This window comes from Penicillium odoratum, assembly GCF_028828045.1.
Source record: "Penicillium odoratum strain IBT 22623 chromosome Unknown utg000003l_segment0_segment0, whole genome shotgun sequence".
NCBI classification, from domain to species: Eukaryota; Fungi; Ascomycota; class Eurotiomycetes; order Eurotiales; family Aspergillaceae; genus Penicillium; species Penicillium odoratum.
The window spans coordinates 1-1026200 of NW_026643145.1; the positions used below are offsets into that span (position 1 = coordinate 1).

General features: G+C 46.7%; 361 protein-coding genes across 361 annotated transcripts; 177 read left to right on the plus strand and 184 right to left on the minus strand.

Moving 5' to 3' along the window:
* Positions 1 to 193: 193 nt before the first annotated feature.
* N7520_003259 (uncharacterized protein) lies at positions 194 to 400 on the plus strand (the record flags this gene model as incomplete). The annotated part of the gene is made up of 1 exon (XM_057137194.1): positions 194 to 400. The coding sequence occupies one exon, from the start codon at positions 194 to 196 to the stop codon at positions 398 to 400; it is 207 nt and encodes a 68-aa protein (XP_056997659.1).
* Positions 401 to 1696: 1296 nt separating this feature from the next.
* On the plus strand, positions 1697 to 2236 carry N7520_003260 (uncharacterized protein; the record flags this gene model as incomplete). The annotated part of the gene is made up of 1 exon (XM_057137195.1): positions 1697 to 2236. One exon carries the CDS (start codon positions 1697 to 1699, stop codon positions 2234 to 2236), a length of 540 nt encoding a protein of 179 aa, XP_056997660.1.
* Positions 2237 to 2867: 631 nt separating this feature from the next.
* Positions 2868 to 3671, plus strand: N7520_003261 (uncharacterized protein; the record flags this gene model as incomplete). The annotated part of the gene is made up of 1 exon (XM_057137196.1): positions 2868 to 3671. One exon carries the CDS (start codon positions 2868 to 2870, stop codon positions 3669 to 3671), a length of 804 nt encoding a protein of 267 aa, XP_056997661.1.
* Positions 3672 to 4182: 511 nt separating this feature from the next.
* N7520_003262 (uncharacterized protein) lies at positions 4183 to 9107 on the minus strand (the record flags this gene model as incomplete). The annotated part of the gene is made up of 2 exons (XM_057137197.1): positions 4183 to 4986; positions 5136 to 9107. The coding sequence occupies 2 exons, from the start codon at positions 9105 to 9107 to the stop codon at positions 4183 to 4185; spliced, it is 4776 nt and encodes a 1591-aa protein (XP_056997662.1).
* A 910-nt stretch (positions 9108 to 10017) lies between these two features.
* Positions 10018 to 10872, minus strand: N7520_003263 (uncharacterized protein; the record flags this gene model as incomplete). The annotated part of the gene is made up of 1 exon (XM_057137198.1): positions 10018 to 10872. One exon carries the CDS (start codon positions 10870 to 10872, stop codon positions 10018 to 10020), a length of 855 nt encoding a protein of 284 aa, XP_056997663.1.
* Positions 10873 to 13980: 3108 nt separating this feature from the next.
* On the minus strand, positions 13981 to 14889 carry N7520_003264 (secondary metabolism biosynthetic enzyme; the record flags this gene model as incomplete). The annotated part of the gene is made up of 1 exon (XM_057137199.1): positions 13981 to 14889. The coding sequence occupies one exon, from the start codon at positions 14887 to 14889 to the stop codon at positions 13981 to 13983; it is 909 nt and encodes a 302-aa protein (XP_056997664.1).
* A 900-nt stretch (positions 14890 to 15789) lies between these two features.
* Positions 15790 to 16862, plus strand: N7520_003265 (uncharacterized protein; the record flags this gene model as incomplete). Its single annotated transcript, XM_057137200.1, has 4 exons — positions 15790 to 15845; positions 15900 to 16315; positions 16374 to 16518; positions 16580 to 16862. The coding sequence occupies 4 exons, from the start codon at positions 15790 to 15792 to the stop codon at positions 16860 to 16862; spliced, it is 900 nt and encodes a 299-aa protein (XP_056997665.1).
* A 518-nt stretch (positions 16863 to 17380) lies between these two features.
* On the plus strand, positions 17381 to 18920 carry N7520_003266 (Kynureninase (L-kynurenine hydrolase); the record flags this gene model as incomplete). Its single annotated transcript, XM_057137201.1, has 3 exons — positions 17381 to 17899; positions 17965 to 18436; positions 18499 to 18920. The coding sequence occupies 3 exons, from the start codon at positions 17381 to 17383 to the stop codon at positions 18918 to 18920; spliced, it is 1413 nt and encodes a 470-aa protein (XP_056997666.1).
* Positions 18921 to 19591: 671 nt separating this feature from the next.
* Positions 19592 to 25542, plus strand: N7520_003267 (ketoacyl-synt-domain-containing protein; the record flags this gene model as incomplete). The annotated part of the gene is made up of 4 exons (XM_057137202.1): positions 19592 to 19798; positions 19932 to 20870; positions 20951 to 23299; positions 23350 to 25542. 4 exons carry the CDS (start codon positions 19592 to 19594, stop codon positions 25540 to 25542), a joined length of 5688 nt encoding a protein of 1895 aa, XP_056997667.1.
* A 215-nt stretch (positions 25543 to 25757) lies between these two features.
* On the minus strand, positions 25758 to 26647 carry N7520_003268 (glutathione S-transferase family protein; the record flags this gene model as incomplete). Its single annotated transcript, XM_057137203.1, has 3 exons — positions 25758 to 26131; positions 26243 to 26451; positions 26511 to 26647. 3 exons carry the CDS (start codon positions 26645 to 26647, stop codon positions 25758 to 25760), a joined length of 720 nt encoding a protein of 239 aa, XP_056997668.1.
* An 8679-nt stretch (positions 26648 to 35326) lies between these two features.
* N7520_003269 (uncharacterized protein) lies at positions 35327 to 35930 on the minus strand (the record flags this gene model as incomplete). The annotated part of the gene is given in 2 exon segments (XM_057137204.1): positions 35327 to 35353; positions 35370 to 35930. The coding sequence occupies 2 exon segments, from the start codon at positions 35928 to 35930 to the stop codon at positions 35327 to 35329; spliced, it is 588 nt and encodes a 195-aa protein (XP_056997669.1).
* A 164-nt stretch (positions 35931 to 36094) lies between these two features.
* N7520_003270 (uncharacterized protein) lies at positions 36095 to 36751 on the minus strand (the record flags this gene model as incomplete). The annotated part of the gene is made up of 1 exon (XM_057137205.1): positions 36095 to 36751. The coding sequence occupies one exon, from the start codon at positions 36749 to 36751 to the stop codon at positions 36095 to 36097; it is 657 nt and encodes a 218-aa protein (XP_056997670.1).
* A 927-nt stretch (positions 36752 to 37678) lies between these two features.
* On the plus strand, positions 37679 to 38960 carry N7520_003271 (uncharacterized protein; the record flags this gene model as incomplete). Its single annotated transcript, XM_057137206.1, has 2 exons — positions 37679 to 38197; positions 38331 to 38960. The coding sequence occupies 2 exons, from the start codon at positions 37679 to 37681 to the stop codon at positions 38958 to 38960; spliced, it is 1149 nt and encodes a 382-aa protein (XP_056997671.1).
* A 683-nt stretch (positions 38961 to 39643) lies between these two features.
* Positions 39644 to 41588, plus strand: N7520_003272 (uncharacterized protein; the record flags this gene model as incomplete). Its single annotated transcript, XM_057137207.1, has 2 exons — positions 39644 to 39688; positions 39747 to 41588. 2 exons carry the CDS (start codon positions 39644 to 39646, stop codon positions 41586 to 41588), a joined length of 1887 nt encoding a protein of 628 aa, XP_056997672.1.
* An 8490-nt stretch (positions 41589 to 50078) lies between these two features.
* On the minus strand, positions 50079 to 57682 carry N7520_003273 (reducing polyketide synthase sphB; the record flags this gene model as incomplete). Its single annotated transcript, XM_057137208.1, has 5 exons — positions 50079 to 51450; positions 51504 to 51916; positions 51983 to 52267; positions 52323 to 57087; positions 57207 to 57682. 5 exons carry the CDS (start codon positions 57680 to 57682, stop codon positions 50079 to 50081), a joined length of 7311 nt encoding a protein of 2436 aa, XP_056997673.1.
* Positions 57683 to 60052: 2370 nt separating this feature from the next.
* On the plus strand, positions 60053 to 60757 carry N7520_003274 (methyltransferase family protein; the record flags this gene model as incomplete). Its single annotated transcript, XM_057137209.1, has 1 exon — positions 60053 to 60757. One exon carries the CDS (start codon positions 60053 to 60055, stop codon positions 60755 to 60757), a length of 705 nt encoding a protein of 234 aa, XP_056997674.1.
* A 1488-nt stretch (positions 60758 to 62245) lies between these two features.
* N7520_003275 (FAD-binding oxidoreductase) lies at positions 62246 to 63667 on the plus strand (the record flags this gene model as incomplete). The annotated part of the gene is made up of 2 exons (XM_057137210.1): positions 62246 to 63057; positions 63118 to 63667. 2 exons carry the CDS (start codon positions 62246 to 62248, stop codon positions 63665 to 63667), a joined length of 1362 nt encoding a protein of 453 aa, XP_056997675.1.
* Positions 63668 to 65492: 1825 nt separating this feature from the next.
* On the minus strand, positions 65493 to 67040 carry N7520_003276 (MFS transporter; the record flags this gene model as incomplete). The annotated part of the gene is made up of 1 exon (XM_057137211.1): positions 65493 to 67040. The coding sequence occupies one exon, from the start codon at positions 67038 to 67040 to the stop codon at positions 65493 to 65495; it is 1548 nt and encodes a 515-aa protein (XP_056997676.1).
* Positions 67041 to 72359: 5319 nt separating this feature from the next.
* Positions 72360 to 74291, minus strand: N7520_003277 (CocE/NonD family hydrolase; the record flags this gene model as incomplete). Its single annotated transcript, XM_057137212.1, has 1 exon — positions 72360 to 74291. One exon carries the CDS (start codon positions 74289 to 74291, stop codon positions 72360 to 72362), a length of 1932 nt encoding a protein of 643 aa, XP_056997677.1.
* Positions 74292 to 77908: 3617 nt separating this feature from the next.
* Positions 77909 to 80092, minus strand: N7520_003278 (uncharacterized protein; the record flags this gene model as incomplete). The annotated part of the gene is made up of 3 exons (XM_057137213.1): positions 77909 to 79211; positions 79269 to 79642; positions 79727 to 80092. The coding sequence occupies 3 exons, from the start codon at positions 80090 to 80092 to the stop codon at positions 77909 to 77911; spliced, it is 2043 nt and encodes a 680-aa protein (XP_056997678.1).
* Positions 80093 to 80950: 858 nt separating this feature from the next.
* N7520_003279 (uncharacterized protein) lies at positions 80951 to 83694 on the minus strand (the record flags this gene model as incomplete). The annotated part of the gene is made up of 3 exons (XM_057137214.1): positions 80951 to 82324; positions 82377 to 83096; positions 83305 to 83694. The coding sequence occupies 3 exons, from the start codon at positions 83692 to 83694 to the stop codon at positions 80951 to 80953; spliced, it is 2484 nt and encodes an 827-aa protein (XP_056997679.1).
* A 2420-nt stretch (positions 83695 to 86114) lies between these two features.
* On the plus strand, positions 86115 to 88185 carry N7520_003280 (uncharacterized protein; the record flags this gene model as incomplete). The annotated part of the gene is made up of 6 exons (XM_057137215.1): positions 86115 to 86498; positions 86554 to 86658; positions 86717 to 86790; positions 86848 to 87020; positions 87075 to 87589; positions 87652 to 88185. 6 exons carry the CDS (start codon positions 86115 to 86117, stop codon positions 88183 to 88185), a joined length of 1785 nt encoding a protein of 594 aa, XP_056997680.1.
* A 1727-nt stretch (positions 88186 to 89912) lies between these two features.
* On the minus strand, positions 89913 to 90590 carry N7520_003281 (uncharacterized protein; the record flags this gene model as incomplete). The annotated part of the gene is made up of 4 exons (XM_057137216.1): positions 89913 to 90149; positions 90190 to 90303; positions 90341 to 90508; positions 90558 to 90590. 4 exons carry the CDS (start codon positions 90588 to 90590, stop codon positions 89913 to 89915), a joined length of 552 nt encoding a protein of 183 aa, XP_056997681.1.
* Positions 90591 to 91287: 697 nt separating this feature from the next.
* Positions 91288 to 91699, minus strand: N7520_003282 (Dabb family protein; the record flags this gene model as incomplete). Its single annotated transcript, XM_057137217.1, has 2 exons — positions 91288 to 91466; positions 91528 to 91699. The coding sequence occupies 2 exons, from the start codon at positions 91697 to 91699 to the stop codon at positions 91288 to 91290; spliced, it is 351 nt and encodes a 116-aa protein (XP_056997682.1).
* A 2112-nt stretch (positions 91700 to 93811) lies between these two features.
* Positions 93812 to 94664, minus strand: N7520_003283 (uncharacterized protein; the record flags this gene model as incomplete). The annotated part of the gene is made up of 2 exons (XM_057137218.1): positions 93812 to 94142; positions 94216 to 94664. The coding sequence occupies 2 exons, from the start codon at positions 94662 to 94664 to the stop codon at positions 93812 to 93814; spliced, it is 780 nt and encodes a 259-aa protein (XP_056997683.1).
* A 1774-nt stretch (positions 94665 to 96438) lies between these two features.
* N7520_003284 (Zn(II)2Cys6 transcription factor) lies at positions 96439 to 98031 on the plus strand (the record flags this gene model as incomplete). The annotated part of the gene is made up of 1 exon (XM_057137219.1): positions 96439 to 98031. One exon carries the CDS (start codon positions 96439 to 96441, stop codon positions 98029 to 98031), a length of 1593 nt encoding a protein of 530 aa, XP_056997684.1.
* A 954-nt stretch (positions 98032 to 98985) lies between these two features.
* Positions 98986 to 99627, minus strand: N7520_003285 (uncharacterized protein; the record flags this gene model as incomplete). The annotated part of the gene is made up of 2 exons (XM_057137220.1): positions 98986 to 99461; positions 99531 to 99627. 2 exons carry the CDS (start codon positions 99625 to 99627, stop codon positions 98986 to 98988), a joined length of 573 nt encoding a protein of 190 aa, XP_056997685.1.
* A 3163-nt stretch (positions 99628 to 102790) lies between these two features.
* On the plus strand, positions 102791 to 103356 carry N7520_003286 (MARVEL domain-containing protein; the record flags this gene model as incomplete). The annotated part of the gene is made up of 2 exons (XM_057137221.1): positions 102791 to 102887; positions 102950 to 103356. 2 exons carry the CDS (start codon positions 102791 to 102793, stop codon positions 103354 to 103356), a joined length of 504 nt encoding a protein of 167 aa, XP_056997686.1.
* A 978-nt stretch (positions 103357 to 104334) lies between these two features.
* N7520_003287 (uncharacterized protein) lies at positions 104335 to 105618 on the plus strand (the record flags this gene model as incomplete). Its single annotated transcript, XM_057137222.1, has 1 exon — positions 104335 to 105618. The coding sequence occupies one exon, from the start codon at positions 104335 to 104337 to the stop codon at positions 105616 to 105618; it is 1284 nt and encodes a 427-aa protein (XP_056997687.1).
* A 7600-nt stretch (positions 105619 to 113218) lies between these two features.
* On the plus strand, positions 113219 to 113610 carry N7520_003288 (RTA1 domain protein; the record flags this gene model as incomplete). Its single annotated transcript, XM_057137223.1, is given in 2 exon segments — positions 113219 to 113255; positions 113273 to 113610. The coding sequence occupies 2 exon segments, from the start codon at positions 113219 to 113221 to the stop codon at positions 113608 to 113610; spliced, it is 375 nt and encodes a 124-aa protein (XP_056997688.1).
* A 360-nt stretch (positions 113611 to 113970) lies between these two features.
* Positions 113971 to 115761, minus strand: N7520_003289 (fungal specific transcription factor domain-containing protein; the record flags this gene model as incomplete). Its single annotated transcript, XM_057137224.1, has 1 exon — positions 113971 to 115761. One exon carries the CDS (start codon positions 115759 to 115761, stop codon positions 113971 to 113973), a length of 1791 nt encoding a protein of 596 aa, XP_056997689.1.
* A 1650-nt stretch (positions 115762 to 117411) lies between these two features.
* N7520_003290 (NAD(P)/FAD-dependent oxidoreductase) lies at positions 117412 to 118704 on the plus strand (the record flags this gene model as incomplete). Its single annotated transcript, XM_057137225.1, has 3 exons — positions 117412 to 118452; positions 118501 to 118574; positions 118623 to 118704. The coding sequence occupies 3 exons, from the start codon at positions 117412 to 117414 to the stop codon at positions 118702 to 118704; spliced, it is 1197 nt and encodes a 398-aa protein (XP_056997690.1).
* A 479-nt stretch (positions 118705 to 119183) lies between these two features.
* N7520_003291 (uncharacterized protein) lies at positions 119184 to 120710 on the plus strand (the record flags this gene model as incomplete). The annotated part of the gene is made up of 1 exon (XM_057137226.1): positions 119184 to 120710. One exon carries the CDS (start codon positions 119184 to 119186, stop codon positions 120708 to 120710), a length of 1527 nt encoding a protein of 508 aa, XP_056997691.1.
* A 217-nt stretch (positions 120711 to 120927) lies between these two features.
* On the minus strand, positions 120928 to 122546 carry N7520_003292 (arylsulfotransferase family protein; the record flags this gene model as incomplete). Its single annotated transcript, XM_057137227.1, has 3 exons — positions 120928 to 121805; positions 121874 to 121939; positions 122003 to 122546. The coding sequence occupies 3 exons, from the start codon at positions 122544 to 122546 to the stop codon at positions 120928 to 120930; spliced, it is 1488 nt and encodes a 495-aa protein (XP_056997692.1).
* Positions 122547 to 123688: 1142 nt separating this feature from the next.
* N7520_003293 (alpha/beta hydrolase) lies at positions 123689 to 124705 on the plus strand (the record flags this gene model as incomplete). The annotated part of the gene is made up of 1 exon (XM_057137228.1): positions 123689 to 124705. One exon carries the CDS (start codon positions 123689 to 123691, stop codon positions 124703 to 124705), a length of 1017 nt encoding a protein of 338 aa, XP_056997693.1.
* Positions 124706 to 125204: 499 nt separating this feature from the next.
* On the plus strand, positions 125205 to 126727 carry N7520_003294 (uncharacterized protein; the record flags this gene model as incomplete). Its single annotated transcript, XM_057137229.1, has 3 exons — positions 125205 to 125321; positions 125372 to 125743; positions 125792 to 126727. 3 exons carry the CDS (start codon positions 125205 to 125207, stop codon positions 126725 to 126727), a joined length of 1425 nt encoding a protein of 474 aa, XP_056997694.1.
* Positions 126728 to 127763: 1036 nt separating this feature from the next.
* Positions 127764 to 133136, plus strand: N7520_003295 (Pectinesterase catalytic; the record flags this gene model as incomplete). The annotated part of the gene is made up of 1 exon (XM_057137230.1): positions 127764 to 133136. The coding sequence occupies one exon, from the start codon at positions 127764 to 127766 to the stop codon at positions 133134 to 133136; it is 5373 nt and encodes a 1790-aa protein (XP_056997695.1).
* Positions 133137 to 134313: 1177 nt separating this feature from the next.
* Positions 134314 to 134990, plus strand: N7520_003296 (GPI anchored serine-threonine rich protein; the record flags this gene model as incomplete). The annotated part of the gene is made up of 3 exons (XM_057137231.1): positions 134314 to 134468; positions 134524 to 134622; positions 134678 to 134990. The coding sequence occupies 3 exons, from the start codon at positions 134314 to 134316 to the stop codon at positions 134988 to 134990; spliced, it is 567 nt and encodes a 188-aa protein (XP_056997696.1).
* A 277-nt stretch (positions 134991 to 135267) lies between these two features.
* N7520_003297 (FAD/FMN-containing dehydrogenase) lies at positions 135268 to 136030 on the minus strand (the record flags this gene model as incomplete). Its single annotated transcript, XM_057137232.1, has 3 exons — positions 135268 to 135544; positions 135601 to 135748; positions 135934 to 136030. The coding sequence occupies 3 exons, from the start codon at positions 136028 to 136030 to the stop codon at positions 135268 to 135270; spliced, it is 522 nt and encodes a 173-aa protein (XP_056997697.1).
* A 248-nt stretch (positions 136031 to 136278) lies between these two features.
* N7520_003298 (FAD-binding oxidoreductase) lies at positions 136279 to 137082 on the minus strand (the record flags this gene model as incomplete). Its single annotated transcript, XM_057137233.1, has 1 exon — positions 136279 to 137082. One exon carries the CDS (start codon positions 137080 to 137082, stop codon positions 136279 to 136281), a length of 804 nt encoding a protein of 267 aa, XP_056997698.1.
* Positions 137083 to 137298: 216 nt separating this feature from the next.
* N7520_003299 (Aldo/keto reductase) lies at positions 137299 to 138315 on the minus strand (the record flags this gene model as incomplete). The annotated part of the gene is made up of 2 exons (XM_057137234.1): positions 137299 to 137979; positions 138028 to 138315. 2 exons carry the CDS (start codon positions 138313 to 138315, stop codon positions 137299 to 137301), a joined length of 969 nt encoding a protein of 322 aa, XP_056997699.1.
* Positions 138316 to 138614: 299 nt separating this feature from the next.
* N7520_003300 (alpha/beta hydrolase) lies at positions 138615 to 139498 on the minus strand (the record flags this gene model as incomplete). Its single annotated transcript, XM_057137235.1, has 2 exons — positions 138615 to 138962; positions 139010 to 139498. The coding sequence occupies 2 exons, from the start codon at positions 139496 to 139498 to the stop codon at positions 138615 to 138617; spliced, it is 837 nt and encodes a 278-aa protein (XP_056997700.1).
* Positions 139499 to 140647: 1149 nt separating this feature from the next.
* N7520_003301 (uncharacterized protein) lies at positions 140648 to 141085 on the plus strand (the record flags this gene model as incomplete). The annotated part of the gene is made up of 1 exon (XM_057137236.1): positions 140648 to 141085. The coding sequence occupies one exon, from the start codon at positions 140648 to 140650 to the stop codon at positions 141083 to 141085; it is 438 nt and encodes a 145-aa protein (XP_056997701.1).
* A 447-nt stretch (positions 141086 to 141532) lies between these two features.
* N7520_003302 (class I SAM-dependent methyltransferase) lies at positions 141533 to 142330 on the plus strand (the record flags this gene model as incomplete). Its single annotated transcript, XM_057137237.1, has 1 exon — positions 141533 to 142330. The coding sequence occupies one exon, from the start codon at positions 141533 to 141535 to the stop codon at positions 142328 to 142330; it is 798 nt and encodes a 265-aa protein (XP_056997702.1).
* A 1043-nt stretch (positions 142331 to 143373) lies between these two features.
* Positions 143374 to 144342, minus strand: N7520_003303 (UbiA family prenyltransferase; the record flags this gene model as incomplete). The annotated part of the gene is made up of 1 exon (XM_057137238.1): positions 143374 to 144342. One exon carries the CDS (start codon positions 144340 to 144342, stop codon positions 143374 to 143376), a length of 969 nt encoding a protein of 322 aa, XP_056997703.1.
* Positions 144343 to 144720: 378 nt separating this feature from the next.
* Positions 144721 to 146693, plus strand: N7520_003304 (cytochrome P450; the record flags this gene model as incomplete). Its single annotated transcript, XM_057137239.1, has 6 exons — positions 144721 to 145351; positions 145400 to 145743; positions 145792 to 145910; positions 145961 to 146247; positions 146314 to 146415; positions 146497 to 146693. The coding sequence occupies 6 exons, from the start codon at positions 144721 to 144723 to the stop codon at positions 146691 to 146693; spliced, it is 1680 nt and encodes a 559-aa protein (XP_056997704.1).
* Positions 146694 to 148419: 1726 nt separating this feature from the next.
* Positions 148420 to 150610, plus strand: N7520_003305 (Zn(II)2Cys6 transcription factor; the record flags this gene model as incomplete). The annotated part of the gene is made up of 6 exons (XM_057137240.1): positions 148420 to 148577; positions 148625 to 149357; positions 149492 to 149675; positions 149733 to 149913; positions 149957 to 150112; positions 150163 to 150610. The coding sequence occupies 6 exons, from the start codon at positions 148420 to 148422 to the stop codon at positions 150608 to 150610; spliced, it is 1860 nt and encodes a 619-aa protein (XP_056997705.1).
* A 710-nt stretch (positions 150611 to 151320) lies between these two features.
* N7520_003306 (DUF2406 domain-containing protein) lies at positions 151321 to 151727 on the plus strand (the record flags this gene model as incomplete). The annotated part of the gene is made up of 3 exons (XM_057137241.1): positions 151321 to 151438; positions 151485 to 151562; positions 151618 to 151727. The coding sequence occupies 3 exons, from the start codon at positions 151321 to 151323 to the stop codon at positions 151725 to 151727; spliced, it is 306 nt and encodes a 101-aa protein (XP_056997706.1).
* Positions 151728 to 152932: 1205 nt separating this feature from the next.
* On the plus strand, positions 152933 to 154699 carry N7520_003307 (glycoside hydrolase family 72 protein; the record flags this gene model as incomplete). The annotated part of the gene is made up of 5 exons (XM_057137242.1): positions 152933 to 153007; positions 153059 to 153096; positions 153147 to 153172; positions 153219 to 153947; positions 153993 to 154699. The coding sequence occupies 5 exons, from the start codon at positions 152933 to 152935 to the stop codon at positions 154697 to 154699; spliced, it is 1575 nt and encodes a 524-aa protein (XP_056997707.1).
* A 182-nt stretch (positions 154700 to 154881) lies between these two features.
* On the minus strand, positions 154882 to 156116 carry N7520_003308 (FAD-dependent oxidoreductase; the record flags this gene model as incomplete). Its single annotated transcript, XM_057137243.1, has 2 exons — positions 154882 to 155117; positions 155162 to 156116. The coding sequence occupies 2 exons, from the start codon at positions 156114 to 156116 to the stop codon at positions 154882 to 154884; spliced, it is 1191 nt and encodes a 396-aa protein (XP_056997708.1).
* A 260-nt stretch (positions 156117 to 156376) lies between these two features.
* Positions 156377 to 157493, plus strand: N7520_003309 (alpha/beta hydrolase; the record flags this gene model as incomplete). The annotated part of the gene is made up of 3 exons (XM_057137244.1): positions 156377 to 156433; positions 156481 to 156715; positions 156763 to 157493. The coding sequence occupies 3 exons, from the start codon at positions 156377 to 156379 to the stop codon at positions 157491 to 157493; spliced, it is 1023 nt and encodes a 340-aa protein (XP_056997709.1).
* A 1214-nt stretch (positions 157494 to 158707) lies between these two features.
* Positions 158708 to 159842, plus strand: N7520_003310 (uncharacterized protein; the record flags this gene model as incomplete). Its single annotated transcript, XM_057137245.1, has 3 exons — positions 158708 to 159220; positions 159267 to 159492; positions 159541 to 159842. 3 exons carry the CDS (start codon positions 158708 to 158710, stop codon positions 159840 to 159842), a joined length of 1041 nt encoding a protein of 346 aa, XP_056997710.1.
* An 895-nt stretch (positions 159843 to 160737) lies between these two features.
* On the minus strand, positions 160738 to 161826 carry N7520_003311 (uncharacterized protein; the record flags this gene model as incomplete). Its single annotated transcript, XM_057137246.1, has 3 exons — positions 160738 to 161310; positions 161423 to 161671; positions 161707 to 161826. 3 exons carry the CDS (start codon positions 161824 to 161826, stop codon positions 160738 to 160740), a joined length of 942 nt encoding a protein of 313 aa, XP_056997711.1.
* A 72-nt stretch (positions 161827 to 161898) lies between these two features.
* Positions 161899 to 162448, minus strand: N7520_003312 (uncharacterized protein; the record flags this gene model as incomplete). The annotated part of the gene is made up of 2 exons (XM_057137247.1): positions 161899 to 162053; positions 162121 to 162448. 2 exons carry the CDS (start codon positions 162446 to 162448, stop codon positions 161899 to 161901), a joined length of 483 nt encoding a protein of 160 aa, XP_056997712.1.
* A 628-nt stretch (positions 162449 to 163076) lies between these two features.
* Positions 163077 to 164472, plus strand: N7520_003313 (Synaptobrevin; the record flags this gene model as incomplete). The annotated part of the gene is made up of 3 exons (XM_057137248.1): positions 163077 to 163237; positions 163262 to 164198; positions 164245 to 164472. 3 exons carry the CDS (start codon positions 163077 to 163079, stop codon positions 164470 to 164472), a joined length of 1326 nt encoding a protein of 441 aa, XP_056997713.1.
* A 136-nt stretch (positions 164473 to 164608) lies between these two features.
* Positions 164609 to 166320, minus strand: N7520_003314 (uncharacterized protein; the record flags this gene model as incomplete). The annotated part of the gene is made up of 7 exons (XM_057137249.1): positions 164609 to 164792; positions 164839 to 164924; positions 164970 to 164984; positions 165042 to 165092; positions 165138 to 165811; positions 165857 to 166115; positions 166159 to 166320. 7 exons carry the CDS (start codon positions 166318 to 166320, stop codon positions 164609 to 164611), a joined length of 1431 nt encoding a protein of 476 aa, XP_056997714.1.
* A 324-nt stretch (positions 166321 to 166644) lies between these two features.
* Positions 166645 to 168129, plus strand: N7520_003315 (uncharacterized protein; the record flags this gene model as incomplete). Its single annotated transcript, XM_057137250.1, has 6 exons — positions 166645 to 166860; positions 166906 to 166998; positions 167044 to 167241; positions 167289 to 167643; positions 167694 to 167756; positions 167804 to 168129. 6 exons carry the CDS (start codon positions 166645 to 166647, stop codon positions 168127 to 168129), a joined length of 1251 nt encoding a protein of 416 aa, XP_056997715.1.
* A 124-nt stretch (positions 168130 to 168253) lies between these two features.
* On the minus strand, positions 168254 to 170089 carry N7520_003316 (Zn(II)2Cys6 transcription factor; the record flags this gene model as incomplete). The annotated part of the gene is given in 5 exon segments (XM_057137251.1): positions 168254 to 169164; positions 169209 to 169734; positions 169808 to 169894; positions 169963 to 170030; positions 170047 to 170089. 5 exon segments carry the CDS (start codon positions 170087 to 170089, stop codon positions 168254 to 168256), a joined length of 1635 nt encoding a protein of 544 aa, XP_056997716.1.
* A 476-nt stretch (positions 170090 to 170565) lies between these two features.
* Positions 170566 to 170991, minus strand: N7520_003317 (uncharacterized protein; the record flags this gene model as incomplete). The annotated part of the gene is made up of 3 exons (XM_057137252.1): positions 170566 to 170764; positions 170815 to 170885; positions 170932 to 170991. 3 exons carry the CDS (start codon positions 170989 to 170991, stop codon positions 170566 to 170568), a joined length of 330 nt encoding a protein of 109 aa, XP_056997717.1.
* A 216-nt stretch (positions 170992 to 171207) lies between these two features.
* On the minus strand, positions 171208 to 172356 carry N7520_003318 (NAD(P)-dependent alcohol dehydrogenase; the record flags this gene model as incomplete). Its single annotated transcript, XM_057137253.1, has 2 exons — positions 171208 to 172110; positions 172180 to 172356. 2 exons carry the CDS (start codon positions 172354 to 172356, stop codon positions 171208 to 171210), a joined length of 1080 nt encoding a protein of 359 aa, XP_056997718.1.
* Positions 172357 to 175712: 3356 nt separating this feature from the next.
* N7520_003319 (uncharacterized protein) lies at positions 175713 to 176296 on the plus strand (the record flags this gene model as incomplete). The annotated part of the gene is made up of 2 exons (XM_057137254.1): positions 175713 to 175751; positions 176030 to 176296. 2 exons carry the CDS (start codon positions 175713 to 175715, stop codon positions 176294 to 176296), a joined length of 306 nt encoding a protein of 101 aa, XP_056997719.1.
* Positions 176297 to 181674: 5378 nt separating this feature from the next.
* N7520_003320 (WD40 repeat domain-containing protein) lies at positions 181675 to 185015 on the plus strand (the record flags this gene model as incomplete). Its single annotated transcript, XM_057137255.1, has 2 exons — positions 181675 to 182853; positions 182910 to 185015. 2 exons carry the CDS (start codon positions 181675 to 181677, stop codon positions 185013 to 185015), a joined length of 3285 nt encoding a protein of 1094 aa, XP_056997720.1.
* Positions 185016 to 186163: 1148 nt separating this feature from the next.
* On the minus strand, positions 186164 to 187558 carry pgxB (uncharacterized protein; the record flags this gene model as incomplete). Its single annotated transcript, XM_057137256.1, has 3 exons — positions 186164 to 186544; positions 186594 to 187013; positions 187061 to 187558. The coding sequence occupies 3 exons, from the start codon at positions 187556 to 187558 to the stop codon at positions 186164 to 186166; spliced, it is 1299 nt and encodes a 432-aa protein (XP_056997721.1).
* Positions 187559 to 188031: 473 nt separating this feature from the next.
* On the minus strand, positions 188032 to 188596 carry N7520_003322 (MAPEG family protein; the record flags this gene model as incomplete). Its single annotated transcript, XM_057137257.1, has 3 exons — positions 188032 to 188234; positions 188279 to 188547; positions 188592 to 188596. 3 exons carry the CDS (start codon positions 188594 to 188596, stop codon positions 188032 to 188034), a joined length of 477 nt encoding a protein of 158 aa, XP_056997722.1.
* A 282-nt stretch (positions 188597 to 188878) lies between these two features.
* On the minus strand, positions 188879 to 190865 carry N7520_003323 (putative plasma membrane antiporter; the record flags this gene model as incomplete). The annotated part of the gene is made up of 8 exons (XM_057137258.1): positions 188879 to 189219; positions 189274 to 189375; positions 189419 to 189834; positions 189889 to 190277; positions 190321 to 190494; positions 190539 to 190642; positions 190686 to 190754; positions 190811 to 190865. The coding sequence occupies 8 exons, from the start codon at positions 190863 to 190865 to the stop codon at positions 188879 to 188881; spliced, it is 1650 nt and encodes a 549-aa protein (XP_056997723.1).
* A 1417-nt stretch (positions 190866 to 192282) lies between these two features.
* N7520_003324 (uncharacterized protein) lies at positions 192283 to 192763 on the plus strand (the record flags this gene model as incomplete). Its single annotated transcript, XM_057137259.1, has 2 exons — positions 192283 to 192644; positions 192733 to 192763. The coding sequence occupies 2 exons, from the start codon at positions 192283 to 192285 to the stop codon at positions 192761 to 192763; spliced, it is 393 nt and encodes a 130-aa protein (XP_056997724.1).
* Positions 192764 to 193848: 1085 nt separating this feature from the next.
* N7520_003325 (uncharacterized protein) lies at positions 193849 to 195331 on the plus strand (the record flags this gene model as incomplete). The annotated part of the gene is made up of 3 exons (XM_057137260.1): positions 193849 to 194067; positions 194113 to 194607; positions 194654 to 195331. The coding sequence occupies 3 exons, from the start codon at positions 193849 to 193851 to the stop codon at positions 195329 to 195331; spliced, it is 1392 nt and encodes a 463-aa protein (XP_056997725.1).
* Positions 195332 to 195811: 480 nt separating this feature from the next.
* N7520_003326 (uncharacterized protein) lies at positions 195812 to 196186 on the minus strand (the record flags this gene model as incomplete). Its single annotated transcript, XM_057137261.1, has 1 exon — positions 195812 to 196186. One exon carries the CDS (start codon positions 196184 to 196186, stop codon positions 195812 to 195814), a length of 375 nt encoding a protein of 124 aa, XP_056997726.1.
* Positions 196187 to 197467: 1281 nt separating this feature from the next.
* On the plus strand, positions 197468 to 198553 carry N7520_003327 (uncharacterized protein; the record flags this gene model as incomplete). The annotated part of the gene is made up of 1 exon (XM_057137262.1): positions 197468 to 198553. One exon carries the CDS (start codon positions 197468 to 197470, stop codon positions 198551 to 198553), a length of 1086 nt encoding a protein of 361 aa, XP_056997727.1.
* A 228-nt stretch (positions 198554 to 198781) lies between these two features.
* N7520_003328 (putative peptide transporter ptr2) lies at positions 198782 to 199180 on the minus strand (the record flags this gene model as incomplete). The annotated part of the gene is made up of 2 exons (XM_057137263.1): positions 198782 to 199092; positions 199150 to 199180. 2 exons carry the CDS (start codon positions 199178 to 199180, stop codon positions 198782 to 198784), a joined length of 342 nt encoding a protein of 113 aa, XP_056997728.1.
* A 51-nt stretch (positions 199181 to 199231) lies between these two features.
* On the minus strand, positions 199232 to 199940 carry N7520_003329 (uncharacterized protein; the record flags this gene model as incomplete). Its single annotated transcript, XM_057137264.1, has 3 exons — positions 199232 to 199312; positions 199438 to 199898; positions 199937 to 199940. 3 exons carry the CDS (start codon positions 199938 to 199940, stop codon positions 199232 to 199234), a joined length of 546 nt encoding a protein of 181 aa, XP_056997729.1.
* Positions 199941 to 201189: 1249 nt separating this feature from the next.
* Positions 201190 to 202743, plus strand: N7520_003330 (UbiD family decarboxylase; the record flags this gene model as incomplete). Its single annotated transcript, XM_057137265.1, has 2 exons — positions 201190 to 202155; positions 202204 to 202743. 2 exons carry the CDS (start codon positions 201190 to 201192, stop codon positions 202741 to 202743), a joined length of 1506 nt encoding a protein of 501 aa, XP_056997730.1.
* Positions 202744 to 204170: 1427 nt separating this feature from the next.
* On the plus strand, positions 204171 to 207538 carry N7520_003331 (uncharacterized protein; the record flags this gene model as incomplete). Its single annotated transcript, XM_057137266.1, has 4 exons — positions 204171 to 204470; positions 204528 to 204766; positions 204818 to 204980; positions 205046 to 207538. The coding sequence occupies 4 exons, from the start codon at positions 204171 to 204173 to the stop codon at positions 207536 to 207538; spliced, it is 3195 nt and encodes a 1064-aa protein (XP_056997731.1).
* Positions 207539 to 207969: 431 nt separating this feature from the next.
* Positions 207970 to 210176, plus strand: N7520_003332 (uncharacterized protein; the record flags this gene model as incomplete). Its single annotated transcript, XM_057137267.1, has 3 exons — positions 207970 to 208457; positions 208487 to 208975; positions 209021 to 210176. The coding sequence occupies 3 exons, from the start codon at positions 207970 to 207972 to the stop codon at positions 210174 to 210176; spliced, it is 2133 nt and encodes a 710-aa protein (XP_056997732.1).
* Positions 210177 to 210338: 162 nt separating this feature from the next.
* Positions 210339 to 210965, plus strand: N7520_003333 (UbiX family flavin prenyltransferase; the record flags this gene model as incomplete). The annotated part of the gene is made up of 1 exon (XM_057137268.1): positions 210339 to 210965. The coding sequence occupies one exon, from the start codon at positions 210339 to 210341 to the stop codon at positions 210963 to 210965; it is 627 nt and encodes a 208-aa protein (XP_056997733.1).
* Positions 210966 to 212077: 1112 nt separating this feature from the next.
* Positions 212078 to 213757, plus strand: N7520_003334 (putative extracellular lipase; the record flags this gene model as incomplete). Its single annotated transcript, XM_057137269.1, has 1 exon — positions 212078 to 213757. The coding sequence occupies one exon, from the start codon at positions 212078 to 212080 to the stop codon at positions 213755 to 213757; it is 1680 nt and encodes a 559-aa protein (XP_056997734.1).
* A 78-nt stretch (positions 213758 to 213835) lies between these two features.
* Positions 213836 to 216170, minus strand: N7520_003335 (putative alpha-amylase; the record flags this gene model as incomplete). The annotated part of the gene is made up of 9 exons (XM_057137270.1): positions 213836 to 214573; positions 214619 to 214859; positions 214903 to 215049; positions 215092 to 215254; positions 215299 to 215527; positions 215573 to 215681; positions 215725 to 215840; positions 215885 to 215923; positions 215973 to 216170. Coding segments are annotated over 9 exons (1980 nt in total), but the record flags the coding sequence as incomplete, so codon positions are not given.
* Positions 216171 to 217020: 850 nt separating this feature from the next.
* On the plus strand, positions 217021 to 219104 carry N7520_003336 (putative glucan 1,4-alpha-glucosidase; the record flags this gene model as incomplete). The annotated part of the gene is made up of 3 exons (XM_057137271.1): positions 217021 to 217252; positions 217299 to 217585; positions 217632 to 219104. The coding sequence occupies 3 exons, from the start codon at positions 217021 to 217023 to the stop codon at positions 219102 to 219104; spliced, it is 1992 nt and encodes a 663-aa protein (XP_056997736.1).
* Positions 219105 to 219250: 146 nt separating this feature from the next.
* On the minus strand, positions 219251 to 221119 carry N7520_003337 (Major facilitator superfamily domain general substrate transporter; the record flags this gene model as incomplete). The annotated part of the gene is made up of 7 exons (XM_057137272.1): positions 219251 to 219318; positions 219365 to 220302; positions 220349 to 220469; positions 220517 to 220614; positions 220662 to 220744; positions 220791 to 220927; positions 220975 to 221119. 7 exons carry the CDS (start codon positions 221117 to 221119, stop codon positions 219251 to 219253), a joined length of 1590 nt encoding a protein of 529 aa, XP_056997737.1.
* Positions 221120 to 223641: 2522 nt separating this feature from the next.
* Positions 223642 to 223860, plus strand: N7520_003338 (uncharacterized protein; the record flags this gene model as incomplete). Its single annotated transcript, XM_057137273.1, has 1 exon — positions 223642 to 223860. One exon carries the CDS (start codon positions 223642 to 223644, stop codon positions 223858 to 223860), a length of 219 nt encoding a protein of 72 aa, XP_056997738.1.
* A 103-nt stretch (positions 223861 to 223963) lies between these two features.
* N7520_003339 (putative MFS transporter) lies at positions 223964 to 225509 on the minus strand (the record flags this gene model as incomplete). Its single annotated transcript, XM_057137274.1, has 3 exons — positions 223964 to 224587; positions 224632 to 225176; positions 225233 to 225509. The coding sequence occupies 3 exons, from the start codon at positions 225507 to 225509 to the stop codon at positions 223964 to 223966; spliced, it is 1446 nt and encodes a 481-aa protein (XP_056997739.1).
* Positions 225510 to 225716: 207 nt separating this feature from the next.
* N7520_003340 (uncharacterized protein) lies at positions 225717 to 226942 on the plus strand (the record flags this gene model as incomplete). Its single annotated transcript, XM_057137275.1, has 4 exons — positions 225717 to 225927; positions 225974 to 226479; positions 226526 to 226579; positions 226628 to 226942. The coding sequence occupies 4 exons, from the start codon at positions 225717 to 225719 to the stop codon at positions 226940 to 226942; spliced, it is 1086 nt and encodes a 361-aa protein (XP_056997740.1).
* Positions 226943 to 227391: 449 nt separating this feature from the next.
* On the plus strand, positions 227392 to 227634 carry N7520_003341 (uncharacterized protein; the record flags this gene model as incomplete). Its single annotated transcript, XM_057137276.1, has 1 exon — positions 227392 to 227634. One exon carries the CDS (start codon positions 227392 to 227394, stop codon positions 227632 to 227634), a length of 243 nt encoding a protein of 80 aa, XP_056997741.1.
* Positions 227635 to 227734: 100 nt separating this feature from the next.
* On the minus strand, positions 227735 to 228995 carry N7520_003342 (Glucose N-acetyltransferase 1; the record flags this gene model as incomplete). The annotated part of the gene is made up of 3 exons (XM_057137277.1): positions 227735 to 227776; positions 227824 to 228464; positions 228512 to 228995. 3 exons carry the CDS (start codon positions 228993 to 228995, stop codon positions 227735 to 227737), a joined length of 1167 nt encoding a protein of 388 aa, XP_056997742.1.
* Positions 228996 to 229560: 565 nt separating this feature from the next.
* On the minus strand, positions 229561 to 232813 carry N7520_003343 (uncharacterized protein; the record flags this gene model as incomplete). The annotated part of the gene is made up of 11 exons (XM_057137278.1): positions 229561 to 229942; positions 229988 to 230055; positions 230101 to 230695; positions 230742 to 230914; positions 230963 to 230988; positions 231038 to 231154; positions 231537 to 231694; positions 231739 to 232308; positions 232352 to 232478; positions 232530 to 232680; positions 232724 to 232813. 11 exons carry the CDS (start codon positions 232811 to 232813, stop codon positions 229561 to 229563), a joined length of 2457 nt encoding a protein of 818 aa, XP_056997743.1.
* Positions 232814 to 233211: 398 nt separating this feature from the next.
* N7520_003344 (uncharacterized protein) lies at positions 233212 to 235005 on the plus strand (the record flags this gene model as incomplete). Its single annotated transcript, XM_057137279.1, has 6 exons — positions 233212 to 233760; positions 233807 to 233849; positions 233982 to 234251; positions 234295 to 234435; positions 234489 to 234702; positions 234747 to 235005. 6 exons carry the CDS (start codon positions 233212 to 233214, stop codon positions 235003 to 235005), a joined length of 1476 nt encoding a protein of 491 aa, XP_056997744.1.
* A 290-nt stretch (positions 235006 to 235295) lies between these two features.
* N7520_003345 (uncharacterized protein) lies at positions 235296 to 236663 on the minus strand (the record flags this gene model as incomplete). Its single annotated transcript, XM_057137280.1, has 1 exon — positions 235296 to 236663. The coding sequence occupies one exon, from the start codon at positions 236661 to 236663 to the stop codon at positions 235296 to 235298; it is 1368 nt and encodes a 455-aa protein (XP_056997745.1).
* Positions 236664 to 238095: 1432 nt separating this feature from the next.
* On the minus strand, positions 238096 to 240607 carry N7520_003346 (putative C6 transcription factor; the record flags this gene model as incomplete). Its single annotated transcript, XM_057137281.1, has 3 exons — positions 238096 to 239990; positions 240014 to 240467; positions 240533 to 240607. The coding sequence occupies 3 exons, from the start codon at positions 240605 to 240607 to the stop codon at positions 238096 to 238098; spliced, it is 2424 nt and encodes an 807-aa protein (XP_056997746.1).
* A 1759-nt stretch (positions 240608 to 242366) lies between these two features.
* On the plus strand, positions 242367 to 243160 carry N7520_003347 (uncharacterized protein; the record flags this gene model as incomplete). The annotated part of the gene is made up of 2 exons (XM_057137282.1): positions 242367 to 242458; positions 242515 to 243160. The coding sequence occupies 2 exons, from the start codon at positions 242367 to 242369 to the stop codon at positions 243158 to 243160; spliced, it is 738 nt and encodes a 245-aa protein (XP_056997747.1).
* Positions 243161 to 243569: 409 nt separating this feature from the next.
* N7520_003348 (ditrans,polycis-polyprenyl diphosphate synthase) lies at positions 243570 to 244682 on the minus strand (the record flags this gene model as incomplete). Its single annotated transcript, XM_057137283.1, has 2 exons — positions 243570 to 244126; positions 244181 to 244682. The coding sequence occupies 2 exons, from the start codon at positions 244680 to 244682 to the stop codon at positions 243570 to 243572; spliced, it is 1059 nt and encodes a 352-aa protein (XP_056997748.1).
* A 531-nt stretch (positions 244683 to 245213) lies between these two features.
* On the plus strand, positions 245214 to 247900 carry N7520_003349 (exocyst subunit SEC10; the record flags this gene model as incomplete). The annotated part of the gene is made up of 2 exons (XM_057137284.1): positions 245214 to 247379; positions 247430 to 247900. The coding sequence occupies 2 exons, from the start codon at positions 245214 to 245216 to the stop codon at positions 247898 to 247900; spliced, it is 2637 nt and encodes an 878-aa protein (XP_056997749.1).
* Positions 247901 to 248950: 1050 nt separating this feature from the next.
* Positions 248951 to 250742, plus strand: N7520_003350 (uncharacterized protein; the record flags this gene model as incomplete). The annotated part of the gene is made up of 2 exons (XM_057137285.1): positions 248951 to 249007; positions 249360 to 250742. The coding sequence occupies 2 exons, from the start codon at positions 248951 to 248953 to the stop codon at positions 250740 to 250742; spliced, it is 1440 nt and encodes a 479-aa protein (XP_056997750.1).
* Positions 250743 to 251425: 683 nt separating this feature from the next.
* On the plus strand, positions 251426 to 255955 carry N7520_003351 (vacuolar protein sorting/targeting protein 10; the record flags this gene model as incomplete). Its single annotated transcript, XM_057137286.1, has 2 exons — positions 251426 to 255279; positions 255328 to 255955. The coding sequence occupies 2 exons, from the start codon at positions 251426 to 251428 to the stop codon at positions 255953 to 255955; spliced, it is 4482 nt and encodes a 1493-aa protein (XP_056997751.1).
* A 259-nt stretch (positions 255956 to 256214) lies between these two features.
* N7520_003352 (cytidine deaminase) lies at positions 256215 to 256765 on the minus strand (the record flags this gene model as incomplete). Its single annotated transcript, XM_057137287.1, has 4 exons — positions 256215 to 256247; positions 256300 to 256381; positions 256430 to 256515; positions 256562 to 256765. Coding segments are annotated over 4 exons (405 nt in total), but the record flags the coding sequence as incomplete, so codon positions are not given.
* Positions 256766 to 258194: 1429 nt separating this feature from the next.
* N7520_003353 (uncharacterized protein) lies at positions 258195 to 258404 on the minus strand (the record flags this gene model as incomplete). The annotated part of the gene is made up of 1 exon (XM_057137288.1): positions 258195 to 258404. One exon carries the CDS (start codon positions 258402 to 258404, stop codon positions 258195 to 258197), a length of 210 nt encoding a protein of 69 aa, XP_056997753.1.
* Positions 258405 to 258767: 363 nt separating this feature from the next.
* On the plus strand, positions 258768 to 259555 carry N7520_003354 (Ubiquitin carboxyl-terminal hydrolase; the record flags this gene model as incomplete). The annotated part of the gene is made up of 2 exons (XM_057137289.1): positions 258768 to 258816; positions 258861 to 259555. The coding sequence occupies 2 exons, from the start codon at positions 258768 to 258770 to the stop codon at positions 259553 to 259555; spliced, it is 744 nt and encodes a 247-aa protein (XP_056997754.1).
* Positions 259556 to 259691: 136 nt separating this feature from the next.
* amcA (putative mitochondrial ornithine carrier protein AmcA/Ort1) lies at positions 259692 to 260712 on the minus strand (the record flags this gene model as incomplete). Its single annotated transcript, XM_057137290.1, has 2 exons — positions 259692 to 260546; positions 260608 to 260712. The coding sequence occupies 2 exons, from the start codon at positions 260710 to 260712 to the stop codon at positions 259692 to 259694; spliced, it is 960 nt and encodes a 319-aa protein (XP_056997755.1).
* A 644-nt stretch (positions 260713 to 261356) lies between these two features.
* Positions 261357 to 261927, plus strand: N7520_003356 (CGR1 family protein; the record flags this gene model as incomplete). The annotated part of the gene is made up of 3 exons (XM_057137291.1): positions 261357 to 261423; positions 261515 to 261660; positions 261787 to 261927. 3 exons carry the CDS (start codon positions 261357 to 261359, stop codon positions 261925 to 261927), a joined length of 354 nt encoding a protein of 117 aa, XP_056997756.1.
* A 480-nt stretch (positions 261928 to 262407) lies between these two features.
* N7520_003357 (uncharacterized protein) lies at positions 262408 to 263669 on the plus strand (the record flags this gene model as incomplete). The annotated part of the gene is made up of 2 exons (XM_057137292.1): positions 262408 to 262922; positions 262979 to 263669. The coding sequence occupies 2 exons, from the start codon at positions 262408 to 262410 to the stop codon at positions 263667 to 263669; spliced, it is 1206 nt and encodes a 401-aa protein (XP_056997757.1).
* Positions 263670 to 263864: 195 nt separating this feature from the next.
* tma22 (putative RNA binding protein Tma22) lies at positions 263865 to 264820 on the minus strand (the record flags this gene model as incomplete). Its single annotated transcript, XM_057137293.1, has 5 exons — positions 263865 to 264286; positions 264372 to 264459; positions 264543 to 264562; positions 264622 to 264757; positions 264815 to 264820. The coding sequence occupies 5 exons, from the start codon at positions 264818 to 264820 to the stop codon at positions 263865 to 263867; spliced, it is 672 nt and encodes a 223-aa protein (XP_056997758.1).
* A 1944-nt stretch (positions 264821 to 266764) lies between these two features.
* Positions 266765 to 268339, plus strand: N7520_003359 (protein phosphatase regulator REG1; the record flags this gene model as incomplete). Its single annotated transcript, XM_057137294.1, has 1 exon — positions 266765 to 268339. The coding sequence occupies one exon, from the start codon at positions 266765 to 266767 to the stop codon at positions 268337 to 268339; it is 1575 nt and encodes a 524-aa protein (XP_056997759.1).
* Positions 268340 to 268672: 333 nt separating this feature from the next.
* On the plus strand, positions 268673 to 270941 carry N7520_003360 (ELMO/CED-12 family protein; the record flags this gene model as incomplete). Its single annotated transcript, XM_057137295.1, has 3 exons — positions 268673 to 269002; positions 269070 to 270435; positions 270484 to 270941. The coding sequence occupies 3 exons, from the start codon at positions 268673 to 268675 to the stop codon at positions 270939 to 270941; spliced, it is 2154 nt and encodes a 717-aa protein (XP_056997760.1).
* Positions 270942 to 271164: 223 nt separating this feature from the next.
* On the plus strand, positions 271165 to 273597 carry N7520_003361 (uncharacterized protein; the record flags this gene model as incomplete). The annotated part of the gene is made up of 2 exons (XM_057137296.1): positions 271165 to 271837; positions 271907 to 273597. The coding sequence occupies 2 exons, from the start codon at positions 271165 to 271167 to the stop codon at positions 273595 to 273597; spliced, it is 2364 nt and encodes a 787-aa protein (XP_056997761.1).
* Positions 273598 to 273847: 250 nt separating this feature from the next.
* Positions 273848 to 275270, plus strand: N7520_003362 (uncharacterized protein; the record flags this gene model as incomplete). Its single annotated transcript, XM_057137297.1, has 4 exons — positions 273848 to 274084; positions 274150 to 274175; positions 274239 to 274255; positions 274306 to 275270. The coding sequence occupies 4 exons, from the start codon at positions 273848 to 273850 to the stop codon at positions 275268 to 275270; spliced, it is 1245 nt and encodes a 414-aa protein (XP_056997762.1).
* A 296-nt stretch (positions 275271 to 275566) lies between these two features.
* On the minus strand, positions 275567 to 278109 carry N7520_003363 (dynamin-related GTPase DNM1; the record flags this gene model as incomplete). Its single annotated transcript, XM_057137298.1, has 3 exons — positions 275567 to 275881; positions 275975 to 277948; positions 278011 to 278109. 3 exons carry the CDS (start codon positions 278107 to 278109, stop codon positions 275567 to 275569), a joined length of 2388 nt encoding a protein of 795 aa, XP_056997763.1.
* A 468-nt stretch (positions 278110 to 278577) lies between these two features.
* On the minus strand, positions 278578 to 281122 carry N7520_003364 (putative actin binding protein; the record flags this gene model as incomplete). The annotated part of the gene is made up of 4 exons (XM_057137299.1): positions 278578 to 278664; positions 278721 to 280613; positions 280679 to 280866; positions 280924 to 281122. 4 exons carry the CDS (start codon positions 281120 to 281122, stop codon positions 278578 to 278580), a joined length of 2367 nt encoding a protein of 788 aa, XP_056997764.1.
* A 1100-nt stretch (positions 281123 to 282222) lies between these two features.
* N7520_003365 (uncharacterized protein) lies at positions 282223 to 284775 on the plus strand (the record flags this gene model as incomplete). Its single annotated transcript, XM_057137300.1, has 2 exons — positions 282223 to 283590; positions 283651 to 284775. The coding sequence occupies 2 exons, from the start codon at positions 282223 to 282225 to the stop codon at positions 284773 to 284775; spliced, it is 2493 nt and encodes an 830-aa protein (XP_056997765.1).
* Positions 284776 to 285531: 756 nt separating this feature from the next.
* Positions 285532 to 287343, minus strand: N7520_003366 (uncharacterized protein; the record flags this gene model as incomplete). The annotated part of the gene is made up of 1 exon (XM_057137301.1): positions 285532 to 287343. The coding sequence occupies one exon, from the start codon at positions 287341 to 287343 to the stop codon at positions 285532 to 285534; it is 1812 nt and encodes a 603-aa protein (XP_056997766.1).
* Positions 287344 to 287771: 428 nt separating this feature from the next.
* Positions 287772 to 288584, plus strand: N7520_003367 (GPALPP motifs-containing protein 1; the record flags this gene model as incomplete). The annotated part of the gene is made up of 2 exons (XM_057137302.1): positions 287772 to 288311; positions 288387 to 288584. 2 exons carry the CDS (start codon positions 287772 to 287774, stop codon positions 288582 to 288584), a joined length of 738 nt encoding a protein of 245 aa, XP_056997767.1.
* A 10331-nt stretch (positions 288585 to 298915) lies between these two features.
* On the plus strand, positions 298916 to 300899 carry N7520_003368 (uncharacterized protein; the record flags this gene model as incomplete). Its single annotated transcript, XM_057137303.1, has 2 exons — positions 298916 to 300359; positions 300406 to 300899. The coding sequence occupies 2 exons, from the start codon at positions 298916 to 298918 to the stop codon at positions 300897 to 300899; spliced, it is 1938 nt and encodes a 645-aa protein (XP_056997768.1).
* Positions 300900 to 338979: 38080 nt separating this feature from the next.
* Positions 338980 to 340159, plus strand: N7520_003369 (porphobilinogen synthase HEM2; the record flags this gene model as incomplete). The annotated part of the gene is made up of 2 exons (XM_057137304.1): positions 338980 to 339198; positions 339257 to 340159. The coding sequence occupies 2 exons, from the start codon at positions 338980 to 338982 to the stop codon at positions 340157 to 340159; spliced, it is 1122 nt and encodes a 373-aa protein (XP_056997769.1).
* Positions 340160 to 340975: 816 nt separating this feature from the next.
* Positions 340976 to 343119, minus strand: N7520_003370 (uncharacterized protein; the record flags this gene model as incomplete). Its single annotated transcript, XM_057137305.1, has 2 exons — positions 340976 to 342195; positions 342327 to 343119. 2 exons carry the CDS (start codon positions 343117 to 343119, stop codon positions 340976 to 340978), a joined length of 2013 nt encoding a protein of 670 aa, XP_056997770.1.
* Positions 343120 to 345334: 2215 nt separating this feature from the next.
* Positions 345335 to 349174, plus strand: N7520_003371 (exportin CRM1; the record flags this gene model as incomplete). The annotated part of the gene is made up of 10 exons (XM_057137306.1): positions 345335 to 345400; positions 345466 to 345495; positions 345553 to 345625; positions 345685 to 345756; positions 345849 to 346561; positions 346634 to 347876; positions 347929 to 348158; positions 348212 to 348617; positions 348690 to 348861; positions 348934 to 349174. The coding sequence occupies 10 exons, from the start codon at positions 345335 to 345337 to the stop codon at positions 349172 to 349174; spliced, it is 3246 nt and encodes a 1081-aa protein (XP_056997771.1).
* Positions 349175 to 349715: 541 nt separating this feature from the next.
* On the plus strand, positions 349716 to 350284 carry N7520_003372 (PPP1R11/YPI1 family protein; the record flags this gene model as incomplete). Its single annotated transcript, XM_057137307.1, has 2 exons — positions 349716 to 349920; positions 349974 to 350284. 2 exons carry the CDS (start codon positions 349716 to 349718, stop codon positions 350282 to 350284), a joined length of 516 nt encoding a protein of 171 aa, XP_056997772.1.
* Positions 350285 to 350733: 449 nt separating this feature from the next.
* On the minus strand, positions 350734 to 352767 carry N7520_003373 (shugoshin family protein; the record flags this gene model as incomplete). The annotated part of the gene is made up of 4 exons (XM_057137308.1): positions 350734 to 351602; positions 351673 to 352190; positions 352244 to 352661; positions 352719 to 352767. 4 exons carry the CDS (start codon positions 352765 to 352767, stop codon positions 350734 to 350736), a joined length of 1854 nt encoding a protein of 617 aa, XP_056997773.1.
* Positions 352768 to 353005: 238 nt separating this feature from the next.
* On the plus strand, positions 353006 to 353468 carry N7520_003374 (DASH complex subunit DAD2; the record flags this gene model as incomplete). Its single annotated transcript, XM_057137309.1, has 3 exons — positions 353006 to 353207; positions 353259 to 353318; positions 353374 to 353468. The coding sequence occupies 3 exons, from the start codon at positions 353006 to 353008 to the stop codon at positions 353466 to 353468; spliced, it is 357 nt and encodes a 118-aa protein (XP_056997774.1).
* Positions 353469 to 354358: 890 nt separating this feature from the next.
* Positions 354359 to 354703, plus strand: N7520_003375 (uncharacterized protein; the record flags this gene model as incomplete). The annotated part of the gene is made up of 1 exon (XM_057137310.1): positions 354359 to 354703. The coding sequence occupies one exon, from the start codon at positions 354359 to 354361 to the stop codon at positions 354701 to 354703; it is 345 nt and encodes a 114-aa protein (XP_056997775.1).
* A 515-nt stretch (positions 354704 to 355218) lies between these two features.
* On the minus strand, positions 355219 to 356964 carry N7520_003376 (cytochrome P450; the record flags this gene model as incomplete). Its single annotated transcript, XM_057137311.1, has 4 exons — positions 355219 to 355526; positions 355588 to 355706; positions 355776 to 356533; positions 356596 to 356964. The coding sequence occupies 4 exons, from the start codon at positions 356962 to 356964 to the stop codon at positions 355219 to 355221; spliced, it is 1554 nt and encodes a 517-aa protein (XP_056997776.1).
* A 1542-nt stretch (positions 356965 to 358506) lies between these two features.
* Positions 358507 to 362710, plus strand: N7520_003377 (glycerol-3-phosphate dehydrogenase GUT2; the record flags this gene model as incomplete). Its single annotated transcript, XM_057137312.1, has 8 exons — positions 358507 to 358937; positions 359025 to 359284; positions 359349 to 360677; positions 360741 to 360816; positions 361365 to 361959; positions 362013 to 362207; positions 362326 to 362455; positions 362685 to 362710. The coding sequence occupies 8 exons, from the start codon at positions 358507 to 358509 to the stop codon at positions 362708 to 362710; spliced, it is 3042 nt and encodes a 1013-aa protein (XP_056997777.1).
* A 626-nt stretch (positions 362711 to 363336) lies between these two features.
* Positions 363337 to 363621, minus strand: N7520_003378 (uncharacterized protein; the record flags this gene model as incomplete). Its single annotated transcript, XM_057137313.1, has 1 exon — positions 363337 to 363621. One exon carries the CDS (start codon positions 363619 to 363621, stop codon positions 363337 to 363339), a length of 285 nt encoding a protein of 94 aa, XP_056997778.1.
* A 1194-nt stretch (positions 363622 to 364815) lies between these two features.
* On the plus strand, positions 364816 to 366700 carry N7520_003379 (putative Golgi matrix protein; the record flags this gene model as incomplete). The annotated part of the gene is made up of 6 exons (XM_057137314.1): positions 364816 to 364834; positions 364888 to 364991; positions 365043 to 365459; positions 365522 to 366237; positions 366295 to 366401; positions 366459 to 366700. The coding sequence occupies 6 exons, from the start codon at positions 364816 to 364818 to the stop codon at positions 366698 to 366700; spliced, it is 1605 nt and encodes a 534-aa protein (XP_056997779.1).
* Positions 366701 to 367299: 599 nt separating this feature from the next.
* Positions 367300 to 368666, minus strand: aspD (septin aspD; the record flags this gene model as incomplete). Its single annotated transcript, XM_057137315.1, has 6 exons — positions 367300 to 367638; positions 367699 to 367912; positions 367992 to 368129; positions 368185 to 368266; positions 368333 to 368461; positions 368525 to 368666. The coding sequence occupies 6 exons, from the start codon at positions 368664 to 368666 to the stop codon at positions 367300 to 367302; spliced, it is 1044 nt and encodes a 347-aa protein (XP_056997780.1).
* A 287-nt stretch (positions 368667 to 368953) lies between these two features.
* Positions 368954 to 369331, plus strand: N7520_003381 (mitochondrial 54S ribosomal protein bL32m; the record flags this gene model as incomplete). Its single annotated transcript, XM_057137316.1, has 2 exons — positions 368954 to 369239; positions 369312 to 369331. 2 exons carry the CDS (start codon positions 368954 to 368956, stop codon positions 369329 to 369331), a joined length of 306 nt encoding a protein of 101 aa, XP_056997781.1.
* Positions 369332 to 369865: 534 nt separating this feature from the next.
* Positions 369866 to 371067, plus strand: N7520_003382 (SKI complex subunit WD repeat protein SKI8; the record flags this gene model as incomplete). Its single annotated transcript, XM_057137317.1, has 6 exons — positions 369866 to 369908; positions 369969 to 370229; positions 370279 to 370445; positions 370493 to 370586; positions 370638 to 370824; positions 370884 to 371067. Coding segments are annotated over 6 exons (936 nt in total), but the record flags the coding sequence as incomplete, so codon positions are not given.
* Positions 371068 to 371198: 131 nt separating this feature from the next.
* N7520_003383 (kinetochore Spc25 family protein) lies at positions 371199 to 372035 on the minus strand (the record flags this gene model as incomplete). Its single annotated transcript, XM_057137318.1, has 2 exons — positions 371199 to 371743; positions 371804 to 372035. 2 exons carry the CDS (start codon positions 372033 to 372035, stop codon positions 371199 to 371201), a joined length of 777 nt encoding a protein of 258 aa, XP_056997783.1.
* Positions 372036 to 372286: 251 nt separating this feature from the next.
* On the plus strand, positions 372287 to 375288 carry N7520_003384 (uncharacterized protein; the record flags this gene model as incomplete). Its single annotated transcript, XM_057137319.1, has 3 exons — positions 372287 to 373595; positions 373643 to 374309; positions 374367 to 375288. 3 exons carry the CDS (start codon positions 372287 to 372289, stop codon positions 375286 to 375288), a joined length of 2898 nt encoding a protein of 965 aa, XP_056997784.1.
* Positions 375289 to 375598: 310 nt separating this feature from the next.
* Positions 375599 to 375891, plus strand: N7520_003385 (copper metallochaperone ATX1; the record flags this gene model as incomplete). The annotated part of the gene is made up of 2 exons (XM_057137320.1): positions 375599 to 375686; positions 375740 to 375891. 2 exons carry the CDS (start codon positions 375599 to 375601, stop codon positions 375889 to 375891), a joined length of 240 nt encoding a protein of 79 aa, XP_056997785.1.
* A 326-nt stretch (positions 375892 to 376217) lies between these two features.
* N7520_003386 (DUF2293 domain-containing protein) lies at positions 376218 to 379320 on the minus strand (the record flags this gene model as incomplete). The annotated part of the gene is made up of 5 exons (XM_057137321.1): positions 376218 to 376344; positions 376436 to 378579; positions 378653 to 378943; positions 379007 to 379126; positions 379186 to 379320. 5 exons carry the CDS (start codon positions 379318 to 379320, stop codon positions 376218 to 376220), a joined length of 2817 nt encoding a protein of 938 aa, XP_056997786.1.
* Positions 379321 to 380101: 781 nt separating this feature from the next.
* Positions 380102 to 380446, plus strand: N7520_003387 (uncharacterized protein; the record flags this gene model as incomplete). The annotated part of the gene is made up of 2 exons (XM_057137322.1): positions 380102 to 380271; positions 380332 to 380446. The coding sequence occupies 2 exons, from the start codon at positions 380102 to 380104 to the stop codon at positions 380444 to 380446; spliced, it is 285 nt and encodes a 94-aa protein (XP_056997787.1).
* A 696-nt stretch (positions 380447 to 381142) lies between these two features.
* N7520_003388 (RING finger and CHY zinc finger domain-containing protein) lies at positions 381143 to 383393 on the plus strand (the record flags this gene model as incomplete). Its single annotated transcript, XM_057137323.1, has 3 exons — positions 381143 to 382348; positions 382403 to 382767; positions 382820 to 383393. The coding sequence occupies 3 exons, from the start codon at positions 381143 to 381145 to the stop codon at positions 383391 to 383393; spliced, it is 2145 nt and encodes a 714-aa protein (XP_056997788.1).
* Positions 383394 to 384179: 786 nt separating this feature from the next.
* On the minus strand, positions 384180 to 386120 carry N7520_003389 (uncharacterized protein; the record flags this gene model as incomplete). Its single annotated transcript, XM_057137324.1, has 8 exons — positions 384180 to 384401; positions 384451 to 384579; positions 384632 to 385003; positions 385055 to 385541; positions 385595 to 385651; positions 385704 to 385797; positions 385856 to 386019; positions 386077 to 386120. 8 exons carry the CDS (start codon positions 386118 to 386120, stop codon positions 384180 to 384182), a joined length of 1569 nt encoding a protein of 522 aa, XP_056997789.1.
* Positions 386121 to 386583: 463 nt separating this feature from the next.
* N7520_003390 (glycoside hydrolase family 127 protein) lies at positions 386584 to 388435 on the plus strand (the record flags this gene model as incomplete). The annotated part of the gene is made up of 3 exons (XM_057137325.1): positions 386584 to 386990; positions 387052 to 387736; positions 387788 to 388435. 3 exons carry the CDS (start codon positions 386584 to 386586, stop codon positions 388433 to 388435), a joined length of 1740 nt encoding a protein of 579 aa, XP_056997790.1.
* Positions 388436 to 389281: 846 nt separating this feature from the next.
* N7520_003391 (RXT2 domain-containing protein) lies at positions 389282 to 391049 on the plus strand (the record flags this gene model as incomplete). The annotated part of the gene is made up of 4 exons (XM_057137326.1): positions 389282 to 389363; positions 389426 to 389547; positions 389643 to 389796; positions 389863 to 391049. Coding segments are annotated over 4 exons (1545 nt in total), but the record flags the coding sequence as incomplete, so codon positions are not given.
* A 736-nt stretch (positions 391050 to 391785) lies between these two features.
* On the minus strand, positions 391786 to 392623 carry N7520_003392 (bifunctional phosphatidyl-N-methylethanolamine N-methyltransferase/phosphatidyl-N-dimethylethanolamine N-methyltransferase; the record flags this gene model as incomplete). Its single annotated transcript, XM_057137327.1, has 5 exons — positions 391786 to 391858; positions 391916 to 392342; positions 392392 to 392408; positions 392468 to 392507; positions 392575 to 392623. 5 exons carry the CDS (start codon positions 392621 to 392623, stop codon positions 391786 to 391788), a joined length of 606 nt encoding a protein of 201 aa, XP_056997792.1.
* A 375-nt stretch (positions 392624 to 392998) lies between these two features.
* On the plus strand, positions 392999 to 396738 carry rgsC (putative intermediate filament protein (Mdm1); the record flags this gene model as incomplete). The annotated part of the gene is made up of 2 exons (XM_057137328.1): positions 392999 to 395654; positions 395711 to 396738. The coding sequence occupies 2 exons, from the start codon at positions 392999 to 393001 to the stop codon at positions 396736 to 396738; spliced, it is 3684 nt and encodes a 1227-aa protein (XP_056997793.1).
* A 745-nt stretch (positions 396739 to 397483) lies between these two features.
* On the minus strand, positions 397484 to 398195 carry N7520_003394 (uncharacterized protein; the record flags this gene model as incomplete). The annotated part of the gene is made up of 4 exons (XM_057137329.1): positions 397484 to 397642; positions 397698 to 397881; positions 397938 to 397989; positions 398042 to 398195. The coding sequence occupies 4 exons, from the start codon at positions 398193 to 398195 to the stop codon at positions 397484 to 397486; spliced, it is 549 nt and encodes a 182-aa protein (XP_056997794.1).
* Positions 398196 to 399858: 1663 nt separating this feature from the next.
* On the plus strand, positions 399859 to 401031 carry sonA (putative nuclear pore complex protein (SonA); the record flags this gene model as incomplete). The annotated part of the gene is made up of 2 exons (XM_057137330.1): positions 399859 to 400122; positions 400207 to 401031. The coding sequence occupies 2 exons, from the start codon at positions 399859 to 399861 to the stop codon at positions 401029 to 401031; spliced, it is 1089 nt and encodes a 362-aa protein (XP_056997795.1).
* Positions 401032 to 401528: 497 nt separating this feature from the next.
* N7520_003396 (methionine--tRNA ligase MES1) lies at positions 401529 to 403516 on the minus strand (the record flags this gene model as incomplete). Its single annotated transcript, XM_057137331.1, has 2 exons — positions 401529 to 403317; positions 403380 to 403516. 2 exons carry the CDS (start codon positions 403514 to 403516, stop codon positions 401529 to 401531), a joined length of 1926 nt encoding a protein of 641 aa, XP_056997796.1.
* Positions 403517 to 403717: 201 nt separating this feature from the next.
* N7520_003397 (Yae1 family protein) lies at positions 403718 to 404281 on the plus strand (the record flags this gene model as incomplete). Its single annotated transcript, XM_057137332.1, has 1 exon — positions 403718 to 404281. One exon carries the CDS (start codon positions 403718 to 403720, stop codon positions 404279 to 404281), a length of 564 nt encoding a protein of 187 aa, XP_056997797.1.
* Positions 404282 to 404956: 675 nt separating this feature from the next.
* On the minus strand, positions 404957 to 406120 carry N7520_003398 (MYG1 family protein; the record flags this gene model as incomplete). Its single annotated transcript, XM_057137333.1, has 2 exons — positions 404957 to 405986; positions 406065 to 406120. 2 exons carry the CDS (start codon positions 406118 to 406120, stop codon positions 404957 to 404959), a joined length of 1086 nt encoding a protein of 361 aa, XP_056997798.1.
* An 816-nt stretch (positions 406121 to 406936) lies between these two features.
* N7520_003399 (ICE2 family protein) lies at positions 406937 to 408319 on the plus strand (the record flags this gene model as incomplete). The annotated part of the gene is made up of 2 exons (XM_057137334.1): positions 406937 to 407458; positions 407516 to 408319. 2 exons carry the CDS (start codon positions 406937 to 406939, stop codon positions 408317 to 408319), a joined length of 1326 nt encoding a protein of 441 aa, XP_056997799.1.
* A 1574-nt stretch (positions 408320 to 409893) lies between these two features.
* On the minus strand, positions 409894 to 410593 carry N7520_003400 (endosulfine family protein; the record flags this gene model as incomplete). Its single annotated transcript, XM_057137335.1, has 3 exons — positions 409894 to 410268; positions 410418 to 410501; positions 410558 to 410593. 3 exons carry the CDS (start codon positions 410591 to 410593, stop codon positions 409894 to 409896), a joined length of 495 nt encoding a protein of 164 aa, XP_056997800.1.
* Positions 410594 to 411161: 568 nt separating this feature from the next.
* N7520_003401 (SAM-dependent methyltransferase) lies at positions 411162 to 412041 on the plus strand (the record flags this gene model as incomplete). The annotated part of the gene is made up of 5 exons (XM_057137336.1): positions 411162 to 411483; positions 411593 to 411610; positions 411658 to 411768; positions 411819 to 411937; positions 411988 to 412041. 5 exons carry the CDS (start codon positions 411162 to 411164, stop codon positions 412039 to 412041), a joined length of 624 nt encoding a protein of 207 aa, XP_056997801.1.
* A 568-nt stretch (positions 412042 to 412609) lies between these two features.
* Positions 412610 to 414591, plus strand: kexA (serine-type carboxypeptidase kexA; the record flags this gene model as incomplete). Its single annotated transcript, XM_057137337.1, has 3 exons — positions 412610 to 412776; positions 412831 to 413191; positions 413245 to 414591. 3 exons carry the CDS (start codon positions 412610 to 412612, stop codon positions 414589 to 414591), a joined length of 1875 nt encoding a protein of 624 aa, XP_056997802.1.
* A 310-nt stretch (positions 414592 to 414901) lies between these two features.
* Positions 414902 to 416188, minus strand: cia1 (iron-sulfur cluster assembly protein CIA1; the record flags this gene model as incomplete). Its single annotated transcript, XM_057137338.1, has 1 exon — positions 414902 to 416188. The coding sequence occupies one exon, from the start codon at positions 416186 to 416188 to the stop codon at positions 414902 to 414904; it is 1287 nt and encodes a 428-aa protein (XP_056997803.1).
* A 640-nt stretch (positions 416189 to 416828) lies between these two features.
* On the minus strand, positions 416829 to 418699 carry N7520_003404 (uncharacterized protein; the record flags this gene model as incomplete). Its single annotated transcript, XM_057137339.1, has 4 exons — positions 416829 to 417597; positions 417644 to 418095; positions 418145 to 418551; positions 418672 to 418699. The coding sequence occupies 4 exons, from the start codon at positions 418697 to 418699 to the stop codon at positions 416829 to 416831; spliced, it is 1656 nt and encodes a 551-aa protein (XP_056997804.1).
* A 1-nt stretch (position 418700) lies between these two features.
* On the plus strand, positions 418701 to 422447 carry N7520_003405 (tetratricopeptide repeat protein; the record flags this gene model as incomplete). The annotated part of the gene is made up of 4 exons (XM_057137340.1): positions 418701 to 418950; positions 419000 to 419732; positions 419862 to 420614; positions 420674 to 422447. The coding sequence occupies 4 exons, from the start codon at positions 418701 to 418703 to the stop codon at positions 422445 to 422447; spliced, it is 3510 nt and encodes a 1169-aa protein (XP_056997805.1).
* Positions 422448 to 422729: 282 nt separating this feature from the next.
* N7520_003406 (IQ calmodulin-binding motif domain protein) lies at positions 422730 to 425618 on the minus strand (the record flags this gene model as incomplete). The annotated part of the gene is made up of 1 exon (XM_057137341.1): positions 422730 to 425618. One exon carries the CDS (start codon positions 425616 to 425618, stop codon positions 422730 to 422732), a length of 2889 nt encoding a protein of 962 aa, XP_056997806.1.
* Positions 425619 to 426570: 952 nt separating this feature from the next.
* On the minus strand, positions 426571 to 429212 carry N7520_003407 (putative R3H domain protein; the record flags this gene model as incomplete). Its single annotated transcript, XM_057137342.1, has 4 exons — positions 426571 to 428038; positions 428093 to 428233; positions 428297 to 429090; positions 429144 to 429212. The coding sequence occupies 4 exons, from the start codon at positions 429210 to 429212 to the stop codon at positions 426571 to 426573; spliced, it is 2472 nt and encodes an 823-aa protein (XP_056997807.1).
* Positions 429213 to 430508: 1296 nt separating this feature from the next.
* On the plus strand, positions 430509 to 431261 carry N7520_003408 (uncharacterized protein; the record flags this gene model as incomplete). Its single annotated transcript, XM_057137343.1, has 3 exons — positions 430509 to 430552; positions 430621 to 430878; positions 430931 to 431261. 3 exons carry the CDS (start codon positions 430509 to 430511, stop codon positions 431259 to 431261), a joined length of 633 nt encoding a protein of 210 aa, XP_056997808.1.
* Positions 431262 to 431669: 408 nt separating this feature from the next.
* Positions 431670 to 432257, minus strand: N7520_003409 (CCDC12/cwf18 family protein; the record flags this gene model as incomplete). Its single annotated transcript, XM_057137344.1, has 1 exon — positions 431670 to 432257. One exon carries the CDS (start codon positions 432255 to 432257, stop codon positions 431670 to 431672), a length of 588 nt encoding a protein of 195 aa, XP_056997809.1.
* Positions 432258 to 432715: 458 nt separating this feature from the next.
* Positions 432716 to 435001, plus strand: N7520_003410 (pentatricopeptide repeat protein; the record flags this gene model as incomplete). The annotated part of the gene is made up of 1 exon (XM_057137345.1): positions 432716 to 435001. One exon carries the CDS (start codon positions 432716 to 432718, stop codon positions 434999 to 435001), a length of 2286 nt encoding a protein of 761 aa, XP_056997810.1.
* Positions 435002 to 435280: 279 nt separating this feature from the next.
* N7520_003411 (S-adenosylmethionine-dependent methyltransferase) lies at positions 435281 to 435787 on the minus strand (the record flags this gene model as incomplete). Its single annotated transcript, XM_057137346.1, has 4 exons — positions 435281 to 435303; positions 435364 to 435445; positions 435514 to 435623; positions 435757 to 435787. Coding segments are annotated over 4 exons (246 nt in total), but the record flags the coding sequence as incomplete, so codon positions are not given.
* A 94-nt stretch (positions 435788 to 435881) lies between these two features.
* N7520_003412 (putative transcription initiation factor TFIID subunit 13) lies at positions 435882 to 436812 on the plus strand (the record flags this gene model as incomplete). The annotated part of the gene is made up of 2 exons (XM_057137347.1): positions 435882 to 436266; positions 436340 to 436812. The coding sequence occupies 2 exons, from the start codon at positions 435882 to 435884 to the stop codon at positions 436810 to 436812; spliced, it is 858 nt and encodes a 285-aa protein (XP_056997812.1).
* A 964-nt stretch (positions 436813 to 437776) lies between these two features.
* N7520_003413 (glycoside hydrolase family 76 protein) lies at positions 437777 to 439359 on the plus strand (the record flags this gene model as incomplete). The annotated part of the gene is made up of 4 exons (XM_057137348.1): positions 437777 to 437876; positions 437951 to 438198; positions 438258 to 438710; positions 438772 to 439359. 4 exons carry the CDS (start codon positions 437777 to 437779, stop codon positions 439357 to 439359), a joined length of 1389 nt encoding a protein of 462 aa, XP_056997813.1.
* Positions 439360 to 440038: 679 nt separating this feature from the next.
* On the minus strand, positions 440039 to 441189 carry N7520_003414 (eukaryotic translation initiation factor 3 subunit F; the record flags this gene model as incomplete). The annotated part of the gene is made up of 3 exons (XM_057137349.1): positions 440039 to 440249; positions 440303 to 441015; positions 441088 to 441189. The coding sequence occupies 3 exons, from the start codon at positions 441187 to 441189 to the stop codon at positions 440039 to 440041; spliced, it is 1026 nt and encodes a 341-aa protein (XP_056997814.1).
* A 236-nt stretch (positions 441190 to 441425) lies between these two features.
* On the plus strand, positions 441426 to 443729 carry N7520_003415 (UTP25 family protein; the record flags this gene model as incomplete). The annotated part of the gene is made up of 4 exons (XM_057137350.1): positions 441426 to 441553; positions 441605 to 442148; positions 442195 to 442769; positions 442817 to 443729. The coding sequence occupies 4 exons, from the start codon at positions 441426 to 441428 to the stop codon at positions 443727 to 443729; spliced, it is 2160 nt and encodes a 719-aa protein (XP_056997815.1).
* A 345-nt stretch (positions 443730 to 444074) lies between these two features.
* N7520_003416 (DMT family transporter) lies at positions 444075 to 445327 on the plus strand (the record flags this gene model as incomplete). Its single annotated transcript, XM_057137351.1, has 2 exons — positions 444075 to 444377; positions 444434 to 445327. 2 exons carry the CDS (start codon positions 444075 to 444077, stop codon positions 445325 to 445327), a joined length of 1197 nt encoding a protein of 398 aa, XP_056997816.1.
* Positions 445328 to 445674: 347 nt separating this feature from the next.
* N7520_003417 (uncharacterized protein) lies at positions 445675 to 446775 on the plus strand (the record flags this gene model as incomplete). The annotated part of the gene is made up of 1 exon (XM_057137352.1): positions 445675 to 446775. One exon carries the CDS (start codon positions 445675 to 445677, stop codon positions 446773 to 446775), a length of 1101 nt encoding a protein of 366 aa, XP_056997817.1.
* A 412-nt stretch (positions 446776 to 447187) lies between these two features.
* Positions 447188 to 448741, minus strand: N7520_003418 (choline-phosphate cytidylyltransferase; the record flags this gene model as incomplete). Its single annotated transcript, XM_057137353.1, has 4 exons — positions 447188 to 447328; positions 447377 to 447785; positions 447847 to 448197; positions 448278 to 448741. The coding sequence occupies 4 exons, from the start codon at positions 448739 to 448741 to the stop codon at positions 447188 to 447190; spliced, it is 1365 nt and encodes a 454-aa protein (XP_056997818.1).
* A 970-nt stretch (positions 448742 to 449711) lies between these two features.
* N7520_003419 (PP2C family serine/threonine-protein phosphatase) lies at positions 449712 to 451705 on the minus strand (the record flags this gene model as incomplete). The annotated part of the gene is made up of 7 exons (XM_057137354.1): positions 449712 to 450046; positions 450098 to 450358; positions 450409 to 450615; positions 450667 to 450751; positions 450815 to 450888; positions 450987 to 451305; positions 451670 to 451705. The coding sequence occupies 7 exons, from the start codon at positions 451703 to 451705 to the stop codon at positions 449712 to 449714; spliced, it is 1317 nt and encodes a 438-aa protein (XP_056997819.1).
* A 1169-nt stretch (positions 451706 to 452874) lies between these two features.
* On the plus strand, positions 452875 to 454699 carry N7520_003420 (transcription factor TFIIIB subunit BDP1; the record flags this gene model as incomplete). Its single annotated transcript, XM_057137355.1, has 2 exons — positions 452875 to 452902; positions 452967 to 454699. The coding sequence occupies 2 exons, from the start codon at positions 452875 to 452877 to the stop codon at positions 454697 to 454699; spliced, it is 1761 nt and encodes a 586-aa protein (XP_056997820.1).
* A 269-nt stretch (positions 454700 to 454968) lies between these two features.
* N7520_003421 (DUF1183 domain protein) lies at positions 454969 to 455880 on the minus strand (the record flags this gene model as incomplete). The annotated part of the gene is made up of 1 exon (XM_057137356.1): positions 454969 to 455880. One exon carries the CDS (start codon positions 455878 to 455880, stop codon positions 454969 to 454971), a length of 912 nt encoding a protein of 303 aa, XP_056997821.1.
* A 474-nt stretch (positions 455881 to 456354) lies between these two features.
* mmm1 (ERMES complex subunit MMM1) lies at positions 456355 to 457904 on the plus strand (the record flags this gene model as incomplete). Its single annotated transcript, XM_057137357.1, has 3 exons — positions 456355 to 456370; positions 456420 to 456447; positions 456503 to 457904. The coding sequence occupies 3 exons, from the start codon at positions 456355 to 456357 to the stop codon at positions 457902 to 457904; spliced, it is 1446 nt and encodes a 481-aa protein (XP_056997822.1).
* Positions 457905 to 458146: 242 nt separating this feature from the next.
* Positions 458147 to 458854, minus strand: N7520_003423 (acireductone dioxygenase (Ni2+-requiring); the record flags this gene model as incomplete). The annotated part of the gene is made up of 3 exons (XM_057137358.1): positions 458147 to 458281; positions 458346 to 458717; positions 458825 to 458854. The coding sequence occupies 3 exons, from the start codon at positions 458852 to 458854 to the stop codon at positions 458147 to 458149; spliced, it is 537 nt and encodes a 178-aa protein (XP_056997823.1).
* A 222-nt stretch (positions 458855 to 459076) lies between these two features.
* N7520_003424 (tRNA modification protein MTO1) lies at positions 459077 to 461195 on the plus strand (the record flags this gene model as incomplete). The annotated part of the gene is made up of 2 exons (XM_057137359.1): positions 459077 to 459180; positions 459236 to 461195. The coding sequence occupies 2 exons, from the start codon at positions 459077 to 459079 to the stop codon at positions 461193 to 461195; spliced, it is 2064 nt and encodes a 687-aa protein (XP_056997824.1).
* A 4922-nt stretch (positions 461196 to 466117) lies between these two features.
* On the plus strand, positions 466118 to 467527 carry N7520_003425 (camp independent regulatory protein; the record flags this gene model as incomplete). The annotated part of the gene is made up of 1 exon (XM_057137360.1): positions 466118 to 467527. One exon carries the CDS (start codon positions 466118 to 466120, stop codon positions 467525 to 467527), a length of 1410 nt encoding a protein of 469 aa, XP_056997825.1.
* A 1359-nt stretch (positions 467528 to 468886) lies between these two features.
* N7520_003426 (alpha/beta hydrolase) lies at positions 468887 to 469858 on the plus strand (the record flags this gene model as incomplete). The annotated part of the gene is made up of 1 exon (XM_057137361.1): positions 468887 to 469858. One exon carries the CDS (start codon positions 468887 to 468889, stop codon positions 469856 to 469858), a length of 972 nt encoding a protein of 323 aa, XP_056997826.1.
* Positions 469859 to 470265: 407 nt separating this feature from the next.
* Positions 470266 to 473759, minus strand: N7520_003427 (C2H2-type zinc finger protein; the record flags this gene model as incomplete). The annotated part of the gene is made up of 7 exons (XM_057137362.1): positions 470266 to 471550; positions 471860 to 471971; positions 472021 to 472605; positions 472655 to 473038; positions 473161 to 473353; positions 473402 to 473425; positions 473475 to 473759. Coding segments are annotated over 7 exons (2868 nt in total), but the record flags the coding sequence as incomplete, so codon positions are not given.
* Positions 473760 to 474395: 636 nt separating this feature from the next.
* N7520_003428 (DEAD/DEAH box helicase) lies at positions 474396 to 477574 on the plus strand (the record flags this gene model as incomplete). Its single annotated transcript, XM_057137363.1, has 11 exons — positions 474396 to 474551; positions 474638 to 475242; positions 475291 to 475392; positions 475446 to 475666; positions 475725 to 475758; positions 475817 to 475998; positions 476050 to 476875; positions 476936 to 477118; positions 477177 to 477327; positions 477375 to 477473; positions 477524 to 477574. The coding sequence occupies 11 exons, from the start codon at positions 474396 to 474398 to the stop codon at positions 477572 to 477574; spliced, it is 2610 nt and encodes an 869-aa protein (XP_056997828.1).
* Positions 477575 to 478266: 692 nt separating this feature from the next.
* Positions 478267 to 480599, plus strand: N7520_003429 (putative extracellular endoglucanase; the record flags this gene model as incomplete). The annotated part of the gene is made up of 8 exons (XM_057137364.1): positions 478267 to 478303; positions 478361 to 478429; positions 478483 to 478878; positions 478929 to 479060; positions 479110 to 479460; positions 479511 to 479532; positions 479581 to 480385; positions 480438 to 480599. Coding segments are annotated over 8 exons (1974 nt in total), but the record flags the coding sequence as incomplete, so codon positions are not given.
* Positions 480600 to 483535: 2936 nt separating this feature from the next.
* On the plus strand, positions 483536 to 484601 carry N7520_003430 (ankyrin repeat domain-containing protein; the record flags this gene model as incomplete). Its single annotated transcript, XM_057137365.1, has 2 exons — positions 483536 to 483612; positions 483668 to 484601. 2 exons carry the CDS (start codon positions 483536 to 483538, stop codon positions 484599 to 484601), a joined length of 1011 nt encoding a protein of 336 aa, XP_056997830.1.
* A 3101-nt stretch (positions 484602 to 487702) lies between these two features.
* On the minus strand, positions 487703 to 489464 carry N7520_003431 (uncharacterized protein; the record flags this gene model as incomplete). Its single annotated transcript, XM_057137366.1, has 2 exons — positions 487703 to 488422; positions 488493 to 489464. 2 exons carry the CDS (start codon positions 489462 to 489464, stop codon positions 487703 to 487705), a joined length of 1692 nt encoding a protein of 563 aa, XP_056997831.1.
* Positions 489465 to 490596: 1132 nt separating this feature from the next.
* Positions 490597 to 491801, plus strand: N7520_003432 (cardiolipin synthase; the record flags this gene model as incomplete). The annotated part of the gene is made up of 3 exons (XM_057137367.1): positions 490597 to 491029; positions 491083 to 491347; positions 491672 to 491801. The coding sequence occupies 3 exons, from the start codon at positions 490597 to 490599 to the stop codon at positions 491799 to 491801; spliced, it is 828 nt and encodes a 275-aa protein (XP_056997832.1).
* Positions 491802 to 493106: 1305 nt separating this feature from the next.
* Positions 493107 to 497795, plus strand: atrF (ABC drug exporter AtrF; the record flags this gene model as incomplete). The annotated part of the gene is made up of 1 exon (XM_057137368.1): positions 493107 to 497795. The coding sequence occupies one exon, from the start codon at positions 493107 to 493109 to the stop codon at positions 497793 to 497795; it is 4689 nt and encodes a 1562-aa protein (XP_056997833.1).
* A 218-nt stretch (positions 497796 to 498013) lies between these two features.
* Positions 498014 to 500274, minus strand: N7520_003434 (WD40 repeat domain-containing protein; the record flags this gene model as incomplete). Its single annotated transcript, XM_057137369.1, has 3 exons — positions 498014 to 498988; positions 499096 to 500106; positions 500161 to 500274. The coding sequence occupies 3 exons, from the start codon at positions 500272 to 500274 to the stop codon at positions 498014 to 498016; spliced, it is 2100 nt and encodes a 699-aa protein (XP_056997834.1).
* A 33-nt stretch (positions 500275 to 500307) lies between these two features.
* Positions 500308 to 501504, minus strand: N7520_003435 (uncharacterized protein; the record flags this gene model as incomplete). Its single annotated transcript, XM_057137370.1, has 1 exon — positions 500308 to 501504. The coding sequence occupies one exon, from the start codon at positions 501502 to 501504 to the stop codon at positions 500308 to 500310; it is 1197 nt and encodes a 398-aa protein (XP_056997835.1).
* Positions 501505 to 503782: 2278 nt separating this feature from the next.
* N7520_003436 (uncharacterized protein) lies at positions 503783 to 506229 on the minus strand (the record flags this gene model as incomplete). The annotated part of the gene is made up of 8 exons (XM_057137371.1): positions 503783 to 504035; positions 504093 to 504193; positions 504251 to 504528; positions 504583 to 504643; positions 504692 to 504812; positions 504876 to 505054; positions 505102 to 505290; positions 505354 to 506229. The coding sequence occupies 8 exons, from the start codon at positions 506227 to 506229 to the stop codon at positions 503783 to 503785; spliced, it is 2058 nt and encodes a 685-aa protein (XP_056997836.1).
* Positions 506230 to 507966: 1737 nt separating this feature from the next.
* Positions 507967 to 509517, plus strand: N7520_003437 (succinate--CoA ligase subunit beta; the record flags this gene model as incomplete). Its single annotated transcript, XM_057137372.1, has 7 exons — positions 507967 to 508002; positions 508050 to 508124; positions 508176 to 508248; positions 508296 to 508392; positions 508439 to 509193; positions 509247 to 509368; positions 509425 to 509517. 7 exons carry the CDS (start codon positions 507967 to 507969, stop codon positions 509515 to 509517), a joined length of 1251 nt encoding a protein of 416 aa, XP_056997837.1.
* Positions 509518 to 509981: 464 nt separating this feature from the next.
* N7520_003438 (uncharacterized protein) lies at positions 509982 to 511518 on the minus strand (the record flags this gene model as incomplete). Its single annotated transcript, XM_057137373.1, has 2 exons — positions 509982 to 511372; positions 511443 to 511518. 2 exons carry the CDS (start codon positions 511516 to 511518, stop codon positions 509982 to 509984), a joined length of 1467 nt encoding a protein of 488 aa, XP_056997838.1.
* A 4462-nt stretch (positions 511519 to 515980) lies between these two features.
* Positions 515981 to 517532, minus strand: N7520_003439 (uncharacterized protein; the record flags this gene model as incomplete). The annotated part of the gene is made up of 5 exons (XM_057137374.1): positions 515981 to 515989; positions 516092 to 516258; positions 516315 to 516545; positions 516609 to 517355; positions 517391 to 517532. The coding sequence occupies 5 exons, from the start codon at positions 517530 to 517532 to the stop codon at positions 515981 to 515983; spliced, it is 1296 nt and encodes a 431-aa protein (XP_056997839.1).
* Positions 517533 to 520619: 3087 nt separating this feature from the next.
* N7520_003440 (GMC family oxidoreductase) lies at positions 520620 to 522275 on the plus strand (the record flags this gene model as incomplete). Its single annotated transcript, XM_057137375.1, has 1 exon — positions 520620 to 522275. One exon carries the CDS (start codon positions 520620 to 520622, stop codon positions 522273 to 522275), a length of 1656 nt encoding a protein of 551 aa, XP_056997840.1.
* Positions 522276 to 522493: 218 nt separating this feature from the next.
* Positions 522494 to 525403, minus strand: N7520_003441 (uncharacterized protein; the record flags this gene model as incomplete). The annotated part of the gene is made up of 2 exons (XM_057137376.1): positions 522494 to 524836; positions 524894 to 525403. Coding segments are annotated over 2 exons (2853 nt in total), but the record flags the coding sequence as incomplete, so codon positions are not given.
* A 1129-nt stretch (positions 525404 to 526532) lies between these two features.
* On the minus strand, positions 526533 to 527615 carry N7520_003442 (uncharacterized protein; the record flags this gene model as incomplete). Its single annotated transcript, XM_057137377.1, has 2 exons — positions 526533 to 527429; positions 527604 to 527615. 2 exons carry the CDS (start codon positions 527613 to 527615, stop codon positions 526533 to 526535), a joined length of 909 nt encoding a protein of 302 aa, XP_056997842.1.
* A 262-nt stretch (positions 527616 to 527877) lies between these two features.
* On the minus strand, positions 527878 to 529115 carry N7520_003443 (short-chain dehydrogenase; the record flags this gene model as incomplete). Its single annotated transcript, XM_057137378.1, has 6 exons — positions 527878 to 527981; positions 528029 to 528122; positions 528175 to 528243; positions 528324 to 528650; positions 528720 to 528986; positions 529041 to 529115. 6 exons carry the CDS (start codon positions 529113 to 529115, stop codon positions 527878 to 527880), a joined length of 936 nt encoding a protein of 311 aa, XP_056997843.1.
* Positions 529116 to 530094: 979 nt separating this feature from the next.
* N7520_003444 (DUF3405 domain-containing protein) lies at positions 530095 to 532238 on the minus strand (the record flags this gene model as incomplete). The annotated part of the gene is made up of 5 exons (XM_057137379.1): positions 530095 to 530163; positions 530216 to 531044; positions 531094 to 531661; positions 531712 to 531962; positions 532057 to 532238. The coding sequence occupies 5 exons, from the start codon at positions 532236 to 532238 to the stop codon at positions 530095 to 530097; spliced, it is 1899 nt and encodes a 632-aa protein (XP_056997844.1).
* Positions 532239 to 534315: 2077 nt separating this feature from the next.
* Positions 534316 to 536042, minus strand: N7520_003445 (flavin monoamine oxidase family protein; the record flags this gene model as incomplete). The annotated part of the gene is made up of 2 exons (XM_057137380.1): positions 534316 to 535610; positions 535712 to 536042. The coding sequence occupies 2 exons, from the start codon at positions 536040 to 536042 to the stop codon at positions 534316 to 534318; spliced, it is 1626 nt and encodes a 541-aa protein (XP_056997845.1).
* Positions 536043 to 536626: 584 nt separating this feature from the next.
* On the plus strand, positions 536627 to 538231 carry N7520_003446 (uncharacterized protein; the record flags this gene model as incomplete). The annotated part of the gene is made up of 1 exon (XM_057137381.1): positions 536627 to 538231. The coding sequence occupies one exon, from the start codon at positions 536627 to 536629 to the stop codon at positions 538229 to 538231; it is 1605 nt and encodes a 534-aa protein (XP_056997846.1).
* A 978-nt stretch (positions 538232 to 539209) lies between these two features.
* Positions 539210 to 540832, minus strand: N7520_003447 (uncharacterized protein; the record flags this gene model as incomplete). Its single annotated transcript, XM_057137382.1, has 1 exon — positions 539210 to 540832. The coding sequence occupies one exon, from the start codon at positions 540830 to 540832 to the stop codon at positions 539210 to 539212; it is 1623 nt and encodes a 540-aa protein (XP_056997847.1).
* Positions 540833 to 541214: 382 nt separating this feature from the next.
* On the minus strand, positions 541215 to 542420 carry N7520_003448 (4-diphosphocytidyl-2C-methyl-D-erythritol synthase; the record flags this gene model as incomplete). The annotated part of the gene is made up of 1 exon (XM_057137383.1): positions 541215 to 542420. One exon carries the CDS (start codon positions 542418 to 542420, stop codon positions 541215 to 541217), a length of 1206 nt encoding a protein of 401 aa, XP_056997848.1.
* Positions 542421 to 542576: 156 nt separating this feature from the next.
* N7520_003449 (Ribosomal protein S5 domain 2-type fold subgroup) lies at positions 542577 to 543503 on the plus strand (the record flags this gene model as incomplete). Its single annotated transcript, XM_057137384.1, has 1 exon — positions 542577 to 543503. The coding sequence occupies one exon, from the start codon at positions 542577 to 542579 to the stop codon at positions 543501 to 543503; it is 927 nt and encodes a 308-aa protein (XP_056997849.1).
* Positions 543504 to 543671: 168 nt separating this feature from the next.
* Positions 543672 to 544146, minus strand: N7520_003450 (uncharacterized protein; the record flags this gene model as incomplete). Its single annotated transcript, XM_057137385.1, has 2 exons — positions 543672 to 543831; positions 543923 to 544146. 2 exons carry the CDS (start codon positions 544144 to 544146, stop codon positions 543672 to 543674), a joined length of 384 nt encoding a protein of 127 aa, XP_056997850.1.
* A 1199-nt stretch (positions 544147 to 545345) lies between these two features.
* On the minus strand, positions 545346 to 546665 carry N7520_003451 (phosphatase PAP2 family protein; the record flags this gene model as incomplete). Its single annotated transcript, XM_057137386.1, has 3 exons — positions 545346 to 545907; positions 545970 to 546490; positions 546549 to 546665. 3 exons carry the CDS (start codon positions 546663 to 546665, stop codon positions 545346 to 545348), a joined length of 1200 nt encoding a protein of 399 aa, XP_056997851.1.
* A 2161-nt stretch (positions 546666 to 548826) lies between these two features.
* On the plus strand, positions 548827 to 549842 carry N7520_003452 (uncharacterized protein; the record flags this gene model as incomplete). The annotated part of the gene is made up of 2 exons (XM_057137387.1): positions 548827 to 549064; positions 549133 to 549842. 2 exons carry the CDS (start codon positions 548827 to 548829, stop codon positions 549840 to 549842), a joined length of 948 nt encoding a protein of 315 aa, XP_056997852.1.
* Positions 549843 to 551766: 1924 nt separating this feature from the next.
* N7520_003453 (uncharacterized protein) lies at positions 551767 to 553397 on the minus strand (the record flags this gene model as incomplete). Its single annotated transcript, XM_057137388.1, has 3 exons — positions 551767 to 552246; positions 552294 to 552419; positions 552468 to 553397. 3 exons carry the CDS (start codon positions 553395 to 553397, stop codon positions 551767 to 551769), a joined length of 1536 nt encoding a protein of 511 aa, XP_056997853.1.
* A 2512-nt stretch (positions 553398 to 555909) lies between these two features.
* N7520_003454 (uncharacterized protein) lies at positions 555910 to 556200 on the plus strand (the record flags this gene model as incomplete). Its single annotated transcript, XM_057137389.1, has 1 exon — positions 555910 to 556200. One exon carries the CDS (start codon positions 555910 to 555912, stop codon positions 556198 to 556200), a length of 291 nt encoding a protein of 96 aa, XP_056997854.1.
* Positions 556201 to 557038: 838 nt separating this feature from the next.
* N7520_003455 (uncharacterized protein) lies at positions 557039 to 558846 on the minus strand (the record flags this gene model as incomplete). The annotated part of the gene is made up of 3 exons (XM_057137390.1): positions 557039 to 557910; positions 557968 to 558380; positions 558437 to 558846. The coding sequence occupies 3 exons, from the start codon at positions 558844 to 558846 to the stop codon at positions 557039 to 557041; spliced, it is 1695 nt and encodes a 564-aa protein (XP_056997855.1).
* Positions 558847 to 563633: 4787 nt separating this feature from the next.
* N7520_003456 (uncharacterized protein) lies at positions 563634 to 564433 on the minus strand (the record flags this gene model as incomplete). The annotated part of the gene is made up of 3 exons (XM_057137391.1): positions 563634 to 563836; positions 563894 to 564008; positions 564098 to 564433. The coding sequence occupies 3 exons, from the start codon at positions 564431 to 564433 to the stop codon at positions 563634 to 563636; spliced, it is 654 nt and encodes a 217-aa protein (XP_056997856.1).
* Positions 564434 to 568934: 4501 nt separating this feature from the next.
* N7520_003457 (uncharacterized protein) lies at positions 568935 to 570281 on the minus strand (the record flags this gene model as incomplete). Its single annotated transcript, XM_057137392.1, has 2 exons — positions 568935 to 569582; positions 569646 to 570281. The coding sequence occupies 2 exons, from the start codon at positions 570279 to 570281 to the stop codon at positions 568935 to 568937; spliced, it is 1284 nt and encodes a 427-aa protein (XP_056997857.1).
* A 2283-nt stretch (positions 570282 to 572564) lies between these two features.
* Positions 572565 to 575344, minus strand: N7520_003458 (aldehyde dehydrogenase family protein; the record flags this gene model as incomplete). The annotated part of the gene is made up of 3 exons (XM_057137393.1): positions 572565 to 573287; positions 573363 to 574940; positions 575021 to 575344. The coding sequence occupies 3 exons, from the start codon at positions 575342 to 575344 to the stop codon at positions 572565 to 572567; spliced, it is 2625 nt and encodes an 874-aa protein (XP_056997858.1).
* A 1430-nt stretch (positions 575345 to 576774) lies between these two features.
* On the plus strand, positions 576775 to 578015 carry N7520_003459 (major facilitator superfamily domain-containing protein; the record flags this gene model as incomplete). The annotated part of the gene is made up of 6 exons (XM_057137394.1): positions 576775 to 576836; positions 576883 to 577131; positions 577186 to 577272; positions 577323 to 577613; positions 577671 to 577924; positions 577999 to 578015. The coding sequence occupies 6 exons, from the start codon at positions 576775 to 576777 to the stop codon at positions 578013 to 578015; spliced, it is 960 nt and encodes a 319-aa protein (XP_056997859.1).
* A 931-nt stretch (positions 578016 to 578946) lies between these two features.
* N7520_003460 (ankyrin repeat domain-containing protein) lies at positions 578947 to 579672 on the minus strand (the record flags this gene model as incomplete). The annotated part of the gene is made up of 1 exon (XM_057137395.1): positions 578947 to 579672. One exon carries the CDS (start codon positions 579670 to 579672, stop codon positions 578947 to 578949), a length of 726 nt encoding a protein of 241 aa, XP_056997860.1.
* A 70-nt stretch (positions 579673 to 579742) lies between these two features.
* Positions 579743 to 580816, minus strand: N7520_003461 (serine/threonine-protein kinase; the record flags this gene model as incomplete). The annotated part of the gene is made up of 1 exon (XM_057137396.1): positions 579743 to 580816. One exon carries the CDS (start codon positions 580814 to 580816, stop codon positions 579743 to 579745), a length of 1074 nt encoding a protein of 357 aa, XP_056997861.1.
* A 188-nt stretch (positions 580817 to 581004) lies between these two features.
* N7520_003462 (uncharacterized protein) lies at positions 581005 to 582693 on the plus strand (the record flags this gene model as incomplete). Its single annotated transcript, XM_057137397.1, is given in 3 exon segments — positions 581005 to 581069; positions 581089 to 582589; positions 582682 to 582693. The coding sequence occupies 3 exon segments, from the start codon at positions 581005 to 581007 to the stop codon at positions 582691 to 582693; spliced, it is 1578 nt and encodes a 525-aa protein (XP_056997862.1).
* Positions 582694 to 588224: 5531 nt separating this feature from the next.
* Positions 588225 to 589305, plus strand: N7520_003463 (NADP-dependent oxidoreductase domain-containing protein; the record flags this gene model as incomplete). The annotated part of the gene is made up of 3 exons (XM_057137398.1): positions 588225 to 588363; positions 588435 to 589225; positions 589276 to 589305. The coding sequence occupies 3 exons, from the start codon at positions 588225 to 588227 to the stop codon at positions 589303 to 589305; spliced, it is 960 nt and encodes a 319-aa protein (XP_056997863.1).
* A 3445-nt stretch (positions 589306 to 592750) lies between these two features.
* N7520_003464 (uncharacterized protein) lies at positions 592751 to 594648 on the minus strand (the record flags this gene model as incomplete). The annotated part of the gene is made up of 5 exons (XM_057137399.1): positions 592751 to 592778; positions 592829 to 592923; positions 592979 to 594353; positions 594413 to 594436; positions 594503 to 594648. The coding sequence occupies 5 exons, from the start codon at positions 594646 to 594648 to the stop codon at positions 592751 to 592753; spliced, it is 1668 nt and encodes a 555-aa protein (XP_056997864.1).
* A 479-nt stretch (positions 594649 to 595127) lies between these two features.
* Positions 595128 to 595364, plus strand: N7520_003465 (uncharacterized protein; the record flags this gene model as incomplete). The annotated part of the gene is made up of 1 exon (XM_057137400.1): positions 595128 to 595364. One exon carries the CDS (start codon positions 595128 to 595130, stop codon positions 595362 to 595364), a length of 237 nt encoding a protein of 78 aa, XP_056997865.1.
* A 745-nt stretch (positions 595365 to 596109) lies between these two features.
* Positions 596110 to 597431, plus strand: N7520_003466 (FAD-dependent oxidoreductase; the record flags this gene model as incomplete). The annotated part of the gene is made up of 2 exons (XM_057137401.1): positions 596110 to 597054; positions 597102 to 597431. The coding sequence occupies 2 exons, from the start codon at positions 596110 to 596112 to the stop codon at positions 597429 to 597431; spliced, it is 1275 nt and encodes a 424-aa protein (XP_056997866.1).
* A 234-nt stretch (positions 597432 to 597665) lies between these two features.
* N7520_003467 (cytochrome P450) lies at positions 597666 to 599484 on the minus strand (the record flags this gene model as incomplete). Its single annotated transcript, XM_057137402.1, has 6 exons — positions 597666 to 597857; positions 597925 to 598330; positions 598401 to 598759; positions 598815 to 599152; positions 599209 to 599268; positions 599337 to 599484. 6 exons carry the CDS (start codon positions 599482 to 599484, stop codon positions 597666 to 597668), a joined length of 1503 nt encoding a protein of 500 aa, XP_056997867.1.
* Positions 599485 to 602239: 2755 nt separating this feature from the next.
* N7520_003468 (uncharacterized protein) lies at positions 602240 to 603124 on the plus strand (the record flags this gene model as incomplete). Its single annotated transcript, XM_057137403.1, has 1 exon — positions 602240 to 603124. The coding sequence occupies one exon, from the start codon at positions 602240 to 602242 to the stop codon at positions 603122 to 603124; it is 885 nt and encodes a 294-aa protein (XP_056997868.1).
* A 2168-nt stretch (positions 603125 to 605292) lies between these two features.
* On the minus strand, positions 605293 to 605757 carry N7520_003469 (uncharacterized protein; the record flags this gene model as incomplete). Its single annotated transcript, XM_057137404.1, has 1 exon — positions 605293 to 605757. The coding sequence occupies one exon, from the start codon at positions 605755 to 605757 to the stop codon at positions 605293 to 605295; it is 465 nt and encodes a 154-aa protein (XP_056997869.1).
* A 646-nt stretch (positions 605758 to 606403) lies between these two features.
* On the minus strand, positions 606404 to 610748 carry N7520_003470 (WD40 repeat domain-containing protein; the record flags this gene model as incomplete). The annotated part of the gene is made up of 5 exons (XM_057137405.1): positions 606404 to 609614; positions 609671 to 610190; positions 610243 to 610377; positions 610428 to 610563; positions 610620 to 610748. 5 exons carry the CDS (start codon positions 610746 to 610748, stop codon positions 606404 to 606406), a joined length of 4131 nt encoding a protein of 1376 aa, XP_056997870.1.
* Positions 610749 to 610962: 214 nt separating this feature from the next.
* N7520_003471 (uncharacterized protein) lies at positions 610963 to 611157 on the minus strand (the record flags this gene model as incomplete). Its single annotated transcript, XM_057137406.1, has 1 exon — positions 610963 to 611157. One exon carries the CDS (start codon positions 611155 to 611157, stop codon positions 610963 to 610965), a length of 195 nt encoding a protein of 64 aa, XP_056997871.1.
* Positions 611158 to 613827: 2670 nt separating this feature from the next.
* N7520_003472 (phosphotransferase family protein) lies at positions 613828 to 615070 on the plus strand (the record flags this gene model as incomplete). Its single annotated transcript, XM_057137407.1, is given in 5 exon segments — positions 613828 to 613926; positions 613988 to 614283; positions 614361 to 614681; positions 614733 to 615054; positions 615065 to 615070. The coding sequence occupies 5 exon segments, from the start codon at positions 613828 to 613830 to the stop codon at positions 615068 to 615070; spliced, it is 1044 nt and encodes a 347-aa protein (XP_056997872.1).
* Positions 615071 to 616534: 1464 nt separating this feature from the next.
* On the minus strand, positions 616535 to 617512 carry N7520_003473 (uncharacterized protein; the record flags this gene model as incomplete). The annotated part of the gene is made up of 1 exon (XM_057137408.1): positions 616535 to 617512. The coding sequence occupies one exon, from the start codon at positions 617510 to 617512 to the stop codon at positions 616535 to 616537; it is 978 nt and encodes a 325-aa protein (XP_056997873.1).
* Positions 617513 to 618474: 962 nt separating this feature from the next.
* Positions 618475 to 619502, plus strand: N7520_003474 (NmrA/HSCARG family protein; the record flags this gene model as incomplete). The annotated part of the gene is made up of 3 exons (XM_057137409.1): positions 618475 to 618648; positions 618710 to 619121; positions 619168 to 619502. The coding sequence occupies 3 exons, from the start codon at positions 618475 to 618477 to the stop codon at positions 619500 to 619502; spliced, it is 921 nt and encodes a 306-aa protein (XP_056997874.1).
* A 390-nt stretch (positions 619503 to 619892) lies between these two features.
* On the plus strand, positions 619893 to 620225 carry N7520_003475 (uncharacterized protein; the record flags this gene model as incomplete). Its single annotated transcript, XM_057137410.1, has 1 exon — positions 619893 to 620225. One exon carries the CDS (start codon positions 619893 to 619895, stop codon positions 620223 to 620225), a length of 333 nt encoding a protein of 110 aa, XP_056997875.1.
* A 1654-nt stretch (positions 620226 to 621879) lies between these two features.
* Positions 621880 to 622390, minus strand: N7520_003476 (uncharacterized protein; the record flags this gene model as incomplete). Its single annotated transcript, XM_057137411.1, has 2 exons — positions 621880 to 622173; positions 622223 to 622390. 2 exons carry the CDS (start codon positions 622388 to 622390, stop codon positions 621880 to 621882), a joined length of 462 nt encoding a protein of 153 aa, XP_056997876.1.
* A 206-nt stretch (positions 622391 to 622596) lies between these two features.
* On the plus strand, positions 622597 to 626225 carry N7520_003477 (ATP-dependent RNA helicase ECM16; the record flags this gene model as incomplete). Its single annotated transcript, XM_057137412.1, has 2 exons — positions 622597 to 622800; positions 622851 to 626225. The coding sequence occupies 2 exons, from the start codon at positions 622597 to 622599 to the stop codon at positions 626223 to 626225; spliced, it is 3579 nt and encodes a 1192-aa protein (XP_056997877.1).
* Positions 626226 to 626392: 167 nt separating this feature from the next.
* cwc21 (U2-type spliceosomal complex subunit CWC21) lies at positions 626393 to 627067 on the minus strand (the record flags this gene model as incomplete). Its single annotated transcript, XM_057137413.1, has 1 exon — positions 626393 to 627067. One exon carries the CDS (start codon positions 627065 to 627067, stop codon positions 626393 to 626395), a length of 675 nt encoding a protein of 224 aa, XP_056997878.1.
* A 1113-nt stretch (positions 627068 to 628180) lies between these two features.
* On the minus strand, positions 628181 to 631104 carry N7520_003479 (mRNA-binding protein PUF3; the record flags this gene model as incomplete). Its single annotated transcript, XM_057137414.1, has 4 exons — positions 628181 to 628599; positions 628654 to 630783; positions 630849 to 631011; positions 631063 to 631104. 4 exons carry the CDS (start codon positions 631102 to 631104, stop codon positions 628181 to 628183), a joined length of 2754 nt encoding a protein of 917 aa, XP_056997879.1.
* Positions 631105 to 635949: 4845 nt separating this feature from the next.
* N7520_003480 (uncharacterized protein) lies at positions 635950 to 636486 on the plus strand (the record flags this gene model as incomplete). The annotated part of the gene is made up of 1 exon (XM_057137415.1): positions 635950 to 636486. One exon carries the CDS (start codon positions 635950 to 635952, stop codon positions 636484 to 636486), a length of 537 nt encoding a protein of 178 aa, XP_056997880.1.
* A 1103-nt stretch (positions 636487 to 637589) lies between these two features.
* N7520_003481 (mannose-ethanolamine phosphotransferase GPI13) lies at positions 637590 to 640809 on the plus strand (the record flags this gene model as incomplete). The annotated part of the gene is made up of 2 exons (XM_057137416.1): positions 637590 to 637744; positions 637815 to 640809. The coding sequence occupies 2 exons, from the start codon at positions 637590 to 637592 to the stop codon at positions 640807 to 640809; spliced, it is 3150 nt and encodes a 1049-aa protein (XP_056997881.1).
* A 1103-nt stretch (positions 640810 to 641912) lies between these two features.
* On the minus strand, positions 641913 to 646619 carry N7520_003482 (putative GTPase activating protein (Tsc2); the record flags this gene model as incomplete). Its single annotated transcript, XM_057137417.1, has 1 exon — positions 641913 to 646619. The coding sequence occupies one exon, from the start codon at positions 646617 to 646619 to the stop codon at positions 641913 to 641915; it is 4707 nt and encodes a 1568-aa protein (XP_056997882.1).
* A 1087-nt stretch (positions 646620 to 647706) lies between these two features.
* Positions 647707 to 653924, minus strand: N7520_003483 (NACHT domain protein; the record flags this gene model as incomplete). Its single annotated transcript, XM_057137418.1, has 2 exons — positions 647707 to 653397; positions 653454 to 653924. The coding sequence occupies 2 exons, from the start codon at positions 653922 to 653924 to the stop codon at positions 647707 to 647709; spliced, it is 6162 nt and encodes a 2053-aa protein (XP_056997883.1).
* Positions 653925 to 659310: 5386 nt separating this feature from the next.
* N7520_003484 (uncharacterized protein) lies at positions 659311 to 662477 on the plus strand (the record flags this gene model as incomplete). The annotated part of the gene is made up of 6 exons (XM_057137419.1): positions 659311 to 659371; positions 659437 to 659747; positions 659809 to 661387; positions 661437 to 661740; positions 661794 to 661973; positions 662033 to 662477. The coding sequence occupies 6 exons, from the start codon at positions 659311 to 659313 to the stop codon at positions 662475 to 662477; spliced, it is 2880 nt and encodes a 959-aa protein (XP_056997884.1).
* A 321-nt stretch (positions 662478 to 662798) lies between these two features.
* On the minus strand, positions 662799 to 664355 carry N7520_003485 (uncharacterized protein; the record flags this gene model as incomplete). Its single annotated transcript, XM_057137420.1, has 1 exon — positions 662799 to 664355. One exon carries the CDS (start codon positions 664353 to 664355, stop codon positions 662799 to 662801), a length of 1557 nt encoding a protein of 518 aa, XP_056997885.1.
* A 582-nt stretch (positions 664356 to 664937) lies between these two features.
* On the minus strand, positions 664938 to 665530 carry N7520_003486 (peptide chain release factor family protein; the record flags this gene model as incomplete). The annotated part of the gene is made up of 2 exons (XM_057137421.1): positions 664938 to 665288; positions 665339 to 665530. 2 exons carry the CDS (start codon positions 665528 to 665530, stop codon positions 664938 to 664940), a joined length of 543 nt encoding a protein of 180 aa, XP_056997886.1.
* Positions 665531 to 666752: 1222 nt separating this feature from the next.
* N7520_003487 (serine palmitoyltransferase small subunit family protein) lies at positions 666753 to 667193 on the plus strand (the record flags this gene model as incomplete). Its single annotated transcript, XM_057137422.1, has 2 exons — positions 666753 to 666870; positions 666952 to 667193. 2 exons carry the CDS (start codon positions 666753 to 666755, stop codon positions 667191 to 667193), a joined length of 360 nt encoding a protein of 119 aa, XP_056997887.1.
* An 846-nt stretch (positions 667194 to 668039) lies between these two features.
* N7520_003488 (uncharacterized protein) lies at positions 668040 to 668483 on the minus strand (the record flags this gene model as incomplete). Its single annotated transcript, XM_057137423.1, has 2 exons — positions 668040 to 668297; positions 668430 to 668483. The coding sequence occupies 2 exons, from the start codon at positions 668481 to 668483 to the stop codon at positions 668040 to 668042; spliced, it is 312 nt and encodes a 103-aa protein (XP_056997888.1).
* Positions 668484 to 668864: 381 nt separating this feature from the next.
* On the plus strand, positions 668865 to 669772 carry N7520_003489 (dodecenoyl-CoA isomerase; the record flags this gene model as incomplete). The annotated part of the gene is made up of 2 exons (XM_057137424.1): positions 668865 to 669055; positions 669118 to 669772. The coding sequence occupies 2 exons, from the start codon at positions 668865 to 668867 to the stop codon at positions 669770 to 669772; spliced, it is 846 nt and encodes a 281-aa protein (XP_056997889.1).
* A 250-nt stretch (positions 669773 to 670022) lies between these two features.
* Positions 670023 to 671380, minus strand: cdc123 (cell proliferation protein CDC123; the record flags this gene model as incomplete). Its single annotated transcript, XM_057137425.1, has 2 exons — positions 670023 to 671190; positions 671250 to 671380. 2 exons carry the CDS (start codon positions 671378 to 671380, stop codon positions 670023 to 670025), a joined length of 1299 nt encoding a protein of 432 aa, XP_056997890.1.
* A 202-nt stretch (positions 671381 to 671582) lies between these two features.
* On the plus strand, positions 671583 to 674071 carry N7520_003491 (COG1/VPS51 family protein; the record flags this gene model as incomplete). The annotated part of the gene is made up of 3 exons (XM_057137426.1): positions 671583 to 671725; positions 671790 to 671959; positions 672021 to 674071. The coding sequence occupies 3 exons, from the start codon at positions 671583 to 671585 to the stop codon at positions 674069 to 674071; spliced, it is 2364 nt and encodes a 787-aa protein (XP_056997891.1).
* Positions 674072 to 675205: 1134 nt separating this feature from the next.
* N7520_003492 (CCDC90 family protein) lies at positions 675206 to 676627 on the plus strand (the record flags this gene model as incomplete). The annotated part of the gene is made up of 2 exons (XM_057137427.1): positions 675206 to 676385; positions 676437 to 676627. The coding sequence occupies 2 exons, from the start codon at positions 675206 to 675208 to the stop codon at positions 676625 to 676627; spliced, it is 1371 nt and encodes a 456-aa protein (XP_056997892.1).
* Positions 676628 to 676932: 305 nt separating this feature from the next.
* N7520_003493 (uncharacterized protein) lies at positions 676933 to 678141 on the minus strand (the record flags this gene model as incomplete). The annotated part of the gene is made up of 1 exon (XM_057137428.1): positions 676933 to 678141. One exon carries the CDS (start codon positions 678139 to 678141, stop codon positions 676933 to 676935), a length of 1209 nt encoding a protein of 402 aa, XP_056997893.1.
* Positions 678142 to 678698: 557 nt separating this feature from the next.
* Positions 678699 to 680388, plus strand: N7520_003494 (purine-cytosine permease family protein; the record flags this gene model as incomplete). The annotated part of the gene is made up of 4 exons (XM_057137429.1): positions 678699 to 678856; positions 678926 to 679099; positions 679213 to 679852; positions 679906 to 680388. The coding sequence occupies 4 exons, from the start codon at positions 678699 to 678701 to the stop codon at positions 680386 to 680388; spliced, it is 1455 nt and encodes a 484-aa protein (XP_056997894.1).
* A 74-nt stretch (positions 680389 to 680462) lies between these two features.
* Positions 680463 to 682329, minus strand: N7520_003495 (Zn(II)2Cys6 transcription factor; the record flags this gene model as incomplete). The annotated part of the gene is made up of 4 exons (XM_057137430.1): positions 680463 to 681019; positions 681072 to 681739; positions 681797 to 682063; positions 682133 to 682329. The coding sequence occupies 4 exons, from the start codon at positions 682327 to 682329 to the stop codon at positions 680463 to 680465; spliced, it is 1689 nt and encodes a 562-aa protein (XP_056997895.1).
* Positions 682330 to 682715: 386 nt separating this feature from the next.
* On the minus strand, positions 682716 to 689055 carry N7520_003496 (AP-1 complex accessory protein LAA1; the record flags this gene model as incomplete). The annotated part of the gene is made up of 4 exons (XM_057137431.1): positions 682716 to 684284; positions 684347 to 684648; positions 684698 to 684929; positions 684979 to 689055. 4 exons carry the CDS (start codon positions 689053 to 689055, stop codon positions 682716 to 682718), a joined length of 6180 nt encoding a protein of 2059 aa, XP_056997896.1.
* A 195-nt stretch (positions 689056 to 689250) lies between these two features.
* Positions 689251 to 690147, plus strand: N7520_003497 (post-initiation translation factor DPC29; the record flags this gene model as incomplete). Its single annotated transcript, XM_057137432.1, has 2 exons — positions 689251 to 689461; positions 689522 to 690147. The coding sequence occupies 2 exons, from the start codon at positions 689251 to 689253 to the stop codon at positions 690145 to 690147; spliced, it is 837 nt and encodes a 278-aa protein (XP_056997897.1).
* Positions 690148 to 690397: 250 nt separating this feature from the next.
* Positions 690398 to 692736, minus strand: N7520_003498 (Mis6 domain protein; the record flags this gene model as incomplete). The annotated part of the gene is made up of 3 exons (XM_057137433.1): positions 690398 to 691438; positions 691532 to 692667; positions 692721 to 692736. The coding sequence occupies 3 exons, from the start codon at positions 692734 to 692736 to the stop codon at positions 690398 to 690400; spliced, it is 2193 nt and encodes a 730-aa protein (XP_056997898.1).
* A 556-nt stretch (positions 692737 to 693292) lies between these two features.
* Positions 693293 to 695399, minus strand: N7520_003499 (CLPTM1 family protein; the record flags this gene model as incomplete). The annotated part of the gene is made up of 4 exons (XM_057137434.1): positions 693293 to 693619; positions 693675 to 694160; positions 694228 to 695295; positions 695355 to 695399. The coding sequence occupies 4 exons, from the start codon at positions 695397 to 695399 to the stop codon at positions 693293 to 693295; spliced, it is 1926 nt and encodes a 641-aa protein (XP_056997899.1).
* Positions 695400 to 695688: 289 nt separating this feature from the next.
* N7520_003500 (short chain dehydrogenase/reductase family protein) lies at positions 695689 to 697058 on the plus strand (the record flags this gene model as incomplete). The annotated part of the gene is made up of 5 exons (XM_057137435.1): positions 695689 to 695966; positions 696042 to 696127; positions 696185 to 696349; positions 696398 to 696468; positions 696525 to 697058. 5 exons carry the CDS (start codon positions 695689 to 695691, stop codon positions 697056 to 697058), a joined length of 1134 nt encoding a protein of 377 aa, XP_056997900.1.
* A 238-nt stretch (positions 697059 to 697296) lies between these two features.
* On the minus strand, positions 697297 to 699278 carry N7520_003501 (uncharacterized protein; the record flags this gene model as incomplete). Its single annotated transcript, XM_057137436.1, has 3 exons — positions 697297 to 698529; positions 698587 to 699066; positions 699144 to 699278. The coding sequence occupies 3 exons, from the start codon at positions 699276 to 699278 to the stop codon at positions 697297 to 697299; spliced, it is 1848 nt and encodes a 615-aa protein (XP_056997901.1).
* Positions 699279 to 699525: 247 nt separating this feature from the next.
* On the plus strand, positions 699526 to 700291 carry N7520_003502 (SNAP receptor SEC22; the record flags this gene model as incomplete). The annotated part of the gene is made up of 4 exons (XM_057137437.1): positions 699526 to 699559; positions 699620 to 699654; positions 699711 to 699820; positions 699877 to 700291. 4 exons carry the CDS (start codon positions 699526 to 699528, stop codon positions 700289 to 700291), a joined length of 594 nt encoding a protein of 197 aa, XP_056997902.1.
* Positions 700292 to 700561: 270 nt separating this feature from the next.
* N7520_003503 (Elongator subunit IKI1) lies at positions 700562 to 701750 on the minus strand (the record flags this gene model as incomplete). Its single annotated transcript, XM_057137438.1, has 3 exons — positions 700562 to 701289; positions 701348 to 701504; positions 701592 to 701750. The coding sequence occupies 3 exons, from the start codon at positions 701748 to 701750 to the stop codon at positions 700562 to 700564; spliced, it is 1044 nt and encodes a 347-aa protein (XP_056997903.1).
* A 971-nt stretch (positions 701751 to 702721) lies between these two features.
* On the plus strand, positions 702722 to 704745 carry N7520_003504 (putative dynamin GTPase; the record flags this gene model as incomplete). Its single annotated transcript, XM_057137439.1, has 3 exons — positions 702722 to 703942; positions 704003 to 704518; positions 704572 to 704745. 3 exons carry the CDS (start codon positions 702722 to 702724, stop codon positions 704743 to 704745), a joined length of 1911 nt encoding a protein of 636 aa, XP_056997904.1.
* Positions 704746 to 705371: 626 nt separating this feature from the next.
* Positions 705372 to 707091, minus strand: N7520_003505 (putative MFS sugar transporter; the record flags this gene model as incomplete). The annotated part of the gene is made up of 2 exons (XM_057137440.1): positions 705372 to 706468; positions 706530 to 707091. The coding sequence occupies 2 exons, from the start codon at positions 707089 to 707091 to the stop codon at positions 705372 to 705374; spliced, it is 1659 nt and encodes a 552-aa protein (XP_056997905.1).
* A 1561-nt stretch (positions 707092 to 708652) lies between these two features.
* On the minus strand, positions 708653 to 709336 carry N7520_003506 (uncharacterized protein; the record flags this gene model as incomplete). Its single annotated transcript, XM_057137441.1, has 1 exon — positions 708653 to 709336. The coding sequence occupies one exon, from the start codon at positions 709334 to 709336 to the stop codon at positions 708653 to 708655; it is 684 nt and encodes a 227-aa protein (XP_056997906.1).
* Positions 709337 to 709999: 663 nt separating this feature from the next.
* On the minus strand, positions 710000 to 711541 carry N7520_003507 (uncharacterized protein; the record flags this gene model as incomplete). The annotated part of the gene is made up of 3 exons (XM_057137442.1): positions 710000 to 710863; positions 710886 to 711437; positions 711506 to 711541. The coding sequence occupies 3 exons, from the start codon at positions 711539 to 711541 to the stop codon at positions 710000 to 710002; spliced, it is 1452 nt and encodes a 483-aa protein (XP_056997907.1).
* Positions 711542 to 713536: 1995 nt separating this feature from the next.
* Positions 713537 to 714505, plus strand: N7520_003508 (uncharacterized protein; the record flags this gene model as incomplete). Its single annotated transcript, XM_057137443.1, has 1 exon — positions 713537 to 714505. The coding sequence occupies one exon, from the start codon at positions 713537 to 713539 to the stop codon at positions 714503 to 714505; it is 969 nt and encodes a 322-aa protein (XP_056997908.1).
* Positions 714506 to 714964: 459 nt separating this feature from the next.
* Positions 714965 to 716047, minus strand: N7520_003509 (ribosome biosynthesis protein MAK16; the record flags this gene model as incomplete). The annotated part of the gene is made up of 2 exons (XM_057137444.1): positions 714965 to 715859; positions 715989 to 716047. 2 exons carry the CDS (start codon positions 716045 to 716047, stop codon positions 714965 to 714967), a joined length of 954 nt encoding a protein of 317 aa, XP_056997909.1.
* Positions 716048 to 716330: 283 nt separating this feature from the next.
* Positions 716331 to 717050, minus strand: N7520_003510 (uncharacterized protein; the record flags this gene model as incomplete). Its single annotated transcript, XM_057137445.1, has 3 exons — positions 716331 to 716414; positions 716551 to 716954; positions 717014 to 717050. 3 exons carry the CDS (start codon positions 717048 to 717050, stop codon positions 716331 to 716333), a joined length of 525 nt encoding a protein of 174 aa, XP_056997910.1.
* A 925-nt stretch (positions 717051 to 717975) lies between these two features.
* N7520_003511 (RBR-type E3 ubiquitin transferase) lies at positions 717976 to 719952 on the minus strand (the record flags this gene model as incomplete). Its single annotated transcript, XM_057137446.1, has 1 exon — positions 717976 to 719952. One exon carries the CDS (start codon positions 719950 to 719952, stop codon positions 717976 to 717978), a length of 1977 nt encoding a protein of 658 aa, XP_056997911.1.
* A 907-nt stretch (positions 719953 to 720859) lies between these two features.
* On the plus strand, positions 720860 to 721659 carry N7520_003512 (phosphatase PAP2 family protein; the record flags this gene model as incomplete). Its single annotated transcript, XM_057137447.1, has 3 exons — positions 720860 to 720907; positions 720956 to 721145; positions 721208 to 721659. The coding sequence occupies 3 exons, from the start codon at positions 720860 to 720862 to the stop codon at positions 721657 to 721659; spliced, it is 690 nt and encodes a 229-aa protein (XP_056997912.1).
* Positions 721660 to 722047: 388 nt separating this feature from the next.
* Positions 722048 to 725427, plus strand: N7520_003513 (FAR11/STRIP family protein; the record flags this gene model as incomplete). Its single annotated transcript, XM_057137448.1, has 5 exons — positions 722048 to 724018; positions 724073 to 724185; positions 724240 to 724382; positions 724433 to 724562; positions 724614 to 725427. 5 exons carry the CDS (start codon positions 722048 to 722050, stop codon positions 725425 to 725427), a joined length of 3171 nt encoding a protein of 1056 aa, XP_056997913.1.
* A 346-nt stretch (positions 725428 to 725773) lies between these two features.
* Positions 725774 to 728562, minus strand: N7520_003514 (uncharacterized protein; the record flags this gene model as incomplete). Its single annotated transcript, XM_057137449.1, has 5 exons — positions 725774 to 726750; positions 726803 to 728249; positions 728304 to 728346; positions 728409 to 728416; positions 728467 to 728562. 5 exons carry the CDS (start codon positions 728560 to 728562, stop codon positions 725774 to 725776), a joined length of 2571 nt encoding a protein of 856 aa, XP_056997914.1.
* A 390-nt stretch (positions 728563 to 728952) lies between these two features.
* N7520_003515 (MMtag domain-containing protein) lies at positions 728953 to 729840 on the plus strand (the record flags this gene model as incomplete). Its single annotated transcript, XM_057137450.1, has 2 exons — positions 728953 to 728990; positions 729042 to 729840. 2 exons carry the CDS (start codon positions 728953 to 728955, stop codon positions 729838 to 729840), a joined length of 837 nt encoding a protein of 278 aa, XP_056997915.1.
* A 674-nt stretch (positions 729841 to 730514) lies between these two features.
* On the minus strand, positions 730515 to 733303 carry cwh41 (mannosyl-oligosaccharide glucosidase; the record flags this gene model as incomplete). Its single annotated transcript, XM_057137451.1, has 7 exons — positions 730515 to 730760; positions 730817 to 731726; positions 731773 to 732151; positions 732206 to 732251; positions 732298 to 732455; positions 732506 to 732988; positions 733066 to 733303. The coding sequence occupies 7 exons, from the start codon at positions 733301 to 733303 to the stop codon at positions 730515 to 730517; spliced, it is 2460 nt and encodes an 819-aa protein (XP_056997916.1).
* Positions 733304 to 733698: 395 nt separating this feature from the next.
* On the minus strand, positions 733699 to 734992 carry N7520_003517 (FAD-dependent oxidoreductase; the record flags this gene model as incomplete). Its single annotated transcript, XM_057137452.1, has 2 exons — positions 733699 to 734885; positions 734953 to 734992. 2 exons carry the CDS (start codon positions 734990 to 734992, stop codon positions 733699 to 733701), a joined length of 1227 nt encoding a protein of 408 aa, XP_056997917.1.
* Positions 734993 to 735417: 425 nt separating this feature from the next.
* N7520_003518 (SNUT3/LISCH7 family protein) lies at positions 735418 to 736194 on the minus strand (the record flags this gene model as incomplete). Its single annotated transcript, XM_057137453.1, has 2 exons — positions 735418 to 735812; positions 735885 to 736194. The coding sequence occupies 2 exons, from the start codon at positions 736192 to 736194 to the stop codon at positions 735418 to 735420; spliced, it is 705 nt and encodes a 234-aa protein (XP_056997918.1).
* Positions 736195 to 738019: 1825 nt separating this feature from the next.
* N7520_003519 (uncharacterized protein) lies at positions 738020 to 739061 on the plus strand (the record flags this gene model as incomplete). Its single annotated transcript, XM_057137454.1, has 3 exons — positions 738020 to 738085; positions 738135 to 738824; positions 738990 to 739061. 3 exons carry the CDS (start codon positions 738020 to 738022, stop codon positions 739059 to 739061), a joined length of 828 nt encoding a protein of 275 aa, XP_056997919.1.
* Positions 739062 to 740364: 1303 nt separating this feature from the next.
* On the minus strand, positions 740365 to 741303 carry N7520_003520 (SDR family oxidoreductase; the record flags this gene model as incomplete). The annotated part of the gene is made up of 1 exon (XM_057137455.1): positions 740365 to 741303. One exon carries the CDS (start codon positions 741301 to 741303, stop codon positions 740365 to 740367), a length of 939 nt encoding a protein of 312 aa, XP_056997920.1.
* Positions 741304 to 742665: 1362 nt separating this feature from the next.
* N7520_003521 (tautomerase family protein) lies at positions 742666 to 743115 on the plus strand (the record flags this gene model as incomplete). The annotated part of the gene is made up of 1 exon (XM_057137456.1): positions 742666 to 743115. The coding sequence occupies one exon, from the start codon at positions 742666 to 742668 to the stop codon at positions 743113 to 743115; it is 450 nt and encodes a 149-aa protein (XP_056997921.1).
* A 1587-nt stretch (positions 743116 to 744702) lies between these two features.
* N7520_003522 (DUF3716 domain-containing protein) lies at positions 744703 to 745724 on the plus strand (the record flags this gene model as incomplete). The annotated part of the gene is made up of 3 exons (XM_057137457.1): positions 744703 to 744710; positions 744760 to 744837; positions 744893 to 745724. The coding sequence occupies 3 exons, from the start codon at positions 744703 to 744705 to the stop codon at positions 745722 to 745724; spliced, it is 918 nt and encodes a 305-aa protein (XP_056997922.1).
* A 1286-nt stretch (positions 745725 to 747010) lies between these two features.
* N7520_003523 (flavin monoamine oxidase family protein) lies at positions 747011 to 749296 on the minus strand (the record flags this gene model as incomplete). The annotated part of the gene is made up of 5 exons (XM_057137458.1): positions 747011 to 748214; positions 748296 to 748439; positions 748486 to 748668; positions 748736 to 748752; positions 748808 to 749296. 5 exons carry the CDS (start codon positions 749294 to 749296, stop codon positions 747011 to 747013), a joined length of 2037 nt encoding a protein of 678 aa, XP_056997923.1.
* A 594-nt stretch (positions 749297 to 749890) lies between these two features.
* Positions 749891 to 753713, minus strand: N7520_003524 (aminophospholipid-translocating P4-type ATPase NEO1; the record flags this gene model as incomplete). Its single annotated transcript, XM_057137459.1, has 2 exons — positions 749891 to 751863; positions 751922 to 753713. 2 exons carry the CDS (start codon positions 753711 to 753713, stop codon positions 749891 to 749893), a joined length of 3765 nt encoding a protein of 1254 aa, XP_056997924.1.
* Positions 753714 to 754735: 1022 nt separating this feature from the next.
* sec16 (COPII coat assembly protein SEC16) lies at positions 754736 to 760944 on the plus strand (the record flags this gene model as incomplete). Its single annotated transcript, XM_057137460.1, has 2 exons — positions 754736 to 760343; positions 760394 to 760944. The coding sequence occupies 2 exons, from the start codon at positions 754736 to 754738 to the stop codon at positions 760942 to 760944; spliced, it is 6159 nt and encodes a 2052-aa protein (XP_056997925.1).
* A 550-nt stretch (positions 760945 to 761494) lies between these two features.
* N7520_003526 (checkpoint protein HUS1 family protein) lies at positions 761495 to 762758 on the minus strand (the record flags this gene model as incomplete). The annotated part of the gene is made up of 5 exons (XM_057137461.1): positions 761495 to 761521; positions 761576 to 761646; positions 761704 to 762484; positions 762551 to 762669; positions 762716 to 762758. The coding sequence occupies 5 exons, from the start codon at positions 762756 to 762758 to the stop codon at positions 761495 to 761497; spliced, it is 1041 nt and encodes a 346-aa protein (XP_056997926.1).
* Positions 762759 to 764287: 1529 nt separating this feature from the next.
* On the plus strand, positions 764288 to 768130 carry N7520_003527 (GAS2 domain protein; the record flags this gene model as incomplete). Its single annotated transcript, XM_057137462.1, has 1 exon — positions 764288 to 768130. The coding sequence occupies one exon, from the start codon at positions 764288 to 764290 to the stop codon at positions 768128 to 768130; it is 3843 nt and encodes a 1280-aa protein (XP_056997927.1).
* A 1151-nt stretch (positions 768131 to 769281) lies between these two features.
* N7520_003528 (uncharacterized protein) lies at positions 769282 to 771771 on the plus strand (the record flags this gene model as incomplete). Its single annotated transcript, XM_057137463.1, has 5 exons — positions 769282 to 769587; positions 769637 to 770223; positions 770356 to 770507; positions 770586 to 770918; positions 771014 to 771771. The coding sequence occupies 5 exons, from the start codon at positions 769282 to 769284 to the stop codon at positions 771769 to 771771; spliced, it is 2136 nt and encodes a 711-aa protein (XP_056997928.1).
* Positions 771772 to 772107: 336 nt separating this feature from the next.
* On the minus strand, positions 772108 to 774717 carry N7520_003529 (GTPase-activating protein GYP7; the record flags this gene model as incomplete). Its single annotated transcript, XM_057137464.1, has 5 exons — positions 772108 to 772436; positions 772482 to 772800; positions 772849 to 773111; positions 773160 to 774516; positions 774565 to 774717. The coding sequence occupies 5 exons, from the start codon at positions 774715 to 774717 to the stop codon at positions 772108 to 772110; spliced, it is 2421 nt and encodes an 806-aa protein (XP_056997929.1).
* Positions 774718 to 775486: 769 nt separating this feature from the next.
* N7520_003530 (aromatic ring-hydroxylating oxygenase subunit alpha) lies at positions 775487 to 776643 on the plus strand (the record flags this gene model as incomplete). Its single annotated transcript, XM_057137465.1, has 5 exons — positions 775487 to 775573; positions 775619 to 775771; positions 775819 to 776000; positions 776056 to 776471; positions 776528 to 776643. The coding sequence occupies 5 exons, from the start codon at positions 775487 to 775489 to the stop codon at positions 776641 to 776643; spliced, it is 954 nt and encodes a 317-aa protein (XP_056997930.1).
* Positions 776644 to 777077: 434 nt separating this feature from the next.
* N7520_003531 (putative iron-sulfur cluster-binding protein) lies at positions 777078 to 778503 on the plus strand (the record flags this gene model as incomplete). The annotated part of the gene is made up of 4 exons (XM_057137466.1): positions 777078 to 777308; positions 777366 to 777837; positions 777894 to 778385; positions 778433 to 778503. The coding sequence occupies 4 exons, from the start codon at positions 777078 to 777080 to the stop codon at positions 778501 to 778503; spliced, it is 1266 nt and encodes a 421-aa protein (XP_056997931.1).
* Positions 778504 to 779000: 497 nt separating this feature from the next.
* Positions 779001 to 780128, minus strand: N7520_003532 (uncharacterized protein; the record flags this gene model as incomplete). Its single annotated transcript, XM_057137467.1, has 1 exon — positions 779001 to 780128. The coding sequence occupies one exon, from the start codon at positions 780126 to 780128 to the stop codon at positions 779001 to 779003; it is 1128 nt and encodes a 375-aa protein (XP_056997932.1).
* Positions 780129 to 780996: 868 nt separating this feature from the next.
* Positions 780997 to 781837, minus strand: N7520_003533 (uncharacterized protein; the record flags this gene model as incomplete). The annotated part of the gene is made up of 2 exons (XM_057137468.1): positions 780997 to 781495; positions 781551 to 781837. The coding sequence occupies 2 exons, from the start codon at positions 781835 to 781837 to the stop codon at positions 780997 to 780999; spliced, it is 786 nt and encodes a 261-aa protein (XP_056997933.1).
* A 3237-nt stretch (positions 781838 to 785074) lies between these two features.
* Positions 785075 to 786565, plus strand: N7520_003534 (cytochrome P450; the record flags this gene model as incomplete). The annotated part of the gene is made up of 3 exons (XM_057137469.1): positions 785075 to 786109; positions 786162 to 786328; positions 786391 to 786565. 3 exons carry the CDS (start codon positions 785075 to 785077, stop codon positions 786563 to 786565), a joined length of 1377 nt encoding a protein of 458 aa, XP_056997934.1.
* Positions 786566 to 787279: 714 nt separating this feature from the next.
* On the minus strand, positions 787280 to 788974 carry N7520_003535 (Major facilitator superfamily domain general substrate transporter; the record flags this gene model as incomplete). The annotated part of the gene is made up of 1 exon (XM_057137470.1): positions 787280 to 788974. The coding sequence occupies one exon, from the start codon at positions 788972 to 788974 to the stop codon at positions 787280 to 787282; it is 1695 nt and encodes a 564-aa protein (XP_056997935.1).
* A 1000-nt stretch (positions 788975 to 789974) lies between these two features.
* N7520_003536 (uncharacterized protein) lies at positions 789975 to 790355 on the plus strand (the record flags this gene model as incomplete). The annotated part of the gene is made up of 2 exons (XM_057137471.1): positions 789975 to 790050; positions 790144 to 790355. The coding sequence occupies 2 exons, from the start codon at positions 789975 to 789977 to the stop codon at positions 790353 to 790355; spliced, it is 288 nt and encodes a 95-aa protein (XP_056997936.1).
* A 3582-nt stretch (positions 790356 to 793937) lies between these two features.
* On the minus strand, positions 793938 to 795995 carry N7520_003537 (signal recognition particle receptor subunit alpha; the record flags this gene model as incomplete). The annotated part of the gene is made up of 3 exons (XM_057137472.1): positions 793938 to 795376; positions 795430 to 795712; positions 795771 to 795995. 3 exons carry the CDS (start codon positions 795993 to 795995, stop codon positions 793938 to 793940), a joined length of 1947 nt encoding a protein of 648 aa, XP_056997937.1.
* A 278-nt stretch (positions 795996 to 796273) lies between these two features.
* On the plus strand, positions 796274 to 797452 carry N7520_003538 (protein transporter YIF1; the record flags this gene model as incomplete). The annotated part of the gene is made up of 3 exons (XM_057137473.1): positions 796274 to 796570; positions 796632 to 797192; positions 797255 to 797452. The coding sequence occupies 3 exons, from the start codon at positions 796274 to 796276 to the stop codon at positions 797450 to 797452; spliced, it is 1056 nt and encodes a 351-aa protein (XP_056997938.1).
* An 874-nt stretch (positions 797453 to 798326) lies between these two features.
* N7520_003539 (60S ribosomal protein eL14) lies at positions 798327 to 799339 on the plus strand (the record flags this gene model as incomplete). Its single annotated transcript, XM_057137474.1, has 5 exons — positions 798327 to 798344; positions 798465 to 798557; positions 798617 to 798754; positions 798918 to 799181; positions 799286 to 799339. The coding sequence occupies 5 exons, from the start codon at positions 798327 to 798329 to the stop codon at positions 799337 to 799339; spliced, it is 567 nt and encodes a 188-aa protein (XP_056997939.1).
* A 737-nt stretch (positions 799340 to 800076) lies between these two features.
* Positions 800077 to 800869, plus strand: N7520_003540 (nascent polypeptide-associated complex subunit alpha; the record flags this gene model as incomplete). Its single annotated transcript, XM_057137475.1, has 3 exons — positions 800077 to 800295; positions 800421 to 800479; positions 800530 to 800869. The coding sequence occupies 3 exons, from the start codon at positions 800077 to 800079 to the stop codon at positions 800867 to 800869; spliced, it is 618 nt and encodes a 205-aa protein (XP_056997940.1).
* Positions 800870 to 801262: 393 nt separating this feature from the next.
* Positions 801263 to 801997, plus strand: N7520_003541 (F1F0 ATP synthase subunit d; the record flags this gene model as incomplete). The annotated part of the gene is made up of 4 exons (XM_057137476.1): positions 801263 to 801271; positions 801362 to 801757; positions 801817 to 801903; positions 801968 to 801997. 4 exons carry the CDS (start codon positions 801263 to 801265, stop codon positions 801995 to 801997), a joined length of 522 nt encoding a protein of 173 aa, XP_056997941.1.
* A 1056-nt stretch (positions 801998 to 803053) lies between these two features.
* N7520_003542 (uncharacterized protein) lies at positions 803054 to 804139 on the plus strand (the record flags this gene model as incomplete). Its single annotated transcript, XM_057137477.1, has 1 exon — positions 803054 to 804139. One exon carries the CDS (start codon positions 803054 to 803056, stop codon positions 804137 to 804139), a length of 1086 nt encoding a protein of 361 aa, XP_056997942.1.
* A 335-nt stretch (positions 804140 to 804474) lies between these two features.
* N7520_003543 (uncharacterized protein) lies at positions 804475 to 804749 on the minus strand (the record flags this gene model as incomplete). The annotated part of the gene is made up of 2 exons (XM_057137478.1): positions 804475 to 804651; positions 804729 to 804749. 2 exons carry the CDS (start codon positions 804747 to 804749, stop codon positions 804475 to 804477), a joined length of 198 nt encoding a protein of 65 aa, XP_056997943.1.
* A 3255-nt stretch (positions 804750 to 808004) lies between these two features.
* N7520_003544 (uncharacterized protein) lies at positions 808005 to 809309 on the plus strand (the record flags this gene model as incomplete). Its single annotated transcript, XM_057137479.1, has 4 exons — positions 808005 to 808123; positions 808194 to 808290; positions 808377 to 808954; positions 809045 to 809309. The coding sequence occupies 4 exons, from the start codon at positions 808005 to 808007 to the stop codon at positions 809307 to 809309; spliced, it is 1059 nt and encodes a 352-aa protein (XP_056997944.1).
* Positions 809310 to 809801: 492 nt separating this feature from the next.
* On the minus strand, positions 809802 to 817386 carry N7520_003545 (lovastatin nonaketide synthase; the record flags this gene model as incomplete). Its single annotated transcript, XM_057137480.1, has 7 exons — positions 809802 to 810286; positions 810346 to 811040; positions 811105 to 811436; positions 811532 to 813348; positions 813411 to 815993; positions 816051 to 816698; positions 816750 to 817386. The coding sequence occupies 7 exons, from the start codon at positions 817384 to 817386 to the stop codon at positions 809802 to 809804; spliced, it is 7197 nt and encodes a 2398-aa protein (XP_056997945.1).
* Positions 817387 to 819232: 1846 nt separating this feature from the next.
* On the minus strand, positions 819233 to 819892 carry N7520_003546 (GNAT family N-acetyltransferase; the record flags this gene model as incomplete). The annotated part of the gene is made up of 1 exon (XM_057137481.1): positions 819233 to 819892. One exon carries the CDS (start codon positions 819890 to 819892, stop codon positions 819233 to 819235), a length of 660 nt encoding a protein of 219 aa, XP_056997946.1.
* A 789-nt stretch (positions 819893 to 820681) lies between these two features.
* Positions 820682 to 821932, plus strand: N7520_003547 (uncharacterized protein; the record flags this gene model as incomplete). Its single annotated transcript, XM_057137482.1, has 1 exon — positions 820682 to 821932. The coding sequence occupies one exon, from the start codon at positions 820682 to 820684 to the stop codon at positions 821930 to 821932; it is 1251 nt and encodes a 416-aa protein (XP_056997947.1).
* Positions 821933 to 823934: 2002 nt separating this feature from the next.
* Positions 823935 to 824582, minus strand: N7520_003548 (WD40 repeat domain-containing protein; the record flags this gene model as incomplete). Its single annotated transcript, XM_057137483.1, is given in 3 exon segments — positions 823935 to 824300; positions 824313 to 824483; positions 824565 to 824582. The coding sequence occupies 3 exon segments, from the start codon at positions 824580 to 824582 to the stop codon at positions 823935 to 823937; spliced, it is 555 nt and encodes a 184-aa protein (XP_056997948.1).
* Positions 824583 to 824797: 215 nt separating this feature from the next.
* On the minus strand, positions 824798 to 825214 carry N7520_003549 (uncharacterized protein; the record flags this gene model as incomplete). The annotated part of the gene is made up of 3 exons (XM_057137484.1): positions 824798 to 824929; positions 824978 to 825039; positions 825109 to 825214. The coding sequence occupies 3 exons, from the start codon at positions 825212 to 825214 to the stop codon at positions 824798 to 824800; spliced, it is 300 nt and encodes a 99-aa protein (XP_056997949.1).
* Positions 825215 to 825942: 728 nt separating this feature from the next.
* On the minus strand, positions 825943 to 826610 carry N7520_003550 (uncharacterized protein; the record flags this gene model as incomplete). The annotated part of the gene is given in 4 exon segments (XM_057137485.1): positions 825943 to 826138; positions 826254 to 826305; positions 826338 to 826533; positions 826545 to 826610. The coding sequence occupies 4 exon segments, from the start codon at positions 826608 to 826610 to the stop codon at positions 825943 to 825945; spliced, it is 510 nt and encodes a 169-aa protein (XP_056997950.1).
* Positions 826611 to 828638: 2028 nt separating this feature from the next.
* On the minus strand, positions 828639 to 830827 carry N7520_003551 (uncharacterized protein; the record flags this gene model as incomplete). The annotated part of the gene is given in 9 exon segments (XM_057137486.1): positions 828639 to 828869; positions 828938 to 829453; positions 829526 to 829575; positions 829589 to 829631; positions 829711 to 829810; positions 829926 to 830063; positions 830300 to 830404; positions 830424 to 830586; positions 830809 to 830827. The coding sequence occupies 9 exon segments, from the start codon at positions 830825 to 830827 to the stop codon at positions 828639 to 828641; spliced, it is 1365 nt and encodes a 454-aa protein (XP_056997951.1).
* Positions 830828 to 830866: 39 nt separating this feature from the next.
* N7520_003552 (uncharacterized protein) lies at positions 830867 to 831155 on the minus strand (the record flags this gene model as incomplete). Its single annotated transcript, XM_057137487.1, has 2 exons — positions 830867 to 830982; positions 831086 to 831155. 2 exons carry the CDS (start codon positions 831153 to 831155, stop codon positions 830867 to 830869), a joined length of 186 nt encoding a protein of 61 aa, XP_056997952.1.
* A 5923-nt stretch (positions 831156 to 837078) lies between these two features.
* Positions 837079 to 838421, plus strand: N7520_003553 (uncharacterized protein; the record flags this gene model as incomplete). Its single annotated transcript, XM_057137488.1, has 2 exons — positions 837079 to 838270; positions 838339 to 838421. The coding sequence occupies 2 exons, from the start codon at positions 837079 to 837081 to the stop codon at positions 838419 to 838421; spliced, it is 1275 nt and encodes a 424-aa protein (XP_056997953.1).
* Positions 838422 to 850890: 12469 nt separating this feature from the next.
* N7520_003554 (peroxidase family protein) lies at positions 850891 to 852160 on the plus strand (the record flags this gene model as incomplete). Its single annotated transcript, XM_057137489.1, has 7 exons — positions 850891 to 850914; positions 851080 to 851210; positions 851268 to 851290; positions 851352 to 851518; positions 851589 to 851811; positions 851870 to 852003; positions 852062 to 852160. The coding sequence occupies 7 exons, from the start codon at positions 850891 to 850893 to the stop codon at positions 852158 to 852160; spliced, it is 801 nt and encodes a 266-aa protein (XP_056997954.1).
* Positions 852161 to 853337: 1177 nt separating this feature from the next.
* N7520_003555 (uncharacterized protein) lies at positions 853338 to 854841 on the minus strand (the record flags this gene model as incomplete). The annotated part of the gene is made up of 2 exons (XM_057137490.1): positions 853338 to 853877; positions 853927 to 854841. The coding sequence occupies 2 exons, from the start codon at positions 854839 to 854841 to the stop codon at positions 853338 to 853340; spliced, it is 1455 nt and encodes a 484-aa protein (XP_056997955.1).
* A 7830-nt stretch (positions 854842 to 862671) lies between these two features.
* Positions 862672 to 863100, minus strand: N7520_003556 (uncharacterized protein; the record flags this gene model as incomplete). The annotated part of the gene is made up of 1 exon (XM_057137491.1): positions 862672 to 863100. One exon carries the CDS (start codon positions 863098 to 863100, stop codon positions 862672 to 862674), a length of 429 nt encoding a protein of 142 aa, XP_056997956.1.
* Positions 863101 to 863825: 725 nt separating this feature from the next.
* On the plus strand, positions 863826 to 864565 carry N7520_003557 (uncharacterized protein; the record flags this gene model as incomplete). The annotated part of the gene is made up of 2 exons (XM_057137492.1): positions 863826 to 864041; positions 864137 to 864565. 2 exons carry the CDS (start codon positions 863826 to 863828, stop codon positions 864563 to 864565), a joined length of 645 nt encoding a protein of 214 aa, XP_056997957.1.
* Positions 864566 to 865823: 1258 nt separating this feature from the next.
* N7520_003558 (uncharacterized protein) lies at positions 865824 to 872116 on the plus strand (the record flags this gene model as incomplete). The annotated part of the gene is made up of 4 exons (XM_057137493.1): positions 865824 to 866264; positions 866340 to 866673; positions 866725 to 867000; positions 867057 to 872116. The coding sequence occupies 4 exons, from the start codon at positions 865824 to 865826 to the stop codon at positions 872114 to 872116; spliced, it is 6111 nt and encodes a 2036-aa protein (XP_056997958.1).
* A 1168-nt stretch (positions 872117 to 873284) lies between these two features.
* N7520_003559 (uncharacterized protein) lies at positions 873285 to 874518 on the minus strand (the record flags this gene model as incomplete). The annotated part of the gene is made up of 2 exons (XM_057137494.1): positions 873285 to 874056; positions 874106 to 874518. The coding sequence occupies 2 exons, from the start codon at positions 874516 to 874518 to the stop codon at positions 873285 to 873287; spliced, it is 1185 nt and encodes a 394-aa protein (XP_056997959.1).
* Positions 874519 to 877193: 2675 nt separating this feature from the next.
* N7520_003560 (uncharacterized protein) lies at positions 877194 to 879004 on the minus strand (the record flags this gene model as incomplete). The annotated part of the gene is made up of 2 exons (XM_057137495.1): positions 877194 to 878412; positions 878460 to 879004. 2 exons carry the CDS (start codon positions 879002 to 879004, stop codon positions 877194 to 877196), a joined length of 1764 nt encoding a protein of 587 aa, XP_056997960.1.
* Positions 879005 to 879606: 602 nt separating this feature from the next.
* On the plus strand, positions 879607 to 880728 carry N7520_003561 (zinc-binding alcohol dehydrogenase family protein; the record flags this gene model as incomplete). Its single annotated transcript, XM_057137496.1, has 1 exon — positions 879607 to 880728. The coding sequence occupies one exon, from the start codon at positions 879607 to 879609 to the stop codon at positions 880726 to 880728; it is 1122 nt and encodes a 373-aa protein (XP_056997961.1).
* Positions 880729 to 881821: 1093 nt separating this feature from the next.
* N7520_003562 (uncharacterized protein) lies at positions 881822 to 882475 on the minus strand (the record flags this gene model as incomplete). The annotated part of the gene is made up of 1 exon (XM_057137497.1): positions 881822 to 882475. One exon carries the CDS (start codon positions 882473 to 882475, stop codon positions 881822 to 881824), a length of 654 nt encoding a protein of 217 aa, XP_056997962.1.
* A 3519-nt stretch (positions 882476 to 885994) lies between these two features.
* Positions 885995 to 887515, minus strand: N7520_003563 (MFS transporter; the record flags this gene model as incomplete). Its single annotated transcript, XM_057137498.1, has 2 exons — positions 885995 to 887395; positions 887477 to 887515. The coding sequence occupies 2 exons, from the start codon at positions 887513 to 887515 to the stop codon at positions 885995 to 885997; spliced, it is 1440 nt and encodes a 479-aa protein (XP_056997963.1).
* Positions 887516 to 888296: 781 nt separating this feature from the next.
* On the minus strand, positions 888297 to 891961 carry N7520_003564 (Nonribosomal peptide synthetases (NRPS); the record flags this gene model as incomplete). The annotated part of the gene is made up of 2 exons (XM_057137499.1): positions 888297 to 890456; positions 890504 to 891961. The coding sequence occupies 2 exons, from the start codon at positions 891959 to 891961 to the stop codon at positions 888297 to 888299; spliced, it is 3618 nt and encodes a 1205-aa protein (XP_056997964.1).
* Positions 891962 to 892649: 688 nt separating this feature from the next.
* On the minus strand, positions 892650 to 894578 carry N7520_003565 (AMP-binding enzyme family protein; the record flags this gene model as incomplete). The annotated part of the gene is made up of 1 exon (XM_057137500.1): positions 892650 to 894578. One exon carries the CDS (start codon positions 894576 to 894578, stop codon positions 892650 to 892652), a length of 1929 nt encoding a protein of 642 aa, XP_056997965.1.
* A 174-nt stretch (positions 894579 to 894752) lies between these two features.
* On the minus strand, positions 894753 to 896234 carry N7520_003566 (class I adenylate-forming enzyme family protein; the record flags this gene model as incomplete). Its single annotated transcript, XM_057137501.1, has 1 exon — positions 894753 to 896234. One exon carries the CDS (start codon positions 896232 to 896234, stop codon positions 894753 to 894755), a length of 1482 nt encoding a protein of 493 aa, XP_056997966.1.
* A 1559-nt stretch (positions 896235 to 897793) lies between these two features.
* On the minus strand, positions 897794 to 898801 carry N7520_003567 (uncharacterized protein; the record flags this gene model as incomplete). The annotated part of the gene is made up of 1 exon (XM_057137502.1): positions 897794 to 898801. One exon carries the CDS (start codon positions 898799 to 898801, stop codon positions 897794 to 897796), a length of 1008 nt encoding a protein of 335 aa, XP_056997967.1.
* Positions 898802 to 899668: 867 nt separating this feature from the next.
* On the minus strand, positions 899669 to 900556 carry N7520_003568 (ankyrin repeat domain-containing protein; the record flags this gene model as incomplete). Its single annotated transcript, XM_057137503.1, has 1 exon — positions 899669 to 900556. One exon carries the CDS (start codon positions 900554 to 900556, stop codon positions 899669 to 899671), a length of 888 nt encoding a protein of 295 aa, XP_056997968.1.
* A 947-nt stretch (positions 900557 to 901503) lies between these two features.
* On the plus strand, positions 901504 to 903537 carry N7520_003569 (fungal specific transcription factor domain-containing protein; the record flags this gene model as incomplete). Its single annotated transcript, XM_057137504.1, has 2 exons — positions 901504 to 901551; positions 901624 to 903537. The coding sequence occupies 2 exons, from the start codon at positions 901504 to 901506 to the stop codon at positions 903535 to 903537; spliced, it is 1962 nt and encodes a 653-aa protein (XP_056997969.1).
* A 287-nt stretch (positions 903538 to 903824) lies between these two features.
* On the minus strand, positions 903825 to 904640 carry N7520_003570 (alpha/beta hydrolase; the record flags this gene model as incomplete). The annotated part of the gene is made up of 1 exon (XM_057137505.1): positions 903825 to 904640. The coding sequence occupies one exon, from the start codon at positions 904638 to 904640 to the stop codon at positions 903825 to 903827; it is 816 nt and encodes a 271-aa protein (XP_056997970.1).
* Positions 904641 to 905011: 371 nt separating this feature from the next.
* Positions 905012 to 906360, plus strand: N7520_003571 (FAD-dependent oxidoreductase; the record flags this gene model as incomplete). Its single annotated transcript, XM_057137506.1, has 2 exons — positions 905012 to 905383; positions 905446 to 906360. The coding sequence occupies 2 exons, from the start codon at positions 905012 to 905014 to the stop codon at positions 906358 to 906360; spliced, it is 1287 nt and encodes a 428-aa protein (XP_056997971.1).
* Positions 906361 to 906782: 422 nt separating this feature from the next.
* Positions 906783 to 908326, minus strand: N7520_003572 (uncharacterized protein; the record flags this gene model as incomplete). The annotated part of the gene is made up of 2 exons (XM_057137507.1): positions 906783 to 907746; positions 907812 to 908326. 2 exons carry the CDS (start codon positions 908324 to 908326, stop codon positions 906783 to 906785), a joined length of 1479 nt encoding a protein of 492 aa, XP_056997972.1.
* Positions 908327 to 911181: 2855 nt separating this feature from the next.
* N7520_003573 (DUF1993 domain-containing protein) lies at positions 911182 to 911703 on the minus strand (the record flags this gene model as incomplete). Its single annotated transcript, XM_057137508.1, has 1 exon — positions 911182 to 911703. One exon carries the CDS (start codon positions 911701 to 911703, stop codon positions 911182 to 911184), a length of 522 nt encoding a protein of 173 aa, XP_056997973.1.
* Positions 911704 to 913202: 1499 nt separating this feature from the next.
* N7520_003574 (uncharacterized protein) lies at positions 913203 to 913638 on the minus strand (the record flags this gene model as incomplete). Its single annotated transcript, XM_057137509.1, has 2 exons — positions 913203 to 913519; positions 913542 to 913638. 2 exons carry the CDS (start codon positions 913636 to 913638, stop codon positions 913203 to 913205), a joined length of 414 nt encoding a protein of 137 aa, XP_056997974.1.
* A 6-nt stretch (positions 913639 to 913644) lies between these two features.
* N7520_003575 (uncharacterized protein) lies at positions 913645 to 913898 on the minus strand (the record flags this gene model as incomplete). Its single annotated transcript, XM_057137510.1, is given in 2 exon segments — positions 913645 to 913874; positions 913886 to 913898. 2 exon segments carry the CDS (start codon positions 913896 to 913898, stop codon positions 913645 to 913647), a joined length of 243 nt encoding a protein of 80 aa, XP_056997975.1.
* Positions 913899 to 914051: 153 nt separating this feature from the next.
* On the minus strand, positions 914052 to 915381 carry N7520_003576 (Zn(II)2Cys6 transcription factor domain-containing protein; the record flags this gene model as incomplete). The annotated part of the gene is made up of 3 exons (XM_057137511.1): positions 914052 to 914849; positions 914937 to 915230; positions 915292 to 915381. The coding sequence occupies 3 exons, from the start codon at positions 915379 to 915381 to the stop codon at positions 914052 to 914054; spliced, it is 1182 nt and encodes a 393-aa protein (XP_056997976.1).
* A 387-nt stretch (positions 915382 to 915768) lies between these two features.
* N7520_003577 (zinc-binding alcohol dehydrogenase family protein) lies at positions 915769 to 916899 on the plus strand (the record flags this gene model as incomplete). The annotated part of the gene is made up of 1 exon (XM_057137512.1): positions 915769 to 916899. The coding sequence occupies one exon, from the start codon at positions 915769 to 915771 to the stop codon at positions 916897 to 916899; it is 1131 nt and encodes a 376-aa protein (XP_056997977.1).
* A 596-nt stretch (positions 916900 to 917495) lies between these two features.
* On the plus strand, positions 917496 to 921685 carry N7520_003578 (uncharacterized protein; the record flags this gene model as incomplete). Its single annotated transcript, XM_057137513.1, has 5 exons — positions 917496 to 918027; positions 918081 to 918155; positions 918207 to 918227; positions 918282 to 921365; positions 921594 to 921685. 5 exons carry the CDS (start codon positions 917496 to 917498, stop codon positions 921683 to 921685), a joined length of 3804 nt encoding a protein of 1267 aa, XP_056997978.1.
* Positions 921686 to 922198: 513 nt separating this feature from the next.
* N7520_003579 (uncharacterized protein) lies at positions 922199 to 922454 on the minus strand (the record flags this gene model as incomplete). The annotated part of the gene is given in 2 exon segments (XM_057137514.1): positions 922199 to 922263; positions 922283 to 922454. The coding sequence occupies 2 exon segments, from the start codon at positions 922452 to 922454 to the stop codon at positions 922199 to 922201; spliced, it is 237 nt and encodes a 78-aa protein (XP_056997979.1).
* Positions 922455 to 922603: 149 nt separating this feature from the next.
* N7520_003580 (uncharacterized protein) lies at positions 922604 to 923046 on the plus strand (the record flags this gene model as incomplete). Its single annotated transcript, XM_057137515.1, has 2 exons — positions 922604 to 922748; positions 922853 to 923046. The coding sequence occupies 2 exons, from the start codon at positions 922604 to 922606 to the stop codon at positions 923044 to 923046; spliced, it is 339 nt and encodes a 112-aa protein (XP_056997980.1).
* A 266-nt stretch (positions 923047 to 923312) lies between these two features.
* On the plus strand, positions 923313 to 925084 carry N7520_003581 (extracellular lipase; the record flags this gene model as incomplete). Its single annotated transcript, XM_057137516.1, has 2 exons — positions 923313 to 924870; positions 924930 to 925084. The coding sequence occupies 2 exons, from the start codon at positions 923313 to 923315 to the stop codon at positions 925082 to 925084; spliced, it is 1713 nt and encodes a 570-aa protein (XP_056997981.1).
* A 438-nt stretch (positions 925085 to 925522) lies between these two features.
* On the minus strand, positions 925523 to 927578 carry N7520_003582 (uncharacterized protein; the record flags this gene model as incomplete). Its single annotated transcript, XM_057137517.1, has 2 exons — positions 925523 to 926419; positions 926481 to 927578. 2 exons carry the CDS (start codon positions 927576 to 927578, stop codon positions 925523 to 925525), a joined length of 1995 nt encoding a protein of 664 aa, XP_056997982.1.
* Positions 927579 to 930620: 3042 nt separating this feature from the next.
* On the plus strand, positions 930621 to 931919 carry N7520_003583 (NAD(P)-dependent alcohol dehydrogenase; the record flags this gene model as incomplete). The annotated part of the gene is made up of 3 exons (XM_057137518.1): positions 930621 to 930764; positions 930848 to 931705; positions 931767 to 931919. 3 exons carry the CDS (start codon positions 930621 to 930623, stop codon positions 931917 to 931919), a joined length of 1155 nt encoding a protein of 384 aa, XP_056997983.1.
* Positions 931920 to 932500: 581 nt separating this feature from the next.
* N7520_003584 (endonuclease III domain-containing protein) lies at positions 932501 to 934456 on the minus strand (the record flags this gene model as incomplete). Its single annotated transcript, XM_057137519.1, has 1 exon — positions 932501 to 934456. One exon carries the CDS (start codon positions 934454 to 934456, stop codon positions 932501 to 932503), a length of 1956 nt encoding a protein of 651 aa, XP_056997984.1.
* A 1479-nt stretch (positions 934457 to 935935) lies between these two features.
* On the minus strand, positions 935936 to 937781 carry N7520_003585 (amidophosphoribosyltransferase; the record flags this gene model as incomplete). The annotated part of the gene is made up of 3 exons (XM_057137520.1): positions 935936 to 937122; positions 937179 to 937631; positions 937697 to 937781. The coding sequence occupies 3 exons, from the start codon at positions 937779 to 937781 to the stop codon at positions 935936 to 935938; spliced, it is 1725 nt and encodes a 574-aa protein (XP_056997985.1).
* Positions 937782 to 938793: 1012 nt separating this feature from the next.
* On the plus strand, positions 938794 to 940898 carry N7520_003586 (DNA cytosine methyltransferase; the record flags this gene model as incomplete). The annotated part of the gene is made up of 2 exons (XM_057137521.1): positions 938794 to 940394; positions 940451 to 940898. The coding sequence occupies 2 exons, from the start codon at positions 938794 to 938796 to the stop codon at positions 940896 to 940898; spliced, it is 2049 nt and encodes a 682-aa protein (XP_056997986.1).
* A 574-nt stretch (positions 940899 to 941472) lies between these two features.
* N7520_003587 (putative 2-methylcitrate dehydratase) lies at positions 941473 to 943280 on the plus strand (the record flags this gene model as incomplete). Its single annotated transcript, XM_057137522.1, has 4 exons — positions 941473 to 941721; positions 941787 to 942564; positions 942615 to 942799; positions 942849 to 943280. 4 exons carry the CDS (start codon positions 941473 to 941475, stop codon positions 943278 to 943280), a joined length of 1644 nt encoding a protein of 547 aa, XP_056997987.1.
* Positions 943281 to 943366: 86 nt separating this feature from the next.
* N7520_003588 (putative extracellular exo-polygalacturonase) lies at positions 943367 to 944696 on the minus strand (the record flags this gene model as incomplete). The annotated part of the gene is made up of 2 exons (XM_057137523.1): positions 943367 to 944171; positions 944284 to 944696. 2 exons carry the CDS (start codon positions 944694 to 944696, stop codon positions 943367 to 943369), a joined length of 1218 nt encoding a protein of 405 aa, XP_056997988.1.
* Positions 944697 to 945403: 707 nt separating this feature from the next.
* Positions 945404 to 946683, plus strand: pmeA (putative pectin methylesterase; the record flags this gene model as incomplete). The annotated part of the gene is made up of 6 exons (XM_057137524.1): positions 945404 to 945582; positions 945616 to 945844; positions 945954 to 946023; positions 946100 to 946519; positions 946540 to 946565; positions 946594 to 946683. The coding sequence occupies 6 exons, from the start codon at positions 945404 to 945406 to the stop codon at positions 946681 to 946683; spliced, it is 1014 nt and encodes a 337-aa protein (XP_056997989.1).
* A 3554-nt stretch (positions 946684 to 950237) lies between these two features.
* N7520_003590 (RING finger protein) lies at positions 950238 to 951127 on the minus strand (the record flags this gene model as incomplete). Its single annotated transcript, XM_057137525.1, has 4 exons — positions 950238 to 950499; positions 950679 to 950753; positions 950789 to 950941; positions 951039 to 951127. 4 exons carry the CDS (start codon positions 951125 to 951127, stop codon positions 950238 to 950240), a joined length of 579 nt encoding a protein of 192 aa, XP_056997990.1.
* An 891-nt stretch (positions 951128 to 952018) lies between these two features.
* Positions 952019 to 955402, plus strand: N7520_003591 (uncharacterized protein; the record flags this gene model as incomplete). Its single annotated transcript, XM_057137526.1, has 4 exons — positions 952019 to 952258; positions 952308 to 952573; positions 952621 to 954682; positions 954740 to 955402. 4 exons carry the CDS (start codon positions 952019 to 952021, stop codon positions 955400 to 955402), a joined length of 3231 nt encoding a protein of 1076 aa, XP_056997991.1.
* Positions 955403 to 957352: 1950 nt separating this feature from the next.
* N7520_003592 (aminotransferase class I/II-fold pyridoxal phosphate-dependent enzyme) lies at positions 957353 to 958738 on the minus strand (the record flags this gene model as incomplete). The annotated part of the gene is made up of 3 exons (XM_057137527.1): positions 957353 to 957682; positions 957735 to 957877; positions 957949 to 958738. The coding sequence occupies 3 exons, from the start codon at positions 958736 to 958738 to the stop codon at positions 957353 to 957355; spliced, it is 1263 nt and encodes a 420-aa protein (XP_056997992.1).
* Positions 958739 to 959049: 311 nt separating this feature from the next.
* bioDA (adenosylmethionine-8-amino-7-oxononanoate aminotransferase) lies at positions 959050 to 961596 on the plus strand (the record flags this gene model as incomplete). Its single annotated transcript, XM_057137528.1, has 5 exons — positions 959050 to 959231; positions 959282 to 959375; positions 959423 to 960753; positions 960806 to 961374; positions 961424 to 961596. The coding sequence occupies 5 exons, from the start codon at positions 959050 to 959052 to the stop codon at positions 961594 to 961596; spliced, it is 2349 nt and encodes a 782-aa protein (XP_056997993.1).
* Positions 961597 to 963046: 1450 nt separating this feature from the next.
* On the plus strand, positions 963047 to 964559 carry N7520_003594 (uncharacterized protein; the record flags this gene model as incomplete). Its single annotated transcript, XM_057137529.1, has 4 exons — positions 963047 to 963186; positions 963243 to 963256; positions 963306 to 964069; positions 964128 to 964559. 4 exons carry the CDS (start codon positions 963047 to 963049, stop codon positions 964557 to 964559), a joined length of 1350 nt encoding a protein of 449 aa, XP_056997994.1.
* A 207-nt stretch (positions 964560 to 964766) lies between these two features.
* Positions 964767 to 965246, minus strand: N7520_003595 (tautomerase family protein; the record flags this gene model as incomplete). The annotated part of the gene is made up of 1 exon (XM_057137530.1): positions 964767 to 965246. The coding sequence occupies one exon, from the start codon at positions 965244 to 965246 to the stop codon at positions 964767 to 964769; it is 480 nt and encodes a 159-aa protein (XP_056997995.1).
* A 609-nt stretch (positions 965247 to 965855) lies between these two features.
* Positions 965856 to 966911, plus strand: N7520_003596 (NAD(P)-binding protein; the record flags this gene model as incomplete). The annotated part of the gene is made up of 2 exons (XM_057137531.1): positions 965856 to 966285; positions 966340 to 966911. 2 exons carry the CDS (start codon positions 965856 to 965858, stop codon positions 966909 to 966911), a joined length of 1002 nt encoding a protein of 333 aa, XP_056997996.1.
* Positions 966912 to 967067: 156 nt separating this feature from the next.
* On the minus strand, positions 967068 to 968114 carry N7520_003597 (sterol desaturase family protein; the record flags this gene model as incomplete). Its single annotated transcript, XM_057137532.1, has 1 exon — positions 967068 to 968114. The coding sequence occupies one exon, from the start codon at positions 968112 to 968114 to the stop codon at positions 967068 to 967070; it is 1047 nt and encodes a 348-aa protein (XP_056997997.1).
* An 865-nt stretch (positions 968115 to 968979) lies between these two features.
* On the minus strand, positions 968980 to 970011 carry N7520_003598 (uncharacterized protein; the record flags this gene model as incomplete). Its single annotated transcript, XM_057137533.1, has 1 exon — positions 968980 to 970011. The coding sequence occupies one exon, from the start codon at positions 970009 to 970011 to the stop codon at positions 968980 to 968982; it is 1032 nt and encodes a 343-aa protein (XP_056997998.1).
* Positions 970012 to 971653: 1642 nt separating this feature from the next.
* Positions 971654 to 972391, minus strand: N7520_003599 (acetoacetate decarboxylase family protein; the record flags this gene model as incomplete). Its single annotated transcript, XM_057137534.1, has 1 exon — positions 971654 to 972391. The coding sequence occupies one exon, from the start codon at positions 972389 to 972391 to the stop codon at positions 971654 to 971656; it is 738 nt and encodes a 245-aa protein (XP_056997999.1).
* Positions 972392 to 976075: 3684 nt separating this feature from the next.
* N7520_003600 (uncharacterized protein) lies at positions 976076 to 976801 on the minus strand (the record flags this gene model as incomplete). The annotated part of the gene is made up of 2 exons (XM_057137535.1): positions 976076 to 976641; positions 976690 to 976801. The coding sequence occupies 2 exons, from the start codon at positions 976799 to 976801 to the stop codon at positions 976076 to 976078; spliced, it is 678 nt and encodes a 225-aa protein (XP_056998000.1).
* Positions 976802 to 978398: 1597 nt separating this feature from the next.
* N7520_003601 (uncharacterized protein) lies at positions 978399 to 978635 on the plus strand (the record flags this gene model as incomplete). Its single annotated transcript, XM_057137536.1, has 1 exon — positions 978399 to 978635. The coding sequence occupies one exon, from the start codon at positions 978399 to 978401 to the stop codon at positions 978633 to 978635; it is 237 nt and encodes a 78-aa protein (XP_056998001.1).
* Positions 978636 to 979955: 1320 nt separating this feature from the next.
* N7520_003602 (uncharacterized protein) lies at positions 979956 to 980903 on the minus strand (the record flags this gene model as incomplete). The annotated part of the gene is made up of 2 exons (XM_057137537.1): positions 979956 to 980467; positions 980729 to 980903. 2 exons carry the CDS (start codon positions 980901 to 980903, stop codon positions 979956 to 979958), a joined length of 687 nt encoding a protein of 228 aa, XP_056998002.1.
* A 1735-nt stretch (positions 980904 to 982638) lies between these two features.
* N7520_003603 (flavin-containing monooxygenase) lies at positions 982639 to 984629 on the plus strand (the record flags this gene model as incomplete). The annotated part of the gene is made up of 5 exons (XM_057137538.1): positions 982639 to 982670; positions 982724 to 982804; positions 982860 to 983332; positions 983385 to 983964; positions 984020 to 984629. 5 exons carry the CDS (start codon positions 982639 to 982641, stop codon positions 984627 to 984629), a joined length of 1776 nt encoding a protein of 591 aa, XP_056998003.1.
* Positions 984630 to 984917: 288 nt separating this feature from the next.
* Positions 984918 to 985994, plus strand: N7520_003604 (uncharacterized protein; the record flags this gene model as incomplete). Its single annotated transcript, XM_057137539.1, has 2 exons — positions 984918 to 985362; positions 985411 to 985994. 2 exons carry the CDS (start codon positions 984918 to 984920, stop codon positions 985992 to 985994), a joined length of 1029 nt encoding a protein of 342 aa, XP_056998004.1.
* Positions 985995 to 988281: 2287 nt separating this feature from the next.
* N7520_003605 (RelA/SpoT) lies at positions 988282 to 989620 on the plus strand (the record flags this gene model as incomplete). Its single annotated transcript, XM_057137540.1, has 2 exons — positions 988282 to 988312; positions 988386 to 989620. 2 exons carry the CDS (start codon positions 988282 to 988284, stop codon positions 989618 to 989620), a joined length of 1266 nt encoding a protein of 421 aa, XP_056998005.1.
* A 1378-nt stretch (positions 989621 to 990998) lies between these two features.
* Positions 990999 to 991356, plus strand: N7520_003606 (uncharacterized protein; the record flags this gene model as incomplete). Its single annotated transcript, XM_057137541.1, has 2 exons — positions 990999 to 991272; positions 991328 to 991356. The coding sequence occupies 2 exons, from the start codon at positions 990999 to 991001 to the stop codon at positions 991354 to 991356; spliced, it is 303 nt and encodes a 100-aa protein (XP_056998006.1).
* Positions 991357 to 992908: 1552 nt separating this feature from the next.
* Positions 992909 to 993351, minus strand: N7520_003607 (xylanase/chitin deacetylase; the record flags this gene model as incomplete). Its single annotated transcript, XM_057137542.1, has 3 exons — positions 992909 to 993013; positions 993043 to 993185; positions 993255 to 993351. The coding sequence occupies 3 exons, from the start codon at positions 993349 to 993351 to the stop codon at positions 992909 to 992911; spliced, it is 345 nt and encodes a 114-aa protein (XP_056998007.1).
* Positions 993352 to 993368: 17 nt separating this feature from the next.
* On the minus strand, positions 993369 to 994285 carry N7520_003608 (xylanase/chitin deacetylase; the record flags this gene model as incomplete). Its single annotated transcript, XM_057137543.1, has 4 exons — positions 993369 to 993625; positions 993681 to 993883; positions 994045 to 994198; positions 994252 to 994285. The coding sequence occupies 4 exons, from the start codon at positions 994283 to 994285 to the stop codon at positions 993369 to 993371; spliced, it is 648 nt and encodes a 215-aa protein (XP_056998008.1).
* A 2239-nt stretch (positions 994286 to 996524) lies between these two features.
* On the minus strand, positions 996525 to 997618 carry N7520_003609 (uncharacterized protein; the record flags this gene model as incomplete). Its single annotated transcript, XM_057137544.1, has 2 exons — positions 996525 to 997439; positions 997496 to 997618. 2 exons carry the CDS (start codon positions 997616 to 997618, stop codon positions 996525 to 996527), a joined length of 1038 nt encoding a protein of 345 aa, XP_056998009.1.
* Positions 997619 to 998268: 650 nt separating this feature from the next.
* Positions 998269 to 999354, minus strand: N7520_003610 (aromatic alcohol reductase; the record flags this gene model as incomplete). Its single annotated transcript, XM_057137545.1, has 2 exons — positions 998269 to 999225; positions 999286 to 999354. 2 exons carry the CDS (start codon positions 999352 to 999354, stop codon positions 998269 to 998271), a joined length of 1026 nt encoding a protein of 341 aa, XP_056998010.1.
* Positions 999355 to 999904: 550 nt separating this feature from the next.
* Positions 999905 to 1001644, minus strand: N7520_003611 (uncharacterized protein; the record flags this gene model as incomplete). The annotated part of the gene is made up of 1 exon (XM_057137546.1): positions 999905 to 1001644. One exon carries the CDS (start codon positions 1001642 to 1001644, stop codon positions 999905 to 999907), a length of 1740 nt encoding a protein of 579 aa, XP_056998011.1.
* Positions 1001645 to 1003419: 1775 nt separating this feature from the next.
* N7520_003612 (uncharacterized protein) lies at positions 1003420 to 1004553 on the plus strand (the record flags this gene model as incomplete). The annotated part of the gene is made up of 5 exons (XM_057137547.1): positions 1003420 to 1003597; positions 1003661 to 1003731; positions 1003783 to 1003994; positions 1004057 to 1004187; positions 1004246 to 1004553. The coding sequence occupies 5 exons, from the start codon at positions 1003420 to 1003422 to the stop codon at positions 1004551 to 1004553; spliced, it is 900 nt and encodes a 299-aa protein (XP_056998012.1).
* A 3209-nt stretch (positions 1004554 to 1007762) lies between these two features.
* N7520_003613 (sulfotransferase family protein) lies at positions 1007763 to 1008673 on the minus strand (the record flags this gene model as incomplete). The annotated part of the gene is made up of 2 exons (XM_057137548.1): positions 1007763 to 1008487; positions 1008547 to 1008673. The coding sequence occupies 2 exons, from the start codon at positions 1008671 to 1008673 to the stop codon at positions 1007763 to 1007765; spliced, it is 852 nt and encodes a 283-aa protein (XP_056998013.1).
* An 856-nt stretch (positions 1008674 to 1009529) lies between these two features.
* N7520_003614 (uncharacterized protein) lies at positions 1009530 to 1010973 on the plus strand (the record flags this gene model as incomplete). Its single annotated transcript, XM_057137549.1, has 5 exons — positions 1009530 to 1009775; positions 1009832 to 1009868; positions 1009922 to 1009998; positions 1010102 to 1010484; positions 1010544 to 1010973. The coding sequence occupies 5 exons, from the start codon at positions 1009530 to 1009532 to the stop codon at positions 1010971 to 1010973; spliced, it is 1173 nt and encodes a 390-aa protein (XP_056998014.1).
* Positions 1010974 to 1012445: 1472 nt separating this feature from the next.
* Positions 1012446 to 1014189, plus strand: N7520_003615 (cytochrome P450; the record flags this gene model as incomplete). The annotated part of the gene is made up of 7 exons (XM_057137550.1): positions 1012446 to 1012529; positions 1012591 to 1012710; positions 1012764 to 1013043; positions 1013106 to 1013202; positions 1013259 to 1013671; positions 1013725 to 1013962; positions 1014018 to 1014189. 7 exons carry the CDS (start codon positions 1012446 to 1012448, stop codon positions 1014187 to 1014189), a joined length of 1404 nt encoding a protein of 467 aa, XP_056998015.1.
* Positions 1014190 to 1015226: 1037 nt separating this feature from the next.
* On the plus strand, positions 1015227 to 1016970 carry N7520_003616 (cytochrome P450; the record flags this gene model as incomplete). The annotated part of the gene is made up of 3 exons (XM_057137551.1): positions 1015227 to 1015439; positions 1015502 to 1015934; positions 1016051 to 1016970. The coding sequence occupies 3 exons, from the start codon at positions 1015227 to 1015229 to the stop codon at positions 1016968 to 1016970; spliced, it is 1566 nt and encodes a 521-aa protein (XP_056998016.1).
* A 967-nt stretch (positions 1016971 to 1017937) lies between these two features.
* N7520_003617 (pectate lyase family protein) lies at positions 1017938 to 1019119 on the plus strand (the record flags this gene model as incomplete). The annotated part of the gene is made up of 4 exons (XM_057137552.1): positions 1017938 to 1018290; positions 1018348 to 1018433; positions 1018486 to 1018571; positions 1018655 to 1019119. 4 exons carry the CDS (start codon positions 1017938 to 1017940, stop codon positions 1019117 to 1019119), a joined length of 990 nt encoding a protein of 329 aa, XP_056998017.1.
* Positions 1019120 to 1020779: 1660 nt separating this feature from the next.
* N7520_003618 (uncharacterized protein) lies at positions 1020780 to 1021461 on the minus strand (the record flags this gene model as incomplete). Its single annotated transcript, XM_057137553.1, has 2 exons — positions 1020780 to 1021341; positions 1021439 to 1021461. The coding sequence occupies 2 exons, from the start codon at positions 1021459 to 1021461 to the stop codon at positions 1020780 to 1020782; spliced, it is 585 nt and encodes a 194-aa protein (XP_056998018.1).
* Positions 1021462 to 1023812: 2351 nt separating this feature from the next.
* Positions 1023813 to 1025006, minus strand: N7520_003619 (uncharacterized protein; the record flags this gene model as incomplete). The annotated part of the gene is made up of 4 exons (XM_057137554.1): positions 1023813 to 1023975; positions 1024046 to 1024131; positions 1024187 to 1024657; positions 1024722 to 1025006. The coding sequence occupies 4 exons, from the start codon at positions 1025004 to 1025006 to the stop codon at positions 1023813 to 1023815; spliced, it is 1005 nt and encodes a 334-aa protein (XP_056998019.1).
* Between the last annotated feature and the right edge of the window lie 1194 nt (positions 1025007 to 1026200).

Consider the following 1026200-nt stretch of genomic DNA (forward strand, 5'->3'; position numbering starts at 1 on the left):
CCACCCTAACCACCCTAACCACCCTAACCGGGTGCCTTAAATCCACCCTGACCCGGGTCCTTAATCCGCGATAACCGTTCATCAAATACGCTACTCGCTTCGCTCGCGCGTATATCCATATCTCTGCTCCTTCTCCCTTACCACCTACGCTAATTCTTACCTTATCCACCCTATCACCCGTACCATATACACTATGATCCCCCTATCTACGTCTACTATCCTCACCCTCACTACACACCCTATTTTCCCCCTCACCACGTCCGCTATTCTTACCCTATCCACGTACGCCATTATCACCCTCACCACATACACTATCACCACCCTCTATTCTCACCCTCACCACCTACCCTATTCTCACCCTCACCACCTACGCTACTCTCACCCTATCCACTTTTACTAACCACCCTTACCACATACACAATTCTCACCCTATCAACTTTTACTAACCACCCTTACCACATACACAATTATCACCCTCACTATATACCCCGTTCTTACCCTTACTATACTTTCCTTCCTTCTCCCTTATATCCCCATCCTTCCCACTATGTCTATCTTCTACCACCTTATATTATTCTTAATCAATACCCTCCTCTTTTCTATCTTCATCCTCTCTTAACCTATCTATTATACCATCTATCGAAATATTTATTATATCGCCCCTTCCTCAATCCTATTCGATCCCGATATCTTCCTATATAACCTCAACCTTCCTATATCGTATCTCTATAACCCTGGAAACCCCGTCCGAACTCCCCCTCTACTATCATCCAACCCCATACGCCGCTACTTCTATACTTCACATTACTTATATCTGCCAAACTAACCAATAACCCTCAATCTATACCGATTTATATCCTAACTATCTATCTTTCTACCAAAATCGCGACTTCTATCAAATCCCTTTTGATTCATATCTATATTGTCTATATTTTCTAATTTCCTATTTAATTTTTTTTCTCTCTCTTCTCCTCTCTCTCTTCTCCTCTCTCTCTTCTCCTCTCTCTCTTCTCCTCTCTCTCTTCTCCTCTCTCTCTCTCTCCTATCTTACCCTATACGCCATTACCCTATCTATACCGGTACTTACCTTGATATCTACGTCTATATCTATATCCTATACCCTGATACGGACGCCTCTCCCTACCCCTACGCCGATACTCTCCATGTTACTCTATACCCTAATATATACTTACCCTTACTCCTTCCATATCGTTTGGGACTCATATATCTATGCCTCTACCCGATTGATATATATCTTCTGTATACTAACCCGATTCCGACTAATCTCTTCCTCTTACTACCGTATACGCTCTTACCCTGACTACTATATACCCTGTGACCCTGACTATACTGATATGATTGATATCCATATACTCGATGCCCCTTCGCTTTTATTATCGGTATACCTATACTCCCTCGACCCGAATATTGCATTCTCCCTACTCTATATATTCCGACGAAAATCTTGATGTCTATTCTCGCTCTTCAATATAAATCGATATATTACCGATCTTCCTTATATTTCTGTAAAATCATTCTCTCTCTACTAATGATATCTCTTTCTACCGAAACCCTGACCTCTCTTCTACTCTGACGATATATATTACCCGGGTCCCGGATATACTCGCTACCCTACGCTGGTATCCACCGGACCTGTATGTCTATTTTCTCTATACCTACGCCTATACCCATCCCTATGCCCTCCGCACCTATATACCTATACTCTCTGCACCTACGCCCTCTGTCCCTACGCCTACGCTCTCTATACCTACCATCTCTGCACCTACGCCCTCTGTCCCTACGCCTATCCTCTCTATACCGATATGCCTGGTATACTACTACCCCTACTACCCATATACTATTACCCGGACCGTACTATTACCCCTACCGCTATTACCCTTACCACGATTACCCTTACCACGATTACCCTTACCACGATTACCCTTACTACCCCTACTGTATCACCCTTACCACGATCACCCTTACCACGATCACCCTTACCACGATCACCCTTACCACGACCACCCTTACCACGACCACCCTTACCACGATCATCCTTACCCCGACCACCCTACCCACTTACGCTATTATCCCCCCAACCATACTATCACCCTTACCACGATCACCCTTACTACCCCTACGCTCTATCCTACCCCTACCCTCCATCTCCCTACACTCGGAATCTCGATCCCTTCGCCCTATGAATACCTATGCGCCTATGCTCTCTCCGTCTTGATGCTTGATACCCGAATATATGACCCTACCTCGGATAATATATTTTGGGTCCTATATCGCCATCCTCTACCCGATTGATCTATATATTCGCAATCCTAACTGGATGCCGGCCGAATGCATCCTCTCTCTCTCTTCCCCTGACCACCCGATACGCTATCACCCGGACCACACTTATACTCGGAATATCGATATACTCTATACCCCTACGCTGTCGATTTCTATCTACCTGTACTCCCTCGATTGGGATATCGGATTCTCCCGACTATATTTATTTCTACTGAAATCTCCATTTCCACCATCTCTCTGGTTTATGAATATATATATTATCAATATCACTGATGTATGGGCGAACATCATTCTCTCGATCAATGATATATCTTTCTTTCGAAATCCGGATCGTTCGTGATGCACCCTTCTATCCTCGCTACCCTGGGCTCTACGCTCTCTACCTCGATATATAATTATCCTCACGATATTCCTTCGACCGATATCTCTATCCTCTACCCGATTGATCTATATATTGTATTGATACTTTAATTATTCCGGCCGAAATCACGCTTTCTCTACTTGAATCATATCTCTTACTACCAAAACCCTGACCTCTCTCCATTACCCTGACCATACTGATAACGATGATCCCCTATATACTCGCCACCCCGGGCTCTGCGCTCTGCGCCTCTATGCCCTTTACCCTGTACGCCTACGCCCGGTGCACCTACGCCTACACTCACCCCTGCGTCCACGCCTACACATATGCCTATGCCCCGTACGCCTACGCTCACGCCTATACCTTCGCCCTCTGCTCCTACGCCTACGCCTGCTCTTTATACTCTCTATACCACGGGCCTCTACCTATACGCATACGCTCTCTATATCTATATATATACGATCTCCGTACCTATACGCCTATGCCTACGCCTGTGCCCTCGCCACCCTCACTACTATTACCCTCACCACCCGTACGCTATCACCCTGACCACGCTATCACCCTGACCACGCTTGGGCTCTCTATACTACCGGGCTCTATACTCCGTACGCCTACGCTCTCTGTACCTACGCCCTCTGCACCCACGCCTACATCCACGCCTACATCCACGCCTACATCCACGCCTACATCCACGCCTATCTATATACCTATGCCCCGTACGCCTACGCCTACGCTATCTACACTCACGCCTGTGCTAACGCCTGTACCTACGCCGGTGCTCTCGCCATATGTACGCCTATACTCTCTAACCCGATATGCCTGGTACGCTACCACCCTTACCACTCCCTATACTATTACCCTTACTACGCTACACACTATCACCCTAACCACGCTTGGGCCCTCTATACTACTGGGCCCTATACCCCTAAACACCCTACACTCTCGATACCTATATGGGATGATCTTGATATTCTGTTACGTCTTTGTGCACAAAAACCTATCTTTCTAATATCTGATATTCTGTTGCGTTTTTATGCATAAAAACCTATCTCTCGAATGCCTATCTTCTGTTGCGTTTTTGTGCACAAAAACCTGTCTCTCATATCTGATCTTCTATTGCGTCTTTGTGCACAAAAACCTGTCTCTCATATCTGATATTCTGTTGCGTTTTTATGCATAAAAACCTATCTCTCGAATGCCTATCTTCTGTTGCGTTTTTGTGCACAAAAACCTGTCTCTCATATCTGATCTTCTATTGCGTCTTTGTGCACAAAAACCTGTCTCTCTCATATCTGATATTCTGTTGCGTTTTTGCGCACAAAAATCTATCTCTCGTACGTCTTTACATTCTGTTGGCTTTTTGTGCACGAAACCCTATCTCTCCAATGCCTATCTTCTGTTGCGTTTTTGTGCACAAAACCCTATCTCTTGAATGCCCACCTTGATTATATATATCTACTGAACGACCCTACGGGAAATCCGCCGATCCCGTGAATGATAATATATTCCGATTCCGCCATCTACTCGACTTCATGCCCCTGATAAATCCTTCGACACCAAATGAACTCCTGTACTAACCGGGACTGCTGGCATGCAATCTCTTCTGCCATACCCCCAAAATACCGCTTTAACTGCTCCTCATCCGTACTATCCACCCCGACATACTGTAACCGTCGATCCCACGCCGTACGGATCTCCGCATGCGTTTTCTGGCTGAACAACATCATCGCCACCATCGGTAACAATGTGTGCCGGTATTGCTCACATCTCTGCTGCGCCTCCGTCGTACGGGATATCGCTTTGCTGGGATCCCCCTGCGGGCATATCGACTGCGGCATCCCACACCGGAAATGCGCGCTGTAATCCTGGTAACGGATCCCATCAAACGCACGCATCCGCTTCCACCACGCCTTGGCCTCGATATTATACCCCCACGGACACCGAAACAACTCATGTCCGTCATCCCTCCCCTCCTGCGCACACGACCAACACCGCATCAACCACCGTCCGATCTCACTCTGGAAATACATATCTCTCTGGATCTGGTCCTGCCTGGCCTCGGGTCGTTGGCTGGACAACTGGGCCCGCTGGATGTCCTGCCGCCGGAACTCATGTCGGACGGCCATGGGGATGGACGGGCCCTCTCCCCGGGACCCCTGCCCTGCGTTCTCTCCTGTGGACCCTGGGCTGGGGCTCTCTCCCCGGACCTCTCGCTGGACCTCTCGCTGGACCTCTCGCGGGACCTCTCGCGGGACCTCTCGCGGGACCTCTCGCGGGACCTCTCGCTGGGGCTCTCTTCCCCGGACGTCTGCACTCTGGGTACCCTGGTATGCCCGTCCGGCGTGCTGCTCTCCATCTCGTCACCGATATCCGTCTCACGTGGATACCACCCCCGATCACACCCATCACATGCCGATTCGTCGTCCGTACACCCCGGCCGGACATGCCCATCTAAATATTCATCTAATATCACCCGCCGGCATCCACCCCCCGCGTCCAACGGCAACATATACTGCTGTACCCGCTGCTGCTCCTCCGCGGACTCGGGCATCCATGCCGGACGCTGCTGATATCCCACCCGCTGCCCCTCCGGCTGAATGATGATCGCCTCACTCGGCAACCCGTCACGCCCCGCACGCCCGCTCTCCTGCGCGTAATCCAATATCGTACGGGGCTGCCCCAAATGGATCACGCTGCGGATGTCCGGAATGTCGATCCCCATGCCTAACGCGTTGGTGGCCACGATCACCGCCCCCGCCGTCGTACGGAACCGGGCTAACACCCCATCTTGATCGTGCTGCTGGCTGAAATATGCGTCACACCCTAACTGGTCCGCCATCATCCGGACGTGCGCCACGATACTCCCATATACGATCACCCGTCCGGGGTGGGCCCGCTGGACCCGCTCCTGGATAAACTGGATCACCCCGTCCATCTGGATCCACTGGGATGGGTGGTCGTACCCCGCCTCCATCTCCGGGCACCATACCCGGTATGCCACGTTGGGCCGGTGCGTGCGGGCCCGGTATATGGCCACCTGCTCCCGGGGCCACCCCATCCGGTATAATAACGTGGGCTCGGCCGCCGGGGGTAACGTGGCCGTCAACATGACCATCTGCGTCTTGGCGGCCCGCAACTCCCCCATCATCTGCAACTGGGGCCGGAAATCATCTTGATTGTTCAACACGACGTGGCACTCATCGATCACGATCCGCTCCAACCGCTGTAACATCCGCTGCCGGTTCAAAAACGTCCGGAACCCCTGGCTGCGGGTGCTCTCGGGGGTGACCAACACGATCGACGCTTCGTCCGGGGGCCGCTGGCTGTCGTACGGCACGCATGATATCCCCAACTGCTCGCACCGCTGGACCATATCCTGGCGTAACGCGATCAACGGGACGACCACCACCGTCAATCCACCCCCGACCCACGCGGGTAACATGAATAATATGCTCTTGCCCCCCCCGGTGGGCATCACCGCCACGACCGGGCTGACCCCCTGCTGGATCGCCCGCAACGCGGGCTCCTGCACCCCACGGAATACCATCTCGGGCCGTCCGACCATCTGCTGGAACGACTGCAACATATGGGCCTGCTGTAACTGATACCGCCGCTGCGTCCGGCTCTCCTCGGCATCATCCTCCCACGGATTCGGACGCTTACCGCATACCCCGGCGCGGACGGCGGATGCAAACCCTAAATATTGATGCCAATCCTGGCTGGACTGCCGGAACCGCTGCCGCCGGTGCGTGGTGCTGTTGGTGGGCTCCATGATCGTACGACCGTACATCATCCCGGCCACGTGGGACGAATGGGTGGCTTGCAAATCCGCAATATGCCCCATAAACTCCTCCTCGTCCATCCCACCCTCATCGTCGGGGTCGTACGGGGGGGCCGCCTCGCCCGTGCCCTCCTGCACGTTACTCTCAAACTGGCTCTTGCCCCGTAAATACCGCCGGCTGATCGCGATGGCGATGTCGCGGTATGCCGACACGTGGACCGCCTGCCCGTGCAACCCCGCGGCCGTGGCCGATTCCAACGCCTTCCGGAATCGTACGCCCGTCCACGCCTGCTCGCTGCCGGCGTCGGGGCCCCATAAATACTCTTGTCGGCGGGGGGTGGGGGTGCCTCGCTGCTGCCACTGATATGCTTGCAATATCTCCACAAACGGCAACACCAACCATATATATCGGACGACCAACTCCCCAACCTCCTGCGGCAAATACCGCTGAATCACCTTGGTATCGTTGGTGATATGGAACCCTTTGTGATATCGGCTGACAAATACCACCATCCCATCTTCGATAAACACGTTGCGGATCTCTCGCTCGCTGTTCCGGTACCGGATACTCAACAACTCGGGCGTACGGCTGGGCTGGCCGGCCGTGATATGGATCGCCACGCTTAACCGCTCGCGGAACCGGGCCACCTCGGCAAAATACCGGTCAATTGCACGCATCCGGAACCCCTGGCCGTCCGGCTCGCTGAATCGCCGCCGTAACGTGGGCTCCTGGGCCACCCGCTGGATCAACCACTCGGCCCCGTGGACGGGCCACTGCGTACGGGAATCCTTGATAAAACTCCAATCCGCCGTCCGCTGCGTGGGATCGTCGTATATATCCTGTAAATCAATACTGGGGATCTGTGCACCCTCGGCGAATATCAACTGCTGGTGAAACTGGTTCCGCATGCTCTCGACCAACCCGTGGACCATCCCACGGAAATCACCCATGGTAAAATGCAACTGCTTATACAACAACTCATCCTCGCCTTTCCATCCGATATGCCCCTCGGACGGGGTGTTGAAAAACACCTTCTTTCCGTACGTGCGTAAATCCAATAACCACTGGACCGGCCCGTGGGTCCCACGCACCATAAACGCATCCACCATCAATCGTAACCACTCGGGAAACGTACGAATCACCCGACGACCCTGGATCTGGGTGGGGGGTCCCAAAATGGACGTGGTGGGGGATCCGGGCATGGGACGGGGGGTGGGCGTCTCTCGTACGGGGCTGCTGGCATAACCCTCGTCCCCGTCAAATATATATCCGTCCGCGACGGGGATATCGTCACCACGGAAATGGGGCTCCTGGCTGCCCTGCGCGAACCCACGCCGGATGGCCAACGAATCGGGGTCTAACCGCAACGCCTTATGCAATACCAAAAAACGGGCGATCTTGATCAAACTGGATATCTTGGGGGGGTAATCCTCCACCCCATCCCATCCGGACAACTTCCGGCCCAACACGGCCGATGCGCATATAAACGCACACCCATACTCGTGGTGCCGGATCCGCTGGCGTAACAAATTGATGCAAAAATCCATAATCGCGCACTCCAACGGCGATAACTCGTACGGCTCGGGGTCCATGGGGTCCGGGCTGGACCGGCCCGCGGCCTGCGCACGCCGCCATACGATCTCCCACGACCGCTGCTGTGCGGGGGTGAACTCGTACGGGGGACTCTCCCAATCGTGCGGCTGCTGGGTGCGGGTGAAAAACATCAATATCCGCTGCCACGGCTCAATATGGTCCTTGATCTCCGCTTCTTTCATATACGCCAACAACGGCTCGTACGGGGAATCGGCCTTCTGCGTGCGGGCGGCCTCAATCCGCACCAAAAACCCACTCGCCCGGGTGATCTGCTGGCTGACCATGGCCAATCGCTCCATGGCCTGCCAAATGGCCCATGCCGCACCCTCGGGGCCCTCGGCATCCTCGTCCGGCCGCTCCATGGACTGCACTAACGGGGCGGACGAAATGCCCTGTAAATACCGGACCCACCCCGTACGGTTTAACCACGGCGTGGCTTCGTCGATCTCCCCGGCCTGGATCACGGTCTGCTGGCTGCGGGCCTGCTGGGCCTGGAATGCTCGGACGCGCTGGACCAACTGGTGGATGGCATCCACGGGTGGCACCGGTTCGGCCCGCTGTGGAACGGGCTGGCGGATCTGGATAAAATGCGACCCTAATTGCCGCTTGAAAATCCGCTGGCATCTCACGGCCTGGCTATTGGCGTGGATCTCGGCCTGGATCTGCGCGATCTCGGACGGTTTCGGTCGACCACGGTGGCTACTGGGGGACCACTGGTGCTGTTCGGACCAATGGTTTTTCATGGACTTTAAATCGCGGCAAATATATACTGTACAACGTGAACATAATAAACCATCTTCAAATATGGTTAATCCGGGAATCGGGCTATCAACCTGGGTGGGCCAATGGCTGATATCGGGCTGGTCCTCAATATGGTCCCACTGCTGGACACATTGCTCGATATACCGTGCGGTTGTACGGGGTACCCGATGATTGGTGCCGGTTAAATGGGTGGTAATATTATCCCGTCGTACGGCATGCTCACACTGGTGGCAAATCACCACGTTGAACTCAGAATTGGTGAAAAAAAACTCGCTGGCCTGGGGACTGTGGGGGGTGGTTTCGGACATACTGGAAATGGAAATATCACACTTGGGGCGATGATGCAAATCCGTATGCGCAACTTCAACACCGTACGGGCAAAATTCGTTAATTGGCCTTGAAGAACGAACTGAATATAAAGCTGAATCAAATCAATCGACCCCCTGAATTTTCAGCTTTCTAACCCATGTGATCCCCTATACCCTATTGGGTATCTAGTGGCGGTGGTCGTACGGTGATGTATCACCCTAGCCCGCGGTCGGCACCTCTATTGGGTTTTTGTGCACAAAAACCAATCTCTTTCGCATCTTAATATTCTAATGGGTTTTTGTGCACAAAACCCCATCTCTCAAAATCCATATCCCTGAATTTTCAGCTTTCTAACCCATATAATCCTTGTACGGTGATGTATCGCCCTAACCCGCGGTCGGCACCCCATCAAAAAAACTCCCTGATTTCCAACCCCTGTTTTAACCATTTCCACTGCTTCGAATGATCTGAATTTCGGTTTGACCATGAAATAGAGGCTGGCGAAAAACATATCAAAATCTGAGCCCCGTCCGAGTCCAGAATGTAAATCCATCCTTATCTTGAAATAATATTCCATCGTACCCCGACCCACTTTTTTTCCCCCATACTAAAGAAATCCACCCTAATTCCATCGTAGTAGAATGGAATTACCCCCATGGGTTAGGGCGGGCGACTCGGTAGTGAATTACGTTATGGTGGCTGACTACAAACGAATCCTACATTTTTCTAGTTTTTTTCTTTTTTTTTTTTTTGTTTCGCTTGGTTGTTGTGATTTCTCCAAACGGATCTCCAGCTCCTCACTACGTTGAAGTCTATCCGGGACTGTCGATGAGTGATGTCGTGATTTATCACGTATTCAAAATTCCCGGTCTATACTTGCCCCTAATACTGATTGATAAGGGCCCTGCTTTAGCTGATAGTACTTCTAGTCTCTTGCCAGACGTGTAGCTGCCCCAAAACGGATTTGGTATCAACAGAGCGGCAGTCCCAATTATATAGAAGTGCCTGGGCGATTGGGTTCATCAATTGAAGCAGACGCATCGCACACGGAAGAGTCAAGATACAATTAGTCGCAATCTGCTCGAGAGTAGTTATAGTTATCGTGGTGTCTTTCCTAATCATAAAGTCAGTGGGAATCCTGAGTCTTGGTGTTTTTCTTTCCAGAGAAGCGACAACATACACAGTCCTGACAAGCTGCGAGCTACAGAGAAACAGTATACTGGGGCCCAGACCTGCCACCAAAACTGCCCATCGCTTGCCGTGTCGCTTTTCGTTGTGGAATTTGGCTCGAAGTTTAGACCGTCGTCGAGCGTCATACGAATTCCAGTCCGGGTGCATGCGGCCGAGCATGTTGTCAATCATACCGCTTGAATCCCCTCGCCCGACTCCGACGGAATCTTTAGACCATTGAGGCTCTTTCTGTGAATCCCAATCTGCAAGTGCCTCCTTGTACTTGGCGTCGAGAAGGACCAAGGCGGCCCGCTTTCGGATTTGATCATGATCGATACGCAGGTCCAGCTCACACATGCAGGAATAGATATTCTTTAGGCTCTCGTATCCCGAACCACCACAGTTGGGATTGGACAGCGCTGACGTATCAAATAATCCATTTATCTTCCAGTATGGGAGATTCTCCTGGATGAAAAAGACGAAATCATCTCGGATATAGTTGCCAAATCCATCCGGTGGGACCACCGGCGGCTTTGCGGTCTGCTGCTTAGAGACTTCTTTGCGGGCTATCCTCGATGCGTCTGAGCAGTCCATTTTCCGAAGGTCGGTATGATCCTTTTCCTCACTGGAAGACAGTCGGGAGGGATGGCATTGAGAAGATACGCCGTTTCTGTGTGATTCCTGGATATATTGATTTGCTGTGTGATTTGTCCTTGGTGACGAAGGCGTTGCGCACTCGGCTGGTAGTCGTAGAAGATGTTGAGGCGAAGGTAGGCCCGCCGGCACTGTTACAGTATGTTAGTTCTTAAGATCGCTAGCACAACTAGGGAATGTAAGAAAAGAAGTCTTAGACCCATACAGGCAGAGGCACGTGCCCCCAATGTCGACCCGCCGTCCCACAACCTAACATCTTGGACTTCGTATCCGGCCTGTTCGTCCCATAATCGTCAGCACTTTAATTCAAGTCGATATCGGCAACTAACCCGAGCGGCAGGGTAATACGACATTTGATGCATCGATGATGAGCTCGTCAGTTAAGAAGGTTTCAGGTCCTAATTGTCCAACGCTTATCTCTTCTAAGTGATAGGGACCGGCAAATTCTGAGATGGCAAGCATTTGCTCGAAAACGCCGCGGTCAGGATTATCCACCGAGGCAAGACCATTATGGCTACTCGATGATGTCGCTGGCATATAACGATCCTCTTGATTAAAAGCTCCTGTGTCACGACTGCGGCACGGTTGATCAGTCACTCATCCGGTATGGATACGGCTCAGGTCACGAGTGCCTCACTGGTCTGTCCGTTCATTGTCCAGCATTAAAATTGGACTTGAAATATCACTGCCCCCAACAGTAACTTCGCGCGCCATAATTTGGTAGGGTTGCAGCCGTCGGCGGAATTCTCCCATTGCAATGGCGTCGGCCTCATTAAGAAATGCTCTGATTGCCTCAGCAAATTGGTTTTTGAGTGAATTTGGTGGCCCCGACATTCTGACCTGACCCTGGACCTGTGATCTCTGGATTTTTGGGGAGACCTTGGGCTCACTGCCCAGGTGCATATATACTACGATCGGCCACAGAAGCAGGGAACAGGGCACAATCCTAATTTTCCGCTAGTACTATAGAACAGTCGAATACCTCCCGCCCCCACTCTCTCTCCTTAATTATATACATTGTGCAAAAGTACGCTATCTTGGGGCCAAAAACGGTCATTCGGGAAGATGAAGCTCCAACTTATAACCACTATATGCAATAACTCGTCTCAACGCAGCGAACGTATATGGACCACTCAAGTGTGCAGATTTACCTAATTTTGATGCAATCAAGGCTGTCTGACTTTAGATAAAGCAAGGAAGACTTAGAAGGAAGCACCGAAGATCGACAGAACGTATATATTGCCTAGAAGACTACCTAGCAAGGATTGCATTAGGAGAAGGTTCAGCAGTGGATAAAGCGTTTTTCTACAGAATTGATACTCAAAAGAGTTATAAGGTGGTACTAAATATAAAGAAGGTACAATAACTAAGGGGGTACAGTATAATAGATTAGATCTCAAAAATGATAAATTAGTTACTAGGTAGGGCACTGCTCCCAACTTTTGTAATCGACCTCCATATGTATGCATGTGGTTCGAAATTGAGTGGGCCGAGCTGACGTTGACCACTTGAGAATTAGATAAGGATTAGTTAGTTATATGTTCCTGCCATCACATAATAGCAAAGGGCACAAAAACTTGGCGCATGAACTAAAGGAATCCATGACAAATCGGAGAATGAATCGCTGGATGTTATTCGTTGGCAGATTTAGGTCACATTGGACATATCTGCCCGGAGAAGAGAACTCCGCGGACTTACTAAGCAGACGCCCCGACTAACGTAACTATTCGGTAAGCGAGTCGGCTATGTAAGCCAGCCGGCCACCCCCAAAAACATAGTAAATGCGATAATTTGTAACTTGATATCTCAGCAACCACGAGCTTATTGCATCTTACTATTAGTGAATAGCGATCGATAAGCATTCTAAGTGGGATACTTGAATTTGAAATAAATCTTTGTCTTAGATTGCTACATTACTTAAAATTACCTTTTATAAAATATGAATATCTGTATTAGTGAACAAACCAGCCAAAAGGATTTCCTCAATTTTCTTGAAGACGTCAGACGCTCTAAGCAAAATGTTATAGTAGAGGGTTTACTTGTAATAACCGATTGTTGTTAAGATATGAAGTTGTAATTTATCGCATTTACTATGTGTTTTGGGGTGGCCGGCTGGCTTACATGGCCGACTCGCTTACCGAATACGTTACAAGTCTATAAAAGGGAGGGGGCGCACCCAGTAGTTAGGACCCTTCGAGGTTAACTGAATGCAGTTCTATACCTAGCTCTTTTGACCTCCGGTTTGTTGCTGCTGGTTAATTGCTATATCCGTGATCTTACATATCATCTCATCCCTGTGCCTAATTGGTATCTTCGGTATTTGCTGTCTGGACGTTACAACAAATGAGAACTTCTGAAGGTGGCTTGGTTATATAAAAATTAGCTGTTACCACAATACTAGACATCCTTGGTCTTTGACATCAAGAATGTCTCCTTTCACATGAACCAAGGCCTATCTATCATCATCTGAACAATCGAACGGAAACCTACAGCCTGGTACTTTTTAGGCGGTTGCGTTCTTAAAGTACTGCGGGGTAAACCTTGACGGTGTATGTCCGTAAGAGTCTAGAACACTCCCATGCTCTACAGTATGCTGAAACTCCCGCCAAGTCTAATGGTGTGCATACGGTTTCCTACTGTACGTATGTATAGAAGCATGTACACTTATTTTTACGTTAATAGCTTTTCCTTTTTACATCCCTCTTCTACATGTGCATCGTGAATCAACTCCACCTGTACGCTTCGTACACCCGTTTAGGATGGATAAAATACTGACTTTGCAACCTTAGGATTTTAAATCATCAGTTCGGGGCTATGCCCACGTTAGTATGGCTGCTGGGACACTGAAAGCCGTCAGATTATAGACAGATTCGACAATCTCCAACCTGCTCCTATCTTCATCTAGAATTGGGGAAGCCAAGTGTCTTACTATGCAAAAAACAAAAAAAAAAAAAAAAAGACCATACATTTATTAACATCAATGACAAGCTACTAATCAACGCTGATGGACAGCTCATAACCGGGGAAGCGCTGCCGACGAGCGTGATCTCACGAAGTTAGGGGAGATCCGACGTCTTTCAAGACGGTGGCAAGTTCCCCCACATAGCTTGACTCGGCCTTCATGTACTTCTTATCTCCTACCCCAAAGGACCAGGCGACATTTTTCGTTTGCTGCTTATCGTATGACGGCGCCGCCGCAAAAAACGTGGACACCCGGTCATTCACAGTAGGTAACTGATTCTTTGGAAGGTTCAAGGCATAGAAAGCTACCCGTTTAATAGCTCCCGTTTTGTACTCCATCGTGACTGCGAAAGCAAAGCCTTGAGGGTTCAAGAATGAGCGCATATCTTGAAACTCTTCTTTAGTAGGAGGTTTGCATTGAGCTAATGCAGTGTACTGTGTAGCCTGGGTCTCGGAAACCGGCCCTGGCGCAGTGAAGTATAGGTTCATAGTAGACCCTTCGTAATCAACAGCGAGGAACCTAAGTAGCTCTAGGCCAAGGCTATGGAACTTTGGCCCATGGGCCCGGACGGAGTCTGGAACTTCTGGCGCATTTAGGATATCGTCGACTGGTCGCCGACCTTTTAGATTCACCCAGGTCTTGGCTAGGCCTGTTTCGGGGTGAAAGTCACACCACTGTTCGGTATCTCCATTATATAGTGCACTCCAGGACGTGATAAGTCGTGCCATTTGGTTGTCTGGCTCAAGGTGGCCGGCTTTTGTGGCGATTTCAATTGTGTCTAATCGCCGCCGAAGGTAGAACCGGTAATTGACCGGATCGTCATCTCGGTTCGTGGTACGCCAGATGACCGCACCATCTCGAAAGCACTCTTCGAAGGTCTCTAGAGCTTCCAGGATGGAGGACTCCGAATATGACGAACCAATGGCATCGGCGGTCCTCTTGAAATCAGTCAAGAAACGCACCGGCTCAAACTTGCTGACGCCTTCAACAGTCATGGCGATGATAGTAAAAATAGACTCCAGGGTTATCTGAGAAGATGAGGTGGTATATTTGTAGTATGCAGCTGAATTTTTTGGTAGGGGTCAGTGGGCCTTCTTATATCTGACTCGAAGCACTCCAGTAAAGGAGGCATGTTTTGAAGCAGAGTGGGAGACGGCCTCAGAGATGGACCGCTCCTCCCTCGAAACAAACCGTAGTAGAGGAATCCTTCCTCGATTCCCTCAGTGTCGCAGTATTCACGATTTCATTTTGGTACTGGCCAATAAGACTATGTGCTAATTGTAGTCCTTCCCAGATGACGGGAGCCGGTGCGGTGAATATTTTACCTTCATGGATTTAATCCTTCTAAGATTGGCAAAACAACGCCACAAATTTTGGATATCGGTTGTGCATAATCTTACAGATAGCTCCAAGGTGGTTTGGCCCCTCGTACACTAAAATCCTTTACACTAGCCGCAGATAAATTATTCCTTTGACAACACAGAGATGAACTATTTGTATCTGTTAGATTGCTATTCCACTGATCTGAGCACATTGGATCAACCGCCGCCCTTCCTCCCCCTCCCCAAACACTCAAGAACACATGTATCAATTTCAACTAAGGCTAATACTGCGAGTAGACATTCTCACAGGGCTCGGTTGTCCGTTTCATAGGCTGGATATCCAGGCAGAAGGTGATTCAACGACGGCAACCAGCTTATAAAACTCTTTTTTTAGAAACCATGTACGGCGCACTATTTGCCGGGCTGAGCCACTGTGTAAATTCTCTTGATTTTCTCATTTGCAGATAAATATCTGCTGAGCTCTCTAAAATAGCTACTTTTGATCTTTTCAAGCCTTCTACCCAGTGTGTCATCCCCAGACAGTGGTTTTGCATCAGAGGACGTCGTAGCGCAATGCAGGATGACAAAGATAAGTACTGGTTGGCTACTAACAGCCATGCGAGCGCACGGTATTGACCTCCCGCCGACCAAGAAAAAACAGGCACTAAAGATCTGAGATTTAGTTTAAACCTCCAGCACTTCTGGAACCAACTTTCCTGCGGATATTTGATTCACCCTGATATTGCGGTCAATGACAGTGCCAGAATCGCGGACATTGGAACTGGTACAGGGCAAGTTCTTTATCGTGTTCTACAAGAGCAATCATCATTGCTAACATGGCGGCGAAGAATATGGCCCCTTTCTCTATCCGCAAAATTACCCTCCACTGTACAATTGGACGGGTTCGACATTACTGATGCGCAGTTTTCACCCAAAGTGTGGCTTCCAACCAACGTCAGATTAGTAAAATGGAACATTCTCGAGTCTGTGCCGGAGCATCTACTGGGACAATACGACATTGTCAACATCAGATATTTTGCGCTCGTGGTTCGAAAGGGAAATCTTGACAATTTGCTGAACAACCTGATTTCTTTACTCAGTGAGTTTGGTTTATCGCCGTGTCAGTTATTTTGAAGGCCCTTCACTAATCAATTCAGAGCCCGGAGGGTATCTTCAATGGATCGAGATCAACATCGCGGAGCAGCAGATTGTTTCCGCCCAGCCCGACGCATCTATGGCAGCGACATCTGCTTTCAATGAGGATGGGAAGAAGGCAATTGCGACCATGGGAGTCAGCTTTGAGTGAGTGCCTTTCAAGCCCATTTTTTGCCACCAATTTTCTTCATTCTGATGTGTTGTGCAGCTGGCTGAATAACCTCGCGAGCATCTTCCGAGAATTCGGACTGGTGGACGCAAGTCAATTCAAGCCCGATCCAATTCCCGCACTGCGACCGATATCATCCTATGTTGCTATTGGGGGGTGGGAGGAGTTCAGTCACAATGTCTTAGATAAGAAGGGGGCGCATCCTCTACTTGGTAGCGGACAAGACCTGCGCCGACGGTTGAATGAGGTGCGCAATGAAACTCAGACTGGGGCCGCAATCGAGCAATTGCACTATGTCACAATTGGCAAGCGCCCGGTCTGAGCTTTGGCAGAAAAGAGTGGTCAGCGTGAGCGTGAGCAGATCCCCTGGCCTTTCTCCCACTTCTGAGAGCCAATGGCGGTTCCCTCTCTACACCACATCTCCATAGGAATAAATCTGTTATATGTTCCGAGTCCTTTTCACCTACGTAATGCGTAGTCTTTTAAGTGTTCTCTATCTGACAGAAACGCGCCCGAAGGACGGGCCGGGCAATCCTTCGATCTGTAGCAACCAATCAACGAGGAACAAGTGGAGCCGATCAAGCAACCTGATATTTCGTTGACCCGGGGTCATTGAAAAGCAAGGTTGGCATTCCAGCCTAAGATATGTCTTCGAAATACTTCGGCCTGTTCTAGACTGAACCTCGGGCCTTATCATGGCTATTCACATATGACGTGTCCGGGTCCCCGAGACGGGATGACATTGTGGTACATAGTATATTGAGAGCATTGGGACATCTTTCGAGCTCCAAAGCCAGCTCAGATAACCAATTCACCCACGTTCCCATAAACGCAAACAACATGGATCTGATCGAGTACACTCGTGACGAGGCCCTCGATATCTCTGCTTTTCCCTTCTCGGAAGAACGAGAGTTCGCCCAATTGATGGACCAGAATGATCCCCTGAATCACTTTCGCGAAGGATTTTTCATTCCTAGCAAAACGAATCTGGAAAGTAGCCACGGCCAAGCGACAAGTTTATCGCAGGAGACAGATCCCGGGATTTATCTTTGTGGGAATCAAATTGGTCTACAACCACGCCAAGCACCCCTGCTGATTGAACATCACTTGAGAACATGGGCCACGCAGGGGATGTACGGCTTGACCAAAAAGATAGGCGAGTCTCCATTGCCGACCTGGGGTGAGATGGACCAAGCTGCAGCTCGGCTGATGGCACCGATTGTCGGAGCAAACCCACATGAAGTGTCAGTGATGGGGGGCCTCACGGCCAACTTGCATATTCTCTTGGCCAGCTTCTACCGGCCAGTTGGTGAGCGGTCCAAGGTGATACTAGAGCGTGATACATTTTCTAGCGATTATGTACGTTAGTGCACTTATCCTCTTTTCTATCAACGCACCAAGCTAATGCAGACTATCATAAACAGTACGCCGTCCAATCGCAGATCCAGTGGCACGGGCTTGAAGTGGACAACATGGTACTTATCGATCCCGTCTCTGGTGATACATTGGCTCTATCAACCGCTGGGATTCTTGCAGTGATTGATGATCATGCATCCACGGCCGCCCTAATTATCCTATCTGGCGTACAATACCTTACTGGCCAGGTCCTGGACATCAAAAGAATCACAGCTCATGCCCATTCTAGAGACATCATGATTGGGTGGGATTTAGCTCATGCGGTGGGTAATGTCGAGCTCTATTTACACAGTTGGATGGTCGATTTCGCCGTCTGGTGCAATTACAAGTACATGAACGCCGGCCCGGGAGCCATTGCCAGCATCTTCGTGCATGAGAAGCACGGCGAAGTAGATCAAACTAAGGGGATGGAGGGATATCGCCCCCGGCTGGCAGGCTGGTGGGGCAATGAAATGAGTAGCCGGTTTGCCATGCTGAACAGTACGTGTTAGACTGTTCCTTTTACATCGGGGGCACACACCAGAGCTAACGCAGCGGTCTAGACTTTGCCCCATGCACTGGAGCTGCGGGATACCAATTATCTAATGCGTCGGTGCTAGATACTGTTGCCCTTATCGCATCCTTGGAAGTCTTTAATCAGACAGATATGGTCGCTATCAGAAAGAAGTCCGTTCTACTGACAGGATATCTGGATTTTCTGCTGGGTAACGTCGATCCTCGCCCGTTCAAGGTCATTACCAGTTCCATCCCGGTGGAACGTGGCTGCCAATTGACTTTACGCTTTGACGATCAACACTTTCTGGATCGAGTTGTGATGCGCTTAAAAGCCAAGGGCTTCGTGGTGGCCCAAAAGCAACAAATGATGCGAGTGGCTCCCGTCCCCTTGTACAATACCTTTACCGAGGTCTGGGCCTTTGTAGACGAGTTGCGCCGTGCTCTAGAATCCTGCAGGAGTGCCTTTTAACTATCCATTCAATCTTGACAAGACACTCTAACTTAGCGTTATCTCGAGCTGCCCGCAATGTTTGGGTCCAGTTGCCATAATTGGTTTACCTCAACTGGGGGTGGCCCTAAGGCGTATTCAAGGATGGGAAGAGTGATTCCTTCCCCCAAGCAGCAAATATATTACAAAAGCGCTGTCTGACCTTCGTCTAGGATAAACCTATCATTATACTGCGATATGGCGATATTTAATCGCAATCTTCAGAAAGACCAACACACCTCTACCGGGGAAAGCGCAGAGATGAAAATTCTCATCCTTGGAGACCAGTCGACTGAGAATTTTGAAGCACTTTTCAGCCCACAGGCCTTGCGAAACCTTACCGTACAAGAATTCCTTACTCAATGCAACCTTGCACTTCGTCGAGAAGTTTCGTTGCTTCCCCCGATCGACAGGACACAATTCTGCGATCTATCATTGCATGTGGGTACATTGCAGAGCTGGCTACAGTGGGGAAAGACGCATCCTGTTCTGAGACCTGTGTTGACAGCGGCCTCACAATGCGTGCAATTACTTCAGTAAGTGATTGTAACTTCAGCTGATGATCTGGTTTATGGAAATTCAATGCTCATTACACATCCAGATATGGTGATACCGAAGACATCGATCGTTGCTTTCTAGGATCGTGCACCGGCATGCTAGTAGCCGCTGCTGCAACAGTTGGCCCATATCGATCGGGTAAATGGATTCAATTGGCCGTACATATTGTTTGTATTGCGTTCCGCATCGGAGTTCATACAGCACGTGTTGGCGAGCGTCTGACAAACATCGACGAAAGTTGGTGCCGTACCGTTCACGGAAATATTGACCCTGAATTGCTCTCCAAGTTTCATGAAGTTGAGGTATTTGCTTGTCGCCGCTGCTCTAAAGACTTTCTGAGTAAACACTGATAGACACTAGGGTACCCCTTTACCTCATTGTGCATATGTTAGTGCTACTACCCCCAACTCAACAACGATTTCCGGCCCTCCACAGATACTGAAAAAGCTATTTGCTTCCGCGGTATTCGAATCAGCGGGGCTGAAGTCCAGCTCGATTCCGATCTTTGCCCCGTATCATGCCGCTCATCTCCACCAAGAGGCTGATATAAATTGGATCATTGGCATCGATGATCTGCCAACGTCTCGAGTGCTTGGTGAATACATCACAAAATCTCCTTTACTCTCAACCAGAAATGGAAAGCCCTTCGTGGCCACAAACATGGCTGATCTTCTCGGCCAAGTCATCCATGAAATCCTGGAGGAGGTGCTTCGATGGGACTTACTTGTCGACGAGATCGTTTCTCTCATTCCGGCCCAGTCTAAAGTTAGCATCAATGCAATTGACGCTCCAGGCCTGGCAAAGAGTCTTGTCTTTGCACTGACAGCGAACGGGACGTGTGACGTATCATTAGGCACTACTTTTCACGAACCAAACAATGGTGTCCCTTTGAGCCAAGAACAGCCAACAGCTCACTGCTCAAAAATTGCCGTCGTGGGCATGTCTGGCAGGTTTCCAGAAGCGAAAAATGTCGACGAACTTTGGAAGGTTCTACTGCAAGGACTTGATGCCCACAAAGTGATCCCCAAAGACCGTTTCGATATTGACACACATTTCGATCCCAGCGGCAAGAAGAAGAACACCACCGTTACCCCCTACGGTTGCTTCATCGAAGAGCCTGGACTCTTCGATCCGAATTTCTTCCAGATGTCACCAAGAGAAGCTACCATCACAGATCCAATGCAACGACTGGCGCTGGTGACTGCGTACGAAGCTTTAGAGATGTCCGGTCATGTACCCGACCGAACACCATCTTCGATGTTGGATCGAGCGGGTACTTTCTATGGCCAGACCATTGATGACTATCGCGAGGTGAATGCAGCACAGAATATCGATCCATTCTATGTCACGGGTGGCCTTCGCCCGTTTGGACCGGTGCGTTATATAATTGCCTTTCCCGATAGAATGCAAATACTTATCAGTTGTTTTAGGGACGGATCAATTACTACTATAAGTTTACGGGGCCCAGCTATTCGGTTGATACGGCCTGCTCCTCTGGTCTCGCATCGATCCATATTGCTTGCAACTCTTTGCGTAGTGGAGAATGTGACATGGCCATTGCAGGTGGAACGAACATTATCAGTGGGTCGGACATGTACGCTGGTCTAAGTCGCGGACAATTTTTGTCCAAGTCTGGCTCATGTAAGACCTTTGACGACGCGGCTGATGGCTATTGCCGCGCGGATGCCGTGGGAACTGTCGTTTTGAAGCGCCTAGAGGATGCAGAGGCAGATAATGATCCCATTCTTGGGGTAATCTTAGCTTCGGCTACGAATCATTCATCTCACGCCGTATCCATCACACAGCCCCACGGTCCGACGCAAGAACTCTTGTACCGCAAGGTTCTCAGCCAGGCCCGAGTTCATCCATCAGATGTCGACTACATTGAGATGCATGGCACCGGTACCCAGATCGGTGACAGCACCGAAATGAGCTCTGTCAGCACCGTCTTCGCTGGTCGCGCCCAAGAAGAGCCTCTCTATGTGGGCTCGGTCAAGGCAAATATTGGACATAGTGAGGCTGCCGCAGGCGTGACAGCGGTTATCAAGGGGCTTCTTATGTTTCAACAAAGTGTCATTCCAAGACATGTAGGCCTGAAAGGGCAGTTGAATCGAAAGTTTCCCTCACTGATAGACAGAAATATTCACATTCCCTATCAAAGCGTACCATTTCACGAGAAGAAGAACAGGAGACGACGAATACTCGTGAACAACTTCGGCGCAGCAGGAGGCAATACAGCACTGCTCATGGAAGAACCATCAGCAAAACAGCAGGCTAAACCCTCCCAAGACCGATCATCCTATGTTGTCGCCGTCTCAGGCAAAAGCCTTACTTCATTGAGGAGGAACAAGAATCGATTATCTGCATTCTTGTATCAGAACGAACAAGTGTCGCTAGCAGACCTGTCCTATACAACGACTAGTCGCCGCATGCACTATCGTCACCGTTTCATAGCTGTAATTTCTTCTATCCAAGAAATTCAGCCTGCATTATTGGAGTCGAATGAAATTTCTACGCCGGTTGCTCCATCTCTTATTTTTGCATTCACAGGCCAGGGGAGTATATATTGTGGCGCAGCCAAGGAACTTTTTCACACCTCTCGCCAATTTCACTCTGATATTGTGGAGTTCGACAATCTAGCTCGGAGCCACGGGCTATCTTCCTTTCTTGCACTGTTGGATCCGACAGTCGAACTGGCTTCATTGTCGGCCGTTCAAACCCAGATCGGGCAAGTGTGCATTCAAATGGCCCTCTATCGGTTATATAGATCCTGGGGTATTGCGCCACGGGCCGTAATAGGACATAGTTTGGGCGAATATGCTGCTCTATATGCCAGCGGAGTTTTCACAGCCAGTGACACGATATTGGTTGTCGGCCGCCGCGCAGAGCTCATGGAGCAGCATTGTACTCCAGGTACTCATGTCATGCTAGCTGTGCGAGCTTCATTTAGGACTGTGCAGGATTTAATCCATGACACATTGGCAGAAGTGGCCTGCATCAACGGGCCGAGTGATGTTGTGGTCGGGGGTCCTGTGGATGAAATTGAGCGCTTGGCGAGTGAACTCTCGAAAGTTGGTGTCAAATCAATTTCGTTGCCCGTGCCATTTGCTTGCCATTCGGCACAGTTGGACCCTATTCTCGACCCTTTTGAGGCTGCTGCTCAAGGGTTGGTGTACTCTGAGCCTAATATTACGCTTCTGTCGCCACTGATAGGCAGAGATATCGACAAAGCGAGTCTCATTGATGCGCACTACCTGTCCCGCCATCTTAGGGAACGGGTGAATTTTGTCGCAGCTTTGAAAAATTCATCCCTGCTCTCAAGAGAGCTGAACATGCAATTCGTGGAGTTGGGCCCTCATCCGCTTTGCGCAGACATGGTCCGGAATACACTAGGCCTGACGGTGGTAAATTCCCTACGCAGAGGAGATGATTCATGGAAGACGATTGCAAACTCTCTCGCTGCCCTCTACATGCGAGGGGTTGATATCGAATGGGGTCAATATAACAGGGATTTTCATTCTTCGTCGTCACCCATTTGTTTGTCCACACTTCCTTCATACGCCTTTGATGAGAAGAACTACTGGATCGAGTATCAAAATGATTGGGCTCTCACCAAGGGGGATAAGTTCACTCAGTCAGCAGAATTACCAACAGGGCCGGGTACAATCTCGGTACAGCATCTTCTCCGGGAGAATCTCGATGAAAGCTCTGCCATGGCAGAGTTCGAGTCTGATCTTATGCACCCCGCCCTGCATGATGTGATTGTAGGCCATGTCATCAACAATGTGGGATTGTGTCCTTCGGTATGCTCTTTTAACCTTGTCTCTATGAAAAATTAAGCTGACCGACGCAGGGTGTATTCGCAGACATGGCTTTCACGGCAGCCAAGTATCTTTACGACAAGACCACCATCGAGTTTGATCACCTTTCCATGGACATCGTGGACATGGAGATCTTATCCCCCGTCATTCTAGAATTATCTGGGGAGAGGTCTCCACGACTCATGAGGATTTCTGCTACAATTACACAAGACAAGGTGTGCATTGAGTTCTCTGACAGTATGACTGCAGACGCTCCATCCACCTTGTATGCCAAATGCACCGTGATCCGGCATGACACCACCAAAGTCAATCGAAAATGGAAGCGAAGTAAACACTTCGTGTCTTCACGGATTGCCTATCTTCAATCTACAAAGGATGTACATCGCTTACATTGCCGTATGGCATACAAGATATTCGGGGCCGTTGTTGACTATTCGGAGCGGTTTCATGGAATGGAAGAGATTCTTATGAACAGCGAGCATTACGAAGCCGTCGCTAAAGTGTCGTTCAAGGCGGACACATCTGTTGGAAACTTTTTCCGGAATCCATACTGGATTGATAATGTTACCCAGCTTTCCGGCTTTGTGATGAATGCGAATGAGACAGTGGATTCATCAAAGGCAGTGTACATCTCGAGCGGGTGGGAGTCGATGCACTTTGCGGCTCAATTGTCATCCCAGCAGGTCTATACGGTCTATGTGAAAATGGAGCCAAATGAGGGCTCGGCTGTTAGTGGCGATATGTACATTTTGGATAATCAGCACGAAATGATCGGCGTTGTCAAAGGGGTCCGGTTTCAAGCAGTTCCTCGTCCTTTGCTGAAACTTCTCCTAGCACCGCCCAAGGGTGCAATATCTTCTGCTACCAGCCCTCATCAGCCATGGAAGGACGAGACATTGGACTACAGCCCATCAACCTCCAGTACAAACGGGACGACTACTTCAACGACGCGGAGCAAGAATTCTACAGTGAACTCGCCCGTGGCAGCAGGCCTTACAAAAGTACCTCCACCGTCGGAGATCGTTCTCCGCGTCTTGTGTGAGGAGATGGATGTGCATATAGAAGACTTGGATGACAATATCACTTTCTCTGAAATGGGTGTGGACTCTTTGATGTCGTTGGCGGTCATCGGCCATCTAAGGGAGTCATTCTCCCTTGATATCCCATCCACGTTCTTCCAACATAATCACACCATCAAGCATCTCGTCAAATCTTTGGATGAGCTCAACAAGGAAATCATCTTTGAAGGTAACCAGAAGTCGCTTGCTACACCAGAAAAGGTCCTTGACAGACCATCGCACAATGGCACCATTCACCCTCCAAGTGCGACATCCACGGCCCAGCATCACGCTACGTCTATTATTCTCCAGGGCAACCTTAAAACAGCCACTAATAAACTCTTTCTTTTCCCCGGAGGTTTTGGGACCTCTGCCACGTTTACCAATATGCCATCTATTCATCCCGAGCTGGCCATCTTCGGGTTAAACAGCCCCTTTGTGAACGCCCCCGAAAATTTCACCGTCAGTATTGCCGAGATGGCAGCTCTGTATGTCACCGAGATTCAACGCCGACAGCCTCAGGGTCCATATTCTTTCCTCGGGTACTCGGTCGGAGGTATCATCGCATATGAAGCATCTCGGCAGTTACTTGTGGCAGGCGAGACCGTGGAGAGACTCTACCTCGTCGACTCGCCATGTCCGCTCGTCATCCCACCCATGCCCCCGAACCTGATCAAATTCCTCGACTCGATTGATCGGTTCAGTGGGAAAGCTAAATCCTCTGAGCATGCGCCCGCCGAGCCAGTCAAACCGATGGGATCGCTCCATGTCACCCAGACGCTTATCAGTCTCGAGGCGTATATGCCGGAGGCTCTTCCCCCCGGGATATGCCCCCCTCGAACGACGTACTACGTCGCCAAGAACGGCGTGAATAATCAGTCAGATGTGCAGCTTCCAGATATTTCGGATAGAGATAGGAGGGTCATGACTTGGTTGTTGGAAGATAGGACCGGCATGGGTGGATTGGGTGATGGATGGGAGATGTTGGTAGGTGGAGAGCTGTTGAAGGTATATCCGGTTGAAGGGAATCATTTTAGTATCATGAAGGAGCCTGATGTAAGTCCTCTATCTATCACCATCTATACTGTGGCCTTGGTGGCGCTGACTGACGCATTGTTGCAGATTCTTGGGTGGGTAGACGAATTGAGAACGGCGTATTGGATGTGAGGATATTCGGCAGGGACTGCTGGAAACGACCAGTTAATCCAAATTTTAAAAGTTTTTCTTCTTTTCCTAAGGTTTGCGACACTGCAATATATGAAATACGAAGACTATGTCGATTCAACTCCTTCTTATCGTTGACCTGAAATCTCCACCATCCTCACCATACCAGAAACAAGTACTTCAGAGAGCAAGCAACTAAGCTCAGAGATGACATCCAACTAATTCAAATCCGCGTTACTTCTCTCCAGCATCTCCTTCCTCTTCCCTGCTACAATCACCGCAAACTGATCCTCCGTCATCGTTGGCACTGGCACTTTCAGGGCCTTCTTCACGGTCTCCCTCGCCAAGATCGAATCATACCATTCCCGAATCGCCGGCCAATCATCAAGATCGAAACCTAGCATATTCGGCGACGCCCGCACCCAGCAGAAACTGGCGATATCCGCGATGGTGAACTTTTCGCCCGCGACATAGGGCGATTCTGTGAGACGGGTGTTCAGGGTCGCGTAGAGCCGCTTGGTTTCGTCGATATAGCGCTGGATGCCCCAGTCGGAACGAACGGGGGCGAACCCGGTGAAGTGGTGAGCTTGGCCTATTGTTGAGGGTTGTTATTTACTTTTTCATTCTTTCTTTCCTCGCAAGGGTTGTCGGGGACCTGCGCAAAAGCAGAACATGCAATAGTATTTATTATGATAAGGCATACCTTGCATGGGACCTAGACCTCCCATCTGCCACATCAACCAACTTAGCTGGTCTGAATACCCTGGGGTATCTCCAGGTGCGTAGCTGATCTTGCGCTCGGTATCATACTTCTCGACTATGTAGAGCATGATTGCGCCGCTTTCGAAAACTCGCGTTTCTCCATCGGTGATTGCGGGGAGACGTCCGTTGGGGTTGATTTTCAAGAACCATCTTGGATAGATAAGGTTAGTATATCTCCTGCCGTTGCCGATATTTGATTCATATCATACTCTTCTTTCTGCTCCTGGGATGGGAGATCCACGGGTCGTGCTTTATATGATAGACCTAGTTCTTCGAGGGTGATGGAGATTTTAAAGCCATTGGGAGTGGCAGATGTGTAGAGTGTGATTGGTTCGGGTTGGGCCATAATGTTTGCTTAGAATCCTTTTGTTTTCATCTACTGAAGGGAAGAATGTGTTGGTTGAATAGATGGAATAAGAGAGGATACTATGGTATGATGATGCAAGAGGGGGTATTCTTGTTTATATAGGACAAAGAACCCTACGGGGTTTCTATATTATAATTGTCACACGCTTTGACCCCTCGGGGGTGTACTGACCAAGCCTACGTCCACTAAATTGTCAATCTTTACACTTTTTAAGCTTTTCCAGCGTCACCCCTTCTATATCAACTATATAAAGTGGGTTTCCATCATCTCCCATGACTAGTCTGTGCCATAACCCGCAAATGGGTAGGTAAAGTCAACCCGCAACCCGAACCCGCAAAACCCATGGGTTGGTCAGGTCAACCCGCAACCCGCCCCATGCGGGTTGCGGGTTCGGGTGCGGGTTACCCACGCTAGCCCATCTTTGCATAAATTTCTAACGCTATACCTAAATAGGATGGATAAATTTGATTATTCATGAAATTAATTACTGTTATTTACACATGTTTCTGTCACGCTTTTGAATTTCTCGTTATTCAATCATTAGTATCATGAATTTAAAAGGATTTAGGTTGTATATCAAAACTTTAAGTCTGGTAATAAGATTGCCTTTAGGATTTAATGTATTTAAGGTAGGTTGTGGTTATTTAAAAGAGTTTAGGTAGGAAATGGTTATTTGGGGTGGAAATATATATATTTCATGTAGAGCTCTTCAAGTGTATCTTCTAGGAGATTTGTGGACCTTCTCTCCCCTACCTAAATCCGCTTAATTTCAACTTTTTTAATATCAAATCTATGACTGATTTCTATAGAAATCAGCAGTACTTTTATATACTCTCTCTATCTTAGACTCTGTCGTTCAGTGGCAGACTTTATCAGCCATTTCTACAGCAATTAGTAATACTTTCATAGCCTGAAAAATCAGGAGATCAACGATTTCTATAGAAATCATTAACCCCTAAGGCCTTCAGTAACCCATAAATTCAATGGGTTTTTATGGGTTTTTATGGGTTTCTTATGGGTTTCTGCGGGTTATTGCGGGTTACTTGCGGGTTTCTTGCGGGTCTCTTGCGGGTTACCTGATAACCCATAAATTCTATCCAATAGGAACCATGCTTTATAAGTCAAGTTGTGATAGATCAACATACTCAGTTTTTCACTATACAGCATGGTCAACCCCCCTCTTATTATTAAATTCCCTTATTTACAGCATTGAAAATTCCACGTAAGTGCCTACTGCTCTCATATTCTTCTAAACCATCTACTACCCCTCTTTACTTTCTATATGTCTCAACTCCAATACTCTGATGCTGATGGCTTCTCATCATCTATCTACGATGGTGATATAGATAATCTTCCTTATTTTCCACCAGAGGACTCACATCTTTTATATACACCCGAACTCTCAGTCAGCCAGCAGACAACCAATTCCTTTGATCAAGAGTTTATTCGACCATCCGCCCCTCTCACGATCCCTTCCTCTCTAAAACGCGTTGGCCCAGATCGTCGAAAGGGCTACATTCTCTATGAAAGCATGACACATAGTGATTGGGTAGAATGGTGGCTTCAGACCGACTTTGGGAAACAAAGTAGGGTACGATGGGACTCAAACCACTTTTCTGAAGTTTGGACCCAGTTCGATCAGGTAGCAAATGCCGCTGATGGTGCACCAAAGGTAATGTGCAGACGTTGCGGGCAAATCCTTGAGCACCCTCAATCTCCATGCGCTGGAACGAGTATGCGCCATGGAACTTCGACAATGAACAAGCATTTAAAGGGTATTAATTGTCGCAATTATACTAAGAATAAGACGCAAGCATCTGGTATTACCCAGTTTATACAAACAGCTGTAAGTATAAATATTCATCTATTCTTCTATTTTTCCAACTTTCTCTTCGATCATTAAGAGACGTGTTTTTGTGCACAAAAACATATCTTTAATTAATATTCACGCTCAACGCTTAACTTTCAACGCTATAGAGCAGAAACCCTTTAACCAATCACAAATTTACACAAGATGCATGGGAACAGAAGCTTCTTACTTTCCTTACGGTCGCACGGCTTCCATTCCGACTAGTCGAGCACCCTGAATTTCATAGCCTTATCAGAATGGCCCAAACTGCCCCAACATGCCCTGAGATCCCGTCACAAAAACGTATTAGAAACCGGCTACACACTACAGTGAAAGAGAGACAAGAAGATTTACTCCGAAGGCTACCTGCTGGGTCTAAGATATCAATTGCGCTTGATTGCTGGACATCTCCATTCTCACAGGCGTTCATGGCTATCAGTGGCTATTTTATTGATGAGGACTGGCAGTATCGTGAGATCCTTCTTGGATTCGAACCACTTTATGGAACACACTCTGGTGCAAATCTGAGTGTAGTACTCCTGGAGATCCTTCAGCGACATAAAATTGAGGATCGAGTTCTTGCAGTTGTCACTGATAATGCATCAAACAATAAGACCTTAGTCGACACCCTTCAGCAATCTATGTCAGATGATATTACCCTGATTCGGGTCCCCTGTATCGCGCATGTTATTCAACTCAGTCTAAATGAGCTTCTTGGTTCTATGAAGGCGGACCCTATGAATGAGACAACCGAAGCACGGTGGACTGAGCAGCGGTCCCAGTCAGCTCGCATGAATGCAAAGCACCATAGACGAGAAATTGTGAGAACGTTAAATAAGGTAAGTGATATCAAATCTATGAAATATTACTATTACTTATAAAATTCTCCAGATTCGCAGTCTTGCTATCTATATTAACGCTAGTCCTCAACGCCGGGAAGCATTCTATAAACTTCAACCTGAATCTGTCAAACTTACGCCTATTCAAGATGTCAAAACACGTTGGAACTCTACATTCCTCATGCTTCGCCGTGCAAAGCGCCTCCAATCTATCTTTGACCCTTTTTGTGAGGAATACGATCGGACAGACTTGATGTTGGATGATGAGGAGTGGCGGCAGATTGAATATCTCCTTTGGATCACACAGCCATTCTTTGAGTTCACTAATGAACTTTCGAAGACAAAAGACGTTACAGCCCATCATATCTTCAAGATTTATAACAAACTGTTTGAACATCTCGAGCTATCGATTTCCCAACTCCAAAGAAAGAAGGCTACTTGGAAAAAGAAGATGCTTGAAGCGCTTCAGGCTGGCCTACAGAAGCTTCGAGTCTATTACTCTGAAACAGATAATATCCGAGGTGACCTTTATGCAATTGGCACTATCTTAGCGCCAGAGAATAAGCTCCAGTTTTTCATGACTGACGACTGGTCTGATGAATGGCGCCAAAGATATCGACAAAGCTTTAAGGATTACTTTATCCCCTACCAAAGCCGTCTTACTAGTCAACATGATTCTATTCCCTCCCAGTCATCTACTAGAGTAGGATCACGTCTAGATATGATGCTTAAAGGGAAAAGGCAACAGGCAATACCACGTGATGAAGTTACGCAATATCTTGATAGTGGTAAGTTTTATCTGTCTTATACTTAAATATTATTAATCTCTTTAGATATTATTGAAGTTACCCCTCTTACGTTTTGGAGAGAGAATCAGTACCGATTTCCAGCACTTGCAAATCTCGCTCGGGATGTCCTTTCAGTTCCAGCATCTGGTGCTGGTGTTGAACGACTGTTCAATACTGCTCGTGATATTTGCCACTACCGCAGAGGGAGACTAAATGCCACAACTATCCAAGAATTAATGATGTTCCTCTGCACTTCAAGGTTTGATATGCAAGAAGAGCAGTTCAAGTTCTTAAAGGAGTTCTTCTCTCATGATGAGATTGAAGCAGTAAATGAAGAAAGAGATGATTCAACTGATCAATTTGATATTGATCCAATCAGTGATGATGAGGAAGAGGATACACAAGGGCAAGAGGAGACTCAAAGGTCTAAGTCACCTGAAGACCACAGTGAGCATGATTCGCCTAATTTACCTATGATAGAAGGGGTAGATACTCAAAAACGCACATCAGGGAGAGTGCGTAAGCGTGTTAGACGTGAAGATAGTGATTTCCTATATGATTAGCTGTTTATTTAATATATTCACTTTATATTCTATCTACTTGAGTGATTCATAAATCAAGATTTCATGAATTAAGATTATATTGCGAAAACTACAAAGCTGTACTAGGCTGTACTAGGAATACTCAAAAATTCCCAAAAATACTACATAATTTATGCAGAGAGAGCTATTTCTATGTTTGTCCTGTTTGACGACCCATTGGGTAACCCATAAACCCGCGCGGGTTTCCCAACGGAACCCGCAACCCGCATGCGGGTTAGACCGACCGACCCAAAACCCGACCCATAGGGAGGATGGGGCGGGTTCGGGTGCGGGTTTCTGCGGGTTACGGCACAGCCTATTTGAGGCCACGTAGCCCACTAGGTAGCCGATCTCTGCCCTCGACCTCATCTTATCTAGGCGTGGAATACTATCTAGCCGGCAGTATACTAGCGACCCGTATATCCTGACGTTCGCCAGCGAGGTTCTTGGCTTTTCGGAATCATCTATGAACTTCCGTGCCTTATCCTTAGACTTTAGCATGGGCCGGCCCATCGGGCCGGACCTGTTGTTTTTATTGAGTGATGCTTCAATTTTTCATGTTATTGAGGGGAGTTGTGTTCTTTGTTTTGCATTAGATACAAGCAGTGTGAGAGATATACAATTATGCACGTGATTCCAGCCTCATTATCATCTCGGCAACCAGGATATTTCAACACTCCCACTCGCTGAAATCGTTCGTCAGAAAGATATCAGCGATCTTTTGTCATGGTTGCCAGGTCCCATTAAAACCTCCCAAAACCATTGGTAAAAAGAAAGGAAAGGGTACCTGCATGCTCGGTTTTCTTTTTCCTTGTCTGATATGATGGCTCTTGTCCGACCGGGCTATTATTCAATGCCGAGGCCTTTCCGAAACCATTCAAATCTGTCTCGCGCAAGAGGTTTCGTAAAGCCATCTGCTATCTGCTCTGACGTTGGGATATATTTGAGTTCCACTGTGCCGGCGTCTTGGATCTCTCCTTGCCACTTTCGCTGGATTTCCATATGTTTTGTACGCGAATGATATTGAGGATTCGAAGCCAGCGCGATGGCTCCCTGGTTGTCGCCACAAATGATCGTTGCACGTTTTCCCTGGCCGATGTTCAGCTCGTGGAGAAGCCTTCTCAGCCAGATGGCTTCCTTGGTTGCTTGCGTCTGGCCCATGAATTCGGCCTCGCAGGTTGACAGGGCAACAATGTTCTGGCGCTTTGATTGCCAACTGATTGCTCCGCTTCCAATGTTGAACAGATATCCTGCCGTCGACCGTCTTGTCTGGTGACACCCAGCCCAATCTGCATCCGTGAAGCCACGGAGCATCTGAAGTTGACCTTTGTACGCAAGACCGAGGGATTTGGTGCCTTTGAGATATCGAAGGATTCGGCGGGCGAGCTTCATGTGTTGTGGACCAGGATTAACCAAGTGTCTGCTTGCCGCCGATACAGCGTATGCGATATCGCCTCTGGTCCCAAGCATGATATACATCAATGATCCGATCACACGTTGGTACTCTTTCTTTAAATTCGACGGGCAGATATATTCAGGACCGCTTTCTGGTAGGGGTGAGGTGTCTATAGGCGTGCTGGCATGTGCACTGTCCAACATTCCGAATTGTTGCAGGACCTTGTGCACGTAAGCCTCTTGGCTGAGATGGAGGATTCTGTTCTGTCGATCTCGCCGGATGGTTATGCCGAGGTAATAGCTGCACGGACCCAGGTCTGTCATATGAAAACGGTTTCTGAGGCTTCTCTTGATCTTCTTTATCTCTGAAATGCTTGGTCCGATGATCAAGAGGTCATCGACGTATACTGCGATGTACACGCCGCTCCGAACAAAGATACTGAGATCGGCGTTGATAGGCTCGAAGCCAAGATTCCGAAGGAAATTGGTCAGCGTCTGATACCAAATACGAGGTGCTTGCTTCAGGCCGTAGAGCGCCTTGCGAAGCTTGCAAACCCTCGATGTACCGTCTGTGATGTGATGAGGCTGTTCAACGTAGATCTCATGGTCGATCTCGCCGTATAAAAACGCTGTTTTGACGTCCATTTGTTCGATCTCGAGATCCAGAGCTGCGGCAATTGCAAATAGGGCTTTGTAGCTCATCGGCTTGACCACAGAAGCAAATGTCTGATCATAATCGACACCTTCTTCCTGGGTGAAACCTCGGACTACCCATCTGCACTTGTAGCGAATAATTTCTCCGCTTGATCCTCGTTTGAGTTTGAAGATCCACTTTCCGCTCAGGATTCGACGATCTCTGGGAGGTTTTACCAGTTCCCAAGTCTTGTTTTGTTGAAGTGATTGTATCTCTTCGATCATTCCCTTTTCCCATTCGAGCCAGCGTGTATCATTCTTAGCCTGTCGAAGGGACTTTGGTTCGAAGGGTTCTATGTCTTCCGCTGCGACAGTCAAAAAGGTCGGAATGACATTTTTGTCAGGAATATTCATCAAGGCGAGTTCTTCTTGGTCATAACCGGATGTGTCTGGAGAGTTTTGTGTATCACGAAGCTTGAGTTCAGGGTGGCGTTCCAGTGAGTCTTTCTGCACTATGTGTTTTGCACCACCCTCTTAAAGCTCGGAATTATCTAGCCAATCTGGGATTCGCCCTTGCTATGCATCGCCTTGTCGCTGGTCGCTACCCGGGGGTGAGTCAATCCTAGGGACGGAATCCTGCGAAGCAGGTGATAGAGGACCAAAGGTATCTTCACTCCGTGGAGGCGAAAAGGTTATAGCTCCTCGGCCAGCAACGGCGGGCTGCGAGTTATCATTACTACTCGACTGAGGCAGATGCACTTGCACTATATCGTCCCATGATCCAGGCTATGTCTGTTCTTGTGGTGCCAGGGATATTTGACGTCCCGAGGCTGGCACGGATGTATGTCGCATACTGGCCGACGGGTGATTTATTTGCCCCACCGTCTCACTCCCCCCTGCGGCAGCAGCCGTTGCCACAGGAAAGCTCTACTGTTTGGCTCCCACGTCTTATATGGTCTGCGTGGAGGGAGGTTCAAGGACTTCATAAAATTCTGCGTTTGGTGTGCCAATGATTCTGCCGTCTTCTAGTAGGACGCGATAGTTCGTATTGCCTTCGTATCCCAATAGTAGACATGGCCTTATTCTTAGCTCCGTCAGCTTCTTTCTTTGTTTAGGCGGAATCAGATACTCTCCCTTAGATCCTATAACTCTCAGCCGTGATAGGTCAGGTTTGTCACCATACCAGGCTTAGTACGGAGTCATATTGCGTTTAGATGATGGTGATCGATTGGAAAGGTATGCCGCCGTTCGCGCAATTTCTGGCCAGAATTTTAGCGGCAACTTTGCATGCGCGAGCGTTGGTCCAACTCGATCGTAAATTTTCTTATGGGTTCTTTCTGCTACCCCATTCTGCTGGTGCTGGTCGACACCCGTGACCTCGGCTTGAATCGCCCTTAAGAAAAGCGTGAATTTCATGTCTTCTCCCACTTGCTCCGGAATCCGGTCAAGGCGAATTCGCCTGCATTTGCGCTCGGGGCGCTCATTATGGTCGAGGAAGTACCGTAAGGATTCAACGACGTACTCTTGCCGCCGTGGTATGGGGACGATTTCAACCCATGCAGTAAAGTCATAGACAATGGTCAGCCAATAACGGCTACCATCGAGGCCCTCCTCGAACGGTCCTGCAACATCGATATGCAGGAACTCCATGGCGTATTTGGCTCTTTTGCACACTTCTGAACGGCGATGTGGGACTTCGATCATTCTTCCCTGGAGACAAGGGTTGCAAGGTCCGCGTGGCGCATCATCTTTAATGCCGTGGGCTTGCTTTTTCAATCGTCGTATGTTCGCACCGCTTAGGTGGGCGAGCCTATGGTGCTAGAGTGCCGACTGCGGGCTGATATGGTAGGCAGGAAAAACAAGTTTTGCCCATAGGTCAAGCGTATAGACTCTATGGTATTGGCTCGCAGTGAACAAATTCTTTCCATCTGATTTGTTCCGAATGATGGCGCCATTGCTCGAGAAATCAATCTTTGCCCCCCGATTGAGAAGCTGCAATACTGATATGAGATTTGCATGTGCGGTCGGGACGAATAACACTTCATCTAGGACGAGCCATTTCTTCCTCCCTCGGACATTGTATAGGACATTTGCTATTCCTATGCCAGAAGGAGCCGTCGAGGTATCGACACTGCGTAACGGTGGACTATCATATTTGTTCATCTTGACGAATCTCGTGGCATTGTTACAAACGTGCTGAGCACATCCGCTGTCGACAATCTAGGCGTCGTTGATCGAAACAGACTTTGTGACCATTATACTGGGGAAGAAATCAAACGTGGTAACATTTCCTTCAACTTCGGTGCTGAAAGCTGTATTGATATCTTGTTCTGAGGCTTTTGTTGCCACAAATGTCGGCCTTCTGGGGTCTCTCGGTCCTTCTGAATCGTCGTCTTCATGATCCGTACTAGCTCGTCGCTTTGATAGATTGCGAACACCCGTGTGCGCCTCTTTGGGTCTTGGCCTGCGCGTCATTCTCTCCTTTTCTTGATCCTTCAGGTTAGGATCCTTTTTGAAGTAGTGTGACTCTCTATAATAGGGTTTCCGGCAGAAGGCATAGAAAGGAACATTGTTCATCTCGATTCGGCATGTTTTCCCATCTGGAGACGGTATGACTTTCCTGTCTCGAGGCTTCTGGCTAAGTGTGAAGGTAGGAAGCGCATTCGTATTAGTGGGCTGGTTGCCCAGCTGACCCTTCCTATGCTCCTCCTCAATGGCCTTATTTTCGATGTAGTTAAATGTAGGAGCTGCTTTGGTGATATTTCCGTCCTCGTCTCTGTCATTGACTATGTCCATTTGTCTGAAGATATGGTCGCGAAAGCTCTCATATTCCGGGCCTAATGCATGGAGGAAAAAGAATGTTCGTTCGATCTTAGAGGTGACATATGCGGGGTCGAGTAAAAGCTTCTCGGCATGAATTTTTCTGATCTCAGCTCCGAGGGCTTGTGCACTCCCAAATTTTGCTCGGGTGAGTGATATGTACCGTCTCTGAAGATTCATATATGTCCCTGAACCTTCTGGCTTGAAGTGTTCCTTTACCGCTTTGATCAGTGATTGGACCCGGGTGATTTCGAAGGCGTTTATCCGCTGAGCCGCATTGTGGGTCAACTTGGCCGCGATCATTGCCGAGTAAAATGTCTGGCGGTGGGTCCACTGCTCCGCCTTACCCTCTTCCATTGGTGGTGTTGTTCCATCTTTGGCGATAGGGGAGATTCGAAGAAACTCCTTGACCTTTTGATTCTACTGCGACCAGTCATTGGCATTATCGAGAGTTGGTATGGCGTGGTAGAATGAGCTCAAGCCTAGTTGTTCAAACTTGTTCGAATCCATCGTGATGGTGTTCAGGGCTCTTCGGTGCTGAAGAATTCAGCGCTTGATGAATTACTTGAGCAAATTGAGAGAACAGAAAGCGTATGATCTGATGGCTTGGGGGACCGTGCCTCGAGGCCGAACAGTTCTAAGCTCGATATCTCGCTAGGTAGACTAGAGATGATAGAAGGAGAGTGCTCCGACGAGCTTGGAGTAGGTGTATGTGACGGAATGTATTCGCTGTCTGGTAGCTGGTTCGGCTTGGTGGAATCGCGATAGGACTCAAAGAAATGAGGAAAGCGGTCGCGATCCACCATATAACGTGGCTTTCGTTCTGCAAAGGTTGAGGGTCTGTTTGGCCGGAGGTTGTAGCGATTTTGGTTGTCACCATTGCCCAATGGTGTATCACTAATCTCGATGTTTGCTGAGTTGTGATGACTTGAAACGTTGCGTTCTGTGATATGGCGGGGCCTTGTGTGGGCAGGTACGGCAGCGAGTGCTCGGCGTGTGCGCTCTTCTGGAGGTAGTCTCCTATAGGCCCGGCCGACTGCGTGTTGGGAAAGTGATGGAAACTTCGCCTTTTGAATTTGTGTGAAGCGCCAATGACGGATGCATCGAAGATAGCACACCGAATCGAGCTCTTCGTCAGACCAGTTATGCCCCTTGTACGACCCTTGCCTTCTTGCCATAAATCCGAAGAAAAACCGGATTGTCCTTGTTCGAGAGCATCAGGGTATTGATGAATAATGGTATCCAATCACGCTACAGAAGCTTCATCGTTATTTCTGGCTGGGTAATGTGATACGTCGGTAGCGGTGTGGCACGTCTGCAGCGGTGATACGTCCGTTATCTGTTGTGAAGCAGAACCATAGACTATGATTGGCCTGAGGGATATTCGTAGCGGTGTGACGATTTTGATCCGAATGTTGAGATGATTTCGCACAATCAATTTTCTCCTGGTCGTGAGAAAATGCCTTCTTTGTTGATGTCCTAAATGAGTAGTTCCAGTTTGGTCAATAGATGAAGCTATCACTTGACGGGGAAAACTTAGGAGCAGAGATAGTGTCTCCAATTTGAGGTAAGCGGTGCCGGGCTCATAACCTGTTGTTTTTATTGAGTGATGCTTCAATTTTTCATGTTATTGAGGGGAGTTGTGTTCGTTGTTTTGCATTAGATACAAGCAGTGTGAGAGATATACAATTATGCACGTGATTCCAGCCTCATTATCATCTCGGCAACCAGGATATTTCAACAATTTCAACACGGCCCTCCGCCCGCCCGCGGGCGGGTGCGTAGGCCGCCCTCTGAGGGCCGCCCGCGGGCGGGTATGAGGTCTATGGATAAAGGAACACAGTAGAATGGAACACCACCTTCAAAGCCCACTAGAAGGAACTAAGGGAAGTACTCCGAAGTTAGAAGTAAAATCCAACAAATGTCTGCCTCGGAAGGTTGAATCCCTATCCTTCAATTTGCTACATCTACCCTAGGTACTACCTTTTAGGCTTATGGTACCTCATTCATTTTGATTTTCAGTTTTCCTTTTCATTTTTCATCCACACTCCTCGATTTTCTTATTTGTTTGTCGCTCTTTATTGAGCTTAACCAACGGACACATGATGTACCCCAACCATGGTTTCACTCTTGTCACTCTTTTTTTCTTCCTCGTCGGGCTCTTTGTGAATGATTCATGGGCTCGAGATGCTCCGTTGAATACGGAGCCAACCCTCAACGCAAACAATTTCCGATTCGATCTGAGCGGGAGTATCCGAAAGCAGGATCATGCCCTAGCCAGCCGCGCTGTCGACCTTGGCCCCCGTGACTTGTATTCAGATTATGCTACATATTCGGCCAAGGGGAACAGACTTATTTGCCTGACCAAAATGGATGATGCAGCTGCGGCAGCCAAGCTCGATAGAGATCCAGCAGCAGAATATACGACCGTAGCGGAGATGGAGGCAGCTGGTTGGGTATCCTCTACAGACAAGTTGAGCGCCGCAGAGATCGCAGATGCCAACACGAAGATGGAGGGCTACTTGAGCGGAACTTTAATGAGCAGTATTGGCGTGGATTTGAGCAATAATGAGCTTGTCGACTGGAGGTGGACGGTTGGTGAAGATGGGGTGCTCACAGCGGAAGTATGTATGCAGCATTCAGTGCGCTATCTTTTACAGATACCCCCTTATCACCCGCTCTCCTCTAGATATTGTAAAAAAAAAGAACAGCCCGAGAAGAACTTGCAAGCTAATGGAATATACTTTTTTCATACAGGACTTAGAAGAAAACACCGGAGAGACAGCCGCAGCTCAATATCAAAATTGGTATAATGTCCAAGGTGGCCTCATTATCGTGAACCTCGCATGGAGTCCGGGTTATGTCGTGGGTCAAAACTCAGATCAGGAATGGTGGCCTGAAGATGTAACCGACGATACTGTTACAGCGCTCAATGTTAAACAGCTATCGGATGTGATGTATATTGAATGGGCGAGCCAAGCGACGGACGTCACAAGTCTCGAATATGTCATTCCCTTGAATGTTGTAAATCCGGGAACAAGAAGTGCGATGACCCTCGCCATGGCATCTGTCGCTTCAACTTGGTCGACGCCTGAGGTCTTCTATCCCGGATCAGAAGCATTTGATGCACTGGTTGGGTCTCCAAATGGAAACGCACAAGCGTGGATCCTCATCAATCACAAAGCGCAGCTGGGTGTGAAGACCATCTCCAGTATTAGGGTATGGACAAGCAGCACTATCAAGGCTGGTCAGCCAAATGTGTTTCCTGACACGGAGGAGTGGGCAGCTGAAGCCGATAAAAGAAACATGTGTTATATCTACTATGATGACCCGGAGGAGGATGGAATTTTCGAGTATGACGGGGACGCTTACTGGGGGGCTATGTGAGCATATGCTTTTCACTTTCGAGGATGTGTCAACCAGTGACGAGGACGCTATGGACCTTTCTTAATCTCCTCTAATGCTACCACATGGACGGAAAGATAAAAGAAAGAAAGATAATAACCTTGGGAGCACTTAGGTAGATATTGGCCATGACTTTAGCTACTATTGTATATATATATCCATGACATAGTAGATAGTAGTAAACTGGGAAGCGGTCACTGACCGCTAGGACCTTTTGAGGACAGGCTTGTTCATCCTGTACCTAATTTCCACAAGTATTATATTTATCTTGAATTAGGATACAGCGTAGCAAAACATTAGAACGCGGATAATAGTCCATAGTAATCGCTTAATCAAGACTATAATCAATTATCCGATTATATTAGACATGTTTAGTCTTAGCCAATACATCGATTTTCATCTTTCTAGATAGAGCTCGCCTAAACAGCCTAGAGGAGTAGGTGTACTGTAACAGGTTGAAATACTTTACCGGGAAATAACTCCCCCGGGTAATTCCATGTCAAAAATAAATTAGTCAGCACGTACGAGTCTCCAAGGTTGTCAACCTAGAATAGACCCCGGGGCTTCCAGGGCTCTCTCTTTGCTTCCTCTAGTAATTAGACAACCATCCTTTCCTACCGTCGATCCTTTGTGACCACTGGCACTGAAACTAGAAACCCATAATAATGGATCAGTTACCAAAAGAGATCAGGCACATAATCGCCGATTGGGTGAGCCTCTCTGTCTAAGCTCTAAAGCGATAACTTGCACCTCTAATTCAAGCTACAGACAGGACAGATATCCAAGGAAAGCCTCCAAGCGCTGGGCTTAGTCAGCCGTGAGTGGAACGAGATTGCCAAAGAATTCTTGAATCAGCATATCATCATTCGCTTAAGGGAAGGAAGAAACCCCATCATACCGGACGACCAACGTATCCTCATACACGCGAGACAACTGAGCCTTGTGGCAGAATGGCGCCCGTATTTCCCTCAGAAAACATCTCTCTCCAATCACCGAAAGCCTCTGGCCAGGGACAAGCCTGACAATCACAAGTCCCACATTTCTAGTCTTCTAGAAGGAGCATTCTCTGGGGATCACTCCGTCCCCGGAGCTGGTTTCTACGTTAGAGGAGATTGGAGTCCTGTTATTGATCTGATCCGACTAATTCCTCGTTTACACGAAGTGAATCTCCTTGTCTTCCATGGTGGTCCAGTCGAACTCTTTGAGGCTCTTTCACAATATCACCCTACTTGTCGAGTCTCCATATTCAGCACTTTGATTAAAAAAAACCCAATTCGGTGGGACTCATTTCCTTCTATAGATCCGGTGTGGATTTCCTCGCCAATGCTATATGCTGTCCATTTGACTTGTGAGGAGTACTACCCTGTGCTCTCTGAGGATCCCGATAGGATACTACAGAATATTGTGTTACATGCGCCGAATCTCAAAAAGATCGCATTGCGGATTAGAGGTCGGGATAATGGTCAGGCCTTAAGAGAAAGGCTACACGAAGCCAGTGTGGACATGGCCAACAAAAATGACAAACCACCTGGATCTGCTAGAATTGAAACCATGTCATGGCCTCTCCATACCGATATGACAGCTACTCAGTTCCAAGATTGGCACACAGTCACCGATTTGAGTGTTTTGAAATCATGGACTGTTGGCTGTATTAAAGATTCGACACTGCTCCAGTCTATTATGGATATTCGCCCTTTCAAACAGCTAAAGCAACTCACCCTTGCCGTATTTGCACCTAAGGGTGATGGGCCAAGGTTTTGGCGCGCTGCAGAGTCGATGTTCAGCTCGCTGCCACCATTAACATATCTTTGTTTATTGGGAGTATATCATCCTGGGTTTCTGAACAATGTGCTTAGCTATGGGCATGGGCAAACTCTCCTTGAGTTGAAATTGCATGAGCAAATATCACCTTATCCGCTCGCAAGAGGCGTGTCTCTACCCCGACTGTGCAAAAAGGGGCAAGCCGGGCCCATATTTTCAACTGAGCAAGTTCGAGAGTTGGGACGCTATTGTCAACTTGTTCGGAAGCTACAAATCTGTGTACAGCGATATCCAGGTCCTCAAACAGATATGTCGAGCGCTCTGGGACGTTTTCCCTCCCTCAAGGAGCTCGACCTTGTGTTGAATTGCTTACCCCAAATGGATGCGAACGGAATGCCTGTCCCACCGCGAGAATTGACCGAATTTGAAAAGGGTCTGGTAGCGGAGTTTGGGCGGGGCAGTGATGTCTGCCCTAGCTGGTTCATTCGGGACTGCATGGTCAACTGTGCTATGAGCGAGAATTTTGTGAAAGCGTTCTTCACACACATACGCAAATCCCAAGAACATCTTATCCAACTAATCATTCACCCTCTCTTTGGTCAATTGGATCAGTATTCCGGATCGGAGCAATATCCTCGTTTCCCTCAAGGAGTAAGCAAATTCATCCACCAGCGTTTTTTCACTAACTTGACCTCTGTCTGGACGGTAAGAAAAGACAATGAGGTCAAGCTACGTGCGATGTGTGAGAAACCTTTTAATCCCGCCCACCTCAAGAAGTACCCTGATGAGATTTTATCGATTTTCCGTTCCACTATCATGTGGGAGATGAGGCCAGAGATTATTACCTAATGGCTTGATTAGGTAGATCATGAAGGCTAAAGCATTATCTTATACGTAATTAGGATCAGTCATACTGTCAGTAAGGACCGGATCGATATTTTAGTAACTCCTGAATAGACCTATACTTTAGTGGTTAATTGCACTCGACTCCATTGCCTTTTTCTATATCCTGATTAGTCCGTTTTGCGTGTACCCGTTAGACTTTAGTAAGCCTATTGGACAGCCCATTGGGCTTCGGTGGGCCGGCCTAAGCCCATTGGGCTTTGGTAAGCCTATTACGGCCTATTAGAGTGGAGATACTATTTTTACATAATTTATGAAAGATATGCTGTATTTTTAGTATTCTAGCTGTAAATACCATAAATAAAATACATACTTTTACTACTAAGAGATGGGGTTTTGTGCACAAAACCCCTTCTACCTGAAATTTCAGGAGTCATTCATTTGCGCTGAAATCAGTAACCCTTATTGATCTGATAAAATTTGATTGATAAATAATAATAAATAATGACTAAAAACACCTAATTAATTACATGAAATCCAATTGGCTGATCAGGGCGCTTCCGTATGCGACCAGAGGTGCGAGATGCGGGCAAATTCCCATCATCCGCACTTTCATCCGAACTTTCTTCGGATAAATCCCCTCTTTTTCTCTTCAACCTCACACTCTCTCTCATATATACTCTTATACTCTCTCTTATACTCTCTCTCATACTCTTACTCTCATCCTTACTCTCTTTAATATCACTAATTTCACTAATATCACCCTTTTCTACCTGAACTTCATCCTTTTCCCCCTCATCAAAGATATCCAAAGATCGAATGAAAGCAAGCTCTGTCTCTTCTATCTCAAATTAGGTAACACGACTATAGAGCATAAGGTCTTTAATCGTATCCACCTTAAGACGACCACGTCGATAGTGGTAAATATCACGTGCTGAGTTAAAAAGCCTTTCTACCCCAGCACCTGTCGCTGGGATAGAGAAGATATCACACGCAATTTGCGCAAGAATTGGGTATTTAGTCTCATTTTCTCTCCAAAATTGTCGAGTATTTAGCAGGGTTTTGCCTAAAGATAGGGTTAGTAAGCTTTATTAGCTAAAAGAGAGTATAAAAGGGTATAAAAAGGTAGTAAAAAGTGCCAAAAAGTGTAAATTACCTGATTAAAGATAGTGAGATAACTCATCTTGGACAAAAGAGCTCTCCACTTCTGGGGTAAGTAAGCTTTTAAGCTCACTCTGCTCACTCTGCTGAAGGGTAATCGAGGGTAGATCTGATAGACCAGTATATTTACTTTGATATTCTTTTATCCGATCTTTTAAGCTTATCTCATATTAAGTAGCATAATCTTGATCTGACTAATCAGCAGTTTAGAAAAAGCGGAGCTTATGCTAAGGGGCAAGAATTATCCCATGTACATACAGATTACCAAGGTTAGGGCTATTAGTTTAAGCATAATACTCAGATAGCTTAACCTTAGCTGCTTCTAGGGCCTGAAGCATATGCTGCTTCTATGGAATCTAAAGAGAAGATATCAGCTTTTTGACAAAAAAAGATCGGATGAATGAAAAAAAGATCAGATAAAACTTACCTTTTTCCGCCGCAGCTTCCGGATTAAAGCTTCCAGATAGACAAATAGCTTATTATAGATCAGGAAGACAGTATGGATAGTAATATCCTTTATTTTGCATAGAACTGTGGTAAACTAGTAAAAAGGCTCTATAATATATAGTAGATAGTCGATTTGCTACTATTCGTCTGCAGAAAGCTTCATTTCTGTAAGCTTAGACATTAAGCAATACTTTGTAAGCTGATCTCGAAGACGCTTAGCCCGCTGTAGCATCAAAAAGGTTAAATTCCACCGAGTCCGGACGTCTTAAAGTGGTAATAAGCGTACTTTTATCTGATCTTGAAGCCCTAAGAAGGTATCTCGTCGTTATGGGCTTACGTTGATATAGATAGCTAAATTCCGAGCTTTTTAGAGGGATTTAGCTATACCCTCTATACCCCTTTTGCTATAGGAGAGATCGTTAGACCAAATAAGGTCAATTATATCATTCTTAGGGCCTGCTTTTATCTGTCCAAGCAGCTGCTTTAGGCTTAGCTAAATTACGTGGGCCATACAAGGATTTCTGATAAATAAGCATATAGGGTATACAGCTTGGAGAGAATCCACCAAAGTATGGTTATATGACGCATTATCAGCTATAATAGCCATAATTCAGTCTGATAAATCATATGCTTCGATAGTAGTTTGCACTATTTTTATAAGATTTTCACCAGAATGGGGCCCTGATAGGGGCTCAAACCCTAAGAGCACTTCTCTATACTCCCATGATTCGTTAAGAAAATAGCCTATTATAGCCATAAATGCTTGCTGAAAAGGGGAGGTCCAACAATCAAGGCTAAGCGAGAGCTTAGAAGTAAGGGGTAGGGTATCGAGAATAGCCCTTTATCGAGTTTTGGTCTCTTTTATCAACCTGCGTTGAATTGTTGAACCACAGGGGAAAGATAGTATAGAAGGTACTGATTATGCAAGCTATAGAAGGTTCTGGAAGTGTGGGCTTTCGACTAGGTAAAAAGGGAGCCGTAGACTAGTAATAGTAGTCAAAAGCTATTTTTCCCATAAATCGTTAGAGAAGGGTAGGGTAGGATTAGTAGGATTGGTAGTTATGGTCTATTATGAAAGAGCTTATTAGCTTTTATGGCGAAAAATGATGGGATGAAAAGAGCTAAATTACCACTTTCTATATAAGTTATTAGATATTAGGGTATTTTACCCTATTCTGACAACTTTAAAGGTGTTAACGAATTACATTAGTGCTATTTACTACTGATTTACCATACCAATTCGGATAAACAAAGATATTTCTACAGTATAAGCACCGAACCTAAGGTTTTCCGGTCCGAAGGCTAGCTAATTACTATAAACTTTACCAAATTAGAGAAATATGCTTTCCATCCCATCTCATTTCAGACCTCGATAGGATTAATCCATACTAGGTTTCTGACCACCATTTTTTAAAGTCTTCACTTATAGGTTTAGCCCAAAGTGCATACTCTTCACCATTAACCCTAACTCGCTCAATTGATTCTAGTAGGGTTGTGAAGGGCTGAAGCAGAATTTATGTTCAATTGAGCTAGGCCACGAACTGTGTACAAAAAGCTTAAAGAGAGAATTATTAAGTAGGTGTTCTGTGTGTTAGGTTGTTATGGTCACGTGGTGCACGTGACCTTATACCGGGCACTGGCCCGTGACAGGGTAGGGGATAGGGTAGGGGGTAAAAAGGATAATATAGAATCAGATAGATCAATACTATCAATACTATCACTATAAAGTGATAATTAAGACATATCAATATAAGGGGTAAGTAAGAGAAGAATCAGAGAGGAATCAGAGAAGAAAAAGTAAAGAAAAAGTAAAGATAAAAGGGGTAAATTATAGTAAGTAGGGCTAGTATTTACTGGAGAAAATTGTCTAAGTCCAACAATTCGAACCTTTCATCCGAACTTTTATACTATTTCTACCTATTTTTTATCAATTGAATAAAGAATATAGATATTAGAGGGTCTAATCCATTAGATTCTACTTCAAACTAGTTCAAAAACGCACTTTTAGGGTAAATTTAGTACTAAAGATGGTATAACCAGAAATATAGTGAGGGTAATGCATATAGGCTTTAGCATGGGCCGGCCCATTGGGCTTTACCCTTGTCCAAGCCCAGCCCATGGGCCGACCCCTTTGTCCAAGGCCCATCATGGGCCGGCCCATGGGCCTAAAAAAGCCCATGGGTGCCTGATTCTGCCTGATTTTTGGACATAAACTGCTGAGTCACCTGAAATTAATTCTGTTATTTACCCCTGTTTTCGTTAAAACACATACCACCTACCCTTATATCTATCTTCTCTATTGTATTTTTATGAAATATTCTTGTATATAGATAGATAACTACTATCTTTATACATCGATTAGCTCTTTTTAAGGATAATAGTAGCATATAGGTTATATCAGAGAATGGTGGTTGATAAACTTACCAAGGTATGAAGATATATATTTCGCACATGCATACCCTCACTATTTTTCTGGTTATCCCATCTTTACTACCAAATTTACCCAAAAAGTACGGTTTTGAACTATTTTAAAGTTGAATCTAATGAACTAGACTCTCTTTTTTAAAATGGTATTAAAGTTCGGATGAAAGGTTAGAAATGTTGGACTTACGCGGGGTTTTCGGCAGAAAACCCCACAATAATTAGGGATAGGGTTATAAGCCAGTTAAAGGGTTATTTTCTTAGTATTTTGGCATATTAGTATAGTTAGTATATACTATTCTAGTTATTCATAACTAGGGTTCGATTCCAGTGCAGACTGGTTTATATTTCTTTAATTTGTGAATTTTTTAATATATTTATTATGTGTGCGTATTATATAGCTGTATTTAACAGCTAGTATACCAAAAATACTGCACATTTTTCATAAATTATGTAAAAAAAGTGTCTCCACTCTAATGGGCCGCCATGGGCTTTTCATGGGCCCATGGGCTTTGCTAAAGTCTACCCGCACCCGAACCCGCCCCATCCTCCCTATGGGTCGGGTTTTGGGTCGGGTCTGTCTAACCCGCATGCGGGTTACGGGTTCTGATGGGAAACCCGCGCGGTTTTATGGGTTACCCAATAGGGATGTTGTAATTACGAAATTGGCCAACTCATTACGAAATCTTGAAATTTCATTTCATTTTCTCGTTTCAATTACATTTCAAGGGGCTGGCGCCTGCTGAGTCATCAGAAGCGGTAACCTATTATAGCCAATAATGGCCTATACTTCATTTTTCTGCCAGTCTTCATCAAGTATGCTGTAGCTCGTGGCAACAGGTGGAAGAATATATATCTTTGGCTTGTTTAGAATACTCTCAAGGTCTCACCCCTTCCTAGCACCCTCACCTTCGAAATGGCTCCTAATCATCCTTGCGGAAAGGTTTCCTACTCAGAGCTCGAGCTTCAGAGATGCTTCAAAATCATACAGGGTGATAAAAAGGTAAGAACTAATTCATAAACTTATCCTCTACTCCCCTAATTGCAGCTTCTTCAGGTGCCTCAAGCACAATGTCTTGGATGCTTGAAGACTCGCGCCAAAAATACTACACGCCAGAGTGAGCATGTTAATAAATGCACAAAAGCACAGGCTCTGATGGATCCCAAGACCGCCGCAGAGAAGAAACAGAAATTGCTAAGTTTCTCTACATCTCAGCCAGCCAGAAGCATTGATCAGCTAATCGCTCAGGTCTGTTTCACCGGGGCTAGACCATTCAACCTTTTCGAACAGCAAGAAATGCGAGAACTTATCCATGCGTTAAGCCCGACGTATCAAATTCCTTCCCGCCAACGAGTCGCCGATGACCTGCTGGATGAAGCATATAATGAACTACTAGAGAAGGTTATTAAAGAGTTACGGAGAACTGAGTTCTTAAATGTCACAGTGGATGAGACCACTAACATTAGATCTCAACGGGTGATAGTGATGACTATAACAACGCCGATAAAGTCATGGTTTGTCTACTTGAATGATATGGAAGACAAGACTCTTGATGCTCCTGCTATTAGTGGTTGGATCTTGAATAGTCTCAAATGTCTCCTACTACAACTGGATACAACGATTGACTGGAAAAGAATTAATTCTATCTCGACAGACACATGTTCTGTCATGAAATCGGTCTGGGAGAAGCTAGAGAACACACCAGAGCTCAAACACTGCTTTATGATTCCCTGTGACTCTCACGGCCTACAGTTAATCATGAAGGATATTGTTGATGCTAAGGGTTCGAAGGTTCCACGGGCTGCGGAGGTATTTAAGTCGGCCCTTGAAATAGTCGTCTTCTTCCACCACTCACCACTCGAGTACGCAAGGATGCAAGGAAAGCAGATTGAGAAGTGGGGATATAGGAAGGCTCTTATTGCGTCAGTCATTACAAGATGGGGAACGCAATATAATATGCTCTCCTCGCTCCACGACTGCCAAGAAGCTATCTGTGAGTGGACACTTATCACTCCTGCTACCTCGACTGCTAGGGGGAGGGAGATTATTCGGATAGCGAACTCGCATTCGTTCTGGTGGCAACTAAAGGAGTTGATTAAAATCCTTAAGCCTCTACATGTTGCCCAAAAAGAGTCCGAAGCTCGGAACTCGTCGATTATGGAGGTAACGCAGCGATGGCTAGATCTCCATGAAGATCTACGAACATTGGCTTCCCAAACATCTCTTAAGGACGATTTCTTGTCCTATTTGGATGGCATAGGCTGGCAAAGTCGAATACTACGTCAGCTTGAGCCTATCCACTGGGTAGCCTATCATCTTGATCCCGCTAGAGTCCCTGGGAAAGTTGACCAGAGCTCTCGTAATTATATCGGTGTGCTACGGCCTCTACAGAACAACGACAAAAGCTCTTCCGCTTGGCATGAATTTCTGTCATTCAGGCAGAGAACGGGCGCTTTTTATAATGCCTCCTGCTGGAAGGCCCAGAGCCCGTCTCTCTTTTGGCTTGAGGCAGTACGTTATACTATCAACGATTAAAACGAAGGACTTACTTACGATATGCTTATACAGGAGGACTTTGCTCCGCTTCTTGCACCCTTTGCTCGTCGACTCTGCAATACTGTGGCAAATTCAGCGGCAGCGGAGAGAGCCTTTTCACAGATGAACCTTCAGCATACAAAAGTCCGAAATAGGCTCGAGCCCCACCGCGTTGAAAAACTGCTCTTCGTGCAGATCAATAAACGACAATTCCGGACAGAACGGCCTCCCGAAGTTGCGCAAGAATCACTCCTTCAAGAAGAGGATAACGAGATAGAGAGGGTTTTGCAGCGAAACCAAGTGCTAGACGATCTATCAGGGGGCTCATATCAACTACTAGAGCAACCACCGGAGCAACCACTAGAGCAACCGCCAGAGCAACCGCCAGAGCAACCGCCAGAGCAACCGCCAGAGCAACCGCCAGAGCAACCGCCAGAGCAACCGCCAGAGCAACCGCCAGAGCAACCGCCAGAGCAACCGCCAGAGCAACCGCCAGAGCAACCACCAGAGCAACCACCAGAGCAACCAACAGAGCAATCACCAACGTCTGCCCTGGTTTTAGCATTGAATTCAGCTTTGACTTCAGCTTCAGAATCAACAAATCCTGCCCTCATTTCTGCGTTGAAGTCGAGGCTTAACTCCTTGTTGAAGCCAACTTCGGAGCCTCCCCTTAGTCCTTCAACGAAACCCACAACAAATTCAGATTCAGCTCATCTTATGCGGACGAGGTCGAAGCGTGTATCTGAATGGCCTCAAGGAGTTCCAGATGATTCCAAGCGGCCAACTCGGCGACGGCGGGGGATAGATGACACATGATGTCTATGTCACGTGCTTTACGTTCGACTGTTTTGATTGGAAGAATGGAAGATAATCATTACCACTTTGGGACTAGCTAGATTTCAAGATTTCAAGCCCCATTTCAAATTACATTTCAAGCAGCCAAATTTCAGGAATTTCGAAATTTTGAAATTTCATTTTGACATCCCTATTACCCAATGGGTCGTCAAACAGGACAAACATAGAAATTTATGTATAAAACTGTACATAAAAGTGGTTTATTACATAAAAAATTATGCAAAGATGGGCTAGCGTGGGTAACCCGCACCCGAACCCGCAACCCGCCCCATGCGGGTTGCGGGTTGACTTTACCTACCCATTTGCGGGTTATGGCACAGACTATGCATGGGCCGGAAAATTATGTCCAAGGCCCAACCCATGCTAAAGCCTAAGTAATATATACATATATTACATATATTACCTAGTTAATACTAATGTTTTTGATAGACTACATGGTAATTACATAGAGATTTAAATTTACCGGCCCATGGGCCAGAAAATTATGTCCAAGGCCCAGCCCATGCAGAAGTCTAATAACAGGATAAAAGGGCCCTTGATATAGTTGTTTTTGCGCTTAAAGTCATATAGAAACCAATCTACACACAATTGGTTGGTCGGACGAGGGTGAATTTTAGACTAATAAACCCTTAGCGCTTACTTCTGCAGATCCAATCTACCTAGTCGACCGCTTTTCAAACGCTTCTTAGTGGTCGATCGTACCGTGGTAGGGGGGAGGGGAGGTCGGTAGGTAGGGCGAAATTCTCGAGGTCAGGTATTATGATTAGTCGAAAGAGCTTAGTAAGTAGGGGTTGAGAAGAAGAGTTTTACACAGAGGTGAAATATGCAGATTAACAGATTTACTATAGAGAAAGGGATAAAAGTGGGTTCATCCAAGCGAAGGGCGTGATAGATCCGAGGGTGTGGTAATTCCGCGGGAGCTATAAGCGAGGTTTGACTGTATTTATTCTTTGAACAATACCGGATGGAATACATGGGCTCGGAAAAAGATGCAATCAATTAAAAAGTACTATATTTATTCAGCTTAAACAACCAAACAGCTTACTACCCAGAATATTGAGCCTCAACAAATTTGTCTAATTGGCCTGTTCATCGCCACCATTGAACAATATCAGCAAACCCTTGGCAGCATGCTCCCCGAGGGCATCCAAAGTGCCCATTCCCATCATCTCCAGCACACTGATATCGAACTTGAACGTCATTTTCCACCACTGCCTCATTTCGATTGCCACAAGAGAATCCATACCAAGATCAGACAATGAGCACCATGTATGCAGATCATCTTCTGACTTCAACAAGAAGCTGAAAACTTTCTTTCCAATCTCGAGAGCTAGAAAATGAGCGGAATCTGGTCGAACTAACAAAGTGGGATGGCCCTTCGCCGAGGCGATGAATGATTTGAGATTGTCACTGGAGGCAGTACTTGATGTGTTGCTGGTGGCTTTGTTGTGGAAGACCGCCGTCCGGATGTCTTGCTTCCAGAGAGCACGGTTACCAGGATCATTCAGGGGCACCCTACATTGAAGTCCAATGCAGAAGTTGTTTGAAGGCTTGTCGGTTGTCGATTTGATGGCCAACTCTATTCCCTCGAAAAGCTGGCATATAGAAATTGTATCACCCAATATACCGGTGGCCTTGAACCTTTGCATGACTGATTCGCGGACGGCGAGGCAGCCCACTTCCTCGACCGCTCCTATACCAATCGCACAGGCCGGCAATCCCAAGCCAAGGCGGTATTGAGAGAATGCATCCAGGAAGGTATTCGCGCCGGCATAGTTACTTTGACCAGGCTGCCCAAACATACCAGACAGAGAGCTGAAAAGGACAAAAAAGTCAAGTTCTGCGCCAGCGGAGAGAGCTGTATTATGGAGGTTCCAGGTTCCATTGACTTTAGGATTCACGGCTTCGTTCCAGTCATCCAGGGTCATACGTGTCAAGTTTTGGTCCCGGTTTACCATGGACATCTGAAAGATACCCTTCAATTGGCCCTCAGCTTGAGCTCGCGTGACGGCCTTGGTCACATCGTCAAGATTGGAAACACTACCCTGGACAAAGCCGACGTGGCACCCCATACTGATTAGCTCTCGAGCAAAGTCTCGGTGCTCCTGGCTTGTACCCGCGCTGCGGGAAAGAAAAATGAAGTGACGTGCGCCACGTTCTGCCATCCAGACAGAAAGACAACGGCCTATGCCTCCGAGGCCGCCGACCAAGAGATATGCGCCAGAACTGGTGAACTGCGTGGGCTCTCTGCGCTTTTGTACCTGCCCCTCTAAATCTAGATTCACCTGACTGGCAGAATCGCGAATCGACACCACGATCTTGCCTAAGTGGATACCCTGTTGCATGTATCGGAATGCGTCCAGTATTGCATCTGCTTTGAAGATTTTGATTGGTCGGATCGGATGGATATATCGCTCTCTAAGCAGCTGAACGACTCTCTTAAGTAGCCTTATGCTATGTCAGTATCATTCATCATAACTTCAAGTCCTGTCAATACATACTGCTTCAAAATGGTCGGTCTCCTTAAGCAGATCTGATCCAAGTCAACGCAGCAATAATTGCGATTTTGGATGAAGGGGCTCATATCAAGCTTTCCAGATCCTAACAGATCTCGTTTGCCAATCTCGATCATTTTTCCAAAGACTGCAATGCACTTCCACGTAGCATGTAGCAACTCGCCAGACAGTGAGTTAAGTGCTAGGTCGACACCGCCGTTGGTCTCCCGTAGAACGTCCTCGACAAACGAGATGTTGCGAGAATTGAAGATTCGCTTTCGAGGTAGACCAAAATTTTCCATGAGATATTTCACTTTCTCCTCATTCCCGACAGTGACATAAATCTCAGCACCGACCATCTGAGCGAGCTGAATGGAAGCGATGCCAACCCCTCCACAGGCACTATGTATAAGAATGGACTAGAAGGATCGTCAAATCCAATTCAGAAGCAAGTCAAAGAAGCAAGAAGACATCCGAAAACGTACCTGTCCTTTCTGTAGATTGCCAATGTTGAAAATGCAGTATATCGATGTAGCGAACACACAAGGCATTGTAGCCGCATCCTCAAAAGTCAAACCACCTGGGATTCTCTCACAGAGATTTTCGGAAACAACTACCTGGGTGCTGAATGCACCAGATCCAATCAAAAACACACGGTCGCCAGCTTTTAGATCTTTGACGTGAGGACCGGTACGCCGAACAGTACCAGCAGCCTCAAGGCCAAATCCAATTCCAGAAGCTTCGACAATATTCATTGCACATAAAACATCCTAGAAAATATTGTTAGTTCTTGTATTTCCCATCTTTCGTGATCTTGCGACATACCCTGAAGTTCAAGCCAGTGGAATGTATGTCAATCTCCACATCATCACCCTCCAGTAGTTGTTTTGTCTCCTGGCAAGCCCAGTGCAAAGTGCTTAGACTACCAGGCTTCCTCGAGCGTAGAGTAATAACATCGTCTACAGAAGAGGTCGAGATCTCGTCATGCACCAGGAAGGGATAAACGCGTGCAACCTGGACCGTATTTCTGACAACAGCGTATTCGAATTCAGGCTTCAGAGAGTGGCCCTCTTGGCGTAGCTGAAATCTCTCGAACACATCGATAATTTTATCGCGGGAAGAATCAGAGTCCACGTTGTCGACCTCACATGTGGCAAGGCTAACCAGTTTCTCGGATCGGATGGATCTCGCGATGCCGTTGATCTGGCCATATCGTGGATCCCGACACTCCATTTGTAAAAGTTTGGTCACCCAGAGAATACCGATACCGCATTCTTCCATATTCTCAACTAAGGCTTTGAATGCTTCGAATCGCTGTTGATCTATGTTTTCGAAGAATGGTGCTTCATCATCAAGGAAAGCAATCACGTCTTGGCTAGCAGGCAAATGGGCGCCCTGTAGTCCCCAGCGGTCAACGACATATCCCCTGTTTTCCAAAGCCTGAACCATAGAGCGTATACGACTAGACGCAGAAAGACTCAGGAGTGTCACACATTTCTTAGGAAAGTTTTCCTTCTCAGGCGCCTGTCTGGCCACAATAACAGCACCCAGCTGATATGGTTCTGGTGCATCAAGAACGACAGCATCGGGGGTACGGAATCCAGCAGCCTTCAGCTCTCTCACCCAGCGATGGACATCCACATATGGCTCATCTACTCGGTCATCAGCTTCGCCATTCCACCAGCCCGCGAGAGTTCCCCAGATGTAATTCACCCATTTAGAAGTTGGTGATGGTGCTAGCTCATGAAGCAAAAGCCGGCCACTGGGTGCGAGTAGTTTGTGCACATTCTTCAAACTTTCATTAAGATATGGGGTGGCGTGAATCACATTGGTTGCTAGGATGAGATCGTATACACCATGAAAGCCCTGCTCCAGGGGGTCTTTGCTAATATCGAGAGTTGCAAATTCCATGTTGGGATATGAACCGAAGCGATTTTTCGCAGCAACGAAGAATCCAGGAGAAATATCAGTAAAGGTATAACTTGAGTATAGCGTTCTACCACCGGGCGTTAAGTACCTCAAGGCACTGGCAGTAGACCCACCTAGCCCGGCACCGATCTCGAGGACACGTAGATTGGGCTTGCTGTGTGCCAAATGTTGAAAAAACTGTGACTCATCACACTGATCAATGGAGGCATATAGGCTGTTCATTGTGCCGTCCGAAATAAGTAAATCCAGTGCCTCTACTTCACCGGTGAAGATCCTTTCGACACTGTTGAATATCTTCTGAATGGCCTTAGAAGGAGCGGCAGCTACAGTTTGCGACAAATTATTGACAACGCACTTGACTTGCTGCTCAATGGTATAATTGTCAAGCATGGAGTGATCAAAATCACAAAGCTGCAGTTGTGCCCTAACCCAAGACCGATACTTTCGCATATGACTGATTGTAGTGTCAAGGCCTGCAATGACTCGATTTGTGTGAACCATGCAAATATGGCATAGCTCTGTTAGGGCTTCTGTGTGGGCACTACGATCGACCGATGGCAGAATAAGAGTATTCACATCCAAAAAGTCAATGTGAGGCCCCCATTCTGCGCGGGCAGTAGTTTCATCGGCTTTGGACTCCTGGTCATCTATAACAGAGAGCCTGATGCCCGAACCACGTAAGACAAGCTTACCATTAGAGACACACTGTCCGCCACCAATGATAGAGCCGTTTGGAGTGTATGATGCAGATGCTCGGACTTGGACATTTTCATGACTTGTGTAAATACACAATTCCTCGATGTTCGTCGGCACCATCATTTTAGTGGTAGGATTGGCGTAACCCTTTGATGCAGCGATACTGAGTAGCTGTAGCAAAGCATCAATTATGGTCGGATGGAGGTGGTAGCCCTCGCCATCGGTTGTCTTGCTGATTACCTCTGATGTTGCCTCTGTTGTCAGAGTATCTGACCGAATGTCATCTAGACGTTGGAATGCAGGCCCGAAATTGAGACCAGATCTAGCCATAGACCGGTAACAGCGACGAGTATCGATTTTGCGCAATAGAGGGGTACTGCTTTCCTGGTAGACATTTCCGCTATATGATCTAGCCTCACCAAAGCAATGCTTTATTGAGACTGTGCCGCTGTGAGAAGCGATTGTGAACTCCCACCAGTCACTGTCGAGGAAATCTGTTAAGCGGTGACGGCGCATTATAGTCATTATTTCGACTGGCTGGCTGTTTTCTCTCAAGACCAATGCAGTATTGGCGACCACATTTCGCATTATAAATGCTTCATTGACTCCAGTGATCTGCCGCACAGCCTCGCCAACCATTCCAACATAAGCAGCGAGAGGAAAGACGATATCTTCGCCGATTTTGTGGTCACGAATCCATGCCGCGTTGTCCAGATGGAAGACATTGCGGAAAAGAACCTCAAATTCGAGACTTTCTGCTAGTCGAACGCCCAAAAGACTGTGATGCTTATGTCCTCCCAGTCGGTGTCGCCAATGCTTGGTTAATCGAGACTCGTGCCAAAATTTCTTTGAATGGTCCCAGGGGTATCTCGGAAGATCTGGTAGGGCCAAACCCTCCGTAATGACCCGGTTAAGGTCAAGGCTAGCATTAAGAGTATAAAGCTTCCCGATGGCTGTTAAAAATGATTCCACGTCGTTCTGGTTGCGAACGAGTGAACAGGCATAAGGAGAAGTGTTAGATAGGTGGCTCTGGACTTGACGTAGGGGACCAGCGAGAGCGGAATGTGGGCCGACCTCGAGGAATACCATATTGTTCGCAATTTTGTGCCGGATGATGGAGGAAATAGCAGAGTGGAAGAGGACAGGACACTCTAAATTTCTCTGCCAATATCGGGAATCCAGGTTCGACTCCGGGGTGAGTAGCTTGCCCTCAAGGCTACTGAAAAACAGCATTTTGAAGGTCGATTTTGAGCCTTTGCTGGATATGTGATTTTCTATAAGGGCATGATATATATCACCTATCTCAGCCATATGGTGAGAATGGTATGCCTTGTCTACCTGTAGCTTTTTGGCCAGGATGTCAGGATGGGTTTCTTTGATTCTGGTCATTGAAAACTCAACTGCCTCGCAGTCACCAGCGATAGTAACACTTTTGTTCGAGTTTTCGCAAGCAACAGTTACTCCGGGCTGCAGATATTCTTGTACGCTGTCTGAGCCAAGGCCTATCGCGGCCATAGCCCCTATTTTGGTTTGCATTTTGGTGACCTTACCACGATAAAACGCAGTTATAATGGCCTCCTTGGCAGTGAGTGCACCGGCAGCATATGCGGCAGCTATCTCGCCACTAGAGTGACCAATAACAGCATCAGACTGAACACCAACGGAGGCAAAGATGTCGACTAGGGCTATTTGAATTGCAGTGCAAAGAGGCTGAGAATATTCAGCTGAGCCGAGTCTGCTAGTCTGGATTGGCTTCTGTAGCTCTTCCTCAATTGTCCAGTCTGGAGCATCATCCTCAAGGGTTTGGATATACGCATCAAGAGATCTGATACTCTTTTTGAAGACAGGATAGGCCAGTATCATGCACCGACCCATTTCTGGCCATTGGGCACCCTGGCCAGTGAAGACCATGACAATATTGGGAGTTTCGCTAGAAGACCGAAAAGGTAGTGAAGCCGTAATACCCCCAAATAGGTTTGCCACGGCGAATGCTCGATAGGACAAATGCTCTCTTCGTTTGGCTAGAGTGAAGGCCAGGTTATTCACCATACCGGGGTGTTTTTGTGCGTAATCACTGTAATTGACTATTATCTTCTTCAGTGAATCGGCATTGTTGGCGGAATAGACAAGTAGTTGTGGAGTTGTCATAGTCTGATTCGTGATAGGAGAGACACCGAAGCTTTGAGCGGAATCGAGGATGACATGAGCGTTTGTGCCTCCAATTCCAAAAGAGTTGACACTGATACGCTCTTTTCGAGAGTTGGGCCATGGCATTGCCTCTGTGGGCACAGAAAGACCACTTTCCCATGGTATATTAGGGTTAGGCTCATTGAACTTGATGTTCGGGGGAATAACACGATGCTCTAGTGCCAAAACTGACTTGATTAGCGAGGTTAGGCCTGAGGCACCTTCAGAGTGGCCAAGATTAGGCTTGACAGAGCCAATTTGAACACCCCCGGATGGACCAAAGACACGACCAATTGCCCTGGTCTCTATTGGGTCTCCGATTGAGGTTCCTGTGCCATGGCACTCAACGAAGGCTGTTTGGGAGTAATCGTACTCCGGGATACCAGCAACTTCGTAAGCTCGCCTGATCATTGCTTCTTGTGCAACATCATTTGGCATTGATATGCCGGCACCGGTACCCTTTCCATCGCTATTTGAAGCTGTTGCGCGGATAACAGCTCGCACCGGGTTGCCATCGCGTATAGCCTCTGCTAGTGGCTTGATAAAGATAGCAGAGACTGCCTCTCCACGAGCATAGCCATTAGCATCAGCAGAAAAAGTTTTGCACGACCCATCTGGGGCAAGAACGCCTTGCTCTGACATTGCGGCGGTCATTCCTGGGGCCATTATTAAATTGGCTCCGCCGACAATGGCTCCTTCGCAGTCGCCTCTGGAAACCGCTACACATGCCTCGTGCAATGCAACAAGAGCTGCAGAGCAGCCCGTGCGGATTACCATGCTGCAGGTTATAAGTCAGGATATGATATAGTATAAATTGGAGGGCAACGTAAGAATGACAGGAAGGTAGCAAGGTGGAAGAGGAGTGAGTGATGTGCAAAATATCAGACATTGACTCACCTTGGTCCCGTCAGATCCATTTCATATGAAATGCGGTTGGAAAGCATGAAATCTCCATATCCAGTCACACGGTATAAGCCATATTGCTGGTTCTCCTTCGCAGACATCTCGACCCAATCCTCACCAAAGCTTCCCATATAGCAGCCGATCGGTCGACCTTTCCAGTTCACACCTGCATCTTCAAGGCACTCGCGAGCAACCTCGAGCATTTGTCGTTGGTGTGGGTCCATTCTCTCAACATCGAGCTTTGCCATGGAGAAGAATGACGTATCAATGTAAGCCAAGTCAATGCTCTCATCAAGAAAATATCCATATTCGGTCTTGGTACTACCGGGATTCGGCATCTCGGAGTCAGAGTAGTATGCAGAGGCGTCATATCTTGACTTAGGTACTGGGCCGCGAGCATCACCTTTAGCAATCAAAAAGTCCCAGAGCTGTTGTGGCGAGTGTATGCCTCCAGGGAGACGAACAGACATGCCGCAAATGGCGATTGGTTCTTGAGGGTGAACTTCCTTGCATTAGAATCTTCTGAACGGTAAATGCTGCCAATAATCTCACATGTTGTACTTGACGATGCGCCAATTGTACTCAGATGGTCATTCAGGTGTTTCTTTGTGTCGCTTTCAAAGTTAATGTCACCCGTATTTGGAACATAGCCATTCGAGTCATCGGTATCGATAATTAGCGGTGCCATTATATTGATTTCACGGCAAGACTATGAGAATAATCAGGGGCGTTCGAGTCCAAATTATATGATTTTCCCCTCAGCCTTTTTTTCACTAGTCTCGTTCAATAAGATATGATAAAACCCCCATGACGCGATAGTAGACCCCAGAATCGCTGATTGGGCATTTTTTTACCCTTGCATACTGGTGGGACAAGGATGCATCATCCAGCCTTGCATACCTGCCATATACATCGTAGCCTTTCTTTTATAAGCCAATCATATTGTGGGGTTCTTTGCTTGCATATCTTAACTTGAATATGTCGTTCCTCAAAGAATACTCTCCTGCTTTCCCTTCAAAATCTGCTCAGCACTGTCATAAATCGAAATCAAATCGGTATTCCGAGGACGAGATATCTGGCTTTTGATGGATTGTGACAGTGATATTGCTTCAGTCAGGTTACTGGGCATCTAAGAGACACAAGGCTCAGGAGTGTTTTGGCCCCTTTTGTGTGACTAGGCCACCCACAGGATGGGGTGGGGCAGGGCATTTATTGACTATTCGAGCCACGTATCGCACCGCACAGACCCTCTTCTAGATATTTATTACCCTGCGGAATAGATTTCCCTGCTCTAAAGTTCGGTGCAGTGGTTTCCAGGGTAATCATCCATCACATGTTCATAGAGCGATTTAGCTCAACCTCAATCCTGTTTCATGATTCAAGTTTGATTTTGTTGCTTTTGGCTGAAGTGGCTGCCACGTGGCAGCCATACAAACGGTCATCGTGCTCTGTATGATACTGCATCTGCATTCCCACAAAGTAGAAGACTGACAAGAAGGATTTCCTTCTTGAATTATAGGATCTTATGTTCAATACATTTAATATAGTCTAACTTAACAGGTACTACTTAAATATAAAGTCTATCTGTGCATAATATTGAGTTTTCTGATCGAGTTTGCGTGAAACGGGAATGATTTTAGGCGTTCAGCCATAATCCGACAGATGGCACGTATCGCCCCGCACTGACCCACGGATCGGTGCGAACTACGGGTCAGTGCGGGGCGAACCGTGTATCGATTGCATAATTACGCCAATCATATCCTTTTTGGGAATGGGCCGCTGAGTCAGCTTTGTCGTATCATGATTTTCGAGTCTTTCCATGCCCATCACAACGTAGCTGACCTTCTCGAGTTTCATGAATTGTAATTCTGAATGGGCAATTTCACAAAGCTTGTGTCCCTGGCTATGAGTTCCAAAGTCCCGAGGTTGTGGTTGATGCCAAATGTTGGTAATCTCATGGAGTCGAAAGTAAATATTTCAACCAAAGTATACCGGTGGACCACTGGCATATACAGAAAAGCAAAGCATCCGGGGATATAATACAGAGAACTAACGTACCAGTAAGCTTAGTGTACCAAGATGACCGCCTGTACAATGACTTTTGTTCCAAGCCTGAAGCTACATTTTCAGTCTACGTTTATGGAAAGAGAAGTGGATTAAATTTCATGAAAATGTAGATGAGCTAATTGCGATTAAAAATTCTCTGAATATTTGCGGCCGGTATATCAGTGCAAGTGTGGTCCTTGGAGGCTTGCATGAAAAGCTATTGTGGTTTTTGGGCCCTTGAGGCCATCGACTTCAACAATTTGTGATGATCGATAGCTCAAGTAGATTCTCGAATCAAGGGGCATTCTGCCACTGCATGGCTGGAATAGATTTTGTAGCTTAGGAGAATTTCAGGATTTCAATTAGATGATTTTGATAGATCATAGCACTCCAAAGAAACCCGATCTCGGAATTCCCTTTGATAAAGGAACTTTTGTCAGTAGTGGTTCTTGCTATGTCCTGTAAGGGGCAAAGGCATGTCTAGACCAAAAGCAATCATTTTTGATAGTGTGGGGAGTGGGGTGTGGGGCTTACCAAGAGAGTGGCTGAATTATTATGCTTGGTGAGATCTGTACTTTCGATCCCTGTCGGACGTCCTCGGGCATCATAATAGGGACTCTAATTGGATATGAATGTTGACAGGAACGGCCAGAATTTCAATTTCTACTTTTGCGCGTCACACCGCTGCGAGAAAACGCAAGGGATGACGAAAGGCCTCTCTATAAAGAATTTGCTCTCTCGGCCGTGTTGTGAGACTACTCATCTGTCTACGAGTCAAACCACTGGAGCTCAATATGTCTGGACAAGCCTCAGCAGTACTCGCCATTGCTATGATGACTGCGGGGTATTTTGTCGTACTTTGTGCCACTCCCCCAAATCCAACTCCAGAGAAGGAACATCGACACACTATAGATCGCATCAGCTTTGTTTCAGGAAATTTCTCGACATTCGCGCACGGAGTTTGCATATCTATTGTCATTTATCATGGGCTTCTGGTAGCATTTGCCCAATTCACCCCTGTTCGTATGTCGCAAAGTTGTCCATTAGCCCTGAATATCAACCCCGAGCTCTTCGCCTGGAATCATATATCGGTCACGGCGCTCCTTTTGATTTACATCGGCACATATGTGCGCCTCTCAGCTTACGGCTGTCTCGGAAAATGCTTTACATTCCATCTTGCCCCGCCACCTCATTTGGTGACTACGGGAATCTATAGCTGGATTCAGCATCCTAGCTATACAGGACTAGCAATGCTTTGCCTGGGCGGTGCAATTTTATTCCTTCGATGGGATGCAACCCCGGCCTGTTGGATTCCAGAGATGGTGTTATCTCAACTGGAAGGATTGGGGCTTGGCATTAGCGTGGCTTTGATGGGAGGTGTTTTCTGGATTTTGGCTCTGAGAGTACGAGATGAGGAGAACATGCTGAGGCAAAAATTTGGGAACACATGGGAGGACTGGCATCGCACAACGAAGAGATTCATTCCCGGCTTTTTTTGATGCTCTTGACTTAGACCACTGTCAAGTTTCACTTGGGGATGCAGGTAGTCGTGATTGAAATTACAATGTAGTGTGTCTGTCTATTCTGTATGCAAAATTGAGAGCTCCATTCTTCCAATACGTTTATTCGGATTAATCTTTTATAATACTTTTAGTATAGGAGTAGGATTATAGTCATATTATTAGTCAAAGGTAGTATATTCTATAAGTATCTAAATCACTTTACCTAACTTAGGCCTAAATAGCCAATAATCGTATTTAAAAGCCCCCTATAGCGCTTTCTTTAGATGATAGTAAAGCTTAAGTCCTCGTTAACATCTACGCTTCCTAAGAGTCTAGGGAAATAAAGTAGATCTTCATCTATTCCTCTTAGGAGTTATAAGTTAATACTATTTGGTGATAGGAATTTACTATCTAAAGTTCTAAGAATTAAAATCCAGTATTTATTAGGTAGTTAGAAAAGGAGAATAATACAGTATAGACTTTTACGAGCTACGTATGTATAAAAGTTTTCGAAGTACTTCCTTAGATACTGAGCTAAAGCTTTCTAACGTTAGGTCTAGTAGCTAAGATAATAATGTATCGTGTTGTAGAAGAGAGAAGAAATACGGACCGCCGAGTTGCTCCAACATGCACGCCGAAAATAGACCCGAAGAACCACCACTGATAATTAGAATCGAAATATCTTCGTCAGAGGCAATCTGAATGAATAAATGAAGGTGATACAGTGCGGTTTCAGTCTCTTGTCGTGTAATTCCTATTGTGGAATGAATTTTCATGCCTTGAATCAGCGTCACATAATTGACCTGAAAGTATCTAAAATAGAGAATAATCTATGCATCTTTAAATTCGGAGTAGAAAAAGGCACGCTTCCATTCCATGTTCCCCACCTCTGTTGTGGCGGGATAAGTTGATTCATGTGGGGAAGGGAAGTGGAGAGCCATGTCCCACCTGTGGCAACAGAAACCATAAAACAAGTTTGTTCGTGGACAAAAAAGTTAGTGTTGATAGAACAACCATAACCTGTTTTCTTCGCTCTTATCAGTTGGGCTGACTAGTCGGGTTCGATTTCAATCTCGATGAAGGGCACGGGACTAAGTTCGTGACGTGATAAATCCACTCGGCTACCCGACCGGCTACCCGAGACGGTAAAAAACAAACATGGAGAAGGACAAAAGGGCCGAGGCATCGCAGTGTATATTTTTCATGTATTCAATGCCAGTAATAGTATTATTTAGTGCATTATATCATACTCCTCACTTAAATATGGTTTTCGGCTTTCACCGGGTATGAGGAAGAACCTTAATTCCTTGGAGTTTTAGATCAGATATAAAAACGGCAAGAAGTCAATTCAAAATTCTTGACCTTGTCTATATCTACTCATATCAAATTCAATTGAATAGCCTCCCAACAACATTTCAATCCCAAGATTTTTCGGTGCCCCCATCAATTTACCGATTACTCACTGCTTGGAACCACGAATCCGCAATGGAAATAATACATCTCGGAGATGCGCGCTACGAGGAACACAGCAACGGCTGGAACACTCTGTATGGGCACAAACCAACCTCGATTCTGCTTCCTAGGACGGCAGAAGAGGCAGCGTCTTGTCTTAGCGATGTAATTCGCCGAAAAGAGAAATTTCGGATTCGCTCTGGCGGCCATGATGTCAACGGCTACTCTGCAGCAGATGGTGTCGTCGTTATTGATCTGCGTCATCTTGATACCGTTGAGATCAGTGACGACAATACTCACGTCAAGGTTGGCCCTGCAGTAAAGTTCAAAAAGCTTTACCCGGCCCTCGCCGATCGCAAGCTGGTTGTTCCAGCGGGGATTTGCAATGATGTAGCGGTCGGTGGCCACGCACTGGGTGGCGGGAACGGCTACCTGCATCGTTTCCTCGGGGCAAGCTGCGACACGGTCATTGGTCTGAAACTCATAGACTGCCATGGTAGACTAATCCATGCAAGCTCCGAAGAAAATCCCGACCTGTTTTGGGCCTTGCGTGGGGCTGGGAATGCAAACTTCGGCATGGTCATCGAATACACCTATCGAACAACAAAGGTTGAGAAATTCTCTACTTTTGCGATCACATGGAAGTGGGACGAGTTCAACGAAATCTTCAGTTCCTGGCAGAATTGGGCACCATATACCGATACGCGTTTGACATCGACATTCACGCTTTATAAAGATGAAATTACAGCGATGGGTATGTTTGCTGGACCCAAGGAAGACCTTCAGTCGATCTTGCCAAATTTCATCTTGAAGCCCGGCAGTGCTGAAGTCCTTTCAATTGACGAGTAAGATCGTTATGATACGGCGTTGGATGAACTCATGTCACACTACGTGCAAGGGGATAGTTCAGTCGCACATGAACACGCGACCTTCGCGGCTGCAGCCGTCATGTGTGATTTGCTGGATGATGCTGCGCTAGTGGATTTTGAAGACATTATTCGTCACTCACCGGGCACTTCATCAATTGTGTTTTTTGCTCGCGGTGGGCGCATTTGTGGCGTGCCATCCGACTTCAACGCATACCGCTACCGCTCCCAGAGCCTTGAGCCAATGTTTCGGACAACGTGGAAGGATGATTATGATCGTGAAGCTTGCCTGAATTGGATTACGAGCGCATATCGCCGATTGAAGTCTCACTTCCAAGGAGTTTACAAAAACTGGACTTATTCGAAGGTAGAGTGCGGAATGTATGACTGGTACGGGGACGACATCCCACGGCTGGTCAGCGTTAAGCGAAAGTTCGATCCCGAGAACATATTCTCGAATCCTCAGTCTCTTCCCGTCTATGTAACCGAGCAGCAAATCAATGATTGGAACCTTCCAAAGAGTGTTGTCGACATTTTGGATCAACAGGGCAGTCTGGCTGAGACTTCCCAATGCCACGCTATCAATTGAGTTCAGGCAAGCATAATGTGAATGATTTTCAATTTTCAAATAAAGCAACTCATCAGTTAAAGAACAAAAGGAGACAATATCTTTGCCGCAAAAACGCTACATCAAGCGCGACGAGACACCGTAGTTGTGGTGATTTCGCGATCAAATCTTAAAGTCTATGTACCTCTTGATAAAGATGTGAGCTGAGGGCTCGAAGGCGGAGGGGTGCCTGTACCCTGGATTGTTATCCGAATCAATTTTATCTAAAACCCATGATTCTTCCATGCATGTATATATTTTCTCTTTTCTTCTATCTGATTTTCCCAAACGGCTTTTGCATTCTTGTCAGGGGCTTTTCTTGTCCTGCCTCTTGTGCTTTCTTTTGACTTGATTCTATTAGTGTAAGGGTTAGGGTGTTCGGGACTATAGGTAGTGGTAGTTTCTAGGCCTCGGACATTAGAGCCTTAGCCTAGTTCGGTCTGGGCATAATAGCTAATGAGTTGGTTTTCTCCACCTTATCTAGGAATAGAGCTCTTTATTCGAGAGTATATTAATCGCGGAGGATTTTCTATACGATTGAATATGCCATTGGTTAGTTTCATGAAGTGAATCCTATAGATCAGGACTTAACAAACATACCGAAAACATAGCGTCATATACTCTGTACAGAGTTGGCTCTATGATCAACTTGATGGCCATGCGATAACACTCTCTGTTCAAGTTCAATTATTCCAACAGCTCCCGCAAATGCTTTGCTTTGAAAGGTACCTTTTGGATCTATTCCGAACGTCTCGTGAATTGGTCTTGGGATTTATCGAATACTTTCTCCGATGCTAGAATTGAGACCACACGGCCTTGGGCTTATATTTTATCATTTGTATGTAGGAACTCAGTGAGGGAGTCCACTGCTATATTTGATCAAGTGCCCCCCTGCTGCAGAGTGTCGCTGCCTTGGGGTGACGACGGCTTCAACGCCCTGACCCAAGCGGATTGGGGGGAAACTATTGCCTGCAGAAAGTAGTTATCTTGTTATATGGTGAGGAGATCAGAGAAATGGTATATGTAATAAGTTATTGACAATCTGGAGATATATACATGTGTCTGGCATATTTGGGGAAGCAGAGCTTCTGTGGGTGACTTAGCAGAGGGTGCCAGCAGGGAGACCAAGCTGGGCTAAGGAAGTTTGCAATTAGAAGTCAGACCTCGGCTCGCTCTCGTGTTACATTTCGGTCGGGTACGATCTCAATCTCCATAGAGGGCTTAGCAGTAAGTGCGGGCCTTGATTCGGGCATCCACTCGGCTAATTAGGACGCTAAACGAAGACGGAACGATTGAAAATGCCGAGGCATTGCGGCTTGTGTGCAATCTGGTAAATACTCAAGTCATTTTCTTCGGTGATATCTAACCTCCATCTTACTTTCTTCTCACATTTACACTGGAATATTTTGGGACTCAAGGACGCTCGATTTTTCTGAAAGAGCCACGGCAAGGCATAGTTAGTAGGCTTCTTTTTATGCTGTGGCTAGCTATCTGGTCTTCTGTCCTTTCTGAATCACGACTATCGTAGCGTATCCCATCGTCTGAGAAATTAACGGGCCTTCTAGAGACCATTGACCAACTATGGAGACTAAGTACATTGGTTTTTTCTGGAAACTTGCAGGGCTTAACACTTCAAAGTCAGGTGAGAACTATATTCATTATGTTATCGAAGTGACATTCGTGTAGAGAGGGGGGTAAGACATCGTAGTGGTGGTTATCGCCCTCCGTTTTTACTAAGGTGTCAAGGTACATTGGATAAAACCACAATCTGCAAAATTAGGCCAACCCAGAGCCCCATACTGTATTTTTAAGTCTTTTCGGTATTGATGGCGTTTTCTCTCAAGCGCCGTGTAGCTTGAATGATATATAGCAGACTTGTTGCAATACCAAGCCCACCTAATCCGATCCCCATATAATAGGCTGCACGGTAGCCCAACAACTTGTCATGTAGATTTTTGCCCCCATGGTTCACATGTACTTCCACCGTACCTGCGAACCCGAGTCCCAGGGATATACTGTAGTTCACCACTGTGGTGACCAAGGAAGCAGCAACTCCTTGATGGCGGCGACCGACCGCATTGGACAGGACCACTGTGGCGGCGGGAAATGACATGTCCATACCCCAAGGAATGACTAAAAGGGTAACAAATGTCAGTGCCCAGTATGACTGGTCAACAGGAGCGATAGCGGAGAAAATGTTTCCGATTGTGAAGGCGGTTAGAGCCAGCATCATGATCCAGCCCGGTTGAATTTTGCTCATTAGAATCCCCGTAGAAAGAGAGGCGACGATACCCATTAATGCAGCAGGAACAAACTCGGCAGCCACGAGTAATGGAGTTTGGTGTCTGATGTCCTCAAGGAATCTGAAGAAATAATAAATCCAGATGCCAAAACTGGCCCAGCCACATGCGACGCATGCAAGAATAAATGAAACATCAAGATTCAGGATTTCGAGAGGGAGGAGCGGCTTAGGGGCGAATCGAATCTCGTAGACGAAGAAAAAAACCAGAATGATAGCACCAACGATCAGCAACACGTAGACATATACTTCCTGCCAGCCTACCACCGGGGCTTGATTCCAGGCAACATTAACAAGGACCAAGCCTGCCACCCCGAAGACGGCGCCGATAATGTCGAGCTCGAGACAAAGCTCAGTGAAACTTAGACTTCTGCAAGAAGACGGGTAGGAGGGAATAACGATAACCCCAAGAATGGCCAAGATCAGGCAATATATGGCCATTGACCAGAACGTCCACGGCCACCAAGCTAGCTGGGAGAAAATCGCAGCGAAGACACTTCCTAGCACTGCTCCATTTGGTGCCATTGCACCAAAAAGTGCAAATATCATATATTTCTTTTTGCCTGGTCGGTAAGTGGCCCCTAATAGCGCCAGGCCATTCGGAAGAAGCATAGCTGGGCCAAGACCCTGAAGTGTGCGTGCAAATATAAACAGGACCGAGTTTGAATAGACACTGACGCCAGCAATCATGGACCAGATTGAAAACCATAGAAAACCAATAATGAACATAATACGATAGCCAAAGACATCTCCACAACGCCCGAAGAACAAGATGAATGTCCCAACTGTTAGAGAGTAGCCCGCGATCAGCCAGCTGAGGGTTCCGGCGTTCGTGATGTTGAAGCTGTGACCAATGATATCCAATGGTGACAAACAGGCTCCCAGAGCTGCCTGTGTCATGAATTGTGACATACAGACCACAACCACGAAAAGAACTTCACGTATAGGCGTAAAGGCCTGCACCGAAGAGCGAATTGATTCAGACCGAGATAATTGGGGGACTGAGGCTCCAATCTCAACCTCATTGAGTGAGTCAAGCGATGTTTGACGTGACATCTCGTAGGTTACTTTCCGACTTACAATGGCGTTCAAGGCTGCAAAAGGAGTGACGCCAGAGACGTGAGGGGTAACGAATATATTGGACTATTGAAAACTTCATGGGAACGAAATTTCTTCTTTGCGCCAAGACGGGCCGAATGGTTGCAGATTGTGAAAAAGTTTGATGGACCTCGGGAAATATCCGCAGTTACGAATACACATTTCCGGAAGGCTGAGGTAACCATAGATCAGTAGATAAGGGGAAGTGGGGAAGTGGGAAGCCCCACTTTTGCTTCTCCACTTGGAAGGTGGGAAGAGTGAACTGGTCAGAATGATCTCAGAGTATTTCGAGGGTTGGAAGGAGGTGCGGGCCAAATGGGTCCTGCATAAGCCGAATCATAAGCAGAAGATTATAATCCTATGGAATCAGGGGAATAATGTGATTGATCCAATGGGATGTTTTTGTACAAATCATTCAGATCCTCTGGTGTCATACTGCCCTTCAGATCGCAGAAATTTGGCTCGAATTTGAATTTGCAGATGATGTACTGCATGCGGTGAAACGTGAAACGCCTTCAAGAAAGACAGTATACCGGCCCATGAAACATGAGTCCAAACGCAAAGAGTCAAAAGAGAAAGCACGGAATACGAAATGAAAAGGTCTGATCAATACACCTCTTCACGCAATGAAGACCACAGATGGCCCTTGATTCCTGACAAGTCCTATCTCAGAAGGGTGTCACGTCAGTCATCCCGTTTCATTTGCAAGCTGTGAAATTGCCTTTCTAATCCCTTGATAAGATCTTTGGAGTGGTCATTTGAGGCAACCAAAGTGGCCCCCTCGTGTTGCCACCTCTTGAGCCGGTTGACTTCGGTACTTCGCACCGAAACTTGAACTCTATGTTTTCGCAGAGGCGTTACTGGCTGGAATCGTTCTTGGTCATGTTGACGAGTTCTATTCCGCAATTTGCCGGTGCGGTGTAGGCTTCATCAGGACCCAAGTTGGACCCAACCCAACCCAACCCTTAGGGCCCCAATTGGGTAGCAAACATAGCAAACATGCTAAGCTTTTCAATAAGTACAGCATGTTGTAGTATGTTGTAGGACTCTATGTATATGAAACTTTACTATTTTACTAGCTATCAGCTCTTAATATACCATTGGACATATATTATCTATAATATATTCAATTATTATTGATTTATAAAATGAATAACTTACAAAGGATCCCACAGAAATGATAAACCACCGCTGATTTTGAATATATATGTGAACTTCGAAAATTTTGAAAAAGATAAAATTCAGTTTCTCCACTTTTACCAGTCGGATTTGATTCAAATTGAGACATTAGATTGACTCATTCTTTGTCTATCTATGTCTATAACTTTATTCGAATACACCCCATATCATCAGCAAAATACAGAGGAGACGGGTGCATAAAGTTTTGAAAATTCAGGGGTCAATTATGCAAAATTGGGCAGCATTGGGTTTCCAATGGGGCCCCCAAAAAATCCAATGGGCTGGGTTAGTTTCTAGAAGTTGGATCCAGATTAGATCTTGATGAAACCTAGTGCGGTGCTCGTAATTACACCAATAGGCGAACAGGGTCCAGCTCCAGACCCCACCGGGGGATTGTTTCTAGTTGTAGAAGCACATTTCTAGTGGATGCGTTAGTGCCATTCAATCCTTAGGTCTGATGACAATTTTTTACTCTCAGGACCCGAGTCCTTAGTTTGGGGTAGATAAAGGCGCGTGATTTCCTAGATAATTTAAAATTTTACTCAGTAAGGTTAATGGCCTAATCTAAGACCTCTTTTTAAAGGGGTTTGGAAAAGAGTGGTAAAAAGAGAAATAATTCTTTCTGTGTAAGATATCGTGGATCTGAATTATTGACTAAGAATACTATTTGAATCTCAAGAGGATGAATTCATACCTAAAGTCTTTCAAGGAATCTGAATGCCATCATCTATTCTTTATTTGCTTGTTGATACCTTGATCTCAGTAGCCTTATGTTTAAAGCTTTAATTCATTATATTCTATAGATAAAAAGCGTGAAAATGATGATTGATTTCGCTATGGGAACTCGCTGTGGGACTTGGAAATCAGATATATGCATATTTTACTAATACATGTATTGAATAACTATTGCTACCAGACCTAAATTTTGAGGAATATTAGTCATTGACGGAGTGGCGGCTATAGGACATGGTGTGTGGGGAAACAAACGAATTGACGATTGGAGTTGCCAGTAGTGGGTCAAAAGAATGTCAACCCCTTTTCATGGTTGGAATACCAAATAGCAGCGCCAAGCATGAACTCCTCTCGCGCAGCCAGCATCTTGTACAGTCAGGCCGTAAAAGTCTGGACATGTCACCCTAGAGAATGGTGGACTATGTCCAAACTTTGGCGTTCCCACTTTACAGTTCTGAAAAAATTCTTGGCGCTTTCCCTTTCCGTTTAGTGCTCACCCCTTGCCGCTTTGCTTACGAGTAAAACTCTGAACACCCCTGAGTATGACATAATCGTGGGCTTCACCGTCACAAACTTCCTTATCCAATTTATCCAATTCCATTTTTTTCACGTTGTTCGTTGGAATTTCAAGGTGGCATATCAACACCATGGAAGAACATGTGGTCCCTCATTTCTTCTCTTCCCGCTTTCGCAAAGCATGTGAGGAATGTCGACGGCGAAAGCTGAAATGCGACGGACGTGAACCATGCCGCAACTGTGCTTCACGGTTTAACCCTTGTGTCTTCGGTAAGGTTCGACGCCGAACCACGAGGCCGCCACACCCCGATGAACCTATTTCAAGCCATATTCACTTTAATGTGGGGACATTCCTTAAGCCCTTCCATGTCACTCACCGATCATCTCCAGGCGAAGAAATCATTTACGATGCATTTTTTGGGCCATCCTCTAATATTTCAATACTCCTCAATCTATATCATCTACTTCCTTCTCCTTTGATTGATGGCAACCAGAGTCAAAAGGATGAGTATGCTTTGGCGAACAATTGTTTAGACCTTTTTGGATATCGTCACCTGGTCTTTCCCAAATCACAACACCATTTTAATTCCGTGTCCCAGGATACGCCGCTCAATCTCGGTTTACTCCCTTTCAGCTTGGCTGAGCAGTTCTTGCAAAATTACACGTCAACACTGTTGCAAATGCTTCCTTTCCAATCCGCAGAATGCTTAGAGTGTTGGCTGAATGAAATTTACTGCCCAGGCGCTGCAAATAAGTCTTCCTCCGCGCAGCACGCAGTTCTTTTTGCTGCTTTGTCGATTGGGACGACCTTCACTGAACATAATCAGTGGGGAGAAAGGCTCTTTCAACAAGCAAAGTTACTGGTCTCTGAAATATCCGGGTCACTATCCAGCATTCCCGCAATTCAAGCCACTGTCTTGATGATACGTCAATCCCCTAAACAACTTTGGTGCGGGCACCAGACTGATTTTTCTTAGTATACGCCCAGTATGAGTGGCAGATTGGTCGACTGAATTCCGCCTATATTTTACTTGGCGATGCGACTAGGCAGTCTTTCGCAGCAGGCCTGCAGCGCGCAAGCTGCACAAACGGACGGAATATCTTGCGTGATGGCAATATGGCGAGAACCACTTACTTGTCGCTTTACTGTTATGAAAGGTTTGCCCTTACGTGAAATATCCGCTGCTGAAAGGTCAAATTTGTTGATATTGAGTTAGCTATGTCTGTACCTCGCTTGGACGTCCTTCCTCTTTCAGTGAGCAGCATTTAAAGAATGCTACTGCCTACGATGAGGATCCTGTCTTGGCGTCTCTTCTAAGATTTGCCCAGGTCATGAATGAGCTTGAGCGTGTTCAAAACAGTGATGAATTTACTGTGCATGCATTGTTGCAATCTTCAGAAAAAGCCCGGCAAACACTCACGACGCTTTCCGACGCATTGCATGATACCAGCCCCGGAGGAACACCGGAAGATGGAACAAAGCAGGAAACCTATTACTTACTGCTGATCTGTAAGTATTAGCATTTTTCGCTCCTTGATTGAATTGATACGTGGTAGTTAGACCTAATGCGAGTTTAGTGTATCACTTCGCTATCCTCATAGCGCACCGTCCATTCCTAGCGTTATTGGATAAGAAGAAAGCCCAGTTGAACAGCACCAAATTTCAAAACGGCATGGTTGATGTTGGGGCTGTTCTGAACAGTACATGGCTTTCAGCCGGTGTTGAAAGGGCTGTATCATCCGCCAAAATGATCATATCGTTCCTCGGAGATACTTGCAAGTCCGGAATTAGAGTTAAGGTATTTATACGGCTCAACAAGCGACCATAAAGAACGCACGTTGATTATTATAGGACTCCTCCAATAATTTTTCATTTGTTGAAAGCGCTTGCCTGGCTCTAGCCTACCACTGCCTACTGGATAAGGATGCCTCGTCGAACAATGCGTCCTTCATCCATGCCGGCATGAACACCATGCGAAACATAGCTTGTAAGAATGTTGTTTCTGACAGGCTATTAGCTATGGAGACTGTGCTTACAATGATTGGTTTTCATGGCACAATATCTTGAATCGTACTATTCTTAATATGTCAAAAGAGAATTACGATCACTGTCCGGATCTATACATTGCCCTTGATTATTGAATGGAACCTGTACATTTGCACGTATACCACATATTTACCACATTACTGTAAAAACATTCCAGCTTTGCTACGAAAGATGGGGACTCGGAAGGCTTGATCGCTCTTACATAGTTCTGTATAACATTGATTTTACATGTACATAAAGTTGTGTAGTCAAAAACTGCGCTGTCAATTTGTCAGTGTATATTACGTATTGACTAAAGAGACTAAATGCTACGACAACATCATACCGAACCGACGGGCTACATGCTATGTGATCAAACATAAGCATCAGACCGGCCTACTTGCTCAGTTCCAAGACATCGAGCTTGAGATATATGAACAAACAGACCTTGCAACCATAGAATAAAATCTGAACGAGGCCCGGTACTCGCTACATAATGTCCCGTCCAAGGAAAGAGAGGGCCTCGGCCAATTGCCCGAATAGAGAATTTCTCAATGACCGTTATTTCAAGATGATCAAATTGAGGATGGAGCGAGTCTCGAGAATGTTGTCTGATGTTGCTGCGGTAGGAATTGTGAGAAGTTAATGAAGAAGTAGATAAAAATTTAGTATTTGAAAGATAACAAAAGATATGGTACGTAGAGGACTAATGCCCGCGTACACATGTAAACATGACTTGAAAAATTACATAGATAAGCAAATAACATAGAATCAGAGAGGAAAAAAGATATGAAAAGAAGAGAAAGAGGCACCGCACCGTCATCTTAGGAGGAAGTGACGTTCAGAGGAAGAAGGAGGTAGCTGTCGTATTTACCACCGAGATGGAACAAGTGGGTACCATTGTTACGGCTGGTTGGCGTCGGAACGCGCATAGCGGCAACATTATCTGGTAGGTGGTCCGATCCTCCCAGAACCCTCAAAGTGGTGTTCAATGCTGCGGAGAATGTACCCCCCGCAGCAGGTACAGGTACGGCGGCAACACCAAACCCAGAATCCGTGTCAGAAGAAGTGATCGTGTTTGCCGCGACTGTCAAGCGCAGATGCTCGCCTGGGTGGAATCGGAGAGCCATTGGCCAAAGGCTAATTTCAACGGGGACAATCTCTTTAGCCATCAGCAGCTGCTCTCGATCAAAGGTGAGGTAAGGCTCTTGGGGTGTCGACCGCGCCTTATCTAGGTGGCGAGCAGAGACACGCAGATACCCGGTGGTCGAAACAATGTCCGAGGTTTCGCTGCCACCTGTGACGATGTAGGAATCACCGTTGTGATCAGTCTTCTCCAAGGTAATGGCCAGTTCCATATCGTCTGACCCATCAGCTTCCACCCACAAACGGAGCTTCGTATATCCAATCAATTCTGTCAACTCTTCGATAGGCCAACTCCATGTCAGATTGCTCGAGCTGCTATGAACTTTGTAACCAACCGTGGCAGCTGATATGGGAAGCTGAGTACCAAGAGAGCCGTTCGATTGCAGGTAGAGGGATTTGTGTTCGAGACCGGGAGTAGGCCACTCTGACTCGGGGCGGTTGAGCTCGTCCTGATGACCAGGGTCAAGGATAGCAAGGCGAACTGGAGGTGTCTGGTCCCAGCCGTTTTGCTTCTTCTCTTTGAGGTAATGGTCAAAGAAGCGATGGAGGTCATGCACGTGGGCGGTCTCATAGTAGTCCGGCCACTCCGAAGTGTTGTGGACGCGAAGCCATTTATCCTGGCTTTGGATGCGACGGAAGGCCTCAAATGAACCATGAGTATGCACAACGTTGGTGTAACTGGCGACGATATAAGCTGGGACCTTGATTTTCTCCAGTCGTGCAATCTTGTCTTGCCAGTAGGGGTTGATCAGCTGCTGGTTAACAGTCATACGCGGGACATCCTCGATGAAATTGGGCCCCGAGAATGTTGTGATGATCTCTTCATTGAAGGCCGAGACTGCAATGCCACCTCGGTTGCTCGAGTCTCGGAACATATCAGTGAGGCCTTCCCAGGGTGCAATCGCAGCCAGATGAGGCGGTTGCTCCGCAGCAATGAACCATTGCGAAACTGCCAGCCACGAGTTTCCTGACATAGCAACCTTGCCAGTACACCAGGACTGCTCTGCAGTCCATTCGACGAAATCATATCCATCTTCCGCAAGTTGGCGTCCCCAGAACGTAATGTTGCCTTCGGAAGAACCTGCACCTCTCGCATCAGGGTTCAACACAGCATAGCCCTGTGCCACCCAATATGCGGGATCAGGACCCTCAAACTTCTGGAGCTCAGATACCTCCGAAAGTTTAACACCGTCTCGGTCAGTCACATCATCAAGCCATTGACCGCCGACTTCTTTGCCGTAGGGGCTCCAGGCAACGATGGCTGGAACTGGATCATTTCCAACAGGGCGAAAGACATCGGTATAGATAATGGTTCCATCCCGCAACTTCATAGGCACGTCTCGTTCGAACAGTATGTCACAGTCGAGGGTCTTGGCTCCATAGCGACGGATAGTCCCTTTTTTGAGCACCTCTGTCGACTGATTGAATCCGGTATATCTGGCTCGAGAGGCTGAAACGTTCATGGCTCGTCGATAAATGATTGACGCAGCATCATCGCCGTAGATTGGCATCGTGCCGGTGGCAATTTCAGCTGCTTCAATTGAATCTCGAGCAGTGGCCAGGGGAATGGCCCCCGCGGCAAGTAGCCCAAGGACGAAAGGTAACTTCATGGAGAAGATAAAAGCACCAAGGGTACTGACAAAAGCAGGGAATAGGAATATCGATTCTTTTGAGACTTGGATCGAAGACGCTGATTGAGGGCAGCGGAAACCCATATTTATAGCTTTGAAAACATTTGAAGGTACCGAGCAACAAATCAACCTAAGTCTATCCGGAAGTACCGGACAGATCCAATATTAATTTCTTCCTGCCTTTTCCAGAGATGAAGTCAGGTTTCTTGGACAGTGGGTCCTTGTTGATAAAGATTGGACCGTTATCGAATGGCGTGTGACGCGGCAAATGGGTGGGGTGGCGATGACCCAAGATTGCAACCCCTGAGTGACGAGCCAGGAACCTATGGGAGATGACGAATCTGAAAATGAGTAATGTTTCGGTAGCCATGGAAGGGTGATAGAAAGCCAAGCCTTGAAGCCGATCTCTAAGTATGCATAACTTTTTCGACAGGGATGATGTCGATCCGGGCTTATGTGGGTCTGGACCCGGAGGTATGTGGGTAATGAAGATTTAGATGACAACCAATCATCATCGTAGACTAATCAATATATTGATGCAGCTTCATCAAACCCATTTAACATAGACGATAATTTTCAAGGGTGCTTGAAGATGGCATAATAGATTTCAGGAAGATTGGGAGAGCAAAAGGGAGGCTTTTCTCATGTTCCAAGCGATGCCTAGCCAATCCGGCAAGAGTACAACAAGTCTATCTTTTCACCTTCGTTCGAATTCCTTGTTATCAACATGAACCAATTCTGGGCACTTTAACTCACCCGCGTCCTAAGCGTGATTACGGTCTTGCGGAAGGACCACACACCAACCTCGGCATTGCTCTAGTCGGGCACCCGAGTCCTAAGCGTGATTACGGTCTCGCGGAAGGACCACACACCAACCTCGGCATTGCTCTACTCGGGCACCCTCAATCTGGGAGAAAGCTTTATCATTGGTCGTATCTATCATCAATTCCGAGAAAATCACCGTCAGCCGGAAGGCTAGCGACTGTGCCGTCTTCGTGTGCTATACAACCGAGTGCGAGCTCTTCAGTAGAGCTTACGTTGACTGCACGTGGTCTCATGCTAGGGTGAGGATCTTCTTTGGTATCTCAGATCGCTGAAAATAGCAATGTTTCGTGATTAACGGGGACTAATATGCCTTTGAGAAGAACATCAAGGCTGGGGACGATTCTAGCGACAGCCTGTCCTATACCACTCTGGAATTCGGCAGCGTGCCGCTCGAGTGACCAACATATCAACCTTGAACTCCCGCTACCGGACCAGCAATCTAGGTCTCAGTGGCTTCCAAGATGGGTGGGAAGAGGTAATTTAGATCTTAACTAAAGCCCAGAATAGGATTAAACACGGAAGCTGAGGTAGCCCGACTTTAAATCACCTGCCTCTCCGAGGCAGCGCAGCCAAGGCATGTCCTACGCAGATTTGACAAGGTCAATATCTCTCCTGTTAATCTTGCAAATATCATTGTGAGCTTCCGTAGAGCAAATATAAATACTGGGATACTGTGGCTCGGGAGTGAGGCGATAACCAAAATCGAGACCTATTCTCTGTGAGATCCAGCTCGAATAAATCCAGGGTCCTGCAGCTTCAAGGATCTAGCACATAGTATCTGGTATTTTTGTTGGATAATGTAGTCAAGTGACCCCCTATCTTTGATCCAGCGCTTGCTGATCTATATTTCATCCTTTTTCATATCTCCTGGGCTACTTCCTTCAACCCTCACGAAGTAAAGATCTGTGCATATCCTTCGGCTTCCAGGTCACCCTTCCTTTCCCTAGCCCAGATAGCTCACCCACAGTAGGGGGAAGACGCTCCCTTGGACTTTAGCGCCACGTTTCATGCGCGTATCCGGACATTGCCGCCGAGGAGCTCACCAATCAGGGTCTCGATTATGCCCCCAAGGAATTGCAAACCGATCTCTAGTGAGTTGAAGCCGGCCATCGGACCTAGTAGCGCTGACATCTCCACAGTGTTCATGATGGAACAGAGGCCGAACGCCATGGCGTACTAACCATAGGTATCGTCATCATGAGCTATCGTGCCCGCAAGAGTGGCTGGTAGAAGTCAAACAAGGTAATGGGTCTTGGATCGATGCGGCGATATTTCAAGTATTCAACCTGAGCCTGGGAGAAGACTCAGGTACTCGGACTCATATGAAGGGTTTCGGGACCGAAGAATAGATCTTGCACCTCTTTCCTAAAAATTTCACTACAGAATTATCAACAAGAACTAATGCTTTTGAAAGAATGAACCGTCACATCTCGCCAATCAAATGGTATCATCCATGTATTGAGGCCAATGCCAAGCTATTAGGTGAGAGATTCGGTGTGTGGGCAAGTGGGCAAATACTAACTCAGTGTGGGAAAGGTTTTTGTGAATCCATGACCCTCGCAGTATAGTCCAAATCCCGGAATGATCCGTGGCTAAATTCCATTAGCATAGTTGAAAGCACGTGGAACCTGAAACGAGAAACTTCTTCGGGGGTTTATCCACGAAAATGTGGACCAATTAAGTAAAGAGTGGAGATAGCCTGGGCGGGTTTCTTAGCCTAAGTATTGTTGTCCACGCCACAATACCTAGTTGAGTATCTTTAAACTTCATCTGCATCCGCTGAGTAGTAAAGATCATAACGGAGTTATGTGGAGATACTCTGAGGTAATCATACTGTATGGATCTTACAAGAGAAATGACTAATGGTGTTGCAGAAACTGTACTGTACATTTTATGGGCAGGATGGGGCATATTTGTTAGAAATGGAAAGCGGTGAGGGAAACAAAACCGTGGATTATTTCCACAGATGTAATTGGCAACCTTTCTTCCTTTCTTATCCCCCACTTAATATTACATTTCTGACCCGTCTCTGGTTTTATGTGTTGTAACCGTATTTCGTGTCTGGAGCGTTGTCCGTGTATCAGTGATTACTAGTTTGTTTCAATATTTGTCCTGTATAGCCACCTTCGGGGCGCAGAGCGAATCATATTAGTACCCACTTGACCCACACGGCATGATTCAATTCTACCACTTTACCATATCATGTAAGATAATGTTAAATTTCGGTTTCATACACATATTAATATTGACTATCAGTATCTATAATACACAGCGAAAATATGGCAATACTAGATTGGGCTTCCTAAAAAGGCGGAGGGTGATTAATGCGTGGATACAGATATAATGCCTGTAGGCTCAATGGCTTTATAACGGTGACATGGCCGTCTAACGAAAAGGACATTCAGGATATCATGAGAGTTGACGTTGATCGTGTAGCCCCCTATTCAAATTTGTTGCGTAGGAATCTCTATGGGGAAACGCCAAGAGGTGACTTGGCGGCCATCATTCATCCTGCCTTCCTTTTCGGCTATAATGAAAATGAAATAGTGGAAAACCTAGTATATAATTCGGGGCTCAATTAGATCAGGTTCAGTCATATGTCATGATGTATCAAAATTGTCACGAAAATTACCATACTCGCTCCTTGTCTAACTCTCGACCATTAAAATGCAAAATCAACGCGTCAAGTTTTTGATGAAGAAGAATTGTTATTTACATGGGAATCAACTCAAAGACCATCTTGTGGAAACAGTTTGCAGTTTCCAAGGCTCTCATAGCTTACTAAGAGGTCCATCTTTCGTCGCCCGAAAATTGGTAGGGTAGGGATCGAAAGTAAGCTCATTCACAGGATTCTCCTGGCTAGCCCGGCGGAACAGATCCTCATACACCTTTCCATCATAACGGCCCAGGCTGCTGTTTAACTGCCAATCGGGTAGTTTCCACGCGTCCACCAAAGACACTGCGTGAGGACGGATATCCTCCAACAATTGCAGAACGGTTTTGGTGCGTGTCAAGTTGGCCTGGCGAACTGTAACAGCGCCCGCCGCGACGAAATCGCCAGCATTCCGCTCCAATGTGTGCAAAGCATGCAGCCGGAACAAACTGCGTAGGATAGAGATAGTGGGCGAATTGAGTGTCGATCGCATTCGGCCAGAGGACAGGGCTTCATAGAAGGTTTTCACGACCAGGTATTGTGAATGAGCAGTGGCTAAGCGCCAAAAGTTCACTTGCAAACTATTCCAGGTCTTTTTCTCTTGATCGCGGTATTCGAGCGTCTCAAAGGTCATGTGAGCAGTCCTCCAGGCGAAAGCCGCCACAATATCAGCGTCATTCTCAAGAATATCAAACGAAGCCCCCTTCTCTTTTCGGGATACATAAGTGTGTAGAATAGCTCCGGTGTCGTTTCCTGAGACTTTACCCTGTAAGACTTCACGGGCCGACTTGAGTAAGTACCTTGCCACCTGTTGGGTGAGCATGTAGTTATCTCCTTCCCATGTCAGTGTTGGAAGGTAGTCAGCATATAACGGCCCAATGCCACTAAAGCTGCTGTAACCATGCCCGCCGCAGGCCCGTCGACAAGTCTCGAGACCCTCCCCCGCCGTTGTGCTAGCCAATGCCTTCAAGCCACAAGAGAAGGCGTGCAGCTCTGCCAGCAGGTCTCCTCCTGTCTGCTTTCCTGCAGACATCCGACCCTGGTTCTCTTCGTAGAGCTGCATCATACCGCGACCGGTGAAGTGCAGAGCATACATTGCTGCAAGCAATGGCAGCAGGCGTATCTGCACCATTTGATAGTTAAGGACCTGATTCTCATCGGATCCAGACTTTGCATCACGGTCCTGAAACTGTCTTCGAATTGCACAATACCGGGTAGCAATGGTAACTCCATGAGCCAATATATTACCGGCATCTAGAACGATGTTAGACCGCACCCAAGTCATAGTGCCATACAAAAGAGTAGGCGAAGCTGCCTGAACGTATTTGTTGGTCTCTTTGTCGACATAAGCAAAACGGGCCAACATATTGACATGAGGTATCTGGTAATGATTGAACAGCATGAAACCGTTGTCCATGGTGCTAAGGCAAGTAAGTAAGCATACATACTAAACTCCGTTTAGGAAAATGACATCGTACTTATAACCGAATTTTGGGCCGATATCCCCAACATATACTCCATCGAAAGGTTGATGCGTATCCATATCTCTGATGGGCACCACAAAAGGATGCGGGCCAATGTTCTTCCCGTCGATGTGAAGCTGAGCCATGACCACCGCATGATTCGCTGTTCGGCCCAATGTTCCAGCCCACCATTTTGAGGCAGTGAGATAAGGGGAGTTGATGGTAAACGTCTTGCTGTTGGAATTCCAAGTGGCGGTAGTCTCCAGGCCTCGGACATTGGAGCCGTGACCTAGTTCGGTCTGTGCATAACAGCCAATGATTTCGTACTTTTCAGCCTTATCCAGAAATAGCGTTCTCTGTTCAGGAGTACACTGTTCGCGGAGCGTTTTCTATATGCGTGATTAAGCCATCTGTTAGTTCTCAAGTCTTATACACATTTTCTTAAACCAGTCTTTTAGGACCAACAAACATACCAAGAACATAGTATCATGTAGTCCATATGGAGTTGGCTCTCCGATCATCTCAATAGCCATAAGGTACTCTTTTTCGCTCCATTTTAGCTGTTTGCGCAGCTGCAGCAGCCTTTTTCCCTTTAAAAGCGCCCTCTGAATCCTTTCCGGACGTCCCATGGACTGACTTTGGGATTTGTCGAATATGTTCTCCGATGCTAGAATGGAGACTATGCGGTCCTGGGCCTCCAGCTTTTCCTTTGAGTGCAGGAATTCGGCAAGAGCATCCACAGTAAGTCCGGACTGAGCGCGCTCATCCCGCAGAATGTCGCTACCTTGGGGTGATGATGGCTTTAACGCCTGGACCCAAGCGGGTGGAGGAGGAACCATTGTCTGCGGAAACTTATTATTGCCTGAGGTTGGTGGGCAGAGAATGACGGTATATCAATCTATAAAGAATTATTTACAGATATATGGGTCTTTCTATAAAAAGTAGGGATGAAAAAGTCCTGGGGTATGTGGAGTCCGAGATGGAGCCGAGGATGCCGAGGCAGTTTACCGTCCAATAGATTCCTCGGCGCCGAACCAATGTAAAGTCGGCATCGAGTTGTAATTGACTTCCGGTATTAAATTTTAGCAACGTATTGCTTACTATTACAGTACGGTCCTGTATGTTCCTTACTATATATGGAGGTGGCTGGGGTCGCAGATCTCACAATTGCCGGGTTTATTAGCCTCTCAATACTAGGCTTCGGCAGGACCCAAGTTTACCCGGACCCAACCCAACCCTCCCAATTTGGTCACGAACATAGCAAACATGCCAAGCGTTTTAATACAGCATGTTTGTAGCATGTTTTAGGGCCCTATATATATGAAATTTCATGATTTTACTTATTATATCCTTTTTTTCTACTACAAGGTATGTATAGTATCTAGACTGCGGCAACATCCTCAATATCCACGGACATCCGCATATCCTCTCCGCAAATTGCGGATATGGTATGTCACGTAATATCCGCAATCCTCAATTTTGCGGATATGGTATACCACCTAATATCCTCTGGATATTTGAGGATATCCAATGGATATCAAACCAGCCAAACACGCCTAGCCTCGTGACTTTTTTGAGCGTGTATAAATTATGCGGTTTCTTGTGTATTTTTGAAGTAATCTTCGTGTAATCATCATTTTAAAGATTTCAATCTGGTAAACATGATTCTGTCATTTCTAATCAATACTTAATACTAACTACCTTAAATCAATCTGAAATCCATCAGGTAACCTAGGTTGCTTCCGAATTCGCCCCGACCGTCCCTGCATGCCCTCATCTATTGGCATTTCTGGAAGGTCATCGTCATCGTCATCAAAACATTCGGATGATCGTTTCTTTGATCGTTTGCGCTGCAGTTGCTTACTTTGATCATTATTCTTCCCACTACCCAAATCATCATCGCAGCTCTCTATCTGTTGTGTATCCTCTATGCTAGGCTCTTGATCCTCCTCTTCGTTATCACTAATTGGCTCAAGTGTTTCAAGCTGGGGCATTGGTTTCCAAGCTTGATCTAACAACGCAGCTTCTCCAATGGATAGATACTCCTTGATAACCTCTATCTCCTTCTGCTCAACGTCAAAGTTAGTGGCGAATTGATGAAGCATCAGTCCTCGGATGGTACTTGGTTTCAATTGCCCGCGACGATAGTGGCACATATCGCGAGCGCAATTAAATAATCGCTCAACGCCTGCGCCACTAGCTGGGATTGAGAGATTATCCCGTGCTATCCTCGCAAGAATAGGAAACTCATGCTCATGGTCTTTCCAGAATGCTCTAGGCTTCTGACCCTCGATCCCGCGGGCAAGATACCTCGCAATCTCATCATCTTCGGGCTTTGAGAGCCTATGCTGTGGCTGGCTCTGAGAAGCACAAGCAGCATCAAGATCACCATAATCATCATCCAGGGCCTCTTTAGTGGTATCTTGTAAGACTGTATTGTTTGAATCATGGTGAAGTGTCTCTTTATATCGATCAAACTCTCGCTTAAGAACTCCATGATAGTGATCAACATAGTTAATTTCACCTTGCCAGTCTGATGATGCAAAATATCGAAGTTTTTTTGATGGGCAAAGGATTGTCGCGAGTGCATAGACATCACCATATGATTCATAATCGGTCGCAGTGTAGTACTTTGAGAGCTTCCGTTTAGCAGTCTGAAGAGCTTCGAGCATGTGCTTCTTCCAGACAACACCTTTATTCTTCAACTTACTCTCAGCTTCATCAAGATGAGAGAAAAGCTTGTTGTAAATACTATAGATGTTATGTGTAGTAACATCCTTAGTCTTAGACAACATATTTGTGAAGTCGAAGAAAGGCTTTGTGAGAAGAAGAAGGTATTCAATCTGTCGCCACTCTTCTTGATCAAGTTTGAAGTGAAGATACTGATGGTCTATACAATACTGATCATAGAATGGTTGTAGCCTTTTGGCCCGATTCAGCATGATAAAGGTCGAGTTCCATCGGGTTTGGACATCTTGAACAGGAACTAAACGAGGCTCCTTAGTTTGTAGAGCCATAAATGCCTCCCGGCGTTGTGGGCTTGCATTGATGAAGACCGCAAGACCTCGGATCTAAAACTCTTTTATCAGAATAAACTACAAGCCTTAGGGAGATAGAACTTGCCTTCTTTAAGGTATCTGCAATTTGCCGAGTTGAGCTAGATCTTTTGGTCTGAAATGAATGGGTCCGCTCATCAGACCACTCTAGTTCAATCTCTTTGTTAGGTGGTGTCACCTTTAGCTTCCCAAGAAGCTCATTCAAGCTTAATTGAATCACATGCGCAATACATGGAACTCGGAAAATCAAGGTATCTGATTGGCTTTGCGACTGGATAGTCTCTTGGATGTTCATCATTAAGGTATTGTTATTCGTTGCATTATCTGTTGTCACAGATAACACACGATCAGTGATTCCATGATCAGTTAGAAGCTGGATTACGGTCTTGCTCAGATTTTCACCAGTATGAGATCCATGAAGATGCTCAAACCCAAGAAGAACTTCACAGTAATTCCAGTCCTGATCAAGGAAGTAACCTGTGATGGCCATGAAAGCTTGCTGAAATGGCGATGTCCAGCAATCAAGCGCTAGTGAGAGGCGACTCCCATCTGGAAGCCTTTTCAGAACCCCCTTCTGGTCACTTCTGACTGCAGAATCAAGATAACGTCGTATGCTTCGCGCGGATGGTATATCGATCTTGCTGTGGGCTTGTTGAATAATCTCTACTAGATCTTTGAATTGGGTGTGTTCAACGATTCGGAAGGGTAGGTGAGCTGTAGAAATGAAGTCTAGTATCGCTTTCACCAGACGCTCCTGGGAGAAGGGTTGGTGTCTAGGGATAGTTGGCTTTGGGATAGTTATTAAGATTAGCAAGAGAGATATTAGGGGTCTTGATGAAAGAGAAATATAGCATATGTTTGAGTAGCTGATCGATCCTCTGGGTAACTGGCTTCCGAGTACAAGTGCCTGCCTTAATATGTGCATTCATTGGCGATGACCCAGCACGGCGATAGCTTGGATGAACAAGGGTACAGAGACATGATGTACACATAACCTTTGGCTTGCCAGTCTTCTCATGTGCAACCTGATTGAAATTATCCCAGACACTTGATGTCTTTTTCCCATCCCAACGGATCGAGTCTTGTATTTCGGGCGCTGATCCAGACTCTGTATTTAGCCACCACGTTATAAAGCGCTTACGAGATCCATCCATCTCGCTACCAGGCTCGGAGGAATAGAGGACCCAGTACTGTTGAAGAGGGAGGCCAACAAGCGTAAGCGAGAGGGGCGCAATCGGAAATGAAATTCGGGACGTGGATGTCAATGAAGCCTGACTGCCAATGAGCTCAGAGATATCATCTGAATAAAGGAGGTCGGTATTCAGACCTAGATCTGAATCGGCGCAGAAGGAAAATTGGGACTGAGATGCCTGTGAGTAAGACATATTGTACTTGATCACTATACAAGAGAAAGAAAGGGAGAAACGTACATATAGGACGAGCTGAAAATATCAGGGTTATGGCAATAAGCTGCAACTCGTAAGTTGCGGGGTGCGTTTTCGACATATCTCTTACTTTTAATGACGATGATTGGCTATTACTAATCACCAGTGAGGATAATTGAGGATAATTGAGGATATATCGCGGATATCCTCGACCTTACTATCATACTCACTAAGTCCGCTGTCCACAACATTAGAGCTTCCGACCGGTATTTCTTAGAAGGATATATTTAAAAACTTAATATACTTAAAAGATAGGCTTAGGAAACTAATTTAAAGCTAGGCTAGTTAAATTTGACCAAGAAATGGTGAGTTTAGTCATATGTACATCGTTTAGCTAAAAGATCCTACACTACTGGCTTGAGTAAATATATATTTCCATGGTAAAGTAAAGTGGAATTACAAAAAATCATGTATATCCCCCAATCTACTTCAAAAATCAAATTGCTGCTATAAGTAATAATAAAATGAATATAAATTGCTTAATACAAATATATTTCTTAATATTTCATGAGGAATTAGGATAAATAAGGCTAGTAGTATGGTCAGGACCAAACCTGTGTATCTTTTGTTCTGAAAAATAAATTAATCAGCTGGATAAGAGGCACATGACTACCCCTAAGTAGATAATCAGGCGAGAGTTATGCTAATGCGGATATCCGCAAAATATCCTCATATCCTCGCGGATATCCATGGATATCCTCATTGAGGATATGGTATGGAAGTAATATCCATTATCCTCAATTTGCGGATATGGTATTGAACCTGATATCCAGCGGAGAGGATATGCCGCAGTCTAATAGTATCTATATTATTTAATTATTATCAGTTTAAAGAATAAAATAAATTACAACGTATTTTCAGAAAATGGTGGAACTACCGCGTATTTAGAACATATATTTTGAAGTTCAAAATTTTTGAATGCATAAAAATCAGTTTTATCGAAGTTCCTTCACTTCTACCAGTCGGATTCAGTTAAAATTGAGAACATAGGTTAATACAAGCCTTTCTATATAAAGATATAATTTTATCTAATTCCGCCGAATAGAAGTAGCAAAATACAGAGGATACAGAAACATAAAGTAATGAAAATTCAGGGGTAAGTTATGCAAAATAGAACCCAATTGGGGCCCCAGTGGATACCCAAGAAAACCGAATGGGTTGGGTTGGGTAATCGAAGTTGGACCCAACTTGAGTCCTGCCGCAGCCTACTCAATACATGAAGACAGAAAATAAGGGACTTTGGAAAGTCAAACAATAAATGAATTGATAGATCAGAACATTTTGAAAACTGGCATAAATTCCAGCTCAACAGGTATACTCTAGCAGAAGCCGTAAGAATTTCCATAGGAAATATTCCTGCCCAGAGGTGAGGATCGTAGTAGTCTTGATAGTATCCACAAATTTCTTTTCTTCTTCCAACTTTCAACCAAATCCACTCCCCACCTTCCCCACCTACAAGATTCTTTTTTCTTCCCCACTTCCCCATAATCTCGCGTCCCACTTACACTTCTTTCTCTGAATGATAGCTAGTATATAGTGTGATCATGATCATGGTATCCCCTTCAGTGGCGTATAGAGCCAACTATGAAGGCTCATTCAGGGCATCGACATCTCATGTTAGTATGAATAGGAATGGTCCCTCTATTTTGGAGGAACTCAAAACAGAGGAAACGCCAGCGGCGGCAACTTCTAGTTTACAAATATTATCTTACTCTTACTCTGATGATTCAAAGTCAGTATCACGCGCAGTTGCCATATATTTGATTAGACCTTTCCCAAGTCGCCAGTCGACTGTTGAGACTCAAAACCGCCAAGAGATTTGATTTTGAAGTTTCAAAATTTGCTTTATGCGATCTTGGCCATTCAGGACACAGCCCCACATATCTCCGGTCCCACATAACTCCGAATCGGCAAGCCAATTTCCCACTTTTGATGGGGTAAAGTACGGGGTCGGCAGTGACTGCAGAGCCAATAATCAATAAGCGTAGCGGAAAGGAGTGCGAGAACACTTTAAAGCAAACCTCCTTTCATGATATCAGCCACAGCAAAAGTAGGCTTGTTCATCACACGGAGGGCCAAAGAGATGTTAGGAAACCTTTCACGCACCTCTCATATTCCTGCCATAGAAGGTTCGGCATAGTGGGGCCTATGAACTTTGGCATTTGACTTTTCACTAACTAGTCAACTAACTATTAAGTTACCATTGAGTACGTAAGCGGAAGATGGTGAGCTCGGCGGTTCCGGAATCGCCGGTAAATGTTGATTGTGGCCTACATAAAACGGAGGAGCTCTCTGTCTAGAAACTGCATTCTTCTTCATTGAAAATCATTTTCGTGGCCCACTTTTTCGATATCGTGAATATGTTTGTGCGCGAAAAGCTCAACAGCCAGTTTCCAGATACGGCTTTTAGCCCTCTTTGTCACCCAGATAAGCACCCGGCATTTCATTACAAAGGGTTTCATCCTGGGAAGGTTCAGCAACTTCCTCGTGGCCATGTCAAGCAGCGTGGGTTTCAAGCCTTTCCTGTCGATGTGACCTGGGAACAAGACCAAGTTATCCACATGCGAGATGGTATAAAGCTCTATTGCGACATATTTCGACCAAGCAACGAGTCGAAGGTTCCTGCGATCATTCCATGGAGTCCGTATGGAAAGGCGTCGACTGGCTCGCAGACCTATGACGTCATGGGACCTTGGCGCATGGGTATCCCATACCAACGTCTGAGTGGGTATGAGACGTTTGAAGTGGGACCCATTTAGATCTCTGAATATTATGACATTTCACTGATTTAATGGGCAGGGACCTAATCCGGCAGAGTGGTGTGCTAGGGGATACGCCGTTGTGGATATCGACGCCCGAGGCTGCGGTCACTCGGAAGGTGACATCATGTTTTGGGGTGAACAGGTCGGTTCCACTGATAGAGTTGCCGCTTACTACTCCAAGACGCTGATACAAACTTTAGGAAGCCACCGATATCTACGACTCTATTTCCTGGGCCGCTAAACAACCTTGGTGCAATGGATCCGTGGTGATGATGTAAGCGAATGAGTTTTGATTGGTTGTTTTCAGCACGAAGCTCACGACGAATTCTAGGGGAAACTCTTGGCTGGCTGTATCTCAAATTAATTTTGCTTCCCGATTTACACACCCAAACCTGACAGCCATTGCCCCGTGGGAATGCCTTACGGATGTCTACGCTCAGCAAATTTGCCGGGGTGGTATTCCAAAGGAGGGTTTTGGTGATATGATCATTCGAGGCTTCGCCGGTATGCCCTAGGTTTTCGAAATCTTGACTTTTAGCGTGGACTGATACGTTTCAGGGTTTGGCAACGCAGAAAATTTGGGGGCAATGCTGGAGCGACGTCCATTATTCGATGATTACTGGGAAGGGAAAAAGATTATGCCCGAGAACATCTGCAATATTCCGATGTATGTCACCGCTTCATACTCCACTGGCATACACTGTGAAGGCTCTTTCAAAACCTTCGAGGTTGCGCAAACCTCTCGCAAATGGCTTCGCGTTCATGCATCTCAAGAGTGGCATGATCTCTACAGGGTGGAGGCGATGGATGACCTCCAGAAATTTTTTGATTTCTATGCTAAAGGAATTGCCAATGGATGGGAGACAGACACTTCCCGTGTTCGGCTCACCTTGCTGGGTTATGATGGCAGCTACGCTCGAACTGTCGAAGAGCGGCCTGAGCAGAGCTGGCCACCGCAGAGCCAACAAGTCTCACGACGTTACTTGGACACATCTAGTCGTTCACTGCGACTGGAAAATCCAGCAAGGCCTAATTCTATAGCGCATGAAGCGCATTCACTCTCGGACTCGTCCGTATGTATCACCCTCCTTTTTCTCGTCTCTCATAGGGTTGCTAATAGTTCGCTACCATTCAGGATTTCGTGATGCACTTTGACAGATATACAGAGCTTTGTGGCCGGCCGTATGTAAAGCTATATGTTTCCTGTGATGAATCAGATGATATGGACATCTATGTGCAACTTCGAAAGGTTTCATCGAAAGGAGAGCTCCTGGAGTCTTTGAATTGGCAGCCAATGCCGAAGCCTCAACTGGAAGTTCCCAACACCAATGTGGCCAAACATCTCGGTCAACAAGGTATGCTTCGTGCATCACATCATGTCAGCCTAAGACCTGGAAGCAGTGACGATGAGTTCCCAGTGTATGATCATGCACGCCGCCAACCAGTACCTGCTGGAACGATTATTCCACTGCTAATCCCTATCTGGCCTGTGGGAATTGTTTTTGAAGCTGGGGAGGGGTTTATGCTTCGTGTTTCTGGCCATGATATGGCGCTCCCCGAGGTCGAATTCCTGACACCCACAGAACCAGTGGGTCGAAACCGTGGGAAACACACAATTCATACTGGGGGAGACTTTGACAGCTATGTATCTCTACCATTCATCAACTAGCAGAGAAACTTTTTCATCGATAGCAGACACTCAGCTAGAATCTGTGAGGCATAATTTCATATCCTTAATCTCGGCGTCGACCTCTACCCCTTTTCCCATTAGAGCCACCAGCCTCTACTTCCAAGAAGAGAGACGAAGAGCTTCTTACCCTAATTACAATGGCCTATGCAAAACTTCGAGAAATAGAAGACGGGAAAAACACATACAATGCGTGGAAATCGGGACATGGATCAGAACAGCTAGAAGAGAATTGAGGTAAGAAAATAAGACACTAAACACTAATAAGATTCATTATATTTGGGCCGGTGTTTTCTATATAGCAATGTTTCAGAGATGGTTGGTTATATTAGGGTTTCTTTACAGCTAACATACGCCCACGCAACAAAAGAGACGATGATATCGATCTCGACCTTCACACAATTTGGCGAGAGTCTTCTGGTATACCGATACCACCTTCCTGTTCTGCCACTGACCACCGAGAATGTGGCTGACTTTTCGTGCTAAGTCTATTGGATATGACGCTCCTCTTGGTTGAATGATTATTCCACCACATCCACGGGGGCTAATGCGGCTTCCAATCGGCAGATCCCGATCCTTACTCCCTCTCCACTCGGCCTAAGGACATTTTCTTCAATAATTTATCATTTTTGTTTCATAGGAGGTACACTACGTGGATTTTTGACTAGAACGATTTGATCGGATCACCCGGGGGAGGAATAGTTATACCCATTCAAAATATCTCACTAAGTTCGAGAGTTTTAATTAACTCCCTTGCCCTATCTACTAGGGATCTAGATATTAATTGGAATATCTTGAAATCTTCAGCGAAATTAGATAAGTAGACCATGTAATTAGTTAAGTACTAAAATCTTCGTCCGCTACGATGTACCTTTTATCCAATATAAAAATGCCAAGAATTTGTAGTCTAGGAGACTATAATGAGCACTTAAGATAGAATTTTTGGAGGAGTTCTATATTTCTAGGAGGCTTAGCTATCCAACTACATAGATTCTGGCTTATTAACGTTCAATTTGGAATATCCGATGAATTCTTAAATTACTTTTTAGATTAAATATAGCGATAGAGCTTGAAGCTTTTGATCATTTTTCTAGTTCTGATTGTTTGAGTACGAGGAGGAGCTGATCAGGATATAGTATAGAAGGAAAAGTCGACTTTTGGTTTTGATACCCAGAGCTCCTTACCTGATCATGTTGTTTGATCTGACGAAAATTCCTCTTGACCTCTCTCTTCCTCATTAAATATATTGTCAGATTTTATACGCTGGTAGTGGGAACTAGCATAGACGCATTCTTCACCCTTTGCCAGCAGCTCAGACTCAATGTCCATCAGCCGATTGTATTTGACCACCCTCTCACCACGGCAGGGTGCACCGGACTTGATATAACCAGTTTCAAACCAACCCCAAATCTGCGATAAAGTCATCAGTGGTCTCAGCCGATCTGTGAGAGACAAAAACGCCCCAGTCAAAGCCATAATACATGTTTGCTCTATACGCAGTCAGCAAGCCGTTCTAAGTAAAGATAAGATAAGCCCGAGACTGACACTTCGATTGCTTCCAAAATAGTCCCAATCTAGTCATTCTTCAGGAGTATGCCATCGTATGCCTCTTTCTCGTTCGCCAATTGCACATACTCCGGATTTGTTACCAACAGATTATCGCTAACCAATTCAATAGGACAATTCTTATTGAATTCTGTCCAACTATCCTAATATTTCTTAGAGAATAGATCTTTGAGGAAAATCATAGGATAATTTTGAAGTAAAGATTGATATAGTTGTATCATCTGAGTGGGGCTGTAAGGGTTGGAGGCGCCTTTAAACCCGATATCGTATTTGCTTTCCTGATAAAATTCACTGGATGTAGGGTCGATTGCTAATTTGATCTTTCCGATATATCTAGCATTAGACACTACTGCGATAAGGAGGTCAAGTGCCTCGTGCGGCTCTAAAGTTTAGGGAGGGGGGGGGGGGGGGGGGCAAAACCGCCCTCATCACTACTCCTAATAGCTTAAAATTAAAATTCAGTACTAGGATTCTTCCTAAAGAGATTTGGGGGAACTCGCATACCAGAGGGGTCGAACTTTCTAATTCCGACCTCTTTTATTTGCTAGTAGGTTTCACTGCCAATACTGACCGCTTCTGCAATTAAAGACGCTCCGAAAGGAGCAATCAAAGTCTCCTGAAATACTATCTTGTTGCCCGAATAAACGCCTCCATTAAGCACATTGAAGAATGGAACGGGCATGACAAAAAGCTTTTCAGCCCCAGCTTCAAGTCGCAGGAACTCGTACTGCGGGATACCCTAGAGCAATAAGCAAGACTGTGATGTTCGCACTTGAGGCTTAACATACTGCTTTGGCGGCACCTGCCTTAGCACATGCCATGCTCCCGCTAAGGAGAGCGTTTGCTCCGAGGGTGTCTTTGTTTTTAGCGCCATGTAAGCTTTTCAGACGTTAGTCAATCTAGACTTTGACATGGGCCAGCCCAATGGGCTTTTTGGCCTATTGCTGCCTGATATTGCTGCCTGATTCTTCCTGAGTTTTTGAAATTAACTGCTGAGTTACCTGGAATTAATTCTGTTATTTACAGGCCGTGAAGTAACCCGCGGGCGGCCCTTAGAGGGTTACCTGCGGACCGGCCTATATGCGGGAATTTTTTTATTAACCCTCATAAGGGCCGCCTGTGGGCTTTTCTAGGGCTGATAAATAGGATATAAGTATAAATACTTTCAAAAACCCATCTCTTTATGAATTATACGTTTTTTAGCTATATTTTTAGGTATTTACTTTATAATTTTCTTATTAATATATACTAGAGTAGTAGTATTTTAGTATGAATTAATAAATAAGGATAAACAAGATCTACAAATAGGGATATTTCATAAAAATAGAGAAGATGGATAACAGGGTAGTTAGTATGTGTGTTGACGAAAACAGGGGTAAATACAGAATTAATTTCGGATAAGTTATCAGCTTATGCAATCTTACGAAATAAACAGAAATATATTTGCTGGTCGGACAAAGAGCGAATATACTGAAAGTCTGGGAATCACATGGCATAGAAAGCCAGTCCACCATTCCATCAACATTCGGCGATTGGCACCTTATCTATACCATCATCGATGAAATCTAAAACCAAGATTCCGGAAGCAAGTTTGTCCTTAGTAAGCTGGATCAGTTCCTTATGTGCTGGATCTTCTTGAACAAAATATCTCCGATCCTCCTCGCACCTGAATTGCACGATTGAGGCAAGATTGAAGCCTACATCAGAATTTGGTACTCAGCAAGATTCAATGATTTAAGATGTAGGAATTGAAGTTACCATGACTTCTGACCGGCAGGCATGGTCTGGTTGTACCACATTTGATGGACAGAATGTAAGGCTCGCCATTGTGAAGAGCTTTCGCTGCAACGGACTTGATGGCTTGCGCAGCGAGCACCAAGTCGGATGCATCCTTAAAAGGCCAGAGAACGATATGCTCGACTTCAGGCATGATAGAATTATTCTCGGCACCTGATTGGGTTCAGGATTGAGGGTTGTCTAATTTGAGAGCGGGTTAGTGGTGCTTCTAAGTACTTATGTGTTTTCCTATCAGATGAGATCATCGCTTCCTTGCTCCACGACTAGAAATATCTACCAAGACAAGAATTGACTGTCCCCCAAGATAAGCCACATTCGCATTACCAAACGTTACACTTTAACCTGGCTCGGGCCTACAATGTTTAGTGCGGGACCTTTATTGCGGGACCTTTAGTGCGGGACCTTTCTATTGAAAACCATTGAAAGGTCCATCCCCACGCCCCACCTGTCCAGGATGCCCCCAAATCCGATTTCTAAATTTGAAACTAGTTGAAATACCGATTTCTTTTTCTGTCAGAAGAATACTCTTTTGAGCTTGCATACCCTCTAGAATGCCATCCTGAACGCATCTTGTTCGATTCGACGCTGCCTTCAACAGCGAGGTTCATATTAGCCAACTGATCGATACCGCCCGCGACATTGGACGTGACAGCCCCGTTGGAGTGAACCCGATGAAGTGGAGATCGTCATGAAGGTAATTCAGGATGCCTTCTTCAATGGCCATGTGACAAAGGATATCTTACGTGCAAAGAGTGAGATGTTAGCATCCTCTTGTGATAATTTCAACCAATTACTTGGTCGCAAAAATCACTACGACAGACACGATTTCACCCGTAAGCAGAAGGGGGCCGAAAACGTACGCGGGGAAGATGGTACAAAAATTCACAACGGAAACCTAACCAGTGAGAGTCAGTAAGGGCCGGTGATTTCATATATGGAGACAAATTGGAGAAAACTACGCCCCCGCAATCACTTGACGAGGCTGTAGGCGAGGGCCTGTGCGGCATCCCCAACGAATCTTCTCATCATAACGATCCGGACAATATTTTATATCCCATCATTCCCGCCGCACCAGATTCTCCATACCGATGATATGCCAAGGTGACTTTTTTACAGGAATGTACGGAGACAATATACAGTATCCAGGGGATTGGGGCGAGCTCCTCATATATACCGAGAGGTTAGAAGAGGATTGTTTACGCCTTCAATTCGAAAACTGGAGGTTACATAGAACCTTTAGGTGTGTTGATTGCAATTCGCATATTGGAAACTTGTCTTTGGCCGAAAATTACAACCTCGACTCCATCTCAGCATCTCCTGATCCAGCTAAAAGCCACCGTTGTTTTCCATCGGACACAAAAAGTCTCCCAGCCAGTGAAAATCCTTTATGCCAAGAGTAGATGCTGGAAAATGCATCTATGTTCGAAGGAGGTGTTGCCCTGTCAGACTTTCTGGACATAGTGCAGACACACAACCCCATTGGCTTGTCGCAGCTACCAGGTGAATCAGCGAATCCGGAGAATAGTACTGGTATACAAGGTTCAAACGATGAGAATTGTCTCGTATTTATTTATCAAGATCGGCGGAATCCTTCAATGCCAATAATTCTGCTCGGTGTGACTTTGATGGTCTTTTTTGGCCGTTTCAAATGAAGGGCTATAACGAGGAATCTGGTTCTCAGGCCATAACAAATGCTCGGTATCCACTAGTGCATTTGGCGGTACAGCAGACCCATCAGAATATAGAAGGATGTTCATCTATTAATACCAATGCCCCTTTCAATCCTATGTTATCTATGGATTTCATTCCATTATCTGCCGACATCAGAATGGGATTCAATACATGGGTCTCGAATCATGGGTTAGACAGGTACATTTGCGCACTGAGGCTTCTTATCAAGCGTGCTCTAAGCATTACTCGTATCCCGTGAGTCCTTGTGCTGGGTCACTGTCTCATACAGACGATGAAGCCTGTCTTGCTCACCTAAAATAGTTCAGATAATCTGGAATCACTTATGGCGGATTGTGTCCTGTGGGTAGTACAAGAGGCTTGGCCAAAAGCAGAATGCTACTGGAAGTTCACGGTATTTGCAACAACGCAAACTGTTCATACATTTCTAAGAAATGATTTAGGCTTCATTCACAGGCTTTCTGCAATCGGAGATGTGGAGGAATTTTCCATGCAGCGCGTCGTACAACAAACTACATACTGCCTATCGACCGACTTCCCTCCAGCTTGGTGTTCCTCACTTTCCAATAATATTGACTTTGAAAAACCTGGCCAACAAGTCAGTGCGCTTCACCGATCTAGCTTGCATCTCCTTCTGCCGCTTGTTGGTCCAATATCTCCCAGCTTCCCTGATTTCATCAAATCCTTGGTTTGAATTCCGGATAGTCGGGAACAGCATACCAATACTGGAATGAAAATACCGAAGATATGCAGGAAGTACGCATGACTGTGCAATTACTGGCAACAATGTATCCAGGTTCTCGATATATCCGCCATAGTCATGCTCGTCTTGCATGAAGCCAAATTGAAACCCGAAAAAGAGTTCACCAACTACATCGAACGTAAACCTAGCTTTGCGTCAGCTTTATCTATACGGTGTATTCTGTCTGGAAAGTCAACAGATGTAACGGATTTACTTACCACTGAATCCATTCACCAAAGTCAACTTTGCGTGCTTGACTGCTGAGTTTGGACATTTTCTTCAGAAAGACATCGATAAAATCCTTGATATAGTCTTCACTCTCCAGGATTGTTGACATGGAATAGATTGAATTCACGTATTTCCTCCTTTCCGCATGCTTTGTCTCATCCATCTGCGAGAAATGGTCGCCGTGTCGAGTAATATTTGGGGCAAAAGGGGGATAGAAGTCTGTCTTGGTGAATCCAGACTTGATGTTATAGATGGTCTCGACAGCAGAGGGGTCCGCAATTGCCACCTCATTGGGCGCAATTCTGACTAGCGGTCCGTGTTTCTTGTGGAGTTCTCGTTGAACCTTTTCTGCATCCCCTGTAGCAACGGACCAAGCGATCCATAGTCGTGAGAAGGACGCAATAAAAGGACCAGGGACGTCAGAGAACTGATGGAACATGATGGAACAGCCTGCAATAGATTATCCAGCCCCCTTCATATGCTAGAAGAATAGCTAAGAGGTGGTACATGAGGGTGAGGGTTATCGTAGGAAGACTGGCCGAGACAGCCGAGACAACGGCAGAAATCAAAGAGATCAATGCCATTTTTCTTTGGGAGGACGGTTCGAACTATTCAGTTACAAAAATGCAGTCAAGTAGCCTTCTTCCCTATATACCCTTTCAAGCCTGCGTAGTACTATCGAATCCAGCACCAGGGGGGGTCGTGGTCTTGTCGCTCTCCACACCCTTGGTGTTATGTTATTGGTCGGAAATCATGAGGGTGGCGTGGTCAATCATGCGCTATATTTGTGACCCTTGGTAATGCGAAACTTCTCCACTCAAGGAGACTCTGAAACCGGCTCAGGTTCGGAAATGACGGTGACTAACCTATTGCGCCGTCTTTCTTATAGATAGACCTCAAAGCCTCCCGCGAGCGGCCCTCAGAGGGCTACCTGCGGACCCTTCCGCGGCTTAGGTCAATTTTTTGTTAAACTTATGAGGGCTGCCCGCGGGTTTTTTTGGGGCCGATAAATAGGATATACAGTATAAATACTCTTAAAGACCTATATCTAAATAGATAATACGTTTCTTAGCCATATTTATCGGCATTTACTTTATACTTTTCTTATTAGGTTAAATTAGGGTAGTAAGTAGTACTACGGACCCACTTTGAACACCCCTCACGAAAGAAGATAAGGACCAATCAAGTTCCCAGAAACAAGTAACAGAAATAAGATCACGTGGGTAGCCACGATGCTCACTGATCAAGCACTAAGCAAGTAACCGGCAGAACGGATTGAGACCAAAATCCACTACCCAGGTTAATAGAGGTAACATATACCAATCCTTACCGCCCGAGCCATTTGTGGCCTCCGACTGACCGTCATGATATATACTTATTATCACTAGGCGATAGTGCCTAGCAGGCTAGAAACAGCCGCCGGATCATAGAAGTCAATTCTACGCTAAGAGAGCACAGGATACTTAGCACCAACACATAACATACCTAGTACAGATAGACAACTTCAAAATTAAGTACTACCTTAGTAAATAGAGCCTAGAACCAGCGATACTCACTATGACTAGTGAGTGTCGTGTAATAAGGTTATATTTTAGACCTTGAGTTTAAATATATATTTCTCTAACTTTTTCAACCGCTGCTCCTCAGCGGCAACCATCTCCTTCCAAAGATCACCCTCGTCCTTGGAATTATGGTGCGCTGGAACTTAATCCGCGGCCTCATCCCGCTGAGCCACCCGATCACCCTTCTTCGAGTCAAGCATACCGCGACCTCGACGCTGATCAGATATCTCGAATGCAGCAGACGCACACAGAACACCTAACATCAAGCCTTAAGCATACTTTATGCTATCCTCGCCTCCTTACCTCGGATAGTAAAAGTGAACAGATGCTACTAAGCCTAAATAGGATGAGAGCGGCAGCGCTGTTGTCGAACTCAGATATCACGTGATCTTGCCATACCAAAAGGGTCCCACTTAGTAAGGCATATTTCAGTGTATTTTTCCCGGTGACAGCTGCCTAAGGTCAGGTGATGACCCTGAAGCCCAGTGCCCACTCTCCAACATAATCTTGTCTTACATTTTCAAGCTTCTATCATTCAGCCTTTTTCTGTCATCCTCTGCTTGAAATGTTCTTGCCGTCAGATGTCTTTCAATATTTGTTCTAGCAGCTCTTTGACCAACAAGCCTGCCTTTTGTCTAAGCATCATTCATCATGACCCCTAGGCTGGGGCTTGCGCCGAGGAGAACCAGAGAAAGTACATCCAAAGTTCGAACCGGATGCAGTACTTGCAAAGCTCGTCGAGTAAAATGCGATGAATTGAAACCTATCTGTCAACGTTGTGTCATCGGAGGTCGAAAATGCGAGTACAACACCGCGCATGCAGCACCACCTCGAAACGTGGTCACGGTATATCTGCCTCCTACGCAAATTCAACCAGTTTCTTTCGTAAATGACCGCGGTCTCGACTATTTCCACCGGAATCTTGTTTCGAAGCTAGATGGACACTCCGATTCTAAGTTCTGGAGCAAGCTTGTAATGCAACTATCACACTCCGAACCATCAATTCGACATATCGTATCAGCTATCAGCGTCATTTATCAAGACGTTGAATCGTCTCTACGTCATCCAGCGGGCTACGTTAATGCCAATCCCGAGGCTCAAAAGGAGTGGAACTCAGCCGTGAGGAGCCTGTCAGCTCGAATTCAAGCGCACCCCAATTCGATCCTGGTACCTTTGGTTTGCTGCCTTCTGTTCACATGTATCGAGTTTCTCAGGGGCAATGATGAGAACTCTTTACTTCATGTTCAAAGTGGATTGAATATTCTAGCCGCGCTCCGTCACAGCAACGATACAGCCCCGGGTCTAAGGTCTAGTGTTTCTTCCAACGATCTTAAAGCCATCGAAGATCACATCGTTCCTATCTTCTCACGTCTAAATGTACTCTGTTCTCTCGCTGGCAGGATAACTCCGCCAGTATACGCTCCTACAGCTATAGAAGGCTCTCCCCATGAAGATCTTTGCGATTCTAGACAACAGCTTTTTGAAGCCTCGGATATATGTATCCGATTCATTCACGACACCATTCCTAAGGCAGCGATGTTCCAAATCGATGTCGACGATCTTGCTGAACAGTTAAAACTTCAGACAAGGCTAGACGCATGGCGCGACCAGCTAGCCGAACTTCTTGAACGAATGCAAGCAGCTGGCAACCCGGCGAAGCAGCACGCGCTTAATATGCTGTTGGTACACTACAAAGTCATTTACATTTGGATCCGAGTCTGCACCACCGCTGGGGAAACGGCCACAGATTCTTACTACACCGACTTCGAAGAGCTTGTGCATTACGCGGAACAAATCGCCAAGCCAGGCGTGGGAATGGCAACGCCGCAACCGCTATCTTTTGACATGCAGATCTTGGGGCCTCTGTACTTTACCGCACTGAAATGCCGTTATCCCGCTTTACGAAGACACGCGTTACAAATCCTGCAATTCGCGCCTCGACGGGAAGGGCTTTGGAACGCACATTACGCCTACGTAACTGCCAAACGAATTATCGAGTTGGAGGAAAGGGATCTCAACGGAGAAAAATTGCCAGACGAGACTTCGAGAGTGCATGGTCTCCCCCTACCCAATGATGGGTCGCGGATCTACAGCATGAGCAAGACACCTTTTAGCTTTCGGAATTATGACCACAATTTTGTGACTAGCCCAGCTTATCCAGGCATGCTTAAAGCTGTGTTCCAGAAAAAGCCGTGGGGGCTGTTGGGACAGTGTCAGATAATCACAGAGTATCTTAAGCTTTGAACTGAATATCTATACTTATTATTCTGTTCCAGACTAGACCTCGTAATAGTATATGGAGCGAATGCGGAGCTTCATACAGCATCCTATAATAGGCACCTCGAGATCGTATTTCATTATCACAATATTCTTATTATTATTGACTATGTGCATCTAAGAGTATCTCTGCTGGGCGAAGTATCAAGCGAGATCAAGATAATCAGAGCCCTGGTTGCGGGTCTATCACACAAAGGATGTCACACTCTTATCGATGTAGCTGTTGATATACGCCCCGGATACAACGAAAAGTACTTAAAAATGCCATATAGATATCAGAGCCGTGAACAATTCACTCCCATTTTCTTACGTGATGTCGGTGGTGGGAGTATTTGAGATGATCACATGGACAAAATTTAAAGTTGCCTTTTATGCTTAATTTAAGCCAAGGCTTGGTAGTGTATTATGTTAATGTTATAATATAAAATTACGATATTAATGATATACATAAGCACGATAAAGATAGCAAATCTGAGATTCCGTATCACAGGCTGATGGGCCTATATTTGTTTATTAATTTCTTTTAATATAAAAGAATAGATTTTCATTTTTTGAAACAATTGGCCAAATAGGACATCCTTTTAATTATTCCGACTGAAAGGCTGATGATAAAGTTCTCAAAGGTGATACACTCTGAATACAGGGAAGAAGGCACAAAAGGTAAGAAAGAGTGGTATCAAAAGACAAAAGGGCATTTAAGAGAGAGAAGCATTGTGGAATATACCTCCTTCTAGCGCGAAAACGTCACCGGAGCACACACCCACTGTGATGAAAGTTCGATTATATCACATGTACAAATAATAAGACATATCAATCATTCAATGTTTGTATTCGACGATATCATAATTATGCCTCGCTCCCTAAATTTTTGTTATAACTAGGTATATTATCGGCAATATCATCCACAACGACTTGAATCACCTAAGAATTAGAGGCTAACTCAGGCAAATAGCATCCACTATGTATCTCGGATACCATCCCTTTATTATCTAACTCGCGCGGCGTAGACCGATTAAGGGATCCTGCACCAGTCAGTCCCATATTGGAGGTTTGCGTCCGACGCTTTTGGGCAATGAAAAACGCGACTATCGCAGCAATTATAATCACACCAACGCCAACACCAACTCCGATTCCAGCGGCAGCCCCTGGGCCAATATTTGAGGATGATGACGAAGATGAAGAATTTGCGTTTGAGGTAGATGTTCTGGTCGCAGAGCTATTATATGTAATGGAACCAGTCTTGGGGAGGTATTGGACAGTTTGAAGACTGGATGGAGCAGGCGCGGGAAAAAGCTGATCGGTAGGATCAGAACAATTGGCTTTTCCACCATTGTAAGAGCAGCAGGCCCAGAGGCCACTTGTTGAGTTATAAGTAATCTGTGAGCCGGCGAGACCTCCTATACGGCGAGAACAAAGTTAGCATACAATACAAGCGAACATTGAACGAATAGTCAGAAAAGAGGTACCAACCACAGCGATTTTGACATATAGGATCTTGCAGTGTTGGATCTGTACAATCTGCACTGTAATGCCCATCGCCATTGCCGTTCTGGCAGATGCCATTACTCATGCATGTAGAGCCTCGTACACAACATGTCACATTATGACCGACTTGGCTCACGTCTTCACATGGTGCATCGTCAGAATTGATGCTGATTGTGCCCAAGTGGATATCATAGCAGGTCGCCATATTTTTGACCGAAATGTGCTTAAAGGGAAAGGGGAGCTGAAGGGATTCGACGCAGAGAACGTAAGTTATTGAAGTCATCTGCGCCTAACGAATTTGGTAAAGTGTCTCTATTGTGGATCCATTTGCAGGCGTAGACCAATGATATACATTAGGCCCCCAAATCTAAGCGCTCTCGCAAATTGTGATAGGCAATTTACGGAGACTAGTCCATATACGGGGTGAACTATGCTTGTAGTCCTAATCTTGGCGGCGCCCGCATGATATAAGTATTTGCTGGAAAACCTCTGCTCATTTGGTTGTATGCTTTGTCGGGAGGAAGAGAGAGTATCATAAGGCTTAGCTTTCCCATCTTACTTGACTATTCACATGAAATCATAATGGGGAAGGTTTATTCTGACAAATAGACGATACGCAGGGTTCGGGGTTCGGTGCTCTGGGTGGGGTCAATGCGACCGGCATGATGCGCGATACTTGGGAGCGAAAAATGCCTCCACAACCAAATTGGGAGATGGATACAGGTCTCCAAAAGAGTACAAAAGACCAATTTTCATTAGAGTAAATTCCATAATTTACTTTCATCCACAGAATACTTATAGGAGTAGATATACCTAGGTATTAGTCAACAAAATACACATTACTCTGTACTTGATCAGAGATCCAATGCCTATGTCCACGGGTGAGAGCTCATGTAGATACAGTAAGGGTCTCGCACAGCAACGCTAGAGATTGTTACATTTAACCCATTGAACGAAAAGGGGGCATATTTATCGTTTCAGATTCTCGAGACTTTGCTCTTCCACAAGATTCTTTGATGGCATGGCGGTAGAAATGCAAGACGTTGGACGGGGGCGAAGGAGGGAAAAGTGAGCCAAAAACTGCACTCCGGACGGAGTACATTTCTCAAGATGGTCTAAGCGTTAATTATCGTGTGGGCTTCGGACAACAAGTGTCTGTTCAGCCAATATTTAGCCAACTAGGTGCCACAGTTTTATTAAAAAAAATCCCGATGCCAAAGTACATAATTACCAGGGCCTTTCGTATTGGCTGGCCCATAGATGGAGCTGGCCACCGGAATCAGCATCTGCCCGGCCGATTGGCCCGCGTTGGCCCCACCGTAAATCGCAATTTACCGAATGATCCCATGGAAATTCAAGGTCTTAACAGCTATGAAATTCGAGTTCGATAAAGCTCAAACAACGCGCACCCGAAACCACACTGATCCATGAAACTGTTTGGGTGACAGGCGAGAATTTCTTAAAGCGGTTCCTGATAGCCTTCCAAATGGGGGCCTCGGCTCCACTATTCTGACTTAGCACTGATCGTCGTTCCATTGTCGTATTTGGATCCGTGGCCCGACGAATGCTATGAAACAAATCAATCAAAATTCAAATCGAGTAGTTGGTCTGTGCCGGAAGGATCCATGTACACATGTGACTTAGTACGGACTTTTGTAGCCTCCTTTTTTGCTTTATTATGATGAGCAAGAAGATAGCCGATATTTAAATAAACCGTTTTCTTCTGTCACTGTAGAAAAGATCAGGCCCGAGGGTGGAAAATATGGAAAGTATGACTTGTTAGAAAGGGCCAGCACAAAACTTCATTTGTTCTTTTCAAACGTCAATATATTCCATGTGTGAAATCCGTTCATCTGAGGACCACTCTAGGGTCAAGTTCATTGTCAGCGTAATACTCATAGCCCGCATTCTACGGGTTTATAATTGAATCGAGGGCATGTCACTTCAATGTGAACAAATGAATAGCTCGTAAGATGGACGGCAAGTCTAGCTGCTTTGCATTTACTGAGAAATAGTTACAGCTCCAAACGAAAAATTGCTCGGATAGCTGTACATAACGTAGGAATATATAATGAACGGTCTTTTGGGCGTTGGTCCTTGTTGCTTGAAGTGTTCAAAATGTTGGCAAAGTGGATCCCAGATACTTTTGAGCGTGCGCGGGCGCCGAACGGCCCCAATTCGCTCGAAACTCTATCGAGCAGGAGAGTAGGATCTTGCTAGCTATCCATTTGAACTATCAAAGACGACGACATTTCAGTGGGAAATTTGTTGTAAACGTTGAATGTGTTCGTTTAATATAGGCATTGTGGAGGGGGGGAGCCTATCACCAATTATTACTGCAGATAGCGTTTTTCTCCAGACATCTCTTTCCTTCCAGATGTCTGTATGCTAGGCTCTCCGTCCTCACCTCCGCTCGGATACACCGCACAGAATGTTATTTCAAATCTCTTTCATTGAACCATTGCGTTGTAATATCGAAACATAATCTTTATCTAAACCTCCAGTCTCATAACTTGCTGTTTGCCATGGCTAGATATACATGCCCTCTGATTGGTCTTCAGTCCAACACATGTGGTGGATTACAAAAAGGAAAATTACCAAATTAACATAGTGATATTGTAGATCAAAGAGGATGTTTATCCCCAAAACAAGAAAATCCTTCCAAGTCCAGCCTTCATTGAAGATTAATTTCTAGTTTATCAACATTTATGTAATAGATCGCTCACTTCAGCGCTCTCTTTCTCATCTCTTCTTCGAAAGTTTTCGCCGACAGGACCTGAATGCATGCCTTTTTCTTTTGTTCTAGTTTGATGTACCACGATGAAAAATTACCCGCACTCGCAGCTTTAATATTGACTTTCGGGATCTGCATGCCTTTGCAATTCACGATCTCAGTCCAAAAAGAGTTAGATACTCATTAGACAGCCATATAGCCAGTGTGTCCAGCCTCAAACTTGAGACCAGCATGACATGATTCGCCCAACTCAACAGGGACTTGAAGCGCTACCTAGTGACGAGTAGTCAAGCCTACATAAGCAACGACTCTTGATTGGCTCGGGAGCATTTCGTAGCCGTCTAACCACATTGATCTCGTAACCATCTAACCCGAATAGGAAGTAAGCGGTCAGCTTCCGATCCTAGATTCCTTGAAGTATTTATTTATCTTTACCGTGCTCCTCAATTCTTCAGTTTTTGTTCTCTTCGCTCAACAACCACGTTGATTAAGGGATCTTTGCACACCATGGCCATAAAGATTGCGGCGAATAAAATGTTCCATTTTGCCCTGCGAGCGCTGCAACTCACCTTCGCCATCATCGTCATGGGAACGGCCGGCTACGGTACGAATAACTAATATATCACAATCTTTTGACACACCATTTGTTCTGATATCATCACCTAGCTATCCACATATTTCGCGGCCACACCGAATACGTACACTTCGATTTCGGCAACTTCTACAATTACGTCGGTGTCCCTGATGCGTGGGGCTTCTTAATGTTCTGTGCTGGGTGGACATTTTTGGACGTCATCTTCGTCCTCGTTGCTGGAATCAGGTTCGCGGATCATACATTGATTGGCTACGTTCGTGTCGGCGCCGAGGCTGTAGCTCTCTTATCATGGCTTGCTGGCTTCATCGCTGTGGCTATTAATATAGGAAGTAATGGATGCCCGGCAGAAGAAAATCGCTGTGGGTTGCTGAAAGTGGCGACAATCTTTGGGGCGTTGGAATGGCTGCTATTTGCGATTACCACAACCCTGACCTTCAAGATCGTATTCAAAAGCGCTCGCCAGTCAGGGTCTTTGTGATAAGTTCCGCGATACCAATTTAATCAGCGGCATAGGATCCCTGCATATCAGAACTACCTAGCTCGCTATAGGCCATCGGAAGTCTCGCCATCATGTTTTAAGCAAAGATTCTTTGTTTGCAATGTATCGTGCTTGAGTAGTACGTTCTGAAACTACTGTAGGACTGGCAAAGGAGCAAAATCTTGATATCTTTGTTTTGAAAAATGAAAGATACCCATTTAGAAATAATTCGCCATCAAAAGCAGAATGCTGAATGACTTCTCTGAAGTCATAGCTGTAGTATACATCGTGTATTTGAAGGGATTGAATCTAAAATATAAGCCGAAATGCTTATGAGTAGAGATTTGAGTCATTTATGGAGGTTGAAGACGGCATGGACGCTACATGAGACTCTAGATAATAAAACCTTTGGTCTAGTCTTCGGGCTGGAAATTGACTCTAAGATACTGTAAGATGAGGAGTACATGGAGAAGTAATATGATATTATGGGTGGAGACAAAAGGAAGAAGAGAGCACTCGAGAAAGAGCTGTCTCTTCAGATGTGCTCATATGGACGAATACTACTAGCCTAAATGGGATGAGCGAAAGCGCTGCCTGGAATCGTATGACGAGTCTCGAGCCTGAAGTCCACTCTTCAATAAAGCAGTAAAGAGAGAAATAGTGATGGCGTAGGAAGAGAAAGGGCAGAATGATATGGGAGACAGGGAGACAACGATGTATGGTATTCTAAGCCTCATACAGAAACCAATAGACTATCGAAATTGAACTCCGATGACTTTGCAAATCCCCGATTGGCTGCGTATTTATTACAATACATTTATTCCGATACCCTGCGTATCAACTCCGGTAATTTTCGTAATAATGATTGGCTTGAATTCTATATATTTATGCACACTGTTTGACTATGTTCGAAGGTTAGAATATAGAAATATCCGTGCAGGATTGGCGCACTGTATATTCCTTTTTCAAAATAACAATATGGCGAAAATTGAGGCCTGCAACAACTCTGATCTTGCAATCCATCTGGATTCGATCAACTCATTCATCCCTGGCCAAACCATTACCGGTTATGTCTCTCAAATCTCCCGTTGGGTTGATACTGAAACGAGTATCAGCATCATTCTCCACGGTAGATGCAACACAGCACTATTCTGCAATGATTCTTCATATTGTAGCAGTCTAGAGCTATTCGGCAAAGGGGGAGTTCAAAAGGAGCTTTTCAATGGGGCCTTGCATATTCGAACATTATGCTCAGAGGAAGGTAAATGGTTCTTTACTATCGATATCCCCAGCCACCTCGATCCTAGCTCTCTGAAATCCCTTCCCTTTGGGAAAGCATCATACCTATCTTTGTTGCGTACAGACCAGCTGGTTCTTCCGCCTTCCTTTACTTTGGGTGCCAGTGCTACCGTTTCGCGTCGCGGGTCTGCAGTTGTTGAGTACTATCTGGAGGCCACCATGGTGACTCCTAGCCCCGCCAAGTCCGCAATAGCGCGCCTGCCAGTCCAAATCCAGTGTGAATCATCCCCTTTCCCGATAACGGATTTTGACATTGTATTACATTCTCGACAATGCTACAATGTTACCTCTCCTTATCTGGTCTCCGGTATGGAAAATACGAAAATTCCCATGCGACAAAAGATTGCCTGTGTATTGGGGTTTCCCACGGCTCCTCGTCTCACATTCCGGCTCGAAATTTGCATAGCTTCGGTTGTGCAGAAGGGCAGTCCATACCACATTCCCATCAAGTTGCGAGCTATACCGCAATGGATAGATACCAGCCAATGTGTCGCGAATGCTCCCCAAATCATTGACATAACTGAATTCACTCTTGCTGTCCGCTCAACCTCAAGCTTCATAGCCTACACTACAGACGCTGTAGCGGCAGTGACGATTGTGCATGAGGACCACTCGATAAACAGAATCGTGTTGGCAGATCATAAAAAATTCAAAACGACAAACCAGATAAACTATCAAGTACTCCCATCTGAGTCCTGTCTTATCAGAGACCATCCATCGTATCACAGCCCTCTAGCTTTACCGATTGGTGACAACGTGACTCCCTTGGATATAGGTCAAATTCTGGATTTGAAACTGCGGCATGAACAATTCCCACTTGACGAAATCCCAACTTTTATCACCCACAATATCAAACGAACATACGAATTTGAATGGAAAATGAGTCTGGAGGTTGGCGGGAAAATGGTGAGGGTCAACGGCAGGCATCCCGTCTTGATCATGGAGAAGTCGGCACAGAACTAGCTAAGTGGTGTTCACAAGTATTTAACCTTGGGAATTCTAAAATCCATTCTTATTATTGCCGGCAGAAACTGCAGAAATTTATTACAATCTAGTAACTGGAATAATTTGGCCGAATAAGAGAGTAAAAATCCTGTAGATTATTCTAAGCACTCTTTTATCTCACAAATAGTGATGATGATGATGATGATGATATTCTATTAACCTGATGCTGCCTAGCTAGAATCGCAGTGGCAATGCAGGCGCTTCGTCCGTCCGAAGCAAGAATATGCCCAACGCCGTAACCCACGCAGTAAAGAGTGACTATGCACAAAGGAAATAGGTATCGCGCTACCACACAGGTGTAAATGAAGCCGAAATGAAGCCGAAATGAAGCCGAAATGCCAAATAAAGTAAAAACCCGCTGAAAGAACGTCGCAATCGCTATGCAATATGCTTTGATATCCCCGATATCCTCCTGTACATCCCCCTCTGCATTTGTCAACTCCCTCCTGCCCTGCTGGCAACAGCACACCCCGCTTCGATCGATTGTGTTGTGTTGTATTTTCGCTGTCGTCGTGGTCGACATCTCAGTTGTCGCTCACTTCGTTGTTGGATACACAGCGTCTTCACCCCTTGCCCATTCCGGTCATTCCCGGTGTGTTGGTTCAGTGTCTTCCTCGGGTTCAACGTCGCATTGGCGAAATTGTCCGAGAAGGCCAGTTGATAACATGAATTCGGCGACGTAGCGAATCGCCTGCGGGTGAGACATGATGGCCTCATAATCCGTCCATTTCCCACTGTCCAGGTCCGTCCTCTTAACCTTTTCTATGAATGTCTTCCGTAGATCCACGTACAACGGACACTGCAGGAGGACATGCCTTGGCGTCTGAGAGCCCTCCTCGCAGCTGCATCTGTCCGATTCCGCCTCGTTGATCTTATACAGGAAGTGACGCAGGCCGATCCTCATCGACCGCATCTGCACCAGAATCGAAGTGTACGGCTTCGATAAGCCCTCGAATAGCTTTAGAACCTTCTTGTGCGGCACCTCGACCAGTCTATGGTTCGGTCTGCCCGTTTTCTCCTTCGCCCACTGTTTTGCCCACTCTGCACGGATCCGGGCTCGCACCTGCCGTTTGGCGGTGGTTGCAAGTCGCAGCTTAGGGCTTATTCCAGACCCGGAAGAACCTATTTCCGACCCCGCACTCACACCCGCACCCCCTTTCGCTGCCTCCTTCGCCGCAGCATCCGCCAGCTCGTTGCCACTCACGCCCACATGTGCGGGGATCCATCGAATCGTAACCGAAAGACCGGGCGTGAGGGCACGGATGTGGGTATAAATTGCATGGAGGACATATTGGCCGGATGGGCGTTTGGGGTTCTGCACGGCTTGAATCGCGGCCTGCGAGTCTGCGAAGATCACCAGTTCGCGAGGGGGCTGTGGGTGTGGGTATGACTTACGAAAGTGACAGACAGCCATCTCTATTCCGGAGAGCTCGGCAATATACACTGTCGACTGGTCAGAGCTGCCTAGGTGCTGGCGTTCTGCTACCAGCGGCTCCGCCTGTGGGGCTACCGCGGACGCCCCAATCATGCCTTCGTATCCACTCCCGTCTGTGAAGAATATAGTAGGAGGAGGATTTAGAACAGGGTCTACGCTAGGCTCCGCTTCCGCGATAACAGCGTCGACTGTCGCATAGAGAGCGTTGGTCAAGATCTCGTTGTGTGATTTTATCGCAGCTTCTGCACCTTCAATGATGCATCGCACTCTTGGCTCCCACGGCGCGAGGACAAAGGCCGTCCTTGATTTCCACATAGTCTTTGTACGTTCGAGAACCTGACCTTTCTTCTGGAGGGCTTCCAGAGGTGAGAGGCCTCCCAGTTTCACTTCTTGGGACTTACGTGGCTGGCGCGCTGTGAGGCACTCCGGCTGGGCCCATTTGGCCCCTGTTTGGATTCTGATGGCTGTTTCCTCGATGATTTGTCGCATTTGTAGCTGGATTGGCAGTAGATAAAGTTCCACATTCAATGCAGCAGCAGACATGCTTTTGAAGGCACCCGCGATGAGAATGGCCGCACGGCGTTGAATTTGTGCAAAGATACTGGTGATTCGATTCGTTTCCGTTTTAGGGACAGTAGCTGGGGAGTGCCACGCAGCCACGCCGTAGAGCATCTGTGGTACCACCACTGCCTGGTATACCATGCGCATGGCCATGAGTGGGGCTCCCCATGTGGAGCCTGTCATGCCTCGGAGGGCCTCTAGACTGCCGTTTGCTTTTGCAGAGAGCTTCGCACGGTGGGTATTGAATTGTAGTCGTTTATCAAGCCAGATACCAAGATATTTGGCAGATTCTGTGGGTTGGATTGTTTGGTTTGCGATTTTCACTGGTAGCTGGTCGTTGCCGGGGTCTTCCACAAGGATATCGTAAATGTCCGGGGCGTGCTGGCGGTCCGGTAGTGGTGTAGCTGTCGTTTCTGGTATCTGTCGGGGGTTGGTGAAATGAATAAGTTCGAACTTGTCTGGTGCGAATTTCGCAGCATGTCGTCGTGCCCAGGTGTCTGCTTTGGTGAGGGCTTGTTGAAGAAGCTCCACGTTCCTTGCGTATGTCCTAGACTCCACAATCATGGCCACGTCGTCGACCCATCCGTATCCACGGCACTCAGCTCCATCCGGCCCTCGAATATAGCATCCACGGACGAGGGGGGTGTTGAATAGTAAGAAGAGGATTGGTGAGATCGGGGAACCCTGGGGAATGCCCGTTTCCGTGGCGAAGAGGTCGCTGGTGAAGCCCGGGAGCTTGATCCGAGTTGATCTGCCTGTGAGGAATGATTGGACCCATGGCACGAAGTGCCCAAGTCCTAGCATTCGCATATTGTGTAAAAGTCGCTGATGGGAGACGTTGTCGTATGCTCCAGAGACGTCCAGCAGTAGCATACTTACCTTTTTGCCGTCACCCCAGGCCCGGTGGACACGGTCAAGGATCAACTGGATTGCGTGGTCGACAGAGATACCCTTCCGGCCCCCGAGATGTGTATCTGGCAATAGGTGGTGCTCTTCGACCGCCCACGAGATTCGGCTGGCTATCACGGCTTCTAGCAGCTTTCCGAGGGTATTCATAAGGGCGATTGGTCGGTAGGATTTGGGCTTGCGGAAGTCCCGGGGACCCCCTTTGCGAAGGGCTACTGTGATTGATTGTTGGAAATGGCGTGGATTGTAGCCGGTACGTACACATGCGTCGAAGATTAAGGTGAGGATTCGGGTGAAATCCTTGCATGCGAGTAGTAGCTTCCATACCCTGTTTGGCAGTTCGTCTGGCCCGGGGGCCTTATCAGGAGGTGCTCGGCGGATCACGTCTATTATCTCTTGTTCAGAAATCGGTGGGAATCGTAATTGTTGCCTTGCTTTGGCCCTGGCTATGTCGTCGAGATCGGCATCTGGGGGCTGTGGGAAGAAAACCTCCCGTAACACCTGTGCTTTATCCTCGTTCGACTCCGCCAGCTGGCCATCCATTTTCTTCAGTGCTGGTATAACGCCGCCAGAGCTTTCTCCGCGATTCCTAGCCCATTTTGATACCCGCCAGAGGCCGCGCGGGCCGTCCTTGATGGTGTCTTTGATCCAGGTGCGAAAACCCTGTCGGAGCGCCTTACCGATCGCTTTCCCCTTCTTATTGCGTGCGGTTCGGTATTCCTGGTGATCTTGGTCGTTTTTGGAGTCTCTCCAGCGTCGGAATAACCTTCGGGTGGTGCTGATTGCCTCTGTGCACTCGGGGGTCCAGCCGGGGTGTGCCCAGGCTGACGGACGGGCCCAAGGCGTTGAAACCTGCACACCTTGCTGTATGACGCTGAGTAGAGACTCAGTAGCTTCATCGATCTGTCGTGGTGTCGTGACACCTTCTGGTATCCCCCTTTTGCCCAGCAGATTTGCTGACACAAATTCCAGGAATTTCTCTATGTCCATAGCCTTCCAGCAGTGCCGGCGAGCTTCCCCCACACTTTGCGTACCCAGATCAACCAGTGTGGCAATTGGAAGATGGTCTGAGTCCGCATGTGTGTCCTCGCTTACCTCGCACGCTATCAGACGTTCATGAAGCTTTTGTGACGCTAGTACCAAGTCGATTGTGGTCTGGCTCACTGCGTTCATCCTCGTTGGAACCCCTGGTTCCGTCCATAGTTCAAGGTTTGCTGTGTCCATTAGTTCTAACACTTCCTCCGCCTTAGCATCCTCCTCTGCGTCGTCACCTCCCCACACCGGGTGGTGTAGGTTGAAATCCCCCACAATCAGGTACGATGCCCCCCTCTGCTCCTTTGTTGGCTTCACTAAACATCTGAGGAGGTTTAAACCGTCCCCTGTGATCTGGTCGTTATATACATTGAAGACTCGCACCTCACTGATATTGGTGCGGATCCTCACTTCTTGCAGATCTCCTGAGTGCGCGTAGTGCGTCCACCCCGCTAATTTCTTCGATATATACATGCATACCCTGGCCCGCTGGCCTGTCTCTGCCTCCGCCGGCCATAGCAGCTCGTGAATGCCCTTCGCGGGGTGGTGGGTGCTGTCCTGGAAGGGATTCTTCCATGGTTCCTGGATGGCGATGATGTCCGCGGCTAACACTTTAGGATCACGCAGAAACTGCGCCATGACCCCGTCTTTCGATCGATTCACATTGTACTGGAATATAGTGAACTCTTTCATTAGGAACTGTGAGATTTGGAGGGCTTTGCGCTTCTGTTGTTCCGTCGGAGGCGTGGTTCGAATCGGATGTCCATCACCTCTGTCTGCGTGTGTCGACGCTTCCTCGGGTTATATGTATTGAAGATCTTGTCACTGATCTCGGTGAGTGCTGAGCTGCCGACTGTTGATGGTTTGTAGCTGGCGTCACATGCTGGCTCTGAGGTAGGGACTTCAGGCATGCTGACTGTGGCTTCAGCAGCCTTTTCGGTGAGCTCTATCAGTCTCCGCGACTTTCGGGAGCTTGTGCTCTCTATGCTGACTGATTTATTCTTTGATTTTGGTCTCTTTGTTGTTTTAGTGGCTGCTTTGGCAGCCTTTGTGGTGGCTGGCTCAAAGTTGATGCCGTCTCCGTGGAGGGTGCTGGCTCTGTCCGGTTGGCTTGCCTGTGTGGCGTCCTCTGCCGGGCAGAATGAGTCTTCTGCAGTATCCATAGACACTGTGAGCTCGTTAGCGGCTGGCTGCTGCCGCTGGAGGCCACTCTTGGACACTGTGGCCCCTGACTGAGTGCTGGTCCCCCTCTTCTCCTTTGCTTTCGCCCACTGACTAGATTGCAGGCTAGTCGAATTTCCAGTTAAACTTCCCGCTTGTGCAGAACTTTCGGCAGGGGTCGAGTCGCTACTCTCGGTGCCGCTGCCCTCGCTTGATGATGACTGCCCTGCCGGTGTGCCCCACGAACTGGCTGGTGACGGCTGCAACACCACAGATGAAGCTTTGGCGGAAAAGTGAGCCGGAACTGGATGATATCGTGGCCGATATCGCGCCATCTCCTTCATCTTATCGACTTCACGCACTCGGTTTGGGCAGTCGTTTGCCCACGCGGCGTGTGTGCCCCCGCAATTGGCACATTTGTTTTCCTTCAGCGTGCCGTCAGCCTTGGCGCTGCACTTCTGAGATAAGTGCCCGCCGGCGCAGTGGACGCAGGTTGGGGATTGATTCGGGCAAGTGGCTCCTATGTGACCATACTTTTGACAGTTGTGACACTGACGTACACGGATAGCCCGGTCGTACATCACAGCAGTCAAGCAGCTCCCGTCCCAGAAGACCCCCCGGTCAATCGCCGCGTTGGCTGGCAATGGAGATGTGAACTCGACCACCAGTGACCCCGTCTTTCCCGCAGGCGTGCGGAGCCACGATAGTCGAGTGATTTCCGCCCCTTCTCCCCAGTCCGGCCCATTATTGGCGAGCAGCTGGCCGATCACCTTATCCTGCACGCCCCGCAGATCCTCCGTACGTGGCGTGTTCACCCCTAGCGAGCGAACGTTGATATCGTGGATCACGATACCCCAGGTCGGTAGCAGCACCTCTGCTTTCCTCCCCAGAGAGTGCACCCAGCCTTCACGGTGCACTCGCAGGATTTCCGCTTCCTTGGCAGTGCGCGCGGTGAACCGGAGATCACCCGATCTCAGCTGGCGGGCTGCCAGGAAGCGGACAGAGGCCAGTGGTGCGGATCCTATGGCTTTAGCTGCACGCTCACGTAGCCTGTTGGCTTTCGCGGTCATCTCTACAGGCGTTTCTCGTCGATAACGATTCACCGCCTCTGCATCGTTGAGCCGTACGGTGATCGCGCGGTCTGCGGCAATATCGCTCACCGCCGCCGCCACCGACGACGCGGAGCCATGAGAGGACAGGTGGTGTGCTGGGCCTAGGGCCCCTCGCACCACGTCTGCCCAGCTGCTGGTACTCATACGGGTAGGCAGATGCCTCTCTGCCGCGGCCCGTACTGCGGTAAGGTCCTTCCGCATCTCCAGCGTCTCCTGACGCAGCTGTGAAAACTCTGCACGCCAATCGGCGCCCAGGGGGTTCTTCAGGAGGTCCCCAGTGAGCTCCTCGAGCAATTTGAGGTGTTGCAGCACTTGGGCGGGCACACGGTGCCCATTTTGCTTGTCAATATACGATAATAACTGCTTGGTGTCGTGATTGGCGTTCAGGAGTCTGGCAGTGGCGTCGGCGGGTGCCGTGCGGCCCGTCCCTGAAACCAGGGTTGGCCACGCGGACGCCGGCACTGGCATGCTGACACGCTCGAAGATGGTATCAGAATGTAGCGCCGGAAGTAATTAAAAACTTCCCGTTTACAGTTAATCGCCAACTGGCGTGGTTGTGGAGTTATTTCAAGAATTCGTTGTGCCAAGAGATATGTGTTTTTCATCTCACAAATAGTGCTGTCTTCGAATGTTCCACCAAATCGGCGAGGATTATTTCAATGTTGAAACTTTTATGGATGAGGCCTATATATCATTTACTAGCAAGAGACCTGTGGCCCAAACTGATTCTCATTCAAGCAAGTTACAACCAAGAGCAGGGTTCTAAGAAGCTTGTGGTTGGTAGAGCCCTTGAGATATGCCACTCTGCTTGGATAGGCTATTTTGTATCATATGAGGCCACTTTGAGCATGGGAGATGTGGATGCCGTGATGGTAATAGAAATTACGGCAGTGATGATGGGCAGCATCTCGAGCCGAAATACTGTCTGCCAAGACAAGAATCTAAGAGGAGATGTCACAATGCAGTCTTATGTAGGCAAAGAGCAGATGCGACCTAGTGGAACGATATCTTTTAACTTGAATATTTGATGAGACCGGCTCTGGCTTCCTGGTGGGTCTTTGTGCCACCCAAAAGGTGAATACCCGTTAGGCCAAATCAGGGCTATCTGGGGCTTCTCAACCCACTCACCCCGATTGGTAATGTCTCCCGTATTCGTGTGATATGGCTATGCATTCAGTATCTCCTCCAGCTCATGCGTATCCTGGGGCCGCACAACTCGTTGCAGCAACTATTTATACCACACTCGGCCGCTTTGTGCGATCACTTAGTGGGGAGCAACATACAATCATGAGGTCAACTCATCTTGAAAATATGTGTCTTGATTGATATTGGAAGCTTTGTGTTTTAGATGATGGGCGCTATTGTGCAAAGTAGTGGTGATACGGAGGGTACCAAGACTGACCAGCAGGTGGTCATTGGGGGGCTGATTGTCCAGCTCGTCGCACTTACTTAGTCGCTTCTAGAGTGTATAATTCTTCACTGCCAGCTCCAAACAACGCCCACGTTTGTTTCGAGAAACGCCATGGTTTATTGGTAGAGATACTTTGGATATTACAGTCAGTGACTGTGCTTGTTTTCGTTCGGGGCATTTATCGGCTGAAACAGTTTCTTGGGAGCTCCGACGCCGATTTGGCCACTCATGAAACCTTTTTTTGTGTTCGACGCGTCTTTGCCTTCTATGATTATCCTTCTGTTGGCCATCATTCACCCCGGCCGGCTTCCGAATGTTGTTCGCGAACGTAACATAGAGGACGCACAAGAGGGCGTCGTTATGCTGGATTGATATCTGATTGATCTGTGCCAAGAGCTACCTACCCTTTTCCGGGTGTGTGTGTGCTCTTCACTGTATTCCTAATTTTCATGCTTCTTCACGTATCATGCTGCAAATTCATTCGAGTCCTAGGTATAAACACCACTACTCGATAGATCTGGTTTTAATTTGTCGAACTGAATCGTGCTGCACGATTGGCATGGTCTACGCGAGTTGGCTGACACTAATACATTTAGACCAAGATATCACCAGCCCGTACGCCATGATACGGCTCACAGAACCCATGCTTCAATATAAAAAATGTCTGCAGATGGATGAAGGCTGGGTTTGCTTCATTTGAAAGGCCAATCCTGGCTATCGATGCTCTCCAGCCACAGCCTGAATTCATGATCTGCACCCAAAATCGGCACATTCATATCATAACCAATGTCATTCCCCACTACCAAGCTCTCTGGCACATGGATGTTGTGACTCGTATTGTCAGTGATTGTGATCGTGTCAAGTTGCTGTGTTTGCATCAAACAGGTATGGCAAGGTTGGCCCGTGGTCTTCGGAGGACTCAGGATTTTATCAAGGATCCGCGATATGACTTTTTGCCCCTTCTCGCAAAGATCTTTATCTCCAAAGATTGGATCCAAGTCGCTAAGCTTAGCTGAAAAGATAGATAAATCCTGTATTGTTCTGCTTCTAGGCAGTAGTGGCTCTTTAGGGTACACTGGGAGCTGTTCCTGTTTCAAGAGCTCCATTGCCAGTATAACCGCGCTGCGGAGTCCATGTACTGTGAGAAAATAGATAAATGATGTTGTTTCCGATATTTCGACACGCTTATAGAGTCGCATGACGTCACCCAGGATTATCTGTGCCGTATGTATTAGTTCCGCAGGACCACTGCCAGCCTTGCGCATGAGTACGCGGTGCAGTAGTAGTGAATTCGCCTGCGGACCTTGGCGAAAGATATTTCGAAAGTGAAGGTCAATGGGTTCCCATGTTTCAAGCCCCGAGGTACTTTGTCTTAAGCTGGACAAAAAGTGCGGGAGATTTGCCCAGTGTTCCTCCGTTCTTTGTTGAATAAAGCTTGCATTTTGCCGGACCTCATCAGGACTATAGGTTCCCAATGAAAGCTCTAAGATATCCTCCCGCCTTTTGGTGAAGTTCAAAGAAGATCTTATCCAAGTGAGGTGATGAATCTCTCCATCTTGATTGTATCCCTGGTCATCCAGTTTCAAAATGGCGATATCCAGCTCCTGTGGATATTCGGAAAACAGCTGCGTGTCAGTCAGATCTAGCGGTGGATCTAAGTTAATATACCGATGCGCAAGTCGTGGTGGGCGGCCCAGGAATGTGGCTGTGCTAATTTCTGCTGTGTAAACCAGTGCTCGAAGTCGTTTGCGCAACTCAGCGAGAAAAATTGGAAGTCGGGTATCAGCTTTGATCTCCTGGTGAAGACCCATTGCAACAAATGCACTATTTAGTTCAGCACCCAGACAGTATGCTGTATAGCTCATTCCTCCTTTGGTATATTGGGTAATGTTGTAGTGCTCGAATAGGGCCGAGATGAATATATCATCTAAAGCTCCGAACTCTCGACAAAACTCAACACATACCTCTGAGACCTTGGCCATATGGTGCAGCAATGATTTGCGCTCCACTTTAAACTCTTTGAAGAATGGATCAGATGATTTTGTCACCATTGTATATGACCCGACGTAGTTGGCGATCATCGCAACTACACCCCAGCGTATATGATTGCCAGTGGCAGAGGAAATCCATTGCCTTGCCGTGGTATTACCATCAAATACCAGCGGCTTCGCTGTATTCTCACACAGTAGGTGACATAACTGTCGTATCTGATTAGGATCCTGACTGGACAAAGTCTCACCATGAGCAGACCACAATTGAGAGATCCACTGCCTCATGATGAGCTCGCCGCAGTGAATGTGAATACATTCAATACACTCAAAGAACCTGTCGATGCCACAATCTATCATCGCCCTATTCTGCAAGAAGGCGAGAATCTGACAACCGCTGACGATTAGGTCATTCGGGATCTGCTGCTTATGGACTGCAGTGGCTTGCTCTAAGTCGATGGAAACCACGCCGAGTTGCATCAAGTCCTCTGTCATGATTGATGTATGTGAGGTAAAGCCAAGGAAGCCATGCATTCCCTGTGAAATTTCAGAGCGGCCGACTAATGGCGGAGCTGAACATGCAGGTTGGGGTAGTACCAAGTTGGCGCCATGATGGTAGCCTTGCGAAGTTGTAGCAAGCTTGGGATCACCGCCTGTGCGAGATTGATCGATCGAATAGCTAGAAACAGCACAGCTCAGCCCTGGTGGTGACAGGAGTTCTTGTGATGCCGACGTGATGTGTTCTCGTCGGGGCTAGTGAAAAAAAAAACATTAGTATACCTTCACACCCCAAAGCAAGGATGAAATGTCGCTTACACGTGTAAGAGGGCTGGGGTGGTAGTAGCAGTTGTGGACACATCCTTTCCTTACGCATCTACCGCAAGGGATACTGTGATCACAACCGACTTTAGCCCTCCGGCATGGCTCACATGACTGCATCTTGCGATTACGGCGGTATTTGTCAATAAAGACTTGATTGGCTTGTGGCGCCCGTGTCGCCCGCTTGCTGCTCTTCATCTTGGCGGCCGCAGAATATGAGTATATTTGCAGGATAACCTCTGCTCATTCGATTATATGCTTTGTCTGGGGGAAGCGAGAAGTTCATGAGGTTCAGCTTCCCCACCTCACTTGACTATTCGCATGAATTAACACGGGGGAGGACCTATTCCGACAAATAGATGATATGCGGGGTTCGGTGTTCGGTGCTCGGTATCCGGTGTTCGGGTGGGGGTGGGGTCGACGCGACCGGAAAGATGTGCAATACTTGGGAGTCACGAAGGGTGCTTCTACAACCATATTGCGAGATGGATACAAGTCTTGTTCTTTAAAGGTACAAAAGACATGAAATTGTCAATAGAGTAACTCATATATTATACCTGCATACACAAAGTACCTATGAGAATAGATATACTTAGGCATTAGTCGATAAAATACATATTTTGGCGTATTTGACCCGAGATAAGTATCTATGTCTGCGGGTGAGAGCTTTTTGAAGATAAAGTAGTGTTTCGCACATATAGTTTATTTCCTCGCGTTCAATCTAATTTCAGACATTATTACTTTAATCACTTCGATAGGAAAGGGGTGTAGTGATTATTCCAGATTCTCAACACTTTGCCCTTCCACAAGAATCTTAATACACGTTGATCTTCGTCTCCGTAGCCTTCTACTGCCAATCCCGGCTTTTCGGTAGCTGAAGGGTTGCCACGAAGTCCAGAATAGGGGATGTGATGACGGAAAAGTGGGGGAAGATCCCGGCTTTACGGACAAAGATCTCCGGGTCGGCTTTGCGGATGAAAAATACCTCACGGCGTTGACCTCATATCTGGTGGGGGCGAGATAATGATAGATAATTTGGAGGAAACCAAAGAATCAAAGCAAACGAAAGTATGCATGTCTGTTTAATATGTTATGTGTGATGTGTTTGTGTTGTGTTGGTGGCGCCATCGGCTGTTGTACTTTGAACCGGAAAGGATATTATCCGAGACCTCGGGGTTTGTCCCAAAGAGGTAATTTCCATCTCGGATTTAATCTGATAAGAAATCTGATGAACCTTAAGACTCCGTGCATCTTTGCCGAGTTTACGTTGCATTTATATTTAAAGAACTGGCCCACCTCATTCCTTCTGCATTATACACATTCAAAATGGCTAGCACTCTTCGCAATATCATCGTCGTGGGAGGCTCTTTCGTCGGGCGGACAACCGCTCAAGAGCTCGCCAAAGTGGTTCCACCGACACATCGAGTTCTCCTCACCGAGCCCCATAGTCACTTTCATCATCTTTTCACCTTTCCTCGGTTTGCGATCGTTCCTGGACAGGAACACAAGGCATTCATTCCATATAGTGGACTGTTTTCGGTCGTGACCGACTCGAAGTCACACGAGTTTGTTCAGGCGCGCGTCACATCGGTTCACCCCCAACATGTGCAGCTTGATCGAGAATGGCATGGATCCACGCAGATCCCATTCGATTACATTGTGGTCGCCACCGGCACGCGCCTCTCGAAGCCTGCGGCCATGGAAAAGGACGACAAACTGTCCTCGGTGGAGTACCTACAAAAGCACCAAGCCGATGTCAAACGGTCGCAGTCTATCTTGATCGTTGGAGGTGGTGCCGTGGGCGTGCAAATGGCAACCGACCTGAAAGAATATTACCCAGAGAAGGAGATCACAGTTGTTCAGTCCCGACCTCAGCTCATGCCCAGTTTCCATGTTGGTCTGCATGAGCTCATCAAGGAACGCTTCGATGAGCTGGGGATCAAGCTTATCACCGGGGCCCGAGTCAATATCCCAACAGGTGGATTCCCCACCGATGGAAAGCCTTTTGATGTCCAGCTCACCAATGGAAACTCCGTGTCGACCCAGTTTGTGATTTTGGCGACCGGCCAGACACCCAACAACCAGCTGGTTAATGACTTGGAGCCCTCCACCCCTGACAGCCCATCTGTGGTGAACCCGGACAACGGGTTCATTCGAATCCGACCGACAATGCAGTTCCTGGATGAGAAATACTCTAATATGTTTGCCGTCGGAGATATCGCGGATACCGGTGCGCAGAAGGCGGCACGCCCTGGGTCAGTGCAAGCAGGAGTGGTTGCAAAGAATATCTTGGCTATGATTGAGGGTCGACAGCCCGAAGAGAAGTTTGTGAAAGGTCCTGGGGCGATCCACATTACTCTCGGAATGGTCAGTTTGAACTTGTAGCGGTCACACGACGTCACTAACATTATTCAGAAATACAACGTGATATTCCGAAACCCTAATGTGGCAGAGGGACAGACAGAGCCTTGGACCAATCCAAAGCATGAGTAAGATTCACACCCTCCAGCATCAAGACATGGCTAACCAGAATTTAGTGGGCAAGAAGATATGAATGTGGAGGGTATGTGGCAAAGAATGGGCATTGAAGTCGATCACCCCCGTCAATATCATCTCTGAATAGAAGTTCAAGCCAAATAACGGCCGTGCGGATGCTGCGTGTTTTCATTTTCATATAATATGCCACTACGTCATATTGCAAACGGCATGAGCATCGAAGGAAACCAAAATTATGTGATATTACTACACAAATACGATGTCTACAAACGAGAAGAAATGAGATACAAGATCATTTGAGATACCAGAATAGCAATCATAGTATCCTTCCAGTTATTGCAAGTCGATAAGATGTAATGGATCTTGGCGGCAGAGTATAACCCCGGATCTGAACCCCGCAAGATCTACATACGCGGAGAGAAAGCCGACACGCTACTATCATAAAAGATCTAAAACTGTAACCATGTCAGGCTAATCGCTGATCCGCCCGATTGTTATGAAGGAAGCGATTCCTGGAGAAAACCTGGGGTAACTCATTCTCCACTGTTTCCCCATCATCTTACACCTCTCCCCACCTTTGACCGGACATTCTATGCTTCATCATGCCACTTCATGGTAAGAGTCTCACTTGGGGGATCACAGTTTCTTGTGGGGCAGGCTTCTTCCTCTTTGGATATGACCAAGGAGTGTTTGGAGGTATTCTCACGAATCAAAATTTCCTGGATACCTTCAATAATCCAGGTTCCACGATACAAGCTCAAATCACATCGACTTACTATCTTGGGGCGATATTCGGAGCGATCTTCTCGAGGTTTATTGGCGACCACATTGGACGACGACGGGCCATTATACTGGGATGTATTTTGCTCACTATCGGAGGCGCACTTCAAGCGTCCGCAAGTGTTCTCCCTCATATGATTGTCGGTCGCATTGTCGGAGGCATTGGGACTGGCATGAATACAACCGCCATTCCAATGTGGCAAGTGGAAACATGCAAGCAGCATCATCGTGGACGACTAGTGATCATGGAGCTGGTGCTCAATATCTTCGGGATTGCAATAACCAACTGGATGAACTACGGCTTCACTTACCTACCAAGCAATTCAGTTTCTTGGCGCTTCCCCCTTGCATTCCAGTCTTTCTGGTCGATTGTGACCTTGGTCCTGACGATAATTATGCCGGAATCACCCCGCTGGCTGGTCCTTCGAGGTCGTCAGGAGGAGGCACATGATATCCTCGCTCGTCTGATGGATAAAGATTCGGATGATCCACAGGTGGAGAACACATTGCGGATCTTGGTGAACACAGTCAACCATGAGACAGAGGCCGAAACAGCCGCATTCACCGACTTTCTGAAGCATGATCGCACACAAACTCTCCGCCGTATTCTCCTGGGTGCTGGGATCGCCTTGATGCAGCAAGCCTGCGGCGTGAATATTATTGCTAATTATCTACCCGTCGTGTTGACGCGATCTATTGGTCTGAGTGACCGACTGGCACTAATTCTCTCCGCGGTCTATTCGCACCTTCTCACCATCTGGGCAATGGCCTCTATGCTTGCTATTGACTCCCTCGGTCGAAGGACTTTACTCCTTCTTGGTGCCGTGGGTCAAGGGGTTGCTTTTATTCTCATCGCCGTGGGAATCTATCTCGACACATATCCAATGTCTATATTTAGCGTGGTTTTCATCTTCGTGTACAACTTTTTTTTTGGCATCTCATTCCTATCCATCCCTTGGCTTTATCCCGCAGAAATCAACTCGCAGGCCATGCGCAACGTCGGGACCTCCATTTCGACCGCAACCAATTGGATATTCGTCTATGTAATCGTTCTGGTAACCCCGTCAGGTATCGATAATCTCGGGTGGGCCTTTTATCTCATGTTTGGTATTTTCAACATTCTCTTTTTGCCTTTCATCTGGCTGTTTTATGTGGAAACGGCACGATTGTCTCTCGAACAAATCGATCGGGTGTTTGAGATTCAATTTGAGGGGGCACCAGAGATGACTTTCAAGGCAGCACGACAGCAGGTTCTCCTGGAGGCGCAGATTGCTGGTGAAGGGGGCCAAGAACTGATTGTGAATGTAATGGATCAAAAAAGCTCGGTAGATCACTTCGAGACCATATGACTTCCGAGGGCTTTAGCCATGTAATAGACCAAATTCATGCATAACTCAGTTGCATCTCAAGTTACAAGGATCTCCAGGGACACATTCCAAGTTTATGACGTATGTACATGTTGCCTGTTTGTATATTCCACTTCCAGGGTTGCAGGCACCTGGGTGAATATACGACACATAACATTTTGCATTCAATATTCATTTCCAATTTCCCTGCCCTATCCCATCAAGCAGAATCAAGCGCGACCCACTTGGATGCCGTGATAGGGCCAGCCTTTCCTAGAACATCGCCATCATATCCAATCGCTTCAACATAAAAGGTAGCCGAATGGTCAATCTTGTTCCACACAAACGAAGTCTCAAAAGAGACCCGGCTCACGTCAGCGACAAGTGAGCTAGCGTCTCCATCCGCAGCAAAAAACCTCCAGCTCTGGGTTTCGGTGTCGCCATTCCATGAAACAAACAAATGGGTAGCATTGGCAGTCTCATCCGTGAAAGCACTGATGGCGGGTGTTTCAGTCGAGATACCAGTCCAATTGGCAGCAAAGGCACGATAGCTGATACCGTCTTCGATGAAAGCATGGTATATCACCTCGTTCTCGGTGTTAAACTCCGAGTAAGCGCCGGCAGAACCCCACCCAACAAATAAATTCCCATTAGCGAGCAGCTGGGCATTACCCTGAGAAGCCGCTTGCAGGCTATATGGAGCAGTAGCCTTCCGTAGTATGGTGGCAGTGTCGTCTGTTTTGTTTAGTTGTACAACCAGAGCTCGAGAGACATTATTGAAGGTAATGGTTCCGTCACCAGAGTTGTCAAAAAATGAAATCACTTCGACCTCGTTATCTGTAGACTGAGACACCCAGCGGGCATAGTGCTGGAAACCGAAGGTAAAGCCGTGTGAGAAAGTGGATGAATTACCCCCCAGACGCCATATAATGGACCCATCGGTGCCATTGATCTTGAAGATGGTGCTTAGGTGACGAGAGGAGACAAGGTAATCACCTTCTTCATTCTTATCGACGCTGTTGATATGAATGAAATCCCAGGATTCCGCAGAAGACAGGCCGCTGTAGACTGTCGAAGAATCCAGTGTCACTAAACTGTCTGCTTAGGAGAAGTAGGTCAGAATCTTGATCAAGCTCATTTATTATGGCGCAATTGCGAGAACTAACATGCAGGATCAATGTGGTCCAACGCATTCCACTCGAATATTAACTCGCCAGTACTAATATCAAACTCTGCCAGCTGATGTTAGTAGTTTGGCTCTTTAAACTCAACATCTGAAATGTCAAGAGACCAACCTTGGAAAAGCCCATTTCCAATCCACTGCTGAGAAGAGTTCCCTCCATAGGCCGACAGATTGGCGAGGGTGGGAATATAAATCTCAATAAGGGCCGTTTTGCCATTAATCACATTGAACTCATGAATAGAGGGAATGCGATGATTTGCTGCCTTGGCTGTGACCACATGTTTGTAATTTTTGTTTAACAGAACGAATTGACCCCAGCCTTCACCGTGAGTTTCATCGATGGTACCTTGGTAAGCCTGGAGGACGGTCTCTCCATGGTACGTGGTAGGATGGAGGTTGGCGACGAATCCAGCATAGTAGCCAATGCTAGACCAAATCAGATCCCCATTTTTGCGATAAATGTATGCTGCCGGTTGCTGGAGGGTACCCGCATAAGGGGTAACAAAGACGTATTCAGTACCATTGGCGTCCGAGGCAGGAATGGTGATGTTCAATTTTGGTGGCGCGAGGTCACTACGTGACCGATATTGGCCATCAGCAGCAGCAAAGGATGTGAGAACTGCCAATGCCGACAACAACTTTTGCAAGTAACCCATTTTCACCCTCAAATGTGGCTTTCTTCCAGCTCTTAGAACGATTAGAATGTAAACAAAAAACGCTCTATGTTCTCTCTTAAACTGTCGCAATTGAGTCTCTTATATATCTCTTTCAAAAAATACAAAAAGATGCCATATTCTTCTCCGATGGTGTTTAGCTGCCATATGCAAGTTCCTTCCCATATTCTTGATGGATAACGCCATCATCTATGAAAATAGCCGAGCATGGGTAATCTCGCTTACAAGTGGCACAAGTTGGTGGCTAGGATTTGATCTTCCTGAGTGATGGAGACAATTTGGATTGTACCGTGTGGCGAGCTTTAGTTCCTAAATGGCATCATCCAACCCAAGTATGACTCTGAGCAATTAATTTAAGGGCTCGGAAACTGCCGACGCAAGTGCTGTAAAGTTACCCCAGGACCGAAGAAATATGAAAATTGTGAGCAACGTGCCGTCCATTTCATCAGATGTATAGAGTATCCCTTTCAATTTTAGGCCCAAAAAAATAATGCACTGTGTGTATGGCCATATGAATATTGCGTTCCCACCTGCGGTGCAGTTTAAAAAATATATATGTGCATACCATACATCTTTCCAGAAATGCCAGGGATATGTTCCACCGTCATTTCAATCAATTTTCAGTTGCGAAATAAGCGAAATAGAAAATCTCATGCTATTTCCTAGAACCATACGATAAAGAGAGAGAAATCAATCAATCAGTCAATTTGGTTCCCAAGTTTGATTCTGATTAGTGAGGGTCATGTGACTGATGAGTCAGGATCACTAAAGTGACGCCAAGAACATCAAGAGTCGTTCGAACTTCCACATTTCATGATTATCAAATGCATCGCAAATCTTACGGATCCTCGATGCTGGCAAGATTTATTTCCCGGTATGTCCCGTGCAGCTCACTAAAGATATCACGCCAAAGTGCCCGATCACATTCGACTGTCCTCTGTCAACACACCCACTGCCTCTCAAAGCGAGCATCTCTCAATGCCAACCAGAATGTGATAAAGCATGTGGCATTTGGCCCCCGAACGCTATTCACCAGTTCTATTCCACCTGTTCTAATTCCACCCGCAATCTTTGTTGGGCTCCTTCTGACGCTCTGGACATGGAAATGTTTTTGGATCATTGTCATGCAAAACAAATTATTATATCTTTCATGGCTACCACCATTTTCCAGATCCGAGAAAATATCAGATTATGAGCGGGAATGCAAGCCTGTGCTGTGGCAAGAGAAGCGGATTCAGAGTCTCGACGGCACGAAATTGTCGATTTGCGAGGGCCACATTCCAGCCGATACGCCACCGAAATCAGCGCAAGTGAACAGTCGGAAAAAGCTCGTGGTCATTTGTTATTTCCAGGGAAACGGTGGATCGATGCCGCTTCGCCTGCCGCTTCTGTCGCAGTTCCTCAATTCTATCGTGACGAGGTCTAAGACTAGCAAGGCCGAACTTGATGAAACAAACTACATAGTCGTTGGATTGTCATACCGTGGCTATTGGACATCTTCAGGGACTGCAACACAGTCAGGTATTGAGCGAGATGCCCTGGCATTTTTAACCTGGGTATCGGACACCTATTCCGCACCAAATACAGATTGTCAGATGGTACTGTGGGGCCATAGTCTTGGCGCAGCCGTTGCGTCGTCTACCATTTCCAGATATCTTGCACGCCTGGAGCTTCGACCCCCACGGAATTGTCCTCTCGCTCCCATATCCGGCCTGGTAATGGAGGCACCGATTTCTAACATCAAGGATATGCTCATTGCCTTGTATCCTCAGAAATGGCTCCCATATCGATATCTTTGGCCCTTTTCATGGAATACATGGTGTAGCTCGAAGGCACTGGAGCAGTTAGCAGAGTTTCGCAACCGAGGCGCCAATTCACTTCCAGCGAAGTCATCAAATTCCACATATGGAGGTCCAGTCCGATCTGTGCCTCCAATATTGATTTTGGCGGCCGAAAAGGATGAAGTGATACCCGACCACGTGGCAGGGCAACTCGAGCAGAGAGGCCAAGAGATCGGATTGGATGTTAGCAGACAAGTTGTCTTGGGAGCAATGCACACAGAGTGTCCCATCCGAAGTGAAGGAAGAGATGCGTTGGTTAAATTTATTCTCCAACACACGGGCCCACGTGCAGGGATGTGAATATCTGAGCGGCTTCCTCCGAAGCATGCAATCTTCGACGTAGCTCTAGACCACTTTCTCGGGTCCATCTGGTCTTTTTTTTCAGTCACTTGAGATGTTTACTGCATTAGCTCTCTGTATGGCGGAGACAAACCAAGGAAAATGTGGATCTTGACCCACTTAGATAAGACGGGATGCTCCGAGCTCGGCCGCACAGGACAATTGAGAATCTCAACACACAGGGCCTACACATCAGTGTAAGTGCCAGTTCAGTAGATGTGGTTTCTACTTAAGAGGGTTTGTCAGTTAAGTCTGGTGAGGAAATATCATACTTCATTAATGCCCTTGAAGCCTATATTTTGATGCTTATCTCCGCGGAGTCGGTCGGTGGATACTGAGATCGACAGTGGGGCAGTGAATTCCGAAAATTTCAACCAGTTGCAATGATGATGGAAAAGGTATAAGTACGTGTTTTGCTTGTTCCCACAGCAATTCATACCACGGTGTCACAACCGGCATCATGAATCACGAACCTAATGACTCAAATCCAAAAGAGCATGTTGTAAACACTGCTGAGGATAGATCGGATCAAGACCGTCCGACCAAAGCGCAAAGCAATGTCACCATCGTCAGCTGTGTAAGGGGATCCCATGGTTCAAGTGAGCGCTTTCTGACACTACTTTGCAGTATATCGCGAATTTTAGTGATGGTTTCCAAAACACTCTGGCCAACCCGACTAATGTGATCTTCAAAGATCTCCTGGGCGCCAGTGCCTTCTCATCAGTGATGAAAACGCGCATTAGCAATTCACTTATCGTCGGCGCAATCCTGGGTGTGGTCGTCTTGGGATATACCTCTGACATGTTCTCCCGACGGGGCGGACTGATGTTTACTTCCTCACTCGTGGCTATTGGCACTCTGATGTCGACACTCGCGTTGCAGGTACACCCATCCCAGAATATGTTATGGTATTTTGTGGTGGCTCGTGGAATCGCAGGATTTGGTGTGGGGGGTGAATACCCTCCCAGTGCAGCAGCTGGAATCGAAGAGTCCGATGATGTGAAAGAACACCCGATACGATTTGAGAACTTGAGCTGACCAGTGCAGTTAATGAGCAAATATCGCGGCCCAATCTTTGTATCATTCACCACGTTGATGGCCACGCTCGCCGGTCCGATCTTGCAGATTATTTACCTCATCTGTCTCATTGCCAGCAACAATAATCTGACAATTACCTTTCATGCGATCTATTCCATTGCCACCATACTTCCTGTCGCTATTATCATCCTGCGCTTTTTCATGGTGGATTCATCATTATTCCGCCGCTCCAACTTGACGAACCAACGTCGTTCCCCCAAAATTTATCTGCTGCTCGCTCGCCGCTATTGGTGGAGGATATTCACCACTTCATTCGCCTTTTTCCTCTATGACTTTATCAACTTTCCCAACAGCATCATGTCGAGTAGCATCCTTTCTACGCTTGTCAAGGATAATGACATCCGGCAGACTGCAATCTGGCAGGTTATTCTCGCCGTTCTGCCCGTCCCTGGTGTCGTGATCGGCGCTTGGCTAACCAATGTCATCGGACGGAGAAATACGGGCATACTTGGGTTTGCTGGGTACGTGGTGCTAGGCTTTATTATCGGAGGAACCTATGCCAAATTGTCCAAGAATATTGCCGCCTTCGTTGTCCTATACGGATTATTGCAGGCATTTGGACACATGGGTCCCGGTGCGACCATTGGCTTGATCTCTACAGAGTGTTTCCCCACGGCGGTCCGCGGGATGGGATATGGAATCGCCACGGCTTTTGGGAGAACAGGGGCTGCGGTCGGAACCCAGTGTTTCACTCCATTGGAAGATGCCTATGGAATCAGTTCGACCTTTTATCTTCTAGGTGCAGTTGCCGTTCTCGGTATTCTGGTGTACTGTCTTTTGCCCGAGAGCAGCAAGCTAGATCTCGCCCACGAAGACAGAATGCTGGAGGAGTACCTGGCCGAACATGGATACCATATCGAGAAGGGCGATCGGGTGGAATCTTAATGGACACCAATGTCCTAATCTGAGAACATTCCATGTGTTTTAACATGGATTGGGTTCTATCAACCTGGGATTGGGTATGGGCGCCAAAGCTCGAACCTGAATGGGTATTTCAACCCTATAAAATAATGTTCGGTGATGTAGATAAATCAATAGAGTCGTTTAGTGAAATGTGCTACCTCTGCTACGGCTGATACCAATTACACTACGATACAATGATGTCCCAGAATAGTGCATTCTCGTTGGAGCCTAGTGGGCCAATGATCAACACCTAATCATCCTATTTGAACCGAAGATTTTGATACGAATTGAATAATTTAACCCTTGCGGGTACATGTGGTGTAGAATGTGAGGTCATGCTAAGACTAGAAGAAGTGGATCTGATACAAGGGATAGTGTATAGCTAATCTCCAGCACAGAATATCCCAGACCCACACCCCTAGATTAAATTGGGCAGTGGCATTGTCAGAACTATCTGATCGTAGGATGAGATTCAGATCGATCGATCGATTCTGTGACAGAAACTACGTATACTTCTAGCTAAAGTATCGGTTCCCAAAGGTTACGATTCTATCATGTTCCTTGGTTTGTAATTACAAGTGAATGCCTACGAAACTTGACATGTCCCCATATTTGGGATAGAAAACCTTCCTCTCGGTAAATTAACTCTATTTTATGGAGTGTTGAACCGTTCAAACCCGAATACCTGGGTCAGGAACGAGGTTGGAATGTTTTGTGTAGCAACTGGGGGCAAATTGTTAAGCTTCCCCCGGCTATTGTTAGGCTATTGTTAGATCGACATTGCCAGACCGGAACTTTCCGAATTGTTTATATAATTACACTTTCCCATGTCTCAGTTTCCCTCTACGCGTGGTCTCATGCAGGATGCGTGCGTTGCTGATTCTGGGCCTGCTCGGCTTAACCAAAGCCCAATTATCAGACTGCACTTGCTCCTATACTGTCACTGTGACGGAGACTGCCAACCCGTCAGCCACTTCCCCAGCAATCGCTTCTGGTGAGTCTAAAAAAGGGAATGATTATGCATGCGCTAACGGTCAAAGGAGCTGCGGTGACGGTTGCAACGGATAAATCTGGACAGTTTACGGAAATCGGTGATGCAATATCCTACGCTCAACATAACGAAGTCCCCACCGTCACTGTACTAGCAGGTACCTACCCAGCTGTGACAGTATCCGCCACTCCGTCTGTTGCGGTGATCGGTCAGAGCAAAAGTGACGATGACAACAAGGATAACAAGGTTGTTGTGTCGACGGAAGGAACCGCTCTTGAGCTGTCAGTCAATGTCGATGGAATCACGTTTCAGAACATCAACTTCATTACCACCGGTGAAGATGACCCATCCGTGAACATCAAGGGAAGTGAACTGGCATTTTACGCCTGTCAGTTTGTTTCTGCAGGGCCTGTAGGAATTGAAACAGGTCTTGGTGTTGGCATCATCGCGAACAGTTATATCGAAGCCCAGGAAACAATCATCGACGGCAAGGCAACATTGTATATTTTCAATACCGACATTGTACCGGTTGCAGATTCGGCTCTTCTGGTCTACACAACCGGCACAGACTCGGATGGCACGTTGTACAACTCAACAGTTGTGTTTGATCAGGCGACAGTATCCCCCAAACCAGATGACAAGAGTGAGAGGGTCTACCTGGCAAAGGCAAAAGGCCTGGGATCCGTGGCCGTCTATCGGGGCAGTACGCTCGATGGATTTATCGCCGGTAGTGGAGTCTACGTTGACGATATCACCCAGGATGACAGTAATTTTTATGCTGAATATGGAGACACAGGAGCAGGAGCATACCCCAGCAACAAGGATGCCAGATCACCATATGTGACCCTGTTAGACGATTCAGCCGTGTCTCAGTTTAGCATTGGCACAGTTTTCGCAAGCGCATACCCTGGCCTTGCCACATCGGATACCAATTGGATCGACCATGCTGTCCTGGCTGCTATTAAAAATGCAGATGAATCAAGCTCTTCAGATGGATCCAGCCCCTCGGCAACCAGTGGAGCTGGAACCGACCCATCCTCAACAAGCGCGACGTCCCCAGAATCCTCTTCATCTCCATTCGTGGTCTCAACCACGCCATCAAAAGGACAATACAAAAGCGTACAAGGGGCTATCGACGCACTTCCTGATGATGGAAGCCCCTACGTCATCGAGATCAAGAGTGGGACATACAAGGAGCAGATATCCATCAAGCGAGACGGAAAAGTTACGCTTCGCGGTGACACCACATTCAAAAATGACTTCACCAAAAACACTGTCACGATCGAGTATGAGGATGGCGTGGCCACAACAACCAACAGTGATGACCAAACTCCCGTGATCAACGTGAAGGTCTCTGGAAAGACCGTGGTAGCATTGTATAACATCAATTTTCAGAACACCTATCCACAGAGCGCAGACACTGTGGCACTTGCTGCCGATTTTGACGGGTTGGTGGCCGCATATGGCTGTTCATTCATCGGCTATCATCATACCCTTTTCGCAAACCAGGGGACACAAGTATTCTCCAACAGTCATATTGAAGGATCAATTGATTTCATTTGGGGTTCGTCTACCGCATACTTTCATCAGTCATACATCGCCACGAATACCGCGGGTCACTCAATAGCAGCCCAGGGCAGATCTTCAGAAACGGCCAGTGGAGGGTTTGTGTTTGATACAAGCGTGATCACTTACACAACGTCATACGGTACCTCGTTCGGGAAGACCTTTCTTGGAAGACCCGTGGCAGAGTACAGCGTTGTGATTTATATGAACTCCTTTTTGGATAAACAAATCAGCCCAGTTGGGTGGAGCTCGGTAGGCGAAGACACAGAGAATGTTATATTTGGCGAGTACAAGAATTCTGGACCTGGGAGTTCGCTTGATGACCGCGCATCATTTGCGAAAGTCCTGACTGAAAGCGAGGCGCAACCCTACACACTAAAGAATTGGATTGGGGACACATCCTGGCTTGACATGACGGCGTATGATTATGTTCCCTCTTATGATCTTTCCTCTGGGACCGGAGGTGCCTCTCCCGCAAACCCGAATTCAACTGGAACAGATGACGACTCTACCGACTCACCCGACCCTACCACGGGAACATCGCCAGCTAGTCCAAGTGGATTAGGTACAGCAGGACACCCGGAAAGTGGGACAAAGCCCCCGACAGGAGCAATTCTTGTCTCTGTGTCCGCGAAGATTGACAAATCATATTCCTCCTTAACAGAAGCTCTCAAGTCATTGCCGTCTGATGGCTCTTTGCAGGTGATTTTCATATATGAAGGGACCTATCATGAGCAAGTTCCAACGATTGACCGAGATGGTCCAATCAAGATCATCGGGTACACGGAGGGTAGTCCAGGTCAGTCCTACGCCGACAATGAGGTGACAATTATATTCTCCAGTGGGAAATCCGCGCCCTCGGATACATCAATTTCCAGTGGCGCAGATACGGCAACTGTTTCGACAACCTCCGCCAACATTGCCTTCTACAATATCAATATCATCAACAGTGAAAATCTAGATGGAGCAGAGACAGGGTATATTGCGGTCGCAGCCTCAGTATCTGGCTCGCACAACGCATTTTACGCCTGCAGCTTCATAGACTGGCAGGATACTCTTCTTACTAGTGGTGCAGCTGCATTCCAATACTACGAGTCATCTTACGTCGAAGGTGCGGTGGATTTGATCTCAGGATCTTCAACAGCGTACTTCAAGGGCTGCACTCTTGGCGCTAAGTTGAAGGGCGGAGCATTCACAGCACAGAGCCGACCATCTACAACGGCAGGGGGCTATATTTTTGACCAATGTCTCTTTGGAGCGGCGACAAATGCCACAGGTGATCTGACCAATTCGGTATATCTTGGTCGCCCACGTTCGGAATACGCACTTGTTGTGGTCAAGTTCTCACAGCTGACTGGGGCTATAAATCCATCTGGGTGGACAGTCTGGTCATCTACAGACCCCCGAACGGACGAGATCATGTTTGCTGAGTATAAGAATACTGGGCCAGGCAATTGGGAAAACAACGAGGCCGCCCGGGAAGCATTCGGCCACGCAAAACTTCTCAGTTCAGATACATACACCTTGTCTGATGTGATGGACTCCACCGACTGGATCGACCTGACATACTCGAACTCAATCACAACACCAAAGGATGAACCTGGATCTGGATCATCACCCGACACTCCAAAAGCTACCTCGGATAGCACGACACCCCCAGACGGAGCGTTCATTGTGTCTAAGACGAGTATTGCGAACAAGCAAACCTATGACACGATACAAAGCGCCCTTGATGCCTTGCCGACCTCCGCGACCGCGTCATCCACCGTGTTCATTTATCCTGGCACATATGACGAGCATATCGAAATCAACAACCCTGGTACTGTGATTCTTATTGGCTACTCGGACTCTCCCAAAGACAATGAAAAGAACAAAGTCACAATTCAAAACAGCAAAGGAGGAGATGCCAGCTCAGATAATTCTTTGAGCAGCAGCGCTACAGTCTATGCAAACGGCAAAAGTCTGCAAGCAATCAACATCAACTTTTCCAATACTTACGATGGAGCCAGTGACTCATCCGTGGCATTCGCTGTCGCGTCGTCCAAATATGCTAGCCTGTACAGCTGTCGAGTCACTGGAAAAATGAATGCACTTGTCGTGAATGGCTTCTTTTTTGCGGCAAACAGCTACGTGGAAGGCAGTGCAGATATGATCTCGGGAGGTGGTGCAGGCTATTTCCTCGTTTCCACAATATCGCCAAGTGAGGATGATATTAGCATCACTGCAGACAAACGCGCATCGGATTCTACACCAGGCGGACTCGTATTTGACCAGTGCAAAGTGACTCCCGTGGGTGGAGCAGGATTGATGTCAGAAATCTCACTTGGAAGACCTCAAAACTCACATGCCAGAGTGGCTTATATTGAAACGCATCTTGGTTCTTGCGTCGAACCCAAAGGATGGGAAATATGGTCATACGCCAGTCCTAGGACGGATGGAGTATTATTTGGTGAATATAAGAATGATGGACCTGGTTCTGATACCTCCCGCCGCGTCTCTTTTGCAACTCAATTAATAGATCAGTCTGTTGTCCAATTCGAAATCGCCAACTTCTTCGATAGCCTCTCGTGGATCGACTTTTCACGCGTCTCTGGCAAACCTTTCTCTGTCACTCCCTCGAAGGATTCTGATGGTTCATCAGATCCGACAGGGGCCTCTTCAACAGTCTCATCGGGTTCAGCGGGCGTTTCACCAACTAGTTCGCCGGGAAGCGCGGATGCTGCGTCAACTAGCTCACCAGGAAGCGCGAATGCTGCGTCAACTAGCTCGGGATCTTCGACCTCAGACCCCGCAGAATCGACAGGCTCAGGAGGTTCCTCTGTCTCAGACGGAATTACTACAAGTACTGTTCTAGTAACCGTCACATCTTCCACAACTACTACAAAAGCCAAGACAACGTCGACAAAGACCGAAACCAACGCTGACGACTCCGACTCCACTACCACACCAGCTACGGTCATCCAAACATACACCAGTGCAGAATCTACCAAGACTGTGCAAAAGACATCCACAGTCACACAGATGGTGACTGATCCTTCACTAAAGGCAACATACACTCGAACCGTCACGACAACCACTGTCATAACATCAACGCCGCCCCCATCCATAACAACCTCCACATTGACCATCACGTCCGCCGCTGGAACAATCACAAAAACTGGCAAAACTACAGTTTCCACGTCCAGTGTGACCTCAACCTCGACCAAGACTGAGAGCACAACCACTACACTCAGTTGTATCCCAGCTAAAAAGGTCAAACGAAGTCTCCTCCCACCTCGATTCATCCCAGCTACAACTACCGCTTTCCCAAATACCACAAACTCTGCCATGACCGCCAAGTCTGTATCTCATTCTCCTAAACTCAGTACTGATACTATGACCACGGATATCCACCACGCGGAGGACACGATCTCGTTTGTGACATCCACGGTGATCAAGACGGGCACAGCCACGGTTGCCGCCGAGATTGCCGTTGTTACAGTGACAAAGGATGCTGGTGATTCAGGAACTATAGACTCAATCACATCTACAGAGACTGTGACTGCCGCTGTTAAGACCGAAACAAGCGTTGACACAACCACTGTTTCGTCAACAGTTGGACAGGCTCCCGCTGCATCGACTGTGATTCTCGTTGTCCAGACAGAGACATCTACATCCATACTCTCTCTGCCGGTAGCTACATCCACGAAGACCGAGACCACTACCTACAGTGATCTTTCGACGGTCACCATCACTTCTCGTCCCACGTCAACAAAGACCAAAACAGTCAACACTACCTCTACCACGACCAGTACAGTCACAACAACTCTCACAGATGCTACGACCTGCGCATAGATATGTTTATTTGGAGCCGCCTTTTGATATTCAAGTCTAGGGATTGTAATAATTACCATTCGACGGAGTTAATTTCAATTTATTTTCAAACCCTTCAATCTCTGTATACGTAGTTTCAAAAGCGCGTGTATAGCACTCTGTTACTGGGTACTGTAAACTCGGATATCAAGGTATGGTCAGCAAAAGGGAGATGAAGAACATTTGAATAATCATTTGCACTGTTCGGAAACTTTTGTCTTGTACAAAGACGTTTCTCGTAAATAAATCCCTTTGCTATCTGAAGTGAGTGTCTATACTATGAGTGCGAGTTGCACCAATCACCATTGCGACGCCAAGTATCTTTGCTGCACTGCCAGCTGCCATCGGGAATGCACAAAAAGTCCTCATCAGTGACACCCCTTAGAAAGAGATTTTTGGTTGTGTCCTCGGCTAATGACACCACGTACAGAGAAGAAGCAACGGGGTTCTCTCCTGTCCCACGAGCTTCAGACTGATACGAGTGGCAGCCAAGTCCTATATTATAGGTGAATCCCCGAATTTTATCGATCTAACTCGTTGTCCAAAAAGTTCAAATCGATGATTATCCTTATCGATGTCACATTCTTGAAGCGGCCCAAGTGGAGTTTCCCCTGAATCCGACCGCAACCGGCATTTGCCTCCCAAGAATGCAACTCCCGACTCCGGAATGTGGACTTCGGACTGGATCCACATTGAACCACCTGGGAGATCGTCATATTCAATCTATAGCAATTCAATTGGCATTCCAATTCGAATGGACCTATTCTGGCTGGATGATGAGCGAAGATGTATCTCCAATTCCTACGATATACCTTCGATCGTGCAATGCCACTCCATGGGGCCAATGGAGTTTGTCCAGGGTCTAACTGGGTATAACCCAAAAGGTATAATGTGGGTATGCTCAATCTATGGTTCATGTTCATCCATGGTACGAAACTCCATTGTGCCTGGTTTGGTGACTTTGACTCCCTTTGATCTCTGTCTCAACCCCGGGGGGAACATCCGAATGGGTCGAATCACTGAACCAGGATTCTGATCAATGTAACTGTTGGTCTGGGACTGGCGAGGATGAACTATCATCTTGATTCTTTAAAAATGGACAATCCTTTGTTCACTTCTTCAATCAATTCAACATATATTTTATCTTCTTGCAAGCCCAATGCACTACATCACCAACCCAATTTTCCTGCTGCTAGTTTCATCAGCTACTACAGGTGTAAGCGCTCAGGATGTGGCAGTGGTGGCCGGTCAGACCCTGGCAACCAGTAATGGCCTAGCGACTAGTAATAATGGTGGGGGATGCGCATCACAGCAGTACGTTTCCCTTTGTCGTGCCTTTCACAAACAACCTCATTCTGACCGTCTCCAGGGTCGTTGATCAATGTGTCGTTACAATGCAAGGGACCCTTGCGAAGTGTACTGATGATGATTGGGATTGCAAGTGCTCGGGCAGTGCAAATATTGCCAAGTAAGTACTCACAATGAACATGCTATTCCATACTAACACCTGCTGACCTCTAAAGCTGCTATGAGGACTGCCCTGATGACCCAGCACGCTTTTCGGCCGAGTTGATGAGCGAGCAAGATTGCGCCACCGCTAATGCCTACGATAAAGGTATCTCGGATGTTCCGACTACGTGGACAACTCCAGGGCCCAACACAGTGACGGCCACTCCGACGGATGTCGAAATTAGTACCACAACCAGTACTGCTGGGCCAACAAAGTCATTGAATGGAGAGGAAGCCAGCCCGTCAGCTTCAGAGGGCGCCGCTGTCATGAAGTCGGCTGGGAGTTGGTTTGCGTTGCTAGGATTGGGTGTTGGAGTCATGATATGAGCGACTGCGATTAGAATGTTACGTCTTTTCTACTGCTTCAAAGTCTACAAATTAGAGTTAATACATGGTAACAATCTTAACGATATCATCAGTTCTGAGAATTATTACAACATACACTTGTACTGTGATTGTAGGTACGAAAAATAAATTGAGGTTCAAAATGTCCATTCTCGCGAATTCGTCCTTACCCTGTTTGAGTGACTGGAGTCTATGTTTGTTGATTTGATGTCAAAATCTATTAACATGGTAATGTTCCCATCAGGCCCAAACTTCGGCATCAAGCCCGGCATAACCTTCCATCTGCCTCCACCCAGTAATCACTCCCAACTGCGGTGGTGCCATAGAAGATATGCTTTGGATCGTATTTGTTCTTCACACTCAACAATCGATCATAATTCTCGTTGTAGAAAGCGTACTTCCAATCTGGTTGATGAGGATCTGCCTCGTTCAGATACGCCCCTCCGCCTGGGGTGAGATCCTCCAACTCCGGGAGCAAGACATCCGCAATGAGTTTCTGGGCTTCAATATTATAGTTTTGATTTGTGTCACTGAGACTGCTGTTGTTTGGTCAGTATATTGACTCATAGAAGAAGAGAAAGGGGTCACCTACGTTCCGACCACAATATCGATAGCCGCGTCGTGCCAGGCAGGATTCACGGAGTTGGTTGGTGCAGACTTGCCATCGCGGGATAGTGATGCGTTGACAGAGACTCCGGAGACGACCGCACCATAGTTAATAATGGTGCGGAATCGTTCAACTAGTGAACCGGAGTCGTAGTCGATCAGAGAGCGTGGGAATAAATCGCCCTCCGAGGTTGGCTTGGGTGATGTTGACGTCGGGACTCATGGTCTGGAAACTAGAGTACCATGTAGGAAATTCATCAATATAGTAAGTTGTGACAAGTAGTAAGAGTCTGCACTAATCAAAATCAAAGGAACGTACAGTAGGACATGTTGGCCCGGTTCAACCCCGCAAGTAGCGGAGCCATGATTCCTTGCAGCTTCTCCTTTGATCCACCTGGAAGGGTGATCGGCATCATCTCGAAGGCGTCGCTCAACAAATACCAAATGGCAACCCCCCAGCATCCAACAATGGACCCAGAGTAGAATTCAAAAACATGTTCACAGCATCGTCAAACGCCGCTTGGGTGGTGCCCACCGTCGCGAATGTCAAGTTCGCCGTTGCAGTCCGCATCTCCCGGTGCGTCTTGCTCGTCATCGAGACCACCACACCGTAGGTTCCACCACCACCTCCAGAAAGTGCCCACCACAAGTCCCTGTACTCGTTTTATGGTGTAATGCTCACCAACTTCCCAGTACCATTGAAAACCTCCCATTCCAAAACCCGGTCCGCCGCCAGGCCGTATTGTGAGACAAGCTGACCATGGCCTCCGCCTTGGCTGTACCCCCCGGCTAATCCGACGGACCTACAGTTACCCCCGACAACTGTCAGGCCGTGTTTGTAGGCAGCCGCATTTGATTCAAACATCTGCACACCGGCGCCCACTTTGATTGCCTTGCCGGTGTAGAAAGAGGACTGGTAATCGAGGAATTCAATGTCCTTGAGATGATGCGTCCAGATGGCGACAGCGCCCGCGCCCGTCGACTTTCCCAGGTAGCCATGTCCAGTATTTCGGATAACGACGTGAATACCGTGAGCTGTTGTAAAGGCCATCGTCTTTTGAACATCCAAAGCGGACTCGGCCCGAACGGAATATTGCACATAAGTTCCAATGATGCAGCGGGTTGCGGGATCGACGAATGCGTCGCAGCTCTGGTTGGCGTAAAAGTCAGACAAGATCGATGAGGAGCTCTCATAGTGGGTTTGGGGGAAATTCCAATTGGCTCGGAGAGTATGGCATGCTGATGCGCTGTACGCTTCAAATCCATCACTTGTATGACAGGCACTTGCGATGGGGGTGGTTGCGATGAGTCGACCCCCGACTGTTTGATTGAAGGCTGTCCATTGAGCTGGACTGGGCCAACAGGAATCACCCGGGAAACAAAGACAGTCGGAAGTGGCTATGGCGGGGGATTGGATGAGGGAGATGAGGGAGATGAGGAAGGGGAAACGGACGGAAAAAGTAAACATAATTGCATTCAGGAATCAATTGTTACTAAGATGATGTCTACAGCCGGCTTTTATAAAACCTCAATGAGACAGAAGTTAGGCTTACATGGAGGGCCCTAATTATGGATATTTATTTTCGCAAAATGCATACAATTTTCTCATCTTCGCCCCCAAGCCAAGCTGAAAAGAAAGCAATTAAGGATTGGACGCCTGAGGAAAATGCACAATTTGACTCCATCACCTAGACCACCATCCCATCTCCACCAAGGGTGCAGCATCTTCACGCATTGGTTCATACAACTGGTCAATCATGGATGCCAGATCCTCCGACAAAGGACCAGCTCGGCGGGCGGCCAAGTAATCCTCCAGCTGAATGAGCTTAGTCGGCCCGATGGCCACCTTGTCTGTAGTCTTCAAACCGGAATGAAATAAAAGCCATCGCATGGAAACCTGTGCTAAACTGAGCCCATCCACAGCGGCTACGAGTTGTCGTACAGCATCATTGAAGACTGGCTTGTCGTACCACATGCGGTACAGGTAGCCCATCATGTTGTCGTCGGATTGCTCAAACCGTGTCCCCTTCAGCTGGTCTGCGTCCTTGGCCAGGGTGAGTTTACCTGTCGCAAAACCACCTGCCAGGGGAGAGTTGGCAATAAACTGGATTCCATGTTTCTGGAGCAGGGGGAAGAGCTCTTTCTCATACTGGCGACAGAAGAGGTTATACTGACCCTGATAGACGGTGGGCAGGACGTAGCCTTTTTCGGTCGCGATCGTGATCCACTCGCTCAGCTCGGCAGGGGAATAATTGCACAGCCCCAGCTTCTCAAAGAAACCTGCACGATACAGTTGATCGAAGTTGGCGGCCTGGTCCGCAAGTGGGGTGAGCTTGTCCGGGGCATGAGCGTAGAGGATATTGACCTAGAGAGGTGAGCCTAAGATGATTCATGATGGGCCAATAGTACGTACCTTGGTAACTCCGAGGTTCTCCAGGCTCTTGTGAATTGACTCGTCCATGTGCTCCTTGGACAAGGCCTCGGGTCGGTAGAAAATTTTAGTGTCGATCACCCAGTCCGGTCGCTTAATGCTTCCCAGGAGGCGTTCAGAAGCTCCAGAGTCACTGATTGGGTATAGTTGGGCTGTGTCGTAGTTCTTGATCCCGGCCGCGTCAAGCTGAGCAACTAGCTCGGACACATTGTTGTTTGTCCAGGCAATGGCAAAGCCTTGCGTGCCCATAATGTACTCGGGCCCAGGCATGATGAAAAGGTTGAAGATATGAAAAGGTTCAAAGTGTTTAAGTTGAGGGTGGAGATGAAATGGAAAGGAAATGAAATAGAAAGAGAAAGAGGGAATTTATATTATTGACCCCTCACCCCACACCTGGTCATACCTAAAACACAACATTCCTATTTCCACTAACAAAATGGCTACTTCAGTACTTTGCAGAAGATTTTGCAGAAGATTATAAGGAAATTAAAATGCGATCGTAAACGGTTTCTCAGAATGAAGTAGATTCTGTAGATCTGTATGATACACATCAGGTCTTGTACCTAAGTCTAAACATTGATCTGATCCAAAAATTCCGTAATCTTTCCAACCAGTGTCTCAGTGCAGGTGAGATGCGCAGAATGTCCAGACGCTGCGTGGTAGACCGTGAAGTCATTTCCATTCGCACCCTGCAGGCCAATCATTGCCTCTTGGCCGGCTCTTGGCACGATGAGATCGTCATCCAGCACGAGATACGCACATGGCAAAGCGGAGTAGGCATCATTGGTCAAGACGCCAGTGTGAATGGGTGATGCCGTCAATGTTGCTGCCCACTTGGATGCTGATTCGGCATCTAGATCGCTGAACATGTACTTCTCAGGTTCAATCAATGTCCCAACCCCGGCCGCGCCATGTTTCTACCCCGGGTCAGTTCTCAACTCTTGAGAGGGGGAGAGGTACTAACGTAGAATCGCAACCAAGGTGGAATGGTAAAACTCCCATCTTTGGGTTGGAAGAAACTGTTAATGGACTCGTTGATGGGGACCACAAAAGCCGAATAGTAGAAAATGCCAATCAGACCTCCATCCTGTCCGTTTAACTGGCGCGTTTTCCGTTGAAGTTCTGGAACCGCCGCTTGCGTTGCGACCCAGCCACCGGAGGAATGGGCAACAAGGAGAACTCGCTTGCCCTGCTGGATGATTCTTTCCAGGACTTCATGAATCACGGCAACATCCTCGTAATCGCTAGGAATACCCTCGGGTCCTGGTCCACGGTCAAAGTCGGGATTGTTGACATCACCCACGTTGTGTCGGCTGAGATCCGCCGTAGGTCGCTGAGGACAATAAGTTTCATATCCTCGTGATTCCAACGCCTCAATGAATGGTTGATATGGTGCAGGGCTGTGGTAGGAGCCATGACAGATGACGATGGTTGAGTTATCCTGGTTGGCCATGATGAATCTTGGGTTGTGGTGGATGAGAATGGACAAAGTTGATAAAAGAGTTGGGGATTTGTCTCTTTGTCTCTTTGGGGGCCAAATGTTAACTTACCCCAAAGTCATCATGCAAACTTGTTGATTTCATGACGATACACTTATCAGGTAATTCCTCGATGTGACCTTGAGATATTTCCATACATATATCTTCCAATGAATCAGGATCCTCGATTCTCCTTTTGCTCCGTCATAGTAAGCTTATAACAAACAATAATTACATTCTGACCTTTGATGCTATTTCCTCACTTTCATCTACTTTTCCTCACAGTCTCTGTTTCTTTTCTATAATGACGACCGTTAAAGAGCGACAGAATAAATTGATTATTCTTTCAGTGATATTCTGGGCATTGGGTACAATCGCCTTTGCCTTGAGGATTGTCAGTATTCGACTTCGACAACGATCGTTCAAGATACATGATTATTTCGTTTCTTTGTCTTTGGTACATCTACTCCCTGAATATCCTCTCCTCCCACTGACAACACTTCAGGTCTGCCTCACGGCTTATGTGATTGATATTATTATCGGTATGGCCATTCAATCCTTCATTATCTTCCAGGTATTGATTTTATCTAGGTGCCACTGTAGGGGCATATGGTGCCGATGTCACCACTGTACCAATCCCTACGCTAATCACCACACTCAAGGTCAGTCCAGTCTTCACGCGATTACGATCACCTCACTGATTTATTTGATCAGGCATTCTTCGCATCGGAATGGTTCTTCGTCACTAGTGCAGCTGCCTTCCGCTTGGCCATCATTCTGCTATATATTGAGTTGTTCAGAGGTGTTTGGTTCTATTGGGCCTCAGTCGTCACCGCCGCCCTTGTGGTTCTCTACTGGATCGCATCCATCTTGACAATTACTCTACTCTGCCGCCCGATCAATTCCAATTGGAATATCACTATCAAAGGAACGTGCGGGGATGTGGCCAAAACAGAGTACGCCTCTGCCGGGTTTAACTTGATCATTGACTTTTGGGTCGTCGCACTCCCTATGCCAATCGTCTGGACTTTGCAAATGCCCAAAGAGAGGAAGGTCAGTGTCACTGTGGCCTTCCTCCTCGGCCTGATGTAGGTATCTCCATGGCAAAGGCCCATGCATTTCTAATGTCGCCTAGCACCGTCGCCATCAACATTGGCCGTCTAATGCAAACCAAGCTGTGTCACCAGAGCAATACGACGTACTGTATACTGGATGCGTCGATCCTAATCGCCGCCGAGCTGACATCAGGCATCATTGTTTCTTGTGCACCCATGATGGGCCCGATATTCTTCCGCAATCGCGTGGGCACGTACGACCAAAATCCTCGGGCGATTCGCACCATCGGCTCGACCGCGCGCACATGGCAACGACGTCGAATGAAATCGACCTCGTTGCTGGTCTCGCAAGATGATGACTTGGGAATTGTGGACAAGCAACTGTCTTATCGGACCCACATTGTGTCCCCCGAACGGTTTCACCATCCAAGTCCGGGAAGTCAAGGGATCATGGTACAGAATGAGATGTCAGTTATGAAGAGTAGCGCTCCCGAGCGGAAAATATAGCTGTATGTAAAATACAAAAAGGTGGTATTGAATGCAATCTGCGATGTATCGTTTCAACCTAACCTCGGAAACAGTTAAGATCTGCAATGAATGCAGTCTAATCGGGAGTAAAGTTCGGTAATTAAATGTCGCTGTAATAAATTGTCTGTACGGAGTAACGGAATCACGTATACTCACAATATAAGAGGTGGACCCGCCAGTGTCATCTGGCAGTAAGCGATCACAAACTTTATAACGCCATTCAAGGGAGTCATCCCAGAAATCCCTCTCCAAAATGACAGACGTCTACGCTGCCAACCTGCGTCGCAATGAAGACGAGTCACACAGGTACAACAGGTCCTGTCACCCATCTGCGCTGCCACATTGGGTAACCTGAATTTAGACTAGATGAGCAATTTGACCTGCTGACAGAGTGAGCCTTCATCTCCCAACCCAAGGCATTGGCTGATGATCGGCAGAAATATCGGGTATCTGATTCATCCGGATATCCTGCGGTCTCTCCCGTCGAACAAACCCAAGATTGCCGATCTTGCTACCGGAACGGGTCGATTTCTGCTCCGGTTAGTGGAAACCAAGCTGGTCGATGATACTGCTATCCTGCATGGAAGCGACATCTCGGCCACGCTATTCCCGGCCCCAGCCACCCTACCGCCGAATCTGCAGTTGACCGTGCTGGACATTCGCGTCCCTATTCCCAAACACCTGGAAGGGACGTATGATTTCGTGCATGTCCGCCAAGTGGCCGCAGGGCTCACGTCGGAGGACTGGGTGGATACGGTGACGAATCTGGCCAAGCTCCTGAAGCCAGGCGGGGCGATGCAGTGGGAAGAGTGCAACTTCACTAGCGTGGTGCACCTGCGGGGCGCGGGAGTGGGGGCGAGTACGGAGACGGCCGCCCGTAAGCTAGGGAAGATGTTTAAATCCGGCCTGTGGCAGTATTTTCGACACGGATGGAATCGATTGGAGGAAGGGATGATGGCGGCTGGGCTAGAGGGGGTGGCGTCGGAGGTGGTTAGCTCGGATCGTGCTCCGGAGACGAGGGGCGCCTTGACACGGAATGGGATGCGAGCCATTTTAGCCTGGGCGAATGCCAAGGCACAAAACGGAGGCTTGCAGGATGAGAACAAACGGGCAGTATCCCTTGCCGAGGTAAAAAGTCTCGGGGAGCAAGCTTACAAGGATATAGATTCGGGATGTTATGTTCGGTTTGACATCCATGTGGCATGGGGAGTTCGACCGGAATGACTTGACGCTTCGATGAATTTCTTTTCCATGTTCCATCCATGCACATGGACACATGCAAGCTGTATGGTATTGTAACTGGCCCTTACTTATAAACATAATACATGGATGATCCTAGTCCATCCACGTATAGCCACATGTGGAACTGTACTCCAGTACGTATTATACTGCAATTGTTACTTGTGCAAGTTCATCACATCACTCAAGCTCCAGAGCAATTCAAGGTTGATTTCCGAAGCTTTCAATTTTGGTTTGCTACAGAGTATACTATGTACTCCGTATTTTGATTTCTGAACACGTTTCGGAAGTCACGGATGGCATTGACTGTTTCTAACTCCCCCTTGCTTCTAAAAAAAGTTAATATGGGCGCTAACAAACAACTTGGTAAACCCTGAAAATTTCCAGAACTTGGAATCTTGAAATCTTGCATCATGAATAAATTGGAACCTGATTTACACCAGGTACGGCCTGCTACCATGTGGGCCACGCGGGATGTAGATCCGCACGAAGCTCTGTGCTCAGCAGTCCAGGTCCAGGACTTTGCATCTACTGTATAGTATTGACTTGGACCCAATTAAATGGAACACTAAGCGCCGAGGATTACGCGTCTATCACTTTCCCCTTTCGGGGATTAGGTTCTGACCTGGTAAATCACGCAGAGTCCCGAAGGATTCATATGAAAATCCAAATGTCACACTGGGCGGACAAATGTTCCTTTTTGGCGCGCTCGTGGCTTCCTCTATTTCATTGCAAATGATCCATTTACCTTGAAATGCGACTTCGGAGATATTATGAAACACGTGGAGACTGTCGATGCTCCACGTGTGTGATATCATCCTGTACATTGTACAATTTACAATACCCTCTGGGACAGATAATGAATAGAATACATTTGTTTCCTTAATCTATATTGATGGTAAACTGCACACGATAAGCATGTATAATCAAAATGCCACCGGAGAAACAAAAACAATAATTCAACATGAGAAGATGAAAATAACCACACCAGGAATGATACAGTAGAAGAAACACAATAAAGAACATCATCATAAGTTGGAGAACAATGGCATAACATAAATCGTAGCGATCCAACAGTTCCAGACGCGAAATGTTGTTCGGTCGCCCTCCTCGCTCCGCACTGTAAGAACTCTGCCGGCAATAAAGTAGGCAAGGACAAGACTGAGGAGGAAAAGCACAGTGTTTACCTTCCAGAAAAGAGGACAGACTGCACCCCACAACATCATTGGGATAGCGATGGTCCAGCGGGCAGGTCCATCCCCAATCACCAAGGGCACGGTGCGACGATCACGCACCGCGTCGCCTTTCTGGTCATAGAGATCCTGGAGATGCACCGTACTGGAAATGATCCCCGCAATAATCAACAACCACTGGATCAGTCGATAGGCCGGCCCTGTCGGGTCGAAGGGATTCTGCAAGGAGAATGGAAGTCGCTCTCCCAATGCCACCTCGAGAGCTCCGGAGAGGAAGCAAAGGTATCCGAGGGCATTGATGATATTACGAATCACCGGGTTGCGATCCGCCCCTCCGAAGTTGTTGTACCAGATGTCTAGAGCGAGAAGGAACGTTGACTGCCGGTGACCGATGCCATTGCCCACTAGCCCGTGGATTTGGACGAGAAGAGCGAAGAACCACATGGCAACCTGCGCTTGTCTGGGCGTGATACGTTTTTGTGGCATTGGTCGCCATGGTTTGTTGATTGTGTCTTCTTCGATGGCTGATGGAGTGCGCTGGTTGTTGATAGAAAAGGGGATGAAGACCAAGCTGACCCAAAGAAGTGTTCGGGGCAATCGAGTGAGTAGTACAGCGAGAGTGAGAGATGTGTTATCCCCGAAGCCGTAAGCCCCCGCGAGGGAATTAAATACCCCGAAGATGGTACTGGGAACTACAATGGTCTTGAAGTCACTGCAGGTGAAGAGGTAAAGAGTATATGCATGATAAGCCATCGATCTGGACCCCGGCTGGACCTCAACCTGAGGCCCAGATGCATTGTTCATGATGCGACACTTCTAATCATCATTAGCTTCCTACTTCATGGTAGAATTCAATCCACAAACCTTGAGCGGAGGGTAAGAGATGACCTTGGTAGAGTACTCCATGATGTATGACGTGAGGATCAAACCTTTGCCCCCCACCCCCCTCCCTTCTCTCTGCTGATGTACTTCTTTATATTCCCTTGCTTCCCTGCTGCTTTACAATACGTGACGGAACTTAACTGGAACTTACCACTTAATCAAGTGGGGCGATTGAAGGTATTGGTTTTACCGTCCAGTTTGGTTTCTAACTGTCGCTTATGCCAGATTAGCGGGAAATTCTTATATGCGTTTGTCCCCAGCTTGTTTCTCTTTCTTGTCCAATGACGGGGTTAGTCAATTATGTTCACTGCAACGACCTTGGCCATCTTATCGGGTGTCCTGGCCCATTGGACTGTGTTCATCCATAGCGAATGGCATCTCAAGATCATGAAACTGGGGCTGACACATCTGGCAATCTATGCAGCACTTTATGTTATCAGGGTAGTTCGGGAGGAATACAATCTCCACAACGAGAATACCCCAAGCCCCACGATTCTGATGCTGCTCTACTTCTCATCTCTCTTCACCAGCATCGGCATCTATCGTTACTTTTTCCATCAACTGCGCACTTTTCCCGGTCCTCGTTTGGCTGCAATTTCCAAATTATGGCACGTGTGGAAATGTCGGACTTCGCGGGGACACCTAGTGCTTCACGATTGGCAGAAGTACGGCACTTTCGTTCGCACCGGTACGACCAAGGATGCGCGTTCCCTGTTCCAGTATTTCAAAACTGATATGAGATCCTTAGGTCCCGCGGAAATCACCGTTTACCATCCCGCGGCGTATGAGGCGATGGATGGGCCGGGCAATCAGAACACTCGATCGGATTGGTACGATCTGCTATATCCCCGAATCTCGTCAATCTTCACTCGCGATCGTGACCTACATAATGTCCGGCGGAAGATGTGGACGAATTCGTTGAGCAGCTCCGGTAGGCCTGCGTGTGGAGTCCATGAAATCACCTTCTAACACGACGCAGCAATCCGGCAGTACCACAATCGCATCATCGACAAGGTCAACACATTAGTTCATCTGATCGATGAACAGAAGTCTCGGTCAGTCTATATCAACGACATGATGTACTGGTTTGCATTCGACTCGATGGGTGACTTCGCCTTTAGTGAGGATTTTGGGATGATGAAGAGCAAGAAGTGGCATCAGATCATCTGGATGTTCCGATATGCCCTGGCTCTGTTGGGCCCGTTCAGCCCGGCGATTTGGATCCCTCGTCTAGCATTCGAAGTGATTCCCGGCCTTTGGTGGGCCAAATGGTGGTTTCAAATGTTGAAATTCTGCGACAAGTGCATGGAGCGACGGATGAAGGTAAGGTGAGACGTATACTTTTGCGATTCATGGCTGACAATTTTCAAGCGCACTTTGCCGGACAAGGATATTGCCTCTTTCTTCATCGAAGAGCATAAAAGTAGTGTCGATCAGCGCAAAGATCATTGGCTGAGTGGCGATACCGCGACTCTTGTGGTGGCGGGGAGGTGTGTTGGGCTGTGTCCCGTTCCTCTGGCCCCTAACTGACAGTGACCAGTGATACCAACGCCCCCACTCTCACAGTTCTCTTCTACTTCCTCGCTCGCCACCCAGAACATGCGGACAAAATTCATGCTGAGCTTCAAACCCTGACCTCCCTCGAAGACGCGGTCGGGCTATCCAAGCTCCCCCACCTGAACGGAGTCCTGAACGAAACCATGCGTCTTCTTCCCGCCGTCCTCACATTCGGAACCCGTGTCACACCTCCCGAAGGTTTAACGATTGAGGGCACATTTATTCCTGGAGGTACGAAGATCTGTGCACCCAGGTACAGCATTGGAAGATGTGAGTTTCAAGATTACCCCTTGATGTGTTGATTTGTAGTGGCGTCTGACTAATCTATTTTCCCAGTGGAGTCAGCCTATGAACGATCTGACGATTTCATCCCTGAGAGATGGTACAGTCAGCCCGATCTGATTCGGGACCGTCGAGCCTTTGCCCCATTCGGAGTCGGTATGTTTTCTTGCACAATTTCCCGCCCCAATGTCATTCCATCCGCGCAGGAACGCACTGACCAAGGATGATGACCTCCAGGCAATACAAGCTGTGTAGGTAAAAACCTGGCTCTGACACAGATCCGCATGGTCGCCGCAGCCCTTGTGAGCCGGTATCACCTGGATTTTGCACTGGAGAGCAAGAATGGCGAGCTGGTGGAAAAGGAAATGAAAGATCAATTAACTGCGCAGCCGGGGCCATGTTACCTAGTATTTACTCCTCGGATTGAGAAATAAAGGATTCAAACCATTATCGATCATCCTCTCTCTTATGTTTCTCATCTGTCTCTAGATACCTTTACTAATATGACCCCTATTACCTTCGTATGTACTTTCTAGTTAGTTTTCCTAAATCTCATCTTCTTACCTTCTCTATCTATCTTCTGACTACTCTCTTTGCCCTACCAGCTATCCCGTTCCCCCAGCACCATATTGAACCTCGACTATACACACAAGGGAATCGGTACTGGTAGCTGTGGGCCAGGTCCACGTCCAGGCTACAGGCTCTTACACGGAGATCTCTTTTTAACTACAACACGCCTGAGCGACAACAAAGAATGACCGAGTTGAAAAGACACAGGAGATACATTCAAATTATGGATATTTGAACACGCTCTCTTCTATTCATAGGGCAAGGCCTTTGCACCTTTGGTCCAGCGGTGCAATGAAAGTAATTCTCTACGTTTGTCCTGATTGTTCTGACCAATTTGCGTCTCCTGCCATGCAAAATTCATACCGAGTAGAGCGTAGAACCTTTCGGAATAATTTCTATAATAAATTCAATATTAGCTTCAATAATGCTAATCTAGTACAAGGAGCCGGTTGAGAAGGCCTACCGGGATCCGTGCTTGTGGTTACTACGCACGCCTCGTGAGCCCTTATAATTGTATCACAAAGCTTTTCCACCTTCGCATTGACCCCAAGCTGAGGCATACGGTCAACAAATAGGAGGAGAATGAAGCTTCCATGGAGCATTTAGATGCCGAATAGATAGGGCATAAATGTTAACTCAGAATCAACTTGAAGTATGCTCGACACCGCTTGGCAGGCTTGTATAGCATGAGAGCTACGTTTGATAAATTTCGGTGATGTGATCCAACCTTCGTCATCTTCAAGCATGGAAATCGGATCCCACTTCCCATGAAGGAGCACATATAGCACGTGAGGCATTTGGTCACTATAAGCAATGACCAGGCGAAGACAGCCATGTTCCTTCAACGTGTGAAATAGATCGCAGCTACCAAGCAAACTCTGTCATGCATTTAATTAAAGGATTTTTGAGTTATTCGGTTTTCAGAATATTGTCTTGATCTAAGATAATCGCCTGGAATACAGCACAACGATCCTGGAACTACCTGTCGGTTACAATATAAGGACGCCGCGAAACCGACCCACATGGACATGGGTGAAACTCCTCGTAATCCATCTTCCGATAGGTTTCAAATGCAGTTGTAGCAACCCATAACTCCTGAGCTTGCGCTCGGACATAGGAATTCTCTGCCAGGGCCTTGAGTTGACGGAGACTTGCTACTAGTGAGTAGCAGGCAAGCCTTCTTGCAATAATGGTCTGCAAAAGCTTCCCGCGACTTCAAAAAGGGGGCATTGCATGTGAGGCGGGTTGTATTTCAATCCAGCAATTCCAGAAACATACAAATGTCGCTTCGTCCACAAGTTCTGTGGGAAGTTTTGTGATAGACATTGGATGTTCATGTGACCGCATGGCGTCTAAAACTTGAGCCTCCTAATTGTTTGCACCAGATCTCTCGATACTGAAAATAATTCGTGCCGATCTTCCGCCGTGATCAGTCCAGTTTCGAACTTGGTCGAGTGGAACCGCGGTACAATTTTGAAACTTTCCCCGCCTGAGACCATATAGCCGAAGAAGCCGAGCGACCCACTACAAACATGTAACCCGCCTACTGTTCTATCTTGATTCCGGGTTATACAGCCTATTTCAGCAATCATGGTGATTGAATCTGATCGGCCGCGCACACGCGCTAAGAAAGCATGCATGGCTTGTAATTCTCGACGAGTGCGATGTGACGTGGTTACATCTCAACCCTGCCGGAACTGCGTGGCATGGAACCTCTCATGCGAAGTTGGAATCTCGAGACGGGGGAAGTAAGTATCTAGTGCTCATGTATCATTTACTTTACTGAAATTGTTAGATATCCGCGGAAGAAGAAAGGCGTATCTCCTGGCTATGAGCCGGGAATTCAGACTGTGCCTGCTATACCCGAACGGCAATTGCACTATTTACCCTCTGCTCGTCCTGCAATCGCAGATGAAGCCATTCAGGAAACTGTCTTTCTCGGCGAGTCAAGTCCCCTAACATGCGTGGTAGACGAGAATCGACGGTCGCCTGAAAAAGGGCGCTTACACTATGCAATTCCAGAAGTTCGCGCGAGCGAGCTGAGCGATGACCAGCACAGAAAACTTCTTCAGGACCGTCTGATCCGTGAAAGCGCGTTGGTTTTCCCATCGGCGGACATCTGCGAAACTCTTTTGCGGGCGTTCTTTGATTGGTTTCACCCATGTTTCCCTATTCTCGACCGACAGGCGGTGTATCAAGCATACACTGAACATACTATCTCTCCCCTACTCCTACAAGCTATGCTTTTTGTCGGTGTCAGCTTATGTTCAGATACAGCATTGCGCACCACTGGATTCACCAATCGGTATCAGGCCAAGGGCCAATTCTACCATCGAGCAAAGGAAATATATGACGTCGGGTGGGAGACTGACATGATCATCAGACTGCAATCATTGTTCCTCATGAGCTTCTGGCGGGCAGGACCTACAGAGGAGCGAGATGTTCGATTTTGGTTGGGCGCTAGCATTGGACTCGCCCAGAAGAAAGGGATGCATGTGATGTGTGTATTCCTCGATCAGGTCACAACAGTACTAATGAAGTAGGTCCAAATTGCCTTTCCTCAGCGCGAGGGATAAGAGAGTCTGGAAAAGGATCTGGTGGGCCCTATATGTAAATCAGCTATATATATCATGCGAGCTCAACATTGAACTGATGATCCTAGGTTCGCGACCAGCAAACATCAGCCGCGCTGGGGCTTCCCTCTCGGATCCGCGATGAGGATTGTGAAGTGGCAGAGCTCGAGGAGGCAGATTTTGTCGACAATGATATCCCTTCTGAGATTTTCCGCAAGCCACCCACGGCGCATGTGCCATATGTGATTGGGATGGCTCAACTAGCCAAACTATGTCAGTTTGCTCTGGTCCATGTGCGTTGAAACAATTCATGTATCTAACTATTTGCAGTACGCGAGGTAGTCTCTAGTCAATATTCACCCTGTCGTGCCAAGCTGGACAAACTATCCCGACCCAAGTTGCACCAGCGGTTGCTAGACTGGGAGTCCAATTTACCCAAGGAGATGCATTTCCACACATCAACTAGTCGCGAAGTGACATTCCTCGTTGGCATGCTCCACATGGCTTACAAGTACGTACCTTTATCGACTGAAGAACACGCTGACTCTGAGCAGTAATCTCTATGTGTTACTATATCGACCCATCTTCTTACAGCCCCCCAGTGAGTCAACTATGGAATGGAGTATGGCACTAGAGGCCGCGACCAGGAGTACACGTATCCTAGAAGACATGCTCTCTGAAAACCTGGTGCAGCATGGATCGGTCCACCTGTAAGTAGACGCGTGGATGTCTCTAGCGTGAGCCTAACTAACTAGTGTAGAATCACACACACATTCTCTGCACTATGCATCCACACCATTCACTTCGGACGCGTCACTGGAACGGCACGGACTCTTGCAGAACATAGAGCCAAGCTTTGTCTGTTGGGATTGAAGGAACTTCAGAAATCATGGGATCTGGAGAATTGGGTGCTGGATCTGTTTTTCCGCTGCCTTGACGATCGCACGGCAAGAGATCTGCGCCTCGGTGACAGTGACAAGGGACTAGCCCCTGCATCCCCGGCTGATCCTCCAGTTTCGCCCCATGCGAATGAACTACTGCTTCCTCCCGCCCATGATCCTCTGCATATGGATGATCCACCGGTTAATATGGACTGGTATGAATTGTTCAATGTGGAAGGGGATGACGTGTTGGGATTGGCGGGCTCATTGACGAATCCGGACTATCTTAACCCACAGAATCTCGAACATTTGTATCGATTCTTGTAGCCGCAATTGGCATTGGCTTGGCAGGACGTGATTCGCGTCCCCACGGATCACGGATGTAACGGGTGTTCCTGTCCCGTTCCACAATTGATTGTTCCAATGTTCGTTTTCCGGAATGTGGGGAAGGCGTGGCGGTGCTGAATACCACCATGACCGGATGCAGCAAAATGTGAATAGGTCATTATGATCTTTAGATGCATCATGTACAGAGTAACTTTGTAAGTTATTCATAAGTTGTGCCTGAGAATGAAGTTGCCTAATTCCCTCGGTCCGTGCGCGACCGGGTGTGCCGTGCACTAGTACAGTATACGAGAGTCGCAAAGAGAAAACACATGAGTCGAATTACAAAAAAAAGTCAAAAGGATAACTAAAAATAAGATGCCAGTGAGGGGGCAGTCTGTAGCTGTTTCAGATTTCGGGTACCTGAATTTGAGACATCACCAGCCACTGGATTGCGTGTCCAGAAGTCGATCATTGGCCAATTCGTGCTAAGCATTCGCCTATCATTTAGTAGAAGCTTGGCTGCACGGGATGATGTTGCGTCATACGGAATTGACCTGTCGATCCAAGCCAATCAAACTTTGCATCAATGTCGCCACTTGCGTGCTATTGTGCAATGACAATGGTATAAAGGAAGGACTCGAGCACTGATCTTGGACTCTTATCACATCTTGCTCTATACAATATACATCTATATACTCAATTTATCCACCATGGGTTCATCTCGGACATCAAGTGAGCGGACTAGCTCTATTCACTCGGCAGAATCACCCAAGAAAATATTACAAACCAAAGCTGATCCCAACTTGGCCCTCCATGAAGCGCAACCCAGTATGTTCATACACCGATGGAATTGAACTCTTACTAATCATCCCAGTGTCCGTGATGGACGGAAACTATAACACAAACTCCCTGGGAAGCATACAACACAAAGACCGTCACGGAAACATTATCTGTACGTCTCATCATACGTACTCCTGCTAGAATCCAGCTGACATAGTCATTTCCAGCGGATCCCGACCGTTGCAACCCCACCCGGAATCGAATGGAGCGCCCACTCGACACGATTCGATCCTTTGAAGCCGCGATTGATGCACACCGCAAACAGATGCACATGTGATAAGGGATCCGGGATCCGGGATATGAGATGATATGATACCTGGCAATGCGATTGTACGATTATGATTAGCGATGGAAATAACAAGACAAAGGTCACCTGATCAGGACCCCCCGGATAGAGTCATGTGATTCACGTGAATTGCTGAGTAATATCATGTGACCCAACGACACGTGATTGTAAGACTAGTTTTTCGCAGGGAAATTCCCCAGATCGACTGTCTTGGCATTTCAATACTTAAAATATCTTGGATTTAAGTTTCAATGAACATGAAGGTTTGGGTCAAGCAATAATTCCCTTATGGACTGTCTATCGGGATTATCATTGTATTTCCAAGGTTCTACTCGGCCGAGCCCGAGACGTGCACGGAGTTAAAGTTCGCGAGTGAACAAGTCAACATGGGTAAGAAATGACCCCCACGATCAACAGATCAACACTACATGTACTCCATACTTGGTAGATATAGTTAAACAGGCAACTGAATAAGTCTTCTACCTTGGCCGATATAAATATAGATTTAAATATAGATGAGAAACAAGAAAGAAAAAAAAAACAAAAACAAAAATCCCCAAAACCAGGTTGTCCACGCCATCCCAAGCCCTTCAGCCCCACTGCCGCGTGTCTCTTTTCAATTTTTCATTTTTCCCCTTTTCAACTCTTCTCGTCCACGATTAAGACTTTATCCAACCGAATCTATATTGTAGCAATAATCTTCACTCATTTCATTCTCTTTGGCCATGTCTCACTTCTCCATAATTCCACTGCTCAATCTTTTTCCGAATCTCCCCTCCACGGTTGTTCTGGATCGTGGCGCACTAATGAGTCTTAGGCTGCAGAAACTAGTATCCTTTGGGTGAGTGGATCATATTTGATTGGATAGAATTCTTTATTCGGACTCTGTAAACCGATTCAGACCGATTTTAGTCTAGAAACCAGCCCTAAACGTTGGTTGACGCGGTCCCATCTCATCGTCTTGTTCATTTGGCCAGTGGATGCTAGTTGTACGCGTCCCCCCTTTAGGTCAGGGGCGAATCATGTTGATCCAAAGATGTGAAGGTATTAAGAGCCGACGGGGCAAGCCACTCTTTCTCTTTCTCTTTCGCTTCAACCTGGATATCACTCGTTCTTATCCTCGTCCTTGTCGTCTTTAGTGTTACTTTTTCCGTTTATAGGAGGTTTTCTTCCGATCCATTCGCTATATCTTCACTATGAAGCTGTCCTTGTTGTCGCTGGCGACCCTGGCTGGGGCCGCCATGGCCAGCATTGACCCTATTGTCATCAAGGTACAGCTGGTCAATTCAGATCTCCAACTTCCCCATATTGATCTGGAATAGGGTACCAAATTCTACTACTCCAGCAATCAGACCCAATTGTGAGTAACTGTGATCCCCCTTTTTAGTCTACCATCCTAACTCGTTCCAGTTTCATGCGTGGTGTCGCCTACCAGTGTAGGTATTCATCCCATATCGGATGCGCCGGAGCTGACAGATCTAGACTCTCAAACTGAGGATCCCTTGGCTGATGCTACTGCTTGTGCGCGTGATGTTCCTATCATGCAGGAGCTGCGCACCAACGTTATCCGTACTTACTACATCAACGCCACTGCCGACCACTCGGAGTGCATGAAACTGCTGGAGGATGCGGGCATCTACGTCGTCTCGGACTTGTCCAGCACTACTGAAGCCATCGACCGTAGCGACCCCGAATGGAACGTCGCTCTCTACGATCGCTACACTGCCGTCATTGACGAGCTCGCTCAGTACAACAACACCATTGGTTTCTTCGCCGGTAATGAGATCGCCAACTCTGTCGCCACCACCCAGGGCATGGCTTTCGTCAAGGCCGCTGTCCGTGACATGAAGAAGTACATCAAGGAGAAGGACTACCGCAGCATGGGTGTTGGATACGCCACTGCTGATGTTGAGTCTATTCGTGTCGACCTTGCCAACTACATGGACTGTGAGTCCGATGACGAGACCGTCGACTTCTATGGATACAACATCTACTCCTGGTGTGGTGATTCCAGCTACGCTGCGTCCGGCTACAAGGACCGCACTGAGGAGTTCGCCAACTACACCGTCCCCGTCTTCTTCGCCGAGTATGGTTGCAACACTGATGGCACTCGCACCTTCACTGAGGTTGAGGCTCTTTACGGTGACGAGATGACCCCCGTCTGGTCCGGTGGTATCGTCTACATGTACTTCCAGGAATCCAACGACTACGGTATGCATCCATTATCTCTCTGTATGGCCTAGCTAATCCCTCCAGGTCTCGTGTCCGTCGTTGACAGCACCAGCGTCAGCAAGATGGCCGACTTCAAGTACTACTCCAGCCAAATCGCCAGTGCCGATCCCTCCAGCACCAGCAAGGACTCTTACACTCCCACCAACACCGTTCTGATGTCCTGCCCTACTGAGAACAGCGACGCCTGGGAGGCCAAGGCCTCGCCCCTTCCCCCCACCGCTGATGAGTCCCTGTGCACCTGTATCTACGACGCTTCCGCCTGTGTCCCCGACAGCAGCCTCTCCAGCGCCAAGCTCGGAAAGCTACTCGGTATCGTCTGCGGTTACACTGACTGCAGTGGCCTCGATGCCAACGGTACCACCGGCGAGTACGGCGCTTACAGCATGTGTGGCGTCACTGATCAACTTGCCTTCGCCCTGAACAAGTACTATAGCGAGCAGAGCGAGGCCGCCACTGCCTGCAGCTTCGACGGTTCCGCCAGCACCAAGGCCACCACTGCCGCCACCGGTACTTGCTCTTCCCAGATTAAGCAGGCCGGTACCGCTGGTACTGGTACCGTTACCACCGAGGCTACCGCCACTGCCGACTCCAGCTCTGGCTCCAGCTCTTCCTCTTCTTCCAGCGGTGGCTCCCCCGCTAGCATTCACCAGAGCGTTGCTTTCGGTTCCCTCCAGATTGGCGCCTACGTTGCCACCGCCCTGTTCACCGGTATGGGTATGCTCCTCCTGTAAATTGCGTCGCCTTGGACGGCATCTTCTTTTCGTGTATTTATACCATGTCTGAGGTATAATTTGGATATTCGGAGTTGTCTACGTCTCTCACGATAGCTCTAGTTATACTTGGTCAATGGTTTGGTTCGCTTTAATATCATTGGATTTGGCGATTCTTTCAATGCTTTTTTTTAGTGTATAGATTATTCAATGGCTCGTTTGGTCAAAATCGCAGACGTTTCATCGAGTCGACTCCAATCATGTGCATCAATACAGGCTTGTCGACTGAGACGCACAGCTCGCCTAGTCCGTATCCGCATCTCCCGCTCGAAATCGTCAATTGCGGACTGAGTCGTCGCAGTGCAGGTGTAGACCTTCTCAATCGCTTGCATCAACTGGTAGGCATCGAGTAGACCGTGATTCGCCGCCTCTCCACGATCTGTTCACGTTAGCAGGGTTCAGGTAAGGTATTTCCAGACCTACACATAGTCATTGCATGCGCTGCATCTCCCGCCAAGGTTACTCGACCACCATGATTATTCCAGTCCAGACATTCCCAGTCCGCCAGCTTAATCTCTGTTACCATAGTCCCAGTTGGGATGCGATCCACGGCTCCTTTCAAAAATGGTGCGAAACCCTGTGCCCTTCGCTTCATGTTTTCCAGTCGCGCCTCGTCGGTAGCCGCGACTTCGTCGTCTGGGGATTTGACCGGCCACGACATACAGATCTGACAACGAAAGCGCTCCGACTCCAAACCGGCCGTTCCATTCCTCTGTGGCGTCTCTAGCATGGAGAACCAAAAAAACACGCCTGATGAAGGGTCACAGCCTTGGAACAACAATGGATCCATCTCTCGAAGGGCTTTGATCTCCGCGGGTGTGAGATCAACAGCGACGCCGGTGAAACGGATCGGAAGAGGTGTATTTTCGAAAGCATCAGGTCGCAGGATCTGCCTGACAACCGATCGACTTCCTTCCGCTCCCACAATCATCTTTCCCTTGACAGTTGTATCATCAGCAAACACCAACTGCACGTCATCAACCTGAAGTCCCACAACCCGTCGACCCCAATGAACATGCTCCTCGATTCCCTGCAACAATGCCTTCCGCATCTTCTCCCGATTGACTCTCCACCGTCGCGAAGGGGGAATCTTATACTTTGGCTCCCCGGTGGCCAGGTTGATAAAGAGAAAGTTCCCATTGTCTTTGCGCGCAACTTCGGGGTCAACCTGGACATCCTCAATCCTGGCTAGGGTCTCTGCAGGAAGCATCTTAAACATATGTTCCAGCGCCCAATGCAGAGTAATGGCCCACCCTTGCCCGCGCGCGTCGGGAGTCTCATCGCGTTCGTAGATCTCAAAGGGAATGTTCTTTTGCTTCAGGGCTTGGCCGAGCGTGAGGCCGACGATGCCAGCTCCGACAATGAGTACCGGTTCCATTGTGAGGTTGTATTGATATTGATTATTTAGAAACCGAGTTTTGTTCAATGTGAAGCATTTAATAAAAAAATTATCAAATGGGCCGTCGCATAGATAGGTCGCATAGATAAGAAGCGATTTGCATTAGCCGACGCGGAACCAAAATCCCCGCACTTCTTAAGGCTTACCATCGGATATTCTTAGTTCAATGTTATATATAATAGAAATCTCGTATTCATGACTTGATGTTCATCTCAATTATCTAACATTTCACTGCAACCATGTCGCACGAGGCCCTCAACCCTATCCATCGTTCTGTTCTTCCCCACCTTGACCCTGTAAGTAAAGAGGCTGTATCCGCGGGAAAATCTACTAAAGAAAATAGACATTCGTCAAGCTCTACAATGAACACGTCGCAAACACACCTTCCGGTCCAATTGATCTCGCCTTGCTACGAAGCAAATACTCTGTCCTCTACTCTTACGGCACCGGACCAGCACCCGATTGTCGGATTTATGACACCCAAGTCGCAGGTCACAATGGCGATTTGATCGCCGTGCGCGTGTATGAGCCGGATTCCCCCGGTCCTTGGCCAGTTCATATCGATTTCCACGGCGGAGGTAAGAGCAACTATCACCAGAACCCAAGCAGAAGTTGATTGAGGCAGGATGGGGCCTTGGCGACCTCGACACAGAGTCCCACATCTGCAAACACATCTGCGCCAAGGCAAACGTCTGCGTAATCGACGTGGCGTACAGACTGATACCCGAACACGCATTCCCGATTGGAATCCAAGACTCTTTCGACGCCCTGCAGTACATCCATGGCAACAGCGCGGAATTCAACATCGACCCAACCCGTATCTCACTAGGAGGCGTCTCAGCCGGAGGGAACATCGCTTTGATCTGCGCACATCTCGCCCGGGATTCCAAAATCCCCCTCCGACTAGTCGCAGTTGGCACACCGACTATTGACGATATCTCCAAGTACACTTCTGCCGCCGACGCACCGTGGCCATCAATGCAGGAGATGGAACACGCGCCTACGCTGAACTGGGCAAGACTGAAGTGGTTTGATAATTTGAAGTGGCAGAGTTTGGCATCCGAGGGACCTGTGAGGGAAGCTCAGATCACAGCTATGAAGTGGTATGCCAATGCGCTCCAAGCACCGGACTTTACTGGATTGCCGAAAACTGTTATATACACGGCTGGGTGTGATCCCTTGCGTGATGAAGGTGAGGCTTATGCGAGACGATTGATCGAGGGTGGGAATGAGGTGGTTCAGAAGCGATTTGCTGGTGTTCCGCACCCTTTTATGCATATGGATGAGTATCTGTGGCAGGCAAAGGAATTTATTGATTTGACTGCGGAGCATATTCGGGCGACTTTGCATCGGTGAAACATCTTAGGCATGGGTTAGTTAGAAGGCAGAGCACAGAATTGCAAGCATACATATAGTCAAATTCAATCAAAATTTGGAATACAATCCTCGCGTGCAGAATTCTACTCCCTTTTTTTTGGGTACACTGCGGACTTTTTGGACATACGTTCGAAACCTCCACCAGACTTTTCCTCTTTTCCCCTTATTCTTCCACTTTATTTTTCTTCTCTTCTCTTTCTCTCTCCGTCTGTTCTATTCCGCTAATTATGAGTTTGGGGAGACCTTTGACCATTGGATCAATACGGTACGAAAGAAGGTAGAATACTGGATAATATACCGAGCAGGAGACTACGTATAAGACTAAATAGAAGACTGAGTAGAAGACTGAGTAGGAGATATAGTAGGAGGTGAGGTCTAACACCTAAGTAGGCGCCGCGCAAAAAGCGCGGCGGAAAGCTTCCAGTATATATGTATAAAGTGGTCCTTGAAACATATATATGCAGGCGTGCTGAGGTATGCAATGAACACAAGTGACGAACTCCAATGTCCTGGTTCAACCCATTCCACACCAGACTTGCTGGAATTTTTCGATCGGAACTGGACTGTTCAAATGATAACATACTTCCTGAAGCCAAGATTGATCATTGACAATAAAGAAATTACCAAAATGGTCTAGACTCGGCAGCGATAAGTGGCGGGGTAAGTGGCTTCGGCCGAGGTGGCCTTTGTCGCTATCCTTAAACCCCGTACCTTTTTGAGATTTCTCTGTCAGCGATGGTCAGATAACATAATTTTCGCAGGAAAGCGCAGCAAATCCGATCAATTGAAGAATGACTACACTATAGCTCAATCAAAGGGACCTTGGACACTGCTCAGGTGGAACTGGCCTTGAGCTCCTGATATACCGCCTTTCCCACCGCCTATTCATGCCTTCTCAAAGTTTGCTGACATAATAGTTGGTGTTTGGTTTGCTTTGTTGCGTCCAGTTCCTGAACGACATAATATTACATGCATTTGAATCTCCCACTATCGACTGATTACTCTGACAACTACATGATACCATTGTTGAGTTTGAAAGTCCGATGATAAAGAAATCTGACTAGTGGGGATCGGGTTGATATCCGACGGCGTCGGAAAGATCCAAATTCCAGCCTACTTGAAATCCACAGATAGGTAGATAAGTAGAAAGCTACGTAAATTTCTCATCTTAGATCATTCCTCAATCTTTATCCATGGCTCCTATCGAGTCCGGATCCCTGGTGCTTGTCACAGGCGCAAATGGCTTCATTGCAGCACATTCCATCGCTTTTCTTCTACAATCGAATTATCACGTCAGAGCGACGGTGCGTTCAACAGAGAAGGCAGAGGCTACCCGGAATGCTCTCAGCACAGCAGGAGTGCAGAATCTTACCCGCCTCCAACTAGTCGTTGTCTCTGATCCGACAAACCTCGACGCCTTAGTTGACGTGTTAGGAGATTGTCAGGCCATTCTGCATCTTGCATCGGCATTCAACTACGATGCTGCCCCAGGAGAGTTTGAGGAAAAACTGATGATTCCCGCTCTCAGGGGTACACAAGCGGTTTGTGAAGCTGCTCAGCGGTGTCCTACTGTTCGAAGGGTGGTCATCATGTCCAGTTTCGCTAGTGTGTATGACGCGAGTCTAGGACTGCAGCCTGGAAGAGTCTATACGGAGGAAGATTGGTGTCCACTAACCTATGAAGATGGGGTTAATGCATCGGCTGTTGTGAGTCTATCTCTCATCGTTTGTAAATCCCAACTAACTCGCACAGCCTATCGCATACCGTGCTTCGAAAGTGGTTGCTGAGCGTGCAGCTTGGGACTTCGTTAAGAGTAACGCAGTCAACTATCAGCTGATTACTCTCTGCCCAGGCATGGTATTTGGCAAAATGATACATCCCATCTCCTCTCTTTCTCAGCTAAATGCGAGCAATCAGATTGTTTGGCAGGTGTTGAATGCAGGCAGAGATGGTCAGATACCACCTACAAAGGCGCCTGGTAAGACTAGTCCTATCGTGTATCATAAACAAGTACTGACTGGTATAGTCTGGATTGACGTCGAGGATTTAGCTGAGACTAGCCACAGGGCATTGACCTTCCCCGGCACAGGTCATGAGCGTTTTCTGGTCACGAAGTCATCGTATGACACACAGGAAATTGCAGATATCATCCGTGCAGAACTGCCAGATAGACACACAGTCCCGACTGGAGACCCTGGGAGGCGAAGTGCGGACACCCATTATTCCTGTGATTCGTCTAAAGCGGAAACAATACTTGGCGTTAAGTTTCGAGGGCTTCAAGATTCTATTGTCCCTTTGGCACGCCAATTGTATGATATGGTTAGTTGATAGCTTGATATTTGGCCTTTCAAATTTGCTTAATACCCCGGTTCTTGGCTTCTTGTTCTAAAAGCCCTTTCCCATAACGTACCTACACACATCCTATCTACATATTTTAAGTGTGTTAAGACCAGACATTCCGGCCCTCAAGTTGAGACGAATAATATTCGAGCTAAATTGTCTCATTCATTTGCAAATTCAAACTTCATCTATGTGCTTTCTCCCATTGCATCAAAAGATGTGTATTACGAACAATGTCAGGATCATCAGGATCTAAGATTCGTCGTCCCCTCTCGATGCAATCCTTCAGCATATCGATAGCTTCAGCATATCGACCAATCCTCCACCAAATCGATGCCAAGGTGGTCTTACTTGCTAGCGTATCACAATGGTCCCCGAGGATGTTTTTATAACTCTCCACCACATGCTCCTGAAGGGTTGCTGCCTCAAAAACATTCCCCTGCGTCAGAAACATGATTCCTAGTAGGTCCTGACTCGCTAGGGTGTCGAGATGCTCTGAGCCAAGAACTTTATCTCTAGTCTCCGTCACCCGAATCTGCAGGTGCTCCGCCTCGTCAAGGTGGCCCAGTCTCCAAAGTGTCAATGCTAAGTTGGCCATATCTGATAGCGTTTCAGGATGTTTAAGTCCAAGGATAGTCTTCCTGGTTTCAAAGACGTGCCTCAACAGGCCTTCAGCCTCATCATAGCGTTTCTGCTCTTGAAGAATTGATCCTAGAGTGCTCATGCTTGTGATTTCCTTGCGAATTTCAATGACCTGCCTAGTAAGGTCACCGGCCTCGGCTGACTGGTTCTGCTCCGATGATGCTCCTGTTGGTTCCATCATTGCTACCAGGTTGCACCCACTGGCCACGAGTTCGTCAGGCCGTTGCTGCTGCCAAGAACTTTATACTTCACGATGATGATCTAAGTCCGGGCTCTCACTCAAAGCCTGACCTTTTTCAACAGGGAGCGACTTCTCACTTGCTGCGGACTTGGACGATCCTGGTTGCTCTTGTTCAGATATCAATGCCCGTTGGGGGTCATCTAAACCTCCTTCAAGGGACGCATGTTTGGTCTCTTCCGACTTCAAGCGAGGAAGGACAAACGAGGGATAGTTGTCGAAGATGCCTGGCCAGGTGCTCCTGGAATCTCTCCGGATTTGGTACAGATTCCTTACAGAGGGGACATTGCTGCGGAGAAGATATCGGCCGTTCAGACATTTCCAGCACCAATTTCCTTGTGTCTTCTGGTAGCGCATCGCCATGCGCATCTCACAAATGTTCCAAAAAGGAAACTTTGGAATGATAGATGCATGAGCATAACTTGCAAAACCACTCTCGTCGATAGAGTCGGAGTTCATGTTCACTCCACTCAGTGTAAATGTGGTAAAGCTGATTGCGATGAATACAGTCTCCAAATGTACAGATATAGGGCCGCAAGTCGTGAAATACATGGTACCTCCAGTCTTGTTCCATGACTTTGAGCTGTATCATTTGATGACAGTATGGACATAAGAATGTTTTGTCCTAGACTGTATTTACCGGATGTTGTGGCGGGGGAGGAATGAAAAAAGCGCGCTAGTCACCAACGGTTGAGGTTGTTGCAGAGAAATTTGTCCGTCCTGAATCGGATGCAGCATTGGTGTGGGCATCCTGAGTCCACTTAGTTGGGATGCGCTTTGTTCCAATGGGCAAACTTTCTGGTGGGTATTGTGGTGTCGTTATTTCCCTGGCTTTTACAGGGATATCAAGATGTTTAGCAATTTCTTCGACATGCTCCTTGTGATATGCTAAAAGTTGACGACGCTTTGTGTTTGCTTTCCAAGTCGTTGAACAAGCCTGGTATCTGGTGGAAGATTGAATTTTTCTGATACATGCTGGATATCATGGAAGTCAAAATGACTCAGATCGATACGTGATGCCTGCGATGAAAAGTCAGCTGGGTTCTGGAGGGCCAGGGAGAATTTGTAACTGGCCACGACTGTAAGCACCATTCCTGCTGAGTGGTACGAAGAGACTCACAGGCTGGTGATTGTAAAATCAATATCCTCTAGATATTCTTCTAGTTAAGAATAGTTCTGATTATCCTCCTTTACTTGCTCCCAAAACTCCAAGTCTGATTCTGAATCATCTGAATCTGACCCGGCATCATATTCCGGACCAGAAGAGGGCTTGCTCGTGGGAAGTTTTGTTCGACTTCCCCAATTCAGAGATAGAGGTCCTGAATATGATCAGCAACAATGGAAGCTGAACTCACGCTGGTCAAATAACTTTGGAAATAGCGTCACCTGCTGCTAAAATTCCTTCAGAAATATCGGTGATGTGATTCTGAACTTCGCAACGCAATTCTGGAGCCTCTCGAAGTCGGTGATCCAATGACAGTCTATCCATTGGATTTCTATGTCCGCCAAAGTTCCCCACCCAAACACGAAATCTGCCAAGATCATCTTGCACAGTCAAGCGCATTTCCTCCGGGATGTCCTCCAGTAGTTCCAGAAAATTTTGAAAACACAGCTTCAGGAATATATCGACGATCCACTGATTGGTCCTATTTTGAGAGCTTCCGTAGATGAGCGTCCCGAGAGCTTGGGTATCCCGGTAGAGCGGCCAGACCATCAGATCGTTTAGGCTCTTCGTCTGCCATGTGCGTATAGATCGGGTTCGTTTCATAAATGATTGTAAGATTGGTTTCCGAGTAAGGTGGGGTTGAGGGAGAGAAACGAAAGGATACAGGAGTCTGTAATTGATCCACTGCAAATATGAGGTAGTGGGACAACTAGCAGTCTTCTTTACTGCAGAATAAACTGCAAAGTTTTCGAATTGAAAAGCTGCTCCAACTCATCTTGGAAATGACTCGGGAGTTTCACCGTATCTCAGCTGAAGCGGGGTTGCTGTGATGTACTGCATACGCGCTAAAGCAGATCACATATTCCACTCAAAGGTTTCCGGGAGATTGAAATTCTTTCCAACTCATCAGAGATTGCTCACTTGTGCCCACAATGAGTGGCTTCGAGGTAGTCGGGCTCGTTCTGGCTGTCTACCCGATCCTCACCGAGGCTCTCAATTTCTTTCATGAAGACAGAGGCCTGTTGAAAGACTTCTTTCATACCAGCGTGTCTTGAAACGGATCGGTCGGAGTCTAGCCCGAGAGCAGAGCAGCTTTGGTAACTCTTGCAGGCGGTTCATGGAGGATATTGCCAACCAATGCGATGCCAGTGCAGAAGCAAGATCCCACTGATCTTCGATGGCGGGAAGGAGACCTCATTCAAGAGCACATATTTCAACAAAGTCTGTGCAGCAATATCTGGACACGGTGGAGGATATGAATGAGGAGCTAGGGAAGATTAAGGAACTGATCACCAAGTACGGAGACAACGAAGAACCCAATGAAAAGCTTAATACAAAGTCTCGTCGGCGGCCATAGAAGAGAATTATCCTGGTACTTAACAAGGATGGAATCACCCAGCACCTTGAAGAAGCTGGGCGTCTGAACAACTTCCTGTTAAGGCTTACGGAACATAACAAGCCCATCATCACTCGCCGCGTGTCTCGCAAAGGTACGAATCACTATGGAAAGATACGCTCCCATGCAATCGATTTGTATGAAGCCCTCCAACGCAACTTTCAAACTTCCCCTGCCTGCAATTGTATGTTGCGTCCCGACGTGAACATGAAGCTCGAGTTTCGCAACGCCAAAATCACGGCAGAAGGTCTTCATTTCCACGCGGTATTCACATCGGATGCGCAGTTCTGCTCACCATGGAACTGGCGGGAAATTGAAATGCAGCCCTGGGAGAGCAAAGCCACCATTTGTCACGAGAGTCATACTCGGGTCCAGCTTGCTATCGAACCACCAGTTGCCAAGTATGGATACATTTCCGACCTTTGTGCAGCGATCATAGGGCCTATATCATCATGGGAGTGGCTGGGGGCTATCAAAAGCCACAAAGGCACACAACACCGCATCAGGGCGATATATCATCGGCAAAGGCTACCGAGCTTCAAGGACATCGAGACTGTGTCGCTTGCTGAAGTTCTAAGTGATGAAGCTTTCCGTCTGGAGCAAAGGTCTCGCTTAGCTCTTAAGCTAGCTTCCTCGGTGATGCAATTAAATACCACTGAGTGGCTAAGCGATTACTGGAGTAAATCCGACATTTCATTTCTCCGTTCCTTGGAGAAAGTTGACTTTAACAACCCACTAATTCGACGAAGCTTCGGACCGCGACTTGGGCTGGCTTCTTTGTCGAACAGTCTTCCAAACCTTTACTGGAATATTCCATGTCCCTTCTCACCAGGAGTTGTGATCTTAGAACTATGGTATAGGCAGGCGCTCGAAAAGCTGAAGAATGAGACGGAGAGAAAGATGGTAGACATTCCCCCTACATTCCATGACTGCCACTAACTATTTCCAGCCACCGGAGTACTCCGATGTTCTGACAGCAAGACGCTTGGCCAGTGAGATGGACTGTAGTCCAAATTATAAAAATAGTGTGCAGCGATGCGTGTCCGGGCTTGACGCTGCTTACACAAGCTTGATGGAAGATAAATTTCGAGCGGAAGTAGAAGAGAAGATCATTTATCCATTGGAAGAGGATCTGAGATTCTACTGCAACAAAGATTCTATTGAAGATTGCATATAGCAAATTAATCTAATCTTACTTGCAGGTGTGATCTCACCGATTACTCAGTATCTTTTTTTATCTTCCACCTTATTAGTTGAACGATTCATCGACATGCACTTGGTAGGATTTCATGAGCCATGCTATTGCACTGCTATCAGTACACATAGCGCCAGGTATTATCGCCGACATCAATGCTTTGCCCTTCCATTGAACTGCGTGCCGCAGTTCCCAAACGATCGGCACGAGAATTTCGACGACCATACATTATCCGCAAGATCGTCGATATCAAAATCGCTGCTGCATTGACCGCGACTAATGTAATCTTCGCCGGTATGTAGCTGTTATGGTTAGTTGGAGTAAGAAGCAGAAAGATGAGATACTCACTGAGGCGCGTCTTGGGACTGAAAGGTCTGGGGACCGATGATGTTCGCAATGCTGAATCCAGCTGAGACGATTCCCGCGCCGGCGACCTATAAACATTAGAATCTAGCAGGTTATCCAGAGTTGAAAAATACCTTCATCGTGTATCCCTATGAGCAGAAGTTAGTATGACTTGGAATGGTGGAACAGACTGGGTGATCTCATACCTTATAATTGGCTCCAGTCCACGCATAGATCAGGGCAAGCGGAGCAACAGTCTAGGTAAGTCAGTAAATGCTGGAATTTTATTCCTAGTAACATACCGTATTCACCAAATATATCCCTGCTAAACAACCCCCTTTGTTGGAGGATGGAAGAAATGACATGAGGCAAGAACCAACAAGTGTCGGAATCAGTAAAAGATCAATGGCCATCCACCGAGAAAAGCCTTTGGCAATCGCATATGTGGACAACATCGTAGAGACGATGCTCACTACACCAGATGGCATATTCAGTAACGCACTCTGCTTGCTGCCGTATCCAAATCCCTTGATCAGAATGGAAGAGAAGGTAGTAATCACTCCACTGGGGATGGTGATCAGGATGGTGAGAAGAACCAAAAGCCACGTCTGGAGATCAGCAAATGCCTCAAGCACAGCGCGCCAGCGAAAGGTCTTGGCACCAACACCGGCCTGATCCTTCTGGAGGCGCTGGGAAACACGCAGTCTCTCTGATTCACTAAGGAATTTGGCGTTCGCCGGGGTCTCTGGCAAGACGAAAAGAACAAGCAGCGAAACCAAGACATTGACAGCACCGATGACCACAAACATGATGCGCCAGCCACTGAACGACAAGCTAGCAGGGGCATGCTGGGCTGCAAAAGATATCAATCCTCCGATTATCTGCCCCGCTCCCAATCCACAGTACCAGAATCCGTATCGCGGAGTAGACTCTGCTCGGGTGTACCACATACTCGTATAGATCGTGAGAGCCGGTGCTATGATTGTCAGATTTAGATCCATAGGAATACAAGAAGACTCACCAATGACCGCTTCCATGAGACCAAGAAGAGTGCGCAATGCGATCATTCCAGCAAAGTTCTTGGTCGCGGAGGAGCAACAAAGAATGATGCCCCAGCAGAAAACGTTTGTGCCGAGCACCTTTGACACGGGAAATCGTTGAAGCAGAGCTCCTTGAGGGATTTCGGCAACAGCGTAAGCAATGAAAAAGGCCATTGCCAGCCATGAGAAATCATCCCCAGTCATCCCCAGGTCGTCCTGAAAACCCATCACATTCGCGTACTGCACTCGTTAGTTTTGTCAAGGATACCATGATGCCACATACATTGATGGAAATCTTGTCAATCATCTGAAGGAAGTAAGTCAGAAACATGATAGGCAAGATGTGCGAGTCGATCTTGCGTATAAGTTTCTTGTCATCTGATGCAGTGCCCAAGTCATAGTCAAACTCTTCATCCTTCATCATAGGGGTGTCTTTCTTCTCCATGATGGGCAGGGTGGATGGAGTTTTCCGTGGAGTTGTTCCCCATTATGTTGCCTTTTAAGAACAACGCACTGATACGAGAGGCAAGATAACATCAAGATAGGTCATAAAGCTTCCAAAGTTCCCGGGAAGTGATTCAGGGGAGGCTAACACCATTGGGGGAAGGATTGGCGCTAGGCGATGCAACCGTCGGGTAGATTAAGAGGCGATAAGAACTCGAGATAGTCTAGACTGGTGGAGTCATGTCACTAGAATGGCTTCATTACACCTATATAATTAGAAGAAAATCCAGTGTTTCGATTCTCAGTCATTATTGATTTGTTCAAGATGCCTTCCCGTACAGACTCGCCTCTTCAAGTAGCCATCATCGGTGCCGGCTTAGGCGGCCTAGGAGCTGCCGTTTCTCTTCGAAGACAAGGTCATCAAGTCACCGTCTATGAGCGATACGATTTTGCTGGCGAGGTAGGCGCATCTTTGAGTGCTGCGTCGAATGGAAGTCGCTTTCTTAAAGAATGGGGGGTCGATATTCAATCCGCGAAGCCAGTGCGTCACACCTAAGATCGAATGGACGCATCTAATTCATCATAGGTCATTCTTCGACAATTGATCATGCATAATTGGTCGGATGGAGAGGTTCAAAGCACATACCCGCTTGGCGATTATAAGTCGAAATTCGGGACAGTAAGTTGTCGAAACAGACTGATGAATATCGCCTGACATCAACAGGACTATAACAACTTCCATCGGATCGACATTCACCGGGAACTCCTCAAGTCCGCGTTTGAAGAACCTGGTGAAGGGCCTCAATGTGTGCTGAAGGTCAATCACAAGGCCATCAATGTCAACCCGGAAGAAGGCACCATTCAATTCGAGGATGGCTCGCAGACATCCGCCGATATCATCGTGGCTGCTGACGGAATCCGAGTAAGTTCAAGTACCAGCAGAAAACCTTCAATATTGACTCGCTTTAGTCACTCACAAGAGAGTTCATGGGAATCACTCCCAACTTCACCATGTCCACATCATGCTGCTATCGCTGTATTATCGGTGCGGATAAACTCCGCTCCCTCGGCCTGGAGGACTATATCTCCAACGAGGCTATTGAGTATTGGGGCGGATTCGGTATCAACAAAATTGTTATGTCCCCTTGTAGCAATGGAGAGGTCGTCAGTTGCTATTGCTTTTATCCAGCCTCTGTCAACAATCTTCGCGAAGATGGCTGGAGTATCGGAGCCTCACCTGAGCAACTGGTGGACACCTTCCCCGATCTGGATCCAAGAATGAGAAAATTGATGCTGAATGCCGAGGATATCAAGATGTGGCGATGTAAGTTGTCTTGTTGGCGCGGACGAACAAAGACTGATGCGCTTGAATAGTGTACAGACACGATTCGTATCCATACTGGGTGAAAGGAAAAGTCTGCTTGCTTGGCGACGCTGGTGAGTCTTCTTTGCTAAGTATGAGAGTTCTGGGCTGACAGATCTAGCCCATCCAATGATGCCTGATCAATCACAGGGATCCTGTATTGCTTTTGAAGATGCTGGCGCACTTGGCTTGATTTTCCACAAGAACTTCCGTAAGGACTATGGAGTCACTGAAGGCTTGTCGCTGTATGAGCAGTTGCGCAAACCCCGGGCGACTCGGATTCAGGAGGCGAGTTTCAGAGCACGCGAAGATCTCAGCGAAAGGATAGGGTGGAGTAGCTCGTCAGATCGCCCGGGGAAGCTGACGATTGAGGAAGTTTGTGCTTATAACATGCGTGATGACTTGGCTCAACTGATGGAAGGAAGAACTGTTCAAATTGGAGAATAGATCACACTGGTAATCAAATGGGATTTCAATCAATTGTTCACATGTATTTCAAGACCAAATTGGGTATTGCAAGGTCACTTTCTGGCAGGCTAAACATGCTTCATAACTCATTATATACAGTATTCTATACAAATACAACGCCCGGAAACTTACTATATCGGACTGATGCCCAATTTAGGTCGGATGCGGAACTCTCCCAAACAGTCTCTAGTAGCTGTCGAGCATATTGAATATGAGTGAACCCCAAGGTGTTTTCCATCACCATTAGACGCTCCTTCACTATCATCCTTCGTTCAATCGTTACACTCGAAGACCCGGCAATGACCAGTGGAAACAGAAGACAGCCCTCCACTCGACTAGCGTAAGGAATCTCTTGCACGGCATCTAAGATTGTGATGATCGCTTTTTCAACGAAACTATGCAAAGGATCATACCCCTCTACTACTTGATGTAGACGCAGTCTAATAGCCCATTCCATTGCAATGGTTGCGAATTTCGTGTCAGGCCTCTGGTCAGGAATCTCATCGTGATTCATCCGCCATTCGTCGATTTTGGTCTCCACGTTTGCCGCCGCTGCGCGGAAGCCAATTTCAGAGAGTTCGTCAACCCGTTTACTTCGGTGATCAGCCAGGACATTGACCATGCCCAAAAAGTCAAACAGAATTGGAGATATTCCATAAATAGCCGTGGTGGATTCCCCACGTTCCAGTTGTGGTACACTGCTTCGCCGAAAGTTGGTGGTGAGCTCTGTCATGCTTGTTTCGGGGTGCAAAAGGGGAGCCTTGCATCGAGAGAGTGTCGACATCGAATCCAGATAGTGAAACAAGCTAATACAGAATGTCCACTCGTCGGTCGAAATGAGAGACTGAAAGGCCGGCGACTTTAAAATGGCACTGGCGGCTTTGAGATGCCATTTCCATACCCGCGACGTGCCATCGAATAGTTCGGTCAAGCAGAGTAATAGAATGGTAACACATGCTTCAAAAGTACATCGGCTATCTGACTTGCCGAGAAGGTTATTCACTTGGGCCAACGCTACAATCGTTAGCTTACACCCAAACCCGGGGCAGGGGAATTACCTTGGCCTTGTCTTCTTAGTGCGCAGCCCCATATGCTTGGGTAGACCCGCTTCCAATGACATCCACTCAAACTCAAGATTACACTAGTGACAGTATCTGATGTGGCAGCTAGGGGCAACAGCGTCACCAGGAATGGGTTCCGGTCGGAATCATGGGAACGGGAAAGGGCACGCGAAACGACATGAATATAGTGATTGAACAGCGAACGATCTTCTTCGCTCCGTAAATGCGGGTTTGTGGAGACCGGCGACCCCAGGGAAGGTGTTTGAGTGGGCAACAATGGATGTGGGAAAAGTGAGGCGATAAAGTCATCATCGTTATCAGGTGTGCTCCAGTCAAGGGTCAGCGGATCTCCGTCGGCACTATCAATCGGATCCACATCCGATTGAAAGTGGTGCATTGGTTCCGTCGTATAAGAATCGGATTCCGGGGAATGTGGACTAGCCACCGGTGTGCTGGAAGGCCATTGGCAGGGCAAGTTCAAGCGCCGACAATCAACGCATTTTGGGCGGGTCTCATCACATTTCTTTTTCCTGAATGCATATCAGTCTCACCATCTCGATCCACCGATAAAGATCTACTACCTAGCCTTGCATGACAAACAACCCCGACGTGAGCGCGATGCGCGTGGTCGGCGTGAGATGATCACTTTCGAGGGACCCACGCTCTCCGCTGGTTCTCTCGGCCTGCATACATGGCCCAAGCCTAGTCAAGACATCAACCTGTGTCCATTGGTACTTTGAGAGAGACTTACGTTTACACCGAGAACAAGGCAGACCACCATCACAACGTTGTTTCTGTCCTTGTTAGTGTCTGTCGCTACTGATGCAATGCAAACTCACAATTTGGGCGCAACGAGCACAGACTCGGTTGGGTATCATCGTGTAAGGCGTTTCAAAGTTGAACTCGAGAGGAGAGATTAATTGACGCGACGGGGGTCTCTTTCCCCCTCTTATCGTTGACTTCCGATCCGACGGTGATAAGCTACATCTGGTATAGTCGACAATTTGTCTCCACTGAAAGTGCGGGGATGACGAGCTCCATCCAATCGTAGGAGGGATCTCGATTTTCAACAAAGACATACAATAAGTTTATGTATTTCAGATCTAGCTATGTCATAAGAATGAATAAGGGCATTCTCAAGTATCTGTTTCAGGTTCCACCTTGCCATCGAGAAGTAAAAAATACATTCTTCAACGGATGATTCTCCGGTTGATAAGTCTGTGTATGAAGGCATCATTGGTTTTTTGTCTAGTCGTACGAGCTGTCATAGCTGTCATAGTCATCGTAGCCGTCAGAGTCACCATGATCGTCATAGTGGTCGTGGCTGTCATGCATACCGTGCCTTATCGTAAGTTTAATGGATTTCATGGTTGTCATGGTTGTCGCGGATGTCGTGAATTTTGTGGCTGTCATGGCTATCCTTGGTTCCATATCTGCCGGAGTCACCACGATTACCCGGGTTCGATGAAGATGGCGGGGTGTAAGTAGCCTCGCCCTGAGCATTCCTGTGGTAGGTGCTACCATCTGGGTTCGAATAATGGTACGATCCATCTCTATAGTGAGAGATTAGTAGTGTCCCATCTCTCATTCCAATTACTCATACTTGTTGGAGTAGTGGTAGCTGTTCTGGTTCACGGCGTCTGGGCCATAGTCACGCGAGCAGTAATGATTGCCCTAGATTATCAATCAGGACATTCCCTTCATATCAAGACCCACTTACCTGTTTGTTCGTGCCAGAGCCCTTGTAGGAATACTTGTTTCCGTGGTTGTCTGTACCCATCTTGAATGATGATTTGTGGATCAGTGGTTGATAAAAAATTGTGAAGAATATAAATGGAAGGTGTGGAAGGGGAGGTGGGAGTGAGAAGATGGGACAGACAGAGCAGAACTCATGATCAATGTTTCGCATCATTTATTTCATTCTATCGCTTCAAAAAATATTTAAACGCTCCTTCCTTTTATCTCTATATTCAAACAGTACCAGCATTGCCAGCATTTACTGCTCGTTCACCAAAACGTAACGGAATCGAGCCTTGCCAGCATCCATATCAAGAATGGCCTGGTTGGCCTCCTTCATCGGTCGCTCCTCCACCCAAGATTTCAGGTTTTTAGCAGCGGCCAGCTCCAGCATCTCCCGGATCATATCGGGGCTACCAATCAAGGAGCCACCGAGCTTGATACCCTTCATAATCAGGGCAAAGGCAGGGATCTCAAGTCCGCCATCCTCGGGGGCACCGAGCTGAATGAAGGTTCCGCGAGTACGCAGCAGCTGGGTGTAGCCCATGATGGGCATCTTGGAGGAAGACACGGTGCAGATGATGAGATCCAGGGAGTTGGCGTTCTTGTTGGCCCAGTCCTCATCCTCGGCAGTCGCAATGTAGGCGTCCGCACCAAGCTTCATCGCATCATCCCTCTTATCGCCCTTGCGTGAAATGGCAACTACACGATCGGCGCCCAGTGCTTTAGCAAACATGATTCCGAAGTGTCCAAGACCACCAACACCGACAATTCCGACGGACTTGCCCGGGCCGCAACCGTTCTGTCGCAGGGGCGAGTAGGTGGTGATACCTCCGCAGAGCATAGGGGCGGCGTGGGCCGAGGAGAGGGCGTCAGGGATCTTAACGACAAAGTGCGAAGGGCATCGGTTGTAGGTCGCATATCCACCGTACGACTTGCCGCCATTGGCAAAGGTACCTCCATAAGTTCCAACCATCTTGGAGCAGTGTTGTTCAAGACCCGAAGCACAAGCCTCACAGTTGCCATCCTTGTTCAAGCAGGAGCCGCTCTGCGCGCCGACACCAACACGATCTCCGACTTTGATGTCCTTGACCTTTGAGCCTACGCGGACTGCAACTCCAACCAGCTCATGACCAACGCAGCATGGGTAATTAGTCGGTCCCTAATCGACAAGTTGATTAGATCCTGCATTTATCCTTTAGACGCTTTCCTGTGTATGAGAATCACATACCCATCCACTTCGTAGAGTGTGCATATCACTACCGCAGATACCACAGTGCGTAATACGCATATCAACATCAGTCTCCTCCCACGGCTTGGGCTCGAATTCCTGCCAGACCATCTTGCCCTTGGCAGACTCCTTGTCTAGGCCCATCCAGCCCTCAAACTTGTAATCGGTAGAACCCATGATGATTATGGTGTGTGTATGTATTCAAACTGATTGAAACTGACCGGCATCAGTAGGGAAACCCATTGTCCCTTTATACAGAACAAATTTCCCCCATTCAACGTCATATTCCTGGGCCGGTTCCATTAAATTCCCAATATTTGCCCGATCCGTGCTCGATCCGTTCTACTGTGTGGGTCCATGTCTGAATAAAATATATGGATCCTGTCATCAACCACGGTTTTATGTCTTAAGTCCTACTTATGTCCGTTGGGAGATATTTATTTGATGACATGACGCGGTAATTGAGTTTGGATGGTCGAATCCTGGAATAAAATTTAGAGTTGACCAATTAATAAGCAGCTCATGCAGTGTCATCGTTTCCCTGGCACGTTTCCAGAAAGTTCTTAATATTCTCACCCGATTCGTTCTATTGTGTGGATCCATATCTCTATGGCTTAAAAAAAGGATCCACTCGGTTGAAGATTTTTTTTTTAGCCACAGATATGCTATCCCAACACCAGACCCGAATCATGATACAAACACAAACCTAGAAAGAACCAAAGGTGGTGGCTAAAGTTGAAAAATGTAGAAAAAGATGGAAGATAAAAGGCAACTACTACTGGCCCTTACTTCGCCACTATTCAAGGTTTTCGACCAATGGAAATATGAAAGAGAGGAGATCCACCAATTCGAGCAAGCTGACCAATACCTGCTAGCAATACTCTTATAAATACAAAACCGCAGGGCCCGCCAAAGGGACCACAATGTTGGAGCAGAAATGGCAACGCGGGCATAACAGAGCATAACTTGCATAAAAGCTATCGAGCGGAAAGTCGTGAGGATGGCCGGACCGTGGGCATACAGTAACCAACGGTTTCAATTGGCAATTTTGCTTCGCTTCTCCACCCACTACAGAATACATATCACATCGTTGATCCACTTGTTTCTAATTTACAAGAAGACTCAAACTTAAAAGGCAGAATACTAGTAGGAGACTAGCCAGGGATATTAAGCAGGAGAGTCTTATCTATTAAATTTTATTAGATCAATAAGGGTCATTAATTTCTACAGAAATAATTAACTTATGGAATCTCAGGCAGTAGAGTTATTATATATAAAAACCTATCTCTTAGTAGTAAAAGTATGGATTTTATTTATAGTAATTAACAGCTAGGATACTAAAAATTGTCATATTTTGCATAAATTATGCCAAAAATTAAGATCCACTTTCACGGGCCTTACAGGCTTTTCACGGGCCTTACAGTCTTTTCACGGGCTTCATGTCTATAGACAAATCACTTTCTGTCCACCTGGACAGGCCCACGGGCCGTCCACACAGGTATGCCCTTGGGCCTACCGCAGTCTACTCCATCCAGAGGTAGAACGGTGTATTTATTAGCATCAAGATCGAGAGAAGATGTAAAAAGATTATTCCTCAAACATTTTGGTCCAGTTGTTCAGAACCTTCTCTTTCAGTTTCTCGGGGTATGAGTTCTTGAAATCTGCAGCCACCCAGTCTTGACCAGTCGTGTATTCGGTTGGCATAAGAGCGTCCGATACCACCTTACCACCCATAATGGGAGACCCATTGCCATGGGACATGTACGGGATAAGTGGGAATCCACGCACCTCTTCAAAGAAGGTCTCGTCGAGGTTAGGTCGGCAGCGAGTGAAATCTCGAGGGCAACCTGACGAGCCATTGCGTTATTGGCACTTTTAGCAGTTAGAATATGGATCAATTGATCCAAGTGCCATTAAACATGTAATGAGAATTAAATTGGATGTGTTTTTATCGGGTTTATAAAGCACGCCATCTAGATCCACTATATAGATGAATCCAAGGATAATACGGAGTATATATGACTATATCAGGCACCCCAAGTAAATGACAATTCGAATACCATGTGTGTGTAACTCAAATCGTACACACCTTTTGCCCCTGAAAATCTTGAAATCTAGAAACATTGAAATCTTGAAATGATTTTGATGCCCGCAGACGAAATATCCGTATGAGCAATCCGGTGGGTCGATGGCATCATACCATCAGCTCCACCTACTTTTTTTTATTAAATCTAGATCGAAGAGCCGACCACATTTCTTTCCTGGTACATTGGCTATAGATGTCGATGATCATCGGGAGTCAAGTGACATAGAATACGTAACGTTAACCTCTAAAGTCGGTGGTGAAGCTATCATACTCGAAGAAGGTGTGTATATAGGAATGGACTATTTGTTAAATATCTCCTACCCAGTCTTCTACTTAGTCTTCTACTTAGTCTTCTACTTAGTCTTATACTTAGTATCATACTTAGTATCCTATCAAGAATTCTACCTTCTTTCATATTGTATTAATCTAATAGTCAAAGTTCTCCTAAATTGATAAATAGCGATATAGAAAAAGAAAGAGAAAAAAGAAAAGAGAAGAGAAATAAAGTGGAAGGAGAAGAGGAAACAGCAAAAGTCTGGTGAAGGTTTCGAACATATATCAAAAAAGTCTGCGGTATACCCAAGTAATAGAGAGGTAGATAAAGAGTGGTGGTGATACCCTCCCTTATATTAAGCCCCATGTTCTAGATTAAACTAGGGTTAGGTAGGTAGACTAGAAAATCTAAGGATGGAAGGCGCCTGCGAAGGTGGTGTGGACTTGATGTATTGTTAAAGTGAAAGTCATTTTACTGATTTTTTATGGGAGTGACGGTAGCAGAAAAGGGAGTGACGGTAGAAAGTCTCATCATCAAAGAAATTTACCACTGAGGATCAAACGGATCAAAGGAAAGGAAAAGGCCAACAGGTGATCTAGAGGTTACTGGGATGATGGGTCGATCCTTGGTGGTATAGCGTATTAAGCAGTTGTTGTGAAAGCTAAGTTCGTTTACTGTGGGAGAAAACTGACCCCTAGGGCATCAGGCAGGTCTATACAGTATAAAAAAAAGGCAGATTTGAATCACACGCTAGAAGTCCTGAGTTCTCAGGTTAGGCAGGTGATCCTGTGAAGAAGCGTGATTGGTCGATCATAGAGAAGGTAGTGAATGATCTTAGGAATGGACGTGTTCCTGGTGTGGTGATCCTGGGACTCATTCACTTCACGTAGTGATCCCACCTAGGAGTATAAATACCTCTTCCGTCACCTCTCTTGTCCCTCTTTTTTTTCTTCCTTCTCTAACTCTCATTGAACTACGCTCTCAGTCCCTGTTTACAGTCCTTTTTTCAGTATTCTAAAATCAGACCCCTGATTACAGTCCTTTTTTGAACTACGATCTTAGTTCCCTGTCCACAATTCTATTTTTAGTGAACTACACTCTCAGTCCCCTGTTCACGGTCCTTTTTTCATTGAACTACGCTCTCAGTCCCCTGTTCACAGGTCGTTTTTCATCATGACCAAAAAATCTAAGCGCTTTATCCCGGACGAAGAGGTAAGTCCCATTTACGAGCGATGATTTCAGATCTATGGCTGATGTTATTCAAAAAATAGCGTTGTCCCCTGCATCCCGGTTCACAGCATAGCCGTTCCCAATGTCGGGTGTTCATAGCCGCGGGTGATGCCACTTCGCGGGCCTTGCACAGTGTCTATCAGGCACTGGAAGTTAGTGAATGAAAAACCTCCCCCCCCCCTCCAAGTCAATGCTTGAGGTTCCTTATACCATTTTGTACTCATGATAAGTATCAGTTAACAATACAATGCACTCATTAGGAACGAAATCGCCGTGCCCGCCAGCGCAACCTTGGAAGGGCCAAGGCCAACAAGGTCACGAAGCCCGGCAAGGCCGCGAAGGGCAAGGGGGTGGCCCGCCAGCTTGGACAGGCCATCCTCGACCCTCAGGCCGAAGCTGAGGCTGTGGGGGAGGCGGAGGCTGTGGGGGAGGGGGATAGGGGTGGGGAGGAGGCGGCGCTGGAGGAGGAGGAGGGGGGGGTGGGAGGGTGGAGAGGATCCGCCACAGGATGGCGCTCCTGGGGCTGAAGGCCCTCCCCGGGATCAGGATCCCGATTGCCCCATGGCTTGCTCCTGATCCTTGGGGGGGCTGAGGTAGCTGGTTGTATTTTTATCTTGTTGTTCTTTTATCTTGTATCTTTAGTATATTCTTATTATATTTCATCATTACCACCATGCTACTACTACGCTGGTGTGTATTCTTTCCAAAATTCACCCTTTTTCTTGTGCTCTGTAAACGAGTAAAGGGTACACCTGCAGGATGTACTGGTATTGGTAAATGGACACGGACCCATCGATGTGATAGTCGAACTGTATTCCGAGGGACGAACGCGGGGTGCCTAGTCGGAACTGTTTTTGTAATACGTGTTGCACTTATTCGAGTTCGTGCGCGTTTGCCGAAGCAACAAGGAAGTCATCGATATAGACACAAACGACGTAATTCGATTTGGAGAACACAGAGCTGTCAGATTAGGGCATGGCAAAGCCATCAGAAGCCAGAACGCGGTGGACATATTGGTACCAAATTTGCGGAGCCTGCATCAGTCCGTACAGTGAACTGCACAGCCGACACTTATACCCTGGCTCTTCAAAGCCTTCTGGCAACTCTATATAGATAGACGAATGAGCTTATCCCTAGATAAATACGGTAACCGTATCGAATTAGTGGAGTTTTCATCTGCGTAAAACGACACCGGCTATAATGCAACAGACGGAGTTCATTCGGGACACAGCAAGGAACGTTTTTTGATGGTCGATCTCGTGTTTCTGTAGGTAGCCCTTTGATGACCAGTTGCGCTTTGCGCGTTCCGTTGACTTTGGTCTTGAAGACCTATTTATAGCCAATCATATGGTCTATATCATCCTACCGAATCCTTTCCTAGGTCCTGTGTTTAAGAACCGACGTATATTCTTTCTAGATGGCGGCTTACTAGTCTAGCTAGTCTAGGCCAGATATAGCTTCGCGAAAGGTCGCTAGGTCGACTTGTCCAGCTGGTGCGGTTATCAATACCTACTGTGTATACCTTACCAAGTAATTCCAGGAGACGCCGTAGTGGTCATCTTCTACTACTAAAGATCGAATACCCAAGATCTAGTCGCAGTTCAGTTTCCTATTAGCTTAGATTAACTACTAGAGGTATCTACTCATCACGCTCAGATAGCGTTTTCTCTCGCTTATTTAGCGGAGGCACTAGTGATGAAGGTAGTATTAGCAGCCGATCCCTAGCTAAGTTTGGCATTAGTGGGAAGATAGGTAGTGGAGGAGCGTTGTCTAGGAGGTCGTTTCCTGTTTCCCTCTCGATGAGTAGCGCCACAGGGGTCCTCTTATTAAAGTCGACATTATAGCAAAAGACTGTCTTTTCAGAATAGATTTCATAGAGCCTATGATATTTTGGTTCACAGTACCCCCGCAGTTGGCACTCGAGTAATCTTAGTTTAAGTTTGGCTCAATGCTCTTTTAGGATCGAGATCCTTACATAGGAGCTGATCCGTCGTAGATACAAGAGCGAGGGTGGCTTCCCGTAAATGACTTCATACAGGTTCTTCTTCTGCGGAATTGACGCTAGGGCGAGCAGCTTGAAATAGACCAATATGTCCAAGAGCTGGACCTACCAGGAAGGAGAAAGGTCCTCATCAGATAGGAGCGTGTTAATCTGCCCCGGATAGTACGATTAGTACGTTTGGCCAGCCCATTCTGGTCTTTATAGTATGATATCGAACGTAACTGCCTAGGATTCGATATATATTCTAACTCGTAGATATTCTCTCCCATTACCGGTAATAAATCTTCTAATATAGGCGCCGTATTATTATTATACCTAGGCCTCGAAATATAGGAACTTATGGAGCGCTTCATACTTCCTTCTGACGGTATAGGCCCACGAGCCACGAGAATAGTTATCAGTAAAAGTAGTCACGTATCCTAGAGCCATATTTAGTAATCACCATCTCCATCGTATCCAAATGGATCAATTCGAAAGTTCTCGTTGAATGCAGACATGGCCGTCTTGCGCGAGCGTTCCTCTCATCATGCTGCTTACCCGACATGCACGCCGTGCACTGCGGCGTTGCCAGCAGCTGTGCCTGCGTCAGTAGTCGGTACGGAGTGCTGGTCGCTGGCAGACCACCCTGAATTTGCCCTGGTTTAGTTGTCCCATCGAGAGTGCCACAATGCTTCAGAGGCCTGGTCCACTCCTGTGTAAACATCTCCTTCCAGTATCATTGCTTCACTGCCGAGTATAGCTATGTCTGCTCTTTTATTGAACATGTAGGCGGGTAGACAGGCGGGAAGGGGAGACCATAAGGCAGACCATGAGGCAGACCGTGAGTACCATGCTTCTCCAGATGTGAAATTGAGGCTCGGCGGTCCGGTGCTCGGACGGACATTAGAGTCAATAAAGCCCTCCACACACGACACTCGCATATTCCGCTCGGTAGTGCGCGCCATGACAGACTGGAGCATTAAATGGAGCTGCAGCATGTTACCAACCAATCAAAATTTCCCAGTGTAGCCGCGATCATTACTTCTTGTCTCAAAGGTGTAAATAAGTGGAGAAAGAGCAACTCTTAAATCATGATAGCATAGGACTCCCTGCAACCAGCCCCTAGATTATTCATTTTTAGTGGCCGCAGGGAATTCTTGCCAGACAAGGACAAACGAATAGGAGGTAAGTGTGGTCGTGACACGTCACTCTCGATCATGACCTGCAGGCAATGAGTCCAGCTGACCAATATTGTATCTCCTCACCGGGAGTGGGGTAACAAACCCGTAAATTCGCTCAAAAAGGGTCATGCACTGCCAGGCTGTTTGCGCCTTCGGCACCTTCAGTCACTGCGTGCATTCGCAAGTTGTGTTGCCTCGGCAAGCACCTCCGAATAGAAGGCCACTGCGGTCAGTAGTATATCACATCACCGAGGCAGTGATACACTTCTTCAGCAGAAAATAAAAACAGCGGACCAATGAAATATCCACTCACTGAGAGCTGGCTCGCGATCGTTCAAGATATGTGAGCAGCCAACGAACAGGTTTGAAGGTACGGAGTACAGCATCCATGATCAATACGCCGACTCTTTTTACGGCCTCATGCTGACCATCGAATGCATATGGAGTCCCGTGATTAGACCAGAGATAATGTAGCAGGGATTGACTGTTCTTTCCGATGAAATACAAAAGACAATATATATACAGCGTGACGTCCAAATTTGTTCGAAATCAATTCGGTTCTTTATAAAGACAACACAGGAATTGTTCCGAGGTTGCGGCTTTTATTTCCGATATGCACTTGCATTGTATCACAAAAATATAGTGTTGAGGACATCAGAATAGGCCATAACAACCGGTACCCTCAATAATCTCATTTTTGCCGGGCGCATCAAATCAGGTCACGGTGTTATGCCAACTTTTTTTTGCCAATCCTTATACCGTCTACAGCAAAATTGGAAAACGTTCAGACTGGACTAATGCGGAAGAAACTGCTCCGTCAGCTCCATTCCACAGAACAATACCGCACGTGAAGATAATGAGGATTTTAGTCAGGAGCACTTGGTGGCAGGGATCGGCGATGACAATAAGGACTTAGGTAAATCGACAGAGTTCAGGTGCATGCGCGGTATTTTCGCTATTGGCTCGTATTGCCACACTGTGTTTTCAAAGGTATTCGACTGGATGCAGAGGGATCGAAATCGAAGATGAGGACGGATGGGGGCTATAGGCATCTGCGAACCAGCAGCCGAACACAGATTTACGTCACCAGGGGCTATGCAATTTGACCTCATATAGAGCATGCGAAGAGGAGTACCTTGCTTTTGGAAACATGGCCAACATTGCAGCCGAAAAGATCGCCAGGAAAAAAGAAACAGGTACGCTATCTGGGGACTCACCGGCTGAGGTCTCTTAGCTGTGTCTTTCAATCCTCTTTCTTCTATTTGATCTTTGAAAATTCCATAATAGCAAAAATACAGCATGTCGGATGACTACGAGGCTCTCAAATCCCAGAATTACGCAGAATACAAAAGTGTTTGCAACGAACAAGCGCAATACGAACAAATTATTGGCAAACTTTACAAAACTTTCGAGATGCCCCTCTTGATCCAAGCGATCCTCCTCGGCAAAAGGGGTTGCATCTTGCAGTCCTCTGGTTTGAGGCGGCAAAGAGGTAGCTCTCCGATTTTTAGTTCCGGTTTCTTATTCGGGGCTGACATACTGAAGACACTCGGAACTTCGCCTTGCATTCAACCAGACCTATAAAGAAGACCCTACATTTACAAAGGTCTTTGGAACGCACCAACTTGAAGCTAATGAAGCTAACGAGTCGTCAAATAATGCTTGGGAGAGGTGTCAATACCATGAAAATGCCATGTTCGTGAAATATCTTCTTTAATATCTATTCTTGGCTTCTTGTTTTCGATCTTCATGCTTTTTCTATTAGCTGACTTATAATCTCATGATCAGGGCATTACTCCCTGTGGGATCATCAGAGTGACTTTAGATGAACCAATTTTGGAGATTCAAACAGTCGCTTTGCGGCTCCGGGGATCAAGTAGGTTCTATTTATTAACATTAACCCCCGAGGCATGAATGAAGTGGTTTGATTCTGCCATGAAGAAAGTCGATAGACATACAAGAATTCAATTTTCTATTTGAAATAATTTTTTTTTTTGTTTTAAGCCTAGATGGCCCCCACCCACGTGTGGAATTGGTATGTGGTAGTGTGATAGGCGTGACATTGGCTCATGCATGCTTATCAGGAAAATCGATCACTTTCCAAAAGTAGAAGAGGCAGCTGAGGAGTCAGCGGACTGCTGTCTGATAGGCTGTCTCTCAAATGAGTATTCAAGTATATCACGCCTGAGAATTTTGTTCATCTTTCCAAATTATTTTTCCACCCTTCTTACACCCATGGCCTCCGTGGTTACCTTCCCAAGTGTGAACTCCGGCTCTCAGATAGGAGTCAATAACGGCACAATAAACCTGTTCCACTCTTATTCTGGTCAGATGATGAGCCTGTAGCGATCATGTGACGCACCTGAATTCTAATAAAGTGAAGACCCTCTAGATAAACTACCGATCGCACACGGTGCAGAGTTTGACTCGTATGATGATCGAAATGAAGATGAATGTCTCGAAGGCACCAGGGCCGCACTTCTCAACGAAATTGCAGAATGGACTATATCGCCGGAGGGAAAATGCCTTTTTTGGCTCAGTGGTATGGCTGGCACTGGAAAATCGACAATCTGTCGTTCAGTCGCTCGAGATTTACACCTGAAGAATTTACTAGGAGCAAATTTCTTCTTCAAAAGGGGTGAGGCCGATAGAGGGAATGCTAAGAAGTTTTTCACCACAGTGACAAGACGAATGGCAAAGAATATTCCTCAGCTAAGGCCTATCATTCAGAAAACATGTTATGATGACCCTGAAATTTCAAACGAAGACACTTAAGCAACAATTCGATACTTTGCTTCTTCAGCCCTTTCGAGACATGAGAAAATACAACTGCAACAACTCACTGTTGGTGATTGTGATAGACGCCCTCGACGAATGCGATCAAGATGATGATATTCAAGTCTTGTTGCAGCTGCTTCCCAAGCTACAACAGGCAGTGAGTCTCCGGGTGTTCTTGACGAGTAGGCCTGAACTCCCCATTCGCCTTGGATTTTCGGAGATGTCAGAGCAAGCGCATCAGGACTTTGCCCTCCATCAGATTCCCAAAGAAATGATCACACACGACATATCCCTTTTCTTGAATCATCGGCTTGTCAAGATCAGGAAGATTCAAGGACTATCCAAAGACTGGCCTGGATCCCACAATATCCATGCTCTTGTTGCGCTGTCTGTCCCACTATTTATTTTCATCGCTACTGTATGCCGCATTTTTGAGGACCCTCGTTGGGATCCAGACGAGAGCTTTGCCGATATTCTTGAGCATCGAAGTGAAGGATCCCAAATTGGAGGAGCTTATCTCCCAGTTTTGAATATGCTTTTCAGAGAGCTGAACGAGAGGCAGACACAACGTCTAAAAGAAGAATATCAGAAAATCCTTGGTGCGATTGTGATCCTTGAGAGCCCATTATCAATTTGCTCTCTTTCAAAACTTATTGGCCTCTCTGAAAGGCTGATTGGTCTTCGTCTGAAGCTATTGCACTCTGTTTTGAACGTCCCGCAGGATAACAATTTACCAGTGCGGATGTTTCACATCTCATTTCGGGATTTCCTCCTCAACCCGGACTCTCAGGAGGAAATCCCAATCCGAATAAATGAAAAAGAACTGCATAGCCGACTGGCCACGCGATGTCTTCTGTTGTGCCGAAATCTGAAGAGAAATGTGTGTGGGCTAATGAGCGATGGAACACTGCGAGAGGAGATTGACCTCCAGACTATTGAGCATTGTGTCCCTTCAGAAATGCAATACTCCTGCCGCTATTGGGCACATCACCTGATACAAAGCCAAGATCCTCTGTCTCACCTGGAAGATGCTTTTATCTTTCTTCAAAATCATTTTCTACACTGGGTGGAAGCAATGAGCATCATAGGTCTAGCGTCTGAAGTTGTGAGGACCATTGATTTATTACAATCAATCAAGCAAATAGTAAGCTATAGACCCAAAACTACTGTACTGATACTTTAGTTAAACATAATTACTAGGACGATGAGAATCACGAATTGTTTGCTTTTCTTTATGATGCAAAACGATTCGTTCTGAAATTCAGACTCGTTGCTGATCTGGCTCCCTTGCAAATCTATTGTTCGGGACTGTTGTTCGCCTCTAGGACCTCCGTCATACGAAGTCATTTTAAACAGGAGCTTCCTGGGTGGATACTGAGAGTACCAGATGCTGAAGAAGACTGGGGGAAAACTTTACAAACATTTGAAGGTCATTCAGATGGAATTACATCTTTAGCATTCCGCTTTGACAGCCAGCTTCTGGCTTCTGCCTCGGTCGATCACACTATAAAGCTATGGGATATCACCACAGGGGCCTTACTCCATACTCTGAGGGGCCATTCAGCCGGAGTCTCATCTGTTGCATTCTGTGCTCACGACTCCCATATTCTGGCGTCTGGCTCGTACGACATGACGGTTCGGCTCTGGGACACTGTGACCGGTGATGTACAGCAGGTTTATTCAGACCATACAGATGGGGTTACGACTTTAGCTGTGTCTCCAAACGGCAAAGTTCTTGCGTCTGGTTCATTTGATAGAACTGTCAGGCTAAGAGATAGAACCACTGGTGCGATCATCCAGCCGGTACTCAAAGGACATACTCGCTCTATATTCTCAGTGGCATTCTCTGCAACTGGACAACTTATAGCGTCTGGCTCCAGGGATAGAACAATTCGTCTCTGGAATGCTGCCACGGGTGCTCTGAGCTATATTCTATCAGGTCATTCAGGGCTTATTTATTCTGTAAAGTTTTCACCAAAAGACCCACTTCTTGCGTCCAGTTCCGAAGACGGGACAGTCCGACTCTGGAATACCGATACAGGCGCTCTACTGCAGACTTTGCAAGGAGATTCGGATCTTCATCCAGTCTTGGCTGTGGATTTTTGTCCTGATGGGCGGCTTTTAGCGTCCGGCTCGGAGAACAAGACCGTCGAGGTGAGAGGTACTGTGACAAAATCCTTGAATCACATTTTCAGGGATCATTCGGGCATAGTCCGATCTGTGGAATTCTCTCCCGATGGCAAAATCCTAGCATCTGGGTCCTGGGATCATACAGTCCGGCTCTGGGATTTTTCTACACATGCCTCGTCAGTGACTGTCGATGCTCACTCAGACTGGGTTTGGTCTGTGGTACTATCTCCTGATAACCAGCTCCTAGCTTCGGCCTCGTGGGATCGCACTATAAAGCTGTGGGGTTCCTCTTTATGTCATCTACAAAGAACGCTCAAAGGCCACAAGGATGCGGTTCTGGGGATAGCATTTTCCCCCGATGGCCGACTTCTTGCATCCGCATCCCGTGATGAAAGCATTAGGGTTTGGGATCTTATTACAGGGAAGGAAAACTTGATATTGATGGGTCATTCTGATCCAGTCTACTGTGTAGGTTTTTCTCCTGATAGTCAGACGTTGGCCTCTGGCTCGAGTGATGACACGGTCCGATTATGGGATGCCACCACCGGCTCCCTACGGCAGACTTTGTGCGGACATTCAAGATCAATTCACTCTGTCGTATTCTCTCCCAATGGCGTGATGCTAGCATCCAGCTCAAGTGATCACACTATCCACCTATGGGACACTGCCACGGGTATCCTGCGTCAAAAGCTTGAGCGTTGTTCCTATACAGTTCTATCCATGATATTCTCTCCGGATGTTCAATTCTTAGCGGCTGTTTCTAGCAACCAGACCATCAATCTGTGGGATATCCCGACAGCGGCCTTACGGCGTACTTGGAGCATGGACAGGGAGGTGACTGTGTTGCACTTTTCGGACGATTGTTTAAAGCTCAACACCGACCTCGGATCCCTCAGTCTGCAGTCCCTCGGTGATACCCATACGTGCACCTCATATCAGGTCACTGAGGGTGTATCGGTCTTGGAAAATACATGGATCACCCTCAACGGGGAAAGAATTCTGTGGCTTCCTCCCGAGTATCGGCCTGTATGCTCGGTTGTTCACCGTGATAATATTATCCTGGGGCATGCTTCGGGTCGGATTTCATTTCTTGGGTTCTCGGCCATTTCTGAAAGTTCGATAACAACCGACACTAGGCCTCTACAAGGTGACAAACCTTGGAAAAGTTTCGTATAGGACGAGACCTTAAAAACAACTCTTTCTTGGCAAAAACGAGATAACTCGCCAGCCAGCGGGCCTGTGGCCTCGAGGATTATTTTATCGTAGCCGTAACTTCAAGCGCTACCATCAGATACCTATTACATAGGTAAGTTGGCAGTAATGATTGCGACTGGTGCGAATATACAGAAATTGACCCTCCCCCGAAAGGAGAGGAACACCAAATCCATGGTACCCATTAAAGGCGCGCTTCAATGGCGCGCTGTCTCACAGCCCCAAACAGTTGCGGCTCTACTAAGGGGTTAATATCCACCGAAATGGGTTTGGCGTACTTGAATAAGCAGTCAGGACACTAGAGGACGCCCGACAAGACATCCCAGACCTGCCTCGCTTTGAGGTAGGAGATCATGAGACGTTTGGTCGCGAAGTTGTCGCTTCCTGTCAAAGTCTCAATGGCCCTGACGGCTCGGTCGGGCGAGTCGCATATTGTTCGAAGATTGCTTTACTCATTATTCCCACCCTTATGCATAGACCAGACACCTATAACTGATTTTTATCCTAAATTCTTGTGTCTCGGCAATTTGCTCAGCTCGTCAAGTCATTCAATCCGGCTTAGCCCTGCTCTTTTAGAGATCTCTAGATAATCAATAGTGAAAAGCCGTGGACACATGTAATCTTAGCTTCTTAAGGTTGTCGCATTGAGATAGAAGAAGAAAGTTTTATAATCTATGTTCTAAGAGGAAAGACAAGGGATAAGAGAGAGAGGGGGGGGGGGAGAGTAGAGAGGGGGAGAGAGAGAGAGAGTAGAGAGGGAGGAGAGAGGGAGAGGGAGCTAAGAGATATAAGCGCTAGAGTAAATAGGGTCCACCTGACTCCATACTTAAGTAAAGATATTAAGGGGATGGATATAGAAGAGAAGTGAGTCAAGACTGATTCGGAGACGAAGCAGGAGACCAAGTATACACATTAGCTATTCTCAGCCGCTAGTAATATAGAACAGCATTAACCAACAATTTCGGAAGTCTCTCTCATGGGGTGTGAGCTTATGTATATGAAAGCAAACTCATTTTGTCAATTTTCCTTTCGGGACTGTTTGTATTCATGATGGAGAAGAATTGTGTTCATTGCCCATAAAAGACGAAAGGCTGTACTTTAATACATACTTCCTAACTGGCACTCGTACAGTTTATCCCAACATCGCCTTCAATCCCATCGCAAATATACTCGGGAGGAGAACCCGCGGGAGATGTGAGATCAATTCTTGACAGCGTAATATTCGTACACACCGCATTCGGGGAGCAAGTCAGATCCACAACGACCTTGCCTTCAGCTCCTGACGAGGTGCCCCAGATATTGTCGAAGATGATATTGGTTATATTCACCCTTGAGGGATAAGCTAGACACTCCGTTGAATTCACATTGAAATAACACTGATCTAGCACTATTGGCTTGTCCGTGTTTTGAACCTGAATATTGCGGTAGGTGATGTTGTTGATCCTACCATAACCCACATCGTCACCTGCCCAAGCTTTCAATCGAGCACCGGTCTAGCACATGTGATCAGTATGAGTCTCACGGGTTGAAGGCAGAACTTACCTGGCCGTTCAAGAGGGTGATGTTTTCCAGATACGCATTCTCAATGAAATCCATTTCTCCGGAGTACTGACCGATGCTTCCCATGCTTACGCCATGGGTATTATTGCACCACATGTTCTGCACAAAGATGTTGCTCGTGTTGGGCTTTGGGCTGAAGCAATCATCGCCAACATCAATAATGGCATTGGTGACGCTCAAGCCATCCACATTGTACGAGTCAAACCCGTCCGTATTTGCTGCCTTGACGGAAGCATTGTTCGAAGAGGCATGGATGTACACGTCATCAAACGAGATGTCGTTAGTGCGGACGAAGAAGTTCGTCCAGCAAGGTGAGTTTAGCTGGGTGATTCCCTCTACAGTGACTCTCGTGGCGTTGTCCGTAAGAAAGAGGATTGGTCGGTAGAAAGTGTTGTCTGGATCCTGGAAGAGGGTCAACACTCATCTTCTATCAGGTGGTGGTGACTGACCAGAATTTGGTTACCAGAGAACTCGTTATACCATCGCTGTCCATTTCCATTGAGAGTTCCCTTTCCGAAGATCTTGATATCCTGACCACCCCAGACCCAGAATGTGATCGACTTCTGGAATGAGTAATAGAAATTGTTGGCCTGCCAGTAGGTGACGTTATCGGTGAATTTAATCTCCCCTTCCAGTTGAACTTCGATATCATTCAAGAAACTCAGGTCCAGCTTCTTTCCGATGACATAAGTCTTTCCTTTCTCCAGCAATAGTCGACCTCCGTGATTGGCTTGCTTGATACCCCAAAGAAAGTCGCTGGACACGTCGTCATCATCCCTCTGGGACGAGCGAATGGTAACAGTACGACGGTCCGGGTGTTTCGCATGAAAAGCACCGATGCCTCTCAGTTTCGCCTTCTCTTGAACAGGAATGATCTGTGCCCCTGGAATCAGATGCGTAAGGGCATTCACGCACACAAAAAGCGCACCCAGAGCTAGAAGCTTCATATTGATCGGTGTAATGATTGAAAAATTGCTATGCAATGCTTGGACATATTTATAGCTCTGATCTCAGTCAATGCCAATGTTTTGCCAATGTTTTGCCAACGGTCAATCTGGGGTCGCGGGGAATTTCTCCGCCTGTAGACATCCCCTGGACGCATTTTAGCATTGATCAACAGAGAAATCGCCAAGCTGCCAATGTTATGTACGAACGTTCTCTGGATGGGTGTTTCTCCGCATGTCGCCAAGTCCGGACCCTGGGGAAGTGGAGAAGTGGGGAATATGTACCTTAGGTATTTACTGTAGTAATGCTGCTTTTAGCCGGAGTTATTATGCCGTCTCCCAAGGTTTATGAGCATAAATTCCACCAATCAACGTAAATGAACAAGGGTTCGACATTTCTATGGAGGTATGAATAATGTACTGAAAAGTCCCAGTTGTCTTATGCATCATAAAATACAGCATATCGAGTGATCACTTCACTTGAGCTTCTTACCCGCCAGCACCAGGCCAGTTATACAGCTGATGTTAGCAGACCACCATGCCAGCGAACGAAGAAGACTCAACGACTGAGTCTCAATGTGTGAATAGCACAGACTGAAGGCGACCCGAGACAATGTGTACCACAAGCCGATCTTGTTAATAGTCTTATGAGGGAGCCCAGCATAAGCCGCTGTCAAAACTGCAACGGTCAGAGCTGGATTCAAGATGGAGCGATTCACCTACTTGCAGCGACAAACACGGTATATCCCTCAACGGCATTGGCATGTGCGGCCTCCTGGCGCTTTAACTTGTTGAGAGTCCGCTGACTGATCTTGCCCGACTTGACAGCATCTTCACCCCTTGTCGCCAGGCCCTCACGCGGTGCGACATTGTTGTCTATTCCAAGATATATTTTGGTGTATCTGGTGCTCATAAAAACATATGCGAGTGCCCAGTTGGCCAAAAGTAGAGTCGCAACGTGATTATCGCGCAGGCTGAGCTTTGTCATGATACTGGGAACATTAGCTACACCTCATGCAAGATAAATTGCACGTACGACATGATGATATATGTTGGTAGCTCAGAAGCTTACATCACAGAATTTGGGTCTGTGAGGATTAATAGGCCGAGCGCAGCACGTGGGTTTGCCTTCGTCAAGGCCGAGGAATTTTGCGATCGGCACAAACAGGCATTTGGAGCGAGAGCGAACCAACCAAAAAGGAGGTGATGTGGTTAGCGCACGGCCTACCACCTCGATCGAGTGCATTGTGGCTTGAAGGAAATGAGGTCAAAACGTGCCGAAGGAAGTCAATTTATGGTGCATGATGTCGACCCAGAAATTGCCTAAACCATTTGCCACGCCTGTTCGACCTCATGCGAGGTGACTTTTGACGAACGGTCCGATCGTGCATAACGGTCGTGTAACATGATGTTATCCGGCTCCTCTGGTTGGTCGGAGTGGCCGCAATCGAGCGCCATTCGAGAAAATCTGTTGTTCAATATTACAGAGTGCCTTTGAGGACACACCACGCTATTGTTGGGCACTGGCTCATTGTCCGAGAGTAGGAGAACCTTGACTGGATGATCCTTGATAACGGGAACCTGCATTATCTTATAGATGCCGTTTAATACGGGGATGGACAATCCGTGAATGAGGATTGAGAAAAAGACTAGCCAATAAACAACTTGAGATGCGTTAGCGCGACGTGGTCTCTTCTAGTGGGGACTAGCTCGCTCACCTGGAATCATGGCAGATGTCAAATGATTAATTTCGCCATCACTATTACCGGGGTCTGGTAATAACCGTCGAGCATACTCTACATAGGAGATAGCTCCGACACCTATCAAGTTAGACACGCAGTAAAGAGGAGTCGGTCAACGTACCAATTGGGGCAAAGTATCCCATGAAAAGCGCCTCTCTCCACGAGTTGCAGACTTTGGGCATGAAGCGATAACCCAGTAGGATGGCGGGGATCCGTCGGAACAGAAGCAACAAAATTCCGAGTGTGATGAGACGCCAAATCGTGATTCCAGTTACCTGTGGCATGTGCATTTGATTCCATGGCATGCTGGTGCCGATGAAAACAAATGTGCCAAAATTCAAAATCATCTCAATCGCAGAGTTGAACGAATCGTGTCGTGCTTCTACTTCTTTTAGGTATAGCCCATCCCAATTCAACGCACAGCCCGCAATGAAGCACGCAAGGGTTTCGTCGGACCCGAAGCATCCACAGGTACCCACAACGAAGAGCCCGATTGCGACCGGGAAGATGAAGAAACTCTCTTTATCAATCCATCGCCTATGCCTGTTAGCCGTTGTCTCCCTGACTCTCCCAATGAACGGAAATGCTTACCTTGCGGAAGCCAAGTTCAAGCCTTTGCGTGCCAGGAATCCCACCAATAATCCGTACCCCGAGCCCATGATGATCATGTATAATACCCCCTCGACAGCCCAGTGTGCCAATGCCCGACTGGCATCACCTCCCAGTCGACCCGTGTCCGGCGTCCCGATCCAGTCACGCTTTCCGATGGCATCACCCTTCGGTGGATCGGCATATCGGAGAATTGAGACCGAAAGGAGGAGAAACGGAAATCCAAATCCGTCATTACCCCCAGCCTCGGCGGAGATGAATTCGCGAAGATGGCGTCGAACGTATTTGTCCGCAAAAGGCCCCTTCGCGATGGCCTGCGAGAGAATCGGATCGATGCAGATGATACAGGATCCAATGATCAAAGACGTGAGCTATCACCGTTAGCCATGTTTATCTAAATCTCGGGCCACATACAAAAGATAAATGTGGAATCATCAACAAGATACATGCCGACGTTGCCAGCCACTGCAGCCCCATCAGTGGAAGCAGGCAAATGGTGAGCTCGACCAATCGCTGCCTCAAGTATTGCTTCGGAAGCTCATATCCGACTTTTACCATCTGGATGCCAATGACCAGTCGAGTCAGGGCCTGATCAGTTAGTTGAGTTTCTAGTCGGCATCATGAACACTTACATAGGCAATCTGGCCATCCTCATTGGTACCATTAGCCCACCGTTTCGCATCCACTAGGCTTGACACTGATGGTCCTAGAATGACTCCCGTGACGAATGCCGGTACTGGGATGGTCAGCTTATTCAAGTCGAGAATCGAGCAACTTACATGCTTCACCGAGGTACCATCTCTGTTTCAATTTGAGGGAAATGACGGCGAAGGCCAGTAGATAGATTCCTGAGTCGGATGTTAGACGATCCCATATCAGTGATCTGGAGGGTACCTGAGGCTACCTGAGAAGGTCAGAGTAACGTTGAAGTTGGAGATATCGAGAATCGGATGAAGCATCCTGCGCAGAATGGTGTAGCGAAAAGAATCATCCAGGGGCAGTGAGCCTGGGACTCAGGGATCAATAGATAGGAAAGCATTGCGAATACCTAGACGGTCGGAATGCGCCCTTCATTATCCCTGACACGTACATAGTACATGTGGTAGCCTGCCCCCCCCCCCCTGGCAAACGTGACGTATCATAAGAATCTCCACACATTTACACGGTTTACACGGTTTGGTACGCGTAAATATGGAGACTGATAAGAATATTTACAAGCTGGAATAAACCAATCGGAATCTCTTACAATCAACCTACACCTGCAGTGATCGACCGAGCCGAAGGTGTTGAAGCTTAGCTAATTTAACCATTTCTCAGAAATTCCCTTGCAGGAAGATCGACAATCGACGATCGAGGGAAGGGATGAACTAATTTGATCGATCTTAATGGACTTGGCGCATCATGAATATTTTCTAGAAGGCTTGGCTGTGGACAAGCTGAAATGTATAAGGATGTATAAGGATATCTAGCATTTCAAGGTATCTGCAGTAATTACTTATACCAAAGGAAGTAGAACCATGCCAAGGTCATCAACTACCCTGGATTGCCAAGCTTGGCGTCACGCTAATCGATCCCGAGCCAAACAAACATTGAGACATTCTCACCGGAGTCTTCAGGGTCTCACCACCAGGGTAGAAAGATCCTTTGTTGCCCCGCAGACTGGGGATGGATCTGTACGTACTATGTTATCTCTTATTCTATCCCTCTATTACTTGGGTACACCGCAGACTTTTTGGACATGCGTTCGAAACCTCCACCAGACTGTTCATTTTTCCCCTTTTCCCTCCACTTCACTTTTCTTCTCTTCTATTTTTTTTCCTTTTCCTTTTCTATTCCGCTACTGATGGACCTTTGACCACTTGATTAATATGGTACGAAAGAAGGTAGCATTCTGAATAGGATACCGAGTAGGAGACTAAGTAAGAAATTAAGTAAGAGACTGAGTAAGAGACTGAGTAAGAGACTGAGTAGGAGACTGAGTAGGAGACTGAGTAGGAGATCGAGTAGGAGGTGTGCTCGAACACCTAAGTAGGCGCCGCGCTTTTTGCGCGGCGGAAAGCCTCTAGTATTATTACTATTGAGATACTTCGCGGTCTTTCAATATCCAAATACTTCTTCCTCGCCCACTCGCGGTCCAACTGATAGTGACCGAATTTTTTCTACCATCACCCATTCTGGTCGGAGCGATGGTCACACCCTGAGTTCGTAGGCCACTACTCGAACAATTGGCTCAAAGCTCCCTGGTTTAGACAGACTAAGCGTCGCACAACAAGGCTTCTGTACCCCTCGGTGGACTCCAAGTTCCCCTGGGGCTACATCACATACGGAACAGTCTACACTGCCGAGTCCGATGCGCTATGGCCCATTGCCAAAGTCATGAATCACCCCATCGAATCTGAGCTTCAAGCCCAAATTCGATATAAGAAACCCGGGGATCCAGAGCCAGACGCAGAGCGATTGGTGAAGGAAACGCACAAGGACACCATTTTCTCAGACAAACAGTTCTGGGATGGAGCAAGTGTCAAGCAAGTTCGCCAACATTTTTTCAAGCACCTTTGTGCAAGCAAAGGCCAAGGGACCGGTCGATTCAAAGGCTGCCTTCTCATTGATAAGCGGTCAGTGAAGTCAATAATTGCCAGTCCCGACCCCCAGCCCTGGCTCGGGAGGAGAAGGTCCAAGAAGCCTAGTTATCCGTGGGGATTTGTTGGTATGATCGATGGGCGGTATCCTGAGAATGGGTATGAGTCGCGGTATACCGGCTACATGCGGGTTGAAATTCTTTCCTTATGGTCTCTGTATAACGCGTTGACAACTAAACACATACAGGAGCTCTGCCCCTCGGTTTCTGATGGATTGATTCCGGTTTATGACGGTGGATCTGGAAAGCGCAAGACGAGGAGGGAAAGGTCTTCCCAACAGCAGCCGATCGGAAGACTCGACTGTTCTAATGACTTATCGCCAGCTGACAGAAAGAATATATGTTAGCTTGCAGTGCTTCAGCGTCGTGGCTCTATGCGAACTAATATCATGTATTTTATAGTCGTTTTCTGTGGACTTCGTGGACCATTATTGACAGAAGGGCTTCAAGAACAAAGGGGTTCTAAAAATGGAATAGCGGCTCCCCTGGATTTCCGTCAGCCACCCTCTCTGAATGTGTGAAATTCAAAATCGACGTGGCTGACCAAAACGCGCACACTCGCATTTTGGTCAGCATACCACTGGACTATTACTTAGTTATCGCCAAGGCGACACGGGACAACCTTACGTATGCCATCTCAAGCTATCTGATATTCCAGCTGATCTCTCCCCTCTCATGCTCGAGATGATTGATCATCAAAGTCACGTTATTATTCGAGATTAGTTGATCCCCACAATCAGTGACCAAAGGGATCTAGGCTACGGAGATAGAGCATGTCAATATGTGGATAGACACGAATCACAAGAGATCAGCTAAAGAGCAGAGGGCACGGACCTTTTAAAGAAACGAATGATGTCGACTGGAGAAGTAAATTGCGAGGAGTCAAACCGGGCTAAGGGACCGGATTTAGTAATAGGAGTAAGCAAAGTCAATATTCCAGCCACATTTAACATTTAATCAAATGTCAAGCAACCAACATCTCCACAGTGGATAGTCATGATGCTAGGATTCCGGGGAAAAGGAATAAAATTGGGTCCTTTTCAACAATAATCTGGGGCAAAAGATCTAAACCCCAGATTTCTCGCTTTTCTTTCTCATTAGGTTTGATTTTATCTCCACAATCATCCCCACCGGGTAATGTCATCTCCGTCTGGCGAATCATATCATTATACGAGTCCGGGGTAATAATCGGACTCGGACGGAGGTACTCCTTCGCTGTAGGAGTATATGCTAGACGTGCAGAGTCTATAAGTAATCGCTCAGATCGTCTCCTGGGTTCCCAGACTGGGACTACCACTGACAACATGGAAGTGATGGCAAAGACAGATAGCAATTCTCAACATGTCGAGGGTGTCAGCCCAAGTGCCATGGAGTCTGGCAAGGAGGCATTCTATGTCGAAGATCGTGTTGCCCACCTCTCAGAGGAACATCGCCAGTACCTACTGGCACGTCATGGCACACTTGATCTCGACCCGATCCCTGATATGAACGATGCGGATCCGTATAATTGGCCTCGCTGGCGGGTACGTGCCAACTCTAGAAGCACAAAACCGTGCTGACCATGATAGAAAAACCTCAACCTCGGTCTCGTCGTCTTCCATGCCATGATCGGTCTGTTTACCGCATCGTCGATTCAGTCCGCCTTTACCAATATCGCCGCCGATTTGGATGTCAGTTTGCAGCGTACCAGTTACCTTGTTTCACTGTTTATTGCCGTCCTCGGTGGAGCACCCCTCTTCTGGCGACCCCTGTCCAATAGATTCGGTCGCCGTCCAATCTTCTTGATCTCGTTGTTCTGTGCTATGATTGGAAATATTGGCTGCGCGAATAGTCCTTCATACGCTACTATGGGATTATGCAGAGCTATCACAGCGTTCTTCATCAGTCCGGCTGCTGCGATCGGCAGTGCTGTCGTTGCAGAGACCTTCTTCAAGCGGGATCGCGCTCGTTGCATGGGTGTCTGGACCTTGTCTGTGACTCTGGGGGTGCCTTTATCTCCCTTCCTGTTCGGATTCTTGGCCTTGCGCGTGAATTATCGCTGGATCTATTATGTGTTGACTATTGTAAGTCCACACACACTCTACTGCTGTCCTTTACTAATACAGTCAGGTCAACGGTGTGCAGTTCATCCTTTATTTCCTACTCGGGTCCGAATCGCTCTACCTGAGGGAAGAGGGAGCCCCGAAGCAGATGACGAGCGAAAAGACCGGTCTACTCACTTTCCGCCGCATCGATCCTACTCCCCTTCGCTTCTGGGACTTTATCCAGCCCTTGAGCTACTTCTCCAAGGCGCGCGTTCTTATCCCTGCCGCGTCTTATGCCATGATCTTCCTCTGGGGTAGCATCATGCTCACCATTGAGATCCCACAGATCATGCCTGAGAAGTTCGGCTTCAACACGCAGCAAGTTGGTTTGCAGTTCCTGGGAATCATTGTCGGGTCTGTGATTGGCGAGCAGATTGGTGGTCTTATCTCGGATCGCTGGATGCTGCTGCGTCAGAAGAAAATTGGTGAACGACCCCCGAATGAGTACAGATTATGGTTGAGCTATATTGGTCACGCCTTGACTATCTGTGGTGTTGTGGTATTTGCTGTGCAGATCGGCAAAATTGATAAATGGAACATTACGCCTATCATTGGTGCCGCTATTGCGGCAGGTGGTAATCAGATTGTCACCACCATCAACATAACCTATGCTGTTGACTGCTATCGATCTGATGCGGCCAGTGTTGGAGTATTTATTACTTTTGTTCGACAGATGTGGGGTTTCATTGGTCCTTTCTGGTAAGATCTTTGAACAAATCAAGTTGGTTTATCAATTGCTAACAGTTTAGGTTCCCTGACATGTTTACCAACCTTGGCTGGAACGCAGGTGCTGGGGTGGCTGTAGCACTGATGGTCGGGGTCAGTGTTATCCCTACCATCATGTTGCAATGGCGCGGTAAGTCTTGGCGTTAGTGACCTATTATTCTAGGTCGTATCGAGATATCGATGTACTGGATTTTCAAGTTTGAACCAAGCGTTCTATATGACATGTGTATAGTATCCTTGAAGATAAAGTTTAAGCCTCGATTCATGCTTGGTGACTACTCAACATGGAACATTGAAGCCATGAATATCGAAACATTTTGAACAAACATCCAAGCAACATGTGAAGTAAATATACTATTTGATTACTTTGTCTAATACAATCCCATGCAAATATTACATCCGATCAATACCAAATACCCGGTCTTCAATGAAAATCCCCAGATATCCATAAGGCCATCTACATGCCCTCGCATTCACAAACAACCCAGGCAGAACAGAGATCAACGACAGGCTTGCCCAGGGAGACCCAAGTCCTCTCAGCGTCAAGGGTGGTAATTGGGTGTTTCTCCTCAATAAATTTGCAGACGGTTGTCTGTTCAGTGGCAGTGAGCTGGGCGCTGGAGGCAAAGACAAGGCCATGTTCCGCAACAGCGGTGTGGCCCCAGAGTTCTTGCACGGGACGCTTCACGCCATCAACGGGGATGATGATGTCGGCATTGGCGCCAGAATGATCATTGGCGAGTTGAATGGTGGCGGTGTGCGGGCCCTTTGTAGGAGCGGCCAGGGCAGAGGCGAGGAGGGAGAAGATGAAAGTGGTGGAGATGAACTGCATGATGACAGATCAAGAGTTTAATTCAACTTGTGGTTGGTTACTTTGCAGTAGATGTTGATTGAATTGGTCTGCATATAGTGGATGTCGGGATAAATGACTCTATATAGCTTTCATTAGAACTGTTCACGGTTGAGATACTGAACTCGGTTGTTTGGTTATACTCCGTTTCCGTCGATTGTATAAAATACCCCACGTACCCCACTTGACCCATTTAGATGAGAACATCCAGTGAGAATAGAATTAATTTTATGTAATATTATCGTGCCTAAGTGGTATCTGAGAAAGACCTTAGAAAATGAAGTCCTGGAGACATCTCACTTGAAACAATGACCATATTCGAAGGAACGACTTTAATTGAGAATTGGCTGTCATCTCAGTGGATGTCCGCTTCTGACTGCTGGCTCGTGCACGGGCTTTGACGTGTGTACAGACATATGACATTCTACGGCTGGGAAGAATGTCGAGAGATATTCAGGCACCAAGGCAGAACCGGAGTTTGTTTCCGTTGGTTTGAACACGGATGAACCAATCAGAGTGACTTGTAGTGTTTTCAACTGGAATGCGGAAGGCAAATCCTTCCATTCCTGTATAAGGTATTTGTTATCATGGTTTCAAGTGGCGGACCTTTTGTTCTCAGCCACTGATGTACGACAGTTGAATGACAGAACCACTTGGACCAGCTTCCTTGTTGGCATAACACCGAATTAGACCTAGGTAAAATTCCTTCCAAGGGGCTAGTTGCTTTCAAAATGTCTTATACTGGTCTATTATGAGTGAACTTAGATAGTAATACATGAAAGACCCCTTGATGTTCCCAGTTGGTTTGCTGAGATTGACTTATTCAATGTCGTACCCAATCGAAGCCGACATGTAGGTCACTAGAATTAGAGCTTCAAGTCACCTTTGAAAATCGGGTTGGAACCATGGAAACAGATAGCTGACTCTTGTCCTAAATATGATCATGCATTAATGGTGAAAACAAAGAAAGGTACCTACTCATGGCCAAAATTACTATCTCGTATATTCAACTTCTTTGTTGTTCGACTCATTTTGACTCGAACAAAGCATCTCAAGTATAATGGAACAATGGAATCGCTCCCTCGATCATGTTTACATCTAAATTTGGGATTCGAATACTCACTCATTGTTCTATTGATATCTGAAATGACTCTCATCTGAGAGACTTAAATACTGCCAAGTATCCGTCTGTTGGCCATCATACTACTGTTTAATCACTCAATAAAACTAGAACAGAGGCTTTAATATTCATCATTGATCCCAATGTCCATTCAAACTTTCCAAGATCTCGGTGCTCAGTACCAGTGCTGGATCGAGAATCCACCCAACCCCGATGACGGATGTCGAATCAAGCCATTCACCTTCAAGCTGGAAGATCTCGATGAATCATTCGCCGATACCGCATTTGACGGTTATAACACCGAGGAGCTGAGATCGGTAGTGGAAGAAGTCATGGGTATCAAAGCCCCTCCTCATGAGAAGTGGAGAACGATAGAGAGGAAAAAGGTCGACCCCGATGCCGAGCCAAGTCCCGATGCAAGCTTGTGTCATCTTCACAGCTGGGAAGGACATATTGGACCAGGTATTATCTATATTGAAAATATGTTTCGGAAGCCTGGGGCCGGATCGGAGGCTGGACCTCATTCTTCTCAGATGGCGCAGGCGGCGTACGAATCGGTCTACCCTATCCACACTCTGGAGCACATAGTGGTTTCTGACGTTGTGAACAAGGAGACTAAGCGGTTTGTCAAACGTCAGCTCTATACTGATCATGTCTTTGAGGACACCGAGCTCGAGTGGCCCACTGATCAGCTGGTTAGATGGGGATATGATACCTGGGAATATAAGAGCCTTCTTGGCACACAGATTGGTGCGGTGGTGTCGCGGATCTTGCTGGGCGCATTCAAGCGAGGCACTCGTCGGATTTCCAGAATCTATACCGTTGCACACTATGGTAACTGTCTCTTCATGCGTTTTGATATCGAGACCATCGAGCCTGGAAGGCCTACGATCAAGCTTGTAGAGACTGACAAGAGGAAGCATGATGAGTGCGATAGCACGTCTGATGTTGAGAGCAAGAGGAAGAGGAAGCGCGACGAGTCTGACGACGTTTCTGAGGTTGAGAGTAAGAGGAAGAGGAAGCGTGATGAGTTTGAAGACGTTTCTGAGGCTGAGAGTAAGAGGAAGAGGAAGCGTGATGAGTGTGACGACGTTTCTGAGGTTGAGAGCAGGACTAGTAAGAGGAAGCGTGATGAGTTTGGAGACGTTTCTGAGGGTGAAAGCAAGAAGAAGAGGAAGAGTGATGACGAGGGTAGCGATCGTACAAAGTGTCGGAGGCTTGATAACTGATTTCAATGCATCTAATTTGAGACAGAGAGAAATTTTTTATGGTATGCTCGCGCGTAATTATGTAACGTAGACTGGTCAGCCTATGATCATAACAATAGCATCTGGTTATGATCATCTTCCCTCCTATGGCAACATGTTCAGCTTGTCCTCCTCTTTATCAAGTTGTCAGTTGACCAACCAGAAGCCTACACATCCAGAAAAGGCAAGAATCGCGGTGATGCCGTAGTTTCACACCAGTAAGGGGTCATCGGATAGTGCCACCAGTGCCTGACCCAAGGCTGCTGAGAAAGCATGCATAAAGAGCGATACCGCCTGAATGAGCGATCTCATATTACGAGCTTTAGTGTATGCATATTCAAGAGATGCGACGGATGCAAAGATCTCCGATAGGCCACCCAAAACGTAGGGCTCAGTCTGTACCCCAACTGAGATGTTGGTGTGTATTCCATCCTTCTCTAAACAGTAATTGGCATATTTCCCACATGGCCCGTCCTTGTAGATGTAGTATTGAGTCAATTTCGCAGTAATCATCGAGCAGCCTGCGATTCAGAAGCCAGCCGTGATACGTTTCAATAAAGTGAAATTGATCCCCATACTACGAAGGGCGGGATAGTCAAGTCGGTCCATGATGGGAACAAAAAATAATCAAGGTTATCGGGTTCAGGTTGGTGGATAATGTCATTTGGTACCCCACCCAATGCCAGTGTGGCGGCTTAGGATGTAAGATTGTTCATCATTTGATTGTAAGCCAACCCTATGCTAAATGAGATGAATAAAGCAATGGATCAGAGGTTGCAGTCACTCACAGTACAGTGGATACCACAGAAACACGGTACAGAATCTTGGACCGTCAGCGGAGCTCACTCATCATCAGATTGACTTACAGGTGCATCGGGTTGAGCGACCATCGGCCTTTCATGGCTAGGCACCAAAGACGGAATGCGCGAGAGTACACCGAACCAGTGGGAGGGAGGAGATAATAGCGCTTTCAGCAAAGGAACAGAAATGTGGGACAGAGGCAAAACATCGCCGTTGGGAGCAGGTAGGCTAACCAGAAGCCAATATAGCGCTCGGGATAGACCATGCATATCTGGCCAACCAACGAGCCGATGCGGATCATCATGTAGAAGTAGAGAGAGATTCGTGTGACTGTGGCAGCTGGAGCAACAATGATTCGCTCTCCAGTGGGAAGGACTCGGATGTAGGATTTGTCGTCGCGGTACTACTCTGCAATGAGTGGACAAATGTTGGACTTGAACCCGCCGGTTCCCACCCCCATCACCAACAGACCCACCGAGAAACAAGCAATAGTACCCCTGGAGTAGCAATGTATGGCACCACTTACCTGTACGATACTTTCTTACAACCACACAACCCATGAACGCATTTTTATCGCCAGTATGACCAATCCGGTCACTCCAGTGTTCAACGCGTCGGTTTAGACTTGAGAATTTTTAAGCCCCAGTCAAAAATCCGTCTTTGATATGTACTTCGACCACCTTGTCAATGACGGTATCGAGAGTCCCAAAGGGAGAATTCTGAACTGATATTCGTATTCAAACTTTACCGGTGATTCCTGGACCATGGGGGCATCCATCAAGATAGCTTGTCTTTGGTAACTTTGGCTCGCTGAACCTCATCTTCATATGAGACCTGCTCTGCTAAGATGGTAACTGCCGATCTTAGATCGTGTGTCGCTAGGGTCCATACAATGATACAATGTTTCCGGTCTTTTCGAAGTTGATGACCACATGTTGTACTTGCGGATACTCTGTGCCATCTAGCTGGCAGCAAACATCATCATGAAAGGGGGGACCAGATGTCAGATTTTTAAAATGACAATATGGTGCCAGGTCCGAATGCTCTTCTTTATTCTTGCCACCTCATTCTTGATGGAAATCCACTCGATTGGGCGTAGACCACGGCCTGCCAGGTGTATAGATCATTAGCATAAAATTGCAATGCTTTTGCCTTCACTCACCCTGAACGGATCGTGAGGACTTCGTCTTGGTGAAGATGGTGTTCTTACAGTGGTGTTTAACAAGTATTTGACCTTGGGTACTTCAGGACTCACTTCTCTTATTGCCAGTAGAAACTGCAGAAATTCATTACAATCCATATCTGGCCTAATTTGGCCGAGGAATTAAAGTCAAAATCCCGTAATTTCTTCTAAGCACCCTTTTAGCTATTGAATAGTGCCGTATATATAAAATGTCAGGGCGCGGGTAGTTGCCTTTACTAGATTGGTGAGCGGTCTATAAAGCGGTCGGGTCTGAAAATACCCAAGGTTATCTTCCGCCCCACCCGTGATGATTACCGTATCTGGCAGCCACTCTTGCAGATCATTGCCGCTGATCTCCTTGGAAAATCATCCGAGCATGGCGATCCCGAGGCTCCGAGGCTCCGAACCCGGTCTATCACTCGGAACTCGGCCATGAGAGACTGGAAGCTCCGGCATACCGACACTGCCTTGCAGTGAAACGGCCTGGTTGCCTATCGATCAGCTGAGTACTTGATCCGGGCTTCCGACAGGATCTTTGTATATATAGGTTGTTTGTTGTGTCCTCAGTCGATCCTTTCCAAATCACACCTAGTTCACTCTCTACATCTCACTTAGAGTTCTACTATCTACTACAATGGTTGCTACCGAACCCCACCTCAACTTCCGGTCCTTTGTCGAGGCCCTCAAGGCTGACAACGATCTCGTCGAAATCAATGACCCCATTGATCCTTATCTCGAAGCCGCTGCTATTACTCGCCTTGTCTGCGAAACCGATGACAAGGCTCCTCTGTTCAACAATGTGATTGGTGCCCAGAATGGTCTCTTCCGTATTCTAGGAGCCCCAGGATCTCTCCGCAAGTCTCCCAAAGACCGATATGGCCGTCTCGCCCGTCACCTGGGCCTACCACCCACCGCATCGATGAAGGATATCCTCGACAAGATGCTGTCCGCTAGCGAGCTGACTCCAATTGAACCCACGATTCTTCCCACTGGTCCCTGCAAGGAAAACTTCCTCGAGGAGAGCCAGATCGATTTGACCAAGCTTCCCGCTCCGCAAATCCACGCGGCCGATGGTGGCAAATACATCCAAACCTACGGCATGCACATCGTTCAGTCTCCTGATGGATCGTGGACCAATTGGTCTATTGCCCGCGCGATGGTTTCAGACGATAAGCACTTGGCAGGTCTGGTCATCGAGCCGCAGCACATCTGGCAGATCCACCAGATGTGGAAGAAGGAGGGCCGGGACGTGCCTTGGGCTCTGGCCTTTGGTGTACCCCCTGCAGCTATTATGGCATCCAGCATGCCCATCCCTGACGGAGTCACTGAGTCTTCCTATGTTGGTGCGATGACTGGATCTTCCCTGGAGCTGGTCAAGTGTGACACCAACAACCTTTATGTGCCTGCTACTTCCGAGATTGTCTTCGAGGGTACCTTGTCCATCACCGATCGGGCACCCGAGGGACCATTCGGAGAAATGCACGGCTACGTCTTCCCCGGCGACACCCACCTGTGGCCTAAGTACAAGGTCAACCGGATCACCTACCGCAATGACCCGATTCTCCCTATGTCATCCTGTGGTCGTCTGACTGATGAGACTGTAAGTTTACTACCTACCCTGTTGCCACTCTTGTACTCACCAATCTAGCACACCATGATTGGCGCCTTGGCTGCCGCAGAGATCCGCAAGATTTGCCAGAACGCTGGTCTCCCTATTACCGATTCTTTCGCGCCGTTTGAATCGCAGGTCACTTGGGTTGCTCTCAAGGTGGATACTGCTCGTCTGCGGGAGATGAAGACCACCTCCAAGGAGTTCTCCAAGAAGGTTGGAGATCTGGTGTTCAACCACAAGGCTGGATATACCATCCATCGCCTGGTTCTTGTCGGGGATGATATCGACGTTTACAACGGGAAAGATGTGATGTGGGCATTCAGCACTCGCTGCCGACCTAACCTCGACGAGACCTTCTTCGAGGACGTGCGTGGATTCCCACTTGTCCCGTACATGTCCCATGGCAATGGATCCCCCACTATGGGAGGTAAGGTGGTCTCGGACGCCCTTATGCCCACCGAATATACGACTGGTCAAGATTGGTTGGCTGCCGATTTCAAGAATTCCTATCCCGAGGAATTGAAAAAGAACGTTCTGAACAACTGGGAAAAATGGGGTTTCCGCCGCGAGGAGTAACCGGCGCAACAGATGATAGGGCTTGCCACTTTCAGGTGTTGAAATGTATTATCTCGATCAAATAGATTATAGAATGTATTTTAAAGTTTGCAAATTTTGTTATTTACATCTTCTCTCGATCTTGATGTCAATAAACACACCGTTCTGCCTCTGGAGGGACAGAAAGTAAAGCGCTAAGCAAGCAAATGGGAAATGCCGAAAATCTGCATCAGTTGTAAGCAATCAAGCATCTATCCTCTCCATAAACCCCAAGGTATACAAATCTGGGGCCCAGGCCGTCTGGACCATTTGTCTCTTTCTCTTTGACTTTTTAATCCACATACATCTCGATGACATCCCTCTCAACACGTTCAAGAAAATTAAGTCTTTTCTTCCATGTATCGCAAATATCTCCCAGATACATCCTGAAGAATTGCTGATCGAAATATTATAAATACATCTTGTCAAAGGCGAAGTTGTTCCTTACAGCATAAACGATTCAAAATCGCCGCTTTCCCAACTGTCTCGCATCCGAGTCGATAGACGCTGTCTTTCTTCTAGAAGCCTACCTCGAGTGGGCTTGAAAAGCTTGATGATGAAGAGGATGCAGTAAGACTGGTGACTCTTGAGCAACGTTGTAAGGATATTGCTCCTGGGACGATCATGGTCGACCATAAATTCTCGGTCCATAAGACATTAGGTGACTTCCAATGCCGATGTCATCTGTAAATTACTCCCATTGCCAGTACTTTGTACATTTATTGATTAGTTTCATTTTCCGCCATCACTTTGAAGAACTCTTTCTTCACTTAGGGGTGCTCAGGCTTCGTGAGGCGCCCCATGGCCAAGGCTGTAGACACCGCCACTCTCATTGCCCGTACATATCTGTATATTTGAGTCCGTTCATAGACCCTTTCTACCCACTTTAGGAATTCTTGGGTTTGAAATAATTTTGAGAAAGTCTCTTCAGCGATGAGATCAATAGTACATATCGCCCATCTATTATACGAACAATGGAAAGATTAAAGCCGACCTAAAATGAAATTAAAGGAACAGCATACAGTATACGCAAATTTGGAACCCGGGATTCCAATCCTGTTCAGCTCACTGACCAATCGGTGTCTGATAATTCCAAGGCTTATTTTGGGGGCCGAAATGATATGATAGCCGTTGACAAGTGGCCTATTTGCTTCTGTCTCCTCTGACCTCCTTCGACCAGCGCATCGTGCTGACACTTGTAAATACTATCCACCCTAACCAAATCTTGCCCGCATTGGGCGCCTTACAAAATTTCCCCACTTCTTTCGATCTCTTTCTCTTTTTTTCTTGGGTATAGTCAAAACTACGCGGTCGCAGAGATATCTTATGAGCCACATACCACATTTTTGCGCACTCGAGACTCCCTCCTCTCCATCCAACATAACAGTCTGCATTGCAAATATTCCAGCATGGCTGCTCCACTTTCCAACAGCTTCAATCCCTGCACACAACTCATTCCAAATGTCATTGACCACTATGCCCGGGTCAAGCCAGATGCTATATATGCCGAGTATCCGCTCTCCTCGATGAGCTACGAATATGGGTACCGCGTGGTGACCTACAAGGCTCTAGCAAATGCTATTAACGGCATTGCAAAGTGGTTGATAGAAAGTCTGGGTCCTGGAAATGGTGAAACTTTGACCTACGTGGGACCCAACGATGTACGGTACCCGGCCTTGGTTCTAGGTTCCATTAAAGCTGGCTACTGCGTAAGTACTACCAAGGAAAACCTCGGCTGGTTGGAATGAGATACTGACGGTGAAAAGATGTTCCTTACATCACCACGCAATAGCGCAGCTGCTCAACGGAGTTTGCTCCAAAAGGTCGGCTGCATCGCCTTGATATGCCCTACACCCCGACCAGCTCCTGCCAACGTTATTTTGGAGGCATGCCCACTCCATGTACTTGAAGCTCCAAGCGTGGATAAGCTGCTGAGTACGCAATATCCGGACTTTTCTTTTTCAAAGACCTGGCCAGAGGCGGCAGCAGAGACATTAGTTGTTCTGTAAGTCAACCAATATAGATCCCATGTTAGATTGACTCCTTACCCCTATAGCCATACATCGGGGTCAACTGGAATTCCAAAGCCGATCTTCTGGACTCATGATACGGCATCTAAGCACATGGAGATGCTGGTTCTTACCCCTCCGGAAGGTTACGAGAGCCAGGACCACTGGAATTTTGGCAAGAGAATGTACCTTGTTCCACCTCCCTTCCATGTATGCTCTCTTCAATGCCTTCATCAAATAGCCACGAGGAAAGACTCAAACTAATATCACAGTAGGCCGCTGGAGTGGCTTACTTGCATTATATCGGATTATCGGTTGGCATTTCACTAATTGCTCCGACATCTGGGGGCCTTCCTACGGCGGCTGCTCTGGTTGAAGCGAGAAAAAAGACCTCATTCGAGACCGCTCTCGTTGTTCCTTCAATTGTCCAGGAACTCGCACAAAGCCCTGAATTACTGGACTACGTCAGTCAAAACCTGACGCATCTTGTATACTGTGGAGGAGACCTTCCACAGCAGGTTGGCGACGCGGTGGCTGCAAAAATCAAGCTCGTCAATCAGTACGGCGCCTCCGAGGTTGGGATGATTCCTTCGGTCCATTCCAAAGCAAATCGGGATCCTCTAAAGGACTGGCGTTATATTGAATTCCACCCTAGAATGGGGGTAGAGCTTCAGCACGTATCAGATGGTGAGCACGAGCTGGTTGTGGTCCGCAGCCCGGAATGTGAACCACATCAGTTCTCATTCACCATCTTCCGCGATAGACAGCAGTACCATACCTCCGATTTATTTGTCCGGCACCCCGATCCAGCTAAAAGAGACCTGTGGCGCTGGTGCGCCCGAGCGGATGATATCATAGTCTTGCTCAATGGCGAGAAGACAAACCCTGTGTCAATGGAACAGCATATTCTTGCATCCACTCAAAATGTAACAGCCGTGTTGGTCGCCGGCACGAGGCGATTCCAGACCTCTCTTCTTGTTGAGCTCAATAACAAAAAGCATCTGAGTGTGAATGAGCGCGCTGCCATGATTGAGGAACTCTGGCCTAGCATTCAGGAGGCCAATGCTGTTTGTCCGGCCCATGCACGCATTGCAAAAACTCATATCGTCTTTACTACTGTCGACAAGCCAATGCTCCGGGCTGGAAAGGGTACCATTCAGCGAGCCGGAACACTGGCACAGTACCACCCAGAGCTTGACAAAATGTACGCGGATGCGGACAAGTTGTCGGATGATGCTGCCAGTGACAAGTGTCCCGGTCGTAGTGATGATCCCGCTGTCATTGCTCAGTATATTCGACAGTCGATCTTGGAAATAACAGAATGGAATGAAAATCTTTCAGATGCAGACAACTGGTTTTCCCTCGGGCTGGACTCCCTGCAAACAATCACCACCACTCGTGTTCTAAGGCGGGGTCTCGGAATCCTGACTCTTAGTCCAAACGTGGTCTACTTGCATCCCACCGTCGAAGACTTGACCAAAGCGATTATTCTCTTGCAATCTCAAAGAGAGCGCTCGGCTGAAGACTACAGAAAAGGTCAGTTAGAAGAGCGCGAGAATTTACTGCAAGAACTCGTGGGGAAAATCAACGTTCTTTCGAACGCCCCTGCTCTCACAACCACCACAGAGCAAATTGTGATCCTCACTGGCTCTACAGGTAGCCTAGGCGTCTATTTGCTGGATTCACTCTTGAAAAATACGTCCGTGAAGCATATTCATTGCCTAAATCGTCGAGATAACGCCAAGGAGGTGCAGACCCAGAAGAGCAAAGCCTGCAGCCTGCAGCTGGATCACTCCCGTGTGAGCTTCTGGACTGCAGACCTTGCGGAACCTCAATTCGGCCTTCATTCCATGGCCTTCCAGCAGCTACAACAGACAGTCACGCTGGTGATTCATAATGCCTGGGCGGTCAATTTCAACCTTTCCCTCAGCTCTTTCAAGCCGAATCTGGATGGCGTCGTAAACCTAGTCAACTTCTGCCTTCAAGCCTCACATACCCCTCATCTATATTTCATATCCTCCATTAGCTCAACAATGGGGTACAGCACGGAGAATGGCCTCACTCCCGAGAAAGTGGTCACTAGCGCGCTGCCTGGACCTAACGGTTACGCCAATAGCAAATACTGTGCCGAGCACATTCTCGCTGAGGTACCTGAGAAGAGTGCTGGGGCCCTCCATCCCGGCTTTTCACGCGTTGGCCAGATCGCAGGTCCCGTGCGGTCAAGTGGTTTATGGAACAAAGCGGAGTGGTTCCCTAGTCTAGTCCTGAGCTCCCTGCACATTGGAGCCCTCCCAGATACACTCGGACCTGCTATGGACCGTATCGATTGGATGCCAATCGATCTACTTGCCGAAGTTCTGGTGGAGCTAGCAATCACTAGCAGTGTCAAATCAGACGAACCTATGAGCGTGCACCACCCAGTGAACCTCAATCCACTGAGTTGGAACAATATCAGACCAGCTGTGGTAGAAGCTCTGAAGCACTATTCCGGTGAAACGGTCGAAACTGTTCCTTTCCGTGAATGGCTGCAGCGTGTCCGACGGAATGTCGAAGTTGGCGGAACCACTGGCGATAAACAACTTGAGGGGCTTCTCGCGAAGAATCCAGCTGCCAAGCTCTTAGAGTTCTTTGAGCAGATCATGTCTCAATCCAAAGTTGAGAACGCACTAGACACGCAGCTAACGGCTCAACGCTGTGCGAAACTTCATGCTGTGAGTGCAGTCAAGTCGGAGTGGATCCAAAAATGGGTTCGTGAGTGGTTGCAGTAGAACGATATATTTATCGGGGATCGTGATGGCAATTGGAAGATATAGGGGGAAGCGACATGACAAGTCACATAACATGATCACATGATATACGAACACAGTCCTGAGCCTCTACTAGTACTATTAGTATAATGCCTGGCTGGCCTAGACTGACTCCTGGTATATATTGATTTAGCTTGGGTTTGTTCTAGAGAGGTAAGAGGCAATTAAGTGAAGAATATTGGGGACCGGATCACATGACGAATCACGTTATGCGCATGGTTCGGATGAAACGAGTCTATACCGCTTTTTATAATCAAGATTCCGTCGAATACGAATTTCTAACCCACTAGCTTGACAAGAAACGACACTGATCAGTGTTTGGGAATATTCTCGTCTCAATCGGGATTCACTCACCTCACTTCGGCATCCTCGGCAAGAATCCAGAATCCAAGATGAGCCAACGCGAGGCTGACCGGATCCTTTTCTTAAAAAGCCGAGAGAGAGAATCCCGCGCGTGTTATCCTTGTCGGAAGCGTAAAGTCAAATGTGATGGAAAGCAGCCCTGCCAGACATGCCAGAAGCGAAAACACCCGCAAATCTGCGATTTCGACATTCCGCACTCCAGACGCAGGTCGGTATCCCGTCAGCCAGCTCGTTCGGCATCACCTGTACGCCAACCGGTGATCGAGGATGAACCTCCAGCTCAAAATGATAGTTCTAAAAACTATGTATACTCTGGAGATAATTCCGTGGTGTCGATTTTGCGCCTGCGAGCGTCGGATGCTAATTCGATGGCGCACGACGTCGGCTCCGTTTTGGGTCTCCAGAACACTTTCGACAGCTATCCATTCATGGACTCCAAGACTCCTACTGAGAAATGGAAATCCTTACTGGGGATATTGCCGCAGCGATCAGAGATTCTAAAGTATGATGTCTACAAGTATGTTGAATTCTGCTAAGCATCAATAGATTCTTTCATTACTACCAAGTGACGGCATACCCGTATAATCCAATTCTGGCAGATATGGATCGGTTTGAAGCTGATCTATGCACCTATTTGAACGCACATGCTCTGGGGGAATTCAAAGACCCAGGGAAGATCTCGGATCGATGGGCAACTGAAAAATCTATTGGTCATATTAGTCTTTTACTGGCTACTTTAGCCTCAGGAGCTCATTATTCCGACCTTGAATACTCACAAAGGTCGGAGCTCGCCATGGACTTTACCCGCCGCTCATTCCATGCTCTCCGTCTCGCAAACTTCCTTTTCCGGCCGTCTTTGGATGTAATTCAAGCGCTTCTCATAATCGGAAATACATTGCAGAATATGGCCCAGTCGGACGCTGCATGGGCATTGCTTGGCTCGACAGTGCGACTGGCTCAAACTATGGGACTGCACACTGAAAAAAGTACTAGCTACTGGCCCGAGTATCTACGAGCAAAGGCGAAAAAACTTTGGTATGTAGAATCAATACTCTCATATGACGTTGCTGATAACTTTAGGTCGACTATCGTATGGCAAGACAGCCTCCTCTGTCTCTGTTATGACCGCCCACCCATTGTTTCTGTCGTTGGGTGGCCACTCGATCAGACAATGTTGGAGCGAACCGACTTGACCTACCCAGAGACGATGCATTTTCTTTGTCGCCTGGGTCTGGACATGATGCGACCGGGGGGCCAAACGGAAGTGGACAGAGCGATTGACAGCCTTCAGAAATTGGACAGTGTTGGCCAACGAAGCCAAAAGTATTTGCGAAATCGGGAAAGCTGTATGACTTTCCAACAGAACCTTGAGCATCTAGCACTCAGGATGCATACAAACTTTTGTATATCTGTGGCTTGCCGACCAGCGATGAAGCAACAGCCCCAGCCTCTCTACCCACAGGCTGACTTTCTCCGGATGCGCGCCAAGGGAGGCTTGATCGATGCATCCAAGGCATTCCTTGACTTCCAGGCCCTCAGTGTCGTGCCTTTGCGAAGCTGGTCTATGGTTCATACGGTTCTTAGCTCCACACTTCTTCTCTGCATATGGGAAGAGACACGCAATGACCCCGAATGCCGCAGGCTCCAGCAAAGGGTGATTGACGTATTTTCGTCGTCAAATGCAAAAACAGCAGAAGGAACTCCCTGCGACGGCGACGAGTGGTTATCTGCTCGTCATATCCGAGCCCTGGTTACCCTCCGAAGTACTTTGGATCGAGAGGGCGATAGGAGTTCAATCCAACCTGATCAAGGTATAGGTTTTGAGACTGGTATCCCGCCGAGCAATCCAGATGGCTATGGCTATATGCCAGATATGGACCCGTTTGGAATTTCACCGGTAACATATTTAGACTCCATTATGAACGGCATGTCTTCTATCCTTACCTCAAGTGTCGATGCTAATTTCAATAGTCCCTTTGTTCGATTTTACACAAGAAAATGGGTTCCTATGAGTGGAGGTCAGGACTCAATTATTGCCACTCGGATGCCGGCGGGTACAACCAATATTGGGTTCACCGTCTCCACAAGAGCAAAGTATGATTGCTCGGGACTCGGATCTCGGGATCTCGGTTTTGGCAACAACCTTAAGCTGCCCGAGTCGGTCGGGACGAACGGCTTCTACGATTCACCTCCGAATCGAAAATGCTGCTATTTAATGAACGGTTGGACCTTATAATCTAAGCCTTCATCCAACATCATTCACACATTCACACATTCACATCTCTAAGTCTTCATCCAACATCATTCACATCCACATTCAATGTTTTCTCGGCTAGCCGGTACCAATACTCCTCAATCTTCTCGTGCGTCTCCCAGTGGAAGCCCCCCAGACTCCACCATGATTTTCGACAAAGCAGACCAACATGCCCCGGCACCTCAACCTACACCGCGCCGTCGCCGGATCGTGGTAGCCATGACCGGGGCCACTGGATCCATCCTGGGAATCAAGTGTCTCATCGCCCTCCGCCGACTAAACATTGAGACCCACCTGGTTATGAGTAAATGGGCCGAAGCCACAATCAAATACGAGACCGACTATCACCCGGCGAACGTCAAAGCCCTCGCCGACCACGTCCACAACATCAATGATATGGCAGCGCCAATTTCCAGCGGCTCCTTCAAAGCCGATGGCATGATCGTCGTCCCATGCAGTATGAAAACCCTTGCCGCGATTCACAGCGGCTATGGAGAAGATTTGATTTCGCGCACGGCAGATGTCATGCTCAAAGAGCGACGCCGTCTGGTACTTGTCGCTCGGGAGACCCCACTGAGTGATATTCATCTGCGCAATATGTTGGAAATCACCCGCAGCGGGGCGATTATCTTCCCTCCCGTGCCGGCCTACTATATCCGAGCTGCCACGGTCGATGATCTAGTGGACCAGAGCGTGGGGCGCATGCTGGACTTGTTCGATTTGGACACGGGGGATTTTGCGCGATGGGAGGGATGGTCGACGGAGAAATAAATGAAAATGGAATCCTCAAGGCGTTTTGGGTCAAGGGATCTCGGTCACATGTGACATGTAAATTAAACCATAGACATCACGCGGCGTTATCGGCTTTAGGCGTTAGTTATTCAAATTTCACTACTTTACTCCAGTCTTCAGGCTTTGAGAGATACCACGTAGCCTATTCAAGATACAGCTTAGTACTACAGTCAAGCTAGGTACATTTTGGATGGGGTGTTTATATGACCAAAACCCAAAGATATCCTGGAATCAGTTAGAGGCAGCTCGCTAGCGGACAGCATCTTGTTCAAAATATCTTTCATTGCCGTGGGTGGTAGGCCCAGGTGCTGGGCAAGTCGGCCATATCGGTCTCTGGGATTAATAGAGCTGCTACACTGACTAGAAAGACAAAAGCGAAAGAAAAGAAGCAAAATCCTCGAAATATGCGCGGTATTGTAAAAGGAGGGCCTTGAAGAGAACTTATCATAGAGGTCTGTTTCACTTCGGGAGAACGCGGACAAGCTCCAGCCAACGATAATTGAGTTTCACCTCCATCAAGAGCATCAGACTTGCTTCCCGAGTCAATGTTATGCCTTGAAAAACGAATTGCCACTGCCCAGTACTCATGGCTAAGAGCTAGATTCACTGCGCTGCTCGATCTGAGGCTTGCAGTATGCCACTGAAACAGGCGAGGAGTTGCTGGTTAAATGACAAGCTCTTTTCCTTCTATAAAGCATGTTGTTCCAGGACGCGTGTCAGTTCATCCTGTAGCCTTTATATCCTCGGTCTTGGCCTTCCGGAGACTTTCTAGAACTGTGATTCCCCACTTCCCCAGAAATTCCCTGCGCCAGGCCCACTCGCTTAAATCGAGGCCCGAGACCCTGCATAAACTTTTTTTTACAACCGCATGACCATCCGGTGAATATTCCGAATCCAGTCTACACCAAGCCATTTTCCCCGCGTCAGGAACGGCGGGGAACTTTATGATTCTTGCGGACCGAGGAACCGGAGCAGCACATGTTGATTCCTGAAGTATGAGGAATTATAAAATCTACGATTCTGTCGAGGGAGATGGACTACCAAAACATACCAAGCGAGTAAGCTAGTCAGCGGTGGCAATGAACATTATCATGCTCATTCATCTGTTCCTTGTTGTGCCGATCCTGGCTGCTCCCTTTGATAGAAGGGCCAGTGCACCCACAGTTACCATTTCCACGCCCGAAGCTACCATCATCGGATCAACTTCAAGCAATATCGACACCTTCAATGGAATCCCATTCAGTCTCGCACCCACTGGGGCCCGTCGACTCAAGCCTCCACAGGCAATCGCAACGTCACTGGGAAAAGTTGAAGCAACAGGAACAGCCATGGGCTGTCCGCAGTTCTACTTTACGACAAGTACCAGCGACTTCCCCGTCTCTATTCTTGGTGACATTGCCGATATTCCGTTGTTTCAAACAGTCACCAATGCCGGTGAAGACTGTCTCAATCTCAATGTCCAGCGTCCCTCGGGGACCACAGCCGGCGCAGGTCTCCCGGTCTTGGTGTGGATATTTGGCGGTGGTTTTGAACTTGGGTCCACATCAATGTATGATGGATCGTCTATCGTCGCTTCCTCGGTGACACTAGATATGCCTGTTATCTTCGTGGCAATGAATTATCGCGTGGGTGGGTTTGGGTTCATGCCCGGATCGGAGATTCTCAAGGATGGTTCTGCGAATCTGGGTCTTCTGGATCAGCGTCTGGCTCTAGAGTGGGTGGCCGACAATATTGAAGTGTTTGGAGGCGACCCGTCAAAGGTGACGATCTGGGGAGAATCTGCTGGAGCAATCTCCGTCTTTGATCAGATGGCTTTATATGACGGTGACATCACTTATAACGGATCGCCGCTGTTCCGAGGCGCTATCATGGACTCTGGGAGTGTTGTGCCAGCGGACCCAGTGGACGGGGTGAAGGGGCAGGCGGTTTATGACGCCGTTGTCAAAGATGCAGGGTGCAGTGGAGCGACCGACACACTCGAGTGTCTCAGAGATCTGGACTATACGACATTTCTCAATGCTGTGAACTCCGTTCCGGGAATCCTATCATACAACTCTATCGCCCTTTCATATCTCCCACGACCTGACGGCACAGTCCTAACCGAATCTCCAGAAATTCTGGTGGAAAGTGGCAAATATGCCTCTGTGCCATTTATTATTGGAGACCAAGAAGACGAGGGAACGATATTCGCCTTGTTCCAATCCAACATCACGACTGAGACGGAAATCGTCGACTATTTGCAGGACCTCTTCTTTGCCGACGCATCACGCACTCAACTCGAGGATCTAGTAGCCACTTATCAAACCATTACAACTGACGGTTCGCCATTCCGCACCGGAGTTCTCAATAATTGGTACGGACAGTATAAGCGCCTGGCAGCAATTCTAGGAGATCTCACATTCACGCTAACCCGTCGGTTATTCCTCACGGTTGCTAATCAAGTGAAGCCCGATGTACCTTCCTGGTCTTATCTATCTTCGTACGATTACGGTACTCTGTTGCTCGGGACATTCCATGCTTCAGATTTATTGCAAGTGTTTTACGGGATTTTGCCAAATTATGCATCCAAGTCCACGCATTCGTATTATCTTTCCTTTGTTTATGATCTGGATCCCAATTCCAAGGCTACGGGATATACTGAGTGGCCGCAGTGGAGCGCTAGTCAAACTTTGATGAACATCTTTAGTGACTATGGAGCTATACTCGCTGATGACTTTAGAAGTGACAGCTTTGACTTTATTCAGGCAAATGTCGGTTCGTTTCATATATAGTCAAGTGAAGACTCAAAGCTATAATGCATATATTTACCCTCACTATCTTACTTTCCATTCAATATAAACTTCTTTCGTCTACCTCCACGTCGCTACGGCCGTTGCAGTGGTGCCTGAGCAGACGGTTGGCACTGTATAAGTCCGGTTGGGGTCACTTTCCCATTTGATCGATGTCGATCCATCCGTCTTCTCGATATATTTATACTCAAAGACCGTCCCAGCAGGCAGCGTTATGACGACATACCACAATGGATCGGAGGATGTGTAATCAGCGGCAGACAAGGCAATAGCATCATCTGTATCCCAACTTCCAAGCGCACTGATGGAACCAGAGATGTAGATATTCTCGCCGTATGTGGTGGTTACGACTTCCTCGAAGAGCACTGGCACGGCAGTGACTGCAGAGCAAGTGCTAGTGGTTGTCGTGGATGTAGTCGTAGTGGTTGACGTGGACGCCTTGGTGGTAGTCGTACTCGTTGATGTGGTCGACGTGGTCGTCTTAGTCGTGGATGTGGAGGTAGACGTGGAAGCAGTAGTTCCACACAGTCCACTGCCAGTGACAGAAGAAGACAGCATGAACACACGAGGTAGGCCAGATGCCATTGGGACTGCGATATCTCCACTAGAGTCCACTGTCACGGAGGTACAAGTGTACATCTCCATGAGCACGGTACCCGAGGAATAGCCACTGCCGCTGAGTGTCAGAGTGTACGAGCTGGCACTCGAACCTTTGTTTGAAAGAACAGTAATGACCGGTGAGGTACTCGATCCCTTCTTCATAGCGAGAGTATTGCTATCCTGGTAGAATGCATCGTTCTAAAAGATGTTAGTCTTTTCCGTGTAAGAACCACCAGTACATACTAGTGTAGTAATGTAAGTAGAATCCGCAGATATCGCTAGATTGCGAATCTCGTTTGTTGAAGCAATAAACTCATATAGTGTTGCGGTGGTGGAATACCCAGATAGCCAAGTGGCCTCGCGATTGTCAGGATCACTGCCACCACTATAGTGCTGTTCCTGACCTGCGTAGATGATTGGAATACCATCTGACAAGAACACGAAAGAGATCACATTCTTTGCTTGGGAATAGTCGGATGTATAGCTTCACCGGTTAGCTTAGTCTGTAATAAAAAAGGTGCACGTACTAAGCAAATCGAGGGTTGTCATGGTTTTCAATAAAGTTTCCAAGGAGCGTAGGATCGGCACAGTCCGAAGCAACTGAATTGATCATATCGTATAAATCGCTGATGCTGCCACTCGAATCCTCAAAGGCATAGAGCAATTGATAGTAGCTATGAGGTTAGTATGTCTTGCTAAACAGGTAGGCCACTTACATTGGATAGTTCAGCACTCCATCCAGGTAGTCCTGGTAGGGACAGGTATAGGCTGGATCCCCATCGTAGACCTCGCCCACGCAGTAGATACCGGCAGCGTCATTGTAATCAGGCCAAAATGATTGTTGGACATGTTTGACAGTATCGATGCGCAGCCCGTCGACTATTGAGGTTAGCGTGATACGATGCGCGGGTCGATCTGCATACTTGAATAGTTTGACACCAAGGCTGCGACCCAATCGTACCAGATGGTCTGTACTGATGTCAGGGTAGTATCAAGATCTGGCAATGAAACAGTAGTATCTCCAAGCCAGCAATCCTCCACATTGGTCTGATTGTCGTAGTTGCTGATCAGACAGTAGGAATGGAAGTAGGAGGACGAGTCAAAAGGATTGAAGACACTATAGTCTACACTTGTGCCTGCACCATCATAGCCCTGGACGAATGAGATAACGAATTTATGATTCCTCAGGAGTCTTACCATGTGATTTGCCACCACGTCTACCATAAGATACATTCCTCTAGCATGTAGAGCCTCCGACAATGCCAGCAGATCAGCGGCGGTTCCATAGTTCGTGTTCACATTGTATCTAAAAGATCAGTCTTGTTCATCATGAGGGTTTGAGTTATTACATTTCCTGCTGCCAATAGCCGTGGTATGCCTCACCCTCCCCTGTGTCTTGCTGCAGCTGTTCCGTCACTGGTGTGATCCATATGGCCGTAAATCCCATGCCTTGGATATAATCCAGCTGTAGTAGTTAGTATGAAGATATGAAGTCTGGGAAAGACTAACATGATTGATGATGCCTTGCCAGCTACCTCCGCAGTAAATCTAGACAGTTAGCCATTGTGACATTGACATCTAGGGGATATTTCCTTACCCGGTCAGAAACATCACATGCCGCCGTAGTTGAATTGTCCGTCCGACCAAATCGATCAGTCAACAAGAAGTAGATAGATTGAGTACGCCATTCAGCTGGCGTTAGGCCTATGACCACACTCGCAAAGAGCACAGTGATCCAAGCAAGTTGCTTCATAAAAGCGGTAGCCAAGTCAATATTTGGAATAGATTTGAGATTCCTTCAAGGCGACTCGGCACCTGGAAGTCGGTTTATACCGTTTCTCTCCACAGAAATATGCAATCTCCGGTGGCCATCACACTCATCCAGCCCACGGAGGCCTGTCGGACAAAAGCACCAATCGCTTCTCAAGATGCTCCTCGTGCAACCGGTCGTCAGAAATTTCATGGTAGCGACGGCATGGCTTGAAGTTTGAAACTTCTGGAATTCCGTTGCCCAAGCCGACTTGAGGTTAGATTCCCATCAATGAAGAAAAGATCGCCGTCGGCAATTAACTTCTGTGACAGAAAACTAGTGCCGAAATGACTAGTGCCCGACGCCAGTCTTCAACGGGATCCCCCGAGCGCCAGCGGGGTTTCTTCACGGCTCTCCGCATTTCCAATAGCCAATATTGTCGGCCGCTGGACTTCATTTCCGGTGCACATGCCGATCTCATTATTTGCCAAAACGCCTCCTTCGTAGGCGAAGACAACGCCTTCAGGGACGGCGCAGTATGCAGGCGCTGATTGGTGGTTATAACGCCCAGGTGCTGCGGGGTTCCCCGACTTTTGTCGACAGGGGACGGAGAATCCCCGGGCGTCACAGAACCAAGTTCTGAATCCCCTGCATGACAGACTAAGCTGAATGAACAGTCGGACCGGTATTGCAATCAGAATCGAGATGTTTTGAGGAAAGATCGGGTAATTGAGATCTCCACTTTGCTGCACGTCACGCCCGGGCAGTCCGAGCTCATGCGCCGTGATTCCCGTGATTCACATCTAACCGAACCCCTTCGACGATGGAGAATATAAAAGGCGAGCAACCCATATGGGTAGAGAGACAAGAAAGGCAGAAATCGAGATTTCGAATCATGGCTTCTCGTATCTTTACCGCGCTTTGTGCGCTGACCCTGGGCAAAACTGTCCTGGCCATCCCTGGATACTTGGCTCCACGGGCGTCTACAAGCGTTGCCAGCTGGTTGGCCACGGAGACTCCCATCGCAAGGCAAAGCATTCTCGATAATATCGGATCTGCCGGTATATATGCTGAGACTGCGGATTCGGGTATCGTGATTGCCAGTCCAAGCTTGGATAGTCCTGACTGTAAGAACAACCCATCGATGACAAAGCAAGAGACTAATAGACCTAGATTACTATACCTGGACTCGTGACTCGGCTTTGACGCTGAAGGTCTTGATTGATTTGTTCAGGAATGGAGATACTGCTTTACTCTCCATCATTGAGGAGTACATTGACGCCCAGGCTTATATCCAGACGGTCTCCAACCCATCTGGTTCTCTTTCTGATGGAACTGGACTGGGTGAGCCCAAGTTCAACATTGATGAGACTGCCTATACTGGATCCTGGGGACGTCCTCAGCGTGATGGTCCTGCTCTTCGGGCCACTGCGCTGATCAGCTTTGGTCAGTGGTTGGTGGTAAGTGATGCCCTCCATCTAGCAATCGGCAGTGCTAATGACGCAGGAAAACGGCTATACCACTACGGCAACCAACATTGTGTGGCCAATTGTGCGAAACGATCTGTCTTATGTGGCGGAGTACTGGAACCAGACCGGTTATGGTGAGAACTTCATTCCTGACCAATGTCAAGACGTCACTGACCATCTAGATCTGTGGGAGGAGGTTTCCGGCTCCTCTTTCTTTACCATCGCTGTCCAGCATCGTGCACTGGTGGAGGGCAGTAAATTCGCGGCTTTGGTGGGCTCGTCTTGCTCATACTGCGACTCTCAAGCCCCTCAGGTTCTTTGCTTCCTCAACCAGTTTTGGACCGGATCGTACGTCTTGGCCAACTTCGACAGCAGTCGCACGGGCAAGGACGCCAATACGCTCCTAGGTAGCATTCACACCTTTGACCCTGAGGCGGCCTGCGATGACAGCACTTTCCAACCCTGTTCTTCTCGCGCACTGGCAAATCACAAGGTGGTGACAGACTCTTTCCGCTCGGTTTATACCCTGAACTCGGGCATCGCTGAAGGAGTGGCCGTGGCCGTCGGTCGGTACCCAGAAGATTCCTACTACAATGGAAATCCCTGGTTCCTGTGCACCCTAGCTGCCGCTGAGCTTCTGTACGACGCATTGTACCAGTGGAACAACATCGGTTCCTTGACCATCGACAGTGTGTCATTGGACTTCTTCACTGATCTTTACAGCTCCGCCGCGACAGGGACCTATTCTTCATCCAGTGCGACGTACTCGTCGATCGTGAGTGCCGTGAAGACATACGCGGATGGATACGTCAGCCTGGTCGAGACATACGCGGCCAGCAACGGATCTCTGTCCGAACAATACAGCAAGACAACTGGGGCTCAACTGTCGGCCAGAGATTTGACCTGGTCCTACGCGGCCTTGTTGACAGCAAACATGCGCCGTAACTCTGTTGTCCCTGCAGCCTGGGGTGAGACCTCTGCTAGCAGTGTCCCGGCCACCTGTAGCTCCACCTCGGCGACTGGCACCTTTAGCTCTGCGACTAACACGGCCTGGCCCGCTACTTTGACCAGTGTATCTGGAACGACGACAGCCACCACTGCCACTACCACTACCACCGGTACCGGCACCACCGCAACCACCACATCCACATCAACAACGAAGACCTCCACGACAACGACTGCCTGCACTACCCCGACCGCCGTGGCCGTGACCTTTGATCTGATTGCAACCACCGTCTACGGCGAGAACATCAAGATTGCCGGCTCCATCTCCCAGCTCGGTGACTGGGATACCGATGATGCTGTCGCTCTTAGTGCCATTGACTATACCAGCAGCGATCATCTCTGGTTCGTGACCACCACTCTCCCTGCGGGAACTGTCTTTGAGTACAAGTATATCCGGGTTGAGAGTGATGGAACGATTGAGTGGGAGAGTGACCCGAACCGCTCCTACACTGTCCCAGCTGCCTGTGCTACCACGGCCGTGACGGAGAGTGATACCTGGCGATGAGTGCTCCAGATGATTGATGGAAGCTGGATTAGACCAGTCGTATGGAAGTGAAGTGTTGTGATGTCAGTATGGAAGAATATGAAGAATGAATGAATTGGTATAAATTCTATGAAACATGGACAAGTAAATGTAAAGTAAAGCTGATCTTACAGCTGCTGATGACGGATAAAAAGTCCTAAGAACGCAGCTCCGAGAGAGCATACAAGCGAAAACACTAGCGAGGATTAGAAGTATTCTTTTGCAGGACAAAGGGAACTCACCATATGTATGCTTGAGACCAGCAATATAACAGGCCACAACAATCTCTCGAAGGCGACCACTCAGATGCGCGATATAGTCAGTATCATCCATGGCCCTTTGGATAACCCGCTCCGAACCAGGACCATGTAGATGAAGTTCAAGCTGGCGCTTAAATTCCATTCCCAGAACGGAATTGGAAGTGGTAACTCCAGCGGTCATGGCGAAGCTGATCAACAACATGTACATGGCCGTCGCCATAGCCACCTCATTTGGAGGCAAAGCCGCAGTCAGTGCAACAAACGCAGCTGCGGAGGCCATTCCAGTACCCATGCCACCAGGGAGGATATACAGCGACTCCCAAGGGCCGGTATTTCCATTCCAGCGCAACCCTAGAAGGATATAGGAGACTGATGCTACCAGGCCAGCAAGCACCAAGAGAACGCGATAGGATCCCGTCTTTCGAATAAAGATTCCTGCAAATAGTCCTCCCACGGTGTTGCCAACCACTGCGGGGACAAGATGAACACCCGCTGCGGTGGTGGATGCATTCTGGGTAACCTGGAAGTACAGTGGGACGGAGAACAGCATTCCCAGCTGGGCGGTGATCTGCAGTGTGCTGAGGACGTAGCTCACGGCCACGTTAGGTCTGCGCAAAATGCGAAGATTGAAGATGGGCTCTTTGGCTACATATGCCTCGACCAGGACGAAAGAGACTAATAGCAAGAGACCACAGCCACCGAGCACAAATGTCAACCACGAAGTCCATGGGAAGGCCTTTCCACCTTGATCTAGGAGACCAATCAGGGCGACAATGCCTGCTCCCAAAAGTCCTGTTCCTAGGAAGTCGACTTGTCCGAGTTTCGATTTTCCGCTCTCGGACACTGTTTCAGTCAGTTGGAGTTTGATTATCACTAGGAAGGCTGCAAGGGCGAAAACAGGGGCTTGTAGAAGGAATAGCCTATCAAATGTTAGAGATGACTTTCTCTCGCGGGAAGAAGTCATACCATCGCCATCCCACGGTGTCACTCAACCATCCTCCCACTGGGCCCCCAAGACTGCGGCCCAGGGTCATGGCAATATTCACATAAGCTCTCCATGTCGCAATCTCACGTCTCGGGACGATATCTGTAAATCTTAGCGATAGTCCGTTCACCCGAATAATCCTTGCGCACCAGTAATAATCACTGAGCTGATCGTCATCGTCCCGGCACCTCCGATGCCACTAATCGCGCGACCCAAAATGACCACCCCCATATGTGAAGCAACACCACTACCTTCATCAGCATATTTCGATTTTGTGCGATCACAGTAAAATACCTGATAATACATCCCAAGGCGAATAAAAAGTAAGAGAGCAAAAGGAGTGGTTTGCGACCGTAGATATCGCTGAGTTTCCCATACTACACGTGATCAGCGCTGCCCGTCTTTCTGTTGCAATCTACTTACCATGGGCTGTGCCGCGCAAAGACCTAACGAATAACCGGTTGATAGCCAGCTTGCATCGCGTAATCGATCAAATTCCGATGAGATGTGCCCGGAGGCCGCAATGACAAGGGTCGAATCAGCGTTCGAGATAAATTCCCCTGCAAATTTGTTAGATAGATCGCGTAAGGATTTTCTTTCATCGTACCGAGTAATAACACGGCGATGATGGTCCCGACTCCGACTAGAGGAGTGACTTTTGAATCGAGTGTGGGAGGAGCAAGCAATGGGCTTTCTTCATCGCAGCTTCCGTTGCCAGCTTCCGTTGCCGGCCTTGCCGACGAGTCGGTCATTTTTTTGATGATAGTTGGGCCCTGTCCGAAGAGATCAAACTTAATTAATTCTGAACGGAAAGAGAGGAAATGATTATCTATATGCAATGAGTTTCGAGGGCCATTGCGTTATTGGCACTTTTAGCCGTTAGGACATGAATCGATTCAAGTGCCATTAAACCAATGAAAATCTGTGTGGATGTGTTCTCATCAGGTTCATAAAGCACGTCATCTATGGAGTAGATCCACTATATAGATGGATAGTATACGGAGTGCATATGACTATATCAAGTACCTCAGGTAAGCGAAAATTCGAATGCCAGACATGTGTAACTCTAAGTCTTAAACGCCTTTTACGCCTGAAAATCTCGATATCTAGAAATACCGAATTCTTGAAATGAGTTTTGAATCCCGTAGGCGAAATCTCCGTATGAGCGCCATCCAGTGGGTCGATGATGCCATATTCAGAGACCCGCCTCCGGATTTATGAAATCTAGATCGAAGAGCCGACCACATTTCTTTCCTGTTATATAATTTAGACATTGAATAACCATCCCTTTGTTCATTGGCAATACGTGAGCCTGAGACACATTCAAATCTGAACATATATCTACCCTCAGTATAGCGGTGCGTTTAAGATATATAGTGATGCCGCGTGTCACTTAGTGGTACGGGTACCTTGGATCCACTACTCCAGATGAGCGCACGACCTTCATAGGAAACTGGCGATTGAAACATTAGGTTCTACTTTTACCGTAGTTGGTATATCTACATATGTATGTATATAGTTGGAATAGCCAATTTTTGTGCTGAAGTGCTTGGTCTCCTATTTCGTCTCGACTCAGTTTTCTTCTATATCTATCCCTCTTAAACATTTACTTAAGTATAGGGTCAGGTAGACCCAGTTTACTCCAGCGCTTACATCTCTTAGCTCTCTCTTTCTCTCTCATCCCTTCTCTTTCCTCTCGAAATGCAGATCATATACCTTTCTTCTTCTTCTTCTTCTTCTTCTTCTTCTTCTTCTTCTTCTTCTTCTTCTTCTTCTTCTGGCCTTTAGTTTCCCTAGACGACAGATCAGCTATCGACACCATTAAATCATCAATAATCAATCTCGATCTTCACCATAGCTAAGAAGAGCTTAAATCGGGGTTTCCCGAAAGCGAAGTCAGTTATACTCATAAAGATCTGATTATACCAACTATTACTAATTTCTATAAAGTGATATCCTTTATACCCGAGATCGTCTTAGAGACAGAATACCTCGAAATCCGGGGCACTTCAACAGCATCCTCCAAATCCTCCATTTCATCACCAACTTTATCTTTCTTAGGAACTTCTAATCCCTCTGCCTTTTCTCTAATATCCTCCTTCCTTTTTTCTATTTTTTTCTAAAATATCTTCCTTAAAAAAAAGCATCTTAGGGCTGCAAAACAAACCCCAAAAAGAGAAACTGCTAAAGACAGTAGTACTTCATTAATCTTAGGGTACTTACCACCCTAGTCGCGGTTACCTCTGACCAAGAACCCAGAATGTACGGCAGCGTATAAAAGTTCCGGAAGAAGACGAATGTTCGCTTCATTTCCCCAGAGACGCCCCTGAATTTTCTCAGAGCCTCGAAACTTGAAGCTCACGTCTCAAAGTTCAAACTTCAAAATTGAATCTCAATGTTGTCTTTCTGAACCATCTGCTCAGAGTCTGATCATCAGCCTGTTGTCTTTCTCAACGAGCTGCCCAGTCTTGAACTATTTGTTCGTCTTCAATCCTCGGTATACAGTCTGTGTTCTATACGGTCGTGTTCGACCTTCTGAATTCTCGGTCTGTGCTCTACAGTCCGTGTTCTACAGTCTACTGTCCTTAATTTTCCACTATTTGGAAGAAGTTGAAGCGATTCATTCCGGAAGGCGATGTCAGTTCTATTTATGAGCGATGATTTCAGATCTGTGCTGATGTTATACAAAATAAAAGCGATGTCCGTTCCACCCAGGTGCACAGCATAGCCGTTCCCAGTGTCATATTACATTGGCAACAGCTCAAGCCACTGCCGTGGCTATCAATAACCTGTACCAGTTCTCAATCATCTCTCCAGTCTTGAACCATTTTGTTCGTCTTCAATCCTCAGTCTACAGTCCTGGGATTCCCGGTCTTCTGTTATCTCTGATCAGTCTTTTCCCTTTGATCAACAGTCTGCTTTCATCTCTGATCAGTCTTTTCTCTTTGATTGACTCTCCTGAACTATGGCTGATGTTATTCAAAAAACAGCGATGCCCGCTCCACCCAGGCGCCGCACAATCAAGCCATGAGTGTAAGGTCATACGGGCCGGGTGATTCAGCTGAACTCTAAAGCGGGTGCGGGTGGCCTCCGCCGGTCACGCCACTGCCATGACCCTATACAGCGTCTACCAGGCGCAGGGGGTTAGTGAATCAAAAACCACCCCCACCAAGTCACTGCTTGAACTTCATACTAAGAGATGTAGAATCGAAACCGCCGTGTTCGACAGCGAAATCGCGGAAAGGGGAGGCAGGACCCTAACAGGGTGGGCAAGATGGCCGTGAAGGGCAAGGGGGTGGCCCGCCAGCTTGAACGGGCCATCCCCGACCCTCAGGCCGAGGCTGAGGGTGAGATCGTGGTAGGGGTGGTGGAAGAGGCTGAGGCTGAGGCTGAGGGCGAGGGAGATATAATGGAGCCTGTTCTTGACACCATACAAGGCAACTACTGCAACCCAGAAGCAATACTGGAATCTATATTGTTTACGATCTACTAAACATTGCAAGGATGAAGTGATTGCATAGATTTAAGCCCACATATGTATGTCAATACAGCGCTAGCTCACTGAAATTGCTCAAGTCGTCAGTCATCAACCGTCCTCAAATAACGTATCTAAATTGCGGATTATCCTTGTCCGTCAAGCCAGACCACTTGACTTCATCGACAATAGCCTCAGTTACAGCGCCGCGTCGATCCCGACGGCGATTCTCCCAGCAATAGTACAGAAACAGTACAATAGTCAACACAGCTGCTGATGCCTGTGTTGCAAGAACGATAATCTTAGCAGGTCGATACCCTGGTGCATCACGGGCCTGAAAGGTCTGCGGTCCGATGATATTTCCCACGGAAAAAGACCCAGCAATTAAGGCACTGGCGAACGCACGTTTGGTATGTCCGGCGCAGTTGGCCATGGTCCACTGGTACAGAATGGGTAGGGTGGCCACGATGGCGTTGACGAGATAGACTCCTATCAGAATTCCCGCCTTGTTCTTCTTCGGAAGGAACGAGAACAACGCCGACCCAATTATCCCCGGGATGCAACAGAGGACATTCCAGGCCCAGCGGTTAGAGGTTCGGCGGATGCCAAAACCGACTAGTAGGGTGAAGAAGATGCTGACTATACCGGAGGGCGTGTTGAGGAGGGCTGAGATGGGACCTGAAAATCCGAATCCTGCAATCAGGGTTGCGGAGTATGTGGTCACCACGCCGCTTGAGATGGATATCTGATAGGTTAGCTTGGAACCAGATGAATAGAATTGCAACTTACTAGGATTGTAATGATGGTTAACAGACAAAGCTGAGGATCGTACACACTTTGCCAGATCTGTCGCAGGTGGTACTTGGAACTCCACATTCCAGTTTGGTTCTTGCTGATATGCTGGATAAGAACGAGTTTTTCATCACTAGACAGCCACGAGGCTTTGATTGGAGTATCCGGGATGAAGAAAAAAGTCAAGGCGCCTACCAAGCTGGTGATGAGACCCAGTACCAGAAACATGATTCGCCATCCCTCCATCGATGCATGATGAACATGTTGGAATGCAAATGAAATAATGCCACCCAGAATCTGAGCAACACCCAGTCCCATGTACCAGAATGTGAATCTCGGAGCTTGTTCACTGCGGGTATAGTATTGACTGCTAATAAGCATCAATGAGGGACCGACAGTCGCCTCGAAGACGCCAAGGAATACTCGTGGAATCAGCAGGGTTCGATAGTCATGCGCTGCAGCTCCACAAGCAGCAGCTAGACCCCAGAGAAAAACATTTGCGCCGAGCCATTTCGCGGCTGGGAATTTCTGAAGACAGAAAACTGCATCAGTCAGAGCTGGGTCACCAAGCAAGGGGTGGAGGGGGGTTGATACTTACCGTTCGGTACCTCGGCGATGAGATAGGCAACGAAGAAATATGTAGCGATGTCGCTGAACTCATTGCCCACAAGTTTTAGGTCTTTTCGTAGACCCATGACCGAGGCGTAATTGAGCATCACCTTGTCTAGGAACTGCAGGACATAACAACAGAACATGTAAGGGAGCAAGTGTCGGTCAATCTTGCGTCGAAGTGCGACTACATCAACCTCGACAGTTCTGGTGTGAGCTTCGAGATAATCAACTGCATCATCTTGGTCCTTGATAGAAGAATCCATGTCAATAAAGGTGGGACGGGGATGGGTACGGGACAGAAATGGCGATGGGGGGTGGAGATGGGGAAGAGGGGATGTAAGGTCAGAGTTGTACAAGCATTTTGAGAAACCAAGACTGCTCTATCACTTTGTCAGATTTGTACTCGACTCAGCTCCTGGTATTTCTTCCAACAATCTCACGCTTTCCAGCCAATGCCTTCCCCATTCAATATGTGGGTGTTTAACGCCACGGATGAGGTCGAAGCAGTGTCTCAGTACAAGTTGATTCTCGCTGTATGTCTGACTTTTACCTCTTTGATGGTTATCGTGGTTTCTTTACGTCTGTTTCTACGCGCAAAGGCGAATCGACTTCTTGCGGCGGATTATGTGATTTTCGTTTCTATGATTTTCAGTATCATCTACAGTGCTTTGTGTATCGCTCGTGAGTAATATTGCTCCTCCTTCCATAATCAAACTAATTCAAACAGAAAGCAGGTATGGCCTTGGACTTCCACTTGCGCTGCGCCCAAAGGCCGATTTGGCAACATATACCAAAGTCAACTATGCCGGACGTCCATTTTACCAGTTAGGCATCGCCGGATTCAAGGCCAGTCTGTGCTTATCCTACTTGAGCTTGCTCGTTGGCACATCGAAGCACATCTATCGCTCATTGATCTGGGTTGTTATTTTCCTCTCGACTGGAGGTCATATTGCGGGAACTCTGGTCTTGTTGCTCAGCTGCACGCCTGTTAAACGAGCCTGGGATATCACAGCTCATGGAACCTGCTTTCCCATTGGACCTACCTTCTACGGGCTTGCAATCTACACCATATTCTGCGATCTGATGATCATCTTCCTGCCGATTCCACTGCTGATCAAGTTGAACATCAAACGCGCACAAAAGATTGGAGTCCTTTGCCTGTTCCTATTAGGTCTTTTTACAACAATCTGCTCTATTCTCCGTCTAACCCAGATACATCGAGTTGCATTTGGTGTAAGTCTCTTCCTGTGTGGTTTTGTCCATACTAATGATTTCAAAGGATGGCAATTCGACTGCTCTGATCCTTTGGGGGACAGTTGAATTCAATATTGGGGTGCGTAAAAGCACCGTGCATAGAGACTCTCATGCTGATCACATCTAGAACATAATGGCCTCGGTACCATACCTCACCCCATTGCTCAAGGGCGTCGTGCGAGATTTCCGCAGTCGGAGGGAGTATGATAGCCAGGGAAATCCGATGGAGAGCTGGGTACAATCGGTTTCATCACCTACAAAGCGAGGCTTCCCCCAGTCACCGACGAAGCGAGGCATTCCCCAGTCACCTACAAAGCGAGGCTTCCCTCAGTCTCCGACGAACCGAGCTTTTCCCCCGTCACCTGCAAAGCAAGGATTCGTCGATCTAGAGTCGGAGGAAGTGATTGAAAGGGTGATCAGTTTCCAGGTTAGTCGGGATTAACTTTATGACTGGGTAGTTAAACTTAGCTAGACTTAGCTAAATTTGCGCCGGTAAATAGCGGCCTTGAATGATATTTGGACTTGCCCAATGAACAGTATAGAATTGGGTTTTACCCACTGTAAAGGTATGTAAGACCATTCTATGATTGCTGCTCATACTCTTGTTAAAATTGGCGTATTTGGTCTGTTTGATTTGTCCATGGTGAATCCGATGGAATGAAGTTATATGGCCATACACGTGACCATCAGACTTGGAAGTTGAATATAAACCCGAACTGCTTACCTAACTGCTTCACTCTCCTACATTGACTTCCTGCCATGCCATTTGTTCATGCTGCCTTCATCCGGACCCATCATATTACGTCTCGAAAAAAAGTCGCTGTCTTAAAACGTGCCGCCAATACACATCAATGTTTTGTCCTTTTACGCACAGGGGGTTGCCCAGGAATGATGTATGCAGAAAGCCAGGAACAAACAAATGTTGAGTCGTGGGTTACTGTCGTGCGTAAGCTGCGCTATAAGGATTATCAGCTGGTCGCTAAGCCAGGGATCGTGACACTGGATGGTGAAGCTCCTTCTGTTACTGGGTTGTGGGAGGTCTCTAGTGTCAAAGAGTTTGGGGAATTTATGTCCAAGAGGGGGACGAACGTGTTCGAGTCCTGGAGAAAAGCAATGGGATATGCGGCTGCCTGACCCGACTATATACTGATGTTGTTCCATGCTGTACATTATTTCTAAGGATATAACGCCATCTCGATAATATACATGGTCTCGCTCGCTACTGGAGACCAATTCAAATAACAGGAGCCGGGAAGCTGAGGATCTTGCAAATATCCTGCCTGGAATCAGTAATGAACTTCTTAAAAGATATTGGATTCGTACCCTTCTCTGACGTCGGTTGTCATCGTAGAGTTGTTTCCACACCTCACGATCTCTGCAACCACTCTCTTGCGGTGTCCCAGGAAAATAATCGCACGCAGGCTGCAGCTCAGCCAGCAATTTGCCTGGCCACATCACCCAGGGCTTGGGCATAGGCCAATCAGAGAAATGGACGAACTTGGCCTCGGCCAGCACTTTATCCGGATTCCATTCCTCCTCTGAAGAGCCCAAGTACCGACTGTGGTCTTTATTGCGGAACTCTCCCGACAAAAGTCCATACTGTCGGTGTGGCAGCACCAGGGCACTATCTCCGTATCGATCATTCAACACCTCCATGTCATATCGGTGGTCAGTCTGGTTCATGTCGCGCTGGCCGGCGAGGGCGGGCTGGATGAATTCTCGAAGGGTGGTATATTCACGGAACGACGGTTCGATCACGGCCATGAGGGAGGAGAGGGTGTGGACTTCGGGGAGGAGCCAATACGCGCGAGGCATGGCAATCTGGGCCTTGGGGAGGAAAAACAGCTCATCCATGTGCTGCAAGAGGGTCATGTCGGAATCAAGATGGATCACGCGGTCATACTGGAGGAGGCCGAATGCGTTTAATTTGATAGTACTTGTGTCCCATCCTGCCTCAGCATATCCTATCATACAGTCAGCACAGCCCTCTTCAGCCTGTGGTAGGATTTACCATGTTGCGCCACTTTCGCGTCCACTCTGATGTTCTCAACCACGACCGGTCTCAGGTCCACATTGTAGGCGTCCCTGGCCAGTAACAATAGCTGACTGATACGGTCTACATCATTCTCAACAACCAAGTCCCATTCTTGGGGGTAGAACAAGACCCGTTCTGCGCGGGATCCGAAGCGGTGCAGGGCCTCAAACACCATGACGCAGTTGCAGAGGTAGGTTTCCGAGGTCGCATAAGATGTGTAGGCATAACGCGACCAGTCCACCCGGTTCTGGTCAAGGGGAGGCCAGGAGGCGTCGGACGATGGAGAGCGCCGGAATCGCCATTGGAGTAAGAACAGGACCAGCAGGGTGATCCAGGTACGAGGTCGGCGCAATTGGCGCTTGGCAATTGTTTTTATAGATTCATCAGGAATATCGAAAAAGTCTCTCTCAGAAGAGTTCGAGCCGCGGCGATAGGGGAAAGCAGAACTTTTTATCGCCATGATGTGGAGAGAGAATTAGATGTGCGGAGATGTCGTTCTCCCGCGTTATCGTCACGTGCGGGGCCTTCGATATTAACCTCAAGTTGCTTTTGGGGCATTTAGGTAGATGAGCAAGTTCTTTGGGGATTCGTGGGGATTCGTGGCAAGGGGAGTTTGCTGCTCTGGTGGGGTTCAACTGAGTGTACATGTGGAGTCATTGACGCGTATCTGCAAATCTCCCGAATATAATCTACCTTTTATAGTGGCAATGTGGAGTTCTTTAAATAGAACCAATGAACTCGAGGAAAAAGAAGTTGATCAAAACCATACTCTTCATGATCTTCTTATCTTAAGCACAAAAAGTAGATAGGAGGCTCAAAGCAGGGTAGAGAAGGCTTAAGAATGACAGATGAAGTAAATTACAGAATCCACAGTTTATGTGAAGTTATTAGCATACCATGACATTGCTATCATTGCTATCATTGCTATCATTGCTGTCAAGGTGTCTGTGACCTGATCCATTACTCCCATTAATGCACATATGGTGCCACTTGCTCCCTTTCAACTCCATGTATATACATATTCATCAAATATACTCTCCACCAGGAAGTAATCGTACATCACCTGATGATGTTGATCGTGGCCGACTTTTGCCCACCTGTACGACAACTTCCGTCTTGACTGAGACACATCCAGGATCAACGTGATCTGGCAGTGCCCGAGATATACGACTCTCTGACCGCGGCCAATCCGGTGAACTTTCTTCATCCTGCCACCCGGTCACAGTCGTCGAGTCCATCCATTGGTCTTTCGGGCGACGTTTCATTTCAGTGTCATTGCTGTTTTCTTTGGACTTGGACCGAGACCAGTATCCTGGTCGGCCGCCACTGCGAGAGTCGACGAATGCTCGGAGAAAGAGACGCGCGACGGGCGCGCATGATGCGAGGAGAATGCTGTAGTTTTCAATCCTGACTATGTTAGCAGGTGCGACACCGTGTGAGCTTTGTGCTTACTTCACCCAGAGTATGAATGAGACGATGTTGTAAGTGAAATCCTGTCGATCTCCTAACGATTTAAGTTTCTGAACTAGTTAGTTTATATTCCATTGGCTCTCACGTTGACGTACATAGGTCTTGATAATTGATGCAGCTCCGGAGAGGATCAAAGGACCACTCAAGGTGAGTGTCTGCCATATGCGCCGCGACCGAGTTGTCCTGTTGATCTTGCGGAACTGAGCCCAGAAGGATATATTAGGGTCCCGATGCAATGTTCGCAGGAAGAACTGCCACAGCTCCATCGCAGCCAGAGCGGCCAAGAAGAAATCGATAATGGTGTTAAAGCCGCCTTGGACAAATCCGACTGTGGTTTGCACCATCGGGGATTGACATTGCACGGAGCCATCTGCTGGGAGCTCTGTCCACATATAGTGAAAATACTGAGTACGATCAACTGAGCGATAAGGACTCGGACCGCATTGCAAGATGATTTGCAGCACAGTGATCAAATTGACAACGATCTGGACAACGGCACAGACTATGATCGATGTCCGGATCCTACGATCACTCGCCGCAAAGCAGGTCAGCAGGAAGCACATCATGCCGGTCCGAGAAACCATGGCCGATGACACAGCAATGGGTTGGGAGGTAAAATCCCATTTCATGGCGTGGAACTTTTCCTCCGCAGACAGGTAGAAAAAGTGTCTTCCGAGACCCCAATGGGCACTGGCGAGATCAGCGATTGAACAGTGTAGTAGACATGGAATAATACCTCATTTGAATCATGGTCATGTGTGTGATGTCAAACCCATATGCAACCAGAAATAATAGATCTTCAATTCCCCAGATCCGCTCCGGTCTGGAAACCTGGGGTAGGGTCAAACCGATCCATGCTTTAACCACGAAACGAAAGCCCAACGCCACACCAACTATGGCAGTGAGAACCTACACAGATTAGCGGTGCGCTATCTCATGGAGCCGGGGTCTGCCTACCCAGCATGCGTCGAACGTGGCCGTGCCTGTAGGGGGTCAGTACAGTATTGATCGATACACGCGACATGAACATACCGATATTGACATCCCCTTCCCGGGGCCGTGGAATACTCATAATTAGGATGAACTGCAGGGTCAGACATAGGAATGTAGCGAGCGGGGACTCGATACAAATAGTTCTGAACGTCACAGCTGTAGAGTTTAAACTTATTACAGGTCAGACGGGCAAGGGATGATGATGATAAACCATGAAGAACTGTAAACCCAAAACTACACTTTTCAATCGTGGAGTAACCGACTAATACTGCGTAAACGAGAATTGGAAATATGAGGCGAGTTCATGACTTCGGCGCAAGCGGATCAGCTTATGCAAGGGGTGGATTACAAGGGAGAAAGTAACAGATCAATAGTTCAAGACAAAAGTACATCGACAAGATCTGAATTAGATTTTCAAACGAACCGGATCGGCAAGGAAGGTGATGGATGTATCACATTGATCTATCTGATCTACAACTACTTTATTAGATGATCCGATTGGATCAATGAATCAACTGCATCTCCACCAACGATTCACCCCCTGCAACATAAGCCTCGAACGTAACTTTCAGCCCTGCGACTTGGGCCAGCTGCCGCCACTCAGAAGAACTTCGCTCACGCCCGCCAAAGAGACAAATCATGGTCGCGTGTAGGTTTGTATAGGTCATGTTCTTCGCATATTCAATAATCAGCAGCCTAAAGCTATCAGCAATGTTCAACAGAGGGAATGACCGAACAACCTTGACGTAGGCGCCATAGCGCGTGAAAGCTTCTGCAGTAACGCCACGGCGGCCAAATCCGGCAAGTTATGCAGAATGTGCTGAAGGGAGTAGATCCTCGCACCAGTGACCGGCTGTGCAGGACTAGTCTGATAATTCCACTCCATCAAGCGAATCCCCGGGATGTGGTCGATCTCCGCGTTGAACTCTTGCACCACAAGATTCTCGGCGCTTAGATGCGGGAATGCCGCTTGGACTTCTAGGAGTAGTTCGCCGCGTCCCCCTCCGATGTCGACCATCGCTACTGAGCCTGGGGCGCTGAGGGCTGCTCGTAGGTCATATCCAAGGGATTGGACGCGTTCGGGGAATGTGCCGAATTTGAGGAATTTGCCGACCATGAATTCGTTGAAGCTTTCCATTCGTCCTTGGGCTTCCATGATGCTGTAAGTGTGTGATTTGGAGAGTGACGAATCGCCCATGAGTTCGTATGCATATTGCATTGGACCAGCTTTTTCTTCAAATGGGTAGGCAAAGTTCGTGTCTTGAAGCTTCTTCATCAAGAATGCGCCTCCCATCAGCCCCTCGGTGGTGCTAATTGGTCAGCTTATTTCAGAGTTAGGGTATGCGTACGAACAAATGTAATGCGCCATGTTGAGCGCTGGGCATATCAACCATGTGTTGGGTAACCATATTGGCATTGTATCGGTCCTCGTCCACGCGGTCCACCAGTCCCAATCCAGACATGATGTAGAGTGTATCAGCTGTGATGGTCAGTACAGATCAGGCAGTCAGGCAGCGACACGAGTACGTACATGCGAGTTGAATACATAATTCTGGCTTGTTTGGCGACCGGGCTGCGTTGGCAGCTTTGGCTACGTCTTCCGCGCTGGCGGCGCCTCCTCGCACCAAAATGCCAAAAAGGTCAAAATGAATTGCGACTGGGACAAATCCTAACGAGGCAGCCTACTTGCATTAACTCTGTTCGTGGTCATATCACAGTACTTACCTTGGTGACGGTCGCTGCCAGGATAGCTCCAGGGTGCGGAGCTGGCTTGGAAAGGCCGAACAGACTACCCAGACGATTGAAGAACGACATGGTTATGGTTGAAGCTTTCATGAGTGAAGAGCATCAGTATGATTCTTAAAAGGGTTGGAATTTGTGATACAGTACCTTTTGCTCTTAGTCCTTGTTAACCGATTCGCTCGTTTTGACCAATCACCATGCAAGGGAACTTGCATGAACAAATCACTAGTCTATGTTCCTTTTCCCGGAACAAATCATTAGTCTATTTTCCCTTTTCCGGAACTCCAGACTCCGTAATTGAGTTTTGATTTACTTTGTGATTGATATCGAAGTCAATGTGATGTCTCCAGTACCTGATACATCTGATGCGGAACATCCTACCATGTGTTCTTAAATCCTCCGATTCCCACAGAGGAAAAGATAATCCCTTACATACTTCACCTTTATTGATCGTTCTGTTTCATTTCATCATGTCCAAATTGGCGCCAGTACATGAGATGACCGAGTCCAATGGCTTGAGTCCATCTCCATCTCCAGAGAACAAACAACCCATGAACTCTCCACGAGATTGGTCCTTTGCCCGAAAGACCTTGATATTCATGGCGCTGATGTCGAGTTCCATTCTGGCCGATGGGTACCTATCCTCCAGCCCAATTGTGATCGGGACTGACGGAACTAGGGCGATGGTCTGGGGTTCAACGCTGATTACCCAACAAGCGATTGATTGGGATATTACTGTGAATCACTCTGCAACCAGCATGAACTATGGAATTCTTCTTCAGGGATTCGGTGGAATAATCGCAGTCCCGTTGGTTGAAGCATATGGACGGTACGTGCCATGTGGTGCCATGTGGTCCACGTGGATTGTTTGGAATTGGACTGATCATGTTAGATTCCCAATCTGGATCTGGCCTCAGGTTATCACAATGTTGATGGTCCTGGGCGCGACACTGTCCACAGATTATGCCACGTTTACCACTTTTCGCTCGCTGCAGGGGTTATTCGGAACTATCCCTCAGGTCAGTACTCATACATGACTTAGATCATAATTTAATTTCGATTTAGGTGATAGGACTGCCGCTTATCCATGACATATATCATCCTCACGGTAAGTAAGAGATAAGAGATGGAAGGGACTCTGCTGACCTGATTAGAATGGCCTCGCATGATTAATATCTGGTAAGACCACAGGCATGTATGTGGTCCATTGCTAACGCATCCAGGGGCACCACCTTTTTAGTTGGTCCGTTCTTGGGTCCGGCTATAGCGGGCTATATCGGTGCTGGTACGAACTGGAGGGTTTCCTTTGGGGTCTTGACGGCACTCTATGGCTTGTCTACTGCAATGGTACTTGCATTCGGTCGAGAAACCTATGCTTCAGGGAAACCTGGCTCGAGAGTCGGTTCATACTTTGGGATTGGGAATACGGGTCTTCCGAAGCTGGCCACCATTGCAGATCAGTGCCGGATGTTGTTTGTCTATGTCTTCAAATTCCCACTTTTCATGACAGGTAGGTACCATTCCCGCCTCTTTGACAAGGCTAACTTGTTAAGGTCTGACGGTCCTGGTTACATTTACCTGGCCGATCGGAATCACTACCACCATCGACACCTTTCTACACAGTCCTCCATACCTCTTCAATACAATCGAGGCCTCGTCTATGCGTTTTGCCGGTGTTATTGGGGCTCTTTGTGGTTCGTTTTTTCCCCTCTATTCCCCTTCTACATGACACTTCTGACTCCTCTAGGGTACTTGGTTGGGAACATCTTCAACGAGTGGATCTACCGCCGCCACTCTCACAACTGGCGCACCGAGTATCGGCTTCACGGAGTCTGGCTACCCGCAGGAAGCATGGTGGCTGGCCTGTTGACATATGGGTTAACAATGCAATTTAGCAAGCACTGGATTGGTATTGCATTCGGTTGGATCATGGTGAATACCGGTCTAGTAGCAAGCATTGTGTGAGTAATCTCCGGCATTCAATTGGTCGAGCTAACACGTACAGGGCGATCACTGCATACGCGTTGGAGAAGTATCCAAATCAAGCTACCTGTGTGTCGGCCATTTTGAATATGTGGCGCACCTGTGGTGGATTCTCCGTGGGTTATTTCCAGCCGGCTTGGATTGCGCGGAACGGACTGGGTGTGGTGTTTGGGATCCAAGCAGCGATTGTAATTGTAGCGATCATCTTAACTATTACCCCTGTATTCATACTGGGTAATAAGGGGCGATTGGATGAGACTGAGCCGGAGGCGGTCGAATGAGGCACGAGATCATAGATGATGTGATGACTTGTAAATGGAAGTTTTGTAACCAACTTTGGCGATGGATATGAATTTGACAATGTGAATATGTATTGAGCAATGATACCTATTGGTCTGTTCTCGAACGGATCACTTGCATATCATAGACTGTAAATGCAGGCAGTGTCCTGTGTGTCCATGTCGGTTCCAACGCCGAACGCCTTGCAAATGATCTCGTTGAAAGAATCTGGATGTAGCGAAGTAGGAAATATGTGCAATGAAGGTTATATATACAATGAGAGGGTCATGACCTAGTCAACAATGTACTCGACCTGAGGACAGGATGACTGGAAGGTATTCAACAGCTTTTGAACACGACGAGGGATCCAGCCCGAGGATGTTCCATTGCTGCGGACGCCATGCAACGTAGTGGCAGCATGTTTGCACGAACTCTCCTCGTGGTGGTACGAATATTGAAGACATTCGGTATTCTGCATGCAAGCATCTGCACATGAGTCGACGGAAGGAAGAGTGGGTTCATCGAAGATGATATCGGCCCCGGACAGGTTATCCCAATCATCAAGCTGAGAGAGGGTTTCATTGTGGACGTACTCGCGGTACACGTCGGCATGGAGCAGCAAGGCATTCTTGCCACTCTGGAACCAACCCCGGTCAAACTGCCACATCTCCTCGATATCATCGGGGTTCATATGATGGTATGAGATCACTGGGTAGCACCAGGGCTGTCGGCCATAGGCCTCGGAGAAGTGGTCAACCTCCCATGGCCGAGAAGTCATCATCATGGGCCAGGCCCAAGTCAAGAAGATGTGCGTGCTTTGGAGAGCCTTGGCCAGGACACAGTCTCCGGCCCATTCGGAGGCGGTCATTTGCTCCAATTCATCCATAGCTTCGGTCTGATAATTGTGTAGACGGTTCATGGCTTTGTTCGATAGAATGACACCAGCTCCACCATACCCAAAGAGGATGTCGCCGATCTGCATCGGGCTGCCGAGGTAGTAACTGCGCGTGTAATCCAGATGCGCGAGCCAGTTGACCAGATTCTGCCAAACGATGTAGGTGTCGGCCTCGATGAAGATGTACCATTTGGCGTCGGGCATGATTTGCCGCGCTTCCTCTGTCATGGGAAGAAACTTCCACTTGTCCAGCTTCCAGCCCGGATTGTTCACCTTGCCGAAGGGGCCGTTGGTGTCATCGCCCCAATCTTCCTCGGTCAAGCCGTCACGGCCAACCTCTTGCAGACGTTTGTAAAATTCAAACTCCGGCTCCTTGTCCATGGTAGTCTGAGATACATTTTGCAGGACATCGTAGGTGCGCACACCGTTGATGACTTCTTCATAATCTGAAAACACTGCAAAGTGTGGGACACACCGGAGACCAGTGCGTAGCTGCACTGGAACTTTTTCTTGGGCTTCTGTTGCGCCCGTTTTCAGAATCACCATCACCTCGTCCATGTCGCGACGTATGCGTCCACATTGTTCTTCTTCGGCAGAGATTTTAGGCGAAGGCTGCGGGGTTGGTTGGGTCGGCTCCAGGTCGGCGGACTGATTCACTTCCGTGGTCACCCGGATTTGATTGTATGTAGACAAAAGGTAGTAGAGGAGGGCGAAAACAAGGAGCGGAGAGGAGATGAAGAACCATCGTCGTGGAGAACTCAACATGGTCAGAGAAGTCTAAAGGAATGGATTAGGAAAGGAAAGTATGAGCCATAAGAGAAGGCCCTCTCTGTTGGAAGAAAAGTGAGTGAAGGGATGGAGCAAAGACGGCGGCTACTAAAACGTGCAGAAAGGGACAAGGGATCATGTAATAAATGGGGCAAATAGGTGTTTGACAATCGTTCTCTCCTTTCGCATTTTCCCCATAGCTGGTTGACCGCGGCGATCTATGGGGCGACCGCACAGGGACGACCCTATGATTTGGGCAACCGATGACGAAGCGTAAGAGTGATAGGTTAACCGCCCGTAGCATTTGGGATGGATCATCAACCACGCGGGCCATGAACCAACGAGGCTGTGGGCGGGAAGTTCAAGCCTACCGCTGGCCCCACGTAGCGTCATCGGTTGCGGGACTCGAAACGCAACAGAAGGAAATGATCGACCGGTGGGAGCCAGTGAGAGTGGGGAACCAGACACCGGGTTGGTCCAATATTAGCCGATCCAGCTGATCAGGGGGGTTTCAAAAAAGTATTGAAAGGAGAAACACTAATCAAGGAGGGGAAATATAGATTGAATATCGAAGATTAAGGTTCAATATTGAATATTTGGGTGACGGAAGTGGCTTTGAGCCGAGGCAGAAGCTTAATGGAATCCAAAACAACTGAGTAATTAAAGTCTGAAACAAGGGACCCAATGGGGAAAGGAGATATGGAGAAGAGAAAGGAGAGGAGAAAGGAGAAACTGTCAAAGGAGTAAGATCTCTGGATCAAGTCAAGGTCAACCATGGTTACGGAGTACTTTTGGGGGTGATAGATGGTTGCCTGAGTGCCTGAGTGCCTGAGTGCCTGAGTGCCTGTACGCCTGATATATCTGATCATCACGTGTGTTTCAGAGACAGCTACAACAGGCTTGGTGGCATTCCAAATGACTTACACACTAGTACCTACTACTGACTATCAATAAATCTCAAATGTTTTATGATCTGGCAAATTCCAGGGTCCAACCCCTGATCGTAGCCTGCATGCTCTATACAGTAAAGATCTACGTAGGTATGTTCTGGTACTACGCAACAAATATTCCGTGATCATCCTTTTTATTGGGTCTAATCTACAATCCAATGTCTGGTTAGACTGGAGGTAGCTGTCACTTTCACTCAATATATTTACAAGATGAGATCTAGTAGATTTCATTTGAACCCTTAAGGGAAAGATTCTGGGCAAATGCATGCCAGGGAATTCGTGCCCATGAACTAACTCCCTTGGTGTCACCAATGGGTACATGTCGATCCCGCCAGTGATGTTTCGGCGGGGCGTTAAGCCGTAATGCGGTGACAGTCCACTGGCCATTGTTTTCCAGAGACCTGCTTGAACCCGGTCAAGTGGGAGATAAATGACTCGAGCGGTCGAACCAACTCGATCCAGCCACGGAGTAAGTCGCTTCACCTTTTCTCCGGAACCTCTTGGAACATTTCTGGGAAGAATCCTGGCGGCGGCCAGATATCAGCAATGGATGGTGGATGGACAAGAGGTTGTGGTCCAACCAGTCGATCGGGGTCGTGGCAAAAGGCCTGGAAGGTGCTGTCGTCCAAGAACCCAAAATCCTTGAGGCCAGCCTCGCGGTTGGTGGACCATTCGGTGGTGTCCAGGTACGCCAGATCTTTGAAAATCGCGTCGAGGTTTCCGTTTCCGTTGAATCCCATATCGCTCGTCGGCGGTCGATCAGAAGAATTCATCATCGGGTTAGAGGTGCCTGATTCTGGAGTATGTGGCGGGTGACCATTGGACGGATACATGACATCCGGTGCACTGCGCGGCGTCACTTTATCTGAAAGTGTAGGTGCATCCATAGGCAGCGCTTGCATGGGCACGTCCATCGTGGACAAATCGGTGTTCTCCATGACGGTGTCTTTGGGTGTCAGCGATTGCCCATCCACGGGAATGCTGATACCGAGGATAGACGAAGCATAGGCTTGATCACGTAGATGCATGTGTGATGCAGACATTGCAGGAATTGCAGGAACGGCCGAAAATCCTGGCTGTTGCCAGCGCTCCATAAAGGAAATTAGAGAGCCATACACGGGCCACGTCGGAATAAGCGCAGTCGTCTTTTGCTGGAACTCCTCTGCCCACTGGGCAAAAGGGAAGCTGTCTGACGAATCTACGGTTTGTCGGAGTGAAAAGGCCTGCTCGGAGATTGTACGCATGGCAAACTCGAAAATAGGTGGGAGTCCACACATGGGGAAGTTTTCCAGGTGCTGCGTGATCATCGACAGTCCTCGGTACAACAGCTTCTTGGCCCCCTCTGTTGCGGGTCGCTGGGTTCGGTGTAGCCCCTGTTCTCCCGGAATGAGGCGTACATAGAGCCACAGAAGCGTCGCGACGTAGGTCAGGCCTAGGTAAGTCTGGTGCGGCAGCAAAGTGGAGTGTCGTTCCGGATACATACTCTCAGGCCCGATCAATCGACACCCAAGAGGTAACCCATCATCCCACAGCTTGAGATCCGCCACCATCTGCTGCGCAAACGACGCAGGCTTGTATCCCATTGCTAAATTTCGGGAGACTTTGTTGAGTACACTGGCCAGTTCGACTAGTCGATTGAAGCAGCTCAGTGCCAGCAACGGGCCTCTGCGAGGGGGGTTCTTGTGGGCAACACCGGTTGGTGGGAGGACGTCAACCCATGAATTCCACTCCTCCAGTCCATCCTCTTCTAAAAGACCCACAGCAGCCATGTCATTCGAGGACATTGCCGGGGATCGAGAGAGTCGGAACGAAAGTAATGAGTCGATCACAAAGCACCCCAAAAAGACCGCTTTGCCCTGTTTCAGTTCATCCGAGCGGCGGGTATCCGTCATGGCTCCCAAGCCCATGGCGATGGCCATCCGCACGGCCTGGCCACTTAACAGCCACGACGCTGTCCAGTCTTCCAGGCCCATATTCACCAATGCTAGCAAGAGTAACGCCTGTATATGACCGAGTTCGTATCGTTCTTTCTCCGAGGGAATGAGATTTCGAGCCACCGCATAGTACTCTTTCGCAAGAGACAGCGCGCCAACCGGGCGAGCTCGGGGATCGGTTCGGGATTGAGTGATGGTGTAGCTGAGAATAGCCCATAACGTAGCATGGTCTCCGGATCCCGGAGACGTTGTCGCCAATGAAAATGGTGCATTGGCGTAGAGGTAGGACGCGCGAAGGACGTTGTGTTTCGCGACGATGGGCAGCCAGGAGTTCGTGGTCGCGAAATAGATATCTAGAAGTTGTGAGGTTTGCGGCGGTAGCTGGAGGGTATTGGGACTGCTCTGAGCGCCACGATTGTCCGGGGCCTGCGCCAGGCGGGCTCGTTTTGCGAGGGGGAAAGACCGGACGGACCGACGACCCGTGGTGCGTCAGAGCCCAGGGGAGTCATTTCTCGACCAACTCGAAACCCCCATTGACTACCATCTCCATGATCCTCGAGGTTCCGTGATCGCTTCCCGGTGGTAGAGGCTGGTTCGGAGTTGGACAGCATCTTCTCAAGAGCGCCGTACAAGCGACTCGTCTTCCAGGTCTCATGCAGACTCTCCGAATTATTATCGTCCGTCCAGACCGACATCAGCTTTTCGCGACGACCGGCCGATTCCACTGTCGTTCCCAGCATGGCTAACATGGTGTCTTCGAACCCGTCGATATTGCATATTGACAATGCCCAAAGTTTCTCTAGGCCGCGCACATAACCTTCAGGTAGACCTCGTTTCTTCGCGTGGGGATCGTATGAGCAGCTTTGGCCGGAAGCCTGGCAGGCGGAACAAGTAGGACGAATTCCATCGCATTTGTCCTAGGTTCGAAGGAGACGGTTAGTCCGGACGTCGAAGACATTTCGAAGAGGATTTGCCAACTCACCTTTTTACTGCGACAGCGGTCGCATGCTCTAGAGACCCTCTTCCGCCGAGGGGCTTTATCAGAGCCCTCGTCCATGAGGGTTATTTTAAGTCAATATGCATCCCATGTATTTTGAATCAGATGAGATCGCGACTCCCAAGAGTCAAGGGAAAGATCGAGTATTATGAGAATCCCGTACAAGGGAAGATCTAGGTAAAATAATCCATGGGAGGTGGAAGATGGAGTTAAAGCCGAATGCGGGATTACGCAACAACCAAGTTCCAATGGAGGTCACATTCAATGCTGAGTCAACCATAGAGAATCCTAAGTTAACTAATTCCTAACTATATATATAATTAACTGGATCAAATACTACTAGTACCTTGAAACAGGTATATGAACATCCAGGTACGATCTGCGGCTATTCTTGCTGTTCAAAGTTCCCCACATCCCCACGCGTGGGAATTGTGGGAAATTGAAGTTGTCTTCAGTTTAGACTGGAACAGATAACATTGAGGTCGATGTATACATTTATGTATAGATTTATACATACCTAAAAGGATTGTCGCTATTACTTTACAATGAAGTGTTTTCTCCCGCTACATAGCATTCTTATAGTCTGAACTTGCTCAACTATATAGACTTTCTCCTTTCTTCAACCAGATATTCCTGCCCCACGAAAACCCACTTGTTTTCGGTTAGAATTAAGATCAGGCTATTGAAAACATATTTCATATCTAGTTAACTATTCCATCATCTAAAAACAGAAAACAGGGAGCACTGCCCGATTGACCGGCTTCCCGATACCCACGGGTGACCCGCCGGCTCCCTAATTACTCCGTCGGGATGCATCCGTCAAATTTACTCCAATTGATGGCTTCCTAGACAATAGATGACTTTATCTTTATGACTTTGATATTTTTAGAGTGTTCTTTTTTTATTTATAGACCACCTTATTGCCATTGATTATTCAAGTACGCAGTGCATGTACTTGCAAGTGACACTGTAATTTAATCTTGATTGTCCGGGATAAGACTTCTGCCGCGGCGACAGCAAATTAGAGATCTATTGCGTACATGATCGTTCACGCGGGTTTTTATATCCACCTGATCTGTTTGAGTCCAGGGATATCGTATTACTGTCCAGGATGCTCTTCACTGACATCAATACAAAGTACCCTTCCCATAATTGCTGCCAACCCTTCCAAGGTTGATAGTACATATACCAGGGCTCAAGTAAAGAGAGATAAATAGGAATTAAGTCCATTAGAAAGTAATCTATCGAAATGATAGGCTTTAATCTTGGAAAGATGTTAGCTTCGAATTCCTGGTCTTTATATCAAACTCAATGTATCTTCCTTGGTATTGCCGAAACACTCATTCCAGTCCCTAATCACATTCTTATTACTGAAAGCCCGCAACGTTACCTAGATATAACCGCTCACATCAAAGCATTTGAACAAAGCTCAAAGGAAAAGTCTAGAATATTCGGACTATCCGAACAGAGAAATCAAGTAAGACCGTGGAAAAACCGTGGAAGAAGTCACTTCCATTCAATTGATCGAATTGATTAAGTTAGAAATATCGAGCATATTACTCAAGTGCTACGCCCTAACAATTACCTCTATACTGACACCATCTCAGTCATCTCCGACTTCAGTTAAAAGTTCAACCTGCCAGATCTCTAAATGGTTGGATAAAGAGCACAGACCAGCGATAACAACTTAACCCCGTAGGCGGTGTGTGGCCCCCCCAGCTTTATTTTCTTTGACCTCGACCGGGCCGTCAACATTCAGATTCAACCTTGGAACTACCCCAGGGGCATATGAATTTTGGCGAGACTATCACAATCCCTCATGCCTGGTTTTTTAGATCCTGCAGACCTACTGGCTGCTGGTTGGAGGAAACGCAAACGAGATCATGAAGACTCTACAACCTTGGTTCGGCCGTAAGTCTTTATCTGATAGGATTGGATGTTCGACTTTGATCACTAATGATTACTAGATCAACATTTGGACCGTGTCGAGTAGATCGTTCCGACCGGGATAACAATTGTTCACCCCTATCCCGACATCAGGAGACTGGCGACCTCTCCTTCCGGCCGCGCTGTTTACCTCGCAAGCGCCGACACATTCAGACCCCCTATATCACATTTCCTACCCATCAACAATCCTCCCTCCTCTCACCCAATGTATACGCCCCCGCCCAAGATTCCTACTCTCCACCCGTGTCCCCCAGGACCATCGTCCCTATTACCTATCCTACTTCGCCCTCCGCGCTTCGTCCCTGTCACATCTGCCACCGTCGTCCCACAACACGACAAGTCCTAGATGCATATGCAGACTGTGATCTTTGTGGTGAACGCGCATGCTTCATCTGTCTCCGACAATGTGACGCGCTCGCCTGTCGTGGCACCAAGATAAACCCAAGCCCGGGTCAATCAGATATCTACACCCACGAGAGGATGTTCGAAGGCACGGATTCTCGAAGAAAGATCTGTTCAAGCTGCGCGGTGGAGGGAATCACTGAGACCGGTACAGAAATTGTCCAGTGTCTGGATTGTGTCCGCGGTCATTCGACTTGGCCGACTGGCGCTATGGCACCTGGATGGACATTGGATGCCATGAACCATGACCATATGGTTGGATAAACATATTTCTCCTGCTATGCCCATTCATGATCACCGGCCATCCTCGGTCTTGCAACACTTTATATCATGAACCTGACATGAAACGACCTACGACATTACTCCTATTATTTGACTTGAGGATTTGACTGCTTTCCCCGGCGTTGCACATATGCATAAGGCTTGCATCTGGTTCCTTTTTCTCTTTTCTTTTTCTCTTTCTATTGGACTTGGCTTCTTTAACTTTATGCATTTTTGGTTCTTCGTTCGTTTCATGGCATGGCATAGTGATACCAATACATTACATCAGTTACATCAATTAATAAAATTCATGGTATTCTCCAAATTAATGACAGATGCATATATAAATGTAGGCCTCATGTCGATGCTGATCGGGTATAACATAATAAAGACAGACTCTACTCTGCTCGACTTAACGTCCAAACCGCATCTGAGCTCCAGCGTAGTGCCACAATCCCCGCATGAAACCCTGATACTCCACTGCCTCACCATACCCAGCTACTCCATGACTGCGGTCCCCAGTGCAGTACATCTCGGTCAGGCGGATCTGCCATGGCGGGTATCCATCCAATTTCAAATATGGTGCAAAGATCAGCAATAGATCAGGCTCGGGGCTGATGATATTGGCTGTACGGTCCGATCTCCCCTCGGGCTGGAGTGGCTGAGAAGTGATTTCGCTGAGCTCTGCGTCCACCAGCTCTGGGGTGATATCCTCCGGAGACAGCTTTCCATTCTGGGACATCTCGGCTAGGGTCTTGGTCAGATCCACCATGGTCTCTCGGCCGTCGGTGGCGGAGAGTAGCAGTAGGGTCAAGGGAGGCACCTCAGATTTGGAGCTGGTGGTACCGTAGATGGGGTGGTGAGGGGCAAAGAGCTGCAGAGACGGCTGCTGCGAGGGTGAACCGTAGTAGGATGCGAGCTTGGTGGTAATGATTTGATGCAGAGCAGGGATACAGGATTTCAAGACACCTAGATTTGAACTTGGTCAGTCTTCCACCTTTCCTAGGTAAGTTAGAAGCATACCTGTCTTCTCATATATACTGAGCTGTGAAATCCCCGCACAAGAACTCCAAGCTGTCAGCTCGGCTACCTCATCCATCAAGACTGCTAACGCATCATCCTCGGTCCGCAATGTCAGGATAATACTCAGATGCTGGGGCAATCGTTTCAATCCCCGAACATCCTTTCGGATCAACTCAGGCGTCCGGTGGTGGTGGTAAACGACCGCGAAGATCCGGTCGACAACAGCATGGTAGGCTTGAAGCAAGCGCACGATGATTCCATAGATAATGTGAGTGAGAGCGTAGGTAAGGTGATGAATCTGCGACTTGACAAAAGTGCGAATTGGGGTCTTGCGAGTCTTTTGCCGCCGGGAGTTGGTCGAGGCTCTGGGACGTGTCTGTGGTAGGTCGGCGGGATCAGGAAGGTATGGTTTAATCAAATTCTCGCGATCGGCGACTGATAGGTTATTACCACGAGAGCGTAGCTCTGCACGCAAAATATCGCGCTCTTCTTGGGTGACCATTTTGATGTTGGGGAGTTTTTGAGGATTCCAAGATCGAAAGCGGAAAAGGTCGCAGATAAAACGGTTATGCAACGTATACTTTAACTCTACATACTGTGTCCCGCTTCTATCAACTTGTTAGGATTTTATGTGATCTTATTTGATTTATAGCATATAAATTCGGATTTCTCGTTACTCGAATTGATCTTCAATTAGACTGTCGAGGTACAAAAATCAAGCTGTTAGAATTTATAGTACAACATAGCAGGAACAGCATAGTAAGGATTAGAAGTAAAACCCGTTGATCTGAATCTATTCAATTAAATCCATACCGGGGTAGATTCATCTCTCATCAGATACGTTCAGAGTAGATTACTCAGGTACTCAGTGTTGGTTTCTGTGGCAATAACAAGAATTTAGTGGCATTTAAGCCCGCGACTCCGTTGCGCGCATCAGCTTTCCAGCTTCCCCAGATTCTCCAATTCAACTCTTGTGAAGAATTGTCAACTATTACTGTCTGGACCAGAGGGCCCATGACGCCCTGCAATCGCCATGATGCCCGATAATGCATCCATAATGTCCTCCAACCCCGCCCGCACCGTATTCCCCCAAGGACCCAGCTTCTCACTTGAGGACTTCTCCGGTCGAGACTTTATCGTCAAGGAGTTTATCGAAGCTCTCTCCGATACTGCCATCTCTACACGTCGCTCAACAGTGGGAACGGCCACGGCCAATCAACCATTCGATCCGAAACCCCTCATCCGGACGTTTGAAGGTGCCCAACGACGTCTAGGTGAACTGTCGGGGGACCTAGAGATTCGAGAAAATGAGCTCTCCGCTGCGGTCCGTCGAGCAGAGGCCCAGCATTCGCAGAACCTCACCTCCCTCGGTCGGAAGCTTCGACAGGCAATTGATTCATTCCAGCAACTCGACACCTCGCTGAACGGCCCCGGACTCGAGAGCACCGGGGGCACCGGAAACATGGCAGTTGAAACGGGACGACGGTTGGAGGAACTGGACCGACAACGCCGGCGAGCTTTGGATGCCCATTTCTTGCTCGAATGCTGGGATGGGGTCTGTAATCGCGGGGAGATTTCCCTTCTAGAGAACCTACGACGATCGGGCACGGCGGAGGCCAAGGTCCGATCTGCACATATCGCGAGACAACTGCTGCGGATCAGTCAACGGTTGGATCCTCAGAGCTGGCAGCAGAACCAGCAAACATCGTCCAATGGTCACTATGGCGGAAATTCCTCCTCAGATGACCTTCACAGTGGGAACAGTACCCCGCGTCGGAATACAAGGGAAATTATTGAAAAATTCTCAGAAACCCTGGAGAAAGACCTCTTGACACAATTTGATGACTTTTATCGCAAGGCCAACTTTGATGGTATGAAGGACTGTGCAACTGTGTTGCAAGACTTCAACGCTGGGTCTAGTGTGATTGCCCTGTTCGTCAACCAGCATCAATTCTTCATTGACCGTAGTCAATTGGTGACAGAGGAGGTCGGTGGGGACGCAGAATCATGGGAGAGAATGGCCGATCCCGATGCTGAGCTTCCCGGGGTAGAACCCAGTCTGCAGTCGTTGCTAGATGAGGTCAAGGTGGTAGTGCAGGAAGAATCCGCGATTATTAAACGGGCCTTCCCATACTATGAGCAGGTACTTGGAAAGTTCCTCCAGCGCGTGTTCCAACAATCCATCCAGCAAAGATTGGAACTGGTCCTCGAAAAGGCCAGCGGTGTGTCCTCTCTCGCCTTTCTACGGTGCCTGCAGAGCTCCCGGGGCTACATCAGTACCTTGATCGATGATTTGAAGGCCCATGGGTTGACAGAGCACCCTGATCCGATCTCCTCCCAAACTGCGCTTCTACTGGATCAACAGCTGGAAGAACTGTTTGTACCCTACTTTGTTGGGTCATCCTACATCGAGCGCGAGAAACGCACGCTAGAGGATCTCTTTAATGCCCTACTTTTCAAATTCACTAGCTACCAGGCCCGTCGTAAGAAGGCCGCTACTACCTTCATGGCTTCATTATCTCGCCCGGGCACCGAATTACTGTCCACCACTCGGGACGCATTCATCGCTCGGCTGGACTCGCCAGATGTCTCTCCATTTCAGCGGAGAACGCTACTTCAGGTTGCCAATCTCGGTGATCTCCCAGACACGGTGCGGCTGACAGAGATTAAACTTACCGACGAGGATGGCCTGCCTAATCTAAGTGATGCGAAACGCATGCTGAAGTGGCTGGCGGAAGCAGTGGGTCGGGGGCTGGAGCTGAGCGTCAACGCCGACACACACAAAGATGTGTCGGCTCTTTTGACCTTGTTACTGCTCACCATGGGTGAAGGATACGTGGATGTTTGCCTCGACGCTGCCCTGGAGGCAGCCACGGCCCAAGAATCGGGCAAGAATGAGCCTGATTTTGGATACTTGCCCTCCGTTCGCACCACGATCAGCATCACCACGTTGATGGTGATGTGCATAAATGCCGTTCTCCTGCCGTTGGCGGCGGGGAGTATTACCACTCGTCGGGACATGGAGAAACGGACCAGCCAGGCGACTTCTCGATTCGAGGATAAGATCAACACGATTGAGCAAAAGACTATTGACGGCACCCTCGCGTGGGTTGGGCGGTTGCTCTCCGGCCAACGTAAGAATGATTTCCGGCCTCGGGAGGGCGATAATGCCACATGGCTCGAGATGCTGCAAACACCGGTACGTGTGATACATAAGAAAGGGAAATAAATCAAACTGACTCGTCATAGACATGCTCCTCGATCTGTACATTCCTCACGCGGCTGCACAACATAGCTCGTACTTCGTTACCCTCCAGTGGGTCCAACGTGCGACTAGTGTTGACGGAGATTGCGCTAGGAACACGCGGACTCCTGCTGGAACATTTTAAGCGGTTCGCCGTCAGCGGACCGGGTGGATTAATGGTAACCAAGGATATGACGCAATACGCAGACCTTCTCAAGTCGTGGGACATCGACGAGGAGATCAAGGCCCCTGGTGGCGCGCTGGACGTGCTCTTGGAAGTCGGTAACTTGTTTGTCATTGGTGTGGAGGCGCTCCGAGAACGTATTCGCGGTGGCGCCGCCAATAGTACTGGGCCAGGGTCGAGTCGAGGCTCTGGACCTGAGGCCAAACTTAGTGTGATGGAGGTGCGAGCCTATGTTTCCCGTCGTGAGGATTCGAATACCTTGGCTCTACAGCAAGTACTTAATTCCCTGTAATGCTAGTCCTTCAGACACATCATATACCCGGAGAATTACAGTTCAGTAATGTGGTTTTTTGTCTTTTTCTTTATTGTATCAATTTGTTTGACTTTTGGGTTTCCATGAGGCGCTAAAGATGATCTAACAGATCACCCGGGCATGACTTGCATGACACTAGCATAAGGAACAGATATTTCTTTGTTCACAAAGTCGCAGGATTCCACTAGTGGATCCTTGGCTGGGCTGACACGGTACTGTAGGAATAACAATAGTATTCTCAGTCCTTACCTGGTCTTGTCTAGAATGAAGGTCTTAACATTTAGTTGTAAACCCAACGAGACCCTGAGATATCTCCGATCCTAAGATTGTTTCAGTTCGCGCCAGGGCTGGTAAGATCGTAAAGGAACCAGTCAGATAGAAGATTCCAGTCCAAACTGATACGTGTACATGCAGATGTACATACGAAATACGATCCACATCAATCTTATTGGCCTCCCCCATTCCTTGCCGCCCCTACATCCCTTACTACATGTAGTCACACAAGGCTGTAGACTTTAATTGTCTGTCCGACACAGAATTGTCCACCGCAGAATTGTAGGTTTCACTGCACTCTGCAAGTTTCCAAGATTTCCAAAGCTCGCCCTTCGCTCGAGCCTCGAGATCTATTAATGCGAGATTGGATCGAAGAGTTCATGACTGGTCACATCAACAAAGTGACAGGTTTCTGGTGTAGATTGTCCCTGTCACATCACACGGCCCGTGCGACTGGGGTCTTAACTTCCCCAATCAAACATCATCACTTGGCGGGGTTTTAAGTGTGATCCTAGATCGTTTCTTTGATATATATTGATCGCCCAACGGTCCGTTTTTCGAGTTTCGAGTTTCGAGTTTCTTTGAGCTGAAGCTTGTGCAATTTCCATGGTTTCCAGCACTTGAGGTATATAGTCGGACTTGACTCCACTGTTGAACTGGTCGTTCACACCGCTACCAACTGCACGGGCTTCAACTTCTTTCCTTGTCTTCGGGATTTGGATATTCTGATCAAGTTCTTCCTCTCAACACAAAGACATGCAATTGCCCAGTGAGGAGGGGTTTGACTCTTTACCCCCCGCAGTGAGACGAAAGGTAAGGAAACAACTTGCTTTGTCATCTAACCCTTTCCCCTTACTTTGAACTCGATAGTTCGGCGTTAGTTTCCTTGAACACTCACACTCAACCTGCTTACGAGCTTTAACCTGCATATCCCTTCCCTAAATATCTTGATTCTCTTGTGCTCCACTTGGGGAAAAAAAAGTTCATTGCTTTTCTCGTGTTTTCCTTCCCGTTTTCGCCCCCTGAACTTTTTGAACTTTTGAACTGAGTGGGGCCAAACACCCGCTATCACCCATGGCGCTCTCCGTTCCTTGTCCACATTGGCGCACGGGAGACTCGTCTCCACTTCTCCACTCCACTTGTTCATGAACTGACCCGAAAACAGTTCTTCTCGAATGTCGAGCGCTTGCGCATGAGGTTAGCTCAGGATGCCCCTGGGGCTTCCAATGATTATCATGTTCGCTCCTATCGCACCAATCACCTTCACGGACCACCCCTCCACCCGCGTGTTCGAACGGCTAAGAGACGGGGTTTGGAGAAACGTTCGGCTTCTCCTAAGAAATTGCGCAAACCTGGTTCCCTTCAATTGGCATACCTGGTTGCTCAGGCTGACTCGCAATGCTTTCACTCTCTCCCCGCTAAGGTCCAACAAAAGCTTTTCTCCCCTGAAGAACGCCGACGTCTCCGCTTTACCTATCGCGACAGCGTGATTCTCGACGCCGCCGACGAGGCCTTTTATCGTCGCGACCAGGCTCGCCGTCAATTATCCACAGACAGCCTTCCCTCGGACGCGTCTGGAGACGACCCAGCCTCTATCTTCTGGGAATCAGACTCCGAATCTCTTGACGAGAAAGACCCTTCCAGAATGGACAACACCATCTATGACAGCTTCCGATGGCTAGACGGAGATGGGGATCTGGACTTGTCGCTAGACGAATACCATGCTCATATTGCCGATGCTGCCACCAGTCAAGGGAAAGCCTGGCGTCGCCCCTCTTTTCGTCGCTCTCTATCCTTCTCCGCTCATGCATCTTTGAAACCCCGACAACCCTCATCCATCCCGCGAAGCATTCCCCCAAGCCAATCACTCCCACCTTTTGCACCTTTGGCCAACCGCAACTCATCCTCCCGCCCGGCATCCCGTCATCAATCCAGCCAACACGCACCACACTCCTCCACCTCTAGCATTGACCCCTCCGCGCAATACTATCAAGATCCCGATGCTCGCTTAAAACTGCGGGTGTATCTGGCATCTCCACAGAAGTTTGACGAGGCAATTGAATTTGGCTTCCCATCTTTGGACCACAAAAAAGAAAACATGTCGCCGGAGCCTCCATCTCCTAATTCAGTCCCAGTCACCCCAGAATGGGCCGGGACCTTTTTTGAAGAGGATGATGGCACCATGGTGGGCAGCCCCTCGGGATCGGTCATGGAATCAAATCCACCATCAATAGTGTCAAACTCGCGGGAGACACCGCGACCATCCGTTGATACGCCATCCTTGTTACAGAGACGTCAGTCTTTCTTGCCAGGGTCCAAATTAGGTCCTCAGCGACTCTCGGGGAATCGGGAAATGACCTTGAAAATGACATTGACACGGCCCGACCTTCGGACCGAGTCCCCTTCCCCATCTCAATCTTCTCAGGAGGATCCCCTGCAATTGGCCGCCCTACCCCCGGCCGATCGTAACCAACATCTCTGGGAGGATATGGATGATAATGAAGGCATGGTCAAGAAGATGTGGCGCAGATTGCGCCGCAGAGCTTAAACCTGCTATCACTCGTCCCTCCTGTTCCTGCATTTGCTTTATGATTACTTTCTTATTCGTTCATTCAGCGCTTGGACCTCGTTGATTCCCCTATTCATTCTTTATCTTTATTAATGGCGTCTTGTCGAGGCCGGTTTGCATCTTCAGCATTTGGATCTAGCGTTGGTTTGACTTGAAAAGATTCTGGAGGGTTTGACCTCTTGTTCTTGTATCTATTATCTAAGTTCATAGCACCTTGTACATATTCTTCTTGGCTGCTGAACAGCACAATTTCACTGCATTGGGAGTCAAGATCTGTCCCAACTTACTTTGCGCTATTGGAATAAAACAAAGAAAAGAGATTGCTAGATGACTAGCTCAACATTATCAAATCCAATTAATCTAAGAAAATGTATTAAAGTGGGCTAACCAAGGTACAGACCACATAGGTACCCGCTGATAACCCGATAAGTCTTTCACGTGATAGGATAGCTCTCCAGGCTGAGGCCACGACAGCGGGCTCTTCCATACTTCCATCATTCGCATTCAACATTGTGCTTTGTCGAATCCCCCTTCGACTCTCGGTACATTATACCAAGTTATCCGTATCCACCCATTCGCTTGATCTCATCCGGATCGGCCCGCCGGCAGCTAGGCTGCTGAACCCAAACCAACGTCCCCATTCAGATGCCTAATCAGCGGTCATGATATCTCGGTGGCTGCTGCTCGTGGTCGGTCTGCTGCTGGCTTTGACCGCACAGCCGACCGCGGCCAAAGGGGACAAACCTACGGCCACGGCGACTGAACTGACCCACTCACCTAGAGGCTTGTTCTACTTCGAAGGGTCCAACACAATTGTCTTTCACGATGAAAGCGCACGCAATGTCCACATCTCTTTTGATGGCGGTGATGAGTGGAAGGTAGTTGAGGGCGACGATGGAAGCATACAAGGAAACGCGATCGTCGTCATGCCGCACCCGTACGACAACAACCGCGCCTACATCATCGGCCGAGGCACACACTGGATCACCACCGATCAGGGCAAAACATGGAGACCCTTTGTGATCAAGGCAGCCCCAATGGTCCTGCGCAGTGTCATTCCGTTCAATTTCAATGGTTGGGACCCTAGTAAGGTGATCTTCATGACCGAAGAGTGTTTCATCATAGGGTGTATGACACAGTCCTTCTATACAACTGATGACTTCAAGACCATCACTCCACTACGCGAAGCTATCCTGGAGTGCTCCTGGGCCGCGAATACCCCCCAATTCGGCCAAGACCTCGAGAAAAAGGACTCCCTTGGAGACCGCATTCTCTGTGTGGTGCCTGGATTGCGTTCTGCCGATCGCTCTGAGCGCCTGGTGTATTCCGATAACTTCTTCCGCGATGATGTGGAGGGTACCGAGGTCAAGCTGAATCGCGGACTGCCTGTCAGTGCCGTGCAGATCAAAGTTCGCTCGGTCAAGAAGTATATCGTCGCAGGTGTTCAATCACGAGGCACCACTGAACAGGCCCTCTATGTGAGTGACGACTCGCACGAATGGCACCGCGCCGAATTCGGTGGTCATAAGGTCGAGAAGGATGCATACACGCTGCTGGAAAGTACAAACTATAGTATCCAGTTGGACGTGCAGACTACATGGCACGAGAACCGCATTGGTGTCCTCTTTTCATCGAATTCGAACGGAACATATTTCTCTCCCAACATCGAACATACCAATCGTGATCTGAACGGACTCGTTGACTTTGAGAAGGTCGCTGACATCCAAGGCATTGTCATTGTGAACACGGTCGACAACTGGAAGAAAGTCGAAGAGTCTGACACTGAAAACAAGAAACTCGTCACCAGCATCAGTTTCGACGATGGTAGAACGTTCCAACCTCTCAAGGTGGAAGGCGACCGACTGCATCTACACTCCATGACTACCTATGACTCCCTGCGCAAGTTGAGCTCTTTGGGCCGCATGTTCTCAAGCCCCGCACCGGGCTTAGTGATGGGCGTGGGCAATACTGGCGAGCACCTAAAGAAGTACTCCGAGGGTGATCTTTATGTCTCCGACGATGCAGGTCTTCATTGGCGGAAAGCATTGAAGGGCCCTCATCGATTCGAGTTTGGTGACCAAGGTGGCATCATTGTGGCTGTCAGCGATGATGGTGACACTAAAAAGGTCAAGTACTCCATTGACCATGGCAAGGAATGGGAGGATATCGAGTTGGAGCACAAAATCAAAACTTCCTTCCTGACCACAACTCCCGACTCGACGAGCCTGAAATTCTTGCTCGTAGGTCAGAAAAGCGAAGGTCATGGTGATATCATCTACTCCCTTAACTTTGAAGGCCTCCATGAGCGAAAGTGCACCAAGGACGATGTCGAGACATGGACTGCTCGTGTGGATGAGAATGGCAAGGCAGACTGTCTGATGGGCCACAAGCAATTCTTCCAGCGCCGGAAAGCCAGCGCCAACTGCTTCATGGAGAAAGAGTTCCAGATGGACCCACCTATCTTTGAGAAGTGCAAGTGCTCAGCAGAAGACTTTGAATGTGATTACAACTTCCAGCGCTCTGAAGATGGCAAGGAGTGTCTGCCGGCAGTGTCTTTGACTGCCCCTGCGGGCAAGTGCAAGGATACCAATGACAAGTACATGGGTCCCTCAGGTTGGCGGCTCATCCCCGGCAACGCGTGTATTCGCGATGGCGGTGAGAATCTTGACAAGGAAATAGAGCGATCGTGTGGAAATACCACCGTCGGTTCTCCAGTCACCGACGGCAAGGTCCATGCAGGAAAGCCACAGGAGTTTGATGCCACTGACGCGGACTTCTTCTATCTCGAACGTCAAGCTAGTAACTCCGGGGACGATGAGACTATCTTCATGCTCACCAACCAGCTGCAAGTTTCTGTCTCCCACGATCATGGCAAGAACTGGGAACAGCCTGCAGCTCTCAAGGATGAAAAAATTAAAGAAATGATTCAGCACCCGGACTACACCGACGGTGCTTACTTCTTGACCACTTCGGGCTACGTTTACTCGACTATCGACCGCGGATATTCATTCCGAAAATTCAAGCAGCCCACCACTTACGTTCCAGAGAGAACGTCACCCTTGGTTTTCCATGAAAAATACATGGACTGGATGATCTGGATCGGCAGCGAGACCTGCGAAGGCAAAGATTGTGTTATGGATGCCTACTTTAGCAGGAACCGCGGCCACGAGTGGCAACTGATGCTCCGTGGAGTCGGCTCATGTGTATTTGCATACAGTGACAAGCGCGAGGACAGCGAACAGCTTGTCATCTGTGAACAATATGCACAGGAGAACAGCAAGAACAACCGGCAGCTGGTGTCCAGTAACTCATTAGACAACTGGGCGGATAAGAAGGTGATTGACGACAACATCGCGCACTTTGTGACGATGAACGATTTCATTGTGGTCGCAACATATCCCACGGAAAAGCACAAGTTTTTGAATGTCACCACCAGCCTGGATGCCCGTGTGTTTGCACAGGCCAATTTCCCCTTCAACATCGATGTTCCTCAATACACGGTTCTTCCGGGCTCATCGTATGCCTTGTTCCTGATTGTGCAGCTCAGCACCAAAGAGGGTTGCGCATATGGCTCCCTGGTCAAGAGTAACAGCAACGGTACTTATTTCGTTCAAAGCCTGGAAGCTTTGAACATGGACGACCGAGGCTATGTCGATTTTGAGAAGATGGCGGGAATTGAGGGTGTCGCGCTTGCCAATGTCGTCCGCAACAAGGAGGCCGTGGATAGCAAGGGAGACGTCAAGAAGCTTGTCTCTGTCATTACCCACAATGATGGTGGCCAGTGGATGCTATTGCCGCCCCCAACTCGCGATGTTGATGGTAATAAGTTCGATTGTTCTGTTATAGAGGGTCAGGGCACACTTGATTGCGCACTGCACCTACATAGCTACACGCAGCGGCGCGATTGGCGGGATACTTTCTACTCTGGATCTGCTATCGGGTTGATGATTGGGGTTGGTAACGTGGGCGACTCCCTGTCGAACACTCCTGCCGATGCCAATACTTTCCTCAGCCGAGATGGAGGAATCAGCTGGAAGGAAATCAAAAAAGGTCGCTTCATGTTTGAGTATGGTGACGCCGGGTCGGTGATTGTGCTTGTCCGCGAGCATCAGCCGACCAAGGTGGTCTACTACAGCGTCGACGAGGGCGAGAATTGGACGGAGTTCCAATTTTCAGAAACCGAGATGGTCATCGATGACATCTCGACCGTTCCATCGGATACGTCGAAGAACTTCCTCTTGTGGTCCAAGTCTTCCAACAAGGTCACTACCATCAATCTTGACTTCAGTGGTATCTGGGATCGCCAGTGCGAGCTTGATGAAGTGAACGGTCAGAGTGAGGACTACTACTTGTGGACTCCCACGCACCCCGCTCAGGGAGATAACTGTTTGTTTGGACATATTGAGCAGTACCAGCGCAAGAAGCCCGGTGCGGAATGCTGGGTTAATTGGCGCGATCCGCATATCCACCGAATTGACGCAGGAAACTGCACCTGCACCCGTGCCGACTTTGAATGGTAAGCATGTTTAATGATGAAGAATGTTCGGTTACTAACAGTGTCCAGTGACTACAACTACGAAATTCAAAGCGATGGTAGCTGTGCACTTGTGCCAGGTCTCCCCCAACCTGACCACAGTTTGCAGTGCAAGGATGATCCCAAACTGGTCGAGTACTGGGAGCCGACTGGCTACCGAAAGCTTCCGCAGACAACATGTCAGAGCGGAGAGCAGGATCTCGACCGTCAAGTTCCCCGCCCCTGTCCTAACAAGGAGAAGGAGTTTGAGAAGAAACACGGCATCAGCGGCGTGGGTCTGTTCTTCGCCATTGTGATCCCCATCGCGGCGGCGACTGCATTCGGATACTTTGTCTACACCCGGTGGGATGGCAAGTTTGGACAGATCCGCTTAGGCGAGGGCTCCTCCGGGTCTGGCGGTTGGTTCAATGGGGACTCTCCCTTGGTTGTCGTGCCTGTTGCCATCATCGCTGGATTGGTGGCTGTGGCCCAGGCGTTGCCGTTGATGGGGTCCAGCCTGTGGAGGACAATTACTGGATTCATGCGTCGTGGCCGCTCCCAGCGGCCTTATGCGACGCGTGGTTCTTTTGCAGCTCGTCGGGGTGATTACTCGCATGTGGTGGATGACGAAGATGAGTTGCTAGGTGTCGATGAATTTGAGGAGGATGAGGAGGCCTAGTCCTCTCCCCTTGCAATGCAGTAACGTTTGGAAGATTTGGACATGGGATCTGTGGTATTGTGACATTATGAGCGCACTGGATTTTCCTTTCTATTTATTTTGGGTTTCTTTCTGTCTGGTTTATACTGCATAACTCGCTAGGGGCTTTTCTCTTTTGACTTGTGAAAGATATAGAGAGTTGCTTTCCTTGAATTTAGACTTGTAGGAATTCGTTGGCTTCAATCAATCTTTTCTCCCTACTAGGTTCTACCTAAATACCTAGATCCCCAGGGCCAAACGAGTCCGGCAGCAACTGCACCAATGTTATCAAAGGATATCAATAATAGGAAAAAAGAACAACATACCTCTTCCATGGTCATGACCTTATACGATCCGTCCCCATCATACATATACACAGGGAACGAAGGACCAGTGAACTCGCGGATGCTAGTACAATGTAAGCTGATAGAACAGTATAGGAGGGAGGAAACATACCATTGCCGACACATCCCACACGGCGAAGCAGCTGGCTTGATGTCCGTCGCCACAGCAAGCGCCTTAAACTCCTTGTGCCCGGCAACCTATTCAAGTCAGACTTGCATCTTATGAAGATTTGACTCAACATACAATTGCAGTACCAAAAGCAACTCGCTCCGCACAAGTTCCAACAGGGTATGAGGCGTTCTCAACGTTGGCGCCAACGATGAACTCACCCGACGCAGTTAGAATGCATGCGCCAACGCGGAACTTGGAGTACGGGCAGTATGCCGACGCCTTGGCAGCGATTGCCTTGGTGGAGAGGATCTCCAGTTCTTGAGCTGTTATGGACATTGTTGTAGAAAGGGGAATTGAAGTTGCAATCTATCTTTGTACGGAGTACAGGAGGGGCTCATTCTTATCCTTATCCTTATCCTTTTATCATATCTTATCGTATCTTGTGCCTTATCTTATCGGCTTATCGCGACTTCCGGAATCTTCTTATCATTCCGCTACACCTCGTACCTATAGGCGTAGCAGCTTTGAAGATATTAAATAGATGTTCAGAAGAAATCGAAACCAAATGGTGATCAAAGCTTGCCAGCTGGAAGAAAATCTGATGAATTGCCAGATGATGACCAAACTTTGGTTGGAAGCAATGGCATGAAGCTCTGTCAAGGCCAAAAGCAATGCATCGTAGCTTCCCTTGTGTCTTCGGTAAGTCTAGGCTATATTGTCACTATATCTCCTGAACTATACTTGACAAATTGATTCATTCCTTTTAGATACATTTCTTTCTTCTTTCAATAATGTGGTGGTTTTAAAGTCCGATGGCGTTGATCATCAACTACCATTTGGTCAACACGACACAGGCGTGGACGAAAGTACCTAGAAATGCCATTGAAGTCAGAACCTACACGTAGGATACATAGACTGATGGTATATTATATGAAAAAGTAGAGAAGAAGGTTACTCTACCTACATAGATACTCTAGTAGGTCCTCGAATACAGAGGCGTGATATGAAGTCGAATCGACATGGATATATACCGAAATGGGCATAATACATACGTGTATCAATATATGTACAGTATCTATTTGCATGTACAGTACCTATTATAATCACATATTAACAACCCTAACTTCCTACAAGCATATATCATCCTCCATGTTCTTCTAGGCCCACTTTCCAATCAATGCCATAATTCCAGCCCCCAGTAAAGTGCAAGCCACCATGAACAACAGCCGAGACCGGCGCTTAGTCCGACACGGATCAAATAGGAAATCTCTAACGAGCAGCTCCACCAGGCCAGTGTAGATCAAGATACCCCGCCGACACGGCATTCAACACTCCCTGGAGAATCAACGAGTCCTTGGATCCGGGGTTGTAGCTAGTACGTACCCCCAGGCCAATAGCAATGGAGATCGGGGTAGTCAGGCTGTATGCCGCACACAGCATCCAGGGCAACCAGGTATGATTCCCAAAGGGGATGGCAGACATTCGAGCGCCAATACCCAATCCTTCAGATGATTGATGGAAGACCAAAACCGGGTAGAGAGTGGTGAACTCGGGACCTGTCACGCCTAGGTTCTTCCGCCGCCAGGTCCATCAAGAAGATAATCACCACGGAGGCGAGGACAATTGCCGCACACCAGGAATATTCGGCCCAGTATCCAGACTGGCCAACGCAGGTCATGGGGCCGATTTGCGTATATGCCGGGTCTAATAGGTGGATTAAAGCTGTGGCCACAATAACACCTGTTCCGAAGTACCGCGCGAATATTTACACGCCCAAAGGGATCTTCCATCCTGGCATCTGCTTTGATGCCATGGGAAAGACGGTAAATGCCGAGGAGACGAAGAGAATGACGAAGACGGACGAGATACGGGCACCGAGGTGACCATTATAGTCATTCCCAGAGATGGCTAGATAACACAGCACATCTTCTTCGCTGGCTGTCTTCAAGTTCACATTCGTTAGATCGAAAGACATGTTGAATTGCAACAGAATGATGATAAAAGTACATTTCGACCACCTCTGATCCCCATCTTATAGATCATATGGTGAGGACCTTGGGCTCTCATGAGGGATTTCCAGATGACTTTCGATGAAGTTCGAGGCTGAGAGAAATTGAGGAGTTGATGGATAATTTCCTTGAGGACCTGGGGGGTTAGTGTAGAAGTAAAGCTTTTCGAGGAAAATAAAAGAAAAGAAAGAGAAAAAGAAGAAGAAACAATGTCAGCCTGACAAGGTACAAAACTATCATTTTTCATGTTTACAAAGCTTCATAATCATGTTATCAAAGTTCCGCTGTTATGACTGCCCCGCTTCTTCCTTTTCATCAACTACTCCGTAATGTCTAAAGCGCAGGTTGTTAATGGCATCAAGACATTTATTCCTTTGGGTAAGTCCTGAAATCTTCCTAGAATGAAGTTAACATTTGAAAAGAGAATAATCCAGAGGTCTTATCACATCTCTGCCGAAACTTGGGGTTGGCCCCAGGACTCACATTCCACGATGTCCTTTCTACATCACCCGACCTTCTATCCTGGATCCCTCGCCCTATTCACGCATTGATTCTGCTCGTGGATAAACCCATCTATAATGCAGCCCGATCTGCAGTGATACCTAAGATCCCGGAATATCAGGATTCAGGTCCGGACGAGCCGGTCTTCTGGATCAAACAGACGATCGGACATGCCTGTGGTTTGATGGCGCTGCTTCATTGCGTCTTCAATCTGGACGGGGGAAGATACCTCATGCCAGAGTCAACGTTGGGGAACCTTTTGAAGTGTGCGATTGAGCTTGAGCCGACTGAACGAGCACAGTTACTGTACGACTCTGAGTTTCTCGAGGAAGCACATATGGATGCTGCATCCAAAGGCTCCTCTACTCCTCCTTCGCCTCACGATGAGAACCATCACCACTTCATTGGGTTTGTTCAGAAAGATGGCCAAGTGTGGGAACTTAACGGAGGTATGAATGGACCTTTATGTCGGGGGATGTTGGATGGGGAAGATCTGCTGAGCGAGCGAGGGTTGGCGTTGACCGTGCAAGACTTTCTGGATGCAGCAGTGAAAGGAGGATATGGTGAAATAAGTATCGTGGCAATAGCTGGAATTGGAGTATCAGGTAGCTTGTAACATAGGCTCTTATGTTTACCAATCTTTCAAATAGATATGATCAATGTCTGAGATTTGATTCTATGCAAACGGGTATAAGTAAAAGTAAAGTAACCGAAATAAATGACAACCGAAATCTATGTGCAACGTCTAATACTCAAAAATTTTGTCGTAATCCTTCGTAGACAGCGAAAATAAAGGCAGAGCTGGGTGCCGAACGCGCACAGGTGATCCCGCACCCGCGGTACATGCCCTTGAGGCCTTGCTGGCGCCACAAGGCACGCCCAACGCTCCAAAAGCTTTGTCGAGTGCCGTTGGCAGGGAGCCGGGAGATATCCTCAGTCTGCATCCGCGACTTGATGGTGTCGGCCGGGAAGAACAGGAAGTTGTAGCTAATTCCCGCAGTAGCACCTGCAATCAGTTGCTGATGCATGGGAAGGCTGTCGGACGATTGTGAATTCGAGTATTTCCGGAAGAGACTGGACACCGCCTCGTAGCCACCGAACCATGCCGCACTGCCTCCGGTTTCTCGAATCAAAGTGCCCATCTGGCCGCGCCAGAATCCCATGATACCCTCATGGCGAAAAATCGTCGCTATGAGAACGAGAGGTGTGGGGGGTTTGTGCCCCACTGCGGACTCGACGGGCACTTGCATCTTACATTTGATGAGTTCAATCGGCGTCAGGGCCAGCGAAGTGACGGAGCCCGACGCAGCCCCACTAGCCACTAGCACCCACAGAGGCAACTGCTCGACATCGGGGAAAACATTCGCTTTCAAGGCGTCCTGGATCAGGCGATAACTGAAGAACAAGCAGCTGGTTTCCACTGCGGCCCCGGTCATGGGGGCACTGATGCCTCGGTAGAGGCCTCGCAGGCCCTCCACCTGAAAAGCCTGGCGGAAGCAGTCCAAGGGCCCAGTGTATCGGAGGGGAAGGTGTTCGGGTTGTGATTGTAGTCGGACCTTGACTGTGTCGAAGGGGTACTCGATCAATTTACCTGCCATTCCAGCTATCTATGGCGGGGTCAGCGGATCGGTCAAAAAAAAAACCCTCAGTGGCAAACCAGGGCCTTACCGATCCAAAGCCAATATCCTTCATAGCCTCCAACCCCTGATTAGGGGGAAGAGACGGGAGCTCCATCACTTGCTCGACCTGAATTGCATGCTCGGCTGTCGCCATCAAGACATCCAATGTCTTCAGAAGACCCAAGACCCAAGACGAAGAAAGAATAATTATGTTATCGGGGGAGCATTTTTCAAAAGAAAAGAAGATTAAAATAGGTGGGGAGGGGGAGAGGAGGACTTTATGAGCGATTTGATTTCCGGATTCTCAGTAGATGCATCAAGTGGGGAAACTCAAGACGAGAACAGGAAAGGGAAGAGAAATTGTGAGGGAATGGAGAGAATGGAGGGGCGGTGTATAATGCCAAGACCTAACCAAATGCATTACAGTACCAAAAGTCAACTTTACCCTGTATTATAACTAGAGATATATCCCTTCATCCATAATCAGATCCGTTTGATCAGATAATTATGAGTAATAAAGATTGAATTTAGACAAATCATAAGATACTAGACTCCATAGTGGAGTAGTGTCTTTTCCATTTTTCCTCTTTTCACCCGGTTTTGTTGGTTTTTAGCGTCCGCCAAGCCCGGTTATCGATCAGATAATCTCCGTCTTTTACGTTTGACCAAAAACTGAAATTTTCATCCCGTGATAACTTCCTGTTATCAAAGAACTTCCAACTTTCCACCTACCAACTCCCCAATCACATTTACCCCACCAGATCATACCTGGTGAAAAAGGTGATACAGAGGTTCAATATGTCATCTACAGAGGCACCAGTTGCCCCAGCGCCTGTCGCAAAGTCAACGGGTATGCGCAAGAATGGTCAGTCCACGAATCTCCGAAACCCGCGCAGTCTCCACTCTTATTTCTCTCGGTTCTTCTGGCCCCGACTAACCCGATCGTCACTTTCTAGGCAAGAATTGGCATGACTCTAAGCGGGCTTTCCGTCCGACCGCCGGTTTGACTTCTTATGCCAAACGTCAAGAGCTCCGCAAGCACCAAGATGCCGTCAAGGAACGGGAACGGGAGATGAAGGCGGAAAAAGAGGCTGAACGCCAGGTAAGTTCTTTCGTAGTCATCTTTGAATCTCTATCCTTTATCCTTTTCGCATTTTTCTTTCGCCATCTTCCCTTCTCAGCCTCTCCCCACTTCTTTGCAAACATGCACTAATATTGGACCCATCAGGCCCACATCCAACGCATCAAGGACCGTCGTGCTGCTAAGGAGGAGAAGGCTCGTTACGAGAAGATGGCCGAAAAGATGCACCACAAGCGGGTCGAGCGACTCAAGCGCCGCGAGAAGCGCAACAAGCTTCTCAACTCATGAGTTCGGTGACTATGTTCTCTTTCCAGCATATACCACCCACTTCCTTGCTCGTCGATGGCTTCTATGCTGGCCAGGCATATCAATATGTCTGCCATACGCTATCAATGTATAAGAAGAGGGTTGGGTCATCGGCGTTCTTCCTGGGTATTGATATGTAATTTTGTTGTTCATATATTGTTCTAAGAGTTGATTCCATTGGGAGTCACTGAGAGATAAAATTCCGATTATGTTGCATGAATGAATTGACTTGTACACCCTTAAAATATGGTGTGCATATACAGTGTCAACCCTTTTCTAGTGCTTAGTACTGAGGTAGATACTGTATAGATGATATCGGCCATTCATTGATATGATTTCTATGTGATCGGCACTGCAGAATCATGTCATCTGGCTTGGCGTCACTTCCCCAAATTCTCCACTTCAAACTCCGACATCCCTTGTCAAACTGAAAGCATTTGAAAGTGTTGGATATGTTCGGACATGGATCATTTCAGATCTCCATCACTCTCCGCCAAACCCACTTCTGCGACTTTCCCTCTGACCCATGGATCCACACGACCCAATGAGACCATCGAACCGCAACCAAGCGAGTCCTCCCGTCATGAAACCGAGGGACGACCAAGACTATCTGACTGGCATCTCGATGGGGCCAAGTCACATCACCGACACAAGTCCAGCAAATCACGCGAACTCCGTTTTCCACGCCCCATGAGCCATCTTGCGTCCTCCGCGAGTGCCCGAGGGCTGCTGCCCACCTGGTCTGGAAGAGGAGAAAAGGATCGAGAGGAAGATGGAATGTTACGACCGGTCACACGGGAGACTACACGATCGCGTTGGGGATCAGATTCCACGGGACTAGGCAGTGACAGCCGAAGTCGTAAGGGCAGTATCCTAGATCCCCCCGAACAACAACAACTGGGTCCGATCCGGAGGCAAGAGATTCAATCGATGGAGGACTTGGAGCAAGTGACAAAGCGACGAAAACAGGGTGAACAGTAAGATATACTGTGATCTTTTCTGTTCCAAGAGACATGCTCACTAGGAAACACAGATACCTGCGCTCCGCACTCTCCTCCATTGGAATCTTGGCGACCGACGTCACCCGACGACTCGACTATACTTATTATAATCTGCTTGAGAAAATCACGGCTCTCAACTCGATCATTGGGTCTTTCCAGGACCTCTCGGACTCCGCGTCAACCCTCCTTAATGACTTCGATCGCGAAACCGCCAGGCTCGACCAGGAGACCCGCAAGCAAATCAATGATCTTCAGGGATTCCAACCCCAGATCCAAAAGGCCGACGCGCTGGAGAAGCGAATGAAGGCGGGACAAAAGCGAGTTCAGGATCTTGGCAAACGACTCGAGGGTGTTCGAGGCGAGATTGACCGCTGGGACCAACGTGAGTCGGAATGGCAGTCCAGAGTCAGCCGTCGATTGCGAATCTTTTGGGCCATGATCACCGGTGGTTTACTCGTGCTCGTTCTGGCCCTTGTTCTCCAGAATTGGCCGGCCTTCAAACCCCCACAGTTACTTGATATGAGGGAGAAATTGAATCAGTCCTCGATCGGTACCACGCCGTCTGACACCTGGGACGTTCTTGGCTCCGATGCTTCCTGGTATCCAACCACTCTGGCGGATCGTCGACAGAGCTTGGAACAGGCGAACAGCGTGACTGCTGCGAGTTCCAGCTCCGAGGCTGAACCGACCGATGACCCTCTACGCGTATTCGATGAATTGTAACCGACCTACTCTTATGACCGGTGTTACTCCGGCGTTACTCTGGGAATGGGTTGTCCGTGCTATACAGCGTTTCATTTTCTGTACTGGAATAGTTTCTCGTTTTGGTTTGTTTCCTTTGGTCATGTCATGATACCCTCTCCGCGAAATTCCATTTCTTCATCATCGTTAAAAAAAAAGGATATAGAAAGGGCCACCTCAAACCGGGGCGGTGTCCTTCTTCTTCTTCTTGTCCTCGACCAGCTCAATATTGGCTCCGGGCACTTTGCTACCATAGACCTCCAGTAGCCAATCCTCCACTTCCTCACTGACATCACCCTGGACGGTAATCTCTTCAGTACCCGAGGGTGATCGGGTCATTGAGGAACCAGTGGCAAACTTCTTGCCCAGTTCCTTGGCCAGCTTCTTGTTCTCCAGACCAAAGACCTCCAGGCCTGAAATGACGGTGACGTACTTGCGCTTGTTACGTTCAACTCGCTTGATAATAACTTTGGATGCAGCCTTGCGTTCAACATCTCGTGCTTCGTTCTGGGCGGCTTTGGCCTCTTTCTTAGCGGCGTCTTTGGCGGCACGCTCTTGTGCGGAGACGGAGAGGGCGGACAGATTGGCATTAAGGGCATCTATTGTCATCAAGCAGGGATTGTTAGTGGCTGCCACATCTCAAGCTCCTTCGGTTTCAGAAGGGCAAGGCGGTTGTTTGCCTACCTTCAGAATGTAACTGATTCCAGAGCTCAGGCTCTTCGTCTTTCAGCCACTCTTCGCATTTCTTAGATGTTCCTCCGAATCCACAGTACTAAAGAAGTTGAAACCAGAAAGAGTCAATTGTGCCGAGGTGGGGGGGACTAGAATCCAGAAATCGGATCGGAACTCTCATACCTCTGGGGGTAGAGTACACACTGCGCGGGGTTTACGGTCAGCCAAGGTCCTCCGCACGGGATATTCCGGGGGTACTCACCTCCACAGTATACGATATGCCGGGCCTGCGGCTCGACCGGGCCTGAATCTGCCACCTCAGCCATGATTGTGAGATGAGAAGAGTGATAGGGGTCTCGGCCATTATGGTCCCAAGCTCTTTTTCCAGGAGGGGCAATCTGGGGGTTATGTCAGCAGCGCTAATATCAATCACGTGATATATGTCTATTACGTACTCTCATACTTTTGCTTGCTTGTATCGAGAGGGGTAAGCTTTCTACATTCATTGCTTCCCTTCTCGGTGTCTACCGTGTCTACCGTGTCGGAACATTTTCAATCTACCCGAGGACCCGGCCAATAGATTGACAGGACAGACGTTTCATCCTGGGCCTGTCGAAGAAATTACCTGCACGCAAACGGGTCAACACATCGCATGGGGCAAAGGCGCAAAGGCGCAACACGACCAAATCATTGCTGCATGCGATCCACTGAGTGGCGTCAATGCCAAAGTAATTGCAGGGGTTTGTTATCGTCTCCTCTTTGCGTGTTTATTTTTTACCCTAATAGCGGCGGCGTACGTAACTGTTTGACTATTTGACATTGGGGGCCATGCAGGCTAAAACGGGACCGTTGAAGCTGCATCAGGCCCCAGTCCTCGCAGGGGGGGGGGATTGGGAGCTGGTCATTGGAGCCTGATTGACAACCGATCCGCACGGCCGTTAGAGAAGCCAGGGTCCCCGATAAGATAGGACTTGACGATCCCCCGTCGCCATTCACTTGCCCCCCGGGGGGTAAACTGGAGGGGGATCCGGAGTGCATCATCCCGTGCCGGGTTTCAATGTGCGACATTGATTTCCTTTATCCAATGAAGAAGCCGAAGGTGTCCATCCCGAGGATTAAGAACATTGAGAGCCGGGGTCATCGGGATTCATAATATCGTTGAACTTGGTATAAATATCGAGAGCAAACAATGTGGAATCTGGGGTCCGAGTGTCCAGATATTGATGCTGTATTTTTGTACATTGCATGGTGTCAGAGGCCTAAACTCGAGGATTCGGTAACATGCAGCGATGGGATGATACAACTGGTCCAGAGTATTTCACTCTCTCTGTTTAGCAAAAGGTTTTAGGGTTTAAGACCAATCAAGTCGCGCATGTACGCACAGACATATGTCCAAGGGTGTACGCAGTGCGACTGTGGCCCTCCTGTTAATTCTATTCTGTTTCTGTTCATTCCTTAATTTCATAAAATAATAACACATTTTGATAGCAAATCAAAGTCCAATGGTCAATCTAGAAAGTCATAGATAGAAGAAGCTTTGATCATAACCATAGGACACTTGACTATGGATCCGGATTTTACTATGTAACCCCCCCATATCTAAGATAATGGATCTTGATTTGACTTTTTCTTACTTGTTCTTGTTCTCCCAAATCTCGATCCGCTTATCTTGAAGTCAATGGGCTCTGGCCCACGGTCTGTGCTATTACTTGGCAAGGGCGTGGCACGGTCCTATGGACGACTAATTAACTCAGTTCCTTAGTTACTTAAGTACGGAAGTAGTTAACCAGTGAAATAACTATTTATATAATGCTTTATAGAGCGCGATCATGATTACGATCCTTTCTAGGCATCTCCGTAATCAATGGTTGGTTAAAAGTATATAACATGATACTTGTTACCTACCTTTGCACCTTCCAGGTATTCCCAGTCTTTGGTTCTGCATTGACGTGCATATTAGGTGCATTTTTAGTGGAGATGGTTATTGGTTCATGTTCATTCGTGTCCCACACCAAGGGCTTTTTTGTCTTTTTCGTAGTGGTCGGACCTTTGGTGGATCAAACTCCGCGATACTCCGACTGTCTGGAACTTGACAACGTTAAGACTCCACCTTGAAGGATCGACTTTCGGAGCCTTCGGTGGGGAATCCATGCATTAAATTATCGTCCGGTCTAGGTCGTCAAGTTTTCTGTATAAAAGTTGATAAACTCTCAGTGGCGACTATGTGTTACCCAAATTCCCCCCCCTAGATATCGACGGCTTTTTCCACTTTTTAACTCTTTTTTACCACGTTACAAAGGGGAATTTGATGGAGAACTTATAACTAATCTTTCTCTTCCCCTCCCCAGGATTTTCTTCTAATTTTCCTTTCTCCTTTTTTCCTCTCATAATCTACGTGTATCGGGATGACGGCCGTTCTGGTTCCCCGCGAACATTCGCAATTTTCCCCGGATCCGTTAAAAGCCCCCACCGCACAGCGATATTTCCTAGACCTTCCGGTCAAATCCCCAATGCAAAATGATTATCCCGTTTCTCCACTCCTTTCCCCAAACTTCTCCCCCATCGATTCACCAACCACCACCCTGTCGCTCGACGAGGATTTGATTCTCCCTGCCTATGGAGATGGGGCCCGCAAGAACTCCATTGCGAGCGACGCGTCTGAAACTCCTTGGGCCTGTGGTACTCCAGCTGCAGACGATAGCTCTGTCGAAGATGAACCTTCCCGCCATGTAGATTACCTCTCACATGACTGGCGAGAAGAGGATATCTGGTCCTCCTGGCGATATGTTGCCGCCCGGAAGAATGACTACAGCAATGGCGCACGCTTGGAAAATGCCTCATGGAGGACTTGGGCGAAGGCCAAGAATAATCTGGGGACCATTTCCCCAGAGACATTGCACTGGTACGTGAGCATCTCCTCCCTCCCCCCCCCCCCCTTCCCCGGAAAAGGATTCCTTTTGGCTAAAAGTATCCACAGGCTCAAAGACTGTGATGTGACCTGGCTCTATGGGCCTTTAAAAACCTCTGCCTCGACCGACGCCATGGCGTCGGACGTGTCGCCGCCACCCAGCCGCCTTGAAACACCTAACTCCTATCTGGAGCCGAAGCCTATCTTGAAGAAGAAGACCGCCTCCGAGACCATGCTCCAGCGATCTTTATCGCAGCACACCCTCCTACAACATGCCGGGGCCATCCTCAAGGCACAAGAGGCGGAACAAAGCTGGACCCGCCCGCCATTACCTCGGTCCAACACCGACCTGCATCACCTTCATCATCGCACGGGCAGTTCAACGTATTCGCTCGGTGGCACCCTGACCTCTTCCTCTTCGGGGATGACCTCTCCTAGTGAGCGCCGTCATATTCACTTTAATAATGAGGTGGTGCAATGCATCGCTGTTGAAGCCAAGAGCGACGAAATTTGGCCCATGACCTTTGACGAGTCCTCCTCCGATGATGGAGTGGTGATGATGCGTCAGGCATCTAGCGACGCATTCATCAGCAACCGCAGTACTCCTCGAAACAGCTTTAGCGGTGAGAGTAAAACAATCGCCCCTCTTCCATCTACTACTCTCAAATACCGCGGTGACACTCCCGAGCCTCGAGAACCCTCAATACTGGACCGCTGGGCCGCTCTCTCTTCCTCCCCAACTTCCGCCTCGCCCTCCTCCTTATCCCCCACCCCATCTGTGGAGACCCTCCGACCACCTTCTGCCAACTTTCTTCTGGATGACGACGAAGATCCAAGTCTTGACTTTACTGGACAGTACCGAGATCGTCAAGCTTGGTTCGTCCCCGAGGAGGAAGATGAGTTGGCCGATCGTCCACTGCATTTATCCCCCTCCGGCATGTTCATGCCTTATGAGGCAGGGGGCGAACCAGAAGGGCCTGTCAACCATACCATTTTGGGACGTGTGGTGGATACAGTTAACACTGCTCGAGACATTGCCCATGTCATTTGGAACGTCGGCTGGCGACGATGATCCTCACGTCTCTTTCTATCCAAGAAAAAACAAGGAAAAAGGGAAAAGACTTTGTTCATACATAATAAGTCAGCATTGTCTGGCTCTCGACACTTTGCATCTGCACGGAGTTTGGTTTATCTTGAATGTTTATGGAGAGTATAGACAACCAAACCAGGAAATACAACCAACCTGGATTATCTTATGAAATGAGTTTAGAAATGAATAATTACATCCACCAATTAATTTTGTATAGAAAAGCATCGAGTCGTCTGTAACTACGTCAAATACAAGTTAATATAACTGGTTAAGAATATAGTTCGGATGTCAATTGCCCCCACACTGAACCCCCTAATGTACCTCCCGCTTCACCCTTTCACTTCCTCTCCCCACGCCCACAACACTGTTAGGGGCACCATGGAGAATGTCAATGTTCCCGAATTGGTGGAGCGCCTTGGGAGCGATGAGGATGCCGTGCGCAAAATGGCTGTCTTTAAGCTCCAGGGCAATATCGGGGACCCTTCCTTCGCCGACCTCTTTATCATTGAGGGTGGGTTGACTCGACTTCGCTACCTGACTCTACATGCCAGTGGTAATACATTGGCATATAGTCTTACCAGCTTTGCAAGGCTACTGGAGGTTGATAAAGGGTGGGAGTGTGTTGATCAGGAATTGGTTGAACGGGTAAGGAAAAGCTTCTCCCTGTCACTCCCTCGCTTTTGATTCATTTGTTGATCTATGTCTCAATTAGATTGTCGAATTGATTGTCACTCATCCCCTGGTCAATATTCTCCGAGGCGCCATGTCAATCCTCGTATCTATCGTCTCCCATCCACACGCCGGAGGCAACCCAGCACAGGCGGATGTTTTTGGCTTCCGCGCCCTAAAACCGGCGATCGCAATCTATCCCCAGTTCCTGGAGATGCTGGTCAGTCGGCTGTCTTCGGCGGATCATGCTTTATGCGCCAATGCACTTCAATTGATCAACTCTCTCATGCGCGACTCTATTACCTACGACTCGGAGGCAGAATGGCCGAAATTCATCCAGAAACTGCAGGACCTCGGCGTTATTCGAGCTGTCTATGTGCTCATGCAAGACTCGGCCCTTCAGGATCTTGCACCCCCGCTCGTCGAGTTCCAATCCCTCACAAAGGTACTTCTCCGGAAATGGAGAGACATTCCCCTGCAACAGGAGAAGCCCGAGCACCGTCGCGCATTGAAGGGAATCTACCTCGCCAGCAACCCTACAAAGGGATCGGAAGAAACGACGGAAAATGGTGACGTTAGCCGCTCGAAAAGACACCATCCAGAAAAATGGCGACTGCTAGGATTCGAGTCCGAAAGCCCTGCAACGGAGTTCTACGAGGTGGGCTTCCTGGGCATGATGGACCTGGCGGATTATGTTCGCAGCCACCAGGGTGAGTTTCAGAAAATGCTCCTTGAGCAGTCCACAAAACCGTCGCGTCAACGATGTCCGATCGCGCGGGCGTCTCTCGCGGTAACATCCATTCTGTACGAACATTTTGAGGTAGACAAATCGGAGATGGACGATTCCAAGAACTATATGCTCATGGAATCACGGTCCAGCTTGGATAAGCTATTTAAGCCCCTACTTCTTCATTGGACTCGATTACATGTCGCAGGGCTACAGGCCTTTTTCCGAATGTGGAAGGCAACAGCAGCGGAGACAGAGGATCTCGATAAGTTGGTGGAGCTGGTTCGCATTCTCATGGAATCTGTGGTTGGCGGGGCTGGCCGCACCAAAGATGTCCAAGATGTCGAAGAGGAGCTGGCTAATTTCGAATATCATCGGTTGCGGGAACTGCAGATGGAGCTCCTGGAACTCACCTACGAAGATGCATGGGGTCAGCACTTGCGACAGGTGCGCGAAGAACTTCACCACGAAGCTCTCCAATTTGTCAAAGAACAGCGCATCCGTTGTTTGTTGCAAGGGGCCTGGTTTTCACTCGATTTTAATTCCAAGCTCGAGTCAACGAGCCGGTCTACAGCCTCACATCAATATGTTCAACTATCGCATAACCGTCGGTATCTACATTTCGGAGAGTTCAATTCGATTGGGGATCGAACTCCCGAGTTAGATGCTCTACCTGAAAAGAGTGAGTGCATAAATCTCCTTGCTCCTGTCCCTGCTAACTCTTTTCTAGTCGATCTCTCTATTGTCTCATCGGTCGTCTCGAACATCTCCACTGACCTGGATCAATCTTCATCATCCACCGTCAAGACAAGTCCACGTCAGGCCTCAACTAAGATTACCATCCATGGTTATGCACAGCCTTCAACGGCAACGAGCCAATCAAAAAGTTATGGACATGCTCGAACTGGCAGTCGGTCTACACAGAAGGAGACGGTGCTTCTTACGCTCCGACCTGCGTCCCATAGTGTGGCTTCGGAATGGTTGGATGGACTGCTTATGCTTCTCAGCCAGCAACCGATTACAGCGGAAACGAACAAACTAATTGATTTGGTCAGTAACTATGGGCTTAAGATCCGTTTGCTCAATGTTCGATTTGACGACGCTACCTTTGCTGGCGAGGCCCCTCCAGTGCCAGCGCGGGATGGCTTGGATGAAGATTACTATTATGATGTGTTTGGAGGCGCCTGAATCAGGGAGAACTGGAATTATGTAGATCATGTTTTTGTTGTTTATACCCCCGGGAAATATGTAAGATAATATACCAATTGGAGTCGGAATCTTTGAATATAGTATTGATCTTATATGTTATATGTTTTTGTATTGTTGGGAGTTCTTCTTGTATGAAACCGTCGTCATCAATCATCCTTATCGGACGCGCTTCTTCCCCTTCACAACTCCCCACTTCCACATCATGGACAATCGTCCTTTGAAAAGACAACGTCGATCAGTCCGTCAAGAATCCAAAGATTCATCTAATTCTAAACCAGTTACCCTCTCATCGCGCCCCAAATCTACCCGAGCGCGTCCCAGTTCAGCTCCCACTCGACACACCTCATCTCCTTCGCTTTCTCCCTCCAACCCTTCATCATCTCCGAAGCCCAGGAACTCAAAGTCCCTTCGGGGCTTTTTCCACACGGCCACAGAAGGGCAACGATGGTCTTCGCAAAAGTTCGAGACGAAACGGGCACTGGCACCAGTCTCAGAAACATTAGACGCAGACGAAATAGATGATGACTATGATTCATACGATGAGATCTTCACCAAGCACATTGCTAGTGGAACCTCCAGCTTCAATCCTAAATCCTCATTCTCCTCAACTGGCCAAACACAAGGGGCATCCAAACCCAAGGCCACGCGCCCGACAAATCAATCCACCAAACGATTTATCATGCCGACGGACTCCAAGGATCAGACTCAGACCTCTCGCCCGTTACATCCTCAACTGAATCAAAAAATCGATCATCGTCCATGGGCCCAGCGGTTTGCTCCATTGGATTTGGACGAGTTGGCCGTTCATAAGAGGAAGGTCGCTGATGTACGGAAATGGTTAGAAGATGCATTTGCAGGGCGATGTAGAGAGGCGAGTAGTTATACTTGGATCCAGGGGCTGCTCTTATTTGCTGACTGTAAATAGAGATTATTGATTCTACGAGGCCCTGCTGGCTCTGGGAAGACGACTACCCTATCCCTCCTATCTGAATCAGTGAATTTTGATATTGTAGAGTGGAAGAATCCGGCGGTTTCCGACTTCACAGCCCATGATTACATCTCTGTGGCTGCGCAGTTTGAAGAATTTCTGGAGCGGGGCGATCGTTTTGGAGGGCTTGATCTCGAGAATAGTGTCGAAGGTAATGTCCACAATTTGCGTTCTGGGGACCAGCGTATACTGTTGGTGGAAGAGTTTCCAACAGTTTTAAGTCAAAACTCTGGCCTGGCTGCCTTTCGAACATCCCTGCAGCACTATCTCGCGGCGACAGATCATGCATCGAGGGAGATACACCCACCTGTTGTGATGGTTGTGTCGGAGACCTTGCTGGGTTCGGCGTCGTCGATATCAGATAACTTCACGGTACATCGATTACTCGGACCAACACTGTTTAACCATCCCAGCACGAAAATCATAGACTTTAATAGTATCGCCCCGACTTTCATGCAAAAGGCCTTGCGCTTGGTTCTGGAGAAAGAGGCTTGCAGCTCAAAGCGTGCCAGGATCCCCGGTCCAACTGTCCTCGACACGATCTCCGAGATTGGAGACATCCGCAGCGCTGTTTCCTCTTTAGAGTTCCTGTGCCTAAAAGGCGATGATACCGGCAAATGGGGCGGGACTCTCACGAAAACAAAGGGCAAAAAGTCCCGGGACGCAGCTCTAACCCCGATGGAAGAAGAGTCTCTTAAAATGATCTCTCAGAGAGAGGCAAGCCTGGGGCTATTTCATGCCGTGGGCAAAATTGTATACAATAAACGCCTTGACCCAAGCCTTGTTCCCGCAGGAACGGCGATTCTCCCTTCACCACCGGACTATTCATCGCAGCATCGCCGAGTCAAGGTCTCGCAGGTAGCAGTGGATGCGCTGATTGATGAGACTGGGACAGACATCACTACATTTGTCTGTGGTCTTCACGAAAATTATCCGCCCTCCTGTGAGGGAGCGTCATTTACTGACAGCCTCAATGCGTGTATTGAGGCATTGTCCGATAGCGATATCCTCAGCACACAAGGCGCGCGAAGTGGTATGGGAAGCGGAATGGCAGTTCTAAATACCGGAATTGATAAGCTGCGACAGGATGAGATTAGTTTTCAGGTCGCCGCACGCGGGTTGTTGTTTGGTCTCCCTTATCCTGTCAACCGACGACTGACCACCGGCGGCGGTCGAGGCGCGGGTGATGCACATAAGATGCTTTATCCATCTTCTTTGCGATTATGGAGAAAGACCGAGGAGGTTGAAGGTCTCGTGGATTCATGGATGAAGCAGATGTTGGATCCCTTTGGCAATCCACTTCATCTGTCTCTGCCACGCGGCACAGCATCTACTGAATCAGGTGTCAAATCATGGCGAAGTCTCCGGATCGGTCATCATCTATCTTCTAGTGCCGACTATTCCACTACGGTGACGATGATATCGCGAGCTGATGCACTACTCTATCAATTACCATACATGGCTCAAATTCGGCGCAATGAGCCCGAATTCGGGCAATTGAAACAGATCACTGGGATCCGAAGTAGTCGATTTGATATTGATCAAGATGAGCTGGTCTCGTCCACACAGCCACAACATGCAAATTTGCCTCGGAAAGAAGAAAAATTATATCTTAGTGAAGATGATATTGAAGATGATTGGGAGTAAACATTGGTTATCAGGGAGATAAACAAACTGATAAGAGTTATCACGGGATCCCACTTCTCCAACTTTCCCTTCTACCACGTCACCCTTATTACCCTTGCTATACTCAAACAGAAAGCAAAAGGACGAATCAATTGCAGAATAATAAAATTGGAGATATCGAATCATTCACGTAATATCACTACACGCCCGGTGGCAACGCTCCCTCACCAATTCCCCCGGCAGACTTGTCCCGCATCAACAACCACAAAGGATGATTCATGACGGTGAGGGCTTGAAACGGAGACCTGATACTTACAAGGTCAATTCGTTAAAGAATGCATCCACCGAGGACAATGAGAAAGTCTCATCTCTTGATAAGAGACCGCAATCTGTGGAATCCCACAAGTTGGATGCGGGATTGATTGCGGCGGCAGCTCATGCGGCGGTACCTAATTGGACCAACATGGTTCTGATGGTCTCACTAATCTTCGGGGGCTGTTGTGCGAATGTGAGTGAATCATCTATGCTGATTTCCATATCATGATTGAAGATTGGATCTAACACTGGTCATAGGTGTTCACACTCGAGGCCATTATCAAGTAAGTTTTTGCGCCTTACACTTGGAAACATATCATCTTGAAAGGTGAACTAACTGGATGCAGAGAACAATCTACAGCTGGTAAGCTCTTCATATTATCCTACATATTTGACTCTTTCTAACAATTCTAGGCCCTTTAATCACGTTCGCGCAATTTGTTCTATGCGCCATCTTCACTCTTCCACATTTCCTTTCCTTTTCTGCGGGGCCTCAAAACCTGTTTATAAGCCCACGAGCAATCCCACTCCGATCATGGATTATCTATACCGCATTTTTTGTCTCGGTGAACATGTTGAATAATTGGGCGTTTGCATACAAGATCTCCGTGCCTCTTCATATCATTATTCGGTCTGGTGGCCCTGTCGCCTCTATGGTCGTGGGATATATCTTTAATGGTAAAAGATATTCCCGAGGCCAAATTTTGGCAGTGGTCATGCTTACGGCAGGAGTGGTGGCCGCTGCGTTGGCTGATGCGCAGGCCAAAGGGCAGAAGGTGGAGATGATATCCGAGTTGGACACAGCCGTCATGACGACCACGATTGGCTTCACCATTCTCGCCTTAGCCATGATCCTGTCGGCCTTGCAGGGAATCTATGCTGATCGACTGTATGCGACCTATGGTCGTGATCACTGGAAGGAGGCTCTATTCTACTCGCACACCCTTTCATTGCCACTGTTCTTGACTAGCTTCTCACAGCTATCATCACAATGGCAAGTGGTGTCGTCTTCGCCATCATTGCTCTCCAAGATCTCGGACGGAACCACACTCTCGGTTCTATCGGCCGTTCAAAAGTCTCCCTCAATCCAATCGCTCCTAGACCAACTTCCGATCCAAGTGGCCTACTTGATTATGAATGCATTGACCCAGTATTTGTGCATTCGAGGCGTACATTTGCTATCTGCCAAGTCCTCCTCGTTGACAGTGACTGTCGTGCTCAATGTTCGTAAGCTTGTGTCACTTCTTCTGTCGATCTACCTGTTTGGAAATCATCTGGGATCAGGGGTTTTGGTCGGTGCGATCTTAGTCTTTCTAGGTGGTGGATTATATGGATTTGAAGGAGCAAGGCTGAGAAAGCTGGTCAAGAAATCACAGTGATGTAGCATCAGGCGTATATATACATTTATATCACAAGATTGCCGGTTTAGCTATTGATCTTACTTGCCAAATCAAAAACATTCAGGTCTTTTCCCCTTTCAGCATATATATCAGGATTACAACGTACGATGTTAACAACTCGGAAGAGAGTAGACATATCACAAGCATGTGCATCCAGTTTCCATCGTAAAGAAAAAAAGAAAAGAAAAGTAATTGTACATCTTCAAAGAACACAAAATATCCCATACTCGAAACAAGCTCACGGGGTGATTAAGCCAAAATGCCCTCGAGTACATCTATAACACTTCACCCACAATCTTCGCGGCCTCCTTGTAAGTATCCAGCAGCCGCTCGCACTTCTCGCGCTCAGCCTTGATGCCGTCATCCTCGTATAACAACTCCCCGAACAAATCTTCTTTGTACAGTTCACTGACCAGTCGATTCTGAACCACATCTTTGCTGTGATTGACAAGCAAGTGCATGATAGTCTTGGGAACCTGATCGGCAATGGTTTCGCGCACAATATGGAAGTATGAGGAGATCAGACGACGGATGAGCTCAGTCTCCAGCATTTCCCGGTCCGTGAGAGTGGGCTCAGCATTCTCATTGGGCTAATTGAGGAGAAGGTTAGCGGACTGGAGAATAATACTCAGGTGCCTGGGAAATAGGTGGAAGAAAGGGAGAAAACTTGATGTATGACTTACAAAAACAGACATGTCACCTCCGTACTCCGAAGGGGCATTGTACTCCTCCGGCATCACTGGTGACCGTACTTCTGCACGGCGAATACTCTGGCTGATACTGGGCTCGCTCATATGGGCAGCTCTGTTCAGCTGCTGGGGTGGCGAAGCTGGGTTTTGAACACCCTCCTTACCAAAGAAGTAGTTCAAGAAGGAGTCACGCGTAGTGTGCGAAGCACCGAAACCAGCCGATTGGCTCGCATAAGTACCATTCAGAGTGGCAGCGATGCCATTCTCCGCGTTGCGGCCCACACTAGGTGACATGCTCCGCGCACCCTTGGTAGAATGGTTTCGAAGGGGCAGGTTGTGTGGTTTGGTTTCTGATTGAGCTTCCTCGTCCTCTGGCATGCCAGCAGTGCCATTGGCCGCGCCGAGCTCCTTCTGGCGTCGTTTTTCCCGTTTTCTCTTCTCCTCGGCGATAATGGCCTTCCGCTCCTCTTCTTGCCGATTCTGGATGATGGACTGCATGGCAGCTGCGGCGCCAGGGAAGTTGGGATGGTTGGTGTTAATGTAGGCTCTTTGAATGGAAATCAAAGATTCGACATAGTTAGAGCATGGTCCCAAGCGTTCGCGAAGGAGATCCGAGACCACTTCAATCAGCTTACCCTGCAGACGGGGAAAGCGCAAGAGCTCCTGGGAACCACAGGTATGGCAAATCTTGATAAGCTCTTCATATACAAGTTCCACGCACCGTTGGGAGGGCGCCTCCAGCAGCTTGATTTGTGGCTTCACCAGGAGATCAAAGGCGAGCTCTGGTACAAAGAGACTGGGCCGGGGACCTGTTGAGTTGCGGATGGCCGTTCTAATATCGGAGACCGTCAAGTTGTGTGTGGGGTCAATTGTCTCCAGGGAATTACCAAAAACCTCGTTGAAAATGTAGTAGATCCTCGCACCACCACACAGCTCCTTGGTGGAGATTTCGGAAGAGGTTCCGTCGATGGATGAGATGAAGGAAGAGGCAAACCGAGTCATCAGCTGCAGGATCAAGGATCCTCGATGTTCCTTGCCACTAAATTGCTTGTTGCCATAGCTAGCCAACTCTTGTTGGGTTTGGCCCATCAACGTGTTCAGACGAGCTTTAATATCGGGCAGTCGGTCTCGAATATGCGTCATGAGGGTCGAATTCAAGGTTTTGGCCAAGAACTGAGTACCACACCTGTTGGCCATATTGCGATATGCCGGGTGGTGGCGGAAGAAGTCTGCTTCGGCGCGCAAAGCATCGGCAAGCGACTTGCCCGATTGGATATCCTGTTGTGATCGGTTGACCACGCCGATGAAACCCAGTTTCAAGGGGTATACTCGACCAGATAGGATATCCATAGCATTTGTACCGTGATCCATGAGATCCAGTTTGGATAAAACCCCAATTGTCCTGCGACCCATGGGGTCCACCTGGCGCGCCAGCTTCAATGCTTCCGAGTTCACAAGATCCACGTTGGCCGGGGATACCGCAAGGATTATACTGTTCGGCTTGGCGATGTATTCTAAAATAAGAGTCCGGGTTTGTTTCTCAATGTCGGAAGGTTGATCGCCAATCGGCACCTTGGTTAAACCGGGCAAGTCGACCAGGGTCAAGTTGAGGACATGAGGGGAAAAGATCTTGAGGTTGATTGGCTGCCGGTTGATGCCCTTGTTGCTTCCTGCGATCCGCGCCGTCTCAGCTTCAATTTCCTGCTTGACCGACGCAAAGTCATCGAACTTGCGGCCGGGCTGGTGGTGGAATTCAGCCCATTCGTGCTGGCCGGCCACACTGGCTGCTGTGTGCGGAACATGGACCTCATCGTGATCGGGTAGGTCGTCTCGCTCGCTGGGGATATTAATAAGTTGCAGGATCAAGGGACGGCGGGTGACGATGCCGCTGCCGCGTGGTAAGAAGTCCCGTCCGACGATGTTCTCCAGTACTGACGACTTGCCAGACGATTGGGAGCCGACAACGACCTAGATCAAGATAATTAGTCCCCAAGATCAATTTATACGTACTTCACATCAAATTCACTCACAATCTGAGGCAAATCAAGGGAGTCATTTCCAATGGTGTTAAACACCAGGTCCTGGAGCTTGTTCACAGTGACGAGCAGATCCTCACCTAGCGACGCCATTTTGTTATATGTTTGAGTAAGAGGGTGTGTTAAAGAAGGATTCAAGGCCAACACCCTGATCTCAGCAGCGTAGACCAAAGGACGAGGTATCGGCAATGTCGAGCTGCCAAGGAGGGTTGTAAAGAAGATCCCTCGCGAGTGGACGGGCAGACCTCGGAGAGTCTCACACTTGTTTATGCCGCTTTTGAGTCACGTGATGCTGACTGATGGCAGGTTATGTAATACTCATGACGTCTTCCAATTTGGCCATTTGGATGTGACTTGTCGAAGGCTATATGCTATGTATATACATATACACGTATATGCTTTATCAATTGCTTTAACATATATGAGCCTTTGTCTTCCCTATCGAGATGACTTTGAAATACAATTGAAGCATATCATGGTCGAGAAGCCAAACAAAAAAAGACAATGAAGCTGATAATGAGCAATAAAGCTATTTACACATCGTTCGAAGTCTTCCCTTTTCTACTCATTCAACTGTACATAGTTGGCCGGGAACAAGCCCCGAGCCCCCTTATACTCACCAAGCCACCAGTCATCGTCGGGGAATTCCTAGAATTATAGTCAGTGACTGACAAGTCGATAGAGGAAGGGAGGATAGTACATACCACATTCATAATGGTAGCACCCTCTGGGAAGCTAAGTTCATTGTCCTCTGCAGCCTCGTAGTCATAGAGGGCTGATGCAGTCGGGCCATGGGTTTCAGCAGTAGAAGGGTGTTCCGAAACGGCGACAGGGGCAGGAACGGGCTCGGAAACAGGCTCGGGCTCAGGCTCAGGCTCCGCGACTTGGTCATGGGCAGTAGAAGCAAGATGATCACCCTCCAAAATCTCAACATAGTTTCCAGGGAATAGACCACGTTCGCCCTGAGCATTCACTCCTAGCCACCAATCGTCATCGACCATCTCAATGTCAGTTACATATTCTCCTTCACGGAGTTCAATTTCGTTGTCTTCAGCCTTTTCATAATCATACTGCACAACAGCGCGAAGTCCACTATGGTGTTGTTCTTGATGTTTTGGTGGTTCAGGAACAGTAGCTTCAACGGTAGCTTCAGCGGCAGCCCGGCCCAAATCATGAGTGTCGTCCTCCAGATCCTTTTCGTCCGGCACGACCTCCTGAAGGCTTTGCACGGGTAAGACGGGGGGCGGGGAGTGCTGCTCTTCGTGTAAATCGGTCACACCACGGCCCACGGGCATCGCCACACGAATTGGGGAGCTATCACGTACAGGGGGAGTCGGAGGGGTGGGAGAGCGTGGCTGGGGCGGTGGGGTGGGTAGCTCTAGCTGAACGTCATGTTCCACTACGGGCTCAGTGGGAGCAGCGGGCAAACCAGGAACAGGAATAGGGCGACTGGCCTGGGGAACAGAGGGAGGGGCTTCAGCAGCGACTGGCTGGGTGGGTGGCTGAGCGAATTGGTCGCGTACGTCCTGAACATGGGTAGAGGGCTCAGCTGTCTCAGCATCCTGAGCGTCAGAAGCCTTCACGTCTGCCGTCTCGGGGACGGACTTCTCCTGAACCGTCTGAACTGGAGCCCAAGATTTGCCCGTGTAGCCGCTCTTCCACTCGCTGTGGCCACTTTGCTGGCTCTGAATCGGACGACTCGGCAGAGCATCACCTGCCGGCCCAGAATCACGCTCCTTGGCCTTCCTTTCTGCCCACAGTTGAGCGGGAGTTTTGCCTCCCTGGTCTGCAAAGGTTCGACTGGCGCTCCCGATCTGGACATTCGGGGTGGTCGATGACGCCCCAAGGCTGGTGGGAAGGGGTGGTTTGGTGCCGGGGAATGACTGACCGGAACCGAACTTGTTAGCAACCTTGGGCTTTGGGAGGTTGGTTAGACGTTCCGCCTCCTGGTTGACCGCTGGTCTTTCGGGAAGCGTTGTGGGCTCGTTCCGAGGAACGCGCGAAGCACCATCACTCACTCCCTCGGGGTTTTGTGAACGGGCACGGATCGCAGCAATGTCCACTTTCCCAACCGGTTCGTAGGATCCTTTGACGGGAGCCGGACGATCATCTTTCAACTGGCCGGAATCTGCGGCCTGGCGCCGGATGGCGGCAATATCGACCTTACCGATCGGCTGGTAAGCACCACGAACCACATTGCCCCTGTCTTCTTCTTGAGTCGAAGCAGGTGCTCGAGATGCGGGGGACTGGTTCTCCGATTTGAGTTGCTGCAGGTTCACCTTTGTGGGTTTGTATGCAGGCTGGACCTTCTCCAGTTGGGTGCGGGTGACCGGGGGCGCATCAGCACCCCAGCCATCATCATCTACGGCCGTCGATGGCTTCGGGCGTAGTGCCGGGGCGGGGCTTGAAGCGATGCCCCCTGAGCGAGTTGGAGTGAAAACAGGCTTACTGGCGACCGGAGGGCGAGGTGCCGGTGTAGGAGCTGGTCCCTGCGATTCCGGTGAATACTTTGAGCCAGACGAATCTGCCACTCGTTGAACAATGCCTTCCGGGGAAAGATGGCCCTCTGCTCGTGCTGTGATCTGAACGTGGTACCCCTAGCGTGCATTAAGCGTCAGCTCAGCCGTGTGGGGTAAAGTAGGGGGAACGTCAAGGGTCTCACATGTAGGAATTTCGATACACTGGCCAAGTGACTGGTGAAATAGCCCTTTGTTCTCTCTGGGACACCTTCACCACACCAAGCGATAAGAACATTCTTCGGCAAGCCGGTGTTAGGGTCGGTCACCTTGACGAAGGCGAATTGTACGCGACCTTCGGAGAATTCATCGATGAGATCGAGCAATTCACCCTCTGAAAATAAATTTGTGAGCAGTACCGCCGATTTTAGTGGGAGAGAGGGCTACTAACCACCAGTGTTCTGGACTTTCAACACACTTTCCTTATTGCCGGTGTCCTGTTGGAAGGCATTGACCAGTGGGGTTGAGACGGAGAAGACGGCCCATTGGGCATATGTCGGTGAGCCATTCTTGGGAGGAGTCGAGTTCACGACGGATTGATAGCTCTTCGATATCGAGGGCCCGTTGGCCGACAAATTGAGAGAGGCCATTGGTGGAGGAGGTTGAGAGTGGGAAGTTGTAGGTGAAGCAAGTTGTTGTAGGAAGATTGGTGGGGCGGAGGGAAGAAAGGGGGCGGAGAGAGGCGAAGCTATTGATCGATCGGCAATCAGATTTGATGAGATCACAGTGGCAACGGGGAATTTTGGGGTAATTACTATAGAATGTACTTTTTTGTACAGATCAATGTAAGTTGGAAAGAAGCGGAAATGTTGAGAAGAGAGAAGAGGGGGGAAGTTGCGGAAGGGAAAGAAGTGTTAATAGGCAACGAAGTATCAAAGATGAACCTTGGGATATGTTAGATAACCAAGTCTTCATACTCGAATTCCAGGTGAAAAACAACTAGTATCATCTGAATTATATATAAGAATAATTGATTCTATGAAAAATCCTACACGATTATTCGCAAGTACACATTGGTTCTATGTATCACCCACTATGACACCATAACATTAACAGGAATATTCCAAGCTTCAAAGCCAAAACTGGAGAGATGACTAATTAGTTATGAACGGACTAACTTGACTGAGATAGTTTATGGATATAAATAGATCAATTCATAGTATAAGCTATACTTTATAAAGATGGACCTACTAGTTAACTCACCACTAGAATGAATCGCTCATTCAGAGATCCACTATAGCTTTGATACTACTGTAAATAAAACGTCATTAACCAGTTATGCTATAAACACTCTATATATGCATGTTCTATAGATTTTGATCATCTATAGTATCAAATATTTCACATATTTCCTGTATTTGATATTTATGTCTATTGGACAATACAATAATATGTAATACTGCAATTCGTACTCCGTACTTATATCTGACTCACCGAGAAGTGGAACCGAGATAAAGCTGTGGCTTACATACTTTCTTTTTTTTTCTGTTTCCCTCTTCCCCCCCACCTTACTTCCTTCCAACATTGGGTTATAGTTTGGGAATTTGAAGATCTTTCTATTTCCTTTATGACCTAGACTTTTCAATTAATTTTGTCTCTCTGACAATACTCTTCTAAGCTTTCTTATCGCCTTCGTTTCCCCTCTACTTCTTTTTTATCTTACCTGTGGTGTATCACAAACTTTGAAGTCATGGGATCTTCCGAGCCCGACAAGGTCGGTCACATTCCCAATCAAAACGCCAGCGTGTTTCTTGAGAGGGAACCGCTACCCTCACCTGGCTTCGATCACTCATCTGCAAGCTCCCCTGGTCTTGAAGATCTGGGTGAAAAAGCATTGGTCGACATCCTGCCCCGGGATCAACAGGAGAAGACTGCCACATATGACTATGCCTACGAGAAATCACTGAGCCACGCGGAGGCAAAACTGTTCTACCAGCACCACCAGCTCGCGTCCAAAAGTGGTGACAACACAGGGCCAGTGAGCCCAGTGCCCACGTGGCGTTCCACGAGCGATCCCCACGACGACGGTCTAGCAATGGCCACAGAAACCAGCCCTCGACACAAGAGTCACCCCGCGCGCAAGGGCTCTATGGTGGTGGAGTCAGAATGGAGTCTGGATTCCATGGTGGATCATGACACCGATGGGACGATCCATGATTCCCCGCTGGTCGATCACTCGCTCCCGCGCCACGCAGGATCCTCGGGGATAACGCATGGACAAGGGCTTTACCCGCCGGGTGGAGAGAATGTCCATGGTTCTGGGCTGGGAATTGTCTCCCAGGGTCCAGGTGGAGACGCCATCACCTCTGAATTGCATGCCATCTACCGCAAGATCAAGGGTCTGTTGGATCGTCGCGCCAAATACCTGGCGCTGTCACTACAGAGACCGGGCGACGATCCAAGGGACAAAGAAAGTTGGGAAATCTACCCTCCACCGCCTGAGCCTTCCTGGGATGAAGGGAAGGAATATCAGCCTGGAAATGTTGGGGGACCTGCCGATCTGAACTCGAAGAAGAGGAAGATGGGTCAAGATATCGGCGAGGACTTTGACATGGATGAACTGACCCTTCCTGAACAGTCCTCCTGGACGTATCGATTGGATAGCAACAGTGTCTACCAGGTGTTCGATTCGGAAGCAGCAGCGGATCGGCATGAACCGATGGTCAAGATCCCATCCCTGCGTGATTTCTACATGGACCTCGATGCTGTTGTAGATGTTTCCTCTGAGGGTCCAGCCAAAAGCTTTGCTTTCAAGCGCCTTTCGTACCTTGAAGGTAAATTCCAACTCTACACGCTCCTGAACGAGTATCAGGAAATCGCAGATAGCAAGAAAGTACCACATCGCGACTTTTACAACGTGCGTAAGGTGGACACTCACGTTCACCACTCGGCATGCATGAACCAAAAACATCTTCTGCGTTTCATCAAAAGCAAGATGCGAAAATCGCCCGATGAAGTGGTCCTCTTTCGAGATGGCAAGCATCTCACTCTCCGGGAGGTATTTGAGAGCATCAACCTCACGGCCTACGACCTCAGCATTGATACGCTTGATATGCATGTAAGTCTTCGGTTTCCCCCTCCCCACCTATGTTAGTGTTCTGTGGTTAATAGTCTGTAGGCACACACCGATTCCTTCCATCGGTTTGACAAGTTTAACCTCAAATATAACCCCGTTGGCGAGTCCCGTCTCCGTGAGATCTTCCTGAAGACCGACAACTATATCAAAGGCCGTTACCTGGCGGAAATCACCAAGGAAGTCATGTCCGACTTGGAGTCCAGTAAGTATCAAATGGTCGAATGGCGTATTTCCATATACGGAAGATCTGCCGACGAGTGGGATAAGCTTGCTGCCTGGGTAGTGGACAATAAATTGTTTTCCCCCAATGTCCGCTGGCTGATCCAGGTTCCACGGCTGTATGATGTGTACAAGTCGAGTGGGATGATGGAGAACTTTGAGCAGGTTATCACAAATGTTTTCCAGCCACTGTTCGAAGTGACCAAAGACCCATCCAGCCACCCGAAGCTTCATGTTTTCCTTCAGCGTGTGGTGGGATTCGACAGTGTCGACGATGAGAGTAAGGCTGAGCGTCGATTGTACCGAAAATACCCCATCCCACGAGATTGGAACACCAAGCAGAACCCCCCATACAGCTACTGGGTCTACTTCATGTTTGCCAACGTCGCCTCACTCAACCATTGGCGGCAACGGCGAGGATTTAATACATTTGTCCTTCGTCCCCATTGTGGAGAAGCAGGCGATCCAGATCACCTAGCTGTTGGGTTCCTCTGCTGCCATAGCATCAGCCATGGAATTTTGCTACGCAAGGTACCCCTGCTGCAGTATTTGTACTATCTGGACCAAATCGGCATTGCCATGTCACCCCTCAGCAACAACGCCTTGTTCCTCACCTACGACAAGAATCCATGCGCCAGCTTTTTCAAGCGCGGTCTGAACGTTTCGTTATCAACCGACGACCCGCTGCAGTTTGCATTTACCAAGGAGCCTCTAATTGAGGAGTATTCAGTGGCTGCTCAGATTTATAAGTTTAGCGCTGTTGACATGTGCGAATTGGCCAAGAATTCTGTTGTCCAAAGCGGATTTGAGCTCTCGTTGAAGAAGCGCTGGCTTGGATCAAACTGTGATCTTCCCGGATTTACAGGCAACAATGTCGCCAAAAGCAATGTCCCTGATATCCGTGAAGCGTTTCGGCATGAGACGCTGCAGGCCGAATTGTCACTGTAAGTCATTACATCCTTCCATTGAGGAGAGAAAGAGGAAGGGATACGGTCACTGAGATGAGGGGGACTCGTCGCTGATATTTGCATACTAGGATTGCACGATACTCCGAAGGATCAGGTGTGGAGGAACCCAATGTCTTAGCCCCAGGTCTCCTGCATACCGCCAAGCAGGCATCTGCTAAACCGGGGATTCACGGTATGTCCATGTTTATCCCAAGGATCCCCTCCTCCTGCCATTTCCAGTCAACTGATTTCCGAATGATTAAAGCAGCTTCGCCCGAATCGACTCCTGGCCATCCCAAGTCAGAGACTTATCCCAATGGCCTGTCATAGATAGCAATGCCAATGGCTCCCTTGGCGGCGCAAAATTTCACGGCAAACTACGGATCCAGTAGCCTTGAAGTATTCCTAAGAATCTTTCATGCTGGCCTGTCTTTGGAGCACTGGTTTGCATTGATGGACCAACGAGGGCCGTAACTTTTCTCACAATTTCGTGTCTATGGATGATTAAATGCAATACATAGTTAATGAAGCGCCCTAATTTATATGCGACAAAAGGGTCTAGGACCAGCAAAGACAGGGATTCTTTCGAACCATGGCCCACATATGAGGGATATAGAAAAATGACTTCGTTCGCCACGCTAGGGTATGAATGCGGATGAATGATGAATCATAGATACAAGCGGGAAAGGAGAATCAGAAGAGATAGGAAATATCGAAACAATATACTCAAGGTCGCAGGGACACAGCGAGAAAGATATCAAATGGCCCAACTACCCCTTCGTTCCGGTACTCCCCAAGCTTCAAGGGTATTTTCATCCTCTGCCATTTTGGGCTGTTGCCGGGCCCATTCCCTGATGTAGAGACGGAGAGCCTTCCATCGCACACAAGGCACTGCACCATTGTTCTCTGGGGCAACAACATAGCCTCTTGCGTCGGTTTGGAGATCATCTCGTCGGAGATTTTCCACTGGGATCCCGGAAATTCGACCGAGTTCAAAGTCATAATAGCGCGCCACACAGGGATAACCCAAGGACAGATAATTGTAGATTTGTGTGACAAAGCCATCATTGAATTCATCATCCAGGCTCTGAGAAAGGTTGGTACTAGCACCAAATTGTGACCTCAACGTGCCTCTGTCGTCATTTTGACTCATGGAAGCGTTGGGTCGAGGGCTGGGGTTCGACTCAGTCTCGTAGTCTTGAATCATTGGAGTCATGATACCGGAAATGAGATGTGAGTCGCGTTCGGGGCCATCGGCTTTACGACAGGTACCCATCCATAGTCCCGCCCCTCGACCACCGTCCCCTTGATTCTCTGCACACCAGAGACCCCCACAGTCAGTGCACCGATCTTCTGCTGTCTGAGCAGCATCCCTATCGCTTGTGTTCTCACAGAGAGTCCCGTCTGGAGAAAGGCTCCAGGGCAGAATAATATCACCTCCAAGCATAGGAGGACTTGGGCCCAGATTCTTTGGCTCTGGCTTTGTTTCAGTTGGCGCTGGTTTAGGCTTACCCGAGGTACCCATCGCTCTCAGACGCTGTTCAGCCTCCTCCTTGTGCTGTCGCATATACTCTAGCTCCCAGGAGAGGTCTTCAGAGGATTGACGTCGGGATTTTAGGTGATTCTTTGAAGGATACATGGAATATTGATCTTCGGAGTCACACTCATCATCGTCGACTCCAAAATGATCCACAGGCTCATATACTTGTTCGTTGGGGAAAGCCGCCAGTGCCTGCTCCTTGAGCTGCCTATGCGCTGAACGAGCGGCCACAGAAAGCAGGTATTCTGAAAATTCCACATTATGGCTTTCTCGAAGTAGTGTGTCAAGCTTGCCATCTGTGCCTCTCTGGGGTCGGTGGGTTGGAGAGGATGAGGTAGGCGAGCCGGCGGACCCTTCGGAGTCTTCACTGTCATTTGACGGAATAGACGGAAGATTCGGGATACGGAATGAATGCCTCCGTGGTTCTTGGCGACGAAGGATGCTCAAATATGAAAATCTTGACTCGGTTGGATGAGGGGTAGTATTCCGTCGAGGGCTTGGCCGAAAGAGTGAGCCCGAGTTTTCTACAGTAAGCTCTCGAGCATTGACGCGAGAAGATTCTCCAAGTTTTCCTTTGACAGAACGATGGTCCGTTTCAATTAAGTCCGGTTTGAATCTTCTTGGGCCAGAAGCAATAGGGGATCGATTTTCCTGCGGTCGCGATGGTCCCCGGCTGGCCACGGTTGTTTCAATCGGTTGGGGTAAAATCCGACGACGAGGCTGGCTCTCAGCTGTTGAAGGTTCAATTTTATAGGGACTATTTGTCTTCCTCGAACTATCTCTGCTTTCGGGGGTTGCGGTGATGGGTGTGGCATTATAGCTTCGTGATGAGGTTTCAATTGGCTGAGGTAGGAATTTCTTTGAGCGGCGAGTTGATAGATTATCTTCCTGGCCTGGTGAGGCCTTCTGTTTTTGATCATTCTGTAAAGAGGAATCAAGATTCGGATGCCTGGTGATCTCCAGCTCGGTCCTTCCTGAGGGGTCCTCCCATAATGATCGATATTCGTGAGGGAGAGGCTGGTGGCCCATTTTCAATTCCACACAAACTTATGCGCAACATGAACACCATGCTCTAATTTAGCGAAAACTTGATGGTGATTTAGTAGGAGAATGACATCGTTTCTGGAAGGTGAATGCGTGGGTGTGTGTGTGTGTGTGTGTGTGTGTGTTTGTGGGTGTGTGGCCTGAGGTCTGCAGTTTCAGTAGCCTCTTTGTTAGGGCTATCGATTGAAGTAAAAAAGATATATAAAAAAACAAAAGAAGAAGAAAACAAAAATGTGTAAGTTAGCCTCTTCTATCGGGGTCGTTTTGCAACAAAAGAGGAAATGAGGGGGGGAAACATGGAAGGTATGGGGGAAACAAAGATAAGGTGACATCAGCGTCGATAGCGATAAGGAAAGATTAAACTTCAACCTTCTCTTCTCCTTCTCCCTCTCCCTCTTCCTGTTATAGACACAATGAACCCTGATAAGCGGAAATTTGTTCCTGATGAGGAAGATCAACTTGCTCCGAAGAAAAGGGTGATTGGTCCCGCATTACCACCATCAACACAGTCCCCCGAGTCCAAGGCCTCATCTGATGAGAGCGAAACTGAGAGCGATGATGATTTCGGACCCAGTATGCCCCCTCCAAATGGTGTCTCTGTGGTAAATGGTGAACCTACGTTGCTTGATTCAAGCTCAGTTGCATCCAGCCATGAAAAGAAGGCGAGTCAGCGGGACCAATGGATGCTACGTCCACCAGAGCAAAGCGATTGGGCCAGCAAGATCGATCCCACACAGTTACGGAGTCGCAAGTTTCAGACAGGAAAGTCCGCGCGCGCACCAGGCTCTAAGCAGGTTGATGCTTCGTGGGTTGAAACTCCTGAAGAGAGGATACGACGGCTGGGGGACGAGATGATGGGCGTTGGGGGCCCATCTAGAAGTTCAAGCAACCCATCCTCGAAATCTGACGCCCGCCGCACTCAATCCATGGAGGAAAGGATCAAGAAATTCAATGTAAGCCAATCGTAGCGGTTGCAAATGTATTGCACCGGGTTGGGCGGAGCTAACGTTGCTTCTCTTGTTCCCTAGGATCAGACTAGGAAGGCCGCTCTCCCCGAGAAGCCGGATCATGAAAAAAAAGAGGTAGAGGATGATCCATCGGCGCGTGCTTTCGATCGTGAGAAGGATATGGGGATTTCATCTAAGATTTCTAGTGCACAGCGCCGGGAAATGGTAAATCGAGCTAGTGATTATGGCTCCCGCTTTAGTAAGGGAAGCTTTCTCTGAATTTATATGAGATTGTGGGAAGAGCCCTACTTTCCTGGGGGCTGGGAATTTCATGGTATTCAAAAGCATCACGTAAAACTCGAGTTCATAGGTTTCACTCCTTGTTGTACTCTAGGATCAAATCATTAACACAACGGGAATATGCACCAAGTTTATGCTGGAATAACAACTATTTATGTAAAGTCCATCCTTTACTACTTGGATACCTACTGGAGCACACACTGATGATATCTGCCCTGAGACTGTGTACTCTAGTGAATTGCAGTTGTACATATTGGATAATGTGATCTTATAGTGAAATATTTAGAGGAGCGAATGATATAAATTTATGCATTCAGGTACAGAACCTCATACTGAGGAATGGACAGATTGATATACTATAAGATAGAATACTATCAATTGAGGTTCATAAGGAGTTTAAAGCCTGCCCCTTTTGGTTCGATGTTTTTCTTCCCCTAACCCGCATAATCGGCTATAATTAAACTTGGCTGGGCCGGGCCGTGTGGATCTTACCCGTCCCCACACTTTACACGAAGTTACGGGTTACATGGACCGATCTAAAATAGTCAGTCGACCCTGAACCAATTGTTGTATACTAGAGGCTCATGTATGACTCGGTTTTACTAATCCAGAGCCTAGGATAAGAAGTATATATTAGTAATGTCCTAATGGCAATGTGAGCTAGTACAGAGTGTGCGATAGTTTGTGAGCACAAAAGGCTATATATATACTTACTAGATGAACCTTGGATTATATGCTTAATATTTTTTAGTGTTTGGCATATCTTAGATGTTAATTATGAATCAACAAGAGGCCCTTGAAAGTCAATAATACAGCCACTATATCTATGGCTACTCATGGGCCTACGAATACCATCTATTTGGCTGTCCAACAATTCTAGATATTTTCCTCTATATAGTTCATCTATAGTCTAAACTCAGTTGTTGAGCAATAAGAAATCTTTCTTCATTTTTACGTTCGTTATTTCGGTTAGAAGAAAAACTAAGTGGTGTTGAGTCTGGAGATTATCGAATGATCTAAAGGACATAATACTCTACCTGGGACGAAGGCACCACTGGACCTTCCAAATCCTCACTTTTCTATCAATAGAAGCCAGGAGTATGAGAGTTCTATCTAGATAAAGCCATTTCAGTGGCTTCTTATGCTCTAGTTATTGTTGAATTGTAAATATCCCTACATCCGAATAAATTGTCAATTTATATGATCAGATGTCACGGTCTATTCCAGTGACAATATTTATATGGCCCTGTAGTGACTCTATAAGTAATCATATATGGCTTATTTCCATAACCTGATTGTCATTTTCTTCATAACAAAAAGTAGTATCCGACTATTTAGCAAGAAAGAGGGGGGAAAGACCTTATACTCATTTATATCTTATAACTAGTCTAAAAGTTTAGGTAGTATTACTATAATATTATTATAAACCTACTTCTCTATGGATATATAGTTACAAAAAAAGTCCCTTATAAATAGAGTCATATATTTTTCTATACTTTCATCCTTAGTTACACTATAAAGCTATTTTCTCCTTCTATTGCTCTTTCTTGGTATATGGTATCTGCCTTAATTCATCCAATAATATATCAACTTATTCATTTAGCAAAAGTTTTTCGTAGCTTCAAAATTCCTAGCCTGATATAGTCCCTAAACTAGGGCGTTATAATTTATGACTATGATATTAACAAAAGGAATAATCTATTCAACGATGTATTTGATTATAGCTTCGGGGCTAAGTTGAGTTAAAAAATAGATTATAAAATATTCTTAAAAAGAAGTTAAATTAGACTTAGATTAAGTAAAATTATTTATGGAAAGTATCTAGAGCTTTTAGATAAAAAAAAATCATTTACTCTTTATTCTAATCCATAGTAATAATGAGAATAGTTTAAGAACTATAAATTAAAAGCCCATATTACTCTATTTTAATTTAAGATTTAAGAATACTAAGATTTTCGTTATTACACTAATACAGATAAAGATTAAATACTCTTTATTACTTTTTTAATAAATTATCTATAAAGTTCCCTTATTTAAATTAGCTAATCTTATTATTAAGCCTATCTCTCTCTTAATACGTCTAATTCTTGTGGCCTTGTATAGTTACTCCCTAAATGCTTAATTAGGAAAAATTAAAAATGTCAAAAGTTCTATATATCGGTAGAATATTTTTCTGCCACTTTTATTATTATCTATAACTACTTTACTTATAACCCTTATTATTATTGCCCCTATAATAACTTCTAAGTCTGTTATACTAATAATTTAAATCTATATAGACCCTTCTAAATCCCCTATATATATAGACTGCTAAGTCCGCTATTAATATGTATTATTTGTTTAAGTCTTCTATATAGTCTTTAATATATTATCTATATAGACTACTAAATCTACTATTTTTTTTAAAACTATATAATATCTATTATACTATCTAGTATATCTAGTATCTTATCTTGATTAGTTTTTTCAATAGCTAATTAGGTTTTTTTTTTCTTAGCTTTCTTAAAGTCTTTCTCTATTCTTAATCTATTCTTAAGATTAAGTAAGATCTATAGATCTTAAAATAATACTACTAAAATAGTCTTTATTTATATCCTTAGAGTCTACTAATAATATACTCTTTAAATAAAGAGCTAACAGGACTATAGTTATAATTAGGATTAGTAATAAATGTAACTATTAAATTAACTGTAGTATCTTTTAGAGATTGCTATAGAAAGAGTAGTCTCTATTTATCTTATGTCAGATATTTATAGTTATCTAGATTAATTTTTACTAATAATCCTTTAATAAGAAGAGATAGTTATATTTAAGATATATAATATCTGTTTTAGATCAAAGGATAGATATAGAATAAATATAAGTCTTAATAAAGTTATTAATTAAGTTGATTATAGACTGATAAGTATTAAATATCTAATCTATAAGAGAGAGAGAGAGAGAATAGATTTTCAGTAGCTTTATATCCTAGAGTTAGGATTTTAGGTTTGTTTTTAAGATTCTTAGGTTTTAGAGTAGTAATTTAAGGATTAGCTTTAAGGATTCCAGGATTTAAAATAGACTTATTGAGGAAATTAGGGTTACTTTTATGGATTATAAGATTACTTTCTTAGTTAACGTTAGAATTATAGTTATATAGTAGAATCTATCCTTGAAAGATATAGTTTTATCTTCATTAGCATCCATAGAAATTATCTTGAATAGTTTTGAATTATATAGAGGATTTACGAGTCTATATAGATAGACTATAGTAGATATATGGAAAGGATTAGGTATATAGGTAGATAAGAAAATCCGAAAGTAGATGGTAGTATAAAGATAGTTTATATAATGATATATAAGAAAAACTAAAGTTATTTATCATTATTTTTTAGGGAGGAACTATAAAAGCCCCTAATTCTGTGATATATCTATATATCTTCTCTTTATTCTATCTATATAATCTAATAACAAAAATTCTTCTTTAATATAATAGAGAAGAAACGATATTATATTCTACATATAGTAATACTTAGTCTTTAATAGATCTAGTAAAGTTAGTACTAATTTTGAATATAATATCAACTAACTCTATTATTAAACTATCTTAGGATAATAACAATTCAGATCTTAAACTACTTATTATTATAAAAGCTCTAAATAATCTCTAAATTAAGAAATTCAGAAAGAAAGAGTTAAAAATACTTAATTATTTATTTTCTTAAATAAATAAAAGAGCTAGAATAAAAAATTAAAAAATCAATATTAGAATATTCTTAAGAAATAATTTAGATTCAAACTAATATATATCTATAAGAAAGATCTATCAGATTTAAAAAGATACTTTATATCATTTTATATTATTTTAAGGTTGAAGATATTAAGAACTTTGTTAATTAAAGATAAATTGAGATATTTTTGATTTAATCCTATCATATCTTATATACTAAAATAGAAAGATCTTGAGAGATAAGCTTTGTAGAGAATTTTAATCTTTGTTATAGTTAAAAAGACTAAGGTAAAATCTATATAGGTTTCATTATAGATTTTCTTATTTATTATAAAAATAAGTATTAATGATTTATTCAATTATTATAAATGAATTTATAAAAAATTATATTTTATTATCTATGATAATTATAATTGTTATTGAAGAACTTAATAAATTTAGCTATAAATATATCAATTTAAAGTATAGAGCTTTAGATAATATCATCATTGATTAAAAGAAATCTCTTTATTAATAAGTTTTGATTAAGAATATACTACTATTCTTTTATAATTCTCTATTACTCTTAATCTAAGGGTCCAAGTAAATATATAGATTATATTTTTGACACTATTTTTATTATTTCATAGACTATTTATGATTTATATTGCTAGATTTATTGTAAACTATATAATTTATATATAATAATACTATCCATATAATAACCAGAATATTACTATTTTTAGTGTTTATAAGATAAAATCCTAAAATATAGATTTATTCTAATGTTAATATCAAAGATAAAGATATATCTTTAATTTATAACTAAGTTTAAAAACTTAGGAATCTCTATAAATTAATAGAGGAAAGTTCATAAATGATAAACAAATTAATAATAAATTATTACAACTAAAAATATAACTCTACAAAATTTAAGATTAGTAATATAATTGAATTAGCTACTAAAGAATCTTAGATTGAATCCTCTTTTTAAGAAGCTTAACCTATATTTTTAAGCTTTATAAGATATTTGTGAAGGTTAATATATAGATATATTATCTGTATTATCTAGTCTATATAATAGTAATAAATCAGCAATTAAAAAGCTATAAAAAGAGGAAACTATGAATTATAAAGTATATTTTTTAATAAATAGAAGGGTCAGTCTAGAATATAATTGATAGATTACTAAAGAAGATAATTTCAATTGAAAATATTATACTATTAAAAATATAATTTAATATCCTACTTAATCATAACTATATAATGATTAAATGCTCTAATATATTTTTGATATAAACTTAATAGTATCTAAGCTCTAAATTTAATAGAATAATTAAGATAAGGAAGATATAGAACTCTGTTGGAGAAAAATAATATATAAAATTTTATCTACAATAATTTTTATAATGAAACCCTTTTTAAAATAATAATAGTGGAGATGATCTTCTTGATCATAACTCTTTATAATGATATTCTAAGCTTTGCATCTATTTTTATTAGATCTAAGCTAATGAAAGATATTAGAGATAGTTCTAGCATAAATAATATAGTCTTAGTAAATCTACATTCTATAATAGCTAATCTATGAATTAACATTATTAAGATTCTTTTCCCTACTTTTTCTTAGATTTATGACCATTCTCTATATGATTGATAATTTTCATTTAAGATGTCAAGAAGATATATTAATATTATATAGCTTTATTGAAGGCTTCCACTCTCTAATTTCTTTTGAAAATAAAGCGCACTACATTAATTCGAGTAATAACATTAAGGTTTAATATTATATTATTAAGAATAGAATTATTAATCTATTTAAAAATCTTAATAAGAAACTAAGATTAACATAATATACTAGTAAAGATCTAGAAATTAAAATAGCTTTAAATTGATTCTAAATTAACATAGAAATAGGAAACTTATCGTACAATAAATATTATCTATATTGATATAACTATTATAATTCCAAAACATTAGTATATTTTTATTTATATTTTTATCTATATTTAATCTATATTTAGGATCTATATTTAGGATCTATATTTAGGATCTATATTTAGGATCTATTACTTTGAATCTAGGCTTTATGAGCTTAGCTTAAATAGATAATATAAATAATATATCGTGTCTAAATACACAGAAATTAAGATATTCTATTATTTTCAAGAAATAATACTTTCAAGAGAGAAACAAATCAATATTTTTGCTATAGAATGATAAGAGATATAACAAAAAGAAACAAAGATTATTTCTTATCTTTTTATCTCTATCCTATAGGATATTTCTAATAGAACAAGAGATAGTCTAGCTTTATTATCAACAAATATTGATCTATCCTCTTTATTCAATAGATATTAGAATAGTTACTCTATATTGTATTTTTATAAATTTTTCTATTATAAAGCTAATAAGTAATAACTCTCTATATATACTCGTTTTAGTTTTTTCTTTTATCTAACTTTCAAAGTATCTTTTATAGTTATAAAATTCTTTTCTTTTCTTACTAACTTCTATAGTATTCTATATATCTTTTTTCTAATCACAAGATTTGGTCTAATCCTTATAATTTAATTTCATATCTCTCTATATAGTAATAGGATTTAATAATATTAGTTATACTGATTATAGATAATTATAATAGTAATTATATAATATAATAATAAGTTTCTTACCTGTAAGAACTTATATCTAAGAATAAATTTATAATTAAGAAGATCTAGGATTTGGATCTTTATCTAACTAATATAATCTTATATCTATATGGATCATGATGTATTTCTAAATATTGAGGATCTTCATCATATCTAATAGTATAATATGTAATATTCTTCAATAGATCTTGATATCTCGTTTTCTATCTATTCTTTTTAAATTTTAGAGATGTAAAAATATATATAAGATCTTACTATCACTAAGACTTATATAAACTCTTATTTCTATCTTTTCTATCTTAATCTTAGTATTAAAATATATAAACAGGCTATTTACAAAAGTTAGGGACTCTTGTCTATAAATAGTTTAGTAATTATAGATGAATTTAGTCTTACGATTATTAATAATATTAATTCATTCTTATTATAGTTTTCAGGATTAAGAGAGTTCTTCTTTATCTATAAAAGGATTTAAGAAGTCTTCTTTAAATAATTGATAAGATCTTACATTAACTATTGTAATCTTTTATTACATACTATTATAGAACATTTTAAGAAGATTTTGGAGGGTTATCATAATAACTATTTTTAAAGGATAGATTATTAACATATGAGCTATCTATATATTATAAAGTTTTTAAGAGTAGTCTTTAATGAGTGCTTGAGTTCTAATTGATAGAGGAAGAGAATACTAGAAAATATAGATTATAGTATAATAGATTATATCATAATTACTATATTTAGGATAATCATAACATCATCATTTAATTTTATACATTTTGAAACTATAATATATATATATGTCTATTTTTTTATTATTCATTCTTTATCTTACTGTTTTTCTTATTCTTACTTTTATTAATAATATCTAACATAGCTTAATTCTTATATATCTACTCTTTATTTATTTATAATAATTATATGATAGCTAATAACCCTTTTTACTCTTTAATATCTACAGAAGCTAATAGTCTTTCAATACTACCTTAGGCTCGATTTTTTTATAGTCTTTTTATCTCTAATTCCTTTTTTATTTTAGTATTATATTAATTTATAAAAGTTCTATCATCTTAAAGAAAAATCAAGAGACTTATAGCTGATAAGTAGCCCTCTATTTTATTATTAGTATAAATTAGGGGGGTTAAAATACTCTATCTATATTATATGTATATATAGCTAGCTATACTCTTTCTATAAATTAGCTTTAGCTACTCTATATAGTATATAGAGAGATTATATTAGGTAAAGATAGTTAAACGTAAGATTAAATAAGAATTTAAATCTATATAGTGGTAGGCTCTTTACTGTATTACTAGTATCTTCTATATAATATCCTAAGTAGTACTATAGTATTATATAATACTAACTAGTTATAGTAAGTATCGTTTATTATAGGCTAGGCGTATTAAGATAATACTTGATCTAAGAGACTTAATTTATAACTATACTATTACTACTTAATATTAGGCTTTATATAGACTTAGATCTATAGGATAGACTTAGTAGGATATATTAGGTAGTCTCACTTAGTTAAGCTATACTTAGGATCTAGGGTAAATACTAGGCTGTGCCGTAACCCGCAGAAACCCGCACCCGAACCCGCCCCATCCTCCCTATGGGTCGGGTTTTGGGTCGGTCTGTCTAACCCGCATGCGGGTTGCGGGTTCTGATGGGAAACCCGCGCGGGTTTATGGGTTACCCAATGGGTCGTCAAACAGGACAAACATAGAAATTTATGTATAAAACTGTACATTAAAGTGGTTTATTACATAAAAAATTGGATTTATCCATCCTTTTTAGGTATAGTGTCAAAAATTATGCAAAGATGGGCTAGCGTGGGTAACCCGCACCCGAACCCGCAACCCGCATGGGGCGGGTTGCGGGTTGACTTGACCAACCCATGGGTTTTGCGGGTTCGGGTTGCGGGTTGACTTTACCTACCCATTTACGGGTTATGGCACAGACTAGTAAATACTCTAGATCTAAATTTCTCTCTTCTGATTAAAGTATAATTTATATAAAATAGATAGGTAGATAAACTCGTAGATTCTAAATATTCATATAAGATTAAATATAAAGAACTAAATATATATAGTAATAACTACCTTTATATATTATAGTCCTTCCTATGATCCATCCTAAGTAGGCCTAGGTCCTATCTTTAATAGGATCTAGTCCTATACCCTATAGGATAGATACTAATATAACTATCCGCTTAGATTATATAAATATATTAACATCTACATATAGTTGTTTCTATAGCTAAATTAAGTTAATTAGCTCTTATTTCCCTACGATCCCTATTTAGCGTATAGCTAACGTCTAGGTCTATAAAAGCTACTAGCTTAATCTCTATATCTTGCATTATGATAGAGCCTGTAAGAGTAGACTTCCGCAAAGCCCAACTTGGGCCTAAGAACTCGGCCCAAAGCCCAACCCAGGCTGGGTCCGGGCCGAACTTCTCCAACCCGGACCCAACCCGGACCCAACGCTGGGCCCCCAGTAAAACCCAACCAGGCCCAACTTAGCCCAACTTTTGCATAATTCTTGTCATAACTCTGCTCAGTCATCAAGATAATATACCGTTCTTTACACATGTCTGGTCTATACAACGTAGCACTATGCCTTCTTTTCATAAATCATTTGAAATTTTAAGAAATAGACTTGTATTCATAAGGAGTTGATTTAGCATATACTAAATTACCATAGAGCTATATGAAAGTTCTATTATTCTAGGCGCGGTCTGTTAATCATGAGATTTCTGCCTTGAATTAATAATGAAGTGATAAAGATATATATTTATAACAGAAGGTACCTAATGCATCTTTTGAGAGTAAAGAAAATTTTTATCGAATTGCACTAATTTAACAGAATATAGAGAACAATATATATAAAAGTGATTTATTTTATTCATCTAATTAGATTAGTTTACTCAGAAATCAGCTAGAAGAAGACTATAGAGTAGGAAGGCCACTGGAAGATTGAAGTTTTTCTTCTTGGCGCGATGGGTTGAAATTTTTTGACGATCTTAAACATAAGTTGGGCTGGGAATTGGGTTATTATTGGGTTTTTTGGGCTTTTACTGGGTTTTGGCTGGGCTTTCTGGGTTATTACTGGGCTTTCTGGGTTATTGTTGGGCTTTCTGGGTTATCTCTACATCATATGTAACTCTCTAGCCAATCAAACCTAATTCTTCTTATTACCCCCTTATCATGATTGATGTATCATGTTTATTTAACTTATTCCCTACTACCTAAAGATACTATTACTTAGTAGGTGTCTCTTTAATCAATCCTCCCTTACATTCAATATTGATCATAGAGCTAATTCATCATGTCATAAAGTCAGTACTCTAACTTCGCATCCTCAATTTATGACGGCGAGATAGATAATCTTAGCTATCTTACAACACCAAACCCCCCAGCCACTCCATCTAGTAGTCAATACACGCTTGATGCCTCCGAACAAGACTTTCTCCGACCTCTCCGACCGGTAGTTCCTTCCTCTTTTACGCGCGTTGGACCCGACCGAAGGAAAGCCTTTGTTCTCTATGAAAGAATGGCCCATAGTGAATGGGTGGACTGGTGGTTACAGACTGATTATAGGAGAAAAAGTAAGATCAACTGGGACTTAACCCGACATGCGGAGATTTGGAGCCAGTTCCACCAAGTTACCCATAATATAGATGGTGCGCCAAAGGTAATGTGTCAACGCTGTGATGCTATCCTTGAGCATCTATACACAGTTAATCCAAAGGCAAAGGGTAAGGCGCAATACCATAGCACATCGACAATACAAAGACATCTTAAGACAGCAGGGTGTTTAAAGGCCGGGTAAGGGAAGGGGAATGAGATCACTAAATTTCTAAAGAATAGGGTATGTTCGATCATTTCTTTGATCCTATCTTCGGCCAAAGTCAGTGTCTAATATCTTAACTAATATATTTTGGGGAATACTAGAGACTACCGATGGATGATAATACGCCCTTTTCACAAGAATCATGGGAAGAAGACCTCCTCCAATTTTTAACACTTAATCGACTCCCACTTCACCTTATTGAGCATCCCTCGCTCCGGCGTCTGATTTCTCGGGCTCGCTGCGCCCCAAGCCTACCAATAATCCCCTCTGCCGATACAATCCGCCGCCGATTAACAAGCATTGTTAAAGACCGGCAAGAAGGCATACTTCGGAGATTACCAGTTGGCTCAAAGATATCAATTGCGCTTGATTGTTGGACGTCTCCCTATTCGCAGTCGTTTATGGCAATCACAGGCTATTTTATTGATGCTGATTGGAGGTACCATGAGGTACTTCTTGGCTTTAAGCCAGTTTATGGTTCGCATACAGGTGCGAATCTAAGTGGTGTGCTCCTTCAAACTCTTATGGAGCATAATATTAAAGGCCGAGTGTTTGGAATCACCACGGATAACGCATCGAATAATAAGACTTTGGTTACTTCTCTCCAGCAGGCTCTCGCAGATGATGTGATTCTTCCTCGAATTCCATGCCTTGCTCACGTTATCCAGCTCAGTCTCCAGCAGCTTCTTGGCCGTATCAAGGCAAATCCATTAAATGAGTCAGCCGAGACAAAGTGGACAGAGAAGCAGTCAAGACTGGCAAAGCTTAACGCGCAGCACCAAGTACGTGAGATTTCCTATACCTTGAATAAGGTCCGCTTTCTCGCTATCTACGTCAATGCGAGTCCTCAGCGCCGGGAAATATTCTATAATCTCCAGACAACAGACGTGAAGCTAGTGCCTATCCAAGATGTGAAAACTCGATGGAATTCAACCTTCTTGATGCTTCGCCGGGCAAAGCGTCTACGTGATATCTTTGCCCCATTCTATACGGAGTACGACTGCGAGGAGATGCTACTAAATGACGAAGAGTGGCGCCAAGTTGACTATCTTCTTTGCATTACTGAGCCTTTCTTTGATTATACAACTCAACTGTCAAAGACTCGTGATGTCACAGCGCATTATATCTTCAAGATTTATAATAAGCTCTTTGAACACCTTGAACAGTCAATGAAACAGCTACGACGAAAGCGCGTTCCATGGAAGCAAGAGATGCTCCACGCGCTAGAAGCTGGTCGGGTTAAGCTTGATGAATATTACTCTCAAACTGGTGGTATTCAAGGACATCTCTACGCTATCAGCACAATGCTTGCGCCTGTGAACAAGTTTAAATTCTTCCTAACAAACGATTGGGATCAGGAATGGCGCGATACGTATCGCAACTCCTTCCAACAGGCACTTATTCCATACCAAGAGCAACTCTCAACGCTTAGCCAGTCCTTAGATAGAACCCGCCCGGTTGTTCAATTAAGCTCAAAGCTTAATAAAATGTTAGATGAAAGTATAGCACAACCAGAGACAGCGACTAATGAAATCACCCAGTATCTTGATAGTGGTACGTTTTTCGAATCCTTTACGATATCATACTAACTGGTTAATAGATACTATTCATCTTAGGCCTCTTGCCTTCTGGAGAGAGCACCAAACTCGCTTTCCAGCAATTGCTGCCCTTGCACGGGATACACTTTCCTTCCCGGCAACAGGTGCAGGTGTTGAACGACTCTTTAATACTGCTCGGGATATCTGTCATTATCGTCGAGGGAGACAAAAGAAGCAGACAATTGAAGAGCTAATGATGTTTCTTTGTACTTCAAGGTTTGATATTGAAGAGAAGGAGGCGAAGTATCTAGAGAAATTCTTCTCTCATATCGAGATAGAAACAGCGAAGGAAGAGAAAGATGATAAGCTTGAGGAGGTGGAATTTGACTTGATTAGTGATACTGAGGAGGCAGACGAGGAGACAAGTGATCATGTACAGCTAGATGAGGTAGATGAGCCCCAGCTTCCGGCACCTGAGAATAGTACCCAGGTACGGGCATCAGGACGGAAACGTAAGGCTCGAGAGGATGAGGTCTTTGAGTATTACTCAAAATGATTGTACATAATTTTCTCATCGGGGGGCAGCCCCCCGATGAATTTCCAATAGAATACACTATTTCTATCCTGGCATACTTTTCTTGTTGTAAAGGGAATACGCACTATTACAGGCAAAAACCGCATGATTAATGCAAAGAAAAAAAGTCACGGGTCTTGGCATGTCTGTTATGTTTGTGGCCCAAGTTGGGGGCCCGGACCCAGGCTGGGCTGGAGCTCTGGGCCCAGAGCCCAGCGCTGGGTTGGAGTCCTGGGCCCAGAACCCAACCCAGCCTGGGTTGGGCCCGGGTTGAGTTGGGCTTTGCGGAAGTCTATGTAAGAGTAGGTAATTACTAGACCTCATACCCGCCCGCGGGCGGCCCTCAGAGGGCGGCCTACGGACCCGCCCGCGGGCGGGCGGAGGGCCGGTCCAGCCTGCCCGCGGGTCGGGCTGGTCTTTTACTAGCCCTCATGAGGGCCGCCCGCGGGCTTTTCGAGGGCCGACAAACAGGACAAACAGTACACATACTTTTGAAGACCCATACTCGCATAAATTATGCAGTTTTTCAGCTGTATCTTTAGGTATTTACTTTACACTACTCTTACTGATTTTGACTAGGGTAGTAGTATTTTCTTATGGATTGATAAAAAAGATGAGATAAGTGAGATAAGTGATTTATGAATGGTATTTGCAGCTACTAGATATATGTCTAGTTCGAAGTTTTCCGGCGCTTCCAACCCTCAGTTTCATATCCATTAAGAAGTGTTGAGCGCTGCCGAACCCTCCCTGAATAACGCTGTGTACTAGGTAAGCTAGGCTCACTACTTGTTTTATCCTCTATTAGAGTCCGCTGGCTCTGTTCAACTTCAACAAGGGGCTGGGCTAGGCTAAAAACTTGGGTTCTTGGCGAAGATGCATCACTATCACCATCACTATCATGACCACAATCATCATCTTCCTCATTATCACTGATGGGCTCACACAGTTTCAAGCACGCGAAGTTGACTAGTCGCGTTATGATTATTCTAAGAGAAGTAATCATAGTGATCATGGTAATCATATTATGATCTATCATATTATGACCCACTTTTTCTACTACTACCTTCCTCTATTGGTCAGAATTTGAACGCTAGTTAAGGGCCGCCCTCGAAAAGCCCTCGAAATATGCGGGCGGCCCTCAGTTCAATAATCCGCCCTCAAAAAATGGGTAGTCGTGATGCCCCCCCCCCAAAAATCTTCCACAAACTCTTCTACCAAATCATAATTTCTAACACTTTACTATTATACCATATATAATTTAATAGTAATTACTAGCAATATATCAAGTAGTTATCGTAATTTCACCTTTTGATTCAATTTTTAATCATAAATACTAGCATTCGAGATTTAAAGAGAGTATTACTAAGTTCCTATGGAGGATACACTATATACCCTAAGTGCAAATATATATTTCTACAACTTCAACTTGTAGACTTCGCAACATTCAAAATTACCAACCCTATCTTCATAATAGTAGGCTAAAAGTGAATAATATCTATATTACCTATCATTATATACTATAATACTACTTGATTTCTTAAAATTTCTCAATAATAATAAGGTAATAAAGTAGAAATGAAAGATGGAAACCAGAACAGTGTTAAAAAACAGTAATCTATTAGGATGACTGAGCAATATTATGCGTCTAAATTAGGAAAGGTCAACTTTTTTTATGTAAATGCGGGCGGATGAGGGCCGCTCGAGGGCGGCCCTCTGAGGGCTGAGGGTCCGCCGAGGGCCGGTAGTACCGGCCCTCCAACTGGTGCGGGTCGGGCTGAGGGCCGGGGGTACCGGCCCTCAAAACGTTTTTAATGAGGTCTAGTAATTACTGCAGATGGAGGCTTTCTCCTACTAGGCTTTTGGGGGTTAAGGCGCCTACCCCCTACTTCTGGCAGTAAATCAGGCTATATTTTAATAGAGAGAACTTGGATATGTACCGTTTCGCCTATATCTCAGTAATAGCGTATAGTTCGGAGAGAAGTTGATAATTATAAGTAGGGACAGCGCCCTATATAAGGATATAGATATTGTCGATATATCCTATCACTAGTACCTGGTCTAGCACAGCCACGTGGATATCGTCGATGAGGTCTAAGTTGTAGAAAAGATACAGAATTGGCGATAGCGGAGAACCTTATGGGATCCCGGTAGCAACCAGTTCGTTTGCGTAGCGCCCTTCTTATAAAAGGAGTATAGTGCTTCGATTTATGAGAAAGCTGGGCAGCTAATTTATAATAACCTCCAGGATGCATCGCTTTCGCAGGTAGTGGATCAGTCGTACGTGCGAGACGTTATCAAAGGCCCCGCTGCCGTCTAATGTGAGAAGCGTAGCGACCCTAATCCTAATCAATTCTTCTAGATAATTTTTAGGCTTCTACAAAACCCAATAGACCCCAAACCCAACCCCACCCAACCGCACTTTGGGTTGGGTTTTGGGTCCAACCTTCGACCCCAGCCTGGGTTTTGGGTCTAGCCCTCGGACCCAACCCAATATATGGGGCCCCAATGGGGCCCCAAAAGGTCAAAACATTATAAACATGCCAAGTCTGGGCATGTACATAATTTATGCGTTTTAAAGCTGTAAAATTGCGTATTTCCCTTACAACTTTCGACAGTAACCATACTAATCACGGTAAAAAGATCATATTCATTCGCTTGAAAACTTAATAAAACTAGTAGTGCTCAAATCCATCATCCCTATCCCTATCCCTATCCCTATCCCTATCCCTATCCCTATCCCTATCCCTATCCCTATCCCTATCCCTATCCCTATCCCTATCCCTATCCCTATCCTCCCTCTCTTCCTCTTCCTCTTCCTCTTCAGAGTCTTCAGAGTCTTCACCCTCTACTGCTTGCTCCTCAGTATCACTAATAGGATCTATCTCAACTTCATCTAGTCTCTCATCATTTTCTTCCCTTGCAGCTTCAATTTCATCTAATGAGAAGTATTTCTCTACTTCCTTCCTTTGTTGCTCTTCAAGGTCAAACCTTGAAGTGCAAAGAAACATCATCAGCTCTTCAATCGTTTCTGACTTCATACGACCACGGCGATAGTGGCAGATATCCCGGGCAGTATTAAAAAGTCGCTCTACACCGGCACCAGTTGCCGGAATAGATAGAACATCCTGTGCAAGTGCAGCGATTTTTGGGAAACGCCCTTGATTCTTTCTCCAGAATGGAAGAGGCTCAGCATCAATAGGATCTAAGATGATTAGTAAATAGAAGAGAATAGAATAGATTAGGATATTTCAACGAACCGCCATCAAGGTATTGTGTTACTTCGTCTCTAACTGGCTTTATCTGCGATTTATTACCACTCAGCATCTTATTAAGCCTTGAACTCGGCTTTGGTGTAGAATAAGAGCTAGCTATGCCTGAAACAGTAGAGAGCTGGCGTTGGTAAGGAACAAGAGCTGCTTGGAATGCATTTCTGTATTTTTCCTGCCACTCCTTATCCCAATCATCTGATTTGAAAAATTGGAACCGGTTATCAGGGGCTAGCATGGTACCAATTGCATAGATAGATCCCCGAATATTATCCGTCTGTGAGTAGTACTCATCAAGCTTTAATCGGCCAGCTTGGAGAGACTTAAGCATATGCTTTTTCCATGGAACACGCTTCCGCTGAAGCTGCCGTATTGAATTTTCAAGATGGTCGAATAGCGCGTTATAGACTTTGAAAACCAGGTGTGTTGTGATATCTCGGGTCTTTGAAAGTTCAGTAGTATACTCAAAGAATGGCTGAGTAATAGTGATAAGGTAGTCAATTTGACGCCACTCCTCATCATCTAGTAGCATTTCTTCACAGCTATACTCAGCACAGAAGGGTGGAAAGATAGCACGAAGTCGCTTTGCCCGACGAAGCATCAAAAATGTTGAATTCCATCGAGTCTTGACATCTTGTATTGGGATGACCTTTGGCTCTTTAGTCTGAAGGCTGTTGAATGTATCACGGCGTTGAGGGCTTGCATGGATATATATCGCAAGGTAGCGGACCTTATTTAAGGTCGACGCAATACCACGCTTCTCACGCTTCGCATTAGCCTGGGCTAATTTTGATTGCTTATCTGTCCACTTTGTCTGAGGAGTATCATTCAAAGGGACTGCCCTTAAACGATCGAGAAGCTGGTTAAGACTGAGCTGGATCACATGAGCAAGGCAGGGTGTTCGGATAATGTTGATATTCTCTGGTAAAGCTTGCTGAAGAGCATTAACCATGGTCTTATTATTTGATGCGTTATCGGTTGTTAATCCGAATATCCGGTCTGTGATACCATATTCCAGTAATGTTTCAAGAAGAACAGTACTGAGATTTATACCAGAGTGTGAACCAGAAAGTGGTTTGAAACCAAGAAGCACCTCTCGAAAGATCCATTCTGCATCAATGAAATAGCCAGTTATAGCCATAAATGCCTGTCCAAACGGAGAAGTCCAACAATCAAGTGCAATTGAAATCTTTGTATTTGGTGGTAGGAGTCGAAGGATTGTCTTTTGGCGATCTGTAACCCTATCCTTTAGTCGCCGGCGGACTATATTGGCGGATGGGATTCGTGGAGGTACGGGTGCAGAGCGAGCCTTATGGATAAGGCTAGCGAAGGTTGGGTGCTCGACAAGACTGAAAGGGAGACGGTTAAGGGTGAGAAATTGTAGGATCTCATCATACCAGTCTGATTCTAAGAATGGGATGGTCGTTGGTATTTGTTGCTAGTTAATTAAAGTGTTAGTTTGATCTTTTGTGCACAAAAACTTATCTCTTAAGAACTTACTCCTTTCTTGAGAAACCCTGTGATCTCAGTATCCCGTCTTCCTGCTGCGGCCCTTTGACAATCTGTAGTTTTTAAGTGTTTCGCCATAGTCGATGTGCCCTGGTAGCCCTTATCGCTGCCTGGTCGAACAGAATAAGGGTGTTTTAAGACCCTCCCACAGCGCTTGCACATAACACTTGGTGCCCCATCTGTAATTTGAGCAACTTGGTGGAAGCTGCTCCAAATTTCAGAGTGGCGGCCAGAATCCCAATGAATCTTACTTTTGCTCCCATAATCAGTTTGTAACCACCAATCAACCCACTCAGTATGATTCGACATATCATAAAGGAAGTAGTTTTTTCTCCGATCTGGCCCGACGCAGGTAAAAGAGGGAGGATTTTGAGGAAGAGGAAGATCTGGTGGAAGGAATTCGTGGTGAAATTCAGATATAGCTTGGCTACCAGAAGGTATTGCTGCTTGAATAGATGGTGTAAGGTATGAGAGATTATAATAGATGGTGTAAGGTATGAGAGATTATCTAGATCTCCATTATAGATAGACGATTGAAAGTCAGAATGCTGGCTTTGAGACATGATGGGTTATTAAGGATGACCATAGGTAGTAAAAGGTAAGGGGGAGAAAGACTTACAATATTAGACACTGTATAAGGTAGATAGAAAAGGGAGTTAGAACAAAAGAAATATAGTCTAATAGCTATTGATTGGCTAAGTAATGAGCATTAATATGGGTCTAACCCAACAGAACCCAGAAAACCCCAAGAAAACCCCAAGGAAACCCCAAGGAAACCCCAAGGAAACCCAATAAACCCCAGCAAAATCCAATAAACCCCAGGAAAACCCCAAGAAAACCCAATAAACCCCAGGTAAACCCCAGCAAAACCCAATAAACCCTAAGAAAACCCAGGAAAACCCAACTCCCACCCCAATTTCCCCTAAGATCCCTAAAAATATTTCAACTCCATGAAAGAAGAAATCTTTCTGTTCAATTTTCTACCGCAAGAAATAATGTTTATCTATTCAAAAAGAAACAAATTGTAACAGAGAAATTTAGCTTTCATTCTATATAGAGATCATCTTAATTAGAGTGAATATGTAAAACTTTTGTTTCATTTTCACTAATGTTCTAAATAATATACCGACTACTTCATATTCAAATATATATTTCTATATGTTCTTCATAACCCTTTCCCTATTTTGTGGAACTACCACCATAATATACTAAAATCCAACGTTTTTCTTTTGTAATTAATAGAAAACCAGTCTTTCTATCTTCTACTCTGCCTTTATTACCTAAAATTTCCTTTAATTGAACCTATAACTAGAAAGAATCTTAGAGGGAAACCAGAACACCTGTAAAAAACAGTATTTTAATTTGATTAGTGAGTAGGGTTATGCATGCCAAGACCTCTTTTTTATGCAAAATTGGGTTTTCTTGGGGCCCCAACCCAAACCCAATATGGGTTTGGGGTTGGGTTGGGTTTTTGAAGTCGGACCCAAACCCAATATGGGTTGGGTTTTGGGTCAAGACCTTGAACCCAAATTGGGTTTTGTAGAAGTCTAATAATTTTAGTAAACTTCTTTAACATCTTTCTTAGATTATTTAATCTAATGCTTTTAATCCTTAATAGATCCTAATACTAGTTATTATATTCTATTAGATATATTATAGATACTAATTTATATATAATTATATAAAGATAGGGTGTCAGGGTGCAGGCTGGCAGGGGCCGCAGGGTTATAATAGGAGAAGACCGGCGGGATCGGGTCGGGTTCAGAGGGTTTCTAATTGATCCGGCAGCAGGTCGGCGGACGGTCTAGCGTAAGCTATTATACAAGACGTAGCTCGAAGAGCTACAACAGGATCCAGATCGGAGGTGCAGATAAACAAGATATAGATCACGTGCCCGTGATCTCCCTTATCGGTCTTAGCGGGTCCCTACGGACCCTATCAGGACACACCGTGACATAGGGTACTTAATATATTATATCATACTAACTAAATGTAGTGAATATTATTTATCATAGGCTATATATACTAAGATAATACTTGATATAAGAGTCTTAATCTATAACTATATTGTTGCTAGCTACTATTAGGCTTGATATAGACTTAGATCTATAGGATATACTTTAAGAGAATATATTAGATAGATTTATTTAATTAAGCTATACTTAGGATCTAGGGTAAACTCTTCAGATCTAAATATGTCTCTACTAATTAGAGTATATCTTATCTAAGATAGATATATAAATAAACTACCAGGTTCTAAGTAATTATATAGGATTAAATATAGAGAACTAAATATATATAGTAATAATTATTCTTATATATCTAGCCCTTTGTATCTATAAGTAGAATTAGTTCCTATTCTCTAATAGGATCTAGTCCTATCTTTTGGTAGGCTTATAGTAATAGACTAAGTATGCTAATTATCTATCCTATCCCTTAATAGGATCTAGTCCTATACTCTATAGGTAGATATAGATATAACTATTACTGTAGGTCACGTAAATATATGAATATCTTTTACTATTATTTATATAGCTAAGTTAAGGTAATCAGCTCTCCTTTCCCTATAATCCGTATCTAGTATTAGAAAAAGAAACTATAGTTATACGAGATATATTATAGAATTACTATTAAAAATGAGGTATAGGTATCTTAGGCGCTGTTGAAAAGGGTCAAAAAAGGCAGCATTTGTCTTAGCTCATACATAGGCATTAAGATAGTGACTCTAGGAAGGCGTGCTAAGAAGATCGAGTCTCTAGAGGTATAGAGTAGCTAAGGGGTTTATTTAAGAAGATCCTCGGCCCCTATAACGTGATAGATACCCTTCTAGAAAGTAAGGCTAATAAAATAACCGATTAGTTCTTTTTAGAAGCTTATATTATAGGTTTAAGACTGATTATAAAGAAAAGGGGGTAAAGGTCGTATAGTAGGGGGATTATAAAGTGGTCTTCGTAGGAGATCCCCTTTTCTATTCCTCTCTCCTAAGTCACGTCTAGTCTATCCCCCTTACTTACCAAGGCCTTAGTATCCTGAAGTTATAGGGCCTAATAGTAGGTAAGGAATATTGATCATTTTATCGTTTATAAGCTATTTTTAAGGGGGAGCGGCGGTCTCCTAAGCGAAGTAGATAGTAAAAAGAGGTCGAGGGCGGTGGATAGCAAAGTGAGTAGTAAAAGGAGATCAAGGGTGGTAGATAGTAAAGTGAGTTAAATTATTCGTATGTTTAATAGGATATATAGTCTAGAGATATATTTATATATACCCTATAAAAAAGTCTATAGATTTTTTTGATTTCAGCCCTCCCCCCTTCGAATATATATATCTATATTATAGAATACTATACTGCTACTCTTTAGTAAATATATATATTTTTATATATACTTATTAACAGACTATTCTTTTATATAAAATTATTTTAATAATTTATAGAATACCTCTATATCTCTCTTAATGCTTATAAATATCTTAGAATATATAAAATAAGGCTGTTAATAATAGCTTAGTCTAATTACTTCTATACTTCTACTAGATATACCCTAAAGTACAACTAATTAGCCTTATATCTTCCTAGAAAGATAAGATATAGATATAGCTAATATAGTTCAATCTTAAGTATCCTCTATACTAGTTTAATTAGGTTTAAATTAGATAAGAAGAAGAGCTAATCTTTAATCTAAATTCTATACACTTTAAACTACTCTCGTATGTCTAAAGAGATATAACTTTATATACTATCTTACTAGAATATTATCCCTAGTTAATAGTAAGGAAAAAATCCTTCTTTAAATATCTTAAGACAGGAATGAATAATATAATCTCTTCTTAAAGGTAAATTAGGGTCCCTTTCTACTCTATTTAGCCATTGAGCTAGATTCTTAGTTAAAGTATTTATAAAATATCCTTTATATAGGTCTTTATATTAATAAAGTCTCTCTAATAAGTTTTAGATTTCAAGTAGAAGATCTAATAGATACTAGAATTTAAAATCTACTATACTAAATACTTATCTCAAAAGACCTATCTTTCCCATTCTAATATTTTATTCTCTTGCTATTCCTAAATAAACTTTTTATATTTTAAAGTAGGAAAGATATATTAGGGACCTTCTTTTTCTTCTTATATTTCTAGATTCTATAACTTAATAAAATATACTAAAGAGTATTATAGTATAGAGATCTAGTTATAGAAGCTATAAGCTATCTATAGCTATTATCTAGATTCTAATAGGCTAATAATAATAAATTAGTAAGCTTAATTACTAAACTTCTTAAGACTAGCTGTTTCTTTTATATAATTCTGTTATTCCTAGTTCTTTAAAATACTTAATACTATTAGTAATAATTATTAGTATATACAAAAATCAGATACTATCTTTAAAAGCTTAGTTTTTAGTACTAGCCTTATATAAAGAATCTCTATATAAGCTAAATTCGATAATTTAGCCTCTGAGCTACGTTCTCTACTAATTTTAGTGCCTATTGGATATATGTTCAAAGAATAAGGGAAAAAAGAAAATAGTAGTTATTAGGGGTAATCTAAAAGTAACTTAGAAAACTCTATAGACTTTTACTAGGGATGATATATGGAAGTATAATATCCTTGGCTTTTTCTTTAATCTACATATCTTATTTCCTACTTTAAAAGATAGATATTTATATTTAAGAATCTGTTTCTTTATCTTGTTTCTTTTATCTATCTATCTATAATATTATTAGTTTCTATAAAAATTATCTAATAGTCTACGAAATTAAAAGTTAACTATTTCTATAGAAATTATTCAATAGCTTAGAAAACTAGAAATTGACTAATTTCATAGGAATCAATAATATTGTTATATACTATTTCTATCTCTCTATTTGTTTACTTATATATATAACCTCTCTATTATTGATTGATTATGAAATCCTTTCATCTATATTAACACTAATCTATAATAATAAGAGTCTTTCTATAATCTTTAAAACTCAAAAGCTAAGATTGAGTTTAATTTAAGATATATAGATTTATTAAAACTTAGTTTTTCTTATACTTTAATATACTAAATAGCTTTAATTAGTCTTTAATATAATCAGGGTTATTCTATATTAAATATAAAAGAGGCAAAATAGATTGACTATCTTTTTTATATCATCTAGTCTTTTTTCTAAATTTACTATTCTTCTATCTAAGATTAAGAATTCAAATATTCATCTAGTTTGAATATCTATAATAAGCTTGTCAATTATCTTAAAAAGATAAAGTATTTTATAGAAGATGAAAATAATATAGAAATAGCTTATGTTTCTCCTTTTAAAGATAATAGAGAATCTTAAAGATAATAGTGAAAAAACTCTTATATTATTACAATATAGCTAATAAGAATATTGATAATCTTCATGCTATTAATATTACTCTTATACTATACAACAAGCATAATGCCTTTAATAATAAGAATTAGGATAATCGAGATATTAATGACTATATAACTATTATAAAAGTCTTAAAGACTACCTTTTATCCTAGAAATAATATTATTTAAAACATCTAACTATTTATATTTATTAGTATTTGACAGCTCAAGATAAAGTATAGAATAAAAGACTCCTTTTAGATAAAAGTAGTAATTATTATAGTCATAGTAATAGTACTAGTAATATCCTTACTAAGAATCTAAATTCTTAGTCTAGTCTAGTCTATTATTAAAGTTAAATAAAGCTAGTAGACTCTCATAGAGAATAAAACTAGTAGTAAGCCTAGCTTATCTAGTATATACTATTATTCATAGAGAGTTTAGTAATATTATTACTTCTTTATAGATATAAAAAAACTAAGGGTTAGAAATATCAAATATCTTTAAGCTAGTTATATTTCTAGTAGCTATAGATATTACTTGGAAATTATTTTTCTTATTTATCTCTTTTTATTAATCGATAAAAAATCACTACTACTCTAGTTCAAATTAGTAAAAGTATTTAAAAGTAAATATCTAAAGATATAGCTAAATATATAATCTTTATATATATATATATATATATTTAAAGGTATCTGAACTATTTATCTTAGTTATTAGCCCTTAATAAGCCTATAGATAGTTATTATAAAAACTAATCTTCTACTAGCCTAACCTATAGATAGGCTAGACTAGCTCTCCGCCTACCTATAGGCTATTATAAGGTCTAAAATATATTTAAGAATATCATATAAAGATGTTTCTACTCTAAAATAGTCGTCTTAATTAATATATACTCTAATAAGATATCTTTTTATAACTATAGTAAGCCTAATAAGGATAAGATTCTATTATATAATATCCTCCTTAACGTGATCCACGGTCGCCTGAGCGACACGGCCGCGCGAGCGACCCCACCAACTTTTCAAAAATCACCAAATTTCAATAACCATTAAAACCACAAAAACGACATAAATTTTGTTATCTAAAGCGAGTAGGGCAATAAGTATATATATGCCCTTTTATCCCGCACCCAGAACATATCACTTATCGCCGAATTATAGGTATAGAAGATAAGATAGGCTTAATAACCGCATTTATAGATACCTCTAGCAAATATATATCTTTACTTATATCTTTATCCTTCTAGACCATATCATCTTCACTACCCTCTAGACCCCTAGAACTGCCTTTCTAGGTAGTCAACTTAGGTATTATCTCTCTTTTTTTAGTATATTTCTTATTAGTAGCCTCTAGCTAGGCGTAGCGATTCTAGAGAAAAATATAGTGGTAGACCACTTTGATAGTCATATTATAGGTCTTCTTAATCTCCCTTTTTATTAGTGAAGAAAGGATTAAAGAAGAAGATTCTAGACCTTTTTCAATCCGAGATTACGATTTTATGAATTTTAAGAGAGTCTAAAGAGTATTTGGATCACTATCACTACTAGAAGAGAGTGGTCTTTAAGAGATGATCTCGAAAGGAGGAAGAGAATCTAGGCGCATATTTAGCCTTTCTAAGACTTTATTAGTATTAAATAGTGCTAATCTAGTAGCTAAAAAGCTATTTTACATAGTAGAGGTCTTAAAAGCACTAATTCTCTTATCTATGATTATTTTAAGGAAATCCTCCTTATTAATAGAGTTTACTCCATTCCGCATTAAGATTAAAACCACTCCTCTATAAAGCCTCTTCAAAATAGAAAAACAGCCTATATCTAAAGATTATAAAAGGTAAGAGGTATAAGAAGATATATAGATTACGATAATTTAGTTTTCTCTATAAAGTTAGTTAAATTCGGGGGTTAAATGACTCCTATGACTATTAAGGACTAATAGGTAATATTTTCCTACTCTTATCCTAATATTTAGAATAAAAAGGTATTTTAATTACTATATACTAATTATATTAGTAGTCTAGCTATTTTCACTTATAGTAAGACGTACTCCTTTTTAATTCAAAAGGAGAAAGGGGCGTAGATACTCTAGAAATATTTTTCCTTTAAAAATAAAGAGTAGAGGTATAATACTTCTAGAAGCTCGAATATACTTAATTATAGTTACCTACTCACGAATTCTAGCCTATAAAAGAGCTCTTTTCCCGTAGTATTCTATAGAAGTAATAATCTTTTATATCACGCTAATACCTATAGTAAAACTACTCTTATCAAAGTTAAAGATATCGTCTGAAATAATACCCTACTTTTTAATAGTCTTTTGAACTAAATTGAACTATAGCTTAATAATCTAGAGGTCTTCTAAGAGTGCTCTCTAATAGTTGTATTTACGAGAGAGTTAAGTAAAGAGATTCGGGTATCGTTTAATAAATTAAGAAGACTAATTAATACTAGTAGTAGATAGTATATTTTTCTTTATACTAAGTAAAAGATTAGCCATATCTCGTAATATAGGTAAAGTAAGAGCTATACCTCTTAAATCCATATTAAGTAGCCAATTCTCCATCGATTGCTCCTCGATTTAGGTATATATATGAACAGATACCCTCTTTTTAGTAGTAGATTCGCGCCTATTAATCCGGGCCTTTAAAGTTAAGATAGGTATCTTAAAGGATTATGTAGCAGCTATAGCAGAGGGATATTTACTATCTTTTATAGCTTTTATAGCTAATAAAAGGCGATCTTCTTCCTCTATTAACTTTTTTTTTTCTTAGAGCGTTAGGGTGACATTTTTGTTATGGTTAAAAAGTATGTATTATTATTAAAGTGGATTTTCGATGGGGTCGCTCGGGCGACCGTGGATCACGTTATCCTCCTTAAAAAACAAGATTACCCCTACTAATATATATTAGATATTTCAAATTAGATTATAGATAAGTTAGGATTATTAACTTTTTAAATACTTTAAAAAATTTATAATAAGCTACTTTATATTTATATCTTCTTTAATATGTTATTAATTATATTCTAAAGACTAATCTTTCTACTTTACTAAGAAATATATCTTAAAATTGATAATCTTCTTTTTTTAAAGTTTCTTATTCCCTACTTATTAATTCATTTTATAAGCGGATAGGCTATATAAGCAGGTAGGTAGGCTATATCGAAATACTATAGTAAATATAATATTCTATACCTAAATATCTTAATAACTATATTCTTACTTTATTCTATTACTTATTAATAGATTCTAATAAGAATTATCAGAGGTATTTATCAATTTCGAATATATTAGACTCTTCTAATATTATAGTAGCAAAATTTATATATTAAAGTCAATAAAATATATATATTAAAGTCACTAAGCTATGAAAACTCTTAAAACTCTTTTTAAAGACTAGATATCATATAGAAAGAACGAGAATATAAGGGGAAACCCCTAAAGACCATTACCATGAAGATAATAAAATATAATTTAGATTAAACTTAAGAGTAGGATTATTCATAATCTCTTACTATAGTACTCAAATATAGCCTACCTACTTATATAGCCTATCTGCTTATAAAATATATTATTATCTCCCAAATTTAAAAGATAATTTAATACTATCTTAGATATATTGTGTATTAAGTAGAATACTCTAGAACAATGTTATATACATAATGATAATTAATAGATAATCTTAGATAATATACTTATTTACCAATCTTAATAAGAATCTTAAAGAGCTTAATAAATTTTAAACTAAGCTTTCTAAAAAAAGATTTTGTTTAAGACTTATAGTGGTTAATTTAACTAAATTACTGACCTTAAATTCTATAAAGTGTTATTTTGTAACTATAGAATATTACTATTCATTTATTTATGTCTTATCAGCTTTTTCTTCATTAATTTATAGAGATCTATAAGTTTTTAGATCTAGTCTTAAGCTAAAGATATATATTTATATTTAATGTTGAGATTAGAATAAAGATATATTTTAGAATAATATTCTATAGATTCTATGAATAATACTCTAATAATTATATTAATAGTATAATAGTATATAAATTTGTAGTTTAGAGTAATTTAAGCTATAAAAGTTTTAAATAATCTATTATTAATACTTTTTTTTATGTGATTTAGACTCTTAATCTAACCCCACTATTTCTAAGTTACTATATCTATACTTTAAATTAAAAAACCCTAATAAGATAGGGATATAGTATATCTAGTACTATATCCCTATCTTATTATACTCTACCCCTATCCCTATTTTATTTAACTCCTTAGTAGAGAATAACAAGTTCTTATTAAGAAGGAAAAATATTAGTACTAGCTTTATACTAGACTATAATAGAGAATATATTTAGGACTTAGTAAATTCTAGGCTATAATAACCTAGATACTCTATAATCTATAGGGTTATACTCTGAAAGAGTATAGACTAACTTTAGGTTATCTAGATTCTAGTAGTAATAGATATAAAATTTTTAAGTCCATTTATTATACTTCAAGGCTTTAAAAAGGCTATAAAGATAATTTAAAGACATTTAGAGATCTAAAATAAAGTCTACTAGACTGAAAGTAAGTCTAGATTCTAATAACACCCTAATATTTAGCCCTAAGCTAATAAGAAATATTATTCTTATAGATAGTAAGATAAAATACTCAAGAGTACTTAGAGTATCTAAGTTAGGTTCGAGTATATAAAGAAATTCCTAAAAATCAAAATAATTATTTTATGATAATGAGAAAAAAGAAATGTATAATAAAATCTATATAGATTTTAGTCTATAGTCTATTTAGTTATAATAAGAGTTATAATAAGACTCTTTAATTCTTATAAATTAATCTTTAGATTATTATCCTAAGTTCTATAATAAAGATTTCTAATCTAAATTTAGCGTAAAGGGTAGAGAATATTTTTTTAAGTAATATATATTAGATTATAGGATAAATAGAGCTTGATAATTCTCAAATAGACTAACCTATTACTTCTTAAATATCTCATCTATTAAATAAGCTTTTTGTATCCATATTTAATAAGATCTTAAGAGTAAGCCTTTGAAAGACCTAAAATACTGATAATTTTATCTATAATTATGGAAGAAAACTCCTGATTAAATAAGGATTTCAAAAATTTAGTTATTTAGATAAGGTATCTATTATATTAGATTTATTCAAATACTATGAAATTTTGAGATTAAAAAAGAGTAAATATTATATATTATTAAAACCTAAGTAGAAGTATATACTTTATTTATCATAATAGTAGTTCTCTTAAATATAGAAGAGCTAGAAGTATTTAGTTAGGTCTAGACTCTAGTAGGCCCTAAATATATATAGACCTATACTTAGTTATTATCCTATTATCCTATTATTCAATCCTAATTACTCTGTAAAATCTTATAGATTATTCTAATTTTACATATCTTAATAGTCTATTGGCTATTCTTTACATAAGACTAATAGTTTTTGGAAGGCTAAATATAATAAAAAGCTTTTAATCTAGAGTAAAATAACTCAAATCTACTCTAATAGACTTTTATAGTTGAAAGACTTAAAAATATGAAATATTATAATCATCTGATTAGTAAAGGATTCTAGATATACTAAGATTTAAGATACCTATCTCAAATAAAAGATTTTCAAAAAGACTAAAAGATTAAAAAGGTAATATTGTTAAATTAGTATGTATATGTATATAAAATATATATAATCTAGATCTCTTAAGCTATATAGATTTAGTTTTTTTCTATGTTTAGTCTTTTGAATCTTTTTAACAAAATACTCATAAAAGTTATAAACTTTGAGAATTATTTAAATATTATAATAGATTTTAAAGAACTTCTATGATTAAATAATAGATATTTATTAAAAGTCTATAGATATATCTATTTATCTCATAATAAATCTAAAAATGAATTTCTAGTTAATAAAAGATTTATCTTAATATACTTATATATATAAAGAGCTATCTTCCTACTTATTATCTTTCTTAATTGAAATCTGATCATATATTCCTTATCTTTCCTAGATTTAAAATAGATTAGAGTACTAATAAAACCTTTTCAGAATTAGATTTAACTATTTTAGAGATTCTTATCTAGATAGTAATATAATTCTTTCAGTTCTATCTATAAAAATAAAGTAAATTAATCTATATAATAATAATAATATTATTTTAAATATTAATCTTATTAAATAATCTAAATACTTTAAATAAGAATACTATTCTTAATTTTATATTCTTAAAAATATTCTAAAACTCTTACAATTATGATAATAAACTTTATAGATATACTTCAAATACTTCTTATTGTTAGACTTATTTATATTTCATTTTTACATTTTTTAGTAAATCTGTAAGATATTTTAACAATATTCCTCGAATTAGAAATTATAAGAGATATATATACTCTATATTCTACATAAAGATATCTCTTTTAAAATTATACAGATTAAAGATAAATAGCTTTTTTATTTAATCTCTAATTTTTTCGTATCTTAACTATTTATATTTTTACAATCTTCATGGGATTTCATTTATATTTTATACTATTTATATAATAGTCTAATATTAATTTATTCAAATAACTATGTTCTTCAAGATTTTAAACGATTTAGCTATCTAGAAAAAATAGTTATATCTTTAAGATTTAATTAAGATCTTCAATAATACATTTAAAAAAATTATTATCCAGAGTATTTCTTTTTTTTAAAAAAAGTATTCTCTACATACTAATAGGATTTATAAGATATACAGTTTAGATATTACTAGTTTTGAAAAATTAATCTTAACAATTAAAATTCCTAAGAAATATATAGAATAAGCTTATCTCTCTATTCCTTTGGGAATATTTAGATATATCAATAATATAATATATTTTTTTCTCCTTAAATTCCTCATATAAGTAAATCGCAATTATAGATTATATTCATCTGTATCGAAAGAAATAATAGTAATTTTAATATCTTTGATCTTAATTGATTTAAAATAATATAGAAGATTTATTTATATCCCTTCAACTATCCTTCGTACTATTATAGATTAAGATAGAAAATAAACTAATCTTTTAAATTTAATCGCTTTGGAATTTTTTATAGATATATCTATTTAAATCTAAATCTAAATTAGCTTCTTCTTAAGAATATTATAAAGTTTATTTCTCAGTTTATTATTCCAATTTTTTTATCTAATAGAGAAAATAGATAATTGTAAATATATTTTACTCTTTTTCGCTAAATTCTCTCCTTAAAGAATTATCTAAAGATTCATCTATAGAAATGAATAGTTCAAGATCTTAATTTTTATAATTTAAGATAGTTCTTATAGTAGACTTAATCATTATTAGATCTATAGTAAGTATTAGCTTGTTTAGATTTTTTATAGATTATAGATTATTATAAATAGAATATACTATCTCTTCTTCTCTATAATTCATATTAAAGAAGGATTAGAATTATTAGATTTCATAATAAATAATAAATAGCTAGATATAATATAGTAGATATTAGATTATCATTAAAACTAATACTTAAAGAATTAAGTATATTAATCAACAAAGAGGTAGGCTTTATATCCAAGACTCTTTTGATAAGGTTAGCCATGATTATATAAGAGAACTTTAAAAACTTATCACTTTTTAGTCTAACTTTTATAAGGTATATATAGTTTTTGATAGGTCTTTATTATTAATCACATATTTAGACTATTGATAACGACTTCTAAAAATGATAGGTATATATGTAGATAGCTATCTATTTTATCTTTACTGTAATAGGATAGCTCTTATTATCTATTCCAATATCTATGAAATTTTATTACTATTTACTAATCTTCTTTAAAGTACATTGAAGAGTAAGATATTAAAAGATCTATTAATTCTTCAAATATTATTCTATATAAACTAGGTTTCCTTTCCTATTTTTCTTGATAAAGATTATAAGAGATTAGTAAGTTAGGATGTAAGTAATTAATAAAAGTTAATTATACTAAAAGACCTTTATAGATCTTAGACTAATCTTAGTATTTTCTATTCTATAATTATTATAATCTTCTTTAGATCAATATAGATAATCCTTTCCATTTATCTAATTAAATCTAAATATTTTATAGATTTTTATTCAACTATAATTCTTTAATATTTTTTATAGTCCTATATCCTAGATTTCCTATAATTGTTTTTATTAATAATCTTTTAGTAATTCATTACTATAATGAACCATATTATCTATATAATAAGATATAAGATTATTAGGATAGTTTAATAAAGTCCTATTAACATATCTTTGAAATATTACTAATCTCCTAAAGGGGTTACATAAGATCTTTTAGAAAGATAGGTTTTATCTATTTAGCTAGATAATTAGACATCTTCAAACAAGTAAGAGATAAGTTATCAAGATCTTAATATTAAATATTAAAAAAATATGAGAAATAATTATAAATAATTTAATAATTAGTAAAGACCAGTAAACTATTTGAGAACTATTAGAGAAAAATAATATTATTAACATTTCATTAATAATCTTTTTATTAAATCTATTATCAGAGAAATTTATAAATAAACCGTTTTTAAAATGAAGAACTAGGTATTTATTTTATATCTTATAAATAAATCTTATTATATATTTATATAACGAATTCACCTATCTAAGATATTTTGATCTAGATAAAATATTATAATAAATATCTAATAATCTAAGATAAAGAACTTAGATAGAGAAAAGGTCTATTAGTATTACTTCTACCCTATATTATCTTGAAAAAAGAAACTTAAACCCTAGATAGATACATAATCTTCTATTAAATTAGACACTTAATATTAGTATAATAGATATACAATAGATAACATTAGCCTATTTTAGCTTTGAAAGATTATAATTCTAATATATCTATAAGACATATTTTAAATTCTGATCCTTAATAGATATAGTAGCTATTTAATATCTATATTCGATAAATAATATATTATAAATAATATTATAATAGTCTTTATATCTCTATACTCTTTATATCTTTTATAGCCTTTATATATAGGCTATTTTATTATTTCAAAGTAAGTATATAGTGAAAAGCGTATAGAGAGATTATCTAATTCTATAGAATACATATTTCATCAGATAGTAATAAGCTATAATACATACATTAATTATACTATTCTCACTATATATAAGAATAAGTAATTATATAGAAGTAACGAAAAAGAAGTAAATGGGGTTAAAGAGTAAATAGGTCGAAAATATAGGTAGAAATAGTGCTAGAGAGGCCTTATGGGCCCTACATATACGCCTAGAGGTTATTGAAGCGGAAATACTACCCCTAGAGGAAGAGCCTATAGTAAGTACCTTTATAGTAGCGAGTGAGGGCAAAACCTACGTGTTCTGATTGTCGTATTGAAAGGTATATGTGCATTTCATACCTAAATAGACGTAAATAGGTTATTCTTCAATATATTGGCATTTCGGTGTGGGTGCGCGACCTACTTATATGCGCAACCCGCTAGTAAAATACGTTATGTATATTAGAAGGCTCTAGCGTGATCTCTTTATCCTTATTTATATCATCTATCTTATCCTTTTTTGCTACTTAGATTGAAGAGCCATCTTAAGATTATAGATATTATCCTCAAAGTCCTAGATCTTAAGACTTTAGTCATGTCTTTTTTAAAAGAATTAAGAGTCCCTATCCCTACCTTTAATTTTGAGTCTTTTTCTTTTTACACTCATCTTTTATCTTATATTTTCAGGATATTAATATTAAACAGACTCTGTCTTTTAGATTTAAGGATCTTTTCAGTATATTTCTTCAATAATAGATCCTTATAGTCTTTCTTGGATATTATAGACTTATATACTAAGAAAAGATAATAATTAGTTATATTAGGATATATAGATAGATATCCACGATATACTTATAAGATACAATTATAGTTGATAAAAATATAAGATAACAGAAAATATATAATTAGTATATAAAATTTATTAGAAAAGATAGTATATAATAAAAGATATGGATATATATATTTATTTACCAAAATTAAGAGACTTATAAAGATTAAGAGGTACAAATATTTTTACTTTTTATATAGTACAATACTTTATATTTTATTCTAATTGAACTAATTAGAATTATTATTATTATGATTAATAATAAAGAGATTATAGGAAACCCAACTATATAATCTAAAAATAACTAAAGAAGCTCTTTCAATCTTACTATTACTATCTAAAATAGGTTAAGGATCTTACTTATTCAAGTTCTTTCATTATATACTACCTTTAGATACTCTTATTATCCATGGTACTTAATTCATTATATAAGAGATCTATCAATATCACATTAATGAGAAAGAATATTTTTATCCTTAGAAGTTAGAATTAAGATTAACCATAGCTCTCTTCTCTTAGACTACCTTATATTAATTTAAAAATGTCTAAATAGAGATAGAAAGCTCTAGCTAGATAGATATAGTTTAGACTTACCTATAGAAGTAATATATCTTAAGTATTCTTATATTATTATCCTCTCAGCTTATATTTCTTGTTATAAGGGCTTTTTAATAGCTAGTAGGAAGGAATATCATAATAGGATAATAATTAAATATAGTATTGAATATATCTCCAGCCTATAGGGCTTAGCTCGGCTAAGTCCTATGACTCAATCTCTATACCTAAGGAAAACTCCTAGAATAATAAACAAAGTAACAAAGTATTTACCCTTACTTAGGTTATATACTTACTTTAATAATATAACATATATCCAATGATTTCATCGTAGATCTAGGAATTACTATATTAGACTTAGTATTCTCTATTAAGGACTTAGGGTTTTCTACTGAGGATTGAATAAGAGTAGAGTCTCATGAAATAAGAATATAATAGACCCTATAACATAGATATAGATATAGTAACAGATATACTATATATTATTATTAGGATCCTTAAGTTTTGAATTATAGATATAGATATAGATATAGGGACTTAGAGATAACAAGTCAGATCGATAAGTTAGAATTATGCTAATATGTATTAACAATACATAATTTATATAAGAACTAACTTGGGTATAGTCACTGGATTGATTGCGATAAAAGTACCACTATAGAGATAGAGTTAATATTATATATATGATAGAAAGAATGATTAGTATTTAAAAGGGTACTTAGATATAACAGTTAAAACTAGTTAGAGAGAGTATATAAGAACTTCAGGGAGCATATAGAGAAATTCTTATAATACTAACTTCAGATAATAATTGGATTAAAGATAATTAGTTATCTTATTCAATCTCTTTTTCTCTCTCTTATTTTAGCTAAGAATATTTTTACAACATTTTTAAGCTATTTTTTATATTTTTTATATTTTAAATTGTTCATAAAATAGGTAAGATTTGAATATTTTCTATACTATTTCTATTATATCTTAAGAATTAGTTTCTATATATAACTAATGAAGTATATCAATTTAGAGTTTTCAATCAATTTAATAGTACTTCTTAAAGAATTGCTTTCAAACTTTAATAATACCGTGTTCAAAAATCAATTTAACGTCTTTACATACTATATTGAAGATAGAATTAGTATTCTAGGTCTAATAAAGATGGTCTTTAGATAGATCCTCTTACGATTTTATTTTATTTTAAATAATAGTCTAATATCAATCTATCTTACAATTATATTCTCAAGAGTTTAAGATAATTAGCATATTATTTCCTTAGAAGACTTCTTAGAGAATAACTCTAAACTTAATAGATCTTAATAGAATACAATAGATATCTTATTTAGATATTATTTTAATTCTGTATATTGATCTTAATATTCAGTAATCTAGATAAATATGTCAATAATGAGCTTATCCATCTATAAGTTCAAAATTATCTATATTAATAATATATCAAACTCTTTTTCCTTGAGCTTTCTAATATAAGTAAACTGTTATTATATTAGGGCTTCTAGATAGAATATAGAGAGGATATATATAATATAGTACTAATTATATTCTTATTCAAACTTATTCTTCAAGAATTAGAGATACTAAGAAAGAGATAGGCTTTATAATATATATTCTATTAGTAAGATTAGTTAGTATATCTGTTAAAATTATACAATAGAGTTCTAAATACTTTTTATTAGTTGTCTATTAATTATCCTTTCTTTGAGAGATAACTATCTTAGTTAACTAGATCGTTTGAATAAGTACTAAATATGGAAATAAAGATAGAATTAAGGATTTATTCCAAAGGATTACTTCTTGAATTAAAATCCTTTACTATAAGAAGTTCTATATCTAAAAGATATTAAAAAGATATAAAAAGATATTTAAGAAGAGTTTATTCAAGGATTTATCCTTTAGAGTATAAAACTATTATTAGAATAGTAGGATCTATTAATACTAAGTCTTATCTAATATATTATAGAGGAAAAGCTAAATAATCAGCTAAATAAGATTAAAAAGCTCATTGATATTAGCCTAATCCAACTATTAAATAGCCTATAGAGTCTCTTTATTATCTTTATCTAAGAACCTAGTGATAGAAAATAATCATATATTAACTACAATATATTATAATAATAAGCTAATAGTTAAGAATAGATATTCTTTCTTTTGACTAATATTAATATAATAGATATAAATAAATCTGATTTTAATCCAAATTAATCTCATATTCAGCTATTAAGAGATTTAGATAGATAATACTTGAATTTAAAAAATAGTATTTAATAATATTTAACAAAAATATAGCTAGCTAATAATATCTTTTAGACTATATGATATATTAATGATCTTTTAGATAATAATAAGTAAGATACTATAGGAGATATTTGAAGAATATATTTTCATAAATCAAAATAATATTCTACTCTACTTAAAATCTAATCGAAATGAGTAGAAATATTTTGATAAGATACTAATATTGTTCAAAGTATAATAATCAATTATTTAATTATATACTTAAATAATTATAATAATAGAACTTAAGTTTGATAAATATATTATTAAAAAGAGATCTCTTAAGTAATTCTAACAAAGATTAAGATGATCTATATATAGTTAATACTAATAAATATTTATATAAGATCTAACAGGTCTTAAGATTAGTAATATATTAGTAGAGATTTATTTAGGATTTTATAAATATTATAATATTATTAAATAATCTTTTAGAGAAATTTGATAAAGTCTTGTAAAAAAATAAGTTTGACTTAATTAGCTAGATAATTCTATATTAGAATGTTTTTAAAAATTAAAAAAGAATTAATTAATATCTTAATACTAAGATAATCTAATTAATAAATCTTTTTGTTATTAAGATAAATTTATCTGAATAGCCTCTTAAGGTAGTCTTATCATAGAGGAATAAAAAGCGGAATCTCTATATGACAGTCCTTAATAGGTAGAAGCTGTATAATATAGAACTAAATTATTCAATATAGAAGAAAGTTATTAGCTATTAAATATTTTTTTCATAATACGGGCTATTAGTTTGAGTATAACTAAGATAGCTTAATCTTAGCTATTTCTAGGGCCTCAAGTATATACTATTTCTATAGAATCTAAAGAGAAGATATTAGCTATTTAATGAAAAAAGGTTGGATAAATAAAAAAAAGATCGGATAAAACTTATCTTTTTCTACTATAGCTTCTAGATTATAGCTTTTAGATAGATAAATAGTTCATTATAGATTAGGAAGATAGTATAAATAGTAATATCCTTTATTTTATATAGAACTATAGTAAACTAGTAAAAAGGCTCTATTATATATAGTAGATAGTTAATTTATTACTATTTATCTAAAGAAAGCTTTATTTCTATAAGCTTAGATATTAAGTAATACTTTATAAGCGGATGTTAAAAGATACTTAGTCTACTATAGTATTAAAAAGATTAAATTCTACTAAGTCTAGATATTTTAAAATAGTAATAAATATACTTTATCTAGTCTTAAAGCTCTAAGAAGATATCTTATTATTATAGGCTTATATTAATATAGCTAGCTAAATTCCAAGCTTTTTAGAGAGTTTTAGCTATATTCTCTATGTCTTTCTACTACAGGAGGGGATAGGGTAAAAGATAAAAAGGATAATATAGAATTAGATAGATTAATACTATTAATATTATTACTATAAAGTGATAATTAAGATATATTAATATAAGGGGTAAGTAAAAGAAGAGTTAGAGAAGAATTAGAAAAGGAAAAGTAAAGAAAAAGTAAAGATAAAAAGGGTAAATTATACTTAATAAAACTAGTATTTACTAAGAAAGATTACCTAAGTCTAATAATTTAAATCTTTTATCTAAACTTTTATACTATTTCTAGCTATTTTTTATTGATTAAATAAAGAATATAGATACTTGAGGGTCTAATTTATTAGATTTTTTAAAAATATTTTGAGAATATACTTTTAGGGTAAATTCAGTACTAAAGATAATATAACTAAAAATATAGTAAGAGTCTATATATACGACATATATCTTTATACCTTACAAGGGTTATCAACTACTACTTTATGATATACTCTTTACCCTACCCTTATCTGTTAAATATAGCTATTATACTTATAAAGATATATATTATCTATCTATAAATAAGGATATATTATAAAAATATAATAGAGAAGATAGATAAGAGAGTAGATAGTATATATTTTAACAGAAATAGGGGGTAAATAATAGAATTAATTTCAGATAACTTAGCAGTTTATATTAAGAAATCAGCCAGAATCAGGCAGCAATAGGCTATAGGTAGAGGGTCCGCCTATTAGGCTAGGCTTAGATAGGGGGTCGGCCTATGCTAGAGTCTATATAAGACTCTAAAGATATATAAAGGAGTAGAGTATTTCAAGCCCTAGTTAGATACTTGGTATAGTAGAGAAAGTAAATAAAGCTATAAAATAGATAATAGATATAATATTAGTAGTATCTATAGATACTATCCCTATAAATATATCTATATTTACCCTACTTTATAAATATTAGATATACTAGATATATTGTATATAGTAACTAAGCTATAATAAAGAGTATTATAAAGCTCTTTAGTAGCTATAGTATTAGCTTAGCTAAGAAAGTAAGAAGATAGATTATTAGATCTTTAGCGATAGGGTTAAAGAAATAATAATATTAATTAATAGCTTCTAATTTTTATTAAATAGATAAGAACTAGAGAGATATCTTAATCCTCTTATATATCTATACTCTATAAAAATATACATTTACTACAATAGATAAGATAGTATATTTCTATATGGTACGTTTCCTATTAGCCCTTACTATAGATCTCTTAATATTGATAGATATATATTTTTAGATATTATCCCTATACTATCTATTATCTCTCTGTCTCAAGTTAAATATATAATCTATAGAGCTATCCTATATAATACCCTAGGCCTATTAGATATATCAAATAGAGTAGACCCTTAATAGCTAGGATATATTAGATATTATTAATAAGAATAAAAATAAGAAAAAGGATAAAAAAAGGATTTAGTAATAATGAATATAGATATATATAAACTATAGTTTTAAATATATAACGTTATTTAGTTATATTATAATTATTCTCAAAAAAGTAATTGTAGTAATTATAGTAATTATAATATAATCTACTTTTTTAACTATCTTCTTTCTCTTTTTATTAGAATTCTAAGTACTACTTAAGAGCTACTCTTAAAAAGCCCTTAAAAAGCCTTTAAAATATATAGATAATCTTTACTTTAATAATATATCTTTAAAAAATAGAAAATTGTAATATCCTCTTAAAAAACTTCTATTAAATCTTCTATAATATTATAATTTCTAATATTTTACTATTATACTATTTATAATTTAATAGTAATACTAGTAAAATATTAAATATTTATTATAATTCTATTTTTTATTTTAATTTTTATTTATAAATACTACAACTGCTTTTATATAAAATGCGCCCTATAGCTATAGTAGCCTAGATATCGATTAGTAGATAGTACATTAAGTATCTTATTTCTATAGTTTGATTAAACCTAATTTCGACTTATATATATTATTAATTATCTACTATATACTAAAAAGTATAGTTTTATAGCCTGTAATAGCGAAGAATTTAAAAAAGGGGCCGACTATCTAGCTAATACCTTATAATATAGCTATAAATTAGCCTAAAACGCTAAAAGTCGGTAGTAACTGTAATTTACGCACCATAGTAGTAAAAATACTATAGATAGCTATACTATAGAAGTCTACTATAAATAAAATATAATATCCCCCTACCGCTAGCTAAGCTATATACTTTCTTCCATACTATAATCTCTCTAGTAAACAGAATAATAGATAATAAGCTACTAGTAGAGTTATAGCGCCTATATACTATCTTCGATAAGCATACTAGTAAATAGACTAATAGGTATTATAAGAGGACCTATAGCTAATTATCTATAGTATAAAACGCTCTCTAGTAGACCTGCTACGCTAATATATAGAAGAAGTAGTCTATTAGGCTAATTAGATAAGTAAAGATATCTATAATAAAGCTAAGATCGCCCTAATTATAGTATCTACTAGCTTTCTATTACCTAGTAGTAATATTTTTTCTACTAGAATAGTATATATAATATCTACTAGTTAACTAATCTCTATAGCCTATAAGATAATAGCTAGTATACTATTTTTAGTCTAAAAGTATATCTTAAGTAAGAGACCTTCTCTATAGTTATATATAATATATTAATTAGCTTTAACCCTATAGCCCTAGATATAGTAATCTACCTATATATATAGAATATCCGCTATATCCCCTTAACTACTAATATTATATATATTAGCTAGCTAATACTAGCTAGAAAAATATAAGATCTCTAGTAAAGTTAAATATACTATCTATAGGGCTACCCTATATAATATCTTAGGCCTATCTAATATACTAAATATTATATAGAAGTATAAGATTAATACATAAGGGTTTACTTTCTTTATTATAGTGATCTTTAATATCTACTTAGCTCTTAGCTACTTACTATCTATAGGCTTTTAGAGATAGTATAATAATTATAATTTATAAACTAGATAAATTAGATTATACTAATCTAAATATATAGCGGCTAATCTCACTATTAGAAACCCTTAGAAAGATACTTAAATTAATTATTACTATATAGTTATTATATCTTATAAAGAAATATAGCCTACTACTAGAAGTATATATTAGGGGGTATAGCGGCCGCTCCTATAACTATACTATCTATATACTACTTAAAGTAGTCTATAATATATAGAGAAGGGACTAATAGATTACTATACTTCTTATATTAGATAGAAATAGGGCTTTTGATAATATCTTATATATATACCTAATCTACTATCTATAGAAAATGTATATCCTAGAGATTATTATAGACTAGCTAATTAGCTTCTTATTAAATAAAAATATAATCCTCATTTATAACAAGGACGCTATATAAATAAGCTAGTTACTACTAGAACTTTATAAGGATCTCTATTATTACTAATCCTATATCTTTTCTATAATTTAGATCTTATTAATAATATCTATATTCTTATATAGGGCATATCTCTATCTTATAATTTTTAGCTACTTACTTAGCTATATACTATTATAGAGATATAGGCGAAATACTATATATCTAAGTTCTCTCTATCTAAGTATAGCCTAATTTACTTCTAGAAGTAGAGAGTAGATATCCTACCCCCTATTAATCTAGTAGGGGATAGCCTATATATATAGTAATTATCTATACTTATAGGCCCTATTATAATTTAAGATATAAAGATTAAGCTAGTAGCCTCTCTATGCTATCTTAGAGTTATCCTTAATAAAACCTTAGTATATAATTATCTACTCTACTACTATCAATAAGCTATAGTATTAATAGTAGCCCTCTACTCTATTACTAGTATATTATAGACCTAGATATTAGCTATATACTAGATAAGGATTATAAGAAAAGGGGAACTAAATAACTTAACTTAGCCACTAAAATAGTATTAAAAGATAATTATATATTTATATAATCTAAGGATCACTATATTAGTACCTATCTAAGATAGATCCTACTAGGGGATAGGACAGATTATAGATATAATTAGTCTATAGCTATAATCCTATTAAGATATAGGACCGGGTCTTATTAGAGGATAGGAACTAATCCTACCTATAGATAGGAAGAGCTAGATATATAAGGACAGTTATTACGATATATATTTAGTTCTTTACATTAAATTATATATTACTACTTAGAACCTAATAGTTTATTTACCTATCAGTTTCGTATAAGATATACTCTAATCAGAAGACGTATACTTAGATCGCGAGTATTCGCCCTCGACCCTAAGTATAGCTTAACCAAGCGAACCCTACTTATTACCCTCTACTAAGTCTATCCTATAGACCCGCTCGGAGCCTATATAAGGCCTAACGTTAACTAGTAACGGTATAGTTATAGATTAAGACTTATAGATCAAGTATCACTTTAGCATATATAATCTATAATAGATAATACTTACTATAACTAGTTAGCGTTATATAATAAATAGATCTTCTAATATTACCTAAGATTTTATAAATAGTATAAATATATTAGCTTTCTATATCTTTTTTAATTTTAGTAATATTATAAGCTTCTTTTTCTTAAATAGTTTAAATCTATTATAGATAGTTATTTTAATTTTAGGAAGCCCTAGCTTAATAATCTAGTTTTCTATATTCAGAATATAGTTCTTGGTCTTTTTAATATTTCTATTCTTTAATAGGATATCTTACTATATTAAGCTCTATCAATCATATTCTATAGAGATTACTATCTTAAGTCTTTTATTAGTAATATTATTAGTTCTTAAACTAATTATTTTCTTATATTAGGTTTTATTTCTACTATTTAACTTCTTTAATTTTATTTTATTTTTTAAAGTATTAATTATTAATTTTAATGATATAGTTAATTAATTCTTAATATATAATTTAAGCCTATCTATATAATATAGAATAAATATATAGTCCTCCTAATCTAGTATAGCTACTATTTATATAAAATAGATAAATATATATTTATTAAGTAGATCTATCTTAAGAATACTAGTATTTTTTCTATATTATAAGTTAGTATAATTATTGGAGATTTCTATTATAGTAATACTCTATTAGTCTCTAGGTTTATAATAATATATATATATATATATATATATAGATTTTAAACTAATCCTATATTTATTCTTTAAGATAAATAGATATAAAGATGACCCTAGATTCTTTATTAGTAAGCTTAGCCTAATTAATACTAAGATATATTTTTATTTATATAAGGAATTCTTAAACTTTAGATCTAATACTCCTAAAAAGCTCTATAATAATTAAGATACTAGTTACTAGAGCTAAAATAATCTATTTTATAAAATAGATTATGTATATTAATTAGTAGATCATATACCCTACTAGAGAATATATCTTCTCTACTACCCTATTATCTTTAACTATCTACTATACTACTAAATATACCTAGAAAGCTCGAAATTCAACTAAATAGGAGGGTAGGATCCTACTAGCTATTAAGGCTATTAAAAATGATTAATTTATATCTATCCGCTAAGCTACACGCGTTTTTACTATACCCAAAAATATACTCTAAGACTACCTATACCTTTTATATAGATATATATTTACACTCTTATAAATTAACTAAAACAAAGAGATATATCACTTTATGAATAGATAAAGTCTATAGACAATTATAGATCTACCCTATAACCCTCTATAGTAGTAGATATAGCTAATTTACTATTAAAAGAGTATAGAGAGACCCCTATTACTATAGTTAGCTAAAATTAGGCTATAAACTTTATTAAATAATACCCTACCCTTAAAGTATAATTTTTGAGAAGATATAATTATAAATCTACGATGATAGAAATATACTTCTACTATATATTATCTTTAAGAATAAAACCTTAAATCTTAGATAGAAATATAGCCTTCTATCTAATTAGATCCTTAATATTAGCGATAATAGATAGATAATAGATTAAATTAGCCTATATTAGCTTATAAAGATTATATTTCTAGTATATATATATATAGGGTAGATATTAACTTCTTATCCTTAATAGATATAGTAGCTATTTAATCCCTGAATTTGATAATTTATATATTATACAAATTTATATATCTCTATACTCTTTATACCTGTTATAGCCCTTAGATATAGGCTATTTTGCTATTTTAAAGTATATATATAGTTAATTAGTAGAATCTAAGATACATCTTAGAATTAACTATATTATTAAGTTCGACTTTCTTATAGTATATCTAGAGGTATATATAGATATATCTAAATCTATTATTATCTGAAATAGCTTTTAAGCTACTAGGGTATATCTATATAATTTTATAGATTTACTTTTAAAGCTTAATATCTATTTAAAAACCTCTACCCCTCCTAGAAGCGCTAGTAGTATATTTTTAGCTAAAACGCCCTTAAATGAAATATAGCCATAGAAATAGATTTTAACTATTAAAATATATCATAAAAATTATATAGAAAGATTATCTATATCTATAGAATATATTTTTTATTAGCTAGTAAAAAGCTATAAATATTAGAAAGTAGATAGATCGTACTATCTTTACTAAGTATAAGAGTAAATAATTACGTATAGAAGCTGAGAAAATAAAGAAAAAAAGAGGTTAGAAGAGTAAATAAGTCTAAAATCCAGATATAATTACTAATAGAGAGGCTATATAGGCCCTAAATATACCCCTAGAGATCGTTAAAATAGATATACTATCTCTAGAGGAAGCGCTTATAGTACCTTTAGTATAGTAAACTAGGGTGTTACCAAAGTATTCTAAGTATAGAATTATAGGGCATAAATATATATATTATCTAAATAGATATAAATAGGTTATTTTTTAATATTAGCGTTTTAGTAGTAGTATATACCTTTTAAAATAATAGGTATAGTTAGGTACGCGACCTACTTATATATACGACCCGCTTATAAATTACTTTAATAACTTAAGTATCTAATAATATAATATAGTCTAAGAGTATAATTACTAGTTTCTTAAGTTTAGTAACTCTTTCTTTTTATTTATTCTTTTAGTTATCCTAAGCTCTAGCTAGCTTCTCTATTATAGATACTTTTCTTAATATTAGTGGTATATTAGATACTATTCATATATATATTCTATAAAGATAGGATAGATTATATTTTATATAATACTAATTAGTTATAGTAAATATTATTTATTATAGATCTATTTACTAAGATAATACTTAATCTTAGAGTCTTAATCTTATAATTTTATTATTATTAGTTATTATTAAATCTTTATATAAGCTTAGATCTATAGGATAGACTTAATAGGATATATTAGATAGATTTATTTAATTAAGCCCTCTATGTACTATATAGTATTATTAGATAGATTATATTATCTTAGTAGATAATTAGCATTCATACTTAGTAGCTACTTCTAGCTTATTAAGTACTATTATAGTATAATAATAAGTATATATTATAATAGTAAGTTAGAGACTGTAAATAGTATAGATAATAAATATTACTATTCTTTATCTAGAGTAACCTAGATAGTAGATTTTCTATCTAGACCTATTCTACTAGTCTCTTACTTAGTATTCAATTAGTAAGCTTTATAGCTGTCTATATAACTATACTATGTTACTTATTCCTAGGAGCTTAGTTAGTCCTTATCTTCTTTTATGAGGGGTACTTAAAGTAGGTCTATAGTATATAGGCTTTTTATAGATCTATAGGCTTAGATAGGCCTACTAAAGCCTATAATAGGCTGGCTAGCCTATATGCTTTACTAAAGTCTAATAGGGCTAAATAGCTAGAGGAATATTAATTATTATTTATCATTTTTAAGCTATTTTTAGGGGGGCGCAGTAGTCTCCTAAGTAAAGTAAATAATAAAAAGGAGATTAAGGGTAATAGATAGTAAAATAAGTAGTAAAATCTCTATTAAGGGTAATAAATAGTAAAGTAAGTAGTTTTTTAGAAGATCGAGTATTAAACTATAATTATAGATCAGATTTTATTTGTCCTAATATTAACTAATAAAAGTAAAATTTATTTAAATAGCTTTTCTTTTTCTCTTAATTTCTAGTTATAACTTAGATTAAGAATTATTCTATTATTAAATCCTTATAAATTAAATTATAAATAGAAATTTATATATTTAACACATAATTGTATCTATATCTAGCTTTTTTAATTTATATCTAATAAATAATATTTTTTAAGCAAGAAATATTTATTATTCTATTACTTTTCTATCTCCTTATAATTAATCTATTATATCTATCTATTTATTTTAAGACTTGATTAATAATATTTTAATAAAATTTAGCTTAACTATAATAAATAGAGTCTGATCTATTAAATCTAGTATAAATCTATAAGTTATTAATAATTTAAGTAGATATATGTATATTAAGTTTATAAATTTAAATAAGTATATCTAAGAATATAATAAGGATATTATAATTTATTAATAATTTAGTATATTTCTATTTTAAAACCTCTTTATTTTATTATATTATTTATTTATTTAGAGTTTATTCTCTATTATTATATACTAATTTAGCTAAGTAGCTATTTTTCCTCTAAATAGGATTAGGTCTAATGATTATATCTTTTAATAATAGTTATATTCTTTTTATAGAATTTAAAGACTAATCTAATTATACTTTATATTAAATTTATTATTATTTATTATTATTTATTATTATTTATTATTATTTATTATTATTTATTATTATTTATTATTATTTATTATTATTTATTATTATTTATTATTGGGGTTTAATAAGCCTATTATAGCCTATTAGAGTAAAGATACTATTCTTATATGATTTACAAAAGATATACTAAAGAGAGAGAGGGAGAGAGAGAGAAATATATTATACTCTAATATCAGCTACTATATAGGGCTCTTCTAGAGTTAATAATTACTATAATAGTATATTAAACCTTACTAAAGTAGCTTAAATCACTAATTATATTAGTTATATATATTAATATAGTATTATAGATTATCTCTCATAATCTCTATAGTAAGATATAATATAGAGATATAAAAATAAGATAGGAAAGTAATTAAGTAGCGGAATTATATACTATTAATTCCCCTATATAGCGCTATTCCTATATAGTTTATTCTTCTATAGTCTATCTATCTCTATATAGTAGATTATATTAGAAGAAGAAACTATAGTTACACTAGATATATTATAGAATTTAGTATTAAAAATAAGATATAGATATCTTAGGCGCTATAGAAAGGAATTAAAAAAAAGATAGAATTTATCTTAGCTTATATATAGATATTAAGATAGTAACTCTAGGAAGGTATATTAATAAGATTAAGTCTCCAGCGGTATAGAGTAGCTAAGAGTTTTATTTAAGAGGATCCTAAGTCCCTATAATATAATAGGTACCCTATTAGAAAGTAGAGCTAATGAAGTAACTAATTAGTTCTTTTTAGAAGCTAATATAATAGAGGATTTCTCCACGTACTCCCTCAAGTTCTCACGTACCCCCTCTAACCCGATTCGGCCATTGTGTCCAAGTACCCCTAAGTATTTTATCTCACCTCTTTATATAAATTGACTCCCAAAGTTAGGGAGCCAAATCCCGAGTTACTTAATGCTTTCTGAGACTATGACCCTGTAGACTATATGATCTCTAAGCTGTAATGGCTAGGAATTGACCGAGTTCTGTATGCTTTTTAATAGAATGCAATATTCACGGTAGACACAGGAACCGCCATAGCACACTCAGCGTTCTCTGCTAGGACTCAGCAGGGGCAGAGTCCGATAAAGCGAGGACATGGTAGATTCTGTAATACAGATATAGGTCTAGTACCAGATATACCGCACTATATGATAGGAGTCCTCGCGTTTTGAATGTTGGATGTGGGGACTCAGAGGCAGCGAGGTTAGATTAATGAGTTTTAATTGTATCAAAAATCGTTGATAATATATGATTTATGTGCTGAATATTATAACCGAATTCATTGAGATCAAAGCACGTATATAGAGAGAGAAATCATATTATAAGTGTGGCAGAAAAAGTATCGGTACTTAGGGGGTACTTAGATCAATGGCCGAATCGGGTTAGAGGGGGTACGTGAGATCTTTAGGGAGTATGTGGAGAAATTCTCATATAATAGGTTTAAGACTAATTATATAAAAAAGGGGTAAAATTATACTAGGGGGATTATAAAGTAGTCTTCGTAGGAGATCCCTTTTTCTATTTCTTATTCCTTAATTATATCTAGTCTATCCCTTTTACTTATTAAGGCCTTAGTGTCCTAAAGTTATAGGGTCTAATAGTAGTTAAGGAATATTAATTATTTTTATTTTTTACAAACTATTCTTAAGAGGGCGCGATAGTCTTCTTCTAAGCGAAGTAAGTAGTAAAGAGAGATTAAGGGCGGTATATAGTAAAGTAAGTTATATATACTAGAGGCTTTCCCCTATATACTTTATATAATACCTAGAATAGAATATTCCTATTATACCTCCTATATTAACGCTAGAATATATATTTATAAGTAATTAATATACTTAAAAGATATACTATATTTTTAGTATTCTAGCTATTAGATACTATATAAAATGTATAGTTTTATTACTACGAGATAGGGTTTTATATATACAATTTCTATTATCTAAAATTTTAGGAGTTATTTATTTATATAGAAATTAGTAACCCTTATTAATCTAATAAAATTTAATAATAAATAATAAATAATAACTAAAAATACCTAATTAATTAAATAAAATCTAATTAGCTAATTAGAGCGCTTCTATATATAAGTAGAGATATAAGATATAGATAAATTTCTCTTTAATCTTATACTCTCTTTTATACTCTTATTCTTATTCTTACTCTTCCTTATACTCTCTTTTATACTCTTATTCTTATTCTTACTCTTCTTAATATTACTAATTTTACTAATATTACTCTTTTTTATCTAAATTTTATTCTTTTCTTCTTTATTAAAGATATCTAAAGATTAGATAAAAGTAAGCTCTGTCTCTTCTATCTTAAATTAGATAATATAACTATAGAGTATAAGATCTTTAATTATATTTATCTTTAGATAACTATATTAATAGTAGTAAATATTATATACTAAATTAAAAAGTCTTTTTATTTTAGTATCTATAGCTAGGATAGAGAAGATATTATATATAATTTATATAAAAATTAGATATTTAGTCTTATTTTCTCTCTAAAATTATTAAATATCTAATAAAGTTTTATCTAGAGATAGAGTTATTAAGCTTTCTTAGCTTTAAAACTTATCTTATATTACATAATATAATCTTAATCTAACTAATTAATAGTTTAAAAAAGTAGAGCTTATATTAAGAGATAAAAATTATCCTATATATATAGATTATTAAGATTAGGGCTATTAGTTTAAATATAATACTTAGATAGCTTAATCTTAGCTATTTCTAAAATCTAAAGTATATACTATTTCTATAGAATCTAAAGAGAAGATATTATCTTTTCAATAAAAAAAGATTAGATAAAACTTATCGTTTTTTACTCTAGTTTCTAGATTAAAGCTTCTAGATAAATGAATAGCTTATTATAGATTAAGAAAATAGTATAGATAGTAATATTCTTTATTTTATATAGGACTATAATAAACTAATAAAAAGACTCTATAATAGATAAATACAGATTTTTTATAGTATAAGTATCTAATCTTAGATTTTCTAGTCTAAAGTATATATTCTTTACTATTAACCCTAATTTACTTGATTAATTTAGATAGGATAAGAGATACAATTAAAGATAGTGTGAAAGATAAAAATAATAATATAGAATTAGAAAGATTAATACTATTAATACTATTACTATAAAATAAGATTTAAGATACATCAATATAAGAGATAAATAAGAGAAGAATTAGAGAAGAATTAGAGAAGAAAAAGTAAAGAAATGTAAAGATAAAAAGGATCAATAGATCTAACTAGGGCTAGTATTTAGTAAGGTTTATTTAAGTCTAGTATTTCTAATCTTTTATCTGAACTTTCATACTGTTTTAAGCTATTTATAATAAATTGAATAAAGAATATCGATAAAGAGGGTCTATTTCATTAGATTCTACTTTAGAATAGTTTTAAAACGCACTTTTTAGGTAAATTTAGTACTAAAGACAGGATAACTAGAAAAATAGTAAGAGTATATATATATAAGATATATATCTTTATATCTGAGTAGGGCTATTAACTATTACTCATAATATACTATATACCCTACCCTTATCTATTAAAAATAGCTATTATACTAATAAAGATATATACTATCTATCTATAAATAGGGATATTTTATAAAAACATATATAAGAAGGTAGAAAGTAAGGTAAGTAGTATGTATTTTTACAAAAACGTAGGTAAATAATAGAGATAAGTTAGTAGTTTATATTAAAAAATCAGGCAGAATCAGGTAGCAATAGGCCGAAAAAAGCCTATTAGGTTAGGCTTAGGCTTACACTTTTGTTTATAAAGGTAATATTAGGTACTGGCCTATAATAGATATCATATAATTGGAATCTTAACTAGTTTAAACATTAATTAATAGCTAATTTAATCCAAGATCTCAATGAATATTCGATGTATGTTAGGTTTTTTTAAAAGATTCTTCAATTGATTAAAACCAACTTTTTATTTAAATTAATTTAATTAGCTTTACTCTCATAATAATATTTTGCAGACTGAATTTCTTTATTGAAACTATCAAAACTATAATGTTAAATCTTTTTCAATATATCAAGTCTATTTACAGTATTAATATGAAGAAGAATAATATTAATGATGATCTGAAAAAGCCAGCATATCTATTACTGATGCTAAGCAACTTCTCTCGCATTACAAGTAACGCCTTACTGAGACGTTCGTTCTCCTATAGGAGCCCTATATAAGCATTAAATAGCAATATTAGATCCCTGTGTGTCCATTACGCTTTTCTTGAGTAAGTCGCGGAACTTCACTAGATAAAGCTGCTGGGCGGCCTTCTTCCCACGTGCGCATCGCTGGGAGATCCGGTTTTAAACGTGCTTTCGCTCTATTCGTTCGTTAATATATAGCTCGATGGAGGCTTTGAGACCTCTCTATGCTTATGATATTGGCATGATGTCGTAAGGCTGAATTATGCTCATAGGCACTCAAGGAACTAGGAGAAGAATTCTTTAGAATACCTAGGTAATGGCCGGGGAACGTACCTGGCTTATCAGTTTTTAGCGGACAGCAATTACTATCAATTACTAGTGCACGCACGGCCAGGCTGGTCATATGGTCAGTCCGGTCACTCCCAAACACCGTAGTCAATATGATATTTACTACCCTAATATCTTAATAAACCTATTATTACTCTATCTTATGTATTATAAAGAGATATCGATAAGGGGTTTTAGAAGTATACATCGACTTCGGATAAATCAGCCCTACTTATCCAATAAAGATCGCAAAAAGCTAATGGATCCAACCAAGGTATATGATCTAATGTCCGCGGTTTCACTAGCATAATTTAGAAAGCAGGTCAGATGTCAAGCCCATTCATAGTCCTTCAACTGTTCATGGACTTGTCTTTAAAAGTGGCTAGCATCCTTGGGATCAAGGTCCTGGGGTCTCTGGTTGATCTGTCTGAAGGGCAAATTTGGATGATTGACTACTCTTAAAGATGCCTGGGTATTGCTACACTGAAAAAAGAAGAAGAAAAAGGTTACTATCTCCAAGGTGATCACTATTATTAATGTTCTTTCTTCCCCGCCAATCACATTGATTGTCATTCGCCTTACCCGCGCCTCGGCTGACAGATTCGCTTTTTACTCCGTACCCGCCCAGTTCAACTCCCGCCACCCGCGTTTCCTTTCCTTCGTTATTCCTGTTATACCCTGGGATTTTACAGTCGACTCACGATCCTGATACTAAAACCATGTCATTCTCTAATCTGGTCTCTGATCTCGCTTTCCGGGATTCCAATGCCGACGAGCGGGGCTCGCAGATTTCGCGTGCTCAATCCCGTACCGCTCGTTCCTACACGAGTACAACAGCCACGAGTGTCAGCATATCTGGGGATATTTCTAGCCAACTCCATGCTGGATACAGCCACCCATTAAGTCGATCGTGGCAGGCAGAGAGGCAGTTGACCAAAGTAAGTACTTAAACTCCCAATATCACGGTTGCATCCAATCTCATCTAGACTTTTCCAGGAAATGCTTATATACCCGCTATTCATCACCGACAATCCGGACGAAGAGAGCCCGATTCCGTCTCTGCCTAACCAGTACCGCCGAGGTGTCAATCGCCTTATTCCTTTCCTGGCCCCTCTAGTCCGAAAAGGACTTCGTTCGGTCATGCTCTTTGGTGTCCCCTTGCACCCCTCGGCCAAGGATGCTCTTGGAACGGCTGCCGATGACCCGGAAGGTCCTGTTATACAGGCGATCCGGCTGCTGCGCTCTCGGCTTCCCCAACTTTACATCACGACGGATGTTTGCCTTTGCGAGTACACATCTCATGGTCATTGTGGAATCCTTCGGGAGGACGGGACACTAGACAATGCACAATCTGTCGACCGCATCGCTGATGTGGCATTAGCATACGCCGTCGCGGGTGCCCACTGTGTTGCGCCGTCCGACATGAATGATGGAAGAGTGCGTGGGATTAAGCTCAAACTGATTGAGGCGGGTCTGGCCCACCGGGTGCTCTTGATGTCGTACAGTGCAAAGTTTAGCGGCTGTCTATATGGCCCCTTCCGTGATGCGGCCGGGTCATGTCCTTCATTTGGAGATCGCCGTTGCTATCAACTCCCCCCGGGTGGTCGAGGACTTGCCCGACGGGCGATTCAGCGTGACATGAATGAGGGTGCGGACATTATCATGGTCAAGCCGGCCAGCAGCTACCTGGACATTATTCGTGACGCAAAAGACCTTGCTCAGGATCTCCCAGTGGCGGCATATCAAGTTAGTGGTGAATTCGCTATGATTCACGCGGCTGCGAAGGCAGGCGTTTTCGACCTAAAAGCCATGGCCTTTGAAAGCACTGAAGGGATTCTAAGGGCGGGAGCAGGGATTGTGGTTAGCTACTTTGTCCCAGAATTCCTGGATTGGCTTTAAGTAACTTGTCCTCTTCCGCAATTCCGACATGGCTCCAATCGTCGCCAGTCCACGCCCTAGGGAGGCTGAGGACTGTACATCCAACTGCATCGCGTTACCGGAAATCCCTCGCTCCTAAAATCAAGATAGATACCCCTTGTGACTTGTTTCTCTTATTGTCGCAATGTTTTAAAAGAGAACTAAGGAAGTCCAACTTACCATATCATGAATCTCATCTCAATACCTTTTTTCTCTGATGAGAGTACTTTGTACCAAAAATAAAAGTCAATACATACCCAAGAAATTGTTATTCGTAGTCCCTAATTTGCTGACGTGTTTCTCTCTAAACGGGTTGGAATAAGTTGCAAATGTCTCACATGCAGGCTTCAAATTGAGTACCCTCATTGTATTTCCTTTTTTGATGTAAAGTTCTATTTATTATATACCTTGGTATTATAATTATATGTATATATGAGGCTACTAGTGCCAAATACATCTAGGTTTCTGATTCGGCTATAGAGGATTGCATAAGTAATATGGGTAGTAAGAATAGCCTTTCATATATTCAATGCGTATTCTAAGCTGAGAAGTCCCCCTCAAAAGAGAAGGGGAAGACCATTGGAATAAACCGAGGGGATTATATATGTACTGTGCAACAATTCGCTTGGCTCCGCTGCCCCCTAGAGTTCCCCAGAGCGCCCCAGAATCATGTACATTAAGAAAGACAAAAAGAGGAATATAAAGGAAGGAAAAGGTAAGATCCACAAGAAAGAGAAGAGGCAAAGAAATCCGGGAATCATTAAACATAAGAACCGTGGCTTGTAACATTCCAACATCTCACATATAGTTTGGCTTGAACCCTTGAAAGCCATAAGGGACCACATCACTTCGAACGACCTCTCCGGGAGCAATGTAGGCCCCTCGGCCAAGTGTCACTCCGGGATAGATAGTACATCCTGCTCCAATATAGCAGTCTTCCATGATACGGACGCGGCGGCCTTGATATCGGCTTTGTGTGCCTTTTCGCTCCTGCATGCTAGAATGTGCCATGGTGGTGAGAATGGTGACATTAGACCCCACCCAGGTATGAGCGCCCACGAAAATAAAGCAATCATCAACAAATACACAGTCATGGGAGATCATCACGTCTTCTCCAATGCTAAGGTACCCATAGTGGCAGGTGAATGGTGACTCCACAATCGCTCCCGGTCCGAGACTAGGGGTCGGACGTCGCATCGTCGGGCTGGACATACCCGGAGACCCTGGAGGCTTCAGGGTGCAAGGGGGTTGGGCTGCCAGAATCTCCTTGAGGAGACGATTTTGTTCTTTTGAGCTGAGCCCGCTGAGAGGATTGCAGGCGTTGTTGAATCGGGCGAGTGCGCGTCGGCATCGGTCTCTTTCCTCTACGAGGTACACATCAAATGGCCGGTAGAGGTCGCCTTTGATCATTTTGTCCATCTCGGTGTCTTCAATGCTCGCCATGCGACTAGATAACTGGTTTTCAATGCTTAGGGCCATTCGAGCCTGCACTTGGGGGCTATTAGTGTCTAACGACGTGGCAGGCGTTGACGGTGCCACCGCTCCCTGAAACAGTAGAGGCCCATTAGTTTTCGGGGACGGTCCATGAGAGATTTCTCGAATCAGAGGCACCCCAGGGAAATCCGGTTTGGAGGGTACATCCCGAGGGAGTTCATGGATGGACGAGACCTCTCTATAATCTCCCTTGGCCACGTGCCCCGGGGGATATGCTGGCCCCGAATGACCCGGATTAGACCAAAGTCGTTTGGGCCATAACATGTGATTTTTGGAGACAGGGTCGGTGGCGCTGGTGTTATATTGTGGAGCAGATCGCTCGTCTTCCACGATTGGTCGCGTTTTCCGTTCCATTTGCTCTGACAAATGCCGGTCCTGATTCTCTGGGATATTTTGATCACTGGATTCGGGACATTCTTCTTTTGACTGTAAGGGTATTGGTGGCTTCGAATTCGAAGGCTTCTGCCACATGTTCCGCGATGTGTACCCTTCACACAAAAAGCCCCCACGAAGGCAGTTGTTACCTGGTATCAATTGTTAACATGACGCCCTTTAAGCAAAGCCACCATGACCTGCTGCTTTCCATAATGAATGGAATTTGGGCGTACGATGAAGAAGGAGAAAAGGAAGAAGAAAGGCTGCAGTAAATACTTACAGGCTGGGTGCTGTTCATCACATTTCTTTTTCCTACGACGACACGTCATACAGCCGGTCTTGGTTCGGTTGCTAAAAACTCGTTTGCGTTTGGGCGCCATCTGCGCCGTTGTTGGTCGCTCCGAGGAATATGGAGGTGACGAGGATGATTGCACCGTGGGGGCCGGGGTTGACCGAGATGCGTTCATGTTTCGGTGATTGGGGTCCAGGGAATGTGCTTCTCTTTGGAGTGCATCGGCCAGTTGGGCATCAGAGGCATCGATCTGCTGGACCCTCTGGGCTTGACTCGCCAACTGAGTATCGTATTCAGGCCATGGTCCATTAGAAGATATCCGGGAGGACTCATGGGGGTCTGATCGGGATGGGCCATGGGGAGCCGGTTCCAAATCCGAGACTGATCCTGAACCCGCCCCGTTGGAGTTGGGGGGCGCACTCAACTCGGTGGGATTACCTTTGGAGCCCCTGACCGTGCCGTGGAGCTCGGATGGATGTCTCGACTCATGTTCCCGAGAGGAAGAGTTGGATCTCTTGCGCTTATGGGTGTGAACAGATGCCTCCAGCGATGATCGTTGCGACCCGTGGTCTTCCGGGCTGTGCTCTTGCTCCGGACTTTCTGATTCGGGCATAGCCTTGAAATCTGGCGAGGTGTCTCTATCCTTTGGAAAAGAATTGACCTTGGAGACGGACGAGTCCTTGCCATTAACCGCGGTGAAGCGGGATGGACTGTGCTCAGTTCCTGCCTCTGCACCAGAATCATGGCTGCTCATGGCTGGAACAGTGACTATAGCTGTCATTTGCCCACCCCTTTCTCCAACAGAGGTTGGCGTTGTGTTTTCTGTTACGCCGCGCCTTTTACTTTGCCCTGTCAAAAGCGATGCGCTGTGCCACGGGTCTTACCCGCAGACGCGCGCCGGGAAATTGCCGAGAATAGAAACACGAGGGGGTTGTTATGATCCCCGCGCTTGTCAGTTCTTTGTTTTTTCTTTTTTTTGGGTTTTGTTCTCTCTCTACCTTCCGGAGAGCGTACGGATTCAGAATCCCGTTCTCCTACTCCCCAGATAGATCGCGTGAACCTTGTCTGGAGTGGGGCGTGGGAGATGTGGGCGGGTTTCCGTGGCGCCCAGGACCAAACACACCTTTACCAGAGAGAGAAGAATTCCCAGATCAGAGAATAGAGAACAGAGACCAGTTCCTTTTCTTGGTTCAATAAAAGATAATAAGTAGAAGATGAAATTGGGCCCTATAGGTGGTAGAGTAAACGGGAACTAGATAAAAGAAATATGGTGGGAAAGGTAGGGGGAGAGAAGGGGGAAAAGAGAAAGAGAGAGTATAAGGGAGAGAAAGAAGAAGGGAAAGAAAAAGGAAAAGGAAAGAGGAAAGAAGAAAGGAACGAGGAAAGAGGGGCTAAAAATATAGAAAGAAAAGAACTTACATTAACTACTCCGTACTAATAGTTACAATGTATAGGAGTAAGAGAGAGAGGGAAATGAATGATGCCCTTTGCCCCTCAACTTTTTAACCTTCATTTTTTAACCCTTTTCTCTCTTTCCCTTCTCTTACTATTTTCTCTATGATTTTTTTCTCTCTCTCAATGGCCCCTAATCGAAATTAAATATTTGAAAGAAGAAGCCGGGGGGCAAAAGAAAAGGGAAGTTGGCGCGGGATCGGCAAGGACGTCACATATAAGCTACCAATCGGAAGACGTAGGCGCCATATGAGTGAGTGACTGAGACAACAATTTCCCAAACGAACGGGAGCGACAATGGCGCGCGTTCCCAGGCGCCCCGTGTCCCTCTTAGTGGGGCTAATCGGGCGGCTTTGGGCGGTCTGGAAGCGGGCGCGATACCACTTTAGCCATTTGGCGTGTGGGCGCATTGGGCGGTTATGCATCGCTTATCAGCTGGTCACCCGCCATCACATACTTTCCCCCCTCTTTTACAAATAGTATACACAAGGTCCGTACAGGACACATATATATAGACTTGTAATGTACTGTATGTCATTTTCTTTATTAACTATTTTCCCCAGAGCCTAATACTTATAAAGTGTACGCCATACTTCTCTTACATCTCTCTACACCCCAAGTCTATTAAATTATATTTTTATATAAGATAAATCAGGTTTACTATGTATCATACATAATTGTTATTGATTTACTTTAATTTGATCAGGAATATACATGGGTCTGAGTCACTTGGCCTAGTATCTGCCATCTGGTATATCCATAATCTAGTATATCTTCTTAGATCCTTAGATATAAAAGATTATTTTGAAAAAAGTGAGAAATCATACTAACAAATTATCATCAATCGGTCTAAGGAGAGTGCTGATGTATATAGTATGTATATACTAATCGACTGTATCAGGCAACTTGTGAAAGGCCTAGTCCCTTATCCTTCCCTACAGCCGAGCTAAATTTTTCTACTAATGTATAGTAAGTATCATTGTACATCACTATACCTTTTCTCATTCTCTTCTATTCTCTTCTTCATTTTCACCCAACCCCCTCCTCTCTCTCCTTCGATTGTAGAACCATGGGAAGCGACCGGGAGAGCTTGGCTGACTAAGATCCCGAGTTCCCCGTCCTAAGTCGAAACGACGCGCTTCACCGCCAGTGTTGATGACTTCGTCTTTTCTATCCCACAACTGACTTTGACTCAGCTCCTGGGAGTTCCCGTCGATCATTACTGCGAAAGCTTGGGTGCTCCATTTTGTGTAAAGAAGCATAATCTGCTGACTCTCCAAGCCCCTCCAAGAGTCCATATTTGCTACCCCACCAGTCCTCTCTCCCCTTCCCTCTCACTCTTTCTACCTAACATCTCCCCCTCCCCCTCTTCAACCAATTCTTCCGCTCTCCATCTCCAACGGTGACGCGCACTCATACGTCCCTGCCAATTCCTTGCTGGGACCTCTGTTGACACTCTGTTTCTTTTTCCATTTTTATCTTTCCATTGGGGATTGCCGTGACGACTTCGTGATCCCGGCGACTGCGCCAATCTTTGCGGCGTGATGTCTGTTTCCGTGCAAGAGCTGGACAGCACGGTCCGCGCTTTCTTCGAAGGCAAGGGCGACGTGGTAAGTTCAAGTGGACTTGAGGATAATATACGAACCAGGAAATATTGGAAACTGACGATGCGCAGCAAAAACAAGCCCAGCAGACCCTCACCGAAGTAAGCGTGCCTTATCCACAACGCGATTTAGTGCTCAAGTCTTACATGTCGATCTAGTTCAAGCAAAATCCTGATGCCTGGGTAACTGTTGGCAACATCCTACAGGAAGCATCATACCCCCAGACCAAATGTGCGTGATTTTTCCCCTTACCGTAGCTCCGATCGCAATATATGCTTACCCGTTGCCAGACATCGCTCTTCAGGTTCTTGACGATGTGATCATGACCCGGTGGAAGGTCCTTCCGAGAGACCAGTGTCAAGGTAGCGTTCAACATGTCCCCTCCCATCTCCCGTTTGACCTTCTTTTGTTTTTTTGAGTGACTTTTGCTGATGCATTTACTCGTTAATCTCAGGAATTCGAAATTTCATCGTCAATTTCATCATCGAAAACTCTGGCTCCGAGGAGAAGCTCCGGTCTGAACGTGCTTTCGTGAACAAACTCAACCTTGTCCTGGTCTCGATCTTGAAGCAGGAATGGCCGCACAACTGGCCGACCTTCATCAACGAGATAATCTCCTCTTGCCACTCCAGTCTCTCCATCTGTGAAAACAACATGGCTATTCTGCGCCTGTTATCCGAGGAGGTCTTTGATTTTTCACAAGACCAGATGACGTCGGTTAAGGCCAGAAACTTGAAAACATCCATGACCCAGGAGTTCGCTTCTATCTTCCAACTTTGCTCCGAGGTTCTCAACACCGCGAACCAACCGAGCCTGGTCAAGGCAACACTGGAAACCCTTTTGCGCTTCCTGAACTGGATTCCCCTGGGCTACATATTTGAAACCCCAATTATTAATACTCTCTTGACGCGATTCTTGGGCACCCCCGAATTCCGAAATGTCACCCTCAAGTGTCTCACCGAAATCGGCGGCCTGCAAATTGGTGCTCCGTATAACTATGATGAGAGACTGGTTCATATGTTCACCGAGACTCTGACTACCGTCTCCACCGTAATCCCTCTTTCCATGGACCTGAAAGAGACCTACGCGCAGAGCAATGGCAGAGACCAGGAGTTTGTATCGAATCTGGCACTTTTCCTGTCGAGCTTTTTCAGCGCCCACCTAGACGTATGTTCCAACCAATTCCCCGCATCCCTGCGAACCGGGCTCAGTACTAACGCTATTGTTGCAATTTTATAGCTGATCGAGAAGCTCCCCAACCAAGACTATCTTACGCACGCCCACTTTTACCTCATTCGTGTTAGCCAGATTGATGACCGAGAGGTGTTTAAGATTTGCTTGGATTACTGGACTCGGTTGGTGCAAGAACTTTATGAGGAGATGCAGCAACTCCCCATCACGGATATCAACCCGCTCGTGACTATGGGTGTCAGTGGGTTGGCGAACGGGGGTGCGCCTCACCCCAGCACCCTCGCCAACTACCCTCTCCGCAAACACAAGTACGAGACTGTTCTTTCGAACCTCCGCACGGTCATGATCGAGAAGATGGTCCGACCCGAGGAGGTATTGATCGTCGAGAATGATGAAGGTGAGATCGTACGTGAATTCGTCAAGGAGAGTGACACAATCCAGCTCTACAAGACCATCCGAGAGTGCTTGGTCTACCTCACGCATTTAGATGTGGTCGATACCGAGACCATCATGATTGATAAGCTGGCGAAGCAAGTTGACGGATCCGAATGGTCCTGGGTGAACTGCAATACCCTGTGTTGGGCAATTGGATCTATCTCCGGAGCCATGAACGAGGAAACAGAGAAACGGTTCCTAGTCACTGTCATCAAAGACCTTTTAGGCCTGACCGAGCAAAAGCGCGGAAAGGACAACAAAGCTGTGGTGGCGAGTAATATCATGTACATTGTGGGCCAATATCCGCGATTCTTGAAGGCCCACTGGAAGTTCTTGAAGACTGTGGTGAATAAGCTATTTGAGTTCATGCACGAAACACACGAAGGTGTCCAAGACATGGCTTGTGATACATTCATCAAGATCGCCAACAAGTGCCGCCGACACTTTGTTGCATTGCAACCCGGGGAGAATGAGCCGTTTATTGAGGAAATCGTGCGGAACATGAGGAAGATCACCATGGATCTTTCTCCTCAGCAGATCCACACATTCTACGAAGCATGTGGCTACATGATCTCTGCACAAGGTCAAAAGGGCCTTCAAGATCGCCTAACTGAAAATTTGATGGCCTTGCCAAATTCGGCCTGGGACCAGATCATCGCGGAAGCCAACCAGAATGCTGCGATTCTCCAGGATGCTAACACTATCAAGATTATTGGCAACATTATGAAGACTAACGTTGCGGCTTGCTCATCTATTGGAACCTACTTCTATTCTCAGATTGGCCGCATCTTCCATGACATGTTGAACATGTACCGCGCTTCCAGTCAATTGATCAACGACGCTGTAGCCAGCGATGGTATTTCCCCCAAAACCCGAATTACTCATACGGCATGCTAATATCTCCATAGGACAAATCGCCCCCAAGACACCTAAAGTTCGCGGTCTTCGCACCATCAAGAAGGAGATCTTGAAGCTCATTGATACATACGTTGAGAAGTCGGATGATCTCGAAATGGTTAATGAAAGCATGGTGCCGCCCCTTCTTGAGGCAGTCCTCATTGATTATCACCGCAACGTACCGGATGCACGCGAAGCGGAAGTCTTGAATGTCATGACAACCATCATTCATAAGCTCCACGTACGTGATATTCCATATTTTATTCCTTCCCCTCAAAAGACGGGCAATCACAGCTAACCTTTTTCTCCCTTGGGCCACAGAATCTAATGGAAGATAAGATCCCTGCCATCATGGACAGCGTCTTTACCTGTACACTGGAAATGATCAACAAAGACTTCCATGAGTACCCTGAACATCGTGTTCAGTTCTTCAAGTTGCTGCAGGCCATCAATCTATACTGCTTCCAGGCATTACTGAAACTTGATGGCCCCCAGTTCAAATTTGTTATTGATTCTTGCATGTGGGCATCGAAGCATGACAACAGAGAGGTTGAGAACACGGGTCTCACCATGTGTTTGGAATTGATGAACAACATGGCCGAGACTGACTTACAGACCGCAAGCATCTTCTTCCGTCAATTTTACATCCCCATTCTCCAAGATGTCTTCTTCGTTCTTACCGACAGCGACCACAAGGCTGGTATGTATTTGCACTCCTCCAATGAAACCTCCATACCTCTGTTGCACAAAACTGATTTTTGGTCCACCCTAGGCTTCAAATCCCAGGCTATGCTTTTGTCCCGCATGTTCTACTTTGTCGAATCGCAAAAGATCTCCGAGCCTATCTACACTCCAGATCAGGCCCCTGTTGGCACTTCGAACAAGGATTTCCTCCAGCAGTATGTCGCCAACTTGCTGCAGAACGCTTTCAAGAATTTACAAGAGTATGTCCCTCATCGAACGCCTCTGTCCAGCACGGGGCAGTGGTTAAGCCTAGTTGATACTAATTGTAGCAGAGTGCAAATCCAGCAATTTGTCATTGGCCTTTTCGCCTATACCGATGATCTGAACAAGTTCAAGACCCATCTGCGTGACTTCCTCATCTCGTTGAAGGAATTCTCCGACGACAACGCTGAGCTATATGCCGAAGAAAGGGAGCAGGCTGTCCGGGATGCTCAAACCGCCGAGAGGAGCCGCGCAATGAAGGTTGGAGGCTTACTGAAGCCATCGGAGATGGATCAAGAAGATGAACTGTGACTCGACCAAGAATTACGGTCGGAGATCCCCCATTTCATGTCAACTAGCTCCTCTGAAAGGACGGGGAACCCGACGTCGTTATCAAGGAATGACGGCCTCGATGGCTGGTCCCTCTATGAGCTCTAAATCATGGGAAAAAACCATGATGCATTGTGCTGGAGTCGAGAAGGGCCATACATGATAGACCTGACCTTGCTTTCCTGTGTTAGTTTTTGCGGTGAGCTCGATCACGGGATACGCCCCGTTGGTCCTCTTGTACTTTGCACTGTTAGGATGATCTTGTTTGATATCTCTTAAAGAAGATGGCTTTTCAAATGAATCACCCCATGATGTGGGAAAAATGTAAACATCCAATGAATCAAATTCATATCATGGACATGCGTCATACTCCTGTAGTTGGTAATGCGGGCGGTGAGAGTCTTATCTTACTGGATTACTTATCGGGCGTTGGATTGGCCTTTTGACACAGAAAAAAAAGACAGTATCTTCCTTCACAACCCAATCATCTCTCTTTGCTAGGAGCACACTTATATCCTGCATCATGTCTCAAAATCGTCAACCAAGAAATCAACAACAGCAGACTACCACCGAAACATCTCAAGATTTGCCCCTCCGATTATCGGGAACCCTTCGATTGCGGGGCGAAGATGCTCCCAGCGTCACGCCAGAGCCATCCTCCTCTCGACGCATTAGATGGAGCGAAGATGTCGTAGATAACGAGGGCATGGGAAAGAAAAGTTCCAAAGGTAAAATTCACTCCCTTCCTCCCACTCGTCAGTCACACTGACCCCGTTTCTAGTTTGCTGCATCTACCACAAAGCTCGACCCGTGGGCGAGAGCAGCTCCGAATCGGAGTCTTCCTCCAGTTCGTCCGATTCAGACAGTGACAGTGAGATAGACCGCCGCAGGGCCAGGCCCAATAATCATTCTTCTCATCCACGAGGACGGGGATTGGCAGGGGAGGAGGGTGCATCCGATCAGTCGCAAGACCAAGCTTCAGCTGTCTGCCCTCAACATCGCCATCGCCATTCCAAGCCCAAGAGGAAACCAAGCCCGAATGCATATGAGAAGATGCCCAGATCATCGAAGAATTCATCTCGCGGTACATGATCTGATAAACCCCGGCGAAGCAATCCGATTTTGGGATCGTCAGAGACAAAATGTGTGCAACAATCCAGGAATTCATCGAGGCAGGGAAGAAAGCGCGGTTAACAGGGCCACGCGACTAAGTTCCCCCACATGAGACCTCAGAAAATGTGAACGTGGGCTCTGATGTCATATAATATTGTGCGGGTGCTGTTCAATGGCATGTGAATCACCTGCTAGGTGCAATGAAGGCAGGCCTACAATGGTCACTGGCTACTGACCTAGATATCTGTGAGTAGTTCTTATGTTCAGGACTTGAGGGATGATCAGCTTGGAGCGAAAGGCAACATATCCTGTCAATTCACAATATCTAAACGCCAATGGGTATCTGAATCACGACTGCATCAGGCACAATTAAAGATTAAATACACAAGTACGAAAATGAATGTTCAAGCCGCGCACCCGGTGTCTGTTTACACCATCATACTCTTCCTTCTAGCCGCCACACGAGTCTCTCGGCGATAACTGGCATCCACTCTGGAACCTTGACCAGCGAAGTCATCATTGTCCAAAGAGCTATCTGGCTGTATGTCAGCTAGACTTGTGTTGGGGGAGGATTTCTTCCACACTGGAGACTGTGGTTCTCCATTCCCAGAGGTATGCCTTGGGGGCGATTTATCGCGAGTGCCGCTGTTTGGATTAGACGAGTGGCGCCGTGATTGCCTCCGTCGTGACATTGCTTCCAACAATTGATTTGATGCGTCGTCTTTGGAAGACATATCAATTGCTTCATGAGTGGAATCTGAGTTGGCTTTGATTTGGTTCGGCTGCGGACAAGGGCTGGTCGGCTTTTCTCCTTGAGATAGATCACCCGCCTCACCCGAGTTTTCTGCACCAAGTAGGAAGCTTGAGGATCTGCGGGCTCCATTTCTTCCCACCGCATCAATCAGTTCTTTGGTTGGGCGACGCATTTTGTCACGCAGGTTAGGCTCCGCATAGCTGACCACTGCTCCCCGGCGTCGCGAAGATCGGGATGTCGCTGCAGCATCTGCAACACTGACCACAATGTCGGACTGGACGATTGGAGAATCTTTGAGTAGTGTAGGAGTCGGTTGTTCTGACTGCATCGAGGGCTGAAAGCTTCTTTCTCTCTGAGCATCGGACGCTGGACGAGGTCGACGCGCCGCCTGATTCAAGCCACGGCCTCTGTGTTTTTCCAAGTCCTTCGGTTTCTGGGGCGACACGGTATTTTCGTTGCCAACAATCGGCAGTGGGAGCTTATTATCAGAATGCAACGATGCCCGAGCTTTCTTGGGTGAGCTGAAGTTGACATTTGCACTCTCTAATTGTTGGTTGTCAGTATAAATGCACCATATAAAAAAAACAAGGAAGGCGGAAAATGGATTCCATACTCGGTTCAAGAACTTTCCGTTTCATAGTTCCAGTGGCTGGTCCACGTTTGATGCTCACCGGGGTCTTCGTGGGTGAAGGATCCTGATGCATCAACTGCAACAAGTCAACATGCCTTTGTGGACTCTGACTAGGTCGGCTGAATTGGAACTCGTCACTTTCTGAAAGTCCATCCTCATCCGATAGAGCTCCGTCTTTGTCTGGGCTAAATTTGCGTTTGGACCCTGACTTCACCGGCCGTATAATGTCTCCTACAGGGGGTTTCTGTTCCTCCGCTGTGAAATCTTTCTTTGCGGGGGTCACGGAGTCTGTTCTCTTTTTCTTCTTGCGTGTCTCGAGTGTGGGTGGGAGAAAGTGGTCAGAAATCGGGGGATTGCCTAGCTGGCTCTCTGGCAGGACTTCATGGATTGCTGGACTAGGTGAGGGGCTTTCCGTGACAGGATGCTGTGTTAGATCGACCTCAAATACAGGTGGAGCGGGACTGGAGTCCATCTGCACGACATTCTGGATCTCTAGTGGTCTATATAAATTAGCGGACATAACTCGTAAAGGACTTGGGGAAGGGAGACCTACTCTAGAGTACGCCGGGGGTAGCATTTATCTTCCAAAATGGCAGGCAGCTTCCCATCTTCCACGCCAGGATAATCCGGGTCTATTGGTTGCGGTCGCGACCCCGCCATTTTGGGGCGCTCCATATCGGACTTTTCTAGCGTGCCAACCTTGCGAGGAAGCATACCAAGATCTAATGCAAGGTCATTAAGCTCTGCAATCTTGGCGTCAAGTCGGGATTTTATCGCGTAGACCCCGGCATGGAGCATTTTCGCGGCCTCCAATCTCTCGGCCTCCTGAGTGACATTGATCACTTGTTGTCGTAAGGAGACATTCTCCGCGAGCAGGTGGGCGACTTCAGACTCTAGACTTCGGATCCGAAGGGACTGCATGGAATTGACCCGCGCGATCTCTTTATTCTGTCGCACAAATCTTCGCTTGACTAGAGCAAGGTGTTAATGAGAATTATCATTCGCTTTCTTTTTTTTTTTCCACTTACGGGCCTCGATTGACTCTGGAGGAGCTGTATAGTCATTTAGCCGAGCCATGATGGTCTATGGCCACCAGGTGGGGAGGGGAGGGGAGTGCAACAATGATGAAGAGAGTGAAACTTCATATGTGAGTTCCCAAGTAAACACGATTGTTGACGTTTGTCCGAATCAAGACTAGTGCATATTTTCTTCATAAGTGGATCCCGTGATCTCATGTTTGTCTCGTTTGTATTCAACCGTTCAGCTTCTACGTATCGCCAAAACATTCATCACTGAAACGCGCCACATTCCAATCATGGCGTACTCGTCGCGACCACCTTCCATGCTTCCTGGGGGATTCCGTCAGCCCCAACCATCCTCAGCTCTGACCACGCGCATTGCCGCCAAAAAAGCAGAGTTGGAGAATCTCCGCCAGCTCCGTGATCTGAGCGGGACCCTTGCCATGCAAATGCAAGCGCTGGAGAGCAAGATTGCTACGTTGAAAGATGGCACTGAAGGTGAATTCCATTCTTCGGCCAAGTGTTCTCCTGACTGATGTTGATTCTCAGCCGTTGCATGCGTTCTTGCCAATTGGGACAATGTGCTCCGCGCCATCAGTCTAGCCTCCAGTAAGCTTGCGCGATAGGGCTTATCAGCGATTGTACGCCACTAACTCGAATGCAGAGAAAGCTGGTGGGCTTGACCCGGATCAAGCCGAGGACCCGGGTGACTCTGGTTTGCCAGCCACCTTGGTTCGCATCCCAGACCAGGGTGAATGAACCACGATCGTAATTCAATTCGCCATGGTACGCATGGCAATTACGAAATAACCACATCCCCCCTCTTCTCCCCTCCCCTCTCCACCCTAAACCCAAATAGGCGGGGACCGCTGAAGAGGAAAGGCAAGATAAGCGGATTTACAGTGCCTGATCATTGAAGATGAGGGAAACGAAATCCCTTATGAAGGATCTTCTAGGATTATCTCATTGGGGGGAGGGTCACTCTACTCTCGCACGATCCTCTTGGTTTGGGTTTTCTATAGGGGTTTTTTTTCCTTTTTTTTCTTTTTTTTTGCGTGCTTTCCCTTTCGAATTACCTATCTTCTTCTTTCCCCGCATTTCTAGCGGAGAGACTTATTGCGTGACCCCTGTGGAACGAGCACGGATATGCAACTAAGTTAATCTGGGACCAAGAGGGGGAAGTGCATTAAAGCATTAGAGGGATAAGGATGCAGTGATCAGGCACAGACGCTCAGGCCAGTCAGCAGATTAAGAGGGTTAATTTGGACAAATTTGAACCAATAAAATGTTTCAACAAGTGGAGAAACTCCGATGGTTGCCCCTTCCAGGTTCCTGCAGCTCGCATAATTCCCTCTTCTCTGCCTTTTCGTCTTAAGCGCCCGAACCACGACATAATGGACCCCGCAAGCCATATGATAGGACGCTTATGGCATGGTGTTAGGGAGCTAAAAAAGCGCAATGAGGTGATTTTCCTCAAGGCCTATTTACATTCATAAACCCCTCATATCTTCCTTCCAACTTGACACAATTATACACATACTCTCTCTCTCTCTCTCTCTCTCTCTCTCTCTCTCTCTCTCTCTCTCTCTCTCTCTCTCTCTCTCTCTCTCACACACACACACACACACACTCTCACATACACTCTCATCATGTCCACAGAATGGTCTCTAGATTTCTGTTTGGCGTGTGACCGTCAGACTCTAGGTGGTCCTTATTGCTCTCAATCATGTCGTCTCGCCGAGTTGGATCGTCCAACCCCAGAGGACGAGTCATCCCCAAAAGCTTCACACTCACGTTCTTCTACCCTCGACTCTCACCCTGAGTCCAGATCCTCTCGCAGTCTATCTGCTTCTTCTTCTCAAACATCTCTATCCTCACTTCGGAGTCACACTTCCAATACTACCTTCTCCGATCACCTACAAGTTGAGCTACGAGACTATGCTAGCTCCTTCGATCCTGTACGAGACCTCAAGCGACGCATAACAACCTCCTAATACGAACTCGAATCCAAAAAAAAAAAAAATCTCCCTTCGACCTCAACGAATCATTTGCATATCTCGGAAACAGAATGAATCCTCAAAAAACCCCCCAAACCAGGCGTCATTGCTTGCAAAAACAGGACTGTTTTTCACCCCACTCCTCACGAACCTTATGTATATACCCTTTTGTCTCAATTTTTCTTTATCTTTTTTTCCTGAAACTTCATCTGTGATGTCTGTGATATCTGTGATATATTGGCGTTGGATTTAATAGGGCGCATCATACACCGGATCAGAATGTTCCGAGGGGAAGGGAATCTGGACACTGGGAAACTGTCAAAACTGGCATTTTTTTTAATCTTTTTAAATGGCAGATACAGAATGTAGAATAATAATTCAAGTGAAATCAAATGATAATTCCCATGATCATAGAGAAAAGTATACAAGTGGGGATCGGACCTGATCGACCCGTGGTTTATCCAAATTTCCTAAAAGTCGCCACCGTCATCTCCACTTGGTATCTTGTGGCTTTATTGCGCCACCACTTTTTCCAATGCGGTTACGTCTTTGGGTACGAATCTCACCTTATACCTTTGTGGGATGGCTACTAGACTGGTGGGGTCCGAGTTCCCACGGACGGGGTGCCAGTCAGTGTGATCGTGGGGTTCAATCCGAAAGCTGTTCAGAGTCCGCATGAAGACCAGATAAAGCTCTCGGTTGGCCAGTAATGATCCGGCACACATACGATAGCCCATGCCGTAGGTAAATAGTGGCGCGTCGGGTTGCTCCAACCATCGCTCCGGTCGGAATTCTTTAGGGTCAGTCCACACATCCGGATCTAGTGTCAAACGTTGGCATTTTGGCAAAGACAATTCCAGGGGGGGGGGGGGGTTAAATACCCATATTACATGCCCATGCATTCAAGAAGAACACGGTGCCCTTGGGGATCACCGTCCCCTGGTAGGTGATCTCCCGGATTGATGTTCGAGGTAGAGCCAGTCGGAGGACCGTGAAGTATCTACAAAATTTTAGAGATGGTGTCAGATCGAAGGGAGTATTTTTCATCTTCCAAAGGACAAGAACCTACCGGAGACACTCCCGGACTAGTGCTGCAATGTAGGCACACTTCTGATCGTCATCGGCCGAGCACATGGGCTCATCCTGACCATACATCTCCTGAATGGCTTTGGCGGCCTTGTCTTGTACATCGGGGCGCGTGGAGAGCAGACCAATACTCCATGCGACAAGAGTGGTGACGGTATCCAGACCTCCAGAGAGCATGGTCAGACTGATTGATGTGAGTTCTTCGGTGTTTAACTTGGCTTCCTTGTCCAGGATCACATTGGCCTGGATGCATGGCGTGTGGATTCCCTTTGCCATTCGATCATCCAGGTCTCGATTGAGGGAACCCAGGTACCTATCTCGACGAATGCGCATCTCCGCTGCCTTTTTCGAGTTCCTACTGAATGGATCCAAGCGAAGGAGCGGAATATAGTCCTGCAGATTTCCCGTGGTGCTTCGGAACCTGCTGATCTCCTCTTCCACGTGGGTGATCTCATCAAACAGTTCAGATTCCTGTGATGCAACCCGTACCCCCCAGTTGAGCGTTAAGGCTAGACTCAAGCTTAGGCGCTGGATCATAGGCATCGGATCGACAGGCATCGCCCCACCCTTGCCGTACCGGAATAGCTCCTCCACAAAGGTCTTGGACTCGACATCCAGATGGGAGACATACGAGTCGACCGAGGGTCGATTCAGAGCGGAGGCGGCACCCTTGCGACGGCGCTTTAGAGAGTCACTGTAAGGTGAAGTTCCAATTGTGGTGCCTGCGGTGTTTGAAACAATCTATAGAACAACGCCCAGTGGTCAGATCATACTGTGGGGAATATCCGGGCATTATCACTTACCTTGTGGAATGTATAGAACTCAGGTCGTGAGCTCAAGGCTTGGGCATTCTGGCCAAAGATCACCTTGGCGGAAGCTGCCGAGTTCACGACGACGACCGGAATATTCCCCAGCTGAATCTGATATACAGCACCAAATTGCTTGGACCAGATTCGATACTGCTCCGCCGCATTAACTCGGATTTGGGCCAAATTTCCTATCAAGGGCAGGCCTCGGGGGCCTTTCATGCCCTTGACGCGGGCTGAGGCCCGAATAAACTCGTTCAGGATGACATAGAGGAATGGTAGCAAGGCAGCAGCGATCCCCAGAAACTGCCATGGGTCGTTGATCACTTGCCTCTGTAAGGCCAACAGGCTCGATACGATAGCCATGATCAAGGGTTTGTGCTGAAGCAAGAGACAGTCATAACAGCCATCTATATAGCCGTATTCAGCTGGGTTTTCAATGGAACATTTCCGTACTCGTCATACAAGCATCCAGATTGTACCCCACACTTCCCCAGGTGCAACCGTTAGCCACAGCCGAGTTCCGCACGGAATTACTCCGCTCGACCGGAAATCGAGCGCAGTCCAGCCACGTTTGGTCTATGTATATCTATGAGGAGATAAATCCCCATGTCTATAACAAGGTAGAGTACCATCATTCCTTTTCTTCACCTCATGTCTCCTAGGTGCATTGAGGTAGCATTAGGGAATCACAGTCGCAAAGCACACACCAAGTGTGGTTTAAGATGCCTTCGATCGGTGCCAACATTTGAATTCTATCCATGTAGTTCTACAACTGATAACTACGGAGCACATGTTTCTATATTCCACTTCTCATATACGTACTCTCGGGTTAGTAGTTCAATATTCAGGATTTGGTGTATAAAGGGGGTCGAAATTCAGCTCCTGGCGTGGTGGGTCCAATGATCTCCCCAAGTCCACACAATCCCTGATCCAGGCCTAATTAGAACGCCTCTGGGCTCTTCCTTTCTTTTTCTCCGATTTGCTACGTTCTGTATAAGGGGAAGTCCAAAAAAAGAAAGCATTGTACGAATCCAGTCTAGTGGATCATCAATTGATCCACTCGCAGAGCTTTCCTGGGGCCCGTGGGCAATACAAATTTATGGCCCACTTGATCCGCATTAACATTCCAGGGGGTACCTTGTTGCGCAAGTGTGATGATATTAATTTTCGATGCATAGCCTCTACCTTACGAGCCCGGTACTTGGGAAGTATCTGGAAGGAGCTTAAAACAGGTTAGCAATTGGTAAAAGTGGGTTACTTACCTTTACTCTCTAGGATTGTGAAAGGGAAAAATGGGGCCGCGATCGAAGTGGATCGGAGCCGCAAGTCAGCTGCCCATGCAGAGATTTGCTCCAGACCAGTAAGACATATAATATAGTATAATACCATCATCATATATACTCCATACCTATAAGTATTATACTCTACATAGTATACTATATACTTTCCATACTATATGTATACTATATATAACTAGTACTAGATATACAGCTATTTGGTGAAAACCTGTTGGTCACGCGGAGTGGAATTCCGAATGTTCACTTCTGATTACTTGATTGGTGGGAATTCCAAGGGTCAACGCCGATCCACCAATATGACGCAGGTTCTCTTGAGTCCTTGTTGAACCGGTTTATGGAAGGTAAACCGAACTTGTCAATCTACGTGTTCATGCAAATCTTCCTTGTATCCCGTCATTTATCTAAGTCCCCCCCCCCCATCCTTTTTCCTCCTTCCATATATCTCGACCTTTTCTCTATTCCCACCCCTTTCCACTATTCTTGTCAAACCTCCTTCTTTTTATATCTTGAAATAAGGAGTCATTGCATTATAGTCCAATTGGGACAGACTGAGCTCACTGAGCTCAACATTGGTTAATACTTATCGTTCATCACATACTCGCGGATAATGGCCGCTCGTCACTCACGCAGATTTCTGCGACCGTTGCTGTATACCTCCGCCGCCGCCGCCGCCGGAGCCGGTGTTCTCTACATTTCTTATCGTCCACGTAACATCCCCGGTCTCGAGGCCCCTGCCGTTCCCCCTCCCGGTTACCATGAGGGAAAACTTGTTCCTCCAAATTTCCCCACAATCAAGTCGCGTATCGATCAGATTAAGGACTTGAAGCAGAGTCAGGATGGGGAGTCCTATGATCTGCTGGTCATCGGTGCCGGTGCCACCGGTGCCGGTATTGCGCTAGATGCCGCCACCCGCGGATTAAAGGTGGCTGTGGTGGAGCGTGATGATTTCAGTGCCGGTACCAGCAGTAAGAGCACTAAGCTCGTGCACGGTGGTGTCCGCTACTTGGAGAAGGCGTTTTGGGAATTGGATTACAACCAGTCAGTTGGCTCTTGACAAAAGAAGCAAAAAAAATAAAAACCAAACAGAAGAGTTGGCATTGCTAACAAGCGATATTGCATCCACAGGTACAAGCTGGTAAAGGAGGCGCTTCGTGAGCGCAAATATTTCCTGAACACTGCTCCCCATCTCTCACAATGGCTGCCCATCATGGTGCCGCTCCAAAAATGGTGGCAGGCTCCTTATTTCTGGGCCGGTTGCAAGGCTTATGATCTCTTGGCTGGTTCCGAGGGAATTGAGAGCTCATACTTTTTGACAAAGAGTAAGGCGATCGATTCCTTCCCTATGCTCAAGCGGGATAACGTCATTGGTGCAATGGTCTACTATGGTAAGATGAAATCCGATTCTTTGCCAACTAAGGCGATTGTGAGGGACTGACTGATGTTTTTTAGATGGTGCGCACAACGACTCTCGAATGAATGTTTCCCTCGCCATGACCGCCGCCCTCTACGGCAGCACTGTCGTCAACCACATGGAAGTCACCGGATTGACTAAGGATGCCGACGGTAAGCTCAATGGAGCCCGCCTGAAGGACGTGATTCCGGGCAAGGATGGTGAAGAGGCACAGGAATTCACCATTCGTGCCAAGGGTATTATTAATGCCACCGGTCCCTTCACAGACTCGATCCGCAAGATGGACGAGCCTGATGTCAAGGAGATTGTGGCCCCCAGCTCCGGTGTTCACATCATTCTTCCTGGATACTACAGTCCGTCAAACATGGGTCTCATCGACCCGGCCACGTCTGACGGCCGTGTCATCTTCTTCCTCCCCTGGCAGGGTAACACCATTGCCGGTACTACCGATGCCCCTGCGGAGATCTCCCGTCACCCTGAACCCTCTGAGAAGGACATCAGCTGGATTCTGTCTGAGATCCGTGGTTACCTGGCTCCCGACATCAACGTTGACCGAAGTGATGTCCTGGCTGCGTGGTCTGGTATCCGCCCCTTGGTGCGCGACCCGGCCAAGTCTAGCTCTCAGGCGCTGGTTCGCAACCATCTGATCTCTGTTTCTCCCTCGGGATTGTTGACCTGCGCTGGTGGTAAGTGGACCACCTACCGCCAAATGGCCGAGGAGGCCGTGGATGAAGCTATCGATGTGTTCAAGCTGCAACCCCGTGAGCCGCTCGCGGTCCCGGATATCAGTGGTGTTGGTGGAAGTGGCCTGGTCGCGGACGGTGCCACCCTGGACGGCAGCTGCCAGACCCACCAGGTCCGCCTCATCGGTGCCCACGGTTTCTCCAAGACCCTCTTCATCAACCTTATCCAGCACTTTGGCCTGGAGACCGATGTTGCCAAGCACCTGACTGAGTCGTACGGTGACCGTGCTTGGCAGGTGGCTGCTCTTTCCTCGCCCACCAATGCTCGCTTCCCTGTGCGCGGCCAGCGCATTTCGGCCCTGTACCCCTTCGTGGATGGTGAGGTCCGCTACGCCATTCGCCACGAGTACGCCCAAACTGCCGTTGATGTGATTGCCCGTCGTACCCGGTTGGCTTTCTTGAACGCCGAGGCCGCTCTGGAAGCGTTGCCAAAGGTGATTGACTTGATGGCCGAGGAGTTGAACTGGAGCAACCAGCGTAAGGAGGTGGAGTGGAAGGATTCCATGTCATACCTCCGATCGATGGGTCTCCCCAAGAACTTCCAGGGCCTGTCTCGTCAGGAGGTTCAGGATGGCCGCGTCCAGGACCTCGATGAGGTCGCGTTCAAGACTTTGATTCGAACTGGTAAGTTCCATTCTAAATTTCCCTACGTTTCTTCATTTATGCAATTCGTTGACAATTCCGTAGAACCCCCTGCCGATATTCTCAAGAGTGACGCTGTCACCTCCCCAATCATCTACAGCACCGAGCCCACGGCATCTGCGTCAGCCCAATAGATGAAATAATAGAACCGGCTTTGTACAAATAGAAATGTTACTTTATTCCTCCAGCGGGTTGTTCCTAGCTGTTTCTTATGCCATGGGTTTTACCAGTAGGATTCATATAATACAGGAAAGTGCGGCTCATGGTCTACTTGACATCTGCTGCTTTCATCTCATGCTGATAATATCAATTTTTTCACATCCGTCCCTTTTCCGGCTGTCAGGTAATGGAGTGTTCCGATGACTGGCATGGGTGAGATTCTTCTACCTCGTTGCGCGATGCTCCGGACGCAATCGCTGGTGGTCAGCCTGGCTCTAGGTCCGGAGTTGGCGTCGTTAGGACGGATTGCCTCCAGGCAAGACGACTCAAGTTGGTTCCCTGCACTATTCCTGGTGTACTCAATCTTCTGGCTGAGACTGAACGGCTATTATCTCAGGATCCTTACTCTCTCTACCGTGCTCACTTGCTTAATCATCTCCTGTATGCTGACATGCCTCGCTCTCTCTCTAGCTCTAGGGAAATCCTGGTGCTAACATGTTTTGTTATTAGAAGTATCACTGGCATGGACACTGTTGCCCGGCTGGAACAAGATTTTATCAAAATCCAACAGGTGGAAGATGCTGGAGATATCCTGATCGGGAGCCATGTTCTCATCTGTTCTATCATGACGAATGTCCTCACCGAGCATCCCAATTGTATCATTCCGTATGTATCTATTGGGGCACTTATGGACTTTCTCCCAACTCTCCCAATCGGACCGCCATTCTATCTGTCAACGGTCAGCTTCACAAGCATTCTCATCGCAGTTCTCATGAGTATGGTCGCGATTTCCCTTGGTTGGACTTCTCCTCACCTCCAGGCATTCCCTCCAGTTCCGACAATACAATATGCCTGTCTTGCTATTGCCGACATCGTCTTTACATATGCTGGTTATGTTGTCTTCTTTCTTTTCTCCGAACTCGAAGACATCGATGCTCTTCCCAATGCCCTTGTATCTCTACACTCCCGGGTAGCGATCCTGTACAAGCCTTCAGCAATCGCCATCCATGCCTTTGTTGGCAACGAGGCCATACCTCTTGCCCTCAGCGCTGTCGGGAAACTCCATCGTCAGATCTCCATCTCCTATGGGATTGCAACGCCAGCGGTTAGTGCCCAAGAAATAACATTCCTATCAATTCACTTACCGGGACATTCTAGCTTGTCGTCGGGGTAGTGGTGACTGCCCATGTTGTGGTCAAGCTCATCTACCTCCGTATGGTCTGTGATATCAACTCCATGCACAACCGATCTTATGCAGGCCGAGGCACATGGGCTGTGAGCTATGCAAGCCTTTATATCGTATCCTGGGTCATTACCGAAGGAATCCCTATCTCCAAGGACAGGCTTAATGTGGTACGTTCTTCCCTGCTTCGATCTGTAACTCGAGCTAATGAAACGAGGGCTCACTGCCTATCATATGTGTTCCTTCCAATCTTCCACTTATGTTCCGGCTTTATGTCAAGCGAAATAGCTCGTTCTTGACCCAAAAACAAATGATGACATTATTCGTCAACCTTTCCATATTGACCTTGATGCTACTCATTGTAAATCCAAAAGAGCCCACTTTGAAGTTGAAACTGACGGGAATGAGTGGATTATCGGTATGTATTGCTCTATTTGGTCCATCTACCAGCATATTTTGTTCAGTTAGCGGTTTCAGCACAAGTTATTCCCAGGACTCTAGATCTTCATAGATTCACGTGGACACATGTATTCAGATTGCCTTGACAAGCTCATTTGAAGTAGACTACTCAAGTAAGATTCTCATAACAGTTGGAAGGATGAAAACGTAAAATCTATAGGGACAAAAAGTACATTAATATACATTAGAATCGACCAATCTCTACCAGGATTAGGCCACCTTTTCCAAGAGCAAAAGTACGGAAGTACATTTTCCCCGGAAGAATTGCTAATGGGACCATATGTGGAGTCGCGTCAGCGTCACACCACCAAATCCTCAAATTAAATGACCGTCTTTTGGTTATTTTTTTTTCTGTTTCTGTTTTTCTTGTATCCGTACAAAATCCAATGGAAAAACATGAATACCGCCCCGCGGCTTCAAATTACATTCCATGCGGAGATGCCTTGTTTTGATGCATGAGGTCCCAACTGAGACCAGGATTTAGTCATGCATATATACCCCATTCCCGCTGGAAGCGCAATGACCTGCATCCTGCTTTCACCCCAACCCCTCCTTTGTAGGCGACCTAGGACTGAGGCGATCCAACCGGGAGAAACATGTTCTTGCTCCACCTTCCCATCCCTCCATTTATGACCAATGGAGAGGGGAACAAGGCCCTTGCTCCGGTTGGGAGGTAAAAGTGTCGGTGTAGTAGACGATGACATGTGGAATCACCATGATCGTGTTGGGTGTTCTGACAGAACAAGCAATCAACAATGTCATTGTAGTTCTGACTCCTGGGATGCGCAGGTGTACCCATGTTGGGCCGATCACAGATTTGGCCCATTCGGTAGATCCAGGTTATTTCTTGGCACCATTATTGGAGGCATGAAAACTGTTCCAATAGCGATTCACGACCCCTTGGGTGATTGAGGGTTGAGTGGCCCGAAAACGCTCAAGAAAATAATTGAACAGGGCGAATTCATCTGGGCTCAAAATAATAGTGTCTGGTTCCGCTTGAATTCGAGCCCATAGATCGGTGATGGCGACCTCTAGAATTCTGGAGGTTGGATCGTCCACAGGTAGCTCACTAGTACGAGCGCGGTCCAAGGCTTGTCGAATGTTTGCCTGATTGGTTTCAGACATATTGAAATGATTCCTCCGAGGCCGTGTTAAAGGAAGAGCCACGGGTTCAGACACCCACCGAAAGTAAAGACAGAGATGAAATGGAACATGCGACTGAAGGGAAAACCCGAGGCTTTTCAATCATGAGATGGAGTCAAAAGTGGAGCAGTTAGCAGGGGGGTGTGGAAATAAAAAAAAGAGAAAGGGGGAAAAAAGAGGTATATCTCCGGGTTATAGAGAAGACAAAGCCGAGATTATCATGTAAGTTCGGAATAGAGCTATACCTTCTCGGTTGCACAAAAGCACGAATCGGCCATCATCCCGGGAAGAGAGAAAAAAAAGACGCAAAACATCCATTATGGGGCGAGAACGAAGCTAAAGTGGGGTTGCGGTTCATAGAAAAGAGTTCACTGGCGTAACGGTTTTAATAAAATGACATGCTTCGGCTAGGATCGAACTAGACCGGGGATCGAGAGGATGAAACCGTTTGATTCGTTGCTATGAACGGTTAACTCAGAATGGGTTTAGTTCAAATTAAGAGAGAGAGAGAGAGAGTACAAGCTTCACTTGTAGAAATCCCGGCAAGTCCGTTTCACCTTTTCATTCCCGAATCTCCCAAGTTGGCCCACTAGGTCCATCTTGATCTCGAGCTTCCTAGTTTGTTTCAGAATGTCTCTGTGATACGCGATCTCGGAGCCCCATCGTTAAGGCTGGTTTTTTGACGGAATGTGCCGGGTAATTGGAATTGAAAGGCCCTTGCAGTGGGGAGAGACTTGAACCGAGAGGAAGCTAAAGCCCAGACAGGTTATTGCGCCGGAATTGAAGTTAAAAGATTTCGGCTTTTCCTGTTCAGAAACATATGGAAGGTGAACAGAAGAAAAACTTGGCTCAAATGTGTATCCAGGTACGCCTTCCAAGGTTGGTAGACACGTATGTAACTACATATACAAATACGTCATATGTATAATATATATACCTGGGTATTGCAATAAAGATGTCGATTTAAATAGTTAATAAAATATCGATACATATATAGATAGATATATAGTTGGATATATAGATAGATATGGATAAAAACATGCATACATATACGCATACTTACTATAAATTTCTGTTGGTGCCGGATAGATTAATCATCGTGATCTGGAGCGGAAAGGACCTTTGATGTTGACAGCTTCCCCAGTCTCCCCTTCAACCATCCCCCAACCACCCAGCATGCCTGAGAACCCCCAAGGTGCGCGCATAAATAATTCCTCCCTTAATAATCCCATACTCATGCCTCACTAGGCGCGAAATCTAAGAAGAGCAAGAAGAAGGCCAAGGCCAAGGTGGATGCCGAACTGGCCGACTCCCCAGGCGTTGAACATGAACAGCCCGAGGATGCCACTCAGGTGCGCCATGGGTTTCTCTGTAATTGTGACCCCGTGCTGAGAATTTCACAGAATGATGTCGAGGAACTGGACGATGCGGTAGAAACCCCCTCCACCGATGCCCCTCCCGACCCTGGCAGCGCGCTATATCAGTCCGCCAATGATACCAAATACGGCAATGTAACACGAGAGACGCAAGACACTCAACCGGCGCCTGCAACCGCAACCGCAACCGCGACCGTGACCGAGCCCAAAGATCGCTTCGATGCGCTGGTTCGAGAGCGAGACTCCCTACGGGCCGAGGTCACCGACATGCGGAAATCACTGGAGGAGATCCAGTCCAAACATCGAGTGGAAATGGAAGTGTTGCAGCAGAAATTGGATGATGCAGAGTCCAAGAAGGAACAGGCTGAAACCCAATTCCAGAAGCTGCTGGAGCGTGTGAATATTATCAAATCTCAATTGGGAGAGCGCCTCAAGGAGGACGAGGTGTGTTGAATTGGCTCAATTGATGCTCACTTGATTCTGTCTTGCTCATACAGTCCGTATAGGAGGAATTGGCCCAGGCGCGATCTCAGATCGAGGAGCTCGAAGACGAGAACGCAAACTTAAAGTCACAGCTTGATGCCAAGTCAGCCGAGCTTGCTGACCTCTCCGATGGATCAGCACTGCAGTCCAAAGAGATCGCCACACTTCGAGATCGCGCAACCCTGTCACAGCAGAATTGGTTGAAAGAAAAGCAGGAATTGATCGACCAAGAGTCCTATCTCCAATCCGAGTTCGAACAAGCCAAGGAGGCCATGCACAACTGGGAGGTACTTGCGATGGAGGAACGCTCTATCCGGGAGAACCTGGGCGAGAAAGTCGTTGATCTTGAGGAGCAGCTTGGGAACCTTCGCGATGCCTACGAGAAGGCCACAAGTGACCGGGATACCCAGCAATCGACCATCGACGGTCTCCAGCGTGCATTGCAGGAAATCCAATCAGCACGGAAGCAGGAACTCCGCGAGCTGGTAGAAAGTTCAGATGCTCAGCTGGAGGAGCTGAGAAGATCGCTACGAGAGGCACAACAACAAGCTGGCGATGCAGACAAGAATATGAAGAATGCGCAAGAAGAACTAGATCGGGTGCGCCCGTTTGAGAAGGAGGTGAAAGAGAAAAATCTGCTCATCGGAAAGCTGCGTCATGAAGCAGTCACATTAAATGATCACCTTACCAAGGCCTTGCGATTCCTCAAGAAGGGGAAGCCGGAGGATAACGTGGACCGGTAAGTTCTTACCTTGACAGATTCCGTAAGGGGTTCCACCTTGACTGATATCTCTAGGCATATTGTCACAAACCACCTGCTGCATTTCCTGGCGCTAGATCGATCGGATCCTAAGAAGTTCCAAATCCTACAACTCATAGCAGCCCTTTTGGGCTGGGATGACGGTAAGTTCTCCACCCTATGTAACTTCACCCTACATGTTCACTCATGAATACATCTAGAACAACGAGAACAAGCTGGGCTCGCTCGACCAGGCACCTCAACTATGTCTGGTAAGCTTCGGGTTCCCGGGACTCCTTTACGGACTCCCAGTACGCCCAACCTGGCCGAATTCATGGACAATGGAGCGTCCAGCAAGGAAACACTGGCGGAGTTATGGTCCAATTTCCTGGAGCAGGAAGCAGAGGCGGGCAACCTGAACGCGATGCGACGAGGTAGCCACTCAGGACCTACTAAATCATAATGCTCTAGTGTTATGGTTCATGTATAGAAACGAGATCTCATAGTGGGCATCTCCAACCACCGCATATTTCTACTCGTTCTCGAGTTTTCTTTCGATAAGGACCTGGTATCTATTTAAGGGCGCCTGATTCTCTGCCCAGTCCTATTTGTAAGGCGCCTAGTTGCTGACGTAATGTGTGGAACCAGGAAGTCTGGCCACAAGGATAATCAGGACCTGGAAAGCTTACCAAAAACAACCTGGGTCATCAGCTACTGCATAGAAGTCCTTTATAGTGAAAGGGACGAGGATGAGTGAGCCAATATGAGTTTCTCAGGGATGATTAAGGAAACTAAGTACATGGAGAAAACCAGATAGCAGAAGCGCTCGATACCAAAAGACTTTCCCCCGCAATACAAATGGTAATAAAGAAGCCCGGAATCTGTGCCCGCGAAACGGGGAGAACAGGGAGAGGACGAAAACAGGAGACGTAAAGGAGAAATGGGATATCTGCAAAGGCCGTCGAAAGGGACAGGAAATTTTTCAGAATGATGTTGTCCAGTGGTGACCATTTCACATCACTCAAATTCACCAAAGATGGACACATACGCCACCTGAGGGATTTAGTATCCGTTCATGGCCGCACGTTGCGAGTTGCGGCTGAGTTCGCGATCCGCCGAGGGGCTGATGGGTCGGCTGCCACCGGTGTGGCCACCAGCAGCGCTGCTCTCCTTCAGAGCCAACAGCTGCTTGGCACGGAAGGTCTCGTAGTGGATTTGGCTGGTGGTTTCCACCAGGTCCTGGAGGTGGGTACGGGTGAGGAAGTTACGCAGATAGACAAACTCGCAGTGGGTCTCGTCCTCAACGTTGATTACTCCCCAGCGGTTCTGGCGGCCGCGAACCTGCTTGCCGTTGACCACGATGGTCTTCTCACTGCCGACAACCGAGAAGGGAATGATGTCCTACAAGCCCAGGTTAATATGTATCTCAAAACCAGGATCATGTGGATACTCTCTCCTTACCTTAATCTGAGCATTGATAGCCCGCTCCTCATCATCAAGCTCGCCGTTGTCGTAGGGGTACATCTTTAGATTGTGGAAGGCAAACTCCTCCTTGATGCGCTCCTTGAAGGCTAGGCGCTCCTCGAGGGTCAGGGAATCAGACTTGGCAATAACGGGGACAACATTGACAACATCGGAGAGCTTCTTCAGAACAACAATATCGATGGGCTTAAGGCTGTATAATCATCATCGGTTAGTGGGAGACTGGCACTGAAAGACCGGAGCTTCGTTTGATTTTGGCAGGAGAAACGCACGCATGACCGGAGGGCTGGATGAAGAACAAGCAGCAGTGGATGCGTGTATCTTGGATATAACGCTCACGCTGAGCTGTGAGCTCCTTGCGAAGGTATGCAGAGTGCTGGTCCTTGATGTACTTGACAATGGGGTCCCAGCTAGAGGAATGTTAGCGCGAGAGGGTATATTGAAGTGGGATAATCAGGTCCGTACCAACGGTCGTTGTTGACCTGGTCTCCGTAACCAGGGGTGTCGACGATGTTCAGGCGGAGACGCACGCCGTTTTCCTCGATGACTAGTGGAACCCGTGAGCCATTGCGATTCTCCTTGGGCGAAAAAAGCTTCTAATTTGAGAACATACTATGCGAAACTGTCTGAATTTCGGTGGTGGAGCGCACGGGTTCATTGGGGGTAAGGCGACCCTTGGAGTCGATCAGGTGGGACGCGAAGATGGTGTTGACAAGCGTGGACTTGCCCAGACCGGTTTGTCCTGTATAGGGCGTCAGAAATAATCAAAGTGAGGAACTGTAGGGGGAATCGAGGTGGCGCATACCAACACACATGACATTGAACTGGAAACCACGCTTCAACAGCTTCCGCTCAATCTGGGAGGTGATGCTATCGAAACCGACATGGCTGTGGGGGAAAACGGTAGGCTGTTGACCAGTAGCAGAGGTGGTAGCGGCGGCGGCCATTGTTGGAGGAAGAATTTGAGGATAAATAGAAAAGAAGTTTCAAGAATTACCCCAAAGTCAAGCAAAAACCTCAACAAGAATAGTTGTACTTTGAAGCCCCTTAAGTTGTTCTTTCTCTATCGACAACTCAGGGGTGTAACGCTATACCTAATTTGGACTAGTGTTGTACGGCGCAAACCGAAACTTTGGTTTCTTTGGTTTCTTTGGTTTTGGTTTTGGTTTTGGTTTTCACGAACTTCAACTTCCAACTTGTCCGAAGCTCGACCTTACACATAAACCCCGACATAATGGCAATGTCAATCTCTCCGCTCGCCAGAGCTCTGCCTCAGCTTCCCCGGTTCTCTTTACTCTCCGCTATCGCCTTGCCCTCAATCTCCATCTCCGTTCCACCGCTACTCTCCGATCTCTGGGACTCGGTCCTCCGCGCTGTCCCGAAGAAGAAGACCTCGCACATGAAGAAGCGCCATCGTCAAATGGCTGGAAAAGCCCTGAAGGATGTCCACAGTCTCAACAAGTGCCCGGGTTGTGGTCAGGTGAAGCGGGCGCATCTGCTGTGTTCCAACTGTGTCAAAGGTATGTGGGGAATTTTCTCGAGAAAGGCATGCCGCCTGCAATGGCGATTTGCATTTGACCTACTCATTCAAGGGAGACAAGGCAAGAGCTAACACCGGAAGTAGATATCCAGCAATCATGGAAGTCGGCTCAGACCACTCAAACCGCTTGAAGTGGCAATGATACAGGATTCTGATCGCGCGGTCAAGTGCATTCGACTTGTTCAAGTGGAAATATAAAGACGAATTGTGTATTTCTAGAGTTTATTTTTTTCATTTCTTTTTCTATGGGATCTGCAGATAATATCTATCTGCTGCATGGCACCTGGCGTCTGGTTACGTGGGGGACAAGAAAACTTGTATTATTCCAAAAGGTCCTGATGGCCTCCAATCAATTGTCAACTCCAATTGACGATAATTTCCAAACTTCCAATTGTAAGCGTACGTGGTTAGTTTAGAAAGACGTAGAGAAGTTGTCCTGATTTGCATGTCAACTGGGGTAGAAAAGGCGGAAATGCGGGCAAAAGTTAACCAACGTCATTTCCGCAACCGCGACAATTTTGGACCACCCAACCTTGACTTGCATATTGTACCAAAAAAGCATGGTATGATAATCATTCAAGTTGCTAGGATTTATAAGCTAATAGTCCGCAGTCGAGACAATACCTCGCGTGGGGATCCGCAGACAATGGTGAGTGATCATGGATCGCGTGTTTGTTACGCAAAAACGACGAGCTAACCCCACCCTCAGCGCACCCCGTGGATATCTTCTCGCTAGCAGTAACAAATGATCAGATTCTATCTGCATCAGGCGCACCGTCTATTAAAGTGCACTCAGCCACCGAAGCAGACTTTCCGCTAGTTCAATCGATTGACGGAGCTCACACTTTAGGTTGTCATCATGTGGTCACCGATGCAAAGGGCTCTCGAGCTGTTAGTGCAGGCTTCGCAGGTGACATCAAAGTCTGGTCTTGCCAGGAGGGCCATTGGTCTCTCGACAAGACTTCTTCAGGTACGGTTCACGTTAGACGAGAGGCTTTGACATACTGACCAAATGCTAGCCAATCTAGATGATGTGAAGGTTTGGGCAGTCGCATTGGCGGAGGATGGTCAGTACCTGGCAGGTGTTTCTCAAGATGGTCGAATCGGAGTATGGGACCTAGCCGCAGATGGGGCCCAAATTCGAGACCACGAGACCAAGGGCAGCTTTGGTACTTGTATCGACCTGGTAGGTTCATGAGGAGCTGCCAACAAATCATCTTCTGACATTCCTAGTCGCCCGATGGCCGATTCATTGCTAGCGGACATGAAAATGGTGCCGTCTACATCTTTACCACTGAAATTGGCCGAATGCCGTTCTCTCTTTCCGGTACGTGGTACAAGCCCCGGTGACTCTACATGATCTAACATGATATACCAGGCTTGGTGAAGCCAGTTCGTTCGGTTGCTTTCTCTCCTGGAGGGAAAATTCTGGCGGCGGCTGGAGACTCCAAGGTGATTGTGTTGTATGATACGTCATCCGGCGAACAGATTGCAAATCTCTCAGGCCATTCTGCTTGGGTACTGTCTCTTTCTTGGAGCTTCACTGGGGAGTATCTTCTCAGCAGGTAAACCATACAACCCTCACTTTTACCAAATGGGACCCATTGCTTACCAATGTCCGCAGTTCTTTCGATGGGAAAGTCAAGGTCTGGTCTATGGAAACCAAGATGTGTGTTGCCACCCAATCTGAGACCGAAAAGGCTGTCTGGAGCGTTAAGTGGCTGCCCAAGAACGGCAGATCAGAAGCCTTTGCAGCAGCCGGTGCGAATAGAAGCCTCGCATTTTACCGAGAGGCTACCGGGGGCTAAAGAAAAACGTTGCCTTTGCCCGTGACCTACGTAGACTTGATGATTTCGGCGACGACAAAGATAATTCGGCATAAAGCTCATAAATTTCATATCACAGATATCCATACACCCTGGGAAATTACATCTTCAGTTCAATTCATAGTTTCCACAAATAACTTTCTCATTCGCTTGAGAAATGCGCCAAAGTCCCGGTCCTCGTTGACAAGATCGACCTCACGCTCCAAAGCTTCACGGTTCACCTTTGGCCGCGTGTGGAACACTTCATAATCTCGACTAGCAGTTCCCAATTCGAACCATGCCTCTGATTCCCAATCCTTCTCTACTATATGACTGTAAACGAATTTCAATCGATCCTCTCGGCCAGCCCCCTCGATCCGTAAACAAAGATAATCCTGCCAGAACTCCAGTTCCGGGTTGTTGAGACGAGATTGCGCATCCAATTGTTTTGCGTGGTTTTTCTGTGCCTCCAGTCTTTGGTCGATTGCCTTTCGGGTCTCCGTGATCTGTTGTTTGAGACGGTCCCGCTTGGTGAGTCGAGAGTCGCGCTCCATAGTGATCGAGGAAATCGCAGTGTGCATTTCAGCAGCCTCAGCCGCCTCTTTTTGAAGAGTTTGTTCATGGGTCTGGGTTTTGAGGTTCAGGATCTCAATATCACGCTGTCGCATCCGCTCGTCCTCTATGTTTTCCAGTCAGTTCAACAGGTGGGGGGATTAGAGGGTAGGAGATCACAGTGTACCTTGTAATTCAGCAAGATTGATATGAAACTGGTTCCTCTCCTCCAGAACTTGTTTGCGCCCTCGCTCAATGAATGCATCGAATTTAACCGTAAACTGTGCCATGCGATTGCGCAGGTCATCAAAACCAAAGTTGATGCTGGGAAGAGAGTCCGCCATGGATGGCGCATCTGCCGAGATCAACGGAGGACGCATACCACTCGTTGAGAGTGATGGATCAAATGAAGATGTCATGTTTTAGTGTGGTTTGAGTTGATTTGACGCGAATGTAAACTGATTGAAACAAACCGCGTGGAAGATGAAGTGTTTGGGGGTTGCGGCGCAACCGCGGAACTTATCTTATCGATAAGAAAAAACTCTCATCGAGAGAGAATCTTTGATAGCTTCACTTCCTCTTTGGATAACTTTTGAAACTCGGGTTTTCCCTGCCCTCGACATGATCTGGCCGGGTCTTGCGCACCTCGCAAGAAGTACAGCAAAATCCAATGGGTGATAATACCGACACGGCTCTACACTATGGGCATATGGGAAAACCGTTCTACTTCATCAAGACCGGATCCTGGAGCTTCTCAAAAGCGCTAAACCCAGGCCCATCAATCTACTATACAGGTGTGACGAAGACGGTGATTCCTTCACCTTCAGAGACTCCCTCGCGCAAGCTATTCGGTCCATATGGCCGACCACCCAATCCGAACTCAATCCAACATGCATACCCGGATCTGGGCGTACACTGGCCCTCCATTTCCGACCATCCGTCCTCCAAGTTGCTTTCGGCAACCAGCGATCCTTATGACCCTTATGACCCTCATGTGTCAACGCTCCTGGACTTTGGGTATGCTTCAGTACTTGGACCAGAGGTGTCCAATCACATCTCGGTCGCGGCCACTGTGACCGGAGAGTGTAGAAATGTCATTTCATTCCATGCGATAGTTGAGGATGCCGTGGAGCTGCCGCTTGATGAATATGCAGCAATTGTGCCAACCATAGGTGACGAAGAAACGACTGAATGGTCAACACAAGGAGCTCAGGTGCAGCAAATTTGCTTTTCACGGCCGCCCAAGGACGACGAGGATCAATCCAATTGGATGGCTGCTCGTCTTTTAGATTCGACTACGGTATTTCGGCCTCTATATCAGCCCAATCCAGCACCGGTGCACATCCGTCATGATGATCCTGCGACAATCCCATTTTCGCTACGAAACTCTCGCCTTGCTGCAAATCCCGTCGTCGAGATCCTGAACGCATATACCGGAGGGTTCCCACATGCTGATGTAGCATTCAATCCTTGGTTGCAGAGGCAGCTGGCCATCGTTGATACCAGAGGCAACTGGAGTATTTGGGAAATTCAAACCCCGCGAAAACAACGCAACGGCGATGAAATTGCCGTTCCTGGCCCGAAAGGCTCATTGTCAACCTCCGATCAGATAGATTCTGATGGACTTGGGCATGATGGCTGGGGGTCAATTCAATGGGTCTCTGATTCCTCAAAGATCCTGGTTGCTAATCGTCGATCTGCCATGCTTTTTCAGATGGAGGGAGGCGAAGTTCGATCCCGCAGCATCGAATTGAGAATGGGGAGACGACCCGAATGGGTCCTCGAGGTCAAGAGGAACACCCAGAACACGTCACAGTTCTTCATTCTCACTTCCAGGAGGTTACTAATATATGATGTGAGAACTGCTGCGCAGGATGAAGAGGGCCTGAGTCTGCCTCTAGAAGCATCCCTTGTCAGACATCATTTTCGAGACAGCCATGATACTACTTTAAGGCTCAGCAATCTATTAATCAGAGACAGTATGTACGTAACTTGTGCTTGTTGAATGTACTGCTGACTTTAACAGGTCTATATCTCGTCCTGTACTCCCGAGTCACGGAGCTTATTCAGGTATTCCCGTGTCCATTCGTTGGTAATCTACAAACAGACGCATTTGTTAGTCCGGATCCCTTCTTGTTGCATCTAAGATCAGCATTAAAGATGGATTCTGATAAACCACTGCGGTACTCGACATTTGTGTTTAGAGAAGTCGATCATTCTCCCGTTCCTGGAACCACACACAGCTTCGACATGAGCCTCATTAAGCTTTTTTGGGTGGATTCGTCACTCGCAGTGCATGAGACGCTTTTCAAGGGCCCACGACGGAGCTTGCAAGACCAGGTCAGGAGTCACAAAATTGAAGACAACGAGGATCGTAACATCCTTCGTGCGAGTGTACCTCCCTCTAAGACATCCAGGGACCGCATTGACGATGGTTTTGTGGTTAATGACTGGGATGAGTCTGCAATGGTTCCCCAAACGACTGCTCCGAACACCAACCTCATCTCTACCTATGAAGATCTGGACTGGACTTTGAACTTGACTCCCATATATAACCTTGCCTTGGCAGATATCGCAGGCTGTGCTGCCCAGGCAGAACTTGAACGGTCCCGACCAACCTTTGACAAAATGATTGAAGATCTGGAAAAGGAAACACTTGAAGGTGTAGAGTCCTGGCAGAGCAGCCAATCAATGTAAGTTCAATTAGGAGAAAGTTCGCCTTAGATCCCCCATTGACTGATTTGTTCCAGGCTCGAGATTAGCGGTGGTCGACCGGCGTCAAATGATATTGATCAAAATGCGTACGACTTGCAACGTCTCCTGTCTGCCGCTCTTCCTGAGACTCCTGACCAGCAACTCCAGTATCGGTTCATGATTCTGCCGCTCCGATTTTCCAATCAGTTTCCAGGGATGCCCGTAGCTTCTCTGGAGAAGCAGTCGAGCCTAGATTTCTTGGAGACTTATGATCGACTCGTTGACGAGTGGCTAGCCAACCTTCCACATGATATACCCGACCTGACACGCCGGATGAAGGAGAGAATCATTCGTGGAATCGCCCTCGATATTCTATTAGCAAGACTTATTCGAATTTCCAATGAGCCCAGAAAGGCTAATATACCACAACCTGATGCATCCACCAAGGACATGCCAGTTAGGGCAGAACTAGCATCCTCACAGCTTTCTTCAAGTCAAACTACGCTGTTTGAGAATAGAAGCTCCCAGCCACTACCAGAAGATGAGAAGGCTCCTGCAGCCTACACTAGTCTCTCTGCATTTACTATCTTCAAGAAGCCCCGCCCACTTCCCCGAAATGTCGTCAATATGCTTTCCCACTGGCAGGTGGGGTCTGATCCCTCCACCTACAAATGGCGAAAGGTCTCACAGGGACAGGAGGAAGAGGTACCTAATCGTCGAGTGCGTAAGAAGCGGTCACGGCTATCGCAGCAACCACAGTCATCGCAGCAGACGTCCACGCTCGACACGCCATCTCTGGCCACACCTAGCGCTCCTCAGATTCGGACCTGGGGTAGTCAGCCTGATAACCGATTCCCACTGCTAAGCAGCCAGCCCTCGATAAGCGACATTCCCATGACTCAGACCGAGCGAGGACAGTTTGGGGCACGGGAAGTGAAGAAGAGTAAGATCAAGAAGAAGCGTGCAGGAGGATTTTAAGGAGATGTAGATAGATATTCATATTGTTTATCCCTTCTACTAGTAAATAGCAGGAAGGCTAGATAATGCATGAATTATTGCAGGTCAAATCCAAATTTGTAATGGGAAAAAACCCAATGGCAGAAATCGCTCAATGAAAGGGATGAAGCACAAAATGATTATAAATCCACAAACACTTAAAATACTTCATTTCGTGTATCCGAGTCTCTGTTCTGATAAATACCAACTTTTGATTTCTTATCCGATTCCAACTCTCCGTTATTTTTACCCCCCGCATCTCCCCGCTCCTAACCTTCACCTCATCCCAATCATGTCCGACCACCAGTACAAGTTCAATGTGTCCATGAGTTGTGGTGGTTGCTCTGGCGCTGTTGAGCGGATCCTCAAGAAATTAGAAGGTACCCTCCACGACTTCTACCTGTTCTGGCTCAAAATTAATGATCATAACCAGGTGTCAAGTCCTTCGATGTCAACCTCGAATCCCAGACCGCAAGCATCTCCACCGAGCCTACTGTTTCCTACGATACCGTGCTAGCCGCGATTAAGAAGACTGGAAAGACTGTGAACAGTGGAGAGGCAGATGGCCAAACCATGAGCGTTTGAACGGCTAGAAATATTTCGGAATCAACAACCGTACAGACCTTAGAGCAAGGCGCCTCTTTCCCGCCTAACTGGGCATGTTGGGTAACAAAGGTTTCATGTCATAAGCGCAATATATCACTTACTTTCCTCTGGGACATTTTTTTACAATTTTTACATTGTATTTCTTTTTAATCCAAGACCATAGATGTTGGGAAATATTGTGTTACAACTCCCATGAACATAAGCGTTCTAAGAATACAGATGGGTATCATGAATTTGAACAAAAAAAACATGTGGAAACCAACATTCCAGGCATCAAAGAAATCCTCCTCTTTCCTTCCGTTGACTCAATCCACAATGATCACAGGTCTTCCGTCTGACATGGGATACTGAGGTGGCTGTGATTCAACTCGTTGCACGTAGATAGGGCGGTTCTGCTCCGCCATCTGAAAAGTTCGGGGATCATGCATGCGTCTGTAGAGCCAGTCAGTTACATCGGAGGGAAAGACTAGAAAGTGCGCGCCAATGTTTTGGTTTTGGTTTTGGTTCCAAATAGATGGCTTACCGCGTGGTGCTAAGCCCGCTGCCAGGCCGTCTTTCCCGGGAACTGGGGATACGCCCTTGGGGTTGGCGACTCCCAGGAGCAGTCTCTAGATGGTTGGATATCTGGTGAGAGCTATGCGTCGCTCGTGGACTTGGCAGGCGTTGCTCTGAAAAGGCTCGAGACTGGAGAAGATCCTGGGCAAGTGCTTGGTCGGGAATCCTGGCCCTGCTCGGCGGGATGAGGTTTTCTCCTCCACGAGTAAATTGAGGTCGTGGGCGTGCCACGAGATAATCAACCGGACGCACATCGCGAACATCAACGGAACGAACAAATCCATTGGCGTATTGTTTTCCAAGGGGGGCGGTATAGGCCATGGGACGGTCTCCATCAATACGGGGGTTCCAGTTTGATGGGCGCAATTCCTCAAGGGTTGAATGACGGACATGGTTCATGTGGGGGCTACGATCACCATAGTACGAGCGAACTTCGGGCCGAGAGACGTCCGGGACCGGTCTGAATGCTGTCATCATATCACTGGGTCCAAGAAAGGGTTGGAAGGAGTGCATGGAGTTTTGCCCTGGTGGTTCCGGGAGATGTGGGCGATCCAATTCCCGTCTAGTATCCAGGCCGATGATCTGTGGAACAAAGGGACCAGGTTGTCTTTCACGCTGGTGTCCTGTAAGCAAAGGCTGTTCCCCTGAAGGGACTTGGTCTCGACGGAGATATTGCACATCCTGAGAACGATACTCGGGTCCGGGTTCATCACGGCGATATTGCACTCTTGGCCCCTGTCCTTCAGAAACTGGCACTCCAGTGGGTCTTGCAATCCGAGCATCGGAGCGAGAGTCGGACTGAGGACCAGCGTAGTAAGCCAATCTTCTCCTCTTGCAGTTTGGATCGTCCGGGCTACCTGGGCCGGCGCCACTGCCATGATTCTCTTCTTGTGAATGGACTGGGGTTACAGAACGAAGCGACATTCTTTTAGTCAAGTGCTCTAAACGGGATTCAACCCGCCGTTTTTCCAAGGGCCAGGGAGCTTCAATGGATGGGAGAACACGATCCTGAGTAAATGCTCCTGGTCTGGCCTGAGATGGTAGCAGAGGTTCAGTCATAGCACCAAATTGGCCCTCATGGTTCGGTTGCAATTCTTTTGGCCCGCTCACAAACACAGGTGCATTAACTCGGTCATGTGATGGCATAGAAATCCGTTCAGGCCGTGTTGAATCAACAACCGGCTGAGATTTACCTTGAGGGTTGAAGGTATGAACGTTCCAGCGAGGGTTTGTGTCGATAGGGCGTATCGTATGTGAGTTCTGTGTTATTAGTACTGGAGGCCTTCCCATTGTCCCAGGCTGAGAGAATACAGGCTGAGAGAATAGGCCTTCGCTTTCTAATGGGACACGCCTTTCCATAGTGCCTACGTGACTCCTGCCAGCAGGTGGTCGCTGAACTGGTGTTTCTCCATAGAGGGGACCTGAAATGACTCTAGAGGTGGGTTCCACGGAATGATTAGGAATTTCTCGGCGCCTTGGGGGCTCTAGATTCTCTTGTGTGGCTGCGGGTCTTTTTGCATATCGAGGACTTTGCTGCTCCGGTGAGACGTCACCAAGCCGGGGTTGCTCGGTGTGTTGAGCCTTAACTCCATATTTATGCAATGCACGATTCCAGGCTTGGTATCTGTATCTGGTAAATCCTCGCCGGTCGACGTTCTTCTGCGTGGAGATCCTGGGGATGACCCGGAAGCCAGGTGGCGCCTCCTCGGAGGGCTCCCGGGTGTGATTTTGGCCGAGTACAAACTCAGCGCTTATAGGTTGGGTCTGGATCTCATGGGCCTTGGCTGTATTCGAAAGAATTTCCACGCTGTAGTCTCGGGCGTCTCTGGTAGTGGTGGATTCTTCTTCGGTTTCACTTTCTTCATCGTCTGATATTACGATGACCTCCCGGAAAACATCTTCCAGGACAGTCTGACCATTCTCATCGTCGCCACGCCATGCAACAACCTTTGCCAGAGTGGGCTGCTCGACCTCAGACCTGGCCTCCTGGAATGACCCCTGTTTAAGAAGCCGGTCATAATCAGTGTAGAGATGGCGGACATGGGCCACTACTGCCAACTGTGCTCGGCGAGCTAAAGGTAGTTCCGGTGCTGTACCAACTTTGCGTTGACCCTGACATCTACGATGTCAGGCATCCCCAATCTGACAACTTGCAATTGGGAATTGGGAATTTCAAGGAACATACCTTTTGGAATGAAGTTTTAATGATCTGAAACAGATCTTTGTCTGGAATATTGGGAAACAGATCCTTAATCGCGTCCCTTGCCTCTGTATTGATCACCTCTTGGGAGACCTCGGAGTCCGGTGGGCGGGGAGCCTCTTGAGTGCCAAGCGTGTGGAAGGAGACCGCCTTTCCTGCACTGGTGAGGTACAATCCGAGCTCTGAGCATACTGCTGCGACCACTGTGCTTGGGAAATGATACCCTATGCGGTGGACATGTTGGGAGAGGTTGTGAGTGTGCATATGAGGGGTTGTCTAGATTCGATGAGCAGCGTCCCATAGGGCTGGATCCAAGCTAGCAGAGACGGTGCTTCTTACCGAGACGGCATGTATCTGAGAACCTTCTTTCCTACATCTCTCTTTGCAAGCTGTAGTCAAAATGGGGTTTCCTGCGGGGATGAAAGTATAACCCATGGGTGCTTTCGCCTCAAAACAGAGCTAGTTAAATTGTTAGGCCACCTTTTCATTTTGACACATATATTCACAGAGGCACGCACAACACTTCGCAGTTTTTTCTTCTCCTGAGTCACAGACTCCATAATAACCTTGTGCTTTCGAGCTCTCCTCTGGATGGCCCGGCTGGGGGCGCGCCAGGCCGCAACCGACGCAGCTCTCCTCGCAACTCGGGCCATTCTATTTGTCTGTTCCAACGGTTGGTACTTTATACCACACCATCTGGGAAGTTTCAACACATGACTTTGGGTCGAAAAGGTCGACTGGGAGGGGAGATCGGAGGAAGGAGTGGATGGTCGCAAGAGTCGGGCGGTCAGATCGTATAAAAACCACCACTTTTTGGTGGAGATGAAGTACACAGTAGAATTAGGTTGAAAACTGAATGCAAAACGATTGGAGCCAGCTCATACAAGATGAACCGGAGATGACGGAGATCCTGGGGTTTCAACAGTTTCTCTCTCTTTTTTTTTCTCGGCAAAGGAGAGTGGAAGTGGAAGTGGTTGAGGGAGAGAGAGAACATCAGCATGAAGTGTTGCGGCCCAAAGTCACCTGTTTCTTATGGGGAAGGTGGGGCCTGAGGCTGCATGTAGTCTGTATTATGTGTTGTGTATGTACTAATACTCCGTATTTTCTCCTATTTCAGGAGTTATATATACTTATAACTCTCTTTCTTCATAAATTATTTAACTTAAGCTATTCAAATAAATCAAGAACTTATTATACAATCTTTATGATCCGAGAAAGATCAGTGTTGATTCTAGGTATAACACCCACGTGACATGGGCATGGGGAAACCTTACAAACTGCACACGGATTATTTATCCTTCTCACTTGGCTCTTCTACCCATCACACCTACGATGGTTACTTCCCAGATAGTTCAAGCATATCGCTGTGTCTATCGGCAAGCCCTCAAAGCAATTCGATATTCTACTCCTGCTCGCTATGTCTTAAGATCCACCATGCGGAGTGCCTTTCGCTCGCCTCTTACCGAGTTAGATCCCACGAGGATCGCCAACACCATACGCTTTTTGGAACGAGCCACCGACATTCGCGGTCTAGAACATAAAATTTTGAAGAACCTAATGTTGGCAAGATACTGGGAAAACCCCCCTACTCGAGAGACACGAGTGTAGGTGGCCCCATCACTACAGTGGAGAACGAGATGTGCTTGATTCTGACTTGGTCGCAGATTAAAGTCTCTAGGTCTATTCAGCGAAGAGGAACGACTACGCAAAATGGCTTATGAGCATTACAATTTGACACTCGGACGCCTGAACGAGAGTCTGGGGACATGCCTGAAGTGATCCACTGTCTTTCCGATTCGCTGCACCACAGATCCTCCATCAGGCGCTCGTACATCGCCTTGGGCATGAATATCAAATGGGGCGCCAAAGCAACTCTCCCAATATGGGAATATGAATAATCTCCTTATAGATCCGCTTTTCTGGACTTTGGGAGCACTTTCCACTCGACTTCACGAATGAACTTCGTTGGACGTGATAAAACACACTTCGAAGGTCAGTATCCCGGATACACCCCCCGAGGGAAGGCAGAGTCGATGACCTTTTTCTATCGGTATTTCCGTTTATGGCCTTTAGAATGCATGGCCACCCCCAGTTCACTCAAGAAAGATGGGGAAATGCATCATTGCTGCATGTCTGGCGGCCCGAGATGACCAAAAAAATCAAGTATTTGACACAAAGTACAAATTGTCACCACCTTCACGACATTGGATATAATTAACCTTGATTAAATGAATTTATTAGGCTTGATTTAGATTCATAGATTCATAAAATCCATTTCAAGCTTGTGTATAACTCCTATTCGTGATGATTCAGCACGATCACATGCCAGACAACCAAACCACATGACTTTTCGATGTTTTCAAGGAATCTTCTTGTTGGCTCTGTAGTTTGTAGCTTATGTTGTAGTTTGATGTTTCATCTTTTTTATGCTTAGAAATCTGGTATTTATATTGCTAGATGTGATCACAGCCCTTCATGAGCAGCTTCATCTCATCGCTGCTGACTGACCTCGGACTTCTTACCCGCACACCTCCCGGTCATCCTCAGCTACCGGAGTCGGAATCGGAATCCCTTCGAAACGAACAAACAAAGTCGTCCTCGGTCAGTGGACTCACTCAACCTACCGCTTCCCACCAAAACTCCGATCGTGGAGAGCTAGAGTCTATTGGCGGAGATGCGGGGTCCTTGCCCAGCCCTCCTTTCTTTCCAATCCCACCGAAAGACATGGATGGTCGCACTGCAGACCTACCGGCCTCTCGACCTTTGATCGAAGATCAGAATGGCACTGAGAGAAGATACGATACAAATAACAATACAACGAGTCCCCATGAATCTTCGACTCAAAATGACGAGTCGACTGAACCCCCGAACGGGCCACCGGACAACGACTCGGAATCGAGACATGAAACAAGGGACGGCAATCAACAAAGTCCAGGTCAAACCTTTGATAGTGATGAGCTAGGGGAAATCTCATTACCCGCGGACGATGGCATGGGGTGGCTCAGGAACAAAATTCATGCCATACGGGCCTTGGATCTCGATAATCATGAAAAGGCACGGAGGGTTCACGGTCTCATGACGGAAAGCTATAACTCTTCTCGTCCACTACCGCCGAACTCTTCAACACTACTTCCTCCTCTCCCGGATACGCCTGCTAGTCAATCGCTCTCCCAAGTGAAACCATTGAAGTCGAGTTCAACGAGCCCGACATTGACCACGTCCAATCCCAAATTCGAGAACCTGTTCAACCTTACCGCTGAAGATTTACAGCCTACATATGTGCCGAGGATTGAACCTGAATCACCTGTGGTGGAGACAGGCGACGAAGATCCAGACACTGAAGAATTGTACGGGGCGCTACTAGGCTGCCAGCACTATATGCGAAATGTCAAGCTCCAGTGCTTCACCTGCAAAAAATGGTATACTTGCCGTTTCTGCCATGATGCATCTGAAGATCATCATTTGATTCGGCGCGATACGGAAAATATGTTATGTATGCTGTGTGGTCATCCCCAGCCTGCGGATCAACACTGTAGGCAGTGTGGTGAACAGAGTGCGCAATATTACTGTGATGTTTGTAAACTTTGGGATAACGATTGCGAAAAAAGCATCTATCACTGTAATGATTGTGGTATATGTCGGATTGGCCAGGGCCTTGGAAAGGATTTCTTCCACTGCCAGGTAGGCTAGCAGCTCATCTCAATATGCCATACAGAAATGCTTACTTTTCCCTAGACTTGCTGCGTCTGTCTGCCTATTTCAATTGAGGATACACATCGGTGCATTGAAAGATCCACACAGTGTGACTGTCCAATCTGTGGGGACTATATGTTCACCTCTCCAGAAACGGTGGTTGTGATGCGCTGTGGCCACAGCATGCATCATAAGTGTCTAGGGGAGTATTCGAAGACCTCTTTCCGTTGTCCTATTTGCAGCAAGACTATCACCAACATGGAGTCGACATTTCGAAATCTGGATCGCACAATTGGGAGCCAGCCTATGCCTTCTGAGTTCAAGGACACCAAAGGTCTCATCTACTGTAATGACTGCGGCGCAAAATCCGTCGTCAAGTATCATTGGCTTGGCTTAAAATGTGATTTGTGAGTCTTGACCATCAAATACTGTAGGTCGGGTGGAAGCTAATGAACATAGGTGCGAGTCATATAATACAGCCCAAATTCGACTCCTGCAAGGAGATATATCTGCTGTGCTTGCGGAGGAGGGCGTTGGTGACCCCCCACCGCGGACCCGATCATCATCCTTGAATGCAAGCGAGGAGCCGACGACGTCATTGAGATCCCTCCACCTCAACACGAATCCGACACCCGACTCACATCTTAGTGTCCCAACCCTTGCTGGGCCAGACCAGCGTACTGTGTCATATAATATGACCCGCGGTCGAGCGATTTCCCCGGTCGTTAGTAACTATTTTGGCCTGCCTTCGGAGCGAGAATCCGAGAAACCATCGTCTTTGCCCTTCTTTGGCGGCCCATCGCGAGCAGATAATGAGACTGATTATGGGGCTTTGAACTTTTTAAGTCAAAAGCTTCGAGATCGCTATGGATTTCTCACCAGTGAATCGATAGCTGAGGGTCCATCAGAAGTCGAAGAAGAAGATGAGGCGGAGTCCGAAGGCGGCTCGGCATCGGACGAAGGGGATGAGGACGAGGATGAAGATGACGAGGATGAGGATGATGAGTATATGGACATATTTGGTCACCGATGATCTCAATTGAAATTAGTGTCTTCGATTCCAAGCGGACAGGCGTTACTACACACATCAACGCTTGGGCTGCTTGGTGGTTACGTTTGCCAATATCTGGCCCATTGGCAATTTGAATACCAGCCAACTTGACAAGGTTGTTCCAGCCTCCTTTTTTATTGGAGAAGAAGAGACAAATACGCTCACATTCTCGGTACTCATCGAGAGGTCGGCTCATTGGGCGATGTATTTCTAATTGGAAATTTGCAGAGGTCCACTGAACGCTGGGCTTGGGCCGACCAGGGGGCAGCCAAGTTGAGAATCTCACAAGCTCCGTGGATTGTTATCGCGGTTCGAACCCCTTTTTGCATTTGATGGCATGGCATATTCAAATTTTCCATTTAGCATTCGCATTACGGAGGCCGTTTAGCTCCACGAAAGATAATGACATCTTCCTTGCATATTCCAGTGTATATCAGTCTGCTCCATAGGTATGGTAGCATTCTTAAATACAATCTCTATAAATAGTACTTCGAATACATCGAAAATGACAAGCTTTAAAGTGATGGTGGCATTTACATACACACATCACCTGGACTATGAAAAATGGAACGTGATGAACTCTGTACACTGTATTCGCCACGAATGTATATCTCAAATATATCATTGGTTCATTTAAACATCATGACTCTTCGACTTATGTTAATTGTCATCCAGGCCAGATGGTTGACCAATTTCCTAAAACTGACATACAATTCCCCACCCCTTCCGTTACATAGAACACATGTAGTAGGGCTGTAAAGGTTCACTTTAGGCCATGGATCTTTCCGGTCCCTGAACACCGAAAGTACTCTCTACATGACTGGTAGGAGTCTTCTCGTCAACATCATCGGTCACCAGCGCTCGAGCTTCACGCTTCTCGGAGCCTCCCTCACGCTCGCCCTCCTCAACATAATCCACCCCTCCGAAGATCTTTTCCATCCTCTCCAGAGAGATGCCTTTGGTTTCGGGAAGAATGAAGAAGACAGAAAGCTAAAATACAGTTAGTGTTGTCACCAAAACCAAGAAAAGATCAATTTACTCCTGCAATCACATTGAGGCCAAACAGCAACCAATAGCTCTTCCCCCCAACTTGAGCATTGAAAGAAGGCCAGGACTCCGTCAGCAAAATGAGCCAACATGTTTGGCCAAGCATCGACAAGCCAAAACCCTGTTATGATACATTAGCGTCTATCTCCTGATTCGACTGGATTTTAACTTACCTTGTCTCGAACATGCTGCGGGAAGATTTCTGAAACAATTGCGGGTGCAATAGGTCCATTAGACCAGCAATATGTCAGGCCGACAATGAAAAGCATGGCAACCTCCACGATAGCGGCGGCTCTGTTTCCATTGGAAGGAAATGCGGTGCAAAGACAGGCCATGATCAATAGTGCGACGGACTGGATGGCAAAACCAGCCATCAGAAGACTTCTTCGGCCAAACCGATCCACGGTAAAAGTGTTCACGAACACGATGAGCAACTGAAGACAGGATTGGATTCCATTTATAGCTAGTGCTTGCGAGCCGGCGTCCCATCCGAGACTCTCGTAGATGAGCGTGGCATACATAGTGAGCGCGGCAATACCACCCATCTAAATCTATCAATGTTTTCATTATGTACTCTCTGTGTGGAGCCAACGTACCTGCTGAAGGCCTGCTGCATAGAACCCATATGCGAGACGCTTTCGCATACTTTTGTCTTTGATCAAACCAATATATCCCGGGTCGTATCGACGACGGAACTCGTGAGAGGCGACCAGCTCATGAAATTCAGCACGAATACGGTCATCTGTAGGAGCACCTGATCTTAACCGGCTCAGTGCCTGCATCGCTCGCTCAGGCGTCTCGGGGTATCTTTCTAGCATGAATCGGGGGCTCTCGGGGTAAAAGAACGAGACAAGGATAAAAGCGATCCCGATAGGAATCTGAACAATATTTGACACACGCCATGCAATATTGTATGGATGCTTATGGAATGACATGCCATAGCCGGCCCAGAAGGCGATGAGTGTGCCTAATTGGTAGCCAAACTGGGAAACGGTGCCGACAAAACTGCCTCTGAGCTTGGTAGGTGCACATTCCGCAACGTATAGATTGGTTGCGATATAGACACAGCCGAATCCAAGACCTCTAGTACATGATTAGCATTGGAATTAATTTCTTTGCAGAAGTAAGAAGCTCACGTTAGGAGTCGACCCAGGATCAAGACACCAAAGCTATTTGGAACAACCTCGACAATTCTATATGGTCAGTCTCAATTGTTATCATTTGATCCTTGCAAGGGTTGCATACACTCCAATAATCATGATGCAGATAGAAATCCGCAGGGCCCAAAGACGTCCTAGCCATCCAGCTAGAGTACCTCCTAGATATACTTGAGCCACAGCTATACACCGAGTTCCACGATTAGTGATGTCGATCCGAGTGCGTGATAATTGACCCACCAGTCATTGCCCAGGGAATGACAGCCACCAAGCCAGATTTAGCGGCATTTATTTTGTAGTAGCTGATAAACTGATCATCGGCCAAGATGACGGTCATAATTCCAGCATCATAACCATTGAAGCAGGTCGAAAAGACCATACCATATAGTAACAATGCTGCGAAACTAGACAATTTCATCAGTTCAAGTACCATGAAGAATTGTCGTAACTAAGGCTCTTACCGGTCATCCTTAGGTAAAAACTTTTCTAGTAAATGTATGCCCATTTTGCCGGGGGAAGGAGGGGGGGAAATCTCAATGAGAATGAAGCCTCTACATGGGGCGGATGATCTTTCCCCGCTGATATATATACAAGATCAAACCCGGAGCTTCGGGACTCCACATCATTTTGGTCTGGAGTGCATGAGTCCCCAGATACCTCAGAGTTTAAGGGAATTAAACATTGAAATGTGGGGGTGAATGAGTTCTACCCCGGCTTTGTACTTCGGGTCTTCTCTCCACCGGAACTCCACCGGAGTCTTACCCTACGGACATCCCGCATCAAAACTTCGAAGTATACGGAGTACCGCAGATATCGGGCTCGCTCAATCTCCGATCTTTCACTCCGAAGGCATTCCCGATCCGAGGTATAAGGAAACCCGTTGGAAGTCTGATGTTTCGGATTTTCTTTTCATCTTCATTTTTATCTCTTTTACTGAACTTCCAGGTATCTGATCGGGTTTTTGAATCATGGATTACCCCCAAGAGAGTTTTATTGCGACTAGATTTGCACCTGAATCCTTTTGGGCTCGTCGCCGTGAAGTGGTTCGAGTTCAAACATTACGGCATCAGCTTCAAATGCTCAAAGAGACTGGCCGATATGAGGCGTTCAAACTAAAGTGGCATCCGAGCTACTCGGTCCCTCCTACGGTCTATCCAATCCCCAATCACCAATTTTGGGACTCCGATGTGGCGAAGTGGATTGAAGGCGCTTGCTATTTGCTCATGAATCAATTCGACGCCGAGATTGATGTGGCTGTGAAAGAATTGGTAGAAATGATTCGAGGAGCGCAGAAACAAGATGGCTATCTTAATATCCATTACTCTGTGGTCGAACCGGGGAAGCGTTTCACCAATTTGCGAGATATGCATGAACTGTAATCGTTTCCGGAGTCCCATTCTTACAGGTTTCAAGACTGACAGAAGATGTGTATGAAGTTACAATGCAGGTCATCTGATAGAAGCAGCCCTCGCCCATCATCTTCTTTATAGCAATGATGAACTGCTGTCACCCATTCTCAAGTACGTGGATCTTCTAGCTGCTACTTTTGGTGCCCACGAGGACCAAATTCCTGGCTATCCTGGCCACCCAGAGATTGAACTGGCTCTCTTGCGCCTTTACAATGTTTCAGGAAATCCAGATCATCTACGGCTGGCTCAATTCTTCATCGAAGAGAGAGGAAATCCCACGGGTGGGAAAGAAGGGCGCCATTACTATGACGTGGAAGCAAAGGCTCGTGGTGAAAGTGAGCATGACTTGCCCATGTACTTCCCTGCTGCAAGAAGCTATTGGTACCAGCAAGCCCATGCTCCTATTGTCAATCAAAAAACAATCGAAGGTCATTCTGTGCGTGCCATGTACCTCCTCACAGCCGTGGCGGATTTAGTTCGGATTTGCCAGCCCAGCAGCGAAATTGGGGCAAAGTTCTTACCAGCCGTCCATCTACTATGGTCCAATATGGTGGAAAAGAAGTCCTACGTAACGGGAGGCATTGGGGCCATAAAGAAGTGGGAAGGATTTGGAATTGATTACTTCCTCCCTCAAGGTACCGATGAGGGAGGATGCTATGCTGAAACCTGCGCTGCGATAGGAGTTATGATGCTTGCTGAGAGACTATTACAGGTAAACTTTTGCCTAAATTCTTTCAAATACCTTGGTCACTGATGATATTAGATCGAACTTGACAGCCACTATGCGGATATCATGGAACTCTGTCTTTACAATGCAGTCCTGACGGGCATGAGCCTGGATGGAAAAGCCTTCACTTATGTGAACCAACTGGCATCTTCAGATCAGGATCTTTCACAGCGCCACGAGTGGTTCGAGTGCGCTTGCTGTCCGCCAAATGTCACCCGAACGCTAGGCTTCCTCGGTGGATATCTCTGGAGTCACACGGGAAAGGGTCAATGTGCCGTTGTCAATGTACATATGTACTCTTCGGCGACGATTAATCTTAAAGTCTCCTCGTCCACTGTGGCAATCACGCAGAAAACAGAATGGCCATGGCATGGTGATGTTGACTTTGATATCCACACTGATGGGCCGCCTATTGATCTGAATTTACGACTGCGAATTCCTGGGTGGGCGACATCTTGGGAGGTAAAACCTTCCGTGATCTCAAATTATCAAAAGAAGTATTTATGGGCTAATCCGCATAAATCAGGTCACTCCCTCTCCGAAGAAGTCAGATGTCCAGAATGGATATTTGTTCCTAAGCGCCAACTGGCTGCAAGAAAATTCGCGCTTTCGCCTTTCATGTCCTATGAAACCAGAGATAGTCCGACCAAATCCTCTAACATTACAGCCCATCGCATATGTTAGACGCGGACCGATTATTTATTGTGTTGAGGATGTTGATCACCCGTGGGAATCGAACCATTTCAAGGTAACAAAGCCAGGCCACATGCTTGCGGAGCAAAGTACTAATGTAAGGAATGCAGAAATCTCTCTTTGATCCTAGTGTGCCCTTACTAGAGGAGCTACGATCTCAGCCAGACTCCTACATTTCCATTATCGCTGTGGACGGCTTTGTGGGGGAGCTAGACATCTCGAATTGGAGCAGGCAAATTGCGGTGGAACCTCAAACAACAAGGATCAAGGAACGAAAGGACCTATGTTTTATTCCTTATTATCTAAGGGCAAATCGAGGTGGGAAGGGGCAAATGAGGGTCGGATTAAGGGTTGTATAATTACAAGGTTAAACTATATGTGACTCGTGAAGACCTGACACATACATCTATAGGTATAGTGCATGATGAATAGTGATTTCAGTATGATACAACCATACCTAGGCACCTGGGTGATTTGATTTATCATTTCAATAAGTCTCCTAGCGTTTGTCCTAGAAAGTAATGTTTATAGATCCGAAGGAAGTTGGCCTTGGTGCCTGATGATAGTAGATAAGTCACGTGCATAGGCCCTCTATCACCGTTCCTTCCCAAAGCGGTTAGCGTTTATCGGGCGTCGCAGCTTCTCCGCCGAGCTTCGTCACATCCAGTTGTGCCGCTCTGCTGCGGATGGGTAATCCTTGTGAAATCTTTGAATTCGTCCATTTCCAATTGCATTCTTTGAAGCCTTGTTGGCATTTTAAAGCATACTTTTCTCCTCACCCAAATCCCGTTCTTACACCCCATCTTCACGTGTCTGATCCCACGGCCTCGTCGCAGACTCGTAGCCATGGCGACTCAGGCAGCGTTGATTGCCGACACGATTATCGGAATGAAGAGAGCATTGCGCAGAGAACGCGATGGTATGTCAATGTCGACTCTAAATCTGCCCCAAATCGTGTTACTGACATCTTGTCCCTCGCAGACTCTGGACCCGATGATGCTATCATGCAGCCCACGAATCGTGGGAATAAAATGAAAGCAAACGCGAAATACGTTCGTGAGGGGGCGATGGGATACATCCATGCAGAGAAATTTTACAGAGAGGTACATCATTCATCAGAAACGGCCCCTCCGCGGGCGCAAATGTGGCGACTTGAAAGACTCGAAGATTGACGCTCAATTTTTGTCCGTTTAAATAGAAAGTCGAACATGCTGGCTATACACGCCATATTATACAGCGCAACCCTATCCGTTATGATTCAGAGGGGGATGAACTCGACGACGAGGATGAAGATTCTGAGGCCGATGCCGCGGCGGCCGAAGAGAACCCGTTTTCGGGGATTGCACTAGAAAGTCGGTGATGCCATTTGCACCTTGAATTTATTTCTATTCATATCCTGACTGATGTGATCTATGCAGCACTCTTGTGTCCCTTGAAGCACCCTTCCGAACTCCCCTCCCACCCTTCGCTTTCCCAAGCGTACACCTCGAAGGCTCTGGACCAGATGGCAGTCGCCGTCGAAGAGAAATTGCGACAGGAAAAGGCTCTCCTATGGCGCGCACGGAATCTTCACCGTCACTTTCTAGGTGACGCCGGCTGGATGCCCTGCGGCACCGTGGAAGCGCTCGAGGACCGTTACATCTTTGAGCCTAGGACTCAAGGCGAGCACACCCGTGGATCCGCGGAGCAACAAAATCTAGGTAGACCTGGAACATCATCTGCAAATGGCGATATTAATGGGGTTCCTGAGATATCGTCTACAGCATCCAGGGAAGCGCATTACGCCCAGAATGGGACCGAGAGCGAGCTCCAGACCACACATGACGTGGAGATGGCTCAATACCCAGCTGGCTCTGGGGATCCAACGGCGTACATCGATACCGGGGAACCTAACAAGGCCCTCAAATCAGAAGAAGCCGATTCTACGGTGAACGACCTCCCACCTCACCCTAAGGGTGCAGACGAACTCGCCCAAGAGAATGGGAACAACTTCAGCCAGGTGGGGGACAAAAAAGACAAAATGGACACCTCTAGAGACGGACAGAAGAACGAGTCCAGGGTTCCAAACGCCGATTCGAATGAACAACACGATGAAACCGACCACGATGCTGAGATGCACGACGGCTCATCGCCCGAGCCACCCCGACGTATGACGACCCGTGCCCAGGCAAATGCAGCCAATCCTCATGACGAAAACCAGTTTCTATCCTCGGATACTGTCAGCACCTTTCTCACTCCGCATCCACTCTTTCTTATTCCAGATAACGTCCGCCCTGATGCAAACTTTGGTCTTCCTGCCACCGAGGCTGAAGAAACACGTCGTCTTCTTTGGTCCTACATCCAGAAACAGGAGGAGACGGTAAGAGGGTTCGAGACCATGCTCAACTCCTTGTTCCGGGCGTGCCACATGAAGGCCGATGTACTCGAATGGTGCAAGGCCGAGGGCCACGTGGGTGAGATGAGCGATGGTGAAGATTGGTATGATCGTGAGAAATGGGGTCTGGCGGAAGGTGAGGATCTCAAAAAGGGAACGGACGAAGACGAAGTGGAGACGGTGGATGATAGTCGGACGACGGCCAAACGAGGTCGCGGGCGAAGGGCATAATCATGCAATCCCCGCTCTGGTCTTTGCTGACGTCTAAGTTGTTCATTGTTTAACTTCCTTTTTACTCTCATAGCGTGGTGTTGGTGGTATTCGGTAAATGCACAAAGACTCCCGTTGTGCATTAGACCATGGTCGGTGTCAATATACCCCTTGGACAATGGTTAACAAAATCATGTCTCCTATTCTTTATTTCATTTCTGCTCTTTTCTTCTAGTTGGTTGTTCGTTATTGCTGCAGATATAGAGTTGCGTTGATACACTTCAATTATAGAAGTCGCGTATAGGGATGACTTGAAATATCAATTGCCATGGAACTCGAGTGAATAGATGGTAAAATAATGTACGGTAATGGTATTGGCTCCCTAATTAAAGATATCTACTATCTACTGCTAATGAAAGCGGGAGATCGTTCGAGGTTTGGCGCAATGGGTGTTTTTTGTTTCTTTGGAGTCGCGTGAGGGAAATCGCTGAAGGGCAGATCCTGCAGATCCTGCGCTCAGTCGCCGGGATGCTTAGCCATGGGGGCGAAAGCAAATGTCTAATCGTCTACTTTTTTTTCCAGCATCGTTGAAGATTCGGGATGTACCCGTGTGCTGGATAAGTGCCACCCCCCTCCCGAGAAAGACCTTTCCGGTGATGGGGTTCGGGCTATTATGTCTCGTTCTGCCCGAGAAAATGTCATGCGCGGATTGTGGATGTTGAAAGTCCCAGTCAACCCTATTATACATGCACGGCGTTTACTGCTTCTTGCCTCCCTGCTTCTTGGCACGCTCACGCTCACGCTTGGCATAAATCTCAGCAGTAAAGGGGCTGGTCAACAGGTTAGTATATTCGCGTTTCAAGGCTGGGGGTGTAATCAAGACTTACTCCTCCCACTTGAGAGCGAAAAAGTACAGGACAAAGACCTGAGCAGTCAACAAGAGACCGGCCACCCGACCCTTGTACAGAGCGACTCCCAGGAAGTTCATAGTACTTCCCCAGTACATCGGCGAACCAGTCACGTTGAACGGGAAGCCAGTGACGGGGGCATCCATCAGAATGCCAAAGTAGTCACCAAGATAAGTTCCAGTCACCCCAAGAGCCCACATGCTAGACAGGACTAACACGGAGCCCACCGCAAACAGAATTCCACCGATGATGGGCTGGTGTACGGGGGCGTAAAACGGCTGCTCCTCCAGAGCGACCTGGTACACATGATCACGCAGAATACCGAGCGAAAAGATGGCAAAAGCGAGAGCATAACATCCTCTGTAAGCTCCTCCAAAGATACGAGTCAGGATATGATTGTTGTATTCTGACGGTGTTAGCTGTGCACCAATAGACGAGTCGAGTCACCAACTAACCTGCGCGGGCAACGATGCTGTAAGAAATGTTAGTGCCATTTTTCACAGATTCAAACAGTCTTGGGTCAGTACTTACTTCCAGAAAATAGGGTTGAAGGCAATGGTGGCCGCCGACACTGCAAGGGTCAGTTTCCCGCATTCACATGCAAAATGCGGAGAAAACGATGAACAAATTCCACATACATAATAGTGAGGTCGACGACAGATCGATAATATCACTCAGAGTAACCATGTTTTTAAAAATCTCAAGAAAAGGACAGGTTTCTGTTGGGAGAGGTTCAAGGAAGAGAAAGGAAAGAGGGGGAAATTCGAATTCGGGTTAAAGAGAAGAAACGGAAGCTCGCGAGCTTAAGTAAACAAAGTGACGTTTGTCTCCGCATGTCACGGGATTGCCATTTGGGCGATCATTCCATCTTTTGCCCTTCGAGCATTTCTGCGTAGTACTCTACACTTTTTTTTTTTTAATTCGACATCGGGATTGATACTGTTTTCTAGTCCAACCCTTTTACATTGCCCTATTCATTCAATGTCCAGTCAAGCTCCTCCATCTTGATTTGCGGCGACTGGCCGTCATGAGACGTGAAGCTCTCATGCGTGTCTGGGGAGAATGGCCCTTCAACGTCGAGATTTGCTTTTAGCCAGTGTTGGTGTATTTATTTCCTGGGGTCTGATAGTGCGCTGGCTACCGATCCTCCGATATCTGGGATATGCACTAGCTCTTGGGGTTGCACTGTCTTCTTTCGGCTTTCTGAGCCTGGTGCTCTTGACGACGCGAAACCCAACCGATAACCCTCGCGCTCCCAAAAATGCCTCGGTCGCATTCATCAAATCCGATAACTGGCGGAAAGAGCTTTTCAATGTGCGCAAGGCCACTCGGTACCGACCGCGGCCCCTCTACCCAGAGTCCTTTGTCGTGTCAGAGGGAATTGACGAACTGCTCTCTCTTGTGACTCGGGATTTTGTCTCATCCTGGTACCAGAATATTAGCCCAAGCCCTATTTTTGCAAATGAAGTCGATAAAGTCATCCGTGTTGCCCTGGAGAATTTCCGAGATAGACTACTGGCAGAGGACTTTATTTCTTTGATCGTGTCCCGCATATTTCCAATCTTAACATCTCACCTCAAGGAATTCGATATTGCCGAGCGTTCTGTCCGTGGACGTAACCTGAGTCGAAATGTGACCGAATCCGAGGAGCTGGACCTGGCCATTGCCAACAAATTTCGCGAGGGTCGCCTTCATCCGGCGGTCGGTCTCTCCTCGGTGGACCAGAAAACCCTCCAGCAGGAATATTTAAGAAAGATTACCGTGGCATTGCTTCCTCAATTGTTCCCAGAGAGCGTACTAAAGAGCAAGGCCGTTTCTGTTCTGATCCGTGAGATTATCTCATGTGCGGTTCTTCTTCCAGCCGTGACAGCGTTGTCGGATCCCGACACGTGGAATCAGCTAATGGAAGCTTATGGACGCTCGGCTTTGCAGGATCGGAAGACCGTGCGCAAATTACGGGCTGCACTCGATGAGCACGCATCTCCTGCCCCCAAGTCCAAACGGGGGCAACCGTTCCCAAAACTCTCTGCAAATGATTCCGAAAGAGCATTTGAGCGCTTTGTCCGAGCCATAAGACGCTGCAATAATCTATCTGATGCCCGCCGGTTTCGTGCGTTGGTTTCTAGCCAATTGAAGAGAGAAAGTATGGTGGAAGGACAGGATCAGGTCTACCTCAGGCGCCTAGAAACGGGTAAAAGAGTTCTAGATCAAAAGGTCGCCAAGCTTTCCACCCCAGGAGAGTCTTCTCAGATGCCTCCTGTGACAGCTAGACATACTCGCCATGGAAGCTCTTCTACGACCCACGAGTCCTCCCTGGTAGATGTGCTGCGTAATGCAGCGGGTTTATCCTATTTCATGGAGTTCATGGACCGTCAACGATTAATGCCTCTAGTGCAATTCTGGATAGTGGTCGATGGATTTCGAAATCCTCTGGAAGATGACTTTGGAGACGAGACTGCCTCGGCATCGGTGACATGGACGACAGCAGATAGGAATGACTTGGCGCTTTTGAGCGAAACATACCTTACCAAACCAGAACTCAAGGTTTCCGATGAGTCGCGTCGGGCAGTGAAGACGTTCTTGAGTGCAGGAAAGCGAGCAACCCCCGAGCAGTACCGCAAGGCTAGGACTGTGGTTTTGACCACCCAGTCCGATGTGCTGGAACACATGAAGAATGTTTACTATCCAAAGTTTAAGGAATCGGATCTTTACTGGAAATACCTTGCGTCAGATGAGGCCTCTGGCTCTCATGCGCCGATTCCCCCTCCATCTCCGCCAGTGGTCACCCCTGATCCCCGAGAGAGGCGACCCCTTCCCCCTATTATTGCACGGACGGCCTCACAGCCGGCCAACAAGCCGGCCATGGACCTTCGTAGAGCCGCTGTTTCATCAAGTGATGTACGGGGCATGGGCAAGCTGTTTGACGATGACGATTCACCACGACGATCTATAGATTCTGAGCGATCTGTGCCTCTTTTTGACGACGACTATGATACCGATCAGCTTGCCATGTCTACCAACAGTCTGGGGAAGGACTCCCAGAATGGTGATAACGATGCAAGTCAAAACCACGTCCTTGAAACCATGGAAGCTGCTCTCAATGACATTATCATCAACGAGCCCAAGAATACACGAGTAGAGGAGCTCAGGGGCAGTGATCTCTCTTCCTCCTCTCTCTTTGGAGGGCAATCGGAGAGCTCCACTCGTGGCTTGTCTGAAATCCCGCGAGTCGACGGCCGCATCAATGAGAAGGCGAAGAAAAGCATTGCATCACTAGGTCTGGTCGACCATGCCTCACGACGAGGTGTCTTTGATGACGATCTTTTCCCGGACCAGCAGAAATTCATCGAGGATGAATATGAAGAACCGATGGGCGGCGAAGACAAGGATCCAGCAGACGAAGTCCACGAAGCTGCCCCTGGCGATTTGGGACTTACTGAAGCGATTGAGGTGCTGACTACCGAAATCGACAAGCTGACTGCGCAAGATTCCGTGGTTGATGCGTTGACCCGGAAAGCCGAACTGACGAATAACACGGCTGAGTTGAGAATTTTGCGCAAGTCCAAAGCCAGCATCGAACGGGAGGTTCACCGCAAAGAGATGCAGCGGCAGCAGTACATTATCCAAGAAAGCGACAACAGCCTCTATGGCCGGTCTACAGTCCGTATCAAATCTATCATGGTCGGCAAGGAGGACGATGGCCGGGAATTCGCAATGTGTAAGATGTGTTCTTGGTCTCTTCCTTGGCTTTATTTTGCTAACATTCAAACCCAGATGTCATTGAAGTTCAACGAAATGGTGGTGAACAGATGCCTGCCGCATCTTGGGCGGTTCCTCGCCGCTATAGTGAGTTCCATGAGCTTCATCAGAAGCTACGCATGAACTATCCATCGGTACGACATCTGGAATTTCCTCGGCGTCGCGTGGTCATGAAGCTCCAGAAGGAATTTCTTCAAAAGAGACGCCAGGCTCTAGAGGGATACCTTGAAAAATTGCTTCATCTTCCCGAGGTCTGCCGCAGTCGAGACTTGCGAGCTTTCCTCTCTCAAAGGGCAATCTTGCCTAGGGTAGATTCACGCAGTAGCGAGGGTGATACGAAGGACCTTGTCACGCGCATTTATAATTCCGTCGCTGATGGCATGGATGACTTTCTCGGGAACTTTGGTGTCCTCGATCAATTATCTACAGCCGGTCAGAATCTCATCTCGGCCGCGACGAACCAGGTGAACATGAACACCAGTACCACCCATGACCCCGCGCTGGCCACTGAAGATGCCGTCACCACCGCGGAGGCCGAAGCAGAGCTCAGTGCATTTGAAGACCGTGAACTGGAGCCCTTCATTAAACCTGTATGCGACCTCTTCCTGGAAGCCTTTGAGCTGAACCGCGGAAACAACTGGCTGCGCGGTCGCGCAGTTGTTGTCGTCCTGCACCAGCTTCTTGGTGGTACTATTGAGCGAAAGGTCCGGGACAGTGCCCGTTCCTTGTTCCAGGGCGACTCGATGTTGCGATACCTTGCTATCGCTCGCGACTCCCTCTGGCCTGGTGGTGTCTTGCGCAAGGCTCTACCACGATCAATGGCAGACCGACACAAAAGCCGTACCGAGGCTACCGTCGTCCTCGCTACACTTATCCCGGATCTAGCTGCTAATGTTGTCGGTCGCGCCAACGCCCAAGCCGCCGCCCGCCGGCTCTTTGCTACCTTGAATAATAAACCGCTCAACACTCACCTGGTCTTTACTCTCATTGATGAGATTGTCCTGGTACTCTTTGGCAGTCGGGAGCCCGGTCGCTCCCGTTAATGTCTGCTGCATTCAAGATTTATTCCTGAAATGTTAGTATCGCGAACCTGTCCGTCCATATTAGCCCTGCCAACTTCTTTTCAACTTTTTTTTTGTCTCTAGCGATGTACATACCTAGAATATCGCACCTGGTGTCTGATACACAATGAATAACCCCATATGTTGATAAATGGCTATTTTACTGCATGAAGCCGCGATAAGAGATCGATTAGAAGGTGCTAAGACGCGGGTTGTGGGCCCCCAGTGGATCTCCGGCTATCCGTGCTTAGCGCAACGCTCATTCCTGACGTCGCATATGACATGTGGAGTATACAGAGTACATTTCAAGTGGTAGTATCAAAAGACAAATGAGTAATTAGTTGAATTATCTGAGTGGAATAAAAATGAAGGAACAGATGGAGCAGACTACTCCCATCGGGTCTCACTCAGGTCAACTAAACATTCAGAATGATCAGGTAAAGCAAGCAAAATACATAAAGAAAATGACAGACAAAGGATAATAACCAAGCTGAATTTCACTCACGCCCTATTAATTCTTTCTATCTCCCAGAAACCCGGGAGAAACGAGATCCCGTGGGATCAGGTTAGAAAAGGCTAATCAGATTTAGAAAACGGGCGAGACAAACATCAGTTGAAGAGGGAGTTGACCCTTGTCGTTTCAGGTATGAGAAAAGGAAAGGCATCAAATAGCAAGAATCCGAGACAACGAAAGTGCCATTGGCACAGGGGAACGGATTGGACCGATCTACTCTTCGTCCTTCTTCTTCTTCTTAGATTTCTTGCTGTTATCACTTGGGTGTGACGCGGTGTTCTTGTCGGTTTGGTGTACAATGAACCGTGTCCAGCACTCCTCTTTGTCCCACTCGAAGCCAGCGAGGTATGGTTTCTCTAGCTCGTCATCCGACTACACAGCTTCAGTCAATAAGGGTGTAGTGAAAGTGAATGGTGAAAGGACGAACCTTCTTCTTGTACTGTTTGTAGATGGCGTCTAAGGCATCCTTGATTGTGACACCCTTGAGATTCCGGGCGGTGACCTCAAGGCCTAAGGGGAAGTGCAGGTCAATCTTCTTGACTGGGGGATTTGTGAGCTTGAGTTGGAGGATTTCTTTATCCTCGACGGTGTTTGGTGAAGTGTTAAGTCTCCTTGGAGGAGTGTTAGTAAAAGGAACCAATGCAGTTGGATAGGAGAGTCCACTGACCATCCAGTCTTTTGAGTCTCGATGGGCAGAGTGATTTCGATCTTTTGCTCCTCTATCAAATACATCAGTGAGGATGTCACAGGATGATTTAGTGTAGACCTTACCCAGATCCTTAATATTCCAGACATCTTCAGCTTGAGATGAGAGTCGCCTGGACTTCTTCTCCTTCTTGACTTCTGTTTCTGTTGGAGCTGGGGGCTTCTCGTCTATAGACAAGCCAGCGATAGCAGAATCGACCTTGGTGAGTGGAACAGACATGATTGATATGGGGAGTATCAGTGGGAAGGAAAGGCGATGAGAAGGATTGCAGGAGAAGAAGAGGGGGAAAGAGCAGGTGACTTAAAAAGAGCGGGGGTTTGGTAAGTCAAGGATGTCATTCCGTTTATATGTACTTCTCTCAGTTTCACTCTTTCAACTCTTCCAACTGGTTTTCTTTTAACATCTATCATCAAATTTGATTTGGATACAATTATCTCTATCTCATCAATCATAGAATATCTGAAGTTGAACATTGGAACATTTTATTCCCCCAAGGAACGGATTTCGTATTTCTCTTGGAGTACAAACGGCATCCCCGGATCACACGAGCAACTGACATCAGTGGGCCAATCTGGCTGCACCCCGCATTCTTGCTCCACTCCCCCAGCTTTATCTTTATTTTTATGATCTTCTATGAATGGAATCAAGCTGGTATTCTCATCAGATTCAATTCCTCTTCATTATATTCTAGACCAGTGAGAGAAATAGATCCAGAATTAGAATCAGAATCAGAATCAGAAACATACGTCCCCCAAGGTCGGACGATCGCCTGACATCATCACTGATCAGCCCAGAAGATCACAACATGCCATTTCATTCTTGTTTCCCAATTTTCCCTTTGATTTGTCTGGAATATTTAGCCTATGAACCCACTCTTTCCTGAGCACCCGAAGCTCTCATTCCGAGAGATGCTGATCCTTCTAACTCGGGTGGATCCTATGTTCCCCACATCGGGCCAAGCCACATACTACTGCACATGTACTCCGTAGCTATTTGTTCTGCACATCAACTGCTGAGTTCTCTCACTTTATTCATGCAAATTTCGTATCTACTTGACTCTAAGAATAAATCATGAATGAAATGAGAATTTACAAGAAGAATTGCAATATAGAAATAACACATCATGAAATGCAACCTTCCGGACCAGTTGACCACTTCCAATAACCCTCGAAATGATATGTCAGATCTCTATGGAATTCGATCATTTTCGGTGCTTTGATCTTCCCTCTTCTACTGTATAAGTACTCGAGTACCCTATGGATACCTGCCCATATAATTATAGACTGTAAAGAGATAGAAATTTAGTAGTATGCCATATCGCTGTTGAGGAGTCAATCTATATAGTGTCCAGGTATAAAGGATTATTTATGTACGAATGTATTCGAAATGTATACAGATGTCAATTTTGTGGCTCTGGTAAATGAGATTCACCTTCAGGCGCATATATATCGTTGGATCTTAGGTTGCCATGCGATGAAACAGCCACTTGTCGCCCAAATCCATGGACAATTGACATGCTTATAATCATCCGTAAATTCAAATCATGAACTTAACCTCCATTGGACCACCCAATTCCATTTCAATCTCCTTCCACATCAACTAATGTGTCCCGAGGTCATTTCATTCAAGACGCCTATAGTTGAATAAAGGCGGTCAGTGTTTTTCTGCCGCTGCATCAACGCATCCCAATCAACTTCCCGATCCGCGCAGTCACTTTTTCCAGCTCTCTCCACGCGGCTCCTAACACCCTTTCCCCCTCTCCCTACACTACCCTCTTCCACCTGAAGCCTGGTAGCTCTAGGTGTGATCAGATTATATCCCTTTCTTTCTTTTCACCTTCGAAACTCAAACACAGGAGCTAGCTCTATTTCGCGTGCCCTCAATGTCCCTCTTTGGTGCTCCCGCTGCGGCGGCGACAACAGCTGGGCAGACCAACACTACTGGCGACATTTCCAAGGATGTCACCCTCAACCAGCCCCCAGAGGATAGTATCTCGGATATGCGATTCTCGCCTACCAGTGAACATCTGGCTGTCGCGTCCTGGGACAACAAGGTCCGAATTTATGAAATCAGTTCTACCGGTCAGAGTGAAGGAAAGGCGATATTGAACGCAGATGCGCCAGTTTTGAACTGCTGTTGGTCTCCAGTAGGTCTTTTCCCTTTTTTCTCTCTCTCTCTCTCTCTCTTCTTCAATTCTGGCATGCATTAAGCTAACATCCCCATTCTCCAGGATGGAACCAAAGTGGTTGGTGCAGGTGCAGACAACATGGCCAAGCTCCTCGATCTCGGTTCCGGTACCACAACTCCCGTTGCGAAACACGATGGTCCAATCCGCAGCTGTCATATGTTTCCCAACCCAACAGTAGGCGGATCACCACTCCTTGTGACGGGTTCGTGGGACAAGACAGTCAAATACTGGGACTTGCGGCAACAAACCCCCATCGCCAATATCGATTGTCAGGAGCGCGTGTACACTATGGATGTTAAGAACAAGCTGCTAGTCATTGGTACCGCTGACCGCTATATCAACATTGTCAACCTCGACCAGCCCACCAAATTCTACAAGACCATGCAATCCCCCCTCAAGTGGCAGACGCGGGTAGTCAGCTGCTTTGCTGATGCTTCTGGCTTCGCTGTCGGCAGTATCGAGGGCCGTTGTGCCATCCAGTACGTCGAAGAGAAGGATTCTGCCTCCAACTTCTCCTTCAAATGCCACCGTGAGACCCCACCCAACAACCGCGACATCTGCAACATCTACTCCGTCAACTCCATCTGCTTTCACCCCGTCCATGGTACCTTCAGCACTGCCGGTAGTGACGGTACCTTCCACTTCTGGGACAAGGACGCCAAGCACCGCCTCAAGGGTTACCCAGCCGTTGGCGGTCCCATCTCAAGCACCGCCTTTAGCCGCGACGGAAATATCTTTGCCTATGCTGTCAGCTATGACTGGAGCAAGGGTTACTCGGCCAACACCCAGCAGACCCCGAACAAGGTCATGCTGCACCCTGTCGGGCCAGAGGAAACCAAGCCTCGACCAAACCCTCGGAAGCGGTAATCGAGGTTGCGAAGGAAGATGGGCTAGATTTGCTTCCCGCGTCGTGGAGCGACTGGCGCTATGAGCATTTAATGAAACTCTTATCATATCGGCGTGTGTATTTTTTTAAACAATTGCGAATGGGAATCTTTGAAACTGGATTTACTATCCTATGTTAGTCAATAAAACAAACATTAGAGTCATCAGCAACGCCGCTTACGTCTCTGAATAGATTCAAGTCTTTGAAGTTGACCAAATTCTACGATTCAATTTGATTAAACACCAGCCAAACAATGACTGCTCTTTCCAGAAAAAAAAAATCATAATCAATTCTCGTAGATTCATGTATATGACTCTGGCATGTCATAGTGAAGTATATCAAGACTAAACCCACTTCAGTCCAACCGTGACCATGACCAAAGCCCAATGTCGTGCGCCACAGTTCAAAACTCACTCGGTATCACTCGCTATCTCCGCCACGCCAGCCCCACAGAAAACAAATTTATAATGCAAATCTTTTAAGATGAGGGAAGGGTAACCTGTGCGACGCCGTCGGTGACACTCTGCACAGCCTCTTCTTGGGAAACGGGAACTCCACCCTTGGCAGTAGCCTCCACACTTCCAGCGGCCTTGGCCTGCTCCTTCTTGGCCAGCTTCTTGGCCTTCGCGGCGGCCTTCTTAGCAGCGGCCTTAGCAGCCTCCTCGGCCTTCTTGGCCCGATCAGCCTGAGAGCCACCGAAAGCCTCGCGCCACTCCTCTGCCTTCTTGGGATCAATGCGCGAGAACAGGTACTGGGCCTTGCCAATCTTGTGGCCAGCCTTGATGCTGGTAGGCTTCCATCCATCCTTGAGTTCCTCGAGGCTAGGGATCAACAGAACCGGGGAGTTCAATTGCTCCAGAATCGACTTGGCGGTAGCGGGCATGAATGGAGAGAACACAGAGGATAGCAGGTGGATCAGGTTCAGAACAGCTCCGACAACGGCGGCAGCACGTTCGGGCTCATTGGCAATCAGCGCGTTATCAAGACGGTTGGCCTGGATCAGACCGTTACCAGCCTCGGCGATACGCATAGCAGTTGCGACACCTGCACGGATGTGAACACTCTCCATATCCTCAATGTACTGGCGCAGGTGAGTAGTGACCTCCTCCTGGAAAGGAGCGAAGCTCTCCGGGATGGTGAACTCAGGAACAACGGATCCGTAAGACGCAGCAACAAGCTTGATGACTCGGTTAACGAGGTTACCAAGCTTGGCCAGCAGCTCACTGTTGTTAGAGTCAACGAATGATCGCCACTCGAAGAAAGTGTCGCCGGTTTCGGGACGGTTCTTGAGCAAGTAGTAACGCCACACATCCGCGGGCACACCGGTCTCCTTGGCGTTGGTACCGAAAACACCAACTCCGCGGGACTTGCTGAATTTGCCGCCCTCGTATTGTAGGTATTCTGTGGCACTCAGGTGGTGGTTCATAGTCCAGGGGTCGCGAGTACCGATCTGGGTGGCGGGGAAGATGACACTGTGGAAAGGCACGTTGTCCTTACCCAGGAACTGGTACAGCTGCACATCCTCCGGATTGCGCCACCAAAGTTCCCAGTCCTTGGTGTAGTTGGCGGTGATCGAGGGGTATCCGATACAAGCCTCAAACCACACATACAGCACCTTGTTCTCGAATCCATCCAGCGGGACGGGGACACCCCACTTCAGGTCGCGAGTGATACCACGGTCCTTCAGTCCCTCCTTCAACCATGACTCGGTGATAATCCGTGAGTTCTTAGGCCACTGACCCTTGGCAATTGACTCGTTAGCCCACTTCTCAACCTCCGGCTGAAGCTTGTCGAGCAGCAGGTGGATGTGTTTTGTCTCGCGGCGCACAGGGGTTGCTCCGTCGAGCTTGCACCGAGGCTTGATAAGGTCAAAGGGATCCAGGAGGTGACCGCACTTGTCACACTGATCTCCACGCGCATCGTCGTAGTGGCACCGGGGACATTCACCCTCGACATATCGATCCGCCAGGAACGAGCCGTGTTGTTCACAGAAAGGCTGCTCGGCAGTGCGCTCAGCCAGGAAGCCGTTCTCCTGGAGCCGCTTGAATATCGCCTGGGAGATCTCGGTGTGTTGCTGAGTCGGAGTGCGACCAAAGTGGTCGAATCCAATGTTAAACCATTCGTACACCTCCTGATGGATCTTGTTGTACTTGGCGCAGAGCTCCTCCGGAGTCACCTTCTCCTCCAATGCCTTTGTCTCGGTGGCTGTACCATACTCGTCCGTTCCGCAGATGTAAAGTGTTTGCCGTCCACAAGCCTTGTGGTATCTTATGATCACTAAATGTCAGATTTCTTTGAAGACTTCATGGTGGGATGTGTTGAGTCATACCTCGAAAAGGCATCAGCACTCAGGACAGAGCCGACAACATTGCCCAGGTGAGGCACATTGTTCACATATGGCAGTGCGCTAGTGATGAGAATATTGCGCTCGCCCTTCTTGGGCAAAATTGGGTTTGTTGCCGCCATTGTGGTTTGTAGATGAGAAAGATGGAGGGGAAAGTCGGAAAATCGAGAAAAGTGGGCTTTATCAGCTCGTGACATCCGCCCCGCATACTGACTGTATCAGCCAAAGAAAAAAACTAAAAAACTTCCTCCTTGGAAATCCTACTTACTTTCATATAAACCCCCCTTGTCTCTTGTGACATCTGCAAAGTCTCTCTCATAATCATGGAATCGGATCTCCTGGATGGCCTCCTTGATTTGGAGGAGCAATTCTACAACGAAGGCTACCAGTTGGGTGTCGCCGATGGCGCCGAAGCCGGCTACACAGAAGGTAGCGTTTTCGCCGTCGAGAAAGGCTTTGAGAAGTTCGTGGAAATGGGCCGATTGTATGGAAAGGCACTCGTCTGGGCCCAGCGATTGGCTGATGCCAAACCGAACGAATCATGCGAACAACCAGTCGATCAGTCAGATGTCTTATCTCTAGACCCTTCGTCGATCTGCAAAGCAATGCCCAAGATCCCAGCACATAGTGCCCGTCTGGCAAGAAACTTAGCTACTCTATTGGAGCTAGTTGATCCTGCTTCCTTGGATATGAGCAATACGGAAGAAGCCGTGAACGATGTCGATGAGCGCTTGAAAGGTGCTGCGGTCAAAGCCAAGCTCATCCAGCGAGCCATGGGTGAAAGTGAAGAGCCACTAGGTGTCCAATCCTACGCCAAAGATGTTTCAAAGCCTGGAGACGGAACTGGCAGTATTGAAGACATCAGCTCGTTGAACATTCGTCATTGATCCTACCCAAAGATTCATAGCCTTTCCAGCGCCAGTTTTCCTGTGCCCCTTGTCATTGGCAGAAAATTCCGCCTCACCATCGAGAATATTACTCTCAGCAGAACGTTGGACAGCAACTAGTCCTCGGATAGCCTTGCTTCCCTATCCTGGCTCAATTCTGAGCCCGGGTTGAATTATACGTCCTTCTCCAGCATGGGCTTGGTGTTCGATGAGCTTAATTGGCTAGCCCTTTTCTGGCGTCTAGCGCCCCAGAGCTCTCTCATACAACATTGTATGAGGAGCAGAGTATAGCCCGTGGCTAAATATTCAAGCTGTGTCCCTGTCGACCGCAATCTTGGTTCCAACAGCAGCCATTTACCTCATCAAAAGAACAGTGTCCAACGAACACTATGGCCGTGGAAAAGACCCATAATGTTATGACGTTGAGGAAGAGATTCGCATGAGAAGCCGCGGAGGTCAAGATTCCTTGTTTGCTCGTCCACGTTACATGTTGATTGTATTAAATTGCCATACTAGACCTTGTCTATTATGTTTCTGAGGCTACTGTATTTGACCGTATAATTCAGTGTGAACATTTAGATATTCTCTATATTTCAAAGATTATGCTTGATATCATCATATAATAACCATGAACTTTTTTGATATTGGTATTCCTTTCCGAACCGTATCTCATTATTACTCCAAGCTGCGGATAGCCATGGCCATAGCACCTTCCTTGGTCTTGTGGCCACCAATGAAACCGCTGGCATGCACAAAGATAGCACCGGCGGGGAGCTTCTCCTGGCCGGCCTGCTCAGCCTGGGAGGCCATCAGTCCATCCAGATCTTGGTCACGAACGCCGCGCCAGGCTTCGGGGAGAGGCTTCCGGGACACGAAGCTACCTTCGGACTCGGAAACGCACTGCACACGCCACTTGGAGTCCGCGGCGCTGCTCTCAGGGTACAGAACATAGTAGACCTGCGCGTCAGGGTCGATACCCTCACCGCTGGAGGCGTCCTTCTCGAAGTTGTAGAGGTGCTCCTTCCAGGGAACACCGCCCTCGGGGAACACAACGATGCGACCAGAGGAGTGAACCTCGTGGCGTGATTGGTAGGCATTACCGACGGTGGTGCGGGCAGGAAGCCACGAGTGGCAAGCGTGATGCAGCTTGCGGGCGAAAACGTTACCGATGAGCTTGCTGGCCCGGCCGAACAGGCTATCCTCATCCTGGGCCTCGCCAGGTGGGCTGGTTGGGTCCGGGTTGTTCATGTCACCGACAATGGAGGCAAGAGTGACACCACCGTTCTTGAAACGCTTCTCCAAGTTGGCAGCAGCGATGGCAGCAGGATCGTAGACAGAGATACCGTTGTCGTTGGCATCGATCGCCTCAATAAAGTCTGTGTAGAGCTTCTCGTACAGCAGGTCCACATCCTGGTGGTCCTGGGGCAGGGATAGCTTCTGGGCAATAATGGCACGGCCAAAGTGCATGTAAACCAGTCCAGCGGAGGAGAGCTTGGTGTTGTGCTGGGGGAAAGTGGTATCAAAGGTGCGCTGGTGGTGGTCGTAACGGTTGATCTCAGGATCATACACTCCACCCACATCGACAACAGTGTGGCAGGTCTCCAGCTGAGCCGGGTCGCGGGTGCGAATCAGCGGGGATGAAGCATAAGTAGGCAAAAGCTGGAGCAGGTAAACCGCTAGGGCTTCATCAGCATGGAAGTGACCACTGATTGGAAGCTATTAGTTACAGACTTTTTTTTTTCAAGGTGAAAGAATACCAAGTCTCCATTGAAGGATAACATACTTGTGGGTTCCAATGACTGGAGCAGTCTTAAGCTTCTTTGAAACAGTTTCAGCCATTTTCGAAAAAGTACGAAAGCGTAGCATGTAAAGAGAAAAGGCGATTATGATTAGCTTTGATCTGGCTGGTTCAATCTTATCAGCGGCGGGGGAGAGCTATATCAGGAAATCAGGGCTTAGCAATAGGGTTGAATAGACTCAGGTGATTGATTTTGTTTGCCAGATTTCTAAGGTTTTAATAATAATTCAGAAGAAGGAAGGGATATACATGTATGTAGACAGTCGCACCTTCCTGATGTAGCAAAACTCTCATATTTTGACTGTTTCGAGGGAAAGAGGTAAACCAAAAGTATGAAGTACAAAACTATGGTAGCATTCCACTAGTTTTTAGTATGTGACAAACCATCAAGATCGTAGAACCTTTTGTAAAACCTGAAATTAGTTGATATATAGATATAGAGCCTTTGATATATCATACTATATACATATTCTTAGGCATATATGTAACCATATGTAGTTCTCTGCTTCTCTACTGTATAAGCTGGGCGCTCTGACCGCCAGTCTAGCCTTTTGCTGCCCTAGCACGACACCAGCACATGTGCAGAGTTAGAATGCACTTTAATCTATTTGAACTTGAATTTTTCAAATTCTTCATCTACATGTCTATCTATAGATATAATTCCTCTTGTTTGATTTTCAAAACTTAACACAATTCCTGAGACCAACCGTGAAACCAGCGATAAGCTCGAGAGAGAAGGGACGAAAAATAAGGGAAAAAAAACCCCGATCGTGTGCCTTTCCCCCCCTCTTCCCCATTCTCCTCATCAACACCAAAACGCGACTTGCTCTACGCGCCCTTGCGCGTCTCCTCCCTGAATGTGGCTCTTTCGAGTCTTCTCGTCGGCCGTCTTCCTCGCCGTCACGGTCTCTTCTATCCCCTTGGCCTTTGACGTGGGCGGGAAGACATGTGGTCTGGCCTTCTCCCTATCTCTCGCAACATTTTACTTCCTCTTCTCACTATTGCGCCTCGCTACCCCTAAGCGCTCCTGGTTCCGATCATCGCTTGTTGCCATCGTCCGCTCGACACAATGGATTATAATTCCGATATTGTTGATCTGGTCCCTTAATCGGTTCTCGGTTGACCCGGAGAATAGTAGCGGGTGGGTGGAGCGCACCTTCAGCGGGAACCGAGCGCAGGATAGCTCCATTCAGGAATGGCTGTTCGGTCGGGATGGTTTGGTCGAAACTGCGACCCTGGGCAACTGGGACCGGCTTCTGCGCTGGTCTACCCCTGTCTTCCAGCTAGCAGAGGGTTTCTGTAGCCTCTTGGTGATTCAGGCCGCTGGCCAAATCACCCGGTGGCTTGTGAACCGAGGCGGACGCAGCGATAGCTGGATGGTATGTTCTCACCTTTGTCCCCCCTTTGCGCCTTGACAGGAACCTAACCTGCTACAGATCGGTCTCCTCGTCCTATCAGCTACCGTCATCTCTAGCTCCGTCTACTTCCTTTGGCGCGTTCTTCAGTTCCCGGAAATTTCCAATGTGGATGCGGCCCTGATCGGCGTTTCGATTACTTGCGCAGTCATCCTATGTGCCTGGGGCATTGGTAGTGGGCGTGGAAACCCAGTGGAGAGCTCGCTGCTGTTCGCCTACATCGTTCTCTGCATTTACCAGATCTTTACCGACTACCAGCCGTCGTACCCAGTCGAGCAGATTCCGTCTCCCTCACAAGCAGGCGAATTTCCCCCGCTCCCGCCCATCTTTATGGCTTCATACACCACTCTCATGCACGCCTTGTCTCTCCTACCCTCAATCATCCACGCGGGCTTCAACGTCATCACGGCTGTCTTCAGTGCGGTCACGCCATCAGTTCTGATCTCGCTCGCCTACCGACTCCTTGTCCTGTATGCATCAACGCGAATTATCCCAGCAGTGCGTGAATCCGGAGCCCGCGCTCTCTCACAGGAGGCTTCTCTTGAAGATTCTGATGCCGCTGGTCAAGTCCTGGCTTTCCTGAGCTACTTCTCGCCGTCGATACTCATTGCTGTCTACACCAGTCTCCTAATGCAGCACTTCTCGTCCACCTCACAAGCAATGGGAGGCGTCGGCGAGTGGTGGAGCACTCAAGGTGCTGGCGGAAGCAATCTCTGGCGATGGATCAACCTAGCGTGCACTACCGCATTGTACGCAGTTGAGCTTTGGCTTGGGGAGCACAACGACCTTGACAATGGACTGACTGGCCATTGGAAAACCGACTGAAAATCTTCTTGGTTTGGAGCGTCATTGGAGCGTGCAATTCGCTTTGTATTCTGGGATCGTGTCCAGAATCGAAATACCCGGTTTCCTCCAATACCGCCCGCATTCTTAAGTCGCTACGCCCAACTTCGACCCAAACGACCATGTGAAAAAATATGGCTGTCACTCAACGCCATGCCCGTCGATATGCACTTCAACCAAGACCGTTGAGAAAGAACCAGCCGCCTTTTCTGGGAACTCTCCGGGGAAGTTCAATGCCATGTGTCATCTGCCTCGTTTCAAATGGAGGTCACTTGCCTACCCAGTCACTCTTGCAATTCGCGATGACCTATCTAAATCCCTCCTAACCCCTTCCCCGCTGCTATAAACGGGCATCATATTGGAACCCCCTTTTGCTTCTACCAAGCCCTTGGCTGTATGGCAGCTCCCAACCTCCATGTTTAAGAGGTGGCATTTACCTTTGAGAGAGCACCACCTTTTCTATTGGGCGTGGCCTTTAGCCCTTCAATCTCCCCGGGTGTTTTCCTCTCATTCTTCTACCTGGTCATTATCTAGGTTTTGTTGGTTCGTTCTTGTCATGACCCCCTGATACCAGTATCAATTTTCTCGCCATCGCATTGCCCTATCTTAGCCTGACTCACATCTGCTACCTATACCCTTTGCCATCCATCTGGTCCGGTTTATCTGACATGCTTTCTCATGCTCTGGCTAAAGGACTTGGGTTCACCCTCAGTAATGTTTGACTGTTGCTTGTCATCTATGTACATAAAATATCTGAATACATCCCGCCCTATGTGGCATCTAAACTAGATACAACGATATCATTGAACGATATGCTAAACTGCACCGTATACTAACCCGATTGGGAAAGTCTTCCATAGCAATCATCCACAGGTGCCTAGGAGACATGGACGTTATTGGGATACCTTAGGCTACACAAGCATAATTAAATTCAGGGTCGTACCGACCTCGAAGCCACCTGGCCATGTCTACATCGTCAGATTACGACAGGTAAGTGTTATCGAGACTGTCTGAGGGCCAGATAATTTCACATTGACAAATTGGTCCAAATGAAATGGATCAAAATATAAGACAAGGAAGAAAGCTTTCGAAATATATGAAAGAGACGAGTAAGAAAACGTGTACGGAATACAGGAAATGCATAAAAACTTGAAATAAGCGTGGAACGCAGATGACGAAGATTGCAACTAAAACGAGAGCTGAAGAACAAGATGCCATGCGCTGATGTTCTAATGTGGGGAATATTTATCACGACTCAGGAAAATGGTCGAGACCCCATGCCTCTGCGGTGTTTTCCCTCCACGTTTTTTTTCTTGTTTTTTCAAGCATTTGTATATCACCCTCTCTGTTTTCTCTGGGGCCTGTCCTGCAGTGCACATCCCCAGAGATATACCGCCATAGCGCCAGGCTTTTGAACATAAGAGCAGAAGAGATAAGGTGGAATGAGTAAAAAAGGGAAAGAAAAAAAAGGCAGAAATCCGTAGCAAATCCCTCCCAAAAAATGAATAACAAAACCAAAAACCCAGATATCCATGCAATGCAAGAGAACCATCCAATCAACGGCGAATGGGCACACCTTCCCGAGCAGGTGGTGGGCTCACACTCAGCTCCTTATCCTGGGTATCCGGGCCCGCAGAACCCTCACTGAGGCTAGAACCACGGTGCAGGAAGCTACCCTCTTTAATGGGGCTACGGCTCTGGAACCCGATCGAGCTGGGGTGACCACTAAAGCTGCCCGGGATTTGTTGACCACCTTGAGCACTGATACTGCCATTTCCCATTGTGGGGTTGTTGGCACCTGGGGAGGTGGCTGTCAGGTGTGGGATGTTCTCAGGGACTGGGTGGCGGGAGCCGATGTTGGTGACGCCGACATCCGAAGCTTTGCCGGCCTTGCTCAGCGCGTAGTCGCCAGAATCAAAGTATTTGCGCTCCTATGTAGAGGAAAATAAAAGAATCAGAGTCAGATTTAGAGATCCAGGGTTATATTTGGGAAAAGGATATGGTCAAATCCTCATAAAATCACCGGAGGGTGATGGTGAGGGGTGGAGGCGATCGTAGAGAGGGGTCGACTTGAACTCACCTTGAGCTTGTTTTGCAGCACATCCTTCTTGTTGGGTCTCTTACCGTACAAGGCATAAAGACGCTGCTCATCCGGGCTCAATTTCTACCAAGTAGAGATTAGGTTATGGAACTTGGGGGAGGGGGGTCGCAACGACTCACGCTAGTATCGACATCACTTTGCTTGAGGGGATTCATGGTGAATGCTAGTTAAAGGTTGAGAAAGGAAGTTTCGATTGGAATATTTGAGAAGCCCCAGAGTAATGAAGTTGGGAAAGTGGAAAAGTTGAAAGGTTGAAAACGTTCTTGGGGGGGAGGGGAATTGATTACTCTATCGATAACTTATCCGCGCCCAATCTCGTGGAGACAAACTTTGGACTTTGGGACTTCGGATTTCGGATACTTTCATCTCAGTTTTAAGCTCAAAATGATTTTTGATCATCTGATCTGGTATTATTTCTGTCTCTCAGAATATTCTAGCTAATTTACTCTATATAGGAAGCTTTGTGTGCGGCAACACAAATATACGTCATCATCTCATGACGAGCTATTCTGTATAAAAGGGAAAATGAACAGAGGAATAGAAGAAACATCAGAACATCAACTCAAATTATCAAATCAATAGAGGGAATTAATGCCCAACTCCCGAGGTCGTATCCTCAAACCTCTTAAAACTACTCCCAGGGCCAAGTTAGCCGCATCGTCTGAAGTTCTCCGAGTGGGACCAAACTCTTTTCCTTTTCCTCTTTCACCTTCCACCCCCGCCATGACTGATCAGAAGACCCGAGCCTTTGTGGTTGAACACCTGGATCCTGAACTGGGTCCATGGTCCGCACTGGAATATGCTGCTATCGCTCGCGAATCGCACGATCGCGGAGCTCGATTCCTGCTAAGCTCCGTGCCCGCCGAGCTGCAGATGCCCGCCGACCTAGCCGCCACCCGGGGCCTTGAGGTGGAGCAACGCAGTGTCGAGGATATCTTTGCTGATTGCAAGGATAGAGTCTGTCTGTTGGATCCCTCAGCGAAGGTGGAATTGAGTCCGGAAGATGGAGAGACATTTGATGTATTCTTGTTCGGCGGCATTCTCGGTACGGATTCTTCTTTTTCAAACCCCCGCGATTAAAAAAAAAAAAGAGAAGAAAGGGAAAATCCCGCTTTATTCTAGCAAAAGGCTAACTTAAATTGCAACTTTGTTAGGTGATGATCCACCACGAGGTATGTCTTTACTATGAAAGCAATTGACTCTGTACTGACTTAATTAGACCGTACTTCCGAACTGCGTAAAAAGGGCTACGTTGGTCGACGTCTAGGTCCCAAGCAGATGACTACTGATACTGCAGTGCGAGTGACTCGCATGGTAGTTCATGAGAAAGGTACTATCACTTGAGCTCTACTTTTATGGTTATTGGTTAACCCTCAATAGTCCCGCTAGAGCAGATTCCCTATGTCGACTACCCTGAAATTTTGATCAACGAGCACGAACGAACTGAAATGCCGTTCCGCTACGTGAAAGATGCCAATGGCGAGCCGATCATGCCCGATGTAAGCAAACTATTATTCTTTAAATAGAGAATCTTGGCTAACCAACTCAGGGGATGGTGGATCTGATTAAAAACGATGCTGATAAAAGCGTGGATTTCTTCTAAGCTTTGAATGTCAACTAGAAATAAAGTCGAATATATGATAATGATGGTCCAGTTCCAATTTCAGTTCCAGTTCCAGTTCAAATCAATAAAGATATCATGATACAAAGAAATCTACATAATTCAACCTAAAGAGTCCCTAATCGGGCAATTAGGTGGCTAAGTGGTCTCATACATGTATGGTATACCTTAAAACCAGTATCATCCATCTGTATTGCTAGTAAATTACATGTATTACATATACCATATAGAATACCTGACCGGGTCCAGGCCACGCAAACCCCCGATCGTCCCATTACTCCCTTCTAGTCCCTTTCCACTTCCTATTCATCTTCAGACTGGGCATACATATTCAGGGGATTCGTGGAGGGATCAAGCTTCTCCTTATCTCTGTTACCTTTACCCGTGCATTTCCGCCCCCTTTTATCCGCCAAGATTCCGATGACCACTTGATCCCGTCATTGCCAGTCCGTCGCGGGCCTTCAACACTGCGCACTTCCTTTACTGGAAGAGCACACGCGAAGACAACCTTGGAAAATATTTAAAAGATAGGGTGCAGGATCAAGAGATCATGTTCTCGATGCCCTTGCGCCGCTCCAAGGGTGGGGCTCTAGCCATGCTGTCATGGACCTTGTCCTTACTAGGTCCAACACTTGCAGCCGCGGCTTCACAAGCCGATTATTATGTCCACGATTTACCAGGGGCTCCGGAAGGGCCGCTTTTGAAGATGCACGCCGGGTAGGTTTCTGCAGAATTCTGCGCAAAGGGTGAACTTGCGGCTAACTATGACAGACACATCGAAGTCGACCCGGAGACTAACGGCAACCTCTTCTTCTGGCATTACCAGAATCGACATATCGCAAACCGACAGCGCACGGTGATCTGGCTTAATGGTGGACCGGGATGTAGCTCCATGGATGGTGCTCTGATGGAGGTTGGCCCATACCGGCTCAAGGACGATCACACATTGGAGTACAACAAGGGCTCGTGGGATGAGTTCGCTAATTTGCTCTTTGTTGACCAACCTGTTGGTACCGGCTTCAGTTACGCCAACACCAACAGCTACCTCCATGAGTTAGATCAAATGGCGGCCCATTTTATGATCTTCTTGGAGTCCTTCTTTGAATTGTTCCCAGAGTATGAACGAGACGACGTATGTGCTTCCTGCCTTTTTTTCCCTGGGCTCATGCTGACTGAACTCCGTAGATTTATATTGCCGGTGAATCGTACGCAGGCCAGCATATCCCCTACATCGCCAGAGCTATCAAAGATCGCAACAAGGCGGCTGAGGAAAATGGACAAAGAAAGTGGCCACTCAAGGGCCTGCTCATCGGAAACGGTTGGATCTCACCTGAACAGTATCCGTCTTACTTTGAATTCGCCGAGCGTGAAGGTTTGATTGAGAAGGGGTCGTCTGAATACAAAAGAATCGAAGCCGTGAACTCGGTTTGTTTATCCAAGCTGGAAACCCCGGGGATCATGGATCACGTCAATGTTCCCGAGTGCGAACAGGTCTTGCAAAGCATGCTGTCCATTGGCCAGTACGATGGCGAGTGCATGAACGTATACGACATTCGTTTGAAAGACTCATGGCCTGCGTGTGGCATGAACTGGCCCCCAGACTTGACGTTCATTTCACCGTACCTGCAGCGCCAGGACGTGGTTAAAGCCTTGAACATCAATCCTGCGAAGATGACCGGCTGGCAGGAATGCTCCGGTGGTGTAAGCAAGGCCTTCCACGCCTCAAATTCCCAGGCGGCAGGCAAGTTGATTCCTGGCCTGATTGAGGATGGAATCAACGTGCTTCTGTTCAGTGGTGATAAGGATATGATCTGCAATCACATTGGAACGGAGACCTACATACACGGCTTGAAGTGGAAGGGTGCCACGGGCTTTGAGACCGCGCCGGGCGAGTGGGCTCCGCGCCATGACTGGACTTTCGAGGGTGAACCGGCCGGCATCTACCAACATGCCCGTAATCTGACCTATGTCTTGTTCTACAATGCCAGCCACATGGTCCCCTTCGACTCACCTCGCCAGACTCGCGATATGCTTGACCGTTTCATGAATGTGGACATCGCCAGTATCGGTGGGCGGCCCGCTGACTCGCGTATCGACGGCGAGAAATTGCCCCAGACCTCGGTAGGTGGTCAAACCAATAGCACTGTCGCCGAGCAGGAAGAGAAGAAAAAGATCAAGGATACCGAGATGCACGCCTACACCAAATCTGGAGAGGCCATCCTGGTGGTGGTCATAATTGGTGTCACTGTCTGGGGTTTCTTCATCTGGCGCAGTCGCCGAACCCAACGCGGTTACCGTGGGGTCAATCCTCAAGATATGGATATGCGGGCTGGATCTGTCTTGGATCGATTCCAAAACAAGCATAATAACGATCTTGAGGCCGGTGACTTTGATGAATCGGAGCTGGATGAATTGCATCTGACTGGCCTTGATCGGAATCATTACGCAGTTGGGGATGTTAGCGATGATGAGGACCACGACGTGAATGATCCTCACATCGGCTCTCATCCCGTTGATAACAATCACCATTAACCATAATGATGAGAAGAAGCATGCATGTTGGTGTTGTAGTGGTGTATTGGATTTTCATTTTGTTCGGATTGCTGTTATTTGGGATTCGATTTTCAATCCCTGTGGTTTGGCTGCATCTGTACAAAGGCGTATACTTCTGGATCTTCCAATAGACTACAATATAAATGATGATATTGACATGATTTTGTTTCGAGTCTGCCATATGCACTCTGTAGCATTGTGAGTTACTAGATCACAGGTCTCTTCTATGTCCGAAGTCACTCGTTTCCGCTCGAGTGACATGAAGTATTTAAACACATGACTATGTAGATCACCGCTGCAGTGTCCATACCTTGACACTGCCATCGTCCGCGGTTGTGACCAGAACTTCCTCATCTTCCACGGCCCCACGGTCTGCCCGTTTGGCCCAAGCAGCGTGGTTGATCTCGTAGATACCATGCGCACCATTCACCACGGCGAGTATTGACCACTCCGTCTGCAGGAGGGCCTTGCCCTCCGACTCGGTGTCCATAGCATCCGCGTCAGGATGTACAATCCGCTCCTCGTATAGAATGATCCGTCCGTCAGCACCAACCGACGCAATAAGACCCGTCCGTCGACTCCAAGCAACCGCATAGACCGCTAGTTCATGGGCATGTGGCAACAAAGCATCCTCTTCCCATGTCTCATCGGTACCAGTGGGCCGAATAATACTCGGGATCCCAGTAGCAGCCGATGACAAGGCGCCCATCTGCACACTCTCCTTAGGCAGCCGACGCCAAACCCGAACAGTACGATCATCCGAGCAAGAAACCAGTCTTGGGCCAGAAAGCACACGTTGTTCTCGCCATTGACTTTGTAATGCCACCGCATCGGATCCCTCCACCCTCGGCACCGTGTCGGTCCCCTCCCAATCCACAAACCACACAGTCCCCTCATGCTTCTTGATACAAGCGACCTGACCCCAATCATCCAGATCCTCTCTCCATAGTCGAATCGTATCGTCGTATCCGCCACTCGCGAGACATTCCTCAACAGGGTGCCACGCCACACACTTAACATCACCACTATGCTCCTGCATAACAGCAACCGTCTCAAAGTTGTTATCCCCATCATCCAGATCCTCCCAGATCCAAATCGACTTATCACGCGCACAAGTTGCCAACAACATTCCAGACGGTGACCACGAAACAGACTTGACCTCACTATCATGTCCATCCAGCAGTACAGCAAAGCGCCACTCCTCCTCATCCTCCGCATCGACATCCTCCCCATCCATATCAGCATTGGCATTGGAAATGTCATTCCCGGAAGCCTCCTCGGAGCGCCCGTAGCTATCCCATCGTCGCCAAACACCAACAGTAGCGTCAAAGCTACCGGTAGCTAGGACACTTTCGCCTTGTACGTGTGGCTTCCAAGCAGCCGTGCGGACACTGCGCTTATGTCCGCCTGTAATAGTTGATAGGAGTTTGAAGTTTGTGAGTGAGTATATCCGAACAGTCTTGTCGGAGCTGCAGGTCGCAACGATGGGGAGAGTGGGGTGTGGTGCGGTGAGCCATGTGCGTTCTAGGGACGGGGGTGTCAGGTCCGACAGGAGGGTGAGTTTGGGCTCCGTCATATTGGGTGTGATAGAGGGAGTTCAATTGGGACTGAAGGTGTACATGTGGTGGAGGGGGAAATTTATTTAAAGCGATTAACTTCGATAGGTGGGGGGATTCTAACTTCAGATTAGATAGCTATCCAAGTTCGAATGTTGGAATACTTTTTAGTATATTTGATTTGTAGGTTATATACCATGATCAAAAGTCCTCAAATAAGCAAAAAGGCTCCTATGGGGTAGTGGTCATCCCGGCTGATTTTGACTGGAATTTCTTGTCTTCAGCAAACCCCTGTTCGAACCAGGGTAGGAGCTTTCCAATGCATTCTTTTTTTTTTTCTTTCCAACATCAGATTTGGATATAATTGGTACTGGGTACACTTATTAGTGATGTTTTTTTTTAAAAAAAAAAAAAATCCAATTCCACTCAGTCAATACCATAGAGAAATCACCAAGTCCTCCAAATATCGTTAATTTGAGCTTTTTACTAGTTGAGAGCAAATCTATGTAGAGATATATATTATGACCATCGTGATCTTTACCATCCGAAGAACCTTGGAAGCCCTTTGAAATAATAATGAATGGAATCTCATATGTACATTCATATTCTAGCACCAATTAGACCCTTGAGTTTTTTTGCCTTAGTGTCATGCATTCGTCCCTATTTAATAGGTTTCGGGCAGTTCTCCCACAGAGGCTTCACTACATAGTCGAAAACTGATTCTCGGAATACTGTATCATTCCAGTCCAGACTTGCAGTACTAGTGGCAAAGGTACACTCGATGCATCTGGTCGCCACATCCAAGTAGAATGGGAGAATGTGGTCTCTACTGATGTCCAACCATTTGCACGCCATGTCGTATCGAAATCCGAAAGTCTCATCAAGCGGCTTTCCAACCCCCGCTGCGTATGTGGTAAATGTTTGTGCATGCCATAGCTCAAGCAGAATGATACCGAGCTCAAGCATGACTCGCCGAACATTGCAGGCGCATGTTACGTCGGAGGGAGAGGAATAAAACTTGTGGCTGATATATGGCTGAATCCCCGGCCCTGGCTCGGAATTTCCGGGTAGAAGACGGATCATATTGCTTGTTAAAGGGCACTGAAACCATTGTGTGAAATTCAACTGCATCACTGAAGATGCGATATTGAAGGACAAAGCAATTCGTGAGTTGAGGGGTGGCTTCATGGCAGATGTGGGTTGGAGGACTTGATCGAGTGAGTAGACCGTACCGGGCGCTGCAGGTTGTCGAATTATTGTCTCGGGACCTGGACGGTAATAAAGCTGACAGTCCTCGGATAGTTGCAAGTTTGTATCCATTATGTTGGAAAGATGCAGACATAAATCTTGTATGACGCTGAGCGTAGGTTGCTGAATCGAATCAGAAACTGCGTAAGATACACGAGTCGTACGAGTGCTGCCAAAGCTCCTCTGATTAGATCCCAATTTTGTATGATGGTATGGTTCATACTTACTTGGAAGGAGAGGTTAAGTCTTCCACGACTTTCACTTCTGTGATGATGGCATGGTCAACAGGACCAAATGATATTGTGAAAACCATGGCTCTATTCCGGGAACTTGATCTGCCCAGCAAGTCGGCCCTACTTTGAAGGAATAGATGAGCTCCATGCTCTGGATGACAGCTTCCCCCATATGCAGTGGAAATTGCCGAGTATAAACGACTGGCATGCTTTCTAATCGTATCAAAATAAGACGTGCTTCTCTTGGTCGTTGAAGATCTAGATTGAATGGCGATTCCAGTCCGTGAGAGACTACAGTCGCGAATCCGACGTAGCATCATGGTGGCATCGTTCAAATCTTGGATTCTTTTCTCTAAATCATCTCTTGCTAGAGCGAACTTGATCTTTTTGGTCAACTCATAGGTCCCGTTCCTCCGTGGATAGGTTTGAATGAGTGTCGAAAGGTTCTATACTGGCAGTTAGAAACCATACCGATGGATTCTCTCAAGGTCATACCTGTTTTTCTGATGCTAAACCCTTGATATGCCCAACTATATCGGTCAATATTTGCTCGCATCGCGACAGTGCGCCAATATAGTGCTCATATCCGTCACCAAGATATTCTTGAACCCCCTTAGCAACTTCGGGATTTTCGAAGATGATGGAGGTTGTCTGGAAGGAATAACGATCACCAAAGGTTTCTTTCAAGGTCATGAACAGGTCAGATTCCAGAAAGAAATTCTGCTCCTTCAGGGACTGGAGGAGCCGATCGATATAGGGTTCTTTGTGCCGAAACGCCTGAAATAACTTCTTGCTGACTCGATATTGATCAATAGCCGTGATAATCAATGGAAGTGCACCTAGAACAATTCCGACAACTTCAAAGCCGCTCATTTTGTATGAAATTAGGAAGCGGAGTTGAGCTGTTTACGAGATTACGAGGGGCTAGAATTGACCAAAAATACCGCTAAACCTGAAAAGGAGAGATGTTGTGACTGTTCATAGTACACTGCTTACTCCGTGATTTTTATCATTTCACTTACCCCGCTTTGGGGACTCCAACCATTGCATGATGGCAAATCCAGCAGATACTCTGTGCAAAGTTGGACGGAACATTCGGGATCAGTTTGTCTCTGTCGAGCGTCTGGTTAGGGATGATCTAGCCCTTTCGAATGAGCTGCAAAGGTTCGAACTATGGGCAATCAATCTCGGAGTTTATCACGGTGGGCATAGTTCCCTCGATTACCGTCTACGGGATGCATCTCTTGTTTTTAATTATACTCTTGACTTACTTCACGACTTGGAACGGGCGCTGCATCAGTGTAAGTAGTCCCAGTCCCATCGCAGGTGTGTATAACTGAGATATCTCAGTCCAAACATCTCTCATAAAAGATGATACCGATCTACATATCGATATCGAGGAAGATTCCGATGAAGAGGATCTTTCGTCATACCAAACTGAACCCCCAACCGAAGCTTTCTTCATTAATATCGTCTCGACAATCGATAGACTTTATCGACTCGCATTCAAGATTCGAAATCCTGCCATGAGATTTGGACTTTCCAAAGCATCGACCTACACCGAGACTGACCCAGAGACTGGCCGAGACCTCATCAAAGAGTTTGCGATAGTTGATGTTCTCCATGTACAAGAGCTATTTCGTTCTTTCGGTCATACTGACCTTAGTCAATGTCAGTACTTGATCGAACGTCTAGCAAAGGCGAATACCCGGCGGAGGCAACAATTTCGATATTGGCAGAAGCGCAGAGCAAAGTATGAATCGCTCGATCGCCAGCATGAGACAAAAAAGACTCTTGACGAAGAGAATTCTTCTAGAGCAGAAAATCCAAAGCTGCCGCGAGCGCAATCAGCTCCCTCGATGCCCTCGACAGCGACTTGGCTTAATCCAGAAAAGGTAAATCTGGATGATAATGTCTCTGCAATATCATCGACAAGTACCTTTCTATCAACACCCAATGAGCGAAATGGTGATCAGGCAGTGATCCCATCCCCACCAGTAGTAGATGTGTCCGCCAAAGAATTTGAATGCCACCTTTGCTGCACTATGTGCCCACGGAAAACACTAGAGAAAAAAGCATGGGAGTGAGTGCTCTTTCCTGAAATTAAAATAATGCTTACTGACTTACAATCTTGAACACATGTCTTTCGGGATCTACGGCCTTATATTTGTACCTACGAACACTGCCGGGACCCTGATCAACAGTATGATAGTCTTCACGACTGGGTCGCACATGAAAGTACTTGGCATTTGCCAACGAGTGCCGCAAGAGACAGTTCCCCTAAAAGTCAAACAAGGGAATGCCTGATTTGCCACGCCCAGGATATATCAGTCTCTCATATTGCCTACCATCTTCAGCGCATAGCAAGTTTTGCTCTTCCGAGGCTGTCTGGCAGCGGAAACAATCGCGACCCTTCTAGCGAAGTATCCTACAGAGCTCAAGTTGATTCTGATAGCTCAGGAGGCCCTTTGAGTAGCGGTGTAAGTCTTGACCAATCGAGTCTGGATATCGAGGGTGTTGAGATCCCTGGTATAATTCATGAAGAGGATGCGGCTGCGGTGAAAAAGACTCTGCGTATGTCTGCTGAAGATGCCGAGGATGCGGCAGCCGGCTTCATTACCTTTCATACCCCTCTTCCAGAATATGCAGCTGAGGTGACCGGTATGATGTCTGATCTACATACAATCAGCTCCTCGTTGACCAGCCTGGAGGTATTTTCGCATGATGCCCGGTACTTTCGCATCCGGTCCGACGTGAACTTGGTGCTGAGTAGTATGCAACTAACTTTGAAGGATATTTTCGATCATTTTCACCGTCTTGATGGTGACAACAACACCATTGCAGACTACAAGATGGTGTGGCTGGAGATGAGTAGGTTTTTCTGGGATGAGTCGCAGTACAGCCTTTCAACCCGCCTGGCAAGATACAAGATTTTCCTCAGGGAGCTAGGAGACGCGGTGAAGGAGTATGTAAGCCCACTGTCGATTTCAATTTTTTACTAACAGCCGACTGCCTTATCATTAGTCCACCCGATAATCCAACACTCCTTGCGAGTGTTCGTGAGGGCTTGACGTCTCTCCTTAAATTGCAGAACCGTCGTTTCAGTCCTGATCTCGGAACTTCACCAAATGCTGGGCTCCAGCCGTCTCCGGTTCTTCTTCCAGTCTCTCATCCCCTCTCCAGCGGCAATATAGTGGAGCCTCAGAGCCCGGTCATGTCAATCAGTGATGATCGTCTGAGTGGGGCCATGGTTGAAGAGCAGCCTGAGCTCACCACCCTAGACAGAGCCATCGATGAAGAAGACATCTCTGTACTAAGGTCCCTCGCCAACGGATACAGGAATAACGGTCATAATGCCGCAGCGGTCAAGCTGCTTGAGCACGTGGTCGCAGTACAAGGGAAAACGCTAGATGAAGACCACTCTGACCGACTGGCATCTCAGCGTGAGCTGGCTAGCGCATACCAGGCCGACGGCCAGCTTGTTAAAGCGGTTAAGCTACTTGAGCATGTTGTTGGAGTACAAGGGAGAACTTTAGATGAGAAGGACCCTGATCGACTGGGATCCCAATATCAGCTTGCTAGCGCATATCAAGCTAATGGCCAGATCCCCAAAGCCATGGCGCTTGAGTTTGTGGTTGCGATGCAAAAGAAAACCCGAGATGAAGGCCAGCCTGACCGAATGATATCCCAGCGTGAGCTAGCCACCGCATACCAAGCTAACGGCCAGATTGCTAAGGCGGTCGAGCTGCTTGAGCATGTGGTTGCGGTACAAGAGGGAACACTAGATGAGAAGGACCCTGATCGACTGGTATCCCAATATCAGCTTGCTAGCGCATACCAAGCCGACGGCCAGATTGTAAAAGCAGTTGAGCTGCTTGAGCATGTGGTCACGATACAAGGGAAAACGCTAGACGAAGGCCACTCTGACCGACTGGCCTCTGAGCGTGAGCTAGCCAGCGCATACCAAGCTAATGGTCAGATTGCCAAAGCCGTGGAGCTGCTTGAGTATGTGGTTGCGATACAAGAGAAAACAGCAGATGAAGGCCAGCCTGACCGACTGATATCCCAGCGTGAGCTAGCCACCGCATACCAAGCCAACGGCCAGATTGCCAAGGCGGTCGAGCTGCTTGAGTCTGTGGTTGCAATACAAGGGAAAACACTAGCTAAAGAGCACCCCTCTCTACTGGTCTCCCAGTACAAGCTTGCTAGCGCATATCAGGCTAACAACCGGATTGTCGAAGCAGTCGAACTACTTGAACATGTGGTTTCTGTGCAGGAGAGAACCCTGGCTGAAGAGCATCCCTCTCGGTTGATATCCCAGCGTAAATTGGCGAGCGCATATCAAGCTAATGGCCAGATTGTCGAAGCCGTTAAGCTATTCGAGCATGTTGTTGCGATACAAGAGAGAACTCTAGCCGAAGAGCACCCATCTCGATTATCATCCCAACATAAGCTTGCTAGTGCCTATCAAGCTAACGGTCAGCTCACCCAAGCCGTTGAGCTCTTTGAGCATGTGGTTACGATACGAGAGAGGACTCTGGCCGAAGAGCATCCTTCTCTACTGGACTCCCAAGATAAGCTTGCTAGTGCATACCAGGCTAACGGCCGGATTGTCGAAGCAATGGAACTGCTGAAGCATGTGGTTTCTGTGCAGGAGAGAACCCTGGCTGAAGAACATCCCTCCCGGTTGATGTCCCGGCGTAATCTCGCCAGCGCATATAAAGCTAATGGCCAGATTGTCGCAGCACATATGGTTTCTGTGCAACAGAAAACTATGGTTAAACAGCAACCCTCTTGACTAGCTTTCTAGACTGAGCTTACTAGGGCATACGAGCAAGCGTGCACAGAGAAGACGATCCAAGGTCTCATTTCTAGGAAAATAGATATATAAACCTGTGCAATATCGATTAGACCAATACGGTTATTGTAGATTCAAATCTGCCTATTCAATTACTACTTATATAGTCCCTGCCAATCTGCCAATCTGTATCCAGAAGTCTCAACAACCTTCAAAGGAAACTCAAAGCAACCAAAACACCAGACATGTGATTTAATAGAAATGTGCCTGCCAATAACGCCATTACTGCGAGGCACTCTCTTCAAATAGACGGTTATAGACTGATTCGTGGCAAAGCCAATCAACCTCGCGCACTTTCTCAAGCTCCTCCACCAGCTGCCCAACTTCACTCACAAACTCGGGCATTCCAGCTCCAGCTAAGCTTTGACTAGCCGTTGTCGTGGCACGAATTCGCTCAGAAGCACTAGTAGCGCTCAACCGGGAGAGAACATGACTTCGGAGGCGGGAAAGGATCAACCGAGCTACCGGGTCTGAGAAGCTGGGGGCAGGAGATCCACAGCTAGACTCTGCAGCTGAGCCAGTAGACTTGTCGTGGTGAACGTGAACAGCAGCTTGGGGTGCAGCCGCAGTACTTGCGGTTGCGACGGGCGCCAGCACTCGTCTAATTGTGGCGGCAAGCTGAGCACTTGCAGCGGGTGGCATGGGATGCGTGGATTCAAGGATAGACTGCACACGGTCGGCGCTGATTTCATTGAAGTCCAAAGAGAGAATGCGGTCGGCCTCCGCCTTCCATTGAGAGCGGGCATCACGCTTCAATAGATTCTTGGCAGTCAATAGAATAGATGCCGTGGCCACGATCTGGAAGGCCTTGGCGTGCAGACGTTCTAGTCGTTGATGATCCAGCGCCAAAGTCTCGGGAATTAAATCTTCCGACACAGTAGCATTGCTAAACACCAGGTCTGTGAGGCCGTGTGCATATACTCGAGTGGCGGGTGGATGGGGCTCTCCATGGATGTTCTCGGGATCTCGCTTCTTCATTTCATCGACAATAATCTTTCGATGCGTGCGCCAGAAACGCCGGACCTTGCCGAGGGTAATCGAGCCTTCTGTGAGCCCTCTTTCAAACGTGCGCTGCTCATATCCGGGGGCATCTTGGATCAACTGGGGCGCGGCCACCTGTATCATGAAATTCGTGTGATCTAGAGAGAGCAGATCAATGATGCTCATCAGCCTTGCAAGTCGGTCAATGGCATCCCCTGAAGTGTCCTCTGCAAATGCCTTGACCACAGGATCACGATAAGGAGCACAAAGGCGAGGTAGGATGTTATTCATAAAATCAAAGAAATTCTCATAAGAGAAAGATCCAGCCTTACACTGGCTCTCAACAAGCTTTGGATCCAGTACTTCACTGATTAGCACGTACAGAGAATTGCCAGGTCGAAGCGAGCGTAGGAGACGGTCTTGAATCACAGTGGCCATGGAGACTGTCCAGGCTGTTCCTTGTCCAGCCTCGACATCTTGTCTCATCTGCGCACACATGTGCTCCATAATCTGCCTTCGGGGATCAGCATACGAAGATTCTTCAATCTTGAATTCCTTGTTGAGGAGGAGCTCATGCACCAGGACCCGGTTCTCCGGAAGCGCTGTAAGGATCTTGGTGAATTGTTCATGGGGAGAGGACCGCTGCTTTTCCAGCTCCTGGAGGACTGCGGCTTCAACATTATTGAATGACTCGCTGATGGGAGATGTGACACTCTCTGTCAAGACATCTCCCGGAGACGATGCCACCTCAGCAGATCGAGGAATGGCCTGCTTAGAGGCAGATCTTTTTCTCTCACGCTTCGCCTTCTTAAGCGAGTCCCGAACCATCTGCATAGCGCGCTCTGAGCCTGCAAGACGCTTCAGACGGGCCAGAAGAAGGATCTGATTCTGACGAATGCCTTCTCGGTAATCCTCGGCAACGCCGCCAGCTGTATTACCCTTGACCGTTTGCCAAATCATTTCCAGTTCGACAAACTGGGCAAGCATGATCTCAATCAGCACCGTGGAGTCATGAGATTTCCATGCGTGGAAGGCCGAGAAGAATACATTATGAGATTCACATAGAATCTGAAGGTCCGCAGTAATCACGGTAGGCGAGCAGCAGCCCGAAGACAGCAATGCGGCAACCTGATCAAATGCCACGAGTAGTTCGCGAGCCTTGGAGATCAGATCTTGCTCCTGCTCGCCGTCCCCACTTAGGACCTCAGCCGTATGAGTGACGATGAGATAGCTGCTAAGGAAGGTGCGCACCGCACCTCGTTCCCCCATCGCGCCACCTTCTATATCACCCAAGCCGCAGAGTTTGAGTACTTTGGTCATAGTATCAAGTACCTCACGATTTGAGACGAAACGCCCAACATCCTCAAACGCCATTTCACGAACCCGATCAACAGACAAGTTTAATGCCCGGAATTCCTGCATGATCTGCTTTGCATGGTGAGTTCTCCACACTCGTTGAATCTTCCGAGCAGCCGTATCCCGAGTGAGAGACTTGGTGACAACTCGTGCCATTTTCTTTTCCTCCGAAGCTGGTAGGCTACTAGTACGCTGGCGCCGATGCGTTTGCTGGTAAAGTGCTCGCCGCTTTTCGGCTTCCACAAACTTCTCTGCCATCTCTAGTTTCTGGCGTGCGTATTCAGCAGCTTTCTTTTCCCGTTGGTCCTCGGCCTTCTTCTTGGCCCGCTTAACCTGATCCTCGCACTTGGCCGTAATATCCGCCAACAGACGCTCTCGAGCTTGCTGAGCAGCCAAAGCTCGCTCTTCAATCTGTAGATTTCTCGTCGCAGCCTTCGCAAGGGCAGCACGCAGCCTGACCTTGTCGGCGTGTAGCGCCCGGTCAGCCAGTCGCGCTTTACGAGTTTCAAGAATAGAGGTGCGCCGGAGGTGTTGGGCAATGTGATCCGCGCTTGGTACACCAGTGGAGGACGCGTTCGAATGGTGAGAATGTAGAGATGATATGGAGCTTCGTCGCGATGAGGTGGCAGAGGAGCGCTTGACTTTACTACTTCGGCGGTAGAATCGCGCAGCGATGTGTGCCGGGAGGGTCAACGGAGGTATCGGCTCCTCGGACAGCATTTCCACGTCGGGCTCGGTCACAGAGTCAGGGGAGAGGGGGGGTTGGACCTGCATCGGGGAGCTGAATCTCGATATCGGAGTTACGGCGCATCATAGTCGAGTTGAAGGACGCGATGTACACGGTGCAGGGGTTTGGAAAGGCGGCGGGGCAGGTTACTGATAAGCGATTAAACGGTTCTGCGGTTGCTGTTCTCGGAGTTGTGTCATACGAACACAGTCTCAGTCGGGATCTCGAGACGATTTGGCCCTTGATAAAGAATATAAAAGATGTTGTGGTCTTAAAGAGTGATCCCGTGGAGCATGCTCGTGCCTGGGCAGTCGGGGTTGGTTTGCGGAGAGATCCGTGCTTTGTTTCAGAGTTTAGGAAATAAGGATTAATTCATTCTGATAATGAGAAAGGAGTGAAGAGCATAGAAAAAAAACGCAAACAGTCCTCGTACTCGTCCTCGTGATGCCGAAACCAGCGACTGTGATTGCTGATGGTAAATAGAATCTCATGGCCGCAAGCAGAAAGACGTCAACGTAGCTTAGCTAAGCGTCCTGATGAACGCGCTCGGATTCTTTCAATCGAATTCTTTAAATGTGGATTCATATATGTACTGTTTCCGGTTATATATTCCAGAATTCAGTTCCATTCACTGAAGTCCAGTGATAAAGATCGTGTTTTATATGCTTTTATAGGTCAACTATACGTAACTACCATTTTTGGCTTAGTCAGGCTCTCGTCACTGCCCTACACCAGTTCGACTTGATGCACGGGAAAATTTATGCGGAAGATAAAAAGTACTAGTAGGAATGAGAAATCAATTCATGCCTAGCTGACAGGTCATTTGCACTCCAGGCACCCGACCGTTATGCAGTTTTAACTGTACAATACTGGCGGCCATATCATCATGAGCTTCTTTCCCTGACAACTATCGCTAGCCATCATCAATCTTTACGGCAAGGACCACAGACTGACACAATGCACGCGGAATAGGAGTAGGGAGAGAGCTATTGGCTAAGCCTAGTGCGTTTTTGAGGTAGAGTTGCCTCCAGAGACCACAAGCGGGCCGTTCTTAGCACCGACTATTCCGCTAGGGTAGGATGGAGGCGTAGACATTGTCGGCCCGGCTCGATGCTTCATATCAAAATCAGAGGGTACCTCGGAAGGCGGAGGCTTGGGGGGAAGGTGGGAAGGTGTGCCCCATTTGGCGATCGAATCGCGGGAGTTTGTGTTTGATGGGCGGGCTTGGTTGCCGTGGTCCACATTTCGATTGAAGGCGGGTTCAGGGTATCCGTTCCATTGACCCTGAGCTCCGGGCGTCATATTAGGATACGATGGCAGTGGATGACGCGGTGCTGAGGCCCCGCCTGGGACGAACGAACGTGTCTGGGGGTTGAAATGGGATCGTGCCATGTTTCCCTGCATCGGAGAACCGTTGGGGTTCTGGAGAGAAGGATTCAAATGTTGCCCAGGGTACTGAGCATAAGGGTAGGATGCCATATTGGGGGTCATCGACTGAGCAGAAGGGTAGTAAGGCCATTGACCAGGGCCTTTGTTACGCTGATGCGGAGCCTGCTGGTGTGGAGCCTGCTGGTGCAGAGCTTGCTGATGTGGAGCTTGATGCGGAGCTGGCTGGTACGGGCCTTGCGGGTAGTTCCCTTGATAAGACTGGCCATTCCAGGAAGGGAATTGCTGGTATGGGCCAGACTGAGGGATAGCAAAGTTGCTCATGGCTGGAGAGGACTTGGTGGATGATTGTTGGCTCATCCCAGACTGATTCATCGATGCATATCCTGAGTATGGCGATTGCTGGGGGTTTCCTCCTTGCCACTGGCCGTTAGAGGCCATTTGAGATGGCAGCCCCATTGGATACTGCGGCACATTGTTCACCCCCATGTTCGTACCCATGCTCGTACCCATGTTTCCACCCATGTTTCCAAGGTATGGCATACCATTTCCCCCGGAAGGCACAAAGCCACCAGTTGGAGGTGGCACACCCGGCCCAACAAGGAAAGGCACCGGGTTGCTATAAGATGCATCGTTGTTGCAGGGTGAATTGTAGTAGGTATTGAATAAGGAACGGGCTACAAACCCGTCATCATGAGGCGTACGCTGTTTGCCGTTCTTCTTGCGTCCAGTTGTTGAGCTGGAGCGAGACATGTTGGGGTTTGAATCACCACTAGCCGGGTCCGATTTGGCACTGTCAGGGAAGTCGCGGAAGATTCGCTCGCGAGCCTGGTTATATTTGGCTTCGCGTTCCTCCCTTGTCAATGCTAGGCGGTCCTTTGTTGGGGACCCGCCCGAGGATCCCGAATCCTGACCATCACCAGCCTCGGATGGGGCCTTTGACGGGACTGATGAGCTTGCTCCTACACTACCCTCGACAGAAGGTCGTTCTCCGTCTGTCCGGCGCATGATTTTCATGGCTGGGAGAGTTGGTGGCGGTGCAGTATTGGTAGCAGCATGTATGTCGGAAAGAGGCGTGGGGCTAATAACAGTCAGCTGGAAGGTCAAACTCCGTAAACAAAAAGAACGTGCTTACAGGCGGCAAAAGGGCGTCCGATGAAGCCGGACCGATGTTACATTGTTATCCACAAAATGTGTAAGGTGATAATAATCCCCTAATTTATGTGCAAGTAGTCGTCCAAATGCATTGGATGGTGGCAGCTCGAGTGATTGTTCACTGCTGATGAAATTAGCCTCCATTATCGGTCAGATCCAGTGACATATGGGATCTTTCACATACCTGTCGTCTTGGATGAAGCACCGTATATTTTCCTCCAATTGAAGTATCATGAGTCGGTCCTTGGGAGATTTCATCGCTTCTAACAGCTTCTCATCCGGCTCCAGAGGAAATCCATTCAGGGGTTGATTGTCTTGCAAACAATCAGGGTTCGCAGCAATCACGAAATTGTTGGATACAGAGTCTGGCGGGATAGTACCGGCAGTCCGTTGAAGTCCACCATTGTAGAGAGGACCTGCCAAAGGAAGAATGCCACGGGGTCTTTGACCATTGCCATCTCGGAATTGGTCTCGGTATCCTCGGCCACCAGCCTCAGAGCCTGTGACTGAGTTTGGTGCACCGGTTGCAAGCCCAGACAGAGATTCCTCTTCGTCAATTGCCTGGACGCTCGCACTGTCGTCGGGTCGTACGGAATCCTTTTCATCCATTGCAAACGTTGTCACCGAGGCAAGACTCTTTGAATCAAAATTGGTAAGTTTGGTAGAGGAGGTGGAGAGATGGGTGCGATCATCGTCGAAAAAGTTGTCTCGTTTAGGAAGACCACTCTCACTGTCATCTACCGAAGAAGAATCATGGTCTTTTTGCAGGTTAATGTCCTGCACTGCCCTTTCTAGGCCATGCACAACAGGACCACCGGTGGAGCTCTCTGAGGTAAATGTGGTCAAATGATGTGATGTCGGTAACGAGGAGATAGCGTCAAATTGTTCCGCAGAATTCGATGTGTGCTCCGGCTGAGCACTGTTGATGTCGGATATCGAGCATGGTTGGTTGGTAGTGGGTGCGGGCATAGCAGCGATCTGATGGCGAACTGTTAGTTTGGAGCCGAGAACAGCTTCATGGGATAGCGAACCTTTGCAAAGGAGAAATGGCCGTCCTCCTGCGATGTACTCGTTGATGCCATATTCAAAATGTAGGCCATGGGATGGGAATCTGGACTGGGTGTTTTTTTTTTGGAAAGATTCCCAAGGAGCAGAAATCAAGATGATGCAAATATCTAATCAGCAGGTCTTGGTGATCTTGCCCATAGAAATTGCGGATTGAATCGAAATGAGGCGACTGGATAATCCCGTTTCACACAAGCCCAAAAAGAAAGACATATCTCAGGTACAGGGCCTTCGCCATATGGAAAAGCTGCGGAAATAGAAAATGTTAAAATCTATTCAAGTCTATACTGGCGCTAGGATTGTGACCAACAGGAAGTTGATATGATAAGCGGGCCTTACACGATGTCAGATCTGGTTCATAGTCAAGACGATAAAGACCTTGAATTGAGATGGGAAGAGCGTTCTCGCCAGAAAAGGTGAGGAAAACTAAAAACACCCGAATTCAAAAACCACACTGCCGTAAGTGCGATCTTCAAAAAAAAAAAGCTCCGAGTGAGGGAGAACGAGGAGAAGAAGGAGCGCTGGGAGATTGAAATTCCGAATCTTCGACGCCCGAAGAGTTTCAGTGGGCGATTTAATTGCCGCGTTCGACCGCCTCTACTGCGCGCTACGGTGGTCCGCATGGAGCCACAAGTCAGATTATGTAAGCAAATTTGAATGAAGTACAACCTCCAGACCGTCCTAGACACCGCTCTTTTCAATGTGCAGTATGGGGTCTTAAGCTTATTTCTCCACCAATACGGAATACACTTCTATGATCAACGTACTTGAAAGGACTTGCAGGATATTCAAGTTCAGTCAAGTGAATTTTGGCCAGTTGGATTGTTGATTATTAATAAACTTGTCTAGCTTTCATCGTACAAAGTCTTGTACATTGTTATCATTGTATTTAAACTTTCTGCCAGCTTTGAGTTTAGGTGTGCTTATGTAACCGAAATGTGGCCCCTCTGGACCACCGTAGCGCGCCTACAATTTCCTCAGCCGCGGAGACTGTGGATGCGCCGTAGACCAAACACGGTTGGGCTTGAAATTCCTCTTTGATATTGCCTGCATTATTCACCCTTTCTACCCAATACCAGTCTTTTCTTGCGCGACCGCCAATGAATCGTTATCGGAACGCTCCTAGCCTGCGAGGCCCCAGTAAAGCGTCGGCCAATACCTTATGCCAAAAATGCCTAAAACGAGATATGTTCCGCGTGATGCCCACCTTCGCATGATCCTTTACTGACTCTGTCCCACGACATTATAGCTATGAATGCAAGGCAACGGCTCAAGAGCGCCCATACACGGCACGACCATCGCGGACCCAACAATTGCTAAATCCACGACTAATGCCCAAACTTTCTACGGAGAACCCGAATGCGCTGCTTCAAACGTAAGTTTCTCTTTGCCTAAAGTTCTCAGGGCCCTTTCTGGGACCTTGTGACTCATATTTGCAACAAGATCGACAGACTTACAGAAGATTAGCAATGGTTTGGCAGATGGAATACTGGCCAAACGAGAAGAAGAGCGTGGCCGCAAAAGAGACCTTGACAATGAGGACGCAGACCGCGATACCCACTCGTCAAAGCGAGCACGGTCGCTTTCATCTCACTCTACGAACTCCGTTGCCACGATATCCACAACCCGTTCCGCTTCAGCGTCGCCTGACCGCCGGAGCAACCCCAGGGAGCATGCGAGGGACCGCGCAACCAGCTCAGTGTCACCACCCGCTGACAAGTCACGCAAGAGAAGACTGAGCGACTCTGGCGAGAGCTACTCAGGGTCGTCCTACTCAGGAGCGAGACATAGATCCAGATCTCGAGAATGGGCTGAAGATAGGAACATCCGGCGACGACGTCGAGAAAGCAGCCCCGAAGAACGTGGAAGGCATAGAGACTCTCGAAACCGAGATCACCGCCGCAGCTCATGTGTGGACCAGGGTCAAATTGCAAAGGAAAGGCGATCTACTCCTCCCAGAGCTGGCCGCAACCGGTCTGGACAGCGGTCGTACCGGGATCGAAGTCCTCCAGTACATGCTCACCCAGCAAGATCCAGACAGGAACCCCGGGCTAGAGCAGGGCCACCCCGAGAACGAAGTATGAGTCCATATAGCAAGCGCCTTGCCTTGACCAAGGCCATGAATTAAAGCAACTACTGAGGAAGCGTGTTATTCTTATTTCCTTTTTTTTTTTGGCTGGACAAAATCTGGGCTTTTTTCATTGGTGCAGCTTGCGGTTCTTGATGAACACACATTGCCAACTTTCACGTTCCAAGTGGAACAATTTGTATTAATAGCATATTCGTCGATCCCAATGTGCAAACCCCTTTCCAACGCCTCCATTTTGAGTCTGTCGAGTGCTCTTTTTCCTCGTCGGACTCCCCACAAGTGACAATCAATCAAGTCCAATCAGAAAGACATGGGATAAAAAAGGAGAAGAAACAAGTACAAAAAGAGCAGATTAAAACCGAGTCCATGCGTGTAGTTCTGCAATATAGGGTATCACTTCAAATCAGTCCTCATCTTCTTCTTCCTCCTGTTCACGAACATGGATCCCCTCCACCAGCATCTGGCCTTCGATGCCCACTTCCTCCCCTTGGTCATCTCCATTCGAAACAGCCCCTCGCTGCTTTGCCTCACGTTGGGCATTCTCTATCCGCTGTCGAACAAGGCGGGCAATAGCATTCTCCGTCCTCACGTTGAGAGTCTTGAGCTTCTCATCTAAATCTCGCCGCAAGTCCCAGTTGGGTTTCTTCGGTTGTAGTTTGAATAGATCAACTGGTTGGTCGACATCTTCCTCCTTCTGAGACTGTTCCTTCACAGCCTCCGCGATCTGGGCTGCCTGCATTTCAACAGTCACTTGGCCCTCTTGCGGACCTTGCTCAAAGCCTAGTTTCGGCCCGCGGGCCTCGACGTCATAGTTCCGCCCGGAAAGGAATTTTGTTGTCACTTCTGAGATCGGCTCACTTGATTCACCATTGACTGTGCTCGGTTCCTGAGTATCGGGCTCGGGTTGTTTGCGCTTCAGGGCCGCGAGCTTGGCGAGGCGGGCTTTGCGGTCGCTGGATGCCGCATCAAGAGAGGCGTGACTCGACGACATTGTGTGAAAGCGCGTTGAATGATGGTAGTATGGAGGGTACTCGAATTCTCGTAATAAAGGAGTAAATGGCAAAGTGATGCTGAATAAAGCCCTAGAGTCCTGCGCACCTTGAAAAAAGCTGGAAATAATTGATGATGCGGGCGATAACGATTAACGGGCCGCCACACACTAGCCACAGCAAAATCGGGCGGTCATTCTAGTCTTCCGGATCGCGTTTCTTCACGAACTTGGTCCGTAACTCCCACCACATTTACGACCTCTTTTTCTTTTATTCGATACCCCATACCCTAATGTCGACGATCGCGAATCCCTGAATGTCATTGCGTCCGCACCTACTCGCTCCTGCTCGGCTCAACGGGCTGTTGTCGGCACGATGTAGAATCCCCGGCCTATATCGGAGGTCAAGGACGCCGATCAAAACATATCGAGCTCGCCATGTGTCAACAGACACCCCATTCATGAGCGAGGCGACTCCAGGGGGACTCGATGCTTCAGTCTCAGATGCCTCGCAGCCCATAGCCAGCCGCGATGCGCCCGAAACTTCACACTCAAAAACCAGTCAAGCTTCGGGGAGGCTAGGGCAGACATGGCCCCATACACCATCAGATGGCTCCTCGGAGAATACAAAACGCTCTGAAGCCGAAGAAACCAAGCCCCTCAATCGCCAAAAACTCGTCACATACCCACTGTCCAAGTCCAAAGTTTCCTCTGTGCTTGAGGCTCATAATCTGAGTACTAGCCTTACTGATCGTGTATCCGGCTGGCTGAACGCCAAACTTGCACACACAGGACAAGACAGATATATTGATCAAAAGACGCTGCATCTGGCGGTAGTACTCCGTGCCAGCTCTCTCTACTCCCAAGGACTGGGTCCTCAGCAATGGAAAGACGGATACACGGAGATCTACAAAGCCAAGCACTACAAGCGAGTAGTACGAAAAAAAGGTGTTATACCAGCATTGAAGGAAGAAGGGTTGGTATTGCTGGCCAAAATTCAGACGGATTGCCTGGGGAGTTTTCGACGAGAATGGCAAGCCATGGACCAGAATGCCAAAGCTGATGCTTGGCAGCCCCTCGCGTTTTGGCTTTTGCAAAATGAACCAAAACTGCTCTTGAATTTTCTTATTGTGACGACAGAGGGTCAGGTGAAGCCAGACTTTAGCATGGTTGCTGATTGTCTGCTTTACTTGGATGCGTTCTATTATCAGGACTGGCTGAAAGATTGGCGGAGTGGTACCTGCACATATCGGTCTGTGATTGAATCATGCCTCAATCCAAATCAATGGCCTGTACTTTCATTGCCGCAGAAGGGTGTCCGGCTCTATATTCGACGAGCAGGGCACGAAGCTGTTTCTCTGGCCCTGAACATTGCCAAAGAAAGATCTCTTTATATTGGACCCGAAACCGCATTGTGCTTCATGTGGCGATTCACCGAATTCGAGGACGCGGATCGAGCACTGGAGGCTCTCGCTATTCTTCCGAGCCTCAAGAAAGATAACTTCTCTATGAACTCGCAGAGTGTTCACCGGCATTGCTGTAAACTCTTAACTTTGGACACCGTGGAAGAGGAGACGGGCGAACGCAATTTCAAGATTCTTCCGCGACTTTTGGAGATGGGCATTACACCAGACCGAGATATGCTCAACGTTGTGCTTGCCAATGCCTTCAAGACCAATGGGGAGCTAGGATCTGATATCCTTCAGTTTATGCAAAGCCACGGCTATGAGCTTGACTCTTACAGCTATCTGACTTTGCTCAAAGACGCCGTCGCTCGCGGAGATCGCGGTCATGTTGATTCTCTCATCCGCGAGGTCGAGACGCAGGAAGAGCTGCGCAAGAATCCATGGATTGCCAGCAAAATCTTCCATTCTTACTATATCTTCACCGTCAAGCATATTGATGCGGATGCTGATCCTTCCGACATCTTCTACTCGATGCTTGACATGTACAACAACATTTACGACATCACACCCCTTAAAGAACTTTCCGTCATTCCTCCTCGCTACATCCCTCGAAGTGACGGCGCTAATGCTCCTCCTTCTCCAATTCCCCTATACATCATGCTTGCGACCTATTTCCGCTGCCAGAACCGCCTCGCGAACGTGCAACGAATCTACGGCCGTTTCCGGGAGCTCGTTGCTCAGGGACATCCTTCTATCGCTCCTATGGTAGAGACCGATCATACCTACAATGAATTTCTCATCGCTTTCCGCAACAGTCCGCGTGGCCTGCGATCGTGTGTACAACTCGTTGAGGACATGCTCCATCCAGCGAGCCCGCAACTTGATCAGACAGACAAGGCAATCGTTCCTACGAAGCCCACTGTGCGTACCTGGACCCTCCTCCTCGGCTCCTTTATTTTCCACAGGCAGATCAAAGCCTCAGAGAGAATTCGGGAGATGATGGACAATCACAATGTGCAGTATAGCGACGTGACATGGAACATCATCGTTAATGGCTATGCCAACGCACAGAATATCCCCGAGACGGCTGCTGCGATCAAGGCGATGGAGCAAGAAGGGTTCTCCATTGACTCCTACACCATGAAGAGCTTGCGATATCTCCGTGACCCGGAGAGGCTTTGGATTGCCATTGATGAGCTGGACCGCAAAGCTACGGAGACGAGCCTGGCGCTTGGCACGGAGACTGAGTCTACAGGTAACAAGCAACAGGATCATGATCAGCTGGTTGACAGTGGATTAGAAAAGTTAGGCTCCAAGATGAAGCCCCAGCCGCAAGAATGATCACTATCTCTCAAATTCTTTGTATCATATACCTTTATGTATCATATGCATCACATATGCCTTGGTCCAGTCTTGCAAGGCAAGCGTTGGTTTTGCGAATTTAATCTCAATTCGGCTCATGTACTATACATAGAATCATTATGACAATTTGCCATGCGCTTGAAGCAATTCATAAACAGGCTGGTCGATCCAGTAAACGCCTTTCTCTTTGTTTCATCTCCTCTTTCTACTTTCTTTGATCCAGTACCCGACCCGAGGAAAAACTACCGGGGACATATTCAACCACCGACAAAGATCGAGACCTACAAGTGAATCAGAGTGAGTATTGGATTCTACTTAGAAAGGGGGTCTGAGCATCTTACAGCCATCGCAAAACAGCATATGCTGACATAGGGACTGAGTCGTTCTCCAATACGCGCGCATTTCCAGAAGATACCAAACACCCTGCAACAATCCATAATCAGTTCTGGTCACTTTTATTTCTCTCCAGCTCGAGTCTCGAGGGCCCTTACCCGCTCTGGTTGCGATCCATGATTCCCGGCATGATCGAGTGGGCATATGTGCTTGTACAGATCAACAAGAGAATCACCAAAACTAGTGATTGGAGGTTGAAAAGGGCCGTCTAGGTAGAGTCTCGTGGTCAGCGATGATGTCGTCGGGGGCTATACAAAGTGTACACAGTATGCTGATATGCGCAGGCTGGACAGCTCCGAACTCAACAACTTGAATAGAATCGAAACCTCAATCCGACTTACCATCTTGAAATAGCAGTCTTGCCCTTTGTCCCTTCAGGAACAAGAACAAAAAGTATCAAATCCGTAAGACTGGCGAAGAGAAGGAAGAGGTTCAATCGTTTGACCCTCACGACATTCTGCCCACCATGTCCGCTGAGCGCACGGACCATCGGGGACATTTGAAGCTCCGACTGAAGATGCCGCCACCTCCCATCCCCAGCCAAGTTGACACTACGCCCATCTCAAGTTCAACTCCCACAGTCCGACGCCCGCTGCTCCTGAAGTTCCCCACATCGCTCAAGTCTGTACCGGGGCATCCACCTGGGGCATTCGAGCAATCCGGACGATATAACTCCCAGGACAACAATTATATTGACGGCTACGAAGCCGCCTGCAAGACGAGCAATCCTTCTTCCAGACTTACTGTTACCACATCAGCCTCCAAAAGACGACTCACTCATCTATCCGGGATGGCGGAGCCCCGAGCCCGTGCCGCTCGGCACAAGGGCCAGATGAACTTCTCATCTGAGTGTAAGTTTTTTCAACGTTCTATATTTTATATCTATACCAAATCTCAAATCCGGAAACTAACATGATTTTCTAGTACGGCTACTCCTCCTCGCTTACGGCGACCCAAGCCCCCACCCCTCATTCTCATCCGAACCCCTTCCCGAAACCGTGCGCGTCCTCGATGAGATTGTCACGGACTTCATTCTCGAACTCTGCCACGGTGCCGCGCAGGTCGCGCACCATGCCCGCCGACAAAAGATCAAGGTTGATGATTTCCGATTCGCGCTACGCCGGGACCCGAACAAGCTGGGCCGTGTGCAAGAGCTATTGCGCATGGAGCGTGAACTCAAAGAGGCGCGGAAGGCATTTGATCAGAATGATGACCAGGTTGCCAAGGACGCGGGGAAAAAGGGAACTGCTCCTGGCAATAATGCAGATGCTGAAACTGAAGCATTGCCTGCTCCGACAGGCAAGAAGGCGAAAGGTAAAGGGAAGAGAGCTGCAACTCGACGAGGGTCAGATGCTACTGAGGAGTCAGTCTCTAAGAAGAGGAAAACTCTCGGATGATTTCATTTCGGATCTTATTTTCAGACCCTATCATTAATCGGCGTTTGGGCTGCTTTTCTCATGGAGGGAGTACGGAACAGGAACAATATGTCAGACCAAAATACCCATGGATATAGTCAGATTGAATTTAACCTTCTCTTAACGGTTGTACAACCTGATCAGCCAGTCATATGGCACTGAATGGCATTTAACGCCACTTTTTGTCATACGGAGATAAGCATGGAGAGCTGGGCTTGGCGATACATATTCGACTGTATCCATATCAGAAGAGACCTCTCCACAGTTATGCATTACTTGGATGATCTCCCCAAATCTATGGGTACACATAATTAACCTTGAAACGCACTGCCACGGGTGATCCAAACCTGAATGATGTCAGAAACCTTGAATCGCCATGTCCGGAGATCGGCTAAACCAAAAATAGAATAACGGGACTTGGGAATTCAATTGGTCAAGAAACCAAGGATTAGGATCAACCACACTTCCTTGATTGGTGAGATGAGTGGCTGTTCAATATGAGACAATCAAGGAGTTGTTATCATCAACACATTTCCATAGATTACCATACAGTATATGATACATCTCCTGACGATCTATTCTGACGTGATGACACTGTGTGAAAAGCTGAAAGTCCATTATTCTCATTCTCCACTTACCAAAGTGGGTCAAAATCAGACCCTTCATGTATTTGGCCAATTGGAACATGGACGATAGGGTAAAACTCCACTTTACCAGGGTCTATCCTAATTTCCAGGGCCCAAGCCTTTCAAGCCGACGAAGGCTCGCGGGGCAAATTGGGGAACTTTTGGTCTTTTTCCTTCTCCAACTTTAACACCTTCAATGCTTCAAGGCTATCCCATATATAACATACTTCCGTTTCATTTATCGTCCACATCCTGTCGCTACGGTCCTTTCCGCTCCGCTATCGCTCCCTCAGTCTCGGTCTCTCACCTTCCTTTCAGTCATGCGGATTAACGGCACAAGGTCAATATGTGCAGGTATTCTATATGTGCTGGCGCTTGCCCAACAAGCCTTGGCGATTGAACTCGTTGCTACCAGTGAAGGTATGGAAAGATGTTGTCTGATCGGGTCGCTCGGGTCTCGAGTCGCGACAAAACCCTTGCTGACACGTTCACAGACTCCATTAAAAGTGCCGCCAGTACCGCCACCTATGGGATGATGACCTACTATTCTGGTAACGATACTGGTGGGATTCCCGGTGCATTCCCCAGTAAATGGTGGGAAGGTTCAGCACTGCTGTTGGCGCTGCTCAACTACTGGCACTTCACGGGGGATGACACCTACAACGACGAGCTGAGTGTTGCCTTGCAATGGCAGGGTGGTACGAACGGAGATTATATGCCGTCCAACTATAGTAGCTTCCTGGTAAGGATGACGAAACAGTCTTGAAGGAAGATGATTCGCTAATCAAACCGGTAATCCAGGGTAACGATGATCAAATGTTCTGGGGCCTTTCAGCCATGACGGCGGTTGAATACAAGCTCCCCGATCGCTCAACCGGATTCTCCTGGCTTTCGCTTGCCCAGGGTGTCTTCAACACGCAGAAGAGTCGATGGGACACGACCATGTGCGGTGGAGGATTAAGGTGGCAAATCTACGTCTACGAAGGAACCGGATACTATATGAAGAACGCGGTTTCCAATGGTGGTTTCTTCCAGCTGGCCGCTCGCCTCTACCGATACACCGGAAACGAGGAATATTACACATGGGCGAAGAAGACATGGGAGTGGTCCTGTTCAGTACCACTCGTCAACAACAAAACGTGGACGATTGACGACTCTACGAACGGACAGGAACAATGTGCCAATGGAGACCAGATCCAGTGGACATACAATTATGGTGTTTACTTTGGCGGTTGCGCCTACCTATATGCCAAGGTAACATTTCCTTCGAACCCGAACCAAGATGTAAAATATCCTAACCAGCCAACTCTGCTAGACAAACGACGAGTACTGGCTCAACTGTACAACGGGCCTACTAAACACGCTCTTCACCACATTCTTTACCGAGAAGAACAACTACATCATCTCAGACTGGGAGTGCGAAACTCAGGGGAACTGCAACAACAATGAAGTCCTCTTCAAAGGCCTCGTCACCAGCTGGCTCGCCCAAACCGCCATGCTAATCCCTTCCCTGTACGACGAGATCCTCGCCAAACTCCAAGCCACCGGCCAAGGCGCTGCAAACTCCTGCACAGGCGACAATAACAGCACATGCGGTATCCGATGGACAACCGGTACCTGGGATGGAACGTCAGGAATGGAGCAGGAGATCAGCGCCAGCAATACCTTTAGTGTACAGATGCTACCATGGATCAAAGACACCGAATACGGACCGCCAGTTACCTCGACCACGGGTGGAAATAGTACCAGTGATGTGAACGCTGGTGAGAATGAAAGCGCCGGCAGTAGCGCGTCAACGTCATCACCGATTACCACTGGTGATCGAGCTGGTGCTGGAATTCTGACGGTCGTTTTTGTTGGAGGCTTGTTGGGTATGGCCAGCTTCATGTTTGTTGGTGCATGATTTCGGCGTTAAATCTTTTTGGAAGTTGTTTCATAGTTTTATAGTTTTATAGTTTTTCTGATATCCTGACATGCTTGCACATATTGTACCATATTGGAATTCCAAGGTTGTCTTTTCGATTGAACGGTCCCTCAGCATGATCTTTCTGTATCTGTGAAATATGACAGAGTCGAAGGAATCTAAACGTGTTTATCAAAGCTATGCTTATAGTGCTACAATTACTAAGACACACGAGATCTAATTTTTATGTCCATTTCATCATAACTAAACGCCGCGTCCAAGTAAGATGCGACTTCGTGAAACCGGGATAAACAAAACCCGGATTGTCCTCAACATGGTCTGCAACAGACTCTCTTCCAAGTCTCTCTCCCCGCTTACTTGCAGTACCTTCACTTCATATGCCCCAGCTCTATCTGAACCAAGCCAGATCGACTCCGATGCGCCACGTTGCTTTTTTTTTTGGTCTGCTCGGGTCTGGGCGAGAACGACCAAAGGAGACAGCTGTGTCTCCGAGAAATGCCTGTCTCATAAGGAAAATGGATGGTCGAAGAGAGGAATAAAAAAAACGTAGATAGGAACAAACAAAAGACACGAATCCATTGATGGTTGGAACAAGGAATCGAGACATAAAAATCAAAAGGGATGAAATCAAATGCATCGTTTCTCCGTCATAACCCTCTTATGCGCGGGCTTCCTCGGCGGGACGGTCCTGGCGTTGGTTGCGGCCACCCTTGCCACCGCGCTGGTTGTTGCGCTGACCCTCAGCGTTGCCACCCTCACCACTACCCAGGGTAAGCTGGGCGGTTGCTAGCCGGTTGGACAGCTCCATCTGTGTGCGGATGGTGTTGGCGAGGTAGGAAACCACCAGGACGTCCTGGATGTGGTTGTTGCTGTTGTGCTGTTAGTAAAGACATCTACAAACGAAAGTAGGGGAGGAACATACAAGTCGCGCTCAATGTCCGCCGGCTCAACCTTGGGGGCAAGAGCAAGGGCATTCAGCAAGAACTGTCCCATAGCAGTCGAAGCAGGGGCCTCCTCGTCAATCACCGACTCGACATATCGTGAAACACGGTCAATCATGGAAATAACCTCCTCAATGGCACGCTCCAGAGCCTCAACGTCGGTAGTAATGGAAGCAGAGCGGTCCTCGGAATCCTTGGCGTTGGCAATGGCCTCGAGGCCACTCTTGTCGGCCTCGCCGTATCGGAGCTCGTAGGGAACGGGAATGAAAGCGGCGCTGTCGGCGGCCCGCTCAGCGGTGACACCAACGGGGGCGGAGATGTAGGCACGGGTCTCGAGGTCCTTGCCGGGCTCGGTCGAAACAGTCAGGTGAACGGCAGGGTGAGGCCATGTGCCATCACCCTGACCGCTGTAGAAGTTCTGGATCAAAGCGGAGAAAGTGTTGAGCTCAGAGGCGGTGGCATACCAGCCGACCAGGACCTCGCGCGGGTTGGCCTTCAAGTGCAGGGCGAGCATCTGCTTGTGGTACTCCATGTCGACCTCGACCTGGTCCTCAGCCTCAGAGTGGCCCACGGCAAACGCGGAGCGCACTTCGACCTCACCACCATCCTCCGATCGTGTTCCAAGCAGTGTTCCGATGACACGTTCCTGGTCGGCATTACGGCGAAGCGAGTGATCGAGGATAGAGAAGATGGCCTATATAAGCGATAGGATTAGGTACCTGGACCTTGGATATGAGTTTTGATGTGGAGGTTTTGGGATTATTACCTGCGGCTGGATCACCACATTCAGAGGGGCAGTGGTGGGAGCGGTCCCCACAGAGACAGGGCCCAGAGGGCGGGCGAGGTGCAGGAAGGAGTCTTCGGCCATGGTGGGATTGAGATGGGATGTGGGGAGGAGGTTTTTCGACACTCTCTCAACGACCTTTGGAGACTTCGGAGGGACAATTTTTCCTTTGGGAGCCAAGTGGAGTGCGCCGTGACTTTGGTTGTTCCGATTCTTTGTGTGTGGGAATTTTCGCGCTAAGATAAGATAAGCAAAAAGAACCAACCTTCTCAGAGAAGGAAAAGAAAACCTCAACAAGAACTACTTTAAATCATTTCATTATGCCTGCACCAAGAGGTGGAAGAGGTGGAAGAGGTGGTAGATCTTTCAGAGGTCGTGGCTCTGGTTCTCGTGGTCGTGGTCGTGGTGGTCGCAGAGGATTCACCAATTCGAGATTGAACGAGGTTGAGTAAGTACGGGAATCGCAAGCTCGAACAACCAGAGAACTAACGTGGAATAGATCGGAGGAATCTTCCGGTGATGATGCTGGCATTCAGTCAGAGGAGGAGATTGTCGATGAGACCATGATGGACGAGGGATCATCTAGTAGCGACGAAGAAGAAGAGACCACAGGACGCCCATATAACGAATTACTTGAACTACTCCACGCCAATTCGGATTCTAAAGCACCAGCTGCGAAGCGCAGAAAGCTCGATTCAAAAAGAGAGGATGCTTCTACATTGGTTGAGGAGGATGAGGAAGAGTCCGGAGGCAACGATGATTTGGAAGCTCAAGCACCTTCAGACGACGAGGAAGAGGATCAAGACGAAGACGAAGCTGAAGATGATGACGAAGACGAAGTCGATGCGCTTGGGCCGTTCGAGAAACACTTTGATATTGGAGAGGAATTCGAACTTACGAAGAAGATTGCGCAAATCGAAGCCAACAAATGGACCTCGACTAAGAAGGAAGTGGATGGGCTACGACTGGTGCGCACGGTACCTGGCCATGGTGATGGTACTCCATCCCTGCTTCCGGCATTGAAAACCACGACCAATCTCAAGGTACGGCAGATCAATAGTAGAGATGGGCACCGACTAACTATCTCAGGTCAAGCAAAAGCTGAAGCCTCGCGTCGCAGAGTCCCTACCCGCAGTCCAGGGCGATGTACAGCAAATTGCTCCTTACGTATTCGACTATCAGGATGTCCTCTACGGAGCTCGAACTACGGATAAAGCAGACGCCATGCGTGATGTTATGGCCCTCCATGCTGTCAACCACCTGCTGAAGACTCGAGACCAGGTGTTGAAGAACAATGCTCGTCTGGCCAAGGACCCTGATACCGATGTGGAGTGTCGGGACCAGGGATTTACCCGACCTAAGATCCTTTACCTGTTGCCCACTCGGCAAGCTTGCGTCCGGACCATCAATTCCATCACCAAGTTCTACCAGGTTGACCAGCAGGAGAACAAAAAGCGGTTCCTCGATACCTTCTCCTCATCCGATGAGGGATGGGATCACAAGACCGAGGATGCCCGGGAATTGTTCGGCGGTAACAATGACGATATGTTCCGAATGGGACTGAAGTTCACCCGCAAGACGGTGAAGTACTTTTCTCAATTCTACAGTTCAGACATCATTCTGGCCAGTCCACTGGGCATGCGGACAATCATGGATCAAGCAGAGTGAGTACCTTTTACACCTTAGTAGAAGTTTATACTAATCCTTGCAGTGCCAAGAAGCGAGACCATGACTTCCTCTCCTCCATCGAAGTCGTAATTGTGGACCACGCCGATGCCTTGCTCATGCAGAACTGGGACCATGTGTTGTATATCTTCCAGCACCTCAACCTCCAACCCAAGGAAGCCCACGGCTGTGACTTCAGCCGTGTCCGCAACTGGTATCTTGACGACCAGGCCCGCTACGTGCGACAGACCATTATGCTTGCATCCTTCATCACACCCGAGATAAACTCACTCTTCTCCACCAAAATGCAAAACGCATCTGGTCGCCTCAAGGCCACCCCCACATACGCCGGCGCGATCACCGAGCTCCCCCTCCCAGTCTCGGTCAAACAGACATTCTCCCGGATCGACAGTCTCTCCCCGGCCAAGGACCCCGACGCACGGTTCAAGCACTTCACATCAACTGTTCTCTCGACGCTAGTCAAAAACATCACGGGAAGCACTAAGGGTAGCTCGGGTACGCTGATCTTCGTCCCATCGTACCTGGATTTCGTGCGCGTGCGTAATCACTTTGCCACCTCGGCGCAAACGACGCACGTCTCCTTCGGCGCGATCTCCGAGTACAGTGAGACCAGTGATATGTCGCGGGCCCGTAGTCATTTCATGAGTGGTCGTCATTCGGTGCTATTGTACACGGAACGTGCGCACCATTTCCGTCGCTACCAAATCCGTGGGGTCAAGCGTATCATCATGTATGGGCTACCGGAGAACCCTGTGTTCTACCAGGAGATTGTTGGATTCCTTGGACTTGATCCGGCTATGCTGGTTGAGGCCACCGAGGGCGGCGTGCGGGTGCTGTTTTCCAAGTGGGATGCACTGAAGTTGGAACGTGTGGTTGGAACTCAGCGTATTGGAAATATGATGCGTGAGAAGGGAGGTGATACTTTTACCTTTGTATAGATAAAATGTAATGAAGATTCCAAGGTTAAGGAATCTGTATCAATACCCCATCGTTGGCACTATATCATTGGTATCAGTGAAGAAAAGCAAGTAATTTCTATAAAATGTGGTCAACTGGAGATGTGGATCCACTTGGTCAGGCGCTATTCATCTTTTTATCTTTTTCATTTCTTTCTTCTCTCAACTGAAAGTCTCACTTTTTTCATTTATCTGATCATTACATTCCTCCATGAAATATTTATAGTCTACATCAAGCTCTCTATATCAAGATAGAGCAACGACTGAAACGACGCAACGATTAAACGAAGCAACGACTATACGACGCAACGACTGAAAGACTCAAGCATGGTCCAGCCCAGTGCCTCAAACGCATCTGATCAAGACCACCCTGACGCACCTCTACCGATCGGGTCATATCATGATGAAACCCAGTCTCTGATAGAATATGAACCAATTCCGATCGAAGACGATGAATCCGAACTTGCTGCGGCCGCCTCCCGGCCCCGCCACGCATCACACGCAAAGCTACGCATATTCTGGTTAAGGAATAAGGGCATGTTCCTAGTGCTATTAGCGCAGATGTTCGGCGCCTCGATGAATGTCATGACACAATTATTGGAGATTAATAGCTCTTTGCATCCATTCCAGGTAAATTCGCTTACAGTTCCTACCCAAGCTATGATGAAATCTAATAACACAGTTAGATCCTATTCGCCCGGATGTCAATCACAGCAGTAGCAAGCTACCTCTACATGTGGTATGCTAAAGTCCCTGCACCATTTGGCACAAAACCAATCCTAGGCCTCCTCATCACCCGCGCAACATTCGGCTTCCTAGGCGTCTACGGAATTTACTACTCAGTCCAATACCTCCCCCTAGCAGAAGCGACAGTAATCACCTTCCTCGCCCCAATACTGACCTGCTACGCCTGCTCGCTACTCATCCCGGGCGAAACATTTTCCACCCGCCAACAACTCGCAGCTCTCGTCTCTCTCGGAGGTGTGGTCCTGATCGCGCAGCCATTCCGCAAGCGCGAAGGCGGCAACGGAGAAAGTCCCGGTGCAGCGGACTCGTACCACCATGTTTTAGCGACAATAGTTGCCTTTGCAGGTGTTATCGGAGCTGCGGGCGCATACACGTGTATTCGTATGATCGGACGACGTGCGCATGCGCTCGTCTCAGTGACGTACTTTTCTAGTGTCACGACCATTATCTCGCTTGTCGCGATGGCAGCTGTGCCCGGGGTTCCGTTCCGGTTACCGAGTACCACGCTGGAGTGGTCATTTATGGCTGGTCTGGGGGTTTGTGGGTTCCTATTGCAGTTCCTTTTGACGGCGGGGCTGTCATATGTACCGCCGGCGGAGGTATCTGTTGGTAAAGGACAGGGATCACGGGCGACAAGTATGGTGTATACACAAGTTGTGTTTGCACTTTTCTATGACAAGATGGTTTGGGGGACAACTTTGTCCCTTGTTAGTGCAGCGGGGTCGGTGCTTATCCTTGCGTGTGCGATTTATGTGGCTGTTGTGCAAGAAGGACGATCCGAGCCGAAACCTGTTGAACAGCCGCAGTTCAAGGACATTGACGAGGAGGCTTGATTACCTCAGAGGTGATACGGATTGATTGAGTTTAGGAGTTTAAATGGCGCATCTCCATCTATTACGACATGCATATCTCGGAGTACTCTGCTCCATCCGCATCTGTCGATTATCTCTCCACTCGACGTCATAAGGTTACAACCAAAACGAAAATCCGAATTTGCCCGAGATGATTGATTGGTTCTATGTAGTTTGGTTGAAACCGATATGACTTCCTACGGAGATAAAGAGTCCACTTTTTGCCCCAGTTTTAGGTGGATTCAATTCCCCCGGATTTACATCTTGCACTTTATCTACACTTTATCTACACTCTTTATGTATGTTCTATACTCTATATTCTTATCATAATGCGACACTTTGATACTTGGGTCGTTCGAGACCCTTATTCAATCTGGCACTATTATCCATCCGATAAACGATGCATTTGGCAAGAAACTATTCAAACCCTGATCCAAGAACGAAAAATCTGTTCTCCAAACCAAAATACCTCCAACATCAACATCAACCGAAAACAACCGGTGAACCCCCAGTCATTGAGTCCACTCATTACAAACCTCCCTCCAGAGATCCGTCAAATGATCTGGACCTACGTCTTCGGCTCCAACACAATTCACCTCGTAACAATCAAAAACAAAGTCCGCCATGTCATCTGCCCCCAAGACAATCCATTCTTAACCCAACACCGACACTGTTGCCCATTAACCCCAGCACGATGGCGAATCTACGACGGCCGTATCCCCGGTCACTCGGATAGACTTTTATATCCACATACACATGATCTCCTCCCTCAAAATCTAAGTACCAGCCATCCCGAACTGCTACGTAGCTGTCAAGCTATCTACGCCGAGTCTGCAGAGCTACTCTACCGCAATGCGACATTCGATGTAGATGATCTTCATACATTCATTGCATTTGCGCAAGGGATCGGAAAAAGACATCTCGCTTCCATTAGACGACTTACTGTTCAGTGGATGCCGGTTTGGCAACCTCTTTCCGGGAGGGATCACAAGGGTTCACTTTATGCTTATACACATAGTGATGCTCTTTGGATCCAGTTCTGGGGTATAGTAGCTACCCAACTTCCATACCTGGCAGAACTCAAGTTGAGTCTTGATCTGGGTCGTTTTGTTTCTGGGGGCGGAGTTGTGGTGGCTGCTGGGGGACAGGAGGGGATTCCATTGGGAATTACTGCGTCGTGGTTGTCGCCATTGTGGAAGATTCGGGGGTTGAAGGACTTTGAATTGGCGGTTACGGCTCGGTGTGATATTGCGGCGAAGGGGGCGATTGAAGAGGATTTGGTAAAGGAGGCCGGAATGTTAAGGGATCACTTGAGGTTGATCATGTGTTCGCCGGTCGGTGTGTCATTGGAGGAGATTGGATTAGGGTTGAAGGACCTTGAGATTTTGGAGATGAAGCCAACTAGAAGGCAGTTGGCTATTACTGCTTGATACCCCTTTGTTTGTTCAAGTTGCATAAGAGTTTCTGATAGATACAGCTAGAATCGCATGTTCTACAATTCTAACATTTCAAGATTTCTCCTGATCAAATCCATGTAATAATTCATATATAACCGAGATAAGGGCTGTCTATACAAGAACCTTTTCATCCACCAGCCAAACCAAAGCTTTTGACCATATACCGTGGCGCGAATAACTCAAACAAGCAGAATGAAGATGCATAAGGAAAATGGGCCAAACCACCTGGCATACCGAGATGGGTTCAATTTCGGAGTATTAAAGGACAAAGCAAGACGCCAAACACCCGACAAAGGAGATCGCCAGCAATTTAGGGATTAAGCAAAGTATGACAAACGGACCGAATGCAATTGTGGCGGATGCAAGATATATCGATTCCAATTCCCTACTGAGCAGAGACACCTTTGCCTTCTCGCCCACGATGTTCATCTTCATACCCGTTAGTCTGCTCAGACCCGGGTTCCTCATCTGTGGGCGAATGCATTTGGCTGGGCGTTTCCTGGAGGGAGAGGCGGCTACGCATCATCTGGATCAAGTTAGTAATGACTCATGTGGAAATGAGAATATCACTTACCCATGCTCGTACACCTCCAATCAGTCCCAGGCTGTAACCAGTTGCAAAGTCCTCATTCCGGGCACCAGCCATGGGGCTGTCGGGACGGTTCAGCGCCTCCACACGAGACAGATGTGATTTGCCACCCCCAGTTGGGCTGGCCAGGGGACCACGCGCAGTACCGAAATCCATACTGTTGCGGGTACTGGGTGCTGGGCTGCTGGGCCGGCTGTTTTGCCAGATCTGGCGCAGTTCCCGGCCCAGCTCTTGGCCGGTCATGGTCCAGTTGTTCTTGATGTTGTCCCGAAGTTCCACCACGTGTCGCTTAATCTCAAGCTCGTTCTTCTTCAACCACGAGACATTGAGTTCTTGACGGGAGGCACCGCGCTTGAATTGACGGGAGATATATTGGTCGTAGTCTCGGACAATCCTAACAGAGATCGCTTGTCAGTATAGGGAAAAGGAAATGAATCTGGGATAAGTGTCCCTACCGAGTAATGAGACCGGTGGTGCTGACTCCTTCCGTTCTCTGAGTGACCAGGAACTTGCCCTGGGCCTTGATGGGTTCGTAGATATCATCTCCTTCCGCAGCCTCGTATGGTAGGTCATCGTGAGCGACATAGTCAATCTGATGTTCAGCCAAAAACTCTGGGGTCACCACCCATGGGCAATTGGGGATCACTTCATCCACCCACTTGCAATGTCGAACGGTCTCTGCTCGCTCAGCACCACTGAGCACTGTGAGGCCTTTCCGAAGGTGCGTCTCCTCATCACCGGTGACACCGACAATGAGGTAAGTGTCGGGGCAAGCGTGCTTAGCCTGCTCAAGCTGTCTCATATGACTGCACGTAATTAGCATCTGTCAATGTGTCTCTGTGTCCAATAAAAATGGGAGGTGCAATCAAATTGAGATCAAACATACCCAAGGTGGAACAAATCAAAAACTCCATCTGCGTAGACTCGAACTGGCCGTCCAACCGGCGGCGGATTAGTCTTGTAACCCACCGGGTCTTGCAATACACCACGCTGTGGCGGAGGCATAGCCTCCTGATCCGTCGGCAAGTCAATGTGCAAGCCAGGCCGGTTCCTCGGCGGATCCTCAATATCGGAGGATGCCACGGTGGTTTCTGAGGGCTCCCCAGGATCCTCCTTGTGTGTGGCACCGTTAGTTACAGACGCGCCTGAGCTCTTGCGGGCCCGTTTGTGAGAGGGAGTGGTGGAGTCGGCCTGTGTCTTGGTTTTGGGTGGCGCATTGGTAGGACCGGTCGAGTCCTCGCCTTCGCCGGACGCGTCGCGCGAAGAGGGTTGAAGCTCTGTGGGTTGAGGTACGGGGAGGTGTGAGGCGCTGCGCTTGCGTTTACCGGCGGGGGGACTTGCTGACGACATGGCTGGAGATAGAGATGACCTTCTTAGGGAAGGAAAGAGAGAGAGTTGTCTGAAGCCAAAGCCAAGCGGGATGATCCGGTTTTAGGGGTAATTTTCTTTTTTGGGGCAAGAGTGGGGGCTGCCGCTCCCGCGTGCTTTCTTGGTTGGTGACGACACTATCAACGAGGAAAGTAGAAACTACTCGTATTACTCGTGATGACTGGCAGACCCTGTGAAACCTTCATCTGTATATATTCCTGGGAATCTAGTATTATTCCCTTAGAATCATCTATAGAAGCCCTGGAAGCTCGGGACATTTGTAACGATATTGGACCGCACACCCCTTGACTCCATTGCTAATAAACAGTCAAATTCTCTACCATCTCCAAGCATATTCTAGATATCTAGACATACAATGGATACTGTATAAACTCCCTTTTTTTGATTCACTTCCAGAAAATTTGGAATGTCAAACCCCCCCCCCGATCCAGCTAGCTATGATCCAGTCTAGGGACCACGCAGGTCTTGAAAGCATAAAGTATAGTAAAACGGCGCGGATAAAGTGTAATGGTTCGTCAATAGCGAGGCATTTTCTGCGGTATCTCGTGGTGTGAAGGCATAAAAAAAGGACAAGACGTGTTCATGAAGGCCCATGGCTCCCGGCGAAGGGCCTCCCTCATACCTATGATCGATCAACCCCATCTCTACACCCGCACCCCGGTCTCTCTTTCCATCTCACTTTGACAAGAATCCTCAAGGCAAACACACCTAACGGACTCGGAACACCCAAATAAGATGGCTAATAAATGAAGAGAAATGGGGTAAGGGAACAAAAGCAGGGGCATGGTTCGGTTCGTAAGGGGGCAGAGAATCGGTCATAAGACAAACAATAACGGGAGGGAAGACGATAAAAAAAGGAAAGTCAAACAAGGACAGAATGTTTAGTAGATGAGGAAGATAGATCAGCCACAGGTTCTCACAGAACCAGAACCTAGGCGGCCGACTTATCGTCGGTAGAGGCGGGGGATTCGGATATTTGAGAGGAATCATGTTTTCCTTGCGGACCAGGGGTACCCTCACGGTCATTCCGGGTGGAATCAGTCGGGTGCACCTGGTTGACCAGATCATTCTCTTCTGTCTGATCAAACAGCTCCTCCTCATTCTGATCCGGGATGACCTCGGTGCCATCGCCAAGCAGAATGATCCGGCCTCCGGCCGAGCGAACACTAAAGGCCCGCGAACGCTCCATCTCCAAGTCATAGTCATCGGGCTGATCCTCGAACTGATTGCGGATTCCAGGGCCTCGGAATTCGGCTGTGCGCAATTCTGACCGTCAGCACGAAGAGGGGCTTCCTTCGGATTCCTCGTGAGACTTGCCGTACTCGGGCGGGGCGCAAGGACCGTCTCCGTTCGCAACCCGCTCTGCAATCCGGTTGTACCATTCCTCCTTGGTTTTGCCGTGGAGCAATCCGATGACAATCATGGTCATGTTGTCGCATCCGACTCCACCGGTCTCGCTGTTGGAAGCCAGGCAGTTGTCCATCATGTTCTCACAGATCCGGTAAAGGTCCTGCTTGGCGGCAATACCTCTCCGAACAAATTCAACCACGGCTTGAGAGGACTGGCAATCCCAGATACCTGAAATTATATCAATATTGGTGTCCCAAGGGGGGCGGGGGAAGACATACCATCACAAGCAATGACGAGGAACTCGTCATCCTCAGTGAGATCGTGCACGGTCACATCGGGGTATGCGGTGACAATCTGCTGCTCGGGGGACAACTCGGGGCTCTTCTTGAATTCAAAATCACCAATGGCACGGGACAGGGCTAGGTTTCCATTGACACGGCCAAAGTCGACAAATCCACCCGCAGCACTAATGCGAGCTTTCTCGCCTATATGGGTGTGAGCAGAGGGGCATGAATCTGAATGGAATTACCACTGACCTTCATTCTGGGGCTTGTGATCAAATGATAGGGGCTTTGCGCGGCCCTTGACACCAAGGACTGAACGAGAGTCACCAGCGTTGGCCTGTTTCCGATGTTAGCCATTTCCCGATCTTTTTCGTAGTCCTTAGCTTCTCCTGTCACGTACCACCCAGATCTTATTCTTCGAGATAATGCTGGTTGAAGCAGTACATCCGGAAACTTCCTCTTCGTATTTGGGGTCTGTGAGAAAAGAATGATTAGAAACACATTTCCAGGGTAGAGCAGCGGAGAATAGACAAAGTTAAATCCAATCTGCGGGAGTCAAGGGTCCCACGAACCTTCCAGAATTGCGCGATCGGTAGCCAGGAAGCCATCCTTCAAAGCCTGCTCAATATCTCCCTTGGCAAAAGCATCCTGCTTGGCCACAATCTTGTGGAGGTTCTCCCCGGTGAATAGCGCCACTTTGTCTCCACCGTGACCATCATATACACCGAAGAAGGCTAGACGCTGGTCCGGAGGGGTCGGTTTCTCATCTTCGTTGATGTACTTTGCTTGAAGATCGAGGATCGCAGCGTGGGCGTCCTCCATACTGATTCGCCAGCCTTGCATGGCAGACACGCCGTAGATGCAGCAGTCATCTCCGCCCTCGGCCGATGTCTAAAAAGAAAACGAACAGTGATAGGTTAGCTATGCTGTTAAGCTTGTCTGCGGTAGCAAAAGTGTTTCGTGAGAAGCCAATATAAAAGTAGGATGGCCTATGATGGATCGAGACGATCTCAGCCCCTCCGAGTCAGCAGAACCCCGCATGGCCGATCCTCAAAAAGTGGAATTCTGGCCTTGGGGACTTCGACACTGAAGATCCCGGCGGACTGTCATTTGAGTCACCGAATAAAATATTCGGCCGTACATCAGGACGTTGCGGGCATGGGGGCGGTGATGGACTTCGAGCGAAGAAAACCGGAAGATCCATTTGGTGTGGGGAGGGGCAGGGGCAGGCAATGGAAAATTGCGACCAACTTACCTTTTCGACCACGGGTTCCGACAAGGTCTGACCCATAATGGCACGGATTGAAATATGTAAGTGGGGAGAGGTGGACAGGAATTGGAGGGAAGCTCCAGATGAATGGGGGTGGAGGAGAAAGGAAGTCAGGTGAAAGAGGAAGCAAGGCCTTTCAGCGCGTTTCTGGGTCCCGCGATAAGTCGCCTGCCGAGTGGGGAACAATGACGATCTAGGGCTTTTGGAGGGATTTGATAGAATAAAGAGAACCTAAAAAACAATGGAAAATTAGGAGAGAGACCAGAGAAATCCAACAAATAATCAGATTTTATTAAGAGTGAGGTTCAAATGTTGAGTTTTGTTGGATTTGAGGGGAAAATGGAAGTTTCTGTTTCTGTAGACAGAGATTTCCCCGTAAAATTACATGACAAGGAATGAGTCTCATGTGGCTTTGATAATCAGGTGACTTAACTTTATATCTTTGCTATTTACCTGTTTTAATAAACATCTCGGAGGATATTATTTTACAGAAGAATTTTGATCTTTCCCCGATCTTTTCCTATTAATTGATTATGTTCAATCCACATCACGCCATGGATATACCCGCGGGAAGCTGTATGGTTCATACCTGAGGAAAAAACTACCGGTCATTCCGGGCTCCTTTTCCTGCCTACTCTTTTAACTATTATACTTATATACTGGTATGTTTAATCTATTCTATCTGTTTATGTAAAGAATATTGAAATTAACGCACGTGCCGATATTCCTAGTAGATCAATGACTCGGTAGTTATTACTACAGAATAGCTTACCCAGCTGATCTATATGTGTAATTTGCAGTTAATATGAGATCTTCAACTGTGGAGCTAATAATTACCTTTCTTATACAAACATACTGTGTGGTCCTTCCATTTGATTTGTATATTACATCTCTATACTAGTTACTGAAATGTAGTTTGGTCTATGGTCATTTGCTATGAGTTCATAAAACATGGTATAACCTTGTTTTTGTTATTTCAAATAACCTAAATTTGCTGGTTTAACTTATCTTCACATCTGATCACCTGCTTTCACTTCCGTATTCATTCAAGTTGTATCCAAGTTTGAAAATACAAGGGTTTGAATTACGTAAGTCTCACCCCCTCACGTGATATTACCCGCATATATGATATGGGTCTTGAACTTTTTCTATCTCTGAACCCCACCCGATAACCTTAGTTATGGGATAAAATGAAGTCGTTCTCGAGCTCTGCGATCAGTACGTGTCCCTATTATGCTCTTCAAGTCTACTAGGTCATCTTACTAACAGCCTTTTGTTTCAGATAAGTCGGGCAAGAAATTTGCGCCGAAGGCGCCTGTTCGTCGCGCACCTGCCGCGCCTGCGCGACGGCCCAGTGCAATTCAACAGGCACAGGCACAGGCTGCCCAGGCTTCCCAGGCAGCTGCACAAGACAAGGAAAAATCAAATGCGACCTCCGCGGTAACACCGGTTCCCCCACCTTCCGTCTCCCCGGCCGCACCAGAGCAAGCAACCGTCGAAACACCCTTTACCGCGTCCCAGCCTGCAGAGACAGTGCAAAGCGTACCGAAACCAGCCACATCTATCTCAATCCCACGTCCAAAGAACAAAGCCCCCCAGGTCGCAACCCCCATTACAACTCCTGTACAAACTCCTGATTTAACACCTGCATTCGCTGCACCAACCCCGCCCTCTACAGCAGACGGATCGACATCTCCCCGCACTCTCACTTCCGAACACATTATTGTGCAGTCAATTGAGAATGATGTTGAGCATGCTGTTGCCAGCCGAGTCGCATTGGAAGCCGCACGCTCTACTGATTCCGAGACCGTGGGACCCTCTACCCAAGACTCGGGGGCTGAACCCCAAGAACAACGTCGCATCTCATTGAAAGGAGCAAGGAAAACCTCGGAAATCACCAAGTCTAGGGCCCAGCCACGCCCTAGGGGACCTATCGTAACTCCCCCAACTACTCAGCGTACCAGTGAAACACCCGTGACTTCCGTGGCGCCCTCCTTGGCACTTTCAACTCCAGATCCGAGTCAAGCGTCCGCGAAAGGAAAACGGAAAGCATCCAAAGCAGGAACTTCGGATGTTGATGGATCCGAGAAACCGAAGAAGATTCGTCGACGAAAACGTGAAGTTACACCCGAAGGTGCAGACACGGTAGAAATCCTACCGAATGTTATCAAGATGTCAGAACTCTGCAAGGATTTGAAGACTGGCAAAAAGTCGAATCGTGAGATTGCACTGCGTCGAATTGAACTAGAGGAGCATGAGCGGAAGTTGAAGGCAAAGGATGGGACGCCTGGAACGCCTGGAACGCCCGGGGCCTCTAAAGCAGGCGAGGCTAGCAAAGAAAAAGCCGATCCACCCGGGGCCAGTGAAAGAGCAAATGGTCCCGTGATGCGAATCGTCAATGGTGAGATTGTGCTTGATGCGGCCTCGCTTCAGGTGGATCGCCATGCGGATGCAGCTCGAGACGCCGGTGACATGGACGTCGTGGAGGAAAACCAACTCACCAGGAAGATCAACCAGGCCACATATGGCAAACGGTCCAAAACGGAAACCTGGGATGAGGAGATGACCGATTTGTTCTACCGTGGTCTACGCATGTTCGGAACAGACTTTATGGTCATCAGCAAGCTGTTCCCTGGGCGAAGCCGTCGGCAAATTAAGCTCAAGTTCAATAACGAAGAGCGCAAGGATCCTCAACGGATCAAAGACACATTGCTTGGCCCCAGTGAGGCCATTGATATCCAAGAATACTCACTGATGACCAACAAAACATACGATGATCCCAAGCTCATCCAGAAAGAACTGGACGAAGAGAAGGCAAAGATTGAGGAACAGCATGAAAAGGAAAAAAAGCTTCAGGAAGACATGATTCGAAATCCTACCGCTGGTGCCGATGGGGACGCTGCTGATGCGAAAGCCAACTCTGCGCCCACTAAGGGTAAAGGACGCAACAACAAAAAGCAGATCAAGAACGCCGGTGGTGGAACAGAGGAGGTGCTGGGATCTATCGATGGATAGGATTGCTTTTTTCCAACAGGAGTTTTACGGATTCGATTGATTGAATACCACTGGAAATTACTTTATCGGCGTTTTTGCGTTCAGCGAATGATACACAGGTGGGTATGGTCGGAGTTTCACAGCCATGGACAGCTGCATCATAGAGAAGAATGCTATGATTTTTTGAGTTGCTACATCGAGGTAGATCACCTGCCTCCCCTGAATAAGCTATTGTAGATACACAATTCGTATTTGTCTGGTTGTACCAGACATATATCTGGAGGCGACTCCTATCTCCGTTTCGTCGATCCAAACCCAGTACTACTAGATGTGCTGGAGAATCGTGGTGGTGAGCGACCTCCCGAACTGCCTTCGCCTGAATTATACCGCGTATGCCCTCGCTGAGACTGGGACGATCTACGACGTCCCATCGCATACCCAGCAGCGCCGCCTCCTAGGGCACCAGTCCAGAACCCAGGAGTCCAACCTTGAGAAGAGCATCCAGGCGCAGAAGTATCCCAGCTACCGTAGGCAGGAGGTTGTCCCGAGTAAGGATCATAGCCACCGCCTCCCCCACCACCAGGACCTCCACCTCCACCTCCACCTCCACCCCAGAACCCCCGTCTTGCCCTCCGAGCATCTCTCCGAGGTGAAGCGGCCCCCCAACACAATTGCCAAATGATCACCGCAAAAGTACCAAACATGAACATGAAAAACAAGAGACTCGCCCACCACGCCCATGGCTCAGAATCATCCATATTCTTGTTCGCAGATCTTCCAAACCGGTCCTCGCCATGCTCTGTCAATAGCATTCGATATTCAACACCACAACTCCCCTTAAGAACCCACTTGTCATCTGCGCTTCGATACCCCTCACACACAACATCTGTAGCACCAAGCTTGAATTCAGACGGAAGAGAAGCTTCACATGTCCACTCTATATCCTCTTCGTTGTAGCCATAACCTTGATTGGTACAGCGCATGACTTCTGGCTGGTAGAGGCCACATATCTTTTTGGATGGACCGACACAGGTAAGCTGCTGGATGGGCGAAACTCGACGAGATTTTGTCAAGCTGTTTGCACGTAGTGTCAGAGTGTTGACATTCGAGAGTAAAATGGCATCTTTGCCTGGTGGGTTGGATCTCGCGCATAGTGCTGGGGAGGTGAGCAGCAGCGCGGTGATGACCGTTAGCCCACGCATGTTTTATTTCAGCCAGTGTGGTGGCGTGCGAGGGCTTGATTATTGTAGGTTGTTGAAGATTGTTGATTTGTGTAGCAGAGTGAAGCGAAACTTATATCAATGTGACTGTAGGCTGAATGATATCAGAAGTTCTGCCAGGTTGGCAAGTTCCTTGTTTAGCCGCCGCCTTCGCCGAATTCTTTACTTGAATTTCTCCACCATAACCAAGACCATTCTCATTCAAATTTTTTGACTATCTACAGGCTTGGCTTCATCACAAATGTATAAAATATGAGCTTTCTACGACCATTCTCTACCAAGATCCAAAGCTGTAATACCAATAGCTGTTCTGTACCTCGGTGGGGGGGTCCCAAAGGCGATAAGGGATAAGCGATAAGCGGTTCGGGCCAAGAAAAAGATCCACTCGAGACTTGCGAACCTCCAACTCACAGTGGGGATGGGTGCACAACAAACAGGCATTGTCCACCGCTGATGATGGTGCTCCAACAAGGTTCGTATGAATAAACTCCATGGAATGCTTAATGCTGACAATCTTATAGACCCTGCGCTAGTGGCGCCACAATCATCGTATGTCCACTTCGTCATGAAATGAGATCTAGATCGCTAACCCCTCGATCCAAAGCTTGTCCTTCACGCAGGGCTTCCTCCTAGGACAGCTTTCTGTTGTATTACTTATTGGCGCGTTTATCAAGTTCTTCATCTTTGGTGAAGCTCCGCCACCTCCTTCGCGTGGCTTATCCAACCGCACATCCCACCGCCGGTACAGCTCGGTCTACAACCCGCCACAAGATCAGAAGACGCTTCGAGAAAAACCCTCAAATTCGAATGTACTTCGCCCAGTACCTGCTTCCTCCACCAATACCCGCTCTATTCTTCGAAAGACCTACTACAGCGCCATTCCTACCAACCCATCCAAACATGGCCGGCATCGAATGCACCACTCGTCCCACCAACCGGAGTCGCTGGATTGGTTCAATGTCTTGATTGCACAAACCATTGCGCAGTACAGGCAAACTGCCTATGTGCTGAAGGACTCGCCCACATCCTCAATCCTGAGCTCCCTGAACGCCTCTATGAACAACCCCGAGAAGAAGCCATCCTTCATTGACAAAATTACAGTCACGGATATCTCATTAGGGGAGGAATTCCCCATCTTCAGCAATTGTCGTATCATCGCCGTGGACGATCCTAATTCCGACGGTGGCAGGCTACAAGCTTTGTTGGATGTTGACCTCAGCGACGACAACCTCTCAATTGCCGTAGAAACCTCCATGGTACTCAATTATCCCAAGCCTCGCTCCGCCATTCTACCGGTTGCGCTATCGGTCTCAGTTGTACGTTTTTCAGGGACGCTATGCATTTCCTTGATTCCGGCATCGACAGAGGATCCACTCGATACGCCTGCCAAAACACCCGAACCACCCACGACCGATCCCAATGCCCCTGGATCTCCCCAGGGGGCCTCTTCCAAGGATCAGAATCCACCTAAAAGCAGTCCTAAGAGCAATGTCGCGTTCTCATTCCTTCCAGATTACCGTCTCGATCTTTCGGTGCGCTCCTTAATCGGTTCGCGGAGCCGTCTCCAGGATGTGCCGAAAATTGCTCAATTGGTCGAAGCCCGAGTTCATGCTTGGTTTGAAGAACGTGTTGTTGAGCCCCGTGTGCAAGTCGTTGGACTCCCAGATCTATGGCCCCGTATGGGCAGGACTGGTGTAAGAACTGGTGAAGACTCCGATGCCGGGTCTACCGCCCCCCCGCGGAGTGCTGGCTCTACCGAGGTTGGATCGGGACCATATCCGTTCGCCGATGGCAGAGAGCCAGAAGGACTGCGGTTCCGTGGGCCTTTGCCTTTGGATCCTCGTTTAGGACTCGGGGCAGGTTCGCGCAGCAGCAGTTTCAATGTGGATATGGGGAGTTTACGGAGCCCGAGTATGACCCGGCAGGATAGTACTGGCGGTGCAAGTGATCAGTTCTCTATGCCTGGTGGTATGCCGACTGGGGTATCCACGCCCAGAGACTCATAGTTCGTTCCTTGTTTCCATTGCTATACTGTGTTTTACTACTCTGCGGCTGGGTCCAATTCTGTATAGTAGCGAGGCAGTCCTCTAGAATGAAAGAAAAAGAGCCAAAGTTGCATCCAAGAAAGTCCAAGATAAGTGTAAAAACACCCGAAACCAAGGTGGATATATGTATTGAATGAACTATATATCCATGCTTTTCCATTATGTCAATTCAGTCATTAAGCATCAAGCACCGGTCGACCATATTAGTTTGCGGCGGCAGTCGGCTGCAGGAAAGTGCCTGTGTATGTCTTGCGGTAAGGGTTCACATCAACCTCAGCGCCACGGTTAAGCGGTGTCCATTTAGGTTCTTCCTGGAACAGACGCATAGCCTTGACATACTATAGAACAAGTTAGAAAAGATGTACAAAGACTGAATGCCCGGAAAAAAACCGAATGACGTACGTTCTGTTCGTTGGTCGTGAAACGATGATAGATACCAGCAGGTAGAATAATCATATCGTCCTTGACCAAGTCGATCCGGATCCACTCATCTTCCTGACCGCGGACATCAAAGTATCCCTCGCCGTCAAGAATGTAGCGAATCTCTTCATCCTCGTGCAGATGCTCCGAGAAGAAAGACTTGACCTTCTCCTCGTAAACATCGCCCATAGTCTGCGGCGAGACGCAAATCTGGTCACGGTTCTTGTAGCCACGATCGGCCGCAATGGCATCAACGTGCTCAATCGTGGGGCAGTGTCTGTAAATGACTCCCAGTTTGGCAAGGATATCCTCAGAGACAGCACGGCCGGAATCGTGGGGCTCGCGCTGGTCACCCTATGTTTCGCGTAAGATGTTATTTAGTAAAGCTCGGTGAACCATTTGCGTGATATATTTGAAGGGTTCGGGTTATTTTGACGCTAGATTGGAACTGGTCAACTTACCGGCTTGTTATCGTACCAGTATGCCTTCATATTGATGTATTTATTGAATGAGTATGAGAAGAACTGAGATCAAACGAAGTAGAAGAGTGAGATTGGGGTCGCTGAATATCTACAGCCCCGCAATTGGCCGATGGCGCAAGGCGATTACGTGAGCTGCTTATCGTTTCACGTGATATCGTCAACTTTTTTGTCTTATCGCGATAACAAACGAACCAAACCTTCAAGTTTGCCTGTTTGCATTACAATCTCGACATGGCGTTTCGAGCTCGGCCTGGGACTCTGTTACGCCCGCGCATCGGGATTCGCTTGCCTGTTTGCAGAATCCGTGGGCTGGCAACTGTGGCCGAAGGCTCCCGGTACGATCTCTCTCCTGACTGTGTTGACGCATCGCTAATACATCCTATGAAGTAGACCCTACGATGTCGTCGTAATCGGTGGTGGCCATGCTGGCTCGGAGGCATGTGCTGCTGCTGCTCGTTCTGGAGCGCGCACAGCGCTTGTGACCCCCTCGTTATCGAACATTGGTGTGTGTTCGTGCAACCCCAGCTTCGGTGGAATAGGAAAGGGCACAATGATCCGAGAGGTAGATGCGATGGATGGTGTCGCAGGCCGAATCATCGATAAGGCGGGTATCATGTTTCGGATGCTGAATCGCTCCAAGGGTCCCGCGGTGTGGGGGCCGCGTGCGCAGATCGACCGTGATCTGTATAGGAAGCATATGACGGAGGAATTGGTCAACACCCAGAACTTGAGCATTGTGGAGGGCAAGGTGGCGGACATTGTGATATCCAAAGAAGGAGTGGAAAATACTCCGGGTGCACAGGGCAAGATTGTGGGTGTTCGACTGGAATCTGGCGAGGTCATTCCTACTGGCCGTGTGGTCATTACCACTGGAACTTTCTTGGGTGGTGAGATCCACATTGGATTGGAGTCTTTCCCATCCGGCCGGATGGGGGAGGCCCCGACTTATGGGCTGAGCAAGTCTCTCCGTGATGCGGGTTTCTCTTTGGGACGACTGAAGACTGGCACGCCGCCCCGGTTAGACATGAAGAGCATTGATTTCTCAGCGCTCGAGGTTCAGCGTGGAGACTCGCCTCCGGTGCCATTCTCATACCTGAACAAAACGGTTGAGGTCGGTGACGAAGGACAACTCACCTGTTGGATGACCCATACCAATGAAAATTCTCATGAGATTGTCCGCGCGAACCTGGACAAATCTATTCATATTAGAGAGACTGTTCGAGGACCCCGTTACTGTCCATCGTTAGAATCAAAGATCATGCGTTTCAAGGACAAGACACGGCATCAAATTTGGCTTGAGCCCGAAGGATTCGCCCCCAACGACGTGATTTATCCGAACGGGATTTCCATGACCATTCCAGCGGATGCGCAGTATGCTATGCTGCGTACCGTACAGGGTCTTGAGAATGTGACCATGCTGCAGCCCGGCTATGGTGTAGAATACGACTACATCGATCCTCGCAATCTCCGACCCACGTTGGAAACCAAACTGATTAGCGGTCTCTACCTGGCGGGTCAAATCAACGGCACAACCGGATATGAAGAGGCAACAGGACAGGGTATCATTGCAGGCATGAACGCCGGTTTGGAATCCCAGGATCGAAAGCCTCTTACTCTGACTCGGTCAGACGGATTCATCGGTATCATGATCGACGATCTCATCACTAAGGGTGTGTCTGAGCCATACCGCATGTTTACCACTCGAAGCGAATACCGCATCTCTACTCGCGCTGACAATGCCGATCTTCGCCTGACCCGCATGGCTCGCGAGGCTGGCGTCGTTTCGGACAAGCGCTGGCAGCACTTCACAGAGACGGAAACACAGATCGCAGAGCTCCAGGCCTTACTTTCCAAGACCAAGCTCTCATCAACCGCTTGGTCTCGAAAAGGCTTCAAGGTCCGCGCCGACACCTCGATCCGCTCGGCCCTTGAGATCCTGTGTCTCGATGATATCGACATCAACACCTTGATCCCACACATTGAGGCTGCACCTGGAGTCGCCTATGCCCCCGAGTCATTCGATCCGGTCATCCGGGCCCGCGTCGCCATTGAAGGCCGATATGCCCCGTACCTCAAGCGACAAGAGAAGATGGCCCAGCGATTCCAGCAAGATGAGAATCTTCTATTGCCAGCGGACCTCGATTACAGCATCATCCACGGGATCAGCAACGAGGAGAAACAGGCACTTGAACGTGTGCGGCCTGTCAGTGTTGGCATGGCAAGGCGTATCGAAGGTGTCACCCCTGCCGGTGCACTGCGTCTGCTGATGCACGTCCGGAAGGGCACTGGTTTTACCAAGGAGGCTGAAGAGGATCCTGCTGTGGCCGAAGTGCTGCAGTCGTCGCCCTGAACAGCCTACGGGCCATCTGGGCATTTCTTACATGTTTTGATATATAGCATCTGCTGGCATTAGCGAAGCAACACGGCGCCTGGGAATCCATGTACAATAGGGATCGGTCTGGACATTTCTTCCAATTATGTAATCTATTTGCTCTTCTAACTAGCATTGCGGTGCATAGAGGGTAAATTACACTGTATAACAAGAATATATGACATCTTCCAAAGTCTCATTCGAATCAACACTCACTTTTCTAGACCTTCCAAGGTTGCCGGAATGTACATAACTAGGGCTACCTATGCTATGTACAAAATACTGCTACATCGATTGGTTGTTGCCTAAATCTACGTGTGTAGTAATGTACGTACTAATGTACCGGCTGTTTCTTTCGTCTGTACAGTCTGACACCAAATTTTGGAGCCTTAGCCTTAATATTTGAAGGGGAAAAGTACTGGCAGTTCTATACCCACAATACCAAACTAAGTAACGATGCATAGAACATTTGAGATGCATATAACATTTGGAATGTATGGATTGAGAATAGGCTCAAAAACACGTACTTATAGGAATTACCAAAGTCCAATCGACAGACCCAAAGCTTAACCCGACATTTCAGAAAATCCCCCTTGGAAAAACAAATATTAAGCGGGGGACCGTTTGGAAAGGCAAAACGCAAGCCCCATGCACCTCACATTCCACGCTTCCCCAGAACCAAAGCACGCGAAACGAGCCCAACCGTGCGAACCAATACCGGCGGAGTGGAAACGAACGCAAGGGGGACCAGGAGGGATAGAAGTTAGCACGGACATGATTAGTAGATCACACTTCCATTCTCTTCTGGGAGGTTTATGCTTTGTGGCTTGATCACTTGCAGTTCCCACCTCTACTCACATATGACACTGTATTTGACGGGCCTGTATTGGGTCATCATAGCGGTCGTCTGCGGGGGTGAGATGTCAAGCAAAAATGACAGATCATGTATTTGGATGTGGCATCAATTTCCCTGCAACAACAGGAAACCAAGTGGAGTAGCCAAAAACAAGGATTACAGGGATCGCTATCCTCCGTTCCAAAGACCCCGGATCCGCATACTCGACCCGACAATCCAAACGAAGCAAGTGACCAGTCCACAGCGGCGGTTCAGCAGGTGATCCGACCGGCGTGACGGCTCAATCACAAGCCGCCACTTCGCCCGCAGACGCAAGATAGCCGCCCATGCGGAGCCAAGGGTTGAGTTCCAATGTTCGGAGGAAAAGACATTAGGATATACAAGACTGAAGGATGCGAGATGCAGGGCTTGGTGTGATATACCTATTACAATGCACCACCGGTACTTTAGTGTGCATGTAGGCCCGAGGATTGGGAGAGGTACCAGTTGGCTGAACATTCGGACACAATATCCTCTACTCTTGTATATTTAGATATAATACTGATAACGAACTGTACTTCAGAACGGATGTAGGCTAGGAGGGAAGTCCGAAGGAACACGCCATGTCTCGGAGGGAACATCCTTGCGTATGCAACACCGTGCGCAGGATGGGACGTCGCTTCGCACACGGTTAAACGGCCACATGGTCGTGGGCTCGGCTTGAGGAAAAATGAAGTTTCCAGGTTCTTGAGTTGTTTAGGTATGTTTTGCTTGAGAACGTGAAGCTATATTGAAGAACATCTACAAAGTCAAATTGATAGTTCAGGTTTAAGTTCTACTAAATCTTTGTACGTAAAGAAGATCCAAAGTCATTTATCGATCGTCAATCGTTAACCTTCCCCAGTTCTGGTCGGGATCCACCAAGTCAGTGACATAGCGACTCCATAATTCCCAACTGGGTCCGCCGAGAATGGAATAAATAGACGATCGTGTTGATCCGTGTCCTCAGACCCCGATCTCACTGACCTATAGAAATGTCATCCGAGGAGAGTAGGAGAGGAGAAGTAAAGAGAGAAGAGAGCATGAGGGGAAACAATGTCATGGTCACCTCAAGTGTTTACCAGTATCTTCACATGTCTTACGATATTTCAATTTCAATTCAACTACGTAAATACTTTATACCGGTTCAGAAACCGGATCATCCACCGAAAATCAAAGGATGATCATCCTAGACCCTGTGGCCTTGCGCGATTTCTTAGGCGCTAGACTTAAACTGGGAAGCGCCACCAAGTAAAATCTACGGATTACAGAACGGATTTCAGGACATTTTTTTTTTGATTTATTTTGTGAGCTCGGAGGGACGTGCATCTGAAGTTTTGGTTGGGTTGCGTGTTGTTCCGGTCTGTTCTCAATAACCTCGGGTGATGGCTTTGACCTTGGCTTTGGGTCTAGTGGCGTAAATACGAAGATCGACCGAAAATACTGTAGATAAGCCAACCCACATCCAAGCCATCTTTTCTGGTTCAGTCCAAGGAAGTAGGTTAACCAGGAATTAAGGATGGAATACTAAAATGTTTAAAATGATTTAAAAGGATTAAAATGGCTAAAATGATTAAAAATGATTTGATGTGTACTTTGTACTCCGTGTATGTACTAGTGGGGATAATTGTCTCATGTGGCACGGATGCCTGGCCCGAGTATCTGGTACGGGTACGCCGTCCGTGGCTGTGGATTTTTTAGCGGAAAAGAGAAGCAAGTGGATAATTCCATCCATACTCTTGAGATAATTCGATAATTCCCATTCCACTTCCAATAATTTGAGCATAGTGGGGACGTGAGATAGGTGTAACCGGAGATTTGTCGTGTACTCCGTCCTCTTAGAGTGTGTATAGTAATCTCTAGTTATTTTAACTACGGAGTAGAATAAGTCATTTGATCGCCGGACCCATGAAATCAAATCTGGGTCGGGTCAATCTACCTAATTACTCGGAGCTAAGTGTGGTACAGGGGGAAAATTACCATACGATGATTAGTATTTCGGAGGACGGAGGACCGAGGACCAGTCTATACAGAATAACTTCGCGCCTCTTTCTCGAAGAATGATATGACAGATGTCATGGGCGCCAATTGAGTTTCACAAGCGTGCGCCAAATTAGATCGCTGTTCACCCAAACCTCTGGGATCTTTACCGATAAAGCTGAAACGACCATGTGCGGAAGAAGCAAAGAATAGAATCGCAAAATGAAACCCAAAAAGAAGGTTCCAGTGGGGATGTCGATCGCTGTACTGTGAGAATTCCTGTACGGAGTACTGTGAGTAGGGAGTACTGAGTATCAGACCTCAGTACGGAGTACTCCGTACAATCACACTGGTCTAGTAGGGACTGGATCTGCTGAGGATCTCCCGCGAGAGTTTCCAACATCCAATGAGCCCCAGTCAGGTACGGGACCCTCTTGCCCCTCAGAAAGGTGCTAAGGTTTCTAAAGTTACCGAAAAACAATTTGTTCAAACCTTGCGACGCGTGGTGGTTCTGCACATCCGGTAGCGCTGATTGGAAAACGCCTGGGGGGCGAACGGAGATGAGCCGGGGACTTGGAGGCTAGACCATTGACGCTCAGTCCTCTTGAAAGTGGGAATCACTTAACCCTTTTCAGGATTCGCTGACGACATACTATTTTTTGGGTGTCTTTTTACGGAGTAGTCGTGTTCCTTTTAGGACGTGATAGTTTCCGTATTTGCACAGTGAGCACAGTAAGTACTGTGAGCAGGGGATAGGAGGTGAACCAATTTAGGTCATTCCCCGATCTTACGGACGTGCCGTTGGGTGATCACATCCCCCATGGAAGTTCCATTTCAATAGTTCAGCACTGGCCAGTTTTCCACTCGGGCGCTCCCCACTTTAGGATTTCCCTCTGGTTTTTTTGGTTTTTGGTCTTTTTTCTTTTTCGTGTTCTTTTTTATTATTATTTATATTTTTATTTTTCAAATTCGTGTTTGATGGAAGATGATTGGATGGTTCAATTGTTGAAAAGAGTCTCGATCGGACCCCTGCTGACACCGAAATTCCTTGGGAGAAGACTCGAACCATGGAAGTTGGCTGACCAATCCTAAAGAGTTGCAAATTATCGGTACAAGAAGTTTATCATATCACTTTAAACATTCTCTTTAACGTTAATGTTAATTGTTATTTATATAGAAGCTAATATCTTACTCTGATATAAGGTATGCTATATCTACATCTACTCTACTATAAGCCAGTCTTGAATAAGAAGGTGGTTGGCTGAGTCAGATGAGGTCTCCACAAAGGATCGTCCATGGCTACTCGATGATGATTGCATTTTTGATCACCGAAAAGACTTGAGTAAAATGACGGAATTAAAGAATAAACTCGGTACCTGCTTGGTCTAATTTTCTAATCTTTCTACTATCTTTTCCTTCCGTGATGAAATCATTCCGTTGCTCCGTATTTCTCCGCCCTTTCCCTTAACCATTAACCATATATGCAAAGTTCTGTCAGATATGAAGCTGGGCACTTTGCCCCGCAAATTGAACCCTCCGATACCTTGTAACTAATTACCATACCGTCGATCCTTTCTGCAGTCCTTGGCCCCCTGATTTCCCCCTTTGCTATAATGTAGTTTTTTTGGCCCTTTTTTTCTTTGTTTTTTTCTTTTTTCTTCTCTTTTTTATTCGATTTCCTTGACTTTCGGTTCTTTCCATTCCTACATCACTGGTTCTTTCCTATCAGTGTTAAGGGATCATAGAAACCTGGGAATTACCGCAGGATCCGTGGAACCGTGTAAAGCAGATCCCCATATCCAGATCGGTGCAACACTCTTACGACTCTTGGGTCCGTGCATTTTCCTTTGGTCGATCCCGAGAGAGTCAGAGAGGAGGGGTTAACTAACCTTCCAACTCAAAACCACTCCGCTCTCCCACTTCTCCATACCCTGGTCGATCTCCTTTAGCTTAATTTTTTTTCTTATTTTGTTCCTCCTTAACATCACTTAACCCCCCCTATTTATCCCACCACCCCCTCTCAACCCACATCACCGCCTTCCCCATCATGGTGAACGGGACTGCGGCGGTGTTAGAGCCCACATTTACAGGGTATGTGGCGACCACACAAGATGCGCTGATTCTCTTCGAAGCATGCTTGACAGGTGTCTTGCATCATGTTCCTCGTCGACCACATGATCGAGAGCGGAGTCATCTGGTTCGCAGTGGGAGTGTCTTCATTTACGAGGAGAACTCATCAGGGATCAAACGATGGACTGACGGAGTCACCTGGAGTCCCAGTCGAATCTTGGGTAATTTCTTGGTCTATCGCGAGCTCGATAAACCATTCCCGCCCGGTGAGAAGAAGCGCGCCATGAAGAAGGCCAATCGACGGCCGGTGCCGCCCACCCGACCTGGAGAGCCTTATCCACGACACGACAGCAACGGTCAAAGTTATTCCCCGACATCCCCCCCTGCGGCATTTGGAGATCGTCCACATCAGTCGGAGGTGGAGCGCGCGTTGGTGGGATCGCTGGTCGATTCATATGGCTTCAAGGACTCGGGCTTGGTCAAGAAGACCATGAGTGTGACCGTCATGGGCATTACCCACCACCTGGTGTCCTACTACAGCGTCGATGATGTGATGCGCGGGGCCTTGAATCCACCATCCATGGTCGAGTCTCTGCGCTACATTCGTCCGCGCATCGACCTTACCCAGAAACAGAGCTTCCGTGCCCCCATCGACGACCTGGAGTCGAACGCGATGGAGAGTGCAGCCCATGACCCTTCACACGCCGCCCTCTACGGATACCGCCCACAGATGATGGCTCCGCCGACCTATGGAATGCCGAATCCTTCGGCCGATTTCTACATGCACCCCAACCATTATGCCGCTACCCACGCCCCGCAGCCGGGCCCCATAGCTGGATACTCCATGGGCGGCTCCATGCCCGGCCAACCAGCCCCAAACCCATATCTCCCTTCACCCGCCGTGGCAGCCGCAATGGCCCCGAAGCAAGACGACTACCATGCATTCCGTGCCGGTCCATACGGGGGAAGCATGGATTCCATGAGCCACAGCCTGTCCTCGTCCATCCCTGGAGGAATGAATGCTAGCATGTCTAGCTCTCTCAGCGAGCGCAATCGATCAACATCCGATCATAGCCCTTCGGCCTACCGCAACTCCTCAATCTCCTCTCGAAGCGTCGCAACCGACGCCACCTCCCCCATGGACCCCTCGACGCCAGCCACGTATTCACGAGGCAGCTTTGGCCTCCCCAACCACATGGATAACTCTCATCTTGATTCTCGCGGCATCGGCCCTCTCGATCCAAATGTACCACGTCGCGAATCTAATCCCGTTCATCCCTACTACACCCCCGATCGTTCGCAATACTACGTCGGTGCGGGAGCTCCTGTTAACCACACCCACTATGCGGCCTGGACAACCACCGCTCCAGCCCAACCCCAAATCTAATGTACTCCGATATCCTGACGGATTGTTTTGGGCCTTTTTTTATGACCTTGTTTCCAGAGGAATTTTCTTCTTTTCTGTCGTTTCTTCTTTCCCATTATTCATTTGTATTGCTCCGGTCATATCCAACGTTTCAAGGATATCTGGAGCCGGGAGTCTTCTAGGGCGGTTTTGTGCTTTCGATTACCCCTTGTTTTGGTCTAGCTTTTAGGGATGGGTTCGTGGATTTTGCTTTTGCTCGGCGAATAGACTTATTCTGGCTTTTGAGAGGATGGAGACCCTTCGCTTGGGCTCCCTGAGCCTGCCCCGCTTTGCTCATGTCTGTCTATATAGCCCTTGTTTGTTGGCCTTTGGGTGGGATTCTGATATTGATATTTCTGTCCGCGCTTCTTTTCCTGCTCTGATTCCATGTTTCGATGGGGGAACAACCCAATATGGGCGGCGTTTTGTGTGATTCCCTGACGATGTGATGCAACCGACAAAACTGACCGTTTTCTTTTATCCTTTCTTATTCCATTCTCCCACTTCTTTCTTCCCTCCTGCTCGAGCTTGGCTCGGCATTTGCTGCCCTTAGTTCTGGGTCGATGGGTCCTGAATGTCTGCAAGGTTTGATGGTTTCTCCACTATAACTTTAATGATATGCCGGGTTGTCCATGACTAACTAGGTTTGGGTGGATGTCTGTACCGTACCGTGGATTTGTTGGGCTGTAGTTGATTCCGCTGTTCATCTATGGGGAGGATGAGGATATTTAATTCAGCTGAGCTTGGAAATGAAAATGATGTCTAGCTGAACCTACCTACTAGGTATTAGGAATGCCTACCCTGTGTTTATCAGGTAATCATATGGCAAGTCCTCCAAGGTGACTTGGGATATAATCTATATTTGAATGTTATCCGAGTTGATCCTTTCATCGGGGCATCCCGGATGTTGTTTCACCCGGAGTTAGGCATCGACATCGGCTATCTCTATATTGCCGACTTCATTCGCGTTGCTTCTTGTACCCAGTACTGACTAGAGATCAGCTAATTCAAAGAAATTTGAAAGGCACGTAAAATTCGGCTCAAACGAAGCCAATCAGTATGTCGCAAAATCCTGCAAATAGTGTACTTGGTTTCATTCCTGAGTAGAATAGTATAATAACACAATGCACGCTATCATTTGCGTTATATTTTCTATTTTCTAGCACCGATTGCGGAGTGATCTATGGTTTGTGTCTGTGGTCTGTGGTCTGTGTCAATGTGGAACCAAATTAGTCTAAACCCAAAGAAAGAAGTCCAGGGTCCACTAAATTTACCCTATGTTATCCCCCGCACGGGAAAACGAAACTTCAAGGCTCAACCTACCTACCTAGGTGCTGAAAGATGGAACCAACCCTCATCTTCGTACCAGGAGCCTGGCACAAACCATCATGCTACAACAAGATAATCAATCTCTTAAAATACAAATGCGTCCCCATCACCCTCCCCTCCACGACAGGAGACCCCAACGCGTCTTTCAAAGATGACCTCGACACCACCCGCACAGCTATATCCAATGAAACAACACAGGGTCGCAATGTTGTCGTCATCGCACACTCCTACGGCGGGATGGTAGCCAATAGCGCAATCAAAGACTTCACTTCCACCAAGACCCAAACCCAAAACCAAGCCCAAACCCAGACAGGCACAGGGACAGGGACGGAAGGATCCGTAATCGGCCTCATCCTAATAGCCTCAGGCTTCACACTCACCGGCCTCTCATTCATGGATCCCTTCTTCGGCCGCCCACCCCCCACCTGGCGCGTAAATAGCTCAACCGGGTTCGCAGAGCTAGTAACTCCACCCCAGGAAATGTTCTACCATGACCTCCCGCAAGAGGAGGCAGATTACTGGTCCTCCCAACTTACACCGCATAGCCTGAAGTCGCTATTTGAGGGTGGAGAATACAGTTATGCGGGTTGGCGGGATGTGCCTGTTTGGTATATTGGGACTGTTGAGGATAGAGGGTTACCTGTACTTGTGCAGAGAATGGGGGTTGGTATTGCGAGGGGGATGGGGTGTTCTGTTGAGCATCGGGAGCTGAGGACTAGTCATTCGCCGTTTTTGAGCATGCCTGAGGCTACAGTGGGGATTATTTTGGAGGCTGTTGGGGCGTTTTTGGGAAGCGTAAAAGTAGAGGGAGAGGGGGAGGTTGTTAGCAAGGGGAGTGGGCTGGTTATGTTTCCTCAGGCAAGGCTGTGGAAGCCTTTTACGTGGTTGAAATTTGGGATTCCGTTGATGTTTGGACATTTGATTGGAAGGGGGGTTTTGATGTTTGGGTGGGCGAGGAGGTTATGGAGGTCTGCTTTTCATTAACACTTCCAAGCTTTTTTTGTATACTAGTACTTAATCTTCTTCTCCACTGACTTAATATGATGACTCTACTCTTTTACAAATCAACTTGCAATATTACATACAGCTTAGTTACTCTTTATTAATTCTTTTCCCGTGCCCCCTATCGCTACCTGTACTCGGACATGAAAATAGTTATCACGTCAACGGCTCAGCTGAGAATGCTCTACGTGAGCGACCCTGTATTGGAAACCAAATATCAGGGGGCCATCTCTTCAAATCGCGTCGATTGGCTAATTCAGGACTGAGATTCTATTGTACTATTGCGGCTGTTGACCAATCATCTGTAAACAAGCCTGACCTCTCTGTGACTGAAAATGCGCATTCAACACATCTGGTCGAGAAAAAGCTTGCTGACAACCACCACAAACCCAGTCCCTAGTCCCCAAATGAATCTTCCTGTGTCTATTACAATCATTTTTCCGGGCAAACGACTTCTGACAAAATTCACACGAGAAAGGCCGATTCGTCTCATGGACCCGAAGATGCGAGCGGAGGTTATATAGCTTTGTGTATACGCGCGAGCAGGTCGGACACGTCAGGTCTTCCACTGTGCGCTCAGGTCGTGGAAGGGGTCGAATCTCTGGTTCGGAATCAGACGAAGAGTCTACTGTCTGTGGGTTTGATGACACCCCAGCTGGTACCCCAGCGGGCGAATTTTGATTTTGATTCGGCTGGGGGTTATTGGACGAAGAAGGGACAGGCCGAGCTTTAGCCTGATCTTTTAGTATGATTTGTTTGCTTTGGTGGATCTCCTGGTCTGTAGGAAACTGGTCGACCTGTGTAGACGGCGATGGGTGCAAGTCCCTCATGTGCCTTTTGTACTGGGCCTGGTTGACATATCCAATCTCAAAGCCGGTGATACAGTCCTTATAATTGCATCTGAGTGGACGCTCGTGCTTTCGAATGTGTTTATCTCTCTCCTCAGCTGTTGGAAAGCCGGATGTAAAATACCGACAGCTCAGCCGTGGACATTTGAAGAGATTGTCTCCGTATTTTTCAATGATTGAGCTTTTTGAAGGTGGATCCGCACTTGTAAAAGCCTTTTCAATCTCTCCTCGCACCTCGTGAACAATATCGGAGATATCTGTTGACATTTCGTCCTTCTTTATCGTGCTGAATGAGTGGAGTTGTTTTCTTGTGAAGACGAAGATCTGCTCCAATTGTTCGTGAAAGTCCTTTCCCTGGAATACCTGCAATTTCCTTTTGTTGCGCGAAGAAACCTCAAGTGATATCTTCGGTTTTATCCAATGCTTATCAAGAAAGACACTCAAAGATTCGGCAAACGGAAACATGACCTGCGCATAATCTTCTTCTCGTAATGTAGGGTAGACAAAAGACCGGTCTTGGTCTTCCGAATTGGCTTGCACGCGATGGCCCTCCTGCAGCCTAGTCTTCATTCTTCGACCGGCTTCCGCAAGCACACCTTCAAGATGTTTGATCCAGTAAATAACTGCGTAATCCATTAAACCATAATTACCTTGGCAAGTGGCTCGCGTGGAGATTGAATCCGTGAAAATGGGGAGATTCAGATAGTCAAGACATAGACATCCCATCTCTATATCATGAGTCAATGGGTTGACAATATCCTCATCTACTAGGAAGCTACACAAAATGTTAGCAAAGCTTCTGAGCGCAAACTTGAAGAGACTCATACTGCTTGGCCGTTAGATGAATCAACTCAACGGTATCATCATTTCGCACGTCTACCAGAGAACCACATAAATCCTTAGCACTCGCTACCCGGAACATTTGCCGTTGAAAATCCACAGACTGGGCATGGAGGTTGATTGACCTCAAGACCTGAATTTCGCGCCATTTGAGTGGTCTTCTCGCTAGTACCAGCCACCGCAGTAGCGGCAGAACATCTGTGGAGTATCCAACGAGAGTCTTCATTTTATCATGAATCCGGCGATATCTGGTACCTGGTTAGATATCGTCTTTTAGCAGTTTCGTTGTACATACGCGTCATCAAGATCCGCTGGAAGCCGACTGGGCTCCAACTGCTGTTCCAAGCTCTGGATAGACATTGCTTCCAACAGCGAATCCCATATCAATCTTGCAAGAAGAAACAGTGCTGTCGCCGGATTAATGAACTTGATCAGATAACGCAATTCAAAACATACCTCCAGCTCGCTGAGACACAATTAGAGAAATTTCTTGTGCCCTATCTGGTGATAGCCAAAGTTTATCTTTCAATCTCTCAGCCTGAAATTGGCAGTATCGTTGTAAATCCCCCTGCGTATCCTGCTGTCGAATCGTCAAAATGTCAATGTTTTCAAAGTCCTTGCGGCCAGGGCCATCATCTCGACTTGTGAAGAGGCATCGCAATCTAGATGATTCACTGACCGGAAGGCTTTCAACAAGTTTGATAAACCACTGTACAATGTCTTTGCGATCATCCCTTTTGCACTCATCTAGCCCATCCAGAATGATATATGCATTCTTGCAGTTTTGAAATGCAAAGGTGAGGAGTCTACGGACCTGATCAGGAACAGCCAGAACAGCTTCTTTGCTATTGCAGCGCTCTTGATAAAAATACAGCAGTAGATCTTTGTCCTGGTGCAAAATTTGAGCTAGGATTCCTCGTGCAAGGGCTAGAAAATTGTCATGCTCAGGATCGTCATGTTTGCAATAGAAGAAGAGGACTGTAGGTTTTGTAGCAAGCTTCCGAGCCTCTTCCACTACAAAAGAGGCCAGAATTGTTTTCCCTGACGTTTCCAATCAGCATGCTTCATATCGAAAAGGACAGCAACATACCTGAGCCCGGAATTCCATTGACCCAAAGAAGAGGGGGGATCTTTGGATAGCTGGGGTCAAACCACTCTTTGAAAGATTGATTGTCAAGAAGCCACTTCCCAGAGTCTGGGTAATCTGCCCGGACTTTTGTGAAGTTATACTGATCGGTATCCATTTGTGGAGACTTGAGCCAATTGAAAACGACGCGTGACCGTTCCAGGTCCTCATTTTGCATAAGTACCTCGAATCTATCCTCTTCAATAAGTCGTGCTGCTTGTTCATCTTCGATCTGTGCAATAGTGGCTTGTCGGTCGATTAACGTCTGGTGCTTACGCAAATTGTCGATAATGGCAGAAAAGCGAGACGTGTGACTGGGCCAAGTTGCATCGAACAGTTGTTTCCATACTAGGAAATGTAAGTTAGTCATATGTCTGCCTCAAGAAGACAAGCATCCCCATCCTTTTTCGTAGAACAGTTCCGCATGCTTCCTCTGACTACTTGAATTGAGATGAAAGGAGAATATGTACCACGCCTTTGAAAATAACGCATGGCAAGTCGATGAAACTTGAGAATGTCTTCGTAGATAAGCAATAACACCTTGACCATGTGAGGCTTGGTGCGAAACAGCTCCTGATACTGGAGAAGCAATGGAAGGTTCTTCCCAATATCTTCATAGATGCTGACAAGCTCCTGGAATGCCTTCTGGTACGAACTCGCAATCTGGTATTAATTAGTCCAGCACTTATTAAAAAACGGATGATATCATACCTGCAATAAAAACTTGACAGGTCCCTAGGAACAATCAATATCAGGGACTAGAAATTCCATGATGTTTTCTTACCAAAACAAATGCAACAATCTCATTGCTGTTGCAAAACGGGTCCACCACCTTGGTGTATTGCTCAATAGCTTCAAGAAAGACTCCCAAACGACTCAGATCTTGAAGTCGGCGAGCTGAATGATGCTTTTTCTGGAGATCATCAATGCTTTTTTGAAGGTCTTGAAAAGTCGTAATCTTGAAACTGTCTCTGTCCCGCTTAGTCAAGTCTTTCTTGAAGGAGTCAAGTGCGCGGTCAAAGGCCGCCTGGGGTAGGTTCTGCGGTGCATTCTGAGGCACTTGAGCCATTTTGGGCCATATAAATGAAAATAAAAAGATCACAGTGGATCAGCTCTGCAGTAATATTGGGGGAAAGGACGAGGAAAGAAGAGCCTCGATCTACTCTCCATACTGCCTCAGGCACCAAAGTCTGACACGAATCTGCCTTGCATTACCGCTGAGGCTGACATAGCCACAATCGTATATGCACGTTTGTCTGCCCAATCGCCTCATAGCCACGAATCACGACGACCAATGTAATTAATTTAGCATAAGTCCCTGTGGTACCCACTATCCAGTCAATTATTCTAGCCTTATCATCAATCAGCTGCTCAGTCTCACTGGGTTGAGAAATGGACGGCGATCCCAGACTACGGCGTGCGGCGTAACTAGTACCTCACAACAAATCGAGATTCTCAACTTGCCTAACCACCTTGGATCGTAAAACGTCTTCACTTATGGTATAATAAATTCCGACTGAAGTACACATATAATCTCAATCGTGCAGGTTTTCTACCAATCAAACCGTATATACTCGTGAGTTCTTTTCTCTATGCCCGCTATCAGCCTCCGCACTCATCTCATCTGGGCGGCCACCCCGTCCACTGTTTGCTGATCGCTGGTAGCCAACACCTAAGCCACATACCGCCAGGTAGTGACTTTGCAATGGACGACTTTCACCTGTCGCAAGATTTTGAATGGATGCTCAACCAGTCAGAAACTTTGAAACGCAAATGGCCCTTTGAAGCAGATGATTCCTCAGATTCTCCATCAACCTCCACTCCAAAGGAAGTCTTAGAAGAAGAAGTTTGTTTTGGAACGGTACGTACTGGCTTGACATCAATCTACGCATTATATGCTCTTTCAGTTCATTCAATCCATCCTAGTCGATTGCTAATCACCAGCAGCTTGTCAGAATCAAAGCTCAACTATACGGCTCTGGTCTCGATCAATTGTCGCTTGGATCCACTGTGTCGCAATCGCTCACAGTACTTCGGGAAGGGAAGTTCTTCTCACTTCAACACAACGGGGAGAGTTTCGCACGCCTGAACAAATTGATCAGTGGCAATTTGAATGAACTCCTTCAATCATGTCCCTCCGTGCGACTTCAGGCCTACTTGTCACGGAAAGATCTGGAGATTGGTTCTCAATCTTGGCGTCCGGGAAACGCAGTAACCGTTGAAGTCAACGTGTACGGACCGGAGGCCGAGTCTGGAAAAGCAGGCAAAAAATTGAGCATATCAGGGAACTATCTACAACACCCTCGATTTGGAGCTGGGGGGATGAGATATATCAACCCTCATATTCTTCGGATGCCAGGATATGCAACTGAGTATGATAGTTTGGCTCTTGACTCTGACAGCGGAGAAGATCAGGCTTCAGAACTGCCTGACGAGGAACCTGATACTCAAGACGATCCGATGAATTTGGAACATTTTCTTGATTCTCAATTGCAGCATGTCTTGACAACCAACATATCCATCGATCGTCGGATCAAGAGCAAACTTTTAGAGTAAGAGTTCACAAACGACGATGAGAAATCTAATTAACCATAATCCAGCCACCAGAAAGAAGCGATTGATTTCATATCCCAGCGCGAGAAAGGCGGAACTGAATTAGAAGGACTTTGGACATACAATAACACAGATGAGGATGAACCATTGTATTTACTCTCAGATGAGTCTTGAAGAACCTGGCTGATTGATGTGCCAACAGTTATCAGCATGTTCTGAATGGAGAAAGACGACGAGAACCGGAACATGCCAAAGGTGGAATTGTGGCCGACGAGATGGGCCTTGGGAAGTCTTTGGTAATCCTATCGGTAATCGCTGGATCTCTAGACGAGGCCCGACGGTTTGGCGCTCAGAGATTTCAATTGACCCAATCGCAAACCCGGACTCCGTCGCAAGCAACGCTTATAATTGTACCGTCAACTAGTAAGTCGACCAAAGAAAGGACATGAATACACCGAAAAGGCTTGGCTAATTCGCACAGTTTTGATCGGTAACTGGATCAATGAAATTCAAAAGTAATGAGGGCATCGTATTTGATTATTACTTGATTGTCATTTTCTAAAAACCCGCTAGACACATTTTCTCCGCAACTCTGTCATCTCATCAACATATCGGGTCGGAGCGGTATATCGAAAGAGACTTACTTCAAAAAAGGGACATCATCTTCTCGACGTATGCTACCCTAGCAGCCGAGACCTGTCGTGGAGAGGGCATTCTTTCGAAGATCGAATGGTTCCGAATCGTTCTAGATGAGGGTATGCTACAACATGATCCGTTCGCTATTATCTTTTAACATCTGAGACCAGCACACTATGTAAGAAACCGATCCACAAAGCAATTTCAAGCAGTCATGAGTCTGTCCGCCCAGTATTACTGGTGCCTTACTGGTACTCCAATCCAGAACAATATCGAAGATCTCGGCGCTTTAGTAGCCTTTGCAAGGGTGCCGATCCTCAAACGCCCATCTGCATTTCGGAAATTGATCTCCTCGCCAATATCCTTGAACGTCAAAAATCGATTTAATAATCTCCAAATTCTTCTTCGCTCAATATGCATCCGGAGAACACGCGAGCTTTTGAATATTCCCGAGCCTATTGAGATCCGAAGAACACTTACCATGTCACCAGCGGAGCTTGAGGAATACCGTGAGCTTTTTCAACAGTGCAAAACTCGAATTGAGATGGTTGTCGCTGGGCGCCGAAAGGGAAGATTTAACTCGACCATTTTGGAGCTATTCCTCGCTCTTCGCTTGTATTGCAACAATGGAAAAGCAGTCGAAGGAGCACCCACCGATATGGATGAAGCTCTTTCTTTACTTCAGCTCCTCGATGAAGATCATTGTGTATACTGTGGATGTACGGTCCTTCAATTGAGCGAAGCTCCAGAGTCAGATGGAGGAATCATGGTTCCTACTTGTCAACATATTGTGTGCCACGGCTGCATACCCCAGCATCTCATGGATCATAAGAAATGCCCCTCCTGTACTCCCAGTGCCATGGAATCCCAACCAACAAACGCAACCACAAATCAATTGATAGCACATACAGCGCCTATTCATCGTGGCTTCACCCAATACACGACAAAATTACGTGCTCTTTTGTCCGATATAATGCAAAATCCATCTCAAAAATGGTAAAATCCCCATTCAATGTTTATCTACTGCTCGACTCTGTATACTTATCTTGAATATAGCATTGTTTTTTCAAGCTGGAAGAAAAGCCTCACCCTCATTGCCGAAATGCTCGCAAGCCGGGGAATCGCATACAGCATGATTGATGGGTCATTGCCATTGTCTCGGCGAATAGCAGAGTTGAAGAATTACGAGAAACCACATATCAATGTTCTTCTTATGACCCTGGGGACGGGCGCTGTTGGGTAAGTGGTTCTATGATTTCCGCAAGTTTCATTTCTAACTCCCGATCTATTACAAAAGCCTGAATATAACATCGTCATCCTGCATTTATCTCCTCGAGCCACAGTGGAACCCGTCCATTGAAGACCAAGCAATAGGAAGAGCGCTTCGACTAGGCCAGCTTTCTCGGGTGACAATCGTTCGATATATACTGACAAACACAGTGGAAGAGGTCGGTTATATCTGCTTCTAATAGAAGTTATTGACTGACTTGAATAGACCCATGTCGTTCCACGTCAACGCAAAAAGCTGCAAACAGCAGGTGGCGGATTCCAAAAGGAGAATAATCGAGACGCTGACAGACTTCAGTCCTTGCAGGTAAATATTACTGTCGAACAATATACATATGCAGTTGCTGACCCAAGCAGGATCTGTTTGGTGTTGATCCGACGACGCAGGAGCAGACTATCCTCAACTAAGAATGATGACATGAGTGCGGGGGGGTTGAGGATTTCCCGTTTGAATATGAGAAGCGATGTACTTGGCTTGGATCCACGCGATGTAGAATCTTGAGACCCATGATAGTAGCCCATCTATTTTGAAACCCTCTTTAGCCACGGCGCGGCAATATCTAGATCTAGCACGGGCTTGCTCCGTCCAATTTGGCACGGAATTAAGTGAAAGTCTGTAGAAGCGGGGAATGCACATCTTCGGTAGTCTCCTGCATATCTGTGTGCTCGGGTGACTTGTTTCACAATAACTTGGGGTAAAGTAGAATCAAAGCGAGCGATCGGATTGGAGGAAATATAGTGTTTTACCCCTGTGTGCAGTGCCAAGCCACAAAGCATATAGGCATTGAAGAACATGGACCTAGTTTCCGTCGGATAAATCGTGAAGAAATTAAATAAACTCAAAATCCCGAGTCCATAAGACCGCAGTGTATGAAGCTAAGAAATAGCCATCTGGAAAGGGTCCGTGTCTTTCTGGGCCCCATGGACATGTACATTCCAATTTTCATAGTTAAAATGAGTTATAAATTATGATATTCTTTCGAACATTGAATCAAGTAAAACAATATCTTCAAAGCAACATAATTCTGGACGGATTGATTGCTGCGTAATATCTCACGATGCAAGCTTTTAAAGCTGTTGTTGCTATCTTGGCTTTAGCACAAGCTGCATACGCCCAAGTTGCTGCATACGGACAATGTTAGTTGCCAAACAGTCAGGGAACAATTACTTGGCTACGCTAATGAATATGGATAGGTGGAGGCAGTGCATACTCAGGAAGTTCAACCTGCACATCAGGGTACTACTGTACCTCCCAAAATCCATGTTCGTCATTTAAACTCTGAACCTTCGCACTTGTTTATCTGATATATGTCAAGGGTACTACCAGTGTGTCCCGGGGACTGCAACAGCTAGCACGACATCGAAATCGACAACAGCCACAATTGCTACAACTACGACTACAACATCAACGACGTCCACGAGCAAGACTACCACAACAGCCACGTCAACGTCAACAAAGTCAACCACCACTGCAACTGCAACGACATCTACTAAAACCACTACTTCTACAGCCACTTCAGCGGCCGCCAGCTGCACGGGATCGTTTAGTTCAATTTCCGCATCCGACTTTGTTGCCAGCCTTCATCCTGGATGGAATTTAGGTAACACACTTGATGCCACACCGGATGAAGGATCCTGGAACAATGCTCCTGTCGTCGCATCCACATTTGAAGATGTTCAAGCAGCGGGCTTCAAGAGCGTTCGACTCCCAGGTGAGTTTCACAAGTTTCATGAATCTTATCAAGTCGCTGACGTTGCGTAGTAACTTACGCATATCATTTCACGGGAAGTTCACCTGACTGGACAATTGATCCAGACTGGTTGCAGCGTGTTTCTGATGTAGTTGACATGATCACGTCTCTTGGACTGTATACTATTGTCAATGCACACCATGGTAAGCCACGGAATGAAATGACTTTAGAATCCACGCTAACAACGACTAGATTCATGGATCTGGGCCGATGTCACTCAGTCAGATGCTAACATTACAATGATCGAAGAGAAATTCTACAGACTCTGGTATCAAGTCGGCACAACATTAGCTTGCAAGTCGAGTCTTGTCGCCTTTGAGCCCATCAACGAGCCCCCATGTGACGATGCTGATGATGCGACGGAAATCAACAAACTCAACAAAATATTCCTCCAGGCAATCAATGATGCAGGTGGTTTTAATTCCCAACGAGTCGTCACTCTTGTCGGAGGTGGTGAGGACAGTGTCAAGACATCTGAGTGGTTTGTGGCACCATCTGGATTTCCCAACCCGTATGCCATTCAATTCCACTATTACAGCCCTTGTAAGTGATGAGCTTTTCCCCTGGAGAACGTCAACTCTAACGCTTGACAGATGATTTCATCTTCAGTGCATGGTAGGTAGCATGACGCAAATTGAAAAATATATTTCTGATGTTCTATAGGGGCAAGACGATTTGGGGATCTGATTCCGACAAAGCCACAGTTCTATCCGACCTCCAATTACTTCGAGACAACTTCACGGACGTACCCATTGTCCTTGGTGAATATGATGCATCTCCTACTAACACGGAGCCCGCCGCCCGATGGAAGTATATCGACTATTTAATTCGAAACGCTCTTGAGCTGGACATCTCCTTCATTCTATGGGATAATGGCTTGGATCATCTAGATCGAGACACTAATACGTGGCGCGATCCGAACTCCATTTCAATGATCACTAAGTCAACCGAGTCAACAGAAAATAGCCTACCCGACAGCACCGAAGATTCTACTGCGACTACCCAGTGGTCCTCCGCCTATATATTCCATGAGTATGGAACTTCAGTTGTCGCGCAAAGTCTTCCATTTATTTTCAATGGAAACACGCTTTCATCAATCAGTGATTCCACCGGCTCGACTTTAGTATCCGGAACGGACTACTCAGTCTCGGGATCCAACATCACCTTCACTGCCTCTTACCTTTCGAAACACCTCTCAGCAACGACTTCTCCAGGCATTATTGCGAATCTGACTTTGAAGTTCTCCGGAGGTGATTCCTCGCCCATAGTCCAGATCGTTCAATGGAAAACGCCCACTGTATCATCAACATCGGCGGTGGCATCATCAGTTTCCGGCGCAGATTTATATATTCCCATAACCTGGGGTGGTCTTCCAACAGTGGCTGCAGTTAAAGCAATGACTACGAGTGGTGTATACCTGGTCGATACTTGGACCGTATACCTTGGTCCGATTCAGCAGGCCAGAACTGTGAGTGTTTACCTTAATTTTGTGCTGAAGAGAGACTAATGTACATTTGCAGACTTATAGTAGCCAGTACAACTGGGATTCCTCGGACGTGATTTTGACCTCATCAGCTATTAGCTCTGTTATCTCGGCAGGGGTTACGACTGTGTTCACTTTTGAATTTTTTCCTCGCGATAATGGGGCTGTGAATGCAGTGAACTTTACCTTGACTGTTTAATATCAGCAATTGCTGCTCCTTTTCTTGTGTTGATGTGATTACCAATACCATTGATGTTGATATTGAAATTAAGTTCTCAACATTTAGATGGTCAATTGAAATGTCCCAAACTAGCTCAATTGGGTGTTACCTTCCCATTAATCAGTGTCTGTTCCATTCCAGAACCAAGACGAGCACACTATGCGGAAGTATATCAGCCACCTTTTCATATCAAGCGTATCAAACAGACCTGAATCTCATACAATCTTGTCATTTCTTAATTGAATAACCCCCTTCATACACCATCTTTACCCCCAAGTGCTTTCCCATTTCCTGACATTCTTTTCACCCGATCTTCAAATGCAATAAAGCCAAGAACTACAGAAATAGCAAATGGAACCTGATTTAATCTGTATGGCTAGAGAGGTCAGTTGAAAGATTGAATTTTCAGACTCTTAAACCCTCATATGATCCAAGACGAGAAAGAAACCAAGCTCCGATCTTACCGACTGAAAATTACTTTCCCGTCATCCCGGGCAAGGATAAGTAACCAACTGAGCATATGATGAGATTACCTTTCACGTTCCCGTTCTATCCTTGTAACGAACTCACGGCTCAGCGTCAAGGCCTGGTTATATACTGTGTAGAAATCAGAAAATCCAATTAGACTGATATTGGATTTCTGTGATTTAAATGAAACTGATTAATGGGCAGGAACTACTTAATACTACTGCGATTGGTCAGTGCCTATCTACTAGCTACAGACTCTGGGATGCTAGCGCCCTGTATCATCGTTGTTATTGGTTGGCATCCAGTACGCGTCTTGGCTCAGCTGAATAACTCCTGCAAAGATGTTGTTACGTTTGGGGATTATTTAATACCACCACGATCGGTCGGTGCCTACATGCACGTGTTTATGGCTCAGCAGCTTGACATGTTTTGCCAAAATCTACTTTGGGTGAGTTTTTAAAAGTGAAAAATGGACGAGAAGTATCTCGTCAATACCCAACAGGCTCTGTGGCTTAGCGGGGAAAGAGGGGGCGGAATGGTCGGTGTCCAGCAGGCTCGGAGTTAAATAGCAAAGCCTCGTAGGAAACGGTCGGTGCGCAAGCCCTATGGCTCAGCTACATATTCAACCCAGGGTGGCAGTGTATGGATGAAACAAATATAGGGGTGAAGAGCATATTTTATCATTATGATTGGTCGGTACACAGTAAGCTCGGTGGCATAGCCTCAGAGGATAAGGGGGCAAATGATCGTGCCCACTAAGCCCCATGGCTCAGCTGCATATGCTCACGGGAAAGATGATGTTTTTCTGGAACTAAAATATGTGTGGGGAACACTCAATATCATTACGATTGGTCGGCACTCAGTAAGCTACATGGCTCAGCTCCATAATCCATTGGCAGGTTCCGATGCGATAATTAAAATCATAATATGGGCGGGAACAGGTCAATATCGCAGTGATTGGTCGGTGCACAGTAAGTTCTGGTTATCATTATGTTCATGGAATGTCGAGTGAAATTCAAAAGCCATCATGTTCAAATGTAAAATTTCGACTTATCTAGAAAGAACTGTCTCGTTAGATCGAAATGTCAAATGCGAGATCAGTGGAATGTAACCAACTTTCCAACCGCCTCACATTTGACTCCTGTCTTATTTTCTACAACGATCGATGACCATCAATTCTGTGCTGAAATGGACTAGGACTGCTCTAAGGCCACACCCGCCTATACTTTGCTTCTCATAAAGCGGATTCGCAGTAATTAAGGCGTTTCAACTTCTCGAAGAGGAGCGGTTTGAAGAGGTCAAAAAACAACGCTACTGAAGATTTTTAGAGACTTTTTATATCACAATCCGAATCAACAGTCTAGCAAGGGCCTCCATAAAGCTGGACTCCTGCAAATTTTCCTGGCGCTGGATCATCTCACACTGAATGCAAACTCGTCCATACCGATTAGAATATCTACCTTGTGTTAAAGCCGGTCACTGACAGAATTGTCAGACATCAACAGTGATAACATTATTCGGGAAATAGAAGACATATAGATGCTCGACAAGTTTGCTCACACTGAGATGAACCATCCTTTTCGTTGCCAGAGACAGCCAGTGGCTCACTGTCGATCGCTCACTCTGATGCCCGTCATAGTACTCCAGAATCCATGCCAAAGATGATTAGCCAGCCAAAGGAATTTATCAACACGGCTGTCACATCATTAGCGGTGAAATTTGATGATCCTTATGATCAGGTGCCAAGAGCCAGGATTTGTGATAAATTTTGCCCGTGCAACTGTCACAGAAAACATCGAATACAGGTATCTATTTCCACGAGGCCTATAATTGGTACTTTTTTTGTTCGTTATGAAGGATCCTCTCTTTTCAAATCGACTTGCAACGCAAAAACTTGCAGCAATGATAATCCCAGATCTCTCGAGGCTATCTATTGTTTCCCCAATTGGCTACTTGATGTGACATTGATCTTCTCTGGGAGTCCGTCTTATGGGCTAAGTTTTCCACGGAGATTAGGATGGGGCAATGCTGACACCATTTTGAAGAATGCGTACGAAGGTAATGTCGAGGGTCTCAAAATGCCACTCAGTGGGGCTGCATATGCCCTGCACTATATAGATCAGAAACATGGAAGGACAGCACTGCATGTGAGTTATAAGACTCATTAGTAGACTTCTACAAAACCCAATTTGGGTCCAAGGTCTGGACCCAAACCCCAATAATTTTGAATCTTAGACCCAACTTTTGACATAAAAATGCATAAAAATGCCAAGGATTTCCTAATTTGGATTGTTCATACATACTTATACAAAAAGTTGGGTCCTAATGGGGTTTTTGGGTCCTTGGCATTGCTAAGATTGGGTCCAAAATTGGGTTTTGTAGAAGTCTACTCATTAGTAGGGATTCAAATGCCAACATACTAATCTGATAAAAAGCACTATGCAGTGATGTGGAATCATCTTGTAGTTTGCGAATTTCTTCGTAATGCTTCCGCCAATGTCCATGCTATGGATTATACTGGAATGTAAGTGTTCCTGGTACCATATATGTCCTATTTTACACTAATTCCTATTCTTCAGGACCCCAACAATCAAGGCCTGGGAACATATCTTGACGCGCCGAGGTAGTCCGACACAGATTGAAAAACTCAGAACGCTATTTCCTGATATTGATTTTGTTGATGACATGGGATTTTCACACATTCACATGCTGGTGCTTGGTCTTTTACAGGGTGATCTTGTAGAGACATTAAAGATCAGAAGTTATCGAACACAAATCGACCGGCCCGATTTGACCGGAAAATCGCCTTTGCATTGGGCAGCAACTCGCGGTGATTTTGAAGGTATTGAGATCCTTCTCAAATATGGGGCCAATGTGGCTGTGACGGATGAATCAGGTGGAACACCATTGATGTTCGCCGCATCCTCTGGTTGCCTGAAATGTTTGAAACTACTCCTAGATGCTGACAGTAGTGTTCACTTAAAGAACCACTATGGCTCGGACGCACTCTACTTTGCTTGCAGACACCAGAGAGGATTACCTCCGGTCATTCTTCTGCTGAAGTGGGGTGCGCGTTTGAATACTCAAAATAAGAATGGACATACTGCCTTGATTGGTGCGGCAATCCGGAATAACTTCAAAATCGGCAGATATCTTCTGCGTCAAGGTGCGGACATTGATGTGCAGGGTGCAAATGGTGAAACCGCTCTATTTGAAGCGATTTTCCATAGTAGCCATGAATTCCTCAAACTACTTTTAGAATGGTCCTCTGATTACACCATTGCAAATCATGATGGATCAACTATCCTTCATTCGGCGGCACTGGAAGGGGACTGTGAAACACTCAATATTTTGCTTTGTTCGGAGCTAAAGGGCTTAAATCCATCGGATCGAAACAAGAAACGTCTGACGGCGATGGATATGATTTCAAAGCGATCAACCTTTCCTGAAGGGTTTCTAAACTTATTTGATCGCCTATTATCATCAATCACAACTGACGGCTCAGAAACGTAAATTAGTGAATGAAAAGATGATACTTAAAGGCTAATGCTCGAAATTATTGTGACATATACCCTCTAAAGGGTTAGGAGTGCCTAAGATATGCTTTAAATCTCACATCAGACCCCGCCGATAATTTTGCCCAATCTCATTCAGCTGCCCCTGGACTTTTTAAAGAAGACTAAGGTTTTGGGTTAGGTCAAAATTGGAGGCACGATATATCTGCCCGGCTAGAACCATTATATTATCATCTACTCAAACCTAGAGACAACAACAATAATTCTTGCGGCTACTATTGCTGCGTAATTCTGCCACTGAGTATCTTATAGGAGTCCACGTAGTCATGAGCCTAGAATAGTAACTATATAACACAGTGATAGATAAAGACTAAATAAATCTAGTCCAAATATTGGTTGGACATGGTCCCCGTCACTGCCTACAGCCCTGGAACCCAGGCAGATTCTGACTGTAGATTACGACTCAGAATACACTCTTTGCCTCCTACAATCGAAACCAAATATGACGGGCAGAATCCATTAATGATCTCTGATTGGCCATGACCCCTCGTGAGTAGCTGCCCAAGTCGGGCTGACATTTTTGTAAATTATCATTGCAGATCACGGCTCAGCTACCGGAAAGGGCCGTCTTACACCCTCAGGATGAAATCAAATATGGGCGGGGGTAGGGTCTAATAATCTCTGATTGGATAGGAAGACGACAGCCTTGGAGGATGTACACTATTGATCACCGCTCAGTAAAAGTCTCTGCATTAGTTTTTGCCTATATAAAGCTCGAGCGAAAGCAGATTAGTGCTATGATGATATTTGATGAGGTAAAACCTGCCACAACCCACCCGCCTGGACAACCCACCCGCCTGGAAGAGGGGAGAGATACCTGCAGATCACGGCTCAGCGGTTCATCACGTGTGCTTGAGGCAGAGCAATTCGAAACCAGATATGGCATGGGGGAGCTACTGATGGCCTCTGATTGGTTATAATCCCCGCAATTGCTTCAACCCCACTAGAAAACGGCTCAGCTGGGCTGTGCAAACCACAAAAAATGAAACCAAATATGGCGTGGGGAAGTTTCTACTGAACTATGATTGGATATGTCCCTCACAATCCCGCTAAATTACGGCTAGCTGGGGCAGTGCAGCCACAAGAAAATCAGATCAAATCAGGGGGCATGGAGAATATTCTATTGGTCACTGAGTGGGTATGGCCTTTTGACTCCATTAAATAATGGCTTAGTCGAGCCGCAGGAAACAAAACAAATAAGACATGCGGAATCCTGGAAAGTTTTCTGATTGGGTATAGCCCCTTGGATATCCCTTAACCCCACTAATTGACGGCTCAGCTGGGACTTTATGCTGGACACGTCGGAACTAAGTATGGAAGCAAATATGGCGGGGGGAAGTCTAGTTTTATGTCTGATTAGACGGGCCTTAGTTTGAGCCCTCTCACGCTATGTTTGCTTTGTATGAGCCACGGCACTTGGGCAGATCTGGATAATGGCTCAGCAGCATTCTGCGAAAAACGGCGGTGAAGGTAGGAAAACATAAGGCCACTTCTAGGCATCGCTTCCTTCAAATTTGGAACCTGAAGATGAGCGCGGCCTCTCTAAATGATCCGTTATTGGTCAGGAGATCAGTGGTTCTCAAGCCGTGACATGTCTGCTTTCTTAGACGAGGCCCGATGGCCAAAGGCAACAATTTGAGATTCGATTGGGTAGCTAGGACATGGGTTTATTTGAGGCTCGAAATTGATGGCTTTTACTGATATATGGGTATATACTAGAGCGTTGGAAAGAATATGTATATGTGAAACTGCGAGGAAAGGGGTAAAACAGCAAGTAAAGAGAGATGTATAGTTTACATGGTGGGCATGTACGCGGAGGTCAGTAGCGGCCATGAGGACAGAACCTCTTAGCGTAACGCCTAGCTCTTAAATATTATATTATATCTCCTACTATATCTCCTACTCAGTCTCTTACTTCGTATCCTACTTAGTCTCCTACTTAGTCTCCTTCTTAGTATCCTATCTAGTATTCTTCCTTCTTTCGTACCAGATTAGTTAAATGGTCAAAGGGCTCTCCAAGTTGAAAAAGTCTGAAGATTTTAAACGTACGTTCAAAAAGTCTGCGGTATATTAAATTGATAAAGGGGTAGATTCGCTTTATAGTATATGTGATTTTCTGCTATTTATTATGTGAGTTTAAAGGTTCTAATGGCCGCTACTCGCCTTTGTAAAATGGTAGAAGATCTAAAGACCTAAAGGGCAGAAAACAGTTATTTATAAGGGAGTAAACGACTGTGCATATGTTATATAGTACCTAACCCTTACATATATCGGTTCCCGCCTAGTCTAGGTTAACTCGTAAGTAGATCTTTAAACTTCCAAAGTCCTAAGAATTAAGTTAGTATAATCCCATTGAGAGTATTATAGATATCTTTAAGAGTATATATGCTCGCTTGGGAAGGGACTCGATTCCCCTTAGTGGGAGATTGATCTGTGGCCTAGGTAGTCAAGTTTCAAATGAGCCTAGTACTGGATAATACTGGAATTATGGATATTCTGGTATAATACAGTACAAAATTAGCAAAAGCGGTGAATAATATTCCTGTGATAAAAGGATCTGACCACATGGTCGCTACTGACCGTACGGAGGCCTAAATAAGGAACCGAGCTCTTTTCATCTACATTGTTGTGCATCCTGATATCAAATACCTACTAGGTCATGGAAGAATAAATCTTTATTCGAGAACAATTACAAGCGCAAAAGAACGTGGGTCTAAACAGAAGGGTAAAAGAAGTAACAGATATCATATGGAGTAGGAATCTGGCAGCAAACAATAGAGTAAGGATATCTGCTCAATAACCTTGGAAAGGATCAAGAAGGGAGCAAAAAGCGTGTACAAGGCAAGATAAATCATTCATGAAAAGAAATGGAGGTTAGATGTGAGGTATGATTGATAATAATCTGCTGATAATATTGACTAGGTAATGATGTAATATATTTGATATCTTGTTTATGACTCAAGTGAGTCAGAACACTTCACTTCATGTGAAGAAACAGAAAGCAAACTGAGATCGACCGATCATTCACGAAGACCCGAATCACGTCAAACTACCGGCGCTCTCCGTCAGTGCAATAACCAAGTGCTCAGTGAGCGGCACATTGGCCAGCGTCATGATACTCCCCGAGGTCCCGGAGGTCTCTGACGCTGACGCAGAACGGAGCCGACGAGATACCCGGCGATTCTTTTCCTCCTCGTAGACCTTACCTCTGACAACGCGAGCCCGGATCTCATCGTTGGCCTGCTGGTGTTTTATCCAAACTGCAGTCTGGTCGATGGACTCTCCCTGGGTCGCAGCGGCAGTTGCGTCGCTGCGGATGTCGACGCTTGCCCTGTTCTCAGGGTGGACTTCTGCGTGAAGGTCTCTTACGCGAGAGGGGAGAGAGGACGGAGCTCGGACTTCCATGTAGCTTTCCAGGACGGGAAACCCACTGCTGTTGGCGCCCGAGGAGTTTTGACCCGAAGGCCCACTGATGTTCATAGTGGGCGCTTGCATCTGCCACTGGCGAAGCTGGGTTTGGATAAAGCCCGGGGTGAAATTCTCGCGGAACAGAACTCCACCTTTTGCACGTGCCACAGGATTCAGACCGTTGTATTGAACGCTTGGGTACTGGCCATTGCCGTAACGACCGACGTATTGACCATTCCCGTACTGTGGGTAGCTCTGCCCGATGTTGTTTCCAGGGAGCCCGTTGTTCTGGGACCCGTTGTTCTGGGACTCGTTGTTCTGGGACGCAGAGTTATCAGCGGGAATTTGGACCTAATACTGAGATTAGCATCTATCATCGCTCATTTCTCTGATTGATATCTCTTTCAAAAAGGGGACGTACCGAGCGCGTGAATTTTCTGCCGGGCATCGCGATGTAGTGGTCGAACGAACTTTCCAGAGCTGCAAAGTTGAAGCCCCGCTGTGCATCCGCAGGCTCGAATTTCTGGCCAACCTCTCGACGAAAGTTGACAGTCCGACGCGCTTGAGGCTGGTAGGTGGACAGCGAAAGCAGCGCTTTAGGGTAAATGCCATACCATGTCTTGAGAACCGGCTCGATATCGAGAGTCAGATTGATTTTGGAATCCGCGGTCGGCTTCTGGATGAGCATGACAAACGTAAACTCGCGAGGCAGGCCGGAACGTTGGAGATTGTTCTCTTCAAGCGACCAGACGATTTCACCGGCCTCGACATCGAACTGAGGGCCGAGGGCGCTCTTCAAAGTACGGGCAGAGCCCTGGATGCGCATCATCTCATAGCGGCGGAATTGTTTGCTGACGTTTCCGGATGGGATCAAGCTTGCGCTAACCGGAGTGTCAGAGATACCAAGGGACCCTGCCAGGCTGAAGGTCCATTGCATGGTCTCAGGCGATACTGTGCCGAAGATGAGGTGCGGTGCGTGCATCAGAAAGCGGGGGTTGCCTGGTGGATAGCCAAGTGGATAAGTGGCAGAGGTGGCCCTCTCCTCGCTTCCACGGATGGCTACCCGGATAGTTGCAGATTTGAAGCGGTGGGATAGAGTGTGAGGAGAATGAAAAACGAAGCCAATCGCAAGGAAGTCAACATGCTCAGCATCTGCATCCGAGACTGAAGGACTGGAATAGAAGCCATGTTGGAGACGCTGAACGTGTGCAGTTATGTATGCATCGCCTGGAAGCCGACGCTCATAGACACAGGGGCGGTTAACAAACAGCCGAGGATCAGACATGTTTGGATCTCGAGCCTTCTTATGGGCGTTGTCAGTTCCAGGGTTGATTGGATCCGAGACGGTGGGTTGAGAGATAGGCCCCGCTGTGGTTGAAAGTGAAGTAGCCATGATGAGTCGGCGCCGCTCGTGAGACGACCCACGATATCCCCTGTTAAAATCCGCGTTTTGCTCTCCATCTGGAATATTTTGACGCTGTGAAGTGCTTGAACTTCACAGATGCGTCACCTTGTCGGTATATTTGTAAATAAAGAGTTATTTGTTGTCAAAAAAAGATGGATCAATTCCATGGCCCCAGGATGATGCCGGACATCAGGCGGCTCGTCATGTGTAGATCAGCAATCAGGTGAGTGAGGCAATGTGGTCAGCCATAATGACTTGGGTTTTTCTTGGCAGACTTCATCATGAATAATAGCATTGAGTCTGCCTGGCTACTGCATAAGTCATTCCAAATAATATAGATTAAATGGGAAGATATAGAGGTTACAAAGAAGAACAAGTGTTTTGAGGTTGATCCGGAGAACTGGGGTCGGGGCCCGGAGGAATAGATAATCCGGGTACCCACATGAAATTCACGTCACTTTTCTTTAACTAACATCCGGGGGTACCTCGGGCTCTATCGCATACAGTCAAAATTCTGAGCTTCTCGGGTTTATTGGTTCACCTTGGCTTACTACTCAGCCATTGTTGGATAAGTTACTCCCTTAACCGTTCGGCCTGTATTATAACTCACCTGGATCAATTTGCTCGTGGTCGTGTGATCACCATTGACAGTTCCAGCTCACTCGCTTTCTTCAAGGCACCAGTATCAGAATATTGGCATTTGTGTTGAAATTTTGATGAAAAGCCATTTCCAGGGCATGTTTTATATCCTGGCTTGATTTTCGCCGACTTCATTCGTTTCCATCACTTTTCATCAAGCATTTCTAGGTCATCAGGTGTTTCATTGCGGCTTGTGTTTCTTTTGTCAATATGTTCTCTATTTCTGCATCGAAAATGCTGCAGCCTCTTCCGGCATCTCGCCTTACCTGGCCACTCTCTAACCCTACTCGACTTTACGTCCAGGCTCGGTGTGGGTTGCGTCCTCAATGCATGTCCACATTGATAAATATTCCCACACCAGCCCAGTTATCAATCAGGTATGATGCTTTATGTGTTCCGGAAGCTTCGGATCTAATTTTCTGAAGACACTTGCAACCACGGAGTCGCCTACTTTTTGTCCCAGGGGCATCGTTGATAAGCTATGGCAGGAGATGGACATCATCAAAGCCCGGCGACCCCAAAGAGTCTCAACCAGAAGAGTATGGTTGAAGAATCCCAATCGCATGTTGGGGCAATGACTGACCAATTTAGCTCCAAAACCACAGCTGCTGCCAAACGCCTGCTGTCTAAGCTTCCCATGGCGAAGAGTCATGAGAACATTTACACAGTACCTAACATTCTTACCTTCACTCGGTTGATTGCAGCACCCGTGGTAGGATATTTGCTCGTCCATGACTACCATGCGGCCGCTTTGTCCTTGTTCGCATATGCAGGTATTACCGATCTGGTGGATGGCTGGATTGCCCGCAAATATAACCTGCAGACAGTCGTGGGAACGATCATTGATCCCATGGCCGATAAGCTGCTGATGACGATCGGAGTGGCGTGTCTGGCGGTCAATGGCTCTCTTCCCAGTATGTTCTTTGTCCCCCCGTTGTCTTGCATCTTACCTGACACTGGCTTGCAGTATGGCTGGCCGTTATTATTCTTGGCCGTGACATTGGGTTGGCCATCTCGGCAATCTATTACCGATGGATTTCTCTTCCACCTCCGAAGACTATGGCTCGATACTGGGACTTTTCGCTTCCATCCGCCGAAGTCAAGCCGACCGAAATTTCGAAGATCAATACTGCCCTGCAGCTCGTGTTGGTAGGCACCGCAATTGGACTGCCCGTGCTCCCCGAGGCTTTCATCAGTGCTTGGCATTTGTCAGAGGCCATGACTGGATTCCAGTAAGTGATAACCCTACCTTGTTTTGTTTTTCATGCATATCTGCGTGGCTCCAGTGGGTGTGGGCACGGGCCGCCTTAAGGCAGTTCGATGAAATACCTAGCACATACGACCATAGGGTGTGGAGAACAGGGCTTCCCGTCCGCTCAGCCGTACTTAAGCCACACGCCGGTTAGTTAGTAGTATGGTGGGTGACCACATGCGAATCCTGACTGTTGTATGTTTTTGTTTATTCTTTTGAAAAAAAGAAAAGCATTACTTCGTTCATGCGGGCAATTTACTGGGATTAGCATGATTTTGATTGGTCGCTGACTAAGACTGTGCAGGTACCTTGTGGCGGGAACAACGATTTGGTCTGGATTGAGTTACGTTTTGTCCAACAATGCGGTGAAGATTCTCAGCAGCGAGGAAATCCAGAAACGGATTGCTGCAGCGGCTGCAAAGCGAAAGCCCTGATCCGAATCGATCATTGTACAGTATCATCAGCCCATTTCGTGTATCAGCACCTGCATCTTTTCAATTTTGGACCGCATCATAATTCAACCTTTTCGAGTAGGCGTTGGGAGCTTCATCTATACCTACACATAGTACATAAATAGATAAACATGAAACATTTGCGCGATTCGTCAAATTTATTCCAAGATTTGCGGTATGTGTGCATTAACAAACGGGTAATCAGTGCTAGTCTCCAGTGGGTTCAAGTTAAAACCTGATCTGCAAACTGACGCTCGGCTATCAAGTTTGATGTGGTAACCAATACGAGTCTTACGGGCAAATGTTACGGCGGAAAAACCCCCTGGATGTATTGTACTGTTCAGGAAATAGCATCCGAGAAAGAAAAGCACTGGATCAGTCATATTTGGAGACTGCATTAGGTGACATGCCCGTTACAACTGCACTACGCGTCTGCCTGAACATCCAAGAGGATCCTAGACCCCTGTAGTCGGGATAACCACAGAGACTCGGCAGATAGAATTTTTAGGATCGGGCCTCGCTAACCTAAGTGGGTAAATAGTGAAATTCATATGTGGAGACAGATTCAGGAACCTTCTGAGCGAATTGAATTGATAAGCGAAAAGATCTCAAACGATGCCGACACCCGAACTCCAAAGCCCGGACCTGTCAGCGCCAATGCAAATGAGCAGTTTGGACACATGCATACAAAGTCTCCGGGAGGTTCGAACTGATTCAAGTTTGCCATAGTGGGGGCCAAAGTTAGCCACACGCATTACTCAGTTGAAATGGGTTTTCAACCGGAATATAATTTCCAAGTGATGAGATCCACTTGCTGACGCGCTAAACCTAAAATGGAACCCGATTGAGGAATTCGATATTCCGCTGAATCTTATTGACCAATAGGAATGTCTGAATCCTGCTGACTACCGGTTATCGGCTAAACGCCGCTCAGTATCTCCGACCACTCACGAAGAAAAAGAAAGAAAAAAAAAAACCTTTCCTCGTTGTTGCGGTTAGGGCCGCCTAGACCATGAATCATATTTACTCATAGGATCCACATATACCTAATTCTTCGCCCTCAATTCAAATTCTTTAATTATGGGACTCCTTTCCTTACAAATCCAAAATTGACGGAGTTAAGACGTGCCTTTTAAGATTATATATCAATCAACAGTCTCCTCATCCATCCCATCCCACTCCCTTGGTTTTCTTTACTTTGTACATATACCCTCTCCCTAATACACTTAATACTTGCTTTTGCATTGAGGCTTTTTATTAGACCCAACTTCTTCAAACTCCGGCAAGATGGATTCTGGCCATCAACCGGAGGCACAACGTCATTACTCGGAGCAGTCGACTTACCAAACCACCACAGTCGCCTCCAACATGTCTGAATCCAACTACAACAATGTCGTGGAATTCAATGAATCCAACAATGAATCCCGCCATGAAGAATCCACCCAGCATGAAGTTGCCGAGCCCGCTGCCTCGAGCGCATCATCTACCCTATCTTCACATGGAAGCGACAGTGGTCGCTGGGGTGAGCAGGCCGGCGAACCAGTCTCCCGCAGCGGCGCAATGGAAGATCTGGAAGAGATGCGTCGCGAATTGACCCGTCTCAGTCTGCACCGTACCCGCTCAGCTACCTCCAAGAGTGTGCATCGCCTCAAATCCAAGGCAAGCCAGCGCTACGATGAAGAGAAAGGTCTCGACGAAGAAGACGAAGAACAAGGTTTCGATCTTGGTGATTTCCTGGTCAGTGGACACCTGGAGCGCCGCACTACTGCTGGCGAACCCGCCAAGAAAGTTGGTGTGGTGTTCAAAAACCTTACCGTGATGGGTGTGCAGACGGGCGCATCGTTTGTGCGCACCCTACCCCATGCTGTGGTGGGTACCTTCGGTCCCGATCTCTACAATGTGATCTGTCGCTTCGTGCCCCAGCTGCAATTCGGCAAGAAGCCTCCTGTTCGGGAGTTGATCCGCGATTTTAGCGGTTCGGTTCGTGAGGGTGAGATGATGCTCGTCCTGGGTCGTCCTGGTGCAGGATGTACCACTTTTCTGAAAGCTATTGCCAATGATCGCCAGGCCTTTGCTGGGGTTAAAGGCGAGGTTAGCTACGGTGGTCTCTCTGCTGAGGACCAAAATCGTTATTTCCGTGGCGAGGTCAACTATAATCCCGAGGATGACCAGCACTTCCCGTCCCTGACGGTCTGGCAGACCTTGAAATTTTCGCTGATGAACAAGACTCGCAAGCATGATCGCGAGAGCATTCCTATTATCATTGACGCACTGCTAAAGATGTTCGGTATCAGCCACACCAAGAACACTCTCGTTGGTAACGAGTATGTGCGTGGTGTGTCTGGTGGTGAGAGGAAGCGAGTCAGTATCGCCGAGACCCTTGCTACCAAGTCCACTGTGGTCTGTTGGGATAACTCGACACGTGGTCTGGATGCCAGCACTGCTCTGGACTACGCCAAGTCTCTTCGCATCATGACCGATGTTAGCAAGCGCACAACCCTGGTCACCCTATACCAAGCAGGAGAGAGCATCTACGAGCTCATGGATAAGGTTTTGGTTATCGATGAGGGCCGCATGCTCTACCAAGGCCCTGCCAACCAGGCGCGCCAGTACTTCTTCGACCTTGGATTTTACTGCTCTGATCAGATGACCACTGCCGATTTTCTCACCTCCGTCTGTGATGTCAATGCCCGCGAATTCCAGCCTGGCCGCGAGGCATCCACCCCCAAGACCGCTGAGGAACTCGAACGTGTCTTCAAGAGCAGCGAGGCTTACAAGCAAATTTTGAACAACGTTAGCACCTATGAGAAGCAGCTCGAGGAGACCCAGCGAGAGGACACCCGTCGCTTTGAGAGCAGTGTTGCTCAGTCCAAGAGTAAGACTGTCTCTAAGAAGTCTCCTTACACTGTTTCTCTGGTTCGCCAGGTCGCTGCCTGTGTGAAGCGCGAGTTCTGGCTCCTGTTCGGTGACAAGACCTCTCTCTACACCAAGTACTTCATCATCATCTCCAACGGTCTTATTGTTTCTTCTTTGTTCTACGGTGAAGCCATGGATACCAGCGGTGCCTTCTCGCGCGGCGGTGCCCTCTTCTTCTCGATTCTGTTCCTTGGTTGGTTGCAATTGACTGAACTCATGCCCGCTGTCTCGGGCCGAGGAATCGTCGCTCGCCACAAGGATTACGCCTTCTATCGCCCCTCTGCTGTCTCGATCGCCCGTGTCGTCGTGGATTTCCCTGCCATTTTCTGCATGGTCGTTCCGTTTTGTATCATCGTCTATTTCATGGCAGGCCTGGATGTGACTGCTTCCCAGTTCTTCATCTACTTCCTGTTCGTGTATACCACTACCTTCTGCATCACCTCGATGTACCGCATGTTTGCAGCCCTTTCGCCGAGCATCGATGACGCTGTTCGCTTTGCTGGTATCGCGCTTAACCTGCTGATTCTCTACGTCGGCTACGTGATTCCCAAGCAAACGCTGATTAACAACTCGATCTGGTTTGGATGGCTGTTCTACGTGAACCCCATTTCCTACAGTTATGAGGCAGTCTTGACTAATGAGTTTTCTGGTCGAACGATGGAGTGTGCTGCCTCGCAGCTTGTTCCATCTGGACCGGGAGCCGTTACAGGACACCAAGGTTGTGCTCTGACTGGATCCTCCGTCGATCAGACTTCTGTTCCGGGAACCCAGTACTTGACAGCGAACTTTGAGTTTACCCGTTCCCATCTCTGGCGCAACTTTGGTGTTGTCATTGCCTTTACCGTTCTCTACATCCTGGTCACAATCTGGGCTGCCGAGTTCCTCTCCTTTGTTGGCGGTGGTGGCGGTGCCCTGATCTTCAAGAAGTCTAAGCGCTCTAAGCAGATCGCTGCGAAGACCGACTCGGGCAATGACGAAGAGAAGGTGGGCAAGCCCAGTGATGATGCTGCCCTGGCCCGTGGCGAAGCTTCATCAGCTCCATCTGGTGATGGTTTCAAAAAGCTGTCCTCCAGCGAGCGCTGTTTCACCTGGTCAGATGTCGAATACACAGTACCATATGGAAATGGGACCCGCAAGCTTCTCAACAAGGTCAACGGATACGCCAAGCCTGGTGTCATGATCGCCCTGATGGGTGCCTCTGGTGCTGGAAAGACTACTCTGCTGAACACCCTCGCCCAACGCCAGAAGACAGGTGTTATCAGGGGTGATATGCTTGTTGACGGTCACCCACTTGGCGCTGACTTCCAACGTGGTACTGGATTCTGTGAGCAGATGGATCTGCATGATAACACCTCCACCATTCGCGAAGCATTTGAGTTCTCCGCCATTCTCCGCCAGGAGCGCACTATCCCGCGCGAGGAGAAGATCGACTATGTTAACCGTATTATTGACCTTTTGGAATTGGAAGACATTCAAGATGCGATCATCGGTTCCCTGAATGTTGAACAGAAGAAGCGTGTCACCATCGGTGTGGAACTTGCTGCGAAGCCCAGTCTTCTTCTGTTCCTGGATGAACCCACTTCGGGTCTTGACAGCCAGGCTGCCTTCTCCATTGTCCGTTTCTTGAAGAAGCTGTCCCAGGCCGGTCAGGCTATCGTCTGCACCATCCACCAACCTTCTTCCATGCTGGTTCAGCAATTCGACATGATTCTCGCCCTCAACCCCGGTGGTAATACTTTCTACTTCGGACCCGTTGGCAAAGAGGGCGCTGCAGTGATCAAGTACTTCGCCGCCCGTGGATTCGTTTGTCCTCCCACAAAGAACGTCGCCGAGTTCATCCTCGAAACCGCCGCCAAGGCAACCGAGAAAAATGGCAAAAAAATCGACTGGAACGAGGAATGGCGCAACTCCGATGAAAACCGCGCGGTTCTCGACGAGATCCACCGCATCAGAACCGAGCGCAGTAAGCTCCCCGTCGACGACTCTGGCAGCACACACTACGAATTCGCCGCCCCGACCATGGTCCAGACCGAGCTTCTCACCAAGCGTCTCTTCCTAAACTACTGGCGTGACCCATCATACTACTACGGCAAACTCTTCGTCAGCGTCATCATCGGTATCTTCAATGGTTTCACCTTCTACATGCTCCCCAATACTGTCGCAAGCATGCAAGATCGCATGTTCTCCTGCTTCCTTATCATCCTAATCCCTCCAATTGTCATGAACTCCGTCGTTCCCAAATTTTACATCAACCGCGCCCTCTGGGAAGCCCGCGAATACCCTTCCCGCATCTACGGCTGGGTAGCTTTCTGCACCGCCAACGTCGTCGGTGAGATCCCCGCCGCAATCGTCACCGGACTCGTCTACTGGCTCCTCTGGTACTACCCCGTCGGTCTCCCCACCGACTCCTCAAGCGCAGGCTACGTCTTCCTGATGTCAATGCTCTTCTTCCTCTTCCAAGCCTCATGGGGCCAGTGGATCTGCGCCTTCGCTCCATCCTTCACTGTCATCTCGAACGTCCTCCCCTTCTTCTTCGTCATGGTCAACCTCTTCAACGGTATCGTCCGCCCCTACGCTGATTACCCCGTTTTCTGGAAATACTGGATGTACTACGTCAACCCTGTAACATGGTGGCTTCGCGGTGTTCTCTCTGCCATCTTGCCCCCTGTGAAAATTACCTGCGCAGAAGGCGAGACGACAAAGTTCACCCCTCCATCCGGTATGACATGTGGCGAGTATGCAGGCGACTATGTTAAGAATATCGCCGGAAGTGGATACCTACTTGACACTTCCTCCACTTCTGAATGCCAGTACTGTGCCTACAGCAATGGGTCCGAGTACATGCAACAGCTGAACGTGCACGATGGAGATAAGTGGCGCTGCTTCGGCATCTTCTTGGCCTTTGTCATTATCAACTGGTTCCTGGTTTACTTCTTCATTTACACTGTTCGTGTACGTGGCTGGACCTTTGGATTTGGCTATGTGTTTGGTTTGGGTGGAATGTTGGTTGAGGGCGTGAAGCGCCTCTTCCAGCCGAAAAAGAAGGAGATTCAGCAGTGATCTGTTTCTTTCCTTTATTCTGTTCTGTTATACTTTGTCCTAGACTTGGTCTATGGTTCAATGTCTTTGGGATATTGATCTAATACATATGCATTTAGATGGCGCATGGCATGTCAGGAGACATGACGCCAGAGGCGTGCAATCTCTTGCTTTCTTTCTTTGTCACATATATATATATATTTTTCCTTCAAAATAGTAAAATTACCATTCTTCTTTCGTCATTGGCTAAGCATCAAAGTAGACAACAGACCACAATCACACTCGAATATCAAGAGCTCGCCGTTTGTGAAATTTACTGCCATACGATTTCCCCACACATCAAATGAAGAGTTCACGTACCCAGATGGAAACTTCAATATTCTGAGAGATCGGTAGCATATCCAGCCATCTCTTACGAATAGATGCACTGGCAGACCCGAATTGATATTCGACTGAATTGCAGGAGATGCTCCCAGTTCAACGCAGCCTAGATCCGTCCAAAGCTGCATGTTATCCGGTGAAAATCTCAAAGTCCGTACGCGTTCCGGAAGATCGAACATGCATTTTCCATTTAAGTGCAAAAGTCCAACGAAAACCTTTCTGACGAGCGGTATGGAATCCAAGACAGAGTCAATTTCCCAGAGCCTCAGCGTTAAATCAGCACCCGCTGAGGCGATCATCTTGCCATCCGATGAAAATGCTATAGTAGTCACTGAACCTGAATGCCCACTGAATTCCTTTATAGGCCTTCCGTTTGCTACATCCCATAATTCGATTGTGCCGTTGCTGGAGCCAGATGCGAGTTGCTTGCCATCCCGAGAAAATACTAGCGCAGTGAAGGACTGTAGAGAACCTTCGGCCCTTATTTGCCGAACACCTGTTGTCACATCCCAAAATTGAATGAACGCAAGGATCGAAACTTTGCTTATTCCTGTAGAGGGCAAATCATGGTATTCACGTAGTTCGTAGTTAGATGCAGCTGCGATCTTCTTGCCGTCTGCTGAGAATGAGACAGTTCTATATGAAATAAAGATATCTAGCCGATCTAGATTCCTCTGCAGAGTCCCGGTAGCAGCATCCCAGAGATACACTCCGAAACTAGTGGCTGATGCAATCAACGTGCCATCCGCGGGAAAATGCCACACAGTCCGCCGGCCCTGGACGTCCTGCGAAAGGTAGCTCTTGACTGCCTGTCGGTATATTCCAACGCATGACTATATGATTATCGGATCCGGATATAATTTGTGTGCCGTCTGGAGAGAACACCAAAGCCGTAATTTTACCTGGATGATGATTTAATATTTTTTGCAGCATTTGATACGACTTCGCGTCCCATATCCTGATGTATCCTGTTCCGCAGGCCGATGCGAGATATTTGCCATCCGCTGAGAATGCTAGAGCTGATAGATTGAATGGGAGAAATATTTATTTGGAAAAGCCCATATTCATCTGTCAAGGTCACTGTGAGCTCCCGAAGCTCAGTATTCCATATGGTAATGCGACCTAGAGGCTCCTCGTATGCAAGAAACAGACCATCCGGTGAGAATTTCATGATCGCAATCTGATGAGGGAATCCATGAAAAAGGGAATCGACTACTTCATAGTCTGGCCAGTCCGGTGAGTCTGGATCACTTTTCATGTCCCATCGCCACAATTCCATAGCATTGCACACTGATGCAACCTGACTGCCATCTGCGCACAAGGTCACAGCATTCACTGGTTCTAGATGGATAGAAGGTGAAATTTCACAAGTGTCCGTTATTAAATCCCATAGCCAGACTGTGCGATCGTGGAAACCTAAAATGACCTTTTTGCCGTCTGGGAAGAACGATAAGGCTGTTACCGAACTTGCGTAACACTCAAAGGTATTCAGAGTACTCCCTGTTGAGACGTCCCAGAGCCGCACCGTTCGATCTTTCGATGCTGTGATAATCTGTTGAGAATCTGGAGAGAATGATAGAGCGGTAAGTGAGCCTGTGTGGCCTGTTAGAGCTCTATGTTCACTGCCAATTTCTGTATTCCATAATATTGCTGTATGATCTTCAGATGCAGATGCAATTTTCTTGCCATCTGGGGAGGATGCCACAGCAGTAATCGATCCTGAATGCCCTTGAAGTGTTTGAACCAGTGGATCCCAAGCAGTTGGACCACGCGGAAGTCTTCTCAACCACACAGGAACTTTTTCCAGGTTATTCTTGGCTCTAGCAACACTCGTCTCAGGGCTAAAGACAATACCAGAGCTATATATTTGCAAAGGCCAAGTTGAAATGGTCGGATAGTGGTGCAACAAAAACCGATTGGCGTCGTAGACAATCCTCTTCAGGATTGGGTTCTAAGGTTAATCTTTAGATAACAAGACTTTATAATAATAATAGGTATTTCTCACATTGTCCCCGGCCAAAACTGCCAGGATTTTCAATGACTTTGCCGCAAAGGGTAACATGTCAAGCAAACTTAGGCACTCTAGCCACTCCAGCAGCTTCAGGCGAATGAATTCCATCACCTCACCTCGGTCGCCAAGCGCCTGTTGTGTCTAACTTGTGTATCTAGACGCTTCAAGATGCTCAGCCCAAAGCGTTGCAGCATAGTTCATGCCACGGAGAACTGAAGTATCTGTCGCATTACTCTCCGAGTCCTGCGGTTCCGTTCGTATTTGCGAATCAGGGAGCGGCAAATCAAGAACATTACATTTAAGAAACCCTGTCAGATATGACAGACAATTCAGCATTATCGTCTCATGTCCGCCAAGCTCAAGAGATCTGAGCATAGGTAAGTCGGTCAAAAAATCTCGGGATGATTGGTGTGCGAATTCGATGGCACTTCCTCGCATTTTAATGAAAGATGCACAACGATCGACTATTCTTTTAATGACAACATCCAAGTCTAACGGTCCTGTCACACTGAGTATTTCAGCCTCATTCAAGGGCCTATAGACCAGCATCATGACCTTGAGGAGTCGCAGACAGGCGGTCACCATATTTGCCTCACCATCGGTGACCTGCTGAAACACCCGTTCATAGAGGGGACGCAGTCCAGATGGCAGAACTTGAATAGTAGACAATACGTTGCGCAATGAAACACGTTTGCCGCTACCATCATTCTCGAGTTTCTTAAACACCAGGCTGACCCATAAGAATGTCCCTTCCGCCCGCTGAAGAAGCTCAGATTCGATGATCTCAAGCTCCTGGGGTTGATGATAATGGCGGGGATAGAGTTCAACCACTTTGAAACTGATGTATGTTTTGATAGCGGACTCCAGATGACCAGAGCTCAACTCCAAGCTAATTCCTACTTGATCGGGTGAATTGAGCAGTTCCTGATCAGCAATATCCAGAGGTCGACTTGTGAAAAGCCATTTGACATGTGTGAGATCCAGCCCAGTTCGAACGATGACTTTCAAGAAATCGCCCATACTATCAGTTCGGCACTCATCAAGAGCATCCACTATCACGTATACTCTGTGGTTCGCACAATGAATCAACATTTCGAAAAATGTTTTCCAAAGTTCCTCCCAGGAAGAAAGGTTATCTCTGAAACATGCGCGAGTTGTGTTACAACGAAGGCGAAGAATATCCACAAGCTCCTTTTGTTGTCTGATTAATTGCCGAATGAGACCCTTGATGATTGCTTCAACAGAATTAAGAGTGTAATCGGTATTCTGGCAGAAGAAGTATGTGGTCATAGAAGAAGCTTCCCTGGAAATTTGTTCAACAATGCCAATTGACGCCATTTTTTTGCCTTTACCAGCGCCTCCTCTGATCCAAAGGAGATTGACATTGTGATTTTTCAGCCACAGACAATACTGTGGATCTTTGAAAACCCACTCAACAACTTTGAGTAGTAACTTGTCTTTGTTTTCTTTGAGCCGATTTTTGACAAACAGAGGATCAGGACATTGCAAAGCGTGTAGACATATTTAAATTTGTATCGTCAACTGTATTCGCCGGAATTTAGCATTGGCTATTCCATAGATATTCATGGGATGAAGATATCATGCTTGCCAGAAGGAAGATAAAACTCTATTGAGCCAGTGTTACGTCCAACCTGGATTCCATGGTTGTCCCCAGAGAACGAGATTGATTCCATTGTTATGCGTTGTATGTGAAGGGAAGTTTGGCAACTGTCAGCTGAAAGAGGGGTGGGTATATCAGGTGCCCCTGTGGCGCTGAGACGGTTGATTATCATAGAAACTTGGATCTTTCAGGCGATAAGTCCAGAGAACAGAGATATTACAATAGTTAAAGTCAAGGTTTCCAGAAATAATAAGGAAATTTTTGGAAACAAAGTAAGTATATGATAGTTCTGATAGAAAGACAAGACCGTCTAGATTCACGACTTTTGGATTGACAAGTCGATAAAGTACAAATTGTTAAGCCTCAAGTTCAAGATCCGATCCTCCGACATCAACCAAGTATGACAGTATTCACAAACACAAAGAAGAACATAAAATAGGATGTAGCATCAACAAGGCTATTTGCTTTAATCACCAAGAAATTTTGTTTGAATTGATGTTGATGTGGTTGTTAATTTTATGTTTAGACATCGTAGCCACGTCAATCCACGGGTATCTCAATGTTGGCCTGTGGTTCCTACACGATCACAACATTCCCTCAAAAGAAAGAGGGGAAAATGAAAAGGTGGCCGATGCTTCTTCACCGCATGCCATTGTTGAACCGTGGCTGAGGCTGTATCCTCCTTGCCACCGATGCTTCTTCACCGCAAAATGATGCCCAGTGGGTTGTCCCTCCACACCACATAAAACAAAACAGAAAAGCTTGAAGTCCACGACAACTTCGAAGCCCAAAGTGTTGTCCTGACTCAGTCCGCAATGAATTTGTCCTGACACAAAAGTGACGCCTGTTCAGAGAGGAGCAGAAGCTAAACATCTTTGTTGCCGGCGATGAGTTCAGTGACTGTTCCCAGATGCGCAGGAATCTGTTGGGAGCTTCAACAGAAGCTGCTTTTTAGCAGACTCGATTGGTGTGGGAGCGGATTGTGGGGGCATCTGGAAGAGAAGATACTTGGGCAGTCTGAACTGTTAGTGTGGGGATGTGGGGAATGATAATTGCATTGATACCTTGAAGCTCATCGAGGCATGTTGAGAGGAGTTTTAATGCTAGAAGAGGGTGTGTTTATCAGAATGATAAAGGTGGGAATGTTGGTGAACATTCAGGCATGGTGGATGCCATTGTTGATCGGATTGATGAATTGTTTGATGGAAGTTCGAGGTTGGAACTTCAGAGAGATGGAAGATGGAAGTTCATAGTGACGGATGGATATCCAAAAACATAAGATGGAAGATGAAAGGATTAAAGATGAACCCTTGAGGAGTGGAAGCTCGTAGATATGAAGATAGAAGCTTGAAGCTTGAAGCTTGAGCAGAGAAGGTAGAAGTTTAAACTTGAAGGAGTGATGAAGAAAAAAGAACGAAAGAGGGAGAAGGGAAGTGAGGTAAGAGGTATTTATAGTAGTGGGTGGGGTCACTGGGTGAAGTGAATGATCCCAGGATCACGTCCTTCAAGATCACCACTCCAGGATCGGCCTATCAAGTGGGGTTCGGATTCAGACTCAGACTTATCTGCTCGTTTGATCCGTTTGATCCTGCATGGGTAGTTCTGAGATCACCATATGATTTGACATTTTCCACTTTACTGTATGATGGCAATACGTCAGGCCATCCCAGGGCTCCTAGTAGACAATGTCGACCATGAGTCTCTATTAGATATCTCCCAAGAGCAACCATTCCAACAGCAAAATTGGTGCCCAGGACCAAGACTAGGTGCTTCATATTGAGAAATTTCATTTTCATAGACTTTGTTGTCATTGTTATCATAATTTCTAGTAAAATGTACTACACACTATTCAACCTAACCGCCCCAGATCCGCTGCAAATGAATCAAAGAACAAGCTAAGCAAAAGCTCAAAATGTAGCTCAAAATCAATGGTCAACGGTGCCACCGGCAGTCTAGCGTTTCACTCGAAACCGTCTGACATCTGAAGATGCTGATCTAATCCTCTCCCATGAAAAACCAGGGCTTAAGCTGGTCATCCAGTGAAGGCGCAGGAATAATCATCGGAACGGGGATTGTGTTCTCGAAAATCTCAGCAGGGAGGTCTCGGGGTTGAGGTCTCGAGTCGCGCAGTTCGGCATCCTGGAGACTTTGAGGAGCCTTTGTCGTAACGGGAACCAACACTCCACATTCCCAATTCCGGCAGTTCAGTTTCGGTCGGTTGGTCTGGCGGTCTTTGACAAGGCGACCCCTTTAATTGCAGTGTTAGCCGAGCTGTGGCATTTGGCAGGTACAAATAACAACTCACCAGGCACTTTCAGAGATGTTGGCACTACCGATGTAAGCCCATCCCTTGCATTCGCGGTTATTTGGGAGCAGGATCGGCTTGGCAGGCCAGACGTAGATAAGCTTGAGATATGTCAGAATATGAAATATCGTTCTGGGACTGAAAATCTTCTTTCATACCTTATTGTGCATCAAAACAGGCTTTTTGCTAATGCAGTCTCTCATTATCTCCCTTGGGAACTTGCCGCCCTGCCACCATCTAGATTGGAAGCAGACGGTGCCTGCGGTATTTTCAGGGATGTCATGGGCGCAGTGGACAGTATCATCTGAAGGAAAGTAGACATGGAAGCGGCCTTGCCATTCTTTACTAGTTTGTATCATAGTCTGTTGTTCGGGGTCGGTATGTCCAATTCCAGACTTCGCGTAGCGCATCGTATAGTCAGCGAGCCCATCATCTCCTATATATTATAGTTAGATTGTGACCAGGTAGTGGGTATAGGAATAGTAGAAACCTTTGCAAGCGAGATAGATAGTACGGATAAACTCGTTGTTGAGTGATCCGATGGAGGAGGCCTATGACTGATTAGCATTGAGCTGTAGAGTTTTTCCAGCGTAACCTACCACATAGTCAACATTAATGGGTGAGAGAGATCCCAAGCCCAGGTGCTTCACAGCCCGGCCCAAGCCACAGTATCCGGTTCGTCTCCACAAGTCGTCAGGGCCGGGTCCGCTGCTGCCGCCACTGGGAGTTTGTTAAATCAAAATTTCTCGCAGAACACCTGGATGGAGTGGGTATAAGACTAACATTGTGTGCACAAAGGCGTAACGTGCCGTCTCAGTGAAATCATAGTCATCCAACTTCGCAATCACACTCTCGTGCACTGTACTAGCTTTCAAGAAGTAGAGCAACTCTTCATTAAAAAACGTCTTTGGGTATTCAATGCCATTGCTTTCCTTCTTCGGTAGGTCGATAAGAAAGACGGTCTTCATAAAATTAGCAAAGGGAGGCATTTCCGGGATAATGAACTTACATTCTCCATCAAGCGATCCTCTCCCCAGTCGGTCCTTGTAAGATTAGCTGTTGGGATAGCAATGCGCATGTAATTCGTATGAAACAACAGCATCAGCTTCGAATGCATAGTGGTGATCTGACCATTCATGGGTGGAAAACACAGTCGGATGTTTTTCATATCTTTGGTATCAGCTATCATCGTATCACGCTGCGTAATTCACTTGTCAGTTCCTAATTCTTGTTATCCTCGGCAGCTATTCCATTTTCTCACTAATTCTTGTTCTTTGGCATGCATGATGAGGAGGAATCTCGTTCGCCACGTGTCACACTTCGTAAAGAACCATTCCATGTCCCAAAGAAAAGAGCTGAAGACGCCAAGTTGCAGGTCACTTCGTTGAACAACCTCCTCGATGGTAATCTCATCTGGACCACGATCTGTATTGGCAACGTGCGTCTTTCTGACGGCCCCAAGTGGCCACTGAATAGCTGGTCGCGCAGTGGGCCTAACAGTGGATGGCGAGCTATGCAATGAAAATTCGTGAGAAGTGGTACTGGAATCATGGGCAGAGAGAGTCTTAGTTGATTCAGACCCAGCCTTGTGGAGTTTGGTTCGGGGCTGTCCTGGAGGAGAAACAGAATCTTCGGGCTTGCGTTTCTTCATTCGGGCAAGACGCTCTTGCTCCATTTGCTTTCGATCCAGACCAAGGAGACCTCGAGGGGGAGAATGGGACTTGCTCAGAGTGGGCCCAGCTGACTCGCCTCCGGTTGATGGAAAGTCGGCATCTTGGGAGTCTTGCAGTGACATGGCGATTGCTCGCCGTAGGTCTTCCTCATCGTCTTGCATGCCTTGATCTTCGTCATCAACGTGCATGTCTTGCTCAGCTTCGTCATCAGTGTCGGGCCCCACCATAGAATTAGACTTTTGAAAGACTTCCTGCACGGCCGACTGATCATCAGAATCGTAGGTCAAGTCAACCACATCCTTTGATGGCGGTTCAGGCGAAGATAGGCCAACGTTACCATGATCCTCACTGAGGGGAGCAACGTTACCATGATCTTCACTGAGGGGAGCTGTGTTGCTATCATCTCTGAGGGAAGCCTCGATCGCTGCTTTCAACATGGGGTCATCTTCTTCGTCAGAATACATGGCTAGAGATAATGGATTAAGAAGGCTTGAAAGTGGAAGGGGAGCAGAATGGGAAGTTGGTGGATGGTAAGGGATGAATCAGCAGAGGCACGCGGCGTCAAGTGGGCCCAAGGGTGGGTTTTCAATCAGGATAGCAATTATTGGGACTCCAAAGTTTGAAGTAAAGTGAAAATGTGTTCTTTTTAATGCCCCCGTTTCCCTAAATCGATGTTGATTTGATAACGCGTCACAATCAATCAGGCGGGTTGTCACGTGATGATGTTCTATGAATGTGTAAATTGACGAATATTTCAAAGTCAAAGACGACTGTGGCGTCCAAATTGCGACTTGAATTTATTACTGAAGATTTATAGGTTGATCTTGATAGCTATCACTTGCATCCAGATGTCACTGTACTAGCAAAAAGTGATCGATTCGCATGAAAGATTTCAACTCCCAGTAGCCGCACCAATGCTACAAAATATATGTTTCTCCCATGCTGTCCAATACTTTCTAGATATCTACCATTTTAGCTGCGCACTATCTTCTATTTTCATGCATGTAGCAGATTCTGGATCTTGGAGCCCTGTCGACCGAGTTCCAGATTGATGAAAGGATGACAGTTGGAGTATTGGGTCAGGTGACCAACTCCGTTTGCTCCAGCGTTTACTTCAATTGTTGTATCGATATTTGTCTCCCTCTCTCTTCTTCATCATCATTTTTTCTCCATTCCTCTTGAAATACAGTTTGTATGAAATTTTACTGGCTCCAGCCTTTGTATGCCGATGCAGTCTCTTCCCCTAGCTAACAAGTCACAGCAGCATGGATCGACAGTGGCTCATGTTTACATATCTTCAACGTCGCCGAAGGTCCCAGGAGCATCAAGAGCCTGACTCTAATGCACTTGAATAGAGACATCTAATCGGGCCAGTTTGGGGACAACAGTCTGGAAGGTGTAACGGTTTGCCGAGCCCTTACCATTCGGTATGCTAAGAGTACATCCCTACGCACCAGATCTTCTCATGATATACTAAGCTACTTAAAGTTTCCCTCAAACCATTGCATGCTCCGGGATATCGTGCCTGAAATAACCCGATTGGATATCCCGGTTTAGGTGCATTTCAGTTAGCCTCTTAAGAGTCTTCGGATTATGGGCTGCTCCGCAGCTCACATTTGTCACTTTCATGAGCCAATATGCGGCGATTTTGATCCACCTGTCTGTCGTTTGTGACGATAAGAGTTACTGAGGGCGCAGAGTCCATTCCAGCGACAGAAATTCATGACCTCAAGAATTGAAACGCCGTGTGCTGGGGAGATAACAAATCCGGTCTTTAACTTTTGGCTGCATGGGCCACTTACTCAGGTGTTTAACTTCCATGATTTTCCTTTTTGAAAGTATATGCTACTGTTCAAACAAAGTCTAAATTCATATTATTGACATTAATTTCAAAAGCAGAACTTCGATTACCGTTCGATACCTTTCCCCGGTGATGTCATTTCAAGCTAACTTTAACAATAAGGAATGCATGAATAACCTTGTGAAGGCGAGGATAGTTATTAGTATATCCGGGGTTTAACCAATAACTGATATCAATTAAGCTTCCATCAAACTCAATTCGTTCGCGTGACCACATCGTGACATACAGTGTTGATGTCATCAAGGCAAACCCCACATTCGAACGGGAATATATCTACGGTGAGATCTTCGATTCGATCTGATCCAATAAATCACTTCATGAACCCGGTTAGGAACATATAATGATCACCTGGCGTCCAACTTCGCGACTTTTTCATGTGAGTCGCGCCTCGCGATGGCGGGAAGCTTGTGCTGAACGTCACAGGCCCGAATCCCATGGAAGTCTCAAAGAAGAGGTCTGGGACTACTGGAATTTAATTCTCATAAGCTCCTGAGACATGTAGGATACCTGAATATTGTTCAACTGGGCTCCAGCTAAATTCCGACCAAGTTCGACATTCCAGTCCCAAATGGCCATGTGGTGACAAACCCAGAAGAAGCTCAGACCGTGGTGTCCACTATTCGTATGTCTCTACCTTTGACACAACTTTCCCATACTAAGAGCATGCAGATGCGCCATCAATCATCAAAGCCCAGGTCCTAGCGGGCGGTCGAGGAAAAGGGAAATACAGCAGCGATGGCAAAGGAGGAGTACGCATGGTCAACACGTAAGCATCAGCACGGCGATTCTGAATTGATTTTCACAGTGCATAGACCAAGCGAGGCATTCGAAAATGCCAGTAAAATGCTCGGTTATAACTTGACAACAAAACAAACTCCCCCAGGAGGCCTGCTAGTCAATAAGCTCTACATCTACAAAGCCGTTGACGTAGCACAGGAGCTCTATGTTGCAATCACATTCGATCGCGATCGCGGCATGCCCGTCCTACTCATATCGGACGATGGCGGTGTGGATATTGAATCTAACGTGAGCAAGCTTCAGAAATTCTGGTTCCACATGCCCCACGGTATAGGCCCGGAGATAATCGCCTACATCCAAGCCCAGCTGGGGTTCTCGGATCCAGAAATGGCGACACTTTCGCATATCATCCATCAGATGGTTGAACTTTTTGAGGAAAAGGATGCCACGCTTCTCGAGTTAAACCCTCTAGTTCGGACACCAGAGGGTGACTTTGTTTGTCTTGATGCAAAATTTAGTTTCGATAATTCAGCGAGATTCCGACAAAAGGGTCTTTTCAGTCTTGAGGAACGGTCCCCGGAGGAGGAATTGGAGTTTGAGGCTTCTGAATTAGGACTTTCCTATGTACGACTTGACGGCGATATTGGAAATATAGTCAATGGTGCTGGCCTTGCTATGGCGACTAATGACTTGATTGGCTTGTATGGTGGCAAGTGTGCTAACTTCCTTGATGTGGGTGGGGGAGCAACCAAGGAGACTCTGTCAAAGGCGTTCGAGATTTTGAACAATGATGCGCGGATAAAAGGAATTCTGGTCAACATATACGGAGGTAAGTATAGAGTTCTATGACATGGAATACTGGTTCTAATCGAGTAATCCTAGGTATCGTCCGATGCGACATGATTGCTGAGTCTATAATTGATGCTGCGGCTGAAAGGGGCGGTTTCAAGGTTCCCGTTGTGGTTCGCTTGCAAGGTACTAATTCCGATAAGGGCTTAAAGCTGGTAAGTTCTCATTTTTGGGGTATCATGTGAAGACTTGGAATACTGAAATGTAGTAGATTGAAAACTCGAATATGGAAAATCTCATGGTAGAACCCGACTTTGAGGCCGCTGCTCAAACCATTGTTCGTCTTATTAAAGGGTCTGGCTAAGAATCAGAGCAGAATGAAATATTATTGACCTGCAGCAAGTAATAAAAGGAGTGGAAGTGCTTCATGGTTCAAAGAGACAAGTAGCGCTGGGAGTGTAAGTGCTGTGGCAGGCGCGGAACTGCATGATGATTCTAAAGAATGAGCCAAGGGACTCTAGACCTGCTTCTGGATCTAGTGTGCCAAGTAGATTTTGCATACGAATCGGCCAACACGAATGCGTACAGGAGTTCCTTGAATTAGAGGTATCAGAACTTTTATTTGAAATGTTTCAATCAATCAACAGATTGTTAAACTTTCAACCTAGCGATTTCTTCTCCATCGAGATAGCAATATCTGTGATACATGCACTCCAGAAGAAATACCGTTGGATATTGAAGCACCGGTTCTACCTTCAAATCCAGAAAGATAAAACAGACCCGGGACAAGTTCGACATCTTGATCGTCATCCTGATTTTCAATATCCATCACCGCAACCCCATTAGGCCAATGCTGACGATGCACCCACGAACAGTTGGATTAATTTTAGTCACCACGGGGTCCAACCTGGACAAAATGATGTTCGCATCGGATCTGGACTGATGAGCTGAAGATCGATGAGCTGAAGATTGATGAGCTGAAGATAGGTCGAAATCCCGGATTGGAATAAACTCTTGAACGATGTGAAGTCTATAATCACTGGGGAGCGTGATGGCCAAATCAGAAAGAACCGGATACGGCACTTGGTCTGGAAATGTGACATGTTTCCTGGCGATTCCGTTGTGTTCCAATAAGGACGTGATATTCTGGTCAGAAAATGGCTTTGTAGAGACAACGCGATATACATTCTCTGAATATATTTCACATCCCTCCAGATAGTCCCTATCCGATCTCTGGATTGTTAAAAAGGGCGGAACTTTGTTCTTGAATCGGGGTGTATTGGAGTTGATTTCCAAATTCCAAATAAGATCAGGGACTTCTGCTTTGCCTCTCAGATTGAATGTGACAGGGTCTAATTGGAGGTTGGAGATGAAATGGGTGACATGAAGAGGAGTATAGGTGATCTTCTCCGGCAAAACGGGGAGTGGTGGATCGAAATCGATATCCGTCTGGCCGAATGCATGAGCTAATACGACTGCATCGAAATTCTCCAGATGAGACTTTTGTTGATCCATGGCTTTGTCTGTAGATTGTTGCAGCCACGAAACTTGAAACGTATTGTTTTCCAATCTTTTGATTTTCGTGACGGTGGACTGCAGGGAAACAATTGCTCCAGCCTTCCTCACCACCAGTTCCAGAAACGAATGTTTACGACGTCGAATGTCCGGCGATTGCTGAGGTGCACGGCTTATACCCCATTTCCGAGCAAATTGAGTTAGTGCATCCTTATCAAAACCATCTCTTCCAAGTGTGGCCTCTTCTCCAATTGTAACCCAGTGCTCATACCCACCTTCCCAGATCTCCCGCAAATCAACGGCTAACTGGGCCCAGAAGCGATGAGATCGGAAAACCCGCCACATGACTCTCTCGTATATATCAGTGATAGTAAGTCTTTCCAGCTCCTGAGGAATCAGTCGCTCTCCATCCCATACATTGACCTGAGATAAGGGTGCCCCCAGAACGTGAGGATGTTGAATCTCGAACTTGATACCCACGTCTCGCCCTAAGCCTGCCAAGAATATGTCTTCCACATCAAATGATTGAGCGCCCGTATTTGCCCAGTCAAGTTGAAACTTTCCTGCTTCGTCATACATAAAGACCTGCTTCATTCGACCGCCGATATATGACTCCCGCTCGAATATGGTTATTTGAAGTGGGATGTCGGGGTCCTGCTTCTTTGCCAATTCATGTACGAGACAAACACCGGCGATTCCACCTCCTGGAAAGGTCGATAGTCAGTCGACGGAATCTTAGGAGTGATCTAAAAAGGGCAAGAAAAAAGGCAATACCAATGACGCAAATCTTCCTTGGCGACGGCGACGGCGACATCAAGGGACTATCCACGGGCGACAACTGTTGCGCCATATGCAAGGCCTGCGGAGAGAAACAAAAGCCAGCAAAGCAGTTTGTGTGTGATTATTGGACTCGAGAAAAATTCTATTTGAGGGGTGTTCTAGACCTTTAGTTGTGTGTGTCGCAAGCTATAACGCTATGAAGGGTCCTAATAAGTGGCTGCCTATTTGGAGGATCGCATCGGTCTTAGTGCAGGGTAGAATCATGAAAGAACACTGCAGTAGTGCTAATTTGATGCTAGACTAGTCTGGGCTAGTCTTGTCTAGTCGCGATATTAAAGCACTGTAAATTCATTGCCATTCGTACACGACTCTAGTGGGTGCTTTGCCTAGATAGTGCTAACATACAAATACAGGCGAAAGAACAAAAGCAAATGTGGCGTAAATTTCTCTCGCTCTCCCCAAGCGGAATTATTTCGCGTTCAACTTGGCGACACCTCTGCAACCTAAGCAAGGCTGCACGGCTAGTGTAGTATCTTGTAGTTCCTTCCGTGCCTCTCGCTCGCGCTTATCATAGACAGTATCTCCGACCCCATATTTTTCTTTCGTTAGAGCTCACTTCCGCTATCTCCGTAGCCTTGATCCATGATCACTTGTCTGAAATATCGCGGCTGAATCATTCATCGGGGCTCATTTGATAAACAATCTGACGTGTTTCAAGGTTGCCCTTATCTATCAAATATTGAAAGCCAAGTTTGTCCCCAGAGAAGTGCTAACTGCGCCACAGTGGCGGGAGCGGTAAAATCCGGCTAGTGTGGTACCGCTCTGCGTATATATAGTCCCAAAGGGGATGCCTGGTTTTTCAACCTGAAAAGTCTGGCAACTTCCGCTTCTCCAAATTAAATCTACCCATGAAGACGGCTTATTTATAACTCCCCCTCCCCTTATCCTGTAACTCTCACTTGTAATCTGCAGTTCAACAAGATAGTATTTCTTCCAGATTTTCATTGTTTTAAAAGAGCCCATACAGACATCTCCAGGTCTGAGATGGATTACACTTCATACAACTCCTTACCAGACCACCAGAGCCATGTTGCTGAACCACGATGGCTCGAGAACACTACTGGCCATTTGAACGTGACTGAACTTCAGTCCTCGATTTCCCGGCCTATATATCCAGCCATATCGTCTACTTATTTATCTGAAGACCTCTTGTCACGCAATCCTTCCTTACGACCCTTCCATACCGTTTCTGGTTACGATACTTCTGATATCCGCTGTACCGAGAATACCCCTACAAATATTTTCCCACCTGTTCAGAGCTACTCTCAGTTTTTGAGGGTTGGCCATTTTACCCAAGTCAATCCGATTGCACCGTGGTCTGTTTTTCCCTCCTCGAGATACGACATCAGTCAATCATTGGTTGCCCCAAGCGCTCCCGCCAATGAGCTGCCAACCGCCTGCACTAATGGCCGTTCCAAGAACATCCGGTAAGTAATTTAGGACTTCTCCGTACACAAGCGCATTTATGTGATACTAAAAGTACTAGTGAGGCCACTGCTTCTTTCGTATGCGAATGGAAGAACTGCCGACGGGACTCATTCAACTCAAAGGGGAGCCTGATGCGGCATATCGACACGCAACATGTAGCTCCGCGCTCATATAGATGCTCAGAGAGACAGTGCACAAAATCCTTTAATCGTAAGGATAATATGGAAGAACACATTCACCGCGTTCATGGGAAATGTGTTCATAGGCGCTGAATTGATGTGAATGAGGGAGCTATTTAGTCGCTTTTGTTTGTTATCATTGATCTTTTCTCAGTAATACCCGAGTTTTTTCTTGAATCTTTTATTTTATTCTATCACAGGCTTAGTAAACTTAACAGATAGATAGTACAGGCGATCTATAGCCCCTACTTCACCCCACTTATCCTTTACCTTAATGCATAGTACTCCGTAAATGTGCCAAGCCTTAAGAACATCTTACTTAATACCGTGCTAGGTTAGACTAGCGCTTGTGCTTTTTACTAAAGATGACGAGATCAGGAAAGCCGTTATAATCAATTACATAGGGAAATGGTTAGTTGAGTGTACGGGTTAAAGAACATGATGGGACGCTCTGAACATTGATGTTTTACTGTACAGCTCACTTTTGTCGCAGTAATGATCCGCATTGGCTGGCCAGTGTGGAATTTGATCATTTGGGGTCTCTGGAGGCCCGCAAAGCGCCATGTGCGATCATTTGGTTGTGCGATCCTTCGGTTGGTTCTGACTTGTCCGACACATGAATGACGTGGTTAGATTGCCTGAGATTGTCATATTGAGGAGGAGGGGCCAATGATAACCGCATCTCGGTTTCCGGCGGCAGAAATAGGTCCCTTCTAGTCGCTGCCCTCAGCGAAACAGAATCATTTTTGCTGAATTGGGAAATGACGGCACAAAACGATCCAAACAGGTTAGATGTGGAGCAGTCGAGCTATGATTGGAGATTTTGATGGGAACCTAAGGACCACTCATAATAAATGTGTGTTGTAGTGGTTTTTAAGTTTCTTCTTGGTATGTTCAGGTTCCTTGCGCGTCCCTATCATAGCCCCTCGTCAGGCGAAAAGCCCGGCCAGACCAGATCCCTTCGGTGACCTGGTGGCAACTCGCGCAACTTACGCAACTTCCACATTTCCACTTGCATATAATCACAGATATAAATCTCACTTCTTTCCTCAAAATTTGTGGGGGCTTTTTTGCTTTGGTAAACGTACATAGCTCCAAAGATTCATTTGAGCGTTACTTAAGATGGACTGCTATTTATACAATATCTTGCCAGACCACTGGAGTCAGGATGCTGGACCAAGTGCTGGCCCTCGAAAAATTTCCAAAATTCAGCCGCCGATCACCCGACCTATATACCTAACCACCGGGTCTACCGTAACACCGGAACAGCCTTTGTCAAACCGTGCCTTGTCACAACCTTATAAGTTTGCTAGTTATGATCCACTCGATGTCCACCACACACATGATGATACGATTGAAATTTTCTCGCCTTTGGACAAATACCACAATCATTTGATGTTCGAAGATGCTGGCCAAGACAATTTGATGTCACATTGGTTTAATTTCCCGCACCCGACACACGACACTACTCAATCATTGTTCACCGTCACCACTAGCGCTCCCGCGAATGAGCCAACAACCGTAAATTGTAATCCCAGGATGATCGGGTATGTGATACAGGACTTACTCCCATTTATGTACATTCTTCTGATTCTAGGAACTCCAGCGAGGCAATCGGTTCTTTCATATGCCAATGGAACAACTGCAAAAGGGGCCCATTCAACTCAAAGGGAACTCTGATGCGACACATCGACACTCAACATGTAGCTCCACGCTCGTACAAATGCTCGGAGAAGCCATGCACGAAGTTCTTTAACCGTAAGGATAATTTGGAGGAGCACATTCACCGCGTTCATGGAAAGTGTGTTCATAGGCACTGATTGAATTTCGAAGGAGGCTTTTTTCCGGGTGATTCCTTTGTTATACTTACTCCGCAATAGTCGAGATTTTCTACCGAATTAATTATCTCGCTATATTGTGGGCTTATGATCAACAACCTTATCAAATGGACCAACCTTGATGTATTCTTGGCCCCCACAGTGTCCCTTGAGCCCCAATTTTTCTTCGAGTTGAAGGCGGTCGCGTTCAACAAGGTGAATACTAGATTCTAGTAGTGTATCAAGGGGAAATAGGATTTGATTTCATATTATTCATATAACTCTACAGCATCACTTCTGAGCTGGGTCAATCAGAGTGGCGAGAAATGGAGTCTCACTTGAAAAATCCGGCATTCAATGGACTGGGGATATCCCTGCATGCCTCAGGTCGGTGGAAATATAATTCAGTGAATGTACCCCTTCTTGTTGGAGTACTTAATGTATATTCGTACATAACTTCCAACATTAATCATTACTTATTCTATAGATCTGATCCAAACTTCGAAACTTGTTGTTACATAATCTTTCATTATTCGACATTTTGTAAGCTCTCTGGCTACGGACAGTAACCCGCATCACCAATCTGCCCCTGCCACTCAAAATGAACCACATCAACAATTTTTCGCAGAGTCACCGGATCCGACAGACTCCGCGTTCTATCAGCTAGCCAGGCGATATGTGACCTTGTCCTTGATCTCTCCTTCCTATGTACACCGTCGGCTACCTTCCGGGTCCTTGAAAGTGTGCCACATCAATCCAACCTATTCCCGCACAAGATTCCAGTAGCGGTATGCAAAGCACTATTGCTCTCGTTGAACAAATAAAAGTCTCATGATCTATTGCCGCTGTGGCTTCCACCCCCAGAAAACAAAAAAGAAATATGATAAGACCCGATGTACCCAATTAAGACAAGAAACCTATGGATGTTGATGCCATCATTTCGACATCGACAAGACCCCACGTATGTATACATACCTCATGTCCATCCCTGTTCTCCCCATCCTATAGCCAGTAAATATGGCAGCGTCGTCGATATCATAAAGGTAAGCTAGGGAGGCTGTATTTTCGTGGTAAAATGTTTCTGAGAACCAAGTCTGACAACCATGCTCGGTTCAGCTGGAGCTTCAATTGATTAATCTCTTAGTGAAGAATAGCTTACCGCAGGCCACGAATACCAGAACCACGCGAGATGCCAGTTCCGAACAGTTGACAGCCGGCGGGCACACCCACTCAGGGCAGAGATGATGAGGCCCAGTAACATGCACAGTAGTGGTCCGTCTTCTCGCCGTATGACGGCCGATACAACGAATCGAAGGCCGTAGATGCCTGGAATAAGAGTTGAGTGGTTGTCAAGTATGCCTTTCAGAAGCAGTCAAACTTACAGTAAAAGTATAAGAAGGTAAGACCAAGCTGCTTATTAAACGGAATTATAGGAGCCGCTGAAATCAAGTAGAATGCGGTGAAATGCAAAGACGCCACAACCATTCGGAAACAGACCGCCAGGTTTTTCCCCAGAAAATAAGCGCTGCGAGAATGGCCTGACTGAGACTCTCGATAAAATATCGACTTCTCCTCTCCGAATGTTGTAAATCCCGGAGGTCCTGCCGCGCAAGCTGGATCATAACTCTTTGTTAGCCAACTTATGTGGGTGTCGCAGAAGAACGGGGAAGTTTTACATATGGCGAGACAACATAAAAGGCCTTGCTCGACTACGAGACGATAATAAACTGCACTGGAAAGAAGGTGAAACGGATGATGGTGGATTTCTTGGAAGAAGTGGCCCCTTGACTCAAAAGCAGCCAATCCGATCATGAGACCGATTACTGCACCGAATACAATCTCCAGAGCAAGGCCTGTTATCTGTTGACTTTGTTGGGCAATATTCCGAGAAAAGGCGAGCCAGAGTTGACGAAGCCAGGACGCTCTCCTTTGCTTGACGACCTGAAAGAGCGCAGTCATGGCTTCCGACATTTCGATTCCGGAGGATTTTTGCTCCGTAAAGGCACACAGGGATATCTTTTTCTCGTTCTGTGTAGCGCAATGATTTATCAAAACATCAAGAATCATATCCGCTGGGGTTGACGCAACAGAAAACTCGTGGCCTAGTGCCTCCGCCGCTTTGCCAAGATAGACCTGCTCCCCAGAATTCAGAACAAGAAGATCATCCAGCAGATGAGATTTCTCGACGCGCGGCTGGTGGATAAGACAAATAACCATGATATTCTGACGGGAACTTGAATGAAGAAGTTTCATCAGGGAATGCGCAGCCGTGGCATCCAGACTGGACGTTGGCTCATCCAGAATCAAAGCCTTTGGTGCGGCAGTCAATGCGAGGGCAATACTCACACGCTTATACTCACCCCCAGATGTACCTCTACCACCACCTCCCAGGAGTCCGCCGACTAATTGATCACAGACACTCTCTAGGCCAATAGAGGAAATCAAAAAATCTACATACTCCCGAATTCTGTGGTCTTGCAGCTGCCCACCAAGTAGCACACGACTAGAGTACAGGATATTCTTCGTATGGTAAAATCGGGAAGAATCGTGTCATGCTGGGGAATGAAGCCGATCAAATCTCGTAGCCTATTGTAATACATAAGAGAATGGCACGATTGGCATAGAAGCTTTCATTTGTGAGATGGAATATGAATTCACTGCGTAGGTTGACTTGTCAGGCCATTCATAGAGATCCATCCATGGGTAGGACGCATTCTGCCCGATAAGATATTAACCAAGCTTGCTGTGGTGCATAAAAGGTTAAATAATGTTTCTAAATCGCACATTTAGTGGCCCTCACATTTTCCTGACCAAGAAGCTCCAATAATTCCGAGAACCGAGCCAGAATTGATAGTCACATGTAGATCAGACAAGATCTTGCGTCGTGAACGTCGAGGCGTGAAACAAATATCGGTGAAACTCAAAGTGAGGTCAAAGTCGGCAAGATTCTCACCGGATAAAAAATCCTGAAATTGCTGCAAACAAGCAGGGCGCGCGTTTGAACCGTTCTTGTTGACTTGAGTACGAGAACGAGGTCTGTTTAAGCGATACCGCATCCATTTTTTAATGGCGATGAAGATCGCAAAACAATACACATCCCTATCATCAACAGGTCTAGTAGAAGGCAAAGGCAAAGTCCCAATAGCGGAATTTGATAAGAACTTCTTGGTGGGCATATTGACATGACCGTACATTTGAACGGAGTTGCCGTCCCTAGAGGGCAAAAATATCCACTAGGACACTCAATCTGTTGTTCCTTTCCAGGTGGACAAAATCCATACTGTCGGCTCCGAGTCTCCTTGGGGGGCAGCGGTTGTTATTGCTTTTAAGTCGTGTCAGGAGGCAGTTGGGGGAGGGGGGCAATACACCAATTGGCTTTGTTTGTTGTTTGATGGACCTGTAAATTGTTATTAAAATACACAGTAAATCATAATGGAAGATTCATACAATAGAGTCCATCCTGGCACGAGTCAGTGGAGGATAACTCAACCGATTGTCCACCTGAAAGACAGGTACTGTTCGATGAAATACCCATCTGGACTTTCAGTCCTTTTGGCTAATTCTGTAACGTTTAAGGGTGTAGTAAATCGGACGCGTACCTTATTTCCTGAAGATCTAATAATTATGTATGCTGCAAGGGGCGTGTTATGTAAAGGGTTGATGAAATTGACATAATGAATGGTATTCGAGACTCAGAGACACGATATAAGCTACACAATCTGCGGAATGTGGAATGTGGGTAGTCACTCGCCACATGCACATCGAAATTGTCACCATGTCGTGCATCTGGATGTTGGTGGCTATTATGCTCTTTGAGTACCAGATTTCGTCAACTGCTTTGGCCTTCACTAGCCATGGATCAACTTCCTGTCGCTTTGTTATTTTATGTTTTCCCTCCTCATTCTGGCAATTCCTGAAATCCAACTCCTACACTTTTTACCAGAGCCAGAACTGCTACGAGGAGTAATCGCATTCTGCTGCATTGTCAAACTTCTCCATTTTATTAACCTTTTCCTTGGTCCTTCAGGTTGAAATCCAGCATTTACTTCCCACAGGCTCGAACTCCTCCTTTAAGCGCTTTAGTGCTGCCCTGAACTGTGTGACAAGTACTCGCGAAATTGGGACGCCATGGGAGGTGAAAACTCAGCATCAAAATACAGAAACTCCAAAGGGCCAATATATCCCAAAGGGCCAATATATCGCTGAAACTATACTTGCTCTGGGCTGGCAATATTTAACACTTGACCTCCTAAATTTCGGGGCATTGAGATATTTCCACCGCAATTGGCCCGATACTTTGGCAGCAGGGGCGGAGTTTCTTGGCCCTAGGTCAATCAAGGAGCAGTTGATAGCACGATTTCCGCTGTCTTGTATTCTAGTGGCCAACCTCCGCTTACTTGTCGCGATAGTATAGGGGTTCTCGCCTTGGTATCTGTTCTTTTGCAGTTGACACCTCCTATGGACTGGCCGCCGCTATTCGGGGTATGGGACAATTCCAGAATTTCAGCATCCGAGAATTCTGGTCGTGAGTTGTGTCCGAAAATTTGTGCTTTTCCGTACTTTTAGTATGCTTACTTATTGTTTGTTATTCCGCAGCAGATATTGGCATCAATTATTACATTGGCCCTTGGTGAAGCTTAGCGAGTATATCCGACGACATCTCGTATTCTGCATTCCATCATCTCTCCAGGGACAGAAATTTACGAATCTCTTCCTGGTCTTCTCTTTACCCGGCTTTCTGCACGTTATGAGTGCAGTGTATGCGGGTGTCTCGGACAGCTCGGGGGCAGTGCTTCTGTTCTTTATCACAGTCCCCTTCATAATTACGATGGAGGATGCATGCAGAACTCGGGTAAACAGAGCATCTTACCTGGGGCCCACGAGTTTCATAGGGTTATTGTGGGGACTCACCTGGCTCTACATGTGCGTGCCCTGGTTTGCGTACGTGATGCCGTTCAGCTTCGTGCAGGAATTTGTAGTTCAGGCCGCGATGGGTGTAGTCGCCTCAGGTGGCGTTCTCTAGACTCTCTTGTGTGGACAAGATGCATCTATTTTCTCCCTATCGAAGGCATCTTGGTAGTCGTATGTAAAGCGTTATTTTGATGCCTCAGTCCCTGACGTCCGTTCAATTCTCTAATCCTGATTTTTTGGAAGCTAATTAGTCTAGTCATTGGATTTTGGGCCTTTGTATGTCCGCTTCTATCGAAGATGTCTGTCCTAGGTCCGCTTTAATACCTGATTTATGAAAAAGTTGTTGGGGCGGGAAGCGCTGCGCTGCCTGAGGCCGGCAAGGTAGCTTTAGTCAGCTGTATGCTCACTCTACTGTGAAAGTCTAGCGGGAAAGAAGTAGGATTTGACTTCGCATTGATCATATTGGTCTGGAACATAATCCAATATCGACCAATCAGAGCACCAGGACACGGAATAAATGATCACCGCATTGGAGGCCTATTCTTGGTTGGTGACTCAGCATCCCAAGATGTAATCGTAGCGGGCGCTCGTAACATCGTAATTATCCATAGTTTTGGCCCCCAGAGACTAAACGTTGTTGCGTCATTTTCTGCGAATGAATCTACTTATTGTCGGAAAAACGCGGATTATCGGCCGTCCATATATTTAGCTAGTGTCAATTCCAATTTCCGCAGATACTTGCACTTGCATTTCCTCACATCCAAATATACTACACAATGCCCGCCAGCGAATCTTACGACTATATCATCATCGGTGGCGGCCTTGCGGGGTCAGCTCTCGCTGGTCGATTGGCCGAATACCACCCCGCACGATCAATTCTGATTGTCGAAGCCGGCTCCAATGTTGTTGGACATCCATTGACAAGCTCCCCTCTCGCCTGCTTCGGGGCTCATTTATCTCCACTCGACTGGGCATATACCACCGTACCACAGGTTCATCTCAATGGTCGGCAATGCTACGCCGCCGCTGGCAAAGCGCTTGGCGGTGGTACGGCCACGAACTACGGTACCTGGACTCGAGGGAATGCTGCCGACTATGATCTCTGGGCTGAGATTGTGGGTGATGATGGATGGAGCTATAAGTCACTTCTGCCGTATTTCAAGCGCACTGAGACACACTGGGATAAGAATGCCGATTTGTCAGTTCATGGCCGATCGGGTCCCATACACAATGCGACAGTTGCTTCCAGCAGTCCTGATCGGATATATCCACTTCGCGATACTATGCGAGAGGCCTGGGCTAGACTAGGGGTTAACACCACTTCTGATGGGAATGATGGATCCCCCTTGGGTCTGGCTGAACTCACAGAGAACTGGCGCGATGGGCAACGTCAGCTCGCGAGTGAAGCATATGGAATCACCAAGAAGTCTAATATCACGATCAAAACCGAGACACTGGTGAAACGTGTGTTTTTGTCCGAGGGAAATGGTACCAAGGTTGCAACTGGGATCGAGCTTCTAGATGGAACGATCTTGAAAGCATCTCGCGAAGTGGTGGTCTCCGCTGGTGCCTACCGCACACCTCAAGTACTAATGCTATCCGGCATCGGCCCCAGCGACGAGCTGGCCAGACACGGTATCCCCGTGCAAGTAAATGCACCAGAAGTAGGCCGCAACTTCCACGACCACTTCTCTTTTAACCAGTGGTGGAAGCTCCGTCACCCTGAAAAGGGTTTGTCGATCGGAACCCCACTCTGGAACAGTCCAGCATATGGCCTCGGGCTTCCAGGTAGCTGGGTTGCCACTGTACAGACACCACGCAACGAACTGGAACGCGCATTGCAAGTAGACGGCGTCCCTAACCACCCGTATCTCGCTCCAGAGTTTGCCCACGTCGAGACTCTGGTTGTGTATGCCCCTGCCGGTGCAGCTGTAGCGGGTGTGGACGTTCCCATGGATGGAACATATATCGCATCCGCCGTGCTCGGAATAGTCCCCACCTCCCGAGGAAGTATCACGCTTTCTTCAGCAGATCCCAGTGCCGCGCCGTTGGTTGATCCAAATTACTATGCGACGGAGGTTGATCGGGCGGCATTGCGGGCGGGTGTTCGACAGGTCACCCATTTACTCAGGGATACGCCCGAGGGTCGGGAGATTGTTGTTGAAGAGACTCCTCGTCCTGGACTGGGACCTTTAAGTGCATCATCGACAGATGCAGAGCTTGATGAGGCGATTAAGCTTGGGGGTGCGACGTTCTACCATCCGGCTGGGTCAGCGGCCATGGGGAAGGTGGTTGACACCCAGCTGCGAGTTCATGGAGTTGAGGCTCTGCGTGTGGTGGATGCAAGTGTGTTGCCGTTGTCCTTGGCGGGTCATTACCAGGCTGTAGTGTATGCAATTGCTGAGAAGGCAGCTGATATCATATCAACGTAAACATTTGTGCAGCTGTAACATATGATAGCTGGGACTTGTATTAAATGGATTAATTAATTTGTGGACTTCGAGTGCCCTTATACGGTTTCCACAATCGCTTGATCAGCTAGGAAAGGAATGAGCATGCTTAAAGAATGTTTTGATAGAACTTAGAATCAGGTAAGCCAATTTAGACTACTCTGCATCCATCTCATCGACGCTCGAAAGGAGACCGACCACAATATCATGTCCACTTCAGCAGCCAATGAAAGCGCAGTCTGGCCAATGGAGTCCTTAGACTCTATATCGGCCTTAGCATCAAGAAGCAGACTAACCACAGTTCCATGTCCCCTAAAAGCAGCCAATGAAAGCGCAGTCTGGCCATAAGAGTCCTTAGACTCTATATCGGCCTTAGCATCAAGAAGCAGACTGACCACAGTATCATGTCCACTTTCAGCAGCCAATGAAAGCGCGGTCTGGCCATTAGAGTCCTTAGACTCTATGTCGGCCTTAGCATCGAGAAGCAGACTAACCACAGTTCCATGTCCCCTAAAAGCAGCCCATGAAAGTGGAGTGCGGCCAAACTTGGCATCCGTGCTATTCACTTCCACGCCGGTATGCTCTAGAAATCTTTGCACGACGGACGAAAGCCCATAACTCGCTGCAAGAATAAGTCCTGTTCGTTCTTCCGGAAGAACCCACTTTGGAGAAACCTCTGCCCATGTATTGTATAATTTCGATCCTGGAACACAAAGACAACATCCCAAATTTGTCATCTCGTCCTGGTGACGAAAACGGGCTTCACGGAAGTGATCTAACCAATAGTCTGCCGAGTATCTCAGAAGTACATTCAGACCGGTCTCCATCGAAGCAGCACATATATTCCACACGCATATTTTTGCAAGAGTCTTGTGTGACTCCTCTGCTGAAAGTGCATGCTTCCAGTGGATAGATGATACTGGATCAGCTGACGTTGAAGAATCCCGAACCAAGAATTCCTTTACAGTTTGATGCAGAAGGTAGATCTTATCGTTAACGACGACAAGCATCAATCCACAGATGCTTCGTAATGTGATTCTGAACCTATCAGAAGACTCCATTGACTCCAGTATGTCATCAAGAGGCTGGTCTTTCCTTTTCAGTGCCATGGCTAAAGATAGTTCTTCCACAGATAGTGGTCTTGCCGCGGCCAGGACAATATGAAGTAAACGCTTGGCTTTGAGTTTATCTTTGCTTCTGTTCAATATCTTCTCGTAAGCATCATCGACCGTTTCAGGAAGCACTGTTTCGCGGACGTTTCCTTTGGTGAAGCCGTCGAGATCGCGAATATAATCCATAGTAAGAGCAACCCAAAGATATGTTTGGTTCGGCATCGCTGTCAACTTCCTTTCCAGGAATTCTTCGTCGTCATTATCCAGACCTTTGCGAATGCGGATGTCGTGAACTCTTTTCTTGATCACCAGGTTGATCTCGCCTGAAATTGCTGCCGATTCAGTCTCACCATCTCCACTCAAGTGGATTGTCGGCATTTGAGCCTCTAGCTCACGAAAATCCTCAACGATTGCCCCATAAGGTCTTCTTGTTAGAAGGAACTTCAACTTTCGGTTATTTTTATCTGTCCGATAGAAGTCCTCTATGGCTTTAACAAACTGCCTTCTTTCATCTTCTTGGCACTCATCCAAGGCATCTATCACACAGATTATAGTTTCAGTTTCGAGGCCGGTCATGCTATCTATGAAAATCTTCCACAGGGTGTGGAATGATTCAAGAAGCCTTTCGCCTTCGGCGTCATATTGGCCTAGCACAGCATCTGACACAAGATATGGATGAGCCAGGAAGAGCTGATGTAACATACTGGCAAGCGCAATTGTGTGTGTTTTCTGATCAGGATAGTCGTCACGAAAGAAGAAGTAACAAATCGTCCTTCTTTCAGCAGGGAGAACCTCATCAACTAGATATCTTGACAAGACTGACTTTCCACATCCTGGACCTGCTGAGACGAATAGAAGTTTCAAATCTTGGTTTTCTTTCCATTTATGGAACTCGATGTGTTTGGTAAACCACTGGCACGTGCCGTGTACACGCTTGTCAACTCGGTCTTTTCGCTCTTTGTATGGACAGACGCGATAGAGCAGCTTAAGGAAGTGGAACACTTTTTTATTTCGATCCAAAATGCTTTGCTGGAGCTGATGCCTTTCTTCAGCTTTTTGCATTGAACGTGAGAGCTTTTCCATGTCCTGCTTCCTCCCTTGGGCTTCAATAAGCTGAGTGAAGTTTCGGGCTTCATTTTCTTGGCTCGCAATGTTGACTTTCAGCGCATTCCAGTCTTCATGAAACATATTGCGGAACATTCTCTCCAAGGTATGCCTTTGCAAGAAACATAGCGCTCGAGCCTGGAACTCGAGAACTCTCCCGTACAAAGACACCAGCTCTTCTTTGAATTGTTTGGTAAAATCACTGGGGAGACTAATATTAGATTTGAGATAGAGATCTTCCATCATGCGGAGACGAGGAATCAATCCAGATGTTTTCTCTAACCCTTCGAGAAGGTCTTTTTCTTGATCATCGGCACGGATAAACATCTAGGGAGAGTCAGTCAGCAAGATGTTTCCAAACAACACATAGGGTCAGAGACTCACCAGGAGAGCGACAGTCATGCAGGCACAGACTATCGCCACTGGAGGGCTGGTAGATGCAGCTGTGCTGACCAGATCCTTCAACACTAGGACATTCCAGATGGCCTGCATTATTTTCTCTTTGACATGGATATAGTGGTCATCAATCTGGATCACCATCTCCTTCCGCTTCAGTTCTTCGACCTTGGCGGTAAGAGAGCTGTGGAGTTGTTCGGAATTGGATGTGCCCTGTGTTACACCCTCAAGGCCATGTTGTTCAACGATTTTCGTTGCTTCTTCCAACATCAGGCACATCCTTTTATCCTGGGCCAGTATTTTCCTGGCCATTGCCCACAAGTCTTCAGCCTCGGCAGTCGTGGTCGAATTCTCTATCGCTTCAGGAGTCGCATTGGGCTTAGGAGTCGCATTGCGAATGGTCAGTTGATGAGTACCATTTCCATTCCCTGATTTGTCTTCCTGTCTGTTTCGAAGCCATTTGAAGGGTCTATGTTTTCGAAGACGCGAATCGGGCATTTCGTGATGGTGGGCAGATTTTCCGTGTTTTCCGATCGGGGATAATAGAATAAGAGATATGAATAATCTGACTAAGGGATGTCAGCAGAGAAAAGGCAAGCTGAAATCTGGACTGACGTGGTCATCGGCGCCTAAATATGCATGCATAGTGGGCTGGGTGGGTAGTAGCGTGATGATACATACGCTGGGCATCAATATGTACCATGCCAGATAATGTTTCCTGCGACCTTACCAGAGGTATTTGAAAAGTTCGATGAAAACAAATCGAATCGCAGGATTTTGGTTGTTGTAAGTTTTACCTATTCTCACAGAGTACTTAGAAGGTGCATTGTGAATAGCTTCATTTGCATCACCCTTAAGTTCACCCATAATTTACCCCACGTCGTACCCCGCCCCACAATCGATTTAGGGTAAGACGATAAGTCAAGGAGTAGATACTCGCCAGAATTATTAACTAACAAACAAAACATCTTACTCAGAAGGACTCCTCCTGTGCCTTTATTAGTCACATTGGAGGGGTCTGCTCCGAGTTGGTGTTCCCCGATACTAATTGACAACACCATTCAAGTCCCATGGACTAAATTGTTTGGTCACATATAGTGCCAGCTGGTGGGAGTGTTTACCACTCGACCACACGGATGTCAATTGACAATTGTATTCCCCTGAATGTCGTATAATTCATCTTACTAACGTTCATTTCCCGCCACGGTAAAAATTTTTGAAAATGTTGCTCTAGATCTACTATTGTTCCAATAATACTATTATCTTCTTAAATTTCAGCCTTATGATGATCTTTCAACCGATATTCGATTTGTCTGCACATATGCTGAATTCTACGATTGGTCGGGATTGCCCTCATAATGTCTGAATGTTTAGTGAAGACCATTCCTGTCTGGGCACGAACATTAATAGTCAACTTCTAAAGTAGACCAAACCTTTCAGGACGCGTCTTTCCTAGATCTATGGTAAGTTTGATACACAAATATGAGAAAATAGCCTGGTAAGAAGGTTCATTGGCACTCAGTTCAGACTATTTTAACATTAAGCCTGGCCGAGGCACAAGAATAAAAAGCCTCAAGGAGACAACTTTGCAACAGTTTGCGTGTTGTCGGAACCATGGAGACATGTCTCAGCGGAGAGTACCAGGGAGAGTCATGTCTGTCTGGTTCAACTGGTAAAGGACCTTACCAACTTCCCCATCGGCCTTGTAATTGTCCCCAACCTCACTCTCCTCCCACATCCACGGAGTCAAAAGACCACGACTCCAATCAAGAACAATGGCGTTGAGGGACTTTTCGTTCAAGACAAAGCGAGTAGACCGAATGGGCTGCTGAAAGTGGTCCACGTACATCAACAAGGGACAGCCAGTGTCGAACGCATCCTTATCCACAACGATCAAGACCATGGCGCAGACACCAAACTGGACCCCGGCAGCACACATCTCGATCATTTGTTTGGGATCTGCAAGCCACTCATAAGGCTTGCACTTCTTCTCAAAGGCAAGCTGGGCCTTGAAGAGACCGCGTTTGTACCGGTACCAGGGCGGAAGATCCCTCCAGCGAACAGTGTCGTCGCCATCGGTGAGAATGGCCTCCGGGCCCGCAGCCTCGGGGAGTTTGAAACTGACTCTGCGCCAGTCGACTGACGGGGCTCGGGTATTGTCACTTTCGGGGATTCCAAAGAAGTCGGGGTCATTGATCACAGCCCAGGGGGCGAGCTGACTGATGTACTGGCCAACATTGATCCAGTTGTTCATCATGGCGTTGTGAACAGGCATGTCAGGGTTGTAGTGTGTCCGCAGGAGAACTGGGAAAGAGTGTCTTTCCCGCCAGATAGCCCAAGCCACTTTGCGCACATTGTCGGATCGGTAAGGGCGGAGGATCAAGTTGATTTCGTTCGCAGTGGGCTCGCGGATCCGGTCCTCCAGATACCAAACGCGAGGGATTCTTGGCAGATTCAGAAATTTGCGGACGAGCCTGAAGCGCTGCGTGTCAGGGCTATCATTGGAGAAAGGGTTCCAGTGTCGCTGTTAGTTTGTTAGTGAGGTTTTCGTGTGAAGCGATGGAAGACACACGATCAAGAATTGTTCGACTGGAAGCTAACCCCAGCTGGGCAGTTTAAGCTTGGCGTAGTACTTCTCCATCTGTTGTTGCTCGAATATTAGATCCAGATAATGCTCAGGGGCTTGTTGATAACGAACATCGATTTCCATAGGGCTTGTTGTTTAGAAGAGACTTCCCATACATGGGAAGAGGAAAGAAAAGAAGATGGAAGAAAGGAGATGAGATTCATAACAAAACATTGCCAACAATAAGGTGGGGCTGCCCAAACGCTCAAACGCTCATTCACTAGGACAAGTCACAGCAGTGAATGAACTTCCATCACCCAGCCAATTAAGTGTCATTGTTATATATCACAACAAAGCATCACTAGAATTACATCATTCCATACTGATATACACTTCAAGGCCAATTTCAGTAGCCTTGGACTTGCTCCTCAGACCATTCCCAGTATTTCTTGGTGAGCTCCGGATCATACAGATCTTGTCTGATGGGAATGACTCTACCCCAAGGAGCGACTAAAGACAATTAGACGAGTCTGAACGGAAGTGGCAATGGGTCTTACCAAAGGATGCATTCTGTTCCTCAGTAATATCCGCACTCAAACCTGCGTAGAGCTCTGTATAAGCCCCATTAATAGCAGGGTAGAGGATCAAATTCTGCAACTTGCAATCAGCAAACAGAAACGCTTGATGATCGAGAAATACGTACCGTCAGGAAACCCTGTACTCTTGACATGTGTCTCTGAAGTCCGCTCTTCAAATTACCAGGATTCAAGCACTATTCACACATCTCACAGTTAGTAAGTTATACCCCCTGACTCCAATCAACCATATCTCACACTGAATGAAGTCACTTACCAAGCTCAACACTCCGTCCCCAGCAGTCCTCTTGGCATACTCAGCACAATGAATTACATTACCAGCCTTGCTGCGGGCGTATTTCTTCATAGCGCTCTCCTCTTGATGATAATCCATGTTATCGAAGTCGATCGCTGGCTTTGGCGCCATCAAGATAGCCGAAGATGAAACCCAGATCACACGAACACTAGCCTTAGGCGCTGTGAGTGCAGTCTTCTTCAAGATATCATGCAGATACTTGACGAACAAAAAGTGTCCGAGATTGTTGGTACCAAGTTGTAGCTCGTATCCTTGTTTCGTCTTGCTACCCTGAGGGGGCATCATCACCTACAACAGACAATTAGATAATGAGGGGAAAAATTGCAAAAATTTCAAAGATCATGTTTGGTCACTCACTCCTGCATTCAGCCACAGAACGTCGAGACGAGACTCCGCTGCCAGAAATTCATCGGCGGACCTCTGAATTGTCGTCAGGTCGGAAAGATCCAATTGAAGGAAAACGAGTCTTCCAGTAGAGTCGGGGTGTGCAGTTTTGATCTCTTCAATGGCATCCATGGCCTTTTCTTTAGATCTGGCGCCGATGTATACGGTGGCATTTTGACCGTATAAAATTTTGGCGAGCTCAGCACCGACGCCGGAGTTCGCACCCGTTACGATAAAAACCTAAAATCATCCAGCTTGTTAGATTGAGTCTTTCGAGGGGATTAGGAGATTTACCTTGCCGGATTGATCAGGAACATTTTTCTCTGTGAAGGTGGGTGCCGGAGGGCACACTGTCCGGAAGTATTCCATTCTGAAGGATGGAAGGTTAATCAGAGTGAATGAATGAAGACGAAGATTCCAGGGGCATGGTAGAGCTTAAATAGTAAGTTGAAATAGAGTTCTTCCAAGTTCGATCGAGTCCGTGGTTTAATAATTCTAGTAGCTTAGTCTACAGCATTCACCGTCATTGGATTCAATCATGATCAATCATGATGCAATCGGCATAGTAAACTTCCTAATGTGGTTAGCTTTTGTCATCAATCAACCCGATACGGTTAGATCAAGTCATCATTCTCCAATGTGGGTCTGCCGCTTCAGATTCTTGAACACCGAGCCGAGAACCCCTTGATCATTTTCTGGTAAAGTAGATCACGGCCAATAACATGGGAGGTATGAAAGAAAATGGGGTCCGTGTCGAGGTGGCTTAGTCACTTTATACCTACTGTGGTGCAGGCATAGCCTTGTACGGTTGTATCACATCGATCGTTTCCACGTGGGAATTAGTGCCTTTGATAGCGCAAATCAAAAGACCTTGACCTTAGAGCTGCCTCCAAGTGAATTTTGACCTCGAAGTGGGTCAAGACATGTCGAATTTCTTCAGTTGTTATGGTAATGAATGGATACCTAATACATGTACCTGTGAGAGAAATTTGGAACAATTGAATACGCCAGTCTATTTTAAAGCAAGCAAATTAAGTATTCTACATCGCTATTATACACATCGTTGGCTTTCAATGATTCATAATGTATCATGATCCATGAGAAGCTCTAATTAATTTAATAAATCGAGGTCGCTGGATATGAGCAAGAAGCCTGTCCCAACCTGACAGAGCACGCGGTACGAACGAAGGAAGGGAAGACGATGAAAATTTGGACCTAACCATCAAAGCCGGCAAATGATGGGCGAATCGTAGGGAGAGAAGAGAGATGAGAAAGGAGGCATGAGAAGATAGATCATTTGCGATGTGAAGGCCTTTACGAGGGCAAGTGATTATCCAACGGGTGACCGTCACTCGGTCCTTTTAATAGGATGTAAGAGCATAGGAGGCAGACAAAGGCGCTGGTGATTATTCTCCCACTATAAATAGTTAGCAAACCATGAATTGCCGAAAACTGGTAATACCACCTACCTCAGCAGTATCGTCAAGTCCTAACCAAGCTCGATAAAGCTTCTCGGGAAAGTCAGACGAAAACATGTAAGATAACTTCAACATAATATCATCATGCATCTGCCAACTCCAAATACTATCCTTGCCGGCATTGATACTACCGGGTTTCCCAGGATTCGCGCGACGATTCAGCTCCACGGGATCCCACCTCTTTTCATGATAGATAGGCTGCGGAACCTGCACTGATTTCAAGCCATAAAAAAGAGCCCAGGAAACCGGCGACATCTCCGATGCCAAACCCAGTCCAGATCTGGTTTTATCATTATGCATCAGTCTGAGAAGTCGCGCCGAGACACGAGACATAGCAACAGGGGACGCGCGAACAGGCGTGCGTCCGCCCTGCCAGAAATTGAAAATCCGGTCGCGAAAGGGCCAGCCTGTGTTCTTTGGATTAAACTGGGGCATCCAGGTTATAACGTCGGCTTCTTCGCCGATTCCCCATTGCCAAAGGTTATCTTGATCGTCGGAGGTTGGTACAGGTGGGGACTCGTCTTCGACGTGGATGCCGATGGCGGGTTGTGGGCCCCAGACATCTTCGTGGTTGCTCATTCCTCGATCCACGGTGTCCATGAATTGTTCCCAATCACCGTGAACAGCTGGGATGTAGAAATAGGAGTTGCGCTCCCAGAGATTCTTGCGAGGTTGTTTCTTGGCAAAGATGGCTGCTTGTTCGAGAAAATGGTATAAATGTCCAGTGTACCGCGCATCCAACTCGAATTGCCAGATATAGTCGTACTGGGGATTGAGCCGGGAGAATATCTGGATCGGCTGGAAATATTGTAGGATCGCCCTGGGATGTGGTTAGTATCATGAGAAGAATCGCACTTGGGGAAACCTACTCGTGAACATCAATCTTCGGGTACCAGTCAGCGAGGATTTTCTCATCGAAGAAGACTGCAATGCCTTGGAGCTCCTGGGGGAGGTATTTCTTCTTGAACTCGTCCATGCCAGTATTGTCTGACGGGTCGGGTATTTCAATATCTTTTGAATCGACTAAGAGGATTACTTCATATTCTGCTCCGGAGAATAGCGAGAGTTCCATGATCATGGACCGAATGAAATGGAGGTCATTTTCCGTGTAATGCTTGTTTATCCATGAGCGTAGGATGACTGCCGTGCGAGTATGATAACTGCCAGGACTGTCTTGGGTGGGTGCAGATGTTTCTTCATTCTCACGCCTATCATGTCCCTTGTGGAGTGTTGGCAGCTTCTCGATATTGTGGGGTTGGTACCGCTCAATGTTGCGCCGCAGGCAATCTTCTTGTAGATATCCCAAGTTCACATTGGCCCATATTTCACCGGTCTCATTTCCATATCCATAGGCACCATATTGCGAAAAACGATCAGTACAGAGACTACTGTCAAGATCCCACGCCTCGTATGAACCAAAGACTGGGCTTGGGAAACCTGTGGCTGTCAGTAAAAACGCAATACCAAATATAGGACTGGATCCGTACTTGACACATTCCAGTTGTATCCTTTCATCAAGAATTGTTTATCGTTCCTGCTTAGAAGTGTTCCAGCTGGACCAATACATTGCTTAAACTCTCCTTTCCATTCTAATTTCCAGGCTGCACTGTTATAGTCCGAATATGGATCATATGCCACCGATTCGGATTCCTGTGACGTTTCTATAATATGCACTGGTGCATCATCCCCATCTGCAGTGGCATCGCTGGCTAAGTAGAAGCTCGTCTCAGGAACGGGGCTAGGCGGGTGTCAGTGGGTCCGAAACTGGATTTTCTGCGAGTAAAGTCCCCAAATTTTCAATGCAAATTTTCAATGACCTCGGGGGTACCTACGCTGCTTTTTCAACCTCCAGTACGTCCTGTGCTGGACTAACAGGTATAATATGCTCCTTCACTCCAGGAAAAAGCAAAACTATGGCAAACGCCGCGCAAAGACCGACAATAGCTAAGGCACGCTTGAGTTGGTTGGCATTGTATTGCCGGCAGACCCTCACAACATAATCTGTCACAGACATCGTAAGCCGATGGTTTCAGATCTGCAGGGCATCACTATACGAGATACGATGTGGAGAGAGAAAGCGAGTGCATGGATATGGCTGGATGGATATGTGTAAAGGGAAATCCCTCTGGAGTGACAGACGTGGTGGAGATATGCCCCACCACTAACAATCACGTCTGTCGCAGAAGCTCCTGAGAAAGGATACTTTTCGAATCATGACGGGCGAAAATGCACTAATGAAAAGTCCAAGCCGTTATTACGCGTCCTCTTGGGTGTTACGTTCTCTAGAACGCTAGGTGCCCCACTTTGAGAATTCTATACTAGTCTTTGCAGGGCTGACTTCCTATTGGATAATATTTGTGGGCTTCGGATAGTGGAGGCTGTGATCGATCAATCGGCTGTTAGTATGTGGGTCATGTCGTCGTGGCTAAAGGCTAAGCGGGTGCTTATCGGGCCGGTGCAATTGCAAGGTTTAGAACACCTATCACAACCTTCAAATGTTGGAATATGAATGAGATCCTCGATAGAAAGCATTCTACTGTTTCAATACATGCCTCTTTATTCTGGCGTCGGTACTAGCCACGGAACAACATATAAGTGGACTACATGCAGGTATACAGTACTGGTTCAAGTCAGAGGGTTCAAATGTTGCACTCATTTGAAGCCCGATATTGGGCAACTGCAAAACCTGATTCATCATAAGATACTTATCTTAAAATTGGAACAACAAAGTTGATCAGCCACATGCGCATGGCATAGAGACTGCAAAACGTACAACGTGGATTGACTCACGCAACGCCGGCTTGTCTACTGCGTTCAATTGTTCAACACTGGTGATCAACATATTTTTAATCGAAGTATAGATAATCCAGACGATGTAGAATCCTCGGATGCAACATTCGAACATCTATACATGCATATTTGAGGGCTCCAAGGGAGCATTATAAGTCACTACCATTTGAATGGATTTGATACCTGTAGAAAACTCGGCTCGGGCTGTTCCCGAATGGTCCAAGTGATTACACTGTGCACACGGTGTGCCCTAAGTAGGGATCAACTTGTTCAGTCTACCAAACAATCAATTGAGACCGAGATACTTTTCCTGTTCAGCCCTACGACATCGAAACCTACTCTCCATACCAATGACGAAACAATCTCAATTGAAAGTAAAATTCTGATAATGGAATAGAAGGTTCCGTGGAACGATAACGCCAACTTCTTGGTCTGCCCCACAAGTGGATCCACCACCATAGAAATGACTGATGAGTCAGCATGGAAATAGTCACATGCCCAAGGCAGACGGTACCGGCCACGCCGGCGGGACGGCTTCTTCCGTGGGAAAGTTTGTACCCCCCGGGCTAAATTTAATCTATTCTAACCCAGATGCCGGGGTGACCAGATCGCCATGAGGCGTTCCGAGAATGAAATAGGGGTATTTGATTGTTGATTTCAATGTACACCTCCGGGCTTTTCAGTTTGCAGCACAATTATCATTGGAAGTACTGTAGCTGTAGCCGTAGTCTGTATCGCCATATTTGAGTACCTTCATGAATTTCATATCGACGGAGAGACTTCATAATGGCTGAGACAACCCCATAAAGCCATCCTTGTCATATGGGTTACACCCCGTGAGTTCCTTGAGCTTCCTATACAGGTTAACAGTAAGGCCATTTATTGTGTTTAGTGGGTATGGTTCGTTCTTGAAACTTTAATTCCATGCAGGTACCACGTTTGGACTATTTACCTGCAGATTGGGGCTAAATCGAACTATATAATACTTTGATCTGGCGTTACGACCTATGGGGGAACCATACATTCCCAAACGATACGGGACCTGTGAACATTTGAACCAAACTTGTCTTGGCAGTATACATCCACATGCTTCAATTAGTTCAATGCTACTAGTAGATGGCTGCTAGATGCTATATAGTGAAATATGCTTAAAATATGCTTAAGGAAAATGCAAAACAAAACCTCCAGGGTTTCACTGAGTGCACTGGGGCGCGCTCTGGCTATACTCCAGTGATAATGTTGAATATCAGGACCAGCCAAGTGACTCGGAAATCACCTCCAAAGGCTTAACCCTGACATACTTATTTGAGAACAGCGTCACTGACGGCATCATGTCCGTCATAAGGAATACCAAATCTGTGCAGTAGGTTGGACGCAGCGGTTTCACCCGTCTTATACGCACCGTGTACACAGCCATTCGCCACCATAGTACAATGCTCACCTGCAAATTGCATGGCACTGTCTTTGTGGTTTTCAAAGGCTTCGATTAGAAGTTCCGGTTCGTCCCCGACCTTGTCGGCAGAGTAGGTCCCGTACCCGGCCAGCGGGTCCTGGGTCCAGTGTGTAGTTTCAACACTGACCAGACGTGGGAGTGCTTTGTATGGCTCCGCGCGGAGCAGTTTGAAGAGAGGTTCGAAGAAGCGATAGATCTCCTTCTTGTCGGTCATGGCCTCAATGCGCTGAGTAAGAGGCTCGGCGATTTGAACACATAGTTCCTTGCCGCCGGTCATGATCCACAAGTTGATGGTGACAGTGGCGTAATTGAGGATGTTGTCCTTTTCCTGGATGGAGCCCATGCTGTTGGACGAATTGACCGAGGATCCGGAGACAGTATCCAGGTCCTCTTCCGAAGGGGAAGGGTAGAAGATAAACTGGTCGTTGTCTTTGGGCCAGAATACATCGGTGAATTCAAAAAAAACCTTGCCCAATGCGCCGTAGCTGAATTTGGACATGCCCTCTTGGATGTCACTCGGCAAGGGGGGGTTGAAATTAATCAGGTTGTGGTGATAGACGCCCAGCGGGCAGCTCATCACCACGGCATCTCCTTCCACGATCCCAGTAGCTCCGGTCGCATCTCGGTATCGGACGCGGGTGGGCGCAGTGCCCTCCTCATTCCACTCGACGTCCTCGACGTGGTGGTTTAGACGGATGATGCTGGGATCCTCACGGAGAGGCTCGGCGGTCCAGTTCACAATGCGATCATATCCGCCTTTCATGTACAGGTTCCGCTCGGTTATAAAGTAAGACAAATGTTTCGAAGAGGCGAGGGTCGTACTGGTTCCGAGCCACAATTCCACTTCGCGGACGGCCTGAGGCGCCCAGATACGCTCATCATCGCTAATAAGCTGGTGCTCGAGGACAAACTCCCGGACGAATTCGTCGACGGGACGATCCTCGGCGTCGGGGTGGGTTTCGTAATACCACTCGCAGTAATCGGCGAATTCATCGGCGACCTTTTTCGCCTTGAATTGCGAACCGGCGCGACCCTCGCGGGTAAAATAGAGCGGGGCGCCGTCATCATAATAGTAAGGGATGTTTAGCCTTGGGATGAGCTTCACCAGACCATTCTGGGAAGTTTCGTGCATCCAAGCCGCACCTGAGGATTGTCAGCGACTTTTTTATTATTACCGCCACAGCTAAACGAAACCTGGAAGGTCAGGGTCACCACCGGTTTTCATCGCAACCTCGGAACCCTACCAATATCTCGAACATGCTCTCCGTTCCGGCTGGTCAGAATTCGTCCACCGATGCGATCGCGAGCTTCAAGCACGACAACCTCACAACCGTGACGCTGCAAAACAGCAGCAGCACGAAGACCTGAAATTCCAGCCCCCACCACAATCACCTTCTTGGGCTCCGACCTTGCTGTGCGTGGTGCCTCATCGGGCGCAGACTCCACCAGAGTCGCGGCGTTGAGGCGCGCAGCCAGGTCGGAGCCACAATTACTTGGTTTTAAGGGGGGACTATTGCCCGGAAGAGAAGAAGAGACGTGAAATGCTTGAGCCATTCTGAGTTGACAAGTTGACATTCGGTTGCAAAAGTGCAAGTTGAAGAAGTGATAAGAAACAAAATTTGAGGGTGGCGGAGGGGCTAAAGTAGCTCCTCAGGGAGTTAAATCCATGGATACCTAGTCTTGTATGGATACTGTATCCACGTTTTGATCTGGTTTTTACGGTGATTTTCTCCACTTCTGGGTATCGTTATTTTACAATGAAAATACACACTATGCCTAAAAGGCCCGTAATTAATATCAAGCAATATTAAGCAAAACTAAGAAAAACTAACAAAATACGTCAGAATACAATCAAAAACCCGAAAATACCAAGCTAAACGGCGCCTATCTACCGCCCCTCTTTTACCATTTTTGCCTTGTTTTCTCTGTTCAGAGTTTTTTATTTATCTTTCCTCCCAACCTCTCACACCCGCATGAGCACGTCCCGTGCTAGTCATATTTAAGCAAGTCCTTGCGGTTTGACAGAAGCGTAAAGCTTCTGTCCTTATCTCTAATCTCCCTCGGCCTACGGGAACCGCGTCAGGAATCCGATGAACGTTGACTTAAATGCACCAACATGGGCAGCGACGGAGCCTGCTCCAGTCGACCTTCAACCAGAAATGGAGGAAGAAGCCCCTTTGAATGGTACGGAACGCTTGGCAGATGCAAATGGGGATATCACTTTGATTCCTACCCCGACCAATTCCCCCGATGATCCACTGAACTGGAGCACGTGGCGCCGTTATTGGCACGCGTTCTTGATCTTGTTCATTGTCGCATTCACCGCCGCAACCTCCAACGATGCTGGCACCGCTGGAAACGGTATGAATGCGGAGCTGGGGATCAGTTGGAATGATATCAACATTGCAGCCGGTGTTTTGTTTGTCGGCATTGGGTACTGTACCTTGCTGTTGAGCCCGTCCCCCTTTCTCTACGGGCGCCGCATCTCCTACCTTCTCTGTTTGGTGTTTTCCATCATTGGCTCCATCTGGTTTGCGCGGGTGGAAACCGTGCAGGACAACATTTGGAATCAATTGTTCGTTGGCGCGTCGGAGTCATGCGCCGAAGCCATGGCCCAGCTATCCTTGTCGGATATCTTTTACCAGCACAATCGTGGTATGGTCCTGGGTCTCTACATTCTTGCGACTAGTATCGGGACGTTCATGGGACCGTTGGTCGCCGGGTTCATCACCGATAGCCCGGTGATGGGGTGGAGGTGGGCAGGATGGCTCGCGGTTATCATTTCAGGATTTCTGATAATCGTGTTCTACTTCGGACTGGAGGAGACGTCATTCGATCGCAAGAGCGTCCTCCAGGGACTGGACGTGCGTCAAGAGGGCCACAACATAAGCCGAGCACCCTCAGATGAAAAGGCCGACCGTCCCCCGCAGGTCGAGCCCATTCTCGTCAACAGTGCGACTGACGAAGAAAGTGGCCAGAAGAAAGGGAAAACCTATTGGCAACGCATTGCCTTGATCACTCCCGCTCCGACTCTTATCGGTACCGGTTTCAAACAGTACTACCTCCGCATCTGGCACACCCTGCGTATCTTCACCTTCCCCGCGGTGATCTACTCGGGACTACAATGGGGTGCCCAGGATGCGTGGCTGACCTTTTATCTCACAGTCGAAGAAGATAATTGGTACGATGCCCCCTGGTACTACACCGATGCTGCGGTGGGTATTATGAACGTGCCCACTCTGATCGGTGCCTGCATTGGCTGTATCTACGGTGGATGGTTCTCTGATTTCTTCGTCACCTGGATGGCTCGACGAAATGGCGGTATCTTCGAAGCAGAGCAGCGTCTGTGGCTCCTCTTTCCCGTTGCTTTCATCGCACCTGCAGGTCTCATGTTGTTCGGTATTGGCTCCGACAAAGGTTGGAGTTGGCCTTGGCCATACGTGGGATTGGGCTTCATCGGATTTGGCTGGGGCTGCGCTGGCGATCTCAGCATGGCCTACCTCCAAGATGCATATCCGGATATGGTCCTCGAGGGCATGGTGGGTGTGTCCGTCATAAATAATACGATTGGATGCATTTTCACCTTCGCTGCCGGATACTGGATCGACGCACAGTCTTTGTCTCAGGTCTTCATTGCTATTGGGGTTCTGAGCTGGGCGTTCCTCATGACCACTGCACCTATGATCTATTGGGGAAAGAAGTGTCGTCGGATGACTCAGAAGCGATACGAGAACTTCCTCCGTATTCGCGATGGCCACCTTTAGAGATAAGTATACCGTTTGCACTCGTGCAACTATTAGCGAATCCTTCGCATCGTTTTCCTGCATATTTATCCCTAATACCTGTGTCTACGTTTTGCGTGTTTATACTCTGCAACTGTTCTTTTCTGGCCTTAAGCCATGGCATTCCGCATTGATTAGACCGAACTGTGGTGAAATTCACCCGAATACCCATTTACTTTGGCATCCAAATCTATTCTCTTAATCTGCTGACATCTAATGAAACTCAAATCCACTGATAAGCCAAAGACTCGGTCATCAGATCCATTTTAGGCTCTTGGCCCGGTGGAGAAAGGCCTGGATAAGCCGACGCTAAGCCTCTTCCCGAAGGCTTGTGCCTTATCTCCCAATCCCCGCATGAGCTCGGTTATAGATAAGAGCCGAGTGCAGTCATCCCTAACCCCTGTCTTTTGTGGCCCTACCATTATCAAGACGGAAATAAAGATTAAATCGCATGCAGATAAAACCTGTATGGAATCAGTAATAGATCAGATAAAATAAAGCCTCACATTAGGTCTACGGTAGCGCCGTACTAATACATCACCGCAGATCAATCCGTATACGCGACTTTAGCTCACACGACCGCACCCTCCGACTGGACCCCCGTTTTATCTCCCGTGTGGAGACGGATCTACCGTACTTGGATTCATACAGTGTGACAGAGTTCGAAATAGGCATTTCGACGCTGAAAACTCAATACAAGCCGTTACTGAGATGGAGATAATTACGATAGGTAAAACTAGTACTGGATGGACCTACCATGCTAGGAAAGAAACATGCGGCTGAGATATCTCCGCGAGGAGATTGGAGATTTGATGGAGATTAGCTAAGTGGCGAAACTCAGGGGCCTTATCTCGGGGTAATAAGTGTGACTTCTGTATAGGGATTCTGCAGGCTAGCTCTGGATTGGACAGAGGAAACACTTGAGCGGACCAATGATATGCATTTGATTCTATACCTATTCTATACATTCTGGCGCTGGAAGTGGAACAAAGGGTGAGCTTCACGGCAATGGGTCTTTGTCACTGACTGCAAAGTCCAACCACGCTGGATCTGGAACGTGCTGATGTTCTCATAATGATCTGTGGAGTATTTTCTGATTCCATCTGATGAAATAGATTCAGAGCTTGCCTCGGGATTTTCGATAACGATTGTTATAGATTGTCTGGCAAGTTGGAAGCAGCGTGCAAGGACGAAATCAAGGGCTTCCATGGAAAGGAATTCCAAAGCTGAGGCACAGAAGATATGGTCCACCATTTCTGTTGTTGTGGCGAGGAATGACTCCATGCAATTGTGAATTAATTCAGTGTACCTGCCCTGCTCGCGACAAGTATCCAAGCTCTTATTCGAAATATCGATGCCAATGAGATCTGTGATTTTGTTCTTCGGATCAGACCTCAAAGCATGGCCCACGGCTCCGGTTCCGCACCCAAGGTCGATTGCAGTGCCTGTGAAAGCTGACAATGTGCCAATTTTTGCAACTCCATCTCCACACTCCGCAGGCATCTTATCGAAATGCGCGGTGATCTCAGCGAACCGAGCCTCCTGTGACGCGGGGTTCTTGAGAAAGTAATTGGTGATATAAGTGTTGATAACAGCCCTATACCCTCCAGGAAACCCGTTCTTCACATCCGTATCCTCAAGCTGCGATCCAGTGGGATAAAAGAACACAGGAAGCGGATCAACTTCGATAACATAAGCTCTACCATCCCGACCGATTCTCATATCAACATCACAACCCATGTGATTCGTATACATCTTCTTAACCGTAAACGCTTCCACGGCCGTCTCTTGGAGATGTTTCCACAAAGCAGGATCTTCATCCTCGGATAAGAGCTCATATCCAGATTCCTCGTCGAACTTCAATTCCAGCGTCAAAATTCGCGCGCCATCGCCTACTTGCTTGTATTTTGCCCGTTGCGGGATCAGTGGGACAGGAGTTTCCCCCATCGCGATGACAACCACCGAATACTCTTCTCCGGCAATGAACTCTTGAACGACGATATCCGTACTGTCACGCCCATCCGCTTCACGGAAATCAGCATATCGCTCTGGATCTGATTCTCCCAGAGCGAGCGCCCGTTGAACCCGCACAGAGCGCATCAGCGTGTTCAATCGCGCGATACAACTATCCAACTCTGCTTCATCGTTGCAGAGGGAATGTTCATCGATGAACATACTTCCATAGCTGGACGCAGGCTTCACGAATAGAGGAAATTTTTCAGTCCCAGGCACGAGAGGAGTTCCTGCTCTTTTCGCTTCGGCGAAAAAGTCCCACTTCGATTGCGATCTCTCTGAGCTTTGGACGCCTGCATGGGGGAGGTTGAGCGACTCGAAGTATTGGATGGCTTCTATACCGGCTAGGGAGTCATCGTGTGTTCCCCACATGAAATTTAAATAGAAATCATGGCCTTCTTTGACGGCTTCGTCGATTTGTTGCTTGGCTGTTTTTTTGTGGATTGTCTTGTGCGATACTGTGTGTTGCGTAGTGAACACGCCTGGGTTCATGCATAATTTCTTTGACTCGGAGTCGCCGACTGAAGCTTGGAGCTCCTCGAAGGAGGATTGGAAGACGCAGATTCTCATTTGGAATCTAAGCTGTTGACAAATGTTTGGTCAAGGTTGGACATGCGACATGGAGCTGTCGCGTGTCCAAGCTTCCCCCCACGAACCCCTCCAAACCCTCGATCTTCACGATTCTGCAGATTCAACCAATGATAACGCTTTTCCTAAAATCGCTAGTAGGATGGGTCAGATCTAGCCGAGATGTACACCGCTTCTGGCCAAAAGGGGTAAAAGATCGGATCTTAGTGGAGACATTCAGCTGAACATCTTCCAAAGAGTGTTGACTCGCTTGCATCATGCATGACAACATTTACGTAGTGAGGTTGAGTAAAGCAAGTAAATAAACGTATCATTAATGATCTATACGATAAGTATACATACAAAAACCTTGGAACATGAGAAATCAAGTCCCCATAAACACCGCCGTAGCTGTAGCCAACGCCACAATTCCCTCTTCACGTCCCACAAATCCATTTCTCTCATTTGTCCCCGCTTTAACAGAGACACGACTCCGATCCAACCCGACAATACTCGCCACAAAGTCTCGCATCGCATCTCGATGAATACTAATCCTCGGCTGCTCGCATACAAAGCTAACATCACAATGCGTGATCGTCCCGCCCGCCTCAGCAACAAGCTTAGCAGCATGCTGCAAAAACTTATCCGACGAAGCACCCCTCCATCTCGGATCCTTATCGGAGAAATGACTCCCAATATCATTCGCGGCGATAGTTCCCAGGAAAGCATTCGTCAGAGCATGTAGACCAACATCAGCATCCGAGTGGCCAAGGAGGGATGCCGTATGTGGAATTTTGACGCCACACAGGATGATCTCTTCTCCCGGTACGAGTCGGTGTGTGTCATAACCGTGGCCGACTCGAACATCCGGCACTGGGATGTTTGTAGGATGTTTCGCGCGTAAGAAGCGCTCCGCTTCTTCAAAGTCGGTGCTGTAGGTTAATTTGATATTTTCGGATTCACCGGGCACAATGCGAACAGGGTATCCTGATTCTTCGAATAAAGCTGCATCGTCCGTGTAATCCTTTCCAGCATTCGCGGCTTGTTCGTGCGCGATCAGAATCATCAGTAGCTCAAATGCTTGCGGTGTCTGTACACGGAAGAGACCATCTCGAGGGACAGTAGCTGTAATGTGGCCGTTAGAATCGGCTTTTTTGAGCGTGTCCGCGACAGCAAGACCTGGGATCACGCCAACAGATGGGTCTTTCTGGATGGACTCTAGTACCCTATCCAGTAGCTGAGGCGATGCGAACGGTCGGGCGGCATCATGGATGAAGACGTGTGATGGAGGCTGTTTAAGTGCAGAAAGGAGGCGAAGACCCTGTAGAACGGAGGCTCCTCGCTCTGCACCACCAGCCGTTGTATGGATATTGTTGTCGCGGTCAATGGAGGCCTCTAGCAAGGCAGTATCATCTGCGTGATGAACAATCACGATGGGACAATTCGCATTCCAGAATCGGAATAGCTTAACAGTGCGGTTGATCACTGTGTCGCCCAAGATTCGACGATAAGCTTTTTGACAGCCTTGACCTGCTCGTGTGCCTCTCCCAGCAGCTGGAATGACGATACCGATTGTTAGGTTTTCTTGCATTGTCAATTCAATGTTGATGAGGTAAACAACGGCGAAACGTGGGAAACGGGAACTCGTGCCCCTCCGATCTGCGTCGCATCCGAATTAATTTACGTGTCGCGTGATCTGTTTCCTTTCCAATACTTTCTTGGTTCTCTGGTATCTGCAACCCCCATAATGACCGTCTCTCAAACAATTACACTACAAGTCCCTGCAAAAATCAATCCCCAAATTCGCGTGGGACCCCTCCGAAAAGATGGATACCACGATATCACATTAGCCTACCAAGCTATATCGCTCTATGATGTCCTGACGATTTCTCCAAATCCTGAGGGCCCGACAATCAACGTCACCGGCATAGACAGCGATCGCGTTCCGGCCGATAGTCGAAACCTAGTCGTGAAAGCAGCAGCTCTTCTCGGTAGCCATCTTGGCGTGCAGCCAAAGTTGCATTTCGAACTTGCCAAATCCATTCCATCAGAAGCTGGTCTTGGGGGTGGAAGTGGTGATGCCGCTGCGGGGCTGGTGGGGTGTAATATCCTATGGGGATCCAAGCTCAACAACGACGATCTCATGACACTGGGAGCTCAGATCGGGGAAGATGTGCCATTCTTTCTCGTGGGTATGATGGCGCTGGGACTGGGTCATAAACAGCCACTCATCAGCCTGGACGTAGCGGATCACACGTGGATCTGGGTGTTGGGGGTCCCCTTCCGTGGTCTGTCAACAAAGACAGTCTTTCAGGAATTCGATAATGGGTTGACTGGTTCTTTACCGGAAGAAGAGGAGGAATATGCATGGAGAAGGCAAGAATGTATTGATCTCGCTTGGGGAACCACCTCGCCGATGGACTTGTTGCCTGCTCTTGTCAATGATCTTGAGCCACCCTCTATACGACTATTGCCTGATATAGGTCTTGCACTTCAGGCGGGAAGATCGCATGGTGCAGTAACAAGTCTAATGAGTGGTTCAGGATCGACGTGCGCATTTTTGGCAAAGGATGAAGCTCATGCAATATACCTGCAAACGGAATTACAGAAGGAGAAGTTCTTCAGGAAAGTGCTGATCGCCTCAGGTCCTGTTGATGGAGTTCGGATCCTCTAGAGTTGATATTCCTATACATGATGTACTTGAAATGCGATGGAAATGCTCCCATGATAAAAGAAATGCAGGCACAGAAAAGGTTGATAAACATGAAAAGCATGTCATGGACGTCGTGATTCGGAATATGGATATTTTCACAATTGCTGATGCTCACTCAATCCGAGTCAATCAAGCGAGAAAAGCACCGAGCTTAGCCTTGTCTAAGATCTCGCCTTCAATCAATTTTCCTGTCGCCGAGACCTTCCCATCCACACGCTCAAAGCGTACCAGCGCGGGAACATTTTGGACATTCCAGTTTGCGCGGTAGACATTTTTCGGGTCCCTCCATCTAAATAATGTCAGTCTCATTTCATGTAAAGATGCTCCATCGTCATTCAGCTGATCCGGATGAGTTCAAGGTACTATTCCTGACAACGTACTCTGGCTTCTGCCCAACTGGGACAATCGCTACAGTCGGCGCGTCGCCTGCCGCAAAGGCGGTATCGATATGAGGCATTGCAGCCCGAACATCCGGGCACCAAGGCTGAGAGGTGATGGGATCGTCCGATGATACGAAAGCAATGAACAGTTTCGGATTGGGGCCCTCGGGCAGTTCCAGCAACTGGGCGTTGGCTGGCGGGGTAAAATCTCTGATGATAGGCATGATGCTATAGGTTGATCACTTGGATTCTGGGTAAATATGGAGGGCGATGTGGCAAGTGAACCAATGTGTGTGTGTCTTTTGGTCTTTGGCAAATCGGGACAAACTGAACAATTTTGATGTCCTCAGCCTCGGCCCCACTTTGGAACGTTGTCGAATCAGCGCTTATCCACGGATATTATATGGATTGCGCGTACCTTTTAGCGTTCAGTTTCAATGCGTTTGAAAATAAAACTTAGGCTTATAAACTCCCGAGCTCACTAGCCATATTTCTATTTCCATATGGAAGGCTCGGAGAACAGCGAACCTATGACCACGCCCAACCATTCGGACAACCGATCGACTGTTTCAAAAATGACTATTAATTAATCTATCCGAAAATACTACTACCCTATTTAAATCAGTAAGAAAGGTATAAAGTAAATACCTAAAAATATAACTGAAAAACGCATAATTTATATAAATACAAGTCTCTTAAAGTATTTATAGTGTTTATGTTTATAGGTCCTGGGTCAAAAAACCTACCCGACCCGCGGGTAGGCTAGACCAACGCTCACCCCGCCCTAATGCGGGTCCGCAGGTAATACTCTTAAGGGCCGCCCGCGGGTCACTTTCAAGGTCTACTTCGCTCTATTCTATACCTCTAGAAAGTATGGTACTTAGAACTCCTTTCTATTTCAATCAGCAGCACTAATATCTTAATTCTAGCTTACAGCAAGCTCCACACGATATTAGCAAAGATCCTCCGACACGAGAATAAATAAAAGTACTCCTCTTACCTATTATCTTGGATAGCCTAAAAGTCAATCTCGGATATGGCTAAGGTTTCTAAAGTTTTAAGCTGGATTTTAGGTTCGTGGGACAGTACAGGGATATAGCATAGTTTCATAAGCAGAACCAAAACACAGGTCATTAGTAATATTGAACCCCGGGTCGATAAAGATATATTCGATTAATGATCGATTACAAAATTCCGGATTTCAGTGCTGTATACATTGCCACGTCATGCATGTGTGGCTCTAACGCCTTTCATGGTTTGAAACAGATTTAATTAGGTATCGCAATTTGCCTATGAGGTATTAAATTAGGACGGGCGAAATTGAATCCCGGCAGTGAGATCCCAGGTTTGTCCTCTTTAGGTAATAATTATATTAATAGACACCAGCACCGACGAAAATGGAACTCTGCTGTAGGTTTATCGTTTATCTGCTTTGGCAACCGGTGGTATGGACGGGCTTTGTGAGTCGTAAAGCCCAGCAGATTGCATATTCGACGGGAAGAAAGAGTAAAAGAACCCGGTTGAAGCGGAAGCACAGGGTAACCGAGAAAATGGCCACAACGGCATCTAACCAGTAGTGGTTGGCGGTAGCAACGATCACACTCAGGACAAGAATCGGGTATAGTATAGCGAGCACCAAGAAAGAAATCCGAGTCAAACATGACTTTTTTGTTGGCTTGCCAAAGAGTATTTGCAACACTCCAGAATGATAGAGAAAAGTGCAGCCAATCACAAAGGCATATGTGAAGTGGAGGCTGGGCATAGCAGCGAATTGATTCACAGATTCACCACCAACCCATATACTTTCGGCATTCCCTTGTCGGACGGTGTCGTAGAATCCAAAGGACTTGGGAAGTAACCGAGGGGGCATACACGGGTAGACGCAGAACACTAAGAAGGCCACAAAATTTCCAAGCGTCATAGTTCGTCGAGCCACAGCAAAGGTAGCATGGTCTTTCGCGGCGTAGTAATACCAAGAGAGGAATCTATCGGATTAATCAGTTTTTTGATGGAAGGACAGGAAGAATGAGAAGTCAACCACACTCACAACACAGTCCCCGGAATATGCACCAAGGAATAAATTCGATTAAATACAGTCAAAATTGCCGGATGATTCTGGATAAAAAATGATTGGAATTCCACTTCCTTGATGGGGAATATCCAAGGGGCGGTTTGTTGTTCAAAGTCGAGGATGCTGATGGCGTGGTCTCGCGCAACCTGGACAACTCCTATCTGGGCCGGTGACAACCACTGGGCCGTGCGCTTGGTGATAGAATAAAACAAATAATTCATAATCCAGTAGAACATTTCAACCAAGAAGGGAAATTTTTGCAAGATCCTGCTGTGGATGTGGTGCGACCAGCGGGATGAGTCTCGGTTTTTGATAGTAATGCCGTACACATTTTCGGTCTTCGAATGGAGTTCGTTGATTATACGAGTATCGCCGTCCTCTAGTATAGCGTAGCTACCTCGACTTCGGTTCGCATTCAAAAAGTTTGGCGATTCTAGCGAGTTTCTGTTCCTTCTGCGGTTCACAATTAAAGATCCAATCATGATACTGACAACCACCTATGGGTCTGGAGATTAACCACAGGTCTAACCACACATGTGCATAGATTGAACTTACAATAGGCTCAAGCCATGCGTGAGATGCCAATTGTGGCTTCCCTAGGTCGGGCGTGGCGCGGCCATTTAAATATGTGATAGTCGCCATGTTTGAACTGGCGGCCGCTATCGTTGCCATTTCTGACTAGGGTACCTCAAAGGCAGGGTGAGGCCAATTGTCTCTTGAGCGAAGCTCCGATAAATATACCAGATCTGGAGTACAGCGTAAAGCAATCTTATGTGCCGAGAAACAAGAAAGAAAGGAAAAATAAGAGACTTCTAGAAAGGGCGATTCACATACAGTAGTGTATCACGTGTCTATTAGAACCAACCCCTGATCGAATGGTCTATCTCCCAAAGGTTTCAGATTATTGTGCATAAATATCAACGGATCTCGGCGACCGGAAAGTTGGTCTCCCCGAAATCCTTTATCCACCCATGGGCGTCCACGGCCTGTGGTACCGACGGCAATGGTAATAGCGTCGAGTAGGCCGAAATACCGAGCTAATTAATGAGTTTTTGAAGCATAAGAATTTCGATAATTGTGTGCGAGGTAATTATAAGGAAATTGCATAGATTTTTGTCCACGCGACAGGCGTGTTCCAATCATGCCAGCTCTTTAATGCAAGACACGTATGTACGGTCTCTCGTCAGACCCACAATTGCCAAGATAGGTACATAGCGAACGAGGTAAACAGGGTTTCTAAATTGGCATTGAAAATGTTTTGAGACCAAAATCTACCGACCATTCTACCACCTACTATTCTATTCCCCTCTACCACGTTTCATCGCATATTACATCTAATGTGTTCTTATACAAAAATTGGCCTAATTTCTACCCTATATCCAGGCTTACGTATTCGTAGATAAATTATAACCTGGAATTCACCATGAATACGTCATGGGAATCGATTGTGGAAATGATTCAGGGGGAGAAACCCTACATGTAGGGCAGAACAATGGACCCACTTCTAGAAATTTGAAAACTTAAACTTGTTATTGGATTCGGAATGTACAGTGGCGTTCCATGAATTTGAAAACCCCCCTATTCACCGCAAGTAGAGCAGGAGATATAGTCTGAGCTTGCATCTGACATGCTAGTAAACTAAACTATTACTATACCTAACCGGGTCAAACAGGATATTGTTATTGATGGCTCATATACGAAGTAAAGTAGTTACTGAATATAAGGTTATCTGGCAGAAAATGCTGCAGAATCCTGTAATAAGTGGGTCGAAAGGGGGTTTCAAACTCAGGGAACGCCACTACACATAGACATCGTATTCGTACATCTAGACCCCTAGCATGCCAAGCATGATCCCTCCATTCTATCTATGGATAGCAGGACCCACCGAGTCCACCAAAAAGTTGGATATGTAAGGAAATGGCTTTCCCGCTCGGGCAAATATACTACCGATGACCCGATTCCCATACGACGAGATTAATATTCAACAAAATTCAAGGAAAGCGTTGGTCAAGTGGTCGGAACGACTCCCGGCCGCTTAGTCATTTAGGCCTACTGGACGTAACCAAGTTAAGTTAGTCGACTACTTAGTAACCAAGTTAAGTTAGTCGACTACTTAACCAGTAATTAAAGTAACTATTAAATGCTAAGGATATGTTACCCGTGGTAGATCAAATCCGCTTTGGGTGGAGGCCGGAGAACGGATGCCACAAACGCCGTGTCCGAGAAAGTATCCAGCTGCTAGCAGACGAATTGCTAAAGAGCAAACCTCGGCCTGTTATGAGGCCGAGGGACTCCGGTAATCGAAAAGAAATTATTCTTATCGTAATCGTATCGTAGCAATTGAATATTGCCAAGTGTTCCTGCCACTATCCGAAGCATCCGAAATCAGCGCCAGCGACCCTTGTTTCTCTTCCTTGAATTTCCATTTCGCCATTGTCTCACAATCTGCGTCTCAGTTCTTGGCGCATTTTTTTCTGGGGTTCTATTGATTTTCCAAACACAGCCCCGTCGACTACACAGCTACTTTATACTACTGGCATTACCTCCACGGACACGCGTGTAGGTTCACTATGTGGCGGCAGTGATCATTGGTTCCTATCTCGTCCAGTTGCTCAATTTACTCTAAGAGAGACCGGGACGCTGGCGGCGGCTTACATATCCCACGTTTGGCAGTCTCAGTCACGTCACAATCTATAGGAGTATCGATCGTCCGCTGTGGGAGCTCTGCAGCACCTTCCTTTTTGTTCCTTTTTCGTACTCCCTCTGAAAAGCGCACATACCGTCGTGGTAATTGCATCTTGCATCGAGAAGATTTTGATTTAGTCTGGGCTCGATGCGATTGATAGCGACTGGAGCTGCTTTGCAGATATTTTTTCTGTTCTCTTTCGCGACGGCCATTCCCCTTGATGACTATGAGGACATAGACGCTGGCGCTGCAGCGACAAGGATCCCCATGCCGCATATTAACAGCAATGGACACATGAGCTACTTCGCCTATGACAAGCACTCGGATACGATTATGGCACATATTACGTTGATGATGCTGGGCTGGTGCTTTGTTCTACCTGCAGGTAAGAAAAATTCAACAGTGATTGGTCTGATAGAGAAAATGAGAGCAGCAATTGACTTATGGCAATAGCGGTCATTTTGAGCATTAAACGCTCGCGACTTGCGCTCCTGTCGCAATTTATCTTCCTGCTTCTCAATACCTTTGGTCTCCTCCTGGGCATTGTCTATAATAGCCAAACACCGGATCTATATAAGAACAACGCCCACCACAAGATAGGATGGATTGGAACATGGCTGATCGGCGCCCATATCATTCTGGCACTGATTCTCACCTACTCTGGGCGCACCGAGTCTCAGTCAATGTACAAGTCGGTATTTTATCATACGACTGGCGCATTGCACGATTACTGCTCGTCCAAAGATAATGGCCAGAGTAATGAGTCGAACTTGCCGAGCCATGGCCTTGGATCATCATCCTACAGGTCCACCGCCGAGTATGACGGACTCGAAAAGAACAAGGATGGGCTTCTGGAACAGGCTGCTCTGCGTGGCTCATTTCGCAAAATCGTTGTTGATCGGTTTCTCTCGACCCGCGGCCCGGGTATGGTCTCTAATTTCATCCTTCGCATATTCAACGTGGTACATAATGTGATTGACCGCATCATCCTGCCATTCGGGTTCATCGCGATAACTACTGGTGCTGTGACCTATAGCGGTATCATGCGCGACTGTAACGCCTTGGATGAACTGGCGCAAGTCATTAATTCGTTTTGGTGTGGTATGCCCAAGCCGGGACGCTTCCTATTGTCCTGGGCAGATCTGGGTAAGTGCATGAAATAAGAAGCCCTCAGTGTCCGTCGTGAGCGCTCAAAGTCCACTATTTCCCTCGAGCAAGTTTACAGGCGCGCTTGAAATGAGCCTCACCTTTCCACTCTCCTTTCTTCTTTCCTAAGCTCTTATATAAAACACGCTAGTCTATCTTTGATTTAGGTTGTTACAGAATCTCGAGATATATGGTAACAGTAGAATACAGCGTCGGTGGGGCTGTGATCTGAGTATGGAATGCATACTTTTATTTATTATTCTAGTAGTTCTTTTAAGTACAAGAGATCTATTTATGTTCGGTTAGGGCCTACCGGACCTAATCGCATAGTTAACTTAACTATAGCCCCATACTTAGTCATTATCCCGTTATCACATCCTCCCCTACCAGCTATTACTAGACCCTCATAAAATGAGAGATAGGCTAGCGAGAAAATAATATAAGAGTGCTCAAGTCGTTCTACTTCTTTGTATAAAGTCGGACTAAATCCATCCGGCCGGGTTTAATCGTCTCTGTCTGTGTGCTCTTAGGTTGATCTAGGGTAGTTGCACCTGAGAGAGGGGATAATTATCGCAACATCGACAAGGACTGTTTTCATGATCTCTCATAACTATGCCCCGGGCTGACCTTACTAAGAGAGTGCGGGGAAAAAAGCCATCGTTCTCTCAGGACCCCTGATTCCTTTTTAAGAATCAGTATTGATACAATCCGATATCTGCTATTTTACACCCATTTATTCTCCCTCTATTTGACCTATAAACCCTACCAACATCAGTAAGAAAAGTATAAAGTAAATAAATTCCTAAAAATACAGCAAAAATATATATATAATTTGTACAAATGTAGGTCTTCAAAAGTAATTATACAATTTGTTATATTTATCGGCCCTCAAAAACTCGCTGGCGGGCTAGACTGGCCCTCAACCCGCATACAGGCGGGTCCGCAGGTAACCTTTTGAAGGCAGCCCGCGGGCTACTTTGATGTCTAGGTTCAGATAACAGAGGGGTATAGTAGGTACTTTAAGGCGATACATCAGGAGAAAACTCTGGGAATAATGCATAACAGGTAGTGTTCATAAAAGGAGTATGGTTGCTGTGGGTGGGCACCTCAAGGACAATACCATTCATCATGAGGCGATAATGTGGAAGTCGACTGCCATTCAAGAAGTGGCTGAGCTACCAGAATAGTTTATGGATGTTGAAAACCGGGACACAGCGTTGGGGACTTGGAGGACAATTATCACAAGAATAAATACACTTTAGCAGGTACGTAGAAGCACCTTTGAGAATGACTAAATTTCTACGCTGAGAATCATCCCCCGGCCTTTGAAGTATGCTCCGACTCATGAAACTGGAGATTACATCGCCACCACCTTCAATACCAAGGTGATGAAGCGGAATAAGACCACCCGTTCACCACAGAGGTATTCCGCAAGCACTCCGTGGCTGACATCACTCGCAAAAGAGCCATTATATCCATCTGGAAGAACTTGAAATCATCACCTTCGTCAGGTACGTCATTTACCTGGTCATACCTTCGACAGAAAACAGGTAGTCCAATGGTCTCTTTGCTGCCTCGTGACAAATTCACGGACGATGCCTCGCTCTGGTTCTACTGGATGGAAACAAACTGAAATTATTCAATTTTGGGTCAGGGATGGTGACCTCGGGAAAGGTTTGGGTTTGCCGCGGATATGGATCCACTCCCAACAAATTCGGCGGGTTTTGCGTGGGGGAGGATACGACGTCGGCTGATAATTTTATTCGGTTTAGGGGTACGATATATTGAGTTTTGGCAACATTTGAATGAAATGAAGGGTTGACGAGTACGGGATTTGACCATTCTTTTATGATTCATGCAACATAATTCATTCCAGGCTATGTAATGCATATCGCTCCCTTAAACAAGGTACAGTAACGAAAAAATAGCATAAAAATATTCTTAAACAAGATACCTGAAACCCTTACGCATGCGCAAAGACTCATCGGGACTCTCAATAAACGCCACATCACCAGCCTGAGCATCAGGATGCTGGGCATCCCACTCCGCCTCACTCTGCTCGAGCTTCTTATTCAGATTAACGAGAATCATGCGGAAGACCCAGAATCCGACAATCGTAATACCGTACATAGCAGTTACGATTCCGTAACTCTTGCGGTACCCGTTATCGGAAAGATCCCAGACGTACGATCCGGCGACGTTACCCAGCTGACTGAAGGCGTTGATGAGAGCGAGGGCTACGGCTCGTTTGGCCGGTGGGCGGGGGAAGGAGGAGCTGATCCATGAGTAGAAGACGATAAAGCCTGCGTAGGAGCCTGCTTGCAGGAAGAGGGCAATGTAGCGGGCTGCGACGTTCAGGGTTGACATGCTGATGATGAAGCCGACGAGACCCATGAAGATTGGGCCGTAGATGTGCCAGATCTAGGTTTGTTAGCTTGGATTTAATATCAGGTGGGAAGGCTGCTGACCTTTTCTTGGGTTCTGTCTGCGTGCCAGGCGTTGACGACGGAGAAAATACAGGAGAAGACCCATGGGGGAGCGCTCATGAGGAGGGTAGGCACGTATGAGAAGCCGAGGGTACCGGTGAGGGTGGGCTGCAGAGGGTTAGTAAATGGATAAATCGGTGGAGGGGAGTAACTTACGAAGAAAGCGTTGAAAGACAGACCCACGACGTAGGCTGTGAAAGCCAACATCATAATGTAGATTTTGATATCCTTCAGTGTCATGATGAGGCCGGTGAAAGGGCTCTGCTCGGTGTCATCGGTATCAGCTTCGCCCACATCCTCGAGAAGACGGAGCTGAGCAACAAGACGCTCCTCTTCGGTGAATCCACGAGCATTGGTGGGCAAGTCAGGAAGGATGAAACCAGCGGAGATGGCAATGGTCATGGTAATGGCACCCTCGATCCAGAAGAGCCATCGCCAGGCAGCGTGGCCCAGGACACCCTCCATGTTGGACAGGACACCTGCGGCGACGAGCGAGGAGAAAGCATTGGAAATGAGGTTACCACAGAACAGAATGGCGTTCCGGGTGGTCAACTCCTTGCGTGTGTACCACTTGGATAGAATGAGTAGGGCACCAGGCAGGAAAGCAGCCTCGACGAAACCCAAGAGGAACCGAATAGCGACCATATGGCTGAAGTTCTGAGCGAGTCCGGAGCAGGTAGAGATCAGACCCCACAGAGTCATGGCAATGGAAATGTAAATTGAAGGGCGCGAGATACGATTGATAAACATGTTGGAGGGGACCTGCATCAAAATGTATCCAACATACAAGATGCTCAGACAGGTCGAGTACTGTGTATCGGTGAGACCAAGATCAGTCTGCAAACCCTTCAACCTCGCCGCAGAGATATTGTTGCGATCAAGATAATTCATGATGTAAATCAAAACGAATAAACTGCAGCGAGCATCGAGTTTGCGTTTCAAGCTCTTCTCCACGACGATTCTCCGAGCAGGATCAATATGTGGGAGGACATTCTGTAGCTCAGCGACATGCTCCAGATTCTCAGCCTTCTCCTTCTCGACTTCCAACTCGATGCGATCGTTGTTTCGTGAGATATCGTCCGCCATGATGTGTGATGTGATGAGAATGCAGAAGAAATTGTTCAACTGGGGATCGAGTCTTCTCTTATGACGAAAAGTCACACAAACCTTTTCCCCCCACGCTAATCTGGAAGAGTACAGACCCCGGTGACCCCCACGCTGCAATTATCGTAATTTGCGGGGGCAAAAGGTGGAGATTTAACCTTGGCGTCGGGATGGACGCACAAACGGCAGGTTTTTTCGGGTTATTCGGGATTTTGTTAGTGGAAGGTCTCCGAGAACCGGAAAATAGGATTGCCTGGTTCCTGGTCCTTTGTCTTTGATTGGTTAATCGGGCCGGTCAATGCGTGGAAAATCGGGGTCAATGAGGAAGTTGAGAATTTTGGACCTGGAGAATTTCACTTTGAGTTTTCCCCAGTCTTGGACTTCACGAAAGCTTCATGCGGAGGTACACCGGTGTCTGTAAACGTATCACCCCGCCATCCGGGGATGCCAAAATCAATCATTTCCGTACGTCACTTTCTGGGGTTACAGATAATCTAGCTAGTTATAACCACCCACGTCATTTTAAACTGACTCTGTCGCTTTTTTTTTCCCCCAGTAATTTTATTCAAAAGGAGAAGAATGCCAAGCCACGGCAGGTTTAACCGAAGGGAGGGACCGGGAATGGACTAGAAGTCGGCAATTGTTCGGTCGTATGACCTACCACTGGCAGGAATGTCATCTTCCGATATCAGGACATCGGCATGAACTCAATGCTATTCGGAACTTATGATTAGATTTGCCTATCCGCATATCCATATATATATAAATCAATGCATTTTCTTCTTCCCAATAGCCATATGGTCTATAGTACTATTCTCGCATCTTCAACAAGATCGCATTCTTTCCATGTCTCATCCCGTGGGTGAGATCCACAATCCTGTGATAAGATCCGTCCCTGCATTCCATGGCACGTTTGCGGAGAGTTGTAACATGAGCCAACTGAGATAAATGCATACCAGTTCTGATAGAAGAATCAGGGATCTGCAATGTCTCAAGGAGGGAGCAATCCCAGAGACTCTTCCCTCTTGCCATTTTAATCACTCCACGATATTGCCAAATTTCACCGCTAATACTGTCGATCTACACCGTCCATGTGACATGCTATGTCATCTCTATGAGACTGTATCGCGACACATTTGGCAGGATCAGTTTATAAATCGAAATGCGAAGCTTCTCGACTGCTCTCAGAAACAAATGTGAACGATATATTCCACGCAATACATATTCGAAAAGTTTCGGCGACATCTGGGCAAGCCTCGCTTTGAAAATCATTTTTGAGAACGCTCAGGAACGCTGAAATGAGTCCCTGGGGATATGGTTCCGCTCTGCACCAGGGCACCGCTTTTTGCCATAGCTGTGACTTTTGTTTCACTATATAGAATTGAAATTGTATGGGAATTTGGAATACTAAAAAACCTGGCCATATCTATATAACACTCATTTTATGGTGATTTTTAATATGATGATTTTCAAGATTGCGCGGTCTTGAGAAAGAAGCTTTTTATTTCAGATGGATATTATGGATCCTACAGATACTTCTGATCATTTTCTGTGTAACACTTATTTTTTAATGATTTCTGCTGGCCACAGTTCTCATGCCCCTAATCAGGTCTAGCACAATTTATGAGGTCGGGCTACTTAAGCGAGACATCTCATTTAAAATGAAGACCGGACAAAAACTTGACATTTGTGGAAACAATTGGAAGGTAAGATCAGCAAGATCATTTCTAACGAGTCCGCGCTGAACTTCAATAGTGGAAAGAGTTCTCTACCGATGTCTTTTCCCTTCTCGCGAAAATTAAATCTGGTAAGATCTACATCGACGCAGGATCCTTCACTTGCTGTAACACCGAGAGGTTTGATAAACCACCAGTAAAGTAGTGAGTAGAGACAAGGTGATTAGGAATGACAGCGAATTTCGGGCTTCGGTCTTCCTATACCATCCACTCGCTACATATAAAAATTACTATACCTTCGAACGTTTATCCGCAAAACAATACCCGACGGAAAAAGCTTTTGTGATTTCTATATATCCTGGATAGCTTTGTGTCTTTGGAAGGGGCCTACTGATCTCAAATATTCATTTCACATGCTCCACAGCACTATATAAAATATATCAATCATCTTAAAAATTCCACGAGCCATAGACCACTTTCTCGCCGACCAACGCATTATTTTTGTTAGTAGAAGTTTCGCGGCACTATCCTTCAACATTGCTCTAGACAAACTATGGAACCCCTTACTCAAATTTACCCAAATCACCCTATACGAGCGCGACGAGCACAACAAGTCAATCGAAAAAGACCCCTATACGCTCAACATCAACGGAGCCAGCCATGAAGGTGGCCTAGTCGCCCTCCAACAGCTCGGACTAATAGACCGGATCCAGCCACACGCGACCCTCAACAGCGGAGATATCCGAGTCTGGTCCGATAATTGGAAATGGCTTTCATCCATCAATCCCAAACGACACGGGAGTCTCCCCGCAGCCACAATGCGCATAACACGCAAAGATCTCAACCAAATCCTCCTTACAGAGGTCGAGAGCACTAGAGCAACCCTAAGCTGGGAATCAGCTTGCGAATCAGCTGAAAGACTGCCTAACGGACAGATTCGAGTTACCCTTTCAGATGGCAGAACACAAGACTGCGACCTCCTCTCGCAGCAGACGGCGCAGACAGTTCCATCCAAGCATACTTCCGACCGAATGACAAGACCCAGTACGCTGGCGCAACCCAGATCGATGGCATTGCTCATCTACCCGCCGAACTCCCCAAAGCTATAAACGAGAACTACGAACCCCAAATGTCCTCCGGCCGAGGCGTATGCTGTATCTATAACCCCTTTGATAATGAACACTCAGCCTGGGCTGTTAGCACAGTCGGACCTGAACGAGCCCCAAAATTCGAATTCAGTGCCGAAGAATTTGAAGAATTTGAAGCCTTGAAACGCGAAGCCCTCACAACAGCGCCCATGTTCCAAGAACCATTCAAAATGGTCGTTGAGGCTACACTGCCAGGTACGACGTTTATTTCGACCTGCCATGGAGATATTCGCTTTTCGACACGATGCCACATTGAAGGGTGTCATGTTCATTGGGGATGCGAACCATATTCTCCAGCCCGTTTGAGTTTTTAGGTGCCAATTTGGCGTTGAAGAATGGGTGGGATTTGACAGAGCAGATTTGCTCTAGTATTTCCATGGATATTGCGGCTGCTTCTTATGATCGGAATAGTATTGCGAGATTTGAGCCTGTTTTTGATTTTTCGCATGAGAGGATTGGATTTGGGCATTCTACTGGTAAAAAGTGGGTATTTAAAAATCTGGGATGGCTGCTCAGATCGCTTTTAAGCAGGTTCATTATTTCTTGATTTGGATTCTTTTAGAATCAATTCCACGTTGTGATAATGATGGTCTTACTTTATGAATGGGAATAATATTGCAGTGAACTGAGCACAGTCTCTAATTGAAGGTGGCACATCAACAATATATTCATTTGAATAAATGTGACGAGATAAAAGTACTTCTAGAATTAAAATCTAGTTGATACAAATTATACACTAAGTGAACGTAATGTGATCATCATGCCAAGATGACTCATGAAGTAGGGGAAACCCACTCCTCTAGCAGTAAGTAGCGTTGGCCACAACGTTGGTGATAACACCAGCGTCGATAAGTCTCTCGTAAGACCAGTAATCACGCTGGGTACCCTGTCCATCAACAGCAGCACTGCTGTTGTGCTTAATGCTCCAGAACGAACCACCCTGGACATACAAGCTCCAAGCATAGCGCTGAGTGTTGAAGAGCTCCTTACGGTTGGCGTAGGTGTTGCTGTACAGAGTCTGCAGAGCCCACTCACCAACAAACACAGGGAACTTGCCATCACCAGCGAGGACAGAAGCCTGTCCACAGATGGCGCCCTGGGCCCACTGAGAGTAGACACCGGAAGCAGCGAAGTAGTAGACGTGCATATCGATGACCAGGTTGGTACCAGCAGGGAAGTAAGGAGACCAGGATTCCTCGCCGATGAAGCAGTCCTGGAGCATGACAGGGATGCGCTTGTCGATCTTGGCGATGCGCTTCAGGACGCCCTGCATGTACTTGACGATCCAGGCCTTACCGCTCGCGCTCAGGGTGGTGCTTGAGGCGAAGCCACTGGGGTTATCGGAGGCTTCGTTGATAGGAGCAATGGTGAAGGCCCAAGGGTATCCGGTGTTGACGAAGAAGGCGAGGACCTTGTCGACAGCTTGGTAGGAGTAGTCCAGGTTGGTGGTGTTGAAGAACCAGGCATCGTGGCCGGAAGCTTCACCGATATCCAGGCTGTTAACACCGCCGGGGAGGGAGTGCAGGCCGACGATAACGCGCATGTTGTACTTCTCGATGGCGTAGACGGTGATCTTTCTCAACCATTCCTGCTGGTTGCCGTGGTACAGTTCGGATCCGGGGAACTTGATCCAGGCAGCGTAGGTGGTGGGGATTCGGAGAGTGTTGACACCTGCAATATTTGATTAGTAGCTGTGGATAAAGGGAGAAAGTGTAAGAGATGACTTACCAACAGAGGCCATCTTGTCGATATCAGCGGTGGTGACGTAAGTAGCATAGTGTTCCTCAAGGACAGGACCACACTGGACGCCGAGGGTCTTGCAGAAAGTCCACTCATCATCGGCATTGGGGGCATACTGGTCCCACCAGTACTGGTTGAAGACCTTCTCCATCTCGAGCCAGCCACCGAGGTTGACACCGTTGGCCTTGTAGGTAGTCCAGTTGGTGTACTGTCCAGCGGCAATGGTAGCAGTGGTGGAGGCAACAACGGTGGTGTAAGTCTTGGTGGTGGTAGATCCGTGGTAGGTAGCAGTTCTGGTAATAGTGCGAACAGCAGTCTGGGAAACGGGCTTGGTGTTCCAGGCAGTGTTGAAACCGGAACCGACAGCAGAGCCACCGGCAACCGGGGCAATGGTTGAGTCACTAGATAAAATTGGTTAGATGTGACAGTGTGCAAGATATGGCAAGTATCAACGTACGGCTTGGTGTCCTTGGTCTTGGTGGCAATCTTGGTGACAACGGTACGGCCGTCATCGTTGGAAGCAGCGGCGGTCTGAGCAGCCTGGGTAGCGACACCCTCAGCAGAAATAGTAGCGGTAGAAATAGTCTTAGTGACAGTGGAAGTCTCGATGGCCCAAACGGTAGTGTGAAGGTGGGTGGGGGCATTGGTGCAGTCAATAAGAATAGTGTTGTCGATGGTAATGACAGCGTCCTCCTCGAGTTCAACATCAACGATAACAGGGTACTCAATGATGTTGACGGAAAGGTGCAAGACTTCACCGGTATTCACAACATTAGCGCAGGTGTCATCGTTTGACTTGGGGAGAATCAGTCCAGCAGTAGCAACGCCAAGAGAGGCGGCTCCTGCAACAAGGCCAAGGAAACGCATGGCAGGCGAGATTAACGAATGATTTGAATTAATAAAGAGATTAAAGAACGACTGGGTATGGTAGGGCCAAAAAACGAGTGTGGGCAAACCGACGCAGATTTCCGGGGTTTGAGGGCCATCTTATACTTCTTCTCCTTAAGGCAATCGCTACACCTCGGCATATTTTGCTACATAATCATTCCAGGAAGACCTTCTCCACCAATATTGGAAATGATTCGCAGAAAAGAACGAAAAAGGTCGCAATCCACCCAGCAGCTTGATTTTTATACGCTAACTACAAGAGACCCATTCGGCCCGATTATCTGCCTGCTTTTTGAAAGCCGATGGGCATTTTAGGCCGGGATCGAGCACCAATATGGTTTAATTTCCACAGCCTAGAAGAGTGGAACGATTGTTCTGGGCCTTAGCGCAATCGTATTCGGAGCCATCGTCCCACTTTTCAGGCACATGGCAAATATGGCCAATGGAAGGTCCTATTAGAAAAAGGAGGCGTTGGATCCGACCATTGCCGGGCTCTCGGTACGGCGTATCTTCGATAAATTAAGTAGATCTTACATAAACTGTACCTAGTAATTACAGTCGTCAAAACTCATGTCAACAAATGGAATCAAAATGGCAGCCTAACAAACCCTGGGACCCCGAAACCCTGGAACAGGGTTTAACAGGGTTCAACAGGGTCTGTACCTGAGACCCGCCGGGATTTCGGTCTTAAGGAGCCCGACTTGTAGCTGAAGCTCGGGATATCCGAGTCGGAACTTCTACCCGCATCAGGCAAAGCTTAAACTATCTCTTTCTAAGGTTAAATTTAGTATGAGCTATTCCTATTTCTTCATTTGCTTTGAATTTTCCTGTTTTGATTTGGCATTTTAAGCGACGCGCAGAATTATCATCTGGCGCTTCTGCGCTTGTGGATTGGTCGGTATCACAACCATTTTTTATCAACCTTTTAACCCTCAAACAGCTTAACCGATCCGATTTTCAAATATAAAAGAAGAGCATGAGAGTAGTATAGAAATAGCAAACGACATGCAGACCAAAAAAAGCTATCTACAGTGGGTTAGACATGACTGGAGAGCACAGACCACCACATGGTTGAACACGAACCCATGGAACTATTAAAATCCCATCATAATTCAGCCAATAAGAAATGTGTAAATGGGACCAGGAGATTCAGCTGGTCTCTTTTGCGCGCCTATTGAAATACTGACGGAGGAACAAGGGAGGATTCGGACCCAAAATGGTTTAGCGTGGATACCAACCGAGCTTCTCCACATATTATGAAGACTTTTCTATTTCCGATTTTTCCCTTTATATTACGTACTGGTCTCTAAGTGTTCCCAATTCCAGCTCGTAAACATGATATTTGAAATTGTCTGTCCATTCAATCCGTGGAAGCCAGGCTGTTGCATATTAAAGACTGTATAGGAAAAATTTGTCTCAGGACCTTGTGACAATTTGGCCATGAATCGAGATCAGTGCGGGTCAATTGGATTTTTGTCATAAGATATAGGCTAGACCTAGAATCCACATGTTCATGGATATCTTATTTTTGACAACACTAGGCATCGACTGGCACATTGATCCACATAGGTACTAGGAGGTATTCCTAGGGCTATACATTTGACGTTGTTCCAAGCTTCAAACGTTGTTTTCCCCGAAGATCTACCGATCTACCGCTTAACAGCATCTAGAGCCTTGAATACATGATGACCGATACATAAATTAAATTGATATCCCGGACTCCGATGCCGGGTCCTAATAGTGTTCCCACTTGACGAACCATGGAACATACCAACTTTTTACAACAATCGGAAAATCGCGGAAAGAGCTAAAGATTCGGTCTGACGTGTTTGGAAACGCGGGCATACAATAAAGAGTTAAGCTTAACGAGCTACAGTGGGTCTCTTTCGAATGAACTAAAAAGTCCGCGATTGCTTCGGAGTCAGAAGACTATCATCTTAAGAATTGGCCAAAGCACCGTTTCTTCAATGGTATAGGTCCACCACATTCTAAAGGGGGGAGTTTCCGGGCGGGACAGGTCGCGCCGCAAGAACAGACACTGCATGGCATCCATAGCTAATGATTTTTGTCTTTGTATATGGGACTCCAACAGAGGGTTTGTCTACACGTCAATGGTCGGGCTCAGCAGCAAGACGGATATCAACCACCGGGCGAGAAGGATAGGGCGGCGTTTTCCCAGCTGCATTATCATAAACCATCGCGGCCCTAGCATCCACTAACACCTGGATTGTCTTCTCTCGTGCTCTTTTAGGACGATTCTCTGCTGCTGTTTCCCACCTACGCGCGCTATATTTTTCATTTGTAACCCTGTGAAGAGGTTTATTAGCTTGGTTGTTGACGAATCGTGGTATATGACTGGTGCACCATCTCGCTGGTCCCACCTATATATATATATCCAACACTGGCCGCTGAAAACGATGATTCCGCTAAATTCGCAGGGGCCGAGGAGAACTTGGAATTCTTTGCATGGGGCGATTTAGAAAGACACGGTCCGTATCAAGACATGCCCAGGATGCGAAATATTGTGTGATAGAACATTTGGGTGTGGCCATATGATCTGCTCCGTGGAAGATAGTGGCACGAACTGGTAGTTCTTCTGCGGAGAGCCATATAGCGACCACGGGAAGATAAGTCTGTGTCGGTGGATGTTCATCGGGGTCTATATTGTGAGGAATAGGAAGAGGATGGTGATACTTTTGGAAAGGAGTTGGATGGACGGGATGAAGAAGGACATGAATCGTATTAAAGTTATTCGATTGGGCTGTAAGAATTAACTGATGCTACCCCCATCCAAACTCAATATACATTTGCTTTCCAGTAGAATTTCATAGGGATGAGGGGAATATCGTAACATGGATGAACGATGAACGCAATATTGTTATTTTGGCAAAGTTAGACCCAGAAGTTCACCGTGATAAAGACGATGATACACTGGGGCTCCAAAATATAGAATACATATATATATGTCTTTAACCTGGTCATGGCAGGCGGGCTGTTCCTGACCGTGCAGCGATACAGTGTGAAATATGGTCTCCGAAGACTGCTACATGCCCATCATTATGATTGATGAGGAGTCTTATGGCACTCCGCATTAGATACACACCTAAACACGAGGGTTGAATAACAGGCTTAGACATTAAGTCAATACAGAAACAGACATAGTATTCACGCAGACTCACAAGCTCCCCTGGGATTTTTCAGGTGTCCCACCGCTATCCCTTCTCATTCGGATCCTTTCTGTCTTATCATAGTTCTCGATCAAGGAGGGGATTCTTTGTCGCTCAGGACGTCCATTATTCGACGGCAACCTAGACCAGCTACTTTGCATCCATAACTGGTATTTCCCAACGAATGAATCAACATCCAGAGCACCTATCAGTGTTATATTTGTCCTCAATATACCCCTAAGCCCGTCATCATACAATCTCGGACCTGGATTTCCGTCACGCTGATTGGAGGCCGCCCAGATGAGTTTTAGAAAAAAATTATCGAAGAGAGAAGAGACATGAGATTGGAACCCCACTACCTAGCTCTGGAAGCCCCTATAATAGTAAGGACATGCTCCAGTGGCGTATGATAGGTAGGAGAAGTTTAAGGTGACTATATGAAAGAGAGATGGGAATCAACCGAATTTCAAATTTGCAGGAAAGAATTGATAAGAAGAATAATGCCATCTTTATACCCCGGGATATATGCAAAGAGAGTACGAGGAGCTGACTCCCGTGATTCAATAAAAGCATTATACATTGGCGAATAAGTGGGATAGTACGCAAAGCACTAAGTAGGTGAGTGATTGAGTAATTGAGTAACTGACTTATAGACTAAATAGAGGGTTGACTGGGTGCGTAATAGATTGAAAGGGTAACTAGCTTACCCAGAAGAGCTAAAGACACGAACCAGCAGAAAGGAAGCTACCTCAGACTTGCTAACCCGCTTATTTATGCCTAGTTTGAATTTTCTTTCACTTCACCATTCACTTCCCATTCATTTTATATAACCTCACTTTATATTGTCCAAAGACCATTCATCCTCCACAACCATTCAAAACAATTCTCGCCAATGATCCTCACTATTCATCCTCCACAACCCCCATCTGCAAAGAAAAAGTCACTATGGATCCTCATCATTCAGCCACCGTTTCCAAAGCGCGCGTTTCTAAACCAATCTCTAGCGAACAAACAAATCAGTGGTGGACTACGAGGTACCGCTTCGAAGTCACTATGAAGCAATACGTCCTTAAGAAAGAAAACCCAGGCGACGAGACATGACCCTCCAATCTCCGGCGGGACTTTGAAAACCACCATCGTGTTTCGGCAGCATTTGATCAAGACCATGGCGCAGCTCAGGCTCTGACCCATATTCCTAGCTCCGATAAGTCCATATTCAAAGAACCGGATAAAAAATTCTAGGGAGAAGTTCTCCCCAAATTCTTCGACACTTACCGTACCCGTGGTGACACCGCTTCTATTGAGAGAGCTCTGGTCTTACTGTCATTTATGAAGTCGTCACGAGCGTGAGATTCATCAAAGCGAGAGAGACAATCCTAACTAAGAGGAACGGTCCACGTGCAGCCGCCCTGCTCCGCAAGACGCGATCTATGTCTGATGGTTATCTAATGGAGATTGCTTACGGAAGAATTGATAAAAGATATGTTTCTTGTTCGTGGTTCTTTGAAACCGTTATATGTATGATTTGTAGACCCAAAGTTCGATGATCTAAGCACCGTATCTAATAAGTCTCTCTATATTGTCTTTATAAATATATGTCTATTTGCCGAAGACCTTCAGGCGGGTCTCAAGAGGCTGGAAAGCCTTCTCACCGGCCTCAGAAGTGGGAGTACCGAAGACCAGCTGGGCATCCAACTTCCAAGAGGCGGGGAGATCCCAGGTCTTGGTAATCTCGGCATCAATCAGAGGGCTGTAGTGCTGCAGGTTGGCACCGAAGCCTTCGGACTCAAGAGCGAGCCAGACTATTCAATGTTAGAATTGATGTCGCGTACATGGGTTGCAGAAATTCAAAGACTTACCAAGGTACTGAGACATGGCGTTGGACTCCAGGGCGAAGGGGTCGAACTTGTCGGCGTAGATGGCGAACTTCTCCTTGATAGGGGCAAGGGACTCGTAATCAACGAAGAAAAGAACCTATTCCATCATTAGAAATTTGCAAAATGGTACTTTGTACACCGAATGCTGCGCAATCGGTTGAGGTTCCAGCCTCGGGGTAAACATACGGTTCCGTAAGCGGCACGGAAAGACTCGAGCTTAGGCTTGGTGGCAGTCTCGAAGGACTCCTTGGTAATGTGACCAGCGGCAACGAGACCCTCCATGGCACGGATAGCGATATCCCACACCTTCTTGTGCTCCTCCTTCAGGAGAAGGACAACACGGGAGGTCTGTGTGTTAAAAGAGCTGGGGACGTGGAGAACGGAGTCCTCAACAATGCGCTCAATGGCATCATCAGAGATGGGGCTCTCGCCCTTGAGGCCATAGTATGTGCGGCGAGACTTGACCAACTCAAGAAGAGTGGTGGTGGCGGGGTTCTTGAATTCAACAGCGGTGGAGCCCATTTTGAAGGTGTTTGGAGTTATTAGCGGGGGAAATGATTGAGACAGAAAAACAGACAGGACGGTGGATCGAGGGCTTTTATCTCTCTCTAGTATGGGGACCTGAACCAAATCCAATTCGACTTTCGGATCCCATAATAGCATCGCTAGTTTCCAATTTTCATTCCATTGGTTTCTAATCCAAGAACGTGTTAAAAAATCAGGGCCAATGAAGATTGGGGATTCCGCGTGATAGCCCCACCTGATTATAACATGCGGAAATACGGGTCCAATGATATCGCTAAATGCAATGCCCGTAATTGTAAGCGGGTCGGGCATAAACCCGACCAACCCGACCGAATATGTAAGCCTGACAAAGCCTGATAAGCCCCAGTGCGGAAAATGGCTACGGTGCGGAATAATTTGCTCGCCATAGCAAATTTGTCAAATCCTCTCGATTTTCAACACTCAATATAAGATTGTGAATTCAATCGGCCGCGTATGTTCGTCTTCTCCAATGGCGATTCAATTTTATGGGCGTTTCAGAGCGCTCCATGTGCAGCGGTGCGGCATTCAGAAGTTGAAGATGGGGGGATGGGACCCACTACGATAAAGACGTTCGGACTGGACCGCTTATAGTCGTGAGTGTTCAACATCGTGAGGATCTGTGGTGTTGCTATGGAGTGTGGAGGTAGTTGGAAGATCTGGCTTAGTTCACATTAGCTACTCGTCAAACGCCGGATCTACATCGAACGGGCGCGTTGCACATCAAATATCAATGGCGATCCATCGTCGGAGAATAGTTTGCCAATCGATGAAGTCTATTTGATGGTGCAATCACGAGTAATGCAGGCTTTCACCTTATTCTAAATGCTGTAAAACCTGTCAAGAATATCAACTATGTACAACACATGCGCGCAGCCTCGATTTCGGGATTTTGGTATGCCCCGGCTCGGGAAATGTAACAGACGAACTCTTGTCGTTCTTGGGCATGATGGTCATCTAGTTGCAAGCGACGCGACAGGGAAGCGATAATTTCCATCGCAACATCACCTTACCAATGGAATTCTCCGGTAACCAAAAAACAGCCGGAGCGCACAGGGCGTTGGAATTGAAGTTGATTTGTGGGGTCTCGAAGCTTGAATCAATAGACAAATATATCAGTCCTAGCTTTATGTTATTTTTCCTTTTTTTCTTTCTTAGATTCTCAACGTTGTAGTCCAGGCATTTGAAGCTAATCGATCATTTGGCCGCGTATAACTCGTCAATTACCAGTCCGGCATGCCGAAAGTGACCTACTGCACTTTACTCCGAGGTCAAATAGTACTTGTGAGACATCACTGTAGACCACCAGACAGACCTTAATTACTGTTCTGGGAATCAGTCCTAGCCACGCTGCTATCGTTCTTCAGCCAAGGTGACCATCACTTACAGGCTATCAATCGCCGTATGTCAGTTCTGGTCACGCAGTTATTATTATTTGACGAATTATTATTATTTGACGAAAAGACTATCACTTACAGGCTATCAATCACTGTCTGTCAGTTCTGGTCACGCATTTATCATTCTTCAGCGAGGGCAATCATCACTTACTCCTATTGATCGCCGTCCGTCAGTCCTGGGGGATCTTACCTGATGCTCAGTCAACAATCCCGATGAGCGCTCATTAATCGGTACCGCCATTATTGAAGCGAGAAATAAGGAGTAGATAAAGTATATAACTCGCTCGCATCGTCGCTGCAAACTTTGGGGGTTCGGATTTTGTCGTAGATCTAGCAGATTGAGACAACTGTAGAGACGCCGTCTTCTTTAAACATACCACAATCAGAAGTTGTCTGAGGTGCGAGCTGAGCCCGTTTATTTGACAAGGCCACCGGAAAGCGTAGAATCATGGTCGATCCTCGTTTCCTGTCATGTAAGGGCATCAATTATTGGACCATCATGCAAAGATATACACCGCTTATCGATCGAGCTGTGAGAAGTCGAATCACAGGACTGATCGCCACCACTTAAAGGCACTATCGATTTCAAAGTGAAATTATCATAATGTTTGATTTTTCGGGCAGGCGAAAAGGAGGACATAGGCGGTAAGTATTATTGACTATTCCTGCTTCTAAATCCACAATCATATATGGCAGGCGACCTTGAAACCAGATTGCGCTCAGAGGTCGTGCGATCCGGGAGGAAGTTGGACCTTAATGGTTAAATAGTTCGCGAAGATCCCGATCATGTACCGATTGTGGTTCGATCTTGGGCCGATCTGGGGGGCTGACTTCAGGTCGCGCTGCCAAGTCACTAGCCTTGGGCGAGCATCTCTACCAATAATGAGGTACAATCTCCTAGCCACATTGCAGTTTCCACTTCGTATTGTTCTAGAGAACAATACTTCTCAACAGATAAAGTCATCAAGGATGCAGGTCATCAGAGGATGGATGAAAGAACAAAAAAATGGATGCAGACAAATTCATGTTGTGGTGGATGCAAGAGGTCATCAAATATAAACTTGGAGGAGACCGATTGTGAAGGCAAGTTGATAGTCGTGAAAAGACGGAAGAAAGTTGAGTTTGGGGGGAAAACTTCCTGATATTCATATCCCAGGCAAGCCCCGCTTCTGCAAGCGAGATGAATATCAGCCAAGGGAGAGTGAGATATAATGTTTGCTACTATGAGCCATGCAGAGATTCTCTGCAGAATCATTCTTAGCAAAATACAACATCAACGTCCTGGAGGAACCTCCTGAGCGGCCTCAGGTTACTTGGGCACCGACCCACATAGTAGTATGTCACAGCCAATGATAAGCCAGGGAGTTTGTTTTACTCTTGGCTGGACCCACCCACGGCCTAAGGTTCTGCCACTTTTGCGCCACATTGATAAGCATATTCTTGTTTACTTCCATTTCTCTATGACCCCGTCGCCTGATTTTCTTGGATGTAGAGGTCTTGGATACTCGCGTCGCCAGATGTCTGGCTAATGTGAGGGCCAATATCATGTAAATTATGGGAAAGGCGTTTATAGACATCGAAATGCAGTGCAATTACAGTAGCCAGGGCCATAGGCCCTTCAAGTAGACCCGGCAAACGATATTGGAAAGAAGATACTTGCAAGCCCAAGATGTCGCCAGAAGAGATAGGGAACAACGCTCGCACGAGCATCAATTCAATGGTCGAAGAGAGAGATTCTATAAGGCCGTGGAATCGTCCGTCCACTTCCTGACTTCAACTTTTAATTCTAAGGCTACCAGAAAGCGACCTCGGGACCTTACGGGCAAGGGACTTTCAGGAATTAGGAGGATTCGACTTTGGAATTTCGTTGTATCCTCCGAAGCACTGACACCATAGAAGAGGATGTTGGAATCTTTCTCTCCTTCTTTTGTGGCAGCATTCAATTGTGATTCGTATCTGTATGTAGTGATGCGACGGATCCGGTTATCCAGAGTGTCAAATAAACAGCCGGTCATGGGGAGACGAATCTGCACAACGACCCGCGCAACAGTCCAACCTACAGCGAGTCGAGCGGCCCATCGAACAAATTATTGAACATACACTAGAGGACACCCGGGACTTCACAGTCGTGGTGAAGCGCCGAGGCCATCTATAGGGGTCAAAAAACAAGCCAAAAGGTGCCGCCATAGACAGTTTTCTACTGCTAGAGCACTTGAGAACTATCAACAACGCCAATAAGCCGTACTCGTCGGCCCCTCAGTGACTTTCTCGCCGCATTTACAAGAAACGACAGGCTGCAGGCCCAGGCGATCAAATGGAGGATAGCGACATCACTGTGTGGTGACGTGGATTCCCTTTCCGCAGCCACGTCGGTGCGTATGTGAAAATCCCGGCGGCCACATTCAAATCTTGCTGGGAAAAGGAATGACCGCTAAGGAAATCTACTGGATCGGTGAGGGGATTGTCCGGTCTGGCAGCAAGGTGAGACCGATAAGAAGCTTTAGGTAAAAACTTACAAATTTTCATGAAAGAGGCATTGTCCAGTTCAAAAAACAAAAAGAAGTCCCTACGTTTCATGCCACAAATTTATTTAAGGAGGCGGGTTGAATTGGTTGACAGACCTGATGACATCTCAATTTTTTTTGGCGAAGAATAACATCGATGGAAAGGCATGGCAGAGGCCGTATCCCCACAGGTCTAGCCTTTTGCCGCAGAAGCCAACTCTCGACTCCTGACTACGACTCAAGCCTAGTGTCTCACTTTAGACTTCAGCGTAGGTGGGTCATATGGTCTCCACTTGCTCAAGGAATAAATTTTATTTCCGATCGCTGCGTGTTGTGATCAAAGGGAAAATTTGCTGCGATGGAATAATCCCCGCCTGTCTGAGTTAAGGCGGATCATGCTCATGAAAATGAAACACCGGCTCAGTATTCATAGACACTCAGTAATAGAGACAGTATATGCGAAACAAAAAGGGTATCATGAAGATGAAATATGTACAATATGAAAAATTAAAAGAACGTATGGTGAGATGGAGCGAGGAATAGTCCGTAAAAAGTGCTGGTCGGGGCATTGAACATATACTAATACCCATGCTCATGTGCTTCGTTAAAAGAAGGCCCATCAGGGCCATTATAAGCAGGCTCATGGGTGACCGTGATCGTCGTATGCTGGAATACTTGGTCAACAGTTGTCAACTCAACGTCTTCTTGCTTGACGATGGCTTCGGTCGAGCTGCCGGCCTGGGCAGCACAAACGGTAGTGAATGGACCTTTGTCATCAGTACCCCTGGAGTAGATGTTGCCGTAGCCTTGCTTCGACTTGTCGCGCGAAGGCTCCTTCGATCGGGTCTCCGACTCCAGCACAATGCTCTTGCGGGTCAATGTGTACTGGGCGACATCGCAGGCTCCAGAGAGAGTCATTAGGGCACCTGCGACACAAAAGTATGTCACACTTGGCGAACTGCCGCTGACAGATGCCATGCGACCGGCCGACAAGGGAAGTGTGAGGCAAATATACACAATGGGATAGAGCACCATGTACGAGACAACTCGGTTCATGCGCTTGAGAGTTTCGGTGTAACTGGATCCTAAGATCTTTGACTGGGCCATCCTGCGTCGGAGCTGGAAGAACATGATGGCATATAGAACAAGATTTAGGAACTGGGCGGCGAAGATCCAGAAGTAGTGGGTGAAGAGTCGAAGCACGGGATGTTGGGTGGTCATCCAACACTGTTCAAAGAGAGATCGTCAGTCATCAAAGGACTCATAATAAAAGTGACAGAAAAGACTTACCCAGGCGACAGACGGCATCCAAACGTGGGAACCATAGATACCAATAGGTATGACTACCAGGACGATACCAAAAATCCAGAGACCGACAACGATGGACACAAAGACGCGATGACTGATCTGGCGACCAAGGCTAACGTGCATAAATGTGTGCAATGCAATCGCCAGCACAAACATCCCACTCATCGGGTCACCAATCTGAAGCCAGATACCTTGTAGAAAGCAGCCCGGGTCTTCGGCGTGAATGGAGTTCTGGTCAATCCATCGTAGACTAACAATAAACCCAAGACCTTGAATGAAATCTGCTAAGGCCAAGTTGTACATCAACACCACGTACTGGTTGTAACCAATGTAGCGCTTGTAGTATTTCTTCCAAAAGATGAACCGGTAGGTGAAGAAACTCAGCAGACAGAAGGTGGAAACGAGAGAGACCAGCGCCAATGCCCCGATGGCAGTCAAACCACGGCGTTGAAGCGGAGGAAGCGGATCAATAATCCACGATCCAGCTGCCGAATTCGCTGAATTGGCTGCCACAGATTCCTTCGAATCATATTTGCGGGGTTTGAGAGCGTAACTGTCATGAGGGGTCTGTTCAGACAGCGCCCACTGCGCTATCAAACTCGACATCAAGCTCGTCATGGCGTATGTGTATGGTTTGAGCGACCGACACGGTTGGATTGCAAAATCGGCAGCTGGACATCTTTAAGAAACTTTAGTGGACTGGGTCTGAACCAAAAACCCCTGAAGACTAGTTTTCAACCCGCCGCCCCACCTTTATTCAGGACAAGGAACATTGCAAGTGATTGACGCGGGAGGATTGACGGGATTTCCTGCCCTAAAAATTATCAAACAATTCAAACTACGGAGTAGCAACTACTTTCCACATGTTTTGCTCCACATTTGCCCCCTGTGGGATCTTCAGCCACTAGTCTCAGCCACTAGCGTGATGAGAAGCTTAACAATTCAATGTTCTGCAGGGAAACGAGACCGAAGAAATTTCGGTGAGTGCAGATCTCCATTCGGAGTCCCACACAGTACAAGCAGATCATGTCCATGCTGGATATGCTTAGACAGTGATCAGGGTTAACAATGTTCAAAAGTTAAGAACCTTGGAAATCAACTCTGCTCGATGTCATGCCTCGTGGTTGAACTGAATTTTGAGCCACGTGTTTGTGGAAGTTTTCCGTATGCAATTTTAATACCCCTGCCTGAAGCTTGCCCTCGAGCTGCGTATTTCACGGGATATTATAGGCGGCCAATTCCAATTTGCCCCTTTCCCTTTGGGTACTGGTTTTGTGGGTCCCGGTATGTCCCCCGACTCAGCTTGTCGGAGTTGACTGTGATAGGGAGGTGAAATGAGCCAAAAGTAGATAAACATATTCAATTACTGGTTGATCTGAAAATCACTGATGCCGTGGAAATGTGTACGCTATTGGAGTCTCAGGTTGCTAGAAATTGAGTAGCGGATTGAGTTTAAAAATATCCGATGATTCAGCGTTTCCGTTATTGAAAGTTTTCATAATCACCATTCCAAGTGGTGTACAGCCATGAAGGTGGCAAACTGGGATCAGACACTGTACTCCGGACTCCGCATGAATAAGGAGTTCTGTAGCGGGTTTAGGAGATAACGGCCATAACTGCCTTGTGGGACAAATGGCGTCACGTTTTCCTATGGTCACCTGACATTAATAGGTCAAGATGATTACAAATCTTGTCTTCGAGTCTAAGACGAGAATGTTATCGATGTGCATATGGTGATCTGCAATTTCGTTCCACGGTTGAGCATCCGGGTAATCGATTCAACAGTGTTAATTTACAGTCTATGCGCCAACAGACCCATTATCCAGTTCATCAGAGACATCGAAATCAATTTCCATGGTTTTCAGTCGGGCTAATTGCCTGCTGGAACCACTTCGGTACCCACTCCTGGCCCGTTCACCTGAATTGCCTTCCTCATCCCTGAGCTTCCCACATTACTGAGTGGCGAGCCATGGTTCTCCTCGATTTCGCACATGCAATATCATCTCCCCAGCGATTTCCAGAATCTTGGCGGCGGGCCAGCTTCTCCTCGATCGCATGGTGCCTGGTTCCTGGTACCTGGTGACCCCACACATTCCGCTGGACGCGTTCCATGGCCGCACTTCCCGAATTGGGAGTGCTCCTGAGCCTTATATCCATGTTCGACCACAGCATGAGGTTGATGTTTGTTCTACGCTAGCGAAAAATACTGCTTAGTGTGAAAATCATTAGCTCCATCCAACCATTTCCCTGGGAGTGCTAATTCGCCGAAACCTCCCAGGCTCTTCAGCTCTCGATCAATTTCGATCGATTTAACTCGGGAGAAACCTCGGGGATGATCGGAAGAGCCCCACGGGTGAATACAATCAGGACTAGACTGACAAAGACACCGACCTGATCCAAAAACCAGCCAGCAGTAGCGACTTCACCGACCCGTGTAGATGTGCGGTAAATAATTTTCTGCTGGCGTGACGGGAAAGCAAATTGCCATCGGCACATCTGTTCCAACCTACAGCCGCGGTGGCGTCGCATTACAGGGGAGACTGGCTACTCTCTGATCCATTTCTCAGCAGATAATCCAACTTAAATTGTGAAGATGGGAATTGAGCTTCGAAACGTAGATCACCTGCATGGTGACAGGCGAAGCTGCCAAAAGACGTCTACCGTTCCATTCATGTCGAATCATCGGAATACCAATTTTGAGGGGCTTGGTCTGGACCCTATTCATTTGATCAAGACTGCGGATTTATGGGAGCGTAAGTTATTGGACTAGCGTTTAACTAAATGGGCGAATTGTAAACAAATCTGAAACGTGGAAAGAAGAGGCTCAGGACAAGTGAGATTATATTGTGATGCACATGTGCTAAATGTGAATAAAAGATGTGTTTCACACAAACATTTTGCCTAATATGTGAGGTTACTCATTATAGTCTTGGGTTCGGTGAAGTGTTCAAGTGCACTTCGACCACACTCGCGACCGAGACCACTCTGCTTACGTCCACCAAAGGGTGCGTTCAAGAAGTTTACGCTGACACAATTGATCCCGACCATCCCCGATTCAAATTCACTTGCAACTCGCATGGCTTTGTTGATATCCTGTGTGAAAACGCCTGCCATGAGACCATACTCAGTCGCATTGGCCTTACGAAGAACTTCCTCTTCCGTCTTGAAGGAGTTGAGAATCGAGACGGGACCAAAGATCTCTTGATGATAGATCTCTGCGTCGGACTCAACTCCAGTAAAGACGGTTGGCTGCACAAAGAAGCCTTTATCCCCAACACGTTTTCCACCAGTCAACAGAGTTCCTTGTTGAGCGCCACGCTCAATGAACCCGGTGACGCGCTGGAACTGGGCCTCATCCACCAGCGGACCAATTTGTGTTTCATCGCTGTCAGGGCCACCGATAGTCTTAGCGCGTTCCTCTAGAGCGGCCTTGTATTTCTGCGTGAATTGATCGATGATCCCCTCCTGAACATACACCCTGGATGCAGCAAAGCACACCTGACCGGTATTTCTCGCGATTGCATTGACGCACCATTCCACAGCATTATCCAGATTGCAGTCATCAAACACAACAGCCGGTGATTTTCCACCCAATTCCAAGGTCACACGCTTGAGATTGGTCGCCTTGGTGTGGCAATCCCCGTAATCATATCTTGAGAATTAAATATATTTCCTCCCCTTTATCAGATTAAGATCCACATCCTGCACAGAGGTCGCTAGGGCAATACAACCAACCTCAGCCCCAGGCTCAATATCTCCAAGATAAAGTTTCGTGTCTCTTAATTTCCTCGCCCACTCATCAGAGGACCACGTAGAGGACCCAGCTATTCCCCTAATTTTGTTATGCAAAAGGGCAACCGATATTGACCCCAGAACATCGGGGCTAAACCTTGTAATGCGCAGAAATGCGCCGATTAGTGCGCAAACAAAAATAGTCAAAGACGCAACAACGAGCACACCAAGCCAAGCCAGGTTACACTGGACGACTTCTTGCTGAAGGGTGGTGGTCGCTGCAATTTTGAGGACGCTGCCTCCCGGGAGAATACCCGAAGAATTGAAAGAGCCTGTGAATGCAGATGGGCTGATCCCCATGTAGAGCACTGAGTTGAGAAGCTGAGCCAGACGGGTCTCGAACACCTTGCGACCAACATTGTAAATTGGCTCGGGTGTATCAAAGTCTCCCACAGCATGATATGGATTGGTAAAATAAACCAGAACCGGTTGTTGGCCGCCAGATAATTGGGCGTCAGGAAACAAGCCGGTTAAAATTTTCAGGACAGAACCAGCATCGACGGAACCAGTGCCAATGTCAAGAACGGTCCAGTTGATTTTAAACTGAGGCGTGAGCGAGCGGCGAGCAGAAAATATGTTGCAGGTGCTCGTGGATGAACTTCCGGACACACTCTCGGTGCATGTCACGTTGATGTCGACATATAACGTGGTGAGGCTGCATTTGGCATAACTTCCTGAAGATTCCCATACGAGTAATCGGGCATTACGATCTCCCTGATCCATCGATACATTATATCCAGAACATGGTTTTGAAATAGCGATCTGGTACTGAGAGCCACCAGTGGAGCTCGACCAGGTGCAGTCGTTCCAGTTATCAGGAGCAGGGGTGCCTGGGCTTGAATAATTGGTAAATCCGGTCTGGCTTGATATACCCAAAATCGGACAAGATATTGATAGATAAGAGCCTGGAAGGGTAAAGGCCGTTTGGCCTGAACTAGGCAAAACACTGACTGGTGTGCCGATAAGCGAGGCGTATGTCAAATTGTTGTTCTGGGGCACATCCGTCCAGCCATCGCTTGTATTATTGAGATTCTGAATCATGGGAAAACGGATGTTACCCCATAGATCTTGATTTCGGGTTCCAAGAAGTGAGGCCGCCGATATGGCAGCGATGACAGGGTTTGCCACCGTTGTTAGGGCCTCCGAAACCCCTTCAGCATAGCCGTATTGGTACTCAGTGAAAGTGTTCATAGTAGCCAGGTGCTTGGGGCTACTTGAGTCGCTAGTCACGATGGAAACTACCCTAAGAGCTGCCTGGCTGCCCAATGGAGATAAGATCCATAGAAAAATTGTGGCGACGGTGAAAAGACTGAAGGCTCGTAGCCTTATCGGTGTTAGGAATGCCCCTGAGAGAGTCTGACTGCCTAGACAATGTTCCACCAGCCCTATACTCGCCCCTCGACTTGTTTGGATGCGCCAAGCGGCAATACTGCTCATAAAACTGCCCGCGATAGCAGCAAATAGGACCGGGAAGATGGTGGGTGCCTTTAAGAGAATTTGTTGTGAGTTATGACTGAGCGAATATATGAAGAGAGTGGTCCAAGTATAAAATAGGATCCGCTTACATATTGAGAGACCTTAAAAAGTTTTGAGCCGGTGGACCCTGGACCAGCTGGGCTTCCATCAATTTGATAAACCCAGATACCGAATATAGCGAAGAGCAAGGCCACAGATCCCACAGTCAAATCGAATGCGAGACGTAGACCCTTAACCAGCCACGAGGCCTCAAGAGGCTGTGGTGGAGGTTTTGTCGGCCTCTCGAGGCTCGTCACAGGCTGTTTAACTGTTCTATGATAGAGATGCAAAGGAAAGTCTCCAGCTGGACTCGAATCCGACTGCTGTTCCTCGACTGGCACAAGCCCGTAGGCCGACTGTTTCCATTTCCTCATCTTGTGGGCTTTTTAAGAACCCACGACGCAAAAACTCTAGAACAGACAAGGAACAGGCTCATTCATATTAGTATAGTGCCAAGAGCTGACAAGATTTCAAATTTTAATTCATGCAAAAGAAGTAGATGCCCATATATTAATGCCGACGCTAGTGAATTATGGTGGAACACACACGTGGAAGCACTAGATTATTTTTAGTTCGATCCCTAAGAAACTTTTTAGGGTCTTATGCAGATACGAGGCTTCTCATGCACTGATCGTGTCGTCACCAATCACCTTTTCGCTTACACACAGCTGATTGGTGTTCAACCATACCCTAATCCAGAAAAGGCAACCGCGCATTCCATACCTTAGATGATCTTTCAGGACCGCCGCAGAACCGCATTATCTGCAATGTGCCATGACTGGGCGAAGTAGTCACAAGGAGTAGTAGCCCCGGGCTCAGCCCAGTGGGGGTGAACTTGCTTTTGGGGCTAATGCAACTTTCTCAATTGGTCCAACTGTGTGGTCGGATGAACGCCTGTATCTCGCAAGGTTAGTAGGAAATAAGGACCAAATTTAGTGAATGCCCACAAATGACGCCACAATATCCCAGTTATCTGTAGTACTTCATTAAATTCGGGTGAGGTCTTCAAAAGAACTAGTAGTCCCGATCCACATGTGCATGGATTTGAATGGGTTCTTGGGGCCCGTAATAGTCGCTGAATAAACCTTGGCAACTGACGCCCAATATCGATCATTTCCCCATTTTGGATTAAAGAAGCCATATTCTGGTAAGTCATTTTCATTAAAATGGAAAAGTACTTGCGCCACCAAAAATTTCGAGGCCTTTTATCTCCTTAGCTAAGCGAAAGTTGAAATGAGTCAGAAACACATCTGTGGCACAATCTTCCACCCTACTAGCACGTTCAACTTCTCATATATCGAAGCAGTTGGAGAGTGCCCTTCGTCTGATGAACAGTTGTTTATCTGATTCTTCCTAAATCCCCCCGAATACAGAGATTCACAATACAGCAATCACATAAGATCCAGAACCGAATAGCGGGTTCGTTGAGGAGCCGCTAGATCTAACGTATCTCGTCATTCTCTCATTCTTAGAACACATCAACATCGTAGATCTCCCAGAGCCATGGGAATCTAGCTCTTGAAATATGCGCCCAAAATCACGCGAAAAGACCAACACGGCAATAGAGAGTGATGCTAAAAATGAGGCTCCGGTGCGGGGTAAGACGAGGCTGTATACAGGCCGCGTGACTTCACGTGAGACCATGCAGGCTCTGCAGTTCCATCACATGTCGGTCTGATCTACGCTTAGACGGTGAATACCCCGTTTCAAAACACTCTAGGCATCTTTTCACTGCAGTCACCGCGGTCAAAACCAAAAAGCCTAATGACTTCCATCCCATTGGTGGAGGGCAAGATCGTGCATCATGGCAGAGCTCGGGGAGACCTATCTCGCTCTAGGCAATCTTCAGCGACACGAATCTTGCAGGTACGAATCTCCCGCTTGTCGGCTGAAACACTGATAACCGGCCTAGTCATGATACTCATCGGGATGTGCGCCGGATCCTAAGTGAAGTTGATACCTTTGTCACGCAGCATAATCTGGATCATCTACGAGATGTACTACGAAAGGGTGCTCTCTTAGCAGATGATCCCTCAGACTTGGAGCGTGTGGATGGACTTACTCTCGAAGAGAAAGCAAACCTGCAGGAGGCACCAGTACCCAGAAAATCACGGAAGTTGGGCACATCAATAATTTTTGCTGCTGTTCATGGTATCCTCTTGTAAGAACACCTGAACCCCCATTCGACCTGTACATGCTAATGGTGTCGTGTCAGCGGATGGAAATTCTTTTCGCTCTCTTTCCCCTTCACCATCCGGACAGACGGGGAAAGCTTGGATTTCAAGTTCGAGTCTTTTGTAGAGTGAGTAAAACACCATTCTCTATGTATCAAACTCTGACTTTGTTTCACAGTGTCCTCTACATCTGCGGCGCTCTCATTGGAACCTGCTGGGCGCCTGTTGTGAACCACGTTCGGGGCCGTCGCGGTGCAATGCTTTCAGCATCAACCGCAAAAGTCATGGCTGTGATGCTGGCTGCCGTTCTCTTTGCACTTCCTGCATTTCCGGGACAATTTTGGACTATTCGTCTTCTAGACTTTATTGCCGGTGTGGGCGATGGAGTCGTGACTTGCACGACCCCAATCTACTTAGCAGAGATTTGCTCATCGTATAGGCGCAGCTCGCTACACCTTTGCTGGTCCGCGTACGCTCTCCACTGGGAGGAGTGTTATATTGTTACATATTGCTAATAATTACCTAGGGCAATAATTGTAGGATACATGTTTGGCGTGGCGGACAACATGAACATTGAGGGATTTCTGTTCGTGCAGCTCGTGCGGCCCGTGCGGCCCTTTCGTGAACCCGTCAGAATCATGGCCACTCTTCTTGTCCCGATCTTTCTCCTGTTTGCGAACGAATCACCCCGCTGGAATGTGGCTCATGGCTACATGAAGCAGGCTTATCAGGACCTCCGCCAATTAGAGAATTCAGATATCCGGGCTGCACGGGAACTGTGTCAGATCTGTTCACGAGTAGGACAACGAAGGTCGTCCCCCAGTCTCAATGACACTATATTGCGATTTGCTCAGCTATTTACAACACCTAGACTCAGACGGATAACTCTCGCCTCAGTTACGGTCATGGTGTCAGGGGCTCTGGGCACCAGCGCGATGGTTTGCTTATACTTCCTCTTGACATTGATCCTTCGTCCGTGGATAGTCTTTGCTGTCCTAATCACCTTTCCTGAGTTCGCATTCATCCCATTGGTAGTGTTTCATGTTGAAAGACGTCATCAATATCTTCGCAATATGGTATTGCTATCTTTGCTTCTTCTTCTGATTGGGGTATCATTACTATCATTACCAGCCTCTATACCTCTGCTGGGAAAATCACTCCTGGTGTTCCTGTGCTATTTCGCTGCAGGGGTTTCTGCTAGTGGGCCGAGCTCCTATCCGTTTCCCTACGTTGTCGAGATATTTCCTGCGCAATACCGAGGTAAGTGATTCCAAATCCTCGTGGACACAATGCTAAAGCTCTGTAGATGTTGGGATGGCGCTGTCCATCTGCGTCTATCTAGGGAGTCAAATTATTATAGTACGGATGGGTCTACTATACATACATAAATCGTTCCATGTCGATGTTTTTCTCCTCTTTTCGTGAGTATGCCTCCTATCAACTTCAAGTGCTCTTTCTCATCACCTCCACCTATTCAGCATCAGTACAGCTGTTTGCCTCCTATTGGTGTTCCTGTTCATCAGAGAGTCGGAACACACCTTCCTAGAGGATGTCCCATTGGTATTCGGTCCGCCGATAAGAATGTTCCACCCGTTCCCCAAGATCATCCAGTTTCTCAATGGTTTCAGGCGGTATTTCAGACGCAGCCACGTGCGAGTGCCATCCGTCGAGGATCAGGTTGATACAAGACCGATTGAGTCATATACTGACGATGACGCAACACCGATAACCTCTTGATATGTCATGGACCTCCTGTTCTCACTGGTGTTCAATCTCTTTATTTCTATAGATTATCTATAGATTCACGGAAGAAACAATCCAAGCATGCTTTTCCCAGACAGTGCGACTTCAATGTGTTTCTCAAGCTCCGGATACAGACTCCGATAATTTGGAGTCTGCTCCATCAGGAAGCGGATAACTTCTTGTCGTCTATGGTGGACGGCTTCGTGCAACGACGTCCGTCCATCATTATCCTCGATTCTAATATCCGCACCAACCGCCACGAGATGTCGAATAAAATCCAAACTTATTCTGTCCGAAGCAACGGCAGAGTGTAAAGGAGTTCTTCCGTCCAGATCGCGCGCGTTTGGATTCGCTCCGTACTCTAGTAAAATCCTGGCCTTGTCTTCTTGATACAAGTAAACAGCATGATGTAATGCTGTCCGGCCCGTATGATTTTCTGCAGTCACTGATGCATTGTTGCCTAGTAGCATTGTGATTATATCCACACCACATCCCGAAGTCAGAGCTTGATGCAATATTGGTTCACTACCAGGGTCATGGGCGTTTACATCTGCGCCGCGGTTGATCAGCAGCTGCACTTTCCGGGGGTTCCGGCTATACGTTGCCATGTGCAAGGGCGTGTCTGCATGGGCTCGACTCTTGAGGTTCACGTCTGCGTCATAATCCAGAAGAATTTCCATCTGCTCGATAGAGCCGAGTTTGGCACTAAGATGGAAGGCAGTGTAGGTCTTGTGCTCCTTGTTTGGGCTGGCGCCCTGTTCAAGAAGGGCAAGTAGTTTCCCCATGCCGATGTCCTCTTTGATTCCATTCCAAAGCTCGAGGGTGTAATAGTCCTAGTTAAATGAGCGCAAGGAGCTACAGTTTGAGGATGATAGAGATGGTTTTTACCATTTGCTCCTCTTGATCCGATGGGTCATTCTGAATCGATAGGTCATTTTGATTCGGCTCCTGGTCGCATTCGAGTAGGACATTCTGGATGTGAGACGGCCCTGGTTTAGAAGATGACAGCATCTGGGGCGCGCCTGCAATCTTCCACTGGGTCATAATATCCAAGGAAGTTACCTTGGGTCGAGCTCCAGGATCGACGCCCAGAAGCCTCTTGATAAAATTCCGTCCAGAAATTCCGACACCTTGTGTGAACAGTTTCTCCTCCGGGAACACTGAATCTTCATCACAGCAGTAATACTGGAGAGTAGTAAGTTTGGGAAATGGGGGCTCCTTGGTGAGTATATAGTGAAGTAAGCATCCCAGAGACCAGACGTCAACTGCGCTCGTGTATCTCGAGCTCTCTTCGTCAACCTCTATGATCCCGAACACTTCAGGGGCAATATAACCTTCTGTGCCCACTCGAGAACGGAGGTCGGTTTCTCCGTCGAGGACCCGTTTACTGATTCCGAAATCAGCAATCTTCACCCAGATCGGGTCTTTCTGCTGCACTAGAATGTTCTGCGGCTTGATGTCTCGATGTATGATTTTTATCTCGTGCAACCGGCTCAATCCTTCGATCACTTGGCGGCCGATGGCCCTCGTCGCTGCTTCAGACAGCGGATTCGGAAAACAATGAGCAACATCCCCCAGGGGGCAGTATTCCATGGCGAAATAGAAATGACTGGATGATTCAAACCAGCCGATAAACTGAACAAAGAGCGTATTTTCCTTCGACAATCTGCCCATCGCACGCAGCTCGGTTAAACACCGGTCGAGTGATGTATCCTCCCGAAGTATTTGTTTGACGACTCGAACATCTCCCGGACCTGTTCGCTCGAGATACACATTGTGTGCCAAAAATTTCCCTTTGTTCCAGATGGTCACGGTTCTTTTCTTGCGGATTCCCCTTCGAGGATCTGACGTGTAGGAGACCTGGCGGCTGCGGTTTTCCTTTAAGCTGACGTCTAGCTTGAAATGACCGGCGAAGAAGTCGTCATCCATGTTGATGGCGAAAGGAGTGTGATGGTGACTACCTATTGTCTTTGTGATGAGCCTCATTTTACCCCGCTCGCACAATAATTTCCCCGTCAGCTTGCAAGGATCATCTATTTTCTGATGAAAGCGGGGTCGATTCCCGATATCGTTCCTTTCCTCTTATTTTTTTGATTCAAACCACACTTTCAAAAACAATGGATCCTGTGAGTCTCGCTGGATTGGGATTCGCAGTCTTTGGAACCATAGATCTGTGCTTAAAGTAATTTGGACCCTTCCAGATCTTGTGATGATCCTAACAAGAGTGCAAGATATGGCAAATATGCCGTTGCTATATGCAAAGATCAAGCCCGTATGGACGAAGAGCTTGATGAGTTGTTTGACACATACGTCGGTTTGTGGACAAAAACTGAAGTTCAGTTGCAGTCATTAAAGGAGCTGTGGAATACTCTGCCTGGCCCACTGCAGGAGCATTATTTCAATGCCCTGAACCGGCTTCAAAGCAAAGAGTTTGCGGCTTGGAAGAGTCTGGAATCAATCAGAACGAATTCTGAGGCTGAGAAACCGCAAAGTTCATTGCGCAAGCTCAGAGGTCAGGCTAAATGGATCTCCATGCGCAAGGAAGTCAAACAGGCTGTGTCTGATTTGGAGGAGTGGCAGTTCAAATTTGATCCCTCGTGGTATCTCATCACACGGATTGTGAGCGCCACAGTGGATGAAAAGCTTCAAACTGTGCCCGAAAACCCTGCGTCCAGGAGGTTGGCGCAGATGCGACAAGCAGTCAAGAAACTCTCCATGTCGGAAAGTATTCAAAGCACGGAAACGATCTTTCGTGACTCGACCATCGTTCAAGCCAACTTGCGGCAGATTCCCCGCACGAACACTTTTATGTCGGCTTATGTTGATACCGATCGATCGGTTCTCTTGGACTGTACTCACTATCCCCCGGACACCCCGGCAGAACGAGTGAAGCCCTACGTTCGAAATCTCGCACGGCTTTTGCGTCATGTCGACCCAGCAACCTTCGGCTTGCTGAAGTGTAATGGCGTTATTGAATTACAGGATATGACAGGGTCAAGGACCTCCCAGTTTCAATTCATTCTCGACATTCCCCAAGGGCTCTCATCGACACCAACGACCCTCCGCCATCTCCTCATCGAACAATCACAATACCCACTCAACCAACGTATCCAACTCGCCAGACAGCTCGCCCGATCAGTGATGTTTGTCCATACAGCGGGGTTTGTGCACAAGAACATCCGGCCGGAGACCATCCTTGTCTTTTCAGAAGCAGGCAAGATTACAATCCAATCCTTCCTCACTGGGTTCGAGCGCATTCGACCAGCCGAGGCCCCAACCGAACTTTACGGGGACTTGTCGTGGGCAGCGAATCTGTACCGCCACCCACAGCGGCAGGGAGCCTGGCCGGAAGATATGTTCAAGATGCAACACGATGTATATAGTCTGGGGGTTTGTCTACTCGAAATAGGGCTGTGGTGCTCTTTTGTTCGTGACGATGGAGATCGCTTGGTGCCCTGGGCTGAGCTAGATATCCTGGCTGCCCTCTCTGACAAAGATCCAAAAAGAGGTGCATCTGCTATCAAAAGAAAGATGTTGTCACTGGCTAGAGATCGGCTGCCGGTTCTTGTGGGGGAGCGGTATACCAATCTCACTACGGCTTGCTTGACGTGTCTCGATAAAGGTGACCAGAATACTTTTGGTACGGAGAAAGAGCTACAGGATCAAGATGGGATTCTTGTTGGTGTGCGATATATTGAAAAGGTGAGAACGGATATTTGCGGAAAGGCATGGTAGGAATCTACTAATCAATCAAACTGCAGATACTTCTTCAGATTGAAGATATCTCTTTATAGACAATGACGTGAATATCTGATTTCTCTATATTTAGCTGAGTTTGTATTTGCCTGGCTATGTCTCTGAACCTCATCAATTGATGAGTCAAGGCCACGAATTGGGAAACTCATCGTCGAACATGGTTGGTTGGTAAGGCTTGGAAGTTTATAAATCCCTCCGACACTGTAATGGAACACAAAGCAGAAACAAATTGTGACCTTGGAAATGCTGTTTGGTCTGCAGATTCGGGGTACTGTCAAAGAGTCTGTAGCTCTACACCTCTCAGTGGTAGTTTCACAATTCCTACTTACCTCAATATGCCATGGTCGAAAATTGACTTGTTCTGTAGCCATCTCTCGACATCCTGCGCAGGCTATAACGTATACATGATAGGTGGCACCCCTACGTTAGTTTCAACCACGTCAACCATTGCGTCAGTCATACAAATATTCAATTCCAATCCCTGTATAGCAACAATTACTTCAGACTCTACCGATCTTGTGACGGATGGTCCAACCGTGGACTACACCGTCCCATATACTTCGACTATCGTCCTTTCGACGCCGACGCCGACCCCGACTTCTACTCCTACTCCATTCGCCATCGTCTCTTCGTGGAGGTCTGCTGCATCTTCACCGTCTTTTCTAATCTCATCGGTCATTTTATCATGGTGAGCTCTGTCTCATCGCCAGTCTCATCATCTTTCATTTCAACCGGTGCCTTTGTCTCATCACCAGCTTTAGATTTTTCAATCCGCATCGTGGCTCCCAATTTATCGCCGTACGCATCTTCAAATGCCAAGTCCACATCCTCCTTCCCGGCGGCATCATTTATCACAAGGATCTCGCCAATTATATTCTCGAGTCATCTCGGTACCTTAACAGGTACTAACTTGTCTGGGTCTTCCTCAGGTCTTCCAATATCCCAGTGTTCTGTCATTCAAGCAAGCTCGCAATCTCTCGGTGCCACTTTTAGAAGCAGCTCCAGTGATATGCAGACTACATCTGTTCTGGAAATGCCCTGAGTGGTGCTGCCCCCAAATGACATTTTATACTACTGAAGTTTCAACGATTTCTGTCCCTCTATGGCGACGGATTGTCCCCCTCTCCGAGAAGAATTCCTCGACAATCACTAGAACAATACACACCGAGACTATGCCTTACTTCGTCTCTACCTTCACAAGCGGTTTAAGTGATATGCGGACTACGGCTGTCCCAGGAAATGCCCCAAGTGACTTTACACCAGACGATTTTTATATCACCAGAATTCTCTACACAAACAAAGAGTCTACAAATGTCCATATATAGTGACAGACTGTCTCTCTCTGAGAAGACTTCCTCGATGACCACTCAAACAATCGCCACCGAAACTATCTTATATTATATGGGCACATCCATCATCTACACAGCCTTGGCTCGCACTATTACTGCTTGTCCGTAAATTGACTGTCCCTCTTCAGAGAAGACCACATATGTGACCTCTGAATTTGAGAAGTACATTGCAGATATTTCTTTCCCGACTACTACTGCTATCAATGTGGAAGCAAAAGCTAGTGGAGAGATCACCCCTCAATTCTTTACTGGCTGTGGTATCAGCAGATTAGAAACAATGTGGTTTATTACCATTTTCCGCGATATTGATGGCTGTTTGCAGACTTTCATCCGGAAATAGCTTCTGTTTATCCCCTAAGAAGACTATTAACCAGAAATTCGTGTACTATAGCCGGCCAGAGTAGGAACTACCTTCACTATGCCTCTTGATTGACTCGGTCCGTATTCCAGAAGTAAGATTTGAACTATTAGCATGAAAGAGAAGATCGACGATTATGAAATTGGGGGTGACGGGTGCGTTATTAGAGTCTAAAAGATCCACGCGAACTCTAGTGAGAGTTAAGGTTAAGTTAATTCCCTCTATTAATAGTGGGTAGGCTTTAAGTGCATAGAAGAGCTTAATTTCATTACTATTGATAGGCATCGTTGCTAGGTCATTCCTTTAAGGCATATATTACTGCATCGACATCGATTATAGGAAGTTACGAGTATCGTTAGTGAAAAGTAGCGAACTATTAATTACCGCCTACTTTAGGGACTATAATGTAGTTAGAAATAAATATTCGTTTAAAAAAAGATAGAGTTTTCTTACTCAATATAAATATACGTCCTTTTCGTAGCCCACTAAAGATAAATAGGGAAGATAGATATTATAAGTAATAGCGACAGAGGTCGATGATACGATTATATTTCTAAGACAGACTATTATCTATAAGTTAAGACGTATAGTAAAGAAAGTATTAAGTAAGAGATATAGGCTTATTAGTCAAATTATAAGACCTAAAGACTAGAGACCGTGGTAGATAGTAATATTATAAGAGTCGGCGGGAAAGTGCTAGATACCGATCTGATTTCTAGGCAATAATCACTGGTATACAGAAATTATAAGAGAATTAGTGAATAAAGAGAGGGGAATAATATCGCTCGGATATATTTAAGTAGACCCGCATATTTAACTTGCAAAAAAAAGGTTAGACGTTGAATCCTTTTCTAAACTATACGCGAAATTGGATTAGTATATTAGCCTTAGCCCTATATAAGAATAGCCCCCTATCATTAGCTACGCCACGTAATCTCGCCGAAAATCCAGATAAGTAGGGATATATATCGGGCAGGTACAGAAGCTTTTCCTATAGATCACATTGTTATTTATATAATATATCAGGCCCCTCTAAAGTCCCTTTTTAGTCTGATTTTAGTCTCGTTTTATTTTCTGTTTCCCTCTAAATGTTTCTTCGCTATAGAGTCTCTCTTTAGTCCTACAATATAAATAGCTAAGTCTAAGCTCTAGGACATAAGCCGAGGCATTTAATGTGCTTAGAGGCCAAGTAATGCTAATGTTAATCTCCCGTACTCCGATCGTATATGTAATAGTAGATCTAGAAATTACCGAAATATCAACTCATATCCCCTACAACTCGATGTTATTAATGTCTACTTTTTGTTCACCTGGCAAATCCATAAGACCTATTCATTCGTGCTTGTGTTGCAATGACTTAAAAGCCACTAGAAAGTGGACCTTCGAGTCATTCCGCGTAATTGGTGGAAATGGAGAATTCAGCGAGGCTCACAGGCTCAAGAATGGCTGCGGGAAGCGCTCCGAAGGAGCCATTCATTATACATATTTTGGAAAGGACATGGCGAATGGTATACCCGCCATAGTGCCTGACTACTGCATGCTTCGACCAAACTTCAATGCTTATCCTATGAATGAGAATCAAATTAAAGGGATGGTCTACTGAAGATGTCTTCTGCCGTCTATTTTGCAAAGATCATGTCGTCCTAGGGCTTTCGGATTCTTCGACAGCCAGTTCCGGGTATGCAGACGGGCTCAGGCTAGCCTTGTCCTTTTTTAGGGCGGAAGGCTCCCCTTTGATGGGAATTGGTATCGTGCGCGATTTATCCCCCGCGCGGTAGGTTGTTGGATCTTAGTTGCGTCGTAATAACCAAAAGAGATTCTCTCTTCTTTCATTATCAGGGCCAGGAACAGCCTGACAGTGGGCCATTATCCTCGAGGTCAATTCCATCATGTGCAAGCTTCAAATCAGATCATAATAAACAATGCCCACAATAGGCTACAGATTTGATTTACCTGGCCAATATACTGCTACTTAAAAATTTGTACAGCCCACGGTCTGTAGTGGAAGCCCGATGGTTGAACCTATTTCCGTCCACGAAAAAGAGCACTAAAGCGCAAGCACGGCCACTATGGGGAATTTCATGGGGCTGAATTTGTTGATACTAGTTGCTACATACTTCGTCGAGTTCAATCGACCAAGTGGACCACCGTGGTCCGTAACTACCCCTAGAGGAAGCCACCCTGTGAGATCCGCCGTTCGTGGGCGTTTTCCACGGGGCCTTTACATTACGGACGGGATATCTTCATAGATCCACTTTCCAGGCGAACTGCAAACTAAACAAGTAAATATACAGAACACCTACCGAGTAATCCGTTTGTACAATATCTGGCTGAATACCCAGGGATATGGTATAAATGAATGCATTGTTCTCTTGCACGGCTAGTCAGCCCCTTTGTAAAATAACTTCAAGTTGCTAGAATTCAAACCAAGGTATGATAGGAACCCTGAATCCTACGACCGAATTCTTAGTCTATAATCCCTGCTGGTTGCTATATGCTAAAAGGTATGTGATTGTTAGCTGGTGATGGGTGATGCTAGTGACGGCGCGGCCGACCGTAAACCCTCAAAATAATTCGCCAACTTCGAACCCCTGTAACTACCTCCAAGCACTGTTAGACGGACGTCAAAACCTAACGAATCTCATCCGAAGTACTATCCTGCTTACTTCTGAAGAATAACACCATACTCTGCAGACATTTGAATTGGAATTAGATACAGTTTCAGAGTGGGGAGGGGGGGAAGCTTCATCACATACATATTTCTGCACGCTTGCTCACATCACCTCCGCTCAGTACAGAACAAGATCGATCAGGTGAAACTTTTTTGAAGATTCTCATCGGAAGGATCAAAAAATACTTTCATAGGGATAATTCTGTCTGAATTACCCAATTTTTCAATCAGGTCAGTATATAAAACTTTCATCTTATAACTTATTTTATTTAGAGACTCGATCAAAGACTATGTCGGAGGTCGACTAATCAGCGTACTTTTGGAAAAGCTATTCTTAATCTTTAGTCTGGTACATAACATACCTATGAATCAAACAACCAATAGAACTGTTGGCAGCTGGTCTGCCGTCCAGGGGAAGGACTACATGGTGGTAGCGTGTAAACAGAAGAAAGGGACAAGATTTGTATTCCGAGAGGGATGGAGGGGAGAGAGAGAGAGAGAGAGAGATCTAGCTAAAGACATGCACGCGTTGACAAACGGAGAGGGTCAGCTGACCCTATTCTCCAATAATAGATAAGTATTATCATCTTTATTAGTCTAATAGCTATCTAGAAGGGTAGGGGTAGGGTACGGGTATATTAAAGATTAGTATTTAATAATAGTATTAAGATATAAGGATATATATTTGAAGAATTTTATTCAAAGTGTAAAATTAGGTAAATTGGATCTTGTACTATCTATATCCGTTAATTAATTCAAATTAAATAGCTTAAATGGTACTCCGCGGTATACCGAATACGCGTGCAGCTTCACAAATAGTGTGGATATCGTCGTTTTTGATAGCTTGGATAGATATTAGGACCCTACTCTCCTTCTCAATATATTTTTGAGCTTTTGGGTGCGTTTTGGTGGCATAGTCAGTAGTTGGAGGTGGTGGGGTAGCACGGAAGATACGTTTTTTGGGTGGGTGGCCCCCCGCCCGACCGTGAAATACGTCAACTGTGGTTTTATTCTGTCATCGAAAACCTAAATTGCGGAGTGACCTGCCCATGTTGATAATCGGTGGGGCCTTATGTCTTTATAAGTATCTGGCTGGCATCTCGCAAGATCTGAAATGGTCAAAAGAGGAAAATTATCATATCAACTGTCTATTTCTACTGAAATTCGCAAAAACAGTGGAATTTGGCAAATTTCCATATTACCATGAATACTCTCAAATTGGCGAGTGGCACCCAGATGCCATTAGTTGGCTTTGGGCTCTGGAAAATCCCAAGAGAAAGTTGCGCGGATATTGTTTATGATGCTATTAAAGCCGGTTATCGCCTGTTTGATGGTGCCAGTGGTATGAGATCCCTTTGGGTGCAGGTCTTCCTTGTCACGATCGGTTTCACTGACATCCACCAATTTATTCAGATTACGGTAATGAACGAGAGGCAGGACAGGGAGTGACACGAGCGATTCAGGATGGATTAGTCAGGAGAGAGGAGCTATTCATTGTGTCCAAGCTGTGGAACACCTTTCACGAAGCGAGTCAAGTGGAGCAGGTAGCTCGCAAGCAATTAGCCGACTGGAACGTGGACTATTTTGATCTGTACTACATGCACTTTCCCATTGCATTGGAGTATGTGGCCCCCGAAGTTCGCTATCCTCCTGGATGGTTCTTCGATGGTACCAGCGACCTACGGCCTGGCACCACAAGCATCCAAGAAACGTGGCAGGCAATGGAGAAACTGATTGATCACGGCCTGGCGAAGGAGCTCGGAATTGCAAATTTTTCAGGATCTCTGGTTTTGGATCTTTTGCGATACGCACGGATTCGACCCGCTGTTTTGCAAATCGAGCACCATCCGTACCTCACTCAGACGCAATTGATCCAATTTGCACAGGCCGAGCAGATCACGGTCACTGCTTTCTCATCATTTGGGTCCCAATCCTATTTGCCGCTGGACAACCTCAAGGCCAAGACTATTACGTCTCTTCTCGATCATCCGACTATCGTGGCAATTGCAGAGAAAAATGGCCAGGTACCATCAAAGGTGTTGCTTCGATGGGCGACACAGCGGGGAGTTGCCGTCATTCCCAAAAGTACGAACCCCAACAGAATGGCGCTCAATTTGCAATCAATTGATTTCGACCTGGAGGAAGAAGATATCCAAACGATCAGTGCGCTGGATATAGGGCTGAGATTCAACGACCCCATGGATGTACGTATCGGACTCTTTTGTAAGACTATCATTCTAACGTTCAGACATAGTTTGTTGGTACCTTCCCGATATTTGCCTAAGCAAATACCGCGTGCCGATTGGTGTCATAGATTATCTATTTCCCTCAATGTTCTGGCTCCCGGTCCATCTCACATTCTTGCTCAAATCATCATGGTGATAGGGTCTGGCATTATCGTGCCCTATGTTCTGTAGATCGGCTGTTGACCCGCTGGATCGCTTTCATAACAGTGGCTGTATGGAAAATCAAAATCACTTGATAATTGTTGCGGACTTGTTTTTGAGTAGGGCTTGTGCAGGACCAAAATTTAGTAATCCAACGCGCAAATTGAGTTTGCACTAGTTTCATGTAAACCAATCATAACATGTTATTAGACCCACATCCTCAATCTATCAACATGAGTCAGCGGTTGGCCAGTCAAGCTCCACGGGACCCTTGTACAGAGATTTTTGAGACCAAGAATACCAATAATTGTTCATTTCATGTTCTTTTACTCATACTTGTGATATTTCGGGCTCTTCATCACGTCCGCCCCCCGAGACTGTATGATGACCGCATCATAGACGTACTAGATATGACGTTCGACCTGGAGGAAACAGCTAGATGGGGACGGCGGGGTACGCCCAACCGGGGATCCTGTCTGACTTGCAGGAAAAGAAGAATCAAATGTCCACGTAAGTTACCAAGTCAAGGCTTTGCGTCAAGTAACTTCGTCTAATACGGCCTTGCACCAGGGAACAAGCCTGTGTGTGAAAGATGCTGGAATGATAACAAGGAATGCTTCTATGCTGATTGTTTGCGCTGGGAGGAGGACAGCAACCTCCAGGGTGTAACACATGGACGGAGTCGTCAGACTGCTCTAAATGTCCAGGAACAGACATGGAAAATATTGGCGGTGAAACGAAAGATTTATCATTTTCTCAACTTCGGGGTTGGCGACATGACTAGCACGAGATCTTTTCTTTCTTCAGTGCGGTCTATCCGTTTCTCGCCAGTCCCATTCTCTAGCCACTGGCCAGAATACTCTAACGATATTTATGGATACTGTTAGTATTGGTCTCCTCGGTTTATCTCTAATGTTAATCCACTAAATTAACTGGCTTCGCTAATGCTGGATTGGTGGACAGACTGCGAGCAGGTATGCCAAAGCATGACTTTAGTGGATGATTCATCAAACTCCTTTCGCCGAGTTGTTCTTCCTTTGGCTATTCAAAACCCTATTGTTTTGAATATGGTGTTCGCGCTCGGTGCGTTGTCTCTGGCTCACACCGGCCGCCATGAATTCTATCCCGTCGCCTTGCATTACAAAGTCCGATCCATTCGATTGCTCCGCCACAATATCTCGCACCCAATATTGGCGCTGAACGATATCAATCTGGTTGTGATTGTAATGTTATGTGTTTTTGAAGTATGTTCTGCCTTCTACCTCAAGCCCGTTTTAACATAAGGTTTTCTAGTCGTCGGACAGTGAGGACATTACTTGGTCTATCCATCTTTGTGCAGCAGTTGACATGCTGCAAGCAAATTTCCGAAAAGAAAAATTCGCTTTTTCACCCAGAGTCTTGAAATTCGTGGCCCAATTCTTCATTACCAAAGAGGCACTTGGGGGAACTGCATGTGGGAAGAGAGGCAAGGTGAAGACCTTTACAATACCTCGGTCCGCAGAGGTCAGCCCTACTCCTACCGAAGTTTCGTTGTCTAGAAGGGAATTTTAACGTGCTCCTAGATTGACCCATATCTGGGATGTTCTCTAGAGTTGGTCGACCTGATCTCTCAGATCACAGATCTGTCCATGACGACGGTAGGTTCCTGGTGATGCCAACCACTCAGAACATGAGTCACAGGAGCTAAGATTCATCATGGATTATTCCAGGAATTTGTACCAGCCTGTGAGACATGGCGTGAGAAAACAGACCTCGTGTGGCATCGTTTGGAGAGCCTTAGTCAGTATTCCACACCAGACACACCATTGAAACCATCCTATCAGCCCAGTGGGGAGGACCAGTATAAGCAGGGGGAGAATTCCGCCCAGAATTGGCCTGTGACAATGCTTTACCAAACTTCTCTGCTTATGCATGTGGCTGCTAAGCTTTACTTCCTGGCATGTCTTCGTCCGATGAACCCAGACCAACCACAGGTGCAAAAGCTAGTCCAAGAGGCGATCACATTACTCAAGTCTCTCTCCCCATGTCTGATGCACCCCGCTCACCTGTGGCCGCTCTTTGTTTGTGCAGTTTATGCAGAGGTTGACGCAGATCGAGTTTTCTGCCTCGACCAATTTGATCTTCTACACGACCATCCCCACATTCATTTGATGATGAAGTCTCTAAAGAAATCTAGAGAGATCGTGGAGTTAATCTGGAAGCGACGTGATATTCATCAGCATTCAAGCTTTAAGCTCGAGTGGGTGGAAAATGTGCAGCCAATAATTCGTGGTTTATGCTTCAGATAATTCATGGACGAAGGAAATGACAGGGAGAGCAAGATGAATTTTTGTGTTTGTCTTGCGTTGCAGCTGGACGTTCTTTCCCAGCGAACGACTACCGGGTCATCGCCATTAGCAACTCCATTAAGCTGCCATCTAAATGGAATATCGACTACCTATAATCCACGATGTGACCAAGTATCTATACCAGTTCGGTGTGTCCGTCATGATCCTCGTACCGAGCCTGTGAAGCTGAATCATAGAAATACAAGGGCTGGTCATCGAGCCTTGTATGACGTATGATAATTCCTCGGTCATGCAGACGATAACACGAATACCCAACGAATCCATTTTCTCGAGATAAATACAACGTTTATAGACGGTATTCTGCACATGATTAAACACCCTCTAACACCCCCAAACACACCCGACGACGTACTCACAAACGCTCAATAATGGGTCTCATTTCTATCTACCCAGTTCCAACCATATTTTGAACAAATGGTTGACGAGCTGAGCTGAGTGTCCTCGGGGTTCTTCCATACAGAATGCTGTTGGAGCTGGTACTGGTATGCTGGGGCTTATGCAGGATAGAGTATGGAGGGCTTATGACGTTCATACTTCGTTGCAGAAGTCGAAGGATCCACTCGAGCTGTTGAGGAAGAGGAAAACGTTTATTACGACGGTTTCTATGCCTGATGGGTAGATTAGGGGCCCGAGTGCCTTCTAGTAGTTTTTCTTAGAGAAAGGGCTAGAAAGGTTTCTGCGACGAATACTCGCTTACTACCGTTGGGTAACCGCTGATGATACTACTATTTTGGTATTAGTTAGCTAGCTTTTGCGCTATGAGGGTTTATTAGGAGTGGTCCAGGTTATCTGACTTAGTTTCCGCTCTCATCTCGTTTAAGGCTAGCGTAGTTACAGACTCTAGGGTCCTTAGGACTTGCCTTTCTCTCTCCTTTCTCCCAAGACACATTTTACATACTGTTCTGTGCGCTTAATCTTAAGATTTTATAGTCTTCTTCCTTATTATCGTCTAATAATGCTAAGAGTATGCAATCGGATAATAAGGACTTCTCCATTACTCCTCCACCAAGTTATTCCGATCGCTGATACATGGTCAGTGACTGGCATCACCACAAATGACAGAGTTACTGACGGAAGCTTGTGATTTGGCATGAACCAGACTAAGATAATCGCAGGCGCAGATGATGCAAGTGCAGTGTAAGTCATGTATCTCAATACATCAGAGAACTGGCCTCTATTGTTAGTTGTTATAAGACTTCAAATAGAATCGACAGAAACTTACAGCCAGGTTCACGGCGATACGTTCTGGGGAGCCCCATGCTGGGGCGACACCAACGATTGAGTTAGATAGACTGCTAATCAGTGCTACTGTTGCTCCATTGCCAAGATGGTTATTTAAGGCCTCTCCAATGGTGTTGGTGTATATACCGCCAGCGATGCAAGCACCCACACTAGAACCCAAGAAAGAAAAACATACTACCAATGCGGTCATCTGCGGCATCTGTGCATGAGGTACGGATATTTGCGCCGGTACCAGTAAGTTTGTCTGCATAATGCCTGATCCGATGCCCTGGATTATTTGCACGAAGAACAGCTCAAATATGGAGTTCGTTGCGCCTCGAAGGCGGATCATGATGCCATACCCAATTAAACGGATTATCGCACCGACCACCACCAACCACTTATACCGCCGCGTCCACATCATTAATATCCCAGCTATTATGCCTGACAGGCACTGCATGAAACCATTGATCGAGTTGTAAAAGGTAGCATTGCGGGCTGAAAAGTTGTGTGCCACTGTCGCCCACATGTAAAGGTAGGTATGAGTGCATGAGAAGCCAATAGAGTCAGTTGCTATGAGGAAGAAGCAAACAGCGATCGTGGGGTTCTTGAAGTAAGATGGCGGCATGAATGGGTAGCGAGATACAAGAGTCTCGTAAATTGGAAAGACCATCAGCATGGCTGCTCCAAGGGCGATCAGTGTGTCAAGGTAGGGTGTCTTCCATTTGCTGGTCGTCGTCGCGGCCAGGCTCAATGGGAGCAAGATCAAAGCAAATCCGCCACTGAAGAGTATGAGGCCACCAAGATCAATCTGTGAGCAAAAGTCATAGACTCTCATCTTCTCTCGTAAGACGAGACCCATTTTTCTAGCTCGCATCTGGTAGTACAAAAGTGTCGTGATGATAAAGCTCGCACAAAAAGGCATGAGAATCGCGAACATGCCAATACCCCAGCGCCAGCCGATCCCATGCACCACGCTATTGGCGATGAACCCGGCTACCCAAGGGGTGATAAGGAAAGGGGTGAACGAAACGGCAATTGCAAAGCCACGCCAGCGTGCGTTGCTGATGTCCGAGATGACGATGTCGTTCATGATGTTAGTGCCTGACTGACCCATAACGTACAGGACATACCCTGCAGCATAAGTGTTTAGAGTTTTAGCCGAAGCCATAAAAATGTAAGATAGTACGTATAGACTGATCGTCATCACGTAAGCTTCGGCACGACCCATGACAATGGAGAGCTTGGAAATTGGCGGCTTGATGACTGCAAAAAGCACCGCGCCGGCTGTGCTTAAAGTTGCAAGCTTTGACAGGGCATCAAATGATGATGTGGAGTAAATGTTGTAGACATAGACCGTGGAATTGTCGAGCTCGCTAGAAAGTGCTGTCAATAACATCCCAGTATAAACAATGACTTGGCCACAGGAGCTTACTAAATAATCGTGATCATGGCCAGGCTTTAGAGATTTGTTAGTGAAACTTCATACAAAATGCAACAAGAAATGCAACGAGATGAGACCTACCCAATGATGACAAGTCCTCTTCCTTTATTGCCCCAAACAGCAGTGGTCGCTTCAATACCAGACAAAGCAGCCTCTGTCCCAATTTCTTCTCCGACGGCACCCTTTTCCAGCTCAGCCGGGGGAGACTGGCTTTCAATTACCTCCATTGGCGCACTCCGAATATCTCTTTTGCCGAAATTCGTAACTCTCTCCATCATGATGTATCCAAGCACACGCGGATTGGCTTTGAGAAGGTGTCAGGAAGTCTTTGTGGTGAAGACGTCGATTTCAAAGGTCAGGAACCTCTCGACCGGTCAGGGACCCGTTAGCGATCATTCAAGCTAAGCATCTTCTTGAACGAATCAGAAAATCGCGCGTTGTGAATTACTTATCAATAAACTCGAGGACCTTGCTCTGTCCTCTGGCGTGACCTATCAGATCAACTTGAATGCTGTGTTATCTGAAATCTGCATGCAAAGGATAACGAGGCGAGGAAAGTGTCCGGAGCTAGAAGGGGTGACAGGGACTCTATTGCGATTCTTGCTCTCTCCGTGGCATTTGATGGAGGTCGGAAGGAGCACGACGGAATGTTATTGTTTATCATGGTATTTTCGCCAGCCAATCATGATCGCATGGTAGTATGTAAATGGGTGATCCCGCTTTGTCAGCAGGTGATTTTGTGAAGACTGAAGATGAGAACTTTGATCTTCATGATATTTGTGAGCATTTCACCAAGTACAACACCGAGTCCAACTCACGCGTCTTCTACCCAAACTATTTTGGAGGACTTCTCAATGAAAGGTATCTGGTCAGGCACAAACTCGGTTTTGGCGGTGGTTTTACTGTCGGGATGGCTCATGACCGCCATGATAATGTGCCATGATAATGTGGATGCGGTCCTCAAAGTTATGGCATCAGGAAACTGAGAGAAAAAAGAAGTTCGTATCCAGACAGAAATCGCTCAGAACGTCAAGGATATATTTCACATTTTGACATACTCGGACACCTTTTTTCCCCGGATGGTTGATCGTATCTACGTCACCGGGTCCTTGTGTACCCAATGTTGGGGCCGTATTTCGAATCCGGGAATATGGCAAATATTCCTCAATTCTTTGAGTCCAACCAACCACTGAGGTTGCAAATAGTGACCAAGCCAAAAACTCCATGTATTATCATTCAATCGAGTCCCTCCGCTTCATTACGGACCATTTGGACTGCTTCGTGTGTTATATACCATTAAATAGAACTACAATGGGTGCGCTCACGTGCAGACCTTGAAGGTGGCTGAACATTTCCTCCGGCTTTCGTGCAGTTGAGATGAATTCGTGCTCCTAAATTGGAAAGCCGGTGTGATAAGAAACGAGATCACATCATGCAAGGAGGAACATGTGATACGGACAGGTGCGTCGCCAACCAATGGTCTGACAAATGAAGCAGTTATTCCGGCGCCATCACTCTCTGAGTTCCCCTTAGGTGCGCCCACTTCATGGTCATCGGCTTCAAGAAGCAAGGAACACAGGAATCTGAGGCTCTGGAAGCGAGGCTAGTTGAGTAAGTTCGCAATTTTCCATTTCTCGGCGCGCTTCCATCAAAGTTCAACCGTAGTCTCTGATCCACGCCACTCCATCATGACGAAAGACCAAGTTCCCGTACTGGTTATTGGGGCTGGCCCCGTCGGATGCTTTATCGCATATCGCCTTGCAAAAGCAGGAATTCCAGTACGGATTTTCGAGAAAGAGTCCGCCATTCCCAACACCCCACGAGCTGTCGGCTATTACGGTGCAACTCAAGTGGTATTCCAGGAATGCGGACTCTACGACCATATCCGTGCCAAAGGATTTATGACCTCTGGTCTATGTTGGCGTACCCTTCCCATCGACGATGGCCAGGGAGGTAAGCGATTAGGTAAAATAATCGCTGCGCAGCCTCTTTGTGACCCCAATGATCCGATCAAAGCTTGCCCGTCTGGCCTCCTTAATCTTCGCCAGTCAGAGCTGACGAGTTTAATTCTGCACGAGGCGCTGGAGACAGGCAATGCGATGATTCAATTCAATAGTGAGCTTGCGGGTATCCTGGAGGAAGAGGACGGGGTCACAATCAAGTTCAAGAATACAGATTTGTCACCTGTAACAGGTTGTTATGTTGTTGGTGCCGATGGTGGCAGATCGAAAACACGCAAACTTATCGGAACACCTTGCCTTGGACACACCTGGCCTGAGAGACTGATCTCCACGGATGTCATTCTTGAGAACCACGTCGACCCAGTATTTCATACTTGCTTTATCATCGGTACCCAAAATTACACCATCATGACCCCGCTCACGGTCCCTGTTATCGGAGAGAAGAGTCTATGGAGGTGCACGATTGCTATCCCCCCAGAGGATAAACGATCCGATGATGAACTGCTTAAAGATTATGTTATCCACGGACTCTACGAACAAGTCATCTCAGGTCCACGGCCACTTCAAGCTAAAGTCTCAGCAAAGGCAATATATCGCATTCACCAACGTTTGGTTCCAACAATGCGGAAAGGTCGTTGTGTTTTGGCAGGAGATGCAGCACACATGAATAATGTTAGCCTTTCATCTCGTTGGATATTGTTCAATCTAATCTCTCGCAGCCATATGGGGCCATGGGGCTGAACACCGGCATTCTCGACGGAGATGCTCTAGCAGAAGCACTTATTATGATCCTCAATGAAGGTCGATCGGATGATATCCTTACAAGTTACTCGGATGCTCGAAGGAAGGTCTTCCAATATTTCGTTGATCCTACTACGACGGCTAACAAGCTCCGGCTTCATCTACCGAGCGAAACTGCGGCGGAGGACGACGACTACTTGAGATCTCTCCAGAGCCTGACTCCAGAGGCTCTGGAGAAAGGAGCAAAGCCATACTTCGAAACATGGAGGACAGATATTAGAGCCGTGGCAAAGGAGGCTGGGCTATGACTAAATACAGATTCCAAGGACACGAGCAGTCTGGAGATGCTGAATTATTTTTCTTACGTCTTTCCTCATTGAAGTTTTCTGTGCAATGCTCTGGAAAAGCATATGGGAAATTATAAATTGCTCCACGCACCCATTAAAGATCATTGAAGCATCTTATCTAGCTCGCCAAAAATACAATTCCTTTGGAGTCAGGTGTCCTCAATGTTGCATGCCATTCGAAAAGACTCTACTGCCTCATTGCGTCTCTCGCAACTTCATGGTTACATGAAGACCTTTCTGCTGATAAAACATACCAGTAAAGCATTCCAAAGGCTTTTCTGGATTCACCAACTTCATCTCATATCGACGGAACATTTGCGGTAAAGCCTTGTTCAACTCGAAAAGAGCTAAATATCTTCCAATGCAGATATGAGATCCTCCCCCAAACTACATTCAATTAGACTGATTCTTAAAGGCGGAATAGGAAAAGTCAAAGCCTGCAAAGAATTCATACCTGAAACATGCATCTTTCCATCCTCTTCACCCGGTCAACATCAGCATCGAGCCATCTTTCGGGGTTGAAGGAGTTGCTGTCAGATCCGAACACTGTCTTATCACGGTGCATCACCCAGGCACTAACCGCAACTCTGGTGCCTCCAGACAGGAATGTCCCGTTCACCGTGGCACCCCCATCTGGCACGACACGTGGCATATTATGAGAAAGTGCAGGCTGCAACCGCATTGTTTCTTGAAGACAAGCCTGGAAATAGGGAAGCACTATCGCCTCCTCGTACTGGATAACGGTAGATAGTGGTGCATCGAGTAGTTCTGCTACCAGTTTCCTGTGGATCTGGGGGTTTGCAAGGATGTGCCAGCAGAAACTATGCATTGTTGATGCGGTAGTATCCGAACCAGCCGCGCTATAGTGCTATCAGTCGTTTTATTCAAAGTCTGACAAGCGTTCACGAATGTCATGTGGAAGTTCCGTACATAGCGCCCATGGAAATCGCCATCACATCCTCCATCCCGAAGGTTCCTGGATTGTTGAAATGCGCATCTAAGAGAGACTTCAGCAGACAGACGGCTGTTTTGGACTTTTCATTCTCTGGATCTAGGAACTCCTTGAGGACTATCTCCGCAGTTTCGGGCATCATTCTGAGTTTGTTTTTTGGCAAGAAGGGGACATATTTCCAGATCGGATTGGATCGCGTGAGTCGTTCCAGTGTTGGTATTTGAGCCAGATAAGAACTCTCGTATGTAGACTGGCTGATGGATAAGATGAAATTATCGATGTCTTTCCCTTGCTTCAGGAATCCAAACGGTCGGTCAAAGGCAAATTGTGCAAGTACCTGAAAAGCATATCAGTAACAATGTGGCGAACAAAGGCTCAGTGTTCAAACGTACATCGAATGCCATGAAGTGCAGCCAACTGCCGAGATCAAAAGTCTCTGTTTGACTTTTAGTTGCAACAGAATCCATGATTGAAATCAGATCTAACATAAGCCTTTCAATCTGCTTGGTTTGTAGCTTCACCGATGCGAGACTATAAGGTGGGCTAGCATGTCTTTTCTTCTTGGCATGCACCTTCTCTCTGATTTCCGTGAAAATATCCTTAATCCCATCCGGAAGGAAGACGGGATAGAAATCGGTTTTGTTGAATCCTCGTCCGGGTCGAAAAATATCAAGACCAGCATCGGGGGATGCGAAAGAAAGTTCGTTGGGGCCGATTCTTACGACTGGTCCTGTTCCGAGGTTAGCATAAGCGGAATAATTCTACTGCATTTTTTGACCTAAATACCATATTTACGATGCACTTCCAAGTAATATTGTTCCACATGGCCGGTCCACGCAATATAGACTGAAATATTGTTATTTATATGCATCAACACCAAGGAAAGGTTTTGTGGGTAATCCAGGCAACCCTACCTAACCAGAACCTGGTACAAGACGCGATAAAAGGACCTGGGTATTTGTAGAGTGGCCTTGCAAAGTGATTATACAGCATGCGAAATAATATTGCACTAAGCGTAAGCGAAAGCAAATTGAGACTGGAGAAAAGCCAGCCCGCCTGCATGTTCAGGGTATTCGAGCTCGGGAGCATAATGCATTCAGAGTGGTGGGTTGGCACGCAATAGAATACAGTATGAAGAAGAAACTTTAGCAAACGGCATAGGAGATAGCCTTGCTTCTTATAATCAATAGTTCTCTGCACTATGCACCAAATCACAAGGCGCCAATCCTTCATCCTTGCGGGGTCAACGCCCGGCCCCGCGTCTTACTGGAACAGATCATGTGTGGACGCGCATAATCATTCAATGGTGATTGGCCTAAATACACGTGCATAATCAACATTCCAGGCCGAAATAATATCCAGTGAAGCGGGGGAAGACTGCAATTCACGCCGTCCACTTTTTTGAGTTTCTAGCCATGATGAAAAAGGCATTAAAAGGAGTTCAGATCGGATCCACACGTTTAGGGGGCCCACTATTCTATTAGCGCAGCAGAATAGTCTCGAAAAAGACATCAGGATTCCATTTTTGGGTATTGTGGCTTCTAAGATGCATTTCATGCTTTATGAGACAGGGAAATTCCCTGTTTGGGTATCTACACCTCATCATCATATTCCACATGGGGAGCAAGAATCGCACAGCGCCCTAGATACTCATAAAGGAGGTGTTTATAAAGCAAGCTAAGAGATATAAGTCAGAAATCATGAAGCCGTCTTGGGCATATAAGTAGCAATGATAGGCTTCTGTAAAGGATCTCTTGAAGTTGATGGGCGCGTGCACATATCTGAATCTACTGGAAGAGGGAGAACAGCAATGACGGACATATATCGTTTGACTTCTAAAAAAAGGCAAGTTTCTCACTTCACGAGAACCTCCTAAGATGCTGGAGCTCGAGAGGTCTGCTCGCTTGGAGCCTTTGTTGCTCGAGCTCATAGCATCCACTGCAGATGTGATCTTTTGCAGTAAAGTTGTAACAGAAGGCAAAAAAATCACTCCACGGTATGGGCCGCCCCAGAATTTCGTTGGGTACCCTCCATCCTATAGTCTCCTCACTTGTCTTGCATCTTGGATGCTTACGAAATATTGGCCCGTCAGGCAGAATCGAAAATTCATCAAAATTTCCCTCTTCAATTTCTTGCTCCTTCCGAGAACATTGAACGCAGATTTCGTCATCTGCATTGAGTTTTTGCCAAATTCAGGCTTCCGTTCGCGCAGATCTTTGAATGCGATTTCGTTAGAGTTCGCGCATGCTGGATTTCCACAGTATATTGGGATTGATATAAGGATTGATATAGAGATTGGTGGCTAATTGATGATAGCCACGCTGCCAGCAGGTTCTCGAGAACAACCATTGAAGAAATCAATGGCCATCTGCTTTGTCTCCGGCTTTAGTGTGCCGCTGGTAAGATTCGAGGCAGTTGTGCCTGAGTGACCATGGGTCAAGTGGCAGCGCAGAGACGTAGACTTGATTGGTGCCTTATAAACTATCGGAGTTGTCATTGGACTTCGGCAGCCCATTGGGCCGGTCCATTAGAGTGAAGACATCTTTTTGTATTATATCTGAAATTTGTAATTTATTTTATTTTATAAATCAATGACAATTCAATAATGATTCAAAAAATGTTGGCAGTTGATCTGCCGTGCAGGGGAAGAAAGGGCTGCATGGTAGTAGCGTTGAAACAGAAGAAAGAGACAAGATCTGTATTCCTGGAGAGATGGAGGAGAGAAAGAGAAAGAGAGAGAGAGAGAGAGAGAGAGAGATGTAGCTAAAGACATGCACGTGCTGACAAACGGAGAATGTCGGCTGACTCTACACTCCAATGATATATTATAGGTAATATATGTATCTAATAGTATTAGGAGATAATAACTAGTAGTAGAATAATAAAATTACATGTATATACTAGGGTCCTAAAACATACTACAAAAATGCTGTATTGAAAAAGCTTGGCATGTTTGTTATGTGTGCGACCCAACTGGGGCTCCAAGGGTTGGGTTGGGTCCACCTTGGGTCCTGATGAAGCCCACACCAGCCTACCAAAGTAATAAAAATTTTATGTCTTCCACCATAAACTATACCAGCCTTTAATAACAAATCGAACAGCAGCAACAATTATTTCAGGCTAAATTGCTACTACGGTAATATAGCACTGATTATCTGGCTGTGGTCAGAATATATTTCTGATGTAATGATGTGTCATACGTATAATGTATATGCGTTCAAACTCGTATGGTGATTTATCCACTTTCCGTTTGCAGATCCTTCAATCTATGGCATCCAATATAATGACACTCATCTTGTGTATACTTTTAATTGCAATCATGGTAACAGTGGCAACTAGAGATTTAGAACACAACTAAAGTTCTAGCTGAGCCAAGAACTATTCTGCTTATAGTGATTCTAACTCTTCCTCTAGTTCTATTCTAGATACAGTAATACTACAGACCATATCCCTAATTAATTTTTGCAGCCACAAAATTATCCCATAAATCTTACACTTAATTTACCTACTATAACTAGCCTACTAAAGGGACAAAAGTAGTTTATCTGTCACCATAAACCTACCAGCCTTTAATGGTAAATCGCACAGTAGCAACAAGTGCTAATGGCTAAACTGCTACTATGGGAATATATTACTGATTGTCTGGCTCTAGACAGGATATATCCCTGATGTAATGATGTGTCATATCTCGTATAGGCGTCCAACTTAGTATGGTGGGTTGGATATATGTCGATCGCCCTAGGCCCGCTTACATCCATAGTCACCTACATAATGTAGCACAGCTTCACTTCAGCATTATTCTATAGTATATCTCAAAATGTTCCTTCCGAAAATCTTACTTGTTGCTGGCATTCTACTTGACCCAACCTTCATTGAGAAGAGTTCTGGTCAAGCTATGATCTGCACCAGCTCCCAAATTTTGCAACAAGGGGGTCCGACTGGCTGTACATGTCGATCCTTCTATGGCACTGGTCAATGCGCCACCCGATGTGACGCTGATCCTGCTGGTTGTGGACAGAAATCACCTGCGGGGTTCTACCTCGACGACTGCACGACTGATTGCACGGCCGATGCTAACAAGGATTGCGAAGCCTGTGGGATATGGCTCAATTCAGTCTGTGAATGCTTGCAAAACCACAACTGTCCGCAAAGCAGTTCGAGTGGAAGTTTCTGGGTGCGGATCGGAAGTTACCTTATGACGACAAATGTGGCCATAGACAACATTGTGAGCCTACAGAAATCCCACGCGAGTCTTGCCCCCTTTGGCTGGGATTTTGGTCAAATGCAATATGACGCGGGTACACAAGGGCTGGCTATCAATCCTATCCACACTATAAGTCAGGATCAAATCCACATGCACATTTGTCATAAGAATCCCGCGATGAGCAAATTTTTGGCTACCACCGGGAGTACCGCTGTCGGTGGTTATTCATACTACAGTTCACTCGTTCCCATCTCCTTGCCTGGGACTTTTCAGAGAGACAACCAACCGACAACAATATTTTGCCAGGCGTCTCAAACCCCGAACACGCCTATCAGTGGAGGCGAGGTGTCTGCAGCTATCAATATGGTACTGGGAATGTCTGTATGCAATTATAATGTGGCTGCAGCAGTGATAAGCGATGACAATGACTATACATGGGCATGTGTCACAGCTGATCGTGATGATGCAGAGCATAGGTTCTTGGTAGGCTGCCCGTGACCATATGCTTATATTAGTGGAGTTCATGCAAGTGGTAGGGGAAGTTGTGCTGGTGGATTGTTTGCTTGAATGTGAGTTTCCTCTAAAATGCCTTAGCATGGGTTTTCCCTACTTGTATTAGGTTTTCCCATACTGTTATGCGAATGCAAAGGCTATGTATTGGACTGAGTGGAAAGAAGACTTCTTTGCGCTTCCTCAATAGCACAGATCAACCCCTGGAATGCGCTTTAGACGGCCACCACCAACCTTAAAAACTACGTGAGGGTGAGGAAGCCTTCTTTTGAAAACCCAACCAGGGCCTACGCGATCGGTTGCCGAAGAGGCTGATGTTCACAAGCAATCGACAGAAACGTAGTCGAGATACTGTGTTGCGAACTTAATTCGTTGATGATCCGTAAGCCGAAGAGACACCTTCCCATGATGATGCTCGGCGCAGGGAATCAATCCATGCTGTACGGGTTAAGATAAAAATCTGAGCTCACCTAGCAAAACGTCAACCAGTTGTCAGGCGACCATTCCGCATGATCTGCGAAACCCCACGATATATTTCCACGGAATTCCATTCAAATCTCGTATTGCGTAATTTACATACTAGAATACACCTTTCTCAATGTCCGTCAATTTGATGCGGCCCGCTCAATGATTGATCTGCGCCAAGGTCTTGGCGGCGGGGCCAGAATACAGTAAAGTGACGAAGAGTGTGTCTGTCAAGCCGATTTCGAGAACGACTGTATTCATGGTCGTCCTATGTCCTACTTTTTCAACTTTGAAATAATAGGACGAGGTCACAATCGAAGGATCATCACCGATTACCGCATGGAAAGCAGCTTGTATCTTGTTGTGTATTTAAAGGGCGGGCTTATACATCCGCCTGAAATCTGAATCGTGGCAATCCCACCCAACGAACCCATGTATGAAGTGTTGACAGAGCTCGCGACATCCGAATACTCATTTGACATCTTAGTCTAGCCTGTGGGAAGCTAATACCTGTACAGATACCCCGATACAAGCATGCCGTTGATCTGGTAAAAGGGCACCGGCGTATACTTGAGACATCGACATCCTCCGTGGAATGGTTTTTCTTTGAAATCGAGTGGGATGATCTTCATCAACACATACGGCCTGGCTTTACCCTCCCCTACATCAACGCTTCGGGATAACCGCACAAGATCAAACTTTCAGAGCATGATATGGCGATGGAATTGAAGTCGGATACCCATATCTCGGTTGTTTGATTACTGCTCACAACTAGTTTAAGAAATATCGTTCGTGGTATTGACCAGGTTGATTCTTCTCCAATCAGGACCCCATTTTGTCAGTATCATGGCGAGCGGAGCTGCAAACAGCATGATAAAAGCGAAGAAGCTGAAACACCACCCTAGCCCAATAGCGTTAGCCAGAGTTTGCTGAGATGCGACTGCTGCGGTCGTTGCTAGACACCGCACGAGATTATAGGAAGCCTGTACAGTAGCGGACGCGTTGGGATTCAGATCTGTCAGACGGGTTCCACAGAGCTGGGTTCAAGTCAGAAAAAACAGTATCTCTCCAGTGTGTTGATTTGTTGATGGGGGCCCTCACTGTAAAAATGCTAGAAGTTGTAGCTCCACTTATAAACTGCATGACGAGAGGAACTGCGATGTGCCAGCAAGTTGGTCAGCTATCGAATTTCATAGCGGCGTTGGCCTGTTGAGGTGTGCTGTTACAGTTCGCTTCATGAGACTGATTCCGAATCCCGCGGTCCCTAGCGCACTAAGCATAACCAGCGTGTATATCCCAACAAACCGCGCCTCTTCAATTGGGAAATTGGATATATCGTCACCTCGCCGGTATTCACCATTCACTCCATGTCGAGAGGCGAACAATCTGATATTTCTGTCCAAAAACTTGCCTCATTCAGAATGATCCCAATCAATAAACATTTGAAGGAGACATGTGAAATCTTTTTTAATCAGGAGTGGGTTTTTTGTGCATACCTGTTGTGTAGGACGCTATGGCACCACCAACTCCAGATGGCAGATAGATTAAACCGGCCTGGAGATAGTCGAGGTCATATATATCAGTACATTGAGCTGCCAGTGTTGTTTGAAGCGTCATTTTGACCAGGTATGTGATAGACCCAATCATAATCACAGTCAGATTTCCTTTCAAGCGAAGCATCAAAATTGACTTCAGAGGATTCGGAATATGGAGCTTCCGTTTCCCACCTTCATTTGCAATGCCAATCCGATGTTAGATCCGAATACCAAGGCAAACATCATAATCCTGCGTCCTCCTTGGTCGGGAATATCGCCCATGAAAGCAGGCGCGATCCCGGCGACAATCATATAGGACGTGACGGTAAGGTTGATGAGTGTGAGAGAAACGTGTAGCTTGGTGGCTATTGGGACTAACGCCGGGAAGTAAATGTAGCTGCTGAGCGTCGACAACATGGCGCCAAATGAAGCCACAGACCTAATCCATTTCTTTTCGGGTGTGCTATATATTGAGAATGGTGGCTCTACCACCACCTCTGGACTCCCATTATCAACCTCTGGCTTGGTTGTGTCCACTTGTTCACGTTTGCTAGACTGATCAACTTCTCTGACGCCAACATCAGTGGATGGATACGCTGATTTCACGGGTGCTAGAACCATCAGAGACAGATCGAGGTAATCATGAAAGACTTCAAGTTATAATTTTGTATTCTGCGTTCGGTACTTTAAAGGTTAGCAAGTTTGATAAATGACAGTTTCGGGCCCCCCACCCAGGATGCGTGTCTTCATCCTTAAGAGGGAAAACACCAGCAGATGATACATTTCCTTAATGGCCAAACAAGTCAAAGCGAAATATCATCATTGTAATAATATCCCGAGGTCACGGGTTCGCGGTTATTTAGGTGTATGAAAGGAAGAATTACAAGACTTCCCGGGCTAGAACTCATTGAAATGCGCTTATGATCTACTATCTACCCCTTCGTTATTTGCGTACCCTGCAGTAAATTGGGCATCGATAGTCGCCGCTCCAGCCCTCAAGGTTTCTTTGCCTCCCTTTCCATCCACTTCTATCTTCTTTTCGTTCTTGTTTGTTACTTGCCATGTTGAAGAGTCCCTTTAAAGAGCCCTTTGACAATTAATTAGTCGGATATATGGTAGGAGGCAGGGTAAGTGGATGATTTAAAGGGATATTGTCGAAAGTTCGTTGTTCTACACCGCAAGTTTTACGCGGCAGAAAGCCTGTAGTCAAGAAAATATAACTGCATGTGTAAATTCGAGGTTCTAGTAGGACTGAGTTTGAATGATCTCAAAACAACACCATTTCCTCCAACTCCAAAAATCCATGAAATATTATCAACCACTCCCCTCGCCCGAAAGCGACAGTTGACTTCGAGATGATCTTGATGACATCAACCCCAGTCCGCCATGTTGGTGGGATGAAGAAGTGTCGCGTATAGTGAATAGCCGTATCCAAGTTCTTCAGTCCAATTGAGCAAACCCATCCACCCGTATCAAGAAAAAAAAGATTTGACCTTAAGCAGCCCAACAGGGACTCGACGTTCAATGATTCATATTTATGCATGTGAAGCACGATTTCCTTCGTTTCAGTCGTAATTTTAGACGCCTCAATCACGGAGAATTGACCTGCTCGGGCTTGAGACCGGATATCAGCCTGGACTAGATACCCCGAGCCAGCACCTCCAACCCAGGGAAGAACTTTCACCGAATTTTTTGGATCAGGATTGCGGAGGGGGACCCCATTGGTCTGGAAGAGACTTTTCAGAGAGCCCCATTCCATTAGGTGTACCCTGTCGTCGCGAATGGCGATCAGATGATCGTTGTTCGACTGGTGTCTTGTCCGCCAGCTCCCGGGAAGACTCTTTAACTCCGCCCGGGTGGTTCCATCGGGTCCTATGAGTTTGACCACCGACTCTTTGCAAATGAGAATTGATTTGGCTTTAGGATTCATCAATGCCTGTCGGACCGAGCCCTGTTCTTGGTTGTCTAACAAGCATCTGCTCACCAATTTGGCACCCTTTCCAATAGAAGAGAACTGGGTGAGAATGCATCGGCCAGTAATATCCACACTTAGCATACAGCTTCTCTCGTCATTCCACTCTATCAGCTCTATTGGAGCAAATGTGTCATGAAGCTGAAGTTTACTGATCAAGTCGCCCGAGCTCAACTCGCATATCTCCATCATGCCGTCCTGTCGCCCCACAAACAGAAGACCGGCATGGGTTGATGACTCAATGGCAGTTATAGTTCTTCCCCAATCAAAGGCAAACATCTGAGGGGAATCAGGCTCTGAAACCGTGATCGCTTTGCTATGAGGCTCAGAGGAACTGTCATCCAACCCATCCTTCGGAACGAGCACGAATGGTTCCCATACATTGCAACACTGTCCTCGGATATCCAGTAATCGAAGGTTGTCAGCCGAGAACGAAATCTCGTGTATTATAAATTGGTCGTCTGGTTTGCCAATCCGATATAATGGCTGCAGCGTCTCAAACATGAAGAGGTAAATTTCACCATTATCCGCCGCCCCAGCCAGGACTCGACCATCTGTAGTGGCAGCCATAGCATCTATCAGCACTTGCAGGTGATGATGATTTTTTTGCTCCAATGTCCAAGGATTACATATCACTATATCGCCATTTTTGTACGTGATGGCTAGGAGCTCGAGTTCGGCAACTGGGTTAAAAATCATATCAAGGGCTGGTGGAGTTGAATATAAATCTTCAAAGCCTTCCTTTTCAAATTTGCCGATTTTCTCAACAGAGTTTAGGTCCCAGACCACAATGGACGCATTTCGATACGCCAGTGCGGCAAGACTGTGGCTGGGATCAAACCTAATCTTTTCAGAGGGGGTCCAAGAAGAGACCTGCCGATCACTATCACCTGAGTCTGAACCGGATGATGCATGAAGCAACATCGATTGTATTTTCTGACCGTCTTGTAGTTTAAATGATATTATTGAGCTGTTATCATGGTTCGCGAGAACGAGGGACCTCCCGTCAGGATGAAAGGCCATGCAGGAGGGTGTGAAATCGATATCCAGAGACCATAGACGCGAGATTGGCGGCCCATGAGATGCTTCAACGTCCCACAGAACCAGCTTCCTAACGCTACAAGAGGCTAGAAGCGAGGATGATTGATTAAACGCCAGGTGTCGCAGTCTTTTTCCGTGCGCTAAATTTCCAGCGGGGTCAAAGGTCCCAGATCCAGTGATGTGGTAGATTCTAATATCGCCGTTAGCGAGATCGGCTGCCATGAGGCGCGTGGAGCTTGCGACTGCAGTTGCCACTTCTGTAAATAGATAACACGCTAATCTATCGTTCCAGCTTTCCTCTAATTGCGCCGTGACTCTCAAGAGTTTGCTTGGCCTGCCAAAGAGCTGAGCGATAATCGACTTTGGGGGACACAGATAGGGGATGATAAAGTATATCGAAGACGGTGAAGTGAGCAAGTTGGAATGGAAGGCCGCGGCTATATAGTACAGATCGGTAGCCCACGCGGCAATGGTCTGCATTTCTGTGCTGACGGGTGGCTCATTTTTTGCACGTCGACTGAGGTACGCCTTCAGCCTTTGCGCAGTGAGCTGAAGATTCCAAATATTGCCCGTCCTCGCTATTTTCTCAATCCAAACCAGAACATTTGATCGGAGAAACTTGTGCAGCAATTTGAGAGGATTTATTGCAGCCGAAGAGCCGTGCACCAAGTGATAGGAAAAGTTGTGAAGAGCATAGTCTGAAAGTGGCGAGAGAACGGTTCCTCCGCTTTTCATGCCTGCTCGACGCGCTCTGGGTGGACTAAACTCCACGGATGATAAAATGGTGAGGCAAATTTCAGCAATTTGAGAGTGAGTCATTGGGCGATCGATCCAGAATAGAGCCCTTTCCTTGGTAAGAAAGGCTGATGCCGTCTGGTGTGTAACATGAATTCGGCAATTATTATCCACGAATATGAGATGTCCTGTCAATGTTTCAAGCTGTCTTGCTGATGCTGTTATGGTATGGCCGATATCTAACCTGACAGCCTCAGCGAGCTCTTCAATATGAAGCGGCTTTGGTGAACAGATAGTCCACTTCAAAATGCATTTGGCAAGCTCGAAGCTAGGTGAATCGGCAATTGAAGCGATAATTCGGGTGTAGAAAAGATCCATCTCGACTGGGATTTGACGAAGAACATCTTGTTTATCCTCGACACTGTATACATCCTCCAACTTAGCCACTGTCAGGGAAGCCCAGAGAAAAATCCCATTTGACTTTGCAATGACATCGCTAACCAGGTCTTGGTAGGGTCCAACATCGCCTCCTCTGGGGCATCTGGCCTTTGCTAAAAGCTCAATATCATTGAGAGATCCCTCCTGGCCCGTGGCGATCTCAGAGAGCTCTATCCGCTCCAAGTTAAAAAGTCGCTCTAACTGTCCACCAGGGAGACTTGTAACGAGTATTCGGGCAGGATTCTTCCAATCTGAGCTCGATAGCATCGAAATCAAAGCAGGCACCCCGCGTCTCGAACACTCATCAACTGCATCTATTACCCAGTACTGAGGCTTGGTAAGCTCTACCTCGAAGATTCGGTCGACAAAAAGACTTCTCCAAAGCATGTGGTGGTCGTCATGGGTAATTTGATGTCTTCATCAGCCATTGATGCTATAACGCGGCGAACTTTGAAGCTCGATTCGGCCATTTGGTATGCTACCGATCTCAGAAATGCAGCAACTGTTGCATCAGCTTTGTTCCCGTTCTGGAAAAAATAGAAGCTGCAGTCAAGGTTGCAGAATTGTAAGTAGCGGATAACATGTCCGGCCGCCACTGTTTTGCCGGTTCCAGGTCGGCCCTTGAGCCATAATACTCTCGGTGCTTGATCCCCCGCATGAACTTGAAATGAATTTATGTCTTCTGCGTAGTCCATGGGATCATCTACCCACTCTTGAAATGCTTGGCATTCAGTAAGCCATTGGCAGGTTCCCGAGTGTTGTTTCTCGTTCGTAGATAGCAGGATTGCGTCCGGTCTCTGCCCAATTCGCAAGAGTAAACCAACTTTCTTCATCTGCGACCTGTACTCGTGCTGCCCCTGAAAGGAAACTAAGAATATTAGCGTAATTATTTGACTATCTTGGAAATCTCATGTACACACCGTCAGCTCCGATTTCTTCTATGGTTGTTTGGAAAGCCCTTTGTAAGATGACATAATTTGCATTCATTGGAGAGTCAAATTTGCAGATCTGGCGATAGTCGGCGTCGATATACTGGACGTGCTCCTTGGGCAGCCCTATGAAGACAATCTCACTCGTTGGATAGTGATCAACGTTATGAACACACCGGATGACCAACCTAGAACTGCCGACTCCTTTTCTACAACCAACGAGGAGGTCAGACCCATTCGTATCGGTGAACCCTCAGTGAAGGACCAAAGGTGGATATCCCCGCCAACATGTCGAAATTCGTCATTGATTTGCTGATTGTATTAGAGGCATTTCCTAATGTCAATCTAGCGGCGGATAATCTGCTTACATCAAGAGTTCCGTGGCCCGGTATGAGGTCATCAAGGTAAGCCTTTGGCCCATAACCCGCGAACCGACGCACAAGCTTAGCAAGTTGGGCTGAATCGGCCCCACGATGTGGCGTAGCTAGAAAGTACATGGTGTGAATTCGCCTTGCAATATTCCGGTAGGTTGGATCTCGGGTGGACAGAAGGTATGCCTAAAGATTATCAGGGTCTGGTGCAAATGAAATGTCTGTTATGGAAATGCTCGACCTGCCTTCTTGGCAACCAAACCACCCATGCTATGGGCGACGAGCACGATCGGATTCTGGCTTCAAGTCAGCATTCACCTCGGAGCATAAAAGTGAGGTGCTATCGGTTGCCCACATCTCCATTCCTGCGGAGGTATGGGGAGTTGTGAAGGTCGGCAAGCAAGGCCTGTCCGAAATCGTGGACCGTCAAGGGGCTTTCCTTCTTCGTCGTCCAGTCTGAGTTATACCCATAACTATGAATGCGCACGTGTTTGAATCCAACCTCGTTAGGCAACCACTCCTTGGGCCAAAACATTTCGGGTTCAGGCGAAAAACTCCATGTCTTCCTCGAGCCTCCACCTAAGCCGTGTATCTGTGTTAACATTTTCCTGCTCAGTATACAGCCCTGTCAATGATATCTGGGCCAGACATATGAACCCACGAAGATAAAATCGATACGAGGCTCAGAAGGCTCATGGAGAAGATTCAGACCCAGAGGTCCTTTAGTATCAAGATCGGATTTGACGACTCTACTGATTCGGGACGTAGATCGAGATGACGTGCTGCTCAACCTGCGGAGTCTGTTCTGTATGAAGCTTAGGTATGGTGCACGCACCCACGACGGATCGTTCTCGATCGACGTCTTATTCCCAGTGATGGGGCCTCCCTGCTGACAACGATACAGACACCAGATTAGCGAATTTCTTGAGAAGTGAGACAAGGTACGCGTTGTCCACTAACTGACAGGTTTTCAGCCATCCTCAGTATGGTCAGAAATTTTTGATGAGTTAAGGCTCACTCGTTGCGTTTTCTCGGAGGCTGAGGGGGGTTGACCCCAGCCGCCATGTGGACATGATCCCTAAAGTACATGTTGAAAGGCAGAAAATCAAAAATACTACAATTTAAAAAACCATACTCCATACTCTTTACTACCGCCAGGTACTCCGGCATTTCTGTTGCCATTACTAGTTACTTCAGTATGCACACACATTTTGAACTGGCCAGTCTGGGGACACAAAACAGCAGAGCTACATATCCAAATGATTAGATGCTTCCATTGGAGTACAATACAATACCGAATCAACTAGGGCGGTCAACCTGAATTATTTAGTGCTTACTAGTACTTCTTATTATCTCCGAATCTATTTGCTATTTGCTCGGCCTGGGGGTCGGGCCGTGAGTCGTGCACGGGCCTTTATTTCCCCCTCCCGGTAGAGGTCCAAGCGTTGATAGCAGCAGTCACTGTCAGATATCAAAACGGCCAGCTCAGCTCTCGAGAAGCTGAAAAATATATACATCCCTCTCCATACTTTTAGACTTTTATCTCAATAAATTTCCCATCATGCTGAAAAGCTAAGCTGAGCAGGTCGACCTAATAGGCAAAACGTGCAGCTGGACAAGGCTCTGTTGGCCAATATGCTTCCTTCACTGACTCAAATCTAAAATTGATAATGATAAGCACCAATTTTTAAATATGGCTACGAATCTTACCCGGGCTTTCACGAGATTGCTGGGTTCTTTCGGTGACGCCTGCCGGAAAAAGTCAATAGGTGGCTACGGTCAAGATTGCAATCCAATTACAGGACGGCCGGATCGATGACATACCATAACTGCTCTCTTAATCTACACATCTCTAAGTTCCAATAGGGAGCAACGGGGGAGGCTGGAGAAGGCGTGGTGAAGGGTACATCTGAAGCAGAGCATGCTCTCTACACCTTCCTTCCAAGTCGCGTGCCAAAGCCCATCGCATACGGAAAGTATGCCGGTCGTCCAAACACTCATTTTGACCTCTGCGAATTTGTGGAGATGAGTGATGAGATCCCTAGCCCGCAAGACTGGGCAACAGCCGTGTCAAAGCTCCATCTTAATAGTATGGGAAAATCGCCAACCAAGCAATTTGGTTTGCATGTGCCCACACATCTGGCTAATATACCTATCAACAACACTTGAAACTCCAGTTGGAGTGTTTTTCTGGGCGCAGCAGATGAGGAGCATGTTTGTAATGGAAAAGCGGGTTTACCCACCAGACGAGGAGTTGGAAGCGCTCAAATCAGCATTTCTCGACAAGGCAATTCCGAGATACCTCGGACCACTGGAGAGCGAAGGGCGATCAATCGAGCACTGTTTGATCCATTCGGATTTGTGGCCGGGGGGAACATTAAGCCCAGAGCCTCGTCAGGTGAGCTCTGCATGTTCGATGCCTGCGCCTACTGGGGTCACAATGAGGGTAAGGACCAACGTTCAATTCTTTCTTCCATTTATTTACTAACTATGCGTCTCCAACCCCTTCCAGCTGACTTGGGCATATGTCGAAATCCGAGATATAAGCTAGGAAAACCATGCATGCGCGAGTACCGCAAGCGAGTTCCTGTCTCCGAGCCTACGATGGATTTTTACAGTCGAAATGCCATATACGCCATGAAATTTTACGCGCTCCTTTCAATTCTCTATGCTGAATATGGAAGTGATTTTAAAGAAACTTTGAAAAAGAGTTGAAAGTCTTGTTGGAGGATTCATTCATCTCCTGGAACCCGCGCCAGGTCCTTTAACTCTTCAGCGGATGGGACAACACTTCTATGGAGCTTCTCTGTTGAATTCGTTCATATGGATCAAATATTTTTTTTTTTGCAATTTTAAGCCTAGTATTCAATGCTAAGACACTGATATCTCGATTTGTGGATCTGCAAATGTTCTTCTTAATATGTACATTCGGTCTGTCATACATCGTGTGCAGCCTACTAGGAATGAATGTTGCAAGAACTGTTGGAAGTAAAGTTTCGAATTCATTCTCTCACTTCAAATCTCTAATATGAAATTCGCTAGTCACGTACGAGTGGCGATACCGCTCTGATTGGCGGGAAAATCCGGGGTAAAGGCGGGGTAGCTGAATCATGCAACTGCTACATTTATCTCCTGGTCGATCTTCTCGCCATCTCCTTTTCTCTTCATTAGTCTAGCCGATTGAAATCTTTAAAATCTATCCTCCATGCCAGGCCAGGTCTTTCAGCCTATCGACGTTGTGTCGTTGGAGAGTTACATTTGTAAAAATCTACCTCGTATCGAACGACCTATTTGGGTCACTCAGGTATAATACTGATACTATGTTCCTTTGATATCCCCACTAATTATGTGATATTTGAAATTAGTTGGGATACGACCAGTCCAGTCCGACATACTTCATAAAGGATGGTGTTGGAAAGAAATTAGTCATGCGCAAACGCCTACCAGCTCCTGCTGAGTTAAAAAACGCCGACACAATCGAGCGAGAGTATCGTGTTCTCTGTGCCTTGAAATGTTCAAAGATTCCCGTACCAAAGCCCTACTGCTTTTGTGAAGATCCTAGTATCATTGGAGCGCCATTCTTTATTATGGAATCTTTGCAAGGCCGAACCTTTGAAGATCAGAGTCTGCCAGGTGTCTCACCGAGAGAAAGGCATCAGATGTGAGTCTATAACGACATCAAACATCTCTGTTTTTCATTCAATTGCAGAGAAGGCTAAAATCCGATACTCGTTACAGGTGGCGCGAAATCATAACCACGCTAGCCCAGCTCCACATTCTTGACATCAATACAGTGGGTTTGAACGGATTTGGTCGCCGAGGTGGCTTCTTCAGACAGCAAGTTTGGAATTTGAAGCATTGTGAGGAAATTCAACGTGCTTTCATCGATTTTCAAGGTAAGAAACCGATCGGAAAGGTTCCTGGAGTGGAGGAAATAGTTCGATTTCTTTCGGATGAAGATCACCAACCAAGGGACCGCTCTTGTCTGATTCACGGCGACTTCAAAATCAATAACATTATCTTCCACAAGACAGAGCCCAGGATTATTGGTATACTAAGGTATGGAATAACGTTCTCTATTTTCGTATTCATATACTGATCTTCGTCCAGCTGGGAAATGTCCACAATCGGCCATCCACTCGTGGATCTTGCGAATCTTTTCCAAGCCCGGAAAATCCTTGAGATGTCTTCAAGCGCAGCCGATACGCTGTCACTTCCATCGCAGTCCGCAGCTACTATTATGGGTCTACCGTCGGTTTCTGAGTGTCTCGCTTGGTATAGTGAGGTGGCAGGGTGGAATCCCCAAGCTGAGATGATGTGGGCGGATGCATTTGCATTGTTTCAAATGAGTGTTTTGCGGCAAGGGATGATAAGATCTCACGTTGCTCGGCAAAGCGGTAATTCTGTTGTTGACACTGACAGAGGCATATCTGTATGTACAGCATTGACCTTGCGATTGATAAGCAAGATGAGAGATCTACAAGTACGTAGTCGTCCAAGGTTGTAAACATTCATCAATTGCATTAATTAACATTATCATATACTTTGTCTGAAACAATCTCCCCTGATAGTGCTGCATTTTGGTAAATGTGAACAATAATCAAGTAGTAAAGTATGTCAATCCACCAGAGCTCATAGATTCTGGCACCCCAACGATAAAATTTCACGAATTTTGCCAATGACAAAAAAGAACAATATCAATATCAGATTTGGGGATTTTCCTTACAATCAGAAAAGAAGCAGCCACCCCTTTAAAGTGAATCCTCGACAAGTCCTTCTTGTCCTTATTTTCATTTTATCCTCTTTCTTTCTTTTTTCCGTCGTTTCATTTTTGGTGTTTCGTTTTCTTTTGCTTTTGTTGCATCAGCGCGGCTTATGAATTTGATGATAGCGGAAGGCGCGGCCGATATCTGGTCATGGTCAGTTTGGACCACCTTCAGGACTTCGTCGATTACCTTCATTCCACAAACAACACACCACCAGCCTTGATCAATTATGTGTCCACTTCAGACGGCAATTCCCACGTCACTTTAGCCAAGCGAGCAAGAGAAGATTCTGTTGAAATGACATCTTTCTCATGAGTAAGCTAGGCGGGGTTTCGAAGCGCGAAGTCATGGAACTGCATTGTGAATGCCCCACTTGCTTTGACCGAGCCTTTCTTTCCCTTGCTCTTCCCTTCGGTGTTGATAATTGCCTCTTCTTCGCGACTCACTCACACGAATGAGTGATTTTCTGGCCCAAGAATCGGTGCCTCCCTTTGAAGAGGTTAGTCATTTTGAACTCATACTTTGAATTATGTGCAACGTACACTATCAGAACTTCGTTCTTCTCTCTTCTGAAGGCGCCGTTTTGGATAAATTGGCGTAGATTGCCGATCATGCCTAGGTAGGTCTTCAGTTGCTTGCAGGTCCGAGAGAGAGAGATGGGGACTGTAGAAAGACCTCACTTTGACCCCACATTCAGGGTAGAGAAGTCTATCACGTGGGGAAGTGATTGCAGGTGAGTTTGTGAGTGAGAGATCAGAGAGATCAAATAGTGAATTGACTTTTATCAGGAGGCTGGGGAGGTGTTTTGTATGAGAAAAGGTCGAAAAGTTTGTGAAGATCGAGTTCGAAATGGTTGTAGGAGGAGAAAATCAATTATATCAAAAAGGATTTTCGAACCAATCCAATGAGACCAGAGTCAGTCAAGCTCTTTAATGATGGGGCACATCGCGGATTTTTCTTTTTCTTCTTTTCCAGCCCATTTATCTTTTTGGAAAGCCTTCTGATCATTTAACTACTACGGTGAGATAGAAGGTAGGATATGGTAACAGACTGGATAGTTAAATTGTATAGGAGATAAAGTAGAAACATTAGTTGTTACTAATCCCGCGCATTTTGCGCCGCCAAAGGTGTCTAATATACCAATACTTAGTTCAGCCATATATCTTGACTCCGACCATATCCGAAAGGGATCCACGACTCGTTGAAATATCGCTGAAGCACAGTCTGCTGATAGCTCCTATCATCAACACAGTAACCACCTCCAGTAGGCCCGATATGCATACAATGAACATCAGGCCGATACTGCACCATATGGTCATGAACCTCACGACAAAGCAGCGTATTGCGACCAAGTTCATAACTCTTCCCGAATCGAATCTTCTCAGTCAGAAAATCATAGCAGGACGTGCCATTCACCGGGTACTGCTGATTATCACCCGTGCAATAAGTATCATGGGTCTTGCAAATATCAGCAGCCAAAACCTTGGTAACGATTGAAACGGCGCCATCGTAAGTCGTGTTGTACTTGGTCGCTGTTGCATCGAGCAAGTAATCCACTAGGTAATCGAACCAACGGAAGACGGCATCGTATTGCACGATCTTGCCGTCTTTGTTGAACTTGATCCAGGTATCAATTGTTACAGGGATCACGACGCCGAATGTGGTGGCGTTGAATGTTACGACTGTTGTCGCGGAGACGATGTTGTCGTTTGCGGCGAATTGGGTGATGTTGTAGGAGACTGGGATGCCAACGAGGCTGATGGCTGATGCGTTTGCGAAGAGGCCAAAGATGTATTCGCGGTTCAGCTCGTCGCCATCGAAGGTGCGGGTGATGTCGACGCGGCCTTGGACCTGTTCGAGAATGGGGTCAGATTTGTGCAAGTTGAAAAATGAAGATTCGTGTGGTCTGGAGCTCACATCAGACGCGAAGATGGTGGATTCATTTCCCTGGATCTGGAGTTGGTTTGCTGGATAGAGGAACGCATCCCAGAAGTTCTTCTCAAGATTCCAGAGCTGGTTGTAGGTGAATGTTGACTTGGGAGACTTTGTTGCAGGATTCTGGGCAGATTCAGCATTGCCGATGAAAAGGGCATAGACGACGAGAAGAAAAGATGGCAACAACATTGTGAAATTATGAGTCCAATTCACTCCTTCGAGAAGCCCTGAAACTCGAGATTTCGGATCTCAGGCTGAATTTATATTTCAGATCCCATTACTTCCAGCCAGCCACGCAGTGTCCACTGGTAAATATATCTCAAATTCCCAGCAATGGTGGCTTAGATGGCGGCTTATGCCAGCGTGAACCTCAGCTGATCAGGTCCACAGGTGACGATGGTAAACATTCCAGGGTTACCATGGCAGAAAGCTAAACCCTGTATGCAATCAATGAAGCCATGCACAGAAACGCCCCCCGGGCCCTGATCGATGGCTGAAATTCATACATCCGAGATCAGCTTTGGAGATAATTGAATCATGTTTATGGATAACCTGGTGTTTAGCATTTCCTGCCTTATTGGAAACCTTGCAAATTTCAATATTCAATGTTGGCCTGAATACGCATCCACTGCGCATTCTTGGAAAGTATGTTGTGGCTTATGTAATCTCGGGCTCGCCGCACCTGAACCAAGGTAAAGCGTCTATATCGCTTAGTTGATTCTGGTGGCTTGCTACTTTTCTTTCGGTATTTTAGACAAGTCTTTAGGGTGCGAACAGGAGGCTTGAGTCGGTGAGTCACTTGAAGCTTCTTTTGGGTTGGCGAAGCCCAATCAGATCCACGAACAACGCGGCCGTTCGGCAATTTAGTCCCCCGAGTCGGGCGGCGCAATCTAGACCGCCTCCTTCTAGAAGATGAAGACGATTGGATGAGGATTGATTTGGATATACGGATTTGCACTTGATCCATAGGCATAGACCGGAAGCACATACAATCACCATAGCCTGATATACACTCGGCGGTTGAAGTCATTGGCCGAAAGACCGGAGGGATATGAAGCACTTGAGAGATAAAAACACACGAAGATGTTATACATAATTCGCCATTGGAATTTTATTACTTTTACTCCTAATCATTCACCTGCAATTCAATCATGTCCAATTTGATTACGGTTTTCGGTGCGACTGGCAACCAAGGTGGCTCAGTCATCCGCACGATTTTGGAGGACCCAGACTTGTCCAAAAGATTTCGCGTCAGAGGTGTCACCCGCGATATTAATAAGAAGTCATCTAAGGCACTGGCAGCTCAGGGAGTCGAGATTGTCCAGGTGAGACTTATTTCATTCCAATTTTACTATGGCCCGAGGAACCTGACTCGAACTGATTCAGGGCAACATGTCATCTCCCGAAGACATGAAGAGAGCTTTGCAGGGCTCCGATACTGTTTTCCTCGTCACCAATTTCTGGGAACACATGTCTTCCAAGCCGGAGATTGCTCAGGGCAAGACTGTTGCAGATGCATGCAAAGCGGAAGGAATCAAGCACTTGATCTTCTCGTCTTTGATCGATGCAACCAAGGAATCAAATGGTCGCCTTGTCCACATCACGCATTTTGATGGGAAAGCAGAGATTGAACGTTATATCCGACAGACCGGCTTGCCGGCTTCCTTTGTCATGCCCGGTATCTTTACCACTGAATTGTTCAATTTGATTCACAAGCAGGAGAATGGGTCTTACATTCTGGCCACACCAACAACAACTCAATCACTTGCACCATTTATTGACATTGCTGCTGATATGGGTAAGACTTCTTTAAACATTGACATTTTTTGTACTGATCTTTTTAGGTAATTTTGTTCGTGCGGCCATATTGAACAAACCCGAGTCGAGTGCAAACACAGTTTATGCCTCGAGTAACTACTACAAATTTGACGATATCCCTTCGCATTTTGAGGCTGCCACTGGAAAGAAATTGAAGGTAGTCACCGTCCCCGGTGAGGTATTCAGGTCGTTCTTATCTGGTTTCTCACCGGAGATGGCCGAGGAGATTTACGAAAACCTGATGCTGCTCGAGGATCCTGGGTACTATGCCGGTGCTGTATTGACTTCAAGTTTGAATCTGCTGTCAGAGAAGCCTGTTGGGTTGACAGAATTCTTCACGCGTAACAAGGACAAATGGTGAAATGGAAAGAGTAAAGTTTCGCTTGAATTTCAAGTGTTACCTATGTGACAGATGTATAAAGATTACTTTGGTCTCGTCGGATTGATTTAGGTAACTCAATCGCTCGCCTGTCTGCATACTTTTCGGGGTTAATTTCTGTGGTGATGCTATCATATTATACCGTGTTTTCAGGACTACTTTCGTTCATAATCCAGACAAGTACTCATTGCATCATTTCTTCGTTATTCAAATTACATACATCTGCAGAAACCCATATATAGAGGCCGGAAGGATCTTGATAGCAATCCGACACAGGTGTGTTCCATACCCATACTATAAAAAGAAAACAAGCTAGCCTGAAAATATTTATCTCTTATAGTGTCCACTAGATGAACGTGGACTCTTGCTCCGATGGGAATTGTGCGCTCGCTCAATCTCATTGGCTGCCACAGCCCCAAGTGCACCAGCACCCACCGTGCGAAGGATATGCCCAAACCCACTACTTACATCCTCTCCCTCTTGCTTCCTGTGATGGTGTATGGCCTCAGCAACTCCAACAGCTGCCACTGCCCCTTCGATGAGGTGGCGATTATGGTGAGGGTCGCGATTGTCTGTGCTCTTCTTGTACTGTGTTTTGTGCTTGCTGTGCCCGTGTCGGTGTCCATGGCTATGGCTGTGGCTATGGCTGGAGCCGGGGCCGGAGGCAGAGATATGATTGTGTTCCCTATGATGGCTGTTGCGTGAAAGCGAATCTCTAGAGTCGCGGTGGGAATCTCTCTCGTTGGGATAGTAATAATCTCTTGCAGAGCCTGAATTCATGGTTGGTGGTTGGATGCTTGGGATAAATTGCAGGTGGGAGAATCTGGGGATTGTGGATTGACTTTCTTCTGTGCATGGAGATAAGCGAGTGTTTAAATAGACTGACATAAATAAGTTTTCCAGGTGGATGGGGCTGAATGTCTTTGTTTCGATGATATCATTCTCCACTAACTAGTGAACTAGTGGAACTTTGCCCAGGTGCCCGGGTGAACGAGGCTATGTGAACGGGAACCTCAGCCTCAAGAATGACTTCATAGCGTCAAAATGCCAAAAAGATCCCGTCTATTCCGAATGGGAAAAGTTTGGGGATTATGTCGGACAGGTTTATGCCTTGAACTTACTGTTTATGGTCTAGCTGATGGCAAATTATCATTTGAGGAAATGATCGACTGAGTGCACAATTCCATGAGCCTCAGGGACTAAAAGCAGAATGATAATCTCACCTTATGAATAAATACACCATCTGATCGGACACCGGGTTCAATGCTAAATTCTAATTATACATTCTGTGGTGCTCCTATGTGTTATCCCCTATAAGACAAGAAAATCCAAATAAAGATCACACAATTTCGGACATGACACCTCTAGAGTCTCGAAAGGCTTGCAAGTTAACCTGGTGCATGATAGTTGAGCAATTCCATATTCAACGCATCGCCAGAGTAACCCAAGTCCTCTGCCACTGACATGGCATATTTTTCACCAATTAGAAGAGCAGTCTGTTGCCAATGTCAGATACGAATATAAACAGAAAAAGAGCGACGCTTGCATTGAGTGTATTGCAGCCTACGTTGTCTGAATAGATAGACAAGTCAGAGACCCTGAGTCCTTTGTCTCCGTGGACATTCAGGTATTCGTCAACAACACCTTCTTGCGGGGCGATCGAGCTACCCCCGCGTGGACTCATACTACCGGCTTCAAGGGAACGCCAGATTGTCTCGACATAGTGTTCAACTGTAAATGCGAGCAGAACTCTATCGAAAATCAAAATGCCAAGTCACTGGGATACTCCAACCAGTGAAAGTCTTGCGTTATCATCTTATAAATACGGACCTCATTCATTTGTACAGGTGAGGTTTTCAGGGTATACATATGTAGATTGTTTGGATATTCCTGTGAACCTAATGCACACACAGACTCTACATGGAATTTCCCCACGGCTATGTTCGGCCGAACTTCCAATGGCTATATCTACCTCAAGTCTTTGATAGCCCTGGAGGATCCATTTTCATCCCAGTCGGATGATAGTCACCTAATTGACGGGTCCTTTCTGCCAATTTCGATGGATTCTAGGCTGGGCCCATGAGGTCGTCACTCCACTTCCCGGCTTCGCCCCGCAGCTCCTACAAGGAGATTCTGTCAAAATGAAACAAAAAACCCCCCTCCAAGTTGTCTGGTCTGACAGGTCATGGGAAGGGTCACGTCTTTCCAATTGTGCATGGGGATCATCTTGAATCTGTGGAGGATTTGTGGTAAAGGAGCAAGCACAGCGTATCTCAGAGAGCTTGTATGTATGGAAGAATTACAAGTTGTGTTTTGGCTCTTGACGGTCATTAAATATGCATAGCAGACTCGGAAATTCTCAGATACATTGCAGGACAAGGTCGATGATTGCGAAGAAGGAATCACGATCAGATCCCGTCTTGCCCAGTCCTAGCCCAACGACGAGCAATCGCTGCTCGGATGGTGATTTGGTTGCAATGGCAGTGCCAATTTGGCGAGCTAAAAGTTGGCCGATAGTATCTTGGCCTGGCGCATGACCTCCGAGTAAAGATGTTGCTGTCAATGCACTGAGGGGTAACAGACTGTCGTCTGCCTCAGAAAATGTATGCATGCCATCAGTCCCGGGATTTGGGTTCCCGAGTGGTACGTGCAGCTTTAATATTGTCAGTATGTTCGAACAACGCCGGTACGTATAGACTAACCCAATGGGCGAGTCGACCCTCTTGCGAGATGGTAACCATGATCTTATCGCTGAAGTTCATGACCATTACATCAGTTTTGACTCCATCAACCAATCCCGCCACCTGTTTTGTGGGGGCTGGGAATGGGAGGTTCAATGAATCTTGTAGCAAGTTCTCTATCGACGCCATGGTGAAATAGCTTTGGTATTCAATGCACAAGTCGTTGCGTGTTGATGCTTTGCTCCTCCGAGGCGGTCTGCCACGCCCCACACCAAAGTCGGGCATTATCACACCGCCCTTTGACCGTCCTCAATTTTTTTTCATGAGAACGAGCAACAGCTCGAACATACACATCGCTTGATTATTGTCTCTCGGTTAGAGACAGGTCGGCGAAGATGCCGCCTAAGTTTGTTCCACGTCTGCGAAAACAGAAGCACCGGCAGCAAGAGCCTGATCAATCGGTGGACACCAATGTCGCGGAGCTAGCACCCGTCTCCAAAGATGAGAAGGAGGCAAAGAGGCAGAAATTACGTGCAGAATTACGGGATCAAAATCCCAATGTCTCTTCAAAGAAGCAAAAGCGCTTGGACAAGTACATTGTACGTGAAATTCCTCGAATCTGTCGATCGCATCGCTGACAATACAACAGGAAACCAAATTGAAGAAAGAAGAGAACCTTGAACTCATCAAGAAACTCGCCAAGGCGAACGCGACAGCAGATAATTCTGGCCTTCAGAGTTCAAGGGAATTGGGACAGCGGAAGCGACTGCAAAGAGACAATGCCCCGGTATTCGCCATTGGCAAAAGACCAGCACAAGATTTCTCCGGATATGATACCGACGATTCCGATGCCGATCTCAAAGCCTCCGATCCTGCGACAGACCCCGTGGTTGCGCCAAAGCCTCAACCACTAGCCGCCGTCGGAAGTGGATTGAAGCGCCCTCTCGAACTTGGACCTGATGGGTTCCCGATCATCAAAAAGCGCAAGCGCACCGCTAAACCAGCCCCAGCTCCACCCGTGAAGGAGGTTGCGTGGGAAGGTTTTGGCTCCGGAGATGAGGACTCTGAGGTTGATGAGGACGATAAATCGGACGATTCTCAAGGCGATTCCAAGGACAACTCCGAAGACGATGAGGATGACTCTGACGATATGGACGAGGGTGAGGATGAGGATGAAGACGAAGATGAAGAAGATGAGACAAGCGAGAGAAAAATCAGACCCAGGGAATCCGCTTTCAAGTCATGGGCTGTACAACAAATTAATGAGGCCGTCGGGTTCAAGCCTAATGCTCCAGTGACAGAAGATCAATCGCAGCAAGCATTTGCTCCCCCCACGAAAGAGCCACGGAACACCGTTGATATAGAGGACCCTCTTCCTGCGGAGCTTCAACCGAACTATTCAAATGTCAACCGAAAGACTTTCAGCGTCGCCGTGGAACGGTCAGAGGAGATTCAAAATGCGCGTCTTGGTTTGCCAGTGGTCGGTGAAGAGCAGAAGATCATGGAGGCAATCCACAACAACTCGACTATTGTTATCTGGGGTGCTACTGGTTCCGGAAAGACAACCCAGCTTCCCCAATTCCTCTTTGAATCCGGCTTTGGTAACCCAGACAGCGAAAACCCAGGCCTGATCGGTGTTACTCAGCCTCGCCGTGTCGCCGCTGTCAGTATGGCGAACCGTGTTGCCCAAGAACTTGGACAGTACTCGGATAAGGTTTCGTATCAGATTCGATTTGAAACTACCGTTTCTAAGAACACAGCCATCAAGTTCATGACTGATGGTATTCTTCTCCGTGAGATTGCGGATGATTTTGCTCTGCGAAAATATTCCGTGATCATCATTGATGAGGCCCATGAGCGGAGTGTGAACACTGACATTCTGATTGGAATGGTCAGCCGTATTGTGGACCTGCGCAAGTCATTGTGCGAGGAAGATCCGTCTGTCAAGCCGTTGAAAGTCGTCATCATGTCTGCCACTCTTCGAATTTCGGACTTTACTGAAAATCCAAGCCTCTTTCGCCAAGGACCACCACCTCTGGTTCAGGCAGAAGGTCGGCAATACCCTGTGACTGTCCACTTCGCTCGTCGAACACACCGTGATTATGTCGAGGAGGCTTTCCGCAAGGTCTCGCGAGGTCATCGCAAACTTCCACCCGGTGGAATGCTCGTCTTCTTAACTGGACAGAACGAAATCCGACAGCTCTCCAAGCGACTGAAGCAGGCCTTCAAGCCTACCGAGCGATCGGATGCCACGCAAGCCAAGGTGCAGTTCACGGCGAACGATGCGCCCCTGGAAGCAGAGGATCTGGAGCTTGGTGGTACCGAAATGCACGATAATGGTTATGACGACGACAGCGATCTTGAGATCACCGGACTGGACGATCCAGAGGACGACGAGGGCTTTGACCTTGGAGAGGATGCCATGGACTCATCCACAAAGGTCCACGTATTGCCTCTATACTCGCAGCTTCCGACAAAAGAACAGATGAAGGTCTTTGAGGCACCACCAGAAAACTCCCGTCTTATCATTCTCGCCACGAACGTTGCTGAGACATCTCTTACAATCCCCGGTATCAAGTATGTCTTTGACTGCGGTCGAGCCAAGGACAAGCAATTCGATCTTTTCACCGGAGTTCAGAGTTTCCAGATCGGTTGGATCAGCAAAGCCAGCGCAAGCCAAAGAGCCGGTCGTGCCGGTCGAACAGGCCCTGGTCATTGCTACCGTCTGTACTCTTCGGCAGTCTATGAAGCCGACTTCGCCGAATACACTGCCCCCGAAATTCTGCGCACTCCTATCGAAGGCGTCGTCCTGCAGATGAAGAGCATGGGGCTACACAATGTGATTAACTTCCCATTCCCCACACCCCCAAGCCGTCAAGGTCTCGTCAAGGCAGAGAAGCTTCTCAAGAACCTAGGTGCCCTCTCCACAGATGGCCAAGTCACACAGATTGGTCGCCGTCTCGCAACATACCCCCTCTCCCCCCGATTCGGCAAAATGCTCTACATCGGCCATCAGCATGGCTGCATGCCATATGTCATCGCTCTAGTCTCAGCCCTCGCAGTCGGAGACCTCTTCATCTCCCAAAACGAAGTCGACCCCACAGCATTCGCGCCGAAGCCCAAGCCCAAGGACGATAGTGACAGCGACAGTGACGACGACAAAAGAGTCTACACAAACCTAGACCGGATAGAAGACACAGAGCGTGAAGCCCGCGTCAAGAACTACAACCGCGTCCAACGCCTCCTTAGCAAACACGACGACACATCCGACGCTCTGAAATTCCTCTCCGCCATCTGCGCCTACGCCTACGCTTCCGACGGTGAAGCCTTCAGCGAACAAATGTTCCTCCGCGCCAAGGCATTCAAAGAAGCAACCCAGCTTCGTCGCCAATTAACAGATATCGTTCGCTCCAATAACCCCGGCCTCATAAAAGCTTACGAAGCGCGCCTCCCCGAGCCATCCACCAAGCAAATCAAGGCCCTGAAACAAATCGTCACAGCAGGTTTCATTGATCACGTCGCTATCCGCGCTGATCTCGCTCCCGTACCACCTGAGAACCCTCGTGCGCCCCGTCGCGCAATCGACGTCCCCTACCTAACCCTCTTCCGGTCAAGAGAGGGTCCCAACGACGATATCTCTCAGCGTGCAGTCTTCGTGCACCCCTCTTCCATCATGGCGAAGCTTTCCCCGAAGGAGATGCCTCAGTATATCATCTACTCGCATCTGCAGCAGTCTACTGCAAGCGTGGTCTCGGATCAGACGCCTAAGATCAGAATGTTCCCGCTTGTTGCGCCGAGTGGATTGCAGCTCGCAGCGCTGGCGCATGATACTCCGCTTGTGAATTATGGAAAGCCGATTGGAAAGACTGAGACCTTGGAGGGGATTCCGCAACGTAGAGCTTGTTGGGTTATTCCTTCCTTAGTTGGTGATGCAGGCGGTACCGGGTGGCCTTTACCTGCGAAGAAGGTTGTCCAGAGGAAAGATCCCAAAGAGGGATGGGTTATTGAGAAGTTTGTTGGTTGACCATGAGAATATTGTTCTTCTGTATAGACGAGATTATGATATCCAGTGCATTGTGCATCTTGTTCTTCATTGCGATTTTCAGTAGAGTAATCAAATCCTAGAATAACGCCAATCCCAAATTCAATCCCTTGGAATACATGCTAATCAACCCAGAGTCAAAACCAGAATCAATCCCGAGAATCCCTCGGCCTTCTTTCCCGAGTACTACTAATAGCCCCAGTCTCTCTATCCTCTCGAATCCCCAACGCTCTCCGCAACCGTTCACTCTCCTCAATCTTAGCCTCAGCCAGCTCATGAACCTGATAAGACTTAATCCTCCGATCCTTCCCAGACCCAGACCCAGACCCAGAATCCCACTTCCTCCGCACAGGCCCTGGTCTATCCCCAGCTCCAGCTGCATCCTCCATCTCCTTGAGCAACCTCTTCCTAAGAACCTCACACCGCTCATCAATCTCCTCTTCAGAAAGCACCCTCCGCACGCCCCGATCCCCATCCTCCTCCCCCTCCTCCTTCTCTTCGGCCTCAACATCCTTCTTTTTGCCGCTACCCTTCTTCTTATTGGCACTAATCTCCTCCTCAATCTTCTCGTTCTCCTCTTCCAGTCTCTCCCGCTCCTCCATAACCTTCACCTCAATCGCACGGCGCCGATCATGTTCCAGGATCTGCTTATCGGGTACACGCTGCTTGAAGCCGTAGTCTGGGCCGCTGCCGTTTGCGCCTGTGAGGGGTGGGTAGGGGGCACCTGAGCCTGTGCTGCGGGGTTTGATGAAGGCGTTGTTGCGTTGGACGTAGCCTGATGTACCGCTGCCGCGGGGAGTGGATAAACCAACGTTGGAGGACATTGTGGGGTTGGGAGGGTTTGAGTTGAGGTTGATTTAGTAGTGTTCAATTGGGCTGGATTGTAGATTGATTTGGCGGATTGGAGGTGTTGGTGGTTCAGTGATTTGGGTTGGTCGGGTTGATGCGACTGGCACTTGGTATGTGGATGGGGTTTTGTGTGTAATGGGATTGGTTGTACTTGCTCCAGCCAACCTGAGGACTTGGAGAAAAGATGGAGATGGGTTGAGATAAGTGAAGCTTGAAAGAGCTTATCAGTCACGTGATGTTGTCGCCATTCAGTTTAGTACGCAGGGACATTCAAGGATGTTTGTGCTATACTAGGATGTTTGTACTATACTATAATCACTACAAGGCTAAGAGGATTCGAAGATTTGAAGATTGATGGCTGTCATAATTGTTTATATTGAATACATCAGCCAGAAGCAAGTACAATATCAGTGCAGGCATAAGCGACACTATTCATTGGAAGTGCAAACTGTACACCCCACGAACATGAACATAGATAGCAAATCCCACAACGGATATGTTGCGCACCTTTGATAAAGATGACAGGGAGACAAAATAATAGACCTTGAAAGTAGAAATGAACAGAAAAAAAACAAAACAAGAAAGGACCGTGCCATGCAAAGAGAATGTTTCTCTCCCGTATTTCCATTTCCGAACCGATTCGAGTTTCCCATGTCATATGCTGAAGATCGTTGAAGAGCGAATATCCGATGCCCCCATAAAAACACACAGACGCCGAAGTCCCCGGGGGTCGATCCTCGGACCCACAACTCCCATTGATGAACAATGGGAAAGGTGGGAAAGGGGGGCAACGCCATCAAGAAAAAATAAAATAAACAGAAGAAAACAGGTAAGGAAAAACAAGAAAAGAAAGAGATGAAAGAAAGACAGAACAGGTCCGAGATCGACATGAAAGATAACAATAACAAAGGCTCTGTTGCGCCGTCAAGCCATGGGAAGGGACAAAACCTTGAAAGAAGTTGGGTAACTCATATATCCCGCCAGGTCCCCTGTATGTATACGCCCATATTAGATAAAGCAGAAATGACTCGGTTCACAGATCAGCATTAGAACAATTATGTGGGCAGCAAAGTAAATTATGCAACGAATTAGTGAGCACTGGTGACATCGACCGAGACGGGAACACCGGTGTTACCCGTCTCGGGACTGGACACCGAGGTCACAGTGCTCTTAGCAAGCCCCTTGGGATCAAGGGAGTCATTGACGGTGGTCTGATTGTCCGTCGGGGGAGGAGTAGGCGGGGCCGTGCCGACAAAGGCACGGGGAGACCCCATACTGGAGATGGAGCGCTGGGCAGGCTGAGGTGAGGACTTGTGGGAGTGGGGAGGAGTGGTCGACGTGGTGTGAGACAACGGACCGGTGGCGGGGGAGTTAGGGTCGAAGATGAGCTTCTCAATCGCCACGATCTGTTTGCCATAGCTGAATTTCTTGAGCTGGCTGAGGAGGGGCTTGATCTGATCGATGAGAGCCTCACGTTCGGCGCCCTTAAGCTGGCCCAGAACCTTCTCTGTAGGAAGTTAGTATCAGGTTAAGAAAAGATAACACAGGGGAAGGTACATACGGATGACATAGTTGCCATACTGGTCTCGCATCAAGCCAAGCAGAGGGCTCTCCCCACGATCATTGGGGGAGATAAGGGTGGAAATGATGTGCTGAGCCTGGCTGGGGTCACCAAACTCGATGCTCTTCTCAACAACATTGCTGGCAAACTTGTGCTTGGAGTAAGCCAATAGTTGCGACATGACAATGACGATCATGCGGTTGCGGTCCGATTCGTCACCATTCTCAATGACGTGCTGGATCACGTAGTTACCGAACTGGTCGGGAATCAGGTTGGAAGTACAGGCGTGCAGTTCGCTAAGGATAGATTGGCGGTCAACCTCTTCACAGTGCTCGAGCATCCTCTGGATGACCCGGCATCCGTAAGGGTGAGCAGCAAGTCGGTTCACCTGGCCGCGGAAGGCATTGATGATGAACTGAACGTATTCCGATGGGACACGTTCAATAGCCTTCTGGATGACGTGGTTGCCATTCTGGTCACGAACGCATTTGAGAACATGGCTCTCGAGCTCCTTCACCATGGCAGCTTGCTGGTCAGTGAGGATGTGCTCAAGGGCCTTTTGCACGACACGGCACCCATACATCTGGGTGGAAAGAGCTAGAACATGACCCCGCATTTGATTGGCGAGGATCTTCTTCTGAGTCTGGTTACCATGTTCGAACAATTTCTGCACAACGTAGTTACCAAACACGTCAGTCATCAACTGCAAGCAGTTGGGCTGAATCTCACGGAATACTTGCTCCTTCTCATCACTGTTAGCGGTCTCCAGCTTCTGCTGGATGAACCGCGACCCATGCTGGTCACCACTGAACTCAACAACGTGGTTGTAGATATCCTTTAGCTCGTAGCGCTTGTTACCCTTGCTGTTCGCCCGGAATTCCTCGAGCAGAGCACTGCGAACCACTTGAGTTGGATCTTGCTCACGCTGCGCGCGAGACGCAACGGCTGCGGCTCCACCAATACCGCCGAGTTGTGCCATCGGGTAATATCCTTGGAGGGCATTGATGCGGGCAGCAGTCTGGTAGTTCGCGTAATCGTAGCCGGGCATCTGCATGCGCGGGACAGAGCCTCCTTGAGCTTGCGCAAGTTCCTGTTCTTGAAGCCGGAGACGACGTTCGAACGCGGCCGCCTGGCTGTCGGACATACGACCACCGGAATTACGATACTGGGTTGCCACGTCCAGACCGGTGTAGATGGGGCTATCCATGCGAGCATATTCAGAAGGAGAGATAGAACCATTGTCGGCGCCACGGGCCCGTGCGTGGTATTGGAGATGCATCTCTGCATTGTCCCCACCATAACCAGCCAGGGATTGGTAGCCATCATCGGTTTGGTACTTTCCCCGTGTAAGGGAGCTGTCGAACGAGGCGTGAGGCATGAATTGTGGGCGCTGGGCGCTTCCCTGGGTGCTGTAGCCATTGTCGTTCAATTGAAGTTTGTTGAATCCCGCCGAGAGATCCATCGAGCCGCCGGCATACCGACCATCAATGTTCTGGTTATCAGAGTAGAAAGAGGGGTTTGCGGAGTGCACAGGTCGTTGGGTGTAGGAGGCTGAATTGTGAGACATGTGAGAAAGGCCACTACGACTCGGAGGCGGGGACATCCCATCAGGAATTCCTTGAGCGATGGACGACATACCCATGGAGTTGGAAATATCATCAGAGCGCTGTCCCTCCATCGTACCATTGAATCCAGACTTAACAGGGAATGAAGCTCCCACTGGACTGCCACCTAGACCGGCGGTGCTCATCTGTCGTCGCCCATCTCCATTTCGCAAAGCTGGAAATCCACCAAATGCCATTCCGTCACCAGAGGGGGACACACCCTCAGATCCTGAGTTCAGATACGGCCGGTGGCTGACTGTTGTGGCAGAGTTGGCCATGCCCGAAGTTCGTGGCAGGTTAAAGTAGGACGCGTCTGGTGCGTCATTCAATGGTGGGGCACTCCGGTCATTGGAGCGAGTCTGAATTGGGGAGGTTGACATGCCGCGAGTCTGATTCATAGCCAGCTGCGAGTTGACAGTGCTCCATGGAAGGTTAGGCCGGCCCGACCAGCCGTCTGACTCTGATGTCGATAACAGGGAACCCGAGCCGGACTTGGCTTCAAATCCAGCATCACTGGTTTGTTGATCTGCAGAAATTATCAGCCCCAGTTCACCAAGCAGATCCAGGCCTCTTGAGCACCGTCACACGTACCATCTGCAAAAGCACCTCCGAGGTTGGAGTCTCCCCAGATGTTGCTATTCCAGCTCGATTTGTTGCCACTGAATCCTTTCCCAACCCCGTTGCTGTGAGATCCACGCGAACGATCATTGTTCATGCCTGACGAACCCATGTTGGAACCCCGATTCGACCGTACCTGCACAGCTGTCAATTTGCCGCCAGTCCCATTTAAATTCTCGCCACTCACGTTGTGTACGCTGGATGCATTCGCTGCCATTGTAGAAGCCATTCCAGGGAAACGATCGACCGAACGGGCGGGGCGATTATTTGTGAGATCGAGTGATTTGATAAATCACGAAGGCCGAGAGGTTGTCGGCCGGTATTTGCAGATGGGGCACCAGGCACCAGAAACGGCGTACACGAAGGAATATAAGACTGCTGAGATCGCGTGGCCTTGTTAGCAAAGAACGCAGTGTGAGATAGGGTCCAGGTACAGGTCGGCCCCAGCTAAGGCATATAGGGTTGCGAGGAGCACTCACCTAAGGAGGGCAACGGTAGGGATCGATGAGCGGAGTAAAAAGATCGGTTGCTTTCGATTTTCCCTTCTTCAGAATCCACAAGCCCTTGACATGTACAGGTAACAGAGGAGTGTGGAGAGAGAAAAAAGAGAGAGAAGGGGAGGACAAGGGGAGGTTTCAATGTCAAGTAAGAAGAACGGGAACGGCCGAACAAGATGCAAGGCGACAAAGAATTGGAAGGATGGGAAATCTTAGGTATTCCTGTTCTCCCTTCGTTTGTCGCTGCAGCTTAGCCGTCAGAATTGAGGTCGGGACGCGACGTTACTCTGCTCCGTGCATGCTCCAGGAATCTCCCAGCTTGCCGATCGTCCTCATGTGCCTTGTGGAGAGGCAGATCTCCGAGAATGGAAGAGTGTTGGTAGGACCCTGGATGGGGATTTGCGCAAGGGGTGGGGGATGGATTGGCGGGAGAGGGAGGTTTGCGATTTTGCGAGAGGGGGGGGGGAAGTGAATGAACGATGCGATTCGACTCGGGGGGGTTTGGAAAAAGAAATAATTCAAATGGATTGGAATGCGCTCGGTTGCGCAAAGGATGGAAAATCCGGGATTTAGTGGGTCGATGGATGGGAATGTGGAAGAGAGACAAAGCACTGCATTTAATGTAGTTCCAGCTGTCACACAAGCGCCATGACAGAGGGAGCTTCAGGTTTTTTTTTGTCTTTTTACCCTTGCGGTGTGAGTTTCTGTTTGGCAGTTAGGAAGGAGGATGAAAGAAGATAAAAGAAGAAGAAGAAAAGAAGAACAAGAGTGAAACACGAAAAAGAAATGTTTTCTTTCCTTTTTTCAGGGAAACTTGATAGATAAGAATTAACAACTTTTTATGCTTTTTAATTAAGAGTGAGATTTGGGCTGATCAGCCGCGTGTATTATCATGGTATTACCAGACCCAGTGATGACGCCTTGAAATGGAGCTAAGTTGATTAGATACTTCTTATATCACTACTGTATATATGTCAAACAGAAGTACCCTTTTGGCCCCTCTTAGTCATTTAGGCATCGATTGTATTGTGTATGGTATTGTAACAGGCAGATCAATCAATCTTTATTCCTCCACCTCGAACTTATATATATATACTCATGATAGCATATCAATAGAAGATTATTCTCTTAATCACTATTAGTACTATTCTCTTGATACTTTTCCTATTCCCTTTTCTTCTCTCACAAAAAGAGCCTAAATGAGTTGGTGCTGCACCTAATCCACCCTGACCGCTATCTTCATGGCCTAGATTCTACATGGCCACGGAAAGCAAACTTACGAGTTACTAAACTCTTTACCAACTACAAAAGAACACCTTTATAACTCTACGTGAAAGCCTGATGTCATTCAACCGGTCAACACTTCCTAGCCACCTAGTCTGAGCTAGTACCCCTTGAACCATGGTCAACAGCTCTCAGGGTCAGAGTATATTGCTTTAGTCAACCGACGAAGCCGAAACATTGTGTATGAGTAGTTAGTCCGACATTATAAACCTGCATGGGGGCCTTAGATAATAATAGCACAGTTCAAGTTATTTCCCCGTAAGACTGAGATACTCCGATCGGATCCACTTAGAATAAGGCCCTGGATCTGAGTAAGGTCGACCATTCAATTCATGCAATTGATTCAGTCCATTGGAGTCGGATGGCTTCCCATCTACGGATTACCGGTCAAAGACAGAATAGATGAACATTCTTAAAAACAAATCCAAGGACCGCCACCTTTAGAATTGTGGATTCCTTACCATTCCAGGCCCGGAGTCTTTCTGATCTCCGCCTAGTCAGAAACTCAATGCCTTCGACATGGATCGACTCGGATCCAAACCAATATATATCCTCCTGTCAAGTTCCAAGGAAATAAAAATAATTGAAATTATGAAAAGATCAAGAGGAATAGAAGAAATAGAGATTCACCTCTAAGATACAATAAAGTGCTCGGTCATCAATACTGCGCTTGGGACCCCATGAATGTAGGCGCGATTCTACCCAACCCCTTGCTTCTACCTGCCCTGGATAACAGAACATCCCGAACATTATTGATATGTCAATGATATTCACTTTTGGAACATTTGAAACATTGAACAAAGGTACCATATTCCACCTAACAAATCCAAAGAACCAGCTAGATTGAACCGTTACCAGCCATCCAGCTCAAACCTCCGCCTCGGCGGGTTTTCAACGAGCCCGAGACACGACCAGCGCCAGAGTAATACAATCCTCGTCGAGCAAGGAAAAACACATCCTAATCCTTGCGCAGGGGTCACACCAGCCGTCAGACTATCACTTGCAGAAATTCTTCGATCTACCCCGGAACCGTTGACTCGAGGGGGCTTTTCCTTGCAGGTTTGTTCGGTGTGGAGAACCCCTCTCTTCTTCTCCGAGGCGACCGTGTGTTTGGAGGCTATTGCGGTAGGGAATTGGGTTTGTTACTAGAGAGATGCGAAGTGCATGTGGGGAACTTCGGAGCTTGAATTATTCCCTGCAGATGATTTGCAGGTTCCAGGTTTCTGGGTATATGATGTATCAATTTTTGAAGCGATGAGATGTATAAAAGCTGCTTTCTCCCGGTGCTGAGACGTGGAGAACGGTGAATGGAAGGGTCCAAGGTTTGGGCTTAGCTGTGTTGACGATGGACATCAGGTTCCCTGATTCTGTTACCAGTTGACTTGAATTGTTGGAAAGACGTGATCGGGCAAGCTTCACATGTTTATTTGTCGGCAGTGGCGCCATTTACATATATACTAGCATGATCTTATGTACACTGACATCTGTTACTAATACATCCATATGTCTACATGTCGGAGGATGTACTCGTGGATACAATGGCAATGTAAAATGGAGAGAATTGGCCTTAGTTATTGCATTCAAAATGTGTTCATATATAGTTCAGACTTCGGCATCTTTTTCATATTCCCGAGGTCGCAGTTCTTCATTTCATAGATATCGAAGCTGGTCGGTAAGAAGACTCCTGATATCATTATGTAGACATTCAAAATTGGCACTTACACCATTATTAAGATAATCAGGTATTTTCTTGTCCTTCGGTAAACCTGTATTCAAATGTCGATAGAATGGGCACCTGTGCGAGTACCCGAGAATCTCTCGACCTTAAGAGAAGCCAATTGACTTGGCTGATACGTGTCGGATTCTTCAATTGATCAAATGCTCTTATTGAGTCTAGTAAATCATCAATGCCTTATAACATATTCCAAGGTCATGTGTTCAGTTGGGATTCGTCATATAGATTCGTGGAGGATTCGAATCAATGTTCGAACTTGGTGTTGAAAGGTGCCCAGTGCTGGTTATATATATACATCCATTGACCATCAATGTTGCAGGTTTGTCTAAGAACAATCAAATGTCAGTTCTACGTCCCAAAACCCGACCGTTATTGAGATATACAATTACATACTTATTTAGTATAAAAATACATCAACACAACCAAGCCGTCAGTGAGGAGCCTTATTTAGAAGCTTATTATTTTTGACTGAAGTCTCGAATATCATTCCTCGCTGTTCCAAGGTTCCTTGGGATAGTCTAGAAGGCGTTGATATGGATGCGGATAAAACCGTTAGATTGGATAATCTTGAATCTAATCTTTGTAAAGTTAAATGGACAATTCAAAGGACCTGAGACAAGTAATCTCCCTTTTCATTGAAGTTGTTTCAAGTGTTGTTTACTTATGGAGTATGAGACCCTGAATGTTTATTTTGATTCACTCTTTGACCCACAAGGGATTGAACTTCTAGAACAGGGAACTTAATTAAGTATGCGAGAATCTTGTTTTCCTTAAGCCTGATTGCATCATTAGCTTACTGTACGTGTTCAGGCTCCACTATGGAGTGGGTAGAGATTTCAACTACTATGTAGTAACTCAAGCTAGAAACCTGAAACAAAGATATATGCTGTAGGAATTATATTCATCAGGTTATGTGCATACCATCAGACCTACCCGATTATACTTGGTGCCTCGTGATGGTGTTCAGGGGAGGGAACCTAAACAAAAGGGATTGGTTTGGTGGATCCAATCACCTCCCATTGACGAGTCAGGAAGCGCCGTTGGCTGCAGCCCCCCAGGCACCATTGACCTGTTATTGGAGGATCAAGGTCATACCGGGGATAACTAGACCCTGATGAGTCTAGGGCGAACTGAAAAGGTTCATCCAAAAATAACAGAGAAATTAGAGAGGGAAAAGGTCTAGGCTTGTGCGCACTAGTGCAACCTAACTCCCTTTTCCTTTTCCCCTTTCCTCCTCCATTCTCTACATCCCCTCCATTCTTTTGAGCACTCAGCTTCACTCTTTCAGCTGTGCTGCCATCCATTCTTTCTCGGTCAATTCAGACTCCCCTTTTTCCTGACCATTCTTCCCCCCGACCAGCCTCGACTCCGACTGTCCGCGACTAGCGTTCTCGAGTGCTCATTCCTACAATCGCTTTCAACCCCGGATGATATCCGCCCACTCTCTTTGGAATCTAACTTGGTCGATCACCTGTTCGACGCGTCTCGTCTTTGACCGACAATCAACAATTAACAATCAACATCCGACATCCGATATCCGACAAACCCGATCGACAAAATGATCAATATCATCTCCAGTATCGTGGCCCGGGATAACAACAACAATAACAACGATGGTCTCTCTACTCCCATGGTCGATCTCCTCATCGCCCTCCTGGTGCTGATCTTGATCGCACTCGCTCTGGTTGGTGGACTGCTCCTCATCCGCCGCAAACGCCAGGTTCAGAAACAATCCCTCCTCCCCGTTCACCATGGTCAAGTCCCATCGCACCACCGTGGCTTAACTATCACCACCAACAAGAAGGACTCTGTACTTGTGTATGACGAAAAACGAAGCCTGATGGCGAACTCCGACAGTCCCCCAACCAGCCCGGTTCCCGAGATTCGCATTACTTTCCCTGAAGAAGAAGACGCGTCTGGCAAGCGGCAGTCTGGCCGGATGGTTGTCGTCCGCATCAGTGACGCTGGCAGCATCGGTCTTGAACCGTGTCATGAGGATCTGCCTCCGTACCAATCTACCGATAGCGGTCGCTTCCAGTCCCTCGATCTCGAGCGTATGGGTGGATTGAAGGAGAAGGGGGATCATTACTCGTAGTGATTCGCAACCAATTGTCCCGTCCTTCGCCATGACAATCTCCGCCTGTCACTATTTTCTTCGACGACCCAAAAGCATGACGAGCATCTTGGCGAACCTTTTATTCTTCCCTTTCCAAATACCTATTTCTTCTCGACCCTGCCCATGTGGCATGCACATACCTTGACCTGTTTCGTTGCTTGTTTAAATCCAGACAAGCAATTGCTCTCCTTGACCTTGAATCTTAGCAGATTCTTGTTCCCTTGAGAGTCGCTGAGAACTGAGTTTTGTATAGCGAGGGCCTGCCGCTTATTCTACGTTTTTTCTTCTATGGCGTTCCATTCCTGCTGTCTATGTTACCTTCTACCCTGTTACGTTCCTAGGGTGTTTGAAAGACGTAGGACTATCCTTTTCATCATTTTTTTCGTCTCCTCCTTGGATTTCATTTCTCTTCATCTACACCTCTTTAACGGCGGCGTCTATTTTTCTTCCACTTTGGACCCGCTCATGTCTCTCCCCTTACTTTCTTGTGCCTTATTGGTACCATCGGCAGCTGGATAATGTATGTATTTAGTCCTCCTAACTTTTCCTACGCCTAGGCAAGTCTTATGCAAATGTTATGCAAATCTTTGAAATTATAGTTCAATTCAATATGATATTATGAGTTTGTAGTCCACTCGGCCAATCAGAAATGCCGATCCGGAGCTCTCCCCCAAACCCGCCGCTTCCGCGACACCAGAAATGCGAATTTCTCTTCGCTTTAATCCCCTAAAGACGTTCCTTACTTTCTGTTCGTACAATTTTGGTTTGTACGAGAAATGTGCAGCTTTTAGTATCTTCTGGGAAGCCGCTCGCCAACAGAGCACAGACAGGGGTAACCTTTGCAAAATCGCCTTACAACCCACTAGGCTCATCCCCTCACGCCTCCTTTAAGTGAGCTCGCCTGTTCCGAAGGCAAGTCAATTGTGTGAACCCGCGCTTGTTCTCGGCTTCCCTGTTACCGATTCAACTTGCGCCCGTGCTCACCCCTCGGCCGCCTCCTGCACATCGTGCCGCAACCCAATCACCCCGGTAGCGTCTCGTCTCGAGCTGTGGACTGTCGCTAGTCCCAATTTTTGTCCCAAATGGTGCCAAAACCTGCAGGTCCTGCAGGTGGTAATGCACCGAAGACCTCCGCAAAGGGAAAACAAAGTGGTGGTCCGGACTTTAAGGCCCTGCAGCTTGAGTCAGAGTTTAAGAGCAAGCATTTCGGTGTGCTAGGTGTATTAACGTGGATTCTGTGAGTAACTGGGATGAAGAGCTTTGAGCTTTGAGGAACACTGTGGCTGACGTATCGCTTTCATTTTTAGATTGTTACACCTCGCCGGTATCTACTTCTTCACCAAGGGCTTCCTTCTTACGCGCATGGTGCTGGAGAGCAAATCGTCTTGTGAAGTACTCCCCTTTGACAACTCGAACCACCAAGTCACCGGAAATACACATGGAAATGGATGCTGGCATCAGAAATCCTTCGACAAGGCGGTTGTGATCATTATCGACGCTCTCCGGTACGATTTCACTGTGCCCTTTGCCTCTCAAGATGAGAGTGAAGAGGCCCACCTGTTCCACGATAACATTCCGATCCTGTATGAAACTGCTGTCAAGAACCCCGCCAACGCGTTCCTGTTGCCTTTCATCGCGGATCCGCCGACAACGACCCTCCAGCGCTTGAAGGGCCTAACCACTGGTACCCTGCCTACTTTCATCGATGCGGGCTCTAACTTCGCTGGAACTGCGATTGACGAGGATAACTTGGTCGCACAATTGCACAGCGCTGGCAAGACACTCGTCCAGCTTGGTGATGATACTTGGCAGTCTTTGTTCCCAGGGTACTTTAACGAGAACCTCACTCACCCGTACGACTCGTTCAACGTGTGGGACCTACACACTGTTGACAACGGCGTGAATGAACATCTCTTTCCGCTTCTTCGTACCGAGAACAAGAGCAAGTGGGATGTAATTTTTGGTCACTATCTCGGTGTTGATCATGCGGGTCACCGCTATGGACCCAACCACGCTGCTATGGCTAGCAAGCTCCAGGAGATGGACCGAGTGATTCGCGATATCATCGTCGCTTTGGATGATGATACCCTTTTGGTGGTAATGGGCGACCACGGCATGGATATCAAGGGTGACCATGGCGGCGAGTCAGACGACGAGGTCCAAGCAGCTTTGTGGATGTACTCAAAGAGAGGAATCTTCGGCCGTACGAGCAAGGAGAGCCTGCTTCCACCAAAACACGCTCGTGAACGTTCCGTCCCTCAGATTGACCTCGTTCCGACCCTGTCTCTGCTCCTTGGCATGCCGATCCCGTTCAACAATTTGGGTTCTCCCATTGAGGAAGCCTTTGCTGGATCAAGTGGCAATGACTGGGCCAATCTACTGGCTGTCAACCGTCTGACAGCTGCACAAATCAAGAGATACCAGCACGAATATGCTATTGCTCGTGGTGCAGGTGAAGATGAGGAATCGTTTGGTCTTTGGTCTGCGGCGGAAACGGAATGGAAGTCTGCCTCCAAGGGCTTCACTTCCAAGTCAATCAAAATCCGAGCTAGCTATGACCTTTACCGCAAGTACCAGCGACACACTCTGGATATCTGTCGTGGACTCTGGGCCCGTTTCGATGTTGTCAGCATGATCCAAGGTGTCGTGCTCCTCTTCGGTGGCATTTCTTTGCTGGTTCTGTACGCTCGTGGCATGAAAGCAGACCGGACTGAGCTCTCTTCGCGTTTCCTGTCTTTTGTCAGCATTGGATCCGGTGTGGGTGTTGTGGCCGGCTCTGTCTTGGCTTTCTCTGGACTCACTGACATGACCATGATCGACCTGGCTGTTTTGGTGGCCGCTGGTGGAAGCATGGTGGGCGCATCTCTCGCTCTTATTAGGAAGTCGGCACAGTTGACCGTGCCTCTTCCCACCGGCATGTGGGGATGGCTTGCCTTCTTCTTCACTGTGTCTCAGTCTCTTGGATTTGCATCCAACTCTTATACCATCTGGGAGGATGAGATTCTGCTCTTCTTCCTCACAACATTTGGTGTATGCGCTGGTATCTCGTCCATGCGCCAGAAATCCACACCCGACCGGGTTCTGGGTGTGTATCATTCGCTTCTTTTCGTTATATTGGGCCGTGTTGCATCTTTCTCTCGCCTCTGCCGTGAAGAGCAGATGCCCTTCTGCCGATCAACCTACTACGCCTCTTCGACTTCGTCCATATCTGCTCCTTGGCAACTGATCATTCCATTTGTGGTCATGATATTCCTCCCGAGCGTGGTGCGGTCCTTCTACAGTGGCTCCAAGTCATATGAGGATAATGCTACGTTGTGGATTGGCTTCGCTTTCCGCTTTGGTCTTCTAGTTACCTCGGTGTTCTGGGTGCTAGAAGGCGCTGACGATGGTGAATGGCTTCCGCTGAGCAAAGAAACCCTCAAGTCCCTCCGGGTGTTCCTTGCCCAGCTGGTCCTTGCTCTGGCGTTCGCCGCGGGCACAGCTGCTTTCCTTTACGCCAAGCCTTGTGTGAGCGTCAGCGTGAGTCAAGCCCAAGAAGATCCGAACGCGCCCCCGGTGCCCTTCATCGTTGGCCAAGATCAGAAACCCCGAACCACTGTGACCGTACTCGGCTTTGGCAACATGTACGGCACTCGCTTCTTCTTCATGGTGATTAACTTTGCTCTTGCCATCATCCTCATGTCAAAGCCCATGGGCCAGGGTGCAATTGCTCTGCTGCTCTGGCAGATTTTATCCCTCCTTGAGATCCTCGACACTAACGCCCTTACTCTCGCCAACTCCTCGATCGGCCCCATCATCCTGGGCATATTGGGATCTTTCTACTTCTTTAAAACCGGCCACCAAGCCACCCTCAGCAGCATCCAATGGGAAACCGCCTTTATCCCCCTCTCTACAATCCAATACCCCTGGTCCCCACTGCTGGTCATCCTCAACACATTCGGCGCCCAGATCCTCGCTGCCCTCGCCGTCCCACTCACTGTCCTCTGGAAGCGACCCCTTCAAACACACGACCGTGTCTCCTCTTCTTCTTCTCCCAATAAACCCGCCAACCCCTCTACAGAGCTCCTCTCCGACGTCATCCAAGCCGTCTCTACTCACATCCTTTACTTGGCTACTATCAACCTCGCCACCACCATGTGGGCCGGCCACCTCCGTCGCCACCTAATGCTATACCGCATTTTCAGCCCCCGTTTTATGATGGGTGCTGTTGTCTTGGGCGTTATCGACGTTGTCCTTTTGGTCTTTGCTGTTCCTGGCGTGCGCTTTAGCACGGTCAGTGTCGGTGAGATCTTTGGCTGGTGATCGGGTTCTTCCATGGACTCTTAATCATATCACTCACCTTGATTGGCATTGGGATTAGAATCCTATATATCCTTTGAAGAGACCTTGGGACTTCTCTTGACATCTCTGACTACTATGTCTAGTCATTCACAGTTCGAATTGTTCCCTCCTTCTATTTTTTTCTATTTTTGTCCAAAATTTAACTGTAATTTATATAAAGAATCAATATATCCTGACATTTTATATTTCAATATTTCCATGTATATAGTCTGTATATCAATGGTCTCTGGTGCTACCTAGTAGGTATTCATGATCATGCCGCTGTTTCATACTAGGTGCAGGATGTGATTTACTTATGGTTGCCTGTGAAGGCGGCCGGTGGGGGGGTGTATAATATGAATCTCTACTCTTAGATCTTATTGTTTCACTAACAGAATTATTCTAATCTTTTGATCTTAACTATTGTTTTCAGATTTTCATCCGAACTACAACTGCAAGTGTGGCCGAGTGGTCAAGGCAATGTGTCTAGGTATGACTACTGATCCGCATTGAGCGACCGCGCGAGGAATTCTTTGTCATCTTAACCGATTCTGCACGTGAATCCCCTTCGCCTCACTGATTCTATCAAGAATCAGCCATTAATGCCTTGCCTACGGGTTATGTCTATGTCTCTGCTTTTTTTTTTTTTTTTTTGTTAAGTAAAAACAATCCATCGTCATATATGGATTTGTGATCGCTATCTGATTCTCAGCCTTGGCCATCCTGGAAGTGTAAATGTATTTTTTCTTTTGAAAGGAAAGAATAAAACAAGATCAGGCCCAGGTGCGGTTTCATAAGAAAAAGGCAAGATCAAAAGTATACAACAGATAAACCAGACAAAACTTTTGGGGGCAATAGGGGTATTCACAAATGCTGCCGTGCATTACAAGAAGCAAATTGATGTACATGAAATCGTGACGTGAGGGTTCGTTGGAAGAGTCTGTCGTTTCCTTTCTTTTTGCGAGAAATTGAGCTGGGATGGGTTGAGTATAACATAGATAGATATCTGGAAGAGAGGGAAGGGAGTGTGAAAAGTTCTGTTATTGTCTTTGGAAAGGAAAGTGGGAGGGGGAGGTGGAAGCTGATTAACGGCCCCAGCGAGAGAAGTCCAGGTTCTGGAGGATGTTGCCCTCTGAAGCGGATTCCCATTCGGTCGCGAAGTCTGTCCTGATAGGAGCAGTGCGCGTGGGAAGTTCCTCGGAGAAAATGTTGGGTTTCGTGTTGCGGCGCTGGCCGGGATAGGCACCCTCTGCAGCTTCGGAGCCTTGGGCTTGTGCGTTCAATGCACGTTCGCGGACTTTCTTGATCTCACGGAGACGAGTGCGCCAGGACGAGGCGTGTTCGCCGCCCTTGTTGTTCCAGACGAGCGAGAAGGCGGAGGCGCTGAGAGCCAGGATGCGGACAAAAGATGCCAGATTTTTGCCAGAGATAACCTTAGGAGTTGCCGCGGCGGAGACGTCGGGAAAACCGGGCTTGCTCATCACTCTTACGCTGTAATAGAGTTTCTCCGGATCCGTTTCTCCTTTAGCGGCACCAGACTCATCGTAAGCAATGCGGCTGGAAGGGGTGATCACAATATTGATGGAGTTGAACTCGGATGGGATTGTGTCGAAGTTGAAAGGGAGGTTCGATCGGTTGAACACAATGGTGACAAAGTTATTGCCGATGTTTCGCTTTTTGTTGACACAAGCAGGATCGTTCTCCAGGTTTGTAGGCATCATCGTCGCGACATGGTACACGATTTCGGTCACCCGGTCTCGCCAAGCATAAGTAGCTTCACCGTCGGTGTCGGCATAAAGGCCCTGGGTATTGAATTGAGCATTTCGAAGCGATACCTTGGTACCTAGACCAGACAAGAAGTGTTCATAGTCCGGAGAGCCAGCGGTGTTGGCAAGGATTTCGGCTTCCTTGCTTTGACCGTTGTCAAGATAGACTACTCCAATACGATGCCCATCCACAATATCGGTTCGATCAAAGCTAGCGATCGCGCGCCGGGTAATGTCGTCCTCAGGGACAGGAATAGGCTGCATCACAATGGGTGTAGGGAAAGCCGATGTGGTCATCTGGAGCATAATATGACTGGGCAGGACTGCCGTTCGCATATCGTCAGAGTGCAGGTGTGCATCTGGTGTCGGGGGAACCTGGTGCGGTAGAACAGGTGCAGTTCGCTGCTGATAAACAATATACGTTGTTCCTGATGCTTGGCGCTTCGAGATCTGGGTCAGTCCAGACACGCCTGCCGTCTCCACGGTCACAATGCTCAGGCCCACAACCCAGGACTTCTTGGACACCGGGCCATCTTCAGGAGTGGGAGGGAAAATTTTAAAAGGAACAGTCTCTCCCAAATCAGAGAAAGCAACGCGTTGCATCAAGTCAATGAAGACTTGGCTTTGTTCCTCGACCACCTCTTTACCTTGATCGTCACGGAAAACAAGTCGGCTGGTTATCCAATTGACATGTTTGGCACGGTCCTGCAGCTTTAGAGAAAGATACCAGAATATCATAACATGGTATGTGAGGCTCATGATATAACTAGACATGGCATCAGCTGAAGAATTCTCCGCTGCTTCCGCCGCCCCTGTAGCAATTTCTCGTGCACCAGCACTGAGTCTCGATGGGACTTGCTGAGGGGCGCGGGTAGTGGGAGATTCGGCAGCCTTGTATCGTTGTTCTCGTGAGGTCTGTAGAAAGCGAATACAAATACCAAACACGGTACGGATCTCCTCTTCGCGCAGATTGATGTAGACATCAGGCAGACGAGCAAGGAGGGATAGAAACTCCAAAATGTGAACAGCTAGATTTGACATAGTGATCACCTTGGACATCCTGTCGAGAATGCTCATCAAGGACTTGGTCACCGACGCTGGAATTTCGTGACAGCAAAGGGAAAGGGCCTGGATGCAGCCGCGAGATGTGGCACCCCAAGACCCGATAATGCCGGACATGAAAGCTCGCACGAGATCATCTTCTTCACTCTTGGCAAAGTGCTCGTGATAGCTGATAAGCATGCATAGCGCATCAAAGATACAAGCAGCGACATCACTCTTCTTCAGACCAGTGACGCCAGGGGGCTCGTGGAAAGTCTCATTCTTGACCTGATCGCAGAGAATGCTGCGAAGCAGCTTGATTTGAGGGCTGGAACTTTTGAAGAATTCCTTGTTACCAAGCTGAGGCCCAAGATGCGTGAGAACGTAGCTGTAAATATCCCAGTCGGTTTCCCGTTGGAGCAGTAAGATCACGACTTCGAGCCACATGTTGACTTTGAGAACACCGACTTGTGCCGCAGCAATTTCACTAACAGGGCTCTGAGCATCTGTCTGGGTATGGGCATAAACCAGTGGACTGGATTCTCCAGGCGGTTGCTCGGGAAGAACTTGTGGCAAAGCGTAGGTCCAGACGGGAGGTGTTAGCCTCGATGAACGAGAAGAAATTGAGGCTCGGCCTGAGGCGGATTTGGCCAGGACAGAAGCAGGAAGATCCTTGCCAATGAGTTTGCCGCTGGGAAGGGGCGGCACGTTCTCGTGTTGAGCTTCTCTTAATGGGCTATCACCCGGGCCTCGATTGTTAGACCCGACATCAATGCTGCGACCCAGAACATTCAGCAAGAAATCACCTTCCGAGGTCGATACCACAGAAACAGAGCCAGCCGAATCACACCGCAGCCGGAACAGCAGCTTCAAGACGGTGAGGCGAGAGTCCGTAGGACGGTCTGCGGACTGCGCGATTTGCAGAAGGGATTCGTAGATAATGACGGACTTCGTGGCGGAAGAGTTCAAAGCACGAAGCATCATTTTCACAAGACCCACCGCACATACATTGGCCAGGGTTAGCTCCAGCACACTTGTTGTAGACGTGCGGCGCGAGGAAGCCGTGTAGCTTGAAGTTTGCCGTGGATCATCCTTGATCAAGTCATGTTTCATCGGCGAGCTAATAGTGTCCACCAAGCGCTTGAATATGGCATCGTCGTCGATGTGGATCGCAGACTCGGTCAGGAAAGAGACAAGGGATTCTAGGAAAAGTAGATCATGTTCTGCCGAAAAGTCCTGCAAAAGAAGGTCGAACATGCCATGCTCCTCGGAGAAAACAAGATGCTCGTTTCCGGCAAGTGATTCTTTCAAGGTGTCCAGAGCCAGAATCCGGATATCAGAAGACTGCTTTCGAGGCTGTATGAAACGCTCAATCAGGCTCTGACAACGTTTTAACCAAACGGTCCCTTCAACTGGATTACAAGATTGGTCTTCTCTTATCATATTGATAATGAGTTCGGACTGAGAAGGTTCAATATGCTGGTGACTCCTTGCTAAGAACCGGACAGCCTGCTGTCTTTGTTCTTTGTTGAGCTGTTCCCAAATCGATTCAAGTACAGAAGCGATCCGGACTATGTCTGCCAGAATGCTCGACTTTGTATCATCGTGGGTAGGCTTAGAGGATGCCTGGATCGGGCTTGTCGGTGACACAAGGTCTTCAGTTTCTTGGAAGACTCGCCGGGAGCATAGAACCAGAAGGCTGATGAAGCTTGTCCAGTCGCACTTCAAAGCGATGTCTGTGTAGTCTCCCTCCAAAATGTTCAGACACAGGTCCAGGATGTCAGCATCAACGCGGCCATCGTCCTTCTGAGCAACGACCATAAGTGAGTCGACCAATTTCTCAAAGGGAATATGAGGCATGCCAGCCTGACCGTACGCGTGAACAAGGTCCGAAAAAACGTAAATTGTACCGCGAATGACATTCAGGTTCAGGGACGAGTCACTGTCACAACTCTCTTTCATAAAGCTATGCAGAGTACTGAGCATCTCCTCCTGTCTTCGAGACTTTGCCAAGCTGCGTACCGACCGAGAAGTAGGCCCTGAAAGAGATTTGACAGAAGCGTGAATGCTGCAAAGAACTTCCAGGAGAGGGCTAAAGCTGTTGTCAGGCACATCCGCATACACGATCACGGCATCAAAGACGGAAAGAGCATTCTTGATGTCATTTGCGACACTGGTCTTTTTGCAAACGGCGAAGGTCTCTGTGAGAAGCACTTCGATTTCCTCCTGAGTCGGAGGTTTGCGCTGAAGTGTAACCAGGTCTACTGCAAATTGCAAAAGATCTCCGAGAACAACCTCTTCGTGCCCGAGTCCATTCGGGTGGGTCGTCTTTCCTTTTTTCGCCTTGGAGCGCGCCGTAGCAATAACACCATAAAGAGGCACGATCCAAGAAGAGATAATAGGAAGAATGGACGTGGAGGTAAAATCCAATTTCCGGCCATGATCCGACAACGATATCAGCGATTGAACCCGCGAGGCAATAGCATCTGCTTCAGTTGGACAGGCAATTGCTTCAAATATCAGACGCCTGCCTGATGGGCTGAGATCCTGACGAGCCGCAACAGCTTCTAGCAACTTCGCCCCACTTTTCTGGGCATCGATGGAGGTTTCATGATGCAATAGATACTCCGCCGCCTCCCATAGCCCCACTGATTGTTCCGGGGTGAACCATGAAATGGACTTGGATACTAATTCAGCTTCCTCGACAGCCTGGCCCAGATTTTGTCTCTGCGACAAGTTCCGGAGGGAACTTTCAATCTCCGGGCCACTCGGCGTGTCCGAGGAGCTGGACACCACACTGCCTCGATGCATGAAGTCTAGCCCAATAATTTGTCGGTTATATGAAATGGAGTCGCTGTTGCTTTCTGATATCGAGATAGGGGACTGCGATTTCGGACGACCGGCGGCTAGCGTCTTGAACACACCTGCAAAGCTAGTTGAAGAAGGTTTGTGTTGCGGTACTGATGGAGCATCGTCGGAAGACATCCGCCTTAGGACGGTAAATAGAGGCTACGTTTGTGGGCGAGGACGAGGTATGTCTGTTCATTTGTGTCACACAATCAGCATCCAAGGTCGCATGACATAGGTGGGCGATCAGGAGAGCTGATACGGAATGAGTCACTTGAGTGGGCCCTGCAGGATTTCTTACCTTTCCAGACAGCTTGGACAGAGCTATATACCACAAGGGTAGCTCTCAGAGGAATGCGCTGTACATTCAGGAACAGGGATGACGCAAAATGTGTCGTGACAAAGGTACGATTTGGGAGTTGATACCAAAGCGGGACCCGGGTGGAGCAAGCCACAAGGAATTGAGCGGCTGCGCAAGGATCACAGGTGCAAGATGGGCAAGAAAGCAATGCTCCAGGAGGTATGATTTGCGAGAATGTGCGAAAATGGGCACAAGGTCGGATGGTGTAAAGGATTGCCTTGAGGATCACGGGGAATGAGGTTATTCCAGCCCAAGTCACCTGATAGGTCATCAATATAAGCTCACCGCCCGATAACCATGGCAAAAAAACTCCAACCCGGACCAGCTCAGGTGGGGGGCGGTGTGTGGGTACTTCATGGACCTGAAGCTATTTCGAATTTTGTCAGAATACAGGCCATGATGTAAGTACAAACAGGTCCATGAACGAAGACAAAATTCGCTAGTGGATACTGGTATTAGTCCACAAATATCTCAGTTTGGCCATTTATCAGCTGGATCAAGGCGTCGATTGAGAGATTTCTTTCAGACGACTTCACAGCTTCTGGTCATAGTAGCGACTAAAAACCGAACATATTTCTTTGGCAGTGTGATTGCACGTGTGAATTTTCCCGGAAGATGTTGAGATACAAACATTCATTGGGGAAGATGATGCAAATACTTGCAATGAATGGCACCTCTACAGCTTTATGACCTAGGTATACCTTAAGTCTACACATGTGTAAGAGAGAGAATATTGTGAACAGAACAGGGCAGTATACAGATTAGGGATCCAGCTAACTATATAACCCTCGACAATTTGTACATAATTATGTAACGACAACAGGATTTTAAACAACGCTCAAAATACAGTAATTCAGAACCAATCTAGTACTCCGACTCGGTAGAAGTGGCGGAGAGGTCGATCTCCCAAGAGATAGTCTCAAGGGCAAGAGTGTCCTCGTTGGCAGAAGCCTTGCCAGAGCCGAAGCCCTTCAGGTTCCACTTCTCAACACCCTCGAAGCCCTCAAGGTCAGACTTGAACTCAGCAAAGAGCTCAGCGTTCAGACGCTCGTACTCGGAGTAATCCTTGGGCCAGTCACCAAGACGCTGGACAGCGAGCTTAAGCAGGTGGAAGTGCTGGCGGACGTGCTCACCCTCAGAGAGGGCAGAGCCGTTGGTAGGCTCCTCGATGTTCAGCTCATAAGCGGAACCATCCATGCTGAAGCTGCAGTCGAGGCCACCCTCCATCTCGGCGAGAGCAGGGTCGACGAAGATGCGGAGGAGGTTCTCGTGGACACCGGCGGCCTTCTTGTAGTACTTGTAGCTCATGCTCTGGCCACCCTTGGTGCTCTGATAGCGCTGGCCGATACCGGTGTACAGCTGGGTCAGCAGGGTTGACATCTCCAAGGTGCTGGAGTGGCGGGGACCATTGACGCGGCGGCAGTTGTATACAATGTCCTCGGCAAGACGGACAGCCTTGAGAGAGTCGCCAACCAGGTAACGAGCGAGGATGTAGCGGCGGGCAAGACTGAGAATGACCTGGGCGGGCCAGGCGGCCTGCTTGTTGCGGCTGGTCCAGAGACCGCTGAGAAGCCAGACAAGGGTCTTGTAGTCCTGCTGCTCCCCGAGGAGGCCGATCAGGATGTTCAGGTAGTCCAAGCTAATCTGGGATAGGTTGATGTTCAGGTCGCTGATGACACGGAGCACCTCCTGGATGATAACAGCAGAGACACCGTGCAGCTTCTTCTGGACAGCAGCGTCGGGCTGGGGAGCGACAGTGCGGCCAGTGATGAAGACACCAAGAGTGAAAACGAACTTGACAATCTCAGCAGTGCGGAAGACATCATGAGCGGAGATGTACTGGAAGGCAGCGAGAGCCAGGTTAGAGGCATCATCGTACTTCTTGGCCTCAAGCAATTTGATGACTTGCAGGTTGCTGGCAATACCAACAGAGCGGATGAAGTTCGAGGACTGGTGAGTGTTGAAGTGAGCTAAGATGACAGTAACGAAAATCTTGACCTGGGCCTTGTCAGACAGCTTGGTACGCTTGCCCTCAGTAGCCTGGAAGTAGGCAACAAACTCGTCGAAGACGCGGACGGCAGCGGCTTGACGGTTGGCACGGAGCAGGAAGTGGTAGAGGCGGGTAGCCGACAAGGTGACGCTATGGAAGGAAGCGGTCTTGCTGGAGGTGATGCTGCGGAACTCCTCGAAGTAGACGTACTCGGTGGTCAGAGACGCGAGAATCTCAGTAATGCTAGTGGTCTGCTTGTGGAGGCTGTGCTCGAGCTCAGCCAAGAAGACCAGGCTAGAGCGACCCTTGGAGGTCAGGTCAAACTGAGAGGTCTTGACGTTGGAAGTGTCCTTCATGACGATCTGGCGGTAAAGCTCCTCAGACATCTCGGTGGCCTTGTGGACCGAATTGGTCTCAATGTAGCTGCTGGCAATGGCAACTGCGGCGGAGACCAAGAGGGCGGATGAGGTGGCCTCCTTCAGGATGTTGATGGTCGACTCCTTCAGCTCCTGGTGCACAGACTCGGAAGAGCTGTGCTTGTAGTTGAAGGCAACGATCTCCTTCATCTTGGAAATGGACTCCTCGTGGGCCCAGCCCTGGGTCTCACGGATGGTAGTAACACGCTTGCGCAGGATCTTGGAGGCAGTCTCAATCTGCTGTTTGGAGGCAGAAGAGGAGTGGGTGGCAATAGCAGTCTGCTCCTCGTAAATACCATCCAGAGTGGCAGAGACCTCGTCGAGATCAATCTCCTTGGAGCCAATCTTGAGCAGCTCCTCATAGAGGGTGATGGCATCAGACTCATAGCGCTTAGACTCCTGGCAAACCTTGGCAAGGGTGAGGGTAGCCTGAATGGTGATGGAAGCAGTGGCAGTGAAAACAGTCTTGACCTTGGCCTGGTAGTCAACGGTGACCTTATGGATCACAGCATAATCAGTGCGGACGGAGCGCAGGCAGTGAGTGTACCGGGTGAAGATCTCCTGAACGAAGGAGGGGTTCTCGAAGCGGGGCTGCTTGGGCTGGCTCAAGAAAGTGGTGAACAACAGGGTGAAGTAGGGCACGGCATCCGAGTACCGGCTCTGAGTCCAAAGCTCAGTGGCAACGAGAACGAGGGGCTCGAGAGCCTCAGGCTTGCAAGTGGGCGCATCCTTATTCAGGGTCCGGATAATACGCTGGTAGTACTCGATAAAGATAGGACGGGGGCGAGTCAATTCAGCCAAGGTCCACAGAGTCTTGATGACAACTGGATGGTCACGGCCGTAGTGCTTGATGAAGTCGTCCAGGTTCTCCTGGCGGGTAGTGATAACGTTATCAGGCTGAGAGTTACGCTCGAAGAAGCGAATCAAAGCCTCAGTCACACGCTCGCGCACCTTGTCATCCACGGGACGTCCGGCACGGACTGCGCGGTAGACACGAATGCGGATGTTCTCCTCGCGAGGGAAGCGACGACGGTAGTGGTAGCACTGGGCAAGGCGCTCAGCAAGCTCGATAGCCTTGTCGGCGTTCTGACTGGGGAGAACGACATCCTCGATGGAGGGAGCAAATAGAGTAGGCCACAGTCCCTGAAGAACCTTCTTGATCACACGAGTAGCATCTTTCCAGCGGTGCTGGGAGGTGAACTGCTCGACCAAAGTGTAGGTAGCAGTGAAGGAGCTCTCGTCGTGCTTGTGAGAGGAGAAAGACTCGTAGATGATCTCTTCCATGGTGGACTCCGAAACGCTAGAGTGAGAAGACTTGCTAGACTTCATGACACTCTCAGAGGTGCTAGAGATGCTCTTCTGGATCTCCTCATAGTGGGAAGACTTGGAGGTGCTTTGGTAGTAGTGGGCAACCTGCTTGTAGATGGACAGAGCAGCGGCTGAGAGGCCGACGGTAGCCATAACAGTGGCGATCTCCTGGAAGTGGTGGGAAGACTTCTCGGACAAAGCCAGGCTGGTATGACGGTGCTCTTCCCAGACACTGGACAAGATAGAAGAGGCCTCGGATTCGCGCTTCTCCTGCTTGAGGAACTTGGAATAGGCAACAACAGCTTTCAGCTTGATCTCCTCCCAGAAAGAAGTGGTCTGGACACGGCATTCCCGGTTGGCACGCTGCCAGATCTCAACGTAGATACGCTCAGCCTCGGCAACCTTGCCTTCGGCACGGTACTTCTCGGCCTGCTTAATGAGGGCCTCGTAATCGAAGCTCTCGTCAATCGACTCATCCTCCTCGGCATCTAGGATGAAGCGAATGCCACCCTCGCTCTCCTGACGCTTGTGGCCCTTCAGGTGAACGTGGAGATCACCACGGGAGCCATCGCCAGCCTCGTAACCAGTGGTGATGGTGTTAATAATGGTGGTAATCTCCTGAATCTTCTTCTCTTCCTTGGTCAAGCGGTAGTGCTCGATCAAAGCCTTAAGAGTGGTCACAACCTGCTCAGAAGAGTTGCCGTAGTGGATCTTGTAGCACTCAACAACAAGCAGAAGGATCTCCTCGCGCTTTATCATGATGTCAGTGCGGGACGTGGTGGTCTGAGTCGAAGTCAACTCGAGGAAGATGTTGGCAATCTTCATAGTAACGATGTGCTTAGTTTGGAGTAGATCGCGGCTCAGGAGGGTAATCTCGTAGAAGAGAGGAATCGAATCAGTCACCAGGTTGATGTCACGGCGCAAGAACGCGAGAGTGATGATGGACTGCAAAGTAACCAAATGCTTGGGGGACAAAATGTTGCGGCAAAGGTTGGTGACGGTAGTCTGGTAAGAGACCAGGGTCGGGGTGATGATAGTGTGCCACAGCGTGTTCTGGAGGAGAAGCAGAGTGATGGTTGCGGGGAAGATCTTGCCGAACTCCTTAGCAGTAGGAACATCACCACCGGTAGTGTATACAGTAGTCTGCTTCAAGTGGCGAGGCCAGTAGCGCACGGCGAAGTCGAGAAGAGGGTTGCGCTGCACAAACGAAGTGGTGTCGTGGCCGTCAAGGGCAGTCAGAGAAGGCTCGTGCTGCTCGGGAAGGACACTCTTGATGTAGATGAAGAGACGAGTAACAAAGTCGGCGTGGCGGTCCTTGACGGTAGGCACAAGTTTGCCCTTGGACTGGATTTCCAGAAGAGAGGTACGGATGAGGCCATGACGCAGGTACACTTGACCATCCTGCACGAACACCAGGCTGTTCACAGGACGCAGGAAGTCCAAGGGCTTCACAGTGCGGTCACTGATAGTCTGCTTGGTGACGTCAATAGACAGCAAGACGGTAAGCTCCTTCAACGTGAAGGGACGGTCCGCAGTGGCAAGCCACAGCAGGATCTGACGGCCCTCATCCTTCACATCAGGGGACTGGATAGCATTGAGGACAAAGTCAGTGATAGTGAGCTTGCTGCTGACGATACTCTCGACAGCCTTGTGCAGAGCCTCGGGGGTCTTCTCCTGGCGAACACGCTTGGAGCAGAGCTTGGCCCAGAGGAAAGAGCCCTGAGAAGCCTCAGTAATCTGGTCAATGATGATCTCCTGCTCCATTTCGGGCAGAGTCTGGAAGACTTCTTCGCTACCCTCGAAGCTGGCACGAACCACGGTGGACACATCATCGGCAATGCGATCCTCAGTGATTGGCACATGCATCAAACCAGCGGCATCCTTGGGCTTCTCAGCACCTAGAGTGATAAGCTTAACATTGGTGCCGTTGGTAGTGGCAGTGATCAGCTTCTGGACCAAAGAAGCCTCGCCACTAGCGGCCTCATCAACACCATCAACGACAATGACAAGTTCCTTAGCGTTCTGTAAAGCAGCACCGAGAGCACGCTCCAAGGCACTCCAGAGAATGGTATCATATTGTGCCTCATCGGTGGTCTTCTTGGTGCGCTCATAGGCATCACCCAGAATCTGCAAGAGTGCGGTGTTACCAATGCGCTTCTCGAAGAGCTGGTAAAGGATCGTCTTGGCGATAGCAATTGTAGTAGTCTCAGCCGGAACTCGCGCATTGATGGGAATATAGAGAGTCTTGTAGGAGACACCAGCGATAGGGTCCTGAAGACGATCAATAATCACGGAAGCAGTGACGGTCTTTCCGGAGCCAGGCTTGCCAGTGATGGCAAGGGTGCGGTTCTGGCTCTTCAGGAAGTGAGTCAGGTAGTGAGAAACCCACAAGCAGGTCATCTCCTCACGCTCATGAGCGAGCTGAGAGGTGTTCTCAGCCAGGTGGGCAAGGACACGGTCCTCAGGGGCCAGCCAGGCGCGAACGTCCCGGACGATTGAGACGCGTTCAGCACCAATGTTCTCCCGGATAAGCTGGTGGCGCCACATGGCCTCGGAGATCTTGCTGCAGCGGTCCTTGAAGGCAAGGATTTGACCGGGGAAGGTGTCATAAATGTGAACGGAGACGGAAGCCTTGGTCAATCCACTGATGGCCTGGTGGAAGTGGGTAGAGACACTGGAAACCAGGGACACCAGATCAGCCAGAGCCAGGATGAGCTGCTCCTTGATCTCCTGCGAGACATCGAACAATTCAGTGCGCTCAAGAAGGTTGACCAAGGTAGAGGAGGTGCTGTAGAAGAAGCCGAATGAGGTCATCAGAGCCTCAGCATTGTCCTTGCCGAGCTATAGGAAGTGTGATTAGCATTGGTTCATACAATTCGCTTTAGATGTCAGCCTACCTCAAGCAGCATCCCGCAGTATCCGTAGGACAGCTGAGTGGCGAGGTAACTGTCACCGGCAAACTTGTTAATGTTCGAGTCGAAGTGGTGCAGACGCTCAATGAAGAGCAGGGCCCAGGAAAGGACCTTGTCATAGCTGCTTCCCTCAGGAGGGAGGTGGCTCATACGCTGAATGCGGATCCACTCCTTGAGGGATTCATAGCTGCTATTCATCAGCTTGGATGAAGCATGAGCACCAAGCTCATTACCACTACGCTGGTACAGAGTCTGCACCAAGCTGGTCAGGTTGGAGCCTCCAGCACCGCTCATGTTGCGGATAAGACCCGATTCCCGACGAGTGGAACGGCCATTTTGAGAGAATGTGTCACTGTCGAGTTGGGCCGAGAACGAAGAGACCTGACGGGAGCCAGGACGTTCATAGAAGGAAGAGGACAGGTTGCCTGGGACGGGGGAGACAAGACCAGGAGCCATGGTGTTGGATTGGTAATCACGGGAGGTAGAGGTAGGCTTCGGAGGCTTGGGTATATGTGACGGGATGGACACTTTTGGTTCGTTTTGGGTATTGATATAGGTGGACGTCGTTTCTCGTGGCGTATGATTATGAACTGATAAAGCTTTTTCTTTTGAGCAACAGCCCTTAAAGCAACAAAAGAGGCGAGACAAACCGGCAAGGAGTCTCAGTATAAAATCGAGATGTTAGATGTACAAGTGCATTCAAGCACAGTAGAGGGTAAGAATAATAGAAAGCTGGATCTGACCTCTTGCAAGGAGGGGGGCTACTCGCCTTTTGTAGCAGCTCCAATCTGGGTGGCCACTATAGATGATCCCTAGGGTTTTCCTTTCGGGTAAGGGCTCGGTGGTGGCACAATGCTAGCTTTCCCAATCTGTATTACGAATTTTCTTTGATGGTATCATCGGGTGGGGATGAGCTTCAGCTTTGCTGGGTCGATTTTCTCCACTCTCACACTAACTTTCTAGACTGTAAAGACATAGCTTCGTTTCCTATCTGCGAAGGTATGGGATCAAAGGCAATTGAATTCCAAGGACCGCATTACCCATTGTCAATCCCCATCAATGTTAAAGTCAAAACGTCTGTTATTCGGTAGCTGCATGATGGTGCATGATGGTGCATGGTGGTGGCTCTGGGGCATCCAGAATCCAATGATAGGGGATCACAGCACCGGATACGAATTATCACCGTATAGTAATGGTATTGTATTGTTTCGAGGACGTCACATATGTTCCGGGAGGCTGGCCAGCTATGTGGAGCATCTCAATGGCACATGGGTGATAGAAAAAGGTGGCTACTAAGTTCCCTCCACCTAGGGCATCATTTTGCCCCATAGTTCTATGAGAGACGGCACATTCGAATCCACCTGGAATCGGCCTCAAGGTTGGCAATCTAAACAGTTCGAAGAAAAGCTCCGGAATCACCGGTTCGAGGGGGCGGCACTAGCTAACCTCAAAATGGCGATTTGTCGCAAGCTAGTTCCTTTGGTGTATCATTTTTGGTGTTCAGCGCCCGCCCGCATGTGCCGTAAAGCTGGAGTACCAGGCTGTGCTCGGTGCACGGTGCACACATGGCTGGCTGGCCATGGGGATTTGTGATTTTTCTCCCTTCCCACTGTGCGGGGGGTGATTCCACCGTGACAGTCGTCAGTGTCAAGTTGGCACGAGAAAAAGTAGTTCTTCCCTGTATTAGTCGGTCGAACAGCCGATCGATTGGCATCCAGGTTTGCCTTTTTTGAAACGATTTGCATCCAGGTCTGCCTTTTTTGGAAGCGGGGTGTTCGATTACTGGATCCCGCCAGCCTCTGCCATCGCCGATCGGAAATGGATCCCTTATGAACGCATGCAGGATCACTGACGAAATTGGATCCACTTTGATTCCGTGTGCCCCATATCCGTGCTCCCGATCTCCCGAAAGATTAACCACTCGGACCACCTGTCGCTTGGTTGCCTGGCAAACCAGTGGAAGCATGTGGGAGACTGGCCAAGTCACAGCGGCGCTTATCCTGAGAATTTAGGTAGATTAATGCATTCTGGCCCAGGGGTGGGAACATGTCGTGTTTCGACCAACACATCAGCTCTGACCCCTGTCGTACGTATCGTTCCGGTGAACTCCGCGAATAAGGAGTCAAACAGGAGGTTTGGGTTCTCGTCTAGTCGAGGTGCATTAGTATGATGGGTCTTGTGGAGAGATCAAGGTGTAAACAATAAGAACTGATGTCCCATGGAACCTTAGCGGCTCCACCCGTTCTGCAGGCTGAGATTCATAAAGTTCTATGGGTAAGAAAAGGCGACACCGAAGTGGCAGAAGAGTGGAGGAGCTGAATCTGGGCCCACCGTTTCTCCACTTTCTACTTGCTTACCGAACTTTCCCCTCTTTGATACTATTTGTAATTACCGGAATAAAACTCGGTAAATAAACAAGTTTCACCAAGCTGTCACCAATAATCATCGTTTATATTGGATCTGATCTGTCTATACTTTGTATCGAACTAAATTTTCTCCAGGTGGTCTTCGATGTATAATTAATTACTTTCATCCTATCACAAAAAGGAAAAGCCGCATAGTATGAGCAGAGGTGACTGCGGAATAGTGTTGTGCAAGATCTACGGAGTACTTCGTGCCATTTCTTGGTAAATTTCCCGGCTTTGATGGATCCTCGTGGTATACGATGTACTGTACACTAAAATGTGCGCCACCCGAATTTTACCACGATAGTATATGATCAGCATCACGAACCTGTAGGTGGAGATGTGTGCCGAGTGATCGAGTGTAACTCAATTCTTCTGGGATTACTTTGAGCGCACAAATAATTCTAGTTCTCATATTCGTCATTCATACGTAGATACGGTGAGGTGGAAAGAACTCAAAAAGTTGATAAACAAGATGCTATGCAGATTCGGAATTTAATTTTGAGGCACAGATCCAACGTGCTCCTGGGTACCCTCGGGATTACTATGTTTTGCTAGTTTCATGTTGATCTTCCAATTCCAAATCATGGAGATATGGTCTTACGCATGGTACTTTGTGTTAGCTCGGCAACAATCTCCTTCTCAGCCCCGGGACCCATTGTGGGCTCAGCCTTTGCGTACAGAAAGTGACCCCTAATCAGTCTGGATGTCCATGGTTCTCCAGTAATTTACCTGCGTACAAGGTGGAAACAAACATGTGAAATATGCTATTTCGTATGTTTCTAATCGCCACGGCGGGAAAATGCAGATCTCCAATGCCTGGACCTACGTTCACCTTTTTACCAGTCAATTGACGTAACATCACTCCTCTAGAGTTTTCCAGATGGCGATTCAGAAGAGGGTTGCTTATGTGTACCCAGGGATGTTCAAAAACTCAGAAATCATTCAGTCTTCTTGTCGTTATATAATATCGAAGTGGATCTTAGGTCCTGGAGTTCCATCAGCTTAGAGAGAATTGTCCCCATTTTTAATGAAATAGATTTGACAATTCCAATTTAGTTTTAAGAGGTGTCCAGATTGATTCAAGACGCTGCGCTTCGTAATTAGATGCCCAAAGATAGTCCCTGAAGCCCTTGTCACGCATTTTAGTATCCAAAACAAACTGCTTAGGATATCCAATCTTGATATCTGCCAACTGAGAATTAATGGACTTCATGAATTCCAGAGACTTCATGCCAGCATTATGTGATACATTTCTGATTTCAATCCCCTCGGCTAGATTATCTGTAGAGACTAGGTCAGGCGGGTCTTCGACGGATCTTATGACAAACAAGCTTAATTGAGAAATACCTTTGCATTTCACGGTTCTCGGGTCTCGCAAAAGCCCACAATCTTCGGGCCGGAGAGATCAAACTTTCAGGGGCAATTGAATCCTGTGGACCTTCCGTCCAACATCGGAGTGCTAAAATCAACAATGCTTTTAGGGCTCTAAGATTACACGATGCACTCCCAGCTTGGAATCAGACGGCATGACCCTTTAATTCACGTAATTATCAAAGTCCACTTAAGGGATACTTCTATTCTTTCAAGATCTCCAGGTGTGCATGAATACATTCATATATATGCAGCCTTTCAACCCGGATGTTTTATCAGATTGACTAGGACGCCCCCAAAAGCCACCCACCATGTGGACCTTCAAGCCACGTGTGGGAAGTATGAAATTATGATACGCAATTGTCATTACAAAACATACACCGGTATAAGGAGGCTACAGCTGTGTAAGCAGTCTCCGCCTGGTCCACTTGTGGATAAGCAAAGTGAGCTTGGCTTGTCACCAACTATAAATTAGTCTTCTTACTTACATTGTGGTGGACCTCCAGGAGATTTCGGAATCACATACTAGTGTAACATAGTTTGTGGGTCATTCAAAAGGAGTTGGCCATGCAATTCGGGCATGGGAAAACAAGTGAGGTCCCTAAGAATGCCTGGTACTTATGTAGCTCCCTTGGCGAAAAAGCAACTTCAGCTGAAAAATTGTTTACCGAATAACATATATCCACGTGAGCTATCGGTACTGAGGTGATACATATCAAATTTTAATTATTTCGTATTGACAAATAGGAGAATTTAGGTGCCTATGTACTATAAGGCACCCGGCAGCAGGAAGCTGCACGGCTATTTACACTTCACACGAGGCCAAAGCGGTGTGTCCACCACATCAAAAACTATATATTCAATGTGAAAGAACAGATATAATTTGATTGAGAAACATAGTCACTGAATTAGACTGGTAGTTTATGAGGTTCCACTAGAGCCTTTCCACCGCGCTTTTCGCGCGGCGCCTACTTCGGTCTTGTGGATACTATGTCCATCTTCTACTATATCTCCTACTCAGTCTCCCAATCAGTATACTGCCCAGTATTGTATTTTTTCCTACCGGATTCATTTGATGGTCAAAGTGCTCTCCAAATTCATATGTAGCAGGATAGAAAGAAAAAAAAAAGAAAAAAAAAATTGATAAACGAGAAGCGGAAGGAGAAAAGGAAAACGAGAAAACTCGGGGGCTTGAGGTTTCAAAGGGATGTTCTAAAAGTCCGCAGTTTACCCAAATAGAGGGGTTGATATGGGTTTCAGTCGACGTCCATGGACACAGAACATCTTGGAAAACAATGAACATTCACAATGTCGAAACATACGAGGAATCTGTGAGATTTTTCAGGTTTCATTAATTTCTTACAGGCGGAGATAGGCAGGAATATGGCTGTTTCCAAGTTGCAAAGTTTAGAATTCTTCATTGGCAACTTGCAACGAATTCTTGGTGACTCTTCATAGACATATGTATCTCGATATATTTCCATGAAGCGAGGTCTTACTGTACTATGTATGTACAAATAAACGTCAAATCAAGGATTGTAAATCTTAAAAATTTCCCGCTTGTATTTGGGCAGTTGTCTATAACAAATCTTCAAATGTTCAATGCATGAGAAATCCTATGCACCATGCTATGCTTATTCAACTTGGAGTGCTAACCCTAGAATCTGGATTGAGGTCACGAGATCTTAGTCATCGCTCAGGTTTGTTGAGGCAGAAATTGAGCATCAAGGCAGCAAGGCAGCAAGGCACAACACAAATCTTTTATGCCTCAGGCAATATACCTAATACGGAATAGTATTAGCATGTGATGTTTCTAACCACACTGGGACTAGTGTGTTGACGCAGTGGGCTGCCCGTACAATTATCAGCGCCCTCATTATTTATTATGATCTTTGTCCTGTGAGCTTTGCTGTGTCCTGACTTTCTCCCCGTGACAATCCATCCTCTCCTCTTGGTGGACTGCGTATCTCAACTCTAGAAAACGCTCCCAGATCCATCTCTCTCATTTATTAATCTCTCTCTCTTTCCCCTCCCTTCTGTTGATACCCCACGTACCGGTGAAAATGGCGGAAGCTCTTGGAGCTTTGTTGGAGGCAAGCTTGGATCCGAGACGGAACAAGGAAGGTAAGGCATCCACGCCTCATTGATTAAACTGGAATCGTTGCTCACAGTGTTCTTGTATTTTCCAGCCGAGATCGCCCTTCGTCAAGAAGAACAGAAGCCCGGTTTTTCTCTACAGCTCCTCCAAATCACGGCATCCGATTCCCAAACAAACAACCTTCGTCTTGCGAGTGCCCTTTGCTTCAAGAACTTCATTAAGCGCAACTGGACCAACGAGGATGGAGAATACAAGCTGCCGCTGGATGAGGTTTCGACCATCAAGCGCGAGCTGATCACTTTGATGATCTCCGTGCCTCCTACGATCCGGACTCAGCTCGGCGAGGCTGTCAGTGTGATCGCCGACAGTGATTTCTGGGAGCGCTGGGATACCCTTGTGGATGTAAGTGGTGGTGCGGCCATGGTTTGTGGTTTCTAGCTAACCCTTGCTCTTCTCCGTCTAGGACCTTGTTTCCAAATTCTCGCCATCAAACCCTGCCGTCAACATTGGTGTTCTACAAGTTGCGCACTCCATCTTCAAGCGCTGGCGACCACTTTTCCAATCCAACGAGCTTTACATTGAAATCAACCATGTTCTCAACAAGTTCGGTACCCCATTCCTGGCCCTGTTCGAGAGTCTGGACAACTACCTCGAGCAAAATAAGAACAACAAAGAAAACCTGACTCAGGGTTTCACCCAGCTTAACCTGATGGTTAAGCTTTTCTACGACCTCTCCTGCCACGACCTTCCTCCCATGTTCGAAGAAAACATCTCCGCAATTGCGTCCATTTTGCACAAATACCTGACATATGACAATCAATTGCTCCACACTGATGACGATACTGAGGCAGGTCTGCTGGAGTATGTTCGTGCTGGAATTTTCGAAGGCTTGACTCTGTATGTCCAGAAGTTCCTGGACGCCTTCGGGCCTCAGGTTGGACAGTTCATTCAGAGCTCGTGGGGCCTTCTGACCACAATTGGGCAGGAAACAAAGTATGACATCCTCGTGAGTCGTGCTCTGCATTTCTTGACCTCGGTTGCTAGCATGCCAGAGCATGCCGCGGCTTTCCAGGCGGAGGAGACCCTTGCCCAGATCATCGAGAAGGTTATCCTGCCAAATGTGAGCCTGCGCGAGTCAGACGAGGAACTGTTCGAGGATGAGCCCATTGAGTTCATTCGACGAGACCTTGAGGGCTCTGATAGTGAGACTCGTCGTCGTGCTGCCACGGACTTCCTCCGTCGTCTGGCTGAGAAGTTTGAGGAATCAGTGACGAAGGTTGTGCTTAAGTACACCGAGCACTATCTTGCTGAATACTCTAAGGACCCGGCCTCCAACTGGAAGTCCAAGGATACCGCAACCTACCTCTACTCTGCTGTGGCGGCCAAGGGTGTGGCAACCTCTAGTCACGGTGTCACAGCTACCAACAGCCTAGTCAGCATCACGGACTTCTTCCAGCAGCATCTTGCTGCAGACCTGGTCTCGGATGATGGCATTCATCCCATCCTCAAGGTTGATGCTATCAAGTACCTGTATACATTCCGCAGCATCATCACCAAGGAACAGTGGCAACAGGTTCTCCCTGTTCTAGTGAAGCACCTGGCTTCCTCCAACTACGTCGTATACACATACGCTGCTATTGCCGTTGAGCGAGCTCTCTTCCTCAATGACGGCCAGGGCCAACCGGTGATTCCCCCGACCGAAATCACCCCGCTTGCTAAGGACCTTCTGGAGCACATCTTCCAGCTAATCCAGAGGGATCCGGCGCCGCAGAAGGTGCAGGAGAATGAGTTTTTGATGCGCTGTGTGATGCGTGTCTTGATTGTCATTCGTGACGGCGTGGTCCCTTTCACCGATGTTGTGCTCCAACGCTTCATCACTATCACTCAGATCATTAGCTCTAACCCCAGTAACCCAAGATTCTACTACTTCTTCTTCGAGGCCATGGGTGCTTTCGTTCGATATGCCGCCCCCGCCAACCCTGACAAGCTCGAGCAGGCTCTTTATACGCCCTTCGCTGGTATCCTTCAGGGAGACGTGCAAGGTAAGCTCATTCCCATGTCTTGTGCCGTGCTCGGCTAACTTCTTTCAAGAATTCATGCCATACGTCTTCCAGCTCTTTGCTGCTCTACTGGAGGCCAATTCGGCCGCTAATTTACCCACCTACTACCAGGAGTTGATCGGACCTATCCTGATGCCAGTCATGTGGGATTCTCGAGGAAACATCCCTGCCCTGGCTCGTTTGCTCACTTCGATCATCCCCCGCGGAGCCCAGTACATTGTTGAGCACAATCAGGTCGAGCCTATTCTAGGTATTTTCCAAAAGCTCGTTTCTACCAAGGCCAACGAGGGTTATGCCTTCGATCTGCTTGAGACTGTTGTTGCGACCTTCCCACCGTATGTCCTACACCCGTTGTTACTCGCGCAAACAAACTAATTTGATTGTCTAGGGCTACTCTGGAACCATACTTTGTCAAGATCATGGAGATTATCTTGCAGCGTCTGCAAAACTCCAAGACGGAGAACCTGTCGATTCGCTTCGTTCGATTCTTCCACTTCATCACTGCGCACGATGACAAGGGATACAACCCCGACTTTGTCATGCAGGTGACAGAGAAAGTGCAACAAAAGTAAGTTGCGACTAACCAGATATCCTCGGTGGGATCATATATTAACCTTTAAACTGCAGTCTGTTCACTCCTGTCTACCTTAACGTCATCCTCCAGGACACCCAGAAACTTGCCCGGCCCTTGGACCGCAAGACTGCCGTTATTTCCCTCACCAAGACACTGGCAAACTCGGACGCCTTTGCCACCCGGTATGCTAAGGGATGGGGTTTCACGTGCAACACACTTCTCAAGCTCCTCGAGCTTCCTCCTGATGTGACCCACAAGGATGATCTCCTGGCCGAGGTGGACGTTGAGGAGATGTCCTTTGGCGTTGGTTTCACTCCCCTGAACACCATCAAGCCACAGCAGAAGGATCCCTGGCCCGAGACTGGCGCGGATCTGAAGAAATGGGTCGGCGCATACCTGAAGGAAGCTGACAAGAAGCACGGCGGCCGGATCTCCCAGTTCGCGCAAGAGCGTTTGGACGACCAGGCGAAGACGGTGCTGGGTAGCTACATTTCTTGAGCTGGAGGTTTACAAACCCTCGTTTTACGAATCAAAAAGTTAGCTGAGAGTGGCGGTTGCCTTTTCCTGTGGATTTGAGCTTCGAGGCCGGGCAGTTGCAATTACGAATATACTAGATCAATGTGCCATTTCTTACCTTTCTTACTCTGTAGCACCTGATCATGATACCAAAATGTTGAAATGCATCGAGAGCGATCGGAATTAAACCTTATACTCTGCCAGTCATACTGACACACGTGGCTAATGGTAAATCCATATGAATTTGACGAACTAGTTAACCCCATTGACACTTGTTCTTGCTCCTTTTCATGAGTGAATGGTTTAGATTGGCTCACTATACCCTAGCCAACGAACTAAAGCAGCCTCGAGTCCTTCGATATCACCAACACCACCAGTAGCAACCCAAGCTACAATGCCATCAGGACGTATTAGCAGGCTATCGATCCCAGCAATACCTGACCGTCCTTGAATCAACTTTAGACGCCCAGCCCATCTCTCTGCCAGGCCTACAAGCTTTTCATTCTCTGCTAGAACAAGCAGCAAACTGCGACCATCATGAGCATGATCAGCGAGCAGCGTGCCATCATCCAACTGTATAACAGGCATAGTCATTCCAACGAGTGGAGATCTACCACCCAATTCATACTGCGGCCACAAACCCGATATCTGCTTCACATAATGCGTCGCACCATCCCTCGTTCCCAGAAAATCAGTCATAACACCCCTCAATGCAGAAGAATCGGGATCGCCACGCATTACAGCAACTTGCGCCCTCGTCCAATCCAAGACCCGAACACCAATAGGATGACGCTCACTCATGTATGTATCAAGCAGATCATCAGTGCCCCACCCCTGCATCACAGCACTCAGCTTCCAGCCCAGATTGACAGCATCTCCAAGACCCAGATTCAGTCCCTGTCCACTGAATGGCGAGTGCACATGCGCCGCATCTCCACAGAGAAACACTCTTCCACGCCGATAGGTACTAGCCTGGCGCGCATTATTTGTGAATCGCATTCCACCACTGACACTCGAGATGCGAATCCCTTCAACACCACTAACCCGCCGCAGACTGCTCTCCATCTCGTGTGCTGTAACAGGCGCATCCTTGTCCGCAGGTGGGCCATCAAATTCAACCGTGCGTACTCGTCCCGGCATTGGGCCGCACACATACACACCCTGGATCGTGTACTGCCATCCCTGTCCCAGATCCTCTGCCCCCTCTATCTCAACAGTAGCTGCACGGCCCGTGATTTGGGGATCTGTACCTGGGAAGTCAAAGCCTGCCAGCCGGCGCACAGTACTGTGTCCCCCATCACAGCCAACAAGCCAGTGTCCACGCACTTCCTTTTCCTGTTCCCCTTCGTCTCTATCAATCTTCACAGTCACGCCTGCCCCATCGGCCTTCAGCCCCGTAACTTCCACCCCTCTCCGAATACAAACCCCCAACTCCAAGGCCCTGTCATTAAGAATTCTCTCCAAATCAAGCTGTGCCAGCATCATATACCACCCATTCCTCCCGCGCCCTTTCAACAACACATCCTCCATATCAACAGGAGCCGCAGGAACATGAATCCCGCCGAAATGACCAACAGACCCTGCATAGCCTGTTTTCTTTCCACCAACTCCCCTATCCGGGCCGAGGTATGCCGCGCTCACGGACTGAATAGCGGGAAGAAGTCCACGGCGCTCAAGCATTTCAACGGAAGCAGTGTTGATACCGCCTGCTTTTATGGCTGTATCGGGTGTTGTTCTGCGCTCGAGGACTAGAATTCGAGCTTCCGGGGATTGGAGCTTGAGTTCGGTAGCGAGTAGAAGGCCTACCGGGCCTGCGCCTGATATGAGGACATCGTAGATTGGAGTTGGGTTTGTCGACATCTTGTGACGGTTGTGATGATGGTTATGGTTCCTATAGATTGATGTGTATTCGTAGTGTAGTGTAGTGTCGAGAAGAGGTGTGAGATTTTGATTGGGATCAATTCTTGTGAAGTACTCAGAGTCTTCGACAGGCGTGGTATAGGACATTTATTGAATCAACAATATTGAGCGCATGTGGTTTATGGAAGGTTGATTTATATGAATGATCCCGGAGGAACGGAATGGAGGATCATTTGGACGTACAGTAATTTCAAGATCCCATGTGTTTTTAGTGTTGAAAACATTTAAGTTATCTATGTAAATGTCTTAAGTTGGATCCACCCTCCGGATCGTCGGAGCGGAGGGTCGGAGGATCATTTCAAGTCAAGCCCCTAAGATACATCTAGTAGAGACAGATCGAATAAACATTTTGAAATTTCCAAGATTGGAATAGTATATATGTATGTACATGTACATTGAAGATTGTTCAAAGAGATCTTGAGATTCAAACTTAAAAATACTGTACAGACCCCACCAGGAGGTGCATAGACTAACACTGATATATATACATAAAGGGCCAAAATGATGGACTCAAGTTCTCTATCAAGTTGAACTCTTCTCCGAAGTCCTCTCCGAGTCCGCTCGGCCCTCAATAACTTCCAAGGTCTCACCATCTTTATCCTCACCCTTCCCCAGCTCATCCTCATGCTTCTCCCCATTCTCCAAGTCACGATACTTCCTTCTAGTCTTTTTCATCTTACTAGCCTTCTTCTTCCTCTTAGCCTCAATTTTCAACGCAACCCGACTCCCATCCCCCTTCTCCCTTTGTTCAATCTTATCAGCAAGCAACAAGCGCGCGGTCTTCGCATTCTGAGACCGGGACCGCGTAGCCTGGCACTTGACGACAATGCCAGAGGGATGATGAATGATTTGGACGGCGGAATTGGTTTTATTCTGATCAGATATTAAAATCTATCGTGACGTATTCGCTGGAAGTAACGTACAATCTTTTGTCCACCAGGTCCGGTGCCCTTGAGGTAGGAGATCGTTAGGTCGGCATCGTTGATCTTGAGGCGGGGCGGGAGGGCTTTTTCGGCAAGAGCGGGGGTTGTGCTAAAGGGGTGATGTGGTATTGAGATGGAGGGAGAGATTTTGAGGGCTTGAAGGGCCTGTGGCCATGATTTGAGGCGTAGCATTGCGCATTTGTGGTGAAGTTGGTGGGTTCGATGGTGCTTTTGGGGATAAGATAGTGATAAGATAAGCGATAGGGGATAAGGTCTGGAGTTCAATGCAATGTTAAAGCAGTAATACTTGAGAGAAGTTGAATTTCTAAATTTGTCTTCTACTTTGGCCTTAATTGACAGGCAGATATGCATTTCTAGATATTCTAGATAAACGGTAAATATGTATATAAGATCGACAGTCCTAACTCCACTACTCTGAAATTTAATTCAGCAACCTCCGCAGATCCATAGAGTTTCGTAACCATGTAGCCTCTAACACCAAGGTGATAAAGCTTACATAACTTTGCTATATGCACAGTTTGACTATCTACTGTAGGCTTTCCGTCGCGCATTTCGCGCGCCTAGGGTGATCAATTTCTCTACTATACATCTTCTGTATGCCATTGCCTACCCTGTCCGACTACGAGTATAGGTCCAAGGTTATTCGGCACAATATCAATGTCACGGAACAAATCAATCAACTTGTCTCTGAATTTCTCGAATAATTCCCAATTATAATGGTACAACTGTGGGCTAGGTCACTGCGATGTTTGTTAGGCTAGTAGCTAAAATTGGTTACAGCGTTAGAGTCGGATAGAAAAAAGAGGTTCGTAGGGGCAGGAATAGAAGATATATGGCAACGAGTACAAGATAGAGCAAAAGGAAGGAAGGACAGTGGTAGTTTACATGTTCGTTCTTGTCATCAAGAGTACGGAGTAAACGGCAATGAAACCGCCTCCCCCAACCAAAAAGTGAAAAAGTTCCTTCTCCGCTTTATCTCCACTCCCAGCGATCTTGATCCTAAGAACTCTACACTCTTTGCACCTGGGACCTGACACTCTTTCCGATTATCTATCTTTCAATCGCCTAATCGCCTAATCGCCTAATCGCAGATAGCATCGGGCGACCCGTTCCCATCCCCACACCCCTCAAAGTAACGGTCCCGCAGCGCCACCAGAAGATCACCCCCTGAGTCTCTCGATCCTCGGAACGAAGGGAGGAAGCGTGCCAAAACATTGTGACAGCTTGCGCCCAGATTTGCTCGGTAGAATACGGTGACACTGTATCTGCTCTGTTCAAGGGGCCAGAGACTACACGCGCCGGAGATTTGACAGTCATTCAGGGACGAACCCTTCCCTGCGCCTAAACAGACGTCGACTATACAACACACCCACTTTCATCACCTGTCGCAATCATGGGCTCTATTCTCTGGATCATCAGCAGCGTTGTGCGCTGGGTGCGTATGAAGATTTACCAGTACGAGGTCACTTTCGCCATCTACATGCTTACCCCCACGGAAAAATTCATCTTCAGTACGTACCCTTGGTCCCATCTTCTGGATCTATGCCCCTGCATTGCAATGAAACGAAGCTCATATCCTCTTTCCTGTATAGACTCTCTCCTGCTCACATTGATCACCATGATCGCCGCCGGCATCTACGTCTACCTCCCCAACCACCTCCGTACGATCTACAGCCACATGTACTACTATGCTGTTGGCGAGCGACCATTCATCTCTTCCCGAATGACCAACATGAGCTCGGTGCTCGGAGAAGCGACCCAGACCCTTGATGTGATGTACGAAACAGCTAAGAACGCGGCTGCGGCGACGACACAGCACATGGGCGAGTTGTAATGTGATCCGGACTCAACGCACCATTCGGCTCATCCAGGCGGATGATTAGGTCGACGTGGAGTTGAAATAAGTGAGATATTGGGGTTGTTAGGGCATCTTTCATCTACCTAGACGCAAAGAAGTCACATCAGGCCCTTGTCACTTATCATGTCCCAGCTCCGCTTCAAAGTCCTACAGCCGGCGCATCCTAGGCGTTTCTTCTTGTTTTTCTTCCTTGTTGATCCCATTTGGTTGTCATTGACCGCTAAGTCAATGAAAGCCCGGTTCTCTGCTGTTTAGGTGGAGCGTGCACATTTCGGGTACCCGCACTATTCTTCCAGCGCTGCATTGCTTGTTCGGGTTGGAGTATATCATTACCTGTGCCTCAATCAGTGCAAAGGGCTTGCGATCTCCCTCTTAAGGTTGAGCGCAGCGCAGAACTCATTCTTCAATCGAGACCCTCTGTTCGATCCGGGCGTTTGGATATTGCACATAATTTTGACGAAATTTTTTAATATGGTACAGAGTTCACCACATAGTAATAATTAAGAAATGAATACAGACGAGAAAAAGATATATGAAAAATCCAAAAATCCAGTCTTGGATGCTGTACAATTGAAATAGTTGAGATCGATATCCCCGAACGCCATAAATGCCCAGAGCAGATGTTGTACAAATCATCAAAAAGATGCAACTCGTGTAGCTCGAGATTCCGACCCTTTGCATGACAAGAAATAATGAGTCAATCGCCACGGGCGTCATCCCAATGCACCATTTATCAAAGCATAGCCCAATCCATCCTGCCCCACTATGATAACCAATGCTTGCCAATAACCCAACACTTTCTTTTTCTTCCAATCAAAACATTTATTGTTCTCCGGTTGACTCCGTCTGGGCCTGAGCCTGCTGAGCCTGCAACAAAGCAGCCTCCCGCTCCCTCCGCTCCCGGCGCACAGATTCCACCACGCGCATACGCGCCAACTCCTTGTCAATCTCCTCCTTGTCAAACGGAATCTTGTGCGACTGTTCCTGAGTAGGCCAGAAGTTCTTGACGTTGAAGCGGTCGTCGAGGTTGGTTCCGAAGTAGTACATCCAACCGATGGGGAAGAGGACGTACATGCCGAACTAGAAGGCAGAGCGGTTAGCATATTGGAAGGACTGGTTTGGACATAAGGAGATCATTGAGTATAGGTAGAGAGTGAGATAGGCTCAATGTAGAAGCATATAGTTATACATTGATTTGAGATCGTTTCTTACCTTGAAGACTTCCAGGTTACCGCCCTGGAGTCGGCGGAGGACGTTAGAAATCATTTGTGATGTGTGTGTAGGTGTTTTTCTGGAATGAGAATATGGAGTAGAACCGGCACTTTGTTCTGGTCTTGTTGTTAGGGTCTTCGCGATCAAACGAATGTAGTCTGGAAATATGGGCTGATAATTATTTGCTTAGTTTGCATTGAGGTGGTTACTCAGCGCTCGACGCCTTAGAAACCTGGCTACAGTAATCAAGCATAACTTATACATCACATGACCTGCCGCGGGCCTCGGCTTTCAGTTCCCCGCAATGTATGGAATGCGATCGTTACTATTCTGGGGCCATGGCTATTTTCCCTGCCCCTGATTGATTTCTAATCAATCTTTCAATGAGATAAAAAGTACACTGAATATCAATTCCCATTGAAAGATATTACCAAAATGTCTAACGAAGAGCTCATCACCCTGACCTATCAGGATCGCATCGCGATTGTCACTCTCAACCGTCCCGACAAGTTGAATGCCTTAAATGTCGGACTATACTACACTCTCGCCCAGCGTCTTCGTGAAATCGAGAAGCGAGATGACATCTACATTACCGTTGTAACAGGCACAGGTCGATTCTTCTCCGCGTAAGGATCCAACCAGCCACTCTTCCAACCCAACCCAAACAAGCTAACGAACCTCTCGACAGCGGCGCAGATGTAACCAGCGCCCGCCCTGACCCTGGCAACGGTGACAGTGGCGGCATCGGCTCAACAGCGCGCCAGGAACTAGTCCGCGGCTTCGTCGCCAACAACATTGACACAACCCGCGCTTTTTACACGCACTCCAAGATCCTCGTCGTAGCAATGAACGGTCCCGCCGTCGGTCTCTCCGCAGCTCTGGTGGCTCACGCGGACTTCATCTACGCCGCTCCACATTCTTTTATCCTGACACCGTTCTCTTCGCTCGGCCTCGTCGCCGAAGGCGGAGCTAGTCGTGCCTTTGTGGAGCGGCTTGGTATTGCGAAGGCGAATGAGGCGCTTATCATGAGTAAGCGGATTACTTGTGAGGAGCTTGTGAGCGCTGGGTTCGTGAATAAGGTCATCAAGGCGGACTCGGGGGAGAGGGATGATTCGGCGGGTTTCTTGAAGAATGTTCTTCTGGAGGTTGAGGAAAGACTGGGGACGCATTTGAATCAATCCAGCTTGTTGAAGATTAAGGAGCTTGTCAGAAGGCCGGAGAGAGAGATTCTGGATCGTCAGAATGGACTTGAGGCGTTTATGGGATTGGAGCGGTTCCTGAGTGGGACGCCGCAGGAGGAGTTTCGGAAATTGGCTTCTGGGGAGAAGAAGCATAAGCTGTAGATCTTAGATCTTAGATATTCTATTTATCTGTGGACCAGAATGCACATCTGCACATTACCAGTTTCAATGTTAGGGCTACCAAGATGTGGGTCAATTACATGTACATATTCTAAGGCGTTCTCATGCTGTGATATAGATCATTGGAGTACTGTCTGCATTTCAGCTGCGGTATGTGGATGCATGAGAAACATTGAAAGTCAAGGGTCATATGATCCAACACCAACCCAACACCTTTTATATCCTGTACAGTCTATTCTGAGTCACTGCTCTCATCTTGCTGTTGTTGCATACACTGCCTAGCTAGAATCTCCTGCCACTTCCCCATAAACTCACTCATGCCACCCGGTCCCGCCAGAGAGGCATCGACCAGATCCTTTGGCACCTTGTGAGCTGAGTACTGCGGCGTAGAGAACTGATATGCCTCAGGATCATTCTTCTTCACGAGACGAACCTCGGGCAAGAAGGGAGCAAGATCATCATCACCTTCTTCCGCCTTCTGTTCATCTTCGGAATCATCCTCCACTTCCTCAACGACACCACTGGTCACCTCATCCGAAGTCATAATGCTCCCATCACGAAGTGAGATCCTCACGAATCCACCATTAAGATCATCATATTCTTCCTCCTCAAAGCCAATAGGATCCTTCATCCGCAGAATCTCCAACCAGCTAAACAGCAACGGATCCGTCCGCTGCGCCCAAGGATTGATGTCTACCAGCCAGACACGCTGATGCGGCGCAGGGACATAGACATCGAATACGAAGTTTGGATCCGGGAAGGTATCGCGCAACTTCTCGTCGAAGAACGCTTGTATGCGCGAACGGAACATATCGCGCATTTCAAATAGGAAGTCAAAGTGATTAAGATCCCGCTGACACATACACAGCAACTTGCGGTTGCGAACGAAGCACCTGAACTCGAGAGACGGGTTGAAGTTGGCATATTTGCGAAGGACTAAGTGGTAGGGAACGTCCGGGACTAGGGAGTCCACAGCCGGGGTCTCGGAAGCCTCTCCATTCGTAGTTTCAGTATTATCAGGAACACAGTCGTCAAAGGGATGTTCAAGATCGTGGGTGATGAAGTCGCTGCTTTTCAGGAGGAGGTAGACGTCATTGGGAGTGGCGCATTTCGTGTCGTTTGTGGCGGCCATGAACGTAGCATCTTTGGGGGCACTCCAGTTTAGTTTCGGGGTGACTTTGCCGAACTCGCTGATTGTGTCTTTGATTTGCTTGTGGATATCAGCCCACTCTATCGAGGGGTCTTCAGCTTCCTCGCCTGAGTCGGAGAAAGTGTCTAGATCGTCATCATCTCTTGGGCGTATTGGCTCCGGAGGTAGCACGATGCCGTCGGCGCGGAGGTAGGTAATGAATTCGGTGGTGAGAGGAATTACCCGGGACTTGGGTGCGAGGGTGCGGTAGCTATGCGACAAAGGATGTTAAAGTCGTACCTTGAAGATGGGTGTTTGGAATAGATATACCGTGGGTGCCAGTCATGGTACGAGCAGTGGAGGATGTGAGAATAGGTGATTGGTGGAAAGGGTAGACGGTCTGGTAGATCATTGGATGACGCGTCTACTTGCGCATCAACTGGGACTGGATTTGACTCCATTAGAGATATCTTGAGCTAATTCAACCACAAGAAATGAAATAGAAAGCCATGAATCATTGGCGGGGCTTTTCTTTTTTGAGTCACGGGCCGATAAGCTGATAAGGATGGATGACATAATCATATGAACCTGAGGCAGCATTCCGGTCCGATTGGACCAAATGGCCTTCTCACTCTTGAACATCACCTCACAGCACCGTTCAGAATGGCGCCAGAGGCTCCAGACCCGCAGAGCCTCAAGTCATGGGCTGACGCCTTTCAGTATCCAATTCCCACGGTTCGCCGGGTGGAACAGGAACTGCGACGGGATATCGCCAGCAATAAGGAGAAGCTCCGAGCTCTCGTGGGGTAAGCTGCCGATGACCTGAATATTGGTGGTATGTCCTGCTAATAGCGATTGCGTGGGACTTAGTACACGATACCGAGAGCTTGTCGGAACTGCTGAGACTATTGTGACGATGAACAAGGAGGTCCAAGAGGTCGAGTCGATTTTGGCCGATGTTGGACGCCGATGCAACCCGCGATTGATCGAGAAGAAACATGTATATGCGCGTCAAATGAAGAGTGATGCAGCAGAAAAGGGTATGTAACTTCTACCATGTAAGTATGTGCGAATTGGAGGCCAATGGCTAAAACTGCGCAGACACCGACAAGCATTCATTTGGAGCACAACTTGCTATTCTTCACCGCTGTATAACATCTTTTTCGCGACTTCTCCGAAGACGAGCTTCATTACTGCTTGTCGCTAAGATTTTTGTCATTTCCCGAAGGATTCATAATACTCTATCGCAGCACGAATCGACCCCGCCATTTCTCGACGATCTTCGAAACCAACTTGCGTCTCTGCACCGCACTCTCATTAAACGGATTGATAAACGTCTAGCCTCCACAAATGCCACAGAGGACAGTATCATCGAAGCGCTGGCTGCTTACTGTCTCGCCCAGAGCCCTTCTTCTGATGATGCCATTCACCATTTTCACCAGGTGCGCCTAGACGTGATTACCGGCCAGCTGGCTTTGTCGCGCGAAAACATTTCGAAGGCCCTGCGGCTATTCATTCGTACACTACAAACATCCAAGACCCTGCGATCGCGTCAATTCCCTGATATACTTTCAAAGCTCAAAGCTAGACCAATTCTGTCAGATCCAGAGATACGCAGCTTGGAAGGGTTGGAAATTGAAGTCCTGGGCCGATGGGCCGCTCCAGAGGTCATCAACTTCACACCTTGGATCAAAATGAGCGAACTGAGCCGAACTGAAGGTTTAGAATCGATCAAGGGATGGTCTATCCTCGCCTTTGAACGATTCTCCCAGGGCTGTGACAAAAGCCTTGCGCATAGCGACGACTTCTCCGAGCTTCTGTTTTTACGTGCAGAAACAATTGAACTTTGGCTATCATCCTGGGGCTCAACAATGACCCATCGCTCTGTTAATGTCCTGGAACGTCTGCGTAAAATCTTTAACGACCACCTCAAACGAGTTCTGACAGCGCAGGTCCAAAGTATCGATGAGATCAGAACCCAAATTTCATCAACTATCTCCGGCTGGGATAAGGCAGAGCATATCCCCATTGGATCTCTCTGGGAAGCTGATATGATTGCTGCGGACTACTCGAACGGCGCATCGACGTTCAAACACGTCATAGCAGACCGGCTTCTCGGCCGCGATGATGATGTCTCCGCGGTCCTCAAGAATTACCAAAGCTGGCTCACAGCGATTGAAGAAAGAAACGAATCCATATCCTCTCTTCGTCAACTCAGATGGACCGATATCCTCGTCGGGGGTGAAGTAGAGGACGAAGATATTGACATAACGCCCCTTCTCAACGACGACGACCCGGAAGCTTTATCTGATGCTCTCCACTCAGCTGTCACGCAAGCATTTGATACGCTTCAGGAATCATTCACCGACGCCTTCAATGCCTTTGGAAGCACTCACCAAAGCGCAAAAGCCACCTTCCTCCTCCGACTCATTCGACTTGTGCGCCGAGAGATCCCTGCTGGCTTTGTTGCACAGGACTTCCTGTTCTCTCGTGCCGTAGTTCCAGACCTACAGAAGCTTCTTGCGGCTGAGATTGTCGCCCAAAATGGGTCGTTATCTCTTGTACCTTCGTCAAGAACTCTCCCCGATTCCAAGAAGTTGAGATCTGTCGCTGGTCGTTCCCTATGGGAAGGGGAACCCGCCGTACCCGTACAGCCATCTGCGAGCACTTTCAAGTTCTTGCGTCACCTGACTGCGACTATGGACGAGAAAGGATATGATCTCTGGGACCCATCGATCGTCAAGGTCTTGAAGGGCGAGCTGCAGAAGCACTTGGAGACTGCCATCGGGTCTACGCTTGATGACATGGGAACATGGCTTACCTCGACTAATATTACACCAAACCCCGAAAAGAGTGAAGCCGAAACCGAGGACGACGGCGAGGAAGGAAAGGAGAAAGAAGAGACTACGGATCCTACGCCCGAGGACGATGCATCTCAGATCAATACACTACGAGACTGGAAGATACAACTACTTTTCGATACATTCTACTTAGCAAATATGCTAGGTGATCCGACCCGGCTGGCTGGCGTCATGGAACGTGTCGAGAAGAGCGCGAAGCTAAGTACCGAAGCTATCAGGAGCATCCAGAAGGGCTCAGCTGAGTATTGGAAGCGGACGGAGCTGCTCTTTGGTCTGCTGGCTGACCGGTAATACCTCCTTTGCATGGATGGGATGGCAATGAAGCTTTATTTAAATCAATTGATAGCGTGTTATATAGCGCCATGGTTTATTCATTCAAAAATCATAACCCCTTTTCCAATATTCCGGTCATTCAAGTTCAATCTCAAAACATCGGAAGTCTATCAAGTTCTCTGCATCAAGGGTATTGATTATACCAGCGGGCTTCCAACAAGGCTCATTTGTTGATGTCGGGTCATTCTCACAGACTCAATATGTTCAGCCTTAGCTCTAGAAGGAGGATCGCTTGGGTTACCCCATTCTTGCAAAGTATTTAGCCTGGAAATCCAGGCATCTACTGCATTTACAAGCATGCAAGCCGAGGCCTCTGCTGCGTAGTATATGATAAATGCACATCGATAATAGGTCGATGTATCAATAGATCGTGGTCATATTGATAGTGTGTACTCCTTTTTTACGGTTTGTTTTGCTGTCGCCAAATACTATACTCCGTAAGTACATTGGACCGGGAGGGTTGCGACCTGGCGGAGTGGCCCCCCACCGTAGTGGGGACACAAAGTGGAGACACTCGTTCAAACGATTCGATTTCGAGATCGGATGATGGATCCAGCTGTAAAGTCGTTGTAGACGATCGTAGAATCAGGGAGAACGAAGCTGGCGGATTGGGAAGATGAAACAAGGGTAGGATGAAGGGGGAAGGGGAAAGAAGAAATGAAGAAACATTGAAAGATAAAAAGCTCCATAATAAGGTAGTATACTCCCAGGTGTCTAATTTCCAAGACTGTCTGATTTGAACATCAACACTCAAGTGATTGTTTATTGTTGACTTGTTATACTAGCTTTTATATAAAGTGTAGATTTATTTTTGCATGAAGCACCTCCTTATATGGCCTGAATCCTTCGCTACATATTTCAATATGCAAGTAAGTCTTCAACATTACTGGTAATCACCATGGAAGGTATCAGTTAAAAGACGATACATATATTTTGGAATTTCATCCACGATATAAATTTAAGTTATATACATAAAATCGACCAATCATAAAGTGGATCGACTTTAATGCTGATATAAGCTTCCCTTCCCGCGGAATGAAGTCACTCAACTTCGCCGACGGGAAAGCTTCATTCCTCTTCAACCCCCTCACAATGACCACACCCCGGTTATCTTTCTTTTATCCTAATCTTATGCGAGCGGTCCGATCATGTGAGCCAAAGACGTACCGCCATATCAAGCTCAGTGCCCGGAGACCTTTTCACACCAGCCGTCGCCATGCACAGCAAGTCTACCAGCGCCGATATGGGCCAGCGGTCGAACCAAACATGCCTCCACACTTACACTCAGAGAATTCCCAATCGCAACCAACGGATGTTCCTGGGGCATCAAGTGGAGAGGTAGACCGCACAGAGGGGGCTAGCTCGTCGGAACAGTCATTGTCGCAACCCGAGCCACAAGAACAAACTGAGTCATATCCTTCGGAACCTGAAACCGATACCACAAATGATACAACTAGCGATGCGGTCGATGCTGCATCCTCATTTCTATCAGAAAAGGCAGCAGCTGACTCTACGAAAAGTAATGACTCAGCTGCCCCGGAGCAAGCCCCGGAGCAAGCATCGGAGGATGATACCACGGCAAGCGCTTCGGCATCATCTCCGTTTGAGGAGATGAAGGAAGAACTGGCCCACATGTCTCCATATTCGAGTACCAACAGCTCATTTGAAGAAGTCTACCACATGCCCTCTCCATCGACATATCTTACTCCAACGGACCCATCGAACGCCGAGCATAAACCGCCACATATGTCCCCTGCACCGTATGTGCACCATTTTGATACATATTCACTCGTCCAAGACCTATCAAAGGGTGGATACACCAAGCAGCAATCTACGACAATCATGAAAGCAGTACGGACCATTTTACAAAATAATCTCAACTTTGCTCAGCAGAGCTTGACCTCCAAATCAGATATAGAGAACGAGTCATATCTATTCAAGGCAGCTTGCTCGGAACTCCAGCAGTCGCTTCAGACAGCCCGCCACTCAGAAATCCAAAGGCAAAGAGCTGCCCGGGGCCAGCTAGAACATGAGCTCGATATACTCTCTCAACGCCTGAACCAAGAGCTTGCGGGCATGAAGGATGAGATCAAGGGCATGTTCAATGACCACAAGATGAGCACTCGAGAGCAGCAACGCGTCATCGACACATCGGACCAGGAGTTGAACTACAAGATTACTGTTTCGCTCAACAGTGACGGGAAGAGCGAAATCGAAAGCCTACGATGGATTTTGACAAGACGCGCTGCTATGGCTGTTGCTACCTGTGCCTGTAAGTGGCAAAATTTTCAAGTCTTTATCTTCAATGCTAACGTGTCCCTAGTCATGATGATCCTATTCCTCAAGTACGCCTCCACTCGGAAGCCGCAGGAGCCAGCCAAGGCAGCCGAAATTGAGAAGCCTGTCAAGGAAGTGTCAAAAGAAACCCGGGTCATCCATGAGGCACCTCGCCAACCCAAGACTCCTTCTATTGCCGCTATTGCCGAAGTGAACCTTGGAGAGTCTCTAGGCTGAACGCCATGACCTGGCGCTCTTCCTTTCCCTTTTCCATTATACAAACATACACGCCAGTCTTTTGTACATCATACTTTCCTTCAAAGCGTTATCTCTAGAGTTGACACCGCCTGTATAACACCAATAGATCCAGATACCCACATACACTACGACTTTGCAAATACTCTTGAAACCATGTGCTACGTTCTTTCAAACTATATTATCCCGAATGGCGGCAACCGGGGACAGACAGTAGGATACTGTGGGTAAAAAGGTAGGAGACAGTGTAAGTAAATGGTACACATTCATTCAACCGAGCCGTCTATCTACGCATCGCTCAATAAGGCTCCCAGCCACGGAATCTCCTCCGGAAGATACTTATAAGCTCTAAAAACCGCATTGCTCTGATTCGAAAATCCAATGCGCTCCATCTCCTCAAGCTCTTCATCCCTCATAACGCCCTTATAATCCTTCAACTGCGGCACAACAAACTCCCAAACCATATCCCCACCCACTGTGACTTCAAAAATACGCCCAGTGGCCGCCTCACAAATCAGAAAATTTCCATTCCGCAACTGCTGAGCAGACCCCATAAAAGGCGTGAAAAAGCCCAATCCACCAGTCGAGAAATCCTTATATTCCCACTTCACCTTTTTCTCCGAGGAGATAATCACAGCTCTGGAGAACGGCACAGAGACACCAGGTCTGAACACCCCGTTATCGAGAACAAGTATATCCCCCGCATCATTGATCTGATGTGCACAGTGCTGCTGGCATACCTGCGGCGCAGAAACGGTCCATACAACCTCACCCGACGCACGCTCAATAACAAAAACAGAAGATGCATTGCGGGTCGAGGCAATGATATTCCCATACGAGTTGAATGCAACACTATTTATCAGCGGCCAGTGCTCACGTGGATAATGCGAATGAGCAGCAAAGTCACTCGTATCAAGATGGTCAATCGCACGCCAGGACCAGAGTAACTTAGCACCTCCCTTCCCGCCGGAACCGTCAAAGTCCGAAGACGACGATACATTCGAGACAGACCAGGGATCCACAAGCTTAATACAGTCCGCGTAAATAGTTCCAGAAGGTGCTTCGCTGCCTTCAATCCCACCCTTGACGCGGGCCGCTTCTTCAGCCGTGAGGGGCTCAAGCGTAGTGTAGAGGATCGTTCCATCGTCCAGATGATTTTGATCATGGTGTGCGTAGGGATCAGAGTATTGGCGCAGGATGTTTCCGGCAGGGTCTAGCTGCATCATCATCCCGCCGCGGTATTTCGCCCACATGGGGAAGAGAGGGGGGGACTCTGGATGCACGCCATTGTAGGCGAGTGTGCCGTTTGGTAGGATGCGGGAGTGGCGACCCGCGCGGTGGGGGAGGGTCCAGCGATGAACTTCTTCGCCGGTTGTTGAGACGAGGTGAGCCGTGTTTGATGTTAGGGGGGAGTAGAGGACATAGCCCGGTGAGACTTGTTGTTTGTCGACGCCGCGGAGACCGAGGCCGCGGCGGCGAAAGGTTTGCTGTTCCATTGTGGGCGTGGATGGATCTCGGGATAAAAGAATTGGAGAGAAATACCTAGCCAAGAGCTGCAGGGATCTTTACATTTATCTTGCAGATGTGGGTATTGGGTAGTTCAGCATAGTTGCAATTAGGGTATGGTGGACCGGCATACCGCGGTATGCCGCGGTAGATAAGTGGAGGCCAAGATGATGCATTCACAGACCCACTGGGGGAGATACTAAGTCAGGGAGATTTAGATTGGATATAATACGAGAGTAAAACGTGTTATATATCCCGATTACGCACTGATATTCATTACCGCTGTAGTCCTAATACAATTATACAATCCGCTAGAGAAGGTACCCGGTGGGTCCCCCAAGTATCACAACAAGCAGTATCATTCGCAGCTTCAAAGTGTATTCAGATTGCGTCAGATACGCCTCTTATATGCTTATCATCGAGCCTTGAAGGTATGGCTGTATTGTACATAGGGGATGGAGGAGATATAGAAAGGCTCATCCTCCAAAGAAAATGGCAGACAGAAAACTTCTAACTTTTCTCTATTGTGATTACGAATCGCCGCATAATGTCTACAGAGAAAGCGGAGCATGAGACGGAGTCTCCTTCAAAGACTCAACCATGGTTTCCAAAGAGACTCTCCATCGAGGAGGGAGGAATTGAACGTGTCACCGACGAGGAGAGAAAGGAGAAGACAACAAAGTTCTGGCATGCTGCTACGTTTTGGTACGTAAATCCACCAGTGCTGGGTGTTTGTATTCATTGAGTGATCTTGCTGAGTATCATAAACAACAGGTTCAGCGCCAATATGGCAATTGCTACTCTCAACATTGGATCTCTGGGAGGCTCCATGGGCCTGGGGTTCTGGGATTGCTTCATCGTGATTGTAGTGGTCAATCTCTTCACTGATCTACTTCCAGCATGGACGGCTACAGCAGGATTGACAGGTCTACGAATGACAACCTTCTCGTAAGTGACTTCCTTGTATCTTGTCCTTGGTAGATGCTTGGGTAGCTATTTGCGAACATCCGACTCTCCCATTTATCCTTTTGAGTACCAGCTGATGATACTTTTACTTGTAGTCGATATTCCTTCGGATACTGGGGTAACATGCTCGTAGTAGTATTCTCCATGGTTGCAACAACGGGCTGGAATGCCATCAACTCCATCTCCGGAGCCTCCGTCCTCAACGCACTCTCGAACGGAAAATGTCCCACTTGGGCCGGTGTCATAATCATATGTACATTGGTGTGGATTATATGTGCACTGGGTATTACCTGGATTCACCGTCTCGACACATTCATCTGGATCTTCCCATTGATCGTGTGGTGTGTTGCTGCAGGGACGGGCGCATCATCATTCACAGCCGCCAGTCCAAAGCATCTTGAGGGTGCGGATAAGGCGGCTGCCGTTCTCTCTTACGTGGCGAGTATCTTCTCCTTTTCGCTTTCGTGGGTTAATTGTGCAGCGGATTATAATGTACGGATGCCGCATGATACTCCGCGCTGGAAGATTTTCAGTGCAACGTATGTGGGTATTTTCGTGCCTAGTGTTTTGGTTCAAGCGCTTGGTGCGGCGCTATATACTGGTACTGTGACAAGTGTCGAATGGAAACATGCTTATTCGGCTTCCTCTATTGGAGGATTGCTCGAGATGGCGCTAAAGCCAGCTGGTGGATTTGGAAAGTTTCTCATGGTTCTTGCAGCGCTGAGTTCGATTCCGGTGAGTTGATTCCAACATCGATACCATTTTTCCTTGGAGCTAATGATTTCAAGAATAATATTCCAAACAATTACTCTTTCGCTTTGCACGCCCAAAATCTTGGTTCATGGGCCATCAGAATCCCTCGAGTTGTGCTGGTGACATTTGGGTCCGTTGTAGCAGTGGTCGTTGGTTGCTGCGCAGCGAGGTATTTCAGTGACACTCTGCAGACTTTCCTTAGTGTCATTGGTTATTGGACAGTTATCCATACTACTGTTGTGATGGAGGAGCATTTCATCTTTCGCCGGCGATGGACAGCATACGACTTGGACGCATGGAATAATCCAGCTGCCTTGCCATTTGGGTGGGCATCAGCAGGAGCTTTCTGCTTTGGATTTGCTGGGGCCGCTCTTGGAATGCATGTAAAATGGTACTCTGGACCGATTGCATCCTTGATTGGCAGTGGTGCAAATATAGGTCACGAGTTGACATTTGCATTCTCTGCCATCGTTTTCCCATTATTTCGCTGGGTGGAGAAAAGATATGGCGGGTATTAGAACAACCAAAGTTGGTTCAGATAGATTTTTCTTTGGGGTTTGAAGTGTCCCTGTACCCATATTTATTTTGCCATTCATGTATTTGAAGGGCTTGGTTGGAATAAAGCCAAATCTGACATGAGATCCCAATTTCCATCAGCAGATGGACCAAGACCCAAAAATTCAGGGAAATAGTAGTTGGTGAAGCTCTCTTCCGAGAAACCTTCTATTGGATCTGGAATAGTTTCGACGCGAGGGCGTAGTTTCTGGTGTACTTTCGCGATAATATTACCCAGAGTATGTGCAGCGTGGCAGGGCAGGCCTATGCAATGAAGCCAGTCGACAAGACTCTGGACTAGAGCATCCAATTCTCTAGTATCATATGCCGCGTTTAATTGGCTTTCATAACTGTTGAGTAATCGACAGATGATAATTGCTGCAAAGGTAATCATATGGTAAATGTGATCAGTCAAGTGGCGAGTCCGCTCATCCACTGTATCCATAGCTAGGTGGACGATGGCTGTTGAATGGCGGACCATTTCCGACACCACTGACTCTTGAGCGCGAGCGGTTCTTGATTTTAGGGCATGCTCGTATAAGAGTAGATTGGAGAAATGGAAGCCCATCAGTAAGAATTGAGATCTTGGCTGCTCTAAATTCGAACTGTTAGCGTTTTGCCCTGTAAGAAGCAGAACAATGCATACCAATTACAAATTCCCACTGTCTTCTCCATGTCTGTAAATCTGCCACCGACTTGAGTAAATCAACTGGTTCTTCAATTAAATGCTCATAGACAGTCCAGTAGAGATGTATCTCAGCCACCATGCGAACTTCAAAGTTTGTCGCATGATCGGAATCAATAATAGCCCGACAGCGCTCAATCTGCCAGGCCTGCAGCATAGATCTGCGACTCGTCCCAACACAATAATGCAAGTGTGCGAGACAAAGATGGTTCCAAAGACAGCATAGATCCAAAGTCTTCTCATCCATTCTATATGGTGATTGAGATTGAGAGGTCACCGCAGCGAATAACGGGCTGGATTGACTATGCTGCAGAGCAAACCCACTCAAAAGCCAGCTATCAATACTCAAGGGCACCTGTCCTACCGTCGTAGACCACATGCATAGAATCAGAGTTGCCTGGAAGAACTCAATGGATTGCGGTGCGACCAAAAGAGTACCCGAGACAAAGGACCGAGCGCACTCATAAAGCTTGGGAGCCAGAGTCGCCGCTATTTTTTCGGAAGTATGTCGCACGGCAATCAAACAACACGCACAGAAAAGCAAGGGTGATCTCTTCACGCGGGGTAACAGAGCTGCTGGATCCCCTTCGGTATCATATAGAGTCCAACGGCCATAGTACTCGAGAAAACTAGATGTTCATGTCAGTATAATAGCCGAAGCTGATGATCAATCTCGGAGAGCATACATGGTGATTAGAGTCAGAGCTAAATCAGGCGCAATAAGATCATCCAAGACCGCCTCAAGAGACCTTGTATCGGGCGCAGACTTGATGCCGGTGTCAGCCAGATCCCGGATGACCATGATCGGGGCGGAGGTTTCCGTGTCCTTGTATGTGACTTCCCCGGCTTCCGATGTCGTCAGTGCGCTTGCTGTACTGGACTGATCATCGGCTGCAGGACCTTCTCCCAGACGATCGAGCAGAGCTGCCAATGTTTTCTCGAGACGCTCCAAGCTATATCAAAATGTTATCAATTTTCTAGTTCGTCATGTCACATGTGGGGCAAGATTATTATATTCATACCGTGCATCCGTTCCTGATCGAGAAGTAGACGGTTCTTTCTCCTGTTGCTGCTCGATAGTTTGCACTAGTGAGCATCTTTGATGAAGTCTTTCACAACGCAAACATGCTTTCCCTGGGAGGCTGGGCTCATAGCACCGGGTTTTCTGTTTTCTGCACGAAACGCACGCTTTCGAGGCGCGGCCTCGATCTGGAGGCATTGTGGAGCAATTTCGCCCCGCAGTACATTTACTTAGGAGTCAGGACTGTCTGCTGGGACACAAAAACGAAATAATTCAATACTGGGACATTAAAAAGCGCGAATCGCCGAGTTCTGTGAGGAATATGGCGTCACCTGATGCGGATAACATAAGCCAGGAGCACACCGTCGGTCAAAGCGGTTCTCGGTGTTACCCGGTCAATTGAGGTTAAAAGAAAATCGACACTGCCTAATAGAATGTTTAAACTTCAAATTCAGGGGTTGAGGTCTCATTTTAGGAAGTGGGAAAAATAAACTTGAAGATATTATGTCGTGGTCTATACATTTATGCACTATTGCATTCAAATCATTATCACATCAACACGCCCGCTAGCGACAACCTGGAGCTTAGAAGTCCATGCGCAGTGCGATACTCGGCGCAGCTTGCGGTATATTATCATTTGCCTCGTCAGCCGTTGAATTGCTGGCTCCAATACCCGCACTGCGAAGGACCTCCTCCAGAAGCGACTTTTGGTCTGCATTCATATTCGCGACCAAAGTCCGGAAACTGACTTGGTCTGCTTTGGCCACTTCAAGCAGATGGCCAGCGGATTCTTTGTACACTGACTGTCCCTCACGCGTAGCACGGGCCAACAACGCAGACATCACGAGTGAAACAGCGGCCGGAATCTCAGTAGGAGAGAATGTCGAATTGGACAAGCAGGACACGAGCGTGCGGGCGATAACAGCCCGTGAGTTCTCTGGGTCGGTGGGAATTTCGCCCGAGTCCGATGGACAACCAACAAGGAACGCGATTAACCGCGGAAGAAGGTACCGGGAGATGACATCGTCAGTCATATAGCGGGGGCCGGGCTTAAGGACGATCGAACGAAGGCAGCTGGCAGCTACAGTGGCGAGCCCGACGTCTTGAAGACAATCAAGGAGTTCGTCCAGAACGCGGTTTATGAGTGGATCCTGCGGTGGGAGCACATGCCCACCCGCCGTTATCAGGAATGTAATGGCCAGGAGCGTGTTTTTGGCGCAGGGCATGGAACTTTCCGATTCGCGACGCTGGGCGATGGTGAGAATGGTCAAGAAGCGAGTAAGACACCCTCGCATCTGGAAAGTTATCACGTCCATGTCCTCCGGAACATCCGAGAAGTGGGTGATTCCATGGATGAACTGTCGGAAAATCGGAAGAGCCTGGGGTACAACTTCGGCTTGGCAGATTCCAGTTGCAAGTATGGTGGTGAAGATGTGAAGGATACAAGCGTGAAGGTCATTACGAATGATGGACGGGAAGACTGACGCTACATCGACGAGAGAGCGCAAGGCCAAGCGAATGAGGGCCAAGGACTCGTCTGATGACACGTTGAATCGTGCAAGAGGTGTCGATTCACGTAGGTTGGGGAGCATGCCAGCAAGAACCAGAATGATGTTTCTAGTCAGTTCAAACAGCTGCTCGATATCATCCGATAGGTGATCGCTTCGCTCCTGGTCACTCTGCGCCGCCGGATGGTCAAGAGAGAGATTTTGCGCGATACCCACGATGACTGTCTGAATGGGTGTGCTTTCAGTCAGAACAAGTCGGTCAAAAGTATCCATGGTCTCCGAAAAGATGGCATCCTGGTAAATGGCATTGCCCGAGATGATGGGTCTCAAAATTCTCTTGAGAGCCTGGAGGATCGCGAGGCGCTGTGACGGCGAAGTTCCTTGGTCGACAAGAGACTCAAAGGCAAGGCCGAATAGGACGAAGAAGAACGCAACAGGCTCTTCGCGATAGTTAATGTCATGGCCCTTGTCTTCAGAATCCCTCCTGGCAAGTTCTTGACCTTCCTTCTTCTCATCCTCGTCAGGGGTACTGGACTCCTCTGGCAGCTGCAACTTGCCGTCCAAAGCATCAAAAACGAAGTCAATATCCTTTTCAACCAAGCCAGCAATCGCATCAACGAGATTGAGCCAGGTATCTTGGTAAAACTATGCAGTGTGTTAGCAAGTTGCCAAAAGGAAATACGGTGCTGAATAAGGTCTATGCCTACCTTGAGCAAAGTCTCGCGATTCCATGCAGCGTAAACCTCGTCTAGGTCATTGCTCTGAGTGCTCGTACCCAAAGCGCCAGAAATATCCGGCTCAAATCGCAACCGAGCATACTCCTGGAGAGAGGACAGCCACAGTGGAGTTAGTTTGGCAACATAAGGCTGTACCACCCGATTAAGGTATTCTTGCTCGATACTGGCAATCTGCAGCCTAGCCCACGCAGAGAACAGCGCTAGCTTGACCATCACTCGAGCATTAGAGTTCAAGCCCTTGAGATCACCGATATCAGTGGTTTCTGGATTTTCTAGGAATCAAATTAGATTTTGCACGCATCATAGGAACGGGGAACATACTCGCAAATCTTTCAAGACCCAGTACCAGAAGCTTGAGAATTCTTCCCATACGATCCACATTTGTCACAATTCCAGTTGCAATAAATGTGGCTGAGACATTGATTGCCTCTGAAGCCAGCTCCGGGGACGAGTCGGCCGCAAATGCAGGAGTGAGCGCGGAACCAATTTGAGCTTGGTACTGCTCGAGCAATGACGCTTCGGCGAAATCCGGGTCTGGAGTTTTGCCAAACATCTAGAAGAGGGTGAGTAAATATTATCAAGCTGGAATGAAAAGATCTTACGGTCAAAACTTGGTCGATGATCTTTAAACCCCACACGCGCAGCTCAATCACATTAGCAGTCGATGCTGAAAATGCCATTCTCACAATGTCACCGACTTTAGACTGAAGTGCCAGCTCCGCCGGAATGGTTTGATCAGGAAGAATTGCTTCTTGTACCGTCGCTAGAAGCTCAGAGAGGCAAGACATGGCGAAATTGCGCGTCTGCCACTTGAGGAATTCCTGGCCTGCGATAGCTTCGTTTGTGGAGTCGCCTTGACCATCTCCAGCTCCTGCTGCGGCAAAACCTGCAACTTCATCGTCCGGAATATCCGCTGCAGCGGTTTGGATTGCTGTAGTCGGCGCGACTTCCGCCTTGTTGCGCGTCTTGGTCATGATGTTCTGGCAGCGTTGAATCCACAGTTCGGTTTCTGTAAAGGCAGTTTGCTGCAACCATTCCTGGATCATTGTCTTTATAGGAATATTATCCGGCGCATCATCGAATGCAAGCCAGATATCATCCTCGAGAGTCTCGCTTGCAGTCTGCACCACAGATGTAGCATCACGCTTCATCAGATTGCTCAGACCACGGACAGCAACTTCTCGCATGAACGAGTCTTTCGCACGGAGCTCTTTCTGCAAGCGCTTAACGTACCCAGGGAAATCCACATAGCTGGAGGCATAGAGAGAAAAGTGGTCCAAGCACTTGGAGCTTTCGGTGACCAGAGCAGGATTTTCTTCCAGCTGGAATTGGCGGAGAAGAGTCAGAATGAGATTACGAGTCTTTGCAATGTCTTGCAAATCTGGGCCAAGGACATTGATGAGCGAATCAACGCATCGGCCGATAATGACAGGTGTCAAAAAGGACATTTCAATATTAGATGTCGCCAAAACTGCGCATTCTTCGTTATGTGTGTCGGTATTATAGAGCTGAGCCAGCATACCCAATGAGCTGGAAGCGAATGGGGAGAAAGTCAGACCAGCAGAGTTGGCCACTCTTTCTAGTCCGCCAAGGGCCCAGAAATGAACCACAGGGTGGGGGTCGTTGCAAAGAGACATCAGAACTCCAACAATCGTCTTGAGATGCAGACCAGCTGCCATGCCACCGACTTGGGAATGAATGCATCCAAGAGCAGCAGCACAGCCAGCTCGGGCATTTGGCTCTCTGTTTGCTACAATGGTGTCCACGAGCCAATTAACTTGTGTATTAGTGCAGGAATTTCCAGCGCTATCGCACAGACGACCCAGTGCTTCCACGCCAATTGTTCGAATAATAGGGTCGGGATCGATCGTGAATTTCTGGATGAGCTCCTGTAGGATCTTGTCTGTCGAGGTGCTCAATTTTCCAGCCACAAAGTCAGTCTCCTTGACCGCTACTTTAAGAGCATGCAAAAGAGCAATTGCGATATTGACCCCTAAAGCAGCTTTCCGACCCGGGTTTCTTTGAAGAGCTGGAGATGTCAGGAATGTGGCAATCTGCTCCACGCTACTCTCTTGAATCTTGGGTGAGTGCAGAGCAATCGCAACCGAGAACAGGTCAATTGCAGAGTTAACAACCCCAGTGGTGGGTGGATCCACAGCGAGGGAATCGCCGTCTCGCAAGCTGTACAGCAGCACCGAGTCATGCTCGCTTGCTTGGCATACAGGGAATGTGAGGACGTCATCAACAAACTCATCCGCCGAGTCAACTGCGGACCAAGCAGGGCTATTTTCACCTCCATGGGTGCCAGACAACGCTGCCCAGATATATTCACGGGCAAGACCAGTCACACCAAAGCCATAGTTATCGCAAAGATCCCACAGTCCATCGAATTGGCCAGTCGAGGCGGCAATTGAGCTCTCCAGCGGCCTGTACTGAGCATCTGGATCCGCAAAGGAAGAGATAGCAAGACTGAGCAGACTAGATTGTGAAATGATGTCGCCATGACTGGGATGGTGAACATGTACCAATTTCGAGAAACATTGCAAAACTCGGCGACGAACCATTGTAGTGAAGTCATGCAGTTGTAGAGAAGGGTGAAGACGTTGCGAAATATCCTCCATGGACTTGGGACGAGGCAGATCATCCAAAAATTCGACAGTATTTTGCAGCATCGCAGCAATTCTCTTCGCGCCATCTGCTGTGATAAGCTTGCTGTTGAACTCCATGAATACTAGCAGGGCGCTCAAAGCGCATTCTCTGACATGAGCGAGGAAACTCGTCTCTAAAGTGCTGGGCTGGGCAGAGTTTTCCTTGCTCAAATGCTTCGGCAGGGCGTTCTTCCAAAGTAACATGAGTTGGGAGAGATGAATTTTGACGAAGCTCGGTCCCAATGGCATCAATCCTCCAATCAAGATCCACGCGACCTGGATTTGCGTGCTTGCAGCTCGAAGCTCGGACGTTGTGCTGGTCTTGAGCAGATCTGTTGCCTGGGTGAAGATGCGTGCAAATACATCGACAGCACCATATAGCGGTTGCAAGCGCGAAGTACTTAGCATCGCGGAAAGGCCGTTTGCATATCCGACGCATCGACGAGATGACTGTCGTGGTGTAGCAAGGTGCCCGATCTCCCTATTCAAGCTATTCATGCAAATAGTCACACAAGAAAGAAGTTGATGGGGACAAGCAAGCACGAAGCTACGCAGGCAATGGGCTGTATGGATCTGGACTGTATAGCTGGGATGGGGTAAAACTTGCAGCAAGGAATCGCGACAACTATCGGCATAAACGACGAAGGCCGATCCGAGTGATGAGATCAAGGACGATAAAGCACTAACAGCACTGGTCAGGGTATACTTGCTGGGCTCGCGACGTTCTTGGACCACTTGCGGGTAGTCCTTCAGGATATTGTTGATAATCCACTTCGCGGCATTGAGCTGGCTAGTTTCCTGAAGCATCTCACGGCCGATGGTGTCTTCGAGTATGCTCTTAACAAACTTTCGGGTCATGAGCAGGCGGAACCGGTTGTATGTCACCGTCGGGTGGTTAAGCAATTCAACCAATAGGTTTGTAGCAATCTCGCCATACCGCTCCTCGACAACCTTGTCTCCCAGGTTGCGCAGTATATATTTGTAGCACATGCAAATGCCCGCACGAGTGCGATTAGAAGTTGTACTCTTCAAATACTGTGAAGAAAGTTGTCGCAAGAGATCTGGAAGAAGGAAGAACAGCCGAGACTCGGGCTTCTTGGGCGCAACAGACGACTCGGACATTTCGGCCTCTTCTTCATCTCCGGGTCTCGGACCCGGCTTCTTAGACATCCTCTTCATCTTCTTCGATTTGGGCCTGGGGGCTGCCATAACATGTGTTTCCATGGCATGGAGCTTGATCAAGGCACGGCCAAGACAAGCTGCCGCAGCATGTCGAACCGGCGTAGTGGGGCTATCGATGACCTTCCACATCATGGTCTTCAACACCTCAAAGTCGTTAACATTATCAAAAAATGGAGTCGTATTGATCAACTGCTCCAAGCACCGACATGCATGCACTTGAACAAACGTTGATTTGTCACCGGTCGCCGCATTGCGCGCTTGTTTCCAGATATCGCGACCAGTCGCTTCGTCGATCGGGACACCGATGCCAACCACGATTTTGCGCAGCACGGAGAAGATGACACCCCTCAGACCAGTATGATTACTAGCGGACTTGAGCAGCTTCAGCATGCCCGACGTTGCAACGTTGGACTGCATGAATGCGCTCTCACCAGCCGTAGCAAACACCTCACCCAGGCAATGCGCCGCAGCAAATTTGACCTTTATATCTGCCTCGCTCTTGCTTGCATTTATGACCCCAAGCAGATCGGCGATGGTTTCGAACAGGATGCCGCGATCCCCTTTCGCGAGGATAGTACCGAAACATCGTCCCAGGTTGTTGCGGAGGACTCTTGTAATGGTGGGAGAGGTAAGGGTCAAGATTTTGAACAGCTCCTTTTTCAGGGATTTCTGCTGTGCTGAAAGCTGTGCCGAATCGAGTCCACATATAAACTGCACGAGATCAGAGGTGAAGGTAAGCAGGTAGAGGTCCTGCTGTTCGGAGGGGAGTGCATGTAGCTTGGTGACATCCAGCTCCGGGGCCGCATTTTCAGGGGTTGTGGATGCGGGGGCAGGTTCAGAGGAAGACATTGAATGTATTAAATGGAGGATTCAACAATCCCCATGAAAGGAATGGAAAGGCAATAAACAAGATCAATGAGGTATGATGTATGTGTGCCTCCTTATGCCGCGGAGCGGAGGACGGATAAACAGTCGGCCCGGTTTGGAATGTATGGATTGTCGCATCAGTCTAGATTGAGATTAGGTTGACGGCAAAAGCAAGAGATGGAGATGACACTACAATTGAGCAGAGTGCTACGGCACCATCCCCGCGCACCCTCTGTCTGCAACGCCTGTCGTAGCTTCAGCTCAGCCCCGGTCTGGTTCTCTGGACACAGCAAGTGGGCAACGATCAAACATGACAAGGCCAAGAACGACAAGTCGAAGAGCAAAGAGCGCCAGATGGTGAGCAAGGAAATCAGTAATGCAACTCAATGTACGTCTATCCCAGTCAATATAAACATATACGGGTCGCTAATCTATATTTATACGGTAGTATGGGGTCCCGATCCGAAATACAACCCTCGCCTGACCCTGGCGCTGTCAAAAGCAAAGCGCGCCTCCATTCCCAAGATCGTCATCGAAGCAGCAATCGCGCACGGCCAGGGACTCAGTGTAACGGGACAAGCACTAGAGTCATTGACGATTGAAGCAATTCTGCCCGGATCCGTGGCTGCAGTGATCGAGTGCCAGACGGATCAAAAGGCGCGTGTGCTACAAGACATTCGACACTCAATCAAGACATATGGAGGTACCGTGACGCCGACTACATTTTTGTTTGAGAAAAAAGGCCGAGTCACCTTGGAGAAGAAGGACGGCTTGAATCCGGACGACTACTTGGATCACGCTATCGAGGCTGGAGCAACGGATATTATCGCGGATGAGGAGGGCCGCTTGGTCGTATTCACCGATCCATCTGAAACGAAGAAAGTCGGGGAGAGGTTCTCCGAACTATCGGGTCTTACGATTGAGGGGCTGGAGTTCTTCTGGGATCCGAATCCAGATACCTTGGTTGAGGTGCGGGATGAAGAGCAGGCTGAGATTACTCGGAATCTTCTTAGCTCCCTGCGCGATGAACCGAGCGTACAAGACATCTACCTGAACACGATGGACAAGCTGTGAAATCTGATGATTGAGAATCAGGCTTGGGTCGAGAGTGACATCACAAAAGCATATGTATATCATGTATAATAGCCCTGGAGGCACAACTTAGAAATATAGATAAAATTGACTCTACCCTCAAGTATGTAGATATATGTGCCGATTCAGTCATCCATAAATTCGAGGATTTGGTTGGCAGTTTCGAAAATCCGAAGTTTTCAAAGGCTTTGAAAACAGAGCTTGGAATCCATGATAGGAATGATCTATCCAACTATTCCTTCCGCAAAGCTTTCATCGTACTCCTCATCAAATCGCCTGTGCCTCTACTACCAATTGCATCTAGCCAATCGAGCATATGCACCCGATACTCCTGCCAAGTAATCTTTGCTCCTCCCTCCTTCTCAAGAGCCTGCAATGCCTTCGGAGTGACTGGCTTTCGTAGCCTAGGCTGATGTTCCGCGATTTGCTGATCTTCTTCCAAATCCGCAAAACAAGCCGCAGAAAGATTGCAGAACGCAGCATGGTGACTGAGAGAAAAGATGGATGGCAAAGTGCAGTGAAAAGCGCTCTTAGAGTCATAGCGCTTGGCATTCTCGTTAACTTCGCGGACATAAATTGTGAAGACCGAGATGCTAGATGCAGGTATGAGACAGGCGCGGGCATTGGGGTCCTCTGAATTCAATGCACGATTTCGCCAGACCAGGTTGCATGTATCCATGACATAACCGTTGAACTGGCCCACAATTTTGGGGTCGTATAAGGGCTCTGAGGGATTGGGTGGTTGTATGGCTTTGGAAGTGAGGGAGGATTCGAATGATGATTTGTAGGTTGCGAGAATGGAGCTGAGGATTGAGATAATGGAGACACTGGGTGTGAAGGTTATTGCGTAGATTAAAGGAGAAGGAGGGACTGTCAATCGGATGTGAGCATTCTCGGATGCATGAGAGAATAGTTCTGCAAGGCACTGGTAGAACTGAAGGATGGATAGGAGGGCTGGTCTGGACGTCTGTCTGTCATCGGAAACTGGTGCAAACTCTTGAATTGACGATGCCAAAAGCTCCGCATGTCGGATTAATTCAGTTAAAGGCGCTGACTCTTCAGACATGGGCAGCTGAGTTCGTACCCTGACACCCCATTCGCTGATCAATGCCGAGTAGAAATCGAGCAATTCAGTCCTGGAGGCTAGAGAGCCATCCAGCATAGCCGACTCCAATGGCGACAAAAATTTGCTCAAGAGCGAGTCGTAGGCTTCGATCGGGATATATCGAACCAGCCGCAATACTTGTTCACGATTATCACGGCCATTCCAAGACTGTATGTACAACTCCAAAAACGATCGAACAGAAGGCAGAAGTTGCTAGACTTTCATTAGCCATATGAATATTTGAATAACAAATCATCTTACCTTGGTGTATGTAGCATATCCCTCAACAAAGTCTAGAACATAAGACAACGTATCTGGTTCATCATCACCGTTTTCTTCTTGAATATGCAATAACTTATCTTGCAGGAAGTTTTTCAACCACTCATCAAGCCGATGATCCGCAACTTCAGACTGAACCAGATGTAGATACTTCTGAGCCATCGCATCCCCAAGTGTCGAGATAATCTGGTTAGGTAATTCGATCATATCAATTTTGTCGACAAAATGGTCGATGTCACGAAGTTCCTCCAGGGATGTGTGTTTGTCTGACACACGTGAGGTTTGCAAAGCCGGAATGACCACTTCGATCCTGCTTCTTTTCACTGCACCCCGGTGAACAACCTGAAAGGTTGATCCTTGTGTAGCTTCCACCTTCTCTAAGTTCGCAGTCTGCAGTACTTTCGCATGACTCGCCCATTCAAGATCGGGATGCTTGAAGAACAGAGACTTTCTAGACCCACCCACACCTCCAATAATAATTTCAGGGTAGTAGTTCTTGAAGATCTTGAGTAGGGTCACTAACTCCTTGTCTTCCCCGCCCGCATTTTGAATAAGCTCCATCAACGCCTGGATGCGGAACGGCTTCACGTGTTTTCTTCTCGTAATCAGCGAGAGAAGATGGCACAGCGGCTTCCTCAGACTAATCATGTCAAGTTGATTGAATAGTACCGCGTAAAGCTTTCCAAGATGAGTTTTGTCGGCGAGAAGGTCGTATGTGAGAATCAACCAGCGGACAAGCAGGGACTGCGTCGCCGGGCTGGGTTTGGATTTGCTTGGACCCAAAGAGCAGACGACCTGTGTGACATGATTGGATTTTACCCTCTCTTGTGGGTAAAGATTCTTGATCAAGGTTGTAGTGGTGCCTTGGTCAAGGTTGTTCTTTTTTGCTAGGATCTTCAACAGCCGGCCCAGCGCATCAGGAGGAATACCGCTCTCATATGCGGTCGACGCAATCGTTTGAGCCAACTCTCCAGCATCAGTGTATCTTTGCTTTACCGGCACGAATGCAACTGGAAACTTATTAGCTCTGTTTTGGGTGATAGGTAACTCCGTTCTGGATACCCTACCGGCTTCTAAATGCTCGACAGCGTCGAGCAAACTGCCCCGCTCACTACTTTCTGCAATTCATCAGTGAATATTCGTTTCATGGCGTCTTTAAACATCAAAGTACCTGAATTAACATCCATTGGGATGTCACTGTTCTTGTCGTCTCGTCGCAAGACGTGTTACTGTGGGCGATGCGCGCATGCGCTTGACCCCGGCTTTTCGGCGCGTACACGTCAAACGACGCGCTTCCACACTGCCTTACAGCGATTGGATGGGTGGTGAAAATAAGAGACCACAAAATATTAAGGGAAAATATACAAAAATAGACTTCGCTGCGGATAATAGCCAAGAGCTGTGGCATAGAAAAGAAGAACGTGGGTGAAGAGTAGAAGCCGCGCTTAAACCCGATCGGGAAATCCATAACAATAAGCCTAAAGTCCGACCAACTTTGAAGTCGACAAGTCACTTACTTCCTACAAATTGGAGTTTCTCAGATTAAGAATGAAATAATGAAATATCTTTCTAGAATATTGTTGGATTCAAGAAATTGAGGAGTAAGTAGCATATTCCAACATCAATGATCAAAACAAAGTTGAGACATGGCATACGTAAGAACCGGTCCAATAACAGTTGAGCTCTTTACAGAGTTCGCTGCGACTCCGATTTGGCAATCATACAATACCCAACAATTACCGCTCATTTACGCTTGCGGGCAGGCTTGGACGACTTGGAGTCGACCTTGGAGGAGGTCTGAATAGCAACCTCCTCATTCTTCTCGGACTCGATAGCCGGGACAGGCTCATCCTCTTCATCGCTATCACCGCCCTGCCCAAATTCATTGACACGCTTGAAGTCAACCTTGTACTTCCAGCCCTGGTAAAGCCAGATAAAGAAGATGACATCGTCACGAAGGGTGGCCAAGCGGTGCAACCAAGGCATCTTGACGGTAAAAGCGAAAAGATCGTCGATGAAGGTGTTGAGGAACTTGTAAGCCATGGCCTTGCCGGGCATGTGGGCAACGGACTAGATTTCAAATGTCAGTATACAAGAGTGCATTGCTTTGTAGCGAATATCTTACCTTGAGTCGGTAGTTGATGTACAAGCTCGGGACCATCATCAGGAATCCGTAGGCGTAGACACTGCCAACAAGAGTCTGAATGATGTACGAGTACCAGGACTTGTGGGTGTTGTAGACAAGACTGTAGCCGGCATATGCGAGGAGCAGCGGCACTGCAACGATGTACAGGTAACGGAAAGCAATCTCGTCATACTCCTTGGTCTTCTGCTCAGTCTCGGAGAGCTTGTGCTTATCCTCGAAGACAATCACGTAAGGCAGGAAGGAGAAGAATGAACCGGCTGGAGGGGGACGCAGACGGACGTCGACTGTCTTGGTGACCTTCCAGGCTTCCAAAAGAATTCCGAAGCCCTGGCTAGCCAGAATCATCCAGGAGGTATTATCACTGTTGTCCATAAGGTAAAGGAAGATGACAGCCTGCATGAAGACATTGGCCAGGATGGTGCGAACAGATGTGCCGACAACGTCCTTCTTCTTGCGCCAGTGAGACTAACATTATGTGGTCAGCAACGGATCCCAGTCAAATATGTTGTTCATCGTTGTAAAAGGTGCTTACAATATCGTTCTTAAACGCCAGGGTCTCAAAGAGCATGTGCAGAATAGTAACCACGCCAGTGGTGCACAGGAGGTAGATATTGGTATCGAGCACAATTTCCTTGATCATCTCCCACTCAGTACCATCACCGCCACCAGGCACAGGGCCACCATGAGCAGCCTGGCGAGCACTCTGCTTGGAGCCCTCGTCAACGCTAGTAATGATGGCGAACTTCCAGTTGGCCATGTTGTTAAGAGTAATACGCAGGGGAACACTCTCCACGGTCGAGTTCAACTCCGTCATGTGGGTACGCAGCTGCCAGAATGTATTCAAGAACACAATAGGATAGTACCAGCCATTCTTGCCGCTAATATCACGAGCACTGGTGCGTTCAAGCTGGACATACTGGCGGACGGCAGGATGCATCTGGCCGAATTTCGTTGTGCCAGAATCGGGAATCAGGGAGACGGTGAAGTTAGGGTGGTAGTAAGAGGAAATGGAGACTTTAGGGGTATTTTCTTCTTCTTCTTCTTCAATCTCGCCCCCATCAGCCAAGAGGTTCTTGAGCTTCTTGACCTTCTTCTTGGCCAAGTACTGGTTTAGGGGTCGCTGGAAGTGGACAGCGTTGTCACTGCTGTACCCCTTAGCCGCGGGATCAAGTTCATGTCCAGTGCGGGCCACCAAGAAATGGGCCCAGAGAGTACCGTTCTGCTGGACCTGCTTTGGCACCTTGATGGTGGTATCGATCTCACGGGTATCGGAGTAGTTTCCGAGGGTGAAGTTCTTCTCCTCCAGCACGAGCACATTGTCGGGGGACTTGAGGGAGGGCAGAGCAAGAGAAGGTGTCACATAGATACTTATATCGAGGGCAGTATCGGCCGGCCAAATAGGAGCGATGATATCCGGTAGAATGCTTGGGTTGGCGACTTCACTGTGGTCCGGGCGATTCTCAAAGGAAGGCATCTGGCCCGGGGCAGAGCTAACGGTAACGTCGGATGCTGCATTTTCCTTGTTGTTGAAGAACCGACTAATTGCGAATTGTACAAGAAGGAAGATTCCCAGGCCTTGCAGGGCGCCCTTGAAGCCAGACTAGATAAACAATTGTCAATTGACCGAGAGGCGAATCTCCATGAATCAAGGTTACGTACGCTTGATGACTCTGGCTCCTGTCTTCGTTGCCTTTGTTCAGGCATGATGGGATGATAGGAAGGATGAGAAGAGAAAAGGCCAAATCGGCCGGAAAGGAATAGCGGGCACGTCTTATCCGTTTGTCTGGGCCTAAGAGCTAGGACCCAAGGGAAAGTTGACGCGGGGGCTTGGCATTGGCATTATTAGCATTGGCGGTGGCTCGGGTTATCTGTTCCCCTCCAACTCCAACTCCAACTCCACAGTTCATCCCTACCTCGGCCACGCCCCTACACCTGTCGCGAACACTTTTTGATCGCGCAATGGGTATCGCACTCCAGTGCTGGCGCTGACCCTATGGACAACTACCCTTCCCCCGATTTTCGCGCGCAGCATTTCCCGTCGCATAGCGAGCCAAGAGTATGGCTAATCACCGCCGGAGATTCGCCTATTGGCATCTCTGTCGCGCGGCAGGTCCTTGCGCATGGTGATTATGTACTGCTGGGGCTTGCGCATTCAGTTTTACAACGAGACCAGCGCCGTCGGGATGGATTCGAAGCTTTCTTGGCTGAGATCGAGGAACACCGCGACGAAGGATGGAAGGAGCGGATGAAGGCGGTTCCTCTGGACATAAGGTGCGCACATGAACCCTGGGACTATCAGAAGTTTTTGGAGTATGAATACAAGGCTAATTGATTTTCTTTCTGTAGAATGATGGGTGAGTGCCAGGCGGTTGTCGCAGAAGCAGCGGCGACATTTGGCCGGGTAGATATGCTTCTATGCTGCACAAGTCAAGGTAAGAACAACAAAGAAAACATGGATGGTGTGATCAAGTGTCATTGATAAATTTCAGCTTTGATTGGCACTGTCGAAGAGCTATCGGCTTCAGCTCAAACCTTGAACCTTGTGCGCGACCAATTCGAGATCAACTACTTCGGTCCACTGAACATAATCAAAGCCGCCTTGCCACACATGAGAAGAGAATGTAGTGGCCATGTCATGATCCTATCAGGAATCAGTAAGGTCCACACCCATACAATCGGGAACTGAAACTGACACACTATAGCGGCGCACATCGGGACACCCGGCCTGGGAATGTATTGCGCAGCCGGCTGGGCCCTTGAAGGTTTCTGCGATGTAGGCTTCTTCTGCTCTATTCTCAGCGATATTCTAGTAGCTAAATGTTATACCAGAGCCTCGCGTTCGAAGTCGCGCCCTTCAACATCAAAGTCACCATCTTTCAATGCAGCATCGAAATCGGCATCCTCACGAACCTCGTCACCAGCGTCCCACCCATATTCCCCGCTTATTCACCATCAAACAACAGCGCACCCCTCTTCCGTGGGATTCTTAACCATCTCGTCCCTCGACTCCCAGACGCCCAATCAGAGGGCGTACAAAATCAGTATAGCTCTCCCGGGGATGACGATCCAGAGAACACGAGAGTCAGTTCAATCGAGAGTGGCCCATTTTCTGTCCCAGAGGTCGTCTCCATGCACCCGCCACTAAGTTCCGCACACTTGGAGGTTCTGGTGTCTGAAACTGTCTATGCCATCACATCTATTGGCGGGCATGAAAATCCGCCGTCCCGTCATATTGTAGGGCAGGAAGGTGTTGCTAGTGTCAAAGAAAAATTAAAGACCGTGAGCGAAGAGTTGGAGGATTTTATTCAAGCTAGTTATGCGGTGGATGTTGCGGCGGACTCGGATATACCGCCAATTGGATGAACTAAATACCCTATACGAACTATAATTTTCTGAATATTTCATGAAGGAATTGTGTCCTCATATTTCCCCTATTCTAGGACTCGAGAACGAGAAGAAATAAAATATAGTTCTGACCGAAAACGTGGGTATCAATAGACTGCAGATGAGGCTTTGCCACCCATGAGAATGTACACCATGCACTGAAAAGACCATTTCCACGCAAATGCCCAAAGAAATGTCGGAAGTCTGGGGATCCCGCTTATGAAGAAGTGGGATTCTTCTTGTAGTACCATGTCTGGCGTATATCCCAGGGCGAACCCATATCCTGGTTATTGCGATAACAGCGAAACTCTTTCCAAGCATTCGCAGTGCGCTTGCCTACCGCTCGTCCATCTGTAGCCAATATCTCTTGGACTAGTGCCCGCGGCGATGTGACATCGCGAACAAAGACTTCTTCCGCTTTGTTGGTAGATACTACTTCGGAGGAATCTTGTGTCAGGGGTTGCGTGAGTGGTGCTGTCGTATGTATTGCAGCCTGGAGTTTAGGCTGGGATGCAGATATAGAATTTGACTGCGTGCTGGCGGAAGTGTGCGTAGTTGGGGTCAGGTCCTTGGTAGTATTTTCGGGATTTTGAGATACATCGTCGGGAGGAGATATTGATTCCACTTTCAAGTCATCTGTGCTGGGTGTCATGGTGCTGTGAACAATATTGTCAATGTTATGCATATCTGGTTTAGGTTCAGGCTTAGGCTCGAGGTTTGGTGACTCAACCAAAACTTGCACATTTGGGCGGTGTAAAGTTTGATGTATCGACTCTGTCACTGGATCTTCTTTAAGTGCAGATACAGACTCAGACTTCGGCTCAGACTTGGGCTGAGGTCCAAAGGTTTTGGGTTTAGGTGGTCGACCCCGTTTGCGTTTGACTGGAGACTCTTCTGCAGGCTGAGAAATGGAACGTTTCAGATTCTCACACGGTGCCTTCATAGGGCTCATAATCACGACCTGGACCTTTGATTGGGCCTCCTGAGGTGTAGATTGTGGCTCGGTTTGTGAGCTCGTTGGTTCCAGACTCGGTGGTGGAGTGGAAAGCGGGGAGGATACCAGAAGATTGATGCGCTCCTCTCTGTCGCGACAAACATCGTCCCATTGTTGAATCGCTCGTTCTTTGGAATCTATTTTGAATTCCCCCTGGACAATTCGTGCATCGGGAATGATGTCTTCCTCACTCTCGTTGACCATCTGAACCTCATCTTTTTTCTGTGAATTTGGATCCATTAATGGAACCTCGGGCACTTCTTTCGACTCGGGCACTTCTTTCGTCTCGGGCTCCTCTGTCATAATAGTGTCGAGTTCCACTCTCTGCATCTCTTGCGCTCCATCCTCCTGGCCTGACAATGCAGTAGTTGGGGCTTCAGTGATAACACTCTTGAGAAAGACACGCTGTCCAGCTGGCATGACAAACGTCAATTTGGAACCATTGATCTCATGAACCTGCAGAATTGTCAGTGAAGTGTTCCATGATTATCAATCCATCCGATGAAACGATACCCTAGTCTCCTTGTCAATGACTATCCGCTCAGCTCCTTTACCATAAACATAATTGAATCTCCAAACGTCTCCGATCTGAATCGCGCCCTCCTCCACCAGAGTGCCAAGCTTCACTTTCCCCGACTCTCCAGCGGCGAGACGCTTATCCAATTTCTGTTTCTGGCCCCAGAACTCTTCGTATTCCCGTTCCTTAAAAGATTCAAATTCGCCATTCTCCCGCTCTTGTCGTGCCTCTTCAGCCTGTCGTAGCCATTCGGGGTCATAGCGACCATGCTGTAGATCAAGCTGGAACTGGCGAATGCCATCCCGCCAGTTGTTTGAATACCGAACAAAGGAATCAGGGAGTGGTGGGATCTTTGCATGAGGGTCATCCGCTGGGGGATCTGGATTGGGGTGGGTATCAGCGGGGAGAAAATCTAGGATTTGGCGCTTCTCATCTTCATCTAAGCAGTTCCATGCTTTGGAGCTAGCTAGGAGTTTCTAACATTGTAGAAATATCAATCTGATTAGCTCAAACTCCCAGCATATTTTGTTTTTCGGTAAGTTGGGAGATATACCACCAAGTCTGCATCGATCAAAACTGACTTATCGCTGGTCAACAGCTGCTCCTCGCTCCACTTTCCCCGAGCTGCGGCTTTGCGGGGGGTTCTTTTTGTAGGGGACCTCACGATTGGTGATTCCTGGGTAGGCATTTTCTTGGATGAACCTCCTGCTACACCAGCAGAGCTTGGCGCAATTTGTCTATAGCATGATCGGAGTTAGAAGTAGACGCTCGCTACCGTACACAAAGCCCAAAGCGGAGAGGTTGAAGCTTACCCCGAGCCTTTAGTTCTGCCCCTTTTCACCGCTTTCTGGCGGGCCATTCTGGCCGATTGCGCAGTGAATCTTGACAAAACAAAGAGTGATTCCAGCGTTTTTCCACAATTAAAAGCCGGCAATATGGTGAAGTCAACTCAGATTGCAAGGATTGACAGTATGTGACACTGTTGAAGAGAGGAAGAAGGTGCTGTTGCTGACGATAAGGTGTTTTTAGGCTTGATGCTGGCCGCGTCGGTGGATGATGAGCAGGTGAGATAAAGGGAAAGGATGTTTGATGATGGACGTGCACTGACCACTCTCTATAGGCTGAGAGTGATCTGGCTGAGATCAAGGGTCAGACCAAGATGATATTCCGCCGTCTAAATCGCAATGCCGCACCTCAGGCAAGCATTGAGTCGGGCCAGTACACCCTCCAGTAAGTGATTGTGAGCTCTTTCAATGCAGGAGACTAAGATTCTTATAATATGACAGCTATTTGATCAAAGACGAAATTTGCTTCCTTTGCATTTGTGACCGTTCCTATCCCCGCAAGCTTGCGTTCACCTATCTCGCTGATCTGGCCTCCGAATTCACCACCACCTACTCCCCCTCACAATACCAATCTCCTAACCTCCGTCCCTATGCATTCGTCGAGTTCGATACCTTTATTCAGAGGACAAAGAAGCTATACCAAGACAGCCGTGCCTCGGGGAATCTCGATAAACTCAATGATGAGCTGCGCGATGTCACACAGGTCATGACCAAGAATATCGAGGATCTCCTGTACCGCGGAGATAGTCTGGAGCGGATGGGCGAGTTATCTGGCCGTTTGCGCGAGGACAGCAAGAAGTATCGGAAAGCAGCAGTCCGCATCAACTGGGAATTATTGGTAAAGCAGGTAAGATGATCAACCCTGTAATCCCTGGTCTATCCCGTTCTCTGACCATATGACAGTATGGACCTTTTGTCGGCCTCGGATTGGTGATCTTCATCTTCCTGTTTTGGCGATTCCTTTGATCGCCCTTTTTCTCTGGAGGCCTCCCCTCGCCGGCGCTCCTTTGTATGATTGTATGCATAGTTAATAAATCCCCGGTGGTTGCAGGACACAATCCACCTCAAATTCACGCAATACACTGCAAACTGCAAATCAGATACAAGAAGCTTGTAGAGTCAATATCTAGATCTCATCTTCCTCCTCGTCAAAGTCATCCTCTTCGCCCATATCGTAGAGAATCCGCCCACCTTCTCCAGGTCCATCCCCATGCTGTGCATCAAAGTAGGGCAAGACGACACCTTCTCTGTCGCGTCTCTGTCGATCAGTAAGCCCCAACTCGAAGGTGGACTGGGGCTCCTCTTCGGCATCATAGTTGGATTCCATGGGAGGATTATACAGGGTATTGTCATCGAGAAGAGTGACGATCTCCTTCACCTGGTTGGAGGAGTACCGTGATGCAGGAGGGAGGAGATACCATTCCAAAACACCTCGTCCACTCTTGCGGCGATGCTCCAGCTCGAGGACGATTCCTTCAGAAGCGCCAGTGCCAACAAGCTTGTCCAGTCTGCCCAGCAGAACACCGTCCTGCTCTTCTTCAAGGCCAAATACCGGCGCAGCCAGGCTGCGATCACGCGCAGCCTTCTGCGCCAAGATATGAGAGAATGAATGAAGCGTGATAATACTCGTAGCGAGATAGGTGAGAACAGAGAATGTGGATGGCAAGTAGGGATTCTGCAAGGGAAGACCCGGAATATCTTGATGATAAATCACCACCAATGCGGCGTCAGACTTGGGGGCTGCCGGGTTTGTCGGGGCAATGAAAGCACCCAAGAATGAGGGCAAATGAAAGTTTGGGTCCAGGGTTCGTGAGCTCAAAAGAGGGTTTATGGCATCAATGATAATGAGACGTCCTATGGTACTGGTCAGCTTTCCTGAATCAGAATCGGATGAGCATTGGATCCTCCCTACTCTTTGACGGGCCGGTCGATGCGACAGGCTGATATGCTGCAGCCACTTCTTTAATAATGTCGGCCGGGCATTTGCGACGGGTGGATACAAATGCATCACATCCATCAGGTCGCTTTAAAGTCTCAAAGGCTACGAGGGTGACATGGACTTTAGACAGCTGCATCATAAATTAGCATGAGAAGTCAAAAGGCCTGATATGAATAACATTTCAACGGTTTCTTTTTGGGTGGGACCTTATACTTGCCTTAGCGCGTCTGATATACTCCTGGATGAGGGGTGTGGCGGGTTGCTCTAATGAGTCCAAGAGCAACGTCAGTGGCGACGCCGTGTCTCGGAGACTCAGGAGCTTAGATATAAGTAGCAGATTATGGGTCCTTCGATGGGACAGATTGACAGGCGCCATTGTGATCTGTAATTTAAAGTTGAGATGGCTGTAGGTAGAGGTGAGGAGATTGAAGTGGGGTATTTCCTCACCGCAAAAATTTCGCGTGATTTTACAGTTGAGGCTCCCCGGGCCGAGCCGCGAGCTACATATTTTTCCAGCTCTGCATAAGAAGATCATACACATGAATCCTTAGAATTAGGGCATTTTAAGATCCTCTCCTATGAACATCCACCTAATGTTTCCCAGAATAGGGGTGAACATACAATGAGTCAAACTCATATCTGCTGCCCAAATCCAAATCTAATTTAAGGCCGCTATATACCGGCGCATCATAGCACTACGGAAACTCCCGCCCTGAGCACTATTCCTAGGGACTGGAATGAGGGCATGTTTGAGGTGGTCGAGGAAAATTTTCGCGTATAAGTGTTCGCAGACAATGACAATGTACTGTTGAAAACGCGATCTGGCTTTCTAGAAAACAGGGCTTGCGTTCATTGCTTCCTTGGGCTTTGACCTTGATAAGCCAGGCTTGGTACGCGTTTCAAGACAGGATCCACACGGCTTAAGGAAGGCAAACAAATTGCCAGGATCCTCATATTTACCCACGGCGGTTTTTCTAACATTTATATGAAAAATGCTCGCACTGCAATGCTCTCAATGACGGTGCCTCTTCGGATCTTACCTGCAGTGATTGTGGTAGTGGAAGAAACTTAGGAGGTCATTATGGGCCAGGTGGACATTTTGGTAGTGATGGCAATGTATAACCATTATAGGCTATCTCAGATTCTTCAAGTTGCAGTTTGTTTTCGGTAAATATACGCATATAGCAAAGGAAATACGTAAGGAAACAGCAAACAAGACTTTATTTGGCAGGCGTTCTGTCTATATAATGACGGTGTTTCTGTGACTTCCGTTTCCTTCTTCTTCAGTATCCCACCAAGTGCACCACCAATACCATTGAGATCCCCATTTCTCTGTCGGTGCTCAGTATGATTTCGATGAATACCACGCAGCTGGGCGAAAGTGTTGGACTGCATTCTTCCAAAACATCTGGACGCTTAAACGGAATCGATAAATTCCGGGCAAATGGGGTCAGTGAACATATCTCACTCCCTCAAATAGTGGTTTGTGGCGATCAGTCCGCTGGGAAGAGTTCGGTTCTGGAGGGTATCAGTGGTATCCCTTTCCCTCGCCAAGATGGTCTTTGCACCCATTTTGCAACTGAACTTATTCTTCGCCACGATCCCTCTCAGTCACAATTCACAGCAACGATAACCCCACATCCTTCGCGAGATGAGGATACCAAAGCCAAGCTAAAAGACTACCGCCACGAGTTCCAAGACTTCGCAGAACTGCCTAGCATTACAAAAGAAGCGGCAAAGCTCATAGGACTTTCTACCAGCGATACGGAAGTCGACAAACCCTGCTTTGCAGAGGATATTCTTCGGCTGGAACTGGTTGGCAATACCGGAGTTCACCTCACTATTGTCGATCTCCCTGGTCTTAGAACTCAGTCCCGAGTTGCAAGGCTGGCTAACAACCGTGATCAAACAAAACTCAAACTAGGGTTCTTCATTCTCAAAAACCCTACCCCCAACGAGCTCAAAGCTGGAATGACTGGTGAAATACGCCGGAAGATGGAATCGACTTATTTTAGCACGCCACCTTGGAGTTCGCTGGGCTTAGATCCGGATCGAGTTGGCATAGACAAGCTGCGCATTTTCCTGCAGGACCTTTTGGATAGTCATATTGAACAGCAATTACCGACTGTCCGTGCAGATGTGCGTCGATTGCTGGAACGTACGAACCAAGAGCTCAATGCGATTGGAAATGAGCGAAAATCTCCCAGTCAGATCCGCACATTCTTGACCAGAATAAGTGCTGATTGCCACAGGCTTGTTCAAGCAGCTGTGGAGGGATCATATGGCGGACCTGATTCAATTTTCTTTCTGCATGATGATGATAAGCCATTTATTCGTCTTCGTGCTGCAGTTCATATTGGGAACGAGACTTTCTCTAGCTACATGAGCGAAAATGGAGCGAAAAGAAAGACAGTTCTCGTCACTGAGAATCCCGAATCGCCAGAAAGAAAGAGATGGAGAAAGAGATCGTGGAAAGTCGACAGTAGCTCCGAAAGCTTAAGCAAAAGCGAAGTTGAGGATGGTCAACTAGCTGTTACACAGGAGGAACTGATGAACTGGGTTCGACAGGTAAGAAATATTGCTTGCAGTGCATAAAAATTATTCTCATTCAATATTGACCTGATATAGGCATATAAAGAGACAAGAGGTCAAGAGCTCCCTGGAAGCTACAACCACTGTCTCGTTACCAGGCTCTTCCATGAGCAGTCCTCACGATGGGCTGAAATTTCTCGAGACCACGTCAGTGCCACTTCAAGACTCGTTTCCCTGTCTATGGAGACTGCCCTTGAACATACCATCAAGGACATCCCAGTCCGTCACAAAATTCATCACCTCGTCCGTAAAACTTTGGAATCAAATACCAAAGTTGGCAATCACGAGCTCGCAAAATTGATTGACGATGAAACTCGACAGCCAATGACATACAACCACTACTACACTGACAATGTCCAAAAGTCTCGAGATGATCGTTCGAGATCTCAAGTGGCAGAATTATTGTCACATGCAATTGATTCGGCGGGACACATGTCCGCAGACTCAATGCTAACCTATCTGAAGAAGAACTCAATCGAACCAGACAAAATCGTCGACACGAAAGAACAGGCATGCTCAGACGCTCTCATGGCCTTGGGTTCTTACTACAAGGTTATTCCTTCTTCATTCAGATCTGTGGTTTACCTCTAACTAACTCCGCCAAGGTAGCATGCAAGACATTCGTTGACAACGTCTGTCGCCAGGTTATTGAAAGGCATATTCTCGCGAAACTGAACAATGCATTCAACCCAATGACTGTTAGTTGTTACTCTGATGAGGAACTTGTTTCCTTAGCTGCCGAACCCCCCCCCTCCCCCGATTTGCCAGCAACGTTCTGACGCAATTCACCTTCGGGATGCATTGGAACATAGCCTGCGGGATTTGGAAATCTAGGCACTAATTTGAATACCTATGATATGGGCTTTTACGCTGCTACCGGTTAGTTGCAGTCAATCTGTGGGGAGCTTCTTCAATTTTACCCTACTGGTCCATTAGTCATTCAATATTTGCAATCCCTAAGCGTGAACATACCTTGATAAGGTATTTCCTCAAGTACTCGGGTACTACACGGCGCCTACCTAGGTCTTATGGATACTTTATCTATCTCCCACTATATCCTGCCTAGGGATCTATCTTCTTTCCTACCGGATTACTTAAACAGTCAAAGGGCTCTCTAAACATGTAGCGGAATAAAAAGAAAAGAGCTTCAGGGTTTAGAACGAATGTGCAAAAACTCCGCAGTGCACCCAAGTAATAGAGGGCTAAATAGAGGGGTAGATAGAGGGGTAGATCCTACGCTACTGAGGAAGTGAGGACTAATTTGTGATCGAAATTCATTATATATTTGATTGGGGTATATTGCAGTGCATCATAGCACATGCTCATGGCGAGTCATGAAAGCATAAAAGGAACAGAAGCCAAAACTAAGTAACCGATGAAGCATCAGTTGCCCACCATTAAAAGCCTAGTAAGGCTCAGGGGAGAAAACCTTCCGCAGACGGAAGTGAGACAGATCACGAATAACCTGAGCAGTCTGCTTCATATTCTGCTTCACAATAACAGAAGTAGGCTGCGAGAAGAGCTCATCGATCTCCTCAAGAGTCTTGTTCTTAGTCTCGGGCATGAAGATAATCTGGTAGAACCAGCCTAGAACGGCGATACCACCGTAGAAACCGAGAGTGAGACCGATACGGGTCATTGAGTTCATCATTCGGGTGAAGTTGAATGTGACGATGAAGGAGCAGAGGAAGAGGTTAGCGTCGGCGGTGGTCATGCCATAGTGACGCAGGTAGGTGGGGAAGACCTCCGAGGGAATGACCCAGGTCAGACACGCGTAGGAGCCAAAGAAGCCCATGTATAGGATGATACCAGTAAGGTAGATACCCTGAGCCGCGGCGGGGTACTTGTTGTAATCGATGGTGTAACCAACGCCGACGAGGACAAGACCGATGAAGAAACCGGGGAGCATGGCATTAGCCCAGTAGCGGCGGCCGAAACGCTCCATGTACATGACAGCAGGAATGGTGCCGAACAACAGGGAAGCACCGCCAACGAGGGACATGAAGACGGAGGTCTTCGCGTCGAAACCGATGGCCTCCATGAGAGTGGACATGTAGTACATGACGGCGTTGACACCGGTGAACTGGCCGAGGAAAATCATAATGTTGGCGTAGACAATGGCGCGGCGAGCACGCGGGTTGGTGAAGAAGTCCATCCAGGCATATTTCTTGGTCTGGGACTGCTCCTCGCACTCGGCCTGGACGGCCTGGCGCATACCAAGGAACTCGTCCTTGGCGGCAAAATCGTTGAATCCACGGATGCGCTTCCAGACTCCGTATGCTTCGATTTCGTGTCCCTTGAGCATCAAGTAACGGGGGCTCTCCGGGAGGAAAAGCATTCCAACGAAGAGGATGGTCGAGAAAACGAGGGATGAGCCAAGAATGTAGCGCCAGGAACCTTCGACGCTGATGAACATGGCAGCGACAGCATAACCAAGCACTTCACCGAGAGCAATGTTGAGTTGGTAGAGGGAGACGAGGTTACCACGGATCTTGCTAGGAACTATGAACCCAATTCCTGTTAGTATAGTGACCTCAACAAACATCAAATACAGAAGACTTACCAGACTCCGCAACATAAACAGGCACAGTACCACCCTCCAGACCAACACCGGCACCCAAAACCATACGGCCAGCAAATATCATACCAAAGTTGATGGCACCAGCCTCCAGACCGGCGCCAATGGTGTACAGAACGCAAGAGACAATGATAGACATGCGACGTCCAAGGTACTCATTGCATGGAGAAAGCAATAGGGCACCAGCAACAGCACCAAGCGGCATACCACCATTCACCAGACTGGCTTGATTAGAATTAAGGTGCAGAGCAGTGGGAAGAGACAAGTTGGCACCACTGATCAGAGATTGATCGAGACCAGAAAGAAGACCTCCCATGGAAGCGAATGCAACCAGCATGTAGGTATAGATAGCCGGATTGGAGAATGTGACCTCAAACCGAGACTTGGGCAGAGTCTGCAACTGCTCCTCAAGCTGTGCCAGCTCAGCGTCCATCGCAGCCTCGTTGATCTCATTATCGACCTTCTCAGACACATGGTCCATCTCGAAAGCGATAGGAGCCTCCTTATGGGTGTCGGTGGGCATCTCAATATCCTTGAGGTCCGACATGGTGAATAGAGAACCCTTAGGGTAGATGTATAACTAAATGTAGAAAAAAAGGAACTAAACCAGGCGTCTCAGCCGGGGCCCACACAGTGGTGTATTAGAATAGAAGGGAGAAGAAAGCACGTCCAAATAAAAAAAAATCGAACTGGAAAGGGGGGCAGACAAGAAGTATTTGAAGCAAATCTCAGACCATCAACCCCAGATGCCGGAAATACACTTTGGCGTCGTGACGCACGAGAGAAAAACAACAGTGGGGAAGAAGCTACTCGGAGAAACTAAAAGTCTAAAAATCCGGCTGGGGATCCGTTCCCGTGTTCCTGATTCGGTATCTGGAGTAACTAGTCATGTACTCCAAGTTTTCAACTGTGGAGAAACGGGATCCGGGGACCACGAAAAACGGGCAGGCAAACAAGAGGGGGAAAGCATAATGCGGGCTCACCGAGATCCCAAACATGGTCAAGACTGCCCGAACAAGTATCCATTTGCATGCTTCACAGGGATAGGAGAATGTGGAGAGGGAAAGGCAGGCCGGGGAATTTGATTATCAGGCGTCTGGACGAATCGCAACCCACAGAAGCTTATTTAGTTCAATCCAAGGTTGCAGTCCAACCACACACTGTGGCAACTTTTGCCCTGATGCTTGAATATGATCAAATATCAGCATAACATCCACTCGGCATCCTAGTTCTGGAAAATTCCCGGCTTCCCGTTGTCTTGCAGAAAATCGGGCCTAGAAGTGGAGTTCGTCGTTGCGGGTGAAGACAAAGCCGACCATCTTCCCTAGTCAAGCCGGCAACATCAGGTATCTGATGATGAAAATCAGGAACGTCACATGGGAAGTTCTCGGAGAGTGTCCGATTTCAAAGTATTACGCAGTATCCTGTATGGCAGGTTGGGGTTCCCCATGGAGACTCCAGTTTCGGTGACATCTCGGTGAAACTGTCCTCCACTTAAAGCATGTGCCGGCCCGGGGGGACAAATCTCGGGGTCAAAAGTGGAGACATAGGAACCGGATCCCGAGATGCTTCCGAGTTGTTTTCTTAAAAGGTCGGGTTCGAGCTTCAGGGTTCTGTTCTGTGGCTTTGTTTTCGTCCTCTTAATGGGTGGAACTTGCGGGATTTTCCCACTTTCAAGCCGAGGGCGTCATTCGCTGAGCGGGCGTGGGTTGGTGGCTTGGCGAAGCGGATCTAAGACTTGAGATTAGCCTATATGAGTGGAAATATCAGAAGACGATAGAACCAATCATAATTGTTATGTCACTCGCGTACCTTGGAAGACCTTCCAAGCCAAAATAGTAAGATCGTCAGTCTGATGAAGACACTTCTAGGGAAAGATTGCGCGAGGCTGAAGAGAATCTAGAACCGGAAACACCTGACACTTGCATCGGGAAGTTGGGATAAGGAAACATCAATCTACGGGATACATTCCCTTATCTCAGATGAAAGCGGGTCAAAGTCGAAAGTCTAGTCTGGTCAATTGGATTGTATGTACAACGGTCAGATAAAAGAATGAAACTCCCGACGCCATGCTTATGACTATGCAATCGATCCAATGCAAATTCCCCTTACCATCGTCTTTCCCCAACTGGTTTTCGAACACTCGGATCAAGATTGCCCGGACTAGGAGACCGACCTCCCTGCAACCGCGCCCGCAGTCGTTCCTGCGCAGAGCCACCTGACCCTCCAGAGTTCATCCGTGTTTGAGAAGACTGATATGATCCAGTCCGCTGGCTAGGCAAAGGCCGAGCTCCGGCCGGTTGGAGAGAGGCCGGGATGGAGGGGTTCGACTGGGCATGTGCGAGCGGCGCTCCTGCAGACGGAGGCACAGGACCTGCGGGGGAGCTGACACTAGAATTGAGTGGAGGGGCACCTGCCGCGTTTCGACCTCGGCGGAGACTGGATGTCTGTGTAGGTGGTGGTTGAGCGGAACCCGAGTCTCCCCATAGATCACCCAGACCGCCACCACGACCATTGGCGGCGGAACCTTGGCCCTGGCCCTGGCTGGTTGCGATGACGCGGGAAGATGTGGAAGAGGGCGCTTTCGGGTCTGGGGGAAGCCATGAAGGGAATGGGCGGCCTTTCTCGATGTAGTAGGCGCGGAGGGCGTTGGAAATGTGCGAGCAGTCTTCGTTGTCCGGGTCGTCCGCTTCGTCACCTACGGTGATAGCACGACGGAGGCTGTTGAGTCGTGACCCGATGACATTGGATATGGAGGAGGAAGACTTCAAGGAGGAAAAGTACGAGCTCATTTTGCGTTGGCAGTGTGGGGTTGTCGGTTGTCAAGCTATACGCTGTAAAGGACAGTTTGAATGTGGGGTCAGATACGGAGCTGCTTCCTGCAGAATGGAATCCAGTAAATTCTGTAGGATCGGGGCAAGGCCCGAGAAGTTGCAAATCTCTAAGCAAGCCGCTGAAGGAGGAGGTAAATTAAGTATTGCGCAAAGAGCCGGCTCCTGCAAGTTGAGTGGCGGAGAAGGACGAAACCCGAAGTGAAACAGGAGAGGCGGCTCCGGTGGCACGTGATCCTATACAATGTCATCTTCCATTTCGCTCGGACTCAAATGCCTTACATTGCCCTGATATGCGAGATACTTTTTTTGATGAAATTGGTTAGATGTACGCCAGATACAATAAAGATTCCTTCTTTACATGCAGTTATGTTTCATCTGAGAGGCCCAAGCTCAATATATACCTCCCGAGATCCGTGGATCTGTTTGAGACTAACGAGTCTTCTTAATGACATCAATATATGTGAACATGATAGAATTAGGATTGTATACATAACCTTGCACAGCGGCCTCGTCAACATTTGAAATTCATCCATACCTACCGCCGTTGATGGGCAAGCATTCAGTAAACATTTGAAGTCCGGCCTATCCAAGCCCCAGTCTCGGCATATTTAAATAATCGCCTCAAGCCGTATTCGAACACGCTCCAACAGAAGCAACAAAGTTATCCTTCAAACTACCCTCCTCCGACCCGACATGGATAACCGTATCAACCCCCGCAACACCAATAACATTAAATGTCATATTAGTTCCATAGCCCGCCTTCATAATACTAGCCGAGGACTCCATATTAGAGATCTTCCACTTTGCATCGGAGCCAGTCCAGCCGAATTGAGCGGGATCGAATACACCATGGTTAGATATTTCGAAAGATTTTCGCAGCGCCGTTGAATACCCATCAATAGCCTGAGCAATGAAATCTTCATCGTCTGCCTGGACAAGTTCCATGCTCTTCCAAGCCTTTCGCCATATCTTCGTATGATTCAGGTCCTCCATAAGAAGACTTTTATGCTCTCGTGCCAAGTCCCATACAATACTCGCGTTGACGATAGATATCTTGTCGGAACTGTCCCTCTCCCCCTTCCCGGCTTTTCTGAACTTGGCAAGCCAGTCGAATTTCGTGAAGATCGAAACGGCTGTTTTCATGGTCACCCGGGGTGCAGGAAGAAGATAAGATCGAATATCAACGGCTAGGTGCGAGTGGCTGAATTTCGCTTTGGGGTAAAAGTCCGTTGCGAGAATTACTTTGATGAGCGTATGCAGGAGGCGGGTGAATGAGGTCTGGTGCTTGCGGCAGGTTTTGACACATCTTTCAACCGTCTCAGCGTCGAGACGGAGAGTATCAACTTTTGTTTTGGTTAGACGAGTCTCACGGTGCGGGTTGATGACATCCAATTTGTCCTTCGGTTGGCATTTAGCGTCGTGGAAGAAGGAATCGGTCAAGCGGCATGAAATTTGGATCAAGCGGTTGATGAAATAGCCAGAGAGCTGCGAGTATAGATGCTTTCACGCCGGCACGGATCAGTGGATCTTCCTCTGGAAATCCGGGCAATTCAGGAGCTACTTTGACAATGGGTGAATCGTCAACTATAGTCTTACTCGGCTGGTTCAATGCTTTCAAAAGGCCACCCAGGATATAGGCTGCACCGCGGCCATCGGTGAAATAGTGATCGAACACGAATAGAACGTGTTTGCCGTTTACCACGATAAGTTGCCATGGTGGCTTTTCTGAGACATCTTCGAACCAGATGTTATGATATCTTTGTATCGTCGCGCTTAGACCTGTTTTTTCCTCTTTTTCAGAAATGTGAACGAATTTGACATGATTGTCCAAGTCTATTTGTCGTAGAAAGCCTGACCAGCGTCGATTTCGATTTTTCATCGTCGTTGACGGGCGAGAGAAAGTGACTGTGGATAGTTCCGGATATAATTGCACTACATGTCGAATGGCTGGGTAGAGAATGTCTCTGGATAGCACCTCAGTCCCCTGGGCACTGGTATATGATGCTGCCACAATCACATTTGATTGCAGACCCAAGTGCGAGAAGAGGTAGGTTTGAATCTGAAACCGATCTAGAGGAGTGTCAGACGGTAGACCAAAGACTTGGGATGGTAATGTGGCAGACTTACCGGCAGGTTGCTCGAGAGTAAACCTCGATTGGTCATGATCCAGCTGATTGCTGGCATTCTCCAGTAATTTATCCATCTGCCAAATCCTATGAGGACAAAGATGGAATTCAGGGGTATGAATGTAGTTGGGCTAACAGATCCGTGACGTTGCCTTGGGGCAAGTACTTTATTTGCATCGTGGGGGCTAAATGGAGTCACGGCGCAAAATTAGTAATCTTTCATCCTTCATGATAATCTCATTGGCTCAATATTAAAGAAATCGCTACTGAGTACGCCAGCTCCACTAACCTTGGAAAGTCTGATTTGGCCTCCAGCTACCGGACAACATTATCCGGCTTTGGCATGAAGTCGAGATTTTCCGATTGAGCCCATCAGAAATTTTCAGCCCAGGGACAAGCAAAGCCTTCTTTTGAAATATATTAATTCAATTCTTCAAACCCTCCTGAAAAGTGCTTTGGCATGTGGATGGCATATCCTCCGAAAACCCCTACCCCAATGGCCTACCAAAATAAGCCCTCGTCAGGCCATCTACAAATCAATACGGAGATGATTCTTCCGAACCTCAAGGAGTCTGATCAAAGCATTAATATTTGAATAACGATAACCGTGGCCCTGGATTGCCCAGAACCCGCTTGTGACGGATATCGACTCGGGCCGTGAACCTTGTGAATGGTTTCTGGCTTCTACAAATGAATGGCGGTGAGCGTTGTTGAACCTATACAAGTTTGCCGTCGGACTATGTAACAACCTCTTCTACATCACAGTCATTCTTCAGTGGCACATTTCAGTTTACTGCGACTTTGACGACCACTTCGGCCCCAATATCGACTTTAACCACAGCCTTAGACTCAGTCGCATATGAGACCATCGTATCACCTTAGCTGACTTCTACAGAACACAGCCGTCAACGATAATTGAACTTCTCTCTGGCTCAATGATTATATCTACGTTGAGGGCAGTAAGTGGTGATGAGTCTATGACTAACTCACTGTTAGCGACTTAGCACTATGCCTATTGTTAGGCGGATAAATATTAATCCACTAGTCTATTCTATTAATTCCTCTTAGTTACTTTGACCTTCTTTCCCTATCTTTCAAATTTTCAAATGTTCAAATGTTTCAACATTGATAGAATTTGACGATGGATCAATTACCACTAGAAATCAAACATATCATCGCCGAATGGGTAAGTCTTCCAAATATGATATAATCAGCAGGTCTAACTGAAGTAACAGGCACCTCGTGAGCTGTCCCTAGTAAATCGAGAATGGAATAGAATTGTCAGCCCAACTCTGTACAGACATCTCGTCATCCGCTTTAGGAATGGAGAAACTGTCTCTTCATCCCCCGAAAGATTACTCCCCCTGCCCGGTGCCGGTGTTCTCACTCAAGTGAGACGACTGAGTATTTTCGCGGAATGGTATCCGAGACCAATGCCAAATCCACAGGGTGACTATCTCCTTGACGACCCTCCTAAATGGACTCCAGAACTTCTTGGCCGAGTTGAGAAAACTCTCCGTCAATTCAAACGTCTTCCCCGTGCTCTGGAAGGAGGACCTTTAGGGGACATGGCTATTCCCCGAATTTGTGGGCTAAGGGCTAGTAAATTGACTCCTATCCTCAATCTGTGGGAGATCTCTCTCGTTTGCAAGATGTGGATATTTTTGTTGACAACGGTGGCCCGCCTGAGCTTTTTGAAGCTCTTTCGCAATATCACCCTGCTTGTAGAGTGACCATCTTCACCACGGGGCCAACGATTCACAAGGCTTGGCTTACTTCACCAATGCTGCATGCTGTGCATGTTACCTGCTGGGAAAATCCGAACATTAGAAAAATCATCGAACATCCTGATAGGCTCCTCCAGAACAGTGTGTTACTTGCACCGAATATCAAAGAGATTGCATTGCAGATCAACCGGCGTGATATGCCTTATTGTAAATGGGGCTTCAACGAATACATTCCGGTACAGGGAAGCAAGCATGATTTACCACCCGGCAAACTTGAAACAATATCCTGGCCTCTCAGAACCAATATGACAGCAGGACAGTTCCAAGACTGGCAGACTATTACAGATTTTGGTCTTCTGAAATCATGGACTGTCGGCTGTATCCGGGATTCGACATTGCTTCATAGTATCTTGGATATTCATCCTTTCCAACAGCTAACACGACTCACCCTCGTCTTACGCCCGAGAGACGACGAAGACCTGGAATTTTGGCGTGCTGCGGGGTCAATGTTTAAATCCTTGCCTCCATTGACATATCTTCGTCTGTTTGGCACATATACGCCTGCCTTTCTTAACGGCCAGGTCCTTTCTCAGCATGGATCAACCCTACTTACTTTGGAATTGGATTCTACTAAGTTTGACCGCAAGACTATGTACATGCATAGACCCATAGGACAAATCGGACCCATATTTTCGAACGAGGATGTTGTGGAGCTGGCAGGTCAATGCCTATCTCTACAAAAACTATCAATCTGTTTTCAACGATACCAAGGCCTTGAGACGGGTACTTGGACTGCATTTGGCCGGTTCCCATGCCTTAGGGAGCTCGACGTTATTCTGAGTTGCATACCCGAGATGAATGCCGATATGATGCCTGTCCCACCTCGTGAACTATCCGAGTTTGAAAAAAGCTTGATTGTACATCCAAGCAGGAATATCAGTTGTCCGAAATGGTTTATTCGTGATTGCATTATCAACTTTGTTATCAACGAGAGTCTGGCCAAGGAATACTTCACACATATAGGCGCTTGCCAGGATGCTGAATGTCTTACCCAGCTGGTGATCTATCCTTCAATTGACCAATATCATTCTCAAACTTCGGGAGGAAGATACTTCATTGGCGATCATTTCTTCAGTGAGATGGCTCTTATCTGGACCGTTGAACGAAAATTCCCAACAGGGCTCCTCGCGACAAGCAGAAAGCGTTCCATCAATACCCGGATTAGGAATGAATTCGCAGAGGAAGCATCATCATCAATATTGCTTTCTATGTGACAGGCAAGAATGGATATCATGACTTGGCTACCTCCATCTACACCCTACAGCTAGTTCTTTTTTAACAGCTATAGAGATTTTCGGCGACTTTGAAAGTGGAAATAAAACATTGAATGCAAGGAAGCATTGGAATAGAAGAAATACCACATATCCAAGCCCTGGGTTTTTACTGCCGGCACTGTGCACACTTCGCACCTACACTCTACCTTGTATATTGCCGATACAGGCTCTCAATTGAATACTTGAAGCGAAAGGCGGATGAAGTTGGAAATAATAATTTTGAATAAAAACAGGGCCCATAAAGTGTCTAAACCCGTATTGACAAGATTCATCGAGCAGATGCGATAGCTGGGTATGATGCCCGACCACAATAGAACACAGCACAAGACAAAATTGAAGAAAATAACCCGACAACGCCATGCAATCTCAAACTTTTCCCAATTCCCGAGAATCACAAGCTTAAGCCATAATAGTATCACGCTCAGCACCCTCGGTCTCATACTCGATCTCGATGCGGGGTCCCTTCTTCCTCGGCTTCTGCTGAGGAGCAGCGGCCTTCCGCTTAGCACTGGGCTTGGGCTTCTGCTCGTCCTCACTGGGCTCGTCATCATCGCTCGAATCATCACTGTCGTCATCCAGGTCACTCGAGTCATCAGCCGAGTTCTCACCCAACCAATCCTCAATATCCTCGAGATCCTCCTCCTCATCCAAATCACTAACGTACTCCACCTCACCAACACCCTCCTCCTCCTCTTCCTCCTCCTCCAGCTCTCCATCATCAAGATCCTCATCCCGCTCACCCTCTCCCGCGCGCTCGAGTCCACGCAGAACCTTCTTCCAAATACCCTCCTCAACATTAAGCGGACGATCACCGTAGGCACCGGACCGCAAACGTTCAATCAGCTCTCGCTCAATCGCGCGTTCAACCTTAGCAGCCGAAAGCGCTTTGCGCTCACGGGTCTCCTCTCGTCTGCGCACCTTAGGCGCAAGCTTCGGCACGACCCTCTCACCGAGGCGATCCTCTTCCTTGGCGATGTTCTTCATGCGGATGTTCACTTGTGTCAGGCGTGTGAGACGCTGCTTGCACTTGTGGGTCAGGAATTTGGGCCAGTAGATCAATCGCTCGTCTAGCTGTTCGAGGGCCTTGGCGTAGTTGGATGAGAGGCGGACACGTTCCCACCATTTGTTGGGCATGTGGGAACGCTCAATGGTTTTCATGTACAGGTACATCACGCCTGTCTCGGGGTCGGAGCGGACGGTTGCGTACCGCGAGTTGGCGAGGGGGCATGCTTGCCGATTGCAGAGACCGGTGACGTTGTATTCATTGCGACAGAAGTTTTGGTCTTTTGTGGTTCTGAGGTAGAGTGGTTAGTTAAGTTTTTTTCATTGGACTAGAAAATTTGAGATGCTTGCGGTCGAGACAGGGAATGTTATAGATTGCAGAAGGTGGGAAAAATTGGGTTAAGTTTGGGAAAAGACTCACTTGAGCTTGTAAGAACAAAACTGTTGGTTAATAACCTGCCAGACAATTTCGTCGGACATGATGGGCTTAGGTGGTGAGTTGCACACTGGAGAGCCGTTGCCCAGGTGTTGATCCAGATGAAAAAAAAAGTTGCCGGTCACGTGCGGAGCTTATCGATAGGCGTGCGGTGAGTGGTGGATCTAACACAATGATGGCGGTGAGAGATGGCAGTATGGCACACCTTATCTATTTCTCCGCGACTTCATGTACTTGTTACCCTATTAATTGAAGCGAAATCCAACTATCGCGCATAACAACCTTTTTGTGAGCTCATTACTTGCCAGGTATGCCGAGATCCAAAGATCAATTCTGTCTCGCATATACGAGTCGAACCATTTTGTAGTGTCCCTTACAATCATCCACCACAATCCGACGAGTATGATAACACTTATTAAGGATCATTTCAAAGCCTCAGATCTGTAAATTTTGGCATTTAGTCAAAAGCAGCGCTTCGATTAAATCAGGTTGTATTTACTTGTTCAGCCGTCCAATCGGACCTTTAATTGCGCGCAAAAGTGTGCACCCAACTCCCAGTTCTTTTTATCTCAGCGCTTTTCATGTCGATCATGAATCCATCGCTTCTTGTCCCATCATGCATAGTCACTCCTTTCAAGAATTCAACAACTCTTTCATCATTGACTCTCTTTTGAACCACAAATTCGGGTCGCATATTCCCCTCTTCATCTCGGGCTCCGCCAACAAGTTGACTCCAACAACTGAGCTCACCGAATATGTAGTCGGTATGGATTTGCATTTTCCAATCTAGCCTACGTCTTTCTGTTGTTCCAGCCAGGCCTCCTGTCGCGGTTTGAAGAACGTCGATGTTCATGGATGATGCTGATGTCTCGGAGCATTCGGTGTCGTAAATTGAAATATCAAGATAGACTGTGGCTAGTCCGATGGTCTTGCGTATTATCCAAGAGATTCCTTGCTTCAAACGAACGGATCTGGTTAGTAAGAACAAGGATGGAAGAGGTTGGTATTACCAGCTTCAGTAGTGGGTCTGTCTGGCAAGTCAATCATTTGTCCTATAGCCAGCAGAAGATCAATATCAAGTCAGTGAACAGGGTCTGGACTATGTTATGCGAAGGGTTCTATACCATTGTCCATTATACACCAAGGCTTTGGATGTTTACATTTTCAGAGCAAGCCATACTGATAGCAGATTATGTGAAATCTAAGTCTTCAAGAAGAGATTATGTGTTGTAAAGTTTCCAACAGATGCAAAATTCCTTTTCGTGGACGGATGTTACATTACCAGCCAAGCCTGTCGCCAAGATTGATAGTCTCCGAAGCCTCGCATTGCTATTCTGGCATATAAAGCGGCACATCTTGCTGGAGGGTTTCAGACAGCTCGACTCCATGGAGTTAGACGGGTGTGATCCTAATTCAGTATTGAGCCTGTATAAATATCATTTTTACCATTACCAGTAATCTTCGAACAAGATTTCGACATATATGATGCTGTGGATGTTTAGGCAGCTAAATCTATGGAATGGGCCCATAAGAGATACGTGCATACGCTCATAAGTCTTCAATCAAAACCAAAATCTCAGTAGGTCAAGGCATGAAAAGCAAAAGAATCATAATGAGACATGAAGGAAATCCTTGAACGAACATTGAATCAGTCGCTCAGAAATAGGTAGAACGGATCGAAGAAGGGGATCGAAGAAGGAAAGAATTTACGCCCAAGCGCTTCGAAATAAAAGAAGATCAGTAGGTCAAAAGCAAACTCAAAAAGGGGAAGAAAGTGGAAAAGATATAATGTAATACATGCAAGCAAGAAATTCGTGGTACCAGTTCAGTCATTGGGTTCATTTCTCATGCAAACATCAAGGCCCGGAAAAAGCCTGTACCCGCTCAAGTGGAAAGGCAAGTGGAAAGAAAAGTAAATATGCAAACAGGAGATCGGGTATCAATTAGAGCGAAAGCAGCAACAGAAAGGTCCTCATAGTTCGTCATCCAACTCGTCGCTATCCCATTCGTCTTCGCGGTCATCCTGTACAAGTTCCAGGAAATGCTGTAGGCCAGCTTGCCATTCCACGAACCGTTCGTCGGCACGAGGACGGACAGGAAAACGGGCAGGATGACCGGGAAGAGCACCAGGGCGACCTGGGAAGGGGGGACGGCCGGCAAAAGCAAGACGGGGACGGCGTCGAGGTCGTTCGCCTGCTTGACGATTGCGGATTTCGGCGATGGCCCGGGCTTGGGCTTGTCGCTCTAATGCGGCGGCACGGGCAGCTCGACCTTGGTCGTCTGCGCCAGGGCCTTGTGCTGCGCGAGGCGGACGGGGTGGAACGGGTGCGGGAGGCGGAGGGTGACGCCGGAGATCAAGTTCGTCGTCGCTGAAGTCGAGGTCCCATACCGGAAGTTCATCATCATCGTCTTCATCATCATCGTTATCATCGGTTAGACTATTGTCATCGTCTTCTATCTCGTCAAAATGGAGTAGATGTTCTGGAATACGGTGCAGTTCTTCGGCGCCCACTGGGTTAAGTCCGTCACCACCCTCCATATCCCAGAGACGGTTGTAGCAACCGTTTATTCCATTGTTGAAGTGTTCGTATGGGTTGTCGGCTGAGAGCCAGCTTGAGCAGAGATAGCAGAAATGGGTGTCGCATTGGCGACAGCGCATGTGGTTGCAACCCATAAGCTTCTGACAAGGGACGTTACAGGTTGGACAAGGTGACGTGTAGAGTCTGAGGTACTCGTCGGTGGCCTTTTCTTCTTCGGTTTGCTCTGCGGCGCGGCGGGGGTAACACCGAACTAGCACACCGTGCCAGTTGCCTCTGCAGACAGAGCAAAAAGCATAATTGCAGTCCTCGCATATGGCCACACGCTCAGCGGGGGGAGGGAGTTGTTCCTCAGGCCCTCGAGGGTCAAATGCGAAATCTTCCTCTTCGTCCGACGATTCAAGGTCATCTGCCATCGGGTCCAGTGGTTTGGGATGGCGTTTTGATCGTGCTGCGCCTTGACACCATTGTCGTGGACAATATATGGTGGTTTTGTCAGCTTCAATCTTCTTTTTGCGCTTGAGCAAGACATATCGTTGCACAGTTTCCGGCGTGAGTGGGACTTGGAGAAGCTCGTTTGGCCCAAGCGTTGGGTCGTGCTTCTTGCGTCGTGGAGCCTGGCCTCCACTGCCAGGAGCAGGGCTGGGGTTCTTGTTTCTATCACAGTCCGGTGCCATGCATTTGACGTTGTCGACATCACCTTCAGAGATAGATGTGTTGTAAAAGTCCTGAAGACAAGGGACACAGAAGACATGCGAGCAGCGCAAGAGCCGGTGACAATTCACACCTTTCTTCGGCTCGAGACAAACGCCACATTCGAAGGTTTGCTGTTCAAAATTTTCACGCTCCGTCTTGTTGTTAAAGTCCAGTAATGCGACCTTCAAGTCCCGCGATAACGAAAGCTCGCCGTCCGATGCATCTTGAATTCCGAAGGCCGTCTCTGCCAACTGATGAAGGTGGTCGATGTATGTGTACACAACCATATCCTGACCGCATTCGATCCATAGTCGTTGACAGTCGTCCACCAATTTTTTGAGGGTCGCAGGTGAAAGCCATCGCGGGTGGGTGGTAAGCTTTACCCGCGGGGGATTTTCGGAGGGGTATCCATTTGGTAATTCGATCTCGAGGGTAAGTGGCGGTAGATGCGAAAGCATATGAACATCTCTGACAGCGGCTTGTTCGAGGTCAGCCTTTGAGACATCGACGGAAGTTGGTGGCGTCAGCGCTGCGGGGAGGCCGCCATCGAGCGGTTGGTGAAAGCTGACGCGGGTGGGCGACGGTAATGCGACTGGCAGGTCCAACACAGCCTTGAAGGGAAACTCCGGGTCAATCCTTGTCTCTGGGAAGATTGCGACGATCGATGATAATTCGACAGAACGGTCGTCTTCGGCGGGGTCTTCGGCTTCGGTCATCTTGAAGAGTCTCCGGGAAGTTTGAGGATTGCCGGGTTGATAAAGATCTGAGAATAGTTTGAGTCGCGGTCGCAAAGTCGATAGCAACGACCTTGACCAGATAGGCTAGTCCTGAATGGTCATACCTTGCGACGTGGCCGGGGGGAGGCTTGTCGATGGAGATTTTTTGGGTTGCGAACGTGGGATATAGAGTGGGTGGTTTCGTGGTCACCACAAAAAAAAAAGTGGCGACTCTCGGAATCGGGCAGAAATGGGATTCTCCTGCAGGACAATTTCATCAGCGAAACAGAACGGAATAAATTACTCTAGAGTTCAAACACACCAGTCGTTCAAGGAACTCTAGAGCCAAGCAAGCGGTTGTCCGGAGAGTTGAATACTGAGGGGTCTATCAAATGATGTAACAAGAAAGCGGGAATATAGAGAGCCAGGGACTGCGTCATGGTTCGGTAGCAGAACGGATTCACGGAAAAAAGGGTTTAAGGGATTTCTGTCAAAGTAACAGTGAGCTCAAAGCAAAATAAGAAAGAGAAAGAGAAGAGAAAGAGAAAGTAAATAATCAAAAAGAAGCAAAAAAAAGAACCAGGCCACAATAGCAGCCCAGTCCTTGGTGCCTAATGAAGTTTTGATTTGGACTTGAAATGTGTGGTGTTTTTTGTCTTGTTATGGGTATTTTGATTTTGTCTGTATTCAGGGCTTGAAAAGTACTTTATTCTACTATTACTTCGTATACTAGTACTAACCTATTAGTAGGGTACTATGTAAGTGTAAGTAAAATACTTCTATAAATACAATGTTTGTTGAGTTTGTCTCTCTTATCTTATCGTTAAGCCCCGTGCTCAAATGTGGCTCGTGCTTTCCTTTTGTTGTTCTGGCAAGTTCCTTTCGTCACTTCCTCATACACTTCACCATGTCGGATACACCTCTAGCCTCATTGTCTCTTACACATGTCCATTATGTGAGTATAATACCTGATAATAACAAGACTGAGAACTAACTGGTATAGAACCCCGAGGATCCCCTGTCCTTTGCATCCGCATGGCTCGCTCTCCTACCCCAGGCGCTCTGCGTCTCTTATACCACTCTGATCTGGGCAACGCGAGAAGTTGAGGTCATATTGATGTTCGCAGGACAGCTAGGCTGCGAAGCAATCAATTTTGTGCTAAAGCGCTTTATAAAAGAAGAACGACCGAAGGGTATGTTAGAACAGCTCATCATGGTCTCATGGTGAATATATACTTACTCTGTATCTCTGCAGAAATGCTTGGCAAAGGCTATGGAATGCCATCGTCACATGCCCAGTTCATGACCTTTTTCTCCGTCTACCTTACCTTTTTCCTCCTATTCCGACACACTCCCGCCTATGCGACCTCCTATCCTAAACTGGGAACTTTGCTGAGAGCCTCTGTGACTCTGATCCTTCTGGCTGTTGCTGGTGCAGTTGCTACAAGCCGCATCTACCTGAATTATCACACTCCTCGCCAAGTGCTGGCGGGCTGTGGAGCTGGTGTGGTGTGTGCATTTGGCTGGTTTGTTATTACCGGTCTGCTCCGTCGATGGGGCTGGATTGACTGGGCCGTGGAATTGACTGTCGCCCGCCTACTACGAGTGCGTGACCTGGTGGTTAGTGAAGACTTGGCTGAGGCCGGTTGGCAACGATGGGAATTATTGAGATTGAAGCGTCGCCGTGATGCCCGCAAATCGCAGTAATTTCAATTTACTTTCGAGGGGTGATATGTTTCGTTGTATATTAGAGCTTATAAGAACATATGAAAGATTATATGGCGTTTGCAATCATGAACGTACAAATGAACAAATTATCAAGTTCGTTGATTCCATACTTTTTTGGGGGCGTCGGTCACGTGGGATATGGCCTATCACCGCAACTCCGCATCGAATTGTCTATACGAATAGCTCTGGCTGCATCATGATCGCTGGCAGCCTTTCGAGGCTTTCTTGATCTAAAGAATTCCGGCCAATATTTTAATCTCCTAATGCTACTGGCTCCGTAACCGACCAGCTAGCCTCCCCTTTCTGGCAATACAAGTGTGTTGACGCAAAGAAAACCCCCGCGTCAACACCAAATCACCTTATCACAATGGAAATCTTGCCTTCTGGCAACGCAGAAATGCCGGAAGAGCACCATATCGTCAAGGCCGATGAAGTCGATCAGACTGGGACCGATATTTCACCAGTCTCCGATGACCAGTTGATGGAGGAGGTTGCGGAGGAAATGCGACAAGAGCAAGCCCAAGAACAAGCTACTGAAGCAATTCAGACGGTCGAATCGAATGATATTCAGCCCGAAAAGAACACCAAACGACCTGAACTGCGCCGAGACAACCCAATAGCTCCTCCACCTCCGCTTCAGCCCCCTCCACCGGCCCCGGTACAGGAGAATGCGGAACAACCCACGGATTCCCTTAGCCTGGCCCAGTTGCGAAAACTTGTCCAGGACATGCCAAAGGTGGAACAGCCGGCATATGCATTTGAATATGCAGACTCGCAAGCATTTCCGGAAGAGTTGAACGAGTGGTTCCAGTACAATGATTTCGACCGTGTTATGTTGAAGGGTATGAAGATAACCTTCGATCGCCATTGGGCTACATTTTGCCGAAACCAGAACTCAGGGACCCCGAAATTGTCCTGGCTGGATGCATCTGACAATATGCGTCGGACTTTCATATCGCAGTCTCTCGACAAGCTCGAATACCCTGAGACCTCAGTACGGCTAGACGCTTTGGAGAATATCTGTTACGCGGTTACCGGTGTCTGGGGCATTACTGGTGGAAGACCGACGCCAGAATATCCCGCAGCACCGGACTCCAAGACTCTTAAAGAATCACCACGGTTACAATCGCTACAGATCAAATGGATTGAAAAGAACGTTTCACTGATTCAGCAGTGTGGAGGAATTCCGTTGCTGGTGAAGAGGCTGTCCCAATTGTTCGATCGTAGCCGTCACTCACGGGGGCCTGATGCAGACGGATTGGAGTTTGATCGACTTCACCCGGGCGAAATCCCCGCATCAGAACGTGAAGCCAACCTGGTGCTCACATTGCTGTATTTCTCAATTGAGGTCGGTCGCAGAGAAGAGGCTCAAAACCCTCAAACTACCTCGATCCGTGATGCATTAACCGAGTCCGACCTCTCCTTGCTGGTTACGATTGTTGAAATCATCGCGCGGCTGCGATGGGACGAAACCGCTAATATTCCTCTTACCCGCATTATTCTTCTGTTATGGAAATCTTTGCTTCTGGTATTTGGTGGCAGTGCTCAATTGAAGAAAGCCAAGGAGGTGTTGGAGCCATCTTTGTCCTATGATGATGATTCCACGAACCGCCGAGGACCATTCTTACATGCATCTCCCCTTGACTACCACGTTTTTCGTCAGGAGATCACCTCAAAATACCCCGCATACAATCCCCCACAACCCCTTGTTCCTCTAGAGCTGGACAACAATTCTATTCTGCCTCCTTTCCCACAGCATCCTGCCAGAGCCAGCACCTCCAGTGGCTTGTTCTCTGGAGTCGGGCCGCCCATCGCCGGCGGAAATGGTTCTATTCTTCAACAGGCTGTTCATATTGCAACTCCGGCACCATCCCCACCTCCATCACCAGGTGGGCCTGGAGGCAAAGGCGGCAAGAAGCAAAATTACCAGACCAACCAAAACTTCCCGCTGATGTACCCTCCTTTAGATGACACCAGCAACAAAATTGGTGGCAAAGGTACTACTGAACGGCAGGATGTTCTGGTTGGAAAACGGTGGGACGGCAGCGATGTTCCTGCATCAATCATCGAGGCCGGCCGATTGTTTTCTACTCATGTCAAAATGGCACGGTCAATGAGACAGATGTGGGAGGAGCGTGAGAATTTTATGAAATATGACCGAGGTTGGAACTTTGACACTGGCCACCGAAAATTCGGCTGTGTATCGCCCGAAGACCTACAGGATGATTTGGATCGATTAAACCTGTCCAACTCTGAAGCATCTCAGGCCAAGAACTCCACGAACGAAACGGATGATCCGGATATTCAACGACGACTGGATGCTGTAGAGAGCTTCTATGTAAGCACTTATCTCGATCCGCAGGGATTGGTCATTTACTGATATCTTTTCTAGGCTCAAACACTATCCAACCTCCAGTCGATTACAATTGTCTTCTTGAAGATTATTCTGACCAATGTCAGTGCTGTGGTTAACCAGGCGAATTCCCAACCTTCGCAGAGCATGAGGTATGTATCTGTACTCGAACAAAAACAAGTAGATGATATCTAACATTCCTTAAGCAATGGGCACAGTCTTGATGGGTCAGCGGAGTTTTTCCCTGATACTTCTGTCGACGAGCTTGATAACATTCGGCTGCGGGAGATCACCTCCAAGGCTGTTTCGGGCACTTTGCTTCTTCTGGTGAAGTGGTTCAAACGATCCCGTGGGTTCCCTTTCTCATCAACTATATAAACCAGTACTAACCTATACCAGATGTCATGAAGTTTGAGTATATGACACAGCTCTTGCTGGATTCAAACTATTTGCCCTTGATTCTGAAGATGTTTGCTCATCAAGATGTGGACCAAACGGTGGCACAGAAGAATGACCGTGATGACCTATCGTATGTTTTTTTCGCCACATTATCTGATCAAGCTTGTTAACATATCGCCAGTTTCTTCCATTTCTGCCGTGAGAATGCCGATCACCCATCAGATCTCGAGCCTGATTGTGGAGACACCGAAAGCGAGGACGAAGCGGCGCCTCCACCAATCTCCCGACGTCGCCCTAATCTGTTCCGAGCAGACACCTCAGTGCGAAACCTTTCAACCGAGGAAAATATTACCGGATTAGATGGCCCTCCTCGACCGGAAGTCGACGAACTAGGCTACCCAACAGCGCCTCTCCCCAAGGAGCCTATTACTGTGTTCTCATTCCGCAACTTCTTCTCCGCCATCAACTACCTCCACATCATGCAAAAGATCACACGCGACAAAGCACATCGCTGCCTACTTCTCGTGCAGTACAAATCCAGCACAATCTTACGAAAGGGTCTCAAAATCCCTGACCCCTATCTCCGATTTTACACTCTCAAACTCTTCAAATCACAAGTCCCGTACTGTGGCCGGAAATGGCGCCAGAGTAACATGCGCGTTATCACCGCTATCTACCTGTATTGCAAGCCCGAGCTCCGGGATGATTGGCTTGCGGGCTCGGATGTCGAAGGTGATGTCGAAGTGGCGTTGCCATTGGAACAGGCTCTTCGGGGACTAACACACTGGTGGCATTTACGCAAGTACAAAGATGTTATGGGTGGTCCTGAAGGTACCGCCATCATGGAAGAGGAGAGAGATTTCTTCGTTCGGGAATTGGAGTCGATGGGATGGGGGTTTGCTGATGATGTGGTTGGTGAGGATTCAGATGTGAGTAACCCTATGGTGAATGGGACGGAGTGGGATGGTGGACTGCAAACCGAGGGCTGGCCATGATGTGCAGTGAAACATAAATTAGACCCATGCATATACCCACTTACGTTGCTTGTGCCTTCCGTTATAGTAATTATCAGGGTGCGCAGGTGTTTTTTTTTCCTTACGTGTATCCATGTGCATGTAGTGTTAGAGACCTCCAGGCTAGGTGGTCATCAGGGCTTATTCCTCGAGATCTACCGAGGTACACCCGCTAGTCAGGCGTATAGTACTCTAATGGCCCGGTATACCAAGACTATGTACTATGTAACAATCGTCTACAATGATAATAAGAAGAAATTGATATGTTATTGATTATTTCGGAGTTGGCTATGTTTACTAGTACAAAATGATAACGATGACTCGTATCTCACGGTCTCTGGCTCGACACAGCAGATGAAGAGTCTGGGAATCTCTTCCACCCTTGCCAAAACTCGTAGCTCATTACGGTGTGATCAGAGAACAACAAGAGAATGCGATAGTGACGGGATGGATGCGTGCCATGCCAGGGCTCTGGGGGGTGATGGGCTGCTGAAGCTTGAGCGTGCAGCTCCGCCAGGGAGTAACCGTGATTTGGAAGGTTGGGAACAGGGTCTAGGATGAGGTCCCAATAGCTTTTTGGTTGATTTTCATCAGTTCCAGTTTCACGCTGCTGGCGAGATGCATGGGTACGTTCTAATTCAGATAGCCGAAGCAATGTGTTGTCGAACAGATCGAACAAATTTTCTATTTCCGATTGATTAGAACCACTCGGGATCATTGGCGGGATCATTGGGACATCCTGGTCCATCGACTCAGTGGGTTGTTCAGGTTGGGGTTGCGGATTTGAGGTGTTGGATGAATATTTTGAAGAGCTGGTGTCATCCGAATGCATGGCACGGTAGTTGAAAGAAATCCAATCATCTGGATCGATTCCCTGGGGAATATGGAGGATGTCGGGTGGGTTTTCAAAACCTGGCATTGGACTAACAGCCATGCCGAGCAGTGGGACCAGAGGGCGTTCTCTGTCGTTTTCTTGAGATTTGAATGGTAGAATCCAGTCAGTCCGGAACGCAAAGCCTACGTCCTCTTGCCAGGTCAGAGATAGAATGGCAACACGACCTTTTTGGGAGGCAGCAACCACAATTCCGGCTTCGGGGAGGTACTTGATCATGTTGAGCCGGTCACAGTTTGCGAGAATGGCAAATGCACGGTGTGTATTGGCGGCCTCATAGGGAGCTGCTTGTTGCGCGAGGGCATTTGCGCACAGTAGCTGATAATTGGAATCCATGGGGTACGGGGCCATGCTGATGTGATGCTCAGAAAAGTGAAGAATGGGGAAGCAAGAAGGTGAGCTTGCTAGAAACTCTATCTGTTAGTAAATTATCCTGTGGTGTCTCAGGTACAAGGGAATTCTTACGATGGACAGATTTGGTTTTTAAAAGACGGAGACCAGAGCCAGGCTGCTGACGGTAGGATTTCTTGGGATAGCGGGCGAACTGGCGATGAAGATTGTTGTCCATGTATCGGCTCTCAGGGAAGTCGGCATTATCATCTTCAAACAGGCTCTGCAGCCGAGGCCGATCCCGGGTGCCTTGAGGTAACTTCGATGATGAGGACTCGGAAAATGAGACCAAGTCCTCATTTTCTATGTCATCATCTCCAGAGTCCTCATTTTCTGATTCCTCATTTTCCATGTCCGCATCATCATCTTCCATATCCTCATCTTCCGCGTCATCTTCTTCCAGTTCTATGTCTGTGCCTGCCTCAGGTGAGTCGAAGGAAGCCCGAAGCACAGCGTAGTTTACATTTTCGCTCAGGTCAATATTTTGAGCAGGTTCAACGACCTCTGTAGATTCTGAAAGAAGATCATCGGGAAGAGTATAATACTCTGGAGCTTCTGAATTAATGTTGCCGGTCTTGAAGTACCGGGCCGTGTCGCCGATCTGCGGTACCGCCTCCGACACATCCAGGATTGTTCGGCCTGAGATGACTTTTGATTCCGGATCACCACCACAAGCCTGTTCGGCGAATTTGTAGGACTTGAATGTTCTTGGATCCAGCGGTAGGACGGCCCAGCCTCTTTCGGGAGGATTGTTCTGAGGGTGGCCGGGATAATAGACCCGTATCGGAAACAAGTCTTCCCAGATCCGCCAGATGACGACTCGATTGGCTATGTCTGTGCTGACCAGCCACTCGGCATTGGCGTCCAGATCGAAGTTCGCAAATGATACGCACGGAATGTTGTCATAGTGTCCCTTGTAACTGAGTCGTAAATTCCGGGACCGATGATTATTCGGCATCATCGTCTGCAGCCTCTGAAGGTTGTGATTGTTATCAATATTGATCCAGGGCTGATCCGGGTCATCGAGATTTGGGTCTGTAGAAGGTGTAACTCCACCCTTAGGTGTCTCAAGTGCGAATGCGAATACCGTGACCACTTGAGTATTGGCGCTGACGGCAATAAGGCGAGCATATTTATGCGTTGCAAGGCCCCACACACTCATGTAAACATCCTCACAGAAGAAAGGCTTCACCTCTGAAGTATCATAAGGACGCTTGGCCCCCTTATCGGCGTGCCGGGTGATGCTGGAGTAAATCGCCTCCACGTAGTAGGCACAGACATTGCCGGAGTCAGTAGCCAACAGCAATATCTCATCCTGACCAAGCTCATCCACCAAAAGATGGTTGATAGCATGGGGATTTTCTGTGTCAAGCAAGCCTTCTGCATACGGGTCTTTCATCACAGGAGAAATAATCATCTCAGGCTGATGACGTAGAAGCTGCAAATGCCCGGCTGGTATGAAGACATAGATCTCGGATACATACGCAACAAAAAGTAGGTTCCGTCTCTGTGAGCATGCTGCCTTTTTGATACAGTCAATGTCACGTGCAGAGTTAGAGATGCGCGGGAACCTTACCAGATTGGATCTCCATGCAGAAGACTCAGGGGGATACTCGTCTCTTTTACTTAGGGTTACTTAGCGGGGCGTCCGAACTCGAACACGTAAATATGGCAAATGTACCTTGAGAACTGGTTCAATCAGTATCCTGAGCACACGTGAAATGAGATCTTGAACTTACCCTTTCTTTTGGAGTCTCGACGTTCAGCCTGCGAACTTGAGGTCTGCTATTCTTGTCATTGGTGAGGTCGTCGTCGGTTTGGTCGGTGCTAGACATATCGACTCCTCAAGCTAGACCCGTTGGGCCGTGGCTGAGGTGATCGGTGGGGTAGTCGACAAACTGTGCGTACGTGTAAGAAAGGTAGGTGGAAGTAGTGTGATCATGGCCGGACCTGATGCCCTTGGAGGAGTGAAAAGGAGTCACGGAAGTAAACATGATCAAAACGATCAAACCCCGAGACATTAATCATCGATGAGGCTATCCTTTTCCCCCCTCTTAAGATCCACAAAATAAAGGATGTTTGACAAATCAATCGATCATTACCGTGTCCGGATTAGTTCCGCCAATTAATTCCAGTTCTAACGTTGGCCTCCGCACTGTCACCGCCTTTCCCATTCATCATAGCGTAACGCTTAACCTTCTTTGAACTGACCACCCATTTGAAACATGGATTTGGTTGCAAGTGTACGCAAGGAAGGTAGCCGGTAAGTGCTTTGTCTGACATCTTTCTTTCACTGCGCTAACGGTGTCTCCAGTGGTGGCCGCACCGAGTTCCAATGGTCGGACGTTCAGAGCTCCACCCATCGTGAGAACTACCTAGGTCACTCGGTGATGGCCCCGGTAGGACGGTGGCAACAAGGCCGAGACCTGCAATGGTACGCAAAGGGCAATATCGACGATGAAGAAGAACGAGTCCGCCTGGAGCGTGAGGAACGACAACGAGTTAAGGATGCCGAAGCGGAAGCAATGGCAATCGCTCTAGGACTCCCGGTACCATTGAAACCCGACACAAATGCGAATATGGTACCGCTGGGAGGAGGCGGCAAAATGATAGAGAGAGACAATGACAATGATAAGGTCATGACGGGTGTCGACAAGCCGGACAGAGAATCACGGGGAAGCCGACGACACGGACGTAGTCGGAGTCCACGTCGGGAAAAGCGACGCGAACGCAGTCGCAGCCCTCGTCGGGAAAGGCGACACGAGCGCAGTCGCAGTCGCAGTCCTCGTCGGGAAAGGCGACGCGACCGCAGTGATGACCGTGGTCGTGATCGTGATAGAGAGCGGAGACATCGCAGAACTCATCACTATGATGACCAGGATCGAGGCCGTGATCGCCATAAGTATCGCAGCCATCGGCATCGGTCTCGATCACCTTCTCGATCTGGCAGGGACCACAACCGTGAGAAGAGACGATCCCGTTCGCGGTCTCGGACTCGCCATGGCTACAAGGACAAAGAGCCCATTCCACCACGTGGACGCAGCTTTTCGCCCATTGATCGCAAATCTGATCCCGAACGACGTGGGGATCGAGAGGGTTCCGACCGACGATAAGGCTCTTGGTGGGGTAGCACCTGTCAAAGTTTCCCATAACATCGTGATCAGAAGTAAGCGTTTATTTCTGTATTCTCACGATTGCATCTTGATGTGGCAGGTCCCTCGAGATCGGATGCCAGAATGTTCGACGATTTTATCGAAAATCTCCCCATTGCAGTAAATGAACAGAACTTAGGTCTATTCAGACCCAAACTATCATTATACACGACCAAAAGGTTCTTCAAGGTGTAGTCACCACCGTACTCCTGTGAGATGAACCGGATCGAAAAGTTCTTTCTGGAGCTCAAAGCACTTATCACACAAAAGTTGCAGAGACTGATCAAGCTTTCAAGGGTCTTTCTTGAATCGGGCCTGAGTTCGTGGTGATTAGGAGGTGTGCGATGTCAGTTGCCACGTCAACATTGGCATTGAAGCTGACGTTGGATCTTTGTTGAAAACTCCGCAGTTGATCGCAAGAGCTGCAGACTCGTACATCTAAGATACCCCGATCAGTTCCACAAGTGCTTGAAAATGTATTTTTTTCTATGTACCCCTAGCAGGCATTATATCTTACACGAAATGAATCTAATTCTTAACGAATTGACTATCAGTGCACGGAGTAGGAGCGACGCATTCGAAATTTTATTCTTGCATGATAAATCTTCGATCTAATCTATGCTATTGTACATCCACTAAAGCTCATCATGGGAGACTTCGGATTTGGCCAGGTCAGGCATGGACATGATGTTCACCACCATACTGGTCCAGCCGGTAAAGTGCTGCGTCCGCTGGCCAGCACCATTTTCAGGGTTGTACTGCTCCCAGGCAAATCCGGTCTTCTCCCACTCACGGAAAACATTCTCCACAAGGTTCTTGCGCAATTTAGAGTACATCTCACGGGCCTGCTCCTGGTGGGGACCCTCGGTGGTGGCGATGACCTACAAGAAAAGCAGAAATTAGTCTTTGAAATGAGATACGAAGGAACATGACTCACGTAAAGGTTTTTCACCGTCAAGTAGTTGATCGGGACCCAGATAGGGCTGCGCCAGTAATTCTCCTCGGTGCCGTAGAACTCATCCTTCTTGCTTAAGCTGCGAATACCGTAATCACTCCACAGTTCCTCGGGGTCGCTGATCAAATCCAAAATAGCCTTAAGGCGGGGGCTTTCGGGACCAATCATGCCCGTCAGGAACGGGAAGATGGAGACATAACCCTTGTGGCAGACATGCACGCTCTCTTCGAACTCGTCGATGGTAGCATCGCAGAATGTCTGCTCCTTTTCGTCCCAGTGCAGATCATCGATGTTACGCGAGATAGCGTTCTCGTGGTAAGCGAACTCCTCGGCATCTTCCGTCTCACCCAGAGTCTCCGCGATGCGACGCAATGTGCGAGTCATCATACCCATCCAGCTGATCAGGTCAACGTGCAGCTCGCCGGGGTGGGGCGGCTGAGCACGAGGGTAGTCATCAATTCCAGAAGTCAGGATGTGCTGAACGGAACGTCCGCGCCAGCGGTAGGCTTCTTTTGTAGAGAATGCGTCGCGGTCATAGGACTTGATGTCTCCGCGCTGGGTGTTGCGGAACCAGTTGTAGTGTCTCTTCATCAGGGGGTAGAAGGAACGAAGGTAGGCATCGGCCAGGTCGGGGTTGCGCAAAGTTGCAGATCGAAGGCTCTCTGCAACGTCGCTTGCATCAAGACCTTCCGATTGGATGCTCTTGTTGCTCAATGCTTTGTCCATGAACGCTTCCAGGGCCATGAAGAGAGTGGGCGGATTGGCGTAATGAGGGTACTGGACTGTGAACTCAGGAGGCACCTTACTACGAGCCTCCATACCCAGGATTTGCTCGCGGGCAATCCATCCATCTTCGTCCATCAGGTGGAACCAACTCTTGATGATTTCGAGGCTGGAAATGTTAGCAAAAGCCTTACTGAAGGGGTGAACAGACATACGCAAGGTCGGAGTCATATTCCATCACGGGCAGCAAGTGGAAGCCTTCGTCCCAGAGGAAGCCTCTAGGGAAGAATGGACGAGAGGGGACACAAGTGAAGAGATCCTTGGGACCTTCAATAACAGGCTTGGCCACTGCGCGAGCCGCCGCGGTTTCCTCCCAGAAGCCCTCGTTTTCCTCATCATAAGCCGGAGAAGCAGACCGCTCAACAACATCGTCACCATGGAAGAAGCCGATGCCACCGATTAGGTTGGAAAGCATGGCCTTGGAAAACTTCAAGTACTTGGCCGAGTCGAAAGGCACCTGTGGTGCAAGCACCTGCTTGAATCTCTCCGAGAAAGATAGCGAAGATTTCTCGAGCTCCTTGGTTATAGTCTCCGCTGTATATACTGTTAGGACTGACCTCAAGGAACGATGCAAACATCAGAACTTACATGTAAGAGGCTCACCAGCAGAGCCAGACGAGAAAAGAACGTCAAACTGGGTCCATTAGCCATTGCGATTGCTTTCGAGGGAGTTTCATTACCTCGAAGGGACCCTTGAAGACCTTCTGGACGAAATGAATGTTGCCATTGCCGGGTTTATGCTTCACAGTGAACAGCTGAGCTGGCGGCGGAGGGTTCTCCGTTCCATACTCCTGGATAGCTGGCTCCACCTCCTCCTTCATCTGCATGAACATGATCCCTAAATCTAATCAGCACAGCCCATGCCAATTTTCAACCACCACGACTTACCCTTAGCCTGCCAGAGCTGCTCCTGGGGGTAGGTCTCACTAGATACAATACCCTTGCCCAATGGTTTCGCCTCGTAGCTCGGGTGAGCATGCTCATAATAGTCATTGGTATCCGGTCCAGCAGTAACATCGATAGAGAAGTCCCCAAGCTCGGAAGAGAAACCGTTGAACTTGACGTCACCCTCCAGCGCAGGGGCATCGCCCACGCTGTCCAGATCCACACCCAATTGACCCAATCCCTCAAGTGTCGTATAGAATAGCATCGAAATAGGCTGATCTGGTGCACCATCTTCACGCGGAGTACCTTTCACCCTGAATCCCCAGCTACCACCGTTCTGGCCACCGGGGACCTTGACGAAATCAATTGTGAGGTCCAGAGTGTTCCCAGCATCATGGATAGTCTGGCGTCCTCCCTTGCGAATATCGTACTCGTCCCATCCATACCCGTCCATTCCTTCATGTTGTTCGCAGGTGTGTCGGAAATCTGGAGAGTTTAGTTGTTAGCAAACATGTACGCACTGGTCCTTGAGAGCGATTGGGGACGAAGGAGCAAGAACATACTTCCTTGTGCTGTAGCAAAGTTATCCACCTTTGCCCACATCAATCCCGCAGCAAGACTATTTGCGATCCGAGGACGCACGCCGAAATACAGATTCGGTTTGTAGGGGCCCCATAGCAGCGACTCGTTGTTGGCACGCGCGGCCTCTTTGATCAAGATGGACACATCATTAGGGTCTTGGGTTGCAAGAGTCCCCGCGTAGAGGAGTGATGTAAGGAGAGTTGTAATCCGTAAATGCATTTCAGTAACCACCCAATTGAGGGGACATTGGAGAAGATGTGGTCAGTTCTGACTTGTTTTCGGTGATTAACTGTTCTCCGCAATTACGTGGCCCGAGCTTCCTTGTGATTCGGCCAGATATACTCCGTAGGAACAAACTATGTGTACTTGAAAACAACAGACTATTGACATGCATTTACCCGGAAGGCTTGGAAATTATGAATAAATGATTTTTTCATTTCACTAAAAAAATGAAAATATTTGCTACTACTCAGATGGCCCTGCTTCTTGTTTGCTTTACTCATGTTGAGAGGTTGTGATGCTGTGCTGTTCCGTAGATTACATAGATGAATCATGGTCTTGTATGTATCGTGTGCATATGCGAACTTTGGGATATATAGCATCGAGTGAATCTATCAAAGCTGATCACGAGGATCAAGGGACGCGATCTTCGCGCTCTTAGCTTTACCATCAAACACAAACTCGCTCATCAACTTCCCCGTTCCAGGACCATTTTGAATGCCCCAGCAGGTATGACCTGCCGCAAGATATAGCCCTTTAGTATGAGTAGGGCCCACCAATGGCCCCCCAGGACCTGCAACATTTGGCAGATAACAAGCCTGGCGCACACTAACCTCACCAGCCCGAAGTTCATCCGAAATGCTACCTACATGGTCAATGATCTCTTGGCAGCGCTCCAGGTCCACCTCAACCTCAGCAGAGGTCGGTGGCAATGGCACAGTCTTGTCCCCGTCACCACAGGCATACACTGTGTCATCGGGACGTGTGTAGATCTCCGGCGCGCCCACGGTTGGTCGAGACTTCTTGGCCGGATTGAAGTTTGCTGGGATCTCGATGTTGGTGAATAGCGCATATGCACTGATTGCTCTTGTTGGGCGGATCACGACACTGTGTGCGCGCATTGCTGTGATGGGTGCTTCTGGGAGGACGGCTTGAGTCCACGGCCCGGCAGCGACAATTACGTCTGTAGCGGGGATTGTCCGCGATTCCCCCGATTCCTTGTCAGTATAAGAGACTGACTCGACGGTGTCATTGGGACGCGCGATGTCTGTGACTTGTCCAAGGATAATTTGTGCGCCTTTTTCCTCTGCGAGTTTCGCCATAGATGTCGTAAACAGGTATGGGTGAACTTGAGCCGTCTCGCCTGGTCCGCTCATACTCTCGTAGGCGCGTAAAAGATCAGGCTCGATCCAGTCCAAATCCTGGGGGATCTTTGCGGCCTTCAATCTGGACATGGCGGCCGTGCTGCGCTTTTGTAGCGACTTGTGGTTGCCATCGCCGGTCTCTTTCGAGGTCATTTCTGCCATTGTCCGACCACGGACCACAAGCTGACCACAGTTGGTCTCTCTGTATCCCCATCTATTTTTGCCGTCGTGTTCCTTAGCAAGTTGCTGGTGAAGTGGGTAGCTAAGCCCCACGAGGTTGTCCGGGTATGCCCATTGTGCAAGCAATCCACCGGCTTTTCCTGACGCGCCGCCTGCAATGTCGGAGGCTTCGAGAAGTGTGATTTTGTGTCGAGCTGGGTCGTAGAAGGGATGTCTTGTGAGGAAGTAGGCAGAACAACATCCAATGATGCCACCACCTGAGGTCAAACCCGGTCAGTAATTGGGGTGCGGGGCTCCGAGCTGGCGCAAACGGTGTATTCATACCAACAATGACAATGTCTCGACGATCTCCAGGGGCCGACATATTGAATATTGGCGCAAACTTGCGGGTTATAGTACGGATCGAGGCCACCTTGAGGAGAGTTGGGATATGGGAAAGTTGGAGCACCGGTTTGGTCGACAACGGCTACGTCACTGCTGTTGGAGCATATCCAGTCATGTGCAGCGCTCTTATCCACCATAATTAAATTTACCATTTTATCAGTTGTGCAAGGATCATAGAATGAGGGAAACATATCTAGATTACCTGGAATATTCAATAGAAATGGAGCAACCAATCACAAGGTCTTTGCCATAAATTTTTGAGAAACAACCCGGGATGCCATGCTCCTAGAATGCAATAGTGATGGGAATAAAAAGATATTGAACAATGAAACTCCGGGGGGTTGGTGCACGGCCTAAGTCTTGAGAGCCAGTAATGAAACAAGTATGAGCACTGGTAAATCAGGTTTACCGTGACGGACTGAGAGGACGGTTGAAACCACCCGTCCGGTTCATGTACTGGCGGTACTCCGTCTTCTTCTCCTTGCGCACACCGTAGATATCGTTTCCAGGCACTTTGGTGTTTTTGGTGCTTCGGAACCGGCTAAATCCCATAGCCTTTCGCATCATCGCTTCCATTTCATCTTCGTCCGCATCTTCCTTGAAGTCGACATCCATCTCATCGCCTTTGATGAACGCACCATTGGCCTTCCGCCCATCTGCTTGGAAACGAGGCTCTCGCCGACCAGATCGACGGTCATCTTTATTTCCTCGAGGCTGAGGTGATCGGGTTTGGTTACCGTTTCCAGCGGGCGATCGTGAGCGAGAACGGTCGCGGAACTTATCGTATTTAGATGTGGGAGCTATGCAAATATTGTTAGTTAGATATCATTGGAGTTTCGCAAGCTGGGACTGTATCTCAGAGCTGAACCTACCTCGTCGATCTTGGCCACGGTCTCGGCTGTTGCTTCTCTTTCCATCCCTGGGCCCTCGACCGTCCCGATCTCGAATATCCCTTCTATCGTGATCGCGGCGATCTCGAGACCAGCTCCGTTCTCGCCTTGTGTTCTTCCGGTCTCGCGAGCGCGATCGGTATCGGCGATCTTCACGCGAACCTCGGGGTTGAGGTGAGCGCCTGTGGTCCACCTCTGCGCCTGAGTCTGTGGGGTGGGTCTGAGAGTCATTCATATCCCACATTGTAGTGCTGTCTACGCGACGGGGTCGTTTTGCTGGAGGCTCTGTCATGGTGAGTGCCCGAGACAGAGGTTGTCTCGCGCGCGTGGTCGGGTTGTTGTATTCAGAGGATTGGGAATGACGCTAGAGATTGCAGGTTGCCTGATAAGATATCAGAAGGTAATTAGAAGATGAACATCTGCATCTTCGTGTATCTTCTTGGGAAATTCAAGAGTGGGGTATCAAGTGGTGCAATGAAGATTGTCCAGGTGCCGACTGAGTTTATTCTGTCTGCCAGATTGTTCCGGTTATGGAGATAGACCTAAAGTGCAGTTTGATATGCCGTACTTATTTAGTAGTCAGGAGTCAGGACTGAGCAAAGAAATTTATTTTTAACTAGGACCTTCTCGTTGAAAATGAACCTCAAATTACAAGGATTTCAGAGATCTAGCGGTCATCTCTGGCAAAGTTAGTCAAGCCTGGAATCGAAGTCAATCTAATGTTTGCTCCCGTTTGGGTTAGAAGCCAATGATCATAAGTAGCCTCAATTACTCCCAGCAGTTCGACTTTTCTCAGACTTCAATTCAATCAATTCAAACATGCTTCATTGACTTGCTTTCCTAATCTTTCATAACTTCCTATCTTACGGAGAATGCTAGGATACATGGACTCGAAAAGCCCTGGCCAAGCCCAACAAACACGAATACCCAAAGATCATGAAATTTCAAGATTGGAACGATTTAAAATAAAAAACACTTTGGTGTTTCGATCTCAAGTATCCAAGCCTGAACTCGCATTGCGGTCCACTCATTTGTATTTTCTAGCCACATGATCTTCCAGGGCTTAGGCCCGTTCTTACATGAAAACCTTGTCTGTCGTAGGTACTGCTTGAAAGTCCTTTAAATAGATCGTCGGTTTTCGAAAGTCCTCTGTTGACCGTATTTACGATGAGTGAGCTAGTATTTTTGGATTATTCATCAGTATGGCCATAACACTTGAATGTATCGTGCCCCTCATACATGTGATTCATTTTGATTTACGTGTGAATAATAGGAGAAGCTATTCCCCAGTTCCTGACCTGTCCAACTTACATTAAAAATGGATTCAATGATAGAGGGAGTCTGGATTTTATCAAGTATTGACTGCTTAAAGTATCACTATCGAGTCACAGTCGGAGTTGAATAATAATCATTATTTCTAAGCCCCCCGCCCCCGGCTATAATTTCCAAACTTTTGTGCATAACAATCAATTTATCATTTATGACCTCTTCGAATCTCTTATTTCCCTTCCAGAAGCAATGCTTGCATCAGCAATGGAAAACTCCAACATCTCAGCCCCCACAGATCAACAAACTCGAACTATTAACTGGGAAGACTTTCTCATCAATAATCACGGTACTAACACATTTTGGAATTCGAACATTTCAATATCACCCTCTGATACCCCGGACTCAAATTTCCAACATTCGGTCTCCCACAATGGCAGAATGGGAACCAGGGCTATGGTCAGCAGAAAATCCTCGGAAGCCCCTCGGACTACGACCAAAACAGAAGCCAAAGCAAAGGGTCGTGTCTCTAGAAAGACTTACAAAGATTCGATCGTAGAAGAGGAGCCAGCTTGCGATGTAAGGGGTTTTTTGATCGATCCCACGGACAGCAGTTCTACTTTGATGGAGACATGCGAGGATAACAAAAGTACCTGACTTCCTTTAGGCGACGAAAAGTACAGGTCAGACTAGCACAAAGAGCTTATCGCCAGCGAAAAGAAGATGCATTAGCAGATTCGAGGGATGAGTGCAATAATCTCCGAAGGTCTATTAACAATTTGCACGAAATTTTCAACAATTTCTATGCGACTAGTTGTCAATCCCATATTGCCCAGCAAGATCCACTATACATGGCTCATCTTGAATGTACTGCACGATTACTGGCTGACGTTGTGAAAAAGGCCCGGCGTGAAGAAGTCAGTAAATCAAAATCACTCATACGATCCGTACACTGACAACAACCAGGGCGATACAGCCACAGCGACTACTGACAGCAGCGCTGCTCCAAATATGCCGTCCAACGCCGCATCATTTCCAGACTTGGAGGTCTCGCAGAGTGAACGGCTTTCCAGCCAAAAATCATCGAGCGATCTGGAAAATTTCAACTTGGATGCAAGCTGGATAATATCCCCTCCCGATGCGCTATCAGAGGGCCGCAGTCTGAGTACTGGGCCAATCCATTTTGGAGCTCAGGCTGGGCTGGATTTATGTCCTACTCCTTCCAATGTCCTTCTGTCATCTCCCCCCAACGGGACGGAGACAGCCCCATTTTCTAGACGGCTGCAACATTATGCCTTGGAAAGGGGATACGAGTTGATTAAAAACATTGAAACACCGCTCTCCATTCTTCACTACGCTTTCAAACATTGTTTTCGGGTTAGCAGCAGAGAAGAGATTACTAGTCGCCTAGAGCTTTTACTGCAACAATCGCTTCAAGGGGCTGTTTTGGGTCCCGCCAAAGACCTGCCTTGGGTTTTCATGTCCAACCAGCAGAGCTTTTCAAACAAAATGTTTGAGCTTACTGATCCTCCTGCTCTCCCAACCTCACCTACTCATCCGATGTCTGATCCAGAAACGGGTCTTTCTTACTTTCAGGGCGATGAATTTCTAAGTGCAAAAGATGTGGACATGTACCTACAATCAAGAGGTATTATGGTCAGTTCCAAGTCGCAATTAATTCAACTTAGAAAAACCGAGAACATACCTGCGTGGCAGCCGAAGAGTTATCGAACCGTGGTTCTCAGTGCGAACAGACTTTTGGATAGTGAGTGTTTGTCGTATATTCACTGAAAATTCGAAACCGATTAACCAATACCACAGACATACTTGATCGAGCAGTTTGTCTCTCTACTGGACCGGGATTTAGAAAATGCGATGTCGAGAGCGCTTTAGAGATTAGCCTGCGTGTGTCTATTTAAGTTTCTTCTAAGCAACGTTGAAGACTAGTCTTGTCAAGTACCTAAGTACATATACTCTCTTCCTTAAGAAACTGAACTGAATTCGAGGACCGAAGTTAAGGATTAGTTACCTACGGCAAGGCGCGATCTTTCGCTTCGGTATGTTGAATAATCAAAATAGCTTCCTTTGAATCTTTGTATCGCGGACAGGTCATGGTCCGTTCTATTTATCTCTTTGGCTTCTCTTCTTACATTTTAACCCGAAATCAATATTCATAGTTTAGAGCATGAACCAACCGGTAACAACAATCTGTTCCTTGAGCTTTCCGCGTCCATCAATTCTACTTGTGACGCTCAACCAGCCCAACAGACTTAACTGCTTACCTAGTCATGGCCATGTGGAGCTGGCAAGCGTATTGGAATGGTTCGATGCCAACCCAGATCTGAATGTGGGAATCTTAAAAGGTTCTGGAAAAGCCTTTTGTGTCGGGGTTGACCTTCAAGGTACTTATTAAAACGTTGGAAAGGTATTGCTTATGTGAATATGTCCGAAAACTCACTTACAATAATCATTCCTATACAATGGTTCCAATCTTCTTCTGATCAGCAAGGAAAGCTGCCATCGTCTGGATTCGGGGGTATCTCATGTCAAACCGGGAAAAAGACGACCATAGCCGCCGTCAACGGGCTGGGCGTTGGTGGCGCTACCGAGATGGTAGTGAACTAGGATATTGCTGTGGCGTCTACCTATGCCACCTTATCGCTTCGAGATGTTAAAATCGGTCTGACAGAGCTCGGTGGCTGTCTTTCAAGGCTCGTCCGTGCTATTGGGAGGCAACGAGCAACGGTGATGGCTTTAACTGGTCGCACAATATCTGCGCAATTAGCTCAAGAATGGGGACTTGTATATTCTGTTACCCCGGATGTGATTTCTGAGGCTATCCAAATCGCAGAGAAAATATCCAGACACAGCCCCGATGCGCTTTTTGTGACAAGGAAAGGGTTGCTGATGGGTTGGAATGGAATGGAGGTGGATGAAGCAGGCAAGGATTTTGTTAAACCTTGGTGGCCAATGCTTCGGGCCGGCCAAAATTCTCGAGAGGGCATCGCAGCTTTTCTTGAGAAAAGGGAGCCAACATGGGTGCCCTGCAAGCTTTAGACCTCACTCTCGGAACGGTATTAAAACCATACTCAACTTTCTATTTATTAAACCTTGTATTCCCCATGAATAATTGATGGAAATAATTAAAACTGCAATGTAATTGAATTTTGAACTCTTATATAAAAGATGACAATGATCAAGATAAAAACGGCCAGCCTTCGATAGCAATAGTAAAGATGCTGCTGTTTGCAATTTCCTCCTCTCTTGCTTTCAATTCGTCCACATCCCAATTCGCCCAAACTACTTTGCCCTTCAAAAATTTAGCTTCCGGGCTAGCTGCCCATACAGCAAAATCTGCCGGTAGTTCAACTATAAGAGTTAGTCTTCGGGACCCTTTTCCATGAGGCAAGAACTGCTTGGCCTTCGCCGCGGCGTACATACCGGTATCAATCGGGGCTTCCATGCCCACCTTCTTCGACATCGAGGTCATGACCTGTCCTGGATGAATGTGAACAACATGCATATCAGGGTTCTCACTTTGAGCATAGTCAAAGATCCTCAAGCCGGCAATTTTCGTAGCGGCATACGCCGAAAATCCAGGAAAGATCGACGAAGACACATGAGCGATGGCACTTGTAATGCTGACAATGGTTGGGGATGGGTTTGCAACACTCATAAAAGCTCGAAGCACGAAGAATGGCCCCTTAACATTGGTATCCACAGCGGAAGCAAATTGTTCGACTGTCTCTTCAAGGATGGGCGATGCACCTGCGAAGTATGCGGCGTTGCTGACAAGCACATCAGGGCTCCCAACAGCTTCCTTGATAGTCTGGAATGCTTTATTGACATCGTCCGCACTGCTAATATCGGCGACGAGGACCAGCACTTTGATATCGCTGGAAATGGCAAGAATCTGGGATTTGTTTTCCTCCAATACTTGTCTTCTTCGCCCAATCAGAGCAATGCTATATGCACCAGCTTTGGCAAAGGAGCGTGCAATGGATGCACCGATACCGTCTCCTCCACCCGTGACAACAATTTTGCGTCCTACCATCGAGACTTCTGGTCTCCGTGGACTAATTGAAGGATAGGTATCCGTGTGCCATTTTTTGGTGGGAGATGGGAATGGAGGCATTTCAAAATCGTTGAGTGAGAAACCGGGAGGAAATAATAAAAGTATTGTTTTTCAAGTTGAAGAGCCGAAATTTAAGAAGTTTGAAGCGTGTATTCGTACATTATATCTGCTAGATATCCAGGTTCCAACTTCGATGTTGGTAGCGGTATCCACCCAGTGACGATTGGATACGATGAGCAATCAATTCAACAGTTGATTGCTAATAGGAGCTATGATCACTCATATGTCATTCACAAGACGGGATTCCTTTTATTGAATAGTCACCCTTGGGTCTGTGGATCAGTAAAAGCGTAAAATTACGTATTGTATAAGGTTTCGTAAACTATTCGGCATGATGAATAATCAATTTGGCATTGAGTTACTAGCCCAGGTGTTCCACTCTGATGAATGCAAAGTAAATTATGATCACGATCCAAAGCGGTAGAATGGGGTTATGATCTGCAGATTACACAACAGTAACTCTTGATGCCTTGCATTGTCGCCAAAAAGCCCGAGGGAATCAGTGATCATTGTCATCCGCGAAGCCTGAACTAAGTAGAATGCAATTAGTGCTTATTGGAGTCTGAGGAAGAAAGACTGCCAGGTCTAGAGTTTAGACTAGCTCTTTTTTTGCTTTCTCCATCCCTCGCGTTGACTAATGATATTTGATTGATTCCCGTTTGATAACTTGATGAGTGATCATAAATAATGAAATCAACTACCCATGGACGTTGCAACAATTAAACTTAGAAAGAATACAAAATAGCATCTATCTACCTAATAGATGAAGCTTTATAAATCTTGGATGACTTGATTACGGGCACGAATATTGTGTCTCCTCCCGTCACCCCCACCAGAAGATGAACTTAAGCGCAAACTTCCATTCTTGAATGATCTCTATTTGCGAAGCTGGACATTGATTTTTCTATTGAATCCAGAATTTATGCTCTTTTTGGACTACCTAGGGGTAGAAACAGAGTATCCCTGATGAAATCTCAAAGTTCGTCTGTTTAGTTGCTTTCTGAAGCTTGACCATCTATCCCTGTAATAATCGGTATTTCACGAAGCATTTACGATCGTGGAGCTGAAGTACTTGGCTGTGAAGGGATACTCGGGAATTACTAGCCTGTGATTACTGACCCCCGTGCCATTCAAATGTCATCCACACAATAGGACGATTATTAAACAACCCGGTCAATGTTACCCACATGCACATCTGTTGTAACTATTTATACTCAAGGCATTACTTAGGAGAATGCTGTCGCAGGAAAGATCAACACTGCCACATTTCCATTATATTTTGCCTGACAACGCCCAAGTCCGTCCGAGTCATTATCTCCTCCAATCAAAATCAAGCCCTCGCATTGACTCCCGACCGCTACTATGCCCCTCTGGCAAATCTACCATCCGCCTGGCACCTTCGAAGACAATGTTTCCAAACAAGCCCTAGCCACGGATATTACAAAAATGTATACGGGGATTGGTCTTCCTGCGTTCTATGTGGTGGTCCAGTTCATTCAGCTACAAGATAGCGAACTTTGGGTCGGTGGCACACCAAGGACAGAAAAACCATTTATTCGTGTGGTCATCACCCAAATCGCTGTTCGTTTACCGGATGATGATGCAGCATATAGGCGAAATACCATGCGCATTGACAACGCTTTGAAGCCTCACATCCAGGACAAAGGATATGATTGGGAGTATCATGTGGACGAGACTGAGAGGAGGCTTTGGAAGATCAATGGCATGATACCTCCGCCGTTGAAAAGTGAGGAGGAAAAGGAGTGGGTCAGAGAGAACCACCCTGTGCCTTATGACGGAGCATATGCTTGATTTTGAGACAAGAAACGAAATGATGGTGCCGTTCTTAGCTGAGGTAGCTGCGATGAAGGAGCACCGGTCCTCATGTTTATTCCAATGACAGTTGGCGCATTCCTTAAAGCGATCTAACTCTACCTGCAAGATGATGGTAATGGATGGTGGTAGATCGAAGGTCACTCCTACCAAATCAGCACGCCAGTCCAGAAAGAAGGTCTACTTCTCTTTTTCTTTCTATTTTCTTTTTCTCTTCAGCTATATGAAGATTTAGAGAGCCCTTTGACTATTGAAATGACCTGATAGGAAAGAAAGTAAATTACTGGGTAAGATACCGGGTAGTAGATTGAGTAGGAGACCGAGTAAGACCAAGTAAGAGACTGAGTAGGAGACTAAGTAGGAGACCAAGTACGACCTAAGTAGGCTCCGTGCGAAAAGCGCGGCGGAAAGTATCTAGTAAGGAGGTACATGTATTGGGGTGTGGGGTCATGTGAGCCCCCTCCGTTTACTCCAGCGCGTGTCTCTTAGCTAGATCTCTATCGTTGCGTGAGTAGTCTAGGAATATAGTTGCTATTATGGGCGGGGAAATAATGAATCTGCCTTTGACCTACGTGGATTTCTCTTGCCCGGTGATTGGGGACAACACAAGCCACACGGGCTCGCCAAAGCTCGATTCTGACACCATCACAGTATCCTTGGAGCACAGGCTTGGGTGGCAGCCCCGTACAAACTTCTGTACAAACTTCTCATTTTCGTTGTTAGTCGTTGTGATCGACTCTGCGCGAAACTGGTCGGACTTTATAAAATCCTCTGCCGGGAGACCTATAATCAATATGCATTGATCAGTGCCAAGGAAGCTTTCACGGAAAGTAGAGTGACCACTTACATGGTACTGTCCGTATGATAAAAGGGTGGTTCGCCGTTTCGTGGTACCCGTAGTCCTGGTCCGTGAACGGGATGTATGGGTATGGTACCCCATTTTGCTTTCATCGTTTGTGGCCAGAGGACTCCATAGTGATGGACATAAAATTCAAATGGGGTTATGGATATAGATAGAGTTGTGGATGAAGATGGAGGTGTCGAAAGGGAATGGAGGTGGAAGGATGAGAAAGGATGGAAAGGTTTCGGCCCGCTTCAATTTACAGAAAGTCCATGAATAAGGCAGCCCTAATGATTGATGGCACCCGTCGACCTCCTTCATTCTAGGCGAACAGCGCCAGGAACCCTATATGGAAAAGTGTTTGAGTACATATCACTAAAGTTGGCACGCTGCTGAACTCTATGCAGCTCCTACCACTTCTCCGAGAGCCCACGCTTGCATCATTGAGGGGACAGTCTTTCGACCGGTGGTCATGTAAGGGACCTAATTTCAGATTAATTGATGCTGGGACAAACCCATCTTCAACCCATGTCCAACTCAGGTACGACTTAGGTCCAACTTAGGTCCAACTTAGGTACAAAAGAAATGAAGTGAATTCCCTTAAACGCGTCCTCGCTTTCATTTATGTTTCGTTATCTCTCTCCCCTCCAACCTTTCCTTCTTCTTCCTCCTTTAAGATCTTGAACCCGTCTCGATTGTTCCTTTCGTCCTTTCTAACCGCCATCATGAGCGAGTAAGTCCTCCCTGCCTTTCATATAATGATGCCAGACTAATACAACCAGCGATATGCCATTCCCAACACCCGACCCAGACAACATATCCTCTTCATCACCCAGTACGCCAGTCCAGACAGTGAACGTGTAAGGAGTATCATATTTCACATCACATTTCAAAATGCTAATTCAAGATTAAAAGGCACCCATCACAGACAGCCCCACGACTAGTTGGGTTACCCATTGAACTACCTCCTCCATGGAGTGGTGATAGGAACGAGGATCCGCGCGATTGGGCCAACTTTGTCATGAACGAACCATTCAAATTCCCTGTTGCCGTCCAAGGAAAGAGTCTTCGGGGGAAGATTATTGGTCAACTTCTGAAAATGGAGTCATTGCGCGAGCCAGTTATCCGGTTTGGTCGACGAAAGGATTGGGACGCCAAGACCTTTTACACTCACGTCAATAGTAGCCTTGCCAATGTCGAGGCTATTATTATGCAAATCGTGGGAAAGGCAAACAGCGATCCTGAAGCGCAATGCTCACATTGTCGCAAAAATACTGGCCCTTTCGTCATGTGTGTGCAGGTGGAGTTGGATGGCGTTATGGAGTGCGCGAACTGTCATTGGGACAAGCAGAGAGACCGGTGCTCCTTTGGAACCCCTTCTGTTAAGAAGTCACGACGGAGCTCTAAGCTCATGATTCCTGAGAAATTGCTGGCAATTGATAACGAACTTGCGTCAATTCTCAAGGCTCGCCAGCTTCTGAACGAGAAAATGATCGCATTTCGGGATCAATTGCTGGCCTCCCAAAAGCTACTCGAAGACGCATATGACGGGAACCCGCAACGTCAAAATCCGTCAAGCGAGAATTTTCAAGGTGATATGCATAAATTCTTCAACATACTTAGCAGCACTTGGTTACGTAAAATTACTGAAGGGAACACCCAGCAGCTGGCTAGCTTCTCTGACCTGATGGAAGAGTATATGGTGCTGGATAGATGGGCCGCTTGGTCGGCTTCGCTTGATGGCTAGCTTCAGTTGCTGTGTACCCTATCTATTCAAGATTCGTTTCATTCCATTTCCTTTTCATTTAATTAGTCAACTATAGCACTCCCTGGTAAAATTTATCGCTATAGGCTTTCCGCCGCGCAAAAAAAGCGGCGCCTACTCAATCATTAGACCACATCTCCTGCTATAACTCCTACTTAGTCTCTTACCCAGTCTCCCACTCAGTCTCCCACTCAGTCTCCCACTCAGTCTCCTACTTAGTCTCTTACTTGGTCTCTTACTTGGTCTCTTACAAAGTCTTCTACTCAGTCTGTTACCTGGTATCTTACCCAGTACTATACTTTCTCTACCACCAGGCTAATCAATAAGTCAAAGGCTCTCTAAAGCTATGTGTAGCTGAATAGAAAGGAAATAGAAAGAAGAAGAGCAGACGAAATAGAAGACTAATATATGACTTTGAACGGACATCCAAAGAGTCCGCGGTGCACCCAAGTAATAGAAAGATTGATCTCTCTCTCTATTCTTTTCTTCTCAATCTCTCATAGAATAAATACCTTACCTTTTTCTTCCTCTATTTCCACGCTACGATGTAGCATCTTTATTCCCTGGCAGATAGCAGCATCTAAATGTCGACAATACTATGAATAAGGGCAGAAAATCAAGGATACTAAACCCTAGCATTACAAGTTTGTTCATGAATACCGATCAAAGAACACTGCCTACCACCTACATTCCTTTACATGTCATAGGTGTTCTTTAGTCCTTGCCGTCTGGTTCCGGTCAAGTGAGTGCGTTTAAGGACGAGGGCAGGTGTCGGCCCGGAAATTTATCCCAAAGTCCACATCTTCACATCTCCACCTTGAGACGTAGCACAAATATGACGGAAAAGAACAAAAAATTAGAGCAGTAATCGTCGAACTTATTGATGAATCTCCTCCCGGGTGTTAGTCGCCTCTGTGGCAGATCAAACCCGAAAATCTACAAGCCTTTACCCCAAAGTCTAGTGGAATGTATCTTTATCGCTTTGGTTTTCATTATCACTCTTTGGATAGCCTATTTTGATACCTGTCCTGATGGACAATCAGTTCCAACTAAGCAGACCATTCAATATTAGTACAGTTTAAGTTTTTATTTATTACTATATGTGACATCCTTCATACTCTTCCTTGCTAAATGGACATATTCACTTTTGCGGTTGTTACTACTAGAATGGGGTTGATCTATAAAATGAAGGCGTTGTGGAATTGTCAAGTCAATGTACACGGCATTCGCAGCTAGTAGAGCAGAAAACCGCAGAGTATCCTCATGCATCAACTATCCCCCTTAGTCAGATCGCACTTGGAAAGGTATGCTTGCCAGTCCAACGCATCACTGGAAATCTGTCGGAGCTCTCCCCATTTGCCCTCCAACGCCAATAGAATCTCCTTGATATCAACAGAAGTCCCCAGGGTGCGAAGATACAGAACCAGTGCCCTATAAGCACTATCTAGTGCCCCAACAATCCACGCATGATGTGTGCTACATGCTTCTCCAGCAAGATACAAGTGTCCATTCGCAGCCGGGTCAATCAAGTCAGGGTAGTAATTCGCGAATTGACCAGGTCCAAAGAGAGCAAAGGCTCCGGAAGTATGAGGATCAGCGTACCAATCGAAACCGTGGTGCTGAATATATGCCTCTGCAATAATGCTACGCATCTCTTCGTACGAGGCGGATTCTTTATGCAATAACGCCAAATTATGGATCAGGAGTTCCTTGAGTTGGCTGTCTTTTCCTGAGAGCTTGCCCTCTGGAGCTTCGTTGTTCACCAAGGAGCCCATACGCTGAGCATCTTGAGCCCAGGTGTAGGAGCACAAAAGGACAGCTTTCCCTTTTGCGTCGAGATTGTAGGACGGGTATACGCAGGTGCGAATGGGGAGGTCCGTCGATGCAGATCCTCCTTTGACGATACCGCATTTTGTGATCCACCAGGGATTGTCAAATTCGATGGCTACTTTCGTGGAGGCATCGTAATGGAGATTGCGCATGGCGTCAAGTTGGGAGCGACTTAAGCCGGCCTCGCGGAGATCCATGCGCTGGGTGCAAGCCAGAGTAGCTGTGCTGAAGACAGCAGAAAAGGATTTAGTCTCTGACTCATTGAATTCATTCATCACTTTGATCTCCATAGGCTGGTCGGAGATTTTCTCATTGGTTGTGACCTGGTTGTACTGGATGGAAGTCACGCGGTGGTTATGAGAGACCTTCGTCTTAAGACTTGTCTCCATTCGTTCAATGACTTTTGATGTACCGCCTTTGATACAGAACCATTGCACTTTTGGCTCTGGGGGATCCACTGAGGTATCCGACTCTGGAGACTCCTTTGAGGTGTCTGACTTGATAGGATAGTCGAAGTCGAATGAATCCATGACGCTTTCAGTGAATGCTTGGTCGTAGAGAGCGGTGGCACTGCAACAAGGGATGAGTAGCTGTGCGATGCGAGAGACACGGTGAGACAAACCTGTTTGTTGTTTCCAAGTACTGAATTGAGTAAAAATCGAAGTTCCTAATGAATTGTGAGCGTCAATCCTGTGCATGGAACAACTTTGTACACAGACTTACATCACCTGGCGCAGATACTCTCGTGTCGTGAGGTGATCCCGTCGCATCAACTTCTTGAATCCTTTTTCAAAGTCTTTCTTCAACTCATACTTATAGTAGTCGAAAGCATCCGCCAGAATTTCTCCTGCGCCGTCATTTATTGTGCTGTTTCCGATTAGTCTTTCTCGGAGCAGTCAGGTCGGGGTCTTACCTGTTAGGCACGAGTCCCTTGTTGGCGATGCTAAAATGAAACGGATCGTGCTCCCCACTACCCTCCTTGGGCGCCACGTAGGTAATGTCGTTGAATCTTTGAGGGCAATTTTCACCTTCGAGGTAGTAGTCGAGCAAATCAACGCCTTTTTCGAAACCTAAGGCTTTGAAAAGACGGAAAGTTCTATTACAAAATTATGTAGTGTCAATATTAGTATATTTGTTCCAGGTAGATATTTCACTCGACGAACCGATCCATGATTGGTATCTAGCAAAGTTTTGTGTCAGTCCAAGGAAGTTACTCTCAAGATAAACCGACTTACATCCGGAAATCTCATAGCACCAATATCGTAGTAATCGTTCCATATTTCCGTGTCGAAGTGTTTCGTGTATACCCTTCCGCCAGTTCTAGCACTGGACTCAAGGATTTCGTAAGTGAGCAAGTCTCCGGTTGGCGATAATCCATTAACTTGGTCAATAAGCATGGCTGTGAAAAGGCCCGCGACACCAGCTCCGATGATGCCGATGTGTGGCTGTTTGAAAGTGCTTGCCGTTAAGCTTTCTTCGTCCTCTGGTTTATGAGGCCGAAAAGACAGAGGTGCCTTTGGCAGATTCAAAGGACCATGCTCTGGACGTAAATAAATTGGGTCTGGAATTGGGCCTAAAATTGGGCCAAGTGAATCCCCATCATTTGGTTCATTTGGTATCTTTTCTTTCTCTTGTTGGTCCCTAATACGATCGATGAGTCTGTCGCCAACAAGGTATCGGGCGGCTTTATCCCTTAAGTAGCAGGCAGCTTCAGAGTCAGACATTTTCACTTCTTTCCTTCGCCTTGGGGTCTTCGAAGGACGTAGGTTCAATCAAGATTTGAAATTATTAGTTTGAGAGCACTGAAGCAGGGAGGAAGATCTTATTTATGCCCATTGATGTACAGGCGGAGACTGGTAAGCACTAGTATAGCGTCGTCTGCGCTCGCCAGCACCTTCCATGTCTCAAAGTTTTTTTGGTCCCCGCTTAAATGCCCCAAAGTCAGACGCCACCCGTGGACCGGTGGATATATCAGCCAGCCACCAGCTGAAAATCGGACAAATGCTCCATTGCTTCAAGGAATAGGCATTAATGCCGAGCAGTTCTAGATAGTACAGTAGCACGGACGATCATAGAGGTATTTACTTTTAGAAGTAACTGGAGAAGATTTCTAGACCAAACAAAGGACAACCCAGGTATCTTTCAAGATCAGAAAATAGTTCATGTTCCAACGCCTGATGCGCTGTGCAAAATACGCTTGGAGTAGATATACAGGATGGTCAGGGGGTTTACCGTGACCATATGAGAGCTGAAAGAGTTAAAGACAAGGGAATAGGGGGGAATGCCTAAATAAAACCATATATTCCTCCCAAGTAACATCAGCCACGCACCTTGCGGTAGCTCGGGGGCTTCACAGACTGCTTGATCAATTTGCCAGCCCACACAGGTACTAGTGATACGGCGACTACGGCAACAACGCGCCACAGCCAGTCAAGAGTAATGACGTAGCTGAGGTTGAAGTAATCTCCAAGGAAAGGAACGCTGCCGGCGTAAACGAGCAGTGTGCCTATCAGGGAGATGATCATGAATGGGTGCCAGGTAGTGATGGCAATGGCAACCATGCCCAGTTCGTTAAGCACCAGGGCTGTAAAGGAGACACTGATCAGACGAGGACCTGTGATGGTGTCCAACAAAATCTGAGACAAGCCTTGGATGACCGCTCCCTGGTAGACCGAGATGAGGACCCAAGTGAAGAACGAACGGTAGCTTAAGCTCTTGCCAGTCTTCAACTCTTTGTACAGCTCCGGATAAAGGTTCGCAAGTCGCTCGTCCACATCCCTATCGAAGACAAGGGAGAAAACAGGGGCGTTGGTGTAGACAGTGGCGTAGCCAATCATGAGCCAGTTGATGAAAAGACCCTTGGGATCAAAATGCCCAGCGATACTATACATCGTTTGGCACACACTGATAATCAGTCCACGATGCATAATGAATTGTGCTAGTTTGGCTGAGCGTTTGTACGAGTTCCGACCATGCCATACTAACAGCTTGGTCAGGTGATGGAACTGAGTAATACTGAAGTCGGCAGCCAAAGAGGCCTGGCGGCCCTCTTTGCCTACAATACCGATTCCAACATCGGCAGCTTGGATCATGGACACGTCGTTGCCTCCGTCACCAATGCAGCATACACGCTTCTTGGTGTACTGGCGGATCAAGTTGGCGACCTCGGCTTTCTGCGTCGGTGAGCACCGGCACGCGATGACTGCAGGAAGAAGCACCGCAACAGAGATGAATGCAGACCGAAAATGGCCAAGCATTAGGGTCAGGGATTCACCATCGATCAGCAGACAACAATCCGTCTTGTTGCGTAAGAAATCAAGTGCTTCTTGGGCAGCAGACTTTTCAGTCACTTTGGAAACAGTATGGATGTACTGACCCCTGGACACCAACTTGGCAGAAATGGCAACACATCGAGCCGTCTCAACCTTATCACCAGTCAACATCCAAATTTTGATGCCTGCATTGCGCATTAACTCCAAAGAAGACTTGACATCGCGTTGTAGACGATCCTCGACACCAGTGACACCAAGGAGTTCTAGGTCCCGTTCCAATAATTCACCCACAACCCTGGTCAGGCCAGCATCACGGTCATGAAGGGACAAAGATGCCTGCTTATACTTGCTGGAGAATTCTTGGTACTGTTGGAGTGAAAGGCGTTTGCGTCCAATAACAAGGGTCCGTAGACCCTCGCGCGCCATATTTGCAGTCTCCTCATCAAGCCAGTCATTAGTCGCGACAATTGACGACATGACAGTGTCTGCGCCCTTCTGGTAGAACCAGATTTCGGGTTCAGGTTTGCTTCCAGCATCAAGTACATTTTCATCCTGCTGGAACTGGACAATAATGCCCATCCGTTTGCTATCAGATGTGAAAGGGAAAATATCCATGATGCGAACACGAACAACCACTTGTTTGGAATCAGTAGATTCGAGAACCACACTGTGTCGGTCCCGATAAGACAGTTTCAGTCCAACCTCTTCCGTGTAGCGGACGATGGCGATTTCATCCGGAGACGATGCCTGATAGTTGGTCACCTTTTGACCATCTTCTTCCTCGGTGGTCGGTGTGACATTGTGACAGAGAGCAAGGGCCAAGACGATATCCCGGACGCGAGAACCAATTTCTCGTCTGGTTCGGGGTGCCGCTCCTTGACCAGCTTGGGTTCCAAAAACAGTTGAAGGTGTGGTCAATGCATTGCCAGCCAAACCTTGGCGGATAAAGGATGCAACCTCGTCCATTGCTTCATTAGCATAGGACACGGTACCAACGTGGATTTTCTTCAATTCCATCTCTGTGATGAAGATTATTAGTTGTTACAAAGTTCCTGATCGAGAGTATTCAGTGCTCACCATTCTGAGTCAAAGTCCCGGTCTTGTCGGAGAGCAAGTATTCAATTCTCCCCAAATCCTCCGGGATCGTACTAGTACGAACCACAGTACCAGGAATATCCTTGTCACGCTCAATAAATCGACCATATACAGACTTTGCCATATCGAGGTTGACTCGCAAACTCATAGGAATAATTGTCGAGAAGAGGATCAAGTAAATCATAATAGCGACATACCACACCTTATCATTCGTTGGCTCAAATCCTTCCAGCGCGACCAAGACTATAGAGAGGGCGAGGGTGAGAATGCACAGGATCTTTGTAAGGTTGTTAATCTCGTATTCCAACAAGCCCACTTTTGAACGTGAAGGTGATGTAGAAAGAGCAGCGCGTGTTTGAGATCCCGTATAGATAATGGCGGCGTATGTGATGGTGTTGGAGGCAAGGACAGTATTAGCCCATGCTGTGTTGTCGATAGTTAGGGGTGCTGAGTTAGTATTTTGACTACCGTCATCCTGGCTTAAGCCGTTTTGCAACTGGGTGGATGACTTGTTGACATGAGTATCATAAAATCCACTTGGGGGTCCAAGTTCAATCGTGCCCACAAAATCGTTGACTCTTTGGTCTGGAGGACTTGCTGTGATCTTCAGTCGAGTAAAGTCGTTAAATGAGAGCGATTGAGACAATGCAGAAGGAACGCGCAGTTTCCAATCAGTTTCTCCGTCTAGCTGGTCGGTTCGGATGAATGTGTCACTGGCAGACGAAGGCTCAGCAAGATTGGATATCGCATCAGCAGCTGCTTCCGAAGGCTCCTGGTCTGAACCAAGTAAATCGGCAGATGCCCCGGGAGCCGTCCCTTCTAAGGAATTTTGGCGGGAGGGGCCCGAGTCATTTGAAACACTCTTCAAGATCACCACATCCGCAGGCAGACGTTGGTTTTTTCGAACCTTGAGGACGTCCCCAACCTTCAAGTCTCGCGATTTCTTAGTTATATCCATGACTGTTCCTTCGAGAGACACAACGGTGAATTCCTCTGCATTCGCTTCGGCATCCCGTCGTCGCCGCCCGATGTCGTCTAGTGCTTCTTTGCCCAATGAGATGGAAACCACACAGGCCAGGGGTGCAATATATGAAGACATGTAGCCGATCCGCAACACTGGAATGACTTGCGAAAGCGCAACAAGAAGGAAATATATGTTAAAGAAAAAGGAGAATTCATTGTACAGCGTTCGCGGCAGAAAGCTCCAGGGTGTGTATTTGGCGTTGGAGACAATGTTGGGGGGGTATTTGCTGGACTGATGCTGGCCAACAAAAACTCCTCGGGGAGGCGCATTTTCCTTATCTGTATCATTTCCTTGTAGTCGGTTCGACAAGCTCTGTAAGAATCCTAGCCCTCTGAGACTGGGCATCCGTAACCAACTCCGTTTAGACGGACCCTCGTCATTGAGCATGCGGATAGAGCCCCGCCGATCCAGCAGCGGTGCATCAGCTTCCGTCATGTTGCGGGAGCTCCCATGTGACTGGCGAGTCCCATCTTCTCCCCGTTCATCCAGCAGTGCGGCTGTGTCTTCCTCCGGGTCCCCATGACCAGATACACTTCGCCAACGACTACCCACGCCCACCCGAAGGTTCCTCAGAGCTATTCCTGGTCCATAGTTTCGGGAGCGACTTGCGTAGTCTCGTGAGATTCGGGTTGTGTGTGATGGCGCCGTGTCAGGATCCAGCTCCTCGAGGTCCAAGTCATCATCAGATCCGGAGAAGTCATCCGGGTCGTCTGTTCGCAAGGGATGGAGATAATCGGATGTAGAAGGCATCTTTATCGCGATGCCCTTCGAGCCTCACAGTCAGCTGTTCATGGGCAAGTCGCAAGGCACAGCTTATCAGTAAGTAGAGGATTGAAGATCGGCGATTCAAACGGCATTGAAGTGACGCGGCAGCACAGTGGGGACAACAAGAAAGATAAGGGGGTACGATGGAAATCTTGCGAGAAAAACCACGGATAATGGTGAGAAGAGGTATTTCTTGTAAAATTTTCCAATGGCAGTTAGTCCAGCGTATGTATCGTGGGAAATTATTTAAGCACCGCGACTGCCTGACGCCCATGCTGCGGCATCACCTGACCGCATATGATGGGTGGTCGTGTCACTTGCTTATCTCAGCATGCATAACAAATTATCATGTGATGCGCTGCAACGGTGTTCATTTCGGAGGAATATTAGTCCCTTTGCAATTGAAGACTTACTAGGTGCACTCCCATCTAACCCGATTGGTTTCTAGACGCATATCCCGATTGAATTATCGTTATATGCGGATTGTATGCGGATTGTATGCGGAATAGCCTCGCTTCTGACCGTGTGATATGTCTGCCCAGACATTTAACTTGCTATATATTTCATTCGGTGACCAATCGCTTCTTGAGAAATCAGGATCCTATGTGTAAATCCATGGGAGGGTCAGGATCTTTCCCTAATCAGGCTAGAGGGGAGTGTCTCTAGCAAGTCCCACAATTTATAGGGGGGGTGCTGACTCAGCCCCCCAATTGGGGCCAATAACATCAATCTGGGGCGTCGCGACATCCTTGGGGACATTCAACCTTGTCCGGTCTTTGGCTGTCCGGCGACTTCACGCATTTATGGTCTATTTCTTTCTAATTCAATATCCTATTTTCTTTTTCCCGCCCCACGTACGCCGTTTAATGGATTATCGAGCTTGAAATCGCTCGTCTATTGTTTGTTGGGATTGTTGACCCTGAACGTCATTGGAGAGACGTGTCAGGTATCCTCCGAACTCCCCGAACCGAGCCAACAGTCGAGGGCCTGATATACGTGCAACGATCATGGACGAAGCAGTATCGCCTGACCAGGGCGCTGGTAACTGGAATCCAGCATCACGCCCGGAGAATACCATACACGGGGTTGCGGCGACTTCGATAGAAGCTACTTCCTTCGACCTCCCGGTCACCGAAAGCGCGCCAGAACCTCCTCGCTCTGACGTTATATCGCCCCTCAGCGACGACAGTTTTTCTGCGTGGGATATGCCAGAAGATGCGGCCGCTGCACACCCGGAGCCTACATCGTTAAATTCCATTTTGGCGGACGTGCCCCCGACTCCTAACGAGACTGGAATGGATGATCAGAAGAATGTCAGTACGGCGTTACTTGACGACAAAAACGATTTTAGCACGACTATCACCCCGGACGTTTCTCTCGACTCCCCCTCCGATGATATTGCGCCCGCGCAGTCCGAGCCTAGCCAGCCGGAGATCTCCACCACCGCCAATGCCCTAGAAGCAGAAATCTCTGTGCCTGACACAACTACTACCTTCAATGATGGTTCCATGGATTTTTCGGAGCTATTGACGAAAGATCCAGTAGTCGAGGAACCTCTGAATAAACAACAAGACCCTGAAGCGGAGGTTGTTGAGGCTGTGCGTGTTGAAGATATACCTGTGGGGACTCATGTGGTAGAGTCTCAGTCTGATCCGATTTTCGCGTCTAATGAGGATTCCGTCGACTTTTCGGAGCTATTGACGAAAGACCCGGTCGTCGAGGAGCCTCTGAATAAACAAGAAGACCCTGAAGCGGAAGTTGCCGAGGCTCATATACCTGTGGGAACCCATGTGGTAGAATATCAGTCTGATCCGATTTTCGCGTCTAATGAGGATTCAGTCGACTTTTCGGAGCTATTGGCCAAAGAGCAAGTCACTGAGGAACCTCTTCATCGACAAGGAGACCGAGAGGTGGAAGTTGCTGATGTTGCGCCTGTTGAATTCCAGCAACTTGAATCACATCCGGCAGAATCCTCGTCCATCGCCGCAGTTTTCGGCTCCAGTGAAGAACCAGATGATTTTTCTGCTTTACTATCCGCGAATGTCGAACCCACATCTATCCCGATGCAAACCGACCCAAGTGAAGCCATTTTTGCATCAAACGAAGCCCCTGAAAAGCTGGAATCTGCTCCGATAGATTCTTGGCCCGCGCAGGACACGAAGCCACAAGAACTTCCGGTTGAAAACAGCTTACCCCCGCATGAACCGACTGTCGAGGGAATTTCCCATTCGACTGACGTGGTACCATCAGGCTTCGAAGAACCAGTGATGGATACAAGTGCAGATGGTGGAGGTGCCTGGGGTAGCCAGGCCGACGGAGAATTTGATTCAGATGGTGATGACTTTTTTAATCAACTGAAAACCCAGACTAAACCCATCTTCGCACCCGAAGCGGAGTCGAGGTTTGAAGAGGGTATCCCGTTGCTCGAAGAAGACACCCCGGATTCCCAAGAACCTTTAGTGCACGACAAGGAGGTAGCAACTGATATGTTTGCTAATGACAACGACGATGTGGAGGATTTCTTCAGTTCTGTGAAACAGTCGAAACCCGTTGAAGATGAACAACGCTTTCATATTACTCGCAAAAGTACAAACCAGGTGTTGGAATCGGCCGGGTTTGACATCAATTCCCCCACAAGCGATATCTCGGCAGCGGCGCAGTTCGACGATGTTATCAAGGCAGCGACCTCCGAGCCTCAGCAGCCTCAAACCCAAACCAGCGAACCCGCGCCTTCAGATGATGACTTGGCTGCAAGGTGGGAGGCCGAGCTGAGCGATGCAGAGGAAGATGACCTTGCAGCTCGCTGGGAGGCGGCACTGGATCTGGATGACGATATAGAAGACGATATCCCAGCAGCTTCACATGTCCCCCAGACTCCAATGGCTGTGGGTTTGAACAGTCCATTTGAGACACCTCAGCAGCGGCAAACTCCGCCCAGGCCCATTCCTGGTGTATACACTCCACACCAACCATCCACTGCAGATTTAGTTGGAGGAGTCGATTTCCCGGGTGCCCCGCCTGCAAATTCCACCATGCCGCCATTCTATACACAACAACCGCCGAACCCAGTCACCACCAGGGGAGAAAGCTTTGCTGAGCGGTCTAAAGAAGGTTACAAATCTCCTTACGATCTCCCTGATGACTTGTCTCTGCCTCGGCGGCCTGTTGTCACTCAGAAGCCTACCCCTCCGAAGGTGGACAACAGCATGCCGCCTCCACCACCTCCAGTGAGTAACTCATATGCTGTCCCTCCCTCTACAGCTTCTGCACGGCCAGCGGCAGCTGTTACTACGCCTACACCGAAGAACTTCTATGAGGAACTTCCGTTGCCTCCCCCACGATCCAGACCAGCCAGCTCAGGGCGGTATACGCCAGGACCGACTGGCCCCGCCACAACAGATTCGTCAATGGGTCCGCCCCCCCAGAGCCCATATGCACCAGTAATGGGCACTGTGCCTGTTCTCCCTACAGGTGGCGTCCTTCCTGCTCAGTGTTCGCTCCAGCCGCCGGAGCTTTTGGACCCATATGGTCCCAGTGGAACATTAGCCTCGAGTGCCCCTGCTGGTCCTCCTGCTTCCTCCCGCTATTCTCCTATGCCTCCTAATCTACAGCCCTCGGGGAAGCCCCCTTCGGTCTCAAGATACTCACCCGCGCCTCCCCCTTCAACATCTGGTAGTCGAAATCGCTACGCCTCGCAGCCACTGGGTGTTCCTGGTCAGGGTGTCAACCTGCCTTTCCAGCCTCGTACATCAAGCCCGCTGGCATACCACGAAAAGGTGTCATATCAGCCCGATGGTCTTCAGCAGGAGCAGCAACCGCCGCTGCTACAGCCCCCATCGCTTCAACCTTCCGTTGATCTGTCACCGCCCCGACAGCGGTCAAGCATAGACCAAGGGTCAGTCCATGCCCCACAGCTGCCTAATGGATCCTCCTATGGCGCGAACCAGGCAGCCGGAAGTCCTCCTGGTGGTTCGCAACAGAAGGGTCGCTATGCACCTCAAGAGTACATGAACCAGTTCACTCAGCGTATGGTGCCAAACAATCCCTACGCTCCGACTCCTCCCGTAGTCGATGCCCAGCCTTCTTCTCAAGCCAGCGAGCCTGGAGTAATCTCTCCCCGCAGGTCTCAAACCCAGTCACCTGGTCGCCAATTGGTAAGCCCTCGAGCATACGTGCCGCCCCTTGACACTCTTCCCCGCCCTGCTTCAGTGCACGGATCAAGCTCCCCGACAAAGACCGTGAATCCTTATGCACCTCAGCAAGCCGCAAGCCGTGCTCGGGCGGCTTCTCGAGCTTCTCAGCAGCTTGAGTTTATCGCGCCCACTGATGGTCAAGAACAAGATCCCCTCCAGCGTTGGAAGGGTGCTCCTATCTTCAAATTTGGGTTTGGTGGAGCGGTGGTCTCGTGCTTCCCCAAGCACGTTCCTCGTTATTCTGCCGGGGTAGCGGTTCCAATGATCAAGCCCACTCTTGGTGAACCTAGATATTCTCAGCTTGATGCATGGCTACCGACTGGCGAGACTATTGTGCCGCATCCTGGTCCTCTTAAGACCAAATCCAAGAAAAAGGACGTGTTGACCTGGCTCTCTAGCAAGATTGCAGCCTTTGAAAATGAAGAAACACCGGGCTTCAATTCTCATCAGCCTGATATTCAAAAGCGTCACGAAGAGAAGATCTTACTCTGGAAGGTCACTAAAATCTTGGTTGAAAGTGATGGTACTTTTGAAGGATCCCCTGAGATTCAAAAGTCTCTGCGACAGATCATTTCCCCGAATCTCCACGATCCTCAACCCGAAGCTGAGAACACTTATGGAGCCCCATTCCCTATGTCCAGTGGTCCAGGAGCTTTGGGCATTTCCTCTCAACCGGATGCCATTGACGCTCAGTGGAGTGAAGAGCTCCGGAACCATCTGCTGCTTGGTGAGCGGGAAAAGGCCGTCTGGGCCGCTGTCGATAGGCGCCTTTGGGGCCACGCAATGTTGATTGCTTCGACTATGGAAAAAACTATCTGGAGACAGGTCGTTCAGGAATTTGTCAGACGTGAGGTCCGGTCTACAGGAGCCAACACCGAGTCGATCGCGGCTCTTTACCAGATATTTGCCGGCAATGTTGAGGAGAGTATCGACGAGCTTGTTCCTCCATCGGCACGGGCTGGTCATCATTTGATCAGCAAGGCAAATGGTCAAGGCGCCCCTAAGAATGCACTTGACGGGCTCGAAAGCTGGAGAGACACTCTTGGCTTGGTATTAAGCAACCGCAGCTCCGATGATCAACAAGCGTTGCTGGCTCTTGGAAATTTGTTGGCCTCCTATGGCCGTACTGAGGCCGCCCACATTTGCTTCATCTTCTCTCGAAATGCAGTCTTTGGTGGAGCCGACGATCCCCAGGCCAACATTGTGCTCCTTGGTGCTGATCACCAGCGCCTTCCTTGTTCCCTGCTCGATGATGATTCTATTCTCTTGACTGAGATCTATGAGTTTGCCACATCTGTCCTGGGCAATTCTCCAGTAGCCAACTTGCCGCACCTACTAGCTTTCAAGCTTATGCATGCCAAGTACCTCGCCGACCGTGGGCGTAAATCAGAGGCACAGAACTACTGTGATGCATTTGCTACATCTCTTAAAGCAACCACTCGTCCGTCACCTTACCATCATCAACAGTTGTTCAACGACATTGATGAGCTATCAGCGCGCCTTCGTCAAGCCGCTAGCGATGGGGCTTCATCTTGGATTTCAAAGCCGAGTATGGAGAAAGTTTCCGGATCTATGTGGGCCCGGTTCAATAGCTTCGTTGTCGGTGATGACAATGACGCAACTTCAACAGGTTCAGGCAGGGTTGGTGAGGCTTCGGACTTTGGACCATTTGCTGGTGTGGCTGGGACACCTACTGTGAGCCGGTCCCCATCCGTGTCAGATCTATATGGCTCCTACCCGGGAGCTGGAGCGCAGCAAATCCCCCCCGCTGCGATCTCTGCCGCCGGTTCTTCAAGGTATCTTCCATCCAACCAATATGCCGTGAATGGCTCGCCGGAGCAGTTACGTGGTAGGTCCTCCATGGATTCGCAGAGATCTGTCTCCGGTGGTGTTCTCTTTGGACAACGCAGGCCTTCACAGGACCCTGAAACCCCAGTGGACTCTATGTTCCCGGGAGCACCTATGTATGGATCTTCACCTGGCAATGTTGCATACCAACCTACCCCGCCTCAGCAATCTTATATGCCTCTGGCTCCAGTCAAGGAGGATGCTACTCAACCACCAGCTGAAGCAACCCAAGCTCCCGTGAATGGTCTCTTTTATCAGCCTCCTGGGCAGGCCAATGGTTCTCCCAGCCAATCACCCTACTACCAAGGCCCACCTGACATGCCACAAGCTGAGAATTCCGGTTACACGCCCCCAGCTTCTGCCAATTCCTATGAGCCTCCATCTTACGCGCCAGTCATGAGTCTTGCCCCAGAGGAGATTGAACCTCAAGAAGATGAGCTAAAACCCAAGAAGGCATTTATGGATGACGACGACGAGGATCTCTCTGCTCGAGTAGCAAACCTGAAGCTATCCCAAAAGCAAGAGAACGATCGTAAGGCAGATGAGGCATTCCGAAAAGCCGCCGAAGAAGATGGTAAGTCGCGCTTCAATTTCGCTTATTTCTATCTCTAACTTTGGCTACAGCCAAACGTGATCAGCAGCAAGCTCAAAAGAAGGGTTGGTTCGGTGGATGGTTCGGTGGAGCTGGCAAAAAGGAGTCCGAAAATGCAGGCGGTGGTCCTATCAGAGCTAAACTCGGCGAGGAGAGCTCTTTCTATTATGACAATGAGCTGAAGAAATGGGTCAACAAGAAGGATCCTAATTCCAGTGGTCCTGCTCGTGCCACACCCCCGCCTCCTCGAAGCTCTGCTCCTCCCAGCCGGGCCAGCTCTGGCAGCATGCCCCCTCCCCCTGCTCCGATGTCTGTCACCTCTAACAGTCGACCCCAGTCATCGTCCAGTGACGCGCCCCACTTGTCATCAAGCCCCGCATTCCCCGGGCTCGCTGTCCCTCCACCCATGCCACGATCTGTTTCTACTGGCGGGGCCATTTCATCCACTCCACCCAGACCTCCTTCCTCCCTCAGTCATGCCCAGTCTATTGATGATCTTTTGGCCGCTCCGACGGCCCGCAAGGCTGGTAATAACGTCCGAGGCAGAAAGAAGGGTCGCTACGTTGATGTCATGGCACAATGATCTTATGGTCATGGACCTGTTAATGATTCAACAAGGCAATGCCCAGCTGGATTGTTTTTTCTTTGTTCTTTTCCTTTGTTTTATTACGTCTGATGCCTTTATTATTCTTGTACCTTTCCCTCCCCATGCCCCTACCCTATCCCTTATAATAGATTCCCCGTGATTAAGTTTCATTCCTCGCCCCAGCATCTTGCATGTGTCTTGTCTGGTTCTTGGAGACCGAGCAGACCATTCAATCCCCGGCGTTCTTGCAGACCGAAATAGCATCGCAAAGCGCTGCACATAGCTTGCTTTTTGTTGTTTGCTGCGCATTTCTTCGTCTGCGAAGCTAGGGGGACGATTCTCCTTGCATCATGTATATCACTTGTCCTGCAGATATACTCCGGTATACCTTGGATGATCCCTGTTCATCTTCAGACCTTCGATCTGAAGGTTCTTTTGGCATGACAACTCAGCTTCATACGCTTGTCTTAATAACGAACTTTGGTGATTTTACCTCGGCTCTCGCCTGGAAATTCATTTTCATAGCACGTAGCAGTCTCACATGCCATCACGTGGTAAAAGAATTGATGTAATACTATTTCGGGTCAGATCGTGACTGCATGCGCGAATGTGGATGGGATGTACTCACAGTCATACAGGACTCTTGGTCGCTGCCGGGTAAGTAGACGTAGAGAACCAAGGCCATCTCGTTAACAAAACCTGGCGTATCATGATAAGCGGCGAATCACAACCCCAAAAATGCAACATGAAACTCACAAGCAACCACCCTAGGGCTCAATCTCCCAACACTCAACACCCGACCCCAGTCCCTCGGATCAATGCGCACCCTAGCCCACCCCGACTCATCATCCTCGCCAATCTCCCGCATCCGCGTACTCGGCAACTGCGAATACTCATCATGATTAATATGAGCCGGGTCCAAGGGCGGATTCACAAGTCCAGACCAAGCACTTGCAATCTTCAACTCATCCGTAGAAATCGACAATCGTAACTTCCCATGCATATTGGCACTCAGCTCCAACTTCGGTACATCACTCGCTGAAAGCGCCGCAGCCCCAGCTCCCCCCGCAGTCGAAGGCGCATCCACCGCCACAAGGCCCACTTGACTACCCTTCGCACTCGAAGATGCAATCCTGGTAAATCGATCCGAAATGTTCTTCAGCTGTGCCAGCCCAGGGAGAATGATATGCACGTCTGGGTCTGGACAACGCGGCTCATGGAGGTTTTCCACCGCTGACGGGTGCAGGATCTTAACAGGCATATCATGCGTTACCCATGTTTCGCGATCCCGGACTCGTTCCTCCCCTGTCACGTCGACTGTTGATGCGCGATCCACCGGTTTGCCATCGGACCAGTAGCTGGTCAGAACTGATAAAGCTAAGAAGGGTTGTTTTTCTTTTTTGGTGAGACGTAATTGGGCGGATGTGGAGCCGATGGCGGAGCGGAGTATACGATTTAGCATGCCGACGTTGATTTCGATGTTGATACCATCTCCTTGGGCGATACATTGGTAGTCCTCTTCCTCGAATATGGTGTCCTTGGGAATGGGTTTAGGGTGGTTTCCGATATGAATAGTTCATATGGAATGGAAATCGGTACTTACAACAGGAATTTGGGACCATACTTGGGTGCCTCGCTCTGGAATGATTGTGAAGCGTACGACATCCTGTTCGACGCGCATCCAACATATCTTACCCAGAGATGATAGAGAGGCGGTTAATTCTGTACCGGTCAGTGTGGTATTTCCAATTGCACAAGCCCCACTTACTGGTGAAGACGCTTGTGTTCTTCAATGAGGCTCGGAAGCGCATTGTGTTGTTAATGAGATGTTGATGGGAGGAACGAGTCATGGAGATATCTCTTATCGGTATCTTTATCGCGTGGCTTTATCGCGTGAGATGCGGCGCGTGGTCACGTGAGACTTCATAGAAAGGATCAACTGTGAAGAATTGAAGGAAAAGAAACATTGAAGATACAGAAAAGGATTAAACTTTCTTGTAATCAATCGGTCGCTTCACCACTGCAATTGAGTAGATATCAATGGTATCATTTTCATACGTCCATGAACCCCGATCGTTGACAAGGCTCCCAACTGGACTATCGCCGTCTTTCTATACTACTAGTCAGTTAATTATAGTAGGGTAGTAGTTACTAACAACTATTGCACTCCCTAATTAGTTAACGGTTTTCCATTGCTATCCTCCTTCCTGGTTCTTTCCTTTCCCTCTGGTTTTCTTTTCTCTCTTTCCCACATGATTGTGTTCAATATGACGCTGGAATACTACAGTTTCTTTCTCTCCTTGCCGTACACCTACTAGTGTATTTCCACCGATATAATACCATGTCCCTTTAGTAATAGGCACGATCTCGGGGTGTTTACATCCCGAGCACCTGGTGCAAACTAGACTGACTCGTCTGCTTCACGGAATATATTCCATATACCATTTGTGATGTGCCTTGCATGATATCTTCATTGGCATTGCAAATTCAAGCGTCATAGGCAATTTTTGTGATATGATATATGCGAGGCTGCACTATATGAACTGAAAGTCAATATATTAACATTCGATAGATGTGATGTATCGTCTCTCCAATTATGATACCACGGCAACGATCTCAAGTCTAAGGGTATATGCATTAACGAGGCAAGGAAGTATCCTCATCATATCATAAATCCTATAATCGAAACTTGGAAGAAACCTTGGAGCTCTATCTTCTAATCCTAGTTTGGGTGAGGAATCTATTTTGGGGTCATGGGGAAATTGTCGTCATCGCACCTGGACTGACGCGTATCTATGGCATGCAGTCATACAACGGAATATAGAAGAACCATTCAATTTCAACCCACACACCTATTAGATTGCAGGTAATTGGTAGAGAACTAGAACTAAATCCAAAAGAGAATAGTCGACTTAAAATTAACCGATTCACGAACCAAAAATTGACTTGCGCGCGGATCGCCGGAAGTGGTCCACTTCGTGCCCCTTTTGGAAGCTCCACCTCCAGATCAGAATTATTCCGATTGTTTACTTTGTTGATTTAATTTTCCTCAATTTTTCTGACAAGAAATCCTTGGGAAACGTCTGATATAAAGAGAGAAAGGGTGACCGGTTCCATCTGCTTACCGCCATCTCGCGTCCTGCAGCCTGAGAAATTCACCGGAACAAACCACCCCCCCCCCCGGATACATTCTCGTCTCAGCATGCGGGCTCGACAGTGCTCTCTTCGTCCGCCTGCAGCTCCTTCTCGATATCTATTCTTATGCCATCCAGAGCCAGCTGAAGCTACCTGTACCCGTGTTTCCCTGTGTTGAGCTGGGCTGCCCTGCCTGTATTTCGGAATGGCAGCTAGTCGGCGACTCACCCCTCTTCGCCCATCCATCCGCCTCTCCCCAATTGATTCCCGCGACAATTCACGATCTACCTCACCGGAACGAAATCCCGGATCCTTATATCCCAAAGTTGATCCTCTGCTCAGCAACTTGTCCCCCGAATCCACCCTACACGCCCTTACCTCCACCGAAGCCGTACCGGCGAACGGAAACTTCTCGCATATCCTTTCACAGAGCATCTCGCAAGTCTCACCTGCCGAACGTGCCCTGGGCATCCGTGCTGCCATAGCGGCCCGCAACCTTAATCTTTGGTACAAGGAGGTGCAGGCGTGGCCATGGCCGAAAGTCAACGATGCCGCTGCAGGAAAAGGCTTCATGCCTCCGCCATCCCTGGAAGAGTCGAACTCTCCATCGGCCTCCGATGAGGTAACCTATTATGGGAGCTTGCCGGCTGAATTGGTAGAGGAGTATGAAAAGAGAATTGAAGAGATCCGTGATGGAATGGACAACTTGGATGTGGACGAATTAAAGGAGCACGTCCTGAATGCCCACATTCCTTCCCGGTCTCGCCCTTCTTCCTCGACCAGCACCGTGTCCGTGCCCCCTCCGCTCAGCTATGTGCAACTCAGTGACTTCACCGCCATAGTCACTGCGACAATTTTACGCGCCCTGCCCTATTTGGCCCGATTGAATAACTTGTTGACAATATGGGAGGTTCGCCTTCTAGTTCTCCGTTATGTTCCTGGTCTTCTGAGAGAGTTACGGTCAACTCGATTCGCTTTGAATGCCTCCAGCCGCGAAGTTCAGTCATCTAACACCTCGGAAGACGTCGAAACTCGATTTTCAACCCCTTACCTACGTGATCAACATATCAAACTTGAGTCGGCAGTCATTGCTGTGGGGAAACGGATGGATCGCGTTCTAGATGCGCTGGAGGATCGAAATGATTCTTTGCCTGAACAATGGATTGATGACCTAGAAAGTATTGAAGCTGATTTTGCAGCATGGGTGGTTGAGACGGAGCGATACAAGCTCCGCACCGAATGGCTACGCGCGAAACCTCAGCCCAAGGAAGCCGAATCATGCGAAGCACCATATTATACGTCTGATGTCCCTAAGGAACTTGATGTCAAATCAGCCAATATCCCCGTTGAAACCAAGCCTGCTCAGGAAAACGCTCCAATGGAGACTATCAAGGGAGAACATCGTCTTAAATCACAACTTTCACAGCTTGCTCTGTCGACAAATCTTCCAGCCCACGAGCAGTCTGATGTTCAAACTTCCACACCATCTGGTGGCCTCGACGCTCCGCTTAGCTCCGGTATCCCTGAACCATGCAGCCGCGAACCGACCAATCAAAAGCCTGCAATTCAATCAAATGTTGTCGTCGCGGAAGATCTTCAAACTCCAACGCAGTTAACTTTTCTTCGAGGCCTGTCACTGGAAACCCCACATGTCCAGTCACCATCCCGAATTCCTTTGCCAGTGGCACCTGAAGTGCAGAACAAGGAAAACATCCCACCCCAGGGTTTTGTGCTTCAGCAATCACCTTCTGTCCGAGAATCTGCATTTAAGCCGGTTGTGCTGGGTGAGCATAAAGATGATGATCCTTTCGTTCCCAAGCCTACTACTCAGACCGAGAGCAAGCAAGAACCGAATACTACTGATACAGCCACTGCTACTGTATCCACAATCCAAGAAGCTCATCAAGCTGTGGGTCTCCAAAGTGAGTCTGTTTCGAATATCAGGAAACAAATCACCAAAACCTCGACTTTTGGTGGGGATGGGTCGAATGATTCGGATGTTGTGATAAGAACATCGCTTCCAATGAGACCTGAGACCCACGCTGAACAAAAGCCAATCATGGAAACACCAGCGACCTCGGCCGAAGTTTTGATGGATACACAAGACAATGCTGGTGTCCCGCTTAAGGGATCATCCGCCAAATCCACGCCTCAGAAGCCAAAATCGAACATCCCTATACCAAAGCCTGTTCAAGCCACATCAAAACCGCTCCCAGTCAAAGATGATGCGCCGGAGCAGCAAGGTCCTTCCAAGAAGAAGCCACTACAGAGCCCTATCAAGCTATCCAAGACTCGCCAAGGAAAGCCCGGCGATAAGGGGTCCCCAAAGGCTCGCACTCGTCGGCCATCAACAGGCTCTGTGGGCTCTTTCTTGTCAGACAGCTCTCTTGCTAGCCCTCATGCAACTGAGCCGCATACTGGCTCGTCAAACGAGGGTCACCACCAGGAATTCACTCGTGACCATATGCTCCGTGCAGACCGTCTTCGCCGACTTGAAAACTCGAAGATGTCTGCCCTTAGTGCCTTCCAGCCAAATCGCGCCGTGAGCCTGCCTCTTCAGCGGTTTATTAATGAGAAACTGGACTTGGATTTGAGTACTGAATCGGTACCCGAGATGCCTGATATTCCTGAGCGTTTCAAGTCAACAAGCCGAGCAGTAGTATCTACACCTGCAGCTCCACATGTTCCCAGACGCCGCCCTGCTCTCGTCCGTGGGAAGTCTGCGTCGGACCTGAAGAACAGTGACGCTTCATCCAATGCTCCAGACCGCAGTCTGCCAATCTTTGGTGGTAACACTGCACGCAGAGCCATGCAGCATCAAGATCAACCCAAATCTGAGCGCCTTCGCCAGCGGTTGACTACTCATCCTAGCTTGGAGAGTCTTGGGGTCAAGAAGCAAGAACTTTCTTATGTTGAGGAGGACTCAGAATTAATTGATATCGGTTCCCGCTCATCAACTCCAAACAAGCTATCCAGGAAGCCAAGAGACCAGCTTGATGAGAAGATCAATTCTATTCTCAGCACGATCCCTGGCCGTATCCATCTCGTCGATCCCAGCAATGAGGCAGATACTTCATCATCCTCTTCATCCTTGGATCGAAAGATGCGAGAGCGATACCTTTCCGAGTCACCAAACGGGCCTTCCCGAAGTTTCACCCCTGCCCCTTCCCTTACGCTTATGCCTGCTACCCGAAGGCGTTTGTCATATGTGCATAAGACAGAGGACAGTTACGTCAAGCTCTATCATCTGCATCATGGCGGCCAGACCACACCCACCAAACTATTTGTTCGTACTGTCGGTGAAGACGGCCAACGAGTGATGGTTCGAGTTGGTGGTGGCTGGGCAGATCTTGGCGAATACCTTCGCGAATATGTGGTCCACCACGGCCGTCGCAAGGTCTCTGAAACTCCCCGAGTTGAGGTGCAAGGTCTTTCAACTCGCTCGTCCCCTAGTTACCCCTCCCCTGCCAATCTTGTTCCCCCCGCTATCTCCTCCCTCAGCTCTGGTCGTGTTACCCCCTCTCGACCCCCCTCTGTTCTCGGTGCTCGCCCACCATCCTCCCTTACCGTCCGCAAATCCCGACGCGACTCCACTGCATCCGAGATAGTGGGTCCCAGATCCGTGACAACAGGAACCCTGAACTCCTTTACCTCTCCTCCATCTGCAGAAGCTCCAGGTCGTCGTCTTTCAATGTCTTCAAGTTACTCTTTTGCGGACCTGCATTCCCCCTCCCAACTCCCTGTGCCATCCCACGACACCTCGACCCCCCTCGGCCTCGCTGGTCCTAAGCCTCGCTCGCGACAAATCTCAATGAGTCCCGAAGGCGAAGCCTGGGTCGAGACTGTTCTCCAGAAAACCCGCCGATCCACCTCTTTCAATCCTCCACTAGAACCAAACGCCTCCCCTGAAAACGATGGTGAAAACTATGATCTCCCTGACCACGACCACTCTGGCCGCAGAATACCTAAAGTCCGAAGCATCGGCGATATCAGCCTAAATGGCACAGGCAGACGAGTTGTGCTCAAAGGACTGGGCAATCACAGATAATCTCCTACGAGAGAAAATGTTTGCCTTTTTTGGATGGATTCGGAGTCCGGGAATACCCTTTGCGTGATTTTACTTTCTTGATATTTACCTTTCCCATCTATTTGAAGGTTGCTTTATACTTCAATTACATTTTGCATCAGCGCGGCGAAAATTGTGGATCTGGCTTGATCACTTTGATCTATGGGGTTGCCTTGGGTCAATATTCCATGGTTGTTTATTGCTGTTTGATTCTTCTTTCTACCTGTACATATACCATACCTTGTTGCTTCTTGTTTGATACCCTGTTGAGGCTTTGATCCATACACGTTAATAGAATCAAGAACCTCTTGGTGTTTTGCCCATGTGCTAAGTTGATTTGAGCTGTTACCAGGTGACAACAGCTGACCTCAATAAAATGCTACCACCCTAGCCCCCTCCAAATGTAGTTGTTCACTCAACACTTGACTGTTTTCCCCTGAACGAAAGGCTGGCGTAATCAATATGGCGGTCGATCCTGGCTCGCCTCTAGCTGGGAGGGAAACTCGCAGCGGGGCCAAATTTATTGGTCTTACTATTTTGTGCCTATGCCACTGTTAAGTCGTTGAGTCTCGTATCCGCGATACCGTCTCTATATAGGCGCAGAAAATATCCATCAGTGTGGGGTTTTACAATTCCTAGCAATTTTCCGCTCGCAGCTTGCTCCTAGGACTAGGACTGCGACAGGGTCCAAATGACGCAAGTGAAGGGCGGGGATTGTGCAATCTCCAAGCAATTGAGCTCATGCATTTGAGTCATAATGGGTCATAGTAGGAGGATAATTCCAGCCAAACACGACAAGGAATAAAATCAAAGCATTCCCATCGGGTTGAGTATCAATCCAGTGCAGAATGGCTTCCAACTATACACCATTTGAGGCAGGCCTTGATGTCTTTGGCCCTCAAGTGCTCGTCCTTAATCATTTTGATTTTAGCCTTCTGTTTGAATACACAATTCTGTCAATTCTGCCATCTGCTCTGCTTTTGGTTTTGATCCCGTTCCGATTGTGGTCGCTACACGGTCAGCCGCGCAAAGTATCTCACATTTATTCAGGATTATGAAAAGCTGAAGTTCACGCCAGCCACTGCTTTCACTGGTCTTTCTCTAATGGCATGTTATCGGACCCGGTAAACACTATGCTCAGAACGATTCCAACACTCAAAGCCGCACTTGCTTGCTTTGACAGGATTGAAAAGTTTTTAGAGTCCCCATCTCGCAATTTGCTGTTTGTTCCATTGCAAGAATCTCTACAGAGTACTGACCAGAGTGTGAAAAGCACCCAGGGCAAAATCACCACTACATTTTCTCATAATAACAGCCAACAAAAGCTGGCTACTGCGAATTTGTCTTCACATGAGCAGGAGGCCCCTTGCTCCCTAGTCATCAAGGCTGAAAACCTAGCGTTTGCGTGGACTGCCAATGGCCCCCAAATTCTCAAGGATGTGAGCTTCTCCTTGGCACGGAAAGAGTTTGCTTTCATTATTTGGCAAGTCTGGTGTTCTCAGGCAACTGGAGACCACTGTTCTTCTTGTCACAAATGCTGTGCACCGCCTCCATTTTGCTGACCATATCATCGCCCTGGATCCCACTGGGCATATCGCGGAACAAGGTACCTTCGGTCAACTCCAGAGTGCAGGAGGATATGTGGAAAGTCTGGAGGCGAAGGATAGATATGAGAAGGATCCCAATGGAACTGCTGCCATCGCAAAAGAATCATTCATCTCGCCTCCAAGCAGCGGTGCGGAACAAGCGAAAAAGGCCGAAGAAGATGAACTCAATCGGCCCATTGGTGAATGGTCTACATACAAGTATTTCTTTGCTTCGATAGGCTGGCCACGGGCCCTTCTTTCACTTTTCTATATAAGTATTTCTGGAGTGGCCGTGAAGCGCACAGAATTGGTTGTTTCTCTTTGGGCAAAGGCATTTGCGGCTGATGGGAAGGAGGTCAACTCGCTCTATCTCGGAGTATATGGGATGATGACCGGGATCGGGGCGATTTTCTGGAACATCTCCGTCTATCACTTTTTTCTTCATTTGGTTCCGATTAGTGCGGAAAAGCTGCATGCCGGGCTTCTTACGTCGGTTATGGATGCTCCACTATCCTTTTTCACAAGCATCGACATAGGGATTACCATTAATAGGCAAGTCTAGTTTCTCACCTGCGCATTTTGTTGTGGTCGGTAATCGCTAATGCTGTGACACAGATTCAGCCAAGATATGTCGGTGATTGACAAGGAGCTTCCGTTCGCTCTCATTGACTTGGTGGTCTCGGTAGTTCAAGCGCTAATGGGCGCGATATTGATGTGTCTGGCAACTGGCTATTTTGCTCTCACCTTGCCACCCTTGGCTGCCATCATGTGGGGTAAGTTGCGTCTCAATCCTTCGGCTGAGAGTTTGCAATGGCCAGCGAGCTGATCCGAAAGAATGAACAGTCATACAGAAGTATTACTTGAGAACTTCCAGGCAAGTACGTTTACTGACCTAGAAGCAAAGTCACCACTGTACACACACTTCATTGAGTCCTTGTCTGGACTGTTCACTATCAGAGCGTTCGGTTGGTCTGAAGAGTTTGTAGATCAAGACCTTCGCGCTCTGGATCACTCCCAGCGGCCTTACTATCTGTTGTTTTGCATTCAGCGGTGGCTATCCATCGTTTTGGATGTGATGATGGCAATACTGGCGAATGTGTTGATGATTTTGATTGTTGAGCTCCGTGAATCCGTGGGAGCCGAATACACTAGTTTAGCATTGCTCAACGTTATGAGTTTCAACGGTTCTTGGCTTGGATTTTTCGGCAGTGGACGTCACTGGAGACTTCTATTGGGGCGGTGTCTCGCGTGAAAAACTTCACTTCGACTACACCGACAGAGACATTGCAGGTGCAGTGTCAGTCTATGCCGGATCACTGGCCAGATAAGGGTGGCATTGTTTTCAAAACAGTGTCTGCTACCAATTCCATTGGTGGAACTTTGATTCTCAAAGACATAAATATGGACATTAAGCCTGGGGAGAAGATAGGAGTATGCGGAAGAACGGGTAGTGGGAACAGCTCTCTCATCATGACTCTCCTACGTTTGCTTGAAGTTACCCCCAAGAGTACTATCCTCATCGACGGCGTGGACATAACTGAAATCTCTAGACAATCAATTCGCTCTGGTATCAATGCCATCCCAGAAGACGCTTTCGAGTTGAAGGGATCAATCCCCCTCAATGCCTCACCTTTGAAGAAGCATAGCGATGAAGAAATTATTGATGCACTCCGCAAAGTCTACCTTTGGTCGCTTATCCAGTCTAAAGGGGGCCTTGATGTTGACTTGGATGAGGAAATCTTCTCGCCTGGCCAGAAACAGCTTTTCTGTCTTGCTCGTGCCCTTCTACGCAAGGGAAGAATCGTTGTCATGGATGAGGTATCTAACAGTATTGATATTGCTACCGATAAGGTAATCCAGAAAGTGATTCGCAAGGAGTTCGAAGGAGCCACGATCATTTCGATCGCACATCGACATAACAACATCATTGATTTCGATCGCATCGCACTACTCAGTGATGGGCGATTGGTGGAATTCGACGCGCCTCGGGTGTTGTTGAATAAACCATCTGCATTTTTGGACTTGTATAATCCGTGATCTCGGTTATTTGTGGCAAGCTTGAAGCGGGATGAAGGGAAAATCTATGATAACAGGTTACAATCGGTTTACTAGGAGATTCAATAGCTCAGAATCATCACATAGCTTGCATATGCTTCATTTCCAACCTTGCAAATAGAGTGCCAAAACCTTTCCCAAAGTGAGGAATATCCCTAACTCCCGAGCTAGACAACAAAAGTATGAACGGATGGTATACATTCGTAGTCATGAATTCATGAACCGGAAAGAACATTGAACTACATCCATGCACAGGAACGACCTTAACAAGCCAGGGACTTAACAAGGTCCAGTCGTAAGATAGCATAGCTAAGCGTTCTATGATTGGTGCTGGCGTCTCCAGGGAATATCCTTCCTAAGTAACCCACGCAGCTCTGGTGAAATGACCTTGGGCTTATCGGCATCCATAATCTTCTTTAGAGCTGAAGGGCCCGCACTTGAACTAGTCGTAGAGCCAACAGTCGAGTTCTGTGGAGCCTTGCCCTTCCCAGGACTATCAAGACCCGATGTCCGACGCTGGGTAGCAGCGGGTGCGGGAAAATTATCTTTCTTGTCAATAGCATGAACGGAGCGCTCGAAGCGACGGAAGAGCGATTCAGCGCGCGTGAGGATGGGAACAAGTTCCATTGTGTTGGAGAGTTCATTAACTGGCAGCTATTAGTAGAGAACTTCATCACGTGGGAGTGACTTACTGTATTTCAAAACTTCGTCAAAATGCTTCAGGTGGTCCATGATGACATCGCGATGTTTCTCGAGAATAGCCAGGGCGATGAATAGGTGGAAGCTGCTGGAGTAATAATCTGTCCATAGGGTCTCCCAGAGACGAAGGACGTCACTCCATTCAAACTCGCGCTTGTACCAGACTAGTAGCATGCGGAAGAAGAAAAAAAAATTGGTACTATCGGCGGATTGTAAATGCAGATAGAGCTGGGGATCCATAAGCTGAACGAGATTATCAAGTGCTAGGAGTTGAGAGCGCATTCCAGATTGATCGCGAAGGAAATTATGTTCCTGATGGTTTATTAGCATGTCATTTTTGGTCCGGAAGGTTTGACTTACCATTCGATCCATGAAGCCGACAAATGCCCAAAAAGCCACGGCGTCATCCTGCATAACTGCATACAGTGGTGCGAGGAGATCACTCATTCCTTGGACGTAGCCCAAGTCTGGGTTATATTCATTGTACGTCAGGAGCATGTCTTTCATCTGCTCTAGATGGACGTTGGTGCCGGTGTCAGCGAATGGGGAATCCGGGTCGGGATGAGGAATGTCTTCTCCCGCAAAGAGCGGAATAGTGCGATCTGTGCGATGAACATCCTTCTCTGTGGGAAGTTAGTAATGGATTTCCCATGTAAGTTTGTCAAATTTACCTATGCGGTTCCGCTGTTCTTTCCAATTATCATATTCTTCTTCGGTCGAATTGCCTTCGACCATTCGCTCCCACCAGCCGGCCTTCAACCGGATGTACTCATCACGCTTTGAATTCATGATGGCTTGGCGTTCCTCGAGACTGCTATCCCAAGGATACACTTCTAAAAGGAAAAGCCAAGCTTCTTTCCGTGCGCCATCGTTTGGATCCAGTCCACCATGGAAGATGCGTTCCTTGACCTCTTCGACAGTAAGTTGCAATTTTCCAGAAGTTGGGTCGAAGAAACTCTCCCACTCGGAAATCGTGACTGTGCGGCGCCGCTCCTGGATCCCTAGGTTGCCAGTCTCAAGCTCCAGAATCTCAAATTCGCCAACCGAGCTATTCTCCGACTCGAGCATATCCTGAGCAGTGTAGATCCGCTCATTCCTATCTTTCTCACTCTGTTCGGCGATGCTCATGGCCCAGCGAGCCAGGTAGATCCTGGCGCTATCGAATTCATCCTGAAGAGTTTGGATCTCCGGATTCTTCATTAAACGGCGAACCTGTGGTGGAATACGCGTGTTCTCAGCAAGGTCGTTCGCAGTTCGTCGCGTGAATGTCGTGATTTTGCTGAGTTGTTCAAGAACCTTCCAGCGAGTCTCTTTGAGGGTCCTTGTAAATGGATCCATACTTGCATCTCCCTGTCCAGTACTCGGACCCGCAGCTTCCGGTTGTGCCTTAGAAGGCAAGAACGCATCCCCACTAGACATGCCTTTCCCAAACGAGAGCTGATCTTCGTGCGAGGGGTTGATCAGGTACACATTCCTATCCACGGTCGAGCGCTCAACCTCCACATATCGTCGCAACCAGCGAAGAACTTCATCGCCACCCCAGAATAGCCCTCCCTCGCTATCAAAGGGATCGAAGCTATCTTTGACTCGTTTCTTCTTTTGCAGAATGGTCGATTCACACTCGCTGTCATGGAAGAACAGAGCAGGGAAGCTGTCACCTGCCCGTGTGTTGATCACCAGACTTCCGAACCACCACCCAAGGCTCGGGGGGCGCACTAAAACCGAATAGATTTCTGACACGGGTACGGCGAACGAGTACAGACCGATGGAACCATTATGTGTGGTGGTGGTCGGAAGGGCCGGGACGAGGTATCTTTGACGAGGTGGGGAGGCATCTTCCGATAGATCGACTTTCACATATGTACTGTATGCATCGCCCAGCGACGACTCGGGCACCCAAGCCAGTAGGTACGAAGCCGCCTCGTTGCGAGGCGATGAGGGGTAGGAACCGGACTGGGGTTTTTGCTGAATAAGGGCAATGAAGCCAGGAATATTGTCTTTAGCGGAGGGCGATGGATGGACATAGACCTAATTTCTTGTCAGTTCTGGGTCTGCTAGTATAACAGGTCAGCTTACCTTGCTCTTGGAATAGAGAAGCTTCACGCCACGGCCTGAGCGGGCCTGGGCGATGGTGTTGTACTCATTCTCATCATCATCGCTCAGGTCATAATACGACGCCGTAGGTGAAGGAGGAGTAGATGGAGGCGTGTATTTGACCGGATTCGCCATGACGTTGAAAGGTTGGTGGAGTTAAGATTCAAGCTGGAAGACGTAATGATCTCGATAAAGTCTTATCGATAAGAGACTCCCCTCTAATCAGTTCATCAACTTCAACTCTGCCTTTCGCTTCCCTTTTCTAGTCTTTGAAACTTCAAATCCTTTTTCCTTGTAAATCTGAGAGATTGAAAGCTTTCATTGTCATCATTTTCACGTTTTCAGGTTTCGCTCCGTTCGCCACTTAGCACTAAGCTGCTCTAGGCAGCAACAAACTCCTTGCAGAATGGGAATAGCTTCAACTAATTCCCAATTTTGATAAAATCAAATCCAGAAGATATTTATGGAAGACCAGCTGCCCATATCAGCTGCCTCAGTCTTGCGGCACAATAATCCTATATATGCGACCGATCGGAAAACTCGAAAAATTACATGAAAAAGATAGTCAATGTGATCTTCATCTAAAACAGTTCAAATCCGAGGGAAATCAGTTTTTTGCCATTTCCACAACTATCGAGACTGTGATCGAGACTGTGTAAGGCCTTCACATCATGGCGAACACCATAATGGGATTGTCATGAGCACTAGAATGCATGACTGACATGACAACCATCCGCCAATCAGCGAATGATATCACTGACGGGACTCGATAACCGCTTCAGGAAACGATAAACACTAAGGTTCAACCAACACATAGCAGCCACAGATCAAATCGTCCGAACTTCACGATATAAAGTCGTCGCTTCACCGTCAAACAGTTTCGCCAAATCAAGTCCGGTTATCCATGTCTCAACTCGCGAGAACCCTACCAGCATCTTGGTATTGCAATGAATCGCTCTACCAGATGGAGCGCCGTGCCGTCTTCTTCAAAGTAAGGCTTCCAGTATCTTCCTCTAGACAAAACTAATTCATCTAGTCCTGGTACCTACTTGGACCTGTAACTAGGTTCCAGACGGTTGGAGAGCATGTCGAATACGAGCTTGCGCAGCAGCCGATCTATGCTATTCGCACTGGAGGCGAGTCTCTCAATCCAGGACCGGATCAACTGAAAGTATTCTGCGGAAAGACGGTAGGCTAGCATAAACACAATATCCAGCAGATGATTGATGGTCACAGGACAAAGAACTGCGCTGCCATGTTACTCCCACTGGTCTTCTTTTCTCGACAATTTCAGACGAAGCTCCCAGCTTCCATGAATTTTTTCCCGAGCTAGAGGAAATCCTAGGAAAAGTTGACTTCACTCGACTCCCATACCGTCGCAGTATCCGCTATGAGGGTCGCTTCAACTGGAAGACCATGTAAGTGAAGCCCAAGATTACATACATTACATTCAATGATACTAATATTATCCAGGGTCGATGGATACCAAGAATGCCTACATTGCCAATACACCCATCCTTCATTCTCAGTCTATTACCCACCTACTTTCTACGCCGTGCACAACATGCACAACTTTTCCCGGCATATCGCAGATCCCAAGAAGCCAGACGATGGTCTGTTTCTCTACTTCCTCCCTAACTGTACCCTTAATGTGTACGGCGGTGGAATGTCCTCGTTCCGCGTGTGTCCTACCGCAGATCCCCATGTCACCCGCATGGAATTCGACTACTACCACCTAGAATCCGGAGAGAAATTCGAGGAATACTTCAAGTTTGTTAGGCAGGTTGCTATGGAAGATTTTGAGCTCTGCGAGAAGGCACAAGATAATCTGGCCAAGGGGGTATACCACGAAGGCATCTTGAATCCGGTCAAAGAGAATGGCGTGTTATGTGAGTAGATTATTCTCCTCATTTATATTTACCAGACTAATTTAATGTCCATCTAGACTACCAGAAACGTGTGTTTGACATGGTCCTCGAACAGCATGAAACCGACCGAAAGACCCAAAGTGAGGCATCCGCGCAAGAACGGGTAGCGTCTGCGGTTGAAACGGCAGCGTAGTCTAGCTTTTAGCTTTTAGCTTTAGTCATGCGACAAATCCACCAAATGCAGCGGATTGAGAGTGACAAATTGAATTGGAATTGAAATTTAAATCGAAATTTAATGTGTTTTTTAAGGTAAAATTAGCCGTGCGACTGCATACTGAATCTACTAAATAAGAATCCGCCACGTCGGAGACTCGTAGGATAAGCTCCCTAGCCACTAATCAAGCCCCGATACAACTTGGATAACCGGCGCACTGTCGCCGGTTAAATCCCGAGAGCTGGAAATTGCAACTTAATCGGGAAATCCTCTACAAGAGGGGTCAAGTGCTTGTTTGAACTGTATAATGTGGGGATCGAGCATGGGCCTCTATCGTCAGGTATATGAGATCAAGATGCCGAGAATATACCTGGATCATCACTGAATTGATTACAATCAATCCATTTGACATCATGGACTTTCTTCATGCGTATCTCTTATCTCCGGGGTCGATCTTGGTGGCGGTTGTGACTGTTTTCCTAGTCAACCGGGCATTGACACGAGTCCCTGGTAAGAAAACAGGAGTAACTTCTGATTCGAATGGATATTCATCCATCGAGGTCAGCAAGGAGCCTGATCTTCCCGAAGGATGGTATCATAGTCTGGAGGTCTTCGAGTTGGAACGCCGCGCGCTATTCAGCAAAGTAAGTCAAGCTCAACCCTCGATGTAACTTATTGTTGACAAAGGCTAACTTCATTAGTCCTGGGTTTATCTTGCTCACATCACTCAATTCGCCAAGCCCGGGGCATACCAATCATTTGATATTGCTGGCTTCCCTGTTTTCCTGATCAGAGGAAAAGACGATAAAATTCGCGCGTTTCACAATGTCTGTCGGCATCGCGCATATACAATCACCAGGAAAGAGGCAGGCGCCTCTACCGTGCTTGGTTGTCGGTATCATGGCTGGAGCTACGATACATGCGGGCAGCTGGTGAAAGCGCCTCAGTTTGACGATGTGCCTGGATTCGAGAAGTCTGAGAATAGTCTCTTTGAGATCCATGCGCACACTACCAAGGAAGGCTGTGTTTTGGTGAATCTTGATGCCGGGGAACCTTGCCCCATGGAGCCTGCTCTGTCTGTTTTGGATAACTTTGTGCGGGCTACTAGTCTGGGCAACTCTGAGTGGGTCCTTGGAAAGACGCTGACTGGGAGTTTCAATTGGAAATTGGGAAGTATGTACAAAAATAGTATCATGTCCATGGACTATCACTAATGTGTACGCGAATAGCTAGTGGGCCTGGATTGGCCTCTTTCACTAAACAACTCGAACAAAGAATCTCCGAAGCCCTCAAGCCATCACTTACGACTCGGATGCTACGGGCTGTGATGCCGATTACTCACAAAGCACGCTGCACTTTGTTTCCCGGCACATTCCTATACTCGTTTGAACAAGCAGATATATGGCTCGCTCTGAATTTCCTACCTTCTTCGGAAAAAAGTACTCGCATCCGATATGATCTCTTTGCATCGACCCCCAAGCCCAGTATGAACGAGACCGCTTTCGCCAACTCTGTTGAGGAAGTCATTCAGAGCCTCATCAAGAGCATTGAGAACGATTACCAATGCGCTACCGAACGGTCAGCTGAAAGCTCAGAAACTACACACAGGATCCTGAAACATCTTCATGAGCACCAAAAGCTAGAGAGGGTTGGTGGGGGGCTGGTTCGCCCAGCAATGCGTCAGCCAAAGGGCAGTTCGCTTTTCCAGCAGGCTGAGCAATGTGAGTTTCTCGATAATTGCATGTTGATGTATTCTGACAAATCATAGTATGCAAGGAGCTTGATTGTTTGCCGGGATCACAGTCTGGATCTGTCTCCTCGAATAGATTAGATTGGTAAATATCATGTGTAGCTGTGGATTTTTGTGTATATACATCATTGTGGTCCCCACGGTAGCGTGGGGATGTTGATGAATTGTGGACGTTCATGACTCGCGGGGAGAGCACTCTTGGGTGAGGATTTTGATAGACCGTGGAGATATTCATGCGGGGACGACGCTCTTGCGTGGGGTTTGTAATTCGTCTTGATTCACCAAATCCTACTTTTGTAAGAGACTTTTTTTGTAATGCAGTAAATTTAAGCGAAATGGATTGGAAATTCCTTTTATCAATTTTGGAATTCTCACTAAGCACATGCTTTTATGTCCAAGGTGCATCCACATCCCCAAACAACTGCCACCTTGGACTACATTGTGCTGTACATTCAGAAATAAAGCAGAAACTTCCCCATAAGGTATCACACATTGAAGTCGACCGACAGATGGGGAATCACAACACGGAAGTCTTTGGAAGACTTCAGCCGGCAACGGACCACTCGAAGAACTCGTCCCGCATCTCTTATTCGCGGAATTTCCTGGTCAAGTCGTTAACGGCATTGATCAGAGCATCCTGACGAGCCTCGACGCGAGCAATGTCGGTCTCGAAATGACTGCGCAGTTCGGTACTAAGGTCAGGCTGGGTAGACGGCATCAAGGACGGGCGACCGCGAACAGATCTTTCGAGGCTGTTCAAGCGTGCACGAAGAGCCGCAATCTCGACCTTCAGGGGGGCATTGTTGAGAGTCTGCTCTTTGTCGTTCTTGCGGAAACGCTTGTACCCAACGTCGTCTTCTTCGTCGTAGGGACGCTTAGGAGAGTGATACTCGGTTTCCACGGTATCCGAACGTCGATCATTATCATATCCTGCAAAGGAAGAAGAGGGGCAAGAAGAGGGGTCCGTCTTCTCTTTTCCGATGGGAGCGGAGGGACCATCATCCTCTTCCTTGATGATGACACGGAGGTCATCTTGAGGAAGCAACTGATTGGCTTGGGAGTAAAAGATGGTGTGACCGAATTTGCTGCGGAAGGTTCCCTGAGGGTGGATCTTGAACATGGTTTCCATCGCAGTAGGAACCTTGTGCTTGAGCAACATGTGGACTATCACATCAGGTGACAAGACACGGGGGCCACGGCAATGGATTAATTCGGCAATAGCATCACGGTAGGCATCCCGGAAACCAACGGTGGTATATTCACGCATGGCCTGGATTAAGAAGCTAGACCAGAGAGCAGGAGCAGGGGACCAGAGAGTAGGAGCAGAGGACCAGAGGTCAGGAGCAGGTTCCCAGAGACTAGTAACAGGGCGGTGCCGCGCATGAACCTTCCAAGCAGCTAGAACAATCTGGAACTCGAGGATACTGAACACGGAAGTACCATTCACCTTACGTTCCAAGATGCCGAGTAAAGCGGCATTCACCTCGGTGCGCTCCTTGATCTCGTAACGTTTGGCATCAAATCCAAACTTGAAATTCAGACCAGGGATTTCAGAAGCGTTCTGCAGTGTGCACAGAATGCGGGTCTCCTGACACTTGCGCAGAAGAAAAAGCTCGATTTTGGTGGTCCATTGACCAATGGTGATATGCTGCTCAAGAAGTTCTTGAGTTGGGACACAGCGAGCACAGTCACAGGCGAGCTCGTGGTTCTCCATTTCTACTGTATCTGTGGTAATGATTACTGATGCAGTGGAGAAACAGTTCTTCAGGGTGAAAGGATACAAGCTAATCAAATGTAAGTTTTTGATGATGTGTGGGATGAAATTAGGCTCACCGAAGATGGGAGTGAAGTTTTAGATATCAGTATCAATTTGGCCAGCTGCGGATAGCGAGTCTCGCAGTCCGACACGCTGGTCAAGTAGAAATGTATGAAAATGAGAATATCGAGTATTGTGTATGTGCGGGGAAGTACGTAAAAACGGTGAACGAGATGAGGGAGGGGAGGGTGGGAGAGAAAAAAAAAACCGAACCTAAGCGAGGACGGAGAAGATGGAAGGAGAAGAAGGTGAGAAATGAAAACCGAACCTTAGGAGATATTTAGAAAGCTGGGTGCTTTGGTGCGAAGCACAACACTCACTTCAAGAGACTTTAGCGACAAGCTATCGTATCACCCGACTTGTTTGGTTTCCTCTTTTTAGTTTATGGGAAGTCCCGGCTTTCTCTCCAGGATTATTGCCAGGCAACTCTATTGGTTTTCAGGCATATAATAATATTGATCTAGTAAGGCTCTTCATACTATATGATAATGCTACCACTTTGATAATGATGCCTTTGATGAAGATGCGACTTTGATAATGTGGCATTTTCATAATGATGTCTGATAATGATATCGAAACCTCGAAATGTCATTGCAAGAAGAAAGATGCCACAGGCATTGAAATTTCGAGGCTACAGTCACTCACGCTCCCTCAGTCATAATGCATTGCATAAATTTCGTTAAGGAATGAAAGGAGTAAATTTATAAAGGATGGTATAAAAAATGGTATCAGATATCTCGTTGCTCAGAAAATGTCCCGTAAAAAATCACTGCTTGCTGAATACATCCCCAACTCGTTTAGAGGCAGTGACAAACTTCTTCTCGAGATGGAATAGTTCCATGTTCGCAGTCCGCTGCACATGCGCCATCTCCTTGAGTTGATCCTCTTGCTGCCACTGTAGCGTTTTTATGTCTTTGAGCTTTTTCATTAGCTCGGCGTAGACTTCGCTGAACTGCTTCGACACACGTCGCCCTGCTGAATCAATGGGCGAGTTTGTGCCAGATATCTTTTGAATGGCGCGGTATTCATGAAGAACACGTGAGAACAAATCCTTATGGGTATCCTCAAGAACCTCCTGTTCGGTTACCAGTTGCCCAAACAATGTTTTCCGGTCAACCTCTCGCTCTAGTGTCTCCGAGATCTCTGCCATGCATCGGATTTGCTCTCGGTTTATCCGACAAGCCTCCTTTTTAATTCCAGAGACAGAATTATCGAGGCAAGGTGATGGTGTTCTCTTTGGTATGGAAGCTTGGATTTCACGGGTTCTTATGAAGCTTTGTCAGCATTGAGTCTTTGATGGGCCAGCAAGCTGTAACTCACGGTGAGGGTCTTTCCTTAGGAGATACATACGTCTCTTCCTCACTCATTGTCGAATCACTGGGTATGATGTCACTGAAGGGGGTGGACAAAGTAAAGTCACCGGCCTGTGCAGACTGGCGCGTTCTTTTGCGAGGCGGGCTGGGCCCGTCACTTTCATCGACCGGGTGCTTGCTGACTCGATTCTCAGGTTCTTGCATTCTCGAGAGTGGATCGGTGTTTTGCGCCTTGGAAACAGTATCCTTCGGTAAGTAATGGAGCCTCTCAGTGGGAGCGTTTGTTTCACCCATGTTCTTGATGAGCTTTGGGTTGTGCTCGCTAGGCCAAGAAAGACCTAATTTCTTCAGTTTTTGTTTCTCTTTTTCCATCCATTGCCGCCACTTATTTTGATATTTCCGTTTGTAAAATTCAGATATGTCTTTTGGGTTTCTCTCATTTAGAAACTCTTTCCACGTTGGAAGAACACTTTTCAAATCTTGATCTGAAAGGTACCTGACGCCATCTGGAGATGTTGCTAAGATGACCGGATAAAAAGGAGAGATCACCTGGTTAATCTGGTTCCACCATGAGTTTGGAAGATTGCCGGGTAGTTTTTCCGTACATCTGTTGGTGTTGTCTTGATCAGGTGCCGGATTTCAGCGTCTGACATTCGATGGACAGATAGGCTGATTACTGCCTTTGTGGACATTCTGCAAGGCTTAAATTGTCTTGATCTCAGGGACTGTTAAACATTCTAGAGGCGGAAAATTAAAGCAGGTGGCGCAGATGGAGGTAGAAAAGAGGAAAAGAGGTGCCAATGTTGGGGGCTGGAATCAAAGACTACTTAAACTCCTACAGGGGGCGAGTAGCTGCCATGAGGACAGAACCTTATCTATGAATAGTATTCACCGCTTTTACCACTTTGATACTGTCTTGTATTAGAAGATCCACGCATTTCATAGATGCTATTTTTTAATAGTATCCATCCACCTAGTATTAACCTAGTTACACACGTACAACTATCTGTATCTCTATATACCTTTTTACCCCCTTTTACACTGTTTTGTAATAATTAAAATACTATAGAGGCTAGAATCTAACATTATGTAGTACGTATATCATTGGTTATCATCTCGAATAGGCTTAGATTGATACATGTATGCAGTGTAAGTTGTAACTAGTCGGTTTCAAAATTTTATCTTAGTCAGTTTTAATGGAAAGCTGGAAGCTGGCTTCAACTCTCCTGATATCTAATTCGAGCTGGAATAGCGACTGTGATTATTACTATTAAGGGGGACCATTCATTTTCACTTACTATAGACATGAATTGGAATATGCATAGTAATCTAGTATTGTAGCGGTTAGGTACATCTATAGGGCAGGTGCATACAGTAAGGGTATTGTCATATTAGCTTACTAGTATTTATGATTTTCTTTTAATTATGTGTCCATGTGGCCGCTCATCGCCTCCTTATACTCTATACTCCGTACCATCCTCGTAGTAATGTGTTTTGATATACACTCCAGATACTGGTAGCTATGAGTCCCTCCTATGATTCTCTTTGAAAAGCAATCCATCATGATTTTCCCGTTTATATCTCCTAGAAACCGATTCCCCGCATGAGCATCCACGTATCAGTTATATGTCTGTGCCCGAGACTTCGATCTTGATACCTTAATGCCTTGTCCTTAAGGCGTAAATTGACGCCTTAAATTTTTATAAGGCACATTAGCAGTGACCCAACATGCTCAACACACGTTCTTGTAGTGACTCTCAACCTTGGAAATCTACTTCAACCCTAGTAGCTATTTGACGCTATCCACATTTGCGCCCTTTTTTTTTTTTCTTTCACAGTTTTCATGTCACTCCAAATAGTATTTAATCCAAAACGCAGGCCCCCAAGTACATGAAGAACTCAAGGTCTATTAGATCAGATTTAGACAACCCTTCGAATAAGCTTCTGAGAATTGACGGAAATCAGATCTTTCCCGGCAATATCCACAAATTCGAAATTCAATCTCACCTGGTGGGTACACAGGCTTCGGGACGGGATGAGACGCGCCTAAAATCAGCCACATCTGTCACGGTCTATGATTTGCTGAATTAGATGCTATGAGGGTCCAGCGAGAAAGAAATGCTAAAATCCAACAAAAGCTACAAGATGGTAATTTGATTCCCAATTTCAATATAAAAATATTTATTCTCGAGTTATGCTGGATTATTTTCATTGATTTTTTCGGATAATGGAAACCCCACCTCAGGAGTGTGCATGAACAGCCCAGAGTCTAGATCAACATCCACGACTCCGCACTTGGCCATTCTCTTACATGCAAGTCCAGCAAAAGATCTACTAGCGTGGGCCTGTTATCGCTAAGCGAGCGGGCCGTAGGTTAGTACTCGTTAGCTAAAGTCAGTCCGACTGTTGGCAAACCTGGCCTGTTTTGGACCACAGGCAGGCTACCAGATAGGCTATTGTATTCCTTTCTTGAAGATTTGATGTCAAGTCCGACCTTGTAGTATAGTATCGGGGTTTCCTCGGACAGAAGCGCCATTATATCTAGAACATGACTCGTGATAAATTAATTCTTCAAGACTCATGTGTCATGATGCATGAAAATAGGCCTGTGCAACACGGCAATTTCGGGTCCTACGTGTCAAAGTGGCTTTTCCGGTATTTATAATTGAGTGCTGATTCATAACTGGGTCATACCATCCCGGTTATTTGCATTAAAGGGCGACGGGTAAGGCGTCGGATGACTAGATAAGACACTGCAGTATATCCCCACCAGTGACAGCTGTCTTATTATGTGCCAATGCACGCCAGGCCTGCAGAATCTCCACAGGTCACGGCCCCACCCGACAGAGTCAATTCTATGTGATGAACTTGGGAAGCTCCAGCTTCATGTCTCATTCAAAGTCAAATCCCTAAGATTCTGGGTTGAAATTGAGGATCTATTTGGTTATACTTCGGGCTGTCAAAATTTTCTCTCGCCACTTAATCTTTGTTCATTGTTGAATTTAGTGGTTGCAGATTCCAAAGGCAGGTTCTTGGCCGTCCTCTCAACCCCTCTTCTTTTGAGACCTTTACGTGGGTTATGCATGATGCGGGGTCTTGAGGACTTATGTACTCCGGGCTGGATCTAATGACTCGCTTCTGTGAAGTATTACCCCCGGGCCGCATCTGGTCTGTACGCCCAGACATCCTGGGAGGGTGTATAAGTATCGCCTCTCTGTCGAACACCAGGATCCTTCATGGTTCCTTCTTTGAGTCCATTTCATCTCACTTGAAAACTCATTTCTTCCATCACCCTCATTATGGCAGTCATTCCAGGCATGTCCGAGCATTCGGGCAGCTTGCTTTTCTATCCAGGCGTGACACTTCTAGTATCATGTCTCTCATTAGTAGGCATCTCCTCCGTCCCACTCAATCCAAGCTGATCCGACTTGCTAACCTCATACCGCGTATAAGATACCAATATGCCTCGCCGGTCTTTTCTTTTACAATATCTACCTCCACCCTCTGGCCAAATACCCAGGCCCCAAATCGATGGCGGCAACACGTATTCCCAATGTGCGCATGGTGTCATCCGGTATGGCCCATCGAGTAATGACAGATTTACATGAGAAATACGGTCCTGTTGTTCGAATCGGCCCTAACGAGCTCTCATTTGTCACCAATGGTGATGCCTGGAAGCCTATTTACGGCACTCGACCAGGTCACGGCCAAAAGGCAAAGGATCAAGACTTCTATCATCTTGACATCGACGGTTGCTCAAACATCGTCTCCGCCAACGACGTCGATCATACCCGCTTCCGTCGCGCGCTATCTCATGCTTTCTCAGATAGCTCCCTGCGTGGACAAGAGCCTATAATTCAGGGCTATATCGATCTACTCATGCAGCGTTTACGAGAGATCTCACACGGCGGCACTACGCCCGTCAATATCGTCAACTGGTTTAATTTCACCACATTTGACATCATCGGAGATCTGTCATTCGGTGAGCCATTTGATTGTCTTGCGAACTCGGATTATCACCCTTGGGTCAGAATGATCTTCGAAGGTGTCAAGGCTGGAGCTATAATTGGCGCTATGTACCGCGTACCTTACCTGAAGCCGCTTGCAAATCTGCTTACTCCGAAATCACTTATCGAGTCTCAGCTGGATCATCGAAGATTGACAAAGGAAAAGACACAAATCAGGATGGGGAAAACCAATGAGCGACCTGATTTCTTTGCGAACATTCTCAAACAGAAGGATCCGTCGAAGGCATTCAGTGAGGGCGAGCTTTACTCGAATGCAAACGTGTTGATCATCGCTGGCTCGGAAACTACTGCTACGTTGCTCTCGGGAGTAACGTATCTCCTTTTGAAAAACCCCCATACACTAGCCAAGCTAAAGGCGGAGGTCCGTGGAGCGTTCAAGTCGGATGCGGAGGTCAATCTGGAACTATGTAATCAACTTCCTTATCTGCAGGCTTGCTTGACTGAGGGTTTGAGACTGTATCCACCTGTTGCCATTGGTTTACCTCGTATTATGGATGCACAAGGTGACACTGTGGAAGGCAACTGGGTACCAGGAGGTGTAAGTTCAACCACTACTCTAATCTCAATCTCGAAAATTAACAAATTCATAGGTAATTGTCTCAATTTCTCATGCGGCTACGTATGCCTCCGAGAATAATTTCAAGGATGCGAAACATTTCATCCCTGAGCGCCATCTTGATGATCCTCGATTCGCATCCGACAATCGAAATGCACTACAGCCCTTCAGCTTTGGTCCAAGAAATTGTATTGGTCGCAAGTATGTAGTTTTCTTCAAGTGAAAGTATTGATGTCTTGCTGACCCTTTATCTATTCTCTTAGTCTGGCATATGTTGAGATGCGTTTGATGCTCGCTAGAACGATTGTCAACTTTGATATGGAGCTAGCCGAGCCCAATGTTGATTGGATGGATCAGAAGTCGTATACTTTGTGGGATAAACCCCCGCTGATGCTTAAACTTACTCCAAGTGACGTGGGTAAATTGGAGGAGGCTTGAGAAACACCTTACATCGGATCCCGTGGGTGCAATTGTGTTGCTGTTTTGGAAGCTATGTGATTTGCTATTTAGAATTATCACTAGTCTCGTAATTCTGGTACCTGGAACTGATTAAATGGTATATCATTTATCACTTTCACAATTTCTTCTACGGTTCCTTATAGTTTTTGTTGCATTTACTTGGGTGGTGTGGATGTCGTCGCGATGTCCTTTGGGTTCTTCTCAAGTGTAAATCTTGGCATAGTCCATTCTCAGATACCCGGAAGAAAAAAAGATCTACATTCGAGAGGCTCATTTCTAAACTAACGAATGACCTTTTGATCAATCGGAAAGTGAAAGCATAAGTAGACCAGTACAAGTTCCATATTACCAAGATACTACTTTGAACAAATATATTGAAAACTTTTTAGATTAGAAACTTTTTATTGATAAAGATGTAAGATATATAAATGTAAATGAACAAATGTAAGACAAGCAGCCGCCCAGGAAGAAAATTGCTCACTGATGTGTGCCAAAGTTGGTCACCAAGAAAAACAAAACAAACGCCACCCCGACCAGGCTGGCCGAGTATGCTTATCAACCCCTCGACGGAGTTGATTAGTGTATTTATAGTGTATTTACGGGATAAGGTTAGGGAAAAAAAGACAAAAAAAGAAAGGCCAAGAAAGAGATTGTCATGACGTCGTTCTGCGCTGCGCTGCACATGCCATATGGTTATGTGATGTTCGGCTCGTCGTCGTCGGACTTGTAGGCCGCGTCGTCACTATCACTCGCCCAGCCTTCTGCTTCAAGAGCACGGCCACGAATGCCGAAACTCATGACGAATCCGACGAAAGAGACAGCTCCGAAAACCCCAAAGGCCACGGCTTCGCCCTTCGGCTGGATCTTCGATGTCAGGGTGAAGAGTCCTCCGGATAGAAAGGGACCCAGAGCACGTCCGCCAGCGGAAAGAGCCTGCGCAAGACCATTGAGGGCACCCAGGACAGCGTGGTTCGGCGCAGAATTGGTGATTAGCAACAGAGCACTGGTCAGACCACCAACAGAGGCGACAGTCTTGACCAGAAGCACGAAACATAACTCCATGGCCATCAGTGCGGATTGGCGAGTAAGTCCTTTGCCAGTTTCGCTCTTGTAACCGATGAAGGGCATCAGGAGGAAAGAGAGCACAAAGCCGAAAAGGCCTGCGCGGTAGGACCACCGATTACCCATTTTGTCGCGAAGGCGATTAAAGACGCAAATCTGGAAAATTATTGTCACGATACCGGCAAATCCCTGAGAAAGGCCAATCTCAGAAGGTGTGAGCTTACGTCCAGCTGGTGGTTGAGCTTGCGCGAATATTGGGAACAGCGAATTAAATGAGACGTTGCACAGAGCAAAAATCAAGTATGTCAAAAGTAGTAGAAGAGTGTCGCGATTGAAAATTTCGTCCCATGTCAACTCCTCGTGGTGCTCAAGGCGGCTCGACACTTCCGAAGCTGAATCCAAATCACTATCGTGGTCCTCATTCTCGACTGAATGGTGAGTTGTGGGTGTAGGAAGACGGAGGTAGGTCGGGTGACGCGAGAGCCCAGTGAACTGCCAGAGCCAGGCAAAAAGGTTGCGAACCTTCTTGGTCAGCTTTGGTAAACTCCCTGCATCTTCCAAACTTTCCTCCATGAAGAAAGCCGCCAATCCAAAATCCACAAGAAGGATAACAGCGGAAACCAGATTCGGAGCAAGGTATGGGTATGGGTTTTTCTTTCCGGTAAATGGGTTGTTTTCAAGAACTAGCAATCCTCCCAAGAGTGGGCCTGTTATACCTCCGATTCCATATAGAACGGGAAGCCAGGTGAAAGCTTGTGACTGGTTGCTGCGGTCGGTGATCTCTCCCAGACATGTGGAAACCAAGCCTTGGTTGCCATTGACAAGACCCATCAGTGCCTGGACGGCGATAGCTTGACCGAGAGTCTTGCAGAATCCGAAGGCAACGAAGCACAGTGCGGTAAGCAAAGTACCAAGAAGAATGACTGGCTTCCGACCAATGCGGTCGGACAACGCTCCCCAGAAGTAGTTTGTAGCAAATTGAGCCAACGCGAACGCCGATGCAATTGTTCCAACGTAAACGCCCACCTGGCTAGACTCCACTTCCGGGAAAGTCGAGGCCATGTCGGGAAGATAAGGACTGATCGAGTTCAGTGCGGTTTGTTCGGCCAAGGCAATCATCGCCAGTACTGCCATCTGCCGCTTGGGCAATGGAGACTGGACAATTTGTGGGCGAGGGGCATCAGTGATAATGTGTGCTATTTCCTCCGATGATCCTGACTGGCCGGAGTTGGGTCGGCCGCGTGACTTGGGCGGCGGGGTATCAAAAGTCTGGTAGTGTTGGGTAGAGGAGCGGCGGTTTAAGAGGCGCCGATCGGGAGCTGACATTTTGAAGTCAAGAAGAGAGTATTGAGGCTAGTCGGAGTGTTTCGCAGCCTCGATTGGAGAAGGCTGGTGCACCGATCGTAGCCGCAATGCCGGGTTCGTGCAGGACTCGCAGATATTCGCAAGGAGAACTTAAGGATCAAAATAACACGTATAAGAGCATAAATACTCCACAGTTGTATATCCAAGCTCAAGGGGGCGGGATTGACGAGCTACCGCTTGAATAGGAGCTACTGGATGAGGATGAAGCAAAGGCAAACGAATTGGGGAAGGGAATTAATGATGTAAGCGCATGCGGAGCTCGATGAGTAATCATGGTCTGGCCAAACAGATTTAAACCATTAGTACGGATCTAGTCAATACGCCGAGATCAACTATAGTCAATATGAGAAAGCGATGATTTCCTGGCAATTGTCAGGATCTGAAGTATATATTATAACCTGGGTTCGTGATGTTGAAACAAAGCCAACTATAAAGGCGGAGAAGGTGGAGGAGACCTTAGCAAGTTTGGACTTTATGTCCAAAGCGAACGATGGACCTTCCAAGAGGGATAATTGTAACATGGCTGAGGGAAATGTGAGTAGATATTACAAATTGGGATGTCTTTATGTTATATTTCAACTACATTAGCGTTGGTATGGCAAATGTATGAACGCGATAAGAAAGGCAGTGATACAGTTCAATGAATTCCGTTACGTTGATTGGCTGCGCCGGCAACCGGAACAGTCGCCTCTTCCAGGGAATGGATCTAGTATGTTAATAATATTTAGAATCAGGTGCCTCCCATAAAAGATTTTCCCCTGTCGCATGATCATATAATGACGCTTTACCCCACAAAAACCTTGATAATACGTCATTGCTGTATACTTGGAATTGAGATTAAAGCCTCGATATAGCAAAATCGTTTCCTACAATACAATTATCACGAATCTTACTCATCTTTGTTTCTTTGAATTCTTTGTGGTCGAGAATCTTATTGATCGCCTATCGTGTCTTAGCAGACATGTCAGAGATGCAACAGAAATCTGAAGAGGTTGTCGATGGCCACCAGTATAATACAGATGACGACATGAATAAAGGTGAGTCTCAAACTTAGCAAAGAAGCTCAATCTCGATCTTATTTTGACCATGGTGAGTATTCTTTCCTTCATGTTTTGATAATCTAATTGCAGATGACCATAATTCATCACCCAACATGGTCTCCCAGGAGGATCAAACATCTGGGAGTAACATGACATACGAGTCCACGGGTGGCAACAGCACGGATTTTGACAACCAGAATGAGCAGAATACAACCTTTGACGACGACCATTATGACCAGGAAGAGCCGAGAGACACAAGGCCAGCAAGGCCTACTAAACAGGATACTTTGGTTGGCTGCTGAGGATATTCACGACATTCATAGAGTGGTGGACCTCAAGGTGCATTGAATTTAAGTGTATTGCGTCGTTCGACTACCTTTCTTGAAAGGCTCTTGGAGGGATTTCTGAGGCTTCTGTTCTTCAATCTTGGAATCTTTTGATGTTGACTTCAACGTTTGCATATGCGATTTCCAAAGTTCAACATCCATAGACTGGAATATATGTGGATGGGAATCACAAATATATATTTTCACATGCCACATGCACATGATAAGGTGGAAACCATCTACGCCATTACTCAAAAACTATGAATTCAGCCATTATGATATTAAAAGGCTTAGGGTCGAAAAGATCCTTGACTGACCCTACCCATTTTACTCACATTGAGTGTGTTAAATGGCGAAACTTCTCTTAGTTTCCAAGCAAACGTATATATAGCAAAACAAGAGAAAACTCGTATTAACCAGTACCAAGTGGTCGAGTGGTAACTCGACTAATACATCTTCCTTGGTCTAGGGGTCATGATTTCCGCTTGTCATTAACACTGATACGCGCGGGAGACCGGGGTTCGATTCCCCGAGGGAGAGATTTCTTTTTATTCCATTGCCAGATTTCAATTGATTGGTCGATGGCTATGTTGAAACTTTTTATTTTTATTATTACAATTCTCAAGCTCATTAGTTCTGGTCCTTCAATATACCATAGACCACCGAGACTGAAGCAGCTGGCTTGCCTGATTACCAATTGCGTGATGTAGAGGCGGAGGATGGTAACTGGCGAGGACATGTTCCTTGCTTGCTCTCTTACCTCTTAATTTACCTTCTCTTTTGCTTTCGTTTCTGTATCCCCTAGAGTTTCAAGCTTGACAATAGTGATCATCGCAGTAGCTCCTTTCGCAAAGCTGGGGGAAGGGTTTCAATTGCTGGCAAATCACCTCACAATGACCAAACTGATAATTTAAGTCATTTTGACGAGGCAATTTAGTCTTTTCAATAGGAGAACTAAGACTACAGGGGAAATATCAAGAGAAATGAGAAGAAATAACGCCAAAGATATACTTGCGCTCTAATCAGCTGCCATTAGAATAGAAAAAACCAATACTCTAGCGAATACGCCTGTAAACCAGGACCTTAAGTTAGGGTATCTATAGCTAATGCCTCAATTGTCAACACAGCCAGTGACCTACCATATTTACAATGTTCAATTACTATTCACTTGACCTCTGGATTCTGGCACACCTTGTGGCATAAACTGCCTAATTAGGATTAGCGTCTTTAGTAGGGCTGCATCCCGCAAACGGCAATGTGGGGCCCGAAGAATTTTTCTGGATTACGAATCACTAGTGGACTGTTTGTATCAACAAGGCCGGCTGGCCCAATGGCAAGGCGCTTGACTACGAATCAAGAGATTGCAGGTTCGACCCCTGCGTCGGTCAACTTTTTTTGGTGTTTTTGTTTGTGGCCATTATATGATTTTTGCATGGAAGATTGAACTCTATCTATACAGAGGGTGATGGAATACGCTGGCGCTTGCATCAGTGTGACGAACACCCAAATTAGCGATCATACCGTATCAGAAAGCCATCTGTCTGTTTTCCACTCGAATATGTATTTTATTGGATGATATCTGCTGACCAGCCACAAGTGATATATGCCAAAGTTTATATATCGTTAGGGAGAATCGCATGACCGGTTCAAAAAGAACCTCCCCCATACCAGCGCCAGGTCAGATTCGTTGGAGAATTCCCACCCCATTCTATTAAATATACGAGTTGTGCTTCAGAGGTCGTGGAGCGGGACACAGTGTGGAGTCGATAGCCAAATAATCTCACAGTCTTTGTCGACAAGCAGTCCAAAAAAATCCGGAATTGTTGGTGCCGCAAGGCGAAACTGCTTATTCTTGTCGCTGTTACAGGATCATTCTAAATAATGGATCTAATCCTTGTTTATGGAAACCAGCAAATATCCACAGTCTTCTCTTTGGCCTTAATATGTATAAGAAATCTATCTGAGGATGACCGTACATGTGAAAACTCCTTGGTAGGTGTGTTAGTACAGAATCCTATCCATATAATCTTCTGGTTTCGGTTACTAGTGATACAGAACGTGCTGGCCCATCTAGGCCAAAGCTGATATAGTTTCTAGTGCAGCTTTTGTCACTATGCTAATTGAGTAAATATAGCTGATAAGAGCTGATGATCAGATTGCCGAGACAAGGAAGCTGGAATCTCTGTATTCGTCGATCAGGCTAGTGATGGGTGACGAGGAAGAGAATGAATGAGCGGAGAAGAAGAAAATTGAAGAGGAATAGGGAAAAAGCTACTATAGTGAGGGCTATTTACTAAAGGATGTTATACTTAACAATATGATTTGCTTATAGATGCCATTCCTCTAAGTGGTCGAACCCTGTTCGGGTAAAACTTCTATTACAATAATACAAAAGGTTCCTTTTCCATTATGTAGCCATATGCAAAGACGGAGATAATGCAGCCTTGGCATCGAGGTTTTCCATAAGGTTTCTGCAGTTTAACGGCAGACCCACATCTATATCCACACCTACCAAACTGCCCTAGAACACACAAAGTGGAGTGAAAATTTAGAATAGGAGTCCGGTCGCGCCAGATTGAATACTATGATAGTTTAGGTTATGAATTATTCCCAGGTAATAGATACGATACAGATTATAGAGACCTCAGCCAACATTAGTCTAGATTCATGCTTAGAAGCCGAAACCACCACCCAACGTTTACAGGCCATCGAAACGCTATTCCGGATACAAAAACACTAAAAAATTGACCGACGCAGGGGTCGAACCTGCAATCTCTTGATTCGTAGTCAAGCGCCTTGCCATTGGGCCAGCCGGCCTTGTTGATATCGGATGAAAATATGGCTAAATGAAGTCTCGGGAATGGAGATTCCAGGATAGCGCAGGTATTCAGAGAGACAGCATGGTCATTTCAAGTAATACATAACGAAAAAATTTTCCGAATGTGAATCTCCAAAGAGACTATACGCATGAGTTTACTAAATCAGATCAATATTCTTTTCTAATCGAAGTCTACAGTATTCTAGGGTACTCCATTTGCTGTCTTGTACGACGCATTTAAACTTGGGATGAATGTAGCTACATACCATATGGTATAGCAGTAGATGAATAGGTACAACCAAACTTACAATATACTTTTCTGCTACTAGAAACATACCTATGTAGACCGAATTTAAACACGCATTTACTTAACCCTGAGCCAAGGCTCTCGAAATGAGAAGCCAACTGGCAGGAACCATGTCTTTGGAATGCAGTCATATCCAAATCAATGTCCAGCCCTGAGACAAGACCGATAGGCTCTGCTCGTCCAGTCAGCTATTTAGCTAACAATCTGTTGTATCCAACAGACACAGAGTTGCTGTTTCCCAAAGGTTTCCTTAGGTCGTGTTGCCAATCCTCTCTATGGCGAAATGGTTGAATGTCCGAGTAGGTGAGGACTGATGAGGAAGATTTAATGTTTATTTCTCGCTACTTAGCAAGGCTTATAGACGCATTGAAATAGGATTGCAGTTGATTAACGAAAAATAATGTCGAAAAGGACAGGAGTCGTCTGCCTATAATCACTTCATCAACAGGTTGACAGCCCAAGGAACACTCAGTCCACGCAAATCACCATAATGCTGTCCCACTCCCAAGAAGACAATGGGAATACCAGTGGCATGAACCATGCTGACCAGGGTACCAACCATATCGCCTACAGTGTCACACTTGCTGATAATGAAACCGTCCAAGTTCCGACCTGTTCCAAAGGCCTGATTAAAGTTACGAGCCTGCATGACACTGTCCGTTCCAACCAAAGCCTCGCCAACCATGAAAATCTTGTCCGGATTAGCGAACTTGGCGAATTTCTCCAGCGAAGACATGAGTCGCTGGTCATTGTGGCGTCGGCCGGCGGTATCAATCAGGACCACGTCGAACTTTTGGCTTGCAGCGTAGTCAACGGCGTCCTTGGCGACGTTGGCAGCATCCTTGCCGTAGCCCTTCTCGTAGAGCTCAACTTGACCGACATTCTCTCGGGAGCTAAGCTCGTTCAAGTTGCGGGCGTGAACGCGAAGCTGCTCTACTGCACCTGAACGGAAGGTGTCACAGGCAGCAATGAGAACGCGGTAGTTATTCTGCAAGAGAAAAAAGCAGATCTTGCTGAGATTGGTGGACTTTCCAACACCGTTAACACCAACGATAGACATGACGTAGGGCCGAGGGGCCTGCTGTTTGGTGGTTGGGGCGGTCACAGCATTGATCTCACGCAATAGGTCCAAGGAGGATGTGGGCGTCAGGATATTTCGCAGAGATGATTCCATGGCGATACGCAATGCTGCATCGACACTTTGGAAGTTTGCGGTCTTCTTGCCGACCAATTCACGCTCCACGCCCTCGCAGAGACGCACGGCAGCTTCACGAGCCACGTTCTTCTTTAGGAGATGATCCTCCATCGCCTTGAGTGGCTTCTGGAGGTCGCTCTCCGTAAGGACCTTACCACCAACAATGTTACGGAACAGACCACCAACGGCATTGAAGCCAGAACCAAGGAAGCCAGTCGCAGCTCCCTTGCTCTTTTCCGCATCGGCATTGTCCAAAATGTTGTGAACCTCGTCGCCCAAGTCTTTCAGGACAAATTCACCCTTGCCAGTCTTGCGACCCCAGTCTTCCGGCGCGACAGCCTCTACAGCAGGAGCAGAAGCTTCCCCATCACCAGCCGGAGCGGAGTAATCCAAAATTTCACCATCATCCTCGTCAGCGAACCCGCTGGCATCCCATTTACGCATCTTCTTGGCAGAACCCTTAACAGGCTTTGCCTTGCGCGAAACCTCATCGCCTGACGAAGCGTTGGTGCTCGAATTCGCAGCTTTGCGCGATCGGCGAGAGCCTCGGCCGCCAGGACCAGCTTTTCCGGTGAGGATGTGGCTGGCGAGGGGAGTTGAAGACCTAGAAGTATCAGGAGTTGCCGGTGGCGTACCCTCGTCAGAGGTAGTCCCGGCTAGCGCAGCTTGATGCTGCGCTGGAAGGTTGTCAGCTTGTAAACTTCAAAGGCATGGGTCATTGCACGCATACCTTTCATAAGGCCAGGAATCGGCGGCGGTGGCGGGCCTCCATTGTCCGATGAGACAAGCGGATCCTTCTTGTCACCAGTCTCAACAGTGTAGACCTCTGAGGCACCACCAGTATTATCCTCGAGCTCTCGCACTTGCTGTTCAAAGTAGGGCTCGAATCGGTAGGTGGTGATTCTGGAGCGGTTGCCCTGGAGCTGATCCTTGTAGACGTCGATGAAAATAGTCGAGATGTTTTCCAGGAGCTTGTCAATCCATCCGAGGTGAAGCAGTGATTGGTAGACTGCCTGTAGATAGTATGGTCAGTTTTGCGACATGATCGGCAATGCGACGAGCGGGACGTACCACGAAGATCAAATTGAATTCCTTGACCCGCTTCCATTTGAGCGTATATTTTTCCTTCTTAAATATCGGAGAAACTCCTGTAGCTGAGACGCTTTGGGGCGCGACTTTCTCCTCGATAAAAACGTCGTTGATCAGGCTGTTAATGACATGAGACCCCACAGGAGCGTAGGACTTGGACCATAGTACAACACCGGAGGTGGTAAGAATTTCAAAAGCCTCGAGCATTTTGAGACTGGCTCGAATGCAATAATCAAGAGCGAAATGGGGGTATCAGTGAGAGAAAAGAAACGTTGGAAGAGAAGGAAGTTGGTGGTGGCGGCTCGGGCAAAAGCGATGGTTCGAGAGCTCGGAGACACTACGGGATCTTCAGCCACGTATAAACACTTCTCTCGACTTACACCCACCTTCCTCACCCCCCGAACTTCGCCCTTCGACACAGCAAGCAGTCATTTGACTCACCTGGTGCATTCTTTTTGAATCTCCCCTGTCTCACCAGGAACATTATGTATCGCGGCTCCTTCGCACCACCGCCCGCGCAGTCGCCGCCTCTTCACCACCCTGTCCCGCAACATGTGTCGACCGTGCCCATGATGCGCTCACCACCCCCACCTACTTCTCAACAGACCCCTAATGCCGGTTATGGAGGCAACCCTTACCAGTCTTCACCTGCTCAGGGTGGTAATGCAAACTATGCCGGTGGCCCCGGCTTTGGCCAGTTCATGACCGACCCAACAGCCCAGATGGGCTTCCAGGTTGGCAAGAGTGCGATGATGGCAGGACAGGAGTATATGGAACATAATGTAAGGCCCCATCTAAGACTTACAATATATCCATCATGAATTGCTAACCCTTCACTCACAGTTCAATCGCTATGTTTCCATACCAGCCCTGAAGCACTACTTCAACGTCTCCAACTCCTACGTCCTGAACAAGCTCGCCCTCGTCCTATTCCCCTGGAGACACAAGCCTTGGTCCCGCCAACAAGCCCGCATGCCCGTTTCTGCTGGTCCAGATGGCCAGATCATGCAGCAACAATACTCGTCCATGTTTCTGCCTCCGCGAGACGACCTCAACTCACCCGACATGTACATCCCCGTCATGGCTGTGGTCACATACATTCTTTTGTCAGTATTGTTGGCCGGATTTCGAGGCAACTTCCACCCGGAGCTGCTTGGTTCGATCACTACAACGGCCATTGCGGTGATCATCTTCGAGATTCTTTGCTTGAAGATGGCCATGTACATCCTCAGCATCAACAATGACTCGCAGCTGCTGGATCTCGTGGCGTACTCGGGATATAAGTTCGTCGGTATCATTGCTACGTTGGTTGCATCGGAGATCCTGATGCCCGGCCGAGGGACTGGAGGCTGGGTCGGTTGGACTGTCTTTGTATACACATTCTTGGCGAATGCATTCTTCTTGGTGAGTTGATATACACCGCCACGCTTATCTAGTGCTGACTTGTGCTAACCCGCCTTGAATAGCTCCGTTCGTTGAAGTACGTCTTGCTTCCCGACTCGACCGACTCTACTATGCAGAGTGGCATGCAAACTGTGGCCCGGGGACAGCGTAACCGTCGCACGCAGTTCTTGTTTGTCTACTCGTATGTCATTCAGTTTATCTTCATGTGGGTTCTCAGTCGCGAGGGTCCATCGGCGTTGGCATCGAAGGAAAGCTCTTGATCAGTCAATACCGGGGAGTTTCATTTAAGGTATAGACGGAAACAGGGGAAGGTTTGGCTGGTATGGCAGGATGAAAGGCTGATCAGCAGCAGTCGGCGTCTTGGATTCATACTATACGGCCTCAATAGTCACGATATAGCACGACTTATTGTAATCAAAACTATCTACATGTTCACAGCGAGGTATTCAGTGCTGATGTTTAGAACACAAGTACGGAGTAGAAAGATAAAGTGATCATATAGAATAGTGTTATATTGAAATGCATGAGCTAAACTAAGGGAAGTGGAGTTGAAAAAAGAAGTCCTATAAATAGTCAGAGGCAAGTCCAACTAGTTCATGTAACAAGAAATGTGGCATGTGTAAGGTTCTCAGAGATCTTGGTGATAAGGTAATATCATTGCCGAAGCTCAATTACTATCTAGGCGTGATAAAGTTTTTAATCATTGAACCGGGGGAGGTGGATGATGTTGAAGTAGCAGAGGGTCATGAAACATACCCAGTAAGAGATCAAGTCGAAAGATTGGTGAAAGATGAGTGGCAATATCTGGAGAATCTTCGAGCAAAGTTAGCTGGATGTACCAACAAAGCAAACATGAATCACAATGGTTTGAGAAACAAGGAGTCAGAATATGTAAGAAATTAAATATCATCCATCAGTGCTGTATAGAACCTCCGGCGAGAGGTCCACAGACACCGGGTCAATCGCAAATTACCGCATCATTCGAAGTGTAGTGCAAAGGCAAAGTTGGGACCGATCTCAAACGTACCATTAATGTAATCTGTATGGAACAGAGATGTTAGTCGAATAAAGTTGTTGAGATTGTTGATTGATATTCCGTGATGAAGAGCACCATTTTGCTCGTTGGAGTAGATCATGAAGATCAAATTAGTTGTTAGGAAGAAAAAAAAAACTCAATAAAAGCGACGCGCCGGATAAATAGAAGGCCCGATACGATCTGGCCTGCTGACATAAGTGAACCCTAGACCAGCCACGAGTGGCCCGCTAAGCGAGAATTGTGTGGGCACATCCGAAATTCGCAAAGGCAACTTTGAGTATCCGACTTTCTTCGACAACAACCCTCCGACTCATCCTAACCCGTCGACCGTGAGTGTGACCGCATACACATCTAAAGAACAAATCGCTGAATTCGTGTGATTTTACAGACAGCCTTCGCCATGGCCGATATCGATGTCAAGCTCGCTTCGTGGAAGCTGGTCGAGGTTGGCCGCCTTGTCCTGATCCGCAGCGGTCCCTTCGCTGGCAAGCTCGCCGCTATTGTTGAGATTGTCGACCACCGCCGTGTATGTTGAAAATTCCGCATTGCCAGCCGTCCAAATCACTCCCCCCGAAAGAGTCCGCCAAAGAGAAGAAGCCAGGAGACGACCAAGAAGAGGATACTCCAGGGGAGGCGAATATGCGACAAATTGTCTATGAATTGTGTTATTGACTGTCTTTCGTGTACAGGTCCTGGTTGACGGTCCCTCCAGCGAGGAGCAGAAGATCGTGCCCCGTCACGTTCTTGCCCTTGCCCACGCCACTTTGACTCCCTTCACCATTCCCGCGCTTCCCCGTGCTGCCGGTACTGGCCCCGTCAAGAAGCTCTGGGCCAAGAACGAGATCGATGCCAAGTGGTCCAAGAGCAACTTCGCCCAGAAGACCGACCGTGTCCAGCGACGGAAGAACCTGACCGACTTCGAGCGCTTCAAGGTCCTGCGTCTCCGCAAGCAGGTACGTTGAATCTCCCATGGATGACAGCAGAATTCGGCGCATATACCACCATTTCTGGTCACAATCTATCATCCAATCCAGCAGAGTTCTAACAGTTTCACCAGGCCCGCTACGAGGTCCAGAAGTCCTTCGCTAAGGTCCGCGCTACTAAGGCTTAGATGTTTTACGACGGTTTTGGTGCATAGGATGAAGGAGGTGTCCTGGGATGGGTTTCCATAGCTGGCACTACTGCTAGCAAAATCGCTGTATGCATTAATCATCTACAGCAAAAATGATTCAAAAATCCTTGAAGTCCCAGCAAGGCCCCGGTGTCAATGTTTTGTGTTCTAGGCCCGTTGGCTACTTTTTTTTCTTTTCTATAGAATCAGGATTTCTTTCCTGGACCTGAAAAAGAATCGAGGAAAGCAAATTTGTGTAGAACCCAAAAATTCTGTATTCATCTGTATTGTAAAAATTGAAAGTTGATATGATTGAAATCGATTTAAAGTGACGTTATAAAGCATATAGAACTATCTTGCATTGGCATAGTTATAGGGCAATGTGTGGGAGTCCGGGGTGGGTGTAACCGCCTCGCTAACGATTTTCGGTCAGTCTTGCCGCACAGCTCACGGCTTCTTCGATCTCACGCCTTGACAAAATCCACCCTTTTCCACCACAGCTCGATATCCGTCTTTCAGGTGCGTTGAATGAATCTAGAGTCCTCAATATCGAATTTCCACAACCCGAAATCGTCATTTTCCGCCCGTTGTGCGATTCGTGGGGGTTGTTCGGTTCTCCCACTATACGCCCACCCTCCCACTTCTCACCACCTTTAACACACTCGACACTCGAATTGAGCTTACACTGACGCTGTATATTTATTCCTGTCATTTAGACACCTCCACATACATTCACAATGGCCGACCCCCGCGTTGAAGAGCTTCCCGATGAGGAGGTCCCCAACACCGTTGAGAGCGACTCCGAGTCTGACGGTGAGGCCGAGCCCTCCATCCCCGGTGGTGCCTCCGTCACCATCCACTCTCGCAACGAGAAGAAGGCTCGCAAGGCCATTGCCAAGCTTGGTCTGAAGCAGGTCCCCGGCATCACCCGTGTTACCCTCCGCCGCCCCAAGAACGTATGTGCATTTGGTGTCGTTTTTGGTTCGGAAAGAGTGCTGCAGCATGGCGCATTCATCCATCATGACTGGCAACCTGCGTCATTGAAAATTTGCATTCAGGAGACTAATTGATTTCTCCACAGATCCTCTTCGTCGTTAACCAGCCCGATGTCTACCGTTCCCCCAACAGCAACACCTGGATGTATGTTATCGCTGCCAATGCGAAGGAATAAATGCTAATGCTTTTCTCAGCATCTTCGGTGAGGCCAAGATTGAGGACTTGAACGCCCAGGCTCAGGCTTCCGCTGCCCAGCAGCTCGCTGCCGCTGAGGCTGCCGGTGAGCACGCCGGTCACGATCACGACCACGACCACGACCACGACCACAAGGCCCCCATTACCGACCTTGGCGAGGCTGTTCCCAAGAAGGAGGAAGAGGAGGATGATGGTGAGGAGGTTGACGAGACTGGCCTTGAGGGCAAGGACATCGACCTTGTCATGGCTCAGGCCAGCGTTTCCCGCAAGAAGGCTGTCAAGGCCCTGCGGGAGAACGACAACGATATTGTCAACTCCATCATGGCTCTCAGCATATGATGAACTATCCTTAGCGTGAATAAGTCGCGAATCTCATGAGTGGCTTGGGTTTTGCAGCAGGAGATATCCTAGCTTGCCCTGTAAACAATTCGAATTCAAAAAAGGAATTGAACCGACCCAAAATAATTTTCAAACCTATTCCAAAAATTTAGACGCTTCAATAAGCAATAAATGAATAATTAAATAAATGTATCAATGCAAAATGCATGTTCATAGAGATCTAATGGTGGTATCATGTAGTATACAAGTGGCCGATGCTCGGATGCCGGATGGTCACGTGTTTCCCGCATCCAAACCTTTCCGAGTCAAACTCGCCTGTCCGGCACCTCCCTGCACATCGAACTCTCCCCCCTCTTCCCTCCACCTCACCACCCCATAACCCCTCCCGTCACAATGGCAGCTGTACGTTCTCCTCCCTGCTGATCGGCGCAATATTCTCCGGTCATCCGGCCCGGAACCAGCACCCGCTAACATCCCTTACCCGAACAACAGCGCAGCGCCGCTCTCAAGGTCGACTGGACCAAGGTGACCACCTCCCTCGGTCTGCGCGGCCAGACCGCCGCTTCTCTGCAGTCCTTCAAGAAGCGCAACGATGACGCCCGCCGCAAGGTTCAGCTCCTGTCCGAGCAGCCCCAGACTGTCGACTTCTCCCACTACCGCAAGGTCCTCAAGAACCAGGCTATTGTCGACGAGATCGAGAACCACTTCAAGACCTTCAAGCCCGCTTCCTACGATGTCAGCCGCCAGCTGAAGGCCATCGACGCTTTCGAGGCCCAGGCCATCCAGAACGCCGAGCAGACCAAGGGCAAGGTTGAGGCCGAGCTTGTTAACCTCCAGAAGACCTTGCAGAACATCGAGACTGCCCGTCCCTTCGAGGACCTCACTGTCGTACGTACACATCGTATCGGCTTTTTTGCTATGCTTGGTTACTTATCATTTATCTTTAGGACGAGGTTGCCGCCGCTCAGCCCGAGATCGACGAGAAGACCGCTTCCCTTGTTTCCAAGGGCAAGTGGATGCCCCCGGGTTACAAGGTACGTACAGACCTGGATTCTAATCAAACTCGTAATGGTATGCTGATGATGTTGTGTCTTGTAGGAGCGTTTCGGCGATCTCTCCGCCGTCTAAATGTTGGACTTCGTGTTCAACTTCATTTATTCCCCGCTTCATCTCACTGCCCAAGATGTTTGTTTGGCGTCAAGCATATGGCATTCACGCCCGGATTCAGTTAGATTCCCTTCCATGGTGCGATGGGGCGGTTGGAATGTGTATAGAAACAGTTCAATTCAAATGGTTTCTGCGTTCTCGTGAACAGAGGCTTTTCCTTTTTTCGTTCTAAATCTTGACCTTAATCTAAAACTTGAGACTGTGGTTTAAATGTGCCAGTCCATGGGACCCGTAAACATCAATTGATTAAGTATGCAATGCACGGTTGTTCCATTACTGGGGGATCAATTGTTGCATGTATAGGCGCTTCCAAGGTTGTCGGGATATATATATAGCTTGCAACTGTCGGCCGGGAACCTCGATCCACTTCACACATATATGTACGCATTCAAACAGCCCGACTTGCCAAATTTACATATTTAAGATGCACGACATGTAGTCTGAGCTTATGAATGATATGCGTCTCAATCTTGAAAATTCTCTTTGCTTTTAAGAATACCTCAATCCAATTTCATCTAACGTTTGAAGCAGGCCAATTCTTTCGTTCCTCATGAATTTATCAACAATGAATGTCATGGATATATTCCCCAGGGACACCAGAAAAAATATTCAGCACTACTTTAGTGGTAGTGAAAACACTCAAGTGCTCTTTGTCTCATTTATTCGATGGTTTGCGTGATGCTATGACATAGATTCATGACTTGATCAACATCCACATCTGCAGGCGGCGCAAATGGATGCCAAGACCTTTTGAATCAAGGTTCACCTTCAAGCTTCCCCTCCTCTATGCCTTCTTTCTTGATCCGACAAGAGGTGAAACACTGTAATTCGACATGTTAACCCTGCTATCGACCTCCCGTCGATCTTGATACCACCGAAATGATCAAGACCCCATCCTATGCCCATCCCCCGACTTCCGTGTGTCCTCCCGAGGGGTCCACGGGGGTATCTAACAAGCCCAAATAAATTTCTACATCTACATCTCACCAACACTTCGACCTTTAAGTGTTATCGCAAATGATTCACCCCTATGCATTGGCCGATCACCCGCGCTCGCGCCTAGAATCCCTCCCCGTAGAGATCCTCCAATTGATCTTCTTGCACAGCCTAGAAATCAACCTTCCGCGCGCCTCACTACATCTCAGCCGTGCCCTGTCAAGCCCAGTGCTCTACACCTGGCTTATTCGACTAGTCTTTAGCTCCGCCAACCCTGGCTCTCGCCATGGATTCTTCACTCCAGACTTCTTACCCCCACCTCTCGATTTCTGGGATCTATCATGGGAACAACGGCAACATTTACAGACTACCCTGCTCGCATGCCGGTGGTGTACACTCCCGCTGATGCGGAAGTGTCAACGTGAATACGTGGATCATGTTATGCGACGGAAATGTGCAGATCTTCTGTTCTCCCCTGAAGACGAGGAGACAATGAAAAGTATTGCTCCTCGATTCGACGATCTAGGAGACTATGATCGCCCACGAATAAACGATCGTCGTGGAAAGGGCGATCTGGTGATCAATGCCCAACTTCCAGAGAACAAAAGCAAGAGAAAAAGCCGAAAGGACAAAAAGTACCGCAGCTCATCACGGAGCAATATTGATCGCAAAATCGCAATTTGGTTCCACTACGGCGCAGTGCAAGTCCGTGAACCAAATGAGGTATACTACGAAAATGACCTCTTCCGACTCCCCGCTTCGACTGCAATCGGTCCTGGTCGAATCCCTGATAAACTACTTCAACCTCCGTGGTCGGATTCCCAGTTCGACTTTCTTCATCTTTTATCTACGGACTTCTACGTAGATGATGACGAGTACTCCAATTATCGGTCGGTGGAGATCACCAGTCGATTAATACGGAAGCGGGAACACGAGCCTTTTCGTCAGCTGCTGCAGATGTCGTTTCGCGCTGCGAATTGTCGTGTTCCTGAGCCATGGCCGTTGAAAGGCTCACATTATCAATTGGTGAGGCGGCATGCGGATGAGAAGGGAGATCCTTTTGCAAGGGCGATCTTGGATTTGAGGTGGAATGATCTCATGGCAGATGTGGAGGGAGATCTGTTGCGATTTTTCGAACAGCAAGACGCTGAGCGGGAATTGGATTGAGTAACATGTGTGAGACGGCGCATGATGAAGCATTATGATTTGTATAGTGCGCAGGTACAGATTTACTATGTTACTTAAAGTTTCCCAGATATGGATATGAATATACATAGGATTGTCCGACCCTTATAATACGTTACGAACCAAGAGATGATAAAGAGATAAACATTGGAAGATTTCGGTCGTTGAAATTTGGTTAAAAACCTCATTTGCGCCTGGGTATGAATAATACAAAAGAAGAAAAATAGCAAGAAAACCCGATCGCATCAATCAAGAATCGTAACTCGTAGCCGCCAGGGCATAGTGATTCGGTTCACTTGTCGTGGCGATGATCAAGATCATACCGTCGCCCTGTGACGACGTCGTCTTCCTCCTCCGCATCCACCACAGGTAATGCAGGAGATGATGGCATCGAGAACAGACACGACACCGTTGATGATAGCGGTGCAGACAGCACCGATGGTATTGACGATGGCCATGAGGCAAGCCCCGATGGAGTGGAAGACAGCTTGGATCTGAAAGAAGGGATACGTTAGTGACATGATCTTGGCAGGTGGCACATGTGACAAGGCAAGGGATAGCGACAACATACACAGGAGACAATGCAACCCATTTTGAAGGATGTGACGCGTAGTCGGTTGAAAGTGTGTTGGATAGATGTAGGTTGTAGATTGTAGAGTTTAAGGTCTAGGCTTCGAAGTGGCCAGAGGTGTTGAGCTGGAAGCAGTAGAGCGGACAGATGTATCACTGAAGGGGCGCATAATGGAGAAAGAAGAGGTAGGACAACGAAGATATTTATCTAGAAATGCCAGGTCTAAAAAAAACCCGGTTTGCAGCCCAAAGGCAAATCACGAAAACGATATCGTCAATAGAACCAACGAGCATTCACGAGTGTCGCAGAGATACGTAACAGCTCGTCCCAAAAAGGCTAAAGATAGTCACAAGCCGCAAGCCACAACGAGCTTGACCTGAGGAATGATAGGGCTGAGCAGCACTGACGTCAAAAGGGGTCTTTTTGTTAAGGAGACCAGAGAGATGGAGAGGGAAAGAATAGCCTGATGCAATTTTAACTTTCAAGCATCTCATGAAGAATGATTCAAAGATCAGCTCTCAATGACAGGTTACCGGTTAGCTTTAAGCCTATTCCGTCATCTCGACGCTGGGTACGGGTTGATTTCCTTGATTTCAATGACGATCCTGATTTCTAGGACAGGCCTCGAGTGGTCGCTGGCGCCCCCCTGTGGCTTGCCAGGTGCATGAACATGATATACCCAGGTACTGTACAGGTTAATTCAGGTCCGAGTGGTCTAATTAGGTCCGTAAGAGACTTGACTCGTTCCTTTCGTTCCTGGTGTAGCCTTCTTGTGGTTCGAATCCCGCTGGGTCGCGTCTGCTTTTGGTATCTATGACGTCAACACTCTACTTAAATGATTGCCTATTTGGGATATCTACCCTGGTCAAAAGTGGGGTATGTCTCAGCCACGTGATAATATCTGCCCTGGATATTATGTAATGCAATTTTGGAGCGGCTGGATTTCCGCCAATCAGAAGTGATGAACTTGGCTACGTACGACCAGGCTTCAGAATTTTATAGATGAAGCCGTTGTATGAAGGCCCACTTGGGAATAACGGGAAGTATCGACTTAGGATCCACAAGCTATCAGCAGCTACTCGGTCGACAAGCGAGCTACATTATTGTTGTGATCAATAGGCACGGTCTCGCTTCAACGCCACTATTTTTGGGTCATAGGGTGCTTGCACGGCTACAGGCAAAGCAGAATGATAGAACAGATATCGAAATCACTTTTCCTTTCCGGTTTAAAAGTATACCATATGTAATACGACTTTGTCGATCGTGTGTCATTCACATCCGATCTTGGAACTGTTCCGGACCGGCCCGCATCGTCAAAGTGGGTATATGCTTTCGAAGGACATTGTATTAACCGCTTCATTCTTCATGCTGTATGAGATGGGTTGCCATGTGTCTTGTTCATGCCCCCTCATAATCTCCGATAATGACTTGCTGATTACACTTTGTAACAAGTATTGGATATTAGTAATGCTGCATTACGTGACTAGCTGACATCTCCGCCTGTTTCTGGCCAAGGTGTGGGGACAAGCCATTCCATGAAGGACTGTTGACTTGAACCTCAGTTCAATAGTTTGCGACGTGTACCTGGCCAGAAAAATAGGTTCCCGTGAGAGGATAGGGATAAGAAAGAGCAAAAAGGCGGACCCCCTAAAAGAGGGTGTCTCTTCTCCCTCACAACCCCGCAGTTCTGTCAAATCGCCCTTAACCACCCAGACAACCGTTGAGCAACCCTCACAGAAAAAACTGTCTCCAATCGCAATGCCCGCAAATGTGACTCCCGAATCGCCCGAATCGCCCGACGTTTCTGATGCAGGTGTCTTGGGTGCAATTACATCCCCCAATGATCTTGATCCATGGACTCGCGCCTACATGTTCTTGGAGACCCGAGAGCCTGAGCTGATGAAAGCTTAAAAAGCGCACTTGGAATTTTTGACACACCATAATGTGAACGACTCAGACAGCTTGAGTTCAAAGCTAGTGGATTCGATCGATTCGAAGGCGGTTGATTTGGTCGTGAAGAAATTATTGGTGGTCCGAGAGAACAAGAGATGGCACGTTTCTCCACTGGGAGAGAACATCAAAGTGCGAGAGCAGGTCGAAAAGCTGGGAAAGTTCCTCCTATGGGCCGACCCATTGCTGAAGAATGCCTTCAGTACTCAGCCATTTGCATCGCTCGCCTGGTGTGGCGTCTCGTTGCTTCTACCAGTAAGTAGTTTTACCATGGCTATTGGAAAATTTGCTGAAACTAATAGCTTTTGACTAGCGGTAGCGCTGCAGATGGACCATGCTGAAGGGCTTCAATTCGATCGATGAAGTCCAAGTTTACTGGGGTTATTGTGGACGGGCATACCTTTCCAAGTATCCAGCCCTGAGCGGACTCGTGGCAGAACTGTGCTCGCGCATTATTGAATACCAGGCGCGCCATATGTCATCTCTCCGACAGCCAGCTTTCCCGCGCCTGGCAGCTGTGTCAGGAGAGTATGACTGGGCAAGTGTCAAAAACCGAGGATCTTAGCACCTACTACACCAGCCTGATCTTTCCCCTCGAAGCCAAAAAACTGCAGAAGGACATGAGTGCACCGTGAGATACAAACGATCAAAGAGTCGCGTGACATTCTCAAGGAAATCCAAGTCCTCGAGGCGGAGAAAACGCAAAATCAGGAAATCTACGAGGACCATTAGAAAAGAGAGCTTCTACAGGCTCTTTCTTTCTCCCAACATGAAGATGACAAAATATTCGATCCGCCAAAGGTCAAGGGGACATGCAGATGGCTTCCCGAAGATGATCTATTCCGCACATGGCGCGACAGTGACACCTGTAACCTCCTTCGAGTAACTGCTGGTCCTGGTTGCGGAAAGTCGGCCCTGACACGGGATCTGATCGATGGACAGCAACTTTCAACACGCTTTACGATATCCACTGTCTGTTACTTGCACTATGAGTACGAGATAATAAATGAAATTAATACCCGAAACAGTAGAGCGAGCCGCACTAGTCCCGATTAGGCAACCGCTTTCCACTCAGCGCTGCAGCCTCAGCATCAGGCAGCCAACCGGGGCTGATTGGTTTTCTGGTTGGTTTTCAGTTCTTCGCTGATATGCAATGCTCCATAAATCATGGCTCTCCATCGCTATCTTGGAAGCTCAAAACAGAACTTGAAATTTCGAGACCCTAGTCCCTTGCCCCACATCAGGGTTTTCTGACTGATCGGAGCATAAATACCGTGATCTACCCGTTTAATTGTTATCCATCCAACCATTCTCACCCTGGATAACATGTTGCAACCAATCATTTCGCCTGCGCAATTATGGCCCGGCGGGATCCCAGCCACTGTTCGCCTGCACCCAGAGGGTGATTTGAATGACAAGGACGCGCAGAAAGAAATCCAAGGCTGGTGCCATTTTTTGAAGGTACGACCCTGGCCCCATAGATATTCTTGGGATAGCATCTTATTAACGTCTCAGGAATTTCGGGCTCCCCCTTTCTGATCCAGAGGAGGACAGGGCCCAACGACGCGCTCTCATCGAAAAATGGGCGTCTGCAGATCAAAGCTTCCGTGATGTAGGCCTCTTTTCTCGCATCCTCTACTCCATGCCTAGTTGGGAAATTATGAGTTTGACTTGAATTGAAACGTTAACATTTCCTAGTCATACTTTTCTGATGGGCCCCTCGTGGGGTTGCACGATTTCAATGGCTCAAGATATTCTAAGAGCTTCGTCTGCCTTGTTGATAAGCCCTACAATCCGGAGAACTACTCCCGTATTACCAAGATTCTGATCCTCCTCTATATCCACCTTCAACGTTCACTCAATCACCCGCTTAGTCATAACTGTAGTAGCGATGATCAGCCGCAGCTCCCAGCATTCATGCTAGACCCTGCCACGGAGACATTATCTACCAATGACTATGCGCGGCTCCTCGCAGGGGAGAACTTGCCTGTGACCTACTACCTCGAAACCGCCGACTTTGAAGCAATGGCCATGACCTCTACCGGCACTGTTATCTTTCCATACCTGGACGATCAGGCATACTTGGTAATTGATAACCAGAGCTGTGAGGACGGGCGCCTCCTTCTGCTCAATTTCAGCTGTACCGGTCAGATTCTCCACCAGGCGCGGATGATCCCGTTCCAAATTGGTGCTCTCACGCTTTTCCATGGTGTACTGGGCCATCTTTGGGAGGAACTTTTCAAGAAAGGAAACGCGAGACCGGGTTGGAATAAACCGTACGTGCGTCCTGTTATCTTTCTGATGTTTCCCCTCCTCCCTTACCTCTTTCTTCGCGATACAGGCTAACGCACAAGGGTCAATAACAGATTTGACATTCATCTGCCACTCGTGGAAATCATGGCGGTCCTCATACAGCGCGGAGACTTGTTTCCCTTGAACGACTACACGCCGGCCGAGTGGGCCGAGGAGTTCGAGCGGTTTGCGCCGGAATACCTGGCCTATGAGCGTCAAGGCCGGGTGATCGAGTACAGCTGGGATCGGCTAGCGGATGTGACGGAAGAATTTTCTACCTACAATCATCTTCGCTATGACAGACAGCTAGCTGACATGTCGAGGCGAGGCCCTGTTTGATGGGAAGTGCATTTGGATCTCAAGCGATGAAAAATGAACAAGTTGTGAATTACCACCACAATTCTCATTTTTCTTTGAAGCATTATCTTTCTTAATATCGACGCACTGCGCACGTCCAGGAAACGGTCTTGGACTTAGTGTTGCATCAGAACGTGGCGTATAGGAGTTGCCTGCGAACATCCGACCCCAATAGGGTGGTAAACCCATTTCACGTGAGCGCAGACGTGTTTGCACCTCCATTATTTTACTTGTCGTTGATGGGCCTACGAGAAATCTCAAATTTGCTACTGGAGCGCGGGGTTGAAGGCAATGCCAGAGGCGGACATCTTAGAAATGCTTTGCAAGCTACATCTTCTCGTGGTCATACAGAAGTCGTGAAGCTGCTACTAGAAAGTGGAGCTGAAGGAAATCTCCGTCACTCGCGAAGGAGATATTCATTGGATTTGTGAAGACAAATCATAAAATCATAACATGATGAAGGAACATAATAAATCATGAGGACCAGGGCGAATTGCCGTCAAAATTGCCTTCAACTGGTGCATCCAACAGTCTTGGACTCTTATGATCAAAGTAATCCGGCGAGAATCCACCTTCAGCTAGACTGGAACCGAGAGGAGGTGTGAGAATGACCTTGTCATCGCTTGGTGTGATATGCTCTGTGGACAAAGAGGCGTGTGACAAACTATCGGAGACTCCAGAGCTCTCATTTTCACTGTGTACAGACGTAAATGTTTGTGCAAGAGGCTTAACCTGGACTCGAGTTGGCAAATTCTGGGCTGCATGATTGGCAATTTCCGAGATTGTCGATCCGCTGAGAATGTTTATTATTGCAATCTCCACGTCGATGCTTTTGAGAAACCAAGAGCGGATGTCGAGGGCGACAAGAGAATCAACTCCTATATCGACCAACGGCGTGTCTATGTCTATGCTATCCATAGAGAGCTGGAGCAGAACAGACAATCTCGTTGTGAATGCATCTACCGGGCTGAATCAACATCCTGAAATTGTGCATGGCAACTTCAAAAAAAGGACTCACCCAAAATTATTCCTTGTACCTGTTCGAGACCTGTTGCATCTAGAAGCCGCTCCTTGACCGACACCGAAATTTTCTCATCGTGTTCGACACCAGCCTTCCCACTGTTTACCAGTAGGTGTGACATCCGAGGATTATGAATCCAAGTAACCTGCGGATCAATCGAAGGATCAACCCCTCTTAGTCCTGAGATGATCTCATAACTGTCTTTCCCAATGGGACTCGCAATTACAGCCTCCGCAAAATGCTCAAGGAAATCAGATTCAGAGATCGGATACGCTCCAATGCCATCGATGTGGTCACCGGAAAATAGATGCGAACGGGTGATATAACCAAGTCCAAGAACCGGACCCAGGTCCATGACAGATGCAGAGAGACCCCGACTTCGCCTTTGTGCAGCAAGAGCACTGAGGTATGCATTCGCTGCATTGTAACTGGTCTGACCGCCGTTACCCGTGACGAGGCCAAAGGAAGAAAAGAGGATAAAGAAGTCAAGGCCTGGATCGGAGAAAAGCTCATCTAGATACCTGCTCCCGTCAACTTTGGGAGAAAGTACTTTATTCAGCATGTCAATACTCGTGTTAGTGAACAACGAGTCTTGCAGAACCATAGCGGCATTCGCCACGCCAGCTACAGGTGGGTGGTTCTTCATAATTTTGTCGTATAAATCATAAACTTGTTGCTTGTCTGTAATATCGCTATCATTCCCAGACCAGTCAGCTTGCCAAGCGAGAATATGAAGAAGGGCTTTAATTGGCTTACGTGGAATAGACATGGACGGATGCGCCCTTCCTCTGCTGTGCATCCAACCAGCTCTGCTCTACCTGGGGGTGTCGGCTCACCAGCACAATGATGCGAGCCCCACGAGAAATCATCCACTCACAAAGTGACTGGCCAAGGTCACCAGTCAGACCAACGAGCAAGTAGGTTTTATGGCCATGAAAAGTGACATGATCAGTTGCGGGCTGGATTTGAATCACGACATCGGGATTTGCTGCCCAGTCAACGATAAATTGAGCTGTAGACTCTGGAATCTGCTTTGAACAGTTTTCTGGGGATTCCCGTATCATACTTAGACTAGGTTGTTCAGTTGCCTGAACTTTCATAGCCTCAGATAACGCCCTTGTTAAATGAAAGTGGATCTTCTTCGAATCTCCATGATGAAAAATATTGATATTGGCCTCCGCACCAAAAAGTCAGTTGAGCGAATCTTCTTGCATCCATGGGGCAAAAGGGCCCGGACACGGGATGAAAAGTCATCGGAACATCCATTGGCAGAGAAGTCTGCGAAAAGCAAGAGTTGGGTCGGGAGAAGCTCTTTGATGTGATATGCCATCATCCTAGGAGGTATTATGACTTGTTTTATCACGGGAGATGAAGAAGGTGTATGTGCAATCTCAATGACCTCTATCGTTGTCCATGATAATATGCGTTTAAGTATGGAGAGCAAAGCCTGTGGAGGTTGATATATGAGAATGGTCCCCGAGTCGGATAATTCATCCAGGAGCTGGAGGGCAATTATCTCCCAGACGACTGTCTCTAAAAGATGATCTCCAATGGGTGTTTGGGTACCAGCGTGGATCAAATCTCGCCGAGGAACATGTAAGATCGAAACATTTTCCTGAGTGGGAACAATGACTGCCTCTGAAGTTCCTTTTATGAGACCATAGGCGATATAAGCTGAGCCGACCGAGTGCAACTTCACTGGCGACAAAGTTGACATCAAGACTTCAATTGTTATCAACGTCTGGGAAGCCAAAGGAATTTGCCTTTTTTCACTGAGAATGTAAGATGCATCACGGAATTCTAAGTGAACAGGCGTTACTGAAGAGTCGACTGTGTGAGTGACAGTGCGTTGTCGAGTATTATAGCGGGCGTTGCGAGAACTGTCATGCACCACACGGGGAATATATTCTTTGCCACCCTGCAGGTAAATCTCTGGCTCAGACTTCCAGACTAAACCCTTGAGCTGTCCTGTCTCAGCCCAATTCCTAACCGTGCACAATATCAACAACCGCTGCGCAACATACAGAGCATCGATGGATTGTAGTTCGTCAAAGTCGAGAAATTGTAGATGCGTGTCAGGTATCTCATGCATCAGAGACCGGCCAAATCCAATGCTTATTTTGTTGTACGGCTCGCTTCCTTGACTGCCAAATGTCAACCAGAGTATGTTGCGCGCGGCACTTGTCATCATTTTAAGACCGTTGAGCTCAGTTTCGGTGATAGACTTGAAGGTCGGTTGATCCAAGTCGCCGAGGAACACAATATTTGGCGGGATTGGCCTTGATAATTGAGCAACAGCATGGAGACTGCATACTGTTGATATGTGTCGGAACTTTGCCAAAAGAGTCATGGAGAGTCGTTGAGCGAGCTTCGAAGAGTACAGGCTTTGGCCACCCACAATCAGCAGCTCCCCTAGGTTATCCGCAGGGCCTAAATATGGATCGGAGCAGAAAACTGGCTCTCGTAAAAACTCGACACGGGAATCGACTGCTTGAGAAACCATGATTGACGGGACCAAGGGATCATTTGTGGGAGTGATGAAATCCACCCCAGAGAAGTTTGACTTGCGCAGGAGCTCATCCAACTGTACTGGATTGATTGTTGGACTTAATTGTGTATCTTTGCACCCAGCACCCAGCCCAGAAAATGCATCCATCAGAAAGCCATCTCCAATGGGCGAACTATTGGCCATCTCTGACAGTATGAGGTGACCACCAGGTCGCAGAAGGCTTCGAAACCTGCTGAGTGTCGCTTCAATAGAATCTGTAGTATAGAGGACATTGGATACAATAATGAGATCAAGACTATGCTCTTGGAAGCCCTGGGCCCCAAACTCTGTCTCAAGATCCAATGCATGGTACTCAATTTTGCATGAAACCTCCAGTCGAGTTTTCTGGGCTGAGTTTAGCAATGTTCGAGAGGGATCCGTGCAGATTAAAGATGCAAATGGCACGTCTTTAGTTTGAAGAATGTTCTCAGTGATGGCACCAGTGTTAGAGCCTATATTTAACGGTCAGCCTTGAAGCTGAAATAATCAGATACTGATATTCATCCAAGCTTACCAATCTCCAAAATGTCCATTCGTGGAAAGCGATAAGAGAGCCGGTGCATCATCTCTGAAATAAGATCAGCATCAAGAGAAAGTGGCGTGAAGACCATCTTCGAAAAAAGCTTTCGGTCGTCTGCTTCGGTTTTTGGACGGGATGGCTTCGCAGTGATACCTTCCAACTGATAAGCAGCATTAGAGGATCCTTGCGGATATACTTGCACGGTACCTTCACTGTGCACAGTGCCAGCGCTCATAAGAGTGCTATCAAAAGCCCAATTGTCATCATCATCGCCATCGCAATCGCCTCCGGTCACAGCAAAATATGGATTGAATGTTACGTGTCGCACTGAGACTGGCGTATATACTGACCAGAGTGCCCCGTCACCTGGGTGGCTTATTGCAGCCAATACTGCTTGGAAGGCAGTGTCCAAGGTAGCGGGATGAATGAGTAGATCACCTGTGGGTACTCTCCGCATAACACCACGCGAGCGGTTTCGTTTCCTCTTTAGTGAGACCATGCTCTTGAAATCTCCCGAATAGCCATACCCCACTCGACTCAATGCAGAATAGAAAGCTTCGGTGTCTGTAGCGACGAGATTGGACACATGCGCATTGATTGCGGGGAGCTCAGAGGCTGAAGGCATGCCATATGTCACTGTTATCTCCCCTTCGGCATTGAGGACCAACATATCATTCTGTCTACTGGCACATGAGTGACAGGAGAACTGAGCACACATGGTATCAGGAGTCGAAGGAGATTCTTTGATGTCACTGAGGGCAAAAATCACTTCAACACCAGCCGAGGTATCATCCAAAAGAATCCCGTGCCCGATCTTCACGTTATGCAGCTCAAAAAGTTGAATGGGGCACCCATTGGAGATTTTGAGAGCTGCCTCCCAGGCCATACACATATAAGCCGCGGTGGGAAAAATTGGCTGACCATGAATTTGGTGATGCTCGAGCCAAGGAATCTCTTTGAACCGGAGAAAGTTTCGCCACTTGACTTGAGTCTCGGATTTATCTCCTGCATCGACCCCAAGCAATGAGTGAACTACACCTGTTCGATGGCATTTATCACGGGAAACCCTCGATTGAAACCAATATGGACGATCATAGGTCCATGGGTAGGATGGCAGGCCACTAAGGAAGGCTCGATTGGCATTTCTAGGGGCCACCTTGCGCTCATAGGCGTCAAAGTCGACTGCTGATGGACCCAAATGAGACCAGAGGGACCCAAGAGTCTCCGAAAATGCTTCCAAGCCATCCTTTCCTCGACTAAGACATCCCAAATATGGGATCTCTTTTTCCGATAAGGCGTTGAGAGTTTGAAGGAATGGTCCTCGGAGAGCTGGATGTGGCCCAATCTCAATGGCGATATCGAAGGGACCTGCAGATGCCACTGCATTTTCAACAGCTTGGTTGAACAGAACCGACTGCATCATATTATCTTTCCAGTATTTAATACTCAGGTCATTCGTCTTTTGCACAGACATGAGACTGGGATGAACGCTTGACCACCAAAGAGGGTAGCGGCCTTTGGGCGTTATTGCTTCGACTCCACAGCTTTCGAGGGCCCGAACATAGGCTGGCGCGATAGGTAGCATATGATGAGAATGAAAACCTGCTTCGACACGAAGTGGACGACAAAACTTTGAGGTTTCATCCAAATGACACTTCAATTGTGCGATCGCATCGACATCTCCAGAAAGAGTCACACTCACAGGCGAGTTACTAGCTGCAACCATAACCCGGCCCATATAATCGGGATGACTGCACAGCTCTTTAGCCTCATCGAAAGAAATTCCAGCAGCCAGCATTCCTCCTTTTTCTCCATTGGGACCTCCGGCGAGTTTGGCAAATAGACCTCTGTAGTAGGAATTGCGGATAGCGTCCGCTGCGGTAATGAAACCTGCAGCATAGGCTGCCACAATTTCTCCAGAGGAATGACCGACTACCGCGGTGAATTCAATACCAGCTTGTCGAAGCAAGCAAGCCAGTATAATTTGAAGTGATGTAATTAGCGGCTGAGAGATTGCGGGCTCTTTCATGCCAGACGTCTCAGGCTCGGCAAGTAGCTGGTCACGTAGAGACCATGATGGTTTATCCCCATCGGGCAAAGTGTCTAAGCTTTCTTGTAGTTGATCCAGGATTCCTCCAGCATAGGGCAGGTTCACGATAAGCTCTTTGCCCATACCCATCCATTGTGCTCCTTGTCCGGTGAAAACAGCAAGTACTTTCTTCCCGGACTCAGGGAGTGCACGAAGTCCGATCGCGGAGTTATTGTTCGCTTCGGAACTCTTCAACTCTTCATAGATTTTCTGACTCAGTTGGCTGCAAGTGGGAGCCCAAAATGTTTTGCGGAAGGGGAAAAACGATCGTCGGACTTGTAGCGTGTAGGCGAGATCGCGCATGTTGGTCTCCGGAAACTCTCGAAGATACTCTACCATGCGACTCAAAATGGATTTGAGGCTCTGCTCAGATGGGGCCGAGAAATTGAAAGTAGATAGAGAAATAGGGAGAACGCTTTCATGATCGAGATTGTGCGACACGCCATCGAAAGCCTCCAAAATAACATGAGCATTTGAACCTCCAAATCCTGTAGGTAAAATTTGTTAGCAAAGGGAGAAGAATCACTGATGATGCAGGGATATACCGAAGCTGTTGACACTCGCTCTTTTGCGAACGCCATTTGCACTTTTAGGCCAAGGGAGAAGAGCTATGGGAATTTTTAGATTTTTTGTAAATGGAGCGACAGAAGAACTAAGAGATTTGAAATGCTGATTTGGAGGGATACTTCCGTGTTGAAGTGCCAAGGACGCTTTCAGAATGCTGGCAATCCCTGCTGCACCTTCGGTGTGACCAATGACTGTCTTAATTGAGCCAACGTATAGTGGAATCTCATTTGAAGTAGCGTCCTCGGCTTCAAAGAATGCTCTGGAAATTGCTTGTGCTTCCTGAAAATCCCCAGCTGGAGTACCAGTGCCATGAGCCTCAAAGTACTGTGGACGGTCGAGTGCACAGTTAAGATCAAGGCCAGCACGTTGATATGTCTGGCGGATAAGATTCGCCTGAGCAATACCATTTGGGACAGTGATTCCCTGTGTGTGGCCATCCTGATTGACACATATATCGCGAATGACACATTCTATGTGATCTCCATCTTCCAACGCAGCACTGAGTGGCTTGAGGACGACAACACCCACACCCTCACCACGTGCATAGCCATCAGCTTCTGCATCCCACATCTTCGATCGACCATCTGGGGCCACCATGTTCATGTTACTGAGGGCTATAAAGTTTTCTATAATTCCTGTCAGTTTGATTTCCGTTCTTGACAGAAAAAATCACGTACCAGGCCGAATCATCAAAGAGGCCCCAGCCGCAATTGCCACCGATGCATCCCCATTCCGCAAAGCCTGCACTGCCAAATAAACGGCCATCATGCTAGAAGAGCACGCAGTATCAACACTCATCGATGGTCCATGCCAATCAAAGAAATGTGAAACTCGATTCGCATGCATGCTACGCTCGACTCCCGTCCCCATATACGTGGGTATAGTCTCCAAGTCCTCGAGCAAACACCATTCATATTCACAGCCCATCATGCCTAAATAAACACCTGTCTTCGTGCCTTGCATTCCCTGCAGAGTCATACCAGCGGACTCGATCGCTTCATAAATAATCTCAAGTAACAAGCGCTGCTGGGGGTCGATGGTATCCGCTTCCGATGGAGGAATGTTGAAGAACTTGGTATCAAAATCGCGGATCCCTTCTTCTAGAAAGTACCCTCGTCTTGTCTTTGTCGTTCCATGATGAGAACCATTAGGATGGTAAAAGCTTTGCCAGTTAAACCTATCCTCGGGAACATTGCTCGACACATCTTGGGGTTGGCTGAGAAGTTCCCATAGACGGGCTGGGGAGGAAGATCCTCCAGGGAAGCGACACCCGCTTCCGACAATAGCGATCGGCTCACTTTCTCTGGTATTCATTCTGATCTAAAAATATGGAAATGTTCAAAGGCAGGTGATTTAGAAGGGAGAAATTCGCTTGCAAATGAATGTATTATAGGAAAAGCTAAACGAGCTACTCTACTCCGTGGTTCTAACAGCCAAAATACCCCACCTAGAAATTTATCTGGCTAGGTGACATCGCCCCTTCTATCTGTGATGCTGCCTCCAAAGTACGACCATTTGGCAAGTTGGCCACTTTAGGCAGGCACCGCTTCTAATTGGAGACAAGGGCACCGGCGGGAGCGCCCAGTTCATGCATGCAGTTCACCTCAATCTCCTATCATATTAAACTAGCTATTGTTACTCAGTAGCTTGCAGGTCTGCATACAATGCCATTATGTACAATCTTATGTATTTTCCTATGGTTCTTTGCGAACCCGATTTTACCACTAGTAGTCCCGACTCGGTACAATGACTAAATATGGACCAAACCCTGATCAAGAGAAATCACCCATTATCACTTGAGTCGTTCTGCGTATTTCTGGGCCGACCATGCACGAGGCTATGCGATATGCAACCAACCAGACGAACAATACAGTGGGCCGCTCGAATAGTTCCCAATCGGGTAGATCTGTAGTGACCCACTCACTCTAACAGGGGATGGTCAGCTCATCGGAGACTTTTACAAATGAGTCTAGCCTTATATGGTAAAACTTGAATCAATCACAGAGAACGATTATCAATAGATCAGTACATTGTTGTATCTGCTTCTTCTTTCAGAGCTCCCTGGTTTCTGTCACTTATGAGGTTTGGAAAGCGCGCCTTGGTGGTAAGAAAAAGGTCACGTCTGGCTTTTCCCAAAATGTGTGGCCCCTAATAACGGTGTTCCGTTCGCTCCTCGGCCCGTAAGCGCCAGCTCATAGGTTGTGGACGAACTATGCTGGGATCCTGCAGAACGCTAAGCCCCATCAAAGTGCATGCTCCGTTCTTGGTAAGAATCCGACTAACCGAGTGTCCACAGGTAAGCCATATTCTCCCGTTAAAATGGGGTAATTTACCGATGGATTTCATGTGGTTATTGGAACCACGATGCAAAAAGCCTTGGCCCTTGGCACAGACCTTGGTGCTCGGATTAAAAGGTTGCACTCTGCAGCTCAAGCGCTCGGAACTGATCTGCCTCGGTATCTTCATCACGTCATATTCCTTTTATATTGATGTTGAAATTAATCAAAGTGTAGCGAAAACTATTTGACTTCAAACCTTCAGCCATATAAGGAATCAGCCGACAGATTCGTCAAAATTGTGGAATGGCTTCTTCAGACAATTTCTCGCTGTTACGACTTGACATCTTCGCTTTCTCGGGTTCATTTATCTATAAGAAGCCCAAAGTAGCAAGATCTTCGCCGTTAATAATCACCAGGCCAAGATATTAATTTTAAGCCATGCAGTGAGGTGATTTTAGCTGTTCGCCAAATAAGAACGTAATGATGCCTGCGATAAAAACGTGCCAAATATCATGCAAAGAAATAGTTTTCAAAAGACATTTGGTTATTTTAAAACTTGGGCACCTGACTCCGACTTTGAGTACTTGAGAGGTGACGGACTTCAACGAATTGGATAATGATAAGATCGAATTTCATCAAATAACTGGTATGCTTCTGTTAGCATGGTCTCTCACTTTGAACTGGCCTAATACCTCATTCGACAGCCCCATTTCAACGCTGACTGTAAGTAATTCAAATATTAGGCCTTACACAACGGGTGGCCTTATATTTATTCCTGAAGCATCGTCTAATCTATATACCCTGCACGCTGCGAACATTGAACTCTCTTCCAAAAGAAAATTTTTAGTCATGTATTTTGAGCTTGAGAGTAGGAAGTATAGCTAAGAAACCCCCCTTAACTTCTCCCATTCATGCTCCAGCATAGAAAACAAAACAACATCATGCCAGTTCCGACAATAAAATACAGCCTCCCGTTCTCGCCCTTCCTCCACAAAACCAAGTTTGCGGTACAACTCTATTGCACGAGTATTATAAGAAAACACACATAGGCAAACTCTATGAAGGCCAGCTTGTTCAAAAGCCCAGTCAAGACCCCAGCTAATAGCTTCAGTGCCGTACCCTTTCCCACTAAATCCATCTATGAGTGATATACCCAACATTGCGGCGCGATGGCGAGAAAATGCCGAATCACCCCCACCACGGTGGTAAGAAAGAGCCAGGCGACCAATAGGAATAGGCTTAGCTTCCTTGTGGGCTGGGTCTGGCGTTTGCGCCTCACCCGCGGGAGGTGAGCCTTTTTTAGACTCTTGAGGACGAAGGCTAATAATCACTGCGAGCAGACAATCCTGCATGGCTTTGATGTGGTTTTCAGCATTCTTTTTGCTGATTGGGCGGTTGAGAGACATTGATACCATTGCCTGACTAGTGGGATCATTATCGAGCGCATTGTGGAAGAATGCCTTATCCTCTTCGGAATCCTCCACTGCACGGTAGAGGAGGCGTTCGGATCCAAAGTCCTTGCTAAACCGTACTGAGGCCATTTTTAAATTGAGGTGGTAATTTATCGGAGACAGAGTAGTTGGTGGGCCTTAGATATGTATAAGTGTAGAGTTGCACGGTAATCAGGTCAACCCCACTAGCTGGAATCGATAGAATCTTAGGCAGCAGGAATATTTTGAATATAATGGATCGTGAACCTGACATCCGGACTGAGTCATAAGAAATGAGAAGCATATTTTTTGATAAGCAGAGGAGATGTACTCCGAACTCCGGAAAGACCTTCTGGATGCCTTGGATCCACTTAAAGACCGGCAACCGACGGATCAGCCGAGGAGGGCATAGAGAGCTCCAAACTAATCCAGAAGAACGGCATGAGAGTGGCGCTGTTGAAAATTTGCATAATCCAAAATTGACATGTTCCCAGCTGTCTCAATGCGTTGCGAGACTGGAGGCTGAAGCAACATCTGTCTGTACATAAATACAACTTTAGATTAGCCGGACAACAATCAGTTTCACCTCCTTTTCAGAACTTGGGAATACCCAAAGCACAGTAATGATACAGTAATCTTAAGGGAGGAAATTTATTAGTAGAATACCCTAGGCAGCATTATACTGTATGGACAAGTCAAGACTAGCGTAGGTTGCAGCAAGAGACTTCAATGCTAGTTAGTATGTAAGCGGGGCCTGCTTATGTAACATTGATACGGAATGTTGATTGCAGATCAATCACCTCCGACACGCCTCATGTTCCAACAGCAAATCGCGCCCCACAAAGGATAAATCCATGTTGCAGACCTGGGATCATTAGTTTGACCCTTTCCACAACCACTATGGCTCCTCCACCCTCCAATTCCCCCGAACGCGTCGCAACCATCATGCTGTCATGGCACTCCCTCGAACTCGTCTCCTGCAGCACCTTACAATCACTGTGGGCAGGATACGGAAAAATCTGTGCAATTACCGCTCGAGCAACCACGAAAGACGCAGCTCGGAATCTCGATAAGCTTTGCGGGCTGGAATCCGGTGTCGTGGGGACCACATACCCTCTCGTCCTCAAGCTCATATCACCACCAAGGAATGGCGGTAGCGATGAGGACGAGGGACACCTGCGGAAAATGCTGAGCTACGAGGTGGAGCAGTATTTCTACAGTGATGTGGTCCCATTGCTGGGGGACGATATCGCTGTTGCCAAATGCCTTGCCTCGACGCGTGGTATGAATGGCAAGGGTGAGGGGGAGGAGGAGGAGCTCAGAGGTCTGATGGCAACTATTATGGTCGATCTGCGGCCAAAGTTTCCCGTCGTCGGAGGAAAGAGGAGCGCGCTGAACTGCACCCAAGTACACGGGGCACTAGACTGGCTGGCCAGATTTCATGGCCGGTCATTGGGATTGAGGCCGGATAGTCTTGACGACTATGTCTTGCCACCTCTTGAAGAAGGCAGTAGAAGACAGAGCCCAGGAAAGATTGGGAGTGGACTTTGGCTCAACGGGGGATATACATATCTTGCGACACGACGTAAAGAATATGCTTCTCTCGCCGAGGATGACTCGGAGTGGACAGAAGCCCTGTGCAGCAGCTTTAAAGGCTCCTCACTGTCCGTAGCTGAGATGGCTGCACTGTTCCTAACCCCGTGTGGAAGGCCGATTGAGTCGTATATCCATGGCGACGTCAAGTCAGAGAATCTTTTCACGACTACTAACGGAGAAGGTGTGGCGTTCTTCGATTTTCAATATGTCGGACTAGGTCTCGGGGTGTGTGACCTCGCCAAGCTTTTCACCTGCTCGGTTCCTCTGCATATGCTTGTTGATAAGCATTTACTTGAGCAACTGACCATGGGTGATGGCGAAAGGCAACTGCTAAAGCGATACCACGCTACCCTTACCCAAGGCAACCCGGGTCTGTATGAATGGGAATCCTTTGAAAGACACTGGGAGACAGCCCTGGTCGACTGGTGTAGATTCCAGGCTTCCTGGGGATTTTGGGGAAACACCGAGTGGCTTGAGGCTCGGGTAAGATCCATCCTGAGCGACCAAAAGTGGAGAGACTGGCTATTTCAGAACACCAGTAACCGGACTCTTTAACCAACCTAGACGAAAGAACATATAGAGCAACGAAGACAATGACTTTTATTTTATCCACTTTATCAATATCGAAGACAGTCGCGTACTCCGACAATCCTGGGCTAGCCAAGCTACCTGCACCGAGCCCGATCACAGTCTGGTTAATTTGGCACAGTCAGGCCAAGTCCACTAGGCAGACCCGCAACAATTTTATGAAAAGCCCAGGCTCCCGGATCTGGTGATTGCCGACCCGACGCCTCTCCAACATAGGTTGCGCGATCGAACTTCGCTTGAAGATACTATGCGCCTTCCGCCTTCTCCGCAATGACACCTGCAGCTGAAAAAAAGTCATCCGTCCGGGTGAAAGGAAGCAAAAATCCATGACGGTTCTATCCCCTTCTCTGGCGCCCGTGTACATCTTCAAGGACATGACAGCAGACGCAAGGGCGGCGGTAAATAAATTTGGCGTATTCGGGCAAATCTTGCCATCCACAAGGTTCTTGTTCAGCCGTGAAAAGAGCAGCCAAAAGGAAACTTAAAATTGCACCAAGGGTTCTGCCCCATGTCGTGGACGGATTTCGAAACCGATTGAAAGACATCAAGCACGTTGCCAGATTTTGCACGGCCACTTTTGAGTATTGATATCGATTCGGCTAGGCATTCGATAGCTTCACCGCAGTCTCTATTCCCCATCGCCATATCCCACTGCGTCAGTTTTGGTTCTGCTGAATTAGCGCTTTCGCATGAGGTCCTGATAACCTTCTCTAACAGCGAAGCATCTTTTTTGACGGAAGCTTACTCGGTATATTGCCCATTTGTGTGACAATAAGTAAGGTGAACGATACTCTTTCGTTGATTGGGTGACGGACGGGTAGTGTTGGGCCAAGAAACGGCGCTTATAGCGCTGTCAAGGTAGTGTATCAGGATAGACGCTGATTCATTCGATTGCCGGGCTGCAGCGGTAAGTTTGCACAGGGGAATCCCGGTGCGTTCTAAAAATTTCAAATATAGCGGAGAATTTCTTGTATGGTGAAATGCCCCATCGTGACCTCAATTGAGTAGAAGAATACTGAATAGAAGAATAATGATTTCAACCAGCCTTTCAGCCTTCGCTCTCCGAGTTGCAAGACTGGAATGCAGTCGATCACAACTTGAAGTCTGATATATTATGGAGGTAGAAATCCCGTAAATCAGTATTCTGTTCTTTTGCTCTCTGTTGAGCCATCTTTTTGGACTAGCCGACTGAAGCAAGAGCTCGCTTCAAACTGGAGCTTGTGACCTAAGTATGGAATTCATCCCATATATAGAGTACCATTTCATCCATATATAACCCTGGTTTCTTGAGAAGCTGGTCGCATAAAGTCTGTATCATCGGCGGCGTGATGCTGCGTCGGCGGCTGACGCGAGTTAATGGAGCCCTGATATTTCCGAACAGGCGAAGATTACTGCGAATACTGATTATCGAACGCTCACTATACTTAGTAGCCGTAGCCATCTATGACGTGGTCAAGGATTCGCTCTCTATCATATCACAGATTATCTCTAGCTTGGATGGAGGCAGTTGGGGCGCTATTTGGAAAGTAACGCTGGGGGTGGATTATGGGCGTCGTTGATGTAACGGTGGGTAATGATTTTCTCCATGCTCACCCTGCTTAGTGAGCGAACGAAATAATTCTTGATTAAAGGTTGGGGGATGCTGGGTTATTAGGAAATATACGTGACAACGGGCCCCCTACGGTTCTTAGTAAGGCGATTTTTTCTTAGCAATCCGCAAACTGCGGGCGTTGATGAGTGCTCAGGATCGGTGAAATCAATATTACAGAGATATCATCCTTCTCTATGGGCTAATCAAATTTTAACTGACCTCTTATTAGTGGAGCATAGGAGGAAAATTACCACTAAGGATATTTTGTAGATGACGAAGCTTATTAGCATAGCGCAAGAAAGATGGGGGGTTTGGAGGATTAGACGAGGGACCTTCGGCTTTAAGACCTCCCTGTGTGTCTTGTAATAGGCACACCATTCAAAGGCTATGTAGGGGACATTGTTTCGGAAGTGCGAGGAAGATGACACGATTTGATGAGCATATAATAGCTATCGTGGTTGCATGCCAAGTGAAATGAGAGACGAGAGTAGGGCGGTATTCTGAGGGCAGCCATAAGAGGTTAAGTCCATTGTAGGTTATCCATGAACGGTCATTACTGAGCCCGTATCCGTATTTCTCGAGCGGCTGGATGAAACTGTCAGGCACAGGCTCTAGAAGAGCCATTGCGCTTATGTCAAATGTACTAGTAGTGGTGTACAGATAATTCGTATCAGCGGTATGAAACTTGAGGAACCTGGTAAGACTGATAGGGAGGATTGATACGCTCTGGCCGGTGGCTGGATCCTAGATGCGGACTATCTTATCCAAGGACCCTGATGCGATTCGGCTTCCATCTGGCGACCAGGCAATCGAGTAGACCGAACCCCAATGCCCCTCCAGAGTGGATATACTCTGGCCGGTGGCAATATCCCAGATGCGGACTGTGTTATCTTGCGACCCTGATGCAGTTCGGCTTCCATTTAGCGACTAGGTAATCGATTTGACTATATCGCGATGCCCTATAAGAGTGGACACGCTCTAGCCGGTTAGTGGATTCTAGATCTGGACTATCTTATCTTCTGACATTGATGTAAGTTGGCTTCTATCTGGCGACCAGGTAATCTAGTAGACTAACTCACTATGCCCTAAAAGAGTGGACACGCTCTAGCCGGTGGCTAGATCCTAGATCCGAACTATATTATCACGCGACCCTGATACAATCCGGCTTCTATCTGGTGACCATGCAATTGAGTAGACTATATTACGATGCCCTATAAGAGTAGACACGCTTTAGCTGGTGGCTAGATCCCAGATGCGGATTGTCCTATCAGCTGACCCTGATGCGAGGCGGCTTCCATCTGGCCACCAGGCAATCGAGTAGACTGAATCACGATGCCCCTCGAGAGTTTGAAGGCAGGGACTCTAATTTTCCTCTACCATAGGATTGTTCAATACCCAATTTTCTCTCTCCTTCTAAAAACACATTCTAGTAAGGCTATTTGATAGGCTAAAGACGAGCGGTAAGCAATATACTTATAACGGACTGCTCTTAATCGCTATCCTGTGATATCGAATAAAATTAGAAGCGTCTTGACCTCGTTCTAATAAGCACTCTGTCTCGCCCTCCTCTTATTGAGAGCGGATTCTTGATTAGAAGCTAAACTCATCTTTATATAATCATTATAACCTATATAAATCAAATTTTTAAGCTTGTTCATAGCTTATATACCATTAGAAAGACTCCCTAGAATACTAAGAGCCTTAAGCCAGTAAAGGTATTTCTGCTGTAGAAATAGATTTAACGAATCCCTATCGTTAAGGCTCAATCTATAGGTTGCGTTATATTTGTAAGCGTAAGGATAGTCCACCTAGAATATATAGGCATATTCAGCTGTCGCGAATGGATTTAGACTGGGTATGCTAATATTCTTAACGGAAATTCCTAGTAGTTTGACATAAAAAATATCATGTCGTAGTGTCTTTCTAAGGACCTCTAGAGATTAGGAGAAGATTTCGCGGTGTTCAAACTCTATCCCCCTCGGAAGTATCTTAGCAAGTGTCTTATTAAGTAAGAAGTCCTTTGCAGACTGATGAATAAATGTGACGGTTTATTTGCGTAATGTTAGGAACGACCCGTAGACAGCGACGATCTCGGAGAGGATTTCAAGATCACCATACCTATGATTTCGTCCGTCAATAATGGAGCCTAGCTCAATAAGCGTAATAGGGCGATACACTTTTGACAGAATCCCCAGCATTTGCTTACAGAGCTCTGCATCTCGTGACTTGCGGACTTAATCGAAAATTCGGTGATATAAAGCAGTGAGTCCAGGCGGAAATACTTCTAGGTTCGCCACAATATGCCTCCGCGGTATTTCTTCAAGATTCTTCCAGACTAAAGCCACCCAGAGGAAAGTGCCTTGTGAGTTTGCCATCAAGTGATGTCTTACTCGCTCGCGGATCTCAAAGTTTTTTTTTCATAGACGTCGCTGTTGTTTTTGTTTAGTAACAGTAACGAATCCACTTTATGTCGAATGAACGCATTCATAGCTTCGGATATAGATGTCTCGTTTAGCTCCAATGGGATCGGAGCTATATAGGCAGCAAAATCGAATCGTTCGGTAATATCGGCGTGGTTTCGGCTAGAGATAACCTATTTTGTCTGCGGATGGGCTGCAGACTTCTAGACAATCAATCTGAGTAGGGAATGAAGACCGATTGTGCACTCGTCCAGTGTATCAATTATCAAATAGGCACCTTTTAATAACGGATCTTCCAGTATATTCGTGAATATGGTAGTGAGTGCGCTCTAGGTATTAATATCCTCGGAGAGATCTTTACCAGCTTTGTCGTATTGAGCTCGCATATATAAGAGAAGAGATAGGATTTTCTCGATAAGGAGAAAAATCAACCCACGTAGGACGGACGTAGCGCTATTAATGCGCATGTTGGTGGCTTGGCAGAAGAAAAACGAGATGGCGACACTATCTCTATGCACTCGTGTTAGCTCTTCCACGATTCCATATAGAAGTGTTGTCTTTCCTTTACCGGGATCACCCCTGATCCAGAGAAGACGATTACTTTCGCCGTCATGCCATTGTTTGAATGCCTCATTGTTAAGAATCTATCGGTAGTAGTCTTCGAGCAGCCCGCTATTAGTATCTATGATACGCTCTTTATCATGGTAAGGGTTGGTCGTTCTTAGATCCCGCAGACATGCTTGATCTAATATTTCCAATTGTCCTGAAGCCGTTCTTGGTTTAGTTATATTTCCCTCGTGTTAGTTAACTAAATATTCCGCTTACTAATTATGATACTCCTAATACTGCCGTTAAATACTCCTGCTTACTATCTATAATTAGTACTATCATGGGAAATAGTAGTTTGCATGGCTATAGCTTGATAATTTCGAGGTTACTGGTAAGACGGGAGTTGAATCTTATAGGTTCTAATCTACCTCGCTCTCGAGTGATCTATCTAGATGCAAAATAATCTAATCATCTTACCCTAGTGCTCGAAGTTTTTCAAATAAGAATTACTGTTTAATAGTTGCTACCACCAATGGCAAACGTACAGATACCCTATAGCACATCACCTTGGCTCTAGTGGAAGGAAGTGTGCTTATGATGAATAATATTGAAACAAACTCTTAAGAGACGTATTCATATTTTAAGAAAGTTATAGCCCTATCAACGGGGTATTTAATGTTATAAAACATTTCATAGTCTCGTAATATGCTAGATTAAATTAGGAATAGCCTGTTTCAGAATAAAGTTCAGGAAAGAAAAGAAACAGAAGAAAAGGTAAAGCTGATTTTGAGCGGCCCTATACCTGGTCACTAAGGATTTCACGACTACAAAGTCTCTGGGTGCAATTATAAGGTTCATCGCCTATAAATTAGATGAAACGTTACCGGCCGAGGCTCGGGAAATTTGCTTCGATTGAGCGCTGTTTAGATGTCACGTTATCTCAGTAACTTATAATTGCAGCAGTCTCCGCATGGCTTAAGGCAGAGAAAAAACTCGCAATTTAGGCATCGAGTCATCGAAGGTGGCGAGTCAACGTTAGACGTTTATGGGAGCATCACTGTCAGGACTCGTTAGTCAACTGCCCTTGTGAGGTTCAAGGATCAATTTTATTCTTCTAGCATTTTTCTTCTATTCATTTGGCCTCTTTGCCTTCTTCATCTCAACTACGACGCCGTCGATGACAAGTTATATCGCGTGAGTCGGCGATGACGAACGCATAATATCCCAAGAAGTGTTCTGTATTTTCTCTACCTACAATATAAAGTTATTCGCCACGCTGGTCCAGTCTTTTATGCCACTGTCTCTTCGGGTTCAAGGTTTCTCTTCATCTACCGAAACCGTTTATTGTCTATGCTCTAAATACAACGCGACGTAGGGGTCGTGCTGTAAAATGCACTATAGCATAGATTGAAAGAAATCTCTGGTGGTACTCGCTTAATAGTAGTATCCCAGATGGTTATTGTTTGGTTAGTACTCAGCATGTAGCTGTAGCGCACTCCTGGGGGCTATATCTGATTTAGATTGGCAAGAGCCGACGAAGAGCTAAATAAGGAGGAGTTAAAATCCATCACGCCTGGGCCGTTGTGCGAGGAGGTTTCCCTATGCAGTGTGCAAAAATGGGATTTCTGGCTGTCAAGGCTTAAAGAGCTCAGTGAGAAAAAGTCATCTACCATTATGAAGGATGGTAGTTCCCATGATGTTGTGCTTGGTGTTTCCACTCTTTCTCGTCTAGGGGAGGCGATTACTGCGATGCATAAATGGCGGTCCAGTGCGGAAGCTGAAGGGTAACCTTCAGGGAACAAAGACACTAGAGGTACTGACTGACTGGATATCTAGAACCTCAGAAATATTTGTCAATTGAAAGTACATAGTAATGTCCGGTGAAACCACTGGACGATTTTGGTACGTAATTCCGAGTATTTATATATTTGCTTAGCACACAGCATTAGCCGGTTTTTCTTTTGGAGCATTAGTGTATGGAAACAGCAGATGCATTTATGAGTGCTCGGGTGGAGGTAGTCTCGAATATTTAAAGTGGTTGGAATGTCTACTCAAGTGCTTGAAAAGGGTATATATATCAAGACCCTCTTTTTTCCTAGTTAAGGTAAAACTACTACGTATAAGTACCACTATAGTAGTTTAACCTAGAATAATAGTCACTAGTGCTTCTATAATAGCTAGAGATGGAGCAGCACGTCCCGAACTGGGTACCAGTGTAGGTCTTGTTTCCGGCGAAATTCGGGCCATATTCTCTATTTGTGGACGGGCCACCATTATTAGTGGCATAATCGCTAGAATAGCAGTTGCCTGCACCATAATAGGTTGTGCTATTGCCGCAGTAGCCCTGTTGTCCATCATCAGTGACTGTAATGAAAAATAGAGACGCTCATGAGTGGATATTGTATTACTTACGTAGATACTGCAAAAGTTCCCAAACTGGGGAATGCAAGTAGTGCCCCCATAATCGGGTCCACAAGTGCCGTCCGACGTCGCTGTGCCGTTGGTCGTGCTGACACAGTAATCTGACCCGGTTCCATAGTAGCCGAATGGCGAGTAGCAGTCGCTAAAGGCACTTCTAACATAGGTTACCCCAGCAGGACACGTACCGTCGGTTGATACTGTCTTAGGAGTGACAGGGGCGACGCAAATGTCATAATTAAGCCATAGGTTTCCGCAGGTGGATTTGAGGTATGTGTTATACTTTTGTAACTGGCTAAAGTTCAGACCGAAGCGTAGGTTAATGGTAGAGCAGTCGTCACTAGCTACAACGAGATAGTAGTTGCCGCACTCCTCGATGGTTCTACTTTGGGTCGGGTAGGCCGTAGTGGCTACTATGTAGTAAGTAGCTTGACCGGTCGCGCTAGGTGCTGTGATAGTTGCATTTGGTTTAGGATACGTGCCTCTAGGGGCACTTTTTTTTGGCCGAGTCTGGTTAGCATCACTGGATATTGTAAGTGCCTTTATGTTGCCTTTGATTTAAGATATACCTTTTATATATACGCTGCCCTGGTGCAATTCCTGAATAACTGCCCTGGATATTGGAGTGCTAACTAAGCAGTTGACTTGTGCTCATAGTGTAAGTCGAGTTGGAATATCTCTCAGCAAGCTCTTTACTATTTTTATAGGTATTAGCACAGATTACGGCGACCGTTACCCTATACGTACTAATTTGGTGTATGCTAAACTGTATCGAGCTCGCACAGAAGGGGAAAACAGGTGGCCTTGGTAAAATGGTAAGTATAATCCCTAGTGATAACTCGAGTGTCACCCGTGGATATATTGTACCTATTTGCGTATCAGAAATCAGCTAGCCTAGCGAAGGGCGAGAGGATAATATACGTATCGCTGAGATCATTGTAGATAAGCCAGTTTTGAAGCGGCTGTACCATTTGGCCTAGACAGGTTGCTGTAGCCGTTGTGGAGGAACCTGTCGTCGTTATACCGGTGGTAGTAGTAGCCGTTGCCGTCCCTATAGATAGGGTGGAGGCTAAAGTAGTATACGGTACGTTGTTGAGCAGTTTGTTTAAATAAAGTCAAGCTGATTAATTAAATAATCCGTGAAGTTGGTGACTGGTAGCTAAGGATCTAGGAGACGTTGTCGATATAGATTTAAGAAAAACTTATTGCAAAACTGCACTCAGTTAGCGAGTAGCCTTAATTAATAGCACTAATGCCGAAGGACTTGACTCTAATGCATATCTGAGAGAGTTGACGTACTAGTTCCTCGTCATATATATTAGTTAGAGCGGATATCTTATCACTGATATCACTAACATCAAAATCCGGATCTGAACACTCAGGCGCGACTGTGCTATTGTCATCACTATCGGTGAAGCATATTGTTGGATCCTAGCGAATATAGTCGCTTCCTTTCCATAACTGAGATTGTATAAAATACTAATTTGATGAACTGTCTTGTGTGCATATAAAATTGGAATTGTAGGTAAATGTTAGTGGTAGTGCTCTTGTCTTGACCTCGATGTTGCCCTGGATTGTGGTTTCTTCTGCATAGACTGTTTTAACATAACTCTTCCAGGAACTGAGGGACGAGACGTAGTTAGCTGTACAGAGGTTCTCTACCTTAGAAGTCGTCTAGACTGTACTAATTAGCTTCACCTTTTCCTTCGTAGATAATGATATGGTTGGACGTAGTAGACTTATAGTGAATATCTGCTCCGTGCCCTAAGAGGTTAATAGCAGTCTTATAGTAAGAGACGGTGGTGTTGCTGTTAAGGTGTTAAAGGAATGAGATATATCAGCGATAAAAAACTAAAGGGAGGTACTCGTAGTGCTGTAAGACATGTACTACTTAGAGAGAGACCAGCAATCAAGGCGTCTGCATCATAATTTTAGTATAGCGTGAAGTCGGCCGTAACGCAAGTTGTCCATGCCGTAAGTAGAATAAAATATACTCTTAAGAAGTAGAATAACATTTTGTCCATTGAGTAGGCTAGTAACTACCTAGGTATGATACTGGAATTGCTCTTTGCGCGAGTATAAATTTGACGGCATGAGCAATAGGAATGTCGGAGAACTTTTCTCTCTTCCTTTCCTTCATACCAACGGCTAGTCGAGTTGCCCCTCCTCGATGACCAACGCCATAATTTATCCCGTCGGCTTTCCCCTGCATGATGTAGGAGCTAGTATAGTTCGGGCAATTTGAAAATTCGTGCCTTGTGATCGATCGCGGGAATAGGTTACTTGTAGTTAGCCTGTACGAGGATAGCGGAAATTAGGTGGCGCCTTTCTCGGGAAATTTACTGAATTTGGCCACCGGCCCCCGGGGCTAGTTTCTCGCAGCTAATGGTCAAGAGGAGAGGCGAAAATTTCGATGCTATCTAGAGAACTAAGAAGTAGTCTAAAATGGGGGCTAAAAAGAGACCTAAGCTAATCGGAATAAAAATAAAGTATCTACAGCCCACGTATGGCGTTCCTACTTAGGAACACTTGAATATTATTAAGCGAGCAGTTAGGTAAAGAATTTTCCTAAGGGTCTAATAAGGGTCCAGTAAGGGTTTAACAAGGGTCCAATGTCACATTTGCACATATAAAGGTTACATAGCATGTTTCAGCTAAGCGTTATTAGATTTAAGATAACCTTCGCAGATGCTTTTAAGGTAGTTAGTCAGTTATGGATGGTTTTGATTGAAGCGAGACCGATGTTCTCCTGTACTTATATAAGTTATCCTATCATGAATAGGCCGAACGAGCCAGAAGTAATGCTTAAGGACCTTATTTGGCCTAGCGCTGCTCTAAGTACGGCTACCCCTCTAGACTTCACCTTTAAAATGTTCCGTCGGTATGAGTCCGCTTTCTATATGATGATGATGATGATGATATTCTATTATCCTGATGCTACCCAGCTAGTATCGCAATGGTAATGTAGGCGCTCTGTCCGACCAAAGTAAAAATAATCTAACGCCGTAAACCCGGAATATAAAGGAAATGAAGCTATGCGTCGCTTAAATAGGAAAATGAAGCTAAGTAAACGCCCGCTATAACGATAGAAACCTAAAAGAATGATCCTGTACCCCGCAGCGTCCTCTTCTTGTATCCTGATTGCTCACCGGCATTAGCATTCTTTCTTACTCCGTCTCGATTGTTATGTTGTGTATATGCTCTTGTTGTCCATACCTCGGCCGCTCGGGTGGCTCTGGTTTGGCGGTCGGTAATATATAGCGTCTTCGCCTCCTTGTCTGTGCCACGCTATTCGTGGTTTGTTGGTTCAGTTTCTTTATCCGGCTCTGGTTTAATGTCGCAGTGACGGAACTGCCCTAGAAGACTAGTTGATAGCATGAATTCGGCGACATAGCGAATCGCCTGCGGGTGAGATATGATTACCTCGTAATCTGTTAATTTCTCACTATAAAGGTCTGTCCTTTTAACCTTTTCTATAAATGCCTTTCTTAAATCAATATATAACGGATATTGTAGGAGGATTAGTCTTCGGCATTACCCAATTTGGGTCCAAGGTTAGGACCCAATACCCAATAATTTTAAATCTAGGACCCAACTTTTTACATAAAAATACATAAAAACGCCAAGAATTTCCTATTTTGGATGATTTATACATATTTATGCAAAAAGTTGGGTCCTAATTGGGTCCTTGGGTCCTTGGCATTGCCAAGATTGGGTCCAAAATTGGGTCCTGCCGAAGCCTAATCCTAGCTCTAGAGGAATGATTCTCCGACCCCGTATCCTTATCCTTGTCCCTTTCTATATCTATATTCCCGCGCGCTACCTCCTTTGCTGTGGCGTCCGCTAGCTTATTACTATTAATACCTATATATATAGGGACCTACCGAATCGTGATTGACTGTGGGGTAGGTATAATAGTACGGACGTAGATATAGATTAATAAGAGGATAAACTGGCTAGATAGTCGCTTAGGGTTTTATACTACTTAGATTATAGCTTAGCTATCCGCGAAGATCACTAGTTTGGGCGCTAGTTTAGACTTTATCACGGGCCTGTCCATGGACAGGGGGCCTTTGTCCATGTCCATGACGGGCATGCCCACGGGCCTAAAAAAGCCCGTGGGGGCCTGATTTTGCTAGTTTCTGCCTGATTTTTCTTGCATAATCTGATGACTTATCCGAAATTAATTTTGTTATTTACCCCTGTTTTCGTCAAAACACATACCACCTACCCTATTATCTATCTTCTCTATTGTATTTTTATGAAATATCCCTGTTGATGGATAGATAATATATATCTTTATTAGTATAACAGCTATTTTTAATAGATAAGGGAAGGGTATAGGGTATATTATAGAGTAGTGGTTAATAACCCTGCTAAGGTATGAAGATATATATTTCGTACATGCATACCCTCACTATGTTTCTGGTCATACCATCTTTAGTACTAAATTTACCCCAAAAGTGCGTTTTTGAACTATTTCAAAGTAGAATCTAATGAATTAGACCCCCTGTTATCTATATTCTTTATTCAATTGATAAAAAATAGCTAGAAATAGTATAAAAGTTCGGATGAAAGGTTCGAATTGTTAGACTTAGACAATTTTTCTCAGCAAATACTAGCCCCACTTAGTATAATTTACCCCTTTTACTCTCTTCTCTTATTATTCTCTTATTCTTCTCTCCTACCTACCCCTTACATATACCCCATATGTCTCAATTATCACTTTATAGTGATAGTTATGATGGTATCGATCCATCTGATTCTATATCATCTGTTCAGCTACCATACCCCCTACTACCACCACCACCCCTCCCACCAGTAATTCGGACTATTAAACTTCAAACTTTTGAATATGCTATCTGGACAAAGGTAGAAAGTCGAAATTTCGTTGATTGGTGGCTGAAAACCCAGTATGGGACTAAACCAGCTAGCAATTCAATGAAATGGGACCGAAAACGTCAATCTTCTGAGATTTGGGTAAGTCTACAGCAAGTTGCTAGCCTACAGACTGGAGAACCTAAGGTTATGTGTATTCACTGTAATACCTTACTTGTGCACCCTAATTGGAAGGCAACTGGTACAAATACAGTCCGGCGGCATTTACAGAGCTGCCTAATAAGGGTAAAGCGCCCTAGCATTCAGCATCTTATGCAGAAAGCGGTAAATAGATCTTTTTTCTTCTTATCCCATCTTTTCACCCTATCTTTTTTTCAGACAAAAAAGCTAATAAGCTATTTAATAATAGACCCCAAGGTCCCCAACCACCAATCCTACCATACCCTTCTCAGACGATCTATGGAAAAAGCAGCTTTTGACTACTTTTACTAGTCTAAACCTCCCTTTTCACCTAATCGAAAGCCCACACTTCCAGAATCTTCTACAGCTTACCCAATCAGCACCTTCTATCCTGTCTTTCCCCTGTGGTCAGACAATTCAATGCTGGTTAGAAAAAGCGACAATTTCACAACAAAGAGCTATCCTCGATACCCTACCCCCTACTTCGAAGCTCTCGCTTAGCCTCGATTGTTGGACCTCCCCCTTTCAGCAAGCATTTATCGCCATAACAGGCTATTTTCTTGACGAATCATGGGAGTATAGAGAAGTGCTTTTAGGGTTTGAGCCCCTATTAGGGACCCATTCAGGTGAAAACCTTGCAAAAGTAGTGCAAACTACTATTGAAGCATATGATTTATCAGACCGAATTATAGCTATTACAGCTGATAACGCGTCAAATAATCATACTTTAGTCACATCTCTCCAAGCTGAATACCCTACATGCTCATTTATCAGAAATCCTTGTATGGCCCACGTGATTCAGCTAAGCCTAAAGCAGCTGCTTGGACAGATGAAAGCAGGCCCTGAGAATGATACAATTGACCTTATTTGGTCTGAAGATCTCTCCCGCAGCAAAAGGGGTATAGAGGGTATAGCTAAAACTCTTCAAAAAGCTCGGAATTTAGCTATCTATATCAACGCAAGCCCACAACGACGAGACACGTTCTTAGGGCTTCAAGATCCAACGAAAGTACGCTTATTTCTACTTCAAGACGTCCGGAATCGGTGGAATTCGACCTTTTTGATGCTACAGCGAGCTAAGCGAGTTCGGACAGAGCTTGATCGGTATTGCTTAATATCAGAGCTTACTGAAATGAAGCTTTCTTCAGACGAATGGCAGCAAATCGACTATTTACTGTATATTACAGAGCCTTTTTACCAGTTTACCACAGTTCTGTGCAAAACAAAGGATATTACTATCCATACTGTCTTCCAAATCTACAATAAGCTGTTTGCCCATCTGGAAGCTTCGATTCGGAAGCTGCAGCGGAAAAAGGTAAGTTTCATCCGGTCTTTTTTTCATTCATCCGATCTTTTTAGTCAAAAAAGCTGATATCTTCTCTTTAGATTCCATGGAAGCAGCATATGCTTCAAGCCCTAGAAGCAGCTAAGGCTAAGCTCTCTGACTATTATAGTCAGACGGATAGCCCTGAGCTTGGTAACCTATATGCACATGGGACAATCCTTGCCCCTCAGCATAAGCTCCACTTCTTTCAAACCCCTGATTGGTCAGATCAAGATTATGCTAGTCAATATGAGATAAGCTTAAAAGATCGGATCAAAAACTATCAAAGCGAATCTACTAGTCATACTAGTATACCCTCTATCATACTTCAGCAGAGTGAGCTTGAAAGCTTACTAACCCCAGAAGTGCAGAGTCCTTTCGTCCAAGATGAGTTATCTCACTATCTTCAATCAGGTAATTTACACTTATTACTACTTTTACTACTTTTTTTGCTTCTTTTTAGCACTTTTTAGCACTTTTTGGCTAAAAGCTAATAATTTGTGTCTATAGGCATGACCCTTCTGAATCCTCGACAATTTTGGAAAGAAAATGAGACCAAATACCCAATTCTTGCGCAAATTGCACGTGATATCTTTTCTATCCCCGCTACGGGTGCTGGGGTAGAAAGGCTTTTTAACTCAGCACGTGATATCTGCCACTATCGGCGTGGTTGTCTGAAGGCTAGTACGATTAGAGATCTTATGCTCTATAGTCGTGCTACCAAATTTGAGATAGAAGAGACAGAGCTTGCTTTTATCCGATCTTTAGAAGAGGGTGAAGAGAGTGAAAAGGGTGAAAAGGGTGAGATTCAAGGGCAAAAGGGTGAAATTAGTGATAATGAAGAGAGTGAGAGTGAGAGAGAGTATGTGAGAGAGAGTGTGAGGTCGAAGAGAAAAAGAGGGGTTTCATCCGAAGAAAGTTCGGATGAAAGTGCGGATGATAGGTATTTGCCCGCATCTCGCACATCTGGTCGTGTACGGAAGCGCCCTGACCAGCCAATTGGCTTTCATGTAATTAATTAGGTGTTTTTAGTTATTATTTATTGAAATTTGTCTATTAAATTTTATCAGATCAATAAGGGTTACCGGTTTCTACAGAAATGATTGACTCCTGAAATTTCAGGCAGTAGGGTTTTTGTGCACAAAAACCTATCTCTTAGCAGTAAAAGTATGTATTTTATTTATGGTAATTAACAGCTAGAATACTAAAAATACAGCATATTTTTCATAAATTATGCCTAAAAATAAGCTCCACTTTCACGGGCCTTACGGGCTTTTCTTGGCGGGCCTGTCCATGGACAAATCACTTTTTGTCCACCTGGACAGGCCCGCGGGCCGTCCACACGGGCATGCCCACGGGCCTGCTAAAGTCTACGCTAGTTTGATCTTAAAATTTGAAAGGGCTATTTTAATACCTATAAGCTCCGCGATATAGATTATGGACTGGTTAGATATTCCGAGATACTATTAGAGATTAGTAGTTTCCTATAGGGCTATTGTCACGGTGTGTCCTGATAGGGTCCGTAGGGACCCGCTAAGACCGATAAGGGAGATCACGGGCACGTGATCTATATCTTGTTTATCTGCACTTCCGATCTGGATCCTGTTGTAGCTCTTCGAGCTACGTCTTGTATAATAGCTTACGCTAGACCGTCCGCCGACCTGCTGCCGGATCAATTAGAAACCCTCTGAACCCGACCCGATCCCGCCGGTCTTCTCCTATTATAACCCTGCCAGCCTGCACCCTGACACTACGTAGCTCCTACCCCTCTTAGGAAGTTGACCGTCTGAAGATGTCCGTACCGGTCCCGCAACCCCCGTTCTTACCGAGCGACCTAGAACAGTTCGCTGAACATGCGAAGGACCACCCCGACCAGTGGTTCGAATACTGCCGCCGCGCGTATGACTATATCGAAAGCATCCAATCTGACGCTGCCAACGCCCGTGAGCGTGTGGACCAAGCCGAACTACAACTACAAGCCGCGAGGATAGAGATTACCCGCCTTACGAAGGAGCTGGCCGCGGCCGAGCGCGACCACCTGCGAGATGCTGCATTCCTTGAGTATCAGAAGAAGCTTTACGATGAGGCGCAGCATACTATCGCCCGCACGGAAGCCGCACGGATGCGTGCGGTTGAACTCGCTATCCCTACGGTGAATACCGTACCTGCCCCTGCCCTTGAGCCTGCCGCTGAGCCTGCTGTAGCTGCTGTTATGGGAGCGCCTCCGTCGCTTACTCCCGAATCTTCCGGCTCACACGTACGATCCGAGCGTCTTCCCGACCCTGACAAGTTTGAAGGAGAACGAAAGGATCTCCGCCGATTCGTTTCCCAAGTTAAGGAGAAACTGAATATCAACCGTGACCGTTACCCGACCCCGCAGTCCCGAATGACCTACGTGACCAACCGCCTGAAGGGCGTCCCCTACGCCCAGATCCTGCCGTACATCCGCGAAGGCGTCTGCCAGCTGAATGACTTTACCGATATCCTGGACATCTTAGAACGGGCCTTTGGAGACCCTAACCGCGCCCGTAACGCCCGAAACGAACTTTACCGCCTACGACAAGGGAATAAGGAGTTCAGTGTGTTTTTCGCCGAGTTCCAGCGTCTCGCTATGGAGGGCGAGATGCATAAGGAAGCCCTACCTACGATGCTTGAGCAAGCGATCAACCGAGAACTGAAGAGTATGTTACTGCACCACGAACCACCGAAAGGTGACTACCTCGACCTGGCACGATTCCTTCAGAACTTGGAGAATCGTCGAGCTCAGTACGATGGTGGCCAGTTAGCCACCCCCCGGACGCTTACTGCAGCTGTAAGGACCGCCCCGAAGGCTGCCGAGCCTAATTCATGGAGACGAGGCCCCGAACGGGTCCTCACACCCCCGCCTGCAAACCCTGATGCTATGGACCTGTCTGCCACCCGCCGCCGATTCTCCCCTAATCGTCAGAATCCATCCCGATATGAACAGAATGCGTGCTTCCGCTGTGGCTCAAAGGAGCACTTTGTCCGAGACTGCCCGCAAGCCGATAAACGCCCACTAGCAGCCCGCCAGATGACTGTCTACCCCCGCTCGCCCCCGAATGGATACCGCTCTCCGTCCCCGGGGAGTACCCCCCGTGGCCGCCCTACCTTTAGCCGTACGCTATCCCCTGAGGACTCGCTAAAAGGCGTAAGCCTGGCCTAAGTCGCGACCAGGCGCTTCCACCGCGCGTTATCCGTCTATCCGCCGCCGCCCTGAATGGCCTCTCTGTTGAAGAGGAAACCCGCCGATCCGACCTGATGATATTACCTATCACACTGTACCGAAAGGGAAAGGAACTCCCGAGTTACGCCATGTTAGACTCCGGAGCAGAAGGAAAGAGATTTATTGACCAAGGTTGGGCCCGAGAGAACGGCCTAACCCTCTTACCGCTCACGAACCCGATCCAACTGGAAGGGTTTGATGGGCAAGAAGCTGAAAGTGGCCCTATCACCCACTACGTGCAGATGCACATCCGTATTAACGACCACCGAGAGAAAGAAGCCTGTTTTCTGGCCACGCAGCTGGCACACTACCCTATCGTACTAGGCCTACCGTGGCTGAAAGTACATGACCCCTATATCCGCTTCGCTGAACACACTGTCGAGTTCAATAGCGATTTCTGCTGAAGGAACTGTAATACTCCCCAGCAAAGCGCGAAGATCCGAGCGCTCCACGAGATACCCGTTAAGACCCGTCCGAAGTCCCTACCGGCACGACCTGCTGGTCTTGAGAAACGAGATATCGCGGCTGTGTCGCTAGCAGCGTGTGCCGCATATGCTAGAAGGAACTACCGAATGTTCGCTATTACTACCGAAGATATCGAAGCTGCACTGAACCTGAAGACTACGACCGAACCTGACCCTGCCTCTATATTGCCTGAAGAATTCCGAGACTTCGCCGAAGTGTTCTCCCCGAAGGAAGCTGACCGCTTGCCGCCCCACCGACCATACGACCATAAGATTGTGCTACAAGAAGACAAACCTCTGCCGTTCGGCCCCCTGTACCCTATGTCCCGTAACGAGCTGGAAGTCCTGAGGGACTGGATCGAAGATAATCTGAAGAAGGGCTTTATTCGACCAAGCTCCTCGCCTGCAGCCTCGCCTGTCCTGTTCGTGAAGAAGCCGGGCGGAGGCCTCCGTTTCTGTGTAGATTATCGCGCGCTGAATGCGATCACCACTAAAGACCGTTATCCGCTGCCGCTCACGAAGGAGACCCTGAATAACCTGAAGGGGATGAAATACTTCACGAAGATTGATATCATCTCCGCCTTCAATAACCTACGGATCGCGAAAGGGCAAGAATACTTGACTGCGTTCCGTACGAGGTTAGGACTTTTCGAGTCCTTAGTGATGCCCTTCGGCCTGACTGGGGCGCCTTCATCCTTTCAACGGTTTATTAACGATACCTTGCGAGAGTACCTGGACTGCTTCTGTACCGCATACCTGGACGACATCCTGATCTATAGCCGCACGCGAGCGGAACATATTGAACACGTGCGGAAGGTTCTACAACGCCTCCGGGAGGCTGGCCTATTCGCGAAGCTATCTAAGTGCGAATTCTGTGTCTACGAGACAAAATTCCTTGGTATCATCATCGGAAAGGATGGTATCCGTATGGACCCCGATAAGATCGAGACGATCGTGAACTGGCGGACCCCGACCTGCCTGACCGACGTACAAGCCTTCATTGGTTTTGGTAACTTCTACCGCCGCTTTATCCGAGACTTCTCTAAAGTCACCGCTCCGCTCGTGAAGCTCACGAAGAAGGGCGTCCGCTTCGAATGGACCCCTACCTGCCAGATGAGCTTTGAAGCTTTGAAGAAAGCATTTACGTCCGCCCCCGTCCTGAAGCCCTTTGACTGGTCTAAAGAGATCATCCTAGAAACGGACGCGTCCGATTTCGTTTCCGCTGGTGTCCTATCGCAGTATGATGATACTGGAGTCCTGCACCCCGTTGCCTTCTTCTCAAAGAAGCATTCCGCAGCCGAATGCAATTACGAAATATACGATAAAGAGCTATTGGCTATTATCCGTTGCTTCGAGGAGTGGCGCCCTGAGCTAGAGGGCACGTCCTCGCCCGTTAAGGTCATAACGGATCACCGTAACCTGGAATACTTTACGACAACAAAGCTCCTGAACCGCCGCCAAGCCCGTTGGTCCGAATTCCTGTCCCGATTTAACTTTAAGATCATATACCGGCCCGGAAAGCAGGGTGCGAAGCCCGACGCCCTGACCAGGAGGTCAGAAGATCTCCCTAAGGAGGGGGATGAACGCCTGTTACACCAAAGTCAGACCGTCCTGAAGAAAGAGAATCTGCAAGTGAATGCCATAACCCGCTCAAGGAAGGAAGGAACCGTAACCACCCTACCGGACCCGCCAGAAGAACCGCCAGAAGAACCGCCAGAAGAACCACCAGCTACGACCACACCCGCAAGGAGAGTCCGGTTCGCCGAGAATAACTCACCGGAACTACCGCCCGCGATCAAAGACCTGCTATCCGAAGCGTATAAACGAGACAATACGGTGCAATCGATTCTAAAAGCGTTGCTATCCAACGCTAGCCGCCACCCCGGAATCACACTTGCCGACTGCGAACGAAGGGGTAATCACCTATACTACCGGAACCGTCTATACGTCCCTCATGACGATAAACTGAAAGCCGAAATCCTGCGCCAATGCCACGACAAGCCTGCTGCCGGCCACCCTGGCCGATCGAAGACGTACGAACTATTATCCCGAGAGTACTACTGGCCCCGAGTCTACCAGTACGTAAGCGACTGGACTAAGAACTGCCACACCTGCCGCCGAATCACACCCGCCCGAGAAGCCCGCCAGGGAATCCTGAGACAGCTGCCCGTACCTGAGAGAGCCTGGCAAGATATTAGCATGGACTTTATCACACACCTGCCGCCTAGCCATGGTTACGACGCTATCCTTGTCGTCGTAGACCGCCTGACCAAAATGAAGCACTTCATACGCTGTAAGGGAACCTGTAACGCTGAAGAAGTCGCCCGCCTGTATACCCGTCATATCTGGAAGCTACATGGCTTACCAAGTACGATCGTGTCCGATCGAGGGCCCCAGTTTGTGGCCCAATTCTGGAAACACCTGACCAAACGACTACGGATAACCAACCTGCTGTCTACCGCCTATCACCCAGAGACAGACGGACAGACCGAACGTGCGAACGCTGTCCTAGAGCAATATCTCCGAGCGTACGTATCCTACCTACAGGACGACTGGTCCGAGTGGCTACCGCTAGCCGAATTTACTGCGAACTCGCACTACTCCGAGAGTACGCGAGTCTCCCCGTTCTATGCCAACTATGGGTTCCACCCCCGTATCGGGTTCGAACCATCCCTGCCGAACAGCCACCCTGCCGAACAGCCACCCTGCTGCCCGAGACGCTGAGAAGTTCGCTACACGTATGCAAGAACTAACGTCGTACATCCGTGCCGAGATTCTGTCCGCACAGGCCCGTTATGAAGAACAAACGAACCGTCACCGCAAGCCTGCCCGCCGTTACCGCCCTGGACAACTGGTTTGGCTGAACGCCAAGAACATCAAAACCCTCCGTCCACAGAAGAAGCTAGACTGGAAGAATCTAGGTCCCTTCCAGGTCCTCGAGGTCATAAGCCCGCACGCTTACAAACTCGAACTGCCCGCCAGCATGAAGATCCACCCGGTATTCAACGTAAGCCTGCTGCAGCCCGCGGCCGAGAACCCTATACAGGGGCAAGTGCCCGAACCCCCGCCCCCAGTCGAAGTCGAAGGACTAGAGGAGTGGGAAGTAGAAGATATCCTGGATTCCCGATGGGAACGACGCGGCCGTGGAGGCCCGCGCCTGAAATACACCGTTAAGTGGATTGGGTACGACGACCCGACTGAGGAACCTATTGAGTATCTCGCGCACGCCCGCGAGATCATCCGGAACTTCCATAGGAGATACCCCCATAAGCCTCGCCTCAACGGAGTTCGGCCCTAAGGGAGGGGGTACTGTCACGGTGTGTCCTGATAGGGTCCGTAGGGACCCGCTAAGACCGATAAGGGAGATCACGGGCACGTGATCTATATCTTGTTTATCTGCACTTCCGATCTGGATCCTGTTGTAGCTCTTCGAGCTACGTCTTGTATAATAGCTTACGCTAGACCGTCCGCCGACCTGCTGCCGGATCAATTAGAAACCCTCTGAACCCGACCCGATCCCGCCGGTCTTCTCCTATTATAACCCTGCCAGCCTGCACCCTGACACTTAGGTTAGTAAAGTAGATTAGTTCGAACTTATCTAGGGCGAATTTAGCTATATACTACTTCGCCTAGAGATCGGCCTTATCTAGTGCTATCTAGGCTGTGCCGTAACCCGCAGAAACCCGCACCCGAACCCGCCCCATCCTCCCTATGGGTCGGGTTTTGGGTCGGTCTGTTTAACCCGCATGCGGGTTGCGGGTTCCGTTGGGAAACCCGCGCGGGTTTATGGGTTACCCAATGGGTCGTCAAACAGGACAAACATAGAAATAGCTCTCTCTGCACAAATTATGTAGTATTTTTGAGTATTTTTGAGTATTCCTAGTACAGCCTAGTACAGCTTTGTAGTTTTCGCAATATAATCTTAATTCATGAAATCTTGATTTATGAATCACTCAAGTAGATAGAATATAAAGTGAATATATTAAATAAACAGCTAATCATATAGGAAATCACTATCTTCACGTCTAACACGCTTACGCACTCTCCCTGATGTGCGTTTTTGAGTATCTACCCCTTCTATCATAGGTAAATCAGGCGAATCATGCTCACTGTGGTCTTCAGGTGACTTAGACCTTTGAGTCTCCTCTTGCCCTTGTGTATCCTCTTCCTCATCATCACTGATTGGATCAATATCAAATTGATCAGTTGAATCATCTCTTTCTTCATTTACTGCTTCAATCTCATCATGAGAGAAGAACTCCTTTAAGAACTTGAACTGCTCTTCTTGCATATCAAACCTTGAAGTGCAGAGGAACATCATTAATTCTTGGATAGTTGTGGCATTTAGTCTCCCTCTGCGGTAGTGGCAAATATCACGAGCAGTATTGAACAGTCGTTCAACACCAGCACCAGATGCTGGAACTGAAAGGACATCCCGAGCGAGATTTGCAAGTGCTGGAAATCGGTACTTATTCTCTCTCCAAAACGTAAGAGGGGTAACTTCAATAATATCTAAAGAGATTAATAATATTTAAGTATAAGACAGATAAAACTTACCACTATCAAGATATTGCGTAACTTCATCACGTGGTATTGCCTGTTGCCTTTTCCCTTTAAGCATCATATCTAGACGTGATCCTACCCTAGTAGATGACTGGGAGGGAATAGAATCATGTTGACTAGTAAGACGGCTTTGGTAGGGGATAAAGTAATCCTTAAAGCTTTGTCGATATCTTTGGCGCCATTCATCAGACCAGTCGTCAGTCATGAAAAACTGGAGCTTATTCTCTGGCGCTAAGATAGTGCCAATTGCATAAAGGTCACCTCGGATATTATCTGTTTCAGAGTAATAGACTCGAAGCTTCTGTAGGCCAGCCTGAAGCGCTTCAAGCATCTTCTTTTTCCAAGTAGCCTTCTTTCTTTGGAGTTGGGAAATCGATAGCTCGAGATGTTCAAACAGTTTGTTATAAATCTTGAAGATATGATGGGCTGTAACGTCTTTTGTCTTCGAAAGTTCATTAGTGAACTCAAAGAATGGCTGTGTGATCCAAAGGAGATATTCAATCTGCCGCCACTCCTCATCATCCAACATCAAGTCTGTCCGATCGTATTCCTCACAAAAAGGGTTAAAGATAGATTGGAGGCGCTTTGCACGGCGAAGCATGAGGAATGTAGAGTTCCAACGTGTTTTGACATCTTGAATAGGCGTAAGTTTGACAGATTCAGGTTGAAGTTTATAGAATGCTTCCCGGCGTTGAGGACTAGCGTTAATATAGATAGCAAGACTGCGAATCTGGAGAATTTTATAAGTAATAGTAATATTTCATAGATTTGATATCACTTACCTTATTTAACGTTCTCACAATTTCTCGTCTATGGTGCTTTGCATTCATGCGAGCTGACTGGGACCGCTGCTCAGTCCACCGTGCTTCGGTTGTCTCATTCATAGGGTCCGCCTTCATAGAACCAAGAAGCTCATTTAGACTGAGTTGAATAACATGCGCGATACAGGGGACCCGAATCAGGGTAATATCATCTGACATAGATTGCTGAAGGGTGTCGACTAAGGTCTTATTGTTTGATGCATTATCAGTGACAACTGCAAGAACTCGATCCTCAATTTTATGTCGCTGAAGGATCTCCAGGAGTACTACACTCAGATTTGCACCAGAGTGTGTTCCATAAAGTGGTTCGAATCCAAGAAGGATCTCACGATACTGCCAGTCCTCATCAATAAAATAGCCACTGATAGCCATGAACGCCTGTGAGAATGGAGATGTCCAGCAATCAAGCGCAATTGATATCTTAGACCCAGCAGGTAGCCTTCGGAGTAAATCTTCTTGTCTCTCTTTCACTGTAGTGTGTAGCCGGTTTCTAATACGTTTTTGTGACGGGATCTCAGGGCATGTTGGGGCAGTTTGGGCCATTCTGATAAGGCTATGAAATTCAGGGTGCTCGACTAGTCGGAATGGAAGCCGTGCGACCGTAAGGAAAGTAAGAAGCTTCTGTTCCCATGCATCTTGTGTAAATTTGTGATTGGTTAAAGGGTTTCTGCTCTATAGCGTTGAAAGTTAAGCGTTGAGCGTGAATATTAATTAAAGATATGTTTTTGTGCACAAAAACACGTCTCTTAATGATCGAAGAGAAAGTTGGAAAAATAGAAGAATAGATGAATATTTATACTTACAGCTGTTTGTATAAACTGGGTAATACCAGATGCTTGCGTCTTATTCTTAGTATAATTGCGACAATTAATACCCTTTAAATGCTTGTTCATTGTCGAAGTTCCATGGCGCATACTCGTTCCAGCGCATGGAGATTGAGGGTGCTCAAGGATTTGCCCGCAACGTCTGCACATTACCTTTGGTGCACCATCAGCGGCATTTGCTACCTGATCGAACTGGGTCCAAACTTCAGAAAAGTGGTTTGAGTCCCATCGTACCCTACTTTGTTTCCCAAAGTCGGTCTGAAGCCACCATTCTACCCAATCACTATGTGTCATGCTTTCATAGAGAATGTAGCCCTTTCGACGATCTGGGCCAACGCGTTTTAGAGAGGAAGGGATCGTGAGAGGGGCGGATGGTCGAATAAACTCTTGATCAAAGGAATTGGTTGTCTGCTGGCTGACTGAGAGTTCGGGTGTATATAAAAGATGTGAGTCCTCTGGTGGAAAATAAGGAAGATTATCTATATCACCATCGTAGATAGATGATGAGAAGCCATCAGCATCAGAGTATTGGAGTTGAGACATATAGAAAGTAAAGAGGGGTAGTAGATGGTTTAGAAGAATATGAGAGCAGTAGGCACTTACGTGGAATTTTCAATGCTGTAAATAAGGGAATTTAATAATAAAGAGGGGGGTTGACCATGCTGTATAGTGAAAAACTGAGTATGTTGATCTATCACAACTTGACTTATAAAGCATGGTTCCTATTGGATAGAATTTATGGGTTATCAGGTAACCCGCAAGAAACCCGCAAGAAACCCGCAAGTAACCCGCAATAACCCGCAGAAACCCATAAGAAACCCGCAGAAACCCACAAGAAACCCATAAGAAACCCATAAAAACCCATAAAAACCCATTGAATTTATGGGTTACTGAAGGCCTTAGGGGTTAATGATTTCTATAGAAATCGTTGATCTCCTGATTTTTCAGGCTATGAAAGTATTACTAATTGCTGTAGAAATGGCTGATAAAGTCTGCCACTGAACGACAGAGTCTAAGATAGAGAGAGTATATAAAAGTACTGCTGATTTCTATAGAAATCAGTCATAGATTTGATATTAAAAAAGTTGAAATTAAGCTGATTTAGGTAGGGGAGAGAAGGTCCACAAATCTCCTAGAAGATACACTTGAAGAGCTCTACATGAAATATATATATTTCCACCCCAAATAACCATTTCCTACCTAAACTCTTTTAAATAACCACAACCTACCTTAAATACATTAAATCCTAAAGGCAATCTTATTACCAGACTTAAAGTTTTGATATACAACCTAAATCCTTTTAAATTCATGATACTAATGATTGAATAACGAGAAATTCAAAAGCGTGACAGAAACATGTGTAAATAACAGTAATTAATTTCATGAATAATCAAATTTATCCATCCTATTTAGGTATAGCGTTAGAAATTTATGCAAAGATGGGCTAGCGTGGGTAACCCGCACCCGAACCCGCAACCCGCATGGGGCGGGTTGCGGGTTGACCTGACCAACCCATGGGTTTTGCGGGTTCGGGTTGCGGGTTGACTTTACCTACCCATTTGCGGGTTATGGCACAGACTAGTGCTATCTATAGTACTTCTATATTCCTAGTATATAATACTGATTCTATAATTATTACTACGTCGTCTACCTATCTATATCTATAGTATTCCGCCCTATTAGGCCCGCGGATATAGTATCCTCTGACTAGTAGGGTATTAAATAGTAGAAATAGGATTAGGGAGATAGGGGACCCCTATAGGATACCGGTCTTAGTGGCGAAGAGCTCGCTAATAAAGCCTAGGAGCTTAATCTGCGTTAATCGGCTAGTAAGAAAGGATTATACTGTTAGGGTTTATGGATAAGATAGAGGGAGAATAGATGGGTTGTAAAAAAGCAGTAATCAGATTTGTATCAAAACTGATTCTTGAAGGAATCGTAGGTACTAAGAGAGAGATGGGCTTTATACCCCGCACTCTCTCGGTAAGGTCAGCTGAGGTCACATGAGAGAACTTCCAGATACTCCTTGTCAGTTTCCTGACATTATAAAGGACTGCTCTTAATAGCCGTCCTATAATATCGAATAAACCTAGAGATATCTCGAGCTTAATTATATAGTTCCTCCGATTCTTCCTTGTCTTACTAAAGTACGCCCTTTTTTAGAAGAGAAGAGCATCTTTCTTTATAAATAGCCACTTACATTAATCCAAATTTTAAGCTTTTGCATTACTTGGATACAATCTGATACGCTCCCTAAAATACTAAGGGCTTCAAGCTAGTAAAGGAACTTCTGCTGTAGAAATATATCTACGCAACCCTTATTATAAATGCTTAGCCTAGGAGCTCTATTATACTTACTCCCTTAAAGATAGTCCACCCAGTAGACACACGCGTATTCTACTACTGCTAGTGGGTTTTGGCTAAGTTTACAGATATCCTTCGCGGGGAGTCTAGGTAATTTGATATTAAAGATATCACGTTAAAGTATCTTAAAAATTACGTCGAGAGATCGTACAGATATTATATTATATTTAGCTTCTATTCCTCCCGGAAGTAACTCACCGAGTGCTTCCTTAAGTAGATATTCCTTTACGGACTGATAGACGAACATATTAGTGTGTTTCCGTAAAGTTAAAAAAGATCTATAGATCGTAATAATCTCTTTAAGGGGTATATAGTCATCGTTATTATCATCTAGTAGTTCAATGAGTAAAGTCAGTTCGTATAGCGTGATAGGCCGAAAGATCGTTGATATAATTACCAGTATCTCCTTATAGAGCTCGGCATCCTCTGATTTGCGAACCTAATTAATCATTCATCTATATAGAGTATCCAATCTAGGAGGAAATAACTCTAGTTTCTTAAGCACGTTTACTCGTATCTTTCTAAGGTTTTGATACACTAAGGCCACCTATAGGAAGGGATCTTACGAGTTTAACGATAGATAGCGTTGAACAGCATTACGAATTTTATTACTATACTTCTTAGCTTTCGCTAATTTTTAAACTTTATACTAAATAAATTAGTTCACTGCTTCGGATATAGACATCTCGTTCAGCTCTACAGGAGTCAGTCGATCAACGTGACTTTGCAGGGGTCGCGCAATTCCTACTTTCCTTTCGCGGGCTGCAGCACCTCTATTTAAGATTGTCGAACTTTCCAGCCTCAAAGCCTCTCATCGAAAAGGCCATTCATTGTCACCGGGAGACATTGCAAAGTCTCGTCTACCATGAACGCCAATTAACCTCGATCGACGATCGCGGGCTGTTCGAAGATAATCGAGATGTGGCACTAGGATGGATCGCAGACCTACCGAGTGTTGTGGACTTGCAAACTATGACGGCCTTAGCGGTATCTGGAAGTCTGGATATGGTAGTACGTACTTGCTTTCCTTCATCAAACGCACGCTGACCAGAAAAGCGATTATCTCTTGAACCTATGGCTATGCGGTTGCGAATCCAGCTCCTACATCTGCGATTTAGTGGACACGAGCGCGTCCACCGTGATGTGCAGCGAGAGATCGCCACGTGTTTTTACGAGCAGGCGCGGAGTAGACGATACTCAGGCTCTGATCAAATAAATACGAGCGTCAGATTGGCCTCGGCTATCTTCTCCACCATTTTCTCAAATGATCCCGATGCACTACCAGCTAGGGCTTTGGGAAGGTCCGAAGCGGAAGAGTTTGTGTCGTTCGCCTTGTGGGCATTTGGCTCAAAAGGTCTGCCGGATCTGCAGGTGCTTGCATTTGGGGATTTCTCCCACGGTGATCGGTACCGGGGGCAGCAATTTTTGCTTCGTCGGCGGAACTCCGGACATGAGTCTCGCCCGACAGCCAATTTGGATCCTCTATTGGACAAATATAGTCAGCTCTCTTTTATGCATGTAGATCTGTACGATCCCCGGGCTTGGGACGGCTTGTCGGTGGATGGCCCTTTGTTTCTGTCAGCATGCCCTGGAGGCAGCTTGATGGAATCGCCGTACGAGATTTAGGGTACTTTCCTGCTCGAGATCATACAGTAATATTCGAAATCAGATTTACCTCTACACTCTTTGACTTTAATTCCTAAACCCTAACTGCAAATGCGCTCATCCAGATATGGTTACCCCGTCGATCCGCTGGTTTTCAAAATAGAATCTGTATTTTACATGACGCGGCGGGACACCGTCCTCTGTAAATTACAGGAAACTGCTATACATTCGAAACTACTCCACCCCTCTTCTCTTCCTAAGCAGCAGGCTTCCTTCCCTGTAAATTTTTCTTGAGCGATATCGTGCACCATTTAGTCTTTTAATATGGCCCCAAGACTTTCCCCCTCAAAGCTGCATCTCAAACGTGATATTATAGAGTGCCAGTCACTAACCACAACTCAAATGGCCGAAGAAGCGGAATGCAGCAAGGTCACGATAATAAATACCCGCAGAAACTTACGGCAGTTTGGCAGCGTCCACGCACCCCCAACTCGCATAGGTCGGAAGCCAACCGTAACGCCGCTTATGATTAACGCGCTTTGCGACCACCTGTCGGAAAAACCGGGCTTATACCTTGACGAGATGGCTGTCTTCCTCTGGGATGACTTCCACACCATGATCACAACCTCTAGCATTAGAAGAGCGCTTGTGGCCAAAGGTTGGTCCAAAAAGACGGCCCGACAGCATGCAAAGGAGCGTAATGCCGACCTGCGAGAATTATACCTACATAATTTATTGGAGTTTCAATCTTATCATCTAGTATACGTTGATGAATCCGGATTCGATAAGAGGGCGGGGTTCAGGCGCACAGGCTGGTCACCACTCGGCGTAGCCCCCCTGCCAGTATCACAATTTCATCGCGACCAGCGATACAAGATACTACCTGCGTACACTCAGGATGGGATCATTCTCTCGCGTGTATTTCGCGGTGCAACCGATGCCACTGTTTTCGAAGACTTTTTAGCTCAGCTGTGGATGTCGATAAGATTAAAATTAGGTACTAAACTGAGAAGGTCAGCTAGGAGCCAGATCATAGTTGGTAAAAGTAGCCATGGAGAACATGACACCTGAGAGATAATTCGTCTATGCTTCGCGGGGTCGCCGACAAGCCAATGCGCTCGGGTAGAATGACGTGAAGCAAGGTACCAAATCAGGCCTAGTGGCGTTTTGACGACGCGACGCCTCTTTGTTATCCGTCTATTTCGATTTTGGGTGAAGGTAACCGGTCGGTACTTCCAACCCGTTTTACAAGTTATAGCGGTCTGGAATTGCTATCATGCCCAACCACGATACAAAACATATACCTCACAAGTGATGGCTTCAAGCCATATTACTCATATCCTTGGTACTGCTTCCTGCGGCTAGCTGAATATTCTCTCATTATGAGTGTTTTGCCGAATATGGGAGATATGGTGAGGTCAAATAGTAAATATATGCTCAGGTGGCTTCTCAGCCCTGCTGATAGTAGCACCAAACCTTGCTTCCAAGGTTTGGCGGCTGAATCAGGCCTCACAGCACATCTCTATTTTGGAAACGGAAAAGACCAACGACAGGGCGTCTTGGGTACCATAGTACAAAGGTCCACATGTCCACATGTTATTGATGATCGCTCCGCTGGTCAAGATTTCAACTGTCATATAAAGACTCAGGATTATAGCCTCATGCAGCCCTATCGACAGCGGATTTTTCCTTCTTGCTCTATTTCGCTCTTCGCCCATCATGGTTAACTTCTTTACCACCGTGGTTGGTATTCTTACACGACTTATTAATTCATTGGTGGATCTTTTCCCTGTTGTATTATTTTTCATTTGGCTCGAAATCCGGGACCTCTTCTATATCGTGGGTGATCTCTCTCAAATGTTCTTTTTCATCAATTCGATATTAGTAGTTCTGACGAAACCTGTTTAGATCGCAAATATCTTCCGCCCCAGTCGCCGTGTGGGAAGTGTCGTGCCTCCCGGTCATCCCGGTCATGGTGGTATCTGGCCGAAATTCGTCCCTCCCACATATGGGGAAGAGAGCCGGTCCCCGTGTCCTGCGTACGTATCCCTTCATTTGAAAGTATCATTTCTAATCTGTATGATTTTATCATTTAGACTCAACTGCCTTGCCAACCACAGTAAGTGATTACGCATTCCATATAATCTAGGGATCATCTATCGCTAATATTTATAATCTAGACATCTTACCCCGGGATGGTAGACAGATCACATATAAGCAGATTTCACATGCAGTCCAGCACGCATATAATCTTTCATCATCACTTGCCGACCAACTCACTGCTTCCGCTAAACTTCTTGATCAAGGACGGGGTTGGATTGACTTACATGATCTCAATACCCTCAACGTGAGTACCGGATACAACTACGACCCCTTTTCAAATCTTCGTGTATGCTGATCAATTTACGATCTTATAGATCATCCAACACGATGCCTCGTTCACCCGTCCTGATATCGCCTTTTGCCCCGACCAAAGCTTCCCGCATCCCGACCTGGTGGAGAGGTTCCTTGCCCACGCCTCAAGCGGGGAATCCCTCTCACTCGATGACATTGTGAGCTACTCCGGAATCCGCCGCGCAGAGTGCAAACGTATCAACGGCCAATACTCATTAACGTGGAGCTTTTTACACGAGTTCTTTGGTACGCCAAGCCCTTGATTTGAGTCTGATTCTATACTCACTAATGAATTCCACACTAGGCTCTGGAAACAGTGCACTCATGTACTCGGTCTTTGGTGGAAATGTCAAAGACTTGCGCGTCTGGCTTTCCGAAGAGCGCTTCCCGGAAGGATGGGAGCCGAAGAATAGAGAGGCGCTTGGACATACCATCGCGGTTGGTTCTCTAAAATTCCAAATACGATCTGCCCGCTTTTCTGACATCGTGCAAATAGCAAGCGCAAACTACCTCACTTGGTATCGAATTCAATATTAATGAGACGCAGGAGATCTGGCCTGGGGACGTCGTTTACTTTCAGCAGAATGAGCCGTAGATGGAATATCCAGGGGTTTCTGCCCTGTTATTCTATTATAAGAAGTCTATTGGTGTATATTTATAACTCATCCCAATTGGGATGCGGGAAAAGGGGTATGCTATCTGCATCATTGCACTTTTTCAAAGCGTTGTACGGAATGGAAATTGGTCTATGGCATACGTCTTGATATTTTGGCATTTCAGTAGATTTCAAATGTTGGAGTCAGCGCGTCTTTGATTATTCGACCTTCTCATTTCTCGTTTGTCTTCTTTCCATCTGATTAAAAGATTCAAAGTTGGTGCAGCTCTCCACTTTCGTCTTGAACAGAATTAGGCCCAAGTAGCATATATGCTTGGGTGCAGCTCTTTCTCTTTTGTTTCTTCATCCCACACAATACAGAGATATTTTGTGTGCTCTTTCGCTTTTATCCGTACTTCTTACTCCTTCCCCTCCTTGGTGCTTTGTGCGCAGAGAAATGCTAATGTAGAAAGAAAGCAACAGCACACACAGGAAAACGGTCTACCTACTATGTACAAGAAAAGTATTGACGAAACCGGAACACAACAATCATCATCAGACGAAATTGCAATAACCAGGAAGTTCATACTGAATATACATAAAAACAGGTTCAAACTAGTGAAGTATTACCATAGCTACGGCTCTATCCCAACCGTGCGTAATAATTTGCTGTAAATCTGCTGTAAAAGGGGTGCTTGTGGTTGTTGTATTAAATTATAATCCGATGCCGCTTCCGGATTCTTATGGCTCTACGCGGACTTCAGAAGCGTTTAGATACAGGTGGTACAGTCTTTACGAGGACCAATAAAAATCACAATCCCGTCTCATGTGCCGCAGCCAGTTGTTCCCCTCATGTACAAGCAAGTGAAGCCGTAAAGAATTTTTTTTAAACCCCCTCCTGGGATGCTTCAACCATTGTATAGAGCAAACACACACACACACACACACACAGAGAGAGAGAGAGAGAAAGAGTAATAGAGAGAGTGAGAGGCATGTATGAGAACTGCGCTCTATTGCCCTCCTTGTCTCCTCCCAGGCAATTGTGTATATCATAGCTTCCCCTCCACCTTGATTCCAATACAGGATTGATGGCCGCGGGATTCGAACCCACTGCACCCTGTTATAAGCGTTGGTGGGCCCAATACCACCAGACGCTTCTTTAGTGCTGGCCAGGTAATTAATAGCCATATCCTGAGTCAACATAGGTTGAGGTGGTAGTGATTGATGTAGTTGAGTAAACTGTTGCTGTTTGAGTCGTTTCAACAGTAATCGTCAAGGTTTCAGTGGTTGTCAATGATGACGTCTCAGTAGCAGTAACGTCGGCAGTGTAAAGGGTTGTGATATCGTCCGTTGAAGTGGTGGTAACGTCTACGACGTCATCTGTAGTGGTGGAAGCGGTCACATAGGCAGTTATATCCAAAGTATCAGTCGAGGTCGTCTCTTCCGTCGTCACTATCGCTGTGACAACGTCGGTTTCGGTAGTCGGACTCTCCAATGTTACTATCACTGTGATAATTTCGGTGGCTGTTGTGGTGGACGAAGAAGTGACAGTTGATGTTTCGCTAATTGTCACTGTACTTGTGACATCGGCGGCGATTGTACGGGTCTTGGTTGTTGTCACGACCGTTGGTTCAGTCTTGGTAACAAACTCAGTTTCATGTTTGGTAACATGAACAGTCTGAGGTACTGCGGTGTGGGTCGTTAAAGTTTTGGTAGACTATTGAATGAATCAGTATTGCAAAGTAAGTATTGGAATCGTGACATACTGTAGCTTGAGCGGCTGTTTCTGTGGTGTATTCAGTTGCCATCCAAGTATCATAGACTAAGACAGAGCATGCGCTTGTAAGATGAGTTGCTTGAATGTCTCTCAGAGCCGAAGGAGTTTCCCGTAAACCACGCTTGTAAACTTCGTCCAGGTAAATAACAAGATGAGTCCTTGGCACAGTGGTAGTTACAGTGACTCCATCAGTGTTAACAGTAGTAATTGTTGCAGTTGAAATCTCTGTAATGGTAGAGCTGCCGGTGATGGTAGTATATTCAGTGATAGTAGAGGTGTCAGCAACAGTGAGGTAGTCGGTAATGAAGTTTGTGGATGTTTCGGTAGTGGTCTCCGTAAACAACTCAGTGATTGTAGCAGCAGTATAATCAGTAGTTGTGTCAGTGACGGTATTTGTAATGAACCCAGTCACCGGTACAGTGATAGTTTCATAGTCGGAATCAGTTATAGTGACAGTCGAGATATCATCGACTGTCAGGGTGATGACATCTGTGATAGTCAAAGGCAGGATATGAGTCAAAGTCGAACGTGTCCAATGTGTCTCGGTGCTGATTGGATCACGAATAATTGTAGAGGTAGACCACTCGGTCCTTGTCTGTGTCACTGTCGGATGTTCGGTGATTGTCTTGGTAATCTTGACAGTGGTTGGCGCAGGGGTCACCGTCTTAGTCTCGATGACAACCTCGCATGTCTCGTCAATGATCTCATGACAGAAATGGCGTCCCTCGGAACATTCCTCAATCGACCGGATAGCTTCTCCAAGGAAAGTATCACGCCAATATGATAGCGGCTTGCGATTGGTAGAACAGGATCCATGACCTTCACGCTCTTCAAGCGGGGGCGAAGGGAGAGCCGAAGTTGCAACCGCGTAGGCCAAGCCCAGCAGGAAAGCCTTTCCAACCATGATTATTGCAGAGTGAAAAGATGCACGGATTTGCAATAATTGGAGTTCCCAGGGGCCCTGGGGTTCATATAAATGCCCCTTCTGGCCTCCATCGCCTAAGCCTCAAAAGCGAAATGCGGAGGCCATGAGGCAAATGAGTCTTTCTTTGCCGGCGATCCACATGGCTTGCTCGACATCGGCTTCGCCGTGGTTCGAGACTGCCAGCGGCTTTCAAGCTTTTGTTGGAAGCTAGTCTAAATTGTGGGAATCGAACCCATTCGCCTTAGAAACGGCCACAATAAGCGATGCAGCCGGGCGCTAGTGAAATGGCGGCGCCGCAACCACTGACTCGCTTTACTGAGCCACGCATGCAGGAACAAAGTGGAAGCTAAGAATATTTCGCGCTCTGAGGCCTGAATTGCCTCCCTAATTTTGCCCTTTCAAATAAAGTGATTGACTATCCTTGGCGAGATCTTTTATACATCGAAAGTGACTATGCCGCCCGATCCGACCGGTGAGTGCCCACCCCATCAGGGGAGATGATTGAAAACAATCGTCAATAATTTCTCTAGCGGCTAATATTGCATCCCTAAGTTGACAGGATATTGGTGCGAGATAGGCTAAAATGGACAAAGAAAATTCTGACCCACTTAGTATTTTGGGTGCTTATTTTGGTGCTTACGTAGCCAGCCACTAAGCTTGATCCGGACGTCGGCAAAACAAAAGACTCAGGGGCATGAAGATGCCTCGCATATCTGACGGATAGTAGTATTAGGAGTATTATAGGTTGTACGTCTGAATTGCAGGTATGGTTCAAGCTAAATTATCTGGGCTCAAAATGTCATACGTACTTACCACTTTATGTGGTAGTCACATATCTTCTCTAAACTCCAGCAGAAGATGCAGAAACAAAACATATGTCTGTTAAGCTTACTTTTCCTTAACGATCTCATCTTAGCTGAAGGGGAATTTCCCCAGGACCCCGAGCCTCTGCGGTATGCAACACAGGTGCTCAGGCAGACCCAGTAATTAGAAAACTCTCGAATAATTTAGTAGAATAATGCAGACAAACGATGTTCTTATGTACTGTAATGAGATCATGGGGGTACATCCCACAATCTGCACAAATTAATCCAAGATATTAGTAGTCCGCTATTCAGCCCCTCGCAGGGGTATCCGGACGGTTCTTCAGCCATAAAAGTTTTCCTCACCTAAAAACTCAGCATAGGCAGAGAGATGTGCGTTATCGCAATTTCGACGAAGCCACAATAAGTGAGAATCCTACAAATGATTTGATTCTTCTCCTTCACACCTACGACCCTCACGACGGTCTAATCCACCTTACAAGGCACCAAATTCAGCGGGCGTAAAAAGTGGACTCTGTATCTAGAGATGGATTTATATGTTTCGTTGAAACTCAAATAGAATCATCATGAATATAAAACATCTGAAGGAAAAATCGACCTGGGAATGCGGCTACCCAAAAGTACCTTGAGTTTCGAGAGTTCAGACCTTTGAGGCATTTCCGCCGGGTATGTTGTGTGCTCTCGGCTTATACCCCTAGATAACTTTCTAAGGACCACCTTTCAAAGCACTATATACATACGCTCAAAATCAAACTTATCAAACGAAACCATCATAGCCGTAGGATTTCACTTACCGCTGCCCAATCAAAATTGGAGTTATATCAGGGTCTCGCTAGCGCAGTCCGGAATACTCACCCAAACCAACATGACTTTTCTACAACCTCTCCAAGATATCAAAGCGTGTGATAATTTTAGTGCATGAGTTCCGAAGAAAAGTGCTGACTGATAAAAACGAATTAGAATCTTGCCAAAGATTATATGGAATACGAAAAAAGACATGCTGGAAAGGAGTATACATTGCAGCTGCTTTATGTATGACAGAGTTGCCAATGGAAACGAAATGGCTCGAGATAAATACGGAAATTACTAACGGGGTTGAAACGAGCAAAAGCGGCTGTTTCCAGTGACCAGGTAACCATAGATTTATAGTATGTATAACTGATGTAGTTTGTGCCATGTTTGAACGATGTGACATCGCTGCCTTTTGTTCACTAAAGGAATTATTCATTGTCTTGGCATGACTCTCGTATCACCTAATGCTTGCGTTCTAAAAAGTGCCAAGCCCATATAGATACTAGCAAACTCTCATACATGGATAAAATCGTAGAAGCATTATATTTTGCCGCGGAAGAAGGAGTCTCTGTGGTACTGAAACTTAATTTGCTAATGGCCTTCGGATCAGGGCTTATTGTCGGCAAACCTGAATTTTTGAACGGCCAGGAGATCTATGTTACTATTCATAAGGCAATATTAGCCTGCCGTGCATATCCTGCTCATTTAGGGAAACAAGTAGACTAAAGATGCATATTTGAGCTTATGAACTATAGATAGGAGAGAGACATATCCAGAAAGACCTAGATAGGCCATATCATCGATAAATTGGCGTTCCAGTAGTTTGAATTGAGAATTAAGAATATTCATATTAGTGAGGTGCGGCGCTCGCTCGTGAATCATGTGAAGTACTAACTCACTTAATAACCATTCTTCACCTGAATATCTAGGCCTTGCGGCAAACCTCGCAATCTTAGAACTTCCTGGAGCCAACAAAATACGTCTGCATACTTTCTCACGTTCGGTAATATCATATTATCCCCTGCAAATTGTTTCCCTATCAACTTACATACTCCATCCTTAAGTTCCATCACTTAACTCTGAGTCACTCCGTACATTACAGGACCACGACGACAATGTGACAAATGCAAACATTAAGACAGCTTCTCGTCTGTTACAGTACGTAAAGTGGAAAATTGAACCTATATATTGTGATATCGTGGAATAGTGCTTCGGCAATGGCGGCTATACGCTCGAAGACGAGATCTATTGAAAAATTGTATCAACAATTTAAGCCATCGAAATATACTGGATCTCCGGCTCATCATAGGGGAGCCTCGATTTCATTTCGAAGCAAGAGTCTAATGAAGATTTGGATTGGGGGTGTCAATTTGAGACACACCGCAATGTCAGCCAGCTTTTGTCACTGACCAATCAATTTAAAGATCAAGCGTACTTTTGTCCCCCCGCAAGAATGCGCCTCGTTCTCATCGCCTTCTTTACTCGATTAGTAAAATTGCGCCCGACGCCTTGTTTTGACACGAAAATTTTCGAGAAGACAACTTCGCTATGATTTTTGTCTGCTCACGCCTGGCATAAACGAACGCAAACCAGTGTATTCATCCTTTCCGACCAACTCTACGCTCATAAAACCGTGGAAGCTTCTCATCATGGGTTCCAGCAAAGACAGCGATTGGGATCGCCATAAGAACACACTGAGGAAGCTTTGGCTTGTGGATAGATTGCATATCCAAGAGTACCAAAAGAAAATGAACAACTCCCTTAACTTTAAAGCAACCTAAGGGCTCTGGAATCTTGTCCAAATACTCTAAATTGCCGCTAACATGCCAAATTTGAAGAAAAAAACAATGTGAAGCCAGATTCAAACAATGGGGGTTCAACAAAAAATTAAAAGAGGAAGAGTGGAGAATAATCGGTCATAAAACAAAGAAAAGGAAGCGAAAGGAGAACAAACAAACAGAATTGATTCACCATCAAAGACCAGTCAGTCCGCCTAGGTTCAAGAGACAGTCGAAGCGATACATGACTAGTCATGAACTTGATTGCGGCTCATGGGTACTTGCATACGTACAGAAGGTTTGGGGCCTAGTCTGGACTCAGGGTCTAGCCGGCGGGCACGAACACGAGTAGTGTGGAGTGAACCACTGAGTGCCTAGAGAGCGCTGGGTGACTTGAATGGTCGGCGCGTGTTCTGCACGTGTCAGTAACAGAAAGAGCTTGGAAAAATACAAGGTGAGGGAACTTATAATGGGTCTGCTGCAGGACAGCATCTAACGGCTTCTGGTGTGAGGGAAATTAGACCAATGCGACAAGGCAGAGGTTTATTTGGACAGAGAGCTGGGGGATGAGGCTGTAGATATAGATTTCTTGGCTTGTCTTGTTACCGCCTGCTCTGTATTGCCGAAGTGTAGCTCACATGTCTGACGCTTTTTGAGGGGCATTAAAATTGCCTGTGCAAAGTGAGGCTTGTTGAACCTTCCTTTACTGAGGTGCTAACTGGTCACAGTGAGTATCGCTCGTAGTGGTGCTATAGGTACGTCGAGGCTCGTCCACAAGTCTCAGTCGCAATCTTATCGTTGCCACTTGAATTTATACGGGATCGAACCTACAGAATAGACTCTTGTTGGGCTGTGCCAGATAGTGCGCCTGATCAAGCTATGCTTATTAGTTGCGACGGCTACCCAGAGGCTGTTTCTAGCTCCCGGGCGGTGAGCCCTCGCTGTTCCCGCTAGGTGGGAACTGGTTGGCTTTGAGTGTGCCAAGGAGGTGCGGCCCGAGCGGGTCCGTCATTAGATAAAGCTAATCCTAACGTGATCCACGGTCGGGCGGGCGTCACTACCGGTCGGGCGACCCCACCAACTTTTCAAAAATCACCAATTTCTAATGACGTATAAAACCACAAAAACAATATAGATTTTATTATTTAAAGCGAGTAGGGCAATAAGTATATGTATGCCCTTTTTTCCCACACCCAGAACATGTCACCTGCCGCCGAACCGAAGGCATAGAAGGTAAAGTAGGCTCAACAACCGTATTTGTAGATACCTCTAGCAAATATATATCTTTGCTTTCATCTTCATCCTTATAGACCACATCATCTTCACCACCCTCTAGACCCCCGAAGATGCCTCTCTGGGTAATAAACTTAGGCATGGTCGCTCTCTTTTTGGTCTATTTCTTATTGGTAGCCTCTAGCTGGGCACAGCGATTCTGGAGAAAAATATGGTGGTGGACCACTTTGATAGTTATATTGTACGACTTCTTTATCTCCCTTTTTATTGGTGAAGAAAGGATTGAAGATGAGGATTCTAGACCTTTTTCTAACCGAGATTGTGATTTTGTGAATTTTGAGAGAGTCCAGAGAGTATTTGGATCACTATCACTGCTAGAAGAAGGTGGTCGCTGAGAGAGGATCTCTATCGGAGGAAGGGAATCTAGGTGCACATTTAGCTTTTCTAAGACCTTATTAGCATTAAATGGTGCTAATCCAGTAGCTAAAAAGCTATTCTGTATAGTAGAAGTCTTAAAAGCACCTATTCTCGCATCTGCGATAAGTTCAAGGAAATCTTCCTTATCAATAGAGTTCACTCCATTCCGCATCAAAGTTGAAACAGCTCCTCCATAAAGCTTCTTCAAAACTGAAAAACACCCCACATCCAAAGATTATAAAAGATGAGAAGCATACGGAGGCATACAGATTGCAATAATCTGGTTTTCTTTATAAACTTGGTCAAATTCGGGGGTCAAACGACTCCCATAACCATCGAGGACTAATAGGCAATATTTTCCTACTCTTATCCTAATATTTGGGATAAAATGATGTTTTAACCACCATAAACTAATTATATTAGTAGTCCAGCCATTTTCACTTATAGTCAGATGAGTTCCTTTTTGGTTTAAAAGGAGATAGGGACGTAGATGCTCTGGAAACTTTTTTCCCTTAAAAATGAAGAGCGGAGGTATAACACTTCCAGAAGCTCAAATACACTCAATTATGGTTACCCACTCTCGATTTCCAGCTTATAAAAGAACTGTTTTTCCATGATATTCCGCGGAAGTGATAATTTTTTGCGTTGCGCCAATACCCATAGCAAAACCACTCTCATCAAAGTTGAAGATATCATCTGAAACAATACCCCACTTTTCAATAGTCTTTTGAACCAAATCAAACCATGGTTTAATGATTCTAGGATCTTCTAAAAGAGCTCTCTGATAATCATATCTGCGTGAAAGTCGAATAGAGAGATTTGGGCGTCGTTTGATAAATTAAGTAGGCCAATTGACGCCAATAGTCGAGGGGGTATTTTTCTGGGCACTTCGTAGGAGATTGGCCATATCACGTAATATAGGTATCGTAAGTGCAGCACCTCTAGCATCCATATCAAGTAGCCAGTCTTCCATTGATTGCTCTTTAATTTCAGTAAAAATATGGCCAGTTGGTCTCTTCTCAGCCAAAGATTCACGCCTATTAAGCCGATACTTCAAAGTTGAGACAGGTAAATCAAATGATCGTGCAGCAGCTGCAGCAGAGGGATATTTACCATCTTTTATAGCTTTTATAGCTAATATAAGACGGCCCTCCTGCTCTATCAACTTTTTTTTTCGATCGGAGCGTTGGGGAGGCATTTTTGTTGTGGTTAATAAACATGTTTTATTATGAAGAGGGATTTTGATAGGGCCGCCCGACCGGCAGTGTCGCCCGGGAGACCGTGAATCACGTTAATACTACCTTCTATTTGCGATTCTCTTGAGAAAAACCATGAGCTGTAGAATAGAAATTGATACGTCATGGAATGTTTACAGGTGAGTCAAGCATCTCATAGCTAGTTCTATTACATTTACGACACTGCCTTTAGGAAGACAAATCTAATCCTAATACTACCTTCTACTTGCGATTCTCTTGAGAGATAGTATGAGCTGTAGAGTAGAAATTGGTACGTCATTGAATATCTACAATGAGTCAAGCATCTTATAGCTAGTTCTATTTCATCTAATACGCTGCCTGTAGGAAGATAAAGCCAGATAGATGATATCATATATCATCTTTTGTAAGTCATAAGCTATGAGAGCGAGTCATCAGACCTTAATGGCATCACTCTTCCAAATGGTGAGACTGTGATATAAGCTACAATCAGAATTCTACTACCAGGGATCTTGTATTGGTACACCGAATGAACAAGATATAAATACTTCTAGACAAATGTCCATCCCTCCATTCTTTAACAATCAAGCAGAAACGTTTCTCAACCTAACAGACATCAACCCTCAAAGGTTTGTCCGCCTGGCAAAGATCATATAGTACCTATGTTGACTTTTTCAAAGGCAGAATAGTTCATTATGAAATTTCAAAACATCTCGCCTATCCTACTCGTGTCCCTGGCAACGATCGTGGCTGGCCAGGGTGAAGGATTAGCGAGCAACCCTGGAGTTGACTACAGAGGTCTTCCACCGAAGTCGTGTGGCAATTGTCAGACAAGCTCAGTTTGCGACACTTGTGTCACCACTGCCTTGCCCTATACCTCTATTGTCCCCGCGCAAACACACTCTTGGACAGAGGTAAAGGTCATTTGTACGGGTGCTCCTAGCACTTCAGCATGCAGCTCCGCGACTTAATCAGGAAAGATGGGGTTAAAGGAGTCTCCTTATATGAAGAATCCCAGTCTCGGTTTGCGTGAGATGGATACTGTACACAGAGTTGACAATTAAAGACAAATTTGTTGTTATCAGTGTGGGGATCTTAAAATTCATCCAAGATGCATTAGTAACGCCGGACTTCTCTGACTTATATAACGTGAATAAAGGCAAACGTAGGCTTCATATTTCTGAGTTCCATATATTACTTTGCGGCTCAAAGGGGCTCATTAAGTGCTAATCAATCCCGCTAGTCAATCCCCTGACCTCCTGTAGCTAGTTTTGGTTGATTCGATTAGCGCGGTGAGGCGGTGAATGATGTCCCTGTATTTCCTGAATTGAAAGCCTTGACGTGAAAACAGTCCTGCATCTTGAGAAACGAAAAAAAAACTCTAAAAAATTTTAAACAAACTCCCCGGAAATTTCGAGATTGTGCAGGAAGCTACCATTGATAAAATATATCATGCAATGCTAGGCTTTACAACTACTTGCGTTACACAGGCTAAAATATATTCTCGTTACAATTCAGCTAGGGGCAGTCGATCTTGGGCATCACAATAGATCACAGTAACCCGATCACAATATCTCCATATAGATCAGCGTCCAAGTCCAGTCTGATTTTGGCGTGGAGATCAAGATGAATCTTGATCTGTAGGCTGCCTTTGTCGTCTTCGTCATCTTTCTTCTTTTTCTTGTCCAGTTCACGGGCGATAGCGGGCGTCATCAGTTCACCTCCTCCATTAGCAAGAGTTTCAGGATTCACTAGATTTTCGAGGGGGTCGCTGCTCGAAGTCGAGCTTTCCGAACTCTGTCGGCCTCTCCGGTTTCCTCTGCCGGTGGGAGCGATTTCGCTGCACCGGTCGACCATCGAATTAGCCTTTGGGACTTCGAAAGATGAGGCGTGTTGAATGAAAAAAAGCAATATGAGGGTGTAGAGCTTAAGTTGAACTTGTATATACCTCAATGCTTGAACAGGATCACCTGGTGCCATCTTGGTGTGGGTGATGAGCTTGTGTGGGGATAGGTCAAGGTTGCTGCAATAAATAATTTTGAGTATTGGTCACCACCAAAAGAAAGACCATAGACGGTACTCACTGGAGAAATGAATCAAGTACTACTTAGGGGCTCCGGCAGAAGGTGGCTTCTACATTGATTTGCTCCCTTCACGCGTTTGAGAAATTATTGGCAGAAAAGATGCGTGATATTTATGCTGTCGAGTGATGACAGTCGTATTCCCAAGGATCCCAATCCATGATGAATGCAGCGATACCAGTTAGGATGAACCTACGGACGGAAATGCCGTAGTATTGAGATAAGGGAGTCAAAGGTTGTTTCCACTGTGTAATGGAAAGTCTATGATTCCTGCAGCTTCCGGGACCACAACAAACAATCCGTGTGCGGAAATTCGACCTTGAACCCTTTTTTCATGCACTGACGCACTTGGGAAGATGGTCGATGGACCTCTATCAAGGACGCAAGAGAAGTTGCCACTTTTACTTGGAGCTAAAGTTTAGTGATTCCTTTTCACGTCATGTAGATTTGGGGTATGGGACCTACCTTACGGTAGATACATGAAAGGCTCCGTTTTCATCACTTGGCCTAAGACTGAGCCGCCCAGAGTTCATCACTGGAAACTTATTAGAACGAGAAGCCAAGAACTCTGAAGTAGGACTCATTGCGGCATTTGAAGAATTTGTAAAATAATACGCCGCATCAATGGTATTGCCAATTTTCCTAATGACCGCGATGGTCCCAACAATCATTGGGGTCAACGAGGCATCTAAGGGCACCCGGGATCATGAAGACCGCAGACGAGAAAGTGCACGAAAGCAACGCTGTCATCTTTTAGTCCAATGCATGCCTCTTGATGGATCACTGGAGCAGAGATTGGCGATTCATAACGCGAAGTTATACTTGGGCCCAGATTCAAAGGTACGTCAGATCCATCCTATGCAGCTAATTTGCATGTATCCGAATTTGTCACTTTGCGTATTAGCTATACCACATAAAACTGACTAACCATCCAGATATACATCACGAAACACCCTAACTCACAGCTGGTTCCGCTAAATGGTGGTTTCTATCAACACCCCGATTTCGCCCCGGGTAACACGGCAGGATTTGTCACCATCACAGGCGAAACGCCTCCCACTCTACGCTGGTTCTATCTTGATTTGCAGACCCATGAGATGCGATGGGGTGGTAGACAGGATAGCGAGGGAAATATCTGTGGCCCTTTCAATTGGACACAAGATGAAGAGCGGGTCACCCTACAGGGCTGGGAAGGCTGGTTGGCTGTGCGAGTTCGGGACGACAAAAGAGCTAAAGAGCTAGGCGCGGAGGAAGATCAGGATCTGTGGACACTGTTCTTTGATGAAAATGACGATGGAGCTGGTTTGCCCCCGGGCACGGAAGCACTAGAAGTCACGGTCAAGCGAACCGTGGCAGAATCCTGATGATTGTCCGGTTGGGTTGAAGTTTGGTTCTGAGATGACATATGTACCAATTATCCAGATTTCTGATCAATAAATTTTTTTAATCTGACGCGGTCCTTGACTATGAACCAGATGGAATCCATCTGTCAATGATTCAAGATGTTCGAAAAAAGCGTTTGGTTATGCTTTTTCTATTAAAAAGAAAGTTTGATAACTGTGATCCATCCCGTGATCCAAGCGGCATGCTGGTTGCATCCGTGTGGGTCTCTACAATGAGGGCATGGCGGAAGGACCGGCACGGGACGAGCAAAATTTCTCATGATTGATTTGTGGATCAACTTGGTTCATCCCTGGCTCATATAATAGTGAATTCAGGTATTTGAAAATGTTTATTTGTTGGACTAAGCCGACATTCTGGATCGTAGCTGGACCCATCTATAACATCATATTCCTCTTGTTGAAAAGAGCTTGTCAGTAGTGCACTAGAACAATGATCAAACTTTATTTGCAGGTGAGCCTCGGAATTCCTCCTGAACAGCGGTGCTTTGGGCAATTCTGTTCATTCTAGTGTGTGCATCACCGAGGAGATCACTTATCACATGGCCCGCTACTTCAAAGTCAATGGCTCAAATTACTTTCTCCCCGAGGTCTGTGTCATTAATTCCCGATGGATAACCATGGTGCATTGAGTAATACCCATAGACTTTATACTGGGATATCGTGAATTTTAGTTTAGGGAAGCCGTGAGACTTAATGTACCCATTCAACACCATACCCTGTGTCATTGTTTTGGTGAGAAATCCTTCCAGCATTCATAATTGGCGAATCAATGCGAGCCAAGCTCAAAATAGCCCGTCTCGCTTCTGTTTCTAAATCACGGCTCGGAAACCTTGGCCTATTTTAAACAAAGCACGTCAGAATCCTCGGCCATATAACCGTTTTCAGCCATTCACACCTTGGTTATATCAAAATTCATGAGGGAAACACGATTCTATCGCACCCTAAGCTGCGCCGCCTCGACCAGATAGGGTTATCAGCAGTGGCGAGGTATACTATTTCCCTTTCGATATACTGTAACTCCCATCTCGGACAATCTTTGAGTTGGAGCTGCCTCATACTGACGTTATGGACTTTGCAGAAGAGATTGCCCGCATTTCCTGACGCAATAGGAAGAGGAGACAAGTATAAGAATGTCAACTCGCTTTTCCTATCTAATGTATGGGCAATCATTCACAACAATTCAAATAAATAATATTACGACAAATAAACGACCTCAGCCATGGCTCCAGTACCCAGTGGCGTAACTCCTGTAACATCTACTTCCCTGCTTGGTCTGCGGCAGGCATCAGACATGCTAGAGCAGCACGCTGCCGTCACCAAGGAAAAGCGCACCAGTCATCAATATTCTCAAATCACCAGGAAATCCAATGGAGAAGCCAACACGCTCGCTGATGTTGTCAAATCTCTTGCCCGCCGGGACAGCGACGAAAATACGGTCTCCCGGGTATCCGATACCGACTATGCCAGCCTGCTGGAATGGATACGGTGCGAGAGAATGAAAAAGCTGCCACCAGAAGGGAGTAGTTTTGACAAAGCCCTTGTATGGGCGGCCTTGTTTGTCGAGCGTGTACACTCATTTGATTCGGAGATTGCGCACTTTGCAGGCGATAGTCATCTCGCTGCTCAGCTTTCTTATGGATATTGTGCGAGCCTACTTGAGGTATGTCAAAGACAGTGACTGACTGGGCCAATGTGACTGGGCCAATGAAGCCATTCGCTAATCTTGAGCTGGCAGTTGGGTGAGCAAAATGCCTCCGCCCTTATGGATCTCTTTGGCTTCTTTTACCGCTGCTCTACCGGTCTCGGTAACCTGCTGGATCGTGCAGAGCTCTTTTTGGTATCCTCCGATATCAAGGATCAGCTTATTCTCGCGTTGGCAGACTTGGTTACTCTCGTTTCTTGCGTTGCCAGACATTTTCATCGATCGCTTCTCTCCTCGGAGTCGGTGTCAATTGATATCTATCGCACATTTCCCAGTCCAATCGATAGCTTCCGTGGTCGTTGCGAGCACGTGTCGGAACTCATGTGGCATCATCAATTGACGCGAGAGGGGCTTGATGTGGATAAAGGTAATCTTTAGAGTTCCTAGGTTCATACAGTCAATTTTGACAATTGCGCAGTGGTCGGAATACATACGCTGAAGGACTGGCTGCAGCCTGATGACCCGGCACTCGCTCATGTCACGGAAGCCTTGGTCCCGTCTGCCCAGGAGCGCGAGGAGGCCACCTGTATGTGGGTGAAGCCATATTTGACACGGTTCTTGAAAGGCAAGCAGCAGGTGCTTTCTATCACTGGGAAACCGGGATCCGGAAAGACGGTCTTGTCGACCGTGATAAACGATTATCTGCAGCATCCCGTAGGAGGGATGAAGTACACGCCAATCTTGGCACCTATCAGTCAGTATTGCTGTCCTTGTACCAAAGCCTAGATAATTCTAACTACCAAGTTTCAGACGGTCGCATTCCTGTCAACACGACTCCGACCGCCATAGCCAAGACGATTCTGTTGCAGATGTTTAACAAACGTCTCGGCAACGTCCAGCTATATCAGATTTTGGCCGATGCTTACACTAACAGCAAATCAACTGTTGACGAAAAATCACATGACGACTTGCTTTGGAATACTATCTCAAGTGCACTCCAGGCCAGCCTGGTCGGTGCTAGAGAACTGGTCTTGGTCCTTGATGGTGTTGATGAGGCCAGCTGCGGAGAGATGGCCATGTCGCATCGTTTGCATGAAACTGTGTCCAAAACCCCTTCCATGAAACTGATCATGCTTGCTTCTCCGGCAATAAAGTCAATGCCTTCCGAGACGACAGTGCAGGTGACTCTAGGATTCATTTTTGATGACATTGCGGCAGTCACGCGCAAGATTCTTACCCAGAGCCACGCGTTTAATGCTATGTCGGCTGAAGACCAGGAGATGACGGTCGTTAAGGTCACAGAAGCCTCCGATGGATCTTTCCTCTGGGCGAAATTGGCCTCGAAGCGCCTGCGCGATGAGAACCCCCCGAATAAGGCCGCATTTTCCAAATCCGTGGATAGTCTTGTCCAGGCTGGATACAAAATCTTCGATCTTGTCTCATACACCTTGCAATCAAAACTAAATGAGGATACGAAGAAGACCTTGCTCTGGCTAGCTACTGCAAATCGCCCTCTCACCCAGCGAGAATTAGCTGCTCTTCTCTCCATCCAGCCCGACAGGGCTGCCGTCATCGAGAACCAAGCCGTCGACATCCCTCACCTGCTGAAACCGGTTGCTTCGCTTGTATTTCTCTATAATGAGCTGGTCTACCTTAGACATGCACAAGTGCGCACCGCTATTCTGGACGTTATCTCAAAGCACAACCTACTGCCCGCGATTAAGGATCGCAAAGTGGACTTTGCACAGAGACTCTTGTTATACTCAAAACATACTCTGACCGGAAATCATGATCCCTCGTTGGAAGCAATGAATAAGCGGATCACCGACGAACTGCTGGAGAAACATTGTCTGCTGGACTTTGCGCTTCGCTATTGGGCAAGCTATGTCAATATTGCATTTGGTTGCACCAACAACCAAGAGCTCAATACAGCGGCTAAGAATTTGCGGTCGGTTTTTCCTACCAGCTCTGCTGTGCCACTTCTAGAGATGACCACATGGGCGAACAAGGCGACGCCATCGCTCCGGTCCATTCATGGGATTCAAACGAGCTTGTACCGTCAAATCCTGAGCAGCAATCACCCAGCCACCCTACAAGCCATCATCTCTCAGGCACTATTCTACAGACAGATCTACAGTACTGTGCCTGCTGAGAGCACTCGGATCTTTTATGAGGCGGCGAAGATATGTCAGAATGTGCTATCAGTCCGGCATCTCATCACTATGCAGATGACAAAATTCTTCCTGGATACTACGACCGATCAAATTACTGAATCTAAGACGGAAGTCTTGACCTGGCGCGTCGAGATGCTCAAGGTGCTGTTGGAATGCTACAAGGTTCACCACTCAGCAACAAGCATTGTGATCACCTCTACGCTGAAGCAGTTATCTGAGCACTATTTGTTGGTCAAAGAGGACCATAAAGCGCAGGAGATTATTGAGTCTCTCGAGGGTTCAATTACCAATAGCACACCCCAGCGAAGTGGATCGCGGCAGATGGACGAGTCTTTGCTAGTCCATTTACACGGTCGGAAGGGTCCAACGGAGACAGGAACCCCTCTGACCTTTGATGATATCGAGGCGGATGAGCTGATTACCTTCTCTTTTGATATAAAAACTCTTTTGGACCAGGCAGAGCATCAAAGTGCAGAGCAGCATGTTGTGGAGGCCGAACAAACGTATGTGGAGCTGTGGCAGCAGGCTAGCCATGCGTATCAGTTCAACCACTCCACTGGGCACAAGCCCTCGATGGTGCGAGGTGTTGTCGCCTACACGAAATTCCTCCAAGGTCAGAAGAGAGACAATGAGGCCGCATCAATCCTCGCAGGATTCTGGGAAGAGTATGATAAAACCACTCTTAGCGCCGAACCTTTGGTGCCTCATTTGTTGGAGATTGCTCAGATTATGAAGTCCGTGGGACTGGCCGTACTAGCCCTCGAGGTCCTGAAGCATTGCGCACAAAGTACTAACAAGAAGGGTGCTGCCTATAAAGACGTGGAAAGGCATATCGAGTCCACATCTCGGGAAGTGATGCGCTCAATTTCTACAACGTCGGTGATGACGGAGTCAACCCTAACAGAAATAGTAAATAGCGCATCAAGTGCCGAACAGGTTTCTAGTCGGTCGGCTCTCTCGCTGGTGGAAATTTACATGTCTCAACACCGCTGGCGTAATGCCACAGGTGTTTTGAAACGAGTGCTGCGGAGTTTGTGGCCAGCGATGTTTGCTCCATCGCCCGAAGAAGTCGTTCTACCATCAACCCATGTTGAGTACTGTATTGAACTCGCAGAGCGCCTTGCTGGCTGTTACCGCTATCGGCATCACTCGGTGAAGGAAGAAGATACTCGGACCCGGCTATATCGTGCAGCCCGGCGTGATCGGTCAGCATGCGGAGATCAAGTCTTGGAGCGAGTCACAGTGGACCTGCTTCGTCTATACGAGCGGACATTCCAGCCCGAAAAGGTCATCACCATCCACCAGGATATGCTGCACGATTTCACTAAGCGGTTCGGTACGGAGCATCCCGCTGTGTTCCAAAAGCTCTGGACCTTGGCAGAGCTTACGCGTCCACATCCCATCGCAGTGGAATATTACCACCAGATTGTGCAGTTGCTGAACAAGGACTCGGAAACGTGTCACCCGGACGCTTTCGAGCCACTTCTGATTGTGGCGACGGAGCTCTTGAAACAAGATCGTTATGCGGATGCCCTCAAGCCTTGTCGAGTCTTGTTCAATACCCTGCAAACCCCGAATATCAGCAAGAAATTGCAGGACCAGACATTTGTCCGGAATATCTACGAAGGTTATGTTCACTGTCTGCGCGTGGCTAACAGTGAGGCTTCCGTGATTCATGATGTGACCGTGCAGTATCGCAAATCGTGCATTAGTCTGTTCGGTGCGAGCTCGTCAATCACGATACAAGCAACCAAAACACTCGCGAACATCTGCCAAGAGTCCAAGGAATACGAAACGGAAGCCGTTCAGCTCTACCAAGAGCTCTTGCAGGTCAAATCCAGTGAATTTGAGATCGACCATCAAGATATCCGCACCACCCTCGACACTATATATGAACAACAAAGTGCTGCCTTGACAACTTCGAAAGTGGAGAATATGACTACGAAGGAGGTAGAGCAGGTGGTGTCTGTTCGCACTCAACGACTGGCCTCGATCCGCTCCAGCTACGGGTGGGCTCATGAAGAAGCACTTTCCCAGATGGAAAATATTGTCTCGCTATATGTTAAGCAAGACAAGCTACAGGCTGCTGTGTCACTGCTACAGGAGGCAACAGTGCAAGTGCTGTCGACAGAGACATCCTCAATAAAGCTGGCTGTAGCGGCCAAGAGTATTGCAGCCGGATACATTTCAGCTGGTCAAGTTCACAAGGCCAGGGAGCTTGCCGACGAGATTTATCTCCACATAATTATCAAGGCCAGCAACAGCGCCAGTGCCCTTGGCTTTGACAAAACTTCGAACCGGCGGCTAGGACTTGGTTTCCTGGCGCAGCTTGAATACACCATCCAGCAATCTACAGATGACTCGACTACGCTGAACGAGATCCACGCCGCCCTAACCACGGAGTATCTATACTTTGAAAAATTCCGGGCGATTCTCGCGTCAGAGACTTGCAATCTGCAACAGACAGTGCCCAAGGTGGCTCGCATGTACGCGTTCCTACTCAGTCGCCGCCGCCGATTAGCTGCTACTCAGATGGTGGATCAATATACTAGCTTCTTCCTGAAGACTGAGGGCTCCAGTCTGGATATCGACTTTAACCAGGCCAAGATCTTCATTGAGACGGTTCTAGAGTACTTCAGCACTCATGCCTCACGCGACTTTGCCCGTTCAGTGGCCATCGCTAGTTACAACCGCGCAGCCCAGCAGCTCAATTCTAAAGATTACCAGTCTGCCTGCCATCTGGCGTTCACGACAATGAAATATATCGGTGCCCGCCATGGCTACTCGTCCCAAGCAACACTCAAATTGGTGTTCAAGCTTGGTCTCCTCATCGCCAGTAAAGAGATCGACACTCATCCAGGAGACTCATCTAAGAATTACATGTCGAGCGTATCGGGAATGATTCTCCGCGACACGCTTACTTATTTCAAAGAGCACAATGTCGAGTTCACACACCTGGATGTGACGAGTGTCAATAGCTTGATCAAGGTTCTTGATGAGCAACACGACTACAACTCCTTGGTCTGGGTTCTCACATCCCTGTGGAACAACCGTGTGCATGCCCTATCACAGCCCCAGCACGCATACATCCTTGCTCTCGGGCGCATGCTGGTCATTAGTCGCTACCTCATCGGTGACTACACGGCATCCATCAAGCTCGCAGAGGATCTTGTATACAACTGCGCTCGTGTCCATGGTCCCCGCCACCCGAGCACGGTCGAGATCACCGTCCTGCTATCGCAGATGTATACTAGCGTGGCTCAAGGGTATCAGAACCAGAAGACCCGGCGCGAGCTAGCCTATCGGTACTATCGTAAGGCCGCCGCGTTGCACGAGAACGCTTTACGCGTGTTCATTGACCCGTCCTCAGCATCTGCGAGCGACGTGGACATGGAGGTTATCTCGGGAATGTCATCGCCTTCTTCCGCATCCAGTCCAGGTGAAAATGAAGAAGGGAAACATGTCCGACAGCACTTGCGCATGCTTAAACTTGCCGTTGAGCGCCTCGGTGATTGGCCCAAGGATTACTCTGAATATGAACGGCTTAACAACGATCTTTTTGGTGCATTTGCGCATGACCTGGAGGGAGTGGAAGGTGTTGAGAAATGGAATTTGCAATCTTTTGGATCTGGTCAGGCTGAGGCTAGTGATGACCTAATCTCTTTCCATCGTGAGGGTCTTGCGATTGCTGTTTGAGAATGAACTCATGTACTTCTAAAGATTGGTAATTTACTACAATTATATCGTACTTCTATTTATCCATGTTGTGATCATTATTCGACTTAGATTAAGACCCCGTCCTTATCTGGTGAGTAAGACGGATAGCTTACTGGTCGTTGGAAGTATAAGAAAGCCCCTCTGGCCCCTCATTGATTATGGCGGTAAGCACAATAATTCCTATTGTCCGTGAGAATATCTAATCAGGTAAATTGCGCATCCACGATTATAGAATCCGTCAGAAAAGCTTAGTGCCAGGTTCCAGAATGGCCCTGGTCGGCCTCCGAGTTAGATCTTGACAAAACCCAGGAATATCCCATCCCGAGAATTCCAATCCCAGGACCATGCGAGTGGAGCGAGCCATGGTGGCTATGAATAATGCTCTTTAAGACACGCATTATTTATCTCCACGTTGAAGGGGCTGACCTCGCCGGCTCTCACTGGACGGATCTGCAAGACGAGTTGAAATGCATTGCCCCATCCCGCAAGAGATGAAAATTCTCGCTCGTAAGACTCACAAACAGGCAGAGTTACTAGGTTTCATTAAAAGTAATCCTAACTTAGGTGAGTGGATCCACAATTTTCCACTGTAACATGTATGAATCTTCTCCAATATTTCAGTGTTGCTGTGCCTGTTCTCACTTGGCCGGTACATGGTCCAGCCATCAAAAACTACTCCAAAGTAGAAAAGAAGTAGCAGTGGACCAATCACGTAATTATACAGTATGGAGCAAGGATCTAAGATACCATTCAGCCGTCATAAAGCTGCATGGAACTATACGTAAACTTTCCAATTTGTGAAGATCAGATTGTATGTCTGAATAAGTGTCGCGTAGACTAGTAATTGAATGCTGAATCGGATTATGAGAAATATTATCCAGCATAGTCTTTTTAATGTACACTCTCCTTATGAAATATGGTTCAGCAAAGTTACACCTGCTACCTGACAGCTTAGTGCTTGGGTTTAAAGCTCTCCACAAGCACGAAGCCACTGGGGAATATGAGTGAAAGCCATGGATCATAATTGGAATCTTTGTAGTTTTCCAATCAATACGGGAAAAAAAAGACAACGTAGCCCCCCGACACCGCAGCCCACTGTCTTTGATGTTGACAAGGTACATTCTCACTGTAGCCGATGGCAATCAGCCTATTTTCCTTCCTTTTCTACATGGTCATTGGATCCATCATTCGGCATAGCACTGTTGAAAAAGGATTGAATGCTCTCATCTGCCATTCTGCCAAGTGCTTGATATGAATTATTACCTGACTTGATGCGTTTGGCGGATATGAGATCCTCGAGAGTAGTGACAATGGCTTGTCGGCTATTGTCGCCTGTGCTGACATCCTCGAAATAGTGAGTTCGTTGGTGCTTTGCTTCTTCCTCCACCTGTTTGCAGAAATTGAGTAAAGATTCTGTGCCGCTTAAATCTTCTCTGAAATTTTGTTCCTCGGGTTCTGGCTCCGTGTTCAGGCGAGGCATATTGCGCTGTTGCCCCTGAACAATCCGATCGACACCATGTAGATGCTGGAGTAGGCGCAGCTTCCAGCTCGTGATCTCCTTATAGGTGGAGTTAAGACCTTCCGCATTGATCAATGATGACACGTTAGGGTTAAAGAACCCGGACATGTGATCAAAGGGACTCAAAGAATGGGCCACTTCACCCAACAAGCTTGGTCGCGACTGGTTGATCAGAGAGAAGAATTGCTCACAGATTTCGAGGCTCTTCTGCGTGCTATCCTTCTCCTCCTCCATTAATTGGAGCTCCACCGTGTCGATGCCGGAGACCACCGGACCTTGAGAAGATGCAGTCTGTAGCCGCTCTCGAATATCGTACAGGTGGTTTTCTAGATCACATTTCGTATTCTCTATAAGCTCCTTATATTCCTCCAGAACCCCTCTTGTGGTCTTCGTGGTGCGTCTAATCAGAAGGTGTTAGACCAAGGAGGAGAAAGAAGACAGGTACTTACAAATTTGCATATGCGAGTGCGAGGGAAATGGTTGACTTGTAACTAGCCAACATGTCCTTGAAACCGGTAATGTCCTCGCCCATATATCTCATTCTAAGCCAATCCCTCTTGCTACTCCGCTCCCCGCTGGAACGTGGCGTGCATTTCATGATTAAAGCGTTGAATTCATTACAGGCATTATTGCATCTCATGAGAGGTTGCGTAAGCGCTGTAAGATCGACGTCAAAGCTGCAGATTGATTCATCCAGAGCCTGGAGGACAGTCTGAAGAGCCTCTACTTCCTGGCGCAGCTCACGAATCACCTTATCTCGCGATTGAAGGCTCTGGACCGTCTGATAAAGAGTGATAGAAGATTGGAGAGCCAGTGTCACGAGGGACGTGATAGCAGATACGCTACCGACCACTTCTGCCATAATTGTATAAAGGTGTGTGATCCTTGCTGATGAAATTTGGAGGCAGCAGCTGGTATCGCGCAGTGACTCTCCAGTGACCGAGAAAGAAAGCAGCGGATTTATAGGGAGGGGAGAGGGAAGTTGCTGGAAAGCGAGTGGGGCAATCCTTTCCGCCCCGAGGTAGCGCGCGGTTAGCGCATTGACTTCCTGAATCATCACTTTTACTCGCTTCCATCATCTTAGCTTTAAATAGTAATTGTAAGTCAACGAGTAATAATCAATTCATCAAATTGTCTCTAGTCGATATATATGATCTAGGAGATTGGGGGCATACGGAGATTCGACCAAAATTGCTGACTGTTCCAAGGCGCCTGTGTGATACAGGCTCGTCCACCCCCGCCATATGTTTTGTTCCCAAGATTGTGGGTCCATCCGCAGACATTGCCACCTAAAGAACAACATGTATGAAAATTCTTGGCTAGCTGATAAGACCTTCGCCGCCCAAGGCAAAGGCCCGTGCATTTCCTAATACCTCCCCGAAGGTCTCTCCTTGACAAGCAAACAGCTGAAGGATCACCTCCGCCCCATCCCGATTCTGTAAACCAGAGAATTCAAAGTATAGTAGGATTTGAAAACAATTTACCCCCTTGAAAACACACACACAGGCTTTCTTTCCCAGCTCTCCCACTCCGGACAAACGACGCAAAGCCTACTCGAATAAGAATGAACAAAAACTCCGTTGTTTTCAAAGGGTTTTGACCTATTCTTTGGAGGCAATACGGACTTCTGATGATAATCATGTTCGTGCGGTCGGGATCATCAACCAGTGAAATACAGATTGAGATAACTCACGTCCGTGCGGGGAACAATCCTTCTCAACTTGCAGCATGATTTGCGCAACGCGACTCCACAACGCGAATCGGCGAGATTGCCATCACATCGGGAATTGATGCTTGTCCCAATAAATTCCATCATTTAAGCTCATTTCGTTTTTTGATGCGGTGACCGTTGTACTTTACTACTGATAGAACACGAAATTAAGGTATAATGGCCTATGGTTGAGCTGTACGCTATATCTTCTACGTTTTATAAGATCGAGTGAGCGACATGGTGGGGTATGGATATGCTTTGTATGCCTGTTTTGATAGAAATATGCGTCAGGTTTCCGTTGTGAGCGGAAACGGTCTTTTCAGAAATGAGCTTTGAATGGCTGAGCCAATCATGGATTAATGCAGTATCGGGTACAGACCGGGAAACCCTGAAAGTATCATCTGCGCAGGGTCTCAGTAGATAACTGTCATCTTCAAACTCTGCTCAGTTCAAGCGTCTGTGGAATTGGGTGACAGTCAATAAAGGATATGGCACTGAGATTTTAAATTACAACATAGAAAATCTAAGAATAAAGCCTAGAAGTTTCCCTAAAATTCCGAAATTCAAATAGTATTAATATGTTTCTCTCTCCCGTAGGTGAAATCTTCTTTTCCTTAACACTTCGCAAAGTCGTATTCTTGATCTACAATCTTAATGCCGATAGACAGAACTCTACGTAAGCTTCTGCCTACGAACGACGGATCCATTATTTTATTTCCTAAGTCGGAATTGTCAATTAAACAGCGATGTAACGTATCTCTTACTTGCATAGAGTGCCAGAAAAAGAGGGCCAAGGTCAGAAGTCTCATAACAAAGTTTGGCGGCAATATTACTATACCCAATACAATACACCGGTACTATACCCTACGTAAGATGCGTTACCGAAAAATGCGACTATACCTATAACCCGTAAGGTAATCGTAGATCTAAGGCTTATATCGCTGAGGCTCTCACCTCGATCACCCAGTCTGGAAAATTCTTATTCTTACCTATATCACCCACACTAACCTAATATACATCTCGTCGCTGCTCTATGGTGATAGGGCTCTACAAATGATCAGCCGTGCGGATATATGTGGCTTAAGTACGGTCGAGCGGACGGGAAGCCCTGTTCTCCACACCCTATGGTCGTATGTACTACACAATTGCTTGACTTGGGTTCAGTATTCTAATTTCAAAGATGGTGTTCGCCGCTTATCGTTTCGTGCAACACATCAACGTTCAATATAGCCTCCGGCTCTTTTTTTGTAGCAAACCCGACACTCTATCGCTGTCGGCTCTTCATGCGATGCCTCTCGAGTAGCTGACGCGAGGAAATTCTTTCGCGTTTAGCAACAGCCATGTGTAGGGCAGCGAGCAACACGTAAATATGTGAGTACTTGAAGTTATAATGGAAGCGCACCCTATTCCATGGCCTCCACCACTGACGTTGTTCTACTTTGACTGTTCTCGGACATTAGCTGATGTCCGGTGATTCGGCCAAGTCAGAAAGTATTCGAGAATATGGGGTTCGAAAGGTGATTGGAAAGATTTGAATAGCCGCGGGATTTTCCCTGGAATTTAGCAGGCGCTAGTAGGTTTGGAGTGTAATATCAGTAGCCATTTGTGAGTGGGGTTACGGAATCACGCTGTAGTTTAAATGTGACTAAGTAGAAGCTCCTCATATCTTGCTGATGCGGCCTAGATACACCGGGACTCAAAAAGACTGCTTAAATCTGAAAGAAAAGGGTTGTAAGGATTCCTCATACATTAACTTTCAACACACAAGATACTTCCAAAGTTGTTCGCTCAATCTACTGTAGACTATTAGCCTCACAGCATCTGCCCTACGCGATGCGCGGAAGCACAAGATAGCTATCATAATCCCCACCAGTATGAACAATATGCTGTCCTTTATTCTCATCACGAGGCTCAAGGGGTTTTAACGCCTCAGTTTCTGGCAGCGACATATCATGGCCAGAGATCCTGAGCAAAAGACCCTCACCGGGCTCATAAACGACACCAATAGGCCAAATCGGAACCATTAACTCCACAATCTTACCCGGTGAGATAGGCTGCCTGCTGCGGTGATCATAGCAGGGAACGTCATTTTCGCTAGATCTAGGCATTATGCTCACACGATGCGAAGCGCGTAGCATGCCCTGCGGACCAAGATGCTTGGCAACATTCACATTGGGAACCTTCGGCGCAGGCAGGGGCATAGGAGACCAGTTCAGCGACTCGAGGAGATTGCCAGATGCGGACAATTTCCGAATCTGAACGACGACGTCTATTTCGTCGTGGGATGGAGCTGACATGAAGAGTTTGACGAATGGGCGCCCGCACAACTCGGTATAATCTGGGAAGACCAGTTTGAAGTCCGAAGAGTCCGTCAGAGAGTGTCCTTCATGGACAGATTTCGAAGAATTCTGTGGTCTGCTTGAAGTCAAACTCCCCGTGGCGGCATCCAAGAAGTACCTCTCGGTACGGAGACGTGCAGGTGGCCACTGCGCCTCTGCTCGTTCGATGACACTCTTCGCAGGACTGTCTTCGAATCCAAGTAAGGTCAGCCTCACCCGCGGAGTATCCTCCCAGCCATTCTGAATTCCTTTAGCGTAGAAATCGAAGAAGCGCTGCAGGTCATCATTTGCTGCGACGGTGTAGAGATCGTGCCATTCTTGCGAGTTATGGACCCGAAGCCATTTCTTTGCTGTAGATGCCGTGCGATAACCCTCGAAGGAACCCTCCGAGTGGAGTCCCGTGGAGTAGGAAGCCGTAAAGTAAGCTGGGATATTGCCCATCTTCGTAGTGTCGATTTTCTTGCTTTCCCAGTACTCGTCATAGAGGGGATGTTCTCTGATCATGCTTGCCAGGTCCTCGACATTTGAAAGACCACCAAAACTACTAACAATCATCTCATTGAAAGGGACATTGGGGATTCCACCGCGACAAGCCTGCTGCGTATAAGGATCCGACAGACCTTCCCATGGCGCAATTGCCTTGAGCGCTGAGTGAGTGAATCGAGAAACGAAATTCGTCTGCGCGATAGAAAGCCAGGAATTTCCGCTATTATAGTCAGTAAGGTAAACAATACAGACATCCAATCAACTTACGCTAGAACAACCGACCCGCTACACCACGGCTGCTGAGAGACCCATGTAATGGAATCATAAATATCCTCTGCCTCCTGCTGACCCCAGAAAGCAACATTGCCCTCAGAGTGGCCCACCCCACGAGCATCGATATCAACGACAGCGTATCCCCGCTCAGCCCATTCCGCGGGATTCGGTCCTTCAAAGGTTTCGTATCCGCTCAGTCGCTGGAAGGGAATACCCATTCGGTAAGGGCCCATATTATCGTACGACAGCACACCCGAATCGACCTTACCGTACGGACTGTAAGGGATAATGGCCGGGATCTTATCGCCGTGGGTTGGTCTGAAAATATCGGCATACAGTTTTATTCCATCGCGCATAGGAATCGCCGAATCCTGTTCCCAGGTCACATCGACTGGAAAGGCTTGAAAACCGGGCTGCTTTACATGGCCCTTTCGCAGCGTTGTGACTCGGCCGGGGTGAAATCCATTGTAACGATAGGCTGGATGTTCAGCCGGGTGGATGAGGGGCTTATAAGTGATTTTCGTAAGAGGAAAAGACATATCAATGATTTGCAAAAGTTTTCTGTCGATGATTTAAGTCCAAGTGCGAGTTTTTATAAGATGGTCTATTTCTTGAAATCCGTACATCCACTGCATGTCCGCCGGTCCACATCCCGATCACTAAGCGGAAGCGGAAATTGGAATGGGCATCTACTTCCGAGAATATATGGGGCTGCAGATTTATACTTTCTTTGGTTAACATAGATCTCCCACTGGCTTTGGAGATGTAACCAACTTTGAATGGTATCTGCTTTTTATACAAACCCAAGAATGATTCACTGGGTGAATAATCCGATCTATTACCTAGCTGCTACCCTCCGTGACACAGTTTGGAATTGATCGCTAACTTTTGGTAACTTGCGGCGGCTGTCGTGCATGGCGTAATCCATGTTATGAGCTTGGCGGGATCGGGGAGGCGTGTGGACCGCCCCACTGAGCCGACGGGGTAAGAATGACCCCACTGGGCCGACGGGGTAAAATGCGGTCTACACGATTAGTTTGATCATCCGGGCTCCGATCGGAACCATGGGGAATTTTTAAGCAAGATGCTGCCTTGACAGAACATCGCCGTCGAACAATTTCGTCCGTCCTCACATATTCATATGAAGCGAGAAGAAGAGACCGCAAACGAAAGGATGTCCTCTAAAAATATCATTGCTGCTCCTATGACCGCTCTCGTTGTCGACGAGAATATCGTCTTCGCACCTCGACGGAGCCAGGAACCCTTGTGGGAACCAGAGGTTGGGGAACTTCTGATTGAAACACTCTTTTCTGGAACCAATCCCGCAGATGCCAAACATGCAACTTTGCTAGGCATCTATCCAGCCGTTCTTGGTTATGATTTTTGCGGTAAAGTGCTGAAGTCATACCCAGAATCGACGTTTCGGGAGGGGGATATCGTTGCAGGCTACACTCCCACTGGTGTTGGCAGGGCGAGAAAGTATGGCACTCATCAGAACTATCTGATCTGCCCTGAAGAGATGGCCTTTTTAGTCCCTTCTGGACTTCCTCGGGAGCACGCGGCATGCCTTAGTGTCGTTACTATGACAGCGGCGGATGCGCTTTATAACCTTTTTAAATTGCCATTACCAAGTCACATGGACACGCCCAAGTCTGATAGCTCAAAGTCATTGTTGATCTGGGGTGCTTCTTCTAGCGTTGGAATGTGCGCGATCCAGCTAGCCCGTGCGAGTGGGGTTCACCCAATTTTTGTCACAGCGTCTCCTCAAAGACACACTCTCCTACAAGAGCTAGGAGCCACACGCTGCTTTGACTATAGGTCACCACATGTCATTGCAGACATTCAGCAAGCTTTGGTGGACTTCAAAGTGCATTCTCTGGATTATGGCTTCGATGCCGTTGGCAGTCACGGAGACCTCAATTCTGCAGACCGCGTGGCCAAGTGCGCTTCAGATGAAACCAAACTCGCTTCTGTGGTGATACAACAGGATTCTCGCTTCAAAATGCCGTTCGCCACCTCGAACCAAGAAGTCATACTACGAGTTACCGGGGTTCCTCATCCTATTTCTATCCCGGCTCGGCGTTCTGATTACCAGCACGCGTGGAAAGCATTTCAATGGGCCGTCCAAAACTACGGAGCTCTTTTCAAACTCCCAGTCGTCGAAGTTTTCAAAGGTTCTGCGGATGATGCGTTGAAAGAAGTAATGTCGGTGGGTGAAGGAAGAGGGTTTGGGAAGCTCGCCATTCAACATCCTCTGCTCTAGTGCCATTTTACTCTAGACTGAATCTCACGGGCCAATCTGTGAATCTTCGGTTTTGATCTTCGCTCAATATCAAATTCTTGTCCGACGATTGTTGAAAGCTTGCCAATCTGTGAATCTTCGGTTTTGATCTTCGCTCAATATCAAATTCTTGTCCGACGATTGTTGAAAGCTTGCCAATCTACTGAAATTTAGATGACCCGCTTGAAAATCCTAATTTGTTCGTCTAGAAGAAAAGTTCATCTGGCAATGTGACAATGGAAAGGGGGAACTCGAGCCTCGCTCTATCAGTCGAGGCCAGTCGCTTTTCTATTTGAGCCCGCGGAGCATGTGCTTAGCTACCATAGTGCTTTGGACCGGGCCGCTCGTCCGTGGAATACATTGTCACATGGCATAGTGAACGTTGGCTTAAGTAACTTGTAGGGCAATCGTGGGACCTGGTGATTCTTAGCTAGATTTCACCCCTTCCACATTGCGCACCAACCCTTATCACCCTGGTCGCGCGATAGCAAAGCGGCGACCGGTTGTTTCCCTACAAAACTAGACCAAATGATTGGCGATCATGGCCATTCGGGGTGTGGCTTAAGTACGGCTGAGCGGACGGGAAGCCCTGTTCTCCACACTCAATGGTCGTATGTACTGACGACCGAAGGTGCTCAGATTTATATAATGCAGATCTAACAGAACGTAACTAGTCGTGTGCCTCACCGGGGGGCGCCAGGGAGGGGAAAAAGCTGTGTTGGCAAAAGACAGGGTGAGAATCAAGTGAGAAGCAGGGGGAGAATTGCCCCCCGCCTTCTACTATCCATTGCTCGACTCGTAATATATCCTTGTTTTTCATTTCCGTTGCAATATTGGTGACAAAAATTCCATGAGGTCCTCGGTGCTTAGATCATTGAGAATTCTTTCATTGATAACACCATCTTGCACCAAACGTTTTCTCAATTCTGTTGAGTTAATATCATGGGAGACAACCATTTTATGCTCCAAATAGTAACCCCTCTTTCCAGAGTTTTCATTCTCACTTGTACACTTCCACATCACAACCTCTCCGTCGTCAAATAGTGGATTACCTACAATCCCCAGTTAATCATGGTCAAAAGTCACATTGAGCGTGATCACTTAACTCACCGTTTGTCTCAACACTGGTCTTGCAATCCCATTTGCCGAATCCCTTCCAGACAGTCGGCGTTCCATTTGGAAGGAAGTGTGACTTCACATGCCTTGCTTTATTTGAGACCAAGACACCTTGGAGCGAATAAGGCACGACAAACGTCGCATCCTGAGGATTCAACAAATCAGGTCCAATCAACCAAGAAAACCTCACATTGAGGCCATCAGCCTCGGTAACTCGAGCCATGGCCTTGGTATACGATTTGAATGGGTACCAGGTACTGGGCCAAACCCACACTCTATCCTTCGGTATTGAAGGAATCGCATTCAGGATATCGACTCTGCGCTTCTGGGAAAGAAAAAATTCCGGATATTTATCGCGAATCTTATTTCTAAGGAAGAAATCTTCACTTGGTACAATGACGATTGCGATTGCTCCTATTTCGCGTCGCAGAGCAGATAGCAGGACATCTATGTGACCTCGATGTGGGGGATTGAATGATCCTGCGTATGCCAGAATGAGATTTTCGCTTTCGGGCTTCAGGTCTCCTTCTAAAAGGCGGACGCTGTTGAGTTCGGCCTCTGATGTCAATCGAGATTCCTTCAGAGCTATTTGCGAGTAATGTTTCAAAGACATGTTTGCATAACTGTGGATATAGGAACTTCTTGGCAGCAATCGTGTTTGCAAGAGCCAAACCTGGTTTTTGAACTTTGTTCCTAACGAAGGATGGTGTATAAGAAGATCGATTGTTTTTGCAGGAATTTAGGAGAAAACAAATGGCGATGCTTAATAATGAAAACATTAAATATATACCCAACCGATATCCTTACCTCTGATTAGTGTCTTATCAGTGGCGAAGTGCATGCATAGCGAGGCAATTGAGGTCGAAAAAATGCTGCTCTATGTGACGAGTGGAAGATGTTGTGGGAACCGTGCCCCTGATCAGGAAGTACAAAGGGCTGAATGCCGTCCGTGCCACACCCTTGCATAAACAAAGACAATGTTCTGTTTCCTTTAACAGCTTTTCTCTCTTCAGCTTTATTGTCTTCGTTGAATGCATTTCTACCTTGAACTAGTTCGTCACTCCATAGACATCTTTGGGGATTTTATTTAAGGACCACGCAATGCGATGACGCTACTTCACATATTGAATAGTTCTTGAAAACCCTAATGTGACTATCGCCATAATTTATTTAATTTGAAATTTAAATCACATGCATCTGGAAGCTAAGCGGGCCCAGTTGTACATACTCTAACTCACGTTACACAGAGTTTTATAGCCAATTGATATACGGGAGTGCATTGGGCCTTTCATCATTGGAGTGGCTCTCTAGCTCACTTGAAATCCTTGACCGCTTGGATTATTATTCAGCTAATGCAAAATATGTCGTTTATTCACCGATTAATTAGAAACTGTGATCACATGTTTTCAATGCTTCAAGTATGGATTGTCCAATGGAGGATCATTGTAATGACAGTCACCAACATTAAACATGACATTTTGCTGGGCCGGGCTAAAAATCAGGTATTTTTAGGCAAATTCGCTGATGCTGGTAGTCCCTGGTTGAGTCCTAAGGTTTTGGTGGGGAGTTGATGGCAAAGCGGATAGGCGGACCCGCGGACGTTGATGGTCACTTCTACCGTGTCCTGCCCTGCAAGCTGACATTGAACCCGATCTTTCAACGAAGAGTGTCTTTAGACGAGCGATATCGACGTTGAGGAAAGACGCTGTAGTATATCAACAGTAGCAGAATTTGACAACTTTTGGCACGTTTGCTGTTGTCGCCAGTCAATATTAGGCAAGATGCAGATGTGTAGCTTTCACAACCTGCCGAGAGCTGAACGAAATGAAAGCATGGCAGTGCGTATATTACGAATGGAATTTCACCAGGTGTTGATAGTGAAGCCAGGACGTACTAGTAAATACATGGATAGGCTGTAGAAGAGTGCAATATAAAGCTTGAAGAACAGAAGTGGCGACGCTACCAATGACTAGGACTTGTTTCTATTCGCGCCCCTCCTAAAAGCCAGGCAATTCGGAGCGCCCACTATGCTGACAACATTGGGGACAGGGGATGCGCATCGACGATTTGGGACCGAAAGCCCGATTTCGTCCACACTGAACAAACATGTACACGTCCTTGAATCCACGCTTTTCGCGGTAAATTGCAAATATCCTGCCTATGATGCACGCGGGAGCGGCCCCGTTTAAGGTTGGCAGTGATGTGCTTTTGCAATGTTTGCACAGTGTGGATTTGTCATACCCAAAAATTATAACTATCAGCCAAGACGGGTCAATATTCTCAGGGGTTTTGTGTGCATTCTATCTTCAGGCGATATCTTGAAACCGGCCTCATTCTGCTGGTCAGATATCCAATGCCAGTCAACGCCCAAAGACTTAGGACTGAAAACAAATTTCTATACATGACACAGCACTACTCGCGAAAGAGGCTGGTAGCGTAGCGTACGCGCTGCGAACGAAACGTTACAATTGGCTCATGTATGGGCATAAAGTAGATCATTGTAAAAAAAGCTACCTTTGAAATATTTATTTCTTGAATAACGCATTTGAATTGAAGCAAAAGAAAAATCGCTTTCCTGTTTAGGAATTTAATCTGCCATCACATTTAATTACTTCTCTTCCGGAGCCGCAGCCGTAGCCTTCGCCTTGAAAATAGTCTTTTTTAGTCAGCATGCAACAGCTTGGAATTACTTTTAGTCCAGTTCTCAACGCGCGTTGAGTAATAGCATTACATAAGATGTTCGAGCAAAGGATTCTAGAGTATGTAGTAGGTTGTAATTTTTCACGATGGTACATCTTTAAAAAAGACGTCGCATTCAAGAGCGCGGCTTAGATAATCATTCGGCGATGATCAATGCATAACGTATTTCACTAGCGAACCGATCACACAGGCGAGCCGATCACCCCAAACACCATAGTAAATGCCATATTTACAACTCAAATATCTCAACAACCACATCAATACTCTATTCCATTAACTGCCGATAGACATTGATAAGGACTTTCAGTAACATATATCAGTTTCAAATAAATTGAACACTCATATCATCACGATACCAGAAATTACAAGACTGAACCAACAAAATATATATATCTCAGTCATTGATTCAAGAAAATCCTTAAGATTGCATAAAGGGACTAGATATTACATAGAAACAACTGAGCTTCAAGTAAAAGCCCCTGAAAACTAATATAGTTGAGATAATGAGTTGTAATTTATCATATTTACTATGGTGTTTGGGGTGATCGGCTCACCTGTGTGATCGGTTCGCTAGTGAAATCGTTAGAAGAAAATTAATTCGTCTCTGAACAATAGAGGGATAGTGGAAAATGCGAGCATCAATGACGGATCTTGTCCGATCTGTAAATCTCTGGCTTAAGCCACGGCGCCAGCTCCATTGTGGCTGTCTTCGCCTTCTCAGCACATTGTGAACATGTGACAGGTTCTCCACCCTCATGAAGGAGGTAATATATCGCCGTATTATTGATACCAATTCTCAGGATACAGTGTACAGCTACAGCTCCTGAGCGTCGTCTCGCTATCAATTCATGTACCCTTTGGTCCCTGTCATCTTCTTTTAGGGTAGTATTCGAAATCATATTTACCTCATACACTCTTAGACTTTCATTCCCGAACCCTAGCTTGCAACACGCTAATCCAGATATAGTACCTAGTGCCAGAGCTTGCTTGAAAGGTACTTAGCTAATTCTAGCTGCTTAGTAAACTCAATATAACGTTAATGCTGGCGATAATAAGGGCTAAAAGCACTGCCCCTTGCAAGTATGACGGTATATCAAGACACTAGAGCGCGCTTGGAGTTGGCGCCTGGAAAGAGCGTTTTCAAGATACTGCGTGTTGCAGCTTCGAAGGCAAGTGGCCGAATCGGCAGCCGAGGCTTCTCTCAATGTTGCGATTTAATATCATCAAACTGTCCAGTTACAAGCAAAAGGCTTAGGAAATCTAAGAAATCTAGGAAGTGCGAGTGATAACTTTGCACTAGGTGACAGTCCTTTTCGGGCACTTATATATAAGATTACTATGCTACACTGGACACGAGTAATCTGATCTTGAGGGTCTTATTCTTCGTGGTCGACGGTTTGTGAATCAAATCTAGTAATTTTCTATTCACCGGTCAATCCATCTGACCCCTTTTGGCATAAGTGCTCCGATCTCTAATATGACCTCCGAATCTCCAAAGTGAAGCAAGAAAAGGAATACCCAGCCCTAGACTAACAAAACCAATCAAACTATTACCCCAGCCGTATCCCAGCACATCATAAAGATTTCCTCCGAAGAGTGGGAACACACCACCGAACAAGGATTGTATTAAAGACACAGCAGCCATAGCGGATGCCGAATTTTCCCCGTAAAAGTCTATCACGTACATGTGAACATTGATAATGCCCATGAGGAACCCTGCGTAGAAGACCGCGCAACCGAGATCCGGCATAATCCAGGGAAGCGTCTGTTCAGCTGACCATCCATACCAGAACATGCCAATTGGAACTAATATCGCTCCCAATAACATGGTAGGCAGTCTGAAATCCGGAGAGCCCACACCCCCATTCCGCGCAGACAGTCTTTGGTAGATTTTGTCATTGGCGTAAGAGCAAATCTGTGCCCCAGCAACAGCGCCGATACCCAGAGCAATGTAGTTCAGACTTCCCAAGGATTCAGATTGCCGATATTTAGTCGTCCATAGTGTTGGGAAAGTAGTCTCAACTATATAGGACACTCCATTCAAGAATCCTAAATACAGTGCCAGGGTCTGAATAAGCAGTTGGGTCCCAAGAAGACGCAAGGGTCGCACAACAGATCGCTGCAGCGTATCGCGCACGGAATGATTGAATTGGTGAGTAACATAAAGCTCCCGCGTGTCTCCCGCTCGCTGAAGCCTTTGTAGTTTTCGTTGTAAAATTAACGGTGCGTAAGATTCCCGCAGAAGGAAACAGGTAACTAGTTGTACCACCGCATCCCAGATAGAGACTGCATAAAAGATCCATCGCCATGTTGTATGTTGTGTCAGAAAGCCACCGATTATTGGCCCAATTACCGGGCCTAATATAGGCAGCGCGGAATATATGGCGGCAGCTGTTCCTAGATTGTCTGACTGGTAACAATCGGCGAGAACCCCGGCTCCAATACTTGCTGTAGTAGAGCTCCCTAGCCCAGCTAGGAAGCGAAAGACGAGTAGCTGGGAGCTTGATTTGGAGAATCCGCACACCGTATTGAAGATCAAGAACCACAAGTTACTGAGCTGGGCCACCCAGACTCGCCCATAGCGTTCTGAAAACGGCGAGAGAAAAAGTGGGCCTACGGCATAGCCCAGAGCAAAGATAGATAACGTAAACTGTCTCTCAGAGAGAGATTCGATCTTGAGGTCGTATCCGATGTCGGCTAGTGCTGGCGCTGTCATGGTGGATGCTAGCGGAGAAATACTCGCGAGAAGAGAAATCATGATGATAACAAGGGTTTTCTTCGCATTGCTCCAATTTTGGGGGTTTGCCGGATCTTGATCATTATCCCAGGTAACCTAGGTAGTTTTAACTATAATTAGTATGGAATGAATGTGGTTGTAAAATCGACAACTACAAAGCAAGAGGGTCTCATTTACCAAATTGGACACATCGCTTTCGTGCCTTTCGGCTGGCATTTTCAGAAATGCCAGAAAAAATTTAACGACTGATCGTGTGTTTCTGTCAACTTGTAGAAAGATGTGGAATTGGCAGAACGGATCGAATTATTGGGACCAAGGAACAATTGTCCTTTTTTCGCCGCTTAGAACAGAAAATTTGAACTATTTGGCCCCTTGTGTAAGTGTCGGTGGACCGAGATAGCTGATACAGATCGTCTGTAAGCTGTGTTACGTACAGTATTGCTTTTCTAGGCCGGAAGGTCGCCCATCAGGTCTAGAGCCTGTGGAGACATGTTGACAAAAAAAAGTGGATAGAGCTAAAGCCAAAGATTTGGCTTCCAGCAGATCGCAATCAAAGTGATACAGATCGGGTGTAAACTTCGCCACATACAGAATTGCTTTTCTAGGCCGGTGGGTCGATCATCAGCCACGCGTTTTAGCGCGGTGGAGTTCACAATGGACAATTGGAATATACTCAGGTGCTCCGTTGGCTACATGTCGGTCCATGATTCATTCTGAATGAAATAAGGGGTTTTAGTTACAGATATTCACGTTTTTCCTATGTAGTCATCATTGAAATGAGACTTTGACCAAGACGCGGCCTCAAATACGTCCCTGTATATTTGAAGAGAGCGATTCTATTATCGAAGGAAATTTCATAATTTAAATTGTTAAATGAGCTCTGCTCTTACACTGATAGCTATAATGAAGAAATGCTACGCATTTAAAAAGGGATTTTATTGATTGTCAAGGTGTCGCAAGATTTATGATAAGGAAACAGTACCAATGAGAGATACCATTAGCGGTGAAAGTTGCACTCCGAAGCTGTGAGTGCTTTCTGGCCCTGGAACTCACATTGAGTAACAGGCTTATCAAAATTTTCCGGGTTTGAGATCCACACCAAGGCGCACAAGAATTCTTCAATGGCGTGATATACCTCACTCCTCCTTAGCTGTGCGTCATCCCAGGAAACTTCTAGCATAAGATAATCACCCGGTAAAAGCGATGGAAACCAGACAAGCCCAAGATCGGACCGGCTCAAGACCTCTAACATCTCTACTGGAGCTGCGGGCTCACCCTCAACTTTCTCAGATGATGGAGGTGAAGGCAGCCAATCGAAAAGCTGACGCTGAAGGATATCTCGGACTGCAGCCACATCTGCAAGCCCAGATACTGGATCTTCCTCCAGTGAACGGCAAATTGCATCAAGAGGGGCATGACAGTAGCGGTCAATATCTTGCTGCCTCTTTTGCATTCGCTGTAGGAACTGCAGCGTTGTCTCACCGGGTTCCACACGAATACGATTGATCGTCTTTTGAAAAGTCGGTCCTCCAATATCTAGTGGGCTCCCAGTCGGCGGAACAGAATTTGAATCCTCTTCAACAGAAACAGAAGGCCATGACCGTCCAGACTCATCACTCACAAACACTGCCTCGTCTGCTCCAGTTTTGTAGATGTTGAGGAGTGCACATGCGGACTTGGCTATAATGGGTGGCGATAGCTCCCATTTTGACTTCAAGGCACGAATGAATGGCAAGTGAATTTTGTAGAAGAGCCCCATAGTTCCGCAGCTGCGATCGCCGTCTAAAGGTACTCGCTCTCTGGGATGGGATGGTGAACCATCTTCATGGCACCAGCCATGATCGTCACCTTTGAACCAGCGTGGTGCCCTTTGCTGAGGCCAAAAGTATTTCTGCATAGCGCTCAGTCCACGGAGCTGATGAACATGGTAATCTACCGCCTCTTGGGCTTCTCGACTTTCTCGATATGTTTGGTAGAGCAATGCAAACTCACGGAAAGCGTAAAGGGACGGCGGCCGCTTGCCATGCAGCAATTGGTTCAGATCTTGATACCATCTATGCATCACCATGCCATCAAAAATGACATGATGCATGTGCAAGACCACACCTGTGGCTTTGCAATTGTCAATTGGTAGGACGGTGCATTTGAGCAAAGGGCCAGAAAGTTGCACATGATCATACGTCAAGTCGTTCAATCGATAAGCTGGAATATCCTGAATGCTTGCCAAGGTACTGCCAGTAGTGACCTGGCTATCTAGCCACCTATCATTAGGACGCATGATGAGGTATAGCTGTGAATCGTCACCACAGACCATGTGCGTTGCTCGAAGCATCGGATTCCGCTTAACCCACAACTTGAGGACGGCTTGCACCTCTGCTGTGGACACAGATCGGACCACCAAAGAGTGGCGGTGATTCCAAGATGTTTTCCTCCCCCCTTTGGTCATCAGCTTCATGCAGTCGGACAATGGGATTAGGTCTTCCACGTCATCCCACCCAAATCCTAATGGCGTCAGATGCCTATCTGCTTGATCCTTTGTGACTTTCATGAGCTCATTATGTCCTTTTACATATATCATGTTCGAAGCCATAGGACTGCGCCGAGGAAGTGATTTGGCTGGCGCTGGGAACTCGGTGAGGAGAGGTTTGCGTGCAAGACAGGCCTTTAGCTTTCTGAGAGTGTTATTTTCCACCAAGTCCGTCATGCTGACACTTCTGTGTAGTATTTTCCGAATTTGACTTGTAAGCTGAATCAGAGTCATGCTATCCGCAATCTTGTGGATTGATGCGTCGGAATTTACCTCTGAAACCTTTTGGCCAGAGAAATAGGCCCAAAGAGACGTCAACTGCGACTCCAATGTCTGGGATGAATCGTCAATCGCTGGTAGATTCTCGAAAGATTCTAGATATTCCGTTACCCAGCCTCGAAGAACCAGTTTTTGCACCTTTCCAGTTGTGGTGGTTGGAAAAGTATCACGGCCGAGATCTCTTTGCACATCGAGCACCCGGGCGGGGGCAAATGCAGGGGTCAACTCGGAAAGCGCCATTGCTTTGAGCTCATTTCCGGATAGAATTGAGGGTCCCATCTGCTGAACAACGGCAATAGGAACTTCCCCAGCAAGTTCATCCGGGATACCAATAACGTAGGCCTGATTAACCTAGTCAGCATTTATGGACACATCACTGGTCAGGATTGGGCACCTACATTGACACCTTCGGCCTTACGCAGGCAATTCTCAATCTTCGCAGGTGAGATATTCTCTCCACCTCGGATAATGATGTCTTTGTACCTCCCGGGGATATAGACATACCCCCCCTCGTCCATGTAGGCTTGGTCACCAGTCGCTACCCAATTGACACCATCTTGCTGGTAGCATGCATCACTGTCTATCCCGAGATAGCCCTTGAAAACAGGGAAACCGCCTTGATGGAGCTCCCCAAGCTGGCCATACTCGATAGCAACGCGTTTCCCAGGTTCACAAATTTTGATCCTGGATCCGGAACAAACTCGACCAGAGGAAACGTCTCCAGTAAGTTGCCAAGCATTGATGTCTTTTACATTCATCAAGGTGACAACGCCCTCGGTCAGGCCGTAACCGACACATAATTTCTTCGGTGTCAACGCTTTGCATGTTTCAATAATTCTAGGAAAGGACGGTGCACCGCCCAACGTGATGGAGGACAACGTAGAGAAGCCTCCCTTCGGAAAAGACGGATGTTCGGAAATTGCTTGGACCATCATGGGAACGCATGGTGCATGGACATTCGTGCCCTGCAAAATGGCTTGAATACTCGATGCAGCGTCGAAGCTGGGACTAGGGAACACAACAGTGGCACCCGCCAGCCAGCCAGCCAGGCTAAACGCAATGCCAAAAATGTGAAAGCTGGGCAAATGTTGACATATGGTCTGTCCTGGAGCAATGTGAAATTTTTGCCCCAGCTGGACCGCCGGCGCACTGAGATTGAGAGATGTCTGGGGGCACGCTTTGGGACGCGACGTCGTGCCGCTACTGAAAAGAAGCACAGCAGAATCTTGGGGACTGGCATTGGAACCCGGAGAGAGATCAATATTATCTGGAGAGCTTGACATAACATCTGATAACAAGGCCCAGCCATCGGGTAGCTGCCCGGTGGATTCATCAGAGAGCAAGCATCGAAAGATGCCCTGTTTGTGTCCCTTTGGTAGAATTTCCTCGACTTGCGCAGCCAAGGCATCCGTGGCCACCAGTAACGCCCCTGTATTTGCCTTATTTAAAAGGTACAGTGCCTCTTCCGGTTGGGAAATGGTGCGTGGATCTAAAGGCACAAAACGACACCCTAGGTGCATTGTCGCCCAGAATGCTAGGCACCATTCGATTTGGTTGAAAAGAAAAGTAACAACAGAACTACTTCGGGTCACACCTCGAGACGAGAGAGCTCTAGCAAATTTCAAGCTAGCAAGGTGCAGTTGTTGATATGTCAATCGTAGGTCGCATGCCCCTTCAATTTTTGCGTCATTGAAATAACGGGGGATTTTCGGCTGATGGAGTGAAAGAACCACTTCTTGATCATAGTATTCAGCGGCCGCCTGGGACAACAAAAAACCTAGGTTCCCAGAAGGTGCTTCAAATTCTCGATCCCACGTCTCCGCGAGGCCAGGATGGAATTGAACTTGATTTCCCATAGTGCCGTGACACTGTACAGCTCTTAGAAAGCACAGGATAAACAGAAAGGAACGAAGTAGCACTCAGATTTGCTTCCCCTTTTTTCTTCTGTTACCCATTTGAATTAACATGATGAATTACGCCAGTGGTTGCTCTTACGATCGGAAACCCCACTGTCCAGCGAAAAAATTTGCCGAAGAGATCAGTGAGGAGATCGGCATGGTCGCCAAGTAATAGCGCAGAATACCCTTTCCCTGCTGGAGGTGTGGCTGGATATTTTGATACGATCCGATCGCCATTTTTTGGCTCAGGGTGGCGAGCGGCGATCGAACGCTATTAAGTTGTTGAGTGGAGCCCATCTGGATCCAGGCGAACGCAACTTAGCGCAAACTTTGAATTCACTAGTTATTGGAAAGGTCTCCAGATGGCTTCCAAGTATTCCCAACTATTTATTTTCCTTGATCTTACTCCCGAGAGTGTCTCATGGCCCCACAGGCTAGTATTGGTATTTTTACGCCACGGGTATCTTGAAATGACCCATTTTACCAAACAAATACATGAAAGGAGCGTATCAGCCCGTCCCTAGGCTCAGAATCTTTATTTGAAGTCAAAGAATATTCACTACCTACAAATACTTCTCAGTCTATCCATGAGCGACGTTCGTAATATGAGATTACTTGCTTGTCAGTCGCTCCGAGCTTACTTGGCTCACAGTGGCTGTTGATACGCCACCTCGTATCCGGAAAATCGACATTGAGAAAGAGGTCGATACGCGTTCGCTGGGTCTGAAAGCCACGCAGCCGCACACATAAATTCGGTTGTGACTTTTTGTACTTCTCTGCTGCTCAGGAGGGCATGGTCGAAAGTAACGTTAAGATGCAGCAAGTTACCATCCTTGATGAAGGGAAACCATACGAAACCGAGATTGCTTCGGCTGTCATCATCGACAAGCTTCATTGCATCAGTCTCACTCTCGCTGTACTGCTCTAGAAGCCAATCAAAGGCCTGCCGCCGATAGATGGTGTCCATCAATGACACATCACTAGCACCTTTCTCAGTATCCATTTCTTTGAGCCTCCGATTGATTTGATTAAGCGGGGCGTGTGCATAAATAGCAAGTTGATCTTGTTCGTTCTGGACACGTTGTAAAAGTTGAAAAGCAGTCTCGTTTCCGTCAATGCGAATGCGGCTGACAGTATAGGTCATCGTTGGTCCGTCCACTTCTAACATGTTGTCTGTGAGGCCTCCTTGAGCGTTGTCTGCAAGTGGCCAGGTTCTGCCCGACAAAAGATTGTTGAATATTGCCTCAGAGGCCTTGGTTTGCCGAACATTCACAAGAGCACACGCAGTCATGGCTATAATAGGTGCACTTATGGCGAACTGGGACTTCATTGCTGCAAGTTGGGTCAACCGCAAATAGCAATTGGTCCCCTGCATCCCACAAGACTTATCCACGGCTCCCACAGGCATTGTCTTAGGTGCAATTTCCTGAACATCAAAGGATATATCTTTGCTGACTGATGCGTCCGGGGGCCATATGGCATTCTTGCAAGACGATATGCCGCGAAGTCGGGAAACATGGAAGTCGACAGCTTCTTCGGCAGATCGGGAGCTTCGGTATTCGTAATACTGTTCAGCGAAGTCTTTGTAAGGAAGGAACTGGAGGGACGAATCTCCGTTGTTCTTCAACAGTTGTTTCAGGTCCTGAAGCCATCTGATCAAAGACAACGCGTCATATAGAGCGTGGTGGAAATGCATCACAAGAGCATGAGCGGTGGGATTTTGCGTTTTCAGGATGGCAATTTTAAAGAGCGGACCTGTACCATTCACATAATCGTATTCAGGGTCGTTCAGTCTATATTTAGTCGCGGCTTCCATGTCCTGGACTTCACCAGCGTGAAGGATTTGGTGTTTGAGCCATTGCACATGAGGCCGCATGACCAAAACCAGTTCTAAATCCTCACTGCACACCACGGATGTACATCGGAGCAAGGGATGTCGTTTGAACCACGTCTCCAGAGTTGAGAAAAGTTGTGCTTCACTCATAGAGTTTTCAACTGACCAAGTAAAGCGGAAGTTCCACGCCGTTGGTCTGGATCGATCACGAGAAAAGTTGCTTGAATAATCGGTCATCGGGAGGATAGATTCTACATCGCCCCATTCCAACCCCAATGCTTGAAGTTTGGTGTTCACTAGGTCCTCATGGACACCTTTATCGGATTCCCAGGCCAGCGGTGAACGCTTCTCTACTGGAGATTCGCTCACAGAAAGACTGGGTGGCAACTTCATCATACTGAGGAATGTAGCCTGTTCACAAATTGTTGTATAAACGGTAAGCAATTTGAATGTGAGCGTCCACCCTTTTTGAGCTGCGATATGCAGAAACTGAATAATCATTGTGCTGTCGGTGAAAGATCGAATCGGTCTGTTCTGGTCAATTTCCTCCACCGGTAGACCGGATACAGCGGACCAACATGCTGTCAGCTCGGACAAGATATCCTTAGCCTCCAATTTTTTGGCTGCAACTTGATCTAGGTAATTGATGACCCATTCTCGAAGGATTGCCTTTTGGATCTTGCCAGACGTCGTGGTGGGGTAATAATCTTTATCAAGGTCATTTTTCAAGTCCAGAATCATCGTAGGCGCAAATGAACGTCCTAGTTCTATGGCCACGATGGACAGTACGTCAGAAGCTGACATCTGAGTGATGTTCTGAGTCTGTACTATGGCGATGGGCACTTCCCCTGCAACTGGGTCGGGAATGCCTACAGCACAAACAGCCTCATATCAAAGTCAGCATGAAAACGTAGTTTAAAAATGGAAACATGTCATGTGGATGTGGAAAGTGCTCACATGGATGTGAGGAAACTTGAGCAAACATTGCTCGATTTTTGCAGGAGAAATATTTTCTCCGCCACGGATGATGAGATCCTTGTATCTTCCGAGCAGGTATACTCTTCCCTGGCTGTCCATGTAGCCCTGATCCCCGGTAGCACACCAGTTCACACCATCCTCCCTGTAGCAGCAGGCATTGTCTTCAGTAGTGGCACTCAGGTAGCCCGAGATAACAGGAGGGCCTCCTTGATGCAGCTCGCCTATCTCACCTCGCTGCACAGTATCTCTGGTCCCGAAACGACACATGCGCAACTTTGCCCCTGCAATGGCCCTTCCAAGACATACATAGCCGTCCACAACATCTGATTGGTTTGAGCCCATGGCATGAATCAAGGTCGCGACTCCTTCAGTCATGCCATAGCCCGCGGTAATTCGTTGTGTCCCCAAGGTCCTGCATATGTCCACCACATCCGGGGATATAGAAGTACCGCCAAGAATGATGTGATATGGCGCTGGTAAAGCATGATCCTGAGATACCGCGTATGCCTTCATGGCTTGCGCCATAGCTGGAACACATGGCATATGGGTTTGCAAATTCGACTTGAGGGCGTTGAATGAAGCTGCGGCATCGAAGGAGATACTGGGAAATATCACAGTTGCCCCTGACAGCCAGAATGCCAGTGTCATCACTACACTGAATACGTGAAATGAGGGCAAATGTTGGCAGAGAGGCTGATTTGGCGTGATATTAAAGTGGTCGGCCAGGGCCAGCGCAGGAGTGGCGATGGTGATGGAAGTGTGGGGGCAGACCTTGGGCCGAGAAGTGGTGCCGCTAGTGCATAGTAACAATATTATGTCGTTCGGGGCCAGATGCGTGATTGGGGGAGATAACTCTGGTACCGTCTCCATCAACTCGGGCAAGGCGATCCATCCAGATGGGAAATCAGTGCCTTTGGTAGTAGAGACAATGCATTTGAAAATCGATCCCTCAAGACAGTGAGCCAAAATGCTGTCGACTGCACCCGACATGGATTTTTCGGAGACGAAAATGTGTCGCGCTTCGACTTTCTCCAGAATATATCTGGCATCGTCTTGCCGATACAACATACGAGGATCAAGAGGAACAAAATGGGCCCCTAACCTGATCGTTGCAAGGAAGACAAGAGGCCATTCAGCTTGATTAAAGAGAAAGCCAGCTACTCGAGTCCCGCGCTGAACCCCGACCGTAGAAAGAGAAGCTGCTAATTTAACGCTGGCTTCTTGTAGTTGAGCGAAAGACCATCGCACATTCCCAATGCCAAGAAGACTCTTTTGATGCATCGACTCGACTGCATCGCGATGAGGATGTTGCCGTGTAACCTGATCAAGCAAGGTAATCACATCATCTTGAGGTGCTTCCTGCCTGTTATCCAAGTCTTCGGCCAAAAGCTCCGAAGAGGTTGAGGTCTCATTTGGCATGGTGTATTCACCGCTGAATCAGGTACGCACACGAGATGATTATGAGTGAGTGGATGGGTTTGTTTTTGGGACTTAGAATTTCACAGGCTGAAAATCTGTAAGCTTGTGCAACATACTTCGTAGAATTCCTTTATATGTCACTTGATCGACCCTACCGAGCTCCCCACCTGGGCTTGTAACTAGGGCATTTCAATAATGGCGCTACTGCAGTAGATCGGACTGAAAAGTACGGAATCGTTCGGGGCTTTTGGTAACTGATCCACTTTCTTCAGATAAATGTACGAAACTTGGAAAGTGGGCTTGAAAGATCCACCTTAATATCCCGTGCTCATGTTATAACCGATTTGGATAGAGATCGTGTGATGATCCACCGCCACGCAGAGGTAAGACGGGTAGTTACTGTAATTCCACTATCAGGGGTATTTATAAGAGGAAATGACATGCATTCGCAGATCCATACCTTCTTTTGTCAAACTCAAAATCTGCTAGGTCAGGATCCTATATATGATAGCTGGTTATCGGCTGACTTCGCCTCGATCGAGTCTCGGAATGGACAGACTAAGTTTTCGGATGGCCCACATGTTCTTCACTGATACAAGTGGGTATGTGATTATAGGAATTATCATAGCTGGCGCCTGAAGACTTTCTATAGTGGGCTTAAAACAATACTGTACACCCGAGACTCTTCAATCTGTACGTACTATTTTGCTCTGCGGGTCTGCTTGTTACCAGGCTATATTTCTTCCTTATGTTTTACGTTCAACCTCCGCAGTGGTGGCCCACATGGGCTAGTAAATTTGCGATCATCGAGCTCTGTCGCTTCATAGTATACAACATACGCGAACAGGACATCCTTGACCCACTCACTCTATGCAGCTTATGAATAACATTGCTGAGGCTGCATAGAAAAGCGGTGTGTTTAAATTAAAGAAAGTACTCAACCGGTTCAAGATGAGTAGGGACGAATTAATGGCCAGAATTAATCACAATATATAATGTTCGAAAGAACTGAGGAAGCGCTATTCCTAGATAGGACATGGGAATGACGATCGTTGATCTGGGCTTACTATAGGATAAGTCTGACCCACCCACTCGGCCATGGCCTGTGGACCTTATTAAGGTTGCATACGAGTAAAATGGCGCGAACTGACGATCGTCGATCTACATCCCTCGGAGGCGAATCTGGCCCGCTCTAGTGAGAGATCGGGAATGTGGGCCAAGCATAATTACAATAATTACGTACTAGTACGAAGGTAATGGCTGACGTATTGTATATTGTCGGAAAGCGGAGAAGATTCTACTAGGACAGAGAAAGGATTTCATGGAAAGCAGATTAGGAATCTGCCATCCGATTGTTATTTATCTTTTTGGAATAGGTAGAGTGAGATTGAGAGTGCCAGGGGTACGTGTTCTGCCACTGCTCTCAAACCTGTTCCCACCCCATTATCACCTCTCTCACCCTAGCTCCCACCCATATCATCTGCACTCATCCCGACACAAAGATCGATGCCATTTGAAAGCCAAGGGCATTTTGAGAATTAACTGCGCTTAGTATGCAGCTAGTAGTTTGGTGGGTGTCGCATTGGCGAGGAATTATGAGTCTTCGCACGACGGGGGAACCGTATACCTCGGCTCCGGGTGACTTTTGGCCTTTTCCATTCTCTTGTGACTCGAGATATTCCCACGGACTGATCAGGCTCACACACGGTACTTCGAGCCTCGTCGCCATCAGATTGGCTCCATACGCTTGCAACAGGTGTGAAATGAGACCAATGGCTTTCAGACTCCCCTAGCGAGGTTTTGAGTGCAAAGCGAGCTAAAGCGTCCACACTTGCACGGTCCCTAGGAACGTAGTGACACCCATAGAAATGAACCAGTTCGTATGAAGTGAAACAGTGTGCCAAGTCCATGGTCTGGTAGTTTTTCACGATGTAGTCCATGCTGCCTAAAGCGTGACAGCTCGGTGTCTCTATCGGCCATGAGTACAAACTCCCGTAATACTCCAATGTACCACGATATCCGCCAATTCCGATGAAGAATCTCAGAGACTCTTGACCTGGGAGGTCTATAAAAGCGTCCACGGGTAAATTCTGATACCGGGCGGCAGCAGCCTTTTCCGGATTGCTGTTGCATTCGACTAGAGAGCAGACCATCCCAGAAAGGCAGGCACCCTGAGAAAATCCGATTATGCCATGAATAGGTCGTCCATGGATGTAATTTGCAACAAACAGAAGTGAGTTCTCGATACCTCTGTATCTGCTCACGGTATCTCGGCCATACCACCAGCCCAGAGCTGTGAGATCTATATCGTTCTCGGCGACATCCTCATCAAGGCCTATCGGCGGTTCGAGAACCAAGGGCGCATTAGGGTACAGGAACTCAATGCCTCCGGGAAAATCGTCGAGAATTTCTGAGAGGAGCAGTTCCTGAATCTTTCTAGATATAGGGCTTGATTTCGCGTGAAATTCCGATCCACTGCCACCATATCCTGAAATTTTATCTAATTTAGTAACAAGCACAAGTCTATGGATTAAAATCTCGTCAGCATTAATCTCACCGTGAAGCATTAAGATTCGGAATTTGGTCGTATCGTAAGCGACTGCGTTTGTATTCATTATTTGAATCTCCTGGCCTTCGTGTTGGCTCACTAGACTCTCAAGAACAGGGCTAATGAATCTAGCGAGGTACCTTCTTTATGGTCTGTATTCTCTCTAGATCTTGGCGCGTCAAGTCTAGAGTCGGTGGAGACAGGTGGACAATACAAAGTGGATCACGCTAAGGCCAAATGTCTGGGCTTCCAGCAAATCGCGTATCTGTTTACGGAGATGATCGGTCGTCGATCATTTCCACGACCATCTGCCAGGGCGTACTAAAGTCCGCCCACAGCTCAATACACGCAAAACACAATCTCTGGCCCGCTGTAAAGAGGTTACAAGAGCTCTTCAGCGTTCCGAGAAATTACTAAATCGCTACTTTCAAACACACCCAAACTGTATTCCACTTTGTTATTATTTCTCTGCTATCCTTCGGGGCTCTAGATTGAGGTATCTTCTCGTGAAAAGATGATTTAGCAACGTTGTCCAACACTGACTTCTTATCTTTTGTCTTCAATACAGTACGTCCCGAAACTGGTGCAACAACCTACAGTGGCGTTCCATGAGATTGAAACCCCCCGACCCACTTTGAGTAATTCAAAAAGTAATTCTGCCGCATTTTCTGCCGATAAAACCTCATATTCAGTAATTAGTATGCCAACTTAATTCAATACCAGTGGTCCCATGAGTCTAAAGTTCGGACCTCCAGATTTCCTTAATCTGTGGTAGCTGGTTCCTTTATCTGTGGTAGCTGGCGTATTAAATAACGAGCTTTTGTATCAAGCTATCGACGGATGATCGAGGTTCAGAGGCAATTTGAAGTACTTATAGAAGAATTGTTTACACCATCTCCCCCGTCTGCTTTATCTGTTGGAAAATTTGCGCGATAGATTCCTGCCCTCGGAAGATCGCAATCTTTGCCGCAGTCCACTTTTTGTTTCCTGATACGAGGGAGACATCTGCGCCAGCATCGAGCAACATCCTCACAATCTCATCATGTCCGCATTCTGTCGCTGCTGAAAGTGCCGAATATCCGTTATAAGATGAGCCTTTGGCATTCACATCGGCTCCTGCATCTAAAAGTTGACGGACAATCTGGCGGTGGCCTTTGAAGGCTGCGCCTTGAAGGGCCGTAAAGCCATGATACCGCACGGCGGGAGTATTTACATGGGCTTTATGGTGCAGGAGAAGCTCCACAATATCGGCGTGGCCTTCTAATGCAGCAGCTTGAAAAGCAGTACGGCCCCGATTTTTAGCGGGTGGCGCATTGATATCTGCGCCTTGCTTAATCAGCCATTGGACTAACTCGGTATGCCCCCCCTCAGCAGCGGCCTGTAGGGCGGTTCGGCCCATATACGGATGGGGCGGGTAGTTGATATCTGCACCCGCAGAGACTAAGTGGCTGACGATATTCAGATAGCCTGCTTCAGAGGCCAATACTACCGCTGTTCTGCCACCGTTGTTTCCTCCGGGGGCGTTGACATCTGCCCCTGCCGCTAACAGAATCTCAACCACGGCGAGATGCCCATTATGAGAAGCAGCCTGGAGGGCTGTCTGCCCATAGTAGCCTTTAGGCGGCTCATTAGGGTTCCCTGGTTCAGCCAAGAGCCGCTGTACCTGGCACAAGTCTCCTTGCGCAGCGGCAAGCTGAGTGGGAGACCATATGCTGTCTTCGTCCGCGTCATCTAGTTGAGACGGTTGAGTTGATAAGACTCGAGTTTCTTGCATCTTGAATTTCTTTTTCTTTGTTCGTGTCGTGCGACAGGTGAATATATGAACATGTGAACTTTTAGTATTGTCAACTTGATGTGCTTGTTGAATTGTTTAATACATGTAAACATTGACCTCGGAGGAAATGGCTATTCGGTTAAAGCGGCATCAATCATTAGCGTCAAAATAGATTAAACGTAGAGTGATAGATACTACCGACCAGCAATAGTAATTAGCGAAGGAACTAGTGCATACGGGGTCTTGAAAAAAGAATATCACTGAAATGTTCGACGCGAAGTACAGATTTCCGCAGCAGTATTCAGGAGCAACACTGCTTTCGAGTAAGATAGAATTATATTATTTCTAGCTAGTATTTTTTGTTTGTCGTCGTCCCAATCGGGACTAGCTTTGACGTCAAGTAGAATATGCTTCTCACTTTCCTCTCCCTGCTCTCCATACTGCATCTCAATGGAAATGTTATCCATCACTTACCTGATTTTGCTTCCATGGGATAAGTGTTTTCTATTTGGAGAGCTCCATAGCGGGCTCTCCTGATGCTCCGAAGTGAGCCCTCAGCAGCCACTTGGGCGTCGCATTCCGGAGGGCGAGTGACGAAATAAATGGAAGAGAGAAATTTGTTTACGAAACGTTTTGGCTCATAAATTACCTTCAGAACAATGTGCATCATTGTCTTATCAAGAAAAATTTGCTCTCGAGGCGAGATCGTCGGCTTTGAGATAAGGTGCACCGGCGACCGCATCGATTGCTCTAAAAGCGGGGTTTCCAACATTGCCACGTCAGGTCAACTCTCATCGCTCCTCCTTGTGCGAAACAGCCCCGAATTGTTCCTAAATGTCCATGCTCGAGCGCCAAAGGGTTTGGCGTGCGTGCAAGCTATGTCGCCGCAAGAAAATAAAGTGTAATGGGGAGCTCCCGTGCAAGAGTTGCAGTGGCAAGCATGCAGAATGTGTCTATGCCGAACCGAGCAACAGCACATGCTCAGTGGATCCACTGTAAGTCCTACATATCGTGATGTAGATTTTGATGCACGATAGGTAGCTAAAAAGTGCGATAGGTACGTTAAGAGGCTCGAGAAACGGATCCAAATGTTGGAAGGAAGGCTGCAACAGCAGCCAACCAGCCCACAACATATGTTAGGCCGAGAAAACAACAAAAGTCCTCCTGGGGCATTTAGTCAGCAGGGACCAAGTGTCCATAGCAATGGGGAATTCCAGACAGAAGAACTTCAGGGGGTTCAATATGCAGGGTTTGTTACCCCCAGGACAGCGCTACCGCCCACAGCTCAATCCTCTCCGTCGGATGGCCACGAAGGCGCCGAGCTAGAGGATTTTCTTCTGAATGATTCAAATGCTCTATTGGAGGGCATTCTGGACTCGACGCTCCTTGGACCACAATCTACGGCAGTTGATGTGACCCAGTTGCCGGAGATACTTCTACAAGCTCTTATTGACATATTCTACTCCTCTTACTATTTTATATTTCCTATCATCCCCCAAGATCAATTTCAGCAGCAATATGATCGCTGGTTGCTCGCTCACCGAAGGACTGTCAATTCTCCTCACGAGGACATCCGCAGCGGATTCTCGTTCCTATTATATGCATTGCTTGCCGTGGCGGCTTCCGCTATTCCGACCGATCACGCGGTGTTCAAGCACCCTGGCATGGAGATATACCAGCTTATACAGATCGGAGATTTGTTATACACTCATGCTACCTCCAAGTGCCCCGGATTTCCATACCAACGGGATGAGACGCATCCTATCAACGTCGCTATCGCACAGGGTCTTCTTAGCCTCTACCTTACGGTAACCGGCAACCTTAGCGATGCGTGGATGGTATCGGGTAACGCAATCCGTCAATATCAGGCCTTAGAACTTGAAGAGCTAGAAAATAGCACGAGTGGAGCGCCCGATGTAGGAGAAACTTGGAACCCACGCGGTAATGTCTGGTGGTGTTTGTATATTCTGGACTGCTCACTTTCAACCGCGCTTTCCAAGCCCTTGGCATTGTATGATGCCGAGTGTGACATGGGACGCTGCAATGAGGAAAGGTGTCTTGAGCTGGAGGCCAATACAGACCCTTGGTTCTCGATCATCGCAGAATTTCATGTTACTATCAGCCGCATTTACAGATCGATACGGTCGATTCGTAAGTCTCATCCTTCCCAGGCTGGCAAAATGTGGGATACTCTTCGGTCATATACCAAGAAATATGATACCGAACTGGAGAATCATTACGCCAAGCGGGTCTTGCCAAAAATAGCAGAGTCAGACGGGAAAGTGAAGCGGCTAGCGCTACAAGCAATTGCAGAATGCTCCTACTTCATAGGTCTGGTTCTTCTTTACCGGTCGTTCATCGAGCAGTTTAACGCCGCAGACCCCGAAGCATTTCTACGATGTGCAGAGGCTGCATCAAACTGCATTAAAGCCACGCCGCAATTGATCGCCACGGTGCCTGTTAGTCATTTCGTGGTCCAGCAGAGTCGCGCCGTTTACGCTAGTACTAAAGTCCTTTTGCACTGCATGCGACTGGCCCGGAACTCGAGCTTCAATAAAAGGGCCTGGTGCGACGTCCAAAGTGGCTTCGAGATGCTCCGCAAAATCAATATCCGGTGGCCTCAAATCCAGAATTATTGGCGTCTCACCGAGGAAGACATGAGACAGACGCAGAATGAGTTCAATAGGCACAATCTGTTTCACGGGGTCTTTGATCGGTATGGGCAGGAATTTGAACGATCCAAGCGACGGAGACTATCGGATGATTCTTTTCGCCATGATTCATTTTCTGCTGGACCCTCTCTTCCAAGTGAGTCTCACAATTTTTCTGGGGGTTATCAAATGAACGATGATAGTTTTGTCTTATCAGATTTCCACCCGCTGTCATTAACGTCTGAAGAATACTCTGGGAAGAATTTTGATGACACGATGTTGATATTGCCTATTGAATTCGGAGACGTGACGGAGATTGATGACAACTGACATGCTTCAGCTGCTTACTATCTCTTAATATTTAATCTGCATATTAACGGACGAGCCCAAATTTGAGACAATTTGATTTGGAGATACTCCCAGCCATTTCTCAACCACGTTTCCCTTGCCTCCGCCTTCGGAAGAGTCGGTAGTCGTGGCGTGACAGAGAGAAGAGGGAGGCTAAAGTACATGGCTCACACATGAGCGATCGAAAGTCACGTTCAGCAATCGAATCTGTTCATAAATTGATGCATTTTCTTGATGAAAAACGCAAGGAAGTTGAGGGGAACCATTGCTTAGCGTGGTTCAAATGTCTCGATCAAGTTCTCAATTTCTTCGCACACTTTCTGTGGCAGCTCAACACTCGGAAAATGTGTCTCGCCTTCCAAGTCCTTGTAGGAAAAGGAGATCATTTCCTCGGAAAAACTCTTGTGCATCTGACGATACTCAGGGGAGTCCAGCGGATGGGAGAAGACATGCCGGATTGGTGGCGGATTCACCATTCTTCGCATACGATCCATCGGAGACCCATGAGCCCGATAGGCTTCCTCAATAACACGACAGGAAAGCGACCACATGTGGTATCCATAGCTGCCCATACAGTAGGTCAAATGGTCATGAACACCCTTGTTGTTACTTCCCGCCAGCCAGTGATCAAAGAGGCTTTTGCGTGCTGCAAGCCAAGTTTCAGGTGCCTGTATCGCTTTCAGGCCAATTGTAAATTCCGGTGGAGGGGGGCTCATGATCTGATCAATCATCAGCAATCGAAGAACCCGGTCCTTGCCTAGCTTATCCGTGATCTCGAGAGCTGGCCATCCGCCGTGGGAGTGTGATACAAGGTAAAATTTCTCGACGCCGAGTACATTTAAAAGGCCGATGGTGTCGCTGACTTGCTCACCAACACCAAACTCATCTGTGTAGTCTCGATTGGGAGCATGGCCACGCCAATTGACACGAATTATTCGGTGGTCCCTAACGAGATAAGGAATCATTTCATCGTAAAGACGCATATCGTGAGCCCAGCCCGAAACAAGTACGATGGGTGGGCCGTCCGCGTAACCGGCCTCCTGATAGCATATCTGAACCCCGTTGATCGTCTTGGTAAGATACATAACTTCGAGGAGCGGGCGTATGATATGTGGGAAGAAACAAAGGCACAATGCAGCTTTGCTGAGACGCTACTCGCAGTTAATTATAAGTCCGTGTTAATATCACATGTGCATGTTGATACTTGGCAGGAAGATCCAGATGACTTTCGCAAGGGACCACGCCATATTCCACAAATCGGCCCGACCCGTAAATCCATCACAAAAGCACTTTGACCCACGGATACGGGCCGAATATCCACCGGTCCGGTATCCGGACGATAATCATCCCCCGCATTCTTGTAACACACACTTCCAGCCTTCCAAATACATGTGAAAAAGCTTCATGTCGGCCATTTTCTGATTCTTACTCCAATCATCTTCCAACACAACACACGATGCCCCAACCCCCAGTCATCATCGTCGGTGCAGGCATCACGGGCTTGGTGCTAGCACAGGCCCTCAAAAAGCATTCTATTCCTTTCGAAATCTACGAGCGGGACCCTGATCCTCTGCATCGGGGAAAGGGCTGGGGTATCACCATCCACTGGGCTCTTGACTCGCTGATCGAATGTCTGCCCCGCCACATAATCGATCGTCTCCCCGAAGCTTACGTTGATCCGGAAGCGACTCGCAACGGTGAAAATGGAAATTTCTTATTTTTCAACTTACGCACTGGTGAAGCGCTTTGGCAAGTACCGCCCAGCAAGAGAATTCGCATGGCAAGGGAGAAATTTCGAAGACTGTTGATGGATGGGATTGAAGTCAAGGTAATTCCAGCATTCCACCCTGCTCAACCCTGACATCTGACCCTGATCCTTGCTTCTAATAGTGGAACCACACGTTCAACAATTTCGAACCATCGGGATCTGCGACGAAGGCGACCTTCACCACTCCGATCGGATCGCACACGACTGAAGGTTCCATCATTGTCGGATGCGACGGCTCTCAATCGCGGGTTCGCGCCTCCTTATTTCCGACACCCGCTATGCATTTGAATGCGCGCTTGCCAGTTCGACTTCTTGGAGTGAGTACAATCTACCCTGGGGAGCTTGCAGCAAAAGTGCGCGCGTTGGATCCCTTTTTCTTTCAAGGGGGGGACCCACTTACGAGTGCTTCCCACTGGTTCTCGTTTTTGGACAGTCCTGAGACGAGCGGTCGCGGTGATGACACACGAGAATGCCAAATCCTCGTCTCCTGGCCATACCGATCGGGATTTCTAGGTGAAAACGAGCCGTTAGAGGTGCCCGCGAACGCTCGGGATCGTGTGGCATTGATGAAAAGGATTTCCAGCGTCTGGGCCAACCCGTTTCACGACATTATTCAGAACATCCCGGAAGATGCTGAGCCAAAGACAATATCGCTTGAGGACTGGGTGACACCTCGAGTGCAGTGGACGAACGTACCTGGATCGGACCGCGTTGTACTAGTTGGCGATGCTGCGCATGCCATGACAATGTACAGAGGGGAGGCTGCAAATCACGGTATTTTGGACGTCAAGGAGCTCTTTTCCCTGGTCCTGCCAGTTTTGGAGACAGAAGTTTTTAGTGAGGAGCGCTTGCGGGATGCTTGTGAGAGCTACACTAAGGGGATGGTTGAAAGAGCAGCGCCAGCAGTTCTGCACAGCCGGCAGGCTTGTTTGGACGCCCATGATTATGAGAGGATTAATGACGAAAGCCCTTTGATACGTCGAAGGATTGCAGTGCATGAGACCCAGCCCAAACCCGAGCCTGTTATGGCTACATAATGCCTGTTTTAGATAGTCGCCTTGACATCATATGTGTTATCAATCAATACCAATCTCTATACATACACTGTTTACACTGAACGTCAACCCTCAGTGCCGGGTTACTTTAGATATGTAAAGGGAGATGTTGAAGGGGTTTAAGAAGCGCAAATGGGGAAATCCGATTTTACCACCTTGGCCCTGTGTATTGTGTATTTAGGTAGAAGGGTTCACAAAGTCACATTGAATGTTAACTTGTCCCCTAGGTAAATAATCAGAAGGTAAAATGTGGCAAAAATCAACCAAGTTGATTCATTGTTCACGTCATGTTGCTTCTCTCGATCTTTGTAGACGGGAATCAAGCTGAGACAATAGACAATTGTCCACTGAAGTATGCGCATATAAGATTCCCACTATATCAACTACTACTACTACTACGTAACTTAATATACATATAAGAAGCCTTTGTCTTCCCGATCAGTCAAATCGCCCTGTCCGGCTGTAGCGATTTCATGCTCTGTCGCTCCATCAGAAAGCCGGGAATCATGATAAAGTCTGGCTGATGCGTTATAGTAGGCATAAAGTACCCTGAGGAGCGCCGAGACGAAGATAGCCACCCCGATAACGACGAAAAGTGTGATTTTAGCGGGAATATATTGGGGTGAATCTTTGGTTTGGAATGTCTGCGGTCCAATAATATTGGCAATGCTGAATCCAACCGCTATCATTGCGTTGGCTCCTATCCTTTTCGTATATCCGGCGGTGTTGGCACCCACCCAGGAATAGATAAGCACTAACGGCGCAACGGTAGTATTGAGGAGGTAAATGCCGGCCAGCTTTCCGCCTTGGTTGTTTTGTGGGAGGAAAGACATGAGACCTGCTCCGATAAGTGCAGGCACTAGGGTGATAATGATGCTGACCCAGCGGGGTGTTTCCTTGAGGACGGCATATGTTGACCCATAAGTGGCGATAATGCTGACGGCGCCTGATGGAATGTTGAGTAGAGCGGACTGCTTGGAGTCGTAGCCGAATCCTTTGATCAGGATCGCCGAGAAGGTCGTGATGACACCGCTTGGAATGACGGTCAGAGCGGTAAGGAGGGTCAGTAACCAGACTTGCGGGTCGATGAGAACTTCGAAGAGCCCTTTCTTGTTGAAGACTTTTTGTCCGTTCCCTGCTTGGTCGAGAATGAGCATGCGTCTGATCGAGTCTTTCTCGTCTGGCCGGAGAAACTTGGCTCCATCCAAAGTCGAAGGAAGAAACATGAGGACGACAAGTGAGATGAGAATGTTGAAGATGCCAACGGCGACCATCATGATGCGCCATCCACTGAAGCCAGTCGTTGGGCCATGCTGAGCCCCAAATGAGATAAGGCCTCCAACGATTTGACCCGCACCGAGGCCGGAGCTAGTGGTGTAAATTATCAATATCCAATTATCATGATTTGAAAATGAGCCAATGATAGTACTTACTACCAGATACCATAACGAGGAGCTGCGCGGCGCTTAGTATACCACGTAGATGTTAACATAACCAGTGCTGGCGAAATAACCGCTTCACAGCAGCCTAGCAATATGCGAATCGCGAGGATCTGGGCGTAGTTCTGGGCGGCGGCCATGCAGGCGACGAGGATTCCCCAGCAAAGCAAATTAAGCCCTAACACCCTAGCCAAAGGGAACCTCTGTAGTAGATACCCCTGAGGGATTTCTGCTACGGCGAACGCAATAAAGAATGCAGTTGCCATCAAGCTGAAGTCATTGCCGGCCATGCCCAAATCATCCTGTAAGCCCATAATGTTCGCATAATTGATAAGTACTTTGTCAAGGAACTCTAGGAAGTAACAAGCAAGCATAATGGGGACAACGCGCCAGTCAACTTTACGAAGAATTGCCGAGTACTCGATGGAGTCCGTAGCATGGTCGCTATTGCTTGGCCTTGTGCCATGAACATGAATGGACGATCGCTTTGACTCGCTGGAAATCTCCATGATGAATTATGGAAATAATGGGTGAAGACCTCAAATCAATTGAGCAATATATCAGGTATTGAACTTGACTGTCGCAGAAGACATTGCGAAGTCAAATGGCAGAGTATAAAAAAAGTTCTCCACGGATCGTTATCTCCCGATTCTTAATTCTGTGGTGAAAGGGGATCAACCTTAGATAAGAACGTATCAATGAAACCCGAAGCACCTATCAGGGAAAGAAAAAGAGGGGGACTTGCCGCTTTGACTCGTCACGGGTATGCATCCGCGATCGCTTTGACACTTCAATCCGGCTTCGGATCGCATCCGGGTCCCATGTAAGGAAGGGATACGGAGGGGAAAGGGCCGAGTGCATAGTAATAGATTAGGATGTGTGCCTAAGGCGCCCCACACCCCCACTCGAGTATGGGGTCAGGTGACCCAATCTGTTTACTTTCTCTACCTCTCTCTATCTCTCTCCCTCTTCTCTTCCTTCCTCTTTCCTTCAGAATATATATTTTGCCATATACCGCTGGCATCAAGCTAAACACACAGTAGCCATTATTGTCCTAATCGGACAGCAATATTGACCTCTCAACAGGTCCTCCGGCCGGGGATTGTATCAGGTCATGTTCTCCGCATTTCACCACACCTCATGGTCATACTGAGATCTTTCGATGAGGATAAATTCTCTAAAAAACGAAGAAAGAAGCGACTCTATCGGGTATTCAAGATATGTACGAGTCTCATGGTACTGTAAGTATAAGTTTCTATTCTTGCGACAAGATCATGCATGCCGATAGAAATGGTCTTCTGACATATGAATACAATTATGCATCTTCTGTAGTGATCAATTCGATGACATTGGCGAGACTTCTACTCAATTCAACCGACAAATTCTTCTTGTTCCAGGCCCAGCACAGTTCCACGCCATTAAAGTATAATGAGTTCTACCCTCTACGTACTAGTTTCTGGAAAAGCTCCATATAGTGAGCTGAATGTTCTTGAATCAAATGACCACAACATTATCAAGGCATCATAGACGGCAAAAACTCAGAGTAGTCGACGTTAAAATTGAAAGGCGCTTCAAATGCCAAGAATCCCCAAAGTGACTATGATTGCCCCTGGTGAGATCATACTACGCTGTTGGGACGGCAGATCATCTACTGCTGAACAAGCGCTGGAAATGAATCCAAAGGAATGTCAGGAATGACTACTAATGTTGTCTAAGAGCATAGACCTCAGATTGATGGTGATTCAGTCGAAAAGAGTACCCACTATCCATTCTACTCACCAAGCTTGTGGACGTTTTCCAGACAAAATCAAGCACTGGAATATTCTGACACTGTCAAGGGTAACGAAGCTCCGTGGATGCTAAGGATAATGTCTAGGGCTTCCTGCATGAGTCTCCATGTGGTACCATGCCTATACCATTTTATCACGGACTTTATTTCCATGAATGGAGGATATCCTCCCCCCTCAAAATCTCATTGGAGCTCCTACAGCTCGCATCTCCTTGTGATTTAATTTGTGCCAGAATCAAGAGATGTCATTTGAACTCTGGTTTTAACAGAGATTGAGCACCACATAGTCTGGATGGGCAATTGTCAAAAATTGTTTATTGATCACGAAGCGAGATTTTTCACAATTGCATTTCTCCGTCAAATTTACAGTCTTATCATTCCGTTATCTCAATAGCAAATTAAGCATCTCAGAATGAGACCGTAGAATCGATACCGAGGAAATGAAGAGAAAGAAAGATGCAGTACTAATTGGCCCATCGGCGGATTATGTGCATATTATAATGCCTGGAAAGAGAAATGATCCTGCTTTCTGGGCAGATTTCTTTATTACCTCAACTCCCGGGACCTTCCAAAGACTGGAGAGAGCTCGTTTCGACTTCATTTTGAGAAAAAAGCAGCTGATCAAGGCCAAACAGGACCCACCCTTCAGCACGCCTGTAGCCACCCGTTTTTGAACGATTCACTTGGCGGCCATGCCAGTCAAATGCATGCCGTTATTTCCAAGCTGGTGCGACAATTATATTTGCCCTGCACACGGGTGCTCCAGCCACATCAAGTGACAGAGAATTTAGGGATAAAAATCAAACCCACCAAGCAGAGGAGTTTTGAGGTTTTATCAAGTCGCTTAGAACTAGCTCAGCATGACGCGAAAGCTTTATAACGCGGGGTCCATATTCAATGCCAAAATTACGAGTCAAATCTAAGCAGACTCTTGAAAAAGAGTTGTTTTGAGAAATTGGGATGTCGTGCCCCCTCCACAGCATAAGCGCATGGAGCTCCCGTGAGGGAACCCTAGCTCAGCCATAATTGTTTGGGATAAAGGGAGACCATTACTCTGCAGAGCCGGGAACGGAAGAAAGCCTATGCGTGTATAAACCACAAGACAACCCTCAGCAAGCCACGTATGGAGCCCTGGTTATAAAAATTTTACATTGTTATGTAAAACCTCTACTGATGATGAAGAAAGAAAAAGAAAACCTTCCTGGGCCGGGGCGACGACTGCCTTTTATAGCAATGAAAAGCTAGTCTACGCTAGAGCCGATTGGGCGATAGGTGGGGCTTCGAAAATATTTATCCAATAGGAGACTGCCCATGGCTCGCTAGTCTCTAGCCAATCATACTACATTGTGGAAGACAGTGTGGGCCTTCCGGTTTTCGAATATATCTATCATGAAAGTACAAACTCGCATTGTAGGGAAGAAAATAAATATTGTCATCTTAGCCTACGATTTACAACCAAAACCACCAATGGAGGACTTTTAACTGCTTTTTATCATTTCATTGAGTTCAATTCTCGTCTCCCGTAGTAGTTCCTTCCCTACTGAATTATATATATCACCAACTGTCCCCATTGCCTCACTCCTTCTGAGGGAGGTAAGGTCCAATGAAAGTACTGAGGTAATCCATCTTGCCAAGGGGTACGCCCTCCTTTCGCAGGATGGCATAGGCAGTCATAACATGGAAGTAGATATTAGGGAGGCTGTAGGCACTGGCATAGCTGTCCGTACGCATGGGGATGTTGACTCCAGGTCCCATACCAACCTCGACCATTTTCTCCGCGTTGTTGTCGATGGTGGTCTTATCAGCGTCGTTGAGAGCCTTGAGAGCCTTCTCAATGAGTGCGTGGGCCTCAGCGAACGACGAGACTTCGGTGGGGGAATCTGGGACCGGAGTACCGCTCGTTCTGGCGACCAATTTCTCGGCAAGGGAGACAGAAAACAAGATCTGGAAGCTCAATGGCTTCATGTCATCAATGAGGGCGGCAGTGAGGAAGTTGGCGCCATTGGAATGCTCCTCGCCTTTGCGGATGATGTGGGCAAGAGCGGTGAGGGCGTTCTTGGCGGGGAGAATAGATGTGTCGTAGAGTGAAGAAGACATTGTGGGTAGCAATTGAGATATATGAAATTAGGAGGTTCGTTCCAAGGTTCCAAAGTTGTAAAGTGTTGGAGAGCTTTGGTAATTAAGATGAGCAAGAATTAAGAATTATGGCAACATATCTGCAGGCCAGGAACTCATTTAAATACCCCTGATTGTTCCTGACCGCTTGAGGTGTATGATTGATAATCAATCCTGGTGGGGGCAAATGGCGGGGAGGAAGGGGCCAAAACATTCAATGTTTCCCAGGTTCGAATATCTATTAGTAATCCTTCGTAGAACTCCGTGGATCAGTATAGATGAGCTTATTTCATTCTCTTTCTTGCTACGTACCTGGATAAGCTCCTTGGATTCGTGACCGGCCTCTTTCGATTTTTTACCCTGTGGTTGTACTAAATCGACTTCCATAATATGTCAGAAATACAGCCATCTCGTAGATCAGGGTGGTCTGGCTTTACACCGTGTCCGCCATGACTACTCTTTCCAAACTTTCGAATCCACATGTTGGTATAATTGGGTAATCAGAAGCACAACGTAAGACAATCTGGGAAGACTTGAAATGTCAATTGAAGATTGCCATGGCTTTTTGCGACTTACATGCCTTCGTCCGTGGTGTTGACAGGGGATCAATACGTTATTTTGCCAGCTGATGTGCCGTAGTTGACCTGGAGGGGCCAACCCCGTTGCAGCGACGGCCCTCAGTATCCGGAGGAACAACAGGGGCACCGGGCACTCCTTGGAAATATGTACCTCCCAACATTCCCTGTTGTTCATTGCCTGATCACCCTGCTTTGGTGTGTCCCGTCTGACCATTCATGTCTCAATCCGGTAACATGACCTCGAATAAAATATTCTATATCAAATGATGTCTCGCTTTCAACCTATTTGACTTTACTAAAAGACCAAGAACCCTTCGATTTGGACATCAAAACAGTGAATGAAATGTAACGAGAATAGTTTCTAGTAAGCCTAGTTTTGCTCATCCACAGTCTACAAGACACAAGCTTCTCTATCCTGCACATGACTACTAGAATGATCCTCGGGAAACAAAATATTGCTAGGAACCTTTACAACAACAGCCTAGTAGTTTTATACTAGGCTCAACAACTTCCTTGCTCGGCTTCCAGGAAACTCAGGATTAGTCATATGAATATGTAATGCGATCCACAAGAATGGTCAAGATTTGGAAAGGAAATAATAAAGATTTCGAGATATCCGATTTCGAATTTTGTACGTTGTATTTTAATGTCGGCCCCACAGCGCGGAAGAAAGTCCATGGGAAGGGAGTGGTACAAATCCAAAAAAAATTGACAAGAGTGGGATTTGAACCCACGCCCCGAAAACGAGATACGGAAATCTGGATCAGGTGAACCTGAACCGTACGCCTTGGACCAACTCGGCCATCTTGCCTGTTGCTTACATAAAGCAGAGGAGGGTGGTGCCTTCAATTAAAAATTAAAATTAGGATGAACACCCGGAGCACAGAATTGTCATGAACCAAATCATCCGCGTTTACTGTATTGGAAAGTATCATGCATGTTGCACATCTTGACTTTATGGAAAGTGTATGTACACCTTGATCTCTTCATGACCGTCGAAACGCTGATAGTATGTTGGCGCGGCGCCTCTTTAATAATGATTACCTTACTCGTGATGAAACCAGGACTTGCGCGACCCGACGCTATGAGCTGCACGAGCTCAGGAGCCACAAGCTTTGGATCCACAACCCCAGCTTCATATCGCAGATGCTTCCCAAAGAAATCCGTGATCCGAAACGAGACATTCGGAAAGAGTATCTCCAAGCGGTGCACCAGGTGAACTGGGTTGAGTCATGAAAACACCGATCTGCCCAATCCTGCCCTGTGATGAAACCACCCGGATCATATTTCCCAGCATGACGTTTTCATCAATCTTGCCCTCCCTATTGAAAAATTCCATTCCAATTCAGTCCATAGCTCGAGTGACCACAGTGGGCTCCAGGGCCATAATCTGCTGGACTAGGTCAACCTCGGCGAAATTAACCGAAATCGTGCCTATTGACGCCGCACGCTCCAATCGCATTGAAAGATGATTAATGGAGTACACTTTGGAGGCTCCGCGGAGTATGGCAGAGAATGCAGCTAAGAGACCAACCGGGCCAGCCCCGAAAATTGTGACCGAATCGCTGGGCTGAACTCTGGCGTACGCTCATTCCGCATGGTACAAAATCTCCAATGTTCATTGGAGACAATTGGGGCTCTCTTTCAAAGCTGCATAATTTATGAAGCTAATATGGCGGTACGCTGCCTTCGACGATATGGCACATAGCATTAACGCCATAGCTGCAGAAGAAAGAAGTTGAAGGCTGGCAACTAGATTATTGTGTTCCATCTATCTGCAAGAGCACCATCCGGAAGGAATGCCTGTACTGCAACATTTCCTTTGTGACATAGTCGCAGGTACGCGCAAATAGAGGGACATTCCACTCGAGCTCTGAGCTCAATCCACCATATACTGCGGCATGCTTTGCGGTACCACAGATACAGCAGCAATAGGGCCACAGGGTCCCTTTTCCGAAGCAAGATTTCAAATTCGCCATGGATACTACCAGTGAACAGTTGAGTTTGACCTGTTGTGATCTTGCTATCCGGGGTGTTCAAAATGTGAGATAATCCGTGGGCGGCATTGAAATATGGATTGTTTTTTGCTGTCGATGAATCATCGAGGAGACATATACCAGTCAAGGGTTTTAGTATACCATCAGTCCCCCTCTCAGGCAAAGGCGAATGCATGTCAGCATATGTTCCCGCCATGATGGAGAAAATACTCTCTTGTCGAAGTGGATTCACCACATGCCAGAGTGCCATTTTGCCCCTGCTCATACGTAGCCAGTCCAAATCAAATGTTGCAGAGGAGATTAAAGGCCATGAATCTTCCGCTGTGCATGCGTCGGGGGACGAGAAGGTCAAGACGGCCAACGCAGCTGCAGTGCCCCAGATTGGATCCTTGTCGTTCTCTTTAATCGGTTCTCCCAAGCGTTTGTTGAGAAGTGTCGTGCTTTGAGACCAGTGATAGCATTCTTCTATACTGCGGCGACATCCTGGTGAGCCGTTCAGATAGCGGTCGTATGTATATGCTACCGCTAGAGAGGCGTGCATTAAAAAAGGGTACTAGGAGGCATGTCTTAGTCGAGTGTAGATCCACAATTAAGCTCGCTCTTTGAGACTTTCTGGTCACAGAACCAATATAATACTCACAGCGAAGGCCAGATTGAGGAGTTTGCGATTGACGTGTATCGCATTCGGGTCATCGGGTATAGTGAGACTTCGTCCATAATACCGGGAGATAAAATCTTGACATTTGGCGCTCAGTTGGTAGATTGTGGAATCGTCGCATGTCCAGACAGCACTGCTGACAACGGGTTCAATCTCCACTTTTTCTTGAACGGGCAATGGTCTGGCGATGGGTTGCAGGTCTTGGATATTAGATTTGAAATTGCATAATACTCCGAATGAATTACATCGCTTGCAGCTGGGCTTGTGTTCGTCACACTGAAGGATCGGGAGATTGGTTCAGTCGAGCGCAAATCTATAAAAGCCAAGAGCCACCTACCTTCACTTTCCTGAGCTTGCAATTCCGGCAGCCGAATCTTGATCGCCGCGCAGTTTTTTGTTTGTGGTCTTCTTTTTGATAATTCGACATGATTTTTCCATTTTTCAATCACTTACACAGCATCTTATGAGGGATTTTTCTGATCTCAAAATGAATGTAATAAGGAAGGAGGTCAGCATGTGGAGTCGTGGATCTGACAACTCCAATAATCGGGACCCGTACGCTAATCCCTTTTAGGAATACGCTAACCATTCGTCGGATGCAAACATCTCTGATTGGCTGCGTATTCTCTTTGGCATCTAACCATCCACAAATTGCATCAGATGAGACGTCACTAGATGGAAGAATAATTAGTTTGAGCGCCTGGTTGAAAGTTATTAAAGGAAAGGCTATTCAGCAGTTCCAGATGTAAAAAATCAGGATATATCGTCAGACCTTGGCATACCATATTACCTTTATACTTGAACACAATTCCAAATGGCCACTCACCTCGCCGCTATCTCTCCAGCCAAAGGGGAACCCTTTGTACTTCAACACCGCCCAACGCCAAAGCCAGGCCCAGGGGAGATTCTCATCGCGATCAAATCAGTGGCCCTCAACCCGGCAGACATAGTCATGCGTGACACAGGCCTCTTCATACCCACATACCCCACAGTCATCGGCTTCGATTTGGCGGGCGTAGTCCTCGAGGTCGGCGAGAACGTAGCCACTAATGACAACGACAATGACGACTGCCCCTTCTACCGGCCGGGCACCCGCGTCGTTGCATACTCAGCCTCCGCCTGGAGATCCTGCGATCCAGACTACGGGGCATTTCAAGAGCGCTGTCTCGTCCCCTGGCAGCATGCTGTTCCCATTCCAGACAAGGGCATTTCTTGGAACCATGCAGCAACCTTGCCCGTTTCTGTGGCGGTACCTCTGAACGTGTGGGATATGATGGGGATTCCAAGGTTAGAAGAAGCCACTGCTTCTGCTCCAGCTAGCCCGACTGGCACGAAAACCGAAGCTCTCCTTGTCTGGGGTGCATCCTCTAGCGTCGGAAGCATGGGCGTTCAAACAGCTCGGCTGTTGCGTGACGATCACAAATCTTCTTTTGCAGCCGTGTATGCGACAGCGGGATCTGCGAATGAGGACTATGTGGCTTCACTAGGCGCAGATCGTTTATTCGACTACAAAGACCCACATGTTGTCAGTTTGATTGTTGCGGCAGCCAAACAGGACAGATTAGTGATCCGGCATTGCTTTCTTGCAACAGGGCAGCTGAAATCGTGCCAAGCTGTGCTTAAGGCATTCATTGTGGGAGATCAAGGAGAGAAGAAGACCATAGCGGCGAAACTCGTGTCAGCGCCTCCGATTCCTCCGAATGCGCAGGTAGTGGATGGATTAGAGACAATATTTGTGATGCCGTCGATGGTAGAAGGGGAGAGACTGGAGCAGTTCCGATATTGGATTGGGACGTGGATGAGAGATAACTTAGAGAAGGGAAAAATTAGGCCGAGCCCGGAGCCGACAATTGTTGGAAAAGGGCTGGGAGCTATAAATCTAGGATTGGATCAATTGGCTCGAGGTGTGAGTTGTACAAAGTTGGTTGTGGAGGTTGAGAACTAGGATATGTTTGTAAGAACATAGGTCTTCTGCTCCTTCTGTTCTTTTGAAAATGCTGGCTCATGTTTGTGTATTTCTCACCAGATATACTTGAATTAATGCCTGAACTACGTATCAGGCAATGATCAGGAAACAAGTGCGATGCTGGTGGCTGTGGATGGATACCATCCTTGGATCCCTGGAAGCGCATTCCTGCTGAAGGGATAAATAAAAGTCGGATTCTCAGACTGAATGAGGATATTACCCCACACCACAGAAATACATGTTCTGGCCCGACCCAACTCATCCTCATCTTGATAACACTACGCTGAAGGTTGACAACAGAATTTGCCCTATAAATATCCATATCCACGCTTATTCCCGCCGATCACGATTAATGCTAAGCCACATAATGCATATCGAGATGTGATGTGCTGGCTTCGTGGGGGCTATGCAGGTTGCCCCGCACCAAGCCCTCGACCTCTTAGCTGCTGCCCAAACACTGTCACCGCGTAAGCTGAACAGGGCCAGTGCTCTCATTTCAAACCCTGATCTTTTTCTTATCATCTCATATTGCATTCTATCAATCCACTTTGCATCAAATCACAATAGAAAGAGCAATGGAACCCGTGAGCTTTGCGGTCGGCATCATAGGACTTGCTGGTTTGTTCAGTACTTGTCTGGATGTTCTGGACAAAGTCGACTCTCGGAAAGACTTTGGAAGCGATTCACAGAATCTGTCTGCCCAGTTCAAGGCCCATAAATTACGTCTTGAAAGATGGGGCAAAGCAGTTGGATTCGAGAACGGAGGTGTTTCTGATGTGCATGATAAGACTTTGGATGACCCGCACGTTCTGTCTGCAGTCAAGGACCTCCTCACAGTCGTGAAAGACGTGTGCCATATCAAGGATGATGTATTTTCCCCATCCCAATTCACACCAGACACAACCGGGAAACATGTATTACCCCGGAGACATACTCGTTTGGATATCCCGAAGGGGCCAAAAATGCAGAAACTGAACTGGGCATTGAGAGATAGAGCGAAAAGAGTCAATCAGGTCGGAAACTTTGCAGCCCTCGTCGACATCCTATACAGCCTGGTTCCAGTCGGGGGAGAAAGAGGCTTCAATGGCTTCATGGAGAATCAAGACGGTACGCATATAAGCACGGTAGCTTTTGTGACTTGGGTCTGATATACAATTCAGGGGAAAGTTTTGACCGTGTGGCTTTCAATGCACAGCTCGTGGATATTGTGAGCAAGATCCAGAGTGAGATGGAAGGTAGGTTTACCTAATCCATCGAAAATTTCGCGTTAAAATTAATAAGAACAGCGGAGACAATGCGTGACATGCGTACGTGGTTATTGGGTGGACACTTACCAAACGAAACATATGAGCGCTCTACAGAAAGGAGGATTAATGGAACATGCGAATGGATTCTTAGCGCCCCTTGGTTTCATGATTGGCAGTCATCAGATCTTTCATCAAATCGTCCTAAGGTCCTGTGGCTGAATGCCCCAGCAGGCTTCGGCAAATCTATTTTATGTGCCAGAGTAGTTGATTATTTGTCTTCTGCTCTGAGTCAGCCCACTTGCAATTTTTTCTTTTCGACCGATCTTGAGAGAGAAGATCATTTTGTGGCCATCAGAAACTGGCTTTCTCAGATGATTTCTCACCCGACGGCATATGGCCTAATTCATGAGCTCTGGTCTGCCCAACAAGGAGTCAAGGCGACACGTCACGAAATAACCAATCTCCTACGTGATGTTGCAAGAGCAGTCCCAGGATGTACCTTCACTCTGGATGGTCTGGATGAGTGTATTCGAAGGGCTGAGCATCAGGAGGATTCCATTGCTGGCTTTCTCAATACTATCAGACGCGCCACTGCCGGAACACCAACTCGTCTGTTGATTGTCAGCCGCGATGAGCCCGAAATCCGAAGCTGCTTTTCCGAAATGGAAGGTATCTTTTTTACGCAACATAAAATTACCCCTGATGATGTCCAGGCTGATATTGAAATATACTCTCGGTCGGTAGTCGACAGAAAACTTGCAAAGAAGACCGAGACAATCAGGCAAGACATATCACAGCAGCTGTCTGAACGCTGCAATGGTCAATTCCTCTGGATTAAGTTACAGGAGAACGATCTTCGAAGCACAGCAAATCAAAAAGCACTGCAGAGAATCATCAACTCTACTCCGGTAGGGCTTGAGGACGCCTACCAGCGTAACTGGAAGAGAATATCACAGCTATCTGATGAATACCGAGCGCGCTCTATCAATATACTTCGATGGACTGCGTTTGCTGTGAGGCCTCTGACAGTGAACGAGATGGTCGGAGCTCTACTTGTCGCCGAGGACAACGACGAAGTCCTCCTGGATGAGATACCTGATGAGATAGACGAAGACTATATAGAGATTGAGATTCTGAAAGACTGCAACTCCCTACTCGAGATTCGAATGCCCCAGTCAGGATGTTCTGCTGGCGTGAAATCCATTCATCTAGCACATTTCTCCGTCAAAGAATACCTGCTACAGGTGCTCTATGTTCCAACTCCAAGCCAAAATTTGCGACTCGATCCCATATCGCAATTCTCAGTGGACGGAATCCAAAGCATTCTGTTAGGAAAGATGTGCCTTCGATATTTGAATTGTCAAGCAGTCTGGGAATCTATGACTGAGGAATACCAGCTTCTAAGCTACTTTCGAAACTACGCAGCTGAGTCATGGCAGCAACACACGGTAGAGGACACAAAGGATGCTCAGCTGACAAAACTCATCCACAATTTCTTTGACGAGGAAAATCCAACCTGGAGAGCCTGGAAGGAATGGTTTGACTCCAATTATACGGATGGCAACAGGGAAATGGAAAATGATGCCAACCCCCTTCCTACTTCTGCCGGTCCCGGGTGGTATGCAGCATACCTTGGAATGCATGATGTTGTTCAGAGCTTTCTCCGCATCAGCAACGATGGCGTTGAAGACAAGGGGATCGGGGGGCTTACTGCTTTGGGGGTAGCTTGCTCAGAGGGACAGCTGGAAATTGCAAAAATGTTACTCAGAGCTGGAGCTGACGTTGAAAATGCAACGAATAAAGGGCAAATACTGATATCCTTCGCTATTGGAAACCTTGAGATAGTCAAGCTCCTTCTTGAAAATGGCGCAGACATTGAATCTGCCGAAGATGATGGTTGGAATGCACTGCATTTTGCCTGTAATGGAGGCTATCTCGAAGTTATGAGGCTTCTTCTTGATGCTGGTGCAGATATTCACGCTACTACCAACGATGGGACGACCGCGCTGATCATCACCTGTCGTCAGGGCCATCTTGAAATGGCGAAGCTATTTCTTGGTAATGGTGCAAATATCGAAGCTGCTACCAACGATGGGACGACTGCACTGATCACCGCTTGTTGTAACGGCCATCTTGAAGTAGTTAGGCTACTTCTTGACACTGGTGCAGATATTTCAGCTGCTACCAAAGATGATGGGACGACCGCACTGAACACCGCCTGTCGCAACGGTCATCTTGAAGTAGTTAGGCTACTGCTTGATACTGGTGTCAATATCGAAGTTGCTACCAACGATGGGACGACCGCACTGATCATCGCTTGTTGTAACGGCCATCTTGAAGTAGTTAGGCTACTTCTTGATACTGGTGTAGATATCGAAGCTACTGATAAGTATGGGTTGAATGTGCTATATTGGGGCTGTGCTCTAGGCCATCTTGAAATGGTTAGACTACTTCTTGATACTGGCGCAGATATCGAAGCTGCTACTAACTATGGGACGACCGCACTGATCACCGCTTGTCGTAGTGGTTATCTTGAAGTAGTCAGGCTACTTCTTGATACTGGTGCAGATATCGAAGCCGCTACCAACTATGGAAAAACCGCACTGAGCACCGCTTGTCGTAATGGTCAACTTGAAGTGGTTAGGCTACTTCTTGATGCTGGTGCAGATGTCGAAGCTGCTGACCCCACTGGGTGGAATGCACTGATCACTGCTTGCTCTAACGGTAATCTTGAAGTAGTTAGGCTACTTCTTGATACTGGTGCAGATATCGAAGCTGCTACCAACTATGGGACGACCGCACTGAACACCGCCTGTCGCAACGGTCACCTTGAAGTGGTTAGGCTACTTCTTGATGCTGGTGCAGATATTACGGCCAATGACCCTACTGGGTGGAATGCACTTATCACCGCGTCTGCTGAAGGCCATCTTGATTTAGTCAAGCTGCTTCTGGATAATGGTGCAAAATTTCAAGCTTCGAATAGATGGGGCCGCACAGCACTGTTTTTTGCTGCTTCGCATGGCCAAAAGGATGTCGTTCGGCTTTTCCTTGCCAACTATATCTCTCTGGTAGATCTTCCTGATACTTGGGGCTCAACACCGTTATTCACAGCCGTCAAAAATGGACATTCTGAGGTGGTTCTCCAGTTGATTCTCGTATCAAGACTTACAGTCACTACCAAAGACAACCTGGGCAAAAGTTTGTTTTGGTGGGCCAAGAGAAGTGGAAGCAGTGAAGTTGTTAAAATCTTGCTTCAACATGCCGAGAGCAAAGGTGTTGAGATACCGAAGGCGGAATTGGAAATGAAAATTTCTTCCGTGAGCTCTGACAGGACAACTAGATTTTGCGATTCATGCGTTCGATATATGGTAATTGGAGATTCATATCACCGATGCTCAACCTGTAATGACTTTGATATCTGTGTAGAGTGCTTTGAGCTTGGTGCCCAATGCCTGGATCCTGACCATGAGATAACCCTGCAAGAACCTGAGGTGCTTTCAGAGAACGATATTGTTTGAGTAAAAATGGAATATGTCGTGTGCTATCATCGCGTTTTGGATTTACACATCCCATAACCTAGGAGACAGCATTTAAGTGATGTGTGTATTGCAGAGGATTTGATAATTCTTTGTCTAGACCATCCATTCACTTTTCAACGCACATATTCCACCGAAACGCCGGTTAATTCAGGACATAAACTATTTACGCCTATTTAGACAGACAGTACGTTTATTTCCTCTAATTCCACGGTCAGAACACTGGGGCTGTTTCAAATTGTGATTTCTTCCTGGCCTATGTGTTACTAATGAGTCGATAGGGTCCTATAAGCTTGAGCCCCCCTTAGAGCCTAGGTTATTATGGTTTTGAATTTCCGCTTTGTGAACGTGACCCTGCTATTCGAATACATTGATCTATGGCCTATTCTGAGGTGATGCGATACCGCTGTGGATAATCGAGAGAGATTAATAGACGGTAGTTTCTACTCTCTGTCCCTGCATATATGAGGACTATCCTAAGCTAGACCTATTTTACTAATCCTTTTTTCCTATCTTGGCTAACTTCTCTGGAACGAAAGTCCAATTCCCCCCCCCCCTCCCTTAGCCTACTAAACATACCGCTATTAAGTGTAACCCTAGTCCTATTGGCCCCTATCAAAGTCCCGTTCACCCCTGGTAGAATGAAATCTCCTATCGTCCCAATAGGGGTGCTGAAGCGCAGATGATTATACGTACTATTGCATATCTTAAAAGTAATGCTAAAGGCACCGAGTTTCATGGCGAATCCCATATCAATAGACGTCAGATTCTCAGACTATATAAGGATATTCCCTACATAAAGTATATACCCTAACCCGATCTAAATAACGCTCATCTTGAACCCACGCTGAAAGTCGTCAACTAAACTTGCCCTGCATATCCATATTCAGATTTATCGACATGCAACCTGAATTCCTGCCGATCACGATTCACGCTAAGCCGCATAATGCATTTCGGGATGTGATGAGCTGGCTTCGTGGGGGCTATGCGGGTTGCCCCGCACCAAGCCGTCGGTTCTTAGCTACTGCCGAAACACTGTCATCGCGTAAGCTGATCTCATCTTTTAAACTCTATCTTTTCCGTGTCATCTCGTGTCATCTCATATTGCATTCTATCAATCTACTTTGCATCAAATCAACCCATAAAAAGCAATGGAACCAGTGAGCTTTGCGGTCGGCATCATAGGACTTGCTGGTTTGTTCAGTACTTGTCTGGATGTTCTGGAAAAAGTCGACTCCTGGAAAGATTTTGGAAGCGATTCACGGAGTCTATCCGCCCAGTTGAAAGCCCACAGGTTACGCCTTGAAAGATGGGACAAAGCAGTTGGACTCGAGAATCTTTAAGATTATTACACCCTACCCTTTTAGCTATAAACAGCTAATAAAGTAATAAAGTATTTACCCGTGTTGTTACCAAAACACGGGTAAATAACAGAGCAGAAATGGGCCGGCTTATGTTGGGCCTTCGACAAGCGGTCAGCCCAATGGGCCAGCCCATGTCAAAGTCTACATGCTGTCTATAAGAGATGGCATGCCTATCCTGTCTATACTATCTGAAGTCTCCACATTCATTGAGATCTGCCAATTGGGCATTCTGTGCTTGATTCAACATGTATTCTGTACTGAGTGCCACCGCTTTTTTTCTGGCCACTTCCAGCGCCCTCGCTCATCCCACTACACATTCTGAGGACCCAGCTGTTCACATCAAGAATGGAACAATTGTTGGGAAACATGTTGAGTCCTATGGGCAGGACCAGTTCTTGGGCATTCCATATGCGCAGCCACCCATGGGAGATTTGCGTTTCAATTTGCCGCAGCCTCTGAACCAGACATGGGATGCTCCCCTGAATGCAACGGACTATGGCCCTATGTGCGTCAATTACCTTCTCCCTATCATCTTGGACCCCAAAGACATTACCTACCCGCAAAGCGAGGACTGTCTCACCGTCAACGTTGTGAGACCTGCTGGGACCACTAGCGAGTCAAAAATTCCGGTCTTGGCTTTCATCCATGGAGGGGGCTATCAAGAGGGCGGTTCCTCTGATGGTCGTTATAATACTTCATTCATGGTCCAAAACTCTGTCAAAATGGAACAGCCAACAATCATGGTTACTTTCAACTATCGCCTTCAGGGATTCGGTTTCTTGCCCGGAGACGAAGTCAGAGGGCAAGGATTATTGAATCTTGCATTGCGTGACCAAAGACTCGCGCTATCATGGATTCAAGAAAACATTGGGGCGTTCGGAGGTGACTCTAAGAAAGTTACCATCCAAGGAGAGTCCGTTGGTGCCATCTCCGTAGGCTATCATCTGTTAGCTTATGGTGGGCGCGATGATGGTCTCTTTCAGGCCGCAATTTGTGAAAGTGGCGGACCATGGTATTTCGGTACTTACCATTCAAGTGAGACGAATGAAGCAACATACCAATCTGTCTTGGCGGCGACCAATTGTACAGATGCTCACGACACACTCTCATGCCTTCGTACTGCCCCCTTCGATGTCTTGAATACTACCTTCTCAGCACTCGCGGATGAATTCCCTTTCCTACCAACTGTCGATGGCATGCTCGTGCCTGAGTATAACTCGGTTGCTCTTGCCAATAACAAGTTTGTCAAAGTTCCGCTCTTGATTGGAGCCAACACAGACGAAGGGAAGATCTTTTCTGGTACGGGTGTCAATACAAGTGAAGAATTCAGAGCGTATATTGAGCAATATCCTTACACCTACACGTCAAACAACCAAACTGTGGACCTCCTTATGGAGGCTTACCCTTACCCTGGTTCAAACTCAACCCATGGACAGTCAGATGATACGATTACCCCTCCTTCGCCATATGGAGCCCAATTCATGCGTGTGGCCAGATACACGGGCGACCTCATGTTCATTGCCGGGCGGCGGTACACCTGTGAAGTCTGGACAAATAATGGTGTGCCATGCTATAGCTACCGTTTCAACACTATTCCTGGCACGGTCGATCCGGTAACCTACGGCGCAACTCATTACCAAGATATATACTTTGTCTTTGATGATGTTATTGGGACTGGTTTGGATGAAAGTGTCTACAATGTCACGCCTTTGGCTCGTGAGAAGAGATATGAAGAACTGGGTCAACTTATGAGTAGAATGTGGATGAGCTTTGCTGGCACGCACAGTCCCAATCATCACAAAAGTGAGTGCTTTCGCTGATACCAGGATGTTTGTTTTGCTAACACTCAGATTTCCATTTAGTCGAATCATTCAAAACAATCTGGCCACAGTATGCCCTTGATGCCCCAAAGAACATGGTTTTCGATGGAAATACGACTAGCTTTGTTGAGAATGACGATTGGCGTACCGATGCTCTGAAGCTCATCATCGACAGTGCAATGGACTTTTCCCGTTAACACCGAAATTATCGTTAACTTCAGGCAGTCGTGAGTACTGTTGACCGAGGGATAATTTGAAAGGTCTGCGAGAAATTTCATATTTGCAGGGTAGCGGAACATGCACAGAACATGAAGACGGGCTCCTTTTGTTTGACCTTACAGTAAATCCACGCTTTGCCTTCTATCTTGTATGATGGTTCCAAGGCTAAGAAGATTGTATCAAAGTGTCTCGAAGGAGAAGGTTTGGTTTCCCAAGTTTGAACATGACAAGGGTTCCAAATGTGGCTTCGTGCAACTAGCTCGTGTATAATACTAGTGCATAATAAGCCACTCGGTATTTTATATATGGAAAGACTGATTCTCTTCTCAAGAAGGATCGAGAGAGATCAACAGACGGTAGTGTTTAATTCTCTTCCACTGCACGTATGAGAAGTATGCCAAGCCAGACCTATTCTATCAATCTCTTTTTCCCATCTTGGCTGAGTTCCCTGGAACGATAGTCCAATTTCCTCCCTTCAGCCCACTGACTACACCGCCATTAAGCGCAACCCTGGTCCCATTGGTGCTTATTAAAGTCCCTTTCACCCCCGGCAGAATGAAATCCCCCGTCGTCCCAACAGGGGTGCTGAAGCGCAGATGATTGTACGTACCATTGCGCGTCTCAAAAGCAATGGTAAAGGCACCGAGCTTCGTGGCGAATCCCGCGTCGACGAACGTCAGATTGCCAGGCTGTGGAGCAATCAACCAAGTCGCTCCTGCGGCAGACTTCAACCGGAGCCCTGCAGCGTAGTTCATTAGAACGGAGGTTGGGCCGGTTGACCAGCCATGCGAGTGCGATACGCGCGGGTCGTTAGTGTACGGCGCGTAGTGTAGTGAACCGTCGGACGAGTAGCCCTCGATGAAGGTTGAGTTGGTCATGCGCGGGTCGTCCATCATGAATCCCCATTCCAGACGGAGCAGGTCCAACGCTGAGTCGGGATTTCCAGCCATGTAATGCGTCTGCAGTTCAAAGCCACTGATGAAGGGTGATACAGTACGTCCGGCCTCCGGTGCGGGCGCACCGTATTTACCCCAGCGGGCGCGCAGTGACTGTGATATTTGGCGGGCTTGGGAAGATGACTGGGTTAAGTTGGACTTCACGGCCCAGACGTTGCCATCTTGGGGATGGAGGGTCGTGGTCTCGTTGTCACGAAACAGTCCGGCCTTGCGGTCCCAGAGGCGCTGGTTTGCAGCGGCCTTTATCTTGCTTGCTGTGGTAGTCCAGGTGTGTTGGATGGAGGTGTCGTTCAGTATGGCTGCGAGGTTTAGTCCTTGGTTAAGGACATAATAGAGGAGCGAGTTGGCTTCGATATTCTAGGTCCATTAGTTTGTACTTTATGGAAAAGAAGGCTGGGAGGGGGGGGCAGAAGCTTACATGACCTCCCATTCCATATCGTAGCCAGTCTGAACTGGCAGTGATGTTGGCCAGGCCAGTGCTATCGACACTCGAGAGCGCATAGTCAATGCCCAGTTTATACTGGTTCCAATGCTGGGACAGCCAGTCCTGGTCGCCAGAATACAGATAGTACAAAGTAAGGCCATTCAGACTGTGGCAGTGGTACGTGAAGCTCATTGTATCAGCGTAGGGAGGGCTGGCATATGGCAGACGGCCGTCCTCCTTCTGCAAACTAAACAGCAGATCCAGTGCCACCCGCACGCTGTATAGATCATACGTGCTCACGCCGATCGCCTCCAGGGAGATCGACATATCGCCAGGCCAAATCAATCGGTCTCTCTTGGCGCCATCGCTGAGCACGCTACTTCCATTTGAAATGGTGTAGTTGCTCCACCACGATACAGTCTGCGGGGGCGAAATGGTCTCCGTGCTGTTTATTATTTGGTACCAGGGGAGAGCATCGCCCATGGCCGGGTCAATCGTCGACAATTGGTTTGTGTATGCCCCGGCGTACCAGATCCGATTTAGTAGCTCTTCGTTCGAGTGGAAATAGCCTGAGTACGCGCGCAAATTTTGCGTCGGTGCGGCTGTGAAGTTGACAGTCACGCGATTCAGGGAGACTGTCGCTGTGGTATTGCTGACAAGAGTGAGGTACCGGAACCCACCGCGGTTGTGCTTCTCTGCTGCTGTGTAGACACCTGGTCCATCTGCGCAGGAAAACCACAGAGGGCTATCGAAACCGGCGTCCGCCGTCGCGTCGCACGCCTCGCTGCTGATGTATAGGCTGGATTCGGAGAAGGTCACTCCGATGAACGCGTCGGAGGGAGCTGAAGCGATATCGATGGACACTATCCCGGCAACATTCTTTTGAAAATCAAATGTTATAGACGACTGGCCATGAAAAACGGCGGGCCGCGTGTTGTTGGAATCTGTCAGAGATTCCTTGTTTGTGATGGAGCCGTTCACGCCGGTGACCACTGGTGGAATCAGGGTTCTCGATGAAGGAGCATGGATGTAATCGGCATAGGGTACAGCCAAACACGCTGAGGCGAAGAGAAGGGGAAGAATTGCCTTCATTCTGAACGGTTTAGTACGCGCACCATTCAAAAATCGAAATTCAGTTGCGTTATATATCGGTGATCTCCCGGCAAAGAGGTCTTCCTATATGCGTACCTTTCATAAGGCAGAGATATCTCGGGGTATCATTAGCACGAATCTCATCCAACATGGTAAATAATCGGCGGTGATGTCATTGAACCCTTCCCGAAGAAACACGAGATCCCGTACTGCCCTGCCGGAGACTCGGCAACAGCCGATAGTGGGGCGGGAATCATTACAAGAATCCCGCAAATAATCGGTTTCCACAATGCGTATAATTGAATCCGGATAATCGGAAGTCCTGAACCCGCTCTAATTCTAAATGACATGCCACCTTGGGGCCCCGGATGTCTTGGCCCGAGGATGCTCATACCTGCAATCCGATATACGAAGTAGGTGTCGTCAATATTATCTCAAGTATAGTTATATCTCTCCTAGGTCTTTCAATGACGAAATCTAGATCGTGCCCGTTTTCCCACTCCACATTTCAACATAATACTGCCGTGAAACAAGTGCTCAATATCGACATTCTCCGAAAGGCCAAATGCCCTATAACCTTCATAATACAATAAGGATTAATGTTTATCACGTGATGCTAAACTTTTGTCAGAACTATAGATAATGTTATCAAAGCTCTCGTCAGCGTACCACATAAATTGCTGTGGGGGTGACTAAAGTAATGTGTTCCACGGGTAGGTCGCTCACCTACCCACACATATTACATTTAAGCATATATACTACCACCAAAACGCCAATTTATTCAGAACGCAACCTACTTACGCCTATTTGGACATGTTTTCCGTCTTTGCCCTTGATACCCGCATTCGAAAAATGTGGGCAAAAGCTTTGGTTTGCTGCTGCAAAAGTGCTGCTGGCGCTTCTACCGGGAGTGGTATAACGGCTTCGACTCGGGTGCGAGTCATGCGGTTTCGTGTCGGGTTTTGACTTTGGACACAAAACCCGTGTGCGGGTTAAAAAAGCCAATCCGAACGCGACCCATTTGCGGGTTGGCAATGTTGACAGGGGCAGTGGTGGTGGCCCGGTAAACGGGCTGACTGGTGCGGGGCGGGTTATGGGTCCTGGGGGTGATGGTGAGGTCTACCCTTATGATGTACCAGTGCTATAATTGTAAATATTCTTGTAGCTGTGATAGCAAAAATATATGATCTAAGTTTAAGATTGCATTACATTTATTATACTAATAGGCCATATAATACAACTCAACGTACTTGAACTACAAGTCTATTAATAGGTTCATTATCATCTTTAATACACTTCTAATATTCTGATCCGAGTTCGATTCTTGGGCCAAAATTATAGTATAAATTACTAATTTATACTAATTAGCTTTTACAACTCAACCGATATATGTAATAAAATAAGCGATCCGGTAGCCTTATTGAAAAATGATACTTCAGATATGCTGTTCTCTTTTGCCACTATACCAGCTCACTTACATTACACCACTAAAGGTTTCCAAGTCTTGGTTTTTGGAAGGCATATTCTCGGGTATTGGATAATTCACGTGGTTGTAGTTCCGTGGGGCGATCAGCAATGAAATATCCATTGCTATCGCTCGATAGTGGGTTTCGAGAAATAGGCCATCGGACGACGCATATGACCCGTTGAGGTTGGACCAGGCGGAACTAATGTACTATCGGTGCTTCGTTCCGTGGAAGAGAGTCCATGATACTTGGCTTTGAACAGGTTTCGGTACGGTATACCCGTTGCCGATACAGTAAAACAGACAGCCCCAAGGATTTGTCTAGAGGAAGTTAACCCTGATCAGCAATCTGGCCTAACTACCGTTGATTGCATCACACAAAAAGTTGGACAAGATGGGCGCATTCATGACTGAATTCCTGGTATTTTAATTTCTTCCGGCAGATGGAGAAACATATGGATATATCCAATTATAGAATCAGTGCAACCACAGAGCCGGACGTGGGCTGATTAATTTCTTCGGATGCGGGATCGGAACTTCAGATGGGGGGTCGGAACTTCAGATAGGAGGTCGGCAATTTCGGGCTCTAGACTCGGCAGGCAGTATGCCTGGAGTTAGGTTGACTATGGGTATATTTTTTGAAGATAGGCAACTTGATTGGATAGTATTTCAATGGCGCCATGGAGGTGGCTGAGACACGAGGAGTTGCATATGCAGCTCATCTCAGCTTTGATGGTGGCAGATGAAGTCGGGATCTCACCATGACTGCGTAGTCCAGCGAATGGTCAAACCTGAACCGCTTTGTCAGGACAACAAGAAATAGGAATATTGATACCTGTGAAGGAAAGAGAATATGATCAAATCAGTTTGGTTCGTTCTTTAGCAGTATTTGGCTTCATTGCCTGGACGGGTCAATCCGTCAATCCTAGATCAACTCTAGGAAGATAAAATCTTCAATTTCACGTACTCCTGCCTAATTGACCCGTAAAGCTAATATACTCTGTAGGCCAATGACCCTGCATCTTGTTGGACAATCCTGTTCTCTCAATGACATTCCGACTTCTCTTCTTTGCCCTCTCCAACGTTTTCCTGCTCCCTCATTTTTAGGAGCTCTTCACCTGGAGCCATAACCTTCTCTTACTACAACGAGCTCGACTTGCTTTCCCGTGGAGGTTTAAACCAATGAACTGGGTCGGCTCCAGGGCTAGCTAACTTGCAAATCCCTGACGCCAACTCGACATTGATCATCGGACAATGGGTGCCATTAATACTTGGATACCCGAAGCTGAGAGAAGCTTCATTAGCGTTCCACCGGTCAATCTACCGATTTTCAACACCGAAGAGGCGCTTGTGCGGGGGAACCGGATCCATATATCTGTGCTGCGGGGATCTGAACTCTGTTTGTTTTCTGGAACTCAGGCCCGAGCTCAACATCTTAAAAGGCTCCAGTTCATCCCCAACTTCCCCAACTTCCCCAGACTTATCCCCAGATTTCAATTTGGTATCTGCAGACTACCCATCATCTACTCTTTCACATTTTCCTACCCTTTTCAGCTTGTAATGTATATGCATTCACTATGATTCCCGAAAAGAACATCCAAACAAAGGCCTTCGTGGTCGAAGCACCCAATGCCCCCTTTGTCCTTCAAGATGTTGTGCTGGACGAAGTGCGAGATAATGAAGTCCTCGTCGAAATGAAGTATACTGGTCTATGTCACACGGTATGTTGCATCTACGATAGTCTCGGGATAACCTCGGCAATATCTCGTTTTCGCTATTTATAGTACTAACTCGCTGAATATAGGATATTGTGGTCCAACAGGGTGCTATTCCCGTCGGCGATTATCCAGCTGTCCTGGGACATGAAGGTGCAGGTGTTGTGCGCCGAGTTGGTAGTGCCGTTAAGGATAAATCCTTGAAAGAGGGCGATCAGGTTTTTCTCAGCTTTACCACATGCGACAGCTGCAACTACTGTAAGGATGGACGCAAAGGATTCTGCCATAATTTCACCACGATCAACTTCGCCGGTGTGCGAGGCATGTCTGCCGCTGATTCGCCTATCTCTACCCCCGGAGGCCAGCCCATTCGAGGACAGTTCTTCGGTCAGTCTTCAATGAGTAAGCTGGCCGTTGTGAATGAGGCTTCGATCGTGAAGAGCGAGTTCAAGGTCAGTGATTCAGATCTTGCCGCCTTGGCTCCCCTCGGATGCGGCTATCTTACCGGTGCCGGTACCGTCTTGAATGTCCTCAAGCCCAAGCCCAATTCTCGATTAGTTGTTCTTGGAATGGGTGCTGTCGGCTTGGCTGCGATGATGGCTGCCCGTGCTTTGGGTGTTGAGACCGTTGTCGCTGTTGATATTGTCGACTCGAAACTCGAGCTGGCGACCTCTCTTGGAGCCACGCACACGCTGAACACGAAGCGTGTCTCCGATCTTTCAGAGGGGCTGCATGAAATGTTCCCCGACGGTGTCGATAATATCGTTGACACAACCGGTTTTGTGCCTTTGCTTCAATCATCTATTTCAGCACTGGGCCATGGGGGAACTCTGGTCTTTGTTGGTGTCGCTCCGGCCACTGGCACGCTTACCATCAGTCCACTGGAAATCATGCTTAGCTGTAAGCGAGTGATCGGAGCAATTGAGGGATGCTCGGACCCGGTCAAGGTAAGAGATAAATTCGGTCTAGTGGATCTGATACTGTGACTGACATGTGATTTTTTCCCAGCTTCTCCCGCAACTGCTCGAATGGTACAAGCAGGGCAGGTTCCCAGTCGATAAGCTGGCTAAGATTTATAACACGGACTCGCTGGACCAGGCATTGGAAGATTTAAAGGCCGGCAAAATTATCAAGCCGATTCTCAAATGGGAGGATCTATAAGATCCAAATTTGAAATGCAGAATGCGGCCATGCGTGAATATAGGCAATTCCTAGAGATGTCGCGCCCGGTCAAAATATGGGAGCTTCCACCAAAGTTTCGCTACTTTCAACTGTAACTCTCAGGACTCACTGTAGCACTTTCTGTTCTAAAGACAGAAATTAACGAGACGTCTCCACTCGGCAGATGATTGTAACCGACGAGAGGTCGGGAATCAATACAGGAAACTGAGCAGAGTGAACGTTATTTGGATTCGGATTTCCAACGAGAATAGTTCATATCATCACACAAAGACGGTTCATTTTGCGTTATTTTGAACTCTACACTGCATGATGAAGCAGTCGGACGTACTGCATAAAAGTTCAAAGTTGATCCTACCTATTTAAAACGCGTAGAAACAAAGTAGAAAGAGAAAAGGAAAACTGCGCCCGCGAGTTGGAAGCCACATGCGGCAAAATAAAGATAGAGTCGTAAACGCAAATCAAGAAACGCCATAACTCCATCGTAATGCGTATGGCTCAGCTTGCACTGGATAGGAAAGCAATTTGCGCATCGATAATAAACTGAGTCCAATGAGACACTATCAGTCGGAAATATCATCAAGAGCCCTGTCACTCATCTCAGAATATTCTTCATCGCTCGCCTCCGGGTCTGCGGTCTTCTGCTTCTTAGCAGGAGCAGAACGGGTGGTGGTCTTCTTTCGCTTTTGGGATGCAAGCTCTGCCTTTGCGTTTGCCTTGGTCTTGGCCTTGGTTTTGGTCTTCTTGGCAGTCTTGCTGGTAGAGATGACTCCCTTGCGTTTGCCGGTTCGTGTCACCAGATGGTCAATGACACATCCATCTTCCCAGCCTTCAGCTCTATCTCCGGTTGCGGCGCGGCAACGAGGACAATCTTTTCCATGGCGAATTAAGAGTTGATGGAGGGAGTACTTTAGATGGTTTGGGATTCGGACTTCTAGATGGCTGAAGGCGGTTATCTCGTTTACCTTTGTGTCTGGAACCCAGCCGAGCCATTTGGAGAGTCGGAAGATGTGGGTGTCGACTGCGAAGCAGGGACGTTGGAGGCAGAAGAGGAGGACGCAGGCTGCGGTCTTGGGACCAATGCCGGGGTATTTCATTAGTTCCATCATGGCGTCTTCGGAAGAAAGACTATGGAGATGATTCAGGGACAAGATGTTCTGTTCCGCGCAGGCTAGATCGAATTCCGAGGGCATCTTGAGTGCCTTGTTAGTGGAGCCTGCGGGAGTGACGACTTTGGATTTCATATCATCCTCCGCCTTCATGGCGGGCACTGGGTCTTCATCATTGGCGGGGGAGATATGGGTAAAATTTTCATGATCCTTGGATTCCTGTGACTTTCCTTCCGCGACATTGGAGTCACCAGTGCTGTTCGTGTTCGTGACAGAGGGCGTGACTTCGGATTGAGTAGACATCCAGGCTCCATCATTACCGAGTGAAGTAGACTTAGTAACATGGGTTTTATTGTATGCTTCCACATTAGTTTCGGACATCTTGAGGCCTTCGTCGACTGGGGCTGCAGAGCCATCTTCAGTTGCGGCAAGGCCGAGGCGCTGTCGGCTGTCTTCGTAGACCAGGTCTAAAATCGCCTTCAGGCGCTGGCTTTTGATATCCGCGAGCCCACCGCTTTTGATAGCCTCGAAAACTTCCTTCAGTGACGCTCGGCGAACAGCGTCCCAGTTCACACTTCCAGCGCCAATCCCTTCCTTGAGAATGCCGAAACGCTTGACAAGACCTTCGAATGCTCTGCTAGCGTTGGTGGTTGTGGTGGCTCCGCTGAGAAGAGTACGAATGACGGCATCGAGCACTGATGGAACTTCTCCACACCCAGTAACAGTAAGAGAAGGAGGTGGGATTACTTTGGGGGCAGTGACAACTCCATGGACATTAGAAAGAAGTTTGTTAACTTCTTCACATTCCTCGGGTGTTGGGTGGGGCCAAGATGGGAAAGGGGTAACACCGGGTGTAAGGGCGTAATTCTTGACTGCTGGTTTCTTCGGAGTATTGGATGCTGCTTTGCTTGCGGAAGCGGCATTAACGGTGGGGTCAACAATGGAGTCAAGAATAGTATCAGCAATGGCGTCGGCATTGGGAGACAAGTCTGGAGCAGGTTTGGTGACAGTTGCATCACTGAGAGGTTTGTTTTCGTTGTCAGAGCCAGCGGACGTAGCTGCAGGTAAAGGGGCCGCCTTGGGCCCCACATTGTGAGGCAATTCCTCATCGGCAACTTGCTTGAGAACAGTCGTCTTTGCTTTCTTCGTTGCCTTCACGCGTGCTTCCTTCTTCTTCTTCTTGGCTGTTTTGGTTGCCTTCTTCGCCACGGCCAATGTCTTGCGGCCTGTGAGCTCTGCATTTCCTCGAGTGGTGGGCTTTTTGATCCCATTCGTCTTCGCTCTCAGAGTCTTCATATTGGCGGCCTTCTTGGTGGTCGAGGGATCAGTGTTTTTGGTGATGCCGAGATGTGGCATCATTGAAGCCGTAGCTTTCAAAGCTGCAGCGCGGGTTTTGCGAGGTTCCGACATGATGGATTTGTTTGTTGAAGAGAGAAATGAAATTCGTGAGAAGGTAAAGTGAGAACAATTCGGTCAGTCGGTGGGGTTTCAGTAAAGGGATGCGTTACGTTTTGAAGACAACGGATCAAGTACGTTCGGGTAAGAGAGTATTCTTCCAGAATAAATTTCTTATTTGGATATTAATTTGATATTTAGGTGAGGTTGAAACGCGTCACACCTGTTGATCCGCGCGCTTTTCCTTCCTTGGAAATCGGACACCAGACTTCCCCGCAAAGATAAAGCTCATTCCGATGCTAGTGTCGTGTGCAATTCACAAGAGAACTGAAACACCAAATCACGCGATCGTGTGTTCGGAGAGGGATTTCGATTTCGATTGTCTTATATACGAAACAATACTCTTTCCAACATTTCTCCAAGGTCTTCACAAAATCACGCTCGAATTTATTATTATTTACTTTTTGATAGGGAAGGCGTTTCTTCTGCTAGAATGAAGAGACTCTTCGTATATAATAGATGGAAATGGGTCTAGAATGGATGGAAAGTCATTCTCTTGCTTTACAAGGGGATACCCGAAGAATGACCCTCAAATTACATGTTCATGGCAGAAGTAGGAATGAGTTCATGAGCAGGAATAAAGATGAAGAAACTTGGCAACGGGAAGGGAGATCATTGGACCCCTCGATCCTGCCTATCCCTACCGCATTTCTATACCGTCATTACTACGTCAACCAAGCTATTCGCTAATGATAACGATTAGACCTTGAATGATATTTGGATTTGGGCGGTGAAATTGAATTTACTTACTTTATGAGCATGAAAGGCTTTATGTAATGTTGGTCGGACTTGATCAAATTCGCATAATTATTCATTTACATCCACTGGTCCGTCGTATTCAAGCTAGTAGCTATACTACTGCATAGCTATAAGAGACTAGAGTATTCTACATAGTCCCTATGTATGTACCGCTTAGTAGGTACTTACTTAGGTACTCAAGTAACTTATACTAAATAGCAACTCAAGTAGGTTTACTAAGAAGGGACTCAAGTAGGCACTCGATGAGATACCCCAAGTAGATATTTTAGTACGAAGGACTGATGTATTGACTGAATATGATACATATGTTGTCTAAATGTAAAGTATCCTTCAAGGCCGCTGTTTACCGGCAAAGATGGGGATAACATAAAGAGAGAGGGAAGAAAGGAAGGGAATATACATATAAGTAACATGTGACAATGGAAGTTATTGATATGTTCATATTTTTTGATCAAAAAAGGTATATCGCCCACTTTCGAGCAGTGAAGATTTCAAGAGCCTGACAGAAGAGTGTATCACACTTCACTTAATGCGTTATCACATCATCGCATCACTTTTTCATCAAAAGGGAATAGGACCCGTCTAAGGTATGCCCCCATACATAACTCCATAGACTCCAAATGCAAACAAAAGGCCAAATGGCTCTAAATAATAGTATAGAAATTGTCATCATAATCATGGGTGGTCGGCCTGATTGTGGATGCTGATGTCCATGCGGTCATCCACCTTCGGGTTCCGATCCTCCTGATGGGAGGACCGGGGGGCAGGTTGGTCTTCATCACCTGCAGGGATGATCTTGCCATTGGTATCCACTGCAACGCCCTTAGCAGCAATCTGGTAGTCAGTGGTGCTGGCAAAGCCGTGAGCAACAGCCTCCTTGGCCTTCTCCAAAGCCTTGTTCTTGCGGCCTTCACCACGGACCTCCTCCAGGTGCTCGAAGTAGCCATCACTCACGGGAGTGACGTAGCTACCGCAGAACACACCGACCTCGAAGTTCACGGGTTCTGTCTGGCCATTCTCAATGGCAACCTCGGCACAGGCACCCTTGAGATCTTCCAGGGTCTGGAACACGACGCTCTCGGCACCGATGTGGCGGGCGATGGCATCGCTATCACGGTTGTGGGCAACCAACTCCTGGGGTGAAGCCAGATCAATACCGTAGATGTGGGGGTGGGTGATCTCAGGAGCACAGCTGGCCAAGTAGACCTTCTTGGCACCAGCTTCACGAGCCATGTTGACGATCTCGCGACTGGTGGTACCGCGGACAATGCTGTCATCCACAAGGAGGACATTGCGGTCCTTGAACTCAGCCTTCATGGCATTGAGCTTACGACGGACACCCTTTTGACGGGTCTTCTGCTCAGGCATGATGAACGTGCGGAAGACGTAGCGGTTCTTCACGAACCCATGGCAGTAAGGCTTATTCAGGTATTGAGCAACGTGACTGGCGGATGTAGTAGAAGTCTCAGGAATGGGAATGACGACGTCAATATCCTTGACAACGTCGGCACCCAGAACCTTCAGAACACGGGCACCCAGACGGTCACCCATACGCTGACGACTGCGGTATACACTGATACCATCCATCACAGAGTCTGGGCGAGCAAAGTAGACGTACTCGAAAATATCCGGGGCGTAGCCGCGCTTAGGGGCGACTTGGCGGAAGACCGGCTCACAACCCTTCTCAAGAATGACAGCCTCACCAGGCTGGATATCACGGTGGTTGCTGAAGCCAAGCTGGTCCAGAGCGACCGACTCAGAGGCCATCATGTAATCGGTACCTTCGCCATCCAGGGATTGACGAGAGCCAAGAACCAAGGGGCGAATACCGTATGAGTCACGGAAACCGATGAGACCAAAACCTACGACGACATTATTAAATGACCGGATGCATCGGAATACGAAGATCAAGACTTACCAGCAAGCATAGCAGCGCAGGCCCAGCCACCCTCGCAGCGCTCATACATGCGGGTCAAACTAGCAAAGAGATCCTCCTTGTTCACACGAGCCTTCTTGGTCTCACTCAGCTCATCAGCGAAGATGTTGAGCATAAGCTCACTGTCACTATCAGTGTTGATGTGACGGTGGGCCTCCAGATCCAAGTGCTTCTTCAGTGCGGGAGCATTGATCAAGTTTCCGTTGTGCGCAAAGCAAATGCCGTAGGGGCTGTTAACGTAGAAAGGTTGGGCCTCAGCATTGGCGCTGCTACCAGCAGTAGGGTATCGCAGGTGGGCAATACCCATAGAGCCAGGGAGGTTGGCAATCTTGGCACCATCATGGAAAACCTTAGCAGCCATACCGTTCGCCTTCAGCTGGTAGATTCGGCCACCGGACGCACAGGTCGCGATACCCGCAGCATCTTGACCACGATCTGTGTAACACAGCAGACTTTAGCCTATGCTCCCCTGCCTTATGGTATAGTTCGCATGCACTCACGTTGGAGGAGATACAGGGCCTCGTGGAGGTCGACTGCGGCGGCGGCGGAGGGGTTCGCCAGGATCAGAGCGATAATTCCACACATATTGAGGGTGGGTTAGGTTTCCTAAACACCCGGTCGGGAGAAGATTAGCACATATTCTCGCATTTGTGTGAAATGCATCGCGGGGTTATTTCTCAAATCAGTATGGATGTGTCTCCGCAAAAAAAGCTAGGAAGTCTAACATCTATAAAATATCCAGGTTCATCATAGAGAGGGGTAGGTGCAGATAAAGACAACAGAACTTACCAGAACCAGGATGTGGTGGTCAGGGCGCAATGGTCAACAATGACCCCCAAGAGCAAGAGGAGGGGAAGAAAAGGAAGAGAAATTCTCTCCAGAGTTCTGGTCCCGCCAAAGGAGATTCACAGTCTCCACATGAATTTTTTTTTTCCGCCGACGCCGGCCCGGCTGACTCAGCACCTATATCGGCTGTTGACAGTTCGGCGGCACTACAGGAGTGACAGGACTATATGTAGTAACGACAGGGATAAGGATGAACTTGCTTGAATGACATTATATTTTGCAAAAGTTTCATTAGTAGAATTAACAATAATAGAAATTATTGAATAAAGAAGAGGAATTACTGATGACTGGGGTACACTGCCCTGGTTGACCGCTAACTTCATTCGGTCACGCACTGTTGATGCCAATGTAGAAACATTTGTATGCCTTCATGAATATAGGAACATGTTTGTGGATATTTCAGATTGGGTGTTAGCTCCAGGGATCCACTGTTCACTGTAGATATAAGCTTAAAAGCAGCTTTGACCATGCTTCTGACTTTGTTCACATATTGTTTAATAGGGCTTTGTTGTTAAGGATGTAGTGAGCGACTGGGCCACTAGGCCATCTCCCGAATCAGAGGGATCGATATCGAAAGTATCATTCAGTGCTATGCTCTTCTCCCAAAAGTCTCATCTTTCCCCCAGAAGCTCCACATTTTCCACATCATCGAACATCAGCATCGAACATCAGAGATCCTCATGATCTATCACTTATCTCTTTCTTTTCAAGAGCATTCTTATCATCAAGTATCTTATTCCATTCGCTCGTCATGGCTTCAAGTGAGAAAAGTCTTGTTTCGAAGACGCGTCGACAAGGTGCGGGGTTGGTCAAGCTTGCCTTTTCCCCGGGTTCGCTCGATCCATCACTCGATACATCACCAGCCAGTCTGAAACGGAAGTTCAAAGATGAAGATAATAAAGACCACGACCTATTCATCTTGGGTTATAGGCCACAGAATCAGTCTTTTCCTCATAGTCTTCTGTCATCTTCTCCAAGCACATCATCACAGAGCGTTCACTCCTCACCCTCATACCATCCGCCGGCCGGGCCGGGCAGTTCTCAAGAGCTGCCAATTGACCTCACCGATAGACAGCCGAGACGTATTGAACAGCCCAGACACATTAGAAAGCCCAAAGACATTATCGATCTGACCAAAGAACCGCAGACACAGTCCCAGGTTTCATCACCTTCCATCGGTCTCCCCGACCTTTGGGAAGTGCGCAGACAAACCTGCCGGTTGACTTTGGAGCCCGTCGCTCGTCCAAGCAAACCTTCTCTTCCCATCGAAGTCGATAGCCTCGTGGTCAATACCATTGTGTATAAGGTTGGTGATTCAGTGGAGCTCCACGATGGCAACTTCCTGTACATCGAACGAATTGTTGAGAATCGTGAAAACCAATGCTTCCATGGTCGCCACTTGGTATCAACAGAAAGCGAAGAAGTTAAAGCTTTCGTGCCCACACACAAGGATGAAGTGATCTGGTTTGCTCACATCCACAAGCCATATTCAATGCATGAGATCAAGTGCTTTCGTCCCATCGTCTTCACCAACATGCGGCGTCGGGATTGGGCATTGCATCAGAAATCAGCCGCCGATGAGCGCCTAACATGCCGGCTGAAATTCTCGCCCATGTTTCGGCCAGTTTTGCCCCATCAGAGCAATCGAAGCCGAACAGCTTTGGAAGAGAAGGAGTTTGTTGTGGAGTATCTGACATTTGACGAGGCAACGAGCGACCGTCTCCGCGCTAAGGAACTGCGCGAAAGGTGGCGAGGTTGTAATGAGACAATCCCTTTTGGGGCAGCCGAACTCCCATCTGGACCCGAAGGCCCGCTGGACCCCGCCGATTTACAGGCTTTGGGTCATGACCGTACATACACGTACGGTGATGCGTACTGCGGCGCTGGTGGCGCCTCATGTGGTGCCAAAAAAGCCGGTCTGGCCTTGACTTGGGCTGTCGATATGGACAAGAATGCCATGGAAACATATCGCCAGAACTTTCCTGAGTCCTTGGCGGAGCATTCCGCATTCGACCAGTTCATTACACAGCGTCCTGCAGAGCTGCGGATCGACGTGTGCCATACCTCACCACCATGCCAGCCCTTTTCGCCGGCGCACACTATCCACAACCAGGTGCGAGATGAGTTGAACTCGTCCTGTATTTTCACCTCTCTCAATTTGATGGAGAAGGCCCGTCCTCGGGTGTTGACCATGGAAGAAACCTTCGGGTTACAAAATCGCCATATCCCCACATTCAATCGGTTGATCATGGACTTCATTGAAGTGGGATATTCCGTCCGCTGGGCAGTTCTTGATTGCGTGAACTACGGAGTGCCCCAGACGCGTCGTCGTTTGATCATCCTTGCTGCGGGGTAAGTTAATTCGATCCTTCACTCGTGACCTTCACTGACTGCCTGATCCTATAAAGTCCCGGAGAGACCCTGCCTAATATGCCACCTCCAACCCATGGGCCGTTCGGGTCTGGGCTCAAACCCTTCGAAACGATCTTCCGGGCCATCAGCGGTATCCCCGAGGGATGGCCAGATCATGACGTTGGGTCCCAAAAAGACCGGACAAAAAATGCCCATCGAGCGCCGTACAACGAACACCAGCCCGCCAAAACGATCACCTGCAGCGGGGGTGAGGCTAACTACCATCCCGCTGGAGTGCGAGCCTTCACACCCCGCGAGGTGGCATGTTTGCAGACTTTCCCTTTGGAGTTCAAGTTCCGGGGGAAACACATCCGCAAGCAAATGGGGAACGCTGTGCCTCCTCGGCTTGCCGAGGCGGTGTTCCGAGAGGTGCGGAGGTCTTTGCAGGAGACGGACGAGAGGGAGCTGAGAGAGGAAGCTCGGACCGGGGGTAGGATCATGTGAAGGGCGGTGGCGCGGCCTCAAGGACATGAAGGTCAAACGCTCTGTCTGTCGTTGGCAGCCAATGGCGCCGGCGATGAAGCGTTTGACTTGTACATTAGAATTTAGAGAATTCACCGTTTTCACGGGGTGGTGCCCGCACATAATAATTGATCCGGTTTTCGCAAGTTCTAAGGTTCTATTTTTACATGCATGTGCATGTTTATGTTATGGATCATCGATAATGTAGATTGCCCTCCGGTATTCGGACTTATTACCTTGTAAACGCCTTTATACTATAATGCCTAGGTTAAACAATAGTGGATAATTGAACCAGACTAGTAGGTGAATACTAGAAGTAAAAAATAGTGGACATATAGTCCTCAGTATCACATTGGTCTAACCGACACTAACCGACTTGACCGACTGGCCTCGGTAATATGAAATCAGCTTGAGATCACCCTTTTCTCCTTCCCCAACCTCTCCGCATTCTTGACTAGGTCGGGATCGTCATTTCCCTCATTTAATTATCTTCTCCTCCTTTTCTCCCCAGTTCAACATTGGATCATTCTTCTTGATCTCTTTCAATTGATTCACAATGTCCCTTCCCGTGAGACGGTTGACCCACACGGCTCCCCGCACTTTGGCCCGCATCCCCATCTCTAGAATCCCCTCTGTCTTCTCTTCTCCCATTCCTCGTGCTATTCGCACTACTGCCCCCAAATTTTCTACCATGGCTGCTCGTCAATCTGCTGCACCGGCTGTACCAGCCGATAAGGCCTATGATCCTGAGATCCAGGATATGGCCAAGTATATCCATGAGTACAATATTGACTCCGACCTAGCGGTAAGTTTGTTTGTTTATATCCAGTGGTTTGGGTTTTGGACTGATGATTTTGGTAATCGAATTAGTTCGACACCGCCCGTCTGGTCTTCCTGGATACTCTGGGCTGTGGTTTGGAGGCCCTGAAATTCAAAGAGTGTGCAAAGCTCCTTGGCCCCACCGTGGAGGGGACTGTGGTCCCTAACGGTACCCGCGTTCCCGGTACCCCATACCAGTTGGACCCCATCAATGGCGCCTTCAACATCGGTTCCATGATCCGATGGCTCGACTACAATGACTGCTGGCTCGCTGCTGAGTGGGGTCACCCTTCTGATAATCTGGGTGGTATCCTGGCTGTGGCGGACTGGATCTCTCGCACCAACCGTGCGGGCGGAAATCTTGGTAACGGCAAGATCTTGACCATCCGTGATGTTTTGGAGGCCATGATCAAGGCCCACGAGATTCAGGGTGTTCTTGCGCTTGAGAACTCATTCAACAAAGTTGGCCTGGATCACGTTGTCCTGGTCAAGGTTGCCACTACCGCTGTGGTCTCCAAGATGATGGGTCTTACTGAGAAGCAGACTGCTGATGCCATTACCCAGGCCTGGGTCGATGGTCAGTCACTTCGCACTTACCGTCACTCCCCGAACACCATGTCGCGCAAGTCGTGGGCTGCTGGTGACGCTTGCCAGCGCGCCGTGAACCTGGTTCTGAAGGTGCAGAAGGGTGAGGGTGGTCTCCACACTGTTCTTTCTGCTCCCACCTGGGGTTTCTACGATGTACTATTCAAGGGCAAGAAGTTCGACTACCAGCGTCCCTATGGCAGCTATGTTATGGAGAACGTCCTCTTCAAAGTCTCCTACCCTGGTAAGTCTCGACCCAAACGCAAATTTGTTCCATACTCTAACTTTTTCTAGCCGAGTTCCACTCCCAGACTGCCATTGAGGCCGCCGAGAAGATCAATAAGAAGCTGGCAGAGATGGGCAAGAGCGCCAAGGACATCAAGGAGATCACCAACCGTACCCACGAGGCCTGCATTCGTATCATTGACAAGCAGTTCAAGGCCATGGATAACTTTGCCGACCGTGACCACTGTGTTCAGGTGAGTCCCAATTCTACTCAATTTATGACCCAAATCTAATTGTTCCCAGTACATGGTTGCCACCATGTTGGTCTTCAACCGTCTGACCGCTAGTGACTACGCCGATGGCTCCGAGGCCGCCACCTCCCCCCTGCTGGCTGATCTCCGCACACGTATCCGCTGTGTCGAGGACGAGCAGTTCACCAAGGACTACCACAACCCCGAGAAGCGTACCATCCCCAACGCTCTGACTGTCACTCTGAATGATGGCACAGTCCTGGAGGAGGTCGTCGTTGAGGCACCTCTGGGTCACCGCCTGCGCCGTGAGGAAGCCAAGCCCGAGATTCTGGCCAAGTACAAGCGCCACCTCCAGGCGCACTTCGACCAGGCTCGCATCGATGAGCTGCTCAAGGTGGGCTGGGACCGCCAGCAGCTCGAGAACTACGAGGTCGACAAGTACGTTGACCTGTACGTGAAGGACAAGATGATCGCCTCCTCATAAGGAAAAACAAGACTTTATGAACATATATTTGCCTTTACATAGCAAGTCAGACAATAGACCGTGAATCACTTCCAACCTGTCCCCTTCTACCCCGAAGCTCCAGACGTACAAGTAACCCCCAAATCCTCCGTATTGGCACAAAGCACCTCACTATCCCCATCCGGCGCCACAACCGTATACCCACTAATCTTCGCCCCACAGCTCCCTTCAGCACCACAATCAATGTCCCCAGTAACACTCCCGTACTTCCCACTAGTCGTCCCACTAAACCCCTCAAAAACAACACCACTCAGCACGGCATCCCCAGGATACTCCTCGCAATAAGTAGTATCCTCCCCATAACAACTCTGAATCTGAATCGCATAATCACACCCCTCAACCACAACCCCACTCCACGTCACATTCGACACCGTAGAAACCCCATGACTTCCACCAGACGGATAAGTCTTAATTCCAGCGGCCTTGGTCGAATTAACCATCGTCGCGCCCGAAACATAAACATTCTTCACCGTATCATCATTCGACTTCCCCAGTGACCCGACGCTTAATCCATGGCTCCCTGTGCAGGTAATATCCGAGACTGTAACGTAGTTCGCGCCCGGCTTGAAGGCTACGCAGTCGTCGTCGTTTGTGACGGAGACGGAGGTGATGCTCACAGTGGTACAGGAGCCAATGTCGAAGCCGTCGGTGTTTTTGGCGGCGTTTGTGCTTTTGGATGTTGCTGACATCGTTAATGAGGAGAAATGGATGTTGCTGCTTGATCCAGTTACGGAGTTGAAGACATTCGGTGGGTTTTTCTGGGTTAGCCCGCTGATTTTTATATTTGTACTTCCTGTTATGTAGAGGAGGGTTGGGCGGGCGTAGCTGCTGTTCGAGGCGAAGAGGTCGTATCTATCGGATATTTCAAGGTTAGAATCAATATTGGCTCACTTTGGAGAGGTTTGAGTATGTATCAAGAAGCTTTAGCTTTCAATTGGAAAGATTATGGGAAAGGGGTTCATACGCATCTTGTCCATTTCCGTTAATCACTCCGTTCCCGGTGAGCGATCGCATTGTCATTCCGGTTACGCCATTGACATACATCATGGCGGTTCGACCTTCCCAGTAGTCTGTGTCGGAGGCGAACTTGAGAGTTCCCTCGATCTGGAAGTCACAGCCACTGCATGATGAGAAGTCGAGAACGCTGTTGATGTAGTATGTTGTTCCGGAGGGGATTATAATTATGCCACCGTCACCGCATGTTGATAGTGCTGATTCTATAGCGGGGACATCGTCGGTTGTTGATGTTCCTCCTGCTACTGGTGTGCAGGTTGAGGTGCGACTATTGAGGGTGCGAGATGGGGAGTGGAGTGAGAGGGCGGTGGTCAGAGGGAGGGATGAGATGAGATATAGTGGGATCATATTGATCTGGATCATATGATGAAAATTTTGTTGTTCATTTCAATCGCCATTTTGATCATGCAGTCCGAATTGCATTATATGTGCTTAAGCAAAGATGACAGGGTATCTATTATTGCCAAGAATTTAGCTATGTATCAGGTTATTCCACGCGCGGTTGATTTTCCGGATCTACATAGAATGACATAAACCTTGAGATCTTCATTCGAGGAACATATAGTATGCAGTTCCAGTGTTTCCGGCTTCGACATCAGAGTAACTGCAGGTCCGTCGGCCCCACATGGTTGAAACCTGTAACAGTTTCCGAATCTTTTCTTCACATGCAGTGGATTCTTCCAGCCAATGATGTTCTTAATGATGGGCTTGGACCTTGCGGAAAGAGGGGGCTTTATGTAGGTTCGATCGCTGAGTGCTGTGAGAGGCTGGGTAATGTAGATGCAGTTTGAGTTTAGCCGCAGGGAAGTAACCCTGCAGTAAGCGAGGTTTGAGGTTCCTGAATGGCACGGACATGTTTCGGAAAAATCCCCATTCATGGAATCATGAAACATGGAGAAACTACAGGATTACAACTAGAGTAGACGGATAATTCCTGATTGGAATTAGGGTTGTTTGGTGGAAGCAGTATTCCCAGGAGTGTTAATATTAATGTTAAATAAGCCCATGAAGACGATCCAGGTCATCTTCCGGGCAAAAATCTGAATTTATCCATCGCTAACTTATATTCAATGAAAATATTCGATCTTTTTATCTCGGTTCTGTACCTCGGTACAACTGCCTTCGGTACCCCAGCGAAGGGTGCCCGCGCAAACACCGTAAGCAGAACCACACCACCATCAGGATGCCTCTCTGTAGGCTCGAGCGGAACATACTCTACCATATCTGCCGCACTCACTGCACTAGGCTCGTCCACCTCATCAGCCTGCATTTTTATCTAAAGTGGCACCTACGCCGAACAGATCAAAATCGATTACGCGGGATCTCTTATTATCTATGGCGAAACGACGGATTCTGGTCTTTACAAAGACAACACTGTTACTATCACGAATACCATCTCGTCAGAAGAGGCCGGGTCTCTGGACCTGAGTGCGACGGTTAATATTGTATCGGATGGGGTTAGTCTGTATAATATTAATGTTGTGAATGGGTATGGAAAGGGAGCACAGGCAGTGGCGTGAGTACCAATCCACCATATCCCAGAGACAATTTGAAGTTTCCAGGCTAAAACATTGCAGTCTCGTCGGAAATGCAGACAAGCTTGGCTTTTATGCATGCCAGTTCTCTGGATACCAGGATACGCTCTATGCTAAATCTGGAACACAATATTACTCCAACTGCTTGATCGAAGGTACCTTTTCACTCTCTCCTGAGCTTTGAATGCGTCATTTCACGTTAAGTCAACTTGTCTCTGACACAAAGCACAGGAGCCGTAGACTATATTTTCGGCGACGCCTCCGCCTGGTTTGGTGAATGCGATATCGTTTCCAACGGCTCAGGCTCTATCACCGCCAACTCGCGTGAAGAATCTACCGATAGTTCCTGGTATGCGATCGATCACTGCAATATCAAGGCTGCTTCGGGTGTGAGTCTCGATGGTGAAGTTTATCTTGGTCGGCCGTGGCGCGTTCTTGCACGTGTCATTTACCAAAATTCCGTGCTGGGCGATCTGATCAATGCTGCCGGTTGGACGACTATGGCAACTGGGGCGACTCCGCTTTATTATGAATATGATAATACTGGTGATGGATCGTCTACTTCTGATCGACTGTATGAGACGTCGATCTCTGCGGGTGTTACGAAGACGACTGTTCTTGGTAGTGGGTATGGGGATTGGATTGATGAAAGTTATTAAATTTTAGTCAAGGAGAGAAGTCTGAAATTCTCGATTTAGTTATTTGTTTTGTTAATCCAACCCCAGAGTATCCGCGCCCAGAGTATCCGCGAGAAACAAGAAAAAAACAAAAAGAAACGTCCCCGGGAAGGCTCGAACTTCCAACCTCCTGATTAACAGTCAGACGCGCTAGCCAATTGCGCCACGGAGACTTGTTGTGGCGCAGTTCCTTATCTAGAGCTATAGCGGAAATTGAAATCACTTGATACATAATGTGAAAAGAATTTTATGGACAGCTTCCAAGGTTGGACTTTGGATGCCTTCAAATGTTTTTCCTAATAGAAAACCCCACTTATTTTCACATTTGCTTCAGTGCCATAGCGAACAAAATTGAACGAAGGCCTTTGGCTCTCAAATTATGTATTTGAAATCGAAACATTTTGAACCATTTGGAATAATGTGCTGAGAATATATATAATTGAACACACTGCATGTGAAATTGTGGATCTCAAGTATCTTCGAAAGCAACACTACAGCCCTACGTAGACTGCTCTCGAGGTCATTACCAACCCATTCCAGGCTGATATGCCCCGTTATTTTTCGGATGAAAGTGCAGTGTCGAAGCAAGGTTCTCTTCAGACCGGATGTCACGGGGGTCGCACTGACGATGCTAGGGCAGATTGGGACCTCGGGAGTGATCATGGGTATGCACCCAGCACTTGAGCATTTCACAGACAATATTTCTCAAGAAACTAGTCCCATACTTGATAGGTGCTATTATGGAAATCCAGCATGGGCCCCACGCCTATCATTTCCGCCAGGTAATCCCGTACCGCAGAGGTCTTTGTGTATATCCCGAATGACAATTTGCCCAAAATATCAATACTGCTTCTTTACCGACAATCATTTCTGACAACTAAACTACCTAAATCATATGATTTGTCATTGCAATCTACATTCTATATTGCCATTGGTACCATGCTGTTATTTTTCGTGTCGACCGTTCGCGGAAAATTAGGATTCAAGTATTTTCGGCCCGGACAATCACCGGCATCACATACAAGCTTGTCGGATAGCTATCTCCATGGTTATGAACATCGAGGGTTGAAGATAAGGCATTAATTCGTGGTAAGTCGTCGAATAATTCATGCTGCATTTCAAGACTCTACACTAAAATTCTGCTCAGTGCACAGATGACGTGTTCCGAACGCGTTGCAGAAAAATTCCTACCTGCAGTGTCCTGTTTTTCGCATCTCCCGCCTATATTAGATGCAGTCAAGCGTTCGATCATCTCAATCTCCCACTTTTTCTTCAAAATATTCCCAGGAGACGCTTGATACCTGGCAAATCTCAGTACCCAAATATGGCGAAAAAGAAAATGAAGCGGCGCAAGTCGAATAACGTAGAGTCCACGCTAGGAGAGAAATTTCCAGAGGGCCATGTGCTAAATGCAATTTCAGGGACCAAATTTGCAGTTACGTGTGGTCACTAGATCATAGCGCCTCAAATCCGGCCAATCCAATGTCATATCGCATAAAACTCATGCCGCCGCCATAGCCGTTCATTCCCCACAACATCCGCTACGATATTCGCTACGATGTTCGGTTCGGTTTCAGCGTTCCAACCTAGCTAGGCGCCCCGCTAGTGAAGTTTTCACTAATACATGGTTGGCCAAAGTTTTCTTCTGGAATTTCCCTTTGTTCCTTGGACCCCTACAACCCTTTGGACCCCTAACGAACTTGATCACACACATGATGCCGAGATCCGTTCAGCACTGGCCAGGAGGAATCCCCACTTCCATCCAACCACACCCAGAAACAGATATCTCTAGACCAAATCAAGGAGGAAGTCAAGGGCTGGTTACTATTTGTACAGGTATGTTCTTTATAGCATTCGAATTTCTCAAGTTCTGCGCTAATATACATCCAGGAGGATTGGGTTTCTGCAGCAAACGCAGGTTCCTCCGATGAGAAATATGAGTGATACCAACGCCAGCAACTGGTGGAAAAATGGGCTTCGGCTACACAGGAATTTCGTGATGAATTCAGGTCTGTCAAATCTCCGAAGTCTATTATACTAACGCTTTTTTCCGAATTCATTCAGGCGTACCGATCGCGTGCACCTGTGGGTCTTCCAGGCACGGAGGGGCCAAGATCGTCCAGAACTGAACGTATTGAAGGTCTTCGATACCCGGCCGAAGCATTAGAACGTCTCTACGACATTCTTCAGCCGAACAAAACCAGAAGCCTGATTTCTCTTGCCCCTATTGATGAGATCCATGCTGAAAATCGAGCGCGATGGGTGAAATTCACGATCATGTTGTACAACTATGATATCGAGACTGGGCACTGTCTACTCGATAATTACATTCCATCGGAGGCTACCCTCAATCCAGCAACCACTATCGATCCTTCAGTAGAGGATTATCTTCCCTGGCGGGATCTTGAGACCGCAAACTTCAGGTCAATCTATCTCACACATACTGGCAAAGTACTCTATCTCGGTAATTCAGGCCCATATATGTTGGTTGATGAAGTAGGTCTGGAAAGCGGGCGCCTAACAATTGTCGTGTATGAAATTAACGGGACTGTGAAAAAATCTGTTGAAGTCCGCCCGTTTAATATGAAAATGCTATTTATGAACGCTTTCGAGCATTGGTCAGGTTTTGGGGAAGTTAAGCATTGTGCCGGTGCTTATAGACACCAAAATCTGCCGTGAGTATTCTTTAACCTACCAAGTTAACCCCTACTAAGTTAGCCCAACAAAGTAACGTAGAATATCAGACTTGATATGGACCTACCGGTCGTCGATACACTCTGTCAAGCCAAGGACGCTAACCAACTTCCAAATTCAATGGTCCTCTGTGACCGAGAGCAGTGGACAAGTGATATTGAACTTTATGCTCCGGGCTATTTGGCTCTCGAGGCCGAAGGGCGCGGGGGAGAGTACCCCCTAACCCGTCTCACTGTACCAGACACTATCGAGGGGGTTCAGAAGCAGGTTATGATCAGGGTGATGGACCCCAATTTCACACACCCCAATTGGTCATTCATTCCTGCAGGTCGATTTCCATGAATCTACTAGCTACAAGTGAAGATATCAATTGAAGAGAACCGTTATGTTGCCTTGCAAAGTTAGGATACCACGATTTTAAACTGATCGCGCGGCAGATCAAGCGAGAAAAATGAGGAGGTCTTTGTTGAATTTATCGAGTCTTTCAATATATCCACGAAAATATACTCGGGGCAGTTTGCCGAAAGTTTTCATGGATGTGGTGATCTTGGTTCTTCCCATGCACTATTTGGTCGCTGCAGATGGCCCTGTAGATATTTTCCAATTGAATATGACGTTCGTGCTTGGAAGCCTGTCGGAGATTTCCTTTCTTATTAACATTTTGTACTTGGGTTCATGACTGATGCTAGATTATATCGATTTTGCGATTCAGATCATTCTCTGTTGACAATCCAATAATTTTCCTTAGATCGTATTTAACTATCGCACATGGAAGCAAACAAATTCCACGGCTTGTTTTATTAGTGCCTGTATAATCAATCTTAAGCATATTTTAAGGATATAGCTGCAAAAGTAGACGAGAATCCATAGATGCGAGTATATAGTCAAAGCAGTAAATAGCAATTTATCAGGAAAATTACTACATTTGAAGCTAGTCGTAGGCATATAGACAAATGTACATAATGATTATCGGCAACAAGATTCGTGGTATCTCGATATTATACCGAGTCCGAGGGCGAGTATGAAGCTTGGCAGATGGGACATTTATAATGCCGGTATTCAAACCAGGATGTAAGACAGGTTGAGTGGAAGGCGTGATGACAGTGACTCAAAACGATAATACGGTTTTCATTCCCTGAGTCGGGTATGAGCGTCTCATCTGGTGGAACTGGAGACTGATGGCGTGAATTGTGGGGTAGATGAACAGACTCAGGGGAAGAGAGATAAGCGGATGATGATAGAGATGAGAGGCAGATGGGACTGGAGAGATAAAGTCAACACCGAGACAAATACGAGATAGGAGGGTTGGTTGACGAAGACCGGCCAAGATATGAGCACTTGGCCACGGTAGAATGACAAGGAACAAAGTGACCGAATGTAAGATGCCCAGAGCAGAATGAAAGGAATAGTATGAGGGAAACCATATCAGGCAGGCGCACGCTTTGCCTAGCCTGGGCGTTCCCCACACTATATCATTACCCCTCGCGGCCAAGAGAAGTGCGATTTGGGACAGACTGTGAAATGAAAATAGAATAGAAAAATATCTTACCACATGTCTTGACTATAGTTGGCTGGATCGCCCGGGGAATTATGTTCCTCGAGCCATTGTTGCACAGAAACTTGCTGCATTGATGATGTGAGGACAGCGGTTTCACTAGCGCGGCGGGAGGTATCACGTCGACGGTGATACCACATGAGGGCCCTGTCACAGAATAGAATGTTAGTCATATGGAAGAACTTCCATATTGTTCTGCTGCAGGAACATATGTAGCCAAGACTGATGATGCCCAAGGACTCACATAGGAATGAAGCTGATCAGGGAAAACAGGGCAACAGCACCGATAATGATGCCGACTACCTCACCCTGCGGCAGACTATCGTCAGCCATGGTTAAGCAAGGTCTCGGACCTCAAAAGTGATGGACAAGTGAGAATACGAGCAGAAGCAAGGCCCAACAACCACTGGGTCTGGCTGCAATTCGCGGGAGATGATGCAGCTTCGATCAGAATATCTGGATCACGGCTAAGAAACACTGCATAAACATCAAAGAGATAACATATCTGAAAAATAGCCAAAGTCCACAATCAGATCAAGTTTGCCACTGCGGAGTAGTTAAGAGACCAGAACCAGAACCAGAACCAGAATCACGGGAAAGAAGACCAGATTTGAACTCTACAGTGGACCCTCGGACTTCACAGGAAGTCCAGCCAAGAAAAAATCCAAGATCAGCCAAGAATGACACATCAGGAGTTAGGAAGTTGTCAAGCGCGGAGTTTCCTTCGCCCAGACAAAAGGCCAGGATCCCGCTCTTGGTATTCCGCTCCACCAATCAAAGTCCCAATGACTGACGGCCGAGACAACGCCGAGAACAGTCGTGTGCGTCATTTTGCCTCGGCAAAAAATGTAAATAACACGCCAAGATGATCCGCACTTTCTCGATGTTTGGTTGATTATTTTGATTGGCTGGAATCGGTATTTCCCCAGATCTCATTATTGCCTTATGCCCAGAATGATATCTGATGGGACCCGATATACCCCGGGGACCCCGATTAGACTAAACGGAATTTGCCATCAAACCCGGTTGGGAAAGGTATTTAAGGGCTTTGATATCCCCAAGAGAAGTAAAAAGCACTTAAATTTTGTACTTAGGCAAAGTCGAAATCTAGATCTTTACTCTGTATGGACTGTCACTCTGTTGAAGATACTTTCTATATGACACCTCCTTGAGCAACATCTAGAATTGAAAGAACTAGTACTACACATTACACGCAACTAGAAAATGTCTGCGGAGAAAACCCAATCCTTTGATAACATTTCCCACCCCTATCTCTCCAATCCACCACACAATCTTACATTTGAGACTGTGATCAATGAGCTAGGCACAAACTCGGAAGATGGTCTCACCACAGAGGAAGTCAAGAAACGCCTTGAAATATATGGCGAGAACATCCTGGAAGGAGGCGAAAGCGTCTCCTTCGCAAAGATCATTATTCGCCAAGTCGCCAACGCAATGATGCTTGTAAGTATCAGAATCTCCAACAAACAGAAATTCTTACTCACAATACTAGATCCTCATTATCGCAATGGCAGTCAGTTTCGGAATCCAATCCTGGATCGAGGGCGGATTCATCGCAGCGGTCATCGCTCTCAATGTCGTCGTGGGAGTCTACCAAGACTTCGCCGCCGAGAAAACAATGGACTCACTCCGCTCCCTGAGTTCACCAACAGGAGTAGTAACTCGCGACGGAGAGACTGCCACCGTCCCCGCCAACGAAATCGTCCCTGGCGATATGGTCGAGCTCAAAGTCGGCGATACCGTCCCTGCAGATCTCAGGTACGAAACCCACCTCAAATACAAGACCTTGAACTAACTCCCCATAGACTGGTCGAAGCCTTCAACTTCGAAACAGATGAGGCCCTCCTCACAGGCGAATCCCTACCAGTCCAGAAAGAAGCCGAATCAACATTCGACCCAGACACCGGACCAGGAGACCGTCTCAACATCGCCTATAGCTCCTCAACCATAACCCGAGGCCGCGGTCGAGGCGTGGTAGTAGGCACAGGCATGAAGACCGAGATCGGCGCCATCGCCGCCGCGCTCCACGGGAACGACTCCAAGCGCCGCCCAGTCAAGCGAGGCCCAGAAGGTGAGACCAAGAAGCGTTGGTACATTGAAGCGTGGACATTAACCACCACGGACGCGATTGGGCGGTTCCTCGGTATTAACGTCGGCACGCCACTGCAGCGCAAACTGTCAAAGCTTGCACTCCTCCTCTTCGGGATCGCAGTTATTTTTGCGATCGTGGTTGCGGCGGCGAATGACTGGCGCGGAGATAGTGAAGTCATCATTTATGCGGTTGCGACTGGATTGGCTATGATTCCTGCTTGTCTTGTTGTTGTTTTGACGATTACCATGGCTGTAGGGACGAAACAGATGGTTCAGAGAAATGTTATTGTTCGGAAGCTGGACTCGTTGGAGGCGTTGGGTGCTGTTACCAATATTTGTTCGGATAAGACAGGGACTTTGACGCAGGGTCGAATGGTGGCTAAGCGGGCTTGGATTCCTTCTGTTGGGACTTATTCAGTTGGATCTTCGAATAAACCTTATAATCCCCAGGAAGGGGATCTGAGTTTGACAGCCGAGTCGCCGATGAAGTTGCATGATTCTAAGGGTGGAAATCTCATGAGTCCTGATGACTTGATCAAGGATAATGAGTTCCAATCCTTCCTCAATGTCGCTGCTATGGCTAATTTGGCTCGGCTGCATGAATCTGCTCACGATGGCTGGCAGGCCCGTGGCGAGCCAACAGACATCGCTATTCAGGTGTTCGCCTCTCGCTTTGACTGGGGTGTTGATCGCTGGACAAAGGGCGATAAGCCGATCTGGCAGCAAAAGGCTGAGTACCCCTTCGATTCGACAGTGAAGAAGATGTCAGTCATTTTTGCCAGGCAGAATGCAGGTGCGGATCAGTCAGAAGAGATGATTTTCAGCAAGGGAGCTGTTGAGAGGGTACTCGAGGCCTGCACGACTATCAAGTGGACACCCGATACGCCGTCCGTGCCTTTGGACGAGGAAATTCGCGATGAAATCCTGGAGAACATGGAAGCGCTCGCAAAGGAGGGCCTAAGGGTTCTCGCGCTCGCCGGTCGTGAACATCTCCCCTTCAGCAACACCGAAACTCCTCCACGAGAAGAGGTTGAAAAAGATCTCGTCTTCTACGGATTAATCGGTCTATACGACCCCCCTCGCCCCGAAACTGCAGGCGCAATCAGCCAGTGCTACAAAGCCGGCATCTCCGTCCACATGGTAACAGGAGACCACCCAGGCACAGCACGCGCGATCGCTGCCCAGGTCGGAATAATTCCATCAAACATGGAAACGGTCGCAAAAGATGTCGCCGACGCGATGGTCATGACAGCAAGTGAATTCGACAAATTATCCGAAGACGAGATCGACAACCTCCCCACTCTCCCATTAGTGATCGCTCGATGTGCCCCGAATACTAAAGTCCGCATGATCGAGGCTTTGCATCGTCGTGGTCGCTATGTGGCGATGACGGGTGATGGAGTGAACGACTCTCCCTCGCTGAAGCGTGCCGACGTGGGTATTGCCATGGGTCAGAATGGATCGGACGTTGCAAAGGATGCGTCTGAACTTGTCCTGACGGATGATAATTTTGCTTCAATGATCAATGGGATTGAAGAGGGACGTCGAATTTTTGACAATATCCAGAAATTCATCCTGCATCTCCTGGCTGAGAACGTCGCGCTTGCTTTGACTCTGCTTATCGGTCTGGCGTTCAAGGACGACACTGGCCAGTCTGTTTTCCCGATCGCCCCCGTTGAGATTATTTGGATTATCATGATTACTTCTGGTCTTCCGGATATGGGCTTGGGAATGGAGATTGCAGCTCCAGATGTGATGGATCGACCACCGCAAAGCGTATGTACCCCAATCCTCGCCTCACATAATTCATAGAAAAATGCTAACACCGCACAGAAACAAGGAATCTTCACCTGGGAAATCATTATCGACACCCTAGTCTACGGCGTCTGGATGGCAGCGCTCTGCCTCTCAGCATTCGCACTAGTCATGTTCCGCTGGGGCGACGGCAACCTAGGCGAAGGCTGCAACACGCAATACAACGACCCAAGCAAGCCATACAGCTGTGACACGGTATTCCGAGCCCGGGCCACAACGTTCACCTGCATGACCTGGTTCGCACTCTTCCTTGCCTGGGAAATGCTGGACCTGCGCCGAAGCTTCTTCTGTATGCAACCCAATTCCAAGCGCTACTTCACACAGTGGATGCACGATGTCTGGCGCAATCAGTTCCTGTTTTATGGTATTATCACAGGATTTGTGCTTGCTTTCCCCATTCTCTATATCCCCGTTATCAACCACAGCGTGTTTAAACACACCGCTATTAGCTGGGAATGGGGTATTGTGTTTGTGGAGACTGTTCTCTTCTTCCTTGGTATCGAGGCGTGGAAGTGGTGTAAGAGGGTTTATTTCCGGCGCCAAGCTCACAGGGCGGAGAAGGAGGGTGAGGTTCCGCGGGATGAGAGGCGTAGACTGAGGGATTTCAGTCGTCAACCTACTATGAGTCGGTCGGAGACTCAGGCTACTGGTGATATGAAAATTGAGCAGTCCATGGTTTGAAATTTGGATGTAGACGTTGGGTTGTTAAGAGACTGCGTTGATAATAATTGCGTAAGTTGGAGGCTGTGAATAGTTGTTAGACATAGACCAATGATCTGTTCTTACTGAATCACGTTAATATTAAACAGTAGAAATCGGTTTCCGGAATAATTAGGATTCTATTAGTAGTTGACGGCGGCGCTTCAAGTTGTCACAGTCTCGCCATTCTCTTTCAACTCAGAGTGACACTGATCAGGGTAATCTGTCTCTGTCCAAGGCTCCCAGAAATGAGCGCCGCTTTTGAGAGAAGTGACGCTCTCCCAGATCACACAAAGCACAAACATCGCCATGATGATGGAGAGAATGGCCGTAGCCCCGAGATGGTGAGCAAGAGGTAGCAAAATGACTATAACTGCAGTAACTGGTCTCATGATCAAGCGCACCGGCTATACAGCATCAGCAATCAAATCTCAGACGGAACACATCAACACGTACCTTATCAACGCAAAGAGCCCCTCGCTCATCCTTCGACCCATGCAGCAACGCAAAAACATACAAACAAAACATCCCAACCCCAAGACCACAACACAACAACCACCGCTGTGCATCCTCAAATTCCTCCTCCTCAACCGAAGCAGCAGCAACATGCCCGCCGGCCAAAAGACTCGCAATAAGCGGCAAATGCATAATCGCAAATGCAAAAGCCGTATAAATATTATTCCTCAACGGATGAGTTCTCTCCAACGCCCCATCAGCATGAACATACAACCAGTTCAAACAAAAAGCAATAACCAACGTCCAAACAGCCCTCAACAACCTCTCATTCAACCCAACAGCAGCATGACTTCCCACGATAATCAAATACAAAAACTCCCCCAAAGCAATAATATAAAACGCCGCGAACCGATCCGCCTCATGCGGAATATCCACCGCAGTCGAATATTTCACGTTCAGCATCCGTTTCGCAGCAGGCGAGTAAGAAAATACCCACGATATCTCCTCAAGTACAACAGCGACAACCGCAGCGGCAATCTTACTGCGTATAGACACAGACTCGAAGTATAGCGGGATATACACGGCCAGTGTCACGATTGAGAGACCCGCCCAGAGACGCTGCTGCGGACGGTGCTGATAGCTTGCGAAGGAGTTATAAAGATGTATACATACTAGTGAGAGTCGAGCGGCCATGTATGAGCCCACAGCTGCGCGCATTGCGCTAATTTCTTCGTCGACTAAGGGGGCGTTGTTCCCGTAGACGACCATTAGAGCCATGATCCAGAGAATCAGGACGCGTTGGAGTAGGTCATCGTTGTAGAATGAGTTCATTATCTCGCGAAGATCGCTCCAGACATGCCATGACGGTGCCAGGATTAGCTGTGAATAGAATGGTTAGTGCGGTGCTAGCTTTGAGGGGTTAAAGTCTTACAATATACTTTACAAGTTTTGCGCCGGAAATGTCATCGGCGAGTGTGTCGGCGAAGTTAGATAGGATTGCGACATAGAGTAAGTCCAGAAAGAGTTCAAATCGGCCTAGATGCGGTGGATGAGTGAGGTGTTCTTATCTTTAATTTTGCGGGATAGACGCGTGGTTAGGACGGATCTCACCTGCCTGTCGTTCCTCGTCGTGGCGCTTCACCAGCCGTCCATGCTCGAACCATTGTAGGGCGCGCGGCTGTCGAATCAGGTACCGAGTTTCGGATTGAACCTCTTGCGCTATTTCTGGCTGGCTGGCCATTTCATGAAGTTACATTGTAAGCTGACGCGGGGTTGCAAGGGATGAGCTTGTAGCGATCGGCCCGGTTCTTGGCATTTTATCTCACCAATCGATCTGCACTGGGACCCATGAGGCTCTACAATATGGAATCGTTAGTATATTCTTTCAGTAAATTTTTTTATTCCCTTCTGTTGCAATTCTGTTGCAGCACCTGTACCTTGAATAGATTCATAATTTAAAAGATAAATATTTCCAAATCATAACTTCGTCCCCCGTTGCGCTGGTGCGATATCCAACCACGATTGGATTGTTCGTACAAGTGCATCAACCTCTTCTTCCGTGTTACCAGCATGCAAACAAACACGCACACGCTCCTTTCCATCGGGAATAGTAGGGGGCATAATAGCACGGACGACTAATCCAGCTTTCTGACAAAAGCTTGCCAATTCGCGCGGTTGGGACGTTCGAAGCGAAAAGATGGGTGATGTTGGGAAATGATCCACTTCGAACATGACCGAATGACGGGTCTGAAGGGTAGCTAAACATTTGTGAAGATATCCGATCAATGTCTGAACTCGGTGTTGCAGCTGTCAAGACTCATTAGCAGATGTGTGATGACAATTAGAATTCCACACATACCGACTCGGTCTGTCCGGAAGATAAGAGCTCATAGGCCGTTCTAATAGATGCAAGGAAGGGAAATCCCAGAGCAGTGGTATAAATCAGGCTTCGGGCATAGTTGATCAGATAGTCCCTGGTTTCAGGCCCACACAAAACCATAGCTAGAAAATTGTTAGTCGAATGCGTGAGAGACTTCACGAGGATCGCGCGGGAAGACTTTGAAGGAACTTACCACCATGACTCGCCAACGCCTTGCCGAATGTATGCACACGAATGAACATTTTGTCTTGAACTCCAAGTTCCTGCACCACACCAGCACCCCGCGGGCCATAAACACCAGTGGCATGCGCCTCATCAACAATGAAATACCCATTTCCAAGTGGAAGACACTCCTCCACCACAGCGAGGAACTTCTTAATCGGAGCCACATCCCCATCCATACTATAAACCGACTCAATAACAATAAAAACATTCCGCGACCCATCTCTCACTTTCGGATCGCGTTCTATCTCCGCCTTCAAAACCTCCCGCAAGCTAACAGGACAGCTATGAGAAAACATTTCCCGCCGCCCCGCTCTTGAAAGACGCATCCCCTCATGCGCACTCGCATGGATAAGCTCATCGTATAGAATAAAATCCCCCGGCTGAGGAATGCATGATAGCACTCCTATATTCGCATCATACCCGGAATTGAATAGTAGCGCGGATGGCGCTTTGTGGAAATCGGCCACGAAGCGCTCTAGCTCCTCTGCGTACGCTGAATTCCCGTCTAGCAGCCGAGAACCCCCGCTGGCGAATGGGAATAATTCCGGCGTGTTGTTCAGATGTGCTAGGTACCGGGTGCGATAGGCCGGTGCTGTGGAGAGAGAAAGAAAATCATTGGATGAGAAGTCGACTGCTGTCCCTGGGAGGATGGTCAGTCTGCGCCGGGCGGATTTTTTCTCTCTGCATTCTAACGTGTATTTGAATGAGTCGACGAGTGTTTTTGCAGTATTTGCACCAGTATTACGTGGTGTTTTCATCTTGCATTGGTTCCTGCAGGAATGACAGGAAAACGTTGGGCTCGGATAAGAATGGTTAATGATCCGAGTTTAATTTCGGATAATCCGGGGACATCCAATGGCAGGAGCTTCTGTTATTTTTGTTCTGACGAAATCCCCCGTTTGTTGGGGCTCAACGTAGAAAGACCTCGGTCGTCGGTGAAAAGGGAAAGTGAATGGTTGTGGAGCCGGGGAAAAAAGGGAAGTTTGATTCGCCAATTGACGTAACCTTTCCCCGAACCGCAACCGCAACCAGCCTTGAACTTGAACTCTCAACCCTCGGTCCCTCAACAATGGCTCCAGTCGGGTCGGGCCTTTGGCGCACATTACGCGCGCATCAAGTGTATGGCGCGAATACAGATGTTGGCAAGACGATTATGTCAACAGTGCTGTGTAATGCCGTCCAGAGACAGAAACAGCGGGCCGCGTTCCTGAAACCTGTATCCACCGGGGCATTGGATGATGCCGATGATCGGTAGGATTGGCAGGTCCTGTTGAAATGGAAAATCCTAATTGATATGATAGGCACCTGGAACGGTACGGAGCTGGAACATTGACTAAGTGCTTGTACCAGTTCGATGAACCGGTTAGCCCGCATCTCGCAGCGAAATCGAAGACTGTAAGTGTATCTATTATTAGATGGAACATCGTCGCTAAAATGGTCAGATTCCACGGGATGATGATCTTCTGGCATCCATACATAAAACCCTGTCCGGTTGGGCACGGTCGGACGTTGACTTTGCCCTGGTTGAGACCGCCGGCGGCGTGCATTCTCCCGGTCCCAATGGCAATTCCCAAGCGGACCTCTATCGTCCGCTGCGACTACCCATTGTCCTGGTCGCGGATTCTCGACTAGGTGGTATTTCTGCGTCGATATCCGCTTATGAGTCTCTATTGCTCCGTGGATACGACGTACAGTCGGTGTTATTGTTCCGCGATGACTATTATCAAAATCATGAATACCTTGGCGATTATTTCCGAAATAAAAGCATCCCTTTGGTGCATCTCCCAGCTCCGCCTGCGAAGCCCTCACAAACGGACGCCAGTGCTCAACAAAGAGACGAAGAGGCTATGCTGGCCTATTACGGCCAAGCATCCCAGGAGTCAGAAATCTTGCGTCTTCTTGAGGAAATGACTATCAAAAATAAACAGCGGATTGAGAGGCTGGAAGAAATGAATGAACGTGCGCAAGACCTGATTTGGTATCCCTTTACTCAGCATCAAGGCATGCAAGCCAAGGATATCACTGTCATTGATTCTGCCCATGATGATTATTTCCAAACATTTAGTTCCGGTCGCACGGACAAGCCGGGTGAGCTCCAACCAACCTTTGACGGTTCAGCATCTTGGTGGACTCAAGGCCTGGGACACGGAAATCCCGACCTATCTCTCTCGGCGGCCTATGCAGCTGGTCGATATGGCCATGTCATGTTTGCAGGTGCAGTTCACGAGCCAGCTCTTTCTCTCGCCGATAACCTGTTGAAGACCCTTGACAACCCGCGCTTCAGCAAGGTATTCTACACCGATAACGGCAGCACCGGAATGGAAGTGGCTATCAAGATGGGACTTCGGGCTGCTTGCGATAGATATGGTTGGGATGGTAGCCAAGAGAAAATCAACATTCTTGGCCTTAAAGGAAGCTATCACGGTGATACCATTGGTGTGATGGACTGCTCGGAGCCATCGACCTACAACAAAAAGGTGGATTGGTACCGCGGTCGCGGTCACTGGTTCGACTTCCCCTTGGTTAAAATGGTCGATGGTAAATGGAAGGTGGAAGTTCCCACGGAGCTCCAAGAAGACCTAGGCTCGGACACAGAGTTCAGCTCTTTGGGATCCGTGTTTGATCTTAACAACCGATTGGGCTCCGACGTCAGCCAGCGCTACAAGGAGTACATCCACCGCACCATCAAGGATCTTGTGGAAACCCACGGAATGAAGTTTGGTGCTCTCATTCTGGAGCCCGTCATCCTAGGCGCCGGCGGAATGCTATTCTGGTTCGTGATCCCACTAGGTACAAACTACCCTTGACTAACAAGATCCTACTAGTGACCCCTTATTCCAGCGATGCTTGACCGACGTTGTCCGCGAACACCCAGAGCTCTTCTCCCCCAATGCGACATCTTCTAAGGAATCTCCATCGTGGTCCGGCTTGCCAATTATTTTCGACGAAGTATTCACTGGACTTTACCGACTCGGACGCTCGACTTCAGCATCCTTCCTCAATGTCCACCCCGATATCGCCGTAAACGCCAAGCTCCTCACGGGTGGCCTGATCCCTCTCTGCACGACAGTAGCTAGCAAAGAGATTTTCGATACATTCTCTAGTCCGGAGAAGAGTGATGCCCTCCTTCACGGCCACAGTTACACAGCCCACGCTGTAGGATGTACAGTTGCCGTGGATTCGCTCAACGCGATGTCTAAAATGGACAAGGATGGTTCCTGGGATGGATACCGTGCAGACTGGCAGACAAACACATCCTCGGCCTCTACGCCGGAAGTATGGAGCGTCTGGTCGAATGGCCTTCTTCAGGATCTTTCCTGTGCGACATCCGTGGAAAGCGTATTCGCCATCGGAACTGTGCTCAGCATCTCCTTGCGTGATGCACAGGGTGGAGGTAAGTTCCCTCATAATTATGTCGCAATATTTACTCATTGAGATTTCAGGCTACACCTCCACTGCCGCGAAGGGTCTGCAGCAGAAACTGGCCATTGGTGGAGATCAGTTCAATGTTCATTCTCGAGTCTTGGGGAATGTGCTCTACTTGATGTCTAGTGTCACCTCTAAGCCCGAGTCATTGAGAGAGTTGGAGAGTCTTCTCCGGTCCGCTCTTTTGTAAGTGATTAGCGATCTGATATCGACTGTTCAGCTGGGAAAGATCACACTGCTCGCCTTGCACGTATACATTCCAATACCTTCTACCTAAGATCCGGACTAGTAATGTCCCACATGAAGTATCGCAACTTATCCGCCGTTTTTCAAGTTAACGATAACCCCCTGCCGGTAGTTTCCGAATTTATCCTCAACCCCGCGTGGAGAAGTCCGAATCTAGATCACTGGGGAAGGACTTTGTAAACCTTGCTGTGTAAACCTTGTCTAAGGTGACTGGGGAAGACCGACGCGACTCCAAATTTGTCAGAATTTCCCCACAAGAACAAGTGGGTCGATGTAGTCATAGAAATCGAAGTTTTCGGCCGTGCTCCTTCACATATATTATTGACATGCATGTCTACCCTTTCTAAGCGAAATTTTGGCAACAAAGTTTCACCCCACAGAAATCTCCATCTCCCATAAATGTGTTTATTGATTCGGCGGTCCCTTTTGAATACATTCGAACATGAATACTATATCAATATCTTGGCACGCCAATTATCATTTCCTGATCCAGTTCGGCCTTTGCAGCCTCATCTGAATCTGAATAAACCACGGCAAAAAGACCCCGGCTGGTAAAGGTTGACGTGTGGAGATCCCCAGAGACAAGTGGTATGAGATTACGAGATGTAAATGTCCAAGGCAAATTGTTCTCTGGTATAGATAAAATTTCTTTCCAGAAGAGCTTGGCAGCAGGTCATGCCGGGAGCTTAAACGGTTCCCCTGACTAACAGTTTCTTCTCTTGGTGGCGATGATGCGCCTTGAGCCGCAGGGACTTACCGCAGTTGGAGTATGTACACCCCACGATCAATTGTATCAACGTGTTTGTAAAACAATCATGAACATTCGAGCACTCGACAACTGAAAATAGCTGCTTTCACAATGTTTAGATGCACGTGTGAGTATTATCTCTCATACACACCACACGAACTCGCTAAATCTGGGCGTTGGAGTTTAGATTTGATGAAAAGTTCGGCTATCGTCGGCCGTTAAGGGTCCCGAGATTCCGTTAGCTAATATATTCAACCGAGCATATCACTGGTGGACAACTGCAATAAAGTGGAGCAATTAGATCCACAAGCATGGAAGTGGACCGAAAGATTAAATGTTGATCTTGACCGAGTGTACATTTGCATCCAGCGAGTTTTGATCCATAATAGGATATGCAAAGAAAAATTCCTTTTTTTCCGATAAGACGTCTTGGTCCAGAGAACATGTTCCGGGCCCCAGAATTTCCCCATAAAAAGTATTGAAGATTCGGTTGGTTGCAACGTTGAGATCCACTCACGGTTAGTTAAGGATTTTTTTTTACATATCTGACTTGGCGTTCTGCTTTCTTTTCTTCTCGTTCTGCTTTCTTTTCTTCTCGTTTCTGTTTGACTTGCATTTATATCTTCTTTTGGTATCAAACATCAACATGATTGACGGGGTTACTTCGCATTATGATTCGGAGTCGGGGTATGATGAGAAGAAGGTTGATGATTCCATGCCACAATATGTGGATGCGTTTGGTGATGAATCGAATGCGGAGGTTAAGTACAAGACCATGGAGTGGTGGTATGTTCTGATTCTGTAAGGATTGAAGAATATCGCTAATATTGCATTGCATTTAGGCAAACTGGAATGTGTACGTCTCTGAATCGTGAAAATGAGGTGAAAATTCTAACACAATACAGTCATGATTGCTGAGTCCGTTTCTCTGGGTGTTTTGTCGTTACCAGCAACACTTGCTCAACTTGGTCTTGCGCCGGCCCTCGTCCTCATCATTGGGCTGGGTCTTCTCGCTACGTATACCGGATATGTCATTGGACAATTCCACCAACGCTATCCTCACATTCAGAACCTCGCAGATGCCGGTGAGGTTCTCATGGGACCCTTCGGCCGTGAGCTCTTCGGAATTGGCCAGCTACTGTTCTCAATCTTCATCATGGGCAGCCACATTCTTACTTTTAGTGTGATGATGAATACCATCACAGACCATGGCACCTGTACTATGGTATTTACCACTGTTGGATTCCTGATCTGCATGGTATGCTCTCTGCCACGTACCATGAAGAACATGACATACATTTCCTGTCTGTCCTTCGTCAGTATCCTGACTGCTGTCATAATCACCATGATTGGTGTCGGTGTGCAGGACCACGGATACACGACTCTCCAAGCGACCGTCGACACAAACCTCTACAAAGCTTTCACTGCCGTAACAAACATTGTGTTCGCTTACTGTGCACACGTCGCTTTCTTCGGTCTTCTCGCTGAAATGCGCGACCCTCGCGACTTCCCCAAAGCTCTGTACATGCTACAGACATTCGAGATCATTTTCTATACCGTCGCAGCCGTTGTCATTTACTACTACGCCGGTCAGGATGTCACTTCCCCGGCCCTGGGCTCCGCCGGCCCCGTTCTTAAGAAGGTTGCGTACGGAATCGCCATCCCTACTGTATGTCATCCCCTCTACCTCCGCCAACCACTATGTAAATGTATCTAATAAATCCCAGATTGTCGGTGCCGGCGTTGTCAACGGCCACATTGGTCTTAAATATATCTACGTCCGTCTCTTCCGCGGAACAGACCGCATGCACCGCCGCGATCTTACATCCATTGGATCCTGGGTAGCGATCGGTGTGAGCTGCTGGGTCATCGCCTGGATTATCGCCGATGCCATCCCTGTGTTCAGTGATCTTCTCAGTCTGATTAGCTCTTTGTTCGCTAGTTGGTTCAGCTACGGTCTTGCTGGTGTTTACTGGTTGCACATTAACAAGGGGAAGTGGTTCTCTTCTCCACGGAAGATCGCTCTCACCATCCTCAATGTTCTCATTGTTCTTATCGGTGGCTGCATGTGTGGCCTTGGTCTGTACGTCTCTGGTAAGGCAATCCACGATGACGCGTCCAACAACAGCTTTTCTTGCGCGAGCAATGCCAAAGTATAGATGGGTTTTGGGTTTTACTGTTGATATATGTATGATTGCATGTGAGTTCTGTACTATTTCATTTACTTGTATATAGAACCTCTTCATAGAAATTTGATTAGGCTTGGGTATTTCTCCTTATTACCCGTAGACGTCACACCATTTCCACTTTATCTCGCTATCTCAGTCAAACTCGACGCCAATGCACGTCCAATATTTCACAGAGTCTCACAGAGAAACATTATCCAAATTAGGTGGATAAGCACCCTTATATGGCAACGCCCTATTCTCCCGCACCCAAGTTTGCTCCTCATCACTTTTGAAAGGCGGTGGAATCAACCCATTAATCTTCCAAAGGCGTCTCTCCGTCTCATCAACATGATACTCCAAATCATACCCCTTATCCAGAATATGAGGCTTCATGACTGCGTCAAGACGAGAAGTGGTGCGTAAATACGCAGTATCGGCATCGGGAACGTGAATCGCGACGTGGTTAATCACGACACGAACAAATGGGCTCTCGGTGGCTGTCTTGGCTTTTCCGCCGATGAACACGTCATCGTTATCCATTTTGTGGAATTGAGCTACCACGTAGAATGCGGGGAGACCCAGTTCGATGTACATTTTGGTGATGTCTGCTGCGAAGGCCTGTTTGGATGCATTGTCTTCGAATGTCCCGTGCGGGTGATAGATTTGCCAGAGAGGCATTCTGATGTGGATGTTATCTGGGTAGATTGAACTTTTTGGATGGTCTTCTCGGTAGGTTGGACTTGATGAATGATTTTCTGTATTTGATGGAAAGATGGAGCAAATTCTAGCTATTCATCGTCTCTTATGTATGTCTGTTAGTCAGATATCAGTCAAATTATTATTATTTGTCCAACTGCATTCGGATCGGGGTTTCGCAATAATCATAATATCTTGTTGACTAGTGTCATAGAAGGATACTAAGAATTTGAAAATCGGAAAAGGGTCCAATAGCCGATGATGTCGATTCCGAGGGTCATTACTTCAAAAGTCAAAAGTGTGACAAATGGGATTTATTGATTATTCAACAACTTTAATTTCGCAGCAATCCCCCGTATTCACCGCAACATGATGAATAAACAAATTAAAGCTTTTCGTATTGATATAATTCAAGTTGATTATTCAACAAAATCATTGGTAATTATCTTATTTGTCACGTCACCAGTTGAACATGGGAGCTTGAGCTTTGAGTATGTATAAATGTCCTTTGAAAGATGGCTTCAAAGGAACCATTCCTCATCGAAATCTAAACTACTCAACTACAATCAAGACTACTCAATTGAAATCAAAATGTCCAAGTCTCTTGTCTTCATCACCGGAGCAACTGGGTTCATTGGCGCCCATGTTGTGTCCGCAACCTTGAAAGCCGGATACCGCGTCCGCCTGAGCATCCGTAAAGCCGAACAAGAAGACGCCATCAGAAAGCGTTACGCCGAATTCAATAAAGACATTGAAATCTTTCTGATCCCAGATCTGTCCAGTGTCGACAGCCTCAAGGCTGCGCTGGAAAATGTCGACTATGTCTTCCACATCGCCTCTCCGATGCCAGGAAGTGGTGATGATTTGCAACGCGACTACGTGACCCCAGCCGTGCAGGCCACTCTCTCAATGCTCAATGCCGCATCAGCACACAAACAGATCAAGAAAGTGATCATCGTGTCATCTGCTCTTGCCCTGACTCCTGTCGACGCGTTAATCGCGAAAAAGGTCATAGTTAGAGGTAAGTTGACCGCCCAACCCAACGATAAAAAGTCCCCTTACTAACGACTCCCAGAAAATACCGGTGAAGTCATACCTTTTGACCCTTCTATGAGCTTCCCCGAAGGCCCCGGAGGCTACGGACTCAAGTACGCTGCCTCCAAAATTGTGGCTCACCAAGCTACACGAGACTTCCTCCGCGATGAGAAGCCCCATTACAAGGTCCTCACCATCCACCCGGTCTTCGTTCTCGGGGACGACATGCTCCAGACTACTGCGGAGGGTCTTGCTGGAATGAACAAGTTCTTCTACCAATCGTTCTTCAGTGAAAAGCCCCATATCGGTAACGCGTGGGTACATGTTCGAGATGTGGCCGATGCGCACGTGAAGGCCCTCGAGACTGATGCCGAAAGTGGTACGGAATTCACCCTTTCGCTACCCCATGTATCGTGGGAGGATACGGCTCGTTTCGCTGAGAAGAAGTACCCGGGGCTGGGATATAAGTTAGAGCCTCCTTTCGAGGTTTCCTGGGATGTTCAGAATACTGCTGCTGAGCAAATTCTTGGATTGAAATGGCGCTCGGCAGAGAAGATTGTCGAGGATGTTTTTGATCAGCAGTTGGCGCTGCAAGCGAAGGTGGCTAATTGAAGACCTGACTAGTTATTACTGATTGGGTGACAGAGTGAACTTGGATCTTATTTGATAATGAATTCCTAATCGATCGTGAATATTGTGGAACCTCAGTGAATAGTCAAGAACACTATCGTCATCGTCGTAGCACTTGAATGTGCGCTCATCAAGATTCTACCACAGTGGCATTCTTGCAACATTTTCATAGTCGATGTTGTTCGCCGCAGACTCGATTCGATCGGTGGTAGTACCGAAGATCTGGTCCCAAAGACGGGTCTGCTTTCCGTAGTTGTGACTCTTTCTCCATCCCTTCCGATGGTGAAGATCATGGTCCTCAATAACGATATCACAGTTGAACATCTGCAACGCCCAGCTCAGAGTAGAAGGCACAGTCAAATGCATCCGCAACCCACTGTGACCGAAAACCTCCGCGAACGCCACATATTGGTGACATACCCACCACTCATAGAAACCCATCGGCAACCCCATAAGACGAAGGCAGAAAAATGCCATAAAAGGCACGCCGACCATATCGAAGAACTCCTGTTCGTGATCTGCGTAGGCTGCAAGGAGCGGATTCGGGTGCTTTGTCAGGTGGTGGGTTCGGTGGAATTTCCAGAAGAAGCCCACATCGTGCATCAGGCGATGATACCAGTAGAACCAGAAGTCGAGGACGATACCGTATAGACCGATCTCCAGTGGAAGCCATAGCCAGTTCATTTCACTGGGCAGTTGGTCTCTGTTGTAGGTCAAGTAGACGGCCATGACAAGTCGAGAGCCAGTGGTTTTATAGAGTGAAGTCACGACTTTTCCCACGCCAACATCAGGAACGCCGTCACGCTCGTGTTTGTCACCATCCAAGAAACCGTAGATATGACCCAGACGTCGAAGGACGTGAACTTGATAGATGACGATAGCGTTGAAGGCGAAGAAGTAGAAGTTGAACGTCGCAATCGGCCCCAGGGTACGGCCGGTGTAGGTCATATACAACTGGTGCAAAAGTAGTGGTATAGCCGAGTAAAATAGCACCCATCGCTGGAGAGACCATTGCGGCATAAAGGGAATCTTCTCGTCTTTGGCGTGGACAGGGACTTCCTTATTTAATTCGATTGGATGGGCGTTTAAAATCTCCAATACCCAATGCTGGTGCGTCCATTCTGATCGGTCGGCAGTACGCCAGGTGGATTTCATAGAATCCTTCGATAGTGGTCTTGTATCCATGGCGTGGAATGTTTGTATTTGGTATTATTTGTCCGGGGGGCATGGTTTATATCAATTCCAAGGTTCCCCCGGATATAGAAAGTGCAAAATACGTACATGTGAAGGGTTCATGACACCAGATGATCTCAATTACTGTGGATCTGATTTCCCCAACAAAATCTCATCAAATGATTAGATCAAGAGAATCTCGAAGTATCCACAATTCGATCCGCTCGGTCACTCCCCACGTGAAATTACCCCCCATGAACTATGAACGTGCCGAGGGCTCGATTGCTTATAGAGAATTTCGAGTATTATTGTCGAAATTTATTGTCTAATACTCCACAATCCATCAGCAATGTAATCATTGGTCCCATTGCAATGCTATTCTGCATTTTAGGGCGTGCAGGGGTAGAGTTGAGCCTCGGCCGTGCGATCGTGAAAATCCAAGATCGAGAATTTTGCCGATATAATGGGTCCTCACTTAAGTGATCTACATCCTTTCCTCCAATACCGGCGCTTTTAAACCCTTTTCGGATGACGATCTTAACCCTAAAATGGTAACCTCTGCGATAGTCACAAAACTAACACTGAATAGTGCAATAGTTATGCTCCTCGGGCAATTGGGTGTTCCACTCGGACTTTTCATGAACATGTTTGTTGATGAACGCATGGTCACCTATAAGTGGAGGTTAGTTCTGTGCATAATTTTATCGATCGACATATGATGTTCATCCTCGTCATCTCAATCTACTCCCTCGGTCGATATTTGTTGGGATTTCAAGTCGGCTATATACCACCGACTACCCTTTCAGTGGATGGAAAACGAATCTTGGAAGCACAGTTCATAACAGGTCATATTAAAAGTAAGTATTCACATGCATGATTATTCCCGCTCGATTATTGAACTCTCGTTCTCTTGTGTGTCTGACCAGCGCTGTGCTACCAAAGTCACGAAGAGAGACAGCACCATGCTTAACCACGACCCAGTTAACATATACATGGCCTGACCAAATGCAATGAATAGCGGAAATGTCACCCATGGAGATACCTGAAGCCTTAATATCCGAAGCCTCACACAAAAGTTGAGCTGGCACTGAAGAAATGATTCTGTCCGCGTGTTGCCCGCGCCATCACGTGAAAGAAAGGTCCCATATTGCACCCGGAAGAAAGCACACAGCTGGAGAGCATATTGGAGGATCATGTTGATTGCAGCCAATTGATTGGGACTGAAAAATACACTCATTCCTAGGCTCTCACGAGACGATGCTTCTTTCGTCGCTAATTGCACATCATGCTCAAGAACATCAGGTTCGGTTGCAGCGATCGGACTGATTTGGTGGCTGACTTCCTCTGTGGGATTTATCGCGGTAGTGTGGTTGAAGGGGTTGAGCGGGGAATATATGGCCGTGGTATGTAGTGAAGCATTGGTGGGTACTGGCCCTGGTGGGGTTTCAAGTGGCAGAGTGGGGTATCGTATAATGGCAGGAATGTGGGTGGTTTCATTTTCTTCATTGTCTGAGATTGTTTCCAGTGATTCAGATTGGGGTTGCTCAGGTCCGTCCGCACCAGTCATCTTTTCTTCAGGGTGCAATTGGTGAGCTTGATGTTCTTCGCGCCAGAGATCGAGCCATTTTTGCTCCTGCTCACTCTTTTGCAGAACAATAGTGGGAGGGTGATGGTTATCAATGAATAGGAGATCCACAAGTGATTTGATGTTTTTGAGAATGAGATCATGCTCTGATTCTAAGAAGCTCATCTTGTGTTGTAAAATGTCGTCGGCGAGATCGCATTTGCTTCTAGCCAACCGGCGCCTACATTGGTCTTCCTTTGAGGTTTTTGCCAGACAATTCTGCGCGCCATTCTTGGCGATTGTAATACCGAGAATGTCGCCAAGCTTGATAATTTGAGGAGGCATTGCGGATGGGGATTGTCCACGGGTATAGAGTAAATTTGAATTTGAAGACGACAGACCAACTGGGCGATGTTCAATAATTTTGGCGACTGAATCTGCCTTGAGTCTGGCTTGATGCTGAAATTGCAAATTACTTGCGGCATTTCGCTACATTATATACACTCTGTGAGGTACTAGCATCGCGATTGTGCCTTGTGCAAATGGGGACACTAACCTCCGACTTGTTAGCCTCACAAGCACAGCCACAGGCAGCCACCACACCTGAGGCTAGAATGAGGGCTGAGACTTCAGTCTACAGGGGTTTGCATGACTAGAGAGCCCAAATGTGAGAAAATAGTCTCTAGCTTCTGTTCTGTGACGTCAGCGTATCTCAGAGTCCAGTAAAAATCACCCCTAGTCACACAGCAGGCCAAGCCTCTTTCAGTGGGCCGAACCATCGGAGCCGATATCTGCTGCATAGGCGCGTAGTTGTCAAACGAAAAGAGGGGAAATGGGTGATGCCTGGATAAACATTGAAATGACTGTTTGGGGGCCGAAACCAGTTCATCAGTCTCGAGCAGTGCGTCGTCACGACTGAACCAATGTGGCCCGGAGTTTTTTTATTTTTTTTTTATTTTTTACCTCCAACCTGTCACAATAGCTCAAGTCAATATTTGAACTTCAAGAGGTCCCGGGAGAAAATATTTGCGTAGTGGTACTATTGCTTTCTTGGTCTATTATTAGACCTGAGAATGCAGCTAAGACTTGGTTGCTATTTAGCGTGCTTCACATAAATTGTCTAAGCCACACATCACTCGATCAGCCCTTGGAAGCTAACGGGGAAGTTCTGGGTGCATATGTTTCGTTGCGCGGGAAAAGCAGGTCCACCTCCAGCATGTCAGACGAATTGATTAAATATGCCCCTGACCTGTGCATTCTTTGTTGCACAAGATGATTCTTATTCGAAGATTGATATTCTAGTGCACTATATCTTCTCTTGATAGTATTGAGTCGCATCGTGACCTGTCAGATCTTGATTTAGCAACATTGATGTATAGCTCAAAGGCGAAGGCTGCGAGGTTGCGATAGCCCTGTAGGCACGTAGACGATAAAGGGAAAAGCATTCGGGTCTGGATGATGCGCCTTCTTATTTTTGATGACCCTATTACATTTAAGTAAGCCGAATTCGCGAGCGTTTTAGTGTGTGAGCTTTACTGCCATATCTCGAACATCCTTCTCCAGCTACTTGATATTGCTGTGTGAAATGGGCTCAAATCGTTCGAGGAAAAGAAGATTGTTATCATTATGGCTCTGACCGATATCGCCGAAGATAGGAGTATATCATAGCGCTGTAGAATTCGAGGGTGTCCTGGCGGATAAATATGGGAGTGCTTTTAATTGCACGAGGATGATGTGTGTGACGGCGGTTGGGCTATGTGAGTATAGCTTTAACTCAGCATTGATCTGAGATTGCAGCTTTGATGATCAAATACTACGGTGGGTCAAATATCCGGTGCTAGAGCTCAAGCTCTTGGAGGCCCCATCGACCTTTGGTTGTAGTAACGGATATTTCCAGCGCTCAATACTCCGCTTCTCATTGCCCATACGTGAGAGTAGTTTGTAAATTTAATGATCTGCATCCATTTAAACATGAAGTAAAGTATGATTATAGCTGAAAAACTTTTGACGGCAAACGGATCGCAAGGGATGCATTCCGTAAGAGAGTCGCTTTTTCATATCGAACGACTTTGATTTCATGCATCGGGTCAAAGCTTGATGGCTCCGGGAAGCAGATAGATCCAGAGCCTTGCCAAACCTCGCTTGCCTCCATATCGATGTTCACCGGCACCAGTTCCTTAACGGATGGACTCTGTCCCGAAATCACTGAAGGTATAACTCGCAAATTTAACCCCGGGATAGATTTCTCCATTTTGCCCATCACCTTCTGCTCAGGCTGGAAACCAACTTCAACAATTTTTTGGCCTGTAGGTCTCTCCACGTAGCCCTGCACAACCGTCGATCCAGTTTTCAACGCCAACTCCACATTCCCCAACTTCTTGGGAAAACCGAATTGCTCACGGCCGCAGGATATTGGTGAGTCGTTATCAAGGATTAGAGAGAGAAAGTAGTCAAATGTGTCGCCTTTGTATTTGACTTTGACCGAGTGGACATACTCATTGTATGGGCCGAATGAGGTCATGCTGTGATCCAAAAGCATTACTGATACCTCTGGCTCATCGTCTAGCTCTAGCATATCCGGTACAAAATGTCGCACACATTGAAGCGATGTTTGATAGACAACGATGAGAACAGTCTTGGTTGTGTAGTCGCTGCCATTCACGGGATATGGAGGAGCATACTGTGGAATGGCCGTGTTAGATACTGAAAGTGACCCAAATGGCATTTTGAAATATCAAGAGCGATAGCAAAAATTTGCCACGGCAAGCTATATGCAATAATATATGATGCGATTGTGGCATGATTAAATACATCAAAGCTACAGAGTGATGTCATTGACTAGAACCAACTACTGTCATTGAAGGTCAGAGCATGTCCAAACCCTGGTTACGGAAGCGAATACGGACCAATTTATCAATACACCTAAAAACCAGGCAGAAACAGTAGAAATGGCAGAAAACCTAAGAATACTAAAACTAGAAAACAATAATTAACACATTTTAAATAATTCCAATGTTAGTCTAATGTTAGTCAAATCTTACCAAGTCCTAACCACCACTATTCTGCACCCGTCAAGCGCCCTTGGTCATTACCAGGATATCCGGGTATTTAGGGCCAAGCTTTTGGCTGCGTGGTCGGCCACATGCTGTCATTAAATGCGAAGCAGCGTGATATTCGCCTGATATCCTCAAGGTATACACAAGGTTCGCCATGCTAGTCTCGTGGTCAAAGTAACGGGATTTCCGGCCTTAGTACCTGCTTGCTGGCTTCTATTACCTGCACCTGAAGCTCTTCGGCTGTCCCCATTTTTACCTAAGACTTCGTAACGATCCTAGCACCTATGAACTCTTTATTACTCTTGGCGTTTCACGACTTGACAAATCTTTCCTAGATTTGAATGGCTTCTCTGCCAGTCTTGGACTATCCAGGGAATTTTCTTGCGTTAATGCAAAACATGCCGCGTTGTAGAGCAGAAATTCATCTGTTTGGGCTAGTACGAGGTCGAAAATCTAAAAGCAAGAAGCTGGCTGTTTCAATTGGAGGATCGTGGCCCATGATTTTGTACTCTCGCCCAGCTTGGAGGGTCAGTGCGGCGGCCGTCACGCGACGGAGGGTGATTACTCACCCGCTCTCACGCTACTTCTCAACTGCGCACTCCGCATCTCACCCCTGATCGTGCGACGCTAAAGCGGCTCTCACCCTATACCCACCCTGTCGGTGCCAACCGAACTACTGGCCGCTGGCCGCATTAAGCCACACGCCGGTTATTTAGTAGTATGGTGGGTGACCACATGCGAATGCTGACTATTGTGTGTCTTTTTTTCACCTTTTTTGTATATGTTGGGGCAACTGCCTTTGCCGTCCTGGCGGTCATTTTCCTTAGTTCCTCTAAATCCTTTACCTAAATACCAGCAGATATGCTGTCATCTCAAAACCATACCATATATGGCGAGGGGAGGTAAATGATGATTTCTTAATGGGCATGACTCCGCCTTGGGCAGCTATTGGGGTTCAAAAAGGAAACGAGATATAGCGAGAGGTACACGGGCAACTGCCAAAGTCGTCTACCGTGGATTGTGGCTTAGTAGGGTGTCGTGTTGAGGCTTAAAAGGTAAACCAAATATGGTCTGGGGAAGCCATTTGGAGATTACAGTATCGTCGTCAGATCAATACAAGATATATCCAGGGTAGCCCAGGATGATTAGTGATTGGATCCAGCCCCTCACAAACTGGAGGCGTCCACTGTAAATCATGGCTCGGCTGTTAGGTATTACAGTATCGTCGCCGAAAATCGAAACGAAATATGGTGAGGGGTAGCCCATATTGATCTCTGATTGGCCGTAGTCCTACGCGGACAACTGCTAAAATTAGCTACCGTGGATTATGGCTTAGTAGGGTGTCGTGTTGAGGCTTAAAAGGTAAACCAAATATGGTCTGGGGAAGCCATTTGGAGATTACAGTATCGTCGTCAGATCAATACAAGATATATCCAGGGTAGCCCAGGATGATTAGTGATTGGATCCAGCCCCTCACAAACTGGAGGCGTCCACTGTAAATCATGGCTCGGCTGTTAGGTATTACAGTATCGTCGCCGAAAATCGAAACGAAATATGGTGAGGGGTAGCCCATATTGATCTCTGATTGGCCGTAGTCCTACGCGGACAACTGCTAAAATTAGCTACCGTGGATTATGGCTTAGTAGGGTGTCGTGTTGAGGCTTAAAAGGTAAACCAAATATGGTCTGGGGGAGCCATTTGGAGATTACAGTATCGTCGTCAGATCAATACAAGATATGTCCATGGGAGCCCAGGATGACCATTGATTGAATATAGTCCACTCACATCCTGCAAGCATCCACTATAAATCATGGCTCAGCTGTTACGTATTACATACATTATCGTCGCTGAATCGAAGCGGAACACGCCCGATGAAAGCCTCAAATAATCTCTGATTGGGCATCAGCCCAGTGATATCCCGCGCTAAGCAGACATTTTATACGCCACTGCACCTAACAAGGCCTAGATCGTAGCTCGAAAAACACCCTTGGACTGCGCCACGAGTCCCCGTTGAAAGGAAAGTCGCTGCGCTCCTCCTACGTAAGTTGTCTATCATCGGTTAAGACATCTGTCATCTTCAGACTATCACTATTCTCGATGGTTGCACAAAGCCCAAGGTCTGTAGCTACAATTTAAGTTCGGATCGTCTCAACATTTGAGACTCCTCCATACCTCTCGGAATACAGATCTTGTCCCTTTCTTCTGTTTCCACGCTACTATGTAGCCCTTTTTGCCCCTAGACAGCAGATCAGCTGCCGACAACTATCAATGTATTTCCCGATATTAACTCTTCGACCGAGTGGCGTTCTCTTCAGCGAGATAAAAGCAAGACTCAAGACTGGGAGATGAGCTCCTTCCTATTGAGGTAAGCTTTGTGAAGCTTTCGCGAAGCTTTTGGCGTAGCCTTGTCCGAGTGGAGAGGCCCATTCGAAGTTTTTCCGCTCAGGTGGATGAATTGGGTTTTCTATTAGTTTTTCTCATCCCTGTATGTTCACTGGTGGCTTTTATTAACTCCCCCGCCCTAGGGTCATGGACGTTCCCTGAACCCTTGTAGCCGATGTGCACAGAGCGCTGCTAAGTGGATAGAACGGAGAATTCCGTGTGATTGGTCATTACTGTTCGTCAAACCTGCTTGACCACGAAGCCACGGTCGACGCGATTTCGTTTACAGCAGGGCAGCGTGATCATTGGTCGTACATTGCAAAACGTGCCCCTGAGTCCCTGAGTCCCTGAAAAGTGGGTCGCACGGACCCTGGGCACCAAGGCTGACTCATGCGAAATCGACTTAGTTAATAAACGCCTCACCCGGGAGGCGTGAACCCTCCCGCGGAAAAACAGGGAGGATCTCCATACTGTGATCCAGATGGAGGACGATAAGAGTGCCGTCAAAGATGAAAAACGATTTTCTCCTGCTGTGCACGAGGATGGAGTTGTGGGCAGTCCAACCCTTCGGGACTTTTTCTTGTAGAAGACCGGGTACCTGCGGGTGGTATACTGTGAAAAAAAAAAGAATCAAACTAGAAAATCAAAACAATAAGAGACGGGTCCCATGATACACCTGAGGTCTTTTAGGCAATCCAGAATAGCTGCCCATTGCATGCTCTACATACTCCCTCGAGATTAATTAAATAGGCGAGCTTAGGCCAACCCGGGCTTTGGTTAGCAGGCGAACGAAGATGGGGCTATTGTAATTAGGCGAGCAAAAAAACAAAAACAAAAATAAGATTAAAACCATTGCGAAGTCCGCGAAACAAGATTGATTTAATTCAAATTTACTAGTGACTACTACCGATGGAAACAAGACCCGAAGCCTTCCCCTTGATCTGGGTTGCCAGGAATCCCCCTTCTGCTTCTCACCCAAGATGAATCAAGTTGGTCACTGTGGCCAGTAGCATCAACAAGACTGGTACCGTGGCCATGCGCGATTGACCTGCAGTTTTGTTGGCAGACGTCACGCTAGGACAGGTCACGTTCGCATTCCGTGACCAGGGTGAACAGGCGGAGGCGGTGGCTGCGGCGTATAGACTGGAAGTGGCTGTCGAGTTGATAGTCACGGCGCACGGATTGGTGGTTGGAGTCGGGCCGAGGTAGCCACAAGCTTCACCGAAGGATGTGACGTTGAACGCATATGCTTCCATTGTGCCACATTCATCGGCAGAAGTGGCGGCCAGGAGGTCGGGTTCCTGACCCGAGTTGCTTATGGTAAAGACGGTAGGATCGCTTCGCGTGTAGACAGTAGGGTTGCCGCTAAGCTGAGAGCAATTGTAGAACTCCAAGGTCCACAACAGGGTCCAATGTCCATTTGGGTAGGCAATGGTGTTGACGAAATCCGAGACCAGAAAAAGTTCATTGGACGTCATCTGCTCATTCAGCTCGATAAGTCCGTCGCTGACGGAGCCGGGGGAGCCTTGGTTGCTGCCTTCTCATAGGCTCCAGGTAATTGAGGCCGTCAACGGGGGAGCCATACTTGGATTCTGCAGCGCCCACACGATGGGCGTCAGCGCCTGAGGGGTATAAGTAGCATTGCGTGGGAACACCAAGTCCACTTCAAAGATGCCCGGGCTGGCAATGATTCTCATTGTAGTCGTCGGGCCAGCTATCAACGCAGGCCAGAGGAGTTGAACGTGTAAGCCCCAAGTAAGTAGTAATGAAGGAGGTTCAAGGGAGACATTATCTGGCACAATGACTTGACAGGGTAGAAATGAAACGGAGACCACAGGATATCCACTTTGACGGGGGGCTTCGGGACATACTCTACAAGAAGCTGTAGTTTACCTTAGTGTTCCTTAGAGTACCGTAGAGTACCGTGGTTTACCGTAGCCCACTTTCGTGGATCCACGGGCCGCGATAGTATTGACTGGGATCTATATTTGCTTCGCGAGCCTCCGCTCCGATATTCACCTCCACTAGCGCTACTAGTGAGGCGCACTGCCTCTGATGAGGATTCCATCAAATGACAAATCGACCACGGAACTTTTTGAAAAGCTCATGGGTTCATCGCCCATCGTGGAAATAGAACATTAGGCAAACCCGACATAAGTAGTACCAGTCTTCTATCCGTTTTTTTCTTCTTTCTGGTCCCGACATGTGCTATGGAACGCTTCCACTGTAGCTCATGTCGTGGTCGTCCAGTTCGCTTTCGTGGTAGAAGCCGCGAAATGCGTTCCTGACTCTCCTTCAGGCCACTATTTTCACCCTTTCCTTTTCGTTTGTGCATCTGCCGCCATCTCGGCGTCTGTTCGACTCATTGTCAGTCCTAGGTATCAAGGCAGGTCCGCCCCAACCTTACCCTCTTCCCTTCTCGCTCCTCTCCTCACCTTACCGTCTCTGACTCTGATCTCTGCTCATTTTCCATCTTGTACTCTGATCTCCAAGGTCCCATACTGGAAGAACGAGCGCCCAAGCTGAAACCCCAGCTGATATCCCAACCGATACCCCAACCGATACCCCAGCTAGTACCCCAGCTAGTACCCCACTTGCACGTGTTAGTACCGCAGGTATTAGGCTATTACGACGCACGGAGGACCTTGGTCATAGCGACTTTCTGTGAGCTCCCAGCATTTATCTCCTATTAAGTTTTTACTAACAAGTCAAAAAAGGGAGTCCCAACCCATGCCAGCCAAGTGATTGGCACCCCAGTTACGCTCCCCTCCACTTAAAGTGGTGTTGATGAGATGCAGCCAAACGAGCTGGCAAAGCATATCCTCAAACTACCTTACAGGGTAGCTAGAGCTGGAGGACGTATCAAAGGAAAGATCCTACCAGAGCTAAATCGACTATACGTGTCGGCGGGAGCTTGTACTCCGACCGGAAAAACCAATGACCACTGGCCGATTACATGACATGCTGTCTAATAAGCTTTACCTCGTCGAGGCTGCAGTCATGCAGATTGTAGGCACGGTACAGCTAGCCAAGCGCAAGCACTGCTTGCAAGAAAACGGACCTTTCAATTTATGTGTGACCATATCAGAACCATCATTGGGGCTGACTCCTTGCGCTAATTGCCATTGGAGTGGTTATGGGTCACGATGCATTTTCCTTCATTCTGCCAGTGCTAGCCTTATCAGCAGCGTGATGCCCTCGCCGTCCGGTCATCACCGTCACCAGTCCTCGGCATAATCCAGCGCCTCCCGACAGAGCGGAGATGATGAACCTTTGACAGGTCCCGGTGACACAATGCATATCAATACTGGCGATGGACGGGATGTGAACAACGCCAGTCGCAGCTTTGCTTCCCTCACTCAGAATCTTGAAATCGCAAACGCGCTAGCGGAAGAGATCAATGTGCAAACTGCTCGAGAAAAACCAAACTCCGACCGCCGCGAAGACCAAATCATTGTTTATCTTCTACTACGTCGGACATGCACTCCAGAATACCTCCAAGGAGCTTTTATTCTACTCCGGCGGTGCTAAAGATTTACCCTGGAACGCGGTCCGACATGAACTTTTTGACAATCATCCTTTGCTTCAACATGTTGACTCGCTCGCTGTTTTGAATTGTTGTTATGCGGGATTAGCGAGAGCGGGATCAGCAAGGTCGATGCAAATTGGGGCCGCAGCAGGTCCTTCAGAGCAAGCCAGATCCCGAAGTTGGGGCGCGTCCTTCACTATTCGGATAGGGTTAGCAGTCCGCACACTTCGCGCGAGTGGTATGCCTATCGTCACAATTGCTGAACTATTGGGAGAACTCGAACGCGCAAAGCCTAGTACGACTACACCAACGTCAAAACTGGCTATCTTGGGTGGGTCATACCCAATTGCCCTACCCTTCAAAAGGGGTAGGAAGGGGTAGGGTGATGTCACCCACCAGTCGTATTCCCATCGCCCCTACAAGTAACCTGCGTGACAAAAACATCCTTATCACCCTGACGCTTGATGGCTGGCATAAGGACGTGACAAAAGAATTTAGTGAGATCATTCGAAAATTGTCTAGGCATCTCAGCACAACCCTGGTCGATGCGTATGAAACAGATTCATCGGCTCTGATCTTGGCTCGAATGAGCCTCGAGGTTTGGGCACACTTTCAACATTACTTTGAATTTGATACCGTCGGCATCATTATGAGACCTTCTCTTATCCACGGAGTGGAGACCCTACAAACAAGCGGGGAAATATTCGACCTCCACTGTTACACAAGCCATGTCGCTGAAGCGTTCTAATCCCTTTTTACAACATATCATAATGGTTCCATGTCTTATGTTTGCTATGTTCTTAGAAATTAGTCACAATCAATTGCTTACATTTTTTTATCGTATATTTTTCATATCATAGGCCACTGCTTAGTTTTGACGCGCACCTCCAGAAGCGGTTTCAGGAGTATGCGGCGGCAACAGCTGCTTAATATGCTAAGATTCTGCTCACATGAAGAGCAGCCAGGAAACAGATGAGATGGCCTGCTAGGTGAGTCCCGAAAGGCTCTGTATTTCCTCCCATAGGATGGATCTATTCCGCATGTGTTTTAGCACATCTCTTCTAATGCCTGTTCTTTGTGGACCGCGGCTTGGTACTATTGTAGTAGTGGAATGTGGTTTTATTGAAATTATTTAGAGATGTTGATGATAAAAGATTTTCACCTGGTCTATACAGTATTGTGGACTGAAGCGGTTTGGGACCAGAGTGAAAAGTGGTCTCGCCTGGTCAGCGACTGATACCGACAAAAGCCATTTTTCCAACCAACTATTTTGCCAGACACAAAGAACCAAGATCTCAAGTACCAATGACCATGCCCATTAATTAACAGAAAATCTCTTCCGCCGATCCAGCGGTTGTAACACAAGACCGAGCAAACCCGATCTTATCAACCATATACCCAGACCCGACATGATATTGGGCACAATTGTTGGATCCTTGGGCTTGATCAAGGCTCTGAAGGTACTTCAGAATATCCCCTCCTTGATTGATATTAGTATCCTTCTGTGATGCGATCCGACACTGCATAGCAGAGCCTGGCATAGCTTGTGACAAATCGACCGACGCCAATGTTACGTGATTGGCGGGAATCAGACTATCAAGCACGTTGCGAACCTTTTGGTTCCCATTGCTGCAAAGATGGATGTGGATCTGTTCTGCCGTGCGACTGGCTACTGAGTTGAGAGCCAGAGTTCCAACATTTTTTGGAATCTTTCGGACAGTGTCTTGTGCGAAATTGAATCCGACCCAATAGTCGGGAATTTGGTGCAATTGCAAAATTCCCGGTACCAGATAGGTGGTGGTCATAAGGTCGTGTCCAGAGTTGATCATCCACACTGGCGGGGTTTATTGACCGGGAGTCAGTTTGGAAGAAGGTATACAGGTGGTTTGCTTTTGTCCCTGAATATCTTGAAGGCAATAGCAGAGACTAGAGAACCAGATAAAGCAACCATTGCATTCGTTGTTGGCATCAACGCAGCCAACACCGCATACGTCCAGTTCGGCGTAAGATGTTACGGATCCTCCGTTGCAAGTTTGAGTGCAGCTTTGACCGTTTGCCTTGCAGGCCATTGGTGCGGGAGGAAAATCTGACGGACATGCGCAGTTAAGCACGTTCATGTCGGCGATGTCGCTAGATGTGCACAGGCGAACCAGCGTCGGAGTTTGTGAGGGAGAAGTTTGCGTTGACGAGTTCTGCGCCAGGATGCCTGTAGCCAGTGCGAACAAAATGGTAGAGACCCACTTGGCACCGTCAACAAAAGGAGACCTCATTGTGTGGATTAATGCTAATTGCGTTTAAATACTCGAAAAAATAGACGACTACAGGCAATGTTCGCTTGGTGAAATTCTCCTTTCAATTACCTATGAGACAGAGCAGTAATTAATGATGTAACAACACGAGATCAGCCTCGTAGTCCCGATGGTGTCTAGATGTACCCGGCCGAAGTGATGGAAGCGATTCGGCAAGACGTCAAACAAACTCGGGCCAACCATGAAAACAGTTTGTTTGGAACTACTTCGTATGAATTGCATCTCGGAACATTTGGTCTGTGGAATCCCATGAAAAACTTTTTAACGATATTGGCAGAGCAGCTGGAACTGAAGGAAGAAGCAGAAGGAGAAGTAATTCTCACATGATGTTTCTACACACGAAGCTATCTTGAATATTTCTAACTAAATGTAACTAGGTCACAGAAGAAGGTTTGCGGGTGACCTTGGAACCGTCGTATCCGGATCCGCGGACGCCCTGGTGTGGGGTACATCACTATGTGAAAGATCATCCAGGATTTTCTTCGCAAAGCAGCTACGGGCGTAGCGTATGATTATGACCGAATTTTGTGGGTGCTATTGCGTCTCTTGAAGGATCATCAAGCATTCAATGGTTTTCTTGATGACATCTTCACCAAGTTACCAAGCATGGGCATTCTGTGCGACAGACTCAAAGAAACGCTCAATCATCAAGATGCCAAAGGCACAGCAATCTTACGTTCACGTTTCCGCTCTTGAATAGGCTAACGACACGACCTGAAGCACAAACATTAGGGTGTCTAGTATATCTGAGATCGCTCAGAATGGCCTCAATTTCCAGCGAAATGAAACGCCATTTCAGCACCTCATTTCGAGGCTAATCTTCCTATTCCATAATCCCCGGTTTAGCATTCAGCTGCTAACTGACCTTTTGCAAAATTGTATTTAGTGACGAGCAAATTTCCTGGCCTCTCCGAGCTGACTTCAAGACGGATTTTAGACCAGCTGCACTGAAGATTCCGTTTTTGGATCCACGAGACATGGTAAGGCGGTCTCGTGGGAAGCTTCGCAAAGATCGTTAGATTGTTTGATCTCATCATCCAGAAACTTCTTTGACAACTCTGCGATTTGTTGTAGGATGCTCGCGTTGAGTGAGACATCTTCAGCGATGCTGCTGATCCGCTCGGTCGAAGTCCCGACTTGGCCAGCGAATGTAACCAGCTTGATGGAACATTGACCCCCGACTGCTACGGTTACTAAGATAGCTGAAGCTGACCCGATCGCTTCAACTGTAGGTATCGATTGCAGGACAACTCCACGTGGTAGTGGCAAGATCGTGTTCAATGTTGGGACTTGGGCCGTGACAGGACTTTAGGAGATAAAGATAGGCAGTTGAGCATCCAAATATCCTCATTTGGTCGTGAGTGTCATAATGAAGAATTCTGGGAGCGGGCAGTGCCAGCGACAAGTCAAGTGCAGATGCCAACACGCGATTTGTGGCATCAGATAAACAAAATTATCTATTACATAATTGTAGACCTTGGAAGATAAAATACCTTGAAGGAAATAATAGAAAGTGCATTAAGAATTACAGTCTAATTTCAAAGCACATCTGACGAAGCTGGAGGTGCTTGTAGATAAGAACAAGGCGATGGCGTCACCGACCAAGCTTGCTAAGCTTTAAGAGTGGAGACAGGAACTGCCCCGCAATCGCAGGCTGCAATCTTGCTATCCCTTTCCAACATTCAGGAACAGCCCAATGACAATACGAGTAGCCATTATTGGAGCTGGGTATGACCGGACCTGCTGATATATTCACTGGATTCATTGCTGACAACTTGCAGGCCTGGTGGCCTGGTGACCCTCAAGACCTTGCTGGAGGCGTCCACGCCCGACCAGTCGATCGAGGCGTGTCTCTTCGAAGCGTATGTTACGAGGCATCTCTGAAATAAAACGCCTTTCCTAATTTCTATCTCACAGTCAATCTGATATTGGTGGTACATTTAACTATCGATCCTACGACAATGCCGAATTGGTGAGCAGCAAGCAATTAACAACGTTCTCGGATCATCGCTTGCCGCTGGAGACTCCCGACCATATTTCACTGCCCGAGTACGTCGACTACCTCCGTTCCTATGTCGAGCGATTCAATCTGGGTCCATACATCAAGTTCAACAGTCCCGTGGTTCGCATATCTCCGCTCCGGAATGGCTCCGAATGGGTGCATCGAGTGAGCTACCTAGACCGGAACAACCCGGACCAAGCGAAAGAGACCGTCTTTGACTGCTCGCACATTGCCGTCTGTACTGGCCTCCATGTTGAGCCAAATATTCCAGATATCCCAGGCATCGAGAATGTCCAGGGAGATGTGTTTCACTCGTCGCTTTACAAGGGCCGTGATCAGGTGGCTGGCAAGAAGGTTCTCATCTTGGGGTGCGGCGAGACGGCTATGGGTGAGTGAATTCCCGTAAGCTACAAAGATCTATCTAACAGCTGGCGTTGAAGATATTGCCTATGAGTCCATAAAAGCCGACGCAGAATCAGTGATGATGTGTTTCCGCACCGGATTCCTCTCCTTTCCCAAGCAGCTCAGCCGATTTCAGGTTTTTGGGAAGACCTTCAGTGGAGGTCTTCCAATTGACGGCCTCATCACCAATCTCTTTGAGACGGCATACGTCCATCGGGCGGTCGCTCAAAGCCGAATTAGGTGGTTTATCTCGGACTTTGTGATCAAGCGAGTCCTCTGGTTCCTAACCGGAACACAGGCCGGTATGAATCAGCATGTTGGCGCTCTTCCCAAAGAGCGACTTGGGAGAGCGTTTGTTTTTCTTAACAAAAGCAACAAGGCGATGCCGTACCTGAATCGTCCATATAAGACGCACAATCCGTTTTTGGCGTTCATCGGTAATCGCTACATTGATCCCCCGGAGGATGCTAACTCTGATAGATTTGTTGATACTTGTACCTGGCCAACATCTATTGATGAAACGGGAAGGGTAAATTTCCAGGTGAAGCACGACAGAAAAGATTGGCAGCGGCTGAAGGACAGAGATATTCGACCGAATTGTGTCATTTATTGCTCAGGGTATAGCTTCTTCATTTTCTACGTGCAGATTCCATGCTAATGCTGGCTATCGCAGATACAAACAAACATTCCCCTACCTCGATTCTTCATATCCCACGGCATCAGACGCTCAAATCCGAAACATCGTCCACCTATCACATCCAGACATCGCATTCATCGGCTTTGTCCGTCCCGGCGTGGGAGCCATCCCACCCATAGCCGAACAACAAGCGATGTGGTGGACAGCCCTGATCACTGGGCGCATGCGGATGCCTATGGATCCCGACCATTACCATCTTCTCGCCGCCAAGGGCTCTCGTATACAATATGGCGTTGACCACAGCGCGTACATGAGCACTTTGGCCAAAGACTTTGGTGGTGCACCTGGTCTTCTTGAACTATATTCTCGCCACGGCCTACAGATCCTCCTTATCTACTGCTTTGGTGCATCGTTCGTGACATTTTACCGACTGGTGGGGCCATTCGAGTCATCCGTAGCACCTGGCATCGCTCGGACCGAGCTGGCCGAGACTATTCTCCGGAGAGGTTACACTGGAAACCTTTTCTTTGGTTTGATACCGATGCTTTTCTATGGATTTGTCAATTCTGTCGCTTTGTTATTGGACTTGGTTGGACTGCTTCCTCGCGGGACTGAGAGCGAAGGTGTATCTGGAAAGGGCGTCTAAACGCCAAGGACTTAGGTCACTTCAGCATTCCGCGTGAATCTCTCAGTGGGCATCAGAATAGGATATTTCGGGTTAAAATTCAACATGAAAAGTAAGAAGATTGGGTTGCCGCTCACCGCCCAAATAACGCGATAAGAGACATACCCACTCAAGCTTGGCCCCTCTTACCGAGGTTATTAACGCCCTCATTCATTAGCTGGCTTGACTTGGCTCTCCCGGTCTTTAATCTCCTCAAGATGAACTGACCCTTGGGCATATATAATTGATTATATAATCGTCTACACTCCCATGGAATCGCTGCAGGCCTTCACTGGCTACCGCTCCCTCCCCATCCTAGCCTTCTACCTCACGCTATGCGCCACCCTCGCATCGACAATATGCCTTAAAATCTACCGCCGCTACAAGTTCCAGAAACACCAATTAAAATGGCACGGTACCGATCCCAAATTTGCGCTGTTCGTTCTCCTCGCGGCCTTCAGCCTCGCGACAACATGGTACTACATGTTCGCGTTCTTCCGCCATTCCTACCGCAGCTGGGAAACACAGCAAGGCCCCATACAAAAGTCAGTGATTGAGGTGGAACCATACCTGGTGAAATGGGAGCTTTGGCTACGAGATTGCAAACTCTTCCGTGAAGCATGGGAGAGCGTCTCCGAAACGCCGGCGAAATCTTGGTGGAGCGGACAAATCTTCTTATGGACGATCGGATGGAGTCTTTTCCTGGGTGTGATGGGTATGTGTTCATGCATGACCTCTCCAAGCTGTCGCTAACCATCATTAGGTCGGCGATACCATATCTCCCACGTCTGGGTTTACATGCTGCTCGGGCAAATCGTCGCGATCTCCTTCGCACAGAACCTCTTCTTCGCTACGATTCTCGTCTCACACCAGAATGTTACACCGGCTTCGAAACTTTCGTGGACTCCCCCTGCAATTCTCGAGCTTGCGCCGATTGTGATATCTTTCGCCGGCGCTGCGGCTGTACCCTTTGTCGCGAACACGCAGTACTTCATACCTGTACTTGCTGTGCCTCATCTTCTTCTGTTCATTCCGGGAATTTTGTGTCCTCAAGTTCTCCCACGAGGCTGGGGGACGTATATATCTCAATCTTTGCGAGAGTACACCACTGTCTATAAATGGCTGATTATGGCTGGGGTGGCTCTTCAAGCATATTCTACCTATATAGTCATTATAGATGAACCTGGTCTATTGGAAGACTCGGTTTGGGACCTCGGCCGGAAGTTGCTTAATACGATGTTTGAACACCCAGCTGTCAGTAGCGTTGGGTGGGATGTTGTGTGTTGTTCATTATCATGGTTTACTTGGATTCTCTTGCGTGGTGGATTGGAAGAGATGCTGGAGTAGTGTAAACGTTTTCGCTTCGGCGTATATGGGAATGTGTTACACAGGTACAACCATCCTTGCTTCTATAACCATAATCAAACTTCAGTTCTATGTGCAGCAATTGACTCGAGTCACTCGACCAGATATCTGCTGATTCATCATATTAGTAATCCTCACACCTGGTCTATCAGGAATCAATATTTTCTACTAATTGACTAGTTATTAGAGCAAAGCCCTGATCTCCTGTAAAATTCAAGGCTCAATCCATGGATTTTTGTAAATTAGAGAGAGTATCTCCCTATTTGTACTTTTCATCACACCTCGTGACCTGTAAATCACTTATTCACTCCTAAGAACACATTCTACGTTAAATCCTGTTTTCTTATCGAAGCATCCCTTGGGCTCTTTACAGGATCAAAGGAACGAGGAGAAATATTTCTTGTCTTGTGATTTGATTCAACAGATTATAACAAGACTTTTTCAGCCATAGCTAGGCTGGCCCAGGCTAGGCATTTTTGCCTTGGGTGGCTCATGGCGATTCTTGCGGCTCTCTCAGGCATCAGATTCCACGTTACATTTGGTCTTATGTTCAATACCAACATCAAATTATATACCTTCACCGCCACCAACAACTTGGCTCACCGACAACTCGAAAGAAATTCCAGAAGGCTGAGATCGTTAGCATTCTGGAAAGACATCACACCCATGACACTTACATATCAAAGCGTGTCAGATGATCTACGTGGCTCCTATGAATGGGCTCGCTGCAGAAATACTTGGGATGGATAATGTTTGTCGGATGGCGCTTGTAACCTGATTGTCGTTGGCATCAGCCCAAAATCAAGTCAGTGCGCTTGCATCTCCGGGGAGTTACTTGGGATCGAGCCCACAGATTGCTTTTATTAGAAGTCATCTCTGAAAATATCAGTCTCGTGGACAATACAGTCACATAATGGGGGCTAAAATGACGTCGAACAGGGCTTCAGATCGACAAGTGCATCACGGGCCGACGGGAATATCCGCTTGGCGGATACCTCAAATGATGTCAAGAACACCAGGAGTACCTCATGCTGTGCAGGTATAGTGTCCAATGAGACGTTTCAAGTCGCGGAGCAGGGTCAGGAGAGCATCAAGTGATTGGGCACTGAGGGCACCCCGAGTGACATGGGCTGAATTCGCTTTCCCCATGGCTTAATTCCTTTTTCTTATCTTTACATTCCTCTCAGATTAATGATGGAAGACTTTCTGATTCTTCTGCCCATTGGTCACAAGGCCCTTTGCATATCAATCCTATAAATGACCCATGGCAGTTCGATCTTTCCCCGCTTTAGATCTACCATTAGATGTACCATTCCCTAATATTCTCTTTTGCATCTAAGTCGGATTCAGTATACGTTGGCTCCAATATAACAACGCGACCAGTTGGAAGGTTAATTTTATCTATCAATATTCTATTTTCAAGACATACTATTAGTGGAGCAGCCATGTTAAGGCGAGTCCTAGTTGAAGCAGACTCGGCTCCCAACTATTCTCACAGCACAAGATCAGCCTACCGCAATCCAGAAAGAAGATCGGTGTCGAAATTTAACTAGACTGCAACTTCTCGTGCCTTCAGCCCAACTAAGTGCATACAATCCCAATATACTCTGTGATAGTAGACTCTCACCCGGGTTAATTGTCAACACTTTGTGTACTTGTGGCGCCTGCTTGCAGATTTTTCTTGCAGGGGCTTCCTTCGTGGACAAATGAGATCTCGCCCCAATCACACAGCATTCTAAAATCACGATTAACTTAGTCGTTTAAATCCTGCCCCGATGGAAAGAATTCCTCGCATTGAGGCTGACGTGCATGAACTGACTCGTGTAGTTTGTGTAACGGGATATCACAGCAAATAGTCTCCCCCCATCTCCATGTACGAAACAAGAACCCTGGCCATTCTGGGCGCCAACGGCCAGGAAATACAGTGTTTGAGGATTTCTCTTCTATACCGACTTTTTCTTGTGAATTATCCTGCGCAAATTGCGCTTTTCTTGATTCCACGTACTTGGGCGCATTTTCTGTGGGCAACCAAAGGATGTCTATAAATACTTGATTTAACTCCATGAAATGACAGCAGGTTCAGGCCTGGCAGTCTATCAACTATCTTGGTTTTTTTGGTTCACTCTCAGTTCACAAAATCAATCAGTTTATCGACTATACGATCATATCTTTTTCTATTCATCAAATATCTCAAGTCATTTCCTCTCTAATCGACCACTCGACGAACATTTTCCCATCATGTCACACATCACTAGTACTAGGATTTACCATGGAGATCTGCGTGCAAGCGATCCTCCCCCGTTGGTCAGCTTGAACACGCTCTTCGTGACAAACTTGGCAAAGAAATACCGATTACGTGTACTCCATGGGCAGCCAATGGTACCATCGCACCTGACAATGAGCTTGTGAGAAACAATATCTCGCCGCAAGATACCCCTGTGCATGTTACCAGTGATGTTGCCACGACCCCTACAAGCCTCTACCTGTATATCTTCAGACCTTCAGATCGGGGCAGAATCGCAAGTCTCATTCGGCACCATTTCCAAGTTGAAATATTCACTCAGAGTCGTACATACGATGAACTTAAAGACGTTGGCTTGCATACCACCTACCCAGTAGCCGACGCATATTTGATCAATTTCAATCACGCTTCGGGCCCAGACGGGCAACATGGTCCACAGCGAGATCTTGTGAAAGTCGAAGTCATTAGTGAATCGCCGTGGAATCTGAAATTCGATCCATATCTTGGCGAGTCTCGTTACCTCGATATCTGGAAATACTGGCAAACCCGGACCGATGCTATTAGCGATATGCATTCTTCGCAGACAAGGGGAAGCCTGGAAGATATCAATTATGTGCTCAGACAATGTTTGCCTGGGGGAAATGACCCCTGTCATTGGCATTACAAAAAGATATCCCGCTCAGATGAGATTCTGGAGATGTTCTTGAAGGCTCATAATCGTTATTCTCCTAAGGATTTGATCTCTATGGTTCAGGATCATCTCGTGTCTGTACTTGAGAGTACTTATTCGAATGTCGAAAAAGAATATGGCGTGGAATGCTTGCCCCTTGGCATCTTCATCATCGATCGTCTGCTGCTCGAGGAAAGCAAAACCGAAATAAAAGATCGGGGCATCGGTTCCGCTGATGATAGTATCCATGAGGCCAAAAACAAATCGGAAGCTTACCTATATAAGCTTCAAGTAATTTTCAGCGCCATGGCATGGCTTGGGGAGTTGTTTGATTCGGAATGTTTCACGCAAATTTTCGCCGATTTGAAGGAAACAATTCCACGAGAAAGAGTCAAAAAGCGTTTTGAGTGGCTTGCGATGCCCAAGCAAGCAGCTTGTCTTTCCAATGGAATACCGCTGCAAGAACCAGAAGCGAACGATGTAAAGACCCTCAACTGGCTTTGGGACTGGCTTCATCAACAGAACTATCGCCAAGTCAAGTTTGCTTTGGCGATCTCTAAGAGCGGCTTGATCAGAGAGAGGAAAGATGCAATCGATTTTATAAAAGACCTGTCTATTGTGTACCTCTCAATGCCCACTGGTACTAGTACTAGTAGGGATCAGCCTGAGATTTCGTATCAGATCGCTGGGCACTAGGGGTAATTATTAGAATAGTGAGGCACCGGTAAAGACTCGGAGTGTCCAGCTGATGCATTTCGAATCGCCATCTATCGCCAACTGGACAGTACCAGACTCCATTTTCCATCCCGTGTTTTGATTAGCTTGATTCTTGTATTTTCTTTCTTTCTTTCTTTCTTTCTTTCTTTCTTTCTTTCTTTCTTTTGATTTAGTGCACCTCTTAGTATGTTAGATCTCTTATCTAAATTTGCAGAATAAATCAATGCGCTCGAACCGACTCGGAAACCTGAAGTTCGTTGAGTTGTATATATGACGGAAATGAGGTTTCCGGAGGCTTTCTGCATTCCTAATTTGTACTAGTAGTACTTAGTAGTGAGATTGGCTACCTGAAAGTCCCGGGCCTTTTGTCGACAAACGTCTAAATTTTTCCCTGCCTGGCTTCCACGCTCTTCTTCAGCTGCATGATTCCTGCCACATACCAGGAACAAGGCGAAGAGAGCCTGAAGGATTAATCGATAGTGTGGAAAACTGAATCTAGGTGCGGTCCAGATCGGCCGGGCCCACATAATTTGGCCCCATTGTGTCACAAAAGAACGCCCGCTTTCCCCACGGGCAGCTCTTGCAAGTCAGCCCTCACTTGGCCCAAAAGGTCGCATTTCAGATCTCAAGTCGTAGCGAATCTTCGGAAGGAGGCCAGGGATCATGTTTCTTTTTTGTTGAGGCAGGCTCGATTTCGGGCCAGGGCCTTCAAGACGGGGAGCTTTTGTACAGGCTCTCAGAGGAGGTGTTATGCTAAATGAGTCGACCTGTCATTTCCGCTAATATGTATGTAGCTAGCTGCCTACCTTCCAAGAAACTTTTTAAAGATATTGCCCCAATCAAAAGCCAAGGAGAGACGTAATCAGGTACAAGGCAAGATATACAGCTTGAACAGAAGAGTCAGAAATCCTCTGAGGATATCGAAGGCTGGACTGCTATCCTTGTATTTGATGAATGCGATAATCGAACAACATAATATTCTTGCGGTCGGGTTGATTTTATCGTAGGCCTGGACAGAGGACAGATGTTGTAGATGGGTGTAGCGCTCGCTTGCGCAGATCTGAGAGCTGATCAAATTCGACCTTTGTCCACCCAGCAACAGGCTTAGTCCCGGGAATCGATTGGCTCTGAGAACTGCGAACTTTTGTCATCCATGGGCGGAAAACAGGCTGTAATTGCAGGTTCTGCCTAGGACCTGAGGACTTTTCAGTCTGCATCACCCAAAATTTTGTGTGCCCCCTTTTTGTTGTTCTTCCTTCCATTGAGCCGAATCACATTGCCCGGCCCCGCGATGGGTGATAGCAAACCAGGTTTTGCGACAAGACACAAAGCTTTGACAAAAAGGTCCTTCACTCGAATGTCTCCAGTGTCCTATTGGTTCGACTTGTGCCGGAATGTTCATCGAGTTCTCAATTCGAGGAAGGTGAAAGACAGCGTTTCACCAGGGGATAAGAAGACTTGGCTTGACGCAGCCCAAATGGCCTGCAAAGACGGCGACAATGGATACGACGTCATGATTCGAGTCGTCGAATGGTGCATTTGGTGCGATCAAGAAGGGATGGAATGGGAGTTTGAAGCGCCTCGTCACACATGGAAGAAATTCCAAACCTCTCCTTGGTACAAGTGGATCGGTAGGGCTGATGCACTGAGCGTGTGCCGGACGATGCTGATAACTATACCATCAAGATGTCAACAAGGCCAATGAATTCCCCTGATACCAGCTAGTGTAGCGGCTTTTTTGCTGCCTAGTTTGCATCAGGCGCGGCTATCTATTTTCGTGAGTTCCGCTGGTCGGCATTAGTGTGGGTGTTCACTGATGAATTTGGATAGTTTTGCCCGTCGAGCGGGAAAGAAAGACCATCGAAACAAGTCGTGCATCAAATCTTGAAAGACAGATGAAGAGAAGCTCGCTGGGCTATTGAGGGTTGATGGTAGTCGACGATGAAGGATGGGAAGTCTTTGGATGCCGGGGGTGGGAGGGAAATGCAGGTTGAAAAGCAAGGAGGCATATCACTTGAAACGGAAGGTTGCAGGGCAAAGTTGAGTATTTGGAATTGTGCCAGGATCAATCTGCTCAGGTGCCGAGTACAGCCGATCTCATGCATGGTCGTAGCCAAGTATTTAGTTGTACCCCCGCTGGGTATTGAATACATGTGTTCGTCTTGTCAATCGCCTTAAATCGGCTTCTGGTCATCGTTGAATATGACTTATCCGTATGTGACTCCGCTTGACCTTAGCTCCAACGCTCTCGCCGAACCTGAAGGTATGTTTAAGTTCCCATGTCTATTTCAATACGAGGCCTGTTTGTGTCTTGCAAGGGTTCAGAGTACAAAGAAGCGGGGATGCAATTGTCACTCATACCCACTGCTTCTGAGCGAATGGGGTCTCGCCATGCCCAGGCTTAATAGACAGGCCAGTTATCGTCCTAAGTAGCCCTTTCTTCGGCATGGCTGAAGACCACTAGTATATTATCACATCACACACGAGCCTATCATCAGCCTATTTATCAATCCCATATCCATTTCACCGTCCATCACACCCAGCAAAGGGCTCTGAATGGTTTGGGCCGCAATTTACATTCCTTGGTTCCATACGGCTTGAAGCATCCTCAAATGTGATAAGATGAACACACATTTCCATGGTGGTGTCAAAACACCTTCAACTCGGCATGTTGCTGGTCCGTGTGTATCCAAGGGATACCCAATGCGCACGTACTTCTGCCTCCTCCAAACAAGACAGATCATTTCTGCTTCACATAACGTAGCCTCTTTTTGGTAGAATCGATAGCCCATATGATGCCGGTGGGCGAGGCTAGCCCCCAACCCTACTTGATTGGCCATACGCATGTCCTGCACATGTATTGTCTTCCATTATTATGCGAATACTGGGCTCCTTTACAGGCTGAAAGTCAAGAATTATGTACCTGTGACCAGACCTTCAAATCATGTTATCGCCTAGGGTTGTGGTCTACTGAATATCCTCAATTTCATCAGTTTCTTCATGCAATCAAACTCTACCCTTTCTATTTTAAATGGTCATGTATTGGGGTCACTTTATCTGACGGCTTGCCATATACTCCTGATGAATTGCCAAAGTATTTCTATCGGAACCGCTGCGCGACCTCAGCCGCCTGCGAGAATTCTACGTCCCCCTCTCGTTCAAAGTCTTTCACCATCGCAAAACCCTCTCCAGCACGCCTATTATATGAGCCATTTTACTCGTGTCAGGATGTATGAGCACAGCGAAGACAGGCTCTTCTTCGTTATCTCAAATCCACTGGAAACGATTACGCCACATTTTCTCGATCACTCGGACATCGACATGGCCTTGACAGTCTTCGTCATGCGGTACGAACTGCATCGGCATCATGCCCTCCATATATTAGTTAAAGGGACACAGACAAGTGGTTTTCTATCAGGGGGCGAGTAAGTTTCCTTGATGGGGTGCATCCAGGTAGCTTCTGGCTTGGAAAAGCCGATGGGCTTACGGCGAGGGCGCTTCGGGGCCCGGAAGAGCTGGCAGCCATGGTGTGGTAGAATAGCAGCTATTCAGGAATTAGAAGTCTGCTGATGTCTGCAGTCTTTTGGTGCAGGGGTTGAATCCCATACCGTACTCGAATCCAACTCCTCCAGCAAGTCAAGCGTCGTTTCTCGGAGCTGATATATGGGTGCACAGTACCCGTGCGGAGACTTGCCTACCAGGTTTTGCATGATCGAAAGTCAATTCTCTAACACGTCGCGTTCTTGCTCAGGTGTGAGCTGGTAGGCGCCTTTGTGCGCATACCCGTGAAAACTGTCTCAGCCCCCGAGGCAATAACCTGCTGGACCTCGTCGGGGGCACTTTCGACGGAGTGGCCTGGAATAAACAAGTGCATCGGTTGGCGATTTCGAGTTTCTTCAGCATGCAAAGCAGTCGGGGGGATACCCACGCGAGCCGCAAAGAAACCAGAGGAGTCGTCGGCCAGGTTGTTGTAGGGGTGGGAATCTGCAAAATTCGGGTTACTTCTCTTACACATCATTCAATTGTATCCAGCACTTACTTGTCCCAAGCCAACCAGAAACGGCATCTAGATCGATTGACACCGTGAGGCAAATCTTGTTCCGTTTCGGATTTGCCAGCGCTCGAGGAATACACTCTGCCGACCGAATGATTTTTGTCGATTTTGGCTCCTTACTCGCCGCGAGGCTCTTGCTATCGCTGTTGGGCGGGATCTGGTAATAATGAGGGGGTTCTTTCTGGCCGCTTCGGTCGTAAGTATGGCAGGTAGTGCTTTGTTACAAGGAAGGCGCCGCGGGTGTTCGATTGGTAGATCTTCTCCCATAAATCAGAAGGCATATCCCAAACGGAATATTCGTGTGCATTTCCTTCATGGGCCGGAACGATGATCAAGGCATTCACAGGACCGAAATCGGTCTTCTGCAGTGGCGAGACCAGCTTTTATGGACTCTTCATCGCAAATCTTGCCGTTCACGATGCGTAATCGAGAGAATCGCTTTGCGTCAATGCCCGAAATTTGTAACGGGCCGTCGTCGAACGCCGTAACTCGATATTCGTTGTCTGGAGAACTATGGTCAGACTATTTGCTCATAATACAAATCAAGACTACAAACCAAACGAGAAAATTCGTAGTTTGGCCATAGCCATACTTTTATTTTAATGCAAACTCCGATTTCAAGTCAATAACGCAACTGCAATATCAGTGGAACCTACATAAGGATTACGAGTCGGGCTGCAGCACGGAGCGATGTGAGACACAAAGGAGTATGCCATCTATTCCGAGCAAAGAAACTTGAAGTTCTCCCGTGGAGAGTCATTATGGACAAATAGAAAAAGACCAATGACTCGAGATTATCGTAGTTGACGGCAGGGCCGATGGCGGGTCTGGTCTACCATGTAAAGTCCAAACGCTTGAAGCTGAGCCGGTCATTGATGCACCGAATGCTGGCATGCCTGGTATGGAGGTCGTTTCAAGCTGTTCGGGTCTGTTCTGAGTCTTCTTTCCTCAAGGAGAACCCATCTATCAGTTCCTGGTCCATAACTCTTTCTCATAGCTCTCCACACCCATCCAGGGCGTTCTTCTACGTGGTATTGATATCGCCCAACACAAAACCTCCTCTTAGATCATGCAAAAAAATGCGGTGTTGATTTCTGGATTCTTGAATTCGACTTGTTTTCAGCAGAAAACAAGCTGGACCGCTTGCGGCCGCGGCCGTAACGCGTCCCAAAATTTTCCGTAATTTGAGAAGGCCAAGATGCGCTAATATAAGGCGACGGCAGCATTGAGAAAATGGAGTATTGCTCTTTTTTCCTGTCGGTGCTGCTCTAGCATGACAAGAATCCGCTCGATATCTTAAGAGAGGCCACGGTCTTTGACGGAGACTGTTGGGTGGAGGATACACTTCTCGTGCTTGGTACCGATATTCGGCGCAGGGGCGCTCAAGTCGAACACGCTAACTGCGCCCGTACAATCTCTCGTCTGTATATTGCCTGCTTTTATACCAGCTTCAGCCTCTTGAACCCGTCGTGTGTATCTCTTTTAGCGACAGCTGTCGCATGCTCGGACACACTTATCGCGTGAATGAGTAGAGTATCATATGGCATGTTGGACTTGATGTAGTCATCGAAGCAATCATTGAAGTCGGGGTGATCTGCACTGGGACATGATGGTGTGTCGCAATTCGCCTTGCTTCGATCGCGGATCTTTTGACAAAGTGCGAGTACGTGCATCTGATGCCTTTAATATTCGTTGCGATTGTTTAGGCCGTGTGGGTGACGGGACATGGGCCAAAAAGATGTATCGGAGAAGCGAAGAAAGACTGGCACGGAAGACTGCCCGCCTGAGATCGTGAGGTGTAGGTCACTCGACCTCGTTTCATCGAAAGGAGTCGAGGAAATTTGCTGGCGTTGAGCCGCTTGTTGTAAAGCAATATTTTACACGGTGTCGGTGCTAAATGCCGGCTCACGGTGGCTAATCCATGGAAGATCAAGTGGTGTTTCGAGGACGTATCGGTCGGGATTGGCCGCATGTCATCAGTAATATGGCCTAGATCGATCGCGTCCCGCGGCAAGGCGGTGAGGGTGTGTAAGACGCGTGCTGTATATGTCCGAGGGTGCAAGTCTCGCAGACTTTCCGAATTTTACGCTCCTTAGATATGTCAGTATGCTTCTGGTGATATGAGGCAATACTCATAATCTATTATCTTCGCTTCTGTTAATCCCTCCGCACGCTCCACACGGTAGTCATCAGACTGCTGTGATAACATAGATATCGCCCTTGGCTTGAATCGGACGGCTAACGCCCGATTACGATGAACCAACGGAATTTCTTCTTTGCGAGAATAGTTAAGGCCGCTCTAGACTTGTGGTCTTATTGCTGTGGTTCCTTTTCTTCAACTTCGGTGTAGTCATACCAACACGATTGCATCAAACGTGACCTCTTATACGCAAACATATGTAATGATGCGCTTATTTGATCGCAGACATGCTCTATCACCTTATTAAATGATACGAGTCAGACTCAAATCGATTTCTTGGATGGCGCCAGTGAGATCACTACGAATGATGAGGCTCCGTATGCTGCGTACTCCAGATACGTTGACCCTTGCTTATCCGATGGCGCTGAAACGTACTGGGGTGACAACTTGTCCTGGTTACGGCAGACTAAGGAAGATATTGATCCTAACAAATTATTCCGCAACCGGCAGAGCCCTTTAACTGTGAAGCAGTGCTGAGTTAAAGCTGGCATCTCTGATACATACCCTAAGATACGGGGAGTAATGGAGAATTTATATTTATACTTTTCATAAACCAATAATTTCAACGCAAGACTCGCTACATATCATCTCTCATGATATATTGTCAGCGTGCATCTTTGAGGCGAAATTCACGATCGTCTGGCAACAACCGCATACCCCTTCACAATCCCACTCTTAGCCCACCACTCAAAGACCTTCCTAGCCCCCCGATATTTCCCAGTCTTCAACCCAAATGGCTCCGCCTCCTTCACCCTCCTCCCCAAAAACTCCGACAATCCCCCAAAAACATGCCGAGAGATATCCCTCATTTCAACCCTCTCCGCCTCGTACCCTACCTCAACAAGCATTCGCCTATATTCCTCCTTCGTAAGCATATTCCCAAACGGTGCCCCAAGAAACCAACAAACAACACGCAAGAGAAACCGCTGGAACCACGAAACATTGTCCGCAAGAACAAGATCAAACGCCATATACGACGCACAGAGGCTATCATGCGCGAACTGAAGAATAGGTTTCCGCGACGGCCGGAAATGATAAATCGTGTCTAGAGCAAGTAGCCAGGTTTCTGTGTTGTTTTGTGTCATCACTAGCCCCTTTACTGAGTTCTGAAGGTCCCCAGACCAACTAGCCGGATTGGCGGCATCGGCGCAGAATATTTTTGCTGATACGCTTAGGGTGGTCTGCTGTGCTTGGAGTCGTGACTGGGCTAGTGCTGCCTGTGTAGGCTCTAGCGTGATACCTATGTAGGTATCAATCAATGGGCAATCCTGTCTATGTTGTGATCTGGATTGCTGGGGTGATGCTAGGGTAGCTTGGAAAGCTGATCCGGACCCGGATCCTGATTCCAATTGCTCAACCACAGAACCATCCCTCTGAAGGCTAGTCAGGTAAAGAGACTGGTCGCCACATCCGCAGCCAACATCCAACACCCGCATAGATTTGGATTGGGATTGTGACTGGAACTGCGACTGGTATTTCAAGGGACCAGCTGTTAAGACTTGATCAAGCAGCGCTCGGCAAGCTTGTGGGAAATCGGATGTAGACTGGATCCTGTCAATTAATTGTAGAAGGCGTTCTGAAGTGAACAGAATCAACTTACTTCCCAATACCCCATGTTCATCCACATGGACTGCGGAGGCAGCTGGATGTTAAGGACAGCATGGTCTAGTCCGTACGTTTCGATGCGGGGTTTTTTGAAGAGTCCCTGGAAGAACCCTAGCATATTTGACAGGTATCGGAACATGGAAGATTTGATGATGGTGAGTGTAGATTCATATAGTTGAGAATGTGAAAGTTTGGCTACCCAGATATATTTTGATGTTCGCGACTAGCTCCGCTGTTGCCAAGCCTTCTGGATTGCACGGATGAGGACCCGCTTCTTGACCTCAGCTTATGTCACCACACTACATGGCTTGAGTACTTTCTTTACTTGCACACTTATACTGCCCTAGCCCTGCTCCTGTGCATTGGAGTAAATGGGGGAGCAGGTTAGCCCGACAGGTGGATAAAGACTATGAACAACAGATCCAGTGTGTTTTTATGTTTAAAATACCTTCAAGTCTACTGTCTTTATATTATCATTCCCTTGAATTAAGTAGGTTTATAAAAAAGCCTACAAATTCATGATCTTTTATATATAAGAAGGTTCAAATTGATGGTTGAATTCGCGATGAGACTAGGGAAGAAATCAAGTAAATACTTATTCCAGTAATTCAAGTGTTAAACATTTCTCCCAGACCTAAATTTTGAGAATTTGTATTAAAGATTAATGGTTATTGGACATGGTACCGCATACTCCAATTCTTTGTGTTTTTGCAATTTTCATTTTGTCACAACCGCACTCGCTATTTGATGAACTCGCCAGCCGCTGTTCTATGCCGCCATGCGCTCAGGGCGTTGTTGCAGCTTCTTAACCAGATCTATCCCAACTTGGGTGGCTTGATCCAGACTCTCTTTTGGCAAACCAAGCAGCTCATTCTGTGCCTTTGCCTTAGCCGAGCAATCACTGGGATTGTCCGGATAGAATCCTCTTGCGTAGAGCAGCTTACTAAAGCCTGCCATGTTACCACGCTTAACGAGCGCCAGGCCATCTTCGTATCGCTTCTTCGTATCCTCATAGGTAACCGTCCAGTCAGAATCACTAGTTCCTGTGACGCGCTTGACGCTCTCAAAGATCTCCTTTTGGCTGACCACAAAGCTCGAGACGTAAATTGGCTTGTTAAGCCACCCAAACAATGTAAGACTCTTATCGTTTTCGTCGTCGGGGAGATGCTTCAGACTCAGCACTCGGGCCACGGCACGCCCAACCTGCGATAGGGTTGACAACGAGTTCTTGGTGTTACCATCATCATATATCGTCAGAGACTGCCTGTCGAAGTCGAACCCAAGGCGTGACTCGCCCCCCGCTAGGCTGTAATCGTACCAAAAACCACAGCATACTGTGATCCACTGCATACCGAGCCTCTCAATTTCTTCCCTACCGGCCTTAGCCACAGGGCCCAGCATCATATCTTCTCCAAGCTTGACTTGTTCAATGTCACCAGCGTAATTATTTGGCATGATGTAGGGAATACCGGCCTTGGCGGCTGCCTGGACTAGCTTGCTGTGTGTGTCCCGGGGCGCGGTGGGGGCCATTGTGATGATAAGGAATTGTTGGCCTTGCAGGGAAGCGACAATTGTGGCCTCGTCGTCATAGTCAACTAAGGCGATGAGGACGCTGTTGGGGAGTTTGTTGCTGTTGCTGCTATCTTTGCGGGAGATAGCCGTAACCGTGTGTTTTCCGGTTTCAAGCAGAGCGGCGACAATGTAGGATCCAACGGTGCCTCCGGCCTAGGGGCTTTTATTAGTCATTATGTCCAGATTATATGATGCTGTTGAGGAATAACCTACGCCGACAATGGCGACTCTTTCTATGGCGTTTTTGAAGCCGGCGGATTGGTTCTTGGCGTATTCAGGCATTTTGGCTATCCTTGAATAAGATGTTGGAATTCTTTGATCTTGTTCAAGACTGGTGACCGAGGGTATAAAGCTGCTTGTGGGTTCTGGCTATTCATCTCTTGAGCAGAGAATGTCTGGCTATTTATACAGATCGGACCCAATCTCGGTCTATCCGCTGATTCGGCAACTCCGAACAACTATTCGCCAGCTCGTATAAGATGCGGTCGGATTTACTGATAATCATTCAACTTTCGACCGCAGCAGCCGCACACAGCGTCAATACTGGCACCCGACAGCTGCCTCACTAACTCCGCAATAGCCGCACCGCACCGCACTGGACCGCACCAAAATTGAAGCGGCATTAAGACGGCATGGCTGATATTACTCAAATCCGAGCTTACAAAACGTCGCGCATGTCTCCGTAGTGTTCAGGTCATCATATTAGAAATCATCATAAGACCTTTCTAACGCCCAATCTCGAATGCCAACTCGTGCAAATTTACATATATGCCATTTTTGGTGAATTAAATTATGACCGAGTGGATTTGATCATGGTACAGCACCTTTCAGGCTACTCCAGCTGGACTTCGGGTCCGAGAATCGATAGATATGGCTCGATGAGAAATTGGTCCCAGTCAACACCCCAACTAATGTCCGGGAAAGCGGTGTTGGCCTCGGCTTCCGGTTCGTAGCCAGCTTCGACAGCTTCCAGCTGCATAAGCTCCTTTCGCTTCTTTGTTATTTTGATGTTAAGAAGATGCCGCGCGATTGACAATGCCTGGCGGGTCAGTCGTGTGTCTGCAGCCTTGACAAGAGTTTCCAACCCCTTAAAGGCACCAGAAATGTGAGCGGAGGAGGCAGGTGAGTCGATAGCCAATAAGACACAGGCATACTGAAAGACGCTGCCTATGACGTTCCAAAATAGACGTCCCTGATTGGCTAATTGCTCAGCTGCCTGCACTGCATCATTACCGCTATTAATGATGATTTTAATCATATCATCCGTTACACTATTTCCTGGCTCAAGCTGATAAATGCGGCGATAAAAACAAAACGCCAGATCCGCCTTCGTCACCACCAGAAACGGATGAGTGAAGTGGAGTTTACTCAATACCTTCAGACGCTCAAATAAGTCATCCCTCGGAGTTTGAGGCTGACTTTCAAGCTCAAGCTGGAACGGCGAATTGGATAACGGGATTATTTGTACTATTTGCACGAACTGGTCTGCAAATGATCCTTGTACCGGAATGGGAGTCTGGCATGTCACGGCGTCGTATCTTACAGCCGAACGATCGTACTCATAGGATAGCATATTATGCCCGGCCCACGCGATCCAGAAAATTCGCCTTAGTCGGTCCGCATCATGTCCCAGAACAGCGGCACCGGCGGCAGACGCCATCTTTTTGATGTTATCTTCCTCGTGCAATCCTATAACTTCACAAAGATGCATGACAGTGCATGAGGCGATCCAGGCATTACTAGGGCGAGCTGTGGCCCGTAGATAAATTACTCGCATTCCCCAAGCAATGATGTGGTCAATACCCAGCGTAGGTATGGTTGTTGGGTCAAGAATAGCTTTAGCGTAGTGCACCAGGTCAGACTCCCGCTGATATCTGGGTTGGGACAGGAATGATCCGAAAGCAGCGACGCCAGCGGCTATGGCGCTAAAGGCGACCGTAGTGCTACCTGAGCCTTGGTAATAATCCCGACATCGCTGGGCGTAGATTCTCGGGTCCATAAGGTCAATTACAGGACCCATTATGGAGAAGTACACATTCGAGTAGAAGGTGAGCTCATTTTCAGAGATAAGTTCCCCCAAGGAGCCATGAATATCGGAAGCCTCTGATTCCTCGGGGCGAATCCCAAAGTTGTAAGCGACCGATTTTATTTCGGGAGGGCTGTCGGAGCCGAGAGCCACACCCAGGATGTGCGGAAAGGCCATGGCCGCTGATGCTCCGGTGTATCTGGACTTCTTCTCATCGAAAATACCAGCTCCGCCGCTAGGCCTCTTTGAAGACGGGTTTTCACCTCCAAGGTAATCCTTGGTTGCGTGAGGTTGGCTGTCCGAGCTGCGCGATGTGACGGTACTCCCGCTCGCCACAGAACTTTCGTCAAGAACGCGCTTGGCTGGGCATGAAGCATGCATGTTTCTGTCCACAGTGCTAGTCGAGTCCTTGTCGGCGTACCTACAGTTATATCCGTAGGTGGTGCACGTGTCACAGGGATTTTCCGCGTCGCATTTTCGCTTGCGCTGGTGGCAAGGAATGCAAGCCTTCCTTGCACGCTTCCGCTTGCTGAGTGTCGTCGACATAACTACTTATTTGCTATGTCATAATCTTGGGAGGAATGTCTCAAGGCAGTTGGGCGTAGTTTGATTGGCTCAACTGTAAGTTTATGTGCGATTGGGCGTTCCACCAACTGAATATGGGAGCCGCTTTTGGCCCCCACGGCCGCCTTAAAAAATAGGCAACCTCAACCTAAAATGGTCAGATATAGATTTGTGGCTCAGGTTAAGCCGGTTTCTTATTGACTCTTGTCGACAGCTGATCTGTCGGCCCAGGGGAAGAAATTGCTACATGGGTAGCCGGGAAACAGAAGAAACGGACAGCATCTGTATTCCGAGAGGGATGAAGAAGGAAGAAAGACAGAGAGAGGAAAAGAGCCAGCTAAGGCAAACGCTGGAGCAAACGGTAGAGTACCCTGACCTCACACTCCAATAGCTCTCATGCAACTTCAAATATTTTCACCTTCAATTGCACTCCAATCCGGTTAAAGACTCAGGTAGAAACCGTGTATGCGAAGATTGTTATTCTCGTCCCATTCGGGACGAGCTTGGGCTTCATACTAGATAGTAGAGAGTGCTTCGCACTCCCGTCTTTCTGCCGACTCTACTACTACTACGGCCTGATCTAATCATGTTTGCTGGATCCTTTGGCAAATCCCCTATACAACGCTATAGTTTGTGATTATTGATATTCAATACTGGTGGTATAATATCATATAATACATGTACATTTAATGTGTGTAGATAATTATGTTCAATGATTAATGTTTGATTTTATTATGATATTTACGGAGAATTTTGGTGAATAGTTGTAGTTTTGATGGCCTAGCAGTGCTTGCGTACTTTAAGACGCTGACTAGTTTGAAAATTTCCTTGCTTCGCTCTAACTACCCTCCTACATAACGCTTATCAGACATCTTAGCCCACGTGCTGAGTGATATCCTAATTCCTATTGGTGTATCAAGATTTTTAGCTTTTGTGATGTACTTTAATACAGTACTCTTCATGCACTGCCATTGGCGTTCTGTAAATTGCCAATGAATTCAAGATTCTACACAGCGCTAGGCTGGTTAGCTGGCAAGATGAAGAATCAGATCAGGGTCAAAAACACAAGTCCTTGCTGCACGTGTTGACCAGCCGCCATCCGATTTGTGAGTATGGACGGGAAAAAATTCCGACAAGCTGTGCATTATGAAGAGGCCAAATCAGCTTCCAGGGATCTTGCAGAATCCCCGCCATACCACGGGAAATCCCGCGCCCCGCTAGACCCCGTTCTACCTGTTCCCCACCAAACAATGGCCAACTTTTATTTCTCACATTAATTACTCACATTACTATGATGGGGAGATGAAGATGGCCTCGTCATATAAAATTATTAATTATACAGAGAGTTCTATTCTTTTTGTTGTTAGTGTATATAAGACTTCGTGCCAGAAACCCTATCTTGAAACGCGATGTTACTACATAATATATGCGATTCCTTAGTATGGTTTTAGTGCTATCGACTCTGCCGCTACACGTGGTCAGTTGTGAGGATACAATACGATAAATTGATATTACGATGATACTACCTCGCTTGTATCCTCGGCTAGTTGAATAATAACGGGAAGTAATGAGATTTTGAAAAAGTCTGGAACAATTATAGTAATATACAATAGTGCTGTGGGTGAGCGTATATAGCTGGAGGAATCTCCCTTATAGACACAGACTAGATTTTACCGCTCAGCTCCATCCGACCTTGGAATTTTCAAACATCCCCTCCAGATACGATGATTTTCTCGAGAACTATTGCGCTTGTCGCGATGGCATCGGGGGTTTACTCCCAGTCGCAATACACTTCTACTGCCACGGCTGCCGTGGCTAAGGCAGCTGCCACTGCGTTGACTCTGTCCCCTACATCGAGTGTCGCCGGTTTGACTTTTGATCGCTTTGTTCAGATTTTTCTGGAGAACGAAGATTACAGTGCGGCTATCAAGGACAGTGAGTGACATCTGATGTCCTAGGGTTCTTAAATAGACCATATTTTGATAACTTGGAACCTAGCCAACCTCGCCTATCTTGCGTCTCTTGGAATCACGCTAACAAATTATTTTGCTATTACCCATCCCTCTCAGGTAAGATGACCCAAGCTTGAGAGTTGTATTTTTTCTCACATGAATTCTTAGCCCAATTATGTCGCTGCTGTTGGTGGTAACACCTTTAGCATAGCTGACGACGATACCCATTATATCTCTTCGAGTACCAAGACGATTGTTGATCTCCTGGAAGATGCTGGTGTCAGCTGGAGTTTGTATCAGGAAGATATGCCTTATTCTGGGTTTGAGGCAAATTACGCCAACCAAAAGACTGGTGCGAATGATTACATGCGCAAGCACAAGTGAATATCCCAGCATCAAACTCAGGGCAACGGCGCAAAGACACTGACAAATGATTCCTAAGTCCCTTGATGAGCTACAACTCTGTTACCTCAAATACCGATCGTCTTGCCAAATCGAAGAACTTCACCATGTTCTACGAAGACCTGGATAACAACGAGCTACCTCAGTGGATGTTCATCACCCCAAACATGAGTATGTATCTCCCTCCTCGCTTCAGATATTCTTGGACTGATCTCAATGTGACTTGTAGCCAATGATGGTCACGATAGCTCCCTCGCCACAGCTGGAACTTGGTCTCGTAACTTTTTGACTCCTCTGCTATCCAACGAGAACTTCAATACCGACAGCACACTGATAATCCTTACCTTTGATGAGGGCTTAACTACCGGTACGAATCAGATCTATGCTGTCATTTTGGGCGGCGCGATCTCAAGCGCAAAAGTTGGTACCACGGATGACACCGCATATAATCACTATAGTCTGTTGAAGACTGTGGAGACCAATTGGGACCTAGGAAATCTTGGAGAAAACGATGTAGATGCCACTGCATTCTTCTAAAGATTCAAAATTATTAGACTGGGGTCAGGTGACCCCAGTTCGCTCTAGCGCTTGCAGGTCTTAGCTAGATCCCTCTTTCTATCTCTCTATCTCTCTATCTATCTCTCTCTCTCTCTTCTTGCTACCTCTTGGAATACATATTCTGTCCCTTTCGCATGCTTCCACACTACCATGTAGCAAAAATTCACCCTTTCCTCCAGCAAAAGCTCCCAGACCGGTTGATTAAAGGAATTAATGTTTGTAATAAGATTGAACCCAACCTTCTGGCCGGTCCAGAGAAGGGTGCATTCTAGGTCTTGTCTAATCGTCACAGGTGATCTCAGGAATGAGATGCAAGGAAGCAATTCTGAAATGTTTGTCAGCTGGTGATATTTAATAAGAGAAAGGCGAGGGTCAAAAAATCATCAGTTGGGAAGAAAAAAGATACAATACCAAATTGTGAAGTTGTTCAAGTGGGAAAATCGATTTCAAAACTTGTTCGGGAAATATAATAGTACTTAAATATATGTGCCTGTCTGAAACATTTAAATTGGGCCTCTTATACGTTGTTCAGCCTTTGTGGACAATCTGATTGATCATAGTAGATCAGTAAGTTGTCGCTTGTATCGCTGGTATTGTGTATCGTGATAATATAATTTAAGAGGTTGATTCATTTAAAAGTTATTTGTGTTATAACAAATTCTTATCGAAGCTATAGAAGAATAGTATGATATAATTGAAGAAGTGTTTGTTGATATAGGAGTATCAAAAATAGCCTTTATTATGGTGTTTTGGGGTGCGGCGCTCGCCTGTGAAATACGTTATGGAAAAGGGGAACGCTCGATGGCTGAACGCTCTGACGACGTGCGGGTAGAATCACAGGGACAAACCCCACCAAACTACCTCGAGAAAGGGCCTCGAGAGTTGTCGGATTTTTGGACACCTGGTAGGGGCGAAATGGGATATTTGTAGAGTTTGTATTCTCTAGTACTAGCTAATCTGTACTGAATCAGTATGTAGACCCTACAGAAACCTTTCGTTGTCGGACGCCACAGCGCTGAGATTGTATTATGAAGATGGGCAAATAAGTGCGATCGACAATAGGCGCAAAACCCGGGACAAATGTGCACTTGTAGAAAAGCTCTTATGTTTTCTTCTGGATCAGGGTTGTTCGGTTCAAGACTCGAACGTCTATACACGGGTGGCTAGAAGTCAAAGGTCCGAGCAAACACTAGCAGAGCTAGTGCTGAGAGATACAGTCCTCACCAATGCTATTTGCCACGCGAGCTACCCGCTTATATCTCGTTTGATTGCCGAAAGGGGCTGATGTTCATGCCAAGCATGCCTGGTATAAGCCTTCTATCACCGGCTTGGATAGTGGGCTAGTAACCGCTTTACATATCGCGAGCCTTCCTTGAAATCCCGAAGGGATGCGAGCCAACTAGACCATTGTGGCGATATGAGTCTGGCAGAGATGGTCGCAACCGTTGACAATGATGGACGAACCCCATTCCCATGGGCGTTGGTTGGCAGTCTTGATAAACGGAGGTTGGATGCTAGAGATGACCAAGAAAAGATCACGGATCATATGCTAACAACTGTGATAATTCAGATATGATGAACGCGCGAGACAAAATGGCGCGACGATATTCGATTATGCAGTGATCTCTGATGCGGGTCTTGATAGAATCATACCGGTGGTCAAGGTTCTTCTTGGTTTAGAATCACTCCCCTCTATCATAAAGGCCCGCGACCATAAGGGCGAGACAGTTTTTGAGAAGGCGATAGTTTCCCATGCACTCCGATTTGGTACTCCTAGTGAGCAGCTTAGGAACTGACTTGAAATTTTACTTTAAAATGGGGCCGATGGTGGTGGATGCAACAACAAAGGGCAGAATTTGCTACACATACTGGTGACTCATTTCGGTGATACTAGCTCTGCGGATATTGCGATCCTGGAAAGACATTTCGAATTCGTCAATGTTGACAAGGCCGATTCCACCGGTCGTACACCACTCCATTATATGGCGAGGTTTCTCAATCGAATACATACCGTTCGCCGCCTAATAAGTCGGGGCGCGAATGTCAACGCCGTTGACAACAAAGGAAATGCACCTCTGCATGCGGTGATGAGCGGGAAATTAGTAAGGTGGAGATGGGAAAAAGGAGATTTTGACGCCTTGAATGTGACAAGTGATTGTCGCGCAAGAGCACGAGAGGAGATGACCCATATTTCGGTGAACGCTGGGGCCTCGATGGATCGTCAAAATGCAGCTGGGAAGACGCCGACCCAGGTATTCATTGAGTTAACAGAAAAGAGGAGAAAAAGATGGGAGAAGAAGTTGGAACGACATGTGGGACTTACTATTGAAGCATTCATGGATGATATATCGAAGAGCTGAAGTAAGACTCTAAGCTTCTGTGAAAATTAGATCAGAGCTGGTTATACGACCGGTGGAGAGCCCATAGAAAATAATATACTTAGATGGCTGCTGCTGCCAGGGATACTGAGCAATCCCAGTCTCTGAAATCTCCGTAGAGGTCATTAAACGCTGCAAAAGACGTGCTTGGAGTTTGATAGCTGTCCATGAATGGAGAGATTATGAGGATCCTAGTGCTGTTAGATGATATATATCGGTTGTAGCTAGTGAGCCGAAATGTGGTATGAAGAACGACCTAATACTGAAGAATATAGAGATTTTCCATGGGATAGAGAGATTTGATATATCTCCATTATTACCAGACACACACCTTGAATTAAATTGCGAGTAACGAATATTCGCATTCTAAATTTGCAAATTTTATTCGTAATTACGATTATTCGTAACAGTCCCAACTGAAAGGCTTGGCCATCAAAGGAATGTGGAAGTAGATTGCCACGGTGATGAAAAGAAGATCAGGTCAAAAAGAATAATGGCCTGTCGATGCTCGAGCTATATACGAGAAGTGTCATTAAGCCCGGGTATCTAGAGCTCAGATACGCATAAATCAATGTGATAATATTAGTTGTGATTGTTGTATGTTTTGTTTAGAATTTTCCAAAATTACATCACATTCGTTTTTTGGAATGGCGAAGAGTCGCGATATCTTAGTGTGCACAGACAAGCACTGTCTTGCTATCTCCATGTCGGTGACTTGAAACATCACATCACTCTAGACGGCAAGGTCCCTGCTGAAGGATCTCAAAACTGAAAGATTAAGCAAGAAAAATAGCAGACAGCGAGCGTTGCCTAATTCTGTTTGGCCTTAAAAACCAACCCCACAGCTACCAGTGGAGCCAATATCCAAAGTAACACCTTCCACGCCAAGCGCTTCATCCCGCGCTGCAATACAATTTGAACCTTCTCATCCAGCCACTTTTTCTCGTTCAGAAACGGGAATGGCACGTCCGGTATAGGCTTTCCTAGAAACTCGCATAAAGGCTCCCATCCATCGCTGATCTTGTACTCCAGCAGGCGATCGGGAGGTGTAAGCCTCCGCACAAGTGCGTAGTGTTCACGGTATTTATCCCTGCTCACGCGCTTCGCATCTTCAGGATTATCAATTCCCAGCCACCCACGGAATGTGGACTTATGCACATGTCCAAGCGGGTGAGTGAACCACCGATCGATGGTGTAGATGACCGTCACGAAGGGATCGTAAGTGTTCTTGATCACGCTGTTCATCCAGCTCTCGTACCAGGATTCGATATCTCGCTCAACGAGGATAACTTTTGCCTCTGGGTAGGCTTCTATCAAATCGTCTGCAAACGCAATGGCCGGCGTATCTGAGGAAACGGCGCCGTAGTCATGAAGCAGCTGGTCAAATTCGGCGCGTCCGTATTTTGTCCCCGGTGCGTTGAAAAACTTTCGATCAATGGCTTCCTGCCACATCTCAATGTCGCCGAATTTGCTGGACATGAATTGAGTAGAGTGCCAGCAGGGGAGTCCTAGAATTTCGAGGGCATTGCACATTGCTATTGTGGTTTTTGTAAGTGTCATTACTTTCATCTCATGGGTGATTAACTGGACTTACAGGCAGTACCTGTTCGGTTAAATCCTAGACAAAGGCATTCTAAAGGAACAGTTCGCTTCTTTCCTCGTGGAGATTCGCTGTTGACGGGACGGAACAGTTCCGGGTGTCTATCTTGCGGGGTGGCCATCGCAGATACGGAAACCTGGAAGAGGATGGTTGAGCCAGCGAAGAATTACAACAAATGTTTTTTTTAGTGCAGATGTCTGTATCAATGTGAGCACAGGGACATTCTTATATGACGATTGATCGCCGAAGTTACTCCTCAAGAAGGTACAGGGGTCCTAATTCGCCCTTGTGGATTCCTTGTCTTTGCTGTGCTTACGGAAACCCCTGATTACATGATCACGTTAGTTTTGGCGCCGTAACATACTGAAAAGCTATTGCTTATTAGATGACTGACTTACTGCTCATACCCATCAATCGCTTCACGGCCACGCTTGCGGTAAATGAGAGCCACACAAAGTCACACGTTAATAAATACCAAAACAGACTATTTTACGGTTTTTAAAAATGGCAAAAACGGGGCAGTGTAGTATGATCGTCAAGCTGATAAAACGCCACTGTATAGAGTTTATGGGGCCGAAATCAAAGTTACAATACATGTAACACAGATTTAGTATCTTTCTAGTTGGGGGCGGGTCTTACCGAGATAAGAACACTAATGCGAGCGAGTTCAAGATCACTGCCACCAGTTAGATCAATTGGCCCCCATTTACATTCCAAGGCCAGGCGGACCCCACGACGCAAGGGCCCTAGTCCGATCTAACTGTAGACGCGCTGAAGAATCCAATGTGATGCGGACAGATACGCCAACCATCTTTGAGGTGCATACAGCACGGGTTGGATGAAATCCAAAAATGGTATTTAGCAGGTCTTCCAAGACCCGCCACCATGAGCTTCTTCACACTTACTTTTACATATACTTTTACCCTCCCCAAACTTCTCTTCTTCTCTGATCATCCCCTCTCTAATGTCAGAACATCATGACGTCTGCCTTGAGTCACTTAAGTTCGCTGGATCCCGCTGAGCTGGCTCACATCCCCGCAGGAACCCCACCAGCAGGCCAAGAGTCGAATCTTGTTGACCCGAAATCAGAGGGTTACCTTTTCCTGGTAGTCGGCAGTTTGGTTATGGGTATCATGTATATCACTGTTGGCATGAGTCTTTATGTCAAGATTAAGATCCGGAAACGGATGGCTCCTGACGATTGGACCAGACTAATATCCACGGTTTGTTTACAAGTCCTCCGCATGAGAGGCTTGACACTGATCGCAGGCCTTCACAGCTTGGAGCTACCTTCTATTTTATCACCTGTCTATTTGGTGCGTCTATCTTACGGCATTCCGGCGTTTCTATACTGACTCCATGACTCTAGCGATTGTCAAGGCCAGGTTTGGCACACACATGTGGGATCTGTCGGTCGCCCATATTTTGAGTGATCCTTTCATCATTGTAAGTGCAAGCTTCCGGAGGTTTACTTCTCAAAACGAGAGACCAAAGGAGAAGGTCATGACCTGAGATGGATTCTTTGAAATGCTGACTATAACTATCCTAGACCGCTTACTTCTCGAATTGGCAAACAGCCCTCGTGTGGCCAGTTGTCAAGACCACTTTCTTCCTCATCTACCTCGACATGTTCCGAACAGTTCTATGGCAACGTTACGCCATTTACTTCGGACTATTCGTTAACTGGGCTTTCTACATATCCGTCTTCATCGCCACCCTATACTATATCAGTCCGGCACCGGGCCAGTCGTGGCAGGCCTCATTTGTGTCAAACCGGTACAACGAGTCTCTACACATCTCGATTCCTATAGCTGTAGGAAGTCTCATCCTTGATATATACCTTCTGCTACTGCCAATGGCACCTATCTGGAATCTACAGCTGAAAATGAGCAAAAAGCTCGGAGTGATGGCCGTATTCGCGACAGGAGTGGTGTAAGTTCTCTTATTATTCGCTAATGACAAGCCAAAGGATACTGACCAAGCCCTCTTAGTGCTTGCGTTGCGTCCTCGCTAAGTATCTACTTCAAGACCGTGTTGAACTCGCATGAGTCCGACTTCAGTTACTACAGCCTCAAGGTCTTCATCATGGCGATTGTGGAGATGTGCGTGGGAATCACTGCTAGCTCCATGCCATCAATGGCTCTATTCTTCCGCCACCATGGCCCACATATAACACGCTTCTTTTCCCGCCTTACCCGCTCGTCCGCAGCCTCATACCACAGACGCTCGAAGACTTCAGATGGTCACTCCCTCGAAATGCAGGTTTCCGACCGGTGGCCATTGAAGAATGTCGCCCCATCAAACAAGAATCGATACAATGGCGTGAAGGAGTTGGAAGATGATGACAGCGATGGTGGCGATTCCGGTGCTGTTGGAAACTATCCTCATGTGGAGACGAGGAGCCCAGAAGCACAGGTTTAATCATTGGTGGGGAAATTCGTGTATATAACTTGCCACGTTTCTTGAATTATAACCTCTGGAGTGACAAGACCCGCCACCCAACTGGACGATTAGTAGATTTGAAAGCTTGGAGCGTGATCCTTCAGATACGAAAGTGGGGTTAATAGGCTATGTGACTTTGAGTGCGTGGTCAAATGCCTAAGTCCCCAAGGAACTTTTCGATGCAAAAATAGAAAAATTTGGCATTATGATAAGAAAGAAGTAGGAAATACGCAAGACTACAGAGGCGAATAGAAATATGGCCATTAGCACCTAAGATAGAACCCTTAGAAAGTGAATATTGACCATCTGCCAATCCCTCACGTCGAAACTATCTTTTATTTCTCAGATGTAAGTGATATTCAAAAGAAACTTCCTTTTTGAAATGATCACTGCTGACTAGAACTCAAATATGCATACGAAAAACAAATCAGTCAACCAGGTCTAAATTATTTGCTTTTTAAGTGACCTTCCTGGTGGGAATAAGTGACAGATTGTGACCGCAGACTCATGTTTTAGTGCTTCTCATTCGATCTGCGGCAGGGATACCCCAGAACTGGGGGGAGGGGAAGGGGGTACTTTGACCTCCAAGACACGGGTATTGGTGATAAAAGTCTCATCTCCAAGAAGCAAGGATACACCGTGACCCTGCATTGAATGCATGAACCAATCAGAATGAATATTCAATATTACACATAGCGCCAAGTAAAGCTAGTAACGGACCCGTATGAAGAGATGTGCGGTCTTCCTGCACGGTATCCATCTTAGCCCCCAAATATGATACGTTCCTTCAGGCCTGAAGAATTCCCATGCTTACGTTTATAGAAGTTCCAAGCTGAGAATTCCTTTTATCTGAGTCAGGATATAGACACCTGGAGGCTGAGTGGGGGCTTTTTGTGTCAGGCAGTGTCATACTCAACCTGTGACTGGCGGCATTTTCCGAACATGGATCTCGACATACCGAAGGAGGTTCATGTCCATTATCGGAGTTATGCTTCGCTGTGGGGCTTTAATCCTGAAGGCTGATTGAGCTTGTCACTACATTGTTGGCTCCACTTGCTATTTGCCTTTTCGCCCCCATGGCAGTGACAAGCTTACCGCCGCCACCATGTACGGCGTCCTATGTCATCTTGCCAATCATCAGTGGTGGGGAGTGACGGAACTTGGTAATATGGAGCTAGAAATATTCTAGCTAGTAGGCCTAAGAGATAGAAAAGAAATTAAATTGATAAGTTTACGTATATATGGACAGGACATCTTTGGATTCAATTGATTCCAAGGTTGCACACTTCTCTATTCGCGCATTCCCAGGATTCGCCATCATGACTTGGGAACTTATTTCTTCATGGCTTTTTTGCCTTGCCACTATTACACTTGGTCTTTCTGAAATTTGCTTTGCACTACAGGTAGGTCCTAAAACTTTCTATTTGTTAATCTTGTGGTTAACAGGATACATGGAACAGACTTATAAGAGCTCGAACTATCTTGGGCGTTCCATCACCAAAGTGGCCCAGTGTCCCCAGATCATAAAGGACTTTGTAAGTTTCCTTCTCTAAATATGCGTACTTCCCATGGCTGACTGTCCATAATAACCCATAGTCTAATGGCAAGTTCTACCGCCCTTGGGCTACTCAACCCATTCTGGTTGATCCCACACGGAAGAAGATGACCGAGCTGAGCGAGACGGCCATTCTCTCACAGCGCGCTGTTTACGCCGATGTAAGCTATCGATGCAGCATCCCAATACTCTGCAGAGGCTGATGAGGAAATAGATGTTCGGGTTCAAGCACACAATGAATATCGCACACCAGGACGAGATGAAAATCACACGAACGAGATCTCGGCTTTACGCTCTAATTTTAAGTGTGCGAGGGCCGGCTCAGCTAGCCAATCTGTACCCTTATATCCAAAATCGATTGGATCGATTCCTGGGAAATGAACTATCCCCAGTCAGGGTGGACGAAGATGGCTCTATTTGTGTTCCTCTCGCGGAGACGTGTCGTGTCATGGCCTCACGACTGATGTCCGTGATTTTTTTTGGAGAAGAAATGAGTACGAGGTCTTGGAGGAATGATAAAATGAGAAAAGAACACTTGCTAATCAGAAGTTGATAGCATCCGACCCCGCCTTCCTCAAGGCCTTATATGACCAGCCCCAGGAAACTGTCAAGTGCATGGCTCTTTTCCAGCTTCTACCGCGCTTCATGTCACCGTAAGTCATGGAAACAACTCTTCAGCAGAGCGTGGGCCATTAACGACTAGAAACAGTCTGGTGCACGCAATCGTTACCCGTCGTGGTGCGGCCATGAAAATGATTTTGAATTGCGTCAACCCCGTGATTCAAAGCGAGACGAAGAATTGGGCTGAGCACTCTGGTTTGAAGGAGCATACACTCCTCTACCTACTTACTACGGAGACCCAGAAAACTCGTGACTACTGGACTCCTGAAACGCTCACACAGGCCATGACAGGCCTCTTGTTAGCGGCTTCTCACCAGCCCTGGGTCAATCTTCACATCTTTCTCTACCGACTTTGCGCTTCCCCAGAGTGGCAGGACATCTTGCGCAATGAGATTCTCGAGGCACAGGCAAAAGAACCCTTGACCTACGAGCGACTAGCCGAGCTTCCTCTTATGGATAGCTTCATGCGTGAAACCGCGCGTCTTGTGTCCTTGGACAAATGTATGTCTTACCCCTTTTTTCTCTCCTACCTGCTCTGACCTCCTTTTGCCAAGTGAACATCCGCCGCAAGGCTCTGCAAGACTACACCTTTGAAGACGGAACCACGCACGTCCCTGCAGGTGCTACTGTCTGCGTCTCCTCCTACGCCGCATCACACAATGCCGCCACATATCCAGACCCGGAAACCTTCGATGGTCGTCGCTTTGTAGACGGCCGCCACAAGGACTCTACACATCGATACTCTGATGTCTCCGAGCAATACTTGATCTGGGGATACGGATCGCTGGCATGGTGCGTCTTTTCAGCGTCTATTTTGCCTCTTTCTTCTTACTAATTCTCGCTTTAGTCCCGGTCGCTTCCACGCTGCTTTCGTTCTCAAACTAGCTCTTGTTAACCTGCTGCTCCGCTATGACATCCGACTTGACGACCTGAACATGCGCAGCCATTGGATGTACGAGGCATTCAGCATGCCGTATGAGTCAACCAAGGTGGTACTCATGCCGCGAGGATCAATTTAGTATTTGGCAATTGGCTTTTCGATTTTTACCCAAGGAGTTTAGGGGGCCTGGCGCGTTGTTTTAACACTCGACACACTTGGAGTACATAGGATAGCATCTACAAGAATAATCATGTTTGAAGTGAGATTTGAGTCTGCAGTCCACACTATTGCAAGGAGCTTAACCATCTGCACGGATTACTTGGTGCAATCTGTTTCTCATTCATCATGCTGGTGATCGTTTCAAATATCGTTTTATCATTCCAAGTATCGTTTTAGATAAATCATGATGACAATTTGTTCAAAGCTGAGAAATATGAAACTAAAAATGAACGATAAGGAAGCCACATGACCCCGTATCTGACAGTGATTTCTCAAGCCATGGTCTATACTTGTCGGAGTTATCGAGAAAGCTAAACTCACGGCCCCCACCTAAACGCCACCCGCGTCTCTGTTAGAACGTCACAGCGGGAAGAAATTTTTTTTTCACAGCCTCTTTCTCGTAAAAAGTGATGAAAAATGATGATATTGGATTATTGGGGGCCATTGTTCTGAAGAATTGTGGCAGGGGATGTATTTCAACGGTGCATGGGCCCACGGATAGTCTAACCTATCAAACCACCCGTAGGATACTTGGCTACTGTCTGCCGGCATTTAGTCCGAAGCTTCGCCAATGATGATGCACAAACCATGCGAAGTTTTACCCACCAATCTGGTTCGCCACATGGGCCCCAGCCGCTTTCGGATAAACCCCCGGAGAGCTTTTCCTTGTTTCTGCAAAGGAATTATCTAGCTTTGGCGCTTGTATTATTTAGCGCAGGGACCGCTTCTTGGTCCCTCGATACGTCTCATTACAGAACACTATAGCCATCTCATGGCGGTGTATAATTTAGCTGGGAAGCTTCGCAAGGGCAGCCAGTACTGGGACATTTGAAACCCGCATACTATTTACAGATTTCCACATTAATACTTGGTTAACATGTGAATATATAGCCTCTTTCTCTCATTCCTTACTTTTCTTGGTTCTCGCTATTACAATTTCCCGCAAAAGGAAACACCATGACAGTTCTGGCCATATTTCCACCCATTTACTGGTCACTTGCCGTTCTCTTTTTATACTATATCTGGGACTTGGTTGTCACCAAACGATTGATCTGGGCGCAGAAGGAACATCCTGTCGTGGGTAGCCCATCCTGGTGGACACCACGAGCGATTCTTAACTTGATCTTCGCCACCAAAGCCTCACGTTTACTTGAGGAAGGATATCAAAAGGTAGGTAAACGGAGAAAAAACTCCATACTTTGACAGATACTAACTGTTTCCTTTGCACACAGTTCAAAAATGGTACTTTCCAGCTTATCCGGGCCAATGGAAACATTGTCATCTTGCCATTGTCGGCCTTGGAGGAACTTTCTCAACTGCCCCCTACTCTGGCCAGTCCAAATGGGGCTCTGGAGCATGATCTGGTGGGAGAGTACTCTGGTGTGAACGTCATTAGCCAAAGTCGCATTCACCACACGATAGTTCAGCGCAAATTAACCCCGCGACTACCTTTGCTCACGCCAGCATTGCAGGATGAGCTTGAAATTGCCATCACAGACACTTTTCCCGCATCGAGCCGGAATCAAATTGAGGACTGGACAGAGATCAAACCATTTCACTTGATGGGCCAGCTGGTGGCACGTCTCTCTGCGCGCGCGCTTGTTGGGTCAGAGTTCTGTCGTGATCCAGTCTGGCTAGACATATCACTCTCGTTTACACAATGCCGTAAGACTCCCCTATTAAATCTTTTAGGTTACTCAAGAGATACAATAGTAAAACACTGCGCTCAGTGAAACGCATCTACTCTGATTTTATCAAACTCCATGCTAATCTTTTTTCAGTATTTACCACAGTCATAGTCCTACGAACATTTCCCACATGGACCTACTCAGTCCTCAGCCGCTGCCTCCCCAGTTACTGGCGTGGTCGGGCCTACCTCCGCAAAGCTCAAACTGTGCTCGGCCCAGCAATCCAAAACCTCCTTAAGCACCACGACGAGGGTACTTTCACCGCACAGCCCACTGACAGCGTGATGGCCTGGATGATTGAAGGCGCCAAGGGCATTGACCGTGACGCCGAGATGCTCACCCGTAGCGAGGTTCTTCTCTCCCTCGCCTCCGTCCACACAATTCTCATCCGCCTCACAAACACACTGTACGACCTCGCCGCACACCCTACATATATCGAGGAACTTTGTGCAGAAATCCAAGACCAAAAAGAGAAATGGACCACCGACCCCATGGCCGCATACTCAAACCTCCACAAACTCGACAGCGTCCTCCGCGAGTCTCAGCGCTTAGCACCAGGGACTACGCTGGGACTAAAGCGTTTGCTTCGTGAATCATACAGATTCACCTCAATATCTCCACCCATCACTGTCAAAAAAGGCACGATCGTGGCATTGCCAGTTATGGCGATTGAGAATGACCCGGCTTATATCGATGAGCCTGGACGGTATGATCCGCTACGCACGTATCGGCGTGGGATGGGACCGAGAACTACTAGCCAGTGGTCGAATCAACACAGTTATACCGCTATCGATAGGACTGTGTTGGGTTTTGGATATGGGAAGTCAGCGTGTCCGGGTCGTTTCTTTGCCAGTTTGGTGCTGAAGATGGTATTGGTTAAACTGTTGACGGAGTTTGACTTCAGATTAGTGCCGGGGACGAGCCGACCAAGGAGCTATGAGGTGCATGAGTTTCTGTTTATGGCACCGTGGGAGAAGTTGCAGATTCGGAGGCGGTGCTATACCAAAGCTTAAAAATAGGGGGCAGCGATGGTGATTGGAGTGTCAAACCTGTATATACATGTTAAAACATTGAACATTCTATGATCACCGCCGGTTTATTTCACTACACATATGACACGGGTCTTCAATTGAGCATAATGCCTTTTTGGGTTTTCTGATTCAATTCCATGTAGTGATGGCAAACACCGATGAACGCCAAGTCTCCTGCGCAGAACCCATCCAGTATGGAACCTTTCTTAGAATGCATTACACTTTAGCACCGTTGATTTACCCATTCGTGGAAACAGTGTATCATCGATCTCAATTTGCTAATGCCAAGTAACGGGGTCTACTTTATCCGTCGCATCAGGTGGTGGTGGTGAAACGGCAACGAGACTTGGCAGTCCATTTCCGCGGCGGACACCAAATATGCTTGAAACATTCTCCGCGCTTATTAGTGGGATTAGTGTTTCTTGGCCCGAATCTTCTTGGATTCGGTTTCTTATTCCTGCCAAGACTCTTGGCTGCATGATTCAGGGGAGGATGGAAATTGAGAAATTCCACCCCTATAATCTTGAAGTTGGTCTCTGCCCAGTGCCGTGTATAGTTTTGGCACGGAAACTTCCCAAACTGGAAAAGCAGCTGATTGTTTTGTGGCTGTGTTATTGTTAGTTAGTGAGGTCTGCTCTGGGTATTGTTTGAAAAAGTGCCAGCCAAGACATTACTACTTGACGGAAAATTGCTCTCCATCGGTAAAAGTAAGCAGTGGTTCATTGTAGCAATTTTCTTTGGTTTCAACTATATAACATGTTTAAAGTCCGACCATATTGACTCTCCAAGTCTCTTTGCTTCATTCCAAGCTTCTTCTACCCAAACTGAACTGCCTTTATTATTCTTTTCTTTCAAACTTTTAGGTCTGGTCACCTACTCAATATTCTTCCTTGTCTCAATATTACCCTTCCACTGTTCTTCATCATATTTATTCTGTTCATTGTTCAAAATGGTTGGCAGCAAACTTCTATCTGCTGTCGTGGCGGGCTACTTGTCCAGCCTGGCTTTGGCTGCGCCGACGCCCACTACGAACAACGTCGGCAAGTCCTTCGACAAGCGCGCTTCCGTGAGTGACGCGGCCTTCGGCTATGCTAGCCAAAATGGAGGTACCACCGGCGGTTATGGCGGAACTACCACCACCGTTTCCTCCTACGCTGCTTTTACCTCTGCTGTCTCTGGTGACAGCAAGAAAGTTGTTTATGTCTCTGGTCCAATTTCAAAGACTGCAGATCAGGTCAAGGTTGGAAGCAACACCAGCATTATTGGAAAAGATTACACCGCCATCCTAACCGGATTTGGCCTGTGAGTTCCGTTTGCTTTAATGAAAACCATAGGAGCAAACACTGATTCGGGATATAGTTTGGTGAAGGAAGAGTCCAATGTGATTATTCGCAACTTGGGTGTTAAGAAAGTCCTTGCTGATAACGGGGACGCTATTGGTGTCCGTAAGTTAATATTTTTCAATACTCTCTAAAACAGACACTAATTTTCATGCAGAGTACTCTAACAACGTTTGGATTGACCATTGCGATGTGTCCTCCGATCTGGACCATGACAAGGACTACTACGATGGTCTGATTGATGTAAGCCCTTTCCAGATTGAAAAGCAAGCAGTGGAACTTCTACAAATAAGTTCAATTCTGACAGCCGGTATCGTTCGAAACAGCTCACTCACGCGGCCGACTATATCACTGTCTCCAACACCTTCATTCACGATCACTGGAAGGCTTCTCTCGTTGGCCACTCCGACAGCAACGGTGACGAGGACACCGGTCACCTCCACGTTACCTACGCCAACAACTACTGGTACAACATCAACTCCCGCGCTCCTTCCATCCGCTTCGGAACTGGTCATATCTACAACAGCTACTACCTTGATGTCAGTGACGGAATCAACACTCGTGATGGTGCCCAGGTTCTTGTTCAGTCCAATGTTTTTGATGGTTGCAAGAAGCCCCTCTACTCAACTGATGACGGCTATGCTGTTGCTACTGACAACGACTTTGGTGATGGTGAGAATGATGCCGAGACTGGCACTCTCACGACTGTTCCATACTCTTATACTCTGCTTGGATCCTCCAAGGTCAAGGCCGCTGTATATGGAACCGCTGGCCAGACTCTCACTTTTTAGGGAGTCTAAGCTCAACGAAAGTGTATTTTGGAGAATTGTGTCTACGGGCTTTCATTTTTGCTTGAAAATGTTAAGTAATATTGTCTTTCAGGGTTCTTGAAGTTTAAGTACCGTTTGTCTTCGCTCATTCGCTTCAAATCAATTTTTGTCAATTTACGTTCGTTTCCAAATTTTATTACTTATCATAATCAACTTCCTTGAAAAGACCTTGCTTTTGAAAAATAGACATCCGAGCTATCTGGTCGAAAAATTGAGGATATCTCATTTAGTTGATTCAGATGAAGGCTAAGCGCAATTTGCCTGCGCTCCCTTTTGTTATCACTCCCTCTCTAGCTTAGCAATAATTAGTCAGGATAGAATCATCCTGTGGGATAGAATTTTTCTCTTTCACTGTCTATTCTTGGTATAATTCAAATTTCTAAGGAAGATTATTTATGAGATTATACAGCTTTTCGAACATACGAGCTTTAGTCTTGATTAGGTTAATAGTCGCTGATAGGGGAGCGGTAGGAGGAAACAGATTTATGTTAGATGAGATTATTAAGCGAATACTTAAGATATGATCGGATAGTATCAATTTAATTCCAGGGTACTATATACGCTGTAGATTAGATATAGGCCTACAAACGCCTGAAATCTTATCTTGGTTACCCAAGGAGGGGCGGATCGCCTACTAGGGAGGCTAGGAAGGCTCTTTCCTTACTATAGACTCAGATTTTAAGGTCTGTATCACTTATACGATAGATCAAATAGGAGAGGGTAAGCTGAGTAATACTGGAGCTGTGGAATATATCAGGATGATATATGCTATCCTGGGTCAGCTGGATGCGGACGATTTGAGTTATTATTCATATGTAATCCTTACTTATTGGATATCAGGGTAATATGATTATAAGTGCACCGGATTTTCTTTTGTTTCCACTCCGGCTTAGATGGTTGTTCAAAGGCCAGTTTTTACCGGAGCCAAAGCCAAATAGATTCCTAAAGTTTTTATTATACGAAGATTGAGTTGTATACATGTAATTTATTATTTATGTACATCTCTGAAGCCATAAAGCCTTGAGTAGTTGAAGTTGTTCTTGCGAAGCACTTCCTTCACGGCCATAGATGCTGAATTGACTGTTCCAGCAAGCCATTATTTACGGGATCATGAGATCAAGGTACATTTTTTTCGGCTGTAATAAACAAGACTGGCAGCTGGTTTGACTCTGAACCCAAGTAATATTTTGCAGTATGCGATTGTGGGGACGTGATCCGAACGGCTGAGCGGACGGGAAGCCTTGTTCTCCACACCCTGTCGTCGTATGAACTGGAACTCCACTCGAACTGGTTTTTATCGTGCAGACTGTCAAATCTCGAGTCCGCAATTTACAAATCGAGACTAAGGGTAAGAATCAAGGGAAAGCAGGCAAGGTTATGTGATATGTAAGGCTGGTTGAAAACGTATAGAGGTTAGGTATTCCCCACATCCTTTCCTTCAGCAATTGCTTATCTTAGTAATTGTTCCCTTCTGTCCATCTCCTTCGTCGTTCCAAAATCTCAGGAGAAATAAGTTTGCTCCATTTCAGTCCAGTTCCATCTTCTCCTAAATGACATCATCGTATCACAGAGAGCCATTGTTGACAAAGACCATTGCACACAGCTCTGTAGGTGGCCAAGGCTACACCAGACAAATAGCACAGGCAATGGTATATATGGCGAGACCCCAGACACTCATTTCAGAGCTTATAGGGGAAACAAGATTTCTTGCGGCACCTTTACTAGTTTTAGATGAGCTCGCGGAATCTGTCCCTGTAGAGCTGGTTCCTGTACCAGTCTCTGTAGAGCCGGCTCCTGTACCAGTCTCTGTAGCAGATTGCGCTGCAGTTTCCGTGTTCACCGCAGTGACAGCCTTCGCGTTGTATGGAACCGGAGAAATGACAGAGGTGTAGGCCGGAAAGAGCGAAAATGTGTAGGGTTCGGGAGCAACCGTTAGACTTCCAGCATTCGTGGTGTCCGATAGAGGTGCCGTTCCAGGAAATCCCGATGGAAGTTGACCTGGGTTGTACCACGTGGTTGCCTCACTCTCGAATGTGAATGAGGCCTTACACTGGCTACCGGTTCCGTCGTCGAGAATAGAGCAATCGTCAGAGGCCGACTCGTTATACCCAAACTGAAGACTGCTGATCCATGTGTCGATAGATAGGCCAGAAAGATCGTTGTGTGGACACGCTTGAATAATACTATAAAGTGCAAAAGTGAAGAATCATCAGACGAAGGGCTCAGATTCGTTGATATGGACATGATTGTGAATTCTCGCAGGGTTGGTGCATCACTCACTTGGACAAAATCGATGACTCCATGCAACACTCACAACTAGCGGTAGTGCTAACACCATCAAAGACATATGCGTTACAGCCATTTGACACGTCTAGGTAAGTCACCGTGTAGTTTCCATAGACATAACCTAGATTGCACACTGTGTTTAAGAGCTTGTCAGTATATACGCTGTAGCTATTCCAACCTTAAATTGTAGATCAGCGTCTTACCGCATCCACCAGGCGCGTTGTCTGGTGCAGGGTAGTATGGAATGTAAGAGCCTTGCACCCTGTCCGCACCGTCGAGGTACTGTAACACAGTTCCTTGATAAGCGCACGAATAAACCTATAAAAAATCGACGTCAGGAGAGATATATCAAAAGGGGGATCTTTCAATACCTGATTCCAGCAATCCGTCAGCCAGCAACCGATATTAGCAGCCAGCTGAGAATATCCACAGGCTAATTCACACTCCTGCAGCGTGTCCGCATCTCCGGAGCAAGTTTTCTGTGCGTCTGTCATGCAAATACTAAGCTGATCGACATTATTTTGGTAGCATTGCAGATAGGCGCTGGGGTCAACACAGCCATCGCCATTGGGATTCAGGTTTGATGCGTCGGCGTTGGCTAGAGACAAAATCCCAGCTTGTGCTAGAACAAATGATCTTAGAAAACGCATGATATGAGACTCTCCAGGAGTTTAATGCTTAGATTCCATCAAAGTTCAAAATTTTTTGGTTCATGGAATCGACCGGCTCACATTGTGCTGAACTCATTTAAATCCCCCCTCACCCTGGGCGGCTGAAAGCTGCGGCTTATTCGAAGTTGGTAAAACTAACCGATAGCTCTTGCCCAAGGTGGACCCTGCATTTTCAGGGACCAAATCAAAAGGAAGCTAGAACTCTCCAGGCTTAGTGCTTATGTAGAGGTAACCAATCCTGTACCGGTATCTCCAAGCCACTGCCTCGTACAGAGAACTCCATATGTTGAAGCGGCTTAGGCCTTGCACGAAGGGCCCACTTTGACAGTAATTTTGACACAATACGCCAATCATCGGATGTTCATCCTTTCCGCCTATACTCCTCACTCGATTACTTATCCACCTACTTCCCTCTTTGATCCTCATAAGAGATTCAGAGCAGAAATTGTCTTGCTTATCTTCCAGCAGATCTTATAGCGCGTATTTATAGCCCCTTTTGGATTCTATTTGATTGAGACGCATAGGCTTTGGCTAACAATGGCGTTCCACGTGTTTGCGCTTACCCCTGATTGCATGGCTTTCCGCCTGTTCTTTTACCCAAATAAACCTTTCACCCACTGGATAAACAATTACTGAATGCCTATTGTTCCAATTCTTGTTTTAGATCAGCTTCAGTGATAAAATCCTAATTTGCAAAAGGTTTAGTACATTTACCGCACAATCCCAGCAAATTGTAATGTGTTTTTGGTAGTCTATGGGCGGTGTAGGGGAAGATGCAAATCCATGACTATGTCAGATCGGGCTAGGTTCGGAGGGCCGGGAGTCGGTGGCGCACTAGACCATCTAGTAAACTTAAGCAAACAAAATATAACTGGTAAGCCTCGCTGATAGTAGCATCCGGACTATGCCGTGGTCGAAGCTAAAGTCCGACGCATGATTCGTGTACATACGAGGTGACTGACCAAAGAGCCTTCACTGGAGAAGACTGACGAAGACTCGTCTCGGGGTCGACATATACTAATTTCTTTATCTGATTGGCTGGCACAGTCATAAAAACAATTTCAGTTAGTCAAATCCTGCCGGAAAATTCAATTGATCAGTCTTCTAATCAAATGTGTCTATTAGAGAAGATATTACGGAGCTCGTCTCTTTGATCTCAGTCAAAGTTTGAATAGTTGCCATTTAAAGTTGATATCAGGAATCTTGGAGATGCATCTCGTTTCATGCCTTGGAAACCCTAGTCATTTCGAAGAGTGTCAGACAACCCACAGCTTGAGATAAAGAAACACGATCCTGAATTTTCCAATCAACAGCGTCTTGGATAAATTTTACTGGGGATTGTGGCTGATCCAAAAGATATCTAAATGGGATATACATGAATAGTTTATAGTCTTTTTACTTTCTACATAGAGGTAACATTCGAAAGTGAGAAAGCGAAGTAGTAAGGTGTGACTTTGCGGGGAAAAGAAACCCGAAAGCCATTAAAATTAGTATATTTTTCATGAGCTCCCGTCAGACGAGACGCCAAGCATGATTATGAACAAATTAGTACTCTCTGGTACCAGGAAGGAAGGTAAAAGAATTATGGTATCACAACCATCTACAGAAGATAAAAAGGGGGAAGGTGAACAGCACGATACTCCGTCTAGCTGTACGTGAGTCTTCGAGAAAGGAACGTACGATTAGCAAGGCCACCATCAGAGTTCGGTCATCAAGTACGGCCAGCCGTCTTCGCTCCAGCCCAGCTGGTTCCAGCCATACCTGAAACCGGCGTCACCATCACCTCCAGCCTCCTTTGTTTCGAGCGGGTAGTACTGATAGTACAGGACGGGGCCGAGCTCCTTATCATTCAGGACACCCCTGAAATTTCTGGTTAGCAGAGACTCCCGGATTTCATAAGTGTTTATGAGAAGTGATATTGGCGACTTACTGTCCACCAGGGGCGTAGATCTTTTCATGGCTCTGTAGTAGGATTGTGCCGCCGGAATTCAAGCAGGAAGTACCAGACATATCGTACTATATTGGCGCGGGTTAGCGGATTATCATTTTGGATCAGATAGCGAGCGCTTACAAAGTCTCCGGTTCCACTGGTGGAGCGACACATGTGGATTCGGTACTCCTCTCCCTGTGCGGGGTAGGTCGCCGTGTATCCGTTAGCCAAGCCGCCACTGTACAGAAGATAGTAATAATCCCCGTGTTGGAACATGAAAGAGGCCTCCTCGCGGTGGTTGAGACTTGCATTGAACGCCAACTGATGTGGAGTCGCAGAACCGACATTGAGCGGACTAGCCATCTCGACCTGATAGAGGTCATTCCAGTAAGAGCCGAACTGTAAGTACTCCTTGCCATCGATGGTAATCCAATTGGGGTCGATTCTGTTGTAGTTGTTGTTGGGGGGTAGACCTATCTCCCCGTGATCGGTCCAAGAACCTGGCTCCATGGTCGTAGACGTGGCCACGCCAACCTGTGAAGTCTGCGTGCCGATCTTGGAAACCACGTAGTACATATAGTAGATACCATCTGAGTAGTGTACGTCCGGAGCCTTTGGATCATAAGTCAGTATCCTGCATGACCATGTTTTTCTTATTGGTGTTTAAATTGCGTACCCATGGGTCCATGCTGTCGGCACCATCCAACTTAATTACTGAGCCATCCGGCAGCGCGGCGCCCAAATCATCCCACGGACCATCAAGTGAGGGCGAGACCATGGTGTTAATTCCCGTCCCAGTCGAGAAGCGGAAGTACATTCCATCCAACTCGCGCTGAATCATCCCCGGATCATGCGTCCAGCAATTTCCCAAACAGTGATTTGGAGGCGGATATGAGGGGGGCACATATGCCGGAGAAGCGCTGGCAAGCGCAGCTATGCCCAATGCAAGAATCGTGAACATGATGGTCAAGGTAAGCCGCTCCGAGATGGTAGAGGATTTAGAGCCCGAGAAAGGGGCGAACGGGCAACGAAGGTAATCCAAAAAAAGGACATTTTTCGCGAGCGAAGGACAGCATTTATATCTCAAAATGCTTGCTTTAGGCCCATCTTTCACCCTGGACACTGTTTTGAGATCCAAGGTATGCTAATAATCGCTCCATTCCTGTGCTTATCCATTCTATGCTTATAAGACAGATGTCTGTGCGCATTAAAGCACTGGTAGGCGCGAGCACTTAAGCGTTGATCCCACCGCAAAGAACAGAAATCCACCATGTCCAAATAAAGGTCGGGATTTGTTGGTCCATTTTTCGGGAAAAACACGGGTTGTCGTGCATTATTGGGAATGGAATGTGAGGAAACAATGTCGGGTCAGTGTGCCTCCGCAAGCGATGCGTCAGCGTTCATGGTTTGCCATGAAAGAAAATGGATAATGGAACCAGTAAGCAACATGCGAGATTATAATTTGATGGGATGGCTAGTGGACTCAATGCAGTTATAACCGCCATGACCAGAGTGGGAAGATGGGGTTGAGAAAGGATAATCAAACAAGAATAAACGTTGATCTGGACTTGGCATCCCTTGGAGAGTCCACCAATACCAAGGCCGACGTTTCCTTGTCACGCTGTGTTCAGAGTCTCGGTCAATCAATACCCTTGACATCGCTGCTGAAACAGGAATTATTCAGAGGCATCGACTGAGGGTCTAGAGCTTTCCCCACGCCATAGACTCACACACAGCCTTGCCCCTAAAGCGCCATTATCGTTTCTGGACCTTTGATATTGATTGAGACTGCTCTGTCATAGATGATGTCTGGCTTTCTTTGAAACAGACAATTCCTGTGAAACACATGCTTTCGGGTGTCCTATATCTAGAGCTGGTGGTTTGTGGCACTCCACTATTAAAAAGAGTGGAAATGGATCGGCATAGAGTATTATGCTTGGTTGAATGGCCTTGGCAAAATTAATTCCACGAAAATCTTGATACGGCCATCGAGTATATATATCCCTTTCGTCACGAAAAAAAAAACACGAGCTTCAAAATTAAAACAAAAACCAAAAACATACAACAGTCAGGATTCGCATGTGGTCACCCACCATACTACTAACTAACCGGCGTGTGGCTTAAGTACGGCTGAGCGGACGGGAAGCCCTGTTCT